The following is a 1,153,433-nucleotide window of genomic DNA, read 5'->3' as shown; positions in this document are numbered from 1 at the left end:
CTCAGGTGCTGAATTCAGACTATAAGACTTTCATGAAAATCTCAGCTCTAAGACCTTGCTGACTGGGATACGGACTCTCAGGTGCAGATGGCACATAGAATACCATTACATCCTTGTCCAATACTGTGCCATAGTGGTTGCTGGAGGCACTGAAACAGACACTGCTTGAGGGCCTGGAGAGTGACCACATACATAGGCCTAACAAAAAAGACATTCATTGGGTCCATGCTGTCATCAGGGTTTATCTGTTCAAATACTCGATGTTAAGGTAATATACTCTTGTGGCCCTGCTCCCACTGGAAACTGACAATTCTATAATTTCAAACACCCTGATCACTCCCAGTAGAGAGCATTTTTAAGTGCTCTCTCCAAGTCAAATTGGCTTCCTTGACAGGAATGGGGTGTGCTTGGTTATCAGATAGGTTGACCGGTGACAAGGTGGTGTGCTTTGCTATCTGGGGCCAGTTCCTGGCTGTAAGGGTACTCTATGCATCTTTGGGTGGACCGTGGCTAGTTGACGAAGGTGTGCCTGAGGATGGCAGGGCGGTTGCTGGCTTTGGCCAGTTCTGATCCATACCATGGATGTAAAAAATGCAAAATGGGTGCTTCTCTGTTCTTAATAGGAATGTCCCAATCTCTCTATTTTTGCAAAAAGATCTGTGGAACATTTATGGGCGGTGTGTAGTTTCTTAGAAAAATATTTAATAATAAAATCATGGGCAGCTGCTTTAAAAGCGTCCCGTATTGTATGAAAGGGTAGGTTTTCTGTTTTGTTAAAAAGAAAGTACTCTTAAAAAAAAGAGATAAAAGAGGAGAAAAATATAGGGTCCAGTAGTAGCAAGTTGTTAAAACACCAGAGCTTGGCGACACTCTGCTTGTTAAGAATGTCTAATGAAATATAGACGGGAGCGTTGCCAGCTACTAATATAGAGCCAAGTTTCTCAGATTATAGGGATTGAAAAACGTTGCGAGGTGGGACTACATAGTCTACAAGCATCCATTAATTTTCGTTGTTGAGTAGATTGTAAAAATAATTTATGGGCTTTATTTGGTATGAAATAAGTCAGGGAATTGCGATCAATATAGTGATCTACAATTTGATTGCAATCGCCTGCTAAAATTAGATTGTCTTGGGGACATTGTAATAGTTTCTTTGTACGGTGAGACCAGAAAAGGGAATCACCAGTAGTTGGTGCATAAATATTGAATAACAAGAGTGGAACCTTCCCAATCAGCATTTCAGTAAACATCCAACGACCCACATTGTCAGCTTCCTGAGAAACAAGTTTAACACAGAGAGATTTGTGACATAGTGTGACAACACCATTTCTTTTATTGTCTCCCGGAGAGAAGACTGCATCTACCCAACCCCTCTTCAATTTTAAGGATTCGCTTTCTGTAAGATGTGATTCTTGAATCACAGCTATGTCAGCTCTTAGATTAGCTAAGTGTGTTATAACACGCTGTCTTTTGATTGGAGAATTTAAGCCTCGTACAATCCAAGAGATAATTTTCAGTGACATATATTATTCATTATGAAGAAAAAAAGAAATAAACCAGACATATTATAGAATTGTTACAATGTAAACCACAATATCACTTGTAATAACAAAAGCACAAAAAAGAACACCATGAATGAAGAAGGAACTATGAGAATGAGAAAAAACTGAAAAAGGTGTTTAAGAGAGGAAATTAACAGGAGAAGGGAGTAGAGGGAAAACTCAAAAGGAGGAACAGGGAATAGAACAAAAAAAAACACAAAGGAAGTAACACACGCCTATACAATACCCCCAGAAAACAGCGGGGGGGGGGGTGAAACCACATGGAAAGTTGGTGCACCCAGATCCCGCAGGAGGGGCACACGGATGACTGTACTTGACAAGATGCGAGACAATGACATATAACAACATACCTAAAAGGAGAAGCGAAAGAAAATGGGTTGCTTACTAAAAATGAACATCAACGTTAGAGTATTCAGGTTAAACAGAAATTGCGTAAGAGAGCAAGTACACAACAATATATGGAAAACAAGCAAATGTTCTTAATACAAACATGCTTTTAAAATTTTAACCAGAGTGAGAAGTTGAAGCACCAGAAGCGCAGGGGCGGCTGGTGACATTTGAAAAGTGGTGAGCCGCAAACTGATTTGCATACTGCACAGTAGCGAGCGAGCGCAGCCAGCGACCCCAAACCCCATAAGAGGGGTTTGGGGGGGTTACCCCCCCCCAAGAAAATTTTGAAAAAAGAGAAGAAAAATCGTGCATTTTCAAGCAAATTTGAGAAAGCAGGAAGGTTAATAAAGCAGTTGTGAAAGTGCAGTTATTACATTAATAGATGACATAACATAGGTAGCTGCTTATTCAGTATAACCACAGAGCTTCATACATTCCGTCCTATTACGCTCAGGTGCTGAATTCAGACTATAAGACTTTCATGAAAATCTCAGCTCTAAGACCTTGCTGACTGGGATACGGACTCTCAGGTGCAGATGGCACATAGAATACCATTACATCCTTGTCCAATACTGTGCCATAGTGGTTGCTGGAGGCACTGAAACAGACACTGCTTGAGGGCCTGGAGAGTGACCACATACATAGACCTAACAAAAAAGATATTCATTGGGTCCATGCTGTCATCAGGGTTTATCTGTTCAAATACTCGATGTTAAGGTAATATACTCTTGTGGCCCTGCTCCCACTGGAAACTGACAATTCTATAATTTCAAACACCCTGATCACTCCCAGTAGAGAGCATTTTTAAGTGCTCTCTCCAAGTCAAATTGGCTTCCTTGACAGGAATGGGGTGTGCTTGGTTATCAGATAGGTTGACCGGTGACAAGGTGGTGTGCTTTGCTATCTGGGGCCAGTTCCTGGCTGTAAGGGTACTCTATGCATCTTTGGGTGGACCGTGGCTAGTTGACGAAGGTGTGCCTGAGGATGGCAGGGCGGTTGCTGGCTTTGGCCAGTTCTGATCCATACCATGGATGTAAAAAATGCAAAATGGGTGCTTCTCTGTTCTTACAGGGATGTAAGGGCTAGAAACGGATGCCAGTAATTTATCTGGTTTGAGCAAGGATTCGTATAAAAATCCTCCTCTATTTCTACTTTGTGACCTGCACAAAAACCTGCTCCCAGCTAAGCTAAAGAGGCTGAGAAAAGACACACAACAAAAATGTATTCAGGAAATGACAGAAAGAAAGAAGATTTGCACATTCATAAACGATGAGAAAATGTCAGAAGAAAGGGATGAGCATAGCAGCAAGCAATACCTGGTGGCGCCTGAATGAAGTCATTAAGTATGAGCTGCAATCAGCAGAGTTGCTAAAGCCTGCGCAGACAAACTGAAAGAAATTTAGGAAACTAGTTTGATCTAACGGTCTAGATAATAACGAATTGCCAATGCATACCCAAAAATACATGGTAAATTAAGTAAAGACACTGTAAGAAAAAACAAATAATTTACATAATATGATATTTCCGGCCTTCCGGGTAGTAATACATTTTTAAAAACAAAAGCATGCACCCTAATATGCCAACTCTCCTTGCATTGACCTTTTCTCAACCATTAGAATTACTTCTTTCAAAAAAACAAATACACTAGCATATTCAAAATGCAAGGAGAATTGGCATATTAGGGTGCATGCTTTTGTTAGTGTGTTGTAGCATTTCTATGGTGCTGCGAACCTACGGGACTTTCACAGCAAACACTATATACAGACAAGTTGCTTCCCCGATTGACTGGTACTGCAGGCAGACCTTGCCTGTCCTCCAGTGGCTCTGGCTGTGCTCTTATATTTCAGTGGGATAATGCCCCTGCTGCAGAGATCGGTGTGCAACCTGAAGACCATAGGCTAGATTCAGCCACCCTCCTGAGGCAATTGGAAAAATTGCTACTCACAGCGCCGAGAAGCGCCATGACTGCAGCACCGACTGCTGTGATAAAATAAACAAGTGGCCCGATACAAACTGGAGAGCTTTGCAAGCTCAGGGGCATGAAGCGCTATATGAATTGTACATTGGAATGCGAGACGTATATACCCTGGTAGGCTTACTGGGTGCTGTAGGCTAGAATGGCAGTATTTTCCCTTCACACAAATAGATGCAGGTGTCAGACTAATGGCGCTGCTGAGATGCAGGGAAGATGGCCCTCTCATCGAGTAATGAGCACTGAGGGGCCTTTTCTGTTAAGCTAATAGCTTGGAATTATGGTGACATTATCCAGCACTGATCTGGCCTGTAGTGTCGGTGATTGGAAAATAATTCTTTTTGTGTCGAGCTCTCATTACTGACTCTCTACATAAGAGGACAGGAAACCCCATAACCCGTTCATTGCATCTAAAACCCGCCATTGCAAATAACGTCTTGTTTGCCTTTCTGCCCTCTGTTCCACTGGGGCAGACGGGGCACACTCACACACACATACACGACAACACTCAAAGAAATGTATTCACACACGCCTACACAGAAACACATCCATTCGCAACACTCTCCACCAAACATTCATGCATACACGCACGCTCGCACCAAACACTTTAAAATAAAATAAAAACACACACTCCTACCTTGCTGCTGGTCCCGGTCCGCACCACCTCTGGGCTCTGCTCCCCTCACGTCACAGGCTCACAGCCCCCCTGGCACCAGGATTGGTCGAGAGGGGCTGAGCATGTGACTCACAGCCCCACTCGACCAATCCTGGCGCCAGGGGCACAGGTACCTTCTGGCCCGCAGCACGCCCATTAGGGCTCCTAATGGGCATGCGCAACAAACCAAAAACACAAGTGCGCATGAGTGGGCATGGGTAAAAATTCACCCTCCGTCCCCACTCATGCGCACTTGTGTTGCTGCCTGCCTGGTGCCTGTACAATCATGTCAATCAATCAACATGACACCAGACCGCCCACCCCTTCAGATTCTGAAGGGGCAAGGCGGTCTGACGTCATGTTGATTTATTGACATGATTGTCAGTCTTAACTCAAAAACGCCGAGGGAGCTGCGGGCGGCAGGGGGGGGCTACGCCCCCACGCCCCAATGGAGGAACCGCGCCTGCAGAAGCGTCCACAGTTTCTATTTTGCAAGAGTGGATAAAACTTTTCAATTTAACTGGATTTTCATAGGTGACCCTTTTATTTCTGTAGGTAATCTTGAAGAGACAGGGATGAAAAGACTGTAGCGAGCACCAAGAGAGCGAAGATCCGGTCTCATATTTAGAAATTCTCTAGGTCTGTCCGCAATACTCTTGGCGTAATTTTCAAAGGAAAATAAAGTATGACCTAACCAAGATTTACGGGTTGTTGTTTTGGATGCAGAGAGAACTTTGAGCAGATCTGTATACTCTAAGAAGTATAAAATGACACCTCTTTGGCGTTTTGAACCAGAACCATTAACTTGTTCATTACCCAGTCTGTGTGCACGTTGAATGTTCAGGGTGGTACCTTCAGGTAGGTTTAGCACTTTAGGGAGAACATTTTTGAAGAAGGTGAGAGGGTCTGAGCCCTCCGTGTTCCCCAGTGGACCATATAAGTGTATATTTTTTCTTCTATTTCTGTTTTCCAAGTTTTCCACTTGCTTCTGCAGAGAAGAGACTTGAGATTGAAGAGTGCTCACTTTGCTGTTGATTATACCACATGAGGAAACCCTTAGCTCCACTGTTTGTAGACCTTCATCCATTTGAGACCACCTCTCAGTAAGAAGTTGTAGTTTAGTGTTCGTTTCCTCCATAAAGGGGCATAGGGCCCAAATTTCTTCAAGTAAAAGGTCCAGAGAAGCAGGAGGTGGGGATTTTGCTGGAGAGAGTGGGTCTTTTTTCAAATGTTTCGTGGAAGCTTTTCCAGAACTCGCTGGTATAATAACTGCGGTTACCGTAGTTTTAAACGTGCAATGTTTGTGCTGAGAAGTTAAGGAAGATTCCATTGCAGCAAACTTTGGGAAAACTTTTTGATAAATCTGTGTGCTGGGGACAAGGTAGTGGAGCTTGGTCTTCTTACTCTTCCCATAGGCAGTGGAAAAATAGTTAAAATAACACCAACTCTTATGTGAAAGCGATGAAATTATAGCAATGCTTGGGATAGAAGGGAACATAAAGTTGAATGTGGCAGATATATGGCATAAATAAATCCAGATGTCAGAAGGCTGTTAGGATGCTTAGAACGCCGGAGAAAAAACAAGCAAGAAAAGCTCATTTAAAATTATGATGAGCGTTTACCTTTAAGATGACTGTTTTTTCCAGGCATCATCTTTTGAGGTAAATACTATTTGAAGTAAGTTGGAGCGTGTCTCCTCAGCACTGTGCTGCATTGATATGAAGCGGCCGCATCGCAAAATGGTGGCCGCTTCTGAGGGTATTGCAGTTGGTGAGAAAAAAACACTGCTCCTTACTTGCGGCTTGCTGGAAACTTCACTGGATGGGCGCAGAGTGCTTCCTTATGCCACACCTGCACATTGACTCTTCGATAGGTCACAGGGTCCGTAAAAGAAAGTCGTCGACCTGCGCCGCCTCGTCACGGGCTACAGGGAAGCCACCTTCTTCTTTGGGCATGCCCCCTTATGTTCATTTTTTAAAATCAGCCTGATTTTTCTTAATGCAAACAGGTGCAAGGGGGACACCTTCAATTTGTGTATAGGTTACTACCATAACTTGGGAGTTGGTAGATTTTCAGTGGTTTGCCACAAAAATTCCCCACAAACATGCCCCTTCCAAATTTAAATTCAGTAACCATACAGAAACCCATTTCAGAAGTCGGCATAATCAATTGGCCACCACATGTTCCATTAGGTAATGATCCTAATGTCACAAGATACCAGTTTCAGACGCTCCCCAACCAACTCACACCTCTTTGCTGCCTGCATTTTGTATTTTTAAATGTCACACCTTCCATAATTTCCCCCCAACCACTGCAGCACTTCATTAATGAAGGCCTCCTAACATCCCAGAGGGTAAATTGGTAAGTGGATGGGACTTCTACATATGCAATATTGGGTGACACACTCATGCACCTTTCATCCTGCAGGTGAGGGAAAGTGGTCATGCCAGGTCTTGACAGGCTACTGGAGATATGCCCCGAAGTACCAACCCCCCACTAGGGGCTTGTTCTACAATATTAACTGGGCCAGATGAAAGTAAAAACACTGCTAGTTTATCTTTCAAGCCTTTCACAAGAGAATTCTGTGACGCAGTTAGTGCAGAGAGTGCAGAGGGAATTGTAAGGAGTGCCTTTGCCTTGCTGTATTGAATTACCAGATGGGTAACTGGGCAAATATCATTATCCTCTTAGATAGCAGGTTCAGAAAGAACCAGCATGAGTGCTCTGCCAGTATTCAGCAGAATATACCCAGCATGTAGTCTGGATTCTCCTTAATAATTGCTACCAATTTCTTGTATTTCCTCAGCCTGTGGCCATGACTGCCAGGGGCCACTGCTGATAAGGGGAACGGGGATTAGATAAACATGTCCCGCTACAACAGACCTTCCGAAGGACCTAAAATTACTGATATCCTGCAAAGCAAACTGGTGTACCCTTGGAAGATGTTATTAGTACATGTTGTAGGGCCTCAGGAGTCTTGCTTACTGTCCGTTACAAAAGCCAAGGATCAAAGGAGTTTGACACCACGAGTGGGGAATAGACTGCTAGAAGAAAAGTCATGTGACTTGGGGCTTCAGTACAGAACTTCATTGACAGGTTTACTGCTAGCTACATAAGGTCAGTGGTAAATAAATGTTGAATTTATTGTCAGTGTTGGAGACACAGTAGTTGTGGTCCTGACCTAGTGAGGCTAGGAATGTTTAAACATTTAGTGGACATGATCTACCGTTTACCAATGTTGTAGCTTGATGGGTAACATGATACTATAGTAACATACTTAAGACTCATTCAATCTCCATGTTGCATGTCTGATGTATTCAGACAGTACTGAATGCATAATGGCAAGTATCTGTGTTGAGTTGTGTTTAGGAATCGAAACATCAAATACATGTATGTACATGTAGGAAATATATATTGTATTTGTGTGTGCTTCTACTCATGTGGCACTGCAGCTATATGTCTGTCATACATACACCATGGTGCAAGTGTACCTGTGTAATGACCTGGATAGTCTTTGCTCAGACAGGGACTCCTTCATGCACCCAGCCAAACTAAAAAGCAGAAGGTTGTTTGGATTTGTGTGTGTGATGCTAAAAGCATCACACATACTAATAAAGTCTAATGTGCATCTATTATTATATGTAACTGTCTCATGGATACTTCCAGAAAGCATGATAGATAATTGACAAGGAGTGAATGGCACTGTTTGAGATATAAACGGTGAACTAACACATCCTGTATGTAACTTCCTGTACGTCACTTCCTGTGTTATTGTCATTCATTTCTGGGCCGATAGCGGAGTCTCTGCCCGTGTGTGGAGATTCCACTCCACACGTGGGGTGAAGGTCCCGCACTTGGGCGTAGACTCCGCACTCAGGCCGGAAACCAATGAAAATACACAGGAAGTGACATGTAGGAAATTACATACAGGAAGTTGAAGGCAGCCATTTTATGTTCATTCTGTCCCATTCTCACTTCCGCACAACATCGTCCACTATCCTGCTGATCTGTACATCTATCCTGTCCTTAACATGGCTGAGGTACTTGATGACACGGCATCCCCCTTCAGTGAGTCTGCATTCAATGTACTTACTGAGGGGGTGTTTGATAAATATCTTCAACTATTTGGGGGCCCAAAAAGCCAGCTTGGCAATGCAACGCATACGCAAATGCGGCGCAATATCCCTGCATGCTGCAGTGCAGTGGGTGTGTACATGTGATGGGGCAAGATAGGTTGCAAGCGCTATAAGAACCTTCGAGGCTTGGCTCGCATTGAGGCCCAGGACATCATGGGTATGTCCTCCCAGGCTCATTCACAATGGCCCCACAGGCGTCCACTGTACAGAAGAGTCCTGAAGACAGCCTGGCTGACCCTCCATGCTCAGCTGGAGGACTTTGAGCAGCAGAGAACTGGTAAGCGCATGAACTGCATTATGTGTCTTGAAGTATGATGTGAGTGGTGAAAGAGATGTACCATAATGTGTTGTCATCTTTCACTTTATTTGAGTAATAGCTGCAAAAATGCTAAGGTCTATGCATCAGTGGGATTGTTGGAAAGCTGCTTTCTGTAGGATTTCTTGGACTTGTCATTTTCAGAATACAAATGGGTAGATGTTCATTGCAGTTGCTGATGAGGTAGGTAAATACTGATTTTATTGAAAATGTATAAAGTGCTTGGTTACTCCGAACGAAGTTTCCACTCAATAGGAAATCCACCACCAAGCCCTACAGAAATAGGAGAGACTATATAAATTAGTTTAACAAAAATAATTCTTATGTTTTTTCTGAAAAGTCAGTTCTGAGCTTTCCTGCCTCAGGAAGGGTATTCCAGAGCTTCGGGCAGGAGGACGGCTAGAGAAGCGATCACCCATCCGAGCTCTCTTCACCCTTGAAACTACCGCAAGCCTGGTTTCAGCAGATCTGAGACACCTGCTAGGCCTATAGGGCTTGATCAATAACTGAAGATAACGGGGGCCTTTGTTCTTTAAGATTTTATGACAGAAGCAAAGAGCCTTGAAGGATACTCTTTGACTGATCGGGAGCCAGTGAAGTTTAGCAAGTGCTGGGCCTAGAGAGGAGTGCCTGGGGATGTTCAGAAGCAAATAAAGAGTATACTGGCCTAAATTAATTATTTATTTTCCTTAAATTCATTTCTTGGCATTACAGTGCCATTACACCTACTTTTGGATTCAAACCACATATTATTGATTAGTGAGATCATGGAACTACGATGTTAGCACTCGCTTTATGTTGTCTCCACCTTTATTAGAAATTGTACACCAACTACATAATTGTTTATTTTAATTTTCAGTGGACCAGGCTGGCCAAGGACCATCTAGACAGGACATGTGGGAAGACCAGGACATCCACGGCTCATTGGCGGGCACGTCCTCTGGATACCACCAGAGAGGTGGAGGAGGGAGACCAATCACTCAGTAGTGACCATTCAGACATTGCCATTAACATCAACAGCCCAGGTGGAGGCTCTGGAGCCTGAACGAGGTGGCATTGAGAGGGACGCAACCTGCCAGGGGTATTATGAATGTGGGTCTCTCTCTGGCCCACAAGAGCTATAAATGGAGATGATGTCCCCTGAGTAGGCCACAACACCATGTTGGCCTTTCACCAACCCCTCTGTAACTCGTGAGGCCCCAAATCCATCATGGACTCCAATTTCAGCCCCTCCAAGTGCCTGCCAAGAAGAGCTGAGTGAGACATCTACCCCCGACACCCCACACCCCTCATGTTCAACCAAAACCCCTCCATGTGTAGTTGTGTGGCTGCACCCCAGAGCATGATGGTGGCAGATGATGATGCCTAGATTGTATTCTCTCATAGCTTACAGGAGTGCAGAGACGAGCTCCATTTGTTCTGAGAGTCACAGTCAGACTTTTGGAAAACATCAATGCCTCCATCACTTTTTTGTGTGTAGCCATATTGTCTGCATTTTCCCAAAGACCCACAAGATCACTGTTGTTGTGTCTCCAAGTGTGTCTTCCCTCTTTGTTTCACCTGCTACCCTTTGAGCATTACGCTCCAGTGGGGTGTCTGATCCTGCTTCGGCCAGCCACAGTGAGTTCACAGGTGTAGAGGACCAGGATATAGTCATCAAAGAGGACAGTGAGGATGGCCAGTGACTGTGTCACTCCCAAGCCTGGACACTTGTACGGAAACTACACGTGGACAATGTTTTGACTGGGGAATTCATTTTATTTAACCCCTGTACATAGGCTTGTTCCTCTGGGGACTTCCTGGTGTGTGTTATTATTTTGCCCAACACCCTCCAAGTTCCCTTGCCCATTCTGCTTAAAGAATGTTTTTTTTGTTTCTCCCTTTCCACTGGGCAGTATTTTTTTCAGAATCATTCTACAACTAAGATTTTGAACCCAATATTAAATATTATTCCAAACCATCTCTCTATCTTGTGTTTTCCATTATATATGTTGGATTCAAAGTAGTGAAGCCTACATCTGTAAGTGTTTTGCTATGCTTCAAAATAATGACTTATAACACGGCTAGTCCTACAAATCAACATGTATTAATCACACGCATTTATAGTCACATATATGTCATCTAACCGGTATGCAGACAAAATATCGATATTTAAATATCGATATACAATTATATCAAAGTTTAAATATCGATGGGAAAAAATATAGAAGGTAAGTAATATCGATAAATTAAATATCGATATTAGTAATATCGAAGTTTTAAATATCGATGTCAGTAATATCGATGTTAATAATTTCGATGTTACTAATATCGATTTTTAAAATATTTTTGTGTATATTATTATGTATTTATTATGTATTTAATTTATTTTTATGTAATGTAATAACATTTTGTATTTTAGTACTGTAGCGGGTTGCGGGTTTATAGGGGAACAGGGTGGGAAGTAATTTAATTATGTTAAATTAATTATTAATTAGTAGGAATTATAAATTAATATGTATTAATTGGTAATTATTTTTAAATAATTGGTAATTAATTTTAATTAAGTGATTAATTGATAAATATGTTCTGTAGCGGGTTGTGGGTTTATAGGGGAATAGGGTGGGAAGTAATTTAATTATGTTACATTAATTATTAATTAGTAGGAATTATAAATTAATATATATTAATTGGTAATTATTTTTAATTAATTGGTAATTAATTTTAATTAATTGATTAATTGATAGATATGTTCTGTAGTGGGTTGTGGGTTTATAGGGGAATAGGGTGGGAAGTAATTTAATTATGTTACATTAATTATTAATTATTAGGAATTATAAATTAATATTTATTAATTGGTAAATATTTTTAATTAATTGCTAAATATTTTTAATTAATTGATTAATTGATAATTATGTTTTGTAGTGGGTTGTGGGTTTATAGGGGAATAGGGTGGGAAGTAATTTAAATGTAATTAAGTAATAATGTTCTTTAATTAATTGTTTGGTTAATTATCTAATTGTTAATTAATTATTAAATGTTAATTAAATATTATGAAATGGTATTTTTAATAATTTTTGAAATTACATATATTTGGTTCACAATTTTTTAATAATTATGTATTGGTATTTGTAAATGATTTATATTTATTTAATAGCTAATATTTTTATTATTTAAAATAAAACATTTATTTATAAGTATGTTATTTTTACCCCTACGCTATCCAACATTTTCCCTAATGTTGCACTCTCTGGAGTGGGAATAGTAATTTTTACCCCTACGCTATCCAACACTTTCCCTACTGTTGCACTCTCTGGAGTGGGAATAGTAATTTTTACCTCTACGCTATCCAACACTTTCCCTACTGTTGCGCTCTCTGGAGTTGGAATAGTAATTGTTACCCCTACGCTATCCAACTCTTTCCCTACTGTTGCACTCTCTGGAGTGGGAATAGTAATTGTTACCCCTACGCTATCCAACTCTTTCCCTACTGTTGCACTCTCTGGAGTGGGAATAGTCATTTTTACCCCTACGCTAGCCAACTTTTTCCCTACTGTTGCACTCTCTGGAGTGGGAATAGTAATTTTTACAACTACGCTATCCAACACTTTCCCTACTGTTGCACTCCCTGGAGTGGGAATAGTAATTTTTACCTCTACGCTATCCAACACTTTCCCTACTGTTGCGTTCTCTGGAGTTGGAATAGTCATTTTTACCCCTACGCTATCCAACACTTTCCCTACTGTTGCACTATCTGGAGTGGGAATAGTAATTTTTACCCCTACTCTTTCCAACACTTTCCCTACTGTTGCGCTCTCTGGAGTGGGAATAGTAATTTTTACAACTACGCTATCCAACACTTTCCCTACTGTTGCACTCTCTGGAATGGGAATAGTAATTTTTACCTCTACGCTATCCAACACTTTCTCTACTGTTGCGTTCTCTGGAGTTGGAATAGTAATTTTTACCCCTACGCTATCCAACACTTTCCCTACTGTTGCGTTCTCTGGAGTGGGAATAGTAATTTTTACCCCTACGCTATCCAACACTTTCCCTACTGTTGCACTCTCTGGAGTGGGAATAGTAATTTTTACCTCTACGCCATCCAACTTTTTCCCTACTGTTGCACCCACTGGAGTGGGAATAGTGATTTTTACCCCTACGCTATCCAACGCTTTCCCTACTGTTGCACTCACTGGAGTGGGAATAGTAATTTTTACCCCTACGCTATCCAACACTTTACCTACTGTTGCACTCACTGGAGTGGGAATAGTAATTTTAACCCCTACGCTATCCAACACTTTCCCTACTTTTGCACTGGCTGGAGTGGGAATAGTAATTTTTACCCCTACGCTATCCACCACTTTCCCTACTGTTGCGCTCTTTGGAGTTGGAATAGTAATTTTTACCCCTACGCTATCCAACACTTTCCCTACTGTTGCACTCTTTGGAGTGGGAATAGTAATTTTTACCCGTACGCTATCCAAAATTTACTTATTTTTTTTAATATGTTTATTATATTTATAAGTATTATTTTGTTAATATTACATTTTATTTACATTTAAAAAAAACGATATTTTCTAAAAACAATATTTTTGACATCGATATATTTTTTTCGATATTTTTGTACTTACCTTTTTAGAGATAGGATCCCGATATTATTGTCCTCGATATTTTTGTTGCGATATTTTTGTACCTCGATATTTTTGTGGTCGATATTATGTCATACAATCCCTACAACCAGAGTAACCTTTTGAACATGATCAAATATTAATCAACTCAGGATAGGAGTACTGATATGTGTAAAATATTATGTTTATTTACATTTCTTTTGAGAATTTACATATTTGCAGTGGTCATGGGGGATCTCTCTTGTGACTTCACAAATGTGGTGGTGAGGATCTCTGTGAGTTAGTACGCATTCTAGGTGGGTGTGTGGTATTTGCCTATGCAGATGGGTTTGTTTGCTCAGCTGAGGAGGGTGGGGCCTGTACAGATGGTGGGGGCACCTGTACAGGTTGCGGGGGTGGCTGTACATGTGGGTATGTCTGTACAGGTGGGAGTTGCCTGTACAGGAAGGGAGGGTGCCTGTACAGGGGGCTGTCTTTATGGGTGGGGGGCTGTACAGAGGGGAGGATGTGCCTGTGCGGGTAGGGGTCTGTGCATGTGGGGAGATGCTTTACAGGTGGTGGTATAGGTGGCAAGTTGGTGTGTTGGGTCCCCTCCATGTGTTGACCGTGAAGGAAGAACTTGAAACATTTTCAACATGCCCTCCATTATCTTCATGGCCATGGCATGGTGCTTTGCACTCTCTTCCCTATAGATTGATATTTGGTCATGATGCTTCCTTGAAATGTCTTGGCAAGATTTCACAATACTGTCCAAGACACTGGTCTGACTGCAATCATCTGAGGGATTTCCTATAGTGAGTCTGAACTGAGACAGAGTATCCCCTATTGCAGGAATGTCCTGCCTCGCATTAGACTGTTGTTGCAAAAATCCTACTCCCACTGGCCAAAACCAGCATCTGCTATCCCTCTTCAGATGGGGCAGTCTCTGATATGACCCTCAGTTCCACCAGCACAGGGAGGAGATTCATGCCTAGGGGATACCTGTTCGTCACCAGGGGGTATGTCCTTCAGATGCTTGAAAGAAGGCCTGGGAGGACCTGTCGTGGGATGAGTGTGTAGGAGAAGCAACTCATTGACCTCAGACGTGAGGAATGTGAGGAGGGGAAGGTTGTGTTGGAGGAGGTGAACTCTGTGGCTGGTTGGCTGACTGCTTGGAATGGGCAATCCTCAGAAGAGAAGTGGGAGGTACAATACTAGCTGGACCTGATGTGGTCTTCAGTATTTTCTCCAGTGGGCCAATAATGCACTCCCCCTCATCTATGTCCTTCTCCGTATCCAACAACTGCTCATCTTCTTCCTCCTCATCCTGGTCTTGTTGAGCAGTGCTGGATGCTGACATTGCTGCTTGGAGGAGGATCGCTTTAGTTCTCTTCTCGGATTGCCTGCCGCCCTCCGCTGGTGGATGGTTCGACTACATCAAGCGACTCATTGTCACCAGCACCTGAAAGACAGAGGTTGCAACATTTAGAGTATTAGTCAAACAGTGGCGTAACTTGAGGGGGCCCCCTGCAAAGTACATGCAGGGTGCCATCTCATTCTCCGGACCCAGTCCAAAACTTTCAGGCCACGGGTCTGCCTTTACCGGAGAGGGCCCCTGCAGCTCAGGGGTCCCATAGCACTGTGGAAGCTGCAGAGGCTTTTGTCACACAACTGTTACCATAGTATATCATGTGCTACAATACAACTGTTTGAACAATTTTTCTTTGCATTTATCTGAAGTTCCACAAATAATCTGGTTTGTGTAAACCTACATGTGACATCTCACACCATAGCAGTGAGATGTTTAATGAAGATGTTTCATGTAAATAAATCACATTTGCCAGCTCCAGCCACAGATCTGCATGGTATTGAGCTCCCTGTGATGTCTGCTGCTGAACCTGGCTCCATGATTGTATGGCAGAAGACAGGATCCTTGATCTAATAGCTTCAGAAGGAAGTGACACCTTAATTAATATTCAGCATGAATAATAAGTGAACATGCAAAATAAACACAGACATCACAGATTTGTTGGGAACATATCACACACCGGTAAGAAAAAAAGAGAGGGGCTCTTAATTACCCAAAGGGAAATGGAGCGCCAATATACTTGAAAAGTAAAACAAAAGATTTCCCAGTGGGATATACTATTTCCTGCTCATAGATCAGGGCTCAACTTCTCAAACACCATTCACACCATTCATTTTTATGGAACGGGAAAGCACTCACCAGAAGGAAAACCACCTAATATAATACAGTAAAAAATATAGTAAAAAATGTACACTTTATTCTAAAATATACAACACTAATCGATAAATCAAAAGATAAAAGAACACTTAAAAAACACAATTGAATACACAGTTAAAAAGCCACCTAATGTGGACGTGGAGAAAATTAATCTAAAGAGACACTTGAATCTGTCATTAGTCCGTCATTTCAGGCCCTCTTTTGTCAACACTACGAGGAAAAATATTCCTTTCGTTCAGTTAGAATGTTGGCAAGCCGAATATGACTTCGGAGTTGGCGTCGACGCGTTTCGGAAGCTTAAGAATTGATAAGGGCTTCCTTCCTCAGGACGGTTTGTATACGTTTTCTCCACAAATTGATAGACAACCGGAATGATTGTTATTTTCGTAAAGAGGTCACCCAATGTTCGATGATCCTCAATTTTGCTCCCGTCACAGTCACCTGGCTTTTCTTTCCTGCCCCACCTTCATATTTTGAACGATGTTTTTTATCATGACACTCGTCTTTTTCAAAAAAAGGGGATATTTTTCATCAGGAGGAGGCTTTAAACAATCCTTAACAGTCGCTCAATGCGATCTTTATTTGGAGTTATAGGTCTTATAGAATTTTCAGGTGCTGTTCATTGCCGAATTATGTTGGGTTTCTATCCATAAATGGGACTGTTATCTTGCTGCTGGTTAAAATAATGCACGGGGCCGGAATACGGCACTCCCGTTCCTTAATTGGAGTTCTTGTTCAGCAACCGGGTACTTTAATACGCGTGGCTAGTGGATGCACACGGCTCGCGTTCCCGGTGCTCTGTCTTGTGGCGTTTTTTCAATCACCGCTGTCGTAGGAAAATGTTTCTGTGACTAATGACAGATTCAAGTGTCTCTTTAGATTAATTTTCTCCACGTCCACATTAGGTGGCTTTTTAACTGTGTATTCAATTGTGTTTTTTAAGTGTTCTTTTATCTTTTGATTTATCGATTAGTGTTGTATATTTTAGAATAAAGTGTACATTTTTTACTATATTTTTTACTGTATTATATTAGGTGGTTTTCCTTCTGGTGAGTGCTTTCCCGTTCCATAAAAATGAATGGTGTGAATGGTGTTTGAGAAGTTGAGCCCTGATCTATGAGCAGGAAATAGTATATCCCACTGGGAAATCTTTTGTTTTACTTTTCACATATCACACACCAACATTAGATGCTTAGAAAGTGACTATATATGCAAAATGATATTCACAATTAATTGGTTATTGTGAACTCTTTAGGAAATAATAGTTTACTATACTATATGGCACACTTACCTGATGGAAGGATGCTAGTGGGTCTGACTGCTGCAGTCAAAGGTTGTCCCAAATACCTGAATGAGGTACTTTGGATGACTGACTGCAGCTGTAATGAAACAAACCTAACCATATTTCAATATAAAGGATGATGTGTGTTATTTACATGCATGAGTCATTAGAATATACTTTCAACACAGTCAGTGCTACTCCTCTTTAGATCGTACAATATAAGCAATTATTTTATTATTTCAATTTAAATGTAGAGTAATACTTTCATTAGCCAACATGTTATAAAGTAGTGAACCACATATGAACATATAAAGATGGGTGACAACTTGGATATTTGACACACACCCCATACTGCTAACATGTCATCCAATATATTAGACTATGAGCTTTATATAAAGTTATATGTAAGTGACCTTGCCAGTGTCTACCACCCGCCCAGTGTTTGGTGCCTAATCATTTGTCACTGTAGTATGTGTTGTGCTGGCCAACGTCATAGGACCTTTAAAGATATCAGTATAATTTCATTATCATTCTAGTTGACACATGTTAAAATCAACATTTGCTACTTAAGATCATACGTGTGAAACAAATGATGGAGTTTGAGAAAAATATCTACAGGTTGTGTGCTAATTACATCGTTTTGGGACCCACTGCTGGGCATATTTACAGACCAATTTGTGCTTGTGGAAGTGGTTGATCTGCCCATGATGTTGCCTTCCTGCAAGTGCAGGCACCTCTGCTCCAGTGGGTGGATATGCTCTGGATGAATGTGGAAATTAAATGAAGAAGTAAACACAATGTCATACATTCACCCCTGTACAGGGATCTGGGCTTAAATCCATTGTTTTGTTGCTCACCATGCAAATCCAGTTTGGACCTAGCCATATGCAAATCAGTTTTGACCCTGCGCCCAATGGGAACAGTCCAGCCCGAACTGCCAGGCCAGGTCCTCCCTGGACTGGAAACAAGTATCCCAGGACTGGTTTTGGGCTTTCAGCCCTCATCAGGCAGGATAGCTTGACTCCAGTGGCATGAAGAGCACGGGACCCACGTCTGGGCATACCCGTCCCACTCGGGGTGACAAATGCAAAAAGAACAATTGATGGACAGAATGCAGAATAATGTCATACATTCACCTCAGTACATGGATCTGGGCCAAAATCCATGGTTTTTTGCTCAACATGTCATTCTAGTTTGGAACCAGCCATATGCAAATCACTCTTGACCCTGCTCCCAATTGTGTTTGTTTTACTTGTAGTGGTACAGCCAAAATGAAACACATGAGAGTAGAATTCACCATGAATATTTGCACAAACTTGAAGTGACTTCCATAGTCACTCTTCACACTTTACCACTGCTAACCAGTGCTAAAGTGTTTGTGCTCTTTCCCTAAAACATGGTGCCATTGGCTCATACCCAATTGGCATATTTAATGTATTTTTAAGTCCCTAGCATGTCCCCAGGGTCTGTACATTAAATGCTACCAGTGAGCCTGCAGCACTGATTGTGCCATCCTCTTAAATAGCCCTTTAAACATGTCTCAGGCCTGCCATTGCAGAACCTGTGTGCAGTTTAACTTGCTATATCGACCTGGCAAAATAAACCCTGTGCCAAGCTCAAACCTTCCTTTTTTAATACATATAAGTCGTCTCCAAGGTAGGCCCTAGACAGCTCCAAGGACAGGGTGCAGTGCATTTAAAAAGTTGGACATGTATTTTTAAGTTTGACATGCCTTGGTAGTGAAACACTCCTAACTTTGTTTTTCAATACTGCAACGCCTATCTCTCCTGTAAGATAACGTTGGAGTTACCTTATTATATTTAATGAGTGTAATTTCCAAAACGGAAGAGAGAACTCCTTTAAGTTTGGTATCTCTGGAATCACAATTTAAAATCCTAACTACAGTGGTCAGATTTTAAACTGCAATTCTGAAAATGACACTTTTGGAAAGTTGGCATTTTCTTACCGTAGCCATTTGGTGCCTTCAGCCTCTCCCTGGTCACATGACTGAGTGTAGTTGGCAGTTGCGCTTTGTGTATTCCACCTAGATAGCCACACACAATGTGAGCTTATGTATGACTGAGTGGGCCATCACTGGCAGGATAGGAGGGAGGAGCTGGGCCCAGTCTCACTTACACCTGAATAAGCTATGTCCTGTCTCCACACAAAGGACTACATACCCCCAGTAGTTAGTCTGGAGCCAGGGAAGGCAGGGCATCTGTGCACTTCAAAGGTGTGTCTCTAGAAGCTTCTCCCCACTTCAAAAGCAAGACTGTGAATAAAAGAAGGACCTAAGACCCCACCACTTCAATACACTTCTGGATCTGTGGTTACTATGCCAGAAAGAAGGACTGCTGTGCTGCTGAAGGACTGCCACTCTGCTAGACTGCTGCTCTGAAGAAACTGGTGCCCTACTGGGCGAGAACGTCAGGACCTGCATCTCTTGAACCCAGATCCCATAGCGACTCCAAGGGCTTGTTGGCTGGCCTCCTGATCTGAAGTCTCAGGGACATAACAGGCTTCCAACAACCTCACACCTGTACCTGGACTCTGCCATCTGTGAGTCTGGTCTGCCGAGTGGTGCCATCCTAGTCCTGGACCCTTGGAAGTGGGCTTAAGGTGCTTGTCAGCAGAACCGATGTATCCCCTTTGTTGAGCGCCCATCTCCAAGCAGAACAGGTGCATGTCCTCTGATGGGCAGGGCATCTTCAAGCAGAACCAACCCATCGCTGCTGCTTCGTGGATTGGACCTGCCGCAAAGATCTGCATTGCCCCCACAGTCCGCCGAACCGACACATCACCATGAAGGAGCTGTGCATCCACTGCCCAGTTCCTTGCATCTCTCACTGACGGCAGCCTCAACGACCACGACGGACTCCCCATCGCGGCCTCACAGCTCCTCGTAACCGATGCATCAACAGTTGCATGCCGCATCCCTGCCACCAGACTTTACATCACAAGCCCTGTCAACTGGATCCTTGATGATGATGGAACAGGACCTTGCACAGCAGCCTTGCTGCATTTCAGAACCAATGCATCCCTCCAGCTTCATGGCGCATCCTCGACGGAGATCAACACAACGCTCCTTAACCAGGATTTGAGGTACTTTGATCAGCTGGCCTACCTGGTCCCTGTAGCCAGCCCGTGCTCTATCGCGGTTGGCCTAAACTTGTGACTTTGTCCCTGTCTGGTATAGCCATATATCCACAGCTGGCGCTGTGTGCTTTTCAGTTCTATTTTGACCTAACACTTTAAAATGTAATATCGCTGGTTCTACTAATTGGATTTTGTTGTTTTGATCTTGTTTTATTTATTAAATTAAGCTCGATTTCTGTTGTGGGATCCTATGTTTGTGGTGTTTTCACTGTTTTACTGTTTGTAGTGTTGCACAAATACATTACACATTGCTTCTAAGTTAAGCCTGACTTCTCTGCCCCAAACTACCAGAGGGTTCAGCACAGGATAATTTGGGGTCTGCTTGTCCTTTACCTTGAATAGAGTTGTCATTGCTGCTTGATCAGGGCTTATACACAGTCAACCAGTAACCCAATTTCTAAAGTTTATTTTTTTTTTTTTTGCTTTATGGCAACCATCCTGAACCACACTAAATATAATTTTCACCATTGGAAATTAGCATAAATGATGTGCTATTGTGTCGCGCTTCATTTACTTGAGTTCACTGCTCCCAGTGCACAAGTAGGGAGTACACACGGATAGGCAGCGTCCACCCACTATTTTCACAGGACGGACACCGTTCACCCTGCCAAGAAGAGTGTCCCCACTGAAATATACTGAACTCGTCTCGGTGTAATTTTCACACAACGGGACACATTCAGCAGCACCTGCACATTGTCTGCTTTACATTTGGCTGCGAAGGGGCGACGGGGCTTTGGTATTTTAAATTCCATCTGGGCCCGAAACAAAGGCCAATGTTAAGGGGCCCTCAGGCCTCCTTTTGTTTGAGTATTCTGGCTGGGAGCAATCTGGAGCCTCACACCTAGTTGAAAATGCAATGGAAGGGAAATAAAGGAACACAGCTTGATATCACTTAGCAGGTACTTAAGAGAGGAACGGTTTTGACTCTGTTTAGTCCCTGTATTTAAGAAAGATATGCATGAACTTGTGGAAAAGTACATTTTGCCATGTTCTGTGTCCCTACGTGTCCTCCATCTTATGTTATGTGTGCATGATTAATATGCATATGTATTCCCCATGTTCGATTAAAGACGCAATTATAGTTGTGTCCATCTCCAGTATACCAGTTTCCAGTTCTCGTGAAAGCTACGAGTATTAGGCCTATGTAAAGTTACGTTGCCACGTTTCTCAGTGTGCACGTTATTTCATTGAAAAGTCCCCGTTTCTAGGCCTCAAAAGGGCCCAGACACCAGATTCAGCTCCTGTCTCCTGAACCCTCGCTGAGGAGCGATACAGCCCCCACCTGTATCCTCGACCCTTCACTTACTTCCTGCCTCACAGTGCCCGGCTCAGCCTGGCTCTGCCTCTGAGTCTGCCAAGAGTATGTTATGATTCTAGTTATCAGTCCAGCCCTCCTTCTCTGCATTCCTAAGCTACTGAATCGCATCAATAGTTTCCGTCATTGTCTAGCCTTTACGTCTCCATGTAAGAGAAATACTGCATTTAATGGTCATTTCATATTCTTCATCACGCACTACATGTAGAATAATGCATGCTCCAGTCTTAGAGTCCGTTAGCCTCTCCCCTCCTGACTCTTAGTTTATATCAACATGTCCTCTAAACATCAGATACTAGATAGGGTTTAGGTACATGTCGCCCTGACTCTCCAGACTTCAGTCTCTGCTCCTAGCACAGAGTTCATAGCCCCCAGCTTCTCCTAGTAACACGTCATTGTCAGTTTGCGCGCACCATTAGGTCAGAGGTCCCGGCTCCTTAGGTAGCCCCCTCCATGTTTCCGCCCCATTTATGACATATTCTGTTACGTTTACATCACATGTCTATGTATACGCCCCTGTTACACCCATTTTCACCCTTATCTTTCGCGACTGCTATTGACCACACCCACTGCTCCGCCTACTGTAATTCATTGTAATGTAACTGTTTTAGTATATATATATTTGTGCACTGTTATTAAATGTTACGCCGATTCTGATCCTGCCCCCGGCAGCGCTGCCATCCTATTCCTGTGCAGGTTGTCCTGTTCCTGTCCTTTATGCTGTATTAAATCTGCAAACTCCTACTACCTCGAATCTTGACTCTTATTTATTGAGCTATCTGTTATTACTATGTCCAGTAAAACCTAGATCCGGTATTATTTATTTATATACCACATAATGGCGCCCGAATAGGGACTTGCCCTTTCCCCACGCGCCGGTGAAGCCACGCCGGCCCCCTGACCCTCTGCAGCTGTGACGGAACCATACCGTGCACGTGCAGATATTTCTGCTTCAAGTATCCCTCAGGCCCACGGAGGAGACGGAGGTGGCGGTCCAGCATCCAGACGAGGCGGTGGAGGAACGCGGCGAGTCCCGACCAGAGCCCAAGCCGAGAGTCCAAGGTCCGAGGTATCCGGAGGCCCACCCGTAACAGAAGTCCGAAGTTCGTCCGTCCGGCGTCAAAGCAGTCCAGTCCAGTCTGAGGCCTTCCGTTCTTGCTGCCCAGTGAGTACCATTGCTGGGGTAGTATCTAGACAGGGTCAGTCTAATTGACTCTGGTCCGTGGGTTGGTGGTACACAGACCCAAAACGAAGTGTCCACTTTGGTGGATGCGGGTCCTGACGTGTCTCTTTATGAGACCGGTAAGTTTCGTACTGTTTCAGCAGTACATCTAGTTTCTGTTCTAGTCAGTTCTGTTCTCGAGAAAATTCATGTATTCTGTTTTCAGTATTCCAGGTAGTATTCTGTTCGAACTGATATTTTAAATGTTCTTCATGTATTTTAATGTCGTGGTATGAATGTGGAGTAATTATCGTGTTCATTGTGTATTGTATTGTGTCTAGATTAACAGTTCAGTCATGCCGTTATTTTCCAGACTACGTCAGTTAAGAACTAGAAAAGGTCTGTTAGAAGAAGCAGTTCCTGTCCCGCCTAGGGACAGTCCAGGTCATTTTATGTATCAGAAGCATGGCATAAGTGCCATATTATATCTAGATTTATGGGTAGAGTATACCAAACAGTTAGAAGAAAAGTATAGATGGCCTGTATCAGGCACATGGGATGCCGAGTGCATCATGCGAGTAGAAGAAGCATTATGGAAAAAGAAAGCCAGACAGTCACAGAAAGATGCCATCGAGTTATGGCGCAAAGAATCTCATAAAAGAACCGAAAAAGAAATCAGAAGGTCAGAATTAAGTAGAGAATCCTTAGAACGAGCCCAAGAAAGGGAACTAATCGAGATAGGTGAACGAGTCAAAACTGAACAGTCAGATAGACAGAGGCATGCCCTCATTAAGGGTATGTATCCTCTTCTTGCCGAGGGCTTGCCAAAAGCGACCCCGGAGGCATCCAGTAATTTTCCGCCACCATTAGTTCCGACTAAGCTACGTCACAAACCGACCGCAGCTGATATTTTCATCTCGTCCTACTTGGACGACACAGTTCCAGAATATGCAAATCCTGTTCCGCCAGTCCCTGTAAATAATGTAAATCCTGCTCCTCCAGACACCGGAGTACCTGCCACGGTACCCCCGGTTCAGCCCACATTACAATTTCCCACTCTGCCAGCACGAAGAGTATCAGTCGACGATTCCAGCATAGGGGCCGCAGGAGGAGGTCCTCCTGGTACCCCGCCACCACACCAACGTAGAACGTTGGCCGAGTTACATGAATGTGCGTTACAACGTACGCCCAAATTTAAGTCCGTTGCAGATATCCGACGAGCTCTTACTGAATGCCGCTATGATCCGGTTGCAGGTGATGATAGTACAGTAATATATTCCATCCGTGTAAGACGGGTGACCGGGTATTTAGACACCCTACCAGATATGAAAGGAGATCTAGACAGAATATATCTTTTCATCCGTACAGGGGATGATCCAGAAAGTATTGGTGAAGCCATGTCCCAAAGGAAAGCTGAGATCCAGCTCATGATATTAAAGTTTCTGATTAATTGTCTAATAAGAGAACAAGATTATCCGACTAAAGATCCGGCCGAAATGAGAATCCTGACAAGGTGGAGTGATAATATAGCCGAGGGTAAGCACAAGACTATCAGTAGTATAGAGAGTATGTACAAGAGAATTCTTAAAGAAATAATAAAGTTACATGAACAACGTAAAGCAGCACAAGTAAGCGAGAAAGAGAATGACTCTTCTACTGAAGAGGTAGAGGACGAGAATCCCGCCAGAATAGCGTATGTAGGAAAATCTAGATTTCCAGACCGACATTCACGTCTAGACTACAAGAAAACTGTTCATCATCCAGCACCAGAACAAGGTTCTCTAGAACAAGTATTTCAAGCTACCGATCACATTCTGAAATCACGAATCGGTTATAGTGAGTTAAGTACTATGCATGAACAAGAACTAGACCGATCAGCGGTCCGATGGATTACTGATTCTACCACTTTTCCAGACGAAATAGTGGCACAAATGTTTCTGAAATTGCCCCCAGCCGAGCAACGACTGGTGGGTATGTATATGATCCAACACCTCATTACTCTGTATGAGGGTCAACATTCAGATCCAGGTCCGTTACATGATGTCCTGAACGAGTTACTCCAATATAGATGGAAAGGTTTAGGTACCGATTTAATTAGTGTTATTCTAGAACAGCGCCACAAATATAGAACGTTTCTGAACCCGCATTTTGTTCATGTCTCACCCCCAGAAAGTAAACCCTTTTACATAGATAGACAGAATCTGTTACGAGAAGTACACCCAGTCAGGACAACAGATGGTGAAATGCAACGAGTGTTTGTTTACACTCCGATTACAAAGATGGAACTCTTAGAGATGAAGAAATTAATTCCCTGTCATGACAAAGATCCAGCAGGGTTCCACCGAGAATTAAAGGACATGCTCCGTATGGGAGAATACACGTATCCAGATATAATTAAAATGCTAAAAGTCCTGTTGCCCGCAGGGGTATATGAAAAACTCAAGGAAAAAGATTGGGAGGTGGGAGAGAAAAAGATCGATTTGGCAGTTCTAGAAGCTGAAGATAAGATACGAGTACCAGGTACCGGTCTAGGAGAGAAATGTAAAGAATTACCTGAATTATTGATACAAGTTTTGCCAAGATTATTAGCCACTAAAAAGGAAGACTGGGATGCAATCTCAGCCTGTAAACAGAAACAAGATGAAGACACTAGTGATTTTTATTCTAGATTTGAAAAATGTTTTATCATAAACAGTGGCCTCAAGACGAGTAGCGAGTCATACCCTCATCTTTTTGTTACTAAATTAGTCGAGAATTCGAGTCCACAAGTTAAGAATCGAGTTCTGAAAGTCGAAAGTACCTGGCAAGCTAATACCCCGTCCCAGATGTTACAGATGCTCCAGTACCACCAGAATAGAATCAGAGAAGAGCAAGATCATGAAAGAAAACGTATGAAAGACACGAAAATGAAAGTACTAGTTGCACAATCTGTTCCTCAAGACAGTCAGAAGAGGAGTACGAATCAAGCCAGTCATCCTGCAGTTCCCGTCAAAGGGACCTGCAATTATTGTAAACAGCCAGGTCATTTTATAAACGAGTGTGCAGTTCTAAAACACAATATAGCTACTGGTAAGACTAAAGAAAGACCACGTCCTCCTAGACAAGAACAAGTTTCACAGACTTCTCATTTCATTGAAAAGTCCCCGTTTCTAGGCCTCAAAAGGGCCCAGACACCAGATTCAGCTCCTGTCTCCTGAACCCTCGCTGAGGAGCGATACAGCCCCCACCTGTATCCTCGACCCTTCACTTACTTCCTGCCTCACAGTGCCCGGCTCAGCCTGGCTCTGCCTCTGAGTCTGCCAAGAGTATGTTATGATTCTAGTTATCAGTCCAGCCCTCCTTCTCTGCATTCCTAAGCTACTGAATCGCATCAATAGTTTCCGTCATTGTCTAGCCTTTACGTCTCCATGTAAGAGAAATACTGCATTTAATGGTCATTTCATATTCTTCATCACGCACTACATGTAGAATAATGCATGCTCCAGTCTTAGAGTCCGTTAGCCTCTCCCCTCCTGACTCTTAGTTTATATCAACATGTCCTCTAAACATCAGATACTAGATAGGGTTTAGGTACATGTCGCCCTGACTCTCCAGACTTCAGTCTCTGCTCCTAGCACAGAGTTCATAGCCCCCAGCTTCTCCTAGTAACACGTCATTGTCAGTTTGCGCGCACCATTAGGTCAGAGGTCCCGGCTCCTTAGGTAGCCCCCTCCATGTTTCCGCCCCATTTATGACATATTCTGTTACGTTTACATCACATGTCTATGTATACGCCCCTGTTACACCCATTTTCACCCTTATCTTTCGCGACTGCTATTGACCACACCCACTGCTCCGCCTACTGTAATTCATTGTAATGTAACTGTTTTAGTATATATATATTTGTGCACTGTTATTAAATGTTACGCCGATTCTGATCCTGCCCCCGGCAGCGCTGCCATCCTATTCCTGTGCAGGTTGTCCTGTTCCTGTCCTTTATGCTGTATTAAACCTGCAAACTCCTACTACCTCGAATCTTGACTCTTATTTATTGAGCTATCTGTTATTACTATGTCCAGTAAAACCTAGATCCGGTATTATTTATTTATATACCACAAACTGCAGAATATCAGATGTAAAGAACTGCTTGGTAACCAGGCACAAAAGGGGAGAACGGGCGCTCAACAGACGTATCAGGCTCAATTACAGCAAGCGAATAGTAAATGTTGGTGCTCCAAAGGGAGCGAGGTTAGTTACCAATTTAACCTCGTAATACCCCTATCAGAAGGGGAGTAGCAAATACAAAAAGATCTACCCTGAGCACACGTTATTATAAATTAAGAGTCCAATAATTAAGTTCAAGTCCTCCAATGTTGTTCCAAAGTACGTTATTTTCATTTGTAGTATATCCACGGCTTGATGAGGAATGATGTCACAGAAGGAACAGCCAACACGTGTTTCGTTGTGCGTTGTAGCGCACAAAAGACTTCTTCAGGGTTGAAAACAACATATCCACTAGTCCTGATAAAACGAGTCAACGTTGGAAACAACTGTCTATAAGGTACCTTCTAACTTGCTAAGTTACTCCTTGCAAGTAAGGTTCTGTATTTCTTTTATAGCGCTACTCATTCCAATGCAGTGTGTCATTTCTCTTTAAATCACATGTCCACATTATTCATTGACAATAAATCATATACGTGTGTAAATCAATGTACAGGTTGTGTTACTTAAGACAGTATGTAGGAGTCACATGTCCTTCATAGCTCATTGTGCTGTATTAGAAGGATTACAATTTATGAACTGCAAGTAACAAAAGGATCTCTGAGCCCACTTACCTATCTACATAAAATATAAATCTTCCCTCTGCATGTTACACGATGTGCTATGCAGGAGATACACTAACCCTGTACTCTACTTTGATGTAAAAGTGGGACTGGTCAAAACACAGATTTCTCCAGAAAATGTGTTAATCTCCAGAGTTATTTTACCATTATTATTATTCTGTGAGAATTACTGGGCATGTAAAACCCCGACTCAAAGTCTCTTATGTTAAATCGTGTAATGAGCTAAAAGTTACTCATTCTAGACCTGCTAAATTAAGTGTGAGGTCTTAAGATCAGATGTCACTTCATGTGAGGTTATGGGTTGTAATGTCACTTCCTGTTATGTCGCTTCCTATGATGCCACTTGCTATGTTACAAACCGTGATGTCACTTGCATAGTGCTTAACTTGGTTAGTCCCCCTACTTCTTTTTTAGGTCTTGCCTATTCCAGCTCGAAGGGATGATAGGTGAGATTTATAGTAAGCAGAACTAAAAAGTCTACCTACTGCGGATCGCATACAGTTCATGTGAGCCAGGCGCGTGCACATCACATCACACACCATTTGGTATCAGCTTGTGAGCCTCAGCATCAGACTTCAAAGGATCCTCTCCCCCCCATCAGACTTCAAAGGAATCCGCTCTGCTCCCCCGCCCCCATGCAATGCAGAGAGCTTGTTTTTCACTGCTCCGAGAGGCTTCTTTGTATCAGCCTGACTGCATGCTTGTTTAATGTGGTGGATACTCACTGCCATCTAGTAACCATGTTTTATTGTGATAAGCTTCAGCCTCCTGCCTGTCCCCGAGCCTCGTCCTCCCCGCATGGCCTCAAGCGCCATCGCTCCAGGGCTTCCATCTAAAGTACGTCAACAAAAAAAGGTGCATATGTTTGTTTAAGCTGCTCAAAATAGTAGTTTTCAGCGACAAAAAGACTAAGTCAGTGCAAAAGTGAACATTTAATCACAGTGGGAAGGAGCCACTCTCTTCCAATGCCCTCAGAGCTCAGCAGAAAGGCACCCACGGTCTCCAACTGGGCGATCACCATCAAAACAGGTTTTAAAAAGAAACGAATCTCTGCATCAACCACAACTGGACCACAAGTATTAAAAACGCCTGTCTGCATCAGGCTTCGAGGAGTGTACATAACACTAAACAATGCCAGGCAAAAAAGACGCCTGCCCGTCTTTTTTACAGCACACATTGATCACAACACCAAACAACTGCAAAACGCTCCAGCAACATCCTCACCCTCCCACCCCCTCACCCTCACACCCCCTCACCCTCACACACCCCCTCACCCACCCTCACCAACCCTCTCACCCTCACCCACCCTCTCACCCCCTCACCCTCACACCTCCTCACCCTCACACATTCACACCCCCTCACCCTCACACCCCCTCACACCCTCACCCTCACACACCCTCTCACCCTCACACCCCCTCACCCTCACACCCCCTCACCCTCACACCCCCTCACCCTCACCCCCACACACCTCACCCCCGTCACCCTCACCCCGTCACCCTCACCCTCACACCCCCTCACCCTCACAACCCCACCTCCTCACCCTCACACACCCTCACACACACTCACCCTCACACACCCTCAGTCTCACACCCTCACACACCCTCACCCTCACACACCCCCTCACACCGCCTCACCCTCACTCCCCCTCACCCTCACACCCCCTCACCCTCACAACCCCTCACCCTCACACACCCCCTCACCCTCACACCCCCTCACCCTCACACACCCTCACCCTCACTCACCCTCAACCTCACACCCCCTCACCCTCACACCCTCACACACCCTCACACAGGATAGCAAAAGAAAACATAGCATAACAAAACAAAATATATCATACCAAAACACAACAAAACAAAGCATAGCATAACAAAACACAACAAAACTTAGCAAAGCATAACAAAACATAGCATAACAAAACAAAGCATAGCATAACATAACAAAGCATAGCAAAACATAGCGTAGTATAACAAAACATAGCATAGCATAACACAACACAACAAAACATAGCATAAGATAACAAAACATAGCATAACATAACAAAGCATAGCATAACAAAACATAGCATAACAAAACATAGCATACATAACAAAACATAGCATAGCAAAGTATAGCAAAACATAACATAGCATAGCATAACAAAACACAACAAAACATAGCATAGCATAACAAAACACACATAGCATAGCATAACAAAACAAAGCTTAGCATAGCATAACAAAACATAGCATAGCATAACAAAGCATAGCATAGCAAAACACAACAAAACATAGCATAGCATAACAAAACACAACAAAACATAGCATAGCATAACAAAACAAAGCATAGGATAGCAAAGCAAAACAAAACATAGCATAGCATAACAAAACATAGCATAACATAACAAAGCATAACATAACAAAACACAACAACACATAGCACAACAAAACATAGCATAACACAAACATAGAATAGCTTAACAAAACACAACAAAACATAGCATAACAAAACATAGCATAGCAAAACAAAGCATAGCATAATAAAACACAACAAAACATAGCATAGCATAACAAAACATAGCATAACAAAACAAAGCATAACATAACAAAGCACAGCAAAACAAAACATAGCATAGTATAACAAAACATAGCATAGCATAACAAAATACAGCATAGCATAGCATAACAAATCAAAGCATAGGATAGCAAAACATAGCATAGCATAACAAAACAAAACATAGGATAGCATAGAGCATCACTCAGCACCACCATAGCATCACTCAGGGGCACCACAACATCACTATGCGCCACCACAGCATCACTGAACGCCACAGCATCACTCGTTTGCCATCATAACATCACTCAGCGCCACCACAGCATCAATCTGTGCAACCATTCAACAACAACTGGTTCATAGTGCCCACACCGCCATTCACTCCCGCCTGCTTGAACATATACACAATTCCTCCTCAATGAAACTCTGGAGACATATTTATGGGAAAGAACTGTTGCAGGTTTATTTCATACAACACACGTATGACGTTTTTAGGTGGGTCATCTTACAGGCGATCCAAAGAAGGCAGCCCCTCGCTGTCCCGCATGCCTAAGGAGCCATCTTGCACGGCGAGTCGATGCTCTGACGGTGCAGCACATTACCAACTTCGTTATACTCCCGCCCCCCCTGTCGGGGCGGAGCGGTGGGGGCCACCCCCGGTCGGTTCAGGCCCCCCGACCGCCCGAAGGACTAACTGGGCACCATCGCGGTTTCCCGGAACCTCCTTCGGCTCCTGGTCCTTGGCTCAGGCACCCTTACTGTGCCAGGCAGAGGTACCCTTACTGTACCCTTCTGCCGCAGAGGTACCCTTACTGTACCCGTCTGCTTCCAGATCGCCCTGTAACTCCGCCTGCAACACAAAGAAAAACATTACAACATTCTATTACTTTGCGCCGCCGCTCAAGCTGCTGGGTCAGGGTTCAGGGTGGGAACAGCGCTTGAGCCGCGGGAAGACTAGGATGAGAGAGGCCGAGCCTTGGCCACCGCGTTAGATATAGGGGGTTCGCCCCTCCCACATGTAGGCCCTCCCCTGGCCTGTGAATGGTAGACGCGGGGCGGGGCGCCCCACCAGTGTCGGCTGGAGTTTTTGCCGGGTGGGACTAAAGCGCTGCCCCGACCATGTTCCCCTGCGGGTCACGCGGTCAGCGGCATAGTGCCCACACCGCCATTCACTCCCGCCTGCTTGAACATATACACAATTCCTCCCCAATGAAACTCTGGAGACATATTTATGGGAAAGAACTGTTGCAGGTTTATTTCATACAACGCACGTATGATGTTTTTAGGTGGGTCATCTTACAGGCGATCCAAAGCAGGCAGCCCCTCGCTGTCCCGCATGCCTAAGGAGCCATCTTGCACGGCGAGTCGATGCTCTGACGGTGCAGCACATTACCAACTTCGTTATACTCCCGCCCCCCCTTTTGGGGCGGAGCGGTGTGGGCCACCCCCGGTCGGTTCAGGCCCCCCGACCGCCCGAAGGACTAACGGGGCGCCGTTGCGGTTTCCCGGAACCTCCTTCGGCTCCTGGTCCTTGGCTCAGGCACCCTTACTGTGCCAGGCAGAGGTACCCTTACTGTACCCTTCTGCCGCAGAGGTACCCTTACTGTACCCGTCTGCTTCCAGATCGCCCTGTAACTCCGCCACAGCTCTGGAGGAGGCTTCCGTCGATGACAGAGCCCCCCACCCACCTAGCTACTTCCCGTCGCTGTTTCGTACCTCTTGTACGTCCGGGAGGAATATGTCCACTCCCAATCTAGACAAGTGAACCCTGTCTTTGTCGTAGTACCCTTCAGTTTTCTCTTGTATTGGTACTGCCTGATGAAACCCAAGCCTCTCGTCCCATGTACTCATGCATGGATCTGTTGACTACTACCCCGTGCTACTGCCAGTGGTTAGACAAATTGCTAGCATTCCTCCTATCACCTTTGCATGTTTGAGTAGCTCTTAACCTGCACTCCCTTCGCCTGCCCCAAATTAATAGGCGTACTGTCAACTCCAGGGGTTATAAGTATTTACGGTCACCCCAGTTCGAAATTTAACACTCAGAAATTCGCTTTCTGGCTCTTTTCCAGAAGTTATTTCTTTGCTCGCCTGAAGTCTGATTACTTAACTCTTTCTCACTCTGTAAACTTGAAAGGAGGTTACTTCAAATTATCATATTTGTTCACCTTTCCTTGTTTCGCTTAATATGCAATAAGGTAGCTGTTTTCCTTCGGAAATGGGATACATGGGATCGGCGAGTGATTATTTGCATGATTTTATTTGATGCTAATGGAAAACCAGTGATATTAGTCCCAGGAAGCAAAAGTGATGGGAATGTGAAAGTTACCCTGTAGTCAGAATCGTTTCTTGCTGTGTGAGCACAGCATCAGTAGTAATTATGACAATGGATTTACAGTCAAATTGTCCTTCCAGTTTTATGTTGTAAATATGGTATAATTGCTAGAGGCCTTTCCAAGTTTTGGAGTACCACTGTTAATAACATATCGTTGTTCAATGCCATCCCCCTACACCTCGAGAACTCCCCTTGTTCATGACGTTTCAGATTTTCCAACACAATGCATTATTGCTTCTAGAAGACAGGAGGGTAGTAGCATGCAAAGAGTAATGCCGTCCTAGAGCATATTCATATTCATATTCCCTCACGTTAGGATAAGGCATGACCGTTCAGTTAAAGAAGTGGGCATTCTAGTCTAGTGAAGTACCATATTAGGGTCACAAGATTGCGTGAAACAGTTTTAGTGTGCCAAGGGACAAGATCGATCATGGTAATCCTTGGAGGTGTGAAAACTTTACGCACCTGGAGTGCACACATTTCCTGGAACAGCTGCACACACAAACGTTATTTTCTAAGGGATGGAGCTACATCTTACTGACAAGGAAGATGTTGTTAGTCAAATTAAATCAGGTGAAGAGGTTACTATAGCCTTCATCTTGCAACTCTATCCCAACCTGATCTGAATTACTTTCGCAACATTTTATTCTGGAAAGGGAACCAAAACTTACACATTTTAATAACCATATAGGCCCATTGTTGGATGCAGCTTGAAAATAACACCATCAACAGTATCTCACTTCTACAGACAGAATGTGTTTAGGAACAACTGCTCACTGCTATCAGAGCCCTAGTGGGGTCTGTAGGCAGGAGTGAGTTTAGAAGAGTCCAATATGAGATGAGTCAATAAATCACATATGCAGAGATGTCCTGGCCTGCGCTTTGGAGTGTGTATGTCCTGCAGAATATTCGTGAATCGCAATGTTCATGTATATCTGGCAAATTGGCCCTGTGCATGGCCCACTGGGTTGGTTGTATACCCTAGCGCTAGCAGTGATCCACATGTCACTAGCGACTTACACTTAGTGCCTGAGTTTAGTTTCGTGGATGGATTACCCCTTCCCACATATGAAACACATGCATTTGCTCCTATTACCAATGCATTATATCCTAGACGACTTACAATAAGGTGTATTGGATGTTCGTCACTTTTGTTACAAAGTAACCTGACTGAGTCTACCTCTTACAGCCATCTGAGGTTGTAAATTACCAACTGCTACATCAGGCCATACTAACAGCACTTAAATTCGGCAGGGGTGAAACGTGGGGCACTCCCTGAAACAAAACAAATTGTTATTATCATTGTATAGTAATATGTGTCATTATTACGTCTTGCCTGCAGCGTCTTGGTAGGAACAATAGACCAACCATACTCATTTAACAACTGCAATATACCTCGAGGGCACTTCGCGGTTATGTCTGGGATGGGGATTGAATGGGTTGACATGGCCAGGAGGATGAAGACTCAGACAGTCCTGCAAGATGGTGGGATTCGCAGAATCCTAATCGTATGAATCTGATACCTTCACACGGGTGGGCGGGGCTCAAGGACTTGAACTTAGTTAACAACTGCCCACTTGATTAAATGAAACCACCCCCTTAATTGTCTAGATCTGGTCCACCAGCGGAACGGTCTAATGGTTTATTAATTAGAGGCTGCCAACGCTGGTGAATTTCCTTTGTGGGTCAATTGTAGCAGGGGCGCAGTGCTAACATTAACGAGTCTCCTTTTATCAAGGACATTCTCAGATTTACAAAATTACAATGGAAAATGCGGATATGAAACATATTTCGTTCGTAATCTCTGATTGCTGTTCAAACCGTTGAGGGATATCCTCGCTAAGGCTGTATGCGACATAATGGCACAAATAACTAAGACTTTTCTTTATGTAAGTGTGGTTGCCTCGGACAATTTCATATTTTTCGCACTTCCTGACCGTGTCATTCAATAAACTACACCATGCCTGCAGGTAGTGTACTACCTATGCCTAAAATAGGCGGATAGATACCCGCCTCCCGTGCTCCTCCGTGTCATGGCCCTGCAGCATGCATTAACATTTTTACACGACTATTAAAGAGAGTTGCACTGCTGTTAGGCAACAACTATAGCTGGACATTTCAGTGAGTTTATACCTGACTCCAATTGAATTCAAGCTGTAGACATATCATTTACGGGTGGTCAGAGCAAGAATGAATCTCTTTAGTTATACATTTATATCTCCCCTTGCTCACTTTGTGCAAATAGAATCAGTCTCAATGCAAGGAGGGACATACGCCAGGAATTGCAAAGCCTGGCTATAAGGTGCTCATTATCACGACCTCACATGGATAAAAGGCTGGGTGGACCCGCCAGGATTTGAACCTGTGACCATGAGGTTGAACACGGGCCCCTTTCGTGGCTGCTTTGGTCCACCGGCGGCACCCATCGGCCCCGAGTGCCACTGTGTAAACTGCCAGTCGATGTGAAGCGCCACAACTGGAAGGAACCGGGACCAACGAACCTGATAATGCGCAGAAAAAACTCGCATAACGGACTCCTATCCTGCGACATGTAATTACGCAGATGAACCGTATATTACGGAAACCGAGGCAACCCACAATTTTTGAGTAGCTCTATAATTCCTTCTACAAAACTGCGCCCTCGTGAAACCGGACAAGAGATAGGTTTTGGAATCACAACATCTGTTGGTCCCTACAGATCTGGGCCGTAAGCAAGCATCACTTAACAGTACACCCCTCCCTACATAAACGCATATCACTGTATAATTGTAACCACAAGGATTGCTCCTGTCTTGATGTCTAGCGCATCGTGTACCACATACCTGCTGAGATAGCAAGGGATCAATATGTGACGCAGTACGCACATAATACGGATCCGCCCGAGGACCTGAACGTGCGAGCGTAGTTGCCCAACCAATGCCAGGCCACATGCCTCGAGGTACTATGGCCTAATGATACTCCGCACCATATTTACATATTGTATTGTATTGTATTGTATTTGTATTTGTAAAGCGCGAATTGCTGCCCTGAGGCGTCCAAGCGCTAATGATAACCAGGACCAACCGGAGAGCACAGGAGGGCGACGGGATTAAATGGGTGAGTTAAAAAGAAAGGTTTTAAGCATAAGGACGCTAATAAGCAACTAGCACATGTGATCGGCTTACCCTACTCGCTGGGATATGCAAGGCCACGTATAAAATGAATTAATCACCCGATTGGGCCTGGAGATACCATGGCCCCACGATGCTATACACCAATTGAAGGTACGAACACAACACAAAGTTGCAGCCGTAATGGCTTACCTCTCGCTGAAATATGCGTCGCCACGTGTTCGAACTGAATAAGTCCTTCGATTGTGCCTCGAGATACTATTGTCCAAAGATACTATATACTTTTGTAACTACGGACACCATCAACACCACTGCGCACAGATTAGGCCAAGTCATCGCACTGCAAAAGCCATACCAAGTTTAAAGATCAAAGAGTCTCTCAAATGGGCCTCGAGGTAATATGACCCAATGCTACTATACCCTTTATGAATACGGACTCAAGCAACGAATTTGCGCACCCAATAGACTTACCGATCTCGCAGCAATAAGCAATGTCACATGTTAGGAATGCACAAGGCACTCGATTGGGCCTAAAGGTACTATGGCCCCTTGATACTATACCCCCATTTTAAATATGAACCCCGTAGCTCAATCGCGCGCGGAATAGGCTTACACCTTGCGCTGGAATGCACTGCAACGCACAATGCAACGCCACGCGTTAAAATTAGGATAAGTCACATGCCTTGTGCAGGTAGCCTCCCGAACACTAGCATGCGGCCTAAAATTATATTAATGACCTTCCTCCCTTGCAACCACGCATAAACTTCTTGATGTGCTCTACCTGACCTAACATAGAATAGTTGTCAAATGACTGCATTGAAACCACGCCCTTTGTGGTCCTCAACCCTGGAAACAACATGCAAATATTCAATTAAAAGAATTGACATGACTATGTCAATTCTTTTAATCCACTATCTACATATGACAGATGCATATGCGCGCAGCGGTCGCGCCCTATGCGCGCCGAAGGTGCGCCAAAGGTAAGCCCGTCTACGCCCGTCCGCGCCTGGACCGCGCCCAGCGCCAGACCCCCTGGTCCCCGCAAACCCCTCTCCACCCGCATAACGTACGCCGCCGATACCCTACTGGCCCTCAACCCCGGACGCACACCACAATGCTGCAAAGCTACCCCAGGACACACCCAGGGACCATTCGCCTGCCTCTCCTGCAAGTTTTCCTGCATCAAGACACACACCAAATCCACCTCCTCCGAACACACCTCCGACTCTAACCACCTGAAGTGCATCCTGCTGAACACCCGCTCGATCCACAGACACGCCACCGAACTCTGGGATCTACTCGACACCACATCAACGGACGTCGCCTTCCTTACTGAAACATGGATGAACGCCTCATCAGCACCCGACATCGCCATAGCCATCCCGGACAATTACAAGATCATCCGAAAAGACCGCCCCATCCAAACAGGAGGAGGTATCGCCATCGTCCATAAGAACACCATCCGAATCACGACTAGCTCCGATGTCAACCTCGCGGCCGCCGAACACCTTCACTTCCAAATCCACACCGACCCCAGGACCACACTTAGAGGCACCCTCATCTACAGACCACCAGGAACCCGCACAAAATTCAACGAAGACATCACGGACTTCATCAGCCCACATGCCCTCTCATCCGAGAACTACATCCTACTGGGAGACCTCAACTTCCACCTCGAAAAGAAAAACGACAGCAACACAACCACCCTTCTGGACAACCTGGCCAATCTCGGACTCAAACAACTTGTTAACACCCCCACTCACCTAGCCGGACACACGCTCGACCCTATCTTCACTTCCAGCAAACACATCTCCTTCGATCACACCACAACTCTTCACTGGACGGACCACAGCTGCGTCCACTTCAGCTACAAAAAGACCTCGACCCACAACCCCCACAACCTATTCCTCGAAGAAACTGGAACAAAATCACCACCGACCAACTCTTCACATCGCTTAACCAAAACCCCCCCACCATTTCATCGGACCCAAACCAAGCTGCCACCAAACTCACACAATGGATCGCCCACAGTGCTGACGAATTAGCACCCTTGAAAAACCACCAGATCAAACACGGTAGCAAAAAGGCCCCCTGGTTCAACGATGATCTTAAGAAATCCAAAAAGCAACGCCGTACTCTCGAGAAAACCTGGAGAAAAAACCCAACCACTGACAACCTGACCACCTTCAAAGACGCCACCCACAAACACCACCAATTGATCCGATCCTCCAAGAAATCCGCATTCAAGGATCGACTCGACAAAAATGCCCACAACAGCAAGGAACTATTCAACATCGTCAAAGAATTTACCAACCCCACCGCCGGCTCCAACGACATCACTCCCTCCCAAGACCTCTGTGACTCTTTATCATCTTTCTTCCACAACAAAATCGCCGACATACATAACAGCTTCAAAAACCAGACCGACCAACAAACCACTCCACCCACCCCCGAACCAAAACAGCACTCTCACAACCTTTACGTCTGGAACCCAATCACTACAGAAGACACCATCCGCCTGATGAACTCCATCCACTCAGGCTCACCAACCGACCCATGTCCCCACCACATCTTCAACAAAGCAGACTCCATCATAGCACCCCATCTCCGCGATGTCATCAACTGCTCCCTCAACTCTGCAACCTTCCCGGAAATCTGGAAACATGCCGAACTCAGCGCCCTCCTGAAGAAACCCACACCTCGGAACTTAAGAACTACCGCCCCATCTCACTCCTCCCTTTCCCGGCCAAAGTCATTGAGAAAGCCGTCAATAATCAGCTCGCCGCCTTCCTCGAATCCAGCAAATCACTCGACCCATCACAATCCGGCTTCCGAGCCAAACACAGCACCGAAACCGCACTTATCGCAGCTACAGACGACATCCGAACACTACTGGACCACGGAGAAACAGTTGCCCTCATCTTACTTGACCTCTCAGCAGCCTTCGACACAGTCTGTCATAGCACCCTCATACAACGCCTCAGCAAGGTCGGAATACAAGGAAAAGCTCTGGACTGGATCATCTCGTTTCTCATAGGAAGAACCCAGAGAGTCCGCCTCCCCCCATTCCAATCAGAGGCCACCGAAGTCATCTGCGGCGTACCACAAGGATCATCGCTCAGTCCCACTTTCTTCAACGTATACATGAGCCCCCTCGCATCCATCGCGCGACAACACAACCTCAACATCATCTCCTACGCAGACGACACCCAACTGATACTCTCCCTCACCAAAGACCCTAACACCGCCAAAACCAATCTACACGAAGGAATGAAAGAAGTAGCCGAGTGGATGAAGAACAGCCGTCTAAAACTAAACTCGGACAAAACGGAAGTCCTCATTTTAGGATCATCCCCCTCTGCCTGGGACGACTCATGGTGGCCTCCAGCCTTAGGAAGCGCACCCATACCTACTGATCACGCACGTAACCTGGGCTTCATCCTGGACTCCTCCCTCTCGATGACCAGACAAGTCAACGCCGTCTCATCCTCATGCTTCAACATCCTACGCATGCTCAAAAAATATTCCGTTGGATCCCCACCGAAACAAGAAAGACAGTCACACACGCACTGGTCACTAGCCGACTGGACTATGGAAATACCCTTTACGCCGGAACCACAGCCAAATTACAGAAAAAACTCCAATGCATCCAAAACGCCTCAGCCAGAATCATTCTGGACATCCCCCGTCATACCCACATTTCCGGCCACCTGAAAGACCTTCATTGGCTTCCCGTAAACAAGAGAATCACATTCCGTCTCCTCACCCACGCACACAAAGCCCTCTACGACCTAGGACCAGAATCCCTCAACAAACGACTATCCTTCTACACACCCACCCGCCAACTACGATCATCCAATCAAGCCCTCGCCGCAATTCCGCGCATCCATAGATCCACCATGGGAGGAAGATCCTTCTCCTACTTAGCGGCCAAGACTTGGAATTCTCTTGATAAGCGTGGCTAAAATACCCCCCGAGTGACTTACCTCACTCACATATAGTTACCCAAAATAAGTCAGCCGGACAGTGGAGAAGAATAAACAAAGCAAGTTTATTAGGCCACAAACTCCCATATGAGAGGGCCCTATATCGACCTCACCCCTAAGAGTGTGCCGAGAAGGACTGCCTCACATCATCATGGTGATACATTATATTACGAGAAGGCAGAGTAAACACGCCCATAATGGAAAAGTACTGGTCCACCAAGAGTGTGGACAATGGCCTCATACAAGAGGCATCTCCACCTGCAATAGCAACACTTGTTATCATCTCCCAAGGACACAGAGCCAGGCCGCTACATCCCCAGCACATGAGAACGGCCTGATAAGGAGTTTCGCTAGCAGGAGTTTCAGCTACTGTAAACCAAGAAATGAATATATGCTGACACGAGGAATTATTCCTATTCCTACGGGAGGGGGAATGAGCAAGTACAGTTTGCACGCAGAGAGAAATAATTCAAAATGGTGGCACACATGCTAAGCTAAGAACACTGAAACGACATCACACGCATAAGTGAATAACTGAATAATGAGAACATAAATGTAAATGCAAGTAATTAGACACATTCCGCTAACTCATAAGCATAATGTACGAAAGGGGCGGGGCTTGGAATTGACGCCTATCAGACCCTCCTTTTAGCGGACTGTGGCTAACACGTTTGTTTCCATTTATTAACCAAAAGGAGGGCCTTTTACAGCAAAATCTATGGACTGGAAAAACTGGAAAGACATACTTAAACCAGAACATCATCATGAATGAGTATCAACCAATTAGCATCAGTAAGCTCAACAGCATTGGAGACAGGGTATTGTTTCAATCTTTTCGTAGACTTTCGCATATTGCTGGCACACATGGAGCAACAAGGGGGAAGGCAGTAAACACAGAGGCAGCATGACAGTAGGAAACCTATTACACCTACAATGACCATGAATATTTTCCAACCCCAGGAAGACAAAAGACCCCATAACCATGTCTTCAGGGACCAGGTACCAGTATCTTGATGAAGTTCGGCAGCTAACCTATGAAGTTTCTGCACAGCCAAGTTAACGGTCGGGGCGGAGTCAGGAATATACACGCAGCAAGACGTCCCGATGACGCGACAAGCTCCACCCCTATCTGCCAGGATTCTATTCTGAATCGTAAATAATCTCATAGCCTGCATCTCCAGTGACATATTAGCTGCAATATCAGCTTCAGTATTCACTACCTTTTCCATGACCCGTGAAAGGCGTCTGATGGTCCTACTATTAAAGATAGGGCCCCAGAATGGCAACAGGCCTTTAGAGAAATCACTAAACTGCTGTCCAGCGGTGTCCGTCTGATCTACGTCATCAACTTGAAGTTCCCTCCTTTTTCGCTGTCCTTGCACCACTTCAAACCTCCTATGTGTCTTATGATAATCCGAAGGTGCCACATAAACAGGAGGGAGTAAATACGCCAGATAACATGTCCCACCCCAACCCTAAGGCAACCACAGATACCCACTATCTCCACATACAAAGTAGACATTAGGGGGAGTGACAAGCGAAGGACTAAGGGTCAGCCGAATCGAGGTAGTCACATTACAAATACTGACACCCAACCTTTATCGGACCTCTACCCTGAATACAGAAATAAGGCGAGGGTCCCACTACTGCTAGGGGCACCAGGGAATGACCACTACTATTTGCTGCAGGAGGGTGTCGGTATGCTAGAGAAGAGTTCAGCTGTAGAAAACTCTCTCGTACCTTATCAGTGTCATTAGGTATCAGGAATTTGTCCAACTTTTTCGAGCAAGTCTCTAAAAATGTTTGGTCAAAACGTCCATCAGTAAATAATCGTCCAAGGGATGAGGGAGGCAAAGGGCATACTCGCATCGTCAGTGTAGACTTACTGTTGGGGAGTCGTGGGGTGAGAGAGTCAGGCTGCTGAAAAAACTTTACCCTACCTATCAAGGTGTACCAGCCCACGCAGCTATTCACAGGGGTCAATTGCAGTGCCAATAACCTATCCTTCTTATATGCTGCAGAAGGAAGCAACCCACATACCCAGCAATCTGTCACATTGTATACAGCGTGTGCACGATGTAGAGTTTTTATGAAGACATTATCACGATAACCTTTTCTCATACATTGTTCACCATAATCAACAGTAACCATATTGTGTTCTGGTAAGGGAGAAGGGGTAGGAACCAGTTTGTGGACGGGGTAAGCTTTATCCAGGAAAAACAGTATCCCAAGCATTATCAGAAAGACAATAATGAGCACCACAATAACCACAATTTTACTTTTTCGTGATAGGGCACGCCATGGTGAATCTGGTTCTGGTCTGCAAGGGGCAGCAAAAGGCTGTTCCTCGTCTGGGATCGGACGGCCAAAAGGATACATTTCTGCTAAAGAGCGGGGCAAGGGATATCCTAAAAGTTCAAAAGCTAGGGACACTACTAAAATTTCAGACACTCCAAAACCGGCCAGAGGGGTTCTTCACCCTTCGATGGGCTGTTCTCCCTATGTCCGTTAAAGCCTCATAGGCAGGCTTTCGACCTCGCAAACCCTATTCCCTCGACGGAGTCACACAACTGCAGTGACTCAGGAGCACCGAACTTGGGCCCACGTACAACTCTAATGTTCCGTTCAGCAATGACTCAGAAGCAATGTCTCAGAAGTGCACCAGGGCTCCTTTCAGCAGTCCATCCCTATTGCTATGGTAACCTATCGAATATAGTCCACTCTTAGTCCCTATCTCAGCCCTTCTTCCAGTGCTCAGTGCATTTGCCTCTCTTTCCTGGGCCGCAAGTTATAGCGAGTGCTCCCTCGCACTTTGGGGTCTGAAAACAGAATTGGTGGGTCGTTTGGAAAAGAGGTGGCTTCGGTCGCTTGAGCACCGTGACCAATAGAAGCCTCGCTACTCGTACTCAGGGCTGGCTTCCGTACTTTTTCGTCGTGCTCCTCCCCAATCAACACAGCATCAGAAAAGGGAAGATACTGAGGCAACGACTCTGTTTCGTGATCTGCAATGCCACCTCTTACCCATGCATCATAGGGTAAAGGTAGTGGAACTTTCTTGACATGTGAGGCATGCGTCCACGCCTTTCGACCCTCCACTCGAAGTGCGGTGCGGGTGGTGAGCAGCACCAACCGTGGCTCAGACCATCTAGGCTCCAAACAGGACTTCCGCTGGTACTTCTTGACGACGACCCAGTCCCCTGGGTTGATGCCGTGGCCGGGCCCCTCAGGCAGCGGCTTCAGTGTGTCTGCTACCTGCTGGTGAACAGAATGGAGATCTTTAGTCAAAGCATACAAGTAGTCTGTCAACATAGGATATTCTATCTCTGAGAAACATTTAGGTCTAGGAACTCCCCACACATTGGCGGGCCTGCCGAATACAACTTCGTGGGGGGAAACACCTGTCTTGGAATTCACTGTAACTCGTGTGGAGAGTAGAGCAAGGGGAAGAGCGTCTGGCCAGCGTAGCCCAGTACTTTCCTGTATCTTGGCCATTTTTAATTTCAGTGTACCATTAAATCTTTCAACTAAACCCGCAGCCTGTGGGTGTAGGGCTGCGTGGAATTTTTGAGAGATCTGTAATCCCTTACATATATTTTTCATCAGTTCAGCATTGAAGGAGGTACCGTTATCACTCCAGATCACTCTAGGTAACCCGAACCTGCTAAAATATTCCTTAATCAACATCTTAGCTGTCGACATGGCTGTACAGTCTTTTGTTGGAAAAGCCTCCACCCACCTACTGAATGCGCACACCACCACAAGTACGTATTTAAGGTTGTTCACTCTTTCCATTTCAATGTAATCCATCTGTATTACTTCAAAGGGATATGTTGGGGGTGCAAAATTACCCACAGGGACGGGTGTTCCCTTCCCAGGATTGTGTCGTAAGCAAATCATACACTGTTGTACCAAACGTGTGGCCACCCTGGAAATGTTTTTATTACTCCACACTGGGTCTAATAATTTACATATTCCCTTGGCACTTATGTGAGCTGGTCCATGAGCCATTGTCACCACTGGGAGGACATATGCATTTGGAAGCAACCATCGTCTTTTGTCTGTCACATCCGTCCAACACTCATCCGAGTCCAACTGTCCCTTTCCATTCTTCCATTCTTTCAGCTCCTCCTCAGTCACTTTCTCTTGTATGTTCCGCACACTCTGTACAGTATCTGCAAACATGTTAACGTCTGGTACCCATCTAGCCGGTCCAGCCACAAACATTCGCGGGAGTCTATTCCTGGCAGTTTCTTTGGCCGTCTGGTCTGCAAAAGCATTTCCCCGCCCTACGTCATCAACCACCGCTTTGTGTGCACTACACTTTATTACTGCTAGCCGTCTGGGAAGCATTAGAGCTGTCAGCAGTCGCAATATCAATGGGCCATGTTGAATTCGTTGTCCGTGTGATGTCAAAAATCCCCTCTCTGCCCACAGTCTTCCATAACTATGGGCCACGCCAAAGGCGTATTGACTGTCAGTATAAATGTTCACATCCAATCCTTCACTCAGTTCACATGCACGCATCAACGCTATTATCTCTGCAGCTTGAGCTGAGTTGTACGGGATTCTAGAAGTCTCCACCACTGTTTGTAAGGTCGTGACTGCATATGCCGCTGTTGTGGTACCGTCCGCTAGTTTAAAACAAGACCCATCAACATACAACTCTCCGTCAGGGTCATCTAGGGGCTTATCCATCAAATCTACTCTCCCTTTTGTCTCCGCCTCTGTTCGGAACAGGCAGTCATGCACTTCACCATCTTTCTCATCTGAAGGGAGAGGCAGCAGTGTGGCTGGATTCAGGGTAGCGCATCTTTTTATCGTTACATGTGGGGCAAATAGTGTCATCTCATAACCAGTCAGACGAGCGCTAGTTAAATGCTGCGTCTGTGTTCTGTTTAGCAAAATGTCCACCGCATGTGGTACCATTACCGTAAGAGCTGAACCCAGTACGAGCCCTGCCGATTGTCTTATCGAGACTGCAGCAGCTGCTGTAGCCCTTAGACAGCTCGGAAGCGCTCTTGCCACGTTGTCGAGCATTGCAGAGAAGTAAGCACACGGTCTCTGTTTCCCTCCAAAATCTTGTGTTAAGACAGACAACGCGCAACCTTCCGCCTCATGCACATAGAGTACAAAAGGCTTCTGGTAATTAGGTGTTCCCAAAACAGGTGCAGAACATAGAGCAGTCTTTAGTAACTCAAACGCTTCTTGACATGCAGGTGTCCAAGGTAGGGGCTCGCGCACCTCTTTTGTGGTCAGATACAGCAGGGGTTTTGTTAGTAAAGCATATTTAGGTATCCACTGGCGACAGTACGATGTTATGCCCAAAAATGCGCGCACCTCTCGCTGTGTGTTAGGTACTGCCATGTTAGTTATTGCCTTGACGCGCTCTGGTGTCAGCCTTCTCCCGTCCTTCGATAGGAGATGACCGAGGTAGGTGACCTCCTGTCGACAGTATTGGAATTTAGGGAGAGACACCTTGTGTCCCTTACGAGCCAAATGGTGTAACAATTTAACAGTAGACTCTCGGCACCCCTCCTCATTGTCGGAGGCGATGAGAATATCATCCACGTATTGCAACAAGACATTTCCTTGCGGGAGCTCCAAATCATCTAACTGTGCTTTTAATGCTTGGCTGTAAATACTGGGGCTTTCTGTATAACCTTGAGGAATTCTACAAAATCTAAAACTGCGGCCAGCCAATGAGAATCCGAAGAGGTACCTGCTATCTGGGTGTACAGGTATACTAAAGAACACATTCTTAAGGTCCAGCACTGAAAAATATTTAGCTGAGGGGGGTATCATAGTCAAAATGGTAGTAATGTCAGAAACCACTGGGTACTGGGGCTCAACAACCTTGTTAACGTGGCGTAAATCAATCACAAAACGATAGACATCAGGTGTATTCTCACCTGTGTCACCTGAGGATCTTTTAAGTATTGGAAGTATCGGACTATTACAGATATTTGAGTCCGTTTCCTCGACTACCCCTGAGCCAATCAAATCCTGTATAATCTGCAACAGAGCCTTCTCTCCATCTCTAGAGATCTTGTATTGGGGTATTCGAGGTAGCTTCGCTCCCACCTTAACATTTATGGACACCGGTGCAATGTCCATTTTTCCCACATCAGTATCACTACTGGCCCACAGACTCGGTGGAACATCCCTGAACTCAACTGGGAGGGGCTCGTCCTTTGAAAAACATTGCTGCGCACGCGCGACAGAAGGACCCATCGTAAGGTACACACCAGGAACAGTAAATCGTAGCATGCAGCCTTTTTAACAAGTCCAAACCCAGTAAATTCTCACCACAATTCGAAGTCAAGAGAAAAGAGGAGTCAACAGTGAAGGGGCCAATCGTAAGTGTCAAGGGCTTAGAGATGGGGCTAACCACCGGGGTACCAGAGAACCCCACTGAAATATTAGTCTTGCCAGACAGAGCCGCCCCTGGAACCTGAGAACGTGCTACAGAACTTTTCGTAGCACCTGTATCCAATAAAAATTTCTGATGGGATCCCGACAAGTCTGCCGTTACACAAGGCCCACGTTGATCAACATCCACAGAAACAGGTCCCACACTCTGCCCTACGCTGTCCTAGTTATAGGAAAATCCTGTGAAATCATCCATGGTGTACGCATCACAGTAGAACTGTCTATCCCTGCCGTCATCGACCTCCCTCTGAGAATGCTGTCTATCCTTTCCTCCGTCAAAATAATTTCCTCCCGGTCTCCTGCCCTCCTCGGACTGTCTAGTATCTCTATTCGCATCTCCCCGACCTCGTCCTCTGCCAGGTCCAGCATGGGACCGTAGTAGTGGACAATCTTTCCACCAGTGCCCTTCCTGTTTGCAGTTAGCGCACTGGTTGGGTCCCAAACGCTCTCTTCTCTCTCCCCTTCCGAAGCTACTTCCTTGACCACCTGACACGGGCGGGGCTCCCCGTCCTCTGCCCTTCGCTACTTGCTGCAACAAAACCTTTGTCTTCAAATCTTTCGCCTTCTTTTCTTGCCTGTCCTTATTCTCATTCTCTCTATGTTCATAACACTGGGCCATGCTCAAAATTCCTGAGGGGGTAGATGTTGTCCATGTACTCTCTGACGCTTGCAGTCGGGCCGATATTTCTGGCAGCAGATTCGTAACGAATCTGTTGACAAAAAGACGGAGCCCTCCATCTTGAGAGATATCTTGTCCACTAAAATCCATAAATGTTTCTTCAAAACGAGTGAAGAAATCTGAAACTGCCTCATCCTTTTTCTGTTTGCAAGCCGTTAGCTTATCCCAATCTACCTTCTTAGGAGGAATGAGTGAATGCATATATTTAATTATACGCCCGGGTAATGCTAATATCTCAGGCTTCGGCTTCTCACCTGGCTTTCGCTCCTTATCCCAATCTGTAAATTCTTCCCAAGTACCGCCTAACTCCTCTCTATGTTCCGAACCCTTCACCTGTCTCCACACATCCACGGGGACCAATAATCCAAAAAATAGTTCAATGTCTGCTAACGACATTACTGTTGAGGAAGCTGCCTCCGTTAAATCTTTGTAATAAGCCGTAGGATTTTTTCTCGAGTCGGGTAACTGCGCCTTCAGAGCTAATACCTCGCTCCTTTTCCAGGGCGTATACACCCATTGTTCTTGGAAATGGGCATCTACACGTGGTCTAGTCACTACCTGGGTGGTCGGGTCTACTATTTCAGGTACCTCAGGGTGAAATATAGGGTGTACTTCACGCATCGGATGTATCCCCGGGAAATGGGTCTCACCTGTCGCTGTTAGCTCATTCCTGTACTCCAACAAGTACCTCAAGCTACGGAGCACTTCCGCTGCTCCAGTATTAGCCTTGTAAGCATGAGTCTTAATATCGCGAAGAATCGCTGGCGCCACACCACCATATCCCTGCTCCCATAGCGCTATTAGGGTCGTTGACATGTGCCACAAAGCATGCTGTTGCATCAAAGGCTCATAATCCTTCATACTAGACCAAATATCCTCTAGTGAATAAATATTATTCCTGGCCCATTGACAAGCTTGATTAGCTACCATGGTCTTCTCATCTAGGGGTACATTAGCACGCGTAAGTAACTTCCGTACCTGAGTAAATAGCCCACCTTCCGCTCCTCTAGCAGGTGTTCGCAACGCGCATTGAGGGGTGGCGCTGGCAGAGACAGTGGGGATAGCGGGGCCAGCAGAGAACACCGGGGATAGCGCAGCAGACGCAGGGCTCGCCGCCGAGAAAGGGAGCAAGGGTGCCGTGGTAGAGGGGGAAGTACGTCCCCCTGCAGAGGAAGCAGGTGTACCGGACAAGGGAGGGGCACTGACTTGGGGAACTGAAACCACCGCCTGTGGGGCGGAATCTCCGAGCACGGGGTACAGCGGCTGTGGAGCATATGGGGGAGGGGGTCGGGCGCTCAAAATATCTTCCATCTCGTCTATGTCCTCTTCCTTTACCACATAGCACTTATTTTCCAATAACCTAAAACGCCTATCTGCGCGCTCAATCCGCAGCTCATTCTCTTTCTTAGTGTGTTCCCTCGCCTTCTGCGCCATGGTCTGTGCCGATCTTTTCTGAGCTACCTTCTCCTCCCTTATCTGCCGTTCTCGTGCCTCCTTCTGCCACATTCGCAAAGAATCAAACATACTCTGACGGCTGCGCCTAGCAAACAATTTGTCTTGTAAATAGTCTAATTTTACTGCGTCAAAAGAGCCCAGTAAAGGCCACTGCAAATCCACATTATCCATTGTATACTTATGCCACAGAGAGGAAAACAAAATAGGAGGTAAGCCATGCTTGACATACATGTCGAAATTCGGAGAGCCCTCCACCGGGGCGGGTTGGCTCTTTGCCAATCTCACATCTGAAACCTCATCACAACACCCGAAACACCGCAATTTACTAAAGCACGGCATCTTGTTCTCTTACAAACACACAACAGCACAAAAATTCAGTTTCAATATGCATATATTTGTCAAATAGAATCCGCACCAAAACACGTGTTACCAAAATAAGACAAGGCCCGTCGACCAAGTCCTGGGAAACCTGGACCCTACCGCAGACTGAACAGCACACACCCGCTGTTCCGAGACTGGGAAACCAATCCGTTTCCCGGGCAGCACTACAAATCGGCAGGCGCCACACCGCGCGGGACCCGGCACTCTCCCACAAACCACCACATTAGGTGTTCGGGCGAGCCCAAAATCCTCACGTAGCAAGCCGCTCACCAACCCGCAGTACTATCCAGTCTGATTTTTTACAAACCAACGTTCCCCAATCTCCATCAAGTCTGTCAGAGCGCCATCTGCACTCTGAGTTTCCCGGAGCACACTAGCCCCAGAAGCGCACCGGCTCCTCCAATCACCAGAGACACACCGGTCTCACGGAGCACTCCGGCCCCTTCAATCACCGGTCGGACCACTTACCTTCCGTGCGCGGTACCGACCTCTACCGTTCTCCACTTCCGGCTGCCTGGACCAACACGGTCAGCTCCAAAGTTCCGCCTTCTGGACTCCGGCGTAGGATCCTGGACCGAGACCTCCTCCGATCAGCAGGGTGGGGCAGCGCTGCGAGAACCAAGCTCGGCATCAAAGTGGGTACCCAGACCCACCGTGCCGACCAGGGGGTCTCCGGCCTTCTGCTACCCACTTACGGGTGAGAAAGGTCCTAATCGCGGAGTCCCTATTCGGGCGCCATCAGATAAGCGTGGCTAAAATACCCCCCGAGTGACTTACCTCACTCACATATAGTTACCCAAAATAAGTCAGCCGGACAGTGGAGAAGAATAAACAAAGCAAGTTTATTAGGCCACAAACTCCCATATGAGAGGGCCCTATATCGACCTCACCCCTAAGAGTGTGCCGAGAAGGACTGCCTCACATCATCATGGTGATACATTATATTACGAGAAGGCAGAGTAAACACGCCCATAATGGAAAAGTACTGGTCCACCAAGAGTGTGGACAATGGCCTCATACAAGAGGCATCTGCACCTGCAATAGCAACACTTGTTATCATCTCCCAAGGACACAGAGCCAGGCCGCTACATCCCCAGCACATGAGAACGGCCTGATAAGGAGTTTCGCTAGCAGGAGTTTCAGCTACAGTAAACCAAGAAATGAATATATGCTGACATGAGGAATTATTCCTATTCCTACGGGAGAGGGAATGAGCAAGTACAGTTTGCACGCAGAGAGAAATAATTCAAAATGGTGGCACACATGCTAAGCTAAGAACACTGAAACGATATCACACGCATAAGTGAATAACTGAATAATGAGAACATAAATGTAAATGCGTAAATGCAAGTAATTAGTTAGACACATTCCGCTAACTCATAAGCATAATGTACGAAAGGGGCGGGGCTTGGAATTGACGCCTATCACTCTCCCCATTCACCTCCGCTCCACACAGAACCATCTCTCTTTCAGAAAACAGCTAAAAACCTGGCTTTTCGATAAGTAATGCACTGTTCATCCCCCCCAAGCGCCTTGAGACCCTATGGGTGAGTAGTGCGCTATACAAATTCTCGAACTTGAACTTGAACTATGGAAGTACCTTCCCAGTGTGTTCTTGTGGTTTGAGAGTCTGCCATTTATAGCAATATATCCTTCTACCTGTGATGCTCCCAGACCGTACTCGTTTGTTACATGCACGTCACTTTTCTCTTGTAACATGCTGTTACCTACCTCCTACATTTTGTTTGTTATCGATACCTGCACAGGTGTCACCAGTGCCTACGTAACGTATGTTCGTGTGATAGAGTGTCCTCCAATATTGCAGTATTATACCTCTATGTTTACTTAGTTTTCTCTAGTAACCTGCACACTTGTCACTTTTTCCTCCTGTAAAGCACCGTATGCTACCTCTTGTAATTTGTTCGCTCACGATTGTCACTATAGCCTCATTTAATGTACGGTGCTTTCGTAAATTGTTCACATGTAATGTTCTAATGTGTCAGTTCTGTTCCTATTGTGAAGCGCTCTGACACCTCCGGGTAAAGTCTGCGCTATATAAAGCCGCATAATACATAACTAGCTCAAGAAAACGCCAAGATATACCCTAGTGTTATTGTGCTACAACTGCCCTTTATCATTTGACTGAACATGATATATCACAACCTGCATCTAAGTTACGCACTTGCTGTAACATCTTGGGCATAAAACAATAACTTGAAAGTGAAAGTTCATTACTCATTGAGAAGCTCTAAGACCTGCCATGTCCGCCTATAACAGAACCTCCATAAATTAATTCACACGAGGGAAGCAGTAACCTGACCTGCACAATACAACTGTTCCTCCCAAAATGATACCCGGAGCTGCATCACAAAGTGACCCCACGTGCCCGCATTGTACTAAACGCTGACGGACGCGGGACTAGAACTCAGATCTGTAAAGGGCTGAGAAGCAGAGCGCTACCAGGTGCGCCACAGGGTGCGCCCGACAATCGCTCGTACATAAACGTGAGTGTCCATGTATACCAAGGAAATGATCCTCCTATTGTGAAGCGCTTCGACCGCGAAGGGCAGCAGCTGCGCTATACAACATTCTCATAAGCCAAATAATTTACCGGGGGCAAACATGACCCTAAAATGCTAACGAGTTAATAATTTCATACCAAGTAGCACAATTTGCCAAAATTCCGTTCTCCGTAATGCGCGTGTGCACCACCCCACCCTCCCCCACAGAGGCGAGCAGCCTGAACGCGATCCCAGCCTGCGCCCAGCCACGGGCCCGTCCCCTCGTGTGCGGCTCGCCCAACGTGCCCAGAGCGCCCAGACAAAGAGGGGGGGGGGCGCGATAAAAGGGGGAGAGAGGCACGGCACCACATCGCCCAGTGCCCCGCACCAACAATGAGCCACACACTACCCCATGGCACGGGGGGTCGGACCGCAGGGACACCAGGTGAGGCCGAGCCGCAAGCACTCCGGCGAAAGACCGCCACGTGGTCGCAAAAGTGCAGGGCCCGTGGAGCACCAGCGACCCGCAGAGCATGGTCCAACAGGCTAGCAAAAGTACCGCGACGCGCAGCCCACCAATTGCGCCGCTGCCCGAATAGGCCAGCAGCGGGCCGCGACCTACCGACAATGAAAAGGAGGCCATGCATGCAGAACCCCCCCGCATAACCCACCCTCTCAGGGAAGCGCACCTAAGCAGAAGAAAAGGGGGGGCATCAAGCAAGAATCCTGGAGAGGCACCGGGGGCAAGGCCGTGCGCACGACCACGCGGCCCCAGAGAAAACGGGGCACCGACTCACCCCTCCTACGAAGAACACAACCAATGCAACACACGTCAGGCGGAAGGCACGACAAGGAAAGGGCCCGGGGGAAAAGCCGAACTCACACGTCCCGCAAACCAAACCTCACACTAGGGATCGCAAACAAAGATCAGTCCATTCAGACCCAACCCCTTGCTCCCCCCAAAATGCGCTCAACATAAACAATTTAATTGCGGTCTTTACCCAAAAGGACAAACTCACCGCAAACAAATCCCCACGAAACGCGACGAGAACCAGGACACGACCGCGCTTGAGCCGCGGGAAGACTAGGATGAGAGAGGCCGAGCCTTGGTCACCGCGTTAGATATAGGGGGTTCGCCCCTCCCACATGTAGGGCCTCCCCTGGCCTGTGAATGGTAGACGCGGGGCGGGCGCCCCACCAGTGTCGGCTGTAGTTTTTGCCGGGTGGGACTACAGCGCTGCCCCGCCCATGTTCCCCTGCGGGTCACGCGGTCAGCGGAAAATATGTTCTCTCAATGTTTCAAGCTTTATTACAAATGTAATAAAAAGATGTTAATATTTCACTTCTGTTCTTGGATTTTCGTCACAATAAAATACACTGAACATAATCTTCACAAAAGTTATTTACAAAAGTTTAAGCTATTGTCATTATAAATTACAATAACTATAATTTAGGTATTAATTATTAAAAAAATTAAAAGCCATTGTTATTTGTAATATCAATACATGTAAGTCACGTAAATACAACACATATTGCATTACAAATGCTAGAGGTGTCATATTTGCGAAAGTCATAATTATTGGCATTGTAAATGACAAAGCTATGAATTTTGCTATTTTCAAAAACAAAATATTGATAAAAAATGTGTCACTTACAATACCAATAGCTCAAACTTTCCTAATGCGAGACCTATTGCATTGCAAATGCTTGTTTTTACTTTTTTGCCCTGACTGCACCATTGTTGCCGTCCCTGCTTCTTTCTCTATCCAGTTTTGGACGCTATTATGGTGCCCCTCCCATCCCCCTTCCAAATTAACTACTTGGAGGCAGTTGCTCAATTGGTTTGGCAATGCCTAACCAGTTCCAATGAACACTAAAGCATAGATCACCATTGGGCTACATTTTGTGTGGGCGAAATGCGCCCCCCCGACCCCCATTACTACTGGGTTTACTAAATGTCTTTTTTTCAGAATTTAAATTGTCATCCGGGCCTAAATCTTCCAACGTAGAAATCTTGGCAGAAGAGCAGCAAAGGATGCAGGCCAGAATTTCGCTTCACTTTTGCGCCGCCACTGAGTGGTTAATAACGGCAGGTTTCATAAGGACGGATGTGACTTCCTGCGTAACAGCTGACAACATCAGGCCCCTCGTACCACGTGCATTGCGAAATCGCCTAAGGTTCCCAGTGCAATAATGACTTTACATCTGCAGATATCGATTTCTGCCATTGTTTAATGTTCATTTAAAACACTCCCCAATGTGTTGTTTTTGCCTTTTCTCTATTATAGTAGTTCGCACTTTTCCCGAGACGGCGGGCGCGTGGAAGGGAAATGCACTGGAGGATGCTGGGAGCGCCATGTGTGTGCTTCGCCGGGGATCGGACGTAACAGATGTGCACGAAAACAGCCCAGAATGCTTACGACACAAATACCTCTGGAGCCAGGCTACCAACAGCTGCTTCCGAATTTGTCCCACTATATCAGACCATAAAAATGTAACTGCTCCTCTCTAGGCCAGTCTTTATTTTACTACATCAAGCAACGCAACCCCTCCTGCCCCCACATTAACCAAACATTGCGGATGATTGTGGGTCAGCCTTCTAACAGAAAGTGATTTTTCAGCTAATGGTGAAAGGTACTCATAATCTCGTCATACATGCGCTTTGTCACTGATCCCACTCAGACCTGCTTCTGGTGACACCCATTCCGCGGCTAGATTGTGCTCGTGCCCCCCAGTTCCTGGGCTCTTGCTTGCGCACTTGCTCCAGCTCTCACCCTGTCCTCCACTTGAGCCCTGCATAGCCTCGCTTTGGGCACCCTCCTAATTCCCTCCTTCACTTCTGGCTAGCTGGCATGGAGGGGGTTGAATCAGGGCACAAGTCCTAAAAAAAGAAGTAGGGGAAAGCTGACGTCACAACAGGAAGTGATGTCACGAAAGGTGGCTTGCACCATCAGACTCATTGCCTCCCCTCGCTCACCCCTAAGGTGCAATTGCATCAGAGAAGCCAGCGCGTGAGCAGCGTTCTGAATGAGCTCCGATCTCGCCCCAGAGAGGCCAAAGAGTGAATGTGTGGCTCCATTTGCTCCAGTTATCGAGCTCCCGGTAAAATAAGTGGGGGGACGCCGTCCACCCGCGTGGTACCCCGACTCGAGCCCTGGGTCATATTCGTCCCATAGGTTGCCTCTCGCAGTGGTTAGTTTCATTTGACTCTCTGGTAAGCGCAGCAGGGCATCAGCTTGCTGGGATAAGGAGGCTCCAGTGCAGCTTGGGGAAGGGCATCAGGGGACATCACCTGGCCACTCCCAGTCGTTGTCGGAGCCTTACCTGATTTTGGGTAGTAAAAGAGGGATGCCTTCTATGCCTGGTCTGGCCCTAGTGGACGCCTGATCCTGATTCAGAACTTTATTGTTTTGTGACAGCACTGTAGGATTGACAGCAAGAGTTCCTCTAACAAAATTAAAAAAGAAAAGAAACATCAAGGATATAATCCTAGGTACACAGATGTCTTGAAAAAAAAAACTTCACAATATAACACAGTTTCTCCAGCTCTCTTTAAATATTTTTAGAATCCTTCAAACATTGATAGTCAATTGGAAAAATCTTCTTTAAACACTGATGTTAACTAGGACAGCTTGAGGCAAGATGGCTGCCAAGGTTGTGGTGAGCAGTCGCTGCGAGACCTCTCTCCATCCTACCCCCACTGATGGCGCTTACCTGAGAATAGATGCGTGTGCTCCTCGATGGCGTATGAGCTCTGGTTACAGAAAAGCCTCCGCTGCTATTAGAAGCTGAAAAGAGTCATCACAGAAAAACTTGCTCACGGAGCCCTGCATCGGAAAGTGGCAAGCGTTTTCCGGATACTTGGTGCAATTCGGGAGGTGAAACACGCTAAGAAGATGCTTCCGCGACCGCAGCGCTTGGAGAAGGAAAAAGAGAAGGAGAAGGGAAGATCTCTCCCAGACGCTGTGATAGTAAAGATTCCCCCCGATATGGCGAGGAAGGAGATCGTACCTGCGACCTCGAAGGCAGGCGCGATCAGGAAGACACCGGCACCAGCACCGATATCCAAGGGGAAAAAGCCAGAAGTGCGAGGCAAAGCACTGATCAGGGAGGAGCAACCTGAGGACGGGACTCCCACAACAGCAATACCATCGGACGTGGACAAGCAAAAGACAGGGGGGGGTGGCATGAGGTAAGGACGTTGCACTTCGGCAGCCCACCCTGATGGAAGCATTTACCCCGAAAGCTGGGCAGCAGAACGTGGAAGGTTCAGCCTGGGCTGAGAGCGTCCTCGAGGACGCTGCGGAAGACGTTGCTCCTAACGCGGCTTTGGTCGTTGCTAGGCAACACCCGATCACAGACTCGGGCGGAGGCGCCGGTGCTGGCAAGTTCACTGGAAGCTCAGTGAGCATAAGGGAGTCTATCGAGGCACAGGAGGCAGATAAGAACCCCGATAAATCCGGTAAGGCTACCCATACTGAAGGGAGAGTGGTGATTGATGACCCAGGGACTGACACAGCAGGGAGTGTAGACATGCTCGAGGCCCTGATGCAGGTAGAGGATGAACTGAAAGCAGGGAGTTCATGGGGTAGCAGGGCCAGTTTGTCTAAAAAGAGGAGCCTGCTAGTGAACAATGTGGAGGGCCCTGAGGGGGCTAAAGGAGGCTCAGCGGAGGGCGACTGTTTCTACTCAGTGAATGAAGATGCGGATATCTCAGTCACAAGTGAGGTTGGGAAAGAGGAGGAGGAGGATGGGTCAATATTGGCCTCCAGCATGTCAGAGAAAGAAAGCACACAGAAAAAGAGATGGACTAAAGGAAGAAAGCAGGCTTCAGGTTTAGGGTCACCATCCAGGGTTGGGAAGAAGCTTCTATGGGACTATTCGGCTACATCACAGACTTATGATGAGAATAACCCTGCACAGTTCCAGGCCCCTTTTGATACGATTACTAATACGTTGAAGCAGATACAAGGGGAGGCCAGGGCAGAGAGTCGAAGGGCGAGACATGCGACGAAAAAAATACACAACACTCTGAAGAAGGTTAATAAACTGTATGATGATATGGCAAATAGGGTCACTGAGGTTGAAGAGAGGACAGGAAGATTGGAGGATGACGTGGGAGCTTGGCAGGAGTTTAAAATTAACCAGGAAAAGGTGACTGATGACATGCTCTGGAAGATGGAAGAGTTCGAAAACCGACAGCGGCGGAATAACATTCGCCTCTTAGGTATTGAAGAAGGGACAGAGGGGCAGAACATCCTGCAGTTTGTTGTGAACCTGCTGCGGGGGGCTTTTCCAGAATCAGACTGGCAATGGGAGAGGGAGGTACAACGGGCCCACAGGTTCCCATTTACAATCAAGAAAGGACGGAGGGAGGGGGCCAGGCAGGTAAACCACCTCTCCCTAGAGCAATCTTGATATATGTTGGGAATTATCTTCTCAGAGAAGAGCTTATGGAGAAAGCAAGGCCAGATAGCAGACGGTCTTTTGAGGGAACCTCCTTCTTCGCCAGGCCAGACTTTTGCCATGTCACCAAAGAGAGGAGGTGGAGACTGAGGCAGCTTATTAAGCCATTTCAATCACTGGGTTCTGAGGCTTATCTGCTATTTCCTGCAAGGTTAAAGGTGGTCACAAGAGGCAGAGTATCAATGTACTGGTCAGAAATTAAAGCACAACAGTTCTTGGAGCAATTAAAGTCGCAGAAGGGTGGCTAAAAAGGTGGTGCTGGGGCTAAAGTGGGCCAAAATATGATGTGCACGAAAACAGCCCAGAATGCTTACGACACAAATACCTCTGGAGCCAGGCTACCAACAGCTGCTTCCGAATCTGTCCCACTATATCAGACCATAAAAATGTAACTGCTCCTCTCTAGGCCAGTCTTTATTTTACTACATCAAGCACCGCAACCCCTCCTGCCCCCACATTAACCAAACATTGCGGATGATTGTGGGTCAGCCTTCTAACAGAAAGTGATTTTTCAGCTAATGGTGAAACGGTACTCATAATCTCGTCATACATGCGCTTTGTCACTGATCCCACTCAGACCTGCTTCTGGTGACACCCATTCCGCGGCTAGATTGTGCTCGTGCCCCCCAGTTCCTGGGCTCTTGCTTGCACACTTGCTCCAGCTCTCACCCTGTCCTCCACTTGAGCCCTGCATAGCCTCGCTTTGGGCACCCTCCTAATTCCCTCCTTCACTACTGGCTAGCTGGCATGGAGGGGGTTGAATCAGGGCACAAGTCCTAAAAAAAGAAGTAGGGGAAAGCTGACGTCACAACAGGAAGTGATGTCACGAAAGGTGGCTTGCACCATCAGACTCATTGCCTCCCCTCGCTCACCCCTAAGGTGCAATTGCATCAGAGACGCCAGCGCGTGAGCAGCGTTCTGAATGAGCTCCGATCTCGCCCCAGAGAGGCCAAAGAGTGAATGTGTGGCTCCATTTGCTCCAGTTATCGAGCTCCCGGTAAAATAAGTGGGGGGACGCCGTCCACCCGCGTGGTACCCCGACTCGAGCCCTGGGTCATATTCGTCCCATAGGTTGCCTCTCGCAGTGGTTAGTTTCATTTGACTCTCTGGTAAGCGCAGCAGGGCATCAGCTTGCTGGGATAAGGAGGCTCCAGTGCAGCTTGAGGAAGGGCATCAGGGGACATCACCTGGCCACTCCCAGTCGTTGTCAGAGCCTTACCTGATTTTGGGTAGTAAAAGAGGGATGCCTTCTATGCCTGGTCTGGCCCTAGTGGACGCCTGATCCTGATTCAGAACTTTATTGTTTTGTGACAGCACTGTAGGATTGACAGCAAGAGTTCCTCTAACAAAATTAAAAAAGAAAAGACACATCAAGGATATAATCCTAGGTACACAGATGTCTTGAAAAAAAAAACTTCACAATATAACACAGTTTCTCCAGCTCTCTTTAAATATTTTTAGAATCCTTCAAACATTGATAGTCAATTGGAAAAATCTTCTTTAAACACTGATGTTAACTAGGACAGCTTGAGGCAAGATGGCTGCCAAGGTTGTGGTGAGCAGTCGCTGCGAGACCTCTCTCCATCCTACCCCCACTGATGGCGCTTACCTGAGAATAGATGCGTGTGCTCCTCGATGGCGTATGAGCTCTGGTTACAGAAAAGCCTCCGCTGCTATGAGAAGCTGAAAAGAGGCATCACAGAAAAACTTGCTCACGGAGCCCTGCATCGGAAAGTGGCAAGCGTTTTCCGGATACTTGGTGCAATTCGAGAGGTGAAACACGCTAAGAAGATGCCTCCGCGACCGCAGCGCTTGGAGAAGGAAAAAGAGAAGGAGAAGGGAAGATCTCTCCCAGACGCTGTGATAGTAAAGATTCCCCCCGATATGGCGAGGAAGGAGATCGTACCTGCGACCTCGAAGGCAGGCGCGATCAGGAAGACACCGGCACCAGCACCGATATCCAAGGGGAAAAAGCCAGAAGTGCGAGGCAAAGCACTGATCAGGGAGGAGCAACCTGAGGACGGGACTCCCGCAATACCATCGGACGTGGACAAGCAAAAGACGGGGGGGGTGGCATGAGGTAAGGACGTTGCACTTCGGCAGCCCACCCTGATGGAAGCATTTACCCCGAAAGCTGGGCAGCAGAACATGGAAGGTTCAGCCTGGGCTCAAGGACGCTGCGGAAGACGTTGCTCCTAACGTGGTTTTGGTCGTTGCTAGGCAACACCCGATCACAGACTCGGGCGGAGGCGCCGGTGCCGGCGAGTTCACTGGAAGCTCAGTGAGCATAAGGGAGTCTATCGAGGCACAAGAGGCACAGGAGGCAGATAAGAACCCCGATAAATCCGGTAAGGCTACCCATACTGAAGGGAGAGTGGTGATTGATGACTCAGGGACTGACACAGCAGGGAGTGCAGACATGCTCGAGGCCCTGATGCAGGTAGAGGATGAACTGAAAGCAGGGAGTTCATGGGGTAGCAGGGCAAGTTTGTCTAAAAAGAGGAGCCTGCTAGTGAACAATGTGGAGGGCCCTGAGGGGGCTAAAGGAGGCTCAGCGGAGGGCGACTGTTTCTACTCAGTGAATGAAGATACGGATATCTCAGTCACAAGTGAGGTTGGGACAGAGGAGGAGGAGGATGGTTCAATATTGGCCTCCAGCATGTCAGAGAAAGAAAGCACACAGAAAAAGAGATGGACTAAAGGAAGAAAGCAGGCTTCAGGTTTAGGGTCACCATCCAGGGTTGGGAAGAAGCTTCTATGGGACTATTCGGCTACATCACAGACTTATGATGAGAATAACCCTGCACAGTTCCAGGCCCCTTTTGATACGATTACTAATACGTTGAAGCAGATACAAGGGGAGGCCAGGGCAGAGAGTCGAAGGGCGAGACATGCGACAAAAAAAATACACAACACTCTGAAGAAGGTTAATAAACTGTATGATGATATGGCAAATAGGGTCACTGAGGTTGAAGAGAGGACAGGAAGATTGGAGGATGATGTGGGAGCTTGGCAGGAGTTTAAAATTAACCAGGAAAAGGTGACTGATGACATGCTCTGGAAGATGGAAGAGTTCGAAAACCGACAGCGGCGGAATAACATTCGCCTCTTGGGTATTGAAGAAGGGACAGAGGGGCAGAACATCCTGCAGTTTGTTGTGAACCTGCTGCGGGGGGCTTTTCCAGAATCAGACTGGCAATGGGAGAGGGAGGTACAACGGGCCCACAGGTTCCCATTTACAATCAAGAAAGGACGGAGGGAGGGGGCCAGGCAGGTAAACCACCTCTCCCTAGAGCAATCTTGATATATGTTGGGAATTATCTTCTCAGAGAAGAGCTTATGGAGAAAGCAAGGCCAGATAGCAGACGGTCTTTTGAGGGAACCTCCTTCTTCGCCAGGCCAGACTTTTGCCATGTCACCGTCGAGAGGAGGTGGAGACTGAGGCAGCTTATTAAGCCATTTCAATCACTGGGTTCTGAGGCTTATCTGCTATTTCCTGCAAGGTTAAAGGTGGTCACAAGAGGCAGAGTATCAATGTACTGGTCAGAAATTAAAGCCCAACAGTTCTTGGAGCAATTAAAGTCGCAGAAGGGTGGCTAAAAAGGTGGTGCTGGGGATAAAGTGGGCCAAAATGTCGAGGGACATGGGCAAGGACGGCAATACTTTTGTGTTTTAACGAGGGGAGCACAGGGGAACACAAGGAATCGAGGTGGGGGTAGGGAGGGAGGTTTGCGACTACCGCATTCTGTAGCAACCACATATAGGTCTTCTAGACCTATTTGCCTGTAGAGGGGGGGGGGGTCGGGATAGGAAGGGGGGGTAGGGAGGGACAGGGGGGTTTAGGAGGTCAGCGGGGGAAGAAATGGAGGAGAAGAATTGGTTTGGACTGGTTGGGACAGCACATAGGAGGACAGAGTAACGCACAAGTAAAACAGCAAATACAGTACTTGGTCTTGAAAATGCAACACATGCAATCAAGTGATGGTTTTACCTTGAGAAATAGCATGCGGGGTGGTTATTATCACGCACGGAAGGGTTTTCAGCCTATGGGGAAATGTTTGGGATCTATAAATGAGCTGTAGGATTGCTAGCATAAATGTTTGTGGTCTAAATGATGTAAATAAAAGACTCAGGGTGGCGGCACTGCTAAGAATCTTGCGGTTGGATTTAGTATGTTTGCAAGAAACGCATATCGAGGCATCAAAAAGCTATCTCCTGGGACAGATGGGATTTGCTCTTCTGGCAAACTCTAAGCAAGAGTCTAGGAATAGGGGAGTTGCAATCTTGGGTAGAACTGAGGACGTGGTCGTGATTAGGAAAAAGGAGGACCAGTGGGGACGGTGGGGGATTTTGGAATTAACCTTTAAAGGCTGGAAATTTACCCTTGTTACGGTTTATGGTTCAACAGAGGATGATCCTGAGAGCTTCCAATATTTGGACACGGAATTGGCACACTGGACAGAACCAATAGTAATATGCGGGGATTTCAACGTACATGATCCTAAAAGTACATTTCTGTAGGTGGGAGGTTGTTATCAAGGTAGGAAAAGGAGAACATATAGGGCACTATCTGATCTAGCCATACACAATTCTCTGATAGACTCTTGGATTAAGATTTACCCAAGTAGAGATGGAAGTACATTCTACTCTGCCCCTCACAGAGTTATGGTCAGACTAGACTATTTTTTGATCTCTGGGTCCTTGCTGAGGGGGGCAAAGATGGAAAAACATCCCCGTGTGGTATCAGACCATAGCCCCTTAGTGTGAACTATTGAATTAGGTCAGGTACAGAGGAAGGAAAGACAATGGACTTTTGAGAGAGCCTTGCTTAAGGATGACGGGTATAGGGAGCAGATGGAATGCTGGATTAGAAGCTTTTGGGATATTAATAGAGGAACTACTGCCCCAGGGGTAGTTTGGGATGCATTCAAGGCTGGAGTGAGGGGGGAAACTCTGAGCTATGTACTATCAGCGCAGAAAAGGGAAAAGATGAGAATAGAGGAAATTAACAGAAAGCTGATCGAGGCTGAGGAGGAATTGGTAGCAGGTATCCAACAGCAGTCATCACTAGAAAGGCATTTACTTAGAATTGTCTCCCATAAGGCAGCTGCTACAGAGCATATATCTAAGAAGGCAGCGGAGAATTATTTAATTAGGAAGGAAGGGGCATGTGAGTTCAGTGAGAAGGTGGGCCATTTGTTGGCGGTTCGAACTAGGCAGAGGTTGGCAGCATCAGATATTCCGGAGATTATAGATAGACAAGGAGATTGTATTATAGGAGCAGAAGGAGTCAGGGAAGTCTTTAGGCAGTTCTATGCATCCCTATATCAGGAGGATAGGGGGGGAGAGCCACGAGAGATTGAGGGGTACCTGAGGGGCGTCACACCGCCGCTTATTGCCGCGGAAAGTAAAGAGGAGCTGGAAGCGACTTTCCAGATGGAGGAATTTTTGAGTGCACTAAGTACTCTACCTTTGGGTAAAGCTGCCGGCCCTGACCAACTGCCGGTGGAATTTTATAAAACATTTCAGGGAGTTTTAGGCATAGATATGTTTAATATGATGAGACAAGCACAACTTGGTGAAGCAATTCCTGATTCATGGGGTGGAGCAGATATAGTCGTGATCTTGAAGAAAGGGAAAACACCAAATCAGCCGCGCTCCTACAGACCGATCACCCTCATGAATGCTGATGTCAAAGTCTATTTGAAAATTCTGGCCAAGAGACTTGCAGGGATTATTGAGAGTTTAGTAATTGGCTCACAGCATGGGTTTATACCGGGCAAAGGGACCACGCAGCACACCAGGCTGGTGATCACGATATTTGATGCGGCAGGTATTATTATTATTATTATTATTGTGTATTTTATATAGCGCGCAGCTACCCCAACGGGGTGTCCCGGCGCTTCTGAGTGAAAGCAGAGTGATAATCCTGGGGGGGTTAACAAAAGAGGAAAGTTTTAGTGCCTTACGGAAGGGTAATTCTTCCTGGATCATCCTAATTGCGATCGGGAGTTTGTTCCAGAGAGTTGTGGCACAGACCTGGAAGGTTTTACCTCCAGAACGTGCTTTCCTGAATCTTGGTATGGAAAGCAGATGTTGGGAGTTTGAACGGAGGTTCCGAGAGTTACAGTAAGGACGGATGCTAACAGAGAGGTAGGCCGATCCCCTACCCCTAGTTGCTTGATTGGCTAAGGTCATGGCTTTGAATGCAGCTCTTTGATGGATTGGTAGCCAATGTAATGCTCTGCGTTGTGGCGAAATATGGGTGCGTAGGGAAACCCCACAGACCAGCCGAACGGCCGCATTCTGGACTGTCTGGAGCCGATGTAGGAGGCCCGCGGGCAACCCTAAATACAGGCCGTTCGCATAGTCCAGGTGAGATGTAATCAATGCCTGGACTATGGTTTTCCTGGTGTCACTGGGGAGATAGGTGATGAATTTCCTAATCATCCTGATCTTGGAAAAACAAGCGGCAGAAACGGTCTGTATTTGGTTACTAAAGGAAAGATTTGAGTCCCACTTGACCCCTAGATTTTTTACAGAGTCCTTAGGGACAGGGGGAAGGCTGAGTTCCTGTGGCCACCAGAGAGTTGCATCAAGAGGGGAGGGTTGATGGAAAAAGAGAACCTCCATTTTCGCCGCATTCATGCGGAGGCAGTTATGGTCCATCCATTTTGAAATGTCCCGCAGACAATCCTTCAAAGGATCAAAAGTAGTCTGCGTGGCACTCTCATAGGAGAAAAGCAGCTGAATATCATCTGCATAGGAAGTAGCTATAATGCCCGACCTAGCAATGAGTTCGGCCAGAGGAGAAAAATAAACATTAAACAATAGTGGGCTCAAAGCCGAGCCTTGAGGGACACCCCATTTCAGGGTACGGCTAACAGAAGTAAAAGGGTGAGTATAGACTGCCTGGGTGCGATTAGACAAAAAAGAGGTCAGCGACTCCAGGGCCTTCCCCTGAATGCCCTTCGACCGAAGACGGTCAATCAGGATGGGGTGAGAGACGGTGTCGAATGCTGCCGACAAGTCGAGCAGCACCAGCACCGCTCTGGAACCCCCATCCAGTTTCCACCGCACAGAGTCGGCCATTTCTATAAGGGCCGACTCAGTACTATGGCACTTTCTAAAACCATGTTGGGATTCATGAAGTAGGCCGTGGGATTCAAGAAAACCTGCCAGTTGTTGCTGCACTAGCTTTTCAAGGACCTTGGCAGGGACTGGGAGCAGAGAGATGGGTCGATAGTTCACCGGCTCATTAGGATCTGTATTAGCTTTCTTTAAGATCGGGACCAGTTGGGCATGTTTCCAAGACTCCGGGAAAATTCCGGTTTTGAGCGAGTCATTCCAGATGTAGTTGAGGAAGGGATTAAGAAAAGAGGCCAATGATTTATATTGCTTGGCTGGCCAAGGGTCAAGTGGTGAGCCGTAGCGGCATCTAGACAATTCCATCAGTGAGTGTTCCAGTGAGATTGCCTCAAAGTCTGAAAAGGTGGAGGAAGACTCGATGCAGTCAGGTGAAGACGTAGCACTCCCTAGATCATTATTCTTGGGGAAGGTGTCGTAGATCTTCGCGATCTTGTCTTCAAAGAAGTCAGAGAGGCGGGAGCAAAGGGCCTGAGAGACTGGAAGACACTGTTTAAGAGCCAAGGGATCTGTGAAAGTCTTCACTGTGTTAAAAATTTCCCTGGCCGAGCCATGCGCTCTATTAATTTTCTCCTCCAGGTAACGTTTTTTATGCTCAATTATTTTCCTACGGTATTCTTTGAGGGCCAGTTTATATTTAAATTTTGTGTCAGTAGCATAGGATGACCTCCACCGGCGCTCCAACAGCTTACAAGAAGATTTATATTTGCGAAGCTCGTCGGAGTACCATGGGGCGGAGGGAGCTGCTCGAAAGGTTTTAATCGGTCGCTTAGGAGCGAGCGAGTCAATAGCAGAGGTGACCCAGCAGTTGAGGTTAGTCAGGCGTGAATCTAAATCAGGGGCGTCTTTGGGAGTGGTATTTACAAGATGTAGGGCAACACTGCCAGGGGAGATCTTACTCCAATTACGTCCTACCGCCTTAGGGGGAATTCTAGGTCTCACATGCTGGCAAAAGTGAATAGTAAAAGGGATAAAAAAGTGGTCCGACCAAATCACCGGATAGGGATCCTCAATCAGGATGTTAGAGAAATTCGAGCAAATAAGATCAAGAGTATGACCAGCTTTGTGCGTAGGTTGAGAAACCAGTTGGCTTAATCCAGCATCTTTTAAAGTAGAAAGAAAGTTAAGGCAAAGCTTGTCAGAAGAGTCCTCTGCGTGTAAATTTAGGTCTCCTAATAAGGTAAAATTGGCCTAGCGTAAGCTAGCCTGAAGGACATAGTCCAAAAATATAGCCAAGTAGGAAGCCTTAGATTTAGGAGGGCGATAGACCAGTAGCCCTGTCAGTGTGGTGTGTTCAGCTAATTTAATACAGAAGGGAAGGGCTTCAAACAGTTCAATTTGTGTGTAAGGGAAGGAAGAGATAGTCCATTGGGATCTATAAATAATAGCTACCCCACCTCCTCTGTTGCGACCCGCTCTATTGGCGCATAGAATATTATATTCCGGGGGAATGGCCAGGCATAAAGACGGATTAGATTCATCCTCCAGCCATGTTTCCGTAAAAAAAAGTAAATCCCAGTTATTGTCCATCAGAGACTGGGCGATATCGAGAGAATGTTTAGGCAGGGAGCGACAATTAATTAGGCCAGCCTTAATGGAGAAATTGCTGGTGCCTTTAGGGGCCTGAGACGGCGGCTGATCAAAGGGGCACGGGACCAATGTGTCATTCAGCATATTGCAAGGTATGCCCAACTCTGGATATAGGGCGAAGTCCCTTTGAAGAGAAACAGTGAGAGCACAGCATTTGTGTTGTAGCGATAAAAGAGACTCCTTACTATATGTGTTGAGGCAAGATGTTGGGGTATCCACAGAGTACCCGGCCTCGACGGCGTCCTGATCGCGGACGGGCGCAGACGGGCAGGACTCTGGCACGACTCCGGCGCAGATCCGGCGCGTCCGCTGACAGCGTACGCTGCGCGGAGTCATGACCGTTGCCTTTTATGCTGGTGACTGGACGCTTCCCCTACCCAAGATGGCCGCCGCGCTTCTGCCAATTCGAGGAAGAGCCTCCCAGCCCCAAAGTCGACCGAGGTAGGCTCAGGGAGCAAGGCAGTGCGGTATCCTGGGAGACCCTATGGCGGCACTATTTCTCGACGCCGAGAAGGCATTTGACAGGGTCTCCTGGGAATATCTATGGTGTACCCTACGGTGGAGTGGAATAGGGGAGCGATTTATAAAAGCAATGCAGACTTTATATAATAATCCATCAGCTAGAATTAGGGTCAATAGGGGGTATTCAGCAGTAGTAAAAATAGAAAGAGGGACTAGACAAGGCTGTCCATCATCCCCACTTTTATTTGCGCTATACCTAGACCCCTTTTTGCGTAAACTGGAAGGGAACCAAGGGATCCCCAGAATGAGCCTGAATGGTTGCGAAGCAAAAACACTGGCTTACGCAGACGATGTAGCCATTTTAACTCCTAGTCCGGAGGGTGCTATTAGGGAGGTGGAGATGGAGGCTCAGAATTTTGGTCAGGTTTCTGGCTACAGCCTGAACAAATCCAAGACCCAGATAATCTGTAATCAGTATGTACAAGAGGGTAGAGATCCAAGAGTTGTTGAGTCAGCGGTATACCTGGGAGTGGCAATATCAGCTGATGTGGAAATGGTTGTGCAGAATAACATGGCTCCCTTAATGGTTAGTGTAAAGTCGGATCTAGATCGGTGGAATAACCTCCATCTCTCTATAGTGGGGTGCACAAATATAATCAAGATGCTTATATTGCCTACATTTTTGCACTACTTTAGGGCAATCCCCCTTTTTTTCGAAGGAAGATGGTTCAATACATTGGAAGGTGTCCTTAATAGATTCATGTGGGCGCAGGGAAAAACTTGCAGGGCATATAGGTATATGACACTACCAAGAGAAAGAGGTGGATGTGGGCACCGGATTTTAGATTATACTATTGGGCTGCTTCAATCCAGTATTTGCAAGGGCTGATAGGAGGGGGCGGAGTAGATCAAAGAATAGCAGATTGTTCCTCTAGAATTTACGCAGCTGTATTGGGAGAGGATGTGGAAAACTGTTTTTTAAAATGCGTAGAATATGGATACTACAAAAGAACCAGGTTTAAGACAGTCGAGGCGGGTATCAAGGTGTGGAGTGCATTTATGAAAAAGTTGGGCATAGGGAGATTTAATCGGTACACAAGGTTGTTTAAAAATAGATCTTTCCCAGCTGAGATATTTGGGGACACGACAATGGAAAGTTGGGTGATAAAGGGGGTTGTTGAGTTAGGGGATGTTAGAAATTCGGAGGGGTTTGTGTTATTTTCAGATTTGAGAGATAGGTTTGGATTGGATAAACAGGACTTTTTAAGTACCTCCAGATAAGGAGCTTTCTAGGGAGTAAACAGGGGGGCAGGTCGGGTTTAACAGTATTGAGATCTTAGAGAAAATAAGCTCAGGGGGGGACCGCTCAATACGAAGTTTTTATGCCAATTTGTTAGACACAAAGCAAGATGATATGGATAAGTATAGTGATAAATGGGCAGGAAAACTTGAGGGCGAGAGAGAGTGGTTCCAGGACTCACTGGAGTTAGGACGGACAGTTCTCTGCTCTGCCTCATTGCAATCGCAACATTATAAAACCCTCTATCTATTGTATTATACTCCGGCTACGATAGCGAGCTGGGGCGGGACTACAGGCATTATCTGACCCCGCTGCAATTCAACAGAAGCAGACATAATACATATCTTTGCAACATCTCCATAGCTGCACACAATTTTAAGGGAAATAGAGAATTTTCTTGAGACTTCCTTAGGCATTAAGATAAGTCTCAGACCCGTACACATATTGTTAGGGGTAGTCCCTGAAGATAGTATCCCGCAGGGAGAGTTCATTTTTGTTGCCATGGCTGTGTATAGATTATGCATAGCCAGGGCTTGGCTGGATAAGAACCCCCCGGGCTTGCAAAATTGGTTGTCTAACCTGTTGGCAGCATACAATTTGGAAAAACCCATATATGCAAGAAAAGGCAAGAAAGGAAGGCAGCTGGGGTTGCGAATTTGGGAACCTATTAGTAAATGAAGAGCGGGGATGGGGTAGGTGTCTGGGTAAACGTGTAGGAAACATTTAGGAAATGCTTGTAAGTAGGATTACGCTTGCGATACCGGGATTGTATGTATTTTTATCTTTATTTTTGTAAATTTAAATAATGCAACGTTTATGTTTAATGTTTCTCTTTCCTTTTGCATTACAAATTATGGATTTGAAAATTGTGCTGCTCTGTCTAAAGTATGTGCTGAATGAAAAATAATAAATATTTTTTTTTTAAAAACACTGGTGTTAACTCTTAGGCATGCAGAGATCTAATGGCTCCAGAAATCTGGACCCTCTTAAGCAACAATTAGTTGAGGTGAACATCAATGCACTCACAATTTATCCCACATGTTTTATAGTCTGCTACCCTGAAGGACAATCCTATCAGTTTACTCCCAGAGTACAAGACTCAAATTTCATATGCCTCTTTTATCGGTTCAACCTGCTCTACAGTTAGCTTTGTATGATAAAATGGGCAGAAACAGTTACAAACTATAGCTCACCAATTAATGTTAAACCTGTCTGACCCCCACCACAACCACAGTGAAAAGACCACAACCACATGACCTGAATACCCAAACAAAATGGCCCTTCAATGAGTGTTATGGTAAAAACCTTAAATCTTCGATTGGCTGAATTAGAAGTTCTTTAGCCACACATGTAGCTGGAATTGAGACCCAGTTAAATAGATTAAATGAGTTGATTCATTGGGCAAAGTACCTCTGAATGCTCACCAATAATTCATAAAAATAAACGTCAGTCACCGCATTAGGGGCTCCAGGAATTGTACATCCTATATTGCAGGATACGCGAACATTACTCCCTAATGCTACCATCATATTGACAGCCACGATCATGCCACTCAGTGGAACCTCTAACTTGGCCATTACCCAAATAAAACCTAATTCTGTCACTCACAATAACATATCAAATACAAAGGAAATCACGCTCATAAAAACTCCTACTTTACAAGTGAATTAATGTGTTGCTCGGTTATCATCCACAGTTCTTTTACTCCATAATCTCAACCTGAAACCACTGTCTAAAAGGTAACAGAAGAGTCTCAGGATGGCCTTCAATTGAAAAAGTTGGCAATAAAAAGCAGGAAATCTGAAAAACAGTTCTTGTCATAATCCTAAACCAAACAAATATTTTCAGATTTTCATTCATACAACAAATAAGGAGCTGTCACCAGAAAAATGCCTATCAAAGTTACCCAGAAACAAGGAGTAACTTTTTGACATGGCCAATCAGTGTGAACTGAGGTTAAAAAAAAACAAGAAGTGGTGATTTACTTTCTCAGCCTCTAGTTAATTTCTGCTTCATAACCCCTGCTTTACCTGATAGGTCGAGAAGAAAATTTGGAAGTCCCAATGTAGTTGCTCGAACAGTGAAAAAATCCTCCTCAAACCCCCTAATAAAAATGCCTCCCTAATACAAGAGGAAAAGGAATTTAATATTCAAAATTCAGATTATAAAGACAATGTAATCCTATCGAAGCACACATCATTTCTTATTCACCAAAGTAACAATAATCATGAAGCCTTTGTAATGTGTAGCTTGCAAATTATACTGAAACCGAAAAACATATTGATTATCCTTTTCCTTGTACATAGGTCGCAAACATTGGTTTATAGATCACTGATATTTAAGAATTATCATTTTATCCTACATACAAATCAAAGCGGTCCTTCAATGTGTTAGATAGATGCAACAACCTGAAACTCTTGAGGGCCATTAACAAGCTCTCTCATATAACTTTAGCTCACATTCAAGACATTGAATTCCTGCCATGAAAGAACACAACTACTTTAGTGTTTTTGCACGCACCTGAAACAGCAACCTAACTACTTCTTAAGAAACAGGTATTTATCAGGTAGGGGATAAACTTTGCAGAGGTATCAAACCCCCTCATCCAATCATGTTACTGCCTCCTGTCACAAAATACCCATCTACATCTACCTTAGAGAAATTATAAAGGGGAAAGGAAGTCTATTGGCCTACAAAATTTGGATTAAGAGGAGCATCCGCCTATAAAAACAAAACACAAAATATAAATTAAATCTAAATCTAAATATTTGTTTTAACCTCTCTCTTGGAAGGACCTGTAAAATGAAAGGCTCATTGAAACAGGAGGAACTTGACTGGAGTCGGCTTACCACAGAATTAATTTAAGACTGATCAGGTGTGATTTTTTAACCTGCATTAAAAACTCACTCAAAGTCTTTAGATTTTCACAGGATAAAAATGTAATTAGATCCTAGCAAAAATTTGTAATTTCATACTCCATAAAGTGAGGTGTAAGCCAGCCGTTCCTTCAAGAGGTTACCTCGAATTTCACTCTTCGGCATCTAGGCAAAATCACAACGGCTACCCAAAGTAGGGCTCGCCATTTACGTGGCATCATCATTGAAATTGGACTATACTAATTTGACCCTAGCTGTCCCCTGGCTGATTGGAATATTAATATGCAATACGTTTTCTGCAACTACCAGTATAGTAATTTAATTACACAGCAAATACAGAAATCCTCAAGTAATACAAAACAAATATTTTTTTAAATCTAGAAGATATTAACATCAATCTCAACTCAACTTAAGAGAAAGCTCACTTGCTCCTAAGTGGAGACTTTAATAATATTCTACCTATGGTTGTTGATGACTGAGAAATAATCACCTTCCAGAATCAATAATGGCTCATTCCATCTCAAGACACAAGAATTAAGAAGAAATATTAGTTAGTGGAACTCTTTCTCATATCATTGCACACTGCTGGTTTGTGAGTCCTCGACGGTCGTCTTTCTGGAGATTGACCTGCAGTTCCAACTCATGTTACCGCTACTTCTAAATAAATATTAGGAAACTCTCTAGTAAGTATAAAAACTTGTAATAAAGTAAAAAACTTTAAGATACAACTATGCACAGAGAGTGATCATCCACCTCAATTAATCAACTTCAAATTTTTCAAGACTCCAACTTTAAGCAAAATAAGTCCTATGGCTCCGCCATACGCATTCAATTAGAAAAAGATGAACATGGATAGTCCTGAATATTGAACAGATAGCCTATCAGTCAGTCAGAACCCTCTGTACAAGGTGTTTAGATTCAGAACATGACACACCAGTCTCTGAATTCAATTATGCACAAGAATGGTCTGAGTTTACTACAAACCCGACTGCAGCATTTCCAGTTACATCCACTAAGAGGGTGTCAAATCCTGCTACCCCAATACATAGATATCAATGGTTATCCAAATCATTGGTAGAGGAAAAAAAGGACAGAAATGGGGAGCTGAGGATTTTAAAGAAGTAATCAACCGCGTCATATCCTGCCCATCTCCAAATTCTGCAACATTTGAGAAGATCTTGATAAAAAACCCCTGGTGGGCCAGACTACTTCGAATCTGTAGGTCCAATAATACAAAACGTATCTGGGGATTTATAAATAGATTATCACTTTGTACACCAAGTGCAAACACTGCGAACATCTATGAAAGGGACCATATATCCAAATCTATCGACAGTGATGAAAGAACCAACCCACTACCTTCACAACACACTTTAGCTTTCATCATAATCAGCTGCATATGGTACTAAATAAATCTAAAGCTGACGTGGCTTGAGGTCCCAATGAACTCCAATTGATCATTTCAAACCTTATACTGAATTCTGGTCTAGCCCCCTTCTTCAACTACTGCCTGGCCACAGATGATGTCCAGAATCTTAGAAAGGGACCATCTTGCATCCAACCGCTCTACTGGGGACCCCTCAAAAGAGAGACTTGTCACCCTAATAGATGTTGTAGCCAGGTTTTTATCCTCTCTGTTTTTGAAGGATTTGGTGCTATGAGCAGGTACTAAACTTACTTGCAGCAAACAAGAAGGACTTTCACGCAGGATGCAGTACAAATATAAACCATTTTTGCCATCGCTTTTCTTAACGAGGGATGTTTAATAACGATCTAAAGTGTGCATTGGACAAAGAATCAAGGAAGGTGTTATGGTCCATATTAAATCATAGGGGAAGATCTACTACTCTTCTGCGTGCCACTGAACTACTGTATGGAACAATGACTACAAAGAAAACTGACACAAAATAAGGCTTATAAAATGGTTGCATCTTGGCCCGTTGCTATTCAATTTCTACATTGCTGCTATGAATGAGACATTGGAAGTTGTAAATTCCACTCCCCACCATAGTGTGGTAAATAAATAAATAATACCCTATTTTTGACTAGACTTATAGCATAACAGATAGCTCAATAAAATAAGAGTCAAGATTCGAGGTAGTAGGAGTTTCTGCAGGTTTATTACAGCATAAGGACAGGATCAGGACAACCTGCATAGGAACAGAGGTGACAGGGCCCAGCAGGACAACTGGGACCCAGCAGGGGAAAAGAGGCCCAGCAGCTGCTGGGGCTAGGTCGGGGATGAGCGCGCTAACATTCAATAACAAAACACAGGCATATATACATAGCGCGAACACATAGCATTACATTGCAGTAGGCGTAGCAGTGGGTGGAGCAGAAGGCGTGACGTGTAGCAGTCGCGAAAGATAACAGTGAAAAGAGGTGTAACTGGGCGTATACATAGACATGTGGTGCAAACGTAACAGAATATGTCATGAATGGGCGGAAACATAGGAGGGGGCTACCTAAGGAGCCGGGACCTCTAACCTAATGGTGCGCGAAAACTGGCAATGACGTGTTACTAGGAGAAGCTGGGGGCTACGAACTCTGTGTTAGGAGCAGAGACTAAAGTCTGGAGGGTCGGAGCGACATGTACCTAAACCCTATCTGGTATCTGATGTTTAGGGAACATGTTGATATAAACTAGGAGTCATGAGGGGAAAAGCTAACTTGATTCTAAGACTGGACCATGCATTATTCTACATGTAGTGCGTGATGAAGAATATTAAATGACCATTAATACAGTATTTCTCTAACGTGGAGACGAGAAGGCTAGACAATGACGGAAACTATTGATGCAGTTCAGTAGCTCAGGAATGCAGAGAAGGAGGACTGAACTGATAACTGGAACTATAACATACTTGTGGCAGACTCAGAGGCAGAGCCAAGCTGCACCGGGCACTGCGAGGCAGGAAGTAAGTGAAGGGTCGAGGATACAGGTGGGGGCTGTATCGCTCCTCAGCGAGGCTTTCAGGAGACAGGAGCTGAATCTGTGGTCCGGGCCCTTTTGAGGCCTGGAAACGGGGATTTTATAATGGAATAACGTGCACACTGAGAAACGTGGCAACATTACTTTACATAGGCCTGATATTCGTAGTATTCACGAGGACTGGAAAATGACATACCAGAGGTGGACACAACTGTAATTGCGTCATTAATCGGACATGGGGAATAACATATGCATATTGGTCATGCACACATAACATATGATGGATGAAGCGTAGGGACACAGAACATGGCAGAATTTACTTTTCCACATTCCCTCCTTGTCACTACGTTTCCATCAGGAAACATCAATTTTCATGATACCATCTATCATTTCATACAGTACCATTTGCTCGTCTCGAATTATCCTGGAACGGGATTTAGAACGGGGCTTGGGACTAGGAATACAAGAGGTAGCACACATGCTGCAAATCGCAGGGCCACATTGTATACAGAGGCAGCAGCTAAATATAATCGCTACTGCAATACCTAGAAAGGACAGGACTTTCCATCCCCATGCGGAAATTATATTCCAGAACCAACCGGACCATGTCCAGGTGCCTGGATCTTGGTGTAACAGATGGGCAATTTTATGGAGTCTGGTTATAGCTGAATAAACAGACGGCGCGTTATTTGGAATGAAAATGCAGCAACTAGATCCGATGACTCTACAGGCCCCGCCCCTATCGGCCAATATGACGTCAAGGACGAGACGATTTTGCAAAACGACAAATCTCATAGCAGATTGTTCTTCGGTTAGGTTACCTAGAGCAGAGGCAGTCTCATCTACTACAGCTTCAAGGGTTCTGGTTAACCTACGGATCAGTTTACTATTCTGGACAGGTCCTACAAAGAAGAAGAAACCTTTATTGAAATCTGTATACTGTTCTAGAGTAGTTTCAGTATAATCGACAATTGGGGACTCCCTTCTATGTCTAATGTGTACTAGATGTGTGTTTCTGTGATAATCAGATGGGGCTAGGAAAACAGGTGGCAGTAGGAAAGCAATGTAACAGGTTCCCTCCCAATCGAGGGGCAGACGGACATATGCAGTTTGACCACAAATAAAATAAGAATGACGTGAAGCTTTGAAAACAGATTTCCCACTGTCACTATACTTGATAACAGTAGTACATTCACTATGTCCTACGTGTACAGAACCATGATTACGGACACATAATTCGCCTTTGACTGGTAGTACTGAAATAGCAGGTAAGTCTGGAGTAGTATCAGACTGAACATTCAGGACCATGAAATTCGACGAATAATTACCTAAATTATATACTTCATTTTCTAGATCTAATCCTGTTCTGTGGGGAAGACCTTTCTTGTCTGGAAAACATGTACTGTTAAGAAAAGACATATCTGTTGAGGATGACGTTAACGTGGACCATGCTCCACACGAACCATTATGTGAGAATGGATAAGGGAAAAGTGGCAGAACTCCCTTCGGTGTCTGGAAAGGGGGGAGTCGACCACACACCCAACAATTAGTGGCATTGCTGGTCTGGTGTGAGTAATGTAACATACGGATAAATGTGTTGTTGCGCATAGCGAGGCGGTATGAATATTCGTGAGGAGGCAGATCACTAAACGTGTGCTCTACTGTAGCATTAGTAGACATATTTACATGAGGAACTGGTAAATACAGATAGAACGCATAGCTGGTGCAGGAAATCATTATGCTGAGAAACAATATGAAACTTAGAAAAACGATACATTGAAGTGAACTTCGACTGACTCTCTCACTATGGGGGTCTATTTTATACATGTCAGAAACAATCTAACCGTTTCACCTAGGGGAGGACTTATACAATCAAACTGACTGACTTATTTTACTAGACCTTAATTTGAGCTTATACTCCTGCTGCGGAGTTTTCTCTAACAAGGGAGGGGTTGTAATAATGTCTTGTGCGGGACAGTCCTTTAAAACAATGTTCTGGCAATCTTTCGAATCTTGGGAATCCTTGGAAATGTTTTTAGAAACTGGTTTCAATCCTTTGAAAAGTTTTACATGAGAAAGGTGGACCCACCCCTTCCTGCCTTCCAACTTGACGGCAGTACGGGTGGTCAAGAGGACCTGACGTGGCTCCTTCCAACGTGGTTCCAGCGGACTTGATCTGTCGAAATTCCGGACCATCACAAGGGAGCCTGGAACGATCTCGTGCGGTGCCACCTCGGTATTGTCTGGAAATGCGGCGGCAACCTGTGAACGACATGAGTTGAGGGCAGACATCAAGGAAGCTAGGTAATCTGTCAGCATATTACATGAAACATCGGTAATACTTCGGGGTCTAGGAGTACCCCACATGTTAGGGGGGCGGCCGAATACGACCTCATACGGGGACAGACCTGATCTGGAATGTGCGACCATGCGCATATAAAACAAAGCGACTGGCAGAGCTATTAACCAGTCCACACCTTTGTCTTTACAGACTTTTGCAATGCGGATTTTCAGAGTCTGATTATGTCTCTCTACGAGACCGGCTGCTTCAGGATGGCGTACACAATGGAACTTCCACTGGTACCCTAACAACAGGGAAACGTGCTTCATTAACTCTGAGGAGAATGGCTGACCGTTATCAGAATATACGACTCTAGGGAGTCCGTATCTAGGGAAAAATTCACGAACCAACTGCTTGGCAGTGGTCGCGGCTGTGTAATCTGGGACTGGATATGCTTCTGTCCACCTGGACAAAGCGCATACTACTACAAGGACATACTTGAAACCTCGACATCGCTCCATCTGAATATAATCCATCTGGAGGACCTCAAAAGGGTGGTCAGGGGGCTGGAAACCACCTTGTTCCACCGGGACACTTTTACCTGGGTTAAACTGACAACATATCATACAGGTACGGACTTTCTGCTTGGCTGCAGCTCGTAAATGCTTATTGAACCAAATGTTCTGGATACTGTCTAACATAGCTTTTTCTCCTAAATGTGCTGGACTATGTGCGGTATTGATAATGACTTGAACCATAGAATCGGGGAGAAACCATGTGGCTCTACCCTTCGTTAACCATCCTTGATCTGTCTGGACCCCTCCTTGTTCAGACCATTTCTTGATTTCATCGGGAGTAGCATGTAACTGTATATCTATGACATCTTGTGTAGGGTCCTTAACTGTCATACATGTAATCGGATCTGGAGTATGTGTCATGTTAACTGGAATGTCTGGAGTCTGTGCTGTAAGCTTGGCTGTGCGGTCTGCTAGATCATTACCCTGGGAAATAATGTCTGTAACTTTCGTATGTGCTTTGCATTTCATGATAGCAACAGATGTCGGTAAATGTATGGCATCTAACAGGGCTTGAATAAGGAGACCATGCTGAATCTTGGTTCCATGAGAAGTCATGAAACCTCTCTCCTGCCAGAGCACTCCGAAGTCGTGTACAACTCCGAATGCGTAACGTGAATCTGTGTAAACATTAACTTTCAGGTTCTTGGCATGTATACAGGCTTGTGTCAGAGCGACTAGCTCTGCTGCTTGAGCGGACAGGGTGTCAATACGGTGTGTTTCAATAACTTCAGTGTCAGTAGTCACTGCATACGCGGCGACTAGTTCTCCTGTACTAGTTCTCATACATGAACCATCTACATAAAGTGTCAGGTCAGGATCTGGTAACGGAATGTCTGTCAGGTCTTGTCTTGGCTTTGTCGTAATGTTAACTACTTCCACACAATCATGTGGGTCTGGATTTGAATTAACTGATGGTAACAGTGTAGCAGGATTCAGAACGTTGCAGCGTCTAATTTCTATGTGTGGCTGGAACAGTGTCAATTCATAACCCGTTAAACGTGCAATTGTCAAGTGCTGAGTTTGTGTTCGGTTTAAAAGAACTTCTACTGAATGTGGAACTTGTACTGTCAGGGAATGTCCTAAAACTATGGAATCACTTTGTCTGATAGCTAGTGCTGTGGCTGCAACTGACTTGAGGCACGCAGGCAACGCCTGGGCGACTGGATCTAATGTGCTCGAAAAATAAGCACAGGGCTTGTATTGTCCTGCTTGATCTTGTGTGAGAACAGATAATGCTGTACCTTCGCGTTCAGTAACGAAAAGTGTAAAAGGCTTACTGTAGTTCGGTGTAGCTAGAACTGGAGCTTGACATAGGGCTTTCTTTAACTCGTTAAAACTAAGTGTATGTTCAGATGTCCAAGGGAGGACAGTCGATACGGCTGCCTCCTGTGTCGTTAACTGTATCAGTGGCTTGGCTAGAAATGCATACTGGGGAATCCATTGTCTACAATAAGAAGTAAGGCCGATAAAGGCACGTACCTCCTTCTGGGTTCTGGGCTGGGGAAGACTCGCTATTAACTGGATACGGTCTGGTGTCAACTGCCTACCCCTCTTGGACAGCAAGTGTCCTAAGTATACCACTTGCTGGACACAGAATTGAAGCTTCGAAGGTGACACCTTGTGCCCCATCTCGGCAAGAAAATACAAAACTGTAAGTGACGCTCGTTCGCAGTCACGTTCAGAACGGGCTGTGATCAGTAGATCATCGACATACTGGAGCAGGGCAGTGTCAGTTGGCATGTGAATATTGTCTAGTTGTCTCTTGAGTGCTTGACTGTAAATACTAGGACTTTCTGTGAAACCTTGAGGAGCGCGTGTAAACATATAGCTCCTTCCATTTAAACAGAATCCGAAAAGAAACTGGCTGTCTGGATGAATTGGAACACTAAAAAATGCATTCTTGAGGTCAATAACAGTGAAGAACATGGCTTCGGAATCAATGGCTGTTAACAGGGAAGAAATATCTGGGACAACTGGGTACTGAGGAATAATACATTTATTAAGCTCTCGTAAATCAATCACTAATCGATATACTGGAGGTGCATTCGGATCAGTACGTTTCATGACTGGAATGATCGGAGAATTACATACATTGGAGTCAGTTTCTACAACTACTCCTTGAGCCATGAGCTCGTCAATAATTTTGGATAAGGCTGCTACAGCCTCAGGTGGCAATCTGTACTGCCTGATTCGTGGTAACACTACACCTGTCTTGAGGGTCACACGATGGGGTGTGATTTGCATGTAACCTACATCAGTTGGACCTTGCGCCCATAAGTGCTGCGGAACATTAGACAATCTTGAATCAAAATCTCGTAATACATAGTGACCCTTGAAGTCACGTAGGAACAGACGTATTCCCTCTGGGGAACAGCAAATAACTGCACCTAACTCTTTCAGTGTCTTAATGCCTAACAGATTTTCTGGACATGACTTAGTAAGTAACAGATCAGTAGTACGGGACAATGGACCTACTTCTAGAGTGACTGGCTTTGATATCTCGTTAACTATTGGTTTTCCTGAAAATCCAAGGGAAACATTTCTTGAGCCTGAGAGCGGAGCCCCTGGAACTTCGGCATGACTAATTGTGGTCCTACTTGCCCCTGTATCGATCAAAAACTTTCTGTCTTTCCCTAATACTTGACTGTGAACATAGGGACCTTCTTGGTCTACAGGTATCTCGATGAGAGGCAAGCCTACCTCCCTCTCTAGGCTGTTTCATGAATATGACTGGTACTCTGGATACTCAGACTGTGCATACTGGTACATCTGTGATGTAACGTGCTGTGTTGCAGCAATAGGCTGCGGTACTGTAACTGTCTGTTGTGCATTCTGTGGCTGAGGAATCTGTGAAACTTGTTCTTGTCTAGGCGGACGTGGTCTTTCTTTAGTCTTACCAGTAGCTATGTTGTGTTTCAGAACTGCACACTCGTTTATAAAATGACCTGGCTGTTTACAATAATTGCAGTTCCCTTTAACGGGAGCTGCAGGATGACTGGCTTGATTCGGACCCCTCTTCTGACTGTCTTGAGGAATAGATTGTGCAACTAGCACTTTCATTTTCGTATCTTTCATACGTTTTCTCTCGTGTTCTTGCTCTTCTCTGATTCTATTCTGGTGGTACTGGAGCATCTGGAGCATCTGGGACGGAGTATTTGCTTGCCAGGTGCTTTCGACTTTCAAAACTCGATTTTTAATTTGTGGACTTGAATTCTCGACTAATTTGGTGACGAAAAGATGAGGGTATGACTCACTACTTGTCTTGAGACCACTGTTGATACTGAAACATTTTTCAAATCTAGAATAAAAATCACTAATATCTTCATCTTGTTTCTGTTTACAGGCTGAGATTGCATCCCAGTCTTCTTTCCTAGTTGTCAATAATCTGGGTAAAACTTGAATCAATAATTCTGGTAAATCTTTACATTTATCTCCGAGACCGGTACCTGGTACTCGTGCCTTGTCTTCAGCTTCTAGAGCTGCCCAATCGATCTTTTTCTCTCCCACCTCCCATTCTTTTTCTTTTAACTTTTCATACACCCCTGCGGGTAACAGGACCTTTAACATTTTAATGATATCTGGGTAAGTGTATTCTCCCATACGGAGCATGTCTTTTAATTCTCTATGGAACCCTGCTGGATCTTTGTCATGACAGGGAATTAATTTCTTCATTTCAAGAAGTTCCATCTTTGATATTGGAGTGTATACAAACACTCGTTGCATTACGCCACCCGCCCCTTGGACTGGGTGGACTTCTCGTAACGGATTCTGTCTGTCTATGTAAAACGATTTACTTTCTGGGGGTGAGACATGAACAAAATGCGGGTTCAGGAACGTTCTATATTTGTGGCGCTGTTCTAGAATGACACTAATTAAATCGGTACCTAGACCTCTCCATCTATACTGGAGTAACTCGTTCAGGATATCGTGCAACGGACCTGGATCAGAATGTTGACCCTCATACAGAGTGATGAGGTGCTGGATCATATACATACCCACCAGTCGTTGCTCGGCTGGGGGCAGTTTCAGAAACATTTGTGCCACTATTTCGTCTGGAAAAGTGGTAGAATCAGTAATCCATCGGACTGCTGATCGGGCTAGTTCTTGTTCATGCATGGTACTTAATTCACTGTAACCGATTCGAGATTTCAGAATGTGATCGGTAGCTTGAAATACTTGTTCTAGAGAACCTTGTTCTGGTGCTGGATGATGAAAAATAGACTTGTGTTCTAGGCGTAAATGGCGATCTGGAAATCTAGATTTTCCTACATACGCTATTCTGGCGGGATTCTCGTTCTCTTCCTCTTCAGGATCAGAGATACTTTCTTTCTCGCTTACTTGTGCTGCTTTACGCTGTTCGTGTAACCTTATTATTTCTTTACGAATTTTCTTGTACATACTCTCCATGGCACTGACGGTCTTGTGCTTACCCTCGGCTATATTATCACTCCACCTTGTCAGGATTCTCATTTCGGCGGGATCTTTAGACGGGTAATCTTGTTCTCTTATTAGACAATTGATCAGGAACTTTAATATCATGAGCTGAATCTCGGCTTTCCTTTGAGACATAATCTCGCCAATACTTTCTGGATCATCCCCTGTACGGATGAAACAATATATTCTGTCTAGATCTTCTTTCATATTCGGTAAGGTGACTAGATACTCGGTCACTCTCCTTACACGTAAGGAATATAAAACCATAGTATATTCGCCTGGAACTGGATCATAGACACATTCGTTAAGGGCTTGCCTGATTTCTGTAACAGACTTATTACTTTTAGGAGTACGCTGTGATGCTTGAGCATGTAATTCGAGTGCTGATAAACGCTTGTGTGGCGGCGGGGTTTGAGGAGGACCTCCTCCTGCGGTCCCTAGACTAGAATCGTCGACTGACATTCTTCGTCCTGGCAGGGTCGGTAATTGTACTTGTATGGCAGACTGGGCCGGGGGAGCTGTTAGGGGCACCCCGGTGTCTGGAGGAGCATGAATTACCTGGTTTACAGGGACTGGCGGAGCGCGAACAGGATTTGCATATTCGGGGACTGTGTCGTCCAGATAGGACGAAATAAAAATATCAGCTGCGGTCGGTTTGTGACGTAGCTTAGTCGGAACTAATGGTGGCGGGAAATTACTGGATGCCTCTGGGGTCGTTTTTGGCAAACCTTCGGCAAGAAGAGGATACATACCCTTAATGAGGGCATGCCTCTGTCTGTCTGACTGTTCGGTTTTGACTTGTTCACCTATCTCGATTAATTCTCTTTCTTGGGCTCGTTCCTGGGATTCTCTACATAACTCTGACTTTCTGACTTCCTTTTCCGTTCTTCTATGCGCTTCCTTACGCCATAACTCGACGGCATCTTTCTGTGACTGTCTGGCTTTCTTTTTCCATAATGCTTCTTCTACTCGCATGATACATTCGGCATCCCATGTACCCGATACGGGCCATCTATACTTTTCTTCTAACTGTTTGGTATACTCTACCCATAAATCTAGATATAATATGGCGCTTATGCCATGTTTCTGATACATAAAGTGACCTGGACTGTCCCTAGGCGGAACAGGAACCGCTTCCTCTAACAGACCCTTTCTAGTTTTTATCTGACGTAACTTGGAAAAGAGCGGCATGACTGAACTGTAATCCGGACACAATACAATACACAATGAAAACACGAAATCACATCGCACTCATACCACAACAGTAAAATACATGAAGAACATTATAAATAACAGTTCGAACAGAATATTACCTGGAATACTGAGAACAGAAATAGAACAGATTTTCTCGAGAACGGAACAGACTAGAGTTACTGGATGCACTGCTGTAACAGTACGGAACATACCGGTCCCATAAAGGGACACATCAAGACCCGTATCCACCTAGGTGAACACTTCGTTTGTGAGTCTGGGCACCACCAACCCACGGACCAGGAGTCAATTTAGATTGGTCCTGTCTAGATACTACCCCAGCAATGGTACTCACCGGGCAGCACGGAACGGAAGGCCTCGGACTGGACTGGACGACGGACGACGAACTTCGGACTTCGGACTTCAGTTACAGGTGGGCCTCCGGATACCTCGGACCTTGGACTCTCGGCTTGGGCTCTGGTCGGGACTCGCCGCGTTCCTCCACCGTCTCGTTCGGATGCTGGACCGCCTCCTCCGTCTCCTCCGTGGGCCTGAGGGATACTTGAGCAGAAATATCTGCCACTGCGCAGAAGAGTTCCGTCACGACTGCAGAGGGTCAGGGGGTCGGCGTGGCTTCACCGACGCGTGGGGAAAGGGCAAGTCCCTATTCGGGCGCCATTATGTGGTAAATAAATAAATAATACCCTATTTTTGACTAGACTTATAGCATAACAGATAGCTCAATAAAATAAGAGTCAAGATTCGAGGTAGTAGGAGTTTCTGCAGGTTTATTACAGCATAAGGACAGGATCAGGACAACCTGCATAGGAACAGAGGTGACAGGGCCCAGCAGGACAACTGGGACCCAGCAGGGGAAAAGAGGCCCAGCAGCTGCTGGGGCTAGGTCGGGGATGAGCGCGCTAACATTCAATAACAAAACACAGGCATATATACATAGCGCGAACACATAGCATTACATTGCAGTAGGCGTAGCAGTGGGTGGAGCAGAAGGCGTGACGTGTAGCAGTCGCGAAAGATAACAGTGAAAAGAGGTGTAACTGGGCGTATACATAGACATGTGGTGCAAACGTAACAGAATATGTCATGAATGGGCGGAAACATAGGAGGGGGCTACCTAAGGAGCCGGGACCTCTAACCTAATGGTGCGCGAAAACTGGCAATGACGTGTTACTAGGAGAAGCTGGGGGCTACGAACTCTGTGTTAGGAGCAGAGACTAAAGTCTGGAGGGTCGGAGCGACATGTACCTAAACCCTATCTGGTATCTGATGTTTAGGGAACATGTTGATATAAACTAGGAGTCATGAGGGGAAAAGCTAACTTGATTCTAAGACTGGACCATGCATTATTCTACATGTAGTGCGTGATGAAGAATATTAAATGACCATTAATACAGTATTTCTCTAACGTGGAGACGAGAAGGCTAGACAATGACGGAAACTATTGATGCAGTTCAGTAGCTCAGGAATGCAGAGAAGGAGGACTGAACTGATAACTGGAACTATAACATACTTGTGGCAGACTCAGAGGCAGAGCCAAGCTGCACCGGGCACTGCGAGGCAGGAAGTAAGTGAAGGGTCGAGGATACAGGTGGGGGCTGTATCGCTCCTCAGCGAGGCTTTCAGGAGACAGGAGCTGAATCTGTGGTCCGGGCCCTTTTGAGGCCTGGAAACGGGGATTTTATAATGGAATAACGTGCACACTGAGAAACGTGGCAACATTACTTTACATAGGCCTGATATTCGTAGTATTCACGAGGACTGGAAAATGACATACCAGAGGTGGACACAACTGTAATTGCGTCATTAATCGGACATGGGGAATAACATATGCATATTGGTCATGCACACATAACATATGATGGATGAAGCGTAGGGACACAGAACATGGCAGAATTTACTTTTCCACAATAGAGAACACCCCCCCCTGCAGGATGCAGATGATATTGTCCCATAAAACTCCCTTCAGTTTACAGAGACTAAAAATGATTTGGCACTTTATACAATAAAAAAGGGGCTAGATATAAGCATAAAAAGTCTAAAGTTCTGCCATTTGACAATCTTTAAAAAAAGCTCCTAATGGTTCCTTGAGGAGAAACCTGCCACAATGCCAACTTATTGATATCTAGGTGTGACTTTCAACAACAGGATCAACTTCAATGTCTATCCACAATCGATAAGGGGAAAGCAGTAGTTCTGTTGTTTGCTACTAAATCTTTGCACAAGATTCTAAGGGCGTTATTCACAAGGACTTAGCTCCGATTTATCTCCACCTTAATGCATCAAGATAGATTTAACACCCCATTCACAAGCTGGTGCAAACTGCAGACATCGCCAGTATTCCAGCGATAATTGCCACAAAATGTATCCCAACAGTGGACACCATCAACTAACCCTAATGAGATGCAGAGTAGGTGTTCCCGGGCAAAAACACACAAAAAACTACAACACCACTTTCACAACGAACTGCCAGATCTGCGAAGCGCATTAAAAACAGGGGATAAGCCGCAATAGCACAAGGGATTTAACACCTGCCTTTTGCTGGTGCTAAGCAGGACGACTACCCACAGCATGAAAGGGAGCCCAGCCAAGAGCCACACCTGAAGACCCACAGATGCCATGCAGCTCTGATACCCATGAGGGCCACAACATCCCCGCCACCACCCCCATCCCCCCATCTGGAAATACGCATACCGTGCACGACACCAGAGCCACAAAAAGCACATTATGACACACACTGCCAAAATAAATACACATGTGTGGCCAGAACGAAAAACAGTCACACAGCACTGAAATACCAACCAAAAACTTTATTGAAATACAGCACAAAACCAATGTGAAAGACTCCTGTCGGGTCCGTCAGGGACAATCTCGATGTCACAGCCTGGAAAACAAAGCACAAAATCAGGAAGTGTGTCATGCACACATCAAAGGAGCGGGACACAGAGAAAAAGAGAAGGAAAGTAAGCCAGAGAGAGAAAGAGAGGGCCTCACTGTTCACCTGCTGCCACCGCTGTATCCACCAGTAGGCACACCACGTGCCTGTGCAAGCTCCAGGCCCCGGTCCCGCCACCATGGCATGGTCCACATCATGCGGGCCCGCCCCACGGCCCAGCAGGTTCGACACATGTCCTGATTCATCAATAGCGGAGACCACGTCAGTGTACACGTCATCAATGCAGGCTGCACACCCGCTCAGCTATTTTGGTGCCACTAACCCTGTGCAACGCCAGTCAGCACCACGTGGTGGTAGGCCCGTGACGGCCGCAAGGCTTCGGGTGCCACTAACCCTTTGCGCAACAACTCATAAGCCCTTTATGATTGAGAACCGTGGAGGGTCCGTCATCCAGTCACCACCGGCAGAGGGAAATGTGACGTTGTCGGCCCCTTATATTTGCGGAGTCACATGGCCTGTGATGCCTGTGCCGGATGGGTGTGGTGTGCGTGCAAACCTGCCCTTCAGGGAGTGGTCGTGACATGCTGACAACTAGACCAATGACCTGCACACCACCAGCGAGTATGCCTGCGACAGGTAGCTATGTGGGCCCCCCTCGGAGTGTATGTGGAGTTGTCTGGCCTATCGTATGCCGGACCAGTGCAGGGCTTCCAACAATGACTCGGGGGCTCTAGGTGTGGTTCAGTCCATATCCGGACAAGGAAGTGACTAAAGCGTGAGTCCCTGTTGTAGTGTCCACGGCACCCGGAACACAATAGGAAAAATGTAGCACCGGCATCCCACTAGATGAGCATCATTGACGTAAGGGGAATCACTGTCCCTACATTCATCCATACATTCATACATGAATGATGGAAGACATGACACAGCAGTGCATTACTGAATGTTTATTTCACATCCAGTGGAGTTTTGCAGCTGGAGCGGTACAGGGCCATGCCAAGCACACTACACAATATGGGCCTGTGGTGGGCCAGCCAGAGTCCATCTGGGAATGACAAGTACTGTGTAAGAGGAAGGGTACAGTCCACAGTCTGATCGCCGTGTCATTGGTCATCAAACAGGATATGACAGTCCACGTCGCGGTCCAAGGTGAGCGCAGCGGAGGGTATCGGGGGTCAGTGTAAGGTGATAGGGCCATGTGTGGCACCAAGCTCAAACTGGCCAGGTGGCAGAAATGAATGCTAGTGCCTCCTACTGAGTTCAATCCGATCCACGTCCTCATCCTTGGATGTGTTATCTGCCCAACCTGTGTGCCACTGACACATCAGGAACCGGAGGAGGATTGTCGTGTGCACTGTGTAGCAGTGACACATCAGGTGCCGGAGTGGGTACGCCTGCCACACTGTGAGGCACTGACATACCAGGAGGCGGAGATGTGGATGGTGTGGGGCAGCAGCATTCCTCAGCGCCACGCCTTGTGGCAGCAATGCCACGATGAGGATTTGCAGGGCATGGTAGATCTCAGCTACATTTCACTGATGTGCAGCGGTGGCTCCCATCCTTTCCGCCTCCATCCGCACCATGACCCCCATGAGCCTCCGCATGAGTGCCAGCTCACGGCTGGGATCGCTGCAGCCACCCTGAGCGGACAGGTGTTCTCTCTGCGTCATGACTCCAGCGATATCAGTCAGGGCTCTTTGGAGACCATGGAGCGGGCCATGGGTGTCCGTTAGGGACTGGAGCTGGTCCCTGATGGGACCTAGACACCCATGGATGGCGTCCAGTTTGGTAGCCATGAGGTCGAACCCCACCCGCACCGGCTCAGCCGTCTCCCTCTGGCCCTCCAGCATACGGCGTTGGAAGGCCATGGGTTGTTCCTGGGGGTCTTGGGCGACTGCCGGGGCTGTGGGTGCCTCCAGCTGGGTGGTTTGGGTGGTGGTTGGAATCTCCTCGATGCAGCTGGGCTGCCCTGATCCTGGAGGTGAGATTGGGATTATGTCACTGATGTCTTGGAGGACTTGGGTGTCAATACTGGGGGTGTCCTCCTCGTCATCAGTGAAGAGTGACTGGGGCTGCTGTGCAGGAGGTGTTGACGGTGCCTCTGCAATGTGAAGGGGAGGTGGTGTATTACAATGTGTCCACTTGTATGTAGCCTCATGGTACATGTTGACATTCAGACAGCATGGCATTGTACATTGTGACAGTCTGTAGATCAGGGCCATGACCCAGAGTCATTGTGGGTGTGCACTGTGCTTTGCTTGATTATGCATGTGTGCCATTGTGGCCATCTCCAGCCGTCCCCCCAGTACCTGGTGGTCACTGTCGAGCAGTGCCCGGTCCCCCGACTCTGGTCACAGTCTCCACACTGATGACTGTCGACACCAGCTCACACCATGTCATTCAGCACGAGCTGTGGTGCTGGGCTCTCACCTCCAATCTGCATTGCTGCCTTCTGGTTGGCTGCGAGTTTCTCCTTGGTTTTGCGCTTGATGTCAATCCATCGCCTCTTGGCCTCGTCCATTGACCTCTTGTGCTTTCCGACGGCATTCACCTTATCCACGTTGTCCCGCCATATCCCATTATTAGTACCCAATGACACGTTGGAGGTGACGAACAGTTGTTGATGGTGTTCCATCACCTCCGTGGCCAGGATCCTGTTTTCCTGCGGACTGAACTTTGTCTTCCTCTTCTTCTTGTCCTTGCCCTTCCCTACCCCCGAGGTCCCAGGCTGGTCGTCCGGGGTGCTTGTGGGGTTGTGCTCGTCCTCTGTGCCTGCTCCAGCTGCCTCCATGGTGCTTGGGTGTTGGTCAGTTTGTGTTTGAGTGTTTTTCTACTTTTATAGTGATTTTTCCCACCTGCCATGTGTGTATTGCAAGCCTGGGGCAGCTTATTGCTAATTTCCTCATTGCTCTTTGGCCCATCACATGTTTTTTCGCGTGAGGTTTGTGTTGTTATCTCCATCGAGGTGATTGTATCGCGGACATTGGGCACGGTTTCGGCAGACTATCGCATGGTATCACCTTGTTGTGAATTCCACGTTGACACAGGGTTATTTTCCCGCAATAGGCTGCGATGTGTAAAGTTGAATTAGCATTTTTTGGTGATGTTTAGCACACGTTCTTGTGAATATACCCCATCAATTGCAAGCCGATCTCCACACTTTTCTATGGTTCATAAAATGATTCGGGAAAAGGTTGCAAAAACCTTGGGTAACAATACAATGTGATCCGGCACTCCACTCAATATCCATCAATCTGATATTCACTATCACAAAATTTAAGGTCCATTCAGCAGGTCTTGAGTCAATTCACATAATTTTCAATCTTCTTAAAAAACTACCATAGCCAACGCGTTTCGTCCCTAAGGACTTTTTTAGGGCGAATATAGTGTGTGGAATCTTTCTTTCAAATCTTCACAAAAAAACTCAAGATCAGTCACTACCTCCCAGAACAGTCTCCTTATATATTTCAAAAGTTGTTAATTATAAATATCGATGCCCTTGTGCATAGGGGATCCAATTTCCATCATCACTTTTTAGGAGGATATCGGTGTACGCCTGTTATGACTTGTAAGTAGTGCGGTGTGCTTCCTTCGCGTGGTCCTTTCGTTGTCTATCCACAATTGATAAGGGGAAAGCAGGAGTTCTGTTGTTTGCTACTAAATCTTTCCACAAGATTCTAAGTTGTCTACCGTTTACCTCCTTGCTTAAAGTCAGCAATTGCAAGCCGATCTGAACACTTTGCTATGGTTCAAAAAATGATTCGGGAAAAGTTTGCAAAAGCCTTGCCTAAACTCACGTCTGGCCTTCAGTATGTGTGAGGTGGGCCCACGCCCAGGGCACAGAAGTTGCCTTATGACTTCGATCCTAAGAAAAGTGTGTTAAACACTTTTTCTGAAGGATGCTGGTGCCCTAGTCTGCTTTTTGTGTATTTTTCTTTTTGTGGCAATGCTTAATCCTGCCCCTCTTATCTCCCTCCTACTACTCCCAAATGTTCAATAGATAATTAAAGAGGCTGATCTAGCTGGCTGAGGAACCAATTAACATCCAACGCGAACCTCCATCGCCCCAACGCGAACCTCCATCGCATACAATAACTCCTCATGACCAATCAGAAGCTCTAACCCGCTCTCGGAGAATGATTTACTCTCTCTTATGAGTTCATATGATCCCACCCCCATGAAACCACTCATTTCCGCCTCAGCGCCAATCCCTACTATCCCTCCCAACTCACATAGAACCACTAAACCAAACATTAGAGGAGTCATAGACAATAACCTCAGAAAAGTCCCAATCACTGAAAAACCTTCCGCAACCCTCATCTCACCCAAACTTAAATGTATTCTCCTAAACTGCAGATCGGCCTCTAGACATGCAGCAGACATAGCCGATCTCATTCTCAACCAAGAACCAGACATAATAATGCTAACTGAAACCTGGTTAAAGGAATTCTCCACACCAATCATTGACATTCTAGTACCACCCAATTACAACATCATCAGACTAGACAGAACTGGTCAGTCAGGGGGTGGTATCGCCTGCATCCATCGTAGTAATATTTCAGTAAAGAGAGCTATTTTCCCTGCATTCCTATCTTGTGAATACATATGTCTGAACATCACCAGTAATTGCAAACCTATCTGCTCTCTACACATCATCTATCACCCTCCAGGTGGGAACCTCGCATTCACCGAACACTTCATGGACATGGTATCCGCGAACACGGGGAGACCAAATACTCAAATATTCCTTGGAGACTTCAATCTCCACTGGGATGATCAACGACACAGTGGTTAACAGTTTCAAGAACTTCCTAGTTGACCTAGACCTAACCCAATTTTGCAACTCTCCCACTCACGACAAAGGTTCGATCCTGGACCTAATAATCTCTAAAAAAGACTCCATTCAACTGGAGTCGATCCAACCGTGTGATTGGTCAGACCATCACATTATAACCTTTCAACATTAAGGAAACTATGGAACTAAACTCAGTTCAATCCACAAGACCAAAAATGTGGAAAAGAGACCTGAAAAAAATCAACCCCAACACCCTGCCATCCTACTGTTACAACCGACTCTTACCCCCTGCCGGATCTTCCGATGTACATGTTCTCACCAATCATTATCTTTCTGCCATGACCTCGATAATTGATGAAGTCGCTCCTCTTCAATTAAAAAGACCCTCCATAAAAGATTCCAAACCTTGGTACAACGGAATACTCAATGAGGACAGGCGCTCACTCAGAACTTCTGAATGTGCTTGGAGATCTGAGCCATCCACCAATCACCTCAAAATCCTCAGAACAAAGAGAAATGCCTATTTCCGTTAAGATCAAGCACACTAAAGCCGACTTTTTCAGCCTACAACTTGACCAGGCAAGAAATCGTCCCAGGAAACTTTTCGAACATATCAAAACACAATCCAAGGAGGCACCTCATCGTCCACAAGACATAACGTGCCCACAGCCAAATTGTGAAGAGTTCTCTAGCTTCTTCACTCGGAAGACCGACACCATCAAGAACGACCTCCTACTTGATTTAGCCTTACACGTAAAATCGCACCCACAAACCCCTCCAGCACTCCCTACTGCATCATGCCAATTCACTTCAAAGCCTAACCGAAAAAACGATGCAACCTGGTCTTCATTTACCACCTACTCCGACGAAAACATTGGCAAAATCCTCAGTGCCCTGAATCCGGCCAATCACTTCGCTGACCCGCTTCCTGCAAATGCAGTCAAAGACCTAACTCCTCTGCTTCTACCTCTCTGGTCGAAGATCATAAACTGTTCACTCCAACAAGGTTGCATCCCAGATTGCCTCAAAGTAGGCCAAGTATCACCCATACTGATCCTGCGGACCTAAACAACTACCACCCTATCTCCAATATTCCAACCTTATCCAAGCTCCTGGAAAAATGTGTGCATCTACAACTAACAAAGCATATCGATCACTTCGACCTCCTTAACAAACACCAATCAGGCTTTCGGGCAGGTCATAGCACTGAATCAGCCATGACACACATAATTGACGACGCATTGCAAATCCTTGAACAAAATGGCTCCTGTTTACTCATCCTTCTAGACCTCTCCTCAGCCTTCGATACGGTCAAGCATGAAAACTTGTTAAACCTCCTGGAACACAGAATGGGTCTATCAGGGGCAGCACTAAGTTGGTTTACCTTATTTCTCCAAAATCGGACACAACAATTCAAAGTCAATAAATCCTTGTCCACACCAGTCCCAGTGACGTTGGGAGTCCCACAAGACTCCTCACTATCCCCTACACTGTTTAATCTCTGCATGGAACCACTCACTGAAATTCTACAAGCTTCCAACGTGCAATATCACATGTAGGCAGACGACACACAACTATACCTTAAGATCCACACCCTAGAGGACATCAAAGTGCTTAACACAACGCTCAGAAATACCCAAGCCTGGCTTGCAGAAAATCATCTCAAACTGAATGCCCTAAAGACTGAATTCCTTCTAATAGCTCCACCCGCACAAATCCCCAAAATGCAAGATTGGCTCAAACGCATTACGGAGCTTAACGTCCAATCCTCCATTGTGGACTCAGCGAAGTCACTGGGAATAACATTGGACAGCAACCTTAACATGCAAAAACATATCAGTAGTGCTACAAAGGGAGCAAACTTCCAGATACACACACTGCGGAAAATGAAACCCTTCCTGCCACCCAATGACTTCAAGCAAGCAGTACAAGCTCTAATTATCCCTAGAGTTGAATACGGATGTGTCTCTCTGTGCGGACTACCCACAACTTTTACGGCTCCATTACGAGCCTCAATCAATGCAGCAGCAAGACTTATAACTGGTTCTAAACGAAGCTCCCACATTTCCCCTGATCTACAACTCCTGAACTGGTTACCCTTGGAAGCCCGAATTCATCTGAAAATAGCATGCATGACACACAAAGCCATGCATCACAAGGCCCCCAGCTACTTGGCACAGAAGCTGACAATCTCGGGAGGGGGGGGTCAGACCCTCAAGAAATGCTGAAAAACTACTGCTGAAACCTCAAAAATTCAATAAGAAAAAACATATAACCGATCCTTCTCTGGGATGGCACCCAGAATTTGGAATGCCTTACCCCCAGAAACCAGACTCAACCCTTCCACGGCCTCATTCAAAAAGGAAGTAAAAGCCATCCTCATGGCCAAATTCACATGAATATGATACATAGAAGTAAGCAATCTTGACATTATACTGACCTTCGGTCTCACACTACGAGACAGACTGTATATCGCTTCTTACTTTGTTAGTCCTTGTATAATACGCCACTGTACATATGTTTTGTTTTGATCTGCTCTTCTTTTTTTGTTATGTATATGTAACATTTATTGACTGTATAGCGCTCTGATATCCGCCAGGATCTTGTTGGCGCTCTATAAAACTTTCAAAATAAAATAAAATAAATAAATCTTTAGGCAACTTTTCAAGTTTTAAGCATATTTGGCACAGACATAGATTTGTCTTGAGTTTGGCCTTGTTAACCAGCATTTAGCTCGGAGGGGAAATTTGTCAAGTTATTTAGAAAACTGTGGTCCCAATTCACAGAACTAACTTAAGACAAAATTCGAAACTTACTACCATTTTGGTATTCACAGAAGGCACTTACTCATTTTGGCATTCACAGAAGGCACCTATTCATTTCAGTATTCACAGAAGTTAGGAGTCCGTATCAGGTTATGAGGCTCACGCTGGCTCTTTGTAATATGCCACACTGAACTGTTGATGACGTTAAATGACGTGGTGTAAGAATCTTTAAAAAAACGTTTTATGCCTTTCCTCTGTAGTGCTCACCAGGTATATTCTATCACTCCCACTGGAGGGGGAATAGTGGTTGCGCTCGCTTTTAGTCAATAGACCCATTTTTCTTTTGAATGTACTATATGCTTATGTACATTTTTAAAGCACTTTTACTGGTGAATGGGTAACATATAAAGCTCTGACACTCTATAACATGCCAATCTCAACCGTTGATGACATAAAATGACGTGGCGTAAAAACTAGTTATGTCTTTGCTTTCTAGCATTTTATGCACATTTTCACGGAACCGAACTCGTATATGACGTCTCTTTAGGTGTCTTGCTAACACCAATTGATTGTAGCGTGTTTTAGTTCTACTATGGATCTCATAAAAGGTTAATTATAACTTTTTTGCTCTACTTTATTAAGGGGTTTGGAACTGGATCTAGGGTGATCAGACACAAGTGTCTCGTGATCACCAGCCCTTTTTGGGTCTCGCTGGAAATGCATCCGTAAGGATGCATCCAGCTGGAGACCAGTAGCGATCACTGTGGGAGGAATGACGGACCAGAGGGTGCACAAGCTTTTTCTCTCCTGGATTCGTGTGCGCGAACGCGCACGTCGCGTCCCGCGCCGTACACATCGCAGACAGACACTCGCTCACACACACACACACCCCCTCCCCCACAGTCACACACACGCACTCCAAGACACATACACACACACACGCACGCACGCACGCACGCACACACACACACACATACACAGGCCGCCCCCCCGCACGCGCGCGTACATGCTCCACCCCCCCCCGCCCGCAGCAGCAGCTCAGCAACGCACTCACCGGCTTCCTCTCCTCAGCTGCAAGGCCCGGCAGCAAGACTCTTCTTCCCTCGTTCGGCACCGGGGCGCAGGGTAGGCTCCTGCTTGCTCCGGTGCACGGCTCCAATCGCGGCTCTTCCGTGGGAGGCGGGGTAGGCTCCCGCCCTCCTACTTCCTGTTTCCTGTTGTCGCGCCGGCCTGCCTGACTTCCTGGTCGCAGGCCGGCAGAGTAACGAGGATGTTTTGCGGTATGTATTTATTTATTTAATTATGCATTTTTATATAGCGCAGACTTTACCCGAAGGCGGTATTTATTTATTTATGTATTTATGCATTTTTATATAGCGTGGACTTTACCCGAAGGCGGTATTTATTTATTCATATATTTATGCATTTTTATATAGCACGGACTTTACCCGAAGGCGGTATTTATTTCTTCATGTATTTATGCATTTTTATATAGCGCGGACTTTACACTTTTGGTGCTTTGCCCCTTTGGGTAATTAATTTGAGTATTTTAGCCAAAGATGGCACATAAATCTTTTATTCGTGCCAAGTATTAGTTAAAAACTCTGTCTTGAAAGCTTCCAGGCCCTTCTACATACTTGTTAGCTCTGGGTTGTTTTCAGAAAACGTCACTTGAGTTCCTCCATGTCATTGGTGCGATTTTCCCACAGTCTTGCACGGGACGTGCATGAGAGAGAGTGAGCTGGGGCTGCTTATAGCCATTGTTTAGTCTAGTGTATGCGTGTTTACATCCGTGCTCTAGATTTATAGGCAGCCATGGGGGGAAAACAGATTGTGCCAGATTGATTGAGGGCATCAGGTGAAGAATGTTTTCTTTTTACTGTCCTTTTTCTTTACAATTTAGTGTGTGCTTTCGCTTTTTAAATGTAAAAACGTGTCATGTTCAATCATTTTTTCCAGAAATCCTGTCAGTAATGTTTCATCCCCAGAGAAATCTGCCTGCACGTGTGCTTAGATTTGTATTAGATCATTATGCTGAAATGTGAAAAATTGCTGCTGTTGAAGTACTTTAGAGTGTTTATTTTTTAACAGTGTAATAGTTCAAGTTTTATTGGAACTAATAGTTCTGTTTTATCTAACAGTTTAAGATCACCCCTAACCCTTTATGTTGAATGGCTACACAGCTGCAGTATTGTTCAGTATTGTTTCTCTCATCTTCTTTGTGTCTTTCTCTAAAAGCAGAGGCTGCAAATCATCTTGCTATTTCATGTACTGCTTTCAATTGAATGCCACCTGATAAACTAGGGCATTACTATTGCAGTTCTGTGTGAGTTGTGTGTACGTAAACACTTTACTTAAACGATTTTAATAAGAACAATTAAGTGTTGACCTATTTCTGTTATGTGTTTGTTTTTGTGAAAACGTGTTAGTCTGGGACTGTCTTCATATCTTGTGTTTCTAGTAAATGTTTTCCTTATAGACCAGCGTGAGTACCTGACCTTGACCACTGTGATCACAAAATTCTTAAGCACCCTGCAACACTGGGGATTTACAGGAATCCAAACACCAGCGTAAAGTACTCGAACAACAATAACGTCTGTCTTATAAATGTCACAAAAAATGTTAATATTTCACTTCTGTTCTTGGATTTTCGTGAAAATACAACACATATTGCATTACAAATGCTATAGGTGTCACATTTGTGAAGGTTAAAACTATTGGCATTGTAAATGAAAAAGCTATTACTTTAGCTATTACTATAGCTATTTTCACAACCAACACATAAATAAAAAAAATGTAATTCACAATACCAATGGCTCAAACTTTCCTAATGCGAGACCTATTGCATTGCAAATGCTTGTTATTTATTTTTCCTTACTGTAAACCACCTAGTCCGAGTGGGACAGTGTTACCAAGCAACTATCTACACCACAAATAAGTACCCGTTGGTGGTGTTGTGATAGGTAAGAGGATGCTCCTCTTCTTGTTTTTTGGTACACAGTTTTGGGCAGGTGCATGTAGTACACCATTAGATGTGGTCTTGTTTAGTTTTCAGGGTCGCACAATCACTTCACTCTGTTTTACTTCTGTTCTCACCTCATTGGTTAACTGGTATCTTTTCTGGTGACATTATCCTCTCTCTTATTTCAATAACTAAATGGTGACTCTCTTTTTTCTTGTTTTCTTGGGTCCGTATGTCTGTCTGGACGTACAGGTACCCAGCGGTGGTTTTTAGCTCTTCTCATTGTCGTCTTCCCTTGTCCACTGCTTTGAATTTTTCTTGGGTCTCTTATCATGGTGTTTTGTTGAGTAGGTTTTCGACAACATTCCGGTTTGGATGCAAGTCTGACTTTTGCTTTGTCATTCCAGCCTGCATGGACCCATGGTGGTGCATCACTTTGTGCTCTTTTCTAATAAAAATATTTGTATTCTCTTTTTAATTATTGTGTTAATAGACAGATGTATATGTGTTATATTTGCAGGCCTAATAAACCTGTTTAGGGAGAAACAGTTTGGCTGATGATTTGTCTGGTTCAAGCAAATAAAGAAGAATTTGAAACTTCATCCGAAGACTCAAGATTATGTGTTCTTGTTGGTTGAATTGAATTTGTGTGTTGCCTCTCTGTTGTATTTTTTGTATTATTATATGGTCTGTAAGCAGCAGACCTTAGAGGTGGCTAACAGTTGTTTCTGACCCAATTTTTGCAATTATACATTTGAGTGGCATTCTGGGCTGTGCAGCCTTAATTATCCCTTGTTGCTTAGTTTGGTTGGAAAATTGTTCTATGGTCTCTTCTTATGTAAGCTTAAACTAGTGATGTGTGAGGCCTTGAGAGTTGCTGCCCGATTCTATGATCGTCTAGGTTCCCCTGAGCCAACTAGTGTGAAAGCCATTGTGTCTGAGCTGCTAGATAATACAATTCAAAATCCGGGGCGCCCCTGCCTCCCTGCATTACCTGCCACTTGAGGGTGTCTAAGGCCACCGTGGGGCGGCTGTCATTCCAGATCAAGTCTAATAGCAAACTGCCCACTTCTTGGAAATGTTTCCTGAGGAGAATACATCATATATTATCATAATAATCTGGTAGGCAGAGCAGCATTATCACTTTAGAGAGGGCTATCTGCAAAGCCACTGTAAGGTAAAGACCCCATGGCACGTCCAATATTACCCTCAATGACATATGCCATCTCATGGTAAAACTGTATTCCCAAGTATTTGAAGGTGGATGCCTTCTATTTAGGGAGTACAGCTGATAGATCATCCCACAATGGGGAAGTGGTGGGGGGGCAGAGTGGAGAGCTCTATATCTCAATGGGAATAAGCTAGTCTGTTCGAAATTCACCTTTAGGCCAGCTAGGTTGCCAAAAAAGTTCAGTTCTCTAGTGACATCAGTGATATTATTTTCCGCCTCCTTCAGGTACCACAACAGGTCATCTGCATAGAGGGAAACTATGTCATTCATGCGACCATTTGGGATCCCCAGCTTCCACCAATCTGCTGGAGGCACACCGAGAATGGGTCAATCGCCAGTGTAGTCTCAGTTCCACACTTGATTACAGTAGGCAGAACTATATAAAAAGCTACAAATTACAACTTGGCCACCATATTGCCCTTTACTTCATTAATATCACATTTTAAATGCATTATCTCGATAAACGGATGCTAACTTTAACACATCAAATCCTCATTCCAGTAGTCACCGTGGACCAATAATGACATAGAATGGCAACGCGGCCAATCAGAAAGAAAGACAGAAAATGGCAGCCTGGCAATCCTAAATTCATAATTGGTCTGTTCACTGAAGCAATTAAATCAAAATGGTTGAGGAAACCAGTAATATGGCGATCCTAGTTGCTGGTCCGTCCTAAAGTGCTCTTCTTTGATAAAACGTTCCCTTGGCACAAAAGATCCTCCAGCCTCTGTCTATGGATGACTTCCCCAGGAGCAGGTAAAAATCAGGCCAAAATCAACCTCCTCAGACTTATGACTCTTGACACTGGACTGGTTCGAGTACTGTCTGCATCAGCATTTATTTTTTTGTATTTAGTGTACACTTTTATAAATCACTTCTGAACCAAGAAATTAATAAATCGATTCACATAATAACAAATCAATCACTGACAAAGAGAACTGAGACTCTAAGAAGATCAGTGAGGACAGGTCCAAATCATCGAGAATAGTCTTATTTCAGGAATAAATGGAAAATAGGACTTTTTAAAGGTTGTCTGGAAGACACAAATCAAATGATTCATCCTCAGTTAGGCCCTTTTTTATACCCCTAGCTACAGGATACTTTTTTGTTTAGATGTTTTGATTTATATATGTATAACAGTTAAAGCCAGTAAAAAAAAAACTTCAATTTAATAAATTATGAGATTATAAACGAAATGATCTTTTCTAAAATCCTGATGAGTTCCTCAAGGGATCAGGACCTAACTCCATAGCAGAAGCAGGTTATTTGTTACAGGTTTTATATAGCTTCAAGGGGTGGTTTTTGTAAGCTCCCAAACAAACTTGCGTGGATGATCTTTTCAGGGTGCTTTGCAGTGATGCTTTGTATTTCAAAGACAGGTACTATGCTGTTGTTGGTCATTTTTTGCACTCTGGCAGGATGGTGTCTAGCAACAGAAGCAGGCCATTTCATACATGTATGTGGGTCTATGTTAAAATATTGGTAGTGCTGGGTTTGAGGCTGAGCTGTACCTGTGTGAAGTAGTCATTCCTGTCCTAGGAGAAGATGCACGGAGAATTTGATGTGTCCGCACCTACTTTAGTTCTAGTGACCTCTAGTTAATCGTGTCATTGTTCTTTTATATGGTACTTCAGTTATAGAGTCACTCTGAGTAGGATCCCCCATCCCTCGGAGCATATTCCTTTTATCTCCATGTTTCTCTGTTTCGGCCCGCCACTAGACATTCCCTTCGTGCTCTCAATACCCACCATTATAGTTCTCATGTCTCCTCCTCTTAGCAAAGGAGAGTGGCGTTTCACAACTTCTACAGGATACAACCAAGGTGATGTTAAGTTCACATGGTTTAGTGGTTATCATTTCCTGCTTGCCAGAGGACGTTCCATCTTGCAAGGGTAGGCCATCATGTGGCAAAAAATTGATTCCTATTATTTCCGGCTGGGTAAACTCCCCCTCACAGAAATGATCCTGGGGCTAGAGAGGGACCGAGCACGGATTGGTTGCCAATCAACTACCAAGAAGTGTCCATGTTGCAGCTGACTCTAACAGAAGTGTAAACACTTCCTGCTACCCGCAACAGCCTGCTAAAGCTGCTGTTTACCTGTGTGAAGCTTGCAGGGTTTTGTGGATTTGAAAGTCAGACTGACACCCAAGCCTCAGGACTCCCCTGTTCTATGGCTCTTTTTGCAAGGCTTGTTATCGTTTGATATGGTCACCTCCCTAATTCGACTGGCTTCTGGTTCATGTGACTCGCAGAACTCATAAGAGAGACAACCTCCGCCACTTTGAGTATTCATAACATGTTTAAAGGTGTTGTATGACATAACCATGCTTTCCTTTCCCACACGTTCCTTAACAACGCAGGCGGAACAACGAATACGTCTCAACCACACATTCTGTTTACAACGCAAGTCGTTACAACGACTTGCCATTCGGGGCACTGGACTTTGGAATAGCATATTTTACTGGTCCAACTCCAGCCCCTGCAACAATAGGGAACGTGCTAAACTTTAGCCCCTCCCATGCGCCCGCGATTTTGCGGAAGTGCGGCACTTCCGCAAAACGGGCGGTGCCGCGCCGGCCATTGGCCGACGGCAGCACCAGCGAGGTAGCGTTGCCGTCGATCAATGGCCGACGGCAGCATGGAAGGGGTTAAAGTCCAACGCTGCTTTTCTAACACATCTATAGCTAATGCGGCTTTATCTAACGCATGTCGTTGTAATGACTTGCATTGTAAATGGAACGCATGGTTCAGATGCATTCTTTGTTCCGCCCACGTTGCAAAGGCAACACGTTGTTCAGCAGTCATGGTATTTGCTGTTTCCTGTATAAACCTCAGTGGCTTCGGAGGCAGAGTCCGTGTGAGCTATGTATGCTGAGCCATAGCCAAGAAGGCATGGTTCAGACAGGAATGATCATAAATAACAGGAAGTCAAAACAGAGGTCTGATAGACTGTAGACAATAAAAGGAACTCAGTCAAGGCTTAGAGCAAGTACACTAAAAGGAGAAGGGTTGTAGATTATTGTCAATAAAGTGAACGAATAATAATCATAGTATATAGGAAGTAAGGTAAACGGAGATTAGTCATAGATGAAAGGAAGTAAAATAAAAGGAGGGTGTTTAAACAGCATTTACTCCATGAAGTAAAAAGAGAGCAGCCATACATCCTAAGAGGTCAAAGTGAAAGGAAGGAGAGCACAGAAAATGGGCCTGATGTAGTTTTCAGTGGACGTGGTACTCCATCACAAATGTGATGCATATTACAAGTCAGTGGTTAATTCGTAAAAGAATAAGTGTGAGAAGGCAGCTTGCACCAGCCCATTTCTCTGGTTAATGCTGCCTAAAACAGAACCAACTACTAGCCATGAAAGTAGGGAGAGGATATGGAATAATGACCAGACATGCCGACTTTGGAGATGGGGAACCAGGTTCAAGTCTCAGGTCAGCTCAACATCCTGTGATCCACGGTATTACTGAACTCTTTACAAAGACCGCAACACCGCCGCCCTGCTGGACAACCTCGCCAACCTCGGACTCAAGCAACTGGTGAACACCCCCACCCACTACGCCGGCCACACGCTTGACCCCGTCTTCTCATCCAGCAAGCACATCACCTTCAGCCACTCCACCGGACTTCACTGGACCGACCACAGCTGCGTCCACTTCAGCTTCAGAAGAACCACGACCCACCGCCACCTGCAACAGGTTCCTCACAGGAGCTGGAGCAAGATCACCGCCGACCAGCTCACCACCTGCCTCAGCCAGAACCTACCCGCCAGCGCAACGGACCCCAACGAAGCATCCCGCAACTTCACGCAGTGGCTGACCGCCTGCGCCGATGACCTCGCACCACTGAAGAACCCTCCTAGCAGACCCAGAAGCAAGAAGGCCTCCTGGTTCACCGAAGAACTCAAGGACTCCAAGAAGAACTGCCGCACCCTCGAGAAAGCCTGGCTCCTCGACTAGACCACAGACAACATGACCGCCCTCAAAAACGCTACCCGCAAGCACCACCAGCTCATCCGCACCACCAAGAAGAAGTCACTGAAAGAACGACTGGACAACAATGCCCACGACAGCAAGGAGCTCTTCAGCATCGTCAAGGAGTTCTCCAACCCCAGCACCGGCAACAACGACATCACTCCTTCACAAGATCGCTGCGACTCTCTCGCTTCGTTCTTCCACCGCAAGATCGCCGACATCCACAACAGCTTTGACTCACTACCCACGCACCCAACCGCCGAACCAACGCCCCCCACCGCCACCCTCCGCACCTGGACCACGGTGACCACCGAAGACACAGCCCGCACGATGAACACCATCCACTCCGGATCTCAGACCGACCCCTGCCCCCACCACATCTTCAACAAGGCCGACTCCATCACCGCACCCCAACTCCGGGACATCATCAACACCTCCTTCAACACCGCCGCCTTCCCGGAGAGCTGGAAGCATGCCGAGCTCAACGCCCTACTGAAGAAACCAACAGCAGACCCCACCGACCTCAAGAACTTCCGCCCCATCTCGCTCCTCCCTTTTCCTGCCAAAGTCATCGAGAAGACCGTCAACAGACAGCTAGCAGCCTTCCTCGAGACGAACGGATCCCTCGACCCCTCGCAGTCCGGTTTCCGAGCCAACCACAGCACCGAGAGCGCCCTCATCGCTGCCACCGACGACATCAGAACCCTGCTCGACAACGGGGAAACAGCGGCCCTCATCCTCCTGGACCTCTCTGCAGCATTCGACACCGTCTGCCACCGCACTCTAGTCCAACGCCTCACCAACATCGGGATCCAAGAGAAGGCTCTGGAGTGGATCAGCTCGTTCCTCGCCGGAAGAACGCAGAGAGTCCGCCTCCCCCCGTTCCGATCCGAGGCCACCGAAGTCATCTGCGGCGTACCACAAGGATCATCACTCAGCCCCACCCTCTTCAACGTCTACATGAGACCTCTTGCAACCATCACACGCCAGCACAACCTCAACATCATCTCCTACGCCGACGACACCCAACTGATCCTCTCCCTCACCAGCGACCCCACCACCACCAGAACGAGCCTGCACGAAGGGATGAAAAGCGTCGCCGAATGGATGAAGAACAGCCGCCTGAAACTGAACTCAGACAAGACGGAAGTCCTCATCCTGGGACCATCGCCCTCCGCCTGGGACGACTCCTGGTGGCCCCCCGCCCTGGGCACCGCTCCCAAGCCAACCGACCACGCACGCAACCTGGGCTTCATCCTGGACTCTTCCCTCTCGATGACCAGACAAGTCAACGCCGTCTCCTCATCGTGCTTCAACACCCTGCGTATGCCCCGGAAGATCTTCCGATGGATCCCAACCGAAACCAGGAAGACGGTCACCCAGGCCCTCGTCACCAGCCGACTGGACTACGGGAACACCCTCTACGCGGGAACCACAGCCAAACTACAGAAAAGACTCCAGCGCATACAGAACGCCTCCGCCCGACTCATCATGAACATCCCCCGATATAGCCACATCTCCGGCCACCTGAGGGACCTGCACTGGCTCCCCGTCAGCAAAAGGATCACGTTCAGGCTCCTTACCCACGCACACAAATCTCTCCACGACCTGGGTCCCAAGTACCTCAACGACCGCCTGACCTTCTACACGCCCACCCGTCAGCTACGTTCTACAAGCCTCGCCCTCGCCGCCGTTCCACGCATCCGAAGAGCCACCGCCGGAGGAAGATCCTTCTCCTACCTGGCAGCCAAGAAATGGAACTCCCTCCCCATCCACCTCCGGCTGACACAGGACCATCTCGCCTTCAGGAAACAACTCAAGACCTGGCTGTTCGAGCAGTAGCGGACCCCTCCCCTAAGCGCCTTGAGACCCTTCCGGGTGAGTAGCGCGCTATACAAATGGTATGATTGATTGATTGATTGAATGTTAATAATGTACTAAATGCAAGAGACGTATGGGGATGTTATTGAGCTCGTGGCTGTTATGTGTCTGTGGACCACTGCGGTGGCTATCCCCCTCCCTCTTTATTTTTTATTGCTGTGCAATGGAGTGACGGACTTGGTATATTTCAGTACACAGTGGTTATGTGCTCTTTACACTGATGATGGTTTCTGTACAATGCTTGTGAAAATGACAAATAAAGTTTCAAAAAAAAAAAACATCCTGTGATTCTGGGCAAACAACTTAGGGGCATATTACCAAGGGGGCGATAGACAATTATCGGCGATTTAGCGGCCGTCCGGCCGCTAAGCGGCGATAATTCTATCGCCCCATTAGCAAGCTATCGCTAACTGATGTTAGCGACAGCTTATAGGCGATAGCGAGCGGTTTGGGGCCCGCTTTGCATGTCAGCGATGTTAATCGCTAATGACATGCAAAGTGGGCGTACCCAACCCGTTAGCGACTGAAATCAGTCGATAACGTCGCTATCGCCTATTAACAAGGCAGGCGTATTGTTGGAAATATTCGCGCTAAGCGCAAATATCTCCAAAAACTAACGCCTGCTCAGACCAGTTCTTAGCCATGTTATCCAATGGGAGGTGGATAACATGGCTAAGAACATTTTGTTGCTAATGTGTGAATATCGCTGTATTCTCAGCGATATTCACCGCTATCGCCGGAAAAATTATCGCTTTGGAGATAAACCTTGCTAATAGCAAGTTATCGCAGAGATAATTTCCGGTGATGCTTAGCGATAAAAAATGTGTTGCTAAGCCTAGTTAGTGATAAATACCGCTAATCGTTGGTAATATGCCCCTTGATCTTCCCGTAAATGAATATGCCCTTGACTGGTGCTCATGAAAAGCACTGGTGTTTATGATTAAGTGCTGGTGCTGAGCACAGGAAACCACAGACTCAAAGTAAGCACTGTTACAAGTGCATTATATCCTATAGCACTTGTAATACCTTGTACCGATAAATCCGTCATGTTTGTGAAGGATTAACCTGCCCGCCACATGATAAATCAGGCCCTATGTTTGTTAAGGTAAATGAAGTGCAGCTACATAGAAGTATCAAAGATTAAAATACAAGATAATACATTGTGGGCACAGAGTGAATTGAAAGAGACCACAGGATGTACATAGACCTGAGTGACATTTTAATTACGGACGAAATTCTAGAAATTGGCGAATTTTTCATACGGTAAAATTCATGCAGTATCCTGAAATTTTGGATTGCTTGATTTTGCATAGTTTTCTGCTCGAGGGTGCTATTTCACCCAGAAATTGTCTCTTTGGAGTTACTATCTACTCATAAAATATCTCGGTAGAGAGACATTTCTGCTCGAACTAGTGTCCTCCTGGCATCCCCAGGATTTTATTACAGAAGTAACTCTCTTGTGTGAGATTTTCAAAGGATAATAGCAAACGCATTCAGCATAATTTCCCTAAAATTTGGAAAACAAATAATTACATGATTTCTCACTCCCCTGGATATAGGCAGTGATCTAAATGGAAAGATATATAACATAATGGGCAAGAAAAAACATTCTAACTAATGAAATTACATTATTGTTCACAAGAGAAGAGAATATGAAATATTATCCTCAACTTTCTCCTATACCCGGTGCCATTCTCCTTGAGTGCCTTGGCTCCTTCGCTCTGTCTCCCTTGCCGCTCACAGCTTCTTCCCTGTACATCAGTGATAAAAGTGCCAGATTGGAGATGCAGTCTAAGGAGGGTTCATTTGCCATTTGCCACCATATGGGCCCAAAAGGAAAACCGTCAGCTAAGCGATTAAATCAAGTATGTCGAACAAAATGTTATGAACTGACATTATGGGTATATAATTTTAAGCCATTTGTTGCCATCTGTTTATCTCGAGAGCCCCCTCCTCGGGTGTAGAAACGTGAATGTATACGGTTCTTATGGAACATGCAATCCGGCGTTCTCTCTTTCTCTCTCATATTGTTTTCTTTCATTCTCTCTTGTTCTCTTTTCATATTTTGTTTTCTACCCCATTTGGGTCTTTTTTCTTTCTCCCTTTATACCTTTTTTTCTTTCCTCTCTTGTTTTTTACTCTTAGTTCTGCATCTTGTTATTTCTCTATTATTTATTGTTTCTCTCGTTTTCTCCGACTAGTCTATCCTCCCTCTCCCTCTCCCCTGCTTTCCGTTTCTACCACTCCCTCCTCTCTGTTTCCACCTCCTTCATCCTTTCCCCAAGTCTAGCTCTCCCACTCTGTCTCCTCATACTTCCTGCCTTTCAATTTCTCTTTCGCTTTTTCTATCTTTTCCTTCTCTTTTCCCCAAGTGCCTGAACGGAGTTTAAGCAAACTATGTTCATCTATGATCAGATGAGAGTAGCTACTCATGTCCTATCTGCAGAAAAAACTATCTCCTTGTTGTAGTTCGACTTTCTGTACAATTTTCCTCATTTTTTGGGAGTTGCCACATAGAACTGAGGCAAAATGTCCATTACGCTGGAGTAACCTTGCGTAATTTCGATATTTTCGTGTTACGCTTGTTAAGCAAAATCCCTGAAATTATCCTATTAACCTCATTGCATAATTAGGTACCATGCCTAGCAAGAATTTAGTGCAAGTGCACAAGAACCAAATAAACCACCAGAACGCTTGTGTTATTATTTTAATACCAGATGCATCATCACATCTAAAAAACATAAATGCAAGGATACATTTCATACTAAAGTATAGCAATAAATTCAATTTTTTTATTGTGCATAATTACACTAATTTTACATAATGCTGAAACACACCAAGACTTGAACTGGGACTCGGTCAATATAAAATAATGGCTATATCACACAAAACAAGTACTGTAAATGCTAATTTAAGACATTTCTTACCACTGTTTTAGGGTGCCTGTGTCTTAAATAATTGAAGGACCAGAGGGGAGGTATTTTGGGACAATAGACAGTGGTAAATGGTTGGTTGGTTGGTAGTGAACATTTAAATTGAAAGGAATGTGATGATTTTGGTTAGAAATGTAGCAAAATTTGAGCAGAACATAGCACCATATCATAAACAAAAGTAACATAACAATACAAGCATTGGCAAAGCTAATAGGGCTTGCCTATGAGACGTAATTGCTTTCCAAAGGTTTTTCAGTCATGATGTAGAGCATTTCGACTGCTGAGCAGCATGGCTAAAAACAAATATGTGATGACGCGACCACTCGTCGCTGCATAGGCACACACCTAGTAAAGGGTAAAAAAAAGTATTCACTGATCGAGATGTATCAATAAAAAAAACGAGCACAAAAACACTGTTTCAAATCATAAGCATGCTTAACCCCTTGCATGCGGCCGCGATTCTGCGTCTGTGCGGCAAAATCGCAAGTGGGCTGGTTTTTGATGCCCCCCAGCCGTCATCAGCACACGAGCAACGTAGTGCATGACGGCCGGGGGCCGTCATCAGCATGCAAGGGGTTAAAAAGAAAATAGTGGATGAACTGGCTGCCGGAATGAGTTCCAGATGGAGCAAAAGCAAACAGAGAACACTGCCAGTCGAGGAGATGAGTAAGGAGGCTTTGCTCCATGAGAGGGACAAACACAACATTGACATAAAAGCCATCAAATAATAAGCAATCAAGTGACAGTGACATTGAAAGTGACAGTGACAGTGAAAACCAACCAATAGTATGTAAAGAGTATGCTCCAGGCCCTTGTATTTTTTTGGTGAGCCAACAATATGTCTTTCTCAGCCAGGTAGCATGTGATGTCTGGTAGGCATGAGTTAAAAATGGCACAACGCAACAAAACATTCAAAACTGAAACCAACACAACAATAGACTGTTATAATGCAGCACAAAAACACAGGAGGACAAGTAACAATATAGCACAGCACTACCACAAAAAAGCAACACAATAAATATGCACAAACATTCTTGTTCCACATTACCACCTTGAGAAATCTGCTTCCATAACACGGTAGTAAACGTTTGCTTGCATCAAGCACTAGTATAGACACCAGTCAACACATGTTTGTGATACAGCCAGACATGTTTCACACAATGTTAGAACACAAACAATGAGGGAAAATGTCACCTCCCACAATGTTAGCACACCAACACTGGGACAGGGAAGACACCTCACACTCTGTGAACACGCTATCAATGCAAGAGGGAAGGCTCTCATACAGTTAACACAGCAACACTGGGACAGAGAAAACATCTTATATTTTTCCACCACAAATCAAAAATGGGACAGGGGTTACAACTACAGTGAAGATATTCCTCAAACACATATCACACTCCAACACTGAGATCATAGCTACACTGACAGAAAAGACTTACGCATCACACACAGGTAACACACCATCTCCGTACATTGAGTCAGAGAAGATGCTAGATTCACACTCTGTGTCTGGGAAGCACTGACACGAACAACACCAAAAAAAAACAAGAAACCCAAATTTCAAGCGCACAGGTTTGGAAGAAGGTTACAAGATGTGTCTCCCCTATATTGAAATTCTTCAGTAAAATACAGCACATACTGCAGACACCAGCCTGCATAACAGATACCCACCTGCATCAAGCAGCCATGAAAATAAATGAGCACTGTTGCTTTGTATAGAATCCTTGTAGCACAAACTCAGTGCTTAATTTGAGCCAGTGGTTTCCAGAGCTCAGCACCAGCACTTAATAGCGTGAACTCAACCCAAAGGTATGGAGCACTCATGAACACCAGTTAAGGACATATTCATTTTTGTAGGCATGGTGAGATTAAGTGATGTGCCCAGAATATCAGGTTGTTAAGCCTATGGTGAGATTCGAACCTGGTTCCCCAACATCAAAGTCAGCAGCTCTGGCCATTAAGCCACATTGTCTCCTCACTTGTAGGGTTTTATGGTTAGTGGTTAGTTCTGTTCTAGGGAACGCTAATAGGAGGAATGGGCTGGAGCAAGCTGCCTCCTGACGGGAGCCCCAGCACTTATTTTTTCACGAATTATTCACTGTACAAACTATCGTACTAGCTCGACTCATGGGGTTGGTTTTGCAGCTCATGTCGGCAGGCACAGCATGCCCAACACATGACAAAGGCAACAACCCCGAGGCCAGTGAGAAAAGAAGCCAGTGGAACACAGGAATAGGAAACATGAGGTCATAGAGAGTCTGCCTGAATGAAATTCAAGGCCATGAACTGCCAAAGGATGCAAGCAACTAGAACACGAGAAACAGGGATGAGGGCACCTATCTACTTATTTCCAAGCTACAGTGAGTGATGTGTTAGCACAACATGGGTTGTATTGGAACCTAAAAACACCAAGCACAAGATTCAGAGGAATCACGGAAAGCACACTACCAACACTCTGATACGCAGAGAACATATGACGTTAGCAGACTACAAGGCGCTTGTTCTATGCAACTATAAAGTATGACTGCACAATGACATACAATACCTCATTCATGACCCAGCTTAAGTGGAGGACCACCCCCAGTCCTAGGCTTCACCCCAATCTCCCTACACCGCAGTCAATCAACACTGGGTACAGCCCCCATTGTAGACAATACTCTGTCCTTGAACCTAAAGAGCCAAGAAGCTGACAAATTGTCAAATACTGTTACACAACAATGTTTAACATAACACAGTGTAATTTAACGTTGCATACGATAAGATTGCACAGCAACCCCAGACTGTCTCTAATATAAGATGGCTGCAAACCTTCCGAAATCACAAGGGCAATAAGTGAGCATTGAGTCAACATATATGTACATTGTTGGTTTTGTATATGTGTGGTATCTGGTTCTCAGTGCTATGCACCTTTCCTGCTTCTCTGCCTTGCTGCTCAGCCAGAGTGGATCTGTTGTGGAATGCTGGTGCATGGTTAGGTAATGGAATGTTGGGGATACCTGGTGGATGAGTGTCAGTTGGGAGTATGGGCTGAGCAGCAAGGGAGCTGGTCCTGGTGGGGCTTCATTCAATCTTCATATCTTCATCCAGAACTTCATCAATAACCCTTCATCATCTATCTACACCTCAGCTACTGGACTTATTTGCCATCATTCTGGAATCTGGGGATCAGGGTTCGGTCCCCGGCTCCGGCGGCAGGTTAGCCCAGCACCATGTGACTCTGGGCAATAGCTTGCTTAATCTTCCCGACGGCCCCCAGCGCCTAGAGACCCTTACGGGTGATTGTGCGCTTTACAAATGTGGATTATTATTATTATTATCATTACATTTGGCGACGATCTGGGAAGAATCTACAAGTGCAACCTGATGAACTACTGAAACTTGAAATCTGAAATAACTCCAAAGTAATGAACTGCTTAATGTACAACTATGGATTTATAAGCTTACTGGCACCCCTGAGCCCCACCAGTGACCTCTCCATCTGTCGCCCTCTTCGCAAGTGTGCCAGTTCCTGCCTGCGTGTCCTGATACTTCCTTGTTCTGCTACCTGCCTGCCTTGATGCCTGCTTCTCCTGCTGTAGTTGGAGATCTGTTCCCTGTTTTACGTCTGTTTTTTCTGCCTCACTATTGGATTTGTGCACTGAGCTGATCCCACTGACATTTGTACCAAGACTGAGCAATGCTAGAAATTTGGCGTTCAAGCGCAATGAATGGGCCTCAGCTGTTTTCTGCGGATCAGGTTAGGTGCAGCCTGCTGTTCAGTGTGTCACCCAAAGGAATTAATTGGGGAGAGGGGTTGGCCTAATGGCTAAGGCGCTCGACCTCGGACCTGGGGACCTCCGAGTCTCGGTAACGACGCCAAAAAAAAACTCCTGTGATTCTGGGCAAATCACTTAATCTCCCTGTGCCTAAAACGAAAGTGTGTCCTCATGTAACATAACTGGTGCTATGTAAAGCGCTCTGATACCTGATTCGGTTCGGGTCTAGTTCAGGCTATATAAAACTCTGCAAAAAAATAAATAAAATTGTGCATTTTGGGCAGTGCTTTGTAACTTCATGGGAAGCTGTTGCAGTGCGCATGTCGGTATTCTGTACTTATGCCGTGTGTACTTTCCCAACTTCTACATTTGCACTTTGCCTCTGTGTATATTTTCTAGATTTAATGCGCAATTGCCATTTCCCCGTAATGACAGTTGTAACGCCGCAGAATTTTTCAAACTTGGCTCGAGATAACACAGAGCGCATGCAGCCTTACCTTCATACCACAGCTCTGTGATATATCCATGGTTCCCGCACGTTCGCGTTCCTTCCACTCAGATACTGCTTCTGGATGTCTACATGCTAAGATGTGCCAGGAACCTTCCGGCTTGGTGTCACGAGTGTGCCGCAATTTTGCGTTTGGAGACATCATCTAAACTCCTGAGCCGCACTATGTATTCTGATTCCTTGTCTTCTGCCAACCACATTCTCAGTTGGTGTTACAATAAAGTTGTTGGAAGCTTGAAGAAGTCCCGCACTGTTTCTCTTGTACCCTCAACATCAGCGTTTTTCACTGTCTGCATTTATATTCAAGAACATTCGGATCAGTACAGAGGATCTTCGCACTCCACTGCAGTGCAGAGGGGTTTTAAACCATGGACTCTGAGTTGCTGCACCACTACGCAATGCTTTATGGTTGGACTGCCTTGACTGTTTTTTCTTTCTATTGTTGAGTCGACTCTTCAATTATTCTTTGCCTCGTTAGAATCTTTAAGAACTTTGGGGCATATTACCAACAACTAGCGATAATTATCGCTATGTTGGCTTAGCGGCAATATTTTTATCGCCGTGCTGCGGCGATTTTTATCGCTTAGGGACCTTGCTATTATCAAGGTTCATCTCCTAAGCGATAAAAATCGGCCGAAATGCATGAATATTGCTGAAAAGTCAGCGATATTCATGCATTACCGAGCTAATGCTCTTAGCCATGTTATCCACCTACCATTGGATAACATGGCTAAGACCTGCTCAGGGGCAGGTGTTAGCTTTTGGAGATATTCCCGCTTAGCGCAAATATCTCCAAAAGTTGGTAATAGGAGATAGCGATGTTAGCGACTGTTTCCAGTCACTAACATCTTGGCACGCCCACTTTGCATGTCATTAGTGATAAATTACACTGACATGGTGTTAGCGACAGCTAGGTAATAGGGAGATAATTTTATCTCTGCTGTCTTGGCTTTTAAAGCCAAAAAAGCGGAGATAATCCCCCTTGATAATATGCCCCTTTGTGCGGTGGTCGTTAGGATTCTGCTTCCTTGCCTTGTTTCGGGTGAGGAGTTGCTCACCGGAGAAAAGTATCAGCTTTTTAATACTGCTTTGTTGTTAATGTTCAATGATTTACTGTTTACTGTACAATTCCATACTGTACTGCTTGATTTTCCATGCATCTTTCACAGAGCTTTCCTTAATTTTTTCTTGATATTTCACTTCTGCTTCTTTTCACTTTTACTGATCAATCTGCTTTCTTATTTTCATAATGCTTAGCCATTATGTGACTTTCCACCTTTTGCGCAGTTATTTGTGTATGTATTCGTCACCTACTGCATGATAATGTTGTCTACACTGCTTTCTTTGCAAGTTTTCGTATCAGAATTTTCTCTGTTTGACTTATGCATTATGATAGCCCTTGGCTATCTGACTTGCCACTTTTGCATATTACTTTGTGTGGACTTGTCACCTACATCTTTCCTGTTTTATATTTTACATTACGGTATTTTGCAAGTTTAACGTAAGGGGATCCTTTTCTCTGTTTGAGGTTTGTGTTTAGATAGCCTTTTGGCTATGTGACTTTGCACCTGTGCAATTTATTGGGTGTATATTAGTCACCTATACTTTCCCTGCATTACTATTAACTTTACAGTTTGTTTCTTACAAGTTTCTATTTTCGGGAATTTTCCTCAGGTTGAGGTATGCGATGCTATAGCCTTGTAGGTATGTGACTTTTGCGCATTTTGCTTATGTGTTTATTTGTCACCTATGTTTTTGTGCATTATATTCTACTTTACAGTACTTGGTTTGCATGTGGGATCCTTTGCCATGATTTTTCTACGAATTTTGTCACAGTCTATTCTCCCTTTGCGCAAAGATTTTGTGAGTGAATAGTCTGGCATTTGAGGTTTATTCTTCAATCTCATTCGTGTATGTACTCCTAGCGGGTGTGGTTTCACCTTTCTTTCTGGGTATGTGTGCATGAGAATCCTGTCTGGTTTCTCTTGTTGGGAGTACCTTTTGTGGTTGTTGGGTTTTACTTTTCATTGTTTGGCGTTCAACTCTCAACATTTTGTCCTGTGTTCTTTACATGCTTGTGTTGTTATTGCTGCACGTTGGTGAGAAATATGTTTTATTCCCACATTTTTCTTGCTCTTTTATGTTTTTCTGTACGCTATTTTGTTAACTTCAGCCCTTTTAGCATGCTAAATGTTATCTATTATTGAAACTATTTTTTTTTGTATGTGACATCCTCTCTTTACTATTACTATTTTCCATTTTGCTCCGAAAGAGGGGAAGATGTGTGTGTTATTTATTCTTTGGAATGTCTTCTCCTTCAATATTGTGATATTGTGATGTTTCATTTAATTTCATCTCATGCATTTATTGATTGCCTTTCCATTAAATGCTTTGTGCTGTCTAGTTTATATTACGTTGGTAACAGCATACTCGCTTTGTTGCTGTTTTGTAAAGGGGGAAGATGTGTGATATCTGGTTCTCAGTGCTATGCATATTTCCTGCTTCTCTGCCATGCTGCTCAGCCAGAGTGGATGTGTTGTGGACTGCTGGTGCATGGTGAAGTAATGGAATGTTGGGGATGCCTGGTGGATGAGTGTCAGTTGGGAATATGGCCTAGCAGCAAGGGAGCTGCTCCTGGTGGGTCTTCAATCTTCATATCTTCATCTAGAACCTCATCAATAAACCATCATCATCTATCTATACCTTGGCTACTGGACTTATTTACCATTATTACAATATGGTGCCTAGATGTAGAGTTAGAAATAGTAAACCTATACTTACCTATTCTCAAACACCTTATTGATACTTTGGTCCTCAATATTTTTGCAACAATGTATTGTCGCATGATATTCTTCTCCTCAATAACCGGTCTTGTAACCTACCAACCACCGCCTATAGGAAATTTTAACTCAGAAACGGGGCACAATGTGCACAGCTCAGTGCTGAGCTCATCTAATCTCTCATAGTTTGATAACTACGGGCAGTGACAGCTGCCTCAGAACAGGGTGGTGGGGTGGGGGAATGGATAAAACATTTTTTCAATGAAACTTACCTTCACGTCCGCGCTGCCTCTCCTCTGTCCTCTTCATCTGCTGGAAAGCACTGGAAGCTTCCAGGCTCCCGTACACTCTCCCAGCCAATCACAATGCTGCATGAGCAGTGTCATAATTTGTCTGAGCTGCCTGTTTGGCCACTTAGGTAGTGCCTGGGAGCTTGGGCATGTTCTCCATGGGGCTGTGCAACACAGTCCGGTGGAGATCATGCTAAGTGGGAAAACGGTTTGGCCAGCCCAAGAGGGCCGGCCAAACTGTCATGTGCAAACCACTCCTCACTCTGCTCTCATCACAGAGCACAGCCCCACCCGACCTGGCTCAGAGTCCCACATAGAAAAAGAAAATTAAACTAACGTCCTGCTATTATCATTTTACTTTTTATTTTTTATGCTGCTGAAATAGCAGTGGGGCGAAGCTCCTCCACCTTAGCAAAGAAGCGGCCACTGGACATTCACCCTGGTAAATTTCAGCAGGCTTGGTCTGTTAAAACTGGAGATAGAATTTAGCCTCAACATTGAAATGTGGTCTTTAATGTAAATGGAAAAGGCTAGTGAGTTAAGTGGGCTGGTTCCACCTGATACTGATTACAAAGGTGAGATTAGTGAATCTGGCACTTTCAAATTTACATTGTACTATTTCATAAACATAAAGAAGGAAACATTTAAAACAATATACAATAGAATTATCCAATTAATGAATTGCTGCATCAGCGATGGTTGTTGTATTATTTTATTCTTCGTAAGGTAGTTCAGAGCTCTATAGCCAGCACGTGCTTCGGCCCTTTACTCCACCCAGGACTGGGTCTTTTTCTGATATACCCGGACTGCAGTCAGAAATGTGGTCTGAGATTCTGTTTTTTTATATTGGGCTGATAAACCCTGTTCTTGAGGTTCTATTTGGTTCAAAGGAGAGGTCCAAAATATTCTGGGTTGTCACTGCAGTATTGTTTAGTATGAGGTCCCAATACAATCTGGACCGAACATTGGTACTGAGAACCTGCACTTCTTCAATTTGAAAGGGAGAGTACCAGCACTTCTCAGCTTTGGTGCAATACTTTTAATAAGAGACTCTTAACAGCACTTCTCAGTAGCAGACAGGTTCCACAGAAATAGAGTAGCTGCACTTCTATATTTCCATTTACAGCACTGGGAGAGATTCATGGCAGCATGCTAAGATTAGCTAGTCTTCATTTTCTCATCTAGCTTTACCATTACCACCAACAACCTCACCCTGGATATGTTGATTAAAAATTGCATTTTTGTTCTCTTCAACAAAGAAAATGCATCAGTAATTTTCAAACACAATGCATTATTAGCTGAGAGATGACATATTTTCAGATGCATTTAACTCAATTAGTAAGCCTCCGTGCCACAGCAGTGTCTTGGGTGTTCAAGGTACCTCTTTTTTCCTGGAGCCCGGTACATGAATGTAGTGTGGACCAGAAAAAAACTTGTGGCTGTGCATAGATTACACTTCACAACCAGGCGCTCTGCATCAAGATTCCTTTCCCATATAGATCTTTAATCCATTATTCTTTCTTCCGTAGCCCAGGCGGAAAGCCTTTTTCTGCAGTAGATATTGTAAAATGGTGCCTTTTAGCCCACACCACCCCGGCAATTGACCACACATGTTGCTTTCCTGGACTACCTGACGCCCCCTCCTGGTGGTGCTGCTGGCAGTGGCAAAGTATTGCCTTGGGTTTCAATTTGTTCTTCTATTGTGAGGAGCACTTAGGGAATGGAAAACAAGGGGAGAGGAGTTGGCCTAACGGCTAGGGCGGTCAACCTCGAATCTGGGGAACTGGGTTAGAGTTGCGTCAATAAATCTGAACATCCTGTGATTGTGGGCAAATCACTTAATGTCCCCGTGCCTAATAAAAATGAATGTGTCCTCATGTAATGCAACTGGTGCTATTTAAGGCACTCTGATACCCGATTCGGGTCAAGTTTGCGCTATATAAAACTCTGTTAAAAAAATGGTGTGCTAGGGTAGACGCTCGGAACCTCATTCTAGGTTGAGCAGATCTCTGAATGGTCCCCTCTATCCAGGAGTTTTTGATACAGAGGGCATTTGTAACATATAGATGGACATACTCCTAATTATAGGATTTGGGGGAATAACATGCAAAAATTGGTGTTTCTTTATTGATTCTAGCATGCTTTTGTCCAATATTTCACCCAGAGATGTTGGCTGCTTTAAGCAACAGAAGTCTCTGGGTGGATTACCACATCCTGTGATCTTGATGTGGCAGGTAATTGCCTGATGTTACCTGCCCCATCAGTACTACGAGGCCAGACAGATCTTAGGATTTCAGCCTCAACTGACTGGCTTTTAAGGAAGTCACTACTTGAAGAAGCAATACGATTCTACTACTGAGGTACTCACATTGCATCTGTTTTAGAAAACAATTATCTGGAAAAACTGGGAGAACTCTGAGGAACCATCTCTAGTTTGTGGCTTCTTTCCACATGCACACAGCAGGGACCCCGAAACAAAGGTTTGAGACAAGTGGAATTGTTTACACTGCACACCGTTAGAACAGGAGAAGTGTCTCTTTATTCTATATTCTACATTTCTATCATACTGTAGTTGTGATACCCTATATAAGACCATAATGTCATGAATTACATCTTGAACAATTAATCAGTCCCTATGTCCTGTATTTTACATGAGCCACTTTAAATTGAACATCATCTATGCACAAAGGTAATACATGATTTCTGGGAGATAGTGTGAGAACGCAAATTAGCAGTGCAGATTCTACAGATTCAAAATAACAAACACAATGATTTGCACAGCTGAAAAGTGGCCAAATATAGACACAAAGTAAAAAAAATACTAGACAATTCTACATTAAGGCCATGAACTTTGTCTCACTTGACCAAATTAACTCGGCTCTTCGTGATCTCCACCACCTTCCTCTGGTCTGAATCTGAAATTCAAGCCAGTCCTGCTAGTTCCAAAGGGGTGTATGTGCAAACATCATTGACATGACAAAGATCACATCACTTCTGTGTTATGTCGCATGTTCCTGCATTCACAGTGCCCTGGCATTTTATGTTCTAAAAATAGCAATATTGGGTACTGTGCCCGGCACCTTGAATAATCTTTCACCACCCCAAAGTCCCAACAAAGTCTTGTATTGTAAAACTCAACACCTGTATCAATTTTCCTTGATAGTGTGCATCAGAGACTACTACAGGTCAATTTTGTGCATGGTCGATTGCATCAGCTGCTCCCACTTGACACTCTTAAGTAATCGATGTTCTTCTAAAAAGACAAGGACGTCGAGAAGGTAGCTTGTCAAGAACCCCACCAAGACCCGAAAGTAATGTCATGAGGCTAATAAGGTTGGGGAAGCTGTCATCATGTAGCGTCTGATCTACTTATTGTCTTTCACTGGACCTCAATATGGACCAGTAGACTTTAACAAGTGTTTCTTGCAGCCTGGTCACCTTCAGATCAACACAAAAACCAGGAGCTATGTTCAAATTTGAGGCCCGTTCAATGTCAATGAGAGATTTGTTGGCCACCTACCCATAGTTATGTAGACCAGGGACTGACAGCTTTTCTGTTAACGTAGCCCCGTTGGCTGTCAATGGAATGCTTCCTCCAATTGCCTGACCATATAGGGGTCATCGAGGTAGGGCATTACACCATAGTTAGAATGAACGGTGTAATGTCCTTTTTTCTGTCAGTTTCCATCAGGAAAAAATTTCACAACACAGCAAGAAGCACTAACTAACTGATATGTCTTCCAATAATCCCCAAATGATGTTTTCAATAATATTATGAAATAAGGATTACCCGTATAAATTACCTTACCTCCTAGACTTTCTGACTATAAAACAACAATTTGAGCTTCGAGGGAGATCTCACTGAATTAATATCCCACAGAATGGCGATTGAAACACGTAGGCATATGTGTGGAGTAACTGGGGGCTCCTGTCCTTTAAGTTTGGCTGCTACAGTTATAGTAATGGACCTGTATACTAAACTTAGGCACCATCTCAGTGCCCTCATATGGGCCTTTAAACGACTTATTGCAGGTGTTTTAAAATAACTGAAGGTTACGTAGATCTAAATAACTTGTATATTAGTCAGAATAATAAATGCACATAACGGCCATGGCGGGTTGCACGGTGTTATAATTTGTGTTTCAAACTCACAAACTTGATATCATGGAACATTTAAGTTTTAAAATAATGTATTCCTAAAACTTTAAGAATGTGATATGAAGAGGGCAGGACTTGCTGGCCTAATGGGTGGATATCTCCTATCAAAGCTCCAGTGAGGCTCCCTTTCCAGATCCAAGCAATCCTGTCGGGGCTATTGGTACAAAAGGGGGTGGTGATGGACGGAGCATCCGAACCAATCAAACACTCACATTTGTGCTATTGGTGGCATCAGACCTGTCACCCTGTGCGCGCGGAACCTTTTGTGCACCTGTGCTGGCAGGAGTGCCCGGCTCCAGTCTAAAAGGGGACCAATGAAACCGAGGAACAGCAACACCGCCCCTCCTTCTTCTTGGCAATGGGGCTTCAGGGAGGTTTATAATGCTTCTGAATCTTCAGCAGTGCTATGGCCCAGTGCTTGTTATGGGGTTTCTCAGCAACCACTACATTTTCATTGAGACCCTCATGGTGTGAGGTGATGTCCGCATGACAGCAGAAAGTGTTTTGAGCTTGGGGTCTTTGAGACTGCAGAGAATTGATGGGGCACATGGATTCCCTCAACTCCTCTGCTTGAGGGCCACAGTGTATGGAGGGATTAGAAGCAATTTGGGAGTTCCCTGGTTAGCTGTAGAAGCTTTCAGTCTCAATGATGCTGGTGGTGTGCTTCTGGGGACTACCATACCTTCTTTAAAATGAAGGTGTCCTTGTGTAGTGTAGCCAGTGCTCATGTAATGCTCTTCAATACCTTTGTGTGGAGTTTGCACCATATAAAACTGCAAAAAAAATTATAATAATGAGAGAACAAAAGAGAAACTTTATTGTTTTAGACCCATCTCCTTCATGTAATGTAAGTGAATATGCTAAGGGAAAAGTTACCTTTATTTGGACTTGCTCATGAAGTCATTGCTATATGATATCATCTAAGACACAAGAGCTCCTGCCAACACCATCAACCACAAAGCGTGGGTGATGGAGGCAAATGTGAAAGAACTCAGAAGAAAGGTCGATCATACTAAAGAGAAGCTTCTAGGTTTGGCTCAATATATGTCAAAAGGTAGAGAAGCAGATTAAATGTCAGTGGGTGCATGATTATGAGGACTTTTAAAACCGCTCTCACTTTGTGATGAAATTGCAGCATATAGTAGAGCAACTGGAAAACACAGCAAAGTTACTCTAATGCAGTTGTACTTAGTGCTCTTGTGCTTCTTTTTTGGAGAAGAATGTCTTCAGGGGTTGATGCACCTCCTTGGAAGTTTATTTAATCAACGCTGGGTGCTCTAGGGTGGTAATTGAGCCTGGATGCCCATTGAGAGAAAGAGAGAGAGATGCACTAATAGAAAAGTCCTAGAAATTCAGGTGGAGAGTCTTTTTTCCTAGACATGAGTTGGCAGAATCAGGAAAAGAGAGAACCAACAAGTTTCAAAACCTACAATTATTAGCTCACAACTAAGAGGCTTCTGTCTGATTTCTGACAAAATTGTGGGTGGGACGGGCAGCTAAGACTTTCTTCACATGCCCCAGGCAGCCTTTGACTTACTGGTTAGTAGAAGGCTTTAAGGGATTGTTCGAGACTCTAGGTCAAAATAAATCTTTCTTTAGGGAAAGATAAAACACAGGAGCTCCATCCTTTGGTACAATCCAGTTGTATTAGCCATGTTTGCTGCCTCGTCATTAATACCCAGGGCAGACCAGCTTGAAAATGTAAATAAATAAAGGAGTGATGGAGCAAGGTGGAATCAACATTTTTTGTATACCCCTTGTAAAGACAACTCTCCATAACGGAAGAGGTGTGGCGCCGCGGCTAGGGCGACTGACTCTGGAATCGGGGGATCACGGTTCGATCCCCGGAACCGGCGGCAGATTAGCCCAGCACCATGTGACTCTGGGCAATAGCTTGCTTAATCTTCCCGACGGCCCCCAGCGCCTAGAGACCCTTGCGGGTGATTGTGCGCTTTACAAATGTAGATTTATTATAACAGTAACATGTACTAATCGTGTGGTTTTGAAATTTAACCAACATAGAATAGAATGCACCTTAACAAATACACGTGGGATACTAAACTGCATGTAATTGCCAAGCGTGATTTACTAATATGTTATGCATCGTGTCATAAAAAGTACAAATTTGTCCTATATTAATCAGAAACTGCATGAATGTGCTTTTTGTCCGTTTCTTTGTGGCATATATCAGGTAGGTTGGTAAGTGGAATCACGCATATGTGTTGCTTAAAGCTAGGTAAATACTAATTGGAATACTATTAGAAAGGGGGAGGTAAACAGAAGGGCTTTACTTCTAAAATTTAAATTATTTGTGTTTGTTTCTATAATAGTTCCTAAATTGAGGCCTATGTGGCCGAAAGAAAATGGAAGCTGACTATGACTCTGAGGTGGCGGTCTAAGAACGCATGTGCCAACTGGAAGTGCGAGCTGCCTGTGCAGAATGGGTCAAGGACAATATGGCCTGCCACATGCAACAGATGCCAACTTTTGGGAATGGGGCATCAAATAACAATTTAAAGGACACATCGAAGGAAGCATGACATGAACAATGGGCTCACTATTTTTTTCAATTATAACGATGACTCTGCATAAATTGAACAGTAAGGCGATGAGGTGATGCTCATCCACCTCTAAAGTGACCGATCACGGACACTCTAGGATATAAGAGTTACAAATTTAGATAGATAAGTTAGTGAAAAAGGGTATGAAAGAGGACATTTGGGATGATGAAAGCAGCTTGTTTTGTGATCTAATCTTTGCACCCTGAGATGCTGCCGGACTGCGCAATTTTCCTATGGCGCAGGGACTTTGACATTATTCTGAACTTTAACTTTTGAATGGGTGCGGAGTCCTATGTGAAGGGAACATCGAGAGAGGTAGAGAGTATTCTTTGGGAACTATTCTGTCTTACACTGATGTCTGCGTTTCTACATTTTGGTAATATTAACTTTCCTTATTTTCCTGAACTGTCATGCTAATAAATGAATCTTTTAAATCTACATTTTCTTTCAGCTTATTAATGCATAATTGAATTTTCCTTTGAAATAAAACATAGAGGTCATGCTAGGAGATTTATCCCTAATAAAAAATGAAATAAATGGAGAAGGTCTTGTTATCCTTTAGTTAACTTATACTAGCAGATCCATTGACAAGTAATGGTGGGGTGTTTTTTTTAATTGTTTTTCCTTTGAATTCAACCATGGTATTAAATTTAAACTGCAGATGTAAATAATGTACACAATTTTAGTTCTAGACACTCCGCTAAAATCCAGCAGCTCTCCTTGAAATTCACAGAATCCTCGGAGCAGAGTAAATGTGTTTATGAGTGACTTGCAGTGTTATGGGCCCACTGATGAGTAAATTGTAAAAGTCTCCCTGGGTTAAGGTGATGGTTTATAGAAAATTTCTGGAGTTGCGCTGCATCAGTAGCATGAGTACTGGCCCTGTAAAGAAGCTTTAGGAGGAAGAATTACTCCTCTTTCCATTCTGAATGCCCATTGTCACGGTTTTAAAATCAAGCCACGAGGCTACATTGCAAGTGTATTAGACAGCAAACAATATAGGAATGTGTAAAGAGCCTTGGGGTTGCATGGAAGATGAGGCCATGACTCAGTTTACAGTATAATGCAAACAATCCACTTCCTCCTTGGACCATGGGTGGCAGTGCATTACTTCCAAAAACATCAACCCTCTACTTGTGCCCTGCTTCTTACCAGTTTTACAATTTAGTTGTACCGGGGCACCCACTTTGACAAGATAGCCATCTCCCACCAGTACCACAATGAGTGCCGACGGGGGAGCCAGCCCTAGATGCCTGGGGGCTCGCGCCGTGGCCCCAACATATGCCATGTTATGGGTGACCTGAGTAGGCACAGAGGCAGACATAAAAATGAAAACAAAAAAGGAATAATAAATGAGTGGCAGGAGCTGCTCATTTATTATTCACTGCTCCTGCAAGTCGCGCCCCACAATGCCTTGCGAGGGCTTTAAAATATTATATTGTTTCTTCTTGGTGGTGCTCCTAAAAGGGACAGGGGCACAACCAACCAGTTTTTTAATGTTGTGGAGGGCTGTAGGGAGCGCTGCAGCCCCCCTCAGCAACACAAATTAAACACAGTAAGGAAAAGTTGGGTATCAGGGCACACATTTTACAAAACAAATACAAATAAAGAATAATAAATGAGTTTCAGGAGCCACTCATTTATTATTCACTGCTCCGTGCAAGGAGCACCCAAAATGCCCCAGGACTTCTTCAATTTCTTCAATTACATTTTTTAATCTTAAGCACCACCAACCATTTTTTATGTGGGGGCAGCAAGGCATGGATCAGCCCCCCAAAAACATATTTTTTCAAAACACAGTACATCTAATGAGTTATTAAATCCATGAGCCCTGGAGAGCTTTGCTTATTTTTTTAAGTACTCTAAGCTGGAGCTGTGTGCACTTCACGTGGAGTGCAGGTACTCCTTGTGGCCGGTTCTATGCCAAGAAACAAATGTAAGCTTTATGCTGGACTCATAAGGCACTACATCAAGTTGGTCCTCATTTTCTCCAGGATACTTTCAAATGGTACGATCCTTCTCGTTCTATCTGGTCTAGTACTGCTAGACAGATATGTGTACAGGCGCGGCTGGTCCATATGGGCGGAAGGGCCCCGCCGCCTTTTCCCCCCGTAGGAACAGTGTCTGACAGGCTGAACAAAAGTCAGCCTGACAGACACTATTCACTTTCAGTTTAAGCAGCCAGGAGACACACATGCGCATTTAGTGCTGGCTCCTGGCTGCCTGAACTGAACTTTGCTGGGCTGAGAAAGTCACAGCTCCATTGGGCGTGACTTTCTCAGCTCAGCAAAGGTTAGTGAGGCCCTCCACTCAGTGACGAGGGATAGCGTCACTGATTGCCTCACACCTGGGCGCTTCAGTTATAAGCCCTGAAGCGCCCAGGGTCGAGTGTCAATCAGTGACACTTCATCACAGAGTGGGGTGGGGTCAGTAGTCTCCCTGACCCCATCCCACTCTGTGATGACGATAGGACTGCTGCCTTCCCTCATTGGCTGACCTTAGGTCAGCCAATGAGAGAAGGCAGCAGTCCCAGGCCTCCTGGAACCTCTGAGGCAGAGCAGAGCAGGCTGAAGGTAAGTGTGATTTATTTTCTTTTTACATTGTTTGGTGCGTGCTTGTATGAATGTTTGGGAAAGAGTGTTGTGAATGAATTGGTTTGTGTGTGTGTGTGTCTGGTTGTGAGTGTTATGTGTATGTGAGCGTGTGTGTGTGTCCCATCCGCCCCCCTCCCTCCAAAACTTACCAGCCGCCACTGTATGTGTACCCAGAAAAAAAGATGTCAATAGGGAGAAAGAAGCTTTTCCTATTCCACTTCTAAATGGTGGAATTCCCACCCTTTTCAACTCAGAGATCAGCCTAATCTATTGAAGTTCAGCAAGGAACTGAAAACGAATCTGTTTAACACCTTACTTCAGTAGATTTTCTCCTGCTGTCTAAATCTCCAGATTTCTGTTATCTGATTTCCTGAAAAACTTCTTGTTTAAATGACACTAGCGCCAAGACGCCTTTATGGTAATCATGTGCTATATTACATTTATTCACTTTAACATAACTGGCTGCACAGTGCGACCGAAAAAATATTTTAAAAAGACTCAAAGGCATGTTTAATGTTTGCTAAAAAAAAAAGGTTTATTAGAATAATAATTTTAGCTAATCACTATTACTAAACATTGTAATGTGTAATTTATGAATTATTCATTTGATTCTAGTTATTGGTGGCTTTTGGCAAAGCCAATATGTCTGCTTTATACATGTTCATGAGTTGACCCCCTGATAAAGCCAAAAAGCCAAGACACTTTTATATTTTGTTATTTGGTACCTTTCACAAACCCAATAGGTTTGCCTCACTTCAAAGGATACAGTTTACATTGTTACATGACAAAGTCAACCATGCGCAACTTCGGGGGATTGACCATTTTTTTTAATGCCGGTTGTGGAGTGAGGATACATAGCGGAGAAGCTGGTCCATTTGCTTTTGCTGGAATTGTGATCCATTCGCATGAGACAACGGGAGTCGCAAACAGGAGCAGCAGCCTGAGTAAGGTGTTGAATTTTAGGAACACCTGACAGAATGGTGGTGGCTATTCTTTGAAGGATGGTTTACTCACAATATTTTGGTTTATTAGTCGGATGACAAAGGTCCTTATGAAACTTGACAGGTTGTCACAGGTCAAAATGTCACCCCACCCCACCCATTTGTTGCCTAGTGCTTTGAGATTGCCTGAGAGAGATTGTATACAAATTGATACAATCTCTGAGGACAATTGTTGGAAATCATTGATTCAACATTGAATTTTGCACAGTGTCTTCTTCTATATCTCAGTATTAAGATTTACTGTCTGAGCACTGCATCATCTGCACTGGTATAATTTATATGCATGCAAATTGATGCACCATATTAATGTAAAGGACACTTATGATTTGTGCAAAAAAAGAGAAGTGTCCTGTACTTATTATTGGTGTGTATGAAGGACAAATCAAGTAATTGAATGATATCAAATCTCCCTGAAAGGATATGGGGAGTGGCTACAAATGAGTCCCACGGGACAGTTGAGAGACTATTATATCTATGGAAATTAGCAACAAGAAACATGTGATAGTCAAGAGGTTCTAACAGTTAATTGGTAGGAAACAAAGTGGGTTTTAAGGTAGTTTATGTGGTTAATTCATCTACTGTAGAGATGTGTGTGTCTTCATTGAGTTTCAAGGTATAGTCCTGGTAAGATCATGCTGGTGAGTAATGCATATGCTGTGAAAAATATATGCCCACTCTGTGACCGCAGGTTTAGATCAAGTCAAAACAGCTGACAGGGCTAATGTGCATGATGTGGAACAAAGCATGTTAAGTATACATCACAGATTTGATTTTATGGAAACTATCAGTAAGTTAATGCATTGTTGCAGACATCCATCTGTTGCCAGCAAGTTACAATCCTGGTCAAACAGAGCAGGTAGTTAGGGGTCTGTTTCCATCAATTCCACGAAATTTGGAAATTATAAGTTTTTAAACTTGCAGGTTTCAACCCAACCTGTCATTATTGTAAGGTTGATGAAACGGGTTCCAATGGGTAGTAAAACACACTTAAGAGCAATAATTATATTTGTATTATGTGCTGCATAATTATGAATGTACTTTCACATACATTGATTGGCATTGATATACAGATCTACATATCTCATGTAGACCTAGAGAAAGAAATAGTCAAAAACACAAAAAATCTCTACTCATCATTTAGCAAGTTCTCAAGATTCACTGCCAGGGCTTTCTATGTTTCTCTTGATGGGCTACTTGTAATGGAGTCCTGGTATGATTTTCTAGCTGTACTGCGTTTGATATCCAACTGTTTCCCGCCAGAGCACTACTTGGACACAAAAGAAATTAGATTGTCCATGAAGTGAAGCTTTTTACAGGCTAATGTAGATATGGGAGTTCTAATACAGTTGTGGGATATTGACGAGGGAGCTCATATTTAGTGATACAGGGGTTTCCGTATGGACGAGGGAGCCTTTTCATTGATTAGGCAGCAGTAATGTAAGTGAAGGAGTAGTAATATAGGGAAGGGTGCCTTTATATGAATAAGAAAAGTCTAATATGTATAACTCAGCTCTAGTATAAACGAAAGAGCTCTAATATGGAGACAGCTGTTGGTATTGATGAGTGGGTTATCATGTACCTTAGAGAGCACTTAGATTCATGAGAGAGCTTTAATATGAGTGAAGGAGCTCTAATATGGTTGGTGGTTCTCATTTTAATGATGAAGCTCTAATATAGATCAGGGAGCTCAGATTTGATGAAGGATCTTTAATATGGATGAGGAAGCTCAGATATTGACGTGGGAGCTCTATGATGGACGTGGCGGTCACTTTATAGAGGTGATGGATCTTTTTATAGCTAAGGGCGGTCTAATACGTGGGAGAGTTTGAATGCTGATGGGGAAGCGCTTATGCTGATGAGTGCCACATCATTTGAATGTAATCTCCATTGCTTTCCTTCCTCGCCCTCCTGGTAAGCATATAAGTCTCACAAATATCCTGACTCAATACTTTGCGACAAAGGTGATGATAACAACAATACCTCTCCTTTAGCTTGAGACAGCAGCGCTGTCACCCATTTTGCACAGGTTCCATGGAACAATTGCTGTATTTTTCCAAAGTGTTCCTTTCAACAAACTTTGGTCAAAATGGCCACCCTGATGGCAGATTCAACTGAAAGACTACGGCTGTACTCATGTCGCCTGAACTACAGGCAGTGCAGGCGAGTAGAGAAAGCCGCCCCCCACAGCAGGGCAGCCCCCCTCTGTTCTCTCAGTCTGGTATATTTCACAGATACTGCAGCTCCAATGGAGATCCACGCACGTGCAGATGAGGCATTCAGTGTTTAGTACACATAAGAGAGTGAAAAAAATAAAGTGACAGGTGCACCCAAATGTCGGCGCCAGGGTCTGAGCATGGTGAGCAAGCCCTGACAGAGACTACAATGACTTTCCATATGTTCCCTTCGGATCCCCCAGTGAGACCCTTTACCCGTGCGCGCGCTTCAGAAACATCACGTCGCACGCATTTTGCGGTGCTAATCGCGACATCTGGGAACAATATAAAACCAGACCCGCAATCCCCAATCAAGTACATTAATTTAGATTGCCGCACTTGTTGTGAACGGCCTACTTAAAGGAAATATTAACTCCCTATTATATACACTTGCAGCCAAGCCTCATGGACAGCAGACGTGGCAGTATTCAGGACTGCTGTGGACGTGTTGTCCTTCCCATGCAAATTCGCCCCATTGTATGCAGATCAGCCTCATGCATATTCAACACGGGCATCTTTAAAACCTGACAAAAATTTGGCCCTGGAGGAACATGCGAGAGAACCACTGATCTAAAAACATCAATTAAACCGGTTAGTCAAACAAAAACGCAGTATATGTAAAAACACAGCACTATAATCATCCCAGAGAAATACGGCTGTTTTTTACCAGCCAGACCTGATCTGCTTTTATTACCTCGATCAAACTCTAAAACCCAGCAATAGCCAACAGAAGAACAAGCTTATTTTGATTAATCAGGTCTTGTTAATTAGTGGCAGAAATATATGCCATCATGCACGAATTTAGGAAATACTGTATGAATTACAGTTAAAAAAATGTGTTTGGTAGACCTTCATCTAGAATTTAACTATAATGAGAGTTAACCGTTCTCAAGTTCTCTGACTTAGAAATAAATATTAACCAGTTCAAAAACACAGACCACATGGAAGAGCATGTCAACATGGCATTGTTTTGTGGTAAAACAACTTTGTGCCTGCAGTTTTTAGGTCTCGCCTAGGTAGCGTGCATGCGCTGTGTCTCCGAGACATCTAGTAATCTATATGCGTGGAGAAACCCCACCAATTACTTGGTACTTTCTCGCCGCTTGCCATTAGTTAACTTTTGAAGTTTTTTTTGTTAGCGGGCTTATTATTGGCTCTGCACCCGATATGTAACTTCCGGTTATTTCGGAAGCAGCACCGCCTAACTACAGTCTCCTTACGCTTATAAAGCGGAATTGTTATTTTTTTAAATAGCGCACATTGACATGCACGCGCTACCTTACATAATGATTATATGCATGCGCCAAAAGTTTGACGTGCGTGCATGCATGTTTGACGGCACTAAAGTCCACAAAACGATGAGAGGTGGAGGAGATTAAACACTCCCTTCAGGACCACCGGCTGTAGATCCACACTGAGGCTCCCCCCTGTCACCCCGACATCCCCACCATTGCCTGCCTTACCGACACTGTGCTCCTGATCCCCCTTTTTGCAATCCGCAACCTCCAAAGTAAGCCTCCAGCAGTCTGGGAAACAGTCTCCCTTCACTAGCGCCACCCTTGCACTCAACGTTCCCGCATCCCCTCCTGTGCCATGTGACTCCCCAAACATTACCCATTTAACTAGATTCGCGCCCAAACTCCCTACACTCCACTCGCTGACCTCGCTCACTGAACCCTCTGTAGCACCTCTACTTTTTGTCCAAGATATAGTTGCTGCTCCTATCTCTTATGCCCTAACAACCATTTACAAAGCCAATAGGCCTAACCCGTTCTAAGTATGATGTTCCTTGTAACATCTTAAACCACATTCACCACCCCGTTGGACTCCGACTCTTCCCAGGGCTCACATCGGAGTGGTCGATAGGGCAGAGAAGCAACATCGAGACGCAACTGATCCCACTCCAATTGGCGTGCCTAAGAGCCGAAGTGCACTGGAGACTAAGATAAACTAGGGCAAATTAACTCGTCCTCTTCTTGTTCACTCCCTGGGGTGGGTCATGATTGCAAGCAGCGGACACACGCTGGATAGACCTGGCTATAAAGGTGTGGGTCTTCACTACTAGCCCTGGAGGGACCTGGACATGGCACGTCCAGAACGTTTTGGGTAATGTTGGGTAAGTTGGGTGGGGGGATCCATTGGAGGAACCGCTTAGGTCATCCTGTTGGAGGCCTGGGGTGGGATTCCACTGCAACAGATACTCCGTGTTCCTGAAAGTATGGGGGTTGGGGGCAGGGGGGTCTTGGTGAAGTTTCTATGTTGGCTTCTTATTTGTTCTATGTCTCCGTACCATGCACACACCTCACTGCTCCACCATGCACACACTCGTTATCATTTTCTACTTGGACACCGAGGGATGGCCCACACGGTAATTCTCCACCGGGGCACTGAACAATCTCGCCTGGAATGTGCAGGGCTTGCTTAATAAAGTCAAACGAGGGGCTGTGCTCCATCAGGCAAAGCGCTATGCAGCAGATATTCTATTGCTCCAAGAGACACACATTTTGGGCACAAAGGCCCCGTGCCTGGCCCGCTTTGGCTACTCAACAGTGTATCACTCCGGCTTTACACGCGGGGCACGGGGTACAGCTATACTTCTTAACCGTAGAGTACCGCTCCAGATTACACGACATTGGCTAGATCCAGGGGGTCGCTACACGGTGGTCTCAGGTACGCGAAAACATTACAATTGGTAGCATATACGCCACTCCACCGCTAGGCCAGACGTTTATTGGTAAAATAACACAGCTCTTGGGAGATCTCACGGGTGGCCTTATGAAGGGTGATTGGAAAAACATCAAGGGTCAATTGGATAGGCGGCGAGCCCGACAACCTGATACACCCCCTACTACATCCAAACTAAATGTACTAGTACATACACTGGGCTGGGTGGACACGTGGCGTGCCCTACACCCGTCTAAAGCTGGGTTCTCTTACGTGTCGTCGGTTCACCCCACTCGCTCATGCCTAGATTATCTATTCCTTCCACATAGGTACATGCACAGGGTGGCACACACATCCATCATGCCCCGTGGCATCTCAGATCAGTCTCCGATCCAACTTAAACTGCGCCTGCTGACTAGAAGGGCCCCCTACAGGTGGCGTATGCCTCCCTGGTTGCTCCGAGACGAAGACTACAGGGAGATGCTAAGTCAGGCAATCACTGTCTATTTCAGATTCAATGCCGGCACTTTCCAGTCCCCAGCCATTCTATGGGAGGCGTTTAAGCCCATGATTCAGGGAGTAGATATACGCTATTGTACCGGGAAAAAGCGGCACCGCCTGGCTAAAGTGCACGACCTAGAGAATAGACAAAAAGAGCTCCAATCCCATGTGGTGGGAGGCTCAGACCCCGCTGCTAGTTGGAACCTCCTTCATGTGCAACAATTGCTCCATCAGGCTCATACCGACTGTGCCAAGGACGCCTGGCTGGCCACCCATCATAGGATCTACCAATCGGGCAATAAGTCTAGCCAGATGCTTCATAGGCTCTGTCAGGCTAGAGCGGCCCGACTCAGGTACCCCTTCTGCGGTCCCCTGAAGGAGTCGCATGCGCCTCCCCTGAGGCGGTTGTACAGGCCTTTGCTGATTTCTTTGCTGCATTATACGTAGAGCAAGAGGTCATTACTGAACCACTTATTGATGCCTTTTTTCATGGATATCCCTCCCCGTCATCTCTCGGACGAGTAATGCGCTGCCCTGGAGGACCCCATTTCTTTAGATGAGATGCGGTCGCCGCTATCCAACAATCACCCAGGACGTGCACTTGGCCCGAACAGGTTCCCGTGTGACTTCTGCGGCCACATATGGAGACTCTGGGACCTCATTTGCTCAAGGTGATACTCGACGCCTCGGAGCAGCATATTCTCCCTCTAGACTGGAGACACGCGGAAGTCGTGCTGTTTCTTAAACCCGGCTGCCCACACGACGATCCAGGCTCCTATGGCCCCATTTCATTACTAAATTTTGAGACCAAACTACTAGGGAAGATTCTGGCAGACCGCCTTCACACATACATACAGGATATGGTGCATCCGGACCAGTCTGGCTTCATGCCACAGCAGTCCACTAGACATAATATCAGGAGAGCTCACAACACTGTGGTGGAGGCCCATTGTCTGTGGCGCCCCGCAGCAGTCCTGCTGGCTGACATAGACAAGGCATTCGATTCGTTAAGTTGGGCGTACCTCTTTAAGTTCTTGGAGGCAGTTAATCTTGGTCCTCACTTCAGGCCATATGTGAAATTACTTTATACAGACCTCACTGCATCGGTTCGGGAGGCTGGCCACAGTTCAGCCCCATTCCCCATCCGTAGGGGCACTAGGCAGGGATGTCCACTCTCCCCGCTTTGGTTTGCGCTAACCATTGAGCCTTTGGCCGCATGGGTCCGCCTAGACTCTGTCCTACGGGGTCTGGACTGGTCTCCGGAGTGCTTGGATAGGATCGCGCTTTATGCTCACATCGCTTTGTTTTTTATGTTGGATCCCTGGGTATCCGGGCCCCGGGTGCTACAGATTGTACGGATTTTCGGGGAGCCCTCCGGACTCCATCCTAACCTGTCCAAGTCCATTCTGTTCCCTATCAACGGGGGTCAATGGTCTCAGGCTTGGGCCTCGCAGTTGATCGTTGCTGATAAAGGATTCCGGTACCTCAGGGTGTTTATTACGCGGTGGCCAACCGAAGCTTGGGCATGCAATGTCACTCCATTGCTTCCTGCAGTTCGGGATGAGACGACGGTGTGGTCCCAACTCCCCCTCTCGTTATATGGCAGATCAGCCATTTTCAAAATGGTGCCTTTGCCTCACCTGCTCTATAGGCTGCAAAATTACCCCTTTCCAATCTACCCGTCGTGATTTCGTCAAATCAATGCATTATTGAATAGGTTTCTCTGGGGGGGAGGTGCGGTTCGGGTAGCGCTTGTAACATGTATTCAATCTACATACTGTGGTGGGATAGCGGCGGCCGACGTTCGGGCATATTATTGGGCATCGCATCTCCTAATGATAAACGACTGGTGGTATGGCTCACAGGCGGACCCAGCTTATGCAGTGGAACGACTTTTCATGGCTGAACCCCCACTTCTTCACTTCCTGTATAGCTCCTCGTCCCTGGTGGAACTTCTCCCGCCATGTAGGACTGTCATTCAGATTTGAAGGCGAGTGGTCTGACAAATGGGAAGGTGGGGCAGGCTGACATGTGCCACACCTCTTTGGCAGGGCTCACACCTCCGGCCGGTCTCGACATTGGTTGGGTTCTGTAGGTGGGACGACATTGGGATTTCTATGTTAGGTGACATAATGCAGGGGTCCACTCTCAAATCCTTTCAGCGGCTACAGGAGGATTTACACCTCCATAAAACACAGTTTCACAGATATCTGCAGCTCCGACATGCCGTGTCCCCTTTAATAAGGGGCCTCAGGATTAGTTCCAAACCTGCTGGACGGCCGGTTACTTATGGGGATCTTGGTGCCTATAAGATTAGACAAATTTATCAAACACTCACTACACATTCCGCAACCACTATACTCTGGACTCGGGCAGCGTGGGAAGCAGATGTGCCCACCTTGCCAGATCATGACTTAGCTGAGGCATTGGCTAGCCCCCCGATACTCTGCTGCCTCCTCCCAATACCGACTGATCCAGTTTAAATATCTTCACAGGATATACTTTATACGTCTACGCCTCTATAGTATGGGGGTTATTCAGTCCCCTATGTGCCTCCATTGCGATTCAGTGGAGGGGTCGTTTCTCCATACTGTGTGGAGTTGTGTGGCACTGCAGCACTTCTTGTCGGGCATAAGGTCCTGTTTGGGGCGGATGTTGGCATGGCACATTCCTGCAGACCCTAGGCTGATTCTCCTTAACAGCACCAATGACATTGGGGGGAACAGATATAAAAGACATTTATTGTTCTTGGGACTTGCACTAGCTAAGCGCAACATTGCACAGCACTGGAAGGCAACATCCCCACCAAGTATAGGTACCAGGAAAAACGCAATGGATAGGTGTCTGTCAGCCGAAGTTGCAGTATTTCAGGCACAGGGTTATCCGCAAAAACACAAGAAGATCTGGGCCGGCAGGGCCACATACCGAGGCATTGACCTGTCTCTCTTGGGGCCTCTGGTGTCCTGAGACTCAATAGATAGGCTGGTAGTGAGCAATTCACCGGTATAGGGTACAGGTGTTGTGCAAGGGTAGAAGAACAAGTTTGCACTACGTTCGCATAATGATATACATAAGGTGTATGGTGAATGGTTGTGGGAGGGGGAGGGGGGCTTGTGTCTGATGTTCTGCAGACCTTCATTGGGGATGTTATTTCGTGCCTTGCTATTGTATAATGTGTCTATTACATAGTTTGATGCTTGCCAGGCTTCGCCCATTTGGCACCTTGAAAAATCAATACAAATTTGTCGTTAAAAAAACCAAATCTGCAATTATGCCGCTGACACTGAGCTCTACAGACCTTCCTCCCTTGGTGGGTTTATCAACAATACACCCATCCTTATGAAATATGCGTTGAGGAGGAAATCTACCCTTGGGTGGGGACCACCGCTAGATGAGCCACTGTGCTTTCTCGGACCAATAAATCGGTGAAAGGTGAATTACAGAAATACCCAGAGATATAATGTAACAATTTCACTTAACCCTTTATTAATGCCCATAATATTCTTGCCGTTTATTAACCAATTCCGTTATACTATTACCCCTCGGCTGCCCCACACATCACTCCCACCCTCTCCCCTATGCAACAGCACCTCGTCCCTCCCAAGGCCCACTGCTCCGCGCACCCCGACCCTCCCCCTCAACTCACACTCTGCAGCAACAACCTCCCATCACCCTCCTTTCGCTGTTCAGTGTTGCTTCTGCTAAACTTGCTTTCCTCACACAGACTCTCATCTCCTCACCCCTCAACCATTCTCATCCACTTCACCTTCCTTTCTCTCCTGGCTCCGCCTGAGCGCCCCTAAGGGAGTTCTAATCTGGCGTTTCCTACCACCGCTAAACCTAATGAATAAGGGTTTGGAGCGGGTCTTTGCAGTCGTTGTCTTTTATAATAAACAAAGCATAACATCTCTTCCTAATACCTCCGAAAATATTATTAACTTTAGTTCTTCCCACTCTTTTTTGACTAAGTGTGTTTCTTGTAATATTATAATTTCACTGTCCAGACACTTTAGATATTCAAAAATTTTCCGGCGCCTACTCTTAGTTCTTAGACCATTAACATTCCATGTTGTTACTTTTAAATATCTTTGTTTTTTATCCATTATTGATTATGACAATATTAACAAAGCTGGGTAAGTTAACTTTTAAACAGTGTTTCTCCTTTACAGAAGGCATGATGAGGACTTTTTTTCCATTTTTCCCTAGTTTGCTCCCCACCCCCTTGTGTTCCCCGTCCTTTCCCTCTCATGTATATTTATAAAGAAACTGTAAAGTAGTTAAAAAGATGTGAAGTTGAAAAGAAAAGGCACGGGGAAACACCTTCCCTCCCTGGGAAAGCCTCCCTTTTCTTTGGGCTATACTTTAGCCCGTTTTGAGCCCGTGCCAAAAGGAAAAAATTAAAAAAAAAAAAAAGGAGAAAATGCCAATGAGTGAGTTCACCCCTACCGCCCCCTATTTACAATCATTTCATACCCCTTTCCTACCCCTTCTCTTTTTTTTAACTATGTTTATGTTTATAAAGTATATCAGTTTTTATGAGTAAGGTTCACTTGGATATCAGCGCGGATCTGTTCAAGCAAAGAGTCAACTTCCAACGGGTCTCTTATATTGAACATTTTATTCCTCCACATGATCCTCAATGCGGCAGGGAATTTCATTTGGACTGTAGCTCCCAGTGATCTTGAATCCGGCATTCTCTGGCCCAGCTCCCATTGTCTATCCTGTGTTACCTTGGCAATATCCGAGCGGATTTTAAAAGACCAACTACCCCCGCTGTACTCTCCATTTTTCAATCCCTCATTTAGAATTTTTTCTTTAGTAGTATATGACTTGAAATTTACTAAGATCTTCCTTGGATTCTTCCTTTCTTTAGTTTTCCTAAAAGGATCTCTATGTACACGTTGGATATCATCTTCCAAGTTTAACGCCTTGCTCCAAGGAAAGTGTTCTTCAATCAAGGAAATAATAAATTTTCTTATATCGGACCCTTCCTGCCCTTCGGGTATATTCAGAAATCTTAGATTAGATCTCCTTGATTGATTTTCTAGGGACTCCAGTTTCTCTTCTATCGATTTATCTTTTGCCCTTAGGTCTCTGATGTTCTTCTCTGAAACTTCTGTTCTCTTTGCCAACCCCTCCGTCTCAGCTTCCACTGAGGAGACCCTTTCGTTCAAAGTAGAAAGCTTATTGTCTAGAGATTCAAATCTCTCATGGAGCTTATTCTGATTTTCCTCAGAGACTTTAAACCTAGTCCTCATCTCCTCCAGCATCAGCTCTAGCAAAGCCTCTGTAGTGTTACCAGAACCCTTTCGGGGGATGCTCTGCGGGTTGTCGCCGTAAGCTAATGGAGTGGGTTGGAAAACTGGATGGGTAACTGGCTGAGATAGGGTACTAGACCCTATTGGTGGGGGTTCCAGAGAGTCAGGCTGTAGTCTCATTATAGGGTCCTGCTCAGGACGACTCTGAATGAGGGTTTGTGAAGACACTGGTGTCGATGCTGATGCCGAAAGTTCCGGTTGCACCATTAGAGATTGAGGATTTTGCACACTTACTGAGTTTACTAGGTTCTCCTGCCCCTCCACGCTTTCAGGAGAGTGATAATCAGTTACGACTTGGAGAGCCGCGCATTCTGCCATTTCCTTACCACTGATCCTTTCCTGTGCTTTAAAGTAAGATCTTAAGGACGGCGTAATTTTTACTTTGTCACCTTTACCTCTCTTTCCTAGGGCCAAATTATCGCCCGGTGCCCCCTTTTTATTTGCGGCTACCCCACCTGTAAATTCAATGTTTTCCGTGTAACTCTCCTTGTAACTCTAGGGATTACCGCCTGCTTTGGAGTTGGGGGAGCCAAGGTTTTAAGAAACTGCTTATTTCTGAGGCTATAACTAGATTTAACTGTAGTGTCAGACCCCGCCGTTTTAACCGTATTGGCCTTACTTGCCTTACTTGCCTTACTTGCCTCTGTCTCTGCCTCAGTTAGAATTGAGTTCTGCTCAACTCTCTCCTCCTCCTCTAGGACTACCGAAGAGAGGGGTCCTGACTTTTTACTTGGGGGTATAACCTCTTTTAGATCTTTAGATACAGCTTGCGGTGGTCTATTGTCCCCTCCCAGCCCCTCCAGTTTTATACCATCAGACGCGCCTACAACGCCAAGCTTTATATCAAATGTACCCAAACAACCAAAAGGATCTGACGCTGCAGATACCTGAACAATCCCCTCTCCTGCCTGACTGATATATGTTAAACCAGACAGCCTTGTTAACTGCTCTGCCGCCTCTAGATTGTTTACGCAAGGGACATCGAACAAATAGGGCAGATTGTTAGACACCTGACATACCTCTCTTTTTCCCCCACATTCGGGGTCTTGGACTGAAGATAGCAGATCGGCCTGTGGGTTTTCATTTGAGCCAACTAGATCAGCAGAGTACTGATAGAGTCTTGGCCATAATTCTGCCCTACTCGCACTTCCTCTGAGTGTTTGGGCTACTTTACTAAGAGCTTGTAGACATTGTTTTCTAGCTCTAAGCGCTATCCGCCACCGTCTTAAACCACTCTCCGGGCAGGTAGTAGCGCTTTGGTTCGAGCGCTCACAGGTGGCACCTGTAAACTTAGAAATTTCCTCTGTGGAGAAAACCATCCCCCTATAATTACCTATAGTTCGCAGAGTCACTTCCTTAAACACCCCCTGGCTCTCTCCTTATTTGATACGGTAAAACTACTCAAAGCCAGATTGGGTCGGTCTCCCCTCCCCCGTTTGCCTCACCTCCTCACCTGCCTCGCCCTTTCAATCCTCCACTGTGCTCTGCTCCCTGAAGAAACGTCACCTCACCTCATCTTACAGTAGTAGCTGTTGTCAAAAAGCTGTTATCAAAAAGGCGGTGGAACTCCTAGTTGTTTGTTTGCTTTTCTGTTCACCTGCTGAAAACGGCTCTCTCAGTCCCCTAGTGTCTGCCCGGCTCCGCATACCATACTATGCTTCCGCGTTTCACGGGCTCCTCCCTCCTTTCGAACCGCCGAATCTGCAGCGGATTGAGCGGATTGAGGCTGCTGTAGTTCGCCTGTATCAGCGCGAAGCCGAAAACCGAAAACCACGGAGCCGCATCAGCTGCATCGGCTGTCATCAAATCTGAAAACGGGACCTCCTAGATCCCGCATCTCCTTCCAGTGCACCAACAGGGGCATGCATAACTTCTCCGGCGTTTTCAGGCGGTGAGCGGAAAACGGCAATGGGCAGCAATGAGGCTCTCTCACTCCGGCATTAGCCTCAGGCACGGAGCTCCCGACCGGACTTACGGACCGGCCGCCATCTTTCCCCCAAGAAACTTAGTACACTTAATACCCTCAAGTGGGTCGACTGTTATATCTGTACAGACCAGGAGTGTATTATTAAAGGGGTTGCAATCTTGTTTAAAAAATCTCTGAATGTAAGAATTATCTCCACTGAGACAGACCCTAAGGGAAGGTGGGCAATAGCCAATATAAGTACCCTAAATAATACTTTTACGGTGGCCGGATACTATGGGCCCAACTTAGACGACCCAACCCCACTTCAATCTCTATACTCCCACTTGATTTCCACTACATCGCCCGTAATTTTGGGAGGGGACTTCAATATTATCTTGGATCCAAGAACAGACCGTTCCCCCAGGGGTAATCAAAATAGTCTACCAAAAATGAGGGAGTGGCTGGGGGTATACAAGAGAGACCTAAATCTTAAAGATATATGGAACAAAAAGGGGATCAAACAGGATAAGTTCACTTTCTCTAACAAAAAGTTGGGTATCCACTCTAGAATAGACTACTTTTTAATAGACCAGTGTCTTCTGGATAGTACTTTGATGGTAAAGCACCTTCCCGCACACCTTTCTGATCACTCGGCTGTTGAAATAAACCTGAAAATAAAAAATGACTTAGATCCACCAAGATGGACATTTGATCGGTCCATCCTTCTAAACTCAGCTATAGTGGAGTTACTCAAGCAAGACACAGAGACATACTTCAAAGAAAATAAGGGTAGTACGGTACCTCAAATTGTGTGGGAGGCTTATAAGGCCGTAATAAGGGGCAGAATTGGAGGGTTAGCCTGTAACAAAGCTAGAGAGATGAAAAAAGACATTAAAAAATTAGAGGAAAATATTACATGTATAGATCGCCAGTTGTCCCTGTCACCTTCTTATCTTCAAACTCAAGAACTATCTAAAGAAAGACAGGAAAAAAAGGAAAATCTAACAGAACTACTGGAGAGCAAAATCAGAGAAAGATGCGACTGTAGTAAACTTGCCCACTATGAGTATGGTGAAGGTTGTGGGAAGTTGTTGGCCTGGAAGACTAAAACAGACTTGGTAAGAAATAAAATCAACTGCATAGATCCAAGAGATCTCTCTCAAAATGGCCTAGACGATACGGTCATTAAACAGGAATTTATGGCCTTCTTTTCGGATTTATATTTGGAAGACTGCAACCCGGACATAGAAGAGATTAACAGGTTTCTGATTGCTCAAAACATTCCCACTCTTCAAGAGGAGGAAAAAGAGAGACTAAACAGTTCAATCACAACAGGGGAACTAGAAGCAGCAATAAAAGATCTAAAAAGAGGCAAAGCGGCAGGCCCTGATGCTCTACCTTATGAGTTTTATAAACATCTGAAAGTTGTCCTAATCCCCCATCTGACCGAACTCTTCAATGAGATATTTTTAAACAACAGAAAAATTCCAGAAACATGGAATGACGCAACTATTTCAGTCCTGCTAAAACCTGGCAAGAACCCAAAAAAATGCAAGTCCTATCGCCCTATCTCAATATTAAACTGTGATTACAAAATATTCACTCAAATCATGGCCAAAAGATTAGGGAAAATCGCAGGAACTCTAATAAATTCCAACCAAAAGGGCTTCATTGCAGGAAGACATCTTCAGGATCTCACGCAAGAATTGATTGGGGCAATAGATATTGCCACCACAGAAAAAATTCCCCTATCAATAATCGCAATAGATGCGGCCAAAGCATTTGATAGAGTTTGCTGGAAATACCTTAGTGAAGTGTTAAAACAATTTAATCTGGGAGACAACATAGTCAAAATGGTGGAAAACATTTACAACTCCCCCAGGGCCAAAATCCTGATCAACGGTAAACTAACTACCGATATACACATCGGTAGAGGAACTCGTCAAGGGTGTCCTCTTTCCCCCCTCCTTTTTAATTTTTATATTGAACCTGTGGCCGAATGTCTAAGGAATCTTCCCTCAATCCAGCCCTTTTTCTATCAAGGATGGCAAAAAAAAATAGCCCTCTATGCTGACGACCTCATGATTTTTACATCAGATGTGAGGGGGGCTTTAAGAATAGTGGAAGACACCTTACTAAGCTTTGGTAAAATATCTGGTTACCAGATGAACCAGACTAAAACAGAAATTATGAGTTGGAACGAGGTATCTGTTCCCCTATTTGGTAAGGAGAAAATGAGATATCTAGGAATAGACCTAGTAAAAGATATAGAAAAGATCTCTCAAACTAATATACAGAGAGTAGAAACGGAAGTTATTAAACTTTTGAAGGTCTGGAGTAGTCTCCCGCTTACATTCCTAGGAAGGTCTAACATAATGAAAATGACAATTTTGCCAAAATTCACTTTTATTTTTAGTGCAATTCCTTTAGAATTTAAAAAAGAGACTTTAAAAAAAATTCAGGGGAAAATATCCACGTTTATTTGGTCTGCAAAAAGACCAAGGATAGCCTGGTATAAGTTAAGAAGAAAAAAAGAACAGGGAGGTATAGCTAGCCCTGACCTATTAGAATACTGTTGGGCATTTCAATTTAAATATGTCAGGACATTGTTGGGCCATTTCGAACTTTATCCACAGTATTTTCAAAGCATAACAAACCATACGAGTCACTTCCTTTATAAATTTGGTCACCCAAAATTCTTCAAAAAGATAAAACTGAAGATTTTAAAAGCAGCATCAAAATTATGGTATGGCGTTAGATGTACCTTGGGTATTCCTCTATACAGTGAGAAAGCCCCAATCTGGGATTCACCAACTACACCAGATTGCCTTAAGGACAGACTTGCTGGTCCACTTAAACAAGTAGGCATAATAGCATGGGGTCAACTCCTTTTCCAAAATAAACTTCTCGAATGGGAAATTCTCTCACAACGGACAAATTACACACTTTCTAAATTTAAGTACTATCAGATGTTGAGCTGGTCGAACTCTCTGAAAGAAACCAGAAAAGGAAACTTTGATCTGGAAGTTAAATTCCTGGAGACTAATAAATTTAAAAAAGAAATATCCTACTGGTACTGGGCTTTAATAATAGCAGGAGAAGATGACTTTCGGATTCCGGAGAGCATCTTGGGAAAAGACCTGCCGACGCTGGATCTAAACAATACATGGCAAGTATCTATGAGCAAATGCTGGTCTATTGTATCTTCTGCTGCCCTCAAAAGAAATCATTTATTCACCACACACAGAGCGTATTGGACTCCGAAGAGGCTTTCTAAACTGAGTGGAGATGCATCGAAAAGCTGCCCAAAATGTGGTATGATCAAAGCGGATGACTTGCACATGTTCTGGCAGTGCCCCAGCCTCGAAGGTTTCTGGAAAGACGTTGGTATGATATTAGAACGAGCCTTAGGAAAACAACTAATTGTAAGTACGGATTTGGTTGTTTTTGGGGTCTCCTGTATGCCGGCTATGAATGCTTTATCGAAAGCTGAGGAAAACTTAGTTTTTATTCTAATCTTATTGGCTAGGAGGGAGCTTTGTATTAAATGGGTAAGCCCGGTAGCTCCCTCTCGAAATGAATGGCTAGCGTCAATTTTAAGGGTGTACAAATTAGACAGAAGAAAGAGTGTGAGTTCGAAAAAGTTTAAATTTTGGGATATATGGGAAGACTTTAATAAGGGGTGACTAGGGATATGGGACGTTGTGGGATAGTGAGATTTCGTGGTTGTTATTTTTTTTTTTCCTAACATATGTCCAATGATTACGCCGTTGCAACGAAATGGAACTGATGGTACTTCGAAGTAGCCATCATGGCTAGCTTATCTCAGATCCAGGGAACGAAGACCTCTTTTTCCTAAATGTATGGAAGTAAGGGGTGCTTTTTGTCTGAAACACCAGAAGGTTTTGGTTTTGGGTATCCGAAAAGACGCATTCTGGTTGGAGTAAGAGAGAGTGACTCTGAGATTCTCCTACATTAAAATTAGTTGCGTAATGAGGACTAAAGAAAAAAAAAAAAAAAAGAAAATATTATTAACTTTTCCATTGTTCTCCATATGCTGGTTCTCCTCCTTCCTCTACAGTTTTCCCACCACCATGTCTACCTCAGTCTATGTCTACCTCATTTCATTACCTTGCTTTTAAGGTTGATTCTTCTTGTTTCTTTGTCAAAGCACACCTCCTCTGTTGGTTCCTCTTGCTGACTTACTATCACAAGCTTTAAAAAATACGCTAATTTCATACCTTTAAAGCAACTACATTTCACATTTCTAGTAAGTTTCCACCAGTGTGTTGAAGTGTTTGGTCTTGGAATTATATTCCTTTTCCCTGGCTCATGTTAAATATTTATGTTTGGTTTGCAGCTCCTCCTTGCTTAGGTCAAAAATTAAAGAGGCGTTTGTGCATTTCTGAAATGTTTTGGTCGAAGCAACAGGTTTTAATTTTGAGTGAAGGTCGCATTTCTTAGCAATTACATTTCATCATTCTTAAAATTGTTAACACAATCCACACAAATACACTGGGCACCACCCAGCCCCTGCGCCCAACCCCCTTTCAGCATGCATGGGTGACTATGTCTTGAAACAATATGAAGGATGTTGTCACAAAATGCAACCCTAGAATCCACCACATGGGTGTACATGCAGTCCAGTTGAAGAGCATACAGCTTCAGCTTGAAGTGCTGTAAAAACATGGAAAGCTCTCCTCAGGTCATGGATTCAATGACCCAGGAGATTTACTGTGTTTGTTTTGAATGTTGCTGGGGGGCTGCTGTGCTCTCTGTGCCCCACCCCAACAGTAAAAAATGGCTGCTGGCATCCCTTGCCCTTCTAGGGGCACCACCAGGATTAAAAAATATAATTGAAACAATTAAAGAAAGCCCTGGGGCATTATCGGGTGCTACTTGTACGAAACAGTAGATAATAAATTAGTGGCTCCTGATATGCATTTATTATTCTTTTTTTGTAACGCTTTGTAAAATGGATGCCCTGTACCCAGCCGTGACACCCACAACATGGCCAAATGTTGAGGCCCGTAGGGACAGCCCAAGTCCCCTGTTGCCCATGCTGGCTCCCCAGCTAGCACCCATATTGGGTGTTGCCTGGTGCCAATTTTTTTGTTTTACAGTAGGTGCCCCAGTGCTTTGTTGGGGGCCTCAGGTGGAGGCCCAAGGTTCCCACAGCCCCCGCCGGCACACCAACAAGCACCCATTTGGTGCTGGTGGGATCCAGCTCTCTTAGGGCCAGATGTAGGTAGGCATTTACCGGTCGGTAACGGCCGAATTCGGCCGTTACCGACTGGTAAATGGCATTTGAGATGTAGGGGGACGGAAACAGGGCAAATCGGTAATTTTACCGATTCGGTAAATATATCGGTCGGTAAATTTACCGACCGGTATTTTTACAGAATCGGTAAAATTGATATGTAGGTGGGACTCTTCTGAGTCCCACAAGGCCTACAAAATCGGTATTTTTCCATCAAATTCAATTTGATGGTAAAATACCGATTCAGGTGTGCATGCACATGTGTGCATGCACACCTGTGCCATATGACAGGCAGACCTGCCCTTAGGGCAGGTATGCCTGCCACATGGCCCCCGAACCTTTTTTGGGGGTGCTAGAGGGTGTCAAAGTGACACCCCCTGCACCCTTGTCAAAATTGGTATTTACCGATTCGGTATCCATTGAGCAAACTAAGGGCCAGATGTAGGTAAAACTTATTTACCGATTCTTAATTACCGAATTTTACCGATTCGGTAATTAAGAATCGGTAAATAAGAAGGGGGGTATGTAGGAACATCCAGATGTTCCATTTACCGAATCGGTAAATATCTGTATTTACCGATTCGGTAAATACCGACCGGTAATGCCCCATTCATTCCTATGGGCTTCAAAGCCCATAGGAATGAATGGAGCATTACCGGTCGGCTTCAAAGCCCATAGGAATGAATGGAGCATTACCGGTCGGTATTTACCGAATCGGTAAATACAGATATTTACCGATTCGGTAAATGGAACATCTGGATGTTCCTACATACCCCCCTTCTTATTTACCGATTCTTAATTACCGAATCGGTAAAATTCGGTAATTAAGAATCGGTAAATAAGTTTTACCTACATCTGGCCCTTAGTTTGCTCAATGGATGGCACTGCACTAATCCTAATCTTACAACTATGCTAGAAAAACAAACATTAGAAGTGAACAGATTCAGAGTATTGGTGCTATTGTAGGGTGTTCCATATATTAGCTGCTTTCCACAAAAATGTGGGAACTACCCAGAGTTCCCTGCCTTTTTTTGCATAATTTCTCTGGCCCTCTAATACCAAAGGGGTGTTATCATGATATTTTCATGGAGCTCCCTTGTGTCTCTAGTGGGCAGGGAAAAACAGAATGACTCCTACCCCTCTAGAGCAACAGAAAAGCTGCTCCTGCCAGGTTGGAGCAACGCTGGATCCCACCATACCCAGGATGGAGCCCTAAGGGCCCTGCTGCCTGCACCCTTAAAAATGCTGTGGGAGGCCTCGGGTGGGCACTGGGGCACCCCAGAAAACAAATAAACAAAGTTTGCTGGCTCCTGTGCTAGCATGGAGTTGGAGGGGCCACAGGGGGCTTGGAGCTCCTACATGGTCCACAACATAAAACATGCTTTGAGGTGTCCTGGGTGGGCACTGGGACTCCCAAGAAAATACATGAATAATAATTGAGCGGAGCGGCTCCTTATTTATTTGCAGCTCCAAGAAAAAGCATCCAATATTGACCTGCAAGGACTTCCTATTTACATTTTGTAGATCCTGATGGTGCCCCTATAATGGTCAGGTGCTCCTCCAAGCATTTTTCGTAATGTGGTGTGTGGGATGGAGGAAGTACAGCAGCCCCCCCAATTACATTAAAAAAAGTAAGTCTCATGAATCATTAAATCCATGACCCCAGGAGAGCATACCATATTTGTTTAAATTACATCTAGCTGGAGCTCTGTGCTCTTCAGCTGGAGTGCAGAGCCCAAAGATATAATGATGCTTTTTTTCTTTAATCAAACTTTTTTTGATGACAATCACTTTTATTGAACATTGCCCTGTGTGAATTCATTAAACATACTTTTAAATATAATTATGGGTGATATTTTAATAAACTCCGTAAGTCTGCTTTATATATGTTGAGATGCTCACTTACTTGGGTACAGATGTAAAATTCCATGTTATGTCAATACAACAACAACATCAAAATAAGAAAAATACAGTGTACTGCCTCAAAATATGCATATTACATTGACTAGGCAGAGTGAAACAACTAACAACTTTCCTAATAGCCAACAGGCCACTAAAAGATGTTCGCCTTACTGCACACATTTAAACCCATGCATTCTCATTTTGGTTAATTGTCTTGTCTCTTTGGGACCTACTGGCTTTGCAAATCATTTTAGCAATATGTTTCTGTATACACATTTCATGTTTTACATAATTAAATACTTTGAATTTTTTAACATTTGGAACCTATCTGCTCCAGTTCCATTTTGTATTATAATTGGTATTGACTATACTAAGTATTGGAAAAGCCAGGAGGTCTTGGTTCTAAAAGGCTGAGTTTGTGGGTTTTCCAGTGCTTCTGTGGTACATGTGAGCTGAGTTGTATTTCAGCGTCTGAGCAAGTTTTGGTGGTGGGAGGATGTTCTTAACGAGGCATAATTGAGACTCTGGATTTGTGGCTGAAGGCAGTGGAAGTGGGTTATAACAGTGTTCAGATGACATGCTCATACAATCTTTGGCCTCACTCTAGAGGATACATAGTGATGGTCACATATGTAACATTTTAAATTTCCCATTCCAAATAGTTACAACCAAATCATTGTCGTTATTCATTTATATCAACTGCTAACAAGCACTAGCAAAGCCAATAGGTCTGTCTAGTTTTAGGTATGTTAGTTGTTGTGGAACATGTCTGGATGTGATAGCAGAAAACTAACAAAGGCACCTAAATGCTGGGTAGGCAGCACATAGTCTAAAGTACAGAAGTATAGTTAACATGCTTAAACCCACACCCTTAATTTAGGCCACCCTAGCATCATGACTCACTTAAGGCTTCCATGTGCAGAATTTTTCTTGAAATGCCATGGCTAAACACTGTTTTTATGAAAATATGACAAATGAATTTGAAAACTAGAACATATTTTATAGTCAAAATAAGTTGTTTCTCATTAATTGCCACAAAGATTATTGGTTGATGGATGCTATGCACAAATAATAGGTCATAATTAGGGCTCCCAGGTTTATGGTATTTTTTTTTTTTTATTTCCGTCTGTATTTATCCATAATTATTTTGGGTTTTGTGGAAATATGAAGCCTACTAGGTTTCAATGCTGTAAACACCTGCAGAAGGTAAATCAATGCACTTATTAGAAAGTATTCCAATTTCAGTATCAACCTTGTGCATCTACTGCTGTTAAAGCCTCTTTACTAAAAGTCCCTTTTTTTGTCCCTTACCCCTGCCCCTGTCATAGCTCTTGGCCTGACAGTCATGGCAGACAGTATTTAGAATGTCTCAAAAAGCACCCAATTTCCGTTTTTATCCACATTAAAAAATAAATGCAGACAAGAAAATAAATGTTTTCTGTTTGTATTTATCTGTAAAAATCTGTAAAAACGGAAAACAGGGAACCTTAGTCATAATATAAGGCTGCCCCATGATTCTATCACCTCAAAAAAGATATTTACATGCTTGAACTCTGCAACACTCCCCTTCAGGATTTCTTTGACCTGTTATTTGTGAACCCAGCTGGGTACGCAGAAAGCTATGATGGGGTTGTTCTTGGGGCTAAACCATAAAATGTCTTGACATACCCATTGCCACTGAAATTATGCAGCATGGTAAAACCAAATTATGCAGTAGGGCTGACTAAATTATGCAGCCAGACAAGACAAATTATGTGGTGTAAAGCAGCACCCTTTGTGGTAGTATTATTTCATTATTTTGACATTTGTACTTAGAGTAACACTGTATGGACAAATATTCCACCTCTTTCAAACCAGTTTCACAACCAAATACTGCAATAGCCAACTGAAAGATTATCAGTCAGCTTTTGCAAATGGCCTTCCACTGCGCAGAAAGATATGTCAGGTTTTTAGTAACTTTTGTTCCACATAGGAAGCTTGCTCTGTATGTACTTTACCAAAGTAAGGTATAGTGTGCACAGAGTCCAGTGTATCCCCAGAGCTATAGCAGAGGCTAATGTAAAAGAATTTGTTGAACACTCAAGAAATTATGTCACACACTCAAAGACTGAATCCAGACCAAATGTTTGCATAAAAAGTTATTACTTTGTTATTTTTATTACTAGAACTAAGATTTACTCAGTAGCAGGTAAGTTATTCTTCTCATACAATGTTACCTTTCAAAATACAGTGTGCACTGGTTTTGTAGAAACACAGAAATTACTTTTTCAGGTGAGAAAATAGGTTGTAAGCTCTTCAGAACACGTGAAATTACTTTTCCGATTACTTTATAGTTACTTTTCTAGTTTGACATGAAACTAACTACTAACACAGTTTAAGCAACACAGGACATCAGTAAACAGGTTAATTCTTCTAACGGCACTGAGTTACTTTTGTTACAGTACAAGACAGTTAAACACAAGATTTTTCAGGGAAAACCAACCATACAATCCTATGGAGAAAAACGAAGTGTTACGTTTACAGGTAAGTAAACAGCTTTAGGAATGGAGTTGTTTGGGGGCGGGGGTAGAACCAGGGTTCCCCAAGGTTCCGTTTGGCAATCAAGGTGCACCACCAGCGGCACTAGAGTGGCCGGGTGCAGAGTGCAGGTGGCCATTGTTAGCCAAAAGGGTGAAGGGGCACCACAGTTGAAGGCTGCTCACAGGTAGGCCAGTCGAATTTGGGAGGCACATTCCTGGCGGTTAAGGTGAGAGAAAAGATGGTCCCAGGTTAACACCATGTCCACACCATCAGCGGTGCAGGGGCGGCCGGGTGCAGGGTGCTGAGGAGGTGTCAGGAGCCCAGTGCTTTCCTATGGAGGTTGCCGGTCGGTTAAAAGGATTGCAGGCTGGAGCCAAAAGACTGGACGAAGGGAACCAATATTTGGAGAATTAAATTGAAAAGTTGCTGGACACCAGGACAGTGTCAGTCGGACACCTCACAACTCAGGGACTGTGGGTGCAGGGATGTCAGGTTCTTCTCACCGGTTCTGATCACGGTTGGGGGCACCCTTCAATATGAGGCTACATGTGTCAAGGAGAAGGTCGGAGGAGGTCGTCCAATGCTGGATCACACCTTAGGATCACAGGGGGGAACTTTCTGGGGTGTTGGGCCACTCAGACTCGGGCCATGGGCGTCTGGTTCAAAGTGGTGAGGTCTCGGGAATCGGGCTGGATCTGGAGTTAAGGCTTGGGTTGTTTTTGGACACTTGCAGCGTCCACAGGAGATCAGACTTCTTTGGGGAGGCAGGGCAGGTGCCTGGGGTTCTTGGAGGCTGCTTGCTCCAGGACACGCCAGTTTCAGCTTTCAGGCGTTCTGAAGCAGGAGACAGGCAGGTAGGGCTGTGGCCAAGGTAGTTGTCATCATCCTCTGCTTCTGCAGCACCGCTTTTTGGTCCATCTTCTTGTCATGTTGAATGTAGTTTCTGGGTTCAGGACTGCCCCCTAAATACCGTATTTAGGGTGCATTTTAGGGGTCTCGAGGTAGTAGCCATTGGGCTACTGTCCTTACAGTCAGTACACCCTTAGGGTACTCACCCCACTTGGGGATGTGGGCACCATCCCTATCCATGATTGGAGAGTTTCTGCAATCTTCAAGATGGTGGACACTGAAGAGTGGTCTTCACCTCGCGTCCCCCACCTGAGGGGTGGGGTTGGCAGAGGTGGGCACACCTTCTGCACTGGTCTGCTTTTTCCCTTCTATCTTCCAGGTGAAAAGGGAGAGAGACAGGAAGGGGGCCTGCTCCTGACAGCAGTAGGGGCTGGAGGTCGCTTTACAAAGGCAACAAGGCCTTGGAAGCTTCCCTGCCACAGATGACTCTTCTTGACCTGGAGGAGGAGTGAATGCCCCCGCCCAGGAGAGGCTTTGTTTCTGGGCCCAGGGAGCAAAGGTTCCAGCCCAGGGGTCCAGAAACTTGTCTTGTGGTGGCAGGCTGGTGGTCACCAGTCACAAACCCACCAGAGGCTGGTTTGGTTCAGCGGTCCTCACTTAAGGGGACCCCTAGGTGAAGAGAATAATAAATCTGACACTGGGGCCAGTGCAGGTTTATTATTCTGAGATGTTTGATACCAAACATCCCAGTATTCACTAAAGTCATCATGGTGCTAGGAAACCCGTAATGACCAGTTTCCATACCATATACTCAGGATGGCTTTACTGAGCACTTATAATATCTAAAAATGGCCTTAGGTATTATAGTGTCCTGTCTGCTCATGCGGATAGACCCACACATGTGACATGGTGCATCCTACCCTAAGAGTGACTTACTTAAGCCTCATGAAGTGCTGGGCAGGCATGGCACGCACTGAAGTGTGCCATGTTGACTTTTCGCTTTTAGCTGCAGCAAAACCTGCTGGCTGGAATGGCATGTGGGCATGTTTGCGATGAGAGGTTTCTGTGGGTGGCATAATACATGCTGCAGCCCTCATTGGCCTTTCCCTAGCTACCATGCCCTTGATACAATACAATAGGTACCCCTTATAAGGGACTTATAGGTAGACCAGAGGTGTGCCAATTAAAGAAACAATGGTACAGTTTAGGGAAAAAACACAGGGCTTGGGAACCTGATTGGTAGGGACCCAGGGAACACTCGGTCAAATTGCATCAGGTATCTGGCAAAAAAGTCAGGGGCAATCATGCAGAAATGGCACTTTCCTACATTCCTTTAAAACTAGAAACAAATCTTATTTTTCTTAAGAACTGCAGATTGTTGAGCAGATGATGGATTATGTGGCAAATGTATCAAATCCATAAAATGTGGAAAATGCAAATCACATAATTTCAGTGGCCATCTGCATACCCAATATTTAGAGATTGGAAGGGTAAGAGTCATTCAGTAAACCAAGAACCAAACTCCAGTAAACTCAGGAAGCACCAAGCAGATCAGGCTCATTGTTTTTTGCTTCTTAAACCATAAACCTGAGCTTTGGGTGGTTATTTCTAAGAATCAAAAAAAGCACATAATCGTTGTGTGTCTCGGCCAATGCCTTACTTGCATCCGTCTCCACTGCCTTTGAATATATTGAACTGGCTGTCCTCATTGTCAGAATAGAGGTGTCACCTTTTCCATAGAAAACTTTTCCCCATTAGGTAATATTTTGAGCTTATGGGTTTCCAGAAGCTGGTACTTTAATACAAATTTGTGTACAGTCATCTGCACTATTTTTACCATGTCATATCTATCCATGTTTTCTTTAGTAATGTTTAGGGCTTCAATAGGAAACTGTAAGCTTTTTTGAAGTGATTTATCTTTAGTTTTCTGTTAATTTCCAAAAGGGAAAATAAATCAGCTTTTGCTGATTTTCTTTGTGTATTTACTGACAACAACTTACAATTCTGGTCAAACTGGTAATATACTGGCCAACAAGCAACTCTAGTCAAAATAATCAATTTTTGCAACCCATGGAGGGTTTGCCAAGGCCAATACCATGATGCGCTTCAGAGTGCTGGTAGATACAGATGTGTGTTTATTTTTTCAGTCATTGCATTTTGCACAGTACCAACATTAGCTTGGAATATCTCTGAGTTAATGAATGGCCTCCAGATAACACAGCTCGAAAACACAAACATGCTATTTTCTCCTCTGTGTTTCCGAGCTTTGCTGTCTATAGACAATGCATTGACTGCCGCTACATAAGAGTGCCTACTCCTCAATTCCTGAATTCCTCAAGAAGCTGAAAACCTGGCTTTTCGGGTAGTCCCACTAGGCCCTAGATGTGCCTAGACTCACACCTGCTCATCATCACCAGGATACCCTCCTGGGTGATAGTGTGCTCTACAAATCTGCATTACATAACATAACACTGACTCAGAGTGAGTTCACCGTACTCACCGATATTATGATATAGCCCAAGGGACCATATTGAGATCCTGTTTTCTTCAGTATGATGGTGCAGAAGTGGTCTGTGCATTTCTTTTTGGGCCTTCAATGCAGACATCAATTTGAAAAATCTCTGATTTAGGGTATTTTTTACTGACAGAATAACTCAGACAAATAAAGATGTAATGAGAGGGTGTGGGGATACGGACAGAGCTGCCGACTTTGGAACTAGGTAGCCAGGTTAGAGTCTCGGCACCGGCTCAACATTCTGTTATTTTGGGCAAATAACTGAAACTCCCTGTGCCTATAAAATAAATGCTGTGACGGCTCCTCCACTAAGGGGGAGGAGCGTCTGCTGCTGTTGTGCAGCATAAATGCTGTGACGGCTCCTCCACTAAGGGGGAGGAGCGTCTGCTGCTGTTGTGCAGCATAAATGCTGTGACGGCTCCTCCACTAAGGGGGAGGAGCGTCTGCTGCTGTTGTGCAGCAGTACAAGAAAGGAAAAAGAAAATGATAATAACGTAATGTTATTATCATTTTATTCCTCTCTACTGCAGCAGCATGGTGGCGGGGCTGCTCTGCTGACAGAGCAGGGGAGAAGTGGTGGTCACACCAAAGTGCTCATGATGCTTTAACCGGCCTTCTCAGGCCGGCCAAACAGTCATGCACATTTCAGCATGTTCTCCATGCAGTCTGCTTTGCAGCCTGCATGGATAACATGTCCAGACCCCAGTACCCGTCTGAGTGCTGAACCTCGGAGCTCAGACCAATCACAATGCTGCATTGGAGCGTTGTGATTGGTCCAGGGGAGCTAATCACAACGCTGCATTACAGCATTGTGATTGGCTCAGGGGAGCCTGGCTGCTTTCTGTTTGGCAGAGGAGAAACAACGTGGGATAGAACGGCGAGGAGGTAAGTTAATTTTTCTTTTTTTTTACAGTTATACCTACTTACCCCCACGCCCTCCCCCTTCCCCTCAACACCCCAGATCCGTGCTGGCAGCCACTGAATAAATGTGACCTCATGTAATGTAACTGGTGCTCATGTAAAGTGCTCCAATACCTTTGGGTCGAGTCCATGCTATATAAAACTGCAACAACAACAAAAAAAAGAATGCCTTGTGCCTGTGTTTAAGAGATATGCTGTGTGCACCCCATGCACTAACTCAGATATATTTTGAGTTAATGTATGTGCCACCCACATGAAAAAGAAATGCAGAAGCTCCTTCTGCGTCTGCGCAGCACAGAAAACGGGATCCTGATATGGCTCCAGGAAGGCCCTGCCAAGTGATAGCATCGTAATTGGAGCGCAAAGGATGCCAGCCCGTTAAGAGGAGGTGATAGGTATCAGAGATGAAGCCGCAGCAGATATTTCACTGTGGGAAATGGACTGGCACCGAGCTCTGAAATTGCATTGTGTGAGCATATTAATAAAAAAGTTAATGACGCACTGTCCATTTTTTCTCAACATTAATTACGCTTTACATTACAGTTTTAATGTATTTTACATCACACTTTATTTTACATTTCAGGAAGGGGAAATATAATTACAGGTTTAATTTCCATAGCCAAACCCTGATAAGATCATGGCTGTTAAAATCTCATAAAATGTTTAAATTAAGTAAAAAATAGGTCAATTCCCCTCCCCAACCTATCTTGCTTGCTCTTGAGACAAACTGGATTTGCATGTTACATTTCTTTTGGATTGCATTTACAATCTGACCCTTTGTGGGTCAGGACATATCAGACTGCACTTTGACTGGTCTTTCTATAATGAATACGGGCCGAGCTTCCAGGTCCACTAGTAGCTGTGAGCAAAATAAAGGGGCAAACAGGTGTTTGTATGTAAACCATAGCCCTTCTCTAGGTAAGGCCTGTATATCACCTGCAGTGCGCCACGACCCCAACAGTCTGCACAGTGATCGTGCTGCCTTGCTGCTGGGATGTCTCCATGCCCACCACTCCACATCCTTACAGGCCTCACCATCATCCACTGCCAGGTGCTCCGGAAAGAAAGTTAGTGGATTGTGACATCAAGTTCCTGCACTAACGAAAGAGGCCCAACCATGGATCCAGCATCCTTTGGGTTCCTCAATCAGTGGTTAACTGGCTTTCTGCTACACCTTGCCCCCTACCACTCTGGCTAGCTGCCTTGGCTCGTTTATTCATTTATTTATGCAGTGTTTTATACTGACAGATCCCGAACAGGATTCTACAAATCCGATTAGGAACCTATGTTTCTGACAGAATCGGATACATTTCCGAACGACTGATTACGATGCAGGGAACCGTTTGGGCTATCCAATTCGGTTCCGATCGGCATTCGACAGCCCGAGTCATTCAGAGCTCTATGGATATGGTTTCCTACCAAGCGATTACGATGGGCGATTCTGACAGCCATTCCAAATCGGTTTGCCTGACACTAAATGGGTGTAGCAGGCCGCTCTTCACCCGTAGACCTCTGGTTGGGACACGTCGGGGTACCCATGGGTCCCCTCTTTCCATCTATGCACAGTTTGGCAGACACCATGAGGAGCCCACCACACAGTGCAAGGTTTTCCCCAACCACCCCTTTTATCAATGGGAGCCTGTGTTCTCGTTCGGAACACAAGCTCCCATTGAAGTCAATGCGAGTCCAACCGAGTGGTGTTGGGAAGTATCGTAATCGGTCGGTCTGACTCGCAGAATGCAATTCGGTCAGAAACGATTTTGAAACTGATTCGGCGAAAGAGTTTCCGACTGACATTGTAATCAGTTTGTTAGAGTGCTTTGCAGAAGATAGATACAGCAGCAATGTATCTTTGCACCATCAAATATAATGAGAATTACACATGAAAGCAAAAGGCAGCATGTAGAATATGCAAGAATACAAGGAGCAACTTACAAAATATCAATCAACGGAAGAAACTTCTGGAAATCAATTATTAAGTATATACAACTGAGATGCAAACAAAAGCAGAAAAACTGTTTGAATGCATGAAAGTAGGAATAGAGCTAAAAAAAGGGAAACCTAGTAAAGTGGAAGAGAACAGAGGGGTGAGAATAGGGAAAGCAAGGGTTAAAAGACGTGCTAAAATATGGAGTGACAAAAAAGAAAGAAGAGAGTGTGGGAAATTAACAGAATGATGAATTTAGCTTAGAACCAAGCAGAAGTGTTTCTGGAAAAGAAGAAGTTTCAGCTCAATCTTAAAAGGAGTCATACAGATAGTGTTTCGTAGACCTTCCTTGTGGGCGGGAGGAGAACATTTTATATCTCGTGACACTCCCAGTGAATGTTGTGTCATCATGCCTTCCATTTTAAAACCTTTTGGTTCTAAAAGTAGTGTTTCAAAACTTCATAGGGAACTATATCTGCCCTTCTTTACTGCAATGTTTTGAGGGCAACTGGTGTGCAGAGGCTTGTGGGTGATGTATGCTATTGTGTGTACGGCCTTTATTATGATTCTGGTGGTCCACGGACTGCCAGACTAACGGTGATGGTCTCCTGACCACCCTATTACGACTATGGCGGTTGTGCCGCCCTGGCACCACCACAACTGTCAGACAACCACTGTTCCCTGGCAGTTGCGCAGCGGTCCTGAGGCCCCAATATGCTTGGCGGAACTGATGCGGTCCCCCAAGCATATTACAAGTTTCCTCTCTGTCATGGTTTTCATGGCCGTGAGCCTGTTATGAAAACCGTGGTGGAGAAGAATCAAAGGGGGCACTGCACTGCCCCCTGGTGCCTCACGCCATGTGGATGCACACAGGGGGCATAACGCTTGCCTCCCTGTGTGCATGCACTCTGGTACCTGCACAGCCTTTGACGTTCCTGTTGCGGTGTCTATTTCATAGGCACCTCCCTTGGAACACCAAAGAACTACCCACCAGACCAGAATAAAATTCCTGAGCTGGCAGGCAGTTCCTTCACTGATTTGGTGGTGCGGGGTGGTCCCGCACCGCCAAACGCATAATAGGCCCTAAAGCTCTAACTTCTTTCAGCAGCAATTGAAGAATTAGTAACACAAATGGGAGATGTGCAAATCTTTTACTTTCAGAGACAAAGAATGCAGCAGCATGTTACAGAGCCTTCCAAGGGGTGGTGTATTTCGGGAGGTCTAGTCAAAGCAGAGTTGCCATGGGCAATCCTTGCTAGCACAAAAGATTGAAGATCTATCTCTTGAGTTAGTGGTCTGAGATAAACAGATGAATTTTTCAAAGAAGACCTCAAAGAAAACAAAGTTAAAAAGTTTCACTGTAGGCCATCATGTTGCACTCCATTTGGAGGTTGAGTCTGTTATCATGAATAACAGAGAGAGATTTGGCATTGTCAATAATAGCCTGCCACACTCAAGGATTCCACACATGCCAATCCAAGACTAGACACAAAAAGTAGATAGTGAAAATAAGTTAAATAGAAATAAAGTTTTGAAGACATTGACTCCAGATTGCAAGAGATCATCCAGTCATGAACTTCTGGACAAGTAGAACATCATTTAGAGAGAAGAGCGCGAGCTAACACTGTGTATTATTGGCATATGTCATTCGGGTACATATCAAAAATATTGTGTGACATGAATATCATGTAAAAAAAACTGTCACTACAAAATTATCAAGTGCAAAAGCAGAGATGGTAAGACTAGTGTTTAAAAAAAAATTAATAGCACGTTTAAAATATAATGTTGTAAGTAATACCCTTTACTTTAATATAGTTGTATCAAATATTGTTTTCTAGTTATTTTAACATATATTAGTCATTATATTAATTTTAGGTTTATATCTTATAACTTTCATTATGGTAATTTTTTTAATATACTTTGTAATATTTCATCTGTAATATTTTTTTTACTTTTCATTTGTGATCATAGTTTAGTAATAGGCTGTAATGTTTCTAAGAGAATAGGGTGGAAAGTTATTTAAATCATGTTTTAAAAAATTATGTTTTATGTTAAAATCATTATTAATTTGTGATTCATTATGAATGATTGCCATTTTAGTTATTTAACTCCATTGTGACTTTTAATATGTATTTTACTTTTGTACAGTTAAATAATTAATTTATATTGTGGTTGCACATTGTTTGGCTTGTAGGGGAAAGGGTAGGAAGTTTTTTAATTGCTATTTGTAATTAACTTTTTATTTTAATGAAACATTTGTTGATTAAGTATGTTTTTAAATGATTATTTGGTATGGAAATAGTTTGTTTTTTCATTAATTTGTAATTGATTAATTAGCGTATTTAATAATACCATTTGTAAAATATATTTTATGTCTTTTTTTGTTAAAATGTTTTTTTATTTAAGTATTATTTAAAGTTATACTTTTACTCCTAATGTATTATCTTTTTGGGGAGGTTGTGCTTTTTGGCAGTAGGGTAGGGAGTGTATTTTTCATTTTTATTTTTAAATTGCTGCTGTATTAGTAATTGTTTTATTACATTTAATGTTATTTATTTTTAAAGTGTATATGTTTATGTTGGATAGGTTTAATAATTTTCTGTTGTTAACTATTTAAATGTGTCTTAAAAATGAGTAAGATTTGGAATGATATTTGTAACCCTACCTAAGTTCAATACTTTACCTGATTTTGATTCTATTGGAATTGGAATAATACATTTAATTCCTCCAAAGTCCAATATTGCCCTACTGCTGCTTAGATTGGAGTGTGAATAGTAAATCTAATCCTTCCAAAGTCCAGCCCTTTCCACACTGTTGCTTAAATTGAAGTGGGAATAGCACATTTAACTCCTTCAATATCCACCACTTTCCCAACTGTTTTTAGATTGAAAGGAGAAAAGTACATATAAATCTTCCAGCTCCAATAGCTTTCCTAAATTAGCTTAAATTGGAGTTAGATTACTTAATCTTATGCTTTCAAAGTCCAACATTATAGTCTTTTGCTAGTGTTGCTTATTTTTGAGTGCTGTTATATTTTAATGCTGTGTATTTTTCAATGTTTACATTATTTATTTATTTATTTTTATATAACTTTCACATGTATAGTATTCATTTGTTTTGTAATAAATTGCAATATATGTTACTGTTAATATTTGTTTGTTAATGTACATTTTTAAAGTTTTGTTAATACATTTTTTTTATTTATTACTTCTTTTTTTAATATACATATATTTATTTAATCTATTTATTTTGTTCACAGTATTATGTTAGACTATTTATTAGATACATTTTCATTTTTTAATTAGATTACAAATATGCTTTGATTATGTATAACTTAGTTAATCTTTACCTTTAAGTTATTGTTAAAATATATGTAACTTTATGTAAATTAGCAATAGTTAAATTATTTTTATTGATTGAATTTTATATATATATGCTGGTTTCTGCTACGGCGGTCTTTCTCACATTTCAGGGTACTGAATGTTCCCAGGCCCACCTTCCAAGCTTGCGAGAAGAGAAAGCGGTGTTGGTGCAATGGTGCTCCACCTTGGGCGAGCTGGATTCCCGGACTTACCCCCGCCATTCCACTTCCTGCACTTCTATGGTTGATGCGGTCCAGGGGACTCAAGGGGACAATTTATTATTAGCGACATGCAGGATATTGGTGTGTGCGACTGTGAGAAGCCCAGCAGTCCGCACCAGCATCGGATTATCCCCGCATTACTCACCACGTCATAGAGCGGCACTCTGGGACCTGTAGTCTACACAGCAGGTTCCCAGCAACAGGTGAGCCAAAACAACAGCTAGGGGGTGGAGTCAGATGCTATCCTATCAGTGTGCGGCAGGACACTTTACAAATCATGCTTTCGCCCACACCTCCCCCATGACTCTAGGCGCTGAAGAAGGCAACAGTCATGCCGAAATGCATCCACCGATATAGAGGACAGCTAAATAAAGATGTTTCCTGATTTCCCCTACGTGGCCTCTGCTCTTTTTTGGAGGAGTGTTCTGCAATATATATAGATATATATATATCACTCGATCTCATGACACCTTCCCTCTGCTTCGCGCAGAAATGATGAGTGCAGACCATCAATAGTGCAAATATTATTTTATTACAGTTTTCGTTGCCTTGACGTGTTTCGGCCGTAGAAGCGGCCTTGATCACATGACTGCACTTAGCAATTAACCCCATTTTTAAAGTGCCAGTGACTGGCCTCATTAATGAACATAGAAAAAATATTTGAATATGTATACTTTGGGTCATTTGAAAACCATTTTCAAATATAAATGATGTTTTATGTATACACATATATCTGCTTAAATGCTTCATTCACAATTTCAGACATTTCGCCTATTATAACGGTAATTTAAGTGTTTTTAGCATAAATGCATTCATGACCCTATTTCTACAGTTCACAAGAGGTACAATTCATAATAAAGTGATAATAACTTAATGTGCTCCCTAAAGGTGGAAATGAAAACATATTTTCCTGTATAAACCAAACAAGTCAGACAAATACAAAGAATATACGTCCTATACACATAATATTGTTAAATACTCCAGTTACTTTTACTCCATATGCAGCCATGCTCTGAAGTCAAATAGTTGTTATCTAATCATTGATCTAAATGGTATGGCTCCTACTTCTGCCATTACTCAATGGGAACAAAATGCTGAAGTACATTGTTCCATTAGGTAGCTAATGCTATTTATGTACTTCAAACAATTCGACTAATTGCCGATTATCGCAGTCCCTATCTCAATGAATAATAAAACTATCAAAGTGTCTCCGTGCTACAGTACTTGAAATTAAAGTGACTTGTGCCAGTAAAGTGCAAATACAGAAACATTCATTTTTCACATTTTTACAGGTGTGCAAACGTATACTATATCTTATTTGGATTTATCTTACTTGAATTCCTACTCGACGTGTGGACATAGTTGATGTTAAAAAACATTCTAAAAAGGTATACAGTATAAATAGCAACTACACAGGGACCTTACTTAAAATTGACCAGTAAAAAGACACTAAGTTAAAAACTACCCTCCTGTCTAAAAAACCAATCATTAAAACCAAGGTAAAAAATTAATAATGCTCAGGGATACTGTTCCTACGGCAGATTCTTAGTTGAGGTGAAAGAATCTTAAAATTCACCAATTTCTAAATATTTTACCTGATAAAATCTTCATACATCTCATCTTAATTCATCTCATTCGGATTGGTGATCGACCTACAGACATGTATTTGCTGGGGACAGATCTTTAGACACTCATAAGAATGTGTGTAGGTCTTCCGTTGCGTTCAGCCCACCTGGAGACTAAGGTCCCCATTAGGATGGCGGGCGGACTTTGCACGCCCGCCATCGCATCGTGGAAAGGGCATGCACCCCATAAGGGCGGGGTCCCATGGGGGGAATTAGGATGCACCCGCCACAGTGGCGTGCGCATCCTGTATTTTTAACATTGCGGCGGGCGGTGCTGATTGCACTGCCCACCGCAATGTTAAAAGTACATGTTGTGCATTGCAAAGCACAACGTGACAGGCACCACGCGGTGCCTGCCACGTTGTCCTTTTAAATGCAGGGGGGTACCATAGGTACCCCCCATGTGCAACCCCCACCCCCCCGGAGTCCTTGGGGGCACGCAACTGCCCCCCAAAGTAGACTTCACATGCCTTTACGTGGCGGCATTGCCGCCACGGAAAGGCATTGGTACATGCCCATCCAAATATGGCTGGCTGTGTCTGATAGACACCGTCACCATATAAACCCTTTTCCGCCTGGTCGCAAGGCGACCGGGGAGGAAAATCGGCAGACGCTCTTTCCATCCGCAGCGGACCCCCAGCCATGCTAATATGGCGGGGGGTCATTCCGGCACGGATGGCGGGCGTATCGCCCCGGCCAGGCCAGCGGTGGCTACCGCCGGCCTGGAGGGGCGATCCGCCTGCCATCCTAATTGGGCCTTAGAGTGGAACTCCAATATATAACTAGTCTCCAGGCGCCTCAATTTGACCTCTCTATCCCCCCTCTTTTTGCCAAGGGTATGGCTTCTATACTAAAGTAACATAGATGTTGTGGATTGCTATCATGTACCGCCTGGAAGTGTCTCGCAACTGGGTAACTCTGATCTTTGATAGTTATTGCCCTTAAATGCTGCAAGATACGTTTATGTACTGCCAGCTTGGTGCTGCCTCTATACTTTAGATAGCAGTCACATTCCAGAACATAGACACAACATTCTGTTTTACAGGTTAGGTGTTGTTTGATTTCCCTAACAGTTTTGGAAAAAGCGGTAGTATAAGTCTTTGTATTGCTCTCAAACTGACAGGCTTTACACGATAAACATTTAAAAAATCCTTTTCTAGTTGTCAACCACATATCTTTCCCTAGGCTCTCCTGACTATTCTTGGCCAGCATGTTCCCCATACTCATTGATCTTCTAAAGGAGATTGAAGGATTTGAGGGCATCAGGTCACCTATGACAGGATCATCCTGGAGGAAGTTCCAATTGTGTCTTATGATGCTCATCAGCTCCTTCTCCTGTTTGTTGCATGTTAAAATAAGCCTGACCGGTTGCGTCTTTTGTTCTACAGCCAACTGTTGGGTTTTAGATCTATACACAAGGAGATCCTCCCCAGACCTTACTTGCAATTTCTTCATGGCGGCCTCCACTATTTTAGGGCTTTACCCTCTAGCTAGAAATCTGGCACTACTCTCCATTTGTTTGACCCTCGCATCTTCTGGATCACTACAGATGCGACGGATACGGAGCATCTCCCCGTAGGGGATGCTCCTGATTAAATGTGGAGGATGTGCACTTGATGTGTGTAAAAGTGTGTTACAACCCGTCCGTTTTCTAAAAAGGGTAGTTGTTAAAACATTGTTTTCTGTTAACACCTGAACATTTAAAAAGGTCACTGAGCACTTGCTGATGTTAAAAGTAAATTTAAGATTAAGATAATTTTGATTAATTCCATCTATAAATTTCAACACACTTTCCTCACTTCCTTGCCACACAATAAAAAGATCATCTATAGAGCACATCCAGGAGACAATATTTGTGGTATATACATGTTTGAATTTACGCATGAGGACCAGTTCCTCCCACCAGCCCATAAACAGACAGGCATAGCTGGGGGAGAAACTGACTCCCATTGCGACACCTTGCACTTGTTGATAAAATTGGCCATTAAAAAGGAATTGGTTGTTTTCCAAGCTAAAAGACAACATGTCTAACAACATTCGGGTGTGTTGTGCATACATCATGGGTCTTGTGTTTAAAAAGTACTCCACAGCCCTCAACCCGTCTTTGTATCTTATGCAGGTATAGAGGGAGCATACATCTAGTGTTACAAGCAATAAGTCTGAGTCCCAGGACAAGTCTTTGATTTTGCTTAAAAAGTCAGTGGTATCCTGCACGTATGACTTAAGACTTTTCATGTGAACCTGTAAAAAATAGTCAATGTACTTGGAAAGGTTTTCTAGTGGCCCATCACAGGCTGCAATGATTGGCCTACCATGTGGTGCATTTAAACTTTTGTGGACCTTTGGTATGAAATAAATATATGGCACCAATGGATGTTCTTTCTTGATGAATTTGTGTTCATCCAAACTCAAAGTCCCAAACCTTTCCACACTAACAGGTTTTTAAACAGAGAATCTTGGATTGCCTTTTATTTAAGTTGAGTACTTTTTCTATAACATTGATCATCACTTAACTGACTGTATGCTTCCTTTACATATTATGTCATCGGCCAGAGGAGGATATTTCCGCCCTTATCCGAGGTTCGTATTACCACTTCCTCCTTATGCAGCTTTAAGATCAGTTGATTGTATTTCCTTTCGTCATTTGTGTACTTTCTTTTAGCTCTGTTTGTGGCGAAGGTCAGTTTTTTCATCTGTGCCACTACATGATCACTAAAGGAATCCAGTCCATCGCGAGTTGCAGGAGGGATACATTTTGACTTCATCTTAACCCCTTCAGTGCTGCGCGAATTCCGCTGCAGTGCTGAAGGTTCTAAAGAACCTATGGACTCATGACGGAAAGGTTCCGTCATGAGCACAGGCGAACCGACGCTCATGACGGAACCGTTCCGTCATGAGCACCGAAGGGGCTAAAGGGGGTTAATTTTTTAAAGAAAGTATTTCTTTCTGAAGGTCCTCCTAGAGAGATTGTGAGTGACAATGCCTCTCACTTTTGCTCTTCAATGGTTGAGGATTTTTAAAAATTGCACGACATAAAACATCTTAGAGTGGCACTTTATTCACCTTCTTCCAATGGATTGGTAGAAAGGATGAATAGATTTATCAAGGAAGGAATACAAACTGCAATTGCTTCTAATGTAGATGTAGAAGAGTTTCTTAGGAGAAATTGTGGTCATATTTGGTTACTCCTCATTGCACCACAGGTATTTCTCCTTTTAGATTGTTAAGGAAATGGAATCCTAATGGGAATATTTGCCCATCTTGGATCAAAGATTTGAATACAAAGAACAAGTCTTGCTTGGCTTGTTATGATAGAGCTGTTATTAAAGATAATATGTCTAATCAACAAAAGGTTCAAAAGAGGAACTTTGATTCTAAAATGATGCCTTCCATGCAAACTTTTGAGGTTGGAGATTGGGTTATGGTTACATTTCATGACAAGGTCAAGAAAGGCATGTCCAAGTTTTCCCTCCCAACTCAAGTCCTCAAAGTTTCCAAAGGTTCACTCTTTCTTGATAAGAAGGGATGGTGGAACAAGTGTGTGATTGTCAAACTTATTCCTGAACAAGCTAAAAAAGTTTTCAGAACTAAACAGGTTGATGATAGTACCTCTTGTTCTTATTTTCCTTTGGGCACCTTTCCTGATGACAATAGTCAACTTTCTTCACAGACTTTGTTTACCTCAAATAATACATCTTCTTCAAATATTGAGCCTAATGTTGATTTTCATGTTGTGCCAAGTACATCCACCACTTCTACTTCCACCACATCTAGAGAACATAGAAATTGTTCCTTTCCCTCACCATTCAAGGATTATTATTTATCCTAACATACTTTTGTTATTTATTTCGTTTTGATTTCCTTTTATTGTTTGTGTAATAAAGGGAGAAGATGTAAAGTACATAGTATGTAGTTTTCATCTAAGTATTTCTTTTATGTTTAATAATTGATGTTGTAGTCACATTCCACGGCGCGCACTTTTGAAGAGTGTTTCTCTCCGAAAGTGCATCGCACGTGGAGAATGTTTCCAAATGCCTTCTAACTGCTGAATAAGCCATTCAGCAGTTGGACATTGGATTATACAGACGTGCTCCTGTTTCTATGCTGTTTTCTTCAAAGAATACTCTTCACTTGGATTTACCTCCTTTAGCTTTACTGCTATTTTTATCAACTATATGAAGTTATCTCCTTTACAGGAGTGTCAGGCCTTGTCTGTCCACTCATAGACAGGGCTTCCTGACTGTTTGGTTGTTCTCCACTTGCCAACTGACACAGGTCTTGATATAGATCAATGTCCGATACCACGAATCCCGAAGACTCATTGTTTGCCACTGTTGGAGTACTTGAAAATGTCGGATCAATGGTCGGCCTTTGTAGATGAAGCCTTTTAAGTTTAAGTTTGTGTATGAATTGGTATACATCTGCCCTTGTTCGTGTATATTGAAAATTGGACTCCGGGCAAAATGTTAACCCAAGGGAGAGTAACTTCTTTTCTGCTTCTGACAGATTGATGTTAGCCAGGTTAACTATGGTGTTTGCTTCCTGTTTTTCCAATACTCTGTCAGAGCATTGTTGTTCTTCAATGAGGTTGGCTAGTTTCTTTTGGCACGACCCTGGCTTCTTTGGCTCTCCATTTCCTACAGGCCTGGCGTCTCCCCCGTCTCCTTTGAGATTTTGTTTTGCAACCATCCCCTGGTTACGCGGTCTCAGAGTATCCCTTCTGTCCTGCTTAAAAATGTCCAATTCTTCACCCAACGTTAGCTTGATCCCATACTCTATATTTTTTCTGGCACCTTCATTTTCTGTTTCGCTTTCAGGTGCTGAGCTTAGCTCCGACATTGAGGATAATTCTACACGCTGTTTGTTTATTCCCTTGTCTCCTTGTATACGGTTATTTGCTGTGGCTGCCCTTAGTGAATCATAACGTCGAGCGAACGTAACGATCTGGCCATTGGCATAATTGTCACAGTCTCTCTTGAATTTATACGCTTTGTGTATCTTTATTTGTTCTTCCTCCTTTGCCAGTCTATTTATCATTTCTTCCCTCATTTTTTATTCCAGCCGGGACTCTCCTCCCTGCTGTTTCATGCTTTCCTCTAGGGCTTCAATTTTAGTTTGTAATTCTGCCCTATCGATGTCAGCATATTTCACCAGTATCTGCGCCAGTCGTCTAGATAATTCGAGGTTACACTCGCCCCATTCTGCCATCATCAAAGGATTAGGCACTTCGTAACTGGGGGGCTAGCATAATAACTAGCCCCCAAGGGATTCTACCTACGTTAAGATACCTCTTCAAAGAGCGCGCCTTCCACCATTTCAACTGTTCCTGGCGTTTATATTTTTCAAATAATTTAAAGTTTTCTTTTAAACCATTAGTTCTGGTGCTAGATTCAGTGTATCCTTCAGCATTGGCAATTACTTGGTTCTCAATGACGTCTGAGAACATTTCCTCCGGGGCAAGCTCGCGGGTCCTAAGAGCGTCGGCAGACATCCTACTGGCTATTCAAAAATATGCTCCTTAAAAAACAATCCCAATGACGTTGTGGAGCAAAGTAACACCAAGTCCCAACAATGTCCTAGGTTTGTAAGGAGACACGCACACCTCCCGACCCTTGCAGCAATCCAAATATGTGGATGTTTGTCTCACCAGCGTTGAAATGTCCAGGCGCTGCCCTCGTCCTGTACCTGCTCAGCCGAGCGGTAACCTCCAAAGTGGGGCAGCTTTCCTTGTTCCCCGCAGTCGTTTTCCGTATCTTTTGGTTGCAGAATGTTTGTGCTACGTCCGGGGGGCTCCGTTAGTTTCCTTTCCAAAACTCTCTTGAGTGCCCCAGGGGTCCCCGCCGTAGCTGTACCACGAGCCCGCGATACCGCCTGCAGGAGACCTTGACGGGCAAGCGGACTGCTTGCCACGGAGCCTTCTTCCCGGCAGGAGGAGGGGGTCTGCAAACCGGCAACAATCCAATGCCGGTAAATATCACTCGATCTCGTGACACCTTCCCTTTGCTTCGTGCAGAAATGACGAGTGCAGACCATCAATAGTGCAAATATTATTTTATTCCAGTTTTCGTTGCCTGGCGCGTTTCAAACAAGAAATCAGGTCCCTCCGGGAACAAGCCCCTGGTCAGGGGGTGAGCGATGCTGGTAAATCCAAGGCCGGAAATGTAGTAATCCAAAAAGTTCAAAGAAGTAGAACGCACTCTCAAAGGTCCTGGTGCAAGGCAGGTTGCTCTTTGTTGCTCAAACGTTACGCGCTTCGACAAGTAAATGTCTTGATCACACGAAGAGCATATACGGAAGTGCATGCATAAATAAACAAACGAAATGGACAAAGGACTTCAGATGCGCCTCATTCACATAGTGAGTCAAAAGTGTCGCCCATTTTGTAACGTGCAACTACATGTATAGAAGCAACATGTCTGTAAATGTATTAGACATAATGATACATCACAGAAGTATACTGAGGCAGAGCTACTATTTACAGTAATATAAGTAGTAAAACTGTCAGTATTACACAGCGATAGAACCAGTAGAGGGTAACGTAGTCTGTTTTCGCCCTAGTTGCTTCAAGTTCTGGGGGCTACAGGTGAAAACCCAGTGGGGTTATATAACTGTAAGGCAAATGCCAGGTTCACTCATGCACTCAGTGATAATGTCATGCATTCGGACTAGTGCCTGTGTAGTAGTTCAATAACGCCTCTGAATAAAGCTGGCTCTAGACATAACTATGGGACAGTGCCTTGATAATAAGGCTACTGTTCAAGCAAGGGTGCTAATAACGATGTGAAAATTGTATTTTACGAGCCAAGAGGCTGCTTGAAAACTGTCCAATCTATATGCTATAAAAGTGAAAAATTCAAAGAAAAATATATATATGTTTAAATTGTATTTACATCACTTGTTAAATCCATTTCATTCTAATTATAGAAACAACTGGGATAGGATCAGTGGAAACAACATGCCAATGAGAAATCAGCAGTAGAAGGAATGGTTTGAATAGAGGGCAAAGAATGAAAAGAATGGTGTCTGTACCAGTCAAGGAGATTAAGTATATGATCCCTGAATAAGTAGGCACTCAGTTTGTAAGGATGAGGTTAAGTGCACAAGGCATGGTCTTTGGGTGAGTGGGAAGGTAATATCTGACTGAAGGAGAGTAAAACTGATACAAGGTCAGGTAGAATGTAAGAACCAGTGGCGGCTCCTCCTTTAAGGCGGAGGAGCGTCGCCCCACTGCGTTGCAGCAGTGAAGCAAAGGAAAAATAAAATAACTGTGCCTTCCAGGGAAGATGGATATTTACAACAAGGGGTGGTGATGGACAGAGTCTCTGAATTAAGCAGAATACTCTCACCCAGTCAAGAGATCAGGGCTAAATCCAACACCGTTTTTTAGCTCATTGCACCATCCCAGTTTCAGAACCCTGCTGTATGCAAATTAGTCTGTCCCTGGCCCAGTGCATCATGGGAACAGGGCAGACCAGACTACAAAAGCCAATTCTTACACTGGGAAGGAAACAAGCTTCCGGGGACCGGTTTCTGGCATTTCAGCCGTCTTCGGCCCGGCTTGCTTGAATCCTGATGGTGCAATGAGCAAGGGACTCACATCTGAGTATACCCTTCCACGCTTAGGGTGGACAAAAATATTTACAACAAGGGGTGGTGATGGACAGAGTCTCTGAATTAAGCAGAATACTCTCACCCAGTCAAGAGATCAGGGCTAAATCCAACACCGTTTTTTAGCTCATTGCACCATCCCAGTTTCAGAACCCGGCTGTATGCAAATTAGTCTGTCCCTGGCCCAGTGCATCATGGGAACAGGGCAGACCAGACTAAAAAAGCCAATTCTTACACTGGGAAGGAAACAAGCTTCCGGGGACCGGTTTCTGGCATTTCAGCCGTCTTCAGCCCGGCTTGCTTGAATCCTGATGGTGCAATGAGCAAGGGACTCACATCTGAGTATACCCTTCCACGCTTAGGGTGGACAAAAATATTTACAACAAGGGGTGGTGATGGACAGAGTCTCTGAATTAAGCAGAATACTCTCACCCAGTCAAGAGATCAGGGCTAAATCCAACACCGTTTTTTAGCTCATTGCACCATCCCAGTTTCAGAACCCGGCTGTATGCAAATTAGTCTGTCCCTGGCCCAGTGCATCATGGGAACAGGGCAGACCAGACTACAAAAGCCAATTCTTACACTGGGAAGGAAACAAGCTTCCGGGGACCGGTTTCTGGCATTTCAGCCGTCTTCGGCCCGGCTTGCTTGAATCCTGATGGTGCAATGAGCAAGGGACTCACATCTGAGTATACCCTTCCACGCTTAGGGTGGACAAAAATATTTACAACAAGGGGTGGTGATGGACAGAGTCTCTGAATTAAGCAGAATACTCTCACCCAGTCAAGAGATCAGGGCTAAATCCAACACCGTTTTTTAGCTCATTGCACCATCCCAGTTTCAGAACCCGGCTGTATGCAAATTAGTCTGTCCCTGGCCCAGTGCATCATGGGAACAGGGCAGACCAGACTACAAAAGCCAATTCTTACACTGGGAAGGAAACAAGCTTCCGGGGACCGGTTTCTGGCATTTCAGCCGTCTTCGGCCCGGCTTGCTTGAATCCTGATGGTGCAATGAGCAAGGGACTCACATCTGAGTATACCCTTCCACGCTTAGGGTGGACAAAAATATTTACAACAAGGGGTGGTGATGGACAGAGTCTCTGAATTAAGCAGAATACTCTCACCCAGTCAAGAGATCAGGGCTAAATCCAACACCGTTTTTTAGCTCATTGCACCATCCCAGTTTCAGAACCCGGCTGTATGCAAATTAGTCTGTCCCTGGCCCAGTGCATCATGGGAACAGGGCAGACCAGACTACAAAAGCCAATTCTTACACTGGGAAGGAAACAAGCTTCCGGGGACCGGTTTCTGGCATTTCAGCCGTCTTCGGCCCGGCTTGCTTGAATCCTGATGGTCCAATGAGCAAGGGACTCACATCTGAGTATACCCTTCCACGGTTAGGGTGGACAAAAATATTTACAACAAGGGGTGGTGATGGACAGAGTCTCTGAATTAAGCAGAATACTCTCACCCAGTCAAGAGATCAGGGCTAAATCCAACACCGTTTTTTAGCTCATTGCACCATCCCAGTTTCAGAACCCGGCTGTATGCAAATTAGTCTGTCCCTGGCCCAGTGCATCATGGGAACAGGGCAGACCAGACTACAAAAGCCAATTCTTACACTGGGAAGGAAACAAGCTTCCGGGGACCGGTTTCTGGCATTTCAGCAGTCTTCGGCCCGGCTTGCTTGAATCCTGATGGTGCAATGAGCAAGGGACTCACATCTGAGTATACCCTTCCACGCTTAGGGTGGACAAAAATATTTACAACAAGGGGTGGTGATGGACAGAGTCTCTGAATTAAGCAGAATACTCTCACCCAGTCAAGAGATCAGGGCTAAATCCAACACCGTTTTTTAGCTCATTGCACCATCCCAGTTTCAGAACCCGGCTGTATGCAAATTAGTCTGTCCCTGGCCCAGTGCATCATGGGAACAGGGCAGACCAGACTACAAAAGCCAATTCTTACACTGGGAAGGAAACAAGCTTCCGGGGACCGGTTTCTGGCATTTCAGCCGTCTTCGGCCCGGCTTGCTTGAATCCTGATGGTGCAATGAGCAAGGGACTCACATCTGAGTATACCCTTCCACGCTTAGGGTGGACAAAAATATTTACAACAAGGGGTGGTGATGGACAGAGTCTCTGAATTAAGCAGAATGCTCTCACCCAGTCAAGAGATCAGGGCTAAATCCAACACCGTTTTTTAGCTCATTGCACCATCCCAGTTTCAGAACCCGGCTGTATGCAAATTAGTCTGTCCCTGGCCCAGTGCATCATGGGAACAGGGCAGACCAGACTACAAAAGCCAATTCTTACACTGGGAAGGAAACAAGCTTCCGGGGACCGGTTTCTGGCATTTCAGCCGTCTTCGGCCGGCTTGCTTGAATCCTGATGGTGCAATGAGCAAGGGACTCACATCTGAGTATACCCTTCCACGCTTAGGGTGGACAAAAATATTTACAACAAGGGGTGGTGATGGACAGAGTCTCTGAATTAAGCAGAATACTCTCACCCAGTCAAGAGATCAGGGCTAAATCCAACACCGTTTTTTAGCTCATTGCACCATCCCAGTTTCAGAACCCGGCTGTATGCAAATTAGTCTGTCCCTGGCCCAGTGCATCATGGGAACAGGGCAGACCAGACTACAAAAGCCAATTCTTACACTGGGAAGGAAACAAGCTTCCGGGGACCGGTTTCTGGCATTTCAGCCGTCTTCGGCCCGGCTTGCTTGAATCCTGATGGTGCAATGAGCAAGGGACTCACATCTGAGTATACCCTTCCACGCTTAGGGTGGACAAAAATATTTACAACAAGGGGTGGTGATGGACAGAGTCTCTGAATTAAGCAGAATACTCTCACCCAGTCAAGAGATCAGGGCTAAATCCAACACCGTTTTTTAGCTCATTGCACCATCCCAGTTTCAGAACCCGGCTGTATGCAAATTAGTCTGTCCCTGGCCCAGTGCATCATGGGAACAGGGCAGACCAGACTACAAAAGCCAATTCTTACACTGGGAAGGAAACAAGCTTCCGGGGACCGGTTTCTGGCATTTCAGCCGTCTTCGGCCCGGCTTGCTTGAATCCTGATGGTGCAATGAGCAAGGGACTCACATCTGAGTATACCCTTCCACGGTTAGGGTGGACAAAAATATTTACAACAAGGGGTGGTGATGGACAGAGTCTCTGAATTAAGCAGAATACTCTCACCCAGTCAAGAGATCAGGGCTAAATCCAACACCGTTTTTTAGCTCATTGCACCATCCCAGTTTCAGAACCCGGCTGTATGCAAATTAGTCTGTCCCTGGCCCAGTGCATCATGGGAACAGGGCAGACCAGACTACAAAAGCCAATTCTTACACTGGGAAGGAAACAAGCTTCCGGGGACCGGTTTCTGGCAAATCAGCAGTCTTCGGCCCGGCTTGCTTGAATCCTGATGGTGCAATGAGCAAGGGACTCACATCTGAGTATACCCTTCCACGCTTAGGGTGGACAAAAATATTTACAACAAGGGGTGGTGATGGACAGAGTCTCTGAATTAAGCAGAATACTCTCACCCAGTCAAGAGATCAGGGCTAAATCCAACACCGTTTTTTAGCTCATTGCACCATCCCAGTTTCAGAACCCGGCTGTATGCAAATTAGTCTGTCCCTGGCCCAGTGCATCATGGGAACAGGGCAGACCAGACTACAAAAGCCAATTCTTACACTGGGAAGGAAACAAGCTTCCGGGGACCGGTTTCTGGCATTTCAGCCGTCTTCGGCCCGGCTTGCTTGAATCCTGATGGTGCAATGAGCAAGGGACTCACATCTGAGTATACCCTTCCACGCTTAGGGTGGACAAAAATATTTACAACAAGGGGTGGTGATGGACAGAGTCTCTGAATTAAGCAGAATACTCTCACCCAGTCAAGAGATCAGGGCTAAATCCAACACCGTTTTTTAGCTCATTGCACCATCCCAGTTTCAGAACCCGGCTGTATGCAAATTAGTCTGTCCCTGGCCCAGTGCATCATGGGAACAGGGCAGACCAGACTACAAAAGCCAATTCTTACACTGGGAAGGAAACAAGCTTCCGGGGACCGGTTTCTGGCATTTCAGCCGTCTTCGGCCGGCTTGCTTGAATCCTGATGGTGCAATGAGCAAGGGACTCACATCTGAGTATACCCTTCCACGCTTAGGGTGGACAAAAATATTTACAACAAGGGGTGGTGATGGACAGAGTCTCTGAATTAAGCAGAATACTCTCACCCAGTCAAGAGATCAGGGCTAAATCCAACACCGTTTTTTAGCTCATTGCACCATCCCAGTTTCAGAACCCGGCTGTATGCAAATTAGTCTGTCCCTGGCCCAGTGCATCATGGGAACAGGGCAGACCAGACTACAAAAGCCAATTCTTACACTGGGAAGGAAACAAGCTTCCGGGGACCGGTTTCTGGCATTTCAGCCGTCTTCGGCCCGGCTTGCTTGAATCCTGATGGTGCAATGAGCAAGGGACTCACATCTGAGTATACCCTTCCACGCTTAGGGTGGACAAAAATAGTTACAACAAGGGGTGGTGATGGACAGAGTCTCTGAATTAAGCAGAATACTCTCACCCAGTCAAGAGATCAGGGCTAAATCCAACACCGTTTTTTAGCTCATTGCACCATCCCAGTTTCAGAACCCGGCTGTATGCAAATTAGTCTGTCCCTGGCCCAGTGCATCATGGGAACAGGGCAGACCAGACTACAAAAGCCAATTCTTACACTGGGAAGGAAACAAGCTTCCGGGGACCGGTTTCTGGCATTTCAGCCGTCTTCGGCCCGGCTTGCTTGAATCCTGATGGTGCAATGAGCAAGGGACTCACATCTGAGTATACCCTTCCACGCTTAGGGTGGACAAAAATATTTACAACAAGGGGTGGTGATGGACAGAGTCTCTGAATTAAGCAGAATACTCTCACCCAGTCAAGAGATCAGGGCTAAATCCAACACCGTTTTTTAGCTCATTGCACCATCCCAGTTTCAGAACCCGGCTGTATGCAAATTAGTCTATCCCTGGCCCAGTGCATCATGGGAACAGGGCAGACCAGACTACAAAAGCCAATTCTTACACTGGGAAGGAAACAAGCTTCCGGGGACCGGTTTCTGGCATTTCAGCCGTCTTCGGCCCGGCTTGCTTGAATCCTGATGGTGCAATGAGCAAGGGACTCACATCTGAGTATACCCTTCCACGCTTAGGGTGGACAAAAATATTTACAACAAGGGGTGGTGATGGACAGAGTCTCTGAATTAAGCAGAATACTCTCACCCAGTCAAGAGATCAGGGCTAAATCCAACACCGTTTTTTAGCTCATTGCACCATCCCAGTTTCAGAACCCGGCTGTATGCAAATTAGTCTGTCCCTGGCCCAGTGCATCATGGGAACAGGGCAGACCAGACTACAAAAGCCAATTCTTACACTGGGAAGGAAACAGGCTTCCGGGGACCGGTTTCTGGCATTTCAGCCGTCTTCGGCCCGGCTTGCTTGAATCCTGATGGTGCAATGAGCAAGGGACTCACATCTGAGTATACCCTTCCACGGTTAGGGTGGACAAAAATATTTACAACAAGGGGTGGTGATGGACAGAGTCTCTGAATTAAGCAGAATACTCTCACCCAGTCAAGAGATCAGGGCTAAATCCAACACCGTTTTTTAGCTCATTGCACCATCCCAGTTTCAGAACCCGGCTGTATGCAAATTAGTCTGTCCCTGGCCCAGTGCATCATGGGAACAGGGCAGACCAGACTATAAAAGCCAATTCTTACACTGGGAAGGAAACAAGCTTCCGGGGACCGGTTTCTGGCATTTCAGCAGTCTTCGGCCCGGCTTGCTTGAATCCTGATGGTGCAATGAGCAAGGGACTCACATCTGAGTATACCCTTCCACGCTTAGGGTGGACAAAAATATTTACAACAAGGGGTGGTGATGGACAGAGTCTCTGAATTAAGCAGAATACTCTCACCCAGTCAAGAGATCAGGGCTAAATCCAACACCGTTTTTTAGCTCATTGCACCATCCCAGTTTCAGAACCTGGCTGTATGCAAATTAGTCTGTCCCTGGCCCAGTGCATCATGGGAACAGGGCAGACCAGACTACAAAAGCCAATTCTTACACTGGGAAGGAAACAAGCTTCCGGGGACCGGTTTCTGGCATTTCAGCCGTCTTCGGCCCGGCTTGCTTGAATCCTGATGGTGCAATGAGCAAGGGACTCACATCTGAGTATACCCTTCCACGCTTAGGGTGGACAAAAATATTTACAACAAGGGGTGGTGATGGACAGAGTCTCTGAATTAAGCAGAATACTCTCACCCAGTCAAGAGATCAGGGCTAAATCCAACACCGTTTTTTAGCTCATTGCACCATCCCAGTTTCAGAACCCGGCTGTATGCAAATTAGTCTGTCCCTGGCCCAGTGCATCATGGGAACAGGGCAGACCAGACTACAAAAGCCAATTCTTACACTGGGAAGGAAACAAGCTTCCGGGGACCGGTTTCTGGCATTTCAGCCGTCTTCGGCCGGCTTGCTTGAATCCTGATGGTGCAATGAGCAAGGGACTCACATCTGAGTATACCCTTCCACGCTTAGGGTGGACAAAAATATTTACAACAAGGGGTGGTGATGGACAGAGTCTCTGAATTAAGCAGAATACTCTCACCCAGTCAAGAGATCAGGGCTAAATCCAACACCGTTTTTTAGCTCATTGCACCATCCCAGTTTCAGAACCCGGCTGTATGCAAATTAGTCTGTCCCTGGCCCAGTGCATCATGGGAACAGGGCAGACCAGACTACAAAAGCCAATTCTTACACTGGGAAGGAAACAAGCTTCCGGGGACCGGTTTCTGGCATTTCAGCCGTCTTCGGCCGGCTTGCTTGAATCCTGATGGTGCAATGAGCAAGGGACTCACATCTGAGTATACCCTTCCACGCTTAGGGTGGACAAAAATATTTACAACAAGGGGTGGTGATGGACAGAGTCTCTGAATTAAGCAGAATACTCTCACCCAGTCAAGAGATCAGGGCTAAATCCAACACCGTTTTTTAGCTCATTGCACCATCCCAGTTTCAGAACCCGGCTGTATGCAAATTAGTCTGTCCCTGGCCCAGTGCATCATGGGAACAGGGCAGACCAGACTACAAAAGCCAATTCTTACACTGGGAAGGAAACAAGCTTCCGGGGACCGGTTTCTGGCATTTCAGCCGTCTTCGGCCCGGCTTGCTTGAATCCTGATGGTGCAATGAGCAAGGGACTCACATCTGAGTATACCCTTCCACGCTTAGGGTGGACAAAAATATTTACAACAAGGGGTGGTGATGGACAGAGTCTCTGAATTAAGCAGAATACTCTCACCCAGTCAAGAGATCAGGGCTAAATCCAACGCCGTTTTTTAGCTCATTGCACCATCCCAGTTTCAGAACCCAGCTGTATGCAAATTAGTCTATCCCTGGCCCAGTGCATCATGGGAACAGGGCAGACCAGACTACAAAAGCCAATTCTTACACTGGGAAGGAAACAAGCTTCCCGGGACCGGTTTCTGGCATTTCAGCCGTCTTCGGCCCGGCTTGCTTGAATCCTGATGGTGCAATGAGCAAGGGACTCACATCTGAGTATACCCTTCCACGCTTAGGGTGGACAAAAATATTTACAACAAGGGGTGGTGATGGACAGAGTCTCTGAATTAAGCAGAATACTCTCACCCAGTCAAGAGATCAGGGCTAAATCCAACACCGTTTTTTAGCTCATTGCACCATCCCAGTTTCAGAACCCGGCTGTATGCAAATTAGTCTGTCCCTGGCCCAGTGCATCATGGGAACAGGGCAGACCAGACTACAAAAGCCAATTCTTACACTGGGAAGGAAACAAGCTTCCGGGGACCGGTTTCTGGCATTTCATCCGTCTTCGGCCCGGCCTGCTTGAATCCTGATGGTGCAATGAGCAAGGGACTCACATCTGAGTATACCCTTCCACGCTTAGGGTGGACAAAAATATTTACAACAAGGGGTGGTGATGGACAGAGTCTCTGAATTTAGCAGAATACTCTCACCCAGTCAAGAGATCAGGGCTAAATCCAACACCGTTTTTTAGCTCATTGCACCATCCCAGTTTCAGAACCCGGTTGTATGCAAATTAGTCTGTCCCTGGCCCAGTGCATCAAGGGAACAGGGCAGACCAGACTACAAAAGCCAATTCTTACACTGGGAAGGAAACAAGCTTCCGGGGACCGGTTTCTGGCATTTCACCCCCTTTTCTGAATCGTTCCAGGGAAGATGGAGGCATATGGACAGCACAAATGAGAGGATATGTTCTTTTAGCAGTCTCAAACAGTTCTTTACCTAATATTGTACACCTTATCATCACCTTTGAACTGGGCAAAGTTGCATATACTTGCAAACTATTTTATAGAAACATACTATACTGATACCACATGTACATATTTGGATAAGTGTTGTTACGGTCCAATAATACAAACAAAAACTACCCAGTGGTATTAAAAGAAGCCTTGTGTATTCAATGACAAAACTTTAGGTGAGGCTTTTATGGAAACACATGACATGGAAATTTGAGAGCTACAATTAACTGCACAAACTTAGGTTACCTCATGCACTGTTCATGGTCATAGGTATGATATCACAAATGATATAACTGATGACATCATTAATTGCATACCCTGTTAAATCATACATTATTAGTGAATAGGGCAAAGTGGCAGTGGATAACCTATATGTGGCGTGCACAGGACATAGTCTTCATTCATGCTCTATGCTTCTTACCTAGAGGGGCATAGCACACACAGGGCATCATCTGCACCCGTCTTCTATGCTGCATATACAGGGTATGATTTTTGGCACACACTGAGGCCTCTTGACAGAAGGAAAGGCCTTCAACTGTACCAAGTGCACACAGACCTCACTTGCGCAAATGTGCACTTATAACTGAATACAGAACAGGATATTTGGTAATGGCCTTTGCACAGTACCGTTGTCTCCAGTTTTTACAGGCCATGGATTGTAGTTATGTCCAGTGGGCACGGAACATAGGGCCTGGCATTTGGCTATAGTCTGTGCACATACCCACTGCCCAAAATACCTGCCTTCCCTATTTGATGTAACCTGCCCAGGGATCCCATAGAACATGACAAAAAGTGATGCCAATGAGCACTAAACACTCGGAAACCTGCAAATGTCAATGCCCAACGTGAACTGGATTAAAGACCATCCCCTGTACACAGTGACCCCCTATCTTAGACACACAGAGAACATGGTGGCTGGCCATGTCTTATGGGTACTAGTCATGGGCATTGCTTTCAGGAATGTCATATGCCCAGTTCTGCAACCCGTTATTTCTGTCTATCTCTTTAGCGTATTTTGTGATATGTAGAGAATTCAGTAATCTGAAGTTGTTTTAAACTTTTTTCTTAGATATGTAACTTTTTGGGACGAACGTTGCTTATTTAGTCTGAGGACTGCAAACCCTGAGCTGTGATCATTTTTTTCAAAATCAGAGTGTTTGCCTCACTTCTGCTTTATGCCCTCGTGCTCTCTTGGGGGCACGGGGTGGGCTCACCCTACTTTCATGTGGCACAGCAATTATTAGCAGATCAATGTCCACTCAGTCAAAGTTCTTTATTTCGATTAATAAAAATCATAAAAAGCAATGTCCACTCACCATTTTGTGTCAGAGGTTCTCAAAAATGCTTAGCCCCTATCAGCTAATCCGGCGTCCAGTTTAGACTCATCTGAGATTGGTCTGCAAATTCGTTTGAGAGCCACCAGCCAATACAGCCATTAATGTTTGCTCCTCGTTTCTGACTCTTTATTTCAAAATTAGTTTTGCGGATAGTCAACAAACCATTAAAAAGCGGTGAACTGGAAAAACATTGAACTCTTGGCCTGTGTTTTGTGTCCTTCTACCAAACCGACAAACGAGCACTGGCCACTACCTTGTCACTGTTTCATCGACAGCTGTCAACTGCATCAGGAGACCATTTTGAAAAAGCCAGAAAATTCCCTGCTGCACATGGGCAAAGTTGGTATGAAGGCCCAAGAACCTATCTCTGCCCTTGGGTAAGGTCGGGAAGATTTACAAAATGTGACAATGTCACGCTCTTTCACTTGGGCAAGAGGGGCACATGAATGGTGCTCCCAGCCATTAGGCAAGGTCAGGGGGTTAGTCTTAAACACAAGTAACAGCTGCTGAGAAGTTAACATTTCATAGTAATTTATTGTGTCGCCATAATTAGATTTATTGTTTATTCTCTTTATTTATATAGTGTTTTATATACTGACATGTATTTCTATACAACAACAAAAACAAGTAACAGCTGCTGTAGGGAAATCGCAATCTATTGATTTTTTTTGATTTTTTTTACAAAAGATGTAAAACAGGCTGCAAAAGTTTGCCTTCCAGCCCAGAGATTGGCGGGGTACACAGAAGTGTCCCCAGCCATGAGAAATGCCGGGGAGTTTTAAGAAAAGAACCACTTGCCTTTGGTAAAAGATGGGTGATGGTAAGGGGCGGGCATGCCAACAAAGACCTCATTTGGACAATCTGCACCAAACTGAGCAGGGCAAAAGCTTCAACCATGTACTCTGGGGCATATTTACATGTTCTGGCGCATCTCTGCAAATCAGCAGGGATGCGCCAGAACAGATGCGTTATGCAATTCCCTCCTTCCGCCACCACAGATGCGCCGCATTTACAATGCGGCGCACCATGGTGCAAATAAGGGAAGATTCGTGACGCATCTAGTGGCGTATGGGCGGCGCATTGCTGGAGTCGCTTCGCAAGTGCGACGCAACTCCTGCCATGCACAGGGGCAACCCATACTCAACGTGGTGCGTCACTCCTTACGCCTGTAAGGATTTGACGCAGCAGCGTCATAAAACTGACTCAGTGAAATCATGTAGATTTCACTGCGCCAGTTTTACGGAGCTTTCCTGCGAGGGAACGCCCACCCTGCTACAGAACGCCCACATGAAACCTGACGCAGGTTTCATGTGGCGCAGGGCTTTACAACGTGATGCATCTGCCTAGATGCGTTACGTTGTAAATAAGTCGCAACGTGGCGCATTGTTTACGCCGCTGCTGCATCACAAAAGTGATGCAACGGTGGCGTAAAAGTGTCGCAAGGGACTTGTAAATCTGCCCCTCTGTTTTTTCAACATTTGGTGCAAATTGGTGAAGAGGGGCAAGGTTTAGAAGCAGGGTTTCGGATGGAGTGTGGTGTCCCCTTAATTACAAAAGTGTGAATGCTTCATCTGTAATATTCATACACCTTGTAAATATAAGTTTGACCAGAAGTTAATAATGTGTACTTGCAAAACCTCAAAAGAAGGAAAATAAAATTGTAGACGTCATCTACGGCTTTAATCTTAACTGCCATCACTAAATTGAAAATTAGATTTGAATTGAAAAGTGAGTGATTACATTGTTGAGTGTGTAATAGTTTGTACAATCGTCAAAGTAGCTGAAGTTTAAATGATAATTTATTTACATGTGTCCGTCCTGATGAAGGGATAAAAGTATTCCCAAAATGCACTGTGTATATGAGTTTTGTGGTCATGAATTAGAATTGACTAAAAATTGAAGGAGCATGTCAATTCGTTGTTTGGGAGCTCGATCATTAATTCATTAATGAGGTTCATTAAACAGAATGTTTCACATTTGAAGATTGTGTATGACTTAATCCGAAGGATTTCTGATTTATAATTGAACTACATGTATAAGTAGTCAGTAGGTCCTGCCAAGGCCTTGCCTAAATTTAAGAGTTTGTGACAAGTCATTTTCACAAACATTTTTGGCAAGTATAAAAATACGTACGCGCAGAGGTGGTGAATGTGCAATGTCCACAACATCAGTTCCTCAGAATTTTTTTTTTTTTGTAAATTAACATTTACAGTGGTATGCTGCAGTGGTGGATAGAGACTGGAATTTCACTTAATAAGTCAAAGTAGCCATATTAACAAGCAATGACAAAGCTAATAGGTCTTGGCAATTTGAGAGCTATTGGCGTTGTCGATGTCTTTTAGCCATGTGCTATAGCTGCATAGCTACTGTCCAGCATGGCTGAAATTTGTGGAAAAAACTACTAATCTATAACATCCTGGGCTTGGCCACCAATCCGCATGCCTACATGAAGCACCAAAGTAAGATCCATGGTCAGGTTTTTGCTCTAGCTTTTTGTACAGCGGCTGGGGGTGGGCACAGAGGAAGAACACATGGGTAATGTGTGGAACTCAGTGAAAAAGCAGAGGGTGACACCATACATCTCACATTTAGCTAAAAATCAGAAGCACTGACACATACACTAGCAGAAGGGGTGATCATGGTATCACCTAGTCCAAGTGGAACTGGAACAAAATGCAGCATGGCATCCTTCCACTCTTCACAGCTGGAGCTTGCCAAAAAGAATACATTCATGTTGTGTACATTCCAAGTTTGTGGAATAAGGAATGGTGCCCATGTTATTCTGACAGACATGGGTTTTTATCACTCCTTTCATACCTTTTATGAGTGCACAGTGTTTCCTCTTTTGTTAAGGCTTAGCATGGATAGTAGAGTGCTACTTTCCGAAGATTTTTCATCACCGCGTAAGGTGTAGTAAGCGCTATATAAATGCAATTATAATATTTATTTATTTTATTTACATTGTTTTTCTATGAATGAAATGAAATGAAAAGAATATTTGTAAAGCGCGGTAGCTGCCCTGAGGCATCCTAGCGCTGTGGACACGTGCAAGTGGAAAGCGGAGCCTAGTCTGATTTAGTAAACAACTGGGTTTTACGCTTTTTTCGGAAGGACACGTGATTGTATTCTGAGCGCAAGTGGGGAGGAAGGGAGTTCCAGAGTTTAGCCGTGTTGTAAGAGAGAGAGTGTTAAAATCTAGATTGTGACATAAACATTATCGGCGCCATCTTGTCCCTTTCCAGACTCGTACGTGCGCGTAAGCAGCAGCCATTTTGAATGCTATGGCCTCTCTGCCCACTGCTGATAGCCAGCACGTCTCTCCCCCTTCACTCTCCGGCCTCGCAAGCATCCCCCGCGCTCTGACAGCCCCCGATCTCTCCTGCTTGAGCCCTAAACACACCTCCAGCGCGACCCTGCCCCCGAGCCACATCCCGTGCTGAACCCCCCCACACCCTTTCATCTCATTCACAAAACAGGCCCTTTTGATAACCTCTTCCTCCTTGCCCTATTGTTCGACCTGATCCCAGGCCATCACTTCGCCCAACAGATGCAGTTTATTGCCCCTACAGTAGGACCTCGCCTCACATCAAAGGAGCGGGGATTAATCAATGCCCTCACACCCCTAGATCCGACCGATCGCCCGCATTTCTGTTCTCAGCGGAATATCCAGCTGCGCGGTAGCTATCATGCTGAGATTAAGGGTAGGAACTCCTACTGTAGATGTGTGTGGGAACGGGCCTGAGCCGGGGATTCCGAGGATGTCTTTCTGAACTTCAAAGAAATGTTACGGATGTAATGTATGCAATAAAGCCATAAAACTGTGTATAAGAGGCCAGGCCTCAGAGATATGGAGAGAGCACCTCGAAACGATACCTCGTTGTCTGATCTGATGTGTTCTGCTCCGTCGGAAATAAACTCCTGTTTCCTGCCTTCCAGTCTCCAGCGCCTGCCTCTTTCTTTGATAAATCGTGAGTTGGGTGAGAAGCGGCTAACGCCGGGCAAACCTTGAAAGAGGGTAATCTACCTGATCTGCCTGAACCCTTTTTCATCAATTGGCGTCCCAAACGTGGGGCCCATCAGCGACACGTGGATCCAGTGGGAGAGGTCCTGACGACGGAGTGAACGACTGCAACGATCGGGAAGTGCACCTGCCCGATAGACCCTCGTCTGGCAGCCGATCATCCCAACTTCACCGGTTCCGAGCAGACCTCTCTCGAGTGATCTACGGTCCTGACTGGGAACCATCAGGAGTGCCACGACAGAAGACAGAGGACGATCGGGCGCTGGAATCGGAAGACAGGAAACTGTCCATGCGGTCCGGGTAAGGTCGTGTAAACACGACAAACTATGAAATATTTGATTAATTGATTGAAAATACTAGTATTACTCTCCGAATTGTTGGTTCTCTTGGAGATTCTCTGTCTGCAAACGGAGAGGAATAGAAGGTATTCCCTCTTCCTTTGCAGGTAGTGAAGGGTAGGTAACGCAGGCTTTTGCCCCCGTTGTAATCCGTCGTGCCTATCTTCCTCCCCCACTGATTGATTGTTTGCCCGAACATTGTTTGTTCGAGGATTGTTTTCTCGAGAATTCTCTGTCTACAAACGGGGAAGGATAAAAATATTCTGTCCTCCTTTGCAGATAGTGAAGAATAGGTAACGCAGGCTTTTGCCCCCACTGTAACCCGTCGTGCCTATTTCTTTCTCGCCACTGATTGTTTGATTGAACGGACATTGGTTGTTCGATATTGGTTCTTTGGAGGTATTCTCTGCTCACAAATAACGTGGAATAGAAATATTCTGTCTAGTCTTTGTAAACAGTGAAAGGATAGGTAGTGCAGACTTTTGTCCCCGTTGTAACCCGTCATGCCTATCTTCTCCCCATTGTTCAGTAGTTGGTTCAGCCCGGACCGCTTATTAGAGGTGGATCATCCGGCCCCTCTGGAGGGCACCCCTAATAAGGATATGTTTTTAAAATATGGACTAGTCGCCGTAGCTTATAGTAAGTTATGGCATAAATATACTAAAAAGGATCAGGAAAGTCAGTGGCCACTGATAGGATCCTTCGATGACACAAAAATAAGCGCGCTGGAAACAGCCCTTTGTAACAATAAAACCACGCCCACTATGCTTGATAGTTTCGGCATGTGGCGCAAAGAAGCAGAGCAACGAAAGAAAAGGAGAAGAAGCGAGAATAGGAAAAGAGTTACGAAAGGCAGCCCACCTGGCCGCTAAGAAACTAGAAGAAGAGATAAAAGAAAGGGAGGAAGTCAGACAAAAACAGGAATCTGAATCGACAGGCCAGTGTCCTGTTAGGACCCCCTCTACACTCTACCCTGAGCTGACCTCCAAACAACGGGCGAACGATGAGCTGCTGCTAGGTCCGCCGATCATCTATATGCCCCCCCATATGCCCCCTCCCAACCCCTAGTACAGCGCTTGCCAGCTCCGAGTGCAAATGAGAATAACCTTGAATCTAGCGCCCCAGCCCTTACGGCCTCCGCACCGGCCGCATTGGTAACGACATCTGATGAACCCAAGACTAGCAAGCAGCCACCGGGTAGACTGAATAGATTGAGCAAAGATGAGCGAGAGGGAATTGACAAGATAGCAAAGGCACTGGTAGAACGGAAGGAGAGCGAAGAATACACTATGGATATGCACAATTCGCATGCCGGTAGCCACAGACGGCATTTCATTTTACGGTTCAGTTACCACACCCTGAACGCATATGAGGATAGGTATCAGAATCGGGGTCCGGCTAAATTGACAGCGTTATATAGAAAAGTCGATATTGGGGACGAGGTCGAGCGTGACGCGGCGGACCTCTTCATGCAAACGCTTGAGGTTTTCCGCCACCTCACGGAACAAAAACCGGAAGTTAAGGTTATGGTTCCCGAAACGACTGGGTCCTCATCAGAAGTAGGCAACACTATGATGCCTATCAGAGAAGCCGCCCCCTACTGGGTTCCCCCACGAGGTCAGGGAACAAACGACGATATCAACCACGCAGATGCAAAGGGGAGGGTTGTGTACAACTGGGTTTATCAACCTTGGGATCGGCAAGATATTTTAACTTTTAGGCAAACCCTGCCCGATTTAAGAAAGAACCCGACAGCAATTTATACAGAACTAGGTACAGCCTTGGGCTCAACCATAATGACCCTAGCGGACATTGACTTGTTTTTCGGGTTATGTCTGCCGGCTGATGTGTGGAAACAAATCCGATAAGCCGACCACACAGATCTGTTCGGACATACCTGGAATCAACTCAGTGAACTAGAAAGGCAACGGGAGCCCAGAAAGAAACCTGTAAAAGACATACTGGAACTCCCGGACTAAATAGTTCAGAAGCTAAAGACGTTGATCCCAGAGAAGAAGGTAGACTGGTCTGTAGTCACGGCTTGCCGTCAGAAACCCCAGGAAGACGTATCAGAATACTTCTCCCGATTTGAGACGGTGTTCTCCGACTACAGTGGCCAAGACATGACCACCGCAACCGGACAACACCTATTCGTGCAAAACTACGTAAAGGGTCTATCGCAAGAGGTCTCCCAAAAGTTACAGACGAGCGAGAGTAGTTGGGGGGCCTCCAAACCTGCAGCTATCCTTCAGATGGCTCAGTATTACGAACACCAAAAGAACGAGAACGAGAGGGCGACCGAGAAAAAGAAAAAGGACTTGAAGGAACGAGTGATGATTGCTCAATTGCAAGGAGTGACGGCAGGAAGGGAACGGTATAGGGGAAACTACCAGCCAAATGCCCCTAGAAACTCACCCCCTAGAGACCGCACACCCGGCGCTCCACGAACAGACCTCGATGAGAACCAGTGTGCGTTTTGCAAAGGATTTGGCCATTGGAAGTCTCAATGTCCGGTTCTCCTGGCAATGATAAAAAATAAAGAGACGAGGGACATGACGAATGGCCCCAAGACTAGAGGGCAGGGACGAGGGCACACCCACGACACCAACAATGACAGACCTGGCAGACCGAACACATTTGACCGCCCCCGACAGAATCAGTGCCAACAGTCTGACTGCGACAATGCCCGCGACTTTGCATAGGACTGCCAAGGGCAAGGAAGGGATCCAGTCGAGCTCTATGTTGACCAGCAAGGTCCTTACGTCACCGCTAAGGTCCTATGTACGAAGTCTCCATTTCTGGTAGACACTGGCGTGACACGTAGTGCGTTATCTAAACGACTGATTCCAAGGGCACCCTTGTCTGGCTCACACATAACATCAATAGGCTTTGATGGAACGCCCTCCACTAACCCCTTATCCGCACCGGTCTCCTTCGACTTGGACAGTAACCCCACTGACACGACGTTTCTGCTTTCCTCCAACACCCCGATGCCATCATGGGACTTGACTTACTGAAACATTTCCAAGCTACTATCAGGTGTTCACAAGACGGAGTTCGAGTCATTCTGTACGATAACCCGACTCTGCTCAGACCTCATCCCACACGACACATGTTCTCCATCTCTGACACTGACGCATCCTTACTTGACTCTCTACCTCTGTATCTGTGGGCTAAAACTGACGCTGATGTAGGACGAATGATGATCGACCCCGTGCGCATAACTGTTCGCCAAGATGCGATACTCCCAAAACTCCCCCAGTATCGGATATTGCCCGAAGGTGAAAAATCATTGGTAATGATAATCCAGTCCCTGGTAGAGGCAGGAGTGGTAGAGGAAGTAGTCAGCAATATTTGCAACAGCCCTATCCTACCCATTGTGAAGAAGCAGGGCGAGGGAGATGAGAAAGCGTACCGCTTCATCATCGACCTTCGAGAGGTCAACAAGGTAGTCGTACCCCAGTACCCCGTGGTCTCAGATATCGCCACCATTCTGACCCTGATTCCTTCCACAGCCACCACCTTCACTGTAATAGACCTCAAGAACGCTTTCTTCTCCATCCCCATCCACCCAGACAGCCGCTACCTTTTCGGCTTTACATTAAAATCCCGCTCATATAGATTTTGTAGAGCTCCCCAAGGTTACACAGAAAGTCCCAGCATCTATAGCCAGGCCCTCAAGAGGCAGCTGGACGCCGTTCAGCTACCGGAGGGAGTGGTGTTGATACAGTACGTTGATGACATCCTTTTGGCGGCCGACACCACTTCACTTGCAGTCACAGCCACCATCCAACACTTGCATTTCCTTGCAGAAAATGGCCACAAGGTCTCCAAGAAGAAGTTGCAATTCTGCCAAACCCAGGTCACCTACCTAGGCCACCTCTTGTCCAAAGACGGGAGAAAGCTTACACCCGACCGAATCCAGGCCATTCTAGACACCCCCGTCCCAAAGACCCAGAAACAAGTCCGCTCCCTGGTAGGCCTCACCTCCTTCTGCCGGCAGTGGTTGCCAAATTTCAGCCTCATTGTAAAGCCACTACTTTCCCTACTAGCCAAAGATGTCCCCTTCCCACTCCCTTGGACCCCCGAATGCCAATCCTCCTTCAAAGAACTTCGAGACGCCCTTTGTTCTGCACCAGTCCTAGGGACCCCCGATTACACCAAACCCTTCTCTCTCTACACCCACGAAAGGGAGGGGTGCGCTCTGTCTGTCCTGACTCAAACTATCGGCCCCAAGCAACGACCATGTGCCTATTTCTCTGCCACCCTTCACCCCGTAGCGAGAGCCTTGCCTGCCTACCTTCGAGCCGTAGCTGCCGCTGCTGTCTCTATCCGACAAAGTGAGGGGATCGTACTCTCGAATTCCCTCACGGTATTAGTGCCCCATGCTGTCGACACCCTCCTAAACCAGACCAAGACGCAACACCTGACTAGCGCACGACTGACCGGATACGAACTGACTCTACTTGCACCCCACATCACGCTGAAAAGATGCACCACACTGAACCCAGCCACCTTGTTGCCTCTGCCCGAAAACGACCCAAATGTCCCCCCTATACATGATTGTGTGACCCTCACAGACGAACAGACTAGGAGTAGAGTTGACCTCCGAGACACCGCCTTCACAGACCCTGACGGAGAGCTATGGGTAGACGGCTCTTGCATAAAACTCCCCGACGGCACCACCTCAGCTGCCTATGCAGTTACCACAGCCCGAACTGTAGTTGAAACCGCCCGCATCACGCAACGATCCGCACAGGCGGCAGAACTGATTGCCCTCACACGAGCATGCATTATAGCAGCAGGGACTACGACAAACATTTACACAGACAGCCAGTACGCTTTCGGAGTGGTCCATCATTTTGGACTCCTGTGGAGAGAAAGGGGATTCCTGACGTCCCACGGCACGCCCATCCTCCACGGAGATCTAGTCTCCGCCCTGATTGAAGCAGTTCTCCTCCCCTAATGACTAGCTGTAATCGGATGTATGACGTTACTCCGCATACCGTTACAACTACCTACCATTACAACGCGACCCTTACAACGCATACCATTACAACGCATAGCGCTTTGGGGTGCTGGATAGTGGTAAGTATAATTTACTATTCTAACTCCAGTCCCCGTGGACCCTAGGGAAGGTGTTGGATAGTAAATTATACCATTCCCTATCCTATAGCGCCCCCCAGCGCAATGCGTTGTAATGGTATGCGTTATAAAAGTCGCGTTGTAATGGTAGTGCGGAGTGACGAATGCGTTGTAACAGGTGCATACCGCTGTAATCAAATGCCAGGCACACAGGAAAGTGACAGACTTAGTCGGGCAGGGAAACGCACTGGCCGACATCACCGCCCGAACCACAGCTGAGAATAGGACGATGACACACATGTACGTGACCAGGTCACAAGCAGAAAAATGGACTGATGCTAGGGAAACGATTAGGGACATCCAGACGGCCAGCTCACCACACGAATTGACTGAATGGACACGGGTGGGAATGAAAGACGATGAAGGCTGCTGGCGGACAAAGGACACTAACAAATGGTTGCTACCCAATTCATACCTGATCCCCATACTGACTATGGCTCACTCCCCTGCACACATAGGTTCAGCCCCCATGATCGAACTCATCTCCAAGGTCTGGCACAACGACAAAATCCCCGACTCAGCCAGACGCCTGGTCCAGCAATGCCTTATCTGCCTGCAACATAACCCTGGGAAAGGAACTGTGGTACCCCGTGGAGGGTTTGGGGTCCCCGACCATCCTTTTGAGGTCCTCCAGATGGACTACATCCAACTAGAAAGATGCCAGAGCCTGAAGTATGTATTAGTCATTGTGTGTGCTTTCAGCAAATGGGTAGAAGCCTATCCAACCCGTGATAACACTGCCATGACCACGGCCAAGGTACTGCTGAAAGAGTTTTTCCCTCGCTACGGTCTTTGTCGAATTCTATGGAGCGACAATGGCCCCCACTTCATCGCTGAAGTTCTCCAACTAATCTTGAAAGGGTTGGGTGTAAAACAGAGGTTTCATGCAGTCTTTCACCCCCAATCTGCTGGCTTAGTTGAGCGACACAACGCCACTCTGAAACTAAAACTGTCGAAGATAGTGGCCACCACAGGACTTAAATGGCCAGATGCCCTCCCGCTGGCATTGCTATCGATGCGCTCCACTCCCACTAAGCACCATTTGACCCCCTACGAGGTTGTATTTGGGTGACCGATGAACCTCTGGACTGCCCCTAAACCCACCTCCATTCACGACGTCCCGGACGTCCTACTGTCTGATTACTTGTGCAAATTGACTAAAACGTTGTCTGTCATTCATCAGCAGGTGCAGCAGGCCATCCCCGATGCTTCCAGGGGTCCGGGTCACGATATCCAACCGGGGGATTATGTGCTGATCCGAAATTTCCAACGAGCATAGAGTCTGGAACCCCGGTGGACGGGCCCCTGGCAAGTGCTGATCACCACCCGTACGGCTCTTCGAGTGGAGGGGAAAAGACACTGGCTGCACGCACACCATTGTAAAAAGGTCTCCTCGACCCTGACCACGACAGAAAACGTCAACACCCATGAAGAGCTGCTGAACAAAGACCGGCCATCACTGAACTGTTATCCTGATACCGAGGCACTCGAACTTGCAAAATTCTCTGATCCCACTGTGCCATCCAGGGAAGGGTATTTCCTGCGTCGAAAGGAGGGAGCTTCGGCTAAGTAGACCACAGACTAAGTCGGATCTCAGAACGGTAGCATAAACCCAACCAAGGGTTACCCGGAGAGAAGCTAAACGAAGTCTGCGGTTCTGCCCACTACCGAGCACCTCGAAGATGATGGAAGCGCCAGAAAAGAAGATGATGGAAGCAACCGGAAATACCACCTACAGGAACCCAAAGACTGACAGTATGCACAAATCAAAGACAATTGCCCTTTTCATTGTCCTTCTCTTTTGCCTCCTCCTCATGACTTCCTTCTGGATTATGGAAGAGAGCGCACCCGCTCACCAGATATTGCTGACCACTGCACAACCAACCACTATGAAGGAGCATCATCTGATCTCCCTTTCGCCTCAGCTCCGAGAAAGGCGGAGGGAGTTCTGGAACAATTCCTTCGTGCAACTGTTACACCAACACAACCTTGCCGCCAACGCCACCAACTGCTGGATCTGCGGATTGCTCCCGCATGCCACCGGACACTCCATCCCTTTCATCCCTTCCCCTTTCTCAGTTCACGGCTCCTGCCTTGCCTGGTTGATTCTCTTGCAAGAGAGCTACAAGGACAACGCCACTTCAGGTCAAACAGTGTCACGCTTCTACCATGGGTTCTGGCTGAACAAAACCGGAAGAACATCTGCTTCCTTTTGTCCTTTGACCTCTGGTCCCTCCTTCCAGATGGACATCCCTGCCAAGGAACGAGTTGAAATGCAGGTGTTCCATAATCCAGCCAGACCCACCTTCTCCTACCTACGGAAACGAACTGCTGCCACCCTGACTGTGGCCCTGTCTGTTATCAATGTCACGGGCCTCGTATGCCTCGAAGGCCTGGGAACACAACAGGTGGGTCACAGTTCCTGCCACATCACCAGAACATTGGACGCAATTGATCCCCCCTCCTTTGTTGCGTCTCCGAATATGTACTTTGTTTGTGGCACCAAAGCTTACACTTGGCTTCCAAAAAGTTGGGGGGGTACTTGCTACATCGCCTTCGTTCTCCCTCCAACGTACGTGGCCCCAGCAAACCATCACCGGCAGAAGCGCGCCAAAGACATTGAACAAGCCGACTCCACCGGAGCACAGTTCCTGGATGCAATGAAGGGACTTGTTCCTCTATGGAGCCCAATGGCAAACAGCCGCGCCATCCGACAACTGACCCAGGCAGTAGAAACGACCATGAACATAACGGCTGGCATCCTCACTAACAATACGGCCGAGCTTCAGGCAGTCCGCCTGGTGGCTCTTCAGAACCGCCTTGTTCTAGATGTGGTTCTAGCTGACCGTGGAGGAGCATGCCGCATCATCGGATCCAGCTGTTGCACCTACGTGCCAGATAACTCACCCTCAGTCTACAAAGCAATCGAACACCTCCACAGACTTTCCTCAGAGGTTCACCAGGAGCAAGAAGGATGGTCGCTTGGGAGCTGGTTTTGGGGTACTTTGAAGGACTGGGGATGGAGATTGTTTACATTTATATTGATACCGGTCGTGATACTGTGTGGGTGTTGCCTAGGTATTCAATGTTTGCCTCCTCTGTGTTCGCTCATTGCTAACTGCATGTGCCCAAAGACTTCGGACTTCAAAACTGAACACATGAAAGCATTGTATGACCTCGAAATTAGAAATATAATGGGGATTGACGTAAATTAACAAGCTGGCTAGATATGTTGAAAAGGGAGGACTGTTAAAATCTAGATTGTGACATAAACATTATCGGCGCCATCTTGTCCCTTTCCAGACTCGTACGTGCGCTTAAGCAGCAGCCATTTTGAATGCTATGACCTCTCTGCCCACTGCTGATAGCCAGCACGTCTCTCCCCCTTCACTCTCCGGCCTCGCAAGCATCCCCCGCGCTCTGACTGCCCCCGATCTCTCCTGCTTGAGCCCTAAACACACCTCCAGCGCGACCCTGCCCCCGAGCCACATCCCGTGCTGAACCCCCCCACACCCTTTCATCTCATTCACAAAACAGGCCCTTTTGATAACCTCTTCCTCCTTGCCCTATTGTTCGGCCTGATCCCAGGCCATCACTTCGCCCAACAGATGCAGTTTATTGCCCCTACAGTAGGACCTCGCCTCACATCAAAGGAGCGGGGATTAATCAATGCCCTCACACCCCTAGATCCGACCAATCGCCCGCATTTCTGTTCTCAGCGGAATATCCAGCTGCGCAGTAGCTATCATGCTGAGATTAAGGGTAGGAACTCCTACTGTAGATGTGTGTGGGAACGGGCCTGAGCCGGGGATTCCGAGGATGTCTTTCTGAACTTCAAAGAAATGTTATGGATGTAATGTATGCAATAAAGCCATGAAACTGTGTATAAGAGGCCAGGCCTCAGAGATATGGAGAGAGCACCTCGAAACGATACCTCGTTGTCTGATCTGATGTGTTCTGCTCCGTCGGAAATAAACTCCTGTTTCCTGCCTTCCAGTCTCCAGCGCCTGCCTCTTTATTTGATAAATCGTGAGTTGGGTGAGAAGCGGCTAACGCCGGGCAAACCTTGAAAGAGGGTAATCTACCTGATCTGCCTGAACCCTTTTTCATCAATAGCGTCCCCCACTTCTGACTCTCTTGATTCTGGGAACTGTGAGAAGGTGAGAGGAGATTGATCTAAGCTGCCTGTTAGGTTGGTAGGGGGTGACCAGAGAGTGATTAATGGTGGCGCCTGATTTCCAGAAGGCTCGGTGGGCTATGCATAGGCTCTTGAATGTGATTCTTTCCCTAACTGGGAGCCAGTGGAGCTTCCTGAGTTCGGTTTTAACTGGGATGCGGCAGGGGATCTGGAGCAGGGTGCGTGCCGCACAATTTTGGATGACCTGTAATTTGTTTAAGGTGGCCTGTGGGGCCCCTAAGTAGAGGGCATTCCCGATATCCAAACGGGACAGGATTAGACCCTGGACCATGATCTGTCAAGCTTGAAGGGGTAGTAAGGGGATGATTTTTTTTCGGATGAGCCTGAGTAGGCCAAAGTAGGTGGCTGAAAGTTTGGCTGCTTGGTAGTTGAAATTGAGAGACTTATCCAGCCAGATGCCCAGGCTCTTGATTGTGTCCTTGGGCACGGGGGGGTCCAAGGCAAGTGGGCCATAGGGAGTCGATGTTGGGGATGGGGTGATGGCCTAGTATCATCAGCTCAGTCTTATCTCCGTTTAATTTGAGATATGGCGTCACTTTACTGGTTGGTGTCAGAATGCTTTACATGTGACATTAACTGCTTATATACAATAAGCTAACAGCAGCAACTGCATTCGAAACAACCAGGTAAAACTTGAATGTTTGACTGGAGAATGAACAACAAAGGCACTTCGTTTTTTGTTAATGTCAGAATTTGTCACATATTCCTTATGTCTTTAGTGCTGTACCGTTTTTGGTCAGCAGCACCCCGCCTCTAAAAACTGTAACAGCGCCATTGTGGAGATCATGTGTATGAACCAAAACAGCGTCATAGCACCGTGCACCTGGACAGGTCGTCACTAGGTCATGTGTGGGTGTTTTCCAACACCACAACAAGCTCACGTTTGCTCTGGAACAATTCAGCAGCCTAAAATAATAAACTGCGAACTAAGGTGTAACGAAGTTGCTTAACATTTAGATAGTGTTGTCACCCTTTCACACGTTATGCAGACAAAGTGGCATGCTTGTGACTAGCACAGCTGAATTGATTTATTAATGATACTGGGATACTATGTTCCCTTTTTAGTTTACATTGATGTTAACTTGCTGCCAAATGCACCCGCATCATTTAATAAACAATATGATCTGATCTCATCTATGATTTATCCTCATGTTTAGTGGTTGGGGGTGTTAGCAAGTACCGCATATCCCAGAGAAGCATTAAACCAAATGTATTTCCTGTTGTCTGCATTTTGAATTACTGAAAGAACAAGCGCTTGCGATGATGAGGGAGGGGGTGGGGGACAGCTTAAGCAGCAAAGCAAGACAGGGTTCAGGGACGGGCAAGCAACAACGGGGCATTATCCTAAAAAAAACTCACACTTTGAACTCAGAGAAAGAAAAGTAAAGAGGCACCCTCGGAAAACAGTGTCTTACTTTTGACCTCGGTCTTGAGAGCACAGCAAATGTGACGAGATAAGGACAAGATTGACAGGTCTGTTTACAGAAACAGAGTTCGTAGCGCATGAAAACACAAGTGCTCATGTGAAGTGCTCTTAAACAAGGAAAATAGTATTCCCTAAAACAGTTCCTAAAATGAGAGCAGTGGATGGATAGTGGTAATTGGTCCATGCTCTCGGGACGGCTAAGCACAGGATGAGGCATGATGCATGCATGCCTTGAACAAATGGGGAGAAAGAATATGAGAGCGAAAATGAAGCTAGCAAGTGGGAAGCCTATGGGCCGGATGAAGCCCACATATTGAATACAACAGTCTCTTCCAGACAGCGCATGTGCTGTCTAGCTGAGACCCAAAAATTTCCAAACCATGAGAAGGCAGTGTATTTGTAGCACAGATGTTATGGCGAGGTCCTGCAACTAGAGCCCACTATGCATGGGTGAAGGCACCGTAATTGGTACAGGCCTTATCACCTACCTCCTATGTCCACCGCCAGAGGTTATGCACCAAAAGAGATTCTCCTGCAGTGTTGAACAGCAGTCAATCCCGCCATGTACAGCTGAAACCCATGCTTCTACGAATAGGTGTATGCCAAAGGTCGAGCCTAGAAGCCAATCCCTGCTGCTTATGGCCAAAGTTTGTGCACTGTGGCGGTTCATATGTGGAATATGGAGGCATTGGAGGTTGAGTGAGAGGCCTGGGCAAGGGCCATACATAGCAGTATGATTACAATGAGAACTGAGAACAATCCCTATAAACAAATACAGAGGATGTCAGATACAGAGCAACACATTGGGATGAGGCCTGGGTAGTGAAGGGATTCAATATAGAACTCCATGAAGATTGTATAGAGGCAGGCTTGAGACTGTTTCTGATTGATATAAATAAAATAGAGTACCTATAATTAAATATAACTGAATTATCCTATGAGAGTATTATTACAAATCAGATTGCTACTAATGGGCTCTCCTAATTCTACAAGCCTTGAAAAAGCACCAGGCCTGCACGCCCTGAAGGGGCATAACACGTGCTGACTGTTATTTAAGTATTTCTAAAGAATGTAAGTATTTCTGGTTGTTGTCGTCTAATTGTCTTTGAAAAACTTGGAATAAACTACTCCCTTCACGAAACTGGCTTTGGATCTCTTAGAATGAATTAATGCATTTGAGGTCTCTATACTAAATGCATGTTTACTCACCAAGTAAGATACCAATGATTTAAGAGACATGACAGGATTTTGATTATGATTTAATGTGTGTGTGATTTTCCCGTATAAAGTAAATACCTTTCAAATTAAGCTGGAATAAGTTATTTCCCCGTACTTCACAACGCAGAAATATTTATATTAAATTTTCCACCTTCTTATATTTCAATTTAATAACAATATACAAAACAAAATAATGTCAAACTAGCTCTGTAAGGTTAAGTGCATAAGGCACAGAAAAAGCTGCATTGTGGCAGCTACAAACAGAAGACTGAAATAAAATAATTGCAACAAAGCCGAGGATGACAGATAAAACTCACCTAGGACAACCTAACCCGAAATATTGCTATCTTAAGTCTTTTTCGTCTACTTATTCTACATGTAAATCAAAGTTCATGTAACAATTAAATACTGGACTTTACAATTATTAGTACACTTATATAGGACATGCACCTCTTGATATTAAATTTTAGCAGACTCTTCCTCTAACGTTTGCTTGGCAATAAAACAGGCAGAGAAGGAGGAAGTAATTTTAGTCTACTGTTAAGACTCTTACGCACAATATACCTTCGAGACTCTTATATATAAAAAGAAGTAGATGAACATGAAACATTTGATCAAAACAGGGTTTCCTTCCACAAAATGACGTATGAAACAATATGTATGCGCCTATAGCAGATTTTAGATTATATTCACTTATGCAATTTTTAGATTCCTCCAAAAAGTATTTGTTCACCAGCTCAATTGAAAATGTCATCGTCAAAGTTGGATCAGCCAAAATGGGGGGAATATGTGAGATGCAAGGGATCTGGATGAACTTGTCATGTGGCAACTGATCCATAACTCCCTGTTGAAGAACAACAGGCAAGGATTGGTCCACAGTCTCACCCAGAACAGAACTAGGCTCAAAATAGCTGAATGAGAGAAGTTGCATACTCTTAGCTCAACTCACAACACATGTAGCTGAGATGAGCAGAGAAGACTTCATAGCCTCTTATGAAAGACATGTTGACTTTCAATTTGTTTGAATGGACATGGACAAATTCCTTAGCATATAAGGACCTGCCTCTCTATTCCAGTATGTAAAATTTGCAGAGGACTGAAATAGCCCTTTCCCCATTTATGACTATTTTCTGCATTTTTTTTTATATTTGTATCATTACTTTTATTATATTTTTTCATGTTTTATGCAGCACCAGCGTATCACTTAGCGGCACATTGCGGTCCTCGGTACGCATTTGTCCATTGGCATAGGAAGCAGTTAGAAAAGTATGGATTACCATGAAGGTTTGCAATTATGTACAGGGGCTGGTGTCAGTGTCTGAACATTCAGCGAGTCATTAGGATAGCGGGAAGGGTCGCCACCGCCCATATGGCGGTGGTGATCCGCCCGCCAGAAACCTCTGCCTGCATGACTTCCCCCCCGCCACATTAAGATGGCAGGGGAACCCCGGTGGACGGGAACACCGTCCGCCGGTTTTCCGTCTGTAGGCAATCCGCCCGATTGCCTACCGGGTGGAAAAGCTGTTAATATGCTGGTGGTGTCTGGTAGACACTGCCATCCATATTAGTATGCAGGTAGGGACATGCCTTTCGTTGCAGCCACGGAAAGACATGCATTTTTCAACATTGGGGGCCCGTAGCGGCCCCCAGGGATTCTGGGGGGTGGGGGGTGCACATGGGGGGTACCTATGGTACCCCCCTGCATTTCAATGTACAACGTGGCAGCACCACACGGTGCCTGTCACATTGTGCATTGAAAGGCACAACTTGCTTTTGTGGCAATGTTACAAATGCGGGATGCGCCCGCCAGTGTGGCGAGCGCATCCTAATTGTATGTGCGGGACCGCTGCAAGTATTGCTGGCGGTCCCGTTTCCCAGGGGTATGGCGGTCAGACAAAGTCCGCCCGCAATACTAATGACCCCCTATGTGTGAGTCTTCATTGGTGTACTCCAACTCCATGAATAGGAGGGGTAGTGTCATTGAGGTTAGGTAGGCTTGTTGTTTCTCTAAACAAGAGTTTTTTTGCCTTGTCCTTCGTGCTGGAAGATTGGCAGTTGTTCTGGCCTTAGGTTCCAAGGTCTTCCACAATCTATTGTCTTACCCCAACCCCTTCATCTACAACCTAAGTTGGTCTGCTCCTGAGTTCAGTGTTACCAGTCCACTCTTGCCCGAAATACTAGAGAATGAATTAGATTTATAAGCTGTACAATTCTGCATCTAATCCTAGGCAAACCCATGAACGAATGGCTCCTTGCTGTAGAACCCAGCAACAGAAAAACTGAAGTCAAGTCCTTTGTATTTGCCATTGGGCACATCAAACTCATTGCTGCAGAAGTTAGTGACAAGAGCAGATTCATCAGGCACAAAGAGCTACCTGAGAACTTTGATAGTCGGGTAGGGAGGACACAGCAAGAACTCTGCTGAGGCAGAAAACCGTTCTGTCATGAAGCCATTCAGGGTGGCCTTGCCATTATTTCATTAAAGGTAGGACCTGCGTCTATCCAGCTAAGAGGGCTGAGGAGCATGTGAATAGAGCATCCAGGAAGCATACCTATTCTTCTATAGTATTCGGGTGGCATATTCTGCTTTGTATAATATCCAGTTTGCCACATTCCTGGATGTTAAGTAAGGGGTACCAGGTTTATCAGCATCTACCCTTGGCTTACCCCTTTGGTCTCCCTGGCACGACTCTTCACACCTGCGGTTTCTGGAGTTATGAAGCTATGGACAGGAGCAGAAAACAAACAGGGCTACTAAAGGCCATTTTGGCCTTCTGTAGTTTCCACTCGCAGCCCCTACCGAAGTGAACAAGAGTCCTATGTTTTTGCTATATTTTTGTTGAATTTCATCAACTGTTTTGGGAAAAGGGTTAGTAACAATTTAGCCAGGCTCACATATGCTCAGTGGCGGCTCGCAGTGGGAGTGCTGCGGGACGGGGGAGGGGTAGGGTGCAGGTTGGGGGGGTAGTGGAGTTGGACATACGACGTCTCGGCAATGCAGCGAGTGCAAGGTGAATAGTTATATTTATTAATTTACTTACTTTACTCGTGGACGTCTTATGTCTGACTCCACTAACCCCCCCACCCTGCCCCTCCCCACCTCACCGCCCCTCAGCACTCCCACTGCAAGCCACCACTGCATATGCTTCTTGTTTGCATTTTGAATGCCTTATTGCTCCTCCCTAAGTATGCTGTTTGTCTTTTTGTGGGAGAATTATTTTCATCCTTCGTCCTATATACAGGTCAGATCCCCTTCTTCATCCTTCATTCTTCTTTAGCCCAAGGCCATTTCCACTCCCAATACCTCAGTGCCTCCTCCCTTACCTATACCACTTGTAACCTTGCCCATACGTTAGTCTCGCTACCCTTTCCTACAACCACCCACTCATGCCCATACCTTAACCCAACTGCACCACATACCCTAGTTTCCATACCGCCACCTGTACCTCAGTACCTCTACTCCTACCTGTATTCTAGAGCCTCTACCCTATGTATAGTTAGTATGTGTAATCTGGCATGTATCCAAATACCTCCATCCAAACCCTTGTACCTTTACCCTAGCAGCTAGCTCTACCCGCTCCACCTTTTACTATATTCTCTATGCCTCTTTCCTGTTGTTCTACGCCTACCTCTATCCTAGTACCTCTATCCTGCCTAGTTGACAATAACGCTACCTCTGCCTGTCTGTACCTTATAACGTTTAGCTATAGGCTTGCAGCGCTGCTCCCACATATAGCCTTCCCTTGTCTATAACCTATTACTCCCGTCCCTACCTATAAATAAACGCCTCTATTCATACCACTGCCCTAGTACCTCTACACCATACCATGTTACCTTCTCCACTGCATGGAATATATTTCCATTTTCCCTTCCTCCCTCCTTTCTCCAGCCTTTTTTCTCAGGAACTAATTTCTTATGTCGTTTGCTTGTCCCTTTTTTCTTTGCTGGTGTTCCTTGCGGAAAATAATTATGATCATTTGGAAAATTCTGCACTTTTCTCCAGTCTTAGGCCATCAGACTGGTCCATGCAATATCCAACTCACATATCTCTATAAACATTTGCATCCATAACAGCAATGACAAGTGACCAGGCCAGATTTCAGAACCTCACACACTTCCTCCCATTTTTCTACCTACAGGCTCATACTAAAGCCGCGTACAGCTCCAACCAAACATACATGTAAACCTGTCATCCCTGTGCACAGTGAAAGTGCCACGATGCTACGCTATCGGCGGTTGCACACTATGCAAAGGCTAGATAACTCACCCCTAAGCGCAGTCTACTTAAAGGCAGGTGCATAATTCACGCCAAGCATTTTTCTTTGCAACATCATTCTGTTATCCTAGCTTGCGGATAATAGGGTGCGGGTTTATAATGTGACATATTTAATGAGAAATTGCACAGTGAAAAAGGCCCCTATCAATAACATTAATTATCTGGGTTGCCTATCAAGCACAAAATGAAAGGCGTAAAAAATCATATTATCAGAGAAATAGAATAGATAGAAATAATCAGTAGTGTTAAATACTCATTCCTTCATGCACAATTGCAGATGATTATTGGTCCTTTGGTCTGTTGGTCTTGTCTCGCGACTCTGGCCGCCACACTCTTCGCCGTTCTCAGTTCCCTCTGGTGGCATTCTGTCTGACAAGTATTGATTAGACTACGCTTCGAAGACACCAGTTAATATAGACCTCAAATTAACATTAGTCGAGCTTCACACGTGCTAGCTGGAGGCAGGGCGGGTGCCTCGCTGATGCATTCGATCACCGAGAGCGCATGCGCAAAGTGGAGGCGAGTAAGCGCAGACACGCGTTTCCATCTCTCTTGGCAATGAAGTAGCAAATATGTTGACACAAACAGTCTTAAAGCATCCATTGACTTGGCTCACGTAGCACGTTTTATCACATGGCCAGGCCCACGCCTCGTAAGGGGTAGTAAGCGCTATATAAATGTAATTTCAATTCACTTTCGATGTTATATCCAGCAAAGGGAATGAGGTAGCTTCAAGGGTGTGTGTGTGGGAGGGGGGGGTGGGGGGGGGGGGGGGGGAGGGAGGGGGAGGTGGGTTAAACCCTTCTAATAGATGTATTCTGCAGGGAAAACTTGGGTACATGTGCTGTAAGCGGTGTGGTGTGGTGTCTGTCGTAATTCAGTTGGGATTTTTCATACACATGCAGACAAAAACACACACAGGCTTGTCTCTGTTTTAAAAAGCTTTAAAATGGCTATTTAATAAAAATATTGAGTAATAAGTACCCTCACAATCCCCATTCCTCTCCCTTCTTGCTGCTCCTTATCCCCCCCCTCCGCCCCCTCGCTTTTCGTATAATGGTTTTTAACCTACGTGATTATTGGCAAATGCAAGGTCCCCCCCCCAAAAAAAACTATTTTACTGACCAAGCTACACCCCCGAAATGGAGTCTTTCATACCAGAGTGCACTGTAGGTGGATTTGGCCAATACAAAAACAGAGACCGGCTTTGACTTTGGAACTGGGGACTAGGTTCACAGCGTCGATTCAACACATCCTGTGATTCTGGGCAAATCTCTTAATCTCCGCGTTCTTAAAAAATATATACTGTTATTGTGCAATATAACTGGTTGCGTGTAAAGCATTGGCATATCCTCGGTTCTACAGCGCGTAATATAAACCTGCTGCTACAACAACAACAAAAAAACACCGCCTGCTCGGACTGATCGTTCGCGGATTGCCTGTCGCGTTATTTTGTTGTTTGCGAACTGCTTCTGTTTTTGCAGCTATTTTATAACTGGAGCGGACGAGGCAGAGAAGGCGGCAGATAAAAGAGGGGCTCTGAGGCTCATTCCTGGTAATTTACTTTCCCGTTCGGCAGCCCTGCTGCTTGTAAGCCTATTCTGTTACAATATTAGATATAAACAAGTAAACTGTGTAATGGATCACATTAAGCAGGCCTTGCATCTTGAGGCAGGATTTAATTTGCATGGCAGATTAGCCTGCCTCCGCGAGGAGCGCACCCTGGGGCCTGCCGGCATTAATAGGATCTAGTCGCTTAAAATCCATTAAGTCAATTGAGTGGACCAGTCTATAATCTCATTTCAAATCCACCGTGAAAATGCTTAAACACCAGCCCTATGACACCAACTGTGGCTAAGTGACTAACGGAAAGCCGGGGCCTCGGTGCGGCTTCCTCACCCGGGAAGAGGGCTGCCTTCGACGTGGGCCACGGGAGTTGAAGGAGGGCCAGAGGATGGGAAGCAGCACATCCGGTACTGCCTCCCATCCTCCCATCCAGTACATGGAAGAAGATAGATAGATAGATAGATAGATAGATAGATAGATAGATAGATAGATAGATAGATAGATAGATAGATAGATAGATAGATAGATAGATAGATAGATAGATAGATAGATAGATAGAATTCCTCATAAAGCATCATGTAGCCATAGTTACCTAATATAATTTCACTTTGTAGGCCCCAATTGACAGTGTTTCAACCCATTTGTAAATGGTCCTTAGCGTATTGCGTACATTGGGGCAGATTTACAAGCCCCCACTTTTACGCCGGCGTTGAGTCACTTTTGTCACGTAGCGGCGACGTAAACCATGCGCCACGTTGCGCCTTATTTACAATGTGATGCATCTAGGGAGATGCGTCACGTTGTAAAGACCTGCGCCACATGAAACCTGCGTCAGGTTTCATGTGGGCGTTCCGGCGCAGGGTGGACATTCCGGCGCCGGAAAGCCACTTAAAAGTGACACAGTGAAATCTACAAGATTTTACTGAGTCACTTTTACTGCCATGTTGCGTCAAAACCCTGCGCCTGCTTGATGTAGGTGCAAGGAGTGATGCACCGTGTTGTGGATAGGCCAGGTTGGAACAGTGCTGGAATTGCGTCGCGCCCGCGACACAACTCCAGCACTGCACCAACCTTAGTCCGGCAGATGGGACGGCGCATCTGTAGTGGCGTAAGGTTAAACTTGCATCACGTATCTTTCCAGGCGCATCCCAGCTGATTTGCAGGGATGCGCCAGAAGTTGTAAATCTGCCCCATTGTTCTTTTGAGTCGTGTCCTACATCCTAATTTTAAACAAATGGAAATGTCTTGCATGCAGGTATCAGCTCCAAGGGGCAGGTGTCCCGGTGGTCACTGTACATCTCACACAAGATGGCCCCAGTTCACTTCCCTGTATGTTGTGCACTACACACCTAACTGTTTCAAGTTATAGTAACTCTACTGAAACACATGTGAAGATAAGTGTGTTTGATATAAAACATAAAGAATGATGGCCCTTTAAAAGCTGTAGAGCTGGAAAAATATCTGACTACATTCATGATAGGATAACCTACAAAAGGTAGGTCTCATATACTACAAACAGCCTTCCTCACCTACCCACAGGGTGTTTATGACCCATTTGCACTTCATTGATTTAGCAAAAATCTGAAAAAATTCAAACTGACATCTTCCATAAAAGATCTTTCTGCTTGCATGCACTGGTGGGAAGCGTAGGAAATCCAGACCAAGGGCCTGACTCATTAACTGCATTTTGTAGTATTTAAAATACTACTACAGTTGAACTAACTAACTACAAATTGCAGTTTACAAACCTCCAGGAAAAATATCCACTTCCACCGCTCCTATCTTTTATATGGTGAGATTCTCACACATGTAAGTTTGATACTTAGCAGTACATGTGTGAGGGACTGGGGGTGGCTGGACAGTGGGTAATACTACGAAATAGGATGGTTTGGGGAGGAGAAAGGAGGGGTTTAGAGAATGATAGACACCCACTCGCAAAAGAGTAGACAACCACTCACAAAAGAGTAAGCCCATTGCTGTTCACAAACTGCACTTCTAAATTCATTACAGTCAAAAATGACCCCAAACCGTTTAAACTTTACCACAGAAATGGCGTGGAGTAAATCCAGTACCACACACACCCAATAACTGGTACTGGAATACCCTCTAATAGAAAATAATGGAGGGATGATCTTAATAGAAACCCATAGGAACTAATGTTAAAATTAATTTGTTTATTTTAACTTATTTATAATATCAATCAATCAATCAATCAACCAAATTTGTAAAGCGTGCTACTTACCCGTAAGGGTTTCAAGGCGCTGGGGGGGGTATGGAGAGGGCTGCTACTGCTTGAAGCTTGTTTCCAGTCCAGGGAAGACATGGCTTGGCAGTTCAGGCTGGACTGTTCCCATGAGGCACAGGGTCAGACTGATTTGCATATAGCCATGTCTGAACTGGGGTGGCAGAGTGGGCTAAAGAACGGTGATGGATTAAACCCAGATCTTTTGAATGGGTGTGAGTGTTTGATAGATTCAGATGCTCCGTCCATCACCACCCCCTTTTGTACCGCTTTTGGCCGCCATAAGTGTGGCAGGGTATGCTCAGACGTGAGTCCCTTGCTCACTTTGCCACTGGATTCAAGCAAGCCGGGCTGAAGACGGCTGGAATGCCAGAAACCGGTCCTCGGAAGCTTTTTTCCAGTCCAGGGAAGACATGGCTTGGCAGTTCGGGCTGGACTGTTCCCATGAGGCACAGGGTCAGACTGATTTGCATATAGCCATGTCTGAACTGGGGTGGCAGAGTGGGCTAAAGAACGGCGATGGATTAAACCCAGATCTTTTGAATGGGTGTGAGTGTTTGATTGATTCAGATGCTCCGTCCATCACCACCCCCTTTTGTACCGCTTTTGGCCACCATAAGTGTGGCAGGGTATGCTCAGACGTGAGTCCCTTGCTCACTTTGCCACTAGATTCAAGCAAGCCGGGCTGAAGACGGCTGGACTGCCAGAAACCGGTCCTCGGAAGCTTGTTTCCAGTCCAGGGAAGACATGGCTTGGCAGTTCGGACTGGACTGTTCCCATGAGGCACAGGGTCTGACTGATTTGCATATAGCCATGTCTGAACTGGGGTGGCAGAGTGGGCTAAAAAACGGTGATGGATTAAACCCAGATCTTTTGACTGGGTGTGAGTGTTTGATTGATTCAGATGCTCTGTCCAACACCACCCCCTTTTGTACTGCTCGAAGAGCCAGGTCTTGAGGAGTCTTCTGAAGGCGAGTAGGTCTTGGGTCTGTCGCAGGTAGGTGGGTAGGGTGTTCCAGGTCTTGGCGGCGAGGTAGGAGAAGGATCTGCCGCCGGAGGTGGTTCGTTGGATGCGAGAGCGAGGCTAGCGGAGCGGAGCTGGTGGGTGGGAGTGTAGAAGTTGAGTCTGCTGTTCAGGTAGGCTGGTCCGGCGTTGTGGAGTGCTTTGTGTGCGTGGGTAAGGAGTATGAAGGTGATCCTCTTGTTGACAGGGAGCCAGTGGAGCTTTCTCAGATGGGGGGTGATGTAGCTGCGGCGGGGGACGTTTGCGATGAGTCGGGCGGAGGCGTTTTGTATGAGTTGTAGTCGTCGTAGGTGTTTGGCTGAGATTCCTGCCTAGAGTGCGTTGCCGTAGTCCAGTCTACTGCTGATGAGGGCCTGTGTCACAGTTTTTCTGGTTTCAGTCGGGATCCACTTGTAGATCCTGCGGAGAGTGCGGAGGGTGTTGTAGCAGGAGGAGGAGACAACGTTGACTTGTTTGGCCATGGAGAGGGAAGAGTCGAGGATGAATCCCAGGTAGCGAGCGTGGTCGGTGGGGGTTGGTGCCGTTCCTAGGGTGGTAGGCCACCAGGAGTCGTCCCAGGCTGAGGAGGAAGGTCCGAGGATGAAGACTTCCGTCTTGTCGGAGTTCAGTTTCAGGAAGCTGTTCCTCATCCAGTCGGCGACGGCTTTCATTCCCTCGTGGATATTGGATTTGGAGGTGATGGGGTCCTTGATGAGGGAGAGGATGAGCTGGGTGTCATCAGCGTAGGAGATGATGTTGAGGTTGTGACGGCGGGCCACTTGTGTGAGGGGGGCCATGTAGATGTTGAATAGCGTCGGGCTCAGGGAGGAGCCCTGCGGGACGCCGCAGATGATGTCGGTGGCTTCTGAGCGGAATGGAGGGAGGCGGATGCTCTGGGTTCTGCCGGAGAGGAAGGATGTGGTCCAGTCTAGGGCTTATCTTGAATTCCGGCTTCTTGGAGGCGTGTCTTTAGGGTGTGGTGGCATACCGTGTCGAAGGCTGCTGAGAGGTTCAGGAGGATGAGGGCAGAAGTTTCGCCGTTGTCGAGTTGGCGCCTGATGTCGTCCGTGGCGGCGATGAGGGCGGTCTCGGTGCTGTGGTTTCGTCTGAATCCGGATTGGGATGGATCCAGGATGTTGTTGTCTTCGAGGTGGCGTGTCAGTTGCATGTTGACAATTTTCTCTGCGACCTTTGTCGGGAACGGGAGGAGGGAGATTGGTCCGGAAGTTTTTGAGGTCCTTGGGGTCGGCCTTGGGTTTCTTGAGAAGGGCGTTGATTTCTGCGTGTTTCCAGCTTTCCGGGAATGTAGCTGTTTTGAAGGAGACGTTGATGATCTTGCGTAGTTGGGGGGCGATGAGTGTGTCTGCTTTGTTGAAAATGTGGTAGGGGCAGGGGTCTGTCGGAGATCCTGAGTGGATGGAGTTCATGACCTTGCCCGTCTCGTCGTAGTTGACGTTGGACCAGGAGGTGAGGTGGTTGATGTTGCTTGTGTTCGCTGGGGCGGTGGGGACTGGCGTGGTCGTGGTGTCGAAGCTGTCGTGAATGTCAGCGATCTTGCGGTGGAAGAAGGTGGCCAGTGAGTTGCATAGTTCCTGTGAGGGCGGGATGTCGTTGATGTTGGCACTGGGGCTGGATAATTCTTTCACGATGCGGAAGAGCTCTTTGCTGTCGTGTGCGTTGTTGTCCAGGCGGTCTTTGAAGGAGGACCTCTTGGCTGACCTGATGAGGTGGTGGTGTCTGCGGATGGTGTCCTTGAGGGCTACGTGGTTGTTCGGTGTGCGTTCGTGGAGCCATTTCTTTTCCAGCTTCCAGCAAGCGTATTTGGAGGCCAGGAGCTTGTCGGTGAACCAAGTGGTTTTCATGCTGGTGTGGTTGTTGGAGGGTTTCTTCAGTGGGGCGAGGATGTTGGCGCAGTCGTTGATCCATTGTCTGAGGTGGCAGGCTGCGGACTCTGAATCAGTGGGTTCGGTTGGAAGGTTCTGGGAAAGGGTGGTGAGTAGCTGGTCTTCGGTGACTTTTCTCCAACTGCGGCGGGGGAGCTGGAGGGTGTGGTGGTGTAAGGTGTTTTTTCTGTAGGTGAAGTGGATGCAGCGGTGGTCGGTCCAGTAGGGTTCGGTGGTGTAGTTGAAGGTGACGTGGTTGCTTGTGGAGAAGATGGCGTCCAGTGTGTGGCCGGCGGCGTGGGTCGGTGTGGTGACGAGTTGTCTGAGGCCGAGGCTTGCGAGGTTGCCGATCAGCGTGGTGGAGTTAGCGTCATTGTTGTTCTCGAGGTGAAAGTTCAGGTCCCCGAGGAGGATGTAGTCCGTGGATGCGAGTGCGTGGGTGCTAGCGAGGTCGGCGATGGCGTCGCTGAACTGGGCCCGTGGTCCGGGGGGTCTGTAGACGAGCGTTCCTCTGAGGGTGTGTTGGGGTCGGTGTGGCTCCGGAAGTGCAGGTGCTCGGCGGTGTTGAGGTGGTCGTCTGCGTGGCCGATGACCTTGAGGGTGGACTTGTGGATGATGGCGATTCCTCCTCCGATGCCGTTGGTGCGGTCCCTGCGGGAGATCTTTTAGCCGTCTGGGATGGCGATGGCGATGTCTGGCGTGGAGGGGTCGTTCCACCATGTCTCGGTCAGGAAGGCTACGTCGGGGGCGATGGTGTCGAGCAGGTCCCAGAGCTCGTTTGCGTGCGGAGCAGGCGTTGAGGAGTATGCAGCGGAGGTGGTTGGGTCTGGCCTTTGTAGGTTTGGTGGTTCGGTCGCAGGTGAAGTGGCAGGAGAAGGGTCCGTGGGTGTGCTTCGGGGCGGCTTGATTGCAGTGTTGGTTTCGGCCGGTGTTGAGTGCGTGGAGGGAGTCGGCGTCGTAGCTGAGGCTGGGTTTGTGGCAGTGGGGTGCACGGGGTCCAGGGGTTCTGGTGCTGGGCGCAGTCCAGGCGCGGATGGGCTTGCCTCTGACGCGCCACCGGCGCGCCCGCTGCGCGGACGCGCAGCGACCTGCATTAAGAAGGCTTGGAGGGAGGGAGGAGCAGCTGGGAGGCGGGTGGCAGTGAGCGAATGGGGGGGCGGGACCACGGGGATGCAGCGGCGGGAAACGGGCACAGAAGCGGCAAGCGAGGAGAGGGAGGGGGGCGAGGCTGGGAAAAAAAGCGGGGAAACAGAGGCGAAAAGGAAAGAGGCGCAAAAACAGAGGAAACAGAGGCAAAGTCACGAAAAAAGCAGGCAGCGATATACAGTAGTGAAGAACTGGAGAAAAACAGAGGGAACAGAGGAGAGGAAAAAACACGGAGAGAAAGGCAGAAAAAATACAGGCACAGGGGGAAGAGAAAAAGGTTACAAGGCACACAACAATAGACCAATACTTACTGCCCACCACTGGACCTCCAGGGATGAGGCACAGGCAGGAGCCTGCGGGTGGAGGAGGGCCTCGAACTCACGGGCGGCAGCAGCCTAGAGGCAGAGCACCAGCAGGGAACGCTGGGGCGGCGGGGGGGCGTCTTGGACTGAGAACAGGTCAAGGATCGCACCCTCGTCGCGCAGCGACCTGCAATGAGAAGGGGTGGAGGGAGGGAGGAGCAGCTGGAAGGCGGGAGGCAGTGAGCGAATGGGAGGGAGGGAGGCGGGGCCGCGGGGACGCAGCGGCGGGAAACGGGCACAGAAGCGGCGAGCGAGGAGAGGGAGGGGGGCGAGGCGGGGAAAAAAAGCGGGGAAACAGAGGCGAAAAGGAAAGGGGCGCAAAAACAGAGGAAACCGAGGCAAAGTCACGAAAAAAAGCAGGCAGCGATATACAGTAGTGAAGAACTGGAGAAAAACAGAGGGAACAGAGGAGAGGAAAAAACATGGAAAGAAAGGCAGCAAAAAAAGTTACAAGGCACACAACAACAGACCAATACTTACTGGCCACCACTGGGCCTCCAGGGATGAGGCGCAGGCGGGAGCCTGCGGGTGGAGGAGGGCCTCGAACTCACGGGTGGCAGCAGCCTTGGGGCAGAGCACCAGCAGGGAGCGCTGGGGCGGCGGGGGGGGGCGTCTTGGCCTGAGAACAGGTCAAGGATAATATATATACATTTATAAATAACTATTAATTTATAACATATTTTAATAGCATTTCAAAATAATAATAAATGTAACAATTTTCTACATAAAAGCCTCAATTTATTTAAATTAATTATATACAAAAATTTGTGTAATGTTTAATGCATAATAGAAAAATATAAATTTTTTACTTTGGGATAGATTTTTTTAAATAAAACATAAACAATATTTAATTGATTATATTTAAATAATTATCTATTTAGCTCAAAATCAGGATAGTACTGTGTCTTTTTTATTGTGTTTCATGGGTAGAAAAAAATATATAAAATGAATTTATTTTATCAATCAATTAATAATAACTTTATTTCGAGGCAATTAGCCATCCATAAAAGCAATGTATAATACAATATAGGCATACATAGCATAAAAAATGCAATTCATAGCACCAGCTCAGAGTATATATATATAATTGTACAATAAAAATGAAAATGAAAAACACAACATAGGAAAAATCTAAAATCGAATAGCAGTACCACAGAATATCAATGATAAAAAGGCCTAGTGTAAAACAATTAAAAATTATTTTAAAAGGTATAATCGCATGCATGTAAGTTATTTCAGCAAGTTCACATAAGGTTCCTATAACATAGTTGGCTGAAATTCTGTAACACTAAAGCGGAAAAGAAAGACAAAAACTTCATAGTGGGATGTTTTTATAAAATGCAAGTTTATATTAATAGTCAACATAAAAATACTTTTTACTATTTGTTTTTTAAAGCTTAATAGACATTTTAGATTCTCCCTTTACACTTGCAAAACAAATTAAAGCTTATGCTTTAGTTTACACTCCGAAATGGTGAATAACCGAAGGTAGTACATGTACTACAAAGCATATGAGGGAATTTATACATGTAGATTTATTCAAGTGCAAATTCACCTTTTTAAATAGTCCCCCAAATGTGCAGTTGTGTGTTTTTGTCATGTGACCTGAACATTTTAGTGTTTTCCTTTTGTATGTTAAAGGAAATGAAGTCATCACACAAAAGCAGGTGCTTCAGGAAATTAGAGATAAAGTTAGGGGCGCATATGACAGGATAACATACTACAAGATAGGTACAAGATTTGATAAAGTGTTTGTCCAAATATTAAGCCAAATAGTTGTTGGTTTATAACTAAGGGCCCTATTACGAGTGAGGGTGCAGCGGCGGGACCGCCGCGCCACCATACCTGTGTGCAGACCGTCTGCCCTATTATGACTTTTTAAGTAATTGGCCGGCTTTTACTTTGGCGTTTCCACTGTGGTGCCTATAAAATAGGCCCCGCAATGGGAACGTCAAAAGAAGTACCAGCACGGCATGGACTGAAAAGTCCATGCTGTGCTGGAACGTCTATGCAGGCACACTGGGGAGCACATGTTGTGCCACCCTGTGTGCATCCACAAGGCGTGAGGCACAAGGGAGCCCTGAAGGGACCCCTTTCAGTCCTCACCGCCACTGTTTTCTTGGAGGAAAGACCTCCATGAAAACAGTGGCGATGATGAAAGTCGTAATTTGCTTGGCGGGACCGAACGGTACCGCCAAACATACAGGTGCCTCTTGACTGCTGCACCACCGCCTGGGTACGGCGGTTCCCTGACAGAGTCGGCTGTCTCAGGGCGGCAAGACCACGAGGGTAGTAATGGGGCGGTCACAAGACTGCCACCTCGAGTCTGGCGGTCCTTGGGAAAAACATAGACATTCTCAAATGATTTAGCGCCAGATGTAGGTAAATCTTATTTACCGATTCATAAATACCTAATTTTACCGATTCTGTATTTATGAATCGGTAAATAAGATGTAGGTAAATATTCGGTATTTTTTACCGAATCGGTAAGATTCGGTATTTACCGATTCGGTGTTGCTATTGAATCCTATGGGCCTTGAAGCCCTTAGGATTCAATAGCAAATACCGATTCGGTATTTACCGAATCGGTAAAAATACCGAATTGCAAAGGGGGACAGGGTGTCACTTTGACACCCTGTTGCACCCCTGTAACTGGCTTGTGAAAAACCGATCTCTGACTCTCTGATAGCACTCGAACAATTACTGGGTTCTATACTACTCTTACTAGGTAAATTTGCAGTGAGTTCTGATTGCATTTTGGCCTCAGTTACTGAGATATTGAAAGCATTGCTGGTTAAAAATGCAGAGAATGTGTCTATTCCCCCTACTGAATCTGTTATCCAAAAAGTCTTAGACAGCAATAATCCATTGAGAAAAAATGTACCGCTGGGGATGACTTCAAAGGTAGATATTCATGAGCCCTCCAAGACCCCTACCCCATCTTCCTTAAACCAGAGGAAAGAATTAGAACCTACCTTGAAGGAAGAAAGCTTGGTAGAGGTTAACCAAACTGCTGGAAATGAACTTTTTCCCATCTGTAATCAGGAGAAAAAAGAACCTGAAGGAACTTTGGCAACTAACAGAACAGTAAAAGAAAAAAGTAAAGGGAAAAATAGGAAGCTTGTCCGTAAGTACAAGAAGAAAAGACAGAGGCAAATTATTTTTCAAAAACACATAATAACTGAAGTGCCTGATGTTATAGAAAGTGCAGATAGTTCAATATTGGATACTCCCGATAAAGAGGTAGTGGGTTGTATCACTAAGACTGTAGTGGAAGGTACCCCTGTTGACGGTACTATGAATGGGGTAGTTCCATGCTCTGAGGTAAATGTTATAGAACCCCAAGCACCAGTTGATGAGGGTACAAGAAATATGCCTATAGTAATAAGGGTACTTAATCCATCTGCACCTACTTTTCGGCTCCAATCTGAAGTGGCTACGAGTTCAACTATTCAGCCATTGAAAGTTCCTATTACATGTGTGGATACCTTGACATTGGATTTTCTCCCCTTATTCGATTTAGACCTAAATTTGAACAGATCTTGGTTGCTTAATTGCTTTAAGGACATTGAAAGCTTAAAACTTATTCTGTCAAACGATATTGATTTGGTCTTACCAATAGGATCTGAAAATGGGCAACGAGCAAGGGTAAAATTTTACTCAAAAATAATTGCTAACCTTGTCTTCCAACAAGCGGAAGTATTTCAATGTAGAGGGATTGATGTGTTACCTGTTTTTAATAATGGAAAGAGTATTTTCTTTAGAGAAGGAAATACAAAGTTGGGTTCTAGGCAGGAAGACCCGTCCACCTGTAAAAAAGATCTAAAAATCTGGGTCTCTAGAGGTAAACGCATGGTTTCTCAGGTACTCCCTCTTCCTGAGAATATGGATATTCCTCTAACAGAAGACAATCAGATGTGGAATTGGTTACCAGGAGCTTTATCGAATAACACATCGAACAACTCACGACTATTTCAACATCTTTAACAGACAATTAAAAATTGTCTCTTGGAATGCTGCAGGCCTTCATAATTGCCCAGAGAAGCTTGATTTTTTACTTTCTTTGAACGCAGATGTGCTATGTATTCAGGAAACATGGTGTAAAACTCTCCTATATGGGGGGAAAGATTATTTTGTTCTGGAGGCCGCCGCTACACCTTCTAAAAAAGGCCATGCAAAAGGTGGAATTGCCTGTTTGTTATCTAATTCTTTACAATGGCAATTTTCCCATTATAAGGACACTAGTAATCTTTTCCAATCAATAACTATCAATAATCTATCGTCAGTAGGTAGACGCTCTTCATTTATAATTTTAAATGCATATATTCCACCTGAAGATACTTTTAATATTGTTATAAAGCGATTGTTTTCTTATGTAAAACAATTATTAGAGCTCGATCAGCCCCCATATATCTTACTCGTGGGTGACTTAAATAGCAAAGTGTCTAACTTAAATTTAGACATGTTTAGAAACAAAACTAAGGAAGAAGCATATAATATACCTCAAGCTATCTTTCCTATCAAAATAAAAACTAATAAAAGAGGAAAGATATTGCTTGAAGAACTTAGCTATTTAGAGGGGCTAATCGTAAACGGTAGGATGCCTTCCGACACTCCTGCTAATTTTACACATGGGTCATTTAGGGGTGAATCCATTCTGGATTATGTAATTACGGACTATGACACGTTCTCTTTCATTCGAGATATAATGATCTCACACTGTTCTTTGAGCGACCATAATATGATCAACATAACTGTCGCATTAAAACCTCCAGATACTAACTCTTGGTCCCTAGAGAATAAAGGAGTTTCTATTAATTGTAAGTCTGGAAGATGCTTCTGGGACTCCATCACTATGAAGGATGTACAAAATATTCTTGCCCAAACTTTACTAGAACTAGATGAATGGCAGGGTAGGGAATTTCTACACCTCGAAAACTTTCTGAAGAAGCTTACCATGACAGCTAAGAAAATTAGAAATCCTAAAAAGTTGCACTTCCCTCCTAGTATATTGTTATCTTTAAATAAGGAAATAAATAAACTTGTGAGACAACAGTACCTTAATAGAACTAGGGAAAATGAGCATAAGTTAGCCTTATTAAAAAGAAGGAGGGTCAGATTGAGATCTAAATTAAAAAGAGAAAAAGAAGATTCTCTCTGGATTAGGTTAAGAGAGGCTTCGGCCTACAACAAATCTAGAGAATTCTGGTCCATAATAGGGAAGGGATATGGATCAATAACAACCCCCATCCCTATCTCTATTGCGGAAGATGTCTGGATATTATTTATATCTAGTTTATATGCATCTAACGGAACAGAGGGGGATAACTGGGACCTAGCCCCAAATAGAGAGCATAACATAGAACTCCCGACCGAGAAATCCATAGCTTCCGTGATAAAGAGTATGCGCTCTTCCGGAGCAATGGGTCCGGACGAATTGCCCATGTCAATAATTAAGCAAGACGTCACCTCCTGGAGTAGGATTCTTCTCCCAGTGTTTCATGCATGCTTCATATCAAGATCAGTCCCCAATTCTTGGAGGGGAAGTATATTAATTCCCATATTTAAAAAGGGAGAGCGGGATAAGCCTACGAATTATCGTTTAATAGCTCTATTGGATTCAATAGGAAAAATTTTCGCGAAATGTCTTTTAATGTTAATAACTGAACGGGTAGAATTAAATGGTATTTTACCCCTGGAACAAACAGGATTTCGCAAAGAGCATGGAACTCTAGATAATTTGACATCATTACAGGTGATTGTAGACAAATATGTACGTGTTCGAGGTGGTGGCATATACGTAGCATTTATAGATTTCTCCACAGCGTTTGACAAGGTGGATCGTCCAACGCTGTGGAGAAAGCTGGCTGTATTGGGTATGCCAGTGCAGTTACTCGAATTGGTAAAATCTCTGCACTCGAACACGTGGTGTAAGGTGCTACAAGGCGGAGAAAGGGGTCTTTCTCAATCTATCCCTTCTCAGAATGGGTTAAAACAAGGGTGTATACTGGCCCCTATATTGTTTTCACTATATACGGCAGACCTACCATCTTCCATTGCAGTTTGTGGGGGATTAGCCCCGATAAATGGAGGGTCATCTATATCGGTTCTAATGTATGCGGACGACATTCTCGTTTTAGATTTAACCCCGAAGGGCCTGTCTAATCGCCTGCATGCATTGAACCAATTTGCAGAAGCACATCACATGAAAATTAATATATCGAAAAGTAAAATTATGTGCATTTTTGGAAAGAAAAAATGTAGGTCTGGAAGCTATAGTTGGGCTATAGGTGGACAGAAACTAGAGGTGGTTAAAACCTACACCTTCTTAGGTAAAATAATTTCAGCAAACTTAAGTGAGAAACCCCACATTGAACACAATTCACGTAAAGCATTGGCTCATGGCATGGGGTTATGTTCCTTGTACAATGCTACAGGGAAGAGACATTTTACACTATTTTTGGATGTATTTAGAGCAAAGATACCTGCAACTCTACTGTACGGAATCGAATTAGTGGAGTTAAAACAATGGGGATTCTTGCAAAAAATGGAAGGAAAGGTACTAAGAAAAATTTCTTCCCTCAATACAGCGTGCTCTGTATCTTCATGCAGGCTGGAATTCGGACTCCGAAGTTGTTGGGTACAGGGGTTGGTTGCCCTCGTAAGATGGGTAGCCTGTCTGACCAGAGGTAAATCGGGTTCCTTACGAGATGCCATTAAAAGGGAACTCCTGGGCAATTTTAACGAGTTTTCTCTGTTAGTAAAAAACTTTAGAAAAGCAGTAATTCTGTTAGAGTTGGATGTAAGCACTTTATTCTTACTTACTCCCTCTGAGCTAAAGTTTAAATTAAAACGTGCATCTTGGGAACTCTGTCATAAATTGGATATGCTTTCCCAACCAAGAAAAAAAGAAAGGGAATCACTGTTAAACACATATACACCAAAGCTGGCCCAACAATACCTTATCTGGAATATTCCTCATAGAGTCCGTAGGTTATGGTACCTATTAAGACAAGATCTGCTTCCACTAAATCTCCTTTTAGCAAAGTGGTATGGTGTATCTCCAATATGTAATCTCTGTCATAATGCTGTACAGGATCGTAATCATGTCTTGTTCATTTGCCCCGCACTGCGCCCATTGCGCTATAAATGGTTAAAACCAATTTGTCTACAACTAGGAATCTTAAATGTAAAAACTTTTTTCCATGCACTTTACTGTCCTCCAAATGAAATGTTCTGTTTCAGAATTTTTAATTAAATTTTTTAAAGGGTTTTTAGATATTTATTAATGACACATAGGGAGATGTTCGATGATTGCTCGACCGGTGGATAAGAAGTGTTTCCTTTCCGTCTTGCTTCGTGACTCATTGTAATTAATGTTGTATAATTGTGCGTTTATTTTTATGTGGCCCTCATCGAGAGCCAAAAACATAATAAACTTTTGAGTTTGAGTTTGTGCGCCATGTGGCACACATACATGCCCTTAGGGCATGTCTGTGTGCCACATGGCACAGGTGTACATGCACAGATGTGCATGTACACAATAATTTGTTATTTACCATGCAATTGTATTGCATGGTAAAAACCGAATCCTGAAAGCCCTGTAGCAGTGTTAAAAGTGCTACCTACATAGGGAAATACAGATTCGGTAATTTTACCGGTTGGTAATTTTACCGAAGCGGTAACATTTATCGATTCTGTAAATATACCTATTCTGTAATTTTACCGATTCGGTAAAATTACCGATTCGGTAAAAATACCGAATCTGTTTGTTTTTTCTGCCCCTACATCTCCATAGCCCAATACCGGTGGGAAACGGCCGAAAATCGGTATTTTCGGCCGTTTCCGACCGGTATTGGGCTACCTACATCTGGCCCTTAATTTTTTTATAGCATCGTATCTTTTAAACTTTCATTTTAACCAGCACAACAGATGCAACAAAAGCCACACACTAACAAATAATCAGTAAACAAGCTTCTGATGTGAAATGCAAATTTTGGAAATTAAATTCATTTTTGGCTTTAACTATTTGAACATATGAAAATAAAAGTATTCAACTGCAACTGAAGATTAGATTCACCCTTAGATCAGGAAAAAAAGGATCAGCGGCTGGTCAGTCTTTCACCACGTTGCACCACAAATTTGCCCCCTCTGCTCACTCTGCACCTTCTGCTCATACACTGTCCTGTCTACCCCCTCCCCCTTCTGGTAATCAGTGGTAGCTGGTGATCTCTGAAAGTGGAGGAGCTTACTATGTGACCAGAATACCGGCGAGCAAAGAGAATGAGCCAGACTTCTTGAGGTTTCTCCCTCCAAGAAAAACTTAAACAAATTAAGTCAAATAGTGTATTTAACGAACAACTTTAACATACATTTGCCAATCGCGTGTTGGGATTTTACAGGGCACTCGATCCTGAAACATTTTAGTTCTTTCACAGTATGTCAAAGAAGTCTGACCTTCCACAGGAGCTGACCCCTTTTTTAATTACCAAGAGACTCGCCCTAAATGTCTCCTCCTATATGCTAGAAGCAGATCTTTGCCACGAGTGTCCCCACCCTTGTCAAGAACTATCTCTAGTTTGCCAGGGGAAACATTTTGCTATGACCGCCCATTTAGTCCCAATAATTAAAAGCCATATGCAAGTACAAGAATGTTGTATGGGGTCCTTTACTTATTCCTAGGAAGCAGCATTTTACCAGGGGTTGCACCCACATGCCGCGCCCTTCATTTTGTCATGGGTAACAGACCACACCCATATATAATGGGTGCTCTTTCACATACAACACACAGAAGGGGATTGGAGGTATGCTTGCAACTAGTCTAAACTACTGGAAATCATTCTTAGCAGCATTCCAACTGATTGTTATTCACTCTCTGTGCTACTCTAGAGAGAGGCCCACCCTCCATGTATATACCACTGTCACAATACAGTTACAGCCCACCTTTGCTCCCGGAACCCAACTACACCACCAGTCTCTTCTTGATTGTATCTTTTCATGTGATCTTGTACTGCACGCTGTTGCCTCCTGACTAAGTTTGCACTATACAAATAACACATCCATTCATACATAAATGGAGGGGCGTATGTACATTGACTGAATCTCATTCATACCCTTCCAGTCCCACTCAGACTCTGATAATAAAACATATTAAAATAATATTTCAACATTATCTCAGTTTACCATCTCACAAGGATTCTGATATTCCTTTAAAAGTGATATTGGCATTGTTTCACTGTCCATAATGTACAGCCTTCATAAGGATGTGTGTCAATGAGGAATGCAAATGTACTTGCCAAGAATCCAGCTCTGTTTAGGCAGGTCATCTTTCATCCTTGATGAAGATGAATACGATTTATAAAGTGCTAGAGCTACCCAAGACGATGTCCTGGTACTACAAAGTCTTCATCAAAGAAGGCAGACCCAGCACCTATACAGGGTCCTGGGATAGTCCAGTTTTGAAGAGAGCTATGGTTCGAGGCATCACAAATAGAAATGGGGAGAAAATTCCATAGATTTTTAGCCTAAGGTTCTACCCCCTTGTCTCAAGATTTGGAATTTGCAGAACTGCAGCAAAAGGCCTCTGGATGACCTGAGAGAACGAGCTGGAAGGCAGCAATGTAGCTTCTTCCTGATGGATGGACTGTTTGCAAATGCACAATGCAAGGGCATCAAACAAATGCAGACGGTCCAAAACGCAGCTGCCAGACTGCTTTCAAGGACCCCTAAATTTCAACCAATTTCACAAATCATCCGAAACTACCACTGGCTGGCGATTAAGAATCGCATAAACTTTAAGGCTTTATGCTTGTCATATAAAGCTGCATACAATCAAGGCCCCCAGTTTCTGTCAAAACAGTTAGCTGCATATTGTCCCAATAGACAGCTTAGATCCCCTACTGCTTTTCAACTAGTGGTACCACGTACCAGGACAGCGTCCTGGGGAGACAGGCGTTTCGTGGTGACAGCAGCCAAACTTTGGAATGCTGTACCACTCCAGATTCGCTCCACCCCATCTTTGATCCAGTTTCGCAAAATGATAAAAACTTGGTTGTTTAATCAGTAAACCTAGCGTCTGTATTTAGCACTGAATCTGTAGCACCGAGACGCCCATGGGCATTTTTTCACGCTGTACAAATTAAAAAAATAAATGGATAGAGGACCAGAAACCTAAACTTCTCTTCGAGTGATACAAAGAGTTTTGAACTGGATACGGTGCCAGTGAAGAGCCGTAAAATGATCTTTGACTGAATTTATTCTGGGCATGTTAAGGATGACTCACACTGCCACATTTTGTATTAATTATATGCAACAGATGCAATAATTATGGAGGCCCAAGAACAGTGCATTCCTCAATTCAATGTAGAGGAAATTAGAGCCTGGGTTACAGGTATCCGCAAGGTGACGGGAAGAAGAGGGAGCATTTTTAAAAGGACTCTGAGAGTTAAAAAATAAAGTGTGGCTGCACAGGAGATTTGTGATGAGAAAGATGCTCATGGATGATGATTCCAAGATTTCTGACTGAGCTGGTCGGGATAGGTGGAGTGCGCAGATTGCTAGACCACCAGTTGGGACTCCATGCAGTTTTTTTTTTTTTGCTGAGGAGATTATCTCGGTTTTATGACCATTAAGCTTTAGGTCGTTGAGGTAATCCAGGAGGCCACTGCTCCCATACACTGGCAAAATATGATGATGGCTGTGACTATGTGTTCTTAGACAAACACAATGATTTGTGTGTCATCTGTATAGGAGATGCTATTAAAACCAAACTTCATAACTGATGACGCAAGACGTTGATTCAGAATATAAAGAGAGTGGAGCCGAATGAAGTTCCTTGTGGGACTTCAGATTGAAGAGGGTACTAGGTTGAAAGATAGGGGTCTAGAGACAGTCGGAAATCTGTCACTAAGAAAAGAATGAAGCCACTGGAGTACATTCTGCCATATGCTCATCTCGTGTATGGTAGAAATAATCTCTGTATGGGATACACTTTCAAAATCTGAAATCAGGTTTTAAAGGACCAGGGTGGTGGCTACTTCTTCGCCCAAGATCTGTCAGAGGTTGTCAGTTACTGAGAGCGAAGTGGAGTCAATACTATGGAGAGGTATGAAACCTGCTTGGGAAGCATCAAGCAAATGATAGTTTTCAAGATATGTAGAAAGTTGAAGATTAACAGTTTTTTCCAGGATTTGAACTAGACATGTAATAGGAGCTATGGCAGTACATGGATAAGAGAGAGGGGTCAGTGGTTGGTTTTTTAAGCAGTGCCTTGCCCATGGCTTGCTTACATCTGGTGAGGACAATGGCAGTCTCCAGAGACAGGTTACAGGTATTGGTTAAAACTGGAAATGAAAAGCTTCTAAAAGTGTGGAAGACACATTTCAATGGGGGCTCCGGATTTGGTGTTGGTAAGAAGTCCAATCACAAAATTATAAGATAGTGAACTAAGGGGCATATTTACAAGGAAGTGGCAGAGCGTGGCGTTAGCCTTCTTGGCTTACCACCGTACGCCGCTACTTCTGAAATGCAGGGCTAAACCGTATTTACATGAATATGGTGCAGCCTTGTGTTTCCCCCTGCGCTGGTGCTAATTTAGCTGCCTAACACCAACACAGGCACCCTTACACAATAGTGCAAGGTTGCCTGGGTAGAGGGGAATGGTTATTTATGCGCATTAAGGTGTCCCTTCCTGCACATCAACAATCTGAAATGGCGTTTTGAAACTTCTATGTGTGCTGCTTAATGTAGCACACATAGAAGTTGTAAAACGTAATTTTTTTAATGATTGTTTATTTGCAGAAATGGACACCATCTTGCACATAAACACTAAGTGGCTTTTTGCTGTTTCTATGTGTGCTGCACAACGCAGCACACATGGAAACAGCAAAAATGAGGAGAAATAAAAAATGCTCCTCGTTCCGCCAGAGTAAGAGCAGGTTTTCCCTGGTCATAATTTTGGCGCTACCCCATATTTATGTGACCCTTGTAAATATGGGGCAGTGTCAAAATCAATTGGGGCTGCAGTGGAACGCACACCACAATACACATTGCTATACTAAGCATGAAAGGGTCCTTCTTCACATGGCGGCGTTAAGACACGTTAAGTGACTCAACGCCGCCTTGTAAAAAAGTCAAAGCCCCTACCGCTACCATGCAAAAAGAACAATTGATTTGGGACAGAATGCAGAACAAGTGAAGTTGTGGTGGCAATAGGGGCTTGTAAATATGCCCCTCAGTTTCTCCAGAAAAAATCTAGAAGCAGTGTGGTCTCTACAGAGGTAGATGTGGCTAAATCACTATAAATATTATCAATTTTGTTTCAGAAATAGATAGATACGTTATCACAAACCTCTGGTGTAGGCAAGATTGTCTTTAGGGTAACCTCATGGTTCTGCAGTATTTTAGCTAGACAAAAGATTTCTCAAGTGCTGCTCCTGGCGTTAGAGATGAAAGATGAGTAGTAGGTTGCTTTGGCAGATTTAATAACATTTGTATAGTTGTGGACAGCTTCCCTATAGGCAGATTTTATCTGCCTCTGATTAGGATCTTCCCTACCTACATTTAAGGTTTTTTCATATGTTTCGCAGGTATTCTAGATCGCCAGAGAACCATGGCGCAGCCGGGCATACTCATTTTGATCTGAATGATTTCTGAGGAAGCGGTGTGGCACAGCAGCCAGAGCAGCTGACTCAGGATCACAGGGTTCACAGTGCGATCTCCGGTGGAAGGTTAGCCCAGCACCATGTGACTCTAGGCAATAGCTCGCTTAATCTTCCTAATAGCCCCCAGCGCCTTGAGACCCTTAGGGGTGATTAGTTTGTGCTTTACAAATACCAGGTTTAGGAGCAATAGAGTCAAGCGTTGAGTGGATCCACTAGCCAAGGATCCCTGCATTTTTACCTGCTTCTGTCCAGAGATTGTTATGAGGTGATACTGAAGGTCTTGGACATTTATCTGGTGTCACTTTGTGCCAGAAACAGGATATGTGGAGGACATAGGCCTTGATACCAAAGGTGTATTCAAGGTTTGAGGTGTGGCGCAGCGGGCGGGGTGCCAGACTCCGGACCACAGGGTTCATGGTTCAATCTCTGGCTTCGGCGGAAGTTTAGCGCAGCACCAAGTGACTCAGGGCAATAGCTTGCTTAATCTTCCCGCCGGGACACCTCCGTTGGCGGTAGCTGTGCACTTTAGGAGAGGTTGTACTGTAAGATTAGAGAAAACTAGGTCAAGTATATGGCCTGGAGTAGGGTACTTAACTAGTTGTTGGAGAGTCAAGGCAGGCAAGGAATGGGGCAGCTTGAAAAGAGTTAATTCTGATAAAATATTCCATTTCAGGAAGGGATATGAATGCATGAGAAGAGGGTGACCAATGATTACATCTTTGTAAACAATAAACAGCGAAAGGAATGTAAATATAATTTTGTGAATGATAGAACAGAATGCAATCTCTTCCTTCAAATTATATATGATAGATTAAAATGTATAATAACACAACTATCAATAGTACTCATTAGATCTCTCATAAAAAAATCAGATGGAATGTTTGTATGATAGCTTACCTGCTGAACTAACTAAAGCATGAGTTGGAATGTGTTACTCTTTATGAAATTATGGATATCTTTTGGGGTTACCACATCTTCTTTAAACGTAGGTCATTTATTCAGTCAGTTGTGAGTGCATATAATACTGGGCAAGAGTAACAAACTATTACAAATATCTAGCTGTTATAATTGTATGTAAATAAGACAACAAAAGGGTTCATTTAAGGGAATGCTGTGGAAATATAAAAAGAAGTTACAATAATTCGATATGTCACAATAAAATGTCAAAAGGCATATGTTAGTGGAAGTAAAGAATGGTTCAAGAAATAAGACTATAAGTGATGGATGTCTGGTAGCGGGGGTGAATACCATACTCAAGCAGCAGCCACAATTTCTGTCAGGGTGAATTCACAAGCAAATCACAATTTTATTGTGCTTAACCCTCTGGTAGCTTAGCACAAAACCGTCAGGCTTAAGTTAGAGGCTCTGTGTAGTGCAGCACTTCAAACAGTAATGAAGTGAAAATATAACACAAGAAAAAGCCCACACCAATTTAGAAAATTAGCGTAAATTTAATAAATGATTTGAGACCAAAACGACAAAAGTCCAGTTAGTAGATTGCAATGTTAAAGATTCATGTGAAAATAGTGTCTAGAAGCACAAAGCGACAAATGTGTTTATCTGGTCGCGCCAGACCAGGACAAAGTCAGAGTTCAGGCTGAGTACAATGAAGCACAAGCAGGATACAGGGGCCAAGTTAGGCCCCCTGGACAAAAGGCCTTAAATCCTGATTTGTAGAGCGTTGCGAGAACCCCTGTCGAGGATGTGTCGCGCAACAGAAGTTCTAAAGAAGCTGCAAAGCTTCAATGCTGAGTCCTGCATTGTCATCGAGGATACCGTTGATGAGGGGCTTGCGATGCAAAGACCAGTATCAAAGATGTGTCGCACACCGGCAGTTCCGAGGAAGCTGCGGGCTCTGATGCCAAGTCCTGTGTCAGGGATACGTCACGCTGTGGGGGTTCCAAAGCGTCTGCGAGGAAATACATTTCACTGCAGCAGTACTCTTCACATGACCACTGCTGGACTGGCAGAGCACGTTCTGGCCCACCCTCAAGGGCTCTGGATTAGTGTGGCACCACTTGGAAGGCAAGACTCACAGCAAGTAGTGTCCAGGTGCTGGGTTCAAGATGGTTAGATCCTTTTCTGTCACTGAGGCTATGACTAATTTGCCCTTGGAGTCACTCTGGTGGCCTGGGATCAAGATTAACCGTGGGTGTAGTTCACGTAGTAGCGCTACGTGTAGCTATGCCAAGTGCAATGTGCACTACGCGAGATACGCGTAGCGCAACGCGAACTGCGTAGTGCACTGTTCGTGATGATTTCACAGTGCCGGATGCTTGTCTGCACTGTGCAATCATTGAAAACGACATCTCGCACAGTGCGAGCTGTCGTTTTCTGCCGCTCGACCACTTGCAATGAGAAACCTGACCTCCCCGCATTGAGAATCTCGCCAGGAGGTTTATTTTCCATGCTTGCGATCACCAACTTGATGTTGCTGATCGCGAACGAGGAAAAAGTCTTGCCGGGATGTCATTTTGCTCTCTCGCGGTCGCCAACTTGATATTGAGAACCGCGAGCAAGCAAAAAATGCCAACTGTGCTACGCTACGCGTTTTTGTACTGTGCTGCGTGCAATTCGCGTAGAGTGAAGTAGCACAAACTACACAAACTACGCCTGCTCAGATGCAGGTCAAGTCATTTCACTAAGGCAATGGGGCAGTAGAGCAGCAGAGCAGCAGAGTAACAGTCCTTCTTGCAGAGTAGCTCAGCAGTACCCTGAGTCTTCCACAGGTCCAGAGATGTACTGAAAAGTTGTATTTGGGTGTCAATTATTTATACCTGGTTCCCACTTTGAAGTAGGAAAAGGTTCTGGAGGTTTCCACCCCCACAGGTGTTTGAGTTTCCGACTTCTGTGCCATGGTCCCAGCTTGTCTGGGCTCACAAAAGACAAGTATCAACACCCTTTGTGAGTGTGCTGGGCAGGGTCTTTGTGATGTGCAAGTGTGGTGGGTGACAGCTCTTCCACCTCATCAGTTTGCGGATGGCCCATCCTGCCAGCTACTATTCCCCTTTGTCTCACTGTCTGGGAGCAATACACAAAAACCCGCTGTCAGCTATGCCTAGTCATGTGATCCAGGATACAGGCTGCAGGCACCAAAGGTTTGAGATAAGAAAATGCCTTAAAATCTTACTTTACCATTAAAGAGGGTTTAAAATTACAATTCTTTAGACACCAAACACAACATTCCACCTGGTCCTAATTGGAAGTTATCACTTATTAGATGTAATAAGTTAACCCAATGTTCCCCAATCGGAGAGGGAGGCCTTGCAGTAGTGAAAAATGAATTTAAGTGGGCATGTAAACGTGCACAGTACATTTCCAAGTTGTCAAATACACTACACCCTTCCCTATGCACCATTTAGGGTCTACCCTAGGGGTGACTTACATGTATTACAAAAGAAGGTTTAAGCCTGGCAAATTTTGTCAGGTCGAAATGCCAGTTTACACCTGCACATGCAGGCTGCAAAGGCCTGAGACAAGCTTAAAAGAATAACTATGTGGGTGGCACAATCGTGCTGCAGGCCCAATAGTTGCATTTAATTTACAGATCATGGGTACATGTAGTACCACTTTATTAGGGATTTACAAGTAAATTAAGTTGGGTGTAAGCCAATTTAACGTTGTTTAAAGGAGAGAGCAAATGCACTTTAGCACTGGTTAGCAGTGGTGGAGAGCACAGAGTCCTAAGGCCAACAAACATGAGATCAGCACAAATGGAGGAGTAAGGCAAAGGTTATGGGGGGTAGACCACCATTAGGCTGACAGGTCTAACAGTGATAAACAAAATAAATGGTTTCAACAATGCTACTTGACTTTGCTGAGTCATTAGAGACATTGTTACACAAAAACATCTGAGAACGCTAGCCAAGTCCTGTTGGCAGCATAGCAAATAGATTCTATCCAAAATAACTTACCAGTATTGGTCATACTATTTGTAACCTTTATGACCCTAGCTAGCATGATAAGCTAGCATTAAGAAGTCACCAGGGCTGGTGTAAAAGTGAGATATTGATTTAGGGAGATAGTCTTAAAGCAGCTTAAAAATAAAAAAAAGTGAGTGAATCGGATGATATTCTAAAACAAGTGTTTTATCTTGCATGTATTGGTAGTCCTTCATGTTACTTTCATTAATTTCTGCTCTGTTTAAAAAGAGTGCAATCTAAATCTCATAGTGATGTTTGACAGTTTGTCAAGTCTCTGAGAAATGTTCATATACATATCTGACTAATTATAGATTAACATCCTTGCTAGCCACAAGCCTCAATTTTGACTTCCTAAAGAAAGTCACATTTGTTTAACTTAGTATCTTGTTTGATGGATGTAGGTTGCCTTGGAGAGCTTTTCTGCATATTATGAAAAGCTATGTACTAATATTGTTTTTTCATGTGTATGTACAACATTTGATTATTGTAATAGCAAACTAGATCTTATGAGAAAACTTCACAATGTCCAAAACGCAGTTCTTTGCTTGGTTTGATCTGTAGACAAATATGATCACATTTCCAAAGCACTGAGAAAACTCCATTGACTACCTTTGGAGCACAAAATCCAAGTAAATGTTTACATCTCTTTTGTAAAGCATATTATACTGGAGATACATCCAGCTTCTCTAGTTTAATTCAACTCTACGAGTCTAGTCTACCCGCAGCCTACAATCTAGGGTACAACAGCTACTCCAGGCCATATCAATCAATAACATGCAAATTGGTGGCAGATCCTACCATAATGTAGAAGCCAAGCTATGGAATAACTATTACACTGATTCCACAACGCCTTAAACAGGGTCTCAAAATACACCTGCTCTGGTAATTTACGTAATCTCTTTATTAGCAACAGATATCCAGCTTGGTGTCAGAGTTCTTTATACGTTTTCAATAAGTCATTCAATCAATCAAGAATATTGTCATTATTTATATTGATTTCAGTCAACTTGAACCAAAAAAGAGTAAGAAATTGGGACTAGCTGCTATATGTTTTTGGCCAACTAGCTTTGTCATAACTTTTCATTTTTTTGTTTGAATTTGTTTTAATTGTCATTTTGTCAGTTACATTACACTGTAATTTGCGGCAAACCATCACTGGTCACATGTTGGATAGCGCATCTGACTATTTCATAACATGTGGTGAGTGACTCCTCACACACCATGAACTGCCAGATCAACCCCGTGTCCTCCACATGCTTCAACACCCTCCGCATACTTTGCAAGACCTTCAAATGGATCCCTCCCAACTCCAGGAAGACCGTCTTCCACACACTCTTCACCAGTAGACTGGGCTATGGAAACACTCTCTATGCTGGAATCAATAAAAAACTCCTCCATAAACTCCAGACCATCCAGAACGCCGCAGCTAGACTTATCCTTGACATCCCATGACATGACCACATCACCCAAGACCTCCCTGACCTCCACTGGCTATCCGTTGAAAGAAGAAAAATCTTCAAACTACTCACACACGACTATAAAAGCCTTTCGTAACACTGGACCCCAATACTACAACAAACAAATCTTCTTCAACGTCCCCAAGAGAAACTTCCACTCTTCCGACCTCGCCCTAGCTACCGTCCCTCGCATCCACAGGGCCAGAGCAGATGAAAGATGCTTCTCCTACCTCACAGCCAAGACCTGAAATGAACTCCCCCTTCGCATCCAACAGACCCCCCACTCCACCAGTTCAGAAAGGACCTAAAGACTCGGCTCTTCGAATGACCAACGGAGCTGCTCGCACCCCCCCAGTGCCTTGAGACCCTAACGTAACATTGCCTTCCAAATGTAAACGTTTGTTGTGTCACAAACTTCCGTCATTTTGCCGTATGCCATAATCAGAATAATTAAACAGAGGTATGGCTACATTGTATATCACAGGGATAAGATTCAAACTGTACTTAATTGAGGAAGAAAGAAAGGGGGGTGAGTCGTTAACAATTTTAACCCTAACTTGTGTGGCCTGTGTGCTGTAACTCTCAGTCTCAGTCTCAGTCCAGTTACATATAATAACAGCTGTGTGCTAAAGTTATGCCTAAATACAGCTGTGCTGTTAAGGCATATCTAAAAACAGATTCTCATCTTGGTATTAAATAGTAGCCAGATGCTTCAGAAAAATGTATCTGTTTTTAAAACCATTCATATTTTGTCTGTCATGAGAAGTATTTTTCTATCTGCTCCAAAATTGAAGTTATCACTTATTAAGTGTAATAAGGTAACTCAGAATTAGTCTAGTGGAGAGTTAGCCTTGCTATAGTGAAAAAAACCTTTGGGAGTTTTCCACTGCTAGGACATGTAAAACTTAAATACATATGCCCTACTTTTTAAACACCCTGCACTCTGCCCTATGAGCGTTTAGGGCCAAATTTGGGGTATCTTATAAGTATTAAAAGGAAGGTATAGGGCTGGCCAAAGGTCTATCTTGCCAGAATGAAATGGCAGTATAAAACTGTAGTACAGGCTGCTGTGGCAGGCCTGAGATCTGTTTTGCAGGGCTACTTTAGTGGGTAGCACAATGAGTGCTTCAGCCCACTTGCACCATTTAATTTTCAAGCACTGGGCACATGTAGTGCCATTTTCCGAGGACTTGTAAGTAAATTAAATGTGCCAATTAGGTATATACCAATTTTGCCATGTTTATTGGAGAGACCACTAGCACATTTCCACTGGTTAGCAGTGGTAAAGTGTGTAGAGTCATAAAAGCCAAAAACGGGTTCACAAAAGAAGGAAAAAATCTGAGGTGACCCCTCAGAAAGGGCTTGGTCCAGCAAGCATATAGGCAGGTTGGGCACAGTACCCAGGTTCTGTACCGAGCAACTCTGCACGCACATAAGCTTAATGTTCACTACATTCCTCCTCCCTTGTCTCCTCCCTGGCTTTGCTGCCTTATTTGAAGCAGAATGCTGCAGCCCTGCTGCTGCCTGTGTTGACAGCTTTTCTGAGGCTGTGCAGAGGATTTGGATATGGAATGTTGCTTATTATGTTATTGACATGTGAAGGGTGTTTCATTGGAGTATGGAAAGTGACTAAATCGAATGCCTCACTCTTCAAGATACGATTACCGTGAGATAAGTGCACACCTTTTATGGATATCCCCCTTTGTTGATTGGCTAAGAGCCTCTCTTTATGTTATCATCCAAATTAACAAAGCCAAGTCGTAAACTAACAGCTGGGTGTTTATAGCACAGTTTTAGTGAAACATAAAAAAGCGCAATCGGATGCTCAGTAGTGTTCTTCGCACGTCATCTTTTTGTGTGTCTTTGTTGCAAAACCGTGAGAGGTAAGGAGGTACTGTAACTGACATGAGTCAATAAACATTCTGTTGCGAAAAACCTTTGGAAAGGGAGTGGGAGAGAGGAGACTTGTTTGAAAAAACACCACAAACTGAATTGTCTTTAGTTTTTTGACAAGATAAACAGGAAGTCCAAGTTGTTTAAGTAAATTGTGCAACACTTGTATTTACCTCTTTTAAATCATAGGTAGATGTTGCTAATGCCCCGGTTAATTAGCGGTAATCCATGTCAAAGTCTTCCACACCACATTCATTACTAGTGAGTTCGTCTCCTGTCAACAGAACCTCTAAAGTAAGAAATTATCACACATTCCAGTTTCCCATTCATCCAATGTGGTTGACTTCCTGTTCCCAACCTTCTGATATAAAAAGGAAGTTGATGCCTACCATCTCCTGTTTACGAAGCCCCAATCTAAGTCTGAAACCGTTACCTCCTGGGCTGGGAGGGATAGGAAACCTTGGAAGTATCATGTTTCAAATTGTTGAGGGCTTGTCTTTCTAGAAATGTTATATTATATGGTATGAATTGCTTATTCTTTTTCAAATTTTCCATCTCCTCCAAAATCATTCTTTCAAAAGTAAGTACTTCTGGTGGCATCATACTATTTGTAGGGTAAAAGGTAGATGGTAATTTTAACCCTGTTGTCGATTCCTGTGTGTTAAATTCACGATTTTTAAAAAAGAATTTTAAACGAATCTTTCTGAAGAACTGAAACAACTCAGATTTCAAATTAAAGTAGTTTCTCTTAGAATATTTACCAATATTCAAGGTGACTACATACAATTAAAATTCCACAATATATATTATGTCTTTTAGACGTCCCTCACTCCCTGTCCTGATGAGACCCTCACTCTAAGGGTCGAAACGCCGTCGACGTACTGGAGGCGAATGAGACTCATACAGTGCTTATGATTGTGTAGCAACTGTTTTATGACTGATTTAAATATTTTTTGGAGTCATGTCTCCTTTCTGTAAATAGTCACTATTGTAACCTGTATAGCTCACTTAAATGTACACACGTTGTTTTGGTTACTTCACAAACCACTGGGGACACATTGCACTGTTTATATATATTGTAGTATATGTTGTAGTCTAAAGCATTATTGATTTTTTCAATTGAAACATATAAAAGAATGGTTCGAGACTGATTCAGTTGTGTCTTTTCTCTTTGCCACCCTCTCTCTAATAGTTGGATAGGTATTAAGTACCCTCTTTATCGTAGAATTATTGAGTGATATTCCACAGGAACCGTTGTTTTTTTGGATAAACACTTCACTCTGGTTCCTTGTGAGTAGGGTTTCCCTTGTTTTCTGTTTTCTCCTGCTAAATACAGCTGGGCTGGAAAAACCTAAGTGCGCATGTGTGTTTTGGACGGCCGGGGACGGGCGCCAAACAGATATGCACACTTAAGGAGTGCACATAGCACTCCTCCTCCCAATGCCCCTCACTTCCCTTTGCAAGCTGGTTCAAAGCCTGTCTCTGAGCCAGGTAATGGGGCGACGCTCCTCCACCATTGCGGAGGAGCTGCCACTGTTAAATTCTTTATATGTTAATTCACATATTAAACATATGCAACAGCCTTTAACACTGACAAAGCAAAAGATTCCATAGGAAGTGCCTCACAACCGGAATTAGTAATCATCTATGAAAGTATCTGGAGTTGCCCAGGTGGCTGCTTAAAATATTTTTCACTGACGCACCCTTAAAAGATGCCTATGATGCAGACATACCACGTGTTGGTCTACCTTGCACTTGTGACTCCAATATTTTCCCTTTAGATTTTTATGCCATATAAATGGTTCGCTTAAGCCACCTACTTAGAGTCCAAGTATAAGGCTTCAGACTATTACCAGCCGGACAAAAGTTCATAAACAGGCTGTCTACCTTCCTGAACCCCTCCGTTCTTGCTAGATAAATAAGAATTTCCCTTTTTACGTTGAGGAGGTGTAAATAAGATTCTTCCTCAGTAGAAGGGTTTGGAAATAACACCGGCAAAACCACCTCCTAGGTGAGTGGAGCTGGCAAATAACCTTTGGCTCAAAGTTAGGGCCCAGACTAAAAAAAAAATCTATCTGGAATAATCCCTCAGAAAGGACCCTGATTTCAATAATGAACATATTTACCCCAATCTCCTGGCTGATGAAACAGCCAACAAAAAAAATAATTTTAGCGTAAGAATCGTTAGAGCCTTCAACACCAAAGATAAATCCCAGGAGGGAGAAGGGTAGTGAACTTTAGGTCTCGTGAGAGAAAAGAACTTGAGCAACCTTCCCACCAAAGGGTCCACCTCCTCTATCTGAGGAATCCTGGAAGGCTTTACTGAGCCTACTGGGCCATCAGAGTAGACGTTGTGCGATCCAAAAGAAAAGCCTTTCTTACTTGCTTAGTAGATTCAAAACCCTGATAGGGTTTACAGAAGTAGGATCGCATCCCTACATGACACATCACTTCTGGAAAGACTGCCAGTGATGTGAGTATGCTTTCATGGTGGACGTTCATCTAGAAGGCTGAATCATGTCCACCACCTCTGAATAACAGCCTCTTGCTAACAGGTTCACCCTTCCAAAACCTGTGCCTGAAGATGAGGGTGAATAAGTATGCCCGATGGAAGTGGGAGACCTAAAAATGGATATGGATCCCATGGGATTGACCATTGTGGCTGTATAACATGAAGGGCTATCTCTCCCAACCTGGAATTACCTATAAACCAATTCCCTTTCCTCCCTGAATTTCTGTAGCATTCTGGATATCATTGGAATAAGAGGAACAGCATAAAGGAGGCCTGACAGCAACTTGAATGACATGACATCTGTCTTCCATGCCTCTGGATAAAGAATGAGCGAGTAAAAACACGGAAGAGGCAAATTCGCCCTCAAGACAAAGAACTCCGCTTTCAGAGAGCCAGACCCCCTCCACAACGGCAGTAATACGTCCCTAATTAAGGACAGTGCACTAACTGGAAGAAAAATTCTACTCAATCTGTCTGCTGCATAAGTCTCCTTTTCTGGGAAGTATATTCCTGATATAGACCTTCAGATTTGTTTCCCCCATGCGGCAATCTCTCTGGCTCAAAGGCTGAGATTCTGGGATCTACACCCACCCTGATCATTCACATAAAACCTTACCGCCCTGTTGTCGTCCTGATCTGAACATGGTAGTCTAACAATTGAGTGGCAGAATCATACAAAGCCATACGGCAACCTGCTATATGGTGAGGCGGTTGGACCACACACCACGCTTGTGCTTAATCTCACATGTGTGCACAACAGGATCTCAACTGTCCAGATGAGCCAGCAGAAGCAAGGCTTCGAATTTGCAGTGATCATAGGCAGGCTGCGCACTAAGAAGCTGACGATGGGGTAAGAATGAGTGCTGCGCTTTAAACATAGTCTACGGATCTGCATGGTTTGATCCTGGCTCAATATACGAGCCCACAGAGGCAAGGTTTTTGACATCATAATGATCCGCTAATGGGGATCTTTTTAAATGAGCTGTCCGGGTCAACTAGAGCAATACCTGATTCCTTATGGTATAAGAGTCTGCTCAGCTGGATCGACATCAAACAGAGACTCTAATTTGACAAAACGTGAAATAGAACTTACCTGCTTGGAGGCACTGTCTACAGAAGACACAAAACAGGAAGTGGTAGGCTTCAACTTCCTTTTTATATCAGTAGGTGGGAGAGGAAGTTGGCCATCTTGGAGGATTGGGAGACTGGAATGTGTGATGTTTTTCTAACTTTGGAAGAAACAAGCTCACTAATAATGACTGTGGCGACAAAGATGGACGAGGAGGTAATACGTGAATTCAGGCAATGGAAGATAAAGTGATTGCACAGGATCACACATGTTTGGTCCAGCAGAGAAACTGAGCTTGGAATCCAGCCCCCATAGTTCCAAAATCGATAGCTTGACCGGCTGGCCCCTAAAAGCCCCACTATTTTGTGAGTCGGAAGCTGTAATATACTGTAGTGCCAATGCCGACATGGATAGCAAAAGCAAAATCGGTCATAAAAAAAAATGGAAAAGGCGCCTACGATGGAGAGGAAAATGCAACAGCATGCAGGGCACGAATGCATAGTCCATGTCCTCAAAATCTGCGAATAACTCCATTCGTCACTAATCTGTGTTCACAGAGGAAAATAGCAAGGTGCACAGCTGCCAAACGCAAGACATCAGTCTATATAATGGATTGCAGGGCTGCCTAGCACGTGCATTGACGTCACAGGAAGTGATGTCATGAAATGCATCGAAACTCTATCATATCCCAGACTTTGAGGAGAAGCGGCCAGGCTGCCTAACACGTCCATTGACGTCACAGGACGTGATGTCATGAAATGCATCGAAACTCTTATCATATTCCAGAGTTTAACGAGAATCGGTCTTTTTTCGCTCTTTTACAGTCTGTCATTCTATGAGCTGGTGTAAAGAGCATTCTTTCTACTGGGCTACACAGGAATATACTTATAGAGCTCAGACAGTGCTTTCTCTTGTTCCACATGAGCCCTGTGTGTTAGTCCTTAGTAGTGAAACTCTGCCTACATTTGTTTCACGAAGCTCAGTGGTTTAAGCACTCACCACTGACCTCTGTAAGTGACCTGGTGGCCAAAACTTCAGACCCAGACATGGTCAAATCAGATTCCAGTTGTAAACCTAATCACTCTTTCTGAAGCATCTGCTTCCCTGGTCCAAATTGTATTCCTCCATCGATGGATTTAAAAGCATATTTGCAATTTTCAAAACGTGATAGGATGGGTCACGAAATCTATCCAAAGCAATCCAGCAATATTCACATAACATTTACGAGTGTCATATTAAATATTTGCTTTTCAGTGCCCAAGTGAAATAATGTACTTGGAAAGATGGAGAGTGATTAAAGAGCACACCCCTCTCTCGTGACAGCCCTTTCGGAGAGAAGAGCACTCAGCCTTGCCCAGCACAGGGCTTAAAGCATAATGTTGGATGCATAATGCGCGCTTGGAACTCGACACTTGTTCATTGCTAATTGTGGACATTGCGGAGACCCTCAGATTTGAGGAGCTGATCATAAATCTGTTCCACACGCAAACCACAAAATACCACTGCAGACGCCCCCACACATAAATCACAGGCCCAATGCGGCAGGCACACCATAGATCAAAGTCGCTCCCACTTGTCCTGTAGAAACCACAAATTGATCGGTCCTGATCAATATCCCAGCCCTCTTTTACATTCTGAATCCACAGAGTCTTCCCCCATACATTGGTCCCCGCAGTCAGTCTAATCTACCCCCTCAGTCATGTACATCTCACTTTGTCAGGCTACAGAAGTCAAATTATTCCACAAGTTTGTTTTTGATTCACAATGTGACTAGACCTAATATTTTTGACACCTCAAGGACCTCATTACTATTGAGCCGTTTTTTGGCAAGGAGATACCATTAGGGGTAAATACTGATTCTAAAGGGACAGGTATTATTTAGGTGCTCTATTACCTGTCCATTCTGATTTCCATTCTTTGCAATGGAAGGTAACATGGTAATACTTAAATTATTACCATATATATTTAATACAATGTGCTATTTGGCTCTTGGGGGAATTAAACAAGAAGAACTTTCCTTTGGTGTTATCAATCTAGTGCAGAGATACTCAAAGTACGGCCCGGGGGGCGCATGCGGCCCTCCTGACCTTTGCATGTGCCCCCCCTGGGCAACAGCAGCACTGGGCTGCTGTTTACTCGACTCCACTAAAATGTAAATAAATGTTAAATAAACAGCAAGCATTTATCTAAAGGTTAATTGCAGTTAAATTAACTAGGATTTAATGCACCCCTTAACTTTAGGAACACCTTCGTTTTCAAAGAGAGCAAACGTGTAAAAAATATGATAGCCTCTTTAAAATTCATAAAGTTTATTTCGGTAGCCTGCAGAACCGCTTCACCAGGCCCGGACTGGCCATTGCGGGCACCGGGCAATCTCCCGGTGCGCCGCAAGGGTGGGGACCGGTTTTGGGCCCCTGGGGACCGGTTTTGTTACAGGAAAGTTTATGCAGCATAGCTGCAAAATCGTCCCTGCAACAAAATCGGCCGAAAACCGGCCCCGGCAAAGGACTCAGACCTCCCCCCGGGGGCCGGCCGAGCACTTTGCCGGGGCCAGTTTTGGTTCCCAGTCCGGCCCTGCGCTTCACCTTCGTAAATCAGATTTTAGCAGTGCATTCAGAGTTTAAAAGGGGATAGTTTTCAAATATGAATTTAGAACCGCTCATTCTCCCCACCCCATTCTAACAACAAAGCCATAAGTAATTAAATCCAAACACAAGAGAAGGTTTTGTACAGCACGATTCCTGAAGTCATGTATTTCGAGGTCCTCTTATATGTGATAAAGAACAGCCACGTTCCCGTGGAGGGAGTTACGGTGGGGCAGGAGGCGGGGAGGGGGAGGGGCAGGGTGGAGGGTGCTAAAAACCGGCATAGGGATAATTGCAGGTAAGTAAACAATTTAATTAATAAAACGAATTTGGTAGTGCGCCTTGCATCTCAAAATGTGATGCAGTGCGCGCTACGAAATTCGTTTTATTAATTAAATTGTTCACTTACCTGCAATTATCCATATGCCGGTTTTTAGCACCCTCCACCCCGCCCCTCCCCCTCCCCGCCTCCCTGCCCCACCGTAACATCCTCCACGGGCCGCGGCTGATAAAGAAAAAAAGAGGGAAATGGAAATGAAACAATTGCCTAGGATCACACAATTTGATCAAGTGGTGAAGAAGGGATTCATCCCAGGTTTTCTTGTTCCACATTGTGCAATTCAGTTCAGCCGCTAGATATGTATATGCTTTACTTCCACTACACCCACTTTGCGCGTCAGGCCCACAACCACCCTGCTGGCATTCATGCGCCCCTAGATCACACCAAAGATCAAACTTTCTGGGAAGTGTATACCTTGTCATTGGTGAATCAGGGGTTCTGATCAACAGCCCTTCTTCCCTGTAAAAGGGTCAAATGGGGAGTCCCCACAAGGAGTTGCCCTTTACCTCCGATCACTTTTTACCAGATACCTAGTTGGTCCGTTAGCCTGGCCAATGTGAAGAAGGTATTATTTATACAACACTGGAGAAAAAGGAATGAAGATAAAACACTGGTTCTGTGTTCTTTATTATATTCTGCAGTGTCAAGCCTTACTACAGGTTTGTGGACTTCAGACTTCTCTATGTTTTCAAGCACCGCTAAGTATTCACCAGCTTTTTCTGATATCCCATTTCATTTACTATTCGTTTGGTCATGGTCTGATTTTACTGTTTTCTATTTATTATTGCAAAGCTTTAAGAACAGGATGAGCCTTATGATTGTGTTACCATCAATCATCATTTGTCTTGAAGGTTGTGACCTATAGAATTAGAGCCTCTATTAGATGAGATTTGATGTGCGGGTGGAGTGATGATGTTCAATTGAATATGAATGTCTACCTTGACTCACTATATTTAATGATGAGGGAATTCATCTGTATGTATGTATATGATATTTCTATAGCACAAACATAGCCAAAAAGCCACATGGTCAAAGGTCGCAGTCGCAGTTTTGTTCTACTTGCAACCTTTGGAATAGTTTGTCTTTGCCTCTGAAATGTAAGGTCTACTTTCACTTGTTTCACAAGCAGCTAAAACACGGTTGTTTTCAGTCTCCATATAGCTATCACTATCTTTGTGCTTTAAATCGGGCTGCACTCAGGACGCAGTATTTTGCCAGTGCCAAGACGCCCGAGTGGAATCATCTGCTTTTGAAAATGGGGGGTGATGTGGTCATATTTCTCAGTCTCTGGGTGAGATGTTCTGCAGCATGGTGCCATGGTAGAGTCTGGGATGCCATGGAGTAGTGCATTACCCCCATACAGATGCAAGAGTCCAAGGACCTGAACATCAGTTTGAAAGTCGCTGTCTTGAAGAAATGGTTTGACTTTCTTCACAAGAGAGACCTGATACCAGGTGATCTTTGTGTGTTTTTTTTCCCCAATATGTTCCTTGAGGGCGAGGTCTGTGTCCAAAATGAATCCAAGTGATTTGGAATTCAGTGAGATGGGGCCCATAGCTGTCAAAATTGATGTAATTGAGACAGGTTCGTATAGTATCTTGTTGGGCAAATCATAGGAATTCTGTCAGGGTTAGGTTAATCTTCAGGTAGGCACTGGACATCCAGGTCTGGATAATGTGCAAGCTGCGTTTGAGACAGTGGATGTCTGAAGCAGAGGAGACTTTCAAGTAGAGTTGTGTGTCATCTGCATATTGGTGAACCTTGATGTTGTTATCTTTGAGTAGAGCACCAAGCGCCTCCTTGTAAAGGTTGAAGACAAGAGTAGAGCATCAAGCGGCTCCTTGTAAAGGTTGAAGACAACTGGAGACAATATGGAACCCTGGGGGACTTGACACATGAAAGGGACTTTCTGTGACCTGGAGGTGTGAATTATACTTGTTCAACAAAATTCCTTAAATTATGCCATTATGCCACTTATCGTAATTATGCGACATTCACAGTAAAACTTTACTGCAAATGCACGGGAACAAGAGAACACAAGGGGTTGTTCACAGTGCTTTTGTTTTTTTGCACTATTCTTTTTAAAAAAGGATACGAGGAAGCTTTTCACTCTAAAATATAGCACTAAGTGAAAGATTTGCATTTTGTGTAATTACACGTAATTTCACATATTTTGACAAATTTTAGCATACTGTGGTGAAAGCAAATCATGCACATTTTAAACAACCTTATTAGAGTCACGGTCCATTGTTGAAAATATTGGCAGTGAGGCTGAGAGCAGGGTAGCTAACAGTGAGGAGATAGTCTTGTATAAAGAGATAAGTCTCCATGTTCTTCCTGGATTGCAAGGGGCAGTGACTAATGGAAGTCCTGAGAAGAGATGTGTCCTCAGTTCCTTCCAGAATTGCAGGAGAGTGAGAGCAGTTAGGATGCTATTGGCTATGATGTTCTAAATCAGTGTGTATATTGGGAATGCTTGACTCCTGGTCCCTTCTGGTCACTTTTGCCTTCATTTCTTTCTCTCAAGTTTGGAAATGTCTTTGCTTTTGGCGTGGCATTGACCCGCACAATGACTACCTTCTCTTCTAGGTTCAGTTGGGGTTTTGTTTCTGTTGACTTGTAGATGATGCACCGGGTCTTGAAGATGATGCCGCTTCCTAAGGAAAGGCGTCACTTGCTGGTTAACAGGCATGTCCTGGTCCTCTTAAGAGCATTCTGGGAGATGCAGTGCATGATACTCCTTACAGCAACGAGGTGCAGAGGGTAGCCCTTGACACATGTGTTTCGTATTCCTCTACGTAGCAGATAGGTGAAGTCTTAGGAAATCGTGTAGGCCAGGAAGGGAAACCAGTGAAGTTCCTTCAGTGTCCAGGTGATGTATTAAAATGGAATCACTGACATATTATCGAAAGACACATTATCGAGATACTAAAATATCAACACAAATATATCGGAAGCATTAATATCGACATCCTATACTTAACTATACATATACCAAAATATCGGAAACATAATATCGATATACATAAACACCGATGTCAAAATTATCGAATACATACATATCGAAGACCATAAATATCGATCACATTAAAATGTATACACAAGTATTAAAATATCGATTTCACTAATATCGTCCACAATAATATCGTAATTTAAAATATATCGATAATATTAAATATGTATATAAACATAATTACTATCGCCAAAAATTATTATTTTCTATAAAATAAACACCTCATTTATTTATACATTTTAAATAAATTTTTTAATTCAACAACATATAATAATTATTATTTATATTTCCAAAATATTTAAAAATATTTATTTTATTTACTTGTAATCATAAATAAATTACATTAACCTTATCTAACAACATGAAAATCCTAACCGAAATTCAAATATACTAACTAACCAATAAACACACAGAAATACTAAATTAACCAATAGCAAACTAATTGCTAATTACAATACTCTATATAAACAATTATCCATTAAACACAAACCACATGCTAAAAAAAACGAAAGGAGACACATCTATGGATGAATTGCACTACAACAACAAGAAGATCAAAATTAGAAGAATTGATTCATGACTTTCAAGTAAGTAAATCAAATAATATAAATATATTTTACTACTAAAATGTAAATTAATTACTAAATATGCACTTTTCCATTTCTCAATTAACTACAGATTAGTATACTAAGATATACCACACAACTGATTTATAATTAAATAAAACGCTAACATTTGTAAATATATTGTCTATATTTAAAACACATTTAAATCTTTTTAATAAAATACAAACCATATTATTAAAATCCTATACTTTTTTATTTCTCTTCTAACGCTGCAGATAACTATCCTAACAAATACAAGAATACAGAACTCAAACATAAAGATACAACTAAGAAAGTAAGTATAATGACTCACTAAATTAAAAGCTAAAATCCAAATAAATGAGGACATTTTGTAACTAATTATACATATCTCCTTTCTATGTTTTACTACCACTACAGACAATTCGACAGACAACAAACTGAGAAAAATACTCTGAGAACGAAAGATACACAAAGCTAAGTAAGTATATTCAACATCTTCATTAACTAGTAACATGTTTAAAATGAAACACTGGTTTACATTTCTAAAACATAGGAAAATTTGTATTTCAGAAACGACTACATAAGACTATACTACAAAAGAACAAACAACAACATTATACAATCAAAAAGAACACTTACAAAGTAAGTACCTCCAAATACAAAACTAAGAGTTAAAACGCCAAAACAGCACATGTTCTAATTAATACCAAATGTCTACTTTTTTTCCCTCCTAAAACTACACAAAACTCTACTGTCAAAAACAAGAAAATAAATTACCAATTCACAAAGATATAACAAAATAAGTGTGTATATATAATAACGAAAGTAACAGATAAAATGTTAAAAACCTAAAGACATGCTAACATTTCTAATAAATATATTTTTTTCCCAGATACTACTACAGAATACTCTACTAAGAAATAACAGACAACTCTACTCCAACGTCCTATCTAAAAGTAACAAAGTAAGTATATTCACACATTTTTATAATATCCTAAAGTTATTAGCAGCCAAATTTATTTAAAAATTGGCCCCGAAACTCTAAAAATCTACAAAAGTTAATCATTAAAATTACTCTTATTTTTACCTTACAGATCAGAGACAAACAGAAAACACAGTCAACAACCGAAGAACAAAGCATATCAAAATATTTCACAGATTTGAACAAATTGTAAGTATATACTAAAGTATTGTTTAATTAATTATTTTTATACACAAACATGACCATTTACATAACTAATAAATATATCTCTTGTAGATTTACAAACAACAAAATGACTGAAGGAGCAGAATTTGTGACCAGCCAGAAAGGAAAGCTATTACTCTGCTACATGGGTTACACTTATACCCAGGAGAAACAATATGGGTTGAAAGTAAATTGGAAATGTTGCAAATATTATTCTAACAAGTGTTATGGAAGGGCAACAACTAGAGAAGCAACTGTACTTTATACAAGGGAACACAACCACCCACCAAACATAACAGAAATAGAAGTTAGAACAGCATTAGAAAACATAAAAGAAGCAAGCACAGGTTCCCAAAAACAAACCAGTGTCATATTAAAAGAAGAAATTCCCAAAATGCCTAAAACATCAACAACACAGATGCCAAATGTTCGTGCACTAAAAAGAACTATAGCACGAACAAAAAAAAGTACTACTACTACCACCACACCTCCAAGAACATATAGTGATATAAGTTTAAATGCCAACCAAACCATAACTCTAAACAAACAACCATTTATCATTTACGACAGTGAAAGCAAAAGACTTATAATTTTTGGAACAAATATTAACTTAATAAAACTTCAGCAAACTCAATATTGGATGATGGACGGGACTTTTAACATTTGTCCAAAACCATTTTTCCAATTATACACCATACATGGCCTATATAATAACTGCAACATACCTCTTCTTTATGCACTACTACCAAATAAAACTAATTCTACATATATGGAATTATTAAATATAATCAAACAAAAAACTAATGACTATTCCCCAGAAAAAATAATCCTAGATTTTGAACAAGCAATGCTTTCAAGCATATTGAAATTACACCCCCATACCTGCATTCAAGGCTGCTACTATCATTTAAACCAGTGTCTATGGAGGCATCTACAAAAGACAACCTTAAGTATAGAATATGCAACAAACTCATCTTTTGAATATCAAATAAAAAAACTCATTGCACTAGCTTATGTCCCAGAAACAGACGTAGCAGAACACTACAACATTCTAATAGATAGCCCCTTTTATAAACAAAATGAAGCAAAACTGAGTCCATTTTTGGACTACTTTGAAGACACCTGGGTAGGCAGACTCCATAGATCTGGCCACAGAAGAAATCCTAAATTCCTAATACCCTGGTGGAACGTTTACAAAAGCACCTTAAACGGAGAATCTAAAACAAATAACGCAGTGGAAGGTTGGCACAATGCCTTTATACAGTCAACTGGCAGAACTAAACCAAGTTTAGAAACATTCATTAAATGCCTTCAAAAAGAACAAAGCTACCAGGAGTTTAGAATGGAACAATCCATTACTGAACTAGTCCCTAAAATATCTAAAAAAAAAAAACAAATGCACAAATACCTAGAACAACAAGTAAAGTTATACCCTAGTACTAAAGGAATTGAATACCTAAACTTAATTGCCAAAACACTACTCTAAATAAATAATACCACCAAACAAGTACATAAAAATGGAACCTAAGCAATTAAAACAACATCAAAATCTTTATTTTCAAAACTCTTAAATGTATGCAATATATTTCATATTTTTTGACATAAATATGCACACATTACTTACAATGCATTACTATAACACAGAACAAAAATTATAAATACATTACCCACCCACAAAATATAAAAAAATAAATAACTCACCATGCATGTCGACAATCCAGGAAATCCTTCTCCCCCAAAATAATCCAGGTAGTGTAAAATGTTCCCAAAAAAAAATGCAAAAATGTAAATGTACCAAAAATCGATAATCCATCCAACGAAGATCCTTTGATCAACCATAAAAATCCCGAAAATTGTTCAAAAATAAAATAAACGCTCCAGGAAAACCGAAAAGTTTGAAGAAGTGTTAGAAATGCAGTAGTTAATAAAACTAACAAACACTTCCTTAAAAAAAAACGCTCCTTCCGAAATGGCAAACACCTAGAACAGAAACATATAAAACATACATTCCCACCCACATAAAACTACACATAAACAACTACTAACATTAGTATTAACATTCTATTCCTAATACTTATACTTTAAACATCTATATAGTAACTCTCCAAACAAGCCTAAAAAACGGTAAAACTACGTGTACCTACCACACGTTAATAAACAATAATAAATCCTGTAATACGACTCACTTAAATCTAACAACAATAAATATCACCACACTAGTCTCAAAAATAACATTAAATACACATAAAACATATAAAACAAACCTTACCTTAAGCGACGTTAAGTTTCTCCCAACGACGAGCTGCTCTCCATCCAAATCACACAAAACGACCTAACCCGGTTACAAAATAAAAGACCCAAAAGCAACAAAATAGTCCATAATGACAAATATATTAATTAATCTGTGTAAAATGACCTTCAATATTTGCAAAATTAGTACAATATTTAACACAATGTTTTTTTTCTCCTTATATTAAATAATTGTGAAATATGTAGTAAAACTGTAAAAATAAATATAATAACAAAATGTTTAATATTAATTTAAAATATTTGAAAAATTGAATGTAATGTTACAAAATTTTGTTATGACAATTTTCAAAATGTATATAAAGAAACCTATGTTAAAAATAAAATGTATCGAAATACATTGTTTAAATAATTAATATTAATATATTAAATATTAATATTAATAAAATATTTGTATTTACTAAGCACATATGTAACACTATAAAAATGTAATATGACATTAAACAATACTATGTTTTATTTTTATCATTTAAATTTTTTTTTACATTTATATAATGTTTTTGTTTAAAAAATATAAATTTTTCACAAATGTCAATAATATATGTTGAAAATAATTTACTCAGCAAATTATACAATACGTAATAAATTTATGTTGTTTGAAAAAATTTATTAAGTGTGTGTTTTACTATTAATATCATAAAAATGTATTTTTTCCCATACACAAAAATATTATATATTATTTTATTATACATAAATTAACAACTCTTCCCAAACTAATCCACATATATATCAATTAGTTACTGGACACTAAATAAATATAATTTACTATTCCCACTCCAGTCTACATTAAATTGAAATAGGTGCTGGACACTAATTGAATATAATTTACTATTCCCACTCCAGTCTACATTAAATTGAAGTAGGTGCTGGACACTAATTAAATATAATTTACTATTCCCACTCCAGTCTACATTAAATTGAAGTATGTGCTGGACACTAATTAAATATAATTTACTATTCCCACTCAAAACTGACCCTGAACCCTAAAAATACCCCTTTACCCAAAAACTGAAAACTGACCCTGAACCCTAAAAATACCCCTTTACCCAAAAACTGAAAACTGACCCTGAACCCTAAAAATAGCCCTTTACCCAAAAACTGAAAACTGACCCTGAACCCTAAAAATAGCCCTTTACCCAAAAACTGAAAACTGACCCTGAACACAAAAACATACCCCTTTACCCAAAAACTGAAAACTGACCCTGAACCCTAAAAATACCCCTTTACCCAAAAACAGAAAACTGACCCTGAACACTAAAAATACCCCTTTACCCAAAAACTGAAAACTGACCCAGAACCCTAAAAATACCCCTTTACCCAAAAACTGAAAACTGACCCTGAACCCTAAAAATAGCCCTTTACCCAAAAACTGAAAACTGAACCTGAACACAAAAACATACCCCTTTACCCAAAAACTAAAAACTGACCCTGAACCCTAAGAATATCCCTTAACCCAAAAACTGAAAACTGACCCTGAACACTAAAAATACCCTTTTACCCAAAAACAGAAAACTGACCCTGAACCCTAAAAATACCCCTTTACCCAAAAACTGAAAACTGACCCTGAACCTAAAAAAACCCCTTTACCCAAAAACTGAAAACTGACCATGAACACTAAAAATACCCCTTTATCCAAAAACTGAAAACTGACCCTGAACCCTAAAAATACCCCTTTACCCAAAAAATGAAAACTGACCCTGAACCCTAAAAAAACACCTTTACCCAAAAACTGAAAACTGACCCTGAACACTAAAAATACCCCTTTATCCAAAAACTGAAAACTGACCCTGAACCCTAAAAATACCCCTTTACCCAAAAACTGAACACTGATCCTGAACCCTAAAAATATCCCTTTACCCAAAAACTGAAAACTGACCCTGAACACTAAAAATACCCTTTTACCCAAAAACAAAAAACTGACCCTGAACCCTAAAAATACCCCTTTACCCAAAAACTGAAAACTGACCCTGAACACTAAAAATACCCCTTTACCCAAAAACTGAAAACCGACCCTGAACCCTAAAAATACCCCTTTACCCAAAAACTGAAAACTGACCCTGAACACTAAAAATACCCTTTTACCCAAAAACTGAAAACTGACCCTGAACCCTAAAAATACCCCTTAAAAATACAAAAACATATAATTTACTATTCCCACTCCAGTCTACATTAAATTGAAGTAGGTGCTGGACACTAATAAAATATAATTTACTATTCCCACTCCAGTGTACATAAAATTGAAATAGGTGCTGGACACTAATTAAATATAATTTACTATTCCCACTCCAGTCTACATAAAATTGAAGTAGGTGCTGGACACTAATTTCATATAATTTACTATTCCCACTCCAGTCTACATAAAATTGAAGTAGGTGCTGGACACTAATTAAATATAATTTACTATTCCCACTCCAGTCTACATAAAATTGAAGTAGCTGCTGGACATAAATATAGCAAATGTTTAATAGTTATATATGAAAACATTTCTAATATTATACAAGTTTTAATTTAAAACTAAAAGACTATAAAACAAAATGATTAAAAAAAAAAATTATATAAAATATATATATATTTTATCAATTTTATACAAATCTAAATATTTATTTTAGAAATGTAAAATTTACAAATCATAAATCAAAATGCGAAATTTAAAATTTTAATAATAAAATGTAACAATATTTATAATTATTAATACATATATTTGTAAAATTGTAAAAAAAAAAAATATATATATGTATAAATTATTTTTAGATTTTTTAATTTGTTATATATTGTATTATATTTCTAATCATTATATATTTATTAATAAATATATAATCTATATTTTGGTAATTTTATGAATACACATATTTTTCAAAATCTTTACATATTTTATTTCAATTTCGAATTTCGAATTTTTATTTGTATTTAGTAAATTTTTTAATTTTTTATATAAATTATATAAATATTTAAATTATATAATCAATATTTCGCAATTTTTTTTAATACATATATTTTTCAAAATTTGTAAAATATTTTTTTTAAATTTCGAATTTCTAAATTCGCATTTTTTTTTAAATTTTAAAATTGTTTTTTTTTATTTTATAATCATATAAATATTTATAAAAATATATTATATTTTAGAAATATATATTTTTTTAAACATATATTTTTAAAACACTCCCCTCCTTATAGCCCAATAACCCGCTCCTAAAAATATATATGTATTTATAATTATTATAAGATAAAAAGAATTTTTAAATATTTTTTGTTCAATAACATTAACTGATTTCAATGAAATATTAACTTAATATGCATATTTTTTACTATTATTTACGATATTTTTTTGATTCGATATTTTGTCTTCCGATATAATTACTTTCGATATTATTGTAAACATACTATTTACGATATTTTTGTATACGATATTTTTTAGTTCGATATTTTTGCCCTACGATATTTAATGTTCGATATTATGTCAGTTCGATATAATAATTTCGATATTATGTCTGATTACCATTAAAATGTTATCAAGTTCTCAGTATTGAGGATGCCTTTCAGATATGACACAATGAAGTGGGCAATCCTCTGAGCAAAGCTTTGCTTTGATCGAGGTTGGAGAGGCCCAATTCCAGCATTGATGATGTGAAGTTGGATTTGTATTGACATGTTTCACTTTTATAACATGACATTTCCAAAGTTTGAAGCTTATTACTTTAATTAGCATGTATCTAATTGAAAATGCACTGCATTCATGTCTGTGGTACTGTCAACTTTGGGATGTAGGGTATGTTGCATTCTTTTTTTTGTTTAAAATATTTTATTGAACAAAAGCAGAGGTAATGTTTAGCAGACAGTCATGAGTTACAATCTTGCCATAGAACACGTACATTACAGCAGTACACCACAATCACGAGTACAAGGGAGGATTGGGTCTGGTCAATCCCATGTCTGCCGAGGGGGAAGTACACAGTTCCCCTCTATAAATATTCCATCGTCCCCATTTCTTATCCCAAACATCAGGACATCCCCTGATCTTGTAGACCGTTTTCTCGGACAACATGCACACATCCATAGCGGCCACCCACCTAATCAGGAGCGGTTTAGATGGTGAGCCCCACTGCATAGCTATTTCACGTTTCAGTAAGAGAAAACCCAGAGCCGCCCATTGTTGTTCCATTGCAGTTAGGTCTGTGGGGTACCATATATTGAGGAGTTCACATTTGGGGGTCAGAGGGACAGGTTTTCCTATTGCATCAGTCATTTTCTGAGTGGCGCGTTTCCAGAGGTCTTGAATCACCGGGCATTCCCACAGAATGTGGTAGAAGGTACCAGTCCCACCACAGTTGGGGAGGTCAGACGAGCGTCTACCAATTCTGGCCAGAAGAGGAGCAGACATGTATGTTCTGCGCAATATCTTAAGTTGTATAAGGCTGAATCTATGGTTGATAGCCGATTTGCGCGGGGACATCAATGCCGCCTGCCATTCGGCCTCATCCAAGATTCCGATGTCGTTCTGCCATTTATCTCGTAGAAGGTTGAAAGAGTTCGGCATGTTATTACATAATTTACGGTAGGTGTGGGATATTGCTTTGGCCTGAAGGGGTTCTGACAGGAGTCTGTCTTCGAGGGGCGAGGAGTGTGGGAGAGAAGAGAGGTCTGGGATGTTGGCAAGTATGGCATGTTTAATTTGGAGGTAACGGAAAGCCTCAGATTGGGCCAAGTCATGTGACTTTTGGAGCTCTTCAAAGGTCAGCAATTTGCCTTTACGTAGCATGTCACCTAAGGTGGATATGCCAATTGTGTCCCATTTATCGAAGCCTCAATAGTGACATAGGGTGCCGAGCTTATGTGAAGTCCAGAGTGGGGTGGACAATGTGAGGGTGTTAGTCCATCCGAGTTGCTTGTTCGCACGGTGCCAGATCTTTATTGTGTGGGACATCGGGCCTATATACCGGGCACGGGAGTGTTTGCCATACAGAGCCTCGAGGTAGCCCCCGCGGCCTGTCTGGCACCTCTCTAGGTGAAAAGCAGGGTTCGTGGGTGAACCATAGATCCACGAGTTAGTGGCAACCAATTGAGTAGCCCAGTAGTAAAGTCGAATATTGGGAAGGGCAATACCTCCATCGTACCACCCCTGTGTGAGTGAGATGAGAGCAATGCGGGCAGAACCGCCATCCCATAGGAGGAGGCGAAGGTCTCCTTCGAGTGAGTTGAAATAGGAGTCGGCTATGGGAAATGGACAATTTTGTAGGGCATACAGAAATCGAGGAAGTGCAAGCATTTTAAATAGGGCCGTTCTACCTGGGTGAGAGAGAGGGAGTGTTCTCCAATGAGAGATGTCATTATGAAGTCTTTGAAGTGGGCCTTTTACGTTGCGGTCATGAAATATTTTGGGGTCCGGAGTGATAAAAATTCACAGATATTTAAATCCGTCCCGGGCGATTTCAATTGAATAGCCTCGCGGGAGGGGAGGGGGTGGGACGTGTAAAACGTACAGTATAGATTTGGACCAATTAATGGAGAAGCCCGAGTATTTGCCCAAGTTAGTGATAACATGTAGCAGGCTGTTAAGGGAGGACTTAGGGGAGGAGACGTAGACCAGGATGTCGTCTGCGTACAGCGAGATCTTGTCGATCATATCGGCATTCCAACGGAGGCCGCGGATGGAATTGTCAGTTCTGATCCAATGAGCCAGAGGTTCAAGGGTAAGTGCAAACAACAAAGGGGACAGAGGGCACCCCTGTCTTGTGCCTCTGTGTAAGGGAAATCGCCTGGATGTATGTCCATTGACATAAACTTGACCCCAAAGATCAGTGTATAGTAGTCGGATCCACTGAATGAATTTGGGACCAAAGCCATAGCGGGGTAGTACCTCGAAGAGGTAAGACCATTCGATAGAATCAAAGGCAAGCGTAGTGTCAAGGGAGAGGATGGCTGCGTCTTCCTGAAGATGTGGTATCCTGCTCATAACGTTGTGGACCCGTCGGAGGTTAAGCGCTGTATTGCGGCCTGGCAAGAAGCCCGACTGATCCTCATGTATCAAGGCGGGGAGGACTGTCATAAGTCTGGTAGCGAGGAGTTTCGCTAGGACTTTCACTTTGGCATTGATAAGAGAGATTGGTCGGTAGGAGCTGCAGTCATTAGTCGGTTTGTTGGGTTTACGAATGACTACTATTGATGCTAACCGTTGGTCCAACGGTAGGCAACCGGCATCGCAGCTCTCCTCAAACATTGCTTTGAGGTGTGGGAGGATCTCGCCCGCCATGCCCTTCAGGAACTCGACAGGGACACCGTTGGGGCCCATAGCTTTACCTGATTGGATAGCGAACAAGGCATTGCCAACCTCCTCCGCCGTGAGGTCTGCCTCCAATTCCTGCACTTCAGGCTCGGAGACAGTGGGAAGTCTCATCTCGGCCAGGAGTAGTTTAGATTCTTCAGCGCTATAGTGAGCTCTGGCTGTGTAGACACCTTCTAGGTGGGTGGCAAAGGCCTTTGCTATATCCCCTGGGTCTGTGACGGTAGAGTAATCTGGCAGGGTCAGCTCTGGGATCCAACGAGACCCCTGCTCGTGTTTTTCAAGCCATGCCAGCATTTTACCTGCCCTGTCCCCCAGTTCGTAAACGCGATGACGGGTCTTCAAGAGCTTGGCTTGCGCCTTCTCAAGGGCCAGCGCTTTGTATTCTAGTTGTTTCGCGGTGAGGCGGATCGCCGATTCGTCTGTGGGGCTTGCATTGTGGCGGGATTCCAGGTTGGTCAGGTCTGTTTCTATCTGTAACAGGTGTTCACTTTGTTTGTGGATGTAGCCAGTTTTTAGAGCTAGCGCCTTACCCTTAAGAACTGCCTTGTATGCCTCCCATATAGTTATGGCCAATGTCACAGAGCCCACGTTTTCCGCGAAGTAGTATTCTGTATGCTCTAGCAAGCAGTCTTTGATGTCAGGGATTTTTAAGAGCCAGGGCGTTATGATTATGGGGCCACGTGCCCTCTGGCGGTAGTGTGTGAATTTCACAGTGAGTGGGGAGTGATCGGAGATTCCTCTAGGGAGCCCTTCCAGTTGGCGAAAAAACTTGAGATCAGTGGTAGGAGAGAACAGGTAGTCTATACGAGAGCTGCTGTTGTGGGCATTGGAGTAGTGTGTATAATAAGAAGTAGTCGGGTGGAACAGGCGCCACAGGTCTTCGAGCCCCATTGTCTGTGTGAAGTCAAATAGGTCAGAGCCCGGCTTGTGTGAGGTACGCTAGTAACGAGTAAATTGATACTTGTATAACGCACTACTAACCCGCAAGGGTCTCAAGGCGCTTGTACGAATACCGCTGTGGAACCCATCCTGGGTTTCCCTGTGAGGTGTCCACTTCTGGGCACCTCCAAGGTGGAGGCCAGGCATCCTTAGCGTTGTTGGGGCCGTTGTGGAGATTAAGCAAGCTATTGCCCAGAGTTGCAGAGTGGGACTCCATGATTGGAATAGGCACCGAGGCGAGAATTATCAGGTCCGTGGAATTTTGAGCCCAAGACCCGCCGAGGCGGGGAATTGAACCCTGGTCCCGGGCTAGACCTCTGCATCAGGTTCTGCCGCTCTAACCATTCAGCCACACTTCTCCAGGGTGGGGGTGCCGATCTTGGGCATCATTCATCGTCATATTGAAATCGCCCCCGATAAGCAAGGGTCCCTGTGGGAGATCTAACATTATGCGCTGCAGGGCCTGCAGAGCATCTGTGCCTAAGGTCGGAGGGATGTAGACCGAAACGTCATTCAACGGTTTGCCTTCCGAGGTGGCCTCTAGTACGGCGAAGTGACCGAGGGGATCAGCCCACGTTTTTGTACATGTCAGCGCCACATTCCTCCGAACCAGGATTCCGGTCCCTCTGGATCCAGAGGTGAAGCCTGCGTGTACGAGTAGATTAAAGCCTCCCCGGTGTAGCGCTTGGCACGCGTTGCCCATTAAGTGCGTTTCCTGGAGGAGAACCAGGTCTGGAGCGTGGCGTTTAAGATATTGCATGACTATCCCTCTTTTTATTCTGCTGCCTAGGACGTCGTCAGTGGGGGTGTCATGATGGCTTAAAGAACAGAGATTGTGCACGGATCAGTGGCTCTTGGGGCATTGAATGTATTTTTTAGGAAATGACGGCCAAGGAGGGGCCTGTGGTGGAGTACCCGAAAGGCCTAGTGTATCCAGACATTGAGCAATGGGTGTTTTGTAGAAGCATATGGTGTCGTGCAGTTGGGCTCGTGTCTGAGAAGCCGCAATAGTTGTTATGCGAGGGTGTGTTTCGCGGTGTAACATGCTCCATGGTCAAGAATTCTCTGCAGTGTATGAACAGAAACAAAAACAGAAACCATACCAGTTTCATCATCAACTCCCCAACAACTTCCAACCCTCCCAAACCCTCCTCCCTTACCATTCCCCCCTCCCTGCCCCCCTGCCCGCGGACTTGAAACTATCCACGCCCCAACTAGGCAGAGTGCCTGTCGCCCCCCTGAACATTGATGAGGTGCGTGGAGAGCCGTGGGTGCCCCCGCTAGCTATTGACAGGATGAAATCGTCTAGTGCGGTTAGAAACAACTTAAATCAGTGATAGCATTCACATAGTAGAAATTATTAACAAGTAGGCACAGGTCGGCCCCACGCCGAGGGCCCCGTCTATATCAGTCAGGCAAGGGACAGCGTCATTGAGGCGCCACTCGGTGTACACAGACACTATGTGACAACTAACATGGGAAGGATGGTCAGAGTCTGGCATTTCACACCCTCCTCGGGTATAACGTTCATCACCTCTTCATGTATTGATGAGTGGTCGCTAGGGCCGAAATTCACCCCCCTGCAAAAATACTAGGTAAGTGAGTCTGTCATACCTCAGAGTAGGCTGTTAGGACAGTATTGTTTACAGGTCACTGGAGAACAACAGTTGGAGCAACACGTATAAGTATAAAAGACCAGCAAAAGGATATATAGGAGTCTAGGCATGTTGCAGAGTACGAGGTAGACTGTTATTCGGAGTGGAAGGTCAGCGAGATACAGGGTTTGGTTCATAGCGGTGATCCGGAGGAACATCCTGAAGGCCGAAGCTGCGAGGAGGTCACTTCCGTGGAGACAGGATATGATGGCTGAGAGTTGCCCTGACGAACTTGGATAGTCCCAGCAGCACTGGTGTCGTGACGGACCATTGAAAGGGCGGCTCCCCACTTAAGAGGCCAGCACGGAGCCCCATGGCGAGTAGGAGCAGCATCACAAATGGTATGTAGTCAGTCGGTTCAGAGGAATAGTGCTTCAGTAGTTCGATCAGACTTTAACTTATGGGTCACTCCTCGCCTTGTGTAATGTCCATGAACAGGTCCTGACTTTTAGGTGGCTCCACATCGTCAGAGCGGTCTGCGGATTTTTCTGCGCCGGTTTTGGGTGGTCGCCGATTGATGCCATCCCTCAAGCCAGTCCCACGCTTCAGCAGGAGACTCAAAGAACCAGGTCTTGCCACCTGATTCAATGCGGAGCTTCGCAGGAAACAGCATGGAGTACTTAATGGACTGCGCACGGAGTGCCTTCTTCACTTCCAGGAAGCTTCGTCGACGAGCCTGCACTTTCATAGCGAAGTCCGAGAAGATTGTGATCTGTGCATTGTCAATTCGTAAGGGCGGTCCCGCCCGTGCCGTCTGGAGGATGACATCTCGGTCACGGAAATTGAATACACGAGCAACGATTGGGCGGGGGGGAGCGCCCGGCTTCGGTCTGCCCCCTGGGACCCTATGAACCCTTTCTATGGAGAAATAATTGGAGAGTTGCTTCGGTTAAAGGTGTTGCAGGACCAGTTTCTCCACAAAGAGATCAGCGGCCGGCTCCTCAAGGCGCTCCGGAACACCCAGGATGCGGAGATTGTTGCGCCGCGCGCGTCCTTCGTAATCATCAAGGAGCATCTCCATGTGGTGCTGTTGTTTCTGAAGTTGAGTTACCTGCTGTTGCAGTGTGGAGGTATCGTCAACAAGTGCCAGGGTCTTGATTTCTATGTCTTTCACTTTGGAGTCCATTTTACAAAGGTCTGCACGCAACAGTGTCACTTCTATGTTTACTGAGTCAATGCGAGTCTCTAATGAGGAGCGGACCCCCGAGATTGCTTCCATGACATCGTCCAAAGTGGGGGGGGCCTCGCTTGAGGAGGGGGAGTCGCTGTTTTGAGAGTAGTCTCTGGGGCAGTGTCTTTGGGTTCCCCCTTGGAGCCCCATGAGAGCTTGTTGATTTGCCTTTGGGTGGGAGGCCGATTTCCTTTACCGGAGGCCATCTTGAGACCCAGGTTCTGCGGGGGGTCGTTAAGGCGCAAATCTGCCGGGCACACTTGTCGGAGAGAGGGGGGAGGAGGGGAAGTCTCTCGCTTAGTACCTGGGGGGGGAAGCGTACCCCATGTCTCCTGAGATCTCAGTTCCGGGAGAGGCCGTGAATCCACAGGGCCTGGGGGGAGGGGGGGCAAGAACGAGTATCTGTCCACTGGTGAGGAACGGGCAAAACCACTCACAGTTAAGCCGGCTTCATCACCAAAGCAGGATGAAGAATAGTACTCAGTTCACACCCGGGCAGCAGTGGTAGTCTTAAAGGCATTAATCACCACAGCGTGGGGGCCTTTCTCCTGTTGGGCGCCTTCAGCAGTAAGGGTGGGCACAGGGAACAAGTGCACCGGTTCGAAGCGCAGATGGAGAGGCGAGTGCTTTGCAATGCGCGCCTAGATGGGGTCCAGAGCAGAGGGTCACGGCGATGTTGCGGGTCTCGATGGTGCCGTAGAGTCCCCCACGTTTCAGCCAGTCCAGGTAGGACGGGGGGAAAGGTGGGCCGGATGGCGAGGCCGTAGGCGCGGTCGCTCCTTATCAGGGTGGGAGAAACAGCATCAGAAGCAGTTGCAGTACGGTGGTCCCCGGCGACAGGCCCAAAGCCGGGGACTCGCCTAGGTACTGGCGCCGAGCGGGTGGGGGAGGCCGTTGTTTACTGCACCGCACCTCACCCGTGGGGGCTAATAGGGCGTGGGTGTGCGGCAAAGGTGGGGAATCACCTCCCCAAGACTCGGCAGGGCAGCTCACCGAAATTCAGGATCTTCCGGCGTGTGGGGCAGCCCCGAAGTGTAGCGCAGGCCGTGAGTTGGCTGCAGCCGCCATCTTGGGCCGAGGAAGGTCCAATCTCCGGGATCTGGTTGCGGCAGTTAGGGTGACCCAGCGGGCAGAAGGGACCAGGCGGGAGCGTCCAGAGAGGCAGCAATGTATCGTTAGTCGATCCTGTGCATTACAAGGGCACTAGCGCAGGATCGAAGGCAGTTAAGCAGCGAGGGCCGAGGAGCCGCCTTAGAGTGCGACCATTCCCCTCGGCTGCAAGCCACGCCCCCCGGGTATGTTGCCTTCTTGATCACACATTGACAGTCTATCACAGTTCACAATGCTTATGCTCGTCTTAATATCCCCTATCAAATAGGCAACTTTATGTTATTCTATTAACTCTAATGTTGTGATATATTTGTAAACAATATTTGGAACAATATATTTATAAGAATTGATATTTTGCCCACAATATTCTGGTACTATGCCCACAATCCCCTCTGTACCTTGCTCATACCAATCCCTTTAATGCCATTACTCGGGGCCTAACCCCCCAAAACAAATATTCCTAGCTAAGGGCCTCCACAAGTAACAATTGTCCTTGCCAATGGTATATAAGGAAATACTTTACTTAATACAATAGCACCAAGAGTTTATTGTTTTTGTTTGATACATTTAAAAAAAAGTCAAAACATATACAGATTTTTTTTCAAATTCAGAAAAAGGTGGATCATACTGTATATAGATAGAGGGTAGCAAAACCAAAGGGGATAATGTACGGAGTGTTGAGCATTGCAAGCACTCACCCCCAGTCAACTGATCTGGGTTTAATCCATCATCATTCTTTAGCTCACTCCACCACCCCAGTTCAGACAGGGCCATATGCATATCAGTCTGACCTTGTGCCTCATGGTAACAGTCGAGCCCGAACTGCCAAGCCATGTCTTCCCTGGACCAGAAACAAGCATCCTGTGACCGGTTTCTGGCTAATCAGCCGCCATCAGCCAGGCTAGCTTGAATCCAGTGGCAAAGTGAGCAAGGGACCAACGTCTGGGCTTACCTGCCAACTTAGTGCGAACAAAGCAAAACCAATTAGATAGACCGCAACCAGAGACAACCTACCAGGATCTCTGCAAGAAGTGCAGGGCAGAATTTGCAGGGAATGCAAACACGTATAAGCAACTAGCAATTCAATAAAAAAAACTTTTAAGGGAAAAAAAAACTTTTAAGGGGTAAAAAAACATTTGCACTTGCTTTTATTGCATTGTTGCATGCAATGTGTCACAGTTAAAGTAGTTAAAGTAGTAGAAAATAACGTGATAAAAAAAATTCACGTGGTCTCCCAATTTTATTTCCCTTTGCACAAATTATTTCACACCTGCTAAAAGCTGGTGGTAAGTTTCTGCATAAAACCGGAGAGCAATTTGAGAGCTCTTGTTAGGAGCAAGTCCTAAAAAGGTGCAAAAGCTATTTGCACATGTATTAGCACTTAAGGGCCAGGTGTATAAATAAACCAATTAGAGATTACCAAAAAGCGATTTCTTGCGAATCAGTTTGGGAATCACGAATCAGTATATAAGAAAGGAAGCACTAAAAATATAGCAAATCAGTATTTAGTCAGTGTCTATCACAACCCCTTTCAGAGGACAACGGGGCAAGCAGGAGGTTACTGTACCCAACTGTGGTGGATGAGGACTTTTACTTCTGATGTTCCGGGGCCCGACCTACTATTGATCCCGAACAACTGGGCAGGTAACCTTGCTGCACTGGACTCTCAGAGGTAGCTGTGGCTGAGCAGCGAAAGGCTCCCACGGGGAGGAAGTGTTGTTTGAAGACAACTCATAAGTCAAAGCGCACACAGTATGAACAATAAATCAATGTCCAGTCAAATACAAGTTTTCATAAGAAAAATAAGTATTCTATGTCTAGCTCTACACATTCAAAGAAGTAACGACATTCACAAGCAATAATACAATCCCCTTTAGATTAGGGCTTTAGTAGGAGTCAGTCACCTCTCGCTTATAGCATGGTGGGACTTTATTACCAATTCACTGTTGGCTGCATCCAGGGAATGCTCACTGATAAGCCATACTCAAGAGTTCCTCTTTTGACTCTTAAGAATTAGTCAAAAGTGTCTATGGTGCCGAAGCAACTTTAGCAGGAAATCCCCCGGGGTCCAGAGGCCCAGTTCAAGTCTTACCCACTCCTGCAGCATGGAAGCATGGAAGCATTCAGCGTTAGCGCGGGTGCTCACGAGTTCAGATCCTGCTGAGAAAAGTCAGGCAGCACAAGCAGGAGCAGGCTCCCTCTCCTGATTGGTGTAGCCAGTTCTCCTTGTTGTGAAGAAGCAGTAAGTCAGTTTTTTCCCAGTGGGCAGAGGGTTCAATCCTTCAGCTCCCGGTTGGAATCTAGCAAGGTGGTGATGTCTTCCTCAGCATCATCTCACTGGGTGGACTTGAACTGCAGGCCACTGCCACACTTCAGTCCCGGGTAATGGCCCAAAATCCTTGGCAAGTTACTAACAGCAGCCCCTCCTGGCATACGGGGTTGCCATGGTACCTCCGAACAGGGCTGGACTGGCTACAAGGCAGTTAGGAATGCTGCTGAGCAGGGGGGTGATTTTGTTAATGGGGACCTGCGTGAGCTAAACGAGATCCATTTTGCTTTCAGTATTTAGCAGCACACGCAGGTCTCCATGGACGAAATCAGCCTCCACTGCAGTTAAATCAGGCAGCAGCTCGGCAGCATTTCTAAATGCCCGGTAGCCAGTCCGGCCCTGCCGCCGAACACGACGCCGACATCTCCAGTGCAATTGCCCACACCACAGTAGACCCTCCAGTCACATGGGCTGGCCTCTAAGGCATCACAAAGCCTGGCAAGCTGGTTACAAAATAATTTGCATGGTAGTCCCCACTGGTATATGGGCCACCACTACAAGATAGTATGGACTTGGTGCCTGCATGGCTCAATAAACAGTGGCCCTCTCCTGGAATACGAGGGTCATCAAAAACATTTCTCGCATTGGCTATGGCCCGATCGGTGCACAGCTGAATCCTTACACTTCACACAAGGAGTCCTCAATGGAGGGCTCCCTACTGGACCTTGTTCACTCGAACACTATTCTCTTACTCACGTGGCACACTAGTCTTAGGAAGCAGGCAGGCTATGGTGCTCCAGTCTCCAGGACAGGTGATCTTGTTTTTTTTTACCTTGGTGATGTCCCTTCACCCAGCATGGAGCCTAGTAGGCATTGGCCCCCAAGTCCTGGTCACAGGCAGAAGTCTTTCAGAGCTTCCCCTTCTCACACAGCCCATTTGGTTGATTGCCAGACAGCACATTTTGAGGTTTCAACCTTGCCTTCTATTAGTCCTTCTACAGACACCAAATGTGATTTAGGGTCTGAGTCTTTGAAGTTTTATGTTGGCATTCTGCTTCTTTTGAAGTGTAAATTTCTCCTTTTCTTATTTCCTCCTGGAAGAAATTACTCTCACAGTAGGCAAGACTCTGAAGCTGATTGACCCACAACGCAATTCATGGGAGTGACCCGAGTTCACTCCTGAATGTGACTCAAAAGGTTAATCCAAGGCTCCCAGAACTACTCTTTATGATTCCCTTATCAGCCCCATATCCTTCCTGAGATATATCCAGGCCCCTTCCTTGTCATCTATCACTGAATCAAAGGGCAATCTTTTGTGTTGTAAAGGGAGACTCTCGTCATCCCTCCATCCAGTGTTTTCCACTCAGCTCTCAGGAATCCAGCAGTACACAAATCTGTCTGGTGGGACTCTTGCCTTCACCAGGCAGGCCTCAGCTTCCCAAAATGGAACCCAGGGTGCTCCATGTAATGTTCCAAAATGGATGTATGACGTTACAACGCATACTTTTACAACGCCTACCTTTACAACGCGGTTTTTACCACGCATACCATTACAACGCATAGCGCTTTGGGGTGCTGGATAGTGAATAGTTTAATTTACTATTCCAACTCCAGTCCCCGTGGATAGTAGGGAAGGTTATTGGATAGTAAATTAACCTATTCCCTATCCTAGAGCGCCCCCCAGAGCAATGCGTTGTAATAGTTTGCGTTGTAAAAGTTGTGTTGTAATGGTAGGTCGTTGTAAAAGTTTCGTTGTAAACGTTGTATACCTTCCAAAATAGGCACACTTACTTATTCAGTGCACATTCACAGCACACTTACCATCCAGTACTGCTAACTTCATGCATTGTGCCATTATGTCACACATGCATTCTGCACATTCAGTCTGCGCGCACTGTTCAGTACTGTAGGTATTGTCAAATTTAAATCGCACATAGTGTTTGCCATCCATCCATTTTTAACTCCTAAATGGCATGTAAGAACAGTGACAAGGAAGATGGGGGCAGATAAAGGAAACTAAAGTTCTCTGAGAAATAACTAGAAATCCTTACAGTGGAGTGTGTTGGGCACCATCATCAACTGTTTGGAAAGTCATCCCTGACAGCACCTAGATTCCCAAAAAAGAAGACACAGATGGTAATTCAGGAAAACAAAATGCAGTAGGAGTGACCCAGAGATCTAAAAAGAAGATACGTAGGAGATGGTATGATCTCAGATCACATAACAAGGGGAAGTTGGCAAGTCGTCCACATGAGGCAAGAGGAACTGGAGGAGGCACCCCCACCATCCCACCAAAAACTGCTATTGAAGAACTAATGCAGACAACACTGGAGCTAGAATCTGTCAGTGGATTTGGGTCAACTAACACATCAGACCTTCCAGGAACCTCACAAGTTAAGTCACATTTTGAATTGTAACACAAAACATTGTATGTTAAAGCTCTAAGTCAATCACACAGATATACATATAGGCAACCCACACCAATGTAATTAGTCCCAGAACCTAAAGCTACCAACATAGTTTATATAAAAGTAGTACTCTGTGTACTTTCAAAATGCATTACGGAAGATATAGTATAAAAAAGCAAATAAACGGAAATCAAAATAGATTTAATTGTAAACGCAACAAATAGAGTGAATGATCAGCCAAGTATAAATCACTAAATTAATCTCAATCCATTTTTAATAGGAAATCCCTACCCAAGAAAGGGACCATTCCGAAGGGAATTGTCCAGAAGATTTACATATACATGTAGATGACCCCATCGATAGTGACAGCCAGTCAGAAAAAATACTTCAAATGTAAATCCTACATTTTCGCAGCATATAGACACAGCTGAAGAAGGGAGTGAGCATATCAGGAACCTGTAGTGAGGCCACAACAACTGCTAGAAGATATCGAGTTGGCAGTCGTCGTCCTTCACACACTCAATCCCAGTCACCTGTTGCACATGTGTTCAGTGCAGGAAATCCACAATTATCTGGGGAGTTAGAAACCTCAATCCTAAAGGTTCAGTGTCTGCAACAGAAGCAGGTAAGATTAATCAACCAGAAACCAGAAACACTAGATAGAAACATTACGACTGGATTACAAACTTTGTCCAATATCCTAGCTGCCATTCAGATGTCCATGAATGACAAATTTGAAAAGATCTTATGTATGGAATGGCAAAAGAAAAACATACATCACAGCTGTATGGAGCGCCATACCTCATCCCATATTGATGGCTTAACAAATGCTATCAGTCGGCTAGCACCACCAGTAACCACCTTATCACGATGCACTGTGAGTTCACAAGTGGAAATGGCGCAGATGTAGCAAGAGGAGTCATACAAGTCACTACTGCAGTGGAAGCTGTGCAAACAACCCACATTGCTAGTGGCACACAAGTTGGAGTGGGAGAAAGTGAGGACCAATCCAGTGTGAGCAGCATCTCAGCCACAGACAGTCTAAACCTGTGTCGTTGTAGGAGTCGCAATGGTGCTGGGGAAAATGTTGGACCAAAGACATCTGCTCATAGTATGTCTTTAAATAATGCTGACTCTAATTTACTTTAATTGCAAAACAATTGCGTAGTATTCCCTTTTTGAGAATCAACCACCTGAAAATATATGTATAATTTCAGATATACTTTATCTCACCTGAAAATAAAGGTATATTCAGTTGTACAACCAAAAATGCCTCTTTCAAATTATTGATAAAGGGCTAGATGTAGGTAATTTAGATTTACCGATTCGAAAATACTGAATTTTACCGATTCGGTATTTTCGAATCGGTAAATGCAATGTAGGTAATTATTCGATAAAAAATACAGAATTGGTAAGATTCGGTATTTACCGAATCGGTAATTACCGATTCGGTACCGAATCGGTAATTACCGATTCGGTAAAATTGGAAAAAAGTCAAGGGTGGCAGGGTATCACTTTGACACCTTGCTGCACCCCTGATTAGTGCTTGTGTGCACATGTGGCACACATACATGCCCTAAGGGCATGTATGTCTGTCACATGGCACAGTTGTAAATGCACATATTTGCATTTACAGAGGAGAATTCGTTATTTACCACCAACTAATAGTTGGTGGTAAATAGCGAATCCTTAAAGCCCTGAATCACAGTTGAAAGTGCTTCCTACATCTCATTTACCGATTCGATAAATACCGAATCGGTAAATGATGATTCGGTAAATACCGAATCGGTAAATACCGATTCGTTATTTACCGAATCGGTAAAATAGCCTCCTACATAGGGAAAGGCTTTTACCGGTCGGTAACGGCTTATTTCGTCCGTTACCGACCGGTAAAAGCCTACCTACATCTGGCCCATAATGTTTACTGATTTTACATACTTGCAATAAGAAAAAATTATTACCTATATTTATACATCTCAATCACCATCTGTAGCTCTAGTTTCATCATGTGTAAGTGGTGGTGGAGTCTATTATTCTTACTCATCCGTACAGTGTTACAACCAAACCTTTTATTGTAGCTATATTGTGCAGAATAGAACACGTTGTGTACACCTTTACAAGTTTACAAGATGTGAGACAGTTTACAGCGTGTCTCAGTTGCATATTGTAGGGCAACACCGCTATTATCCAAACAAAAGCACGTACAATGACGACTCTGGTTCTATGATGTGCCACATTGTAATGATGTTAATTAGGTGCTGTAGCAGACAGATCCAGAGTCATAATCCATGGGTGTAAATCACATGTACTATCACCTACAAACAAACAAAACATTTCGCTTCGGGATTGAATTTACATTTAAGGCACATGTGAAACAAAGCCTTGTGCAAATGCCACTATGGCGGAAAATGCATGTCATGGGTGCTCCCTGGAAATCGTGCAACGAGATTTGTGATTACATTTTATGCATCACACACTATTTGGATGTTTAAAGAACGAGAATTTTTGTGATTCCTCAATAAATACTGTATGCATATGGTGGGCATATAGGCACATGTGTACTATCTGTGCATCCAATGACATGAGAAAAATTGGCAATCCTATAAAATTAAATTTTGGTGTTGTGCTATGCCTGTTAATTTGTGGGGAAATATATATCGGCCTGAACGTGCCTCACCATTGTATCTAGAAATCCATGAAAAAAGCAAGGAGGGGCACTCTGTGACATTCTACCAACTGCAGCAAAAACAATTTGGTAGCTACCAGAGGCTAAGCGATGGGAACTACATAAACCTGCAATAATAAAAAGCAGCTATCAGATGCATTAGAAATGCGTAGTCGAAGATCAACGACAGTGCAAAAAGCTTGTCTCAAGACTGCAGCAAGGAAGATCTGATCTAATCCGTTACACCCAAAATTGTTCAGTTGGTTATGTCCAATAGGGAAACTTTGAAAGCCGTCTAATGAAGCAAATGGGCTGTGTTAGAACAGAACAATGAGAGTCCCAGGTCCTGGATAAAATGTTGGATATTTAAATTTTTGAGAAAGGACGTCAGGGACACCTACATATGATAATAGGAAGCCTCGCATGAATGAACTGCCTGGGATCAGCAGCCGAAGATAAAAGATCGGCTGCTGATCCCAGGCAGTTAATTCATAGCTGCTTTTATCAGTCAAAGCACGTTGTCCAGCCCCTTGTGGTGTGTTAATCGACACTAGTTATAGAAATTCAAGAGGTTCTCCTGAAGAAGGCGTATATTACGCCGAAACGCGTGTAGAGATTGTCACCTTATCTACTTCATTTTCTGAAACCCTTGTAACATTTTATCCCTGGATATATATTTTTTGTCTTTTTATGATTTGACGAAATATTTGATATGCATTGTCAGCTTTTATCATGTATGTGACGCTGATATTTTTTTAGAATTTTATATGTATTAATAAAATGAAAATATATATGCTTTAATTTTTTCTCTTGTCTGTCAGTACATTGAGGCTTTGTTTATCAATTTTATGTGCTACACCTGACTCTAGACAGGTATTCAGTTGCCTAGGAACTATTATTATTGAAAGTATTGTTAACCTGTCCTAGGAACACTAACTAGACTCTGGGGGTCCCTTTTACCTTATTGAACTACATAAACCTGAACATGGGTGGGAATGGAGTTACTGTACAAGGTTTTCCTTTACAACTGAGGCTTTAACACAACTACTATGAGCTCCAAGATAAGAGCGCTACTTACCGTATGCTTTGCATATATCTCTTCCTAAGTTTGGTCACATAATGTAATCCTCAGTTCGCAAAAACTCTCATGTCTTCTCTTCCTTCTCTGCAACACAGCCAGAATATGCAGTCTTCTTGCCATCACATATAGAGCAGCCATTTTGGAAGCCGCAGATGCAGTCTGGGGCAGCATTTATAGTTTGCAGACAGTTACCCCCTTGTTTTTAGTATGTGATCATTTCCATGCGCAAAATAAGGTTTTAGCAAATATTTGTTGTTTGTGACTGTAATGAACACAAGGATGGCGGTTTGCAATTAACAATTTCCTAATAGTGATTTGCTATTTTGGGTCAAAATAATATCGAATCGCTAATCAGAATCCTATGCTTTGCTATAAAAACACCTGAGAATGAGTTTCATACATCCCAAATCTGTGTTTTTGCGATTGGTAATCAGATTGCGACTGATTGCAGAGTCGCAAATGTTTCTTACATATGGACCCTACCCATGTGTCAAAATGACTGTTAGACATATATGTATTGCTTCATGGCAGCCACAGATACAAAAACAACTTGGCGCAATTAACATTTGGATCATATATTATGTGTTTTCAAACCAGATTATTGCCTGTGTGCAAAAATGATTAATATCAAATGTAAGCAGTCTTTGCAAACGTTGCTTTCCTGAGAGCACAGTTTGCATTGGTTATTATCACCCAACAGAGCCTGGTGGGAACTTCCCAGACAAAGCACGAGTGAGCACTATTTGTGCTCATCTTCTGATAGTTGCGAAAATTGGGCTGAAGTTCTATTTTTACATTGGTGCCCTAGATCTATACAAACATTGTACTCTCAAAACAAGGAATTTAATGAAATCTAATTGCATTAATGAGATTATAGTGTAACGGTTAAACAAATATTAATAAGTGAAACATTTAGTAGTACTCTTTAACATAAAAGTCCATGGTAGCCCCAGAAAAGTGGAGATATTTGGGGAGCCATCAAAATCTATAGGGAAGATAAGTAGTGGGAAAATGTAGTAATGTAAAAGATGAGACTTGCCACAAGACTGAAAGGTTAATGTGCCTACAGACCAAAGAGATGAACCCAAAATGGCACTCCTTTCTATGATAGTCAAGTGCAGACTTTGTGGATACCATGAGGAAACGTTTATTCACCTTTTGTGCTGCTGCGCCACGCTTTTGAATGCCCACCGCTCCTTGCAAAAATCTTTCTTCCTCTCACAAGGAGTAAAAACCTGCAATGAGGCTACAAACTTGGTCTTCAACATAGTGAAGCCATGTGATTTGGTAAAATTCAGTAAATATATCAGCCTGTTACAAGCAATACTTAAGACACTGACATGCGCCCCCACCACCCTAATTCAGATCACCAAGAACAACTGAATTTGAATGTTTTGTATGATCAGTTTTTAATATCTATTAGTATGGACCTACTTATTAGCCGTTCTCTCAGGAGATGACTAGACGACAACTTGTCTCATGGTTTCCAGATCATATGTACATGGTCAGCGACTGGCTGCCGCCCCCTCCCCACTGACCACACCAACCCCCGGGAACATGAACATGAAACATGGTTATCTTTGGAAGGCGGGGGGTCGCAAAACCCCCCGGCCGTATTTATTAAGATATGAAAATTAAACAATTTTAATAGCATAATAAATTTATACAAAAATCAGCAGGACAATAGATACAATATTGTCAACAAGTTTGAGAGGCTAACCTTAACAGAAACTCTAATACAGATTGTTTCCTAACCGAATCTAACATCCTCATCTAGATTTTTGTATACTACATTTCTGGCCATATGGCAAGGTCGCTAACCGGTGTCAGGTCCTACTAGCTGCGCCTCACCTAGAGATGTGCGCATGCGCAGCCGGGCCTGGTAATTACCCGGGCCACGCCGTGAACTCCATTTACCCACTAAAGGAGGGCCCTTACTCTGCGCCATCCGGTGACGTCATGAGTATGCGCGCGCGGGGTGGCTACCAGCCTAAGGAAAGCGAGACTACTCCAACCCGCGCCCCTTTGAAACACCAATTACCTTACCCCTGAAGTTCTAGGAGGTGTCAGAGGCCCCTCCCCCTGGGCGGGAACCTCCATGGGATGATGCTCGCCCCCTCAGACCTTAAAAATAGCTGCTCACCGGTCATGACCTTACCGCCACAGGCCAGCATTGTTAACCGACGATCTGGCCTCCCCCCTTCAAGACCTAAACTAGGGGCGTGTTCACCCAGCAAATCCCTCCAACCAGGCCCAGAGATTATTAGACCACAGGACATTCCCTGCCTCCGTCAAATGCACCCCATCCTTCAGGTAGAACCGTTCGCCCCAGATGCACCCATGTGGAATTGTCTGCAACCGGGGGGCTCGGAATAGTTTGTCTAACTGAGTGTTGATCCTCTTTACCGAGTGATTCAGAGCCCTGACTGAGTCCCCCCCTCGCCACTGCCACCGAGGGATAAGTTGCGACCATACTACTGTGCAAGCCGGGCAAGTCCTGGCTACCCACCCTGCAGTGGAGATGATCTCCTCAATAAGGATGCGTCTCCCCAGTTTAGCCAGATCATTCTCTCCTAAGTGAAGTATCTCCACTGACGGGGTGGTGAGCTGCTGAGCTAAAAGTCCTTGGAAAAAAACCCTAAACTGGCTGAGGCACAGACCCCCTTTCCCAAAGAATGAGATAACAAACCCCTTACGCGCCGCCCTTTCCTTACGGTCTCCTGAAAGAAAAACATGTTCAGCGCGCCTCACGTAAGAGTGGCCCACAATCCAAATAACCTTTGTCCTGTGCTCTTCATGTTGCTTGTGCTGTGATGGTCCAAATCGCTGATGCCCGGCGGCGAGTTCCTCCCCTGCGTCACAGGTTTGAGAAACTGCAAGAACCAAAAGACATACCAAGCGTGAGCGCCAACTTGTTACAACATGTCAATTCGTACATAACGTTTATAACACTCAGATGTCCATCTCCTAATACTCTTCACATTTTCAGCTGAGAGGCCCCTCAATGCTGCTTCAGTTGCCGCCCCTATCCTAAAGGAGTGGGTGCCAAATTCTTTGGGATCCAAACCTGCCTGTCTGACTGTCAGCTCCAGGACCCTCCTAAACTGGTACCTAGTTAGTGGAGTCCCATCGGCGTGACACAACAGTGCACCCCCCGCCGTGCCCCCCCTCTGCCTGTGGAAAACCTCCACGTGAGAGACCGGGCAGCAAGGGTTGACCCGAGCCCGGTGGAGCACTATGGTGTGACCCCGAGATTCCTGGTCAGTTTTGGACCTCTGAATTGTCACCCACATGGTGTCTTCTCTGATCTTAACACTGGACCACTGCAGGCCGCCCAGCTTATCTCCTTTTGATCCTGCCACCAGTTTACCAATTCTCAGGGCCCCATAAAAGGCCAGGGAAAATGCAGCTTTGAACAAACGCACCTCCCACTCTGAGCTACAGACCTCGTGCAAAGCCCCCAGTAATGCTGTTAGCCGAGCCAAACCTATGGGCCTTCTCGCGTCCACAGAGTGTCCCTGTAACCGGCGCCATCCCCTCAAGGCCTTACGCACTGTAAAGGTATTAGTGGGGTCTCGCATGCCTTTAGCTTGCGCAAAGAAGCAGACCGCTGCCCTATGCCTGCTTGCTGCTGCCACTGTGCGCCCTTCCTTGTGCATCCATTCCAAATAAGCCTCAAAACTGGCCTCCTGTGCCCACTTAGCCTCCCATTCCTGACCCAAGAAAACGCGGTAAGACAAAAACGCCCCTTCGTAGGCTGTCCTGGTCCTGGGGGCTAAGCTAGCAACCACGAGGTCCTGTAATCTGGGGCACCAATCTGCCAAAGTACTGCCGGGAAGTGTGCTGGCGAGGGGTCTGCTGCAGGAAGGTGTTCCCTGAAGACCTGCATTTTAAAACGAGAAAGGGAATCAGCTGCATTGTTGAGGATGCCTGGGACATGCTTGGCTCTGAAAACCACATTCCATTTTAAGCAATGCAGCACAATCTCTTTTATCAGGCGCAATATAAATGGACAGCGAGCCCCCTGTTGGTTGATACATTCCACCACTGTCATGTTATCCGACCAGAACACCACTGATTGGTTACATAGGTGTTCTGGCCAGACCTTCAAGGCCACCCACACTGGGAAAAGTTCCAGGAAGCCAATTTTGGCGGGCAGACCCCACGCTCTCCATTCTTCTGGCCACCGCTGGGCGACCCATTTGTTCCCAAGAATGGCACCAAAGCCCACACTACCAGCAGCGTCTGTCCACAGACCTAACTCTGCTGATGTAGCAGGGGGACCAGACCACACTACCCTGCCATTAAAGTCCTCCAGGAATGCCATCCATATATGCATATCCTGGCGAACCTCAGCTGACAGCCTAGTGCGGTGGTGCTTCTCCCGCAAACCCTTCATAGCCTGGGCAATAGAGCGTGAGAATGGGCGGGCCATTGGGATGACCCGCAGTGCAAAGTTCAGTTGCCCGACCACTTCCTGCAGCTGCTGCAAGGAAACCTTGTTTTTTCTTAGGCATTGATGCAGGGCTGCCCTAAACTTAGACACCTTGTCCCTGGGTAACCTGAAGCATCCCTCAACTGAGTCAATTTCGATACCAAGGAATTCCAGGCAAGTGGCCGGGCCAACCGTCTTCCCTGGAGCCAGCGGGACCCCAAAAGCCCGCATGAGCACGCAAAATTCCTGCAATGCCCAAGCACACTCCTGAGAGTCCGCCGCACCTAAGAAAAGGAAATCATCCAAGTAATGCATGACCTGTTGGTGGCCCGTCGCCTGTCTCATCACCCATTCTAAGAATGAGCTAAATGTCTCAAAGTATGCACATGATATGGAGCAGCCCATGGGCATACATTTGTCCATGTAAAATTTGCCCTCAAAAGTGAAACCTAAGAGGTGGTGATCCATCGGATGCACTGGGAGAAGACGGAAGGCAGATTCAATGTCAGACTTTGCCATTAATGCTCCTGTTCCCAGAGCACGCAACAAATCAACCGCCTGGTCAAATGAGGCATACTTCACACTACAAATCCCTTCATCAATTGCATCATTCAAGGATGCCCCCTTCGGGGCCGATAGGTTGTGGATCAATCTAAATTGGCCTTTCTCTTTTTTGGGTACTACCCCCAGAGGTGAACACACAAAATTGGGGACAGGCACCTCCTGAAAGGAGCCAGCTATCCTGCCTAGCGACAGTTCTTTGGAAATCTTAGAGGCCACCACCTCTGGGTTCTGCACTACCGACAGTTGATTCTTGCAGTGTGGGCTACCTGTGTAACCCATCGCCGGGATCCTAAAACCTTGTGAAAAACCTTCTTGAAGTAGCGTGGCCGCTGTACGATCAGGGTACCTATTCAACCAAGGGATCATTGAAAAAACATCTATTGGCGTAGGGGGGGCCGGGTTGTCCGATTTACTCTGGCTTGCCCTTTCCCCTGTGACCGTGATTGCCCTGCTTGTTCCTGCATGTTGTCTCGGGGTGGGACGGGTGGCCACAGATTGCACAGGCATGTCTAAATCTACAGGTGCCCTGGGCCCTTGTGCAGGAGCGCTTATTAAAGTCCCAACATACCCCTTTTCTCTCAAATCCCCCCCCCCTATTTTTCCCCGGGACCTCACTCCCTTGATGTGACCCAAAGGGTTGTTGGGGTCTGGCGGAAAACACCCTCACTGCACTGGCAGCCTGTGTAGGAGCTGTGTCCCCTGAGAACTGCTTGTGCCAGGACATAGAATCCACCACGTCCCACGTTAATGATGTATTAAATTCTTTGGCCTTCCTGAAATTAACATCATACTCCTTCCAGGCATCCCCAGTGTATTGGTCGCTGCACCCCACAATCCTACTCATATAACAAGACATTGCTGCCTGCACATTTGGGGGGCGTTCAGCCGTGATAGCGGAAAGAACGGAAAAGGCCCTGATCCAATTCTTCAAAGTCTCCTCTACCTTGAACCTGGAGCACTGTGCCCTCCATTCACTTGGATGCAACCATTCCTTCAATAACTTAGCCTGTTCCATCTCCCTATTGTCTAACAACAAGGAGATGATGTATACATACTTTCCCGCCCAGATCAATTCCTTCACTGCCTGAGACACATGTTGCCCCAAGTTTTCACTCCTGGATGGCACTACGCCGTCCCCCAAGAGAGGCAGCGCAACCTCCTTACCAATCACGGGCGCCTGTGCCGGTGGCACACTATCTCCATTCTGCTGGGCGGGACTGGAACCTGTAAGTGAAGAAGAAACGGGCACTACAGTACTATCAGCCGCCGCTGCGGCCTTAATCTTCTCAACCAATTTCACTGCTTCAGCGGCATGATCAGATGAATCAAGACACACCCCCCCCTTTCGCAGCCAAGGCAATAAGGCCGCTATCTGTGATTCTAACTCCACTGGGACCGGGTCCTGGTTACCAGCTGGCTCATCTGGGACCCCAGGGGGAGTATCTGATGGACCTGGCGTATTAGGCAAGGGGGCAGGTGACGGCAGTCCACTCGGGACTGGTACCGGCCCCACGGGCGCAGAAGGGGTAGGCGCTGCGGGAAGGGGCGGTGTTGCAGGGGGCACCGGTGCCCCGGGCGCCGGGATTGCCGGCGGAGGTGCAAGGGGAACTGGTATCGTGGGTACAGGCAAACCCGGGGCCGGTACTAGGGGTACAGGGGCTGGGGCATTGTACCGCGGCTTTTTGGCCCTCGATTTCTTAGGTGGGGTAACGAAATCCCCCCTCTGCAAGGGTGCCGTTCTCTCCCGCACTGGCCTGCCTGATGGGCCTGGGGGATCAGCAAACCTCTCATTCATGCGGGCCTCTAATTCGTCCATCTTTCCCAACTTCTTGTTAATTTGAGCCATTTCCCGCATCATGGCCTGCATCATGGCCTCCATGCTAGACCCCCTCTTACCACCCCTTGGCCCCGGCATGGTTCGCACGCCACTGCCCTACACTCCTAATATTGGCTGACCGTGCGCCTTGTACCTTCACAAGCTGGAGGATGTACAGGGGGCTGTAAGCACAATGCAACCGCAACCGCAACGCCCCGGCTTATCCGGTTTGTCAGGGGTGAGTAAACTCTAACGTAGACCCACCCGGTGGCAACTAGGAGCAATGTAATGCTAGCCCCCCGCTCTCCTCTTACCAATCAGTCCTGCGTGCACCCTGCCGGTATCGGATCAGCAACCACGTCTTACGTCCCTCTCCTTGAGCGAAGAGCAGCGATAATGTTGTTAATTGCCTGTAATAGAAGATTGTGTTAACACCGCGGACTATAAAGCAGGAGCAGAATTTAGAACACAAAGATTGAACTTATTGGAGGCTTGCACCCCACTGTTAACCACCCACAAGGCTGCCCTATTTGTAATTTAAAAACACCAAATTGTTAAATCCCCACATTGGCCAATAGCCCCACACTTAAACCTAGTAGAGGTGACCTTGAATAATTTAAAAACTGTTCTGTCATTTAAATTCACCGGATTTTATTAAAAAACACAGAATTGCCCCCCTTCCACTCAGGTCTCCCTTCCAGGGCCTACCCTGCCCGACCCTACTTCGCCTCCCTTCACAGTCCGTGCAATTTGAAAACAATTATTCAGCCCGATTGCTTCTCTAGCATCTGCTGGCTGAAAGCGCCCGCACAAGGAGATAATTAGCGAATGCAGGAGGGGGGGGGTCTCAGGGGCAGAGCACAGAAAACACGGGACAAATCTCAACCCAACGTGGGGCACACCGAAGAAAACCGCGCTAGCAAAGGATGGCGGGAAACAATGAAATGCACGCTGGAATCCGCGCCCTTTTGATGCTCCACGCAAATGCGCCTTGTTACAACGCTCCCCCGAATTGCCCGATATTACCGTGACTGAGTCCGGTCTCTACTGGGACAGCTCCGTTTGCCAACGATCGGCTGGCACCACATCAAGCGTGGACCTGGTCGGCCGATGCGCAGTCCCCCCGAGAAATACCTCTGAATCTGCCCACTGACACCGCCTCCAGCAACCTAAGGCCCGGTCCCCTGCCACACGACACTCCTCTGGCGATGTCCGCAGCTCTCTCTCCGCAGCACCGCTTCGAACCCTGACCGTCGTTTTCAGTACTGGAAACCGGCTCCCGCGTTTCACAACCTGGAAGAAAAAAGGAACACGGGATTATTAAAACAAGAAGCCCGGAGCGCGGGGCACGACACGCTGTGGGGGAGCGTCCAGAGAACAAGAGGGTCTCCTGGGCGCTCCCCGCTTCTTTATCCGTAAGGGGCCAGGTGGGGGCGGTTACACCCCCACCCAGCCCCTCCTGCGGCCCGCCCCCCTGACCCGGAAGTCCTACTATGACGTGCGGGTCAGGGAGGGCGCCAACCAATCGGTGGTGAGGCGCGCCCGGAAGGGCACGCCCCACCACCGGGAGGCACGGAGGGAGGAGGCGGTCGCCACGCCGCCATGCGGGCGGGGGGGCCAAGAGCCCCCCCTTTTCTTTTTAAGCACTTTTTTGCTCATCTAAACTCTTTTATACAGGATTGAGCGGACATTCTTTCTCAGGTGTTACTTGTGACTCCCAAATATTTACAGTACTTTTTTAAATCTGCTTTTACTTATGCTTCTATTTATGACAAAATGCATTGTGTGTACAGTTTGCACAGCCTTGCTATTATTTCACACCAATGATTTGCTTTTAGCTCTGGCTTTGTCAATGAACGTGACATTTCTTTTAATGGTATTTATTTAATGTGGATCACTATATGCAATATTTCCGACCTCGTTTAGGCCTGTGAAAACAACTTTTACAATCTTCATACTCACCAGACAAAACTTGATTTACATTCAGGCCTCTGTATATACATTGTTATGATTTTAATTAATTATACGGTAAAGGAATTTATGACTGCCTGACTGACTAATAATTTAAAAGGTGAGAATTTCCACAAGACTGGCGACATTGCAAGTCAACATGATTTCCCGGAGATGGGAGATTTGTTCTGGTTGGAAAATGTACCCTTAGTCTTTGTCATATTTCTTCAGTAAAAAAGTCTAAACTGAAGGCAGGCAGCAAGGAACAGCCAAGCGAATGTCAATGATCTCAGACAGCCTCGGGCAAGATCCCTCAACAAAACAGACTTGAAGAAATTGAAACAGTCTAGATAAAAGAAGTGTCTCAGAAAGTCAAAAATTCCAGTTGTCCTCTGGTCTTACAGTTTTTCAGTATTAGAACAATCTGGTACTAACAGCGAGGTTGCAAAAGGTAAGCTTAAAAGGGTAAATAAGCCCAGGGAGTTTGGACAGGTATGTCATGAAGTGAGGGGTCATTGTTGAGGCTTGAAGGACGCCTCTCTTTTGAAAGAATGGTGCAGAGGGGAAAGGAGTTGGTGTCACAATTTGTATCCAGACTTTGAGGTAGGACTTAATCCATGTTAGGGCTGTTTCCAGGACAGAATGTAGTTTTTTCTGAAGGAAACCCCTAGATGAGAATAAATACTGCTATTTCCTTTAGTTGGGTTGGGAGTTTTAAATTGAAGTCATTGATGTGGTAATCACTCTAAATATTGGGATGTGTTCTTTTTACTGAGGTCAGATGTTTTTAGGCATATTTGGGTTCAAAAGAATGTCCACATCATGTGTTGTCCCGGTAAAGAGCTGACGGTAAATGATTGCCTCAAGGTTAGTGAATAGCTCTAAGATCTGATGAAGTTTGTCAAACCAAGTGTCAACATCTCTAAGGGTACATAGTTTACAGGAGACAAATGTGATATCCAATAAATACTCCAGTAAGCTATTGATGAAGGCTGCATTGTGTGCACACATTTGTTAGATAATAAGTAATGAGGCACAGAAAGTCAGGAGTGGAGAATGCCAAAGAACCAAGGATTCCTCCTCTGGTGTTGACTGGTGTTGGATGATGGTAGTCTATATTGCACTTTTGCACACACCAATTAATCTCCCATGACACCTCTTTTTCAATCGCTTTCTTTATCATGTTAGGTATCCAATGGGGTTGACTTGCAGTAAAGCTGGAGCTACATATCCTACCCGAGTTTCTGTGATAAAGAGGAGGTCTTATCTGGAGTCTCATAATAGGCTGGCTTTGTCAAATCCACTCTTCCTTACATAGCTAATTTTCTTCCAAATGCATGATAGATGTTTGCAGGGGTAACCAAGAGGTTGTGTTCCTCGCTGGCAGTGGTCGTATTGGTATTTTCTCTTGTAGGAATGGCAATGGGGTGAGAGTATGGAACCTGGATTCTGTGGAATGATTAATTCATTTATTTATTGCAGAACCGAGTCCACTAGTCCTATAAAGCAAACTGAACGTATTCAGACTATAGATAAGACTTGGAGACCGGGCTTAACATATTCTAACAATGTTGCGGCCAGTCAATCACATACTTTCTACACATCAGATCTGGCTCGGTGTCCACAGAACCAAAACAGCCGATGGGAGAAAAAGCTCCATTACTAATCATAATTGAGTATGTTTTAATTTCAGGTCTGCAGAAGTACAGCGGTGCTAGATATCTTTAACTTTTAATATCTTGATTGCCATCCCAAGCACCTTCTTAAAAACTATTTTCTTGAAAAAAGGTGAACAGATGTATACCAAATAAACAAAAGCACGCTTTCCGAGTAAAGTTCTAACTTTGTGGCAATTTTATGGTAATTTCATTTAGCTTTGTTTCTGTGTAGGGGAGCAATCTTTCCTATTGGACTCAAAATGTTAATGCACACTTTTGGGACCCCACCCTATTTCTTTCCCACCGCATGATAGCTCAGTATAAAACTTTCCATGAACCAGGCAAAATGGCTGAACTTTTTGTTTTGGAATGTTTGGTGAAGATTTTTTAAATGGTACCAAAGTAATTAAGAAAATAAAATGCCTTTCCTATGAAAAGTCTGATTGAATTATAACTTCACTGGCACTCTCTCTCTCTCTCTCTCGCTCTCTCTCTATAGATATATATATATATATATATATATATATATATACAATACAAATACATATAAAAAAATTCACAGCTTACAGGGACATTATAGTTAGGCTGACATTTCACTCCTACTAAAACAGACAAATTCAGCAGTTATAATTAGCTGAGCGAACCATAACTTGCGCCCCCGCAATGCACTGCTGATGACGTCACATATTATATCACTCATGGCATCAGTGATGACATCTCAAATGACATCACTGATGACATCATCCACTGGCTGTGAGTGTTTCTAAAAGGTTTAAGAATATGATATATATATATATCAAGGTGTATTGAAGGATGATTGAGTGTATGAGTGTCTGTATGGATGATTCAGTGGATGTGTGCGTGACTGACTGTATAAGTGAGTGATTATACATGTCTCAGTGAAGGTATGGGTGAGTGACTAATCTGTGTGAATGTCTGTATCAGTTGGTGTGTAAGTGACTGCATGGATTGGTGAGTACGTACATGAGTGTCTATATGGGTATTGATTGGTTGCCTGAGTTCCTGTATGGGTGCCTGAGTGTCTGTGTATGTGTGACTCCCTGCATGGATGTGTGAGTGGATGATTCACTGGGTGTATGGGTTCATGAGTGTATCTGTGAGGGGCTGTATGGGTGAGGGAGTGTGTGTATAGCTGTGTCGGTGAGTGAATGGATGTCTCAGTGGTCTATGGGTGAGTAACTACATATGTGAAGGCAGTATATGTGAGTGTTGGAGTATATAAGTGACTGTATGTGAAAGTGAGTGATTGTGAGAGTGGCTGTAAGGATGAGAGTGTTCTTGTGTCAGTGATTGTATAAGAGAGTAAGTATGTGTTAGTATCTGTATGCATACGCAAGGTGGTGTGTGTATAACTGTATAGGAGAGTAAATGGCAGTGTGATTGACTCTTCGGGTGTCTGACTAGGTGTGTTAATAACTCTATGGATGAGTGATGGTGTGTGGGTGTCTGGATGAGTGTATGAGTGCATATATCAGTGGCTGTATTGGTGAGTGACTGGGTGTACGAGTGGCTGTATGGGTGAGTGAGTGGATGTGTGTGAAGACCTATGAATGAGTCAGTGGGTATGTATGTATTGGTTTTGGAGTGTAAATGATTTTGTGAATAGTGGTCTGAAATTTGGAGTGGGTGTATGAAAGGTTATATTGGGGTGTGAGTAGGTGCATCAGAGATTGTGCGGATGATGTCATCAGTGATGTCATTTGAGATGTCATCAGTGATGTCACAGACCATGTCATGAGTGATGTAATATGTGACGTCATTAGCAGTTCATTGCAGGGGCGCTTGCTATAGTTAGCTCAGCTAACTATAATGGCTGAATTTGTCTGGTTTTGTATGAGTGAAATGTCAGCCTAACTATAACTAACCCTGGGCGTAAAACTACGCTCCGTTCGCGGAGTTTGCGATTTTTCGGCAACTTCGCATTTCGCTGCGAGCGCGAAGTTGTCGACTACTTCGCAATCTACAGCGTAGCGTAGTAGTTTTTCTTCCTCGCGCGCTCAATAGCATTCTCGCGTAACGCGGTAATGATTTACCGTGGTTCTGCGTTCGCTTTCTCGCTTTTCTCCCCCGGTCGCGTTCGCTTCGATGTTGAAATCCGGCCGCACAATCCCATGCGACTGTGAGAACGCGATAACGTCATTCGGACGCGCGAACATGTAATTAGGACGCGCGATCCTCCTTGCAGCGCCATGGTGGTAAGATCGCGTTTCCGAAGACGCAGAAACTGCAATCTGGCACACAATATCTCTCGAGCATGTTAAAATCTTCTCAAAAATGTTCATTTAACCCCTCAGATTGTGATTTGGCTGTATTTTTTTGGGATAGGAGTCCTCTTTTTGTTTCTACTAATTTTTTCAAGAGAAAGGAAGTGCCCCTGAGTCTCCAACTTCCTGTTCCTGTCCACCAGGCTCCTCCCAGTGCTTTGTCCATGTGGTGTTCACTTTCATTTGGATTTGGAGCTGGAAGGATCACTCTTTGTGTATCTCTGTTGCATCATAGCATTTAAATGGATTTATTGAGGAATTTTGGATTTGAACTTTTCATTTACAAGTAAGTTTGAGAATTGAGAATTGGTGTACTGTAAATCTTTGTTTGGTTTGGGGTTTTTTTAACTACAGTTTTCTGTGCTTCTCAATCTTTCTTAAAAATTATTATTGAGGGGGGGGCGTGGCTTGGATGCCGAGGAAGATGGCGGTTTAGAGCGTCTCTCCTCCCGTCACAAGCTTCTCCATTCGGAATTGGAACGCTTTTCTGAGCCTGCAGCTTGGATGTGACCGAAGAATCAAGCGCCGGATCACTCCCTGACTGCGATGAGCTATCCTGCGTGGCCGTAGCTGCAGCGGAACGAGAGCGGCACTGAGCGAGGCTCCGGACGCTCATGGCGGCAGAACGAACAGTGGAGAGGAAACGGGGCACGGAGTAATCTCCAGCACAGCGGCGACTTCTGTCACCACGAGAGGGTCTGAAGTAGGTGGACGCGTGTATAAATAAATGCACACCTGAGCGGAAAGGCGAAGTTGATGATCGCGTGAGTAAAGTGCGATCGGCCATGTCGGTGCTTCCTCTGCCTTTACCAAGATGGCGGCCGCCACTCTGTAATGCCTAACAGTCCGAGGCAAAGTGACTTCCCACACTAAATCTGCCCAAGCTAGCCTGATTTTAACGCTAGACGAGCGATGCTGACAAATGCTCTAACGTTTGGGGAGGAGCATGGGCACATATTTCTAATCTGGCCACGGAAGATTACTGCTGCTATGCTGTGTGCCTGGAATGCCTGCCAGTAGACCAGAACGAGTTCCTCAATGAAGCAATGAATGATCTGTCCACAATGCTGCCAATCTGGTCATGAGAGCTTAAAGTTGCTGCGTTGAACGCCTGGATTGCCTGACATCAAACCACAGTGGGCTCCCTAATATACCAGTGTTTTCCAGTGATATCTCCAGTGATGAACCAATATACCAGTGATGTCTCCAGTGATAGTAAATGCCTAGTAAATGCCTAGACCACAGTTTTCTTCCGATTACACGGCAATCTGTACACGGCGATCTCCCCAACGACAGTGATCTCATCACGGCGATCTCTTCCAACGTCACGACACGCACCACGTGCCCAACCTGGATGTATACGTGAGAAGCCCTGTCCTTCAGATCCCATCTGATGGAGTGTTCTCACTACCAGTGAACTGAGATCTGGCTGACCATTCTCTTATATAGATTTGTACTATCTAATCTACCCCACGTGATTGCCAAAGGGGGGCTTCCAGGGCACCGACCAAGGATCTAAGCAATTCGGAACAGGATCTTGCAGTCATGATGGATACCAAAGACCAGGGTACCCTTAAAAGACTTAAATCAGATCACTCGAACCCGGGATCCCCGAATAAACCAAAGAAAGTCACTCCGGACGCTCTTGACATGATATTGAATAGGCTAGATGAAGTGAAGGACCTAGCCAAGGTCACCAAGGAAGAAGTGGTGGCGATCCGTCAAGATATCAGAGACACTAATGCGCGCTTGACAGAAACGGAGTCCAGGATTAGTCGTTTGGAAGATATAGAAGTCAGGACCTCAACGGCATTGAAACACCTGCACATCTCCTCTGACCAAACTACTAGGAGACTAGCCGAATTGGAGGATAGAAATAGAAGAGGGAACCTGCGCATCTTTGGGGTTCCGGAGGGGTCCGAGGATTCAGAAGGGTCGTGTATTCAGTTCCTAGAATCATGGTTTGCTAAAGCAATGAACCTAACCTTCGCCAACCCTCTGGAATTTGACAGAGCACATAGGGTGCCGGGAAGAATCACCAAGGCGCAGAAAGGACCAAGGCCCATCGTCTGTAAGCCATTGCGCTATCAACATGTGGAGCAAATACTTGCATTTGTTCGGAAACATAGTCATATCCTGTGGAGGGACGCAAAGATCTATATCTCTCAAGATTATAGCAAGGAGACTGTGGTGATCAGAAAAGCCTTCTTAGCTCTACGGCCACTACTAAAGTCGAAGGGACACCAATTTGGCTTTGTAGGCCCGGCAAAGTACAGGGTAACAATACGTGGATCGTCTCATTACTTCACAGACCCTATGAAACTCAAAAACGTACTTGGGGAATTGGAAGAACGCGACATGGAACGCAACATGGAGACCAACAACCCAGATAACCAGACAACCTCGGCTTCAGGTTACAAGTGAACAATTCCAAGAGTTGATGTGGTTAATTGATTCTCTCTACCCTGATAGGATTTCGGGACTGATAGGCCTGACATCTGCCGGATTGGGTCCCATATCCGCAGCAACCGACATACACTGGAAGTGATATCATGAATGGTAATATGTCGTACATGTTTGGCTCAACGTTCCGGTAATCTCCTTGCTCTTCACTTCTTGTTCATATTGTTGTTAGTACAGAGTGGTATAATCAGTAATGATCTGAATACTACATGTTTCGGCTCATCGACGTGTTCCGTCTGCGCTGATCATGTCTCAGGTCTCAGTACGGCCGTGTTGAGACTCATTGACTCTCTGAGTATGTGAATGATGATCGAACGCCCGTTGACAGTTTGTGGCTTTTGTTTAAGGGTCCTCAGGGGCCTCTATAATAACTCTACTTCCCGGCCTATTGCTGCAACCTCGAGCAATGATTCTGTTTAAATAAGGTTGTCAGGATTGTTCTTTAATGGTGCTTTATTGGTACTTGCTGGTTACATCATACAATTACAATGTTCTCATTGCTTATGTGAAGGTCATATATACCTTATATAGTTGTTCCAATGTTTATGCAAATTTATTATGGACGGGAGGGCCACTGCGGTTTTCCTCCCGTCGCCATGCTTCTGTACGACAGTTGGGGTGGGTGGGGTGGGGGGATGGGGAGAGAAGGGGGGGTGTGTGTTGTGTGTTGTGTGTTATGGTTTGCATTTTTTCTTTTTCTTTTACTTCCTCTTCCTCTTTTCTCTTTGCTTTTCCTTTCTCTTACAATCTATCCCTTTTCTCTTGACTGGACAAGTTGTATCATCCGCTTGCTGTGTTTGTATAACCGGACATGGTTTACTCATGCACTATACCTATATGCCCCTACGTCTGCTCATGGTTTCAGTAAATGTAGCCACATAATGGTAAAAGCAGAATACTCCTCGTATAAGATGTTGTATAGCACGCCATTGCTTGAGGATTATAAGGTACTAATGTTACATGTAATGTTATAAATGCTACACCCTACGCTTAATACTCCGCTTGGAACGACTTCCCTTGACCAGCTAAAAATTCTGTCTATGAATGTTAAAGGTTTGAACCAACCCATAAAGAAACAAAAGATATTAGACTATGTACGTAGACAGAAGGGGGACATCGTTCTGATGCAGGAGACTAAACTAGACTCTAAACAGTTTTATACCTTATGTAATAAGTTCTTTTCAGAGGTTGTTGGGTCTAGTGCGCTTGGCAAAAAGAATGGGGTTCTGATACTTTTATCGAAACGATCCAAGATAGAACTATTGTCTTCGTCCTCGGACGAAAAGGGACGCTGGGTTACAGTAAAACTTACCAAAGACCACACAGAATTCTTTAACACTAATGTATACGCACCGAACACTAATGATCTCAATTTCTGGCAAGACTTAGTCAAGCAGATTGAAACAATACCTGACACGGCGGTACATATACTAGGGGGGGACTTTAACCTTCCACTTGATCCTGCCCTGGACAGGGACTCGAAGTGTGTGTTCAAACCGACCAAATCACATAATGCTTTCGTTAAACTGTGTCAATGCTTTAATCTGGTTGATACATGGAGAATACAAAACCCTACTGACAGAGACTACACTTTTTACTCTTCCCCTCACGATTCGTACTCTCGCATCGACTACATCCTTCTCACACAGAATGGGGTTGCAAGAATAGAGGATACTTCAATAGAACCGAGAGTACTGTCAGACCATTCCTTCATTTCCTTTTCCATCAGCAACATTAAACCCTCCCGTAAACAGACATCGTGGAGACTTAATGAAGAAACTTTAAACAAAGAACAACACAGGGCCACTATCCAAAAAGCCATCTGATCATACTTGGATCTAAACAGGAGAGGGGACACCTCAGATTTGACGAGATGGGAGGCGTTGAAAAGTACCTTAAGGGGGGTGTGTATCAAAATCCGCTCGGGAATGAACAGAGATTGTAATGCACAACTGGAAAAGCTGGAAACGGAAATAGCTCAGCTAGAAAACAGACACCAATTAACAATGGATCGGGAAACACTTAATACCATGACTAATAAAAAATACGAATATAGTAAGCTAGTTAGCGAAAGGGCGGGAGTATGGCTGACCAGAAGGCGAAATTTTAAACTCTGCGAATCTAACAAGGCCGGTAAAAGCTTGGCGGCATACCTGAAATTCAAAGTACAGAGGAATTCTATTAATGTCATAAAGGACTCGGAGGGAGTAAACCACTCTGATCCCCAAAAAATAACTGAGGTCTTTAAAGACTTTTATGAGGACCTGTATGCTAAAAATGACTCAGTTGATGTAAATAAAATTCAAGGGTACTTGCAGGAGTGTGATCTGCCAAAGCTAAGTTCGGTGAACAACACAGCCTCAACGAACCGATCACAATCGGGGAGGTGGAGAAAGCAATCAGAGGATTGAAATGTGGGAAGGCGCCTGGCCCTGATGGCTTTACAGCTAAATTTTACAAAAGTTTTGCAGCAGATCTAGCTGAACCCCTTCTGCATCTTTTCCATGAATTCACGGAATCAGGTGAAGTGAAGGGGACCCTGGCAGAGGCGACTATCGCAGTTCTGCCTAAAGATGGCAAAGACCCATCGTTACCAAAAAATTATAGACCAATTTCCCTGATTAATTTGGATTGTAAGTTGCTAGCGAAGATTATGTCAACCCGATTACAAAAAGTTCTCCCTAACCTCGTACATCCATCCCAAGCAGGCTTTTTAAAACACAGATTATCTAGCGATAACACAAGAGTGTTAGCCCACGCCCTAGAAAAAGCGAAACTTTTAAATACCCCCACAGTGGCAATTACATTAGACGCTGAGAAAGCCTTCGACAAGGTTGATTGGACCTTCCTTGAGGCAGTTTTACACAAATTTAATTTGGGGACGACATTTACTAAATTGGTAATGGCCTTATATGCCGGTCCGACAGCCAGAGTTAGAGCGGGTGGCTCCTTTTCTTCATCCTTCTGCTTGAAACAAGGAACGAGACAAGGATGCCCGCTATCACCTTCTCTGTTTTTACTAGCGATAGAACCTTTCCTATACCATATCCGGAATAATGAGTCCATTGCTGGCGTTCCGTTTGATGACTGCACTGTGAAATTAACAGCCTACGCTGACGATGTGCTCATTCTAACGGAGAAGGCTGACGAGGCTATCCCAGCATTAATGGGCGTAATTGGCGAGTATTCTAAAGTTTCAGGGTACAAGCTGAATAAAGACAAAACGGAAGTCAAGCTGCTAAATAACATCGGAAGTAGAGAAATACTTGGTTCATCTGGCCTCACCTGGCAGCCGAAAGCTTTTAAATATCTAGGCTTAGATTTTGAGAAATACTTAATAACAACCTTAAAGGTAAATGAGGGTCTAACATTAACAAAGATCTCTACGTTACTAGATAGCTGGTCACCCAAGTTTATGTCCTGGTGGGGTAGGGCTGAGACCCTCAAAATTATGTCCACGCCTCTGGTTAATTATCTGGCTAGCATTCTCCCAATGACTTTTTCCGATGAATTCATCAAAAAAGTGGATAGACTATTTGGAGAGTTTCTGTGGCTAGGAAAAAAAGCCAGGATATCATTGAAAAAGTTGCAATTGGCGAAAGAAAGGGGCGGCCTGGTCCTACCCTCGTTCAGAAACTACCAGACGGCTTTCCTTTGTAAGCAGGGGGCTCTTTGGCTAATTGACTCTCCATCTTATACTCCAGTATAGCTATCTATTGAGCGATCATTAGTGGCTCATGCACCCCTCCCGGCTCTCCTCAGCATGGACTTAACCCATTTACCTCACTCCAAATATATCCTATTAAACACTAGAAGGGCGCTCCTCAGGCTTGACCAGTCACATAAAACTGACTCGGTGATTAAGAAATCTACCCTAGTCTCGATATGGCATAACCCTATGTTTCGGATAGAGGGGCAAACCCTTTACTGGGAGTTGTGGGCTAAACATGGTATCCATATGGTGAATGACCTCTATGAAAACGGTATGCCCATACCTTTTTCGACGCTGCAAGAGAAATTTAATTTGCCACCCATAGAATTCTACCAATTTTTGAAACTGAAGGTCGCCATCTCTAAGCGTGCCCTCACTACTGATTCACCATGGCTGCTGTCACGTCTCCGGATACTGTATAATGCTGACCATTTTGTGTCCAGAATATATAAATTGCTCCTCCCTTTGCCAAAGAAAACACATAACTTAATTGAAAACAAGTGGGAGTCGGAACATAATTCGACAGGCATCTTGATTGATTGGGAGGTAATACACAAAACTGCACTATCAAATAAGGTGTCCCCAATTCTATGTCAAATGAAATATATGCTGTTGAACAGAGCGTTTTGGACTCCTCAAAGGCTGTTTAAATGTAATCTGAGGGATACGCCCAACTGCTGGAACTGCCAGGCTGCACCTGGAGACCTGGCACACATGCTCTTCGATTGTTCCCTATTGAGATCATTTTGGGAAAAAATATTTGCATATATCCAACAAGTACTTGGAATCACACCCGTTCAGGAATTTGTATATGTCATTTTGGCTCCCCTGGAATCACAACTGCCTGACATTCATGACCGCCAATTGCTAGATATCATGTTGACACTGGCGTGTAAGGTTATTCTCTGTAAATAGAAGAATTTTGCTGAAGTCAACTTCAAAATATGGCTGGAATGGCTCTCCTTCCTGAGAGGGGCAGACAATCCGGCGCTGCAGTCAGCCACATGGAAGCCTTCTAACAAAAAACTGTGGTCCTCCTTGGACGCGTCATCCTCCCACTTTGAGCCTCCATGATACAACATTCAACAGACTGCCTGCCTTCATAGACTACAGTTTCTCTGTTTGACCCCAAGTCTCCACGTTCCAATGCTCTCTAGGTTTCAATGCTCTCCTGACCTGAATGCTTAATGTATACTTATTATTCCCTGAACGCTTAATGTATACTTATTGTTACCTGTAACGCGCCCCGTGCTTCTGTAAACCGAATGCAATTGATATATTGATACATCTGTCCTCTTTCTTCTCTCTTTTTCCTCTTTTCTTCTTTCTCTCTCTTATTCCTCCTTTCCTTTCCCTACTCTTTTTCTGTTCAGTTCAGTCCAGTTCAGTTCATTATTGTAAACGTCATTGTGCCATTAACGCATCCATCTATGTGATGAAGAATTTCGTGTATTGTCTTGCTTCATTTTGTCCAATCTTCAATAAAAAAGATTTGAATTAAAAAAAATAAAAAATAAAAATATTATTGAGGGAGGCCTGTACTTTCATGAGTTGTATGTGTTTGAAATTTCATCCAGTAGGCCTAGAGGTTCCCAAGGGTCCACCCATGTTTCTGTGGTGTCTGTAAAACATCATGGATGGCATTGGATTTAATTGCATACTCTGTTGTAGTGGAATTTAATTTTTTTTAGTAAAATTAGATAACCCTAGTAGTTCATGTAGTTAGTGTAGGCCTGCTTGAGTTCATTTACTTTCTGTGGGTGGCTTGGCCAGGTGGTGGTGGGCATTTTGTGTTTGTAGCCACTGTGTTTTTGCCATAGGCCTCCAAGCTTGTGGCCTACTCTGCTAGTAGGCCCAAGGGTACTACTAGAGTCCTCATCATGGGTGCATGAAAGTTGTTCAACTGTTATTGGGGTGTTTAAGTTCTAAGTGTAGCATCATGTAGGTCATGGATGGCTTTGGATTGATTAGCAAAATGTGTTTTTGGTGTTGAATTGCACGTTTTGGGTGTGTGTCGAATAATATGGCTTTTTCTGCGCACTAGGTAACCCTAGAATTCAGCTCGCGTAGTTTTGGTAACTTTGCACAGTGCTACAACGCGACCTTACAGTTTTTGTCTTCTTCGCGCGCTCAATGTGCGTGCTCGGGAACGCGATAATGAAGTTTTGTACAGTTCGCGCTGCCGAACACGCCGAATTTGCATTCTCGCAAGCAATATCTCTTGAGTTGCCTAAAACCTTCCCGAAAATGTAGATGCTGTTCATTTTGCTGAAGAAACTCCTCAGGTTGTCATTTGCTTGTAGTTTTTGGAGCATGGACCACTTACTGTTTCTGTCCTCTTTGTACTTTGTTGTTTGAGGGTGGCCTGACCATGTGGGCGGCTTGGCGGCCATTTTGTGAAGCCAAGCATTGTCCTTTTGCCATAGGAATGTATTGTCTGTCTTCTCTTTCTTTTCATGTTTTTGGGGGTGGCCAGGCCATTTTGTGTGACCTTCCATCGTGCTTTAGTTTTTTTGCCACAGGCCTACAAACTTGTGATTTTTTCTGCCAGTAGGCCTAGAGTCCCAGAGGTAGTCAGCGGGGATGCTTGATGTAGCGGTTTCCATTTTGTCTGTTGAATTTAAAATCATTTAGGGCATGGGTGGCAATGTATTGAATTTTCAAATGTGGTGTTTGGGGTGTAGTTAACTGTTTGGGTGTAAACTGTAAATGCCTTTATTGTTTGTGTTGTTGTGTAACTTTCAAACCTTTTAGCCATGGGGATTTTCTTATTTTGCATTAAGCTGTGATGTGTAACAGGCATCCTCCTTTTTCTGGCCATATAGGGAGGGATATAGGCCTGCTTGAGTTTATTGTTTTCTGGCCTTTACCCATGTACCTGTGATGAGAGTGCCCATGTGAAACTGTGGTGGTAGTAGTAGTGTGCTGTTTTGTTTTTGACAAATTGGCCTGTGTCTTGCCATTGTTCCTGTTGGCTTACTACTGTTCACATCCCCATTGCTATCTGCTGCAGGTCACTGATGCTGCATCCATCCGAAATGATGCACAAATTAAGGATAAACAAGTTCCACTTCCACTACATTTGCATTTTAGTTCTTTGCTATTCTTACTCTTACTGAGTGTACTAATACTTCTAGTAGTAATTAAAATTAAAGCTAACAAAAATCCACATTTGACTGATGTTGTTCTGCCTTCTTTGCTTGTAGGTGCACAAAAGACTGAAGAGGAGGTGTCTGTCATCATTCATCGCCTGTTCTACTGCCAGACGGACGTCCTTCTGTACTACGTCACGTGTGGTGTGACTAACCTGACCAGACATCATTCTCAACAACTTGTGCAACTGAGTGCTGCTGCTGACATCTGAAGACGATGGGCCCAAAGAAAGCAGGTACCAGGTCCTCCAAGACCAAGAAAGTTGCTGAGAAGAAGAAGGAAGAACAGAAGAAGGGAGTGACACTTAAGTCTGGTGTTGACCCGAAAACCTTTTTTGGGAAAACAAAAAGTACACCTGCAGCAGCAGTAACCGGGGTCTAAGCTGGGGCCAGCACCTCTGCATCAGTGGGCCCAAACCACCAACCCAGGCCCAAGCAGATGAGTGGGGAAGAGGTAGCCAGCCTAATGGTGGAAAGCAGTGATACTGAGCCTGACCTGAACTTATCGCTATCTCAAAGTAGTACACATTCCACGCAAGAGGGAACACAGCAGAAAAGTGGTGAACAACAACCACTGCCCGTAATAGTAGATGTTCAACCTCAGTAACCGCCCACAATAGTAGATGTTCAACAACCACCGCCAGCAATAGTAGATGCTCAACGAAAAGAACAACCACAACCACCGCCTGCAATAGTAGTTGTTCCACAACCACCGCCCGCAATAGTAGATGTTCAACGAAAACAACAACCACAACCACCACCTGCAATAGTTGTTGTTCAAGAACCACCACCGGCAATAGTAGTTGTTGTTCCTCCCGAAGTCGGGGAAGTTCAGGAAATTGAGCCTGATGCAGAGCAAGAAGAGGCAGCACCTCAGGCAGGAGTTCTTTGTTTTCCAAATCCCCACCAAGGAAAAGGAGGGTTAGTCCATCGAGTTCTTCACCAAGCATCCCTTCTGATGATCTTGATCTCAATTGGGAGCCACAACAATCTGAGCATCCCAAGAAGACCAGGCTAGGGAAAAAGAAGGTTCCAGGAAGCCTACCACTTATGGAGTGCGATGTTGAACAGCCGGATAATGATGGTGATGACGAGTCAGACCCAGTCATCACAGGCATTACTCCTGGCCCTGAGGACATGGAGACCAACATTTTAACCCTAGCGAGAATGGCTGCGACTAGGGATGTAGCACACATACCACCAACACAGACCACACCAAAACTACCTCCAGCTTCCATTTTTACATTTGCACAGAGCCGGCAGGGTCCTACATCCAGCACAAGTTCCACCTCAGCAGAAGTAGGTAGTGGTACTACTGAGCAGCCACATAGTGAAATTCAACACACAACCTCCAGTTCATCTGGCATTGGAAGTGGCACCTCGAGCAGGAGACAAAAGTTAAGCTCCCCAGTGTGGGACTTCTTTACAGTTAGCACAAATGAGGAGAACATTGCTATATGCTCCATTTGTCATTCCTCTGTTAGTCGTGGTAAGCTTGGTACAAACTATGGTACCGGAGGCCAAATGACCCATATGAAATAACACCACGCAATCAAGTGGGAGGACCACCTACGTCTCATAAAAGCAAGAACCATTAATGTTGGTGGGGAAGCAGTAGAAGGTCCACGGGTCGAACAGGAAGAAGAGGGAGACATTCTATCTGGTAGTGATACACTTAGTACCCCTGTCCGACTCCCCAGCACTACAGTGGTAGATCCCACATCCTCCGCATCAGCAACATCTCAGTGGCACCAGAGTAAGAGTAACCCGGAGACACCAAGGAGTACGGGTGTGAAGTCTGCGACGCGAAGTACTGCATCGGGCATAACTGAAAGAAATACCAAGCAGCGTGCCATTGTTAGCATGTTTAGGCAGGAGGGAAAGTACGAGCGCAACCACCCAATAGCACGTTTGTACAATGCTAAGCTTGCTAAAATGTTAGCTCTGGACCTTCTCCCTTTTTCTTTTGTTGAAGGGGTGGGTTTCCTGGAATTTGTGACAACCCTCTACCCAAAATGGAATGTTCCCAGCCGCTACTATTTTGCCAGAGTTGCTGTTCCAGCACTACACCACGACGTTCTGGAATTGCTTGGAAAAGCCTTGCAGCAGAGTGCTGTGCATAGTATCCACCTGACAACAGACATGTGAACCAGTTGCCAAGCCACTGATTACATGTGCATCACTGCACACTGGATCTCTTTTTCAGGTGTTATAGACAAGATATCTACAGGCATTGACACTACTGAGATTTTTAATGATACTCGCAGACATGCTACTATAGCCATGTTTGCTATGGAGAAATCGCATACTGCTGCAAACATTTTGGATGAGTTCAACAGCAAGGTCTTTGAATGGCTGCGACCAAGAGGCCTCAACATTGGTTTTGTTGCCACCGACAATGGCAGTAATGTAGTTAAGGCCATGGAAGATGGTCGCTATTTCAGGGTCCCGTGTTTGGCACACTGCATTAACATTGTGGTTCAAGACTTTCTGAAAAATCAAAGCAAAGTCAGCAACTTACTGACCATTTGCAGAAGAATCGGCACGCATTTCAATCATTCTTTTAAAGCCCGGAAGCAGCTACGGGTCATTCAACGTGAGTATAAAATGCCAGTCAAAGCACTCATCCAGGAGGTACCAACACGTTGGGACTCTACTTATAACATGCTTGATCGGCTGTTTGAGCAGTACATACCACTTAATGCTTATGTCATGACAATGTCAAGAAGATCAGGGGATCCAACTGTTATTAAAGTCATGACAGTTGAGATGTCGCAATGGGACCTCATTAAATGCCTGACAGAGATGCTACTTCCTTTTGAGGTCTTCACACCTGCAGTCAGCAGGGAGGACTGTACTATGGGCCAAGCTATCCCATTGTTGTACATGCTTGAGCAAGAGCTGAAGGAGGTGTCTGAAACATACGAAGGTGTTGAAGGAAAACTTGAAGCATGTAATTTGGCGAAGTCCTTAGCCGGCCGCTTATCTGAGTATACAAGGATTCAAAATAAGATTGTGTCACATCAACATTACATTACTGCCACAATTTTGGATCAACGGTACAAATTATTTGTGAACAGTAATGCAGTAATTCCTTTTTCAGAAGGGGATGTTTCCAAGTACAAAACTGTAATAGCCGAGGAAGCCACTGATTTAGAAAATGAACGGCTCTCAATTGGAGGCCTGCCAGTGCCAGCCCAGGACAGTGCAAGTACTACTGAGCATCCTACAGAGTCAAGTTCTTCTTCACAGCATGCGAGCAGTGCGTTTGCTTCCCAGCGGTGACCAACACAAACAATAACAACAACCGCACCAACAGGATCTGATTCATCAGACACAAGCAAAAAAATAGCTGCTTGGTTTCTACAGAAAGGGATGGGTAAGTCCGTTGCTGTCGCAAAGCAAAAAGAGGACGAGCAAACCCGAGCACCAATGAACATTGAGCGGTTGGTCCAGGCCTATCTGGCTGACACAACAGAGGTGTTCATGGAGCAAAGCCTATTGGTGTATTGGTATAGGACAAGAAATCAATGGCCACTGCTCAGCAGGCTGGCGATAAAGTATCTAGCTTGCCCTGTTGCAAGTGTCTCTTCTGAGCGTGTTTTCAGTGCTGCTGGTGCCATTGTGACTGTGAAAAAGCCCAGTCTCTTCGCCCAAAAGCGTAGAGAGGTTAACCATGATCAAAATGAATCAACACTTCATACCACCAGACTACAAAATACGTGAATAAGAGCTGGAAGAGGAGAGCGAGTCGGAAGACATAACTAGTGGGTTACAGGACCTACTTCTGTCAGAAGAACCACCAGGGTTTGAGGACGAGCTCCTCTTCCCTGACAACTAGGCTTTGAAATTGTTACATTCTCCCTTCCTTTATTTCTCCCTTACTTATTTGTGTGTATCTGTCTTTCTGACTCAAACTTCAAAACCAACACCATCTTCCTTTCTCTTTTAATTACCTATTGGAGTTGCACATCTGAGCATTTACTGTGCACTCCACTCATCAGAGTCCTGCTCCATCTTCCTGACTCACCCTAAATACATTTCCATCTTGCCATACATTGGATGGAGATGGACAATAGTGCAATAATGTAGCTTCTAACAGTCCCTCCAGAAGAAGTGAAATGTACGTGACTATAGCCATCTTCTGTTTTGTTTCCAATCTGAAATGCATCACTGTCTTAAGGCTGCACCTCTGTCTGCAGGCATACACAACTCTTCAATGTCAGAACTTGAGCAGGGCTCCAAAATTAAAGTAAACTCGTCATCACTTTCAGAAGACTCTGCTGCATCTGTGATCTGACAGCCACAAAGAAGAGAAAGACAGTTATATGAAATGAATGATGCCATACATTGCATTGGCTGCTTGCTGACTCAGAGCAAATGTGCATGAAGTAGAAATATACTAGTAGTTTAATATAATAACAAAGTACTTGTGTCTCAAGTGATGGTCAATGTTTCCATGTTGTTTTAATAATATGTATAAAATTGTACTCCTACTACTGCAGGTGCAGTCTGGACTTAATCGTAGTCACTCACTAAAGACTGAGTTGCTGTTGGTGGTCTGTTGGAGAACACGTACACGTGCCACACCGGATGATGATGATGATGACCACCATACCATCTTTGCACGCTGTCAGTCAGTTTGATCAGAGATGATTGATGGAATATGTTCAGGAAGTGGAATACAAGGTAAACACACAACCAATCAACAAGAACCACAGCAGACCTAGGCTACATGTGTGTGCAGTGGTGGAATAGAATAGTGGTATGATTGACTGACATTGGCGCATTGATTTAATCACTTGTTTTGGAAAATGCTAGGTTGATGTATATGCCTTTTGTCTGAAATTTTGAAAAATGTAGGTAAATGGAGTTTGGGCCACAGACTCACGGCCCGGTGTTGTGGTGTGGCCCTGTAACTGTTCTGTGCTGGCTCCTATCTTGTTGTTCTTTTCGATGACAGCTGTGCAACTAGAAGAGTAGAGTTAATCAATGTATCCAAGCAGCCTCAGTCTGAAAATCTTCTCGCTCACGAGTCTTGTCTTTTGTGCACTACACCGTAATTGATTTCTATGTTTTCATTCAGTTAACTTATTTTGTAATACCCCATTTCTTCTTTCATCAACACTTACAGGCCGGCCTTTCACCCAGCGCTATTATACGTGGAGCAACAACTCACACTTACCTTACCAATCCTCCTCATCATCATCCAGCCAGAGGCGCACAAGAATGATATAATCAGTCACAGTGTCCATGGAAGGGAGGACAAAGATGAATGACGAGATACAACTACACATTTGGCCCTGGATAATACATTAACTTTAGTATCATTTTCATATTTTCCTTTGATTCCTTTTTCCTCTTCATTTATTTTACGCTTGTGTTTGGTAATTGATTGTTCACTTAAACTATCTCTTAATTTTCTTTGCTAGCTTTCAACCCGCTACATCAGGTATTACGGTTTCTCAGAGGGCATACAGCCTAGGAAAAAGTCATATTCATATCATATATAAGAAATACTTCCTTTGAATTGTGTAGTAGTAGTTATGTAATTACCACTTATTATTAACCATCAAGTTAATAATAAACCTTCATCATGCATCCATTTCGTTTTTCTTACTTGACTTTACATTTATTGGGTAGTTGTGGATCAGCAATCATCGTCTTCATTGTTTTGCTTTTGTTGCCTCCATGCGTACTGTTTTTCTTTGTCAAACCTTTCCCCAAACCCCCGTTCCCATCCATTCATCAAACCCTAACCCTCTTCCCCCGGGCTGTGTGGTTTTATATTGAGGTGTGATATTACTACATTAAATCTACACCAACAATTGATCACACGCTTGCTGGGGCAGATGTGGTGAAAGCAACACTAATGAAATCAAATGTCAACGAGGCAGGACGAGGATCTTCTTCTGCTTGCCCACCCAAGCTCACTTTATGTACTAGTGTACAAGGCAATTCATTTCCCAAAGTGACCCAACGAATAAATGTAAATCATCGCTGGCATTGTTTGAATTTAATTTTAGAGCATTTAAGTTTACGATTTGTATTGTGTTTTAATGACTCCAACGCAACTACAGTTATCTTCTTGTACTTGGCACAGTCCCCGACACCATTGATTTCTTTGAGTTCGTTTAGCAGTTGCAATATTGTTTGTATTTTTTTGTCAGTATTATGTACTGTAATTTTCTACTTCTCCCACAGTCTCTCTCAGGCAAATGACTGTCTCTTTGTTTTTGTTTGCCAATGCTAGTGCCAGTGTCTAGTCTACTACTACCATCACACAACCACGGCACATTCTCCGTTGTCTTGGGAAACCATGCAGCCCTTCCGGTGCCAAACTTAATCATCATCAATGACAGGTAAGAAGAGAAGTTTGCTGGGAGGTATAATGGAGGAGAGGCTGGTAGTACTAACAGGACAAATATAACTGAGTGAGGGGTACAGCATCTATCTGTTTGCATGTTACACATGTGGTCAATTAATAAAGTATTTCAATCAAACACTGGCTGCTGCCCTGCATCTAGAGTAAACCTTGTGACGTACAACAGTAACCCCACCACAAAACAACATCATATGTGTAAGTTGAAAATAAATATCCTTTATTCATGTAAAAAATATCCTCCTATCCCACCCCTATCCCCACCCTAACCCCAACCAATGTCCAAGTCCAAAGAATGTCCCACAAAAAAAACCCCAACACCCAATTCCCACCCACCAACAAAAGTATTAAAAAAGGGGCAAATCAACAGGGTCCATTATAATTGGCGGGCTTTGAGGTGTTTGTCCACTATAATCTTGACGCGCTCCTCTAATTGGTCCTCCAGCTTGGCCACCCGGAGGAGAAGTTGTTGCCGAAATGCACGGCACCTACATTTGCATTTGCATCCATGCAGTGTGGGGGTGGCAGATGTTAATTGCCGGTGGTGAGCGGATGCCTGGCCGCGGCGCCGTACTCCTGCAGGTGGGGCCTTGCTGGGGCCAGACGCATTGGAAGAGGCAGCAGCTGCTGCCGCCGCCTCTTCCTCCTCCTCCTCGGCCTCAGCCACCAGCTTGCGGTACTCCTCCACAATGACCTGCAGTTTCCTTTGCCGGGCCCTGGCTGCCAACTCCTTCCGTGATGGTTTTTTGGAAGGAGTATGAGTATCTATAAAAAAAGAAACAGAATTGTAACTGAAACTCTTCAAAATCAATTCAACAGTACATTGTGGCATAGTAGCACTACCAAGCGCAGTACATAAAATTGGTGTCAACGTTTAGTATCTATCTAATCTATCCTCCTGCTTCCCCTGCCTGTAGCATTTGTTGAAGTTTTTTCCGGCATTATACTTGCCCTAGTACTGTAGTGTAGTTCCTATCATCCCAATAGGCTCTGCGCATTGGAATAATATCTTCAATAGTATAGACGTAGGACAGAGGTTAACTAGGTCTTCTACCGACGATATTAGACTTAAAGTTTAATGTTTGTGCCAGCTAGCTCAGAGTTCACTAGAAACTTTCTCGAATAGACAAGGAGGAGTTTAACTTCCCTGGATAGACAAGAAGGGATTTAGTTTCTGACAACCATAGAACATGACAACTTTGCTCTCCCCTAATCAAGAGTGTATCTCTAGAGTCGTGTGAAAACAAAAGACAACTTATTTTACTCAGTCAGTTCAGTGCATTCTTAGTTTCACCAGATTGTAGAGAAAAGGAAGAGACGGGCGTGTTCAATAAAAAGATGTTATTTATTGATCAGTCTCTTTTCTCATACAAGAGAAATGAATCGCTATTATTGTAATACTTAGAGTTAAGTAAAGTGCATACAGTAATAACAGAATTATAAAATAATACTGTAAAAGCATTGATATGGTTTCTTAGCCATATGATACTTAAAATGGATCAAATAGATACATACATATATACATTGACTAATCGTACTCAACTGGTGCTTTTAACTACGCCTACCCCAATGTACCTGACCTAAGCCTAATACGTGGCGGGAGTAGATAAGTAGCAGTTTAAGTTAAGTTTGCTTTGCCAAGGGTCTGCTTCAAGAATTCTCTACAAAGGATGATTCAGTTCAGTACCTGGGAGTTCAGAAGGCTGGAGGGCTGGTATCTCTATCTCAGGTCTTGATATTCCAGCTGCCTGCGAGGGCAGCTTGGAAGCGCCGGAGCTGGATTTCTCGATTCAGAAAAGGGGGTGGTGATGAACAGAGTGTCTGAATTAAGCAGACCATGTCCAAAGATCAGGGCTTGATCCATCACCGTTATTTAGCTCACTGCCCCATCCCAGCTCAGAACCTGGCTATATGCAAATTAGTCTGTCCCTGGCCCAGTGCATCATGGGAACAGGGCAGACCAAACTACCAAGCCAATTCTTCCCCAGAAAGGAGACAAGCTTCCGGGGACCGGTTTCTGCCATTTCAGGCGTCGTCGGCCCGGCTTGCTTGAATCCTGATGGAGCAGTGAGCAAGGGACTCATGTCTGAGTATACCCTTCCACGCTTATGGTGGACAAAATGATTCAGAAAAGGGGGTGGTGATGAACAGAGTGTCTGAATTAAGCAGACCACTCTTTTACCCGTTTTTTAGCTTCTTGCTTAATTGGATACTGCCTCTGAGCAGTAGGTTGTGATTTTAACTGGATTTTGTGAGGAGGAGAGTCCTCATCCCATCCCACATGGTTTTTATATAATGCAGGAGCTTGGGCTACTGCTCACTTTCTTGCAAGTGTATATTTTTTATGAATTGGAATATGATTTGAGAAGGCAGGCATAATTATTTCTTCGCCATGAGGGCACTCCCTGACAAACTCTGGTGGCCAGTCTCTTTCAGCTAGAAGGATATCATAGCCTTTGGAGAGATTATCCCAAAAGAGACCCCTTATTTTCCTAGTCTTATCCCCCTCTATACGCAATGTTATTTCATATATTTTATGAGGTTTGCTAACTCTGGTATCTGCAGTTTCCACCTGAATGTATTCATTCGTGTCCACTGTCTCCAGATGATTCATAAGGATCTTGCGAGCTATGCTCACTTCTGCTGCGCTGTCTAGCATTGTCTGAGCCCATTCTCCGTTTTTCAGCTGTGTCCTCAGTATTCTCGGCATGGTTGATTACTTTAATACTGGCTACCTTCTTTTTTGGAAACTGTAATTTTTTATTTTGATGAGCAGGTTCCTTGTCTTTGGACTTGACGTGCTCTTCCCTGTGTTCTGACCGTCCTCTTCTTTCTGATTTCTGTGAGGAAGTCTGAAAAGATTGAGAGGGACGTGTATCAATATCTTGATATCTATCAGGTTTTTTCAGATTATCCCTATTTCTAAGGTTGTATTTTTTCTCAGAGGGCTCCCTTTGGGGAGACTTGTGTCCTTGGTCCGGAGATCTTTCTCTCCGCCGAGGAGACCTTCCTCTGGACTGGAATCTTTTTTCTTTAGGAGTGGATTGTTTATTTCCATCCCAGCTCTTTTTTTGAGTGTTTAGATTATTTTTGATTAATTTTTTTTAAGGTTTTTCAATGAGTTGGGGTTTCACCGGTTTTCCACCCAAACTATCTCTTCCTAGTTCTTCATAGGATTTTTCTATGATTCTGGCAATTTCAAATGGTTGGTCTGCTATATCTGTCTCTTTTAACCTCTGGCGGATCGCCACATTTGCTGCTTCTCCCTTTATATTGGCTAGTAATATTGCCGAGACCTGCTTGAAGTCTTTTAGTAATTTCATACCAAGAGTTAAAGCAGGTTCTGGACCGTATTCATCTTGAATTTGTTTTAGCACATCTGGTATTACTGACATGGATGGAACACCATGTGTTTTTGTGTAAATGGAAGCAAAGACTGTACCCCAAGTGTCACAGTCCTCCATATGTGGTGCGATTCCCATTGGAAGACAGATAGTCAGAATCCTGTGTTTCTCAACCGGGGTGGTATCTGGAAATACCGCCTCTATTTGAGTGATTTTGTGCTAACCAGAATGGAATTTGTTCCCGTTTTGCGGGTACTTTACCTAGACAGGACTGTATGTTCTGTGGTTTAATTTTATTTGTGTTCCCCTGGTGAGGGATCAGCTGTGGAATTTTAATAGCTGGTAGGACTGTTGAAGTCCGCATTACATATTGGACTCATTGTCTGTGTATTTTAATTAGTTGTTTTAGCTGTGCTAAAAGATCTGGTGCAGACATTTCTTCAATGTCTGGATGTGGTGTGTATCCGGATAGGACCGGCCACGTTGCTCCTGGTCTACCTAGTGGACCGAGCCTGGTGATGTGATTATTATGTTTTAGGGCGCCATTAAACCAGAGCAGGTGCTCTTGGTATTTGAGTGGTATTTCCACCTCCTCGAAAGGAGTGTACTCATTTGGAGGTTCCTCTATTTTGTAATAGTGGAAGTCCTTTGTTACAGCGTTTGCTGCTGGAAAGTTTATCCATGAATAGAATACCTCTGTCTGCCGATATTCGTGTGCCTCGATTACGAATATGACTGTACCACCTCTCGGTGTCAGCCCATTTTCTATAAGTTTTAAAGTTATAGATTTCCTTATGTTGACCGGGATGAGTATTGCCTCCGGGTCAGTTTGCAGCAGAGTATTGTCAGCTGCTATGAGTTCAGCTGCTATTCTAGCTGTCTCCCTTTCTTCTTCAGTTTCTGACATTCTAATGTCAAGAAATTTATTTTATTTATTTGCAGATCAGGTTTCTATGGAAACAAAGATTAGATGCACAATATTTTGGAACAGTGTATCCTTCAACGTTGAATAAACCAAGAACCATACATAGGAGTCTCCTCCTACTAAGTTTGGCGGATTTAACCTCTCACCCACTCCAGACGTCTTTGGAGTATTATGGGGAAAAGGGGTCTGTGTGAAAAAGCACGACTGAGTTACTCTAATGTCTTACGTTAGATTTATCGCCCATCCAAACACGTTGGGCGCCATGTAGTGTAGTTCCTATCATCCCAATAGGCTCTGCGCATTGGAATAATATCTTCAATAGTATAGACGTAGGACAGAGGTTAACTAGGTCTTCTACCGACGATATTAGACTTAAAGTTTAATGTTTGTGCCAGCTAGCTCAGAGTTCACTAGAAACTTTCTCGAATAGACAAGGAGGAGTTTAACTTCCCTGGATAGACAAGAAGGGATTTAGTTTCTGACAACCATAGAACATGACAACTTTGCTCTCCCCTAATCAAGAGTGTATCTCTAGAGTCGTGTGAAAACAAAAGACAACTTATTTTACTCAGTCAGTTCAGTGCATTCTTAGTTTCACCAGATTGTAAAGAAAAGGAAGAGACGGGCGTGTTCAATAAAAAGATGTTATTTATTGATCAGTCTCTTTTCTCATACAAGAGAAATGAATCGCTATTATTGTAATACTTAGAGTTAAGTAAAGTGCATACAGTAATAACAGAATTATAAAATAATACTGTAAAAGCATTGATATGGTTTCTTAGCCATATGATACTTAAAATGGATCAAATAGATACATACATATATACATTGACTAATCGTACTCAACTGGTGCTTCTAACTACGCCTACCCCAATGTACCTGACCCAAGCCTAATACGTGGCGGGAGTAGATAAGTAGCAGTTTAAGTTAAGTTTGCTTTGCCAAGGGTCTGCTTCAAGAATTCTCTACAAAGGATGATTCAGTTCAGTACCTGGGAGTTTAGAAGGCTGGAGGGCTGGTATCTCTATCTCAGGTCTTGATATTCCAGCTGCCTGCGAGGGCTGCTTGGAAGCGCCGGAGCTGGATTTCTCGGCAGGAGAAAAGGCAGCGTCTCTCTCTCTCAGCGCGTCAGAAAGGAGGGGCAGCGTCTGTGGGCTTTGCTGTCAGCTGGGCTCCTCGGCAAGTCTCGCTGCTCCAATCTTGTCACCACCTCGTGTGTTTGCTTAAGGCAATGTCGGTATTATTTATACCTGAAAGGTGCCGGGATTGACGTAAGGATGGACATAAATACGTCAATAAGGATGTCATACGAACTGATCGTTCGCACATTCTTTACTGAAGTTCTCGGCTAAATCAAAACAATGGCTGTGGGGATTTCCCAGGTCGTGGTAGGTTTGATTTGTTTTGAGAACACCGTATGCCTATTAGGGGGCTGGAGGAATAGTGCTTGCCTAATGAGATGGCATGCGCTATGACCTAATCAGATAACGGGCTTCTGTGCCGTTGTGTGGCTAATCAGATAACGGGTTTCTGTGCAGTTGAATGGCTGCTAGTTAATTATTAACCAGACAAGGGTCAGAAATAGGGGGATCGATACAGTACCCATAGTAAATACACCACACCCACTCCACGTAATCTATGTCCATATTTACAAGTCTAGGCATAGTAAACATACTAGTAGTGCATGTGTATACCGAACCACCCCAAAATACAATCAAATGCATTTTGAAATTGCAAAATGGGAAATACACGAAAAGATGAGTATAGTCACTATATGCACTTCAAGCAGCATAATAAAGCTAAATCTAAACGCATATTTTGAAATCAGCATAAATGAAATGCGGAAATTACACATGAAATGGCTCTTAATACAGAAGAAAAAAGTCGAGACCATCTCATCACAAAATTCATAATACTCGTGAACATGCTAGAGGGTAGCTAATGTGTCTTGAGTAGCTAAAGATAGAAATTTTGTTCTCTAAGAATAGTTTTACTTTAAGCAGAAGATAAGTGTCCCAAAAAATCGTAAATATTTTGGAATGGAAGGGGAAAAAATGTCTTGCTCTCTTTAAAAACTGGTGAGAAAATTTCTTTTGCTGTATTTTCAAAGTTGAAGGCCAAATACAGGGTGTAGGGAACGCCGTGTGCTAGTTTGTTCAAAGTCATTCTTTCTGCTCTGGTGAAAACATCATATTGTTGAGACTTTCGAAAAAACTGTCAACTGCTTCTTGTGAAAGTTCCACTAGCTCGGATAAATTTTGTAACATGCATTCATGAGCATGATTGCCTTCATAGATGTTTTGTTCAGCATAGCTGACAGAAGGTTGTACCTGATCGATGCTGCTTTCATCTTGTACTTCACAACTCTTCAATCGTAGTGGTGAAGTCTCCACGAATGCCGTCATCAGGATTGATAGCCGCTGGGGACAGCACAATGCATGAGCCGTTACCGGACCCAACAAAGTCTCTGCGTCCATTGGCACATCCGATTGTAGTGTCAGACAGGTGTCCAACACGCATTCTTCGCCGCATAGCAAGCACCTTAATACAGGCATAACACAACTTTGCCACATCGGTCTGAATGAAAGAAACCAAGTCATGTTTAAATCTCGTATCCTTGCTAGTCCAAGGACTTTAGTTATGCGATCCCGGTAGCCAATAGCTCGGATTGTTTCTTCCATTATCGCTGGTGTCTTGTCTGTGACGTGGTTTGCCATAGCAAAGTAACGGGATCAAAAATAGGATGCCTGCCACTAGTCCCAAAAGGAGAGGAAGTCCGCCAAAGATGGAATGGACAAAATCAGGAAAAATACCCAGGATGGCTTTGAATGGGGTAAAAGCTCCCGAAAACACTGTCTTAAATACACTCGCGATTCCGCTTATATCAGAAATATTTAAGATTTCGCTCAGTATTTCTGCGAAATGTATGGGGGAATTGGTTGATAACAGTGAATGAATCTCAGCCGTTGGCCTTGCAACTTGGAGATCATATGTTTCTTTTGATGACGATAACATGGTTGGCGTCTGTAGGAGCACTGTCTTCATTCTGCTTAAAGTATCAATTCGAATAGAAGAAATTTTCAAACTGGGCCACAACCTTGCCTCCCTGTCTCGGGCAACGTTCGGGTACAATACTCGTTCACAGCACATGACCTTCGTAGTCACGGTTATGAGATAAGGTTTTCCGGGCAGCAGACTGCAACATCTGCGATCTACAATTAGAATGTAACTCCCGTTCGAGAGTCTCTTAAAGAATGGTTCTATTTGTGTTGCAGGTGTGCCTAGCTGGTGACATGAAAGGTCATTTGAGTTCCCTTCACAAGATCCATGCAAACTAATACCCTCACACAGAAGTGTACCGCTTAGTGACCTTTCACAATTATTGCCACTAAGGAACACACTTTGTCCTTTATTACTAACACATGCGTGTGTATAGGGCAAGTTCCATGTTGACTTACTGTATCCTTTACCCAACCTTTCATACTGGCCTGCCTGTATATATTTTTGGCAGTATTGAAACTGGAAAGTTGTTATCGGAATATTTATTATCCCGTGTATTATCCATTCAATGACAGGTCGTTCTGACATTGTCAATGGTAATCTCTCAAGTTTTTCAATGCTCAGAATTGTATAGTCAGCGCCCTTCTGTGCCAAACTGATTTGTTTATCAGTAAGGTTAAAGATATTAAATAGTGACGTTGTGTTGATTAAACGCCAAGGCACATAGCCTGAACGCAGATTTTGTAACGTCCAGCCAAGTTGTACAATAGAACGCAATTGGGACTGATCGTGTTGTAACATCAGTAAGTCTTGCGATATTATATCGATTGCTGAAGATACAATACTGTCCAGTGAATATATTCTGGAGGACAGAGTCATTAACCCATTGTCCACAACAGAAAGTGATTTTTCCAAATTAATACGGTCAATTTCCCGTATTTTTTCTGCTGTCTCAATTTGAGTTACTTTCCAAACTTAAGCTGCATATATAGAGGCCGCTATGAAACGTTTTTGACGCTGTTTGCGTGGTCCCATAATGAAATCACGCAAGTCAGCACCTTCTTGAAGTAAAGTTAGGTGTTGCTTAATTTCTGCCAGTGTGGATGTTTGTAGCCATTGAAGGCAGAGCTTGCCCACACTGTAAGTAGTTACTATCCCTGGATGTTGTCTTTGGGAATATCTAGGGTCTGGCCTGGTCAATTTGAACCCCTGTATTTTGTTCAGGAATCTGTCTTGACAGTTATTTGTGTCTGTGGGCCAGATCAACCATTGTTTCCAATCAGGATGTGTTCTGTTTTGGTTTAAAATATGGTTTACGTCTATCTCAACCTCTATAGAGTTATTACTATTCGTTGTTGGCTTTGGAATAGACGGTTTGTTTAAGTCTTTGAATTTGGCTAAGCCAAGACAGGTAGTTTGTTGAATAGTGTCATTCAAAAGTATAATTTGTTCTGGGATCATGCAGGCTCTGAACAATGATTCTATACCTTGTACTTGCCAATCTTTTGTACCCCAAACAGTTTTTGTTTCAATGTTACTGTTCCAGAAATCAAAACCAAATGTATTCATTTGCTCAAAAAATGAATCTGAATATATCAATTTTGTGTTTGTAAGCATGGTCTTCATACCTGTCTTATTTGACAATTTGAAATAAAATGTTTCTGCATTACTTGTATTAAACCCTGAAAAGTATGAATATTTATCAAAAAATGTTTTGGAACTACCCTTTGGTGGAGTAGCACAATGTTCCCATTGGTTATAATTTAAAACATTCCTAGGTTGTGCAGATTTATGGAGATAATGGTTACCATAGTGGTTATAGCAGAACATTTGATCATAATTAGACGAACCCTGCAAATAATCATGTTCTGTAAACTTAGCAGACATTACTAGGTCAGACATCATATCATTAATACTTTCAAAGTCCCAATCATCAGCAAATGTGCTTGGTTTTACAAAGTCACTTAACAAGATCTTAAATTGGTGTGGATACTTCAGGATTTCAACCGGGCCATAGATTTCATAATCAGTATTGTCCCATGCTACACCGCCTGGTATAGGATTGGCTGTGAAGTTCACTGAAGAAAGTTCTCTTTTCTTGACATGTGAAGATGTGTGTGGTTTAAGGACCAAGTTGATTTTCTGGCTTGCTGTGTCCATTTTAGCATATTTTCCCTCAATGAAATGTCCCAAGCATAGTACCATGATGAGCCAAAGTATGAGGACAAATGCACCTAATGTCACCCAAATTTCAATCCATGGAGAAGTCAGATAGGTTCTCTTTAGTTGCTGAAAAAGTTCCTTTGCTTTGTCTTTAAAAGTTTTTGTTGATGGCTGTACTTCTGTTTCGCTTTGTTCTTCTGAAGAATCATCGAAGTTGATGAAGTAGCCGGATGCCGTTCTGTCAATTGTTCCAATTGCTTCTGGATTACTTCTTGTTTTTGGCTTTTGCTTTGTTTCATTAGAAGAATCTGTAGTTACATCATCGTAGGTTGTTGTTTCTTGATGAAAAGCTTTGATTTGGGTTTTAAGAGGTTCAAGTTCCATTGCTTTGTTGCATCGTCCTTGTTGTTTCACTGTAGATTTTCCAAATGTGATCAGTCTTTCAGATTGAACCTCTGTGGATGTAGCAAACTTTGGTGTTCTGCTACTTCTTGGGAGTCCACTTGGCCTACTATTTGTTATCGGCCACATGATTGTGGTTTAACCAGGTCGATGGCTATGACTCGGTTCTCCTTTTTACCAGCAAGGGGCGGTAGTACTACTGATCCTGTCCCGTTGATAGACAAGACAGGAACTGCTTTTCTGTAAGAAGGCCCAAATTCCTTCTTTACCGCGATCTTTTCTCTGACTAGATCCCCGACTATTGGAATCCAGACAGGCCTTGCTGGGACAGGTGGTTTTTCTTCAGTGGTTGCTGGCTGCTGTTTCAACTTTATGTTGCTCAGGTCTTTTCTTGTTTCATTTAAGTCCTGTAAAATAGCCAAGCGATCTTTGATATCAAAGCATTTTTCTTTAACCACTGAAGTCTGACAATCTAAGTCCTGGATTAACATTCTAGTCCCAAACAATAGTTCGTACGGACTGAGTCCTTTCAGAGAATTTCTTGGCAGGTTATTTAGACTACGTTGGACACTTATTAAATGTTTGACCCACCCAGCTCCTGAACCTAATACCTTTGCTGTTATAGATTGCTTTATGTCACGGTTTTTTCTTTCTACGATTCCGTTTCCCTCGGGATGAAATGGACAAGAGTTCAGCAATGCAATGCCCATGCTGGTCATGGCCTCCTTATAAGCCCGAGAGCTAAAAGCAGGACCCTGGTCAGAATGTAGCATGCCAATTGCGTATGTGCCGATAAAGACTCGCAAATCTTTTATAACAGTTCTGGCATCAGCCGATCGCTGGGGCCACATCCATATGAATCTCGTGCATGAATACACTGCGACCAAGATATATTTATAGTTACCATCCCTTTGTAAGGGACCACAGTGGTCCAGGTAAACACAGGCTAATGGTTTATCTGAGATTAGAAGGTGCGTCTGTGCTGGTCGTTTCACTGTTGATACTTTCATTCTTTGACATATTTCACATTCTAGAACATAGTTCCTTGTTTGTCGTCGCATTTGTGGCCACCAGTATCTCTGTTTTAATAATGATACTGTGGCTGAAACGCCAGCATGTGCAGAAGCAAGCCCTTCGTGTGCCGCTATAATGAGTCCTAACCTATGTTCCATGTTTGGAATTGCCCTATCCCCCACTCCAGGGATTCGAGCAAACGGAACATTATTTGCATCAGTAATGTATGAGTATTTTACTGGAAAGCCTTTTGGGAGTGTTTCTATCTCATCTTTTACTGTAGCGCTGACAGCTTGTAATATTTCGCTGTCTATTTTTGTTTTTGACCTGGTGATGGCAGCTACGGAAGCCGTTTGCACAGCTGCCTTCGCGGCCTCATCAGCCAATGAATTCCCTGCAACGTGAACGCCATCACGTTGATGACTCAGTGTATGTATCACGTGAGTCTTTTGTAGTTCCTTTTGCAAAAGAACTAATTGTTCCCAAAGCATTTTATGCTTGATTGTGCCACCTTTTGCATCTTTAAAACCGTTCTGAACCCAGATCTGCAAGTATTCATTGTAAGATTGGACGCAATAATATGAATCGCACACTATGAGTGTGGGGAATTCTCGATCGGTATTCTCAAGCGCCATCTTGAATGCTAGTAGTTCAGCTCGCTGAGCTGTACAATCTCCTAGAGATTGCGTTTTAGTGACCACTGGTTTAAATTTTCCTTCGTGCCAGCGACCTTTTACAATCGCGCACGCAGCACTGTAAGCTTGCTTACCCCCCACTGCGGGTTGTGCTGATCCGTCTGTATATATTATACAGCCGTAATGTTCTAAAGGCAGAATCTCGGTCGGCGGAGGACATTCAAATTCATATTGGAGAAACTCTTGTGTTTTTAAGTTGGGATCAAATTCGTATGCCACGTCTGTTGCAGCAAGAGAATTAGCCCATTGTATCCATCTTGGATGGAGTGCTTTAGCATTCGGAATGCTTACCTTTGTTACCGCCTCCAGGGCTGGTATCGGTGTCACGATGATTATTCGTTTACCTTGTGCTAGGGCTCGTTCTTTTGCTACTGCAGTCTGTACCGCGGTTAGAATTTTTTCCGTTGGGTTAAATTTCATTTCAGCTTTTGTGTACAAGTGTGATTTGTATGCTATTGGTACCTTCTCTCCCTCATTAGAGGTCAGGTATGTGAATCCGCATCTTCCTGGGATGACTCGAATCACAAGGTTGCGTGTGTTGTCACGTGTTTGTAATTTTGTTTTGACTAACATATCTGTTTGTAAAGATCTCAAAATTTCTGTGTGTTTTTGAGTCCAATTGATTCTTTTAAAATCTGGTTTTAAAAGGTCATAGAGAGGTTTAACTCTCTCTGCATAATTTATAATGTAAGTTCTTCCGAAATTTAGGAAGCCTAGAATTGATTGTAAGTTTTTTAGTGTTCTAGGTGCTTGGATTACAGCACATTTCTCTAGGAAATTGTCATCCAGGCTTTTGCCTTCACTTGATAGTTCATATCCTAAAAACAGGACAGTTAGATGGGCAATTCTTGACTTTTTAAAGTTGAATTTGTAACCCTCTGCTGCGAACCCAAGTATTATGGTGTTCACTCTCTTCAAGTGAGTATCCAAGTCATCATCTGTTAGATAGATGTCATCGACATAAGATAATGCCTCATCATCATATATTTGTAGTAACTCTGTTACTCTTGCTGAGAATAATCCTGGGCTGTTCTTGAACCCCAGGGGCAAACGACAGAAATTTTTTTGCGTGCCATTTATTGAGAACGCGGTCAAATATCTGCTTTCTGGTGCTATATTTTGACAGAAGAATCCATTAGAGATGTCTAATGTTGTTTTGTATTTTTTGCGCACTATGTTATTCATTAGTGCAGCACTATGCGAGTTTTGTACTGCAAAAGTTTTGCAACATGAGTTAAGGTGTCTGTAGTCCAAAACAAGACGATATGAATTGTCTGGTTTGGAGACAGGAAACAAAGGATTATTCATTTGTGAGGTGCAAGTTTCAATCACCCCCTGGTATTCAAGTTGATCTAGGATCTCTTTTACCCGTTTTTTAGCTTCTTGCTTAATTGGATACTGCCTCTGAGCAGTAGGTTGTGATTTTAACTGGATTTTGTGAGGAGGAGAGTCCTCATCCCATCCCACATGGTTTTTATATAATGCAGGAGCTTGGGCTACTGCCCACTTTCTTGCAAGTGTATATTTTTTATGAATTGGAATATGATTTGAGAAGGCAGGCATAATTATTTCTACGCCATGAGGGCACTCCCTGACAAACTCTGGTGGCCAGTCTCTTTCAGCTAGAAGGATATCATAGCCTTTGGAGAGATTATCCCAAAAGAGACCCCTTATTTTCCTAGTCTTATCCCCCTCTATACGCAATGTTATTTCATATATTTTATGAGGTTTGCTAACTCTGGTATCTGCAGTTTCCACCTGAATGTATTCATTCGTGTCCACTGTCTCCAGATGATTCATAAGGATCTTGCGAGCTATGCTCACTTCTGCTGCGCTGTCTAGCATTGTCTGAGCCCATTCTCCGTTTTTCAGCTGTGTCCTCAGTATTCTCGGCATGGTTGATTACTTTAATACTGGCTACCTTCTTTTTTGGAAACTGTAATTTTTTATTTTGATGAGCAGGTTCCTTGTCTTTGGACTTGACGTGCTCTTCCCTGTGTTCTGACCGTCCTCTTCTTTCTGATTTCTGCAAGGAAGTCTGAAAAGATTGAGAGGGACGTGTATCAATATCTTGATATCTATCAGGTTTCTTCAGATTATCCCTATTTCTAAGGTTGTATTTTTTCTCAGAGGGCTCCCTTTGGGGAGACTTGTGTCCTTGGTCCGGAGGTCTTTCTCTCCGCCGAGGAGACCTTCCTCTGGACTGGAATCTTTTTTCTTTAGGAGTGGATTGTTTATTTCCATCCCAGCTCTTTTTTTGAGTGTTTAGATTATTTTTAATAAATATTTTTTCAGGTTTTTCAATGAGTTGGGGTTTCACCGGTTTTCCACCCAAACAATCTCTTCCTAGTTCTTCATAGGATTTTTCTATGATTCTGGCAATTTCAAATGGTTGGTCTGCTATATCTGTCTCTTTTAACCTCTGGCGGATCGCCACATTTGCTGCTTCTCCCTTTATATTGGCTAGTAATATTGCCGAGACCTGCTTGAAGTCTTTTAGTAATTTCATACCAAGAGTTAAAGCAGGTTCTGGACCGTATTCATCTTGAATTTGTTTTAGCACATCTGGTATTACTGACATGGATGGAACACCATGTGTTTTTGTGTAAATGGAAGCAAAGACTGTACCCCAAGTGTCACAGTCCTCCATATGTGGTGCGATTCCCATTGGAAGACAGATAGTCAGAATCCTGTGTTTCTCAACCGGGGTGGTATGTAAATGTAAATGTAAATGTAGGTGTACTTATATAGCGCAAACCTGTCACCCAAAGGGCATCCTGGCGCTTGCTTAGGGAACCCGTCCTGGTATTCCCCTGTGAGAAACCCCGGCAGGGTGTCCACAAGGTGAAAGTCAGGCATCCCGCCGCGAGGGGCCGTTGTGGAGATTAAGCAAGCTATTGCCCAGAGTCGCAGAGTGTGAACCCGTGAGTCGAGGAGGCACCGGGGCGAGAATTATCGAGTCCGTGGAATTTTTAGCCCAAGACCCGCCGAGGCGGGGAATTGAACCCTGGTCCAGGACCGATCTCAGCTTCCGGGTCTGCCGCCTCTAACCCCTGAGCCACACTTCTCCACCTGGAGAATCTGGAAATACCGCCTCTATTTGAGTGATTTTGTGCTAACCAGAATGGAATTTGTTCCCGTTTTGCGGGTACTTTACCTAGACAGGACTGTATGTTCTGTGGTGTAATTTTATTTGTGTTCCCCTGGTGAGGGATCAGCTGTGGAATTTTAATAGCTGGTAGGACTGTTGAAGTCCGCATTACATATTGGACTAATTGTCTGTGTATTTTAATTAATTGTTTTAGCTGTGCTAAAAGATCTGGTGCAGACATTTCTTCAATGTCTGGATGTGGTGTGTATCCGGATAGGACCGGCCACGTTGCTCCTGGTCTACCTAGTGGACCGAGCCTGGTGATGTGATTATTATGTTTTAGGGCGCCATTAAACCAGAGCAGGTGCTCTTGGTATTTGAGTGGTATTTCCACCTCCTCGAAAGGAGTGTACTCATTTGGAGGTTCCTCTATTTTGTAATAGTGGAAGTCCTTTGTTACAGCGTTTGCTGCTGGAAAGTTTATCCATGAATAGAATACCTCTGTCTGCCGATATTTGTGTGCCTCGATTACGAATATGACTGTACCACCTCTCGGTGTCAGCCCATTTTCTATAAGTTTTAAAGTTATAGATTTCCTTATGTTGACCGGGATGAGTATTGCCTCCGGGTCAGTTTGCAGCAGAGTATTGTCAGCTGCTATGAGTTCAGCTGCTATTCTAGCTGTCTCCCTTTCTTCTTCAGTTTCTGACATTCTAATGTCAAGAAATTTATTTTATTTATTTGCAGATCAGGTTTCTATGGAAACAAAGATTAGATGCACAATATTTTGGAACAGTGTATCCTTCAACGTTGAATAAACCAAGAACCATACATAGGAGTCTCCTCCTACTAAGTTTGGCGGATTTAACCTCTCACCCACTCCAGACGTCTTTGGAGTATTATGGGGAAAAAAGGTCTGTGTGAAAAAGCACGACTGAGTTACTCTAATGTCTTACGTTAGATTTATCGCCCATCCAAATACGTTGGGCGCCATGTAGTGTAGTTCCTATCATCCCAATAGGCTCTGCGCATTGGAATAATATCTTCAATAGTATAGACGTAGGACAGAGGTTAACTAGGTCTTCTACCGACGATATTAGACTTAAAGTTTAATGTTTGTGCCAGCTAGCTCAGAGTTTACTAGAAACTTTCTCGAATAGACAAGGAGGCGTTTGACTTCCCTGGATAGACAAGAAGGGATTTAGTTTCTGACAACCATAGAACATGACAACTTTGCTCTCCCCTAATCAAGAGTGTATCTCTAGAGTCGTGTGAAAACAAAAGACAACTTATTTTACTCAGTCAGTTCAGTGCATTCTTAGTTTCACCAGATTGTAGAGAAAAGGAAGAGACGGGCGTGTTCAATAAAAAGATGTTATTTATTGATCAGTCTCTTTTCTCATACAAGAGAAATGAATCGCTATTATTGTAATACTTAGAGTTAAGTAAAGTGCATACAGTAATAACAGAATTATAAAATAATACTGTAAAAGCATTGATATGGTTTCTTAGCCATATGATACTTAAAATGGATAAAATAGATACATACATATATACATTGACTAATCGTACTCAACTGGTGCTTCTAACTACGCCTACCCCAATGTACCTGACCTAAGCCTAATACGTGGCGGGAGTAGATAAGTAGCAGTTTAAGTTAAGTTTGCTTTGCCAAGGGTCTGCTTCAAGAATTCTCTACAAAGGATGATTCAGTTCAGTACCTGGGAGTTTAGAAGGCTGGAGGGCTGGTATCTCTATCTCAGGTCTTTATATTCCAGCTGCCTGCGAGGGCTGCTTGGAAGCGCCGGAGCTGGATTTCTCGGCAGGAGAAAAGGCAGCGTCTCTCTCTCTCAGCGCGTCAGAAAGGAGGGGCAGCGTCTGTGGGCTTCGCTGTCAGATGGGTTCCTCGGCAAGTCTCGCTGCTCCAATCTTGTCACCACCTCGTGTGTTTGCTTAAGGCAATGTCGGTATTATTTATACCTGAAAGGTGCCGGGATTGACGTAAGGATGGACATAAATACATCAATAAGGATGTCATTCGAACTGATCGTTCGCACATTCTTTACTGAAGTTCTCGGCTAAATCAAAACAATGGCTGTGGGGATTTCCCAGGTCGTGGTAGGTTTGATTTGTTTTGAGAACACCGTATGCCTATTAGGGGGCTGGAGGAATAGTGCTTGCCTAATGAGATGGCATGCGCTATGACCTAATCAGATAACGGGCTTCTGTGCCGTTGTGTGGCTAATCAGATAACGGGTTTCTGTGCAGTTGAATGGCTGCTAGTTAATTATTAACCAGACAAGGGTCAGAAATAGGGGGATCGATACAGTACCCATAGTAAATACACCACAGCACTGGGTGGCCTTGAGTACACAGAAGAACACCAGTCTTTTTTGTATCTCCTTTTATATTTTCAAAGTAAGAATCTGGTTCCAGTGACAGTCTCCACCTATGATGAATACAATCCATTTAGGGGGCATCCACCCATTAAAGGTAAATGTCTATCATTCTTTATTATCGGCTTAGCTGGTTTCACTTTCACCAGCAACCACCCATGCGTCCACTTCTTCCTTGCCTTGGGGTTCATTGACACAAACTCCGCTCATGATTCTTGCTATCCACTATATCCATGCACCCATATTGTTTTGCCCAACCAGGCCTGCATTTTCTTTCACCTTCCAGTTCTACCCATCCTTCAACAACCCATGCATCGGATTCATATCAGCCACGTGCATGAACCTTCCAAAGTATCCTTCTATGGTAGTTAGTCTTATTATTACATCTCTTTAGTCCTTCCTCCTTCCACCCTAGTTCACTTCTTTCCCTTTTTGTTCAACACATCCCTCAAGGTTATCTGATCTGACTTTTAGTCTTTTCCATAATTTTCACAGCTGAGTTGGAGTCTGATGGAAGAGGCCTTGTTTACTCAACTCACACTGGTAATGCTACAAAGGGTGTCTTCTTCAACCATTGTATATTGTCGAGTACAACTTCAAATTCATACTTTCTTGACAAGTCTCATAGCACAGTGAGGGAAATGTTCCCCTTCCACCTAGTAATGCAAATAAGTAATGAATATAACTTACCACCGCCCACCGCTGAAGTTTCCTCCCCCACTGATGCTCCTGCAGGTGCCGCAGCCCCTGTCCCCTCCTGGATGGCAATCGCATCACCGCTGGCCCCGTCGGCACTGGTGGTTGGTAGTGATGGTGCACCTATAAATGCAAGTACACCTTTTTAGATGCCTGCACACCTCCCCCTATTTTACTAGTTGTATTTTTTTCACCAGGAAGGAAGATTGAAAAAACAGTTACGTACAACATAAATCGTTGTTGTAACTAGTCCAAATTGCGTCCTACTGTACAGCAGTCACATTAGACAGAGTTTAGTTTTAATTTATTAGATGGTCCCTAGGGTCATCTAATCTCTACTCCTACTCTAGTCTTTGGAAATTTAGCCTGAGCCATATAACCATTTTAGATCCGGGTCTACTGCTTTGCCCATGTTACCTCGCAGCTTGTTGCACAGTAAGAAAGACACCTTTGAGGCCACATGAGTGTTGCATACACCTAAAGAGGTTGACAAACCAGTATTGTTGTTAGTCTCTTTTGCTTATCCATAATGTTGCACTTTTTGCCATGACTGCTAAAAACTGGCATAGCTGTATTCACTGTCTAACGTGCAACATTTTTCTCATAGGCAGATGAGAAGATTGGCTTCTATGAATTTTGCGGAGCTTTCGAAAGATGCATGTGTAACCAGTATACGTTTAACGGTGAGGGGTCTCCCACAATTCACACATTTCTCTATCGTGCACGAGATGTACAAAATGTATAGTATTTAATCTTCTTCATTTTGCATGGTGGAGCAGGATGTTTTTCATGGAAACAATACAAAGCTTGTTATTAAAAAAAATAAAGTTTCTGAACTTGCACATAGACTCTGTGGTATATTTTTGAGTGTCTGGGGTGTTGTGGACTGAAACGAGTGAGTGAGCGAAAGGGTGTTCTTCTGTTCTGGCCTGGGTTGTGTAATAAACTCATTGGGTATATGTATCTAACTATCTTCGTGTGGGGGTCAGGAGTGGGACAAATGACTATGACCGAGACACTTAGGTAGGTAGACGGTCATAGGATTGTGGGTTCTTCTGACTGAGTTCTGTGACTAGGGAGTAAGGTGTAAGGTCCAACCTCCCTATCACCGACATCAACATCCTATTTTCTTGTGCATAGTTCTGTATGTGTATGTGCAGAGAAGAATAATAACCACAACAGTAGTAGTAGTATACTAACTGAACAAAAATAAGTAGGCAAACATCTGGTTGTGCATGTTGTTGGTGGGTGTCAGGTTCCTCCGGGAAGCGGCGCATCCAGGCGGACTACAGGAGCCGAAGCCGCCCCCGTTCACCGCGGCGCATCCAGGCGGACTACAGGAGCCGAAGCCGCCACCGTTCGCCGCGTCACGCGAAGAGAGGAACTACAGGATCCAGCATGCCTGGCGCGATCAGCGCATACGCAGGAAGAATACAAAAGGCGCTAGGGACGCCGGGAACACCGTCGGATATTTCGAGTCTCGCCGGCCGTTTGCTGTGTCCAGCTGCTTGATGCTACTCGGGGACACAGAACCATCCATAGGACTTAGATGCGGTCCCGCGGCTCTGAACGTCGGGAATAAGCCGGGAAGCGAGCGGCTGCTCGTTATTGCACCTACGCTTGGAGTCTGGGTTAAGCGTTGGTTTCTACGCTCCCTAGGCGGATTTGGGTAACAGAGACGCACGCCACAAGAGGTGTTTGCAGCGTCTCTGTTTTTGGACAGCACTAACCTCAGACCCCTCGGTGTAGTGCCCGGCCGGGCATTCCCGAGACGAGAGTCTACACAGCGCAGGGACGCTATCTCCCGTGTTCTCACGACCTCGGACTAAGGTCCCAATCCCATCAGTCGATATCGACCGGCATTTTCGGCCGTTACTTTGCACGGTGTCCTCTGATGAACGAACACCGGGACCGGTGTTCTTGCAGAGGACGGTTGGAACAGGCCCTCCAGTAAACTGGGCCAACGACTGATGGGTATCGTAAAATTATACTTCTTGTTAGCGAAACTACTTATCGCTTCTTCTTGAGTTGCTTTATGCCTGTATGTGATTGTGATCATTAAACAAACATATAGAGCTGCTTCTACGATTTGGGGTGATTCGTGGGGTTCTTCCTGTGTACTCGATCCCGAGAATAGTGGGATTACATAATATCCGACCTCATACCTATACCAATCATCTCCCGATCGAGCACAAAGGAACATGGCCTCCATAGAAGATGTGCTGGCGGTTCTGGCAGCAGTCCAAGTCGAGTTAACGGCGTCCAGACAGGAGACAGCCGATCTGCAAGCCAGGTTCGACGCCACACAGCGGAATCCCTTTGACGCAGGGAGCCAAGCGACTCCCCCTTCTACGGCGGTTGTGGTAGAGATGCCAGTGGCCGTTCCCCTGGCCACGCCAGAACGCTATAGCGGAGACCCCGATACAGTGCAGGTGTTCATGACTCAGGTGGCTCTGCACCTGTCCTGCAAACCCAAGGCCTTCCCCACGAGCCAGGCCAGAGTGGCCTTTCTAATATCGTACCTTGCCGGAAACGCCGCACAATGGGCCGTACCCTTGGTGAGACGAGACGACCCCATTCTATGCGATTGGGGGGCGTTTCGCGAGGAGTTCCTGAAAGTCTTTGACAGAAGGGCGGACTCATATACCGCCGACCGCGAACTGCTGGAGCTGCGTCAGGGCAACCACGACGTTGTGCAATACCTGAACTCCTTCCGTCGTTTGGTTGCGGAAACCAAGTGGCCAGTCGCGAAACAAATAGCCGTGTTCCATCAGGGACTGAGCGAGGAGCTCAAGGATGTGGTGGCTCAAATTGATCCACAGCCCAAGACATGTGAAGGTCTCAGCGCCCTTGTCCTTCGTCTGGATCATCGATTAGGGGAACGCAGAGGAGACCACAAAAAGAAAGGGAAATCCATGCCAGTCCCAGGGACGCCCGGAGCCCCAGATAGTAACGCCGCCACTAAGGCGGAACCCATGGACATCGGAGCTATTCGGGCCAGTCTGACGACCACGGAAAAAGAGACACGCAGGAAACAAGGCCTCTGTTTGTACTGTGGCAAGAAGGGTCATTTCGTCCGGGAGTGCCCAGCTAAACCAAAAACCAGCCGCTTCAGAAATAATAAACCTGTAACCGCGGCAGTCGACGTCCAGTCGGAAAACCAGCAGACTCCCTGATTCGTGAAGGAGCCTCTCGGAGTCGTCGTTTCATCCCTTCTCTGTCGAATCCTAAACATTCGAAACCACAACACCTATATGTCACCGTCCAGGTATCCGTAGATGATAAGTGGACTCCGGTAGAGGCCATGGTCGACTCAGGGGCCACTGGTCTATTCATGGACAATGACGAAGCCCGACGGTTGGGCCTAACCCTCATACCCAAAGAGCTACCCGAGGATGTGTATGCCGTGGATGGGAGACGACTGGTCACCGGCCCCATAGGGCACCACACGGACGTTCTGCCGGTGAGATACGGGGACAATCACGAAGAGGACATTGACTTCAGCGTCATTCGAGCACCACAATATAGGATCATCCTAGGTCTACCATGGCTCGAGAAGCACAACCCCACCATTGATTGGGCAACACACCAGATCAAGATGGAATCTACGCACTGCCGCCAACGCTGTGGAATACGAATGGGGTCAGCCATCAGTCCGGATACAGAACACACGATAGCCACTGCGGCGGAGAAGGCTGTTACGCTTCCCGAAGCATACCTTGCCTTCCAAGGCGTTTTCGATGAAGCACGGGCTGAGGTCCTTCCCCCGCACCGGCTCTATGATTGCCAGATAGACCTGTTACCAGGTGCCAGGGTCCCAAGTGGCAGGCTGTATGCATTAACTGAGCCGGAGAACACCCATCTGCGCTCCTACCTTGATAAGCTCCTATATTTGGGGTTCATCAGACCCTCCAAGTCACCAGCTGCGTCGCCCCTTTTCTTTATTCCGAAGGCCAACGGCGAGTTGAGGGCCTGTGTGGACGTCAGGGAGTTGAATGCGATCACAGTTAAGAATAGATACCCCCTGCTGCTCATAAACGTCTTATTGGAACAAGTCAAGAAGGCCCAGGTGTACACAAAACTGGACCTCAAAGGGGCATACCATCTGGTACGTATGCGCGACGGCGACGAGTGGAAGACGGCATTTAAGACCAGATTCGGCCTCTTCGAATACCTCGTCATGCCGTTCGGGCTTTGCAACGCCCCTGCGGCCTTCCAGTATTTCCTGAATGAGGTGTTCCGGGACATCATGGACGAGTACGTGGTGGTGTACATTGACGATATCCTCATCTATTCCATCTCTGAGGAGGAGCATGTACGACACGTCACCACGGTACTCCAGAGACTCAGAGAACACCTACTGTTCTGCAAGCTCAGCAAGTGTGACTGCCACGTCACATCGGTGGAGTTCTTGGGGGTTATGCTGAACCCTGCGGGTCAGGAAATGGCAGAGCGCAAGATCAAAGCCGTGGTGGAATGGCCCACTCCACAGGGAGTGAAGGACGTGCAGTGCTTCATCGGGTTCGCTAACTTTTATCGCCGCTTCATCGATGGGTTTTCGGGGTTGGTGGCCCCAATTACCCAGTTGTTGCGGAAGGCGCAGCCCTTCATGTGGAACGCGGAGGCTCAGAACGCCTTTGTGGCACTTAAGAAGGCGTTCGTAACAGCTCCTGTTCTGGCGCATCCGAACCCTGACTTACCATATGTGGTGGAGGCAGATGCCTCTGAGGTCCCAGTGGGAGCCATCCTGTCGCAACGACACCAACAATCGGGAGTGATGCATCCCATGGCGTTCATGTCCAGGAAACTGAACACCGCTGAACGGAACTACCATATAGCGGAGAAGGAGCTGTTGGCCATAAAGGATGCCTTCACGGAGTGGAGGCACTGGCTGATGGGGGCCAGACATGATGTGACGGTATACACAGACCACCGCAACCTGCAGTTCATGACGGCGGCCAAACACCTGTCGCCGCGGCAGATGAGGTGGATGCTTTTCTTTGACGGATTCCGCTTCCACATCACGTACAGGCCGGGATCGGAAAACAGGAAGGCGGACGCGCTTTCCCGTCAATCGACCGCTCTGACGCCTAGTACCGTGCACTCCATCATACCACCGGGAACGGTGATCGGGGCCATACAGCCGGACGTATTCCTTAAGGGCATCCAGAGGGGAATACAGACCTTTGTTTGGAAGAAATGGCTGTCGTGTCATAAGGAATGGAAGGTACTGGACGGGATTCCTGTGCTTGGTCGCCGCCTGTTGGTACCTACTCCCCGATTAAGGAAGCAAGCCTTTGCGTGGTGCCATACGTCACCTTGCGCGGGCCATTTGGTCTTTGAGAAAACCGTGTCTAGCCTGGGGAGATATTTCTGGTGGCCGTCGATGCGTTCGGATGTCCGCAGATGGGGGGGTGAGTGCTCCGTGTGTGCAGCCGCGAAGACTGACCATCAACATCCGCAGGGCCTGCTACAGCCTCTTCCTACGCCCTGTAGGCCTTGGGAGAACATTTCCCTGGACTTCATCGTGGGATTACCCAAGGATCAGGGTTGTACGGCGATCTTGGTGGTCGTGGGCTATCTCACAAAGATGGGACACTTCGTAGCCTGTAAGCAGGTACCCTCGGCGGGCCAGCTAGCATTGCTCCTCCTGAAGAATGTGGTGCGGTTGCACGGGCTGCCCACCGTGATCGTGTCGGACAGGGGATCGCAGTTTACGGCCCAGTTCTGGAGGAAGTGGTGTTCGGCGTTGCACGTCACCTCCGCTTTGTCGACCAGCTATCACCCACAAACGGACGGGCAGACGGAACGCCTTAACCAGTCGCTGAAGCAGTACCGGTGCTGTTTTGTGGACCAGGGGTCCGAGGAATGGGTCGAACACCTATGGTTGGCGGAGGTGGCCTACAACAACGCCACACATAGCTCGACCAAGGCATCTCCGTTTTACGCCAATTATGGTCATCACCCCAGGTTCCTGCCATTCGTTCACCCCGTTAAAGACCTTCGGGTGCCAGAAGCAGCCAGGAGGGTGGCACACATCAAGGAGACCCTGGAAGGGTCTCGTGCCTGTCTGGAGGCAGCCAAGGCGGCGTACAAAGCTGCGGCAGATAAGAAGCGACGGCCTGGCCCTGTATATACGGCTGGGGACTTTGTTTGGGTGTCCACCAAGAATCTACGGTTCCGGAAACGTAGTGTATTTCAGCCCAGGTTCATCGGTCCATATCGTATCACAAAGTGCATCAGCCCTGTGAACGTACGCCTGTGTTTGCCGAGCCATCTTAGGATTCATTCGGTGTTCCACGTGTCCCTCTTGAAGCCCTCCGCTCGGGGAGGCAGGGTGCCAACCGCGCCTGTGTCGGTCACTGCCGATGTGGAGTATGAGGTGGCCGGGATCTTGGATTCCAAATGGCGGGGTGGCAAGCTCTGGTATTTGGTGGCATGGAAGGGGTATGGCCCGGAGGAACAGTCATGGGAGCCCGCGGCAGGCGTCCACGCACCACGGTTGGTTGCTGCGTTCCACAAAAAGCACCCTGCATGCGTGGGCCCTGTTCGGGGGATCTGCTGAGGGAGGATGTACTGTCAGGTTCCTCCGGGAAGCGGCACATCCAGGCGGACTACAGGAGCCGAAGCCGCCGCCGTTCGCCGCGTCACATGAAGAGAGGAACTACAGGATCCAGCATGCCTGGCGCGATCAGCGCATACGCAGGAAGAATACAAAAGGCGCTAGGACGCCGGGAACACCGCCGGATATTTCGAGTCTCGCCGGCCGTTTGCTGTGTCCAGCTGCTTGATGCTACTCGGGGACAAAGAACCATCCATAGGACTTAGATGCGGTCCCGCGGCTCTGAACGTCGGGAATAAGCCGGGAAGCGCGCGGCTGCTCGTTATTGCACCTACGCTTGGAGTCTGGGTTGAGCGTTGGTTTCTACGCTCCCTAGGCGGATTTGGGTAACAGAGACGCACACCACAAGAGGTGTTTGCAGCGTCTCTGTTTTTGAACAGCACTAACCTCAGACCCCTCGGTGGAGTGCCCGGCCGGGCATTCCCGAGACGAGAGTCTACACAGCGCAGGGACGCTATCTCCCGTGTTCTCACGACCTCGGACTAAGGTCCCGAACCCATCAGTCGATATCGAACGGCATTTTCGGCCGTTACTTTGCATGGTGCCCTCTGTTGGACGAACACCGGGACCGGTGTTCTTGCAGAGGACGGTTGGAACAGGCCCTCCAGTAAACTGGGCCAACGACTGATGGGTATCGTAAAATTATACTTCTTGTTAGCGAGACTACTTATCGCTTCTTCTTAAGTTGCTTTATGCCTGTATGTGATTGTGATCATTAAACAAACATATAGAGCTGCTTCTATGATTTGTGGTGATTCGTGGGGTTCTTCCTGTGTACTCGATCCCGAGAATAGTGGGATTACAGTGGGAATTGACAAAGACTGGAGATTACAGAGGACAACGCAAAAGACAGGAGTGGACCCAGTGGCTACAGCTATTCTATCACAGCTTAATTCAAAAGAATACCTGAACTAAAGAGTGGCCAACAGGGAAAGCTGAGCTACACACAGTCTAATAGTAGTAGCACAGAGAGTCTTAGGGCAGAGGCAGTTTGAAGGAACTGAAAGTCAGGGATGGCATTGGATACCCAAAATTTGGAAAACAAATTTAAGACCAAAGAAGGTTTTGCTAACATTGAATTAGGAAGGAGGCTTAATGGGTTGGAAAAAATAAGGTGCGTTAAAAAGTTAGGGAAATATAATTGTTAATAATATAAGCACTGTGGGGCCAGCAGCAGGATCCTCGGTAGAGGAGCGCTCCTCTTGTGGTTGTCCCGCCAACTCGGACCCCGTCTTCTTGCCCCTGGGTGGTGCTGATCATGTAAGAAATAATAAAGAAAGAGAAACATTAAGTGCTGTGAAACAAAGACATCATTCAAAAATCCTCTCAAACATTTTAGGAAACAACAATTCCAATAAAATTGACTTCGAAGTCTAAATGACTACTGGCTTGCAGGATACACAGACCGTCTACTTATAGAACACTAATCAAATGTTCCATAAACATTCTGATTGCAGAATATACTAACGAAGCCAGTACCACCTGACCTACACCACCTATTCAAGAATCCAGACGAGCCAATTGTTCAGTAAGTCGGCATTTCCATTTCATTTTTGCCCGCAAACATGCATAGATGATGAGATGGAGGACACATGCATAAATTTGTGCATACACGGAATTGTTGGTTGCTTGCGTCATATGAACTGCTACTGACTCACCTGACCATGCTATTGCTGCTAAGCCTACCACTCAGTAAACTAACTTCAAACCGGTTCTATAGAGGGGTGGGGTAAATAAGAACTAAGCATTCAGTGACAGAGGAGGCATCATGCAGACTGTTAAAAAAATATGAACTAATAATACTATCCATCCACCACTATTTCACTAAAGGACAATGTAAGGAAGGACTAGACTCCAGCAATAGCATTAACTAACTTTAGTTCTCTAAAAACTCTAACATCAATAATCATCACCAGCCCAAGCTAGCGCAAAGTTACAAACCAGTAAGAGAAGTGGCGAGCAGCACCTGTGTCATACAATAACAGAGGATGAGACGGAATTGATCTGCAATGTAACTAAGCGCACCAGTAATCGTGTTACTTTTTCGTCCATGAAATATACACAATACTTATACTACTATATTATATATTAAATATTACGAGCTACTCACCAAGCCCCACGACCTCGACACCTAGCAGGTCCAACAGGTCCTGCTCCCTGTCCAGAATGTCTGCCCACTGGTGGGTGCGCCGGATATCCGAGCGACGGTAGACTGCCCGGCGCACCTTTGCCCACCGGCGGTGACGCTCCTCTGGGCGGTAACCGGAGCCTGGCCTGCCGCCTGCTGCCAAGGGGAGGTGGCGCTGGATGAAAAAAACAAGGGCGGCCACCTCCGCCTCCCCGAAAAGATTCCGGGCATGCACCCCTGCAGGTCTCATTCTGCCGCAAGGCAGCCGGCTCTTGGGCGCAGGGGCCTTGCCCTTCGAGCCGGTTCTGCTGCTCCCCTTTGCCATGGTTCTGGGGTGGAGGTGGAGGTGGAAAAGAAAAGTTAAAACAAAAGGAAAAAAAGTTAGGGGGAAGAAGTAGGAGCTTAAATAAAGAAGTAAAATAAAACAGTAGAAACTAGTCCTACTGTTACCTTTTGTAAGCCCCACACAGCTGGATTACTGAGAGGTGGTCAGAAGCTACACTCCCCTTTCTCCACCACTCTACAAACACGCCTCCTGGCACTTTGTTGCATTGGGGATGAAGTCCACTTTAGTCCTGAAGCTCTCAGGATGCAAAGGGACCTCATCGCCCCACCAGCAGTGCGCTGACAGGCGTGTTTGCAGAGTTGTGGGAAAATGGGCATGGCCTCCGGCCAGCTCTCAGCAATCCCACTGTGTTGGGCTTACTGGAGGTAACAAGTGGGCTAGTTGGCCCCTAAGGACCCCAAGCAGCAAAGGGGACTTCATCCTCCAAACAAGAGCATGCTAGGAGGTGCGTTTGCAGAGTAGTGGAGAAAGCTGCTTCAGAAAGGTGAAAAATGATCCGTTTTCAAATGTTACATCTTTCAACTACATCTCACATTTGTATGTAGATCATCGCCTTTAGAGATAAAATGAGCATGTTGAAAGTGATGGTCATACTTTTGAAAGTAGCCCTGGGGAGGTGGCGGTCCCTGGGACTGTGTGGGGTCGCTGGAGCCCCCACACATTAAATCGAAGTGAGTCCCGGGAAGGTGGCAGTCCCCGGGGCTGCATGGGGGCAGGCGCCCCTATGCATTTTTTGACAATATATCCCGGGGAGGTGATGGTCCCCGGGCCAGTGGGGAACCCAACATATCTGTTTATAATTGCCCCCGGGACCTGGCCCACCCGGGGGCTTAATGGAAATTGAGCGCGGCAGCCTGTGCTTAGTTTTTTTCTTCTTTTTTTCCCCGTCTCGAATCGCGGATCCAAAGCGAATTCCACCAACAATTTTAAAATAAAAATGCTCATTTGGGCCCTAGGAGTCACCTCAACATACGGCTCAGAAGAATCCCGGGGTACTGACGGACAAGCGGGCCTCTATTCCTGAACTGTCGCCGCTCATTGATCACGGGTGCCATCAGCATCTTGTGATCTACAGAGTACTTGACTTCCTGAATACCAGGTTACACGATTGTATTTGTTACAACCCTGTATTTTCTTGTATTTTTTCGTTTTTTCATGCACCTTTTTGGTTTTACAACATGCAGTAGCAAAATATTCTCTAGGGGTCCTGAGGAAGGCCTAGGGTCATTCTTAATCCGGTTGGCTGAAACATGTAGACCCTATTATTATTACATCTTTGCAGTTACTATGTTAAAACTGCTGTTGCACTGTTTTTAATCTGGATAACAGGAGATATCCAATACATCTTTGTATCTTGCTACCCATTTTAAATTGCACTTTCTCCTTTATGCACTGCGCCCTTCACTCATATACTAAACAACTTTCTCACGTCTGGTAGATTCCACAGAGCTCCCTATTCAGGTTAGATCTTCCTTGGAAACATCTGTGAGCTCCGCTTTCATAGTGAGAGGGTTGCAGCCCTTGGTTACACTAGGGTGTAACTAGGAGGAGATCCCAGATGATGAAGCATGTCACCTCAGTGAGTGATGGGAATCCGTCCTCTTTTTTTTTTTTTTTTTTTGTCCTCATATTGCGAAGCTCTATGTGTTCGGAGTTTCAGGTGTCTGCCTCTAGTTTTTTGTTCTTTTCCGGCTCTGCCCCTTGGTCTCTCTTGTCTGGGGAGTTTTATCATCTTCCCGATGATTTTTAGAGGAGTACCCTTAAACCGTCACATAATGTAAACTCTGGTTTCAAAACGGGGGGAGCTAGCCATTATGGCTACTCAACAAGTACCATACTTGTTTGCCAGGAGTTGTTTCGCATTAATCATAGGGCCGATATTTCTACCCTGTATTAGAATTAAGATGGTTTTCAAAGCTTTCCCAGTACTTAAATCTCTCACAGTTATTTCCCTTTCTGTCTAGCTTATTAATTCTTACAGCCGAGTTCATCCACTCTCCATGTGTTGGGGGGGCAGATCCAACCCATTTAATGCAAATCTCCCTTCTCGCTAGTACAATTAACACAAAGAGTAAATCTTCTTGACATTTTTTTAGACCCCCTCCATCTGCTGTATCTTCGATCCCAAAAAGAGTAAGAGTGGTACTCACGGTTATTTCTTTGTTCATGATTATGCTCAAGGTCTTACCAACTGCATTCCAAAATTCCTTTAGTATGGGGCAGTTTCTAAACATGTGAATGTCGTCTGCCTTTTCTTCTCCACATTTCGGGCATTTCTTAGTTCCTGCGTTTTTAAATTTAGACAGCTTTTTTGGCGTCCAATAAGCTCGGTGTATGGTGTATATATGGTTCCTTTTCAGTGCCGCAGACTTAAGAGTCGACCAGCATTTTCCCACTGACTTTTCCCAAATTAAATCCAAGTCGGCTGCCAGTATGTTTTTTCCCCAGATTTGACCTTCAATACTTATGTTTCTATCTCCAGCAGTTATTAACGCCCAGTACCACTTTGCCACTTCTTTTGGTATTGATGTAATCCTTACCATCTCTTTTTCTAATTTTTCGTTTTCCTTTCTGTATGTAGGTATCGTTTTAGTCCAACTTAAAATTTGATAGTATTTACATTTGGAAATTGAGCTGTTAGTCATCTTTTGAAGTTCTGACCATATTTTTAAAGTTGAACCATTCAGTAACTGTCCCCAGTAATTGATGTTTGCAAGTTTTAAAGGAGTTGCCAGTGAGTCTTTTAGGCATTCTGGAGTGCCTGGTGAACACCAAATTGGGGCCATTTCGCTATAGTACGGGATGTTTAAAATTACTCTTATTTGTGTCCACACTTTTGCTGCCTTCCTTAAAATCTTCAATTTTTTTTTTTTTTAAGTACTTGGGGTGCCCGAATTCAAATAGGAAGTGGTCAGCTGATTCAGTCGTTACTTGTAAATGTCTTGGATAATTTTGATGACTTTTTAATAGCACTCTGATGTTTTTGAAGTGAAACGCCCTGTGATACTCCATCAGGTCTGGGCTAGCAAGTCCTCCATCTTGCTTCCTCCTCCGAAGTTTTTTCAATGATATCCTTGTGCCCTTCGAGGCCCATATGAAACTTGTGATTTCACTTTGTGGTTTCTTTAACAATGATTTTCCAAATTCCAGGGGAATTGAATTAAAGAGAAATGTAAACTTTGGTACAATTGACATCTTGATGATGTTGGATCTTCCTATCAAGCTTAGTGGTAAGGTGGACCATACCTTAAGCAGTTTTCTCACCTCTCCTGCTACCTTCTTTATGTTGCGTTGTGGAATCTTATTTAGATCATGGTTCACTAAGATTCCTAGATATCTTATTTCTTTCTTAATGTTTGGGCTTTTGAACTGGGTGTTCCAGGTCATAATTTCAGTTTTTGTGTGATTTACCAAATAGCCCGAAACCTTCCCAAACGCACTTATAGTTTCTTCAATCGTATCCTTAACTTTAAGATAATCGTCCGTAAAAATCATTAGGTCATCCGCATATAATGCTATCTTCTTTTCCCATGTTTGATATTTAAATAGAGTTATTCCTTTAGCATTTCTTAACTTATTTGCAAGCGGTTCAATATATAAGTTAAAGAGCAGAGTCTCTTTTAAGGATTTTCCTTAATTAGGATTGTCCTTTTTCAGATTACAGTTATTTAGGTCTATCAACGTAAGGGTCTTTAGTGACTCATTAGACCTGTGGATATTGTCGTTGTTCTGTTCCTGTGGGACCCCCTGAGCAGGCCTAGGAGATCAGGGTGTTTCTACCCTGCCACCTTTTCTTGTTTTTTTAACATTTTTCCACCTTTTTTCTTGTGACTTGGTTCAACCCAGTCACAAGATGGCTGCCAACACATCCTGGTTTGAAGTGCTGGAGGCCAATCAGATCTCAGCCACGAGATCCAGAGGGATCCTGGATCCACCGTGCCCATATTTGAAAATCTGAGAAAAAATTTAATTTCCCAGGAACTACTCAACGGATTTACACCATTTAACAACAAGAGTTCTTTCTGAACCAAGAGCTACCTTTTTGCCAGATTTGGTGTAATTCCATTCTGCAGTTCGGCTGCAGCTGTGTCTAAAGTTTCCTATTGAAATTAACATAAAGAAAATGCTTTTTGGGACCCTCCCTTTTTCTCGTCCTTCAACATAGCAGCTGACCTGATCGCCCCATTAGTTTTGAAAATTTTGAGAAGATTTGTCAAAGGATACCAAAGATATTGGCAAAAGAAAAAATGCTTTTTGAATAGAAACAAGATCCTAATTATAACTGCCTACTGGCGACCCAGATAAAGAAAAAGAAAAAGTAAGCATTGCAATCCTGTGGGAGTCCCACAGGAAAAACCTATAATTTTTTTATGCTGTCATAGGAGGGCCATTTAGGTTGTAATTTGTAATAGCAGGCATGCCTGGGGCCCCTGAGGGACTCCCATCCCCTGTGTTGAGTAAAAAAAACGGCATTGTCCCAGGGGATGGGGGCACTGAGACACTGACTTGCTTCTGACCCAGGGAGATGGGATTTCCAGGTCCAAAACCTGGCCGGGGAAGGTAGGGGCCACATACAGGTCCCCTCCCCCAATATAATTTTTTTAAGCTAAAGAAAATACAATTTCCTCAGGCATGGGTATTGGGTCCCCCAGGCCAATAACTCGCTACCTAGCTCAGGGAGGGTGGCGTGCATGCCCCATCCCCATATTTCCCCAAATATAAAATGCACTGCCCCCTCAGACCCTGGCTCACCCCAGGTGGATTCTAATGGAAAAGGGTGGCCCTCTCTTTTTTTCTTAATTATTTTTACCAGGGTACAGTGATACTACCACGCAAATCAGATTTTTGGTTTTACTGTTGGCCCCAGGGTGGGTCCCACTGGGATCCTCCAAAGACCTAGGGGGTCAGTGTAGATCTATCCTGCCTGCTTTATGTAATTTAGTTTTTTTCAGAATACTAGGATTGAGCCTCTATTGATGTTGAGGCCAGCAAATCAAATTGTCTTTTGATCAGCTGGTACCGCCGCAGCCCTTTTGCACTAGATATCTGTACATTTTGAGCCTTAATTTCTCAAAACTGCTGAGCAAATTCACATCAATTCACAAAAAGCACACTTTCTGAATAAAGCCATTGCTTTCTGCCTCATTTTGGTGTAATTCTGTTCACCCATTTGTGTAGTCAAATGTTCCTAAGGCTTTTGGGGAAAATATGTTCTGGAACCCACCGTTTTTCTCATCCCCCACTTCACAGATCACCCTGACACCTTTTCAAGAAGAAGCTGAGGCGGATCAAGTTTTGTGAGGATTTGCCACATAGTCGCCAAACAAGCAAAACTAAAAACGCTGTTCCTATGGAAAGTCTGACCAGACTATAACTACACATTGCCAATTTTGGGTGCTTTTATTGTACAAAATATAGCAATATAAATACTATAATTCTCACTTTACTGAGTTTCACCATTATTTTTATACTAGGATCATATGGCAAGCCAGGCTTTCTAAAGTATGCAGCAATAGGTTATCTACATTTTGTAGCTAAACTTTCAAATGTGTGATACATTCTCTGACAGTATTTTTTTCTTGAAGTTGAGCTAGAAACAACATTTTTGTGAAATCTGAAATATTTATGGCAAATTGTGTGCATATGTGGGCATAATTATGTGGTAAAAGCTTCAGCCACAGCCTTGCATAAATCCTCTGACCATCATCATTATTTATTGTATTATCAACCATTCATGAAAGGTAAACAAAAGCTAAATATTCTAATTCTCATCAGGCCCATTGTTAGGTGAACTTGGAAGAAGACAGATTTTTCAAACTAAAGACTAACATTTCGTATAAGAAATTCGTAACACGTACCATGTGTAATAAGGTCATATATTGCCATCTCGGAGTTCTGTTAACATTCACGAACCACTCAAGCTTCGGCCTGTGGTTTATGATGTCACCAGAAACCCTTGTCACACAGTTACCAATTATGCATCCTATATATACCTTATCCTGTCCATATGATGTTTTTGTTAAATATTTCTTGCTATTTCGTTTCATGCAAATTGTGTGTAATAATAGGATTTACACCACGGCATAAGTTTCCACACATTTTTCCCAGGAATTGGGCTGAGCAGCAAATATTATCTTGTGGAAAATTGTATGTGCAGAATATGTGTCACAGGAGACATTTCCCTCTCAAAGTCGTGTATTTGCTGGTATTTAAAGTGACTTTTAAAAATGTGTTGGTTGAACATGTTCAATTTCCACTCAAGATGCCTGATGTGTACTTCATTATACTTACATGTCATTTCACATTATTTTACCATATCTACATTGGCGAGATCCAGCCTCTGCGATTTGTCTGTGTCCACGGGATATGCAGTTGTGTAACAATGTGGCCTTATAGCCCCACAGATCGACAATACAAAGATGGGTTAAAGTGCTCGAGTCACATTTCAGAGGCACGTAACATCTCGCCAAAGCAATAAAACAAGCAATAACACCTTACTAAAATTATAATATTTTCGACTTGCCACTACAGATCATATGCCTACAAACACAAACCAGCTCGGATTAAGTTCACACGATCAATCCCAGCCACAATCAACTCTCAACCTAGGCCTGTGTGCAAAGAAGTATCAAAGCTTGCTACCACTGCATGCTTATCAGCGTAGGTTATTGATTGTGCCACCAATATGCCGACAAGGATTCAGTGCATAGCAATGGCACATTAGGCTATAATGCAAGCAAGACAAAAAAGTCATCTGTTCCCTTGGATAGTAAAAACCCTGTATAACTGAAGTGCAATGGTTCCATTGTACATGCAGTAATGATAGCTACATCTTACATGGGTGAAATTTACAACTGTGAACTGGCGTGCCTGTCTGTGGAAGGTACTGTGTTTATGCATGTAACTTAATTGCAATGTTCATCAGTTTGAGGGTCACTGTAGTAGTAAATGTTCATAGGTGAAATTGTGACCGCCCAACCTCAATACAAGGCGTGGCTCAGCCTCCTACTTCTTGCACTCTGACTACTGTCCCTGCCATCTCCCAGGAGATGTTGTCTGTGTTATGTTGTCTGATCCTCTTAAACCGGCCTATGCGATGAATATTCTTCCTGTGCTCATTCCTCCATTGAGCCATGTGATTAATCTATTTCCCCCATGCTGAAGAAAACTAACTTGGACGCGGCCAAACCAGAGAATTTCCGCCCCATCTCTCTCCAGCCCAGGGCCTCTAAAATCTCTGAGGTCTACGTAAATAACATTGTGATGGGGTATCTGGAGGAAAACAACATACTAGACCCCTCTCAGAATGGTTTCTGTTCTGGTCACAGCACAGAATCTGCCCTTCTTGCTGTCATTGAACATCTGAGATGGGCCTTGGATGAGGGTCGTACTTCGGCACTGATTTTGCTCAATCTCAGTGCCGCGTTCGACAGGGACTCCCACCAGATTCTGTTGAGGCGTCTGGAGGAGGTAGGAATAGCGGGTGCCGCCTTGGACTGGTTCGCCTCCTTCCTCTCTAGGCGGACCTTCCAGGTTGCTGCCTCTCCTTTTGCTTCCAGAGTCTATGCCACCAAGCAGGGAGTACCGCAGGGCTTGGCTTTGAGCCCTACCCTCTTCAATCTGTATGTTCAACCACTGGCAATGGTGGCTAAGAACAGAGGGCTGACGGTAGTGTTGTGCGCAGATGATACCCAGTTGGTAGTCACACTCTACGATGACATTACTCAGGATGCCAGTAAGTTCTGTAGTGATCTTGGGGCTGTCTCGGAGTGGATGACTGCCGACTATCTCCAGCTAAACGCTAGCAAGTCCGAGGTACTGCTGGTGGGGAAAAATTCGGAGTTGTAGAGTAAGCACTGGTAGCCTGCCTCGCTGGGGCCAGCACCTGCTTCTAAACAGGTGGTAAAAAACCTTGGGGTTTAGATTGATGCCGCCCTTTGCTTTCAAACACAGACTAAGAAGGTGGCAGGGGCTTGTTTTGGGCTATTGTGAGGGCTCAAGCCTCTGTTGGGTTTCTTTAATCCCCCAATTAGGCAGGTCATTGTCCAGGCCTTGATTTTGTCAAGACTGGACTATGCCAGCTCCCTTTATTTGGGGGTTAACCAGTCTGAGATTGTCAGACTACAAAGGGCCCAGAGTGCAGCGGCTCGGGCTCTCCTTGGCCTGCTGAGGAGGTGCCCTACTTCGAATGCAATCCGCCACCTCCATTGGCCACCTGTGGCCAAGCGTTTAGGGTTCAAGGTCCTCTGCATTACTTTTAAAATCCTTAATTTTTCATCTCCTTGTATTCTGGCTACTTTGCACACTTTTTACATTCCCTCCCGCCAACTTTGCTCTATGGGACACAATCTTGTAGCTTTCCCCAGGGGGAGAAGGGTCCGTGCTGGAGGACGCTCCTATCGTGTGTTGGCCCAGAAACTTTGGAATGCGCTCCCTATGTCCATCCGCTGTACAAAGTCCGATCTGCCTTTCCGTAAAGCTGTGAAAACATTCCTCTTTCCTCCGTTATAATCTGTCTTGTTTGTTATAAGCTGTGCAGTTTTCTGTTTTCAGCGCCGGGATGCCCTTTTGCTAGGGCAGCTGTGCGCTTTACAAGTCACCATAACATAACGTAACATAACTTATGAAGATACCTTGATACTCACATCTCCATCAGGGCGTGTGACTAAGTCTTGATGATAAATTGACACTGTCGCCTCCCAGAGCAACAGAAGAGTATGACTCTCTTGATAACGCAATGACACTGTCACCTCCAAGTACCCTAAAAGGTTGTGATTTTCCTGATGCTACATCAATACTTTCACCTTCCATCACCATACAAGGGTGTGACTTGATGATGCAGTGATAATGTCACCTTCCATCACCTTACAGGGGTGTGACTCTCTTGATGATGCATTGATAATGTCACCTCCCATCATCATAAAAGGGAGTGAATTGATGATGTAGTGATAATGTCACCTCCCATCACCATACAAGGGTGTGACTTGATGATGCATTGATAATGTCACCTCCCATCACCATACAAGGGTGTGACTCTCTTGCTGATGCATTGATAATGTCACCTCCCATCACCATACAAGGGTGTGACTCTCTTGATGATGCATTATTAATGTCACCTCCCATCACCATACAAGGGTGTGACTCTCTTGATGATGCATTGATAATGTCACCTCCCATCACCATACAAGGGTGTGACTCTCTTGATGATGCATTGATAATGTCACCTCCCATCACCATACAAGGGTGTGACTCTCTTGATGACGCATTGATAATGTCACCTCGCACCACCATACAAGGGTGTGACTCTCTTGATGATGCATTGATAATGTCACTTTCCAACACCATACAAGTGTGTGATTCTCTTGATGATGCAGTGATAATGTAACCTCCCCTCACCATACAAGGGTGTGACTCTTGATGATGTAGTGATAATGTCACCTTCCATCACCATACAAGGGTGTGACTTGATGATGCATTGATAATGTCACCTCCCATCACCATACAAGGGTGTGACTCTCTTGATGATGCATTGATAATGTCACCTCCCATCACCATACAAGGGTGTGCCTCTCTTGATGATGCATTGATAATGTCAGCTCCCATCACCATACAAGGGTGGGACTCTCTTGACAACGCATTGATAATTTCCACCTCCCATCACCATACAAGGGTGTGGCTCTCTTGATGACGCATTGATAATGTCACCTCCCATCACCATTCAAGGGTGTGACTCTCTTGATGAAACATTGATAATGTCACCTTCCAACAACATACAAGGGTGTGACTCTCTTGATGATGCATTAATAATGTCACCTCCCATCACCATACAAGGGTGTGACTTGATGATGCATTGATAATGTCACCTCCCATTACCATACAAGGGTGTGACTCTCTTGAAGACGTATTGATAATGTCACCTCCCATCACCATACAAGGGTGACTCTCTTGACGTCGCATTGAAAATGTCTCCTACCATCACCATACAAGGGTGTGACTCTCTTGATGACGCATTGATAATGTCACCTCCCATCACCATACAAGGGTGTGACTCTCTTGATGGTGTATTGTTAATGTCACCTCCCATCACCATACAGGGGTGTGACTCTCTTGATGATGCATTGATAATGTCACCTCCCATCACCATACAAGGGTGTGATTCTCTTGATGATGCAGTGATAATGTCACCTCCCATCACCATACAAGGGTGTGACTCTCTTGATGACGTATTGTTAACGTCACCTCGCATCACCACACAAGGGTGTGACTCTCTTGATGATGCAGTGATAATGTCACCTCCCATCACCATACAAGGGTGTGACTCTCTTCATGATGCATTGATAATGTCACCTCCCATCACCATACAAGGGTGTGACTCTCTTGATGACATATTGTTAACGTCACCTCGCATCACCACACAAGGGTGTGACTCTCTTGATGATGCAGTGATAATGTCACCTCCCATCACCATACAAGGGTGTGACTCTCTTGATGATGCATTGATAATGTCACCTCCCATCACCATACAAGGGTGTGACTCTCTTCATGACGCATTGATAATGTCACCTCCCATCACCATACAAGGGTGTGACTCTCTTGATGACGCATTGATAATGTCACCTCTCATCACCATACAAGGGTGTGACTGTCTTGATGACGCAGTGATAATGTCACCTCGCATCACCATACAAGGGTGTGACTCTTGATGATGTAGTGATAATGTCACCTTCCATCACCATACAAGGGTGTGACTCTCTTGATGACACATTAATAATGTCACCTCCCATCACCATACAAGGGTATGACTCTCTTAATGACGCATTGATAATGTCACCTCCCCTCACCATACAAGGGTGTGACTTTCTTCATGACGCATTGATAATGTCACCGCCCATCACCATACAAGGGTGTGACTGTCTTGACGACGCAGTGATAATGTCACCTCGCATCACCATACAAGGGTGTGACTCTTGATGATGCAGTTATATGTCACATCCCACCACCATTTAAGGGTGTGACTTTCTTGATGACACATTAATAATGTCACCTCCCATCACCATACAAGGGTGTGACTCTCTTGATGATGCATTGATAATGTCACCTCCCATCACCATACAAGGGTGTGACTCTCTTCATGATGCATTGATAATGTCACCTCCCATCACCATACAAGGGTGTGACTCTCTTGATGACGCATTGATAATGTCACCTCTCATCACCATACAAGGGTGTGACTGTCTTGATGACGCAGTGATAATGTCACCTCGCATCACCATACAAGGGTGTGACTCTTGATGATGCAGTTATATGTCACCTTCCATCACCATACAAGGGTGTGACTCTCTTGATGACACATTAATAATGTCACCTCCCATCACCATACAAGGGTATGACTCTCTTAATGACGCATTGATAATGTCACCTCCCCTCACCATACAAGGGTGTGACTTTCTTCATGACGCATTGATAATGTCACCTCCCATCACCATACAAGGGTGTGACTGTCTTGACGACGCAGTGATAATGTCACCTCGCATCACCATACAAGGGTGTGACTCTTGATGATGCAGTTATATGTCACATCCCACCACCATTTAAGGGTGTGACTTTCTTGATGACACATTAATAATGTCACCTCCCATCACCATACAAGGGTGTGACTCTCTTGATGATGCATTGATAATGTCACCTCCCATCACCATACAAGGGTGTGACTCTCTTCATGACGCATTGATAATGTCACCTCCCTTCACCATACAAGGGTGTGACTCTCTTGATGAATGACGCATTGATAATGTCACCTCCCATCACCATACAAGGGTGTGACTGTCTTGACGACGCAGTGATAATGTCACCTCCCATCACCATACAAGGGTGTGACTCTCTTGATGACGCAGTGATAATGTCACCTCCTCTCACCATACAAGGGTGTGACTCTCTTGACGACGCAGTGATAATGTCACCTCCCATCACCATACAAGGGTGTGGCTCTCTTGACGACGCATTGCTAATGTCACCTTCCATCACCATACAAGGGCGTGACTCTCTTGACAATGCATTGATAATATCACCTTCCATCACCATACAAGGGGGTGACTCTCTTGATGAAACATTGATAATGTCACCTTCCATCACCATACAAGGGCGTGACTCTCTTGACAATGCATTGATAATATCACCTTCCATCACCATACAAGGGTGTGACTCTCTTGATGAAGCATTGATAATGTCACCTCCCATCACCATACAAGGGTCTGGCTCTCTTGACAATGCATTGATAATATCACCTTCCATCACCATACAAGGGTGTGACTCTCTTGACAACGCAGTGATAATGTCATCACCTCCCATCACCATACAAGGGTGTGACTGAGCTACAGTAGAGCGTGACTCTCTTTCACACTATCGAATGCCAGCACCACAGAAGGGAGCCACTCTGTTGAAGGTGCATTGGCACACTCAAATCTCGGCACTAGAGAAGGCATGGCTGTGATGATGATACTTTGAGAGTTAAAATCATAAGCAGCTTTTGATTTTTTAGCTTGATATAAATATTTATAATCTCTGACCCTCTAGCTTGAAGGTGTGTTTGTATACTCTCTGTACACTGTGGTCATTTGTTGTTACACCTCCTTGGCTGTTGTCCAGTGATCTTGTGAGTACCTGCTGGCCATTTGATCCTGTGCACAAACACAGCCTTGGACTAGGAGACACTGGAGATCAAGACAGGCTTTCGGATGACAGAGCGGGAACTTGGTTTGACACAGCATCCATGCTGAAGAAAATATGTATTTCACGCCCTGGTGTACCGTGAATTGGAGAGAGAGAGATGAGCAAAGCCAGTAGGCATAACTACAAGTATCAAATCATTCTTCTTATTATCCCACAGGAGGCAAACACATGCCGAGCAGCTGTTGCCTCCAATAAAGATGTGCAGCTGTTGCGGTGCAAGAGGGGGGATGTACAGAAATCATCCCGCTCACACACCACACAGTTGTAGTGGAGGGAGCATCTCTGAAGGGTATATCTGCCCTCTTAGCCTTTTGTGCATGAATGTCTACCGTGCCATTCCGGGACAGAGCACGTGAACTAACCTAAAGAGAGAGAAGACAGAAATCACTGTGTTTCTTTAAGCCTGAATTTATGGAAAATACCTTCTGATAAAGAAACAGCGGGCCTTATTTATGAAGGCCTTGCGCCGCCGGTGCGTCACTTTTTCCCATGTTAAAAGTGACGCACCGGCAGCGCAAGGCCTTCATAAATAAGGCCCTGCAATGTTTAAGTTGACAGTGTTCTGGTGCGAAGCATATTTTATCATATCTAAATTCTTTAGGTTTCCCCTGATGCATATATGTTGCATTTATACCTAGAGGGGCATATTTATGAGTTCTGGCGCATCTCTGCAAATCAGCAGGGATGCGCCAGAACAAATGCGTCACGCAAAACTACCCTTGCGTCACGGCGGATGTGCCGCATTTACAATGCAGCGCGCCATGGCGCAAGGTTAGGCAGATGCGTGACGCATCTCGTGACGTAAGGGTGGCGCATCGCTGGAGTCGCGTCGCAAGCGCGACACGACTCCAGCAATGCTTGGGTGTGCCCTATACTTAACGTGCTGCATCAGTCCTTACGCCTGCTTCAAGCCGGAACGTCCACATGTGGCCCAGGGCTTTACAACGGGACATATCTGCCTAGATGCGTCACGTTGTAAATGGGTCGCAATGATGCGCCACATTTACGCCGCGTGGCGTACACATGGCGCAAGTGCCTTGTAAATCTGCCTCAGAATGTTTAACTACTTCATAATCAATTTTCCCAGATATGGTGATTTTCAAACTTCGTCTTTCAGGTATTAGCACCAAAAACAGCTTTCAGGCTTCCAACTACCACTCTTTTCTGTAAGGTAGAAGATATCAGGATTGATATTGCCAGAATTACATTGGCACCCCAGGTGAACAAATATGTATCTGACCCAGATTTCTGCATTCTTGCCCCTCTGTATCAGAGCTGTTTGTGCTCCATCGTCATTAAATAAGGGTGCCAGCTGGACACCCTGCCCAGTAAAATGTTTTCAAGTTGTACTTTTTACTCTCTGCATTTATTAAAATTGATAAATGTCTCTCGTCCATAAGATAAACTGACCAATAGCCTGCTTTCCTGTCTCTTCGTTCCTTGTGATGTGTAAAGTGCTGGAGATCACTGTGGCCACTCAGCTCATCGACTTTTTGGGGGGCTGATAATTTTCAAATCAAGCTCGAGATTTGATCTCCACCATTAGCAATATTGAAAGCCATCTTTACCGGTCGAGGAGGATCTTGGAAAGGCGTGGGGTCGCTGTGGTTTAAGCATCCTTGTCCTGTTTGACCTCTCAGCTACACTTAACACCGTCCACCACACACTACATTTGATTCACCTCCAGGCCATACAATCACCACGCCTGTTCAGGGGTTATGCTGAGGCTTTGACTTGCCTTATTCAACCTCATTGCTATCACTTTTACAAACACTCTATTTGCAGGGGATCCTGTTCCTAATCGAAAGGTGTCTGGGTGTGCCATGAGAGAACTTCCAAGGATCGGTGGGTAGCCAGTGGCTCAAGATAAGCTCATTTATATCACTACGGAAGGCTAGAGGAGATTTAGAGACCTGCAAGGGGTTGCTCCCCTACTTCATATAACAAAAACACACTAAGGAGCCCTTGGGTCTATGTGCATGAATAGCCTCCCTGGAAGCCTAACCACGAAGCGCGTCTCTTTTATGGGACGGTTTCCCTCACCCACCATAGGTGGCATGCTTCATCATTAGGGAACCTCCTCGTATCATGATGCCTAGTCATAATACGAGCTACAGCTCCCTCACTGAGAGTGTGGAGCTCAGGGATGTTTTTGTACTAAGAGAGGTATATACTAAATACCCATTTGTGGAGTTAGGGGTGGTTAGGGCAGCAGAGCAAATGAAGCAAAGTGATTAAAACTAACTCCATAAATATTGCTTATGAAAATATCCCCTGTGGAATTAATATTATAGCTTTATAGCCAGCTGTAGCTGGCTATACCGTCCATTAAAGACCCGCTCCAGCATTAAAGGTCTGATACAAAGGCAAGGGCTTTTAACAAGGGAGCGGGCCTTTATTAGCCGGTATAGCCCAGCGTCGGCAGGCTATAAAGCTATTAGAACATTCCACCCCATGAGGGCAGATGTTCTTATTAAAAAACACAAAGGCCTATTGGAACCCGAGGAGGTTATAATCCCCATTGGGCTCCAAAGCCTTTGTTTCACAGCTCTTGCCGTGAATATATAGCAGCTAGCATCCATGGCCCTAAGCACGCTGTTTGCTGTAGAACATTCACTGCAAGAGCTGTGAAACAAAGGCTTGGGAGTCCGAGGGGCAAGATCTGTGAACGGGAGTTGAACTCAGCCCCTGGTTCTCCCCAGCTTAGCTAAACTGCTTTTCGTAGTTCAGCCAAGCCAGGGAGGCTCAACATTTACCCCTCCCTCCATCTGAAGCCCTTGTACCATTGAGCTACTAGAGGAGGGAGAGGTGAAGGATGCGTGGGTTCACCTAAAGGCCTCTGCTTTTTCGCTTTCCTTTGCGTAAATATTATATTTTCAAAAACCAGGGGGAAGAGAAGGACAAATGCTGTGTATTAGGACCTTGAAAAGTTAAGAGCAGCTGGACTGTACCAATTCATATAGGCAGCTGCTGCTCCATTATCTTCAAAGGAGCTCTCAACATTCAAAAGTTCTAATACAAAATCTACAACCACTGGGACAATATTTTTCTTAACGATCTTTAGAACATGATATTAAATCAGATAATATTTATGTATATGATATTCTGACATGCAACCCCTTCTGTATACATCTAGGTTCCTGCTTCATTGTAGCAGAAACTTCCTAGGTACAGTACCAATTCTTAATTTCTAGTGACACTGCTATAGCGGAACACATTTCGTCAGTAACTTCTGGAAATGTCTGGTCATCTGAAATTTAGGATATCATTTAAACCATGGCTGTTTGTCATCTTCTGAGACTCTGTAGGAGCTAGCGACCCAAATCTGTTGTTTGTTAGCCCCAAGAAACTAGGAGATCCTACTGGTGAAAATGCTTTCTATATGCAGCTGCAGTATAACCCTGCATAACAGAATTTAAGGTAACACAGCACAACATAACTTAGCATAATAGACCACAGCATAATGTAACAGTCTTGGTGTAATTTCAGTACTAGGTAAGTAACAATAGATGTAAAGTGTATTTTCATGTCTGGTTTTACTAGAGATGATGGAATGCCCAGCATACGCCCCCCCCCCCCCCCCACCACTCCCTCCCAGCACCTTGAGACCCTCACTGGTGATTAGTTGTGCTTTACCAACCCTGATTGATTGATTGATTGATTGATCAGTGGTTTGTTTTGTTTTTCCCTATACCTTACTTTTTGTAAAAGAAATTGATAGAAATGTATTTGAAGGAAAAGCACGTTTCATAGATGTTCTTGATCAGTGTGAATCAGTAAGGTGCATTGCAGCAGTAAGGTATTGGGAGTCAAAAGGTTTTCTTAGAGCATGTGCATTTCATTAGGAGTAAGTGGATTTTTTTCGTACAAAGATCCCAATCCCGCCCTTTTATGAAGTTGGAATGTTTCCAGGCTTTTCTTCCAGTTACCAACACATTTTTTCTGCCTTTTTACTAGGTTAAATCACCTGCCAATCAATTTTTCAGACAAAGATCTTTGCAGAATGAATGTGCATGAAATAGTTGTCAGAATTTTACATACCGAAAAAATACCAGCTGCTGTGTAACCTTCTATGGATTATGTGCTTAAAACAGCTTTGCAAAATATGGTACTGTAGAGAACATAGGGGCATATTATCAAGGACGGGTGATACATTATCGCCGCTTTTATCGGCAGGACACTGCCTATAAAACAGCGATAATAGGCTTGATAATATGCTCTATAGAATTCCTATTGAAGCCCATGTTAGATGTGAAGACATCTAACATGGGCTTCAATAGGAATTCTATAGAGCATATTATCAAGCCCATTATCGCCATTTTATCGGCAGTTTCCTGCCGATAAAAGCGGCAATAATGTATCGCCCGTCCTTGATAATATGCCCCATAATTCGCACAAATCCTTCCTGGGGAGACAAAAGCAGAGGTTAATGCACACACACCAGCGAAAACACGATCACAAGGTATTTGCCAGTGCCATTAAGTGCGTAATCGGAAAAGTTATAAGTGCAATTAGCAGCCCATTTGCAGCTGGTAGTGCCAAATGCATGGCTTTCAGATAACAAGTTTGCTAATTCTTGAAACCACCTCATGGCTCATTCTTCAGTCAGCCTACTTTTTCTGTCTCTGTATCTTCCTCTTGTAGGATCTTTTTCATCTCTTCCTTCTCCCTCTGTCAATGTTTTGCATTCTTTCTCTTTCTCCTTCTTTCTCCCTTTTCTCTATTTCTTGCTTCGGACCAAAGAATGGTGATAAAAAATTAATCCAATTATCATAAAATGAGTGACAGTCTCAAATCCAGCACAAATCAAGAACTGATTATACTGCTCATCTACGAGCTTCTGCTGTCTGAAGCTGATGACACACTTCGATCGTGATCTGGTCTCACTCTCTCCTTGACCCTTTTCTTTTAGATGGCGGTGTATCAATTTGTTCTGTTTGTTCTTGTGAGGGATATCATTTCATATGATTCCAATTCCATGCCAAAGATGATGGTGTGCAGGGGTGCATAAAGGCCCTGATTAGGAGCCTGGTGAAGTCATATTCCCAGGGGTGAAACTGCTCCTCCTGTTTATGACTGGACATGTGATCCCACACCCAATTTTCCCGTGTGTTAGAAAACCATATACGATATTACCAGGTGACTCACTTTGCCACTTGATTCAAGCTAACCTGGCTGATGAGGGGTGTTACTCTGAAACCGGTCTCAGGATGCTTGTTTCCGTTCCAGGGATTACACAGCTTGGCAGTTTGGGCTGGACTGTTCCCATGAGGCACACGGTCAAGACTGATTTGCATATAGCTGGGTCTGAACTGGGGTGACGAAGTGAGCCAAAGAACAATGATGGATTCAACTCTGATCTGTTACTGGGGGTGAGTGTCTAAAAAGTTTCAGCGCTCTGTCCATCATCTCTTTGTGTTTGCTCATGTAGCACCACCAGCTCAATACTAAAGTGGCATTTCCTGATTGGAGGGGGTGATGGCCCCGTGTAAATGAGGAAACACTTTGCCTCTGCGCCCATGCTGTATTATTGACATGTGCATAGAAGCAAAGGAGCTTTCTAGACACTCTGATTGTGCACTACATAAAAAGGAAGCAACAACTATGCGTTCCGAAGGGTGATACCTACAAGGGTAGGAAAGTGAGTCCCAAAGATCCAAAGACATACCGCTGCAGGTGGGTACCTTCATTCACTGAACCCACCTGGAAAGGGATCTCTGTCACCTTCACTGTGAAAGGTGGACCAGCTGCTTATAACAGCTGGCTGATCTGTCTCTCACTAATGCTCTGTCCTTAGGGTAGGCACCAGTTCACAGCTGCCCTCAGGGCAGTGCTTTAACTGTAATAGGGTGCACCGACCCGTTCTGCAAACAGCGGAATCCATTTGGAGGTGCACTGTGGCGCAGACAAGGGCAGTGCACCCTTTACATAAACCTGCTCAAGGGAATTATCCATTGGGCCAGAAGAAGCATAGCCTCAGCAACCAAAGTTCTAGATAGTGGAGATGGGCTCTGGATAAGAGCACATTTCCACTGGGCAGAAATCTGGGGACCAGTTTCAAGCACAATCACCAACAAACAGGACCTCTCTCTTATGAGATTTAGGTCTGAGTCACCAAGAGCTCATCCATTCATTGATCTCCTCCATGAAATGTTAAAAAGGGAAACCTAGATGTTTCTGATCCTTAGGGTAGAATAAAATCTCATATATGTCATCCTCATATATGAAAACGAGGAGGCCATGAGAGAGGATCAACTTAGCCAGAGACTAGACAATTAAGTATTCTTACTTACAGTTAGGGATCCAGGGGCTGTTTACATATTCCGTCTGTTAGCTAAATAAACCAGGACCTCGGGGATTATGCGACAAAGAAGCACCAAATTATGCAGCAGAATCATGCTGCAACACAAGGCAAGTTATGAGGCTTAATGCCATACTTGTTTATAGTATTACTTCATTATTTTGTCATATTTACACATGGCAATGCTGTCTGGGCAAATATTTCACCTCATTAGTACCAGTTTAACAACCAAATACAGAAATAGGCAAATGAAAGGTGACTGATTAGCATTTGATCTAGAAACACCTGAAGATTATGCAGAAGATGCTGGATTCTGTGGCAAAGGCGGCAAATAATACTTATATAAAAAAAGCTGCAGCCCCAGAATTACATAATTCTAGTGGCCATGAATACGTTTAATATGATCAAGAGGAAACTAACCCAAATTACATTTTGACGTTAAAACTAATAGTTTTTGGATGTAATATATAAAAAACGTTATGCCTCTCTGTAGCAATGCATGTATGCGTATATGACTAAGTGATGTATTAATTTTGTCATGTTCAATTCTATTCATGTTTTTGATAGACCCACAACATTTTATATTTTAAACAATGTTTTTACAAAGTTTTGTAACATTTTACACTTATTGGTTTTCACATAATCTCCAGAGACATTGTTTTTTCTTATTGTTAGTAATGATTTTCTTTTGTTAAACTTGTATTTTCACATTTTTTAATTGATTGTATAAGTATATGTATGGTTTAATTTGTTGTGGCAAATTTAGTTCATATATTTAAAATAAATGTTTCTGGTGTTGCTTAAAATAGTTTTTCGTTTTGAGATATGTGATATTTACTAATTGTGTTGTATTGAGACATTTGCATATCACTTACTATCCATATGGGGAGCGCTTAAGCACAGGTAGTGAGCTACACCATATGGGGCATAGGGATGGTAGAGTGTTGCCTTAGTTCTGAACCTATATGGGAAGTGTTTTTATGTCATGCGTGTGAGAAGTTGGCCTGATATGTGATGTCCACTATTCTAGTGGGCACCCTGTATCAGTCCAAACAACCCTTATGGTGATGGTTGTAAAGTCAACCTTATAGCCCAGCTATCCTAGTGGTAGCATGGACAAAGCAGTCTTAGGCTAACACTTCAGAGAGCATGTGAAGCCAATTGTTTTACCAATAATAACCCCTTGAATGATGAAAGGACACCACACAAGGTATATATAAAATATATATGTATTTATTTCTAACACAACCCCTCTGCACTTTTTATGAGGTCAGAGTTTGAGATACAGCACAAGTAACTTAATAAGCATACGTTAAGTTGCACAAATACAATTCTGCCCTAGGGGCCTCACGAACCATATACTAAAGAAGTGGTATAAGTACCACTGCAGGAATAGTGAACAGGCCTAGGGCCTAGGAAATCGGTGGGGCTACATGGAATAACCACAGGTTAGGAAGCAGGAGTCCCACGGGATGCGTGTGCAGTGTCTAAACACACACGCGGGTTCTCGTAGAATTAGAATGGGAACGTACAGTTTAGAAACTAGTTGATTTCGGACAGTCCGGGTGGACTTCGAGGAAACCCAGTTAAATTAGGACACTTGGATAGTTATTACCCACGGGAGCACCGGAGTACTCGAGTTACTTCGCCCAGGGAAGCCGGGTGCATTGGTGCGAAGTTGTGTCTGGTTCGTCGTCGGTTCCTATGGAGAGCTGCAAGGCGACCAGGAGGAAGATGTCCGGATGGATCCATGGGCGGATCGGAGAAGTGAAGAACCTGAAAGCAGAGTCAGGGTCACTAGCCAGTGACCAGGATGGAACCAGGACGGAACCAGATGATGTCGAGCTACGATCAGGTGAAGAAGTGAAGCTTGTCTCTGCAGCCACGTGGACCAGGAGGTGTCTACGATGACCAGGAGCTGGATACGGACTGTCCCATGAAGGCTCTCGCTGTTGGCGGTATTGGCTTCTGGATCAGAGTCAACAAGCCGTGGCAAAGGCAACCCACGTAGGATACAAAGATCGGCTTCTGATACAGACCAGCAAGGTCTGTGGAGCTTCCCTTTTGCAGGAAAGCAGGAACTAGCCCAGAGCAACGAGGCAAGCAGCGTTGTTTCAAAATGGAGTCTTCAAGATGGCCACTAGCCAACGGGCTAGCAACCGCAAAGATGCGTTGAGAGGAAATGTAAGAGCAGGCCCCACGCGGCACTCGTGGAGTGTGGAGGGCTGAGCTTCGATGCACTAACGACTCGGTGTTGGGGATTTTCACTCCCCAATGCACAACTTCGAGGACACCTCAAAAGCTGCACAGTTTAGCAAAGAGCAAAATGGCCAGGGGTCCGGTCCCACGTCTCTTGTGTCTGCCACGGGTCTCAGCTTTGCTGGAGGTGTGGGTCGGGGTCGGAGAAGTCTGGAAGTCCAGTCTTGTGAAGCAGGGTTGTCGGGATCCTTCAGGAGCAGTGACAAAGCGAACTGGCAATTCACTAGTTGGTGCCTGTTTGCACAGGGTGGTCACTCCTTGACCACAAGGGAGATTCTTCAGTCTTCTAGTTGCAGTAGAATGTCGAAGGTCCAGAGTTTTATGTCAGAGTTTCAGTTCAGGATAATCTAAAGTCTCTAGACTCAGCTCCTAGCTTTATACGAATTAAAGGGGCTGGATTACCTGCTAGGTCCCTCCTATGGGTGGGACCAGGGAAGGGGGTGGTTACACCCCTTTCCCTTTGTCCAGTTTCACGCCAGAGCTGGGGCTGGAGTGCCCCAACAACTGGTTTGAACCGGACTATGCATGGGACACCTTGTGTGCCCCAGGCAGTGTCTCATTCCTTTCAACCCACCCTGCCCAAATACACTATGGCCTGTCTGGGGAGGAGCTAGCACCTCCCAAGGCAGGAAACCTATTGTCCAGGCCTCCCTCGCTGGAAGGGCTGCCAGCTGCTTAACTTTAACCGGATAAAGCTACAACTACATGTCTTCTCCCTCTAGAAGGGTGGAATGCTACCCCCGCTGCTAGAACTGGCGGGGAGGGGGTAGTATTCCAAAGCGTATGACACCTTACACGACATGTTTTGATAAAGCCAAACAAAAGTTAGCAATAACCGCGAGGATTATAATGCACTTAAGAGTATATGGTATGGCTATATCATAGAACAGCTATAAGGATATGGTTACGAAAGCTGCAGACGGCTCAGCTCATGCTAGAGCACCATCTCACATAAAACCAGGCACTCTGCCTCCAGGATTGTTAATGCCTGCCATAGGAGTGACTTATAGGTATATATGTGTCTATATATAATGGTAGGTATAGAATACTATACCTAAGCAAGGGGTGATTACACAACCTTGCCCCAGCTGAGTGATCAGCCAGTTGTGTCAATTTGGATGGCCAGCCAGGGGTGGCATCATTCATGCTGCAGCCCCTGGTAGGCCTTGGATGCACCTATGCCCTGGGTACCTATGGTACACTATACAGGGGCTCACAAGTTGAACCAATATCCAATTAGATATGTATACACTATACAGGGGTTCACAAGGTGACCCAATATCCAATTAGATATGTACCTAAAGTACATGGAGTCCATTTTACAGAGAGAGCAGATAGCCTGGGGCCCTGAATAGCAGGATCTCAGGCCAACTAAGTCAAAAACCAGCTAAACACTAGGCAAAAAAGTTGGGGTAACCATATTGTCAGATATCCACTTTCCTACAATGCATGTCCAGAGAGTTGTGTGTGTGTGTGTGTGTGTATGAATTATGCTTTTAAAATTGGTCAAGAGGAACTGAACTCACTGAGGGTGAAATAAATAGGACTTCATATCCCAGCATGCCGTTCTGCACTAAGCAGCACTACTACAGGAAATTAAATGCTTTGCCAGGAACATAAAAGAAGGACTGAACGTTTTCCCCTTGATTTTGTGAAGCAAGCCCGTGTTGAAGAGGAGCTAATCCTTGAAACGCGTTTGGCACGAAGTTGCAGTGTGATGTGAATGGCAGGTGAAGGAGAAAAGGGACTCTGTGTGGGCCCTCCATAAAACGCCTTGGGCAAATTGGTGAGTCATATATATACATATATATATATATATCCTCAGACGCCATTGACATTTCTGGAGACTCCTTCACCCATTCAAATAACAGCCTGCCACAGTTCTATTGGCTGTGAGTCGTCACACCCCCTCCTGTAATCACTGCTCACTACTTGTAATTCGTAGGAACTACAAGTCCCAAAATTCATAGTTCAGGTAAGTGCTGCGCAGGGAGTGTCCAAAATAGATTTGACGATGTGCAGGGAAATGTTGGTGAAATAAAATCAATACCCAGTTGCTGTGTTCACAAAAATATATATATATTACAACACCCTCTCCTTGCGGAAAAGAATTGAGCCGCATTCCCACGGTGAGTTAAATAATTCTTTATTCATGCATAGGCTATTTCCGATGCGTTTCGGTCAACGTCTGACCTTCTTCATGGGTAAGCCTTTGAGCATCAGCCACCACAACAAGCAATTGCCTACATTTATGAGGTTTTGGCCCCTAGTGGCCGCCCTGATGGGACATCTTTCTGAGGCATGCTGGAACTTGTGGTGTGTTAACAGTTCAATCCCTCCAGTGGGTTATGCATTCGGTGTATTAAAATAAAGTCAGTTGCTGCTCACCACTGCTCCCTGGCATCCCTATTTTCGAGGTTACTGGAGACCATACCAGAGCCAGTCTTTGGTGGTGCACTGATGAACCCTTGATGCTTTTAAGGACTCTAAAGACGGTTCAATTTCGGGCAGCCATGGTGCGCTTTCTGGCAGTGCGTCACTCGCGGCAGAAACAAGCCGCTGAAACATTACGACACCCTCTCCTTGCGGAAAACAATTTAGCCGCACTCCCACGGTGAGTTAAATAATTCCTTTATTCATGCATAGGCTAATTTCGACGTGTTTCGGTCAACCTTTGACCTTCTTCATGGGTAAGTCTTTGAGCATCAGCCACCACAACAAGCTATTGCCTACATTCATGAGTTTTTGGTCCCTAGTGGCCGCCCTGATGGGACATCTTTCTGAGGCATGCTGGAACTTTTGGTATGTTAACAGTTCAATCCGCCAGTGGATGATGCATTCGGTGTATCAAAATAAAGTCAATTGCTGCTCCCTCGCATCCCTATTTTCGAGGTTGATGGAGACCATACCAGAGCCAGTCTCTGGTGGTGCACTGCTGAACCCTTGACGCTTTCACAGACTCCAAAGACCGTTCAATTTTGGGCAGCCATGGCGCGCTTTCTGGTGGTGCGTCGCTCGTTGCAGAACCAAACCGCTGAAACATTACAAAACCCTCTCATTGCGGAAAATAATTGAGCCACACTCCCACAGTGAGTTCAATAATTCCTTTATTCACGCATAGGCTAATTTCGACGCATTTTGTTCAACCTTTGACCTTCTTCATGGGTAAGCCTTTGAGCATCAGCCACCACAACAAGCAATTGCCTACATTTATGAGTTTTTGGCCCCTAGTGGCCGCCCTGATGGGACATCTTTCTGAGGCATGCTGGAACTTGTGGTGTGCTAACAGTTCAATCCCTCCAGTGTGTGATGCATTCGGTGTATTAAAATAAAGTCAATTGCTGCTCACCGCTGCTCCCTGGCATCCCTATTTTCGAGGTTGCTGGAGACCATACCAGAGCCAGTCTCTGGTGGCGCACTGCTGAACCCTTGACACTTTCACGGACTCCAAAGACGGTTGAAATTCGGGAAGCCATGGCGCGCTTTCTGGTGGTGCGTCGCTTGTGGCAGAACCAAGCTGTTGAAAAGAATTGAGCCTCACTACCACGTTGAGTTAAATAATTCCTTTATTCATGCATAGGCTAATTCCGACGCATTTTGGTCAACCTTTGGCCTTCTTCATGGGTAAGCCTTTGAGCATCATATATATATATCTTTTTACCAAAAATTGAACTGCTAATGTCCATAAATTCTTTGCAATTGAATGTGATATTTTCAACATATCATGTTATTTGCTTTGGTTATTTTTTAAGAGATTGCATGCAGGATTGTGCTTCAAAGTGTATGCAAAAGCACATGCCATAATCAGTTGATTTATGACCTTGGATTTGTTACATTTCAAAAGATTCAATATATGGATTGAATGATGTGTCTCTACATCAACTGCAGCAAAGAGATTATTGAATCGTGCTGTCCGCTTTAAGATGTCTAGAAGTGCAGCTGAATATGGGATCAGAGTTGTGGGGGGTATAATTTAAAACCGTACACCAACCTCTTTCCTCCACAGTCTTACCCTCTCCCCAAAATGTTAGCATAGGACACCTTCACGGCCGTGAATAAGACCAATAGCTTTTTGTAAACTATATTATTTACCAACAAACACTGAGGGCATGTATTGGTTTCTAGAGTTGCAAAGGTCCCATGCCTGCCCAAAAATACCGAATTGACCAGAATGAGCTCCTCATTTAGGGCTAAAATTGAGCTACTCAACTACTTGAAAATGTTCTATATGATAAACACAGCATTCAATAATAGCCCAATAAAATAGAAACACAGCCCTAAAATGGGCTTTATCAATCCACGCAAGCATTGCCACTGCCAATAGACCTGGATTATAACTGCAAGTATCTCCTCACTCACTGGTGAGTATAACTCATCCTCTATGCACTCTGTCACTCATCCTAGCACTCATGGATCCATTATTCCACCCACAGACTCCTTGCATTCACTCACTACCTCATCCACAAGGAAACACACACACAAAACTCAACGAGCAATTGCAAGATAAATTAAAAGATTGCAAGTAAAAAAAAAAGCTGCAGCCTAAATGTAGTGTCCATAAACTGGCAATAAAAATAAGTTAAATAGAAGTAAGTAGCTATCTTGAAAGGATATTGTACATAGAGTATAAAAACATTGTAATGACAAGCTACCTGTTAATGCATATTGGCTTTCATATATAAAATGAAGTCAGGCTTATTGCCTTTGTTACAAGTTTTCTTAATAAACCGTTCAGATCTATGGCATCTGACTTCACTTCTCCCAATGAATGAACAGATCTGTAATTTGTACCACAAATCTGTCACCATAGCCAACTCAGGTCTACTGTAATGAACACAAACTTTTCCACAAGACTTCTATCAGGCATGCAGGGAAAAAACTACAAATATTTACACATTTACTCATTTACAATTGGCAAAACAATACACAAATCTTCTTTCTACCCCTAGGGTTTGTCCGAAGCAGTAAGCAACACCCCAACCCTTGCTTAATGTTGTAATCTATGATAAAATCGAAAATGCTGGGTTTGTGTGGCACTCAATGGGTAATCCTTTTCAGTGTTTTATCCTGTAGTCTTCTGTGTTTGTATGACACTTGGGTGCTGGTGGGTTTGCTCCCTCTGGCCTGAAGGGAGTTATGGATAACACACAATATTTGCACTGTTATATTTAACAGGGAACCCAACTGCACTCCTTTGGGAGAATAAAAAATCTTCAATGTATACAAATGTTCATTCAAAGGTTTAATTAGACTCTGTTTATTCAATTTTCACAGAGCATCCATCTGTCTTGCTGTTACTTCACAGCTCTATATTTCATATGGTTTTATGTGGAATAGGATGCACATCTTGCTCAAAAACCTTTGATTGTAATGTACAAACGAACAATCTAGCAAAAGGGATAAAGGAGGATGAAGAGAAACATAGGAAACAATGACATAGGGGCAACACGGGGATGAAAAGAACCTACAAAGAACCCGATAAAGAGGCAGGGAGTGAAGGATGGTGGAAAAAGAGGTATGAAGTGGAAACCAAGATTAGGTATCCTTGGTATTCAGTAATCCTAACAGCTGGCAGCACTGGTGTTGGGGTCTTAAGACAAGTTTTGGGACCCTGAACTTACGCTTTGAGAGATTAAACACAGAATGCACATATTCCTGGGTTTCCGTTAGGGTGTGGTCCCTTATGTCTGAGTAGTAACCTTACACAAGGGGAGTATTGTAAGAGGATGAGGTTCTCAGTTTCCTGACGCTTCCTTGCAGGGTGGACTTCTAATGGCTGTGGATGGAAAGGGTGACTTTAGAATTTGACTCAAGAACGCCTGACTTTAACCCAATCCCCCAAAATGAAGCAGATCCCCCAGCAGTATCGGAAGGCAGGTGTGGAAACATTGTTCCAATCAGTAGGAAAGTCACATCACCCTGCAGTGCTTGGCAAGACTTCATTTTCCAAAGCCACACCTTTAGCACACATCATAGTTTTGCTGTATGGTGCAACAGGTGGAAAGCATTGTGAATTTAAGTGCTATATGCCTGAATAAATGGTCAATTCATATGAACGGAAAAGGTAAGGAATATACGGAGAGACACATACTCGTTTGCAAGTGTATCTAGAGGTTGGTGCAGTGGCATAACAAAACTTGAGGGGGGCCTCTGCAAAGTACGTGGGGGGGCATGCTCCGGACCCAGTCAGGAGCTCTCAGGCAAGGGGTCCGCTGCCCGTGCACAGTGCTGGAGGGGGCTCCCTGGAGCTCCAGCCCCTCCTCACCACGGGGGTTCAGGGCCTAATGTTACACCACTGAGTTGTGGTGGTGGTTTTGACACTTAGCTATATAGACAATTGTTTGCAGAAAGTACTTTCAAACGTAATTTCCAAATTCAAGTGAGCCACTGTGCTATGCAAGTAATATGCACCAACAGTGTGTGCTGTTTGAGGACACACAATTCAAATAAACTTCTCTTTCAGGCAACGTTTGTGGGTGAATTGGCTATGTACCCATGCCCTACAATGCTTAATTACACGCTTAATGATATACAATCTTCATTCCTCAGTAATGCAGAACACCATGCCATAAGAGTTGGTTGTAAAACTGCAGTGCAAAGCTTTGATGCCCAAAGAGCTAAAATATACATGTAGTAAGAAAGTCTAAGTTAAAAAGTGTATGTTTTTATAAGCGCTCCAACATTTTAAAAAAACGTCTTATATAGTATCTTTAAGTGTATGGCAAATTGTTCAAAGATGAACTCCATATTAAAGGATATCAGGAATGACTTGTGGGAGAGGAACTCCAGAGGCACAGGGCACACATCTCAGCTGAGGAGAGTAAGAAATAACTGGGAACAACAAGCATTGGCATTGCCAATAGGTCTCGTGTTTAGGTGCTCATAAGTGTTTAGCCAGAGCTATTGGCTCTGGCAATGTTGCTTTTTGCTGCATGCCGGTGTTAAACTGGTACTGATGTGGTGAAACCTTGCATAACTGGTGTTAGCACATACAGACATGACAAAATAATGAAGTAATATTGTCATAATTACGTCTTTTATGTTGCCTTTTCTTGCCGCATAATGCAGTCAACTGAGCCACATAAATTGCCTGGTCCGTTTCGCATAATTCCCGCGAACCTGGGTGTAGCTCCTGAAAGCACAGACGGGCACCCATTGGACTGGACATAGAGAGCAGCGCCTCCTCGTCAGCCATGATACAGCGAACACAGAATCCCATCTGACATTTTGGTGTAATCTGTTCGGAATCGCTCAGATTCTCAAAGTAGGAGCTATAACACGAGAGAAAGAGGGTCGACCTGTCTTCGCAGTTGGGTTCGGGTAAACAACCTTAAACAATGTGTAAGGTCTGTCCTAATGGGTCGGTTGCAAATGGAACTAGTTGTCGCCCTTGACTTGCGGCTCAATAAAAATCAAACATAACAAGCGGTTGATGTTTATGTTATGAATTTTTTAAAGCGCGGGATTCCCACAAAGGTGTCTTGGCGCTGTTACCGCTCACTACCTACCCGCTGAGGCCATGGTAACCCACAGAGCGCATGCACTATGTGTATGTGCACATCACTCATTTATATAGCTCGGTATGCAAAGCAGGCGCTTCAGTATTTTGGCAAATTGGACGTTTGTGCTTTTTTTCTTTATAAAGAGAAAATATTCACTTTTCTACAGTTAGCTTAGTAAATATTGTGTCCTTGTGTAATGCAAGTGGGGCTATGTAAAGCGCTCAGATACCCGATTCGGGTCAAGCTCGCGCTGTATAAAACTCTGGAAAAAAAGAAGGGAAAACAAGGAGTGTGGCAAATGGCCGGAGGGAAGCCGGATGGGGGCGGGAGAGCCTGGTGGGGGGGCGGGAATGCAAGCGAGGGGAGGAGAATGGAGGGGGAGGCAAGACAGAGGCAAGGAGTGTGGCAAATGGCCAGAGGGAAGCCGGATGGGGGATGTCAAGTGCCAGAAAAGAAACGAAATACTGCCCCTGCAGCTGGACGTCACCTGTGCCTGTCCGTGCGACGACATTCAAGGGGAATGCAGACAGGGGCACTGGAATTATTCTGTTCTGTGGGCGCAGATTTTTCCGCATAATTATAGATTTACTGTAATTGCCACATACTTTATCATCTGCTGCATAATCTTCTGGTTTTTACAACAACATCAACACAAATCTGGCTCAAACGGATTAAAAATTACTAAAACGTGGCCCTTGGCAAAGGTTGACTGGCTTTACAGTTGCTTTTTGCTGCATGCCGGTGTTAAACTGGTACTAATGTGGTGAAACCTTGCATAACTGGTGTTAGCACATACAGACATGACAAAATAATGAAGTAATATTGTCATCATTACGTCTTTTATGTTGCCTTTTCTTGCCGCATAATGCAGTCAACCGTGCCACATAAAGTGCCTGGTCCTTGTCGCATAATTCCCGCGAACCTGGGTGTAGCTCCTGTAAGCACAGACGGGCACCCATTGGACTGGACATAGAGAGCAGCGCCTCCTTGTCAGCCATGATACAGCGAACACAGAATCCCATCTGACATTTTGGTGTAATCTTTTCGGAAGCGCTCAGATTCTCAAAGTAGGAGCTATAACGCGAGAGAAAGAGGGTCGACCTGTCTTCGCAGTTGTGTTCGGGTAAACAACCTTAAACAATGTGTAAGGTCCGTCCTAATGGGTCGGTTGCAAATGGAACTAGTTGTCGCCCTTGACTTGCGGCTCAATAAAAATCAAACATAACAAGCGGTTGGTGTTTATGTTATGTTATGAATTTTTTAAAGCACGGGATTCCCACAAAGGTGTCTTGGCGCTGTTACCGCTCACTACCTACCCGCTGAGGCCATGGTAACCCACAGAGCGCATGCACTATGTGTATGTGCACATCACTCATTTATATAGCTCGGTATGCAAAGCAGGCGCTTCAGTATTTTGGCAAATTGGACGTTTGAGAGAAAATATTCACTTTTCTACAGTTAGCTTAGTAAATATTGTGTCCTTGTGTAATGCAAGTGGGGCTATGTAAAGCGCTCAGATACCCGATTCGGGTCAAGCTCGCGCTGTATAAAACTCTGGAAAAAAAGAAGGGAAAACAAGGAGTGCGGCAAATGGCCGGAGGGGAGCCTGGTGGGTGGGCGGGAATGCAAGCGAGGGGAGGAGAATGGAGGGGGAGGCAGGACAGAGGCAAGGAGTGTGGCAAATGGCCGGAGGGAAGCCGGATGGGGGCGGGAGAGCCTGGTGGGGGGGCGGGAATGCGAGCCTGGTGGGGGCAGGCGGATTAGGGAGATGCTCGTGCTTGTGTGGTCACGTGACCCGCTTTTGTGGTCACGTGACCTCACATGCACTGGGAAGAAACCGCAGTGGTTTCACTAGTCGATCGAGCACTTGAATTCTCGATCCCAAATGCGCTTGCGCGCATTGTAGGTCACGAGACCTAAAAAGGCATGGCATTAGGTAGCAAAAAGAAGCGGCCAGAGTCCAGGCAGGTGAGTGAGGCAGAGTGAAAAAAGAATGTCACTGAGAAAGGAAGAAAACGGAAATAGGGCCTGAAGAAATAAACACTACGGGGCAGATTTACAATAACTGGTGCATCCCTGCATATTGGCAGGGATGCGCCAGTCATTGTGCGTCACGGCAGAAACCTCTTGCGCCACTTTGGATGCGCCGCATTTACAATGCGGCGCACCATGGCGCAAGAATAGACAGATGCGTGGCGCATCTGAACCCGTAAACGTGACGCATTGCTAGAGTCGCATCGCAAGCGTGACGCAGCTCCAGCAAGCGTGACACAGCTCCAGCAAGGCTCGGGGTGCCCCTATGCCTAACATGCTGCGTCAATCCTTATGCCTTCTTCAAGCAGACGCAGGGTTTTGACGCAGCATGGCAGTAAAAGTGACTGAGTGAAATCTTGTAGATTTCACTCTGCCACATTTACCAGGCGTTCCTGTGCCGGAGCGCCCCCCTGTGCTGGAAAGCCCACATGTGGAGCAGGGCTTTACAACGTGACGCATCTCCCAGATGCGTCAAGTTGTAAATACCCAAAAGCATGGTGCTGGCTTTGCGCCGCCGCTGCGTCACAAATGTGACGCAAGGGTGGCGCAAATGTAGCGTACGGGGATTTTAAATCCGCCCCTACCAGGGAAGGCATATATGTCTGCTGGGTGTCAGAGAAAAAGAATGCGTAGGAAATAGTGCAGCGAATGGATACGGGAGCACCTTTCATTAAAGAGATATGAAAACAAAAGAAAAATAAACAAAAGAAAACGCCCTCCCAAAACAAAAATCTATTAAAAAAAAGAAAGAAGTTGAAAACACCATGCACTAAATGGCAAAAAAAAAGCCTACATTGTTCTTAAAACAATTGAGACAAATGAAACACAGGTTACCCAGGTTTCATAGTATGACCGTTTTAGAAGCACAGGCGTAAAAATGCTGTCCTCTCTCCTTATCGACTGCTTCTTGGCTCAACTCTACCACACACACCATCAGTTTGCCATCATTTTTACGGATGGGTCTCAGGTTTATAGTGCCATTAATGCCTGCTCAGATCTGTGCAAAGAATGCACAACATGGATCTGTTACATGAAAGTCAGCGGCTTTACTTTATGTTTCCCAACATAGGACTCAGGCATATCGCACACAACAGCCAAATAAAAATTATATTTCCAACTCAACTGATGGACATCTCACTTCTCCTTGAAAATGTACGTAAGAGTGGGACAGATCACAAAGGGGGGAGTCATGCTTATTACACCCCTTAGCCATGGCATCTAAAAAATCTTGTCTACAAAGAGCGATATATATTGATACCACTTGAGAGACCACACAATTGAAAGGCGTATAAGGTTCAGCGACACAAAACTGAAAAAACCCTGAAATTCGCCAGTTAAGGTATGCAGTACACCATGCACACCAATACTCATGTCTCCACCATGTTTTTCTCTTTGTAGACAACCTTTTTCTTGGATGCCATTGGCTGGGGGATGTACTGAGCATGTACCACCACACTTGCAAGCTGTCCCGCCCGTTTGACGGACCAGCATAACATGGAGAGAAGGAGGAGTAAAATAAAGAAATCTCTGCCAGATTTTGATAAGATCCATCCAATGGTGAGGTAAGTCACTGGAAGACCAAACCTGTTTTGACCCACCTCACCACCTCTTTAACTTGCCCTTCCCAATGAATATGCATGAAATCTGAAACCCCTGCACTGGGTGTAACTTGTTAACTCCCTGCTACATTTGATGTGGGTTCATTAAACAGTGCTAAAGTTATAAGGAATTAAGGGGCATATTAGCAAGGGCATTTACGCCGCTTTAGCGGCACTTTCTGCCGCTAAAGCGGTGATATTATTATCGGCCAATTAACAATCTGTCCCTAACAGCTGTTAGCGACAGATTTTCCGGTGACAGTGACCGTTTCCCTTGCCACTTTGCATGTCAGCGATATTTATCGCTAATGACAGGCAAAGTAGGAGTGCCCCATGAAAACAACAGGAATCCACTCACAAACACACCTAACTCCTATCAGCGATGCGACCCTGGGACCCGTTAGCGACGATGAAAGTCTCGCTCACTGAGGTTATCACAGGTTTTTTACACCTGCTCAAAACCTGACTTGTCCTTTCAACTCAATGGGAGGGTGGTTTGTGTGGTTGAGACCACCATGGCCTATCAGCAACCACCCCCATAACGCTGGGTCATTATCTCTGTAATTCATGCGATAATCTCGCTTTTCGCCTCTATCGCTGGGTTTTCCATCGCCGTGGAGATAGCCGTTGCTAATAACGTGCTATCTCGGCAATGGAATCCAGCGATAGGCGACGATGTAAAAATATTCGCTAAGCATGCTTTGGGATATTTATCGCAAAGCGTTGCTAATATGCCCCTAAATATTTTATTGCACCCTTTAACTGTGCCCTCATGCTGGTTAAGCACAAAAGTTGACATACCAATAGCAAATTAATACTTCAAAGTCTCTGACAAATTTTGGGCAGATCGGTCTCACAGCTCAAGGGTTATTAGCAAATAAACAGTTTGATGCCCACCACATTTTAACTGAACCCCCCTTGATTGATCTGCACGAATTTGAAAATATCAAGAGTAATCTCAGCATACATTCGGGGCTATTAATAAAGGTAACCTCTATTTGTGAGTTTACTGTTACAATTTTGGAGTAACTTTACTACTTTGGGCTATTTAAGTGTAAACATACCTAAAAGTGTAGATGTACATTTCTCCTCTCCCTGGAAAGTGGTGTGGGGTGTGGCAAATTGGCCAGTGTAAGATGCTAACTGGCAAAAAGAAAAAGTAGTTAGCCAAACACCACTCATACCCTCCCATAGAAAATAATAGAGGTAGGGATTTAGGGCCCGATGTAGGTAAATGCAATTTACCGACTCTAAAATACCGAATTTTACCGATTCGGTATTTTAGAATCGGTAATTGCTATGTAGGTAAAATTCGGTATCTGTAATTCGGTAGTTACCGAATCGGTATTTACCGAATCGGTATTTCCCATTCATTCCTATGGGCCTTTTGGCCCATAGGAATGAATGGGAAATACCGATTCGGTAAATACCGAATCGGAAAGCAAGTAAAACTGAAAGTGAATCAGCCAGCCAATCAGGTGCTACCACCCTCCCCCTCCCTACCAGGAAGTGGCTGCACAAGCAGCTGCAAGCAATTAGAAGGTTCTGGAGAGTCAGTTGGAGCTGAGCTGAGTGCAGGAGCCACAGAAAGAGTTTTTGCACATTTAAATTGTGAAAATGGCAAGCAGCAGTTAAAAGGAGCAGCCAGAGAGGAAAAGGAAACTTAAATTCAGTTCCATGGAGCTACAGGTCCTTGTGGAGGAGGTGGTGAAGGTACACCAGAATTGATTTGGCAAGCAGTCCCTGACTGTGCCTGAATCTGCCAAGAGAAAGATTTGGCTGCACATTCAAACAAAGGTTAATGCTGTTGGAGTGACTCCAAGGGACATAGACGACCTGAAGAAGAGGTGGTATGACCTCAGGAGCCTGACAAAGAAAAAACTCTCTGAAATCCACAAACAGGCAAACAAAACTGGAGGAGGGAAGAACCATGCACCCCCCCTGACTGAGCTGGAGGAGCTGGTGGGGTCCACCATTGAACCTGAGAGCATCTGTGGACTGGGAGATGCAGACAACTCAGCCAGAGCTGCAAGCAAAAAAGGTAAGATGCATGCACAGCAATCACCCCCACCCCATCAGCCTTCCCCTTTCCCCATGTGGCATAGTTAACCCCAGTCCAGTAGAGATCACACAAAACAGGAGCAATGCATCATGGGACATGTAGTTAGTAAATGAAAGAACATGTCATTCAGCACAGAAAGCAAAAAGACAGGCAGATCATGTAAGACATAATGAAGCGCAGGCAACATGTAAAGTTTTTAAGTGTGAAAATTTAACTGTAGTGGTTGTGAGACAGTAGCACTGAGCTAATGTTCGTTTATATGTCCACAGGCGAGTCATCTCGCAAGCACATCAGGGAGACGGAAGGCACTGCACCTGAGAGGGATGACAGCCAGGATCCAGGACCAAGTGCAGGGAATGTCACAGAGGACACAGGTGCACCAACTACAAAGCCACCATCCCAAGACACAGACATGGCTCCACAAATGCATGCGTCCCCAGAACGTTCTGGATCTCCTCTGCTACTGTCCTCACCTGAACTGCCTGCATCACTGCCTCTGACACAAAAGAGCAGGAGGCATGTAGTTGCCCCACTAGTTCAAATGGAGTCATCAGCAGGTGCCATGGAGGGGGATTACACACAAACCATGGCAGGTGAAGGTAGCCCTGCACCACAGCAGTCCACTGCAGAGGTTGCCCGTACTGGTCACAGATGCCGCAGGCACAGAGAAAGCATTGTACCAGCACATGTTGAGGGTCCCAGTGTCTTCCGTGGCCTTGAGGGGAGCATGGTCAAAATCCAGAGGATGCAGGGGAAGGCCATCCTGTCTGTGCAACGGCAGATGAGGACTCTAAACACACATATGGAAGGAATAGGACAAGGCATTAGACAACTTGTAGATGTGAACAAAGAGATGACACAATCAGTGCAGCTTCTGTGCACCAAACTGGACAAGGACATGGCAGCTAGAAGCAAGGAGAGGCAGCGTGCGCAGCAGCAAAATAAAGCTATTAACCGCCTGGCCACAGCCACTTCCCTGCTATGCAGAAGATGCATTAACATGCAGGATGGACTCTCACACAATAGCAATGAGGTGTCTAGGGGCATTGCTAGTTTGACAAGTGCTGTAGAGGTGCTGATTAATTCGCAGACAGCACAAACTGCTGCTCTGGATGCACAAGAAAGTGAGGAAAGCACCAGTAGAAGCAGCATGACAAACCCCCTTGTCGTGGAGACCCGGAGGAGCAGCAGGTGCCATGGTGAGCCATCAGCCCAAATGCACAGTGAAGAGAGCCAGCCACTTACATCTGTCACTGGTAGGCGTGGGTGTAAATGACTTTTTCAGTTAATGTGGAAGTGACCCAGGACTACCACTATTGCCTGGATGACGTTTGTGTTGCACAATTGTGCTTTTGACCACCTGTGTAGTGACAAACATTAAACTACCTTGGGTGCATACTCCACCTGTCTGTGTCTCTTTACTTACTTAAAAGTAGTTGCGTGTGATCTCTTCCCGCCTGTGTCTGCCATCTGTTGGTGTTGCAACTCCAACTGTGTTGGGTTCAGGCAGTGCTTGTTCGTCATCATGGTCCTCATAATCAGATAATTCCACCTCGGTGCCCTTCTTCATGGCAAGGTTGCGCAACATAGAAAAACCAAAGGTTGTGTAACATTGCACAGGTTGCAATCATCTTGCAGGAGATGACTGGTGTATATTGGCGTGCCCCTCCACTTTTGTGCAGGCAGCGGAACCTGCTTTTCTACAGCCCAATGGTGCGCTTCACAATGTTCCTGGTAGATTTATGTGCCCTGTTGTATCTCCTCTGGCTGGGGGTTGAAGGGTTGAGGTAGGAAGTAAGGATGAAAGACCGGACCCCATATGCACTATCCCCTATTTGTAAAAGGAAAAAACTTTACTCACATGCACACATACACATACATCTGCAATATGTATCAAAGGAGTGTCAAACACTGTTTTACCTAGCAGGTATCCTTCACCAAATTCACCCGCTGTCAGGCGTGTGTAGATCCCACTGTTTTGAAAGATGTATGAGTCGTGGGTACTTCCAGGAAACTTGGCAACTATGTCTGTGATGATGTACTTTGCATCACAGATTACCTGTACATTTATGGTGTGGGTAGACTTTCTGTTCCTATAAATGTACTCTGTGGCAGCAGGTGGACATATTGGTATGTGGGTGTCATCAATAAAGCCAATGACGTTGGGGAAATGTGCCATTTGATAAAACTCTGTCTTGATCCTCAGCAGTTCTAAGTCTGTTGCAAGGAAGCTGATGTAATAATGCATTCTCTACATCATGGCCTCTAAAAATTTCCTAAAATAACGGGACAGGCAGCTCTGGGACACCCCACCTACCGCAGCAACCACACTCTAGTAACTCCCAGAGGCAAGCAGGTGTAGGCTACACAGCACCTGCACATGGGGTGGGATGGCGTGCGCCCTTGGGGTTGGGTGCTCCAAAAGTGTGTGGAGGTCCCTGATCAGCTCCAGGATGGTTTGGGGTGTAGCCTGTACCTTTGTAGGATCTCTGGTTCAGTCAGTTGAAATATTGTGATTCTCTGCCTGTAGACCTGCTCCTCCCTTATCCAGACCCTCTCTCCTGCTGCCTGTAGCCATAGCCGCCTCGCAATCATGTAGAATGCTGCCATTCTCGTCAAAATGTTGCATTTTGGGCCCTTTTTTATAGCCTGCACCTGGTTACCACCTGATTGTAATCCATGGTAAATACAGACTCTTAAATACCGAATTTCAGGCAAATTCGGTATTTTAGAGGTTACCTACATCTCAATAGTCATGTTTACCATTTCTAATTTACCGAATCGGTAAAATTACCGAATCGGTAAAATTACCGATTCGGTAATTTTTCCGATTCGGATACATTTCCGATTCAGGAACTTTTCCGAATTCGGTAAATTTACCGATTCGGACGATTTTGGGGCCCCTACATCTCATTCACCAAATACCGGTCGGTAACGGTCGAAATTCGGTATTTTCGGCCATTACCGACCGGTATTTGGTTACCTACATCTGGCCCCAAATTCTAAATTTAATTCTAAAATATTATAACAACCTTTTTAAAATGTATAAATTAATGTTACAATAATCTATTATTAAAGTATAATAAAACTGCTTTTAATAAATGCCATACATCACTTAAACAAAGTATTAATGCATAACAATAAAATGTTTTACTTTAGGTGATAGTTCATTTTTTAATTTAAATTCTGAAAAATAATTTTAAATAATTAATTAAATAAATTAATTTATACTTTTACATTATTTAAAGATATTATTCAAAATTAAGTTATTTTATATATATATTCTACATTTAAAATACATTTATAAAATCAATATACATATTTAACATAAAATATTTTTACAAATTTATCATAAGTTCTAATATTTAAATTAAAAAACGTTAAACTTATGATAGGGACATCTCCGCCCCAAATGTGTCTTCCTATGATGCACCATGGGAAATGTAAAAAAGTTTATTCAACTCAAAAAAACTAATTAAAAAAAAAGAATAATAAAAATATTATATTTGGGGATTGGTCACATGCTTTAGCCAAACACTCACTGCACTTGTCCCGCTGTTGGAGTGTTGGTTGCAGGTCCTGTACCAAGAACAAAATGGATTAACTACCCATGGACGACTGACCAATGGGCGTGGCAAAAGGCTGTGAACAACAGAGGCTGGCTATCCTTGGCATGTTGGGTGTAGGACCTGGAGAGAAGTCAGCCAAACTCTGCAGCAAACGCCTGCTGTACCCACCCAAAGACTACATGCAGCGCGGTTGGCTAAAGGCCTTGAACAGTGGGGTTTGGCTGCCCACTTCAGGTTGGACCCACCCAACAGCGATAAGCAGCAAATATTGGTCAAACTCAAATGGTTGGAGTGAAAGCCAAACCTGAGGGCAGGCCCCGCGGCCAACACACACTGTGGCAGAAGGCAAAACACAATGAGGGTTGGCCCAACTCCGCTGAGCCCTGCCAAAGGTTTTGCACTAGGCTTGGCGGCCTACAGAGGGTTGACGAAGAGCTGAAGCTAATCTCCACTGCACATGGTCCAAAGCAGTGCTCAATGGGGGTTGAAAATTAAACTATGGAAAATCACTGAGGAAAATATAGTTAGGAACTGAGTCAAGGTGCTGGCCCAGACACGTCAAGGCTCTGAGATTTGCCAGTTATGATTCGCAGAGCAAACCACAACTCACACCATCCCCTTGTACAGCATCAATCCTCAGACTTGACATCACTGCACCTAACAAAAAAAATTGTGGAATAGAAACTCAGAGATATAGAGTAGAATCAGACAAGGAATGATTAAGAACCAGGATAAGCAAAAAAAAGCGTCAGAGTGAGAACAAGCATAAAAATTGATAGATTCTGAGAAACTACATGGCAGAAAATAAAACATGTGCCTATCCTATATTACACAAGGATGAAGGATGTGGGGAGCGGGGCTTAGGTTCCTGCAGAGGTTTGCTGCTAATGAATGGTTGGGCAAAGTGTCTGGCAACTGGCCAGACCCCTGACTAACCTGCCATAGCTTGTGAAAAGGTGCTTGCCCTCACTCTCACCAACCTCTTATCCTGGGGATTAATTGCATCCCTGTCTACCTCTTACTCATGTCATTGCCACTCTGGATGTTGTCCAGGCTGGTGTACCTATTAATAGTAATGGGGTAACCCTGTGTTCCTAAGAAGCTGGGCATTAACACAATAAAGTACAAATGGTTCAGTCGGATGAAGCAATTTCTTAGCACAACATAATTGATATGTGACTAGAAACACACCAAGAAAGATATTTCATGGTTTAAACAATTAATATATTATTCTTGTTTATATATATGGCTGTCACATGAGCATTTAAAGAAATTGCAATAACAAGTAAATAGCTTTTTAGTGAGTAAGTGAAAAATAGTGACAAAGTGATATTGTGCGTGAAAATATATATATAGCATGGGGAGATTGAGACAGAGTAAAAATGAGCGACTCAATAAACATCCATCTTTGTACAATTTGTTTTTCATGTATTCTCAAACCCCCTGGCACAAATATTATTTAAACTTTGGGGTCAAGAAACTGTAGAACATGGATTGGTGTGGTGCCTCGACGTTTCGACCCAGGGGTGCATGTTATTGGACCAACGTCGCAGCGGGTCTTCTTCAGGACAGTGAGGTGGAATAGGCAGCCAGGTACTGTAGTATGTAATCCACGTAATGAGCCTTTTATGAAGCAAGATTCATCATGAAATGAAGAATCAACAACCCAGTTCGACTCTTTGCTGTAAGGGGACTTGTGGTAGGGGTGAGCCTCTCAGTACAAAAAGGCTCAGCAAGCCAGTCTTAAGGGATTGAAAGAGTTATAATCCGATCAGGAAGCTTAATGGCTGTTTATTTCTATGTGCTGATTTAGAGGCGGAACAAGATTCGATAAAGATCTTTGTAGAAAGGCGCTGGTTGAAATAGTTTTACTTCGTCTATGTGAAACCATTGAATAACGATCTGGTTGTACGCTTGTCAGTAAATGACAGGCTGGTGTGATAGGAGTCATCGTCTCAGGATTTTTAGATGTCACGTGTCTGCTGTCCAGTTCTTACCCCCCATCACCAGCACTGTCAATCCTATCCCCAGATAGGCACTCCAAAAACTGTGATTGTATACCCCATCTGAATGGTAGGCTGCAGCTAGATATGAAGATATAGGAGTCATGGATCTATTGATTCGAAAATCTACTGGAGGATTTGAGTATCCCACAGTCTATAAAAGACAGATGCTTGGCTTTCCTCCCAGTTGATGAAAGGAAGCCTTTGCTTGGGATCTGCTCTTCACCTGTTTTGACCCAACTCTTCACCTGGGTTCCTATCACCTGAGTTGAGATTATCTTCATCCAGACCCTGAGAACATCTTATCTGTTTTCCTTTTATGGTGCTTCTTGAAAAAAATTCTGCAGTGTCACTTTAAAGAACTTTCTTGCTTTCATGAAATGCATTACATCTCTCCCAGCACTGGCTTCAGAGACTGTGGGACTCCTGATGGGCCCCTGTACTGTCCCCTGCAGTTAAGTACTGGGATTCTGTCATGCCCTCAAAGTTGTGCTGTAACAATTGTCTCCTGGGCACAGTTTTTTTAATAGTCACATTTTATTGGGTTTTACACAGACAATATAAAGACACGACCATATTAGTACCATAATTGGGGATCAATAGTACAGATCATGGTTCGACTGCCCCCGACATGCCCGTATACAGGTCATTATTGTGCATGTGTGTAGCTTGGTGAGGATTCACAGTCCAGGATCTCCTCAGTTACACCCTCCCATTCGACCCAGCAGTCCCAGCCATTTGCCCCACACTTGTTTGTATTTCTTTGGACATCCCCGAGACAGGTATACTGGTTGTTTCTGCGAGGCACACCAGTCTACACCCCTCCTCCATTGGGCTAGTGAGGGGGGGTAGAATTCTTACATCTGGCGGCAATGTCTCTTTTGGCCACCACCAGGGCCGTTCCCTAGAACGTCCAATCTGCTTTAGAACCTCCCATACCTTCCAGGATCCCCAAAAGCACAACTTGGGGTGTATAGGGGACCTCCCACCCCAATGTGTTATTCAGTTCCCGACCACTGCCGCCCAGTAATTTGATTTTGGGATGCAGGACCAGGTCATATGATAAAAGTCTGCGGGTCCTCTTGCACAGCAGGGGCACCTCGGGGCCGGCAAACATCCAGCTTGTTGTAACCTGACAGGTGTAAGATAAGCACAATGAAGGTAGTAAAGTTGGATAACTTTCAACCAGGCCGATATGGTGATCATTCGAGGGCCATGACAGCATCCCTCCAATCGTCATCTTCTATAGGGCCTAGCCAACCTTCTCATTTGGTTGTAAGCGAACAATCAACGTGGGGGAGCCATAAGGGCGGGGGTCCCGCGGGGGCAATTAGGATGCGCCCGCCACAGTGGCGGATGCATCCTGGATTCCTGTCATTGTTGCGGGCGGTGCACTCAGCACAGCCCGCCACAATGCCAGGATGGCATGCTGTGCATGGAACTGCTGGGGGGTACCATAAGTACCCCCATGTGCACCCCCACCCCCCAGAGTCATGGGGGCCCGCAATGTGCCCCCAATGTCTAAAACCGCATGCCTTTACGTGGCAGCAATGCCGTCACGGAAAGGCATGTTACCGCCTGCATAGGAATATGGATGGCGGCGTCTAACAGACACCACCACCATATTAAACCCTTTTCCTACTGGTCAACACGTTGACCGGGCGGATAAGCGGCAGACCATCTTTCTGTCCGCCGTGGTCCCCCCCGCCATAGTAATATAGCTGGGGAATTGGGTGGCGGGCGGGGTAGGTTCACTTAATGTTTACCGTAGTGCATCAGTTACAAGAGTACTCCTGGCAAGTCTCATATCTTGCAGGATGTTACTCATATGTGAAATCCATGTACATAAAAAGATTTCATGTCATGTCTTACAAGCTGTTGTATGAGTAGAGAGCAACAGTACTCTTGTGTCCTGTTTAGTACTGAAAACCCATCACTCCTGAAAGATCGGAGAAAATTTGAGAGAACATCCATCTGAGAGGAAGAGCTGTGTGACTCCAAACTGACGCTTGATCCTGAGTGCCTTCTCTCATATCTATAGCCCTATTCCGTTCTCACCGCCATCAACAAAGATCACAGTTTTGGACTTGTTCACACTGTCAAAGGGAAAGGAAACTGTTGTTTTCAACATCATTCCCGCAGCAACATACGGATTTCCAGGTTAGTGGTGACGAGTCTGGCTAACCCCTGTTGAGCAATTGTGGAGCAGGAGATGGCTGCCTGCAGCAGGTTGAGTGGAGGCCAGGGCCCCAGGTAACCCCCCACTGCGCGCTTTGCAGTGGGTATTGGCTGCCAACAGGGTGGGGGGTTAGCAGAGGAGTTAGACACAAGGCTACACCAAGGATAGGCTTGTTGGTGCATTCCCACCGTAAAAAGCTACAACCTGATGCCTGCAATGGGGGGTTGGCTGCAGGCATCAGGTTGAGCAAAGAACCTGACCGGAGACAGGGCTCTATAGCCAACCCTGAGTGTACATTGCCAAAGGCCATGCACAACTTGGGTTGGCCATTCACGGAGAGTTGGGAGTGGGACCTGACCAGAGGCCAGGCCTGACAACTAACTTTTGTTGCTCATGGATGAAGGTTGTAGGCAGCAAGGATTGCCTGCCTGTGGTGGGCTGAGCAAAAGGCGTGGCAGGTAGGGACAGATAAACAGCCAACAATTTAATTGAGAGAATCAAAGTAGGCAAAGATGAAATGATAGGCCTAGAAAGAGAGACAAAGTGAGACACCCACACAGAGACAACAAACCCAATATAATTAAATTAACAGAATAACATTATCTGAATAACAGGAAACAAGTCAAGACAGTTATAGATTACAGACTTCATAAGAGTAACAAGCAATTGCAAATACAAAGCTATAGAAAATGAAACGTAAATGTGTGGCACAGCGGCCAGAGCGGCTGACTCCGGAGCGCAGTTCAGCTCAGCATCATGCGAGTCTGGGCAATGGCTCACTTAATTGCCCCGACGGCCCCCAGTGCCTTCAAACACTTAAGGGGGTGATATGATTACGCTTTACAAACAGGAATTATTAATATTAAACGTAGGGAAAAAAGACAGACAAGAAGAGATTAAGTTATAAAGCAAATAAGAAAGAAAAAGTGTAAATGGCTGGTGGTGGCTACAGGTATAAAAAGATAGATATAGAGTAACAGAAAGGAAGATATAAAATGTGGGACTAATAGTATCAAAGAAATAGTTAAAAACAATAAAACACAAACAAAGAGACAACGTGAAATAGAAAAATTGAAAGGTAATAGAACAAAAAAATCAGTTACATAAGTATCATATCACCAAAAATCAAATACCCATAAAGAAAAGCAAATAAAGCCATAAACCAAAATCACTAAACTGGCAGAAAAATGAAGGCCAAACCAAACATCAAGGCAAATGTCCCCTCAAACAAAAGCACAGACTACCATTAAATAAAAAAGAAGGACTCAAACAAAAAAACAAAAAATAACTCCTAACACCAATGATCCAGGCAAGGGAAACAGAAGGAAACCCAAAAGTATTATATTCAACTATAAGAACATAACAAGTCACACCTATCAACAAAATCATTGAAATTGAAAGGCAAAGAACACAAAACTAATTTCTGTGTTTTGATGCATTTAAAACGGAACCAAAGCTCAGTTTCTGTGTTTTTTCAGTGGATATATATGAGATAACATATACCCTGCAAAAACAACAGTTGATGGACAGAATGCAGAACAATGTCATACATTCACCCCAGTACAGAGATCTGGGCCTAAATCCGTCGTTTTTTTTGCACTCCACACCACCCCAGTTCAGAAAAATAAACATGTTGCCATAAATATCACCTGTCTGTTTATTACTGTCCATCCAGAAAAACAAATCAAAAGAAGGAAATAGCAGATTTCTTATTAGTTTTATGAACAGCCTCTTCATTTAAGCTCCAAGTCCTCCTTTACACCTTTGATGTAGGCATTGTGACATCAGAACTTAATTGTAATAAATTATGACAGTTGAACCTATGCTATTTATTAACATCCTTAAGAGTGGGACAGGATTGCGATTCTCTATTTTTGAAAATTAGTAGCATTCTCCCTAACACAACCATCATTTCAAAAACGTTCCTCGTACTTATATTTCTTTTCCCTGACCCCAATTCCCTTTCCCATCTGCACCCTCACCCGAATACACACCTAACCACATTCCATTCGAATCTCATCACCTCCTAACCAAACACATCCTCTGATGGGAATAGGAGGGGAGCTGCAGCAAAATTGGGATTTAAAGATTTGCTCTTTCATGTCAGAATACAGACTATATAATGCTTCTCAATGCTCTGCCTGTTCCCACTGAGCCTCTGTTTTGCTGGCTATGATGGCACTGGTAATGGATAACCCCCTCCAATATTCTAATTAGTTGTCCAGGCTCAGGTTGCATCTGGTCACAGCTGTGATGTATTGCCAGTATCCCGCCCTTGATGGTGAGGGTAAACCCTCTCCAGGTGATTAATGATGAGTCTGGCCTTTAGTGATTTTCTTAAGTATCTACCAACCCCTAAAGTGCCACACCACTTTTTTCAGGTAAACTCCGGAACTATGGTAACCTGCTCCTTGGAGCTGATATTGTGGGTCTACTATGCCAGTCCACCTCCTCCTCGTCACGCCAGAGAATCACTGACCTCATCAGCAAGCTCCTGTCCTTCCAATAATGGATGCTATTCATGTTATGATAGAAAAATTTTAGTTTTTTAAAAATCTCCTACCATAGTACGCGCCTGTCAACAATATTTTGTAGTGAACAAAATGAATTAGCCAAATACTAGTGAATCGTCATTACTCCCCAAATGCTTCTTCCCTTACAGACCCTACCTTCCCCAAGGTGCCGGTACAGGAGAGCTAGACTCCCCAAAGCTAAACGATTCTGGATGATTTGCTTTAACGTGTCTCAGTCTGTAAAATTGTGGGATGGAAGATTCCTCTGCTTATCAATGATTGTGCACCCCAGCCCTGAGTGCCCAACGCTACTGACTTCTGGAACGCTAAAGCGATTTTTTTTGCTATAGGTAAACACAGATCCTGCATGTGCGCTAAGACATACGCCTGTCTCCTAGATTGCGGTCTTGTCGGACCAGGAGGGGCTTCCAAAACCTACTCTTATAGTGGTGAAAGGCATCTGCCTTTACCCAGGTGTTAAGCAGTATCAGTACCGTGGTGGGGGTATACCGTCTAGTGGTCATAGCAATGAACAGGTCCTTTTTAATCGGTGTCACTGGAGTGAACCCTGCAGGCTCACTCAGTTAAAGTTTTGCTGCTGTGTGCTTAGCTCACTCTGGGCCTACATTGGGTAGAAGTATAGTGCTGCGCAGCACATAAGTGGTGTATTTACACTGGGTGTATATATGCCTGGGAAAGGTACAATACAGAGATATTGCAGTACTGAGCAGAGTGTGTGGTGCATGCATGTGCTGGATGTATGTGTGCCTGTGAGGGGTAAAGCTTATGAAAGAGGTAGTACTGTGCAGTGCATGGATGGTAAATGTTTGTGTTGGATGTATATGTGCCTATGAGCGGTACAGAACATAAAGGGTGTTGTACAGTGTGTCGGTAATTCTGATTCTTTGGCTTTAGATTTTTCATTTTCTGTTTCTTCACCTCAGCTTTTTCCTCAGACAATTCCCTCTTATGTTTTGTAGAGGAGTGCCCTTTAGATGCTTCATCAGACTCAGAGTCTGAGGTGGTTTTCTTTTTCTGAAGCCATAATAACAAGCGAACGTCTCTGTCTTTCAGGGTTTTAGCCGAGAAGGTGTGACAGTGTTTACACTTCTTGGGGACGTGCTTAGGGTGAAGGCAGTATAAGCATTCTTTGCCAGAGTCCTCAGGATATATATTCTGGCCTTCCCACAAGATTCGCAAGGTCTGAAAAGCCTCTTCTTAGAGCTATCAGACATGGTGAAGAAATAGAGGAAAAACAGTACCTCAATCCAAAACTGTAGATAGGTCAAAAGTTCGCCAAGTAACCAAAAACTGAGCAGTGCTCAGGGAGACTCCTCACACGACGGCGGTTGGAAATCTGAGGTATGGTGGCTCTGCTGGGGATTGTGATCTCAGGGCTGGCAGCTGATTGGTTGGTATTTGGACCACATAATAATGATGATAAGTTACCAAACTATATACTTCCCTATGGGTTTTCTATACAGTTTTTTCTTTTACTGCTATGGTTATTCTTTTACGTGAGACTCCCACCATGATGGCGGGGAAGATACAAGCATGTGAATTTATGAAAGATTCAATACTGGAGAATAGTAATTTTTACCCCTACACTATCCTACACTTACCTTAAATGCAATGTAATGGTATGCGTTGTAATGGTATGTGTTGTAATGGTATAATGTGATGTAATGGAATGCGTTGTAAATGTAATTTCTAAAAATGCGTTGTAATGGCATGCGATTTAAAATAATGTGTTGTAAAGGATGTTGCGATGTAATAACTGCGTTGTAAAGGCTTGTGTTGTGAATGTATGCGTTGTAACATCATACATTCACTTGCACCATGCTATTTCTGAGAGCCAAGTGGTGAAAGGGTACTTGGCCTCAGAATCCTTAGTAGTTGGGGCCCCAAGAAATCAGGAGTGAAAAGCCTCAATCCCCACAGTTGGGCCCAGTAACCCCTGCTTGCTGCATAGCCCTCTGAAAGGGCTTATGACAAACATCATACCTTTATTTACTTACATTAATCACCCTATCAATGGTTCTGTTAAGTTAAATGATAATTATAATTAATTCCTTTACTGACCACCATTCCCTACTATGAATGCCTTGGCTTTCACACCGTTGCAGTCTGGGTGGTCTCCCTCACAGGCCACGAAGACTTCATTGTAGCTGTTGGTACTGCCCCTTCTGGCCTTTTCTGCCAGAGGGTAGTTTCTGTCTGGTGTTATTCCAGTTGACAGCCAATTGGTGCTTGTTCATGAAAAATATATGTTCTTCATACTGCTGGCAAAAATCTACCACTGTGTCCTGTGAAATTTATGACTTAAAACTAAATAAACAGTCACATGACAGGTAGGTGTCAGAAAGACCTTAGTGTGGAGTCAGGGATTGAATGAAGAAACACAAAAAGTAAGTGTAAGTGGAATCAGAGGGTTCAGGATGGATGATGTGAAGCAACAAAGAAGTCACAAAAATACTGGGGCACTGAGAATATGGTGGATTTTCTTCACCACTTGTATCTTGCATAGTGACTGTAGTGGGCAATAGTGCCACTTGCAAAGAAAAAGGTGCTCGTACTTTGTGCTAAAAAAAGTTAAATGTTTACTGTGATGTAATTTTGAACTTTGAAAGTGCATTTTGGTGCAAATATGTTTTATGCGATATAAAAAGCTCTGTCTCCGTTCACTTTCATGGGATTGCCCGAAGCAGATATTTTACCATCGTGTTCTGAGATGGAGAACTGTATTTCGGAGTGATCGGCCCAAGAACAGTGACTCACCTCGGAAGGGCACATAAAGCCCCCGCCAGAAAAACACCAGGAGGCAGATTTACAATAACTGCCGCATCCCCAGGGATGCGCCAGTTATTGTGCGCCGCAGCTCCGCCACCCATGGTGCGCTGCATTTACAATGCAGCGCACCATGTGGCAAAAACGGAACAGATGCGTGACGCATCTGTGCCGTAAAGGCGGCGCATTGCTGGAGTTGCGTCGCAAGCGCGAGGCAGCTCCAGCAATGCTCTGGGGGGGCCTATCTGTCCAATGCTGCGTCAAACCTTACGCCTGCTTCAAGCAGGCACAGGGTTTTGACCCAGCATTGGCCTAAAAGTTCCTGCGTGAAATCTTGTAGATTTCACCCAGGCACTTTTGCGAGGCGCACCTGCCCCGGAACGCCCACATGTGGCGCAAGGCTTTACAACGTGACGCATCTGCCGCTCGAGACAGTTTCTTCTGGGAAAGCCTTTGCACGCTACAGGAGTAGCTCCTTCAGCCCCTACCTTCGTGGAGCCCTGGGCGGTCAGACAGCAATACCGGAGGCTGGCCGCAGTGGAGGTGAGAGGCACGGCGAGCGGGACTGCGAGGACCAGCATTCTTGTGAACACCGCCAGCTGGTTCCTCTTCCCGCCCGCGCCGCGCCCCCTCCCAGTGCCACGCCCCCCTGCCATTCATTAGAGCCCTTGGTTACGCGCATCGCGGGACGCGCGCGGGGCGATCCCCGGGGCGAAGACCGGGCAAAGAGCGGGCCGTTGTAGGCCGTTAGAGGCCGGGAGAGACCGGACCGGGCCCCCCCACTGACGTTTGGCCTGTCCCAAGTCTTTTTCCCCTGCCTTCTTAAGCCTGCTCTTCCCGATCGCACCTTCCCTATGGCTTCTAGAGCATCCAGGAGTAAGTCTGCCCAACAGCTCTCTAATACACTTGAAAATTTCTTCCCCAAGGCCAGTGCTGCAGTTAAGAAAGGTCACGCAGTGCTAGACACTCTGCCTGAGGTGAACATTGAAAATGTGTCTCTGGGCCTTTCGGATTCTTCTTCGAATGATGTCAGTACTCCAATACCCCTCCATAATACCCATTTATCACTCTTGGACAGCATTGATGAGACAATTGAGTCAGTCCTCCAACAACTTAGGACCCCGACAACCCTACCAAGGGACAGTGAGTCCCTGCGTCCCTCCGGGGTAGTGGAAACCACTCCTTATGTGAACTGTGTGGAAATGACCGAGTCATTGGAGGGGGGTCAAGTCATAGTGTTAACGGACCCTGTAGGTAGTGGAATGGCTCACCCGCCGAAAAGGAAAAGGTCAAGAGAGCTAACAGGGGCAAAAAGGGCTAAAGTGGACATAACCACTCCAACACTGGATGCCAGTACGGATATTTCAGCATCTCCTGATAGCATTGCCCTGGGCATCGGGTCTGGTCAATTAGGTTCACCTTATGTTACAGCTGTACCAGGGTGCACAGGGCCATTTATATTTGGCGGACCCCCACCTAACCTCACAGATGCTCTAATTAGTTCACTTACGGTCATCCTTAAGAACTTATTGGAACCGCTATCTGTTAAATTGGACTCTATAGACGCGAGACTCATAGCCATAGAAAATGCACACAATCGAAACACTTCTAGTGGGGGTTTGGGCCCAGGTGCACAGCAGGCTCCCCGAGAACCTGTGGGGAACGGACCTCCCACTGTTGAAACATGTACACAGGCCCAGACCGGGGCACAACATAGTACTACAGACAGTCATGTCCCCCTACTCCCCCCTTCACAAACCCGCAGGCCCCCTGTCCCTGCGCCTAGAAGATCTAAGCCACCGGCACCACCCCAACCAAGGAGTGTGGGGTGTGATACTAATGAACATACTGGTCACTCTATTAGTCCCAATACTAGGCGCAGGGCGGTTAACCTGCCCCCTGAGGCAGTGCCCTATACAGCGATTATGGTGGGAGTTCCTGAGCTCACCGGTGATACTAGAGAGCCACAGGACTCACTTCGTAATAAGGTAATTAGCTGGCTCAATATTAATAGGCCCCTCCCCCCTAACATCAAAGGAGATGTCCTGATGGTCAGAAGGATCCCATGGATTGGAGTCACCCCCAAGAATAGGGCTGGGGACTGTATTATAATCAGTTTTAAAAGCCCACTGGTTGCCCCTTACATCTGCAACTGGCTGGTAAGGCCGGATAAGTCCAATATAGATCTAGTGTCCCTCTCAGACTTTTATCCAAATGTGTCTAACTTAGCTATGGGGAGGGAACAGAGCTGGACTAGAGTGGGCTTCGCAATTGACGGTTCACGGTACAGACCCAAGCACAACACAATTCCCGCTCTGGGCAACTTCGTTCATCAGAACAGATTTTCCTGCCTGGACCAAGTAGATTGACCACAACGGGGAGACATACCAAAACACTCTGCAAAATCTCCCCTTGGGGTCTCAGCCAGGGGGGAGGGTATACCTCATCCCGCAATTGACACAAAGATCCAGGTTTCTTTCAATGAGGGGGGGACCTTCTTGGGAGGTATCCAAGCGCAAGTTGAGGAACCATCAGACACATGCACTGCTCTTACACTGCAATTGGAGGAGCTTGTTGTACTACCCATCCCGTCGCCCACCATAGCCGGGTTGGGTGTTACGGCAAAGCATACACACGACATCTTGCCCGCACTAAGTGAAGTAGATCTGCAACCTCAAGGCTTAGGGTTGAGTATTCTTTCGTGGAACGTGGCAGGCATTATGAATAAGGTGGGCACCCCGGAGTGGGAAACCCTGGTCAACAAAAGTGATATCCTCCTCCTTCAGGAGACGTGGGCAAGGGAACCGCAGTCTATGAGGGGGTATGATATTTCTGAAATCCCGGCAAAGTGGAATGGTAGGGGGAGACCTTCGGGTGGTCTAGCAATCTGGGTGGCGAGCCACATTGGGTGTCAGGTGGAAAGTATGGATACTCTCTCTCAGGACATTCAGTGTGTGCTCCTTAGTTGGCCCGGTAAAAGGACCTGGGCCATTGTAAATGTTTACTCACGACCAGTTGCTGTGGGCAATGAATCTTCTACCCTAGTCGAACTCTCATCCTTTCTAGGTCAACTACCAGCTGACCTGAAAATAGTGATGGGAGGGGACTTCAATTGCCACTTTGAACCACTGGAAGGTCTAATGGAGGGTCCCTTCACAGCCGAGGATGATCACTGGGGAGTTCCACCCTCCTCCTCACCTCACCCCGAAGCTTGGTCTCCGTTGGCAATACAACTTACCTCCCTCACTCTGAACTTTGCACTAAGGGCGTGCAATGGGCGCACCCCTTCCGATACTCCATCGGTGTGTACATTCAATAGAAAGGGACATGAGTCTAGGTTGGATTATATATTTATTGATATCTCCCTGTGGTCTAAAGTTCAAGACTTTAAAGTGGTACCGAGAACAGACAGTGACCATAATTCCCTCTTGCTGGAGATTCAGCACCCAGCCCCCGCAGCAGGGCCGCCAACTTCTGACGCCGGAGGTGACCAGGGGGATTTACTCCTCACTACAAGTAGGCGTCGGGTGAAATGGGGGAAGTTGGTTAATAATGAAAACGCTATCAACAAGCTATATGGTATAGCACTCCCCATGTTTCAGGAGGCGGATGCTCTCATCAACCAACCCAGACCCTCTGATTATAATGAGAGACTTTCTGGCATCCATCAGGCTTTGGTCAGGGATCTGGCTGATGTTTTTAACCCGATGGTGCCCTCAAGAAGGAAAGTCACTCGTACTGCGACCTGGTACACCTCTACTTGTAGGAAAATTAAATCTGACCTACTTTCCGCCATTAAAGAAGGTAGTGATAAGGAGAGGGTTGCAACCCTTAGGAGGGAGTATAAGTCAGCATTAGCCAGCGCTAGGGCAGAGTGGGACTGGAACCACTGGCATGAATTGATTGAAGCCCTGAAATGCAAAGACTCTAGGAAATTCTGGGCCTTGGTTAACAACGGAACAGGGGAGCTTACATCCGCAGTGGAATCCAACATCGCCCCCTCTATCTGGGAGGCTCACTTCGGAGCATTGTACCATGAAACCACTCTATGGCCCGAAGGGATGGCGGCGGAGTTCCCCTGCCCTCCAGATACGGTCCTGGAATTTTCCTTAGGTGAGGTGAAGACAGCACTGGAGCGCCTGGCGCTGGGGAAGGCACCGGGGCTGGACAAGCTACCCGGTGATCTGTTTAGACACCATCCCGACATCTGGGGCCCGTACCTTCTTATTCTTTTTAATGCTATATTAGGAGGTATGGCGGTTCCTCCCTCCTGGTCAGGGGCCGAAATAGTGCCGATCCACAAGAAAGGGTCCCCTCTGAATCCGGCAAACTATAGGCCAATTAGCCTTATAGATGTCCCCCAAAAGCTTTTTGCGCGTCTTATTTTGAACCATCTATTAGACTGGGTAGAGGATAATGACATCTTGAGTCCCTTGCAGGCTGGCTTCAGGAAGAACACGTCGACCATGGACCAGATCTTCCGCCTCGTCCTCCTCTATTGGAAGACGGTGAAGATCGAGGGGGGAAGATTGTACATGGTCTTCGTGGATCTGAGGTCAGCCTTTGACCTAGTCCCGCGCAGGAAACTGTGGGAGGTGCTGGAAAAGCTAGGAGTTCCTTCCCAGCTACTTAACATCTTAGTTAGGCTGCATGAGAACAACTATGCGCAGGTCAGGTGTGGGAAAGATGGCAATTTATCATCCAGGTTCCCCGTCCGTCGAGGGGTGAGGCAGGGTTGTGTCTTGGCACCAACCCTGTTCTGTCTATACATCAATCATGTCATCTCCCACCTGGAAAATGTCAAGAACAACGACGCCCCATGCTTGGCAGGAAGGAGGGTACCGGCAATCATGTTTGCCGACGATACCCTCCTCCTTTCCAAATCTCCCATGGGGATCCAGAGGATCCTGGATGGATTTGGTCTTTTCTGTTCTCAACATGGGTTGGAGGTGAACACAGAGAAGACCAAGTTTATGATTTTTAATCCACCTGTTAAAACCAGGCCTAATCCCACCCTGGGGACTGTTAGCCTCGAGAGGGTGTCTACCTTCATATATCTGGGGGTAACATTGCAGGAAAACTTATCTTGGGACCGCCAGATAGTACGATCAAGGGTTAAACTGTCCCAACTGTCGGGTGCAATTTTGAAGGTGGCCAATACTTCTTCCTTCAAGCCTATAAGTCCGGCCCTTGAAACTTACAGGTACCAGGCCAAGGCAGCAGCCATCTATGGCAGTGAACTGTGGGGGCACAAAGCGGTGAAGGACTTATCAACAGTTGAAAACAGTTTTCTAAGGCGCCTATTGGCTCTCCCACGTGCAACGCCGCTTTTGCCCTTGAGAATGGACTTGGGCCTCCCCCCTATTGCAGAGGAGCTTGTGTCAAAGCCAGTGAAGTTCTGGCACAGGCTCTGGCCAACGAACGAACTTCATCATTATAGGGAGGATCTAACCCACGTCATGAGCTTCAACTGCAGTGGCAAAATCCCCTGGCTTGCCTCTGTGAAAAACGAACTGATTGCCATGAATCTCCGTGACCTCTGGGAGGACCCAGCGTGAGGCTGCCAAGCAATCTCGCGCAAAGCCCTGTCAAAAATTTTCAAGGATAGGTCCCTTGCACATTTGATGGACGCTCAAAACAGCGGCACCCTTACCTTGCGATTTTTAGAATCCAAAAATTCATATGCTTTTGAACCTTTTATGGATTTTATCTTCCCTATCCTGGCGAGGAAACTGTTTGTCCAATGGAGGCTTGGCACACTTCCCATCAACTCTTTTACATGCAAGTGGTCCAATTCGGACGATAAAACCTGTCCTTGCTGTAACATTCACTCGGAAGATGATCTTCACATTTTGTTTGTGTGCCCCGTTTACCAAAGGCCTAGGAAACGTTGGATAGCGCCACTATGCAAGAACCTAGGGTTCAGAGAGTATGCACAGGCATACAGGATCCTGAAAACTAGTACTCTGGGCCACATTGTGTTCGCTGTTTCCAAATTTCTTATGGCTATATGGTTGATCAGAAAGAAAAAAACTGCGGAAGCCTCTTGAACTTTTTAGTGTTTTTACTATTTCCCCGCTGGGCTAGTGGATTTTATCATATGTATTTTTAGAAAAATGTGTATTTTATTGCATGTGTTGTTTTGTACTGCATCTTTTATGGTCTATATGGCCGAAATAAAGAATTTTTGGATTGGATTGGTTAAAGTCCCCCTGTCAAATCAGAGATAGCCTATCCTACCAACACTTAATTACGACATAGAGACAGGGCGCCTGTACCTCCTGTCTTCAACCTGGTAATGCAGCTCGGGTTGGAGAGAGCTTCAGTGTGCATGTCGGTTGGCCATCCTGAGACAGCCGCCCAACCCCACATGCACCCTGACAACAGTGCCCACAACTTCCCCTTTGTAACTGCCCCCACAGTAGCCCACCCTCAAGACACACCCGGGAGAGAAAAATTAACTGATAATGAACCTGGTTTATTATCATTTAATTTTTCCAGCCGCTGGCAGGGGAGGGACGCTCCTCCGCCATAGCGGAACAGCTGCCCCTGAAGGGCACTGTGAACCAACTTCTTTAGCAGTTACAGTGAATTGTTTTCTCAGTGATACTGCCATTCTGTAACCCTAAATTATTTAATGTCTCTTTACGGCCTCCTTGCCTTTGAACAGAAAAAGGAAGATCATAAGTAAGCTGCAAGAAAATAAATTGCATGACAAGGTTGACATGTGGGGCCTAGTTGTTCCAAAGGAGCCAAATACAGTGACCAAGTAGAAGAGTGCAGGAGAAATAATGAAAATTAAGAAAAAAATGGAAGTGAAAGGGGCAACTGAAGAGAAAGTGTGAGAGAATGAAAAAAATGTAGTGGTAGGAATAGAAAAGCAAAGCAAGAAGGAAAAAAAGTAAAGAAAGAATAAAAAGATGGAAACAAGCAAAAAGGAATAAAGGAAAGACAGTGGGAAAGATAGTAGTAAGACAACTGGAAGAAAAAAAGAGGGAAATGAAACCATATCGGAAATGGAAACAAAGATGGAATCAGAGAGCAAAAGAAAGAGGGAAAGAAATATAGACAGAAATATGATAAGAAAGCATGGACAAAAGTCAATTAAAATATACAGAAAGGGAATGAAAGGAATAAAACAGAAATGAAAGGGCAAGTATGAGTGAACTTGCGAAAGAAAGAAGAGAGTCAGAAGTAAAGAAAGAATGCCTACTAAGTACAGTTTGGAAAGTTCGTTCAGTCAGCAGCTGTGCAGTATTTATTCAGGATATGGTTAAGTGTGGGAGAGGAGGTACCTTAGTCAGAGGTCCCACTCTAATAACAGTGTACATAAAAAAAACAGGCATCGTTTAATTTAATTGCCACCAACTGCCTGAGAGAACGAGGGTTATGGTTGGGGTGGTCAGGCACACACACTTGAGGAGAGGAGTTGGCCTAACGGCTTGGGCGGTCGACCTCGAATCTGGGGAACCGGTTCGAGTCTCGGCAATAACGCTGAACATCGTGTGATTCTGGGCAAATCACTTAATCTCCCCTTGCCTAACAAAATGATGAATGTGTCCTCATGTAACACAGCTGATGCTATGTAAGGCGCTCTGATACCCGATACCGGGTCAAATTTGCGCTATATAAAACTCCGTAAAAAAAAAACCACTTCTGTGAAGGTCATGCACCTAGATGCCAAGGTCAACGGTGTATTCCTTGAAGCAGTACAGTAGAACCATGTGAGCAACTGAGTGTCAGCACATGGTGCCTCATGTAGTCCTTGACCTTGCACACTGCTGGGTGTGCTCTACTGATCCCCAGGCACAAGAATGCGTTCATCCTTACTAGTGGTACAAAATTTCCCGTCAGGCTGGATGGCTATTGCAAACATGCCTTAGCATAGCCAATAGGTGCCTATACAAGAGCTATTGGCTTTGCTAATAGGTTTTAGCCATATTGTACACTAGCGTCGCTGCTGTTCTGCATGGCTAAAAGTTAGTGGACAAAAAAGAGTGGCGGCGTGGAGTGTCATAAAGTAGAGTAGAGTGGGGTGTTTTTGAGTGGCATAGAGTGGTGTTGAGTAGAGTTGAGTGTTGTGGAGTGAGTAGAGTATTGTAGAATGGAAGGGCATGGAGAAGAGTTGAGTGGTGTAGAGTGGAGTGGAGTAGACTGGAGTGGCATATAGTGTTGTGGAGTAGTGTAGAGAAGAGTGGAGTGGCATAGAGGGTGTTGTGTAAAGTGGAGTAGAGTGTTGCAGGGTGGCATAGAGTGGAGTAGATTGGCATAGAGTGGAGTCGCATAGAGTGCAGTAGTGTAGGAGAGTGGAAAGGCATAGAGTGGTGTAGAGTGGTGTGTCATCGAGCAGAGTAATTGGTATAGAGTGTTGTGGAGCGGAGTAGTTGGCAGAGGGCGTTGTGGTGCCTTGGCTTTCAGTTAAGTGGTGTTTAATGCATTGGCTTAGAGTGTAGTGGCACAGAGTAGAGTTGTGTAGAGTGCACTGCAACAGAGTAGAGTGGTGTAGAGTGCAGTGGCATAGAGTAGTGCAAGGTAGATTGCAGTGGCATAGAGTGGAGTGGTGTAGAATAGCGTGCAGTGGCATAGAGTGGCATACTGTGGAGTGGCACAGAGTAGAGTGTAGTGACACAATGTGGAGTGGCGTAGAGTCAAATATGCATGGTGTGGTAGCACACTGAAATTACAGACAACACATCTTCAATTAAAACAACCATTACATTTGCACAGCCATACAGTTTTACTGCTATAAGTATACAGTACACAAATAATAAAGGGGTTCTTTATAATGTTGGGCGGACACCGCTGCGGCCTGGAACCGCCCAACCTCACAATTTGGATGCAACCATCTTATGGGCGGCCGGAAACATCAACTTTTCAACCGCAGCTTGTTCAGCAGGCAGAAAAGGCTTGCAGCACAAGCTGCCTTTGAAAAATAGATGTTAAACATCCCTGCACTGTGTGGTAGGTACCATGCGGTGCCTGCCACATGGTGCATAAATGTTAAGGTGGGCAGCACAGGTGCCCTCCAGACCCCATAGCGGAGTCCCCGGTGGGACGGGGGCCCTGCTAGGGAACTCCAATGACACTTTCCAACAGCCTTCATCATGTCATAAATGCCGATATGGGAAGGTTGTCGGAAAGTGTCATCATAATCCAGACGGCGGAGCCGAGGCTGGATCCACCGTCATTAAGGGATTGTGAGGATTTCCGATGCACCAAAGTGCTCCTTGAGCCCGTCAGAAATGCATCAGAATCCCCCTGCAGCTGTCGATGGGAACCTGCTTACATCTGCTCCTTCCTCCTGATGAACTGGGAGAAAGGAGCAGATACAAGCAAGTTCACTACCAGGAACACACCTTGATGAAAGTGTGACTACAGAAGTTCCCGAGCCCTTCCACCATGGGGCCCAGATGACCCGATTGTAGGGTACTTAGGGGCCTAGTATCATTGTGGGTCAACAAAGGTCAACCCTACATTGATTAGTGGCATGCACATCTACAGCTGTCACGCTTGGGTACCATGTTTCCGTCCCTAGGAATGCCAGAGACTTGCATGAGCCATCAGGCAGAAACATAATGAAGGTGTGTGTGGTGATGGGGGTCCTAATTCCCCTTATACCCATGATTGAATTTTAATACCAACTGGTATTCCATGTAAATATAACGGTCAGTTTGTGATTTCACATAGATGTTTTAATTATTATATTTCAAGGGTCCACTCTTAGTTAGAAGTGCCTCCTTGACTCCAGGTGTGGGCCCGCTCTACACCAAACTGGGTTTTTGAAGCGTGTGGGGAGTCCTATGATCAAGCATGACATCTGGTGGTGTGTGAGGACATCCTGTCACATTTCTGTGTATGCCCAGAATTAGACTGTTATGAGGTGGAGCATCGGTTGATATAGAGGAAAAATGTGAACCTCAAGTGGCTTTATTGTGTTTAAACCTCTTTAATTCTGCTCACGTTCTACCTCACCTTTATCTATACCTCATCTATCTCAACCTTAAGCCTCATTCAAGGTAATCTCTCCCTAATTCACCTCTTTCTCGCTGTCTAAACTCTTTCTTTTTCTACCTCACCCTCACCTATCTCCCACCTCCTCATTTCCTGTTTACCATCACTCTCTCTTTCACTTGTGTCTTTTGCTAACTGAATCTCTTCCCCTTTCCCTGCCTTCAACTACTTCCGATATTGTCTCTCTACCTCTCACCACCCTCTACCTTTCGTCCTACCTTTATTTCTATACCACCTTCCTTCTGCTATCATCCTCCACCTGATTTCATCACTCTTCAACCTCTCTCTCCACCTCTCTGTTAACACTGCTTTAACTTATTCTTAACCTTACCTTTCTATCTACCATTCTTCCTCTCTACCATTTCGTCTTCTACATCACCCTTTCCTTCTCTCTTTTGTCTTTTTCCAGCTCATATTTCTGTCTGACTAATCACTAAATCCCCACCCTTTTGCGTACCTCACATCTCTATCCATTCCTCTTTCAAAGTCCCTCTACCACCCACTACCCCATCACATTGTACTGTCTCAAGTCTCTCTCCTAACGTCACCTCACCTCTTCTAATTCACTCACCATCTCTCTCTTCAACCTATCTCTGCATCTTCATATACTTACCTCTGACTACATCTCTCAACACATTTCTGTACCCCACTTCTCTTGTGATCTCTTTCTACCACTCTATGTGCCAATCGCTAACTCTTTATCCCTTCCCATTTCACGCCGACTCTGCTTCCTCCATCTACTTCATTGGTCTTTCAACCTCATCTCTTTAACTCACCTCTTTGTTTCTCTCTCCATCTCTCTACTCCTAACTGATCTCTATCTTTCTCTCACATCTCTCTCTACCTCACCACTAGCTACCTTAACTCTCTCACTTCTCTCTGCATTGCATCAATACCTCATCTTTCTCTACCCCTCGCCCTCTCTTTTCGCGCCTCTTTACATTCCCTACCTCACATTTCTCCATACTTTCATGTTACCTCTTTTTCTTTCTGTGCCTATTTTTCTCTATCATTTATTCCTCTCTGTCTCTCCTCTCTGTATCCCCTTTTTTAGTTCACCCTCTCTACCCCACCTCTCACCATCACTTTTGTTATATGTACATCTATCTCACCGTTCTGTCGCTACCTCAGCACTTTTTCTACATCTATATAAGTTTCACTTCTCTTTCTCTACTTCACCTCTGTCCCTCGATTTCACTTCTTTCCTATTGACACTTCATCACGCTTTTAACTCTTCACCCCACCCCTTCATCATTTTCTCTGCCTCACTTTGCTCTTTACCAGGCCTATCTTTCTCTACCTTATGTCTTATGGTAACACTTTCCCTATCTCATCACTGTCCTTCTACCTTACCTCTGTACTTTTCCGGCTACCTCACCTCTACCTCTAATTCTCTCTGCTTCAACCTCTCTTTATCTTAATTCTCTTTTTCTACCTTACTTGCACCTCCCTGTACCACTTCCACCGTCTCTCTCTACATATCTCTCTTTAGTACATGCTAAAAGATTACCTATCGTTCTTTCTCTACCTAATGCTTTCTATTTCTACTTCTGTCTTCCTGTCCACCTCACCTTTCTGTATTTACAGTGCCTATTAAACCCTGTACATGCCCCTAGGCAGTCGAAATGTCAGCCCCCCTCGCAAATTATCTCTTAATACCCAATGCACCGGATTTGTTTTACAAACTGACAGCTGCCAGAAGATGAGCTTTTAATAGACAAACTGTTATGTGAATCTGATTTCTCTGCTTTATGTGCTTTAAGTTGCATTTTGATCCTTTGTCACGCCCCTAAAAGAAGTGGGGCCCATAGGTCGGTGCCTACTTTGCCTATTTGTTAATCTGGAACTGTGTATTTACCTTATGTTTCGCCTTGCATCATCTATCCTGCCATCTCATCTCGTCTCTCGCTTCTCCCTTTGCTTCACCTCTCTTGCCATACCGTTCTCTTTACCTCCCTCTCTTGACCCATGCCATACAGATTTCAAGGAGTGGCATGGTGAATCATTGGAACAATGTTTTGATCTTCACTCTTGCTGTGAGAATGCCAGTTGTGAAGGGAGAGTAATTTGTGATTAAGAATAACCAACAATTGCTGCAAAATGGACAGTTTTACGTTATGCATTCTCTTTCATGTCTATGAAATTAGAAATCAATCCCACTCTATCTTGGGCGATATGTGCTTTCAAGATCGCTTATTCATTTATTTGTTGGAACAGAAACTGTTTGTTGGACCCATTGCTAGACGGACGCAGCAGCTAATGAGTGTTATACAATTTTATGTAATATTATTTTATATTAGTTATGCAATATTCTTCCCTGCTGTATTATTGTGTATTATGCTGTATGATGACCTGCCATGTTATAATATGGATTGTGTATGGCATTAAATCACAAAAGTCATTCACGAAGAATTCACAAAACAACCAGAGATCCAGCCAGAAGCAGTTTTCTGTGATAGTTCATGCAGATCTAACATTTGGCCGTCTGAAAGGTATCAGTCACACTGATCATGGAGTTCTCACATTCTTCATTCAGGACATGTTTCTCTGCGAGCTTCAGATAGCATGCAGCTCATTATGATCTAAGCATGCCTATCTCTTACACCCACAATTCTCGTGCTGATGAGCAACACATTCTACCAGAACTCAACGGTGTAGGCAGCATTATATTTGGGAACAACGCTAATACCCACCAGTAATATGTGGCCTCAAAAAGTATGGTGAGTCCCAATGGAAGGGCTCTCCCGAAACACCAAAGAGAAGGAAAAAGCTTTTCGAAGGCAGCGGCAGCCAGTGAATGACTACTTGGTGAATGACTATAGAGAATTAAAATGGCCATGTTGTCTAAAGGAACTGAACGCTTTTAAAAATAAATCAAGGTATAGAAAGAATGAGAGGAGCGGGGGTGGGGGGGGTAGAGGGAGGGGTGTCAACTGACAGATACCTACAAGTGGAGTCGATAATGCACAGCTTGCTTGTGGTGAGAGGGTGATTCCACACCGGGTGAATTTAGAGACATGATGGGGACATGGGGAAGGGAATGAGGGAGGAGGTGTGGTTCATGATTTGTGGCATAAAAAAAATATTGAAGCCTAAGAATCCGAATGATGCATTTGTGACAGGGCCGGTTTAACAAACATTCACACTTTACCGAAATAATGGTGCCACCCCCAAGCCATAGCCTGTATTAGCAGCCTCCCACTGCTCAGGCCAGCAGAGCAAGTCCCACTGGGTAATTAGTACCTAAAATGGCGTCGCTCGTGTGCGGCGTGCCGCTGCTTCAATTTGCTAATATTTCAAAGGGGCTTCAACGGCGGAGCGACTTTCTCTGCTGTAGCTAGTACTGCAAATAAAATGGCACTCTGTGTCCCTGTGGAGCTCAATTACCCCTTAAGCCCTCTTTCGTGTGGGACCTCGCCATCGTTGTTGTTAAATTAGCCAGAAAATGTGAAAGACGCATAGTCATTCTATTTTTATTTGGGCTTTATGATAATATTATCCTCAACCATTATTTTGTTTGCCACCAGCATATTTCCAGTTCCCATTTTTTTCTGATTAATACATACATGCTGTGCACAGTGACAATTTGATTCCCTCAAGTACAGCTCTTTCTCCAGCCCATTCCTATTTGGTGTATTCCAAGCAGTTAGGGCGCCCCCAGTCCAGCATTCAATAACAATGAAACCTAAACGGCACGTGTGTGATTGCTTTTACCCACTAAGTAATTCTGTTACGATTATCTGCTTATTCCCATCAACGTATTATATTCGCATTTGGGGTTTTAAAAAGTAGCACGTAAAAGTTTGTCAAGTAAAACGCTACCCACTACTCCCTCCCCATATGTTAAGACCTAATGGACTCCACTGAAATTTAGTTAAAAGCATATCCCAAAAAAGCATTGAAACAAAATCTATCCGCAAGATTATTGGTACACTGTGAGGGTCCACCTTATAAGTACTTTGTATAACAGCAATAGTGCACATCCTAGTTCTCATCTCTGGATATTTCTGTGACCCCTGTATTTGTAATTGGTTGTATTAATCACAGCTATTCTCGATACCTAATTTTCTATCACCCCTACTAAGCACTCTAGCCGAATCATCATACCCTTTAGCAGCAGTGGCCGCCGCCTATCTAAAGTGGTAGGGTGGCTGGGGGTGTTGGGTAATAAAATAAAAATAAAAAAAGACTCACCTGCCGCTACGCTCCCTCTGATGCTGCCGGCCGCCTCGTTACTTCAAAGCACAAGCTCCCCACCCAACCCAGACGCTGCTCTCATAGCATGAGAGCAGCGCCAGGATTGGTCTGAATAACCTCGTTTGCTGTGCCTGGGAGCCTGTGACATGCGCACTTGTAAGTGCACACGACTCCTCCTCCCTGCCATGCCGGACCTCCCCACCCTATACTTATTGCACCTCTCAGACAATGATTAATAAAATAATAATAATAATATTGTGTTATGTTCATTTTTGTTATCATCTGCTGGCTCTGGGCAGTGGGGCGATGCTCCTCTGCCATTGCGGAGGAGCCGCCCCTCTTTAGCGAGGTGTGAAGCCGCACAAAGCAACTTGTAGGGTCACAAGAATAAAGTCATTGTGCAATCACAAAAACTGAGATAAAAAAAACATAGGGTTTGCGACCACAAAGATCTTTTTGCAAAGTACAAAAGCCCTTTTACAAGTTTTCCAACTTGTAACAGGGCTTTTGCGCCCCTTTTGAATCGCAAATGGGAAACGAGGAAGCGGGGTCTTCCCAGAATTTATGAGATGCAAAGATGTACGGCAATTGTTTGCCGCATGTGGCCAAAGTTGCAGACAATTGTCCAGTTACCGTCCTCCATGTTAGTGTTGCAATTGCTTTACAAAGTGATTTGGCAAACTTGCAAACTGATTTGCAAAGGGGAAGCTGTCCCTGTTAGAATCATTCCAGAGATCTCAGAGGAGCAGCCAATGGTCCAAGACCCACCCCATGCTCTTGCTTGAATCTTCGCAAACTGGAAACATTATTTTAAACAGTTCCTGTAACTTTAATGGATATGTGCTGCTTTTTAAAACAATCATTGGCAAAGCGAAAAGGTCTCCCACAGGGTCCTACTGGGACAAAATATTGGCCCTGGTATTAAAATAACAGTGGCCCCCATCAATAAACCAATTAGCTAAAAAGTGTCCTACGTCTGCAAATCAGGAAAGTTTTGAACTTGAATAGACACACTGTATGTGTATTTTGAAAGGTATGGAAGGCTTCAGGCAATATTTGTGGTTAAATCAGAGAAATGAACAGTGAAAACTGGCCCGCCTGGTTAAGAGAACAGGTCCTCGGACTGCTAAAAACCACCCCACATACTGCTCTGTCTGACAAGCCCATCACTTCCTCATTGCCCTATAGTCCAGTCCGACCCTGGTCTTGTCTATGTGAGCTCTATTGGCTTTGTCAATGTTTTTAACCATGTTGCACGTCAACCGTATAGCATGAATGAAAGTAAAGAAAAGAAAGCGCTATGATAAGGCAGCACTCTAAGTCGCAGTGCTTTTTTTTTACCTTTCAGCCATGTTGCACAGCTGCCGCGCAGCAGCACAACAGATTTGACAAAGCCATTAGCTTTACTAGGCGAGATCTATTGGTTTTGCCAATGCTTGTTAGTACAGCATCAAAACCTAAAAAACACTTGGAAATTATCCACAATAAAAATATTTTTGTCATCAACAATAAAAGTTTTCCTTTGATCCCCCATTCCGCTTTAAGAAAATAAATTATAGAAATGCAGAAGCACTGTTGCCAGAGCAAAACGAGCGATTATAGACGCAAGCCTTCCTTGAAATATTGACTTGACGGATGTTCACATCTGCTCAAACAATCATAAACTCTTAGGGCCAGATGTCCGACTGTTTTTTGTGGTCACAAATGAGAGATCGGCCTGTTTGGACCGCAAAAAAGGGTCCTGGTATGTACAAACGCTATTTTGCGAGTCGCTGACTTCCAAAATAGCGTTTGCGACTCTCGTTATTAGGAAGGGGCATCCCTGCCTAACAGTGAGTCTCAATTCAATATACTATTGTTTTGTGACCACATTTGTGGCCACAAAAAACTCGCAGTTTATCACCTACTTCAAGTAGGTGTTAAACCACTCGCAAATGGGAAGGGGTCCCCAGGGGACTCCTTTCCCTTTGTGACTGTGTGCGAAAATATTCTGAGGAGCAGCCAGTGACCACTGCCTGCCCTTAAAAAATTAAACTGAAATCGTTTCATTTTTCTTTTTTTAAATGCATCCAGTTTTCCTTTAGGAAAAACGGGCTGCTTTTAAAATAAAGCTGCTTTATTTAAAAAGCAGTCACAGACATGGTGGTCTGCTGAACCCAGCAGGCTACCATCAATGGGCGTGCTACCCATTCCCAATGGGGTCGCAAATTGCGATTACCTCATGAATATTAATGAGGCATGCAATTTGCAACCCCATTGGGAATCACAAACAGTGTTTGAGACGCTGTTGTACATTCACTTTTGCGAGTCGTAATTCGACGCAATTTGCGACTCACAAAAGTGAATGGTAGTACATCTGGCCCTAAGGGCTGCGAGTCGCAAGTGCTCTATTCTGTTGAATAGGAGTAACATGCTGCACTCATACTGAGTTTTTGTTCTTTCACTCCGAATTTTGCCCAATGCTTCCATTCATGCAGCAATACACTGCCTCTGCCAGCATTCTGTGAGAGTTGTTATGTCATGAAATGAGTGTAATTAGCATGAATATACTAATGGGACCCAGGGGGACCTCGGCGCGAGCCGGTGTCCACCTGGGAGGGTTCGCGCGGTGGAACAATCCACTTAGCGCTATTGGATAAGGGATAGGAAGGGGTGGGATTAGGGGAGGCTGTTTTGGAGATCCCTGGGGTGGGAATTACGTAATTGGGAGGTCGTTGGGCGAGCCTGCTGAGTTGTTTGTCCCACCCACCCTTCCCCTTTTTTAATTTTATTTTTTATTTATTTTGTTTAAAAAAACACTCGTCACGTTAAGACAGGTGGCAGCTTGTATCCTTTTGGTGTTTTATAGGTTTTTAGGCGTTTTTTGGGGGATCTGGATAGTCTAGAGCGGGCTTATCCTTTCCCTCTGAGGTGGGAGGGGAGGGTAGACGAAAAGATGGTTATGGAAATATAATGAGGAGAGAAAGAAAAATGTTGGGATTGTACAGTATTGGGGGTTTATTGAGAAGTATTGTTGGGAATGTTTTTGAATATATATTCATGATGAAATTGTTTAGGGAAAAAGTTTTGTCAATGCGTTTCTTTCTCTCGTACCAAGATTTGCTTAAAGGATTATCTGTTTAGCCTGTCTTAATAAAGTGACCTTTTTTGCTAAGTATATTAAGGTGTGGACTGTTCTTATTGCGCGAATTCTGAACAACAAGAAGTTTTAACTTTTAAGCATATACAAGCATTCTTTTGTCCTAAAACAAATGGTGAATTCACATTGTTTCGGGGGAAAAAAATAATTTAAGTTGCATGTCCCTTGGGAAAAGATACACAGACACTCACTCATGTCATGCAAAAGTTTCACACACCATAATGTACTTTATAGAAAACCTTTTTGACCAACAAGACTACTGATGAACGCAGCTCATGGATAAAAGCAAGCGTGATATTGTAGCTCCGAGAACCAAAAAATACTCTATCCTATGTAATTCGTTTCTGAGCTGCAACATCAGTGTTATGTAATCCCTGAGATCAACAGCTGTGCCGATGTGCCTTATTCCTGAGTTGCGGCATCAGACCAACAACCAGCTCTGCAGATGTACCTCGGGTATGAGCTGCAGCATCAGTGCTATGCCATCCCTCAGACCAACAAACAGCTCTGCCGATGTCCCTCATCCATGAGCTGCAGCATTAGTGCTATGCCATCCCTCAGACCAACAAACAGCTCTGCCGATGTACCTCGGGCATGAGCTGCAGCATCAGTGCTATGCCAGCCCTCAGACCAACAAACAGCTCTGCCGATGTACCTCATCCATGAGCTGCAGCATCAGTGCTATGCCATCCCTGACCAACAAACAGCTCTGCCAATGTACCTCATGCATCAGCTGCAGCATCAGTGCTATGCCATCCCAGACCAACAAACAGCTCTGCCAATGTACCTCATGCATCAGCTGCAGCATCAGTGCTATGCCATCCCAGACGAACAAACAGCTCTGTTGATGTACCTTGGGCATGAGCTGCAGCATCAGTGCTATGCCATCCCTGACCAACAAACAGCTCTGCCAATGTACCTCATGCATCAGCTGCAGCATCAGTGCTATGCCATCCCAGACCAACAAACAGCTCTGCCAATGTACCTCATGCATCAGCTGCAGCATCAGTGCTATGCCATCCCAGACCAACAAACAGCTCTGTCGATGAACCTTGTCCATGAGCTACAGAATCGGTGCTTTGCCATCCCTCAGACCAACAAACAGCTCTGCCGATGTACCTCGTCTATGAGCTGCACCATTAGTGCTATGCCATCCCAGACCAACAAACACTCTGCCGATGTACCTCGGGCATGAGCTACAGCATCAGTGCTATGCCCTCCTAGACCAACCAACAGCTCGCAATGTACCTCGTCCATGAGCTGCAGCATCAGTGTTATGCTATCCTTCAGACCAACAAACACCTCTGCTGATGTACCTCATCCATGAGCTGCAGCATCAGTGCAATGCCATCCCAGACCAACAAACAGCTCTGCCAATGTACCTCGTGCATGAGCTGCCGCATCAGTGCTACGCCATCCCTGACCAACAAACAGCTCTGCCAATGTACCTCATGCATCAGCTGCAGCATCAGTGCTACGCCATCCCTCAGACCAACAAACAGCTCTGCCGATGTACCTCGTCTATGAGCTGCACCATTAGTGCTATGCCATCCCAGACCAACAAACACTCTGCCGATGTACCTCGGGCATGAGCTACAGCATCAGTTCTATGCCCTCCTAGACCAACCAACAGCTCGCAATGTACCTCGTCCATGAGCTGCAGCATCAGTGTTATGCTATCCTTCAGACCAACAAACACCTCTGCTGATGTACCTCATCCATGAGCTGCAGCATCAGTGCAATGCCATCCCAGACCAACAAACAGCTCTGCCAATGTACCTCGTGCATGAGCTGCAGCATCAGTGCTACGCCATCCCTGACCAACAAACAGCTCTGCCAATGTACCTCATGCATCAGCTGCAGCATCAGTGCTACGCCATCCCTCAGACCAACAAACAGCTCTGCCGATGTACCTCGTCTATGAGCTGCACCATTAGTGCTATGCCATCCCAGACCAACAAACACTCTGCCGATGTACCTCGGGCATGAGCTACAGCATCAGTTCTATGCCCTCCTAGACCAACCAACAGCTCGCAATGTACCTCGTCCATGAGCTGCAGCATCAGTGTTATGCTATCCTTCAGACCAACAAACACCTCTGCTGATGTACCTCATCCATGAGCTGCAGCATCAGTGCAATGCCATCCCAGACCAACAAACAGCTCTGCCAATGTACCTCGTGCATGAGCTGCAGCATCAGTGCTACGCCAGCCCTGACCAACAAACAGCTCTGCCAATGTACCTCGTGCATGAGCTGCAGCATCAGTGCTACGCCATCCCAGACTAACAAACAGCTCTAACGATGTACCTCGTCTATGAGCTGCACCATTAGTGCTATGCCATCCCTTAGACCAACAAACACTCTGCCGATGTACCTCGGGCATGAGCTGCAGCATCAGCGCTATGCCATCCCTGACCAACAAACACCTCTGCTGATGTACCTCGTCCAAGAGGTGCAGCATCAGTGCTATGCCATCCCTTAGACCAACAAACACTCTGCCGATGTACCTTGGCCATGAGCTGCAGCATCAGTGCTATGCCATCCCTGACCAACAAAAACCTCTGCTGATGTACCTCGTCCAAGAGCTGCAGCATCAGTGCAATGCCATCCCTGATCAACAAACAGCTCTGCCGATATACCTCATGCATGAGCTGCATCATCAGTGCAATGCCATCGCTGACCAACAAACAGCTCTGCCAATGTACCTCATGCATCAGCTGCAGCATCAGTGCTATGCCATCCCAGACCAACAAACAGCTCTGCCGATGCACCTCGTCCATGAGCTACAGAATCGGTGCTTTGCCACCCTTCAGACCAACAAACAGCTCTGCCGATGTACCCCGTCTATGAGCTGCACCATTAGTGCTATGCCATCCCAGAACAAAAACCAGCTCTGCCGATGTACCCCGTCTATGAGCTGCACCATTAGTGCTATGCCATCCCAGAACAAAAACCAGCTCTGCCGATGTACCTCGTCCATGAGCTGCAGTATCGGTACTTTGCCATCCCTCAGACCAACAAACAGCATTGCCGATGTACCTCGGGCATGAGCTGCAGCATCAGTGCTATGCCATCACTCAGACCAACAAACAGCTCTGCCGATGTACCTCATCCATGAGCTGCAGCATCAGTGCTATGCAATCCCAGACCAACAAACAGCTCTGCCGATATACTTCATCCATGAGCTGCAGCATCAGTGCTATGCCATCCCAGACCAACAAACAGCTCCGCCGATGTACCTCGTCAATGAGCTGCACCATTAGTGCTGTGCCATCCCTCAGACCAACAAACAGCTCTGTCGATGTACCCCGTCTATGAGCTGCACCATTAGTACTATGCCATCCCTTAGACCAACAAACACTCTGCCGATGTACCTCATCCATGAGCTGCAGCATCAGTGCTATGCAATCCCAGACCAACAAACAGCTCTGCCGATGTACCTCATCCATGAGCTGCAGCATCAGTGCTATGCCATCCCTCAGACCAACAAACAGCTCTGCCGATGTACCCCGGGCATGAGATGTAGCATCAGTGCAATGCCTCCCCTCAGACGAACAAACAGCTCTGTCGATGTACCTCGGGCATGAGATGCAGTATCAGTGATATACAATCCCTTCAGACCAACAACCAGATCTGCCAATGTACCTCAGGCATGATAAGCAGCATCAGTGCAATGCCTCCCCTCAGACCAACAAACAGCTCTGCCGATGCACCTCGTCCATGAGCTACAGAATCGGTGCTTTGCCATCCCTCAGACCAACAAATAGCTCTGCCAATGTACCCCGGGCATGAGATGCAGCATCAGTGCTATGCCATCCCTCAGACCAACAACCAGCTCTGCCGATGTACCTCCGGCATGAGATGCAGCATCAGTGCCATTCCAGCCCCCAGACCGACAAACACATTTCTAAAACTAGTAATCAGCTGCGTGTCAGCTGGGCAGCCAAGTATGCCAAGTAAAGAGTGAACTTTATCTGAAACACTAACAAAACTCCAGATTGCGCTTGTATTTTTGAAAATGTGACCTAAAAACAAAAAATGTCATCCAAAAAATGTCACCAACAACTGAACAAAATTGAAAACTTAACTGTAGATGTTGGTAATTTTTGCTCATATAATGCAAATCTCTCTGTAACAGCTGCACAGCAAGTGCAAAAGATGTCAGTAGCAGACAGAGTACACGCATGCACACACAAATGTCAGAAAAAAACAGCGACATGAGGGGGAAGAAGAAAAAAAGTACCTCACAGGTTGATTTAATCAGTGACCTCCTTTCATAGTGCTATGTTCATCATAAAGAACCTTGGGCCAGTTGTACGACCATTCCATTTCACAAGTCGCAAATTGCAAAGTTTTGCGACTCGCAAAATGGAATGTACAACGATGTCTCAGATGCTGTTTGCGATTCGTAATGGGGTCCCTTTTGGGACCCCTTCCCATTTGCATCTGGCTTACCATCTACTTGAAGTAGGTGGTAACTGCAAAACAATGGTACATACCAGTGCAACTGACTATTAAGAAAGGACTACCACGGCACACCTCTTCCCTTTTTTAAACACAAATTTTATTGAGTTTTGTAGATCTGATGAAAATTACAGAGTACATATGTGTATACAGGTACATGATAAAGGTGTTATGGCATATAGTCGGACTACAATGATTATGTCTACAAAATATTCCTTCACATACATAGGGCGCAGAAATGTTCAAAGCTGAGTAGTGCTATAAGATCAAACATGCAACATATATGCAGAATCGATATTTTAATCGCAATCTTAATCGTACTGTCTACTATTTCCTGATTAAGCATCTAATCTGTCTCAATAATAAAGAAACAACAATAAAGAACTGTGCTACTAAAAACTAAGTGTCTGTTTCAGTTTCCAGCGGGGGGAAAGGTCTAGGCTGGTGCACCAATATCGGGGAGGGAAGGAGAAAAAGGAGGAGGGAGAAGGGGAGGAGGAGGGAGAGAGAGAGGGGGGAATGGGAGGGGGAAAGGGAGGAGGTGAGAAAAGGAAGGGGAAGTAGGAAGGAGAAGGCCACAATTTCCTCATTACACGGAGCTCCTCTTCCTAATAGCGAGTCGCAAACCCTATTTTGCGAATCTGTAATAGGTTAATGACTCGCAAAATGGGGTTTGTACATACCACATCCCTTTTTAGCGGACACAAACAGGCCAATTATGCAATTTTGACCTCTAAAAAGGGTAGTACATCTGCCCCTTTGTTTGCTCTTCCCTGAGCTATGCCACAAAATGCCACCAGCTCTTGCCTGGTTGTTAATGTGTGTCTCTTGGACTAGCTCCCCTTTGGTAGACACAATGGTTGTTGCAGACACTGGTCTGTGACTCTCTTTCTCAATCTAATCTCAAGATTCAATTTGAAATGTGGTTTGGTGATGATGGTTCCTACTGTTGGTTTGGTGACAAGGAACATGTTTAATGATCAATTCAAAACAAAGAGAGCATGCTCAGAATTTAGATCTATATGTTATCTGCTGGTCACAAGATAGAGTCATAGTGAGTTAGATCAATGAGTTAGTAGACGGCTTGCAGAGATCTCTGTTCAATCTTGCAGCCCAGAAGTTCTAATCTGAGGGAGAAAGCTTAATGGGTTACGGTCAGTGCTTAATTTGTAAAAGATTAAGTGCCATGGCTCTTCTCGTAAAGCCACTTCAGACTGCACTACCATACCCTGGTAGCGCTCCCAGTGGCAGTACTAGTATGGCACCTAACCACTGTATTCCTACAAGTGTGACAATTCAGCCTATATTAAGCCCCACCAATTTATAATAATGGCACAAGAGGCTGGTATTATTCATTTTCATTGATTATTGACTTAATAAACACAGCTTTTGTGCTCATCTCAAAATTTACAAAACAGCGCCACTGTGTGGTGGACTGTCACTAGAGCTATTGCTGACAATTAAGTGCTGGTGCCCAGCACCGGAAACCACCAGCAACAATTAGGCACTGGTTATGGCTTCTACTATAGGGACGTGTGTAGCTTTAGGTCAGAAGTTAAATCCTTGTGAGATGGATGTCTCTCAGCAGTAAAGTGAGAATGCCCTCAGTTTCTCGTCAACATGCACTATTGTTCGACCCAATACTGCAGTAGAGAGCATAGGTCAATTCACAATCTTGCCTCTGTGTCCTGCCTTGCCCCCTACCTTCCCCATGCACATTGCCATCGGCCTGTGTTTTTTTATTTTCAGCCTTTTGCCTTAAACCTGTCATTGTTGTAGGGGCACACATGCGGACTCTGTTGGTGTCTGTATCTTATATGTGACTCCCATGCTTCCCCACTAGTCTTGGCATACTACAGAGAAAACTGGCTTTGCTTATGGAAAGTGTGTATAATTTCATTTTCAGAAAATGCTAACACCTCAAATAGTCATATGACCTTTCCAGGAGCATGCCTGGAAACCAGCGACTGGCGCAACTTTCCGTCTTACTCCTGAAAGGCTTTGTGAATTGAAAAAAGTGTAAAAGTATGGTCAAGAGGAGGAGTACATCTTCTAACGTACTTTTTTACACTTTTGTCTGTGAATTAGACCCAAAGGGGCATATTATCAACAAAGAGCGATGATTATCACTAAGCACGTTTAGCGCGTTTTTTCTTATCGCCGGCCACCGCTGGATTTTATTGCTGAGAAAGCGCGTTATTATCAACGCTTATCTCCAAGGCAATAATAAATCCTGCGATAGCAGGGAAATGTGGGAATATCGCATGAAATCCAGCGATAAAAATTCAGCAATAGGTAAATCCTTGATAATACGACATGGTGCACTTAGCCTGACCTCCCATAGGATAATATAGCTAAGTCAGGAATTTTGCAGACGTTAAATTCCTGCGCTAATGGGTGCCTAGCGCAATTTTAAATGTCGCTACGCGGGTCCTGAATATCGTTGTAAATATCGCAAAGATGCGTTAGCGATGTATTCACATGAAGTTATGTGAGGAACGCCTACTTTGCATCTTATTAGCAATGCGATGCAAGGCTTTAGTATAGCGGGTGCTAGCACAAGGAAACACGCGCAAAAGCCTGTTAGCGTGTCCTTGCTAATACTGCGATAAAATTATCACTGCTTTTCGGCCGAAAATGGCGATAATGGGCTTGATAATATGCCCCAAAGTGTTGATGTTTCTGAACTTTGCATGGATGTAGGTACTAAATATAGAGTTTGTTCTTCAACATTTAGGGTACGATTCTGAAAGCTTCTTTCACATGTTATGTTTTTCCTAAACATGTGCTAATGGCTTCATTTATTGTATTGTATTGTATTGTATATGAACTTATATAGCACAAACTGTCACCCTGCGGGTATCCTGGCGCTGCACCTTGCCCTGTTAACACTAGGTGGAACAGATGTCTTATACGCAGTTTCCAAGAACTCAGATTACTCAACCCTCGGAAAGAGCCATGGGCCTCATTTATGAAAAGTGATGCATCGCTGCGTGAAAACAGTGATGCGTCACTTTTCACTGCACCCTCCTTGCGCCACCAATGATGCGTCATATTTACAGTATGACGCATCATGGCGCAAGGAGTTACAGATACATCAGTATTTCTGACGTATCTGTATGGCGCAAAAGTGACGCATTGCTAGATTGTGTCACAAAAGTGACGCAACTCCAGCAATGTGTCCTTTCACAAGGGGCAAGCACCATGTGAAAGGGCTTGCGTCAGTCTTATGCCTGCTGTGAGGCAGGCGTAAGAAATTGACGCATTTGTGTCCTAGAAGTGTCACAGTCACTTACGTCAGAAAGCCCCCCTGCATACATTATACCTGGCGTAGGTATAATGTAGCGCAGAGGTTTACAAAGTGACGCATCTATCTAGATGCGTCACTTTGTAAATATGGTGCAACAAGGCAAATTTTTTACGCTGCTGGTGCGTCACAAAAAGTGACACACCAGCGGCGTAAAAGTGACGCACGGCCTCATAAATGAGGCCCCAAGTCTTTAGACTCTTTCTAAATGGGAGTAGCAATTTAGTCTGTCTAATATGCAGAGGGAGAGTGTTCCACATTCGTGAGGCGACTATCCCGACTATCTATGAGCACAAATCCACTTTTGCATTTCAAGGAAGTTGAATCTGCAATCACAAATTGATTTCTCACAATTATTATTGCCCTATACGCTTTAGTCAATTGGTGTTATCCTATTGTGAATAAAGTAGAGGCAAGATCTGAAGTTACAGGTTTGCACTTTTTTGCTCTCTTCTAGACATAGGAGGATTTGTATGTCATCAGCATAAGCATAAAGCAAAAAAATAAAAAACTGTTAGTTGAAGCAAGAGGGGATTTATTATTTTTTTTTTAAATGACAGGTGAATCTCATGTATCAACACAATATAAGATGTTTGTCTTTCCATTTTCCCTAAGTTTTCAAATGGGAACCCTACTAATAAACCCAATTTTGATCCCCCTTTTCATTGGATTCAGTCCACACGGTGCTTATTGCTGCTGTTTCCGTTGAGCCCACGTGCCATAAGGCTGTTTCAAACATCACTGCTCTGTTTGTGCTGTGGTTAGAGGGTCCCTCCTTGGCAGGAATCACTGGATGATACTGGGAGGGATGGGAGGTGTCAGTAAAGAGTAGAGGTCAATGCGTCATTGTCCATTATGTGGTCTGCACCATGTCTGTAGTAGTTGGATGTAACAGTGTGCTAGTGTGCAGCGCTAGCGCTAAGAATGCTAGGTAGCTGAATTCATGACAATGATGAGTGGTTATAATGTGATATTTGTGTAAGCTTGCCATGTGACCATTTGACGTTTAGCTTTTTTTCCCCCCGAGGTTTTATATAGCGCGAACTTGACCGGAAGATATCAGGTATCAGAGCGCTTTACCTGAGCACCAGTTGTGTTACACAAGGACATATTCATTTAGTATTATTATTTTTTTTTTTTTGTTAGGCACAGGGAGATTAAGTGATTTACCCAGAATCACAGGATGTTGAAAGTCGATGTCGAGACCCACCTCTGTTCCCCAAATTTGAAGTCAACCGCCCTAGCCTTTAGGTCACATCGTCTCCCTTGCTTGCTCATATACCAATGCATCTTTACTTTCTGTTTCCTTTATACTGGTTTTATGTGAGTTCCTGAAAATACATAGAACGTGATTTCATTAAATTCTCAAATGACGTCTCCAATCTTGAGATACTTGGACAACATCTTGCTTTTTAAGCTTACTATGAAAGTGGGAATGCTGCCCAACAACGATAATGCTGGAACGGTAAGGAGGTTGAGTAGAAACACATGGTGACAGAGCGCTGATTCTGGTCGGAGGTATAGGGGATACAACACAAAGCAGTCAATAATGTCTGACCTTCTGAAATAAGAATAAGATTTAGGATTCAGACTTTGCTAAGGATTTATGCTTTTGTTTATGACGCCTGGAACCGTAAGACGGAGTACCCCAATGTGATCTCATGCAACCTTGGGAGACAGATCTGGTTTCTGAACAGCCGATTCAGAGACTATTGTATATGACGATAGGACCATGCAAAGCACAGCCTAGCAAACAGGGCCAGTTTTAGGGCAGTCCAACTGGTGTGGCCGCACTGTGCACTGACCTGTGGAGGAGGTGCTGGCCTCAGGCTGGGCGCTGTTTTTAGCAATAACTTATGATTGGAGAGATAAGGGGTTCTTTTGCCTGCTGGTAATGAGAGAATCTGAGGAGGTGGTCATGGGGTGTGGGGCTTCCAAAATTAATAGTCGCACCAGGCGCCACCAGAGCTAAAGGTGTGGCAAACACTCCACTCCAGCCTTGACAATAACACCTGGCATTGAATCTTGTTGAAAAAGGATATAACATTGGTCTACTGACAAAGGGTCTTTTAGGAAACACTCTATTTTCTTCCTTTTGGATTCAATTGTGTTCTATGACCCAAACTTCTCTTTCCTTTAGACAAGTTTTTGCAAACATCTTAGACAAATCGCACCAGACGTCCAATTACACAAAAAGCATATAGGGCCTGAGGTATGTACATTGGATTTCATAAAGTGGTCACAATTTGAGCACTGACTTTTAGCGAATCCAACTGTATTTTGTGAACTGACCTAGGTACTAATAGGTCGGTTCACAAAATACCGAATAACAGTGGGTTGCAATTTGAAATACCTCACGAATATTAATTAAATATGTCGCAAATTGGGACCCACTATAATTCGCTGCCATCACAGGGATTGGGACCTGTTGGGGTCAGCAGACCACCATATATGTAACTGATTTTAAATATAGCAATCTTTTTGTTTAATGCAGCCAGTATTCTTAAAGGAAAATGTGATGCGTTTACAGAAAAAAGGAGAACAATTTGCAAAAACAATTATTAGGTCAAGGCCTACCAGACAGTGCAGCTGTCTGATTTGCTAAAGACATCTTGGGGACATTCAGATAGCTTCTATGGGAATACATTCCGCCTGTTGCTTACTATTGGCATTGTGGTTTGTAACTCACATTCTCAAGCTTTCTATTTGATGGCTGTATTTGTTTTAGGCTGTCCAGTTTGTATTCTTCCGCAATGGCTCATTTCTGTAAATAGGCCTGTAGATTTTGTTCTCATCTTGTCACATGTGCTGTGCATGCAAAGACATAGATCAAATGTCAGGCTCTGTCTTCAGAGGGAGCTTGGTGTTTACATTTCTTTCTCTGACTTCAAAGTGAGAGGATTTGTGTGACTATTAGCTGGGTACTGGGGGTAGGAAAGGGTGTTTTCTGGCACAAAACAACATTTAAATGAACTGCACAAGTACTTCTGAATATATCAGAATTTGGAATGCACAATTGAAGCACATTTTTGGTTATTTCTGAAATGTGTTGGAAATAAATACTTTAATATGATCAAAGCAAATCAATACACCAGGTCAATTCCATATATTATCGTTTGAATGCTGCATAGTTTGATTAGTAAAACTGTACGTCTGTGCAAATGTAAACATTATATCAATTGAAAATATGTTGTCCTCAATGGCAGTGTGCTACCAAACCATGCATACTCCAGTCTACGCCACTCCACTTCACTCTACACCACTCCACACCACTCCACTCTGCACCACTGCCATGCATGCCACTTCACTCTATTCTGCACTGCACTACTCTATGCCAATGCACTCTACTCCACAAAACTCTACACCACTCCATTCTAGGCCACTCCACTCTGCACAACTCCACTGTGCAACACTGGACTCTATGCCAATGCTCTCTACTCTGTACCACTTGAGTCTACTCCCCTGCACTATAAGCCAATCAACTGTACACCAGTAAGATCTATTCTGCACCACTGCACTCTATGACACTGCACTCTATGACACTATACTCTATGCCACTGAACTCTACCCTGCACCACTCCACTTTACACCATACTCTGAAATAATCTATTCTACGCCACTACACCACTATACTCTAAATCACGGCACCTTACGCCATGGCATTCTATTCTATTTCTCTCTACTGTGCGCCACTTTAATCTACGCCACTGCATTCTACGACACTGCACTGTACGCCTAAATACTATGCCATTGCACTCTACGCCACTATACCCTGCAACACTCTATGTCACTGCACTCTGGGTCACTATACTCTGGAACACTCTACGTCACTGCACTCTACGTCCCCGCACTCTACTTTTCTCTGCCAAACTGCACCATTGTACTCAACACCACTGCAAACTATGCCACTCTTCTCAACACCACTCTACGCCACTGCACTCTACTCTACACTACTCTGCGCCACTCTACACCACTGCACTTTATGCCACTGCCCTCTACCCCACTCTACTCTACACTACTGCACTCTATGCCACTTCATTCTACTCTGAAACAACCTACTCTACGCCACTGATCTCTACGCCGCTCTACTTTGCGTCACTGAACTCGGCACCACTCAATTTTATGCCACTGCACTCTGCCACTCTATTCTACGCCACTCTGCTCAGCACTACTGTACTCCATGTCACTGTTCTCTATGCCACTCTACTATGCACCACTCTAATCTACGCCACTGCATTCTAAAATGCTACACTGTATACCACCGAATTCTACGCCACTGCATTCTGCAACACCATACTCTGCAGCACTCTATGCCAATGCACTCTATGCCACTGCACTCTAAGCAACTCATCCACTGTACTCAATACCACAGCACTCTATGCTACTCTACACCACTGCACTCTACAACACTCTACTCTGCACTACTGCATTCTATTCCAATGCACTCTGTGCCTCCACACTCTATGCCACTCTTTTCTGCATCACTTCACTGTTTGCCATTGCCCTCTACGGCACTATACTCTACTCTGCACATTCTAGGCCACTCTACTCTGCCCCACTCTACACCACTGCACTCTATGCCACTCTACTCTACATTTCTGCACTACTACATTATATGCTAATGGCTCTACCCCTCTGCACTCCATGCCACTCTAATCTGCATCACTTCACTCTATGCTACTGCACTCCACTGCACTTTACTCTTCTGTGCACCATTCTAAGCCAATGCACTCTATGCCACAACGCTCTATGCCACTCTACACTACTGCATTCTATGACACAAATCTGCACCCTTGCACTCTGCACCACTCCACAGTGCCACTGCTCCCTATGCTACAGCACCCTACAGCACTATACTCTACTCTGCACCATTTTGCAGCAGTGCTCCTGGCAGCACGCGCCATCACCTACCCTCCCCCCAGGACACCAGCTTTGCTGAAAAGTGTCTCAAGACTCCCGCGTCACGGGACGCTTGCCTGTCACGGAGAGAGGGAATCTTCCTAAGATATAGTGGAAGGGAGTTCCATTCCTTTGTGGTATTGTAGCTCAAACTCCTCATACCCCAGTTCCTGACAGACGGCATCAAATTAATATTGGCCGATCGTAGAGGTCTGTTAAGTGAATACCATCTGAAAAGGTCCCTTAAAAATTTCGGACCTTCTTTGTGGAGTGCCTTGTGAGCGATGCAGAGCACCTTGAATTTTATGACTGTTATATCCAAAAGCAGGATAACTCTATGAAATATAACCGACTGGGTACGTGCCATCTTAACGAATGTCTAAAGGCCTTACTGAAAGCATATATACTGCAAATTTTTAACAGGTAAACATAGCATTAGTGTAAGGCTCAATTGAGATAACAAACGGAATACCTAGATCAAAAATTACAGTATGAAAGACATTACCAGCAACCACCCGGGAGCCGCCATCTTAACACATGGTCTTACTTAAAACATTAATTATAGGGGTGGGTGGAATATTCCTCTTAGGAATTCCTCAGAGTTACATAAAATCTCTGCGAGATTCCTCGGAGATCTGCCAACGGCCGGAAATAGGCGCATCGCACTGCTTGTGCTGTGATTTAGCAACTGTAGCGCGTTCTGTGCTAAAAAATCAGCACAAACAGCACCCTGTGGTGCGCCATAGGGTGCAGGTACTTGCGTTGATTTTACTGTCGCTTGAGTAGATTTTGTACTTGAGCATCAACCTTTCTGACCACGAACGGTCACGACCGCCCGCAGTAGAAAAATGTTACCGGATGTCCTTCTAGTGACCAGAAATCACACTAGGGGACACCAAATCTTGTTTGCACTCGCCAACTTACCGTTCTGGAGTCACAAGCAAGAAAACGTTCCACCACGTGGCGATTGGCAGAATTTGATCAGAACTCAGCGTTACAGGAGTAATGTGGAGTCAACAAAATTCTGCCAATTCTGCGGGCATAACAGAATATTCCACCCACCTCTAATTATGTACCATAGAATTGTTAATAATATGCCATTATTTGTACACAAGCACATGACAAGGGGTTATATGACCACACATTCCTGAAACCCCATCACATAATTACATGAAATAATGCTAACTTGATCTGTCCCCATTCAGTTATATATGCCTAGAAATGGAGGATGTAAACTCATTTAATCACAATATTCAGAAAATGTGATTAGTCATCGTGCACACTGCATTATGAATTATCACTCAAGTGTGCATCATCTTAAAACATGCCCAAATAATAGGAACCTCCTGAGAATGCTAAGTGATTATATTTCATTATATCAATAACATAATAACCAAAATGTGTACTGCAACCAAGCAGACATCTTGAGTTGGTAAACATTCCTCATCCTAATACCCAGCCGTGGCCCGTGCAGGTAAGATCGGTGGGGCCCAGTGGGGGGGATTTCGATGGACGATGACGAAGGAAAATTATTTATTTATTTAATTTTACCTTGGCATCATCCGTCAAAATCCCCCCCCCCAACCGGGCCCCACCGCTCTTACCTGCACAGGCCGCGACTGCTACTATCTCATCATAACGTAATAGTAAGATGAGTTAATATCGTTTTGAATGTACGTCATCCTACATCCAATTCAAGATCCCATACGCGTATCTGTCAATAAGCTACTGTACATTCAACAAACGAAAACCTATATAGTATGTACAGGCTAATCATCATCATTCTGGTCCCCAATCACAACAAAAAGCAAGGGACCTCTTAGTCCAAATTTAAACCCAACTCAACTGCACGCAGTATAAAGATCCATCATGCTTCTGTCTGCAGGTCTGGGGTTTCCTTAGATCCCATCAATACAATGAACATTAACTGTGTCTCCAAACTTATTGCAAGAACAAGTGTCTGCAGCTTAGGTGTATGTCATGTCCTTTTTCTTGCATGTCCTCCGATGTTCTAAAATTCGTACTGGAACTGTCATACAGTGCTGCTAACATACATTTTTTTTACGGACACAAAGAATTACATATACTACATATGCGCCCTGAGGTTTAAAAAATTGTCTGATTTCATAGTTACTAGATGAATTATATCTGAAACTCTTTTTCTGTACATACCTAGCAGACATACTCAGCAACAACCCCAAAAAAACCAGAGGTTGAACTAAACGATTCTTATTGGGTATTTTCTGTGGCAGCATATAACTAGGACTCACAAGCTGGCTAATAGTCTGTCCATGTGATAAGTAACTGAAAGTGTCTCTGAGATAAACGATGTCAAACCGGGTACACCTCTCAAGGTCCCAGTGTTTATTTAAAATGTTATACATTTCTTTACTGCTGTCATTTTAATTGGTAATAATAAAGGAACACCTGTTCTTACCCTTATTCCTACGTTCTGGTTTGAGAGTATCTGCTCTCTTCATCAGTTTTACTTGTCTGTAAAAACACTGGCGAGAGTGATGACATCATACCCTCTTACTTGCAATCTAGCCACAATGTGTTGTAACTTGCATTCTAACTTGCTATTTTCTCTGAAATTTCTAGCTGAATCGTAATGCATTAAATGTGAAACTTACCTCTAATATGTCGAAGGACAGAATCCAGTTTTCGGATGTAGAGTTGTAGTCTTTTGGGAATAAATTGCACAGTATTTTGTACAGTAAGAATAAAACAGTTTGTTACACTGTGATAGTGCTCATCCCAAGTGCTTGAAAAAGGTTTTTTAGTTTACGGAGATGATATGAATGAGACATAATTTACTCATAAGAAAGGTGTGACTTTCTGCTATGTGGTATGGGTTAGGTTCCAGGAAATTTTGTGCATCTACAGACTCTTCAACATCTGGTGGTGGGAGAGCACAGGTGACATTTATTGACATCTAAGTTAATACATTTTGGTTTTGGTTATTGAACCTAATCAATAAAGAGAAAACTCATGATTCTTCAGAATTTCACCTCCCTAACTCTGTTTTACTCCTGGTGATGGGGAGAAAGACCATTTTTTAAAAGGACATTCACCAACCAATGATGTTGGTGGCATACTTCATCCTCGGGTCCTCATCCATGGAACCAGGATGTACCAGGATGGACTTCAACACTTCTTATCATTGGAGCTCTTTGATTGTATTTTTTAAGGTATCTACATTAAAAGAACCTGCAGGTAACCAAAGTACTCTATATTTTTATATTCGTTATGGGACCCTATGGCAAGATTAAAAACAAAGATGTTTTGGAGTATGCAATGAACTCCCACATCCAAAGGTCGACATGTTTCAGCCACTAAAAAAGCACCCGTACTAAGGGGTCGATTGACTTTCTTCAGGACCCCAACTATAGGTTCCTACCAACTATTTTTCACTTTTCAAACACTCTTTGTGCAGTAATTGTCATTATTAGTATGAATCACTCATGCTATCATTTTATCGCCTATCTTATAAATCACAGTTTGGACATTGCTACATTGTGAAACCTGAGAAAGAATACAAATAGAAAGAGAGACATCTGGACGTTAATTTGCCTTTTCTTGTATAAATATTTAATTTGAGAAGGTCACTTCACTTCTAAGGTAAAAAGTGAGAACAATATACATTTCAACATGAAAATATTTATAAATGCTACCCATGAACTTGTATCAACGGACGCCACACATTACCCACATGCTCAAAGTGAAAAACTTGACATACACACGAAAAATGGTGGACTCGTTATGCTCAATCACATGCAACTTTTTTTTAAACAATATACAGACATACTCATTTCGAGAAGTTGAAGTGCCAGATAGAGACATAGAGGTGGGTGAATCCTGTAGTCACACTCTGCAAGGCAAGGAAAGGAGTTCTTAGTAAAATATAACAGCCCCAACCTCATGATTTTCTTAGTTAAGAACCATATTGTCACTCTATTTTTTTAACACATCTTCTGAGGACTTATCAGTGTCCTCTAAACCTTGCATATTGAAGAATGGCGGCATGCGGTTGGTTTTGATGGGATTATCCGGTCATGTGATGCATCAGCACCTACGTTAGCATCATAACATTAAGCATAAAAGCCCATATGTCTGTGGTTTTCCTATTGTGTCTTTGTTCTTCAGATAAGCCATTTTGTTACCTACTCATGTGTTTTTCTTTTGTTTAAATCAACCATTTATTTTCCTCAAAAAAATGAGAAAGCAGGAAAAAAACCTAAAGGATAACAACTATAAAGAAGAAGTTCTTCTAATGTTTTTCTAATGGCTGATAGGTTGTCCATTAATAAAAATATATGCCTCGTTAATATATTTATGTTTTTCCTTAGACACAGTGTCAGTATGGAGAATGGACACTGGAGTAACAAAATAGATACTCACTTTGTGGACATTTATCCATTGTTTAGGAAATACACTTTATAGATGTGAATGACATTTGTTCATATCGATCAGTTAGGTATTACACTGAGGTTATACTGACACTGAGATTAACACATAAAACATACAATACTATTTAAATATAACTTACATTTTTATTTATTAATTAACATTAATTAAAAATGTTTTATTTATGTAACTATGTATGATTTGCATGTTGAAATACATGTTTTGAAATGTTCAAATATACATTAAATAAGCTTTAAAATGCAAATAACATGAGAAAAATGTGTTACATGTCTTTACTCAATTAACAAGTTTAATTAATAATACCCTTGATTAAAAACATAATATAAACTATTTTTATTATGTTTGTAAACACCAACAATACTAGTAAAAATAACACAAACTATTTCTACTACATACAAATAAAATCAAAAGAAAGGATTTCAGACTAAAATGATAAAATTATTAATCACACTCCAACATAAACCATGTGTACGAAAATGTTGAGCACTAAAGAGGTGATGTTCCCTATTCCCACTACAATAAACCAATTTGCAATCCTACAATTGGTAGCTGAGAGGAATCAACTCAGTCATGGGAGCCTAGGAAGGCTGACACAAGTCCTGGGTGATCTGAAAGGGGCTAGGAAGGAGTACAGGGGTAAACTGGACCAGAAGTGCAGGGCGCAATGGCACATAAAGGGCATGTAAAACTTTGAGTATGGGGAGAAGGCCGGCGCTTTACTGGCCTGGAAAGCTAGAGCTGACCGTTCAAAAAATAACATTAACGAACTGATGATAAATAACAATGGCGGAAAATCAACCAGGTTAGAGGACATGCAAACCTGTCTCGTCTCTCTCTTTTCGGATCTTTAAAAAGAGAACTTGGCCCCCTCCCCAGACCAAATACAAACCTGGTTAAGGGGTAAATCTTTGTCAATTTTAACTGAAGCTAGCCACGATCTTCTTAATGCCCCCTTCACCCAAGAAGACATTAGAAATCAAATAAAGAAATCTAAAAACAATAAAGCTTCAGGAATCGACACACTCCCGAATGAAGTTTACAAACTCCTATCAGATTAATTGACCCCGGTACTGGGTACCTTGTTCAATTCAGTATATAGTCCAACAGGCCAGGAACTTAGATCATGGAAGGAAGCAACCATTGTACTGATATTAAAGCCAGGAAAGGACCCACTAAAAGCTAATTCTTATCGTCCGATCTCCCTACTGAATGCCGATTATAAGATCCTTATGGGTATTCTGGCAGGGAGATTGGCCAAACTGGTCCTTAACCTGGTTAGATCAGAAGGGCTTTGTAACAGGGAGATATATCCAGGAGCAGACACAACTGTTAATAGGCAACATTGACTTGGCCGTGGTAAGATCAGACCCCTTGGCAGTAGTTGCCTTAGATGCTGCCAAGGCATTCAATAGTGTCTGTTGGGTGTATCTATGGGAGGTACTAGGGGCAATGGGCTTTGGCCCCATTTTCATTCAAACTCTGAGAAAATGCTATCAGGGAGCCTCTGCAAAGATCCTGTTGAATGGTATGCTGACCTACAGTTTTAATATCCAAAGGGAAACAAGACAGGGTTGTCCTATTTCCCCTCTGTTGTTTAATGTCTACATAGAGCCATTAGTGCAAGCCATTAGACTAGACGACTCAATTTATCCCTTTAGATCCCAACTCTATCAATGTAAGTTAGCCCTGTACGCAGACAATATAATACTATACACCAGTAATCCGGGGCGGCTATTCCATGGGCTGAAGCCCTTTTGGAAGAATTTGGCTATATTTCAGGCTACTTAGCCAATTCTTCCAAATCGGAGGTGATGTGTTGGAACATCGAACAATGGAAAGGTACCACTAGTAAAGAGTTAAAATACCTGGGTATTTACATTGTTAAAGAACTGGATAAAATTCCCCAGATCAATTTGAACAAAACCACCAAAGAAATTGTTCGCCTCTTTGCTAGATGGAGGAATCTTCCCCTGACAATCTATGGGAAGGTTAACCTGGTGAAGATGGTTATCCTCCCCAGGCTGACCTACTTGTTTAATGCAGTCCCCTTGGTCTTCCCCAGTATGAGTATTCGCAGGATTCAAAGTAAGATTGGAAGCTTTATTTGGGGAGACAAAGGAGTAAGACTCTCTTGGAAGAAGCTGAGGCGTAGGCTCACCAAAGGGTGGCTGGCTCTCCCAGACATTAGATGGTACTCAGTCGCATTCCAATTCAAAGCTGTTCGGATGCTACTCTCCAAACCAGAGGAGACATCGTGGGGAAGGCTGCTGGGCGAGATGGCCATGATGGAGGGCGGAGGAGGTGGAGAAGGCTTTCTATATAAGTTTGGAGCCCAAGGTATTTCAAATGAGTACGCCTGAAGGACCTTAAGGCTGCCCTGAAAACCTGGTATAAAGTGAGATGTAGATGGGGAATCAGATAATATTCAGATTTTGCACCTATATGGGACTCCCCAGGAGGCCCCCCTTTGTCTTAAAGATAGTCTGGCTGTACCAATTAAGAGAGCGGGCATTATCATCTGGTCTGATTTGTTGGATGCAGAAGGAATCACCCTTGGGAGCTACTAAGAGCTAAGATAGGCTCTGTTTTTTCTAAGTTTAAGTACTTACAACTTAAATCTTGGTTTGAAGCAGAAAAGGAGAATATAAGGGGGGACTTGGAAACAGAGTTTCTTCTTCAATCAGTACAGCCAAAAAAGAAAGAGATCTCTATTTGGTATAAGAAGTTCCTAGACGCAGAAGACATGGAACTCCCATCTCAATCTTTGGTCTGGAATCAATCCCCCTTTGTGCCCAATATTGTAGACCTGTTTGAGCCCTCTCTGAAATTACTTTATACATTTATTAAACCAGCCAGTCTAAAGAGAATCACTTTTGTGTCATCAACCGACTTTATTATACACCAGCCAGGATAGCCAAGTTCGCTCCATTGCCTATTCCAAAATGCCCCAGGTGTATGACACCTAATGCCAATGACATCCATATCTTCTATGAGTGCCTTGAATTAAGAACTTTCTGGAAGGGGGTAGGAGACACTCTCTTTGACATTTTTAAAGTCAACATCGAGGTTAATCTATCATTAGTGTTTTTGGGGATGATGGTTCATTCAGTCTGAATTCACCATAGACTCATAGTGGGTTGCTGCTATACTTGGTGTTACTTGCCTGGAAAAAGATCTGTATGAAGTGAAAAGATCCTCACCCTCCGAAGAGAGAAGATTGGCTTAAAGCTACATTTGACATGGCTCGTTTAGATCAGGATGGAACTGGAGATAGCTCGATAAACATCTCGCTGCCCCTTATGAGCTGGGGCCGAGACTTGAGATTAATATAATTTGGGGTGGCTTTCCTAATGGTCCTATGATTACACCAAGCATTCATCAAATGGGGCCGGTCGGGTCGGCCTAAGCAAGTGCAGTAAGCCGTAGGTCGCCCAGCTGGAGAATGACGGCTTTTTAAGATCTACAGAAGCTTATTGGTGAGATGAGGACAAAAAAAATGAAAACAATAATTAAAAAAAACAATTTTAGACACTAAATGGATAACACTTACTATTCCCACTCTGTCTATACCAATTTGAAGAAGGTGTTGGACACTAAAGGGGTGACAAACACTGCTCCTACTGCAATCTATACCGATTTGGGGAAGGCGGTGAACACTAAAGGGGTGACATTTACTATTCCCACTCCTATCTAAACTAATAAGTCGAAGGTGTTGGACCAGTCCCACTCCAATCCAAACCAACTTTGGGAAGGTGTTGGACACTAAAAGGGTGAAATTTTCTATTCTCACTCCAATAAAAAAACAACTGGGGGAAGGTGTTGGACACTAAAAGGGTAACATTTACTATTCCCACTCCTGCATAAACCACTTTGTGGAAAGCATTGGACACTAAAAGGGTGAAATGTACTATTGCCACTCCAACCTAACTATATTGAGGGGGAAAGTGAACACTAAAGCAGTGATATTGGGGGAAGGTGTGGTACACTTAAGGTTTGACATTTACTATTCTCACTCCAATCTAACCATACTAGGAGAAGGTTTTGGATAATAAAAGGGGTTACATTTACTTTTCCTAATCCAATCTAAGCCTATTGGAAGAAGGTGTTGGACACTAAAGAGGTCAAATTTACAATTTTGTATTGCAATCTAAAACATTTTATACAAGGTAATGCAAACTAAACATTTTATATACTTCATATTCACAAACGATTTTTATCTATAAAATAAACTAAAAAGTAATATAAAAACACACTAACCAAAACTCCAAACCTATATATTCATATTTAAACATTCACATATAAAAACCATGTTTATTACTATTAATAATTAATACGGGCCCGATTGACAAAAGTAGTCTGAGACAAAGTCCTAACTTTACGTTTTGGTCTTAAGTTAAAGTTAAGTTAAACTTAAGACCAAAACTTAAGTTTAACTGAGACAAAATCCTAACTTTACGAATTTCGGTATTCACAAAGAGCATTTAGGAGTAGTAAAGTTAGGAATCCAAACTTTACTACCCCTAAATGCCCTTTGTGAATACCGAAATTCGTAAAGTTAGGATTTTGTCTCAAATTACTTTGGTGAATCGTGCCCTTTATTTTTAAAAATATTTACTCCGTTATGTTATAGCATTTATTGAGCACACTGTTACTCGTGGGTGTCCTGGCGTTTTGTGAAAACTTCCTAAGGATTGAAACCAGGGTCATGCTAGTCAGCAAACAGCTGAGTTTTTAAGGCTTTTTAGAAAGCCAGAAGGTTCGACCTACCTCTCAAATACAGAGGAAGCTGATTCCAAGCTCTGGCTGCATTAACTACAAACCTTTTACCACCCCATGTAGCTTTTTTTTTACAAACGGCACATAGACCACTTTGGCGTCAGATGAGCGTAATGGTCTATTTGGAGCGTACCAGTACATCCGCTCTTTTAGATAATCCGGTCCTGCTCCGTAAAGTGCCTTATGAACCAGACACAATGCCTTGAACCAGGTACGCTTCCTAACTGGCAGCCAGTGCAAATTCTGTATCTCTTTCGCTATTGAGGCGTATCTTGGAATGCCCAACATCAGTCTGGCAGCAGCATTCTGCAGGAGCTGCAACCTCTGCATTAAGCCTTCCTGAATGTTAAAATACAGACTATTGCAGTAGTCCAGCCTCGACATAGTGAGGGAAGTAATAACTGTTTTTCAGCATTCTGTGGGTAAGAATGACAGAATTCTCTTGCATGACCTAAGCACAAAAGACGTGGCCGAGGTCACCGCATTTATCTGGTCTTTAAAATTGAGCTTCTGGTCCACCCACACACCTAGGTTTTTAACCTTCCTGTTACGGGCGGGAGGGGCCCAGGGTATCTGGTACCACCTCCGTCTTGCTGGAGTTTAATTTAAGGCAGTTTTGGGCCATCCAAAACCCTACGGCGTTCATACACTCTTTAAAACGGAGAGCGTGCTCTTTACCTCAGATGGAAAAAGAGACACCCCAATTTGCGTATCATCTGCATAAGTAGTCAGAGTAAACCCAAATGACTGAATAAGAGGCGCCAGAGAGGATACATATATATTAAATAATGTCGGACTCAGTGAGGACCCCTGCGGGACCCCACATGGCAATGAAAAAGGGTCTGATACAAATTTCCCCAGTGCCACCTGTTGACTTTGGTTCGACAAGAACGATCCTAAGAGTCTCCCTGCTGCACCCCTTTATACCAAGCTCCTGCAGCCGGTCCATCAACAGATCGTGATGGACCGTGTTGAATGCTGCAGAGAAATCTAGCATAATCAGGGCTGCCTTGCCACCTTGATCTAAAATAGTCAGAATCTCTTTGGTGGATTTCAAAAGTGCCGCTTCAGTGCTGTGGCCCCCTCGAAAGCCATACTGCGTTTGGTCCAGAGCTTGTGTGAGTTCCAGATATTGGCTAACCTGCTTATTTAAATGTCTCTCGACAATTTTATCCGGTATCGAAAGTCAGGATATTGGCCTGAAATTATTAGGCTCTTTGGTGTCGAGGTTCGGTTTCTTTAATAAGGGCAGAATGGAGGTTTTTTCCAGTCCAACGGGTAATAGCCTTCACTATATATCATATTAAAAATGGGTGGCAGGACACGAGCGACAGGCTCTACTGCTAACTTTAGGATCGCAATCGGACAGGGATCCGAAGGGGACCCAGATTTCACCTGCATCAGGAGGTTAGCCGTTTCTGTGGTAGTAAGCTGAGCAAAATTGTCCAATGACCCTTTCTTATCAAGATGCAGGTTATCTGCTTGGCCCACCATGATTTTCGGGGTTACATTGGTGAAATCGGAAAAAATTGTATCCACTTTCCATAAAAGGAACTGGCCAAAGTTTCACAGAGCGCCTGACTAGGTGTACATGTAATTGCCACTGGGTTGGCCAAACTGGTGACTGTAATAAATAGTTCCCTAGCTGAGTTAGTAGCTCTATTGATTTTCATGGAGAAAAATAGAAGCTTCACCTGATAAATCTGCTGTTTATATATGGCAAGACCTTGTTTATGCTCCTCCTTATTGCTATCCTTGTACTCCGTTCTCCATCTTCTCTCCAGATGTTTAAAACTCCATTTTCTTTTCCTGAGTACCTGTGTGTACCAAGGAGCGGAGGGTTGCCTTCTAGTGGGATAGAACTTTTTTATAGGAGCAAGCTTGTTCCCTACTGTTTCCAGCCAGCAAATATAGGAATGTGTTGCTTTTTCTAGATTTGCGGGCGGCGTCAATATGGTCTTATTAAGTATGTCGCACAAATCCTCGGCCACTACTTTATTCCACGCACTTTTCTCCAGTATTGGTTTTTTTAACTGGTTTCTGAGGGTGGCGCTCGGGAATATTAAGTTTAAATGGATCACTGACATAATATAGAATGACAAAATATAGACTTACCAAAATATAGTCACCAAAATATAGAATGCCAAAATATCGAATTCCTATCTACAAACAGGTAAGTACAAAAATATCGAATCCAAAATATAGTCTGAAAATAATATAGTCAGTCAAAATATCGAATTTTTTTAAATGTCTTAAAAGTAATTTAAAATTAATGAAATAATAAATATAATTAACTAAAACATACTTAAAAATACTCAAATAACCTTAAAATTAAGATATAATTATTTTAAGTATTAATAAAAAAATTACAATATTTTACCGTAGGATAGCCGGGGGGTAACATTTAATATTACCACTCCAGTGAGTGCAACAGTAGGGAAAGCATTGGATAGCGTAGGGGTAAAAAATACTATTCCCACTCCAGTGAGTGCAACAGTAGGGAAAGCATTGGATAGCGTAGGGGTAAAAATTACTATTCCCACTCCAGAGAGTGCAACAGTAGGGAAAGCGTTGGATAGCGTAGGGGTGAAAATTACTATTCCCACTCCAGTGAGTTTAACAGTAGGGATTTAATAAATTATTAAAAATAAATTAAATATCAATACCAATAAAACATTAATTGAAATTAATAACCAATTTAATATTATGTAATAATTAATTAGAAATACAACTACATATTAGTTATTAAAAATTAATAACCTATTCATAATTATTTAACAACTAATTAATTTTCAATACCAAAAACTAATTAATAATAACAATTAATACCAATTAAAAATTAACAGTAAATTAATTATCAATACACAAAAAGTATTTTTAATATGTAATTAATTACAATTACATTACTTCCCACCCTATTCCCATATAAACCTACACCCCACTACAGAAAATACATTAATACAATTATCATAATTATCAAATGTTTAATTAATACAAAATAATTACCAATTAATAAAAATTAATTGCGAATTAATAGAAATTAATTACCAATTAAAAATTAATTAACAATACATTTAAAATCAATACCAATAAATGAAAAAAATTATTTACTTAATTACAATTAAATTACTTCCCACCCTATTCCCCTATAAACCCACAACCCGCTACAGAAAATAAATTTAGAAATTTAACATAATTAACAATTAATCAATTAATACAAATTAATTGGCAATTAATAAAAATTAATTACCAATTAAAAAATAACAATAAATTCAAAATGAATACCAATAAATAAATAAAAATATTTAATTACAATTAAATTACTTCCCACCCTATTCCCCTATAAACCCACAACCCGCTACAGAACTAAAAAGCAAAATTTAATTAAAAATTAATAATAATTGCTAAAAATTTATATTTAATTTAATATAATTAAATTACTTACCACCCTATTCCTCTATAAACCCACAACCCGCTACAGAATTAAATTACGCAAAAATTAAATAACATAAAATTCATTACTTAAAATACATTAAACATACATTACAAAAATTAATATACACTTTTCACACAGATACTAATATACAAAACACTTTAAAAAAATTGATATTATTAAAATATCGATATATTTAATGCCTATATTGTATACTTCGATATTTTGACTTCTATATTTTGAAAATCGATATTACTTACCTTAAATTCGATATTTTTAACCACTATATTGTGTCCATTCGATATTTTGTCCATTCTATATTTTTACTTCGATATTATGTCCATTCTATATTTTGGAATCGATATTATGACTGTTTACCAGTTTAAATACCACCGCTTTATGGTCCGACCATGGTAGCGGAATAATATGAGCTATTTGTAAATTAGGATTGTTGGAAAAAATGCCAGAAGTATGTGTCCTGCCTGATGAGTCGCCTCTGTCACCGGTTGCTCTAAGTTACTACACTTCATCAAGTCTAGCAATTCAGCTGTGTCTGGATCTGATATAGTTTCCAAATGGAAATTAAAATCCCCTAGGATGGTATAGAAGCAAGCCATAATACCTGTTTCCATAATATTGCCCACCTTCTCAATGAAGTGGGCTTTGAGGCCTGGTGGTCTATAGACAAGTGAGCCTTGGAAGGTATACTGGGGAAATAAATGGAAGGAGAAGTCTAGCGCCTCGCAGCCTTCCACCTCTCCTGGCCTAAAGATGGAGATAATGGAAGCGTGGTAGATCACAGCAAGCCCGCCCCCTCATCCCTTTGGCCTGTTCAAGGTATAGTAAACAAAATTAGGAGGAGTCGCCTTGACCAGCTCCGGACCTGAGGCATTGTCCGTCCAGGATTCCATAATAAAAGCTCTCTTAATGTCTTCATCTTCTATGAATAAGGCACTCTGACATTCATCAGGGCACATTTCCAGGTTACAGTACCTGTGTCATTCCCCAACTTTGCAGATTGATTTCTAGCCATTTCTAAGGTGTGAAACAGAAGTTTTGGGATTATGCTCCCACACCCTGGACAAGCTTTTTGGAGCTCCTGGGCCTGAGAATCAGGGCTGATACAAAGGCAAGAAGGTGTATTGGTGTTTATATTGAGATTGTTTAGAAAAAGACCATTGTAACACATTTTAGCTGATTACCTGTGCTACCCAGACCAAGGTGTCTGGCGCTGAGCGTGATCTGATCGAGGACGGGCGCAGCCGGGCTTTCATTTGGCGCTCTGTCAGCGCATCCGCTGCGCGCTGCGCGCTCACGCCAGATTGCGTTTATATGCCTTCAGGGAGCCAAAGTATAGCCCGCTGACCTCTCGCCACACTCAAGATGGCGGACCCGTGTTCCCACCGCCGGACTACCTGTGCCGGTAAACGGAATTACGGGAAGTTAAGAAGTTAAAAAGAGGTGCAAGTATAAAAGAAAAGCTGTTGGCGGGAAACCAACAGTCTTCAGCAATTTTAAAATAACTGTGCAAAATTCACTAAATTAGCAGCTAACACATATAACTCTCAGCTGAGCCTCAGGAGACTCACATGCCTACACTTTAAATCTTAAATTAGAAACTAAAATCAACTAAACTAAAACTAAAATCAAAATCAAAAATTAACACTAATAAAAGAAAAAATAGATAACTACTAATTTTTCAATTAGAAAAAATCAAAAATATAGTTTTAGTATAAGATTATATTTTAAAACAAAAGAATAAAATATTTGCCGTATGAAAAACCATGTTGCATGCAAATCATAAAATGTAAAACTGTAATATAATTATTTTTATTATTTTACTTTATTAAAATTATTTTGTATATATTTTTAATTTCAATACTTTTTTAAACATTATTTTTTTAATTAAACTGTCATTATTTTCTTTAATATGAATATACGTTTTAATTAATTATAAATGATAATTTATTAAAATTATTATTGTAACTAAATCAATTTAAAAAGTTTACAGTATTAATTTGCATATCATTCAAATAATTAACAAAACATTAACGTTAGGAAATATATTTTTTTTTAACTCGCCACGCTTATGCCCTAAAATTCCAATATCATGATGTTAAAAAATTAGAAAACATAATTTTTTGACATTATTACAACCAAAAATACAAATTTCAACAATTTCATAATTAATTAATTATCTTACTAAAACACAAACCCACTACAATATATTACATTCCAATTAACACAAATAATATTACATACAGCGCTAATTTTTAAATCAATATTTTTGTACAACAAGATTAAAACAACAGATAAAATGATATTTTTAACTTAGATATTTCTGTTGATATTATTACCATCCCGATATTCTTGACACAAAATTTTGAATCACAATGGGGCATATTATAAAGAACAGAGTTAAGATTATCACCGCTTTAGCGGCTGGAAACTGTCGCTAAAGCGGCGATAATGGGCTTGATAATATGCCGTAGAGAATTCCAATAGAAGCCCATATTCACACCAGAACCTGGGCTTCTATGGGAATTCACAAGGACATATTATCAAGCCCTTTATCGCCGCTTTAGTGGCAGTTTCCTGCCGCTAAAGCGGCAATAATCTTAACTCCGTTTCTTGATAATATGCCCAATATCTTTTTCCAATATTTTGTCCAAACACCGACAAGAAGCACTGAATCCCATCCTGGTACATTAGGTACCATGAGTGAGGAGCCGAGGATTAAGCATGCCAACAATATCATTGGTGGGTGAGGGTCCTTTTAAAAAAGAGGTCTTTCCCCCCCGCCACCAGAAATAAAATAGTGTTAGGGAGGCAGTGTCAAATCTCTCAGTTGCCAGAAATGGTGTATAGAGAATATTTGAAAAACGGACGTAAGGCCCAAAACACATTCACAATATGTTCGAAAACTAACAGTTCGATTTTGATTTTATAAACCTAGAAAGTTTCAAATGGAAAACCCCAAAAAACCTTTCGCAAACCGCACTGAAATCATATTCTCTTTATTATACAGTTAATAAAAACCGTAATGTACAAACAGAACAATGCATGTTAGATTAAAATTTTAAAATATATAAAAGCATGATCAGGTTCTTAATGTTGGGCGTTTATGCAGTGCAATTAAAATAGTATTGACGAACTTCCCAGCTCTTGCTAATACTTGGGCTGGATTATTACTAAAACACAAAGTCGATGCTTCGCTACTGTGTCTCAGTGATTGTTCCCGAAAGACGGGAATCAGTAGGCGACGTCGATCAGAGGCAAAGAATGGGCAACAGCAAAGCAGGTGGAGCCAGGACTCATGTTTATAGTTACAAAACCTGCAAGAGGGCTGCTCGTTCCACCAGGCCCACTGGGGGTTAAAGTCAAAGATTGGTAGAGCTAGCAGCCTCATGTATAGTATTTTGTTGCGAGTCTGAGGGTTGAGGGAGTAGTTGAAGTATCTTTGTGGTTTTCCCTTGATGTATGATTCGTTCAAGGCAGTAAAGAGTTCGTTTTTAGATAGCCCGGCAACGTCGGTTTGAAATGAAATTGAGATGATTTGTTTTGTTAATGTTTTTTTCCATGTTAGCAGGGGAATAGTTGGGTTAGTAAGAGAGGTTGGTTCGATCTTTAGTGTAGAGATAGCGAGGTGCAACTGTTTGTGCCAAGGGGAGTGATCGTCTTTAAACGCAGCGTGTAGTTGCTCTTTCAAAGATTGTCCTGGTGCTCGTAAGGTGTGTATATAGTATTTGATTAGGTCGCCCAGGCAATAGAGGTTTGCACGTGTCAGGCCCAGCTCGAGTCTCATCCTCGACCTCCTCACATGCTGCGGAACGGAAAAGATTTTCTTGTAAGCTTTTATTTGTATATTTTCCAGAAATGCGTCCATTTTCCCGGGAAAGGCTAAGTGGCCGTAGGTCACTGCAGGTAATAGTTTGGCCCGCAGCACCCTTAGGATTGGTTCGGCTGAGGGACTGTGCAAATGGCGATTCAGGCGCCTAAGGCTATGGATGATCCTCATACCCTTGGACCTTAAGTGTCCGAGGTGTGCTGCTTGGTTTGCCCTGGCATTGAACCAAACTCCTAGGTAGTTGTAGCTGGTGCAAGTCGTTATTTGTGTTCCCCCTGCTCTCCAAATAAGATTTTTCTTTTTGTAGCTCCCAAAGATCAACATTTTGGTTTTTGATTCATTCATCACAAGATGGTTCTTTATATTATATTTGTTGAGAGCAGTGAGCGATCTTTGCAATCCTGTTTTCGTGTGGTCCATGATGATGATGTCATCGGCATATTGCATTGTCTGTAGGCGAAGCCCGCCCAGTTTTGGGGCAGCCAAGGCTGCGTCAGCCAGTTCCTTTGGTAGATCGGCGGTGTAAAGATTGAATAGTAGCGGAGCAAGTACACAGCCTTGTTTTAGGCCGTTTTCAGTTATTATTTTTTTGGACAATGTTTGTGCACTGGTTTTAATCCTAACCCAGGTGTTATGGTGCAAGGATATCAAGGCTGAAAGAAGAGGAGATGGTATTCCCCAGGAGTTTAATTTGTTCCACAACGTCCCACGGTTGACCCGGTCGAAGGCTGCGCTGTAGTCCACGAAGCAGCGGAATAGAGGTAATTGGCGAGCCAGGGTAGCTTTCCGCGACAAATAGGACAGTGCCATTATGTTGTCCATCATGGAGCATCCTGCTCTAAAGCCTGACTGGGAGTGAGGAAGGATGTTATTTTCGCTGGCCCAGTTTTCTAGTTCCGCCAGTAAGACCCGGGCGTATGCTTTGGCTTCGATGTCTAGCAAGGCTATCAATCTGTAGTTGGCCGGATTTGAGAAGTTGCCCTTTTTGTGGATTGGATGTAGGATTGAGCCCTGCCAAGAAGGTGGAATTTTAGCTGTGAGGAAAGCATGTGCGAAAAGGGGTGTGAGGAGTTCAGCCCAAAACTGCCGGAATTTTTTAAAGACTGCTGCAGGTATTCCGTTTGGGCCTGGTGCTCCGTCGTTCTTCATACGACTAATGATCTTACTTACTGCGTTTTCTGCTAAGGCCAGGCCGGAAATATTTCCGTTGAGTGGGGCTAGAGGCATAGGGGTGGATGAGCGCTCCCGTGCCCCACCGTTATAAAGTTGATTAATGTGCTCCACCCATACGTTTTCAGGGACTCCGTTCTCTCTGGTGTGGCCGTTGTTGCTAAGCTGGTTGATATACCTCCAAAAATGGGCCGGATTTCTGTCCTTTAGCAGGAAGAACATTTTTAACCAGGCTTCCTCTATGCGTTTGCTCCGTTGGGCCCATGCGCGTTTCTTGCGAGCTGCCCTCTATGGCCCTTTCGTGGATAGCTGGGCAGCTCTTTCTGCTTTTTTCCTGCGATTTGGGCCGTTTTGCCTCTTTCGTTTATTATCAAACGTTTCCTCGTTAGGGGGTTGATTAAGGGTCGTTGCATTCCGTTTTTTTTGAACGGCGGATGAACCCCCCAGAGCCTGATGCAAGTCGCTAAGAAGAGTGGGCCACTGATACAAAATGGCTTCTGGGCCGATAACACTTTTTAGTTGGGTGTTTTTCGTTACCCAATCGGCCAATTTTGGATCTAGATTAATGGACCATTTAATCCTACGTGAAAATTGCTCGTTTTCCTCGCCTATAGGTTCGCCTGTTGGTGTAAATCTGCAGGACGCGGTAAGGAAAAGACTAAAGGAAGCTCTTAAGGGCCTGTGATCGCTCTTGGTTCGATGATCGATGTTAAAGTCCATTAGGTGGGGGGCAAGCGTGTTTCCAACGAACAGATAGTCAATGGTGGAAATGTTTCTATAAGTTGGGAGGGGTGCCCATGTATGGTCGTTTGCTTTTCTTAGGCTAGAAGCAGATGATATAGAGCTAGCTTTAAATAAAGCTTGTAGATACGCGACCTCTTTGGCGGGATTGTTTTCGTTTGATGATTTATCGAGCAGTCTGTTGTTAAAGTCCCCGGCTATGAGAGGGATGTGGTTGGGGTATTTAATAAGAAAGTCTCCAATAGTGGCGGCCAGGGCGTCCAGAGCTTGGTTTCTCGGATGTAAGGCAGGATTGACATAGCAGTTGAAGAGAAGCAAACGGAGCGAGTTGTTGTGATTTTTTAATCCGTTGATGCATACTACTTGTGTTCCGGTTGGGTCAGATCCTATCATAGTTGCTTCCAGTCTGTGAGAGTGTTTGATATAGACCGAGAGCCCACCCATTGGCCGCCCGAAAATGTTCCGTCTCGTGGCTGGGACATGGAGTTCGTTGTATCCGGAAAGAGGGGTGGTGGTAGTTGCCCATGTCTCCTGAAGGCAGATTAGATCGCCACTTTGAAGGTACTCTACAGCCGGGATGTTCTTGATCAATTTCTGGAGCCCGGCCACATTCCAGGATATGATTGTGAGGCCGTAGAATTGATTGTTCCAAGTGTAGTCTGTTTTGTCTTTGAGGGAGTCAAAGATACCGTTGAGCTGACTGTCGACCATTTTCGAGTTGGTGTCCTGGTTGGTAGTTGAGGGCCTGAGAGCTGGAAAGGACCCTTCTCTGGTTGCTGGAGCAAACCGCACTGTGAAGAACTACCGTAGGTACATATGAGCTTATTTACAAGCCACTTGCTTAGTCGGGACGTCACTTTTTCCCATGTTAAAAGTGACACACCGGCGGCGCAGGAGGCTTGTAAATAAGCCCCATAGTTTATACGTGTTAAATGTGCAAAAAAGGGAACCGGAGTAGGTTAAGAAAGAAAGAACGCAAACCCTTTTAAAAAGAACAGAGTAGAGAAATTGGTAGAAGTGGGGCATGAAAGAGAACATATGGTCCGTTTTATAAAGGCGAAATAGAATAGTCAATCAACCTACATAAAACAATTTAAATAAATGCATCCGAATTTAATGTTTATTTCTGTTTTGCAGGTCTTTTTTTCAAACATTTGACAATTTTATTCTGAAACAGGTATGATAATGCCTTCTGTTTCTTGTTTCTAATAAGTCTGCTATCTTCTGATCGCACTCTTTGTGTTTCATCTTTTATTTCCCAGGCTTTCAAGCAGAAAACTTTGGGTGGTCCGATACATAGGTTGAATTTAATGTTCCCGTATGGCTCAGCTGTATGGCTAATCTTACTTGGTTTCCATAAGGCGCCAATCTCCCATCGCCCTTCCCAAGCGGGTTCTTAACTGTAGCTGGTGTGGGAGGGGGGGCTTGTCATTCAACAAGCGTTTGTGACCGAGTTTTGGGACCACCATACCTGCTTCTCTCCCAGCCCCACCTCCCACCGAGTGAAGGTGCAATGTTACCTCGCCGCAGACTCCCCCGCCCCACGCAGCCTCCCTTCGCCGTGGAAGGTAGAGCGGTGGTCCTGTATAAAGCAGGGTTTCACGGTGTACTTACTTATCTGGGCCATGAAAGTATGTGAGACACGCAGGGCGCACAAAGGGCTGCCTCTCAGCCACCGAGGGGCGGGAAGGGATCCCTTTCAGCGCACACAGATTGCTCTGTGTTCCCTGAATTGACAGACCCGACCGGGTTTGACAGGGCTGAGACATGCAGCTGGCGGTGGCCTCGGCCTGTCAGGTAGGCCGCCTTTCAGCAGGGAAATTGTCTTTCGATTGGCTTTATCAGGGGGCAAGTCCTGCTATTGGTTTCTGCGCCAGACGGCAAAGCAAATGAACTAAGGGCCCTCCCTGGCACTGGAGATCTGAAGGAGGCATGAGGTATTTCAGTCAGCACCACCACCACTGCAGGCTTTCTCCCTTCATACTGTCATCTCGGGGATTCTGGCACTGACATGCCTAAGCTCTGCTGTCACTGCTTTGCTGAGGTTTCATTGCGGCAAGCGCTCTCTCACCAGAGGTCCTTACCACTAGCGCCTCTCCCGGCACTCAAGGAACCCTTCTCATGCAAAAAAAACTGTGAAGGTGTATTTAGGGAAATATTGCACAGAGCAAGGAAAGGAAACCAAATAGATTGTTTGCATAGTTTTTGTTCCAGCTACAAGTAGGGAAAATAACAGATTTTAGACGGCTACCACAAGTACTTTGTTTGCCACCAATTCTAGAGGAAACCTGCTTTTCGTTCTTGATGCAGGACAATAACGAACAAATAGGGGCAGATTTACAAGCCCCTTGCGCCTCATTTACGCCGCCGTTGCGTCATTTTTGTGACGCAGCGGCGGCGCAAATCCTGCTCCATGGTGCGGGGGTACTTACAACGTGACGCATCTGGGAAATGCGTCACGTTGTAAAGCCCTGCGCCACACATAGGCGTTCCTGTGTAGGGGGGGCGTTCCGGTGCAGAAACGCCTCCTAAAAGTGGCTGAGTGAAATCTACAAGATTTCACTCTATGGGGCAGATTTATGAAGGCCTTGCGCCGCCGGTGCGTCACTTTTTCCCTTGTTAAAAATGACGCACCGGCGGCGCAAGGCCTTCATAAATCTGCCCCTATCACTTTTAGGCACATGCTGCGTCAAAACCCTGCGCCTGCCTGAAGCAGGCGTAAGGATTGACGCAGCATTAACTAGATAGGGCCCCCAGAGCATTGCTGGAGCTGCGTCGCGCTTGCGACGCAACTCCAGCAATGCGTCACTTGGCATAGATGCGTCACGCATCTGTGCCGTTTTTGCCCCATGGTGCGCCGCATTGTAAATGCGGCGCATCCATGATGGCGGGGCTGTGGCGCACAATAACTGGCGCATCCCTGCTTATTTGCAGGGATGCGCCAGTTATTGTAAATATGACCCATAATTTATTGTTGCCCTGCTCCCTTCCCCTCACACTGCTTAAGTGAACTGAATCTAAGAATCTGGGACTCACCAGAAAGGACTTTTTTGTATCTATGCTTCTAAGAGGGCCCATCAGCCTTACTGATGACACACTCACGAGTCTTCATATATTTCTTCGTGACAATTACAGAAACAGAGAATATGATGGAATGGGTAATGAGAACTGCCAGTCAGACGCATTCAATACGGTCCCAGGTTTAGTGACTTGGTCGCATGTGTTAGGAACAGGGGAAAGCCTGCTGTCTTGTATAGAATTTTAGGATAATGTGTTAGATCTCATAATTAGGGATCATGGTGGGACAACAGTTTTAAGCAATTCTGCTAAGCACAGGCTGAACCGGTAGTAATAAAAAATGGACATTGAAAGGGATCCCTTTGGGCCCTGTATTCACGTCCTTACCTTTACAGACAACCTATTGACCGATTTCTCAACGCTGAGCGGTTTATTTACAAGTCCCTTGCACCACCAGTGCGTCACTTTTTGTGACGCTCAGGCAACGCAGAGTGCAGACCCATATCTACGAGGCCACGCAAAGCCACTTTGTGTGGCTTTTCATGGACTTGTAGATGGTGTAAGGCAATGCAGCACAAGTGGCAGCGGTGCCTCACACTGCGTCACTGAGGAGCACCATGGGCGCTGCAGTGGGTGTTCCCACGCAACACCCATGGGTATTGATGCATTGCCAGATCTACAAGGATCTGTAAACCAGGGAATGCGTCAAAACTGTACGCCTACCCAGGCCAAGCGTAACAAGGAGAAATATGTTTTTTTCTCATTGTTCTGCAGCACACATAGAAAGAGGAAAACGCCTCATTGGATTGTTTTTTTACAGGAAGGTGTCCCTTCCTACACAAAAACAATCCTGCCAACAATGCAGACACCCTTGCACCATGGTGGAAGTGCCTGCATTGGCGCTAGGCACCATATAGTGCACCAGCACTGGCTGAAAAGACTAGAATGCACTTTATCTCATAAATACTATGCATTCCTGCCCTTTTGAATTTAGCACAGGGCAGCATAGCAAAAACACATGCAGCACTACCCTACACCAAATAATTGTAACTGAGGCCCACAGTGTAAAAACTGTTATGGTAATCCACATTGTTCGTGTATATTTCACATTCTTTACTTCATGTTACTTCCCCTTATTGTTAGCTTTTTCCAGGATGCTGTGCTTCAGTTTTTTTTGTGTGTGTAAAGTATTGCTCTTGTCTAGTGCATACTTTAAACTAAGTCACAGCCAGGTGTTTATAACAGGCCACAATTGAGTAGCGGGTGAAGGCAGTGTGATTTAATGCACATGTGAGGTTAGAGTAGCAATCTATGGGGGTTTTAGTTTACCTGTTTAACCCTCATCCTTAATTATATAGGTAACACAATTTTACGGACCTCTCACTTTTATTTAAAATTGCCACATTTTGCACATTTTTTCAACATGTATAAAAGTGTAGACTTTACATGTACCCCAAATGGCAACACTGTTGGACGGTTAAATAAATCTCTATTTTCAGTGCCTACCACACGTCAACCACAGTGTTCTGCTTCATCTCCAATGGAGAACACACTCTCCACCTCTCCTGTAGCACATGGGAGTCCTAGCGCAGGGGAGTCCCAATCTTTAAGGGGGCATAATTTTGAGTCAGGATTTGTATTTAGCAAGTTATATTACTCACTATTTTTCCAGCCGGTACATCGTACTCTGCGACCACAATGGTAATTTTACTGGCTCCACACAAAAACTAAACAACTGCGGCCAGTAGTGGGAGTACCGGCCGGGCGGTGAGGGGGTAGTAATGTATGTATCACGGAGTTTAACAGGTAAGTAAACATAAAAAGAAATAAAACGAATTTCGTTGCGTGCACTGCATCACCTAATGCGATGCAGTGCGTTCAACAAAATTATTTTTATTTATTTATATGTTTACTTAAATGTTAAACTCAGTAATCCATACATTACTACCCCCCACCCTGCCCCTCCCCATCCCCACGTCACCGCCCGGCCAGTACTCCCACTACCGACCGCGGCTGAAACTAAAGCCAGCATATGCCACTGCTGCACAGCCAGCGTAGGACCCATTAAAAGGGCAGCACCTACATCCTCCTCACAGCTTTTATCTTCCTCAAATTCAAACACTAATCAATAGAAGCAGAGAAAGCTGCGGTGATGGTGTCCACTGAGGGCTTTGATCATTGATGCAGAAGCGGGGTGAGCCAAAGAGAGCATGCTAAGGCATCACTAGCTTGATACAGTTAGCATTGCAGTTAACCTGCACCTGCTTGCACTCCATGTAACCAAAGCTTTGCACCCTGACCTGCAAGACAAAGGGCCGAATGATCTTATGAACTCACAGAGAATCGTCTCGGCCTCATTAAGCAACATAGGACTGAACTGGATCATGGCACCAGGTCATCTTAATTTTCTTCAGGCATATTGTACTATGGTGCAAGGACGCTTGCGTTGACGCTAGGCTGCACACTCCAAGGAGAGAGGAGAAATGCTCCATATCTTTGTAAATATGAAGCATTTCTGTCCTCTCCCTTTCACACAATGCAGCGCAGCAACTTTGCTTGCTCTCCAACTTGGCGTCAAAGTTTAGTAAGGGTGGCCCAAGATTTCTGTAATGGATTCACATTTTTATGTGAATAGTTGTGTTTTAGTCCATACATAGGTGTGACATATGCATACATTTCCATGAGTAAGACGTGCTCACTCACTCCCCAAAAAGTTGCTTGTAAGTTGTAAATAAGCACTGACAAAGTCAACAGGTCTCAGCTATGCAAAAGCTTTTGGATTTGTCAATGGCTTTCTAGCCATGACGTTCAACAGTGCATGGCTAAAAGTTAGTGGTTTGGCATTGTAGTGCGGAATGAGGTGGAGTGACATGGCGTGAAGTGAAGTGGCATAGAGTGGAGTGGCATAGAGTAGAGTGGAGTGGTGCAGAGTGGCACAGTGGAGTGTCATAGAATAGAGTGGCGTATAGTGGAGAGGTGTAGAGTAAGGTAGAATACAGTGACATCAAGTAAAGTGGTGTAGATAGGCCTAGAATAGAGTGGCATCAAGCAGAGTTATGTGTGTGGAGGGGTGTATAGTATAGTGGTGTGGAGGGGCGAAGAGGGAAGTGGCATGAAGTGGCGTAGAGTGAAGTACAATGGTGAACAATAGAGTGGCTTGGTGTGGAGTGGCATAGAGTTGAGTGTGTGTAGAGTGGAGTGGCGTAGAGTAGAGTAGAGTTGCGTAGAGTAGAGTGGCATAGAGTGGTGTGGGGTGGCATGGAGTGACGTAGAGTAGAATGGAGTGATGTAGAGACAAGTGGAATAGAGAAGAGTGGAGTGACATAGATTGGAATACCATGGTGTAGAGTAGAGTGGAACAGAGTGGAGTGGCATTGAGTGGAGTGGCATAGAGTTGATTCACATATAGTGGAGTGGCGTGAAGTGGAGTAGAGTGGCATAGAGTGACGTGGAGTAAAGTGAAGTAGAGTGGTGTGGAGTGGAGTGGCATGAAGCGCCGTAGAGAGGAATGGAGTGATGTAGAGAAGAGTGGCATAGAGTGAAGTGAAGTGGCGTAGGGTGGAGTGGCACAGAGTAGCATGGTGTAGAGTGGAGTGGTGCAGAGTGGCATGGCAGAGAGTAGAGTGGCATTGAGTGGCATAGAGTAGAGTGCATAGCGTGGAATGGCATGGTGTAGAGTATCATAGAGTAGAGTGGAGTGGTGCAGAGTGGCACAGTGGAGTGGAATAGAGTAGAGTTGCGTAGAGTGGAGTGGTGTAGAGTTATGTAGAATGCAGTGGCATCAAGTAAAGTGGTGTGGATTGCCCTAGAGTAGGGTGGCATCGAGCAGAGTGATGTGAGAGGTTTAGAGTATTCAAGTTAAATCAAAGAAACTTTATTCGGCCACATTTTGACCATAAACGCACATATACGCAAACCATGAAAAAAAAGACTGAAACCATACTATTCATAATAAAAAACAAGTCTAAAAATTCTTATGAAATAATCTTATATTGTCTTCAGGGCCCTCATTATATGATTAGCCTAGACAAGGTTAAACTACCACAATTTCATAAGCCCTGTTAAAGTGCATTTCTATGCGGTAATATCACCTGCCCGCTAAAAACATAGTTGTTCTACCACCCATTCATTGAATAATCAAATTTGTTCCTACACTGTAAGGCCCCTGCTAAAAAGCTTGCCACCCCAAAACATATAAGAGGTGAAGACAGCATTTGGAAGTATGTCAAAGCAGGCCTCACTTGTGCAAAATTCCAATGTTTTAAAAGTGGTAATATATATCTACTCCGAAGATCATTACAAAATCCACAAAAAAATATAAAATTTAAAAGATCTTGATCCGAGAAATATTCACAGGTGCAATGCTTTAAAGTCCCTGGCTTAGATAATTGGAAACGTAAGGCACCAGTGAATACAATTACACTTAAAACGAATTAAAAGAAAGCAATGGTGTACATTTTTAATATAGGACCCAAAAAAGTTTTCCAGGGGCCCGGATTTCAATATTGCATATTGTCTTATCTTTGTTTTTTTAAGCTCACTGTTTTCCCTTTCCAACACCCTCCTGACTTAAAATTGATTTTTAATAGCTTTCAACTCTCCAGGATACATCTGTCTTGGATGTGTAAAGAGATCAGGACACCCTATATCCGCTAGTTGCTGATAAATGTAAGCTAACCAAGGTACCTCAGTAGACCTATTCAGCCTCATACAGTCTTTTAAAAGGTACCTCAGCAGACCTATAAAGCCTTATACAGTATTTTAATAAAAGTTGATTCAGTATAGGTGTGGGGCTAGACCATGCTTTTAACCACCATATTAAAGGAGCCACTACTATCTGATCGGAGATGTAACACCACCCTAATTCTTCATGCACCATAAAAGATGGCTATAGAGTATTGTGGTGTGGAGGTGTGAAGAGTGAAGTAGCATGGAGTGGCATAGAGGGAAGTACAATGGTGTACAATAAAGTGGCATGGAGTGCAGTGGTCAAGAGTGGAGTGGCACAGAGTTGAGTGGCATAAAGCGGAGTGGCATGGAGTGAAGTAGAGTGGCGTAGAGTGACGTGGAGTAGAGTGCCATAGAGTGGTGTGGAGTAGTGTGGTGTGATGCAGAGTAGAATGGATTGATGAAGAGCAGAGTGGAATAGAGTGGAGTGGAATAGCATAGAGTGGAATGCCATGGTGTAGAGTAGAGTGGAGAAGCATAGAGTGGAGTGGCATAGAGTTAACTGGCATAGAGTGGAGTGGAGTGGAGTTGAGTGGCATAGAGTGGTGATGAGTAGAGTGAAGTAGAGTGGTATGGAATGGTGTGGAATGATGTAGAGAGGATTGGAGTGAAATTGAGCTGAGTGGAGTGGCGTGGCATAAAGTGGAGTGGCGTAGAATGGAGTGGCACAGAGTGGTGTGGTGTTGAGCAGTGTGGTACAGAGTGGAGTGGTATTGAGTGGCATAGGGTAGAGTAGCAAAGAGTGGTCTAGGCTGGAGTGGAGTGGCATAGACTGGAGTGTCATTGACTAAAGTGGTGTGGTGTAGAATAGAGTATAGTAGCATAGAGTAGAGTGTTGTAAACTAGAGTGGCATACAGAGGAGTGGTATGGAGTGGCGTAGCATTGTGTAGAGTGGATTGGCATAGTGTGGAATGGCATAGAGTAGAGTGCTGTGGAGTGCAATGGCATGGAGTGGAGTGGTTTTGAATGGAATGATGTACAGTGGAGTGGCTTGGAGTCTGGAGTGGAGTGGCATGGAGTAGAGTGATGAAGAGTGGGGTAGCACAGAGTGTCGTAGAGTAGAGTGGAGAGGCGTAGAGTGGAATGGCTTAGAGTGGAGTGGTGTATCACAAAAAGGGGAGAGGTTTGGGCATTATTGGACTAATGCCTGCCCTCGTTAACATAATATACCACAAGATGGCATGATACACGTGGATCTCGCTGTGAGTACAGTTGGCTCCTCAGTGAAAAAAGTAAAAGGACCTTACTACTTTCCTATTTTTTGCTACCTCCTATAATCCCAGTTCACAGGCAATTTCAAGAATTGGACAAGGATGGCTCACTCATGTAATGTGACATGGTTTGTCATTGGCCACCTCGTCCAAAGGGAGTTCTTAGAGATTTCTTATGTTTTTTGGATAATGCTCTGATCCAGTTTACTGATTAAAAAACCTTTGAATAAACCACAAAAGCATCCTTTAATAATGTGGTATCCTGGGTTTATAAAAAAATTACCAAAGGGTAAAAACCATGAGGCAAATATGGTATAATGACCTGTAAGCGTTACCGCCTGGAAATAAATTTCATGCCAACATGTTTCTGCCTATTGTAAGCCTATGGGTCTAAGGCATTCATCAGGGCCAAGTCTATGTGTCCCTACACTACAGACTGTTAGTGCAGAGGTCTCATAGATAAGATAAACAGAGAGAACCTACCTCTTAGTAGAAGACTATTGCTAGACATAATGTGGGAAAAAGGAAAAAGTAGCAAAAAACACACAACATTTATATATTAATAAATGAGGGAAAAGATTTACTTTGTACACTGGTGTGCATTCTGGGAAAGACACATTCTAATTGAATGTGTACACAGCGCATCTTGTAAAAAACCTTTAGCAAGGTAGGCAGTACTCAGAATAGGGAAGGAGAGATTGTAAAACATTAATTGACACAACATGCATATGTGGCACACAACACACATGAGAGATCAAGGCGTTTTTTACCTAGTTCAAGAATGCTCATTGCTGCATGGTCTGTTCAGGGTTGGCCTCTCCTGTTGTCACACTCCGTTCGATAGGATGATATATAACATCAGGGTTTTACTTATTTGTCTAAAATTAAATGAGGGTAGCATCCAAAATAGAGGAAACACATTTTATCTCTCCAGGAAGATCTGGAAACCATTTCCACCATTGGATATTGTGGCCATCCTCTGTGGTGTCTCGTTTTTTTGTACTTACTTCGTGATCCTACCATGCCCCATTCGAACAGCCGACTATTATGATAACTGTCGGTCGGAAAAACATTTCTTTTTAACTCCCCGGAAGGGGGTGTGTTCAATTCCTAAGACCCGGCACCTGGTGTGTGTGTCAGCAGTTGGGAGGGCCCGAGTGAAAGTGCAAGTTGGAGTTAGGTGAATCCTGACCGGGAGAAGGATGTTGTGCCTCCTCCCTCCAGCCCGGTCAACCTCCCACTCTAATCAGATGGAGTAAGAGCATCAAGTATGGAAGGGAGGGGGGAAAGGCTCATCATCTCCATTCCCCAGGAGGGGTGTGTCACCCTGGGTTTTTCCAGCATGACGAGCTACGTGTACGTAGTGATGAGCGGGCATCCTGATCTCTTATGCCAGTCGCCGTGCATACCTAACTACCAGATACCTAGGCGCAGAGTAAAGTGGGGAGGCATAGAGTGGAGTGGAGTAGAATTGAGTGGTACAGAGTGAAGTCAAGTAGTGCAGAGGAGAGTGGCATGGTGTAGAGTGGCATAGAGTAGAGTGGAGTGGCACAGAACAGAGCGGAGTGGCATACACTAGACTGGAGTTGCATGGAGTAGAGTGCATAGAAAGGAGTGGAGTGGCATACAGTGGAGTGGAGAGGCATGGGAGTGGGTCAAAGTGTAGTGGCATCGCTTGGCATAGACTGGAGTGGTGTAGACTGGAGTGGTGTATACTGGAGTGGCAGCAGAGAGTGGAGTGGTTTGGAGTGGTGTATAGTAGAGTGGCATAGAGTTGTGTGGAGTGGCACATAGTGGTGTAGCATACAGTAAATTGTCATAGAGCTGCATTGAGTAGAGTGGCATGGAAAGGAGTATTGTTGGAGTATAATGGAGTGGGATAGAGTGGAGTATAATGTAGTGAAGTAGTATAGAGTGGAGTGAGCTAGAGTAGAGTGGTGTGGAGTGGCGCGGAGTGGCATGGCGTGGAGTGGACTGGCATAGAGTGGTGATGTAGAGTGGAGTGGCATAGAGTGACATACAGTAGACTGAGATAAGTGGTGTAAAGTGACTCAAAGTGGCATAGATAGAGTTGAGTGGCATACAGTAGAGTGGAGTTGAGTAGTGCAAAGTAGGGTGGCATGATGTGGAGTTGCACACATCAGAGTGAAGTACCATAGAGTAGAGTGTGGTGTACAGTAGTGTAGAGTGGTGTAAAGTAGAGTGGCATAGAGTAGAGTGGAGTGGTGTGGAGTGGGGTACAGTATAGTGACATGGAGTGGCGTAGACTGGAGTGGAGTGGCTTACATTGTAGTGGTATAGACTGGATTATTGTAGACTAGAGTGGTGTAGATCTGAGTGTAGTGGTGTAGAGTAGAGTGGGATAGAGTAGAGTAGGGTGGCGTGGAGTGAAGTGCAATGGAGTGTAGTGGGTGGATGGAGTGGTGTAGAGTGGGATAGTGTGAAGTGGCATAGAGTCGAGTGGTGTAAAGTGTAGTGGTGTAGAGTGGTGTAGAGTAGAGAGGCTTAGAGTGTCATGGAGTAGAGTGGCTTAGAGGAGTGGCATGGTTTAGCGTGGAGTGACGTGGCATACAGTAGAGTGGAGTGGCGTAGAGTAGAGTAGCAAAGAGTGGTGCCAAGTGGTGCAGAGTAGAGTGGAATGACATAAAGTGGCATAGAGACAGTGGAGTGATATAGAGTAGAGTGGAGTGGTGTAGATAAGAGTGGAGTGGAGTGGCATAGAGTAGAGTGGAGTGGCATAGAGTAGAGTGAGTGGCATGGAGTGGTGTAGAGTGGAATAGAGTTGAGTAGAGTGATGGAGAGTAGAGTGGCACAGAGTGGAGTGGAGTGGCGTATAGTGGAGTGGTGTAGAGTAGAGTAGAAAGGTGTGCAGTATCGTAGAGAGGAGTGGCGCAGAGTGGAGTCAGGTAGAGTAATATAAAGTGGCATGGAGTAGAGTGGAGTGGCATAGAGTACAGTGGCATAGAATGGAGTTGCATAGAGTGACATGGAGTGGAGTGTCATAGAGTAGAGTGGAGTGGTGTAGAGTAGAGTAGAGTGGAGTGGAGTGGCATAGAGTAGAGTGGCATGGCATAGATGAGAGCACATACAGTGGCATGGCATAGAGTGGCATTGCACAGAGTGGCATATAGTGGAGTAGAGTAGAATGGTGTGGATTGATGTGGCATAGAGTGGCGTAGAGTAGAGCAGAGTGGCATAGAGTAGAGTGGAGTGGCGTAGAGTAGAGTGGAAGAGTGTGGTGTGGTGTAGAGTAGATTGGAGTGGCCCTGTGTAGCGTAGTGTGGAGTGGCATTGTGTGGCATGGCGTGGAGTGGAATGCAATTCTGCAAAATGGAAAGTTGCCTGAGTTGCCACTGAATTGCCCTTTACAGCTTTAAAGCCTCATCACAGCAGGTCAGTGCTATATAAATGCAATAATAATTGGCCTATGATCTAGATAAACATCTGATGCTTTTAATCCAATGCAGGAGCTTGCTAGTGTACACAACGCTTCTGCCCATCTGAAACAGAAGACCATTTTGTGCACATTGGTTCAGTTTAAACGTACTTATTAGAGCAAACTTTAGCACTTTCTGTGAATGTTCATGTGTCTTGCTGATTCATGTGTCTACACTGTGGTATATTTATTGCAGGTGTGCATGTATTTTAAATTACAGGTATCCATCTTGCCAGCCCCTTGCTTCACACCAATATGCCTCGCTACAATAAGACTGGGTGGAGCCTCCTCTAATTGGCCCAGGGGACCACATTTATTTATTTATGTGAAAAGTATGTATATAGCGCTGGCTAGACCCGGAGGTATCAGAGCGCTTTACATGAGATGGGACATTGTTTCAGAACATTGTTACATAGTTACATCAGTTACAGTTGCAATTACCAGTATATGCTTAGGAGAAAAATGTGAGCCTACACAATAATATAATATAAGATATTAGCATGTAGTATATCCAAGACACACGTCATATGAGGAATGGAAGGAAGTGTGAGAAAGGCTGACAGGGGAGAGGAAAGCAAACAGAGTCAGGTAGATCTGAAAAGGGAAAGTACTCCTGGGGAACAAAGCAGTCAAGGCAGTCGAGGAGAGAGACAGATAAAATCATGAAGGACCGTGAACAACAATGTCTGATGTCCGGCTGGGTAGGTGACAGCCAACGGGGTGACCCAGAGACAGACTCCACTATAGCTGCATAGGACAGCTCCGCCGGGCAGCAGCCAAGGGTACTCTGGCTCCGCAGAGTACCCTTGGCTGACTAAAACAGTTTTAGTTTCAGCCCGTGGGGCATCTGCAACAGTCCACAAACCAATGGTGCCCCTAGTGTTCCATACGGAGTAAGCCTGTGACTCTTCACACCAATGTGGCAGTTGTAGGTCACTGTGGTAAAGGACCACTGTGGCGGCCATCTTGGGGTCAGGCAAGAGATTCAGCCCCTGGTGTTCCATTCGGCCGGTCCCGTTTGTTTTCTTGTTTTTCTTTTACCCTTTGTAGCCTCAGGGGCCCCTAGGGTATTCTCTCTGCTTCTTCAGGAGTCTCCTGAACTGTCAGAGGAGGAAACTCTTCATTGATGCCTTTCAGCTGCCATTATAGGGTCAGGAGCATTTCGCCTCCAGGTCCAGAGCGGACGTGCCCACTGAGTTCACGTCGGCCTATAAAGCCACCATCTTAGTGCTCATCTCCGCACGAAACTCCTCAAGGGAGGCACTAATATCTGCTTTTATGTCCTCCCGGAACTCTTTCTTGAAGTCGGGGAGTGACTCACAAGTGAGCACCATTCCATCCTCAGGGCACGCATGTCTGGGCTCTTAGTCACTCCCCTTTCCACTCCCTCTTGTATTTGACATTCATTTGTACTTCACTTCTCTGTATGGCTCAAGCATCAAGGTCAGGGCCGAAAAGTTTAAGGCTGTCTTCCTGGGGTGTCTTTCATCTTCATGCTTGTTAAGAACTAAAAAGGGCCTCGGACCAGAACCCTTAGTTTTTTGTCCACTTGCTTCTTCTCCTTAAATTTCTCCTTCTTGTTCCTCTTTGCATTACTTTCCTTACACAGGTTAGGAATATCACTACTCATGAGGATTTTCATGAGAATGTAATACCCTTAATCAATAGGAAACCCTAGACTTTCTACTGTGGTGTCTATTTTAATGTGTCTAGGATTGTCTGTCCTTTTATCTAATTTAGCCCCATGTCCCCACTACAGGTGCTCATTTTATACTTCCTAGGTACTGACTTAGCCACTTGCAAGTTAACACAAAAGTGCCGCCTCTGGGATGTCTTCTTTATACTCCTGAGTTGATTCTGTAGATCCATCAATGTGGTATTGATTGTAATAACTCTTGGGCTGCACCATAACATCACCTGTTTCAAGCTTTAGACCCTCTATTGGTTTAACATCTAGTGCTCTACCATCACTGCTTTTGGATTTTGACCCACAGCCCCAGTCTGTCTAAACTGCCTTGAGTTGTGCCTAGACCCACTACTCTGGTGTCTACTTAAATACTCCTTAGATCTTACCTTTATCAATCCTGTGTTAGCACCATAGACTCACTATTGTGTTGTCACATGTTGGAGTACGGCCAACCATGTTGGCAGAAGTAAGAAATGTTTAGGTGATCATGGATCCCAGGCTTTGCCTCGTTCTTCAAGTAAACCAAGTCATGAGAAACACCTTTCATATCATCTGTATCTACACCTCCCTCATTCTGGGCACCTTCACTATGCAAGCGAAATATGTTGTGCCCTATGAAGGTAGACACCAAGAGCAAGGATGTAAATCCATGTCTTCTTTATTATCTCTCAGTCCAAGTTACATCAATCTGTGTCCAGCCAGAACTGGTGTGGTACCTGCCCCACCAGGAACAGCCTGCCTAGCTGCTCAGCCCATCTCTAACTGCCAACACTCATCCACTCAGACACCCAGGCATTCCACGCATCACAGGCACACCAACATTCCATAACCACCTCACACTCTGGCTGAGCACCTAGCGGCAGCAGGACTGGAGTACATGCAAATACAACACAGTAGGATATAACAAAATCTACTTATGAGTGCCTGTTTACTGCGTCAATTAAACAACCCTCAACACATTCACCTTGGGTTACTATATCTCACCTGGTTTAGGAACACCTCATTGGCTTCTCACTGTTAGACGATCAATCCTGAAGACCCAGTGAATCCTCCATAAGGCCATTAATGGCAAAGGCCCAGGTTTCATCCAAGCAAGGCTCATAAGATATCCAAAGAAGAGAATGCTCGGCTCCAGGCTAGCACTACTGAAGAACATCCCAGTTTATAAAAAGAAACACATTTGTGGAATCTGCTTCACTAACCTCCGGAACTCACCTCCATTCTAGATAAGAACCAATAAAAAAGATCTAGATAAGAACTAATAAAAATCACCTGAAAAGCCTATGAAAACATGGCTCACCTGATGGTATGTCACAATGGCTAGACCTAATTAGCTAACATGGCATGGAGGGAGATACAATGGTATCCTAGGCTGTTTCTAGTTAGACTGTGCAGAACATGTACTAAGGCCGCAACTGGGGTTCACATCAGTCTTGACTGTTGCTCTGTTCCTTAAGATTGCCATGTGAGAATCTGGCATCATGATGACTGCCAGAAGGTTGTATGGCATTACAACGCGGGCTTTTACCCCGCATGCCATTACAACGCGGGGATTACAACGAAAGTCGTTACAACGACTTTCGCTGGAGGGCGCTGGATAGTCGAATAGTTTAATTTTCTATTCCAACTCCAGCCCACGTTGACAGTAGGGAAGGTGTTGGATAGAAAAGTAAACTATTCCCTATCCAACAGCGCCCTCCAGCGAAAGTCGTTGTAACGACTTTCGTTGTAATCCCTGCGTTGTAATGACAGTGCGGGGTAATCCCTGCGTTGTCATGTCTGTTCCCCCTGCCAGAAGCTGAACCAATCTACAAATCACCTTTGCTGGAACGGTTTGCTCACGGTCTTTGTTCAGAAAAGTGGCGCTGACTGCGCTATTTAATCTGCTTCAAGACTTACTCGAATCGTTATGTATTAATGAACTGTCCATGTTTTGTGTGAACAGTGCCTCCAACATGAAGTGTAATTCACTGTATTGCAGCTTCTCCACTTCCAAATGTATGTAAGACTCACTTGAAGATAAGTGTTATCTTGATGGAACTACTAGCTGTCTGTGAGCCTTTGACCATGGGCAAACACCCTCTCAATTCCTATTTCTGTGCTTACAGGTCATGCTTCTTCGGACTGTGCCCTTTCCTCCCAGAGAGGGCTTGTTAGAACATGAACAGTGGATGGTTGTGCAATAACTTTGCCGCCAGGTTGCTATCCGTCACTCCAGGGTGGAGATCTCAGAGCCTATTCCATAGTTGGTTCTGTAATGCTCATTCTTATGCGTTACTGCTCTCTCACTCCTGGGTGGACTCGGCATAACATACACTAAAGTTGATTTAACACTTCACCTCCAAAGATACCAACTTTCACCCCTGAATACTTCCCCTGGCGCTAAAATCAGTGGAGTATAACTAGGCTTCCAGTTTTCTGTTTGTACTGAGTTTTACAAATAAATACAGACAGAATATCATCTCCTTTCCTATGAACATTACTTTTAACATACAGAAGAAATGCAAAACAAATCTTCTTGTGAATGATGCTCAATGTTCTCAATCTTGATTGAATGGCCATTCGGTGTGCAAATTGAAAGGTATTGAAGACAAAGGATAAGGCTTCCTAATGAAGTTTAAAATAGTTTCAGGTGTATATCTACTTACGCTGTTCTACAGTCCTATTTTGTTCTGATGAGTGCTTATGCTGTCCATGGTGCTAAAATCTGTTAGGCATTGAAGCATAAGTGTACGTTTATAAGATAAATAAATGTGGAAATATATTTGTTGCAGCCTAACTTTTTGAAGAAATACAAAAGAAATATGGATAAATGCCGATAAAAGCAGCAAAAATAAATATGGATAAATACAAACAGAAAAGCAAAAAAATTATACCATGCAACCAGAACCTCTGAGGGAACACTGAGTCTAACCGATGTGTAACAGATCACACCAAACCTCTACACATAGTTGGTATCTGTATGCATGTTTGTGCCTCTTCTCATACTTTTTCCAACACCCATGCATTAGCACAGCTTGAAGTGGCTATTCCTTAGCTTCCCACGTAGATCAAAATGCACTCATGCACTTCCTTCCCATCCATACAGTAGCACATATGCCCAAATTAAAAAAAAAAAAAAACATCTCAGCAACTAAAGTTATTGCTCTGCTTTGCGTGAAAGGGAGAGGGCAGAACAGTGCCATATCTACTCAAATATGGCTCCATTTCCCTCTCTACCTGCGCTGGCGTACTTTAGGCTGCCCTGAACTAATGCACACACCATTGTGATACAGTGCAAGGGTATGTGCCTTCTGTAAGGAATAGTTTTTGAACTGGAAGGGAGACCATCCAATACAAAATCTATCCTTTAACATTGTTCCTGCTTTGTATTAGTGCTGTACAATACAACATACGTACAAAATTGTAAAAATTAAGAGATATGAAAATTTTTCCCATCATTACCCCTGCATGAAGGAGTCAAAACATTTTGGTGCAAATTCAGATCTACAAATATTTGTAGATAGTGATTTGCATTAAAACCCAAGAGTGGTTATATGGAATGCCCTTGTACCACCCATGGAATGCCCCTTTTACGTAAAGGAACATAAAGCATTGCATTAGTCAGCTTTACGTTACTCTCGGGAACTATCCAACACAATTCCTGATTTGTGCTGGATAGTAAATCCCTGCATAATCAGTCGGGGCTCCTCCGTTAGGGTGGAGGAGCATCAATGCCCTTATATGATGCACCGGAAAAAGTGTTTTGTCTGCAGCATGAAAAAAGCCTTTCAAATATAAATGTAATTGAAACACTGAAAATTATAATTATTTCTTCGTCATGAAAAATTTTGTTTTTTTCTTGTGAAAATTAATTCTGCACCATAGACATTGCCCAATGCAGAATTTATTTCTGTGTATATCTGTCTACACTAACCATACAGGCCATCTGTCAGAAATACACTGTTCTAACTCTGGCATTGCCATGGAGTAGCACACAACAAGTCTACAAATGCTCTTCAGCACCTTGTCAGGGGTGTAAAGCACTTTATAAAGGCAACTAAAAGATAGTAGCATTGGGCCTGATTTAGAGTTTGGCAGACAGGGAACTCTGCCACGAATGTGGCAAGTTTTATTCTCAGGCTGGAGGTTTCACGTTACTCCCATGGCTCCAGCTTCACCCCCATGGTACTGTAGTACGGTGCAAACTTCTTCGGGAAAGCTTTCTTTAAATACATTAAATAAGGATTGGGTATCTTCGGAGGAAGGGGCATCTGTGCAGGGTTGGGTGACCCCCTACTGTTCATTTCCATAGTCTGTGCTTGGGTTGGGAATTGGCTACCTGTGGGGAGTTGGCCATAGGTACTAGTCAGAGGCCAGGCCCTCGCTTAATCCTAGCTGTGGACAATTGAACGTCATGCGCAGTGGGAATTGGTCGCCCACAGCAGCGGTTGAAAATCCACGGGGTTGGTTCCCCACAGCAGGGTTAGACTCAAGATCTAGCCTCAGGCTAGGCACTTCTACTGCTTGGCAGTTCGGGCTGGACTGTTCCCATGAGGCACAGGGCAGACTGATATGCATATGGCCATGTCTGAACTGGGGTGGCAGAGTGGGCTAAAGAACGGTGATGGATTAAACCCAGATCTGTTGACTTAGTGAGAGTGTTTGATTGGTTCAGATGCTCCGTCCATCACCACCCCCTTTTGTACCACTTTGTTCGCCATAAGTTGGCACGGTATGCTCAGACGTGAGTCCCTTGCTCACTTTGCCACTGGATTCAAGCAAGCCGGGCTGAAGATGGCTGAAATGCCAGAAACCGGTCCTCGGAAGCTTGTTTCCGGTCCAGGGAAGGCATGGCTTGGGAGTTCAGGCTGGACTGCTCCCGTGTGGCACAGGGTCAGACTGATTTGCATATGGCCATGTCTGAACTGGGGTGGCAGAGTAGGCTAAAGAACGGTGATGGATTAAACCCAGATCTGTTGACTGGGTGTGAGTGTTTGATTGGTGCAGATGCTCCGTCCATCACCACCCCCTTTTGTACCACTTTGCCCTCAGTGGGTTGGCTGCAGGGCCTTGCCAAAGGCCATGCAGAGCTGGGCTAGCTATCAGCAGGACGTTGGCCTGAGGGCCTTGCCAGATGCAAGGCCCTGTGGAAACCACCACTACTAACAACCAATGCCATGCACAGAGGGTAGGATGGCCAGCCAAGGGTGCTGAGTGCAAGGCATCACTGGGAAACAAGGGCCTGTGGCCAACCACCACACGCATATCAAATGCCATCATCAGAGGGGTTTGGCCATTCGCTGAGGATCGGCCGCAGGGTTTGCTGATAGTCTTAAGAAGCAGGTGAGTTGACTAAATATGATCAAATAACCCCAGAAATTGACTGGAAAAACTTAGGTTAAAGTGATTTTATGGCTAGGAATGGTAAAAAGGTCGTATCTTATGCTAAAAGAACCCTAGAAATTCACTATGAAAATGAAAGTTAAAGTGATGTTATTGTTAGGTGTTGAAATAAGATAAAAACTAACATTTTAAAATAAAAATACATTATATTTACCAGCTATAGTTTACCGAGCTAACAATAACTCGGCCCCTGCCATGCCCTGCTTAATACCTCACATATCACATGTTATGTTGTTGTTATGTTATGGTATGTATATTTGCAAAGCGCACTATCATTTGGAAAGGTATCCAGGCACAGAGCAGGTATGTGAGCTTAGCCCTGTGTATGGCAGGGTGGTTCATTGAAGAGCCAGGTCTTCACCTTCTTGCAGAAATTAAGAGAGAAGGAAGCTCTGATGTGTAGTGGCTGTCATTCCACACTTTAGAAGCGATGTAAAAAATGCTCGTCCTCCCAATGACATAACAACATAACATAAATAACATAAGAACAAAATGTTGATATGCCCAAGTACAAATCCCTAGTCAGAGTAATGGGGTGAGAGCTATTTCAAAATGCATTAGTACTGGCATCAACTAATCAGATGTGGTTTTACTGGGAGTCTCCAGTACTGCAGTAGCATTTTTTAGTACCGCGGTACTGAATCACCTAAAAATGCAGAAATGTTATTAAAAAACTAAAAACTTCTTCGATATTTAGCACTGTCAGCAAACCCCAGCCTCAAAGTAAAAAAAAATACCCCTTCTCAGTAAACTAAACTTTATTTAAACTTTCCTGGTGCCGCTGTACAATTTGGGAAACCGGAAAAGGAAGTAAAGACCTTGCGGGAGCGACACAATACTCTCATTGGCTTATGGGTGCTGAGGGATCCAAAACATGGAAGCAGCAATCTGATTGGCCACTCCGGGAATACTACACAAAAATAAGCTTACAGCCTTTAGAATAAACCTCAAATGAATTTTCTAATCCAAACAATATTAGCACATTGGTGTTTTACAAAGGCAGATTGGTGCGCAGATAATCAAAATCCATCATTGCATCAGGGAAAATTGCACAGCCGCAGCCACCGACCACACAATCCATTGCCACTTCCACCACTGGATCATAGCAAAATGACTACTTCATTGTGCTGGCATCAACATCAGCAGGAGTACAACAAATTAGTCCTGAAAATAAATCCGTGGCTTGGGAATTGATCTCTTTTCCAGCTGGCCAACACAAAAAAATGCACAAGATGTTTCATGCACGAAGGTTCTACGTGTGGAAAACCTTGCCTGCACTCAGTAGGCAGAACAGAAGATAAATATGGAAGCATCTGTAGACTATGCATCCCATCCATATAGATCATGCAAAGTATGAAAGAACACAAAATAGAAGAAACTGTACCACTGGAAGTATATCCCCAACCACAAGAGGAGGAGGAGAACGACAATATACAGTATTTTACTACATACTTTTCACACTGTTCCAAGTTGCAGCTACCGGTGAGACAAATAAAATAATTTTCTTAAAAGCCATGCAGGGCCATTTCAAAAAAGAATGTAACGGCTTGTACACCAAATTAATCAAAAATTACATTACATAAAAAATCATAAAAAAATAATTACAAAGTTAAAAAAACAATAGTTTAACACTGTTAAAAAAGTTTAAAATAAAAATGGTAAAACAAATAATACACCTTTGATAAAAACAACGGAAAAAAAATCAAATTTTCCAGAGGCAAACCCCTCTGTCCAGTCTCCTCTTCACACAACTAGAGGTCAGGTTGGATGCTTGCAGAGGGTTGGCGAAAGGTCTGTCTATGGGCCAGGCCTGGGGCCCAAGCACCACTACTCATTGCCATACACTATGTGCATTGGGGTTGACCACCTGAAGAAAATTGTGCGCATGCTACATTGAGAGTATGATCAAAATAACTCAGAAATTCACTAAAACAAATCAAAAGTTAAAGTGGCATTATAGTTAGGTATTGTAATAAAATCTTCATTTTTTTTAAACCCAGAGGTTGACTGAAAAGAACAGAAGTTAAAATAAGGTGATGAACTGAGATAAGAACTAAGGTTTGAAAACCCCAAAACAATCATTGTTTAGTCAACTTACTACACTTGCGCCCTGGTCATGAACTGATTATCACCTCACATAATATTATCACTCATGACATGTTATATTACATAATTGATAACATCACTGATAACATCTCACATGAAATTGTTGATGATATCAGTGATGACTTCACTAATAACATCATCCAATGACTGTGGAATTGTGTGTTAGGCTTTGTGACATGGACTTAATTCACCAAGAACACATGTGACCAATCTTATCGCCAATCAACTGATAATGGGAATAACCTCTGACAACAAGCAGGACATGATGTATGATTGTCAGCTCATTCATATTTGCTGTTTGTAACTCTGTTTTACGGTGTTCATTCGCCTACCAAACAAAATATGTCCATATGTTTAAAGGGGTAATTAAAAACAAATCTTATACACACACTCCAAAAGGTATACATCCAAGTGACAGGTATTATTTTGCACTGATATAACATCTTCTGCTAGGCCACAAAAATAACCCTCTGTAGTTTGGTAAAATACATTACACACATGCCTGAACTGACCAGAATGGCATACAATCTTAGAGCCATGCTTAGAGAAATAATGTGAGTAAAATCATGTCTAAGTGTGTCACCCTTGTATTGTATGTTATTCAACAATGCATCAAAATCGTCAGTTAAGTTTTGGAAATAAACGTACACATGTTATAAAGGTCCACTTGACATAGAATTTCTCTGTAGCACTGTATAAGAATTTATTAACATGGGCATGTGGCGAGACATCCATTGGTGGATAATCTACTCTAAATAGAAGCTCTAGCATTTCTCGCCGATTTTTGACAAAATACTTTGACTTTAAGCCTCAAGCGACTTAGAAACATGCTATGCAACCACACCAGATTCAGTCATCCTTTACTTTGTTTAACATGGACTACTGAGCACTTGAAACTTTACTAGTAGATATGCCATGGACCATATAACTCTCACCATGCACATCCAGACAAGCTTCTCCAGGCCCTACTCTATTTCCATTATAGGTAATCATGCATGTACACACACAGTAATCCTACAGATTATTCACATGTAGGCTGTTTCCAAATCAAATCTTTTTTAAAACCAAGTAAGTGTTTATTGCGTAATGTGAATACCATTATCACGGATTACATCATCAATGATGTAATCAATGATGTAATCAATGATGTAATCAATGATGTCATTTGAGATGTTATCAGTGATTCCATCAATTATGGCATTTAACTGTGAATCATATACCCTATATACCGTAAATCACTATGCAGAATGCGTATGTGAAATAGAAATCGTGGCTCTGACTCACAAAGAGCCTCTGACCTCTGGCTGGAGGTTCCACAGTTGTGGTGGGATCTCTGCACTCGTGGCAGGATGTCTGTACTGCAGTTTCCCATTGCTGAGACCCCGCCACAAGTGCGGAGATCCCGCTATGACTGCGGAGCCTCCGCCCCGAGTGTGGAAGCTCTTTGTGAGTCAGGGTCTGTAATTGCAGAAATCTGTCTGCACAAACTTACTTTGTCCCACGTTGCAATTGTTTTCTTTCTTGATATATGTCTTATTAAACATACTCTACAGTATCAATGTACTAGAAAAGAAAAGCACAATTTATAATGCATTGTTTTTATTTCCTTACAATGCATTTTACATTACAAATTTGATTTAAAATAATAAAAATTGTTCCATAAAACATTTTAAATATTAGCACATTAGGGCCTATAACAACATACATATCTCAAAACATTGGCAGACATATCTGCAGTATCAGGCAAATAATTACGAGACGGATGACGCTCAAATGCTCAAAATCTTTCTAAAGAGTACTAAAATCAATTAGTACATAATTGAATTGAAAACATGCATCATGATTAACATGAGTAATATGGACATATGTTGCCACAACTCGACCTTCCGCCTTGTGATTTCCAAATTTAACTATTACAGTGTTTTAGAAGGAAAGTTTTCGACAGTCAGCAGATATGGCATCTTGGGGGATTACTGCTGCCCAGGCCCTAACTCATGTAATGGAGGACAGCTCTCAGGCAGGATCAGATACTGAGACAGCAACTGAGGGAGAGGGAAATAGAGCAGAATTTGAAAGCAATGAGCTAGGTGTGCTTTCACAGAAATATCGCATAGATAGAAGGCAGATAGTCAAGGTCGTAGAGATACACATTCCAACACTTTATCTTCACCAAAGGACTAACCCTAATTGATGCTGCACTCGCCTCAATACTCAAATACTTCCTTACTCAACTAAGCAGATGATTCCAAACCATTCAGAGCACAGCTACCAGACTACCCCTCAACCTCCCACCACCTACACACCCTGCACCTCAAAGTACTTCACTGGCTCCCCATCCACAGCTCCTTTTCAAACTCATGACACACACATTCAAAGCCTTATATAACACTGGTCCAGAATACCTCAAAACTGCCTAAGATTTCAGAAACCTTCCAGTCAACTTTGCTCAGCCGCACTCCTACTCACACACACTGCATGCATACGCAGCACCAGAACAGGCAGTAATTACGTTGCCTCGCTTGTGCTTAAAGGCTGAATTGTCTTGCCCCTATACATCTGCACTACCTCTAAAATTGTTGTATTCCACACGAACTGAAGACTTGGCTCTTCAACTCAGTGAGTCCATAGATTAGCTCTGACTGCTCCTGCATTAGCAGGAGAATACCCTTTCAGATGATAGTGCACTTTACAAATACATATAACATTACAGAGAACTCTGCACCCAACATTAAATGTATGGGTCCTATATATATGACCTGCTTGCCATTCATCCTCTGTGAGAACATGGTTGATTTTCAATTCATCGTATTGACAAGTGCATTAACCCCTCCCATGCTCATGACGAGCTCAGCTCGTCATGAGCCATGGTGGCCGTGTGCTCATGAAGAGCTGAGCTCGTCATAATTGCCGCGGCGCTCGCACGCGGGGCTAATTCCTCCGCTGTGCTGAACGTTCTACAGAAACGGGTGTGGCCATGACGAGCTCAGCTCGTCATGAGCACACGGCCACCATGGCTCATGACGAGCTGAGCTCATCATGAGCACTGGGGCGCTGTGCGCACCCCCCCTGTCCCCAGCACAGCGGGGGAAATAGCCAAGCAGGCAAGGGATTAAAGTCACAGCACTGCACATAATGGTGGACGAGACATATGCCACGTTCTCAATGACTACCCTGTGTGCACAAACTAACAACCGTTATTATTTAGGATGTGCTCTTTAGGGGACTTTGGACGGTCTTCCTCAGCATGTTTACCTTAGTTTCAAAGGTAGTTTTGCTCAATCAGTTTAAGGAATGTGGGCCTCAGAAAGGATTCTCGGACACCCCTCTACTTGCATGCACTAACTGGAATGAGTTGAATTTAGCAACATGAGTGTGCTAAAGATGCCTGAAATACACATCTTCTTGAGCCTCATATGACTCTCATTAGAGCCGTTAGCAAAGGTTCACTAGGCACATGTTCAGTAATGCTCAGAATGTCAACGGAAGCAGATACTTGACAGGTAATAAAAACGTAGTTAAACATTTTGTTTCAATGTTGCCGCTATTGAGGAACCAATCGTCAACATGTTTGGCCATGTGTGTGCAGAGGTTTGTTTGTGGTGTGCTTGAAGGCAAGTCGGTTGATTACTGAGTGAGAGGTGGTTTGATTCAGGATTCCTTCCTGTGGCGTATGAAAGTATTGGGCCCCTGAATTGCAGTGGTATGTTGAGGTGAGTGCACTGCTGTTGGATTTGGCCAGTGAGTGTGGTATGAAGATCTTGTGTGTGGTGTGTGAGTGGTGTGTGAATGGTCAATAAAGCAGTTGGTGCCTTGTTGTGGCTTTATCACTGTGCAACCTTCAGTAGTCTTGGTTTCAATATTCTGATTTTGTGATTATTATTTGCTCACTGAAGCTAGCACTTCTGGAGCTGTCAAAGCAACGTGTATGAGTGGTGGTTTTACTTTGAAAGTTCAGCAACAACCCCTCATTGTTTTGAATCCTGAACATTTAGAGGTCCAGGGGGGTGCAACTTGCATTGATCCCACTCACTTTCCCACAATGGCCGCCAAACTTTAACATTTGCGTAAATGGCTGACATCACTCCTTTATTTACATTTTGGAATGGATATTTTTGGAGTCTGTTCCAATCCACAAGTTGCCGACCACGAAGCATTCCCACATGTCTCCAAATAAAAATGGAACCCAATTTTTGTGGGTGGGCCTAGTGCCTGCAATAGTAAAGAACTATACACATGCCAATACTGTTACTTTATTCAAACTCACTTACTTTACAGCAACCATATAGAGAATCCAACAACATTTGCCATGGACTTCTTTTTCAGTCTGAACTCAATCTTTTTCTTTATTTGCGTTTTGTCATATCAAAAATTATACATTAATTAAACATTAAACCTTTACACATTGCACCTTAACAAACTTTTTACTTCATAAAATCTTCCTCATCCATTCAACATTCTCCCATGTTTTCACTCCCACATTCTCTTCATACTGTATTCCAATTCACTCACTACACCACCAGCATTCACCCTGTGTCCTTCAATTTCCTTTTTTGAAGTTTCTTTTGAACTTATTAAATACATGCCATAGACTACAATTTTATAACACAGATGTTTAAGGTCTAAAAGCTTAGACTTTGGTAAACACTCTTATGGCAAAACAAAAACTTCAAAGAAGTTTAATAAGTTCAAAAGAAACTTCAAAAAAGGAAATTGAAGAACAGAGGGTGAATGCTGGTGGTGTAGTGAGTGAATTGGAATACAGTATGGAGAGAATGTGGGAGTGAAAAAAATGGGAGAATGTTGAATGGATGAGGAAGATTTTATGAAGTAAAAATTTTGTTAAGGTGCAATGTGTAAAGGTTTAATGTTTAATTAATGTATAATTTTTGATATGACAAAAAGCAAATATAGAAAAAGATTGAGTTCAGACTGAAAAAGAAGTCCATGGCACATGTTGTTGGATTCTCAATATGGTTGCTCTGAAGTAAGTGAGTTTGAATATAGTAACAGTATTGGCATGTGTATAGTACTTTATTGATTCTAGGCTTGGCCTTACTGTTGGGAGCCTAAACCCAGTGGTGTTATTAGTGCAATAGTAAAGGGCACAAACCTGAACATGGACGCATCATATTTTTCCACTGAAAACCACCCTTTTCTTTTTCAAAGTGGGTAGCTATGGATTTGGGTGCTTCTGTATGCAACCATACCGAGAAACCTACTAAACCTACACATTTCTGAAAACTAGACAAGCACTGGAGTCCAGGGTGGTGTGACATTTATGGCTCTCACTGGGTTTTCTAACCCACAAGCCCTTGCAAACCTCAAACTTTGCCTAAAAACACACATTCTACTCACATATCTGTGCATGAAAGTTCTGGAATCTGTGAGAATCCACAAATATTGTACCACCCAGAGTCCCCACACATCTTCCGATTGCAATGGCACCCCACATTTGACTGGGTGGTCCAAGACACTACCACGCAAAAGGCCTGAAAGTACTACATTGAGGGATAAGCTAAAAGGGTTGCGGATTCCAGGGTAGGGTGCCTTGCATGGATCCCATAAGGTTTTGTTACCCACAATGCCCAACAAACCTCAAACTTTTAACACAATCATGCATTTACCTTACATTTCTGTGATGGAAACTTCTGAAATCAGCAGGAATCCCAAACATTCCTACCACTGAGTGTTTTCCTGCTTGTCCTGATAAAAATGAGGCCCCACTAGTGTGGCTGAATGTAGTATCTACAACAGGAATTGATCAAACCAATGTCAATTGGAGTCCCCTGATGTTTATTCCTACTCATTTTCACTATTTTTTTTATTTCAACAGTTAGTTTCTTTGGGAAAAGCTTGTGGGATCTACACAAATGACTTCTTGCTAAATTCCAACTTGTTTTCTATTTTTCAGAAGTGTATAGCTTTCCAGGTACACCTATGGATTTCACACCTGTTTCCACCATAAACCTGAAGTAGGTTAAAAGCACAAAAAGTAGGAAAATGGGCTACTTGTTTGAAAAATGCCAAAACTGTTGTACAAAAAAAATGTTTTTTTGATTGAGCTGAGCATGACCCCAGCAGGCCAACATCCCTGAGAGTGCTAGCCATTCCTAAAGGGGTTGCAAATTGCGCCTGCCTCATTAATATTAATGAGGCATGCAATGTACGACCCCATTAGGAATTGCAAACAGTGTCTGAGACACAATTGTGCATTCCAATTAGCGATTCACAAATTGTGAGTCGCAAATGCGACACTATTTGCAACTCACTAATTAGCGGGTTGTACATCTGGCCCAAAATCCATAACAATGTTGTGTAGTATAACAAAAATAATCATTTACTTTTTACATATATCAAAACTATAAAGAAATTAAATACAGTTCTGTTAAACTGTTCCAGGGGAGACTGGGCAGTGGGAGGTGGGGGAGGGTGGAGCTTCTGGTCCACAGACACTAGTGGGTCATGTCATGGAGGGTGTCAGGAGTAGACGATAAGTCATGCCTATTAGTGGAATTTCAAAAATGTTTGAAGTGGTAATTTTGTGCTCACCTAAGGTGGTATCAGGTGTGTTGATATGCAGATATACTTAAACTTAGGGTGATGGACAAGAAGTGAGAAGAAAAGAAGTAAGTTCACAAGGGTGGTTGGGCTGCTCGATAACTCCTCCATCTCTACACAGTCTCCATCACTGTTGAGGTGCAGGCTTTGCAACTCTTACGATTGTGTTAGCGTGACAATAGTCAAACTGTATGAAGGGATTTGGAGGAGGAATATCATTTGTAGTTACATGTAGGACAGGTAACTGATTAGTATGTTTGTTAAAGGGGAGGACAGGATTGATTACTGAAGTGGTTTATTAATATTTGCATGTGATTACTATGGTAGATGGGACTAATTAGTGTCCCCTTTTCTTTCCGCATGCGAGGACTATCAAAGAAGACTACTGACAAGGCCAAGAAGAGTGACTTTACACCTGCATCCTCCACCATTTTTGAAGGTGTTTCTGATGCTGGCAAGTCATTTTTATTTACTCTTCTCCGATTTAACGGTAATTAATCTCACCTCTTTCTTAACCAGCTTGATATTCTACATTTTCCTATTTTGTATTTGTCTTAACTTCCCCAAGTATATATTTTAGTGTGCATTAATCCCACACACATCCTTATGTTTTCTTTTACATTGCCTTCTGTTTTCCCCTATTTTCTTACTGTAGTGGCAATCTCTCATGTCCTCTTCTTTTTGTTTTCGCCTCTCCCTGCTCTTCTTCTCATTTCTTTATTCATTGCTTTCCTGATCCTTTCCTAGCTACTTCTCCAATATCTTAAAATGTTTTAATTCTTTAAGCTTTTCACTATGTGGGGCTGTATTACAATAAGTGCCCTGGAGCATAATGGGCGTTTGCGCCTGCTTGCACACCTTCTAGGTGGCTCACTGTGAGTGTGCCCCCTTAGAACAGCCCTCTGGAGGGGAGAAAGGGGATCCTATGGACTCCCCAGATATCCCCTTGCAGGCAGGTGCAGTCACTGACTGCATCCTCCTGCAAGGGGATCTCTAATCCCCTTTCAAAGTGCTGCCTGCCCTGTGAAAACACAGAGCCTCTGCAAGAAGCCGGTCTGTTTTCACATGAATGTGCTGCCCCGAGAACAAAGCGAGTTCACGGCTGCCCTGGGGGCAGCGCATCCACGATAATGGGGCGCAACGTCATTGTTTGCAGCTGGCGCACCTTTTAAAAGGTGCGCCGGGCGCAAACAGTAATAGGGCCCCAGATTTTTTTAATGTAGAAGTAAACCTTTCGAAATCATACATTGGCAAGCATCTTTTTTACTTTGTGCAAATACTGTAGTTCATGGTGATATTACTAAATAAGTAAGCCATTTTTTCGAGAGCCTGTTTGAGAGGACAGGGTCGGAGGCGCTGCTGGAATCATTAGTCAGTTGAGTTCCTTTCTTAATCACAACTGCTATATTTGATAAGGTATTCTTTTGTTGCCCATAGGTCCTGTCCTCACCCTTTTTTCATTCTCCCCTCACAATGTGTCTATCTCTGCCTCCTCTCAGACATTTAATTTAATTGGTGGAAGAGGTGTGCCGCACACCTAAATGATCCATAGCTAAAACCAGTGATTAATTTGAGCCAGTGGTTTCCGCTGCTCGGCACCGGCACTTAATTGTCAACACAGGCGCTTGTAATAGTCTGCCACAAGGTGAAGCTGACCTGCTAATTTAGGGATTATCACAACAACAGGAACTTTTTAATTCAATATGCATTAAACGTGAGGTCTGAAAGAGTTGGAATTGTCACACATGTAGGAGTGTGATGGTTAGTAGTTGTTACTATCATTGGCATGGCAGCATGACAGGGGTGATGTGTGGTGCAAGTTGCAGTGGCCTTATATTTTTTTCAAATTAAGAACTGGCCAAAACTAGCCCAAGCCTGGTACATAGAGTCAACCGTACCTAATGCAGTAACAGTCACATACTCTCTACAACAGGAACAGTGTTTGTCATACAGGTTATGATTGAGGAGCACAATATGGTGTGAGTTGGGAGTCAGGTAGGAGAAAACCAGGGCCACTGGAATTAATATTATTTGCTCATTTTAGTCCAAACATCATGCTGCCCAGTTAGCTCATTTAAATATATTGCATGAAAAGCCCATTGAACTGTGCATCCTAAATTAATCTACCACATTGTCTGTGGGAGCATAACTTTGTAGTTTAATTGCTTGTTTTAAACTCACTTTAATGGTGGCCTGCATGTATGTCCCCTCATGAGTTAATTTTTTTAAATATTTCTTTTTGGGTGATGGTGGATAATTAATTGCAAGTACTGCAATTAGTAATTCTGCATTAATAATACCAAGAATAAAGAATCACATAATCTTCATAGCCATTAAGAACCTGCAACATCGTTTAATTGAAAATACACAACCATTTGCTTGTAGTGACTACAGTTCATGTCTTAATTTCCTTTCTTTAGACCAGTCTACTGCTCAATCCGGAGACCAAGCCCAGGAAGAGGATGGCCTGTGGGGAAAGGCCCATTGGAAGTTAGCTGTTGGGTGCAAGAGATCAAAATGGGTGTCATTGCAGTGGGCTTCCACATGCTGGAGAGCTGGAGTAAGAGGTGCTAGCATGTCTATCAACCTCATAGCTGGCTGGAGAACAACGCAACTAGTGCGGGCACTCAAGATGCACCATTCAGAAGCCAGTCACACCCCTCCCCAACACACACAAAAGCTCCCCTCCACCAGTTCTTCGAGGTCCTAGAGACTCTGAGGGGGCAGAGGGATATTAGAAGGCCGCAGAATGGACAGAATAGAGGGGTATTTACATTGGTTAGGGTATTGATCTGTTGCGGTGATGTTGTTAGGAAGGTGTGGGGTAAGAGATAGGATAATATATTGTTGTATTGAGTTTATAGAGTGGGTGGGTATGCAGTTGATGGTGTGGGCAGGATGAGCTGGGAAAGGGATGGTATAGTGTGCTGCTATTTAGGATTTAGTTTGGGTGACATGTTGTGGCTGGGCTATTCCTTTGTTTAAATAAATATAGTTATTTTAGGCCAAAAAGTTCTCTTCCTTTGATAGTTTATAGCTTTCCTTTGCTATTTGTTAATCAGTGGTATCCACTGTAAATCAGGGAAGTTCCACCTACCCACTGACAGAGGCTCAACCCTGGCATCACAAAAAACAAAGCGGTTTCATTGCCCTGTTTCTAATTCTCTCTACATAAGCTTCCTTGCCAGGCCACCACCAATGTGATTGTCCTCTCTCCTCCATTCGGTTGAGGAACCCTGACCATTTAAGTTCCACCTTTGATATTTGTTAGTACTTGAGCCTCTTAGATTAGTAATGGCTATGGATCTCCCTTCTAAAATCACCACTAAGTAGTATTAAGCAAATAATAGATTACACAATACACCCATGCTCCTGAATTCAAGCCTCTCTCTATCCTCTGTCCCCTGTGAGTAGCCATTGATGCAGTTGTTTTACGAAGGGGATTAAATACTGAAAGGCCTACACAGGGAGCAAGCCATAGAAAATGAGGTTTCTGATTTCAAGTGGTGCGGGTGAACCAAGAAAAATTATTCTGCAACATAAAAGAGAAAGCCAGCGGTGAACCCAAAACAGGGGCCAGCATAATTCCTGCAGAAGACAGAGTGATTTTTACTTTAACAGGTGTCTTCTATTTTTGACATACAAAATAAAACACAGTTATCAAAGTTGTAGGCAAAGTGTGGATTATTCTGATGTACACATGTACAAACAGGAAAATAGGAATCAAGAGTATTATATCCAGTAACCGAATGTATCATGCAGGGTAGGGGGATGGTTTGGGTGAGTTTGCTTTTGTTTACCCTCCTCCTGGTTCATTTTAGCATTGCTTACACCACCTCCACCACTCAAAGTGTGAGATCTGTTAGTAGGAGAAAGAGATTACACGACAGTAGATCTCACAAGAGGGTAATGGAATCAATCAATTGATGATTAAGGGACATTGGGACAATGTTGAGAGACAGACACAGCATTCAGCCAGTCCATGGAAATGTCTTATCTGTCCTGGAAGGAAGGTAACAGTTAGGTTGACCTATTCAAATAGTCTTTAATAACACATACTCCCAAGTTAGTTATTTAACCTAGAAAGCGAGAGGACAGGCACCTGTATTAAATATTTCTAATAACTTAATTTGAAAGTACATAGAAATTGTGCCATTTTATTCTGACTGTACCTGTCTTGGGGGGCTGAACTGCAGAGCCATGGAGGTTGCTGGCAGAAGAGAAGACCTATGGAATGAGAAAAGAAAAGGCCAATATTTGACAGTCAAGGTAAACATGGTGCACGAGGATTTAAAGAGTGAGCAACTGGTAAACCAGTAACTAGGCACAATTTACTATTAATCCAAGACAGCCAGATAACTAGCAGCATGTACCTTTAATCATTAATCACCAAACAATAAATGGTCAAACATTTTTAGTAATTGCGATCATGTCTGCAACATTAATTACTTAGGATGTGACACTCACGTCACTAGTGAGCATTATTCTAAATAAACAACCTCTTTCAGATTCACATGGGTATGCCTCTTTTAAGTTTTATCCGTAGATAGAGATAAATATTGTTGATGGAGCATCCAGATTTTATTTTTTCAAAAAAAGAAACAGGCCTCTTGAACAAGAAAAGGAACAGCAAAAGAAATTTAGACTTAGAATCAAGTTAAACTTTGAGGTCTCAGAAGAACCAAGAGATGCTGGTGTGCATTTAACGAAAGGACAAAAGGACATACGAAGTAAAACTCCCACAGACATATGGAAGTGTAGAACTGTACATCCAGAATGAACATCCAAATATCAAAAACACAAGTTTACCTTATTCCCCCCTTCTGTTGCCATAATTATTTGGCATTCTCAAACCAGTGTGGTATTTATCTGTTTCTTGTTCCTTGAAAGCCACATACATAAGGGGTGCAGTTTTGTATATTTTCACCTACACCTAAGCTTGAAATGAAAGGTTAGGCATGGGAGGCATCTTGTTCTTCCAGGAAATGGAACGGTCCACTGCAGGCGTGGAGACTGTTGCTCTTTGCAAAGTCTATGATTGACCCTAGGGTTGAATTCGTTGTCTTTCTTTGCCACCTCTCCGTCACTCGGACAAAATGTCTATGTCCTTCTTTATAATAATCTGTCTGGTCCATTTAAGTTTATTTATATTTCTTGGCACACCAAATGTAAACAAGAAAACACGTTTCTTTAGATGTATTTTTCCTTTTCACATAAGACATTTATGCTGGGTTACTAATGTATAAGGTTTACTTTTTAGTCCAGAATATAGAATGAATCTTTATATCCAACTAGTTTATTTGACAACCATCACTCCAGTTGCTTGAGGTGCCCAAACATCACCTTCATTCATTGTTGTGCTATCTGGATGGGGCAATTTTTGAGGATGAAATGTTTATTAAATTCGATCATTGTCAGTCTCTCTGCATTTTGAGAAAGGAGATTGATTGGTCTTTTTTGGTGGTTATAATTGCACTAGCTGCACCGAAAACCTGCTCAGAGTCTACACTGTCTACAGGATAATGCTGGATAATTTTTGACAGCCTGTTACATTCCGGCCACTGTCCTTTATACAATGCAAATAGATCAACGGCTCTTGGTCCACATAGAATTCTGTTTGTGCATCTAAGGAATCTTGCAGCATCTTCTGTATTGTCATGATTGTTGATATTTGCTGTATCCGAGTTTCCTACACCTGTGTGCTTGATTTAAATCCTGGAACTGCCAAAAGCCAGTTCAGCACAGTGGGAGGTTCAAGTGAATATGTTGCTGGTGCTTTAGTATGAAGTGTGTCTTGGAATGGTGATGGTTTTATCAGTGGCAGGTGGTGCTGCTACTTCAGTTCCGACATGCTTCTGGCCACGGAGCCACAGTCGTTCCCTCCAGAGGTTGGTGAAGACAGCACTACAGTCCTTCTTGGTCCACAAAGATGCCCTTTTTCATCTTTCAGATCAACTGCATTCTTGGTGATCCATTCCTGGCAAATAGAGACATTGAGTGTGGACAAAAGCTCTTGTTTGTACCATGGATCCAGTATAGTGACATATTTATATCATTTAGGGGATACGATCTCTAGTTACAGCCCAAGAGTTGTATGCAGATGAAGGACTAAGCTGTTGACCAAACCAGCTACTTCTTCATTACTGCTGTATATGTTGCTTCCACCTTACACAAATGTGCCTGCACCAACAGCACAATAGCATTCTGCATAGAGAACATTGCTGTATGCTGATGACTGCCTCGAAAAACATCAGCAATTGTGGTGCCAGCAGCAGGCCTTCTCCTTAACTAAGACTTGAAAGAGACATGGTGAGCAGTGAAGCACTGGTCTTTACCTTGGCGACTGGTTGCCATGTCTGTAGTGAGATGGTACAGTGCATAATTGCTTAACACAGTCTTGATAGTGAGTTGTGTTTTTTGTAACAATTCCATTTCAAGTGCCCCTTTTCCTTGGCCCAAGCCAAGGTTACTGCCAGTAATAAGTACATGCCACGATCAACAGGGCTGCTTCTCATAACGAGGACATCTTTATTATGGGCAACTTTTTTTATCTGTTCAGGCTCTTCTTAAACTCTTGTTGAGTTTCTTAAGTAGATTTGGTTTATTAAGACAGTTCCATTTAGGACTCTCTGCATTAAGCCATTTGTGGTGCTCCTTGGCTTATAAGGAAAAGGGCTTGATGCCAGAGTGCAGGGATTCTACTCATACACAGAACTGTGCACAGAGACCCAGGACATCAGTGAATTGTGGTGGACCAAAAAACTCACCTCAGTACCTAGAACTCCTAACCGACTAGCATCAGTGTCACATTAGCTCTTCGTCCTATAGCAAAGGTACCAATGATTAGACAACCCAGAACATGCAACTTAGGATACACTCAGGAATGGTGGGAATCAAGAACACTCTTTCTTTTGTTATTCTCATACCAGTCCACAACATGGGTAAAAAGAGACAAGATGAAGTTTAAAATGTTTATTTTAATGACGTGCTCTAAGATGCAGTATTTTTGCAAACATAAGCTGGCATATGATTAAAAATAATACGATCAGCATTGTTACAATTCCATAAAACACAAAAGCAGAAATCATATTATATGTAAACAGGTCCTATAGTGCCTTATATGCCACCCTCCCTAGCTAGGAACTATGTTTTATAAAATATAGAGGTTCTCTTAGGCTTGAATAGGGGTTCCCATACCTCCAAGATCAGCAGAGATGAATCACATGAGGATCTGAAAAATCTATCTCTCTGGAAAAGGATTTCCTCCAAGTGCTTACAATAATGTATGCAGTGCAATATTAAAGGCAAAAGAATTTCAGCTAGCTGCAGCTGCATGCATGTTGTGTCTAGAACATGAGCCGATCAGCCCGAACAACACCTAACATTGTTATGATAACCTTGGAGGCTTCAGCACTCACTGTGCAGACTGAGGTCGAGATGTAAGTCTAGGGACGTTGAAAACAAGCCATTCTCATGTGAAGCAATTCACACAGCCTAACTTACAACAACAGTTACATATAGTGATGTGTGCAAAAGCAGCAAAAAGGTAAAATGGCGTTTAAACTTCTAATAAGTCTATGCTAACATAGCAATGTGCGCAACCAGGGCCCTGCCTTCACTACAAGAGGTGGCAACAGACTTCTTGCTGCCCATTTTCGTGGTAGGAGCCTGTTTTGTAGCTGTCGTCGTATTTACTCCTTGTTGGGCAGCACAAGCAGTAACGCTTAACAGAGAGGTCTTTGAACTCAGATGACTGATACAATCACAGACTTCTCTCTGTCCCAGTATCAGTCACGTCCACTTGCTTGCACTAAACTATAAGGGTGCCGGCAGACATGGCAGTTCTAGTCAATGCAATACAAGTCATCATAACTATAATATACTGTTTGAACTAATTGTTTTGTTAGACTGGACACTAGTTAGAAACAAAAATCAGTGCAAAGCTACCTGAAGAATAAATAGACGGAATCCCTCCAGAGGCCATGGGAGGCTAGCAAATATCAATAAAAGAATTAAAAACAGAAAGAACCATGTCCCAGAGAATTTAAGTTATGCGGAAGAATATGTGGAAAAAAATCTAAAAAGTGAGAAATAAATATCAGGGGCAGTATTACATACAGTGCCACGGGAGTGATTCAATTGTCTGCACCCGTTTGCTGTGCCTCCTGGGCACTGTAGTATTACAGAATGGGCCACAGATACTTGTGTGACTCATTCCATAATACAGATACCACCATCGCTACACTGAAGAGGTGTTTCCTCATTAGCAAGGGGCATTTAGGATGTGTACCCCGACGGACAAACTCTATTCAGGCCCTTAGTCTATTGGCTGTATAGTGACTACCTATGTATTTCAGGAGTGGCAGATTTGTGACAGGCAGTATGGTCTTTAGGGTTTAGGATTGCTTTTATCAGTGACAGGAGGATCATGCCAGTTTTGATTGCATTGGGAAATGTATTTAGTATATTAAGGTGTGTGAGTTCTTCTTAGGAGGGGTGTTCAATGGTGGTGGGTGAGAGAATATTGTTCTGATATGTGGTGGATCTTAGGATGGTATGGTTGTTAGTAAGATATTTATGAAGAGCTCCCTTTAAAGAAGTACATGGATAGATTAGAGAGACACTAGTAGCTTGGTTTGTACTATAATTGCACTATTTTTGTTCTTATTTGATTTATTGATGGCAATGTAGTTACCAGTAACATGGGGTATGTGAGGCAATATGTACTAGCTTTGATAATAACTTTAATGTCTTTAAAGATGCAGCATAATGGCAGTCTTGTTACAAGGGCCTTTGGTTCTGGAGTTGAAGTTTCTATGTGAGCAGAGGACAGATTTCACTCTCAGATTTGAGGTTTGTGCTGCTTTTCTTACTAAGGCCTCATGTGCAGTCAGTGAGTTCTTAAGCATGCAATAATGCAGTTTTTGATTTTATAAAACCACACTTTCAAGGATGTGTGATGATCAATATTGGCAGTTTAAGTGAAGGAGGGCATTAACACCGGCTTTGGAGTCAGTTGTGGCTGCCCAGGTGAAGAGTTAGTCTTGAGAATTTCTAAGTGCAAACCTGCGAAGAAGCAGTAATGTGGTTTGGTGACCTTTGGCATTGGTAGGTGATTGATTTTAGGGGGATGATGATCATGATGGCAGCTTCATCTGACCAATATACAGTTATTTTGAAGACTACATGGTTGTGAACTCAAACTTGACAATGTTAACTTTGGTCTGGTTCGGTTGGTGTTCATACAAAGTCTTTCTGAAGGAATTACCTGCGAGTTTGAAGTCCTGGTCAAATATATTGTTAAATTAGATGATGGATGAGGTACTGATGAGGTCTGTTATTTCCTCAATGATGGTTTTGCTGAGATCAAGTCTGCAGGTGGGTGAAAGATGGTGGCCTAGAAGTTGAGTGGGCAAGTTGCTTGTGATGAGTAGTGGTACGGATTAATGTTAGAATGTTCCTAGAGAGTGTGTGGCCACTGTGATGTGTGGATGAACACATGGTCATGAACATATGTAATTTATGAAATAATTATGAATAAATGTTTCAAAAAGGCGTATTTGCCCAAGGCCCTCAAATCCTTAACATGGATCCCGCTTTCCCCATTCACCTCCTGTCTCTTCTCTATGTGGGGCTGTCACCTGTATGCTAAATCACTTCGATTCTCTCCATCAATCGCTTTTTATCTCTATCTCTCTCTAACACACACTTTTTAATGTGCCTATTTTTTCACTCTCTCTTTATGTTTCCTTTTCTCTCTCACTATGTATACCTCTACCCTGTGATCTCACTCTCCTCTCTCCCTGGCCCTTTTCCTTTTTCTTTCTCACTATTTGTTTCTCTCGGACTCCGAATCTCTGCCACATTTTTCTCCACGATTGGCTCCGCTCCCTCTTTCCTCCTTGCTCTCACACTCTCTCCCATTTCGGCTCCATGGACCCCGGCCACTCTCGCTGCTTCACTGTCTCCATCCCCCTCTTGCTCTCAAGCACGCACACACCCTTTTTAACTCACACGTTCACCTTCTCTCGCTCTTGAGCTTTCCTTCTCGTTTCTCCTCAGTCTTTAAACTTTTTCTGTTTTCTTTGTTTTTGACACTTCCGTTCTTTTTTACCTCTAGTGGCGTTGGAGTAAAAGGCTGCTGGAGAGGTTCCCGGGGATGAAGGCGCGGCAGTCAGGAGGCGGAGGCCCGCTTTAAAACACAGCCACACAACGTTTGTCTGTTTACCTGCCTTTGTAGAAATATCGTCTTAATTGAAGACTGCACTTCCCTGTGCCCTTTAAGTTACTGTACTGGGCCCGACCGGGTGCAGCTGAAACTACAAAGCGGCCCTTGTTGTCAGTAACGTGACTCACATGTCAGCCTCTTATTTGCTGTCAGTGGCTTTATTAAAGTCTACGGTTTCAGAACCCTATCCATTGTAAGGTGGCCCCACAGACTCCCCCAAGGAGAGTTCACATCGTCGGCTTTCTTACACGAGTACGCACAAATGCACTCAAGCGGCACCATTGATGTGTGCAGCTACTGAGGGTGACGTCAAACAGCAGACATGTTAAGCAGTGCTTAGATGTGTAAACACATTCTATCACGGCAGACATGCAGAGGCTGCGATAGATAGATAGATAGATAGATAGATAGATAGATAGATAGATAGATAGATAGATAGATAGATAGATGGATGGATGGATGGATGGATGGATGGATGGATGGATGGATGGATGGATGGATGGATGGATGGATGGATGGATGGATGGATGGATGGATGGATGGATGGATGGATGGATGGATATTTTGTGGTATAACATTGCATTTGTATCTGCATTCAAACTACAGATTTACCCCCAGATTCATCAAAGTCATGTTTTGCGAGTCCTTAATAGCGAATTTTAAGGATTCGCTATTAAAGACTCGCAAAACGGGATGCATGTAGAAATCGCAATATTTTAGCGATTTCTACTGCTTCCTTATTTGCAATTCGCTAATTGCTAATCCCAAATAAAGAATGGCTTTCCCATTCATTCCTATGGGCCTAAAGGCCCATAGGAATGAATGGGGAGTCATTCCTTATTTGCGATTAGCAATTAGCGAATCGCAAATAAGGAAGCAATTTCAAGGGTGCCAGGGTGTCCAAAGGACACCCTGTTGCACCCCTGAAATGGGAATGTACACTGGTGTTGCACACACACATGTCCCAAGGACATGTGTGTCTGTAACATACAACTTAAAAAAATGCACTTAAGTGCATTTTTCTACGTTTTTGCTAATTACCACTTAGTTAGACTTTGCGGTAAATAGCGCCCCCAGATTGCGAATTCGCAATTTTTAAATGGTTCATGCATTGCATTTAAGGAATCTCAAATTGAGATTCCTTAAATGCAAATAATCGCAATGTAGCGATTTCTAAAATTGCGATTTTTGCATTTGGGATGATGCATCCCAAATGCAAAAATATCGCTCGCAAAGGGCCAGATTCTCAGAATCTGATCCTTTGCGAGCGGATTTTGGTTTGATGAATCTGACTGTTAATGTATTATCCGGCAGCGATAAGACATAATTTAGTATATTAGTTTAAGACATCTGCCTCATTTTTTGATCTGTAAGGTCAACCCTGTTTTGTAGATTTATCCCACTCCCGCTCTATTTACATATTAGCGATTTTGCGTAAGAAGCTGACAGAACAGGAAGGCTTAGCTGTCCCTGTGGGTAAGGGAGGTCGAACACCCGCAGATGAATGGAAACCTCAGCGCAGTGCCCACACAAACTTGAAAGTAAAAAGTCCAAAAGAAACTGCGAGAAAACAAGATTGGTAATTTTGTAAAGGACATACAGCCAGATTCATCATTGTCCCGTTTTGTGAGTCCTTAATAGCGATTATTAAGGAATCGCTATTAAGGACTTGCAAAACGGGATTCATGTAGGAATTGCTAAATATATTGCGATTCCTACACATTCCTTATTTGCGAGTAGCAAATTGCTAATCGCAAATAAGGAATAACTTCCCATTCATTCCTATGGGCCTAAGGCCCATAGGAATGAATGGGGAGTTATTCCTTATTTGCGATTAGCAATTTGCTACTCGCAAATAAGGATGCCATTTCAAGGGTGCAAGGGGTGTCCAAAGGACACCCTGTAGCACCCCTGAAATGTAATCTACCTTGGTGTTGCGCACACACATGTCCAAAGGACATGTGTGTCTGTAACATGCAACTTAGAAAAATGCATTTAAATGCATTTTTCGAAGTTTTCGCTATTTACCACAAGGTTTGACCTCGCGGTAAATAGCGGCCCAAAATTGAGATTTCGCAATTTTAAAATGGTTCATGAATTGCATTTAAGGAATCTCAAATAGAGATTCCTTAAATGCAATTCCTCGCAAATGTGCGAATTCTTTAATAGCGATTTTTGCATTTGGGATGATGAATCCCAAATGCAAAAATTGCACTCCCAAAGGGCCAGATTCTCAGAATCTGGCCCTTTGCGAGCGCAATTAAGCTTGATGAATCTGGCAGATAGTCTGGTCAACTGTCTTTAGGAATGCCTAGTGTTGCATCGCGAATGAGCTGCTCGCTCTGCGAGGCATGCTGTAGTAGAGTATGTTGTGGAAGTGTTGTGGAAGTCTCGCCCACTCTCCGCCCATATTTGCAATTGGCTGATGTGAATGTCCTTGGCAAACGCTGGCTTCCGATTCATTATGAGGCTTATTAGTCCCGCCTCCGTACCGCCTTGTCTCCATTTGTTGCAGCCCAAAAGGACTGGACCTTTTACTTCGCTCCTAACACAGCATTCTTTATCTAGTGGGTGAGAACTATTTATTTTATTGGGAAAATGGCGGCTGTCCTACTGCAGGTACAACATGCTTTGGTGCCTTCTGTACTCCCCCTTACTTTCCGTTGTTCGTGCCTTCTCCCCACTCCCCTTGTCCGTGCCTTCAAATAACATCCCCCGCTGTACCTCCCTTTGTCTTGATGCCTACCGTGCTTTCGCACTCACGTTGTCCATGCTGCCCCCCCCCCCCCCGTTGTCCGTGATCACTACCATTTGCAAAGCAATAGGTCTCGAGTAAATGCGAGGCCTATTGCATTGCAAATGCTTGTTTGAATATATGATGTATTTGTCCCTCTTTCATATTAGGAACCCTTAAATCCTTTCAAAAGTTGTGTAGAGACAAATTCTCAATTGGAATTTTAATCTACACAATTATAAAGGGTCCAGTGCGCGTAAGTTCAAATTTTCCAGGTGTAGGAACACCAGATACAATTTTACCGGCCAGAAACTCTAGCCTGTAAAATTGCATACGGGAAGGGCTCTTGTACAGCCACGACCTGTTTCCCAGTCCCCATCCCTGCCAAGGCCCTTGGGGATCATGGTATATACTGCTGCTCCCAGGTGACATCTTTCCTTTCCTACCACCACCCCGGTTGTCTCCCTCCCTCTCTCCCTGTACAGAATTCGTGTATGCATTTGCCACCTACTCAGAGAAAGTTGCACATTGTTCCATTATACCCTCCATAATAGTAATACCATATGGAACTGCACTCAGCAATTCTGGTTACATTCAGGTATTCCCAACTACAAGGAATCTCATTATGGGCCACGATTATGAGCTTTGCAGAGAGGAATTCCTATGTGAAACTTTGCACACTCAATCATGAGTGGGCTGTTGTCCCCGCATGCCGATTTACTGCCAGGTTGTAAATTTGTATGTTACCTACCACGAAAATTGGAATAATTTGTGGCGTTCAAGCCAGTAATTCCAGGTCTGCTCAATTATTCCTTATTCCAAGGAGTGTAACTTGTAATTCCAGGAACTGGATTCGGAACCTCTGGCATTCCAGTATCAGAAATTCCTGTCACCCACTCTCTGCATACAGTTCCTCACAGGTCGTAACTGGGAGTCATAATTGCAGGAATTGCATACAGAGATTCCTGCCGGCAACAAATTCCACCCATCGGGAATCTGCAAAAAGCAATTTGGGCCATAATACACAAATGTATGTAGAACTAGGCAATGTGGAGGCGCTTACATTATTATTATTATATAAAATAACTTTGTTCATCTGCTCATTTGAAACTATTTATTTGTGAAGTTCCTCACTTACCCTCTTGGAGTTTCAAAAGAATTGAGGGGAGCTTTGTCTTATCCCAAATGTTGAAAGACTGAGATCCATTTTCATATTGGTCATTACAGCACCAATGCAAAAAAACATAAGGGTCTGGTCATGGTCAATATAAGGCATGCGAAAAACAATTCCTAGGCAATCATAGATAGAGACAACAATGCATGTGCGGAGGGTATAGCAAAAATCCAAAACAAAGGAGTGTTCTAAAACACATATAGTGTATTTATTGTTCATTAATAAAAATTCAGAATAAATTAAAAACCATCAATGATTCATATAGCAATACATCTGTATCACAGTCAATTTTACAATAAAAATACAGTATTATAATACATTAGGGTTGTAATCAATAAAAGACTCTCATTAGTATAATGAAAGTATGATAACAGTCAAATAGTGTAGTAATTTTTCGACGCGCGTTTCGGCGTATCCAACGCCTTCTTCAAGAAATTACCACAACTTCATGTATTGGTGGAGAAGTGTGGCTCAGTGGTTAGAGGCAGCAGACCTGGAATCTGAGATCGACCGTGGACCAGGGTTCGATTCCCTGCCTCGGCGGGTCTCGGGCTCATAAATTCCACGGTCTTGACAATTCTCGCTCCGGTGCCTACTCGACTCACGGAGTCACACTCTGCGACTCTGGGCAATAGCTTGCTTAATCTCCACATCGGCCCCTCGCGGCGGGATGCCTGGCTTTCACCTTGTGGATACCCTGCCGGGGTTTCTCACAGGGGAATACCAGGACGGGTTCCCTAAGCAAGCGTGGAGATGCCCCAGGGTAAGTCCTGCGCTATATAAGTTTCATACATTTACATTCACATTTACATGAACACGAAATGTAGAAATTGTACCAATTGCTTCCTTGCTGATATGCGTTTCTTAAAGCAAAATATTTTTTAAATTCCAATTCAAGGATATGGGAATCGTGAGCTGCTGGTTTATGTTTTATTAAAATTTATTAGTTTCAGTTCCCCTTCCGAAGGGGTTTCTTTTGTCTGTTAGTAATCTGTACCTTGGCTGTGAACCACGTTTTCCAAGGCAGTGCGGTGTCTTAATCTTTTGCATCAACCGTTGGATATTTAATATGGAGCTCTTAAGAAGTAAGATACTGCATATGCCTTATATATATATATATATGTATATTCCTCGTGCTTCTGTTTTTATCGATAGAGAATGATGCAGGTTTCAAAAATAAACTAAAGGAAGTCGGCAATAGGTAGTTCCAAAAAATTGCTTGATGAAGCCAGCGATGAGGATGCAGGGGTCTGATACACCCAAGCTGCAATTGTTTGCCTAAGCCGGAACCGGTTACGTCAGACGCCAACAGCGGACGAGATGAGCAGGCAATAACGGCTTAGGCGAACAATTGCAGCTTGGGTGTATCAGACCCCTGCATCCTCATCACTGGCTTCATCAAGTAATTTTTTGGAACAGCCTATCGCCGACTTCCTTTAGTTTATTTTTGAAACCTGCATCATTCTCTATCGATAAAAACAGAAGCACGAGGAATATACATATATATATATATATATATATATATATATATATATATATATATATATATATATATATATATAAGGCATATGCAGTATCTTACTTCTTAAGAGCTCCATATTAAATATCCAACGGTTGATGCAAAAGATTAAGACACCGCACTGCCTTGGAAAACGTGGTTCACAGCCAAGGTACAGATTACTAACAGACAAAAGAAACCCCTTCGGAAGGAGAACTGAAACTAATAAATTTTAATAAAACATAAACCAGCAGCTCACGATTCCCATATCCTTGAATTGGAATTTTTTTTAAAAATTTGCTTTAAGAAACGCATATCAGCAAGGAAGCAATTGATACAATTTCTACATTTCGTGTTCATGTTCCACAATACATGAAGTTGTGGTAATTGCCTGAAGAAGGCGTTGGATACGCCGAAACGCGCGCCGAAAAATTACTACACTATTTGACTGTTATCCTACTTTCATTATACTAATGAGAGTCTTTTATTGATTACAACCCTAATGTATTATAATACTGTATTTTTATTGTAAAATTGACTGTGATACAGATGTATTGCTATATGAATCATTGATGGTTTTTAATTTATTCTGAATTTTTATTAATGAACAATAAATACACTATATGTTTTTTAGAACACTCCTTTGTTTTGGATTTTTGCTATACCCTCCGCACATGCATTGTTGTCTCTATCTATGATTGCCTAGGAATTGTTTTTCGCATACATTTGATTTTCCCTGTCCTAGGAATTGAACCATTTCAGTTCAGGGGGCCTTTGTTTATCTCCTATACATGGTCAATAAAAGTAAAGCATGAACCACAGCACCAAGATACCCATGAATGTAAATGAGTAAGGAACCAATTGGACAAGTGGCAAACAAAACCAGTGATAAAATCAAACATACAGGCACACGCACGCCATGTGCTTTCAGTCACTATGGGGCCCATTAGCATGTCAAGCGGATCGCCACGGCCCGATATTTGTGCCTGCTCGCATGCCAATTCCCCCCACCATATTACAATAGCAGGGGGGAACCCGGCGGACGGAAAGACCGTCCGCCATTTTTCTCACCGGTAGGCAATCCGCCTGATTGCCTACCGGGCAGAAAAGCTGGTAATATAGTGGCGGTGTCTGGTAGACACCGCCATCCATATTATGATGCATGCGGGGTTTTGTCTTTCCGTAGAGGCAACGCCGCCACGGAAAGGCAGGCAGTTCTCACCATTGGGGGCCCAAAGCGGGCCCCCAGGGATTCTGGGGGGTGGGGGGGTGCACATGGGGGGTACCTATTGTACCCCCCTGCATTTGACAGTACACCTTGGCAGGCACTGCGCGGTGCCTGCCACTTTGTACTGTCAAATACACAACTTGCATTTCTAGCATTGTGGCGGGCGTTGCTTTCAGCACCGCCAGCCGCAATGTCAGAAATGCAGGATGCGCCCGCTAGTGTTGCGGGCGCATCCTAATGGGATGTGCGGGACCGCCACATGCATTGCGGGCAGTCCCATTTCCCGGGGGTATGCCGGGCGGGCAAAGTCCGCCCGCCATGCTAATGACCCACAATATGTTTGTGTGTGTGCGCTCTCGCACATATCACCACATTTGGGAATACTAGGGGCATCTGGTACTCTCTCCTGGCACCAGGGGTCAATCCTGGGACAGTGGTGTCCATATACTACATATTGTTGTCTATCCCAGCATATTAGAGATCTTAGGTGAAATAAAATGGGCATTCCAGACAGATTTGTGTCCACCACTTTCATAATGATTGTAAATGTTGCCATTAAGTGAGGATTCTTGGCATTATGGTGGCAAATCATTATATGATCCTGGCAATAGCATAGTAGTTGGTGTAGCATCCTACCAGCCCAGGTACTCACCAATGACCATGCCACACACGGAGAGTAGTTTTACATGTCTTAATTCTGCAGCATGTAAGTGAGACCTCAACATTCTAAGCCTACCTTCAACTCAGCCCACCAAAGCTTACGTCACAGGCCTACCGAGTACCGTAGGAACCAAAAGAGTTCCAATGTTCTTTTATTTGCAAGGCACTACAGCTCCCGCTTTATTAAATAAAATTACAACTTCTAAAAATAGAGACACAAAATAAATAAATACACACATTAATACATGAATAAACACACATATGATCATATATATATAAAGGCAATTATAATTCTGCAATTAATCGTCGAGGCTCCTGAATCACACGTCCTGATCAGGTCACTGAGGACTGGCAGTGTAAGTGTCTGTGATCTGCACAGGTGAGGTGGAATCATCAGCAAATACAGTCATCAACAGTCTGACGGGACCCAGTCTCTACATTGACAAAGATGTGGGTGAGGTGTAGAGACAAAATATTGAAGTACAAAATATTGAGGTGCACAAATATCGAGTTGGAAATATCGTGGGTTAGAAATATCGACAGCATGAATATTGAGGTTAAGAACATCGGATTCAGGTAAGTAGTATTGATTTAAAAAATAGTTTAATATCGTTTGTAACAATATAGTTGTTAAAAATATAGTTTTTATTATTGTTATGTATGTAAAATATTGATTATTCATTTTCATTATCTTTTTGAATTTTAAATATATATATATATTTTATTTTAGTGTTACAGTGTAAATAGTATTTTTTACCCCTCTGCTATCCAACACTTTCCCTACTGTTGCTCCCACTGGAGTGGGAATAGTCATTTTTACCCCTTCGCTAACCAGCACTTTCCCTACTGTTGAACTCTCTGGAGTGGGAGTAGTAATTTTTACCCCTCCGCTATCAAACACTTTCCCTACTGTTGCACTCACTGGAGTGGGAATAGTCATTTTTACCCCTCCGCTATCCAACACTTTCCCTACTGTTGCATTCTTTGGAGTGGGAATAGTAATTTTTACCCCTCCGCTATCCAACACTTTCACTACTGTTGCATGTAATGAAGTTTAAAATTTAATTTTAAAGACTTTTAAATAATGTAATGTTTTCATTTATAATATGTATTTTTTATTAGTTTTTATGTTATTGGTGTATATTTATTTATATATATATATATATATATATATATATATATATATATATATATATATATATATATATATATATATATATATATATATTCACTGAAAAAACCATAGGTTATAGACCATATATAGTTAGGAATTAGCATTTACAAAACCTTGAAAATTCACTGAAAAAACCATAGGTTATAGACCATATATAGTTAGGAATTAGCATTTAAAAAACCTTATTTTACTCACACAAAACCATTGAAATTCCATATATAGTTAGTTGCACTAACTATATATCGCGCACCTGCAATCCACTGCTGATGATGTCACATATTACATCATTCATGACATGGTCAGTGACATCACTGATGACATCACTGATGACATCTCAAATGACATCACTGATGACATCACTGATGACATCTCATTTGACATCAATGACCACATCACTGATGATATCATTCATGTGACAATACAATGCATCTCCTCACATTTTAATATAACCTCTGTTTCACCCAGTGTTAAATACAGAATATAATTTTTGAAACCATTGACACACCAATACTAGTTACTACATACGCACTCACTGATTCCTACGTCTACACACACCTTCACTCATTCACCCATACTATCATTCATACATACAATCACTCATCTTTACAACACTATCATATGCACTCATACACCTATACAGACACTCACAGTCTGCCACTCATCCATGGAGTTACTCACACACCTAGTCAGTCCTGTAAAGAATCAATGACACTTCCATTTTCTTGTCTATACAGTTAAACATAGAGCACCTTACATTTTCAAACATATACTAACACATACTTACCTTGTTATACAATCATTGATACAAGTACACATTGATCTGCACAGAGTCACACACCTCCCAGCCAGCCACACACACACTCAGTCTCCCATACAAATACTTGGACAATCAATCAGTAACCCATATAGTTAATCATATAGCTACTGATCAAAACATGCAGCAGTTTACAGAACAACAGACATAATGATGCACAAATTAAGACACTTTAGTCACTAACCCATGCACTCAGTGAGACACATTTAATCACTCACTCATGCATTCAGTCATGCACCTACTAAATCCTTTGTCCAGACACTTATACTTCCACTCATTCTTCAATATGTAAGACACATTTTAACTTTACAGAAACATACAGTCACTGGATGTTGTCATCAGTGATGTCATCAGTGATGTCATTTGAGATGTCATCAGTGATGTCATCAGTGATGTCACTGACCATGTCATGAATGATGTAATATGCGACATCATCAGCAGTGGATTGCAGGTGCGCGATATATAGTTAGTGCAACTAACTATATATGGAATTTCAATGGTTTTGTGTGAGTAAAATAAGGTTTTTTAAATGCTAATTCCTAACTATATATGGTCTATAACCTATGGTTTTTTCAGTGAATTTTCAAGGTTTTGTAAATGCTAATTCCTAACTATATATGGTCTATAACCTATGGTTTTTTCAGTGAATTTCAATGGTTTTTTAATAGCAAATATCATAAGCTGTCGAATGTCAAGTACGTGGTAAGTGAAAACATTTTCGTGTTTATGCACACTGATCTGCTTTGAATGGTGCCCCCCCCCCCCTCATTTCTATTAGGAGTACTCTCTCTTTGCAGATAGTGAAAGGTAGTTAACGCAGGTCTTTGCCCCCATTGTAATCCGTCGTGCCTGCTTCTCTCTCCATTTGATTCATTGTTATCCAAGTATTTACTGTTTTAGAATTAGTTCTCTTTGGTTCATTCTCTATTTACAAACAAACACAGAGTCGCAATACTCTGTTTAGTCTTTGCAGATAACGAAAAATCGTGTAAAAAAAAAGAAAAGGAATCGAGCAAAATCAGTAGGCCACTAATGGGATCTCTTTTTGACCTCGCTAAAATAGAAACATTAGGAACAACCCCTCATGACAAATACAAAACTAGTGAGATGAACTGAACTCCACACAATGATGGCTGCAAAACAGCTCGGCTCCGCCACCCACCCCGCCCAAAATAACGATAAAGAACGGCTGCCATGATTGGTTGCGGAATGACCACGACGGAGCTACGAAATGGTGCTGCTCTCATGCTAACCCCAGCTTCAGTCTGAAACATCCAGAAACACTGTAGACTACCAATTCGATCAGTTCCGGTAGCGCCCCAATGTAACCCGGTAGAGAAGAACTAGCCCTCCCCTCTTTGACTGATGGTTCTTGTTGCCTGTCCCTTCTGTTGTCATTTAACAGAACTATTTAGCCTGCTGAAAGGGGTTGTGTTCCGACCGCTGGTTGGTGGAGACATTTTGACTATATTCTGTACCTGCGTTGTCGCGTAATGCGTCATATGACGCGCCGCGTTAGCGCATCCGGAAGTCATCCGGGGCGCGCAGCGCGTAACGTAAGCATAACAAGTCATGTGACTTGTTAATAAAACTTTTCATTGGTTCATTTTACTTTTCTTATTGTAATGATGAAAGGCTTGGTCATATGACCTAAAAATTACGCTTTTCATTACTTCCGAACATTATTTTTTCTTAAATATATGTTATAATGTTCCAGGCTAATGTACTTTCCCGGAAATTTTACAACTGTCCTGCAAGTAAAATATATTCTTTTTTCGAGAAAAAGAGCGTTTCTTCGTCCCATGACGGAGCCGTTGAGCAAAAGAGGGTCGACCTGCTGTCTTAGTCGCCGATACGCCTGAATATGAGATTCTTATCGATCACTTTATGTTGCAGGAATAGAAAACACAACAGCCCTTGACCATTTATCTTTACTGCGTTCCTTCGTATTATACCTTTTACCCTTCATGTAATTGGTCTGCTTTATTTCACTTGCCTTTTAATGATTCTAAAACAGTGACTATTATTAAAAACTTTACCAATGTATATACTACTACCATGTTTTCTTTTAAAAACCTTTATTGTGAAAATTTCATTATACAAATACGAGCCTATAACCACGTGGGCCGGCCACGGAGCAAACTGTAATCGTATATGATGAATAGACATTTACACTGTAGAGGAACGTAACGGGCGGGCCATTACGTTGCAAGAACTAAGGTGTCTAACAGTTACGGAATCGGTGGACGTACATTTTATAATTAAAATACGACAGGGCCAGTTACAATAAAATTATCTAGATATACATTTGCGGGCAAGTACCATGGGTGACGTTAATTCGAACTTTCAACAGTACAGTAATCAATAACACATCAGAACTTAATATCAATAGGGATGTCGAAATATTCAATCAATTCTCGTCCCCGCCCGCCATTTGCTTCAAAACTGCATACGTATCTCGTGATTTCAAGGTTCTGCAACCAGTACACAACAAGGAGTTACGAGTCCCATTTATTCTGGCGCCATTTTGGGCGAGGACGGGCAGGTCCAGGATATAGTCAAAATGTCTCTACCAACCATCGACTATGATGATGTTCATATGCTGTATTTATTAGAGTAACACTCATCTGTCCACATGAAATTAATTTGCCACAATCTAAACATGTCATTTTAATCTTTCCAAAGTTCTTCTAAATATTTGGGACCGTTTCCCTTGCCTCTGAAGCTCTCAGTGCCACTTCTTTGATGAATGTACTAGCAGGTCAGGGGTTCTCCTCCAAATCTCTCTTTTATGCAGCACTATAATTAATTGGTGCCACCTCTCCATATGACGATGCATGGTATAGTTACCACAACTATATTTTTTTTCGGTTCCTCTGGAGAGTTCATCGTGGCAGATGAAGCGTGTAACGTACCGGGCATTTACCTTTTTTTGCATGTACAGGAAAGGAAAAAAAAATCGAGCGTCCGAGTTCTAAGGTGTCCCAGGGCCATTTTAGTGGACCAGGCCCAAATCCAAAGAACAGGCCGCCATTTTGAGAGTCCTGTTGCAGCCGCCTGTCGCTGTAGCATCAAGAGCAGCCGAAACTCAGCTGAATGGCAACTGAAACGGTAAAGGGGCGCCCCACTACAGCAGACGAGCCAGGCCCAAATCCAAAGAACAGCTATCTCACAGGCTAATGGGGCGACCCACGCCGAGTTTCAGCATTGTAGGATGACCACACAAGTACAGCAACTTGCTAGACATCACCTCGGTGCCATCCGGATCTCGGCGCCCCACTGCAGATGAAGTGCCTCTCAACTATGAAACCACCACGGTGACATCCGGATCTTGGCGCGTTGTGCTGCCTTCGGCCTATTCGCACATCGGTCCGCTACTGACGCCATCTCACAGGCTAATGGGGCGACCCACGCCGAGTTTCAGCATTGTAGGATGACCACACAAGTACAGCAACTTGCTAGACATCACCTCGGTGCCATCCGGATCTCGGCGCCCCACTGCAGATGAAGTGCCTCTCAACTATGAAACCACCACGGTGACATCCGGATCTTGGCGCGTTGTGCTGCCTTCGGCCTATTCGCACATCGGTCCGCTACTGACGCCATCTCACAGGCTAATGGGGCGACCCACGCCGAGTTTCAGCATTGTAGGATGACCACACCAGTACAGCAACTTGCTAGACATCACCTCGGTGCCATCCGGATCTCGGCGCCCCACTGCAGATGAAGTGCCTCTCAACTATGAAACCACCACGGTGACATCCGGATCTTGGCGCGTTGTGCTGCCTTCGGCCTATTCGCACATCGGTCCGCTACTGACGCCATCTCACAGGCTAATGGGGCGACCCACGCCGAGTTTCAGCATTGTAGGATGACCACACCAGTACAGCAACTTGCGAGACATCACCTCGGTGCCATCCGGATCTCGGCGCCCCACTGCAGATGAAGTGCCTCTCAACTATGAAACCACCACGGTGACATCCGGATCTTGGCGCGTTGTGCTGCCTTCGGCCTATTCGCACATCGGTCCGCTACTGACGCCATCTCACAGGCTAATGGGGTGACCCACGCCGAGTTTCAGCATTGTAGGATGACCACACCAACTTGCTAGACATCACCTCAGTGCCATCCGAATCTTGGCATCTCAACGCCTAGTGGTATCTTCCATACAAAAAATATTGTTACGCTGCCTTTGGCCCCATTCGCACATCAGTCCGCAACTTAGACATCACCTCGGTGCCATCCGGATCTTGGCATCTCAGCGCCTTGTGGTGTCAGTCAGAAAATATTGTTGTGCTGCCTTCGGCCTATTCGCACATCGGTCCGCTACTGACGCCATCTCACAGGCCAACGGGGCGCCCCACGCCGACTTTCAGCATTGTAGGATGGCCACACCAGTGCGGCAACTTGCTACACACCACCTCGGTGCCATCCGGATCTTGGCATCTCAGCGCCTTGTGGTCTCTTCTACACCGGAAATATAGTAGAAAATATTGTTGCGCTGCCTTTGGCCCCATTCACACATCAGTCCGCTACTGACACCATCTCACAGGCCAACGGGGCGCCCCACGCCGACTTTCAACATTGTAGGATGGCCACAGAAGTGCGACAACTTACTAGACACCACCTCGGTGCCATCCGGATCTTGGCGCGTTGTGCTGCCTTCGGCCTATTCGCACATCGGTCCGCTACTGACGCAAACTCACAGGCCAACGGGGCGCCCCACGCCGACTTTCAGCATTGTAGGATGGCCACACCAGTGCGGCAACTTCCTACACACCACCTCGGTGCCATCCGGATCTTGGCGCGTAGTGAAGCTGCAGCAGCTGCAAATAAGCTTCAGACAGTGTTACAACCGCTGCTCAGAACTCTCAACTATGACACCACCTCGATGCCATCCGGATCTTGGCGCGTTGTGTTGCCTTCGGCCTATTCGCACATCGGTCCGCTACTGACGCCGCCTCACGTGCCAACGTATTTTCTCCGCATTTTATACCCTATGCCGCATAACAGGTCATGTGACTTGTTTATAAAACTTTTCATTGGTTCATTTTACTTTTGGTTTCCTAATGATGGAAGGCTTGATCATATGACCTAAAAACAACACTTTTCATTGGATGAAAACTTTTTTTTTCCCCCAAACGATGAAAGCCCCACCTTGTTTCTGGATGTTTCAGACTGAAGCTGGCGTCACCATGAGAGCACCACCATCTCGTAGCTCCGTCGTGGTCATTCCGCGAGCAATCATGGCAGCCGCTCCCCACCAGAAGCCTGCAGGAGTCGGGGCCCCCAAAACTTTTGATGAATTCTCAAGGCGGAGGGGACGCTTTCGAGAATGGGGTCCAAGACCTAGCAGACAAGCGTCCGATTTCCAAGGTGTCCCAGGGCCATTTCAGTGGACCAGGCCCAAAAAGGAAACAGCCTGCCGCCATTTTGAGAGTCCTGTGACAGCCGCCTATCGCTGCACCGCAAGAGTGGGCGCAACTCAGCTGAATGGCGGATTTTGACACAGTGGACCAAAAGCGGACGGAATGGCAACTGAAACGGTAAAGGGGCGCCCCACTACAACAGACGAGACTCCACCTGGAGAGGCCCGTTCACGCCGCCTCCCCCGGGGCGCTCCACGCCGTTATTCGGAGCAGCATTGTAGGATACCAAAACCAGTGCGGCAACTTACTGGACATCACCTTGGTGCCATCGTTCTGCTGCCTTGGAACTATTCGCACAACAGTTTGCTACTGATGACCCACCCCCCGCGACGCCCCACGCCGTTATTTGCTGGGTGGCAACTTACTAGACATCACTTTTGTGTCATCTAGATTTCGGCGCGTTCTGCTGCCTTGGAACTATTCGCACAACAGTTTGCTACTGATCACCCACCCCCCGCGACGCCCCACGCCGGAAATCTGGACGTTGTGCTGCGTTGGGACTATTCGCACAGCCGACCGCTACTTCGTTGTTTTTCTCTAAAAATGTTTATATGTTATTACTATTTTTGTTTTCTTGTATATATTTATAAATTATTAAAGTTTTATAATCTTACTACTTTGTCGGAGTGCTATATATTTTTAATGTGACACATAATTGTAAAAACTTTGATGTACAAAGAGTCATCCCTGGAATCTTCCGCTTCACGCTCGGTCCCCTCCCCAATCACAATACAGGATGGTTTTCAGATAATAGCAACGCTTCTGCTGTGACGGATCTCATCGAGTGTGGGCCTTGATCTACTATAACTCCTTTGAAGACGGGTGATTCTTTACAGCTGTGGCCATAAACTACATCTGCAGGGCTAGCTGATAGCCTAGGACCGGCCTGGACAATCGGACACAGAGGAAAAGGAGTGTCAGAGGGTGCGGTAGTGAATAGGGCGAAAGGGAGGTGTCGGGCGGGCACAGGGTGTGATTCTCAGGGAAGAACAGCGCAGATGGGGGGAGGTTTATTACCCATGCATAAAACAGAGAGCGGGGGTGACCACTGCCTGGGGGAGATGCTTGCGAGGGTGGGGAGCCATGCTAAGGATCGACAGCGTGCACAGAGTGGATCTGGTCAAGGCATCTAAAATGGCTGCCGTGCACGACAAAAGTGTGGCATTTGAAAAAAGACAAGATGGCGCACACAATGTTTTTCAACAATTCCTGATTTCCTTCGAATCGAACGTTAACAGACGTTGGGGCATATTACCAAAGTTAAGCGATATTTATCCCTAACGATGCATTGCAAAGATTTTTTTACCGTCAGAAATTATCGCAGATAAACCTTGCTATTATCAAGGTTTATCGCAAATACGATAAAAAACGAGCGCAATGCATTAATATCGCTGAAAACTCCGCGATATTCATGCATTACCGAGCTAATGCTCTTAGCCATGTTATCCACCTCCCATTGGATAACATGGCTAAGAACTGCTCAGGGCAGCTGTTACTTTTTGGAGATATTCGCGCTTATCTCGAATATTTCCAAAAGTTGATAATAGGAGATAGCGATGTTAGCGACTGTTTCCAGTCGCTAACATCTTGGCATGCCCACTTTGCATGTCATTAGTGATAAATATCACTCACATGCAAAGTGGGGCCCAAGATGGTCGCTATCTCCTACTAGCCGTCGCTAACTGGTGTTAGCAACAGCTACGTAATACAGATATAATTTTATCTCCGCGAAGCGGAGCGCTGTTACAGATATATATCTTGTTTTTGAACGTTAATTTCTCAAAATGCACTGAAGCACATATATTGAGACCTAGCAAAGGCACATCGGGCTACCAGTCCCTAATATTTTACCAAGTTTCGTGCAAATCCATTCAGCCGTTCGATTATTATTATTATTTATTTTTTTTGCCCCGCGGGGCCCTTTTAAAACCTCCACATCAAACCTAGGGGATCAGCGAGGATCTACTATGCCCCCTTATGGTCATTTGCCCCTTCGCTTTGGCCTCCTCTTGTCTCTCGATCCTACCGAAAGACAAGATGGCGGCCGCTACGGACTGTTTGGAATGTTTACAGACACCGGAGAGCCAATCAGCTTCGCTTCGCAAAGCTCCGTAACGCGAAAAGTACGCGAAGCGGTCCGCTGTTACAGATATATATCTTTTTTTGAACGTTAATTTCTCAAAATCCACTGAAGCACATATATTGAGACCTAGCAAAGGCACATCGGGCTACCAGTCCCTACAATTTTGCCAAGTTTCGTGCAAATCCATTCAGCCGTAAGATTATTATTATAAATTTTTTTTTTTGCCCCGCGGGGCCCTTTTAAAACCTCCACATCAAACCTAGGGGGTCAGCGAGGATCTACTATTCCCCCTTATGGTCATTTGCCCCTTCGCTTTGGCCTCCTCTTGTCTCTCGATCCTACCGAGAGACAAGATGGCGGCCGCTACGGACTTTTTGGAATGTTGACAGACGCCAGAGAACCAATCAGCTTCGCTTCACAAAGCTCCGTTGCGCGAAAAGTCCGCGAACCAGTGCGCTAACTGGTCCGCTGTTACAGATATATATCTTTTTTTAAACGTTAATTTCTCAAAATCCACTGGAGCACATATATTGAGACCTACAAAAGGCACATCGGGCTACCAGTCCCTACAATTTTGCCAAGTTTCGTGCAAATCCATTCAGCCGTTCGGGCTAAAAGTGAGGCCAACCGCCCTATGGAAAACTCAATGTTAAAAACACGTTTTGGGACCCCCCTTTTTTCTCGGCCCCCACTGGACGAACCCCCCCCAAATTTTCAAGGGCTGCTCAGAAACAAAATGTGCCATTTTCCTGAAAATTTCAGCCAATTCCGTCCACAAACGCCAAAGTTATTAGACATAGAATTTTCAAAAAACCCATAGAGAAAAAATCCTAACTATATATACCTACTGGCGACCGCCAGTAGGTAATATATATATATATATATATATTTATATATATATTTATTTATACATTTTTATAAATACAATTATAAAATAAATGTAAATAGTTTTTTAATTGTTTTAAAGTAAATATATATATTACATATTGTATGTTGCATTTTTTTTAATTAAATGTATTTGTTATATTTATTAAAATGCATATTAAATCTTTTTTATAGTTAATTAGATTTTTTAATATATTTAATATTATTTTTTATATATATTAAAATCGATATTTTGTACAACCATATTTTTTACATCAATAATTTTTTCTCTCGAGGTTTTTATACTTAAAATAATAAATTTAGGATGTCGATATTTTTGACATCGATAATAAAAACTCGATATTTGTGTATGGGGATATTTTGGGGTCGATATTATGTCAGTGAACCATTTGGTAAGTGATGGGCCACATGTGGAAAATGAGAGGAATTTCTTGTGAGGGACTTCCCAGGATGCTGGGCAGTCCCCATGTGTCCTCTGGTGTTAGTGATGGTAAATTGTTCAGTCTCAAAGGAGCATCAGACTTTCTTTCTCCGGGTTGTCGGACAAGCCCTCAATCTCCTCTTGTAAATGTGACAGCTTTCACATGATGCCGCCTGTTAGCATATATTTTAGTTTTCTGTTTGCGACCAAAGTCCGTAGAATGAATGTCTTCCTCATTCTTAAACCTCAGGATGGTTCATGGAGCAGTTTGATCATCATGTCTCTTCCAAACATGAGAGTCAAAAGGTTTTCACCTGTCGTTGAGTGATGGGTCGAACGGTAAGCTAGAATAGTAGTGTTTTAACAACTTTGAGGTCGAGTTACTCCAGTGCAGCATGCTGAACAGCTTTTTTTAGAGTACTCATCAACCGTTCTACCAAGTCATTGGCCTGGAGTGCTTTTTTGATGCTTTATCTTGAGGATTTAGAAAGTCTTTGCATTCTCGACTAGTAAAAGGTAGACCGTTGTCAGATTTTAAGATTGCATGCACACCCCAAGTTGCAAAGATGCCATCTAATGGTTGAATAACCTTTACATGTGTACTGTATGAAAGGTTGTCTACCAATGGAAAACTGGAGTATTCATCAACAATGACTAGAAGATGATGTCCATTTTCAAGAGGACCAAAGAAATCAACAACAATTCTCTCCAAAGCATTATGCGGCAATTCTGAGCTGTTCAAAGGGTGCTGAATAACTTGTGACAAAAGACGTCTGCATATATGGCAAGTCTTTAATTATTTTTCAACCATTTTGTCGAGATAAGGAAACCAGACTCAATCACGAAGAGCTCTCTTTGTGGCAACTATTTCTCGATGTCCCTCATGGTCGACGTCAAGGAATACTCCTGAGGATCGGCTCTCAGGAACAGCAATGTGTCTACCCCGCAGAATAAGGCCTTCTTAAGTCACTGAAAGTTCATCTCTTACATTTTTGAACTTCAAATGCTCACTATCACTAGTGAGAGGTCTAGAGTGCTAGTTCAATGACTGTTGAGTAATAATGTCTTTTAACTTTAACATTTCACTATCTTTGCTTGTGGCAGTGACAATGTTTTCTACAGAAATGGCAGCTAGTTTGCTTGATTTCACAATTAAATTGATGTAGGCCTCAGCTGTCTTAGATTGGGTACCAGGGCATTGCAATGGCACTCTTGAAAAAAAATCAGGAGGATTCTGATCTTCTCCTGGGTGATAAGGAATTGTTTAGTTGTATTCTTGTAACTTCAAACATCAATGTTCAAGTCGAAGAGGCATTTTGGCTTTGGCAAATATCGTCAACAGCGCTTGATGATCAGTCACTACTGTGAAAGGCTTTCCGTACAAAAACACATGGAAATATTCGCAAGCCCGGACCACTTCCAAATTTTCTTTCTCTGGTTGCGAGTAAGCACATTCTGTTTTTACAGGCTCTTCCTGGCGTATGACAGGATATGTTTTTGGAAAAGGGGTTGGTGATGGACAGAGCTTCTGAATGATGCAGAATACTCTTACCAAGTCAAGAGATCATGGTTTTAATCCATCACTGTTTTTTAGCTCACTGCACCATCCCAGCTCAGAACCTGGATATATGCAAATTAGTCTGTTCCTGTCCCAGTGCATGATGGGAACAGGGCAAACCAAACTACCAAGCCAATTCTTATACTGGGAAGGAAACAAGCTTCCGGGGACCGGTTTCTGGCATCACAGCCTTCTTCGGCCCGGCTTGCTTAAATCCTGATGGTGCAATGAGCAAGGGACTCACGTCTGAGTACACCCTCCCACACATAGTGTGGATAAAAACGATTTTGGAAAAGGGGTTGGTGATGGACAGAGCTTCTGAATGATGCAGAATACTCTTAACAAGTCAAGAGATCATGGTTTTAATCCATCACCGTTTTTTAGCTCACTGCACTATCATTGTAGTTCACTGATATCAGTCCTGTATCAGCAGCAGTCTTGAAACTCAGCAAACAAGCACTTGAATATGTTCCTTGGAGTACATCAATGGGCGCCTGTACCACAGTTTTCTTGTGTTTCATCGAGGCTACATATGAACCTTGACTTTTTTAAGGCATTGAGGTAGCCCATGTGTATACTTTAGTCTTTGACTTCGTAAGTTGTGGTAACAGAGATAATTCTTGACACTTTTCCTCAGGCATGATATTTATTGATGCACCACTGTCAATTATAAATGGTATTGAACACCTATTTATCTTTGGAGTGATCTTTGGACAATGTTTGAAGGCTTTTGTTGCTTTTTCATGTCGATTTATCTTAACTTAGAATTTTTCCAAACATTCGAGTAATCTCTCATGTTTATGCCTTTCTACAGTAAACATCAACATTCCACTTTTGTCATTGTCACTTTCATTGTAAACTGACACCAAGGACCTCTTTGTAAATGATTTAGATGGTGATCGACTTTGTTTGTTGTTGATTCGCCTCAATGATGTGACCACTTGGCCTTGGGGCAGCATGTAAAACATCGCTGAGGTAGCGTTTGGTCAGCCATTTTACCTTCACACTGTGACACACTTACTTTTCTCTCCGCCTTACAAGTCGTCACAAAATGGTTTGCATTACCACAGTCGATGCATATCTGTCCAATGGTGGGACATTTACCTTCATGTGGAAACAACAGTCCACATCTGTAACACTTTTTCTTTTTCTGTAGAGACATGCTTTGTGTCCCTCAGCTTTGTAATTTGGTTTACTTTTCATGCTCAAGACTGATGCACTTTGGGCACCTCAGGCCTCCATGTCAGTCGCTTGTCGATCAACACGCTCTTCAGCGTGAGCAGCCTTGAGGACTTGTTCCAAGCTCAGAGTTTCCTTCAGCATTCGTCGTTGAAAGGAATCTGCAGACATCCATCAATTACTTTAAGGCGGGTAGCTTCCTTATCATTAAACTAATTGAATATACAGTGCTTCACCGGGACATCCAGTCCCACAACAAACTCATCAATGGTTTCGCCTGGTCTCTGGCGTTCTTGACTGAATATGTTGTTTTCATAATCTACATTTGGCACTGGATTAAGATATTCAACTCTGTTTTGATTTGATCGTACGTCACTTCACCTTCTTGGGGTATCTTATTCATGCCTTCTTTCACTCCTTCACCAGCCATGTTCCTCAGATAATTTATTATATTTTTATCATCTATTTTATCTTCCAAATCTTCAATAGTCTCTATCCATTCATTCCATCTATTGCAAATATTGTGCTTTTTTGAAGTATCAAATGCAGATGGCAGTTATAAGACTGCAGCAGCCTTATTTATATGTGTGGACAGAAGTGGTCTTTCTGGCACTTATTGTGGAACTTGATCAGGCAGAGCTTCTATAGCGCCATGTGACGTGCTGACTTCTGAGTCAGCTTTGATGACTATTGGAGCTTGGATTTTGCCCTGGCTCTCCATCGGAGCTCTTTGCTTGATGTCAATCTAGGGAGTTGTTCTGAGCCCCCAAATGGCAGCTTCGGTGGGGAACCACTTAGGGCCCCATTAGGATGGCGGGCGGACTTTGCCCGCCCGCCATCCTCACGGTACTAGGGACCGGCCGCCATGAGGGCGGGGGTCCCGTTGGCAGCATTAGGATGCGCCCGCCACAGTGGCGGGCGCATCCTGTATTCCCATCATTGTGGCGGGCGGTGCACTCTGCACCGCCCGCCACAATGCTGAATATGCTTTCCAGCATTTGCATGACGAAAGCGGCAGGCCCGGCGCGGTGCCTGCCGCTTTCATTATGCAAATGCAGGGGGGTACCATAGGTACCCCCCTGTGTGCACCCCCCTACTGTGCTGCACTCTGGGGGCCCGCAGGGGGCCCCCAGAGTGAAGTCCGCCTGCCTTTCCGTGGCGGCATTGCCGCCACGGAAAGGCATTGTCAGATGCCTATTCTAATATGGCTGGCGGTGTCTGATAGACACGCCACCATGTTATCACTTATCCGCCCCGGCCGCCAGGCGACCGGGGCGGAAAACAGGCGGGCGGTGTTTCCCACCGCTGCGGTCCCCTCCGCCATCGTAATATGGCGGGGGGGAATGCAGGGAAGGATGTCGGGCGGATTGCCTCCGCCAGGGTGGCGGTGGCCACCGCCACCCTGGCGGAGGCAATCCGCCCGACATCCTAATGGGGCCCTTAGTTTGGAGACAACTCCACTAGCACAACCCCAACCCTCTTTCTGTGGCCGCCCTGCAGCAAGTTGTGTTATGATTACTTTCTTTAGTGGCTTCAGTAAGTAGACAAATCTTGTACACGACTAGTCCATGAAAGCAGATAACATTATTTTTGGGTGGATTTGTGCTTAAATGTATTTTCACAAACACTTGGGTAATATTTGCTTCTTAGCACATGAATTTCAGTTTGAATTGTACTGAACTATTGCTGTGCGCTGCTTTTGTAAGCTGGTTGCATCCGCCTTTAGCGTTCTTACTCCTCATTGCAGTGATATGCGTAAGGGGGCAATACATTTCATTTGCGGCCGTTTTATATACTTCCTGGGCACCGTCACATAAACATTCAATGTCGCAGTTCACCGGTGCCAGCGTCAATTCTTCACTTTGACCGCAGCACATGTGGCACGCACAAGCGGTTTGCTGGATCACGGCAAACTCTATAGAAGAGCGCTTTCAGTGTACGGGCTATGTATCCACTATCTCGTTGCCTATTGTAGCGCCCTACCAGCCTAGGTACTCACCAATAACCACACCATACACGGAGATTAGTTTTACACATCTTTATTCTATTGCGTGCAAGTCAGAACTCAGCACTGTAAGCCTGCCTTCAACACATCCCTCCAATGCTTATGTCACAGGACTACGGGGTGCAGTAGGAGCACAAAGAGCTCCAGCTCTATTTTATTTGCAAGGCACAACAGTCAGCATTTGTCACATCTTGAAGGCATCCTCTGTCTAATCATGACCAACTTTTGCAAAAGGGAGACCATCTCAGACATGTTATGGTCACCCGTAGCCAAATTGTGTTGACCATTGGCATAATGGTGGTTACCTCTGGTCTAGGGATGGCCATTTTTGATATATTTTTAGCATTTTTGACGATATGGTGTCTAGCCTTGCCACAATTGAGAGCCTGGCATTTTGTGGCAATATATAAGATTGTGAACAGAATCTGTACATGTGAGTCAGTTATAAGTGAGTATTTAATGAAAGTGAAAGCCTGATATTTGGAGGATAAAATTCAAAACGTATCTGTTATTACATATAAAGGGGCAGATTTACAAGCCCCTTGAAACACTTTTGCGCCGCTGTTGCGTCACTTTTGTGACATAACGGCAGCGTAAACAATGTGGCCAATTTACAATGTGGCCAATTTACAATGTGGCCAATTTACAACGTGACGTATCTAGGGAGATGTGTCACGTTGTAAAGCCCTGAGTCACATTATACCTGCGTCAGGTATAATGTATTCAGGGTGGGCGTTCTCACGCAGGAAAGCCTCGTAAAAGTGACGCAGTGAAATCTACAATATTTCACTGCACCACTTCTAGGAGGCCACTGCATCAAAACCTTATGCCTGCTTAAAGCAGGCAGAATGTATGATGTTACAACGCATACATTTACAACGCATGACTTTACAATGCAGTTTTTACACCGCAACATCCCTTACAACGCATACATTTACATAGCATGCCATTAGAGCGAATTTTTTAAAACTACATTTACAACGCATTCCATTATATCGCATTATACCTTTACAATGCATACCATTACAATGCATATAATTACATTGCATTTAAGGTAAGTGTTGGATAGTGTAGGGGTAAAAATTACTATTCTAACTCCAGGGGGTGCAACGGTAGGGTAAGTGTTGGATAGTGTAGGGGTGAAAATTGCAATTCTAACTCCAGGGGGTGCAACAGTAGGGTAAGTGTTGGTAAGTGTATGGGTAAAAGTTACTATTCTAACTCCAGGGGTTGCAACAGTAGGGTAAGTGTTGGATAGTGTAGGGGTACTATGCATTGCAACGGTATGCGTTGTAATGACATGCGATGTAATGCCTCCATTGCAGTGGCATGCGTTGTAGTGTCATGCGTTGTAGTGACAGGCAATGTAATAGCTGGGTTGTAGTGACATGCGTTGTAAAGGATGTTGAGATGTAATGAATGCGTTGTAAATGTAGTGCGATGTGATGACTGCGTTGTAGAAGTTGTTTCCCAGCAGGCGTAATGAGTGACGCAGTACAATAAGTATAGGCCTCAACATGCATTGCTGGAGTTGCGTCGTGCTTGTGACACGACTTCAGTAATGCACGACTTTTGGCCCAACAGATGAGTCCGAATTTCTGACGCATCAGTCAATCCTTGCGCCATGGTGCGGCGTATTGTAAATACAGCTCATCCATGGTGGGGCAAGGGTATCGCAGGCTGGCGTATGAAAACTGACGCATCTCTACATATGTGTCAGTTTCTTGTAAATCTACCTAAGAGTGCGCACCCCTAGTCTGCACTGTGCACATTTTTAAGAGGGTGCACTGGGTGCAGACCTGGGCAGTGTGCCCGATTAAAGTGAATGTGCTGTTCTCATGGCAGGCACAAGCTCGTGCCTGCACTGGGAACATCAAATTAGTAAGAGGCAGACCAAGTATTTGAAGCCTTTGGCTCACTTTTCAGGGAAGCAACAAACCCAGCCTCACTTGTAAAGGGGCACAGGCATCAACCCGCAGATGGGTGCAGTGAGTGGCTACTTCTGCATACAGAAGAATACCTGGGCAGACTCTGGTATCCCATGGGCCTTACCCAGCGGGCACTATCAGGAGATGCATTGATTGAGAGCCTCTTCAATGTGATACACAGTTGATATACCTCCTAACAACCTCTCTTCATCTGCATCTACAGATCTCTGACATATCGATCCTACAAATATCGATATACATATATATCAGAAATTTAAAATCAGTTACAAAAATATCGACTTCCTATACTTTACTAACTTATCACTAATATCGAACACACAAATATTGTTTACAAAAAAAAGATTTCTACATATATCGGTAACAAAAATATCGGAAACGCTAACATCCTCGCCCATAAATCAACAATTAAAACATCAAAAATTTCAATTAATACAATAGAGATCACAATATAATCGCAAACATAACTAATACAGCCTTAAAAATACACCCTATAAACCAATCTTAACTTAAAACAATTACTTCTATTAGACCCAAAACTTACAATAAACAACTATAATACAAAAATACATTAACCAAAAATTAAACATAACTTAAAAAAACGAAAACCTAAAACACATATATTTAGAAATACCAACACAATTATTAATAACTAAAACAAATAAAAACACACTGTTTTAGTTTAAATTTGTGTGTGTATATATATATATATATCGCAGAGTAGGCTCCTTCCGAGATACTGGGACCCGAGAGGGTTGGCGCAAATTCCGGCGGAGCGTGCCGGTAAATCACAATCCAAAGTCTTTGCACAAAATAGTACCTTGCGCTCTCAGGAAATGAGTAAAGTACCACAGATAGAGTTTTCACAGGTTTTAATCCACACAACGCGTTTCGCCTTGCAGCTTGTTCACGTGTAGACGTTATGGAAACAAACTCACACTGATAAAGTTTTACATGAACATCAAAGAAGGACCACTTGTGTCGCCACAATGGCGGCCATCTTAGAATGGCGAAAAGAATGGGCAAAATATAGAGAAAAGTATATAGAAAGTAGCAAGGCAATGTGTAACAATTATTGGTAAACACAGTCTATACATTTGACGTTTCACTCACACAGTAAGTTACTCAAAATTGTAATGAAAGTTAGTGCCTTTAACGACTTCTTGGAAAGGAACAGTTAGTACGTCTAGTACGCGACCTAGAGTTTTTGTTCAAAGTTAACATGTGAAAAACATGCCTAGGTATAGTGTGCACAGTAACTAGGTAATGGCAAGTGCCCTACTTGTCTCTAAATAGCACTTCTCTGCATAAATGGCACAAGTGATATCTGATTAAACGGTTGATATTCCACGTTCTATTTACGGATATAGCATAAGATCCACTTGGAGCAAATGCTTCAGGTCCAGAGTCAATGATGTTCAAACCAGTGCAAAAATATATTAATATCGTGACATGCGTGATCTATGAATCGGAGTGCAAAGGTTAGGTACGCCCGTGAAGGTGAATGCTCGTGAATGGGCCCCTTCCTTTCCTCCTACAAAGGAACAAACAAAAACAGAGAAAACAAAAGTTAAAAAGAGATATTAAAAGAACTGGCACACAAGTGTGTGTGGTAACAGCTTCAAATTGATGTACACGGTTGATATTAGATAAATACTTCTTATGTACACAAATGCAGAAAAAACTCGGGGACAATCAAGTAAACAGCATAGTTAAGATCCCTCTTTTAAATGTATTGCCAATTCTTCGTCCATGTTGAGCCCACCTGGAATTCTACTTTGGAATTCAATTATGTAGCGTGATTCTCTTTTTCTGAGAGATAGAACTTTGTCCCCCCCTCTTGGGTTTCTAGGAATATGTTCTAAGATCATGCAGTGTTTGAGAAATGGTGCTCCTCGAAGTGTCTGGCCACAGGGTATTTAGGGTCATGGTTGGTTATGGCCCTGAGATGTTCTAGAATTATTTTCTTGGCAGCACAGGTGGTACTTCCTATGTACCATAGTTTGCAAGTACATTCGATTACATAGATCACAAAATTTGTGCCACATGTAAGGAATTGAGTGAGTTTCTTCGTGACCCCATTGTATTCGACCATGCTTTTGTATTTGCTGTTTTTACATGCCTTGCAATGGCCACAAGGGTAGAAGCCAACTAGACCATGTTGTGGGTTGGAGGGATATACAGTGACATCATTTCTGACCACCGTGTCACGTAAGTTCTTATTACATTTATAAGTAATACTAGGTCTGTTGGGTATGATGGATCCCAAGATCCCATCAGTTTTCAGAATATTCCAATTCTTCATAATTACTTTTTTCACTCTGTGTGAGTCAGAATTGAAGGTGAGGATCATACGCGTGATATCCTTGTCCGTCGAAGATTCCTCCTCTACTTTATCATGGAGAGTTTCCGTTCTATCTACCCCAGCAACTCGTTTGAGCGCTTTCGTGAGGACCCACTGTGGATAACCTCGTTTCTGGAATCTTGCTACAATGTTCACGCTTTCTTCCTCAAAGGCCAGATTGGTATTACAGTTTCTTTTAGCCCTCAGCAGCTCACCATAGGGGATTCTCCATTTAAGGGATTCCGGGTGGCTGCTGAGGGCATGTAGGACACTGTTACCAGCTGTTGCCTTACGAAACAGAGAAGTGCATACAGTGTTGTTTTCTATCTTGAGTTTTACATCAAGATACTCTGTCTCAGTGTCACTGATATTCCCTGTCAAAAGGATGTTATATTTGTTGCTATTAAGTTTACAAATGAAACTTTCGGCCTCTTCCTTGGTTCCCTTCCATACGATGAACAAGTCATCAATGTAGCGTAGCCACATAATAGTTTTTTGTAGTTCACATGATAGGGTCGTACTCGCAAAAATTTCTTGCTCCCAGTAGCCCATAAAGAGATTCGCGAAGCTCGGTGCAAAGCACGACCCCATCGCAGTACCCTTGATCTGCCTGTAGAGGGTGCCATTGAATGAGAAGATGTTATTTTGGAGACAAAAAATCATCATTTCAATGATCATTTTGGTGTGCTCACGATATCTGAGGGCTCTGCTGGAAAGAAAATGTTCACATGCCTCTATTCCCTGTTGGTGATCTATGATAGTGTATAGAGAATGTACATCCAGAACCACGAAAAGATAATCGTGGTTCCAAATGAGGTTCTCAATTCTGGATAGAAAATCTTTGGTATCTCTTATGTAACTTGGCAACTGGCAAACAAAGTCACGTAAGAAAAAATCAACATACTTGGAAATGTGTTCACTAACACTACCTATTGAGGACACGATGGGGCGTCCCGGGGGTTTGGTGTTGTGTTTGTGTAACTTAGGTAGTGGGTACAGGATGGGGAGTTTGGGATAGTCCTTTTTCAAATAGCAGTACTCCTCCCACTCAAGTAAGCCTTTGTCTTTCCACATAACTAGTTTATCCCAGATAAGAGTGATACTCTGGTTATAAACTAGAGTGGTTACGGGTATGTAGCCGACGCTCGTTTCGCCCACAGGGCTTTTTCTCATTGCAATGAGACCATAAAAGGATACACGTGCCGAAGAAAAAGTTTGTCATATTAGGATCCTGGATTTATCAAGATCCGTTGGAATATTGGATCTATTGAGACGACCTAAGGTAACTTGAGGCTGCCTAAATGAAAGGGGTGCATTTTCGTGCCGTTATAGGAAAGAGAACCACTGAGAAAATAAAAGGTTCAAAATGAATCATTGAATTACACCCTGGCAGCCAATATTCAAAAAGTATTGTCCTGAATGAACATACAGTTTTGGAGCCTTGAAAAAGCCCTGTGGGCGAAACGCGCATCGGCTGCTGCTGTGCCAACTCTTACTTGACTCAAATAAAACACACAAGTTTTGAGTGTGATTGGAATACTTTTTTGAAGTCGAAATTTGACTAACTTGGAACACATTTTGAAAAGACTTTTTCTTACATATTTATTGAACCTGTATATTGATTGGAGTAAAGAAATAATGATTGAGTGTGCTCAAGTGTAGTGGTTAAAATATTGGGTCCGTAATTTATTCATTATGTACAAACACCCTAAGTGGGCGTGGCATATTTTAGACTAGCATTTGCACGCTGATAGTTGAAGTCCAAACAGCGCTGTAACACGATTAAACCTTAAATAGGCTCAGTTCCCATGCAAATTCATTAAGCTCAAAGTTCTGTTCCTTAAGTAGGTGAAGGGGTCAATTTCACAGGCTTCATCGCCCTGGAGACAGTGTGCCTCACGAAAAGGATGGGTTCCTTTCCGAGGCCGTTTACCATTCGACTTGCAGTCCTCCTGGAAACTGGTGCATCTTCTCACGGCCAGGGCAGCCGTGTAAGTAATTGTTCTGCAAAGAGCCCTCGAGCTTCAGAAGAGCACACCACACTGCCTCATGCCATCCAGCGTATTTAGCCTCGCTGTAGCTTGCTCATTGACAACCTTCTTTCATTGCCCATTTCCGACACGTTTCGAGGCTGGAACGCCCCGTAATCATGGAAGGCTCTGTAGAGGGATTGAAAGAAACAGCGCTTAGTCCGTAATTTATTCATTATATACAAACACCCTAAGTGGGTGTGGCATATTTTAGATCTAACCACCATTGCACTGCTGCTGCCGCCAGGGAACCGCTGATCCCTGGCGGTGGCGCAGTGTTCAGGACCTCAGGACCATTCTTGTGGTGCCGCTGCGGCACCATCAAGCATATTATGAGTTTCAGGACTGCAAGCAGTGTCATGAAGATCCCACTGTGGTCCATGTGAATTAGATGCATCCTCCCCCACTGTGTGCATGCACCCCAGTTCCTGCAAGCAATGGACTTTACAGTCCATGCCGTGCAAGAACTGTTTATGGCGTTCCCTTGTGGTGCCCATTTTCAGAGGCACAGCCAAAAACAGCCTGTCAGACACAAGGAAACTTGTAACCCGGCAGACAATGCAACCATGGCTTTGGAGGTGAGTGAGCAGACCACCATCATGGCTGACCGCTTCGGTACTGCCAAACTGGAAACTGGTGCATCTTCTCACGGCCAGGGCAGCCGTGTAAGTAATTGTTCTGCAAAGAGCCCTCGAGCTTCAGAAGAGCACACCACACTGCTTCATGCCATCCAGCGTGTTTAGCCTCGCTGTAGCTTGCTCATTGACAACCTTCTTTCATTGCCCATTTCCGACACGTTTCGAGGCTGGAACGCCCCGTAATCATGGAAGGCTCTGTAGAGGGATTGAAAGAAACAGCGCTTAGTCAGTAATTTATTCATTATATACAAACACCCTAAGTGTGTGTGGCATATTTTAGACTAGAATTTGCACGCTGATAGTTGAAGTCCAAACAGCGCTGTAACACGATTAAACCTTAAGTAGGCTCAGTCCCCCTGCAAATTCATTAAGCTCAAAGTTCTGTTACTTAAGTAGGTGAAGGGGTCAATTTCACAGGCTTCATCGCCCTGGAGACAGCGTGCCTCACGAAAAGGATGGGTTCCTTTCCGAGGCCGTTTACCATTCGACTTGCAGTCCTCCTGGAAACTGGTACATCTTCTCACGGCCAGGGCAGCCGTGTAAATAAAATGAGAAGTGTGGAAACTGCCTGTGAGTGTCTTTACACGGGGACCTTTGATAAAGAGGCAGACAGCCTTGAAACACGTCAGATAAGTGGATTGCAACCGGGAACAGCAACGAGTGATTTCCCATGTGAGGAAGCCGGATAGTTAATTAACTGCGAGTGGGCCCCTAAAAGGTCTTGGGCCTTTAGTGAACAATCTAAAATCACGGCAGCCCTGCCGTGGGGGGCAGCAACATCCTTTCAATTATGGAGGAGGCCGTGGGTCAGAACTGCATCGCGACCTGTATACGGCACAGTTAATTGGGACAATAATTGGGACAATGAGAATCAACGCGCTGCACTGGGGCCAACCTAGGGTATAAGAATGTGGATTAATGTGGCAGCTTCACAGGACCTACTAAAGGAAATGTATATTTGTTTTCCACAGGGACTACCAATCCCAGAAAGCAAGACGTGCACCAGCACGGCCCACTGAGGGCGTGGCTTGCAAATAAAATGAGAAGTGTGGAAACTGCCTGTGAGTGTCTTTACACGGGGACCTTTGATAAAGAGGCAGACAGCCTTGAAACGCGTCAGGTCAGTAGATTGTAACCGGGAGCAGCAACAAATGATTTCCCATGTGAGAAAGTCGGATGGTTAATTAACTGCAAGTGCGCCCCTAAAAGCTCTTGGGCCTTTGATGAACAATCTATATATATATATATATATTCACTGAAAAAAACATAGGTTTCAGGGGCGTTATAGTTAGTTGTTTCTCCAATGCAGACATATGAACCCTGGAAGACTGAGGAGAGGACAGCCTCTGATGTACTGCCCATTTCCACATCTTGCCACCATGGAAGAAAGAGATGTCATCAAGATGTTCAGGTTGAATAGACAAACAATACTGGATTTATGTCATCAGCTGGAGCCAGATCTACAGCCCTCCTAACAGAAATCCCACATCTATTACACCAATTGTCAAAATCATGTCTGTACTTAATTTTGTGGTCACAGGATCCCTCCAATCTGCTGTGGCAGTATCTGGTGGTATGTCTCAACCAACTTTCAATAGTGTGCTACAAGAAGATCTATCTTCAAGATGAAACACACCAACAGCTTCATCCAATTTCCATCCCAGCAGGATTTAGTCAATGTGAAGGGTGACTTCTATGGTTGAGTCGCCTACCACATGTAATTCAAGCCATTGATGGCACACATATTGCCTTGATGACACCACATGCCAGAGAACAGGTGCACCAAAATCAAAAGAACTTCAATTCAATCAACATGCAAGTTGTCTGCTTACCGGATTTGTCCATCACAAGCATCTGTGCATATTTCCCCGGTCTGCCCATGATTCCTTTGTACTACAGAACAGCCCCATACCCCTGCAAATGTCTTGGACCTGAGGGCCTGGCTTGTTGGGGACTATATGTACATTCATAATATTGTTTGGGGGTATTGCTAGTTGTATGATCTGTAGTTGTGTTACATACTTTTGGGCCTTTATTGTCTTCCATTTAGGAGACTCGGCTTATCCCAACCGGCCACGGTTGTTGGCGCTTAAGAATCCAACAATGCCAGGGGAAGTCTGCTACAATAAGGCCCATGAATAAGCATGGCATCCAGTGGAGCGGTCTTTTGGGGCTCATAAAGGCCAGATTTCGATGTCTTGACAAAACTGGTGGAGCCCTCCTATACTCACGGGATAAGGTGTGCCAAATCACTGTGTCCTGCTACATGCTCCACAACATCGACCTGTGATATCAGTACTAGTTATAGGTCAGGGATCAGCTGAGAACGTTTCAACCAAAGAGAGCAGAATAATGCACAAAGGGTTATGGTGGCTCTCCAATCTATCCTGCGCTACCAAATCCACCACTCATGGCCACAGTGTAAAATTGACCATAATGTAATTGATTCTACTCTTCGACACATGGTTACTAAAAGCATAAGCCTCCTTGGAATCTGATTTAGTACGGCCATTAGTGGCCTTGACCCCTAAGTCAATAGTGAGCGCTTTTAATTGAAGAGCAATCTGAGACCATCTATTAATTGGGGCTAACTCCAGCAGAGGGATGCCCCATGCTTCATACTCATCTGTTGTTAGATTAATATCTTCCCCATCAAGGAGCTCAAAGGTGGTATTAAAGTCCCTGCAGATGATCAGGTTGGAACTAGGTTTAAACTTGCCAAACATCCTTCAAGGAACTGTATAGTCCCTGAGCCTTTTCTTCCTTTAACCCCACATGCATAAACTTTAACAAAACAGCACACAGGTGCCTTCCTTCCTACAAACATCAATACCATGTATGTCAGGACAGTCAATTTCCAATGGGCAAACTTCATAATTTAGAGTCAATCTCAACTAAATTAAAAGGTAACCCATGGGCCTCCCACACTTACTAGGTGTGACTGGAGTATGATAGGATAAATACCTTACTTTATACAAGGGTTCACATAGCCAGATTTCTTGGAACAAACATATATCAAGGTGATCGATAAATTCACATCAAGAGTTTTGCAACAACTTGGCCTTTACTATTCCCACTCCAATCTAAACCAACTTAGGTAAAGTTATGGACTCCAAAGAGGTGTCAATTACTAATCCCACTCCAGTCTAAAGCAACTTGGAGAAAGTGTTGGACACTAAGGGACTAATTACGATGTCGGTCGAGTAGCCTTCGACAGACACCGCTAAGGGGAAGGAACCGCCCGAACATAGGTTGGCAGATCTGACATCCCCATTAGGATGAGATCACATTAGGATGCGATCGCACATGATGTGTTTACAAACTTCCATTAATCATGGGGAGCTTGTGCGGCAGGCCAAAACCGCCCACAGCACAAGCTCCCATTGAAAAGTGGAAGTTTGTAAACATCCCTGCACCGCATGGCATGGTGCCTGCCACACGGTGCAGGGATGTTTAGGCCCAAATGCAGAGGGCCAGGGGGCAAGGAAGTCTTGCTAGGAGCCCCTAAAGTCAGTTTCCGACAGCCAATACAAGTCGGAAAGGCCGACATGGATTGGCTGTTGGAAACTGACCTCATAATCCTGATGGCGCACTTTCCAACTGGCCGACAGGCTCCTTGAGCCTGTCATAACCGATTCGGATTCCCCTGCTCATTTAAACACTGTCCTCCATCATCATAATACAGCGGGCAGACTTTAAGCCTATCATGTCAGTCAGAAATCTCGGTCGGAGGTTTTCCGACGGATATCGGAATCAGGCCCTAAAGGGGTGACATTTACTATTCCCACTCCAATCTAATCCAACTCAAGGAAAGTGTTAGACACTAAAGGGGTAATATTTTCAATACCCACTCAAATCTAAACCAACTTGTAGAAAAGGTTAGATACTTAGGGCCTAATTACGAGTCGGTCTGAGGCGGTCTGAGGACCGCCAGACTGAGGTCTGAGGACCGCCAGACTCATGGGGAATGGCGGTGGTGGACCAGCCACCACCACACTGGTGGTCTGACTGCCTCATTATGAATTAGGTGGTCTAACCACCATTGCACTGCTGCTGCCGCCAGGGAACCGCTGATCCCTGGCGGTGGCGCAGTGTTCAGGACCTCAGGACCATTCTGGTGGTGCCGCTGCGGCACCATCAAGCATATTATGAGTTTCAGGACTGCAAGCAGTGTCATGAAGATCCCACTGTGGCCCATGTGAATTAGATGCATCCTCCCCCACTGTGTACATGCACCCCAGTTCCTGCAAGCAATGGACTTTACAGTCCATGCCCAATGGACTTTACAGTCCATGCCGTGCAAGAACTGTTTATGGCGTTCCCATGTGGTGCCCATTTTCAGAGGCACAGCCAAAAACAGCCTGTCAGACACAAGGAAACTTGTAACTCGGCAGATAATGCAACCATGGCTTTGGAGGTGAGTGAGCAGACCACCATCGTGGCTGACCGCTTCGGCACCACCAAACTTGTAGTTAGGCCCTAAGTCGGTTACATTTACTATTCCTACCCCAGTCTAAACCAACTTGGGGAAAATGTTGGACACTAAAGGAGTGGCATGTACTAACCCAACTCCAATCTAAACTACCGTGGAGAAAGTGTTGGAAACTAAAGGGGTGACATTTACTATTCTCGCTCCAATGTAAACCAACTCCAGGAAAGTGTTGGACACTAAAGGGGTGACATCTACTATTCCCACGCCAATCTAAACCAACTCAAGGAAAGTGTTGGACATTAAAGGGGTGAAACGTACTATTCCCACTCCAAACTAAATCAACCTGGGGAAAGTGTTGGACACTAAAGGGGTAACATTTACTATTCCCATTCCAATTAATAATATCACATTTTAAACTACATAATTACTACTAAAACAATCTAATATTTCTGTAAATAAAAATAATTCTTCAAACACACTATTTTAAATGACTAAACTTTATATAAAAAATGTATTTAAAATTTAAATCTGTACATTATATATTTCGTGTAAAACTTCAATATTTGTTTTAACATTTCCTACCATTCTTACACTTTTAAAGATCTAATGACATGAATTTCAAATAACAATATTATCAACACAAATTTAATAAAACAAAATATTTTCTTTTTAAATTTTAGAATATATAAATATACATTTACATTTTTTCAAAATATTTTGTGCAGTTTTTATTCAATTATTAACATGTAATACATTTTTCTGTTTTAAACATCTAAAAACACCAAATATACTACTAAATACACATTTATTTTGCAAAGTTTGTAGTCAAATTTTTTTAAATGAAAACATATTTTGATAAATTCATTAATATATATAATTTAGTATACACTTTTAATTGTTATAAAATATTATTATAATAAAATCTATTTTAATATTAAAGAAACATTAATCTGCATATCTTTAAAATTATTAAATTACAATTTTAAATTTAAATACATATCTTTTTAAAGAACTCTCCCTCCTTATCCCTTAATAACTCAACATCCCGCTACTAAAAAAAGTTACAATGATGATTTTAAAACATCAATACATTTAAAACTTTTTTTTTACTTTTAAAAACCATAAACACATATAATTCAAATAAATACAACACAAAACATACTAATTAACACTAAAAAAGATATTATATACAACAATATTTCCGTCGTGATCCATACGTATTGCAAGGCTGAAACCGTGAACCGTACAACTCGTACACATACCGTACGACTCATACACATGCCGTATGACCCGACGAGTACGATCCGGACCGGGGTATGAGGATGCGATTCGTACGGTCCACATCAGGTAAGGGCGAGTCGTACGGAAAAGCACACAAACATATACACACCGTACGGTCCGTACCCCCCATGATCGCAGGGGTACGTACCGTACCCCTGCGATCATGGGGTGTACGAGCCGTACCCCCATTGTACGATCGGTGTACGAGCCGTACCCCATGTACGATGGTCTAGGTACAACAAAACACTACGAACACCTTTACATTTGAAGTACACATAAAGTTTGGAATGTATAAGGTGTTTTCAATTGTCAATAGAGTAGAGTGGCATAGAGTGCTCTAGCATAGAGTGATGCAGTGTAGAATAGAGTGGCATAGAGTGGAGTAAAGTGCTTGCAGTGGCCTAGAGCGAGGTGGCGTACAGTGGAGCAGAGTGGTGTAGAGTAGAGTAGACTGGCACAGAATGTAGTGTTGTAGCGTACAGTGATGAAGAGTAGAATAGTGCAGAGTAGAATGCAGTGGCATAGAGTGCAGTGGTGTAGAGTGCAGTGGTGCAGAGCATAGTAGTGTAGAATGTAGTGATGTAGAGTGCAGTGGCATACAGTCCAGTTGAGCAGAGTAGTGTGGTGTAGAGTAGAGTGGTGCAGAGTAGAGAGTAGTGGCATATATAGTCTTGCAGAGTAGAGTGTAGTGACATAGAAGGCAATGGCATAGAGTAAAGTGGTGCAGAGTAGTACAGTGGCATACAGGACAGTGAGTACAGTGGTGTGGCATGCAGTTGTCACGTGATCTGGCTAGAAACAACACCATCTTTATGCTCATGTTTCTTAAGTTGCCTTTTTCCTGTGACACAATGACTTTTGGCCTCGTCAAAATCATAGAGTACTCTGCTGACACTTTGAGGTCGCGGCACGCCAGAATGACAGCTCAGCTCATTCCTGTCACCTCCAAAAGAAGTGTCACTTGCCTAAAGGTAATGGGAAGTTAGATCATCTGGCAGGGATTCTTGGTAGATCACCCACCCTAGGCCAAACTAGGTTAGGGAGCGTTATTTAGGAGATCACTCAATTATACTACAGTACACTACACATATGCCTTCATATATTCATTGTTTTAGTACAATGGTGGAATTATTAATTTTCTCCACTATTCCTGTATTGCTAATTATGGTAATATGTTTCATTCTTTTAGTGATTGCGGCGCACGTATTTTACTCAAGAATCTCACTGTTTCAATAAATATTGAAACTGCAAACTGTGTATGTCTTGCATATTTCCTTTGGGTATGCATGAGAGTCTGAATGAAAAGGTTCTATGTCTGTTACCACGAGTCCTTGGGAAGTCAGGGTTGTCATGTTCTGAGGTTGCACACACATTTGTTACACTGTAAGGTTAGGGGTGCAAATGGTGCACCATGAGGTAGCAAGACCTTAGACCAATATCTCCTGAGAGGGTGCGGGAAATCATCTCAACGTTTATGTTCTCCAACAAACGCACACTTTTTACTGAGAAAGTATTAAGCCATACGACACGGTGGCATAGAGTGCAGTAGCATGGATTGGAGTGGTGCGGAGTAGAGTTGAGTGGTGTAGAGCAGAGTGGCATAAAATGCAGTTGCATAGAGTGCAGTGCTGCAGAGTCGAATGGCATAGAGGGCAGTGGGCTAGAGGCAGTGGTGCAGAGTAGGGTAGAGGAAAGTGACGTAGCATGCCATGGCGTAGAGTGGTGCAGTGTAGAGTAGAGTAGCATAGAGTGCAGTGCTGTAAGGCAGTGGCATAGAGTAGTACAGAGTAGAGTGGCATAGAGTGCAGTGAAGAAGATAGAGCATCAATGAGTGCAGTGATGTACCGTGCAGTGACACACAGTGCAGTGGGGTACAGTATTGCAGAGTAAAATGACGGAGAGTTGAGTGGCATAAAGTGCAGTGGTGCAGAGTAAAGTGGTGTAGAGTGCGGGGGCATTCAGTAGAATGGTGCAGGGTTGAGTGTCCTAGAGTGTAATGATGTAAAGATGAGAGGGGCAGAGGAAACTAAAGTGGTGTAGAGTGTGGTGGCATAGAGTAGAGCAGCCTAGAGTCCAATGGCATAGGGCAGAGTGCAGTGGCTAGAGAGGGCAGTGGTGCAGAACAGAGTAGTGCAGAGTAAATGAGAGTGGCATAGAGAGCAGTGGTGTAGAGTTAAGTGGCTCAGCGAAGAGTGGTGTAGAGTGCAGTGGTGTAGAGTGGAGTGGTGTAAAGTGGAGTAGCAGAGAGTGGAGTGGTGCAGAGTAGAGTGCAGTGGTGTAGGGTGGGGTAGGGTGCAGTAGTGCAGTGTACAGTAGAATTGCATAGAGTGGAGTGGCGAAGAGTGGAGTGGCGTAGAGTGCAGTGGTGCAGAGCACAGTAGAGTGGAGTGGTGTAAAGTGGAGTATTGTAAACTGCAATGGTGCAGAGTACAGTAGAATGACATAGCGCGGAATGGTGCAAAGTAGAGCAGAGTGGCATAGAGTGCAGTGGCAGAGGGTAGAGTGGCGTTAAGTGGAGTGGTGCAGAGTAGAGTTGAGATACATAGAGGAGTGGTGCAGAGTAGAGTGACGTGGCATAGAGTGCAGTGGCTTAGAGTAGGGTGGCATAGAGTGCAGTGGCATGGAGTTGAGTGGTGCAGAGCAGAGATGCTGAGAGTGGAGTGGTGGTGAGTACAGTAAAGTGATGTAGAGTGCAGTGCCATAGAGTGGAGTGGCATAGAGTGGAGTACCCTATAGAGTAGTTTAGTAGAGTGGAGAGGTGCAGAGAAGAGTGCAGTATTGTTGTGTGAAGTGATGTTGACTGCAGTAGAGTGGTGCCCAGGCAAGTAGCAAGGTGTAGAGTGCAGTGGGGTACAGTGCAGTGGTGTACAGTGGAGTGGTGCAGATTGCAATGGAATAGAATAGAGTGGTGCAGAGTAGAGTGTAATGATGTAGGGTGCAGTGGTGCAGAGTAGAGTGGCATTAAATGCAGCAGCTTAAATTGCAGCTGCATGGAGTGAAGTGGTAATGGAGTACGGTGATGAAGAGTTGAGGAGAGAGATGTAGAGAACAGCTTTGCAGAGTAGAGTGGCACAGAGTGAAATGCCGTAAAGTAGAGTGGTGCAGACTAGAGTAGAGTGGTTTAGAGTGCAGTGATATTGTAGAGTAGTGCAGAGTAGAGTGGTTTAGAGTGCAGTGGTAGAGTAGAGTAGTGCGGAGCAGAGTGGCAAAGAGTGGAGTAGTGTAGAGTGCAGTGCCATAGAGTGGAGTGGCATAGAGTGGAGTACCCTATAGAGTAGTTTAGTAGAGTGGAGAGGTGCAGAGAAGAGTGCAGTATTGTTGTGTGAAGTGATGTTGACTGCAGTAGAGTGGTGCCCAGGCAAGTAGCAAGGTGTAGAGTGCAGTGGGGTACAGTGCAGTGGTGTACAGTGGAGTGGTGCAGATTGCAATGGAATAGAATAGAGTGGTGCAGAGTAGAGTGTAATGATGTAGGGTGCAGTGGTGCAGAGTAGAGTGGCGTGAAATGCAGCAGCTTAAATTGCAGCTGCATGGAGTGAAGTGGTAATGGAGTACGGTGATGAAGAGTTGAGGAGAGAGATGTAGAGAACAGCTTTGCAGAGTAGAGTGGCACAGAGTGAAATGCCGTAGAGTAGAGTGGTGCAGACTAGAGTAGAGTGGTTTAGAGTGCAGTGATATTGTAGAGTAGTGCAGAGTAGAGTGGTTTAGAGTGCAGTGGTAGAGTAGAGTAGTGCGGAGCAGAGTGGCAAAGAGTGGAGTAGTGTAGAGTGCAGTGGCATAGAGTGTAGTGGTACAGAGAAGTGTAGAGTGGTGTAGGGTGCAGCAGTGTTGAGTGAATTGCAGTAAAAGTAGAGTGCCGTAGGGAAGAGCAGAGAGTCAAAGTACAGTAGAATGGCGTAGAGTGCAGTGGATTAACGTGGATTTGCATAGTGTGGAGTTGCTGGTGTGGAATCAACTAGAGTGCAGTAGCACTGAGTAGAATGGCATTGAGTGCAGTGGCATAGGGTGCAGTGGCATAGAATGAAGTGCAGTGGGGTACAGTATTGCAGAGTAAAATGACGGAGAGTTGAGTGGCATAAAGTGCAGTGGTGCAGAGTAAAATGGTGTAGGGTGCGGGGGCATTCAGTAGAATGGTGCAGGGTTGAGTGTCCTAGAGTGTAATGATGTAAAGATGAGAGGGGCAGAGGAAACTAAAGTGGTGTAGAGTGCGGTGGCGTAGAGTAGAGCAGCCTAGAGTCCAATGGCATAGGGCAGAGTGCAGTGGCTAGAGAGGGCAGTGGTGCAGAACAGAGTAGTACAGAGTAAATGAGAGTGGCATAGAGAGCAGTGGTGTAGAGTTAAGTGGCTCAGCGAAGAGTGGTGTAGAGTGCAGTGGTGTAGAATGGAGTGGTGTAAAGTGGAGTAGCAGAGAGTGGAGTGGTGCAGAGTAGAGTGCAGTGGTGAAGGGTGGGGTAGGGTGCAGTAGTGCAGTGTACAGTAGAATTGCATAGAGTGGAGTGGTGAAGAGTGGAGTGGCGTAGAGTGCAGTGGTGCAGAGCACAGTAGAGTGGAGTGGTGTAGAGTGGAGTATTGTAAACTGCAATGGTGCAGAGTACAGTAGAATGACATAGAGTGGAATGGTGCAAAGTAGAGCAGAGGGGCATAGAGTGCAGTGGTAGAGGATAGGGTGGCGTTAAGTGGAGTGGTGCAGAGTAGAGGTGAGATACATAGAGGAGTGGTGCAGAGTAGAGTGACGTGGCATAGAGTGCAGTGGCGTAGAGTAGGGTGGCATAGAGTGCAGTGGCATGGAGTTGAGTGGTGCAGAGCAGAGATGCTGAGAGTGGAGTGGTGGTGAGTACAGTAAAGTGATGTAGAGTGCAGTGCCATAGAGTGGAGTGGCATAGAGTGGAGTACCCTATAGAGTAGTTTAGTAGAGTGGAGAGGTGCAGAGAAGAGTGCAGTAGTGTTGTGAGAAAGTGATGTTGACTGCAGTAGAGTGGTGCCCAGGCAAGTAGCAAGGTGTAGAGTGCAGTGGGGTACAGTGCAGTGGTGTACAGTGGAGTGGTGCATATTGCAATGGAATAGAATAGAGTGGTGCAGAGTAGAGTGTAATGATGTAGGGTGCAGTGGTGCAGAGTAGAGTGGCATGAAATGCAGCAGCTTAAATTGCAGCTGCATGGAGTGAAGTGGTAATGGAGTACGGTGATGAAGAGTTGAGGAGAGAGATGTAGAGAACAGCTTTGCAGAGTAGAGTGGCACAGAGTGAAATGGCGTAGAGTAGAGTGGTGCAGACTAGAGTAGAGTGGTTTAGAGTGCCGTGATATTGTAGAGTAGTGCAGAGTAGAGTGGTTTAGAGTGCAGTGGTAGAGTAGAGTAGTGCAGAGCAGAGTGGCAAAGAGTGGAGTAGTGTAGAGTGCAGTGGCATAGAGTGTAGTGGTACAGAGAAGTGTAGAGTGGTGTAGGGTGCAGCAGTGTTGAGTGAATTGCAGTAAAAGTAGAGTGCCGTAGGGAAGAGCAGAGAGTCAAAGTACAGTAGAATGGCGTAGAGTGCAGTGGATTAACGTGGATTGGCATACTGTGGAGTTGCTGGTGTGGAATGAACTAGAGTGCAGTAGCACTGAGTAGAATGGCATTGAGTGCAGTGGCATAGGGTGCAGTGGCATAGAATGAAGTGCAGTGGGGTACAGTATTGCAGACTAAAATGACGGAGAGTTGAGTGGCATAAAGTGCAGTGGTGCAGAGTAAAGTGGTGTAGAGTGTGGGGCATTCAGTAGAATGGTGCAGGGTTGAGTGTCCTAGAGTGTAATGATGTAAAGATGAGAGGGGCAGAGGAAACTAAAGTGGTGTAGAGTGCGGTGGCGTAGAGTAGAGCAGCCTAGAGTCCAATGGCATAGGGCAGAGTGCAGTGGCTAGAGAGGGCAGTGGTGCAGAACAGAGTAGTGCAGAGTAAATGAGAGTGGCATAGAGAGCAGTGGTGTAGAGTTAAGTGGCTCAGCGAAGAGTGGTGTAGAGTGCAGTGGTGTAGTGTGGAGTGGTGTAAAGTGGAGTAGCAGAGAGTGGAGTCGTGCAGAGTAGAGTGCAGTGGTGTAGGGTGAGGTAGGGTGCAGTAGTGCAGTGTACAGTAGAATTGCATAGAGTGGAGTGGTGAAGAGTGGAGTGGCATAGAGTGCAGTGGTGCAGAGCACAGTAGAGTGGAGTGGTGTAGAGTGGAGTATTGTAAACTGCAATGGTGCAGAGTTCAGTAGAATGACATAGAGTGGAATGGTGCAAAGTAGAGCAGAGTGGCATAGAGTGCAGTGGCAGAGGATAGAGTGGCATTAAGTGGAGTGGTGCAGAGTAGAGGTGAGATACATAGAGGAGTGGTGCAGAGTAGAGTGACGTGGCATAGAGTGCAGTGGCGTAGAGTAGGGTGGCATAGAGTGCAGTGGCATGGAGTTGAGTGGTGCAGAGCAGAGATGCTGAGAGTGGAGTGGTGGTGAGTACAGTAAAGTGATGTAGAGTGCAGTGCCATAGAGTGGAGTGGCATAGAGTGGAGTACCCTATAGAGTAGTTTAGTAGAGTGGAGAGGTGCAGAGAAGAGTGCAGTATTGTTGTGTGAAGTGATGTTGACTGCAGTAGAGTGGTGCCCAGGCAAGTAGCAAGGTGTAGAGTGCAGTGGGGTACAGTGCAGTGGTGTACAGTGGAGTGGTGCAGATTGCAATGGAATAGAAAAGAGTGGTGCAGAGTAGAGTGTAATGATGTAGGGTGCAGTGGTGCAGAGTAGAGTGGCATGAAATGCAGCAGCTTAAATTGCAGCTGCATGGAGTGAAGTGGTAATGGAGTACGGTGATGAAGAGTTGAGGAGAGAGATGTAGAGAACAGCTTTGCAGAGTAGAGTGGCACAGAGTGAAATGCCGTAGAGTAGAGTGGTGCAGACTAGAGTAGAGTGGGTTAGAGTGCAGTGATATTGTAGAGTAGTGCAGAGTAGAGTGGTTTAGAGTGCAGTGGTAGAGTAGAGTAGTGCGGAGCAGAGTGGCAAAGAGTGGAGTAGTGTAGAGTGCAGTGCCATAGAGTGGAGTGGCATAGAGTGGAGTACCCCATAGAGTAGTTTAGTAGAGTGGAGAGGTGCAGAGAAGAGTGCAGTATTGTTGTGTGAAGTGATGTTGACTGCAGTAGAGTGGTGCCCAGGCAAGTAGCAAGGTGTAGAGTGCAGTGGGGTACAGTGCAGTGGTGTACAGTGGAGTGGTGCAGATTGCAATGGAATAGAATAGAGTGGTGCAGAGTAGAGTGTAATGATGTAGGGTGCAGTGGTGCAGAGTAGAGTGGCATGAAATGCAGCAGCTTAAATTGCAGCTGCATGGAGTGAAGTGGTAATGGAGTACGGTGATGAAGAGTTGAGGAGAGAGATGTAGAGAACAGCTTTGCAGAGTAGAGTGGTACAGAGTGAAATGGCGTAGAGTAGAGTGGTGCAGACTAGAGTAGAGTGGTTTAGAGTGCAGTGATATTGTAGAGTAGTGCAGAGTAGAGTGGTTTAGAGTGCAGTGGTAGAGTAGAGTAGTGCAGAGCAGAGTGCCAAAGAGTGGAGTAGTGTAGAGTGCAGTGGCATAGAGTGTAGTGGTACAGAGAAGTGTAGAGTGGTGTAGGGTGCAGCAGTATTGAGTGAATTGCAGTAAAAGTAGAGTGCCGTAGGGAAGAGCAGAGAGTCAAAGTACAGTAGAATGGCGTAGAGTGCAGTGGATTAACGTGGATTGGCATAGTGTGGAGTTGCTGGTGTGGAATGAACTAGAGTGCAGTAGCACTGAGTAGAATGGCATAGAGTGCAGTGGCATAGGGTGCAGTGGCATAGAATGAAGTAGCATGGAGAACAGTGATGCAGAGTTGAGTACAGGTGTGTAGAGTGGAGTGGTCCAGAGAAGAGCAGAGTGGCATTGAATGAAGTCGCATTAACTTAGAGTGGTACAGAGCAATGTAGAGTGCAGTGGTAGAGCAGAGTGGTGCACAGTAAGGAAGAGTGGCATAAAGTGCAGTGGAATACAGTGTAGTGATGTACAGAGGAGTGGTGCAGATTGCAGTGGTATAGAGTAGAGTGGTGTAGAGTAGTTATGTAGAGTGAAATGGTGCAGGGTGCAAAATAGAGGGGTGCAAAGAGCAGTAGCATAAAGTGCAGTGGCATAGAGTTCAGTGGCGTAGAGTCGGGTGGTGCAGAGAATAGTAGAGTGGCATAGAGTGAAGTGACATGCAATAGAGTGGTGCAGAGTAGAGCGGGGGGTGTAGAGTGCAGTGGTAGAGTACAGGGGAGTAGAGTAGAGTGGAGTGGCATAGAGTGCAGTGACCTAGAGTGGAGTAGGATAGAGTGCAGTAGCATACAGTGCAGTGGTGCGGAGAAGCATGGAGTGGCATAGAGTGCAGTGGTATTGGTTGGAGTGTAATAACAGTGGAGTGCTGTAGGGAACAGTAGAGTGACTAAGTCGAGCTGAGTAGCGTAGGGTGCAGTGGTGTAGAGTGCAGTGGTGTAGAGTGCAGTGGCATAGAATGGAGTGGTCTAGAGTGCAGTGGCTAGAGTGGAGTGGTGCAGAGTACAGTAGAGTGGTGTAGAGTGCAGTGGCACTGGGTGCAGTGGCATAGAATAGAGTGGTGTAGAGTTGAGTGTCTTAGAGTGCAGTGGTGTACAGTAGAGTGGTGCACAGTAGACTGCAGTGGTATAGAGTGCAGTGGTGTAGACTGGAGTGGTGCAGACTAGAGTGCAGTAGCATAGAGTGCAGTGACATAGAGTAGAGAGGCATAGAGTGGAGTGGCGTAGAGTAGAGGGGTGGAGAGTAGAGTAGAGTGGCATAGAGTGCAGTGGCATAGAGTGAGGTGGTGCAGAGTGGAAAAGAGTGGTGCAGAATGCAGTGACATAGAGTGGAGTGGCATAGAGTGGAGTGGCCCAGAGTGGTGTGGCCCAGAGTGGAGTAGTGCAGAGTAGACGGCAGTGGCGTAGAGTGAAGTGGTGCAGACTAGAGTGGAGTGGCTTAGAGTAGAGAGACGTAGAGTGCAGTGGTGTGGAGTGCAGTGGCTTAGAGTAGAGTTGGGTGGTGTAGAGTGCAGTGGCGGAGATTGGAGTGGCAGACCGTACAGTAGAGTGGTGCAGAGTAGAGTAGACTGGCGTGAAGTGCGGTGGCATATAGAGCAGTGGCCGAGAGTGGAGTGGTGCAAAGTGCAGTGGCCTAAAGTAGAGAGGTGCAGAGTAGAGAAAAGTGGCATCGAGTGTAGTGGCGCAAAGTGGGATAGTGTAATGTGGAATGACATGAATTCGCATAGAGTGTGGTAGTGTAGAGTGGAGCAACAGAGAGTCAATGACTTAGAGAAGAGTGCAGCAGATTAGAGTAGAGTGGCATAGAGTGCAATGACAGAGTAGTGCAGTGCAGAGTAGAGTAGAGTGGCATAGGGTGTAGAGTAGAGTGGTGTAGAGTGCAGTGGTAGAGTAGAATGGTGCAGAGTAGAGTAGAGTGGCGTAGAGTGCTGTGGCATGAAGTGCAGTGGCATAGAGTAGAGTGGTGCAGTGGTGCGGAGAGGAGTAGAGTGTCATAGAGTGTAATGTTGTACAGTGCAGGGGCAAAGATTGCAATGACATAGAGGGGATGATGGAGAGTGGAGTGACGTAGAGTGCAGTGGTGTAGAGTGCAGTGGCATAATGTGCAATGGCATAGTATGGAGTGGCACAGAGTAGAGTACAGTAGAACAGCTTAGAGTGCAGTGGCATAGGGTGAAGTGACACAGGCCTGATTCACAAAGATAAACGTACACTTTTGTGTACGTTTACAATTGCCTTGTTTTCAAAAAGGGATTTTACGAGTAGTATCTTTATGAGTGGGGAGTCTCCGCACATAAACAAATAGGTCTTTTTATGTGTGGAGACTCCGCACTCGGAAAGATACTACTCGTAACACCCTTTGTGAATACCAAACAATCGTAAACTTATACAAACTGGTACGTTTACCTTTGTGAATTAGGCCCATAGAGTAGAGTGGCATAGAGTGCAGTGGTGTAGTGTAGAGTAGAGTGGTGTAGAATGCAGGAGCGTAAAGCAGAGTGGTGCAGAGTACAGTGAAGCAGCATGGAGTGGCGCAGAGTTCATTGGCATAGATTGCAGTGCTGCAGAGTGGAGTGGTGCAAAGTAGAGTGCAATGGCATGGAGGGCACTGATGTAGAGTGTAATGGTGTAGCATGCAATAGGGTAAAGTGGTGTTGTGTAGAGTGCAATGGGATAGAGTGGAGTTGCATAGAGTGGAGTGGTGTACAGTCGATTAGTGCACAGTAAAGTGGCGTATAGTGCAGTGGCCTAGAGCAATGCAGTCAATAGCCTACGTTAGAGCCTCAGTTTGAGTTCCACCGGTTCTTCAATCTCTGAAGACAAGCCACTCTCATGGGTTTTGTCAATGTTTCGCCCTGGCGCTGTACTACCGAGCACTGTATTTTGAACAAAAGTAGCAGAAAACAGCAGAAACAATATTTTAAGGATATGTGTATTCTGTGCCACAACAATGGACCTATTCGCTGTGTTAGATAAGTTGATTTTCTTGCACTGTTGGGCAGGGATTTGGAATGGAAAAGCAGCAACATGGAACAGGGACGGTTAGGAGGACTGGAAACACAAGCACTCAGATATAGTGCTTTAACCCCCACATACACAAAAAAAAGAAAAAGTAGCTGCAAAACCAGGAGCAGTGGATGGACACAAGTACTTTGTCCATGCTCCATGGGAGGCCCAAAGACAAAAAGAGGACATGACCCAGGCATGCCTAGAAAACCGAGAATGAAAGAAATGGGAGCGGTGTTGAAGCCAACAAATGGTAAGCTATGGACGGGCTATAAGTCCATTGTATGTAAACAACAGCATGTGCAGTCTAGGCAAAACTTAAACAAGGTTGGAGATTCATTTTGTAGATACAGGTTTGCGTGCTTATATTTTATATGTATCTAATTTTTATTTTAAGTTAAGCATCCCATTTAGGCATTAATCAGTGAACTCTTGTTCTTGGGTAGTGGAGGTGCTCAATGTGCTAAAGCAGTACAAGAAATCATGTACTGGCTAATTTCTTCTACATACTGCCTGTTCAACCCTTGAAACATTACAGTGAAACAATTCCTGCATTTCATATTTCATAATTAGTAAAACTGTAAGATTAGAGTGGATACAAATTTGTAAATATTTAAATTATATGGCAATACTTCAAATATTAAAACAGATTTGTGCGACCAACAGCCGACCTTTACATTTCAGACCATCTTTCCATGAGGCAATAGCAGTTTTGTAAATATATACTGGTTAACCTTGGACAGTCACAGTCTCATTACAGTGTCCATTAGGTAATCAGAGATGTTCACGGTCATTAGAATGTAGTGACGTAATCAAGGTAAATATGAACGATCTTTAATCAGACCTTTATAAAGAATTTGGGATGCTGAAATGTGTAATGATGTAATGATACCGTAGTCTGTTTTTTCTTAAAGCATTTGCAGAACATAGGCATATAATATGGCACTACTAAGTCCATCACAGTATCAGGGCACTTGGCTGTAGCCGATCATAAGTATTTCACCTACGATGCAAGGTCCCAGGTATCTTCATTGTCAATGTGGCTGAACAATTTGGGATATAAATAAGTGGATTCATCTATGCAGTTTAATAAAGAGCTCAGTTGGGGAATAGATCAGGACGGTTTAAACATACTTAGAAATTTTGGCAAGATTTCCATCTTGACGTTATTCAATCATCATACCTTTGATAGTGTTAGGTTACTTTCATTTAAAAAATGTAGAGTTTCAGTGAGTATGGGTAAGTAATTAATCTCAAACTTTTCGAAGTTACCCAATGAAACAATTTAACTCAAATGCCTGGCATTTGACATTTAGGTCTATTCCTAGAGACATCCAGGTTCGGATCCAACCCTCCAGTTATCTGATATTTCAAGAGATTAACAGAATTGTCCCCAAATATCTTGCCCTTCTTTTTGATTTTAATAGGTGGAATTTCCAGCTCTGCTACAAAAATAGTATGATCTGTAGACAGCGATTTTTTTTAGCTATATAGCTACATTCTGCACAGTATCCAAGATTAATATTTTTGGATTAAACAGGTTCCTGGGCAGTAGACATACATATCTTGACTATCTCAGTTTCCCACTTAGTAGGTAGGATAATAAATTGCTGTTATTTATTACTGGTAGGTATGTTTCAGAAGTTGTGATTGTTGCCTTTCTAAATTAGTTTATGGTTAATTATGGTCCAAGGAACGTATAAATATAAATATATATATATATATATATATATATATATATATATATATATATATATATATATATATATATATATATATATATATATATATATATATATATATATATATATATATATATATATATATATATATATATATATATATATATTCACTGAAAAAACCATAGGTTATAGACCATATATAGTTAGGGATTAGCATTTAAAAAACCTTATTTTACTCACACAAAACCATTGAAATTCCATATATAGTTAGTTGCACTAACTATATATTGCGCACCCGCAATCCACTGCTGATGATGTCACATATTACATCATTCATGACATGGTCAGTGACATCACTGATGACATCACTGATGACATCTCAAATGACATCACTGATGACATCTCACTTGACATCAATGATCACATCACTGATGATATCATTCATGTGACAATACAATGCATCTCCTCACATTTTAATATAACCTCTGTTTCACCCAGTGTTAAAAACAGAGTATAATTTTTGAAACCATTGACACACCAATACTAGTTACTACATACGTACTCACTGATTCCTACGTCTACACACACATTCACTCATTCACCCATACAATCATTCATACATACAATCACTCATGTTTACAACACAATCATATGCACTCATACACCTATACAGACACTCACACTCTGCCACTCATCCATGGAGTTACTCACACACCTAGTCAGTCCTGTAAAGAATCAATCACACTTCCATTTTCTACTCTATACAGTTAAACATAGAGCACCTTACGTTTTCAACCATATACTAACACATACTTACTCTCTTATACAATCATTGATACAAGTACACATTGATCTGTACAGAGTCACACACCTCCCATCCAGCCACACACACACTCAGTCTCCCATGCAAATACTTGGGCAATCAATCAATAACCCATATAGTTACTCATATAGCTACTGATCAACACATGCAGCAGTTTACAGAACAACAGACATAATGATGCACAAATTAAGACAGTTTAGTCACTAACCCATGCACTCAGTGAGACACATTTAATCACTCACTCATACATTCAGTCATGCACCTACTAAATCCTTCGTCCAGACACTTATACATCCACTCATTCTTCAATATGTAAGACATATTTTAACTTTACAGAAACATAGTCACTGGATGTTGTCATCAGTGATGTCATCAGTGATGTCATTTGAGATGTCATCAGTGATGTCATCAGTGATGTCACTGACCATGTCATGAATGATGTAATATGTGACATCATCAGCAGTGGATTGCGGGTGCGCAATATATAGTTAGTGCAACTAACTATATATGGAATTTCAATGGTTTTGTGTGAGTAAAATAAGGTTTTTTAAATGCTAATCCCTAACTATATATGGTCTATAACCTATGGTTTTTTCAGTGAATTTTTAAGGTTTTGTAAATGCTAATTCCTAACTATATATGGTCTATAACCTATGGTTTTTTCAGTGAATTTCATTGGTTTTTTAATAGCTAATATCAAAACCTTTACAATGTATTATTCTTTAAAAAGAAAAATATTTTTTACATGTTTTTTATACAATTTTTTTTTTATTTTTTTTTGTTTCGCTCCCAGTACGCGTACCGGTTAGCTTCCCGTTAGCTCAATCCGGAGGCGCGACCCGGTACGCGAACTGGTAAACGTTCCTTTAGCGCACCTCTCGCGTTACAAAACAACATCGCGACGCTTCGCGTCAGCATGACGTTTCGCGTTCTCGCGTAATACGTCATATTACGTACTACGTTAGCGTACCCGGAAGCGCACCGGTACGCGAACCGGAAGCGATCCGCGGCGCGGCGCCGACCGCGTAATGTAAACATAGCAGGTCATGTGACTCGATAATAACACTTTTCATTGGTTCATTTCACTTTTGGTTTCCTAATGATGTAATACAAGGTCATGTGATCTAAAATGGACACTTTTCATTGGTTTAGAACTTTTGTTTTTCCCAAATGATGAAAACCCCTCCTTCTTTCATCACTCTGACTTTCATCTTGGTGAGAGAAAGACCCTTTATTGAGACTTTGTGATGGCTTCATTAGTAGCTTCAGCTGGTGCTAGCCCACCACCTCCACCAAATCCAAGAAAGAGAGGACCACCTGCAGAAGTAATTCTGCAAGAAGAGGAAGAACAGGAAGAGGAGGAAGAGGAGGAAGAGCATGAGTTTTTGCCAGAGGAGCCCAGGAGGTACAATCGACAGGAGAATTATATCTGGCAATTCTACAGAATTCCTGAGGGGCAAAAGAAAGTGAATGCTCGTTACGTGTTTTGCCGCATATGCGGTGACAGATTGTCAAGGGGCACCGATAAAAAATATAGTTATGGGAATCATACTATGCATCGGCATATGAGTAGGTGGCACCCAAATAACTATAGTGCTGCCCAGCTACGTGACCAACAACAACATCCCCTCCAAATGGCAAGAAGATCGGTGGTTCCAGAGGTGTCGGGACCAGAGGCGAGGGAGGTGATTCCAAACATCCAAATGTTGTTTGGTCACGTAAAACAAGTGTGCGTGGAATGTGGCGCTTTCATCTGCTACAGAGAAAGTAGCATCACTTTGATTTTGCGAGCAATTCAAAATCATATTAATGTTTGCACAAAACGCACCAAAAAATAAATTCTTTTTTTTTTTTTGCTCCTGTTGAGCCCTTTATAATGGATCGTTTTTGTTTCCCCCCCCCCCAAAAAAACCAAAAAAAATTTAAAAACGTTCAGAAAATACAAAAAAAGTAAAAAAATGTTCAAAAAATACTAAAAAAAATATAAAACAACAAAAACATAAAAAAAAAAGTTCTTTTCAGAACTAACTCCCCATTATAAAAAAATTGGTAGAAAATTTGGAACTCTGCCAACCTGTATTTCTCTTAGTTCGCTCCCGGAGCGCTACCCGGTACGCGTACCGGAAGCTAACCAAAAAAATATTTTTTAAAAAAGAACAGTAACTATAAGGGAAGGAAATACACAGTTATGTTAAAAGAAAGACAGCTCTAGGGAGTAAAATAAGGATACTGTTACCTACAATCCACTGTTGATGATTTCACATATTACATCATTCATGACATGGTCAGTAACATCAACAGCAGTGGATTATAGGTAACAGTATCGTTAGTTTACTCCCTTTAGCTGTCTTTCTTTTAACATAACTGTCTATTTCCTTCCCTTATAGTTACTGTTCTTTTTTAAAAACATTTTTTTGATCAGTCATAAACAGTGACATTAATAGAAACAGAGAGAGTGAACAAGAGTGAAGAACTATGGTCCTCCTGAGCCACCCTCAGAAAACCAAGGGGGTCAAGATACATCTACCGTGCCCCCTTCTACCTATTCTGAACATTATTTGCCCTCCATCTTGTATCTTGATTCGAACGAAACACAAAATGGTGGACTGCCATAACGCTGCTGGTTTGCGAACCGGGCAACTTCCCAGGAAGCGGTCCCCAAAAAAAAAAAGTTGGGAAAGTAATTCACAGACACTAAGAGTAATAGAGATGGAGTGAGTGAACAAGACTGAGGAACTATGAGAACAGAGGGACTGAGAAAAAGAGTGGAAGGAGTTGAGTAAATAGGTAATAGAGAAAGGAATGAGGAAAGTAGCAAAGGCAGGAAACTGAGGATTAAAGAAGTGAAGCAGTGGATCTAATAGTAGGTGAATGTGATAGAAATGTAACGAAAAGAGTACAACTATTTACCTTGTAATTACTGTTAAATTAATCACATTTTATTTCTATACTTTCAATCTGTGAAAGAGAGAACCAACATTTAAAAAAAAATTAAAATATGTATTTAAAAATTACAAAAGACAAGGGAAAATATTGAAGGACAAATAGTTTTTCAACAACTTTGACACTGACAGAAGCTTCTGCTTCTCCAGGTCCTCTACACAATGCTAAAGATATACATTTTAAACTAACAGTATCTTGATGCAGATGAAGTGAGGACTATCTTAAAACATGGTGCATCTTTTGCATTGCTCTTGTTTCAGAAAAGTGTCGCTTCAGTATGCCAATAACATGTCTCCTATCCAGAGATTTGTTTGAGGTGAGGCCTACTCAGAGTTCAAGATGAGATTTACACTTGTTGAAGTGTACAGAGGAGATAATATCTGTGAAAGTCTACTAATGAAGTGAGTCATGTCCACTGCACTCTTCAACAAAGTAGAAACCTCCTATGTTTCCCTGGACAGACCTAAACTTGATCTGCACAATGTGATACGTAATGATAGGAAACTCAAGTGTTGTAATTGAAATATGTGCAATTTATTTTGCTCATTTCACAATCACATCACTTGTGTTTCCTTTGCTTAGGTATCTCATTGTGCAGATGTAGTCCAGCATATGAAAGATTACGTAGAAGTGCAGCACTGCATACAATAAATTTAACACTTACAGAAAACTCACCTTCTCCATGCCTCCTACACAGTTCTACATATACATCATAAATGCAAACAGTACAGAATTAATTATACATGTTAAATGGTTTATTTTTGCTGTTCTCAGAATGTATCAAAATTCTCTAAAAACAGTGACTTGAAGGTATTCATCATGTAACAGCGGGGAAAAAAAAACACAATCAAAATGATTGTGTTTAAAAAACCCATACAACATCAGAAAATAAAATTCAGAACTCCTTAAAGTTAACTTACTTTCCATGACGTCCAAGGATGTCCTATGAACAGCTTACACTCTTTTGTGCTGTTATTACTTTCAGCCCGCCACTTTCTGAAAGAAAACCTCCATCGTTTTTAAAAACACGTTACATGCAATAAATGACTTCTTGCTCTCTACCACTATTTTCCACAAGGCCAAATCTAGTCAGAGATATTTATAACTCTTGGATTTCTTGTAAGCCAATCCCATCATTTGGCATTTCCGCAACTTTCAGAATTAAAATGTTGAAGATCATTTTCACAATCCTGGAATAGTAATATCTTCCCCTTCTTGGTCAGTCATGTTCTACATTTCCTATGACACTGATACTGCTTAATATGAAGCAGACTTACACTACCTCTATGAGTACTACAATTATTTAATTCTCTACATCACTTTTAATCACAAAGCAATGTAAAACAGTAGACAGCATTGCAGACTTACATTCCCTCTACTCCATGTTTTGATTGGCTGCTTCAATTAGCTTATGAAAAGAAACAATTTTTCTGAACTCATTTAAAGTGCACATACATCTCCATGATGTCCAATCCTTTGATTAGAAGTTATGTCTCTGAACTACACTTATCCTCAAGGCCAAATTGTGTAGGAGCCATTAGAACTTCTTGAAATTCCACAGATCATATCCCGAGATTATTTTCCTAAAATTTTGGTTTTAAAAACACCAGGTAAGAGTTTTTAAGGTCATACGGCAATTTTTTTTTGAAAATTAAAACAGAATCATTGCAGAATGACCAGCCATTTCTAGACTTTAAATAAGCTGTGTAATGTCCTGATGATATTGAAGGGCCGTCATGATATATAATTGCTGTAGTTACAAAAGTCCTTCCTGATATTGACAACTGCGAAGCTACAAAATTTTTTATTAAAGTTGTCAATTTTGTTCCATCAGGCCTACATCGTTGGAACATTAAAATGACGTACTGGCCATATTTTCGTATAAATAATGTGGACATCATTTCAGATTTACATTGGCTACACTCCATGCTGTGATTAGCAGCTTTTACTAGCTTATTAAAGGAGACTGATTTACTGTCTGGCAAAGTTAAATATATAAATCTTTCTGAGTCTACACTAGTAGTACTTGATACCATACAGTTCTCGCAGTCATGCTGCCATTGATAAGAAAGCCCAAACAGCTGATCTACATCTACACCTTCAGCATGTAATACATCAAGCATATACATTAAAAACTCCTGACAATCTTGCTGAATATTTTGAGAGAATTGTGTTTGCCCTGAACATCTGTCTAACAGGTTTCGAATTTCAGACACACTTTCTATTTCTGTTCTATCTGTGCTACATTTCTCTAACACAGAATTCAACAAACTGCAAAATCTTTGATCAGAATTGACCACAATCTCTTCTTTTACATTTTTTAGAGAAAACAAAACATTCATTACTACATTAGCATAGCAGTTGACACCAGAACTGTTTTCAAACTGAAAACCAACAACATCTTCAACAGAATCCTCTTTGTTTCTGCTTGTAATTTTAGGTTCATTCACTTTTTGTCTTTTTGCTACAACCTCCCCAGTATTGTTCTCATTTCTTCGTTTCCGGCCTACCAGACGTTTCTCAAACAAAGGAAACTGAGGCAAATGTGGCGCATACTCTCTTCTTAACCTATTGTATTCCTTAACACAATCTAGATCTGCACAAATGTTTCTGACATCACACTCAATCAAGTACAATCCCGATAAAGTTCTAACTCGTGACAATGCCACATATGCCATACCCTCCTTGAACACAGAACTGCCAATATTCACCAATGCAGTGTCTACACTTAAACCTTGCGATTTATGAATTGTCACCGCATATGCCAAGCAAACAGGGAACTGCTTACGGCGAACATATAAGTCTTTTACAAGCAAAAATCTAGCAGAACAACGAGCAATTAGCTGTACTTCCTCAATGCCATCAAATTTAATTATTAAAAATTCAATTCCATCTCTATTTCTGTATTTCACAAAATCAACAACATTACCCATTGATCCATTTACCAGACCTCTTTCAACATGTAAATTCCTTCTTAAAATTATACGGCAGTTCAAGCACACATTCAGAGTCTTTTCAAAACCTGCAGTTTTAGATATAGTCTTCTCTAATGAATCCAATTTTGATTTCAGATTCTCAGACAAAATAATTGTTGATCCCATATGCTCTACTCTATCAATAGCTTCCACTTTCACAATCTCTTGCTTTTCTAAATGCAACATTTTGTTGTTAAATTTGGCACATTCTGCAAGAGTTGGCATCAAACATATTCCAGATTTCTTATCAGTAATTTTCTGAAAAATATTCTCAGGCACAACATCTTGTTCTGGATATAAATTTGACAGTAATCGTGCATGTAAAGCTTCTTTTCCATGCTCGGTCACTTTTCCAATTCTAACATCTTGTAGAATAGTCTTGTAAACTTCATCCTTTGCCTGACGCATATTTTCATGCAGTTCAGCATAATTGAAGTTTAACCATATATTGACGTTGCCAATGCTGCCTAGGCACTTCCTGGTATCTTCATGCGTGAGCATTTTGAACACAGGTTGCCCTTTCACTGGTGTCAGCTGCAGAAGATCTCCGAAAACAATGATGTGTTTGCCACCAAATAACACATCATACTCTGTTTTGAGAACTTCTTGCATCCTCAAATGCACAAAGGCAAGCATGACATTGGAAACCATGCTTACTTCGTCAATGATAAGAAGTTTCATTTTCCTCAAGATTCTTGAAACTTCAAAACAAGCATCTCCAGATAGCTTGTGATATTCTAATTTGTTGTCATGCTCCACTGGCAGCATCAGTAAACGATGTAAAGTAATCCCTTTAATATTATGTGCTGCCAGTCCAGTTGGAGCAGTGACAACACAAGACAGCGATGACTCTGTCCTTTCCTGCAAATAGCATGAAATTGCTTTAATGAGGAAACTTTTTCCAGTTCCCGCTTCTCCACTCACGTACAGTCGGACAGGCTTCAACGACGTACATGAGCACTCTTTCTTATCATGACTTAATCCATGATCAATTTGCATGGTAACTTCGTCATATATTTTCCTCTGCTCAACGTTGAGTTGCCTTTCCAACTCTTCTAAGTTAACCGCATCCTCTTGAGCATGTGCCATGGCTCTTTCCACCTCATTCATAGCAGTGGCAGCTTCATTTTCAATAAGAGGTCCTCCTAGTGGATCCTGACTCAATGAAGCAGAACTCTGACTGTCCTGAGAACTGTCTCTGGCAATCTCGGCTGCAATCGTTGCTTCCTGCTCAATTTCCGCATTCAACATTTCTACATATTTGGGAAAAGCAGGACATTCTATGGTCTCCTTGGCGGCATTGAAAGAGTCTTCATAACAGAGGAAATCTCCAAGCAGTTCCTCTTCTGCACGCCAAGGCTTGAAAAGTTGCAAAAGTGCTAAATAGAAAAACTCCTTTTTTTCAGGAGATTCGCCACTCAATTTTCGATGGTTTATCAAGTGGCATTTTCTTTGCTTCACCAGACATCCCTCACTTCCTATTACAGCATACACTCCTTTCTCAGTATCTTCTTTGATGTTCCTCTTGAACATGTAATTTTGCAGAACCTCATACAGACAAACATTCTCTAGGTGACTGCTTCGATTTGGATAATATGTATCCAACATGTTTGTCTTCAAAATGTCGGTACTGTTTGGCTCCTTTTCCGCCAAATACTCAATTTCCCGCACAGGTTTGAGAACTCGATTACGCGTTGCAGCAAGACCAAGACTCGCCCAAACGATACTCCTGGACTTGGCATAGAGACTTGCTGAAGACAACCGGTCAGAACATTCGTACGCTCCGATTTCTCGATGCGACAACATCTTCAGACTGAAACTGTACAACTTCTTGCTGAGGCTCTTTTCATGGCAAATGTCCTCCCACATATCCTTCAATTCTGTCTTCTCTTTTTTGGTGATGTAAGACGTCACATACCGAGCCACAGCCATACAGTTATCAGCCACAAACTGTATATCCATGTTAGCATTCCACATGGACAAAATCACCGGGTTGTAGTCGTTGATGTACTTGGACTCTTCGTTCCTCTTCAAATTGTAAGTGTTTTTAGGTGATTTCTTCATGACATTGTGTCGCAGCGAAGACATCAAACTGTTTACTCTTCCTTTAGAAATCACCGGTCGTGGAAAGCCGAAACGACATTTAGTGTAGAACTTGTCCTTGTTTCGGAATTTACGACGGCAGTACTTTCCACATCGATGGCTTTGGAAACGCAGAACTTTTTCTCTTAGGCTTTTCTTCTCCTTTGCGTTTGGAACAGCACACGTAGAATACTGTTGGATGAAACTCATCACTGAGTCATCTGGATCCGTTCCAAATTTAGGTGCATCCTTGATCCACAGCAACATATGTATATGAGGAGCACCTCTTGCTTGGTACTCCTTTCTCCAGAAGAAATCCAACACCTCTCCAAGAGGTGGATTCTTCTTATTCATGATGAAAGACATCATAGCTTCAAATCTATGATTGAAGTACCTACATACATTGACTGGATCCAAAGAGCACAGTTCTCCGGGTGTCTTGAATTCGATGTTTTCTACGTTAGCATTTGCCTCTCGTAGAAATTCAAGTAAGTCTTCCCAGCCATACTCGGCACAGCTCAGAGTGAGGAACCATGTGGGAGTACCTAAGTTCCTCAGCATACATTTTAAATCACCATGACGACGGTACCAGTACTCATTAGTACCACGCTGACACGCCATGAGATTAATCAGGTGAGAATCCAAAATACTATCTTGGACATTCACTTTATCCATAAAATCACTTGCCGAGATGTTTTGCATGTGTATACCACTTTTCAAGATGTGGTTCACTGCATATGACAGTCCAGACAGATCGCTTTCAAACAGGAGATGAAACAAATATGGAATGCATTGTCGAAACCTAGCATCTCCTGCATACAATCGCAAAGTCCGGTATTCAGAAGCAGGAATTTGATGAGGTCGCTCATCATATCTTCCTCCCTGACCTGTTGGAAAAAGCTGTGGGAAACACCGAGCTTCCAAACTTTCCTCCCAAACACTAATGGGACTCCCTTTGGCTTGTTTCATTTGAAACAACTCAATAGCATTCCCCATGACTTCCTTTGAATGCAAAGGATGAACACTATAATGTTCATATATTTCCTCACTAGTAGAGGGTTCTACTTTCTCAATTTGACCAGCACACAAATCGCTATCCTCTTCCTCACTTACTTCCTCTTCTTCAACATATACATTCTTATAGTATTTATTATTTTTTTTCAAATACAATGTTGCCTTTTTAACTTTCCTAACATCTACTAAATCTTGCCATATTTTCTTATTCTTTGTCGGAACCCCATTAACTAAGATAACCAGAGGTTCCTCTTCCACTTTTTCTACTCCAATTGTGTTAATGTTTTTCTTCAAATCTAGAGGCAAATAAACAACTCTTCCCTTTAATCCTCTCTGTAAATCTGATGGAGGCAATTTCCCTGTCTTTGGCTCCATTCTTACAATAGCCTGAAAGGGATGGATACTTTGAATCAAAATAGATTCATAAGTATTTAAATCCTTCAATTCAGAAGGAATCTCAACCAATTCCAGATTATTATGAACTGCTCTAGCAGGCATCTGGTTTTGTTTTAATTTGTTACAACAATAAGTACACACACGTTGATCCAATCCCAAATCAAAACAATTTTCTACCATCAAGTATGTTGCAAAATCCTTCCATTCACTATTATTTTCCCTTTCACTTTTTGCATATAAATCCACTAACTTAGTCTGATTCTTATAATAAGTGCGTCGACAACACACACAAGTGAAATTAGGCCTCTCACTTGATTTCATGTCAAACGTCGCAATTTCCCTCTGGAAATTATCTGTACTGGAAACATGTACAGTATCTTCCAAATGACCCTCTATTTCTTGCTCAATTTCAACATTCTCCTCTTTACTTCCAAAGTAACAAAACTCAATTTCTTCACATATATTCCTCACATCTATTTCAGAACCATGCAGAAGAGCAGCACATAATTGTTTCAGCATAATTGCTGGACTCTTAGCATAATACAACAGTCTAACTAACTTCCTCACTTTGTTATGATGCACTGCTAGCATCCTGAAATGATGAAAAACACTCTGGCATACTCTCCTGGAAAGACAAGCCAGTGAATGACCATGCAAACCTGTCACTTCTCTCACTCTGCAAGGATCTAATTCTTGCAACAACCTCATTTTCTGCTTCAAACTTTTCTTGTTAAATGACCGTACAAAATCACAAAGCAAATTGATAGAATCCTGTCGCACACTGCAAATACTACTACACTTCCAGGTGTACACAGGACCCTTAGCACGTCTTCCTAAAACCTCATTACCTAACAACTCTTCTGCCTCTGTTGTCACAAGTTTTTCTTTTTCAACTGGACAACCATCTTTCACTTCATAAGCACGACCACTGATGTCAACTGCATGCACCAAATCATTATCCTGGAAATAACTCTCTTCATTAAAAAATGCCTCACAGCTTGAACTATGTATCCATTCTCCAGAAAAAACTTCACAAAAATTACTACGATTAACTATTCTCTTCCATCTACTATTTCTTTTGAAATCAAAAATTGCCTTGTTTAGCTTCCTAATTCTATTGATTATCAAAATAAATAACTTACGTTTAATTTCAAAAGCCTGATCAATAACTTTCTCAACTTTTTTTTTTCTCCTATAAAAAACTAATTTCTGTTGACCTTTCTTAATATTTTTTAACAAATTGCCAATTATCCTGTTACGGAACATTCGTTTACGAATCTCCGTAAACTGTTGTTTCCTTCTACTATCATGCACAGATTTATCTCTTGCTCTAGCAGTAACATTTTCATTTGTCCTTTTCTTTCCATTTGATTTACTTGTGTTGTTATGGATTGAAACATTTTCTGTACTAATATTTTTTTTATTAGAAATATTTTTTATGAAATATTTAGAGCTCTTACCCGGTGCTTTCTTCATCGCTTGAGAAATCTTTTTGTTAGAGGACTGCTGCATTTTTTTTTTCTCCTGCTGTCTTTGACGTTTTGCAGCCTTCATCTCTCTTATTTTTGTAGGCATAGTTGAATCTGAGGAAAAATATAATAAAAATGTTAATAAAAAAATATTATCAAACAGTAAATCAGTAATAGTGATCAAAAACATAACACACTACTTGACATTTTAAATAGAAGATTTTTTAGTCCTTGCAAATTTACAATACAGAAGTAGCAGAAAAGAAATGAGATTTATATTTATGTTACCTATGCTATTTTATATGTGAATCTGATCTAATTTTATGAGCATATTTTAATATTTTATTGAAGACACTACACATAACCTGTTTTTGAAGGTGTCTTTATTTTTAAATTAAACGGTTTACCTTTTTACTTTTTATTGATTATAAATTTTAAAAATAAATGTTTATAATTCCAAAGGCTCAAGCAGGTCATCTTCCCATCCTATATCATATAATTCGGACAAATCTGCATCCTCATCACGCTCTTCTTCATCCTCAGGATTTAAATCATCCAATGGATCAACATCCACTGATGTTTCAATTACAAGTTCAATGATGAGGTCAAAATCAACTGATTGCAGATTGTCGCTCATGTTGAGGTTGTCTTTATCTTTAAAGAAAGACAACAACAATGAGATGTTGCAGAGTAAGAGACAAATCTCACAGATTATAATAGTAAAATTATTTAACAAGAGTAACATTTTGCAGCTATTATTTAGCCATGTCCAGCGATGCTGAGCAGGTGAAGCCTATGTCTAATTTTTCACTGAACAGGACTCATCTGTTCTTAACCTTGGATAAGCCTCAACGACTCTGTGTCCCCTGCACATACTCAAATGTTAAAGTGCAGATTTATATTAAATGTCACATCCCCAGGCATGCACCAGTTAATGTGCACCACTGCTTTACCACCCATGGTGTGCCGCATTTACAATCAGATAGGAGAAACCTGCTTCAAAACCCTGCACCTGCTTGAAGCTGGCATAGGTCTTGACGCAGCATTGTATAGATGGGGCACCCCTGATCCTTGCTGGAGCTGCATCGCACTTACGATACAACTCCAGCAATGCGCCACCTTTACAGCACAGATGCGTCACACATCTGTGCCTTTTTTGCCCCATGCTGCACCGCATTGTAAATGCAGCACACCATGGGTGGCGGAACAGTGGCGCAGGATGACTGTCACATCCCTGGGGATGCGCCACTCATCATAAATCTATCCCTAAGCTTCTTATCTTGTTACAGATGAACTGCCATATGTATCATCAAAATATTTTACATATTATAAATAGCAAATTTTAAGGAATAAATAGCGATTCTTTACTATTCCTAATTTGCAATGAGCAAATTGCTAATTGCAAATTACCCATTCATTTCCATAGGCTAGGAGGCTCATAGGAATTAATGTTGCAAGTTGTGATTAGCAATTAGCTCATCACAAAATAGGATTTTTTTCAAGCGTGCAGGGGTATCTCAAGAACAACCTGCTGCACCCCTGAAAAAGAAATTTGGGAGCACATGGTTCACCTACATGCCCTAATGGCATGTATGGGCGTCATATGGGACCTTTTTTTTTTTTAAAAATAATTCTTTTTGAAAAGAATTCGCAAATTACCACAAACTACAAGTTGGTGGTAGTTTCCAAATCCTTAATATCATTTTTTACATATTTTTTTTTTATACATTGCATTTAAGGAATCACAATTTTTGAATTATTGACATTTTAAGTAATTTCCACATGTGCACTGTTTTCTAAATATAATTTGAAAATCGTTTTTGGGGAAAAGTAATGGTTTGCAAATTTATGACAAGGACATAATGGTGTATGCTTCTCTATAAGGCATTTCAGTATCTCTAATGTCATTTTTCCCATATTACATTATAAGACCTTTCCCCATGAAGCACATTCCTTGTAAATATGCTCCCACCAGTGCATTGCAAATTTAGATTTTGACTGTTTCAGACACATAGCCATGTTGAAAGTGACCCAAAAAAATTGCAAACGTTTAAAAAAAACACATTCATGTGTCTTAATGACATTTTAATTCATTTCCCCATGGACAATGTTTTCTAAGTGGCACAAAAGAGGTATACACCTATCATAAATCTGTCCCTAGAATTATAAATGATTAAATCAGGATGACAATAAGATGTGGCCTATCCAGAGGTTTGTTTAAGGTGAGGCCTACTCAGGATTGCAGATTAAAGTTATGCTTGATGAAGAATACAGAGGAGATAATTTATTGTAAAGGCCTACCAATGAAGTAAGTGATTTCTACTTCATTGCACCAGTCATCATAAATGTATCCATAAGCTTCTTATCTTGTTAGACATCAACCGCCATATGTATCATATAACTATTTTGCATTTCCAAAAAAGCGAATTTTAAGGAATAAATAGCGATTCTTTACCATTCCAAATTTGCGATGAGAAAATTGCTAATTGCAAATTACCCATTCATTTCCATGGGCTAGGAGGCTCATATAAATGAAGGTGCAATTTGCGATTAACAATTTGCTCATCACAAATTAGGAATTTATTCCAAAAGTGCAGGGGTGTCTCAAGAGCACCCTGCTGCAACCCTGAGAAAGAAATTTGGGGGCATATGGCGAACATAAATTTTAACAACATTCCTTTACCTCAAAAACGATTTTCAAATCATAACTTCAAAACACTACACATGGGAAAATTACTTAAATTGTCCTTAAGACACATAAAAGCGTATTTTGATTGGCTTTCCTGCATGGTAGGGTCACTTTAAACATGGCTATGTAACATAAACATTCAAAATCAAAATTTTCAATGTACAGGTGGGAGCATATTTACAAGCAATTTGCGCCACAAAGAAAGGTCTGACATTAAAATGGGAAAAATAACATCAGGGACAGTCAATTGCCTTATAAAGAACCATACACCATTATGTCCTTCTCTTGAATTTAAAAACAATTCCTTTTTCCCAAAAACGATTTTCAGATCATAATTTCAAAAAACTGCACATGAGAAAATGACTTAAAATGTCATTGAAACACATGAAAGCGTTTTTTTATTGGCTTTCCTGCATGGTTGGTTCACTTTTATCATGGCTATGTAACACAAACATTGATAATTAAAATTTTCATGCACATGTAAGAGCATATTTACAAGCAATTTGCGCCACAGAGAAAGGTCTTACAATAAAATGAGAAAAATAACATCAAGGACAGTCAATTGCCTTATAAATAACCATACACCATTATTTCCTTGTCATGATTTTAAAAACAATTCCTTTTCCACAAAAACGATTTTCAAATCATAATTTCTAAACACTGCACATCAGAAAATGACTTAAAATGTCATTAAAGTACATGAAATCATTTTTTGATTGACTTTCCAGCATGGTTGAGTCACTTTTAACATGGCTATATAACAGAAACATTCAAAATCAAAAATTTCCATGCACATGTGAGAGCATATTTACTAGCAAATTGCGCCACATAAATCATAATTTTCTCCTTAAAGCACACTATTCTCTATCTAAAGTAAAGAAATATTTTCTCACCTTAGCAAATACTTTGAGTTTGAAAACAGTCTCAGAAACACACCAATTTGTCTTCAGCAGAGCAAAAGGTATGCACTCCAGAGTCTGCAGCTATCAAAAGCACAGAAATGCTGTAATTCTTCACACATATTTCTCATGTCACCCAATCAAAACTCTTCCCTCACTTTTTTTCAAATGAAAACCCTTCCCCCTCTGCCCTTTCTGCCTATTTTCCATAGCAACCACCTCTTGGAGAAACTCTGGTGTTTGCAAATTCACACAACAATGTTGCAATTGAACTCTGAACTCTCAGTGCACCTGCATATCCAGTGCTTTCTTTCATTTAATGATTTTTTATTGACCACTCAAAATACATCTTTCAAAGAACACATCTCTACACCCTAACTTTCTGTTTTCATCAATCAAAATCCACCAATCACTGTTACTACTTCATGAACACAGAAACTCCACAGTTTTTTTCATTTCAAACTCACATTTTTTCAACTGCCATTTCATTGCCACACTTCATCTGACTGCAGGAGAACCTTCTCTCACCATGTTTTCTGTCTGGATTGTTGGTCATAGTTATATTCACTGGGCTCAAAGGTACGTTGAAAGCAGGAATTTACCTAACCTCAATTTACAAGATGTGGAAATTAAGTGGTTTGGCCAGAGAGGATTAAAATGTCACCAATTGATACCATTGGTGAAAACCTTTATGCATTTGCCAAAACCTGACCTGTTAATTGTGCACTGTGGAGGTAATGACTTGGGCACTTTGACTGGTGTAGGTCTGGAAATGCTTTTAAAGGACACCTTTGAGCAATTAATGGCACTTTTTCCTCAGACTGCCTTGGTATATTCAAATATATGCCAAAGACAGAAATGGAGGTGGTCAAACCAATTTTGTCCACAAATTGAGAAGTCGAGGAAGCATGTAAACAAATCTGTTTCAGCTTACATGAGAGACCATGGAATGGGCTCCCTGTACAACAATAACTTGCGTTACTACATGCAAGATATCTACAGAGGAGATGGAGTTCACTTCTCAGATGAGGGCAACAGAGTTTTCACTCTGAATTTAAGAATGTGCATTGGTACCTACTTATAAGTACCTAAATGTACCATAAACCCAAAAGCTCTTCTCAGAGCTACCCTACATCTGATCACTCACAATTATTATTTTACTCTAACTATTTTCACTAATTTTCAACAAAATACGCTCCCTGGTGCGCTACCCGGTACGCGTACCGGGAGCTAACCTCGCGAAATTTTTAAAAAAAATGTTTCTTTTTCCGCACATATGGGCCTCCTCAGCCACCCTCACAAAACCTAGGGGGTCAAGATAAGTCTACCGTGCCCCCTTCTACCCATTCTGAACATTATTTGCCCTCCATCTTGTATCATAATTCGACCGAAACACAAAATGGTGAACTCCCGTTACGCTTAAGGTTCGCGTACCAGGGAGCTCACCGGTTCGCGTACCGGGTCGCTTCCTGGGAAGCGCACCATCAAAAAAGGTGGGAAAGTAGTTCACAGAAAAGCCACTGGAGACAATTTCACCAAATATAGAATAACTCATACTACATACCAATCCCTACCATTTTCACAAATTTGATTGGAATTCCATTTAGCCATTTAGCCTGTAGTCCTCTCTAAATACCGTGAGGTAAATTACTTCACAAAACACATCTGAAGTGTTGGAATTGACAACCAATTAAAATGTTACTTTCATTTTCTACTTTTTTTACATGATATTTGATTGGTTATGTACCCGAATATATATAAAGGAAGAGAAGGAAACACAGCCATTTTGACTACTACTTCCTGGTGTACATTTCATTTGGATTTTCATTAATAACTTCAACTTCTTTTTAAAGGTAAGTTGTTATTTTTAAAACTGAAGTATATTGTGCACTTTAAGTTAATATGGCAAACTTTTTCTGTTAGTTATATACTATCCCTCTGTAGTACTTATAAATTTAGATACACTTTTTTATATTCCTACTTCCACTCTGATACTATACACTGCCCAAAGATAAATTCTCTGATAAAAACTGCCTATCTAAAATTAATCCCAACAGTGCCCTACCTCTACTAATATATATTTTTTTTATGCAAATTTCAGGAAAAATGGAAAGTGAACAAAACATTTCATTTGAAATTGTCCTTCCAGAGTCCAACACAGAAATCATTGATCCAAATGAGATTGAATTTATGGATGAAACATGGGACCAAGAACTACTGCAATGTGTGCAAGCAGTAGATAACCTCCTTGCAAATGAGGACATTTTACAACCTCAGAGACTACAATCTATATTCCATGATTATGAAATTTCTGACAATGAAATGTTAGAAAGTTTAATAAATTATGAAACACAATAAAAAAAATTTTAAAAAAAAAAAATAATCAACAAAACCAACAATCAATTAACATACAGCATTTGAAAAGTCTATCATTCATTTTTTATTGTGATACGCTCCCCAGTACGCTTCCCGGTTCGCGTACCGGGCGCTAACCACGAAAAAAAACAAAAAAATATTTTTTTTTTTTTTGCTTAGCGGGGCCCCTTTAAAGCCTCCACATCAAACCTAGGGGGTCAGGGAGTATCTACTATGCCCCCTTAAGGTCATTTGCCCCTTCGCTTTTGACCTCCTCTTGTCTCTCGATCCTACCGAGAGACAAGATGGCGGCCGCTCCGGACTGTTTAGAATGTTGACAGACACCGGAGAGCCAATCAACTTCGCTACGCGAAGTTCCGTTACGCGTCAAGTACGCGTACCGGGGCGCTGCCTGGTCCGCGCTTACAGATATATATCTTTTTTTGAACGTTATTTTCTCAAAATCCACTGCAGCACATATATTGAGACCTACAAAAGGCACATCGGGCTACCAGTCCCTACAAATTTGCCAAGTTTCGTGCAAATCCATTCAGCCGTTCGGGCTAAAAGTGAGGCTAACCGCCCTATGGAAAACTCAATGTTAAAAACACGTTTTGGGACCCCCCTTTTTTCTCGGCCCCCCCTGGACCAACTCCCCCCAAATTTCCAGTGGCTGCTCAGAAACAAAATGTTCCATTTTCCAGAAAATTTCAGCCAATTCCGTCCACAAACGCCAAAGTTATTAGACATAGAATTTTCAAAAAACCCATAGAGAAAAAATCCTAACTATATATACCTACTGGCGACCGCCAGTAGGTAATATATATATATATGTGTGTGTATATATATAAATATTCAGTAAAAAACAAAGGTTACAGGGATGTTATAGTTAGGAAATAGAATACAAAAAAGTTAGAAATTTACGGAAAAAACAAAGATTACAGGGCAGATATATTAGGGAAATAGAATTTGAAAAAACCTTATAAATTCACATAAAAAACAAAGGTTACAGGGACGTTATAGTTAGGTTCAGATTTCACATGCACAACAGCGTAGAAATTCAGCATTTATACTTACCTGAGCTAACTATAACTTACTCCCCTGCAATGCACTGCTTTTGACTGCACATTTTACATCACTCGTGACATGGTCAGTGACATCACTGATGACATCACTGATAACACAATCAAGTGACTGTGAGTGCTTTCTAAACATTTATGAGTATTCAATATATGTATACATACTAAGGTATCACAAAGTTAAATTAGTTTACTTTGTGTACTACAAATGAGCGATTCTATTTTCCTACCAAGGTCACCTTCTAGTGTGTATTCCTGTGTCTGCCTCCTTCGGACCATACCTGTTGCAATGCATCCAAATTCTTCTGCTCCCCGTTCCCTCCCCTCCATACTGATGATTTCAGCCACCCTCCCCACTTTGAGCCTGGAAGGAGAAGTTCTTGCAGTAGATGTTGATGGTCTAGGTCTGCTAGGTAACTATTAAAGTTCCTTTCATTCTCCTCTGGTGAAGCCAACCCACCTTCCTCTGGTGTTCTTTCCAGCTCTATGCCATCATGAGGAGAAAGCCTGCTAGAGCATGGCATATTTAGTTTGGGAGTCAAAACTGGGGAGGTACAGTTGCCATTTTCCCTTGCCTCTTCAGCCTGGCACCCCCGGCAGATACCTTTGGAATTTTTGTCTCTGTGGGCCCGGTAAATAAATCCACCCCCTCAAGGACTCCAATTCTGTTAGCTACTGGGATAACACAAAAGCAGGGGCCTTGCTTCTGGTCAGAGCGGCAGCCCAAATTGGTATGAGGGGTATAGATGGTGTTCACCTAGGGCTGATTTATAAAAGTAACCAAGCTGAAGGATCTCAACAGCAGATCTCTGATATGGTGTTGCTAAGTCAGCTAGTATATGGTTATAGACCAATTTAGGGTTCCTAAAATGAATGATAATACAATCCCCAATCTTATCTTTGGGGCCCTTCCTGATCCAGCTAACCCTCTATGTAAGAAGCACTACACCTTCTCTGTCGTGAAGGTGGTGCCTGTGCCCCGAAAGCCAATGCAGGCATTTATTGGCTAGATCCTCTTGGGATTCTCTCTGGTTGCATTTTGACTCTGGAACCCCTGCGAGGATCACTACATTGGGCAAGCACCAGGGGTAGATTAATAGTAGGAGGTTTCACAATATCTACCTTAAGGACCTCTTTTCGATCTCTCCCTTCCTTGTATCGCCTATTTGCACAGTCTGCTGACAAATAACCTTATTACTCATGCCTCTCCCCCTTCAAAGCCCCTTTAGTTGAAGCACTATTTTCGCTTTTGTTATTGCTGGCTATGTTGACCTTTAAAGGGCTTGTCAGGCACAGCCTGATCAACCTGGTCAGTTTGGCATTATGCATCCACCCTCCCATTTGACCATGTGTGCACTCTGTCATTGATCCACCACTCAAGTGGCTTACATTTTCAAGACAGGCAGTAATTGAGCTAAATTCTTTTTGAATACTTTTAACTCTGCCTAAAAAATTCCTTATAAAACTTACAGCCCATGGAGGTTGAACAATCTCTCTACTATAATTATGAACATTAGTTAAGATCATGTTGCTAGTCATGTTATGGGTATTGTCACTATGATTACTGGTGCCTTGGGTGGACTTTAGAGAGTGGCATTGGGAGGTTTTCTTTTTTAGCAGCTGCAGTGGATTTGGCAACAGGTTTAGCAGGCCTTTCATCTGTTTGGGGACATTCGCTATTAGGTTCCCTTCTCGAGCCTTTTTGATATTCTTGATTGGCCTGTACTAATTGGCTACTGTGGGTGTACAGGTGAGGGCTAGGTACTAAAACATGCTGCAGATCAATCAAGGTGCCTTGTGGATCCAAGGACAGACACAGCTATTTCTCAGTTAATTCTATTTCCATAGCCACTACACCTTTGGTTCTTTGCAACATTCTGTCAATGAAGGTGGGCTTGGGTGATGTTACAGGTAGCTGGGGTTTCTCATGTCAGTTCCTTTTCCCTTTAGTGCCAGTCATAAGCTCTATTAATTAGCACAAAAAAAGAACTCCGGTTCAGAAATAAAAACAATTTAAAAAAGGAGTCACTCACCCTGCAAAGTGCTTGTTCACTGTATAGGCGCTCTAGATGAAAGGGGGGTGGCCCAGCCCAGCCTTATCCTGCCGCGGACGGGTGTAGACAGGCCCACTCTCGGCCCGGGCGTGACCCGCATCTATATGCACCTCCTGGCGAGTTGGATGACACAGCAGTAGATGGGGCGTGTAGTTCTCACCCACTCAAAGTTCCACAAAAACTTCTCTCCCCACGCAGTGGGAGCACTGGTGCAGCTATATGTGCCTCCTAGTGTGCTGGGTGGCGCCATGGTAGAAGGGGCAGTCTGGGGCATGTAATCCTCACCCCGCTCCAAGCTCTTCAAAAACTATTCTCCCCGTGAAGCAGGAGCCCCGATGTGGCTATATGCTCCACCTGGCGTGTTGGGTGATGTGTGGTAGAAGGGGCAGTCTGGGGGTGTAGTTCTCGACCCGCTCCAAGCTCTCCAAAAACCTTTCTACCTGCTCAGAGGGAGCCCCGGTGCTGCTATATGTGCCTCCTGATGAGTTGGGTGCTGAGGACGTAGAAGGGGCAGTCTGGGGCATGGTGGTAAGTCTTTTTTTTTTTTTACAAAAAAGCTTTTTTGGCGTGGTGGGGACCCTCTGGGACCCAAAGACAAAGGCTTGGGGCTCAGGATATTCCTACCCTGCCCCTTTTCTTTTTTTAAAATGATTTTTGTGGGGCTGAAGTCAAGTTCCAAGATGGCAACTAACACTTCCTGGTTAAAGTGTTGGCAGCCAATCAGATTCGATCACTGGGACTGTCAGATCCTCGGAGGATCTGCGCCCCTATACACTCAAATTTGGATTTCTTTTAATATATCAAAAACTACTGAACGGCTTTACACCAATTCATAAAAACATCGCTTTCTGAACCAACAGCTACCTTCCTGCCAAATTTGGTGTAATTCCGTTCAGCAGTTTCTGGCTGTAGTCGTGTCCAAAATCCCTATAAGAAGTTGCATGGCCAAAACGCGTTTAGGAACCCCCCTTTTTCCCAGCCCCGCTTGACGAATGACCCTGAAATTTTCAAGATAGCAGCTGTAGTGAGCTCGTACTAACTTTGGAAATTTTGCGAGGATTCGTCAAACGTCGTCAAAGTTATTGGCAAAACAAAAAACGCTCTTCCTATGATAACAAGGTCCTAACTATAACTACCTACTGATGACCGCTAGGTTCCGTTACTGATAGAGACACCAAGGGAGTCTTAAGGAAAAAAAGGCAGGCAAATTATGCTGTATAGTGAGGAACATTTCGTGACAATTTTATTTGGCTATTTTTTCATTTTAATGCATATTAATACTGTCTGCACAAATGTTTAACTTCTTCACTACCAATTTAGCACCTGAATAGAGTAGTCCCCAACTAAAAGATGACCACTTAGATGTTGCAAAATGTCTTCCACTCCATGGCATGGTGTGTGGTGTGTTTTTCAACTTTTGATTTGTTTGAACTAGAAACACATTTTAGTTAAAATATGCAAATTATGCAGCAGATCGTAAATTACGTAGCAAGCACAGTAAATCCAAAGTTACACAGAAAATGCTAGGATGCAGTATAGCCTAATGCTTGTGATCCTGATAATACCTAACCTTATGCACAGTGCGAATACCTTGGGGTTCACATATCTGCCACTGAAAGTGTTAAAGCAACTGATTTGGGTCTTTTTATCTTTGTTTTAACTGCACAACATTTGCGATAGATGATTAATACTGGTTCGTTTTAAAAGCTCAAGGTGGCCACTAAGATTTGTTTTATATGGTTTGTGCATCGAAATGCAACAGACGTCCAAACCGACTGCTACATCCTGGACTAAGGATGCTTAACATTGCTGCCTTTGGCGAGTCAGAATTACCAGTAAGTAATTCAATCATTACCGCCTTATTCCCTTTATTATCTGAAGGATTCAAAATTAATCTATCGGGCTATGCTCACCAATAGCCCATATACGTTTATTCGTAATAATGATTCAGTCAGCAATGGAGAAGGTTCAATCGTTTATTCATCGAATACAAGCCCTGGCAGGGGAGCCTAAGTCTACACGAACCTCGGAGGTGCGCAGAGGAGACTGATTACATGTTCAAAATACAAAGCATATATACGTTACATGCGCTCATGATGACACCCTACAAGGAAAAATACAACTTGTCAGTAAGCCAAGAGGAATACCCATATAATGCACAATTGATTGCTAGTAGCCTAGGCCCAAGCTATTCCGGGGGTAGGTCAGTAAGGTGCCTCCCAGTCTATCTGTAGCCCGGGGAGTACAGGAACGGGCTCTGCTAGAATGTGCGCATCCCACCAGAAGGGTAGATGTGACCTTGGGTTTCCTTGAGCTACCAGCTAACAACTACAGTAGGCAGCTTGGCTGCCGTCGTGGTTTAGAGCAGAAAGCGTAACCACGTGATTTCAGGGAAACAGCACTTGCACATAGAGAAACAAAACAAAATGGCTCAGTTTATACCAATAGGAGCGAACAAGTCAAAAGTGAATCATTGGTTAATAGGTGATCATAGTGAACTATAACTACATGATTATATAATTACGAGGTTATATTGTATATATTAGGCCAATAATGCATGTTATCAAATTTCGATCCCAGCAGACGGCCCTTTTGGCCTATTATAGCCAATATAACTAAATTAATTCCACGAAAACTCCTTCATCGATCTGCATAAGGTCTGACACCTCCTTTTGGACCATCTGCTTTTCGGCCTTTTCATGACGAGAGAAGTTTAAAGCAGATGTTATCCTTGCCGCACAGAATGAACAGCAGGCCGGGCCACATTGGAGACACAGGCAACACGTAAATATTACTACAAAAGCTCTAGCAAGCACCGTAAACATCTTCCAACCCCAAGTAGCTAAAATACCCCAAAACCAACTGCTAAGGGACCAGGTGCCGTTATCTACATGTGCTTCGCTGGCTGGTCGATGCAGCTTTTGTATGGCAAGATGAATGGTAGGGGCTAAGTCAGGAATATACACACAGCAAGAGCTGCCAATCACACAACAGGCTCCTCCCCTATCGGCGAGGATGACATCAAGAACCATCCGGTTCTGAAGCGAAACAAGCCTCGTCGCCTGAAGCTCTACGGTAATGTTAGTTAAGATCCCCGTGGTGGTCTCGACCACGTTCTCAACTATTCGGGACAGGCGCCTTATACTGCGGCTATTGAATATAGGTCCCCAAAAGGGGGTGAGACCCTTGGCAAAATCCTCGAATTGCTGCAGGGAGATGTCTGTTTGGTCAGTACTATCAGTGTCAAAGCTCCTAAAATTTCGGCTAACCACTACCCCATTTTGGACTAACTGATGAGTTCTGTGATAATCTGGCAGAGCAATATACACAGGAAGGTAAAGGAACGAGAGGTAACAACTTCCTGCCCATCCCCGTGGTAGCCATGTGTATGCATTCTGACCACATACAAAATATACATCCGGTGGGGTAATCATAGGTAGGGTACTATATACCTGTAGAGTGTAGGTATAATTACACCTGCTTTTTCCTACCTTAACATGGCCTCGTCCCTGTATGCAGAAGGGAGAGGTAGTACTGATAATGGGGATCGGCAGTACTTTGTCATTCGTAACATTTCGTTCTTTAAAATGCTGGAAATACATAGTGTCATTAAAAAGTTAAAAATCCTGCATTTCCTCCATCAACCACGTAATATACTTATATTCTGTATATACATTCATGCAAGCATTGGGGTCCAAAGAGCCCTCTCCGCCATTTCCTTCTGCGTCAAATCCTTGATGTCGTTCTATATACTTCAAAATGGCCTCATAATCTTTTTCAGTATAAATCTTTGGTTCAGCTACATAATGTGAATACATCAAAGACAATAATTGGAACCAGGCTTCACAGCTAGCTAAATAAGACATTGGTAAGGAGATGAATAGTTAATGCTGATGCATCACTGAGGGAAGTAACCCACATACCCAACAATTCGTTTTGTTCGTGGTGCTGTGAGTCTGATGCAACATTTCAATAAAAGCATTTTTCATATAGGTTTCTCTATGTCTTGCCTTATGAGGGGACAAAGAATAGAAGGTATGCTCCTCCTGGGCAACAGTAGTACCTAACAGCTTCTGTACAGGATGCTGAAACTCTAAGTATACAAATACACACATCATAATTATTGTAATGATAACGATAAAAGCAACGAATGCCACCTTCACTCTGGTGGACCATCCAAAAAACAACTGCATATTATCCACATATTGCCGAGGGGCTAGTGGCCTTTCATCCTCCATTGCAAATCGAGGAAAGGGAAACATGCTCTCTATAAGTCCAGATCTAACTCGGTCCCTCTCTATAAGTCCAAAAACTATCTTTGTATCTACAAAGCACGCACGCCACCAGAGGGGTTCTTCTTCCCTGTGTTCGTTTAGAGCCTCACAGGCAGACTCTCGTCATCCATCAAAAGGAAAAGACGGCAAACAACTTCCTTCGTCCTGTGTCGTATTTTGGCAGCTCCTGAGTTAGCGTTTAGCTCAGCTACACGATCTTTTCCATTAACTTGACTAAACTGTACGGGGGCCATTTTGAATCCTCTTGGCTTCCATTTTGTAAGAACATGCTGCCTCGTGGTTAGCATGCCCTTTCGTCCTTTCTCGACATCCATGGTCATCTATTCTGCTCGGCAACAGGCTATTTTTAGTACTGGTCAAGCGCACATGCGCACTATACATTAACTGGTCATTCTTTAGGAATGTTAGCACAAACTGACCAGTGCTATTGAACTCCTCCCACATGATGGCTGTGTTCCAAAAATGACCTTATATGTACCTAAAGTGTGTAACTTGTAACCGCCTATCTTTTTATTGTCATTAAACTGTATAAAAGGGGTCGCGCACCGATGTTCGGTGTGCTACTTCTTACATTGCCGAAGGGTGCTGTAGGAATGTACCACCACCCCATGGGGTCTTAATAAACTTGTCTTTTGCATTTTCCAGTGTCCGTGCCAACTTCTATACTAAGGTGTTCGAGAGTTTAGCAGAATATGTAGGCCTGATTGAACCCAACACCACAATTGGCGACCACGAAGGGACTCATCGGCGACTCGGATGCCCGAAGGAGAGGTCGCGACGAAGGTTTGGAAACTCGCCATGGAAGCGATCGCTGCCATTGAGTGACCCGAGTCTTGGCATCCACGGTGTTTCTTTCCTTCCTTCTGATCTGACCTTCCAGGTGGCGCCGGTCCTCGACTGAGATTCCGATCTTGGATTGTCGTGTAGTGCCGTTTTGGCTGATTCGATCACAGAACTTGGCAGATGGATCTTGGACGTTTGAAGATATTTTGTAAGCTTCTGATTGGTGAGGTAGTCTGCTGACACTTACTATGGCTTTTTGAATTTGAATTTGAATTTGTTGAGTTAGCTAACATTTGAATCTTTGAATTTGATTTAAATGTGGAGTGCACCTCACATAGGCAGGCATGTAGGGATATTTCTCTGATTTATTTGATTTGAACGGCACACCGTGTATGAAGCACATTAAGTGCCATTTTATGTAGTATCGCGTTTCCGTGGTACTTTTGAACATGCCTGTTTTCAGCACGCTCCGAGGGATGTGCTGCTTTGAGAATGGTACCAATTATCGATTAAATAAATCACAGCCGGCTCCCCCAGAGGGGACTCCTAATCGTGAGATGTATGTAAAATTTGGCATTCCGCCAATAATGTACAGCACATTATGGCACAAATACAGTAAAGCCGATCGTGAATTACAGTGGCCACTACATGGGCCATTTGATTTACGAAAGGTTCAGTATGTGGAGCAGTGTTTGTTTCAGCGAAGGTCTAGACAAGATATGTTTGCTTGTGTGCGTATGTGGGAGAAAGAGGTGCGTGAACGAATGAAGCGTGAGGAAGCCTTGGCGGAGAAGGTGCAGCGAAAGGCTGCACGTGACAAAGCTTTACAGCTACAGGAGAAGGAGTTACAGGAATAGAAAGAGAGGGAGACTCGGGAACATAATTTACAGGTTAATGGTCAGTTTCCCATCCGGCGTCCTCTTTATCCGGTCCTTACTAATGAAACAGATGATTTTTCATTACTAGATCGCTGTCCGCCTCCGAACGTCGCACCTACGGCTCCGAACAAGGATGCGGATGAGGACGACCAGCATACACAGCGTACAAGGTTACATGCGGAACGAACTGCGGAATTGCGTTCATTTGCACGAAAGTTAAATATTAATACCATCACTGTTTCTGAAATTAGTAAGCAAATGGAACAATGGTCTGATCAGGAGCGAATGTATTTCTTAGATAATTTTGGAGATGAGGTTGTTGAACGCTTTAGAAAATATTCTCCAGAGTTAGAACCCAAGGATATATCCAAGGGTCGCGATAACTTTCGTAAAGGTTTCTTTGTTCTTTCAGATGCGGATGAATTTTTCAAACGTTTGGTTCCGCTACGGAATGAGGCGACACGACTACGGGAGTTGGAAAAATCAAAGGGTCCGCCTGCGTCCGGATCGACGGAGATATCCAAAGAATGCTCTATCTTTGGAACAGATAAGATCGCCGCGATTAATATTAGACCTATGCGAGAAGCTGCGCCTTTGTATGTCCCTCATAAAGGGGATGGCACAGATGATGATAAAACATCTAAAGACGCCAAGGGGTATTTTGTGTATAACTGGGTTTATACGCCCTGGAATAGAGCAGATGTCAAGGCGCTTAAGAATGCTTTGCCTGATCCTCGTAAAAATCCAGCGGCTTTCTATGAAAGTGTTGAGAGTGCAATTTCATCGTGTATTATGACGTTAGTTGATATTGATCTGTTTTTGGGCTAATATTGCCCCCTGATATGTGGAGAGCGATTCGTAAGTTTGATGATCCCACGACTCTTGGGGCAGGTTGGAAAGATATAGTTCAAGCTGACTTAGACAGGGAACCAGCATGTAAGCCTTGTCAATTAATATTGGACCTTCCAGGGTGCATACTAAATAAATTAAAAACGCTCGTTCCCGCTAAAAAGATTGATTGGACCATATTAGCCTCTTGTAAACAGAAAACGGATGAATCGGTTTCAGATTTCTTTTCTCGTTTTGAGGAAGCGTTCCATGATTACAGTGGACAATCATTAACAGAAGATACAGGCAGACATTTATTTGTTGACAAGTATGTGGCTAATCTCCTACCGGAGATTGCAAAACGATTAAAAGCGAGTGAAAGTTCGTGGACCACGGCAACCCCTGCTTCTTTATTGACTATGGCTCAATATTATGAACGACAGGAATTGGAGGCAAAGGAAAGTAGTGATAAGAAAGCGAAGGCTTTGAAGACGAAGGTAATGTTGGCTCAGGTTCAGGCTACAAGGGGAAACTATCGAGGGGGACGAGGATCGTATAACAATGCTCCTCCTCCTCGTTCCGACATATCTGTGAATCAGTGTGCATACTGTAGACAGTTTGTACATTGGATTGCAGATTGTCCGTTGTTTCGAGAACAGTGTAATTTGCGGGGACGAGGAAGTGGAAGGTCTAGAGGTAATTATGGAGGGCCGAGAGGTTCTGGGGCAAACGATCGCGGAGGATATGGAGCAAGGGGTCGTGGTCAGACAGATTATAATACGTTCGATAATCGCAATCAATATCAGATCAATGAGGGTGGCTCTGCTGAGCCACGCGATGAGCGCTATGCATAGGATTGCGTAGGATGGGGTGTGGAATCGGTTGAGGTACCAGTTGATCAAAGGGGTCCATACATAGAGGCATATGTCTTGGGGTCCACTGATCAATTTCTGGTCGATACAGGAGCTACTCGTAGCGCTTTGTCCAAACACTTGGTTCCAAGGGCTCCCCTGTCTGGCGAGGTAATTACAGCTATAGGGTTCGATGGAACACCTACTTCTAGCCCACTGTCTCAACCCGTTGCATTTCATGTTGATAAATTTGCTGCCCCTTGTCCCTTTTTGCTGTCTCCGAATACACCAGATAATATTATGGGACTCGATATGTTAAAACATTTTCGAGCTACTATTCGCTGTGCCCCGGAAGGAGTGCGGGTTGTGTTGAATGAAAATTATCCAGACGTTGAGCGAGGGTGTCTTCTCCATGAATCTGAAGTATTAGCCTCCCTACCAAAAACATTGTGGGCCACTTCTGATACTGACGTAGGGCAGATGAGTATTCCTCCAGTACGTATTACGGTAAAGGAGGGAGTATCTCTGCCACGTGTCCCACAATATAAAATTTCGAGGGAAGGCGAAATTGCATTGATACATATTGTGAATGATTTAATTCTGGCAGGAGTAGTTGAGGAGGTTCCCTACAATGTTTGCAACAGCCCAATTCTACCGATCCTTAAAAGAGATACAGATGCTAAGGTTTACCGTTTTATAATTGATTTGAGGGAAATCAACAAGATAGTAGTACCTCAGTACCCGGTGGTGTCTGACATCACCACGTTGCTTACGTTGGTTCCACCGACGGCAACTACTTTTACGGTCATCGATTTGAAAAACGCATTTTTCTCGATTCCTGTACATCCTGATAGTCGATATCTCTTTGGCTTTACATTAAATAATAAATCGTATAGATTTTGTCGAGTTCCTCAAGGTTATACAGAAAGTCCTAGTATCTATAGTCAGGCTTTAAAAAGGCAGCTTGACTCCTTTGAATTGCAGGATGGAGTGGCTCTTATACAGTATGTGGATGACATCTTACTTGCAGCAGACACGCGGGAACAGTGTGAGAAAAGTACCCTTTCCTTGCTTTCCTTCTTAGCCAAAAATAATCATAAGGTTTCGAAGAAGAAGTTGCAGTATTGTAGACCCAAGGTGACCTACCTCGGTCATCTTTTGTCTAAGGAGGGCCGTACATTAACACCAGATCGAATTCAAGCAGTTTTAGACACACCAGTCCCCCGCACTCAGAAAGATGTTCGTGCCTTTATAGGTCTGACGTCTTTTTGTAGGCAATGGATATTGGGTTTTTCTCACATTGTTAAGCCTTTGTTAGCATTGTTGTCCAAAGATACACCGATTCCCATTGAATGGACGGATGAATGTCAGAATGCTTTTGAACAATTGAGACAAGCTCTTTGTTCTGCACCAGTGTTAGGTACACCTGATTATACGAAGATTTTTACATTGTATGTACACGAGAAGGATGGGTGCGCATTGTCAGTCTTAGTGCAAGCACACGGGGACAAACAGAGACCTTGTGCATATTTCTCGGCGGTACTCGACCCTGTGGCTCGAGGGTTGCCTGGATGTTTTCGAGCAGTTGCAGCAACAGCTGTAGCTATACGACAAAGTGAGGGAATAGTTTTGTCACACAAATTGTTGGTGTTAGTTCCCCATGCGGTGGATGCATTGTTGAATCAAACGAAAACACAGCATCTAACAAGCGCCCGCATAACAGGATATGAGCTAACGTTGTTGGCGCCGCACATCACACTAAAGCGATGTGCGACACTGAACCCTGCTACTTTACTGCCGGATCCTGTTGCTGAGACCCAAAAGGAAGAACAACATGACTGTGTTTTTCTGACTGAGGAACAGACAAAGGGTTGTATCGATTTACAGGATACACCATTTCCAGATGTAGATGGGGAGCTGTGGGTCGATGGATCGTGTGTGAAGTTACCTGATGGTACGACTTCCGCAGCTTATGCGATCACGACACTTAAGACAGTGGTAGAAGCAGCACGGATACCCCAGAAATCGGCCCAAGCAGCTGAATTGATAGCCTTAACGAAAGCATGTGAGTTAAGTGCTGGGCTATGTGTGAACATTTACACGGATAGTCGTTACGCTTTTGGAGTAGTGCATGATTTTGGCCTACTCTGGAAGGAACGAGGATTTTTGACTTCACATGGAGTACACATTATGCACGGAGAATTAGTACGCGATCTCCTGAATGCATTATTGTGTCCAAAGAAAGTAGCAATAGTCAAATGCAGTGCACACAAAAAGGTGACGGATAAAATAGGACAAGGCAATGCTTTCGCAGATCGCATTGCGAGAGAGACTGCTATGCTACAAAATAATTCCCCCATGTACGTGGTGAAATCACAAGCCGAGCGGTGGCATGATGCTAGAGAAGAAATATTAGATATACAGAGGTCGGCATCTGAAGCAGAACTTTTGAAATGGGCCACTGAAGGAGTATTGGACGATGAGGGTTGCTGGCGAAGTAAAGATATGGAAAGATGGAAATTACCTATGGCCTATTTACAAACAATGGTACAAATGACACACGGGCTGGCACATATTGGAGCTCTCGCAATTACTAAATTGCTTACACGAGTTTGGGAAAATCCTGAAATTGCCAGTACGGCTAAGAGAGTAGTGCAGACCTGTCTGATATGTTTACAGCACAATCCTGGACAAGGGACTTATACTCCTAAAGGAGGGTCTGTTCCACCTACTGCACCATTCGAAGTACTGCAAATGGATTACATTCAGCTAGAACGCTGTAATAACCTCAAGTATGTCTTAGTGGTGGTGTGTGCCTTCAGTAAATGGATTGAGGCTTACCCTACGAAAGACAATACAGCATTGACAACAGCTAAGGTGTTACTCAAAGAGTACTTCCCGCGCTATGGTGTTTGTAAATTTATGTGGAATGATAATGGTCCTCATTTTATTGGGAAAGTAGTGGAGTACGTCCTGAAAGGATTGGGAATCAAGCAACGATTCCACGCTGTCTTTCATCCGCAATCAGCAGGTTTGGTAGAAAGATACAATGCAACTCTGAAGCTGAAGCTAGCAAAGATTGTGGCATCCACATCCTTGAAATGGCCGGACGCTTTGCCTTTGGCATTGCTGTTTATTCGATCAGTGCCACATTCCCGATCTGGCCTCACACCCTATGAAGTGGTGTTTGGAAGACCAATGAATATTTGGGGAGTTCCTAAGCCTCGATTGATACATGATGTGCCTTGTATAATGATGAATGACTATCTGGCACGATTAACAAATGATTTACTTTCTATTCATCAGCAGGTTCGAGAAGCGCTCCCTGATAACTCCACCGGTGAGGCTCACGATCTTCGCCCTGGGGACCACGTGATGGTCAAAGTGTTTGAGAGATCCAGCAGTTTGGAACCGAGATGGCATGGTCCTGAGCAGGTGCTGCTTGCCACCCGAACAGCAGTACGAGTGACCAACAAGAAACGGTGGATCCATTTCACCCATTGTCGTCGTGTTTCCCCGGATCTGGTGAGCCCTGTGGTGCTATCCGACTACAGGAAAATTTGGGATGCAGAAAAGAGCCCAGCTGTTACGTCCAATGAATTGGAAGGAGCCTTCCCGGACCACACTGTTTCTGATGGAGTGAAGTACAATCTACGTCCTAGGAAATAATTTCTTTTTGCATTTTTGAAACTGATTGGTAACCGCTCTGAGGTTTGTGAAACGGAAGCCGGGAATATCAAGGGGGGGGGGATCAGTTCTGCCCAGTGTAGCGACACCCGTCTTGAATCTCGGAGAACAAACCAACGGCAGCCTCAGTCCAGAACCATCGTTTTATTCTTTCTTTTAGTGTTGCTCTCGAAGATCATTGTTTTGCGAACTATGGCATCTCCTTCGACACGAAAAGGGAGAATTCTTGGTGCTGTATTGTTTGTTTTGACTATAGTGGTGATTGCAGTAGTAGCTTGGACTATAGAACAATTGTTTCCTGCACGAGAACATTTACTGTCTACCACTCCAAGCCCATCTGAACATTTTCATTTTACTTTGCCTTATCATGAAGAGAGACATAGACAGACCTATTTGAATAACAGTTTCATTCGGATTAGCATCACACTCACAACATGACCAACACATCAAACTGTTGGGTATGTGGAATGTTGCCTGGACATCAGAAGAGGGGAGGAACGCCACTTATTCCTCTCCCGTTTTCTCATAATGGTTCTTGTAATGCTTGGTATACTCTTCTTTTCACTTTACGATGGCCAACGAAAGGTGGACTGCTCTTTCGATTGAACAAAGTCTGTTTTAATGATAAAGATGGTTACCCACAAGCTGAAGGAACTAAATTTGAATGGGAAGAATATCGTCCGGACAATGTATCTGCACCTCGTGTTTATACGAATCAAAGACTTATAAATGTAACGAATTTACATGTGATAACGGTTATTGATACAAAAGCAGATCTTTGTATTAGAAATAAAGGTACAATCCCTGTAGGCCGAAGTGAATGTAATGTTACACTTACCCTTATTACACCGAATGGAATTGCATTTGTGGCCTCACGTAATACATATTTCATTTGTGGAAATAAGGGATACCATCGTCTGCCACTGGGATGGTTAGGAACATGTTACATAGCTTTTGTATTGCCGCCTGTATTCATTGCTCCTCCTATGTATCACAATGATTATGTTTTGTATCACGATTTTGTACTAAACAGAGTTAAAAGAACATTAGATCTTGATGGAATAGATCAGACCGATACCTCATTACAACAATATGTAGATTTCAATCTGGGATTATTTTCATTCGTAGGAGCTGCGTTAAACAGTAGAAAGATAAGACGGCTTACACGTGTCGTGGAAGCAGTCGCTAACGAAACTGCCTCTGCTTTGGGAAATATAACTGAAGAATTGCAGATTACTAGAATTGTGACGCTCCAGAACCGGATGGTTCTAGACGTGATACTAGCTGATCGTGGTGGAGCATGCCGCATTATCGGTAGCAGTTGTTGTGTGTATGTGCCAGATAATTCACCTTCCGTGTATGATTCGATTACGAAATTACATAAGATAGCTGCTGAGATCCACCCAGAAAATGGGACTTGGACCTTTTCTGGTTGGTTCTGGACCCTACCTAGCACTTGGGGCTGGAAATTATTAACCATTCTATGTATTTTTATTGGAACACTGTTTTTCCTCTGTCTATGTATTCAATGTGGTCCTACCTTATGCTCTGTATGTATCACAGCCTGTATCCCGTCCAAACGATCTATTATTAAGCAAGAGAAATTGGTCAGCGATGAAGTGCTGAAAATAATGGCCATCAACATTGATGACGAGAATCCTGATTACGTCCGTTATGAGGTAGCTTTTGCTAAACGCTAAAAGGGCCGTCTGTCGTATTTTGGCAGCTCCTGAGTTAGCGTTTAGCTCAGCTACACGATCTTTTCCATTAACTTGACTAAACTGTACGGGGGCCATTTTGAATCCTCTTGGCTTCCATTTTGTAAGAACATGCTGCCTCGTGGTTAGCATGCCCTTTCGTCCTTTCTCGACATCCATGGTCATCTATTCTGCTCGGCAACAGGCTATTTTTAGTACTGGTCAAGCGCACATGCGCACTATACATTAACTGGTCATTCTTTAGGAATGTTAGCACAAACTGACCAGTGCTATTGAACTCCTCCCACATGCTGGCTGTGTTCCAAAAATGACCTTATATGTACCTAAAGTGTGTAACTTGTAACCGCCTATCTTTTTATTGTCATTAAACTGTATAAAAGGGGTCGCGCACCGATGTTCGGTGTGCTACTTCTTACATTGCCGAAGGGTGCTGTAGGAATGTACCACCACCCCATGGGGTCTTAATAAACTTGTCTTTTGCATTTTCCAGTGTCCGTGCCAACTTCTATACTAAGGTGTTCGAGAGTTTAGCAGAATATGTAGGCCTGATTGAACCCAACACCACACCTGTAGAACAACCGCAGCCCTCAACTCAGTCTTTCTTTCTGAACACAGCTACTTAGCACAGTGTTCCAAGCTCTCAACGGGTTCAGTCCAGTGTCTCGCTCAGTACCCCAGTGTGGGTCTATCCGATATTTCTCAACTCAAGTCTTTCCCTAATAAGAATCTGGGGTACTGCGCTGTTTTAGGGGCCGCAGGTCATATTTACAGCGACCAGGTTGCTCCTGGTCAGAAAACAACTCGGCTGCAAGGGCATCAGATGCATTCGAACTCGGTGATGCACCAGAAGCAACAGCCTCCGCTGATTGAGCCGCCGCCCCGTCACCTGAGGGCAACGCTTCACTTGGCTGCCCCTCTTCTCGGGCTTCTGAAAAAGGTACAAGGCTCTGAAGCGACTCTCCTTCTTGGCTTGGAATTCCTTCGCGGTTTTGCAAATCAAAGGGCAAAGGGAGCGGGAGGCGTTTCAGATGGCTCACATGGATCCAATGCTTGCGCCCGTGCACCTTCACAGCCGTCCTCGTGGCAAGTATGATCTGGTAGGGTTCGGACCACTTCGGTTCCAAACTCGATTTCCGTTGATAGTTCATTATCAGAACTCACTGGCCTGGTTCCAACCGATGTCCAGGACCCTCTGGTAGCGGCCGCAATGTCTCGGATACCTGTTGATGAATAGAGCGCAGATCTTTAGTCAAGGCATACAAATAGACTGTCATCAAAGGATAATCAATATCTCTAAAGGACCTGGGCCTAGGGACTCCCCACACATTGGCAGGACGGCCAAAGATTACCTCATAGGGTGATAACCCCGTTTTTGTGTGTGGTGTTGTTCTTAGAGACAATAATGCTACAGGGAGGGCATCAGGCCATTTTAATCCAGTACTAGCACAAATTTTGGCCATCTTCAGTTTCAATGTACCATTATATTTCTCGACTAAACCAGCTGACTGGGGATGCCTGGCTGCATGAAATTTCTGTCTAATTTGTAGACCATCACAAACACTCTGAACCAGCAAGGAATTAAAGTGTGTCCCTTTATCAGACCAGATAATTCGAGGCAAGCAGTATCGGGGGAAATATTCTTTAACCAAGGCTTTGGCGGTTGCAACTGCGGTGGCTTCCTTGGTGGGGTAGGCTTCAACCCATTTACTGAAAGCGCAAACCGCCACCAATACATATTTCAAATTGTTCACTCTCTCCATTTGTATGTAATCGATTTGTATAACTTCAAATGGCAAAGATGGCGGTGCAAAATTTCCACTCAGGACAGATTCTCTGCCCCCTGAGTTGTAACGCAAACACACAGGGCAATACTTAACCACGTGTACTGCAGTTTGGGGAATATTTGGGTTATTCCAGACTGGGTCTAATACTGCACAAATACCTTTTGCTCCTATGTGTGCTGGATAATGAGCCATGGTCACTATGGCATATACCAATCCATTCGGAAGTAACCAACGCTGCTTCTCAGTTCGATCTATCCAACCTTCATTCTTGTCCAATTGTCCCACTTCCTGTTCCCATCTTTGTGCCTCATCTATGGTAGCTTCTTTCTGCAACTCTTTTACACTTTTAATGGTATTGTCAAACACAGATGTTTCCGCCACCCACCGAGCTGAAGCACTAGGGAACATGGGAGTCATCTTAGTTTGTGCTGTTTCCTTAGCTACTGAGTCAGCATAAGCATTTCCCTTTCCCGTAGAATCAATGACTTTCTTATGAGCACTGCATTTGATGATGGCAACTTTATCTGGTAGTGTCAAGGCAAATAACAAACGATCAATTAAAGACCATGTTGAATTTTCTGGCCATGCGTGGTAAAGAAACCCCTTTCCCTCCACAGCCTCCCAAAACTATGGGCAACGCCGAAGGCATACTGGCTGTCTGTTTAAATATTTACTCTCAAGCCTTTACTGATCTCACATGCTTGTAACAAGGCTATTAGTTCAGCTGCCTGGGCTGAGTGATGTGAAATTCTAGCGGCTTCCACCACCGTCTTTAGAGTAGTAATAGCATACGCAGCTGTGGCAGTACCATCTGGCAATTTAAAACAAGAACCATCAACATACAATTCTCCTTGCGGCTCTGGTAGAGAGGTGTCGGTAAGATCTACACGCCCTTTTGTTTCCTCTTCAGTTCTAAATATACAATCATGAATATCATCCTTTTTATCATTGGAAGGGAGAGGCAACAATGTTGCTGGATTCAATGTAGCACATCTTTTAATTGTAATGTGGGGTGCAAACAAGGTTAGTTCGCATCCTGTTAAACGAGCACTCGTAAGGTGCTGGGTCTTAGTTCTATTCAACAGAATATCCACAGCATGTGGTACCATGACTGTGAGCTCTGTATTCAAAACTATACCTTCTGATTGCCGGATGGCCACTGCTACCGCCGCAGTGCCCCTCAGACAACTGGGAAGGGCTTGTGCGACCAAATCTAGTATTGATGAAAAGAAAGCACAGGGTCTCTGTTTTCCGCAAATACCCTGTGTTAATACTGAAAGGGAACAACCGTCCACCTCGTGCACAAAGAGTGAAAAAAGCTTCCGGTAATCCGGGGTACCCAAGACAGGTGCAGAACACAAAGCAGATTTCAAAGAGTCAAAGGCTTCTTGACATTCATCCGTCCAGGGTAGGGGTTCATGCACATCTTTGGTAGTCAAATACAACAAGGGTTTAGAGAGAAGTGAATAGTTAGGAATCCATTGGCGACAGTAAGAGGTTATGTCAAGAAAAGCACAGACATCACGTTGAGTACGAGGTACAGACATGTTAGTAATTACAGATATTCGTTCTGGTGTTAGTCGTCTCCCCACTTTCGACAGTAAGTGGCCAAGGTAGGTCACTTCCTGTTGACAAGATTGAAATTTGGAGAGGGAGACTTTATTTCCTTTATCAGCCAAATGATGTAACAATTTCACAGTTGCTTCCTTGCAGCCTCGGAGGCCACCAAAATATCGTCCACATACTGGATAATTGCATTTCCCGCAGGCAAAATTAATTCATCCAGGACTGCCTTCAGAGCCTGGCTATATATGCTGGGACTTTCTGTATAGCCTTGGGGTGCACGCGTAAATCTAAAGCTTTGGCCTCCTAAGGAGAATCCGAAGATATGTCTGCTATCAGGGTGAATTGGAATGCTAAAGAAAGCGTTCTTTAAATATATTACAGAAAAATATGGGGCAGTAGGGGGAATCATTGTAAGAATCGCTGTAATATCTGGTACCACTGGGTATTGAGGGACGACTATCTTATTGACCGCTCGAAGGTCTATCACAAAACGATATGCAGTCTTATAATCAGGGGCACCATCAATTGGTGTCTTTTTCAGAATCGGCAAAATCGGACTATTACAAATGTTAGCAGCTGTTTCTTCCACCACCACCTTGTCAATAAGGTCACGAATGATATGCAACAAGGCCTGTTCACCTTCTGGTGAAATCTTATACTGAGGAATGCGTGGCATCTGTGCATTTGGTTTCAATGTTATTGACACAGGGGCTATTCTTAACAGACCAACATCGGTGTCCCCCGTCGCCCACAGTGTCCGAGGAATGGTAGAGAATTCAGGGGGCAGAGTCTCATTTTTAGCAAAGTATTGAGTCTCTTTCACAGGTGGTTTCTGCATTGTCAGAAAAACACCATCAGTGGAGCAATAAATACGTGCATGTAATTTCTTCAAGATGTCTAACCCTAAGAGGTTTTCACCACAATTAGAAGTTAGAAGAAAGGGTGTATGCATGGAGATGGGACCTATCGTATAAGGCAGAGGTTTTGAAACGGGGCTCACTACCGGTATTCCAGAGAATCCTACTGATACATTATTTTGGCCAGACAGAGCTGCCCCTGGGACCAGTGTAAGGGCGACTGAACTACTCATTGCCCCAGTATCCACTAAAAACTTCCCTGATGTACCCAACAGTTCTCCTTTTACATAAGGTCCCTCTTGGTCAACTTGTACTGTAATATGGCCCCCGCTCTGTCCATGGCTGTCTCATGCATAATCCCGTTCATCATACCTGTCATCCTGATAAGTCTCATTGTAGTATTGTCTGTTCTGAGGGTCATCAAAATGATTCTTACGAGAACCTTCATGTTGTGACTCCTCCCTTCTCATGCTATTGCGATCTATGTTCCCTCGACTTCTCCCTCGTCCTCTACTAGGTCCGTTCCTTGCCGACAACAGAGGGCAATCCGCCCTCCAATGACCTTCCTCTTTACAATAGGAACATTGGTTTATCCCAATATTCGGAGGGCCTCCTCTACCTCTTCCTGTCATCTGGCCTCTCTGAAATGTGCCTCGCACTCCCCGTCCTGAATTTTTCCCTCTACTGACTTGCTGCAATGGTACTCTTGTTTTTAGATCTTTAGTCTTTTTCTCTGATTGTTCCTTACTCTCATTTTCGCGATGCTCATAATATTGGGCCATACTAAGAATAACGGATGGTGCAGCCGTAGTCCACATGCTTTCAGCTGATTGGAGATGGGTCATTACCTCCGGGAGCAGATTTGTAACAAATCTATTTACAAACAATCAAATTCCTCCCTCTGTGGAGAGGTCCTGGCCACTGAAATCTATGAAAACTTTCTCAAACTGAGTAAAGAAATCAGACACACTTTCATCCTCTTTCTGTTTACATGCTGTCAATTTATCCCAGTCTACTTTCCTAGGAGGGAGAAGAGTCTTCATGTATGTAACAATTTTATCGGGTACTGATAATATTTCATTCCGGGGTTTTTCACCTGGCTTTCGTTCCTTATCCCAATTTTTTAATTGATCCCATGTTCCTCCTAACTCGGGGACATGGTCCGTATCATGTATTTGTCTCCAAATATCCACCAGAATCAGGAGACCAAAAAATAGCTCGATATCAGCTATGGTCATGATGGCGGAATTGGCGGCTTCGGCCAATTCTTTATAATAAGCTGTAGGGTTTTTACGGGGGTCAGGGAGCTGGGCTTTTAGCGTAAGGACCTCACTCCGTTTCCAAGGGGTGTAGACCCATTGTTCCTGAAGTCTAGCGTCCACTCGTGCTCTTGTGACATTGCCCCCGTTATCCTTTATTTCAGGTAGTTCCGGGAAGAAAAGAGGATGCACCTCTCTCATGGGGTGCTGCGCTCCCCATTCAGCACTCTTTCGGTGCATCCGTTCCCGATAATGCAGAAGCGTCGTCACATTCTGATACACTTCCTCAATTTGGAGATGGAATTTATGAGCATGATCCCTGATGTCACGCAGTATTTGAGGAGGCAATCCTTCCTCGAAACACTGTTCCCATAATGAAATCAATCGGATCGCCATGCTCTCTAGAGCCAGCTGCTGTGCAACGGGTTCAAAATCCTTCAAAGTACTCCAAATATCTTCCAAAGTATAAATAGGATTACGCATCCACTGGGATGCCTGAATTATAATAGCTCTCCGCTCCTCCTGTCCCAACAGCGACCGAGCGAAAGCTCGCTGATCACTCAAGTCAGACAACGGTCGCTTGGGCGTGGCACCCGGACTAATTGCATTTCGGAGATCTAAAGTACTCTGAGTCGGAGGGGAGAGAAACACAGGGTGCAAGGGAGAAGGGACAGCCGCGTCCGGCTGAAGGGATATTAAGGGTGAGGTAGTTGGTCGAAGAGAAGGAGGGGAAAACGGAACCTCATGTCCCGATATGCCAACGGGGGCCGTGGCGACCACCCCTATCTGTGGTTTGGTGGTCGAAGCGGCTCCCGTCTGATCAACTCGTCCCACAGGCACGGCCGGATACAAGCCTTGCGGGGCATAAGGAGGAGGTGGTCGGGCTTCCAACAGTTCTTCTAATTCATCTCCTGTCTCTGGTCTAGCCACATAGCTTTTATCAGTCTCTAACCGAAACTGCCTATCCATTCGTTCAATGTTTTTTTCCACCTTTTTCTTATCATACGCCACTGCTTTCTGAGTGACTGTCTGACCTGATTTCACCCTCCCCAGCTTCTCCTCTCAAATTCGTCGTCTTTTTGCTTCCTTCAACCATAAGTTCAAAGAATCAAACATCGACTGACGGCTTTTCTTCATAAATAATTTATTCTGTATATAATTAATCTTTTTCTCATCAAAAGACCCCGTTAGAGGCCATTGTAAATCCGAATTATCCTTAGTGTACTTGTTCCAAAGGGTATTAAACAAAATTGGTTGTAGACCATGTTTGACATACATATCGAAACTGGGACTGCCCTCAGGAGGGGCCGGCTGTCTTTCTTCAAGCCGTGCACCTTGCCGACAACAGCACCCAAAACATATTTTACTAAAACAAGACATTATGATGATTCTTACACGATTTATCTACACAAAATCACAAAACACATGCCCATTCGGATGCGTCCCTTTTCCTCGGTCACACATACACTCTTCATTCAATCGTCACAATAAAGTGCTGTAAAACAGCGCAAGGCAAATACTTCTCGGAACCTATTTTATGCAAATGGCGTCTTCAAATACGAACAGAGCCCGTCGACTCTTGTTCAGGGAATCGATTCAAAAGAATTCCAGACCAACAAAATCTAACCAAAAGGGAACAGTCTTCAGACTGTTCTGAGAGCACCTGATAGGCGAACCACGAACTCTCTCACAGGCCATCCCATGGTCCTGTTCTGGTTGGGCCGGGCTTCTGGACACGTCTCCAGAACCCTAGTTTACCCAGTTGCTCCCAGGGCTTTCCCGGAGAGAATTCGGCCGAGCGAGCAATGCCGTACTCTGATAAGGCATAAGGTGTGGTCTCAATTATTCACTAAACAAGTCTGTGGGGTCTCTACCCGCGCAGCCCCTCTGCCGCAACGGTAGATCCCCAGATTCCCTCGAGGTCCAGCTTCCCCGGCCACCTGGTGGAGGAGTGTGGCTCACTGATTAGAGCGGCAGACTCTGATGCAGAGGTCTGGCCCGGGACCAGGGTTCAATTCCCGACGCGGCAGGGTCCTGAGCCCAAAATGTCCACGGACTCAATAATTCTCGCCTCGGTGCCTACTCTAATCAGGGGGTCCCACGCTGCAACTCTGGGCAATAGTTGCTTAATCTCCACTACGGTGGCCCACCCGCTGCGGTATGCCTGGCTTTCACCCTGGGGATACCCAGTAGGGGTTATCTCACAGGGAAAAACCAGGACGGGTTCCCAAGGCAAGCGCCTTGATGCCTTCGGATGATACGTGCGCTATATAAGTCGCAATACATTTACATTTACACCTTCAAACAAAGACAGTTAACTGTTATCCAAAAAGAAACACTTCCTCTGAGTGATCTTTATCCAATCCAATCACAAATATCACTCACCTGGTGCACTCAGGTCGATTGCGATGTAGTGTAGTTCCTATATTCCCAATAGGCTCTGCACATTGGAATAATATATTCAGCAGTGTAGATGTAGGACTGAGGTCGACTAGGTCTCTACTGACTATATTAGACTTAAGTTTTTGCCAGCTAGCTCAGAGGTCACTAGAAACTTTCTCGAATAAACGAGGAGGAGTTTAACCTCCCTGGATAGACAAGAAGGGATTAGCTTCTGACAACCATATAACATGACAACTTTGCTCCCTCAGAATAAGAGTGTATCTCTAGAGTCGTGTGAAAACAATAGACAGCTATTTCACTCAGTCAAGTGTGCAAACTTAGTTTCACCAGAGTGCAGAGAAAAGAGAGACGGGCGTTTTCAATAAAAGGTTGTTATTTATTGAGCAGTCTTCTTTCTCATACAAGAGAAAGGAATTGCCACAATTGCAATACTCATAGTAAAGTAAAGTGCGTACAGTAAAAGGTGGATTAAGAAATAATACTGTAAAAGCATTGATATGGTTTCTTAGCCATAAGATACTTTAAAATAGATAAAATATATACATACTTATATACATTGACTAACGTACTCAACTGGTGCTTCTAAATAAGCCTACCCCGGTGTACCTGACCTAAGCCTAATATGTGGGAAGGAGTAAGTAAGTAGCAGTTTAAGTTAAGTTGGTTTTGCCAAGAATCTGAATCAAGAATTCTCTCTAAGGTTTTTAGTCAGCTCCGTACCTGGGTTAATAGAAAGCAGGAGGTCTTGTATCTCTCTCTCTCAGGACTCGATATCCCAGTAACCCGCGAAGGTATCTGGAAACACCGGAGCTGGATTTCTCGGCAGGAGAAAAGACAGCATCTCTCTCAGTGCGTCAAAGAGGAGGGGCAGTGTCCGTGGGCTCTCACATCAGCTGGGCTCTCGGGCAAGTAGATAGCTGCTCTGCTCCAAAACCACCACCGTGTGTTTGCTTAAGGCAACGTTGATATATTTATACCTATAAGGTGCCGGGTTTTGACGTAAGGTTGGACATAAGACGTCAATAAAGATGTCACTAAGAACTGGCCGTTCTTAGAGTGCTCACAGGAGTTCTAGGACAAAATCAAAACAAAAGCAATGGAGAATTCCCAGGTTGCTGGAGGTTTGGTTTGTTTACAGAACTCGTTGTACTTGCTAGGAGCCTGGGGAAGTAGCCTTGCTTAATTTGGACAGCATGGGCTATGACTAAATATGGATATGATTCTTATGCCTTTATAAGGATATTATTGATTATAACCACATAAGGGCATAAATCAGGACTATCAAATTTAGGGTCCTAGATGAAACTACAACACCCACTCCACGATCTAATGTCCCTGATTACTTAAAACTAAGCAATAGTAAACATATAAACATATAATGATGCATGTGTTTTCCAACCCACCCCAAAATACATAAATTTGCATATTGAAATATTGAAATGGTATATGGTAATACACGAAAGTGAGTATTAGTGCTGTACGCTTTTCAAGCAGTGTTATCATTCAGAAAAAAGGATTGCATATAATTATCAGCTGAATGATTTGCGAAAATTACACATGAAATGGCTCTTAATACAGAAAAGAAGGTCGAGACCATTCCATCACATATTAATACAAAAATGCTGTACATGTGCTAGAGGCTGAGGTAATATATTGTCTCTAGAGTTCCTAAAATAGAAGCTCTGTTCTCTAAGAATAGTTCTACTTTAAGCAGAGTACATGTGCCAGAACAAGGTAAATATTTTGGAAGTGGAAAAAAATTAATTTCGCTTCAGGGGAAAAAATAGTTCCAAATATTTTCAGTAGCTTTTGTTTATCAAAGCTGAAGGCCGAATTCAGAGTTCAGGGAACGCTCTGTGCTCGTTGCTTAAAAAGTTATTCTTTCTGTTCAGGGGAGAACATCATTTCAGACAGACTCTCAAAAAATTGGTCTACGGCTTCAGGTGAAAGTTCGACCAAGTTTGAAAATGCCGCAACAGTGCAGTCGTGAGAATGATTGCTATAATCGATGTCAGGATCAGCAATGCTCACAGAAGGTCGTACCTGGGTGATGTTGCTCTCATCTCGTACTTCACTACCCCATAATCGTAGTGGTGAAGTCTCAACGAATGCCATCATCAGAATGGGTAGCAGCTGGGGACAACACGATGCATGAGCCGTTACTGGACTTAGCAAAGTATCTGTATCCAATGGTACTGCTGATGGTAGTGTAAGACAAACGTCCAACACGCATTCTTCTCCGCATAGCACACATCGAAGCACAGGTAAGATGCAATTCTGCCAGATGGGTCTGAATGAAAGAAACAAGGTCATATTCAGATCTCTTAGCCGGGCTAATCCAAGGACTTTAGCTATGCGGTCCCGATAGCGTATAGCTAGGATCGTTTCTTCCATCGTTGCTGGGGTCTTGTCTGCGATTTGGCTTGCCATATCGGAGCAAAAGGATCAAAAATAAAATGCCTGCTACAAGTCCCAACAGAAGTGGTAGGCCGCCAAAGACAGAATGGACAAAATTAGGAAACATGCCCAGAACTCCTAACAGTCCCGAAAAAATTGTCTTAAATATATGTGGGATACCACTGGTATCAGACATATTTAGGATTTGGCTTAGCATTTCTGCGAAATGCATGGGGCAATTTGTTGATAAAAGGGTATGTATCTCTGCCGTTGTCCTTGCGACTTGCAGATCATACGTTTCTTTTGATGACGTTAAGGGCACAGTTGTCTGTAAAAGGACAGACTTTATTCTGCTTAAAGTATCAATTCGAATAGAAGAGATATTCAAAGAAGGCCAAATTGTTGTCTCCGTATCTGGAGTGCTGTTTGGATACAATACTTGCATACAGCAAGTGACCATGGAACTCACGCTCACGAGATAGGCTTTTCCTGGCACCATGCCACAACAGCTGTGGTCCACTATTAGAATGTAACTCCCGTTAGAAAGTCGTCTAAAGAATGGCTCTATTTGTGTTGCAGGTGTGCCGTGCTGGTGAGATGAAAGGTTATTTGAAGTCCCCTCACAGGACCCATGCAGGTCAATACCTTGACACAGAAGTATACCACTTAGTGATTGATTACAATTTTTTCCACTAAGAAATACATTCTGTTTCTTTTCACTGTAACATGTGTGTGTGTAAGGTAATTTCCATGATGACTTAATGTACCCTTTACCCAACCTTTCATACTGGCCCGCTGGTATATATTCTTGGCAGTATTTAAATTGGAAAGTTGTTATCGGAATTGTGATTATTCCGTGTATTATCCATTCAATGACAGGTCTTTCTGACATTGTCAATGGTAATCTCTCAAGTTTTTCAATGCTCAGAATCATATAGTCTGCTCCTTTTTGTGCCAAACTGATTTGTGTATCAGTAAGGTTAAAGATAGAGAATAATGACGTTGTGTTGATTAAACGCCAGGGCACGTAGCCTGAACGCAGATTTTGCAACGTCCAGCCAAGCTGTACAATAGAACGTAATTGGGACTGACCGTGTTGTAACATTAGTAAGTCCTGCTCTATGATATCAATAGCAGAGGATACAATACTGTCCAGTGAATGTATTCTGGAGGACAGAGTCATTAATCCATTGTCCACAACAGAAAATGATTTTTCCAAATTAATACGATCAATTTCTAGTATTTTTTCTGCTGTTTTAATTTGCATCACTTTCCAAGCTTCGTTGTAAGTAGCGTATATACCGGCCGCTATGAAACGTTTTTGACGCTGTTTGCGTGGTCCCATTATGAAATCATGCAAGTCAGCACCGTCTTTAAGTAAAGTCAAGTGTTGCTTAATTTCAGCCAGTGTGGATTTCTGTAGCCATTCGAGGCAGAGTTTCCCTACACTGTATGTTGTGACTATCCCTGGATGTTGTCTCTGGGAGTATCTTGGGTCTGGCCTGGTCATTTTTAACCCCTGTGTTTTGTTCAGGAATCTATCTTGACAGTTATTTGTGTCTGTGGGCCAGATCAACCATTTTTTCCAATCAGGATGTGTTCTGTTTTGGTTAAAAATATGGGATACGTCTATCTCAACATCTGTAGTGCTATTACTGTCAGGTGTCGGCTTTGGAATAGACGGTTTGTTTAAGTCTTTAATTTTGGCTAGGCCAAGACAGGTTGTCTGTTGAATGGTGTCATTCAAGAATATAATTTGTTCTGGGATCATGCAGGCTCTAAATAATGCTTCTAAACCTTGGACCTGCCAATCTTTGGTACCCCAGATGGTTTTTGTTTCAATGTTGTTTTTCCAGAAATCAAAACCAAATGTAATCATTTTTTCATAAAATGTTTCTGAATAAATCAATTTAGTATTTGTCAGCATTGTTTTCATTCCTGTTTTATTTAACATTTTGAAATAAAACGTTTCTGCATCACTTGTGTTAAATCCTGAGAAGTGCGGGAATTTCCCGAAAAATGTTTTTGAACTAACTTTCGGTGGAGTTGCACAATGTTCCCATTGATTATATTTAAAAACATTTCTAGGTTGAGCAGATTTGTGCAAACAGTGATGTGCAAAGTGGTTGTAGCAATACATTTCTTCATATTTTGCTGAACCCTGTAAATAATCATGTTCTGTAAATTTTGCTGGCATTACTAAATCTGACATCATATCATTAATACTTTCAAAGTCCCAATCATCAGAGAGTGTACTTGGTTTTACAAAGTCACTTAATGAAATCTTTAACTGATGTGGATATTTCAAGAGCTCAACCGGGCCATAGATTTCGTAATCCGTTTTGTCCCAAGCTACCCCACCGGGTATTGGATTGGCTGTGACATTCGCTGATGATAGTTCTCTTTTCTCGATGTGAGATGACTTGTGTGGCTTTAGGACCAAGTTGATGTTCTGACTTGCTGTGTCCATTGTACTGTATTTTCCCTCAATAAATCTTCCTAAACAAAGAACCATGATGAGCCATAGCAGGAGGAAAAGTACACCTAACACAATCCAAAATTCAATCCATGGAGAAATCAGAAAGGTTTCTTTGAGTTGATGAAAGAGTTATGTTACTTTGTCTTTAAAAGTTTTTGTTGTTGGCTGTTCTTCAGGCTCGATTGGATCCTCAGAAAAGTCATCGAAATTGATGAAGTAGCCAGATGCAGTTCTGTCAATTGTTGAAATTGCTTCCGGATTTTCATTTGCTTTTGCATTTTTTGTTTCATTAGCATAGTCTGAGGTTACATCGTTGTAGACAGGTGTTTCTTGACGAACTGTTGCAATTTGGGTTTCAAGAGGCACAAGTTCCATGGCATTGTTGCATAGTCCTTTTTTATTCACTGCAGGTTTATCAAATGTGATTAGTCTCTCAGTTTGAACCTCTTGTATTGTAGCAAGTTTTGGTGTTCTGCTACATCTTGGGAGTCCACTGGGCCTACTACTTATTATTGGCCACATGATTGTGGTTTTACCAGTCGATGGATACAACTCGGTTCTCCTTTTTACCAGCAAGGGGCGGTAGTACAACTGATCTTGTTCCGCTGACAGCTAAGACAGGTACTGCTTTTCTGTAAGAAGGCCCAAATTCCTTCTTCACCGCGATCTTCTCTCTGACCAGATCCCCAATATTTGGAATCCAGGCAGGCCTTGCTGGGACAGGTGGTTTATCTTCAGTGGCTGTTGGCTGCTGTTTTAACTTTACGTTGCTCAGGTCTTTTCTTGTTTCATTTTTTTTAATTTTTTTTTTATTATAAACTTTTATTGTCATTCGTGCTCACTTGCACAGCAGTGTGCCTACAACCATATCAGGCCGGCAGCGATACACAGTCATTAATGCGGTGGTAAATTCGTCAGTAATGAACACAGTAGAACCATTCGGCTGCACCCAACATCACAACAGTAAATTATAAGCCAATTTACGACAGGTCTAATAGCAAGCTGACATGCAATTAGGTGGTAGTCAGTGGAAACATAGTTCGTGGAATATTATAATTACCATCAGGGTCAATACAGCATTTGAGAGAGTATCACAGTAATAATCTGACACAAGGCGTATTAGCGTCTCCTAACAGTAGTGGTATCGCAGTCATGGTATATAGCAGCTTAGTTGAGAATCAGAGCAATTTAGCACTACAGTTCACAATATCAATCAATCACGGTCCCGCAGATCAGCCATTTCTACATAGTCGTACAGTTCCGCAGAAACACTGGCCGGGCAGTAACCTTTACATCCAATAGGTCAACGGCAGTAGGGCCATCCGGCATCCCACCCTCTCCGCCCCGTTCCTATATATAGCACATGTATCTATTCCGAGTCTGCTGCTGGGGGCACGTCAACAACATCAGCACCCTCCGTCCCTTGTGTTGCAGTGAAGAGAAGGTATGCCTGCAGAGGACCCCAGATGACAGCCGGCCTAGAGGTCAGAGGCAGCAGCTCTGAGAATATTCCATATTGCTCCTGACAGTATAACATATCTTGTAACCAGTCTTTGAATTTAGGGGCACGACCCCTCCCCCACCTGCAGGCCAGTCGTCTCCTTGCCAATAACAGTGCTACATTAGTGTATTTCCGAACAGTCCTCGCTATCTGTGCGGTGTAACCCAGCAGGAACAACAACGGATCGAATTCCAATGTGACCCCTATCATAAGGGAGATGCCCTCACAAACCTGCGACCAGTACTCCTGCACCTGCGGGCAGTCCCAGGCCAAATGGAGGAAGTCCGCCCCTCCCTGTCCGCATCTCTCGCATCTATCCGAGTCAGCCAAGCCGAACCTAACCTTCCTAGCAGGTGTGTAATACAACCTATGGAGGAACTTGTAATGTATAATTTTAAAGCGACAGCTAGACATCACCGCACCCGATAGGTCACAACAATACTCCCACTGGTCTTCTGTGATCTCCCTGCCAAGGTCCTGTGACCAGTGTGCTCTAGCCGCACTCTCCACAACCGGTAATTCTCTCCGGAGGCATTTATATATATTTGACACTAGATGTGCACCATCCGTGCTACTCAGCACAACCGTAAGCGGGGCAACACTGGGGGGTTCCCGAGGGTATTCAGGTAGTAAGGTCTTCAAGCCTTCTCTCAGCCGTAGAAAATAGAACAGCTCTAAGGGATTAGGAGTATATGCCCCAAAAAAACTTTCTCGAGAACGAAATATCCCATCGTGGAATAGATCGCCCCATGTCTGAATTCGCAACCGGCGACACATGTGCCGGAATCCCAATTCTTGGAAGAGCGCCATCTGCGGGTGATAAGACAGTGGTAGTCGAGCTGTATACAGTAACGAGGCTTGCAACCGACTCCCTATTCTACGCCATGCGTCCATTGTACAAGTCACCGTATTAGTCTGCATATCCAACACCGATATGGGGGCATGAACTACACCATCCAATGGCAGTGGGTGGGCAATCCAGTCTTCCGCTGCAACCTGTGGCATGAAGGCAATAGGTTTCATCCAATAATACAGGTAGTGCGCCTGTGCACTCAAATAATAAACTTCAAAATCAGGGACGTCGAAACCTCCCACATTATAAGGTTGTGTCATGATCGCCCATCAAAGACGCGCCTGCTTGCCCCCCATACCAGACGTATAAGTTCAGAGCGCAAGGTTTTGAAAAAGAAAGCACCCGGGTGATAAGGGATACTGAGGAATAGATATAGGAAACGCAGCAAGACCACCATTTTTATGAGGGAAACTCTAGCCGCCATGGACAAGGGTAGTTTGATCCACCGGGTCACCGAGTCTGCCAGTTTGGTTATAGCCACTCCATAGTTCAGTCGCAATGTATCCCCCTTGTCTCTCGAGATTTGTATCCCCAAGTAGCGCAACTCCGAAGAGCACCACTCCAGAGGATAATCGAGCGGGAATTCCGACACAGCAGGCGTTAGTGGGAAGAACTGGGACTTACTCCAGTTAATAGAGACGCCAGACAGGCCACCAAAGGTGACAAACTCCCGCAGTAATGTGTTCAAGGTAGTCTGGGGTTCTTTGACGTAAAGCGTGACATCGTCAGCATATAGTGAAATAGAGAGTTGACGTTGAAAGCAATTAAAGGCGCTGACTTTGTGTAGTTGTCGAATGCGACAGGCTAGTGGCTCTATTGCTATGGTGAAGAGTAAAGGGGAGAGAGGACACCCCTGGCGGGTACCCCTCGTTATTGCAAAGGTATCAGTCAGGCATCCGTTCGCAAGCACTCTCGCCTTCGGAGCCGTGTATAGCAAACACACCCAATCCACAAAGATCGGGGGAAACCCCATCTTCTGCAAAACCGTAAATAAAAAACCCCATTCCACGGAGTCGAAGGCTTTCGATGCGTCTAGAAAGACAGCAGCGAGTGGTAGCTCAGGGCTCACCGTTTGGATTAGGGAGAAAACAGTACGGAGATTGTGCGAGGTAGATCTTGTGGGGACAAATCCTGATTGATCAGGCAATATGAGTGTGGGCATGAGCAACGAGAGTCTCGTGGCTAGCACCTTGGCTAGGATTTTGGCATCGCAATTCAATAGCGATAATGGACGATACTAGTCACATTGCTTGGTATCTTTACCCGGCTTAAGTAAAGATGTGATTACAACCTCTCTCATGGACCTCGGCAGCACACCCACCTCCAAGGCATCCTCAAACACCTCCAGCAACACTGGTGCCATGATATCCACATAACATTTATAAAATTCTGCGGGGAGCCCATCGTGACCAGGTGCCTTCCCGTTGCTCAGGGACATTATAGCGTCTCGCACCTCATCTAATTCAAGTGGCGCTCCTAGAAACTGCCTATGGGCATCGCTTATCCAGCAGAGTGCGATATCCCCCAGAAAGCCATCCAGGTCAAAGTCCCCAGTCGCCCGTGATGTATAAAGTTGTTCGTAGTGTGTTTGGAGGGTATTCAGTATACCGGCTGAGTCTTTGCATACCCCCCCGTCAGCTGTAGTCAATTCTAAGATAGTGTTAGAGCCTCGCTCCATACGAACCGCCATCGACAGTGCCCTACCCGGTCTCCCTCCCTCATTGTAAGCGCGGGCTTTCCAGTGTTTACCCTTGAACTGTACCTCCCTGTGCACCTCTGCCTCATATTCCGATAATTTGACCCTGAATTCCTGCTGCACCGTCCCTACGTCTCCCTGTACCATGCTTCTCTCCAGTGCCCGCAGTTCTTCTTCCAGCCTGTGGAGCGTGCGCTGTATGTCCCTTAGCACCCCAGAGCTCTTAGCAATGCACCACCCCCTCACTGTAACTTTGAAGGCCTCCCAAACTGTTTCCACACTATCCACAGTATCTTTGTTACGGGGGAAAAACTCTTCTATATCGACTCTGAGTTCCTCACGGAAAACCGTATCCACTAGAATGTTAGGGTGCAATCGCCAGGGTGGACGCGGTTTATCAAACCCAGGCATATCTATAGTCAGCAGAACTGGGCAGTGATCTGAATGTGTCCTAGGTAGGTGTTGTGCATTCAGGACATGTGGTGCTAGACTCCTTGACACAAAAATATAATCGATTCTAGCCCATGTTCCAGTGTATGAAGTGAAGTGTGTGCCATCCAGCAGGTCAGGATGAAGATGTCTCCATCCATCGATTAACCCTTCTTCATCCACTATCCCCCGAAGGACATCTCTCGCCCCGGGATGGTATGTCGAGCAACCATCCGCTCTATCCAACCTTGGGATTAAAGCAACATTGAAGTCTCCACCCCAAATTAGATGACTAGAACCCACATCCATCACAACTCCCCAGAGCACAGTGAAAAAATGGGGATCATCAATATTAGGTGTATAACAATTGGCAATGGTGATTGTCTCCCCACCCAATCTCCCCCACAAAACCACATACCTCCCCTCCTTATCTATATGTTGACCTTGTAGCATAAACGGGAGGGCGCGATGTATTAGGATAGCAGTACCTCTGGCATATGAGGAATAGTTTGAGAAGACCCTCACACCCGCCCATCTCTTACCGAAAGCAGACGTGACTGACGGGGGGTTGTGAGTTTCTTGTAGCATAACCACCTATACGTTATGTCTATCCCAATATGCCACCAACTGTCTGCATTTACGTGCATCCTTAAGCCCTCGTACATTCCACGAAATAAAGGTACATTTGTTAACATCCCCTGCACCCATAAATGTCAACTTTGTACGACTTTATGATGTTACCATGCGTCAGCTATGTCATCATCGCATTGCAATCGCTCCTTCCATGACCAATGAACCAGAATACCGCTTTGTCTGTTTGCTTGTGTATATCGCACTCAACCAAGTCACGCAACCCCCAGGCACTCCTCCATTCCCTTCCAACCTCCCACTGAAGCATCCCCAACTTGCCAGTTTCTTCATCCACCCCAACCCACCCCAACTCCCTCAACGACCAAGGGTGATAACATACCCTATACCAACAGTAACTGCATGGGTAATACCCGCTAGGTAGCATTCCAGGTGGCAACACATTCCCCCCTCTGCTCCACCAGCTCCTTATGGCGGAGCCTACCCAGCCAGTGGGAGAGAGCCGGTGAGCAGAATCTAAATCAGCTTCCCCCGGGCCAGATCCCCATCCCATCTTAACTTAAGGAGGAAGATAGGAAATTGAACACAACCACAGCCATGGAGTAGTCCACAGAACAGTACTCACATACAGGACCAAGATCGATATCAAAAGTCTCAAAAGCTGTGTGGTCACTGTTCATCATCTTCCATATGTTCGTGTCTTCGGTCAGGATCAGCATCCCCATCCCCATTTTGGTGTGCCGTGCGTTTATAGTGTTTGATGAAATCTTCTACTTGTTGCGGCTTCGTGAAGAACCTCTGACGCCCTTGACATGTGATCCGCAGGCGAGCCGGATAGAGCAGTGCATAATCCACCTGGAGATTGCGAAGTTTCGCTTTGACATCTAAGAACTTGCGACGTTCCTCCTGCACCATGGGTGTAAAATCAGGATATATCGTAAAGTTGTTGCCATCAAAGGAGAGTGTTTTGGAGGTTCGAGCCGCACGTAAGGCAGTGTCCCTATCTCTATAGTTTAGCAAGCGGGCAATGATAGGTCTCGGTTTCATGCCCGGTTTGGGCACCGGTCCCAGGGATCTATGCGCCCTCTCCACTATAAACTGGGGCGAGAACGCTTCCGGGCATACCGCTGCCAGCAGGAGTTTCTCCACATATTCCTCCATTTTACCCACATTTGTGGACTCCGGAACACCCACTATGCGTATGTTATTACGCCGGCTTCTCGCCTCCAAATCCTCGTTCTTGGCCGCTATAGTGCGCAGTAGGTCATCCATCCGTGTAAGTCGCGTCGTGTGTTGCGTCGAGGTATCCTCGATGTCCGAAACCCGCTGTTCCGCCTCCTTCAGCCTCCCCTCATGAACATCCAGTTTGTGGACAACGGCATCCATCCGAGACGACTTCCTGTCTACCTTGTCCGCGATGGTCGCAAATCCCTGGCGCATCTCACGGAGGATTTCCTGGACATCCGTGGAGGTGGACGTCTGGCCATCAACGGAGCCGCTAGCCTCCATCTGCTTCTGTAGTTCTAGGCTAGTGCGAGTCGTTTTTTTGGTGGCGTCAGACGTGAGTTTCGGTTGTCGCGCATCCGGCCTTCCCATCTTCGCCACCGGTCAGGTCGATGCGACACGATTCGCACTGCCCCAAGCAACTAAGATCTCTCCGCAGGTTCAGGTATGCAGGCCAGATCGGTCGTAGTATCCCCACTGCCAAACCACGCGCCACCAGGGATCGGGAACTGCGTAGGTTGCGTGTGTGCGGCTAAGGCAGGTCTCAGATGACTCTTCTGGCCATAGGTAGCTCTACTGACCTAGGCCCGTCAATATCCCAGCGTTCCCACAACGCTCTATGCCCACCGTGCACCAGCAAATAACATCACAATGAGGCAGTAAAGTTCCCAGGTCTCGTGCAGGCCATTCGGGAGCACCAACAAGTTGGAAATCACAACCGATCCATCCAAGGAGGCCGCATACAGGTAGGTGCACGTTCTCTAGTAGAGGGGGTGCGGCCAATATTCGGTGTATCACACCAGCGTTCAAGATCGCCACAAGTTTGCACGTACCCAAACCAATTTTGCCGAAGTGCCTCCAAGGGCAGTGTTATTCAGTTCCTCCCAAGTATATCGTCACCAGTCGTAGGCTAACGTATTTCCCGCTGCAGGTATTCCTCGCCTCGGACTGTGTAGATCACTTCCAGTAGTAGGAGCAGGGGGGTGCCCTATGCAGTGGCGAACAGCCAGCACCACTCCTCAGCAATGTGTATAGGGCCGGACACTCTCTGGCGCACCTCGCTCCTCGTATCTCGCAAGCGTCAGGGTAGCCCCCCCCAGCCAGCAGCAACGGGCGCAGCAATCCTCACCAGCGCACGGTACCAGTGCTCGGTCGAGTGTGCCTATTCCACTTCTTTGCGCAATGAGGGCAAGCCGTTCAGGTAGTCCCCAGGTCTCTCCGTATTCAGTGTGCACCCAGCACCGAAGATAGCCGTCACACTCGCTGGGTCCTTGCAGGGCACCGTCAGCACTCGGTGGGAATCACAATGACCCAAGAGTCGCAGGGTTTGCAGGCACACAGCGCACAAACGGGGCAGGGCTCACCAGGACTAGACACTTATCTGCACACGGTGCGGGTCTATGCTATGAGCAAGGATCACAGAGGCCGTCCCCTGCCGCCGCCGCCTCGCAGCCTGCAGGAGTTTTCGCGCCACTCGGGGCCCAGCTGCCACCACCAAAGCCTCGGCCTCGCGTTGTCAGGCAGGCCGTCCAGCTGCGCAGCTCCCTCCAACGGTCAGGATCGCTGGGGATGGGAGAGCCTCTCCCGCCCAAAGGCAGCAAGCTAACGACTCCAAAATTGAACCGGAGTCGCCGAGGAGACCCCTTCGCTGATGGGAGCAGTTTCAGCTCGTTCGATCGCCGATATCAGGATAAATTTAGGATCAATATCGCCAGGATGTGGGAGCCTCACGTAAAGGCGTCCATTCACTAGTGCGCCACCTAGCGCCCCTTTTCTTGTTTCATTTAAGTCCTGTAAAATAGCCAAACGATCTTTGATATCAAAGCATTTTTCTTCTACCACTGAAGTCTGACTGTTGAGGTCCTGAATGTGCATTCTAGTCCCGAACAATAGTTCGTACGGACTGAAACCTTTCAGAGAATTTCTTGGCAGATTATTAAGACTACGTTGGACACTTGTTAAATGTTGGACCCACGCATCACCCGAACCTAATACCCTCGCCGTTATAGATTGCTTTATGTCCCGGTTTTTTCTTTCCACAATCCCATTTCCCTCAGGATGGAAGGGACAAGAGTACCGCAATGCAATGCCCATGCTGGTCATGGCCTCCTTATAAGCTCGAGAGCTAAAAGCAGGACCCTGGTCAGAATGTAGCATGCCAATTGCGTATGTGCCGATATGGACTTGCAAATCTTTTATAACAGTTCTGGCGTCAGCCGAGCGCTGGTGTCTACATTTTTAAGTGAATCTAGTCTTAAACATAAATGGGATGCATTTTTCCTATTGGATTTCTGCGTATAGATAGCCTTATGCTTTCTAAAAGAAGGGTCCTGGCAATACTCCGGCCGGCTCGCCACTGCGATCTCTGTTGCAGTTTTGACAGCCCATTGCAAATTTGTAGTTATGCAGGCTCATCCCCGGCCACCAGTATTCTGATTGTAATTCTTTCAGAGATGTATTGATCTCCTGGTGCTTTAGACCTAATCCCATATGTGCTTCTTGAATCAAGAAGATTCTCCTGTTCGTGTTTAGAATCACTCTATCCCCCACTCCAGGGATTCGAGCAAAAGGAACGGATTTTGCATCAATTATGTATGTATAATTGAGTGGATAGTTCACAGGTAGTGCTGCACAGTCGCTTTTTGAAGACGTTTTTACCGCCAGCATGGTTTCCCCGTCTATGTATTTTTCTGAACGCTTTTTTGTGGCTACGGAAGCCGGATTTGTTGCTTCCGCTGTGGCTGTGTTAGCCAATGAATTCCCTGCAGCGTGAACGCCATCACGCTGATGACTCAGTGTATGGATCACGTGAGTCTTTTGTAGTTCTTTCTGCGAAAGAACTACTTGTTCCCAAAGCTTTTTATGCTTTATTGTGGCACCTGTGTCATCTTTGAAATCGTTTTGAACCCAGTTCTGCAAGTCATTATTGTAAGATTTGACGCAGTAATGCGAATCGCACACTATTAGTGTCGGGAATTCGCGATCAGCATTTTCAAGCGCCATCTTTAAAGATCTTATTTCAGCTCGCTGAGTTGAACAGTTTATGAGTGATTCAGTTTTGGTAATTAATGGTCTGAATTTACCCAAGCGCCAGCGACCTTTAACAATCGCGCACGCTGCATTGTAGGATTTTTTCTCTACATCGTAGTGTAGTGCAAATCTGTCCATGTAGATTACACATTTGTATTTTTCGAGAGGCAGAATGTCGATTGGCAGAGGATATTCTTCTTCATATTCTAGATTTTTTAGTTTTTTCATGTTCGGGTCAAAGTAGTATTTTACGTCTTCTGCAGCAAGGGAATTTACCCATTCGATCCATTTTGGATCTAATGCCACATTAGTCAAATTGCGTGGGCTTTTTAATGCCTCAAAGGCTGATTCTGCTGTAAAAACAGTTATTCTTTTGCCTTGTGCTTGGGCTCTTTCTTTTGCTACAGCAGTTTGAACCGCGTTTACAATGTTTTCTGTAATACTGAATGTTTTTTCAGCTTGTGTGTACAAATGTGATTTGTAAGCTATTGGTACCTTTTCTCCCTCATTAGAGGTCAGGTACGTGAATCCGCATCTTCCTGGGATGACCCGGATTACAAGGTTGCATATGTTTTCGCGTGTTTGCAATTTTGTTTTAGCTAACATGTCTGTTTGCAATGATCTTAAAATTTCTGTGTGTTTTTGAGTCCAATTGATTGGTTTAAAATCAGGTTTTATTAATTCATAGAGAGGTTTAACCCTCTCTGCATAATTTAGAATGTAAGTTCTTCCGAAATTCAGGAAACCTAGTATTGATTGTAAGTTCTTCAGCGTTTTTGGTGCTTGGAGGACAGCGCATTTCTCTAAGAAATTGTCCGCTAGGCTTTTGCCTTCACTTGATAATTCATATCCTAAAAACAGGACAGTTAGATGGGCAATTCGTGACTTTTTAAAGTTGAATTTGTAACCCTCTGCTGCGAACCCAAGTATTATGGTGTTCACTCTTTTCAAGTGAGTGTCCAAGTCATCATCTGTGAGATAGATGTCATCGACATAAGATAATGCCTCATCATCATATATTTGTAGTAACTCTGTTACTCTTGCTGAGAATAATCCTGGGCTATTCTTGAATCCCTGTGGGAGTCGACAGAAATTTTGCTGTGACCCCATTATTGAGAAAGCGGTCAAATACCTGCTTTCAGGTGCAATGTTTTGACAAAAGAATCCATTAGCGATGTCTAATGTTGATTTGTATTTTTTGCGCACGATGTTATTCATTAGTGCTGCACTGTGTGAGTTTTGTACTGCAAATGTTTTGCAACATGAGTTAAGGTGTCTGTAGTCCAAAACTAGACGATATGAATCGTCTGGCTTGGAGACAGGAAACAAAGGATTGTTCATTTGAGAGGTGCATGTTTCAATCACCCCCTGGTATTCAAGTTGATCTAAGATCTCCCTGACTTGCTTTTTAGCTTCTTGTTTGATTGGGTACTGCCTTTGTGCAATTGTTAACATTTTAACTGAATTTTGTGAGGAGGAGAGTCCTCATCCCATCCAACATGATTTTTGTATAATGCAGGAGCTTGGGCTACTGCCCATTTTCTTGCATATGTATATTTTCTATGCATTGGAATATGATTTGAGAAGGCAGGCATAATCATTTCTTCGCCATGAGGGCACTCCCTGACAAACTTTGGTGGCCAGTCTTTCTCAGCTAAAAGGATGTCATAGCCTTTGGAAAGGTTATCCCAAAATAGACCCCTTACTTTCCTAGTCTTATCTCCCTCTATACGTAATGTTATCTCGTATATTTTATGAGGTTTGCTAACTCCGGTATCTGCAGTTTCCACTTGAATGTATTCATTCGTGTCCACTGTCTCCAGATGATTCATCAAGATCTTGCCAGCTATTGTCACTTCTGCTGCGCTGTCTAGCATTGTCTGGGCCCACTCTCCGTTTTTCAGTTGTGTCCTCAGTATCCTCGGCATGTTTAATTATTTTAATATTGGCTACCTTCTTTCTTGGAAATTGTAATTTTTTACTTTGATGAGCAGGTTCTTTGTCTTTGGACTTGACGTGCTCTTCCCTGTGTTCTGACCGTCCTCTTCTTTCCGATTTCTGTGAGGAAGTCTGAAAAGATCGAGAGGGACGTGTATCAATATCTTGATATCTATCAGGTTTTTTCAAATTATCCCTATTTCTAAGGTTGTATCTTTTCTCAGAGGACTCCCTCTGGGGAGACTTGTGTCCTTGGTCCGGAGATCTTTCTCTCCGCCGAGGAGACCTTCCTCTGGACTGGAATCTTTTTTCTTTGGAAGTGGATTGTTTATTTCCATCCCAGCTCTTTTTTGGAGTGTTTAGATTTTTTTAATAAATATCTTTTCAGGATTTTCAGTTAGTTGGGGTTTTACTGGTTTCCCACCCAAACTATCTCTTCCTAGTTCTTCATAGGATTTTTCTATGATTCTGGCAAGTTCAATTGGTTGGTCTGCTATATCTGTCTCTCTTAATTTCTGGCGGATCGCTATAGATGCTGCTTCTCCTTTTATGTTGGCTAATAATATAGCCGAGACCTGCTTGAAGTCTTTCAGTAATTTCATACCCAGAGTTAAAGCAGGTTCTGGACCGTATTCATTTTGAATCTGTCTTAGTACATCTGGTATTACCGCCATGGACGGAACACCATGTGTTTTTGTGTAAATGGAAGCAAAGACTGTGCCCCAAGTGTCACAGTCCTCCACATGTGGTGTGATCCCCATTGGAAGACAGATAGTCAGAATTCTGGGCTTCTCAGTAGGTGTAGTATCCGGGAATACTGCCTCTATTTGAGTAATTTTTTGTGCTAACCAGAATGGAATTTGTTCCCGTTTTGCGGGTGTTTTACCAAGACAGGATTGTATATTCTGTGGTGTTATTTTGTTTGTGTTCCCCTGATGAGGGGTCAGCTGTGGCATGTTAATTGCTGGTTGGACTGTTGAAGTCCGCATTACATATTGGACCAATTGTCTATGTATTTTAATCAGTTGTTTTAGCTGTGCTAAAAGTTCTGGTACTGACATTTTTTCGATGTCTGGATGTGGTGTGTAGCTGGCTAGAACCGGCCACATTGCTCCTGGTCTACCTAGTAGACCGAGCCTGGTGATGTGATTGTTATGTTTTAGGGCGCCATTAAACCAGAGCAGGTGCTCTTGGTAATTTAGTGGGATTTCCACCTCCTCGAAAGGTGTGTACTCTTCCGGAGGTTCCTCTATTTTGTAATAGTGGAACTCGTGTGTGACAGCGTTTGCTGCTGGAAAGTTTATCCATGAATAGAATACCTCTGTCTGCCGATATTCATGGGCTTCTATCACGAATATGACTATACCACCTCGTGATGTCAGTCCGTTTTCTATAAGTTTAAGAGTTATAGTTTTTCTTATGTTGACCGGAATGAGTATAGCATTCGGGTCATTGTCTCGGAGACTTGTGTCATCGGCTAGGAGTTGAGCTGCTATTCTAGCTGCCTCACTGTCGTCTTCACTTTCTGACATTTTTACTGACAGAAAGGTTTTTGTTGCAGATCAAGTTTCAAGGAAACAAAGATTAGGTGCACAATATTTTGGAACGCTGTATCCTTCAACGTTGACTAAACCAAAAAACTATACATAGGAATCTCTTCCTACTAAGCTCCGGCGGATTTTAACCTTTTACCCACTCCAGACGTCTTTTGGAGTATTTACGGGAAAAGGGTTCTGTGTGAAAAAGCACAACTGAGTTACTCTAACATCTTGCGTTAGATTTATCGCCTTACCAAACGTTGGGCGCCATGTAGTGTAGTTCCTATATTCCCAATAGGCTCTGCGCATTGGAATAATATATTCAGCAGTGTAGACGTAGGACTGAGGTCAACTAGGTCTCTACTGACTATAATAGACTTAAGTTTTTAACAGCTAGCTCAGAGGTCACTAGAAACTTTCTCGAATAAACGAGGAGGAGTTTAACCTCCCTGGATAGACAAGAAGGGATTAGCTTCTGAGAACCATATAACATGACAACTTTGCTCCCTCAGAATAAGAGTGTATCTCTAGAGTCGTGTGAAAACAATAGACAGCTATTTCACTCAGTCAAGTGTGCATACTTAGTTTCAGCAGAGTGCAGAGAAAAGAGAGACGGGCGTTTTCAATAAAAGGTTGTTATTTATTGAGCAGTCTTCTTTCTCATACAAGAGAAAGGAATTGCCACAATTGCAATACTCATAGTAAAGTAAAGTGCGTACAGTAAAAGGAGGATTAAGAAATAATACTGTAAAAGAATTGATATGGTTTCTTAGCCATAAGATACTTTAAAATAGATAAAATATATACGTACTTATATACATTGACTAACGTACTCAACTGGTGCTTCTAAATAAGCCTACCCCGGTGTACCTGACCTAAGCCTAATACGTGGGAAGGAGTAAGTAAGTAGCAGTTTAAGTTAGGTTGGTTTTGCCAAGAATCTGAATCAAGAATTCTCTCTAAGGTTTTTAGTCAGCTCCGTACCTGGGTTAATTTAATTTAATTTAATTTTGGGTTTATATAGCGCTAGGAATCGACTCCCGGAGGAGTATCTCCACGCTTCGACCGCTGGGGAACCCGTCCTGGCTCACCCTGAGAGATGGTCCCTGATGGGTATCTCTAAGGTGCGACCAAGCATCCCCGGCGGTCTGGGGGGGCCGTTGTGAAGATGAGGCAAGCTGATGCCCAGAGTTGCCGAGTGTGGTTTCTGACTAGAGTAGGCACCGAGGCGAGAATTATCGAGTCCGCTGACCCTGGTCCACGACCCTGCCGCGTCGGGAATCGAACCCTGGTCCCGGGCCGTTCTCTGCTTATGGGTCTGCCGCCTCTAACCAGTGAGCCACACTTCGCAGGAGGTCTTGTATCTCTCTCTCAGGACTCGATATCCCAGTAACCCGCGAAGGTATCTGGAAACACCGGAGCTGGATTTCTCGGCAGGAGAAAAGACAGCGTCTCTCTCAGTGCGTCAAAGAGGAGGGGCAGCGTCCGTGGGCTCTCGCATCAGCTGGGCTCTCGGGCAAGTAGATAGCTGTTCTGCTCCAAAACCACCACTGTGTGTTTGCCTAAGGCAACGTTGGTATATTTATACCTGAAAGGTGCCGGGTTTTGACGTAAGGTTGGACATAAGACGTCAATAAAGATGTCACTAAGAACTGGCCGTTCTTAGAGTGCTCACAGGAGTTCTAGGACGAAATCAAAACAAAAGCAATGGGGAATTCCCAGGTTGCTGGAGGTTTGGTTTGTTTACAGAACTCGTTGTACTTGCTAGGAGCCTAGGGAAGTAGCCTTGCTTAATTTGGACAGCATGGGCTATGACTAAATATGGATATGATTCTTATGCCTTTATAAGGATATTATTGATTATAACCACATAAGGGCATAAATCAGGACTATCGAATTTAGGGTCCTAGATAGAACTACAACATGAGTGCTCCACTGCCGACACCTAGACAGACCGACACAGTCTGTTCTTCTCTCGGGTTAAGCCCGTAGGACTCCGGCGTAGGGTCTTCAGTAGCTGGGAGGGATACTGGGCTCAAGAGTGGAACGGCCACAAACGGGTGTTTCGAATCAGGATCCTCTTTCTGTCCACCCACTCAGCCAGAACTCCTCCTTGTCCCGTCACCCCTGTTTACAGGAGGGGACGACCCTATCGCGGAGTCCCGGCGGAGTCGCCAACTAAAGGATTCAAAATTAATCTATCGGGCTATACTCACCAATAGCCCATATACGTTTATTCGTAATAATGATTCAGTCGGCAATGGAGAAGGTTCAATCGTTTATTCATCGAATACAAGCCCTGGCAGGGGAGCCTCAGTCTACATGACCCTCAGAGGTGCGCAGAGGAGACTGATTACATGTTCAAAATACAAAGCATATATACGTTTCATGCGTTCAAGATGACACCCTACAAGGAAAAATACAACTTGTCAGTAAGCCAAGAGGAATACCCATATAAGGCACAATTGATTGCTAGTAGCCTAGGTCCAAGCTATTCCGGGGGCAGGTCAGTAAGGTGCCTCCCTGTCTATCTGTAGCCCGGGGAGTACAGGAATGGGCTCTGCTAGAATGTGCGCATCCCACCAGAAGGGCAGATGTAACCTTGGGTTTCCTTGAGCTACCAGCTAACAACTACAGTAGGCACTTGGTTGCCGTCGTGGTTTCGAGCAGAAAGCGTAACCACGTGATTTCAGGGAAACAGCACTTGCACATAGAGAAACAAAACAAAATGGCTCAGTTTATACCAATAGGAGCGAAAGTGAATCATTGGTTAATAGGTGATCATAGTGAACTATAACTACATGATTATATAATTACGAGGTTATATTGTATATATTAGGCCAATAATGCATGTTATCAAATTTCGATCCCAATATATCACAGACCTTACTCATTTGAAGATATGATCAAGTTAGATGAAATATCCATTTCTGTTGCAAGTTTTATGAAGCTTAAAAGTGTTGTACTTTGCCAAGACTGCAAAGTTTTGAGAACTACAAAAAAGTTCGGAAGTAAAAACATTTTCACACAAACATTTTTTGCAAAAGAAATACCCCTACAAAAAAGTAAGATATTCTTCCCAAAACCTACTTTTGTGGAATATGTTTCTGACACTTTAAACTATGCAGCCTTTAATAAGAAAAATATGCACTGTAAAGCCCATCCCAAAAGGGGCGGGTCTCCTGACACATTGACAAACAGTCCTGTAACCAATGGGCCTTTGTGTCACAGATTTCCAACAGCAGTGCCAGCTGAAGCTGTGTGCCCTAAAAAAATACTTGCAGTTTTCCCACCTCAAATAGGGCATGCAAACTGTGGGTTTAGCAAACCAGATCCCTCTTGGGTAACAGCGAGGCTCTCCGCAGAGCTCTGCACTGTCACCCTGCATGTTCCCTAACTAGGATTAGTTACAGGGTCCACAATTTTTCTATTATTTTCTAATAAACTTTATTTCTATTAATTTGCTGTGTTACTTGGGTGCTCTGAAATGGGTTTCTATGAATTGACATCCCACACTCTGCAGCATCTCTGATCAAGAAACCCAGAGCATCCATGACTGGGAGCCCCACTTTTTCACTCAGGAGTGCCTCTTTTTGGCAGTTCCCAGCTCCTTTCATGAGCTAGTGAGACTAGGGAGTGCCGGAGAGAGAGTATAGATAGAGGAGAGAAAGATTAGACTATTGATAGATTGTAGGCAATTTGTTATCGGTTTTATGAGAAGGAAGAGGGTTAGGGGCTTCTGATTGGGGATTTGAGCAGTTCACACAAGTACGTACAGAATGTAGTGTCAGAAAACATGTAGGTAGGAGTTGAATAGAGACATGAAGTTTTGAATATTGGTGATATAGCGGGCAAAGCATGTAGAGGACGGTAGGCTGTAGGTATTCGAAGGTCAATAATGTAATGTCATTTTTGTTTCACTGTTTTCTTTTTGAAAGGTGGTCTGTTTGGTGAGGTACTAGTCTAGAAATAAATTCCTAGTTTAGAAGCATTTGTTGATTTTCATCCAGGATGTCCGTTGGTGCAGTGGATAGCACTCTTACCTAATGTGTGTACTACTTTCCAGCTGCTGTTTATGGGAGGTGCAATATGGCACAAGATGGCCGAACTGAACATATGATTAGTGTGTATGTTCATTTGATTCTTGTCAGGTATTGGTGACTTTGAAACGTTCGATGTCTGGGTTTGTTTCTGCTTGAAAGTAACTTTGTGACGCTTATATTCTACCGTCAAAGTTGGTGACATTTAGGAGATATGAGAGTAGGCTGTAGGTATTCGATCCCACTTAGTGCAAACAAAGATTCTGTTTCTTACGGTGGTTGAGCATTCAATGGCTACCAATGAGGCATGGCTGGGCTGAGGAAGAGGAAGAGCAGCCAGCCTTGGCTGTAACTAATGGAGTAGGTCTGTGGTAAGACAAATGAAGCATGGTGAAGCGGGGATGACAGCTTGGCAGGTATGAAGCATGTCATAGCATTATGACTATAAGAGCAAAACAAGTGCTTGGAGAGTTCATGGTGCATAACGTTGTAGTCATTGGTGTTGAACAGTATGGTGCTGGCGCCAAGCTGTATTTGCTGGCCATTGGCAGGCTATGAAGATGACAGAGTTAGGCCAGGGGAGTACAACATGATGGTGGGCATTTGGAGAGTGGTATTGGCAGGCCATTAGCAAGATAGGCAGATGATATCAGAGACCCACCCTCTGCCGGAACACAAATGATGGAGCCATGCGGTAAGTTGGTGATGTGGAGCAGTCACCATCCTGGAGCAGAACTGTGATGGTAAATCTTCGGAGGGGCTTGGCGTCCTGGACATGTTGATATTAGATCAGGGGACAGCTCTATAGCACTGTCAGGTTTGATGAATTAGGTTTCCCAGGCCAGCCAAAAACAATAAGGTGGATTTGCTCTCCGTCTCTGGGAGTCTGTCAGAGTCAGGCTCTGATCTGGAAATTTCTGATGATGCCAGAGTTCAAGCAATTAAATCATCATTCAGATGCAATCCCGAACAGAAATGATCATTACGCTGCCGACCCCAGTTCCAGGGATTCGAGCATTAAGGACCTTATAACTAAAGTCTTTGTGCAGGGTATACTGGATCCTGTGACTACATCAGAAGAGGAATTGCTTTGGGACCCGGATGGCATTGAACTAACCCCAACTAATTCACTCCCACCAGCCTCTGACTGCAGCAATGCTCTCGTTTTAGCCTCAATACCGACAATGGTGGAATCTGTGGGTCCCCCCTTCTCCAATTAAGTGTACCATCTCACTCAACAGTGGGGCTAAGTCTGATCCCCCCCACTCTAGATGCTATCTACAGTTTCTTATTGCTACACAGGGAAGAGTATCGAGGGACTCACTGGATCTATAAATCGCTCAGAAAGTAGTATTAAGAAAGCTCTAGAAGAATATGGACACTCTCAAACCACTGTCGGTGTTGTCAAGACGCAGGTCTCACACCAAGAATTCCAGATGACCATGCTCTAATCAAGAGTTGAAGACCTGGAGAATGAATCCCGCCGGAATAACCTCAGAGCCCTGGGGGATCCAGTGGGGGCGGAGGGGAGTGATCCCAGAGGCTATATTGTTTGTTTGTTCAGAGAGAGCTTTCCTGCCTTGGGGAACTGGGATATGGACAGCATGATTCAAAGAGCTCATTGCTATCCATTCATCCTCCTTGTGAGGGATCACATCCATTTTATCTATGGCCTATCCTTATATATGTGGTTAACTTCCTGCTCCAACAAGAAATCTAAGGGGCTGCTCATCCTAGATCACCAGTGAAAGCGGCCAGAGTGGATTTCTTCATCTGATCTGAATTTTGTCTTGGTACTGTGGTTCAGTATTGGCAACTGATAGAGAGCATTTCCCAGCACTCCAAACTTCAAAGCTTGAGGCCACGGTCTCATTACTGGAACCTGCAATCCTGCGCAATCGATTTGAAGGGCAAACACATTCATGTTTTGATACCCCAAAGGTCGAGGAGCTTCTGACCACCTGGCAAGGCGGAGATAAGGGGAATGTTGGACTTAGTTGATAATGTTTTATTCTTTTCTTCCTCCTTTTACCCGAAGGAAGCTATCAAGAGGATGACTCAGCCTCCCTTTTATGACATTTCCTCGTTTTCTAGTGCTGTATTTAGTTAATAAATGATCTGCTCCTTGCCTCTCTTTTCTCTCTTTCTATTGTTTTTACCTGGAATCTTGTTTATGGGTCAGTGCTTGGGTCAGGTGGTTGCTAGCCTGATATGTTGGTCCGCTCAGGCCTGACTTTAACATTGGATGGTATGTATGGGGCCCTTGGGCTGTCTCTGTTTTTCTTTTGCTTGCTGGAGCACTCTTTTGTATGTCACTATCCTTGCTGTGGGGAGCTTTGTAGGGGGCTCACCACTAAAAACTTCTGTGGTGCCTAAGATGTTTTTTTTGGTTGTGGTGTATTCCCCTTTTCAGGAGCTTAGTTCTGGGGGCTTAGGGCTTCTGGGTTGGTTGTGAGTCAGGGTTGGGTGGCGAGTTAAGGAAAGTTGGAGATCACTTTTTTCTTCTTTTGGATTTTTTTTCTGAGGGCTGCGGGGGACTTTGCCTAAAAAACGAAAAATGAGGCCTCGCGTGTTTATCTTGGGCCTGTAAAATTGTGGCCACGTTTGATTCTGTTTTGCTATTTTTTCAAAAGGCGTGCTGGATGTCTGTTCAAGTAGGTCAAATGTTAGCCAGGGGTTGGCCCTGACCAACTGATCTATATTCTATCATGGATAACAACAGTTTGAAGGCTTCCCGCAAGCGTAAATTAATTAGAGAGGAGATACATTATCTTCATCCGCATTTAGTGATCTTCAGAAAACTCATCTTCTGAAAACACAGGTCTCTCTTTTGGACGACCTGGGCTACAGGTCTTGTCATCGGCCTGTTTTTCCTCTTCCTGAAAGGGATTGGTTCAGGATTAGTGCTGGGAGCTTATCAACCACTGTTTCTATGCCATGGGGCGATGGCTTTTTGCTACGGTTAAGAGGGGGCAATTTCACTTTACGCTATGCATACTTTATGGGATGAATACTGATGACACTGTGGTCCTTAACAGTCTGTTTTCTGAAATACACCAATGGCCAGAACCTCTCATTATCTGTTGAGACTTTCATGTGACTCTTAACCCATGCTTGGATTTTTCCTATCATGACAGGGGTGCCAGCTCCCTCTGGGGGATACGTATGGTTCAAAGAAATTGGCCTGGGCTGCCTTGCTACAGTTGAAGAGAATCCTATGCGCTGGTGGATGTCTGGCGTCTCGCTCGGATGAGACAGCATGGGTTTACACATTTCTCTGTTGCACATAAATCCTTTTCCTGGATAGATATATTCCTAGCTAGTCATTCTCTAATGTCCTATTTCGGTAGTTCCCTAAATTCTAGGTTATTTTGGACCACAATTAGCTGTCTCTTTTTATACAGACAGAGGGTGCTCTATCTAACCCGAAGCAACGTACATGGATGTTTGAACGGCAACTGCTTTTAGAGTAAGCTTTTATTATTTATTTGGTTAAGGAGACAATGCTTTCTTTGGAGAGCTATATGGGTTCAACTTCTATTCTTATTGTCTGGGACACTTTTAAAGTCTTTTCTAGGGGCCACACCAGAAATAATTCTTCTTTTTGCCAGAAACAGGTTGCTCAGGTCGAGGCTGAGACACAACGTACCCTCACCCGTTTAGATTCTCATATAGATAGCTCTGCAATTGCCCAAGATTGGGTATCATTTGCATCTTTGATGGATGAGTTTGTGATTGCCCAAGCTTCTTTTCAGGAGCTTATGCTCAATAATATTTTTAAGAAGGCTCGGGCTAAGCAATTAACTTTTTTTTTTAAACGGCGAGGTAATGGGCCATACCCTTTCCTTTTGGGTCCATGACAGAGCTAGTGCATCCGTTATCACTGGGATAAAGAACTCTCATGGGGCTATAATGACCAATCAAGCCCTTATTTTAGAGAAATTTTACATTTTTATCAAAAGCTTTATGAAGAGGAAGTTGTTCCCTCCATGGAGCAAACTGCCCTGTTTCTACAAGTTCACCACCATAGGAAGTGTCCATCATACAGCAAGATAGGTTAGAAGGTCCAATTTTGACTTCAAAAATAGAAGCCTCAATTGGACAGCTGGCACATGTCAAGGCCTGTGGCCCTGACCAACGCCCACTAGAAGTTTATGTTAGATTATCACATGTATTAGTCCCGGTTCTCTGTGAAGTATTCAACTCTTTTGATCTATTTGTACAGGTTACCGGGTCATGAACAGAGACTAACTTCATTATCTTTCCCCAAAAGGAAAAGACCCTTATCTTTGTGGATCATATCAGACTTTTTCTTTGATTACTGCGATTCTAAAATGTACAATTGTATACTGGCTAATAGGCTTTAAACTGCTATCTCTGATCTTGTTGATGAGAACCAAATGGCTTTGGTCCAGAGCCGGGCACCACTGCTCATGTTAACACGGTCATCACTGCCTTAGAGGTAGGATGTGCCCAAGGAAACCCAGTCGGTGTGACAATTTTCTATTCTGAAAAGGCATTAGACCGGGTGTCCTGGCATTTTCCTTGGGCCACTGTGGTGGCGTCAGGGTTTGGGTTGAGCTATACTGCCTGAGTTCAACAGCTCTATCAGCATCTCATGGCTACAGTCTCATGTTTAGGCTTCCCTACTGAAATAATCCCGGTTAACAATGACGCCCCTCAGGGATGTCCACTCTCACCACTTGCTCTTCGCACTTTGTTTCGAACTGTACATTCAAGCCTTAAAGAGTTTCAGGGCCATCGCTCCGCTTCAGATTCACCAACTGAGCTTAAAGTACTCACCTACGCTTACAATCTTACTATCTTGACTTCCACCCAAGAGGTTTCCTTAGCAGCTATTGAAAGTATGGCGAGCGAGTATGGGGCCTCTCTCTGGATATAAACTAAATCTTGACAAGACCCTAGTTTTAGCTAATATCGCTCCCTCTCTGGATTACAGATAGTGGGTCAAATCAGCGGCCTACTTGGGGGTCGAAATCTCCCTGAACATGGAGGAGGTAATTATGGCACATTCTTCAGCATAACATTGGAGATATTTAGTAAGTGGCATCGCTTACATATCGGATTGCTTAGACGATGAAACTTAATTAAAATGATTATCCTTCCCTGGTAGTTATGTTTGTTTCGTTGTATACCCCTGCATTTAGCGAAAGGCTTGTTTACACAGATAGAGGCCGCATGACAAAAATTAATCTGGGGGTATAAAAACCCTAGGGCCAATGTACGAAAGTTTCAGAGACGGCATCTGAAGGGTAGAATGTTGCTACCCATTCTGCAAGCATACTATCATTCATGACTCAACTAGTTGAGGGTTTGAACCATGGGGGCTTGGGCGACTGTTACCTGAATATCCACTTGGGGGCAGACATATCTCCACATACTGGTTTCATCGACACAGTCTATTTCATGAGGACTTGTTTTAAGACACTTAGGGTTGTGGATTTTATATGGGCTTTTCTGAAAACCCGTATCCCGGGGATTACTTTATTCAGTCAGTCAGTCAGTCAAAACACTTTATTTCGATAATTCAATATCATAAAAAGACGGTGATGCATACTATACAATCAAATACACTTTAAAAACAATTACAATTCATATATTTAAAATATCCCACAAATTTCATAAAAGTTAGGAAAGAAAAACCATTTTACAGTGAAATTTAGCTGCCATATTACATTGCACAATTAAAAGAACAATATATACAATGCAAAATATTCATCTACATAAAAATACAATCAGTTACAGTTTATCATTCTCTGGTTCCTAACCCTAACAGCACCCACCAGATAACTGGCGACATGAAAAATAACCCTAGGGATGTTTAATAGTTGTAGGTATAGGAGAGCGGGTTTAACTTGAAAAAATCCTACCTCCTTAAGGATAGGAACAAGGAACTTCGTCCTTACAGACGTGTAATAATCACAAAACATCAAAAAATGCATTGTGTCCTGCGTTGAAAAATTATCACAGGAACACGGTGGGGCCTGTTCAGGACTGCTCCATTCAGAAAAGTAACCTAAGGTCAGATGAATCATATTTAAACGAAAACGTGTTAAAAGAAACCTGTGGTAAGAGCGATTAACTAAAACAAGGTAAAGTTCAGGTCCTGGAGGATTGGCAACAATGAGGTTAGCCCTTACAGTGGGTTTTCTGAGCTCGATTTCCTCTCTGTTTAAGGACAATATCTTTAACATAGCCCCCTTTATTAATGTTATGTCCTTACGAGTTATTTTATCTGGTGAGAAAAAGAGCTCCGGTCTCCCTAGTTTGTAAAACCACTGTTTAACATAAGATAACCACTTGATTTTATTTACATTGTCCAGTAGGAGGCAGTCTTTAAGAATAACATGATTCAGGGAGAGTTCATCATTCAACCAGGTCTTCAACCAAAATATTAAGGGGGCCACTCTTATCATATCCGTAATAAAACCGGCCCCTAGCTCAGAGTGAATGGTGTAGGATGGGGTAGACTGTGGCACTGATAAAATTGATCTCATAAATTTATTTTCAGTGACTTGTAGACAGTCTATAGTGCTATGACCCCATAATGAGCTACCATACGTGGCTACCGTCAGACATTTGGCTTTATAAATGTTCAAAAGAGCCACGATGGGCCTAGCCCCCAGTTTTTTGCTAAAACCCATGATTACTTTATTCAATTCATATTCTTATTTAGGGTACAATCTCAACTTTCACAAAGTTCACAAAAGTTTTACTGACTGTTGGCTGGTATCTTACTTATTTACACTGGGCTCCTTTTATGAGGGCGGTAATCTTCTTTCCTTTGAGACACTGTCCCAGAGACACTCCCTTTCCTGCTCTGGCTTTTTTTGTTATTTGCAAATTCATTACTTTATTAAGGGTCAGAAGGAGGATGATGTTCCACTAAAGCTTTTCTGAAATATCTGCTATGGGGTTCGCCCAAGAAGGGCATTAGCCGGGTCTATAAAATGATTCTGGTAGTGGAGGTTCAAAAACGGCCTATTTTTCAGACTTCAGCTGACAAATGGAGCTGGCATTTTGGAGTCCTAGTTACACCTGATGAAATACGAAGTACTAACGGTGCTGAATGTCTCTCGGGTTAAATCTCATCAGTTTAAACGTATTAATGATTTATATATTACACCCCTTATTGTTTATTTATCATGAGCCTTAGGCATAATTCTAGGTGTATCTTGTGTGATGACGATCTGGCTGACTCGGTTCACATCTTTGCCACGTGTCCTTCTATCTTTCCTTACTGGCAAATTGTTTTTGGTAAGCTTAATTGGCTTTGTGTGATCACCTTGTGGTGGGATTCTAAATTAATCATATTAGGCCACACATCTTCTATACCCAGCCATTTAGGTGGCATTTACTTCCTTTTTTTTTTTTTATTTCAATTTTTTTTATTGAATTGAATAAGTTTCACATGTACATTGTATACAGTTGTCTTTCTTGGGCTGCTTTTACATGTATACTTGGCCCAGTGGTATCAAAGAGAGAGAGAGAAAGAAGGAAGAAAAGAAAAGGGGGGGGGGTTTATTTCGTCAGATACTCGTCTAGGGCTGCCCACTTGTCCTCTTTGGCTGTGTGGTTCGCCGCCTTGTGTTTGGCGGTGATGTTGTCTGCCCCTCGAAGGAATGTTACCCAGTTGAACCAACGCTTGAAGGTGGCTTTGCTGGAGTTCTTCCAGTACCCCAGAATAGTTTTTACAGCTGCCGCCAGGAGCATGTCGACTAAATCACGTATTTCTTTGGATTGGAGTTGTGGCTCTAGGAATCCGGTGACTATCCCTGCTAGCCCTCGTTGTATCTGGCACCCCGTGATCGAGTCTATTAGGTTGTATACTTTACTCCAGAACGCTTTGACTTTGGGGCAATCATATATCATGTGGGCTAGGTCCCCCCTTGCTTTGTGGCAGTTCCAGCACACGCTGCTGTCGCTTGCCCCAACTCTTTCTAGTTTCGCCGGTGTCCAGTGTAGTCTGTGTAGTATCCAGTATTTTGTTTGTGCTAACTGTGGTGTGATCTTGTTTTTGGACGCTGATGTCCATAGTCTGGCCTTCTCTTCTTCATTTAGCGGTCTATGGATGGTCTCTTCCCAGAAGGCTATTGTTTTGTCATTAAGAGTGGTGGTGCGTGGTGTGATTATTTTGTAGATCTGCGCTGTTTGATGACCTGTCGTGTTTAGGTGCTGTGCATACTGTATGATGGTTGGTTTGTGTTTGGAGAGGTTTGCTTTTGTGATGGCGGCTTTGATTCTTAGGAACTCGTAGAATTCCTTGTCTGGTAGGCTAGTTGTTTTTTGGAGCGTCTTGTAGGAGAGTGGGTTGTCCCCTGCCTCTAGTTGTGCCGGCGTTGTTATGCCCCTGCTGAGCCATTCTTTGCTGTCTAGCGTTTTTCCTTTGTATGTGATTTTGGTGTTGTACCATAATGACTCCCATTTGGTGCCTCTGATGCTTACTTCTAGCTCTTTATCTAATCTCAGTAGTGCTATTTTTGTGTTCCGTATTATTGTGTTTTTGGCTTCTGGGTGCCTATTTGCCGTGAGGGCCATGATCGGGTCTGCTCCTCCTAGAATGCCCCTTTCTAGCTCCAGCCATACTGGCATGTATTCTGGTGTTGGTGCTACCCAGTGTAGCCCTTGTTTGGCAAGGCATGCCGTTTGGAAGGCCTTATAGTTTGTGAGGTTCAGTTCCCCTTGCTCTTTTTTAGCCTGAGCTTTGCTAGACTTATTCTAGGTTGTTTACCTCCCCATAGGAACAAGTTAATGGCTTTGTCGATTTGTTTATGGAAGTCTGTCGTTAGTGATAGTGGCAGCATGGACAGCAAGTAATTGAGCATTGGGGTGATCATCATCTTGACTGTCTCTACTTAACTATTGCCTTAGCTCATTTAATTCTGGCCAGAAATTGGTTATTGGCCCAGGCCCCCAACCCTATGATTCGGTGCATGAATTTATTAATAGGATCTTCTTGAGTGCTTGAGCATAGATAATGTCCAGTATATTCAGCTCCAGAACACTTGGGACCACTTAGGGGATCTCTTTCGCGATTACAGTTTGGTCATGACCACCAGTCTCCTTAGTTTGTATATTTTTGGCTTTTCTTTTTCCAGTTTATTTTCTTATTCTTTGCGATGCATCCTGCCACACCCTTAGTGATGTTATATTTCTCAATTGATTGATTTGTAGTATTGTTTTTCAGTGTCTTATTCATGTCCTCAATTAAAAAATATTTGAAAAAAAAATGAAATTACTGCGACCTGATGAAGTCACATACCGTCAAATAAAAGATGTGTTAAATCTCAAGCTCAATCCAATGCCGAATGTTGATTATGAAAGATATATTTTCAGTCAGGAATGACAGAAAGCTGGTGAAACAATAGACAAATTTGTTAAGAAACTTCATACGCTCATCAAACAAAGTGAGTTCCATGAATTAAATGACGAAGAAGCTATACGTCTCAGAGTATCAGCGGATGTCCGTCAGATTCATTCAGATGACAAATGCTGAGAGAAATCCTTAGTCTGGAGCGAGTTCTCATGGCTGCCAGAGATGAGTAACATGCTGATCGACAAGCTACTGACTTAGAGGCCGGTGGTGCCCAGAATAAGTCAGTCATGACATGAAAAGTAAGCAGAAACACAAAGCTGGAGGACACAAAATTATGTTTCTAAAGTAAAAGAAACTGTGCTTAAGATGTGGATTTTCTTTTCCACCCAAAGGTAAATGTCCCACCATTGGTCAAATATGCAAAGGGTGTGGAAAGGAGAATCATTTTCCAATGGATCGCAAGGTGACGGAAGAGCTTAGAGTGTCACAACGAGAATACAAAATGGACACCGGAGCGTTCCAGAAGGGACACTCTACACATGCCCACAAAGCCGAGGGGCAGCATCTGCTGAGGTAAATTGACACAAAACAAAGTCGATCATCATCTAAATCATCGTCCAAAAGTTCTTCAAATTCCTTCTCAAGAGACAGTGAGGAAGATGGATGTGCAATGTCGATGTTTACATCAGAAAATGTGTGCATGTTGGACTGGCGGCATGCTGAGAAAAATAAGAGTCAAGGAAAAGTCTACCAGTAAAATCACAAAAGTCATTCAAACATTGTCCGAAAATTACACTAAGCATAAAAGGTTGCTCCATACCTTCTATTATCGACAGTGGTGCACCAATAAATATTATGCATGAGGAGAAATACAATGAAACGTCTCCATTGCCCTGTCTCACACCATCAAAGACTAAAATGTATATCTGGGCTTAGTGTATACCTGGGAAATAGTAAGTCAGTTCCCGTTTTTATTGCATGGATTGAGAAACTTAAGACCATGAAGGTGCAACTGCATATCAATGAGGACGTTTGTCCTGTTGCTCAAAGACATATGCAAATTGCATTTCATCTACAAGAAGCTGTTTGAGAAAGAGCTTGAGACATTACTAAAGCAGGACACCATTGAACGATCCACAGGTTCAATGCTGTGCGGTTTGCCCATAGTGGTAGTGCCTAAAAAGGATAGTGAAGGAGCTGTACACATCTGTGTTGATATGCGTCAAGTCAACAAGGCAGTTAAAAAAGAACTACATCATGGTCTGCATATTGTAAACATGATCACACAGCTATATGGTGTCATGGTCTTCTCTCACCTTGATCTGAACAAAGGGAATCATAAATTGGAACCCAAAGAAAATTACAGGTACATTACCACCTGAAGTGTCTTGGATACTATAGAGCGCGAAACCCTTATGGTCACTAACGGGCTCAGTAGTCTAGTGACATAAGTGAATGAGTTTAGATAATAAAGTTCATAAAGCAGTACGTTTCAGTCACTGGTTACACTCTGAGAAATAACGGCGTGTAATACCGAGCTCTGTATGTGGTGTAATTCATTTAAATTTGTATTGATTGTAAACTTTTTCAATCAAGTATGTACCGTATTATAATGCACTTTTTTACGTGTTTGAATGTGTCAAGAATTTGTCTTGTGTTTGATAAGATCATGTGTATATTTTATGTAGACCACCTATGAGTTCCATAACATAAAAAAATAAAAACTTCAAACTTGATTAGGAAAACTTAAGACAATGAAAGTGCAGCTCCACATTAATGAGGACATTTGTCCTGCTGCTCAACGACAGTGTCGAATTTCACTTCATCTACAAGAGGCTGTTTAAAAATGAAAGTAAGACTTTGCTAAAACATTGTATCATTGAGCCATTTTGGGTCCTGATTGACTCCGTAGAACTATGACGTAAGTGTTCAGCTGTTGTGAATAGAGTTCATGTTTAGAACGTTGAGTTCACAGTTACACACTGAGGAATAAAGATGTGCAATTCTAAGCTCCGTGGGTGGTGTGTTCATTTATGAGTACCCAGCGGGGAAGGACGCTATATCAAATACAGTGGCCTACTAAGAAATATCTCGGGGCCCTGGCATTTACATTTTTACAAATTGAGCACTGTAGAATGGGTAAACAAATGAGGTTGTCAAACCCTGGCAAAGGTCTCACAGGAATGTACTGAAGTGTTGTTTCTCTGTTGTTTATTTACACAAGTGCATGCACAAATATGGTATTTCCCCTATATTTGAATTTGGTGCATTGTAGTCGAGCTAAACTGCAATTGAACTTGAATTTTCTGGCAAATCTACTTCATGGCCCTTCTCTGGTTAACACACTTCTATGCTTTGCAAACTTGACACGTGGCACCCTGAGATCTCTGGGTATTTCTGTTCTCCTGTGATGTGAGCCTTATTGAACAGAAAAAAAAAATAAAGTTCTAGATACAAGTAATTAGTAACTTGCAAAATATCAACATCTTGCCGCGTATTTGTTCAGGAAGAAAGAAAGTCAACTACATCTATTGGAATCAGCCAGTGGCATCTATCGAAGTGCATTTTAGGAGGGTGCACACATTGGGGGCACAAATAAAACGGTTGTGGCCACCTACAAAAGTCAGTTGCAAAGAGTGTGCAGATATATATATATATATATTTTTCATGTAATGTTTACATTTTACTTTGTAAGTGTGCATATACCCATGTCTAGATATAGAACTGATTTAAACATTTTAAACAAAACAGCCTGCTTTCCAGTGAAAGGCAGTTGTGCAAATAAATGTGTTTGGAAAGGCGGATTGCCGAATTTATTTTCTGTATTTCCACTTACCGCTTGCAACTGCTGTAGTCGCAGAGTCTAAAAGGGAAGGAGGCGGCTAGTAGAGCTAGGGCACAGACTCCATGTAGACCCTTCTAGAGGCCCGAGCAGAATCACTCTGGGTTATATTCTTTGCCTGTAGCAGGGCGACGCCAGGAAGGAATTGTAGACGCCCGGCACGTATTATTAACAAGGGGAAGAGCGTCCCCTGCCTAGGAAAAGCAGAACTGACAAAGCAAAGATGTGTCAACTGCCGGGTTTGGAACGTTCATGACTTGCTGACTCATCATCGCATACCAGAACGACAAGAGCCCTGCAGCCTCTCTGTCCCCGAAAACAGAAGAGAGACAAAGAAGCGCACAGGGAAAATGTAGGCCACTGACAGATCTCTCGTCATCTGGGAAGCGAGGAATTTTTCAAGCTGGCAAGTGGTCTCGGTGAGTAAAACGCTCACTAGGTGACAGCTGGTGTGACTTGCAGGTCCTGAATTCGGCGCCTTCTACCTCGTCGAAATGATCTGTTATATGCAGCGCAAAGAGGATGCAAAGCATAAGTGGGAGCGCTATGCGAACTTATCGATGAGTACCAGATTGCGAAATATGCATTTGGACAATACTTTACGTTTTTCACGTAGAAAATGTTTTGCCCTGTGAAGAAATAAATTCTACACCGTCTTATAAAAGGAGCTGCCCACGACACTTTCCAGTAATTTATACAGCACTTGCACTTACTTTATTTAGATATACATTGAAAAAAGCAGAAAGCAAGGAACTGTCACTGAAAATGTTTGGAAATGCACATAAAGTTGCAACTTGGTGGCGTTTTGCATAACCCACTTGAAAGGGAACACAAATGTTACATGTCTGAGTGTGCATTTATAACTGCATATAAACCCACACATCTAACAAGATTCACCGTGTCCTTTGTAAGAATAACTTTAACTTAAATGTGCAACTGGATTGATTGGCGAGCGTACACTCGCAAACATATGAGTTTGAGAGTATTTACAGACTTCTCTAAAACAAATTCTTACCCTAAAAAAAGTCAGAGATTTACTCCTTTTAAGGGCAGAAATAAAACAATGTCCAAGATGGAATTGGAAGGAAAACCCCAAAAATCAGTGTGTTCTGAGAAATGTTTAGAAATAAAAATAAAATGAATTTTACTGATGCAAAGACATCACATTTCTGCACCTCCATTAAAACAGTGTACTAGGACAACAATACAACAGAACAGAATACATCCCATCTAGTCATTTTAATCACACAGACCCTATTTCGAATGCAAATTGATACATAACTAAAGCATCTGCCACAATAACGACAACAAACTTTTCTGTAGACTAGAAATTTCATGCCGCTAATCGGCATACCAGCTCTAATAAAGTTGTTTAATATACCAATAACTGCGATACTTACATCTTAAAACTAACACTACAAGCTAGCTCTGAGGGTCCTCAGAGTAGCATGTTACATGTCCAGATGCGGATTTACACACTTTTGAGATAAAACTCAGGTACATCTATAAGTCTTAAATGCAGCCCTCACACTGAAATATATGCAGAGAGGGTGGGCTGAGACAGAAAACAGGCACGGGCAACAAATGAAAAGTGGGTGCCATTAGTGAATCCTATAACAGAAAAGTGTCCCACATTTTCAAATCATGGAATTTTTAAAGTCATAAAGACAAGCTGTATATTTGTTCTGCAAGGTATGGAAGTCGTTATGCATTTATGCTTGCGGCAGGCAATGTTTGTGGTAATATCAGAGAAATCGACAGTAAAAAACAACCCACCAGACCATAAAACCGACCCACACCCTGTCCTGACAGACCAGTGCTTTAGTCACTCCCTGATTGTGTGTAGGCCAGTCCCACCCTGAATGCAGAGCCCAACTTTGAATCAGAAGAAAGAATTTCGGAATGAAGAGTTCCCTTTATAGGTCTCGTGTGGCGTAGGCTGCGCACATGCGTAGTCTCGCTTTCGAGATTTAATGACTGAGTAGCGAGGGTTAACCCTGCCCCTATTCTCCATTGGCTGTCCTCCTAAACGGCGGCCAGCCATTGGAGAAGAGGTCTCAGTGTCGTCATTCTCTCCATCTAAGTCCCGTCCTTTTCGGATGGGGGGGCGTGTTCTTTAGGTTTGTTCTACCCTCTTCTCCATTGGCTGGAATGGTAAACAACAAGTCAAAAACACGCCCGTTGTTTACATTCCAGCCAATGGAGAAGAGGGGAGAACGAAAAACATGCCCCCCAGTCTGAAAAGGACGGGGCACTAAATCCTAAGGGCGGGGGAGGAGGTGGGAAGAACAGTAACAATGCGTGTTTTCACTTGAAGGCAGACCTCGAGTTTTTCGCCCTGGTCGGCTTACTTGAATAACCCCTTAACAACATTTGCAACCCACTATTTCCTGGTCTCTGGGGGCGGGGGAGACAGAAACCTCAATTTAGAAGAACCGCGTCACCCTATGTGCCAAAGTGCATTCCTCTGCCTGTTGAGGCCTGTGCTGGATCACGCGCCTCTGCTGAGGTCAGCCGTCGGGGAGGCAGAGAGGCCAGGCCCACCCTGCAGGTGCAGGAGGAATATCGTGCAGCCGTGTAACGGAGCCTGTAACGTGCAGCTCGCAGGCCCCTCACACCGCGAGCTCAGCGCCCTCCCTACAGGCCGACGCCTATGCAGTGGGTTTCAGACATTGGCGTTTACAGACGCCCCAGTTTGCGTGAGGTGTACACGCGCCGCCTCCACCCCCATCTGCGAGGTCTGGTGCCCCTCACAACGGCACGCCCGTCGGCGTTTAGGAGAGCGAGGCTATACTCGAGCTCCTGTGAGGTCGAGGCCTGGGGCCTGCTGTGTTTCGCTGCCTAGCCCATCAGACAATGTATTTATTTATTTTTAAATGTAACCGGCAAACTAATTGCCAAAACTGATTCCTAACAGATTTTCATTTATATCAACAACCAAACAAATCCCGCACTCAGTAAAGTAGGTAATTTACTTAAAGCTAAAGTTATAAAGGCTAAATCGTAACTTTACTAATTACATACACCCGAGCATTCTCATTACAGCTTTAACCAGAATTATCCTTGGATACTCCTAGCAGGGGCGTCATGCTGCCACTGTAGTGCAAGGGTTCCTCCATTTCATGGGGCTAGGGCTCATGCCTTCCAAGGCCTGTGACGGGCATCTGGGCGATGTGGGTGTATCCGGGCCCCTCTCCACATTCTGTATGGGACCACTGATTCAGAGAGCGTAACCCCTTCCTTGGGATCTCTTAAACTGCCTCATTATGGAGCTGGTATCCGGCCTCCGACCTGAGCACTATAAACCCATGCGGGAGGAGCTTCCTCTCACTGAATAATGCTTCTGGTTGCACAATAGTAGTCCTGTGACCCCCCGCCTGCAAATCCTCCCCTCCCCCGCTCCATACTGCAGGCTTGCATCCTCTCTCGGGGCACAGGAACCCCTGCCCGTGTCCTGACTAGTCAGGACACTTAGGGAGGCACAGGTGGGGCATTCTATACCAGCCAGCTGGGCAGTGGCAGATATTGTTGTAATCCTTAAAAAAGGGAAACCCCCCGCGGAGCCCGGATCATACCGCCCGATTACACTGATTAATGCTGACCTAAAAATCTTCTCTAAAACATTAGCGAACAGACTTGCTAGGGTAATAGAGCAATTAGTAAGCATTAATCAGCATGGCTTTATTCCACATAGAGGAACTACACTCCATGTTAGAAAAATGATCACGCTATTTGACGTAAAAGGGGCGGAGGAGAAACCTATGGCAGCTATGTTATTAGACGCCGAAAAGGCCTTCGACCGCGTGGCGTGGGAATTTCTGTGGGCAGTGCTAAGGAAAGGGAGAATTGGAGAAGAATTAATAAAATCGATACAATCATTGTATGTAGGACCAACGACGTGTGTACGGGTGAATGCAGGCCGCACTACCCCATTTAGAATTACACGGGGCACACGACAGGGGTGCCCGTGCTCACCCCTGCTCTTTGCACTTTACATAGACCCATTAATTAAGAAATTGGAACTAAATGATGGAATTAGGCCGCTAGATACTAAGATGAGACTGATTAAGGTACTAGCATACGCAAATGATATCGCGATTATCACACCCTCACCAGCAGAGGCCATCAGTAAAATAGAACAGGAGGCGGAGCAATTTGGGCGGGTCGCGGGGTACGCACTAAATAAAACTAAGACACAAATTATAAAGAATACATACGCAACATGCACAGATTCATGGGTGGTGGGTAAGGGGGTTTACTTAGAAATAACTATCACTGCTGACCTGGGCAATTTAGGGGACTTAAACACTTCTCTTATCATCGCGAAAGCGAAGAAGGATTTGGATAGGGTACATAATCTGCACATCTCCATAGTTGGCAGGGTACATTTTATCAAAATGAATCTCCTCCTGAAATTTCTATATATATTTAGAACTATACCTCTATTTTTTAGCCCACTTTTGAGTAGAATAGAGCTCATAATAAACCAGTTTATTTGGTCACAGGGTAAAACAAGAAGGGCACTAAAATTTATGGCATTACCAAGAGAGAGGGGGGGGTGGTCACTACCGGATCTGAGACTCTATTACTGGGCAGCAGTGCTGCAGCAAATAACGGGCCTCATTGGCGGGGCCGAGATGGAAGTAGAATTTTATACCGGCTCGTTAGAGATCTTCGGTTTGATTTTAGGTGAGGAGGCACAGAATGTGTTCCTGAGATACACTGAACCGAGCTACTTTAAGAGTACCAGATTCAAGACCCTGGAGGCAGCCTATAAGGTATGGAAGGTGTTTAAAAAGAGCTTTGGACTGGGTAGATACCATGCATATACTAGGTTAGGGAACGACCCCACATTACCCCCAGAGATCTTTGCTGATACTGTTTTCAAGGAATGGGGACGGTTAGGAGTGAAAAGAATGGGGGATTTGATAGGCCCGCTAGGAGTGTGCCAATTCTCAGAGATACAGAGAAAATTTGGGGTCAGTACAAGGACGTTTTTTAAGTATTTACAGATAAGAAACTTATTGGCTGGAAAGAGAGGAGGACCTCTAGGATTTAGAGACAATACAATATTACAAGTAATAGAAGGTGGACACGGCTGCACGATAAAAAGGTTCTATGCCGAACTTATAGCACACAGGGGGGATGACTTGGGTAAATTTGAAGCAAAATGGATGGATGCGCTAGAGATTTTGGAGGGGATCTTTGAGAAGTCATTGCAGATGGGACAGGAGGTTCTCCGCTCTTCTTCATTGCAAGCCCAGCACTATAAGACCTTGTACAAGCTATACTACACCCCAGCCAGAATTGCACAGTGGGGGGGGCACACAAGGGATAACATGCCCAAGATGCGACAGCCAGGAGGGAGACATAGTTCCCATGTTTGGCAAATGCCCCAACCTGGTTCCATTGATAAAAGAAATCGAAGGGTTTTTAGATAGATCGCTGAATTGTAAGTTAACGATGACACCCGAAGTAATATTAATGGGATTGGACGGGACTGGAGAGCAATCACAGTTGGAGAACTTTCTGTTTGTAGCCATGGCAGTATTTTGTCTATGCATAGCTTCGGCATGGCGAGATAAGCTCCCGACCATTATGCAGCAATGGTTGGCCAGGCTTTTATATATATACAACATGGAAAAAGCGTTATATGCACCTGCGCTGCGAGAATTTGGCGTCAGCTGAAAGCCGCTAGGGCTCAACTGGCCAGCCTTGATACTGACAGAGCGGAATTTGCCGCCCTTCGACTCCGCCATACATATTACGTAGGAGGCAACCGCACCGGTCGCCTTCTAGCCAGTGCCCTAAAAGCCAAGACTCAGCGCTCAAAAATCACCACTCTCCTGGACGACTCCGGTGAGACCCTTACCGAAGAAGCACAGGTTGCTGACGCCTTCCGCTCCTTTTACGCCTCCCTGTATAGCGAGGATAAAGTATCGCCTGCCGCCATCGACGCGTATTTGCAGTCGGCGGAAATCACACCGCTGTCTCCAGCGAACCTGAGGCCTTAGAAACTCCTATCCGCCCGACGAAGTCCTGGCCGCCATCTCACGCCTACGCCCGCTCAAATCGCCTGGACCTGATGGCTTTTCATCAGGCTTCTACAAACTCTTTGGCCAGGTACTGGCTCCGATACTCGCGAGGTTATTTAATTCGTTCGAGGGCCCGAGCTCCATACCCCCGGATATGCTGGCGGCAGAGATAGTAGTGTTGCCCAAGCCGGGCAAACCCCCGACACATTGCTCCGCGTTCTGCCCCATCTCCTTACTTAATTTAGATTTGAAATTGTTCACAGGGTATTAGCGGTCCGTTTGGGCCCTTGCCTACCGGGTATCCTCGAACCGGATCAATCGGGCTTTGTCCCAAACCGCCAATGCAGCGATAATACTAAACGGCTACTGCACCTCGTGGATAAAACTCACTTCCAAAACTCGGACTCGGCGCTATTGGCCATCGATGCGGAGAAGGCGTTCGACCGAGTCGATTGGACCTACTTGCAGAAGGTCCTGCAGCGGTACCAGCTGGGCGACCGCTTTCAAGCCTGGATCGCAAGCTGCTACTACCACCCTATAGCCCGTGTTCGATTGGGCAGCCTTAAATCGGACCCCTTCAAGATACAACGAGGCACGCGTCAGGGGTGCCCTCTTTCGCCCCTCCTGTTTGCCTTGTACGTGGAACCCCAGGCGCAGAAAATCCGAGACAATCCTCGCATCAGCGGCGTCACCTTCGGCCGTGAACCTCACGTAGTGGGGCTTTATGCCGACGATATCATCGCTGCTCTAGACCGACCGTCCCACTCTATACCTGCTTTCCTGGAAGAACTGGAGAGCTTTGGAGCGGTGTCTGGCTTCAAAATCAACCGGGGGAAATCCCTGATTTTACCCCTGGGCAGCAATACCCACCCTCACACCCCAACCCCTGACTTTGGTTGCGACTTACAATCTTCTACGCAGCTCCCATATCTGGGGATTACTCTTACCTCCTCCACAGACTCGACGGTGACCCTTAACTATAAAACGCTTGCTTCCCAAATCCGAGCCGACATTACGCGGTGGTCGAAACAACCCCTCTCCTTGCTAGGCCGCATAGCAGCAGTAAAAATGTCAGCCGTACCTAAGATTTTGTATGTCTTCCAGACTCTCCCAGTACTACCGCCGCCTGGCGCACTTGCTGACCTGCAGACGGCTTTCCATCAGTTCATTTGGGAAAAGAAACGCGCACGGCTGCATAAGCAAGTGGCGCACAGAGGTGTTGACGAGGGGGGTCTCGGGATCCCTAATCTCCTGCAATATTTTCAAGCCTCACAACTCCGCTACTTGGTGGAGTGGTACAGACCTGAGTCCGAAAAGAGGTGGCTATTTCAGGACAGGGCGATGGCCCGGACGTCACTGTGGAAGATCCCATTCCTTGCCCGCCAGCACAGACCACGATATCTCCTTCGCCCCCCCATCACACGCACCATTATGAAGACCTGGGACATGGTGGTGGTCAAGAGAGACCTGACGACTTTCCCCTCCCCGCTCACTCCGCTCTTCGACAATCCGGAATTCCCGCCGGGCACTGATCCTCGTGCCTTTCCACAATGGCGTGGTACGGACTGCCGTTCGGCCGGCCATCTCTTTGACTTAAAGGGCTTTCTCCCCCTCGCCGATATTGCACGGGACTACGGAGTGACAGGGCCCCACATGTTCCAATACTTCCAACTCCGCCACTGGCTTTTGAGCCCGGACTGCGCTCCCCTAGTTAGTCGGCAAATGACACCATTTGAGAAATGGCTGGTGACGAAAGACTCGGGTAGGCACCTTATCTCAGACCTTTACAAGATGTTATCTCCCGTGGCTGGCCCAGGTAAGACAGCGGGACAGAAACGCTGGGAATCAGAACTCGGCAGGGCATTGTCACCCAAGGAATGGGGGTTTGTATACTACAGAGCTGCACACACCACACGTAATACTAGTGCCAGGGAAGCGGCGGTGAAATTGGCCATCTACTGGCATCTTACCCCGGCCAGACTCAATCAAAGCAATACACTTCGAAGCGCGCTGTGTTGGAGGGGCTGCGGTGAAAAGGGCACTTTCTGTGGGATTGCCGCGCTCTGCAAGGGTACTGGAAAGCGGTTTTGGATGATATCGATTCCACCTTTGAAACTGAAATCCCGCGCCTTCCTGCGTACACAATCCTGGGGCTGCCCAACGCACTTACATTTCCTTTGAGGTCTCCTCGTGGCAAACAGATGGGCGTTGCCGTGCAAGCAGCGTCACAACATATCCTGTCACTCTGGGGATCCACCACCACACCCACTCACACTGGCTGGCTGCATAAACTGTGGTTCACATTGGGCATGGAACGTATCCAGGCCACGCTCACACACACGGCTGACTCATTTCAGAAGGTCTGGCAACCACTTCTGTCCCTCTTATCCAGAGAATTTCACGAAATCACATGCCCAAAATATCTCCGCATTCTACGGCTCATGGGACCACCACGAGATCCCCCACGAACTTGAACACCTTGAAGCATACCACTCTGAACGTGTTATAACAGAGGCTTCAGACAAATGTCATACTGGTTGGGGCGGGGGGAGGGGGGGATGTTGGGTAAAGGGAGGGGGGCTGGGTTCTTCTCGTTCTGTTCAGTTGACTTTCTTACATGGCACTTTCACCATAACGTCGGCAGTGCATTTCTGTGTCGGCATGTTTTACTTGCTTCCTTGAAGACTCTTAGAGAAGACGTGCCTGTCTGTCTCGCTCGCTATATATGCCTACTGCATGCCTACTGTTTTGCTTTTCCTATCATTCTTGCCCTTAAAACCAATAAAACAAATTTGAAATAAAAAAAAAAAAATGAACCCCTGCCCGTGTCTTGGGACGGAGGCCCACAATTGCCAGGCCCAAGACGGTGACCTCTAGGCCGTTCATCCAGACTCGAGTTCTTCAAGCCCCCTCTGGATTCCTCGGGCTTTCACGGGCTCTCAGTCAAGGGCAAAATATCACTGCCGAGGGTGGGGTCTTTATCCGTCCCTGGGACCTTTAAGAGAAGGACGGCGACTAAGTCAAATGTCAGGCAAAGCGGAAGTGACATTGCATCATTTGGGCAGACATCTTGACCCACCCATAATCTTGTACCAGTCTCCTCATCATGCAGAGGAACTGAGGGATGGAGCGGATGTTCTAGAAAGCAAGCAAGTTCCTTAGCTCGCACCCTCTTCACTCCTGTTGGGGCATTCAAGACAGCTGAGACCAGGTGAAGAAAGAGCAGTGTGTGGCTCTGTGTGTGTGTGTGGCTATGTCTGTGTGTGTGGCTCTGTCTGTGTGTGTGTGGCTGTGTGTGTGTGTGTGTGTTCTGTGTGTGGCTCTGTGTCTGTGGCTCTGTGTGTGTGTGTGGCTCTGTCTGTGTGTGTGGCTCTGTTTGTGTGTGTGTGTGCAAATGCAATAGGTGTCGCATTCGCGAGAGATTAAGCTATTGGCATTGTAAAGGACAATGCCATTTATTTATCTGTTTTCAAAACCAACACATAAATAAAGTTTGTCATTTACAATGCCAATAGCTCTAACTTTTTAAAAAAAGGCGAGACCGTTGCATTGTAAATGCTTGTTACTGAAGCAAGCTGTATTCATATGAGTAAAAAAATGTGTCAATAGGGCAGAAAGAGAGAAAGAAGAAATCTATTATGATTGCATTAAAAATATAGAGCTGAACTCTATGAGATTTTCCAATGACCAGCAGTGTTCCTAGAGTATTCATCCGCAGAACAAAATATGGATTACTGACTAATCAAAACAGTGTATTTAATTTATGTAACTAAGGTATCGTATTAACACGTAATTGAAGGTTGAGCTGTATATGCAGGAGCAGAACCTGAAGTGACTGATAACACAGTCAACAGATATTTGACCCACCAAAATGTAATGGAGGGTTCGAACAACGTGGTTGCGATAAACATTGTACCACTTATAATTTGATTCCTGTGCAAAAAATGTGTTCTCATCGGGATCACAATTTTGCATGCTAGTTGTAGTCAGGCCCTACTAGTAATAAAAAGCCCTTCACTTCTTTGCAGACCACTTCATCACCAACACATCAATATTATTTAAATATACCAGATAGCAGTGTTTCAACAAGGTGTTTTAACATATGAAATGTGATACTAGCAGAGGAAAATCTGTTAACAAATGCACTAAAAACATAGAGAATACTATAATTCCAGAGCAAAGCCAAAGGAATAATCGCGGCTGCTGGTGCTTTGCAGCACCCTAAATAACAGATGTTGCTAGAGGCCAATTCAATGGCATTCAGTTGGTCGACTTGGCAAAGATGAAAAGCTGAGTCAACCCACCACTATTATTTGAAGTTGTCGCCTGCAGTTTACATGCAGGTCTCCTAAATTCTGAGCTATTACAACGTCTACAATTAAAGTTGTAAGTTAATGCCGTTGAAACACAGAAAAGCAAGAATGTACATTTGATGATCAGTCAGGAGTGTATTTAGTGTCTATAAAACAGGTAGATATTAAGCAGTCTGGGTGGTAGGCCTTTCACAATGTCAATGAAATAGATTAAAGTCTCGATTTGTGATATCAAACCAAACCTGACACTGATTGGGTGGGTGGGAGGTTGGTGGCACACAGAGAATTGCATTGTCTGGTTACTTTATTTGTCAGGGACGTATGCTGTGCTACCTACTTTAGTGTGGTTATTCTGCCATCTTATATATTTGTGGTAAATATTTGTAAACTGCAGCCCCAGTGTGATTTCTATTCTGATCACCATGGCAGTAATCAGAGACCACTATGTCAGGCACTGTCAGCCTCCTGGTCTGGAGGCCTAAGACAGGCTCAGCTCCCAGCTCAGATTCCCGAACACTCCTCAGACATCACACGCTCTGGAGCACAACTGAGCACAGCCCCCCTTGATCACAAGCAAGGGTCCCTCGGACTCTGTAGGTTTCGCCTGCACTCCTTGAACTCCTCACGTCCTAGCACCTCAGGTGGCTGCTGATCTTTGCGCACACACTCATCTTGCATAGCAGGATGATGGTGTATGTCAGTACTGTCCCTGTCCCAACCTTGATCTCTTCCACCTGTCTCCGCCGCACCCCCAGGGCAGTCTTAACAATTAAGTGGAGACAGTAAGTTCCTCTGTGTCCCTGAGAACTCGTGGACAGGAGGCCAGCTCACCAGCCCTCAGAGAGTACTTTGAGACTGAGGCCCTGACAGTTGGCACTAGCAGCAGGCCAGCAATGTCCAGGCCCTGCAAAATCCACCAAGTGATAGTCCCCTCCTTGGAGCACGACAAGCTCCAAGCCACCACAAGTCTGTGGATAGTCCAGTTGCAGTCCCTCCTGCCCTAATAATTCCTCATGTCAATGTCCCAGCATCCAACCAGCATAGTCTATTTCCAAATCTAAAGGCGTCTGAAACTTTTGAGGCCAGAGCCCCAGTATTAATACCCACATTGGCCTTTGAAGATATGATCAGTTCAAAAGGCCACCTTTGAAATGCACAGGCCCTCTCTAAATGTTGTCCTGTCTGCCATCAGACCCCGAGTCTTTAGTTGGGCCAAGACTCTGCCACTTGGAATGCAGGCACCAATTCCACCCCCACGTATCCATCCCAGAAAAGACCTTCAGAGTCAGATGTCCACAGTTTCCTGTGAACCCCTAGTTTATGGCCATCTATCAGGAATGCATAGAGGTGGCTAGCACCCTAGCACCCAGTTGTTAATTAGGAGACAGTCGGCCAGGCACACAGAGCCACGCACATTGAAATGCCGACTTTCCCAAAATGATATTTCCATAACAGTAATGTCAAACCCATTCCCACTCCTACCACCGGAGAGGATTCGCCATTTTAAACTCATCAATACCAAACATCATACTGTTACTAATCTGCCCGTAGGAAATAAGGCTAGACAGCCTTTCCCTGCATCCCCTCATGCTAATCCAATGAAAGTAGTAGGCCCCATCATACTGAATATACAATCTGGTGTCATTACTCTTGCATGTAACACATACACACATCTCCACAACCTTTTCCCAACAGAGCACCCAGTCACCAGGGAGAACTCCTATATATCAGGAGATATGCAAAACCTTGGCACACAGCTTTGTAAATGCCAAGTCAAGTAACAGTAAACCATGCACACAGGCCCCAAAAGGGTACACCAGTGGTACAATCAATGAGCTACCTCTGTGGATGGCGCAACCAGTATGGTAGGCCCACAGAGGCACATTCAAGATCCATGCCCCTTGTATAGGTCTTACCCATTGACATGGGACTTACAGCTAACTTGAATCAGCTAATCATATATACACGACTCCGCAACATGTACATGAGGTGCACAACGCTTTGACACTGCACTGCAGTGCCAAACAAACCCAAGTCCTAAGGCTAGCATCCAGAGCAAGGAAAACAGGGAAGGACAAAAGCATAAAGTGGAGGAAAAACACCCTCGCAAGGGCCATTTACACACTTATACATTCCAACAGAGGATTTGCACTTAAAGATATTCTTTGTCAAGATTTAGAATATGTACAAGATGAAACAGAAAATTCTTACATTCAATTATGAAATCATCCTTATATTCAATAGCTGCATTTTTAAGTGCATATAAGGAAAATGGAAGACAAATTGGCACTTGTAGGAAGGAAAACTGGGAGATCTTGCAATTGCCATCATAGCAATTCTTAAATATGTTATCTGTTAAAAGACTACTACTTCCTTATAAATGTGGGATTGTACCTTTTGTAAACATAGATTACGTACAACAGACTTTTTGGTGAGTGGACTCACAAGAGGACATTGTGGAAGGAGTCAACGAAGATGTCTGTGCAGTTCCACAGGAAATACAAGGAGTTCAAGAGCAGATGTGGTCAAGGATGTGCTGTAAACAAGAACAGCATGATTGGGGGTAAGGGCACCACCTCTGCATGATGTGTCACATGATGCTGCAGTGATAGGAAGGATTCACAACTTTTCTTTTATAATTCAATGCCATCAGGCATGTTAGCCCCAAGGCTACAGCACTCCCAACTCCTAAGCCTGGCAAATTACATTGCGGAAGCCTGTGACTGGAAAAATGATGTTGCATAGCATGTAGGGAGTGGCAGACTATAGATTTGTTGGTTGTATGTGTAATAATAATCACTCATATCCAGGGCTCGAGTCGGGGTACCATGCGGGTGGACGGCATCCCCCCACTTATTTTACCGGGGAGACGCCATCCCCCCTGCCAAACAGCTGGACTTCACTCTTTGGCCCCCCTGGGACGAGGAGCTCGGCACCTTTCGTGACGTCACTTCCTGTCGAGACGTCACTTCCGGTGACAGCGTCCCCCCACTTCTTTTTTCAGCACTTGTGCCCTGCTCAAATCTTCCTGTTCACAAATGTATATAAAAAGTCCAGATTTTATACCTTGCTTAACATCAACATGTGGTCTGTTTCTAGGCACAAAACAATTTGGCAGGTACTATTATTGTAGTATTATAGTTAAGCAGAATGATTTGCGTAGGATCACACAGTTAGGTCAGGAGGGAAACCCCACAGTTTGCAAACTAGTCATGAGGCAAAATAAAATCCCAAAAACTAAACTCGAGAACCTACAAAATTCAGTTAGCCGATTAAGACGCAGATAGACGCCATTATCAGAGCCAACTGGTCAGGCACAGAGGTGAGCATAGTCAGTCGTTGAACCTGTGCTGAAAGAAAAACAGTGGCCTCCAAAGACAAAAAGACTACAACAAAGGTCTGATATGGGAATATGGGAACTTTTCTAACATTATTATACTTTTCTGTGTTTTTGATCTTATCATTTTTTAAGCTTAGTTGGCCTCTTGGCGAAGGTCACGATAAGAGAGTATTGAAATATGCCTAAGTGCACTATTTCTTGCTTTTTATATTAGTTTTTTCTAGTCACTCGCCTCTTTATTCCTCCCTCCCCCACTCTGCATCACGGAGTCAAACCTAAATGAAACAAAACAGCAGGGCACAAGAGGAGAAGGCTTCTGGCTCTTCCAATCAGGTCACTCTTCCTCCCCCAATTAGGACGAATGCAAAGCACATTATTAAAAATAGGTCCCTGTCCGAGCTCTTCTCTGTTGCTTATTGTCCTCTTGTCCCTCTCCTGCCAACTCTGTTAATTAATTTAAAAAGGCAGCAGTGGGGACTAAAAGGGGGCCGCGGTACAGGGAAGTTCGCTGACTGGAGCCTCCTGTTTCAGGGCGAAATTGGACACTGAGCGATTTCTGGGACCTTTTCAGCCCAGAGCACCATTATGTGCCTGTGTGTGTGTTTTAATGAACAATTTGTGCACGTGGGATTTGAGGTCTGGGGGGAGTAGAGATCAGCTTGAGAAAAACTCCATCAAGGGGCCGATTCAAGTGGGCCCGAGAAGAGCCCAGCAGGCCTTTCCATTCTGCCCAGGCTTACTGTAAATAGCAGGGGGTGTTTTGGCTGCTAATTCTGCTTTCAGTTTCAGAAGGTCCAGGTTCACGTTGAGTCATGGTAGCCTGCTAAACTTTAACCCCTTGCAGGCAGTTGTCAACAGAACGAGAAACATTGTTGGTTGTCTTTGCTGCCTCCGCCGATAAACAGCGGTGTTTTCAATGGTGTGCCAAATCCCTTTTCTATGTTTAGCTCTGGCTGGAGAGTGGCACTGTCTGCTGAGATATTGTAACCACTTCTTCCAAAATATACATAGGGTGGGGTTTGTCCCCAACCATGGGAGTATTACTCTCTTGCCTCATGCTATTGACTATTTTGGGCCAGATGTAGGTAAATACTATTTACTGGTTCTTAAATACCGAATTTTACCGATTCGGTATTTAAGAATAGGTAAATAGTATGTAGGTAATTATTCGGTACATTTTACCGAATCGGTAAAATTCAGTATTACCGATTCGGTATTTACCAAATCGGTAATTCCCATTCACTATTACCGATTTGGTAAATACCAAATCATTAATAGGGGGAGACGCCACGCGCCAGCACCAAGAGCCAGAGAAGCACCTGAGGGACTGCAAGCCCCAGAAAGCCGCAGGGGCTGACAGGAGATCGTCAGCCCCTCCCTTCTCTTACCGGGACATTTAAAAACTCCTTGCGTCTCCCGCTTTGCGGGAGACGCCGCACGCCAGCACCAAGAGCCAGAGAAGCACCTGAGGGACTGCAAGCCCCAGAAAGCCGCAGGAGCCGACAGGAGATCGTCAGCCCCTCCCTTCTCACACCGGAAGTACTTCAGGGAGTACCAACCTCCGCCACGCGGGGCGTGCGCCGGGCAAAGGGCGGGCCTGTTTTTGCCTGTCCGTAACGGGCAGTGACTGGACTGGGCCATGCTACACAGATATTTTATATTTTAAATCTTATTCAGTCAATGCTAGCTTTTAAATGTTAGTTGTGTAACAAGGTAACTCTCTCTGTGTTTCGAGGACGTTACCACCCCCAAGTGGATCCCTCAGGTTGTTTGTCTCCTTGCTGTACTTTGTTGTTCAACTTTATTGTCCTGTTAGGTTGAAGGTCTAGGACATTTCTAAGCAGTAGTATGGGTAAATCCAATCCCCAAGCTCCGGACCACTGACACAGCAAAAAGCAGTATTAGCAGCACCCCTTCCTAGTGTGACGGCAATTGATAAAATGCTTCAAAAAGCTATTGGGGTGGTTTCATTGGCCATAGTTAATACAGAAAGACGACTTTTACTTACACCCGCTATGCCTTCTCCGTCGCTACCTGGGAATGCATCTTCACCTGTCCCTAATTCGCCCACCTCTACGTTAGAGTCTTCCGTAAGTGAGTTACCATGCGCCCAGATTGTTCAAGATGTATGTTCTCCTACTAATTGTGTACCCCCTATAGTTCTCCAGGTGCCCAAAAAGGCACCTAAGTGTCGTACCAGAAATAGGAACCCGAAACCACATAAAAAACCTGTTACGGCGACTACATCTGCCCTGGATACCCTCCAGACCGAGTCAAGCCCTCCTAATGCCAATTTCGCCCCCTCGGTAGGGGCCACCCATTTAATAATAGACTTTCAAACACAAAAGGAGCAGCTTATCAAATCTCAATTTAAAACCTTGATGAGTAGAATTGATAAAGTTGTTTCAATGATAAATCGCATGGGTGGAGGAGGGGGACTGTTACCCGGCCCTACGGGGAGCAACACAGAGAAGGTGGACCTATGTAATTCTAACCAGGCAAATCAAGGTCAAACCATAGAAAATGGCCCTCGATACAATAACCTGGCACTCGGATTGGAACTGTTAAATACACTAAAACGTAATTCTAAAACCACTCCTTCCGGTTCTGCTATCCCCCCATAGTGCCTTTAGAATTAGCCACTATGGTACCTCGTGTCCCAAATCCAACCTCACAAGCTAATAGCAGGAACCACTCAGGTCAGGTTTTGGCCCCTTATAAACCTGCCTTGAAATCTCCTAGAAAGTATGTTCAACAAATACCACCTCGCCCTCAGTTACCCCCCGCGGCTTCACCATATGTAGTGATCTTAACTGGAGTTCCATCGTTGGCAGGCGACCGAAGTGAGACATTTCCGGATCTGAAGAATAAAATCACCTTCTGGTTAAACAAAAATAGACTTCTAATAGGTGGGGGCCAAGGTGAAATTATATTTGCTAGAAGAGTCACCTGGCTGGGGACTAGACCTAAGGATATTGGAGGGGATTGCGTGATAGTTCATTTCAGGGACCCTGGAGTGGTCAAACACATCCTTGATTGGGGGGGTCCTAGACCTTTGGGTTCAATCGTCCCACACCCCTGGGGTACTTCTATTCACGGGAAATAGCTCCAGGTGGGTTTGGACCAATTTACATCCAACCAAGTGCCCAGGCGGTAGAGTACAATCTACCAGTAGCCAGCAGTTATAGTCTTTTGAACTATGTGGATTGACTACCTTCTCCACTAAGGCTCAATGAATTAGACCTCAATGAAGCTGGGTGTCCCGTGGAGGAGCGACAGAGGGTTGAGGGTGGGCCTCCACACTTAAACCTAGAGGCTCAGGAAGATGGAATACCAATGGCCCCCCTTAGCACAATGGTAAGTCCGCCAGTAGATGGATTGCTGCCGGATTACCCGGCCGGAACATCCTTTCCCAATTTGTGTATGACCCCAACAGCCACTCCCCCAAGGGCAGAACCCCAGGGCACACTGATCGGGTCATGGAATCTCGCAGGTATTGGTTCTAAGCTAGCCCATCCAGAATGGGGAGCGTTGGTGGATCAGTATGATTTATGTCTGTTCCAAGAAACATGGATGTTGACTGCCCCCATAAGGGTGGGCTTTGCTACCTTCCATACACCTGCGGTACAGGGACCTAGAGGGAGACCCTCGGGGGGTCTCTGTATTTGGGTAGCTACGCACCTGGGTTGCACAGTGAAGGTGATAGAATCCCACTCTCCGGACATTCTCTGCATTATACTTAAATTTCAGGATGGTACGAGCGTGGCGGTTTTTAATGTGTATTTGCGACCCACTCCCCAAACGGTGGGCTCTTCTATGTTAAATGATTTAGACAAGCTCCTTACATTATTTCCTCCACCCACACATAGAATTATGGGTGGTGATTTTAATTGTTACTTTGAACCTCTGGCCGGGATTCCCCCTGTAACTCAAGAAGAGGATTCTACCTGGCTCATCCAGGAATGTTGCATATACCCGGCAAAGCGATGGTCGCCAATTGCTCTTCAGATTAACAAGCTCTTATTAACTCACTCACTTAGAGCTTATAATGGTAGACTCCAACCCGATGTCCCAGGTAAGAATACCTATAATAGAGTAGGGAAAGAAACAACCATTGACTATATCATGGTCAATGTAGAATTTTGGTCTCCAATTAGGGCCTTTAACATTATCCCAAGGGTAGACAGCGATCATAACCTACTGTCATTAGAACTAAAGAACACACTGGGTTATCGATATAGACTGGGCGAGCTGGAGACCCATGTAGACACGAACCTAATTATAGCTGCGGGCGGCAGACGCATAAAATGGGACAAGTTTATACTAGCTCCTGATAAAATAGCTGACCTATACCAATATGTTGCCTGTTCCCTAGTGGAGGCTTTCGAACTTCCGGTGGATAACTTTGATTCCCCCTACTTTTGCGCGTTTGGGATCATCCACTCTAATTTATCCACTACTTTGGCCTCCTACTTCTACACCACAGTCAATAAGAGGCCGCGGCTAAAAAATCAGGCCCAATGGTATAACAAACCCTGTAGGTTGGCTAAATGTGCACTTGTTAGGGAAGTCAAAACCGGAACTGTTGAGAGTATTAGAGCAGCCAGACACTCCTACAAGAGCATAACTGCTGAATCTAAGGCAGAATGGGAGGCTTCAAGGTGGGCTAATATAAAGGAAGCTTTGGACGGCCGTGACTACAGGGCTTTTTGGAATTTAGTCAGAACGGGCTTGGTAGAGGGCCATTCACCAGTAATACCTAACCTGAGCGAAGATGTTTGGATATCACATTTTAAGTCGTTGTATTCTCAAGGCAATACCAAAACTAGGGCATACTCTTCCCCCCTATCGGAGGGAGTATTCGCCCTAGAAACACCGGATGGTAATGAGTACGATTATCCACCCTGTACCATGTTGGAAATCCAAGCGGCCCTTAGGAATCTGTCTCCCGGGAAGGCTCCTGGATTGAATAGAATCCCGGGAGACCTGTTCCTGAGTGAGCAGAAGGTTTGGGTTCCTTACATTTGGTTATACTTCAATGCCATCTGTATGGATATCCCTCACACATGGTTGGGCTCAGAGATCATCCCCATTCACAAAAAGGCCTCCCCACTCGATTCGGCCAATTACCATCCCATTAGCCTGATTTACGTCTTGCAGAAACTGTTTGCCCGCTTTTTACTAATGAGGTTGCAGTGTTGGATTGACGAACACCACATCCTGACCTCCCTCCAAGCGGGCTTTTGTGCTAAGGTCTTTACCATCGACCAACTGTTTAGACTCCAATTGGTATATTGGACGACAGTAACAATGGGAGCAGGCAGCCTATACCTGATCTTTATAGATCTCCGATCCACTTTTGATTTGGTACAAAGGGAGAAGCTTTGGGCCATATTGTTAGAAATGGGAGCCCCTGTATATTTGTGCCAATTGTTCAAACGTTTACACCAAGGCACCTTTGCGAAGGTTAGGTTTGGAAGGAATGGGGAGCTTTCGGCCCCCTTCCCTGTGGAAAAGGGTGTCAGGCAGGGGTGCGTGTTGGCCCCTACTCTTTTTTCCTTGTTTCTTAATGGGTTGATTGATCACCTCATGGGTGCAAGGGATCTAGACTCTCCTAGCCTAGCCTCACGCAAGATACCGGCCCTGATGTTCGCTGATGATACGCTTTTGTTATCAAAATCTTCTATGGTTATCCAGCGAACTCTGGAGGCGTTCTGTTCCTTTTGCAAATCCAGAAATCTGGAGATTAACATCTCCAAAACCAAATATATGGTTTTCCATGCGAAAACAACCAATTGCCCGCACCCCCGTTTGGATGGCTTGATGCTGGAAAGAGTGTCCACTTTTGAGTTTTTTGGGGGTAACATTGAATGATAGGATGGAATGGGGCCCACACATGGCCAAGGCAAACCTGAAGTTGGCCCAAGCCTCTGGGGGAATACTAAAGGTATACACCGAGTGCTCATCTAAAACCCTGGGACCCCCGTTAAAATCTATAAAGCCCAGGCGAGGGGTGGTGCGCTCTATGGAGTAGATTTGTGGGGCCATACCAGCCCTACCCCACTGTCCATCACCGAGAATAGCTTCATTAGGCGCCTACTGAGTCTTCCCCAGAGCACTCCTTTGACCCCACTACGCTTAAACTTGGGTTTGGTACCCATACAGGATGTTATGGCCAATCGACCCCTGCTGTATTGGAGGCGACTCCAGAGCTGTCAAGCTACAGAGAGGACCTGAGGGATCTTCTGGCCATAAGGGGAGTGGGGAAAATCCCCTGGCTAAACTTTGTGAAGCAGCTCTGCCATGTATTGGGTATGGCAGACATGTGGACTTCCCCTGAGCAAACATGCCCCCTAATCCCTAAAAGGTCTCTGGCCAATGCACTTAAACAATACCGTATGGATCGCCTATCACTCAACCCTGCTTCGGGCAAACTGACCAATAGAATACTGGAGGTGAAGGATAACTATTATTTTGAGCAATTTCTGGATGACATCCAGCCCTTACTGGCGAAGAAACGTTATGTCCAATTTAGACATGGAACACTCCCAGTTAGGGCACTGACTAATAAATGACTGAATGCACCCGTTGTAGCTAGTACATGCCCAGGGTGCGAAGGTAGTGAGGAGACAGATCTGCACGTTGTGCTCTTCTGTCCTTTGTACTCTAAGGCAAGAGCTAAATGGATTGTCAATTATGCAAGAATTTGGGTCTCAGGGATTACAGGGATGTATTTAGAATCTTAAAATATGATACTTCCCCTTTGATTGTATTCGTGACCTCCAGATATCATTTGTCCATGTGGTGCTCCAGAAGCGCAAAAATCAAAAATGCCTAATTGTGAGATTTTTATCATTGTGACTATCTTTCCCTTTAATGAATTTTATAAACAAGGACGGGAGTGGTCCTGTTAAATTTTATCAGGATATATTTATACTTTTAACGCTGTACCATAATATTTTTATATGATTGTTTTATACCAGTACACACTGTAATGTTTTAAACTGGCTTGTTCTATTTTAAAAATTGTTTACATTCGCTCTTATGGCTTTCAGCCGATAATAAAGCTTTTTTTGACTGAATAGGGGGAACATTTTCAAGGGAGGCAGAGGGTCACATTGACACCCTGTTGCACCCCTGAATAGTGCATGGGTGCACATGTGGCACACATACATGCCCTAAGGGCATGTATGTCTGCCACATGGCACTTTTAAAAAAGCAATTGCTTTTTTAAAGGTATTCGGTATTTACCACCAACTTGTAGTTGGTGGTAAATAACGAATCCTTAAACAAAAAATGCACTTACTTGACTGCTCCCTACATTAAGGATCCGGTAATTTACTGAATCAGTATTTTAAGAATTTGGTAATTTACTGATTCCTTAAATTACCGTTCGGTACATTACCAAATCCTTAAACCTGCCTCCTACATCTCAAACCCTAAATACCGGTCGGCAACGGCCGAAATTCGGTAATTTCGGCCGTTACCGACCGGTATTGGGCTACCTACATCTGGCCCTTAATCTATTATTCTGCCTCCTATCGTCCCTCCTCCAAGGGAATGCATGCTTCGGAATGTATAAATACGATAATACAATACAAGCCACTTGTAGAGCGCACAGCTGCTTCGAAGAGGCTTCCTGAGGCTAGCAGGGAGGTCAGAAAAGGGAAAAACCTAATAGCAAAAGGCTTTGATGCCCTCTACGAAGAAGTCAAAAAGCAGAGTTTTAAGATTCTTTCCAAAGACAGATTCAGAGGGGCTGCCCCACAAACTGAGAGGAACACATTTCACAATATGAAAGACAGAAATACGAAAGATCTGCCCCCTCTTGTAGCCTTTTGAATGAGGAGCAGTTGAAACAGTTTGAGGTTATTAGATCTCAGGGATCTGACTTGACAATAGGTCTTAAATCTCCTAAGATAAAAAGGAACTTTATTAATAAAGACCCTAAAGGTAAAGATGAGTGCCTTGAAATGGATCCTCTTTGTTAGAAATAGGGTCTCTAGTTGGCAGTGGTTTGCACCCTGTCCAAGTAGGGATCCTCCTTCTAGTCTGGGTAAGGGAGTCACACATCTAACATAACCCCTGCTCACCAGTAGCGGTTGGTAGTTGGAGTGCTGCCGGGCGGTGACGTGGGGCAGGGAGGGGCAAGGTGGGGGGTAGTAAACTACGGAATACGGCCAAATACAGGTAAGTAAACATATAAATAATTAAAATGAATGTTGTTGCGAGCACTGCATCGGCAGTGCTAGCTTGGGTTTTGCTCTTTTCGAAAGTGTTATAGGGAGGACAGGGGGATATGTAGCTCACTACTTCCCAGCCGCCTGAGTTAATGGGTGAAATGGGTAAGAGCTATGTCCTGGCAGGTACCTAACCCACAGTATAGTGGCAGGACTCCATTGTGTTGCCATTTCGAGTCAAACACCTCTGCAAGACCCTCCTGGTAGTTTCCGCTGATGTCTGATGAAATTCTAACTGTCACAACCACCCTTCCCTTCCTGCTCCTTGCGGTTAAGCTAATTATGAAAATAGGAACAAAGAATTGGCCTCCCACCACCCTCGGACTGGACTCCTGCACGCACCCTTCCTGTTTTGCAAGACTTGGTTACACCACCTGTTTCAACATCACCACCTGTTTCAACATCCTCCCCTTCTGAACCAAGACTGGCATGACTAAGCTACGTATGTTTGTGGGGGAAATGTGTATAAAAGGCTTGTATGCTGCAGTGTGAAGCAGCAGCCTCCTCTGTCTTGTCGCTGATGAGCTTGGGACTCTGTTCCATACCCCGAGCTATACCAATAAACCCTTGTTCCTCCTGCAGACGAAGGCTCCAGTGTCTGCTTTTTTACTACATAAGGAGGGTATGGTAGACTTGGGCGGTCCCCCAACCACCGAGACCCCGTAGGTGGGTACTTACGGTTCTACAAATGGTGCCCGAATAGGGACCCCACGAGTACAAATGTCAGGCCCGGTGGTTGTGAGGAGCTGCACGGAGAGACTCCAACGGAAGTACCCTACCCGAGGGAGTCCGGTAGCCGAACAACTCGCCCGCTGTTCTTCCCCACCCGGTCTGGGCCAAGTGACCACATGCTCGCTGGGGTCCCCTAACAGTGATTTCTGGAACAGGACACGGCCCTGCGTCTGCAGAAGAGAACTACCCCTGTCAGGTAAGGGTGGGCTGATCACCCACCGAGTGTGTATGGTTCTGCTGTTATTGACTTTTGCAAAAGCCAAGCCAGCGAGGTGAGTTTTCAGACCCGCTGTTGTCTGTTATCTGTTTACAAACATGCCGGCCAGTAGTAAGTTTAAGAAATTATGTTGTTGTATGTGTGCACAGGATTCCCCACTGGAGGCAGCCTGCCCGCTTCCTCCAGAGGGGACCCCTGGTCACACCATGTATGTCAAACAAGGTCCTTCTGCCATAATGTTTTCCTCCTTATGGGTAAAATATACGAAGCAAAGTAACTCGGAATTGCAGTGGCCACCTTATGGCTCCTTTGATTCTCAAGCTTTAGCCAACTTAGAAGAACAATTGCTGTAAAAAAGAGCCCGCCCTTCTATGTTTGAATCTGTCCTATTTTGGAGGAAAGAGATAGAGCAGAGAGCTAAAAAGCAGAAGGCTCAGGAAAGGAAACAGGAACGTATGTCTATGGCTAACCATGCTAGGGAACACCCACAGGATAGGGCAGAAAGATCAGTTGAAATAGCCGATAGGGAGCGCCGAGCCCGGTCTCAGGGCTGTTACCCCGCTAGAGATAAGAAGGGACAAAAGCAAACTTACGAGGAGGGGGATTCCTTGCCCGATACTATCTTAGAGGGTCTGCCCCATTGTGCCCCTATGTATCCTGCCCTGCAGCCTGCCCCACAGACTCATCCTCAGCCCCCCGCCCCACCAGCCCTCCCTGCTCCTACAGCCCCTCCCGTTCAGATCTCCCCGGTAACACCTCCACACCCTATCCCATCCCCCGCTCCTCTGTCCCTAGGCTCCCCATCCAGTTCCGCTTTTCAGGTGGCTCCAACACCCCACCCTTCTAAACCCTGTACACCTGATCTTTCGTCCCTTACTCTTATCAGACCAGACTCATTTTTTACTTCCATGCAACTTACAGACACTCTTTATGACACCAAGAAGAGATTCCCTGCGATCTGCCATAAGCTTTGCTGGTCTCAAAGAAAAAGATGCACAGAGGAAGCAATGTCAATTCTGGATTAATAATGGATATCTTTACGGGTTTAAAGAGATATGGTCCACCTTCTCTCAGTGGACGATCATGCAACAGACTACTATGGCTGAGTACATGCGCACTTTGGTAATGAAAAGGTTTGAGGCCTTATTCTTGGAAATACTGACAGGTCTGATTAACTTACGATTAAAGATAATGAAGGGACATATACAGGGCGAGGAAATGTACAATGCCTTCTCCACTCTGATTGCGTATCGCGACGCGACGTCATTCCCCAACCCCCTCCTGAGACAGTTATGCCCATGAGAGAGGCAGCTCCAGTCTATTTTCCGCCGCTAACTACAGCACAGAATAATGGCCAGGCAGTTGATGCTCATTGGCGTAGGGTATGGGTCCACGTCCCCTGGAAAAGATCAGAGGTCATGCAATTGAAAGGTCAGCTGCCTGACCCCCGAAAGAACCCGACCGCCTTTTATCAGGAGCTGGGACAGATTTGTTCTACAGGCATTCTTATCCTGGATGACATAGACTTACTCTTCTGAACAGTTGTCCCCACTGACATATGGGATAAGATTCGACGCACTGATCATGAACAGGAGCTAGGGGGAAAGTGGGCTGTTTTAGAGGCCATGGAAAACACACGAGTGGGAGGGACAAAGCCAGATGCTGCCATTTTAGCTTTACCAGGTAAAATATTAACCCTCATGAAAACAATGTTGCCAGAAACTGTTGTGTTCTGGGATAAAATAAATGCTTGTTGACAACGTAAGTACGAGAGTGTGGCTGACTTTTTCACCCATTTTAAGACAGAGTATAAGGGACATAGCGGCTTGGATCCTCATCTCCCAGGCTCTGGCCCAGTATTTGTCGATAAGTTTGTCAGCAACTAGCTTCCTGAGATTTCCGCCAGGCTCAAGAAAGTTGAGAGTACGTGGTCTGCCCAGACTATCACTCGTATCTTGGCTATGGCACAGTATCACGAGAATAGGGAGAATGAAGATAGAGAAAAGGAAAGTAAGAAGGCTAGGGATCTTAAGACTAAGGTTATCCTCCCCGAGGTCACGATGCCCACGGGAATTTCAGACCACAGCCCGACTAGGGACCATGGCCCGCCCCATCCACAGGACAAAGAACGTAGGTCCAGGGATGACGCTCATGTCCGGCAACGCCTGACCAATAGGTTTGATGGATACGAAGCAACACGCACTTATTAAAATGATGATTATGATGAAGTTGATGTGACAGGGTTCTATCAAGCATAGGACAGCCAGGAGAGGGGTAATACTAGAGTGCAAATTCCAGTGGATCAAAGGGGCCCATATGTTCAAATGTCAGTTGTGGGGAACGGTCAGAATGTTCTTTTGGATACTGGGGCCACCAGGTCTTCTATTGCACGTCTGTCAGTCCTGGAGGCACCCTTTTCTGGCAACATGAATGTCTCCGTGGGTTTTGCAGGAACACTTGTGAACAGTCCTGTCACTGAACCCCTCCCTCTCGATATTGGCCTCGCACACGTTGATGCTCCCTTGGTCCTCACTACAGGTTGCAGTGAAAACCTATTAGGCCTGGACTTACTGAAAGCTCTGTATGCGACCATATCATGTAGTCCCCAAGGTGTATCCCTAACAATTTCTCCAACTACAGCCTCCTCTATGTATGTTGAGCCTTGGGTGTGAAACAAATATTTCATGCAGCTAACCACCCCCAGTCAGCAGGTCTAGTGGAGGTTTACAATGGCATCCTAAAGACTAAAATGGCAAAATTGTAGCCGAGATGGGTGTCACTTGGATTGATGCTCTGCCCCTGGCTCTGCTGTCTGTCAGGGCAACGGCCCATATCAGGATAGGACTGTCTCCCCATGAGATTGTGTTCGGGAGGCCTGCCAATATCTGGGGTGTTCTACGACCCAAGAAACTGTCTGATGTTGAATGCCCTGTGTTAACTGATTATCTGTACAGTTTGACTAACACCTTTCAAACTCTTTACCACCAGGTGCATGAGGCCATACCTGATAAAAGCGAGGGTCCAGGACTCGTTATCCAACCTGGCGACTGGGTTCTCATTCGCAACTTTCAACGTACTAAGATCCTTGAACCCCGCTGGACACAGCCTCGTCAGGTGTTACTGGCCACCCGCACTGCCGTGAAAGTTGAAGGTCTGAAGAACTGAACACATGCAATACACTGTAAACGAGTGCCTCTGCCTCTCCCCTATGATCAGTGGGTGAGAGAAGGACAAGGAGACTCAGAGACAGAAATAGTCCCAACGTTTGTTCCATTCAGCGATGCAAGATTGCATCTTACATCTACGGAAGCAGAGAGTGACAGTATACTGAAGGGAAAGGTGGAACACTTCCCTAACTCTGCTCAGCATCAGGAACAATTATTCCCTGACCATACTGTTCCTACTTCTACCCGATATAACTTGCGTTCCTGAAGGAAGGCTTGTCCTTGACTTCGCCCGGGTACCTGTAGGCTATGGGGCTGTGATCTCCCGGCTGAGACATGTGCTGGCGTGTCAGACTAAGGTACGCCCCTAAGGCTCTTGGCACCTGCATCCAGTGAAGCAACCACCAATCACAGACAGCCGCTAGTGGTCCCTGGCTTAGTACACTGGCAGCCGTTCAATACATCCAAGTCCAGAAACAATATGACAGTCTCCTACATAGAAAAGGCTTCATGGCCACCGTAGTGACACTGTTTGTCTCCCTCATCTTGTCTATCATCGGTTTGATGTTACTGATCTACTATCCTGTTACCCCACCAACCCCTACCCTGACTCCTGCGAAGCATAAGTATTTCACGTTACCAGCCCACGAATTAACCCGCCGTGCAGAATTTTTCAATAACACCTTCGTCCAAATGTTGCATCATCATCAACTGATCATGAATACTTCCAACTGTTGGGTATGTGGGCTAATGCCGAATTCTATGATACACCCTGTCCCATTTTTTCCTTACCCTTTTTCCGTCTCTGAGTCCTGTCTTGCCTGGTGGATGTTGAAGCAGGAGAGATATACTGTCAATGGTACTGCTAATTCAGCACTTAGAATATTTCGGGATGACTTCTGGCGGAACAGGTCTGGCAGTACCAATGCTCCTTTTTGCCAAACCAACTCATCAACATTGCTATTAACAACAGATGAACTCGGTGAGATGGTAGTATTTGTAGGAAGGTGGATATCTGACTATATGGTTACCCCAACTTTTTGCCCAGTGTTTAGCTGGTTTTTGACTTAGTTGGCCTGGGATCCTGCTATTCAGGTCCCCAGGATATCTGCTCTCTCTATAAAATGGACTCCATGTACTTTAGGTACATACCAAATTGGATATTGGGTCATCTCTGTGAGCCCCTGTACAGTGTACCATAGGTACCCAGGGCATAGGTGCATCCAAGGCCTACCAGGGGCTGCAGCAAGTGTTATGCCACCCCTGGCTGGCCATCTAAACTGACACCACAGGCTGATCACTCAGCTTGGGTAAGGTGGTGTAATCACCCCTTACTTAGATATAGTATATCTATATCTACCTTAAATATAGACACATAGTAACCTATAAGTCACTCCTATGGCAGGCCTAAACAATCCTTGAGGCAGAGTGCTTGGTTTTATGTGAGAGGGTGCCCTAGCATGAGCTGAACCCCTCTGACGCTTTCGGAACCATGTCCTTATAGCTGTTCAGTGCATTTTAATCCTCGCGGTTAATGCTAACTTTGGTTTGGCTTTATCAAAACATGTTGTGTAAGGTGTCAAACACTTTGGAATAATACCCCCCCCATCAATTCTGGCGGTAGGGGTAGCATTCCACCCTTCTAGAGGGAAAAGACATGTATGTTACTGCTTTACCCGGTTAAAGTTAACCAGAGCCTCATCATGACAAACTGGACGCTGCTGCCACAGACACGAGTCTGACCTCCTGCAGCTGGGGTAAACTCCAGAAAGGGCGGCCTGGACAATAGGTTTCCTGTCGAGGGAGGTGCCAGACAGCCTGTAGTGTATTGGGGCAGGGTGGGTTGAATGGCACTCCAGCCCCGGTCTGGCGCGAAACTGGACAAAGGGAAAGGGGTGTAACCACCCCCTTCTCAGATCCACCAATAGGAGGGACCTAGCAGGTAATCCAGCCCCTAAAATCAGTATAAAGATAGGCGCTGTGTCTAGAGACATTAGATTATCCTGGACTGAAACTTTGAAACAGAACTCTTGGACCTTCGATGTTCTATACCGACTAGAAGACTGAAGACATCTCCCTTGTAGTCAAGGAGTGACCACCCTGTGCAAACAGGCACCACCAGTAACTTGCTGGTTTGCTTTGTTGATGCTCCTGTGGAACCCGAAGACACAGTGACTCAGGAACTGGACTTCCAGACTTCTCCGAGTCCGATCCACATCCACAGTAAAGCTGAGACCCATGGTAGACATGAGAGACGTGGGACTGAACACCCTGGACATCCTGCATTTTGCTAACTGCTCGACTCCTGAGGTACCCTCGCAGTTGTGCATTGGGGTGTGAGAAGCCCCAGACCCGAGCGCCATTTGCACCAAAGATCAGCCCTCCACACTCCACGAGTGCCGTGTGGGGCCTGCTCTTGCATTTCAGCTCGACGCGTCTTCCCAGTTGCTAGCCTGCTGGCTAGTTAGCCCTCCGAAGACTTTCTTATGAAACAACACCACTTTACTGGTTGCTCAAGGCTTGCTCCAGCTTCCCTGCAAAGGAGAAGCTCCCCAGACCTTGCTGGTCTGAACTGAAGTTAATCTTCACTTCCTGCGTGATTGCGTTTGTCAAGGCTTGTTGGGTCCAATGCGGATACCAACACCGCAGTCAACTAGATCCTTTGTGGGACAGCTTGAATCCAGCGCCTGGTCATCATCGATGCCTCATGGTCCTCGTGGCTGCAGAGACAAGCTTCACCTCCTCACTTGAGATCACTGTGACATCGCCTAGTTCCTTCCTGGTTCCTTCCTGGTCACTGGTTAGTGACTCAGACTCTGCCCCCTCTGCTTTCAGGTTCTACACTTCTTCGATCCACTCTTGGATCCACCCGGACACTCTTCCACTGGCCGCCTGCAGCACTTCTTTTGCAGATCTCCATTGAAAGCATCGACGAAACCCGACACGAAAAGACACCTATGCACCCGGCTTTCCTGGGTGAGGTAACTCGAGTACTCCGGGGCTCCCGTGGGTATTGACTCTTCAAGTGTCCTAGTTAAAAGGGGTTTCACCGTAGTCCACCCGGAAGTGTCCATAATCAGTAACTTTGTAACTTCTTCGTTCTCCATTATAAGTCAATGGCAACTCGCAACTGTGTTTAGACACTGCACGTGTCTCCCGTGGGTCTCCTATTTCCTAACCTTTGGTTGTCTAGTGTAGCCCCAGAGATTCCCTAGACCCTAGGCCTATTCACTATTTCTGAAGTGGTTCTTATACCACTTACTTAGTATATGGTTTGTGAGGCCCCTAGGGCAAAACTGTATTTGTGCAACTTATCGTATGCTAATTGAGTAACTTGTGATGTACTTTGATCTCTGACCTCATAAAGAGTGCAGAGGGGTTGTGTTAGAAATAAATACATATATATTTGATATATACCTTGTGTGGTGTCCTTTCATTTGGTATTCAAGGGATTATAATTGGTAAAACAGCTTGCTTTACATGCTCTCTGAAGTCTTAGCCTATGGCTGCTGGTCCATGCTACCATTGGGATAGCTTGTCTAGAAGGTTGACTTTACAACCACCATCAATAAGGGTCATTTAGACTGGTGCAAGGTGTCCACTAGAATAGTAGACATCATATGCCAGGCTAACCTCTCACATTGGTGCAGCTGTGGGATAAGAGCTTGCTGTTGTTTTACCATATGATCTTAAAATATCATTTGAAAGATCACATTAAGGTACCAAGAGGTACATATAAATCAAATCTTATATGACTTTAGGTTCTACTGTACTTAGTTGTTGTAGAGCAAAGGGCTTAGCACACCCTGACTACAACTCCTAGAGAGGTTCTAGTAGGAAAACATTTAGTGTAGGTAGGTGCACACACCTCACTAGAAAATGTCCTTAGGTGGAGAGCCTAGTGTGTCTCTCCCCACAGAAGTTGACCCTCCCAGGGCACCTTCTAAATATGACACATTTACTTTTCATGAGCTGAGAAGTGTATGTACAGCCAGAAAGCTGAGACAAGGACAAACCCCCACTCTTAAGCACCTGATAGATATACTAGTGGAATATGATGTAGATAGAGCATCTGACCCGGGTCCATCGGGTAGTACAGAGGAGGACCATCCCTCAACAGATGATTCCGCTGGTGAAAACCAAAGGGATGCTGATGCTGAAGTGGATACCAACCAGGTGCAAGTCAGAGAACTAAACCAGGTTAACCCAGGACTACCTTGGACTGGAGAAGGAAGGATCCAATCCAGACCCATAAGTAGGCCTAACACTGAGCCCAGAAGGAGAAGATCACTTTCCAGTGGATCCAACCATTCTGAGGAATCAATAGGGTCCAATGCCTCCGCTCTGAGGAGAATAAGTTCCCCTGAGAGAAGAGAACATAAGGCTAGGATGAGAGAAACCAAGCTTAGAATCAAGAGGCAAGAAATTGCCCTTGAAAAAGAGACCCTGGCTCTTGAGAGAGAGAGAAAATTGTGTGTACTAGAGTCCACTGGTGGCAGCAATATTCCTAAGATAGGGAAAGGTCTTATGACCATAGAAACCTAAGTAAGATTGTCCCTCCCTACCAAAGTGGGGATGACATCCACAAGTGGATAACTGCTTTGGAGAGGGCCTGTAAAGTACAACAGGTACCCCAGAGTCAGTGGGCAGCTATACTATGGCTCTCCTTTTCAGATAAAGGCAGAGATAAGCTCCTCACAGTTAGTGGTGCTGATAACTACACTGTCTTGAAGAGCGCCCTAATAGATGCGTTTGGCTTAACCACTGAGCAGTATAGGTTGCTGTTCAGAGACACCCAGAAGACACAGACTCAGGACTGGACTGATTTTGTAGATAGTGCTACTAAGGCTCTGGGGGCTGGTTACTGGGCAGCAAAGTACATGACTTTATAGGATTGTATAATTTGATTATGAGGGAGCAGATCCTTAATAATTGTCAAAACCAGCTTCTACACCAGCACCTGGGGGACTCTGATCTGACCTCCCCATAAATTGGGTAAGAAGGCAGACAAATGGGTCAGAACCAGGATTAGGCCTACACATCAGGGTGGTGACCAGAAGAAATATTCTACCAAGCTTCAAGAGAAAGGTGGGGATAAATCTAAGGACAAATCCACTACAGGGCCCCACAACTCCTCTGAGAGGGGGGGTCCCAAACTCCTTCCTCTAATACTAAGAAACCTTATTGTCATATATGTAAGCAACCTGGCCATTGGAAAACTGACAGCAGTTGCCCAAAAGCCAACAATAAGGAAAATAGTCCTCCAAGTAATACTCCAAACCCTCCTGTTACTACTAGTAGTAATCCCCCAGGTGGTGGGAATACCCCCAGAACTGTGGCTGGGTATACTTGGGGAACTCAGGTGGACTCTGGACTAACCAGGTCCCCTACTACAGAAACTCTAGTCTGTGAGAATGGCATGGGGTTTGCCAACTTCACTGCTTGTCCCAATACATTGGGCAAGTACAGCCAGGAGCCCCTCATCAATGGTCAGAAAGCTGAGGCCTATAGGGACACAGGGGCTAGCATCACTATGGTGACTGAGAGACTAGTCCCCTCAGAACAGCTTTTACCTGGGTTCACATACCAGGTGATCAATATTGATGGAGTGTAGAAAGATCATGCCATGGCAGTAGTAAATCTCAGCTGGGGAGGTGTCACTGGCCCAAAGAGAGTGGCAGTGTCTACAAACGTGCCTGTAGATTGTTTACTGGGCAATGATCTAGAGATCTCAGCCTGGGCTGAGACAGAAAAAGAAATCCATTCCAAGATGGTAGGCTTTCCTGAAAAGGTTGGTAGGGCTGTGAAGGTCACAGCCCAAACTCAAACAGATGTTTGTGTTGTGAAGCCTAAAACTATAGATCACTCCACTCAGACAGAGAGTATGGGGGAGGAAGAAGAGTCTCCCTCCCCCCAGACATTAGGTGAGGGTCAGCCTCCTCAGGGAACTGACCCTACCCCTTGTGAAGGAACTGCACCAGAGGTAGTCAGGCCTGGCCTGGCAGAGCCCCTAATGTCAGTGGACCCTTCCAAGGTGGGACCCAGTCTAGAGCAGGTAACCTGCCCCTCTCTACCCTGTCTCAGTCAGCCCAGGGCTGTAGAGGTCAGAGGGCCAGTGGACCCCAAAGGGCCCCCTGTCCAAAGGAACCCCCATCAGCAGATTAGGGGCACCCAGTCTAGCAGCCCTAGCCAGGTGAAAAGTCCTAAAAATTCTGAGGGATCTCCCTTCCCCTTAGGTAGGAACCTCCCCCAGATGGACTCTGTTGGGCACAGGCAAACCTGGGACCTAGTGGCCCCAAACCTGACCTGTCCCTCCAGAGGTCCAACAAAAGGGACCCAGCCGCCAGCTGTAGGTAGCCAGAGGTTGACCCTGAGAGCACAGTGCAACTCAGTCATGGAAAGAAAGGCATACATGGTGGATAGCGATTGAAGTAAGCTGATCCCTACATTAGTGGAGCCTCACTTCAGTACTCCATCCCAGCACCAGCCTTTTACTTTGTCAAAACACACCACAGGTAGAGATTCCCTATGGTGGAGACCCTCGGATACCCTTAGGGTGAGGGATTGCTTAGTGGACCATGAGACAGGGGGTAACCATGCTAGTGCAGGTACTTCCTTATATGGCCACTTAGGCAATATAGGCTTACCTGGTCAAGGATAGCCTTTTCTCCTTTCGTTTGGGGGGGTGTGTAGGAAGGTGGATATCTGACTATTTGGTTACCCCGACTTTTTGCCTAGTGTTTAGCTGGTTTTTTACTTAGTTGGCCTGGGATCCTGCTATTCAGGGCCCCAGGCTATCTGTTCTCTCTATAAAATGGGCTCCATGTACTTTAGGTACATACCAAATTGGATATCGGGTCACCTCTGTGAGCCCCTGTACAGTGTACCATGGGTACCCAGGGTATAGGTGCATCCAAGGCCTACCAGGGGCTGCAGCAAGTATTATGCCACCCATGGCTGGCCATCTAAAGGTAAGGTGGTGTAATCACCCCTTACCTAGATATAGTATATCTATATCTACCTTATATATAGACACATAGTAACCTATAAGTCACTCCTATGGCAGGCCTTAACAATCCTGGAGGCAGAGTGCTTGGTTTTATGTGAGAGGGTGCCCTAGCATGAGCTGAGCCCCTCTGCAGCTTTCAGAACCATGTCCTTATAGCTGTTCTATGATATTGCCATACCATATACTCTTACGTGCATTATAATCCTCACAGTTAATGCTAACTTTGGTTTGGCTTCATCAAAACATGTCGTGTAAGGTGTCATACACTTTGGAATACTACCCCCCGCCAATTCTGGAGGCAGGGGTAACATTCCACACTTCTAGAGGGAAAAGACGTGTATGTTACTGCTTTATCCGGTTAAAGTTAACCAGACCCTCAGCATCACAAAATGGATGCTGCTGCCTCAGACACGAGTCTGACCTCCTGCAGCTGGGGGAAACTCCAGCAAGGGAGGCCTGGACAATAGGTTTCTTGTCGAGGGAGGTGCTAGCACCTCCCCAGACAGCCTGTAGTGTATTGGGGCAGTGTGGGTTGAATGGAAAGATGCTTTTCCAGACACTGCCTGGGGCACACAACGTACTCCATGCATATCCCGGTTCAAACCAGTTGCTGGGGCGCTCCAGCCCCGCTCTGGCGTGAAACTGGACAAAGGGAAAGGGGTGTAACCACCCCCTTCACAGGTCCACCCATAGGAGAGACCTAGCAGGTAATTCAGCCCCTAAAATCAGTATATATAGGAGCTGTGTCTAGAGACATTAGATTATCCTGGACTGAAACTTTGAAACAGAACTCTTGGACCTCTGATGTTCTATACTGACTAGAAGATTGAAGACATCTCCCTTGTGGTCAAGGAGTGACCACCCTGTGCAAACAGGCACCACCAGTAACTTGCCAGTTTGCTTTGTTGATGCTCCTGCCAGAACCCAAAGACTCGGCAACTCAGGAACTTGACTTCCAGACTTCTCTGACTCCGATCCACATCCACAGCAAAGCTGAGACCCGTGACGGATACGAGAGACGTGGGACCGGACACCCTGGACACTTTACATTTTGCTAACTGCTCAACTCCCGAGGTACTCTCGCTGTTGTGCATTGGGGTATGAGAAGCCCCAGACCCGAGCGCTATTTGCACTGAAGCTCAGCCCTCCACACTCCACGGGTGCCGCGTGGGGGTCTGCTCTTGCATTTCAGCTTGACGCGTCTTCCCAGTTGTTAGTCTGCTGGCTAGTTAGCCCTCCAAAGACTTTCTTTTGAAACTACACTGCTTTCCTGGTTTCTCCAGGCTTGCTCCAGCTTCCCTGCTAAGGAGAAGTTCTCCAGACCTTGCTGGTCTGAACTGAAGTTAATCTTCACTTCCTGCATGGTTTGCGTTTGCCGAGGCTTGTTGGGTCCAATCTGGATAAAGACACCGTAGTCAACTATATCCTTTGTAGTACAGCTTGAATCCAGCGCCTGGTCATCATCGACACCTCCTGGTCCTCGTGGCTGCAGAGACAAGCTTCACCTCCTCACCTGAGATCATCATGACATAGCCTGGTTCCTTCCTGGTCACTGACTAGTGACCCAGACTCTGTCCCCTCTGCTTTCAGGTTCTTCACTTCTTCAATCCACTCTTGGATCCACCTGGACACTCTTCCACTGGCCGCCTGCAGCTCTTCTTTTGCAGATCTCCATTGAAAGCATCGACGAAACCTGACACGAAAAGACACCTATGCACCCGGCTTCCCTGGGTGAGGTAACTCGAGTACTCCGGTGCTCCCGTGGGTATTGACTCTTCAAGTGTACTAGTTAAAAGGGGTTTCACCGTAGTTTACCCAGAAGTGTCCGTAATCAGTAACTTTGTAACTTCTTCGTTCTCCATTATAAGTCAATGGTAACTCGCGACTGTGTTTAGACACTGCACGCGTCTCCTGTGGGTCTTCTACTTCCTAACCTTTGGTTGTCTAGTGTAGCCCCAGCGATTCCCTAGACCTTAGGCCTATTCACTATTTCTGAAGTGGTTCTTATACCACTTACTTAGTATATGGTTTGTGAGGACCCTAGGGCAAAACTGTATTTGTGCAACTCATCGTATGCTTATTGAGTAACTTGTGATGTACTTTGATCTCTGACCTCATAAAGAGTGCAGAGGGGTTGTGTTAGAAATAAATACATATATATTTGATATATACCTTGTGTGGTGTCCTTTCATTTGGTATTCAAGGGATTATAATTGGTAAAACAGCTTGCTTTACATGCTCTCTGAAGTCTTAGCCTATGGCTGCTGGTCCATGCTACCACTGGTATAGCTTGTCTAGAAGGTTGACTTTACAACCGCCATCAATAAGGGTTGTTTAGACTGGTGCAAGGTGTCCACTAGAATAGTAGACATCATATGCCAGGCTAACTGCCTCCATAGCCACCAAATCCAACTCAATATGTATAAATGATAAGACTGTGCTTGGACATTGTGCCTTCTCTGGCACCAAGAGTCCCCCAAGTACCCCCATGAGCTCCTGGAATCTTGTCAGCTGTTGCTGACAGTCCGCCGAACCAGGCTGGCCCACCAGGAAGAAGTCATCAAGGTAGTGTGTCACCGTCTCTTTACCAGTTTTCCAAGAAAAGACCCATTGTAAGAAGGAACTAAATTGCTCAAACAAAGCGCACAATATAGAACATCCCATTGACAAAGCCTTACCCACAAAAATTCTCCATGAAACTGGATATCTAAAAGCTGAAAATCATTAGGGTATACTGGCAGTAGCCGAAAAGCCGACTTTATGTCACATTTCACCATCTCTGTACCTCTGCCCACCCTTTCCTGGCTACATCCACTGATGTGTAGGACACAGATGGTAGTTGCTCTGATATGAAATCATTCACTGACCTGCCTTGCGGCAACGACAGGTGCTGTATTAACCTATATTGGCCTGGATCTTTTTACTGCACCACCCCAATATGACAGATTATCAAGTCCTGAATCAGACACTCTGTGAATGGGCCCTCCATGCACCCTGTATCAACTTCTTTGATCAGTTTGTCCAGCATGACCGCTTTATGTGAAGCCACTGACCTCAGATTTTCAGCCCACCTAGCGTGATTTTATAACCCAGCCTGAACCCTTCTTTAAAACAGAGACACAATAGCAATGCATCCTCCCTGCGTGGGTAGGTAATCAGCCAGGCATCCAGACACTCTTGCTTAAAGGGTGTAGGAGCCTGTTCCCATGTAGAACTGTGCTCCACTCCCCCTCTGCCCCCCACCACCTGTTGTCTTTGCTGCCCGTTGTATACCCTATTTTGGTGCAAACCTTGGCCCCATTGGTGTCCTTGACCATTGTATCCCACCCCAAAACATTGCACCAATGGGTGCCGTCCTGTACATTTTGAGCACTCATGCCTACATTTGTAGTAATCCCTCATGCAGTTTCCCTTATTGAAGTCCCAACAGGCCCCTTGAACACTCCCTGAGGTCTTTGGTGGGTACCCCCCCCCACTCCGGGTGCGACAATTCTGAAAGGGGTGATAGACTAACAGGAGCCTGCTGGCTCTGTATGTGATCTTCCCAAACTTGACTGACCCCATCGTTTGTTGGTACAGATCAATATCAATCTCACCCCATTTTGCCTCCAGGTCCCATGCTAGCCTGGCTCTGAGCTCCTCATTATAGTGTGACCACGCATATCCCCCATAAGTCACCTGTGCCCTCCTAATCATATCCGTGCATTTAAAAAAGGACACACACCTATCTAGGTTCTTTTCACAATTAATCGCTCACAAACATCAGGAACGCTACTGTCCAGTTTTCTACTGTCATGGGCACCTTAGGCCTCTTTGACAACTCCAGCTCTTCTTCTTTCAATCCTTCTTTGGATCTTAATCCCCTATGTAGCAGCTTCAGCATCTCAACTTATTCTCCCTTCCATATTTTCTCCTTTGAGGCCAACATAAGGTGTGCCACCAATAGCTTTGTCACACCCATGTAGGGCAGTTTCAGCAGCTTAATCTATTGATTTTCTTTAGCCCCTTCCGCCTGCCCATTACCAAAGTCTTTCCCTCCCTCTCCTGTTTCATTCGTGTCTTTCACCATCCTCTGTGATTCGTAGCCTTGCTTCCCCGTTGCCCCTGCTTTTGCCACCTCCCCTACAGTCTTCTGCACCTCTGTGCCTACCCGTGTATCCCTCACATACCACGCTGTGTGGAAGCATACCTCCCCGTACAACACCTCCCAGTCCGCATAAGTCCCTATTGACACCTTGCACTTGGGAAGAACATGCTGACCATATTCCCCCTCAGCCTTACCTGGCGTCAAGGTGAGTGTCCGCACCGGATCCAGCTGTCTAACCAGTCATGCAGAGGGTCGAACAGCGTTAACTTTGGCTGTTTAACCATTTCACGTGTCTTTTATCTGTAACATACTAGGCACATCATTACTGGAACCCCCATCCTTCCTGTGCCCCACTTCCTCTTGTTCGAGAATTTCACCCTCCTCTAAGCTATCCTCATTGTAATATAATTGTGTGACGTCTACCACCCCTCCTTCTAATCCATCTGTTCTCCAATACGTGCCTCTGCACTCCGCCACCTAAGGCGGATGAGCTCCTCTAAATTAATAACCGGGTGCCGCAGGGGCTCTTGACACCCATCAGCCCCAGCTTTGTGGTCCGGCCCTTACCATCTCACCGCTGCCCCACGGGTCGCATTGACCTAACAGGGTGTTACACTGCAGAGGCGATCTCCGACCCTCTCAAGGCAGTGCTCCTACCACCCCTTGTTGTATTCCAGCTGGCCGCCATAGACAGTGCCATCGCTTCCTCTTTGTATCGCGGAGCCGCATGCGATTCACCCGAGACTGCTGTATCCTGCTCTTGCTGCTCCTGCAAAGAAAAGACAAGGTCCGGCAAACTGGGGTTATTGTCTCTGCCTGTCCCTTCAAGTATTGGTATTGGGCACCACTGCCAATAACCCCTGCTACCCTGCCCCTCCCCAGGGGTGCCCTCCGCACCCCTTCTACCCTCTTCACCCCAACCCAAACTGTAACAACCCTTTCCTGAGTGCCCCCCCTTTGCGCTGGGCCCCGCCTCATCCCCCTGCACGAATATATACCTTGACCGGTGGCAAAACTCCTGATGTCGTGCCCTCCCCCTTCCCTCCATCCAGATTCTCCTTGTCACTCCGTTCCAGCATTACAGCCACTGTGGCTGATGCTGGCCACTGGCCCCTTTCTGTCCCTTCTGTCCCTGACCCTTCCCTCCTCTTGCCGCTGGCCCCTCCCTGTCCCCCAGCCACGTCTCCTGCTTCCACCCCCCTCTACTGACCACCGCGACCTGCTCCCCCACGGAGCAATGTCTAACCACCCCTCCCCCCAGTTTCAGCGAGGCTGCAGCTCCCCCTGGGAGTCATACTTCCTCCCCCCTTTTCCTTATCCCTTTCCCCAACTTTATGTCTCCTACCTGCTGCCTGTTGGTGGCCCTCACCCCAGGACTCACCCTACCCCACCTTTCCACTGGGCTTCTTCCTCTCTTAAGGCTCCCATGCCCCTTCTCCTGACCACTTCCCCCTCTGCTGCCAACCTCAAAGGTGCTTTGTTTTAGTTTCCTTTTTCCTGGCTCCTCCTGCTTTCGAATTGCTCATACTACTAAACCCTGCCCCATACCGAGCCTCTTCTCCCCACCTCGCAACAGCGTTAAAACCCCCCTCCCCTAGCTCACCCCTCATGTCAAGTGCGTCTCTCCCGGCCGCGGTGACCTTATTATTGTGCTTCCCCAATGCGGCCCGCCCTTTCTTTCTGCAAATTGTAGTGCAGGACGCTGCGCGACATCCTGCCCCCTTTTTCCCACCTACTTATTGCCTGAGGCCGCTCTTATCCTTCGGCCCCTGGCACGTATCTGAGCCATCTTTTCACTCTGGCGGGGATGCTGCAGCAATCACGCCCAGACCACCGCAGCCAAAATGCCGACCACACGCAATGCCGACCCTCTCGCCGCAACCACGTCGCGCAAATAACCACTCCACGCATCAGTTAGCGTAAAAGGCCATTTATTAGGACAGGCATGACATCAGCAATAAACATAACACATTAACTTTTAACAATCCCCCAACATCCTGCCATTCACCCCATCATCCACTCACGTGCTTCACCAGCCACTCCCCCTTCACACCATGACCTCTTTGCATCTCATTCACTTTCCCCCTTTCACTTTCCAACTCCTCTGTCATCTCCATCCATCGCACTCCCGTCTACCACTCCCCCCATCCTGCACCTGTAACCCCCTCCCTGAAAGGGTGATTCTGCCCGTCATGGACTCCCCACCCCTCCCAGTTCCCGTCAACACCCTATCTCGCCATCCTGTCCTAAACTGGCACATTGCCCAACTGTGGCAATTACAACAAACGCCCACAACCCCTTTCCAAATGTAGGGTGGGTGGGTGGTAAAGCTAACTTCTTTCCCTGAGGCACCGGGGACAGGAAGAGGAAGTCCTTCCCCCTCCTGTCCCCTTAAATAACCTTCTAACCCCTCCCACCCCTGACCTAAGCCCCCTAACTACTTCCTGCCTTGTCCTGGTATCGCGCGAACACCCCGGGGAAAAGACTGGTCTGCCGACCTGCTTTTCCCCGGGGGCCGCATCGCGCAAATAACCACTCCACGCATCAGTTAGCGTAAAAGGCCATTTATTAGGACAGGCATGACATCAGCAATAAACATAACACATTAACTTTTAACAATCCCCCAACATCCTGCCATTCACCCCATCATCCACTCACGTGCTTCACCAGCCACTCCCCCTTCACACCATGACCTCTTTGCATCTCATTCACTTTCCCCCTTTCACTTTCCAACCCCTCTGTCATCTCCATCCATCGCACTCCCGTCTACCACTCCCCCCATCCTGCACCTGTAACCCCCTCCCTGAAAGGGTGATTCTGCCCGTCATGGACTCCCCACCCCTCCCAGTTCCCGCCACCCAGGGAACCCCCGGAGGGCGGTTACCTGCCCCACCACACGTGCACCTTTCGAACTCATACTCTCGGACACCAGATAGATTCATTCCACAAATGGCTAATCAGGTCGCGCAACTCCATTAGGTAAAAGGCATTCCCCATGTGAGAAAGGTGCACGCCGTCGTCCCGGAAAAGAAGTGGCTGCTCCAGCTGAAGCCCGACATGAGCCAGCACGTGGATCCCCTTATCGGCACAAAAGAGTCTCATAGCCCTGTTCAGTTTCCTGCGTGTCCGTTCGACTGCCGCAGGCTTAAGCGCACCCCTCCAGATCCGTCGTGGAACAAATTCAGTCCACACAATACAGGCGCCAGCCAGATTGCGTCTCATTGCATCCAAATCCCTCTGCATCAAGTGCAAAAGTGACACCCCGACTGCTTCACTAAGTCATTCTCTCCCAAGTGGATGATGAGCATGTCCGGGCAGCCCAGCTGCGCCACTTTCTTTGTGAGCCATGGTAGCAATCCTCCCCAACGCATTCCGCTCTTACCCCACCATTGCACTTCATGATGACTGCTCCTCAGGCCCAGGTTACGGCCGTACATCCGCCTGGCAGCATACTTCTCCCCCCAGTGCACAAAAGAGTGCCCAACGATCCAGGTGACCGTCTTGGCCCCCGGCCCACGAACACAACCTACGAAGAGAAAGAGATTAGTACCTCAGCAGAACAAGAGAAACAACAACCAAAAAACAGTGCAGCCGGCCAAGCAGCACGCCCCACCCTTATTTACGCACATAGCGCTCGCAGCAACGCGACCTCCACCGACCAATCCTCCGGATCTCCTCCCACGACCAACCCAAACCTGCCGCAGCCGTGGCCGCCCCGATCCGGAACGAGTGCGTGCCAAAACGCGCCGGGTCCCTGCCCAACTTCCGCAAAGCCATCCGCAGAACCGCCAACAACTGGGGGGACGTCAAGCGCTTTCGCGACACATGCACAAAAATCTCCCCCTCCAAGCTCCGCACCCGACCACAAAATGCCAGCCATTCACGCACCGGGCACACACCCTCACACCCACTCTCCGACAACCACACCCATTTGCCCCGACCCAACTGGTCTGTCTTGGAACGACCCAACCAAATACCCAAACGAGACCCGTCCACACGCACGTCCGCAAACACTCGGCCCGGCACCCCACGCGTCCCCAGCAACTCAGACACCCGAAATGCACCAAAAAACATCCAAATCATACATAAAAGGAAGAGCGCCACCTCGTCCCCATCATAACAGCAGAAATGCAACTCCCTCAAAACCTGCACCAACAACTCAAACGTGACCGCCTCCCGTGGCAGTTCCCCCCCACCCATCTCCGCCCTCACCCGACCCCAACCTTTCAACATTCGGCTCAGCAGATCCGCCCTAGCCGGATCAAAACCCAAGTATACCATGCTGTAGAAAGATACGCCCGCCAACTTGCCAGCAATCGTCGTCTGCGACAGCCCTCTATCCATGCATCCAACACAAAGCTCACCACGGCACGCTCACACTCCTCTTTGGACAATCGTCCCACTCCCATCGCTCCCCCCACCAAGGACCCAAACTCAGCCCACGCCAACCTGTACGCCCGCCAAGTGGATCGCGCTATCGACCTCTCAACCAACCCAACCACTCTCACTCCCCCCAGACCCAGATACCCTCCGGCACCTTGGTCTTGCAAGCTTCCGCTCCCGGCGCCAGCTCCCTGAAGCGCTGCCACTGCGAACGCAATAACGCATCCGCAATTTCGTTACTGACGCCTGGCACATGTTGCGCGCGGAACAGCACATTGTAACGCAGACACAGCAGCATGAAACTTCGCAGCAAGCGCAGCACCCGCAGGTCCCTTGCCTTCTGGTTATTCACCAAGTCCACTACAGTCATATTGTCAACATGAAACAACACCGACCTGTTCCTGAACTCCGGGCCCCACACCAGCAAAGCAACCAACAAGGGGAAGAACTCCAAAAATGCAATGCTCCTGCCCTGTCGCAGCCAATGAGCCGGCCACTGCTCTGCACACCAGCGGCCGTCCCAGAAAATTCCGAAGCCAGCAGCACCCGCCGCATCAGAGTAGAGCTGAATCTGCCACACCATCCGGTCACGCGCAAAATCCAAGGACACACCTTTGAAGTCCTCCAGAAAAACCAGCCACACTCGCAAGTCCGACCAGACCCCCAGCGTGATCCTGATCCTGTGATGCGGGAGGGCCGCCCCCGACATGGCCATGCCGAGCCGCCTGCAAAACGTCCGTCCTGCCCTCACCACCCTGCACGCAAAGGTCAGCAACCCCAGCAGGCGCTGCAGGGACCTCAAGTCCAGCTTCCGAACCTCGATCGCACTTCTCAAAGCTTCCTGCATCTCCCCCACCTTCCGTACCGGGAGCCGCGCCTGCCAAGCCTCCGAATCCAACTCAATTCCGAGAAAAGTCATGCAACAACTAGGCCCTTCAGTCTTCTCCGGTGCCAAAGGCACCCCAAAATCCTGTGCCAACAACTGAAACTGCCCCAAGGCCGCACCGCACGCGCCAGAGTGACCCGCACCCACAAACAGAAAATCATCCAAATAGTGAGACACCAGCCGGTGTCCACTGCGGTCCACAAAGGCCCACTGCAAAAAAGAGCTGAAAGTCTCGAAAAGCGCACAGGAAATCGCACAACCCATCGGTAGAACCATGTCCACGAAGATGGACACGCCAAACTGCATGCCCAACAATGAAAAATCCGCGGGGTGAATGGGGAGGAGGCGAAAGGCCGACTTGATGTCACACTTGGCCAACTCCGCCCCTTTCCCACAGGACCTCACCAAGCCTATGGCATCATCCACCGACGCGTACAGTACTCTTGAGTCCTCCTCAGCAATGAAATCATTCACCGATCCTCCTTCAGGCCAAGACAAGTGATGAATCAATCGAAACTCCCCCGGTTCTTTCTTGGGCACCACCCCAAGAGGTGAAACAATGAGATCCGACATCGGCCAGTCAGCAAAAGGACCCGCAATCCTGCCCTCCGAAACCTCCTTCTCCAATTTACGCGCCACTACCTCCGGCAACTCCTTGGCTGACCGCAAGTTCTCAGCCCAACGTCTCTCCCTCGGCCCCTGATAACCAATCCGAAAACCTTCCATGAAACCCCAGTACAAACGCAGCGGCGCTTCTTTATCAGGATACCGTGAGAGCCATGGACACATGGCCTCCAACCTAACCGGAGTATGGGCCCTTCGGCCCAGGCTGACCCCTACCCTTGGCAAGCTTCCACTGCTCTGACGGCGAAGCCAACGTGAAGCATTGTGTAACTGCATGCCGACCCCCGCACTTCGAACACTCATGCTTGAACTTACAGGAGGGGCGGTTGCAGAAACCTTTGTTAAAACCCCAACAGGCTCCTGAAGACACTGGCTTGTACTGTTGTCCCGCAGCCCCGGACCACACTGCCTGATTTCCTGAACTACCTGAACTTCCCTGGCTACCCGCCCCAGGCTGGGCGGGGCGCGACTGAAAAGACCGATAAGTCACCGGGAGACCGCTAGCCGTATGAGTGGAAGCCGCCGCCTGCGTCGAAGACATCCATTGAATCCAAAGCTCCTGGTCCACCTCCCCACACGGCTTGTCTGGATTGACGCTGATCCTGGCCCTAAACTCCTCGTCGTAGCTCAGCCAAGCAAAACCCCCGAAATGCAGCTGCGCCTTCCTAATCAAGTCCATATACTTGAACAGAGCAATCGCCCGATCACCATGCTTTTCGCAATATATACTCGCGTAAATCAGGAAAGCCGACGTCCAATTCTCCATCGTAACCGGCACCCTCGGCCGCCTAGTCAGCTCCCATTCCTCCTCCTTAGACCCTTCCTTCGCCTGAATCTCCCTATGTAGCAGTTTAAACACATCCACATACTCATGCCTCCAAATTTTCCCCCTAGTTTTCTCCGACAGATGCGATCCCAGTGGCACGGCCAAACCCATATAAGGTACCTTCTTGGGGAGCTTCCCCACACCATCATCTTTGCCCCCCAAATCCTCCACCTTGTCGGTTTGTGCACTGGCCGTCGTGACCTGCGTCCCCCCGGCAGCCGCCACTGGCTCCGCCCCAACATAGGCCCCCGACCTCACCGACCCATCCCCTACCCCCACCGATCGGCAGGGTTTCTTCCTCCCTCCTTTCCCCCCGTCAGTCCATGCGTCCCACCAAGATCCCTCACCTGACAATGGTGCAGGAGCGTCCGTCTCCCGTCGCCGTGCGTCCGCCGGCTTCATGGTCCCCTTGGTGGCCCGACTGGCGCCACCTCGTGCCTCATGGGAAACACCCACCGTGGCAGATGCCACCTTAGACCTGTCAACACACTCCGACTCGCGCAATTCACCCTCTTCCAACTCATCCTCATCATCCTCATAGTCCAACCACTCATCCTGAACATCCAGCGGCACCACTTCAGTCACCACTCTCTTGGCACCCTTTCCTTTCACACCAGGCATAAACTCGCATTCCAGCATCGATGGTGCCCGCTCCCTCGATGGAGGGCAGGCCGCCGCGGACCCCCCTGCTTCTTCGCCCCGGCGTTTGGAGGCCGTTTTGCGCCCCGCCGGCCCATCCCGGCCTCTGCCAGCTGACCCCGCCGGCTTGTCCCCCCCCCCCCCGAGCCGTATGCGCTCGGGGAGGCCCCGGTGCCAACAGGTCTCTGATCTGTCAAGGCAGTCCCTGAACCTTTCACCCAGACCCACTGCCCTTGTGACCCAGGGGCCCCCCTGCCCCTACCTCCAGTCGTCCCCTTACCACGCGCAGGCACCAGGGCCCCATCGCCCTTGAGCGCCCCACCCGCCTTTGCCCCCCTCGCCTCCCTCAAACGCTGCCACTCACTCTCATACTCGGAAATGACGCGACGCTGGTCGCGGGCCCTCTCTTCCTCGGACATGTGCTCCCACCTGTCGTAAATGGATGACCGCCCAGGCACCCCCAGGCCCCCCCCCAGGCACGGGTGCCGCAACACCCCCTGCCCCAGGCTGCTGCCGCGCCTTCAAAGGGCCTTTGCCCTTGGAACCCTGCTGCTTGACAACCCCTTTCCGGCCCCCCGAAAGGTCAACCGGCTGCTCCAGGATGGTGAACTCCTCCTCCCCCCCAGACTCCCCCCCCGACAGGGTGAGCGCAAAATCCTCACCAGCCGCCGCCTCCCACTCACCCGGCTCCTCCCCCCCACTGCCCTCACTGCTCTCCTCGTACCCCACCAGTGGCCCCACACTCCCCGACCCCCCGGCACCCAGTGCCAGCGGAGTCCCGGACGCCCCACCATCCCCACTGTAAAAGGCCTCAATGGCCTCAATCCTAGCCGGGAGGCTGAGCCGCCTCCCCCCTGTCTTGGGCGCCTCTTGTTGCTTCTTACCCCTAGCCTTTTTAGGCGCGCCCGCCCGAGCCCCAGCGGGCTCGTCGATACAAGCTGCGACAGCTGCCGCCACCCCCGCGGACGCCGACCGGGGCGTGCGGGTCATCCCCACCCAAGCCTGGTCCAAGACCCCTGGTTGCAGGAGGTCCGACCTGCCTGCCCGTCCCAGAACCAGTAATGCAGCCCTCACTGCCTCTGCATCCGGTGCTGCCATGTCACTAAAAGTGATTTTTCACCTACCGCGAGATGCGTGAGGTTTGGCAACCCCAAATCCAGTCCGTCCGCGAGATGCGTGGGATTCGGCACCCTCGGCCCGTCCGCGAGATGCGTGAGTTATGGCACCCGCGCGCGACGTACCGGGACACCGTGGACAAAAACCTTAAAATTCGCCTAAATTGATATCCCGCCTAGCTGGACACAGTAAAACCACCCAACCAAGTCGCTCTGGGGCACCAGAACGCGACCAAACTACCCCTAATTCACACTCCACCTACAGCTCCAAAAACTAACTTCTTTCCCTGAGGCACCGGGGACAGGAAGAGGAAGTCCTTCCCCCTCCTGTCCCCTTAAATAACCTCCTAACCCCTCCCACCCCTGACCTAAGCCCCCTAACTACTTCCTGCCTTGTCCTGGTATCGCGCGAACACCCCGGGGAAAAGACTGGTCTGCCGACCTGCTTTCCCCCGGGGGTCGCAAAGTCCATGCGTCCAACTTCTGCCTGCAGACGCATGGGCTCTTCAACTCTTGGATCGCTTCTCCCCATCCTGAAAGCACCAGGTACAACTACCATTTTTTGTAACTAATCTCCCCCTACAACCTTACTGGCTGCTGTGTCACCTTACCAGAATGGTGACAAGGCCTTTAAAATGGGAGGTTTTAGAACAATCCGCCCACCAGCCCAAAAATCTGGCCCAAAAAGAGCACATTGGGCTTCAGCTAACCTATAGGCCCAAAAACCCCAGGGGTGCAAGTCTCCCTGGCGTTCGGCCGCCTCCCCAAAGCCACATTATGCATTCTTTGAGGATAAGATTCATAAAATGAATTCTGCTCTGATCTTGCCTTTGTCAGATACCTCTATTATGCCTTTGTCTGGCACATCTGCTTTGTCCTCCGACCGTATAAATTAGTCTCCTTATGTAGCTGCCTGGACTCTGTTGGATTTTGGGCCTTTTTCTCAGGAACAAAACTTGCACGCTCTGCTGCTCTGCAAATCGGGGTCTCCCGCCAACATATTTAGCCTTAAATGGGCTGTTGAGGTTTTCAAGCTGATGTTTCCACAACTTTTTATTTGTTCTATCACTTCAGTAAAAGTCAGCTCAAACGTGTAAAATCTGAAACTAAAATGGAAAACCAAAGTGGGTCCACAAGGGCTCACAACAGTTCCCAGGGCAGAAGTAGTCCCTTTGCTAAGGTTGTATGATAGAAGCACGACTGGATAAACCATGCGTGACTCTACCATGCAGCCTAAATCACGAATGCGTCTTAACCATGCATTCCTTTACCATGTAATTTTGTGGTAAAGGCATGAATGTTAAAGGGTTATGGGTGGCTATGGTCGCGACCCTCCTCCCCACCCTAAGCTACAAACACCCCCCCTCCCCACACTGAGGTCCAAATACCCCTACCCCCTACCAACCCCCAAAATTGCATATAGGGAAGTATAGATTTACCATTCGGTACTCCATATCGACAACCTACATATATGTGGAGCTAAGTATCGAAAATCTGTACTTGCTTACCTGATGAGATTTCAGTTTCAGTATTTTGTCCTACCATCCTAATTTTTTCTCCCCTCCCAGTATTGTTTTTATGGGTTCTTCATGTAGAGGTTGGACCGCCTCTGAGATGTCATAGATCCTGAGATTCATGGATAGGCCATGCATTTTGACATGGGGAATCCCATATTCATTGCTGCTGCTCCATTCCATATCTTCCACTCTATTTGCTAAAATATTCCTCCTAAGACTTAGACTGCTTCTTTTTATGATAGACCAAACATTGTTTGACTGAGATGCCAATATCAGCTAATGACCTGCCTTGCTGTACCCAAAGAGAATGATCTGGCTTGTTACTTTTGGTCAAACGTGTGGTTGCCATCACATAAGGCAAGCCGCCGTTTGTGGACTACAGTAATATGCTTAGAGTTTGTGCTGTTCTGTACTCACAATGTTTGCAGAGTAATTCTAGGTAGAATTATCTGTGCCATCAATAACATATCTGGGTTACTTTTTGGGCCCCCATAAGAGCTGAGAACACTCGTTCTTTCAATGTATAACAACTCACCTTTGCATTGTACAGTTAGGCCTGAAAACAGTGAACTCCCCACAAAAGGCACTTAATAATCAGTGGGTGTCAATGGATCGAAAAATGTTAAACAATTCTGTCTCATAAAAATATTACCTCTCATCCCTGTTTCCCTCTCAGCTCCATATCTGTCAGTTTAATCCGCATCTGCTAGTTAAATCCACTGCCCACACCAAGTAGATCTGTGACAATTCTACCAACCTTTACTCTTTCACTGCTGGGGTGTTCACATACCTTAGTGCCAAAACCTTTTATAAAAAACATCAATGTTATGTTGTTTAAAAGGATGTATGACATTACAATGCATGCTTTTACATCGCATGCCTTTACAACGCTGTTTTTACAACGCATGCCTTTACAACGCATAGAGCTTTGGGGCGCTGGATAGTGAATAGTTTAATTTACTATTCCAACTCCAGTCCCCGTGGATAGTAGGGAAGGTGTTGGATAGTAAATTAAACCTATTCCCTATCCTAGAGCGCCCCCCAGCGCAATGCGTTGTAATGGTTTGTGTTGTAAAAGTTGCATCGTAAAGGCACTGCGTGGTAAAAGTTGCGTTGTAAAGGATGTTTCCCTGTTTAAAACCGTGTACTTCTTTGGTCTCTTTGCCCACACAAACAGCCTATGGCCCTTATTGTGAGTTTGGCGGTTCAATGGACCGCCAAACCCTTGGTGGTGGTCAGCAGACCACAAGACTGGCGATCCACCTGCTGCATTAGGACTGTGGTGGGTGGACCGCCATGGGACCGCTGCTGCCACCAGGGATCCACAATCTCTGGCGGCGGCGCAGCGTTTTTTTGCCCCTGATATGCTTGCCAAGCCATTGCAGCACTGCCAAGCATATTAGGAGTTTCCACACCACGCACTTATCATGGTGGTGCGACTGCCATGAAAAATGTGGCAGTGAGGAAACAATGGGAGCCCTACAGTGCCCCCTTATGCCTCTGCACCATGTTGTCCCCCCCGTGTACATGCTGGTATTATCACCTCTGGCCTCTACGGAAACATTTGAAAAAGCTGTACAATGTGCTAAGTCATTTATACTCCCTCTCTATCTTCCTTCATCCCTGCTGAAAATATCTGATGTACTTGCCTTTGATAGTTTCTAGCATGGAAAAATTCATGATGGGGAAACATGGGGCAGGAAACATGGGAGCACATTAGGCCTTTGACCTGCCCAAGAGCAGCTGCACCAGGCCATCAGCTTTGGCAGAGCCTGCATCTTATCAGCAGGGTGGGTCTCACTCTTTCATCAGCAGTTGTTGTTGCAAGGTGAGGCTAGGGGGGGTTGGTATTAGCTTTAAGGTTAGGCTGGGATTGTAAGGACTTGGGGCCAGACTGTGTTAATAGATGCACGTTGAGATTGTTGACAAAAGACAGTTGACTATTGCAAAATATTGTGCAATGGCCAAGCTTTCAATACCAGAGCCTCCCAAAAGGATTCTGGCAGAGGAAAGTAAGACTCGGATTAGTATCATGTGGTACCTAACTTTGGTTGAAGTATCTGGCATTATCAACTGTAGACGAATCCCTCACATGACTAGTCTAATTTAATTTACATATTTATTTATGAAGGTGTTTTATAGAGAGCTGTATGTTTTTATTCCAGGACTTCAGATACAGAGACTGAATCAGAAAAATTACAAGTGGTGGAGGGTAAGTTCGAGTTCCAATCAGTCAGTGAGGGGGAGGTGCCAGTCTGGGGCCGTATTACAGATGACTGCGCCAGCGCTAATTGTCGCTGTGCACCTGAGTATGCGCCCGAGAGCATTACAAAGGATCGGTCTGTAATACCGTTGTGATGTTGGCGCATACTTTGAACTGTGTGTTTATGAGTGTTTGCATCTGTGCGCATATTGTAATAGCGCACAGAAGCAAACGCACATAAACACAGACATACTCTGGCGCACAGCAACAATTAGCGCTGGCGCAGTCATCTGTAATACGGCCCCAGGTATTCTTCAATAAAATCACCATAGAACTTCTGTTCAATACAGGCGAGCCTTAAACGATTAGCTTTTACATTCTTGAAGCACATATAAGTTTGTCTATCTTCTAGACTTGATTTCTGGGCATTTTCCATCCTTGGGCCATGGACTCCAGTGGTTTTCCTTCAAGAGCTTCTGCCATTTGTAGACCATATTGGTAATCGAATGTGTGGCTGGTGATTGTAACAGCCCTGGACCCTTGGCCTGGCATGCTTTGTCTGCAGTAAGGAGAACCTTGAATTTGATTCACGCCTCGACCGGGAGGCAGTGAAGCACTTCCGGGCGGGATAGATGTATTTTTTGTGTTTTTATGAGATTTTGTAATGGTGCAGTATAGGTGATGTTGCCTTCACTGAGGACTCTTGTCACCTCGACTCAGAGGTCCTTTAGGAAAAGTGGGAGAGGTTTCTGGTCAGTTTCAAGGTCATCTGAAAATTGATGCCTGTGGACAAGCATTTACATTGGAAATGAAACAGATCCTAGAGTCTGAAAAGAAGCTCAATTTCCTCAATTTCTCAGTGAAAAACTAGGGTGGACAAAGGATGGTTAGCAGGTAAATGGTAATTGATCGGAATCTATTCCTTCTAATCCCATAGGCTTTGACTCTGTTTTCTTGAAGAGGAAGCTTTGTTCATTCAATGAAATGCATAGTTCAAGTTTATTGATATATAATAATCGTTCACTTACCCATTTTCAGGCTGAAGGACTATTTGGTGTCATTACTTTAAATTAGAGGCAGAAAATTCCACTAAATAAATATACATAATTTTTGTGCAAAATCCCCTAAATCACATGGCCTGCATCTTCTGTAAAAGTTATATCTAGCTGAAAACATGAATACATTCAGAAGATTGGTTTCAGTAGAAGATGTCTCTAGCAAGACACTTCCCACTCAAAGTAGTCTCCTATAGATGAAAATATCCCACTGTGACTGTGAAACATCAAAACATTTTTTTCATTTAGCTAAAAATGAATTTCCCAAACTTTGCAACATTTCACATACTAAATAATTTTTTTGAAAGAGCCTGGCATATATGTCACGGCTCATCTTTTCTAGAACTAGGGGGCATATTATCAAGGGGGTTATCTCCGCTTTTTTGGCTTTAAAAGCCAAGAAGGCGGAGATAAAATTATCTCCCTATTACCTAGCTGTCGCTAACACCAGTTAGCGACAGCTAGTAGGAGATAGCGACCATCTTGGGCCCCACTTTGCATGTCAGTGATATTTATCACTAATGACATGCAAAGTGGGCGTGCCAAGATGTTAGCGACTGGAAACAGTCGCTAACATCGCTATCTCCTATTACCAACTTATGGAGATATTGACGCTAAGCGCGAATATCTCCAAAAGCTAACACCTGCCCTGAGCAGTTCTTAGCCATGTTATCCAATTGGGAGGTGGATAACATGGCTCGGTAATGCATGAATATCGCTGACTTTTCAGCGATATTCATGCATTGCGGCCGATTTTTATCGCATTTGCGATAAACCTTGGTAATACCAAGGTTTATTTGCGATACAAATCGCCGCAGCTCAGCGGTAAATTTTTGCCTCTAACCAAGCAATAGCGATAATTATCGCTATTGCTTTGTAATATGCCCCTAGGATCTAAGATAGAGGATACATATAAATCTTGGTGGGGAGAGCCAAGAAAACTGCACAAAACCAGGTTGAAGGGTTCTAACGTTCACTGTGGTTATACATGAAAATTATAACAAATAATATCAATGATAATACATGGGATAAAGAGCCCCCTGCTGTACATTGTAAGTCACAGGGGAGTTCCAAGTGCTTATAGAGAAACAAGGTCAAAGGTTGCTTTCCTTTATAAGTTTATGGAACTCTGAGTTGACTTGCAATATCCTTATCAAGTAGGGCAGGGGAAACTTTATTCCTTTTAAAACTTGGTCACATCATCACCTTTCGCTCAAACCACTTAAATCCTTGGTGTGTATCTCTTTCATACGAAAGAGAGAGCATGTTTGCATATATGAAGAATCAAAATCGAACCTCTAGTGCTAAATTGAACACATCAAAAATTCTGTTAGATATTTGTTGCAAAAATATATAAAAACTGTTTATTTCAAGTCATTTAAAATAAAATCAAGAAAGGGGCATTATCTCGGAATGTGTAGAAACAAGCATGAAGATTCTAACTTTTCTATAATCAAGCAGTGCAAAAAATAAACATGTTGCCATAAATCCATCCTTTCCACTTGTTACCGAAAGACAGAGGGGGATGGGCTTTTCCCAACATCACCCTATACTACTGGGCGACAGTCCTTCAATACAGTTCAGTTCTACTAAGAGAATCCACCTTTGGAGCTGAACCGTCTTTACCCTCACCCTTCCGGTCCTTACTAGGGGAACAATATTGGGGCTGGTTAGTCCGAGAAACAGCCTATGGATATTACAATTGTGTTAAATTTAAGACACTAATGAATTCTTATAAAGTTTTTCGTCACATCCGGAGAATCTTTGGACTGGGTAGACACAACTTTTATTCCCCTATAATCAATAACAACAACCTACCTGCTATATTTAGTTCATCCTATCTAGCCGAATGGCACAGAGCAGGGATAACAAAACTAGGGGACCTTATAACAACCAGGGGGATCGAGTCCTTTTCAACCTTACAGACCAGATTTAAACTAAAAAGTCAAGACCTATTTAAATACATGGCTATTTATGACTACCTTGCCAGGAAAGTGGGAGGAGCCAACGGATTTGTTGAGGTTGAGCTTATGAACACTCTCCGGAATATCACTACTGCTCGTATTGGAAGTATTTACCAATTAATAAATAAGGAAACCCCTGACGATTTAGAAACTATCGCTTCTAAATGGCATACCAAACTCGATTCCCCTCAAAGTATATTTTACAACTCCATGCGGTTATCTCAGCAAATCCTTATTTCTTCCAAATTACAAGCACAACATTTTAAAACCATATTTTCTTTGCATATGACACCTAGCAAAATCATCAAATGGGGATCTGGGAGAGGAACATTATGCCCACGCTGCGCTGAGGTAGGGGCGGACTCTATTCATATATTCGCAACATGCCCAACTATTAACTCCACCCTACTCAGAATACAGAATTTACTCTGCGAAATAACAAACCAATCAATCCTCCTAAACCCTACGATCATTCTTTTAGGAACACAATCTGACTCCTTAAGAGTAAAGGAAGAAGGGCTGATTTTTGTTGCAATGGCAGTATGGAGGATATGTATTTCCTCCGGATGGTTAGATTCTGAGTCCCCCTCCTACGCACAATGGCTGGCTAGATTATTTGCTACATACCATCTTGAGAAATCTGTATATGCTAAGAAAGGACGAAGGAAAAGGAGGATTGGGCTTGAAGTCTGGGGGGCATTCTCTAAATGGATTGATCAACAAGGGCAAGGGGATCCAGAGATCTAGTAGGGCTACTAGAAATCTACAACACCTTTTTTTTAGGCAGATTCTTTTGCTATTATACTTTCTATTTTTCGTCCAGTGCCCTTCTTCTTTGTTTATCTGTACCTGTGCCACTGGCTTTTAATGGTGGTGAAAGGTAGGAGGAGGGTGTGGGGGGTCCTGAATTCTCTTTCTTGTGTAACTTTGTTAAGACTCCGCTTTTGTGAAAACCAATAAAAACGTAAAAAAAAAAAAATAATAATAAAATCAAGAAAGGGGCATTAGCTCGGAATGTGTGGAAACAAACATGAAGATTCTAACTTTTCTATAATCAAGCAGTGCAAAAAATAAACATGTTGCCATAAATCCATCCTTTCCACTTGTCACTGTACAGCTAGAAAAACAAATATGAAGAAAGAAAAGCAATGTTTTCTTTTTAAACTGCTGTTTTAATTATGCTGCATGACCTGACCTGCCTTTCCCCTTGGCTGCTGACTCTGCCTGCTGGCTCTGACAGCAGGCATTGTAATGTCAGAACTTGGCTAGCATTTCTTTTTAATAGGGGACTGGATGCATCACAAGTTACCTATTATATATAGAATTAAATGTGGGTATCAGTGAATTACGTGGATATTTTTCATCAAGAGGTTCTGAGTGACATCAAGTAGTCAGCAAGAGGGAGGCTTGAATTGTTTATGATGCCACTCAGAAACCCGAGGTAAAAACTATTGATACTTTTTATGTTGTGTATGGCCCCCAAAATCACCTGCCCCTGCTTTCAACTGTCATACAGAGGCAGAGGAACGGGATAGCCATAAATAACATGGTCTCAGTGCACAAGCCCTAAAAAATGAAGAGGGGGGACTAACCAAGTTAGTCAGTATTCTAGTGACATCATGGTGCGTCACATCACAGTGTGTGACATTAGACAGTTGGCATTGCACTTGGCATCACAGGAAATGATATCACATGAAGAGGCATTACAAACCATGAACAGAGGTGACATTAGATCTCCAAGACCTCACACATATATTTAGCAGGTCTATCATGAGTACATTTGAGAGCATTACAAGATTTAACAAATGAGATTTTGTGTTGGGGTTGTGCCAAAAAAGTGACTTAACCCCCATGTAAAATCAAGGCCTCAACTTATACATTTCTTTTTTCTGCCACAAAGAAATTGTCAACAAGGAGAGACGTGACAGTAAATCTGTTATACTTAATTGGTTACAATTTCCGCATTTTAAAATAGCTGATGGCGTTTAGTGACCCACTGTAAAGATCTTTGTGTGTACAGTAAATCTCAGGAAATAATAATAATGGTAAGATAACTCTGGATGTTAACACATTTGCTGGAGATATGTGTTTTGTCTAGTCCCAGTTTTGGATTAAAGTAGCATTGAGGGTTAATGTGTCTCCAGAAAAGCACATCATGAAACGTGCAGGTGACATTTTTAGGTCGAGGACCGTCGGCTGCGCTTGCACTGTCTCGGTCAGAGATTTAATGTTTTCTAGAGTGGGGCTTGAAGCCGCCTCTCTTCTCCATTGGCTGGCTTCCTAAACGGAGGCCAGCCACTGGAGGAGAGGGGCGTCACTCTGTTCAAGCCCCGTCTTTTTCCGATTCGGGGGCATCTTTTTTCGCTTCTTTCTTGTTTTCTTCCTCTCCTCTTCCCATTGGCTGGAATTTTACCTTCCAGCCAATGGGAAGAGGAGAGAAGGAAAACCACGCCCCTGAATCAGAAAATTAAGCCGCTTTCTCCGAGGCAATTCTGCTTCGCCTTGGAGGAAGATGGTGGTGATCAGCCGGAGAACGTTTTTTTTAACACTAGACCGCAAGTTATGCTAATGGTCGTTTCATCCATGAGGCATACTGTGGCATATCTAAAGTCTTTCCTGCACTGCCAGGTGGTTCTTCTTCTGGATTTTTTTATGTTTTATATACATATGAGAATATATGTGAGCTCACATACACCAAAGATGGCTGAACTTTAGATGCGTTCGAGGCCCTCTAAGACTCCCACAGCAGCAGTTGGTGAAGTTGCAGTTGGAGGGGCGTGTCCTCCCGCTAGGCTCTGCCTCTGACGGCAGGCAGACTCTTGGCAGGAGGAGACAGCAGCCGCAGCGCAGCCCGCCGGTGAGTCAGCCCGGGTCAGCTGCCCTCCCCCACCTTTGTGTCTGGCGCTGACCCGGGCGTAGACTGTGGTCGAGGTGCAGTAACAACGCACGAGGTCCGAAAGGGCAGCGGACGACTCCAACCCATGGATTAAAAAATACAGAACCACGCACGTTCACCCTCTTCGCCGCAGAGGAAACTTCATCGCCGCGGCACAGCCTGCCCTGTCTGGATATGGGTGTTGGAGCCTGGAGCCACCAGCCGAGGTCATATCATATAATGTATTTGGGGTTATTGGCAAAGGAGCGCATAACCCCCGGCTGTTACCGTGTCGGTGTCTGGCATGAGATAGGCGAGTGTCTAAGGGTGCTGGATAAGACGAAACTCATAATCTTGCCTAGGCGGGGCAGGTGGAGGGGCGCAGCTAATGCTGAGGAAGACACACACACACATAGGCTGTGGCAGTATTCGAGTTTGCTCAATTTAAAAGTGCACACGATATTTCCTGTCTCGAATGACAGGTTGCTACCGTCTTATACCGACACAGGCAAAATCAAAACAATGGAATGGAAACCTGCGGAATCGACTGATTTAATATTGATTCAAGAATTTGAGTCCATCCCTTTTACTAAATCATCTGCACTTAGACCAATTACACCATATTTAAGAAAGTAAATACAAAGTGTCCTTTTAATTAACGGTGGAACTCAGCAGGCATGCCGCTTGCTGGTGCTCTTCTGTGTCCTGCACCTCAGTGTCACCCTGGTGTATTACTTGGTTGGTAGCGAGCGTGGCATCTTTTGGTTCTTCGCCAACGTGCAGCAATTCACGGGTGGGGCCCACCGCAATGCCACGCTACCCCCGGCCCCGCGGGGAGAAGCTAGCCGGCCGTCTGAGGACCCAGGCAGGAGAAGCAGGATGGATGGGGGCAACGAGGTTCTGAGAGAGGACACCAATAGCCCGTGGCTGCTGGAGAACACCCAGCGCACCACCCTGAGGACACCGACAACCCAGGAGGCTCACGGGGTGCCCGTGCTGGCCACTGCCCCCCAGATTGACTGCCCGGAAATGCCACCTCAGCTCGGTAAGCGACTGGAAGAACTCTCTCTGTCCTGCTTTTCTGACTTGTTTAATTAACTGTTAATGCTTTTTGTTTTTCCCTAGCTTTGAAGTTGAGCCCTACGGTTACACAGATTTTAAGTCCCAAAATCGAAAGCACGAGCTCTGACACCTGCCTCGTGCAGCAGGGGACCCCCACTCATTCTTCCGGCCTTAACACTTAAACCCCCCTTGCTGTGCAATGTTTTCTGTTCCCTGCCGTTCTGATACCATGGTGTGAGGGAGGGCATGGAAAACCCCCGTAAACCGTGATACGAGGTTGTGAGTGACAAAGCAATCAAAGAGTGTATTTTAATATATAACATGCGTGTGTGTTTATACTTTGACATGACTAGGGAGAATTACAATCAAGCAAGCAAGCTGTATTTCGCTCAGCACGCCATAGCAATAAATTTTAAATATATAATTTTATTAGTGTATCGAGATTAAAAGAAAAACTTTAGACTTGCATTTTGTGGGCAGCACGTAAATGTGTAACGCGAATATTGAATGCCCTGGGAGACTCTAAAGATGCCAAAAGATTGTCCTAAAATACAAATGCAAGCTGTATACACTCATCCTAATCTCTATCTCCACAGAGTGGCCACTTTAGTACAAGAATGCCAGAATCACGAGGGCCCTGTATCTCTCTTGGCTGCATATGCCAGGCAGACCATATTTCAGAAGCTACCAATGAGCATCTGTTTTAATAAAAGGTTATAGCTTCAGTTGAGGTTCTGTGAATTCTGAACCCGTGGGTTCCATTTTGTGTATGGCAGCCATTTTGTGGTTGCCCTCACATAGGCCGATGACTGTGGCTGAACTAGTCTTTTAAGGACATGTACACCTTAGCTCGAGTTCGTGCTGACTCCTGTTTGACCTGAGTGAACTGACCCTGTTGCCTGAAGCTGACCTTGTTAAACCAGTTCCTGCCCTTTAGCTGATCAAGATTGAGGATCAAAGCACAGGACATTGTAGAGTTTGGTATGCACACACACACCCCTTATCCTGCTTCTTATCTGTTTTCTGTTCCTTCTTTTATGGTCTGTTTATGATATGGGTTGTGGTCCTTTTATTATGGGTTTGTCCGGCTTGTGTAAGAAGGAATGTTGGGCTTTTCTGTATAATTAATGGTGGGCAGGACAACTGAAAAGTGGGTTTGTCGTCATGCGATACCTTGCGTAATAATACCTATGATTGGACAATTATAATTATTGGGTGTTTGTCATATTGGCTAATGTTTGGCAGACCTTGCATGTCCATGTTAGGCCTTTTGCATGCTTGCAAAAGCAAGGACTGCCCCTTACTTTTATGCTGAGTTTTGTAACCCTGAGCATATATAAGGCCTCTGTTCTCTGTACCCCTCAGACTACCTCATTCAGTTGCTACGGCTTCTGTGTGACGTGGCCTCACTTATTACATTTAATAAAGATGTCTTTTCATATTTTCAGCTTCTGTGCCAAGTTCTTTTTTCTATTAGTAAGTATTCCCTGAGAATGAAGATTACATTTCTTCAAATGGCGCGGCCAACGAGGGCTTCATCAGTGAAGTGACTATCTGTGGGAGTGATCTTGTCAGAGGACTGAAATCTACTGAGGAGGACAGAACAGGATTCTACTAAGGAGGTACTCTGCGCACAGGGATTCTGGAGATTCTTTGTTTTTTGCAGCCCAGTATATTTCTGATCTTCCTGATTTTGATCCTCCACATGATGTCACTCCTGACTGAGAACCTTTTTGGCGTGTGTATTCTAAAAAAGACCGTTAGGTCATGTAGAACGCGACAGTTAGAATTTGGATAACCTTTTGATTAGTAAGAATAAGAAGTACAAGTGGGTCGCTCCCACGACTTTGTTTGGTTTCTTGGTTTTGATTTGGTTATTGCAATTACCAAAGCCGAGGGATTGGTTTCTTGGTTTTGATTTGGTTATTGCAATTACCAAAGCCGAGGGGCTCGTATATTTGCGAGTATATCGTTTTTGATAACCCCTTGAAGTTTGAAGCTAGATTAGTGAGCTATAAGATGCCTGGTCTTAGCAAATTTAGGACTGTAACTTTGGAATTTTGGAATTTGTGTTGGCCAAATTTAGATATGTTTTGGATTTTGGATATGCAAATTGCAATTTGTATAGGCAGGTAATGATGAGATTTTTCTCTATTTGGTTTTGTTGAACGGTGCACGTACGAAAGTACATTAAGCACTACTTTGATTATAATATTTGCATAATTCTGCAAATATTTTTGACATGCCTGTTCTCTAAGCTCACATGGAAAAATGTGTTGCTTTTTCTTGGCGGTACCATAGTGTGATGTGAAATCAATTAGCCGGCTCTCCTAGAAGGAATACTTAAATAGGTTTAAGTATACAAACATATTTCTTCCTTGGTGATTTTGTATCCCCAGGGAATTAAAATATGACATAATACAAAACAAGGATCCTTTGTTCTGCGCAATTTTATAAATGAAGATATGCAGAGCGATTTTTGGTGTTCTGCCAGCCAAAGCTAGTGAATTGAGTGTGTTTTGGCTTCTTGGATATGCAGCAGTCTGTGTTTGCAGTCTTTTGTAACACTATTGAGAAGCGTTTCTTGTAAATATGACTTACAACTAGCATTTACAAATGGTTTGGTTTAAGTACAGTCTGTGGGCTGTCCTTTATTTCTGTCCTGAGTATTGATATGTGGGTTAAATGTGTGTTTAAATGTCTATGTGGTTTTCCCATTAGTGCAACTTCTGTAAGTACATAGCGATGGCGCTATTTATGAAATGCATGGCTAAAGCACGCCGTATTGTGTGTCCTGAGTGTTTCACCCCTTTCTCTTTATGTCTGAAATGAGCTCAAATGTGTGTTTGTGGTTTTTATGTTTTCAGTCTATTAAGCAAAATGTCTAAATGTTTAAAAAAATAAAATTAAACATTCACATTCACTAGGAATAAAAAGGCCCCCAAAAACGAATGGTGTGTTTTTGTAGAAAAACCAACTTATAGCATTTCTTCATTATTTTGTATTACAGGAAGACATTTCAATTAAGGGTTTCCTCTCTTTTTTTTTTTTTTTGAAAACCTTTATTAAGCAATCGGAGCAATACACGCGCGGGCCTACAACCACACGGGCCGGCCGCAAAAGCAGGAGATCAAAACATAACAGTTTAAATGTGCACGATACACGGAGGAGGCACAACATAATCAGAAGACGTGATCGCAACACAAGAAAGCGCTAGGATAAAAGAGGTTACATTTTTATAATTTTACAATAGTGAGAGGGGGCAGCGGCTATATCAACAAAGGCGTCACACAACTCAGTCGGACCAAAGAGACGGGAGAGGTATGCCCCTCCGTACAAGCAGAAAGCAATCAGAAGTGACGGGGCCAAATACACCCATTGCCCGCCGAAGGCAGGCCAGGAGTAGGGGTCAAACAATAACATGTAAGTTAACGAGAAGTCGTGTAATGAGCCCACCCACATTAGACCATAAAGAAAGCATGTGCGGACGCAGGATAGATAAAGGACGGAAAAAGAGAGAAGAGACACAGCCAACCCCCTAGAGAAAAAGGAGAAAAAAAGAAAAAGGGACCATAGAACAAAACAAATTAAAATAACAAACCCCCCCCATCACCCACCACCCTACATCACCGTAAGGGCTATGGCCTACCCCACTAACAGCATGCCTGTCGCCCCAGAGTTACCCGAAAGAAGGAATAAAAGAAAGGAAGAAACGAAAAAGAAAAAGAATAAGAATGAGGAGAGGAGCGAACACCCGGACCCCTCCATCCCCGCAGCTAAAAGCATAAAGACCGAGGCCAGAGAAAACACAGAGAGCCCTTGCACAGGATGAAAACAGCAGCCGTCTTACAAAATGGGTCCCAAAGTCGCCATCCACTAGGAAGAAGTCCCGCCAGGATCCAAGCGAGATCACCCCTGGCCACTCCTGTGAATAGTAGAACTGCTAAACGGCCTTGTAGTCAAGAGACAGTCCGACAGAAAAAGTCCACACCAGCCAGGCAAGTCAAGTGGCACCTTCGCACAACATTGTCCCGGCCACCAAGAAGCAGCCAATGATACATGGCGGCCATCGGAGTGCAACCATACGCCGAACATCAACGAGGCCAGGTCCAAAAGCAGGTCTGCCAAACCTGGAGAGGAAGGCACAGGATATGGGAGGCAGCGCAGCACAGGCGCCTGGTCCATTTGCACCCTCGAAGTCGCAGAATCATCCGGGGAACCCGGCACAACAACTGGAGGAGATGCAATGGTAGCAACTCGGAGGGAAGCCACCACACCACAAAATGGCGGACCAACAACGGCAGCAATCCGCACCTCCAAGTCTCGGGAGTTCAGAAGCAGAGCAGTTCGCAGGTGAAACAGTGCAGCCAGTACATGACTACGTGTGAACACCGACTCATGCAGCCGAGGGCCGGAGGTGTCAGATGCAGCAACGTCTCCGTCTCCAGGAGGGATGCAATTCAAGTGGTCGTCCGCCATCTTAACAACATCGTTCTCTGCCATTATCTCCTCCATCTCCGAGTCACGTCCGACCGCCAGAGGCAGCGGGTCCCACAGTCGACCAGCGGCGGTCGGCATCCGGCGCGGAAAGGAGAGTCACCAGAAGGCCAGACGTGCTCCCCGCAGCCCTCCGGGAGCCAGGCGCCGGCTCCCAGACGGGACCATCAACATGAGGGGGCATCACATCCAAGGGGAACCGGGCAACACGGCCTCTCTCCGGCACACCAGCGCTTGGGTATACGGGACGACCCACTATTGGGAGCGGGTCCGTTCCATCTCTCCCGGCTCGCGGCTCCCAGGCTCACATCGACCGGCTTCTCTTCCGAAACAGGGCTGCCAACACTCCGAACACCGCCGGGCGGGCACCGCACTCGAGGCCCCGCCTCCGGGGCCGGGAAGGCCAGCAAGCAGGCCGGGGCAGATCTCAAGAGTCCCGGCACGACGGAGCCCCAAAATCAGACGGTAAGTGAGCGTTTTTCTCCCACAACAGAAATCACGAAGCCTCGGTCAGGATTATCGACAGGATAGGCAAGCGGGGAGGAAGGGACCTCAGAGCGATGCGTTCATGCGACTGTTCCGATCGCCATCTTGGCTCCTCCTGTGGGGTTTCCTCTCTTTAAGCATTTTTGTAAACATATTCTTAGGTCTGTTGCTAAATAAAAATTGTCCTTTTTAGAAAGAAAAAGGTGGCGCCAAATTTTGTCATGTTTTAAGTTAGGCTTCTGTGCTTAGGCTTATAAATGAATGCGTCTAAAAATGATAGGCAAGGGATGCAGCTTGCTTTTATATGTGGTATTATCAAAAATGATTGGGTTTATTAAAAACAATTATTAATTATGAAAAATAATTATTAAAAATAAGTGCTACAAAATTCGTTTACTATTCATGAAGCTTAATGCTCATACTGTGACCTCCTAGCATTATAATTTAATTTGAGTTGTGTTGCACTGCATAATGAGGACATTAGCATATGACATCTCACTTAGCGCAGGCGTAAAAAACTCATTTTTCTAAGGATTTACATGAGATATGTTTAATGTCTAATATCTGTAACGTGGAAAGAACATTCTGAGGATGATTAATATGTAACATACTTATAGGATATTTATTTTTAAGTGCCCCAAATATCAAAGTCGAATTTGGGTATTTTTGTCATTTATAATAGCTTTAAAGTGCTTTAGGCTTCAGTAAATGCATACATTTAGGTATAATACAAATTTGCAGGCTGTCCCCATTTGGGGTTTGCTTTTAAATGACCCAGTGAGATCCATTTAAGGTTGATGAAATAAGTACCATTGCAACAAGCATTTGTTCTAAAAACTGGTATGTGTGTTATTAGGTTCTGTGAATTATTCACAGTAAATGTTGTTTAATAATCTGGAAACAGAGATCATTTTTTAGCGCCTAAAAAGGAGACATTATTTTTCAAAATAGAGTGAATTATTGCAGATTAGGAGGAATTAGGAAGGCCTTTTGCCTTTTTCAGCCTCAGAATGAGCAGAGGGTGGGGGCTAGTAGAGCTGCAGAGGCTTGCTCAAGTCGCGCTGAGGTGTTATCTTTAGTTTCCCTGTAAACAATGGAAGGAGGCTGTCATGTTGACATTTGTGACCTTTTAAATTAGGGCCTTGTCTCTGTGAAATGCAGAATGACCTTGCTAAACAGGCCTCTAAAAAGGGAGGGTTTCTGGTTTCTCCATAAGAACATCAATAAAATTAAAGAACTTAATTCCAAAGGGAAAATATGAAAAAGAGTTTCTTTGAAAGTCCCAACATCATGCTAAATGCTCTGCAGAACTGATACATTTGTATCTCTGCTCTAAAAAAATGAAATAATGTCTGCTAGTTGCTTTTATTTGACAGAAAACGAAGTGTTGCATTAAGTCTTAGACAGAAAATAAGACGGAGCCCTTTACTAAAATTTTGAAGGCTACATGCCTAAGTGAGAACGATTTGCCAATTAAGAATCATTTTTCGCCAAATTAACATGGAGTGTCAGTGAAACAATTTTACTTTTAGAAAGTCAAAATTAAGGTGGCTTAATGTTGCAAGCTGACTGACAAGATGGTAACAGTTAAGTAATGAAAATTTATTTTTGTGTCTGTTAATTTGTATCATGTAAAAGAAAGTGTGAGGAAAGTAAGAGAAAGTGTGTAAAAGAAAGTGTAATTTTTATTTTAAACCTGACAAATTAAGAAGGCCTGAATAGTGGGTTTTGGGCTGCAGGTTCACAGTGCATAAAGTACAGGACTTGAAATGTGTGCGTCACCGCTCATTCACATATGCTATTGTTTTGTCTATGTTTTTTTGTGCTTGATATACAGCAAGTATATCTGATGGCTTGTTTGTCTATTTTTTTGTGCTTGATATACAGCAAGGATATCTGATGGCTTGACATGTGCGTTTTGTGCGGTTTTTTTGCATGTTTTTCTTGTTTTATGTTGCTGCTTTTGATACTATTACAAGTTTACCGGTGTTGTGAAGGGATATACATGACGATGTGTATCCTGCAAACAGTTGGGTAGATTTGCTTTGACACTAAATTTCACAGATAGACAGACAACACTTCATCAGTGTATGTCAAATTTGGCTATAATGATATTTGAATAAAAAATAAAAAAGAGATATACAGGATCAAAGTATGTCACCTACAGTTAGTCACGTTACTGCACCCTACCCTTAAGGAACAGGCAGCCCTAGATTTATGTATCCTGATTGGACGTAAGGATAAATTATAGATCTGTGACTCTTGTACATGGTGACTTAATTTCTATATTACATTAGTCGGTTGTGTTCTCCTTCCTAAGTAATGTATGGCTTTGTACCATAAAGGAAACAAGGTTTCATTTTTTTCCCTGAAGAAGGAACTGGAACATTTAGCTGAGATTACCGTATATGGTGTAGCGGCCAGCGGTAGAGCTAACATTTGTGAACTATTCTGATTTTTGTGTATCGCCCCCCACTTTTGGTGTTGTGTCACATGCTTGACTATCACCCAAGTAATTTCTTGTTCTTCCTATAGATTTTTCTTTTGTCACTTCTCCCCTGATTGATGTCACATCGTGCCTAGTAATTGGGGATTTTAGCTGTGACCTAGTCCCATTTCTCTTTTCCATATTCCTTTCACCAGTTAGCCTTCTTTCATTTTTTTATTATTGTTTTAGGTTCACACTTCCGGATTGCAGTAATGTACTAGGAACCCCATATTATGTATAATTCTCTTTTGTATGACCAGATTGGTTTTTAAGAATTTTCTCTAGGCCTACTTCGATATTTTTCAGTCTGACGGTCATGGTAGTGATGGACTGGTTAACTGACTCAATGCTATTATAAGACAAGTTTCCACATTTGATCATTAGCTTGTGTGTTGCATAGTGCACCTGATGCACAGTTATTAAAAGGGAGGTATCTACATGTCCCTGATAATCTGTATTATGCGATTTTTCTTTTGAGATGTTCTAGATAAGGAATTTAGGAATACCTAGACTTAATCATGTCGCTATCTACCCTTAGATGGTGGAGGATATGCTCTCTCACGGAAACCCAATTGAAGAGCCTAGAGGCACTGTTTTGTCTACTGCCTTTGTCTTTGTATTGCCTTTGAGAAATGACAGTGTATTCTAGACCAGAATTGTCCCATGGTGTATGGCCACTCCTTTGAAGATTGCAGGCAACCTGCTTGCAGTCCCCTTGTTATACAATGAACTGTTTAAAGCATCGCACTTGCTCCATCAGACGGCATTGGACATCACAGAACCAGAATTTCAGTGCAAAAGAGCGAAAGAGAAGGATTCCTGTTGTTTTGAGGCTTCAGTTTTCCACCTGTCATGTGCTGGTAACCTCTGACAGTGTGCAGTCCTTTGAGCCCCTTGGCCTGAGTTTTGGCCACACAACCCCTTTTCCTTTGCTCCAACGGAAGTGCAGTGCACCGGAGGATCCAAGATTGGAAAAAGGCACTACATTATGGTGCCCATGAAAGAGCAGCCTGAGCGTTCTCTGACACTGAGTAATGAGTGTTGGAGCCTGAGAATGTAGACCCGGATCTGCATAAGATGATCTGTGCCCTTGATCAATGAAGAGCACACTATCTGTAGTGCCTGCCGCAGAGGAGAGATATTGGTGCACTGTCTTGAGACATTGAGACTTTCAAGTGAGCTGTGAGTGTTTGCCAGGAGGGCACTCCAATGGATACTGAGAAACACTATTTTTCATGGGAGGCCTGAATCAAGAGGCCCATGCAACAACTGGAGCAGATATGATGGACAATAGAAGCCTGCCAGAGAGGCTTTTGAACGGACTCTGAGCATAGTTGGTTTAACAAGTGGTTTCCGTGTGATTGCATAAAATGGGTTTTAGGAGACTGATTCTTATTGTTTTACTGGCATTGTTTTAAAGTAGTATTCTGTTTAGTAAAAGCAGAATAAAATCCATTCTTTGTGGAAGAGTATCCCCTTTTCACCTCAGAGCATTGATGAGGATCACCACTGTTTCACCTGAACATATAATAAGTTACTGAAATGCATAGGAGCCAGAACAATGTTACTAGATAATTTTAGGATTTGCTTTCTGCTTAGGGTTGTGAAAAATTATAATTTTGTTTGTAATAGTGGTCATTACTTTCTCCTGTTGTCTATATGTTCTTAATAGCGTGTTTTCTAGTATTTTTAAGCATGACATTGTCTTTTGTGGGTTGGATTGTTTTTGCTACCCAATTGACATCTGTACCCACCTCCCAACCTATGTCTCTTCCTACTACTACTTCTTTGCATTCGTTCCATACTTGACCTGAACATGAACTGGTTAGGAGGTCAGAGTTTACTAATAATTCCTTTGTGCAGCTTCTGCATCAACACCAGTTAGTAATGAACACCACTAATTGTTGGGTGTGTGGTCTTATGCCACATACTACAGATAGAGGTGTTCCCTATCTGATCTTACCGTTTAGTCAGAATGGGTCTTTATGGGCTTTTCAGACGATGTTCATTTATGCCCTCGAAGTCTATCCCTTGCGTTCCATGAAAGATAACTCGAGTAATAATGCCTTAGTGAAGGGGATTACGGATAATATTGATATCGATTCAGATACAGACTGAGTGATTGCCTATGTAAGGGCAAAAGGAGGGTCTGAGGTTCTGTGAATTCTGAACCCGTGGGTTCCATTTTGTGTATGGCAGCCATTTTGTGGTTGCCCTCACATAGGCCGATGACTGTGGCTGAACTAGTCTTTTAAGGACATGTACACCTTAGCTCGAGTTCGTGCTGACTCCTGTTTGACCTGAGTGAACTGACCCTGTTGCCTGAAGCTGACCTTGTTAAACCAGTTCCTGCCCTTTAGCTGATCAAGATTGAGGATCAAAGTACAGGACATTGTAGAGTTTGGTATGCACACACACACACCCCTTATCCTGCTTCTTATCTGTTTTCTGTTCCTTCTTTTATGGTCTGTTTATGATATGGGTTGTGGTCCTTTTATTATGGGTTTGTCCGGCTTGTGTAAGAAGGAATGTTGGGCTTTTCTGTATAATTAATGGTGGGGCGGACAACTAAAAAGTGGGTTTGTCGTCGTGCGATACCTTGCGTAATAATACCTATGATTGGACAATTGTAAATAGTGGGTGTTTGTCCTATTAGCTAATGTTTGGCAGACCTTGCATGTCCATGTTAGGCATTTTGCATGTTTGCAAAAGCAAGGACTGCCCCTTACTTTTATGCTGAGTTTTGTAACCCTGAGCATATATAAGGCCTCTGTTCTCTGTACCCCTCAGACTACCTCATTCAGTTGCTACGGTTTCTGTGTGACGTGGCCTCAATTATTACATTTAATAAAGATGTCTTTTCATATTTTCAGCTTATGTGCCAAGTTCTTTTTTCTATTAGTAAGTATTCCCTGAGAATGAAGATTACATTTCTTCACAGTGTGAGTTTGTAAACAGAGTAATGTAAATAACGGTATGAAATAATTAGCAGGAACTGTCTGTAATCTCATGAAAGCATAAAGTGCAATATCGCAACTCTGCCTCCAAAATCACAATGACAAAGATCGCTGCTCATGAGATACCTGTCCTATTTTGCCCGGTGAGCTCCAGATAGGAGGGCAATAAGTCTAAATTTTATAGTCAGTCAGTCAGTCAGTCAAAATACTCAATTTCGATAAATCAATATCATAAAAAGACAATAGCACTATACAAAAATTTACATATACTAACATACATAATTTATACAAGATAAAATCACAATTGATATACACAATAAGAAATATGTGCAAAAGTTATTTTAAAAATATTACCCTTTAGAAATACATTAAAAATACATTAAAAAAGAGGTCAGTTAAAAAGAATACAAAGTAACAGACATTATTGGTTCCCATATTTCATTCTCAATCATCAAACAATCCCGTAATGTAAACATAGTACTCAAATTCATCCATTGTAAAGCAACATTATAGGAGTTATTGGTCATCTTCCTATTCTTAATCCTAGCGGCTCCCACTAAGAAACTTGCAAAAAACACAGTTGATGGACAGAATGTAGAACAATGTCATACATTCACCCCAGTACAAGGATCTGGGCCTAAATCCATCGTGTTTTTGCACACCACACCTCCCTGGGTTAGACACTGGCTATATGCAAATCAGAGAAAAACCAAAGGTGGTGATGGACGGAGCGTTGACAATACAAACACTCACCCCCAGTCAACTGATCTGGGTTTAATCCATCACCGTTCTTTAGCTCACTCCGCCACCCCAGTTCAGACATGGCCATATGCAAATCAGTCTGACCCTGTGCCTCATGGGAACAGTCCAGCCCGAACTGCCAAGCCATGTCTTCCCTGGACCGGAATCAAGCTTCCCAGGACCGGTTTCTGGCATTACAGCCGTCTTCAGCCGGGCTTGCTTGACTCCAGTGGCAAAGTGAGCAAGGGACTCACGTCTGAGCATACCCTGCCAACTTAGGGCGAACAAAGAAAAACCAAAGGTGGTGATGGACGGAGCGTTGACAATACAAACACTCACCCCCAGTCAACTGATCTGGGTTTAATCCATCACCGTTCTTTAGCTCACTCCAACCCAGTGTGGTGTGGAGTGCAAATAAACGATGGATTTAGGCCCAGATCCTTGTACTGGGATGAATGTATGACATTGTTCTACATTCTGTCCATCAACTGTGTTTTTTGCAATTTTCACCCCGAGTGGGCTGGATATGCTCAGACGTGAGTCCCATGCTCTCCACACCACTGGAGTCAAGCTATCCAGGCTGATGAAGGCTGATAGCCAGAAACCGGTCCTTGGATGCTTGATTCCGGTCTGGGAAAGACATGGCTTGGTAGTTCGGACTGGACTGTTCCCATGAGGCACAGGGTCAGAGCTGATTTGCATATAGCCAGTGTCTAACCCAGTGTGGTGTGGAGTGCAAAAAAAGATGGATTTAGGCCCAGATCCTTGTACTGGGATGAATGTATGACATTGTTCTACATTCAGTCCATCAACTGTGTTTTTTGCAATTTTCACCCCGAGTGGGCTGGGTATGCTCAGACGTGAGTCCCATGCTCTCCACACCACTGGAGTCAAGCTATCCAGGCTGATGAAGGCTGATAGCCAGAAACCGGTCCTTGGATGCTTGATTCCGGTCTGGGAAAGACATGGCTTGGTAGTTCGGACTGGACTGTTCCCATGAGGCACAGGGTCAGAGCTGATTTGCATATAGCCAGTGTCTAACCCAGTGTGGTGTGGGGTGCAAAAAAACGATGGATTTAGGCCCAGATCCTTGTACTGGGATGAATGTATGACAGTGTTCTACATTCTGTCCATCAACTGTGTTAATTGCTATTTTCACCCCGAGTGGGCTGGGTATGCTCAGACGTGAGTCCCATGCTCTCCACACCACTGGAGTCAAGCTATCCAGGCTGATGAAGGCTGATAGCCAGAAACCGGTCCTTGGATGCTTGATTCCGGTCTGGGAAAGACATGGCTTGGTAGTTCGGACTGGACTGTTCGCATGAGGCACAGGGTCAGAGCTGATTTGCATATAGCCCGTGTCTAACCCAGTGTGGTGTGGAGTGCAGAAAAATGATGGATTTAGGCCCAGATCCTTGTACTGGGATGAATGTATGACATTGTTCTACATTCTGTCCATCAACTGTGTTTTTTGCAATTTTCACCCACTAAGAAACTGGCAACATGAAACATAATCCTTGGGGTCTGCAGTAATTGTAGAAACAAAAGTGCTGGCTTTACTTGTATCAACCCAGCCTCCTTTAGTATAGGGATCAGATATTTTACCCTTATAGGCGAGTAATGACCACAGAACATTAAAAAGTGCATTGTATTCTGGATAGAAAAGTTGTTACAAGAACACGGCATTGCATTTTCAGGGGTACTCCAAGATGGAAAATTACCAAGGTTCAGATGAATCAAGTTAAGACGGAATCGAGTTAAAAGAAACCGGTGATATGGTCGATTCACAATGGTTAAATACAATTCAGGGCCTTCTTGGGTGCTCATAATGATATTAGCCCTCACCGTAGGTTTTTTTAGTTCCATTTGTTCCCTCTCCATACTTAGCATTTCTCCCATTGTACTCTTAATCAGAGCAATGTCCTTTGTTGTTATAGACTCTGGGGATGAAAAAAGCTCTGGTCTCCCTAATTTAGCAAAACTCCCTTTCATGTATGCTAGCCACAAAATTTTGTTAGATCTATCTAGCTGTAAGCAGTCTCTCAAAATGATATGATTAAGGGGAATTTCCTGATTCAACCAGATCTTCAACCATGCTAGTAGAGGGGCCATTTTTTATCATGTCTGAAATAAAGCCTACACCAAGTTCAGTGTGAATTGTATATGATGGGGTAGACTGTGGCACAGAGAGAATAGCTCTTAAAAATGTATTCTCTGTAGTCTGTATACTGTCCGGGGAACAATATCCCCAAATTGAGCTACCATATGTGGCCACCGCAAGGCATTTTGCTTTATAGATTTTCATTAATGTTGCTATTGGCCTTGCTCCCAATTTTTTCGAGAAGCCCTGTAGAGCGGAAGATGTTCTTGCAAGGGAGATATTTCTGTTTTTTAACTGTGGTCCCCAGTTCCCTCTCTCATCAAAATTGATCCCTAAATATGGGAAAGTGGCTACTCTCCAGAGTTCTTCTTTACCATAGGTAAATGTTTTTAGGTTCTTATTCTTTGTGCTCCTACCCATTATGTAACCCAACCCCTGTCCGCGAAAGAAAGACGGCATCATCCGCGTATAGGAGAACTCGAATTCCACATTTTCCTACACACGGGATGTCAAGGGAGGCCTCTTTTAATGCTGGTTCCAGGGCATTTATGTAAATAGTAAATAGGATGGGTGCCAGAATGCACCCCTGCCTAATACCCCTTTCGGAGTTAAAATGACTAGTGCAACGGCCATCCGAGGTAGCCCTGATGGACGCTAAAAGCCCAGAATGTAAATCCGCCAGGAGATTAACTAAAGCCTTGTCCAGACCCATATCAAGTAGGATTTGCCACAACTTTGATCGGTTAACAAGGTCAAAGGCTGACGAGAGGTCCATGAACCCCAGGTACATGGACCCCTCCTTGGCCCTGGTATATTTATCCACTAGTAGGTGCAAATTGAGGCCTTGGTCTAGCGTGCTCCTCTTTGATCTAAATCCATACTGGACGTTTGATAGGACCCCTTTCTCGTTCACCCATTCATTCAGTTTGGATAAAATAACCCGTCCCAGTATTTTCACAGAGGAATCGATTAGAGAAATGGGTCTATAATAGGAGGGGTCTTGCCTATTACCCTTTTTATAGACCGGAATGATAATGGATTTTTTCCACGACGCCGGAATATTGTCATGGGATAAAGCATTGAAAACATTACATAAGATTTTTTACCAAAATTTTGGGGCACATTTAAAAACATAGGCCGGGACCCCATCGGGGCCAGGTGCCTTGTTTTTCAGGGTCAGGTCTATTGCCCTTTCCACTTCTGCAGCCTCAAAAGTTACAGCAGTGCCCTCGTTGTTATACATGATGGCCTCAATTTGCGGGTCATTACTAGTATCTGAAGAAATTTTACTAAAATGTTGAATCCAAACCTCGTCTGTAATGTTTGCCTCGAGAGGGGAATTCTCCTCCCCGAAAATAGTGGTTGATTTATAATTTTCCAAAATAAACCACTATTTTTTAGGGTATCTGGGTCAAGTAGTTGAGCCCAAGCTACGTCTTTCAACTCCTTTTTTCTATCTAGGATGTTTTTTTTATATATGCTCCTTAAGCTAGCTATATGAGCACGATTTTTTGGCGTAGCCTTCAGGGCTTTAAGTAAGTCTCCATGTGCTTTGGAGCATTTTCTATCGAACCACCTTTTGCCTTGAAGCGGCTTCTGACTTCTACCAGCCTGTAGACTATGATTAATTTCAATGCAAATGTTATCAAAAGCAGGAATAACATCTTTATTTTGTATCCGATTAGCTAGGCATATTGCCACTTCATCCTCAACCTTATTCAGTACCTCTTGCAAGAATGTTTCAGGGACTATATTTGTCCATTTTAGCCTGCGCCCTTGATCTTTGACGGACACATTTGGTCCCCCCCTATGGGTCACCGTTTTCAATGAAAGTAAGTCTGTGTACTTTAGTTCCATTAAAACCGGATTATGATCACTAAAAACCGAAACCTCTGTGTTATAGTTTAAAACCTTGCACAACATAAAAGAGGACATAAAGATATAGTCAATAATAGTGCCCTCGTCTTTACCCTTGAATGTAGGGGACCTCATTTTACCATCCCCGCAACCTGACTCATATAGGTTCCATCTGGCAAGGAAGTTTTCTAAATATTCCCCCCGTCTAGTGTGTTCCAGATGGATAAACGAGGAGAGGGGCGGACCTTCTTCCTCGCGGCTAATACATGGTAGGGTGAAGGGGTGGATGTTAAAGTCCCCAAGAAATATTATTTCGAAAGTATTTACATTTACACTGTAGGCTGACAAGAATTTGTCCAATACATCCAGATTATGACCTGTACACTCATTAGCGTTTGAATTATAAAACGTTATGAAAAGAATCTTGGCCTTATCCTGAGTAGAAAGTTCAATGAGGATAAAGGGGTATAGCGATTAAATAGTGGTAAGACTTGATCAAATTGGTTATACGTGCTAGCCAGCTGGTAACAGTAGGGATCGCCTGTGTTTTGATGATGATGAACATTTGGCACAGAACAGGCAACTCCCCTTCTGTATCCGTTGACTGGACGCTTATGCTGATGTAGTTGTGGACGTTGGGTATTATCAAGATGGTTATAGAAAAACCCAAGAGGCCTAGCACATACAAGATTATCCACTGTGGGTAAGGAGGCTGCTCTAAGGAGGACTGTGGCAACATGTTGGGGGTGCTTAAAATTTACAATAATGCAATCCCCTCTTGTGTTCTTTATAGTGTTACCAATCCAGCTGACTCTTTGAGTAGAAATTATGTCATTTGAAAAAGCAGAAGGAAATCCACAATTCCTATTTAACCATGCTAGTGTTTTGTTTTTTAGAGCAGCATGGGTTTCTAACCTAGAATCAGTAAGGCAAGAATCAACCTCAGGGACATTTGTTAAAACAACTGTGTATGGGACGCACTCCGGTGGGAGGTTAACTATATTTCTTCTCCTAGGCATACTTCTCCCACCCTTGTCTCCCCCAGCTGTAATATTCTGGCTACCAGTATTTGATGGAGATGGATGCACTACTGGAGCTGGCAATGATGGTAAGTTGCTGGGTGGTGCCTTCTGTGGTTGAGTAGCTGGTGGGTTTTGTGCGGTGACCGTTGGCCCATTTCCCCCTATGCCAGCAGTACCCGCAACCCCTATTGCATTATTGCCAATAGTGGGACTCTTATGTGTGTTAGACCGGGTTATATGTGATTCTAGGAGGCCCCCTAGTCTAGAAACATCTTGGGTAACCTGGTCTAACTTAACAACAAGAGGTCTGATCATGAGTTCTAATTTTGACTCAATGATGCTTGCCAAAAGCTCAATATGAGCAGGGGGCAAATTATTCAGCTCAGCGCTATTTGTGTGTTCTGATACACTTCCAGATCTAGTTGATATAGTCCCTGTCTTTTTTTACTTCCGTCCTACCACCCACTTGACAGGTGCCTTCCTACATGCCCGCACAGCTCTCCGGACAGGCGATTGTGCTGGTGAAGGCATAGGAGAGGGTGTCGGGGTCACACACAGGATAGAGTCGGTTATGACTTCCCGCTCTTCCTGTGTCACTGCTATGGATACATCATTGATGTCAGTAACAATAGGGTCTTCAATACAGCTATCTGCCTGATCTGTGGGAGCTGAGGGCGCACTAGACCTTATAGGTGAGGCTATTGGGCTTACCCTATTTAACGAGAGTCGCCTCTCCTTGTTAATCTTACTAACCACCTTCACAAGATAATTATCCATTGTCCTGATCTCATTCATTGCCGATGTTTTTACTGATCTCACTTTCGACATTTAAAAGCTGCTTCAGCTAACAGACTCAAAGAAAAAGGCTCAACCAGGTAGTTCATATAGTACAATATCGTTGATAGGACCAAGGAACAATACAATATAATACGTGTTATATTATCTCACAGTTTTTGTAGAATCCGGGAGAAAGGGGCCAAAGTCCGTGGCCCAGCCCAGCCTCCTCTGGCCTTTGACGGCCGCAGACGGCCCCGCCCTTGTCCCGGGCTTCTCCCGGGCACGCCCGCGCGCGTCCCGCGGGACGAGGAACCAAGGGAGCCTTTGTGCTCCTCCAGGCGCTTCCAGGTCGCGTCAGCGGCGTCCTTGCCGGGATGGGGCTGCTGGGGATTGTAGTGCAGAGAGACCCGGCGGAGCCCAGCCCGGCCGGACCACGAGCGGAGCTAAGCCCGGCCCACAAGCACCACACCGGAGAACCGGAGATCGGCGGAGCCAAACCCGGCCAGGGAAACACAGCGGAGCCAAGCCCGGCCGTCAGCAGCACTCCAGGTGAGCAAAAGAAACGGCTCCCCCTGGACTGCACACCAAGGGAGCCTTTATGCGCCTCCAGGCGCTTCCAGGTCGCGTCAGCGGCGTCCTTGCCCTGATGGGGCTGCTGGGGATTGTAGTGCAGAGAGGCCCGGCGGAGCCCAGCCCGGCCGGACCACAAGCGGAGCTAAGCCCGGCCCACAAGCACCACACCGGAGAACAGGAGATCGGCGGAGCCAAGCCCGGCCAGGGAAACACAGTGGAGCCAAGCCCGGCCGTCAGCAGCACTCCAGCTCAGCAAAAGAAACGGCTCCCCCGTATATATCAAGTGTACCATGCCGGTTGTTGTATCCAATCAATTGAATTTTGTTGTGCACATCGCGCTTCCTGTAAGAAGCTACTTGCTACTGGGATATTCTAAACATACCCTTTTTTGTCGTTTATGTTGTCTAATTTAGCCGCTTTTCCCCCGTTTTTAATAACTGCTTACAATTTTAGAATAATTGTACTCGCTTCCTTACCTGGGTCCTAACTTCACGGAACGCTTTCTTGCACAGCGGTATTACGCCGCAAGCACTGCCATTAGGGCGGGCCGGTCCCCGCGCTTTGCTTACTAGGGGCGTCATCTTGGGTGGGGTGGAGTAAGACTCCTCAGCTATTCGCTGAAGCCAGTCACGCGGACTCGCTAGAGCCCTTTATAATACAATGGATACGACGCGCAGCGTGTACGCGCATCGTGGGCGCCGCAGTGACGCCGGAGTCGCGCCAGAGTCCAGCCCGTCTACGCCCGTCCGCGCTGAGGACGCGCAGGATGGCTGGACTCTGGACTCTGCCGATGCTACATCTCCTCTGCACAGCTATTCCCGTCAGGAAATGCTGCGCCTGAAACCCCGTAGATCTGGGTGTACGCACTCTTCTGAACCAGACAACCTACTCCTTCCTTTACGTTGTGGCTGCTTCCCCAACTCCAGGCCCTCCAATTCCCTACGCTATTCTTCTCCTGGGTACTCTGGCGCTATTGGGCCTATAACTACGATAGCAGAAGGTATCCTGGTTAATGCCCGCTCCCTTGTCAAAAACAAGATAATGTTTAGGGAAATGGTCTTAGATAGAAAACCGACCCTAGTGTTCATTACTGAAACTTGGGCCAAAGACTCATCTGGCCCCGATCTAATTGAAGCGATCCCTGAAGGGTACTGCCTGGCTAGACTTGATAGACAGGGTCGAGTGGGAGGTGGTATAGCGATTCTTCATAAAGACCACCTTCAATGTCACACCACACCTATTTCTGACTTCCCGGACTCTTTTCAAGCCCTTTATTTTTCCATAAGGGAAGCACAGTGCCCTCTCTTCCATGGAATTTTACTATATCGACCACCAGGTCCACGGACTGATTTCACTTCTAAACTTCTCCAGGCTTTGGAACCACACTTTGGTCGAGAAAACTTTTCCATCCTGGGTGATTTTAATTATCACCTAGAACGACAGGATACTCCTGATACCTCAGGACTTATTGAGGCTCTGGCTTCCTGTGGGCTTACGCAGCGCGTCAGCGGGGCCACTCACCGGGCAGGCCATACGCTGGACGGCATCTTCGTTAATGACGGTCGTATAACCACTAAGGACCCAGTGCATCTATCTTGGTCCGATCATTTTGCAGTTCCATTCCATCTGGAATATTTTCGGAGCAATGATAGTAAAAAAGGGAATCATGAAATGGTTACGGCTAGAAACCTTAGGGACATTAGCAGCCATTCCTTTGCGCCTTGGACTGCTAGCCTTTCTATTAAAGGCATGGACAATGTACAGACCGCAGTTGGTCATTTCGAACGAGTTGTCACTGAAGCTATGAATGAGCTAGCTCCTATACAGACCCGACGTCGAGCAAGAAAGAGACCTTCGGCTCCATGGTTTTCCGATTCCCTTAGACTCCTCAGGCAAGTAGTGAGGAGGAAGGAGAGGCTCTGGCACTCCAGTTGGGACTTTAAGAATAAAGAGGCCCACAAACTCCTTGTCAGGAGATATAAGACCGAGATTGTGCAGGCTAAACAAGATTACTTTGTTTCCCTGACAACCTCGCTGTCCTCTCCGAAGGAGCTTTTCAAAATCGTCGACTCGTTAGTCACACTACAATCCCCTGACCCTGTTATTCCTTCGCAGGATCTATGTGATAAGATTGCTTTATTCTTCCACACTAAAATATCGGATATCCACCTAGCTCTTGAGAAGCAAAGAGCTTGTATTAGTGTGCCCACTACCCTGGCCCTACCGAATGTATCCACTCTCGACGCCTCCCCTTTGGACACCCTGGATTCTTTCCCACCTCTAGAATTGCAGGATCTTGAAGTACTGCTTAAAAAGATCAAATCTGGTTCCCCTTTGGATACTTGCCCTTTGAAAATCATCAAGCAGTGTGGGGAGTCCCTCCTACCACCATTGCTAGAAATTATGAACCTAGCAATAAGAGATGGTGTCTTCCCCTTGGAATGGAAGAAAGCAGTAGTAAAACCTCTGCTAAAGAAGGCCTCCCTTGATCCGGAAGTCCTGAAAAACTTCCGACCAATCTAGCTGCTTCCCGCCCCTGCGAAGATGCTTGAGGCACATCTAAATAAGCATCTCGCCGCTTTTGTAGAAAGCTCGGGCTGTCTTGACTCTTCTCAGCATGGATTCAGGAGGGAACACAGCACCGAGTCGGCCCTCACTGTCGTGCTTGATAACATCCGCTCGACAGTGGATAGAGGCCAGACCACCCTCCTGGTCCTGCTAGACCTAACTGCTGCCTTTGACACCCTCTCTCCCTCAGTTCTTTCATCTCGTCTGAGGGATGTGGGGGTGAGGGACGCAGCTTTGGATCTTCTAACCTCCTTCCTTACTGGGAGGGAACAGAGAGTCAAGATGGGTGAGTTTCTATCTCCATCCCAGTCTGTGCTATGTGGGGTCCCACAAGGGTCGGCTCTTAGCCCGACCCTATTTAACATCTATGTGACCCCACTGGCCAGACTTATAAGAACTTTCGGGATGGAGGTAGTTTCCTATGATGACGACACCCAAATACTCGTCTCTCTCGCCCATTCAGATGTGCAGACCGCCTCCAAATTTAGATCATGTATGGAGGCGGTTGGTCACTGGATGATACAGAACTCCCTTAAACTGAATGGGGAGAAGACTGAGGTGATGGTGTTTGGTGGGAACGAAAACATCTGGTCTTCTAGTTGGTGGCCTGATTCACTTGGAGTGTGTCCCTCCCCCACTATATCTGCAAAGAATCTTGGGGTGATGGTAGATCCTGCCCTGGATATGAGCAGACAGGTGAGTAGGACCATCTCCACCTGTTGGGGTCTTATCCATACCTTGCGAAGGATCAGGAAATATCTTTCTGCGCAGTCCAGAAAGCAAATAGCTGTCGCGCTCATCAGCTCTCGCCTGGACTACTGCAATGCGCTGTATGCGGGGCTAAATAAGACCCTCCTGCAGCGCTTGCAGGTAGTCCAGAATGCCGCGGCCAGATTTGTCCTGGATGTTCCTAGTCGCTCATCGGCCACTCTGGCCAGAAAAACGTTGCATTGGCTCCCTGTAGAGTACCGAGTACGCGTCAAGGTCCTGTGCATGACATACAGGGCCATTGCAAGAAACTGTGTCTCTGGAGTGGGCTCTATCATCTCCCCCTACATCCCTGGAAGGAATTTGCGTTCCTCCGGGAAATTGCTTTTGTCAGTCCCTCGGGTGCGAAGAGCAAAATGGGGTGGTAGGGCTTTTTCCACTCTAGCTCCTAAATGGTGGAACGATCTTCCCCTGGATCTAAGGTCCCTACCCTCCCTGCAGACTTTCCGCGGTGCCTTAAAAACTCGCCTTTTTCTGAAAGCCTATGTGTAATGATGATTGATTCAGACTTTCGATATTATTGTTAGGCGCCTTGATACCTGCGGGTTATTGTTTTTTTGCGCAATATAAATTTTTATCAATCAATCAAGATATGGCTTTTTTCTGGCTCTGTTCCCTGTGTGTGGCTCTGTGTGTGTGGGGGGGGGTTCTGTGTGTGTGTGTGGGGCTCTGTGTGTGTGGGGGGGCTCTCTGTGTGTGGGGGGCTCTGTGTATGTGGGGGGCTCTCTGTGTGTGTGGGGGGTTCTGTGTGTGGGGGGCTCTCTGTGAGTGGGGGGCTCTGTGTGTGTGTGGAGGGGCTCTGTGTGTGTGGGGGGCTCTGTGTGTGGGGGGCTCTGTGTGTGGGGGGGGGCTCTGTGTGTGGGGGGCTCTGTGTGTGTGTGGGGCTCTGTCTGTGTGTGGGGCTCTGTCTGTGTGTGTGTGAGGGGGGCTCTGTCTGTGTGTCTGTGTGTGTGTGTGGCTGTGTGTGTGTGTGTGGCTGTGTGTGTGTGGCTGTGTGTCTGTGTGTGTGTGTGTGGCTGTGTGTGTGTGGCTGTGTGTGTGTGTGTGTGCGTGTGGCTGTGTGTGTGGGGCTGTGTGTGTGTATGTGTGTGGGGGGGGCTGTGTCTGTGTGTGTGTGGCTGTGTGTGTGTGTGTGTGGGGCTGTGTGTGTGTTTGTGTGGGGCTGTGTGTGGGGGGGGCTCTGTGTGTGTGTGTGGCTGTGTGTGTGGCTCTGTGTGGGTAGCTTTTTTTGTAGGTGGCTCTATGTGTGGGTGGCTCTGTGTGTGTGTGTAGGTGGCTCTGTGTGTGTGTGGGTGGCTCTATGTGAATGACTCAGTGTGGGTGGCTCTGTATGTGTGTGTGGGTGGCTTTGTGTGTGTTGCTCTGTGTGGGCATGCACTCCCACTGGAGTTATGTCATTTTGCAACCAATGCAATTTCGCAAAATTATGGATTTGTTGCATCTGCCACATAATCCATCATGTGCTGCATAATTTGCAGATTTTAACCAAAACAAATGTTTTTTTGCTCATATAGCTCAAACATTGCTAAAAGTGTAGTGACACATGTTGCTGTGCAGCGAAAGGCACTTCGCAAGGGTTGACTGTTCATCTTCAGTTGCATGTTGCTACATTTGGGTATTAAAATAGTACTAAGAAGGTGAAACCTTTGCCCAGGCATTGTTAAGGTGTATAAATATTGCAAAACAATGAACTGATATTATCACAAAATGTTCAGCGTTATGCCGCATAATTTGCATTTTCTTGCCACACAATTTAGTACGCCTTGCCTTATAATTTAATCCTTCATTGCCATATAATTCCAGTGGTCTTGGTCTTATGTAACACATCCTGTACATTGATTTACACAATAAACAGTAAGGTGTGCTATTCCTAAAATGCATTGCATTGCAAAGAATTGCAGCGTCGACCCAATAAGGAGCTGCCCTATGATGAAGCATGACACACCTCGGGTGTGTGAGGGCCCTTGCTCCTTATAGAAGCTACTCCACCCCCTGTCTTCTTTTAGGAACAGCACACCTTACTGTTTATAGTTCATACCTTGAGGCTCGTGTACTAGACCTTTATTGCCCCCGATCACCCCTTGCTGGTGTGTTACATTGAGATACACACACATGATTTATTGTCAATGTATAATGTGTATGTGTGATGTAAAGCACTCTGACACCCTGCAGAGAGGTGAGTGGCTCTATAAAAAAAAATTTAAAGGAAGGTGTTCCTGAAGTTAAACATTCAGGATTCCCTAGTTAATTTCTCTCTCTAACTGCAATTAACATTTAAATAAACGCTTGGCCGTTCATTTAACATATGTTTAATGATACTGCTCTGTGGAGTAAACAGTAGCCCAGTGCTGCTGTTGGCCAGAGGGCCGCATGTATGGCCTCATTTATGAGGCTGTGCGTCACTTTTACGCCGCCGGTGCGTCACTTTTTGTGACGCACCAGTGGCGTAAAAAATGCGCCTTGTTGTGCAATATTTACAAAGTGACGCATCTAGGTAGATGCGTCACTTTGTAAACCCCTGCGCCCGGTATGATGTATGCAAGGGGGGGCGTTTTGACGCAAGAAAGGGTCATGGAAGTGAAGCAGTGAAATCTATAAGATTTCACTGCGCCACTTCTAGGACACAAATGCGGCAATTTCTTACGCCTGCCTCACAGCAGGGGTAAGATTGACGCAGGCCCTTTCACATGGGACTTGCCCCATGTGAAAGGACACATTCCTGGAGTTGCGTCACTTTTGTGACACACTCCAGCAATGCGTCACTTTTGCGCCATACAGATACGTCAGAAATACTGACGTATCTGTAACTCCTTGCGCCATGATGCGTCATACTGTAAATATGACGCATCTTTGGTGTAGCAAGGAGGGCGCAGTGAAAAGTGACTCATCGCTGTTTTCACACAGCGATGCGTCACTTTTCATAAATGAGGCCCGTAAAGCTCAGGAGAGCCGCATGCGCCCCCCGCCCCTACTTTGATTATCACTGCTTTATGATGTAGCTACAGTGTTAGCACGTTTTGTTGTCCACTGTTGCTACATCATAGTAGTAAATTGTTGGATTCTCACTTTGATGGCTCTCCGTGACAGCCAAACATAACAAAGAAATCAGAGACTGTTTTTTATGGAGGGATTGCATAATTCTATGTATTATAAGTATATAACCTGCACAGCAACTGAATTGCATATTGGCTCACATCTTAATATATATACATATTTTACCAGTCTTGGAAAGATGAAAGGCAGAGTTGGGCTGATGTGACATGGTGATATCTGCATTTATGTGCATTAAACTATGGAACTGTTTACATCCTATGTTATATTTTGAGATACTTTTCAAGGTTATATTGACTTAATACATCCTGCACCTCCCCAATACTATTTTCACGTTGCACATCTTTTCTTTGCCTTTGTTAGCTGGCAAATCACATTGTTTTTGTCTCAGATATGATGTAATCCTCTTTTGAAGCTAAAGTATAAGTTACTAAGTTTCCAATGGAAGCCCTCACCTCTGAATTTGAAGTTGGATTCCTCTGCAGACCCAAAGATGACGTTAACAACATACTTCAACATACACTTTTTAGACCGTGACACTGAGACTGACAGAGGAACACAGTTTTCTTTTCATTCCGTTTTCCATGCCTCTGGTCGGATGTAACTTGCGGCTCGCATACCCCCTCTGGTGGCCAGAGATCGGCACTGCAGCATTGCAGGTTTTTGGCTCTCCTCGAGATTCACCTGCAAACAAACTGTTTTCTTTGTTAACCACTTGAATCCAAGATCTTCCCAAGCTGAAATACTCGCCGGTCCTGCTCTCTAGAGACTCACAATCATATTTGTGCTTTAAAACAGATAAGGAACTTTTTTAAACCCTTCATCGGCTACTTTTCAAAATACTATCTTCTACGTTTTATGGCATTAAAGCCACATCCCAGTAGCTGTCAACATGTTTTCCTGAGCCTTTGCTGTGCTACTGTATAAAATGTGATGTGATGTATTTTTACAATTGTTATATTATTATTATACGTGTTTTGGTATGTTATGATACATAATGCATAATAACATGTTATGTAATGTTATGTTATATTGTGTTATGTTACCGAATGCAGTTTAATGTTTAATAGCCTGTGGTGTAATATGGCGTGTATAGGTTCGTTTAGGTATGCTAATAGTGATTACATAAGTAAACTCCCTAATAACACAAGCAAAGCACGCTGGCTCCAGATCTATTTCAGAAACCATAAGATGTACTTACAGCCTCATTTTAGCCATTTATGTGTATATTGTACATTCAGATCCCTCACCACAAGGTGTTGAGGGGCACTGCACATCAACAAAGAGCAAAATCATAAAACAAAACCAGAAAAAAGAGAGAAAGAACAAAAACACATTTCCAGTATTTGTAAAACGCAAACAATTACCCGAAGGTGTCAAGGCGCTGGGGGCAGTCAGGAAGATTAAGCGAGCAGTACCGGCCCGTTACGGCAGTTCTGTGGGGCGGAAAGGCAGGGCAGCCTGCGATACAATGCGTGCAACAAAATCTGTTTTATTTATTTAATTGTTTACTTACCTCCGATCAACCATATTCAGGTTTTTACTACCCCCCACCCCCTGCTTTTCAGCTCCACGGAACTCCCGTAACATGTCGCTACTGTAAGCGAGCTATTGCCCAGAGTCACATGGTGCTGGGCTGATCTGCCACCAGCACCGGGGATTAAACCACGAGCCCCCAGGTTCCAGAGTCAGTTGCCCTGGTCGCTGCGCCACACCTCTGACACATGGAATTAAGTCTGGCAAAAGAGTACAGTCAGTAGCATAGCCAGTGTGTCATGAGCACCACAGCGGCTGTTTGAATGATAAAATACAGTAATAATAAAGGGTCAGTGGTCTAGGGTGGACACCTAGCATGGAGGGAAATTCTGGGCAGGGGGTACCAACTTTCAGGAAAATTCAGATTCAGATCAAAAATTCAGGAGGAAAGATCAGTTTTACAGACACATCTGAGGAATCATACAATAATATAAATGCTATGTTATGTTATGTTATGAAAATGTATTACGCGCACAGCTGCTCCAGCGAAGGAGCGTCCTGGCGCCTGACAAGGTAACTAACACAACACAACAAAGAAGACAACAGACTAGGAGGCAGACAGGCTCAAAGAAATAAAAAAGTCTTGATAGCCCTACGAAATAACAAGAGATTATCAAGCGCACGAATCTTTAAAGGGAGAGAGTTCCACAAGGCCGCAGCCCGAACTCGAAATGAGCGGCCTCCAGCTCGGCTAAGCTTAAACCGAGGGACCACTGCTAGATCCTGACCTAAAGATCTCAAAGAACGGGCAGGGACATACGGCGTCAAAAGATTCATGAGAATCGGGGCAGAAGAGCCCTTAAGAATCTTGTAGGACAGGCAAAGCACTTTAAATTGAATCCTCTGCTTGACTGGATGCCAGTGGAGGGAACGCAGAGTGTTGGCAGCGGAACAGAACCTGGGCAGACCCACCACAGCTCTGGCTGCCGCATTCTGAACACGTTGCAAACGTGCAATTTCGGCCTGGTTCACCCCCACCAGGAGGGAACTGGCGTAGTCCAACCGAGAGACCACCGTCGCCTGCAGCACCAGCTGCCTGGTCGAGGCATCAAAGATTTCAGGGCTGGTCTTAGTCCTCGCAAAATGCCAAAACAGCAGGCGGCAGTTCTCTTAGTATGGGAGACAAAGCTAAGGGCGGGATCTAGCCATACCCCAAGATTTTTTGTCTCCATTACCGGAGTCGGGGTAGGCCCCAGTTCCGGAGGCCACCATATGTCGCCCCATAGTTCCGATTGCTTGCCGATGATCATTATCTCAGTTTTTTTTGCGTTCAGCTGGAGATGGTTGGAATTCATCCAGCTGGCAAGCTCCCTCAGTCCGTTCTGGAACCTAGGGGCGTCCAAGTCAGAGTCCCCGCTGAGCGTGACCGCCAGCTGAGTGTCGTCAGCATATGAGACCATAGTCAAGCCCCACTGCTTGACGACATCAGCCAGCGGCCTCACGTACAGATTAAATAACGTGGGGGCTCAGCGAGGATCCCTGAGGAACCCCCTGGTCCAGTGGATGGAATTCGGACTGGTAGGGTGGAATAGCCACGCAAAAAGATCGGTCGGCAAGGAAAGAACGGAACCACTGGAGGGCAATCCCTGTAATACCAGCTTCTTCCAGGCGCTGGAGAAGAATTTTGTGAGAGACGGTGTCAAAGGCGGCGCTAAGATCTAATAAAACGAGCGCCGCCGTTTGACCCGAATCTAACACCATGCACAGATGTTCCACCATGTAAAGAAGGGCTGTCTCCGTGCTGTGGTCAGCACGGAAACCATTCTGCGTAGGGTCTAAGATATTTGCCCGCAAAAGGTGGTCAGAAAGGGCCCTATTCACATGTGCCTCCGCTACTTTCGCCGGCCACGGGAGAAGCGATATCGGACGGTGGTTCTCTGGTTTAAGAGGATCTGAGCCAGGCTTCTTCAGAATGGGCGTAACCACCGCATGCTTCCACTTGGCGGGGACTATACCAGTAGCAAGCGAAAGGTTAATCAGAGAGCGCACCGGTGGAACATCAAAAGACGAAGGGTCCCTGAACAGAGCCGGTCTCAGCGGATCTGCCGGAGAACCAGACTTAGTATGTTGGGCCAATTGATTAAAACTCTCAGGCGATAAGCAAGGGAAGGTATGCAGGACCATAAGTTCCTCAGGACAAAGGGACGGTCCCTTATACAATGTGGAAGTAGGAAAGGTACGGCGGATGACTTGGACCTTCTCAAGAAAGAAGCTCGCCAAGGCCTCACATTGTGAAATCGAACCAGTGTCGTTAATCGGGGCCTTTTTTGCCATCAGATCTTTAAGAGCCTTAAAAATGGCTTTGGAAGGATTGGAGCTGTTGCGGAACTCAAGAGAATAAAATGCTGCACGGGCTCTGCAGACGGCGCGATGGTAGGATTTAATAGTGGCAAGATACGACATTTTTTTAATAATGTCGAAGGCTTTCCGCCATTCTCTTTCAGCGCGTCTGCACGCACTTTTTAATGTCCGTAAAGAGCTATCGTACCAGGGACTAGGGTCCCTTGAGCTACATTTGCTCAAAGTCACCGGGATGAGGGAATCCAAAGCACGGGTAATCCAGTCACAGAAAAGATTGTACCCTATTTCCACGTTATCAAACGGGCCGAGTGGGTCTTCCGACAGGGTACGGTACAGATCCTCTAATCTAAGTTTATTCCAATGTCGTCTAGGGACGGCTCTGGCCATGGGGGCCATGTAGGTAAATAAGCAGCCAAAATAAGTAAAAGTCAAAATAAGATTATGTTTTTGGTTTTGTATAATACACAGCAGTAGTGAGCAAGCATTTTCATGTAGCTGGAGTTATTTAAGGATTACAATACTAGCAGACAGAGTCACCAAGCAGAATTGTTTAGCTAACAGTTTCATGCATATTAGCTAAAGGGGTGCATGTCGTCCCACGTGGGAAGCATAGCAACATTTACCAAACACTATGAAGTCTCCAATGTAGGGATATGTGAGCTACCATCGCACCCCTCTGGTCTGCATTAGGTGCAGATATCCGTGACTCATACTTCACTTACAAATAGAATTCAGTTTGTAGTGGGGAGTTTCACATTTTCTGATGTTCATTTATTGAGGTGATCAAATCCTGATCATATTTAAGTCGACGTAATTTAGGCACGAGTAAGTGAACACATTTGGTTGGAAATGTGTGCTTTCACTCTAGTCTATAAATACTATTTCATGTTTTTCTCAAACTGCTTGGAAGCCACTAAAAGGTTTCATTGATGAGTAACTTGAAGCTTGACAAGGTGGCAAAGATTATTTTTCTAGGTGTCTTGGTTATATTTTATAAGTAGTTACCTGGATTTGAAAATACATTAAAATAGTTACTGAATATTGTGTTCTTTTAATTTATATCTCTGACCCCATCCCCACTTCCTTTGCCCTAGTTGCACTCAGGGTCACTGTCCTTATACTGTTTCAAATGCACTTCAACCGCTGGGAGTGAGAGTCCTCTGGTGATGGCCAGCTGTGTCCTCAGACATTATCATCAGGCTAGGGAGGGTGCTTAAATCATGGACAAATGCTGTTTGTCAAAGTATTTTTATGGGCCACTGACTTTAGGCCAAAGTAATGGACAGTACCTCTAAATTACGGAGATGGTCACCCTACAGTAGGTCCATCAGGCCTTTGGACCCCGCGCAGCTGCACCTGCTGCACCAGTGGACGCAGAGGATGTGGCTTAACAGCTAGAGCGGGCGACTTTAAAGCTGGGGAACCAGGCTCGAGTCTGGCGAGAGGCTCAAGCATCCTGTGATGACGGACAAATCACTTAATCTCCCCGTGCCTAAAAAAAAAAAGAATGTGTTCGTCTGTAACACAACTGGTGCTCATGTAAAGCGCTCTGATACCTTCGGCTCGAGGTCACAATATATAAAACTGCACAAAAAAAAGCTATGTCACTACGAAGAGTCGATCTAGCACCATCATGGAATATACAAACGCGTCCAGCTGAAGAGGATGTTGAAGGCTGCTTTTGTGGCCATAGTAGAGACTTGCCATGTGGAATCCTAAAAAATCAGAACAGGGAGGAAGTAGGAGGAAGATAAAGACAGGAACACAGTGTCACAGTGAGAAAGAAGAGATTATATGAACCCATCGGTATTAGACAGGAAGTGTAGTGTGTGGAAGAAAGAGACTAGGCAGCCTTGGTATCTCGCATTGGTTAAGGCAAGATGGAAGGTATGGTGACTTGTAGACCCAGACTACAACCCTATCACGGCGATTGATTGCTTGCCAAATGCAGTGTATGTTGGACCATAGTGTTTACATGTGCAGCATAACACACTGAGTCCGATCTTTGAGGTGTGTCTGAGGTCCCTGCGTAAATGGGGTTGTGCAAGACTTCTCTAGATATTAGGGGAACCCTGATACACCTAGGGCGAAACACAGTCATGGGAGGAAGACTTCACGAAATCAAGGTCTCCAAAGTATTTCAAACTTTTGGCAATTTTCCAAATATTTTAACGTTTTAGAAATCACATTCAAAATATTATAAAGTTTGTTAAACTCCCTCTCAGGATAGTTTGCTGCATTACCACTCATGGTCAAAACATTGGAAACTATGTAAGCTCTTCTAAAGGTATTGCAACGTGGTCCAACTATGTCCATAATAATTGAAAGTTTGAGAACCTATGTTCCTAAAGTTTTAGGGAGGAATTTACAAACCCCTTGCGCCTCATTTACGCCGCCATTGCGTCACTTTTGTGACGCAGCGGCGGCGCAAATCCTGCTCCATGATGCGGGGGTACTTACAACGTGACGCATCTGTGAGATGCGTCATGTTGTAATGTCCTGCGCCACATTTAGGCGTTCCTGTGCAGGGGGGGCGTTCCGGCGCAGGAAGGCCTCCTAAAAGTGGCTGAGTGAAATCTACAAGATTTCACTCAGTCACTTTTAGGCCCATGCTGCGTCAAAACCCTGCGCCTGCCTGAATCAGGCGTAGGGATTGACGCAGCATTAACTAGATAGGGCCCCCAGAGCATTGCTGGAGCTGCGTCGCAACTCCAGCAATGCATCACTTTTACGGCACAGATGCGTCACGCATCTGTGCCGTTTTTGCACCATGGTGCGCCGCATTGTAAATGCGGCGCATCCATGATGGCGGAGCTGTGGCGCACAATAACTGGCGCTTCCCTGCTGATTTGCAGGGATGCGCCAGTTATTGTAAATATGCCCCTTAATTTTTAGAACAATTGCCTAAAATATTTGAATATTTTAAAGCCCTTGCTGAACGTCTTCTCAAGTTTTGGAAATAGAGTGTGAAATATACTTTTGAGGGTAAATGTTTAAAAAAATTAACCTTGAAGCTTTGTTCAAAATGATTTCCACAAAATATCAAAGGTTTTCGAAGCCATGTTCAAAATCTTTCAAAGATTTAGAAGACATGCTCAAGAAGATAGATCTTTTTTTATTTAATCCTAATAAATTCAGATTTGCATAAAGAATAAGCCAAGTTAATTTCAAATGCTACCCAATGCCTACTTCGCATTCAAAACCTTAGAGCTTTCATATGTATGAAATGGTGGGCAGCTAACCACGGGAGGCAGACCAGCCCCTCGATTTTAGTTGTTAAATGCCTGTAACAAAGTCTCAGTGTTAATTTTTGGGCTCCGATGAAATCCTTGAAACCCTCAAGGAAGTAAAACCTCAGAAACACCGACTGCCAGGCCTGACTGCCCGAAATAAAAGGCCGCGCGCTCGTTTCTGGAGTGCTGCAATGTGCAGGCTCAGCTGTTGGGCCATTCAGGCCCGGTTTTGTTATATAAACTGCAGCAGCTTGACGACACTCCAGTGTTCAAGCACCCGGGGGTCTAATGCACTCTGCTAAGACCACACATTATTCCCTAGTTAAAAACTGTGTCCTTTTCCCCTCTTTGTGGGCCCACAAGAGCTAACATTGTTGTTTCTCCCGCGCCCCTCCTCCCCCCTCTCGGTAGCCCAGGGCAGAAGACGCTAAACCTCTCATTACTTACAAGTGCTCTCACTAGAGCGCTCCATCAGCTGTCTGTCTCGGTGGCTCCCTTGGGCCTCAGCACAAATCCTGTTAGCCGGTCAGCTCTCACAAGTCCCTAACTCTCCATTAATGTCTTTCTTTTGGCTCTTTTAGGGTTCCCTTCTGCGAGGTTTGTTTACCCATTTTTGATCCCGCAGATAAACTTATTTTCACTTTACAAAAACGGCCAAAGCTGAAAGGTAACCTAGAATGGGGGTCAGAAGAGGGTGGCAGGGATTGAAGGCAGGTTGTTGTGTTTGGAGGCAGACAGTGGCAAGAACATCTTCCTCAATGAACAACTGTTCATGCTTTTTCCGTCGACTTACCTCCAAAAGGGGATAGCCGTAGGTTTTAGAGCCAATTTAGAGAACCTTGGTTATGTTATGTTATGTTATGTTATAACCAATTTGTAAAGCGCACTTTGACCAAGGTTTCATGGCGCTATATTGAGTAGTTGCGATTTGACTGTTCTGACATGACTTCTGAAGGGACGAATTACTCATGTGCCTGTATGAACAGCCATGTCTTAAGCTGCTTTCTGAACCGAAGTAGATCGGGGCAAGAACGGATCTCCCATGGGAGTGAGTTCCATAATTGTGGTGCCAAATATCCAAAGCGACACCCACCATGTCGTTTGCGTTTGAATTTAGTACTCACCAACAAGTTTTGATATTTGGAACGGAGATCACGGTATGCTGTTTCAAATGGGCATTTATTATTTACAATGTATTGGCCTCTTTCTTCGCTTCTGTATTTCACTGACTTCAATTCCTCCCACACTTTTCAAGAAAAGTTGAAGTCACATTTTTGTGTCCTCAAATCTGCTTGGAAAATTCAAGGTCGGAAAACTCATTTAAACAGAACTCACAACCGTGGACCATGGGCAGGGGTGGTAGCCAGATCTTAAGAGAGTCATAGAAGAGACAGGCTGCTTAGCTCATCTAGGCCTTGCAGATCCATTGCAGATCCATACACCAACCTCACAGGCTTTCAAACACATTGCACCTTCATCAATATTTATGTGATGAACTACCAGCCATAGCCGGACGTTGTGTCTGACACCAAGGGGACATCAGGAATGAGTCTCCAAAACTGAGCACCTCCACTCCACTTCAGGAACAAATTAAAGGTCTACCTCTTCTAGCACTACAGTGTCACATTTTAATCCTCCCTTTGACCAGACCCCATTGGAGAAACTCCTTGTTTACCCTTACACTGCCAACTCTCCAATTGACGTCATTTCTCAGCTATATTCCTTTTAAAAGTTACCACCTGGTTACCTGTGGCTCCTAAAAGAGATCCCTCCCATCCACTTGTTTTTAAACTTTGCTTATTACCCTTAAACTGTCCCAGGCATGATAACTTATACCTCCAACCTTCCTGCTGCATCTCCTGCAGCAAGAGAGCCACATTCCTCACGCTCCAGCTCCCTTGCTTACCCCTTCCATTGTACAATGCCGCATTCTTCCCACCTCCATCGCCCCACCCAGACGATATACCTCTGCCCCTAGTAATTATATACTCAAAATTGGGTGTTGGTAATCAAAGAATTAGGCTCGCACATCACAAATAAGGGTAAGTAAAAGAATCACAAATCAGGAAAGACATGTGTGCTATACAGGGACTGATTACACTATACCACCCACCTAGTGTTGGAGAGTATCAGAAAACTCCCAATACTATCATGTATTCTGCCCCTAGTGTATCCTCCCATCCTGTCTTGACACTCTGTGGGGAATATTAGCAAGAACCTCGTTAAAATTATCACTGCCGCTAAAACGGCGATAATGGGCTTGCTAATATGCGTTATAGAATTCCAATATTAGCCCAGGTTAGATGTCCTGCACATCTAACCTGGGCTTCTATTGGAATTCTATAACGCATATCAGCAAGCCCATTATCGCTGTTTTAGCGGCAGTTTCCTGCTCGTCATCAGCAGGCAAGGGGATAATCCACAACCAGACCCTGCCCGCCCCTGTTTTTTGCTCTTGCAGGTTCCTGCTTTCTCCCTTTGTGACGTTTTTGCTGTCTTTCTCTTTCTCCATCTTTCCAATCTGTGTGTTTTTCCCTATCTTCATCACGATAAATATCTGATGAGGAAAATTAAGTACCGGTCCCAAAAAACAATTAACCAACAACTCAAGTTAAGCACTGATAATAAACAACTTTACATTTCGTTTCAGTATTGAGCCGGTGCAGATTTTTAGAAGTTGTGACACATGACAACATGTTTTTTTAGTCCCAGAAGCAAGAAGGCTGCAACATTTTGAATAGCCTATGGACAAGATGTTTGTGTTTTTGGAATGCCTAACACGACTACCTTACAATAGTCTAGATTAGAGACAATAGGTGCTTGGATAACTGTTTCCCTCAGTTCTTGAGGCATAAACAGGATAATTTCTGAAGGATGTTTAGTCGAAACAGGTTTCGAGGTGTGTTCTAGAAAGGATAGATAGGTGTCAAGAATGACTTCCTAATCCCGTGCCAAAAAATAGGAGGTGGAGGAGTGGGGGAGGGGGTGGGCGTTGGCAAGCTTATTCAGTGACAAAGTAAGATTGCAGATAGTCGAGACACCAAATTACAAGATTTCTGTTTTGGAGGAGTTTAATCTCAGCGAGTTGGAGTTTATCCAGTCATTGATGGGTGTCATACAGTGTGGGAAATTAGTTTTAAATACAGTCATATTGCTCTCTAGCCTAAGAATGTTTTGGGTGTCATATGCACAGGAAAACAATTAACATCAAAGGATGTAATAATATTGGCTAGTGGTGTCACATATATAGATTAAATATTGAGAGGCTTAAAGCTAAGCCTTGGGAGATATATCATGTATTTTTCAAACATTTCAATTGCAAGGGTAGCATAAGACAGCCTAACAGTGATCAGACAGAATTGAGGAGAACCACTTTAGGACACAGCATCCTGAAGCCACTCAAGGTAGTGTAGAAAATTGTGGAAGACTGTGCCGAAAGTCATAGATGAATCCTACAAAATAAGCACCTCGGTGTTGCAAAAGTCAGAAAAAGTTTAGATCAAGTTGATGATACCTAAATAGACTGACTCAGAACTGAAGCCATATCTAAAACCATGTTGATGTTGGTCAAAAGAGGGGCACTATCTAGGCATGAATAAAGTTTAGTGTTCACATATGCTTTAATAATTTTAGCAGGATCTGGTAATATAGCTATTGTTCTTTAGTCAAGACAAAAGAGGCTGAATTAGGTTTCTAGAGAAGAGGAAGGACCATGGTATGATTCTGGAATGTAGGAGCTGCACCAGTGTTTAGAAATTAATTGAACAACTGTGTGAGGAAGAGTGCAAAGATAGAAGCCCAGAGTCTTAAATGTCTAGCAGGAAAGGGATCGATGAGAGACCCCGACTTGAGAGAGTTGAACTTGGAACATACAAACTCTTTTTCCATGGGATGGAACCTATTCAGGAATGCAGTAAATATCCAAGTTACACTGGAGGAAACAATGATAAGATCCCCAAGATTGTAATCTGGAGATATAGTAGGACCAATGTTTTATAGTATTTTGCTAATTTTGTCAAATGATCGACATGGTTTACTGGTGTTAAAGAGACCTGCAAGTCTACTGAGCTTTTTGACGGCCAATTAAGTTTCCAAAAAATGAGATTCTAGCTCAATGGATATTCCTTTTGTGTTTCTGGAGGGCTAAGAGACAGAGGACCTTATTATGAGGATACATAATGAGATCTTAAATTTCCTTCTCAGCATTTTTAGGAATGTTTTTCATCTCTGAGGGACTGTGAGAACCAGGGGGTAGCTAGTCTGTTATGAATCTGCCTGCAACACTTCATCAGGATGGAAGTATCATGTGCTTTTTCTATCCAGGCATTTATGGAAGCTGTGCTCTCTTCAATAATCCATGTAAGACGGAGGGGATTCATATTTATTGAATGGGCTACCTTGTCAACTGTGACCTAAGTCAATTTCTTTTGAAATAGACATGGGGTACTGTTTAGAAGAAGATGAAATCTATTCCTGAGGGAGAGTGAAGAAAACTGCTGAGCGATCTGACCTATCAAGCATCATGCAGATGCAGGAATGGTTCAATTCAGCAGGAATGAAGAGAAAGTCAAGAATGTGGCCTTCATTTTAGGTAGGGCCCTTGTCGTGTTGAAGCTACTACAAGAATCTGTCAGAGCATTAGCCTCAGCAGTGGGTGTCGACATGATAGTTAAAATTGCCTAAGATAATGAACATGATAGAGGATTGACCAAGGTCATCGATAAGTTCTGTTAAAGAGAAATTTACATTGCTGTTATGCTCCGGAGATCGAGGTTTTTATGGTGTTGTTAGGAGAGACCACGAGTGACAGAAATAGGGCCTCAGTTTCCAGGAACATAGGATTTTCTAGAGGTTGAATAAACTGAGATATGATTTAAAATAACAGTTAGACCCCTTCCTTTTGTGTAAGCAGTCTTGCCAAAGGATCTTGTAGTCATTAGAAAGGGCCTTATGAATATCTAAGTCAGAATATTGTATAAGTCAGGACTTTTTTATGAAGAGTAAGTCCAAGAAATTGTATAGAATGAGATCTTGAATTTTTCTGAGCAGTGTTTGGCAAGAGACCTAGTGTTCTTTAAAGCAACCTTAAGTCTGGCTGTGTAATCAAATGCAGGTCGAAGGAGTTTTGCTTACAGTTGGTACCGCCAAGCATATTGCAGCCTCAAGAATGCTGCTCCGCCACCAGGGATCTCTGATTAGTAGCAGTTCTGGTGGTGCAATGGCAGCCCGACCACCCTAGTTGTAATAGGGAGGCCGGATTGCCGGTGCGGCGGTAGTTCAACAGCCACTGCCGAGCCCCTGCAAATCTGGCATTCCTCAGACCACCAGACTCGTAATCCAGCGTTATGAGTTTGTATTTCAGAATATCATTTACAAAAATATATTGCCCCATAAGGTCAATTAACTACAAAGGTGTGATATTTATGTAGATAATATTTAGGACAAGATATTTATGTCAGGATATGTTCTAACAATGGTATCACACACTGCAGTACCATCATATCATGGATGACCACTGTTGGACTTGGCCCTTTTCCTCCCAAATGTTTTGCTTTTTTCCCCCCTAATTTGAGATGTCTCCCCATGGTAATAAACCTGTATAGGCCATGTGTGGTGTGAGACGCCTTGTTAATATGTAATGTCATGCAATGGTGTGAGCACTTGTCAATTTCCCCCATTGTAAAATGTACCCTGGTGAAATGCTGTGTTTTTAAAATGGATGCCCAGGCTATACGTGTGCCACCTGACTGCAGGAGGTTAGCAGTCTAGTCGTCAGGTACCCAGTCACCCCAGCTTTTGGAGGGAAAGCCTGGCACCCAGGGTGCTCTACTCCTCCCCCTGAGCCAGTTTAGGCCAGTTTTGCCAACATTCTAGAAGGTTCTGGCACTGCCTGGGAGGAGGGTATAAGTAAGGGGGATGTGCTACCCTGCAGTGAGACAGAGCTGGGACAGGAATGCGAGGGGATCTGCTGCAAGGGGATACCGCCACTTGGGCCTGTGTGCTGGACCCTGCACCCATCTAGAACCCCCCTACTGACCCCAGGGCTTGTAAAGCCCCACTTCAGGAGTTCAAGGCTGCTGTGTGGCAGGAGGGCCACGCTGCAGTGGGGATGGTGAAAGCCTACCACCCTGCTTTGATGATGCCCCCACTACCTGCTGACCTGGCCCAGTAGTGCCGCTGCTCTGTCCCCAGGGCCCCTGAAGAAGGAGGGCCCCCCAAGGTCCTAGAAGCTGTGGGCCTTGCACCACACCAGCGCTGCATGAAGAAGCGCCCTGAAAGGGAAGGAGTGCGGAGGACAGGACCCCCCCAGGAGGTAAGGAGAGTGACCCGGACACCCCTGGGCCTGCTGCTGGGTCTGTCGCCACCCCCTTTTCGATGTGTGCCTGTCAAGCGCTATCCTTGTGAAGCTGTGGCCCCCTGGGAAGTGCTGTGCTGCAGAACCGCTGTATGAGGAGTGTGCCTCTAAGGAACTGCTGTGTTGCTGAAGCGCTGTGGCCTGTGACTGTTGTGGCCCCCGAAGCGCTGCTGGCCCTTCAAGCGCCATGGGCACCGAAAGCACTGTGCCCCTTGGAGCCCCAGGGCCCTGGAAGCTGTGTGGCCCAAGAGAGGAGCTGGGCGCCGTGAATAGCGCTGTGGGTGCCTATCCCACGTGTTTGCACCCTTTTGATGAGGAGATAGCGCTGCAGGAGCCTACCCCGCATTTTGGCACGCTTATGCTGTATGTGGAATAATTACCAAAAGGGAGCCTACCCCTCATTGCTGCCGTCCTTACCACCGCAGCCCGGGGAGTGTTGGCGCTGCCTTGCGCCGGTTGTACATAGCTGAAAATCACCGCCGCGGCCCGGCGCTGTTTCAGGAGACCCCCCACTGCTGTGGGCATCGTCGCTGTGGCCCCCGGCATCAGGAGAGGGCCGCCGGAGTGAGGAGAGGGCCGCGGTAGGCCCTGAAGCCGACAGGGCCCACATCACATGGCTGGGGCGCTGGTGACGTCACCAGCCGTGCCCCCAGCCTGCCACGTACTGATTGGTTGGTGCCGTCGCGCCCATCAGAGGGTGCGCCCTGATTAGCGGTGGACCCCGCCTCCCCCCCACCTCACCGCGCAGCCATTGGTGGAGGCTGCCGCGGCATAGTGGAGATGAGCCCGGAGCCCGTCGGCTCCCGAGCAAAGTCCTGGGACCACTGGAGAGAGGCCCGGGGGAAGAGCACGATCGCGCCCCAGCCGCCACGTACTGAGTGGCGGCCCCGACGTCCCGGGTCCCCGTGAGGCAGAGGGAACCCGGGTGAAGCCTCTGGAGGTGTTGCAGGGCTCCCGTGCAGAGGAGGGAGCCCTGTTCGTGCCAGGAGGCAGCCGAAGGTGGAACCCAGAAGCCGAGGCCGGTCCCGGCCTTGTCGCGGGGGCTCCGGAGGGAAAGAGAGCCCCCCTGCCCCTCTCAGACTGGCCGAGAAGTAGGAAGAGGCACGAGTAGGAACCAGAAGGCCGCGTGAGGCCTCCCGGAGGACAGGAGCCCTCCCTTCCAGCTGGAAATCACCACAAGGGCCCGGGTAGGACCGAAGGCTGCAGGTACAGCCCCGGAGGAGGGTGGAGGGCTCCAGTTGTGCTGGAATAGCCCTCTGAAATGGGCCTGGACCTTAGTTAGGCCCTCAGTGACTGTTAGTGTCAGAGTCGACCCCGGGTTAAGGAAAGGTTGACTAAATCCCTGTGTTTCTCGGAGGAAATCTTTACCTGGGTTCACGAAGGAGATGTCGCCTGTGTCCTAAAGGGTTGAGGGGACTAATGCCTTCACTATGGGATGTCACCAGTGAATTAAATACCTAGTCTTATGAGGAAATGTTCTGCCTACAGTGAAGTGAAGTGTGATACTGAGGTCAATGCTGACAGCCTGATGTTCCAGGTCATTTCCTTGTGCACCCTTTGAACTGCGATTTATGCTAACGCAAGTTACCCTGTGTGTTTGCCCACTAGGGTGTTTATGCCCGGAGGTCCCTCTACTGAAGTGCCAGGCCTGACATTAAAATTGCGTGGCTGTTCTCCCATTTTCTTGCAGGAGGTGATCGTGAATTCTTGCCTGTTTTTAAGGTTGCACCTAATGTTGATTTGATGGTGTACTTACTTGCCCGAGGATGCTCCACAGAGTTATTGGTGCCCATGGTAAATGCGAATATGCCTTTCTATGCCTGATGTAATGGTGTATGCTCCATGTTCCTTTTGTTACAGGGGATGCAGGTGGCATGCATGAGGTGCCGTTATGCTTTATGTTTCATCCTATGCTGATGTCCTACCTACCGTTTTCCCTGACTAAGGCATATGCCCCCAGGTTCAATGTGATTTAGGCCTGGTTTATTCTAGGTGTTCCATCCGTGGCTAAAGCTGTTGATGCCACTTATATGTGCCCCGTGGTACCAGCCTACTGAGTTCAGGCATGTTGTGCTTGCCTGCCTAATGTTTTACCTTCTCCTGATCTGCCCACAGGCTGATGCCTAGTGTTCGATCCCTCACCTAGATACTGCTAATTAGTTAAGAGTACATTCCTGCTCTACGAGAGGGATACGCCTATTTAAGTAAATGTTTATGCCTGATAAGGAAATGCCTTACCTATGCCCGATGTTAAGGCCAGGTGCCGCCTGTTTCTTTCGACAGGAGATGCGGATGCAGGCCCTGCTGGGTATTTATGCTTAATGATGTCTTTTACCCTTACAGCTTATTTCTAGGCGAGGCCAAGGATGAAGGCCTGAGTTTGCCCTGTGAGATCGCCCTTGGGCTTCATTAGTATTTCATTCTTTCCCTCACGTAGTCTACCTAGGATTCATGCTTATGACCACACATTCTTTTTATTTCAGCCGTGGACTCATGGACTTAACCATTTTTCCCATTGTTCCCTTGTAAATAATCCCCCTGATTTACTTTGCTCTGGCGCCAGTTGGCGCCCTGCTGTGATTACCACTGTTATTGTGCTTTACCTTCGCAGGTTGGAGATAATACAGATCTTCCTCTTTTTCCAACTCAAACTGGTGTCCTGTCTCTTTTGTGGTGTGCCTGGTGGGTCGCATGTGGGTACTGCGTGGATGCTTCACATGTCCTCTGAAGTTTGGGCTGCCCGCTCTGTTCCATGCTACCCCCTGCAGAATTGGTAACCCCATTTTTGACAACCACTAACTGGCAAGAATTACCGTCAGAATGCTAATCAGCATTATGATCGAGGTGGACACAATCAAACAATAAATGTCCACAATATGCCAATAATCCTAGTCGTACTCCCAGCACCAACATGATGCCAGATCTGGGCACTATAAGGTCAAGTGTACGTATAATATGTCAAAAAGTACCAACACTGCGTCTGGGAAGCACTATGCCTGAGGTGGTACAATCATGCAGTGGTGAACAATGAGCCAAGAATTATCACCAAACCAAGAGGGCCAGAATGGTGCATGCTGGGGTCACCATTGTGCCAAAAATGCCCCAAATTATACAGTTTGCCTGTTATGTCTTTGGACAGCATCTCATTTGAAACATTCACATGAGGCTGTTTCGCGCATAAAAACTAGATACCTCAGGAGACTGATATGAGGAGAAAATCTGGACATCTTCTTCTGAAATCAACCACCTGCAGACAAAAAGTTCACAAAACTACATGGTGTCAAATGATTAAACTTTTGTGGATACTAATGCTCACATTTTCTAACACTTTGTGACAGGTTTGTGTCACAGAAGTGGCATAAATGTGGGGTAAAGTGTTGATGTGGAATCTACTTTCCATTGCAAATCATGATCTGCATTGGAGAGCTGATAAAGTGATGAAAAGTAAGGCTAAGCATTACTTTGTGCTACTTTGGTTCAAGGATGTGTCTTTTGGTGGTAAATGGGAGTTGTTGTGCAACAGCTATGGGGTTTGATGTATATTCCTATCTAGTACCATAGGGAGACATATATCAGACCAAGACATTATGCCTGTTGAAGCAGGCATAACATTGGAGCAACTTTTACAAGTCTGCACGTTTTCGTGTGTGCCGCACTGTACAGCACACATACAAAGTAGGAAAGGTATTAAAGCATATTTTTTGTCCTGGAAAAGTCCCCTTCCAGTCAAAGCATATGCTTGACAGAATGTGTGCTTGCAGTACAGGAGAAGCAAAAAACAGTGCATATCATAAAAGATATGGCGCTGTTTTCTCTCACCCTTTGACGCAATGCAGTGCCACAACTTTGGGTGCTGCACTGCAGTGCTCCAAAACGTAATAAACCGGCAACCCAAATTAAATTATGACAGGGTTGGCATGATCTCAGTGGTGTGTACACATGAAGTCATTAATGTCCACATGTCCCCAAAACAAAATTACTACATACACTTGTTTTTGACTACCCAGTGTTTGGACTTTTACTATAACTGAGTCTCTCTACCTGACTCTCTCTCAAAGTATATTCACAGTAAAGGGACAGAGAGTGCTAACCGCAAGTGTCAGCTTTTTAATATAAGGTCTCTGCTGCATACCTAGGGTAAGATGCTCTGGGCTGGTGTAAGAAATTGGGTTACTGGTGAGCCCTACTCAAGCAGCAACCACAATCCTGGTCAGGGTAAGGCACAAGCAAACCCCAAATTAACCTGTGCTCAACCCCCTGGAATTTTGGCACAGAGCAGAAGCAATGTGTAAAGTATTTGTGCTTTACTTCAAACAGTAAAACAGTGAAAACACCACTCAAAAAAGACACAGCCCAAGGTTAGAAAAATAGAGCTGAATTTAACAAATAAAACAAACCAAAATGACAAACATCCAACCAGTAGAACCAGAGTCATGAATTTTTAAAGAATAAAGTGTAAAATACCGCCTAAAAGCACAAAGCCCCAACTATGGCTCTCTGTCACACTGGACCAGGTCAAAGTCAAAAGTTCAGGTTGACCGCGAAGGAGCGCAGGTAAGAAACAGTCCCAGGTTAATCCATCTGAAAGCTTACCTTCTCAATCTTTGTGCCAATACTCCAATTCGCTTAGGAAAGGGTTGTGGGTGTTTGTCGGATTGGCGGGAAGAGCAGGCCAGGCGTCACAGACGGGCAGGCCGGTGCTTTGCGCTGTTGGTCCCAAGCGAATGGTTGGTGCTGGGGTGCGAAGAGATGTGCTGGCAGCGGCATACGCTGATTTTCGGCAGAAGCAGCATGGTCTCAGTGCGAGCAGGCTCATGTGCAGTCACAAAGAGCCAAAAAGCTTGATTTAAGAGGCTGTGAGCCACACCAAGGGTCCAGGGCCTGAAAGACACCACTTGGGGGGTCCACAACTCTCTGCAGCTGGGTCCAGGAGCAGGTAGGGGAGCCTCTTACGTCCCTGAGGCTCACATCAGGAGGCCAGCAGACTAGCCATTGGAGTCACTCTGGGGTCTTGGGTTCCTGATGAAGTTGCAGGTCCAGTTCTTCCTCCCCAAGCAAGAGGGCAGCAGGCCTGCACAGCAGGGTAGCAGGTCAATAGAGCAGCAGCCCAGCAGAGTGGCAGTCCTTGTAGCAGCACCACAGTCCTCCTTCCTGGCAGTGTATCCACAGGCCCAGAAGTGTACTGAAGAGTTTGTGTGTGATGTCTAGTATTTATACACAGTGGTGCCTTTCCAAGTGCGGCATAGCTTCTAGAGGCATGACTTTGAAGTGCACAGATCCCCTGCCTTTGTGGCCCTGGCTCCACTACAGGGGGTATGCATCCCTTTCTGCAGGGATAGGACACAGCCTGTTCAAGTATATGTGGGGCTGAGCCAAACTCCTCCCAACCATCCTGTCAGTTACGGCCCATCTTGTCACACCTAAGCTCCCCATTATGTGTCTAGGAGGAAGACACAAAGCCCAACTGTCACCCACACTCAATCATGTGACCCAGTGCCAGGCTGCAGGCATCAAATGGCAAGGGCAAGAAAAATCCACATTTCTAAACGTGCCATTTTCAGATTTGCAATTTAAAATCCAATGTCACCATAATTTGAGATTTGGATTTGTAATTCCAGAGACAACAAACATGAGCTTCTTACTTGTTCACATTTGGAAATTACACTTATAAAATGTAATGAAGTAACTCCAATGTTATCATATGGGAGAGGTAGGCCTTGCTGTACTGAAAAACTAATTTAAGAGTTTTTCCCTACCAGGACATGATAAACTTGTCCTACATGTCCTACTTTTTAAATGCATTGTACCCTGCCCTAAGGGCTGTCCAAGGGTAGCTTATTTATATTAAAAAGGAAGGTTTGGGCCTGGCAAAGAGTTTACTTGTCAGGTCGAAATGGCAGTTTAAAACTGGACACACAGGCTACAAAGGCAGGCCTGAGATATGTTTAAAGGGCTACTTAAGTGAGTGGCACAATCATTGCTGGTACCCACAAGTATACATGCCCATACAAAATGAAACACAGCTTTCTTCTAAGGAAAATGGGCTGCATTTAAAAATAAAAAGGAACTGCTTTGTTGACAAGCAGTCCCAGACATGGAGGTCTGCTGAGCCCAGCAGACCACCATCCCTGGGAGGGCCAGCCATTCCCAATGGGATTACAAATTGCAAGTGACTCATTAATATTCATGAGCCTCGCATTTTGCAACCCCATTAGGAATCGCAATCAGTGTCTCTGACACTGTTAAACATTCCAAATTGCGACTCACGATTCACAACTCACAATTGAGCGCAAATTGCGAGTCGCAATTTGGAATGGTCGTAGATCTGGCCCTACATCTCTCAATAATACCTTGAGGTCACTGGTCCAGGTCTGACGGGTTTAATGTCTTCTAGGTAGGTGGTCGGTTTTAGCCTCTCCAAAGGGGAGAGGAGGAGGATGACTTTCACTTTTTTTTGCTAAGAGGAAATGGTTGAAACCTGCTGACTTACTGGAATACCAAACTCCCCAAACAGGACTGATTGAAACGAGGAAGACTGAATTCAGACTTCTGGTGTTAGTGGTACCTAAATTAAACTTTTAAACGACTAGTCTGCAAATCCTACCCTAAAAAGAGCTAGAGGTTGTAGTGCAAAGCAAGACTGTGTAGCCTTGCCTCACTCATGTCCTACCTGTTTTAGTGTAGTGCTTGAGTGGAAGACTAGTTTGCACAGTCAGATAGGGTACACTGGATGAACCCAACAAGAAGCAAACGTCGATACCGTGCTGCGACATGGATGGGGTATACAACATCTCAATGCACTAGGCTCTGCACTGCAAAGAACTCAGCCACTCTTAATTGCCTGAGAAATAAAAAATAACTTTATTTACTAATAGCAAATTGGTGATGACATAAAAAGCATCTGCACAAAAATCAATTTTGTTTGCTGCCACGAATTACACGCAAAAAAAACAAGCAAACAGTACGTAGTCTGGGGCCTCATTTATGAGGCCTTGCGTCAGTTTTGTGCTTCCGATGCGTCACTTTTTGTGACGCATCGGCGGCATAAAACATGCCTCCTGTTGCGCACTATTTACATAGTGACTCATCTAAGCAGATGCGTCACTTTGTAAACCCCTGCGCTACATTATTCCTGCGTCAGGTATAATGTATGCAGAGGGGGCGTTCCCCCGCAAAAAGCCTCGTAATAGTGACGCTGTGAAATCTATGAGATTTCACTGCGTCACTTTTAGGACGCTGTTGCATCAAAATCTTGCGCCTGCCTCACAGCAGGCGTAAGACTGACGCAAGCCCTTTCACATGGGGCTTTCCCCATGTGAAAGGACACATTGCTGGAGTTGCGTCACTTTTGTGACACACTCCAGCAATGCGTGACTTTTGCGATTACAGATACGTCAGAAATACTGACGTATCTGTAACTCCTTGCGCCATGATGCGTCATACTGTAAATATGATGCATCATTGGTCTCGCAAGGAGGGCACAGTGAAAAGTGACGCATCGCTGTTTTCACGCAGCGATGCGTCACTTTTCATAAATGAGGCCCCAGATATTTGTAGTTATGGGGTACACAACGCCACTTTGTGGTGCGTGTGCTTCAATATGTCAGTGCAAAAAACTTGACGCACGACATAGAGCCACTGCAGGAGAAAGATAAATCCGCCGTAGCCTTGTGCTGCCCATAATCACATCATACTTTCACCAGCTGTGTGTACTGGCCTCTTCCTAGGTGAACAGCGCGAGCAGATTCAATGACAACTCTCAATGGTGAGCGCGCGCAGACGCCTGCTGCATTTTTTTCCTGCTGATAAGTAAAATGTTTTACTTTTGCGGGAGATGGAGCATGAAATGTATTCTGAAGAATAGGTTGCTAAAAATCGGTGGCAATAAATATTTTCTCTTCCCTGACAACATGCTGTAACAAGAAATCAAGCCTTACCAGATAATGTTATGCTGTCAGAAGGAATGTAGGAATGAGTGCCTTGCATTACTGAAGGCGTTGCATGGTTCTCCTACTTTGCTATGACTGCATATGATATAGTGTGTAAGCGGCTGTAAAATGCATGGTGTACCAGTGAATGTATATGTCATTGTTTCTTTTTTATATATTTGCAACGTCCAGAACACCATCAAAAAGCTACAAGCATAATGTAGATTCCCAAGACAATACCAGTGTAAAGCAGCTGTAATATCAGTCAGTCAATTAGGCTTTATTTTGATATGATGCATATCTTAAAAGGCAATACATGTACATAAAAACAATAAAAGGAGCCAATACATAGTTAATAAGCATACAATTCATACTACAAATGGCGCAAATAATTTACATAAAAACAGTCTAAAATACATATTAAACAAGATACAAAAGCCTAGTTGATCTAATGCGCCATGCCCAGCCTAGGAATTTCGCCAGGCCACATGCAAACAAGGGCCGCGGGTCCGTTTTCAAAATTCGTAGGGCCTCCTTATGGTATCTGGTCCCAAGCTCTCTACAGAGTGGTTTCAACCATCTGCGGCGGGGAACAACATAGGCCGAGCATTCAAACATCAGGTGGGGGACTGACTCTATCCTATTCTCACAAAAGGGGCAGGAGGGAATTGTCTGTGCCGGGACCTTCCACCTAGAAGTCGGTTTCCCAACTGGGAGTAGGCCTACCCTAAATTTGAAGTATAGAGCCCTGCCCCAGGGTTTTGAGATAATATCCAAATACGGCTCGCAGAAGTGCACCTCCTTAACCAAAAGGAAATCCACAGTGGTCTTACACAAAATAGCATTACTGCTTCTGCCGTCAATCACCCAACTCCAGTATAACTTCTTCAAGACTGACTTGGGGGGGGCAGTTCTAGTATTCCAAGCATCTTCAAGGCCCAGGTCTACAAGAAGGTGCTTGACTTCCCTTAACCAGCGGACCTTAGACCAGCCAGGCGTTGATAGAACCTCTTTTAAACCTTCTGCATAACTGGACATTTCTGGGACTCTCCAGATACGCGCCCACAAGAGGAGAGGACGGAGCCGCGCCTGGTCACTAATGGGCCAAGTATCCATATCTAGGAGAAGAGGTAGGGTTGGCGTACTGTAGGGGAGCCCCATTAGGTCCTTATGAAATTTGTTTTCTGAGCGGGACAGCTGGTCCACATTCTGTACACCCCTGAGTTCAGCCCCATAGAGAGCTGCACTGACACCTCTTGCCCTATAGATGTCAAGTACCGGTGCAATGGGTTTGAGAGATGAGGCACTCTGTTCATTGAGGAGGGCCCCCACCACCCTCTTGTGGGTCAGCAGCATCTTTTGGTGATGACATTTCCAACTCATAGAGTCGCAGAGACGAATACCGAGGTAATCGAACTCCTTGACCCTCTCGAGTGGAACTGAATCTAAGGTAGGTGGTTTGTCGGTCTTCTTCGGGGGGTTTAGGACCAGGTACTTGGTCTTCCCTGTGTTAATAACTAGTCCCCTTGAGTCACAGAAGGACTTAAAGCTAGTTAGGAGACTCTGCAGGCCTGCTGGGGTTTTGGAGATCAGGAGGGTGTAGTCTGCAAATAAGAGGGTAGGTATTCTCCTGCCAGCCAGGGATGGTGCATCTGCAGGATGTTGTAGCAGATGCTCCACCACTCCGTTGACTAACAATGAAAACAGAGTGGGGGCTAAAACACAGCCCTGGCGGACACCTCTATTTACAGAAATTCGTGATGTTTTTTTGTCCCTGGTTACCCCACCTGATCTGCGCGAAGTTGTCAGCATGCAGCTTTATCTGCATGCTTAATAAATATGGGGGAATTCCCAGTGCATCGAGCACACTCCAGAGTTGGCTACGTGGGACCAGGTCAAAGGCAGTCCGTAGATCAAGGAATGAAAGGTACAGACTGCCTTTGCCCAGTACAACCACTTTCCAGTAAAGCATCATAAGCCGGAATGATTGCTCTATAGTCCCCATACCTGATCTAAAGCCAGCCTGGAAGTCGGAAAGGATATGCTTCTCCTTTACCCACTGCAAGACCCTTCCTAAAACCACTTTACCTGCCACCTTCTGTGTGGAGTCCAAAAGGCTTATAGGGCGATAGTTAGCTGGGTCGTCCCGACTCCCTTTCTTAAAGATTGGGACCACCTCAGCTGTAATATTGTATTTTATTGTCCTGGTACTTGTATTGTATTATATTGTAATTGCATTTATATAGCGCTTACTACCCCTGACGAGCCGTCGAAGTGCTTTTTCGGCGAGTAGCACACTACTCCGGAACCCATAAAGGATTAGTGGTGAATTAGTATAGTGAAATATGAAAGTAATTTGAGTGTTGGATTTGTTAATTAGTCATTTGGATTGAGAAGGAGAGTGGAGGGATAGAAAAGGGAAAAAGGTATGCATTTATATAGTTAATTTGAGTGGTGGATTTGTTAATTAGTCATTTGGATTGAGAAGGAGAGTGGAGGGATAGAAGAGGGAAAAAGGTATGCATTTATATAGCGCTTGCTACCCCTGATGGGGTGATGAAGTGCTCTTTCAGCGACTAGTACGCTACTCTGGAACCCATAAAGGATTAGTGGTGAATTAGTATAGTGAATTATGAAAGTAATTTGAGTGGTGGATATGTTAGTCAATTATTTGGATTGAGAAGGATAGTGTAGCGATTTCTTTACGACCTCCTCGGTCTAAAGTGCTCTATGAGAGGTATAAATGTACTATTTATATAGCACGTCATACCCCTAAAAGGGTAACGGAGTGCTCTAGTTTGTATGAGGGTCATGGCTCCCTTCGGAGCGCATGATTGGAAGGCTGTTTGGAGTTTCCTCTGGACAGGACACGTTAAGAGAGATAAGTCAGCTCTTACATAGTGAAGACACAGTGCACAGAAATGTCTGCATAAAAACACTTGTGTTGCAGAGAGTGTGAGAATAGACTTGGTTGCACCTGCCTATACTTATCAGTTCACCGGGATAAACAGTATTATATTTAGAAATCACAATTCATGTGTATCACAGGCGTCTACTAGGGTATATGGATACCACCTAGTGCCGTTAACTTACTATAGCCTATGTCATCATGGTTCTGTACTGTGCTATATGTTTTATTGATGTACGATGTCTTTTATGATTATTTTTTTTTGTACACCAAAATAAAGACATAAATAAACTGATGAGAGCTGTACATCTAGTTAGCAATAACAGGAGCACTCCTGGACCTAGGAGTAGAGGTACAGTGAGTTTTTGAGCAGTGAAGGATTCGAAATAAATACTAATGGACCATACTCACCAATAGCCCATACACCAATAGTATTAACAAGAATTCAGTCGGCAATGGAGAAAGTTCAATCGTTTATTCCACAAATACAAGCCCTGACAGGGGAGCCTCGGTCTACACGACCCACAGAGGTGCGCAGAGGAGACTGACTACATGCATAAGATACAAAGCATATATACATTTCATACATCCCACAATGACACCGTACAAGGAAAGATACAAGTTGTCAGCGAGCCAAGAGGAATACCCATATAAGGCACAATTGATTTGCTAGCAGCCTAGGCCTAAGCTATTCCGGGGGCAGGTCAGTGAGGTGCCTCTCGGTCTATCTGTAGCCCAGGGAGTACAGGAACGGGCTCTGCTAGAATATACGCATCTCACGAGAAGGGCAGGTGTGACCTTGGGTTTCCCTGAGCTACAAACTAGCAAATGGGGGAGACAGCTAAGCCAGCCATCATGGTTTCATACAGATAACTTAATCACGTGGTTTCAGGGAAACCGTACTTGAAACAGAGAAACGAAACAGTGTGGTTTCGGTCATGTCAATAGGTTTAAGTCATATCAAAGTGAATCATTCTCAACTATAAGAATACAATAACGGTAAGGTAATACTGATGTGCGGTTATAAGGTTATATTGTATATATTAGGCCAATATCAATATATATCGAATTTATATCCCATCAGACGGCCCTTTTGGCCTACTATAGCCAATATAACTTAGATTCATTCTACAAAAACTCCCTCATCAATCTGCATCAGATCAGACACCTCCTTCTGTATCATTTGTTGGTCGGCTTTGGCTTGTCTTGAGATGTTCAAGGCAGACGTTATTCTAGCTGCGCAGAAAGAACAACAGGCTGGGCCGCAATGGAGACAGACAACAAGTAAATATTACTCCAAAGGCTCCAGCCAGGACCATGAATATCTTCCAACCCCAAGTAGCCAAGAGACCCCAAAACCAACCACTGAGGGACCAAGTACCATTTTCCACATGTGCTTCACTAGCTAATCGATGTAATTTCTGTATTGCAAGGTGAATGGTAGGGGCCGAATCAGGAATAAACACGCAGCAAGAGCTGCCAATCACGCGGCAAGCTCCACCCCTATCTGCGAGGATGACGTCAAGAACCATTCGGTTCTGAAGCGAAACAAGCCTCGTCGCCTGAAGCTCAACGGTAATGTTGGTCAGGATCCCAGCAGTGGTTTGAACCACATTTTCCACTATTCTTGACAAACGTCTTATACTACGGCTATTAAAAATAGGTCCCCAAAAAGGAGTAAGACCTTTAGCAAAATCCTCAAATTGTTGCAGGGAGGTGTCGGTCTGGTCAGTACCCTCAGTATCAAAACTCCTAATACTTCGATTAGCTGCTACTTCCCTTCAAACCAACTGATGGGTCCTGTGGTAATCAGGTGGGGCAATATAAACTGGGGGATAAAGGAATGAGAGGTAGCAACGCCCTGCCCATCCCCTTAGAAGCCAAGTATACGCGTTTTCTCCACAGACAAAATATACATCGGGAGGAGTGATTATAGGAGGAGTACTATAGTTTGCAAAGTGTAAGTGTAATTACATTTAGTCTTCCCTACCTTAACATGACCCCGTCCCTGTATGCAAAAGGGGGAGGTGGTGTTAATGATAGGGATTGGCAGGGCTTTGTCATTTGTAACATTTCGTTCTTTAAAATGCTGAAAATACATGGTGTAATTGAAAAGCTCAAAATCCTGCATCTCCTCCTGCAACCAAGTAACATTTTTATAATCAGTATATACATTCATGCAAGCGTTTGGATCCAAAGATCCCTCCCCTCCATTTCCCTCGGCATCAAATCCTTGATGCTGTTCTATATACTTTAGAATGGCCTCGTAATCCCTTTCAGTATATATCTTAGGTTCAGCTACATAATGAGAATACATCAATGACAATAATTGGAACCAGGCCTCACAGCTAGCTAAATAAGATAATGGTAGAGAAATAAACAATTCATGTTGATGCATAACTGACGGAAGTAACCCACAAACCCAACAATTTGTTTTGTTCGTGGTGCTGTGAGTTTGATGTAGAATTTCAATAAAAGCATTTTTTACATAAGTTTCCCTGTGCCGAGCCTTATGAGGAGGTAAGGAATAAAAGAGATGTTCCTGCGGGGCAGGGGTAGTTCCTAACCATTTCTGTACAGGTTGATGAAATTCTAAATATGCAAATACACACATCAAAATCACTGTAATTATGACAATAAAAGCCACAAAAGCCACCTTCACTCTGGTGGGCCATCCGGAAAACAAATGCATGTTATCAATATAACGTCGGGGGGCAAGTGGTCGTTCGTCCTCCATCGCAAATCAGGCAAAAGGAAACATGCTCTCTAAAAGTCCAAATCTAACTCGGTCCCTTTCTATAAGTCCAAATCTAATCTTTGTATCCACAAAGCACGCACACCACCAGAGGGATTCTTCTTCCCGTCAAGGGATCTTCTTCCTGTGTCCGTTTAGAGCCTCACAGGCAGACTCTTATCCTCCATTCAAAAGGGAAACAACTTATTCTCCAGTGGAACGACTGCGGCCCTTAACTCAGTCTTTCTTTCTGAACAGAGCTATTTATCACAGTGTTCCAAGCTCTCAACGCGTTCAGTCCAGTGTCTCGCTCAGTACCCCAGTAACTCTATTCGATATTCCTCAACTCCAGTCTTTTTCTAACTCCTACCATTGGAAGCTGGGGTACCGCGCTGTTTTCGGGCCGCAGGTCGTATTTACAACGGCCAGGTTGCTCCTGATCAGAAAACAATTCCGTTGCAAGGGTATCTGATGCATTCGAAACCGGTGATGCCCTGGGGACAGCAGCCTCTGCTGGTTGAGCCGCTGCCCTTTCACTTGGGGCCAACACCTCTTTTTGCTGCCCCTTCTCTTGAGCATCCGAAAAGGGCACAAAATCTTTCAGCCATTCTCCTTCTTGGCTCGGGACTCCAATGCTGTTTTGTAAATCAAAGGGCAAAGGCAACGGCAGGCGCTTCAGGTGACTAATATGTATCCAATGCTTTATTCCGTGCACCTTAACTGCCGTCCTCGTAGCCAAGATAATCTGGTAGGGTTCGGACCACTTCGGTTCCAAACTCGATTTCTTCTGATAGTTCTTTACGAGGACCCACTGCCCTGGCTCCAGTCGATGTCCCGGACCCTCTGGTAGCGGCTGCAATGTGTTCGATACCTGTTGATGAATAGAACGCAGATCTTTAGTCGAAGCATACAAGTAATCTGTCATTAATGGGTAATCAATATCCCTAAAGGATCTCGGTCTCGGGACTCCCCATACATTAGCAGGATGGCCAAAAATGACCTCATAAGGTGATAGACCAGTTCTGGTGTGGGGAGTTGTTCTTATTGACAATAATGCTAATGGAAGTGCATCGGGCCACTTTAGTCCAGTACTGGCACAGATCTTAGCCATTTTCAGCTTTAACGTGCCGTTATGTTATTCGACCAAACCAGCCGACTGAGGATGTCTGGCGGCATGGAACTTTTGTTTTATCTGTAACCCATCACAGACACTCTGAACCAACAAAGAGTTAAAATGTGTCCCGTTATCAGACCAAATAATCCGGGGCAAACAGTATCTGGGGAAGTATTCCTTAATTAAGGCTTTGGCAGTTGCTACAGCAGTGGCTTCCTTGGTGGGGTAGGCTTCAACCCATTTACTGAAAGCACAGACCACCACCAACACATATTTCAAGTTATTTACTCTATCCATCTGAATGTAATCAATCTGTATTACTTCAAACGGCAGAGTCGGTGGTGCAAAGTTACCACTCAAAACAGACTTTCTCCCCCCAGGGTTGTACCGTAGACACACGGGCAATATTTCACCACATGTGCCGCGGTCTTGGGAATAAGTGGGTTATTCCAGACTGGGTCCAGAATGGCACAAATACCTTTCGCACCTATGTGAGCGGTGCCATGGGCCATAGTCACTACGGCATAGCCCAATGCATTAGGCAGTAACCATCCCTGTTTTTCAGATCGGTCTATCCAACATTCATTTTTATCTAGTTTTCCTACCTCCTGCTGCCATCTTTGTACTTCATCTATAGTGGCCTCTTTCTGTAACTCTTTAACACTATCGATAGAATTATCAAACAAAGATGTTTCCGCCACCCACCGAGCCGAAGTACTAGGAAACATAGCTATCATTCTCGTTTGGGCCGTTTCTTTAGCTACTGAGTCAGCAAAAGCATTTCCTTTCCCAGTGGAATCAACAATCTTCTTATGGGCGCTACATTTAATGATAGCTATTTTCTCTGGTAGAGTCAAGGCAAACAATAATCGATCAACTAAAGGACCATGCTGAATTTTCTGGCCATGTGTTGTAAAGAAACCACTCTCCCTCCACAGCCTCCCAAAGCTATGGGCAACGCCGAAGGCGTATTGGCTGTCTGTAAAAATATTTACCCTCAGCCCTTCACTCAACTCACATGCTCGTAACAAGGCTATTAGTTCACCTGCCTGAGCAGAGTGATGAGAAATCCGTGCAGTTTCCACCACCGTTCTTAAAGTTGTGATAGCATATGCAGCTGTTGTAGTGCCATCAGATAATTTAAAACAAGAGCCTGTTAACGCAGGATTTCTGATTTCTAGTTACCTTATCAGATCCCAAATCAAGTCGACTGAATCGTTGGTACCTGTCATTGAGTAAAAGGTAATCTACTATCAGGTCAGTTAATTAATAACTTAAACCACACTAAAGAACCACTTACCACTGAGAAAGGTTAAAAAGTTTTAATTCAAAGTCAAAAGTATCTGAAGATACAAACATCTCAGAATAAGATTCAAAAGGTATACAGGTATTAATACAAAAAGATACTCTCTAAATATCCATAAACGACAAAAGGAAATTATCAAAACTACTTCAAAGAGCATAAGCGTTGCAAGAATCGCTGTGAGTTGCAACCTGATAGTCATTTACAGAAAGGAAAGGTTTCCAGTTAGTCTGTCCCTACTCTAGACTAAGTGACATCCCTACTTAAAAGCTCTTTACCTAAAAAGGTGTCAGCCGTGGTGACTTCCAAAGAAGATCACACACTTCTCTTAGTCTCTTCTGTAAGTCGGTCTCTTGTGATCAGCCTATCTGCCTACCCAACCGCTTTCTTAGGCTCCCAAAATCATCTGCTCTGCTCTCCTCCCGGGTCACTTTCCCTAATACAAAATCACATTTTCCAATAGGAACGCCCCTTGGGACGCCCCTCACGTGGTATCAATTTCAGCGGCAAACTCCATGATGGTACTCCTCAAGACCCTCGTTAGAGTTGACCTTGGTTCCCAGGCTTCTTCTCCAGTGCGCCGATACCCCCTGAAATTCCTGAAAACTCCTACAGGCCTGCGCCAAGCGCCACTGAACAAAGCTCCATTCATTTCGACTGATTAGGACCCCTCGCACCTGCATCCAGACCGTCCTACAGTGGGCCTCAAATTCCAGACTCCACCATATCTATAGGTCATAAAACATATGTAAAGCTCTGTACTTGGCGCCTCTCGACTTCTTCTCTAACGAGCACATTGCAGATCAAAGAAACAACATTATCTGTTCAGGCCTACTTGATTTACATGAAGCGACTTCCTGCACTCTGAAAACATTTAACTTGATTTAAACAATATTCTTAACTAACACGCGTTTCTATAATGCAGCACATCTATAAAACATATGTTTCAGTACTAAGTTCAATAATACATTTAGAAGAACTATGTCAACCCCACCTCACATTATTTTAGCAGCACGTTTAGATTTGCTGTGAATTGCCATGAGGCCTACACATTTTAACTGGTTTGCAAGACTCTAATTTTCTCTTACATGATCCCTTAACATGAGAACGTGAGGTTTCCATATTCATTCTAACATTTCTACATTAGTCTTCACATTGCTATGGTTATCATTACTCTACTTAAACACTCTGCATATTTCACTTCTGGATATAAGACATTCTTGTGCAAAGTATATTTAAACTAACTACGTGCTTGTAAATATGGTGCACTTATACATTTTTTTCAGATTTGTGCTCTCTCAGTCCCCCCTTTGATGACTTTCAGGAGTCATCACCATCATAACACCATCACAAAATGTAGGACCCTTCAAAGTGAAGTCATGGCAGTACCACTTCTTTTCATTGTCTTCAATGCCTTCAGACTCTTATATTGGGTATCTTGCATTGCAGTCAGTCTTCTCTCCTGTTCTCTCATAGATCTCTGCAACCTGTTTGCTCTATACCACTGATACAGACGCACCAATCCCCACAAAGTGATTACACAGATCACAATTATGATGATGGGTTTCAGTATGTACCAAACGATACCCTTTCCTAGGTTGGCAAACCAACCTCCAACCTTACCCATTCCATGACCTACTTTTTCCCACACATTTATCTTTGTCAGATCCTCAATTTCGTGGTGAATTGCAGTAATATTTCGTATGTACTTCTCTAAAGGTTTTGAATTGTCTGGAATGTAAGTGCAAGATTCCTGAACCTTCAAAGCCTTACAAACTCCGCCCTCTTTGGCTAACAGAACATCTAAAGCAAGTCGGTTCTGAAGAACCATTGCTCTTATCGATTGCATCTCTCCCTCCACCAGCATTAAGGATCTAGCAGTACTGGCAGATAACCTATCTACAACTGTAGCCAATCTTCTAATTTTGATGTCATTCAATATCAATCCCAAGATAGGGAATGCAGCACCAAATACATACCCAACTACCTCTTCAGCACCTAGACCTCTCCTCCCTCTTGTTGGTATTCCTCTCTTTGTCGTATCTAAATTCTCAACATGGTATATTTTGGGGAAGACAATTGCTAAATAACATGATCCATACCAATTATCTGGTAGCTTCACATATGCATTTCTTCCACATACAAAATATACATTTGGGATTGCTTGCATCTCCTTCAAAAAATCCTTGGAGTAATACTCCAATTGGAAAGCATGTTCACAACTGACTTGACCTACATACAGATTCTCATAATAGGAGTAACTTCTGTGAATGCACAGTTTCCCCCGTTTCTCCTTGTCTAAAGCAATTGGACCAAAGCTACCCTTTCTTTGCTGCATCCTTTCTTCCTTGGTCCAATCTGTTTCCCATTGTCCTGAAGCTTTCAAAATCTTTTGCCTCCTGTATCTAGTATCCACCTGCCCTATAAACTTTTTCTCAATTTCTGACACTTGACAAGTCAGATTATTTCTCCGGGCATGTGAAGTATCTAACGTTTTCCATGGAATGAACCATTTCTGTAACCTGTCTTCACACTTGTAATAGTCCCACTTGTTCAGATGCTTGTAATTTGGAACCTCTGGCAATGTCGAGTCAAAATTCGAGAAATAATACTCGAATCCATCTCGTCCATAGAATATGCTTAACAACAAACTACATGTGATTCCATATGTCAATGGAAGATGATGGTATCGGATACCCTCAACCACAGAAGCTGGTAATTGCATACAAACGTAGCAATTCTTCGCCTCCATGACATCAATGTATTCGTATAACAACTTGGCATAAGCATTTGACCTAAAGTTCCCCTTTGATTCGTCCACATGTAATCTTTTGATCTCATCGTCTAGCAAAGCCTTTTCTTTCTCAGTGTTTTCTCCTTTTACCCCAGCAATAGTGGTAGGCCTTTGTGTTGATGCTTTCTTTGTTTCTAATCTTGTCTTTGTTTCATTTTCATGTCCCACTATATATGATACAGTAACTACTAAAACTATCAGAGAAATTACTACCACTAAAAGTGTGCCAACTATACATTTTGCCCTGCGGTTCGGGTTGCCGGCCTCCATGTTCTCAAACAGTGTAGCTTCGGATGTTCTTCTAGCGTCAACTTCTCCTTCTCTCCGAACAAAGTCTCTCTTTCAAATAATGTCCCTCTTTTGAACACCTGGAAGCTGACAATCCACTCCGCAAACCAGTTCTAAAGTTCTGTAGAAAATAGACAACCCTAACCCTGCTCCGTCCTCTAAAAGGAAATCCCTACCATTTTTTCTTCTTCCACTCGGCGCTAGGTTATCTTGCAGTAATATTTACAAAGTTCTTTTCAAAAGTCTTCTATCAATCTGAAACTATACGTGTTCCAAGAAGTGCCACCACATCCTCATAAATGTCCATACGAAGAAGGATTCCCTCAAGTATTGGGCATTTCGTACAGCAACATGGAAATTCGACTGTCTCTAGGATTATTCTTCTTATTTCACTCAGGACAAGAGGACAAACGAAATTAAGAGTTAATGTTTTTTCAATCTCCACTCCTGGTACTATCAACTCTACATCCACAGTTACGAAGGGGTCTGTTCTGATCAGGGTTACTTTCTTCACCTTCCCAGTCCTGCGCCCCTTTGAAGACATCCGCAACACGGTATTAATCCAAGACAATGAGTGTTCCAAGAACTTCCACTACTCGTTCAAGCATTTCCAAACGAAGAAGAGTTCCCTCCAATATTGGATATTGTGAACAACAAACCGGAAAATCAACTGTCTCTAAAATCAATTTTCTGATTCCGCTCAGGAGAGGAGGATAGACGATGTTGAGTGTCAGCAATCTTTCGGCCTCCACTCCTGGTAGCAGAAACCTTAATTGCACTGTGATAATCGGTTCAATTCTGATCAGGCTCACTTCCCTGACCCTCCCGGTTCTGTGACCCACGGACATCTGCGACGAGGTAGGTCCAATTAGGAGTAGAGTACCTTCTGCTAGGCACTCGCACCCTCCTTGATCTTCTGGGACCTTCCTGGGCTTGATCCTGGGTATCTTCTTCCAGATCAGAGTCTTCGGATATAGGAGCAAGCGTTTCTTCCTGAGCTGACCTTAAGCTTAGCCTCCTCCTTCTTTCCGGCCAGGTGGCTGCTCCACGCCTTGTTCTCCTATTTCTCGTCCTCACACTCGGTTCTTGATCACTCTGGTACTGATCTGTGTCTGAGTCGTATTCACTGCAGCTCTCTCCTTCAGTTGCGTCTTCAGTCTCACTGCCGTCCTGCCTTTCCTCTTCTTCTGGATCCGATGCGTTCCCCACTTCTTCCGACACCCCCACAGCCGATCCAGTCCCCTCTTGGGTTTCTTCTTCCACGACTGAACTTTCGTCTGGGATAGGAGCTGTTTCTTCTAGAGGTGCTGGAACTCTTTGAGTATGGGATGCATGGATCCAATTTGGCAGCCCTCCGCACTTCACCGCGGTATTCGTGATCAGGATTACCTGAAAGGGCCCACGCCAACGTACATCTAGGCAGTTCTTCCGGACGTGCTTCTTGACCAGCACCCAGTCTCCCGGGCACAGATCATGACACAGGTTCCTTGATGATGGAACTTCAGCAGCCTGCACCTGAAGAGACACAGAATGGATGGCGTCAGACAATCCCTTACAATAGTCCAAGATCAGATCATCGGTTATGTTTAATAGGGCAGCAGTTGGAACAGTAGGAAGTCTCATGGCTCTCCCCATCAGCACCTCGTGCGGAGAGAGACCTGTCCTCCTGTCGGGGGTGCTACGCATGCTCATGAGCACTAAAGGAAGAGCATCTGGCCAACTCAAAGAAGTGGATGAACAGACTTTAGCTAGTCGACTCTTCAGGGTGCCATTTACTTGTTCCACGATCCCTGAGGCTTCTGGTCGATAACTACAATGCAGTTTTTGATCGATCTTTAATGCAGAGCACAACATCTTCACAATTTCGCTGTTAAAATGTGTTCCTCTGTCCGATTCCAGAGAGGCAGGCACCCCGAAGCGTGGTATCAACTCCCTGAGCAACAATTTGGCTACTGTGAGTGTATCGCACCTGCGTGTAGGGTATGCTTCAACCCATCTGGAAAATATGCATACAACCACCAAAACATACCTAAGGCGGTTGATTCTTGGCATTTCAATAAAATCTAATTGCATTCTGTTGAAAGGCCCCCCAGACCTCCCAATGTGACTCAGTGTGACTGGTGTTCTTTTCCCTACGTTTAATTGTTGGCAGGTAACACATCGCTTGCATACTGATTCTGCCGCTATCCTAAATTTAGGGCAATACCAAGTCTGCCTAAACACTCTCAGCATAGCATCTCTTCCTAGGTGTACTGGACCATGTATTTGTCTTGCCATTGGATTCGCTAGTTCCTCAGGTAACACTGCCCTCCCATCTGCTGAAATCCAAAAATCCATTTCACTTCGCACACAACCTGCTATCTCCCATGCCTTTTTCTCAGTTTCAGGTGCGTTTTCCTGCATCACTCTTAAATCTTCCCAAGTGTCTACTGTTTCCAGCATCATGCTCAATTCTGTCTTCTCTTCCGCCCCTTCTATTTCTACCTTCGTGAAGGAATAGTCCTGCTCCGCACAATAGCGGGCGACTTCATCTGCATAACGGTTACCTTGTGACACAAAATCTGTATTCTTAGTGTGAGCTACACACTTTACAATAGCAATGGCATTTGGACCTTGTAATGCTTCCAACAACAGTCGCACAAATTCTCCATTTCGAATGGGCGAACCAGAAGAGGTCATGTAACCTCTCTGAGACCACAATTGCCCGAAATCGTGAACCACACCGAAACCATATTGGCTGTCAGTGTATATGGTGACTCTCTTTCCGTTACCTGCTATACAGGCACGAGTTAATGCAATGATTTCGGCTACCTGTGCGGAATGTACTCCTTCCAGGCAAGCGGCTTCCACAACTCCAGTAATGGTGCAAACAGCATAGGCTGCTCTCAACCGACCAGTATCGTCTCTTAAACATGAACCATCGACAAAGTATATTTCATCAGGGTCATTCAACGGTTCATCCACGATATCTGGTCTGGGCTTCGTGCATAGTTCAGTCACATCAAGGCAATCGTGGTCTTCACAATCCTCGCCTTCTATTACACTTGGTAGTGGCATCAGAGTAGCAGGGTTCAAGACAGAGCATCTCTTAAGGGTCACGTTCTCCGCAGCAAGGATAACTTGCTCGTAGCGCGTGAGCCTACTATTGGTCAGATGCTGCGTCTTCGTCCTGGTCACTAACAATTCTACAGAATGCGGTACATACACCACTAACTGGTGTCCCATAACAATACTCTCGCACCTTTCAATGCTGACACCCGTTGCAGCAACGGATTTGAGACATCCGGGCAACGCTGCGGCTACCGGATCTAATGTAGCCGAAAAATAGGCAACTGGTCTACGGGCATTTCCATGGGTCTGTGCCAAGACTGACAAAGCACATCCCTCCCTCTCACAGCAATAGAGTGAAAAAGACTTCTCGTAGTCGGGCGTCCCCAGAGCCGGAGCACGACACAAGTCGTCTCTCAGCTGCAAGAACGCCACTAGGCATTCGTCGTCCCATGGTACCGGATCACTCACCTCCTTGTGCGTCAGTTTCTGTAAGGGTTTTGCTTTCAGTGAAAAGTTAACTATCCACTGTCGACAATAACCAACCATTCCTAGGAACATCCTAACTTCCCTCTGTGTCGTAGGCGCATTCATCTTCATTATCGCCTCAATCCTCTCTGGGGACACCTTGCGTTTTCCTTTTTCTAACCGGTGTCCCAAATACTGCACTTCAGTCAGGCAGTACTGTAACTTGCTCGGAGATACCTTATGTCCATTTTCAGCTAAGTGGTTCAATAAGGCAATGGAATCTACTTTACAAGCTTCCTCGGTTTCTGACGCAACAAGTAGGTCATCTATGTACTGGACCAGAACCGAATTCTGCGGCAGTACTAGATTTTCGAGATTCTTCTTCAACAACTGGTTGAAGATGGATGGGAGGTCTGTGAATCCTTGTGGGATTCGACACCATGTTAAAACGCGATCTTCCATTTTAAAAGCGAAAAGATACCTGCTTTCTTCATCTAATGGGATTGAAAAGAAGGCCTGGCATAAATCTATCACTGTGAACCATTCCGCTTGGCATGGTATCTGAAACTGTATCACTGATGGATTCGGTACCACTGGACAACATGAAACAACTATATTGTTAATTTTCCTAAGGTCCTGTACTATCCTGAATTTCCCACTAGGTTTCTGCAATCCCATAATCGGGGAGTTACAAGGACTTCCCACGATTTCTTTTAGTATTCCCTGCTGAATCATTGACTCGATCACAGGTTTTATTCCTGCAATCGTTTCCTGGGACAATTTGTATTGAGGTGTTCTTGGAAACTCGGCATTCGGTTTTACCATTATTTTGACTGGTTCTACCCCTTTGATCAATCCTATTTCTTCGCCTGTGAAATCCCATACCTCCAATGCCACTGCATCTCGTAGGTCCTGGGGAAGATCTCCTACTGTCAGAGTGGGATATAGTTCTATACAAGATTTTGAATTGGCTACCTTAAAAGTAGCGTCATCATCCGTAGTCTGTACCTCCACACCTTGCGGTGTGCAGTATATGGTACAATTCAACTTGCACAGCAAATCCCTTCCTAACAGACAGACCGGACTTGAATCACATACTACAAACTGATGTTCATTCATATGATTTCCTATTTTCACGGACACTGGTTCAGTCAAAGGACTAGTCAACCTTTTGTTTGCAACCCCTACCACCTGAATTGTTTCCCCTGACATCGGCAAGTCTGGAACAACTGCCGATCTCAGAGTTGATCGAGTAGCCCCCGTATCCACCAAAAACGTTGTAGGACACCCTGCCACTTCTGCCTCAACAAACGGCCCTCTTTGATCCACCTCTAGGACTGCCCCGAGGGTACAGTCCTCTTCTCTACTCACACGTTGTCCTGTCAATGGATCAATATAATAACACTTTTCTTCCTCGATAAAGAGAGGCATTTGTTTAAAAACCTTTCCCCCTGTCGCTATTTTCGGTGGCTGTGGAAACTGAGCTCTTGGAGCCGAAGTCCCCCCTTTGGCCACCTTGCTTCCTGGGACTGTCGCCTTTTGAGCTGGAACCTCTTGAACTTGCTCTTCTAATTCTAGCTCTCCATTTTCAGGGTTAAAGGAACACTCGTGTCGCCAATGTCCCACTTGGTGACACTGGTGGCACTTTGTCGTCTTTTTTAAAGTGGCAAAGTCTACTCTAGGTCTCTGGCCTTCTTCATTATCCTTGTTCTGACCATTTAACTTTCGTCCCATCCCCTGTTTCTGTTGTCCACCCTTTCCTGCCGACTGCATCTGCACCACCATCAACTTCTCCTTTAGATTCTTGGCTTTAGAATCTATTTCGTCACTGCAGTATCTCGCATATCGCAGGATCTCATCTAGTGGTTTGTTTTGCCAACAAATTAAATGTTGCTGAATCATCAAACAAATATCAGGTCTCAACCCCAAAACAAACTTTGACACAAACTGTCCTATATCTTTGGGATCCATTACATCGAGTCCACTGTATTGTTTGAATGTTTTCAACAACCTTTCATAGAACTCATGAACTGTCTCCTTTGGTTCTTGTCTTGTTCGGTCTATTTTTACCCAATCTATGTCCTGGGGTGGTACCTTATCTTTCAGCCAAGCTATTACCCTTTCATACTTTTGCATGACAATTTCGGACGGTCCATTTGTCAGAGCATCTCTCACTGGTTCAATAGTTGGCCATTCAACACTAGTCTTGCACGATGTCCACAAATCAGACGGGACCACGATGTCAAACAACGTGTTCAAATCAATCCACAATACTTTCGAGATCTTTACAAACCTTTCTACCTCCTTATACCACTCTACTGGATTGTCCCTTAACTTCGGAAACGAGTTGGTAAATGCAGCCAGATCTCCTCTACTCCAGGGCACATGTACATAATTTCCGTTCGATATTTCTCACAAAGGGAACGCCTCCATCTGCATTACCCTTCCCTCTGGAGACATCACACTTGTACTCCGCCTAACATTGCCCTTTTTCGACCACCTTTCTTCCCATTTGTCCAGTTCTCTCCACACTCTTATTCCTGATACCAATTCTCTTATGTGTGTTTTTAATCCGGTAGTTCTCTTCTCATCTAGGTCTTGGTCTGAATACTGCAATCTGTGGTTACTCTGCAATGCCCTTGTCCGAGATAAATCTACGGCGTACCTGTCTGCCAAATTAGTCAGTTTCTCATGAATCGCTCTAGCCTTCCTAGTGACATCCTTTGCCATGAACAGCAGCTCATCTTGTTCATACAATTCTATCCTTTCTAAAGGCAGTGTACCATCTATTATCTCATCGACATCAGATTTTAAACTGGTGACATCAAGTCTCTTTGCCTTTATTGCAGCTTTCAGCACACTAGATTTAGGTACTCCATCCACATCTCTCCCATCCCAACTCCGAGTTCTACGTTTAGGCTCCGGTGAGTTATGCGGAGTCTTCCCATGATCCCACCTCTCCAGATCCCATGCTTTTCCATCCTCTTGGGGTGGATGGTGAAACACTCCATTGCGTCTCATATTCCTACTTTCTCCGTCCTGCCTGCTTTCTCTGGATGTATAGTAAGGCATTCCATTACTCCCCCTTTCCTCACTATTCCCCTGTGATTCTTGATTACTCGAGGCATGGCGGGACCTATGTTCTCCTTTCTCCAATGTTGAACGTCTTCTCCGATTGTATGATGAAGGCACCTAAACCTATTCTGGAAGGCATGTACCATTTGATCTCCACCTTTCTCCCAGAGACGGGACATCTCCTCACACTCCACACTCCTACTATTTTGCTCCAGCTGTTCCCTCTCGTCTATAGGACGTGTAACTCCTCTATTCTCCTGACTTTGGCCTTCTCGCCCCTGACTGCTTTCGCTGGCCCCACAATGAGATACAGTCCCATTACCTCTGCTTTCCCACTCGGGTTCTGTTCTCGACCTGTTACTCGGGGTTACTGCGGACCCATCCCATTCCCTCAAATCAGCTCTTAATTCTGTATAGGACTTTGGCCGTGGTCCCCTCAGGTCCATCGGTCCTCTCTGACCTCCTTGTCCTGTATTGGGACCCACAGTTGCATCTAATGGGTTGTTCCACGTTACCGATCCTGGCAATTGCTTCCATGCATTGGTCATGTTATTCCTCCTTTCCATCTCAATCCTTTCTCTATCTAACCGTATCTGTTCTTCCTCTCTCACATTCTCTGGGTTGTAAATCGATACTATAGGTCCTATGGTAACAGGCACTTGAAGAGCGTCTGGCAATCCAAAAGACTCAACCTTTTCGGTGGTTGGCGTCTTCTGTACCACAAACCTTCCCACTACACTCTGTACAGTGTTGTTGTGAGGTGTCTCCTCGCCTTTGATAGGTGTCCATTCAGCGCCTTGAGACCCTACGGGTGAGTAGTGCGCTATACAAATGACCTGATTGATTGATTGATTGATTATAGGGAGTGGTGTAAACCCCTCTATGGCAGTCCCACCTTCCCTTGCGAGTCCCCTATCTTCAATCTCCCCAACTCTCGGAGGTGGTCTATCTAACAACAATCTGTTTATCAGGTTGTCTTCCGACTCGCTTTCCTCGTCCTCTTCCATGAGGTTTCCTCCTCCTCCCACCTCCCTCATTGGATACAATTTCTCTACTTCAATAGCCGGTACCCTCCATCTTTTTTTCCTCTTCGTCCCATTTGGAATCTCGCACTGCTCTTACCGATCGCGTCAGTCTTTGTTGACGCCTGTTCAAATTCCTGTCATGCGCCGCCCTAATCCATGCATTAAGGGCCTCAAACTGGGTTGGTCTAGGCTGGGGTTTCAGTGAGGACATGGTTGCTTTTAGTCGATGCAACACCTCTAACTTAAACGTCCCTTACTTCGGGAACTGCATTTCCTCATTCCCTTCTGTAAGCTTATTCCAAGCCCCAATCCATAATATTGTATGCAGCCCCACATTCGCTGCCATATAATGAGCTGGTGTACCCTCTGGCGGTGCTTCTTCCCCGTAATAATGTTCACTTCTCTTTCTTTTAAAAATCCCTTTCAAACACTTAAAGCACTTCATGATTTCTCTTTTCTCAGCGTTTGTTTACTTCCTGATGACAATCCACCAATCTCAGCGCGGTCCTCACTAACTGGCCTATCCGCGCGCGGCTTTCCTTCGACGTCACTCTAGCCGCCCAACCAGAGCGCGGCTCTAGCTAACGTCACACCAACCGCTCAATCACAGCGCGGCTCTAACCGACGTCACCCGTCCCCCTTCGCAGCAGTTCCCCTCCTTTTTCAGCTCGTCTCCGCGTTTATGCATGCGTCCCATTCATACTTCGAAAAATGATTACTTCCGTCCAAGCGATCACTTTTCTTTGACTGTACGCCCACAGTCAATCTGTAATTGTCACCTTAACTGGCGAAATGTCTTTCCGTTTACGTCGAGACAATCGCCTTCTCTGATAGGTTACTTACACACAGTAACTTTCGACCAGCGTCCGTTACTCACACACTCACTCTTACACTCCCCCTATCTCGGTCCCACGGCGGTCAATGGTACCTCATGACTTCCGTACTATGGTCGACAACTACTCTGGATGTTCGATACACCCAAAACCACTTAAGCTCTGGCCTGAACTTAAGATTCACCAGTTCACCCGTTTACCAGGTAACCAGTTTACCAGGTTGCGCGCGCTCACAACCTTCTCTCATTCACACTACAGGCATTCAACTCCACAAGACATTACAATACAAATACAACACAAAACACCGCAATCTGTTCACGCATGACCCTTGTTATACTCACTCTCCTCCGATACTGCTGCTTTTCTCGCACCGTCTGCACCTTCGGCGCACGATTCTTCCGCTGCTCGTCTCTCGATGTCTAGCTCTAGGGGCCTTGGGGTAAGCTAACCTGATCTAGATTACCTTCCTCAAGAAGATAACCATCCTAAACTGCTACCAACTGTTAACGCGGGATTTCTGATTTCTAGTTACCTTATCAGATCCCAAATCAAGTCGACTGAATCGTTGGTACCTGTCATTGAGTAAAAGGTAATCTACTATCAGGTCAGTTAATTAATAACTTAAACCACTCTAAAGAACCACTTACCACTGAGAAAGGTTAAAAAGTTTTAATTCAAAGTCAAAAGTATCTGAAGATACAAACATCTCAGAATAAGATTCAAAAGGTATACAGGTATTAATACAAAAAGATACTCTCTAAAAATCCGTAAACGACAAAAGGAAATTATCAAAACTACTTCAAAGAGCATAAGCGTTGCAAGAATCGCTGTGAGTTGCAACCTGATAGTCATTTACAGAAAGGAAAGGTTTCCAGTTAGTCTGTCCCTACTCTAGACTAAGTGACATCCCTACTTAAAAGCTCTTTACCTAAAAAGGTGTCAGCCGTGGTGACTTCCAAAGAAGATCACACACTTCTCTTAATCTCTTCTGTAAGTCGGTCTCTTGTGATCAGCCTATCTGCCTACCCAACCGCTTTCTTAGGCTCCCAAAATCATCTGCTCTGCTCTCCTCCCGGGTCACTTTCCCTAATACAAAATCACATTTTCCAATAGGAACGCCCCTTGGGACGCCCCTCACGTGGTATCAATTTCAGCGGCAAACTCCATGATGGTACTCCTCAAGACCCTCGTTAAAGTTGACCTTGGTTCCCAGGCTTCTTCTCCAGCGCGCCGATACCCCCTGAAATTCCTGAAAACTCCTACAGGCCTGCGCCAAGCGCCACTGAACAAAGCTCCATTCATTTCGACTGATTAGGACCCCTCGCACCTGCATCCAGACCGTCCTACAGTGGGCCTCAAATTCCAGACTCCACCATATCTATAGGTCATAAAACATATGTAAAACTCTGTACTTGGCGCCTCTCGACTTCTTCTCTAACGAGCACATTGCAGATCAAAGAAACAACATTATCTGTTCAGGCCTACTTGATTTACATGAAGCGAGTTCCTGCACTCTGAAAACATTTAACTTGATTTAAACAATATTCTTAACTAACACGCGTTTCTATAATGCAGCACATCTATAAAACATATGTTTCAGTACTAAGTTCAATAATACATTTAGAAGAACTATGTCAACCCCACCTCACATTATTTTAGCAGCACGTTTAGATTTGCTGTGAATTGCCATGAGGCCTACACATTTTAACTGGTTTGCAAGACTCTAATTTTCTCTTACATGATCCCTTAACATGAGAACGTGAGGTTTCCATATTCATTCTAACATTTCTACATTAGTCTTCACATTGCTATGGTTATCATTACTCTACTTAAACACTCTGCATATTTCACTTCTGGATATAAGACACTCTTGTGCAAAGTATATTTAAACTAACTACGTGCTTGTAAATATGGTGCACTTATACATTTTTTTCAGATTTGTGCTCTCTCAAGCCATCTACATACAGTTCTCCGTGGGGTTCTAATAAAGGGGTGTCGGAAAGATCTACACGTCCCTTCGTTTCTTCTTCAGTTCTGAAAATGCAATCATGAACATCATCTCGGCTATCCTTTGAAGGGAGAGGCAATAATGTGGCTGGGTTCAAAGTAGCACATCTTTTGATCGTAATATGGGGTGCAAATAATGTTAACTCGTACCCTGTCAATCGAGCACTCGTAAGGTGCTGAGTCTTGGATCTATTCAAAAGGATATCCACAGCATGTGGTACCATGACTGTGAGATCCGTATTCAAGACTATACCTTCCGATTGCCGGATGGCCATCGCCATTGCAGCGGTGGCCCGCAGACAACTGGGAAGGCCTCGTGCCACAATATCCAAAACTGATGAAAAGAAGGCACAAGGTCTTTGTTTACCACCAAAATCCTGTGTTAATACTGAAAGTGAACAATCATCCACCTCGTGCACATAGAGTGAAAAAGGCTTCCGGTAATCTGGGGTACCCAAGACAGGCGCAGAACAGAAAGCAGATTTCAAAGAGTCAAAGGCTTCCTGACATTCATCCGTCCAGGGTAGGGGTTCATGCACATCTTTGGTAGTCAAATACAACAAGGGTTTAGAGAGGAGTGAATAGTTAGGAATCCATTGGCGACAGTAAGAAGTTATGCCAAGAAAAGCACGAACATTACGTTGAGTACGAGGTACAGACATGTTAGTAATGACAGATATTCGCTCTGGAGTTAATCGTCTCCCCGCTTTCGACAGTAAGTGACCAAGGTAGGTCACTTCCTGTCGACAATATTGAAATTTGGAAAGGGACACTTTATTTCCTTTTTCAGCCAAATGTTTTAGCAATTTGACGGTGGCCTCCTTACACCCATGTTCCGTATCAGAGGCCACCAAAATGTCATCCACGTACTGGATGATCGCATTTCCTGCAGGCAAAATTAATTCATCAAGAACTGCTTTCAAGGCTTGGCTATATATACTGGGACTTTCTGTATAGCCTTGGGGTGCACGCGTAAACCTAAAGCTTCGTCCAGCGACTGAGAATCCGAAATATGCCTACTATCGGGGTGTATTGGAATGCTGAAGAAGGCATTTTTAAGGTCTATGACCGAAAAATATTTCGCCGTTGGAGGAATCATTGTTAGAATAGCAGTAATGTCTGGTACCACTGGGTATTGTGGGACCACTATCTTGTTGACCTCCCGGAGGTCAATCACAAAACGATATGTGTTTTTATAATCAGGGGTACCATCAACAGGTGCCTTCTTCAAAATAGGTAAAATCGGGCTGTTACAAACATTAGCCGCTGTCTCTTCTACCACTCCTCTTTTAATGAGGTCACAAATGATCTGCAACAAGGCCTGCTCACCTTCTGGTGAAATCTTTTACTGCGGAATGCGAGGCAGCTGCGCATTAGGTTTCACGGTTATTGACACGGGGGCTATTTGTAACAGGCCGACATCGGTGTCTCCTGTAGCCCACAGTGTCTGAGGAATGGTAGAGAACTCAGAAGGAAGGGCTTCATTCTGAACAAAATATTGTGCCATCTCTACGGATGGTTTCTGCATGGTTAAGTAGACACCATCAGGGGAACAGTAAATTCTAGCATGCAATTTCTTCAATATATCCAAACCCAAAAGGTTTTCACCACAATTAGAGGTCAAAAGAAAAGGCGTATGCACGGAAATAGGGCCTATAGTGGAAGGCAAGGGTTTCGAAACGGGGCTCACCACCGGTATTCCAGAGAATCCTACTGATACGTTATTTTGGCCAGACAGAGCAGCCCCTGGGACCAGTTTATGGGCAACTGAACTATTCATTGCCCCAGTATCCACTAAAAACGTTCCCGATGTGCCCAACAGTTCCCCTTTTACATAAGGTCCCTCCTGGTCAATTGGTACTGGAATATGGCCCCCGCTCTGTCCCTGGCTGTCTCATGCGTAATCCTGTCCATCATATCCATCATCCTGGTAATTCTCATTGTAATACTGCCTATTCTGGGGGTCATCAAAATAATTTTTCTTAGAACCCTCATGTTGCATTTCCTCCCTTCTCATGCTATTCCGGTCGACATTTCCTCGACCTCTTCCTCGTCCTCTGCTAGGACCATTTCGTGCTAGCAACAGAGGGCAATCCGCCCTCCAATGTCCTTCCTGCTTACAATACGAACATTGGTTTATACCAATGTTCGGGGGGCCACCTCAACCTCGTCCGGCCACCACACGGAACGAGCCCCGTACTCCCCTTCCCGCATTTTGTCCTCTACTAACTTGCTGTAACAACACCCTAGTCTTCAAGTCCTTGGTCTTTTTCTCTGATTTTTCCTTGCGCTCATTCTCTCGATGCCCATAATACTGTGCCATGCTAAGAATTACAGAGGGGGCGGCCGTAGTCCATGTGCTTTCGGCCGCCTGAAGGCGAGACATTACTTCCGGGAGCAAATTAGTAACAAACCTGTTTACAAACAGCCGTATTCCCCCTTCTGTAGACAAATCCTGCTCACTAAAATCTATAAAGACCTTTTCAAATCTAGTAAGGAAATCTGACACACTCTCATCTTTCTTTTGTTTGCAAGCCGTTAATTTGTCCCAATCGACTTTCCTAGATGGGAGAAGAGTCTTCATAAGCGTAATAATTGTATCTGGTACCGTTAAGACTTCATCTCTGGGTTTCTCTCCCGGTTTACGTTCTTTGTCCCAATTCTTTAACTGGTCCCACGTTCCCCCTAGTTCGGGAACGTGGTCCGTATCATGTATCTGTCTCCAAATATCTACCGGAATCAAAAGACCAAAAAACATCTCGACATCAGCAATGGTCATGAAAGCGGAATTAGCTGCTTCAGTTAATTCCTTTTAGTAGGCAGTAGGATTTTTACGAGGGTCAGGGAGTTGGGCTTTCAGGGTAAGGACCTCGCTTCGTTTCCAAGGGGTATAATTTTTTTTAAAGTTTTAAAGTTTTAAATCAAACATTACTTTCCCCACCTACTCTTCGACCAACTACCTCACCTTTGATATCTTTACAGCCGGATGCGACTGTTCCTTCTTCCTTACACCCTGTATTCCTCTCCCCTCCAACTCCGGTTGCTTTAGATTTTAAATTTTAATTTTAAATTTTAAAATGAACAAAAAAAATTTATATACAGAACAAACTATTTATGAAAAGAATTATGAAAAAAAAATAATAATAATAATTTTTAAATTTAAAACCCATTGTTCCTGAAGCCTCGCATCTACTCTAGCCCGAGTTACAACATTATTAGCGTCTTTCAATTCAGGTACTTCAGGGAAAAAGAGAGGATGTACTTCTCTCATGGGGTGCTGTGCTCCCCAATCTGCACACTTTCGGAGCATCCGCTCCCGATAATGCAAAAGTGTCGTCACATTTTGATATACTTCATCTGATTGTAAATGAAATTTATGAGCTCGATCCCTTATATCGCGCAGTATTTGAGGAGGCAGTCGTTCCTCAAAGCACTGTTCCCACAGCGATATTAGACGGATTGCCATACTCTCTAAGGCCAATTGTTGTGCGACTGGTTCATAATCTTTCATAGTGCTCCAAATGTCTTCCAAAGTATAAATAACGTTCCGCATCCACTGGGATGCTTGAGTTATGATCGCTCTCCTTTCTTCCGCACCCAATAGCGATCGTGTATAAGCTCGCTGATCACTCAAGTCAGATACCGGTCGCTTGGGTGTGGCATCTAAACAGACTGTATTCCTGAGGTCTAAAGCAACCGGAGTTGAAGGGGAGAGGAATACAGGGTGTAAGGAAGAAGGAACAGTCGCATCCGGCTGTAAAGATATCAAAGGTGAGGTAGTTGGTCGAAGAGTAGGTGGGGAAAGTAATGCATTCCGTTCCGACCCATCAATGGGGGCCGTGGCGACCGCCCCTCCCTGTGTTCGAGATGGTGCAGTTCCTATTTGATCAGCCCGTACATAAGGTACTGCTGGGTATAAGCCTTGGGGAGCATAAGGGGGAGGCGGACGGGCTTCTAATAACTCTTCTAACTCATCTCCCGTTTCTGGTCGTGCTACATAACTTTTGTCTGTCTCCAAACGGAACCGCCTATCCATCTGTACAATATTTTCTTCCACCTTTCCTTTGTCATAAGCCACAGCCTTCTGGGTGACGGTCTGTCCTGCCTTAAGTTTCCCCAACTTCTCTTCTCTAATTCGTCGTCGTTTTGCTTCCTTCAACCATAAGTTCAAGGAGTCAAACATCGACTGACGGCTTCTTTTCATAAATAGTTTGTTCTGTATATAATTTATTTTTTGTTCATCAAATGACCCCGTTAGAGGCCATTGCAAATCCGAATTATCCCTGGTATATTGGTGCCAGAGAGTATTAAAAAGATTCGGCTGCAAGCCATGTTTGACATACATATCAAAGCTAGGGCTGCCTTCGGGAGGGGGCGGCTGTTTTTCTTTCAGCCATGTACCTCGCCGACAGCAACACCCAAAACATATTTTACTAAAACAAGGCATGATAATACTTACACACTCTTATTCATACACTTTAAATCTCATTCACATGTGGACGCGTCCCTCTCATCACTCAGTCTTCAACATCTCATCCGTACGTATAAAGTGCTGTAAAGTAGTGCAAGGCAATAACTCTTTCGTATTCTCTTTCTATGCAAAATGACGTCTTCAAATCGAACAGAGCCCGTCGACTCTCGTTCGGGGAATTGATTCAACAGAATTCCAGACCAATAGATCAATTACACAAAGAAGCAGTCACTAGACTGCTCTTAGATCACTTGGCAGGCGAACCACGAACCCTCTTACAGGCCATCCCATGGTCCTGCTCTGGTTGGGCCGGGCGTCTGGGTTTTTAGCTCCAGAACCCTGGCTTACCCAGTTGCTCCCAGGGCTTTCCCGAAGAGGATTCGGCCGAGCGAGTAACGCCGTACACCGCTAAGGCACCGAGTATAATCTCAAGTTTTCACCAAACAAGTCTGTGAAGTATCTGTCCGAACAGCCACCGTGCCGCAACGTCAGACCCTCAAATTCCCTTGTGATCCGGCTTCCCCGGCCACCAACAGAAACAGTTAACCGTCATCAAAAGGAACACTTCCTCCAAGTGTTCCGTATCCAATCCAACCAAGACAAATCACTCACCTGGCGCACTCAGGTCGACTGCGAATTCTCCACTGCCGACACCTAGACAGACTGGCACAGTCTGTTCTTCTCTCGGGTTAAGCCCGTAGGACTCCGGCGTGGGGTCTTCAAGAGCTGGGAGGGATACTGGGCTTGACAGTGGAGTTGCTTGTTTTCATACCACAAACGGGTGTTTCAAATCAGGATCCTCTTTCCGTCCACCCACTCGGCCAGAACTCCTCCTTGTCCCTTTACTCCTGTTTACGGGAGGGGACGACCCCAACGCGGAGTCCCGGCGGAGTCGCCAACTGAAGGATTCTAAATAAATACTAATGGACCATACTCACCAATAGCCCATACACCAATAGTATTAACAAGAATTCAGTCAGCAATGGAGAAATTTCAACTGTTTATTCCACAAATACAAGCCCTGACAGGTGAGCCTCGGTCTACACGACCCACAGAGGTGCGCAGAGGAGACTGACTACATGCATAAGATACAAAGCATATATACGTTTCATACATCCCACAATGACACCGTACAAGGAAAGATACAAGTTGTCAGCGAGCCAAGAGGAATACCCATATAAGGCACAATTGATTTGCTAGCAACCTAGGCCTAAGCTATTCCGCGGAGCAGGTCAGTGAGGTGCCTCTCGGTCTATCTGTAGCCCGGGGAGTACAGGAACGGGCTCTGCTAGAATGTGCGCATCCCACGAGAAGGGCAGGTGTGACCTTGGGTTTCCCTGAGCTACAAACTAGCAAATGGGGCAGACAGCTAAGCCAGCCATCATGGTTTCATACAGATAACTTAATCACGTGGTTTCAGGGAAACCGTACTTGAAACAGAGAAACGAAACAGCGTGGTTTCGGTCATGTCAATAGGTTTAAGTCATATCAAAGTGAATCATTCTCAACTATAAGAATACAATAAAGGTAAGGTAATACTGATGTGCGGTTATAAGGTTATATTGTATATATTAGGCCAAGATCAATATATATTGAATTTATATCCCATCAGAAGCATATGCTGTACCACCTTGGCCGGGAGAAGCTGATGAATAAGCAGCTTGGTTGACATGCCCAGAGTCTTTCGCTTCAGTGGTCCATTTGCAGTGGGATGCATGGATCTAAGGAGGTAGGACGTGACACTTTACAATAGTAATTTTTGTTGAGTAGTATTAACAGACCTCAACAACTCAACTGGAGCACCGATGCCTCCTGAAATATTGCTGCATGGACCCAGTCACTGAGGAACAAGTCGTGGCTGGCTGGGAGGTGCAGTACGTTCCTGAGTAGAGAAGCTGTTGAGACAGTGGAATAGTTGCTCACAAGATTGCAGAGTCATATTATCAGCCGGCTGTCAATGCGAACCAGTACTCGCTGGGAAACAAAAAGAGCTAGTATCAATCCCATCAGACCACCCCTTTGGTGGAATATGCGTCATGTGGGAATTGCTGATCAATCCATCTCTTGGCTGGCCATATAGTGCCAGTTTTTGAAGTGGATGTCAGAAGACTAGTCAAATTGTTTGCCATACTGTGGACTAGATAGTGCGCAGTGCTCAAGTGAAAGTGATAAATAAAATGACTACACTGGCTCTGAGAGGTCATGTATATAACAGTCCGTGTGTCAGGGGATAAAAACAGCGCTAGGTAGTATGACCACCCTCTGGCGCTAGTGAAATGTGGTCGACATGTTTCTGCCCAAGGGGAACTTCCCCGGCATTCTTCAGGACCTCGAAAATAAATAGGCTACTGCCGCTGTGACTGGACCAGTCACAAGGGATGATAACTAGCAGAACATTTACTAGTAAAAGGATACATGTCTACCCAGAACATTCATGGTTAGACGTCCACTAAATGGAGAGAAGCATTTCTTCTTCCTATCAATAAAGACAAACAAAAAAATTATATGTTAGCCAACAACACTGGGTAGCACATACACAACCCCCTAGATCCAGAAAACTGGTCTATTCTAGTTTTCTGGATCTAGGGGGTTGTGTATGTGCTACCCAGTGTTGTTGGCTAACATATAATTCCCATGGTGCTCTCCCAGTGTAGTCATTTTATTTATCACTTTCACTTGAGCACTGCGCACTATCTAGTCCACAGTATGGCAAACAATTTGACTAGTCTTCTGACATCCACTTCAAAAACTGGCACTATATGGCCAGCCAAGAGATGGATTGATCAGCAATTCCCACATGACGCATATTCCACCAAAGGGGTGGTCTGATGGGATTGATACTAGCTCTTTTTGTTTCCCAGCGAGTACTGGTTCGCATTGACAGCCGGCTGGTTTCTAGTTACTGTTATAGGCACACACCACTATCCTGACCTGTCCCACTCTTCGTGTTTTTTGTCTATGAATTGGGGAGTGAGTGGGCAGGTCGTTAAATATTCCCTCTGACCCTCCACACATCCTGTTGTTTGCTAGTAATTTGTGCAACTTTCGAGTTGCGGGTCTTTATACAAAGGATGCAAACACAATGAGTTTGCACCATGAATAGCTCACCAAACTGCCTTGTGGGCGTGATCCTTCTGGTCGCCTAGTCACCAGCATACACTCCTTTTTCAACACTTTAGTAAGGAGAGCACACGGTACTTTCTCCCTTTGTTACAATTATAATAAAATCGATGTTCGCCCTACGATAGTTTTCTTACTGTAAACTTACATGTCTGTGACTGAATTTTTTTGTTAAGGAAACTGTGAGTCTAGTGTTGTGCGATTCACTCAATGCCAGGGATGAGCGATAGTATTCTCCATTCAATTTTAAGGTGCTTTTTTACCAAGGAAGGGACAGGCCAAGAGACGGTGTCTGCTCATCTTGGAGTGAGGTAAGGCTGCACATGCGTCCATAAACTTGAGTGCCTTTACCTACGGGGATACCGACGCAAGGTGTTCTAAACACACTAGTATTTCTCTATGCCTCTGTATTGGGTGCGCATGCGCTATGGAATAGTGTATCCCTGGCGTTTTTGTTCGTATAGTTTTGCGGGGGCCAAGGTTATGGTGATTATTACATCACTAAGGTTCGCTGGGGCTAAGCTTTAATAAACATTAGTATTACGAATGGGGGCGTTTGTTTTCATTAACATTTCACTGTCAATGCGCCAGGCAGTTTATGCGCATGCGCAAGGGAGTAGTAGCTCACCTCGCGTCTACTAATGATAGGTCTGTGTTCCGGGAAAGACTCTTGCTTTGCCGCCTCTGATGGGTACATAAGAGCGGAGGGCGGTTCTACTGGTGCCTCCACTTCCGCTCGTCTCATTTGCCGAGGTACCGACGGACAGGTTAGTGTCCTCACGGACTCTCTGCTATTTAGTCATAACTTGCATACAGATCAGTCCTGACTTGTTCTCTTTAGGATAGAGGTGGTTAAGTTACATTTTTTGAGACCCCTCGATCTATCAGGGGTCCGGATTGAGGTTAGCCTGGTGATTTGTTCTTCTTATTTTGAATCCCTTCTACTAGCGCCTATATACTGATTTGGGATAGCAATACAAAATGGATCCTGGATATCAAAGGCATTTCGCTTTCGGGTCAACCTAGTTAGTGTTGAATGACAATCTTGATCAGTCTGCCTTAACCAGCAATAACTCACAAACTGAGTGTTGGTAACTGAATAAAAGGTTTAAGCACATCCATAGGACGTCTTTTGAGGCACTAAGAACTAGCGCCACTTTATTGATTATAATGGGGGTACTTGTCTACAGGATAGGTTTAAACATCATGTGTAGAAGTTTTTGGAGACATTTTTTGGAATGTCTGTACTGTGCTATCCTTTATGTAATACATGGGATTTGTTGCTATTTGTGCACTTTGGTAGATCAGCTAGGTACCTTTCACAAGTCTGTTTGGTTTTGCGTGTAGAGCGATTGGCTTGGGCACTATAGGGCAGTGAGCTCATTGTGTTCCTTTTTCTACACCACAGAGCGGGGCCTCATGCTCCCGAGCGGTTGCCGGGTGAGGTGAGGTCGTCACCCACATAATGCTGGGTGAGTATTGCTGTGAGGAAATGCCTCTAAGTGATGAAGCTATTATGCTTGTTTCAAAAAGCAGAATGTCAATTATTCTGTTGGTGTGCTTGGTCTATTCTAGTTTTCTGGATCTAGGGGGTTGTGTATGTGCTACCCAGTGTTGTTGGCTAACATATAATTTTTTTGTTTGTCTTTATTGATAGGAAGAAGAAATGCTTCTCTCCATTTAGTGGACGTCTAACCATGAATGTTCTGGGTAGACATGTATCCTTTTACTAGTAAATGTTCTGCTAGTTATCATCCCTTGTGACTGGTCCAGTCACAGCGGCAGTAGCCTATTTATTTTCGAGGTCCTGAAGAATGCCGGGGAAGTTCCCCTTGGGCAGAAACATGTCGACCACATTTCACTAGCGCCAGAGGGTGGTCATACTACCTAGCGCTGTTTTTATCCCCTGACACACGGACTGTTATATACATGACCTCTCAGAGCCAGTGTAGTCATTTTATTTATCACTTTCACTTGAGCACTGCGCACTATCTAGTCCACAGTATGGCAAACAATTTGACTAGTCTTCTGACATCCACTTCAAAAACTGGCACTATATGGCCAGCCAAGAGATGGATTGATCAGCAATTCCCACATGACGCATATTCCACCAAAGGGGTGGTCTGATGGGATTGATACTAGCTCTTTTTGTTTCCCAGCGAGTACTGGTTCGCATTGACAGCCGGCTGGTTTCTAGTTACTGTTATAGGCACACACCACTATCCTGACCTGTCCCACTCTTCGTGTTTTTTGTCTATGAATTGGGGAGTGAGTGGGCAGGTCGTTAAATATTCCCTCTGACCCTCCACACATCCTGTTGTTTGCTAGAGTCATATTATCATTCAAGTGCAAATCAGGTAAAGCTGGAGACATTGGCAGTCTAGCAGGTTGTACCATGAGGTAACCCATAACAATCTCAAATGGACAATGCTTAGCTTTTTAGTTAGGGGTACCTTGGATTTACTAAACTGATGTAGGTGCTACTTACCTAAGTCTATTTTATATACAAATCTTATTCATTTTGTTCTTTCAGGTACCATCAAATCTTTCCACTTTCACAGAGGACTTGAGATGGTAGGCACAGTGAAAGTGTTGCTGTTGGAAATGGGGGTTTCTAGTTGGCAGAGGTAGGTTTCTTTGTCCAAATAGGGACCCTTGCTTCTAGTCCGGGTAAGGGGGATACCCACTCTAGATAACCCCTGCTCACCCACTTGGTAGCTTGGCACAAGCAGACAGGCTTATCCCAAAGGCAAGGTGTAAAGTATTTGTACCAACACTCACAGTAACGCCGCAGTGATAACTCCACAAATGGACACCAAACAGGTTTAGAAATATAAAGTATTTTAATCTAAGCTTCACAAGACAACAACGACAAAAATCCAACATACACAGTAAAAGGTTTTCAGTAGAATGTCTTTAAAAACGGATGTTACTAAAAAATAGACTGGAGGACTCTGTATTTCGTTATGCAAGGGAGTGACAGGGCAAAACAGTCCTTGACTGGTAGTAATTTATGTGCCCAATCGTGGTCTTACAACCGCATGTTACTTCAGCACCGACAGACGATGCCCCTTCTGATCTGAACCCTTTAATACTCTCCCAAGGCTGCCTCCGCGGCCAGCGACAATAAGGATAAACCCCAAACTGTTCAAATCAGTGTCAGGAGAAAAGAGGGCCCCTCTCCGTTATGCCGGTAAGGGCCGTAATCAGGACAAGAGCTCAAAACAGTTCCCAGGAGCACCTCACGTGGCGGTTCGAGCGCGTAGCTCTCAGCATTACCTGGGAGACGAGGTGAACACCTGCTCGAGGTTCCTCAGGACTCCGGCTCACCGATCCTCTCTACGCTGCACGGGGGTAGCTTCTTCCTGGTGGGAGCGCAGCCCTGCTCACTCGGCAGTGAAGTTGATGTCCTGCTGGGCGTCTGAGCGTCGGAGGTGTCCCGGTTTCCAGGAGACGTCTCGCAGTTGATCTTGCTACCGCCCAGGTTCTTCCTCTAGCGATTATGATCTCGCTGACGACTGGATCAGCGGCGGTGATGACCTCTCAGTTGATCGCGGCTTCTGTCAACTTCCCAATGGCCCCCAGCTGTGCACCGACACACACGAACAGAGTCGCGGACACGATCTTGGGGGACGTAGCACTCTCGAGGATGCAGGCTTCACGAAGATTACACGCTGTGCCGAGGCACATGCACACAGTGTTGCAGAGATCTTGGAACGGAGTACTTATCGAGCAATGCAGGCTTCACGAGGGTTACAGGCTGTGCCCAGCCACATGCACACTGCGTTGCAGAGATCTTGGAAACTTTGGAGTTCCTGAGTTTCCACAACAGGAGGCCAGCTCAGGCCCTTGGAGATTTCCTTTCAAACAGGGGACACAGCACACAGCAAAGTCCTCTTCCTCCCCTTGGCAGAATAGCAACTGCAGGTTAGCCCCAGACCACACAGCAAGGGCAGTCCTTCTTCTCAGTTTCCTCCGCTCTTCTCCTTGGCAAAGGTTCCTCTTGATTCCAGGATGATCTAAAGTTCAGGGATTTCAGCTCTAATATGTGTACCCCAAAATATCTTTGGTCTCTTTGTGTAAGGGATTTCTGAACTCAGTCCAAACCAGTTCTGGGGGCACTCTGCCAGTGCACAACTTCTTCCTTTGTCAGTGTGGGCCATGGTCTTCATACACACAGCAGGAGGTGGAGCCAGTCTTTTGTGGAAGGCAGGCACAGCCCTAGTCAGGTACAGGTGCTACTCCTCCCGCCACTCAAAATCCAGATCGGCCCATTCAGCCTAGGGCTGACTCACCCAGACTCCTGGAGCCATGGCACTCCCCCAGCCCCTGTCACTCCCAAAGCCAGACAGTCAATCCACAAACAGGCACCCCCCATGTGCAACCCCCACCCCCCCGGAGTCCTTGGGGGCCCGCAACAGGCCCCCAAAGTAGACTCCGCATGCCTTTCCGTGGCGGCAAGTCGACCGGGGCGGAAAAGCGGCGGACGGTCTTTCCGTCCGCCACCGACCCCCCAGCCATACTAATATGGCGGGGGGTCATTCCGGCAAGGATGGCGGGCAGATCGCCCCGCCAGGCCGCCGGTGGCTACCGCCGGCCTGGTGGGGGCGATCCTCCCACCATCCTAATGGGACCCTAAGTGTGTAGTTGACCATCACCACAATTGTGTGAACACAACACAAATATAAAATAAGAATATAATAGATTCAAGGAAAAAGAAAAAAGGATCTAATGAAATATATAATTTCAGTCCCAATTTTTCAAAGCCTTAAGTACTGTCAGTGTCCATAGAAAAGAGCCTTTTAGACAGTACTTCGACTATAGCATAGGAGCAAGTCAGAGAGCAATAGCATAGTCCTTTGGGAAAACCATCCTTTGATGAATGTCTCTTTTCATAGTAGCATTTCTGAGGCATCTTTCAGCCTAGTACCTCTAGCTAAAATTGCTTATGGGTTTCAACACCAATATTTCCGGGTCCCCTCAGGACAGGCAACAGGACGATCTGTTAAGTAGAACATAAGATTAAAGGGTAGGTTGAAAACTACAAATCAGTGAGCCATCCAAGAGATCAGTGAGTAACAGATTGTGGAATATGTTAGGTTAAATTACTTGGTTTGGTAAACCTGTGAAAATCTGTAACATAAAACCATATTTAAAATTCCTACATGATTGCCCGACATCCGTACGGGCAAAGTCAAAGTTGGTTTGAGGTAGGTATTTCTAATGCACTATTGGTAAGTGTTAGAGCAGCAAGCCTGTATCAAATCCTTACACTGTAATCAGAGATGCCCGGCAGAGGCAGCTTTTAATGGCAAATTGCCTTGTCTTTTTGAGTGCCTGGAAGAAAAGTCACAACTTTTTTCTGGTTTTGCCAACAGGTCAAATATTGATTTCACCAGGAGGACCCCCAAAGGGAGCCTTACATTTATGCAAAATGTATTTCTGTTGAGCTGTAACTTTAGTCCAGGCGTGTGATAGTTCAACTCGTCTCTGTGGGGCATTGTGTTTTCTTTGGTGTCTCAGCTTTGTGGTGTGGTGGGTGTATTTACGGACATGTTGCGTGATTATGTCATGCATAGGAGAATGATGGGGTTTGTGTTTGCGAAGAAACTTTATTAAACGTAACAACGGGCCCTTGCAAGTTATTCGGACAGATGGGATATGTAGTGTCAATGTCCGGAAGAGGTTGGGCACCAAAGGGAGGGGCATTCAAAATGTTAGCGATTTTCCAACAGCTTTGCAGCAGTTATGAAGATTATAAATTGTGAAGCTCAGATATTTCATTTAGACCAATGATCATAGTGTTGAAGCGTAAGATGAGATTTGCTTCTGATTTGACCAGTAAGCGTTCCACAATGCCTCCCTTTGGGTCGAGGTTAATTATCAATGGCGTCGCCCCACGGCACACAGAGCAGTGTAAATGAAAAAAAAAATGGTAATAACTGAAGTTATTATAATTTTATTTTTCCTATGGTCAGGCTAGGGCGGGGCTTTGTTCCCCTAACATCGGGGAGGAGTGGTTGTGCACTCTAAAGTGCGCATGAAAATTTGACGCCCTCTTGAGCGGTCCAAACATTTATGCGCACTTCGCATGTTCTCCATGCAGGCTGCATTGCATTTGAATGCCAAATCACGGCGTTCGGACCAATCACAATGCTGCATTGCAGCATTGCGATTGGCTCAGAGAAGCCTGGGTGCTTACCAATCACAACGCTGCAATGCAGTGCTGAGATTAGCTGTGGGGAGCCTGGGTGCTTCCTGGTTCCCGGAAGAGACTCACTCGACATGGTAGAGACGCGGCGATGGAGAGAAAGCGGCGAGATCAGGTAATTGATTTTTTTTGTTTATTCAAAACCGCAAACCACCCCGCCTCGCCACCCCCGTTCCTTACCGGCCACCACTGTTCATTAGGCCAGCACAGTGCATTCCAGATCATTCTCAGTATGCCCATATGTGATAAAATGATTAACCAATGGAGAAGTTAATGTTTTACAATGAATACGGAATTTGTGCTGAATTATACCATGGCGAACTTCCTGGTTAATTTACCCGGTTTACCCTTGTCACATGGGCATGTAACGCCATATACCACATTTTTTGGTCTTACAGTTTGAGATCTGTGTATAGAACCACTTACCCTTCATTGTTTGTTCACACATAGAACAAGTTCCACATACGTGATGACCTTACAACAAGTTAGATTCTAGTGTTCCATCAAGGTCTTTTTTACGACAGATTCCCTTGATAGATGAGCCCACACTAGTTGTTTGCCTATACTGTGGTTCTTCTTCAGAACAGATAAAGGTTATTTCAGCTTGCAGTCATGGTTAGATAAAATATGCCAGTTTTGATTGATAATTTTCTTGAACTAGTTGGTGCTTGGACAATATATGGACACGCAGATAAGCATTTCTTGGTACATTTTTTCGTTCTTTGCTAAAAGAACGTGTATGGAGTAAACCAAGACTATTTGCTGGAATTTTTGTAATCACTTTAGCAGGATACCCTATATCCTTCAATTATCCAGAGAGTAATTCAGCGTGGTAGTCCTCTTTTTTGGAACAGTTGCGCCTTATACGTAAAAATTGCCTATATGGAAGCCTATTATGTAAATTCTGTGGATTATATTTTTGATAATGTAGGGCACAATTCTTGTCTGTTGGTTTTCTAAAGTGGGATGTGCACAATGCTTCTTTGCCAGTGCTTTGACTTCAATATCAAGAAATGTGATTGAAGTAGGGGATTTGCTCATGCTAAACTTAATGGGGCAGATTTACAAGGACTCTCGCATCCCTGCATATTAGCAGGATGCGCCAGTAAAGATGCAACATGCAAGAATGCCCTTGCGCCAACATGGATGCGTCGCATTTACAATGCGACGCACCGTGGAGCAAGGATAGTCACATGCGTGTCACATCTTCTGGCGTTAGGGCAGCGCATTGCAGGAGTTGTGTCGCACACACAACGCAACTCCAGCAATGCTCAGGAGTGCCCTATACCTAACATGCTGCATCACACCTTACGCCTGCTTCAAGCAGGCGTAAGGTTTTGACGCAGCATGGACGTAAAAGTGATTCCGTAAAATCTTGTAGATTTCACTGCGTCACTTTTACAGGGCTTACTTCTGACAGAACGCCCACCCTGCATACATTATACCCAGGGCTTTAAGTGGGCCGGGTCTTACCGGGTCTGAGCACCGGCAGTTTTTTAAAGGGGGCCTCGAAACGGGTCTCTATTGGGCTCTCTTTTGGGCCCTGGCACAGGCAGTCTGTTTTTTCCAGACTTCACTGACAACAGGCACATGATGTGCGCCGCTCACACTACTCACTTCTCACTGGTGGAGAAGTTATGGCATGATGTCATGCTAGGTGAGCCTTGTAGGGGAAGGGAAATCCTTTAAAGAGTAATTTTCTCTTCAGATTTCCCTTCTCTTTTTGAAACTCAGGAGCAGCAACATTGTCATGGTGTCACCAGGGCTGTAAGTGGAAGCTTTTTCAATATTATATACAAGCCATAGTTGCTGCTGTTTTATCTTATGCAACTAACATCCACTGACAAAGCCAAAAGTCCTGACTTGTTGTAGGTATAATGTTACTTGTTGTATCATATATCTGTATGCAATGAGAAAAACAGTAAACTACCAGGCGGGTAGCACACTACAGATTTTTAGCTAAATGTTTTTAGCCACGCCCTTAATTACATTGGCCACGCCCCTTTGAGAGACCCCCAGTTTTTTCATCCCACTTAAAGCCCTGATTATACCTGATGCAGGTATAATGTAGCACAGGACTTTACAACGTGAAGCATCTCACTAGATGTGTCATGTTATAAATCTAGTGGTGCATTGTTTACGATGCCGCTGCGTCACAGAAGTCACGGTGTAAAGATGATGAAAGAGGCTTGTAAATCTGCCCCAAAGTCTTGTGTGCGATTTTTCAGCCATGACAAAAAACAGTCTCGGTCAGGTTTATCTCCTGATCATATGCACGATATCATGTATGTATCTGACCCACATGGTTATATGTGCACCAAAGAGGTTCTTGTTGTATATGAAATTTACCTTGAATTGCGACATAAAGAGAATGGCCATCTCTGGGGCAAAGGAACAACCCATCACAGTCCCTTCATTTAAAAAAAGTTGACATTCAAGTTTAAAAAAATCCTTCTTGAGTGCCAATCTTGACAATGTTATGATGAAATTAGTGGGAACTCTGTGGGGTCTGTTCCAAATAAATATCTATAGCATCAAGACCATCATCTTGTGGTATATTAGTGTAAAGCAAAACTACACCTAATGTGACCAAGATTGTTTGTCAGGATCGAATGGCAAATATTCCATTTTTGTTATGAAGCTTGTAGTATCACAGACATATGAACGGCCCTCAGGGGCAAATGGATGTAAGAAGGTATCAAGGTTCTTTGAAATTGGCTCAAGCAAGGAATTGCATACCAAAACTATTGGTCTACTAGGCAGACATTCTAAATCTTGAGAGCTTTTTGGTAGCAGATAAAGAATGGATAGGGATGCACGGGGTCTTGTTCAAAAGTTCTTTAGGTTCAATAAGACCCTCATGCAGGCCTGCCAGAAGGGTTTCATTTGAGATCTTTTTGAATGGTACTGATGGGGCCTGATGGAACCTTCCGGTAAAATTCTTGATCCAAGATCTGCTGGTTGCCTTCTTCTATATATTTTTCTTTGTCCCAGGGGACAATAGCTCTGCTTTTGTTTGCAGACTTAACGAGTTTAGTATTATTGTTCTTCAGGTAAGCAATGGCTCTTAGTTGTTGTTTAGGCAAATTACTTTTACAAAATTCTTGTTCAGTTTCAAGTTGGCTAATGGCAGACGAAACCATTTGTTCAAACACTACAACTACTCTTGGCATCACATTCATCTCTGAGCAAAATATGGATTTGTTTCTAAACACAGAGGCTTCAGTAGTAGCATTATCTTTGTTATGAAAGAAGATCTTTAAGCAAATCTTCCCGAAAAACCTCTGAAGCTTTGTTAGACCTGACAGACTTAGGGTGGTCTCCCCCCAACTGTTCTCCTTCCTCCTCATCTTTTTCTGACTTCTCTTTTGCTGGCCTTAGGACTCAGGGCACTTTACCACTTCTAACCAGTGCTAAAGTGCACGCACTCTCTCCCTAAAACATGGTAATATTGGTTCATCCCCAATCTGCATTTTTAATTTACTCATAAGTGTCTAGTAAAGAGCACTACATGTGCTCAGGGCCTGTTAATTAAAGTCTACTAGTGGGCCTGCAGCTCTCTAACCATGGCCATTTCGACCTGGCAAGATAAACCTTTTTCCAGGCCCAAACCTTCCCTTTATATACATATAAGTCACCCTAAGGTAGGCTCTGGACAACCCAGAGGGCAGGGTTCAATGTATTTCAGAAGGCAGGATATATATGTATAAGTTTTACATGTCCTGTACGTGAAAATATCTCAAATTCGTGTTTCACTACTGCAAGGCCTATCTCTCCCTTAGGATAACATTAGGGTTACCTTATTCCATTTTATAAGTGTAATTCCCAATTGTGAAGAGATTGACTTTTCAAGTGTGGTGTCTCTGGAATCACAATTTAAAATCCAAACTTATGGTGAAGTCGGATTTTAAATTGCAATTCTAAAAATTCCACTTTTAGAAAGTAGGTATTTTCTTACTTTATCCATTTGGTGCCTGCTGCCTGTCTCTGATCACATGTCTGAGGTGGGTGACAATTGGGATTTGCGTATTCCTTCAGGACAGCCACATACAATGGGAGCATAGGTGTAACTTGATGGGCCACCCTGGCAGGATGGGAGGGAGTAGCTGGATCCAGCCTCACTTACACCTGAATAGGATGTGTCCTGTCCCCACTCAAAGGGCTGCATCCCCCCCTGTAGTGAGTCTGGAGCCAGGTCAGGAAGGAAGGACCTCTGTGCACTTCAAAGGCCTGTCTTTGAAGTCTCCCCCATTTCAGACACAACAGGGTAACTACTGGACCTCTGACACCACCACTTTAGTACACTTCAGGACCTGTGAAGGCTCTGCTTGGAAGAAGGACTTCTGTGCTTCTGAAGGACGGTCACTCTGCTGGACTGCTGCTTTCCTGGACTCCTGCTCTGCTGTGCTTCCCTGCTGTCCTCTGTTCTCCTGTCTGGGTGAAAAGGACTGGACCTGCATCACTTGAATCCAATGAGACTCCAACGGATAGCTTGGCTGGCCTCCTAGTCTGAAGTCTCAGGGAGATAAAAGACTTCCAACCACCCTGCTTCTGCACCTGGACTCTGCCATCTGTTAGCCTTCCCTGGCAAGTGGTGCCACCCCAGTCCTGGACCCTTGGACTCGGGACTAGAGTGTTTGCTCCAGCGGAACCAAGGCATCCCCTGCTGAACCAAGGCATTGCCGCCGCTGCACAGATCAGAACCAGCGGATCACCGCTGCTGCGTGTATCGACACCAACCCATGGCTTCTGCTGCATGAGTCAGACTCGACACATCACTTTCAAAACCACCAGTGCGCAATGCTCTTCCCGGCGCAAGGTCCTTGTATCCGTGTCGTCGGCAGACCTCAGGACGCCGCCAAAACTCTGCATCACAGCTTCCCTGCTTATCGGAGCCAGCGCATTGCCTCGACTTGCCAATGCATCCTAGACACCAGTCTTTGCATTGTAAATCCAGTCGACAGTATCCTCTATGTCAATGTATCAGGATCCCGCACCACAGCCTCGCCGCATCAAGGAACCAGCACATCGCTTCAGCTGCGCGACGCACCGCCTCTGCTGCGGAACCCATCTTCAACCTTAACCCACTTAACGCCCCACAATCTCGCATTAAGGTACCTTCGTTCAGTGGGACTAACTGGGCCCCGATATCTGGTCCGCACTCCAGCGCAGTCAGACTGAACTTTTGACTTTGTCCAGGCCCAGCGCAACCATATATCCCATTTTAGGGCTTTATGCTTCTTAGCACTGTTTTTACTTAAAACTTTTAAAAATCAATATCTCAAGTTCTGCTTATTGGATTTTTGTCATTTTGGTCTTGTTTCATTTACTAAATCAATCTCTATTTCTCTAACCTAGTGTGGAATATTTTTGTGTGGGATTTTCACTGTTTTCCTGTTTGAAGTGTTGCACAAACATTTTACACATTGCCTCCAAGATAAGCCTGGATGCTCTGTGCCAAGCTGCCAGAGTTTGAACACAGGTTAATTTAGGGTTGGCCTGCTTATTACCCTGACCAGTACTGTGTTTGCTGCTTGACTATGACTTATACACCAGTCAACCTACAACCCAATTTCTAACAAGCTTGCCTTTGAGTCTGATGATATCTGTCTGAGTAGATGGGACAAAGGATAACCCTTTGTCCAGGCGTGATAGTTGATTGCAACTTAGATCTTTGTTTGTATCTTCCTCTTCAACTCTATAAAGGTTGCTGTTGTTGTTTCAGAAGAAAATTCTTGTTGGCAGTCCATTCTCTGGTGTCATGTTCACTAGAGTAATCAGCAGAAGACGTCAATATTTTGATCTACCTTGGTAATCAGGTGGTGCATGTTGTACATCTGGCCTTCAACAGAAATACTAATAATGTAGGGATACACTGTTTCAGTGTTGAAGTTTTTCTTATCTTTTTCCAGTGTAGTGAATTGTTGATTGATGGTAAAATCTTAGAAGTCATTAATTCTCTTTTCAATCTTTTCCAATAGTGCTCTACTTTCAGTAAAAGCTTTGTTGGCTTTAATTTCCTGTTCTAATTTGGGAAATTTTTCTAGCTGTTTTTTGGAAAGATGTTGGGCTGTCTCGATAGACATGATCATCCAGGCACAACTGAATATTGTGCTGATGTAACTGTAGTCTTTCCGGTATAGTGTATCTTCAATGACTATGACAGGAGTGCTGTGAACTTGAGCCCCCACGGAATGGTGGCAGTCTTCAACATATTCCAGAAGGATAAGTTCATGAAGTTCTGTTCTGATGTGTTTTTCTTTAATGGCCGTGATTTGTCAAGTTCCTTCTGTTCTTTTGCAGACATACTTAGGGGCCGATTATGATAGAGGATTTTCCGCCTCCTCCGGGCCGGCGGAAGCCACCGCCGGCCCGGAGGAGGCGGAAAATCCTCTGCGGAGTCACCAAAGACCCACCGCCGCATTACGATGGCTGGTGGGTCTTGGATTCTGTCCGCTGCTTTTCCGCCGCGGTCGGATTACAACCGCGGCGGAAAAGCTCTCCTTTGGCTGGCAGTGTCTATCAGACACCGCCAGCCAAATTAGGAAGCATTAGTAAACATGCTTTTCCGCGGCGGTTTTTCCGCCGTGGAAAAGCATGTGTACTTTTGCTTTTGGGGGCCCGTTGCGGGCCCCCAGGGCGTAGGCGGGTGGGGGGTGCACATGGGGGGTACCTATGGTACCCCCCAGCATTTACATGCACAAAGCGGCAGGCACCGCACGGTGCCTGCCGCTTTGTGCATGTAAATGTTACACATGCACTTTTAACATTGCGGCGGGTGCTGCTTGAAGCAGCACCCGCCGCAATGTTAAATATCCAGGATGTGACCGCCAGGGTGGCGGTCACATCCTGATTTGCATGGAGTGACCTCCGCAGTCCATGCAGACGGTCCCTCCACCTCTGGGATGGCGGACGGACGCAAGTCCGTCCGCCATCCTAATCGGCCCCTTAATGTGACAGAAGAGAATGGTGAGGGGCTGGTAAGTAGTTCGTGAATATGATCTTCCGTGTATGATAAGGTGTCCTTTTCAGACATAGCGGTTATAAGATACCACCTTGGCAGGATGAGAGAGCAGATGACTATGTTTGTTACTTGAAAAAATAGTGCAACTACCTTTTAGCTAGAACTACTCTTGTGGATAAAAACCCGCTTATTCAAAATAAAACACAAAAGGGGTAGGGTCCATCATTTGTGCGATGTTGCAGTGTGACCTTAATTCAGTTGTGTGACAGCTGAGCTCGACTGTCCAGGCCATGGCTTCTTCCTAGATTTTTCAGCATTGTGGTGGGGGTACATATGGAGGCCTGATGTGATGATGTCATGCATGAGAGAATGATGGTTTTATGGTTCTGAAGACACTTTCATTATTAAACAGTAAAAACAGTCTTTTGCAACTTATTTGGACAGAACATGTTCCTACCCCCGCCTGCAACCCCCATGGGTGCCCTACCTCCAGCAGTGCACAACCTTCAGCCTGTGGACAGGCCTTGTGCCGAACGCCCCATGTGTGCGCACAGCTGACTATGTGATGTAACAATGTATAGGTTGTCATTTAAAGTAAGGCAGTTCTACAAAGGGCGTCATTTAAAGTAAGGCAAACATGCCAACTTTGTCAAAGGGTCAAAACACCAAAATATAAAAAGCAGACCTATTGGTTTTGTCAAGGGATCAGCACATAAACATATTTATGGCAGACCTATTGTCTTTGCCAAAAAGTCACCAATAACTATAATCAAATGCATATTTTATAAATGCACACACTGCAATGTTTCATAAAAGTGATCATAAGAAAATATTTTTAATAAAGCCTAAAAAAAAAAACATCAACATGGCTTTGAGCTTTTATTTTAAACATTGTTCAGGCCACACAATACATTAGAATGCACCACAGGGGTCTCTGCACTCCAACTGAGGAGCATATAGCTCCGCATCGGCGTGCTTTAAAAAAATATGTTAAGTTCTCTTAGGGTCAAGGATTCAGTGACCCAGGAGACTTATTGTGTGTGGGTTTTATTATGTTGCAGTGGGTCTGCTACATTCCCATTAAAAAAATGGCTGGTGGGAACCCCACCCTTTCTTGGGGCACCACCAGGAAGAAAAAAATATATTTTACATAAGCCCTAGTGCATAATGGGGCGCTTCTTGTACGGAGCAGTGAAGAATGAATGAGGTAATTTATTATTATTTTTTATTCATTTTTTTAAGTGGGTGCCCCATTGCCCACCTGGGGTTCCCACTACATATCCAAATGTTGGGGGCTGGGTGGGGAGCACCAAGGTCTCCGCTGTCCCTGCCGGCTCACCAGCCAGCACCCATAGCAGTTGTCAGCGGGGGCTGGCTATTTTGTTTGAAAGTGTGTGCCCCAGAGCACATTAAGGGCATCCACAAGAGCCTTAATCATAATGGCTACGGGTGGAAGGCCCACAGCCCCGGCCGGGCAGCCGGCCTCCAAACCAACACCCTTACCGGCTGCCGACAAAACCCGCCATTTTATTTTAAAGTGGGTGCCTGTGTGCCTACCCTTGCCACCCATAACAGCCACACAAGTTTGGTACTGTTTTTATCAGGAGATGTGCGGGTATACAGAATATTAGAACATTTGTTATTATCAAATGAGTTTCTCTATACTTTTGACTTCCAAATGTAAGCCACAGTGCAAGAAAGAACACATTGTAAGCCACAGTGCAAGAAAGAACACATTTTGCAAAATGTCCTGAAAACACAAGATCTCAAGGGTAACCCCAAATTCAGAGATATACAAATAAGCAATATACTCCTAAAATCTTTATCTAGTTCATTTTTAAAATGCATGGGTCTCCTTCATTTCCATTTTTCATTAATTAGCTTTTATCTCATAAACTGACGCACGGTCTGTACAAACTTAAAAATCATTACAGGCTGCATCTCAGTTGTTGACTGTGAGGGTCACACGTTTGTAACAACCAACAAACAATGTATATATTCCTGCAACCAGAAATGTCCAATTTCGGGATACAGCACACTGCTTTTGTAAACCAGCCATCAGGGAAAGAAATTACAGGCGAAAACATCACCTGTTTCTATGTTTCCCTGTTTATTAGTTGTCAAATTCAACAATTTTCTTCTGTAAAACAATGAGCAATCAACTTAAGAGACCCCATGTTGAATTCGGAATTTTGTCTCCTTTCAGAAATGTATAGCTTTCAAGATCGAGCCGTATGTTTTACATCTGTCTCCACCACAAACTGCACAAAGGTAGAAACCACATAAAAAAGAAAATCGACTACTACTAAGAATATTTTAAAAACTGGAGGTAAAAAAGTATATTTTTTGGTACAACTCTGGCTGCTCACGCTGGCTGGGAAGAGGGTGATCTTAGCGCAGAAAACCTTTTGTGCCATCATTTTTAGAAAAGAACAAACACGTTCTTACACTTTTCTAAGCCCCCCTAAAAAAAACGACATCTTGCTATATTTTAGCTATTTTCTTGTTTTTCCTCAGAGAATCCACAAGCCCTGGGTACTGTTAGAATCCCCAATATGTGGGGGGAAAAGCATGGAAATATGGCCTGAATATCTGTTGTGGACAAAAGTTTGAAGGGCAAACTGCCCCAAGCATCCAAAAAGGGTTAATCAATAGGGGGGATTAACACTTATGGGGCTAGCCTTGCCCACCCTTGATGGATCTGAATAACACTTGCAATATTCTATATCTATAGATTAAATATGTTCGATGCCTGTCAATTTTTATGTGAATTTCTCAAAGTATGCCTTTTGATGCACCTTTTATCTGCGCCCACCCAATGAATCGGCACAAAGATACTCAGATACAAATACTCAGAGTAAGCTAAACATACTTAGGGGCTTATTTACAAGCCCCTTGCGCCACAAGTACAACACTTTTTCCCATTTTAAAAGTGGCGCACCAGCAGAGCAAGGGTCTTTTAAATAAGCCCCTTACCATTTGCCAAATTTCATGCAAATTTGTCAGACGATGCTAAAGTTATAGGCAAATCAAAAAACACCGGCAGTCAAAACATTTCTAAATTGTAACTCTTCGGTGCATGCCCACCTGACACCTTTCTCAAATGCCAATAATATTCAAACTACAAAACGGATTTTCACCAAACAACACAAAGAGCACAGTTTCTGGTTCAAATTCTGCTTTCATGTCTAGTTTGATGTAAATCCCCTTAGCAGGTTTTTACAGTTTTGGAGAACAAAATGTTCCACAGAAGATAAAATAGGAAATGCATTTTTGCAATCCCTTTAACTTTTTTGTTCTGATTAGGTGTGCATGAAACGTGGCATGCTGAAACTTTACCAGTTTTGCAAGGGGTGTGCCAAATTTTGAGCAGATTCGTCAGACAGCATTAAAGTTACAAGCAAACCAAATAATGCATTTAAGATGGGTGGGTGGGTAGGCGGGTAGATAAGCGGGTGTATGAATAGATGGATATTGGCTAGATTAGTTAGGTGAATGGATGCATAAAAAAACAGAACCACTACTAACCACTACCAATCAAGGGATAGAGAGATGGATGAATGGATGGATGGGTGGGGTATGGGTTTTGGATGGATAGATAGATGGAGTCACTGATTGTTCATCGGACTGGTCTGTAGGGCAGTCAGGTAGTGCCTGGCAGGTTGATCTGAAAGATCAGTGTGTTGGCCGACTTTGTGGCTGTTTGTGGATCTGTTTTATGGTCTGTTACGGATCTTTTACTGCCGATATCCTGCTATTAAAATAAATATTGCCTGCAGGAAGCTCAAATCAATGCCATCTTCCATACCTTGCAAAACACTTACATGGTGTGTCTTTCAAAACTGCTCCGATTTGCAAACATGGGCTACTTTTTTTGGTTATCTAATTCAATATTAGAGCCACTTTTAGTTTCGTGCCAGGGACTATTTTCTGTCCCAGTTCACCTCTGTACAAATGGATGGATGGAGAGAGGGAAGGATGAGTGGGTGGATGTATGTATGGATAGATGCCATACATAACGTCTGTTTTGTGGCGTGCTAATTCTCCCTTGGGAGGGCCTCTTGGTGCTATTAACAGAGGCGTTGTTATTCACCCCTGAGAGAGCCACTTGATGCTACTGACTTGACTGATGGAAAGTGTTTATTTTGTTACCTAACTCAATTATATGGATGAATGGTTGGATGGATTGGGTTAGTGAGACATATGGATGGGTAGATGGAAGCAAATAAGAACATGGTTATATGAATAATCCTTTCGTCGCCCAGTGCCTGTAGAAATACCACCATACATATTTGAAAATCAGTTACTAGAATGTTTGGCTGTTCCAGTCTATCCTCCTTGTCTTTATCGTTTTTGTGCGTCATCAGTCGTTTTTGGCCTACTTCTGTTGGAGAAGTGTGCGGCAAGCTTCAGATTAGGGCAGAAGTGCTCCCTTCCCGGCCAGGCCGTCCCTTCTCTTGGTCCTAGCGGGGGGGGGGGAGGGGGAGGGGGGGGGGGGCTGGCGTCCTCCGAACCCTCACTAATTATCTTGACAGACTTCAATGGCCATCAAAGCCACTGAGATCCTCCTAATTAATTGATGGGTGCGCGGAGCAGGCCGGCCTCCTGGACTCCCCCGGGCCTGCCCGAGGTGGGTCCGCGACTTCACATTTGGCCTCCCTGTCTGACCGCGCCATAGAGAGGCGCCCAGCCTCATCCGGGCCTGTGTTTCCTTATGAATGAAACTTTCTGGCAGTTAGAAGTCTGAGGGACTCTTTATTCCGCGGGCAGGGGAATGTGTGAACACAAGGCCTAATTGCAGAGAGGCCCCTGCCAGTCAGCTGATATCTCATTAATTTAAAGTGGCCTCTTGTTTTAAACCTCCGAGCCAGGAGAGAGAGCTCCATTAAAGGAGGGCCCTTATTGTGCCTCCTGCCTATATCCCCACCACCCCCCACATACCCCCCTAGGAGATTAGGCGCCTACAAAGAGCAGCAAAGGGGGGGCTAAAAAAACTTTTAATTAGTTATTTTCAAAGCTTTCCTTTCTCGGTTTCTTTGCTGTGAAAGATTCTCTCCGCTGGATTTTTTTCTGCTTGAAGGATCTTGTCTTTAGGTTGAGAGACAATAGAGAACAGACTCAAAGATTTCCCCTGATGAGCACGCTTTTTGGCAGATATTTTTTCAAAACGTTAGAGAATGAAGTTAATCCTGTGTTAGTGTATTGCTAGTTGTTGTGTACATGAAAATGTGCTGTATTTGGGTGTTTTAGGAGTTTATGTCAATGTATAAAGTACTGAAATTATTCTGCGCTCAAGAAGATGGTCAATAATTAAACTTTGTTTCTTTCACAGTAAAAAAAAGTGGGTGTCGAATTTGGAGGCTCGATCCACTCAGACACAGATTCGGATAAAACTGTCAATCTTATTTGTCCATCATATAAAGGAACATGGTAAAAGAGGTCCCTATAGGAGCCACCGAGCTACAGACTCTGAGCCTCATTTACGAGACCTCCAGCTCAATTTTTGCACAGCTGGAGCATCACTTTTTTGACCCTCCAGTGGCCAGGGCCGGACTGGCCATAGCGGGCACCGGGCAATCCCCTGGTGCGCCGCACGGGTGGGGGCCGGTTTTGGCCGATTTTGTTACAGGTCTGTTTTTGCAGCATAGCTGCAAAATCGGCCCTGTACCAAAATCGGCCGAAAACCGGCCCCGGCAAAGAGCTTGGCGGCACCCACAACCCCCCCCCGAGTGGGGAGGGGGGGGGGGGGCGGCCGAGCACTTTTCCAGGGCCGGTTGTGGTTCCCAGTCCGGCCCTGCCAGTGGCGCAATGTGCGGCAGCATATTTACAAGACCACGCAAAGCCACTTTACGTGACTTTTCATGGCCTTGTAAATATGTGCCCCTTTCACGTAGAAAGGGAGGGTCCATGGGTGTTGCTGTGGGTCTTTCCACGCAACATCCATGGAATCTGAAGCATTCCCAGATTTACATGGAATCTTAAACCAGGGAATGCGTCAGATTCTGACGCCCACCCAGGGAGGCATTCTGCAGCACACATAGAAAGAGGAAAACACCCCTCATGATTGTTTTTGTGCAGGAAGGTGTTTCTTACTGCTCAAAAAAAATCACCCCTACAACGCAGGCACCCTTGAACCATGGTCAAGGGTGCCTGCTTTGGCGCATGGCAGCCCATTGTGTGGCAGTGCAGGGATAAAAGGACAGGAATGCGCCGTATCTCATAGATATTAAGAACAAAACGGGATAGGTCCATAAACACGTGGTGGGGGCTATCATAGATATGGCACAAGTCTGCCCTTTTCTTTTGCTGCAAGGCAGCGCCGCAAAATTTCTTGAGGCACTGCCCTGCGCCAAAACCCTTTAAATGAAGAGCTCTGAATTTTACCCTGGGGTTTGATCTTATCACCTTGCCGAGGCTGTCCCAAACAGAATCCCCCGCTGAAGAAACAACGTGGAAGTGAATCTGAAAGTAAATACAATAAGTGTCTTTAAGCAGCTAAAGCAAAGTTTAGTAATCTTTGCGGATTATTCCCCTGTATGGGTACAGAAGCTTTTAGCTGATCCCCTCTAATCTGATCTGACCCTATTAGACCCCTCTTCTTTCAGTGGCCAGCCGACTGGTCACCTCCACTCTCTACAGAATTCTGTACAAATGAGACATTCATACACAGTGAAGTCCCTCACTCACTTGACTTTTCCATGGTAAGTGGGTCCTTGCTTTAACAGAGGGCGCCTCTTTTGCATTTGGGTTATACAGACTGGTGATTCTAACTACCAGTTTTGAAACAGAGGAACGAGAAGCCCTGTCAGTCTAGGGGATAAGCAAAGTTTGTATGCACTTGTACTGGCTCCATCTGCTTTACATTTTTGATTGAAGGAAACCTCAATACAGTAATGTAACAGTAGTCAGGCCCAGTTAACTACCTTTACACATTACCTGAGAAGAACAATGTAGAGCAGCGGTCTTGACTATTCTGATGATAAGCCGACATTTGGAGTGAAACAAAGTTGTCTGCCTCTCCCCAATGATGTACCAGCTAATATTTTATTTTGGAAAAAAAAGCAAACACAAATTGATATTTAGGTACTTTCTAACTTTTAAAAATAAGTGTATAGTTTGTAAAACAGTACATTTAGCCAAAAATCGAAAATGGGACATTGGGCTGAAATAGATTCCAAAAACATGTTGCCTCAAATTATGTTTTAAGTTCATTTTTTCTCACAGTATATCCAGTATGTAAAATTGAAAACATTAAATTCAAGCCTGCAGTTGGTGAAATTTCTGTAAAGGAAGTTCCCCAACTCCAAGACAAGGACAGAAGGAAATATATATAAGCCTAGAAAGTTACGTTCTGAAGAAAGTAGGAGACTATGGGCCTAATTTACAAGGTCTGCGCCCCAAAGCGTCACTTTTCATGACCCTCGGTGATGCAGGCCTCTCAATCATGTTTGTGAGGTGACAAAGTCACCCTGATTGGTTTTGCATAGACTCATAAATATGGAATGAGGCAAGGCAAGGCAGCGCAGCGCTGCCTTGCCTTACTCCACGTGAAGGAGGCGTTTCTTGGTTGTTGACGTGGGTTACCCAATGCAACACCCATGGATTATGACAGATTCCCAGATTTACAAGGATCGGTAAACCTGTGAATGTGCCAACACTGCACCCCCTCCCCCCACCCCCAAGGGAGGGATAACGAGGAGAAATAACTGTATTTCTCCTGGTTTTTCCTCTTTCTATGTGTGCTGCATTCTGCAGGACACATAGAAAGAGGAAAACACCTTCATTGATTGTTTTTGTGCAGGAAGGTACTCCCTTCCTGCACAAAAACAACTGTGCCAACAACACAGACACCCTTGCACCATGGTACAAGGGTGCCTGCATTGGTGCTAGGCACCAATTTGTGCACCGGTGCAGGCAGAAAGAACAGGAATGGGTTGTATTTCATTTATACAGCGCATTCCTGCCCTTTCCTTTGGCCACAGGGCAGCAGTTCAAGAAACCTTATGGCACCGCCAAAAAGTTGTAAAGGAAGCCCAATATTTCTGACCCATCCTATAAAAACAAGCATTTGCAATGCAATAGGTCTCGCATTAGGAAAGTTTGAGCTGTTGGTATTGTAAATGACAACTATTTTATTTATGTGTTGGTTTTGAAAATAGCGAAATTAATAGCTTTGTCATTTACAATGCCAATAGTTTTAACTTTCGCAAATGTGACACCTATAGCATTTGTAATGCAATATGTGTTGTATTTACATGACTTAGATGTATTAATATTACAAATAACAATGGCTGTTATTTTTTTAAGAATTAATACTTAAATAAAAGTTATTTTAATTTATAATGGCAATAGCTTAAACTTTTGTAAATAACTTTTGGGAAGATTATGTTCATTGTATTTTATTGTGATGAAAATCCAAGAACAGCAGTGAAATATTATTAACATCTTTTTGTGACATTTGTAATAAAGCTTGAAACTTTGAGAGAACATATTAGAACCAGTTGTTGTTGAATGGTTGCACAGAGTGATGCTGTGGCGTTCAGTGGTGCTGAGTGATGCTGTGGCCTTCAGTGATGCAGAGTGATGCTGTGGCCTTCAGTGGTGCTGAGTGATGCTGTGGCATTCAGTGGTGCTGAGTGATGCTGTGGCATTCAGTGGTGCTGTGGCGTTGAGTGGTGCTGAGTGATGCTGTGGCGTTGAGTGATGCTGTGGCATTGAGTGATGCTGTGGCATTGAGTGATGCTGTGGCATTGAGTAATGCTGTGGCATTGAGTGATGCTGTGGCGTTGAGGGATGCTGTGTGCTGAGTGGTGCTGTGGCGTTGAGTGGTGTTGTGGCATTGAGGGGTGCTGTGGCATTCAGTGGTGCTGAGTGATTCTGTGGTGCTGAGTGATGCTGTGGCATTGAGTGATGCTGTGGTGTTGAGTGGTGCTGTGGTGTTGAGTGGTGCTGTGGTGTTGAGTGGTGCTGTGCTGTTGAGTGGTGCTGTGGTGTTGAGTGGTGCCGTGGTGTTGAGTGGTGCTGTGGTGTTGAGTGGTGCTGTGGCACTGAGTGGTGCTGTGGCGTTGAGTGGTGCTGAGTGATGCTGTGGCGTTGAGTAATGCTGTGACGTTGAGTGATGCTGTGACGTTGAGCGATGCTGTGGCATTGAGGGATGCTGTGGTGTTGAGGGATGCTGTGGCGTTGAGGGATGCTTTGGCATTGAGGGGTGCTGTGGCATTGAGGGGTGCTGTGGCGTTGAGGGGTGCTGTGGCATTCAGTGGTGCTGAGTGATTCTGTGGTGCTGAGTGATGCTGTGGCATTCAGTGATGCTGTGGTGTTGAGTGGTGCTGTGGTGTTGAGTGGTGCTGTGGTGTTGAGTGGTGCTGTGCTGTTGAGTGGTGCTGTGGCATTGAGTGGTGCTGTGGCGTTGAGTGGTGCTGTGGCGTTGAGTGGTGCTGTGGTGCTGAGTGATGCTGTGGCATTGAGTGATGCTGTGGCGTTGAGTAATGCTGTGGCATTGAGTAATGCTGTGGCGTTGAGGGATGCTGTGCGCTGAGTGGTGCTGTGGCATTGAGTGGTGTTGTGGCATTGAGTGGTGCTGTGGCATTGAGTGGTGCTGTAGTGTTGTGTGGTGCTGTGCTGTTGGGTGGTGCTGTTGAGTGATACTGTGGCATTGAGTGGTGCTGTGGCATTGAGTGGTGCTGTGGCGTTGAGTGGTGCTGAGTGATGCTGTGGCATTGAGTGATGCTGTGGCATTGAGTGATGCTGTGGGATTGAGTAATACTGTGGCATTTAGTGATGCTGTGGTGTTGAGTGGTGCTGTGGTGTTGAGTGGTGCTGTGGCATTGAGTGGTGCTGTGGCGTTGAGTGGTGCTGAGTGATGCTGTGGCGTTGAGTGATGCTGTGGCATTGAGTGGTGCTGTGGCATTGAGTGGTGCTGTGGCATTGAGTGGTGCTGTGGCATTGAGTGATGCTGTGGCGTTGAGGGGTGCTGTGGCATTCAGTGGTGCTGAGTGAGGCTGTTGCGTTGAGTGATGCTGTGGTGTTGAGTGGTGCTGTTGTGTTGAGTGGTGCTGTGGCGTTGAGTGGTGCAGTGGCGTTGAGTGGTGCTGAGTGATGCTGTGGCGTTGAGTAATGCTGTGGTGTTGTGTGGTGCTGTGGCTTTGAGTGGTGATGTGGCATTGAGTGGTGCTGTGGTGTTGAGTGGTACTGTGGCATTCAGTGGTGCTGAGTGATTCTGTGACACTGAGTGATGCTGTGGCGTTGAGTGATGCTGTGGCGTTGAGTGGTTCTGTGGCGTTGAGTGGTGCTGTGGCGTTGAGTGGTGCTGAGTGATGCTGTGGCGTTGAGTGATGCTGTGGCGTTGAGTGATGCTGTGGCGTTGAGCGATGCTGTGGCGTTGAGTAATGCTGTGGCGTTGAGTAATGCTGTGGTGTTGAAAAATAAAAATGTCACCAGAATACTACGAGGACGCCTGCCAGGCACTGACTTTTCAGTGTTGGAGAACAGATTCATTAGGTTCTAATAAAATTAACTCTGAGCCCACGGTATCGGACGATGCATGACCAATAAAACCAAACATTATGTAGGTTTACACCCTCTGCTTGCTGTGCTGCTTCTGTGAACCCCAAGCACACATACAAAATATCTATGCAGAGTGCTGCTCGGATAACAGTAACTTCTTTAATTAGCAAACTTTATTTTTAGTCAGTGATAACCAAAGTGGCAGCCCACGGGAGGGTCACAAAAGAGAATGCAACAAGATGCTGTGGTATTGAGTAATGCTGTTGCGTTGAGTGATGCTGTGGCGTTGAGGGATGCTGTGCGCTGAGTGGTGCTGTGGCGTTGAGTGGTGTTGTGGCATTGAGTGGTGCTGTGGCATTGAGTGGTGCTGTTGCGTTGAGGGGTGCTGTGGCATTCAGTGGTGCTGAGTGATTCTGTGGCACTGAGTGATGCTGTGGCGTTGAGTGATGCTGTGGCGTTGAGTGGTGCTGTGTTGTTGAGTGGTCCTGTGGTGTTGAGTGGTGCTGTTGCGTTGAGTGGTGCTGTGGCGTTGAGTGGTGCTGAGTGATGCTGTGGTGTTGAGTAATGCTGTGATGTTGAGTGATGCGGTGACATTGAGTGATGCTGTGGCGTTGAGGGATGCTGTGGCATTGAGGGTTGCTGTGGCTTTGAGGGATGCTGTGGCATTGAGTGGTGCTGTGGCATTGAGAGGTGCTGTGGCATTCAGTGGTGCTGAGTGATTCTGTGGCACTGAGTGATGCTGAGGCATTGAGTGATGCTGTGGCGTTGAGTGGTGCTGTGGTGTTGAGTGGTGCTGTGGTGTTGAGTGGTTCTGTGGCGTTGAGTGGTGCTGTGGCGTTGACTGGTGCTGAGTGATGCTGTGGCATTGAGTGATGATGTGGCGTTGAGTGATGCTGTGTCATTGAGCGATGCTGTGGCATTGAGCGATGCTGTGGCATTGAGTAATGCTGTGGCGTTGTAAAATAAAAATGTCACCAGAATACTACGAGGACGCCTGTCAAGCACTGACTTATCAGTGTTGGAGAACAGATTCATTAGGTTCTAATAAAATTAACTCTGAGCCCACGGTATTGGACGATGCATGACCAATAAAACCAAACATTATGTAGGTTTACACCCTCTGCTTGCTATACTGCTTCTGTGATCCCCGGAGCACACATACAAAATAGCTATGCAGAGTGCTGCTCGGATAACAGTAACTTCTTTAATTGGCAAACTTTATTTTTAGTCAGTGAGAACCAAAGTGGCAGTCCACGGGAGGGTCACAAAAGAGAATGCAACAAGATGTGCCAACTGTGAATCCTAAATCACCCCTTTCACTAAATGCCTATTGATGTTATGTAGGTTGTGTTTTAAGAGCATAACATGGATCGCAATCCAGGCACAGCATTAAAAATGCACTAGTTCTCGCCTTTTATTAAGTTAAAGCCATTTGCTTTGCTAATGGTATTGTTTAGCAAAGCAAATGGCTTTAACTTAATAAAAGGCGAGAACTAGTGCATTTTTAATGCTTGTTTTACTGACAGTGTTAGTATTTCCTATTCTTTAGCTGACATAGCCCGGCATTCTCACAGGCTGAAAGCCTCCCAGGATAGTGCAATTGTTGTGAGCGTGTTAAGTGCAAGAAAGTGTAGGTGTTGTGGAGTGATGATGTCGGGAGAGTGCTGGGTGCTAAAGCACTCGAATGTTGTGAAAGTGTTGGAGGCCCAGAAGTGCTTTACAGGTGGTTTGAGAGCCCTAGGTGTGACAGAGCTGGGACTGAGTGCTCAGCAAGCCATGAAACACAAGCAGATCACACTCAGGTTGTCTCTCACTGGCACCAACCCTGCCAGACCATGTTGTTGTGCGAGTGCACCTATGATTGTGTACTCGTGATTGTTCTTGGAGGCTTAGTTAGACCCCAGCACACACATACACATGTATACTTCTTCACCCAGCCAGCTTGGGTAGAAGGCTAGAATTGAGTATTTACAACAAAGAGTGACGGATGTGCTTGGTTAGAGGTCAGGTTGGGGTGAGGGGGTTGATGGACACGTGGGTCCTACGTGCACGTTAGTCATCATTGGCTGTGCCTCCTACTTCTACAACCTGGAACTGGCGGGCGGAGAACGTCGTAGGACACGGATAAAGTGCTGGAAAGACACAGAGAGTGTGCGTGAAAGAGGAGACAGAAAGGAAGCGAGAAAGGAAGAAGGCGGTACATAGAGTGTAAGGGAAAGAGAAAGGATGGTGACAAAAGAGGAAGACAGACATGCAGAAAGATATAGAAAGTCAGAAGGTGAGAGTGAACAATGAGAGACAGGAAAGTGAGCGAGGTTCGTTCACATGAAAGAGAGAGCAAATGCTAAAAGAGCGATTAACAGAGAACTGGGGTGCCATTCTTAAGAAATTTTAAAATGTGAAAAGTATAACGGAAAATATTCCAACTTGTGAACATTATTTTTTATGGTTTTGTTGCGCTGTTTCCAGCGTTTCATGAGTGGGTTTCCAGTAAGGCAAAATGAGCCTGTGCTTAATATACCAGGATGTCTTCACACCCCCCTATAATAAAATGTGGTCTGTCTGGGTGAGTGGGGCGGTTGTCAAAGCAAAGCAGCGAAAGGGAGAATGAGGCAGTGCTAGCAACCCCCCTTTCGAGAGGAGATAGCACATCGAGAAGAAGCCGGTTTTATCAGCTAAAAGTAAGCAGTGGCAGCTAAACACGTTAATAAAGATATGCATGTGTGCACGCATGAAAAGGAAAGCCCCTGAAGAACAAAGCGCCATGAGAGCTAAGCAGTGCCCAGTGAAATTGGATACGCGGCAGAGCCAAGGGGCTGCTGAGGTCGAGGGACAGACAGATGTCTCCCTGTACCACCCTCCCCCCATGCTCCTCATTGCCCACATGTTCTCAAATACTACTACGAATGCGAGATTCAAAGTCCATGAAACTTACATAGACATGAAAGGCTCTGCGGTAAGAGGCAGCGAGCTTCTCTGTGCTTTGGGGAGCAGGCAGACTACATCGTCTGAGCTTGCCTAGGTGTAAACTTCTCTCAAACTTCCTGAAAGTTACAGTGGCTGAAGGGAGAAGCGTGAGTCTGAGGGAGAGGGCGGGTCTAGCTAAATGTTGCTATTTGCAACCAGAAATCAACCCACCAGTCCCAAAAGAATACACAAGCGAAAACAAACTAAATCAGTAATAGTAATGCCGTGCGGCCGTGAAAGAGTTGCATCTCGCACTAAAGTATACATTAAGCATGAAGAGTAAATCAAACATGCTCTCGGCATTGCTGTTGGGGGGCTGGGGGGCGGGGGTGCAGCAGCCTTTGATGTCTGGTGGTGTAAGAGAGACAAATGTTGGTGTGTGAGGCTTCCTTTCAAGTCGTGTGAGGGGGCGGGGGAGCAGAGGATCGAGCGAGTGGGAGGGAACGAACAAGCATATGGGGTGTGAATGAGAAGTGAGGCCAAGCGTGCGCTGGGGAAGCATCACGCTTCAATAGATCACATGCATTGGGAGGAATCCGCTTGTTCAAGAGTGTTGTTTCCCCTACAATATGTCAGAGCTATATAATAGCTCGACCTAACAAGAGTGTTGTTTCCCCTACAATATGTCAGAGCTATATAATAGCTCGACCTAAAAACGGCCAAGCAGACTTAGACTTGTTTAAACTGTAATGTTTGTAACCCAAGCGAATAAGCACATACATTCGGTATGCCATCTGCAAGGATTACCCAAACTAAATAATATTAATAAAACAAATACGTCGCTAACAGATTGTTATACTGAAATTTGGAAATTAACTTTTTAAAATAATATTTTTTTCAGATATTCAATGTAGTCTTACTTGGAAACATTCATTACACTTCTGAACCAAATTGTTTTAACCCTTGCACAACATAAATGTGTTGGTTTCATTAGACAAAAAAACTTCACTGGAATGCTCAAATTGACAAAGTTGAACTAGATTTCACATCATTATGTACACTTATTTAAGGATTACAAAATAACATTCATGATCGGCTTAACTTCATACCGTGAGATATTTACTTGTGGTTTATGTTGCCACAGCTAAATCAAAGCATTGTGACTTTAATCAATTGTGTGATGTTGTCATTACTAATTTCACCCTTTAAAGCAAGGTGGTGAACCTTTGCAGCTTCGAATTGAACCTTTTGTCCCAGTGGTTTTTAAATTAATTTTGCTCAATATCCCCCTAGGTCAGTAAATCTTTGTTTGTTGCCATTACACACTCAAATGTCCAAACGACTCACATTTTATCACAATAGATATTTAAAATGTCTGCTATTTTGTACTTAGCAATGGAATTTAATCTTTACATGTGAGTACTCGGAATATGTGGGTGGTATTGTCTAGTGGAATATAGGCAACAATAATTTGCTATGGTGTCTATCAATTTCTCACAATAAATATATGAAATGTGAAAGATTGTAGACAAGTGGTTCGATATTGTCTAATGCCCCTTGGGTGATATACTCGACGAAACACAGTTCTCAACAAACATATAAAACTTAAAACATTGTGAGCAAGCTATATATTTCCCCTGCAATTTGAGGTGTCCTTTAGTAGGTGATTTGATGATACCTTTAATATTCTCACCATAAAATATTAAACTTTTCAGACATTGCGATAATGTTCAATTGTTTTAATCAATATCACATTTTACTATGTACATTCTCAAGTCGCGAGTGTTTTTCAGAGATATGTAAAATGAGCGAGTTAGTGAAGCCTCGTGCTCTCTCAATACCGTAAAGCCTATTACTGCATTTATCCTCTAGCTATTAAAAGCCATAGGGATTTTATAGCCCCAAGACTTTATCCGATGACCCACCATGGGGCACGTACCATTCTTTGCAGACACCTTTCTAATTCATTATATGCAGAGGTCAGTCATCACAAAACTGAAGTTTTACTATCAAACTGCACTTATATTAAACATACAGTAATGACTACTACGACATGGTCAAGGTAAGTGGATGTGGAGTTAGAATAGTAAAGCTATACTTCCCCATACATATTTACCTTGATGATATAGTGGACATTGACACTGGTATTGACCGCAATATTTTGAAATACAACCTTTCCAATATTAATGATATATCATTTGGCAACATTCTGCCCATTTCTGACCACCAACCCTGTCATGTTGTGACTCATTGGTCAGTCAATGACTAAATAGAAGTAGTACAGACAGACTAAGGGGCCCATTATGATGGCGGTCTGCCCGGCACCGTAACAGTAAACGGGACCGACCGCCTGAGGTGCGGCGGGGCCACTATGCCAATTAGGATACGCCCCCCACCCTGGCGGTCGCATCCTGCATATTATGCATTGTGGCAGGCGGTGCTGTCAGCAGCACCCGCCGCAATGCACAAAATGCATGTTGTGCATTGGCATGCACAACGTGACAGGCACCACGCGGTGCCTGCCACCTTGTGTGTGCCAATGAAGGGGGTACCATAGGCACCCCCAAGTGCACCCCCACCCGCCAAAACACCCTGGGGGCCGACAATGGGCCCCCAATATCAAAGACCACCTGCCTTTCCATGGCGGCATCACCGCCATGGAAAGGACTTTTTCCGCAAGCATGATAACATGGATGACGGTGCCTGCAAGGCCCCGCCCCCGTATTATCTGCATTTTCTGCCTGTCCGGCAATCTGACCAGTGGAAAAGTGGTGGACGGTCTTCCTGTCCGCCACGGTGCCCCTCGCCATACTAATATGGCGGGCGGTGTCACAGCGACATTTAGTGGGGGGATCGCCACCGCCGGGCCGGCCCGTGATTGTAATAGGCCCCGAACTGTCTACAGATTCCTGAAGCTAAAGTGTTTCTCTATACCATTTACTATCATCCTGGAGTCACATTTTAGAAATGTTATTTCCTATCCATTTTTTCCAGTTGTGATGTTCACAATGTACACTTCCATTACGTCTGACAATTTTAACTATTTCAAAATGAACGTGTCACGTCACTGCTGTTCCTCTCTCTCCTGGCTTCTTGCGGTTTGCAGTTCTTGGGAGCGGATAGATGGGGCTTATGGCAGCAGAGCGGCGTGCGGGGCTCCTCCACACTAACCACTGGCACCAGGATTATTCACCGGAATCACATGGGGTAGAGGTCTGAGCGGTGCTGCTTGTAGCCTCCAAAGTGCTTCACTGGAAGGGAACAGCCGTGGCTTGCAAGCAGAAGTCTGTCAGCATCAGACTTACTGCAGGGCGAACTACAGCTGCAGTCATGGTGTGACACAACAACAAAGTCGCTCATGACCGGGTAGAGGTATCGGCCCCGGGATCTCAAGCCGCACATACCCATGCAAAACAGGATCATGCCTGCAGCAGAACCGCAGGTAGGAGAGTCGAATCAGGCCATAACAAAATCTCAATGGATATACAGGGTTTAACGGTGAAGAGGGCAGCAGGATCAGAAGCTGCAATGCACTTGCCGCAGGTGGCTCCACCGGCCGTCATTACTGAGTTCTTTCAAGCAAGCACTATATCTGCCAAATCGGGTCCCCTAACTGCAATGAAACTGGCAGGCGCCTTATCGACGTGAAAAGGGGGGGAGCTTGGGCCCATCTCTAAGGATAGTGCTGGAACTCCTGAAGTTTCGGTCTGGACTGTTCCCATGAGGTACTGGGTCAAAACTGATTTGCATATGGCTGGTTCTAACCTGGGGTGGCATGGAGAGCAAAAGAACAATGGATTTAACACAGATCTCTTGACTGGGGTGAATGTATGATTTCTTCAGCATTCCGTTCATCATGTGTTTGCGTAGCACTTTTCACCCTAAGTGGGATGGGTATGCCCAGATGTGGGTCCCTTGCTCACTGTGCCACTGGATTCAAGCTAGACTGGCTGATGAAGAGTAATGTCGAGAAACCGGTCCCTGGATGCTTGTTTCCGGGCCAGGGAGGACCTGGCTTGGCAGTTCGGTCTGGACTGTTCCCATGAGGCACAGGGTCAAGACTGATTTGCATATGGCTGGTCTACACTGGGGTGGCATGGTGAGCAAAAGAACAATGGATTTAACCCAGATCTCTTGACTGGGGGTGAATGTTTGATTTATTCAGCATTCCGACCATCATTTGTTTGCATAGCACTAAATAAATTTAAAGGCATGTCATACAATACTACGGGGAAAGATTATATCCCATTACCGTGAATTAATCCATAAGACTGATTCGAAATCAAAGAGACATTAGGTTTAGCAAAAAAGGGGAAAGATGGAAGAGCATCAAGCCTTACCCATGTTCGCCAATGTCAAACTCACATAATTCCAAAAGACGCCAACCGCAGTGTGCGCAGTCTACCTCCTAACGTTGTCATATACCTGTACATCCTGTTACACACCGCCACTCATCCATGGAGTTACTCACACACATAGTCACACATGCAAACAAAGTATCAAACATCCATTTACTTGCATGTCCAGTTATACACACACCACCACACTTACTTCTACAGAAACTTACACATACTTACTCTCTTAAACCATCACTTATAAAAAAACACATACTTATTTATACAGGAACTCTTCCAATCTCTCATATTCACATATACTCACTTATATACACAAATACTGACATATACTAGCTTAAAAGCTTAAAACATAAGTAGTTACTCATGAAGACACTATTGAGACAGTCATTCACTCACTAACACACCCATACACACCCATACACACACTCATCCACCCATACAGTCCTGCACACATACTGTCTTCAACACATACAAACAGTGACTCACTCATTCAGGCATCAATGCACTAAGTAATACCCCAGCAAACCACACAGACACTCACACACTTATACTGATACTAAAAAGAACAAACTAATAACCCAGATAGACACTCATGTAGCTACTCGCCAACCCATGCAGTCATTTATACACAAAGTGAGAGACTTGTAAAGATATTTACATATTTAAACATTACTCGCTAACTCATGAATTCCCTAAGACACACATAATGAGTCAGTTATACAATCAATTTTACAAAAAAATGATCCTTTTAGACACTTATATACCCATTTATTCTTCCATCGAACTGAAGATATACATATATAAAACATATTTAATTTTCAGAAAAACACACATTCACTGGATGATGTCATCAGTGATGTCATCAGTGATGTCATTTGAGATGTCATCAGTGATGTCATGAGTGATGTCACTGACCATGTCATGAGTGATGTAATATGTGACGTCATCAGCAGTGCATTGCGGGCGCGTGAGTTATAGTTAGCTGAACTGACTATAACGGGGGAATGGTTTTGTACGAGTGAAATGTCCAACTAACAATAACGCCCCTGAAACCTATGGTTTTTTCAGTGAATTTCTAAGGTTTTCTAAATGCTAATTTACAACTATAACGTGCCTGAAACCTATGTTTTTTTCAGTGAATTTATATATATATAAATATATATATATATGAAAACACACGCTCGCTTCTTTTCAACGAAAGTAGACGGCACTCTGAGCTTGGTGTTAAAAGGTGATTTATTGGCAGACCCCCCCGCCCCCCCCCCAAAAAAAAAAAAATATATATATATATATATATATACCAACATAGAGTTTTAGCCCTCGGTAGAAGATGCCAGAAACAGATGGTGACTGTTTTCCCTGCATCTCCTGTTGCAGCTGCTCCTTAAAGAAATGGATCCAAATTTTACCAATCCTGTGGCTTCTTCTACCGAGGGCTTAAACTCTACGTTGGTATATTTGCGGCTGGAGCCCAGTCGCGGAAGAAAGCCTGCCGCTTGCTGCGGACCCGTGATGGCACCCAATGGTGCGATCAGTGTACGGGGGATTGGTGTCCAGAAGCAGCTGACCACAGACAAGAGGACACCCAGAGCAACATTCTCACCAGCCCACATGAGTTTTAATCATTCATTTATTAACTGCCACAATGATGAACTCACACGAGGTAAATGGTGTATGCACTACAAGACCCAGAAGGCCATTTCATCTGACCACGCCCTTGGGGGCAGGCTTTATTAACTATGAGTGCATACTGCATCATCATTGCCGAGTGAAAGCCATTGAAGAAGGGATAGACTCCCGAAACCGGTCTGGCTGAATACAAACAGATGGTGACTGTTTTCCCTGCTTCTCCTGTTGCAGCTGCTCCTTAAAGAAATGGATCCAAATTTTACCAATCCTGTGGCTTCTTCTACCGAGGGCTTAAACTCTACGTTGGTATATTTGGGGCTGGAGCCCAGTCGCGGAAGAAAGCCTGCCGCTTGCTGCGGACCCGTGATAGCACCCAATGGTGTGATCAGTGTACGGGGGATTGGTGTCCAGAAGCAGCTGACCACAGACAAGAGGACACCCAGAGCAACATTCTCACCAGCCCACATGGGTTTTAATCATTAATTTATTAACTGCCACAATGATATATATATATATATATATATATATATATATATTCACTGAAAAAACCATAGGTTTCAGGCCTTATATAGTTAGGAATTAGCATATAAAAAACCTTTGAAATTCAATGAAAAAAACATAGGTTTCAGGCCTTATATAGTTAGGAATTAGCATTTAAAAAACCTTAGAAATTCACTCAATAAACTATAAGTTTTAGGGGTGTTATTGTTAGCTGGACATTTCAGTCATACAAAACCATTGAAATTGCTCCTATATAGTTAGTTGGACTAACTATATTTCGCGCGCCCGCAATCCACTGCTGATGATGTCACATATCACATCATTCATGACATGGTCAGTGACATCACTGATGACATCTCAAATGACATCACTGATGACATCATCCAGTGAATGTGGTTTGCTTCGTTATTGAAATATGCATTATATATAGCAATTTGCATTGAAGAATGAGTGGATATATAAAAATAAATATTTGGATGGAGGATTTAGTAGCAATGTAATTGACTGTTTACTTTAACAATGTATAGTGTCTCACTAAATATAGTGGATAGTGACTAAACCGTGTGAATATCTGTATCACTTTGTCAGTTGTTGTGTAAACTGGTTCTCTAGTTGGTTACTAGCTATGTGAAAGTCTATATTAGTTATTAATTAGTTAACTGAGTATTTGTATTGGAGAGTGAATGTGTGTGTGGTTCGGTGGGGGGTGTGTGATTGCCCAAAGATGTGTGAATAGTTGATTCAGTAGATATATGAAGTTAAAACTACATGTTATCATAGTTGTTTGGGTGAGTGAATATCTTTATGGGAGTGGTGATGAGCAAATATATTTCTCTTTGGTGCATGTCCAACAAAGTAGAAAAATAAAAGGCAGTGTATATGTCAGTTTTTGTATATAAATAAGTATTCATAAGACTCAATGATTCTGTAAGTGACTATATGGATGACTGTATACTTGTAATAATGATTTTATAAAACAGGAAGTATGACTTACTATGTAAATGAATAGATGAAGTGGTGTTTGTATAAGTGTGTAGCTAAGTAAGTATGTAAGTATGATCAATTGTTTGCATAAGTGAGTAGGATAACTTCATATTTTAATAGGTTGTGTGCTGGTGTGTAATGACGATATAGGTGTGTAGGAGAGTGGGGTCTGCAATCCCATGGCCACCCCAGATTTTTGCTTTTTGCTTCACTGGTTTACGACTTTCCCTGGCTGTGGGCCTGCTAATCAGACCCACAGCCTAGCTGTTCTCTCTCTAAATTACAACCATGTACCTTAGGTGCATCTTACCAATTGGTACTGGGCCACCTTATCAGTCCCTGTACAGCATACCTTAGGTATACAGGGCATAGGTCTACCCAGGGCCTACCAGGGGCTGAAGCATGTATTATGCCACCCCTGGCTGGCCACCCAAACAGACACAACTGGCTGCACGACAGCTGGGGCAAGGTGGTGTAAACACCCTTTGCTTTAGATATAGTATTCCTATATCTAACCCTAAAATGGACACATATATTCCTATCAGTCACTCCTACGGCAGGCCTTATCAATCCTGAAGGCAGAGTGCTGGGAATTATGTGAGATGGTGCTCTGGCATGAGCTGAGCCCGTTTGCAGCTTGCGGAACCAAGTCCAAACAGCTGTTCCATGATAACGCTATACCATATACTCTTAAGTGCATTATAATCCTCGCGGTTAAATGCTAACTTTGGTATAGCATTATCAAAACATGTCGAGTAAGGTGTCATACGAATTGGAATACTAACCCCTCGCCAATTCTGGCGACGGGGTTAGCATTCCACCCTTCTAGAGGGACACGACATGTGTGTAACTGTGAACCCCGGTTAAAGTCAGACATAGCCTCAGCTCCACAAAATGGATGCTGCCACCGAGTCACAAGTCTGCCCTCCTGCTGCTGGGAGTCCTTCCAGCAACGTAGGCCTGGACAAAGGGTTTCCTGTCAGGGGAGGTGCCAGCACCATCCCAGACAGGATTTTGTGTATCCCAGGTAGGCAGGGCTGAAAGGAAGGTGACTGCAAGTGGCACCCCGGTGCTCACTGTGCATATGCCGGCTCAAACCAGTTCCTGGGGCACACCAGCCCCTGAGCTGGGGAGAGACCGGACAAAGGAGAGGGGTGTAACCACCCCCCTCTTAGTCCCACCCATAGGGCAGGACTTAGTCGCGTGCCAGCCCCTTTTCTTAGTATAAAGATAGGAGCAGGCCCCCTTCCCAAATTGGATCATTCTGAATCTTGAACTACTTTCCACGAAAGGAACTCTTGACTTTTCTGAAGACTCTCCCTTGTGGCTAAGGAGTAGCCACCCTGCACCAGCAGGCACCATCGAAGCTCCTGCGGTTTGCTGTAAGTCCATCCTCCGGATCAAGACTGTCCAGCTCGACGAGACCCGGATTCCCTGCCATCTCTGACCTCTACCTACATCATCCAGCCCAGCTGAGATTCGTGGGTGTGACGAGACCCGTGGGACCGGCCATCTTCAAGACCTGCACGACGCTTCACCAGCACGACCCCCGAGAGACCCTCGAGTAAGTGCACTGGGGTTTGAGAAGCCCTAACCCTAAGCAGCTCCAGCACCGAAGTCCAGCCCCCCAGCATCCACGAGATCTGCGTGGGGCCCTTCTGCTCTTTGCTGCTTCCCGCGTTGTCCGGTCACTTGCCCATTGGCTAGTGGCCCTCCTGACGACGTACCACGACGATTTCACCACTGGTCTGGTTGCCCCAGACTGGCCCTTGCTCCCTACCAAGAGAGGAGCACCCCGGACCCTCCTGGTCCACTCCAGACGCCATCTTGACTCCACCGCGTGGGCTTGCCTTTGCCAAGGTTTGTTGCTCAAATCCTGAGTCCAGCATCGCCGACAGCCGACAGCCTCGTGGGACAGCTCGCACCTCCAGCCTGGACGCCGACAACGCCTCCTGGCCCGTGTGACTGCAGAGTCCAGCGTCGCCCACTCACCTGGTCGAGGTGACTTCATCCGGTGCCATCCTGGTGCCCACATAATCACTGGCTAGTGATTAAGAACTGAGTCCCCTCTGCTTTCAGGTCGTCTCCTTCACTGATCCAGCCTTGGATCACACCGAATATCTTCACTGGTCGCTTGCCAGCAACTTCTTCTTTCAGGCTCCATAGACTTCAACGAGGATTCCCGACGTCATTTGAACCCTATGCAGCCGCAGCCCCTGGGCTGGGTAATTCGAGCATCTCGGTGCTCCAGCACAGGTTCACTCTCCTAGTGTCCAGATCCTTTTTCGTTTTCAGTCTAGCTAGTCGGATTCGTCCGGAAACAGCAACTTTAGGAACACTAGCATCCATAGACTTCTTCCCGCATCCCGCGTGAGAATGCACACTCTGCACCCGATCTCCCTAGGCCTCCTGCTCGTAATCTTAAGGTTCAGTAGTATAGTCCTAGCGATCCTGAAGCCTCTGGATCTTGTTACTTACCTGCTAGTATTTCGCATTCCACTTTTTGTGTATATGGTTTTTCGTGCCCCTCGGGCATTTGTGTAAATTGTGCAACTTGAAGTATTTTCTAAAGAGTTTTGTATTGTGCTTAGCTCCCTGACTCATAAAGAGTTCAGGGTAGAACTGTTATTAATAAATATCCTATATTTTTATAACAACTTGTGTGGTGTCCTTTCACTTGGTGTTCAAGGGGTATATGTGATGGTAAAACAGCTGGCTTAACACGCCCTCTAGAGTTTAGCCTGAAGACTGCTCGTGTCCATGCTACTAGGATAGCTGGTCTGAAAGGTTGACTTACAACCAATCATCAATAAGGGTCGTTTGGTATGATACAAAGTGATCACTAGAATAGTGAGCACTATATATCAGGCCAACTTCTCACAAGGTGTATAATTTTTTTTGATAGTGTTCTATTTTTCATTGACAGCATGTATGATTGAATCTACAGGTAAGTGATTAGATGTGTTTATACATCTAGGAATCACTGAGTGGGTTTTTAGATACTTGTATTGCTGTGTCAATGGATTCAAATATGATACTCTGTATTTTACAAAGAGTGATGAAAGATTTTACTAGTGTATGAAAAGGTGTATGTGATTGTCACGTGGATGATGTCATCAGTGATGTCATTTGAGATGTCATCAGTGATGTCACTGACCATGTCATGAATGATGTAATATGTGACATCATCAGCAGTGGATTGCGGGTGCGCGAAATATAGTTAGTCCAACTAACTATATAGGAGCAATTTCAATGGTTTTGTATGAGTGAAATGTCCAGCTAACTATAACAATCCTAAAACTTATAGTTCATTGAGTGAATTTCTAAGGTTTTTTAAATGCTAATTCCTAACTATGTAAGGCCTGAAACTTATGGTTTTTTCATTGAATTTCAAAGGTTTTTTATATGCTAATTCCTAACTATATAAGGCCTGAAACCTATGGTTTTTTCAGTGAATTTGCAAGGTTTTTTTAATGCTAATTCCTAACTATATAAGGCCTGAAACCTATGGTTTTTTCATTGAATTCGCAAGGTTTTTTAAATGCTAATTCTATTAGCGGATAACGTTTTTATATATTCAAACGTTTTTTTTAATGCTAATTCCTAACTATATAAGGCCTGAAACCTATGTTTTTTTCAGTGAATTTCAAAGGTTTTTTAAATGCTAATTCCTAACTATATAAGGCCTGAAACCTATGGTTTTTTCATTGAATTCGCAAGGTTTTTTAAATGCTAATTCTATCAGCGGAAAACGCTTTTATATATTCAAACTTTTTTTAATGCTAATTCCTAACTATATAAGGCCTGAAACCTATGGTTTTTTCAGTGTATTTCTAAGGTTTTTTAAATGCTAATTTCTAACTATATAAGGCCTTAAACCTATAGTTTTTTCAGTGAATTTGCAAGGTTTTTTAAATGCTAATTCTATTAGCAGATAATGTTTAAATATATTAATATCCTAGTGGGACCACCTGAGCAGCCCTAGGGGGTCAGGGTGTTTCTACCCTGCCCCCTTTTTGTGTTCTACACGTTTGTTTTTCTGCTTTCTTGTGCCTCAGTCTACTGAGACCCAAGATGGATGGCAACACTTCCTGGTTAGAAGTGTTGACAGCCAATGAGCATGCAGCTTTCTCAGGAAGGCATGCTGATTGGCTGTCACTGTCTGTCAACACTAGCACAAGATGGATGCCAACACTTCCTGGTTGGAAGTGTTGACAGCCAATGACCATGCAGCTTTATCGGGAAGGCCTGCTGATTGGCTGCCACTGTCTGTCAACACTCCAAACCAGGAAGTATTGGCAGCCATCTTGTGCCTTGTTAGAACCAAGGCACAAGAAAGCAGTGAAACAAAGGTGTGAAACTCGCAAAGGGGCCAGGGTAGAAGCACCCTGACCCCCTAGGCCTGCTCAGGGGGTCCCACAAGGACCCCCAAGGCAAATATATATATATATTTTTAAAATCGCGGGGTACGCGTACCGTGCGCGTACGTACGCGTACGGTACGCGTACCCCGCGACTTTTAAAAACAAGCATTTACAATGCAATGGTTTTGCCTTTGTTAAAGTTAGAGCTATTGGCATTGCAAATACCAATGACTCTTATTTTTGTTTTTAAAACATAAATAAAAGGCATTGTCATTTACAATGCCAATAGCTTAAACTTGTGTAAATGCGAGACCTATTGCATTGCAAATGCTTGTTTTTCGAAGTCACCGCTCCCAATTGATCCTCATTTTAATGTCTGACCCTGTACAAAGATGGGAAAATCACCTAAAGCCAGTATTTTTCCCCTTTATAGTTACATACTAAAACACTCGTTTTTAAAAAAGGAGCACTTTAAAGGTGTTGTAGAGGTTCTCTAAGGACCCCTGACTGAAAATTAAAGTAAACAAACTGAGAAAAAAAAATCTCTTTTGGCCATCGACATGGAGAAAGCAATTCGAGGAGCGTTGTCCATGGCCTCTTCTGCTTGACTGGGAGGGCCAAAGTCATGTTTTTTTTTAGGGAGGGGGGGTCTGCCTCTGCCTCTCCCCCTCCCAATCCAGTTTCTGAATCTACCTAAACTGTTTGCAGATTGTGGCTTTCCTGCTGAGCTATCATGCCACATATGATAGGCAGCTGGATGGTTCCAATGTGGGGTTGTTATGTACAAACCAGAGAAGGAGGTGTGCTCTAATGGCTGGATTGGAGACTTGTCAACTTGGGGGGCCTATATTTGAATTATGGCCCCCATGCTTAACTCAACATCGTGGGTTTTGTTTTATGTAGATTTAATGGTTGTATTAAGAGCCTGCACTGACGCTTAGGGTCTCGAACAGTAGCTCAAGTAACCCGGCCTCATCCAGGTGTTTCATGGGCAGCCCCTCCAGTTGGCAAGTCTCAGTGGTTTTCTTCATCTAGTTGTATTGAAAAGCATTTTCTAAAGCAAAAACAAACCGGGCGAGGAGAAAGGCGTAAACGTCCCGCGTGTTCCCACACAGCATTGACCTCACTCTTATCCAACAGCGGTCACACAGGGGATTCAACGTGGCCCGCGCACCCACACTACTATTGTGCCACAGGGTGTAAGTTTTTCCTCCTGTCTTGCTGTTTCCCAGTTCTAAGCTGTGGCGTTTGACTGGAGTCTCGAGGACATGCCTTTAGAAGAGGGTTTCACGCACTCTGTTACTGGGCACTAATAACTGGCATGGCGCCACGCGTGGCTGTTAAGAGCATTTCTTTTATTTTCTGCTACACTCGTTGCACTAATGGAAAGGCACTCAAATTCAGTTGGCATGGTGAGTGAACACCTGAGCTAATTGAAAATTAACCTGCACTGGGAACCACCTCTCCAAATTGATGGGCCGTTTTCGACTGGGATTCCATTGTTCACACGCTACTGTGTAAATATACTCCTGTGGAATTGAGGCATGGAACCCCAAACATTTGTCGCGTTAAATTGATGCTGCGCATCATCGAAGGAAAGGCGCGGAAGCTCTACTGTCTCAAAGCCTGTAACATTCGTATAACCATGACGCATTTTATTTGACGTCATGCTCGTTTGTATGGGAAGTTTAACACAAGTATCTAAAGCAGATGGATTTAGCGCACAGCCTGGGTTTCTCAATATTCACAACATTTGAATGGTTAACCAAAAATGTTATTAAGTTAAATGGGTGCACCCTGGGGTGACGTTTATGTCCTAAAACGTCTATGAAATCAATGATATTTTTGTGCTTCCATATAGCCTGGTCGCACCCCCTTTGGGGCACTCATCAGATGAAGGTTGTAATCTTCAATTAATGTTCCAGAAATAAACGTTCATACAAAAAGTTGCATTAGATTCTTTCTTTTGAATTTTATTCATTTATGTGGATTTTTTATTTTGATCGAAGCAGTGAAATCAACACATTTTTTCATTTTCAAGATATCTTTAACTTTGTCTCCAATGCATTTCGAGCACAAATTGCTCTTAATCAGGGAGAAGTTCCTATAACAAAGAATATACGCTGACTTTCTGAATACATTGCAGGAAAAAAAAATGTGAGCAATTTGTGCTCGAAATGCATTGGAGACAAAGTTGAAAATTACAACCTTCATTCATCTGAGGAGTGCCCCAACGGGGGATGCGACCAGGCTATATGGAAGTTTAACACAAGAACACAGGGATGGGAATATACTCGGGTCTCACAGACCCCAGAGAGATGCTATTGGCTGTGTGTCACACACCACTGTGTACCTCGCTGCACAGTGTACTTGTACCTCACCCAGCTATTCCCTAGGTACCTCAGAGTGCTGCCCCTGACCTGTACACGACCCTTCTGTTCACTGTGCTGCTCCTGCCTGCCTCTCAGCGCTATCCTTCCAGTGTTACCCCCCTACTTCTCAGCGCTGCCCCATGTGTATCACAGGCTTCCTCTACCCACTCCACAGTACTATTGCATATACCTCGCACCCGTGTTTCCGCTGTACCTCACAGCGTGCTACTGTTGCGCTTCTCGGCTCTATCTTCTGCGTAATTCGTCCATTCCCACCTCTGCCTCTTATCATGCACTGACCTCACTTGAGGTTGTCTTGTTATCTTCTCTACCTCACGCCACGGAACGCTGCTATTCGCTTTACACGGTCTGTGTGCGCCACAAGCTGCTCCACTTACCTACCTCACAGGACAACTGCCTATATGAAAACCAGCCAGAAGAGTTTCCATTGTTCTGCCTCCGTAGCACCAAAGTTTGAATGACATCTCAGGCGGCTCGACAAGTAGCCCAGCTATACGCTTTCAGCCATTAGTTTGAGACTTCAGTCGTATTGTTGCTTAACTGAGGGGCCACAGTGGCTTTTCCAGAGGGCCATTACCACATGGGGGTGCCCCGCCTTTGTCATCCTCGCTTTCCCTCCGCTTCTGCCCACCACAGAAGTTGCTGAATATACCAAGAGGCAACATGGAGAAACCAGTCAGTTAGTTAGTTACTGCAGTGACCGCGTGGGTTCACATAAGTGTACAAGGACCTCCTATATCCTGTCTGACCATGGGGTATCGCTGCTGCATGACCATTTCGGTTTTTGAAACGAGAATATGTCCGTGTTGCAAGCCTATTTTAGTTAAAAAAAAAAACAAGCAACGGAGAGTGAAAGGGGAGGGGGGGCGGGAACGGGCACACAGGGAGGGGGGCGGAACGGACACAAGGACAGCGGGAGGGGGCGGGAACAGGGACACAACAAAATACCTAAACTTACAAAGTGAAAACACATTTTTAAACAAAATACTCCTTACCTGATCCCTGATCGCTTCGTGGGAACTCGAATGTTGAACTAACTCCAACAACATACGCATGTAAAATGAAGAAAAAATGGCGACTCGAAAAAAAAAATAACACACACCCACCGCCGCGATGACGATCCGAAGTGGGTGGAGAGGGAAAAAATGTCGGGAACGCCCCCGAATCTGGTCCGGCCTTGACGGACAGATCCGGCTCCCAATGGCTAGCCTCCATTTATGGAGCTAGCCAATGGGAGGAGGGGGCGAGGAGGGGGCGGATACCCGACCCCACAGACCAAAACATAAGGATTTTGCTAGCGCATGCGTACTTCGTACGCATTGCGTAGGCAAAACCTAAAAATGTTTTATTTTTTTGCCTTGGGGGTCCGTGTGGGACCCCTGAGCAGGCCTAGGGGGTCAGGGTGCTTCTACCCTGCCCCCTTTTTGAGTTCTACACATTTGTTTTTCTGCTTTCCTGTACCTCACTCTTCAGAGGCACAAGATGGCTGCCCACAATTTCTGTTTAAGAGTGTTGACAGACAGTGGCAGCCAATCAGCATGCAGCTCGTGCATGTAGGGGTACGCGCACGTATGCGTACCGTACGCGTACGTACGTGTACGGTACGCGTATGGGTAAGCTTATGGGTAAGCTTAGGGTGAGCTCATATAGATATATATGTGTTTTTGAAGTTAATTTTCATAAAAACCACTGGAGAAATGTTCACCAAATATAGCAAAGGCACTTCTGCGTACCAGTCCCTACAATTTTGCCAAGTTTGGTGTAATTCCGTTCAGCGGTTCGGGCTGTAGACTTGTCAGAACGTCCTATGGAAATTAACATGGGGAAAACAGGTTTTGGGACCCCATTTTTTCTCAGCCCCCACTTCACAAATCCCCCCAAAACATTCAGGGAAGGAGCGCAGCGGAGCTGGCCAAAATTTTGGAAAATTACACGCAAATTACTCAACCGGTCCAAAGTTATTCCCAAAAGAATGTTGCGGATTTCCTATGGTAGCTAGGTCCTAACTATATATACCTACTGGCTATCGCCAGTAGGTAATATATATATATATATATATATATATCCAGCAACACAAAGAATGCCACACTCCAGAGATTAGTTTCAGAGTTGCTTTATTTTCACCACGACTAGTGGTAGTGGTGGTGAAAATAAAGCAACTCTGAAACCTGTCTCTGGAGTGCGCCATCCTTTGTGTTTCTGAATTTAAATATCAGGTAAGGATTTTACCCGTTGCTTCCTGCACCAAGAATTGAGCGAGCTGATATTGAGAATTAATAGTTTTATATATATATATATATATATAACCCGAATTCTGAGCAACTCAACTCAACACACAAAAATAAATTTTGAGTGTGCCGCACCTCTCTACTGGCCTTGGGCCTTCCCGTCCCAATTATATGTCCGATGCAGAGCTATTAGCTCTTGTGGTGTGCAATCCCACCACCCCTGTTGCTCCCAAGAGGCAATTGTTAACAAAAACAATGAAAATTCCACCCGCTGTGGATTGCACCACCAGAGATCAAATAATACAAGTGTCAAATAAGGAATGTCCAAGAATTATTATATCATCTTTTGTTTCTTCTTTATTCAATTTTCTTTTAAGCAGCTAACGCGTTTCGTTCAACAGAACTTCATCAGGGCGTGCTAGCTGTGTCCAATGTGCACAGACATAACATCTTATTTCTTGGTATTCTGTGTCCAGGTCAAAGAAAAGTAAGCGGCTATTGTGCCGAGCGAAAAGTGGCGTCCTCTTCTGTAGAGAGAAATGTCCGTTTGGAATGGTATGAGAGCTCGACTGGCTATGTGTACAGCATAAGAGTGTATATAGGGAAGGACACAAATCTTAACCCTGTAGGTTTCCCTCCCACGCTAAAGGTCACAGGAAAGATCGTATGGGAGCATGTCCATCCACTTTTTCACAAAGGTTAAAACCTTTATGTGGACAATTTCTATACAGGAGTAGAGGTAGAGCTGTTCAGTGAGCTCTACAAAGCTGGCACTGTGACTTGCGCTGCAATTCGTTGTTGCCGCAAAGTATTCCCGCATGAGCTTGTCTGCAAGAAGCTCCAGAAATCCCAGAGCACTGCGTTGCGTTCCAACGAGCTGCTAGCCGTCAAGTTCTCAGATAGGCGTGACATGTACGTGCTCACTACCATTCATGCTGAGAGCACTTCCCCTGTCACGGTTTGGGGTCAGATGGCCGAAGTCCACAAGCCCACCTGTATACTTGATTAAAACAAGTACATGGGCAGAGTGGACAAGAATGACCAAGTTCTTCAGCCATAGAATGCGTGTCGTAAAACTCACCTTGGTATAAGAAACTGTTTATTCACCTGCTCCAGATGGCAACATACAATGCGTATGTTGTTTATCGTCAGATCACCACAGGAAGACTCATGTCTTTCCTTGACTTTCAGTTGTCTGTGATTGAAAGTCTCACTGCTACAGAAGCAGCAGTCTCCCCTTCATGTGTTCTGGAGGATGTGGCAAGGCTGCAGGAGCGACACTTTGCTGATAAAATTCCTGCAACACCCAAAAAGGAGCGACCATGTCATTGTTGTAAAGTGTGCTCGATGCAGGGAAAGAGGCAGGAGACTCGTGTTTACTGTGTCCAGAGCCGATACTAAGCCTGCCTTCTGTTTTCCTTCATGCTTTATCTTGTATCACACTAAAGCAAAATACTGAGAAATTGACTGAGGTGGGGCTGCCAATAGGTAAACCTTTCAATTGATGTGAATGGATACCTACTGTCTGTGGGCCACTCCTTAACTATGCAAGCAGCTGCAAATATTTCTTCCTCTACTTCAGTAAATCATGGACTTCTCAACACCTTTATCTGCTTTGTGAACGTGGTAGTTGTGCTGTTGGCCAATTGACAAATGCATTATAGTCTCCACGCTGCACATACTGGTGAACAGAACATACGACACGTTGTCACGGAGTACCCGTGTTTCACATTCAACTGTTCTTCATAGTTTATGATGTTCACTTTGGAAAGCTTTTGAAAATTTCCAGCATGTTTGCGTTAGTTTCAAAGGTAGATATGCTTGCTCAGCTCGAGGAATGGCTTTGCGGCATAATCGAGGACACCCCAACTTGCATCCACAAACTGGAAGGAGTTGAATTTAGCACAGTGAGAGGATTGATAGCACGTGACACAAATGTTTTCTCAAGCTTCAAGTAGCTAGAGATGGAAGACATTAGTAAAGGGTCTCTTGACAATTAGACAGGATTAGTAAGGACTCTGATGAGGACAGACACACAAACAGGTTAGAACAGCTTATTGTAGGTGCGCTTTCCGAGGAATATTGCAAAGGTAGAAGGCAGATAGTAAAGGTAGTATACATAAACGTCATGACTTCATCTTCACCCATGGATTCAAATCCATTGCTGCCACTCTCGCACTGAATTTACTGTAGTATTTATGGGTCAATGCTGCTTTCCATGTTCATCCTCCGTTAGCAGTTAGTAGATGGTCAGTTTGCTGTATAATAAGTGCATTATAGTCACTGCCCATAACGGTGGATTGGACATATGCTACGTTGTCATGGACTACACGTGTTTCACATTTATCCGTTCTTCATAGTTTATGTTGCAATTTTTAAAAATTTCCAGCATGTTTGCCTTAGTTTCAAAGGTAGATATGCTTGCTAAGCTCGAGGAATGGCTTTGCGGCATACTAGGGCCCCCCCAACTTGCATCCACAAACTGGAAGGAGTTGGATTTCGCATAGTGAGTGCGCTAAAGGCGCATGAAAGACATGTCTTTCTGAGCCTCATGTGGCTGTCATGGAAATCATTAGTAAAGGTTCACTCGGCATGTATTCGGTAACGTTCAGGAAGAAGGAGGGGGAGACTTGACAGGTGGTAAAATGTAGTCAAACTCATTATGTCTTGTGGCATATGAATGTGATGGGCCCTTGCATGGCGGTGGTATGTTTGTGTGAGTGCAAGTGATCTGGTTGTTTGGGCCCGTGGCTGGCGGTATAGAAGTCTTGTGTGTGGTGTGTGAATGGCGTATAAATGGACCATAAAGTGATTGGTGCTGTGAAGTGGCTATATGGTTCCCCTTCAGAAGGCTTGGCTTCAATATTTGTACACTTTGATAAGTATTTGTGCTTTGAAGCCAGCGTTTCTGGAGGTACTAAACTGTAAGTGGTGGATTAGCTTGATCAAATTAGTGTTAGATTTATATTTGTGGCAGTTTAATGGCCTTTTGTAAGATTTATTTTTTCTCAAAATAGGTAGCAGGGGACTTTGTGCCCTAGCTCACTCGTCACCTAGGCAAACCTTCAAATTTTTTAGTAGTAGACAAAGGGGGAAGTACAAGGGTGAATGACGTGCATGGTTCTCACTGTTTTTTTCTTACCCAACATGCCCGCCAAACCTCAAATTTAGCTGAAAAAAATACTTTTTCCACACATCTTTGTGTGGAAAGTTGTGGGATCACTGATCTGACACAAATTTCCTACCACCCAGCGTTCCCCCAGGTCTCCCGATAAAAATGGTGCCTCACTCGTGTGGGAAGCCCAAGTACCCGCGACAGGCAAGGGCCCAACACGTATTGAGGAGACATCAAAATTGCCCATCACAAAACGACCTGGTTTGTAAGGGGGGTCACCAGGGTTTTTGGCCCCATGTTCGGCGGCCAGCTAGGGAAACCTACCAAACCCACACATTTCTGAAAACTGGACACCCAAGGAATTCCACGGAGGTATGGCTTGCATGGATTTCTCAATGTTTTATTACCCAGAATTCACTGCAACCTCAAATTTAGCAGAAAAAAAATCACTTTTTCAACACATTTTTGTGTGTGAAAGTTGTGGATCATCCGGCTGACACAAATTTCCTATAACCCAGCGTTCCCCCAGCTCTCCTGATAAAAATAGTGGCTCACTTTTGTGGTAGGCCCATGTACCTGCGACAGGCAAGGACCCAAAACGTATTGAGGAGACATCAAAATTGCCTATCACAAAATGAGCTGGTTTTGAAAGGAGGTCACCTGGGTTTTTGGCCCCATGCTGGGCGTCCAGCTAGGGAAACCTACCAAACCCACACATTTCAGAAAACTAGACACCCTAGGAATTCCACGGAGGTATGGCTTGCATGGATCTCTCAACGTTTAATTACCCAGAATTCACTGCAACCTCAAATTTAGCTGAAGAAATCACTTTTTCCACACATGTTTGTGTGTGAAAGTTGTGGGATCATCTGGCTGACACAAATTTCCTATAACCCAGCGTTCCCCCCGGTCTCCCGATAAAAATGGTGCCTCACTTGTGTGGGAGGCCCAAGTAGCCGCGACAGGCAAGGGCCCAAAACGTATTGAGGAGACAACATAATTGCCTAATACAAAACGACCTGGTTTTGCAAACGGGTCACCTGGGTTTTTTGACCCCGTGGTCGGCGGCGAGCAAAGGAAACCTACCAAACCCACACACTTCTGAAAACTAGACACCAGGGTGATTCCAGGGAGGTATGGCTTGCGTGGATCCCCCAACGTTTCCTTACGCAGAATCCCCTGCAAACCTCAAATTTAGCTGAAAAATCACTTTTTTTCACTCATTTTTGTGTGGGAAAGTTTGGGATCACCGGGCTGACACAAATTTCTGACCCCTCAGCATTCCCCCAGGTCTCTCGATAAAAATGGTTCATCATTCGGGTGGGAGGCCCAAGTACCTGCGACAGGCAAGGGCCGAAAACATATTGAGAAGACATCAAAATTGTCTATCACAAAATGACCTGGTTTTGCAAGGGGATTCACCTGGGTTTTTGGCCTTGTGCTCGGCGACCAGCTAGGAAAACCTACCACACCCACACCTTTCTGAAATCTAGACCCCCGGGGGATTCCAGGGAGGTATGGCTTGCGTGGATCCCCAACGTTTTCTTACTTTCTTACTCAGAATCCCCTGCAAACCTCAAATTTAGCTTAAAAAATCACTTTTTCCACACATTTTTGTGTGTGAAAATTGTGGGGCTATCGGGCTGAGACAAATTTCTTACCACCCAGCGTTCCCCACGTCTCCCAATAAAAATGGTGGCTCACTCGTGTGGGAGGCCCAAGTACCCACGACAGGCAAGGGCCCAAAACGTATTGAGGAGACATCAAAATTGCCTATCACAAAACGACCTGGTTTTGCAAGTGGGGGTCACCTGGGTTTTTGGCCCCTTGCCCGGCGGACATCTTGGGAAACCTACCAAACCCACACATTTATGAAAACTAGACACCCGAGGGATACCAAGGAGGTATGGCTTGTGCGCTGGCTTCAGGCAGGCGAGATCTAAAAAGTACCACTGAAAGCGGCAGAATCTTGGAAAGCAATGGGAAAGAAAAGTAGTAATTGGCCATCCTCCAGTGTAGGGACAAACACACAAAGCGGAAGACAAGCTGGCACTCACTGACCAAAGGAAAGCAAAGAAATAAGATTGATGATGAAGTCAGCCAATGGTAGCAATGGGCAGGTTCTAAGCTCCTGCAAGTAACCAAAATGTCTTGCATGTTACAGAGCATGCGCCGTTTCAGGTGAGACCTACAGTATAGGATGAGGGGGGCAGGAAGGGAGCAAACTGTCAAACAGGTGAAGATGCTCACCAAACATACCAAAGGCCATTAACTAACTGACAATGTCCGAAAACATTTAGGGGCACTAGAGTCATGGTAGAAGAGTGTTTAAAGAAAGGACAGGAAGCGTCCTGTATGAAGGAACATAACCTTTACCACACCGGACATTTACCTTGCAGCCTTTACACGCATTTAACTACCACAGAGGTAAGTTTTGGCACCTTTTCCAGGAAGTTCTTTACCACGCAGGAAAGCATTTTTTTACATACAACACTTTTAATGTTATTTTTAAAAAATGATTTTAGGGTTTAGAGATGGGTAGAGGTAAAAGATGGTATGGGGAATTTTATGGTTTGGGAGTGAGTAGTCATAAAGAGAGGGAAGGATAATTTTAGGGTTCAAGTATGGGTATATGGAAAGGGAAGTGAGGGTGATTTTAAGGTTTCAGGGATGTGTTGAGGTAAAGGGCAGTAAAGGTGATTTTATAGTTCAGGTGTGGGTAGAGGTAAAGGATGAAAGGGATAATTCAGTGTTCAGGTGTGGCTAGGGGTAAAGGGATGTAAGGGTGATTTGGGGGTTCAGGGGTGACAAGTGATAGAGGGAGGTAAGTGTGGTTTTAGGGTTCAGGGGTGAGTACAGGTAAAGAGAGGTAATGGCGACTTTAGGATTCAGGTGTGGGCAAATGTAAAGGGAAGTAAGGGAGATTTTAGGGTTTAGGGCTGGGTAGAGGCAAAGGGAGGTAAGGGTAAATTTAGGAGGTAAGGGAGAATTTAGGATTTGAGTGGTAGAGATAAAGAGAGGTAAGTGTGATATTAGGGTTACTGTGTGGATAGAAGTAAGGAGAGGTAATGGTGTGATTCTGGGGTTCAATATGGGTAGAGGCTAAGGGTGATTTCAGGGTTAAGGGATGTGGTGGGTGGTAGTAATGGGAGGTAAACATGATTTTAGGGTTCAGGGGAGTGCAGAGGTGAAGGGACGTAAGGATGATTTAGGGTTCAGGTATGGGCAGAGTTAACAGAGGTATGCTTGATATTAGAGTTCAGGGAAGGGCAGAAGTAAAGGGAAGCAAGTTTGATTTTAGGGTTCGTGGGAAGAGATAAGGGTGAATTTAAGGTTCAGCGATCGCTGGAGATAAAGGGGGTAAGGTTGATTTTAGGGTTCAGGAATGGATAGCGGTAAAGGGAGGTAAAGGTGATTCAGGGATGGATAAAGGTAAAAGAAGGTAACAGTGATTTGGGTTTAATGTAGGGGAAGAGGTAAAGAGTTGTATGGGTGATTTTAGGGTTGATGGGTGAGAAGCAAAACAGGGAGGTAAGGATGAATTTATGGTTCACAGTCGAGTAAAGTAAAGGGAGGTAAGGATGGTTTTAGGTTTCATGTGTGGGTATATGTAAAGAGAAGTGAGGATGATTTTAGGGTTCCGGGGTGTGTTGAGGTAAAGGGAGGCTGGGTGATTCTAAGGCTCAGGGGTGGGTATAGGTAAAGGAAGGCAGGGTTACTTTAGTGTTCAGGTGTGGGTAGGAGTAAAGGGCGGTAAGGGTGATCTTAAGTTTCAGGGGTGAGTAGAGGTAGAGGGAGTTAAGGGTGATTTTAGGGTTCAGTGGGTATAGGTAAGGGTGAATTTAAGGTGCAGGGATGCCTGAGACAACGGGAGGTAAAGGTGATTTTAGGGGTCGGGGATGGGTACCTAAAGGGGTGTGAAGGTGATTCTAGGGTTTAGAAGTGGGTACCAGTAAAGGGAGGTAATGATGATTTAGGGTTCAGGTGTGAGTAGAAGTAATGAGATGGAAGGGTAATTTGAGGGTTGAAGGGTGAATTGTCGTAAAGGGGTGCATGGGTACTTTTAGGGTTGAGAGGTGAGTAGTCATAAAGAGAGGGAAGGATAATTTTAGGGTTGAAGTATGGGTATATGTAAAGGGAGGTGATGGTGATTTTAAGGTTTCAGGGATATGTCGAGGTAAAGGGCAATAAAGGTGATTTTATAGTTCAGGTGTGGGTAGAGGTAACGGGAGGAAGGCGTAATTTAGTGTTCAGGTGTGGGTAGGGTTAAAGGGATGTAAGGGTGATTTTGGGGTTCAGGGGTAACTAGTGGTAGAGGGAGGTAAGGGTTACTCTTGGATTCAGGTGTGGGCACATGTAAAGGGAAGTAAGGGAGATTTTAGGTTTCAGGTATAGATAGAGGCAAAAGGAGGTAAGGATGAATTTAGGAGGTACGGGTGGATTTAGGATTCGAGTGGGTAGAGATAAAGAGAGGTAAGTGTGATATTAGGGTTACTGTGTGGATGGGAGTAACAGGAGGTAAGGGTGATTATAGGTTTCGATATGGGTAGAGGTTAAGGGTGATTTTAGGGTTAAGGGATGTGGTGGGTAGTGGTAAAGGGAGGTAAAAGTGATTTTAGGGTTTAGGGGAGTGCAGAGGTGAAGGGAAGTAAGGGTGATTTAGGGTTCCGGTGAGGGCATAGGTAAGGGAGGTATGGTTGATATTAGTGTTCAGGGAAGGGCAGAAGTAAAGGGAAGCAAGGTTGATTTTAGGGTTCATGGGAAGAGGTAAGGGTGAATTTAAGGTTCGGTGATGGCTAGAGATAAAGGGAGGAAGGTTGATTTTGGGGTTCAGGGATAGATAGCAGTAAAGGGAGGTAAAGGTGGTTCTAGGGTTCAGGGCTAGATAAAGGTAATAAAACGTAACAGTGTTTTGGGTTTCAGGTGGGGTAGAGGTAAAGGGTTGTATGGGTGCTTTTAGGGTTGAGGGGGAGTAGCGGAACAGGGAGGGAAGGATGAATTTAGGGTTCACAGTTGAGTACAAGTAAAGGGAGTAAGGATGATTTTAGGTTTCATGTGTGGGTATATGTATTATTATTATTATTATTATGTTTCTTATATAGCGCCTGAATCGACCCCCGAAGGGGTATCTCCGCGCTTGCCTTGGGAACCCGTCCTGGCTTTTCCCTGTGAGATAGCCCCTACAGGGCATCCCCAAGGTGAAAGCCAGGCATCCCGCCGCGGGGGGGCCGTTGTGGAGATTAAGCAAGCTTAATGCCCAGAGTTGCAGAGTGTGAACCCATGATTAGGTCAGGCACCGAAGCGAGAATTATCGAGTCCATGGACATTTGAGCTCAAGACCCTGCCGCGTCGGGAATTGAACCCTGGTCCCAGGTCTGACCTCTGCTTCAGGGTCTGCCTGCTCTAACCAGTGAGCCACACTTCTCCACGAGTATAGAGAAGTGAGGGTGATTCTAGGGTTCAGGGATGTGTTGAGGTAAAGGGAGGAAATGGTGATTTTGTAATTCAGGTGCGTAGAGGTAATAGGAGGTAAGGGTGATTTTAGAGTTCATGGTGGTAGAGGTAGAGAGAAGTAGGGGTGAATTTAGGATTCGGTAGGCAGAGGGTAAAAGGAGGTACAGGTGGTTTTAGGGTTCAGGGGTGGGTAAAGGTAAAGGCAGGTAGAGGTAAATTTAGGATTGGGGTGGGTAGAGGTAAAGAGAAGTAAGGGTGACTTTAGGGCTTGAGGTAGGTAAAGATAAACGTAAGTAAGGGGAGATTTAGCATTTGGGTGTGCATAGACGCAAAGGGAGTTAGGGTTGATTTACGGGTTATGGATTGGTAAGAAAGCTAAGGATGAGTTTAGGCTTTAGTGATGGTAGAGGTAAAGAAAAGTAAGGGTGAATTTATGGTTAATAGGTGGGTAGAGGTTAAGGGAGGCAGGGGCACTTTAGTGTTAATGTGTGGGTAGGGGTAAAGTGAGGTAAGGGTGACCTTAGGTTTCAGGGGTGAGTAGAGGTAGAGGGAGTTAAGGATGAATTTAAGGTACAAGGGTGGGTATAGATAAAAGGTGGTAAGGGTGAACTTAGGATTCAGGGGTGGGAATATGTAGAGCAAGGTAAGGATGAATTTAGAGTTCAGTGGGTAGAGGTAGAGATAAGGGTAATTGTATGTTACGGTGCGGATAGAGGCAACAGGAGGCAAGGGTTATTTTAGGGTTCATGGGTGGAATGAGGTTAAGGGAGAAAAGGGTATTTTTATGGTTAAGGGATGTGGTTGGTGAGGTAAAAATTATATTAGGGTTCAAGGATGCTAGAGGTAAATGAAGTAAGGATGATTTAGTTTTCTGGTGTCGGTAAAGGGAGGTAATGGTGACTTTAAGGTTTAAGGGGAGTAGAGGTAGAGGAGGTATGGGTGATTTTAGGGTTCATTGATGGGTACAGGTAAAAGGGAGGAAAGGGTCATATAAGGGTGTATGTATAGGGAAGTAAGGGTGATTATAGGGTTCATTGATGGGTCGAGGTTAAGGGAGGTAAAGGTAATTCTAGGGTTCAGGGGTGAAAGGTGAAGGCGATTTTAGTGTTCAGGGGTCGGCAGAAGTAAAGGAAAGGAAACAGGTTTCTCGGTTACAGGATGGTTAGAGTTAAAGAGTGGTAAGGGTTAGTTTGGGGTCCAGGGATGGGTAGATGTAAAGGGAGGTTAGTGTGATTTTAGTGTTCATGGGGTCCATAGAGGTAAAGAGAAGTAATGTTTCTTTTAGGGTTATGTGGTGAGTAGAGATAAAGGGAAATAAGGATCATTTTAGGATTCAGGAGTGGGTGGAGGTGGAGGTGGAGGGAGGTAAAGGAAGGTACATGGGAATTTAGGGATCAGGAGTAGAATGGGGTAAAGCAAGGTATGGGTTAATTTAAGATAAGGTGTGTAGAGGTAAAGAGAGGTATAGGTGATTTTAGGATTACGGTGTGGATAGGGGTAAAGGAAGGTAAAAGTGATTTAGGGTTCAGAGATGAGTACAGGTATTGGGAGGTAAGAGTGATTTTAGGTTTCAGGTGTGGGTATATGTAAAGGGAAGTAAGGGTCATTTTAAGGTTGAGGGATACGAAGATAAGGATGATTTTAGGATTCAGGGATGGAGAGAGGTATCGGGAGGTAAAGGTGACTTTAGGGTTCAGGAGTGGGTATATGGTAAGGGAGGTAAGAGTGAATTTTAGAATTCGGTGGGTAGAGGTAAGGGAGGTTAGAATAATTTCAGGGTTAAGGGGTGGTTAGAGGTAAATGAAGATAAGGGTAATTGTAGGGTTTAGGGTTGGATAGAGGTAAAGGGATCTAAAGGTCATTTTAGATTGGGGTAAGTAACAGTAAAGGGAGGTAAGGATGATTTTAGAGTTTGCAGGCGATTAGCGATAAAGGGAGGTAAGGGTGAATTTAGAGTTTTCAGGCATGTAGAGGTAAATAGAGGTAAGGGCAATTTTAGGTTTCAAGGATGATTAGAGGTAAAGGAAGGTAAGGATGATTTTACGGTTCAGTCAGATAGAGAGAGGTCAGGCAGGTAAAGAGGATTTTGGGGTTCAGGGATGAGTAGAGATAAAGGAGGGTAAGGGTGATTTTAGGGTTCGGGATGGTAAAGGTCCCAGGAGGTAAGAGTGATTTAATGGTTATGGGGCACCTAGAGGTAAAGTGAGGTAAGGGTGGTTTTAGGGTTTGAGGCTTGTTAGAGATAAAGGGGGGTAAAAATGATTTTTGGGTTTGGTGGGATAAGGGTGATCATAGGGTTCAGGGCTGGTAGAGTTAAAGGGTTTAGGGGGTACAGGTAAAAGAAGGTAAGGGTGATTATAGGGTTAAGGGGTCAATAGAGGTAATGGGAGGTAAGGGTGAAACAAACCTTTTTTATCAACACTGCATTTTTTAAGATGAATAAAACATCCTCTAAATTATAAAAGAGGTAACAAACAAATAAGTGAATGTGGCACATAAAGGAAACATTAATTCAGAAAAACACACATACTGTACGGCAACAGTCATAAACAAAGGGAGTATGTTTACAGCTTCAAATCAATTAACGTGACAGGCAGCTAAAATGTATGTTTCGGACATTGTTCATATGTGCCTTAGTTTTGTTGTTTCTAGTTTGCATTCAGCTCTTGGAAATACCGGTAAGCACAAGCTTCAACTGGGACGGTTTCAAGTTGTCATGCAAACAAAAGCACAAAAAAACAAGCATTCACCTATACAAGAACTATTTGTATCGTCAATGTTTTTTAGACAGGCTGCACAGCAGTGCAAGCTGCTGTGCAACATGGCTTAAAGTAAATAGAAATAAAGTGCTATTGCGCAGCCAGCATTGACAGAGTAGTAGTGGTTTTTTTTGTTTACTCTATGAAATGTTGCACAGCAGCCTGGGCTGCTGGGCAACATCTTTAAAAAAAATTAACAAAGCCAAATAGCTCTGCAAGAAAACAACAGTGCAATCACTTTTTAAAAATTCATTAACAAGGCCAGAGAGCTCAACGAAAGTTGTTTGGCTTCATTAATGTTTTTTTGTGGCTGACTTGAGAGCCAGAGGGGGCATGTCTTGCTTTGCCTTTCAGATAATCCAGAATCTCCCACAATGTGGCTCAAACCGAATGAAGCAGGAGATATAACACAGCAACACCTTTAGAAAAGGGTTTTATTTTACAAATGCAAAGACTCTCATTTTAGAATAAGACTTGGGGTTTTATTTTACACAATGTTCTCTAACAGAAAGTCTTTCCCAGATACCAAATGCAGAGCATTAAAATACACAATATATATATATATATATATATATATATATATATATATATATATATATATATATATATATATATATATATATATATATATATATATATATATATATATTACCTACTGGCGGTCGCCAGTAGGTAGTTATAGTTAGGCTTGATTTCCATAGGAAATCCGCAACATTCTATTGTGAATAACTTTGGCGCCGGTGGACGAATCTTCGCAAATTTCTCGAAGAAGATGGCCCGCTCCGCTCTGCTCCTTCCCTGCAAGTTTGGGGGGGATTCGTCAAGTGGGGGCCGAGATAAAAGGGGGGTCCCAAAACGTGTTTTCCCCATGTTAATTTCCATAGGGCGGTTGGACTCACTTTTAGCCCGAACGGCTGAATGGATTTCCACAAAACTTGGCAAAATTGTAGGGACTGGTAGCCCGATGTGCCTTTGCTATGTCTCAAGATATGTGCTCCAGTGGATTTTGAGTAATTTAGGTTCAAAAAAATATATATATCTGGGCGGAGCCTAACCACACATCTGATCTGATTGGCTGTCAGCACTTCATCCAAGAAGTGTTGGCAGCCATCTTGGGACCAATATACATGATAGCACCTCATTAAAAAGCATTGTAGTTAATAGAGGGTTTTAGGACTTTAGTTACATTATAACTCATTTGTTGATGGTACCATACTCATTTTAGGAATTGTGGTGTGTTCTAAGGTGATTTTACCATGTGAAAAAGCCTTCCGCTGTGATATCATGAATCATGTTTGAAAGAAAACTAATATCTCATGATTTTCCCACAGTGGTTTGGAAGGGGATCTATAAGCTAAACTGAAAGCATATTTTCTGTAAATTCACATTATCTTTCTCAGTCATGTGAGAATGAAGTCTGACATTCTCAGTAAAACATGTACATCCAACAAGGACAGAGACTGTCAGTTGATTCCTTTGTGTTCTACTGCAGCCTCCTAGAGTGTTCTAAAGAACAACTAGAGCGCTAACAGTCCTACTTATTACAAAGGTATAGCACACCTGAAGCCATCGTGATGGGAATAAAGTGGTAACTCTTAAAACATTTAATTTAAAAAGGAACAAAATGAGGGGGTATATTATGCCATAGAAAGTATGATTAGTGCTGCAGAAAGAAAAATTAGGGCACATTTTGAGTGACTTCTCAAATCCTCTTCAATTTCATTAAAAAATTCTGACATACAGTCTCCCAAGATGGCCACAAGAGACAAAAGAGCCTAAATGTAGCCCAAATATCACCCAGATGTAGCCCAAGTATAGCCCAATGACAGAATGTCCCAGAGTGTTCTAAAGAACAACTAGAGCGCTAACAGTCTTACTTATGACAAAAGTACGGCACACCAGAAGCCATCTTGATTGGAATGAAGTGGTAAGTCTGAAAACATTTAATTTAAAAAGGAACAAAATGAGGGGGTTCATTTTGCCATAGAAAGTATGATTAGTGTTTCAGAAAGAAAAATTAGGGATCATTTTGAGTGACTTCTCAAATCCTCTTCTATTTCATTAAAGAAATTCTGACATGCAGACTGAAACATGCACTTTGAATACCAGCAGACTTCCCTGGTGAGCAGTAGCTTTACTACAGTGATCTAATGAGCAACTAGAGTGCTAACATTCAGAATTTATGGCAAATGTGTGACACATCTGAATGCCTTCTTGATGGAACCAAAGTAAAAAAGCATTGAAAATGCAATAGATCTCGCCCTCGTTTAAGTTAAAGCCATTCTGTTTGTAATGAGGTGGCTTTTTAGCTTTGCTTTTATTAGTGTTTTTTAAACTTTCATGTAAATAACATGCATCTGTATGCATATATGTATATGTTTGCATGCATTTATATTTGTATTTATATATATATACAGATTATATATGTTTATATATGTATGTATATATATATATATATACATACACATACATATATATAAATGCATATGCATATATATATATATATATGTGTGTGTATATGTGTGCGTGTAGAGAGAGGTAGAGAGGTAGAGGTGTAGAGGTAGAGAGGTAAAGGTAGAGAGGTAGCGGTAGAGAGGTAGAGACTAGTAGAGAGAGAAGTAGAGAGAGGTAGAGAGGTAGAGAGTAGAGAGTGAGTAATAGAGAGTAGAGAGTGAGTAGTAGAGAGTAGTAGAGAGCAGTAGAGAGAGTAGCAGAGAGTGAGTAGTAGAGAGTAGTAGAGTGAATAGTAGAGTGAGTAGTAGAGAGTAGTAGAGAGTGAGTAGTAGAGAGTAGTAGAGAGTAAGTAGTAGAGTGAGTAGTAGAGAGTAGTAGAGAGTGAGTAGTAGAGAGTAGTAAAGAGTGAGTAGTAGAGAGTAGTAGAGAGTGAGTAGTAGAGAGTGAGTCGTAGAGAGTAGTAGAGAGTGAGAGAGAGAATAGTAGAGAGTAGTAGAGAGTGAGTAGTAGAGAGAGTAGTAGAGAGTGAGTAGTAGAGAGTAGTAGAGAGTGAGAAGTAGAGAGTGAGTAGTAGAGAGTAGTAGAGAGTGAGTAGTAAAGAGTGAGTAGTAGAGAGAGACTAGTAGAGGGTGAGTAGTAGAGAGTGGTTGATAGTGAGTAGTAGGGAGTGAGTAGTAGAGAGAGAGTAGTAGAGAGTAGTAGAGTAGTAGAGAATGAGTAGTAGAGAGTGAGTATTTGAGAGTAGTGGAGTAGGAGAGAGTAAGTAGTAGAGAGTAGTGGAGAATATTCCAAAGTTTGGCACAGCACCACTTTCACAATAAGTCCTATCAAATCATATCACTTAGAGTCCTTATTGAAGCGCTGAATCTTGGTGTATATTCAAATGCTTTTATTTTCCTTAAGTTTATGTACCACAGCCAGCCGAAACGTTTCGTTCTGTACAACAGAACTTCTTCAGGGCGTTCTTATTTCCTTCAAGTTATGTTGGTATCCTGTTGTCATATAACTAGATATTTCTTCCAAATGTTAGACGAGACGTAAGTACATTCTTATTCAAAGTGACTAGGTATCAATTTTACCCACACAATTCGGGCAGACTTGAGTAATTTATAGCATCCTCAAAGTCAGTCTTTCAAAAATTCCAAAGTATAGGACATGATAATCCAAATCCAAATGTTTCTCAAGAAAAGTCATTTTCAATCGTTCGGAATATCGGTGTTTGGGCAGATATGACCCAGGGACCCCCAGTATGCAAGGGGAATTAGTACCCCTCTGCAAACGCGCCAGTGGCCTGCGTTGCAGAGAGGTGTAAAAAGGGGCGTAGCCTCATTACACCTCTGTGCAATGCAGCCCCCTGGCGCATACTGGAGGTTCCAGGTGGGCTAGTTGGCCCCCAGGTACCCCTAGTATGTAAGGGGAATTAGTTCCCCCTCTTCAAACATGCACGGGGGCTGCGTTGCAGAGAGGTGTAAAAAAGGGTGAGGCCTCATTACACCCCTCTGCAATGCAGCCCCCTGGCGCATACTGGAGGCTCCTGGTGGGCTTTCAGGTCTTATATAGTTAGGAATTAACATTAAAAAAACCTTTGAAATTCACTGAAAAAAACATAGGTTTCAGGCCTTATATAGTTAGGAATTAGCATTTAAAAAACCTATGAAATTCACTGAAAAAACCATAGGTTTCACACCAGTTATAGTTAGGAATTAGCATTTAAAAAACCTATTAAATTCACTGAAAAAACCATAGGTTTGACACCAGTTATAGTTAGCTGGAAATTTTACTGACATAAAACCATTGAAATTCCCACGTTATAGTTAGTTGGACTCACTATAACTTGCGCGCCTGCAATGCACTGCTGATGACGTCACATATTACATCACAAAGAAAACACCTCAAATGATCAAAGCCACCGGCCACACATCACAATGGCAATAATCAAAACTCAACACCTCAAATGACCACAGCTACTGGAACCACGCATCACAATGGCTCTAGTCAGAAACAAATCACCTCACCCGATCGTTCACTCGACATCCTTGCCAATTCTCGCTGGGGGGGCCTGTCCACAGCTGGCTTGGACTCTCGACCGGGACTCAAGTTCCATTTGTCTTACAGCAGTACGTCTACTCTGTAAGTGAGCACCAAACTCAACTGTCAACAAACACCAGCTTTATAGTCTCAAAACTCACACTAGAAGGTTCGAGAAACCTTCCCTGCGCCAGAGGAATCTAACCAGGATTGGCCAGCTTCCAAGCAAGCATTCCATGGCAGGAAGGAGTTCTCACATTCCCTCTACAATCTTGCATGTTCCAACCTTTATCTTGACGAAGCTCACAAAAGCCTTCCAGGGTACATTAAACAATCTCTCACAAAAACAATCCTTGAACGTGATTAACCCAAACAACTTGCAAGCGTGGCTGTGCGCGCAGATAAAGCGCACGCCAGGCAGAGTCAGAAAACAAGATGACATGAGGCCAGGTCAAAGTCAATAGTAAGAACTTCATAATACTTCCAATGTACAACACAATGCACATTTGTGCATCACTGCTTATAGCATCACATACTTCATCTCTCAATGTACAACTGTTAGAAATGGGGGTCTCTAGTTGGCAATGATATACACCTTTGTCCAAATAGGGACCCTTGCTTCTAGTCAGGGTAAGGGGTTACACTTCTAAAATATCCCCTGCTCACCCCATGGTAACTTGGCATGAGCAGACAGGCTTATCTTAGAGGCAGTGTGTAACGCATTTGTAAACACATACAGTAATACAGTGAAAACACAACAAATGGACACCACATCAGTTTAGAAAAATAAATAATCTTTACCAAACTTAACACAAGACCAAAGAACAAAAATCCACAATACTGTAATCAAAACTAGGACTTTAAAATGGTAGGAATACCTTCGTTCGATGTAGATGGTAAATGCAACACTTCACTCTCAAAGTATCTTGGATGCGTCATGCAAAACAAACAAAAGGGTCGCAGGGAAGGTGATGCATCGGTTCCTTGCTTTGAGGGAGATGATGTGTCGGTTCCGTACTGCAGCACAGAGGAGGTGATGCGTCGGTTCCTTAACGGAGAGGAGGTTATGCGTCAGTTTCTTACTGTGTTCCGGTTACGAAGCGACAAGATGGCGCCGCGATGCGACGATCCAGTGCAATGCGACAAAATGGCGTCTTGGATGCGATGCAATGCGACAAAGTGGATGCGATGCGTGCACGCCCAACGGCCGTGCGGCGAAATCGATGAACTTTGGAGCCGCGTTAGGCCCTGCGACACGCTTCTCCGGTGATGTGACGGTGACCTCTGTGGCGGCGGCACGCTTCTCTGGTCATGCAACACGCATCATCTGTGATGCGACGGTGACCGGCTGCGGCGGCGGCACGCTTCTCCTCGTTGTGTTGCGCTCCTAGCAGTCTTCTCAGAGGGCCCAAACAACAGCAGGCACCTCTCTGCAGGTAGAATTCCAAGCAAGGGAATTCAAGAGGAGCCGGTGGTGAAGTTGTTGTGTCCCTGAGACTTCAGAACAGGAGGCAAGCTCAGTCACAAGCCCTTGGAGATCTTCCTCAAGATGATAAAGTAGCCACTGCAGGCCAACCCCAAAAGCAAACAGCACAGGGGGAGTAATCTTCCTTCAGCTTTTCCGGTTCTTCTCCTTGGCAAAGGTTTGTCTTGATTCCCAGAAGTGATCTAAAGTTCTGGGGACTAGGCCCTAATATTTATACTATAAAATCCTTTGTTCTCTGAAAGGCAGGGAGTGTCTGTACCTAGTCAAAACCAGTTCTGCCCCCCCCCCTGGGTGCAACTTACTGGCAGCATTGTTTGAGGGCAGACCTGGCCCAGGTAGCTAAAAGGAAATCTCCTCCCCCTTCTCTCTATTCTATGAGGCTCAGGTCAGTGAAAGGAAATCTTCGCCTCCTATTCTCTATTCTATGCAGGTCCTATTCAGCCCTGCCTTAACCCACCAGACTGCTGGAGCCAAGGCCCTCTCCAGCCCCTGTCACTCCCAAACCAGACATGGAATACACAAACCTAGCAGAGATAACTGGATGGTTAGGCAAGAAAAGACCTACTTTCTAAAAGTGGTATTTTCTTACACAGAATGTAAAAATCACCCTCATTAAAAGCTTTATTTCAACATTCTGAGTTCATGCATACTAGACTCGAATTTCTACCTTGTTCCCTGGGTCAGGTAGGATTATAAGATGTTATAATCAAACTGCCCCTTCTGGCCTATGGGACCAGGTAGCCTTGCAATAGTGAAAAACAAAATTGGCTGTAATTCACTATCAGGACATGCCACACACATAAGGGCATGTCCTACCTTTTACATACAATACACCCTGAACAAGGGGGTACCTTGGGCCTACATTAGGGGTGACTAACATGTAGAAAAGGGAAGGTTTAGGGACTGGCAAGTGGGTGTACCTGCCAAGTCGACATGGTAGTCCCAGACTGCACACAGGCTCTGCAATGGCAAACCTTGGCCATATTTTACAAGCTGCTTCTATGGGTGGCACAACCAGTGCTGCAAGCCCACCAGCAGCATTTGATTTACAGGCCCTGGGCACACATGGTACTAGGTTCTAACAAGTAATTCAAATAGCCAATCATGGAGACACTAATCCATTACAATTTACAATAGGGAGCACTTGCACTTTGGCCCTGGACAGCTCTGACAAAATGCCCAAAGCATCTAGACTAGCAAAAACATAGCAAAAACACGAGGGAACTGTAAAAAAATGGAAGGGAGACCCAGGCCAATGGTGCCAGGTCTAACACATGTCTCCTCAAGCTGAAATTTGGGGAGAACTACCCACCCCTTGGGATTTCTCTTCACTAAGGTGAAAAAATCTGGACAGACCAACAGCATTGGTGTATTCCATCGTGAAGTCCATCCCCTGTAGGGAAATGGACCACCTCAACAGCTTTGGATTCTCACCCCTCATCTGCATCAACCATCTGAGGGACCTATGGTCTGTCTGAACCCGGAAGTGAGTCCCAAACAAGTATGGTCTCAACTTCTTCAGTGCCCAGACCACAGCAAATGCCTCATGCTCAATTGCACCCCACCTCTGTTCCCGTGGAAGTAACCTCCAACTGATGAAGGCTACAGGTTGGTCTATGCCCTCCTCATTTATCTGTGAAAGACCAGCCCCTACACCATGTTCTGAAGCATCTGTCTGCACAATAAATTCTTTAGAGAAGTTGTACGCTTGAAGCAAGGGTGCCGTTGACATGGCAGTCTTCAGGGCATCAAAAGCTTTCTGACAGGTGTCAGTCCAGTTCACTTTCTTGGGCTGCTTCCTGGAAGTCAGCTCTGTCAAGGGTGCAACAGTGCTACAATACCCCTTGACAAACCTCCTATAGTACCCTGTGAGTCCTAAAACGGCTCTCACCTCTGTCTGGGTCTTGGGGGGTTCCCAAGCCAGGATGATATCATTCTTGGGCTGTAGGGGCTCCACCGGGCCGCTCCCAACCTGGTGTCCCAAGTACACCACGGAACCCTGCCCGATCTGGCACTTACTCGCCTTGATCGTGAGGCCTGCTCTCCGCAGCTCCATCAACACTTCCCAGAGGTGGCACAGATGTTCTTCCCAACTGGCCCCGAACACTGCTATGTCTTCCAGGTAGACATCACTGAAATCTTCCATTCCAGCCAACACCCGGTTGACCAACCTCTCAAAGGTTACAGGGGCATTATTCATCCCAAAGGTCATAACCCGAAATTGGTAGTGCCCATCTGGTGTAGAGAATGCTGACCTCTCCTTTGCCCCATCAGTTAAGGTGATCTGCCTGTACCCAGACATTACATCAAACGTGCTGAGGTACCAGGCAGCCCCTAACCGATTAATGAGCTCATCAGCTCAGGGGATGGGGTGCGTGTCGGAGAGTAGGGTCTGCTTCCTATGGTCCCCCCCACTTTTTGCTGTGATTCTCTGGTTTTTCGACTTTAGTGTGGCGGTGGGCCTGCTAATAAGACCCACAGCCCAGCTGTTCTCTCTCTAAATTGATACCATGTACTTTAGGTACATACCAGATTGGGTATTGGGTCACCTTTGTGAGCCCCTGTATAGTGTACCATAGGTACCAAGGGCATAGGTGCATCCAAGGCCTACCAGGGGCTGCAACATGTATTATGCCACCCCTGGCTGGCCCTCCAAACTGACATTACAGGTCTGTTCACACAGCCTGGGTAAGGTGGTATATTCACCCCTTACTTAGATATAGTATACCTATATCTACCTTATATATAGACACATATGCACCTATAAGTCACTCCTATGGTAGGCCTCGACAATCCTGGAGGCAGAGTGCTTGGTTTTATGTGAGAGGGTGCTCTGGCATGAGCTGAGCCCCTCTGCAGCTTTCGGAACCATCTCCTTTTGGCTGTTCTATGATATAGCCATGCCATGTACTCTTAAGTGCATTATAATCCTCGCGGTTAATGCTAACGTTGGTATGGCTTTATCAAAACATGTTGTGTAAGGTGTCAAACACTTTGGAAAACTACCCCTCCACCCCAATTGTGGCGGCGGGGGTAGCATTCCACCCTTCTAAAGGTAAAATACATGCATGGTACCAGGCCCGGACTGGCCGTAGCGGGCACCGGGCAATCCCCCGGTGTGCCGCAAGGGTGGGGGCCGGTTTTGTTCCCCTGGGGGCCGGTCTTGTTACAGGGCCGTTTATGCAGCATAGCTGCAAAATCGGCCCTGCAACAAAATCGGTCGAAAACCGGCCCCGGAAAAGAGCTCAGACCTCCCCCCGGGGGCCTGCTGAGCACTTTGCCGGGGCCGGTTTTGGTTCCCAGTCCGGCCCTGCATGTTACTGCTTTACTCAGTTAAAGTTAAACAGAGCCTCAGCATCACAAAATGGATGCTGCTGCCACAGACACGAGTCTGACCTCCTGTTGCTGGGTGAAACTAAAGCAAGGGCGGCATGGACAATAGGTTTCCTGTCCGGGGAGGTGCTAGCACCTCCCCAGATAGGGTTTTGTGTATTGGGGCAGGGAGGGCTGTATTCAGTGAATGCATCTAGACACTGCCTGGGGCACACAAGGTGCTCCATGCATAGCCCGATGGAAACCAGTTGCTGGGGCACTCCAGCCCCAGCTCTGGCGCGAAACTGGTCAAAGGGAAAGGGGTGTAACCACCCCCTTCTCAGGTCCACCCATAGGAGGGACCTAGTCAGGTAATCCAGCCCCCATCCTTAGTATAAGTATAGGAGCTGTGTCTCCAGGATATCAGATTCTCCTGGAAAGAAACTTTGATACAGAACTCTTGGACCTTCGACATTCTATTCTGACTAGAAGACGGAAAACATCTCCCTTGTGGTCAAGGAGTGACAACCCTGTTCAAACAGGCCCCAACAGCAACTTTTCCGGTCTGCAGTTTCAAGGTTCCCGCCAAAACCCAAAGACTCTGTGACTCAAGAACTGGACTTCCAGACTTCTCTGACCCCGACCCACATCCACAGCAAAGCTGAGACCCGCGGCAGACACGAGAGATGTGGGACCGGACATCTTAGACATCCTGCATTTTGCTACCTGCACTCCTTTTCTGAAGCCTCAGTAAGTTGTGCATTAGGGTACGAGAAGCTCCATCCCCGAGCATTTTTTGAAGCAAAGGTCAGGCCCCCACACTCTGCGAGTGTCCCGTGGGCTCCGCCTTAATATTTGTGCTTGGCGCGTCTTCCCGGTTCCTTGCCCTTTGGCTAGTGAGCCCCCTGAAGACACCATCTTAAATCTAACTTGCGATCCTGTTTGCTCCAGGCTTGCTCCAGCTTGCCTAAAAAGGAGAAGCGCCCCAGACCTTGCTGGTCTGCAACAGAGGCAATCCTTACATCCTGCGTGGGTTGCGGTTGCCAAGGCTTGTTGGGTCCAATCCGGATACCGACACCGCAGTCTACTAGATCCTGAAGAGACAAACTCACCTTCTTCACCTTCAAGCACGCAACATCACCTGGTTCCTTCCTGGTTCCTTCCTGGTCACTGGCTAGTGACCCAGACTCTGTCCCCTCTGCTTTCAGGTTCTTCACATCACCGATCCACCCTTGGATCCTCCCGGACACTTTTCCTCTGGTCGCCTGCAGCACTTCTTTGCAGATCTCCATAGAAAACGACAACTAAACCCGACACGAAAATACACCTATGCACCCGGCTTCCCTGGGTGAGGTAACACGAGTACTTCAGTGCTCCCGTGGGTCTTAACTCTCGAAGTGTCCTAGTTTAAAAGGGTTCCATCCTAGTCCATCTGGAAGTGTCCTTAAACAATAACTTTGTAACTTTTTCGTTTCCCATTATAAGTCAACTAGCAGCCCGTCCCGACGTTGTCCAGGGATGAAATGTAATGTGTGCAATGTTTGTAATATTAAATTCCAAATTATTGTAAGATTTCACGGTATACAACATTTTTGGTTTCATTTGAATGTGGACGTAGAATAAATTGATTTAGCACATTGCCGGGCCTAGAGAGTGCAACATATTACTGTCCATGAGTGAAGCAGTGAGTAAAGGTTTGTTTAACTTTGAAATTCTGGCCGTACTATATAAAGTAAGTACTCTGTCTGTTATCAGTAATGTTTCGTTAATGTGCAGGCGAGTGAATTCCGCGCTTGACAAAGCCGTGCCCCTTTTTTTAGGGCGGTTCTGGAAGGGGTGGGTTACCCAATATACCCTTGCGAGCTTGGGCTAATGTTAAAGTTTAGTAAAGATGCTAACAAGGGAGTTTGTTCTTGATTAAATTACAGGATCTTGATCGGTTAGTTATTTATATCTCAGATCAATTAAATTCAAAAGAGACCTGTTATTCTTTTTGTTTGCCACATTCATTTGGACACCGTAATCAAAATACTTAGGAAAAAGAAAAGCTACACGGGTATTATGATTGTAAAACAAAATTTCATTTGATGTATTTGCTTAAAAAGGGTACTGTTACAATAAATGAGAGAAATTAATCAAAAAACAAATGGACTCAGAAATAAATGAATTGTTCTTCTCGTCCACTTGTGTTGCCGTCCACTCTTTATCAGTAAGTAACAATGAATCTTGTGCTACCTCAAACAATGATTCAAATTATCTAAGTTATTGCAACTTAAAAGATGTGGACACAAAAGACGACGTTTCGGCCTTCTAGTTGTTATATCCTCAAGGCCATCCTCAGGACAATTCAAATTTAAGAGAGTAGAGACTCCCTATTCGTGAAGAAAGTGCAGGCTCAGAATGATGATGGAACCTGCGTTTACAATTTTCAAACGACCTTTTGTTTTGGTATGTTTGTAACGGAAAAGATATTGGAGCGACTGTATTCTATCCGCGTCTCCACAGTGTATTTGTTTTTGTTCCAAACGTTTCGGAGCTGGCTCAATCGTAGCGTGATCTCGCGAGAAAGTGAATCCAATTCTTTCGAGATTACGCTACGATTGAGCCAGCTCCGAAACGTTTGGAACAAAAACAAATACACTGTGGAGACGCGGATAGAATACAGTCGCTCCAACATCCTTTCCGTTACAAACATACCAAAACAAAAGGTCGTTTGAAAATTGTAAACGCAGGTTCCATCATCATTCTGAGCCTGCACTTTCTTCACGAATAGGGGGTCTCAAATCTCTTAAATTTGAATTGTCCTGATGATGGCCTTGAGGATGTAACAACTAGAAGGCCGAAACGTCAACTTTTGTGTCCACATCTTTTAAGTTGCAATAACTTAGATAATTTGAATCATTGTTTGAGGTAGCACAAGATTCATTGTTACTTACTGATAAAGAGTGGACGGCAACACAAGTGGACGAGAAGAACAATTAATTTATTTCTGAGTCCATTTGTTTTTTGATTAATTTCTCTCATTTATTGTAACAGTACCCTTTTTAAGCAAATACATAAAATGAAATTTTGTTTTACAAACATAATACCCGTGTAGCTTTTCTTTTTCCTTTTTTTAGGGCAGCCCCCTCTGGCAACGGGCGAGGTTGACAAATGACGAAAGGTTTGTTTTACTTATCGCCGCAAGTACTGTGAGTGTTATGAGTAATGGAGCGTGGTTGGGCGCTTGTGAAAGCCGCGCCCCTTTCTTTAAGCCTGCCCCCTGTGACAACACCGAGGCTCACAAATGAGTGAAGCTTTGTTTTTGTTTGCGCCGCAAGTACTGTGAGTGTTATGAGTAATGGAGCGTGATTGGGCGCTTCTGAAAGCCGTGCCCCTTTCTTTATGCCTGCCCCCTGTGACAACGCCGAGGCTCACAAATGAGTGAAGCTTTGTTTTTGTTCCCGCCGCAAATACTGTGAGTGTTATCATTAATGGAGCGTGAATGGGCTTGCACAGTGAAATCAGTGGCCATTTATTTATTGTTTCTAGTTATGGGCCAGGCCCCTCTGACAACGTTGGCGCCCACAAAGGCGTGAATGAGGCGCTGAGTGAATTCCGCGCTTGTGAAAGCCACGCCCCTTTCTTTATGCAAGCCCCGGCCCCTCTGACAACGGTGACGCTCACAAAGGCATGAATGTTGCACCGAATGAATAGTGCGCTTTTGAAAGCCGCGCCCCTTTTTTGGATGCCAGCCCCCTCTGCCAACGCCGAGGCTCACAAATGAGTAAAGCTTTTTTTAGTTAGCGCGGCAAGTACTGTGAGTGTTATCAGTATCAGTAATGGAGCGTGAATGTGCGCGCATATTTTATTATGGTTTTTTGTTTTGGGCCAGGCCTCTCTGACAACGGTGACACCCACAAAGTGTAGTTTGAGACGCCCATCGCTACTTTGACACGCCCATGCTACTTTGACACGCCCATCGCTGACAGCAGAACGCCAACGCCCACAAGGGACTACTTTACCGCTAAGGTTGGTTGACCTTTGTAATGTATATGGTGGCCAGATGTATAGCCTATGTCCATCTGCTGCAACTCCCCTTTACAATGCTGTATAGGGTGTTGTGATTGGTGCTGTACTTTTTGAGATTACCCGCCTCAAAGGTTTCAGCTCTCTCTTTATAATAGTAGTATAGATAATAACTCGCGACTGTGTTTAGACGCTGCGCGCGTCTCCCGTGGGCCTGCTACTTCCTAACCTTTGGTTGTTCAGTGTAGTCCCAGCGATTCTACAGGCTCTAGGCCTGCTTTCTAACTCTCATGTGGTTCTTATACCACTTTCTTAGTATATAGTTCGTGAGGCCCCTAGTGCATAACTGTATATGTGCAACTTATCGTATGCTAATTGAGTAACTTGTGTTGTACTTTTACCTCTGACCTCATAAAGAGTGCAGAGGGGTTGTGTTTAGAATAAATACATATATATTTGATATATACCTTGTGTGGTGTCCTTTCATTTGATATTCAAGGGATTATAATTGGTAAAACAACTGGCTTCACATGCTCTCTGAAGTCTTAGCCTATTGACTGCTGGTCCATGCTACCACTAGGATAGCTTTCTATAAGGTTGACTTTACAACCACCATCAATAAGTGTTGATTAGACTGGTGCAAGGTGCCCACTAGAACTAGTGGACATCATATGCCAGGCTACCTTCTCATTGGTGACTGAATTGAGTCCTCAGTAGTCCACACAGAACCGGAGTTCGGACGTGGCACCAGGCGCGGCAGCTTTGGGACCAAGACCACTGGGCTGGCCAAAGGGATGTTAGAGAACTCAATCACCTCTAACGCAAACATCTTGAAGACCTCCTCCTTGATGCAAGCTCTGACCCTGTCAGTCACTCTGTAAGTTTTGTGCTGTACAGGAGGACTGTCCCCAGTGTCCACATCATGGACGCACCAATCAGTGACACTATGAGTCAGGGAGAACAGAGCAGGAAACTGTCCCAACAGTTGTTGACAGTCATCCTGCTGGTCAGGGGTCAGGGAGGCAGAGAGGTTTACATCCTCCACTGACCCATCTTGCTCCGTTGCAGACAGGAGGTCAGGAAGTGGCTCAGTCTCCTCCTCCATTCCATCATCTGTTGCCAGGAGCATACCCACTTGAGACCTCTCTAAGTGGGGCTTCAGGCGGTTTACATGTAGGACCCGCAAAGGGTTCCTAGGAGACCGCAAGTCCACCAAGTAGGTGACATCGCACTTGCGCTCCACCAGACTCAGCCTCAGGGTCAAATCAGGTTCCCCGGCGGACCCGCTGAAGCCTGCCTTCATTAATACCCTTTCCCCGCTGTGTCGCAATCCTATACTGGATCTCATTAACATGTCCCTGTCTTCTGGAACTGTACCCGCGGCCTGGAAGCAGGCAGTGGTTACCCCCATATTAAAAAAAGCAAACTCTGACCCCCGACTGCCAGAAAATTACCGACCTATCTCCCTGTTGCCGTGGATCGCCAAGGTAACAGAAGCGCATGTCAACTCGGTTCTGTCCGAGCATCTGGCTTGCAACCAGATCTTGGACTCTAGCCAGAATGGATTTAGGTCAGGACACAGTACCGAGACGGCACTTCTTTACATCTTGGAACATCTTCGCCAGGTACTTGACATGGGTCATACCACAGCGCTTATATTATTAGATTTAAGCGCTGCGTTCGATACTGTGTCCCACCAAATACTTATCCAGCGCTTACAGGAGGCGGGAGTGACGGATGTCGCTCTCCAATGGTTCCGGTCCTTTCTGGCTGATCGTACTTTTAAAGTGGCTATACCACCTGGCCAATCCACTACTTACCCCCTGAAGACGGGAGTTCCTCAGGGATCTTCACTAAGTCCGACTATATTCAATCTCTATGTGAAACCGCTGGCTGGTGTCGTCAAACAGTGGGGCCTTACGATGGCCTCATATGCGGACGACACACAGCTAGCGGTGACACTTGGTGGAGACCCCGAGGTAGCAGCTTCGAGATTCCGGGCGGGTCTCTTGGCAGTAGCAAGCTGGCTTCGCACCAACTGCCTCCAGTTGAATGCCACCAAAACGGAGGTATTGGTTCTTGGGAAGCAAGCTGAGCTATGGGGTAATCAGTGGTGGCCGTCAGAGCTTGGTGTCACACCTATTCCAGTGGCTGGAGTGAGAAATCTAGGAGTCTGGGTAGACTCTGCGCTTTCCTTCAAGGACCACACCATGAAGGTGGCTGCCACATGTTATGGAATATTGCGTGGTATTAGACCAGTCTTGAAGTACTTTGATCCCCCTACCAGACAGCTCGTAGTTCAGGCCTCAATACTATCTAGGCTGGACTACGGTAGCTCATTGCTGTTAGGGGTGAATCAAGCGGAGGCCTCCAGGCTCCAAAGAGTACAAAATGCCGCGGCACGAGCCATTGTGGGCCTTCCCAGACACTGTTCGGTGTCGGGTACCATTATGGCCTTGCATTGGCTCCCGGTCAGACAGCGAATCAAGTTCAAGGCGCTGTGTCTGGCCTTCAAAATTTTGAAAACCTCTTCGCCACCGGCACTTGTTACTCTGCTTACACCCTATGTGCCATCGAGATCTTTAAGATCGGAGGGTCTCCATTTGGCTGTCTGCCCACGCTTCAGGTTGAGCAGGATGGGTGGCCGTTCTTTTAGGGTTCTAGCGGCTGGCCTATGGAACTCGTTACCAGTCCACATTCGTGCTCTTGAGGATATGTTCGCCTTCAGGCAGGCCATTAAAACTTTCCTCTTTCCAGTTTCTGGCTAGTCTTTTTAGTGTGTTATGTTATAGCATCTGTCATAGCGCCAGGACGCCCCTTTGCTGGGGCAGCTGTGCGCTCAAGAAATTTTAATAACATAACATAACATAACCTCAAATGGTCCGGTCCACTTATCCTGGAGCGCACAAGGCTCCACGGGGCCATGACCCAAACTTTCTGACCGGGCTGAAACTCGATCAGAGTGGCATTCTGATCATACCACCATTTCATCTCTTACTGGCTGGCTTCCAGATTCACCTGAGCGAGTTGTCTGAAACACCTGGTTTGGTTTCTGAAGCCCAGCATGTAGCTATATACATCCTGGGGAGGTTTACTGGGAGCTTTCTCCCAGCCTTCTTTCGCCAAACTCAGAGGTCCTCTTACAGGGTGACCATACAGCAATTTAAAGGGGCTGAACCCTAAGGACTTCTGTGGCACCTCTCTGTAAGCAAACAGAAGGCATGGCAAGAGGACATCCCACTTACACTTCATAGGTTCCTCAAGACCAATAATCATGCCTTTTAGGGTCCGGGTGAATCTCAGAACCAGCCCATTCCCATGGGGGAGGTAAGGAGTGGTGAACTTGTAGGTTACACCACACTCCTGCCAAAGGACTTGATATACTTGGAAATGAAGTTGGTATCACGGTCTGACACCACCTCTCTGGGGACCCCCACGCAGGAGAAAATCCCCATCAATGCACGACCCACCACGGGGGCTGTCACCAACCGGAAATGGATGGCTTCCGGGTACAGGGTGGCATGGTCCACCAAGACCAGGATAAACCTGTTGCCCTTGGCTGTCTTGGGATCCCAAGGCCCTACAATGTCAATGTCCACCCTTTCAAAGGGGGTGCTGACCACAGGGAAAGGCTGGAGAGGAGCCTTGTGCTACCTCCCACTCTTACCACTTGCCTGGCAAGTCTGACAGTTCCTGCAATGAGTATCTGAACTCTTGAGCATTTGGGCCATTAAAAGAGGGTGACAAGCCTTTCAAAGGTCTTTTCCTGCCCCAAATGTCCTGCTAAAGGCACATCATGAGCCAGCCCCAGTAGGAAGGCTCTGCAGCGCTGGGGTACCACCAGCACACGGGGGCTGACCCAGGCTTAGCAACCTTAGGATCGCTATACAGGAGACCATTCTCCCAGTAGATCCAATGTGATCCAGACTGATCACCTGCTGCCTGGTTTGTGGCCTGTTGCCACAAACCCACAAGAGAAGGGCACTTCCTCTGCTCCTCGCAGAACTCTTCCCTTTTTTAAAAAAAAAAATTTTTTATTGAGAATTGACACATTAAAAAAGAGACAACAGAATACATGTGTTATACATCAATTAATATCACACACTTCATATATTAAATCAGCCCGACAATACATAAATACAAGATTTCAATTTGATGTTATTATTACCAAGGCATATAGAGAGTATATAAGATAGTCAACCCAAATAAATAGCATTATATAGGTATGTACATGTATGTCTTGTATAAAAAGTTGATAAAATTCACGCGAGTATTAATAGGTTAAATCAGAGCAGCATTAGTAGAAGTACCCTCCCTCCATAACTTCACTGGAGCCCACATTTCATAACCAAACTCCCGCAATTTTTTGCCTTTATAAAGGTAAAGCGAAGATTCTATGTTATGGATAGCAAGGAATCTGGCCAACCACATTGAGAAGGTCGGGGGAGAGGAGTCCTTCCAAGCAGCTGATATCAAGATCCATAAAACGGCCACTGCTAGAAAGATTAAAGCCTCTACTTCTCTCCTACTGCTCAGCCCTAGCTTACCATCAATCCCGAGTATCATAACTGTTGGGGATAGACTGATCTTCGAGCCTAGCAGCCCCTCCAGGAATTTCTCGATCTCGGTTTTAATTGTGGCAAGTTTGTCGCAGAAGAAAAACATATGAACCAAATCAGCCGAGTCTTGTTGGCATCTCGGGCATTTACTATCCTCCCTCATACCCCAGTCATGTAACTTGGAGGGGGTGTAATATAGATTGAAAAGAGTCATGAAGTGTTGAGCCTTCAGGTTAGTGGATCTGAGTACCTGCTTATCTAGAGATAGGGCTTTATCAAGATCTACATCTGGGTCTTGTAGTTTCGCTGCCCAAGCTGCCTCATGCTTCTCCAGGTCGTTTGGTAGCCTCTCTACCAGCTCCTGATAGACTACCTTAATCCTATCGCCATCATTCACTAGATAATCGAGGGTAGGGTTGGGAGCGAGAGAGCAAGCGGCTAATAGGTCTGCATTGAGTGTTTGTGCAATTTGGATATACTTAAAGCTATGGCCTATAGGAAGATCATATTTCTGTTGAATAGCTTCAAGTGGCATCACCTTACCGTTGCACATAACATCCCCTACCGTCTGAATGCCTCGCAGAACTCTTCCCTGGAGGGTCCTACTTCCTGCTGCCAATGGGTCAGCTCAGGTAGGTCCCCCAGTTCAGCTACTTACTCCCCTGTAGGTTCCAGGGCACCCCCCTCGAGGTCTGCCTCCTCCTGGACCGTGGGAACTGCGGAGGCTGGTTTCCTGCACCCCCTGCCTCTTCTCTTTCGATGCAGGCACCTGGGCCACTCTTTCAGGCTCCAGGTCCTCTTGAATACCCTTACCGGCTGTCATAGACCGAGTGGCCACACACACCCACTCTAACAACCCCAAAATCTCCAAATGAGCACTTCGCTCCACCTTCGCCCAAGGGGAGCTCTCTAAATCATTGCCTAACAGACAGTCAACAGGCATGGCTGACCTCACAGCTACTTGAAGGGTACCTGAGACCCCCCACCCACTCAAAGGGAACCTGAGCCACCTTGCAGTGGGTCTCTGTGTTGTCAGCGGCAAAGACAGGGTAAAATGCATTTGGGACCACCTGCTCTTCAGACAGCAGCCAACAACTGACAGCTGTCACACTGGCTCCAATGTCTCTCAAAGCCTCCACCCTATGGCTATTGATGGTCACCCATTTCCTGTACTTCTTAGTGTTATAAGGTAGCTGGGTTCTGGGGACCACCTCACAGTCTCCTAAAGAGACTTGGGACATCTCTGCGGGACCCCACACACCTTGGGCACCCAGCTCCTCTCCCAGGGCTACATTAGCCATCCGCCGAGGGGGTGCACCAGTGGGTGCTGTTTTACCTTTGTTGGGATGCTGAGAATCCCAGAAGAAGTGGCCCACCTGACCACAACCAAAACATCTCTTGGGACCCCTCTGAACAGACATATCTGTTGGGCCCCTGACTTATTCTCAGGGGGAGGCTGAGAACCCTTCCCTTGGTTGCCTTGGGGATTACTTTGGGGCCCTTTCTCGAACTCCCTCTGTTTACCCTTGTCCCCCCCACTCCTCTGCTGGGGACCCTGCCCACCTTTGGCGGAGTCTCCCACACGACCCTTGTGGACCCGAGTACTAACCCAGCGGTCCGCCTCCTCAAGCAAGTTTCCTAGGGTTAGTCAGCTTGCTATCAATAAGGTGCTGGCGTAGCTCTGGTAAACAATTACTAGACAAGTGCTCCCATGCAATCAAGTCATAGAATGCTTCAAAATCATTAACTTTACTACCCTTCACCCAACCATCCAATGCTCTGCAAAAGAAAGACACATATTCCACCCAAGTACTTGACTCCAGTTTCTTACAATCTCTAAACCTTTGTCTATAAAGCACTGGGATCAATCCATACCTGGTCATTAAGGGTTCCTTCATGTGGACATAGGAATTCTGATCCTTAGAGGGCTTTGATTGATTAGAGGGCAAATCTAACAAGGTATCCGGCCCATCACTGAGAAACCGCCCCCACAATCCCGCTCCCCAATCCTTCTCAGGGACCCGATGGGAGGTCACAGCTACCTCATAGGCTTAAACCATTGCCCAATATCTTCTTTCTTGTGGAACTCCTTAATGACATCTTTGGGGATGAATACTCTTATTTGTACAGGCACGAATGGTGTGCTGCCACCAGAGGGAGTACTTTCTAAACTCCTGGCTTTCAATTCCAACTCCCTCAACATCCTTTCATGCTCTAACTGCATCCTCTTCTCTTCCAAGGCTCAGTTTTTATTCTCTAACCCCATTTGACCACCCAGCTTGAGCTTAGCTAGCTCCAACGTATGCATTCTATCCCTCTCCCTGTCCTCCAGCTCCTCTGGGGACAGGCCTTTTGCAGAAACACTGCTGCCTGGCCTGGAAGGTACTTTCTCCCGGTCAGGCCCAATATCCCATCCAGCTGCCGATCTTTATTCTCTGCTTCCTCCCTAGGCTCTTTAGGATGCTCAGTAGCAATTCTAGATTCTAACCAGACCCTCAGACCCTTTTGGAACTCTTCCTTCCTGGTGATGCCTTTCACAGGGATTTTGAATCTTTTACAGAAGGTTTTAAGCTGTGGCACAGGGATGTATGACGTTACAACGCATACTTTTACATCGCATGCCTTTACAACGCGGTATTTACAACGAATACCATTACAACGCATAGTGCTTTTAGGCGCTGGATAGTGATTTATTTAATTTACTATTCCAACTCCAGTCCCCGTGGATATTAGGGAAGGTGTTGGATAGTATATTAAATACATTCCCTATCCTAGAGCGCCCCCCAGCGCAATGCGTTGTAATGGTTTGCGTTGTAAAAGTTGCGTCGTAAAGGCACTGCGTGGTAAAAGTTGCGTTGTAAGTGATGTTTCCCGTGGCACAGGGTACATATCCACCCTATCTTCTTCAAATTGTAGATCCATAGATGCGTTGGATGCTGCTTTGGTCATGGTGGCAAGAATTGGCAGTTCTTAACAAAAATAGAAGTCCCAAGGAAAAAATTCTACCCAAAATGTATGTGGTTGCATTATGATCTGTACTCATTAGTAGTGTACACCAACCACTGTAAATTAATCACAAAAGTAAGTCCAGAATCCTCACCGCTGACTACCAATGTTAGAAATGGGGGTCTTGAGTTGGCAATGGTATACACTTTTGTCCAAATAGGGACCCTTGCTTCTAGTCAGGGTAAGGGGCTACACTTCTAAAATTACCCCTACTCTCCCTCTTGGTAGCTTGGCACGAGCAGACAGGCTTATCTCAGAGGCAGTGTGTAAAGCATTTGTGAACACATACAGTAATACAGTGAAAACACTACAAATGGACACCACGCCAGTTTAGAAAAATAAGTAATCTTTACGAGACTTAACACAAGACCATACGGCACAAATCCACAATACTGTAATCAAAAATAGGACTTTAGAATAGTAGAAATAGCTTAGTTCAATGTAGATGGTAAATGTGACACTTTACTCTCAACGTACCTTGGCTGCGTCACACAAAACAAACAAAAGGGTCGCAGGGAAGGTGATGCGTCGGTTCCTTGCTTCGGGGGATGTGATGCGTCGGTTCCATACTGCAGCGCAGGGGAGGTGATGCGTCGGTTCCTTACCGGAGAGGAGGTGATGCGTCGTTTTTTTACTGCGTTCCGGTTACGATGCGACAAGATGGCGCCTTGATACGATGCAATGATCTGGTGCGATGTGACAAAATGGCGTCTTGGATGCAATGCAACAACGTGGATGTGATGCATGCACGACCGGCAGCCTTGCGGTGAAATCGATGAACTTTGGAGCCACAACAGGCCCTGCGACACGCTTCCCCGGTGATGGGACGGCGACCTCTGCGGCAATGGCACGCTTCTCCGGTGATGCAACACGCTTCGTCTGTGATACGACGGCGAACAGCTGCGGCACGCGTCTCCTCGTTGCATCGCACTTCTAGATCACAGCAACACATAGTCTTCTCAGAGGGCCCAAACAAAAGCAGGCACCTCTCTGCAGGTAGAATTCCCATCAAGGGAATTCAGGGGGAGCTGTTGGTGAAGCCTTTGTGTCCCTTAGACTTTAGAACAGGAGGCAAGCTCTGTCACAAGCCCTTGGAGATCTGCCTCAAGATGATAAAGTAAACACAACAAAGTCCTTTTCTCCTTTCCTTGACAATAAAGTAACCACTGCAGGCCAACCCCAACAGCAAACAGCACAGGGACAGTATTATTACTTCAGCTTCTCGGGTTCTTCTCCTTGGCAAAGCTTTGTCTTGATTCCCAGAAGTGATTTAAAGTTCTGGGGTCTGGGCCCCAATATTTATACTACAAAATCCTTTGTTCTCTGAAGGCAGAGAGTGTCTGTACCTAGTCAAAACCAGTTCTGTCCTCCTGGGTGCAGCTTCATGGCAAGAGGTGGAGACAGCATTGTTTGAGATCAGACCTGGCCCAGGTAGCTGAAAGAAAATCTCCTCCCCCTACTCTCCATTCTATGAGGGCTCAGGTCAGTGAAAGGAAGTCTCCTCCCCCTATTCTCTATTCCATGCAGGTCCTATTCAGCCCAGCCCTGACCCATCAGACTCCTGGAGCCAAGGCCCTCTCCAGCCCCCTGTCACTCACAAACCAGTCATGGAATACACAAACCTAGCAGAGACAACTGGATGGTTAGGCAAGAAAATACCTACTTTCTAAAAGTGGTATTTTATTTTCAAACACAGAATGTAAAAATCACCCTCACTAAAAGTATGTATTGTAGCATTCTGAGTTCAGGCATACTAACCTCAAATTTCTACCTTGTTCCCTGGGTCAGGTAGGATTATAAGATGTTATAATCAAACTGCTCATTCTGGCCTATGGGAACAGGTATCCTTGCAATAGTGAAAAACAAAATTGGCTGTAATTCACTATCAGGACATTGCACTTGCACTTTGGCAGTGGACAGCAGTGATAAAGTGCCCAAAGCATATAAACCAGCAAAAACATAGCAACACGCATTTGCGATGCAATAGGTTTTGCATTAGGAAAGTTTGAGCTATTGGTATTGTAAATGACAAATATTTTATTTATGTGTTGGTTTCGAAAATAGCGAAATTAATAGCTTTGTCATTTACAATGCCAATAGTTTTAACTTTTGCAAATGTGGCACCTATAGCATTTGTAATGCAATATGTGTTGTATTTACGTGACTTAGATGTATTGATATTACAAATAACAATGGCTTTTAATTTTTTTAAATAATTAATACTTAAATGAAAGTTATTGTAATTTATAATGGCAATAGCTTTAACTTTTGTAAATAACTTTTCTGAAGATTATGTTCAGTGTATTTTATTGTGATGAAAATACAAGAACAGAAGTGAAATATTAACATCTTTTTGTGACATTTTGTAGTGTAGTTCCTATATTCCCAATAGGCTCTGCGCATTGGAATAATAAATCCTGTAGTTTAGACGTAGGACTGAGGTCGACTAGGTCTCTACCGAATCTATTAGACTTAATTGCGAGTGCCAGCTAGCTCAGAGGTCACTAGAAACTTTATCGAATTCACAAGAAGAGATTAGTTTCTGACAACCGCATAAACATGACAACTTTGTTTCCCAAGAATAAGAAATCAATCTCTAGAGTCACGGAAACAATAGATAGCTATTTTACTCAGTCAATCGTGCATGCTTCGTTTCACCAGCGGTGCTGAGAAAATAGAGAGACGGGCATTTTCAATAAAAAGTATTTATTGAACAGTGTTCTTTCTCAAGCATAAGAAGTGTACTGCTACAATCGTAATACTGGTTATAAAGTACAGGGCATATATACGATAAGTATTATAAAGTAGTACTGTAAAAGCATGATATGGTTTTCGAAGCCATAAATTGCCTAAAACATATAAAATACATACAGTGATAAAATAATGACTAAAAGTACTCAACTGGTGCTTCTAAAATACGCCTACCCCGGTGTACCTAACCTAATTCTAGTACAAGGGAAGAAGTAAGTGAGGAGTAGTTTAAGTTTAGTATTTCTCTGCCAAGAATCTATCCAAGAATTCTCTAAGGGTCTAATCAGCTCCTTACCTTGGTTTAGAATGAAGGAGGTCTTGTATCTCTATCTCAGGACTCGATTTCCCAGCAACCCGCAAGGGTAGCCTGGAACCACTAGAGCTGGATTTCTCGCCAGGAGAAAAGACAGCGTCTCTCAGTGCGTCAGCTGGAGGGTTGGCTTCCTTCGGCACTTGCTGCTGCAGGGCGCCAGGCAAGTAGTAAGTTGATCTGCTCTAAACCACCGTGTGTTTGTCTGGGCAAATCTAAGAATATTTATACTTTGAAGGTGCCGAGTTTGACGTGTGATTGGACTTAATACCCTATATAAGGGCATGAATCGGAAATTTTACACTAGGGTCCTAGATTCATTTACAACACCCACTCCACGATTTTAAGTTCAATAAAACTAAACGTATAAGCACTGAACATACCCAAAGCTGGTGTATACAATCCCACCCAAACTACAACATACAAATTGCATTTGAAAAGGCTTGTTTAAATGTAATGGGTATAGAACAAACAGGTCTCTATAGACATGAAGCATATTATGCATTCTATCATTTGTAAAATACATTCATGAAATGTCTCTGAAGTTTTACAGAAAGGAAAAATAATTTGGAGACCATCCCATATCATAGTTTATAAAACGTTTTTGTACTGATTATTAGGCCAAATATTGTCATTAGGAAGTTTTCAAAAGAAATCTTATTCTCTAAGAATAGTTCTACTTTAAGCAGATTACTCTGTGCCAAAAGTTCTATTTTGGAAAAAGTTCAAATTGGTAGATAGTTTGTTTTGAAAAATGAAGGCCGAATTTCAGAGTTCAGAAGTGTGGATCATCGCCGTCAGCGTTTGATGCATTAGCAATGTCTGCAGTAGATGGTACCTGTGTGCCTGTAGTGTCTCGTATCTCACCCTCAGACTTGCCGGTGAGACCTCAATGAATGCCGTCATCAGAATTGGCAGCCGTTGGGGGCAACACGATGCATGAGTCGTTACTCGACTGAGCAAACCGTCAACATCCGATGGCAGTACTGATGGAAGTGTAAGACAAATGTCCAACACGCATTCCTGTCCGTAAAGCAGGCATCCTAGAACAGGTAAGATGCAATCTTCCCAGATTGGTCTGAATGATAGAAACCAAGTTGTGTTCAGATCTCTTAAATGAGCCAAGCCAAGAATCTGTGAAATTCTCTCACGATACCTCATGGCAAGGAGGCATTGTTGCATGGTAGTCTGGGTGTTGCTGGTGACCGGACTTGCCATATCGGAGCAGAAGGAATAAAAATAGAATTCTTGCTACTAGTCCCAAGATGAGAGGCAGGCCGCCGAGCACAGAGTGCACGAAATTTGGAGAAATGCCGAGGACTCCTTCAAATGGTGTTAACAGTCCCGAAAAAATCGTCTTAAATACATGTGCGATGCGGCTGGTATCAGACATGTTTAAGATTTGACTTAACATTTCTGCAAAATGTACTGGGCAGTTTGTTGATAATAATGCATGTATCTCTGCAGAAGACCTTGCAACTTGCAGATCATACGTTTCTTTAGACGAGGTCAGTGGCACAGTTTTTTGTAAAAGAATGACTTTCATTCTGCTTAAAGTATCAATTCGTATAGAAGAAATATTCAGTGAAGGCCATAATTCCGTCCCCCTGTTTGTTTTGTGCGTTGGATACAATACTTGCATACAACAAGTGACCATGGACGAGACACTGCCTAGATACGCTTTTCCTGGCAACATGCCACAACAGCTGTGGTTGTTGAGCATAACGTAACTGCCATTGGATAGCTGCCTGAAAATTGGTTCTATCACTGCGGAGGGTGTAACGTGTAGATGGCATGAAAGGTTATTTGCAGAACCTTCGCAGGCTCCATGTAAATTAATACCTTTGCACCAAAGTGTACCACTTAGTGAGTTCTTACAATTTTTTCCACTAAGGAATACCTCCTTTCCCTTATTCCAACATCTGTGTGTGTATGGTAAAGTCCAGGTAGACTTAATGTATTCTTTACCCAACCTTTCATACAGGCCCGCTGGTATATGCTGTAGACAATACTGAAATTGGAAAATCGTCACTGGTATCGTGATGGTGCCATGTATTATCCATTCAATGACAGGCTTCTCAGAAACAGTCAATGGCAATCTTTCCAGATTTTTCAATGCTCAGCACCGTATAGTCTGCTCCTTTTTGTGCCAAAGAGATTTGTTTATCTGTAAGGTTAAATACAGAAAACAATGATGTGGTGTTGATTAGACGCCATGGCACGTAGCCTGAACGGAGATTTTGCAGCGTCCAGCCTAGCAGAATTATAGAACGTAATTGAGACTGGCCATGTTGTAGCATTAGCAAGTCCTGCTCTATTATGTCAATTGCATAGGATACAATGCTGTCCAAAGAATATATTCTGGAGGACAGAGTCGTTAACCCATTGTCCACTACAGAGAGAGCTTTCTCTAAATGAATACGATAAATTTCTCGTATTCTTTCTGCAGTGTCCATTTGCGTTATTTTCCAAGCTTCGTTGTACGCAGCGTATATACCGGCATATATGAAACGTTTTTGACGTGGTTTTGCGAGGCCCCATTAAGAAATCTCGCAAAGCATTGTCTTCTTTAAGTAAAGATAAGTGTTGTTTGATTTCTGGAAGTGTAGATTTCTGTAGCCACTCAAGGCATAGCTTTCCTACACTTTAAATAGTTACTATCCCTGGATGTTGTCTCTGGGAGTATCTTGGATCTGGCCTATTCACTGTGAACCCTTGTGTTTTGTTCAGGAATCTATCTTGACAGTAATTCGTGTCTATGGGTCAGATTAACCATTTCTTCCAATCAGGATTAGTTCTGTTTTGTTTTAAAATATAGGGTATGTCTACCTCCTCTTCTGTAGTATCATCACTGTCAGATGTGGGCTTAGGTATAGACGGTTTGTTTAAATCTTTTATCTTAGCCAGGCCAAGACAAGAAGTTTGTTGAACAGTGTCATTTAAAAACATTATTTGTTCTGGTATAATGCAGGCTCTGAACAGGGCTTCTAAACCTTGCACCTGCCAATCTTTCGTGCCCCGGACAGTTTGTGTCTCAATGTCTTTCCAAAAGTCAAAACCTAATGTAGACAGTTGAGCATAAAAGTTTGCAGAATAAATTTGTTTAGTATTGGTCAACATTGTTTTCATTCCTGTCTTATTTATATTTTTGAAATAAAACGTTTCTGGATTTGTAACATTAAACCCTGTGAAGTACGGAAACTTTTCAAAAAATGTTTTCGAGCTGCCTCTTGGCGGCGTTGGACAATGTTCCCATTGATTGTAAGTAAAAATATTCCTAGTGCTTGCAGATTTATGCAAATAATGGTGACCATAATGATTAAAACAATACATTTGTTCATAATCTGATGAACCTTTTAAGTATTCATGTTCTGTGAATTTATCTGACATTTCTAGATCTGTCATCATGTTATTAACAGTTTCAAAGTCCCAATCATCAGAAAATGTGCTGGGTGAGACAAAGTCACTCAAAGAAACCTTAAATTGGTGTGGAATCTTCAGCAGCTCCACCGGGCCATAGATGTCATAATCAGTTCTGTCCCATGCTATACCACCAGGTATAGGAGCGGCTGTGATGTTCACTGATGAGAGATCTCTTTTTTCACGATGAGATGATTTGTGAGGTTTCAGGAGCAAGTTGATTTTCTTACTTGCTGTGTCCATTGTACTGTATTTCCCATCTATCATCCTTCCCAAACTTAACACCAGTATGAGCCAGAGCAGGAGCAAAAGTACACCTAGCACAATCCAAACATTCAACCCATGGTGAAATCAGATATGTTTTTTCAAGTTGATGAAAGAGTTCTGTTACTTTTTCTTTTAAAGTTTTATTTGCTGGCTTTTCTTCAGGTTCACTGAGATCCTCAGAAAATGTATCAAAGTTGATGAAATAGCCAGAGGCAGTTCTGTCAATTGTTGGAATTGCATCAGGATTGTTATTAATCTTTTGAGTTGGTTCTTCCTTTGTCATATTTGTATAGTCAGAGGCTACATCATTGTAGACAGGTGTTTCTTGACGAACTGTTATTTGGGTATCCAGAAGCACAAGTTCCATGGCTTTGTTGCATAGTCCTTTTTTTCTTACCTCAGGTTTATCAAAGGTGATAAGTCTTTCAGTTTGAACCTCTTGAATTGTAGCAAGATGTGGTCGTCTGCTACATCTTGGGAGTCCACTGGGCCTACTACTTATTATCGGCCACATGGTTGTGGTTTGACCAGGTCGATGGACACAACTCTGTTCTCCCTTTTACCAGCAAGGGGCGGTAGTACTACTGATCTTGTTCCTTGGATTGCCAAGATAGGTACTGCTTTCTGTAAGAAGGCCCAAATTCCTTCGTTACCGCGATCTTTTCCCTGACTAGATCCCCAATCGTTGGAATCTAGGCAGATCTTGCTGGGACAGGTGGTTTTTCTTCATTGGTTGTTGGCTTCTGTATCGTGTTACTCAGACTTCTTGTTTCAGTTAAGTCCTGTAAGACAGCCAAATGATCTTTGACATCAAAGACTTTTTGTTCCACCACTGAAGTTTGACAATCGAGGTCTTCGTTTAACATTCTAGTACCAAACAGAGTGCTTCCACCCAGAAAATTTCTTGGCAGATTGTTAAGACTACGTTGGACACTTATTAGATGTTTGACCCACCCATCACCCGAACCTAATACCTTAGCTGTTATGGATGGCTTTATGTCACAGTTGTTTCTTTCCACTACCGCATTACCCTCAGGATGGACGGGACTAGAATACCGCAATGCAACGCCCAAGCTAGCCATGGCCTCCTTGTAAGCTCGAGAGCTAAACGCAGGACCCTGGTCAGAATGTAGCGTGCCGATTGCAAATGTGCCGATAAAGACTCGCAAATCCTTTATAACAGTTCTGGCGTCAGCCGAGCGCTGGGGCCACATCCAAATAAATTTTGTCCTAGTAGTTGTGGGACCGCAGTCGTCCATTATGACGTTTGTGTGTAGATAGTCTAATGCTGTCTATCAGTGGTGTCTGAACTGGACTGGCTACACTGTAATCAGGTATCTGGTGGTGTTCAAAACTATGATATCCGTAACAGGTATCGCAGTTGATTCCAAATTCGTGAACCTGGACACTCATCCCTGGCCACCAGTACATCTCTTCTAGTTGTATTAGCGATTCTAAGATCCCTAGATGTCTCAGACCCTCTCCCATATGTGCTTTGTGAACCAAAGTACCTCTCTTGTTCCTGTTTGGAATTACTCTGTCCCCCACTCCAGGGATTCGAGCAAAAGGAACGGAGTTTGCATCAATTATGTATGTATTTGTGAGTTGATAGCTTAGAGGTAACGCTTCATAACTGCCTTCCATTGAGGCTTTTACCGCTAGTAACGTTTCACCGTCTATTACTCTTTTCGATCGAGTGATTGTAGCTACGGAAGCCATTTGCACAGCTGCCTTTGCGGCTTCATCAGCCAATGAATTCCCTGCAACATGAACGCCATCACGCTGATGACTCAGTGTATGAATCATGTGAGTCTTTTGTAGTTCTTTCTGTAATAGAATTACTTGTTCCTAAAGCGTTTTATGCTTAATTGTGCCACTTTTTGCATCTTTGAACCCGCTTTGAACCCAGTTCTGCAAATATTCATTGTAAGACTGGACGCAGTAATACGAATCGCACACTATTAGTGTGGGGAATTCGCGATCGGTATTCTCAAGCGCCATCTTGAAAGCCTGTAGTTCAGCTCGCTGAGCTGTACAGTCTCCGAGTGATTGAGTTTTAGTGACCATAGGTCTAAATTTACCTTCGCGCCAGCGACCTTTAACAATCGCGCACGTAGCACTCTAGGCTTGTTTGCCCCCAACTGCGGGCTGCGCTGATCCGTCTGTATAGAGTATACATCCGTAATGTTCTAGAGGCAGAATGTCGGTCGGTAGAGGACATTCGTATTCATATCGTAGGAATTCTTGTGTCTTCAAATAGGGGTCAAAGACGTATTAAACGTCTGTTGCAGCAAGAGAGTTAACCCATTGTATCCATCTCGGATGTAAAGCTTTTGCATTGGGAATGCTTGCTTTTGTCACTGCCTCTAAGGCAGGTACAGGTGTAATGATCATTATGCGTTTACCCTGCGCGAGAGCTCTCTCCTTTGCTACTGCAGTTTGAACCGCTGTCAGAATTTTTTCTGGAGAAGTGAATTTTATTTCAGCTTGTGTGTAAAAGTGTGATTTGTAAGATATTGGTACCTTTTCACCTTCATTAAAGGTTAGGTACGTGAACCCGCATCTCCCTGGGATGATTCGGATCACAAGATTGCGTGTATTATCGCGTGTTTCCAATTGTGTTTTTGCTAACATGTCTGTTTGCACTGAACGCAAAATTTCTGTATGGTTTTGAGTCCAATTTGTTGGTTTGAAATCAGGTTTGATTAGTTCGTAGAGAGGTTTAACCCTTTCTGCGTAATTTAGAACATAAGTTCTTCCAAAATTCAGGAAACCAAGAACTGACTGTACGTTTTTCAGTGTCTTTGGAGGTTGGAGCAGCGCACATTTCTCTAGGAAGTTGGCTGCCAGGCTTTTTCCTTCACTTGATAACTCGTATCCTAAGAATAAGACGTTGAGGTGGGCAATTCGTGATTTCTTAAAATAGAATTTGTACCCTTCGGAAGCGAAACCAAGTATTATGGTGTTCACTCTTTTCAAGTGCACGTCCAAATCATCGTCTGTAAGATAGATGTCATCGACATAAGATAATGCCTCATCATCATACATTTGTAGTAACTCTTTTACTCTGGCTGAAAATAACCCTGGACTATTCTTGAATCCCTGGGGGAGACGGCAAAATTGTCCCTGTGTCCCCATTATTGAGAAAGCGGTCAAATGCCTGCTTTCAGGTGCAATGTTTTGACAGAAAAACCCATTCGAAATATCTAATGTGGTTTTATATTTTTTCGCCCGATGTTATTCATCAGTGCTGCACTATGTGCATTTTATACTGCAAATGTTTTGCAACAGGAGTTTAGATATCTGTAATCCAAAACTAGACGATATGAATTGTCTGGTTTGGAGACAGGAAACAAAGGATTGTTCATTGACGAGGTGCATGTTTGAATCACCCCTTGGTATTCAAGTTGATTTAAAATCTCCTGACTTGTTTTTTAGCTTCTTGCTTAACTGGATACTGCCTTTGTGCAATAGGTTGATTTTTTAACTGGATTTTATGGTGAGGAGAGTCCTGATCCCATCCCACATGATTTTTATATAATGCTGGAGCCTGAGCTACAGCCCATTTTCAGGCATATGTATATTTTGTATGACTAGGAATATGATTTGAGAAGGCTGGCATAATTATCTCTTCGCCATGTGGGCACTCCCTTACAAATTCAGGTGGCCAGTCTCGTTCAGCTAGAAGAATGTCATAACCCTTAGAAAGCTTCTCCCAAAAGAGTGCCTTTATTTTTCTAGGTATGTCCCCCTCCATCCGGAGTGTTACTTCATATAACTTGTGGGGTACACTAACCCTGGTGTCAGCAGTTTCAACTTGAATGCATTCATTCAAGTCCACTGTCTCCATATGATCCATCAGGATCTTGCGAGCTATGGTCACTTCTGCTGCGCTGTGTAGCATTGTCTGGGCCCACTACCCGTTCTTGAGTTGTGTCCTCAAGATCCTCGGCATGTCTGATCTTTATGCTTGCTACCTTCTTCTTGGTGAATTGAGTTTTCTTATTTTTAGGAACGTGCTGTTCGTCTTTGGACTTCACGCGTTCTTCTTTTTGTTCTGATCGTACTCTCCTCTCGGATTTCTGCGAGGAAGTCTGAAAGGTACGAGAGGAACGTGTATCAGTATCTTGATATCTATCAGGTTTTCTTAAGTTATCCCTATTTCTAAGGTTATATCTTTTTTCAGAGGGCTCCCGTTGGGGAGACCTACCTCCCCTTTGGGGAGACCTACCTCTGGACTGAGAACGCTTCTCTTTAGGAAGTGTCTGTTTAGTATTTTTCCACTTCTTTTTAGGAGTAGTGAGATTATTTTTAATAAAAACTTTTTCAGGATTTTCAGTTAGTTGGGGTTTTAACGGTTTTCCACCCAAACTATCTCTACCTAGTTCTTCATATTATTTTTCAATAATTCTTGCAAGCTCATATGGTTGGTCTGTTATATCTGTTTCTTTTAACTACTGGCGGATTGCCATGGATGCTGCTTCACCTTTAATGTTGGCTAATAGTATAGCCGAGACCTGTTTGAAATCTTTCAGTAATTTCATACCTAGATTTAGGGCCGGTTCTGGACCGTATTCGTTTTGAATCTGTCTCAGAACATCTGGTATTACCATCATAGATGGGACACCATGTGTTTTTGTGTAGATTGAAGCAAAGACTGTAACCCAAGAGTCGCAGTCCTCTACATGTGGTGCAATCCCCATTGGTAAACAGATTGTCAGAATTCTGTGTTTCTCATGAGGTGTACTATCAGGGAATACTGCCTCAATTTGAGTAATTTTTTGTGCTAACCAAAACGGAATTTGTTCCCTTTTGGCAGGTAGTTTACCAATGACTGATTGTATAATCTGAGGGGTGATTTTGTTTGTGTTCCCCTGGTGAGGGGTGTGTTGTGGAATCCTTACAGTAGGTTGGACTGTTAAGGTCCGCATGACATATTGAACCAATTGTCTATGTATTTTAATTAACTGTTTTAACTGTACTTACAGTTCTGGGCCTGTCATTTTCTCAATGTCAGGATGTGGTGTATAGCTGGCTAGTACCGGCCATGTTGCTCCTGGTCTACCTAGATGACAGAGCCTGGTAATGTGATTTTGATGTTGTAAGGCGCCTTTAAACCAGACCAGATGTTCTTGGTAAGTTAATGGAATTTCAATGTCCTCGTAAAGAATGTATTCCTCTGGAGGTTTCTCTACTTTGTAGTAGTGGAACTCATGTGTTCCTCCATCTGCTGTAGGAAAGTTAATCCATGAATAGAATACCTCTGTCTGCCGATATTCATGTGCCTTTATAACAAAGATTACTTTACCACCTCTCGATGATACTCCATTATTTATCAGGTTGTAAGTTATAGTTTTCCTTACATTTACCGGGATGTTTATAACATCTGGGTCATTCTGTAACCTATTTCTGTCATCTAAATCTGCTTGTGCTGCTGCTGCAGCTAATTCTTTGTCACTAATCATTTTTTACTGACTGAAGATTTTGCAAAACAAGTTTCAAGGAAGCAAAGATTAGGTGCACAATATTTCGGAACATTGTATCCTTCAACATTGAACAAACTAAAAACTAATACATAGGATTCTCCGTCCTACTCAGTTTTGGTGGATATTAGCCTTTCCCCCACTCCAGACGTCTATTGGAGTTTTTACGGGAGAAAGGGGTCTGTGTGAAAAGCACGACTGAGTTACTCTAGTATCTAGTGTTAAATTATCCCCTTACCAAACGTTGGGCGCCATGTAGTGTAGTTCCTATATTCCCAATCGGCTATGCGCATTAGAATAATAAATCCTGTAGTTTAGACGTAGGACTGAGGTCTACTAGGTCTCTACCGAATCTATTAGACTTCATTGTGAGTGCCAGCAAGCTCAGAGGTCACTAGAAACTTTCTCGAATTCACAAGAAGGGATTAGTTTCTGACAACCGCATAAACATGACAACTTTGTTTCCCAAGAATAAGAAATCAATCTCTAGAGTCGCGGAACCAATAGATAGCTATTTTACTCAGTCAATCGTACATGCTTCGTTTCACCAGCGGTGCTGAGAAAATAGAGAGACGGGCATTTTCAATAAAAAGTATTTATTGAACAGTGTTCTTTCTCAAGCATAAGAAGTGTACTGCTACAATCGTAATACTGGTTATAAAGTACAGGGCATATACACGATAAGTATTATAAAGTAGTACTGTAAAAGCATGATATGGTTTTCGAAGCCATAAATTGCCTAAAACATATAAAATACATACAGTGATAAAATAATGACTAAAAGTACTCAACTGGTGCTTCTAAAATACGCCTACCCCGGTGTACCTAACCTAATTCTAGTACAAGGGAAGAAGTAAGTGAGGAGTAGTTTAAGTTTAGTATTTCTCTGCCAAGAATCTATCCAAGAATTCTCTAAGGGTCTAATCAGCTCCTTACCTTGGTTTAGAATGAAGGAGGTCTTGTATCTCTATCTCAGGACTCGATTTCCCAGCAACCCCCAAGGGTAGCCTGGAACCACTAGAGCTGGATTTCTCGCCAGGAGAAAAGACAGCGTCTCTCAGTGCTTCAGCTGGAGGGTCGGCTTCCTTCGGCACTTGCTGCTGCAGGGGGTCGGGCAAGTAGTAAGTTGATCTGCTCCAAACCACCGTGTGTTTGTCAGGGCAAATCTAGGCATATTTATACTTTGAAGGTGCCAAGTTTGACGTGTGATTGGACTTAATAACATCATCAAAGACTCAGTTCTTAGAAAACTCCATGATTTCCTAGATAAATTAGTATTCAGGCAAGGGGAAGTCCCTAGCTGCTGAAGGCGGGTTTCTCTAAGAAATCATTGTTGCTTCTCGGAACTTAGTGGAAGTGGGGTTGTGTGTGTGGGGTTGTGTGTGGGGGGTTGCGTGTGTGTGGGGTTTGTGTGTGGAAGGGTTGTGTGTGTGGGGTTGTGTGTGTGTGGTGTTGTGTGTGGGGTTGTATATGTGTGTGTGTGTGGTGTTGTGTGTGTGGGGGGCTGTGTGTGTGGGGGGGTTGTGTGTGTGTGTGGGGTTGTGTGTGTGGGGGGGTTGTGTGTGTGTGGAGTTGTATGTGTGGGGTTGTGTGTGGGGGAGGTTGTGTGTGTGGGGTTGTATGTGTGTGGGGTTGTATGTGTGGGGTTGTGTGTGGGGTTGTGTGTGGGGTTGTGCGTGTGGGGTTGTGTGTGGGGGGTTGTGTGTGGGGGGTTGTGTGTGTGGGGTTGTGTGTGGGGTTGTGTGTGTGGGGTTGTATGTGGGGTTGTGTGTGGGGGATTGTGTGTGGGTTGTGTGTGTGTGGTGGGTTGTGTGTGTGTGGGGGGGTTGTGTTTATGGTTGTGTAGTTGAGTGTGATTGACCATTATCCAATTAGCATTACTTTTAAACCCACCAAGAAGGGTGAGAGGTTTAACATCAAGACGACCTTAACCCAAAATAACCTCACATTAGATAGACTTAATGGCTACTCGCTAAGGTGGGAAAAGGTGGACCCCCTGGATATTACTATTAAACTGGTTACAAACTTAAGACCAGTTCTTGAGAAATGTCTTGATCTAGCCACCACCAGTGAGGATATCATGGCTAATTTCTTAATATTAATAACATCGATCAGGGAATCCCTTTTCGTTAATATGAAAACTGGAAAAACTAGTAAGAAGGGATGGTTCGATAGCGTTTTTACGAAAGCCTACCAGAAACTAAAAGTAGCATTAAACAAAAAGGACAGAATCCCTAAGGAAATAGCTGTCCTTCGGAAAAACTATAAACAGGCTCTAAAATGTAGGAAAAACACGCTGAAAAAAGACCTCTGGACCCAATTACATACCTCTTGTTCCATAAGGGACAGTGCCGCCTTCTGGAAGGTCGTGAAGTCCCCTTTTTTAACTAATACAACGGCTAATCCCAGTCTCGATGTTGCGATTGATGAACAGACGTGGGTTGATTATTTTGAGCGGATATTCAGCTTACCCTCATCCGCAACTCAATTACTTCCTTCTGGGTCAAATTCGATTCCTTTTCCGTTGCCTATTCATATAACTCATGGGGAGGTGGAGTTAGCCCTGATGGCCAGTAAAAACGGTAAAGCTCCGGGCCCCGACGGGGTTCCAATTGACTTTTTTAAATTCAATATGGAACTCTGGTCGCCAATTCTAACTAGGGTCCTCTAGGCAACATGTGACTTGGGCCTTATCGACTCATGGTCCCAATCCATCCTCGTGCCCATATTTAAAAAAAGGGGACCGTCAATCACCATCTTGCTACCGGCCTATTTCCCTGCTGGATTCGCTGGAGAAAGTGGCCGGCCGCGTTATTCTAGAGCGACTCCAGGACTGGGCCTCAGACAATAAAGTTCTGTCTGACCTGCAGTTTGGCTTCCGCGAGGGTTTGGGAACAATAGAGCAAGCCCTCAACTTATCGCTACTAATTGGTAAATTGGTACATATGTTAAGGCACATGGCATACGTTGACCTTTCAGCAGCATTTGACTGCGTCATTCATAATAAGCTTTGGACCATTCTAGCTGATATGGGAATAGAGGTGCCTCTTTTAACATTTTTGCGAGAATTATATTCAGATGCCACAGCTAGAGTTAGATACGGCGTGGGGGGCGAGCTAACAAAGGCGTTCAGAGTAGAGCGTGGGGTAAGGCAGGGTTGTGTCCTAGCCCCGTTTTTATTTAATCTTTATACCAATGGTCTAGAAAAAGCCATGGTTACGGGTTGCAAGGACCTCCCCATTATAAACAAGCGCCCAATACCAATCCTACTTTATGCGGATGACGCTGTAATTTTAGCCCGCACTCCAATGGAGTTGCAGCGTGCCCTCGTAAAGTACCACGCTTTCATGGCCAACCTTGACCTAAAGATAAACATCAAAAAGACGTTTGTTATGTCTGTAGGTTCGAGGAAGAAGAACATTAAGCCCATGTACATTGAAAACCAAAAATTGGAGAGCACAACCCCGTACCCTTACTTGGGCATAGTATTTGATCACAAATGCTCCTGGAAGTTTGCATTGAATCAAGGAAACTTACTTTTAAGAGGTCAACAGCTGCCTTGATTAACTTTGCAAATAAACTAGGCAGGCGCTCCACGGTAGAACTCCTTGAAATTTATAGGGCAAAATGTATTTCAAGTGCAATATATGGGGCCGGCGTTTGGGGATTTGCCAAGGTTGAGGAGGTACAAAGAGTGGAAAACAGTTTTACAAAATTCCTCTTGGCTGTCCCGCAGGGTACTTCGACCTACTCATGCCACTTGGAATTGGGTCTGACTTACATAACAGATCTGATAAGGATTCATCACCTTCTTTTGTGGCACCGCATATGGACATCCAGTGAAACCTCTCTTTGCAGGGAATTTATTGAGGACTGTATTTCCCTCGACAAGGCACATAAAATCACCTGGATAGCGTATGTCAGGCAATTTTTCAGCGACCTCGGTATGCTACAGTATTATATTTCCCCATCAACAATTGCAGTAATACCGAGGAAGCGGTTTAAAAAAGCTTGCTTGGCCCATCTTGAATCTTTACGACTGTCTAGTGAGGTCTCCAAAGTAACCGTGCAACACTCACTACAAATCCAAACATCAATGACGGTCCAGCCATACCTAACTTTTGAACTTTCGGGTTACGAAAGACTCTTGTTAACCAGGCTAAGATTAAACATATTTCACTATCTGGTCACTTTCCCTAAGACGAACACCTGGGAAAAAGCCCTTCAATCTTGCCCTTGTGACGATAGTTCCACCCAAACTACGATCCATACAATATTGTTTTGTAAATTCTATCAGGACTTGAGGAAGCAGTGGCTTACTCCCATTTTAAAAATCATGGGCCTACGTAGGTGTCGCCTGGCATTTCTTGCCCTTCAATTTCTAGATGCTGAACCATTTGCTAAATCGATAGTAAATTTCTTGAAACTGGCTGTTAAGCATAGGCAGAATCTAGAGCAATAATGGTCCCTATCTTTTTTTTATAACAAGGACGATCTTTTTCCCCCTGCCCATAATTTTGCTGCCCCTTTGTATCAATTTTGGTATTTCAAACTTTTTAACCTGCAAGCTTTTAAGTTGATTATACTGTTTCATTCCCAGTATGTGTTTAGCTTTTTTATACTCCAATTGTCGTAGCTTCCATATCAGGAGTTAAAAGTGCTTTTCTTCAGGAGAAATGGAACATTGAGAAAACCTAATTGTTAATAATTTAGAAACCGTCATTGTTATGACATTTTAATCGGATATAATTCTTTTTAACTGCACTCTTTTTTATTCAGATGTAAATAGAATGTGCTTTTATGGATGTTTTCTCTATAACCGAATAAAGCATTATTTGAATTGATTTGAATGTGGTTGTGTGTGCTTGTGTGTGTGCTTGTGGTTGTGTGTGTGTGGTTGTGTGTGTATGGTTGTGTGTGTGTGGTTGTATGTGTGTGTGGTTGTGTGTCTATGTGGTTGTATGTGTGTGGGGTTGTATGTGTGTGGGGTTCTGTGTGTGGGGGGTTGTGTGTGTGTGTGGGTTGTGTGTGTGGGGGGGTTGTGTGTGTGGGGTTGTGTGTGGGGGGTTGTGTGTGGAAGGGCTGTGTGTGTGGAAGGGTTGTGTGTGTGGGGTTGTGTGTGCGTGGGGTTATGTGTGTGTGGGGTTGTGTGTGTGTGTGTGTGTGTGGGGTTGTGTGTGTGTGGGGCTGTGTGTGTATGGGGGGCTGTGTGTGTGGGGGGTTGTGTGTGTGGGGGGTTGTGTGTGTGGGGGGTTGTGTGTGTGTGTGTGTGGAGTTGTATGTGTGGGGTTGTGTGAGGGGCTGTGTGTGGGGTTGTGTGTGTGTGGGGGGGTTGTGTGTCGGGGGTTGTGTGTGGGGGTTGTGTGTGGGGGGTTGTGTGGGGGGGTAGTGTGTGGGGGTTGTGTGTGGCGGGTATGGTGTGTGTGTGGGTGTCTGTGTATGGGGGGTTGTGTGTATGGGGGTTGTGGGGGGTGGGGGGTTTTGTGTGTGAGGTGTGTGTGTGTGTGGTGTGTGTGGGTGTGTGTGGGGTATGTGTGTGGGTGTGTGTGTGGGGGGTTGTGTGTGTGTGGGGTTGTGTGTGTGTGTGGAGTTGTGTGTGTGGGGAAAGCAACTGAGTCAAAGGGATTTACTTATATAGTGCCAGCAGTTACGAGAAAAGGACAGCGTGCTGCCTGGAGGGGGGCTGCTACTAGACTGTACTTCCTGTCCCCGTTCTCTTGCGAGAAGAAATACTTTTTCATGAGCTGGAGAGCAGAGGGCACTTGCGTAGGGTGACAGCACTTTCGGGGGGGACAACACATTTGCAGGGTGACGTAGCAGCACTTCTATAGAGGAGTATGTATCTTGCAAGGGAAGGCAGCATCCACTGATATGGCCGCAGCCGTGTGGTCGAGGGCGTGGGTATGCTGTGAGCAGGCCTGAGCTGAAGCGGCAGGGAGGGCGGCCTGAGCTGAAGTCGCAGGGAGGGCAGCCTTCTTTAGGTTAGAAAAATGTACATTGATTAGCACTCTATTCCGAACCCATTAGTCAGGAATTCATTAGGTTTAGAAAAAAAAACTACCACAGGCCAAATTTAGCAATTCGTATGCAGATTCCTTATTTTAAATGAAGAAACGCCATGTCAGAGCCCTGGGAGCGTGAACACGCATATTATGTTATTGATCCCAAACTGACGACAAATAAATATTTAAAGCAATCCCCAAGTGAAACAAGCTGTGGAAAGTTAAAGTTTTGCCACACTTGGCAGGAGACCCAGGCTGCTTTCTGTGGAGAACACGTGCGGGTTCAGATGCTAGGGCACAGACGGGCGAAACAAATGCAACATTTATGGAAAGGACAAATACTCTAAAAGAGAGGCAGCGCTGCACGTATTCCTGTGGCCTGAAGCAGAATCAAGCAATGAGAAAGGAGGAAACGAAGGCAGAGGGTGGTCAATGTGGAACAGAGGGTAGAAACCGAACAAGCTCTCGGCATTGCGTGGCGTGGGGGGGCGGAGGAGCGGCTTCCTTTGAAGTTTGAAGGGGGGGCGGGGGAGCGGCTTCCTTTGAAGTCTGATGCCGAGGCTCAGACAAATGTATGGTGTGCGATGTGGCTAGCGATGTGCACGCGTCTGGCTCACATGAACTGTACCACACACAGCCCTTGTAAACATTACAATCCAGCCTCATTTGCATGTGCCCAGAAGGCCGATCTGGTTCACACAGCTGCTCTGTGCGAGCCTCTTCATCAATCCATTCAATAAGCTTTACAAACACTTGGTTGTACACTGGATGCAAAAGTTAAGAACAGAATTAACAGGGAACCATGCAAGCGACACATGCCAACATTTGGAAACGCTCAAGGCGAGGCTAAGTGGGGCGGGCGGTGGTCCACTTACTCCATATACTTGCAAAGTCTAAAAACAAACATTTTTGACAAAGGTCTGCGGATCAACGAACGCTGTTTTAAAAAAAAAAATCTCATACGAGTGCTCAGTCACAGATTTATAATCGAAAATCAAAACATTCCAATAGCAAACATGGCGCAGTTTAAGAACACTATTCCGGTAAAAAGAGAGACTTCTGTTTCCTAAAAATAGAGCGCTGTATGCTCTGACGTGCTCCACATGCAGAATTCAGAGCTACACAAAATATTAAGTTAAAAGTGAATTAATGCGTGCAGAAATAAAGCTGCTGGTACCCAAGGAGGTAACCAGAGGGGCATATGCAATGTGAGCAGGCAGACAAACATCCCGGCAGTTCACAGAGGAGGGTGGCACACATCTCAGAAGTTTGTAGTGATAGCGCAGGGCTTATGGGAAGGCACGTGAAGACAGAGCTAGTACATGGGGCATCGCTTTGGGCACGCGCAGAGCAGAAGAGCAAGGGGACTGATCTAGTGCCTAGGACAGCACTTACGAGAATGCACGTGAGGAGGACAGAACTACTACATGGGACAGCACTTATGGAAGACACGTGAGGAGGACAGAGTTAAGTACATGTGACAGGACTTATGGAAGACGCTTGAGGAGGACAGAGTTAGTACATGTGACAGCATGTAAGGGAAATCACGAGTGGAGAGGGCTTCTACATAAGACAACCCTCACAAGAACCGGCATGAGGAGGAGAGTCCTAGTCCAGAGGACTGGACTCATGGGAATGAAGGCACGCGTGGACTACAGAGCTACTAAATGGGACAGCAGTCATTGGAATGCACGTGAGGAGAAACTCAGTACATGGAGCAGAGCTTAGAATGCACGTAAGAATATGATGCGCATACATGTATACTTTTTGTGTGGGGAGAGCACTTTTGGGAAAGCACATAGGGAAGCGAGAGCTTGTACGGGGAAAGCACCTGAGTCAAAGGGATTTACGTATATAGTACCAGCAGTTATGAGAAAAGGACAGCGTGCTGCCTGGAGGTGGGCTGCTACTAGGCTGTACTTCCTGTCCCCGTTCTCTTGCGAGAAGAAGAAATACTTTTTCAGGGGCTGGAGAGCAGGGGAGCAGTCTTTGCGCTGAGGGCATCTTTTACATGTGTTCGGCACTTGCGTAGGGTGACATCACTTTCGGGGGGGACAACACATTCGCGGGGTGATGTAGCAGTACTTCTCTGGAGGAGTGTGTCTCTTGCAAGGGAAGGCAGCGTCCACTGATATGGCCGCAGTAGTGTGGTTGCGGGCGTGGGTTTGCTGTGAGCAGGCCTGACCTGAAGCGGCAGGGAGGGCGGCCTGAGCTGAAGCTGCAGGGAGGGCAGCCTTCTTTAGGTTAGAAAAATGCACATTGATTAGCACTCCATTCCGAACCCATTAGTCAGGAATTCATTAGGTTTACAAAAAAAACTACCACAGGCCAAATTTAGCAATTCGTATACAGATTCCTTATTTTAAATGAAGAAACGCCATGTCAGAGCTCTGGGAGCGTGAACACGCATATTACGCTATTGATCCCAAACTGACGACAAATAAATATTTAAAGCAATCCCCAAGTGAAACAAGCTGCGGAAAGTTAAATTTTTGCTACACTTGGCAGGAGACCTAGGCTGTTTTCTGTGGAGAACACGTGCGGGTTCAGATGCTAGGGCACAGACAGGCAAAACAAATGCAAAATTTATTGAAAGGACAAATACTCTAATAAAAAAGAGAGGCAGCACGGCACGCATTCCTGTGGCCTGAAGCAGAATCGAGCAATGAGAAAGGAGGAAACAAAGGCAGAGGGTGGTCAATGTGGAACAGAGAGCAGAAACCGAACAAGCTCTCTGCATTGCGTGGCGTGGGGAGGGGCGGGGGAGTGACTTCCTTTGAAGTCTGATGGGGGAGGCGGGGGAGCGGCTTCATTTGAAGTCTGATGCTGAGGCTCAGACAAATGGATGGTGTGCCATGTAGCTGGCGATGTGCACACGCCTGGCTCACATGAACTGTAGCTGATCCGCAGTTTGGGGAGACTTTTGGAAAGCCTTACTATAATCTCGCCCACCATCCCTACGGGATCACTTAGGCTCGACCTAAAAACACATGAGGCAACAGCAAAAATGGAAGGAAGACCCACGCCAATGGTACCAGGTCTAACAAAAAAACAGTGCACATTTGTGCACCACTGCTTATAGCCAGTCCTGCCAAGCGTCACGCAACAGGTGTGACGCTCACGCATTTCAGTGCGGTGATCCACATCAACGCACTGAAATGCATTGTCACGCATTTTGCCACCTGTGCCAGGCGCGCCTGTGCCCGGCCTCTCTCTACTGTTCCGAGAGAGGTGCTGCTCAGCAGAGTTCCTAAACAGTTAACCAGGCAGCAGCTCTCAGCTCTGTGTAGTGGCTGAGAGCGCTACAATGTATCTCTCTGCACTCTGCTGGCAAATGGTGCGGCGCCGGCGCGGTGCGGGGCTACTCTCAGAACTCATCATCACACACTGCAGGGGGGCCGGGCTGCCCTCTCAGTCGATACTGCAGCTATCAATCACCGATCATGACACCAGGGGAGCGGGATTAAATCCGGATGTGCCGTTGGTACAGTACCCTCATGTCCAGAGGAACTAGGAAGTGCAGAAGCAGCGGGGGAATCAGAGAGTGCAGGCTGCGCACGAGACTCAGTCTCTCTCATGCCATGGCCGCCCGCCGCTTTAAATTTTTGCCCAAGAAGTCACTGAGTGCGGTACCGATACAGCTCCTCCGAACTCGTTGCAAGAAGCAGCGCAGTCTAGTGCAGGTGACTCGCAGTGCTGGCCGCCAGGACAAGGCACAGCCTGCCAGCAGCTGCGCACCGCCGGCTCCGGTAATAAATCAACGATCAATTGTAATGCGGAATTATGAGATCCCGCCCGCACTCGATCCCAGGCTCACCAGCGCCGGTTGAGTGACTCGGTATGGAGGCAGGCCATTGGTACAGTCAGTAAGAAGTTAGTGCAGCAAAGAAAGGTCGCATCAGTGTAGATGCACATTACAGCGAGAGGAAGCTTGAATGTAACCTGACCCTGGGCCGCGGCGACGCCTCAGCAGCTGCTGTGAGAAGGAGGCCACAGGCTGCATGACAAGTGCCGGAGAGAGTGAGCGCAGGTAGTGTATTTATCCCAATTTAACAAAGTAAACATTAATTTGTGCCACAAATAATGTGTTCATTGCCTATAAGACTAGTAGACTGTGCAACTTACTATTTTATTATACAATTCAGTTACTCAGTGTGTGTCTTTTTTAAAATAACTTACACCTTGCTGCGGCTTGGCTGTGACCCCTAGGCTGTGTGTGAGCCTCTCCTGCCCTTCGATTTCTGGTGCTTTGCTCTAAGATCTTATTAGTGTTTCTTGTTGCTCACATGGGTGTAATGTTCAATATTTATTTGTTTCCCTGGTCTTCATTGCTTAATTTTGCTTGTGATAAAGTGTCACTCATAGTCGTTGAAATGTCACTCATAATGACACTGAAATTCTGAGAATGTCACACATAGCGATTTGAAACCTTGGCAGCTATGTATAGCACTGCACTTCGAGACCAAAAAGTACATTCCACACCTCACTCTCTCACTGATGCTTTCGAATACACATCCCACACGTTCTGTTCTTGGCAAGGCTGTTCTACTCCATGACAGCTCCCACTGAAAGACTGCAAGATTAAAAGAAATAAACCTTTAAGAGAAGCAAGGCATATGCAGGACGTTGTACTTTCAGGCTAGGGTAAAATAACACACCACAGTAAATTAAAATAATGGTAGTCAAAGGTCATCACAGGGTGTCAGACCACAAGAGTGCCTCTAGCACTACAGAGCATTACAAAAAGACAACATATAAAGCAAGCCACACGAGGGAGATGCAGGGGAGGAGGGAGGAAGCAGCAAGGACAGACAAGGGGAGGGAGGAGTAGGAAACAAAAACAAGGGAAGTGTGAGGAGCAACAACGTATATTGGGGCAGTGGTTGGAAGCATCAACAATTGACACTGTAAGGATGGGGGATGAGGTATAGGGTGTGGAAAGTTACACAAGGGAGCGGGAGGAGGGTGAACATGCACTACACACACATGCATTCTTTAAGAGTGCATGTTGCGGCCAGTGGAAGGACTCTGGCCGCAAACAGGAAACTGTAGTTTGTCCATGCTTCACGGCAGGGACAGTAACTTGAAGCCAAGGAGAACGACAGAAGCCCAGGAAACCTCCAACCAATAAAAAGAAAGGAAGCAAAAGCTATGTGCAAGCCATCCAATGGAAATTAATGGTACGTAAGGGGTGTGCTCTAACCCCCTTTTAAGTTTTTTTTGTTATCAAGAGGCTTTGCAAGGACAGCACATGGACTGCATGCACTCTTCGGACGGAACCTAAGCAAAGTACCACAATCCAAGTACAAGCAGCGCAGAAGAACAGTAATCAAGAAATCAATCTGTACTTCGTCCATGTGTCAGGCAATAAAACAAGCATTTTGAGAAAAAGTGAAGCCCAAGTGATTCCGACAAGTGCTGAGATGCACTCACCAATGAAAAGGAGGAAAGTAAGAGTGACAAAGAAACCAACCAATGGTAAGTAATAGGCTGGCTAAACTCCCCTTTTTAGAGTTTTATGTTTTATTAAGAAACAGTTTGTCGCGACAGTGCAGGCACTTTCTAAGCTAAGGTCTAAAAAGAAATTGCAAGCGTGAAATAAAGACAAAGAAAGGGTAGAATTGGGAAGAAATAGGCATGTGGTGGATTCAAGTTTCGGCACCCTTGGAATTTGGGATCCCGGCGAGCTTCTAGAAAAATGTTTTCCTTTGGCATTTTATTTTTACAAATAAAGATCCTAAAAAGGGTTGGTTGGATTATGCTAAAGCTTCCCAGGTTGCAAACAGAAGTCAGGCCTGATGTAGTCAGTCCTCTTGGGTGACCACGCCATGAGGACATTCCCTTTTTGCCTTACTTTTCACAGTGCTGTCAGCAGTGTAATTCTTAATGGATGTCTGAGAAGGAAGCAAATGATTGCTGTTCATCAAATTACTATCAATCAAAGAATTAATCAGGGCTGCATTGCTTGCTGTTCCAGGCCTACTTGGCATTAGGAATGTGTACGCAATAAAACAACTCACTTCAACTCAGAGTAATAGTGAAGGTTAAACTGATAGATCCAATCATCATCATAAACTTTATTTGGTTGTATCCAAACCATCAAAGTATACATAAATAACAATAAATAATTAAAATGCTCTTGCACAAATTCCAGTTAAAATACAACATGAATGTAAAACCTCCATAAAACAGATTGAAAGACTGTAGCCAATGACATTATCTCTTGTAGTCAAAAGTGTGTTATATATGACAGGCATCCAAGTTGCCTGGATCTGCTTGAAACCCAGATAAAAATAAAAACCTCCTAAACAATCTAGGTCACAAACTTCTGACGCCTAAACCAGACATAAAATAAAAAGCTGCTAACAGCAAAGACAATAGGATTAGATGTATCGGTCTTTAAAATCCTAAGAGCAACTAATGTATGGTTGCCAGGTAGATAAAAATTGGTCATATCCATTGGCAGAATACAAAACACATAAGAAGAGCAAAAAATGAGGAGAAATAAAAGTATTTCTCCTCAATGTGCAGGGGAGGTTTAGGATTCAGACGCATTCCCAGCAGGGCCGGACTAGGAACTGAAATCGACCCTGGCAAACTGTTTGAACGGCCCCCCCTGGGGGGAGAGGGAAGCGGCCGAGCTGTTTGCTAGGGCCGGTTTCAGCCGATTTTGTTACAGGGGACCGTTATTACCAGCTCCCGGTAACAAAAATCGCCCCCCCAGGGGCCCAAAACTGGCTCCCACCCTGGCAGCCCACCGGGGAAACTCCCGGTGCCTGCTACGGCCAGTCCTGCCCTGATTCCCAGGTGCATGCAAACACCCTCAGTAACACCCATGGAACGCCCCTTTCACGCAAAGTAATGCGTGAAAGGGGCCCATATTTATAAGTCCATGAAAAGTCACACAGGGTGACTGTACGTGGCCTTGTAAATATAGGCAGGCACACTGCACCACCTAAAAGAGTGGTGCATCGAAGGCAAAATGGGCTCGTAAATGAGGCCCTGAATCAGAATAAAAACATTTTGTGCTGTAACCCAGTGCAAAATGTTTGAGTAACTCCCCCAATATGTCTTCAGGATCCTGAGTAAGAAGAGAACGACCTTTAAACAAAATACCAAAACAGGTAGTAGATAATCAAAAACAGGTAGTAGAAGATAACAGACAAGGAAGTTGTAGGGTATGTATTTTGAAGGAGTCATTGCCACAGAAATGTGGCGAATGCCAGGAGCTCCTCTCAGACCCTGGGGAAGTGCGGGCCTTCGCGCTGAGTGTGCGTCGAAGTGTTTTCAGTTGTCCTGCTCTGCAGATTAATGCCATTAACGAAGTTTCCATTAGCTTCAGCGATTGGCGGGGGGGAAGGGGCAAAGGCGTCGAAGCGGAAAGCCACATGACTGCTGAATTGATAAGGCTAAAGATGAAACGGAGCTTCATTGTCAGAGGAGCGGCCAGGAAGTGCCACTACAAATTAGCCCAGAGCCTCGTGGTGCTTCCCTTCATTATCCAAGCCTCCTCAGGAGAGGGGAAGGGTTGTGACCCTCCTCTGCCCCTGCCTGCGCCCAATCGGGACTCAGGCCTTGTGTAAACAGCCAGCCAGGGCGGTGTGAGAGACAGAGAGAGAGACTGTGTGCGCGCGCGCGGACGCGCGTGCGTGTGTTTTACACAGGCACACACGCGCAGGTGGCTTCGAGTGGATTAACCTTCTTCCAAATGAACTCTGACAAGGCCTCAGAGCACGGAAAGGCTTAATTCTCGGATTTTAATAGGCCACTGACTGAACTGAGAGCTGCAGGGGAGTCAGTGTGTGATGGGGTGTTTCCCACCGCAGCTCATCCTCACTGCATCCTGAACACACAGTTCTACAGATTTTAGTACTTCTTCAGTTTGCGATGAAAGCAGCAAAACGTGTCTGGTAATAAAATAGCACAGCAATTCAGCAATTACACGTGTTTAAAATAAAACTGGGAAAGTGTCAAACTGGATGGCGTTCATGTGGCATCATTTCACTGGGTTCTGTGATTCCTATATAGGATTTCTTTTTACAAAACACAGCATTCTGGAACTTATAGTTCTCTCAGTGTTGTTGTAAGAGACGATTCAGGTGATTGTATACCTTGCAGAAGACAATGGTTTGGAATCTCAGGATTATTACCTTGGTGTTATGAATAGTAACATGGAGTCATACGTTGAGTTTCCTAGCTATGTGTGAACTGGTACTTAGAACTGACCAATTGTGGTTGCTATTTATTTTTTATAGTGCTTCAAACCCGATTGAGAGGCTATGAAAGGCATTATTGTTCGGTTACCATACCATGCCCGACTGAGTTTTTGGTTTGAAGCTTGTATCTGCAGGGGGCCTCAGTGGGAGGCATTTTGGTGCTGTCCATGGGGGGCCAGAGTGGTGCTCTTATGTGGTCTTGGGCCTCAGCACTTAGTAAAGTCATTGAGAAAAGATAAGTGGCATAGTTCAGGTGGATTGATGGTGGTTGACTGACTGTATGGACATATTCTATGGTGGGTGACTGCTTTCATAGTTCCAAACCTGGGTTAGAGAGCAAAGCTTCTGGTCTGTTCTGGCAACCGCAATTCGAGCCAAAACTGTTTTAACGGGGCCACCAAGAGGGTATACATGTCATCCACCATGCACTACTTACAGATAGCTGTGATCTAGACCATTGTGGTGTTCCTGTGACATTTGGGCACCCTTTGGCAGGATGTTCTGTTCAGGGGCACCAGATCAGTTCTGCATCTTGTTCCACATTAAGAGCCGGGTTTTTGCTTATTTTTTGGACTTCAGATGACCTGGAATATTTTGGTTCTTACTTGGAAAGGAGGTCCAAAGTTTGGCAAACTGTATTGTGAATGCTACTCCACCAATGGCCTTTCTGGTTCTCACCTACCAGATAGCACACACTCTCTGATTGCGAAATACCTATTGTGAACTTATAGTTCGCTTACCGCCCCACCATTGCTTACCTTGGGTTGGCTTTGTTAACACTCTCATTTCCTTGCTTTATATTAAATGGCTTGTAATCCTTATCTTGTATCTTCCCTCCCATGGAGCATAACCTCATTACCATCCTTTTGATTAGCTAACTTTATACTTCCACTTCTCACTTTTAGGGAACAACTTTTTTCTTTTTGGTTATGCATACCATGAGAGAGCACACGTTTTCTAGCTCTCTTTTGTGTGCTTCTCCCCTTAAATACCATTGTGCTCTCCATGTCGCTTTCTCTGCTTTCTCATCCATCTGCTTCTTTCTCCGAATTCTGCATTGTCACCACACTCCGTGTTGCTCTCTCCCTCATGCACTTTTCAGTCACCAACAGTTTTACTCTCTGTATTGTGTGTTGCTTTATCGCTTGTATGCTTCTCCCCTAAACTCATCCTCATGCTCTGTGTTGTTATCTCCATTAAGCACTTCTTGCCCCTCCCTGTGTCTCTCTTATGTACTTCGTCCCCATCAAAAACACCGGCCCCGGTTCTCAGTGTCGTCCGCTCCATTGTATGCTTCTCACACCACCCTCCATGGTGATCTCTGCCTCGTGTGCTTCTTTTCTCCTCCCCCACCTACCACTCTCACCACCCACTCCTTCTGTTCCCCTTCTTCATCCCACTGTCCTTTTTTATTTGAATTTTGGGGTGTCACACTAAAAAAGAAAAATGGCAGCTGCAACATTATGTAGGCTGGAACATGTGTGTTGATACATGCAGGCGCCTACAGAATGATACAACCGGCAACGGGTCGCGTCATCATGCCCTTTTTCTTTAGTTTGCCAATGATGTGAAGCATTGGCTTTGCTGCACAGTATTTTCAAACTGAATTGCAAAGCCAATAGGATCAAAAGGTGAGATTTTTTGGCTTTGCCAATGCATATTCTTCTAGGAGGGGACAATGAGTCGAGGTGCTTGTCATTGGTCCAACTATCCCAATTAAATACCATTCATTGTTGAGATTTTTCAATTGTACAAAGACCTGTGGGTCTTCTGAAAAATACTTCTTTTTAAAAAAAGTTTTTCAGAATCAGGATGTTTTTTCCTTGCCTTCCAATGTTTTCAAAAGATGCAAGAAGCTGTGATATGACGGCTAGAACATTTGAAACAGTAACTGGTACCAGACATTTCACAATCAGTGTTATCCACTTTGACAAGAAAAGTGGTTACCATTCATTAATGCAATCTTTTTACCAACAGCCATGTCTTCTCCTTCTCCAGCCCACTCTTTCGAACCCGGAAGTAGATGAAGAAAAAGAAGGAGAAAGAGAGAGGGATAGATAGAAAGAAAGAAAGAGGCAGAGAGAGATAAAGATGCCCAGTTTAAATAAGACTATTGAGAGATACAACGGAGTATCAGGTGTGTAGTCAAGGCTAAGGTGACCACCTCCCTGCAGATCACTATGAACAGTCTTCGACTTTGACATTTTTGTGATAGCCTAATGCATGTAGGGTGTTGTAGTCTTGTTTAGCTTCCGTTGAACTAATTAGACAAACACACCTGAACTCAGTGATTTGTGGATGAAAATTTAGGAATGGAGACAGTGTCCGTAATGACCTGGTGTGAGGTGGTCACCCTACTATAGGCGTAAGTATTGGCTGGCAAGATTGTGCAGCTGGTTAATCAGCCTACTACATAGACCTGAAAGTTACAACTTCAAGTACGGATGGAACTGACTCAAACGTTAACCGTTTAAAATTTAACTGTAATAACACTGTTACCTTGAATTTGAATACAGTCTTTAATTAGAGAGCATTGTTGTCGGAGATCTTAGGCACACATTTTTTTTAAAGTAAATACTACTGATTTTTTTTAAAAGTTGTGTAAAATCATGAGTGAATTTGATTGGACCACACACAAGTAATCCTGACTGTATAAGTATGTTCATGTATATGTTGTGTAATTTAAAAGTGTGATTTCCTCTTTGTGTATGTGATGTGTTTTGTGTCATGCTTTTATGATGATCTTAAGCGATCGAAATAAAGTTCTTTAATTGATTGTGTAGGAGGGTGGATACCTGACTATGGTTACCCCAGATTTTTTTGCCTAGTGTTTAGCTGGTTTTCGACTTAGCTGGACTGGGATCCTGCTAATCAGGGTCCCAGGCTATCTGCTCTCTCTTTAAATGGACTCCATGTACCCTAGGTACATCACTAATTTGGTACTAGACACCTTATCAGCCCCTGTACAGTGCACTATAGGTGCCCAGGGCATAGGTGCATCCAAGGCCTACCAGGGGCTGCAGCATATCTTTTGCCACCCCTGGCTGGTACTTAAATCGACACAACTGGCTGATCACTCAGCTGGGGCAAGGTGGTGTAATCACCCCTTGCTTAGATATAGTATACCTATATCTAAACCTATATCTGGACACATATATACCTATAAGTCACTCCTATGGCAGGCCTTAACAATCCTGGAGGCAGAGTGCTTGGTTTTATGTGAGATGGTGCTCTGGCATGAGCTGAGCCTGTCTGCAGCTTTCGGAACCATTTCCTTATAGCTGTTCTAGTGATACTGCCATACCATATACTCTTAAGTGCATTATAATCCTCGCGGTTATTGCTAACTTTGGTTTGGCTTTATCAAAACATGTCGTGTTTGGTGTCATACACTTTGGAATACTACCCCCTCGCCAGTTCTGGCGACGGGGGTAGCATTACACCCTTCTAGAGGGAGAAGACATGTTACTTTGCTTAAAACGCGGTTAATCCTAACTAGAGCCTCAGCATCACAAAATGGATGCTGCTGCCCCGACACAAGTCTGACCTCCTGCTGCTGACCGAAACTTGCCAGGGGAGGCCTGGACAAAAGGTTTCCTGTCACAGGGAGGTGTTACACCTCCCCAGATAGGAGATAGTGGATTGGAGCAGGGTGGGTTGAAAGAAACTAGACACTGCCTGGGGCACACAAGGTGTCCCAAGCAAATTCCAGTCAAACCGGTTCTGGGGCCCTCCAGCCCCAGTCCTGTTGCGAAACTGGACAAAGGAAAATGGGTGTAAACACCCCCTTCCTGGGTCCCACCCATAGGAGGGACCAGCAGGTAATCCAGCCCCTTGATTTGGAATAAAGGTAGGAGCTGTGCAGATGCACATCAGATTATCCTGACTGAAACTTATGAAACAAAACTCTGGACCCTTCGACATCCTACTCGACATAGAAGACTGAAGAATCTCCCTTGTGGTCAAGGAGTGACCACCCTGTGCAAACAGGTACCATCCAGCACCTCAATGTTTGCTTTGTTGCAGTTCCCGCCAGAACTCGAGCAACTGAGATCAACAAGACTCAGCTTTCCTGCCTTATCCACAGTCTATGCAAAGCTGAGACCCGTGGAGGCGACCTGAAGCGTGGGGCCGGCCATCTTGGAAAAACTACAAAGCGCTGACCGTGCAGCTTCCAAGGCTTTCTCGAAGCTGTGCATTGGAGTCTGAGAAGCTTAAGCCCCGAGCAGCTTTTGCACCGAAGCTTACCCTTCCACACTCACCGAGTGCTGCGTGGGGCCCTTTTGCATTTTCCTGCTCGACGCATTGGTCCGGTCGCTTGCCCGTTGGCTAGTGGCCCCTGTACAGACGAACCTAAGAATTTACACTGCTGGTCTGGTTGCTCCAGACTGGCCCTCGCTCCCCTGAAAAGGAGCACCTGCTCTGACCTTGCTGGTCCGAGTAAGAAGCGATCTTTGAATCCTGCGTGGGTTGCCCTTGCCAGGGCTTGTTAACTCCGATCCGAAAGCCGACACCGCCGACAGCGAGAGCCTTTGTGGGCCAGCTCGTGATCTACTCCAGGACATCCTCGGTGCCTCAGAGTCCACGTGGCAGCGGAGACAATCTTCACGACAAGCCCCTGATTGCGGCTGACATCGCCTGGTTCCTTCCTGGTTCCTTCCTGGTCACTGGCTAGTGACCCAGACTCTGTCCCCTCTGCTTTCAGGTACTCTACATCTTCTATCCACCCTTGGATCACACCGGACACTTCTTTTCTGGACACCTGCAGCATCTTCATCTCCAGGCACCCTAGATCTTCGTGACGAAACCCGACACATCTTTGCACCTGTGCACCCGCTTCCTGTGGGTGGGGTAACTCTAGAACGCCGGTGCTCCTGTAGGGGTTTACACCTCTACTGTCTAAGTCTAAAGTTTTGTCCTTCTAGTCCAGTCGGAAGACTCTTAAAACTGTAACTCGATAACTTTTACGCACCAATGACTTTGCATAGGTGCATGCGTGTGCTTTTAGCGCTGCACCCGAATCCCGCGGGCTATTCCCGTCCTAACTGCTGTTAGTCCAGTGTAGTCCCAGCGATTCCCAAGGCCCTAGGCCTTACCACTGATCGAATAGTGATACTTATACCACTTTTTTGATATATGGTTTGAGTGGCCACCGGCCCTATCCATAATTGTGCAACTTTCATATGTTATATTGTGCTTTTGTTTAAACGCTTGTGCTTCTTCACTCATAAAGAGTTTTGGGGATTATTCTGAGAATAAATACATATATTTTTATAATATATAACTTGTGTGGTGTCCTTTCATTTGATATTACAGGATTGCATATGGTAAAACAGCTGGCTTCACATGCCCTCTTGAGTTAAGCCTTTAAGGCTGCTTAGTCCATGCTACCCTTAGGATAGCTTGTCTATAAGGTTGACGTACAACCACCACCATAAGGGATTGTTTGGACTGATACAAGGTGCCCACAGAACTGTGGACATCATACATCAGGCCAACTTCTCACAGATTGGCTGTAAAATATGAACTGGTTCGAAAACGTAAGTAAAAGAAAGTGTTCCTATTAAACTGCACAAGTAAATTTTTTAAAAATACTAATGGCCCAATTCATTCAAGTTCAGAAACAAAATCAGAAATTGATCTCAGGATACCTACCAATTAGCTGCCCCCACACAAGGAAAAGCAATTTCCCCATGCACAAGTGTAAGAAAAAAGTGCATTTGCACTTTATATTGTTTTTCTTCTCTGAGGGTAAATATTTTTCCTAGTAGGTGCCCTTCCTCTATGTCCATAGAGTCCATAGGGTCCATGTTCCCTCCTCATCCCAAAAGGATGCTTATTACTACACTAAACAGGTTGGGAAATTAACCCAAGTATATAGTGAATACCCAAGCTAGTCAGATTATGGGTGTCTACTAGCTTTTTGTGGTCGACTCTAAAGAATTTCCCACAAACCCATTCAAACATATGAGTGATTCTTACCACGTGCCGCTGTGTAATGGATCATGCACACTCCCTCCACATATCTGTGAAGCTGTGTGATTTGGACCCTCAATATTTTGCACTTCCCCTTCATTCATCTGCAATATTCGCGCAATAGTCCTCCTATATCTGAAGCACTCCTCTTATCTCCCTATTGTCCACACTCCCTTCTCTGCCCTACATTGGTACTGATACTAAGATTACCTAACTCTGCCTTCCACTTTCTACTCCTCTTACCTACAGCAGGTTGTTTTACACTAAATATGTTCCTTGCCATGACTTCACTGGCCTTGCTAACTTCCTCTTCATGTCTAGAGTAATTAGCCACCTGGATTAGCACACTCTTCCCACTCCTCTGCTGGCTTGTGCCTGTTTCTTTTATCCAGCAAAAACTGGCTGTTCATTACAACATATCACCATTCTCACAAAAGCCATGATCTCTTTCTGCCACCTCAGCTCAATACTCTTGGCAGGGACAGGCCAGATTCCAACACCCAAACCATCTGCCCATGCTGTGGAAAGATGGCACAGGTTTCGTTAACACATTCTTCATTACAGAGCATTTCAAGTCACATTCATCCTCAATCCTCTTCACTGTCAACACAAACTGGGGACTAGATTAAAGACTATCATATGAAGAAATGTCATCTGACATAAATATTGAGTCATTGAGTTGATAATCTAACTACCATATTTTGGTGCCATACCACAAAATGGATACTTCCCACAGACATCTGCTAGTCTCTGAAACCATTGTGTCACATTTTTGCAAACACTATGTATCTACTGCAAAGGTGACTTTTGATGAGCAATCACTACAAACTGCTACTGCCATAATCTCCGATCCTTCTCTACCCTCTCTGATACACCTGTCATCATCTCCGCTCTATATAAGACACACGGCGTGTTTATCTAACACCCTCCTAGTCGTACTGATCCATTCTTTAATCGTTTCCATAATATTCCCAGCTAACTGCACACATCCATCATCTCCATCCATCCCAGTTTGTGATATAAAACTTGGTCTCAAAAATTAAACCAAATAATTCAGTTCTTTCAGTTTCAGTCTGACCACTTCCTCACCTACATTCTCACTCCCTCTTCTAACTTAAGGAATGTTTCTCAGTTAAACATCTTTTATCACATACACTGCTCCACTGCTTACAGACTCACAGTTTCTACATCTGACCCTTTGGTCTGTATGCATCTGACCATCAGTGTACCCTGTTTCTATCGCCCTATTCTAACTCTCCAAACTCTAAGCAGCAGAAAACCTACCCTGACTACAGCCCATCTTTCCTAGTCGAATCCACAGTGATCTTGCCCAACTGCATAGCTCCAACCTCCCTTCAGTTAAGTCTAGGAGAATTTCTTGATGAGCATTTCTAACGCCACGCCTTTAACAAGCCTGCCCCACTTGCAAGCTTGGTATTTCCTCTGATGGAGCACAATGGTGCTCTGTTATTTGTAGGGGTGCATCATAATCACGAATAGTCCGCACCCGCGTATATTCTTTTGTTGTGTTAACATTTGACAATTAGAAAGTGTTCAGTAATAACACGTGAAGGGGTTAATGGTGGGGAAAAGTGTGGTGCCATGCAAAGAAATAACTTACCGTTCATGTTATAATATCGTAATCCATAGTATTTGATGCCATTTAGCTAACAAAATTGTTCACACTAGATGTAACACATTTTGATTTAAATGTGCGCCATATTAGAGTTACACATAGATGTCATTAATTATGTTTAACGTGTAGGATTTCATAAGTTGTTTGCATTTAAAATGAATTTGATGTGCTTGTAATGCAGCAATGTAGAAGGCCTAAATGAAATGTTCATTCATGTGTGTATTTGAAAGGCCTATGCGTTTTGCTCTTATGTTAGCTGATTTCTGTAGGCCGGAAATGTATTTTCCCTGGGGGCTCACGAGTAGGGCTGCTAGAGAAATGCATGTGCATGTTGAATTTGTTCTGTTCTCACATTTCTGTTGCAGGTGGAGAAAGTTGTCTTTGTTAGTTAGAATAACGTCTTTTGTTTAGGAGAGTTAGGCTCGGGAGGATGCGATACAAATGAGCAAGGAGAGCTGATAATTGGGAGATTGTGTTCTTTTTCACTGAAGGGAGGCCTGGGAAACAAGGCCATCGAGCCAGGAGCTGGGAGCACCGACTCGTAATGAAAAATCACCTATGGGAAGTGTCCAGCGAGATGAGGTGATCTGTGGGCGTGTTTTACGTTTTGAGTTTTTGTATTAGGGACAGTGCCTCGGGTGGAGTAGGGAGATGAGGTGAGGAGAGAAGGAGAATCATAGAATGAGTTCCGTAGATTTTGGCTACTTGACCCATAATACGTGAGTGTAGTTCTTAGGAAGTCTCCACGCACTGACATTTTTTCCTGATCTTGCCTGGGAAATGCTAAGTAGGGATGTCACAATAGTGTTAGTGTAGGGATAGACTCGTGCTCTTTATTCATTTGCAGATGAAGAATGATCTCGACTTAGGGGAAATAATTGCCTGTGTTCTGCTTTTGGAAATTGCCATTCTGTTTATGATTCATCACATAAGATTAGCTCGTAGGTTTGGTTTTGTATCAGTACACGTACTTTTACAACCTCGTAATGAGGTGCTTGTACATTCAGTTGTTTTTTGGGCTTTGTAATAAACCCACTAGCTCAGAATTCGGAGTCTGTTCAGAGTTATGGTTCTTACAAACTGTGTTCCTGTTTAAATTAGTTATATCTCCCCTCTAGTGTCCAGATGGCATAGTTGGATTGAAGCAAGGAAGATGCCAGGCGCAATGATCGGGGACTGACGCTGCCAGCCGCCGAACCTGCCTGGTAGGAGACGCCTGCCCGTGGCCTGAGATTACATTGGGGCAAGCGAGAGGCGTTGTGTGTGGGGCCCCGGTGGGAAATGTGTTGTGGCCGAGCGCGGCAACGGAGGAGGTGAAGCAACCTAGACTGCCCGGCACTGACGGACGGGACCAAGCCGGGGCCTGCCTGAGGCAAGGATAGCTGCGTGGTGAGGAGGGAATGGGGAGGCAGCAGAGAGGAGGCGAAAGAGGAGCACCGCTGTAACTTCCCTCCCCCCCGGGGCCTTGGGGGCTGTGCGGACTGCCGGCGGGCCTCTGCTGCACCTCGAGGCAACGGCCCGGGCTGCACGACTGGACCCCTGCGGGGCATACCCGAACCCCGCCAACTGACCGTCCTGCCGGAGACTCCTGCCCGTACTGCTGCAGCTGCGCTGAGGAGGGGATCCCCTGTCTCACCGCGGACCAGGGAGCCTGAGCCCGGCTCGCCGCGGCACTGCTGAGAGGCATAGCAGTAGCGGAGCGCCCGCGGCGGGAGAAGGCCTGGCTCCTGTTGTCACCCCCTGCGGGTGGCCTGTCCTCTAAGGGGCTTTTGAAGCTGGGCAGGGCCACTGCCTGACTGGGTGTACCCGCCTGAGGATATCTCTCCCCACCACCGCGAAACACGGCCAGGACCCACTTGATTAAGGCAGCGGGGATAGGAGCTTGCTGAAGCCGCCCCCCTCCCCCTCTACTGGGAGATTGCCTGTAGCCTTAGCTGAGACGCAGACGGATCCGAAAATACGCTGCTTGGGGGATACGTAGTTGCTGCTGCAGAGCTGGAAGTAAGCTTTGCCACGGAGGCGCACTCTCTGGATAAGGAACGGCTGGGAGACTGTCCCTTCTGGCTGTTCTAGGTCCGATTGCCCGCTCTTGCCCCGCGCACCATGCTGAGTAACTTCGCACGCACAATATTCACGGTGACACGGGGCTGCCTGACCCATTGAGAGTTGACGGACCCCCTCCCTTTGATCTGGTATATTCTCACGCACACCAACCTTCCGGGATGGGGAAGCCACATGGTCGCCAACCAAAGCTGAACTTTGAGGCGCGAAGGCCACCTGTTCACAGATGGACCAGGAGGAGGAACACGCGGAATCCCAGCCCCCCTCCGCTGCGGACCTGCAGCAACTCCTGCTCATCATGCGCGTCTCTCCTGACCTTACATTCCCCCTCCCCCTTCCCCCAACCCTCCCCCCTCTCCGCTTCTACTCTTTCCAGCTTCAGTCCTCTGCCCTCACATGCCCTTGCCCTTTGTCCCAGCCCTGTTTTTCTGTGAACCTCTTCCCCCGCCACTTGAGACTGATCTATTTTGTCTGATGCCCGATGGAGCTACCTGGTTTAGCTATAGGGGAGATGGGCCGTGGATTCCCTCCTTGGTCGTCACCTACCCAGTCGGTCTTTAGACAGACTTCCTTTCGTCTCTACGGTTGTCTCTTCCCTTATCCTCACTCTCTCTCCTCCCCTACCCCCCACTACTTTCTCTCTCCTTTCTCTCCTCCCCTAATGTATTGCTGACTGTTTGATTTAATGTTTACTTGTTGTTCTTTTTCTGGCATATTGTTGAACCACATTGTTGCAATTCCTGTTGTCTCCTCCCGCATCCTCCCTCTATTTATGTCTCTCCTTCCCTCCCCTCTCAATGTATTGAGACCAAACTATTTTGTCTGATGCCCGATGGAGCTACTTGGTTTAGCTATAGGGGAGATGGGCCGTGGATTCCCTCCTTTGTCATCACCTACCCAGTCGGTCTTTAGGCAGACTTCTTTTCGTCTCTCCTTATTGTCTCTTCCCTAGCTCCTATCCTCTCTACCCTGAATCTCTCCCCTTTCCTGATACTCTGCCTACCCCCCTGTCCTTTGTGCCCTTTGACTAAGCACTCCTTCTCCCCTTGTTGGGGAAAGATCCAATATTTATACTCTGGAGTCTCAGCGAACCCGCTGAGTGAGTCCCCTGCTCCAAGGGAGCCACTCACACTTGAGGTATTGTATGGCATCCCTTGCCAAAGCACTCCCTCTCCCCTTTTTGGGGAAGGAACCAGTATGTAGGCCTTGGAGTCTCAGAGACCCCTCTGAGAGAATCCACTGCGTAAAGGGAGCCTCTCGCAATAGAGATAGGGAAGGGATACCACTTCCCTGGGATCACAGCTAACTGGACTTTGGACGTTGCCTTGACTCGTCTACCGGTGTGTGTCCCCATCACCCTTCCCCTCCTCTCCCCATGCTGTGTCTCTCACCCTCCCCTCCTCTTTCCCGCCTTCATTATCTGTCTACTTCCCCTGCTCCAACCCCCCTCCCCTAAATCTCTCACCTTGCCCGCTTTTTCCCTTACGTATTTGTGCTTATTGTTTATCTCGACCTTACAAGTAACTATGTTGCCATGCTCTAAGAACTGTGTAACCTTTGTAACGATGTAACCTGTAACTATGATCTGATGCTCATGTAAAGCGCTCTGATACCTCTGGGTCTAGCCAGCGCTATATAAAACTTTTAAAATAAATAAAAATATAAAAAACTCCTCAGCAGGCAACAAAGGTCCATTGGCCATGAGTTCCACAGTAACTTGGTAGGGAGGGACTCAGCCCCATCACCTCATACCAGTTGAACTCAAAAGATGTACAGAAACTCTCTACATTCTGACAGAATCAAAGCTAATTACTAGCAGGACGTAATGTCATTACTTTTAAACTAACCAAAAAAACTGAACACAACCAATTCTACTGCTGCTGTCCCCACTCAAACCTCTATTTCTTAGGCTGTTCGAATTGTTTCCACTTTGTGGCTCAAAATATTGCAACCACCCTCTCCTTAGTGATCACTTCTTGGTGCCTCTTCTTGCACCCCCAATACAGGACCCTTCACGCCACATTCATCTGTATCCTGACGAGATCTCAAAACGAGTTAACTATCAACCCCAAATCTGCTGACCCTGTAGACATCCCTTCCAACCTGTTCTGTCCTCGAATCATCAAATACCCTGGTTATCTCTTTGTGCTTCCTTACCACTCTCTCTCCTAGTCAACCTATCCCTAACAGCCTTCGCCGACTCACAGTGTTTCAAGTCCACAGTGGCACTACCACACTAGAAATAAACAACAGCATGTGATATTTTTGAAAAAAGAAAGAGTTTAAGTTCCTGAATTAGATAATCTCTTCATGTTCTGAGATACTAGCTGAGGCTGCTTACTGGTCATGAGATAGAGATAAGTGGGAAACTGCTTTTTTCTCCTTTCATTGTGGGGAACAATTCAAGATAAACTCACTGTATGTTGTGGGCAGCTCCTTTTTCCCTGAATGATATTAGTCTGAACCTTTTGGATTGTGTACACCCACAGTAATGGGAAATGGAGACCAAAAACAGAGCAACTTGCCCTTTGAACACAAGAAATCATCAAGGATGACTGAAGCAACTGACTCTGAACAAGTCATTGTGGTCCAGAGGAAGACACGTGACATAATATGATGGACATGAAGCAAATGCTGCTGGACATTAAAGCCTACGATGGTAAGGTAGATAACCTTTCCACATGGCAAAATAAATTAACAGTTGGATAAGCACCACTCAAGATTATATTGGAAGAGCACTGCATATTGGATGTCGAGGGTGATGTCCCTACCATAGGGGATCGATTTTGGTGTATGTAAAAAGATCTGAGCCTGAAAAGAGAAACAAATGTTATCTTAAGGCCCATTTCCACATAAAAAAGGATAGTTGGCCCGGTGAAATCCACAAATATGGAAACGTCTGTGATGTTTGTATTAAGTTTGTGATCCAACATGTTAGGAAGATCCAACTTCTATACTATGATTGTGGTGGAATGAGCACATCGATCATTGGTACCCAGGCCAGATTATTTCTGGAGTTGATCATGGCTAACATGCTAAATTCTTGCAAATGGGATGTGGTCGTTGCACTGGCAAGGGAAAAGGGCCCATCTAAGTTTACCTGTAGCATTATACTCAAAGTTACAGCTGCAGTATAGGACGCCAGAAAGAGTTCAGGGGTGTTATGAACTGCCAAGGGCTCAAAAGGTCAAACACTCATTGATTTATCCAGCAAAGCTGAAAATCACCTTTAATAGCAAGCCATTTTCTTCGCAAGCTCCCTTTGATATATTAGTTGCAGAGCACTTATACAGTATTCGTTTCTAATAAACTCTATTGCATAGCAAGTTCCCTTTGATATACTATTTGCATAACACTTATACAGTGTTACAGCCTCATTTACTAGTTCTTGACGCAGGACAGCGCAGCACAGCAAGTCATGTACTTCACTGCCCTGCGTCAAAAGAAAAGGGCAGGAATTCACTGTATCTGTGAAATATGGTGCATTCCTGTCCTCTTCCACTGCACTGGTACACAATTGGCTGCCTTACGCCAACGCAAGCACTCTTGCACCATGGTGCAAGGGTGTCTGTGTTGTAGGAATGATTGTTTTTGTGCAGGAAGGGACACATTACTGCACAAAAATAATCAATGGAAGTAATTTCCGCCTTCTATATGTGCAGCTGCAGCACACATAGATATAGGGAAAAAAAGGAGGAATAAAGATATTTCTCCTCCCTATGCCTCCCCTGGGGAGGCGTAGGCTTTTGACACATTCACAGGTTTACAAGTCCTTGTAAATTTGGGAATGTTTCAAAATCCATGGGTCTTGCATGGAAACACCCACCGCAACTTCCAAGGAATGCCTCTTTGAAGCATAGTAAGGCAACACAGCGACTTGCTTCTTTGCCTTACTCCATATCTACGAGGCCATGAAAAGTCCGCAAAGTGGCTTTGCGTGGCCTCTTAGATATAGGTCGGCACTCTGCGAGGAGGCATTTGTCTAACTTGAGTGGCCATTTCTTTTCTGAGTAGGCTTAGAATGGGAGACTACTTCATTGGCTTAGTAAAGCTCTTGTAATCTACCCTTACAGCAGTAGTTAGGACTAATGGCTTTTTGTATGAATCATTTGTAATTAAGCTAGATACACAATCGGCTTCCGCTGTTGTTTCTCAAACACACTAAAAAGAATGTAGCTCCTACAATTAGAATTTAGGTTGCTCTGCATTCCGTGAGATATTAGTAAATCTGCCCCATACTTTCAGGCAGCTCCAAAAAAGCAAAGCTCCAGCCATGCACCTAAACTCCAACTGTTCATAATGCTATCTAGGAAATTGTCACTTTGTCAATAGAGTGTATTTCTTATAAAATAGGGCTCAGAGGGAACACCGTTGGGTTATTTTACTTTGTGGATTCATAAAAGCCAACGTGTACAACGTGTTGTTACCCCAATTTAAGTAATCAACTATTTACATATTTCAGAGATGTGGGGAAAATGTTAGAAGTAAAGATGTGTACCCCAAAAAACACTTTTCCCCACCTCCCAGAAATCCGTGTGTGGGCTTGGATGGGACTGATTTGTTTGACTGGCGGTGGCATGACGTATGCATGTGGCAGACACAACTGAGAAACAAAGCGCTCGGGCTGGTCAAGGCCCTGCTCAGACATCTATGTAAATTGTGTTTATGGAGGGCAGTGACCTAATCCCATAGCGGGTCGTTGCCTCTTCTTATCCAGGATTACACGGAATGTTGTGTCTCTGTTGCTGACTGAAAGCACAAAGACAGATGGAAGAACAAGCATGACTGATTGGAGCTAAGCCTCCTGGTCTTGAAATCGGGAATCCAAGCAGAAGAAGGTAGGATTTTTTTAAACTTTTGTTTTTTCTTACTTAACGGATTTCTTAAAACATCCTCTTAATCCGGGCAGCGGGCTCCAGCCTCGTTCCTTTCCTTCAGCCTCATGGGTCCCGCGCCACTTCCTGTCAGTTGACCAGTTCCCCAATAGACCAAAAACTGGGTGACGTTATGATGAGCAAGGCCCGGGTCATACATTAGAAAGCAGGCGCCAAGAGCTACAAGGAATTAAGCAAAAAGAGAAATAGAGAAATACAATAATACAAAGGAAAGTAAACTAAATCAGGTTACATGGGTCTCAAAACGACAGTATAAAAAAAATGGGAAAAAAAATTCGTAGTACATTTTTGGATTTATTTGAACATATATTTTTGTCCCTAGAAAATATCCCCTTGCTGGATTAACCATCAGGATGGCTCACTGGGATGAGCGCTCGCTGTTGATTTTTTCTTAATGTATGTCTTACAATCCTGAGTTAAATCCTGGCAGGGCTAATTGAGCTTTCTGTTATCCCGGGTGCTATAATTAAGTAATTATCACATCTGTTATTTACAGTGGTTAGAGACAGGAAAACCTTGGATGTAAGCGCTATGTAAAACAGTTAGTAGTATATGCTTGGGGGCCACTGTACTTGAGGGCAGCCAGCACAAGTTTGAATGGGAATACAAATTGAGGGCCCAATTAGGACTCTTGGTGGTTCGGGGGCTGGCAGCCTGCAACTGCTGCACCCCTGCACCACCAAGAGTTGCTGAAGAACGCCCACCAGATTACAAACAAGGTACTGCAATGTGAATGCCACACAGATTCCGTGCAGGAACTGGGGCACATACACACTGGGAGGCACTTGTTGTGCCCCCCTGCATGCATTGCCAGTCTTTGGGGGCACAAGAGGCCCTGTAGGGCCCCCTCTGTTTCAGCACTGCCAGCCTTTTCATGGAGGAAAGACCTCCATGAAAACACTGGTGGTCCTGAAACTTGCAATATGCATGGCGATGCAGCAGCGGCACCCCCTGCATCTTACAATGGCCCTGATCGGCGGGCCACCACCAGGGAATGGCGGTAGCCTGGCGGATCAGCAGTCCAATTACGGTCCAACCAACCAACTCGTAATAGGGCGGTCCGCCCGCCTGTGCTGCTGTGGCAGGAGAGAAACATCCTTTACAACGCAACTTTTACCACGCAATGCTTTTACATCGCAACTTTTACAACGCAAACCATTACAACGCATTGCGCTGGGGGGCGCTCTAGGATAGGGAGTAGATTTAATTTACTATCCAACACCTTCCCTACTATCCACGGGGACTGGAGTTGGAATAGTAAATTAAACTATTCACTATCCAGCACCCCAAAGCGCTATGCGTTGTAAAGGCATGTGTTGTAAAACTTGCGATGTAAAAGCATGCGTGGTAAAAGCATGCGTTGTAATGTCGTACATCTGTGGCAGGACCGCCACCACCGTGCCCCCACGAGTCTAGGGTTCCTCGGACCACCAGACTAGTAATTAGGCCCTAAATGTAGAGGCGTCCAATAGCACTAAGGGCCTGGTTACTTAAATTGGACTAGTGGCAATAATTTTCACCGAGGGGTTATTTCGCACCATATTCATAATGAAGTTTGTGCTTATTTGCTCCATTTCTTTGTCAGGAACAAAAAATAAATGTCCGAATATGTGCAATCGTCTTTTTTTCCACTGTAAAACAGCACCCACGACCCTAAAAGCAAAAGTAGTCAAACAACATATATTGTTAAAAAATGTGATCCATAGATCACAAACGTGCAAATTACTAGCCCCAATGGGGAGTGTATGCAATGCACATGCAGCGCGAAAGAAAAATGCGAAAAAGAGGGGACCATAGAGGCAAAAAACAATAGGCAGATGGAAAAATGAGGAATAATGGGTGACAGGAGGGTACATGACAGTCACCTCTGTTGTTCTGAGGCACACTTTCTTAGCGATACAGGTTTCTTTTCTTGAAACTCTGCGTTCTAGGTGGATAGCTGGGTGGGCTGTGATTGGGTGCTGGTGACTAGCAGTTGGTCACACAATCCCTGTGAGCGTGTTGAGTTCTTGGTTGAGTCTGGGATCCTGGCCATGCTATTGCTCCTCTTCACCCTGTTCCTTTGAAGCTGGATGAGTCACAATTTGAGGAGGCTGCAGAGGTTCCTTAGGTCTTGTGATCTCCATGAGTGTACTAGTGGGGTTAGATTGAGGCCTTTGGTACTGTTTTGCTTTCTTGAAACTCTTCCTGGTGGTAAGTAAGGGGGCGTTCGCTGCAACTCACTGAAGCTGAAGAGTAGTGATTAGGGCTGGATTCGCCTACCGGGCACTGGACGTTTCAGTGAGCTGGTAGGATGGGGGCCAGTTTTGTTCCCATTGGGGCCAGTTTTGTTTCTGGGGACCTGACAGTCACGGTCCTTCTTGCAGCTCTTCTAAATAAACAGCTGAAAAACAAATGGTTTTAAAGTACACTTTAGGCATGCTTTGAAGCTATTTGATTTTGCTTTGTTTAGTTAGAAATGCTGCAAGTAGGAACAAGGTCGGCAGTTCCCCAGCAACAAAATCAGCCCACAACTGCAGTGAAACAGGCCGCCACCCTGCCAGCCCATCAAAATGCCCGGTAGCTAGTCTTGCCCTAATATTAATATGGGCCCTTACAGTGGAGGCTAGAATGTCTATGACTTGAGATGAAGCATGGCTGGCCATACTTATTTTGTCCTGTTGGGTCTTTAGTGTTGCCAAACCTATGCACATGAGGAAAAATTGGTGATCAGATATAATAAAAACTCAGGTATTTGACCATAAGTTGGAGAGGATTCCCAATGATGCTATCAGGTTAGCATCAAGATGGTTTGTTGAGGCAAGCCAGTCTCAGTGTGGTGTAGAGAAGTGCCCTTCAGGCTGCTATTGCTTCTTGTTCGCTGTCAAGGGCTTCGACAGAAAATAGCTAAACAGCTATTTCTTACTGAGAAAAGGTATGTTCTGTGATCCATCTGAAGAATCTTGATTTATAGGCTTGCTATTTTCGGCTTCTGCTTAATATTAGCATAGCCCTTAGAAGTAGCTATAGGGGTGTTATGATATTAGGAACTTGTTAATAATGTGAGGAATGTTTATATTGTTGTTGCTGGACATGTCATGCACTATGACTTTTATTTTCACATTCCGTGTGTTTACCTTTCATATTCTATGTGCTAGACTTGGGTTTTAGAAATAAAAATCTTTAAGCTGTATCCTGTTTTCTTAGTGCTATTTTGAGTGTGCTATTCATTTACAAACGAGGGTCTGGACTAATCTTTGCCAGAAAAAAACACCTGCACAGTATTGCTTAGTGGATTATGTACATGTTGCGGTCCAACTTGATTTCTAATTTGTGTTTGTGCATTGAACTAAGTCCTTGCGCCGTAGGTTTAGAAATGTGACCCCTGCAGCTCTGGGTGGAGGGGACACTCAGATCATAACAGGATGAGACTAAAGCTTTGAGCTTGCTGGTTTTGATTAATAAAACCACTCCTGATGATTTGAAAGCTGAGTGGGCTGTGATCGGCTGATGCTGCTAGTAGTTGTAGATCATGTGAGCTTTACAAGTGTGCTGTGTTGTAACATTGGGTACCTTGCTTGGTCTCCTTGAATTTGTTCCTGTCGGTGGGAAAAACTGTTTGGATGGTCTGGGGTTGTGGAGTACCAACAGGTAACATGGCCTCTATGAGCATGGCTGTTTTTGGTCTTCTTAAGCTTGTCCCTCATGGCAGGATAGCTGAGCAGGCTGTGATTGGCTGAGGCTGTGGAGTCGCGGTAGGGCAAGTGACCTCAGTGAGAGAGCTGGATTGTGGAGCAAGATGCACTTTGGATATGCTGATTGGCCTTCTTGAAGGTGTTCCTTATGGTGGGATATCTGAGTGGACCATGATTGGCTGGGACTGAGAGGTCACATGACCAACAAGAGCATGTTGAATTGTTGGGCTAAATTAAGGCTTTGGACATATGCATTGGCCTTCTTGAACGGGTTTCTGCAGGCAGAAAAGGTAGTTGGGGTCACAATAGACTGGGGCTGTGAAGTAGTGGTAGATAAGGTGATCTTCAGGAGTGTGCTGGATTGTAGAACAAGAAAGACTTGGGATCAGCCAAGCTGTCCTCTAGACACGCGTCAAATGGTCGAAGGCTGTTTGCGCAACCACCCCAAGCATAGCTAAAGACAATGCACCTCCACTGCAGTGCATGGGCATGTCTCTGTCCATGCACTGTAAGGGAGACACTTTTAGGCAGACTAATACAACTTAATTCCTATAGCAGGAGCGTGAGAAAGCAAGACACTCGGACTCATCGAAAAAGATGAAGAACTGGATACTAGCAATGGCTGAAATAGATGATCTAAAACTACCTGAAGGTGCCTGGCCTAGAGTCTATCTCTGTGTATTTCTGTGCTGAGCACTGAGAATAACTATGGTTGTGCCAAGTCTAAAAATAAGGCATTTGACATTTGAATGACTGTTCTGTGGTGTCCTTGATGAACCTCACATTGGGATCATTTAGGGCCCGATGTAGGTCGGTCGGTAACGGCCGAAAATACCGATTTTCGTCCGTTACCGAGCGGAATCGCACCATCGGGATGTAGGAGTCCGAAATCCGTCATAATCGGTAAATTACCGAATCTGTAATTATACCGAATCGTTAAAATACCGATTCCGAAAAAACACAGATTCTGTAATTTTGCCGATTCGCTAACATACAGAATCGGTAAATATACTGAATCGGTAATTATACCGAATCGGTAAAATACCGATTCGGAAAAAACACAGATTCAGTAATTTTCCCGAATCGCTAACATACAGAATCGGTAAATATACCGAATCGGTAATTCTACCGAATCGGTAAAGTTACCGATTCGGTAAAATGCCGATTCTGTAAATAATAAGTGTGAAAAATGAAGAGTGAGATGTAGGTAAGCTCAGAAATACCGAATTTGCCTAAAAATCGGTATTTAAGAGTCTGTATTTACCATGGATTGGAATCAGGTGGTAACCAGGTGCAACCTATAAAAACGGACCCAAAATGCAATTCTTCTTGCACTATGGCGGCATTTTATGTCATTGCAAGATGGCTACGGCTACAGGAGGAAGGAGAGAGGGAATGGCAGAGAGAGGAGCAGGTCTACAGGCAGAGGGTGACCCTGTGCATGCTCACAGAAGCAGAGATACTCCAGAGGTACAGGTTGGCCCCAGACACCATCACTGACCTCATCAGGGACCTCCAACCACTGTTGGACCACCCCACCCCAAGGGCACACGCAATCCCAACACAAGTGCAGGTGCTATGCAGCCTACACCTGCTTGCGTCTGGCAGCTATCAAAGTGTAGTTGCTGTGGCAGGAGGGGTGACCCAGAGCAGCCTGTCAAGGTTTTTCCACAGATTCCTTGACGCCATGATACAGAGGATGGACCAATACATTTCCTTCCCTGCAACCCATGCGGAACTGGTACAAACTAAAGCAGACTTTTACCAGATGGCAAGATTCCCCCACATCATTGGCTGCATTGATGGCACGCACATTCCGATTTGCCCCCCTGCTGACACAGAATACATATACTGTAATCGGAAGTCAACGCACACCATAAATGTGCAGGTGATTGTAATGCTAAGTGCGTCATCACAGACCTGGTTGCAAAATTCCCAGGGAGTACCCACGACTCCTATGTCTTCCAAAGCAGCGGTATCCATGCACGGCTGACGGCAGGGGAATTTGGTGAAGGATAACTCCTAGGTGAGACACATTGTCAGACCCCCATAACAAAAATAGCAGTGTGAAGTACATGTATGCATGTGAGTAACGTTACCCCTTTTTCTTCTAGGCGACAGTGCATATGCCCTCCGCTCATTCATACTCACCCCCTACCTCAACCCCTCAACACCCAGCCAAAGGAGGTATAACCGGGCCCACAAAAGCACAAGGAATGTGGTAGAACGGTGATAGACGTCAATCCCAAGCCCCGCCCCCTGCATACATTATGCTTATGAAGTTAGCGGAATGTGTCTAACTAATTACTTACACTTACGCATTTACGTTCATGTTCTCATTATGCAGTTATTCACTTATGCGTGTGATATTGTTTGCAGTGTTCTTAGCTTAGCATGTGTGCCACCATTTTGGATTATTCTCTTTACGTGCGAAGTGTACTTGCTCATTCCCCCTCCCGTAGGAATAGGAGTAATTCCTCGTGTCAGCATATATGCATTTCTTGGTTTACTGTAACTGAAACTCCTGCTAGCGAAACTCCTTATCAGGCCGTTCTCATGCGCTGGGGATGTAGCGGCCTGGCTCTGTGTCCTTGGGAGATGATAACAAGTGTTGCTATTGCAGGTGCAGATGCCTCTTGTATGAGGCCATTGTCCACACCTCTGGTGGACCAGTACTTTTCCATTATGGGCGTGTTTTACTCTGTTTTCTCGTAATATAATGTATCACCATGATGATGTGAGTTAGTCCTTCTCGGCACACTCTTAGGGGTGAGGTCGATATAGGGCCCTCTCATATGGGAGTTTGTGGCCTAATAAACTTGTATTGTTTATTCTTCTCCACTGTCCGGCTGACTTATTTTGGGTAACTATAGGAGAGTGAGGTAAGTCACTCAGGTGGATTTGGGCCACGCTTATCAGATGGCGCCCGAATAGGGACTCCGCGATTAGGATCTTTCTCACCCGTAAGTGGGTAGCAGAAGGCCAGAGACCCCCTGGTCGGCACGGTGGGTCCGGGTACCCACTTTGATGCCGAGCTTGGTTCTCGCAGCGCTGCCCCACCCTGCTGATTGGAGGAGGTCTTGGTTCGTGATCCTACGCCGGAGTCCGGAAGGCGGAACCTTGGAGCTGACCGTGTTGGTCCAGCCAGCCGGAAGTGGAGAACGGTAGAAGTCGGGACCGCGCACGGAAGGTAAGTGGTCCGACTGGTGATTGAGGGGCCGGAGTGCTCCGTGAGACCGGTGTGTCTCTGGTGATTGGAGGAGCCGGTGTGCTTCTGGGGCTAGTGTGCTCCGGGAAACTCAGGGCGTGGATAACGCTCTGACAGACTTGATGGAGATTGGGGAACGAGGGTTTGTGAAAAATCCGACTGGATAGTACTGCGGGTTGGTGAGTGGCTTGCTGCGCGAGGATTTTGGGCTCGCCCGAACACCTAATGTGGTGATTTACGGGAGAGCGCCGGGTCCCGCGTGGTGTGGCACCTGCCGATTTGTAGTGCTGCCCGGGAAACGGATTGGTTTCCCAGTCTCGGAACAGCGAGTGTAGGCTGTTCAGTCTGCGGTAGTGTCCAGGTTTCCCAGGACTTGGTCGACGGGCCTTGTCCCATTTGGTAACACGTGTTTTAGTACGGACTATGTTTGATTAATATATGCATATGATATTGTGAATTTTTCCCTGTGTTATTGTGTGTTGTAGGATTACAAAATGCCGTGCTTTAGTAAATTGCGGTGTTTCGGGTGTTGTGATGAGGTTTCAGATGTGAGATTGGCTAAGAGCCAACCTGCCCCTCAGGAAGGTTCTCCAAATTTCGACATGTACGTCAAACACGGCTTGCCTCCTATCTTGTTTTCCTCTTTATGGCATAAGTATACAATGGATAATGTGGATTTGCAGTGGCCCCTATTGGGTTCTTTCGATGCAGAAAAATTAGACTATTTACAAGACAAGTTATTTGCTAGACGCAGCCGCCAGAGTATGTTTGATTCTTTGCGAATGTGGCAGAAGGAGGTACGGGAACGGCAGATAAGGGAAGAGAAGGTTGCTCAGAAAAGATCGGCTCAGACTATGGCGCAAAAGGCGAGAGAACACACTAAGAAAGAGAATGAACTGCGGATTGAGCGCGCAGATAGGCGTTTTCGGTTGTTGGAAAATAAGTGCTATGTGGTAAAGGAAGAGGACGTAGACGAGATGGAAGATATTTTGAGCGCTCGACCTCCTCCCCCATATGCACCACAGTCACTGTACCCCGTGCTTGGGGATTTCGCCCCACAGGCGGTGGTTTCAGTTCCCCAAGTCGGTGCCCCTCCCTTGTCCGGTACACCTGCTTCCTCTGCAGGGGGACTTACTTCCCCTTCTACCACGGCACCCTTGCTCCCTTTCTCGGCGGCGAGCCCTGCGTCTGCTGCGCTATCCCCGGTGCTCTCTGCTGGCCCTGCTATCCCCACTGTTTCTGCCAGCGCCACCCCTCAGAGCGCGTTGCGAACACCTGCTAGAGGAGCGGAGGGAGGTCTACTCCATCAGGTACGAAAGTTACTCACACGCGCTACTGTACCCCTAGACGAGAAAACAATGGTAGCTAATCAAGCTTGTCAATGGGCCAGGAATAACATTTATTCATTAGAAGATATTTGGTCTACTATGAAGGATTTTGAGCCTTTAATGCAGCAGCACGCTTTGTGGCACATGTCAACGACCCTGATAACGTTATGGGAGCAGGGGTATGGCGGTGAGGCACCGGCGATTCTTCGCGATATTAAGGCTCATGCTTACAGGGCTAATACTGGTGCGGGGGAAGTGCTCCGTAGTCTGAGGTATTTGTTGGAATACAGGAATGAGCTAACGGTAACAGGTGAGACTCACTTCCCGGGGATACATCCAATGCGTGAGGTACACCCTATATTTCACCCTGAGGTATCTGAAATAATAGACCCGACCACCTTGGCAGTAACGAGACCACGTGTAGATGCTCATTTCCAAGAACAATGGGTGTATACGCCCTGGAAAAGGAGCGAGGTATTAGCTCTGAAGGCGCAGTTACCCGACTCTAGAAAGAACCCAACGGCTTATTACAAGGAATTAACAGAGGCAGCATCCTCAACGGTAATGACGTTAGCAGATATTGAACTGTTTTTCGGATTATTGGTCCCCGTGGATGTGTGGAGACAGGTGAAGGGTTCGGAACATAGAGCGGAGTTAGGCGGGACTTGGGCAGAATTTACTGATTGGGATAAGGAACGTAAGCCAGGCGAAAAACCGAAACCTGAGATACTAGCATTACCCGGGCGCATAATTAAATATATGCATTCACTCATTCCTCCTAAAAAGGTAGATTGGGATAAGTTAACAGCTTGCAAACAGAAAAAGGATGAGGCAGTTTCAGATTTCTTTACTCGCTTTGAGGACACGTTTATGGATTTTAGCGGGCAGGATATCTCTCAAGATGGCGGGTTGCGTCTCTTTGTCAATAGATTTGTTACGAATCTACTGCCAGAAATATCAGCCCGACTGCAAGCGTCTGAAAGTACATGGACAACATCTACCCCCTCAGGCATCTTAAGCATGGCCCAGTATTATGAGCATAGAGAGAATGAGAATAAAGACAGGCAGGAAAAGAAGGCGAAAGATTTGAAAACGAAGGTTTTGTTGCAGCAAGTAGCGAAGGGCAGAGGACGGGGAGCCCCGCCCGCGTCAGGTGGTCGAGGAAGTAGTTTCGGGAGGGGAGAGAGAAGAGAGCGTTTGGGACCCAACCAGTGCGCTAACTGCAAACAGGAAGGGCACTGGTGGAAGGATTGTCCACTACTGCGGTCCCAGGCTGGACCTGGTAGGGGACGAGGTCGGGGAGAAGCGCCTAGAGACAATAGGCAGTCTGAGGAGGGTAGGAGGCCTGGAGGAAATTATTTTGACGGAGGAAGGGATAGGCAGCATGTTGAAGGAAGGGATAGACAGTTTTACAACGATGCGTACGCCGAGGATGATTTCACTGGATTTTCTTATAACTAGGACAGCGTAGGGCAGAGTGAGGGACCTGTTTCTGTGGATGTTGATCAACGTGGGCCTTATGTAACGGCAGACTTGTCGGGATCTCATCAGAAATTTTTATTGGATACAGGCGCTACGAAAAGTTCTGTAGCACGTTCTCAGGTTCCAGGGGCAGCTCTGTCTGGCAAGACTAATGTTTCAGTGGGGTTTTCTGGTACCCCGGTGATTAGCCCCATCTCTAAGCCATTGACACTTACGATTGGCCCCTTTACTGTTGACTCCCCTTTTCTTTTGACTTCGAATTGTGGTGAGAATTTGCTGGGTTTGGATCTGTTAAAAAGATTGCATGCTACAATTTACTGCTCTCCGGATGGTGTGTACCTTACAATGGGTCCTTCGGTCGCGCATGCGCAGCAATGTTTTTCAAAGGATGAACCCCTCCCAGTTGAATTCAGGGATGTCCCTCCGAGCTTGTGGGCCTGTAGCGATACTGATGTGGGTAAGATGGACATTGCACCGGTGTCCATAAATGTTAAGGTGGGAGCGAAGCTGCCTCGCATACCTCAATATAAGATTTCTAGAGATGGAGAGAGGGCTCTGTTGCAGATTATACAGGATTTGATCGGATCAGGGGTGGTTGAGGAGACAGACTCTAACATTTGTAATAGCCCGATACTCCCGATACTGAAAAGGTCCTCAGGTGCCGAGGGTGAGAATACACCTGATGTCTATCGTTTTGTGATTGATTTACGCCATGTTAATAAAGTGGTTGAGCCTCAGTACCCAGTGGTTTCTGACATTACTACCATTTTGACTATGATACCTCCGTCAGCAAAATATTTTTCAGTATTGGACCTTAAGAATGCGTTCTTCAGTATACCCGTACACCCAGATAGCAGGTACCTCTTCGGATTCTCATTGGCCGGACGCAGTTTTAGATTTACGAGAATTCCTCAAGGTTATACAGAAAGCCCCAGTATTTATAGTCAAGCATTAAAAACACAGTTAGATGATTTGGAGCTCCCACAGGGCAATGTCTTGTTGCAATATGTGGACGATATTCTCATCGCCTCCGACAATGAGGAGGGATGCCGAGAGTCGACAGTTAAATTGTTATACCATTTGGCTCAGAAGGGACACAAGGTGTCTCTCCCTAAATTCCAATATTGTCGACAGGAGGTTACTTATCTCGGTCACCTCCTATCGAAGGACGGGAGAAGGCTGACACCAGAACGCATCAGGGCAATAACTAACATGGCAGTACCTAACACGCAGCGAGAGGTGCGCGCATTCTTGGGAATAACATCGTACTGTCGTCAGTGGATACCTAATTATGCTTTACTAACGAAACCCCTGCTGTATCTGACCACGAAAGAAGTGTGTGAGCCCCTACCTTGGACACCTGCATGCCAGGAAGCGTTTGAGTTGTTGAAAACTGCTTTATGTTCTGCACCCGTTTTGGGAACACCCTATTACCAGAAGCCTTTTGTACTCTATGTGCACGAGGAGGAAGGTTGCGCGTTGTCTGTCTTAACACAAGATTTTGGAGGGAAGCAGAGACCATGTGCTTACTTCTCTGCAATGCTCGACAATGTGGCAAGAGCGCTTCCGAGCTGTCTAAGGGCTACAGCGGCTGCTGCAGTTTCGATAAGACAGTCGGCAGGGCTCGTACTGGGTTCAGCTCTTACGGTAATGGTACCACATGCAGTGGACATTTTACTAAACAGAACACAGACGCAGCATTTAACTAGCGCTCGTCTGACAGGATATGAGATGACATTATTTGCCCCACATGTGACGATAAAAAGATGTGCTACCCTGAACCCAGCAACACTGTTGCCCCTCCCTTCGGATGAGGAAACTGGTGAAGTACATGACTGCCTGTTCCGAACGGAGGAGGAAACAAAAGGGAGAGTAGATTTGACGGACAAACCCCTAGATAACCCTGACGGAGAGTTGTACGTTGATGGGTCCTGTTTTAAACTAACGGACGGCACCACAACAGCAGCATATGCAGTGACAACATTACACACAGTGGTGGAGACTTCTAGAGTCCCGTATAACTCAGCTCAGGCCGCAGAGATAATAGCGTTGATGCGTGCATGTGAACTGAGTGAAGGATTGGATGTGAACATTTATACTGACAGCCAATACGCCTTTGGCGTAGCTCATAGTTATGGAAGACTGTGGGCAGAGAGGGGATTTTTAACATCACACGGACAGCGCATCCAACACGGCCCATTGATATTGCGCTTGCTGACGGCTCTAACGCTTCCCAGAAGGTTGGCAGTCATAAAGTGTAGCGCACACAAAGCAGTGGTTGATGATGTGGGGCAAGGAAATGCGTTTGCAGATCAGACGGCCAAAGAAACTGCCAGGAACAGACTCCCGCGAATGTTTGTGGCTGGACCGGCTAGATCTGTACCAGACATTAATATGTTTTCAGATACTGTACAGAGTGTGCGAAACATACAGGAGAAAGTGACTGAGGAGGAGCTGAGGGAATGGAAGAATGGAAAGGGACAACTGGATTCGGATGAGTGTTGGACGGATGTGACTGACAAAAGACGATGGTTGCTCCCAAATGCATATGTCCTTCCAGTGGTGACGATGGCCCACGGACCAGCTCACATAAGCGCTAAAGGAATATGTAAATTATTAGACCCCGTATGGAGTAATAAGAACATTTCCAGGGTGGCCACACGCATGGTACAACAGTGCATGATTTGTCTAAGACACAATCCTGGGAAGGGAACACCTGTCCCTGTGGGTAACTTTGCACCTCCAACATACCCCTTTGAGGTAATACAAATGGATTACATTGAAATGGAAAGAGTGAATAATCTTAAATATGTACTTGTGGTGGTGTGCGCATTCAGTAGATGGGTGGAAGCCTTTCCAACAAAAGACTGTACAGCCATGTCGACAGCTAAAATGTTGATCAAGGAATACTTCAGCAGGTTCGGATTACCTAGGGTGATCTGGAGTGATAACGGTACCTCCTTCAATGCAGAACTGATGAAAAATATATGTAAGGGATTGCAAATCTCTCAAAAATTCCACGCAGCCTTACACCCACAGGCGGCGGGTTTAGTTGAAAGATTTAATGGTACATTGAAACTGAAAATGGCCAAGATACAGGAAAGTACTGGGTTGCGTTGGCCAGACGCTCTTCCCCTTGCTCTACTCTCCACACGAGTTACAGTAAATTCCAAGACGGGTGTTTCTCCCCATGAAGTTGTATTCGGCAGGCCAGCAAATGTGTGGGGAGTTCCTAGACCTAAATGTTTCTCAGAGATAGAATATCCTATGTTGACAGACTACTTGTATGCCTTGACTAAAGATCTTCATTCTGTTCACCAGCAGGTAGCAGACACACTGAAACCGCTGCCTGAGGGGCCCGGTCACGGCATCAACCCAGGGGACTGGGTTGTCGTCAAGAAGTACCAGCGGAAGTCCTGTTTGGAGCCCAGGTGGTCTGAGCCGAGGTTGGTGCTGCTCACCACCCGCACCGCACTTCGAGTGGACGGACGTAAGGCGTGGACGCATGCCTCTCATGTGAAAAAGGTTCCACTGCCTTTACCCTATGATGCCTGGGTAAGAGGTGGCATTGCAGATCACGAAACAGAATCGTTGCCTAAGTATCTCCCTTTCTCTGATGCTGTGTTGATTGGGGAGGAGCACGACGACAAAGCACGAAAGCCAGCCCTGAGTACGAGTAGCAAGGCTTCCATCGGTCACGGTGCTCCGGTGACCGAAGCCACCTCCTGTCCGATTGATCCACCAATTCTGTTTTCAGATCACGAAGTGCGAGGGAGCACTCGCTATAACTTGCGGCCCAGGAAAGAGAGGCAAACGAATTGAGCACTGGAAGAAGGGCTGAGATAGGGGCAGGAGTGGACTGAAGTCGATAGGTTAGTGTAGCAATAGGGATGGACTGCTGAAAGGAGCCCTGGTGCACTTCTGAAGACATTGTTGGATGGAACATTAGAGTCAAACGTGGGCCCAAGTTTAGTGCTCCTGAGTCATTACAGTTGTGTGACTCCGTCGAGGGAATAGGGTTCGCGAAGCTGAAAGCCTGCCTATGAGGCTTTAACGGACATAGGGAGAACAGCCCATCGAAGGGTGAAGAACCCCTCTGGCCGGTTTTGGAGTGTCTGAACTTTTTGTAGTGTCCTTAGTTTTCGGAACTTTTAGGATATCCCTTGCCCCGTTCTTTAGCAGAAATGTACCCTTTTGGTCGTCCAATACCCGATGAGGAACAGCCTTTTGCTGCTCCCTGCAGGCCGGAACCAGATTCACCATGGCGTGCTCTATCACGAAAAAGTAAAATTGTGGTTATTGTGGTGCTCATTATTGTCTTCCTGATCATGCTTGGAATACTGTTTTTCCTAGACAAAGCTTACCCAGTCCACAAGATGGTTCCTACCCCTTCTCCCTTACCAGAGCATAATATGATTACTGTTGATTATGGTGAACAATGTATGAGAAAAGGTTACCGTGATAATGTCTTCATAAAAACGTTACATCATGCACACGCGGTATACAATGTGACAGATTGTTGGGTATGTGGGTTGCTTCCTTCTGCAGCGTATAAGAAGGACAGGTTACTGGCACTGCAACTGACCCCTGTGAATAGCTGCGTGGGCTGGTACACTTTAATTGGTAGGGTAAAGTTTTTTCAGCAGCCGGACTCTCTTACCCCACGACTCCCTGACAGTAGGTCTACATTGACGATGCGCGTTCGCCCTTTGCCTCCCTCATCCCTTGGACGGTTATTTACTGATGGACGTTTTGATCAAACATTCCTAAAGACTTGCTCGAACAAGTTGGACAAGTTTCTGGTACCTAATGATACTGATAAAGTACGAGAGAGTTTTCTACAGTTAAACTCCTCTCTAGCATACCGACACCCTCCCACTACGAACAGTAGTGGTCATTCTTTAGTGCCCCTAGCAGTGGTGGGACCCTCACCTTATTTCTGTATACAGGGTAGAGGTCCGATAAAGGTGGGTGATAGTGTTTGTAATGTGACCACCTCGATTAGGTTGACCCTTAGCCCTTCGCTTGTCACTCCCCCTAATGTCTACTTTGTGTGCGGTGATAACGGGTACCTGTGGTTGCCTGAGGGTTGGGGTGGGACATGCTACCTGGCGTATTTACTTCCTCCTGTTTATGTAGCCCCTTCAGATTATCACAAGACACATAGGAGGTTTGACGCGGGGCAAGAACAGCGAAAAAGGAGGGATCTTCAAGTTGATGACGTCGATCAGACAGACACCGCTGGGCAGCAGTTTAATGACTTTTCTAAAGGTCTGTTGCCATTCTGGGGCCCTATTTTTAATAGTAGATCCATTAGACGCCTTTCACGGGTTATGGAAAAGGTAGTGAACACTGAAGCTGATATCGCAGCTAACATGTCACTAGAGATGCAGGCTATGAGATTATTTACGATTCAGAATAGAATGGTTCTTGACGTCATCCTGGCAGATAGGGGTGGAGCTTGCCGCGTCATCGGGACGTCTTGTTGCGTATATATTCCTGACTCCGCCCCGACTGTTAACTTGGCTGTGCAGAAACTTCATAGGTTGGCTGCTGAACTCCATCAAGATAATGGTACCTGGTCCTTACAGACATGGTTGTGGGGTCTTTTCTCTTCCTGGGGTTGGAAAATATTCATGGTCATTATAGGTGTTGTAGGTTTTCTACTGTCATGCTGCCTCTGCGTTTATTGCCTTCCTCCCTGTTGCTCCATGTGTGCCAGCAATTTGAAGAAGTCTACGAAACGATTGAAACAATACCCTGCTGTTGAGCTTACTGATGCGAATTGGCTAATACTGATTCATGATGATGTTATGGTTTAAGTTCCCCTGCCCATAGATTTTGCTGTAAAGGCCCTCCTTTTGGTTAATAAATGGAAACAAACGTGTTAGCCACAGTCCGCTAAAAGGAGGGTCTGATAGACGTCAATCCCAAGCCCCGCCCCCTGCATACATTATGCTTATGAAGTTAGCGGAATGTGTCTAACTAATTACTTACACTTACGCATTTACGTTCATGTTCTCATTATGCAGTTATTCACTTATGCGTGTGATATTGTTTGCAGTGTTCTTAGCTTAGCATGTGTGCCACCATTTTGGATTATTCTCTTTACGTGCGAAGTGTACTTGCTCATTCCCCCTCCCGTAGGAATAGGAGTAATTCCTCGTGTCAGCATATATGCATTTCTTGGTTTACTGTAACTGAAACTCCTGCTAGCGAAACTCCTTATCAGGCCGTTCTCATGCGCTGGGGATGTAGCGGCCTGGCTCTGTGTCCTTGGGAGATGATAACAAGTGTTGCTATTGCAGGTGCAGATGCCTCTTGTATGAGGCCATTGTCCACACCTCTGGTGGACCAGTACTTTTCCATTATGGGCGTGTTTTACTCTGTTTTCTCGTAATATAATGTATCACCATGATGATGTGAGTTAGTCCTTCTCGGCACACTCTTAGGGGTGAGGTCGATATAGGGCCCTCTCATATGGGAGTTTGTGGCCTAATAAACTTGTATTGTTTATTCTTCTCCACTGTCCGGCTGACTTATTTTGGGTAACTATAGGAGAGTGAGGTAAGTCACTCAGGTGGATTTGGGCCACGCTTATCAACGGACCTTTGGCATCTGGAAAAGCAGGTTCAGATGCTTGCACAAGAGTGGAGGTGCAAGGCAGTATACCCCCATCACCTGCTGCAAGATGATTTCTGTCTGTGCAATGTTGCGCAACCTTGCGGTCAAGAAGGGCACAGAGGTAGACTACGAGGACCATGACGACGACATTGCTGTGCCACAAACCCAACCTGCTGGAGTGTCAACACCAAGTGATGGCAGATACAGATGGGAGGAAATAACAGACAACTATTTCTGAGTGAGTACAGATGAACACACAGGTTATGGATGTGAAAAAAACAATTTTTTTAATGTTGGAAGAACGTTCAAGCACTGATGTGCAACAAGTGAAAATATGAAATTGTATGTGGGGACTGGAAATGCCCCGGGTTGCCTCACCCACACTGGCAGAGTCATTTTCTGAAGCGCTTCACAGTGCCACTGGGATGCTGATCACCCCCTTCAGCATGGCCTGCTGCCTCTGCGGAGCGCCTGCTGCTCCTGCGCGGCTCTGACACAGCGCTAGCCGGGCTGCTGCGGCTGCTGCTGTCCCCAGCCTCGGCCACGTCCAGGGCAGGATTGACCACTGTATTAGATATGATGAGGGCCTCCATGGCACTGGTGATCCTGGCCATGCCCCTGGTCACCTCCGCAGTGTGTTGTGTCAGGCTCTCTTCCAAATTTACCCCTCGGCGACATAGCTGGGACGTTGCGGCGGCAAGCCGGTTAATTGCCCTGTTTTGGACACGGGCATCCCTGCGCCTTGTGTGCTCAGTATGTTCCATCTCGGCACAAAGCTGTGTGATGGCGGTTGTCATGCGTCCCATTCCTGTGGCAATGTCTCTGTTTGTTTGGGCCACCTCCTTGTTGCTTGCCACCAACTCACCAAAGCCCTTTGCCATTTCTACCATTTGCAGGTTGTGTGCACGCAATTGGCGGTGGCATGCCAGGATGGATTTTGCCTGCAGGCGCTGGATTCGCACCATGCTCCCCTCAAGGCCTTGGAACACTGTGCCCTCTCCTGATGGACATGCACTGCTGGGAGTGCGTGGGCGGCGATTGGTGCTGGCCTGCTGGGTGGGCTGCTGTACTACAGGTGTCGCTGGTGTGGGTGCTGGTGCCTGACCCGCAGCTCCCTCCATGATTGTCAATGGGGCCACAATACTCCTCCTGGCTGGTGATGTGGCAGGTGCTGGCTGGGACCGTGAGGGGGAGTTCTCAGCTGAGAACACCAATGGGGGGGATTGTGATAGTTGGGGGGAGTGGGGGAAAACGAGGGCATGTACAGGGTCGTCCTCATTGACCATGGCACTGCTGTCCTCCTCCTCCTGCGAGGCATCCATGGTGCTTGGCCCTGCCACCACACTCTGCGCCGTCGCTGGAGCTGTCGCTTGTGCAGCTGATGCTCCACTGCCTGCACTGCCTGATGTTGCCCCTAGGTATAAAGAAGCATTTATGAACTGAGTGCAAATGTCTTACAGTCACTACAATAAAAGCATTGCACATGTCACTTTCATTACTCTGATTCTTTTGTCAACTGCCTTGCAAATTAATGTGCACTGACAAATGTCCCTACATTAGCTGACTACATTTCCCATTATGCATTGCTCATGTATGGTGCTAGCAGTACTGGACTGGGGTTTGACTGTACATTGAGGCTATAGGGGAGGTGTCTGTTTGGGTGTGTCATGCTGCGCATGCTTCTTACCTTTTGCTGTAGCTCTGGCTGAGCTGTCCATGTCCCCTACTCCCACTACACTCTCCGTCTCGATGGTCGTGGCCACCAGTTCCTCCAGGTCAGTCAGGGGGGGCGCGGGGTTCCTGCCTCCACCAGTCAGACCTGCCTGCTTGTGGAGCTCTGACAATTTCCTCTTGGTGAGGCTCCGGATGTCATAAAACCTCTTCTTGAGGTCCTCCAGGCTCCTGGGGGTCACACCAACTGCATTGACCCTCTCACTTATGGCACTCCACAGTTTCCTCTTGGTAGACTCTGGGACTGTGAGGGCAGTGCTTAATTTGTAAAATATGAAGTCCAGGTGCTCATATGTTTGTAGGAGGCCACACCCATGTCCCCTGGCTCCACCCACTTCATTTACTGGCTCCACCCACTCACTCTATTGGCTCAACCCACATCCTCAACTGACATGGCTGAAAGCCACATTTAATACCCGATCTGAATTCCTACCTTGGTAATATGATGGTTGACTTGATACGTGTTGGTTTTCAAGCTCCGTTGAAAGAACATTTTAATAAAATAAAGGCAAAACCGCAAAAGAGACTGGATGTCATGATTTTTGGAACCAAATATAATGAACTTTTTCTGACCATTAAAGTCCTGACTCCAAACTAATTCTGATATGACTATCTACATATGTTGTATTTTGTGTCTCCCCAGGCTTGACCCTAAACTGCCCCGAACCAGTCTATTACTAAAAGACAGTAGGGTATATGACATTATAGAGCTCAGAGCTACAAGTCCACTATGAAGGCATCTATCACATTAAGAATATATTGCACTCTGCTAGAGGCACAATATGCACCCCCCCCTGGCAGATGCACAACCTGTAAATGATGTATGCACATCATTCACTCCTGTAATATGCCCAATATTGTAATTGTATTTATACAGCACTTCCACCCCTGACAACATGTCAAAGCACTTTTCGGTGAGTAGCATGCGACTCCGGAACCCAAAAAGGATTAGTGGTGGGTTAATATTGGGAAATATCTGTTAATTTGAGCAATGAACATGTGAGTCTGTTAGTTTCATTGAGCGGGATAATGGAGGGATAGAAGAGGGAAGTGTCTAGAAAGTGTTATTTAGGAGATCATAGTAGTAATGAGGTTTGGGATGGGTTGAGGGAGGGATAGAGGAGGGGAGAATCTCGAAAGGGTTATTAGGGAGCTCATAGTAGCAAGATGAGGCTTGGGATGAGTAAAAGGACAGATGGAGTAGGGACAAGCCTCTAGAAAGGGATTTACTCTCACAAGTGCATTGTAAATAGGCATAAACCAAACGTTTCTTACCCCAACTGGCACCCTTTAGCCTTAGCCCTTAAAATAATGTTCCCAACATACAACAGTGCCTTTTGCCCCCTAACATGAAGGTAATACACAATGATGCAGCTGTAAAACCCCAACCAGCACAGAATACAATTGACAACAGACTATAAAGAGGTCTTTGTTTGACAGGGTGCATAGAAGAAAAGACAATGGACCAAAATCATTTGAATGTTGATACCATCCTGTTTTGTTATCATGTATAGCAAATGCGACATTAGAAGGTTAATAAACACAACCGTACAGAATGCACTACACACAATAATACACTAGGACACTAGAAACAGCCAAATACGCTCTGCTTGATTTGAGAACACGTTTTGCATTTTGTCATTTTAACATTTTAAACGTTTAATGATTCAATACATTTTGTAACAATCCAACCGTAACCTTGCAACTGAAAAATTAAGGAAAATCTCACTAAGCCTGTATATTGGTATTTGTCTTTTTAAATGTTTTTAAATCAAATAAAAAAAACACACAAATGTGTCTTACAATTAAGAAAATTAATGAAAGCCACAGCATCTGTGGCCAAACTAAGTGCATTGTGGCTGCGTTGTTCTTTGAAATAGAACAGAAGAGTGCCATGTCTGAGCAGGGTTCTAAAACTTCTTTGTGGCCAAATTAGCTTCCATGTATTGGGGCGAAGGAGGGATGCTGCGGCTCCTTAAGTGCTGTTAGTAAAATAAAATACAGCATTTTGTATTTGTGACTATTCCCACTATTAAAATTTTTTAATGCAAAAGGAAAAAGGGCTGCAGCCTGCAAGGTGTCTACTCTGGATATGAACTGTTACATTTTCCCGAAGTTAAAAACACTATTCCGTGTTATGTCACCACATAAGGTTATAATGAGCACTGCATTCAGGGCTTTATGAATGGGGAGAGGTGGCCTTTCTAGGGGTGGCCTAAGGGCATGTCGTTGCTGACTTAAGGTTATACACAGTTAGCGGACCTGCTGTCCCTTTGTACGTACACAGTCACAGACAAGCTCTTAGGTGAAAATCCAGCATGAACAGAAAATACCTAAGCTCAATTGATGCTGTTTGTTTAAAATCAATTAAGCAGCAGCTGCCCAGTGTCAGTCTCCAGCACCCTGCACTTATATCGGTCGCAAATAAAGGCTTCCTCACTAGTTCAAAGCTACCTGGTAATTGACTCTGTCCTAAGGTTCCGATGCACTGTACGGAATGAAGGCAGTGAAGAATACCCATGACTCACCTTGGCCTGGAGTTGCAGCTTGAGTGAAAGAAACCTATGATTTTTTCAGTGAATATATATATATATATATATATATCACAGCAAAGCACTGTAAAAATGATTAAAAAATAAAATTACCAGCGGCTGCTGCTGATTTGAAGAGTCCGTCTCTCTCGTCTTTTTTTGGCGTGGGGATTACTGCGCAGAGAGTGGAAACTGGATATATATATATATATATATATATACACATACATACATACATACATACATATACACATACACACATAATACTCATCTGACTCTGTTCTTCTGACTGATTGGTTGAACCAACAGTTGACTATTACAGAAAGTAAACATGCACTTAGAAAATTCATAGGCGGTGAACGAGACTTAGGGGTTCAGAGCCTCAGACACAGTAAGGCAAATAGTAAATTTCCAAAGAGAAGGGGATGACGGGCTCCACAGGATGCACTTAAAAGACTCCCTCTGAATGTTGAGAATGTCTACCTCTCACCAAGGTATGCATAAGCTGAAAGTTGTTAGGTGTGTGTAACGGCATGGCAAAGATGATTAATATCGTGCCATGAGGTTAGGTGACTCCTATAATATTGTGAGACGAAATTCTAGTTTAAAATGGTGGAACAATCATTGACACCATACTGAATGAGTGACTTTCCAAAGGCTGTGATTAATGCAGCAGTCAGATTCCGATAATAAAGAAGACTGATGTATTTTTAAATCTCCATAAACACCTAGATAATAGAGGAACCTGGATCACTGAAAGACTGCTTGAACATCTACTAGCTGTATTTTGGTGTCACCAGAAGTATCTTGAAGATGATTGGTGTTTAACAATGAATGGTTACTGACAGTCAAAGCCATATATCCTTCAGGCTAGACACCTCTCACTGGCACGTATATAAAGCTATCATTGTCTCGAAGTAATGTGCCTGATAGTTAAGAATAAACAGGACACAACAAGCATTTGTGACAACAAAAGGAACAAAGTTTGACCACCTGATGCACCTTAGACCTGGTATTAAATATTACTTTTACAGACTGCGCGGGGGTCAGAAATAGAAGGATTGCAACAGATTGGAAGACTCTGTTATTTGCAATCAGCAGCACTGCAACCACTCACGATTCCCAAATGGCCAAAGCAAACGGAGTCACACACAGCAGAAACATAATAAGAGAGGCGGCTCTCCGTAGCTTCTTACCAATGAAACAAAACTAAATCCTACAGAAAGTCGGTTTGCTAATTTTCTTTCCAAGACATGTGCACTGCCTAAGAAACAGTCACTACCCAACAAACATGCTGTGCCCCACGAGCAACGCATCGGCCTACTTCAGGGCCTAAGGTGAGTGGCAGGAGGTGACCGGTGCCACCTGCAGCTGTTGAGGTGTCTCTGCAGCCAGTGCCTGCAATAAGCGTGATCCACCCTCCTACGGGGGATTGAGGGGGCTCAAGAAGACAGGCTCGTCTGTGACAAACGTAGCTCCCTCCCAGCAAAGGCACATCAAGTTGATGTCTGCAATCTGGGAAATGTCTGTTAGCCCTATGGGTTATGCGTCTGCTGCAGAGAGTCGTGTGCAATGAACCCAGCCAAGTGTGTTCGGTTTACTTCACTGACGACTCCATTCACGGGCACTACCTACCCCTACCCAGCACTGTGAAGACCAGGCCGCACTCTCTTGATGGACTGACACCCAGCCACGGCCGGCATCCTCGAGGGAGGCGGGAGAGGAGGGGCGCTGGTGTTCGGGGAGGGGGGGGGGGGGGGGGAATACAAATAAAAATATAATAAAACTTACCTTACTGCCGGGCCCCACAGGAAACTCCGTGGAGGGAAAACGTGTTCGATTAGACAATCCTTATTGCTAGAAGCATTCAGCCAAGGAACTCCCTAGACCTTCAATAACCAATAGGGAGCTGCTGAAGGCTTACGTGACATGAAGAGTCCGGCCTTCTTCCGTTCCTCAAGGGGCTTTCTAACGTGCTGGAGGGGGAAGGGCACGCAGTGTTAACTGCAGAAATAAAGACTTGGAGAGCACGTTTACTTTTTTTTATTAGTGAAAAAGAATAAAAGTTGAAATATAATTGCCAGCCAGCCAGGAGTGCATGGGTTGATGAGAGAGTGAGAGGCTGCGGCGCGCAGCACCGAAGAGTGGGAAAAGTAAAGCTGTCTCACTTCGTGCATATATTTTTGAAAGATTTAATTCACCACCACTGCCTCCTGAAAATAAATTATAGCCCCGGCCCTGACAATAAAGTGCCGGTGCTGAGCACCGGAAAGCACCGGCACAAATTAAGCACTGTGTGAGGGACAGCCTCCCATAGAGCTGCCTGTGGACCATCGCCACCTCCTCCACCAGTACTTGCAGCTCCATGCTGCTAAACTTCACTTTGCGCTTCCTCTCAGCCTTCTGGCTCTCTGAGCAGCTTTCCATTTCCACTGTCTGCAAAATCAGCTACCACTCTCTCTGCTGCTCCCTCTCACTGCTCAGCTCTGGCTGCCTCTCCAGAAAGTTCTGATGAGTTGCACCTGCCTGGGTAGCCACTCCCTGGTAGGGTGGGGGAGGGTGGTTCCACCTCATTGGCTGTTTGAATTGGTTTCACTTTTACTTGCTTGCCGATTCCGTATTAACCGATTCGGTATTTACCGAATCGGTATTTGCCGAATCGGTATTTGCTGAATCGGTAAATACCGAATCGGTTTTTCCAATGCATTCCTATGGCCCTTTTGGCCCATAGGCTTGTATTGTCATTACCGATTCGGTATCTACCGATTCGGTAATTGCAGATTCGGTAAGTATCGAAACACGCTACCGATTTTTACCGAATCGGTATTTTACCGATTTTTTTCTCTACATCTCATTTTCCCATTTCAGAATACCGATTCGGTAAAAATCGGTATTTTAAAATCGCTAAATGACTTTTACCTACATCGGGCCCTAAGTCTTTAGTTTGACTTTTTCACTGCCACAAAAATCCAGAATCCATCATTCTATGAACCAATTTAAAGAGTTAGAACATTAATGGTCATATTAGAATAAGTACAATGTTATTAACTAGTGGCTTCCCAAACTCAAACATATTAAGCAACATTGTACTTTTTTATGCTTTCCTCTTGGCAACAAGTTCTAGGATCCCTGTGCACTTTAATAGCTAGCTCATCTTCCCTGAAAGGCCTTTAGATGCAGGTGATGTTTGGACTGAAGCAGTACGCAGTAAGCTGAAGTCCATTTTCTCAGAGACTTGTTAAACAATATATGACAAGTGATATCCCAAATGAACAAAGGAGGAAAGGGAGTAATCAGAAAAATAAAATTCCTGCTACTTTGAAATATATGGTTGCCACTTCGTGATTGTCAGAAATGTGATTCTTATTTGGGGTGATTGACCACCCACCTCAAGGATTAATCACAACCCGTGTCAGGGTGAACCCTCAAAGTCACCAAATTAACCTGAGTTCAGCCCCCTGGTAGCTAGGGTGGCACAGAGCAGACATGCTTAGCTTAGGGCACTGTGTAAAGTATTTATGCTGTACCAAAACAGTAATACATTTAAAATGCAAAACAATACTAATCCCAAACCAAATTAGAAACATATAGTACATTTAATAAACAAAATGACACTAAAATGACTAAAATCCAATGGGGGAACCGGGGATATGACTTTGTAAAACAATTTATGGAAATAGTCCAGAAAAAGACAAAACCCCAATGATAGTCTATGGACACAGTAGACCAGCACCTAGGCACGATTAGAGGCTGACCGCAAAGGAGCAGCGGCTGGATACACCAATCAGGTTCGTCCAGGTTAATCCTGTAAATCCTAATCCCGGATCTCAGGGGAGTCACTCAGAGATTCACAGTGTTTCAGGCAGAGGTCAACAGCAGGGTCCAGTCCAGGTCCAGTTTTACTGGTGAGCTGGGTATTTCCAGGAAAAGGACTCTCACTGTTTTTCCCCCTGTAGCCACACAGGAGGCCAGCCAACTGACCCTCAGAGTCCACTTTTTTTGACCTGGGTAAAAGATGGACCAGGTCCAGTCATTCAGAGCTCCAATCAGGTCACAGATAGCATGTCTCGTCCTCTTCTGATCTTCCACCGGTCCAGAAAGCATTCTGAAGTGACTGATTTGAGGTATCACATTTATGCACTAGTTAGTGAGTGGGTATAACTACAATGGGGTAAAAATTCCCGGGGTAACCCGACTCACTATGGGCATTTTCAAGATGGTGAAATTCTTTGGCTAAACTAAACTTGGGCTCTGAGGGCTGGGGGTGTGTGTGGGGAGTGTACAGGGGCAATACGAGTGTCCCTCACACATCTCCCACTAAAATTCAGTTTGAAATAAGCACTTTATCCACAACAAACCCAGAGGCAGATGTCTGGTAGGACAAAAGCAGTGTCCTCAGCAACCAAACAGTAGATACACAAGAATTGTCTTGGTATCCTGTTCTCTCCCTTTCAAGTGTTCCCAAGTGTTACATGTGGCTCAATAGATCTGTCAAATAAGATTTGACACAGTAGTGCCAAAAAGATTCTGTACAATGTGGGGGATAAATCCCTCAAGTTGCTGGCCTGGCTAGAGCGGCAAGATAGGGAAAGCTCATGGGTGGCGGAGGTGGTTGACAGGTTGAGATCCCCAGTATCCAACAGTATGGCCATAGCGGAGGCGTTCATGTCTCATTTTGAAAGGGTTTACTCACCAGTGTGTGCTAGAACTGAGAGCGACTGTGCTGAATTCCTGCAGGATTTTCGGTTGCCACATTTGTCCCGAGAGCAGAGTGACCGCCTCGACGCGGACCTCACGGGAGAGGAAATTGGTATGGCCCTTAATTCACTACAGTCCGGGAAAGTATTTTGGCCCAATGGGCTCCCAATAGAAATCTATAAGAGGCAGGCAAATGTCATCATCAAACCCCTTATTCAGATGTTTTCGGAAGCTCGAGAGATGGGTATGCTCCCCCCGATCAATGGGAAGCTACGATAGTGGTTATTCACAAAGCCGGGAAACCACCGGATCAATGCTCCTCGTACCGCCCCATCTCGCTTATCAATGTGGAGGCCAAGGCCTTGGCGGACAGACTGCTGTCAGTCCTTCCAGACTTAGTGCATGTTGTCCAGTCTGTGTTCATGCCCCGTAGGAGCACACGTCACAACCTACGACGTCTTTACGGAGTGTTATATATGACGGAGGATGTTGAAGATACGCAGACAGCATTGATGTCCTTGGATGCATCAATGGCATTCGATAGCATCGAATGGCCTTACTTATTTATGGTACTTCAGAAATTTGGCTTTGGCCTAACCTTCTGTGAATGGATGCGTCTAATCTATGAACAGCCAATGGCTCAGGTAAGAGTGAATGGGACTATGTCCAGGGTGTTCCCCTTTAAGAGAGGCACCAGACAGGGCTGCCCCTTATCTCCTATCCTGTTTGCCTTAGGCCTGGAGCCATTGGCACATTGGATCAGGAGGGATGGGTCGTTTTGGGGTCTGGCTCTGACGGATGACTGGAAGGAGCGTATTTCTCTATACGCTGACAATATCATATTATATATGGCGTGGCCATACCACTCGACAGCGCAGGCTCTACACTTTTTTTAACTGTTCGGCAGCAATTCCGGGTACACAATTAATTGGGGGAAGTCGGTGATCTTTCCTCTGTCGGCCCCCCCCCCCCCCCACGGGTCCCTGTTGGATGCCCAGCCACCGTCGCTATGGATGGCTTCAAATACTTAGGGGTATATATAACTAGGGATGTGGGGGATTTTTTTAACAAGAAACTTGAACCCCAGTTGGCTCACCTCAGGCCGATGTCAGTCTTTGGAGATCCCTCCCTGCTTCCCTCATGGGTTGCGCAGCACTATTTAAGATGCTCGCCCTGCTGCTATATTTCCTACAAAATACACCATACCTTGTCTCCCAGGGAGTATTTACGCTTATTTTGCAAGCAGTGCGGACACTGCTCTGGAATGGTGGGACTTCCAGAATAGCACTCAACAAACTCACCAGAGGGTATATGACGGGGGCCTGGCACTCCCCGACGTGTGATTATACTACTGGGCCTCTCAGCTTCAAGTAGTAAATGACTGGGTGTATGCGGATAGCTCCGAACTGACCTATAGAGTGGACAGATTGGCAATGCTAAGGGGAAACGGTGAGCTTTTGCTCTATGCTCGGAAAGTTGGGAAAGAGTGGCCCGCACACTCTAGAGTGGTGGTCCAATGCTGGAAGGAGGCAAACAGGTTCCTGGGGTGGACGGACAGATTGACTGGCAGAACTCCCCTGTGGCTTGGAGATCAACAGCGAGATTTGTCACAACTGACTGGCTTTGGGGGATGGAAATTGATTGGGATAGACTATTTGGGTGATGTTTGTAAGGGTTCTGCCCCCGCTCCTTTGCCTACCTCAAGAAGGAGTACGACCTCCATGATTCACAACACTATCACTACCTACGCCTTACACACGCCATTCGTTCCCACACGGGTAAAGACTCTTCTATTCCGTAGTATTACCCCCTGGAGGATAGGCTATTGTTAGATCCCATACTAGAGAAGCCCATGTCCACCATCTACCGGAAACTCATAAACAATATGCCTGACCCACTGGTGAAACTCAGAGAGACATGGACCCGGGACATAGGTACCCTTAAAGATGACGATTGGCAAGACACCATACAGAGCCCGCGTGAGATAGCAATCCGTCCTAGGTTCAGATTGGTCCAATTGAAAATACTCCACCGCATATACTACCCTCGCACACACCTATACAAATGGGGCAGGAGTCCATTGGTCCTTTGCATGAGGGGTTGTCAGGGGGAAGGTACCTTCTATCACACACTATGGGAGTGCCCTGCTATAGTCCCTTTTTGGACCAAAGTGGCAGACATGCTGTCTGTGGTTGTGGGCAAATCTGTTCCGCTGGAGCCGAGGTGGTTGTTATTGATGATTAAGGGAGACAGAGATTGGTCGAGACATGTAGAACTCTGGTTGACACTAGCGGTGGGGATTTTAAAAAGAAACATCACCAGGGAATGGGGCTTACAGACGCCCCCGTCATGGGAACAGTGGAGGAGGGACCTAGACTGGTGCCAGCGAGCCGAGGAAATCATATATAAGAGCAGGGGATGTACGAAGAAATGGAAAAAGATTTGGGGGCCATGGCGAAAGTACAGGGATGAGGGAAGGGGGTTCCAGGAGTAACCATGCAATTGTTCATTCCACTTGTGTACTGCTGTGCTATCTTTGCAGATCACCACAATGTTATCTTCTAATCTGCTTATTGATCATTGATTATTGTGACTTGGTACTACGGGCTATTTTAAATAAAAAGAATTATAAATTTAAAAAAAAGATTACCCCACAGCCACCACCCTGCATATTTTGTGGAGTACAGAGAAGTCATCTCTGCCCATCAGGTCAGCCTGTTGTTTGTACATGGGAGACATTTTAAACCTTGTTCTCACTCATTCTGAGCTGAGCACAGTCTGAGAGCTGCCTGAGACAGATGCTAATTAGCCTTCTGACAGTAGTGGGAGAGGTGTGGCGCTGCGGCCAGGGCGACTGATGCTGGAATCTGGGGACCACGGTTCGATCCCCGGCTCCGGCGGCAGGTTAGCCCAGCACCATGTGACTCTGGGCAATAGCTCGCTTAATCTTCCCGACGGCCCCCCAGCGCCTAAAGACCCTTACGGGTGATTGTGCGCTTTACAAATGTGGACTTTACTTACTTACAGTTTGGGCATGTAAAGGATAACATTTTAAAAGTTACTTTTCCTTAATAATTATTATAAATCTGATTCAACACTGGATTGAATGTTTGGTCCCATTCCTGAGATACAGTATTACTATTTTAATCTGTACTCTGGCTTTCTACATACGACAGCTAGGCCTACCACAGTGAAAACTGCACTTTTAAATACAATGCACCTTAACTGGTGGGCTACAAGGCCTACATAGGCTTGAATTAATCATATTTAAATGGGAGGCTTTTACATGTCAAAAGGTGGTTATTTTGACTATTCACAGTGCATGTTTACACTGCAACAGTCAAGCTACTCAGTGTAGGCCGGACGCCATTTTGCACTGTCACTATAGTGATGTCATAACAGTTTCTGCAGACTACAAGTGGTTAACTTTCAGACCCTGGGTGCACCTTTTACACCATATGCTAGAGACTTACAAGCAGGTTAAAAGTGCTAATCAGGAATACGCCAATTTAACCATGGTTAAATGGTGAGCACAGGCACTGTATTACTGGTTAGCAGAGCTAAAGTGCACCAAGTTCTAAAGCCAGCAAACAAAAATAAGGTCCAGCAAAGATATAAAATATCGGGTGCTCATGTAGCAAAGGCAGATTTCCTACAGTGAGTGAAACGCATGATTCCCCACCCTTTCAAAGACGGTCAGTCGGAATTGTTCCAACATAGAAAGTTTCCCACATTCCTTCTTCATTTCCTTCTCTTTTCTCCTTTTTCTTTGTATTTCAGTCTTTCCATTTTTTATATGTTCCTTACAACCTTTTTCCCTCCTACTTTCTTTACGTTACATTCTTTCCTCCTCCTTTCGTTTGTGTTCTCCCTCCATTTAATTCACACTTACAATTTCTTTGCAATTTTCATCATTTTAATTTCTATCATTAACCATGTTTGGTTCCTTTGACTTCGCTTACCTCCGCCATACAACTGTGTCATTATATCTTCTTTTTTGCAGTATAATGTATTAGCTTCATTTCCGGCAGTCAAAGTTCAAAGAAAAGATCAATAAAAAAACAGTTTAATCTGTCCAGTGACACCACCATTCAAGCGAATATACCATGTGCTTCACTACGCATTTAAAAACAATAAAATATCATGCAAAGAATGACAGTTAGGCCTGGTTGTGTGCCGGAAAAATGGACTTTGCTGTAAAAGGTGAACAGCATCACCAGCTAAGCAGCATGGTATCTGAACTCCTCCCTTTTTTTCCATTGCTTTACATACAAGAAGCTAACAGATGTCAATAATACAAGCATTGGCATAGCCAATAGGTCTCGCCTATGGGACCTTATGAGTGTTTAGCCATGCAGCACATTATCACCCACCAGGCAGATTTCTGTAATGGAACTAGTACTTATGTAAAGTGCTTTGATGCCTTCATTTGCGCTACATAATGCAAAAAATAAAAAGGGACGCGCAACCTTACTGACCAGAATTTGGAGGAGCCTGTTCATCTTGGGAACCCGTTGGAACCTCGTGCAGAGAGAGGAGGAAATTGCTGCCTATCGCCTGCTGAGGGAGAGCTGGGGGATTACAGCAGCCACTGACCACCTGTGCCTCGAGTCACCCGTGGACCGCGCGCTGCCTGCCTACAACATCCAGCAGGCAGCGCAGTCTCGCGTGAGGTGTCGGCCGGAAGCACCGACCCCTGGGACATTTGAAATCCTCACCGGCCCAACGCGCAGCGGGACGCGCGCGGTCGCCCGGGAGAAGCTCGGGACAAGGGCGGGGCCATCTGCGGCCATCCGGGGCAGGAGGAGGCAGGGCAGGGCCACCCCCTTTACATATACCAAGGACTACATCACCCTCGAGGAAGGTACTGTTATTGGGTTTCAAAACCCCCTGGGCACTTATACACCAGATAACATTGAACTTTGCAATCTTGAGGGTGTCATTCTCTATCTGACTGGTACCTTTCGTAAAAATGTCATTCTATCCTTATTTTTATATTTTACTGTTCATTAACCAACTTTAAACAATGAGCAATATGGGGGAAAAATCAAAAACTCCTGCACCACGTCCAAATACGAGATTGCACCCGGCAACACCTCAGCCTCTACCGAGCCTGACTGCAATCGATAAAATGCTACAACAGACTATAGGTGTTATGGCTACTGCAATTCAGAATACAGAGCGAAGACTATCTATTACACCTACAGTATGTTTTCAAGAGCAAGGAGGGGATTGCTCAGTTATCATACCTGAAGCTACGGTCTTAAACTCTTACCTTACCTCCTCTTATGCTGAGCTGCCCTGTGCACAGCCACCTGCAGAAAGCCCTACAGATGTTGAGAAAGTGCAGGCTCCCATTGAGAACCCGGTAGATGTTGAAGACCTACCCATTGTTTGACCTGTTCCTCTCCCTTGGTAACTCTAAAAGTAGGCAAAACATGCCCTAGGAAAAAAAGAGAAAGCCTTTTTAAAAAAACGGGCAAAAAGAAGCTGGCCAATCATAACTTAGTGACCCCAACTGTCAACCCATTACATCTGACTACAGGGATACCGTGTTGGGTTACCAATATGGTCGCTGACCTACAGGCATGCTTGGAGCAGACCATTGTCACCCACATCAAACCCTTGGTGTCAAAACTGGATAGATTAGTTTCTATCCTTAACAATAGGGGGGGTAGGGACATCAAAGTCTGCAAATCCCCTGGGAAATCCACCACCTTCCGTATGCGTTGGTATACCTAAAAACTTCCCTGGCGCTAATGCACCTCCAGCAAAAAACCCTGTAATACAGATTAAAAGTCCAGGAACCCCAACAACTATTACCAAGCAAGTACATGTTGCGCTCCCCCCCATCAAACTACTAGTATACATTCTCAAACCCACCAGCCAGTGGGGAATCCTACTTCCAACATTGATAAACCTAGACTAATGCACAAGGAGGGGGAAATAGCGGGTAAAACTAGTCCACCAATAATTAGGAGCGCTCCACTCAAAACTGCTCCTCGCCAGTTGCCAACTATTAACTTGCCCCCAGAAGCTTTACCATATGTGGTCGCTCTCACAAGAGTTCCGGCCCTAGGTGAGGGGAAAAGAGAAAATGAGACCGATTTAAGAAATAAGTGCATCCAGTGGCTGAACATAAACAGACCCCTACCCCCAAATGTCTCAGGGGAGATATTGGCGGTTAGAAGAATTGAGTGGATTGGGAGGGGCCCAAAAACAGTGTCAGGAGATGTTGTGACAATAAATTTTAGGGACACCTCTGCTGTGGACCACATGTGCAACGCTCCCCCCTGCTGACCTAGTTCTCAAATATACCCGCTACACTTGTCCTATTTTTACCCTATTCCCAACCTGAGATCGACCCACCCCAAGAGGGTGTACCACAACAGGGGTTTCTACTCTCCTCCTAATAGAAGGCAACACCAGCAGACATTCGGGGAGGGCCTATTTCCACACACTCCCACATACCCGCTGCAAGCTCACTGGAACAGGTTCACTGTGTTGGAGGAGATTGATTGACTCTCATTGAAGGAGAATATCTCACCACATATTAGTAATGGAAAGTCCATGGGGGGAGTAGTATCGAATAGAAATGTTCTACCCGCCACCACTAGAGATGACTCAATTCCTAATACTTTGATGAGGGAGGGGAATAGAGAAGAGGGGAGCCTGGATCGTTGTCTAGTAAATGGAGTGGGGGACCCACAAGGCCGAGACAAGAAAGTAGAAGGATGTTTAAAAATCCTTTCCTGGAATATAGCAGGGGTAAAAAATAAGTTGCTCACGCCGGAGTGGTCCTCCTTCATGTCTGCTCATGATATCTGCTTGATGCAGGAAACCTGGGCCCTGGAGGAGAGCGCTAGTCCGGGTTTTGCAACCTATGACATCCCGGCAGTAGTTAGGGGCCGAGGCCGCCCTTCGGGCGGGCTATCAATATGGATAGGCACACACTTGGGTATCCAGGCTACCCAAATGCAAACAAATTCCCTGGATGTCCAATGCGTACTATTAACGCCCCTAAACAAACCCTGAGTAGCCATTATAAATATCTACTCAAGGCCAACTAAGAATGGCCAGGAATCGTGCACAATTAAAGCACTTGATCTCTTCATCCAGACACTTGATCCCACTATTGCGATAATCATTGGTGGTGATTTTAATTGCCAGTTCGAGCCCCTGTATGACCCTGAGATGTGCGAAGAGGACGAAGTTGATTCACTCTGGCGCATCCCCGCCCCTAAGATTACCCGGGTTAGGGCTTGGACTCTGTTAGTACTGCAAATAAAATCTTTCTCCCTTGCAACGTCTCTGCGGGCGTGCAATGGGAGGTTGGATCCCGACTGCCCAGGGCTATCTACGTATAATCGGACTAACAATTCCTCCATCATTGATTATCTCATGATGGAAGCTAAACACTGGGATAGACTCAAAGAGTTCAGGGTTGTACCAAGGCATGACAGTGACCACAATGCCCTGGTCTTAACCCTTAAGCAAGGGTCTTTTGGCTTAACCAACCCTGACCCCAATCCCGCCACGGTGTTTATACCCATTACGGTAACCAACAATAGGAGAAGGATCGAATGGCCCCATTGTGTAAACTCCCCCACCCTGCTTCCAAAAATTTATCAGATCGCTATCCCGCACATAAGTGAGATGGGTGATTTGATTTCTCACTGGCAGGCCATAAAAATTCATAGGCAGTTAGCCGCGACGCTAGGGGATGTATTCTACCCATTAGGTGGAAACAAACCGCAAAAGCCTAGGACCCACCCCTGGTTTGATCAAACCTGCAAGAAAGCAAAGAGGGACCTCCTTGCAGCAATCAAAATCAAAGACACTGTAAAAATCCGGGCTTCTAGATTGCAGTATAAGAAGGACCTCACCAGGGGTAAGAGTGAGTGGGAGGAATCAAAGTGGGAAGATCTGAGACATGCGCTTCTCTCAAAGGATGCCGAGACATTCTGGGCTATAGTCACTTCTGGGGTGAAGGAAGGAGGAGAGGTTGTACCATCGAACATTGCACCCTCAGTATGGGAGGCACACTTCAAGGCACTTTACGCAACCCCCGAGTTTGGCGCCCAAGAGTCCCAACGCTGGGACACGATGCCAGAAGCAGACATGGCCCCCCGGATTACCCGGGCCCTAGACCCCCCTCCCACGAGCATGGACTGGCGGGGGCCTCGGGCTCGGGATACCGCCCGGGCTTGCTGGATGTTCGGGAGACGATTCCTATTGAAAGCCTTGAGAGCATTTCTCTCAAGGAAGTGGAATCTGCTATTCAAAGACTGCTCCCAAATAAAGCCCCAAGACTTGACAAGCTCCCAGGCGATCTCTTTCGCTCCCAGCCTAAAATTTGGGCACCTTACCTGGTAGTCCTTTTTAATGCAGTTCTCCGGGGCCCTGTGTTACCGGAGACCTGGCTGGGAGCGGAGATCGTCCCAATTTTTAAGAAGGGTTGCCCGCTAGTCCCATCTAACTACAGGCCATATCAGTCTTCTAGATACCACCCAGAAACTAATGGGCCGGATACTATTGGACCGACTACTGGGTTGGATGGAGGAACACGAAACATTGACCACCCTCCAAGCCGGATTTAGAACGGGCATCTCGACCTTGGACCAAATCTTTCGGCTACAGGTCCTATTTTGGAAAACTGCAAGAGTAGAGGGTGGTAGCCTCTACCTTGTATTCGTGGACCGGCGGGCCGCTTTCGATTTGGTGCCCAGGGAGAGATTATGGCTGGTGTTGAAAGAATTAGGTCTCCCGTCCTACCTATTGGATGCCCTAATTAGATTACATACAGGGAACTATGCCCAGGTGAGGTGTGGGAGGAACGGAGAACTCTCGGCCCGTTTTCCTGTAACCAGGGGCGTACGCCAGGGCTGTGTCATGGCCCCTACACTTTTCAGCCTCTATATTAACGGTCTGGTAGATGCACTTAATGGTGTCAGGGACAGTGATGCCCCGCGGTTGGCCACTGGCCGGGTGCCCGCTCTGATGTTCGCGGACGACACCTTGTTGCTGTCCCGAACATCAACGGGCATCCAGCGGGTTTTGGACGGGTTTGTATCCTTCTGTGCCTCGAGGGGATTGGAGATAAACTTGGAGAAAACCAAGTTTATGATCTTCAATCCCCCGAGGCACAGCCGCCCGAACCTTGTATTGAGTGGTATTCCACTCGAACGGGTAAAAACTTTCGTCTACCTAGGGGTTACGCTGACCGAACACTTTGACTGGGGCCACCAAGTATTTAAGTCTTCCTTGAGACTCTCGCAGATTTTGGGGGGTATTGGTAAATTTCACAGAACCACTCAATTTAAACCAGTTGCCCCTGTTGTCGAGATTACAGTACCCAAGTCAGGTCAGCAGCTATGTATGGTGCAGAACTTTGGGGACATACGAACACACAGAGTCTACTAAAGGTTGAGCAGGCCTTCATGCGTAGTTTGGTGGCCCTACCCCAAAGCACCCCTCTTATACCATTGTGGCTGGATATGGGCTTGGAGTCTATTAAAGAATTGGTGGCCGCACGACCACTGCTCTACTGGAGAAGGCTCTGGTCTGTACCACAGCTCGCAGCCTATAGAGTAGAATTCACTGCGGTCTGGGGCCTGATAAAAAATAAAAACATATGGTTATCCCATATTAAAGCTTTCTTCTACCTAGTTGGCTTACCTCAATTATGGGATACCCCCGAGGAAAGTTGCCCGAGAATCCAGAGGTCAGAGTTGTTGGCTTCTGTGAGACATTACAACTTTAAATTACTACATTGTTCGACAACTCTGGGCAGGTTATCCACCGAGTTTTTGCTGATGAAAACTGAATCCAAGAAAGAGGAATTTTTGGATTTAGTTCAGCCCCCGCTTGCAAGAAAATTATATACTCAACTGAGACATGGCTCCCTGCCTATCAGGTCACTAACTTCTAAATGGGCCAATTCGAATGAGGGTAGTTGCACTTGTGGTGTTGGGTTCAAATCAGGCCTACATACTCTGCTAAACTCTCGAACACCTTGATATAGAAGTTGGCACGGACACTGGAAAAGGTAAAAGACAATTTTATTAAGACCCCATGGGGTGGTGATACATTCCTACAGCACCCTTCGGTAATGTAAGAAGTAGCACACCGAACATCGGTGCGCGACCTCTTTTATATAGTTTAATAGCAATAAAAAGATAGGCGGTTACAAGTTACACATTTTAGGTACATATAAGGTCATTTTTGGAACACAGCCAACATGTGGGAGGAGTTTCAACAGCACTGGTCAGTTAGCATGAGCATTCCTGAAGAGTGACCAATTGGTGCGTAATGCGCATGTGCGCTTGACCAGTACTAAAAATAGCTTGTTGCCGAGCAGACTAGTGACCATGGGTATCGAGAAAGGACAAAAGGGCACACTGACCACGAGGCAGCGTGTTCATTGAAACGGAAGTCAGAGGGATTCAAAATGGCCCCCGTTCGTTTTGGTCAAGTTAACAGAAAAGACCGTGTAGCTGTGCTAAACGCTAACTCAGGAGCTGCCAAAACACGACAGACGGCCCTTTTAGCGTTTAGCAAAAGCTACCTCATAGTGGACATAGTCAGAACGTTCATCCTCAATGTTAATAGCCATAATTTTCAATACTTCATCATTGCTCAGTTTCTCTTGCTTGACAATAGTTCGTTTGGACGGAATGCAGGCTGTGATACATATAGAACATAATGTAGGGCCACATTGAATACATAGACAAAGGAAAAATAGTACTCCAATAAAAACACAGAGAATCGTTAACAATTTCCAGCCCCAAGTACTAAGCAGGGTCCAGAACCAACCAGAAAAGGTCCATGTTCCATTCTCTGGGTGGATCTCAGCAGCTATCTTGTGTAATTTTGTAATCGAATCATATACAGAAGGTGAGTTATCTGGTACGTATACGCAACAACTACTTCCGATGACGCGGCATGCTCCACCTCTATCAGCTAGTATCACATCTAGAACCATTCTATTCTGGAGCGCTACAATTCTGGTAATTTGCAATTCCTCAGTAATGTTCCCTAAAGCAGAAGCAGTTTCGTTGGCAACGGCTTCCACCACACGTGTAAGCCGCCTTATCTTTCTACTATTTAATGCAGCTCCTACGAATGAAAATAACCCCAAATTGAAATCTACATATTGTTGTAAAGTGGTATCAGTCTAGTCTATTTCATCAAGGTCTATTGATCGTTTCACTCTATTCAATATGAAATCATGGTACAAAACATAATCATTGTGATACATGGGAGGAGCGATAAACACAGGTGGTAATACAAATGCTACATAACACGTTCCTAACCAACCCAATGGTAGACGATGGTATCCCTTATTTCCACAAATGAAATATGTGTTATGCGAAGCTACAAATGCAATTCCAGTTGGTGTATCAAAGGTAAGTGTAATATTACATTCACTGCGACCTACGGGGATTGTACCTTTATTTCTAATACACAAATCTGCTTTTGTATCGATGACGGTTATTATATGCATGTTCGTAACATTTATAAATCTTTGATTCGTATACACACGAGGTGTAGAAACATTGTCCGGACGATATTCTTCCCATTCAAATTTAGTTCCTTCAGCGTGTGGATAGCCATCTTTATCGTTATAGCATATTTTATTCAACCGAAAAAGTAATCCACCTTTCGTTGGCCATCGCAAAGTAAAAAGAAGAGTGTACCAAGCATGACAAGAACCATTATGAGAAAACGGGAGAGGAATGAGTGGTGTTCCTCCCTTCTTCTGGTGTCCGGGCAACATTCCACATACCCAACAATTGGACGTGTTGGTCATGTTATGAGTATGATGCAGAATCTTAATAAAACTGTTATTCAAATAAGTCTGCCTATGTCTTTCTTCGTGAAAAGGCAGAGTGAAATGAAAATGTTCAGACGGACTTGGAGTGGTGGGCAGTAAATGTTCTCGTGCAGGAAACAACAGTTCTATAGTCCAAGCTAATACTGCGATCACCACTACGGTCAAGACAAACAAAACAGCACCAAGAATTCTCCCTTTTCGTGTCGAAGGAGATGCCATAGTTCATAAAACAATACTCTTCAAAAAGCAACACTAAGCGAGAAAAAATAAAACGATGGTTCTGAACCGAGGCTGCCGTTGATTTGTTCTCCGGGATTCAAGACGGGTGTCGCTACACTGGGCAGAACTGATCCCCCCCCCTTGATATTCCCGGCTTCCGTTTCACAAACCTCAGAGCGGTTACCAACCAGTTTCAAAAACACAAAAGGAATCTTATTTCCTGGGTCGTAGATTGTACTTTACTTTATCCGAAACAACGTGGTCCGGGAAGGCTCCCTCCAATTCATCAGGCGTGACAGCTGGGTTCTTTTCTGTATCCAAAATCTTTCTGTAGTCGGATAGCACCACAGGGCTCACCAGATCCGGAGAGACACGTCGGCAGTGCGTTGAATGAATCCACCGCTTCTTATTGGTGACTCTCACAGCAGTTCGCGTAGCCAGCAGCACTTGCTCAGGGCCATGCCATCTCGGTTCCAAACTGCTGGATCGCTCAAAGATTTTGACCATCACGTGGTCCCCAGGACGGAGATCGTGAGCCTCACCAGCGGAGTTATCAGGGAGCGCCTCTCGAACCTGTTGATGAATAGAAAGCAAATCATTTGTTAATCGTGCCAGATAATCGTTCATCATTATACAAGGCATATCATGTATCAAACGAGGTTTTGGAACTCCCCAAATATTCATAGGCCTTCCAAACACTACTTCATAGGGTGTGAGGCCAGATCGAGAATGTGGCACTGATCGAATGGACAGCAATGCCAGAGGCAAAGCGTCCGGCCATTTCAGAGATGTAGATGCCACTATCTTTGCCAGCTTCAGCTTCAGAGTTGCATTGTATCGTTCTACTAAACCTGCTGATTGCGGATGAAAGACAGCATGGAATCGTTGTTTGATTCCCAATCCTTTCAGGACATATTCCACTACTTTTCCAATGAAATGAGGGCCATTATCACTCCACATAAGTTTACAAACACCGTAGCGCGGGAAGTACTCCTTCAGTAACACCTTAGCTGTTGTCAACGCTGTATTGTCTTTCGTAGGGTAAGCCTCAATCCATTTGCTGAAGGCACACACCACTACTAGAACATACTTGAGATTATTACAGCGTTCCAGCTGGATGTAATCCATTTGTAGTACTTCGAATGGTGCAGTAGGTGGAACAAACCCACCTTTAGGAGTATAAGTCCCTTGTCCAGGATTGTGCTGCAAACATATCAGACAGGTCTGCACTACTCTCTTAGCCGTGCTAGCAATGTCAGCATTTTCCCAAACTCGTGTAAGCAATTTAGTAATTGCGAGAGCTCCAATGTGTGCCAGTCCATGTGTCATTTACACCATTGTTTGTAAATAGGCCATGGGTAGTTTCCATCTCTCCATATCTTTACTACGCCAGCAACCCTCATCATCCAATACTCCCTCGGTGGCCCATTTCACAAGTTCTGCCTCTGATGCTGACTTCTGTATATCGAGTATTTCTTCTCTAGCATCATGCCACCGCTCAGCTTGTGACTTCACCACATACATGGGGAAATTATTTTGCAGCATAGCGGTCTCTCTCGCAATGCGATCAGCAAAAGCATTGCCCTGTCCTATTTTGTCCGTCACCTTTTTATGTGCACTGCACTTGACTATTGCAACTTTCTTTGGGCATAACAGTGCATTCAGGAGATCGCGTACCAACTCTCCATGCATGATGTGTACTCCGTGTGAAGTCAGGAATCCTCGTTCCTTCCAAAGTAGGCCAAAATCATGCACTACTCCAAAAGCGTAACGACTATCCGTGTAAATGTTCACACATAACCCAGTACTTAACTCACATGCCTTCGTTAAGGCTATCAACTCAGCCGCTTGAGCCGATTTTTGGGGTATCCGTGCTGCTTCTACCACAGTCTTAAGTGTCGTGATCGCATAAGCTGCGGAAGTCGTACCATCTGGTAGCCTCACACACGACCCATCAACCCACAGTTCCCCATCCACATCTGGAAATGGCGTATCCTGTAAATCGATACGACCCTTTGTCTGTTCCTCAGTCAGAAAAACACAATCATGTTGTTCTTCCTTCTGGGTCTCAGCAACAGGATCCGGCAGTAAAGTAGCAGGATTTAGTGCTGCACATCGTTTTAGTGTGATGTGCGGCGCCAACAACGTTAGCTCATATCCTGTCAGACGGGCACTGGTTAGATGCTGTGTTTTCGTTTGATTTAGTAACGCATCTACCGCATGGGGAACTAGCACCAACAATTTGTGTGACAAAACTATTCCCTCACTTTGTCGTATCGCAACTGCTGTTGCTGCAACTGCTCGAAAACATCCAGGCAACCCTCGAGCCACAGGGTCGAGTACCGCCGAGAAGTATGCACAAGGCCTCTGCTTGTCTCCGTGTGTCTGCACTAACATTGACAATGCGCACCCATCCTTCTCGTGTACATATAATGTAAAAATCTTCATGTAATCAGGTGTACCTAACACTGGTGCAGAACAAAGAGCTTGTCTCAATTGCTCAAAAGCATTCTGACATTCATCCGTCCATTCAATGGGAATCGGTGTATCTTTAGACAACAATGCTAACAATGGTTTAACGACATGTGAAAAACCCAGTATCCATTGCCTACAAAAAGACGTCAGACCTATAAAGGCGCGAACATCCTTCTGAGTGCGAGGGACTGGAGTATCTAGGATTGCTTGAATTCGATCTGGTGTCAATGCACGGCCCTCCTTAGACAAAAGATGACCGAGGTAGGTCACCTTTGGTCTACAATATTGCAGCTTTTTCTTCGAAACTTTATGATTATGTTTGGCCAGGAAGGAAAGCAAAGCAAAGGTGCTCTTCTCACATTGTTCTGGCGTGTCTGCAGCAAGTAAGATATCGTCTACATATTGAATGAGAACCACTCCCTCTTGTAAGTCAAAAGAATCAAGCTGTCTTTTTAATGCTTGACTATAAATGCTAGGACTTTCAGTATAGCCTTGAGGAATTCGACAGAATCTGTACGATTTATTATTTAATGTAAAGCCGAATAGATATCGACTGTCAGGATGTACAGGGATCGAAAAGAAGGCATTCTTCAAATCGATAACTGTAAAAGTAGTTGCCGTCGATGGAACCAACGTAAGCAACGTGGTGATGTCAGACACCACTGGGTACTGAGGCACTACTATCTTGTTTATTTCCCTCAAATCAATAATGAAACGGTAAATCTTAGCATCTGTATCTCTTTTAAGAATCGGTAAAATTGGGCTATTGCAAACATTGTAGGGAACTTCCTCAACTACTCCTGCAGAAATCAAATCATTTACAATGTATATCAAAGCAAGTTCACCTTCTCTAGAAATCTTATATTGTGGGACACGTGGTAAAGATACTCCCTCCTTTACAGTAATTCGTACTGGAGGGATTAACATCTGCCCCACATCCGTGTCAGAAGTGGCCCATAACGTATTTGGTAAGGAGGCCAATACTTCAGATTCATGGAGAAAACACACTCGCTCAAAGTCTGGGTAATTCTCATTCAGCACAACTCGCACTCCTTCTGGGGCACAGCGAATAGTAGCTCGAAAGTGTTTTAACATATCGAGTCCAATAATATTATCGGGTGTATTTGGGGACAACAAAAAGGGACAAGGGGCAGCAAATTTATCAACATGAAATGCAACAGGTTGAGACAGTGGGCTAGAAGTAGGTGTTCCATCGAACCCTATTGCTGTAATTACCTCGCCAGACAGGGGAGCCCTTGGAACCAAGTGTTTGGACAAAGCGCTACGAGTAGCTCCTGTATCGACCAGAAATTGATCAGTAGAACCCAAAACATGTGCTTCTATGTATGGACCCCTCTGATCAACTGGTACCTCAACCGATTCCACACCCCATCCTACGCAATCCTATGCGTAATGCTCATCCCGTGGTTCAGCAGGATCACCCTCATTTATCTGATATTGATTGCGGTTATCAAACGTATTATAATCTGACTGACCACGACCCCTTGCTCCATATCCTCCACGGTCATTCATGCCATAACCTCCTCGATCATTCGTGCCATAACCTCCTCTTGACCCTCCATAATAATTCCTAGATCTCCCACTTCCTCGTCCCCTCAAATTACGCTGCTCTCGAAACACCGGACAGTCTGCAATCCAATGCCCAAACTGTTTGCAGTATGCACATTGATTCACAGAAATGTCAGAACGAGGGGGAGGAGCATTACTGTATGATCCTCGCCCTCCTCTATTGGTCCCTCTCGTAGCCTGAACCTGAGCTAACATTACCTTCGTCTTCAATTCCTTCGCCTTCTTTTCACTACTTTCTTTCGCCTCCAATTCCTGTCTTTCATAATATTGAGCCATAGTCAATAAAGAAGCAGGGGTTGCTGTGGTCCATGAACTTTCACTCGCTTTTAATCGTTTCGCAATCTCCGGTAGGAGATTAGCTACATACTTATCAACGAATAGATGCCTGCCAGTATCTTCTGTCAATAATTGACCACTGTAATCATGGAACGCTTCCTCGAAGCGAGAGAAAAAATCAGAAACTGATTCATCCGCTTTCTGCTTACACGAGGCTAATATAGTCCAATCAATCTTTTTAGCGGGAGCAAGAGTCTTTAATTTTGTTAGTATGGCACCTGGAAGGTCTAATATTAATTTACACGGTTTACATGCTGGTTCTCTATCTAAATCAGCCTGAACAATATCTTTCCAAGTGGCCCCGAGAGTCGTCTGGTCATCAAACCTACGAATTACTCTCCACATATCAGGGGGCAATATCAACCCGAAAAATAGATCAATATCAACTAACGTCATGATACATGAAGAGATTGCACTTTCAACATTTTCATAAAAAGCCGCAGGGTTTTTACGGGGATCAGGTAACGCATTCTTAAGCGCCATAACATCTGCTCTATTCCAAGGCGTATAAACCCAATTATATACAAAATACCCTTTCGCGTCTTTGGAGCTTTTATCATCATCTGTGCCATCCCCTTTATGAGGGACATATAAAGGCGCAGCTTCTCGCATAGGTCTAACATTAATCGCAGCGATCTTATCTGTTTCAAAGATAGGGCATTCTTTGGATATCCCCGTTGCTCCGGACGTAGACGAATTCTTCGATTTTTCCAACTCCCGTAGCCGTGTCGTCTCATTACGCAGTTCAAGCAAACGCTTGAAGAAGTCGTCCGCATCTGAAAGAACAAAAAGACCTTTACGAAAATTCTCACGATCCTTGGATATCTCCTTAGGTTCTAACTCGAGAGAATATTTTCTATATCGCTCAACAACTTCATCTCCAAAATGATCTAAAAAATACAGTCGTTCCTTATCAGACCACTGTTCCATTTGTTTAGTAACATCAGAAACAGTAACAGTATTACTATTTAGCTTTCGCGCAATCGAGCGCAATTCCGTAGCTCGTTCCGTATATAACCTGGTACGCTGTGTTCGATCACTATCCTCGTCCGAGTCCTCGTTCGGAGCCGTAGGTGCGACGTACGGAGGCGGACAACGATCTAGTAATGAAAAATCATCCGTTTCATTAGTAAGGACTGGATAGAGAGGACGCCTGATAGGGAATTGACCATTAACCTGTAGATTACGTTCTCGTCTCTCCCTCTCTTTCTTTTCCTGTAATTCCTTCTCCTGTAGCTGTAAAGCTTTGTCATGTGCAGCCTTCCGCTGCACTTTCTCCGCCAAGGCTTCCTCACGCTTCGCTCGTTCACGCACCTCTTTCTCCCACGTACGCACACAATCAAACATATCTTGTCTAGACCTTCGCTGAAACAAGCACTGCTCTACATATTGTACCTTTCGAAGGTCAAACGACCCATATAGTGGCCACTGTAATTCACGATCAGTCTTAGTATACTTATGCCATAATGCACTATACATTATAGGTGGAATACCGTATTTAACATACATTTCACGATTTGGAGTCCCCTCTGGGGGAGCCGGCTGTTTTTCACTTAATCGATAATTGGTACCATTTTCAGAACAGCACATCCTACGGAGTGTGCTAAAAACAGGCATGTTTCAAAAAGTACCACGAAACCGCGATACTACAAAATGACACCTAACACGGTGCACTATTCAAATCAAATAAATCAGAGAAATATCCCTACATGCCTGCCTATGTGAGGTGCACTTCACATATTCAAATTCAAATTCATAGATTCAAAACGTTAGCTAACAAATTCAAATTCAAAATCAAAGTTTCAAAAAGCCACAGTAAGTGTCAGTAGACTACCTCACCACTCAAAAGCTTACCAATTTTCTTTTCAAACGTCCAAAGTCCAACTGCCAAGTTCTGTGGTCGAATCAGCCAAAACGGCACATCACGACAATCCAAGATCAGAATCTCAGTCGAGGACCGGCGCCACCTGGAAGGTCAGATCGGAAGGACGGGAAAACGCACCGTGGGTGCCGAGACTCGGGTCACTCAATGGCAGCGATCGCGTCCATGGCGAGTTTCCTAACCTTCGTCACGACCTTTCCTTCGGGCATCCGAGTCGCCGATGAGTCCCTTTGTGGTCGCCAATTGTGGTGTTGGGTTCAAATCAGGCCTACATACTCTGCTAAACTCTCGAACACCTTGATATAGAAGTTGGCACGGACACTGGAAAAGGTAAAAGACAATTTTATTAAGACCCCATGGGGTGGTGATACATTCCTACAGCACCCTTCGGTAATGTAAGAAGTAGCACACCGAACATCGGTGCGCGACCTCTTTTATATAGTTTAATAGCAATAAAAAGATAGGCGGTTACAAGTTACACATTTTAGGTACATATAAGGTCATTTTTGGAACACAGCCAACATGTGGGAGGAGTTTCAACAGCACTGGTCAGTTAGCATGAGCATTCCTGAAGAGTGCCCAATTGGTGCGTAATGCGCATGTGCGCTTGACCAGTACTAAAAATAGCTTGTTGCCGAGCAGACTAGTGACCATGGGTATCGAGAAAGGACAAAAGGGCACACTGACCACGAGGCAGCGTGTTCATTGAAACGGAAGTCAGAGGGATTCAAAATGGCCCCCGTTCGTTTTGGTCAAGTTAACAGAAAAGACCGTGTAGCTGTGCTAAACGCTAACTCAGGAGCTGCCAAAACACGACACACTGCTTGCAACAATGGCAGAGAGGACATTACGCATGTTATGTTCTGCCCGGCATATAGTAGAATTCGGAAATGTTGGTTGATGCCGTTGTGTAGAAATTTGGGACTTAGACAATGTACACAGGCCTGTAGAGTTTTAACATTTGATACTTCCCCCCTTATTGTTTTTTTCTGTTTCCCGTTTTCTGTATGGTATGTGGCGTAGAAGAACTGCTTTTGTCAATAGGAATTAATTGCCCCCTTCTTTTGATAACTTACTGTTTAATAATTTTTTTTTTAAACTGCTTATATTTATGTATTTTATCATTGTGCTTGTACATATTTTATCTGCACTTTTATGGTCAATGACCGAAATAAAGTTATCAAAAGAAAGAAAGAAAAAGGAATGATAGGAGAAGTGCTTGCAGATTTATGAGGTGGGAAAGTGAAAAGATGCACTCTGTAGAGTTACGCTGCGCCTACCTGCTGTAGATGTTTGGTTTTTCTCCACAACAGTTAGGGTAAAATGCTGATTGCTAACGTTCTTCTGTTTTGTTTAACCAGAAGCATGATCATCCGGTCAACAAATGGTTAAGCATCACAATGTAGCTATTTACTGAAACCTCACGAGGACCGTTTCGTCCTCCCCAAGACATGAGTGGACTTTAAGGATCTTTAACTACTGTAGCAGCTGCTTGTTGCCTTCCAGGGTAGGCTTGTTGGCCAAAGCCCGCTCATTAGACGGTGCTGACGATTCGGCTGAAAAGTAAGATGTCGCCGTAATTGATTTCGTTTCTGTTCCTTTGTGTTTTAGAGAAACCGGTGACTAAAAATTGAATGTGTCCTTCTGTAATGTAAAAGTGCTCGTGTAAAGCGCTCCAGTACCTTCAGGTCCAGGCAATAAAAAAAAGTTAATAGCTTGTTCTCTTCAATTCAAAATCTGCAGTAAAAGTCTGAAAGTTATGCCTAAAGACCCATAGTCACCCGTGGTGGCCGCTTGTGTTACATCAAAGTAAGTTTACACCAGTGCTTGTTGCCTGGGGATCTCAGCCACACCTTTCACTTGACTTTCAACATGTTGAGAATATGTCAAATGAAACCAGGAAACGGTGCATTGGCGCCCAACTGAGCAAAGAGGCAGTTTCAAAGCACTATGACTACTGCATCTAGCACTCTACACGGCGTGAGGACCTGCTGTCGAGCGTTTCAAACTGGAACGGCGTGGTGAGCAAAAAAACGACGGATTTAGGCCCAGATCTCTGTACTGGGGTGAATGTATTAATATGTGACAAACAAGGACCCCCTGATTTGGATCAATTTCCTGGGTCAGGGTAAAACAATTTATGTGAGTAAAATACCCAGGCAAAATCTTAATAGAACACTAGCACATGGACACGGAATACGTAGACCCCTATATGTCTCATTGTGTAACCAAGCTTATGGCCTTCTATACTGTACCATAAATGTGGATATATAGTAAATGTGTATAGCAATGATGTAAATAGGCCTGTATAGGTCCCTATAGATATGTATATAGATTTGTATATATGTATATAAATGATGCTCCCTGTGTATGAATGTGCAGCGGTATTATCAGACTTCAGAAATTTAGAACACTAGCCCTATTTTATAAAATGTCAAAACTTAATCTGTAAACGTTTTTTGCACTGTAGATATAAACTTGTAAAATATCTCTTATATATATTTTTTACAGAAATATGATGGTACAGTCCTGAGGAAGACACAGTTGTGTCGAAACGCGTAGACAGGAAACCATCTTTTTATGTGTATTATATATGTACCTGATGTATGTCTAGTTTCATGCATATGCTATAATGCTGGAATATTTTATCATGTATTGATATAAATGTACTTAAATCCTTTTTATCATTCAAATCATGTTTTACAATAGAAATTAAAATACACTTAATGTGCAAAACGTTTTTTCAGTTCTTTCTTAATTAGTACTTCCAAACTATGTTTGGGTAATGTTATTGTCCATGTGCTAGTGTTCTATTAAGATTTTGCCTGGGGTGAATGTATGACATTGTTTTGCATTCTGTCCATCACCTGTTGTTTTTGCATCCGTCGAGCCTGGGGTCAGCAGGTGTGCCCCGAGCCCCGATTTACACTGCCTGTGAGGACACTACAGCTGTCCCACGTCACAAGCGGAAAGAGCCTTTTCTGTGCAGGCCTCACAGCGCTGGCATCGCCATCTGGGATAATATGTCGTCTCGGAAAAAACTAAAGTCTTTTCTATTAATCAGACCAAAATATGAAAATAATAGTCCTTGCTTTCTACGAGTTATACTTATCTGCAGCTTGTTTTCTCCCTTCTTACTTTATAAGTCCCAAGAAGCCGTTTAGGCGCTTATAAATACTTGCTTCGTTCATCTATTCACATCACTCGGAGAGATAGTCTGGATGGCGAGGAATAACTACACAACTAATCTTGAAACTTCAAACAAAATGGAACTCCTCTGAGACTCTCTCCAGACTCTTGGTGTCTAATTTGGAAGCCAGTTGTCTCCCTTAGTGCCACAAGCATAGAGCTGGAAGCACACTACCACCTGGACTAGAGTGACAGAGAAGAAGGGTCTCACACATTACGCTGACGCTGAGACAGCAAGAAGTGTCACACCCAGAGAACACACCAACAACAAGACAGAGGCTGCACTGACAGAGAAGACAGGTCTCACAAACTCACACACTACAATGACACTGAGACCGCAAAACACGTGTTACACACAGGAAACACATCAACAACGGCACAGACTGCACTGACAGAGAAGACAGGTGTCACAAACTCACACACTACACTGACACTGAGGCCGCAAGACAAGTGTCGCACACAGGGAACAAATTAACAACGGGACATAGGCTGCACTGAGAGAAGACAGGTGTCACAAACTCACACACTACACTGACACTGAAGCCTCAAGACAAGTGTTACACACAGGGAACAAACCAACAATGGGACAGAGGCTGCACTGAGAGAAGACAGGTGTCACAAACTCACACACTAAACTGACACTGAGGCCGCAAGACAAGTGTTACACACTGGGAACACACAACACAGCCTGACAATGACTGCACTGACAGACACCGAGACTAGACTGACCGAAAGAAACAACGCAGGTGGGACACATGACGCTGGGAGAGGATGACGCATAGCCATAGCCTAAACCAAGACCGCCTGCGTACCCAACACCAACAGCGCCATGAGGCCATGGAAATGGCGACCAATGGGCTGTGTCACCGTCCAATAAGAGACAATAGCGCAGTGTGAAGTGTCAGTAAAGTGGACTCCCCTTAGGCTGCAGGCCCGGCATCCAGAGGCATGAATAGCCCATGAAACAGCCTGACGTATGTCTGCATTCCTTATTTTGTACACCAAAATCAGCATGGAAACAAAAATAAAATGCGCCAAAGTAACTCTAGGCGCTGCTGCTCACAAGTTGCTCCTCAGTGTTTGCGCCTAGAAGCCTCACTTGTGTGAGCCGAGGCCGGCCTGGGGGATGCGCTGCCAGGGCCTGGCTTGTTTTACGCTTCTTGGGTTTCACCCACAGAGGGAGGCCTTGCGCTCATCACATCACTCACAGAGGGAGGCCTAGCGGGCTCATCACATTCCTCACACAGGGAGGCCTGGCGCTCATCACATCACTCACAGGAAATGTCTTGGATGCTTCATAGACAAGCGCGGCCGCAGACAAGAAAAAACACATAGCCCCTACGCGCGAGGCCGCGCGGACGTGGCGCGACACGACAACAAGGAAAAAAAAAGAATACTATTGATTATATAAATGTAAATACAGTTGCTTGCTACATATTAATAAATTAAATAGTATTTCAAATTAAAGAAAAAAGAACCAGGCCTCGCTTGCTCAATGGTAATGATAGGGGATTATGGAGCACAAGTGACCTTTTGTAATCGGTCAGCTCTTTTTAAGCACTCGTGCTTGTGGCGGAATCCACCTTGCTGGGAGTGAGCAGACGCGTGTGCGGCCATGCTAATTGGAAACAGATGGCCCCAGTGTGCCGCTGCTCGCTTTCGCAAGGTGGATGCCGCCACAAGCACGAGTGCTTGAAAAGAGCTGACCGATACCAAAAGGTCACCTCCTAGGGCAGCGCATGCGCACTGCCTAGGCTAGACCTAGAAACCAGGAGCAACGTTTGGAGTGGGCTAAGAAATCAATAGCCCCTTCTCCAAGATTCCCATCAACAAACTAGGTGCCACATGGCTATGGAAAAACTAAACAACACCAGTTTTACACCATTTCAGATACTTAAATTAAGTTCCCAAAACTCCTTTGTTCCTCTTTGATCTGTTTTGGTCTCAGGTCACTCCTACTCTTAAAAATTTGATTTAGGTGGTGAAAGAATGACCCTCGCAGAGACTGCTGAAACTCCATTCAGTAGTTGTATGCAAAAATACTACTCAATACTGCATCAAGGTTATTAGACTTGCCAAATATCTCAGCTTTGAAATATTATTATTTTTTTTTTTAATTATATTGTGAGTGTCAACTAATATATTGAGAAACCCAATATGCATTAAACAAACAATAGTCATGAAGCCCACCCCTCTAAATCTCCATATCAACATAAACATGGTACATGCTCGCTGCTTCCAAGGCGTATCCACCACCAGCAGTTTAACGTTAATTATATAGATATTCCATACTGTCAGAAGAAATCTACAGCGGACTAAAATCCTGTAGTGCTCATACAGTATAATGCCTTTCACTTCTCTTGCAGGAGTAATAGTAATGTAATGGGTTCTCCATTGCCTATCGCTGTCATCAGGTCTAGAGAACTCCTGCATAACATTGGCCCAAACCTCCAGCTTATCCTTCAACTTGTCATGCTTCCTGACTTGACATATGCAGATGTCCTCCACCAAAGTCCATTGCACTGTGTCTCTCACCCATTACACAGTGTTAGGGGACTATCTACGCAACTAGCTAATCGCTTTGCATCTTTTTTGCTAGCAGTAGAGGCAACTGCAGGAATTTATATGCCATTTTTTTTATTTTTTGGTCACATGACAATTCGTAATAACCAAGAATTCAGTTCCAGCTGCCCTGCTTAATTGCGTGGCAACGTCGACCCAATACTCTGAAACCTTTGGACAGGCCCAAGCTAAATGTAGAACTGACGCTCTGCCCATACCGCATCTCGGGTACTCAGCAGATCTGGTTGGGTAGACTTTGCTCAGCGACCCTTGACCATCGGGTAGGTCACTTCCCCACCGCTGCAGCTCCGCCTGCCTGCCCGCTGCTCCGCCTGATCCTCTCTACAGTTTGGCACTCTGCCCGATCGTCACCTGGACTGCCTGGGCCCTGCTCAGTACCCGTGTGCCTGCCCGCCCCTTCCTCTCTGTCCCCGAGTGTCCGAGTGAGTTTGAGTCTGCCTGCCCGCCCCGATTTCTCGTTCTGTACCCCCAGTGTGTTCTGGTGTGCCTGCCCGCCCCCTTTTCTCCTTCTGTATCCCTAGTGTATTTTAGTGTGCCTGTGATTGCCGGGAGTCTTCTCCTCCCACTTCCTCCGTCTTCCCACTGCTGCCTCCCGTGCGGCCCCGCCCCCCCCCGGCACCCATTGGCTATTCCCTCCCGCCTCCCAGCTGACCCCTCCTCCCCTCCTCTTCCTCCTCCTCCCCTCTTATGGCGACCGCGCGCAGCGGGCGCGCAGCAGGCGCAATCAAGGCGCGCCAAGGGCAAGCCTGTCTGCGTCCATCCGCGCCTGGACTGCGCCCAGCACCAGAACCCCTGGTCCTCGACGATGCCAGCCCACCCGACTGACTTACGACGCCGCAACCCTCCACGCACTCAATGCCGGCCGGAACCCCGCCTGCTATCGAACCACCCCGAAACGCACCCACGGACCCTTCACCTGCCAAGCCTGCAAATTCACCTGCCTCCGAACCTTGACCGCACCCGCCACGCCGAGCACCAGCAACAACCACCTCAAGTGCATCCTGCTCAACACCCGCTCCGTCCACAGGCACGCCGTCGAACTCTGGAACCTCCTAGACTCAACATCACCAGACGTCGCCTTCCTCACAGAAACCTGGATGAACGCCTCCTTAGCCCCCATCCCGGATGGCTAAATGATCACCCGGAGGGACCGCGTCGACCAAACCAGAGGAGGCATCGCCATCGTCCATAGAAACACCATCCGCATCACGACCAACTCCGACGACACTCTCACCACCGCCGGGCACCTCCACTTCCAGATACACACCGACCCCAAGACCACCCTCAGAGGCACCCTCATCTACAGACCCCCGGAACCACGCACACAATTCAGCGAAGCCATCGCCGACTTCGTCAGTCCACACGCCCTCACCTCCACAGACTACTTCCTCCTAGGGGACCTCAACTTCCACCTGGAGAACAACAAGGACTGCAACACCGCCGCCCTGCTGGATAACCTGCAGGAATTTATATGCCATTTTTTTTATTTTTTGGTCACATGACAATTCGTAATAACCAAGAATTCAGTTCCAGCTGCCCTGCTTAATTGCGTGGCAACGTCGACCCAATACTCTGAAACCTTTGGACAGGCCCAAGCTAAATGTAGAACTGACGCTCTGCCCATACCGCATCTCGGGTACTCAGCAGATCTGGTTGGGTAGACTTTGCTCAGCGACCCTTGACCATCGGGTAGGTCACTTCCCCACCGCTGCAGCTCCGCCTGCCTGCCCGCTGCTCCGCCTAATCCTCTCTACAGTTTGGCACTCTGCCCGATCGTCACCTGGACTGCCTGGGCCCTGCTCAGTACCCGTGTGCCTGCCCGCCCCTTCCTCTCTGTCCCCGAGTGTCCGAGTGAGTTTGAGTCTGCCTGCCCGCCCCGATTTCTCGTTCTGTACCCCCAGTGTGTTCTGGTGTGCCTGCCTGCCCCCTTTTCTCCTTCTGTATCCCTAGTGTATTTTAGTGTGCCTGTGATTGCCGGGAGTCTTCTCCTCCCACTTCCTCCGTCTTCCCACTGCTGCCTCCCGTGCGGCCCCGCCCCCCCCGGCACCCATTGGCTATTCCCTCCCGCCTCCCAGCTGACCCCTCCTCCCCTCCTCTTCCTCCTCCTCCCCTCTTATGGCGACCGCGCGCAGCGGGCGCGCAGCAGGCGCAATCAAGGCGCGCCAAGGGCAAGCCCGTCTGCGCCCGTCCGCGCCTGGACTGCGCCCAGCACCAGAACCCCTGGTCCTCGACGATGCCAGCCCACCCGACTGACTTACGACGCCGCAACCCTCCACGCACTCAATGCCGGCCGGAACCCCGCCTGCTATCGAACCACCCCGAAACGCACCCACGGACCCTTCACCTGCCAAGCCTGCAAATTCACCTGCCTCCGAACCTTGACCGCACCCGCCACGCCGAGCACCAGCAACAACCACCTCAAGTGCATCCTGCTCAACACCCGCTCCGTCCACAGGCACGCCGTCGAACTCTGGAACCTCCTAGACTCAACATCACCAGACGTCGCCTTCCTCACAGAAACCTGGATGAACGCCTCCTTAGCCCCCATCCCGGATGGCTAAATGATCACCCGGAGGGACCGCGTCGACCAAACCAGAGGAGGCATCGCCATCGTCCATAGAAACACCATCCGCATCACGACCAACTCCGACGACACCCTCACCACCGCCGAGCACCTCCACTTCCAGATACACACCGACCCCAAGACCACCCTCAGAGGCACCCTCATCTACAGACCCCCGGAACCACGCACACAATTCAGCGAAGCCATCGCCGACTTCGTCAGTCCACACGCCCTCACCTCCACAGACTACTTCCTCCTAGGGGACCTCAACTTCCACCTGGAGAACAACAAGGACTGCAACACCGCCGCCCTGCTGGATAACCTGCAGGAATTTATATGCCATTTTTTTTATTTTTTGGTCACATGACAATTCGTAATAACCAAGAATTCAGTTCCAGCTGCCCTGCTTAATTGCGTGGCAACGTCGACCCAATACTCTGAAACCTTTGGACAGGCCCAAGCTAAATGTAGAACTGTCGCTCTGCCCATACCGCATCTCGGGTACTCAGCAGATCTGGTTGGGTAGACTTTGCTCAGCGACCCTTGACCATCGGGTAGGTCACTTCCCCACCGCTGCAGCTCCGCCTGCCTGCCCGCTGCTCCGCCTAACCCTCTCTAGAGTTTGGCACTCTGCCCGATCGTCACCTGGACTGCCTGGGCCCTGCTCAGTACCCGTGTGCCTGCCCGCCCCTTCCTCTCTGTCCCCGAGTGTCCGAGTGAGTTTGAGTCTGCCTGCCCGCCCCGATTTCTCGTTCTGTACCCCCAGTGTGTTCTGGTGTGCCTGCCCGCCCCCTTTTCTCCTTCTGTATCCCTAGTGTATTTTAGTGTGCCTGTGATTGCCGGGAGTCTTCTCCTCCCACTTCCTCCGTCTTCCCACTGCTGCCTCCCGTGCGGCCCCGCCCCCCCCGGCACCCATTGGCTATTCCCTCCCGCCTCCCAGCTGACCCCTCCTCCCCTCCTCTTCCTCCTCCTCCCCTCTTATGGCGACCGCGCGCAGCGGGCGCGCAGCAGGCGCAATCAAGGCGCGCCAAGGGCAAGCCCGTCTGCGCCCGTCCGCGCCTGGACTGCGCCCAGCACCAGAACCCCTGGTCCTCGACGATGCCAGCCCACCCGACTGACTTACGACGCCGCAACCCTCCACGCACTCAATGCCGGCCGGAACCCCGCCTGCTATCGAACCACCCCGAAACGCACCCACGGACCCTTCACCTGCCAAGCCTGCAAATTCACCTGCCTCCGAACCTTGACCGCACCCGCCACGCCGAGCACCAGCAACAACCACCTCAAGTGCATCCTGCTCAACACCCGCTCCGTCCACAGGCACGCCGTCGAACTCTGGAACCTCCTAGACTCAACATCACCAGACGTCGCCTTCCTCACAGAAACCTGGATGAACGCCTCCTTAGCCCCCATCCCGGATGGCTAAATGATCACCCGGAGGGACCGCGTCGACCAAACCAGAGGAGGCATCGCCATCGTCCATAGAAACACCATCCGCATCACGACCAACTCCGACGACACCCTCACCACCGCCGAGCACCTCCACTTCCAGATACACACCGACCCCAAGACCACCCTCAGAGGCACCCTCATCTACAGACCCCCGGAACCACGCACACAATTCAGCGAAGCCATCGCCGACTTCGTCAGTCCACACGCCCTCACCTCCACAGACTACTTCCTCCTAGGGGACCTCAACTTCCACCTGGAGAACAACAAGGACTGCAACACCGCCGCCCTGCTGGATAACCTCGCCAACCTCGGACTCAAGCAACTGGTGAACACCCCCACCCACTACGCCGGCCACACGCTTGACCCCATCTTCTCCTCCAGCAAGCACATCTCCTTCAGCCACTCAACCGGACTACACTGGACAGACCACAGCTGCGTCCACTTCAGCTTCAGGAGAACCACGACCCACCACCACCCGCAACAGGTTCCCCGCAGAAACTGGAGTAAGATCACCGCCGACCAGCTCACCACCACCCTCAGCCAGAACCCGCCCACCAACACGACAGACCCCAACGAAGCAGCCCGCAACCTCTCACAGTGGCTCATCAACTGCGCCAACAAACTCCCACCACTGAAGAATCCTCCCAGCAGACCCGGCAGCAGGAAAGCCTCGTGGTTTACCAACAAACTCAAAAACTCCAAGAAAACCTGCCACGCCCTCGAGAAAACCTGGCGCCACGACCAGACAGCAGAACACATGACCGCCCTCAAGAACGCCACCCGCAAACACCACCAGCTGATCCGCACCACCAAGAAGACAACATTCAAAGAACGTCTGGACAACAACACCCACAACAGCAAGGAACTCTTCAGCATCGTTAAAGAGCTCTCCAACCCCAGCGCCTGCAACAATGACATCACACCCTCACAAGACCTCTGCGACTCACTCGCCTCGTTCTTGCACCGCAAGATCGCCGACATACACAACAGCTTCGGCGCACAGACCACAGACCCAACCACCGAACCAACGCCCCCGACCACCACCCTATGCACCTGGACCCCGGTCAGCACTGAAGACACCACCCGCCTGATGAACACCATCCACTCCGGCTCCCCCACCGACCCTTGTCCACACCACATCTTCAACAAAGCCGACTCCATCATCGCACCCCAACTCCGGAACATCATCAACAGCTCCTTCGCATACGCCACCTTCCCGGAGACTTGGAAACATGCCGAACTGAGCGCCCTCCTGAAGAAACCCACCGCGGACCCCACGGACCTCAAGAACTTCCGCCCCTTCTCGCTCCTCCCCTTTCCAGCCAAAGTCATCGAAAAGACCGTCAACAGACAACTCTCCGCCTTCCTCGAGACCAACGGATCCCTCGACCCCTCACAGTCCGGGTTCCGAGCAAACCACAGCACCGAGACCGCCCTCATCGCAGCCACCGACGACATCAGGTCCATGCTCGACAACGGAGAAACTGCTGCCCTCATCCTCCTGGACCTCTCAGCAGCCTTCGACACTGTATGCCACCGCACCCTGATACAGCGCCTCAGCAACACCGGAATCCAAGGAGCGGCCCTGAAGTGGATCATCTCGTTCCTTGACGGAAGAACCCAGAGAGTCCGCCTCCCCCCGTTCCGATCCTCGGCCACCGAAGTAAGCTGCGGCGTTCCGCAAGGATCCTCTCTCAGCCCCACCCTCTTCAACGTATACATGAGCCCTCTCGCAGCCATCGCACGCCAACACAACCTCAACATCATCTCCTACGCCGACGACACCCAGCTGATCCTCTCCCTCACCAACGACCCCGCCACCGCCAAAGCCAACCGCCAGGAAAGAATGAAAGACGTCGCGGAATGGATGAAGCGCAGCCGTCTGCAACTGAACTCAGACAAGACGGAAGTCCTCATCCTCGGACCATCTCCCTCCGCCTGGGACGACTCCTGGTGGCCCCCTGCCCTGCGCACCGCACTGAAGCCAACGGACCACGCACGCAACCTGGGCTTCATCCTGGACACCTCCCTCACGATGACCAAGCAAGTCAACGCCGTCTCATCATCCTGCTTCAACACCCTGCGCATGCTCCAAAAGATCTTCCGATGGATCCCCACCGAAACTAGGAAGACGGTCACCCAGGCCCTCGTCACCAGCCGTCTGGACTACGGGAACACCCTCTACGCTGGAACCACAGCCAAACTCCAGAAAAGACTCCAGCGCATTCAGAACACCTCTGCACGACTCGTCCTGGATGTCCCTCGCCGCAGCCACATCTCGGCCCACCTGAGGGACCTGCACTGGCTTCCCGTCAACAAGAGGATCATGTTCAGACTCCTCACCCACGCACACAAGGCTCTCCACGACACGGGCCCGAAGTACCTCAACAACCGACTCACATTCTACACACCCACCCACCCGCCAGCTCCGCTCCGCCAACCTCGCCCCCGCCTCCGTCCCACGAATCCGCAAATCCACCGTCGGAGGAAGATCCTTCTCCTACCTGGCAGCCAAGACATGGAACTCCCTCCCCACTCACCTACGGCTGACCCTGGATCATCTCTCCTTCAGGAAACAACTCAAGACCTGGCTGTTCGAGCAGTAGCATCCCCCCCTCAGCGCCTTGAGACCCTATTGTGTGAGTAGCGCGCTATACAAATTCTATTGATTGATTGTATTTGGTGTCAGGTAATTGTGGTGTTAGGAATTGAAGTGAAAATTAAATCAAGCATTTCTTGAGACAATCTTCACTGTCTCAAAGACCCCATCAATTTTAATTGATCTCCTATATCAATCTCTCAAGCTTGTCCATCTTTCACAAGGGGCTTAACTCTATCCAGCTTCAAAGCTGTATACATGAGGGCAATTAGGTGCCTGCTGAGCCCAATTGTAGGACACCTTAATGAGTTCTAGATGTAGGGGCACATTTAGGAAACATGTCCAAATCCCTCTTGCTTAACAGGAAAATTTGGCATATTGGAGAAACTGCCCCAGACCTACCAAAATTGAGTCCTGAGTTTCCTGAAATGTGCAAAAGGTCTCCCCAGGGTACAGGTCGCTCATCAGCTCACAATGCCCCTCTATAACCATGTTTGGTTCCTTAGGCATCACTTACCCCCACCACACAACTGTGCCACCGGGCTAGGGACATAGTTTAAGAGATGTGTAGAAATACCCTCAGGCTCCATATAGGAAGCTGCCTCACAAAGTCTGGCCTTTTATGGCAGCACTGAAGGAGGACCATCATCGCAACATCCACAATGGCCTTGAGCGAAAGAGGTAGTGAGGTCCAGAAACTTAAAGACGTTCGTAGGCCATCCAGTACCCTTCCTATATTGTACACATACTGTTTTCCCCCAACACGGCAACCATGATCCAAAAAACTGAAACTTATCCATCTCCCACTGGATGCCCAGATCAGGCAACTGACCCTATGTGAGCCCTCCGACTGTCCCCAAAGGAAATAACTAAGGGCCTGATGTAGGTAATTCTATTTTACTGACTCATAAATATCGAATTTTACCGATTCGGTATTTATGAATCGGTAAAATAGAAGGTGGGAGATGTAGGTGAAATCGGTATTTGAAATACCGATTCTGTAAAAATCGGTATTTACCGATTCTGTAATTACAGAATCGGTATTTCCCATTGATTCCTATGGGCTTTGAAGCCCATAGGAATCAATGGGAAATACCGATTCTGTAATTACAGAATCTGTAAATATCGAATCCTGCAAGGGTGCAGGGGGTGTCACTTTGACACCCTTTAGCACCCCAAATACAGGCATGTGTGCCATGTGGCACACAGACATGCCCTAAGGGCACGTCTGTCTGTCACATGGCATAGGTGTGCATGCACACATGTGCATGCACACCTGGATTCGGTATTTTACCACCCAATTGGATTGGGTGGTAAAATACCGAATCTGTAAGGCCTTTGGGACTCAGAAGAGTCCCACCTACATCTGGGAGTTACAGAATCGGTAAAAATACCGATTCTGTATTTTACCGATTCGGTAAATTTACCGATTCGGTAAATTTACCGAATCTGTAAAATGGGCCCCCTACATCACAAATACCCATTTACCGGTCGGTAATGGCTGAAATCGGCCGTTACCGGTTGGTAAATGGCCTCCTACATCTGGCCCCTAGTCTTATATTTATTAACTTTTAGGTCTGACACCTGGGGGCGACCTAAGATAAATTACGGTTTTGTCTGCCTATAAGGATACCATGTGAGTTCCATTCCCAAATAAAATTACCCAGTCACAAAGCTCATGCCTGAGTATAATAGCTAACAGTTCAAGGGCTAAGGCAAAAAGTAAAGTAGAAAGGGGACACCCCTGTCTGGTGTCCCTTTCAATGCTCCAACTTCCCAAGACAATTCTATCCATCCTAACCCTGGCTGTTTGATCTGCGCCTAGCAACCTGACGATACAGCAGGATACTATGCCGAAGCTCATCGCTCTCAATGCCTTCATCAGATAGACACAATTCAAGGTATCAAAAGCCTTCTCTTGATCAACAGCCACCAGAGAAAGCTCCTCATTCCAATCAGCAACTGAGTATCACACATATGTGAGCCTGCAAATGTTCATGGCTCTGTTACAACCTGGGATGAACTTTCTTGCACCAGGTGTCCTACCACCTGCTGCAACCCATTGGACAGGCTCTTACACAGAACATTAGCATCTGAGTTGAACATGGTCAGCAGCTTCTATGATGATGGGTCTGCCGTATGGCCTCCAGGCTTAAATATAATACAAACAATGCCTTCCCGCATGGTATGAGGGAGGGACCCATTTGCCTAGCCTCCTTGAAAACATCCAGCAGCTTCTCAGTGAGGGGAGATACAAAGGCCTGGGAGAACTCAGTTAGGAAGCCATCACCCCAGCTGACCTTCCCACAACAAACACTGCGGTGTCTCCCTTAACTCTTCCAGAAGGATCTCGTGTTCAAGGTCCACCATCATATCTTCAGGAACCTGGGTATATTAATCCCAGTCAGGAATGCCTGGATGGATTCAGTTGGATCTATGCCAATCATCTTCCAATTCTTGACCTGCCTGGGCTACTGATCACTTTTGTTCGTATATTACACTGAGCTTCTGTGGAGGTCTCCTCTGCCCGCTATGATGGTCCATCCTTGATCACTTGGCATTCAAGACAATATAAACTAGAAAACCTGACCAACATAACATTTTTGCATCACTGATAGAACAATATAATTATTATTAATCTGTCCTAGTTCATTAGATTTTGAGATACAAGTATAGCGTGAACGTAGCAAGGTTTGGAGTTGTTTTATGTCATGTCATACATATTTATCTAGTGTACATAAGTATGGCCTCACACCTCTAACATAGTGTCCAAGTTATAAGAGCTTGTTGGGCACAAGTCCCAGCAATGATGATTCCTTTGTACTTAGTCACCCCAGCAAATACATACACTAGGAAGGACAGGTATATTTAGAAAGGGAAGTTACTCCTCTTTTGAATAGTGTACCTCCCAAAAAAGGTGCTTAGGAATCCTTGGACATGACTTCAAAAACCCTCAGATGCCATATGGCTTCATTGGTGCAATATTTAGTTCGATAATATTGAGTTTTCTATCATAAGTGGAGATTACAAAAGAATGAGCATCAACAGGATGCAGTCGTCTTGGACTGGGCAGAATATCTGCAAGAGAAACTTTGGGCCTCATTTATAACCTCCCAGATGGCCCATTGTCATGCCAGGGTGACAGGCTAGATTGCTCCTTCACCTTGTTGTATCATGTAGTCCCTACTAATCCCTAGGATCTGCACATTGTTTGGACAACATAAAGTAGGAGCTTGGTGTCAAGGCTGATTCTGGACACCTCCGCAGGATATGTTGGCCTATTGACTAGCTAGCTCACAGTGCCACCGTAAGCCCCCCTCACCTACTAGGGAGTGAATGTTTTCTGGCAACCACTAAACATCACAACCCTGTCTCCTTAGGGATGATGGAAACAGTACAGTAACTTTCACTTAGTTACTCTGGCTCACTTATTCTCAGAGAAATATACAGAAAATACACAGTGGGACGTTTTCAATATTATTTATCGTACCAACATTATTCTTGCTGAAATAATTAGTAGGCAGAAGCAGATAAACATGATTACAAGCATCAAAAAAGGTAAATAATGTATATTGTTCCACCATGGTGCTAAAACAATGTATATATGCATGCAAATAACACAAGGCAGTAATGAAGCGTACTCTTACAAACTCTAGTCTGAGTGAACCTAGAGTGTGCGTAGGTGTAAAGCCAAGAATCCCAAGGGACGATCCAACCCCATTACCTTATGGGATAGAGTGAAGGACCCCATCTTGGACACCAACTGGACACCCCATATGAAATGTCAGACTGCTGTGTGGTGATTTCTCAGCATGCAAGGACCTTGGTGTCAGCGGAAGTGCCTCCTCTGCTGACCGATCTGGATGCTCATCTTTTATAATTGAAAGCAGCCTTGCAATGTGCGTAAAGATGAGTGATGTTATGCATATGTAGATAGCCCTGTTGCCTCGTGGATGAAGATAGTGATGATATTTGCACATAGTGTGAACGGGACCTTGTACATGATGTTCACGGCATAGTGGTAATGTTGAGCGAAGCTAAATGTGTAAACAAGTTTTGTTTCAGGGAAACTAATCCAACATTGTTGTGCACGCAAATATGTGCAAAAGGTCACAGCAGAAAAAACAAATTGTGAGGACAATGTAAATAATAGGCTGCTTCGCTACATGGGCCTAACTTGGGAACAGTTGGAGGTACTGGCCACCAGATTAAAAAATGAACACCAAGGTGGCAGTCATGTATAAAGCATTGGCAGGAACCACCACCAAGGCAGTTCCTGTCAATGTATTTCACTGTATGGTGCAAGGCTTCATCAACATGACTGAGACCTGCACCATATAATTTTCTATTTTATTTTCAAAAAGAAAATCTTGGAGCAGGATTTTCTTTTTGAAAATATAAAAAAATGTCTCCACTAACCATGGAGTCATTTCCTATAGCTAGAGAAGCATTTATCACTTTTTCACTACCCATTACTGCCAGAGCTTTCCTTATGGAGACGGGCAGTGAAAACTGACCTCTAATTCTGCCCATCTAAATCAGGTGGGCAGAATTAGAGGTCTGCCTCTGACAGTCCTTACTCCGCAGGACCGTTGGAGGGGTTTAATCATGGCAGTAGATGGAGTACTCACTGCCGTAATTAAACCTATGGTCTGACGGCATATAAATAGTGTGTACTGCCATTATCTTGGTGGTATAGATACTCTGTTGCCGTTGAAATGGGATATATATACCGCTAGGATATAAGTCCCTATGTTTCATTTATTTACTCAATACTTTGGTGTCTAACGCATATATTCACATGCAGTAGCTCACCAATCACACAAACACCACAAACATGCACGCTGCCTACACCTAGTGTGCCAGCTATCCCCCCCCATGTACACAACCTATGACATACTATCATGCATGCTTCTCAGCACCCTCTCGCTCAACAAGCATGCACCAGAAATCTGGAACCTATTAGACAATGATGCCCGGACCTTCTCTTCCTCATGGACACATGGCTGACCCTCGTGTCCGCACCAGACATTGCCCTGGATACAAGATTGCACAATCTGACCGCCAACACGGGGTGTGGCTGGGTGAGCCAAGATGTCGGTCGCACTCTGAGAATGCTCCGGACCCCTCTGCAATCCGCCGTCATCCTGCACCTCCAAAGTCCATCATATAACGGAGGCACCCGTGTCATCGGGGTGACATATGGCAGTCTTGGTACCTCGGGCATAATTCCACTGAAAAGGTGAAGGGGTCCAAAAAGCTGACTGGAGGCAAGATGGCATCCACGCTGGACGCTTGAGCAAGCTGCTCCTACCGGACCTCACGGGACACGGAGCATGGAGCTGCTCGGAGTGATTAACGGGCAGGAGAGTGTCATTTAACGGCACGGAAGAAGCTACCTGAATTTATTCCAGAAAAAGCAAAGGAAGAAAAAGAATACACACACCCTTCGCTTAATGCTTCTGACTCGACTAGCAGTGGTAATCGGACCTGGCGCACGGAGCCTGCGGTGGTTGTGGGCGGCGCACTGGAGTCGGCTCACCTGGTCTAGTTGGTCAGAGAGAGTTTGCCACAAGTGCATGCGAGCAGAGGAACGAGAGGCGGAAGCAATGGCTCCTAAAGGACGTAGAGGCCGCGGTCAGGGGACTGCTATGTCTGAGCCGCCGGGAAGTCAGGAGTCATCAAACACGGCGGAGGCCGCAGTTAGCTCCGATACGCGGAGCAAAGAGACAGACAAAGGCGATAAAGCACCGAGGGCAGCCCGAGGTAAGGAGGGCGTTGAGCCCAATTCGAGACCGACAGTTGGAATCCCGGAGTTATTTTCTTCACTTAAAAACAAGGAGAGACTTAAATCGGGCCGACTAGAGGCAGCTGCCTGTGATCATACTGTGATATTCGATGAGGGAGAAAGAGCCGGGCAGATGGCAGAAGGCAATACTGTAGAAGGATTACAGGGGTCTGTGACTGTGAATGGGACAGTAACTGAATTGGAAGTTACAAATACATGCCCTGTATTGGAAAGAGATTTGATTCTTACTGAAGCTACAAATGTGGAGATTTTGATAAGCAGTGAGCAGGAGTCTGTCCCGGCTATATCTTTGAAGTCACAGGTGTCTAATACTTTGGCCATTAATATGGAGAGATCCAGCAGCGAAAATGGTGAAAGTGTCTTACAAGAGGGAGCTGTAGGTGGATTGCACATTTCTAAAACTACTGAGTCTGACTCTGCAGATTTCTACTCCCTATCTGAACAGTCCATGTCCTCTTCTGAGAATCTTGTCCAGTAATACACTACGTATATGAGTCTTGAAGACGGGAGTATACATAGCAGTTTTGATTTAGGGGACCAGGGACATGAATCCCGTACAGTTCGTAAATTGCGGCTAAATCAGAATGGATGGATAAATGGAGGCGAGGTCGAAAAGGGAGGAGAAGACTCTAATGTTCCTAACAGCGGAGAGCAGTTGTCGGAAGACATAACCTTAGGACTGATATATAAGACTATGATGCAGCATAGGGATGAAAATCGGGAAGACAGTTTGAGAGTTCAGAACTCTTGTAAAAAGCTACAGAACTCAGTTAGGCGTCTTACTAAATCACACACTGAGTTTGTAGTGAGAGCTAATGAAGCCGAGGCACGCATATCTACCCTCGAGGATGAACTAGTACAACAAAAGAAAAAATTTGAACTCCAACTTGCCCATAAGGAGGATGTTAATTGGAAATTGACCGATTTAGAGAATCGTTCACGAAGAAACAATTTAAGATTTTTACAGATTCCGGAGGGCAAGGAAGGGTCTGATCCTCGAGGTTTTATAATTAAGTTACTTAAAGAGTCATTTTCTGAGTCCACTAGCTGGGACTGGGAAAGGGAGGTTGAGCGCGCACACAGGTTTCTGTTTAAAAATAGAACTAGTCAGCGGGATGAGAAACCAAGAGCTATTTTAGTGGCATTTAATAGCTTTTTGGCCCGCGAGGAAATCTTTATGAAAGCTCGCCCAGATAAAAAGAGAGTTGGCTTAGACTGTGAGTATTTTGTGCGCCCCGACCTTTGTAAACAGTTTGTCGAATTAAGATGGCAGTTTCGGCAGCTAATACCTGAATTCCAAAATAAGGGTGCACAGGCCTATTTGATGTTTCCTGCTAAAATGAAAGTCATACATAGGGAACGCACTCACTTCTTCATGACTGCTGCTGCTGCTAAGGAGTTTTTGGGTAACTGTAGTTAGATTAGCGGTAGGTAGCTTAGCTGTCACATATAGTCACATATAGTTGTAGAATTAAGGAATTAGGCTAGTAAGGTCATCTCTCCTTTGTTCCGTAATCGTTTGAGCAGCAAAGATCTTTAATTTTTTCTTTACTTATGAGATAGGTAGTAAGATGTCTCGTGGGCAATGGCAGGAGGACGGGGGCAAGCTCGCATCAACAGGACCATTAGTCCTAAAGCCTCTATTAAGGGTAGTCGGGGGGTTGGGGAGCTAGGGGGGTTGGGGATAGGGGAGGAGGGGTAGGGGGGATGCACGAGTGGGGTGTGGGAGAAAATGGGAAAAATGTTCACAGCAAAATGCACAGAAAATGTCCTTTAACTTTGAATATTAGAATGGAAAGGGATATACTGGAATACCTCTTATTGGATTTGAGTAACATGATGTCTGGAAATTGCCCGCCAATGTATAGTACATTAAAAAATTGTTGTATAAATGGGAACTAAAGGTTTAAGAATGTGTTCATTGAATGTCTCCGGGTTGAACAATCCTAATAAGAGAAGTAAGATGGCGGCTGAGTTAAGATATATATCACCACAGCTACTTTGTTTACAGGAAACCCACATACCATGGGTAAAAAGGGAAGTGCTGAAACAACTGGGATTCTCTTTAGTGATTACTACACGACAATCCAGTATGATACGGGGGTGGCTATTCTATGTAGGGGAAACAAAGTCATTATTGGACGGACACTAAGTGATAAAAAAGGACGGTGGGCGATGGCAGAATGTGGGGCAGAGGAAAAAAATGTGACACTATGTGCTGTGTATGGATCTAATTTAGACGATCCGGAAATTTTAAACGAAGTGAATTTGGAGTTGGCAACCTGGCCTCAGCCAGTCATAGTATGTGGTGATATAAATATAAATTTGGACAATAAAGCATTGATGGAAGGGCCTTCTAAGTACAAGGGGCGCAAACCAAAAGTGTTTAAGGCAATGTATAATTTAGTTGAGGATCAGGGGCTGGTGATTTTTGGGGCTATTTGAGAACACAGGATAGTGGGTATACATTCTATTCTTATCCGCATAAGAAATTTGTCCGATTGGATTCTTTTTTGGCTCCAGCTTCAGTATTGGAAGGTGCGACTGTTAGTGTTTACCCCAGAATTTCGTCTGACCACGCTCCTATTGTAATGGAGATACAAGCAGATATAACTAGATCCAGATCTTTAAATTTTACATATGATAGGAAGCTGGGGCTAAATAGTGACTTTGAATCCTATATGGGAAGATGGATCCAGGTATTTTTTAAGGAAAATAAGGGTACAGCTACGGTCCCTATAATTTGGGATACTTTCAAGGCAGGATTTCGTGGAGAATGCATGAGCTTCACGTTCCATTATCAAAAGAAGGCCAGACAAGAACTAGATACATTATACCAGCATTTAATTCAGGCTGAAACTTTAATGATGGATGGGGTGGTTAGAGGGCAGAATTATCTGAGTAACTTGGAGGATAAAGTAGCAAAAGAGAGGGCGAAGGTGGCGGGGTTTTGGTCTGTGGAGAACACAAGGAGGTTTTTAACATCGAAGATGGAAAAACACGAGTATGGCGAAACAGTGGGAAAGAGACTGGCGGTACAGCTTCGTATGAATGAATCCGCAAGAAATATTCTGACAATGAAGGATGCTCGGGGGGTGGCACACTCTGATCCTCAAGAAATTTTTTAAATCTTTTGGCAATTTTACTCAGAATTATATAGAGGGACTGACGAGGATGGTCTAGAATGGCTAGAAATGTTCGAATTAGGCTTAAATAAACTAGATTCTAATATGGCATCGCAACTGGAAGCCCCGATTACGAAGGAGGAAATTGAAAAAGCTGTAAAAAGTCTTGCAATTGGCAAAGCTTCCGGACCCGATCGAATACCTATTGAGGTTTATAGACAGTTTTACAGTATTATTAAGAATGAGCTCTTAGTAGTGATGCAGGCTGCTCAACTGGGCTCCCCTCCTAGATCATGGGCGGACGGCACTATTGCTGTTTTTTGTAAGAAAGGAAAGCCACCTGACTTAGTAGGGTCATATCGACCTATATCGCTATTAAACTCAGATAATAAAATTTATTCGAAAATACTAGCTGATCGGGTATCTAACTGTATGGCCTCTTAAGTGTCACCGCACCAACACGGTTTCATACCAAAAAGAGGGACTGTAGAGCATGTCAAGAAGGTAATTACGCTATTCGACATTGCTGCTGTAAACAAAAACGACCTAGCGCTTATTTTGTTAGACGCTGAAAAAGCATTCGATCGTGTTCAATGGAGGTACCTATGGAAGCTGATGCAGAAAATGGGTTTTGGTTCAAAATTTGTGGTCGCCATACAATCTTTATATATCACACCGACGGGCAAAATTTCAGCTATGGGCCTACTTTCGGATAGTGTCAATATTACTCGGGGAACACGCCGAGGCTGCCCCTGCTCCCCTCTTTTATTTGCCATCTACATTAATCCTTTTATTGAACAGCTGAATAGAGGTATTTTAATCCCACCCTATCAAGTTTTGGAGCATAATTTCTCCGTATTTGCTTATGCCGATGATATTGCGGTGACAACGGTAAATCCTGGCACTGCAATTAGAGAAATTGAGCCGTTGGCCAAGGAGTTTGGGCGAGTGTCAGGATACAAATTGAATGAGTCAAATATGCAGATTTTATGCTCGGAAACTGTAGGCTGGATGGATGGGAGAGTTGTTAAGGAGGTAACATACTTAGGCATTCAACTTAGGGCAAATATGACTGAATTAGTAGAGGTTAATTGGAATACATTGATAACAAAATTAGGCATTCGCTAGATAGGTGGGATCGACTGTATTTAACTATCATTGGTCGCACTAATGTGATAAAAATGAATGTTGAATGATGAATGTTTTTGATAATGATAACCAACAGAAAGGACCCTTTTCCCTCCTGAGGCGGAAAGCCGGGAGGTCTCTCTCTCTCACTTTCTTTTTGCCACCCCAAAATTAGCGTTTTTACTTTGCTTGTATTAGTGCTTGATTAGGAAGCATTTTTAAACTGTGTAATTTGTTTGTACTGCTCGTGCTTGATTAAAAAGCACTTTTAAATTGTTTTTCCTAGTGTGCCTGATAGCGCTTGATTATTAAGCGCTTCAGACTAGAGACCCCTTCAGCGCTCTTAAGCGCTCTGTGACCTCCCCTACCCCGAACCGCCCTTGGCTGAGTATCGACGCCGAGGGCTGGGATTCGTTATTGGCGGCCATATTTGGTGTGGGCCAGGCGAATCGCGCGCTCTAGCAGCGCCATAAAAAGGAACTAGGGACTACTGCCCCAGCGATAACCAACAGAAAGGACCCTTTTCCCTCCTGAGGAGGAAAGCCGGGAGGTCTCTCTCTCTCACTTTCTTTTTGGCACCCCAGAATTTGCGTTTTTACTTTGCTTGTATTAGTGCTTGATTAGGAAGCATTTTTAATTTGTGTAATTTGTTTGTACTGCTCGTGCTTGATTAAAAAGCACTTTTAAATTGTTTTTCCTAGTGTGCCCGATAGCGCTTGATTATTAAGCGCTTCAGACTAGAGACCCCTTCAGCGCTCTTAAGCGCTCTGTGACCTCCCCTACCCCGAACCGCCCTCGGCTGAGTATCGACGCCGAGGGCTGGGATTCGTTATTGGCGGCCATATTGGGTGTGGGCCAGGCGAATCGCGCGCTCTAGCAGCGCCATAAAAAGGAACTAGGGACTACTGCCCCAGCGATAACCAACAGAAAGGACCCTTTTCCCCCCTGAGGCGGAAAGCCGGGAGGTCTCTCTCTCTCACTTTCTTTTTGGCACCCCAGAATTTGCGTTTTTACTTTGCTTGTATTAGTGCTTGATTAGGAAGCATTTTTAAACTGTGTAATTTGTTTGTACTGCTCGTGCTTGATTAAAAAGCACTTTTAAATTGTTTTTCCTAGTGTGCCCGATAGCGCTTGATTATTAAGCGCTTCAGACTAGAGACCCCTTCAGCGCTCTTAAGCGCTCTGTGACCTCCCCTACCCCGAACCGCCCTCGGCTGAGTATCGACGCCGAGGGCTGGGATTCGTTATTGGCGGCCATATTGGGTGTGGGCCAGGCGAATCGCGCGCTCTAGCAGCGCCATAAAAAGGAACTAGGGACTACTGCCCCAGCGATAACCAACAGAAAGGACCCTTTTCCCTCCTGAGGCGGAAAGCCGGGAGGTCTCTCTCTCTCTCACTTTCTTTTTGGCACCCCAGAATTTGCGTTTTTACTTTGCTTGTATTAGTGCTTGATTAGGAAGCATTTTTAAACTGTGTAATTTGTTTGTACTGCTCGTGCTTGATTAAAAAGCACTTTTAAATTGTTTTTCCTAGTGTGCCCGATAGCGCTTGATTATTAAGCGCTTCAGACTAGAGACCCCTTCTGCGCTCTTAAGCGCTCTGTGACCTCCCCTACCCCGAACCGCCCTCGGCTGAGTATCGACGCCGAGGGCTGGGATTCGTTATTGGCGGCCATATTGGGTGTGGGCCAGGCGAATCGCGCGCTCTAGCAGCGCCATAAAAAGGAACTAGGGACTACTGCCCCAGCGATAACCAACAGAAAGGACCCTTTTCCCTCCTGAGGCAGAAAGCCGGGAGGTCTCTCTCTCTCACTTTCTTTTTGGCACCCCAGAATTTGCGTTTTTACTTTGCCTGTATTAGTGCTTGATTAGGAAGCATTTTTAAACTGTGTAATTTGTTTGTACAGCTCGTGCTTGATTAAAAAGCACTTTTAAATTGTTTTTCCTAGTGTGCCCGATAGCGCTTGATTATTAAGCGCTTCAGACTAGAGACCCCTTCAGCGCTCTTAAGCGCTCTGTGACCTCCCCTACCCCGAACCGCCCTCGGCTGAGTATCGACGCCGAGGGCTGGGATTTGTTATTGGAGGCCATATTGGGTGTGGGCCAGGCGAATCGCGCGCTCTAGCAGTGCCATAAAAAGAATGGTCACGACTCCGCGCAGCGGACGCGTACTGCGGACGCGCCGGATCTGCGCCGGAGTCGTGCCAGAGTCATGCCCGTTTGCGCCCGTTCGCGACCAGTCCGGACCACGGGCCAGGACCCCTGGTACTTCATCCCCATGCCCCCCATTATACTCCCGTTCGACACTCCTTTCGCTTAAAGGGGAACTTCCATTCCACTGTAGCCACTCTGTTAACATCGAACTCGGCTGTCTCTCTTGCATATACTGTCCCTTTACGGCAACTGAGGCTACCATCAACACCATACAAAGTACAAAAAGTAGTAAAGTAGAGGTTGTTTTAAAGATGGCTTTGGTCAACTGCCGTTCTTTACCAAAGCATGCCACAGAGATTGCTCTATTAATTGAAAACTCAAACTTGGACATTCTCTTTCTAACAGAAACGTGGCTTGGATTGTCATCCGGCCCCGATATTGTCCGAGCCCTACCATCTGGATACCTGATCCAACATAGGGACCGAGGACCGAAGGTTGGTGGAGGGATCGCTATTTTATATAGGGAACATTTAGTCTGTCGCTTGATCGACAGCTCTATCCCAGATTGCGAGAGTACACAATTTTCTATTGCACAGTCCTCAGAAGTCTCACTCACTGGTCTTTTAATTTATCGTCCACCTCGTTCGATAGGTCAATTTGTAGAAGGGCTAATTGAAACCACCCTGGTAGTGGCCAGTAAGGTCTCTAATTTTATAGTGTTAGGAGACATGAACCTCCACTTTAACAATCCTCTGGATACCATTGCACAGGAATTAATCAAAGATCTAGCCACCTGTCATCTTAATCTGATTGTTCGGCTTCCCACCCACCTTAAAGGGAATCTTTTAGATCCTATATTTTCCAATGTTATAGAACTGTCTACAGATGAACCATATCCAATCCCTTGGTCAGACCATATGGTCATTCCTTTTTCATGGAAAATAACCAGACCCAGCTATATAAAATCCTCTCATAAAATCCTAAATAGACGCTGGACAAAATTGGAACCCAGTGACTGGATTGAATCACTGAAGCAGAACGAACCTCTGGCCAATCAAAACATTGAAAGGGCCAATACAGATTTCAATAGTTGGATTGAGCAGTCACTGGATAGTGTGCTCCCAAAAAAAAGTACTATAAACAAAAAAAGCTCCTATAAACAGCCCTGGTTCAACTCAGACCTTAGGTCACTTAAGCAGGAATGTAAAAGAGACGAAAGGCTATGGCGAAAACACTTTGATGAGGAGAAGAAAATTAAGTATAGATCATCCATAAAAAAATATAAATCTGCCCTCAATACAGCTAAATCCATCTTTTATGCTGAGAAAATTGAAAAATCTGCCAATGCCCCTAGAGAGATGTTTAGAATAGTGAAAACTCTGGTAAAAGCCCCTGACCCACCTTCCTCTGAACTATCACCAGAGGATTCTGGCGCTCGCTGCAATGAACTCGCAAGCTTTTTTGCCACAAAAATCAAAAAAATTCTTCTCTCTCTCCCCCCCTTCCCGCAACCGAATCGAACCTGCCGCTGATGGATGCTACAAATGCTATCTCACCCTGCCTTGCATTTTTCCATCCGCTTAATGTTGAACTTTTTCCTGCTCTTTTTAACTCCATAAAAAGCGGTTCCCCACTCGATCCTGCACCTATGACTGTCTTGAAACTGGCCCTACCCTATGCTAGCAAACACATCATTAATCTTGTCAACACCTCACTGGAATCCGGTATAGTACCACAAGATTGGAAACTAGCTATGGTAAAGGCCCTGTTAAAAAAACCAAACCTCAACCCTGATGACTTTTCAAATTATCGCCCAATTTTCCTCCTTCCTGGTATCAGTAAGCTTACTGAAAAATGGGTAAATAAACAGCTAGCATCATATTTGGAAACCTATGATCTGCTACACCCCACCCAAACAGGATTCCGAAAGGGACAAGGGACTGAGACAGCCTTGCTGAGAGTGGTCGAGGCTTCCAGGAGGATTTTGGACGCAGGTGCCAGTGCGGCCATCATCCTCCTGGACCTCAGCGCCGCATTTGACACGGTTAACCACCGTGTCCTTCTAGCTCGCCTCGAGAGGATTGGAGTCACAGGCAAGGCCCTCGAATGGCTCCGGTCCTTTCTTAGTGACAGAGTCTTTAAGGTCTTCTCAGACACCAACTGCTCCCACCCTGTGCCATTGCAGTGTGGGGTACCACAGGGTTCTTCCCTCAGCCCCACACTGTTTAATGTATACATGGCACCTTTAGCAGAGGTTGTAGCCCCCTTTGGAATCCAGCTGATAAGCTATGCTGACGATACTCAGTTAGTAGTCTCCCTAAATCGAGTGGAACCCCTTCCAACTAATCTCTGCAGCTGCCTGGAGGCGGTTGCGGAATGGATGGATGCGTCCCATCTGAAGTTGAACGGGGGAAAAACTGAGTTGATGCTGCTGGGAAGGAAGGCCACCTTTAACAACACCATCATGTGGCCCCCCTGCATGGGTCCTGGGCCCATTCCAAAATCTGAGATAAAAAGCCTCGGCTTCTGGCTTGACATGGAATTGTCTTTCAAAATCCAGGCAAGAAAAACAGTAGCCACCTGCTTCGGCCTAACCAAAACAATCCGAAAAATCCTCCCCCAGTTACCCGAAGCTGCTAAGAAAACCATAGTCCAGTCTCTCATTCTATCAAGGCTGGACTATGGGAACGCACTCTATCTAGGCGCCCCCATCTCAGTCATCTGACAACTTCAGATTGCCCAGAACTCCGCAGCAAGGCTACTTACCGGAACCAGTCACCGTATATCAGCTGCACCGTCACTTAGGATCTTGCATTGGCTCCCTATAAAGGAGCGGGTACATTTTAAATCTCTCTGTCTGGTCCACAAAACTCTTTATGGGAATGATCCTCCCATCTTAAATGACATGGTCATACCATATATACCATCTAGGGATCTTCGTTCAAAACAACAAAATCTTCTCTCAATCCCTAGGACCAACAGAGCCCGAACAGGGGACCGCCTCTTCTCGCGTAATGCGGCTAGGTTGTGGAACGCTCTTCCTCTTCCACTCCGTCTAGAGCCCAGTCTGCCTGTCTTTCGGAAAAAGCTAAAAACTGCTCTGTTCCCTAAGTATAGATAATCTGGTTCAGCATATTCTAGATCCTCACTTCTTTTCATTCTTATCCCTTCTGTTTAACTATCAAGCGCTGGGATGCTTCCGAGTAGCCATGCGCTATAGAAGAACCTTTTCAATTCAATTCAATTCAATGTGTTACCAAGGGTGTTATACTTATTTAGGGCAATGCCCCTAGAAATCACTAAGGACAAGATACAGGCCTACAGGCGAGGTGCAGCAAATTTACTTGGAGCCCAGGGAAACCGAGGCGGGCAATGAAGCTTATGACGCTACCGTATATAAGAGGTGGACTGGGAGTCCCTGATTTTTTTTTATATTATGTGACTTGTTTTCTATTAAAGATGAGGATGCTTATTACGGGAGAGATAGAACCCAATGTGGCTAATACTCCTTCTATTTTCGAAATGCAACTTGGGCAAATTGCGAAGTAATCTTTTTTTAAGGAGATTGATGGGTCCTATTACAAACGCACACGCTTTAAGGTAGTGATGGGCGCGTTTAAGGTTTGGAAATGGCTCTTTAATAGAATGGAGATAGGAAAACTATCTTATTACACGCCTTTTAACGCGTATAGGTTACTACCAGACATATTCTATGATGATATGGCTACAATCTGGCAGCAGAAAGGGGTTAGATGTCTGTGAGATATGTTTAAAGAACAAGAGATTTTTAAGTCTTTTTAGGAGCTAAAAACACGGTTTTTTTTCCCTAGAATTTTTTTTTTTAATTTTTGCAAATTCAGGATTTTCTATATAGACGGAAACTTAAATTACATCAGAATAAAATTGTAGAAGCAGTTAGGAGATCAGCTAACATAGGTATAATGTAATGTGTATACTTGTAAAGCGCACTGTTGCCAGTCGGCGTCCTGACGCTGTATACCGCTGGGGAACCCGTCCTGGCTTTCCCTGTGAGATGGTCCCTGCTGGGAATCCCCAAGGTGGAGCCAGGCATCCCCAACGTTGATGGGGCCGTTGTGGAGATTAGGCAAGCTAATGCCCAGAGTTGCGGAGTGGGACCCCTGGTTAGAGTAGGCACCAAGGCGAGAATTATCGAATCCGCTGACCCTGGTCCACGACCCTGTCGCGTCGGGAATCAAACCCCGGTCCCAGGCCGACTTCTGCTTCCGGGTCTGCCGCCTCTAACCAGTGAGCCACACCACTCCACTACCAATTGTTACTTGTAGATAGGAGTGATGATTTAGACAAAGTGAGGGTAAAATAGCTGGGCTTATTAGACGATTCGGAAATAGATGTGGAAGATCTTTTACTCCTCTCCAAGGAGGCACTAATGTCGGCAAATTTAAAGGCCCAGTTTTTCAAAACTCTGTATGACTTGTACTATACTCCGATTTGAATGGTAAAATGGGAAGGAGGTAATAATGGCAAGTGTTTCAGATGTGGGGATGATGATGCAGGGGCAGTGCATATTTTTGTTAGCTGTGTTTAACTTCAAGGTTTTATAACGGATCTTGAAAAATGTTTAACCTTTGTAATAAGAACACCGATACATATAACCCCTGCTATGTTGATGCTGGGAAAAATACCAAAGGATCGTAATACTGAGCCATTATATAAACATCGTCACTTCATATTTTATGTTATGACTGTAGCCCGCCTATGTATAGCCACGGACTGGCTTCAGGAAGAACCGCCCGCATTTCATCAATGGCGTGTTAAATTGTTAAATTTGTACAATTTGGAGCGGGGATTGTTTTCTATTAAGGGGCCAAGGAAAAGAAGAATGGGTAGAAAAATATGGAGTGCGTTTCGTGATTACTACGATGACTGAATAATGCTCTTTGTTTTTTTCTTTTTTTGTAACATTCGGGGAAATTGTATTTGAACTGTAATTGTTTTATCTTTTTTTTTATTTTGGTCTGTAATTTTTTGCTGTGAGCAATAAAATATTTTTAAAAAAAAGAAAAGGTGAAGGGGTCCAACGCTCACTCGAGGAGCAGCTAAGGGCGCAACAAAATGGTGGCGAAATGACCTGCGTCTGGGGGACCTGCTGGGTGACGGCTGTGAGAGTCCCTGTGCCCCTGCCACTTTACTGACTCCGGGTGCGTGGGCCCAGTGCTTATTGGGAGTGGCTTTCAGAGCTGTCTGGCTGTTTGGACTTAGTTTCAGCGCCTCCTGGGATACTCCAGAGGGGTGGAACAACCTCCGATTGTGCCTAAATTGAGAAGGGGGCCCTTGTGATTGGTGGTGGCGTCTCTTGCTGCTTGGACTGAGATTGGCTGTAGTCCGTCACTGGGGCACTCGGCCTGCGATCAGCAGGACGTCCCGCGGGGTCCGGACGGGGCCATGGCCTGTGGGCTAGGGGCGGGTGTTCTCTGGGAGCCTGGATGTAACCCGCCTGCAACCGAACAGGCTGTGCCGCTCGGAGGCCCACTCCCCTCATCCTGGTGAGCCAACGAAGTGAGCTGGACCCTGGGGTGTCTCAGCGCGACACCTGCATCACTCCAGAGCGCTGGATCTGCAGAGAACACTGACCTGCAATCCACAAGAGTCCCCGGAGGATCTGCTGTCCCTAAGAGAGCATCTAACCAGTGAGGTAACAGCAGATACCAGGAGGGGCAGGAGAGGGCACCAATGATCGGCAGTGGCGCCCCCGACGCTTGGACTGAGACCTATCTCAGGTCGTCTTGGGGTGCTTGACCTGCGCTCGGCAGGGTGACCCGTGGGGATTGAGCGGAGCCGCGGCCAGTGGGCCGGGGACTGGCATCGTCCGAAAATCCGCAAGTGACCCACCAGCAGCTAGAGACGCTGCGCTGATTACAGGCTTGCTCCCCCGGCATGATAGGCTGGCGAAGTATTGTGAACCAGCAAGGCCCCAGCATGATACATGTATCGCCCGGGGGCACCAAGAGAAATAATTAGCCGGAGAGAGAAGGGCAGACGCTGTGAGGAACAAGTACGGTTTCATCGGTGGACCGCCACACCCGTCCGTGAAGGAGACCTTTCCCCTCCTGTGCCACCCTGAACTGACCGATGAACTGGCCACTGTGTCCCAGCTGGCGATCGGACAGCAGCAGTGGGTGCCGGTGAGGGCCGCAGACTCGGGGGTGCACTGAACAGATAATGTGACAGGAACTGCATTGGCCTGTGTCGCGTGGTGGGGGACCCAGATCTGTTCCGATAAGAACCAGTCCGAGACCGGAGGCCGAATGGTTGCACCCCTGCCCAGCCCACACTCAGAGGAGTAGGGTAATTTGACCTTGAAGCCCATGCATAGGTGACTACACACTCCTGAGAAACACCGGTGGAGGACCCGGCCCAGCCCTACTGGCTCTACAGTTCTTCCACTTCTGTACGCTGGGCTGTCTACTCACACAATTGGACCTGAAGTTAGAGTCCACTTCGGCACAGACGCCCCAACCCTCGTCGGTCAGCTGAGCCCACCCTAAGACAGTGAACTCATGTCGATAAGCTGGCCAGTCTGTGATCTTAGAACCCGGGCGGGGGTGTGTGTAGCGGGGTCGCGCTGCTTTTCTCTGCGAGTACGATCCATCATGGGGAAGGACAAAGGTGCAAGGACCTGTCTGACCAAGACCCGAATGGAACAATACACACTCAGCGGCTCCACCCAGGGCGAAACCACACCCTCCGCGGCCAGACGGGGAACTGGCCACCATCATGCAGGCCATCAAGACTTGTCAAGATTCCATGGAGACCAAGATCGGAGAAGTGCGGCTAGATATGGCCATGATTCACCAGGACCTCCTCAACGCAACTGCCTGTATCACCGCAGCGGAATCCCGTCTTTTGAAAATTGAAGATGGCGTCTCAACACTAAAAACGCAAGTGAAGCAGCTTTTGTCCCACACATCCGACCTCCACCGACTGGCCAAAGATTCAGAAAATCGCTCGCGCCGGAACAATCTCCTCCTAGTTGGCCTTCCCGAGGGGACAGAACCCACCCAAATAAACACTTTCATTGAAGACTGGATAAGATCATCGATGCCCACAAGTGCCCTGTCCCCCTGGTTCATGGTGGAGTGGGCCCACCGCGCATTTGCACTAAGACCTCCGCCTGGAGCCCCACATCGGCCATTAATCGCGAGGATCCTCAATTTCAGAGACCGCTATGCCATCCTGCAAGAGGCCCGTTTTTGGTCAGAATTGTTCCACAAGGATATCAAAATTATGATCTTACCCGACTACACAAACGAGGTGCAGGTCCAAAGTAAATCATACACCCATGTAAAGCAGAAGCTGCTTGCCGTTAACCTGCCTTGCAGACCCCTCTTTCCGACTTGCTTCAAATTGATTTTCTAAAACAAGTCATACTTCTTTGGTACGGCAGAGGTGGCGTGGACCTGGGTGACCAAGGAGTGCTCTCTGTGGTGGATCCTATGAAGGGACAACAGGGGAAGGTACCTGCATCCTCCCATGGGTGACGCGCTGGCTCCCGTAGACGGCACAACACTCGTGGGGGGGCATCCGCTTCACCTGCTGGCTCCCCCTTTGAGAGAAGTGGATCACCTGAACTCCTAGAGAACTCAGGTGGGTTGGGCCTGGCACCTGAAGCGGGCCCCAGTAACTCTCCGAAGCCTAGCTCGGACGACACCGATCTGTCATGCAGCCCCACATCTGGCTCCTAGTACTGCCACCGCAAATAAGTTGAACTGGAGGAAAGCTAATGCTTAAAAGTTGAGGGGCTTACATGTGGTGCCACACTACGCCCCATAGCTAGGTTGTTTTCACCTTAAGCCTTTGTTTATTGGGTGACAGATGCTTCATTTGGGGAGTATGGGGAGGGGGTTGGTTGGGGTTTTTGATTGGGATTGTTCTCCCAGCTTTTATTTATATTAACATGTTTTACTGCAACACTGTGTACCAAATCAAGGATCATCCCCCGAGAGACTCGCATAGCGAACCTGAATGCACCCAGCAGCCCTCAGGGCCCAACCACTTAGACCATTTCAGTTCCCCAGATTACTGGTCTCAAGCAACATTACCCTGTTACAATGTCGTGGACTTGCTGTAGGGTTGAACCCCTGAGAGTCCTCTCATGGAATGTGAACAGCCTTCTAGATAAAATTAAACTAACAGAGATTTTAAAATATGCACAGACGGTTAACCCGGATGTCCTGCTACTGCAGGAGACGCACCTGATGGGAAAACGATGCCCCATTCTGGTGTATCAGGGATTCGCCAGAGTATGCGCTCTCTCCATTGGCTGCCGATTAAGCAGAGGATCCAATTCAAAGTGCTTTGCATGTCTCACAAGATCCTCAAGGGCTCTCCTGCTCAGATTCTTTTGAATCTTTTGTCTCTTTATGTCCCAGTCCGATGTCTACGCTCCTCGGACCTTGAATTGGCAGTAGTCCCCCGGTTTAAGCGCAGCCGTGCTGGCGGCCGTTCTTTTCGAGTACGTGCTGCGGCTTTGTGGAATTCCCTTCCTGTAGAGATACGTACCCTCGGTGATCTGCTCTCGTTTCGCAGGGCCGTTAAGACCCTCTTATTTCCCTAATCTGTTTTCCTTTGGTTTTCCCCTTTTAGCTGTGTTATGTTGGTACCTTGTCAGGCGCCAGGACGCTCCTTTGCTGGAGCAGCTGTGCGCGTAATAAATGTCTATAACATAACATAACATAACATGGCACTGAGGGTTTTCTAGAGGTGCTCAGGGTGTGGCAATTTTCTTGCGGTGGTCTCTACCCTTCTTGCCGACCCAGGCAGTTAGTGACCCTCAGGGCCCCTTTATCGCCCTCACGGGTACCCTTGGAGACTCTATTGTCAACCTGATGTCACTATACGCCCCCCAGCAAACCTGGAGTCAGCTCTTCGAGTTGTGGTGGAGACATTATCATCCCTCCCTCAGGGGCTGACTATCATTGGAGGAGACTTTAACGCTGTCCCGGGAACCCACCCAAGATGCACAGGTGTAACATCCTCCCACAGAAAGTTAGGTGCCAAGCGTCTTGAGGATTGGGCCTCCAAACTGGGCCTCTATGACGTTAGCCGCACCTGGCACCCTAGAACACTACAATACACGTACACCTCTGCTACACATCTCACCCACTTCTGGTTGACCTCATCTTCATGCCTACCCCAGACTGTCGGGCTGTTACTGAACTCCAAATACTGGCGCGCAAAGTGTCAGACCACTCCCCACTTCTTGTACAATTGGGAGGATCTCTACGGCCTCTGTGGTGACTAAATGTCTGGTTCCTTCAGAATCAGACCACAGACAGGGCATTGGGGAAGAATTGCAAAACTACTTTTGCACCAATGAGGGCAAAGTGCAACTTCAGAGTACAATCTGGGTGGTGGGCAAAGCCATGATCCAGGGATACGCCAAGGTGATCCTCAAACACAGATTGCAAGTCCAAGACCGCCAACTTTCTCAGCTTGAGGTCAGGGCCCTCCAGCTGGAAATGACTGCAGTTTCGGCGGAGGGGGAGGCGGAACACCGACAACTACAGCTTATACGTGAAGAGATAAAAAATATCTCCTTCGAATCTGCCAAATTGATTTGGAGATCCTTGCTGGCCCGGGTCTATGGTTGGGGGGATAAAAATGGCAAGTTGCTTCACTGGCTTGCTACTCATCCTCTGGCCAACCGGATAGTCCCCTAAATCCGTGATACACAGGGACAAGTCTCTCGCACTCCTGTTGCACTTGCGCAGGCTTTTGCGAACTATTATAAAGTTCTTTACGCAGCCGACCACTCACATACACCACATGATAGTTCCCTTTTTCTACAGAGTGTCCCCCTTCCGCTAGTCTCAATGACAGAAGTTAAAACCATAGATGAACCTATCACAATTGAGGAGATTGGTGATAAAGTCACCTCACTCAATACGAGCAAGACCCCCGGCCCAGATGGTTTCCCCGCAGAGTACTACGCAGCATTCCGTGAAATCCTGATCCCAATGCTTCACGCATTATTTAATGAAGCTATAGAGAGTGGCAACTTTTCCCCTGATGTAGACACAGCCCCTATTGTGGTCATACCAAAAGTGGACCCTCCCCTGACCTCATGCGCTCAATACCACTCCATCTCACTGATTGACACCGAGATAAAAAAAATTCCACAATTCTTGCCTCCTGTATATAAAGAGTGCTCCATACTCTCATACATCCCGACCAATGCGGCTTCATACCACACCCCAGCACCCAGCACTGTCTTGGATGCCTGTATGTAGCCCTTGCTCACTGTAGCCTCCTTTCGCCATATCTAGCCCTGGTGCTACTTGATTTTGAGAAGGCCTTCAACATGGTTAACTGGCACTACCTGTGGAGTCTGTTGGAAAGGGCAGGCTTTGGGCCCCACTACCGGAAAATGGTAAGAGTCCTCTACTCCAGTCCATTAGCCAGGGTCCTCATAAACGGAGCGTTATCAGAAGCATTCCCTATTGAGAGGGGAACACGGCACTTTCCCCACTCCTATTCGCCCTCGCAATAGAACCTTTGGCCTGTCTCATCCGGACTGATGACCAGATACAGGGATGGCGCTGGCAAAGCTCCTGTGAAGACCGGATTGCCCTGTATGCAGATGATGTCCTGTTATCTGGCTGACCCGGCTCGATCTGGGCCGAGATGCCTTCAGATCCTTCACTCTTTCGAGAGAGTATGGGGCTTATGCCTCAATCCAGCCAAATCCACTGTGGTGCCCCTCCATGCTTCAAGAGATTGTCTGGATTGGCAAACAACTATCCCCTTGAGAAGGCTCTTGTTCAAATATCTTGGTATCTGGGTAGCGCTTCTCCCAGAGCTGACCTGGTCCCTCAGTGTCAACCCACTGTTCAAGCGTACAAAAGACGACCTCCCTCGATGGCAAACAATTCAAATCAACCCTCTCTGTAGGGTTGCTCTTTTTAAAATGATGATTCTACCCCGTCTCCTGTACGTCATTCAAAATCTCCCACTCCACCTTCCTCGTAGATGGTTCTGTGGCTTATATGGGGTGATCACGACTTTCCTTTGGGGTGGCTCGAGATTGCGACTGGCTCTCAGGCAATGCCAACAGGCCCCATATGAAGGGGGAATGGGGATGACGAACCCCTTCTTGTATTACTTGCCCACCCGTCTTCTGGTGATTCTTGACTGGCACAACGGCAGTTGGATGACTCTAGCTTATCGACTGGAACTAGAGAGCCTCGGGGTCTCTCAGATCCAGGCCATGCTTTATGGTGCCCCAGTTTCCCACACTCTACCAACAGTTACCCGTAAGGCTCTCCTGGCATGGCGATCCGCGCAGCGACACATTCACTGGGACATTAAAATCACACAACAAACACCGCTGTGGCACGGTACTTGGTTGCGAGAGGTTCGGACACTTGCAGGTTTCCAGAAATGGGACTTGATAGGCATAACTTTCCTGGGAGACATATGGAAAGGGGAGCACTTGTCCTCTTTTTGAGACCTGCAGCAAACATACTCCCTACATTCTACTCAATTTTTTAAGTACCACCAGCTGCAACCCTGCCTTAAACCTCCACACACCCAACCACACAGCAGTCCTCCTAACTCCACTATGTCTGCGCTGTGGGACGGAGTCAGACGATTTTTATCATATGGTCTGGTCCTGCGCCATCCTCTCTAAGTACTGGGCATCGATTGTGTCTGAACTGAGTGGCGTGCTGGGGTGGGAGGTCCCTGTTAGTCCTCTTGCCCTTCGGGGTGATGGAAAGGATGGATGGCTCCCGAGCTGACAAACTGTTGCTCGGAACCACTATTTTGGTCACCAAACGGGACATTGCCGCGGCCTGGAAGGACTCAACATCTCCCTCCATCGCAAAATGGAGTAGGAGTGTGGACTGGTCTGCCACTCAAGAAAAAGCTGTATATGAAGCAAGAGGTTGTCCGACCAAGCATAAACGTGTATGGGGAATGGGATTGCTGGGCTGAGTATCCGCAAAAGTGTTGGGGAGAAATTGGAAGCAATGCTGGGTTCATCTTTCAACTGATAAGAGGGAGGGGAAAAACTGTAAATGCATTGAGGTACACTATATGTCAAAGTCATTCACTGTGCACTTTGTTGCTTAAAATACCAATAAAATTGTTTATTAAAAAAAAGACCACAAACACAACCTTGGGAGGAGGAATCGTAAATCTTCAAGGAAACCATCAGCTGCACCACAGCCATAAAGAATGCCACCTTTTTCATGGTGGTGCCTGCACTTCAAGCTACGAATTTCTACAAATTTCCCCCTAAGCAGAACCCTAGTCTACCGACCACCCATACATGAGCAAACTTCACCAATAACATTGCAGGTTTCGTCCTCCCCGCCCTCAACATCATCGACTCCAACCGATACATCCTCCTCAGGGACCTGAATTTCTACCTGGAAGACCGGATTGACCCCAACTCAGCTGCAGTCTTCGAAAGCCTAGGTAACCTCTGACTGACTCAAGATGTCACTGGACCCACCCACACCGCTAAGCCCACCCTCGATCCTATCTTCTCTTCCTTCGCCGACATGCTGGTCACCTGGAATGACCACGCCATTATCCACTTCCAGATCAACATCCTTCACCACAAATAAAACACCACTACAGATCTAGCCAGTCGCAGCTGTAACAACATCATGGAATAGGATTGGTCCCACAGTGTATGCCAGAACCACCCCACTGAAAACTTAACCATCAACATCAACCAATTCAATAAATGGATCACATACTGTGCCGACTCCCTGGCACCCCACAAACAAATACACCAGAAGAGAGCCTGGAAGCAGGCCAACTGGTACAGAGGAACTCCGATCAACCAAACGCTACTGCAAACAACTGGAACGACGATGTAGAACCAGTCAGAATCCAATCGACAAGACCACCTTAAGAGCGACCCTAAGACGTTACCATAAACAAATCAGTGAAACCAAGAAAAAAGCCCTAGCTGAGAGTACAGAACACAGCTCCAACAGCAGAAAAGAGATCTTCGCAATCGTCAAGAACTTCATCGCACTTATCGCCAGATTTCGCTCCTTAATGTGAAGGCCAAGGTGTTGGTTAAAGCCTTGGCGACTAGAGTGATCTCGGTTCTGCCGGACCTGATCCATGTGGATCAGTCAGGATTCATGCCCCACAGGAGTACTAGGCACAATCTACGTCGGCTTTATGGAGTCTTATATATGACGGACGACATCGGCGACACCCAAACAGCACTGATGGCGCTGAAAGCCTCTATGACTTTCAACAGCATCGAATGGCCGTACTTATTTATGGTCCTGCAGCGGTTGGGATTTGGTCCTGTCTTCTGCAGTTGGGTGCGGCTACTATACGAACAACCGGTAGCCAGGGTGAGGGTAAACGGGGCGATGTCTCGGACGTTTCCCCTGCGGCGGTGTACCAGGCAGGGTTGTCCTCACTGGATCCGGAGAGAGAGGTCGTTTTGTGGCTTGGCTCTGACTGATGAGGGAGGAGCGTATATTCCTTTACGCCGATGACATCGTCCTCTACATGGCCAGGCCTTACCACTCAATGGCTCAGGCGCTCCATCTATTTGAGCTCTTTGGTAGCTACTCCGGCTACACAAATAACTGGGCCAAATCCCTGATTTACCCAATATCGGGCCCTCCCCTGCGAGTTCCGATGCGGTGTCCCGCTTAAATTGTCACTGAGGGATTTAAATATTTGGGGGTGTATGTCACTAGGGACCGGACGGAGTTCTTCGCGAAGAATCTTGAGCCGCACCTGACACGGTTAGCATCGGACGTGGCCCACTGGCGGTCCTTGCCTCTTTCCCTGATGGGACATGCCGCACTATTTAAAATGTTGCCACTACCGCGCCTCCTCTATATCCTGCAGAACACACCATATCCGGTCCCTGGGGGGGTATTCAAGCGTATATCCCAGGCCTTGAGAACGCTGCTCTGGGATGGGGGGAACCCTAGAATATCACTATGGAAGCTCCCACGAGGGGTGTATGATGGGGGGCTGGCCCTCCCAGACGTGCAGTTGTACTACTGGGTATCCCAGTTGCAGGTCATTAACGACTAGACGTTTGGGGCACGGTCGGAACCGGCCTATAGGGTCGATAGATACGCCATGCCCGAGGGCAACTGCGAACCTCTGCTGTATTCACAGAGGCAGCGCAGGAATCTGCCCTCACACACGGGGGTGGTGCTCCAATGCTGGAGGGAGGCCACAAATGCTTGGGGTGGGCCGACACTCTCACGGGAAGGACCCCGCTGTGGTCTGGGGATCAACTGGTGGAGGTAAAACGACTTACTGGCTTTAGAGACTGGAAACTGATCTGGATTGAATATCTGGGAGACGTATGGAAGGGGGACGCCCCTAGATCGTTTGACTGTCTCCAGAATGAATATAAAATGTGTGACTCCCAGCATTATCATTATCTGCACCTCGTGCATGTCCTGCACGCACATATACGTGCAGACACCTCGATCCCGGAATACTTGCCCATGGAGGACATGCTCCTGCTAGATCCTATCTTGGAGAATCCCACGGCGACTATCTAGCGCAAACTCATTAACAATATGCCGGACCCCCTGGTGTCGTTGAGAGCGAGATGGGAGGAGGATATTGGTGTCCTGAAAGATAACGACTGGCAGGACGCCCTGCAGAGCCCCCGCGAAGTGGCCATACGGATCAGGTTCCGCCTGGTTCAATTGAAAATCCTGCATCGGGTGTATTACCCGCGCACTCACCTGCTTGGGGCAGGAGTATGTCCCCCTTATGCTCAAGGGGGTGTTGAGAGGAGGGTTCCTTTTTCCACATTCTTTGGGACTGCCCCTATATTGTGCCGTTCTGGTCCAGGGTGGCGCAGACTATGGTAACAGTAGTAGGCTCCCCGCCGGTCCCCGTGGAGCCTAGATGGCTCCTGTTGATGGGGAAGGGACCGACGGACTGGTCACAGTACATTGAAATCTAGTTGGCCTTGGTGGCGGGATGCTGCACAAAAATCTTCAAGTGGCTACTAGGAAACACCAGGAAAACAGTCATGCAGGCACTCATAGCCAGCAGACGTCACCAAACAGCTCCGTGTCAGACTCCAAACCATACAAAATGCAGCAGCAAGAAGCTGAAGACCTGGCTCCTTGAACAACCACGAAGGAGTCCTCCGCCTACTCTCCTGCTAAGTGCCTGGAAACCCTCTGGAGTGATTAGTGCGATATATATAAATTGGCATAACATAACATTTGAAGATGGTCATAATCAGACCACTTCAGGTCCTAGTTTTGTTCTTTGCATTCTGGTATCTATACTTGCACATTTATGAAGGAAAAAGTAGTATAAGATTGGGTAGTGTAAGGGCCAGCGTAAATGTTTGGGGGGAAATTTACTTTCCAGTGCAGAACTGGTTTTGTGCTGAAAAGTAGTCTGAAAGAAACACAAACCAGTGCAAGGCACTGCTTTGCATTACTTAGCATTCCTTGGGTAGTACATGGGTGTTCCCATACAACCACCCATTGTTTTTATGCAAAACCCTATCTACTCTGAAGAATCCCCTGACCAGTATTGGCAAACATAAGGGCTTATGATGGATAGTGGGGCCATTGTACCTGTATCCCATCCTCCAATTGTTTTTAGATATACCAGAGGTACTCATTAATAAAGGTATTATCCTGGGTGTATTTTTAGGAATTTTTAGTTTATCTGGACCCTGTCCTATCCAGTTAGTTTTATCTATGAACTCCACCTTAACCCCTTCGCCGCTGGCGGGATTCCCCCGCTGTGCTGGGGGACGGGGGGCGCGTACAGCGCCCCCATGCTCATGACGAGGTCAGCTCGTCATGAGCCACGGCGCTCCGGTGCTCATGACGAGCTGAGCTCGTCATGACCGCGTCCGTTCCAATGGAACATTCAGCACAGCAGGGGAATCAGCCCAGCGTGCGAGCGTTCCAAGTAAAGGGCGCGTTCATGACGAGCTCAGCTCGTCATGAGCACCGGAGCGCCGTGGCTCATGACGAGCTGAGGAATATGTGGCAGTTGCAACAACTTTCACTAAAGTGCGCGCTCATATACACATGAAATAATTCAAATTTCTTCTCCAATTCAAAATTGTCGAGTCGTAGTTTTGTTACTCAAAATTTCTCATTTATTTTCCATTATTTCTTTTAGTACTCATATTTCAATCATACGAATGTATCATTTCTTCATCAAGTGGTCAGACTCTGTACATTATTCACGTTGCCCAATGCATTTCGGGTCTGAGAATAAGACCCTTCGTCAGGGGCCTGAAAATGAAATAATACAGGACCTTAGTGTTCACTGTGATATACGCTATACATGATAAATAAACAACGTTTTGAGCTTCATTGCACATTAACATGAAATACACTGTGGCGTGACTATACAGTTGTTTTGACTAATGTCAAACAACGGAAACATAATTTTAAATGACTGCATGTTGTCTATTGACCGGAATCATGTTAAACAATGTGGCAGGCAAGTAGAAGAAACAAGTCAATGGGACAACATAACGTGGAAAGGTAACAGAAAAGCTGAAGTAAAACCATATCGGTGACGGCTAAATTATATTCAATGCATCGAAAGCGGTAAAACGGTAAAGCTTCTGTAGCAAATGTTTGCGTACCAGGTGGTTACTTACAGTTCAGAAGAATGACAGGGGTCGTGAAAAGTGATTCGGTTTCCGCGGCGTTTGCCGGCGGTTATCACGTACTTAAAATCTGGAGGCGTGTCAGCAAAAGTCATGTGACAGGGGTACTAAGGCTTCAATGGAAGTCAAAGACAGACTTTCCGTTTGTAAAGCATTTACCGGCAGCAAATGAAATCAATTTTCAAATAGGTAGATATGTTCGTGAAATATATGAAGGTAAAGATGACAAATTAATGCGCTGTGCAAATGAAATAAACTTAGGTAGGGATAGTGTGTGTTAAACGGAGATGAGAAAAGTAATAGAAATAAAAAAGGGACAATAGTGATCTGTAGGAATACATAATGCTAACAATCCAAATATTCAGTCTAATAAAATATAATAATAATGAACAATAAATCGGTATGGTGACAATCATGACATATATGCAAATAAATTTAAAGCAAATTCCCAATGTGCAAATACTCAAAGTCAAAGATCCATAAGTCAGGTAGGTAATCTCAGGGAGACGGAATGGTTCTCATTAGATGCTAATTCATAGGAAGCACGAATATTCAATGCGATCATTCATTCCAGTCGGTTGAAGAGAGTTCAATTTTTTTATCCAAAAAAATTCCGCTCTAAGGGGCCGATTAGGATGGCGGTTTTTCCGCATCCTCCGGGCCGGCGGAAGTGTCCGCCGGCCTGGAGGATGCGGAAAAACCGCGGCGGAGACTCCAAAGACCCACCGCCAAATTAGGATGGCTGGTGGGTCTGGAATTCCGTCCGCCACTTTTCCGCCGCGGTCGGCTTCCGACCGCGGCGGAAAAGCTATAACATGGCAGGCGGTGTCTATGAGACACCGTCCGCCATATTATGATGTTTGTGTAAATATGCTTTTCCACGGCGGCTTTTCCGCCATGGAAAAGCATACGGACATTCACTTTGGGGGCCCGTTGCGGGCCCCCTGGGTGAATGGGGGGTGGGGGGTGCACATGGGGGGTACCTATGGTACCCCCCTGCATTTGCGTACACAAAGCAGCAGGCACCGTGCGGTGCCTGCCGCTTTGTGCATGTAAATGCAACACATGCATTTTTAACATTGCGGCGGGTGCAGCTTGAAGCTGCACCCACCGCAATGTAAAAAATCGAGGATGTGACCACCACCCTGGCGGTCACATCTTAATTGCCATGGAGGGACCGCCGCTGCCCATGCGGACGGTCCCTCCTACTCAGGGGTGGCGGACGGACGCAAGTCCGTCCGCCATCCTAATCAGCCCCTAAGTCTCTGTTTAGAGGGGTCCATGTCATTGCGTGACGGGATTGTCTCCAAAACTGTAAATTTCAATTGCGAGATTTGGTGCTTCGCTTCAATCCAATGGGTAGCTACAGTTGATTTGGTGTTGGCTAGACGTATATTGCTTTTGTGCTCTGTTATGCGTACCTTAAGTTTCCTTTCGGTTTGGCCCACATAGACCTTTCCGCATGGACATTTGATTGCATAAATAGTGTTTTAGTGTCACATGTGCTAGTGTGTTGAAGTTGGATTTCATATCCTTGCGTGGGGTGCATGAATTTGTTGCCAACTAGCACATTGTTGCAGTGGGTACAGTTTTGACATTTTAACATCCCTTTGTGGATGATTTTTTGCTGCTTTGCAGTTGTTAAAATTTCTTTCAAATTTTTTGAACGTTGGTATGCAAATGTGATCTTTTTATTGAATAGGTCTTTTAAGTCTGGTTCTGTGTTAATCAAACACCAATGTTTGTTGATTATGGCTTTAATCTTCATAGCTTCTGTGGAGTATTTTAGTACGCAAACTGTTTTTTGTTCTGGATTAGGAATTTTTGGTTCCAATAGTTTTTCCCTAGACATTCTTTGAGTTTTCTTCATAGATTCTTGAAGTATATCCATCGGGTACCCTCTCGATTGGTATTTCGTTATTTGATCTTTCAGTGTATTCTCAAGTTGTTCTGAGTTCGAGGTGATCCTTTTTAGGTCTCGCCTGTCGATGCGCATGCGCATCGAGCTTGCGAGACTATTGGGGCTTAAACAGTCTTTAACCAACTTGCAAGGAATCGTGGCGATTCCTTGCAGTGCCCGTGAAATTGAAGCTTAATGCGCATGTGCATTGAGCTTAAAAGCGCGTGCACATGCCCCCAGCCGCCTGCTTGCATGTATTTTCCCTCAGCCGCACTCCTCCCACACCCCCGCTCCGCCCCCTCCCCTGCCTGCCGTGTCGCGTTTCTTCAGTTCCCTTAGCCGTACTCCAGGCCCCTGCTGCTTTCACACCCTCATGCCGCTCTCCCCGCTCCGCCCCCTCCCCTGCCCGCCGTGTCGCATTTCTCCTCCCCCCTCCCCACAGCAATGCCCTCCGTCTTGTTTTACCCGTTTCTTCTTTTCTCTATCTGTCCCGCGTCCCTTTCTCTCTTTGCCTCGCAGCGTCTTTTTTTTTGCTTCTGATGCCCGTATGTTTCTTTACAGTATCTCAAGCATGCCAAAAGTTCTTTTGATTTAAACATAAAAAACGACCATGTCTAGAACTTAAAGAGCAAGAGATTAGTGCCTTTCGTTTTTAAACTCTGATTTCCTCAAACAAACATGAGCCCGCGTCCCTTTCTCTCTTTCCCTCGCAGCGTCTTTTTTTTGCTTCTGATGCCCGTATTTTTGTGCAGGCAACCGAGGGGTTCATTCATGGCTGGCCGGCCGTACTTTCAGTTTCCTGCTTCTCCAGCTCCTTCCTCTCTGCTGGAAACAGACAAAAGGCGCCAGTGGTGCACAACATAGACGGAGCCATCCGGCTTAATGATTGCTTTGGAATTCCATGTGTTAACAGTAAACAGACCAGAGGCGCCAGGAGAGCACAAGCCACACAGAGTTGCACCCCCACCTCCCCCTCTCGCCTTAGTCAAACGAGGTGTTTGTAACCAAGGCTGCGTCTTCTTTGGTGCGTTTATAATGTACATGGGATGTTTGGGTTCATGCTGGGTAGCGCTGCAGCCATTGACTCTCCCCCAGCCCTACCCTCCTTTGGCTTCTATAACGCACTGTTGTAGTACTGTTAAGGTGGGCTAAAATACAGGCACTTTCTTCTAAACTAAACATATGTTTGTCGTAATCTCTTTGTTTTAAAGTGCAAACAATGTTTTAAAATGCTGCCGCTGTTAGTTACACGAGGTGTTTGTAACCGAGGACGCTTCTCCACATGATCGCCTGCCTCTCGCACACATGTGAGTGCGTTTCAACTATGTTTTATTAGTACCGTGCTGTGTGTTGGCTTTTTCATATGTTGTCATGGGTCTATATTTTTATAATAATGGCAGCGCTTTAGGCAACGCCACCTGCAGATAATTACCCGGACGTCTGCTGAGGCAATCAGCAGCGCTGCTCTCGAAGAATAACACGGGGGTCCATAGCAGTGCCACGCGACCGGTCCGGCGCGCTCTCCTCCCTGCTACCGGGGGCCAAGACAGGCAGGGATATCCTTAAATTGCACAGCCAACGAAACTCCAGGGCAAATGTGGTAAGGGGATAAACAAGGGCACGGCGAAAACATGGCAACAGTCACCGCATGCAAAACTCGATTGCTGTTTAATTTCCTACCCCACCACCATACACGCATACAACCACTCACACATACAACCACTCACACATACAACCACTCACACATACAACCACTCACACATACAACCACTCACACATACAACCACTCACACATACAACCACCCACACATACAACCACCCACACATACAACCACCCACACAACCACCCACACAACAACCACTCACACATACAACCACTCAAACAACTACACACACAACCGCACACACAAACACACACATCTGTCGCACACACATCTCACACACGCAACGCCACTCACACACGCAATGCCACTCACACACGCAACGCCACTCACACACGCAACGCCACTCACACACGCAACGCCACTCACACACGCAACGCCACTCACACACGCAACGCCACTCACACACGCCACTCATCCACGCAACGCCACTCATCCACGCAACGCCACTCATCCACGCAACGCCACTCATCCACGCAACGCCACTCATCCACGCAACGCCACTCATCCACGCAACGCCACTCATCCATTTGAAAAACGAAAAATGTCAAACTCTTCTATTGCGAGACCTATTGCATTTTCAATGCTTGTTAATCTTATGAACTGCGAGGTTGGTAAATGTTTTTTTAATGTATCAGGATGAAAGCTTTGGAACAGGAGGCTGGAATTTCTGTCAGTTGATTTTACATGTACTTGGGTTGTGAATTCAAAATCGGTCATGTTGACTTTTACATCCAGAAAAGTAATGGCGTCATGATTGATATTGTGCGTGAATTTTATTCTCTCATTTCTGGTGTTCATTAGAAGGATATTTTTTTCTAGCTGCATTCGATCTCCCTTCCAGAGGATGAATATATCATCAATGAAACGTTTAAAAATCACTGTGTTGTCTTGCCAGTCTGGATTGTTCAGAATGAAATCTGTTTCAAATTTTGACATGTAAATACAGGCATAAGAGGGAGCCCCCCCAAATCCCATTGATGTTCCATTACATTGGTTGTAGAACTTGTTTTGCCATTCAAAATAACTATGATACAGAGCAAAATGCATCAGTTCTAGGAGAAAGATTTTCTGATTTTCATCTATACCTTTGTTATTCAGTAAGCTCCATTCTAAAGCTTCTAGACCTTCACTGTGAGGAATTGAGGTATAGAGTGAGGTTACATCAATTGTGCACAGCCAGTAATCACAGTTTGAAGATAATATTGTATTTTTCAGAAGCTTTAAAAAATCGGTGGTATCTTTTATGTATGTAGGGCCTTTTTGTACTGTAGGTTGGAGATACCAGTCAATGTACTTGCCTATAGGTTCGGAGATTGATCCGCACGCAGAGACTATTGGTCTGAATGGTGGTTTTTGATGGTCCTTATGAATTTTAGGTAACATATACCATTTTGGGCGTCTTGGGTATTTTGTTTCCAAAAATTGATGAGTTTTTTTGCTGATCCATTTCATATCGAGTGCTTGGTCAATTATTTGTTGAAGAGTTGTCTTAAACTCATTAGTAGGGTCAGCTTCTAATGGAATATATGTTTGAATGTCTTGAACATGTGTGTTCACACTTTGAAGATAAAACTCCGTATCCATTACAATTAGCGCTCCCCCTTTGTCCGCTCTTTGAAATGTGAGATCATGATCTTGATTCAATGTTTTTAGGATATTCCATTCACGTGATGATAAGTTAGTTTTTTTTGGTTTATTGAATTTGATCTGTTGTATTTCTGTGGACACTAACCGTTCAAATGCTTCTATACTCTTATGAGTTGTAGGTGCGCAGAATGTGCTCTTTGGTTTGAATTCTTTAGTTGGTGTTTCAGGTTCAATTGTGGCCAGATTTTCGTTGGTTTTGAAGAAGTAGCGTAATTTAAGATTCCTGAAGAATTTAAATAGGGCAATTTCAGTTTCCGGTAAACTGGATCTGTAGGTGGGAACAAAAGAAGTACCTTTGTTTAAAACCCTCATTTGGGTGTCGGTGAGTTGTTTTTTTGAGATATTAATGACTAAGGGCCCGATGTAGGTAGCCCTTTACCGATCGGAATCGGCCGAAAATACCGATTTTCGGCCGTTTCCGATCGGTAAAGGGCTATCGAGATGTAGGGGCACATTTTCGGTAATTTTACCGATTCGTTATCATTACCGAATCGGTAATATTTACCGATTCGGTAATGATAACGATTCGGTAAAATTACCGAAAATGCAATGTAGGTAGCCTATGTTCCATCAGCACATGGCTTACAGAATCGGTATTTTACCATGGAATACAAATCCATGGTAAAAAAACGATTCCTGTGTACATGCACATTTGTGCATGTACACATGTGCCATGTGACAGACAGACGTGCCCTTAGGGCATGTCTGTGTGCCACATTGCACACATGCCCGTTTTGGGGGGTGCTAGAGGGTGTCAAAGTGACACCCCCTGCACCCTTGTCAATTCTTTAATTACCGATGCCTAATCATTCCTATGGGCTTCAAAGTCCATAGGAATGAATGGGCATTACCGATTCGGTATTTACCGAATCGGTAATTAAAGAATTGTTAAGGATTCGGTAACGAATCCAGATGTTGGGACCTACATCCCATTTACCGATTTTGAAATACCGAATCGGTAAAAATCGGTATTTCAAAATCGGTAAATGGGATTTACCTACATCGGGCCCCTGGTCACTTTCGATTGACTCCTTGTGACTCGCCTTACTCGTTCTTCCTCTGATTCTCTTTCCTCTCCTGGTTTTTCGGGTTGAGGTGGAGCATTTGAGGCTGGACTTATGTCTAAAAAAGACGGTTGTTGTACTTGGTCGGTTATTTTTTGTGCTGCTGGTGTTTTTGAGGTTGAGGGTATTGGTCTTCTTGTTTGTGATATTTCGGATTCTGACACCACACTTTCTTGAGACGAGCCTGTGGTTGGTTTTTGTTGAGGTTGTTGCCATTTTCTTTGATTATAAATTTCTGCCCATGTATATACTTCTTCTAATTTATAATCAATTGTATCGCGTCTATATTTGCGAATCTTACGGTCGTTGACTTCTTTAGTGTATTTATCAAGTTTAATGTTGATGTCATCCAATAGTTTTTGAATGTCTTCTTGTTTATTCAATTCTCGTTTGATCCCTTCTAGTTCTTCCTCTAATTCTTTTAATACCTTGGCCAGTTCCTCGATGATGAGCAAAATAAGATCCAATGAACACTTATTTAGGATATGATACCATTTCTCAACGAAACTTTTTATTGTTTTTACATAGCATCGGTTTGAGGGCTATTCGTAGTCCCCGAGGGATTCTTTGGTTCTTATGATAATGAATCAGTGTGGTAGCGAAACAAGTTCTACAACCAATGTAATGGAACATCAATGGGATTTGGGGGGGCTCCCTCTTATGCCTGTATTTACATGTCAAAATTTGAAACAGATTTCATTCTGAACAATCCAGACTGGCAAGACAACACAGTGATTTTTAAACGTTTCATTGATGATATATTCATCCTCTGGAAGGGAGATCGAATGCAGCTAGAAAAAAATATCCTTCTAATGAACACCAGAAATGAGAGAATAAAATTCACGCACAATATCAATCATGACGCCATTACTTTTCTGGATGTAAAAGTCAACATGACCGATTTTGAATTCACAACCCAAGTACATGTAAAATCAACTGACAGAAATTCCAGCCTCCTGTTCCAAAGCTTTCATCCTGATACATTAAAAAAACATTTACCAACCTCGCAGTTCATAAGATTAAAAAGGATCACCTCGAACTCAGAACAACTTCAGAATACACTGAAAGATCAAATAACGAAATACCAATCGAGAGGGTACCCGATGGATATACTTCAAGAATCTATGAAGAAAACTCAAAGAATGTCTAGGGAAAAACTATTGGAACCAAAAATTCCTAATCCAGAACAAAAAACAGTTTGCGTACTAAAATACTCCACAGAAGCTATGAAGATTAAAGCCATAATCAACAAACATTGGTGTTTGATTAACACAGAACCAGACTTAAAAGACCTATTCAATAAAAAGATCACATTTGCATACCAACGTTCAAAAAATTTGAAAGAAATTTTAACAACTGCAAAGCAGCAAAAAATCATCCACAAAGGGATGTTAAAATGTCAAAACTGTACCCACTGCAACAATGTGCTAGTTGGCAACAAATTCATGCACCCCACGCAAGGATATGAAATCCAACTTCAACACACTAGCACATGTGACACTAAAAACACTATTTATGCAATCAAATGTCCATGCGGAAAGGTCTATGTGGGCCAAACCGAAAGGAAACTTAAGGTACGCATAACAGAGCACAAAAGCAATATATGTCTAGCCAACACCAAATCAACTGTAGCTACCCATTGGATTGAAGCGAAGCACCAAATCTCGCAATTGAAATTTACAGTTTTGGAGACAATCCCGTCACGCAATGACATGGACCCCTCTAAACAGAGACTTAGAGCGGAATTTTTTTGGATAAAAAAATTGAACTCTCTTCAACCTACTGGAATGAATGATCGCATTGAATATTCGTGCTTCCTATGAATTAGCATCTAATGAGAACCATTCCGTCTCCCTGAGATTACCTACCTGACTTATGGATCTTTGACTTTGAGTATTTGCACATTGGGAATTTGCTTTAAATTTATTTGCATATATGTCATGATTGTCACCATACCCATTTATTGTTCATTATTATTATATTTTATTAGACTGAATATTTGGATTGTTAGCATTATGTATTCCTACAGATCACTATTGTCCCTTTTTTATTTCTATTACTTTTCTCATCTCCGTTTAACACACACTATCCCTACCTAAGTTTATTTCATTTGCACAGCGCATTAATTTGTCATCTTTACCTTCATATATTTCACGAACATATCTACCTATTTGAAAATTGATTTCTATTGCTGCCGGTAAATGCTTTACAAACGGAAAGTCTGTCTTTGACTTCCATTGAAGCCTTAGTACCCCTGTCACATGACTTTTGCTGACACGCCTCCAGATTTTAAGTACGTGATAACCGCCGGCAAACGCCGCGGAAACCGAATCACTTTTCACGACCCCTGTCATTCTTCTGAACTGTAAGTAACCACCTGGTACGCAAACATTTGCTACAGAAGCTTTACCGTTTTACCGCTTTCGATGCATTGAATATAATTTAGCCGTCACCGATACGGTTTTACTTCAGCTTTTCTGTTACCTTTCCACGTTATGTTGTCCCATTGACTTGTTTCTTCTACTTGCCTGCCACATTGTTTAACATGATTCCGGTCAATAGACAACATGCAGTCATTTAAAATTATGTTCCCGTTGTTTGACATTAGTCAAAACAACTGTATAGTCACGCCACAGTGTATTTCATGTTAATGTGCAATGAAGCTCAAAACGTTGTTTATTTATCATGTATAGCGTATATCACAGTGAACACTAAGGTCCTGTATTATTTCATTTTCAGGCCCCTGACGAAGGGTCTTATTCTCAGACCCGAAATGCATTGGGCAACGTGAATAATGTACAGAGTCTGACCACTTGATGAAGAAATGATACATTCGTATGATTGAAATATGAGTACTAAAAGAAATAATGGAAAATAAATGAGAAATTTTGAGTAACAAAACTACGACTCGACAATTTTGAATTGGAGAAGAAATTTGAATTATTTCATGTGTATATGAGCGCGCACTTTAGTGAAAGTTGTTGCAACTGCCACATATTCTTCAGTTATTTTAAGGCACAATCAGGCATTGTGCGACAAGTGCTGACGCCACCCAAAAGAATATAAAACTATGGACAAAGAGTTAAACTAAGTGAGTGCATAGGGATCCACGTGATACTTTCATGACGAGCTGAGCTCATCATAAGCGCTCAAGAGGTTAATTGAGGTTGAGTCCGCTCAGGTAGTATTATCTTACCATAGTGGGACAAGGTCACCAATGATGAAGCATGTCACAAAGAGTGGGTGATGTCTACTCTTTGGAACCCATTTCGGTGCTCCCACTATATAGACAAAATGGCCTTATATCTTTAGCCATCCCACTTGCTTGCGATGTATGATTATTAAAGGAACATGAGTGGAGTGGAGTGTGTTCCAGCTTGCTTTATTTCATAAACTACAAAATTGAGGTTCTAGGAAATTTAATGAAATTGAACAGTCAATTCTAGAGTGTAAATAAAACTTCAAATGGTACTGCATGTATACTTATTTTATTTAGCCATGGCCTGTGCAGGTAAGAGCAGTGGGGCCGAGTGGAGGTAGGGGGTATTTTGACAGACGACTAGGGAAAATCAAATAACTATGGTCTTTCTGTAATGCATTTTTGTGAATTAAGGAATGCTCACAGTTTCTTTTTTTTATTTCAAAAAATTTTTTTTTATTGAATTGAATAGGGTAAGTTTCGCAAAGCGTTCTGGGAATGCTCACAGTTTCTGATGAGTGGGTCCAAGAGACACGTTGATTAACCCCCTTCTTTTTACTACACCATGGAAGGAGTTGCATTTTTGCAAATGTTGACTAGATTTTTAACAGTCACAATGCCATTAAGGAGTCTAATTCCAACCTAGGAGTATTGCTGTCAAGCATGGTGAGCACACTAAAGGCATAAAAAAGAACAAGCATTGGCATAGCCAATAGGCCTCACCTTTAGGACCTTATAAGTGTTTAGTTATCCAGCACAATATCCTTGGTGCAACAACATCAAGTGTTGCATGGCTAAAAACTTATTAGGTCCCAAAGGAGACACCTATTGGCTATGCCAATGTTTGTTTTGAGTGAGTGCCTTGTGCAGGTATGCCACTGTGAGGTAGGGATGCTGCAAGTGCTTTTACAGGAGCCCCTGTGACATTGCGCCTCTTCAAAATATATCTTGGGTCTGGTGTAATACTTCTAGCCCCTATTCCCGCACCCAATGCATCCTTAAATGTCCCATGTACAGCCAGGGTTGACACTCCTATTATCCCTGCCCTCCAGTGACACTTTACCCATCACAGGTGGTGGTGGTGATGGATGTGGTGGATGTGGAGGTGGTGGGCGTGGTGGTGGTGGTGATGGACGTGGTGGTGGTGTTGGATGTGGCGGTGGACATGGTGGTGGTGGTGTGTGGACATGGTGGTGGTGGATGTGGTGGACGTGGTGGTGGTGGTGGACATGGTGGAGGTGGACTTGGTGGTGGTCGATGTGGTGGTGGATGTGGTGGCGGTGGATGTGGTGGTGGTAGATCTGATGGTGTTGGGGGATGTGGTGGTGGTGGTGGACATGGTGGTAGTGGACGTGGTGGATGTGGTGGTGGTGGACATGGTGGTGGTGAATGTGGTGGTGGTGGACATGGTGGAGGTGGACTTGGTGGTGCACAAACAGGTAGAAAGTTGTATTAATAGAACTGAAAACCTATTGACATTACATCGAGGTGATTGAGGAAACGAGCGGTGCACACATATTTGCTTTTAAGCTGAGTGATGATCAAGAGCTCTAAAAACAGAGCTGCATGTGACAGAGCTGGAGAAAGTTGGAGTTATTCTTCTGGAACCTGTGTATGGGAAAGAACCTCGTGCAAAAAGTACCACAGAAATGCAGTGCTAAAATTGATACAGCTATTGAAAAGCGAGTAAAATTTATCACAGCAAATCCTCCCTCCACCACCACCAATACATGACTTCTGGGTATACAACAGAGATAACTTGGGCCAGATCACTAAACATTTTGACTGGGGATATTAAACTTTCCTGATGGTAAGACACTGTTGCAAACACTTTTTCACCACTGTATTATGAAATCAGATTCGGGAAGGAGATAATATGTGTCAAGAGTGGTATTTTATTGTGGTGGTCAACAGCCTGATTCATGTAGCCATTAGCGCTCGCAAAAGGGCCAGATTCTGAGAATCTGGCCCTTTGCGAGTGCGATTTTTGCATTTGGTATTCATGATACCAAATGCAAAAATCGCTATTTAAGAAGTCGCAAATATGCGAGGAATAGCATTTAAGGAATCTCTATTAGAGATTCCTCAAATGCTATTCATGACACATCAAGAAATTGCGATTTAGCACTTTTGGGGCCGCTATTTACCGAGAGGTCAGACCTCTCGGTAAATAGCAAAAACTCAGAGAAATGCTTTTAAAAGCATTTTTCTAAGTTGCATGTTGCACACACACATGTCCTTTGGACATGTGTGTGCGCAACACCTGTTCAAATGTGCTTTTTAGGGGTGCAACAGGGTGTCCTTTGGACACCCCTTGCACCCTTAAAATCGCTATCTTATTTGCGAGTAGCAAATTGCTACTCGCAAATAAGGGATACTCCCCATTCATTCCTATGGGCCTCTTGGCCCATAGGAATGAATGGGGAGTTTTTGCGAGTAGCAAATTGCTACACGCAAATAAAGAACATGTAGGAATCGCTATTTCATTAGCAATTCCTACATGAATGCCGTTTTGCGTGTCCTCAATAGCGAGTCGCCTTGATTCGCTATTAGGGCCACGCAAAACGGATTGTACATGAATCAGGCTGTTAGTGTTTTGTATTTTTGGTTATGTTTTTTGTTAGACCTGGCATCATTGGGTGAGTCTCCCATCCATTTTTGACGGATTGCCTCCTCTGTTTTGATATGTTTTTGCTGGTTATATGCTTTGGTCACTGTGCCACTGGTATTCAGTGCCACAGTGCAAGTGCTCCCTATGTTAAATTGATGTCCTAATTGGTGATTCCATGATTGGGTTATTTGATTTACCTGTCAGCCCCTATTACAGTGCACCATATGTGCCCAGGACTTGTAAATCAAATGCTGCTGGTGGGCTTGCAGCACTGGCTGTGCCACCCACAGAAGCAGCTTGTAAAATGTGTCTCATTTGTCACAGGCCATTGCAAGGCCTGAGTGCAGTCTGTGACTGCCATGTCGCATTGGCCAAGTGCACCCACTTGCCAGTCCCTAAACCTTCCCTTTGCTTCATATTAAACATACCTATGGTAGGCCCAAGGGCAGGGTGCATTGGAAGTATAAGGTAGGACATGCTCTGGTGTGTGTAGCATATCCTAATAGTAAATTACAGCCATTTTCGCTTTTCACTATTGAAGGCTACCTGTTCTCCATAGGCTAGAATGGGCAGTTAGATTATTACATTCTTATAATCCTAACTGACTCAGGGAACATGGTAGAAACTCGAATTTATTATGCCTGAACTCAGAATGATAAAATACATTGTTTAGTAAAGTTGGTTTTAATATTCTGTGTTTGAAAATACCACTTTTAGAAAGTAGGTATTTTCTTGCCTAACTGTCCAGGCCTGCCTCTGCTAGGTTGTGTATTCCTTGTCTGGGTTTGTGAGTGACAGGGCTGGGGATTCCAGGAGACAGGCTGGGGCAGCCCAGGGGTGAATAGAGAGATCTGCATCTAGACGGGAGGGAGGAGTTGCACCTGGGACCTGAATAGGGCTGGGCCTTCCCTCTTCAATGCTGGCTCGACCTCCTGTGGCTTGTCTGATGTCTCTGCCCTGCAATTGTGAAAGGAGAGAAGGAATCTTGTCAACAAAGTGCTCCAGAGCTGTATCTTCCCTCCCCTGTGCTGGCTCCACCTCATGTGGGGCGGCTGATGTCTCGGCCCTGCACAGTGAAAGGAAGAAGAGAGTCATGTAAACAAAGTGCTCGAGAACGGGTTTGGACTAGGCAGAGGCCTCTCTGCCTTCAGAGAACAAAGGATTTTGGGGTATAAATATTGGGACCCTGATCCCAAGAAATTAAATCACTTCTGGAACAAGAAACCTTGTGCCAAGGGGAAGAACCAAGGAAGCTGCAGGAGTTGTACTGCCCCTCTGCCAGTGTGCTGTTTGCTGGGTTGGCCTGCAGTGGTTGCTTCAGTGCCAAGGAAAGAAGGAACTTTTTAAGATCTGTCATCATCTTCAGAATATTCTCCAAGGGCTTAAACTGTGCTTGCCTCCTGCTGAAGTATCAGGGACAAAAGACTTCATCTCCAGCTCCCCTCTGAATTTCCCTGCTGGGAATTCTGAACTCCAGACAGTTGCGTGTCGCTAGGAGCTGGAAGCGTAACGCCTCGAGAGGAAGCGTGTCGCCACCGTAGCTGAAATCATCGCATCGCCGGAGAAGCAAGCCTTCGCCGCATCTCCGTGGAAGCATGCGTTCATCTAAGCTGCCTGCTGTCGCATCACCGGAGAAGCATGACGCCATCGAGAGAGTTGCCTTCGCATCACCGGAGAAGCGTGTCGAAGGGCCTGTCGCGGCTCCAAAGTACAGAGTCGTCACAAAGGCTGCCTGGGCGTCTACACATCGTCATCGCATCACCGCATCAAGGGCGCCATCTTCTGGATCATTGCATCGCATCAAGGCACAATCTTGCGCACCGCAACGGGCACGCAGGCCGAGAACCTACGCATCAGCTCGACAACGGTAAGGATTACAACGCATCCCCTACTCTGCGCAAGCATTGAGGCCCAAAGCATCATCTCCCCCAGATCACGGAACCGACGCATCTCCCCTTTTGCGAGCCTTTTGTTTACTTTGCGTTACGCATCCAGGTACTTTGTTGAGAACTTTGTCGCATTTATCATCAACTTGAACTAAGTAACTTTGATCATCTTTAAAGCAATCTTAAGTCTAGTATTGTGGATTTTTGTCGTTTGTGGTCTTGTGTGTAAGTCTATATAAAGAATATTTATTTTTATAAAACCTGTGTTGTGTCCATCTGTAGTGTTTTCACTGTATTACTGTGTATATTCACAAATGCTTAACACACTGCCTCTGAGATAAGCCTGTCTGCTCGTGCCAAGCTACCAAGGGGGTGAGCAGGGGTTATTAAGGAGTGTAATCCCCTTACCCTGACTTAGAAGTAAGGATCCCTATTTGGACAAAGGTGAATACCATTGCTAACTAGAGACTCCCAGATCTAACATTTTTATGTTGCGTTGTTGTATCAATTATTCCAATGTGTTATTATTGTGTTAGATGTTGGTTGGTGTGTTGTCTTCTATTTTGGCTCTTTTGTTGTGTTGTGCTCTTATGTATTTGTTGGGTTATTGTTTTGCTTTGTTAATTTGTTGGGCTGTGTTGTGTTCTGCTGTGTAATTACTTTAGATGGAGATGGAGACGGAAATAGGGGAGGGAGAGGTGTGGCGCATCAGCCAGAGAGGCTGACTCCGGAGCACGGGGCTCACGCTTTGATTGCCGGGAGCAGCTCAGTATCATGTGAATCTGGACAATGGCTCACTTAATCTTCCCAACAGCCCCCAGTGCCTTGAAACCCTTAAGGGGAGAGATGTTTGTGCTTTACAAATAGGAATTATTATTGGAGATAACAACAAAAGCTGCAACATTTCCAACTAAAGGCAGCACATTTCTTGAAAGTTCCAGTTACAAACAACCACTTATGTATGCGGTATCTGTAGTGCACGAACCCGGCCAAGAAGCAGAGGAGTGCTCCACAGGGTCAAAGCAAGGACACAATCAATAAGTGGAAGGAGTGGCAGCTGGTTGGGGAACTGGTAATGCATTGTGCTGTGTTGGCGCTTAAAGAGGTACATCTTCAAGTCTCCTAAATTGGAGCAACATTGAGGTTTGGCTACGGGATGTCGTTCCAGGCCATGGGCGCTTAGAAGCATAAGGCCGACTCCCTTTGTTTACCACTGCCTAGAGTGGTAAAAGTGTCACTGCTTCAGCTCTTCAGCTATTTAAAACACTGCTTCTGCCCAACAGTGGCAGAGAACATGTCTTAAATTGGCAATTCCATTGCCTACTTTATGAGATACGGCTCCTCTGTGCTTGAACAGCACAGCCAGAGAGGCCCTGGAATCCGCGCTCCTAGTGTATCATTTATGCTATACCTTGAAGCCTATTGTCTAAAGCCTTAATTATGAACTCTTGAACCCCATCACAAAACAATTAACGCAGTGGATAATCTATCTCACGTTGCATCATTAGCAGCATGTTCACATCTCATTAGGTCGCACATCGATAGATCCGCCGCGGCCCTGCTTTGCTCCACGCCACTAACAGCGGATGGAGTCCAGTTACACCGCGCGCGGGGGCAGTTTGACGAGAATCACTGAGCGGTGACGCAGTGACGGCGTACGTGTCTGCGTGGGCGTGATGCGTGTCCAGCGAAGACGGGGCCTGGGAGATCCTGCAATGACTGGATTCCATCGCACCTCACAACTTGAAATGGCCTGCTCATTTCAACTAACAATTAGGAGGCCACCGTCAGCCCAAACCCACTGCTCCACAGATACAGCGCCCCCCCACCCCCCCTTCCCCACACTGCGCCACAGAAACAGCGCCTCCATATCTAAAAGGCATTGAATAGCCACGCAGCCTTGTAGATATGGCCCTGCAGCTTGCGCCGCAGACCATCACTAAAAGTGACGCACCAGCGGCGCAATGGCCTTGTAAATGAGGCCCTGAGTTCTCTCCTTGAGTCTTATTAACTCAATCAGTCACTCCCATGACTCCTTTCAGTTGTTCGACCCCTAGCCATTGAGTCCTGTGAAGCACATGGCCGCCCTCTTGAGTCTTGTCCGCCATGAGAATGACCCACTGCTTTTTCGAGTCACTTAAGACATCCCCCTGTCTCGTCTGTCCAAATCACTCCAGTCTCCTCCTATCCCAACCACCCCAGGTACCTTGTTCCATGAGCCCTCAGGTGTCTTTCCTGTGAGAAAGCTTCTCCACATTTCAACCCACTTCATACCGCTTTCACCATCGGAACAATGTAGTGAAGTCGCTCCGACACTCTGGACACCATGGGCGTGCGTAGCTATCATTAGTGCAGCAGGTGCAGTGGCACCGAATCCCACATCGTGAGAGAATGAGTGTACCCAATTATTGCTGCCTTCTACTGCTCCTTCGAGGCGTAAAGGAATATTTTTCTTTGATTCACTTGGTAACCTTGCGAATCTTGCTGCGCTGAAGCAGCACAACTCCCAGAGATTAAGATACCCATCACCATACGTTTAAGGAAGGCACAGGGAGCTCACTTCCGGTTACTGAGCTCGCGTGTATCACTGCATACTGCATACTTCAAAGACAGCGTTCCTTGGGAAACCGAAACCTCTCTAATGATTTAGTGGCAGCTGGAAAGGATAATATTTCATACCTCATAAAGGGATAATGGGCATTTCAAACCCAAGAGGTCGGAGGCAGCGCTTTAATCCTCAGAGAGTTCCAGGCAATGCTTTAAAAAAGCTTAATATCAAAGGCTGTACTAAATTGATAAGAAATCTGGCCTAAAGTCTTATTAGCCAAATATCAACATAGTAGCCAACATGGGATCGAGTCGTAAAAGTCAGTCTATGGTGCAACAGGATGAATGTGTAGTTGTGGCGCGAAACGAGAGTTGGCTTTGAAAATACCTATGAAACTTAATCTTGCCAAGGTAATAAGGCAAGGGCACTGTCTCTTTAATTAAAGCCCGCTCGATGAGGTTGGGAATAAGAACGGGGTCTGTGGACCAGGTGTGCCTCTGAAAGGACAGGAAATCTGACGCCCATCACCGAGAGATGGAGAACAGAGAGGAGGAGATACGAGCGAGGAACAGGGAGTCGGGCACTTGATTAAGGTGTCACTCCAGCGGTGGCAGATCGGGATGAAAGGCCTTTGAGGAGGGTACGTGGTGGGTGAGCACTCTGTGCGCTCCCAGCCTGCTCCGCCCTTCCCAGGAACAAGAGGAGCGTCTTCCCAGAATGCCTACGCCTGCCAGGAGCGTTGCATCACATCAAGCAAGACAGCGTACAGTGAGGGACGACAAGGCAAAGGGTCGTAGTGTAAGACATTGTAGAGATAAAGCCATAAAGGGACAATTACCAGGATGCTAGGTGCAGTTCTCAAAGTGCGGATTTATGTCGGTGGTTTCAACTTTTGGGTGGTGGCATGAATTTGTGAGACGCTGACCTATTTTTGATCACCAGTCTTTAACCAAGACCAAGAGAGAGATAAAGGAGGGAAAGTGAGAAATAAGGGGGGAAACAAAGATAGGAAAACAATGCCACTGGGCGAAACAAAAAAGAAACGGCAAGAGTGAGATCAAAAGACAGGAACTGTAGGGTGGTGAAAGAAAGGGGCATGAGGTGGAACGAAAGTGCTTATTTGTAAAAAAAGAATTTAAAAATAAGTGTCGGGCCCTTGTCAGGAGGCCACTGCAGTTTGCACCACACATTGCCACTGTACTTAAACAACCACTAACCATCACACTGCTACGAGTGTGCAGTGCTTTAAATGGAAAAAATAAGTGCAGGTACTCACCAAAAGGAGCAGTGGGCGGAGTTTAGGGAGGTGCTACGGTGCAAAAAGGGGCGGGGTTAGCTTTTTGACTTTGCCATGGTTGTATGCACTAAATCTGCATGCATATGTTAGAAAGTCGGATATTTATGTCCATTATTTATCTCACTAATAACTATATATATGGCACTTAGTAATAAGTGTTTATTACTACCCAAAAAAGTCTTTTTAGCATCCTTAAAATAAGAAAAATTGAGGAAAAAACAGCAAGGTTCTAAATATGTGCCTTCTTGTTTGCGGGCAGGTCCTTGCTGCAGGTTCATAACTCACTGAGCTACATTACAAAGATGTTAACGTTTGACTTGCAGGTTACACAGGGCTCTATGCAACAAAAGCAGTAATAAACTAAGCTATATACATAAACAAGCATTTTGCCTTTGCCAAAGTTAGAGCTATTAGCATTGTAAATGACAAATTGTTTATTTATGTGTTGGTTTTGAAAACAGATAAATAAATGGCATTGTCATTTACAATGTCAATAGTTTAATCTAATAGTCCCTCATACAGAAGATGAAACAAAAATACTCCTGTGGCTGATCCAAGATGTGACTGACACACACCCAGAGCACAGCGAGGGGGCAGGGAAGCAAGCACAGCCAGGGGGCAGGGAAGCAAGCACAGCCAGGGGGCAGGGAAGCAAGCACAGCCAGGGGGCAGGAAAGCAAGCACAGCCAGGGGGCAGGGGAACCAGGGGGCGGGGAAAAGGTTTATTGGTCACCTTTCTATTATTTATTACTATATTGTAGAGCGGAGCTTGCATTAATGAGGTGCAACCTATGCTCAGACATTGTTAACAAGTGTAAAAACTTCAAAATAATAAAGTAATACTATTATAAGTACGTTTTGCACTTCTCTGCCTCAGGACAGCAGTGCCCAGTAAATGGCGTAGCGCAAGATGACGGCCCCCTCTTACAGAATGTGATGAGAGACCCCTCTGCCCCACAGGGGCTGCAGGGGCCCTTTGTTACGCCCCTGAACACAGAAACAATATTACTAGGCTTGCAAGATTGCGCCTTTGCCACACCCATTGGCAATTATTTTCCAGAACAAATAATTGTCCCACATTTTAGCAGCCAATTCCAGATCCCCCCGGCATGCTTCCTCCCATGCTGTCCGAACTCATCTAGTTGTTTTCCTGTCTAGGCCCCTTAAGGCATGCGCCTCGTGCACATTATTCTTTTTAATGCAGCTATTAGTGCTTTGTGGGCCTCACAGCACGCTTTTGTGTACGTGCACTCTCACACAGATACTTTCTGTGCTTTGCAAATCCATCGTCCCCATGCTTTGTGGGCCTCACAGCACGCTTTTGTGTACGTGCACTCTCACACAGATACTTTCTGTGCTTTGCAAATCCATCGTCCCCATTGGAGTTACCCCCATATTTGGATTTCTCAAAGATTATAATAAAGGGTCGAGCACCATGGAGACAGAGGAGAAAGGAAGACCTGGAATGGATTCATGGACGGAACACCTTCACGTGAACAGTAATATCGGATCAGTGTGGCCGCTGAACTTTAACTGCTCCCGGGGTTTTGTGAACCATTCCTGTTCCAATAGCACTGGAGTGGATTATGAATTTTGAGCAGGTGTTCACTGAATCGGCATTATGTTTGGATAACATTTCACTTTTTTGGTTTTGTGAAGAGAGAGCCTGACGGGGGGTGGAATCCGTGAGTTTTTGCTTCATTTTATTGTGTTTTACGTTTTTATTTTACTGATTTCGTTTGATGGGTGACAGCAAAGAGCATTGTGGGATTTGGAGTTCCTAGCACTGTTTTTGGATTATGGAACAGCCAAGGTGATTGGGTGAGTTTGAATGAGCAAATGAGGGTGAAGAGAGGGGCTCACGTGGGAGAACACACCTCAATAATGCTCGAGAAGCGGGAGCGTTTCCTGGCTTTGCACCTGGAGTGGATTGTGTGCGGGGGTCAGGCTGCCGGCGGAGGCTCAGAAGAGGTAAACTGTCTAAGTGCAGATGTTGTGGGGCTAAGGGAGGTCCGGCTGTTCTTTTGAGGTGGGGTTGGTGCTAATGACGGAAGAGGGGATTCATAGGGGACCGGCGGAGGCTCAGAAGAGGTAAACTGTTTAAGTGCAGGTGTTGGGGGGGGGGGCTCCGGGAGGTCCGGCTGTTGTGGAGAGGTGGGGTTATGCTAATGACGGAAGAGGGAATTCATAGGGTGAAGAATGGTTCCAAAATCGGGGATTGGAAATGAGTTTTCCTTTCTTGATATAATTTTACACACTTGTTGCCCTTTCAGCTTGTAGGGATTGAGGGTAACGTAGGAATGGGTTCATATAAGTTAAAGCACGTGCGTTTAACTCCAATGACGTGGTTTGGGGGGTAGAGAGGGTCGTTTTGGGTGGACCTGACTCATTTTATAGAGTATGTTTAAATTGAGCAGTAAGTTGAGCCACTTTTTCCGTGTGTTTCAGTGACCCCTGACTAAGAGCCAGCAGGGCTCGAACTGCGGTGGGTCTGACATGAAGAGTCTTTTCTGAAGCCGAGATTGCACCGGTGCGCACAAGCTATGTGTAAACCCGGCCCCTGCCGCCCGGGGGCATCCCAGTGGGCCGACTTTGAAGCTGGGGAACAGGATCGAGTCTAGCGGGAGGCGGAAGCATCCTGTGATTCTGGGCAAACCACTTCATCTCCCCCTGCCTAGAAATGAATGTGACCGTCTGCAACACAACCGGTGTTCATGTAAAGCGCCCGGATAGCTTCGGGGCGAGTTCGCGCTATAGGGGTAGGGGGGCGAAACGGCACAGACGACATGAGACAGGGGGGGGGGGCTCACGGGCAGCGGGAGGGGGGAGGGAACGGCAGCACTCACCTCGACTTCCTCCAGCGGCGGTCGGCTGCGTAATGGGGGAAACAAACAAAATTTAAAAAAAAGAAACTCCGCCCACCGCCGCGATGACGACATCGCAGAGGCGGAGAGGGAAAAAATGTCGGGAACGCCCCCGAATCTGGTCCGGCCTTTGACGGACAGATCCGGCTCCCAATGGCTAGCCTCCATTTATGGAGCTAGCCAATGGGAGGAGGGGGCAGATACCCGACCCCACATAGAGGATTAGAGGATATCATTAGATTTTGCTAGCGCATGCGTACTTCGTACGCATGCATCGCTAGTCAAAACCTAAAAAACGAATCTGTGACTTACATGTTCCATGCTGTGCTTTCCAGCAGACACATTGATCCTCTATGCACTTTTATGGTAAGTTAACCCTTGGTTAAAATGTACACAGATCTTTCTAGCAAATGCATTAACCTCCAGAGTTATCCACTTTATTGGTACTTATGATGCACCGAGCTCACTTACTTATGGGAAGGACCTCCGTTTTCTGGTTCTCACGATTGGTGAATGCACACCTGCAAAAAGGGAGGAATTCATCTGGCACTATTTTCATTCTCGCTACTAGTGGGTGTTTTTGTCAAACCTGGAAACCAGAGTCGCTTTCTTAGAAACATACTGTGTATAACTTTAGTGAGCATCATATTCTATCTCTCTATCTCCCTGCTACTGGATGAGAAATGCTGACACACAGACACTAGCGATATTCCTGTTGGTGGCTCACCCTTTCAACATTCCATTTTATGAGGTTGAAAAGGAGTGGTGGAAGGAGTAAACACTCTGCAGATTGGATATCCGAAAAAATAAAGTATCTACTGGGCTGATCTGGCTGCACTGTTTGTAATAAAAAATACACACCATGATCCCAGGTGTGTTAATTCAGCTAATAATTGATATTATATGCCTCATATACTTGCTATACTAAATACCAAGTACATTCTTACATTAGCATTTGTGGATGAAATAAATATTAAAAATAAAAATAAAAGGCTTTTAAATCACATTATAAATGGCAAGATGGACTTTCTGAATCAAAATAAGGCCAATGATGTAAAGTCCTGGTTAGGAGATGGGGCTTATTACAATTTAAATATGTTTTCTGTGCTTGTACCGCATAACTTGTACAGACGATCACCTGGGAGCACACAACAAAATTTAAAAAATAAGTTTTCCTGCTTTTGGCATTCGATCACAGTGTGCAATAAATTGCAACCATGAGTGTGAAGAACACGCACATACCTAGCCATACAGCACATTTAATGGCTTGCTATCTCTTCCAGTCAAATAGTTTGTTGAAAGGACGCACTCTGCAGAAAACATGCCCACATGAACACAGTGCTCCAAATAGCCTTCATTCTGCACCCCTCAAATATGTTTTAAACCTACACTATATCGACTTTGAGTGCAACTCTTTCGATTAGTAACTGCCCCTCAGGACAACAGAATTAATTTCATTTTTTTCGTTTATCACACGACAATGACAAGACTAGAAAAAGTATGCAACGAATTCTAGTGATAGAGCGCGCGAGGTCACCCAGCCAATAATTTCGCCGTTTCCGGCTTCGGGCCCATATACTTTCAATTCACACTATTCATTGACAGGGTGACTTCACGGGCTGCTACCAATTTGTGTGAATTCCCTACTATTATTACTCAGCGTACCCGACTTACCATCCACCGACACGGGTACCTATGACCTCAACGGATCAGGGAGCTAGCTGTAAAAGGAAAGGCAGCAAATATACAACCTCAAAATGACATTCAATACTGTTGTAAAATGACCACGGACAACTGGAAGTTTTAAAAGCTTTATCTAAAGTTCGTTTTCATCAAGCATCAAACTTACAAGAATAAGGCAATCAATAATCAAGATAATGAAAAGTACATAACTATAGAGAAACAAAGTCAGGGTAATCATAGAAATGCTAATATGAGATGTAAACAGGAAACGCTATGAATTTAAGGCAATTCTTTAGACAGTTTAAGTAAGGCCGTTCTAGACCATATCAGAAAATGACAAACTGCAATGCAAAATATGATTTCTAAAAGGTAGGGTAACATGGGAACACGTTATGAAATATGCAAATGACTTTACGTTTCAATAGTTGCGGTAAAAGCATGGAAAAATCAACATGTGCAAGGTGTCTCTTTATTGAAGCAAAAGACAGAAAAATAGAAAGGTGCAAGTTTAAAGAACTTAGAGCAGTATTTACCTAGACTGGTGTGGAAACCAAACCCTGGCCACGGGTCAGTTAAGGACAGGAAACCCTCAAGAAGGATACCCTTCAAAGGACAGCAGGTGCAGAATGGACACCCAGGACAGGACAGGATACCCTCAGATTAGGAATCAGGACAGGACCTCAGGACAGGACAGCAAACCCTCAGGACAGGACCGCTCAGGACAGGACCGCTCAGGACAGGACCGCACCCGCAGTTTGGAAGCAACGCCTGCGCTCCACCCTCTCTGCAGCTATCGATCAAGACCCCGATTGGGTCAGCGAACTCCCAGCAAAGTGCTTCGCCAGCACCTTAAGGTTCAGTAGAACCTTTGTCTATGGTCAATTTTCGGACAGAGTGCTCCGCAGCGCTCTGTATCTTCAGTCACCTATTGAGTACGATGGGTCAGTGACAGGTCAGCTAAACCAGACAAGTCGGACGAATTCCCTAGGTGAACCCAGGGTAGATATACTCTTTTGGGGCAGTGTACCACCCCCCAATGTTGCAAAGTGTCAGAATCCCTCAATTTGGATTGGTCCTAAGGTAGGATTTGGGTAACACACCAATCAAAACACACTATTTGGATGCCTAATTTACATCTCTGGGTACCGCCTAGCAAGATTGGGGTTCTCATGAGAAACTGCAGGGAAATACAATGATAATTTACATTGTTGCTGAATAGGGACACATGATCTCCGTTCTGCTGGGTTTTGCAGGTCAGTTCTCAGGAGCATCTTGCCCATCCCTGCCAGCTGGCCAAGTTCCACCAGCCAAGGTTGTCAGTTCCCCAGACAGAGGAGCATGCGCAGAAAGGCCCTCCAAGATGGCATTCAGCTCAGTCAGACCCACATTCCCCGCGGTACATGAAAAGTAAGCGAGAACAAATTAATACATAGAAATAACATTATGAAAACACATCACAAGGTTTGTACTTTCAACTTATCACTATAAAATATACTTATGCAGTCTAAATGTTAGCTACATGTATACGTACACAAGAGCAGTGGCACGAGCAGTACCACGTTACTGGCAAAGCTATGCATTACGCATGCGCATAAATTTCCCTCCAACTCTGCAGACACGTCAGGACACGTGAGTGTGGCTGACGCATGCGCAGTAACTAAATACAAGCGGCGGCCATATTTTAAGGACACGGATTAAATGCATTAGAAATACACATAGGCAAGCTTCATAAACCTTGCTTAAACATAAAATAAACGTTAGTAAGACGTACAAATTATTACCTTGTTACACATAAACGAGGTTCATGAATACGGCAAGTCGCAAATATGCGAAGCTTTGCTTCATCAATCCCCTCTTTGATGATATTTACTATCATCACAAATTTTAATGGAACCAGATGCCAACTTTCTTTCACACTTTATACAACTCTATCTCTTCCAACAATCGCTCCAGCTTCTCTCTTTCAGTTTTGGTAGGGTGAGAATTCTTCACCTTTTTGTAGATCTGATTATTCATTTCTTCTAATTCAAGCTCATCCACACTTCGTTTCACCCCTCTTGCATTCACTTCATGCTTTCTGGTGTGTTTACGACATTTGCAACAGACAAATATGAAGAATAGGATGAGACCTATAATTCCAATTGGCATCAGTACCTTGAACAATAAGCTTTTACCTACGCTAGCAAGCCAATGACCTACATTTGAGAGACCATCTACCAGTCTCTTCCAGGCACTGTCAACCTCGAGTGGTTTGAGTTCCTTTGCCAAATTAGTAATGTTTTTCACGTATCTTTTGAGCTGTACACTTTTGTCCGGAATATAAGTGCAACAATGTTGCGCCTTCAACATCCGGCAGACTCCGCCCTCTTTTGCTAATAAGGTGTCAAGAGCAAGCCTGTTCTGCAAAACCATTGATCTGATCGCAACCATTTCGGTATTGACCAGCAGAAATCCATGAGCTGTCAGTAGACAACACATCCACTATAGTAGACAATTTGCAAATTCTGTGAGTGTTCAGAACCACTCCCACTCCAGGTATCAGTGCACTGAAAATACTACCCATAATTTCACCTATACTTTCTCTTTTACTACGCACTAAGCCATTAGTATTTTCACTGCTTCCAGCAACTCCATTCACATGGTATATTTTCGGGAAGACAATGCCAAAATAGCAGCTTCCATACCAGTGATCCGGCAATTTGAAATAAGCCTTGTCCCCACAAATATAATAAATTCCAGGAAACACAGGCTCTGACCCATTTTTGAAACCCCAACCTCCAATTACCTTGTAATTATGTTCGCATTCACTGGAACCAATGAAAATGTTATTATAATAGCTAGTCTTCTCGCGGTGAAGACATAGCTTGCCTTTCTTTTCAAAATCCAGCAACAGAGCAGGACCCGCCCCACCAGTTGAGGTGCCTTCCATGTTTTCTGCCCATCTTGGCCTTTTCTGACTTTCGTCATTTGCCTTCTTTTGTATTTTAATTCTCCTTTTCTCTGCCATGTTCAGGAACATCTTTTCCTGCTCACGCAAAGAACAAGTCAAGTTATCTCTGTGTGCGTCACCTATGTCGATATTACCTATAGTCAGAAAGTATTCGCCCATATAGCGAGTAACGTCACTTTTGGTATGTACAGGATTCAAGTTCCCACGTATGGGAAGTTCAGAAAAGATCACGTCATTGTTAGAGTAATAGTACTGTAACGGTCCTCTTTTGTAAAATAAACTAGCTAAAATGCTACAGGAGATTCCATATGTCAACGGCAAGTGATGGTATGTCACGCCTTCAGCTACAGAGGTAGGTAGCTTCATGCAGACATAGCAATCTTCAATTTCCATAGTCTCTACATAGTGTATTAACAAATTTGCGAAAACATTTAAGTGTGTCCTGTTCTTAACTCCATGAAAATGTAGTCCTCCCTCATCTGATGCTTCTAAGTCTTGTTTTGTTTGTCTCAGTGCTCTCTCATGTCTTGCTACACTCTGTGTTGTCAGTTCTTCACTGTCAGTATTTACAATCTCAGTAGGGACAATATTAGTATCTTTGCTTACAGCAAAGGGAATAAAAATCGTTAGTCCTATCCAAACTAATATCAGGACAACTATACTACAAACACATACCTTGCAGCATGTTTTGCAACAGCTGCGACTAGGTCTACCATTCACGCTTGAATCAGACATTTCGGCTTCAGAAGAAGTTTCTCGACCCCTCTTTGTGACTTTACACCAGTATCTTACTTTGTGCAAATTCACGGTGGTTCGTCTTCTTCTTCGTCAGAGTACTCAGGGACGGGCTCTCCGTCGCTTACGTCGGTTATATCAAGATCTTCAAGTACTTCCAAAACGAGCGTCCATTCAGGAGACTTGTACTTTTTGTTTTGTCTCTTTATTCGATCACTCCTTCTGTTGGAGATACCTTCTTGTTGCTTGGCTATGCGAGCACTTCTCCTTTCTTCTGCACGTTTTTCTTCTACTGTTTTTATCCTTAGCCTCAATTTCTTGACAAATCCAGGCTCAATGTGCTTTCTTTTCTTAAGTCTTTTAGTTGGCACTTGGACTTCGTTTTCTTCTCTTGCCCTCTTATTTTCATTAGTTTGTGGCAATTCTGCTTCAGTTTCTTCTTCTTCTATCTGACTAATTCCAGGACTAGCATCTATTTCTTCTGCCTGGGTACTAATCTGGCCTTGTTCAGGTGAATTTTGTTTTTGCTTTTCAAATGTCTCTGATTCTGTTTCCTGAACACGTTCTTCTAATCCTACCTGATCCTGTTCGAGCACTTCGATCTCTTGATTTTCTTCCGTTCGAACTATTACGCTATGTCTAGTCTGTCCCTTCTCGATATCAGGAGTCAGTGGAGGAGTATCAAACACTTGCTCTGTATCCTTCACTTGTTCAGTATCGGGCACTGGCTCCGTATCATTCACTTGTTCTGTATCAATCACGTGCTCTGTCCCTGTCTGACCTTCTCCTTCCTCAGTTTTGATGTGAATCTCAAGATTCTGAGGTTCTTCGCCTGTGCCTTTCTTTTCCTCTCTAGTCCACTCTCTACCTTCCCAAAGTCTTTCACTTGTTCGAATGGGGTCTTCAGTGAGATCAATCAATGGAATCCACTCCTCTGGCCATATGCTAGGCAGCTCGTCTTCAGCTACTTCTGGCTCAGCTTCTTGGACCCCTTCAGCAGGCTGGGCTCTTGGTAGTTCGTTATCAACTATTCTTGGGCCAACGTCTGCTGATTCTTCAGCTCGACTGGTACTGGGCTGTACGTCGTCAGCTACTTCCGGTCTGGCTCCTGCAGAGTCCTCTGCTGGACGCCCTTCTTCTCCAGGCTCTTTGTCTGGTAATACCTTCTTGGTGTGACTGGCGTGTATCCAACGTGGAACCCCTGCACACTTTACTGCTGTGGTAGTTACCAGGATCACCTGACGTTTCTCTCCCCACCTTGGCTCCAGGCAGCTCTTCCGAGTATGCTTCTTTATCTTGACCCAGTCTCCAGGGACCAGTTTGTGGAGAGGAGTCGTTGGATTGAGGATGGCGTCTTCTCCGATCTGGCGAGAGATAGAACGCACTTGGTCACCCAATCTCTTGCAGTATTCAAGTACCAAATCATCAGTAATACTCAACAGTTTGCTCCCTGGCACCCATGCTTGTCTCATCACTCTTCCCATAATGATTTCATGGGGACTTAGGCCTGTCTTGCGGTCAGGAACACTTCTGAGTCCCATCAGGACCAAGGGCAGGGCCTTTACCCAGGTCATGCCAGATGCATCACACAGTTTTGCTAGTCTGTTTTTGATAGTTCCATTCACTTGTTCCACTATTCCAGAAGCCTCTGGACGGTATGCACAGTGAAGCTTCTGTGAGATTCCAAAGGCCTTACAGAGTTCGTCGATCACCTCATTCTGAAAATGTCGGCCTCTATCTGATTCAATAGTGACTGGAACCCCGAACCTAGGTATCAGTTCTTTTAATAAACACTTAGCTACTGTTATTGCGTCATTTTGGGGAGTAGGGAAAGCCTCCACCCACTTTGAAAATAAACAGACCATGACAAGGACATATCGCTTCCCTTCACACCGGGGCATGGTGATGAAGTCAACCTGTATTCTTACAAAGGGACCCCCTGACCTCCCAATTTTTCCCAGTTCAACCACAGTTTTCTTTCCTGGGTTCATCTTTTGACATGACAGGCACCTCTGGCAGAGGGACTCTGCTACTTTCCTGAACTTTTTACTGTACCAAGTCTGTTGGAACACTAAAATCATGGCGTCCCTACCAATGTGTGATCCTTCATGTATCAATCTCGCCATTGTGCTAAGTAAGTGTCTAGGTAACACAGGCATACCAGTTGGGCCCAAAATGACACCATCCACATGTCTTGGTCGACACCCATCTTCCTTCCACTTCTCTCTTTCTTGCCAAGGTGCCGCCTGCTGCCACTCTTTCACTTCATCCCATGTAGGCACTTCTTCAAACACTTGAAGTTGGCAGCTGGTTCCGGCCCCCCCTCGTTTTGGATTTATGATATACCGATCTCTGGCGCACCATTGGGCCACTCGATCAGCAAAATCATTTCCCAGTGATACAGTGTCAATGCCCTTCTTATGAGCAACACATTTTACCACTGCCAGTTCCTTTGGTAACTGGATTGCCTCTAAAAGGTCCTGAACCACTTTTCCGTTTCGAATAGGGGTACCTGATGAAGTCAGGAACTCCCTCTGTAGCCATAATTGGCCAAAGTCATGCACAACCCCATAACAGTACTGACTGTCAGTATACACTGTTATGCGTATGTTTTTTCCAATTTGGCAAGCTTTTATCATAGCGATCAATTCGGCTATTTGTGCAGACTTTATGTTATATAGATAACCTGCCTCTTCAATTTTGTCTAAGGTGACTACCGCATAGGCAGCACTCAGGCCTCCTTGTTCATGTCTTAGACATGAACCATCCACAAATAATTCCTTGTCATGCTCAGGCAATGGTGTTTCTTTAATGTCTGGACGTGGCTTGGTATTGAATTCTGTTAAATCAATGCAATCATGCTCATCATCCACCCCACCTCCCATATCCATTGGGTCGGGGAGTAAAGTGGCAGGGTTCAGAACACTGCATCTAACAATGTTTACATTTGCAGCACCCACAAGAATCCTCTCGTATTTAGTCAGCCGACTAGGGGTGAGATACTGAGTCTTCGTCCTGGTCAATAAAATTACCACTCCATGTGGAACATACACAGTTACAGGATGTCCCATGACAATGGACTCACTCTGCTCTAAACTTGCGCAGGTTGCAGCTACTGCTTTCAGACAACCTGGTAATCCAGCAGCCACTGGATCCAGGGTGGCAGAGAAATATGCTACAGGCCTTCTCGTTGTGCCATGATTTTGTGTCAGGACTGACAATGCGCAATTATCGCGAGTGTCACAGAATAGGGCAAATTCCTTGGAATAGTCTGGCATTCCCAATGCAGGGGCAGTACACAGACAATGTCGCAGTTTGGTGAAGGCTGTTAAGCTTTCATCATCCCATTCTACAATATCTGGAGTTCCTCTCTTGGTCAGTTTTATCAAGGGCCTAGCCAGGACTGCAAATCCCAGAATCCACTGCCTGCAGTATCCTATCACTCCCAGGAACATTCTGATCTCTTTCTGAGTACGAGGTAACTGCATCTTTTGAATTATCCTCACCCTTTCGGATGTCACTTTCCTGACACCTTTCTCTATCTGGTGCCCCAGATATTTTACCGATTTTGTACAGAACTGTAATTTTTCAGGGGCCACTTTATGTCCCTTATCACTCAGGTGATTCAGTAGGGCAATAGTGTCAATCACGCAATCCCTATGACTTTTAGACGCCACCAAGAGGTCGTCTATGTATTGCACTAGGACAGAGTTCCCAGGTAAGACCAAAGTTTCCAAACATTTTTTCAAGATCTGATTAAAGATAGAGGGGCTCTCTGTGTACCCTTGAGGGACCCGGTTCCAGACATACACGTGACCATTGAAGGCAAATGAGAAAAGAAATTTGCTATCTGGATGCAAGGGAATGGAAAAGAATGCATGACACAGGTCTATCACAGTGAACCACTCAGCATCCCAGGGAATCTGATACAGAATCACTGCTGGGTTCGGGACAATAGGGCAGCAGGGAACCACTATTTTGTTGACTTTTCGTAGGTCCTGCACTACTCTGTACTTGCCACTAGGCTTCTTGATGCCCATAATCGGTGAGTTACATGGGCTACTCATTACTTCCTGTATGATGTTTCCCTCTAGCAATTTCTGTATTTCCAGGGTAACACCAGCTCTCACTTCTGCATTCATTCTGTAGGGTTTGGTATTGGGGTATACTGCATTGTCCTTTATTGCTATTTGTATGGGGTCCACATTTTTCATTAACCCTACGTCTTTCCCAGTAAAGTCCCATACCTCTGGCTTCACTGCTTCTTGGAGTTCTTTGGGCAAATCCTGCATAGTCATTCGTTTAATTTCTGAGTCCGGTCTTATTAGCATTAATTTATAAATGCCATCTTCATCTGGGGTCTGAATTTCAACACCCTTTGGTGTGCAAAAGATGGTACAGTTCATTTTGCACAGCAAATCACGTCCCAGTAAATTTACTGGACTGGTGTCACAAACGACAAATCTATGCATTTCCTTAAAGTTTCCAATTGAGATCTCCATGGGCTTGGTAACAGGAGTACTAATCAATTGATTAGATACACCCACTACTTGAATGGCTTCTCCCGAGAGGGGTAGGTTTGGAACGTCCACTGTTCTCACAGTAGAACGGGTAGCACCAGTGTCCAACAGAAAAGTGACATCATTTCCGTCAACTTTTCCTTCAATGTATGGTCCGGACTGGTCTACCGGCAAGGAGGCGCCAAGTACGCACTCCTCGTCCTCCCCTCTCAGGCCCCATCAGTACTGGTCATCACAAAGGAAGGTATCGTTTAAAAGATACTGCGAAGTTGCTGCATTTCTATTCTCATTGCTTTCCCAGACTTCTATCTCATCACCCTCTGTGCCTTTTCCCTTATGTATTTGCTTAGGAGCTCGGGGCACCTGAACCGTTTTTACCTGTGGTTGAGTCTTTCTTGGTCTTTCTTTCTGCGTCTGTGGAGTTAAATCAGGTGTTTTGGGGTTATCGTCAGGCAAATAAGGACACTCGTTACGCCAGTGTCCAATTTCTCCGCACTGGTGACAGGGAAATTTCTTCATAGCCTCCTCCCTGCTCATTTTGGGCCGGGGCTTACCTCCTCCCCCACCCCCAGGACTTTGGTTCTGAGTGTTTTTGACCATGTTACTCAACTGTTTTTCCTGCTGTTCTGCGAGCTTCACCTGAGCCCACATGACCTTTTCCTTGAGAGCCTTTTTCTTTTCTGCCATCTCGTCCTCGCAGTACTTTGCGTACCGCAGGACCTCGTCTATCTTTTTGGAGTGCCAACAAATTTTGTTATCCTTTATCCACTGACAAATTTCAGGCCTTAAACCGTTTACAAACCTGTAAATGAAATGCGTCATATCCTTCATCTCGATGTTATCTATACCACTGTATGTTTTAAACACCTGCAACAGCCTTTCATAATAGGAGTGCACTGTCTCGTCTCTCTCCTGCGTGGTTCTATCTATCCTGGTCCAATCCGTTTCCTTTGCTGGCACCTTATTTTTCAAATGCAGCATTACTTGTTCATATTTTTTCATCACTTCAATTGACGGTTCCCCTGTGCTAGAGTCCCTCGGGTACTCCTCACTAGGCCAGCCTATGGCAATTTTACACTCGGTCCATATATCTACCGGGACCACAATGTCGAAAAATCCATCCAGGTCTTTCCACAAGCATTTTTGCACCTTTACGAACCTTTCCACCTGCCGGTACCAGTCCACTGGTTTTTCGCGCAGTTTCGGGAAATCGTTAGTAAAGGACACAATATCCTGTCTGGACCATGGAACGTGTACATACCTCCCACCTGGTACTTCACGCATGGGGCATAATGTTTCGGGCTTGTCTACTTCTCTCAAAGGGAACTCAGGGGTGGCTTGTCTGGATCGAGCCTCATCTTTCTTTCGTGCCCACCTGCTTCTCCATTTTTCCACGTCTCCCCATTTTTGCAAAACTGCAAGCAATTCTTTAATCTGCAACTTTCTCCCTGACACATTCAAGTTCTCTAAATCCTTGTCTGAGAATTCAGCTCTGTAAGGCTTTTGTAAGGGCTTGGATCTTGAAATATCTATCCCCATACTAGCTGCGGTGTCTGTCAACTTTTCGTGGAGCACTCTGGTACTTCTGGTAAGGCTTTTACACATAAACAGCAATTCTTCTTCAGAATAGGTGTTTAATCTGTCTAACCCCACATTTCCTGCCATTAATTCCTCTATTTCTACCCTCAGCTTGTATAGGTCTAAAGGTTTCGTTTGCGGAGCCTGTCTTTCTAATTCACGACTCCAATTTTCAATTTCTTCCGGGGTTACCAAAGAGACACTCCTAGTACCTGACGTTGACTCTAACTTAATTTCTTTCGTATTAAAAGGATTTTGCCGCTTCGGCACTCCCTTTCCGTTCGGTTTGTTCGGCAGGTCCAAGAACACAACTTCGGACTCGCACTCACTGGACTGATCGTCTATCAGTAGGGGCTCTTGCCTCGGCGGGGCCATTATTGGGTTCATAACTGGAGGGTTCGGACTTCCTTGATTATTCCCGTACAACGGAACTACTGGTCCGATTGTTACCGGAATAGTCAAAGCTTCAGGACTGGCATTTAACTGGGAGATCTTCTGAATTATTTCTGTCCTCTGTCTAGCTATGGCCTCTTGCTCCCTTTCATCTAGTACTCTTCCCAAAGTTCGGTCAGGTATTATCTGTGGGGTCAGGTGAGGTGCAAAACTCGGGGCAGTAGGATGCGTCTCACTTGGTCCTCCACCATAATTTGGTTTAGGGAACAAAGTTCCTGTGCCAAATGACCTGCGCTCCTCCCCATATGGAGGCTGCAAAAAGGGCATTCCTGAACTTAATGGCTTTTCTTCGTTTTCATAAAGTGGTCTGGGGAAGAAGGCTCTTTCACGGGAATATTTTTCCTCCGGGCTCACGGGCATACTAGGATATATATTTCGTACCTCCGGGGGTCTGGGATTTTCAAAATAGGGCAGTACCTGGCCACCTCCCCCCCTAACTAGGGATCTGTCCTCCTCCTTAATAGATGGACGCTGGGGATTGTCTCCTGTACTGGAAGGTCGGGCTCCCTCATTATAAGGGGGCGGACTTCGCGTAAAGATGTCATCTAATAATTCATCGTCTGACTCCCCAAGCGCTCCCCAGTGCTTACTCTTTTCTGTCTTTTTCTCTCCCGCAGAAGGGGCACCCGCTGGCATCATGGGAAACAGACCCTCAACAATCATGCTCTGCCTCCACTGTTTCATCCTCTTGTCCCTGGTCTCCTGTTTCAGCCTCGGGTACCACTTGGTCAGACCTTTGTCCAACCGGGGTTTCTCTCTTTCAAACGCCTCAATCTCCCATTCCTCTAATGCCTCATACTGCGTTAGTCTCGGTCTGGGATGCAATTCATTCATTCGGGTTCTTAAATTAAATAAAATCCTGCCATTGAAAGTACCGTCTAACGGAAAAGCCAATATTCCGTCATCCTTTGTGTATTTTACCCAGTTTTCCAACCACACACAGGTATTATACCCTCGGTCAAACATCATGAATGAAGCGGGAGTATTCGGTGGCGGGACAATAACGCCCTCTCTGGATTTAATCGGTTTGTCCGTTTTGAAATAATTCTTTACCCTACTTACAAGGGACATTTTTCTCTTAGCTCCGTACATAATATCGTATCTATTGGCTTTCCACTGATCCCTTTCAAACCCTTGGTTTCTCGGATCGGGTCTAGTCTCTGGACAATACGAGTGCCACATACGATTTCTACGCTTAACTCTGTTTACAAGGACACCTCCAATCAGAACGCGTCTTGCAATTCCGTGCGACCAATGAGGTGCACGCGTTCAAATAGTTTCGGCCAATGGGTGCGCGGCCCCTTCGTGAGACTGTCCTCACACTCCGGCGCTTCACCCCTCCTTTATAATTTCAGCCCCGCTACCCGCCCGCTGTTTCTACCAATCCCAGCGCGGCACGGAGTGACGTCAGAGACGCTTCGCGGCTGACTCCCTCCCTTCACAAGGTAACGGAAACTTTCTTTCTTTCTAAAGTGCTAGTGCTTGGTTATTTTAACAACGAATACACATTCGCCACAGTGCTCAAGTGTCTAGATAGAGAAAGAATTATTTACTGCAAGTAAACTACTTCCATTTACTTTTCACGCGCTGCGGGTAGATCTCTTCCGCCTACCCTTCACTCTAGCATCGGTGAACCTGTTATTCCCCTAAACTCATCCACTTCTCTGGGATATATCCGAGTCTAAGGTTTCCCAGCGGACCCCTCTGCTTTCACCCTAGCTCCGAGGAACCTGCTACTTTTCCGATGTGACCCTTACTAGGTTACGCCACTATGGGAATTTTGCCAATGAACCTCGTTACTGACATTTATTCACACATGTATTCAGAAAACCCTAGTTAGTGCTTCCCGGTTATCCTAACCTGCACCTAACTTTCCTCGAGCCTGCGACCTCAGGACTATGGATTCTATTCACCACTTGCCCTTTCAATTCCCCAGGGAGTTCAGACAACATAAAACGAGACGGTTTACAAATGCATGGATTAGTACATATAATAATATAAGAACAAGAATAACAATGATAAAACAATTCATAAATTAAAAAAAAACAGCGTATCCACAAGAGAATGATCAGATCTCTCGGAACAGCCGCTCTTATAGCAGCATTAATGTACTAGCAGCTACCGACTTAGCTAGCCTAACTAATCCTGCCTAGCCTTCAACTAGTCCCTAACCATCCTCTGCGCTACCAGAAAAACTGATAGAGCGCGCGAGGTCACCCAGCCAATAATTTCGCCGTTTCCGGCTTCGGGCCCATATACTTTCAATTCACACTATTCATTGACAGGGTGACTTCACGGGCTGCTACCAATTTGTGTGAATTCCCTACTATTATTACTCAGCGTACCCGACTTACCATCCACCGACACGGGTACCTATGACCTCAACGGATCAGGGAGCTAGCTGTAAAAGGAAAGGCAGCAAATATACAACCTCAAAATGACATTCAATACTGTTGTAAAATGACCACGGACAACTGGAAGTTTTAAAAGCTTTATCTAAAGTTCGTTTTCATCAAGCATCAAACTTACAAGAATAAGGCAATCAATAATCAAGATAATGAAAAGTACATAACTATAGAGAAACAAAGTCAGGGTAATCATAGAAATGCTAATATGAGATGTAAACAGGAAACGCTATGAATTTAAGGCAATTCTTTAGACAGTTTAAGTAAGGCCGTTCTAGACCATATCAGAAAATGACAAACTGCAATGCAAAATATGATTTCTAAAAGGTAGGGTAACATGGGAACACGTTATGAAATATGCAAATGACTTTACGTTTCAATAGTTGCGGTAAAAGCATGGAAAAATCAACATGTGCAAGGTGTCTCTTTATTGAAGCAAAAGACAGAAAAATAGAAAGGTGCAAGTTTAAAGAACTTAGAGCAGTATTTACCTAGACTGGTGTGGAAACCAAACCCTGGCCACGGGTCAGTTAAGGACAGGAAACCCTCAAGAAGGATACCCTTCAAAGGACAGCAGGTGCAGAATGGACACCCAGGACAGGACAGGATACCCTCAGATTAGGAATCAGGACAGGACCTCAGGACAGGACAGCAAACCCTCAGGACAGGACCGCTCAGGACAGGACCGCTCAGGACAGGACCGCACCCGCAGTTTGGAAGCAACGCCTGCGCTCCACCCTCTCTGCAGCTATCGATCAAGACCCCGATTGGGTCAGCGAACTCCCAGCAAAGTGCTTCGCCAGCACCTTAAGGTTCAGTAGAACCTTTGTCTATGGTCAATTTTCGGACAGAGTGCTCAGCAGCGCTCTGTATCTTCAGTCACCTATTGAGTACGATGGGTCAGTGACAGGTCAGCTAAACCAGACAAGTCGGACGAATTCCCTAGGTGAACCCAGGGTAGATATACTCTTTTGGGGCAGTGTACCACCCCCCAATGTTGCAAAGTGTCAGAATCCCTCAATATGGATTGGTCTTAAGGTAGGATTTGGGTAACACACCAATCAAAACACACTATTTGGATGCCTAATTTACATCTCTGGGTACCGCCTAGCAAGATTGGGGTTCCCATGAGAAACTGCAGGGAAAAACAATGATAATTTACATTGTTGCTGAATAGGGACACATGATCTCCGTTCTGCTGGGTTTTGCAGGTCAGTTCTCAGGAGCATCTTGCCCATCCCTGCCAGCTGGCCAAGTTCCACCAGCCAAGGTTGTCAGTTCCCCAGACAGAGGAGCATGTGCAGAAAGGCCCTCCAAGATGGCATTCAGCTCAGTCAGACCCACATTCCCCGCGGTACATGAAAAGTAAGCGAGAACAAATTAATACATAGAAATAACATTATGAAAACACATCACAAGGTTTGTACTTTCAACTTATCACTATAAAATATACTTATGCAGTCTAAATGTTAGCTACATGTATACGTACACAAGAGCAGTGGCACGAGCAGTAGCATGTTACTGGCAAAGCTATGCATTACGTATGCGCATAAATTTCCCTCCAACTCTGCAGACACGTCAGGACACGTGAGTGTGGCTGACGCATGCGCAGTAACTAAATACAAGCGGCGGCCATATTTTAAGGACACGGATTAAATGCATTAGAAATACACATAGGCAAGCTTCATAAACCTTGCTTAAACATAAAATAAACGTTAGTAAGACGTACAAATTATTACCTTGTTACACATAAACGAGGTTCATGAATACGGCAAGTCGCAAAATATGCGAAGCTTTGCTTCATCAATAGAATCCTTGAAACTGCCTGCTTCTTGAAATGGCTGCTACGGAAAACAAACTCTGGATGAATGCCTATTTCAGAATCTTCTATGCTGCTTCCATCAGTGCTCTCATCCCACCCACTCCTTTCATGAGGTTGTGAAGAGCGTCACTTTCATAGTCCACATAGAAAGCGACAGTTACCTCTTTTAACGTGAGCACCAGGTCGCGAGCTTGGTGTGCGGTGCTTTCACATGTGGGTCAGTTGGAGCATAAACCCACTTTTAAAAGAAACGCTGCCTGCTGGTCAGTGATAACTAACATTTTCAACCACAGACAAACACAGAAAGTGTAGGCAATTCACATGTGTGGCAATAGTGAAAGCATTAGCAAACCTTCTCTTGTTCTGTCCACGGAATATTCTATCCTAAACAGTGCGTCCCACCGCCATCCATTTGATTGTACAGCCCCCTCTCAGCCCCACTGTGAAAGATCAGTGGATAAGATAACCACTCTGCAGACCCCCCCTCCCTCCCCACTCTGAAGACTTCCAAAGCAGCTCAGGCTGGGTCCTGGTGACAAGAACTCCAGTGATTCATTCCCTGCAGTGCTCGTTAAAGGGGCTGCCCTGGCAGGGGCGCAACTAGGTCTTAATTTCGGGGGGGGCTAACATGGCAAATGAAGGGGCGTGGCTAATGTTAATCAATGGGGCGGGGCTAAAATGTCAGATAAACGGGATCGATTAATGCTCAGGTCAAGTGGAGAAAACATACAACCCTAAAATTACCCCCTCGCACCCCAAAACCCATTACCACCCTGTACCCTGAAATCATCCACCTAGAACCCCAAACCCACGCCGATCCCTAAAATTACACCCTTTATCCCAAAAACCCATACCCACCCTGAACCCTAAAATTACCTCTGGCACCCAAAAACCCATACCCGCACTGATCCCTAAAATTACACCCTTGCCCCCTCAAATCCATTACCACCCTGAACCCCAAAATTACCCCCCGGCACCCCAAAACCCATACCCACCCTGAACCCTAAAATTACCCCCTGTCACCCCAAAACCCATTACCACTCTGGACCCTAAAATCACCCCCTTGGAGCCCCAAAACTCATACCCGCGCTGATCCCTAAAATTACACCCTTGCCCCCCAAAACCCATACCCACACTGAACCTTAAAATTACCCCTGGCACCCTAAAACCCATACCCATGCTGAACATTAAATTCTCCCCTGGCACCCCAAAACCCATACCCACCCTGAACCCTAAAACTGCCCCCTGCTCCCCTGACACTCGAAAACCCACACCCACCCTGAAACCTAAAATGTCCCCCCCTCACAAACCCAAAACCCATACCCGCACTAAACCCTAAAATGAACCCCATGGCACCCCAAAACCCATACCCACCCTGAATCCTAAAATTGCCCCCCTGACACCCGAAAACCCATACCCACCCTGAACCCTAAAATTAACTCCATAGCACCTCAAAACCCTTAACCACCCTAAACCTTAAAATTACACCCTGGCACCCCAAAACCCATACCCACCGTGAACCCTAAAATTGCCCCCTGACACCCGAAAACCACACCCACCCTAAACTCTAAAATGTCCACCCCCTCACACCCTAAAACCCATACCTGCCCTGAACCCTAACAACCCCATGGCCCCCTAAAACCCATTACCACCCTAAACCGTAAAATTACCCCCTGGCACCCCAATTCCCATACCCACCCTGAACCCTAACATTACCCCTGGAACCCCAAAACCCATGCCCTCCCTGAACACTAAAATTACACCTGGCACCCCAAAACCCATTACCACTCTGACCCCCAAAATTACCCCCGGAACCCTAAAATTACACCCTTGCCCAACAAAATCCATACCCACCCTGAACCCTAAAATTACCCCTGGCACCCCAAAACCCATACCCACGCTGAACCCTAATATTACCCCTGGTTCCCCAAAACCCATACCCACCCTGAAACCTAAAATTACCCCTGGCACCCCAAAACCCACACCCACCCTGAACCCCTAAATTACCCCCCTGGCCCCCATACCCGTCCTGAACCCTAAAATTGCCCCCTGGCACACCAAAACCCATTACTACACTGAACCCTAAAATGATCCCTGGCACCCTAAAACCCATACCCACTCAGAATCCTACAATTATCCCCTGGCACCCCAATCCGTAACCCACCCTGAACCCTAAAATTACCCACTAGCACCCCAAAAAATGAACACTACAAACTTACACTACATATTCATATTCGGAGGGGACCCTCCTCTTTAGAGAAAGATACATGGCCCTGTTCACCATTTATCTGGTGAGGTGCGCTGTGGATGTGAATTCCCTACAAGTGCACGGACAGCAGGGGGAAAGGGATGTCCAGTGCAAGTGAAGCTTTTCCTTTGTAAATTAATTCCTTCTGGCGTCATAGCCCAGGGTTTTCTGTCTGTGCACTTGTATGGAATACACATCCATACAAGTGCACAGACAGCAAACCCTGGGCTATGACACCAGCAGAAATTCCTTTACAAAGGAAAAGCATCACCTGCACTGGCCAGCCCTTTCCCCCTGCTGTGTGCATCTTCCCACTCCCACCCCATGCTGAACACATCAAGTGCTTAGGTGAAATCCCTGCCTTCAGGCAAGGATATCACCTCGGCGTTAGTAAAGGAAAACAAGAGGGGGGGCTGGGGGTTTACTTGATACTGTTCAGAGGCTGGCTGGCTCGGGCTGCCGGGCCTCTCAGAATGCATCAATAACAATGACATTCTCAGCTCCGATGCGCAGTCATTTCAGTGCGTGTCAATTAGCCCGGGCTGAAGAAGACGACGGGGGGGGGGGCTGAAGCCCGGTGAGCCCAATGGGTGTTGCGCGCCTGTGCCCTGGTATTAGTTGACGGATGAAAGGAGCGCAGCCTGGGTTAAAATCAGGTCCCATGAGTACCGGTATTCTCTTTTGTTCTAGGAAAAGTGCCGGTACTCAAGGGGAGAAAATTAAAAAGTGCCGGTACTCAGTACCGGTGAGTACCGGCCCATTTAAAGCACTGCGAGTGTGACAATTCACACTGTTCGTTGCTGCCAAAGCTTTAAGAATGGCGTGGGTGGCAGGCATTAGTTGTCTTCAATGTATATTGAATTAACAATTACAGTTTTTCTGCTCATCTTTAAATTCAACAAACAGTGCCACCATGTGGCAGCTGTCATAAGTGCAGGTTCCGGCAATTAAGTTCTGGTGCCGAGCACTGAAAATCACTGGCTCAAATTAAGCCCTCAATCAACATTAAGCAGCATTAAAACCCAGAAACCTCAGAATTTGGCAACACCCGTGGTGGGCTCCTATAAAAATGTTTGGCCCCCTGCACTTACCTTTTACAAATTAAGCATTGAATACTTACAAACAGGTATGGAGCAGCACATGAGCAAATAGATACAAAATTGATCTGATGCACGCACGCATCCTGCGTTAGCGTGAAATTGCAGGAGTTTTCAGTGTAGGCAGAATACGTTCACACTGTATGCATGCTGCTGCTTTCTACAGGATTTACTACAGCAGCTGGTCATGATAGCAACTTACTGTGAATACTATGAAAGCTCTCCATCCACTGTGGATCAAATCCTTTCAAGACAGTGTCATGGGTGAATTTGTAAAGTCGGTTATACTGGTCGCCTACTTGTTGTTCCCCTAAAAATGTCTCCCAGAGTTTGGGTGTCTACAAACATGAAGTCTTAAGTCAGACAACATTAGAATAGCTTATCTCTGGGTGGTCTCCCATCTTCTTATGCAGGTTGGTAGATGTCAACACCTCAATAGTTCTGACCTAAATACAAAGTATCATATGTGTGTTCCATGGTAAAGCCCTCACTTTCACATTGTAGGTGGGTGAGCATCAGTCTACCGGAAGTGTTCAGCGTTACCACTGCATTGCGCACTACAACCTGGCAGTTGGGTGTCAGCAGGCCTACAGTTATGTGTGTAAAAAGGAGAATCCCGGGTTTAGGATTTCACAAGGAGTACATAGTGAAAATCATGCGTACAATATATGATATTCGCTTGTTGTAATGGAACATGTATGCTTCTGCTTGCTTCTAGGAAAACCTTCTCCCAACATTTAAGAACCCACTGGAGACAGATATATGCAATCTTAATATACTGAAGGAGGCCAAGGAATGTTGCCATTGCTCTGCAATTGCTATACCATCTTGTACACCATGGTGACAGGGGGGTCCGACAACCTGTCATTTCATTGTGTCACAGAGCACGGACCATGCCAACGATAGCATGGGCAAGATGCGATGAGGTGCACTCTGTCTACTCACCCCCATGTGTATACATATCAATGGCCCTCAAACAATCCTATCTTTTACATTTGTCACCCCTATGTGTCCATCGTACGTGAAACAGTCATCCACATTTGACAAATGGTGGCACACATCTTGGCATTGGAACCTTTTCTACGTATCCCTACTCAGTGCTGCCTCCAATATGTCCATCTGTGTTCCCATAAGGGGTCAGTGGATGTCATGGGCCAGCCCAGCAAGTGATTCAATGGTACCTGGTACAAATGAAGAAGACACATCTACAACATCTGATAATGACAGAACACACAGTGCTATAAAAGCAGACATCCTCTGGGCTGTGCCTTTTCATATGGTAGACGGGAGGTAGAGTGGTCATTGGCGATCATCGCTTCTTTTTCTGCCCAGGCAAGCTCAATGTGACCCAAGCTACTCGTCCAATTTAAACTTAACAAACATGTGCCCTCAACTGTGTAAGGATTTAGAGCCATCATCTTCTAATGGAAGCTGTGTCATGTTCCACAAGGGCTTAGATTACTTTTCCTTTTGTTTTACAGCTACAGGATAGTGCAATTCAAATCAGAGATGGGTATCATTAAAGATATATTAGCTAGTGGTGCAAGGGAAATGACAATGGGCCCTCAGAGTTGACTCAAGCATTCCAAGTCGCACAAATTTTCAACTCAACTCAAAAGGTCTGCGTAGAGGACCCACAGATTGGTGGTAGACCTGCAGGTGGCTGCACTTAGGAGGCATGGATAGCATTACATAATTCTTTGTACACTATTGTGCAAGAGAGTTACCCAAAACTCAACACGTAAGGCAGATAGAACTTATACCTATGTAATGGGCTTGCTGTTGGCAGCACACAGTAGGGTCCATTGATGTTGGAGGAGATGTACAAAGTTATGCTTCAGCAGCGGGCCTGTCTCATCGTCAGACAGGTACAATCTCAGGGTAGCACAAGTAAATATCTGTCTGTTCATGAGTCTGCTTTATCTGAAAAATTTCCCATCATGCCTTTTCAGTACAGCACCATGAGCAAAATGCTTGTGCAGCCGGTGTGGTAAGTAGCCAAAGCCGACTTCTCCCCTCCTCTAAATAGGCATGTCTGCCTCTATCAGACCCTGCTGCTAGCTGTCCCAGTGGGCACGCCTTGTGGTATGAGCAGTACTTACTACTGTCCTTTGGTTCCCTTTCTTGCCTTTACAGGTAGCACCGCTGTAGCGAGCCCAGGAACGTAGTAAAGGAGTGTAGCTATGGTCATTCATCTATTGGTAGTATCAATCCAAAATCTGAGGATTCCCACTGTTTCGAGTGTCCCAGTAAACAATATTAGCTGCATGTGCCTGATGGTTGTGGTGCTAGACATGATAGAAGTAGGCCATAGTAGATTAGGATTGGGAACCATAGGTTTATCACTATGTTATGCAGCATGAGCTACACCTGTAGAACGTTTTCTGGCTTTAGTGGCTCCACTTGGGTCCCGTATGACTATTGAGAGACATGAAGTATCCCATGTATTCACTGGGACAGATTTGTTGTAGAGCATTATCAATAGCGCTTTTAGTGGGTATCCACTGTCACCTGTTGGATGGAAGCATGAAAAACTGCCAGAGGCCATTTCCTACCTTCCATACCCAGCCAAAGTACTCGAGAAGGCCATCAACAGACAGCTCACCAACTACCTAGAACAAAACCACCTACCTGATGCATCACAATCAGGTTTCCAGGCCAACTATAGCACCAAGACCACACTTATCGCCGCTACTGATGACATCAGAACCCTCCTCGACCAAGGAGAAATAGTGGTTTTGATTCTCCTTGACCTGTCTGCAGCATTCAACACTGTCACCCACCATATCCTCATCGACAGACTCCACAACATAGGCATTCACCAACACGCCCTTAAATGGAGCATCTCATTCCTCTCAGGACTCACTCTGAGCATCTGTCTACCTCCTTTCACCTCCGCTCCGAAGGACATCATATGCGGGTTGCCCGAAGGATCATCCCTTAGCCCCACTCTGTTCAATGCCTCTGCATGACCCCCCTCCCGGACATCGCCAGATCCTATGGACTCAACATCATCTCCTACGTCGTTGACACTCCGCTCGTCCTCTCGATCGCCAAGGACCCCTCTAACACCAAAACCAACATCTACAATGCCATGACCGACATAGCCCACTGGATGAGAAACAGCTGCCTCAAACTGAACTCCAACAAACCTGAGGTACTTAACTTTGGAAAGAACAACTCTGCCTGGGACCACAGTTAGTGGCTGGAAGAACTTGGTCACGCGCCCACACCAACTGGCCACGTCCGCAACCTCGGCATAATCCTGGATAGCCAACTAACCATGAAACAACAATTCAATGCAGTCACCTCTTCCTGCTTCCACACCCTTCGCATGCTCCACAAAATTTTCAGATGGATCCCAGTGAACACCAGAAAGATCATCACACAAACCCTCATCACCTGCCGCCTCAACTGCGGCAACGTGCGCTGCACTGGTATCTCCACCCAGCTCCTCAGAAGACTTCAGACAATACAGAACACAGCAGCCAGACTAATCCTGGACCTCCCCAAGTGTACGTTCATCTCTCCTCCCCTCGGAAACCTCCACTCGCTCCTTGTCCAGAAAAGATGCCAGTTCAAGACGCTTACACATGCGTACAAAGCCCTCCACAAACAAGGACCTTCCTACATCAACCACCGGCTGAACTTCCATCTTCCCTCACAACACCTGTGCTCCACTTCAGTTGCCCTCGCACATGTTCCCCACATCTATCACACCTGCAACTGTGGCTGCACATTCTTCTACATCCCCGTCAAACCCTGTAATGACCTCCCCCACACTTCCGAATGGCACCCTCCCTGGCGGTCTTCAGAAAGCAACTCAAGACCTGGCTTTTCGACACAGACGCATCAGTGCCCAGATACTCCTAGGGGGGGATAGTCGGGAGCTTTAGAAATTATTGATTGATTGGTAGATTGAGTGAGAGGTTGTATATGTGTATGAGTTCCTGTCTCTGTCTTTGCCTTATTCAGGAGATTCTACTGCTGTCTGATGAGCCAGGCCCAGACGTAAAGAATATTTATGTATTGTGAAAAATAGAGATGACATGATGCCTGTATATCTTTTGTTGTTGTAGTTGACAATGTTGTGGATGGTAGTCTTCTTAAAAGAGAATTATATGCAATCAATACCACTTTGTGGTTTGGGTAGCTACGCCAGTTCATTGGTTTGTCGGTTCTCCTGTGGTGTACATAGCAAAGTTGACTAAGCATACCCCACGTGCATTAAGTATGGTTGGTTATGAAATACTGTAAGTGACTCCAGTGACTTTCTTGGAGAGGATATATTAATTGTAAAGGGAATGCATGGTATACTCATTCAAAGCTCAGATAAGTCTTAAATCTATACACTTATAACACTAAAAATAATGAGGTCTATTAAGACTCTAGAGATGGGCCTCCCATACTGGGGTCAGCGATAGCCACTTCTCCTTGCCTATTTGGTCTCTGACGTAGAACCCCTATCAGATGTTCTTTTAATATAGATGAAAACCCTCACCCTCATTCTGTGACATGCTAAATTATTAAGTTCCTCCTTACCTCGACGAAATAATTGGTGCGTTGTGGGCTCCTGTTTGGACCACTTGGAAAGGATTGAGAGTGACCCTCAATCAACGCTGCACAATTGTAGACTCGGTAAATACCAGATTTTGCTTCCCACACACAAATGCCTGCTGCATTAATTATAAGTGTAAATCACGTTTAGTCATTTGTTTCTAGGTGAATTGGTTAGTACTGCTTTTACCACGATTAAGATTTGTCTGCTCTCACAGCGTAGGTGCAGAGGCGTAACAAGGGTACAATGGGCCCTACTACAAGCACAAAAAATTAAATCCATCGTTCTTTTGCTCACTATGTCACCCCAGTTTAGACCCAGCCATAAGCAAATCAGTCTTGACCCTGCTCCTCATGGGACCAATCCAGCCCGAACTACCCGAAACAAGCATCCTCGGACCGATTTAGGGGCATCACCCCTGATCAACCAGGCTAGCTTGAATCCAGTGGCATGGTCCCAGGATGCTTGATTCCGGTCCAGGGAGGATATGGTCGTGAAGTTCGGGCTGGACTGTTCCCATAAGGAGCAGGATAAAGACTGAGATGTTTTTTAAATTTTGTGTTGAAGCCACTCAGGGTCTTACTTTAGTGTGCCTCATTGTTAATGTGGAGTAGGCATACTGTCCAAATTGACTTTCAGGGTTGAATTCAGTGAATGTAGGAGTTTGTTGAATTTACTTGTTTAAAAGAGTTGATGGTAAAGGCTTTGAAAGGGCACACAATGTTGACTGTATTTTGTAGGTAGAGTGTGAAGGGAAGGCCCCCCTTTTGGCCCCTCTCCCCAAGCCTTGTTAGACCCTGGGGACCCCATCCCCAGGGTCCCTCTTTTAAATAAAGAGGAGGAGCCTTGCGAGCTCCCCCTTCCAAGCCGATTTTGGCTTGGGGACCCCTTCCCCGGGGCAACTCCCATCCCTGGGACAGTTTTGGGGCCTGATACATCAAAAGATGGATGCACTGGTGTCCCCCAAGGGCACACACCATGGTGTTGTTGGGGGCTACAGGGGGAGCCCCAAGGCCCCATCCATCTCCCTGGATCCAGAGTGATTTGCCATTGCTCCCACCCGCAGGGAGAAGCTTCTAATGCTGCTCCTTGAAGGTGTGAGCAATATTTAGATCTGTTTCCCTTCCCACATCACTGCAGGCAGGGAAATAGATCTAAAGCCTGCTTCAAGCAGGCAGAAACATTTTTAAAGCTCCCGCCCACTGAAAGCAGACTTGATGTTTGCACCAGCTTGGTAGGAGATTAAAAAATGCTCCCCCCAAGTGAGAGCAAAGATAGATTTCCCTGCCCGCGCTGCTGCGTATAGGTATATTGCTAGGTCCCGGGGGTGGGCTCCTGGGACATAGCCTTTGCGACGGCCACAGTGATGGGTTCCCTGGGGTGATTAATGGCTCAGGGAGGGGGTCCTTGTGAAATTTCGACACCGAAGGTGGGCTACCCTCCCCACAAAAAGTAATGTCGGGCCTTGGGGTGGGCTCCACGGGGGACCCTGGCGGCTTGGGTAGGGGCCTTGAGACACCTGTCCCCATATAAACATTTTTGGGGCCCAGGGGTGGGCTTCCCAGGTCCTTTGGAGGTTCGGGGAGGGGACCTTGCAGTCTCCCTCCCTTATGTGAAATCAGCCTGGCCTGGCAGCGACTTTTTGTGTTTCTTTGATCCTGTCAGGGTTTTGCTGGATCGTGCCATTTCTTTCTTTTTTCTTCTTTTTTTGGTCCGTAGGAGGGTACCCTGGGGTCCCCCGCCATGGGTCCTAGGAGGTCAGGGTTTCTCTACCCTGACCCCATACATCTTTATATTTTTACAACTTCAGGACAGGGGACTAAGTCCCCGAGTATTGTAATGGCTGCCAGCAACATTTTTCTCATGTTGCTGGCAGCCAATCAAAGCGCTCACTCTCATGGGAGTCTGACTCCCACAGAAGCAAGATGGTCCAAGTGAAATAGAGCTCTCTGGGCCAATTAGCATGCTCTATTTTTAAATTGGCGCTCCCATGAGAGTTGTTGAGACTCTTGCGAGCCCAACTGTCCAAATATTGTATTTTTTTCACGATTAATAGCTCAAAACCTACTGAACGGATATACAGCAAATTATAAAAAGCACAATCTGTCGACCAATATCTAGCTTCCTGACTAATTTGGTATAATTCCATTTAGCAGTTGCCTTGTCTGTGAAAAATGCATGGGGATTTTGTGTTATGAGACCACCTTTCTTTTTTCATCCCCCGCTTCACGGAGTACCCCGAAACTTTTTCAGGAAGGAGCTGAGATAGACAAACTTTTTTTGGGAGAAAGTTTTGTGAAGATTCGTCAACCGGGGTCTAGGTTAGAAGTAAACCAAAAAAACACGCCTTCTATGTAAAAGCAGACTTAACTATACCTAGTAGTGACCGATACTAGATAATATATATATTATATATGAGTATATCATTATGCTCTTTGAGTGTCTTCCATAAATTATAATAAGAAGTACACTGTGTGTGAAAGTGAAGCATATTGTCTGCAAGGTTCTGCTCACTATGGGCTTTAATTATAATTAGAATGTTCAGAATTTGTTTACCGTCACAAAAAGGAATCTGATCGAACAAAGGGCAATACCGAAGCTGATAAGTATGTTGTGAGGCCGTCATTAACTAAATGAGCTTTGAGGCTCAGATGGTAATCGGCTTGATGGAAGGAAATCAAATGAATGAAATCCACAATTCACGGATATATCACCGAATTATGGAAAATAATTTGTAGGTATGAAATTGAATACGTGATATATATAGGCATCCTTAAGCACTGGTGATTAGATAAATACTGAAATAAGTCGATCAGAACTCTTTTTTAATCCTAATTCCTCAAAAGAAGTTCTAGTTTGGTCAACAGTTATAATTTCTGCTGGTTCCAGAGGTATCTAATGAGCTTATATTCCTAGCAGCATATCAAGTTGTTGAATCCTGAGGCACTACCAGGACCTGGTTATCCCAAGTGAAAGCCTTTTGCTTTATGATCTCTGGATTTATGAACTTTCAGAGCTTGCAAGCTTCCCAGTCCAATGCTCTAGTAGCTCACGCAGTCCAGATTTTTGCTTTGCGTTCTGGAATATGCCATCCTGTTTATCCCTTTATAAAATCAATCTTGCAATTTCGAGAATGCAAAGTAAAAAACCTTGTCTGGTAGCTCAGACATGGACCTGGAACTTTGTGAACTCTGAAGTCATTAACTGAGTGTTTCAGTAAGGTGACAACCATATGCCAGGGAGAGACAACTTGGGTCTGTGCACCCTGACCACCTTAAATGTGTCTTTAATATGGTCAACCACAATGTAACCTATGACCTTTTACATGAAGCTGCAAGTAGTTAGGATCTGCCCATTCCCGAATCGAGTAATCCAAGTTCACGTTCTACCTTGGTTACAGATAAAATCTTGTATCAATTACTTTAAGCATTCCGAAACATACAGTGGACGTTGTCCTTTTCAGTATTAACATAACATAACATAACATATATTAGACCTGTCATATTCTCCCTTCTTTGGTTTCTTTTTTGGCTCTTTGTATTTATTTCTGTACTGATAGGGGGCAACAATAAGGTTTACTTGACTGCTAATTTCCTGGGATTCAACATAAAAAGGTTAAGCTAGCTCCAAAGTGCAATTTTTATACTTAATGCAGGTGGCAGTGGAGAAGTTCAGTCATTAGCCTGGAATTGCTACAACAGTAATTTATACTATCCAATTGCCATCAGACATTAAAATGAGATATTTAAGAGACTGAGAATCTGTAGCACGGTATGGGTCACCACATGGCAATCCATATAAGATAAGTGACTGTAGATATGTTGCACCTTCACCTGCAGAAGAAGGGAGAAAGGACACACCACACAATTATTGGCCCCCACAATATCTTTGAAATCACCCCACATTAATGTATTAATATTATCATTAAATCCATTTATTCAACTTTTCCTATATATATATATATCAGTGTATAGGACTCAATCTTAACATGTACTGTAGTTAGTTCAACTTCTATGGAGGCATATCCTACCACAGAAATAAGGCACAACAATATAGTAACTGAGCTGGCCATACCAAAATATCAATTGTTTTTTTACGCTCTACTAATACTGCATTGGTTGCTGATAAGAAGGCGAATTGAATTTAAGGCCCTCTGCATTACTTTTAAAGCACTATATGGGCATGCGCCTGATTACTGGAGGTATGCTCCAAAAAGCCAACTTCAATCTTCTTTTTCCTTGAATCTGGTGATTCTTTGGCTAAAACAGCATCATGGGGGGTAGACATTTCGTGGCTGGCACAGCTAGGCTGTGGAATTCATTGCAGCTGGTACTAAAGAAAGAAACAGATCTTTTCTCTTTCCGTAAACTTTTAAAAACATGGTTATTAAAAGAAACAATTCTAACTAGGGTTGTCACTCCTGCATTTTTCAGTCAGTTTTTTCCATCTTTTGAAATCTGAGTTCTCACACCTAGACTCCCTTGGGTATTAGTGCACGTTCCAGATTAAAATTTCATTTTTTCATTTCATTTCATCATAACAAGACGGGGATATAAAGATGAAAAACAAAACAAATGTAGGTAAGCATTAGACCCCAGCTCAACTGCTGCACAAAAATCCCATCATTGTCCAGATCAAATATGAGGACAGACAAGGATAGCTAGACCCTGACTACCCTTGATATACATTTTCTTAATGGTCTCCAGATTTACCCAACAACCAATGTTCACCTGTACCCAGACTATCAATGGACTTTTTCCACTATGATGGGCAATTTAGGTAATACATGTTCCAACACAATGGTAATTCCTGGGTGGAGTGGAGTTACACAGAGAAACAGGTCTTTACCCAGATTGGTAGGTTACAAAAAAGGCAAGGCAGACCACTAGTTGGGAGGGAGTTTCGTTCCTTGCAGAGAAAAGGTCCACATGGACTGGTGGACACAGGAACCTGTAAAATTCTACACCTTAAAATGTTACCTCAACATAACACCCACGGGTGGATGAACCCAAAGCAGTGTTAAACTTAAATTTCATGAGGCAATGTGTCCCTGAGATAAGGCACTATACAGCATATCATAAATACAACACATTAAGACTCATTAACTGAGTTCTAGGTAATACACGGTAATACAAAAATGGTACAGAAATTGTAAATGCAAATGCATGATGCTATTGCCATGACAACGCTCAATAATTTAGCCATACAGAACAAAGTGCAAAATCAGAAACTTTCTAAGTCCCAAATGAGAAGCAAAATGAATAAGAAATTGGGCAGTATTCCTAGTAGCATTGGAAAGTCGGTTCGGTTCGGTTCAAAATCTTTATTCGATTCATACAATGAATCATAAAAGTACAAAGTTAAAAAGCATGATACACAATTAAAATGAACCACTGTAATTATATATTTAGAAAAGGGATTAAATCTTTTTTTTTTTAAATAACCATTTGTCATTTGTCAGGATATGAAAGAACAATTGATAGTGGGACCCACATTTATCCCCCAGTATATTAGCAGGTAATCTTACACACAATGATAATTTTGAATTGGGAGGCCATCATACAGCATATATATGAATTCCCATGGCAGAATACAGGTCTATGGCTAAATTATCCATAGCGTTTCCTAATCTGAAATGATACTCTTATGAAGTTTAACATAGCACAACAAACTTCAACAGAAGATAGCGATAAAAGATAATCGTAACCTTCTTTATAGGTACATGGTTGCCGCCCCTTCAGGATAGGCTTAATGAATCTAATCCTTGGCTCTTGATATAGAGAACAGAAGAGGACAACATGTATAGTACTTTGGTTAACTCTGTTATTGCAAGGACAAGGGGGCAGCCTCTCACACCAACCCCCTTGTTTAGGAAAAGCAAACAGAAAATGAAGGATATCTAGCCTAAACCTTGTGAGATAAAACCGCCATTGCGCATTAGTTATAAAAGTTAGATAAAACTGGTGCTGGAGTTTGACATAAGCTGTTGCTTCTCCCAAACATGGTGTGTTTAAAGATTTCCAATAACCTGTTTTTATTTGGGCTTTTATGTTCCCCTGGATTTTTTCAGGGTTATCATAAAGATGGCCCAGACCTATTTTGTGCAACAGACTACTGACATATGACAACCAAGGGATCTGCTTTGCATTATCTAGGGTCATACAGTCTTGAAGAATTTCTTTGGAGAGCTGCAGCTCTTCGGATAACCATATTTTACCCCATAGTAATAGGGGCGACAGACGAATAATATCAGTCACATTGGTCATTCCCATTTCACTGTGGCAGAAGCTATTTGACGAGCCGGATGAGATTGATAAAACCCGCTTTAGGAATTTATTTTCCATCGCCTGTATTACAGCGGGGTTTTCGGTCCCCCATACCCCTGCCCCATAAGTGGCCACAGATAAACATTTTGATATATAAAGGGTTTTGAGGTGCGCAACGGGTTTTTGACCCAACTTACTACAAAAACGAAAAAGGCCCTCTATGGACCGACTGGCACTCTGAGCTCGGGCCTTCATTAATGGGGGCCAACTTAGTTTGTTATTAAACCGATTTCCACGGTAATTTAAATTGTCCACCTTTTCAATGTTAAGGTTATTCACCACAAATTTCCTGGTTTTTGACCCTTTTGTGCCACAGCCCATTACAAAGGATTTTGTAAAATTAACCTTCAGGTCAAGGTCCAGCATGAAGGTATTAAAAGCAGTTAAACACACCTGCATACTATTGCCTGTAAGTGTCATTAATACAGTATCATCTGCATAAGAGAGCATAGGAATGCTCTTACCATTTACCTTTGGAAAATCGCAACAGTGGTCCAGCAAATACTTTTCTAATCCGTTTGTGTATACTAAAAACAAAAACGGTGCCAAAATGCATCCTTGGCGCACCCCCTCAGTTGATGTAATGGATTTTGTCATTTCGCCCCCAGGTCCGAACCTTATGGACACGGTTGTGGCTGCATGCAGTCTGCGGAGTAGTGTAACCAAGGGTTCCTCAAAACCCATGTCGTCCATCATCTGCCATAACTTACTTCTGCAAACAGTGTCAAAGGCACTTGACAAGTCCATGAAGGCAAGGTGTATTACAGACTTCCTTGCCTTCATGTACTTGCCAATGATTAGTGCCAAGTTCAGACACTGCTCAACCGTGCCCTTTCCTCTCCTGAAGCCATACTGGGAGTCCACAATTAGGCCAACAGAATCTGCCCATGTCTCTAGTCTGGCCAAAATGACCCTTCCCAATATTTTGCACGATGCATCTATTAGAGATATAGGGCGATAGCATCGGGGATCACACCTATCGCCCTTCTTAAAAATCGGCACCACCACTGCCTCCTTCCAGGACATAGGGATACGACCAACAACAGCAGCCTTAAACACATTCAACAACAAAGGTGCCCATACCTCAATGTTGTGTTTAAAAAAGTCCAAAGGGACAGCATCAGGGCCTGGAGCTTTTAATGATATGCCTTTCCTTAAAGCTTCCTCAACCTCTTCCAATGTGAGCGAAGAGCTAAGGGCCAAAGCTGTGGATGGAATCACCAGATCCCCTGTATTATCCAGTATTTCCACAGTTAGTAGGGCCTTTGGATTAAAAATGTTACCAAAATGGGATTCCCATGATTCACTAGTGACCTGCATCACTATGGTTTCCTTGGCATCACTCTTAAATAAGGGACGGTTTAATACCTCCCAGAAGAGCCTGCTATCCTTTAACTCAGAGGCCTTCTCTAGATCTTCCCAGGCACGGTTTTTTAAATCCTGCTTCTTCTTTGCAATAGCCTCCTTATAGGCCCTTCTACTTGTTCTTATCAATTCTCTGTTCCTTGGTTTTTGTTGTAGGGCCACTCTTAGAGATTTATGTGAGGCGGAGCACACGGAATCGAACCATCTAAAACCCTTTAGACTTCCTTTCCCCGCTGGTTTTTTAAGGTGCTCAGCCACATGCCCACATAGTTTTTCAAAACTCTCAATAACCTTTTCAGGATCAGATACTGGGAGTAGACACGATTCAATTTCAATTTTACAGGTATTAAGGATCTCTGCCTCTATACTAACCGCATCTATTTTCCCCCACTTCAAGGTAACGCCCTGATTCTTGTTATATTTTATGGGATGCTCCCAAACCGGCAGTTTTCCACTTACAGGGATGCACAAAGACAGCACTAAAGGATTATGGTCACTTGCAGCGTTTGCTACTACCTCAAGCCTATTAACATAATGGAGAAAACTGCTAGACACAAATACAAAATCAATAGTGCTCATCACACCTCTTGTTCCCTGAAAGGTTGGAATTGGTGATAAAATTGGATCAACCCAGGGTTCCACCATACGTAAGTCATTTAGAACGATAATATTGTTTAAGGCGTCCCCCTGGGGCATGTGTTTAAAATGCATTAAAGGCTGTGCGTTTAGATCCTCCAAACCACACACATTTGAACCACCAAATCTACACAACGAACAATTGAAGTCACCAACCCAAATAACAAACAGTAGAGGTCGTTCGCTACGCGCCTTACATATTGCTTCCTCCAAACTCTGAATTGTCGATACATCATTCCCATCAAAAACATTGTGGTACCAATTGATCAACAACAAAGGCTCAGGGAACAAGTTTTCCAACAAGAGCAACTGGTACCAGGGAGTGTCTACTATCTTGGAAGTTGTCAAATTCTGCAATTTAATGGATAGTGCTGTCATTATCCCACCCCTAGCCCTCCCAGCTGGTGATGGAACCGCCAAAACATTGAAAGATTGAAAACCCTCAATGTCCCGAGCCGTTCGGCTCCATGTCTCCTGTAGGCACAGAATATCCTGGCCACCCACATAATCCAGCCAGGCTTCATCCTCCAGTCTACCCGTAAGACCCGCAATATTCCACAAAATTAAGCACAGCCTGGGATCCCCTAGATTGTCCCCCACAGATTCTATTGGAGTTACCCAGTCTTGCCCAAGAGAAGATGAATTGGTCTCACATCCTGGATTACCATTATCTTCAGTGTTCGGAGGGCTAGTAATCTGGGCATGACGGTCAGGGACAGCTACCACTGGGTTATCCTTCTGCATTTCCCCCATATTTCCCCCCATAGCCAGATATGACATAAGTAGAACATTTTCCTTATTCCTGGCTGGTGGTCAGTCTAAACCCTCCATTCCCGCTAATGGGTCAAAACGGTTTCTCAGGGGAATATTTTTGTTTCGCATCCACCCTATATATTCCTCTCCATGGAGTCTTATTCTTGGTTGATTATACGGTACTTGCATAAAATTGCTGATACTTGGCGGCACCATAAGACATTCATCACCCTGGTACCACATACCAGGATGATTTCGGGGAGGTCGAGGTGCAGCGTTACTCTGTATCCAACCAAAATGGCTGTTACCCTGAACTCTTGACTCAGGGTGACAGAAGGTAGGGGAAGCATGGTACAAATTGGGGTAAAAATATTCTAGGCCTATGCATTGGATATCCCCCATTCTGGCAAACCTTGCTTTACTACAAATCATATCTTTGACCCAGTTATCCCTAAAATTGATAAGAATACAATCCCCCTCTAGGTCCTTCTTACTTGGCCCGACCCAGGGCACCCTTCGCACACTTCATATTTTTGTAACAGTAGCTGGGGTGAGTGGCCTATTATTGTTGAGCCAAAATTTTACCTTATTTAATAGGTCCTCCCTTGATTCATGTTTATTTGTTGCAACTACCGGAACACCTGTCAGGATTACCATATAAGGAGCCGAGTCAGGGGGTATATTCACACAAATTGGTTTACTTAGGGGGGCTATTTTACTGGGGGCCAGTGGTCTACTCAATGGAGTTCGATTATCTCCAAGTGCGACCGCTGGAGCAGACGCAGTCGAGCTTGATGTTGATGCTATAGCTGTAGTAGTCTTTGGCTGAGAGGCCACAATAGCCGCCAATGTAGGTTTGGTCGAAGCTGTTTGTACAGGGGTTCCCTGGGAAACCATAGATACAGTAGGCTGGGTTTGTTTGATTTGATTTTGATTTTTCTGAGCCCCCTTCTTTGTTGTAATATGATTCCCCAAGGGCTCAGGCCGTTTACTATTTTCAGCCAGAGTCTCCAACGAGTGTGTGTTAACTGATATTAGATGCTCTAGTTGATCCATTTTTAGGTTGATAATTTGTGTTCTTTCTATGAGGGGAATCAAGAGGCTTTTTACCAGCTTCTCTACATTTACCAGGAGCTCCTCATTGTTATTATTTTGACAACAATTAATCCAATGGCCAAACTCCCCAGACAAAGTTCCCTTTTGTTTAGGTGGTTTAGCAAAGACTCTTAAAGCAGATGTCTTTGCCAGTTTAATTCTACTTCCCTTAGTATGACCCCCCCCCCTCTCTTACGTTTGCCAGGTTTATTAACTACCGGGTCAGAATCCAGGACATAGGGTTGTGAGAGGGCCGACCCTAATGCGACCGAGTTACAGTGCTGGGTACCATCCCCAGTGGTATTCGTGGAAACATGATCTTCTAATGGACAATCCGCTATGCCATCCATAGATGTTGATTGGGAATCTGGGATTACTACTAGGTTAGGGCTGGCTTCCAGGTCAGAGGTTATACTCTTTTCAGGGATGATTGCAGAGCCAATCATTCCCAAGGAAGAACGTCTCCCCGTAACTAAGTCTACAGACAGACGCTTTTCTGTGAGGGCAATTTCTTTATCCAGTATCCCCGTGGCCCGTATAATAAAATCATCCAAAGTTCCTGTGGCTTTACCACTACTTGACTTTACCGTTACCTGCCTACCCTTCCCTGATCGTAAGGACATCATGTGGGGTTACAATGTATATACAGTTTTAAAAATAAAACAATTAAGGCAAATCAATAACACTAAACCTTCACGAAGAAAGTAGATTGAATACCTAATGACACTAATAGCTAGAATACGTACTCTAAGTCCTTGAGTCCAACACGAAAGAGAAAGGGCCCGGCCCGTCCTTATACATCCTTGGACGGCCTTAGACGGCCCGCCCTTTGCCCGGGCTTAGCCCGCGTGCTCCTGCGCGCTCCCGCGCAGTGGTAAACAATGTTAAAGTTATAGAAAGAGTTGCGCGCTGGGGGCGGGGCTTGCAGGGAGAGCGGGCCAGGTGTGCACTATTGGCCGGGCAGGGACTCCTGGTAGTTGGAGTCCCTGCAGTCGCTCGCAGCCCTGCAGCTCTTCCCCTTCGCTCCTCTACAGCGCCAAAAGCAGAGTCCTAGGGAGCCCAGCAGTCCTCACCTACGAAGCGGGACCCGCGCAGCGGGTCCGGCAAGAGGTGGCGTTAAAAGCAGCAAAGTCTCGGGGCGAGATTCCAGGTCGTGAAGTTCACACAGGATGAAGGGCAATCCGATGCACGAAATATCCCACCAGAACAGGAAGCAGGTAAGGTTTTAAACAATCCGTTCGCTGGGGGCGGGGCTTGCAGGGAGAGCGGGCCAGGTGTGCACTATTGGCCGGGCAGGGACTCCTGGTAGTTGGAGTCCCTGCAGTCGCTCGCAGCCCTGCAGCTCTTCCCCTTCGCTCCTCTACAGCGCCAAAAGCAGAGTCCTAGGGAGCCCAGCAGTCCTCACCTACGAAGCGGGACCCGCGCAGCGGGTCCGGCAAGAGGTGGCGTTAAAAGCAGCAAAGTCTCGGGGCGAGATTCCAGGTCGTGAAGTCCACACAGGATGAAGGGCAATCCGATGCACGAAAAGTCATCAGGAAGTCTCTGGCTCACCCCAAAATCTGGGGGTTCGATACAGTTTTCTTGAACAGTAATGTATTAATTTCTGTAAAATCATAATGGTGTGAGCAAAAGAATTACACTTTTAGCAAATTAGAGCACAGGTCTATTAAACATCATATTGCCTTACCATCTAAGCAGTATCTCACTACATGAACATTGATTGTGCTAACTCTTTGCTAATGTCATCCGGAGATGGCAGGACAAACTCGTTAGACAAAATAAACTAACTATTGTGAATAAATGCAGCACAGTAAGCGAGCGGAAGTGCTTTGGGAAACTGAAATATCACTGTGCCCATGTTGGAAAGATTGCTTTGAGAATAGCAAGAGCAACGTCAATGTAAATAAACATGGCTTCGCTTGACTTTATGCAGCCGAAATAATGAACAGTGAAAATGCTGGCGGAGACATCCATTTTGAACAAGATGATGTTGAGGCCTAACTGAGGCCTAGTTATCATAAGCCAGAAAAGGCACTTTAGCAAATCATAGCACATTTGTTTCAAATGCAATTGCACCATGTCAATGTATACATGTAAATTCGAGAATAAATCCATATTCTTCACATTATTAATAATGCACAGTTTTATAAAATGTACACAAAACTCTTACAGACTCTACAGAGGGTCTGTGAAAGAGCTGCTTGCTGCTGCCATCTAACATTAGCCAGAACAAGACCAACTAGGAAAGATCTAATTCTAGGCAGGTTCCTTTCCACCATTGAAATTTGGATATAAAAGGTACAAAAGGTCACAAAAAACACAACCTAAGATTGCATTAACAACGTCCCCATGCAAATGCGTAGTGTCTGGGTGGATGGAAGGTGGCAATGTGGTCTACCAGCATAGATTTGCTGACTGGTGAGCTCTACATCAGGTTCCACCCCTTTTACATGACAGATGACGGCTACCATTTGCTAGTTTAGTTTAGTTTAGTTTATGGGTTTATATAGCGGGTGAATCAACGCCCTAAAGGGTATCTCGGCGCTCGTGGATTTGCAAAAGAAGATGTGGGTGGGCTGGTCTAAAAGAGGGCAGTTTTCAAGGCCTTTCTAAATTTCAGGTGGTCTGGGAATTGTCTTAAGACAATTGGAAGGTGGTCCCGTATCAGTAGTGCCTGGTATGAAAAGGCCTTGCCTCCGGTTCGTGCTTTTTTGATCCGGGGGATTTTCAGCAGAGATTTCAAGCCTGATCGTAGGTCCCTTTGGGGAATGTACTGATGAAGCTTCTCTGCCAAGTAGGAGGGTCCATTACCCCATATTGCCTTGTGTGTAAGGCAACAGATCTTAAACTTCACACGTTTTCTCACTGGCTGCCAGTGAAGTTGGTGTAGAAGAGGGAGTGAAGCTGATCTGTGGGGGGGGGGGTTTAAAACTAAGCGTGCTGCGGTATTTTGTACCATTTGAAAGCGATTGAGGGAGGACTCGTTGGCAGCAATCAGTAAGGCATTGCAATAATCTAATTTACTGTGCACCAGGGTTTGGATCAGGGTCTTTCGCAGGGGATTGGAGAGATAAGGAAACAGTCTTCTCAGCAGGCCCAGCCCGTGAAAGCATGAGCCAACAGTATGGGTTGCATGCTCTTTCATAGTTAGAGTCTGTTCGAGACGTACACCTAAGTTCTTTGCCGTTTCTTTGGGAGACGGAGCGGTACCTATTTCTTTGGGCCACCAATCAGGAGTCCATAGTAGTGGGGCTGCTCCGAAGAGCATGACTTCAGTTTTTCTGCCATTTAGCTGTAGGAAGTTGTTTCTCATCCATTGTGAGGTAGCTTGCATTATGGAAGAAAAGGAGGATTGGGCTGTTTGGGATGTCTTGTTGAAGGAAAAGGTAAGTTGGGTGTCATCTGCATATGATATTGGGACAAACCCATGGTTCCTCAGGAGAGCCGCCAAGGGAGCAATGTATATATTGAACAAGGTTGGGCTTAACCATGAGCCTTGTGGTACCCCCTTAGTCCGTTCTATCGAATTGGACCGGTATGGGCCCAAGTTGATGATCTGGGTACGACTAGAGAAGAAGCTGGTGAACCATTGCAGCTCCACTCCCCCAATCCCGGCTTACCTCAGTCTCATGAGCATAATCTGGTGGTCAACCGTATCGAATGCGGCGGAAAGATCTACTAACACCAGGAGGGTAGGTTGGCCCTGATCTAGTGCAAGCCTGATGTTTTCGGTGATGGCTACCAGGGCAGTTTCTGTGCTATGTTTGGGCCGCAAGCCTGATTGGGATGGATCCAGGAGGCCTGCTGACTCGATAAGGACTGATAGATGAGTGTTGACATGTTTTTCCAGAACTTTGCTCAGATATGGTAAGAGGGAAAAAGGGCGGAGGTTTGACAGATCTTCCATGGACGCTTTCGCGTTCTTCCGCATTGGGATGACCTGAGCCGCCTTCCATATTAAGGGTAGGTGGCCTTCCTTCAGAGATTGGTTTAAAAAGAGCAAATGGGGTTTGATAGTGTTTTTGCAAGAGAGGCTGAAATACTTGCAGGTAGAACATCGAGAGGGGAGCCAGATTTTACTTTGCGCATTAGCATCTCAGTCTCTTCCTGCGATAAAAGAGGGAAATTCAACAGTGTTGTTTTCCTAGTGTTAGGAGGAGATCCTGTGACGGTGTTTGGCAGCAGAGGACAGCTGGTACAGGCGATCTTATTATAGGTGGTGTCTATTTTCTGATTGAAAAAGGCACATATTTTATCGCAGAGAGGTTGAGAGAAGTTTCTTCCAGTTTGCATGCTTTGGGGCTCGTGTACGTTTTCAGTATTTGGTACAGGGCTTTAGGGGTGTTTTCAGCTTGGCTAAGTTGTTGGGCAATATGTGTTTTCCGGGTATGCTTTATACTTTTGTGATAGAGGGAGAGAGCTAACCTGTAATTTACTTTGTTATCTCCACCACATGTGTGGTTAGGGAGTAGTGTTTCATATTTACTGGGCTACCAAAGATAATTTATCACAGGCACACTGTTAGCATAATATAAAGGCACTGGCTTAACACAAAATGATGAGCCCCCTGCAGAAGGAGATGAGGGCCTCTTGTGTTTGCATATCTCACAAATTTTCACAGGCCATGAGCTGCAGAGTGGCATAACACAGGCCCCCGCAGTCACGTAGTGCAGGGGGCCCCCTTAGCACAGTCCTCTGGCCCGAGAGCTCCCGATTAAATCTGGAGCTGGCTCCTCCATGTACCTTGCAGGGGGGCCCCCTCAAGTTTCGTTATGCCATTGGAGCTGAATAGAGGTACCCTGAAGATTCGGTGACTCCTTGCAGGGTTGGGTTGCTCCCTGCAATGCAGAAGCTGCGGGGGCCTCCTTTAAGTCCCTACATAAAAGCCAGTTAGTGGAGGGTCCGTTCACCCTCTCTTAGTGCTAAGGACCAATGATGAATGTGTACTGCCCAATGCATTGTTACTCATATTCAAACTTAGTTCACCCCTTGTCTTAGCCATCCACAACCCTTCACCCATCCCTTTCTCCACTGTGTCAAGGCAATCCCTCATTGTGTCACTCACCAACATGTCAGGCAGTCCCTCGCCTAGTCCTATACATTTACTGCTTGATCTGTATACCTGATATAATAGTCTGTGGCCACCCTGACCATCTACTAGGTTGGTCGTTCCCTGTTAAGGTGTAAGACATTGGCTGCACTCTTAGGATGTCCATATCAACAAGCTGCGTTAAATGTATTGGGAGAATGGCCAATCCCCAGGGTGATGCTATCTGCTGTGACTTGCCAGTCAGTAGAAAAGTCTACTTGAGGCCACTGATGAGTATTTACACTCTAGTGCCCAGCAGGATTACTAAGGAGTGCAAGGGTAAAGCAGAAATGAAATGTTAGGTCTCTCATCTAGATTAATATTTCTTAATAATATGATACCTATTTTATTAATGTCCATAATATGTGTAGGAGCATACCTACCAAAGAATATTCTCTCTAGCTCTGTGTTTAATGTGAAAGAAAATCTGTGCCACAGTCCAGTTTTTCTTAGGCGCCCCCTGTCGGCGGTGCTGAATGCAAGGGTTAGCGGTCTCCAAACCTTGATTCTACGAGATGCCTCTTCCTTCCACCCCCCTACACTTGCTTTCTCTGTCTCTCACTTTTGCTGGTTGTTTCCCTTCCTCCCCCTCTCACTTTGCTATTGTTTTTCCTGTCTTTCTCTCCATCCTTCCTCCTCTATTTAATGCCTTATTCTCTGTTGGTATGGGTCAATGCTGGATGTTGTTAAAAGTGAGTGACAAAGCCGGGAAAATTAGTGCTGATACCCACAACAAGTAGATATTAAGATCTCTGAGTCTAGCTTTGCCTGTGACATGCATGGCTACAGTACATCTGTTTCTTCCTCTGTTGGCACTACCATAGCCAAATTGACTACATTCACACAGGCTAGGCAGATGGTCATAGAATTACAAGCATCAGGGTTCCTGGTTACAGTATATGCAGAAGGTTCCCTTGATGCTGGTAATTCTTTGACACTTACCTTGCCTGTGTAAAAGCCACCAGATTTGGGTATAGCTCTTCTTACAGCTTTCTTCAAACATCTTTATTTTTAGTTTTGGTGTGTGATATTGTGCAAACCTGGGGCATAATAAATAGAAACTGGTGGAGTGTGATGTTACGGCAAAAATTGGTAATGCCCTGCTCCATCAGTTTCAAAACACAGGGATGCGCCATATTTACAAGAATGAGGCTCATCCCTGCATTTCCCCTGGTGCAGGTGCTAAAGAAGCTGCCTAGTGCCAGCACAGGCACCCTTGTGCCATGTTGCAAGGGGTGATCGTTTATGTGCACGAAGGGACACTTTCCTGCACATAAACAATCTTTACAGTTGATTGCTGTTTCTAGTTGTGCTGCAGAATGCAGCAGAAATGGAAAGAGCAAAATAGAAGAAGAGATGAAATACTTCTCCTAGTTTTGCCTGCTTAAGACCAGGTATTTCCTGGAGATATTTTTGGCGCTGTCCCATACCTTGTAAATATGTCAAAAAGCAATTCACCCACTGCTATACCCATTGCATGTCCCTGACACACTAAATGCTGCATAAATAGGGGCACTATTTACAAGGTGGCGTTAAGCAACTTTAAGTGACTTAGCACTGCCTTGTAAATAAGGCGAAGGACTTAACGCCAGCAGAACATCGGAAAAAGTGATGTTCTGGTGCCGTTAACTCCTTGTAAATATGCCCCTAAGATCCTAGTTCTAAGTAGAAAGCTTGTTTCAAACAAATTGTTCTGTACATGGAACAGTACCATTTGTAGGATCTGGTTGAGACCATATTACATAAATCATGGTGTGATAAGAAGACAGAAACGTCCTTGAGACAATGTTAAAACACAGTGTACATTGTTTTCTTTATTGTATCTGACATATATTTACATTATGCATATTTGCAAGAGGAGGTGCAGTGCAATGAAGTAATTTGCTCAGTATCACACAATTGTAAAGTAGACTTGGAAATGGCTCAATAATTATATTGATAAAAATTTGGAAAGTACAGAGGCAGGATCTCTATTCTATGTGTTGAGGAAGCAACCCGCTGGTTCCAATGTACACTCTATGTTCCCATAAAAAGGTTAAGCATTCAGGCTTATTACAAGGATGAGGAAATGTGGCCACATTACTCACCTGTCGGTCTCACTTAAGTGGCTACTAATAGAAGCTAGTATAAACCAGCCTGCAACTCCGAATTACCGATCCCAGAAAAGAACCATCTCAGGTGGTCAGCAGAGAGATAGACCTAGAGACATTCTTCTCATAAAAAGCTCCTACGATACGTAACTCACTCCCCCTCAGAACAGTGCCATCCAACAAAATCTTCAAAAAGTGTCTCAATGAACTAGTGTCCAACACTAAGAGCTCGATTACGATGTCGGTCAGAAAGCATTCCGACCGAATCGGTCTCGGAATGGTTTCAGACTGAATCGGATACGGGGAGTCCAACTGACCGATTACGATGGTTCTGGATACCATTCGGTCGTACTCCTATTGACTTCAATGGGAGCCTGTGTTCCGCCCTAATACATAGGCTCCCATTGAAGAAAAGTGTGGCTGGGGAAAAAGTGCACCCTGTGGCGGGCACACCTTGGTGCCAGCCACACTGTTTACGGTCTAGAAGGAGGGACTTTTGGGTACTCCCACGGGCCCCGCTCGGAAGGATCTGGATGAAGGGGGCCTGCTACGGGCCCCAAAAGTCAGATTCGGACACCTGATCCATGTCTAAACAACCGAATTGGAAAGGTTGTCCGAATCCGACATCGTTATCGCTAGGTCAGAAATGCAGTCCGTAGACCTGTACAAGTCAACTCCAAACGACTCGGTTCCTCCAAATGCCAGCCGGAATCGACTCGGACAGTCCGAACGCTTTCCGAACATCGTAATCGATCGTTAGGAAAGATTTCCGAATCGGTCGGAAAGACGGGTTCCGAATCAGATTCGGCAGACCCAAATCTGATTTGGAGCCTTTCCGAACAACATCGTAATCACCCCTATATGTGGCAACAGAATAGTCCTTTTTCTTGATCTTCCTGGCACGTCTAACATGAGTCATTTTTTTCGGATACATGTAAATGAGTTTAGTCTGCGCAATATCCTGCCTCTCCCTACAAGTACACTTTACCATTTTTATGGGAACTTTACCTTTAGATACTCTCTCTCATCTGTATTATGTTCTACTTTTTATATTATAACACTAACCAACTGATTACTATTTGTAAAGCACTCTGTAGGTCCAGTTCGTACAATTTTAAACTGCTAATAAATAAATGTATAAACAGGTGAATGAAAAGAAATCACCTGTATGAAGAATGTGTTGGTAGGTAGTCATTTCATTGAGGACTGTGAGCGTACCCTTGAGAATTAGTACGGTGTTTGTTATTAGACTAAAGCGAGGTCGGTTTTAGCGGTGTTGGAATTCGATAAACTCCTTTTGTGTCTTGCTGGCATCTATTACATGGACGTCTTTTAGGTGCTGCCAGGGGTACCAGCTGTGGCCCCTGGCATGCCCCTTGCGACCCCTGGTGCTGCCTTTTTGACCCTGGCCTCATTGTTAGCAAAATCAGTGCCAGAAACACAGTCAGCTTGTCCTTATTATAGACGTCGGTTGGGGCTTGACTCCCTGCTTTCTCTTTTTTTTTTATTACATTAATAGTGAATCATGTTACATTTTTCACTATTAGTATAAATATTACCTTCTCTGTGGTGAGTAAAAAATGCTTTCAAATGTATGATGTGTGTATGTTTGCAGGTGAGAGTGTGTTTACACGAGAGAGAGAGTGTGAATGTGTGTTGATGTGTAAACATGTGTGAGTGAAAGTGAAAGTCAAAGGGTGTGATATCACTTCCGCTACCCCAGGCATTTTGGTGACTTGACGTCCATAAGCTATTAATGAGGTTTCTAGTTAAAGCATTAATTTGTCCTTCAATGTTAGAGTCCGTCTCCCTTGGTAACTATTTGAGACTCCATCAGTCATCTGTTGAGGACTGTAATAGAATCTAGCATGTGACCCGTAGCCTTAGTCTGGCAATCTTCAGCAGGAGTCCAATCACAGTCGCTGATACAACAAAAAGGGGTGGGGACAATAACAGATATTAATCTCCTTAGACCCAAATCTTGCTCTGCTCCAAACTTATCTCAGTATTGTAATCGTACCAAGAGACCTTAACAAGTTGTGCCCTTTTTGGAAATGCATTAGATGGATAGGCAGAGAAGTAGACACAAAGACGGACAGACAGACAGACATAGATAAATAGACAGACAGATAGATAGACAGGCGGATATGTAGATAAATAGACAGACAGACAGACGGACGGACGGACGGACGGACGGACGGACGGACGGACGGATAGATAGATAGATAGATAGATAGATAGATAGATAGATAGATAGATAGATAGATAGATAGATAGATAGATAGATAGATAGATAGATAGATGGCGATAGATAGATAGATGTGGTAGATAGATAGATAGATAGATAGATAGATAGATAGATAGATAGATAGATAGATAGATAGATAGATAGATAGATAGATAGATAGATAGATAGATAGATAGATAGATAGATAGATATTCACCCTTTCTTCGGCTCACAACTGAAATATTGATGCTGTTTCCTTCCACCAAATCATAGGTAGAATCCAGTTCTGTGTTTTTCCCTCACCCCACTCTGGCCTCCATTAGGGACATCCTGCTTGTTGCAGCAGGCCTCATCAAGGGCTTGGAGAAATATGACCACAGCACTCCCACCCTGACGGATCTCCATTGCCTCCAGATACTGTCCCGCACCATCTTCAAAACCAGCTGCATCATATACAAATCGTTATTACCAACAGACCCACAGATCGTTGGCTGACAAGCTCAACACCTCTTGTGTTTCTCTGCATACTCACAGCCTGGACTACATCGGATTGTAGATGAAGAGGCAACAGGCCTAGTAGACCTCCCGCTAGAAACTGGAACGACATTGTTGTATCCATAAGGACCGCCTCAACCCTGCTCCAATTTAGTAAAGAGCTGAAGGCAGACCTCTTTAAAGAACACTCCATCACGATCATGTAACAGCTCACCTCCACTTTTAGAACCCTCTTATCTCTCCAATCACTCACTGACAGTATCCTTAACTTTGACCCAGCACGGTACTCCTTTTTAAGTTGATCATTCGAGACCTTTTGTTTATACTTTAGTATATACTTATATGTGTTTGTACTTTGTGGGGTCTGGAGATCAACCCTAGGACGTGTCTGCTTCTGCTTAGGGACTTTTTTCTGTTCAACTGCCTCTATTTAACTGTCTTGATAGAAAACGACCAGTAGAGGTCAGTAAAATACCAGAATTGCTTTCTGTGAGGGACTTTTTTTAAAACAAAATTCTGGCAACTGCCTCTATTTAACTTTCTTGATAGAAAACGACCAGCAGAGGTCAGTAAAATACCAGAATCATTTTAGCATTCTCTAGATTACAGTCCATAAAAACTGCCCTCCATAAGCACCCGTAGACAATAGTATTTTTTTCAAATCTTGTATTTTCAGTGATATTACCACCGAAAGCCCTGATTTTATGTTAAAAACAGAGCTTTGGACTATACTATTTCCTGCTGAAAAGCAATATATCTCCCCGTGTGTTCCCATACCTGGCATGTCACGGAGTTTGGTGCTTACTTTCCCTCCTTGTAAAAGAACAGTAAATGTTTCAGCACCCAGGCTAATGTGCTGCATAGTTAAATACATATAAGGTCCCAAAGGCGAGACCGAATGCATTGCAAATGCTTGTTGGTTATGTTCACGCTATATAAATGACAGACAGAGACAGACAGATAGATAGTAGATCTTCACCCTGTATTGACACTGTTTCTTTGCTTAAAATCATTGTGGTGCGATATAGAACTGGCAACACTGTATATTTCAGTAAAACCACTTTCAGTCTCAGCCGTTCCAGTTTCCAAGGTTGAACCAGGCCCTGGCATTTGATAAAACACGGGACAAGTTCGGGTCAATTCTGCACAGCAGCTGTGGCTAGACGCCAGTGAGAAACTGTGAGATATGCTAACCTTTAATCAATAAGACATAAAAGCTGAGTAATTGTTAAGTCTGAATATTTTCTTTTATTCTCAGCAAGCTCTGTTAATCCGATAACTGGACGTTAAAGTGTCAATCTATTAAAATAAATCTCCCACCCGCGTTCAATACTAAATCCATTTTACATGAGCACGGGACATCCATTTGGGATTGTATTCTGTTCCTGACTTGTGCAAATACTGGAAAGTTCAGGCCGCCGGGAAGAGGATCACGCACAGAATGGTGTAGATTTTGCAATGTAATGCTAATGTTCGTTGGATAGAGGGGAAGGTTTGGGGGGCTCTTCCACTAAGGCAGAGGAGCGTCGCCCCACTGCCTTTCAGCACTGCAAAAAAGGAAAAATAAAATTATAATAAAGCGAGGTTATTATCATTTAATTTTTTCATGCTGAGGCAGTTTTGCAGGGTGGGCAGGGGCGTAACACAGGCCCCGCAGCCCCCACAGTGCAGGGGGGGGCCCTGAGCTGCAAGGGCCCCCCTCAGCACTGTACTCAGGCCTTAGAGCTCCAGAACAAATCCGAAACGGGGTCCCCTCCGTGTACAACTTTCATTACGGCAGTGGGGGCGGGGCTAGGCTGGGCAGCACAGAGGGAGTGGTGGCACTCTTTAATTGCCCAAGACTGTTTGGCCTGCCGTCTTGGGCCGGCTAAACAGTCATGTGAACTTTGCATGTTCCCTACCGAGGCTTTATTACAGCCTGGGTAGAGAACATTCCAAGGCTCCCATTTCGTGTCTGAGCGCCGAGCCACAGTGCTCAGACCAATCACAACGCTACACTGCAGGGTTGTGATTGGCTTAGGGAGTGTCATGTCCTGATAGGGTGGGCGACCGACAGTAGGGCGTTAGGACCCTGTGGGTCCTAAGGGAGAATGACCAGGACAGAGACGAGGACGGATGTACCGACGAGCAGCTGTACAATATGACAATAAAGGAAGTACCCGACTAACCTGTGTCCTGTACTTGGTGTGCCGCCCAGCGAATAGCTACAACACGACACTGGCGACGAAGGAAAGAAACGGATCGACGTGTGTCCAGCACGTGCACCATCGTGGAAAAACCAGGTGCTCACCCTGGATGTGCCGCAAGTAAGATGGAAGACGGGAAGAGCGACGCGGGAGCCCACCAGACAGCGACAGTAGAAAGATGCAGCAGATCCCGGTAAGCGCTAAGAACAAGCGCGGGCCTTTGAAAACAAGGCGCGAGGTCCCGCGAGAGCTTAGGAGTCTCGGCGGCCATCACTAAGTCAGGCGGCTGAGCCAATGAAAGTGGGAAAAAAATGAGGAGGCCATTATGAGGTCAGGAAAAGCGAGATTTCGATCGCGAAATCTCGCGAGATAACGGCGGCCATTTTAAATGGGACATTGGAGAAACAGGCCATAAGAAACAGCGGGGCTGCCATTTCAAGGCCAGGCGAAGAAGAAAATAAGTGAAAGAACATTGAAAAAGAGAGAATTAAAGAACACGAAGAGAAAAAAAAGGTAAACAGAGGTAGAAAGGGACTAAAGATCCCCACAACAAAACAACAAAGAAGAAAAACAAGGGGCAAAAGAAGATAAAAGAGAAGAAAATAAGTACAAACACAATTAAGGTGCCAGAGAAAAAGATAAAGGATAAAGAAAAAGTAGCACAACATAGCATACCAAAAGAAACAGAGACTCAAAAAATGATCAAAGGAAAGAACAGAGCAGCCAGTTCAAAGCCAGGCAAAGGGCAAAGAAGAAGAAGAACATAAGACAAGGTGAATCAAGGAGAACGCGAGCAAGAAGAAAAGACAGGAAGAAAAAGAAGATAAAGAAGAAAAGAAAGATAAGCACGGAAAAGATCTGAAAAGGGAGACAAAGGAAATAAATGTCTTGATTGAAGAATAAAGGATAAATAACGGGCAAAAGAGCGCACAAGTGGAAAAAGAGCAATAAGAAAAAGAAAGAAGACAGTGCAATAAGAAAAGAGAAAAGAAAAGAATAATAAGTGAAATAAAAAGAGAAAGAAAGAGAAAGAAGAAAAGAAAAGAGTTAAGAAAGGAGCAAAAGAGAGTGAAAGAAAGAGAGTGGAGGAAGCCAGAGAAGGCTAAACAAAAGACAGAAAAGAGAAATAACAAAGAAAAGAGGGATAAAGAGGACTTAGAGAAGGAGAAAGAAGGAAAGAATATATACATATATAAGAAAGAAGAACAAGAGAGTGGAAGAAGCCAGAGAAGGCTAAATAAAAGACAGAAAAGAGACAAAACAAAGAAAAGAAAAGAAAACAAAAGGAAAGAAAGCAGAACAACAAAGAGAAATAAAAGGACAAAGATTGCGCAAGGACAAAGAAAGAGCAAAAGAGAAGTTACAAGGCAATAAAGAAAAGAAGAAAGAAGAACGAGGAGTAAAATAACGAGGAAAGAAGGGACCAAAGAAACAGGCTAAAAGAAAAGGAGAATAACAGAAGAAGAAGAAGAAAAAAAAGGGACACAAAAGGGACACAAGAGAAAAGGACAAGGAGAGCCTAGAAAAGGCTAAAAGGAAAGGAGGATAACAGAAGAAGAAGAAGGAAAAAGGATACAAAAGAGACACAAGAGAAAAGGACAAGGAGAGCCTAGAAAAGGCTAAAAGAAAAGGAGAATAACAGAAGAAGAAGAAGAAAAAAGGACACAAAAGGGACACAAGAGAAAAGGACAAGGAGAGCCTAGAAAAGGCTAAAAGGACAAGGAGAATAACAGAAGAAGAAGAAGAAAAAAGGACACAAAGGGACACAAGAGAAAAGGACAAGGAGAGCCTAGAAAAGGCTAAAAGGACAAGGAGAGCCTAGAAAAGGCTAAAAGAAGAGGAGAATAACAGAAGAAGAAGAAGAAAAAAGGATACAAAAGAGACACAAGAGAAAAGGACAAGGAGAGCCTAGAAAAGGCTAAAAGAAAAGGAGAATAACAGAAGAAGAAGAAGAAAAAAGGACACAAAAGGGACACAAGAGAAAAGGACAAGGAGAGCCTAGAAAAGGCTAAAAGGACAAGGAGAGCCTAGAAAAAAAAGGGGTAAAAAGGAGCAACACGAAAAGACATATCGCAGGAGAAAGAGCAGCAAAAAGAAAGGACAAAGACATGCAATGAGCAGAGCGGACAAGCGCCACCGAGGAAATAAAGGAAAGAGGCACCGCAGGGCCAGGACCAAAGGTGTTGAGACAGAAATAATATAGATGATAAGACAACAAGTTCTCCAAAGAGTCACTGGCGGTGACGAAAGTGAAAGGATGGATGATAACGGCTGTCTACGACAAACAACGAATAACAAGAAAGAGATAGCATTTCAAGGACAAAGAAGGCGGAGAAAGAAGAAATGGCAGCGACAACTGCAGCCACATGGAAGGTAGAAGATAGAGGACAAGGAAGCGATGGAGAAACTAGAATCACGAAGGGCATGCAGTAAACAACAGAGACTCATTGAAGAAATGTAGAATGACAAGTACTCTCTCTCTCTCTCTCTCTCTCTCTCTCTCCCCCTCTCTCTCTCTCTCTCTCTCTCTCTTTTCGTTCTTTCCCCTTCATCAATGTAACTGTGAATGAGGACTGTCAATGGTGGGCGACAGTGGTTATGATAAATGTGTCATGAACATTTGTTTGCAACAAGGGGGGAGATGTCATGTCCTGATAGGGTGGGCGACCGACAGTAGGGCGTTAGGATCCTGTGGGTCCTAAGGGAGAATGACCAGGACAGAGACGAGGACGGATGTACGAACGAGCAGCCGTACAATATGACAATAAAGGAAGTACCCGACTAACCTGTGTCCTGTACTTGGTGTGCCGCCCAGCGAATAGCTACAACACGACAGGGAGCCTGGGTGTTTCTTGCTTCCTGTTAGCAGAGAAACCAGGAAGAGGACGGAGGCGGCCGGCCAGCTGGCCGGCAAGTAAGTGATCTTATTTTTTAACACCACACTCCTTGATCCCAGCTTCATTACCAATTCGCTGGAGAAGCCGCCACTGAAGGTACATCTTTCCAGCATATTTTGATACTTTTGTTCACAGTTCTGAAGGTGATTATGTTAAAGTGGTGGTTATTGCTACTAGTCAGGTGAGTCTTTTCTGGCAAAAAACTGCATTGTCAGCTATGAGGACTAAGGACATGATTTAGAGTATGGTGGATAGGGTAGGTAATCGGAAACGTGACGTAGTACCCTGTCCACCAAACTCTTAGACCACCTGCCTCATTTTTAGTCTGGCAGACCGTAAGTGTTCCGTCAACAGAGCACCAGTTAGCTCCATCAACAGGAATATTCTACTGACAGAACCACAGAGTGGAGGCCGTCGGAAGATGGACTTTACACCCTCTGCCCTTTTCAGTGGCAACTGGCATCTACAGGATGGGGACATGCGGGCAAATAATATATTTTAAAATAAGAGTGCGCAAATAATATATAATAATAAACCACTCACCTTATACGAACATGACATCCTCTGGACCTTACCTCTTCTTTTGGAGGGACTGGAACCGGATGCAGCAACTCCCTTGACCAATCCTGGCGCTGTTCTCATAAGCATGAGAGCAACGCTAGAATTGGTGGAAGTGGCCTCCCTCGTCAATCCACAGTGCTCTGGAGGCTTTGGCTTGCTCTAACCCAGCTGTCTTAAGAACATAACATGGGGAAAACATATTTTCTCGGCCTCTACTTGACAGATCACCCCAAAACCTTCAACACAGCAGCTGAACCAAAAAGGGGAAGTTTTTCTTAAATTTCGTGAAGATTCGACAAGCGCCATCAAAGTTATTGGCAAAACAAACACACTTTTCCTATGGAAACATCGGTCCTTACTATAACTACCTGATTGGGGGGCATGGCCTAGCCATGCAGCAAGATAGCCTCTCACTGAGAGGGCTCTGCCGGCCAAAAGAAAATCCTGCAATTATCTGCAGTGCCCGGTGGCGATCCACAACGCCAGCAAATGAAACAAGAGGAGTAAATCCTGGCACCAAGAACCATTGTGAAAAAACTCGCCTACCTGGGTCGAGGCGCCCGCTGACACGCTGGACCTCCCATAGGACAGACGGGCTGCTGGGCCTTGATATGTGGCGCTGCAGCAGAGAGTCGCCTGGAGTGGGGCCCGTGATCTTGTCGGCCTGTGAGAAGAAGCGTTGATGAAGAGAGCCGAGGACTGGGCATGACGCGGAGACCAGCTCGTTGTGAAGACAATTGCGGTCTGAGGCCGGCAAGGTGAGCGAGACCCTCCACCTCTCTCCGCTGTGTGACCTAAAACTGACATCCCGGCTCTGGGCCTGGTCTGTGGGCTGTGGGCGGTGATAGCACGCCACACTGACCGGCCATTGACTGGGGTGGAGGAGGGCCGGAGCCTGCAGCACTGTATGGAGTATGGCGGCCGTGGCGTGGCACCGCCCTGTGCGGTTGGAGTCCAGGGGCGGCCGCTTTGATGCCTAGGCCAACAGGCGCAATTAAAGTCACTCAAGCGGCACCAGCTGAACCCAGGATGAAAATTGTGAAACTGCGGTGGCTCTGAATCCATCTACGACCTATCTGCGGGGGGCCTGGAAGGAGATGTTGTACAGCCCTCAGGGTAGAGATACAGCCAACTAGTGAGACAACACTGCACTACTACACAAGCACGGCGTGTGGCCAATTGTGCAAAATACCTACACCCCTTGCTTACACGCTATCTGCCCACAGAAATAAAGTGGCTAATCCACCAAAATATTGCAGCCCAGTGCAGATGATCCACTGGCGCAGCAGCATGAAAACAGGCCATAAATCACACAAAGCCCACAGCGAAGGGGCCACATCGTCACAGCTTTTGCTCTCTCCTAAACAAGGGGGAAGGAAAATAAAATAAAAAAATGGGAAAAGCAGATGCCTAGTAGACCAAAATAAATGTTGACAACAAAAGGCAGACTAGACACACAGATGCAGGGACACAACAGGACATTGAAACGGCACCAAGAGAGGAAGCTGGCCAGACAGATATGGACATTTGCACCATACTATTGGAAATGTAGTCTTGCCTTAAGACCATAGATGTGAAACTAGATGCCCTGTCTGCTCACTTGGATCAAGTAAAAAAAGAGTGTGGACATATACGAAATCCAGATTGACGCGTTGGAAAACAGAGTGGAAGATGTTAATGAATTCCAGGTAGATACCAAAGAGGAGATGTTACAAATGGAAAAGGTCCTCTCGATCATAAGAGCCAAGAATTAGGAGGACCCTGAGTCTCGCTCTCACCGTAATAACCTGCGCATCGCGGGGGTGCCAGAAACAACTGCCATGTCAACAATGGAAAAATATTTGGAAACCCTACTAAAAGACTTGTTTGGCACAGCTCTATCTGCAGTGTTCATAGTGGAGACAGCCCACCGTTCACTGTGGCCCAAACTCCCTGTGGGGGCCACACCCATGCCTATCATAGCACGAACACTAAATTACACGGACTGTGACAAGATCCTGCAGCTGGCACGAGAACGAGCCACCATCCACCATCAAGGAAATACGCTAGTCTTGTACCTTAACCTCACCCCCGGTGTGCAGGTGGCTCGAAGAGAATTTCTCTAGGTGAAGCATTGGCTACAGAAGGTAGAAGTGGGGGGGATGGCGTGAACTGTTTTTAAAGTTTAGTTGGTGGGTTACCAAGGGTCGATAGAGGTTTGCTATACTAGGGTAGAAACTAGCTTCTGCATGAGTCCAGCACAGCTCTCAGGTATACTTGCTATGAGTTGGATGACAAGTGAGACAAAAAAGTAATGACATAGCCTTCAAACATAACATTAAGCATAGACACACTGGAAGGTACATTGCAAGCTCGGAAATGAGGTAAATTTCATATCTCACCTGGAACATTCACGGTTTAAATGACCACAGAAAGGACCGTGTAGTGCAATCCTATTAACTTTGACATACCATAGATGTGTGTTTCCTGCAGGAGACTCATGTCACAACTGCATCACTGACTAAGCTGCACTCAAGGAGATGGGAACACACATATGCAGTAACATACTCGAACTACTCAAGGGGAGTAGCGATACTTATCCGTAAGGAACTGGGGTGGATGACAGCAAAAACACAAACAGACTCAGAAGGCACATATATAAAAGTAGATGGACATATCAGAGGGCAGAATATCACAAAGGTGGCAGTATATGGCCCGAACACCGATGACCCAGAATTCTATTGTAAGGTGTGGGCGGAAGTGTTGAGAACAGTGGGCAAAATGGTATTTTGGGGGGGGGGCGACTACAGCTTAGTCCTGGATGATACAAAAGACTGCATGGGTGCGGCTCCCTGCCTACATCCTAAAGCCACGGCCCAGATAAAGTCCAATATGGGAGATGATTATTTGGTGGACATTTGGAGACCGCTGCATCCGGATACACTAGCAGGCACATGTCTCTCTATGCACCACAAAGCCTGGTCCAGATTGGACTTCTGGCTACTGACCAAAGATGCTGCTTCCTGAACAATAGATATCAAACACTTGCCACACTCCTTGCCTAACCATGCCCCAGTATTACTCAAAATACTATTCCCTCACACCATCCCAAGAGCTTTCACGTGGTGACTCCCACCAGAGGCACTGCTGGATACAATCTTTCGCAAAGAACTCCGTCAAGAAATACTGACGTATTGTGAGCTGAATGAACACTCTCTACAATTTCTGGCAATAGTAAGTGAAGCTTTTAAAGCAGTGATAATGGGAGCCTGCATAGCCAAGCAGGAAGGAGTCCTCAAATCCATCAGATATACACTAAGTACCATTGAAGCAGAAATTAGAGACACCGAAAATGCATATTACCGTACAGATGACCCTAATCCACTAGTCAACATTAGGGAAAAGATTACGTCCTACAATGAAGAGGCTGAGAGAGAGGCGAGATTCCTGGGTAAATACATGCTGGTCCGTTGATATGGAGAGGGTGACAGACCGGGGAAAACACTAGTTACTAGACTGAAAAAGAAACACTCTTCTGCTTATATAGTGGAACTCCTAGATAAGGATTCTAAATTGACATGCGACCGAACACTATCCCAGAGGTCATCACACAGTTTTATGAGGAACTATACACATCCCAATTTCCACAAGATGCTAACCCATTGAAGGACTACTGGACACAATTATGCTAATTTGGCTGGACGATGCACGTAGAGAATACCTCGATGTTCCATTTACAGTGGAAGATATTGTACAAATTATCCATAGTATGCCAGGAGATAACGCCCCAGGATCAGATGGCCTTACAACCTCATTTTACAAAACATATGCTCCATTACTAGCACCTCATTTGCATAAAGTATATCAAGAGGCTCTAGTAACAGGCACCATTCCTCCATCCATGTGAGAGGCACTAATCATTTTTAGTGTAAACAACAAGGACCCCCTGATTAGGAATTGTCAGTTCCAAGGACAGGGACAAAAGATATGTGTGAATAACAACATGAATTAGACAGCTAACATGGAAAGGTCTTAAATTAAAAAAGGTACTAACAAGTTTGATCAGATAAAAAACTTCTATTTCATTTAATAGGTGTTTGATTTAAAAAGAAAGCACATACAATTTGCAAAAATTATAATTTCACAATAAACAATTTAAAAACAAATCCTAAACAATTATCCTAAAGTTAATGACACAAATTATATACTATATATACATAAATTCGCAATAAGTGACAAACAATATTTCCTCTACTTAAAGATTAAAATAAACCATTTCACAGTAGGTGGCAAACAATAATCTCTCGACGCGCGTTTCGGCGTTTCAGCAAACGCCTTCTTCAGGAGCCACGATTTTACTTCGATAAAAAACTGGATCTTCGTTTGGTCTAAATACTTCTTATTCGCTTTCTAGATAGTCTGTTTGTGATCGAAGGGATATGCCATAAAGTCTCCAGTTAAAACTTTAAGGGAATCATTAACGTGTCATGGATATTTTCTTCATTATGAAATGCCCGCTAAATGATACAGTTGTTGTTATAAGGCATTACTTCTTGGCCAATCGAAGTGATAGATTCCGTTACAGGCAGGTAATATCTTTTCCACATTCCCAGATACGGAAACGGTAAATCTCTGAGTAGGCTCTCCTAACCAGTAAGTCCTTTGATTTGGACTTTGACCGGTGCTCCCGACCGTTACAAGTGATTTCAATCAATCACTTGTAACGGTCGGGAGCCGCCAGCAGATCTATCTCGCAGCTCCGCGGCCCCACGTCCATCGACGCTCCATCTCCGCATTAAAGGAAGCACCGGTCAAAGTCCAAATCAAAGTCAAATATTATGCACAGAAAATTCGCAATGTACAGACCCACGGGTAGCCTATGAGGTGGTTTATCTCTGGGTAAAAAATTACAGTTGTGTCCACAAGCCCTTTTTTACAGCCCCCACCTAATCCGGAAATCTTTTTCCCACAGGTTTCATTGCCGCCGGGGCAGTATCCAGTCAGGCAGTACCCAGATCCGGACCCGCAGCGCTGCTGTGGCTCCTCACTCCTCTTGCGGCTTTTGGCATGGACATCATCAGCCCACTTTCCTGTTCCGCTCCGCCTACACCAGCAGTGCTGGCCGTGTAATCAATCAGCCATCTGCAAATCCGTCTTTACACCAGGCAAGCCTGTGTCATGCGCCTTGCCAATAATTCCAAAAGGTCGTTCCGAAATCCTGTGGGTTCCTCAATCCTCTCATCTCGCTCGTCAAAGTGGGGAGGCCCACATTTTAAGTCTAATACACCGGGCAAACAGGAGGAGACAGAGCAGCTGCGCTCACATGACCGCCATCTTGCTTGCTTCTTTTCTATGAATTTCTAAGAGTTTTTTAAATTTCTATTTCCTAACTGTAAAGTCCCTCTAACCTTTGTGTTTTTTCAGTGAGTTTCTACAGTTTAAAAAAATTCTGTTTCCTAACTAAAAAGTCCCTGTAACCTTAAGTTTTTTGAGTGAATTTGTAAGGTTATTTAATTCTATTTCCTAACTCTAACCATTAACCTTTGACACTGAGTGTGTGAGTGAGTGCATAAGTGTCTCAGTGGGTGTATGAGTGTCTGAGTAGGTTTGTAATTGGGTGTTAGAGAGTATGAGTGGGGCTGTAAGTGGGTGTGAGAGAGTATGAGTGGGGCTGTAAGTGGGTACATGAGTGTCTGAATAGTTCTGTGAGTGGGCGTGTGAGTCTCTGAGAGGATCTGTGAGCCAGTGTGTGAGTCTCTGAGTATAACTGTGAGTGGGTGAGAGAGAGTATGAGTGATTTTGTAAGTGGGTGCATGAGTATCGGACTATGTCTGTGAGAAGGGGTACATGTCTGAGTTCATCTGTGAGTGGGTGCATGAGTGAATGGGTCTGTGAGTGCCTGTGGGAGTGTCTGAGTTTTTCTGTGAGTGGATGCATGAGTGCCTGTGTGGGTTCTGCTCATTCTCTGCCTTTTTTAGCTCACTTCTGACCTTTATTTTGCATTTTTCTGCTCATTGCTAACCTTTATTTTGTCTCTTTCTGCTAATTTCTGACTTGTTTTTGCCTCTTTCTGTTTGTTTCTGACATTTATTTTGCATCTTCCTGCTCATTTCTGACCTTTATCTTGCCTCTTTCTGCTCATTTCTGACCTGTATTTTGCCTCTTTCTGCTGGTTTCTGGCCTTTATTTTGCTTCTTCCTGCTTGTTTCTGACCTTTATTTTGCCTCTTTCTGCTCGTTGCTTATTTCTATTTTGCCTCTTTCTGCTGGTTGTTTACCTTTAGTTTGCCTCTTCCTGCTCATTTCTTACCTATATTTTGCCTCTTTCTGCTCATTTCTGATCTGTATTTTACCTCTTACTGCTCGTTTCTGGTCACTATCTTGCCTGATTCTGCATGTTTCTGGTCTCCAATTTGCCTCTCTGCTCGTTTCTCCCCATTATTCTTGCTTGTTTCTGACTTCTATTCTGCCTCTTGCTGCTTGTTTCTGCCCATTATTTTGCCTCTTTCTGGTAATATCTTACCTCTATTCTACTTCTTTCTGCCCGTTTCTCACCTTTATTTTGCCTCTTTGTGCTCATTTCAGTCCTTTATTCTGCCTCTTCCAGTGGATTTCTGAACTTTATTCTGCCTCCTTCTGCTCGTTTTGAAATAAAAAAATTCCCTCTTTCTGCTCGTTGCTGACCTTTATTGTGCCTGTTTCTGCTAATTTCCAATCTCCATTTTGCTTCTTACTGCTTGCTACTGACCTTTATTTTGCCTTTCTTCAGGTTTTTGATCTCTATTTTGCCTCTGTGTTAATTTCTGGCCTTTATTTTTCCTTTTTCTGCTTGCTTCTGATCTCTGTTTTGCCTCTCTCTGCTTGTTTCTCACCTTTATTTTGCCTTTTCTGCTCAATTATGACCTTTATTCTGCCTCTTACTGCTCGTTTCTCACCTTTATTCTACGTTTTTCTGCTGAGTTCTCACCTTCATCTTGCCTCTTTCTGCTGGTTGCTGACCTTTATTTTGCCTGTTTCTGCTCATTCCTGATCTCTATTTTGCCTCCTTCTGCACGCTGTTGGCTTTTATTTTGCCTCTTTCTGCTCGCTGCTGGCCTTTATTGTGCATCTTTCTACAAATTTATGATTTTTATTTTGCCTATTTCTGCTCATTTCTTACCTTTATTTTGCCTCTTTCTGCTTGTTTCTGAACTCTATTCTGTCTCTTTCTGCTTGTTGCTGTCCTTATTCTGTCTCTTACTGCTCCTATATTTCAATTTGTATGAGGGGCACATGGCCCCCTCCCCTGGCAGGAGACATGGCTGGCCCCTGGGGTTGGTGGTCCCCAGGGCCATAAATGGCTCCACGAGGGAGCCCTCCATCGTACAACTTTGCCCCAGGGAGGTGGTGGGCTGCTGGGGGAGGCACATGGGCCCCCACATTAATTTTATATGTTTAGGCCCAGGGAGGGGGTGGTCCGCCTGCATGCATATTTTGAAGTGCCATGGGGAGGTGGCAGTCCCCCACAATTGGTTTATAAACATTTTCCCCAGGGAGATTCCAGTCCCTGGGGTGCGAGGGCCACATCGGCACCCCCGCCATCCATAAAAAAAAAATGCCCCGGAAGGTGGTGGTCCCTCAGGCCTTGTGCACTCCCCTCCTATTTTTATGATATTCCCCTGGGACCTGGCTCACCCGGGGGGTTAATTAAAGGCAAGGATGGGAACCTGCACATTTGTTTCTGCGAATTCACGAATACCGCAAATTCACGTGATTTAAGCCGTGGCGGGATCCCAGACACGTCCTGGTTACAACCAATCAGAGCTCCGCATTTCCCAGCACAAGTTTGTTGTTTTTCGCAAAGTCGTCATAGCCACAAATATCACAAACTTTATTTTCTTAAATTTCTCAACAACTACATAATGGATTCACACCAAATAACTGAACGCATGACCTGCGTAACCAAATCTTCCTTTCTGCTAAATTTGGTGTAATTAAATTCAGTGCTTCGGGCTGCACCTTAGACTAAAGGTCCTATAGGAATTAGCAATGGAAACGCAATTTTTTCAACCCAGCCACCTTTATCTTGCCCCCCACTTGAAGGATCACCCCTAAACTTATCATGCACAACATGATTCACTGGAGCACTTTTTGGCGGAAATTTCGCGAAGATTCATCAATTGGCGCCAAACATATAGGCAAGTAAAAAAAAAGCTTTTTCTGTGGAAACAGGGTCCTAACTATAACTACCTAATGGCGACATGGCGACCGTCAGTTGAAAATATATGCATATTTATATATATCCGATTTCGTCCTTGTCCGTGAAGTCGATGTTGTGTGGCGAAGTCCTGGAATATATATATATATATATATATATATATATATATATATATATATATATATATATATATATATATATATATATATATATATTACCTACTGGCGATAGCCAGTAGGTGTATATAGTTAGGACCTAGTTTCCATAGGAAATCCACAACATTCTATTGGGAATAACTTTGGCGTCGATTGAGGACATTGCGTGAAATTTTCCATAATTTTGGCCAGCTCAGTTCTGCTCCTTCCCAGAAAGTTTTGGGGGGATTTGTCAAGCGGGGGCCGAGATAAAAGGGGGGTCCCAAAACGTGTTTTCCCCATGTTAATTTCCATAGGACGTTCAGACACGGCTACAGCCCGAACCGCTGAATGGAATTACACCAAACTTTGCAAAATTGTAGGGACTGGTACGCAGAAGTGCCTTTTCTATATGTGGTGAAAATTGCTCCAGTGGTTTTTATGAAAATTAACTTCAAAAACACATATATATCTATATGCCCGCTTCGAGCGCTTACGTGTACGCGTACCGGGGAGCGCACCCGGCGCGCCACGGAAGTGTGCGAGCGGAAAGCTGATTGGCTCTCGGGTGTCTATGAACATTCCAAACGTTCCGGAGAGTCCGCCATCTTGTGTCTCGGTAGAACCAAGACACAAGAGGTGAAAAACAAAAGGGGAAAACTATAAAAGGGGGCAGGGTAGAGACCCCCTGACCCCCTAGATTTTCTCAGGGGGGCCTAGGAGGACCCCGAAGGGCAAAAAAACGAATTTTTTTTTAATTTCGCGGAGTACGCGCTGGGTGCGATGCCATGTACGCTTACAGGTACGCGTACCCTGAGCGTACCACGGGGAAAAGCAAAAAAGAAATTTATTTTTGGGCCTGGGGGTCCTTGTGGGACCCCCTGAGCAGGCCTAGGCGGTCAGGGTGCTTCTACCCTGCCCCCTTTGCGTGTTTTGCACCTTTATTTCACTGCTTTCTTGTGCCTTGGTTCTACCGAGGCACAAGGTGGCTGCCAACACTTCCTGGTTTGGAGTGTTGACAGACAGTGGCAGCCAATCAGCATGCCTTTCACAGGAAAGCAGCATGCTCAATGGCTGTCAACACTTCTAACCAGGAAGTGTTGGCATTCATCTTGTGCTAGGTAGACCGAGGCACAAAAGAAGCAGAAAAACAAACGTGTAGAATGCAAAAAGGGGGCAGGGCAGAAACAAACTGACCCCCTAGGGCTGCTCAGGTGGTCCCACGAGGATATTAACATATTGAAACGTTATCCGCTAATAGAATTAGCATTTAAAAAACCTTGCGAATTCACTGAAAAAAACATAGGTTTCAGGCCTTATATAGTTAGGAATTAGCATTAAAAAAACTTGCAAATTCACTGAAAACACCATAGGTTTCAGGCCTTATATAGTTAGGAATTAGCATTAAAAAAACCTTGCAAATTCACTAAAAAAAAACATAGGTTTCAGGCCTTATATAGTTAGGAATTAGCATATAAAAAACCTTTGAAATTCACTGAAAAAACCATAGGTTTCAGGTCTTATATAGTTAGGAATTAGCATTTAAAAAAACAATGAAATTGCTCCTATATAGTTAGTTGTACTAACTATATTTCGCGCACCCGCAATCCACTGCTGATGATGTCACATATTAGATCATTCATGACATGGTCATTGACATCACTGATGACATCTCAAATTACATCACTGATGGCATCACTGATGACATCATCCACGTGACAATCACATACACCTTTTCATACACTATTAAAAACTTTCATCACTCTTTGTAAAATACAGAGTACCATATTTGAATCCATTGTCACAGCAATACAAGTATCTAAAAATCCACTCAGTGATTCATAGATGTATACACACATCTAATCATTTACCTGTAGATTCACTCATACATGCTGTCAATGAACAATAGAACATTATCAAAAATAATTATACACCTATATCGACATTAAACAACAGCACACATCCTATTCACATATGAAGTCATCCTACTCACTTATGCAAACAATGGATCATACTTACATATTTACTTAGCAAAACACTTATACAAACATCACTTCATCCATTCATTTAGATAGTAAGTCATACTTAGTGAATTATAAAATCATTATTACAAGTATACAGTTATCCATACAGTCACTCACACAATCATTGAGTTTTATGTATACTTATTTATATACAACAACTGACACATACACTGCCTTTTATTTTTCTAGTTTGTTGGACATGTACCATTGAGAAATATATTTGCTCATCACCACACCCAAAAAGAGATTCACTCACCCAAACTGTTAGAACATGTAGTTTTAACTTCATATATCTACTGAATCAACTATTCACACATCTTTGGACGGTCACACACCCCCCACCGAACCACACACACTTTCACACTTCCATACAAATACTCAGTTAACTAATCAATAACTAATATAGACTTTCACATAGCAAGTAACCAACTGTAGAATCAGTTTACACAACAAGTGACAAAGTGATACAGATATTCACACAGTTTAGTCACTATCCACTATATTTAGTGAGACACTATAAATTGGTCAAGTAAACAGTCAATTGCACTGCTACTAAAACCTCCATCCAAATATGTATTTATATATATCCACTCATTCTTCAATGCAAATTGCTATATATATAATGCATATTTAAATAACGAAGCAAACCACATTCACTGGATGATGTCATCAGTGATGTCATCAGTGATGTCATTTGAGATGTCATCAGTGATGTCACTGACCATGTCATGAATGATCTAATATGTGACATCATCAGCAGTGGATTGCGGGTGCGCGAAAAATAGTTAGTACAACTAACTATATAGGAGCAATTTCATTGGGTTTTTTTTAATGCTAATTCCTAACTATATAAGGCCTGAAACCTATGGTTTTTTCAGTGAATTTCAAAGGTTTTTTATATGCTAATTCCTAACTATATAAGGCCTGAAACCTATGGTTTTTTCCAGTGAATTTCAAAGGTTTTTTATATGCTAATTCCTAACTATATAAGGCCTGAAACCTATGGTTTTTTCAGTGAATATATATATATATATATATATATATATATATATATATATATATATATATATATATATATATATATATATATATATATATATATTCCTGCTCCAACTCCTTCTTTATCAAAAAAGAGATTTCCGCACTCTTAGGGGTTTTTCAGCATAACTTTATTCCAATTTGACCAGCAACGACAGACGCGGACGCGTTTCGGCGAAATGCCTTCATCGATGTCAATTACTTTCCGGAACCGACATGTTTTTAAACATTTCTGATTTAAATAAAGATGCACATGACTATGGAAGTTCCATCCAGAATTTATTGATAAAAAAACAGCGTTTGCATTCTGAAAAAGTTTCATTGCCTGATGCATTTCGGAGCCACTGCTCGTTAATCATAGGCTTCACGGTCAGGTCACAGGAATACAAACAATCATTTTCACTCCTCTGCCTCCTGATGAATAATTACCCTCTGGTGGGCCTCCAGGTGAGTTTTACCGTTCATACATTGTGGGAGCTGTAGTGCGTGTTTGTATACCTTCTCCCCCCATTTAGTAGGTTCTATAATTTTCCTTTTAATAGGTTCTGTGTCCTTTCAGAAATATCTGCTCAATTATTTCTCACCCTTCAATTGGCCTCAGATTGCAGGTCCATTTTTTTATTTGATCCTTCCACTGTGCCGCCCTGGCTCGGATGTATGACGTTATAACGCATACTTTTACTCCGCAGACCATTACAACGCGACTTTTACTCCGCATACCGTTACAACGCATAGCGCCTTGGGGCGCTGGATAGTGGTAAGTATAATTTACTATTCTAACTCCAGTCCCCGTGGACCCTAGGGAAGGTGTTGGATAGTAAATTATACTTATTCCCTATCCTAGAGCGCCCCCCAGCGCAATGCGATGTAATGGTATGCGGAGTAATGGTCGCGTTGTAATGGGTCTGCGGAGTAAAAGATCCGTTGTAACGGGTGTATACCCCCTGGCTCAGCATAGTTCCAAGCCTGCAGCCCCGCTTTCTTGTTCAAGGGTGGTGCAATCTCACTCACACATACACACACATATCTATTTATCTATCCATCTATCTATCTATATTGCTTAGTGGCGGTTGCCACGAGGTAGTTATAGTTAGGTCTGCTTTTCTATAGACGGAGTGTTTTTTGGTTTGCTAATAACTTTGACCCAGTTTGACCAATCTTCACAAGACTTTACAAAATAAAAGTTATTTCACCTAAGCTCCTTCCTGGAAAGTTTGGAGTGATCTGTCAAGCACTAGTTGAGAATAAAAGGGGTCCCAAAATGCATTTTTCATGGACTTTTTTACGAGGGTCTCAGGCAAAAACTGCAGAACAGAATTACACCAAATTTGGCAGGAAGATTGAACTTGGACTGTAGATTGTGCTTTTTGTGATTTGGTGTAAATCCTTTCAGTAGTCTTTGAGATATTAGGGATAAAAAACATAGACATTTGGATGATTGGACTTGTGAGAGTCTCGCAAGCCTCCTGCGAGAGTGCAAATTTAAAAATGAAGCACTGTGATTGCTGAAGAGGCCCTTTTCCTGTGAGCCTTCACACTCTTTCAGTAGTGTGAAGGCTCCGGTGAGTCTCGCAAGCGCTCTGGTTGGCTGGCTGTTTGAGTTTTAGAAATGAAATGGTCACCATTATTGTTTACTGTGAAAAATTGCCTGTGTCGTGGAAATGAAGTAAAAAAGCTATATAAAGGACAGTAGACAGGCATGCTAACCCCCTAAATTTGGTGATGAGGTATCTAAGGTATAATGTGCTGTGATGAAAATAAATGTATATTGTTCTATAAAACAAGTACGATCTCGAGGGACTCTTCCAGGATCGTGATTTGTAAAAAGGAGTAGGTGAGTTCTATATACACTGTACTTGTAGCAGTGGAGACTGAGCAAGGAGCCAGTCTATCTCTGCCATGAGGGATTAGGGAAGGCTCTAGCGTTTCTCACTACAGTACCAGTGATACCTTTGTCAGGATATGCTACATGTCTAACTTTAAATAGGTTTCAACTATACGTATGACTTTAATGCTTGCAGAGGAACGAGGCCAGGAGTGTGTTGTGCAGAGTAGAAGAACACCCATCTCCAGGTAAAGATAGACTCTTGGCACACAGACTGTTGCACTCTATAAATGGGAGAGAAGTCACAATCTGAAACACTTACAGTACAGGAAAGGGTTTCAGGAAAAGTAAGGGAAAAATACTCTAGGAGACAATACCTGTGAAAATGACACATCTGTTACACAGTGAGTGAAAAGTAAAAAGATGAATTCAGGATATAGTTTACAAATAATTGCTAATACCCTGAACACACTGCAGCCGCATTACAAAGTAAGCAATAATTATACTTAAATACAGCATGACGAAAAGATGCTAATTAATGGTCAATTTATCTGAGAGTATTTATCTGAATAAGCATGTTGACTGCATTAAATAATTTCAGTTAAAGGTTATATCACTCACCCTCAGACATCAGCTCGTCCGTACACAGTAAATTAAAGTCACTAGGCGGACATAGTGTCTGCAAGTAAATATTGAAGATGCACTGCTAAAAAATGAGCCTTTACTGTTACAAACATGAGGGGATGAAAGCATCACACAGGGCTTCTGTGCCCATTGCCCTGTGATACCAAATTCCCCCAGCACCTGTATTGTGTCTGCTGCTTCCCCTGTGCTATGAGATTTACGAGCTGGGAAATGGTAAGCCCAGAAATGCATACTGCACTGACTTTCAAAGGCTGGCTACATGATTCAGCAAGTACGAGGGGCATGCAGTTAAGGGCTTTTAGTACTGGCTGCGACTGAGGCAATGAATCTTATGCCCACATGCATCAAGGTAAATTGCATTCGCAAACGGTGCGAATCGCAAAATTCGGCCGTTTGCGAATGCAATTTCCTTTTTTGGGATGCATCATGTTTTTTCATTTTTTCGCAATTTAAGGAATCGCAATTATGTTGCGATTCCTTAAATTGCGATTGCATTTAAGAACTCGCAATTTGTGATTTCTTAAATGCAATGCATGAACATTTTTTTTGCGAATTCGCAAATAGGAAGGGGTAAATTACCATGAAGTTGCACTTCATGCTAATTTGCGAAAACTTTCAAAAATGCACAAAAGTGCATTTTTGAAAGCTTCATTTTAGACACACACATGCCCTTGGGGCATGTGTGTGTGAAAAATGTTCTTAAAGTTAAATTTCAGGGGTGCAGGGGGGGGGTCCTTTGGACCCCCCCCCTGCACCCTTGAAATTGCATTCTCATTTTGCAATTCCTTAATTGCGATTCGCAAAATTAGAATGGCTTCCCATTCATTCCTATGGGCCTCTAGGCCCATAGGAATCAATGGGAAGGGATTCCTTAATTGCGATTCACAAATTGTGAATCGCAATTAAGGAAAATTAAGAAATCGCAAAAAAAATTGCGATTTCTTAATGCATAGCATTTTGCGATTTCTTAATTGCGATTCCTTAATTTTTGCAATTAAGAAATCTCAAAATGATACAATGATGCATGTGGCCGTAGGTTATGTGAAAACTGAATTGGGCATGGCCCCGAAGTCCTAATAAAGCATACGCCTCTGACTAGTAGAAATGCATATTGTGGCCCTTGTTATTCAGAGGGAGTGTGTAATACATAACTATTATGATGAGTAGAGGGTTAAATCTTTGCTGAAAGAAAAGTAACGATCTCGCAAGACTCTCACAGTATTGTGAAAAAATAAGAAGGAGTAGGTGGTCTTTGAATATACTTTAGTATGCACACTTTTTACTGTGGGAAAGGAAAGGGGGGGACGCTCGGCCCCCACGCACACATGGCTGGGCCCGGCCCCCCCCTCCACCAGTGCTGGTTGGGCTGCGCGTCCCGCCAGTTGACCCGGAAGCAGTTTTGCGCTTCCGGGTCGAGGGGGCGGGATCGCGGCGTAGGGGGGGTTTAAGAGCCTGGGGAGCGCGGGAAGCGGCCTCTTTGTGCCCGCGCTCCCCAGGCTCGCTCCTCGCCCCGCTGTGGGGCCTTTAATTTTCCCCACCCTCCATCCCCTTGTAGCAGAATTCTGGTGAGGACACTGGTAGGTATACGGTGTAACGCTATGCAATATCGTAAGAATAAATGTTTTTCTTCCTGAGGCCTTTTTCCCCGTTTACAGGCAATGTTAATATGTATATGTTTTCTGGGTGTGTTTTGCTGTTGCATTAACTCTTTTTCCTTAGGCCTTCTTTTCCCTCTTAGATTAGTAATGTCGTATTTATTATGTGGGTCTGGCGGTAAGGTCATAATCGGTGAGCAGCAATTTAAGGTCCTTAGGTGGGGGCGGCCCCATTCACGAAAGGGGTCGCCCAGGGGGAGGGGCCATTGGTCTCTCCCAGAACTTCAGGGGCAGGATATATGCTTGCTTGGGTGCGGGGTAGGGGAGTCACGCTTTCCTCAGGCTGGTAGCCACCCCACACATACACTATGCACTATGACGCTAAGGGCGCGAGTGTAAGGGCCCTCCTGTTATGGTTAAATGGAGTTCACGGAGCGCACGAGGGTAAACGGGCCCTTGTCGCGCATGCGCATCTCGGACGTGAGAGCGTAGCTGGGTAAAAGGATCTGACACCGGTTAGCGACCTTGCCGTAGGACCAGAAATTATTAAAATGCACATTGATATCAGGATGTTAGATTCGGTTAGGAACCACGCTGTATTAGACATTTGTTAAGGTTAGCCCACCATACCTGTCTAAACTGGATGTAAATCTAATGTCTGAATTTTGCATTTAATAATTATGTAAATAATGTTAATTTATTAAATTTTTAATTTTGTTTCATATTTTAATAAATACGGCCGGGGGGTCTCGAGCTCGAGACCCCCTGCCCTCCAAAGATTTCTGTTGTTGGTCTGATGATTGTGTAACTGTAGTATGCACGTTAAGGGGGGGGGGGGGGGGTGGCCGGCAGTCACAGACCATGTGTGTCTTACTGGAGATTGTGTTTATGAGAGTCCTACTACGCAAACACATCATCTGAGAGAAGGGTCTCAGCAGAGAGGCCAGTCCCTCAACACACCCTACTAAGCACACCCGTCATCTGAGAGAGGAGACTGGAAGGAGAGGGCAGTCCCTACATGCTCTCTACTAAGCACACCCATCATCTAAGAGGGGTGTCTCAGTGGAGAGGCCAGTCCATGCACCGACCGTACTACACATACCCATCGTCTGAGAGAAAGGTTCCAGTGGAGAGGCCAGTCCCACCCCAAACCCTACTACGGACACCTATCATCCAAGTGAGGTGTCTCAGTGGAGAGGCTAGTTCCTCCACACCCGCTGCTACGCACAAGATGCCTCAATATGAGAGTTACAAGAAGCGACGATATGAACAACTTCAATAGAAGTATTGTTGTATTACTCTATTTAATACTCAGACATAATTTTTTAGAAACATTTTGGAAACTGTGCACCCTTCCCTGGTATATTACAATACAAAGGCCTTTCCCTTTCACAATAATGTACTCACACAAAATATATTATTGGGTTATTGTACTATGGATACACTAAGCAAAAATTATCTTACTTTGAAAAAAGTAAACATTCACTGTAAATATCAAAGATTAAAGTAAAGTTATAGTTGGATGTGATAAAAACTTCTGTTTTCGATTAAAATAAAACTTAGAAATTCACTGAAAAAAACATAGGTTAAAGTACCCTTATAGTTAGGAGAATTTCTCATGACAACATTAACGTTTTGAACAATAAAAAGACCACATACAATCAGGAGTTATAGTGAGCAATGCTAACTATAACTTGCTCCCTGCCATGCTCTGCTTATTACCTCAGATATGACATCCCTCATGACATGTTCTATGACATCACTGATGACATCGTTGATGACGTCACTGACAACATCACTGATGACGTCATCCAACATTAGTTTTCCTGCATGTTGGTCTGTAAATTACTATGGCACTAGAGACATGACAGTAAATCCAAAACAGCTTAGGAGAAAATATCAGCCATCAGTACTGCCATCAGAGACACAACTCCTGTAGGTGTAGAAAGCATGCATTAAGTACAAGATTTACCCTATACCATAGCCTTTACAGCTTGCATAGTTCACATTAACAATCAACCACATATATATAGGAAACCCTCATTCAGTTTACTGTTATACTGTATCTAACTGTTCAGAGAAAGCCAAGTCCCTAAAAATAGTTTTAAATGTATCATGGTGGTGGCGGGTATGAGCTATTCCCGCACGAATTGGAAGCGAGTACATGGGAAACTACGGCGCCCAGAATTCTCTGGGGTGGAGACAAGAAGTAACCCTAGAGATCAGCAGTGGAACAAGGGCAGGATATAAGCCCCTCTGTTATGCTGACCCAGTGCTTGTCGTTCCTATCCTTTGGATGCTACCTGGAGACTCAACTTCGTTTCCTGTGATCCCAGAGTCTCATTTCAGCCAGCGGTTTGTTTTGGTGGGAAGTATCAGCCACGGCGCTTGCTGCTCCCTTTGTTTTTAGGTTTTGCCTCGCCGAAAGCTGCGCAGCAGACTTTCGCGCAAGGCGAAAACTTTTGTTTACTAGTATGGACAAAAGTCCCGCCTCTCTGTTCCATTGGCTAGCTCCATAAATGGAGGCTAGCCATTGGAAGAGAGAGGCGTCCGTCATTCTGGGAGGCGATTCGTGGGCGTTTCTGTCAAAATGTTCGCATCCCGCCCCTTTGTGACGTCATTCAGGCGGTGGGCGGTTGTTTATTTATTTATTTTTTCTCGGCAATGCGGCGCCATTTTTTCGTGGAGCTGGGGTGGGCGGGTCGATCTCCATGGAAGTGGACGCTCCCAGCAGCCTCTCTCTCCACATAAGCACCCTGCATGCGACCTCTCTCTCTCCACATAAGCACACTCCAGGCAGTCCCCTCTCCTCGGTATTGGATAAAATTGAGTGCAGAGTGTGAGTGCAGAGTGCAAAGTGAGTGTGCACAGTAGTGAGTGCTGAGTGTGAGTGCTGAGTAGAGAGTGCAGAGCAGAGAGTGCAGAGTAGAGAGTGCAGAGTAGAGAGTGCAGAGTAGAGAGTGCAGAGTGTAGAGTGCAAGGGAGTGCAGAGTGCTAGGGAGTGCAGAGTGCTAGGGAGTGCAGAGTGCTAGGGAGTGCAGAGTGACTGCAGAGTGCTAGGGAGTGCAGAGTGCTAGGGAGTGCAGAGTGCTAGAGAGTGCAGAGTGCTAGGGAGTGCAGAGTGCTAGGGAGTGCAGAGTGCTAGGGAGTGCTAGGGAGTGCAGAGTGCTAGGGAGTGCAGAGTGCTAGGGAGTGCAGAGTGCTAGGGAGTGCAGAGTGCTAGGGAGTGCTAGGGAGTGCAGAGTGCTAGGGAGTGCAGAGTGCTAGGGAGTGCAGAGTGCTAAGGAGTGCAGAGTGCTAGGGAGTGCTAGGGAGTGCAGAGTGCTAGGGAGTGCAGAGTGCTAGGGAGTGCAGAGTGCTAGGGAATGCAGAGTGCTAGGGAGTGCTAGGGAGTGCAGAGTGCTAGGGAGTGCAGAGTGCTAGGGAGTGCAGAGTGCTAGGGTGTGCAGAGTGCTAGGGAGTGCAGAGTGACTGCAGAGTGCTAGGGAGTGCTAGGGAGTGCAGAGTGCTAGGGAGTGCTAGGGAGTGCAGAGTGCTAGGGAGTTCAGAGTGCTAGGGAGTGCAAGGGAGTGCAGAGTGCTAGGGAGTGCAGAGTGCTAGGGAGTGCAGAGTGCTAGGGAGTTCAGAGTGCTAGGGAGTTCAGAGTGCTAGGGAGTGCAGAGTGCTAGGGAGTGCAGAGTGCTAGGGAGTGCTAGGGAGTGCAGAGTGCTAGGGAGTGCAGAGTGCTAGGGAGTGCAAAGTGCTAGGGAGTGCAGAGTGCTAGGGAGTGCAGAGTGCTAGGGAGTGCTAGGGAGTGCAGAGTGCTAGGGAGTGCAGAGTGCTAGGGAGTGCAGAGTGCTAGGGAGTGCAGAGTGCTAGGGAGTGCTAGGGAGTGCAGAGTGCTAGGGAGTGCAGAGTGCCAGGGAGTGCAGAGTGCTAAGGAGTGCAGAGTGCTAGGGAGTGCTAGGGAGTGCAGAGTGCTAGGGAGTGTGCACAGTAGTGAGTGCTGAGTGTGAGTGCTGAGTAGAGAGTGCAGAGCAGAGAGTGCAGAGTAGAGAGTGCAGAGTAGAGAGTGCAGAGTAGAGAGTGCAGAGTGTAGAGTGCAAGGGAGTGCAGAGTGCTAGGGAGTGCAGAGTGCTAGGGAGTGCAGAGTGCTAGGGAGTGCAGAGTGACTGCAGAGTGCTAGGGAGTGCAGAGTGCTAGGGAGTGCAGAGTGCTAGAGAGTGCAGAGTGCTAGGGAGTGCAGAGTGCTAGGGAGTGCAGAGTGCTAGGGAGTGCTAGGGAGTGCAGAGTGCTAGGGAGTGCAGAGTGCTAGGGAGTGCAGAGTGCTAGGGAGTGCAGAGTGCTAGGGAGTGCTAGGGAGTGCAGAGTGCTAGGGAGTGCAGAGTGCTAGGGAGTGCAGAGTGCTAAGGAGTGCAGAGTGCTAGGGAGTGCTAGGGAGTGCAGAGTGCTAGGGAGTGCAGAGTGCTAGGGAGTGCAGAGTGCTAGGGAATGCAGAGTGCTAGGGAGTGCTAGGGAGTGCAGAGTGCTAGGGAGTGCAGAGTGCTAGGGAGTGCAGAGTGCTAGGGTGTGCAGAGTGCTAGGGAGTGCAGAGTGACTGCAGAGTGCTAGGGAGTGCTAGGGAGTGCAGAGTGCTAGGGAGTGCTAGGGAGTGCAGAGTGCTAGGGAGTTCAGAGTGCTAGGGAGTGCAAGGGAGTGCAGAGTGCTAGGGAGTGCAGAGTGCTAGGGAGTGCAGAGTGCTAGGGAGTTCAGAGTGCTAGGGAGTTCAGAGTGCTAGGGAGTGCAGAGTGCTAGGGAGTGCTAGGGAGTGCAGAGTGCTAGGGAGTGCTAGGGAGTGCAGAGTGCTAGGGAGTGCAGAGTGCTAGGGAGTGCAAAGTGCTAGGGAGTGCAGAGTGCTAGGGAGTGCAGAGTGCTAGGGAGTGCAGAGTGCTAGGGAGTGCAAAGTGCTAGGGAGTGCAGAGTGCTAGGGAGTGCAGAGTGCTAGGGAGTGCAGAGTGCTAGGGAGTGCAGAGTGCTAGGGAGTGCGGAGTGCTAGGGAGTGCAGAGTGCTAGGTAAAGCTAGGGAGTGCAGAGTGCTAGGGAGTGCAGAGTGCTAGGGAGTGCGGAGTGCTAGGGAGTGCAGAGTGCTAGGGAGTTCAGAGTGCTAGGGAGTTCAGAGTGCTAGGGAGTGCAGAGTGCTAGGGAGTGCTAGGGAGTGCAGAGTGCTAGGGAGTGCAGAGTGCTAGGGAGTGCAAAGTGCTAGGGAGTGCAGAGTGCTAGGGAGTGCAGAGTGCTAGGGAGTGCAGAGTGCTAGTGCAGAGTGCTAGGGAGTGCAGAGTGCTAGGGAGTGCAGAGTGCTAGGGAGTGCAGAGTGCTAGGGAGTGCAGCGTGCTAGGGAGTGCAGAGTGCTAGGGAGTGCAGAGTGCTAGGGAGTGCTGAGTGCTAGGGAGTGCAGAGTGCTAGGGAGTGCTAGGGAGTGCAGAGTGCTAGGGAGTGCAGAGTGCTAGGGAGTGCTAGGGAGTGCAGAGTGCTAGGGAGTGCAGAGTGCTAGGGAGTGCAGAGTGCTAGGGAGTGCTAGGGAGTGCAGAGTGCTAGGGAGTGCTAGGGAGTGCAGAGTGCTAGGGAGTGCAGAGTGCTAGGGAGTGCTAGGGAGTGCAGAGTGCTAGGGAGTGCAGAGTGCTAGGGAGTGCAGAGTGCTAGGGAGTGCAGAGTGCTAGGGGGTGCTAGGGAGTGCAGAGTGCTAGGGAGTGCAGAGTGCTACGGAGTGCTAGGGAGTGCAGAGTGTTAGGGAGTGCTAGGGAATGCAGAGTGCTAGGGAGTGCAGAGTGCTAGGGAGTGCAGAGTTCTAGGGAGTGCTAGGGAGTGCAGAGTGCTAGGGAGTGCTAGGGAGTGCAGAGTGCTAGGGAGTGCAGAGTGCTAGGGAGTGCAGAGTGCTAGGGAGTGCTAGGGAGTGCAGAGTGCTAGGGAGTGCAGAGTGACTGCAGAGTGCTAGGGAGTACAGAGTGACTGCAGAGTGCTAGGGAGTGCTAGGGAGTGCTAGGGAGTGAGTGCAGAGTGACTGCAGAGTGACTGCAGAGTGCTAGGGAATGCAGAGTTACTGCAGAGTGCTAGGGGGTGCAGAGTGACTGCAGAGTGACTGCAGAGTGCTAGGGAGTGCAGAGTGACTGCAGAGACGCTGCAGAGTGCTAGGGAGTGCAGAGTGACTGCAGAGTGCTAGGGAGTGCAGAGTGACTAGGGAGTACTAGGGAGTGCTAGGGAGTGCAGAGTGACTAGGGAGTACTAGGGAGTGCTAGGGAGTGCAGAGTGACTAGGGAGTACTAGGGAGTGCAGAGTGACTAGGGAGTACTAGGGAGTGCTAGGGAGTGCAGAGTGACTGCAGAGTGACTGCAGAGTGCTGGGGAGTGCAGAGTGACTAGGGAGTACTATGGAGTGCTAGGGAGTGCAGAGTGCTAGGGAGTGCAGAGTGCTAGGGATTGCAGAGTGACTAGGGAGGGCTAGGGAGTGCAGAGTGACTAGGGAGTGCTAGGGAGTGCTACGGAGTGCAGAGTAACTAGGGAGTGCTATGGAGTGCTAGGGACTGCAGAGTGACTGCAGAGATTAAGCTAATGGCAATGTAAATGACAATGCCATTTATTTATCTGTTTTCAAAACCAACACATAAATACAAATTTTGTCATTTACAATGCCAATAGGTCTAACTTTTCCAAAGGCGAAACCATTGCATTGTAAATGCTTGTTTATGTTTATGTTCTCTGCGGCCTGGATGTCGGCGCAGGATCGGGTTACACTGCCGGCAGATTACGGCTGTTGAATCCACGCATTCTGCTGCTCGAGTGCGGACACCACAATGGACTCTGCTCTGTCCTCTGTTTTCCGATTGAGACAGCACTTCGCTTTAGGAATCAACGGAGCTTGTGAGTACCACTGGAGACTTTAAGTGGTTCGGTCCAAGCCCTGTGACTATTTTTGCCTTGTTTATTATTTGCAAATTCCGGTTGATTAGCTGGTGTTTGGCGTCTGAGTTCACTGGAGATAACCCTGCATTTTCTTCTATACTTTGTGTTGGTGACTTTCTGTGGATAACGACTACCCCTGAGTATCGAACCTCATTATCATGTGAAACCCATTTTTCTACTCCTCACTGCTTGATGGGACTGTAAGTAAGAGTGTGTATTGTAGTGTGCTGTTTCGCAGAGGGAAAGCCATATAGGGTGTTGCGCTTATTCCTGTTACCTTTCTTGCATGCCAGGTCTCTCCGCTCCTGTAGAGGTTCTCCTGGGTCCTGGGGTACTGTTTATACATGAGGAGGTTCGGACCAGCGCCTCTACAAGCCCAGCAGTGTTTTTTGTTTTATCTACTTCCCCTTTTCCCCGACGCGCTTCCTACCAGGTTAGTGAGCTCTCTGTTTTACTCTCTGTGTGGCAGCGTTTCTAGGCAGGAGGGGTTTCAGCAACAATCCATTTTCCCTGCTGGTCGTCTGAGCAGGTTAGTGGTTACTTCAGTCTACCTGTTCCGACAGAACAACAAGCCCACGTTGTTGACCGGCCCGGATGATGGATCCCACTGAGACTCTGACTTTGGTTCTTGAAGCCTTGACCACCTTGTAGATAGAGGTTCAGGCATTCCAAGCAGAGAATCAAGATTAGCGCAAGGAGTTAGGAACCATGCGCAGGGAGGTAGCCAGGCTTTCCCGGAAGGGACCGACAAAGAGGAGTACAGGTCCATATATAGGAGAATGGGCATTGCCACCTCCCTTGCATGTAGATGACGTCCCTCTCCTCAAGCTCAGGAAGATGGTACTCCTGCCTTTGAGTTTTTTGGTGCCAACCATGCTTCTCCTCAATACAAGGGTGCCACTGCCCCTATCAGCGTCATCCAGCAGCCCCAAATACCTCTTGCTCCACCAGAATGATTCTACGGGCATCCTAAGAAATTCGGGACATTTCTGAACCAATGTAGGTTACACTTCCTCTGTAAGCCTGCTGTGTTCCATGAGGAACAAGCCAAAACAGTGTTTGTGATGTCTTACATGGGGGAACACAGCTAGCTGGACAATACTAATAATTGAAAAGGATGCCCCTGTTTTGTATGATTGAATTCTGCAATGAGATGAGGAAATTGCTTGCTAGGAGAACCCATCATCTATCCCTCGACCGAGAACAACTTTTAACTGTCTTGTAATAGAGACTGACTGGCCTGTGAACAAGCGTTCCTCCTTATTTTATCTTGGCTTGCTGGGGAAATGAAAGACATCTTATCCCAAGTAATTCATATGCCTCGATCATGTAAGGAGTTAATAGATCTGGTTGTGCAGTTGGATCATCGCAGTACAGGAGAGGAAGGGCGACAAGGGGAGTTTCTATATACCTTGTCCCAAACCAGCTGCATAAGAGACACCACGTTCCACAGATGGAGTGGAACCCATGCAATTGAACCGCATCCCGGGTTCCCTTACCACTGAGGAGAGGGAAAGAAGACAAAACCAACTGTGTTTATATTGCGGAAAAGGAAGTAATTCATTTTCTCAAAGAGTGCAGGGTCTGGACTAGAAGTGCGGATAAGGGACCTACAGCACGCACACAAGTGGTACTACAACAAATCTGGAACACGTGGGAGCTTTAGGAAAACTGACACACCCGAGCAAGACAGAGATCCTTGCCACAGTGTACATCCCTCTGAGATCTCACCCATCATGGCCAATACTGTACAAACAGCAGTGGACCATATCAACCTGGTGGTTATCCTAAGGTTGAACCCTGACATACAACAGAAAACTCCTGATGTGCTCACCTCCGGAGCCACAGGTAACTTCATTGACCGCACATACACCCAAAAGTTATGCTTACCTGTAAAGCGCAAAAACACTCCAGAACCTGTGAAGGCGGTGGATGGAACAGCTCTGACTTCAGGTTCTATGAAGTAACACACCCAGCCTCTATTGATGCAGTTTGGTGATGAACATTCTGAGTACATACGTTTTGATTTACTTGATGCCCCCCACTTCCACCTTATACTGGGTATGCCATGGTTAACCTTGCGTGATCCATTGGTGCGTTGGTCTGCTCATTCCGTTACCATGAACTCACCTTTCTGTAAAGAACACTGTTGTAACCTGGAAGCATACCTACAAGAGACACAGGTGACGCAAGCCGGTTGCCTTGCTACTTGAAACAGTACCTCCCTCATTTGTTCTGTTGTGGCTATTCCTCAGGAGTATGAGCATTACCAAGCAGTATTTGACAAACAACAAGCAAGTCACCTACCTCCACATCGGGATTATGACTGCAGAATAGACCTCTCCCCAGGAACCACAATCTCCTGCAGTCGAGTATACACCCTAACGGAGCCAGAAACGCAACACCTGAAGGAATACCTGCAGGAGAACCTCAAGTCGGGATTCATACGACCGTCTTCTTCACCCCTCTCCTCTCCTCTGCTCTTTATCCTCAAGAAGGAGGGGGATCTCTGGCCCTGTATTGACTACAGGGCTATCAACAGGGTGGCGGTGAAGAATCGCTACCCCTTGCCTCTCATCCCTGTTCTGTTGGACAAATTGTAAGGCGCCTGAATCTTCACCAAGTTAGAGCTTCGCGAGGCATACCATTTGGTGCACGTTAAACAAGGGGACAAGTGGAAAATAGCCTTTTGTACCAATTTTGATCTCTACGAATATCAGGTGATGCCGTTTGGGTTTTGCAATGCCCCTGCCACATTCCAGTACTTCATGGATGAAGTCCTACGTGGGTACCTGGATGTCTTCTGTATTGTCTATATAGATGATATACTCATCTATTCCACCACCAAGGAAGAGCACACGGAACACGTAAGAGCAGTACTAGAACGCTTGCAGAAGAACGCCCTCTATGCCAAGCTGGAGAAATGTCTTTTCCATGTGCCTGAGAATGAGTTTTTGGAGTATGTTATCAACAATAGTGGGCTGCAAATAGATAACCAGAAGGTGTTAGCCATTACAGAGTGGAAATCACCTACCAATGTGAAAGGGCTACAAAGCTTCTTGGGTTTTGCTAACTTCTATTGGAGGTTCATAAAGAACTTTTCTCACATAGTCCAACCCATCACTCTGCTTCTGAGAAAAGGAGTGTTTTTCACTGGGGGAGATGAGGCAGAGTCTGCTTTTCAAGTACTGAAGACACGATTTACGCAGGTCCCCATTCTTCGCCATTCAGACATTACCATGCCCTTCATTTTGCAAACAGATGCTTCTCAATTTGCATTGGGGGTGTTTTGTCACAAGGTCACCCTGACACTGGGCAACTACATCTGGTGGCGTATTATTTTAAAAAGCTAAATCCCCATGAATACAACCATAGTATAGCCGATAAGGAGCTATTTGCTATCAAGAGAGCCTGTGAGGAATGGAGGCACTACCTGAAGGGGGCCAAACACCTCATAGAGATCTATACTGATCATTGAAACCTGTTGATCCTGAAAACAGCCCAGGCTCTCACACCACGTCAATTGAGATGGGCCCTTTTCTTCTTGGACTATGACTTCGTCATTAAGTTAAGGCCAGGTCCACAAAACGGCAAGGCACATGCCCTTTCTCAGTTTAACCTTGGAACTAAGGAGAAGGAAAAACAGACCCACCTGTGATCCTACAAACTCTAGACGACCCAAGTTCGGAACAGGTAGTCATTACCTCTACCAAATTTCTGAATGAAGTCAAGACTCACTCAGTCCCAGTGGATCACCGTGCCTGGATACTTTAGGAGTCCGACCTCTGGGTTCGGAAAGAGGACATGCTCTCTTATACTCTTTTTTCTACCCACAGAGGCTTTACAAAGCAAGGTCCTGTTCTGGACTAATGATTCAACAACTGGAGGGCACTGGGGAATCCACAAGACGACAGCCTTGACAGCCCGATCATTTCTGGTGGCCTTCCTTACGTCAAGACATTAGGCAGTAGTCCAAGGATTGCGCTGTTTGCGCTCAAGGTAAAGCCAGCCACAGCTAACCGGTAGGACTACTCCGGCCTACTCCCATTCCTCCATCGCCTCGGCATACAGTCTCCATGGACTTTATTGTAGAAATGCCACCCAGTGAGGAACATACTGTGATTCTGGTCGTCGTGGATCACCTTACCAAGATGGGCCATTTCATCCCTATGAAGAAGATCCCAACGTCCTCCGAGCTAGCGTTGTCTTTTCTCCAAAGCATTGTACGTCATCATGGTATACCAGCAGTATTGATAACAGATAGGGGTTCTCAGTTTACCTCTCGTTTTTGGAAAACGTTATGCACAGCTATGAAGGTCGATGCTAGGCTATAAACCAGTTACCATCCCCAAACCCATGGCTAGTAAACCCAGTGGCAGTAAGACTGGGCCTGCCACCTTCATTGTGGATTCAGCCCATTTTTCACGTTTCTTTAGTTCGCCCATGTCATGGGCATACCTGATTGCCTACCGCCCCAACCGCTCTGGATATGGATGGGGAGGAGGAATACGAGGTACAGAGCATCCTAGATTCGAAACTCATGAGGGGACGGGTCTTATACCTGATCGCATGGAAGGGGGTACGGTCCTGAGGAGCGGTCCTGGGAGCCTGTCCAGAACCTTAACTGTCCACGCCTCCTTCGGCATTTTCATGAACGATTCCCTTCAAAACCTGGTCAGCCGCTGAGACAGCAGTCCTTGCATGGGGGTACTGTCATGGTGGTGTCGGGTATGAGCTATTTCAGTATGAATGGGAGGCGAGTGCATGGGAAACTACGACTCCCAGAATTCTCTGGTGTGGATACAGGAAGTAACCCTAGAGGTCAGCAGTGGAACAAGGGCAGGATATAAGCCCCTCGGTTATGCTGACCCGGTGCTTGTCTTACCTATCCTTTGGATGCTACCTGGAGACTCGCCTGCTTCGTTTCCTGTGATCCATGTGAAAGGGCTACATTTTGCCCAACGGCTTGTTGCAGTGAGAAGTATTAGCCGCGGTACCTGCTACTCCCTTTGTTTTTTCATTTATGTTCTCTGCGCGCTGGATGTCGGCACAGGATCGGGTTGCCATGCCGGCGGATTACGGCTGTTGAATTTGCACATTCTGCTGCTCGAGTTCAGACGCCACAAAGGACTCTGCTCTGTCCTTGGCTTTCCGATCGAGACACCACTTTGCTTTGGGAATCAACGAAGCTTGTGAGCACCACTGGAGACTTTAAGTGATTTGCTCCAAGCCCAGTGACTATTTTTGCCTTGTTTATTATTTGCACATTTTGGTGGATTAGCTGGTGTTTGGCGTCTGAGTTCGCTGGAGTCAACCCTGCATTTTCTTCTGTACTTTGTGTTGGTGACTTTCTGTGGAGAACGACTACCCCTGAGTATCGTACCTCATTATCATGTGAAACACATTTTTCTACTCCTCACTGCTTGATGGGACTGTGAGTATGAGTGTGTATTATGGTGTGTTATTTCGCAGAGGGAAAGCCACATAGAGTGTTGCGCTTATTCCAGATTCCTTTCTTGCATGCAGGGTCTCTCCGCTTCCGAGGAGATTCTCCTGAGTCATGAGGTTCTGTTTATACACAAGGAGGTTCGGACCAGCGCCTCTACAAGTCCAGCAGTGTTTTTTGTTTTATCCACTTCCCCTTTTCCCTGATGCGCTTCCTACCAGGGTAGTGATCTCTCAGTTTTACTCTCTGTGTGGCAGCGTATAAGGGAGGAGGGGTTTCAGCAACAATCCATTATCTCTGCTGGTTGTCTGAGCAGGTTAGTGGTTACTTCTGTCTACCTGTTCCGACAAAATGTCAGTTCCAAAACAAATGACCAACAACAGGCTGATTTTATCTGTATCAAACACCTAAAACTCACCGGACATACATTGATAAATGAACTTGATATCAGTAGACAACTGGGTACTGTAAACAGTGCTTACACTATGGACAGACTTTACTTTATTCCACGCTGTTTGCAAACAGTGAAACTTTCATAAGAAACATAACACAGAGTTTTAAAAAGTATCTACTAAGAACACTGTACACTCTATGCAACATTTGGCAAAAAAGACACTATTTGTTGAAAATAACCAAGTCTGAAGGTGCTAAACATCCTACGACTTGCATCCTTCATACTGTTATGTAAACTTTACAGATAATCCATCTTGTCAAGCAAAACAAGCACATCTATATAGGTTAGTGCCTGGTACACACAATCTTCTAAGTTATGTAGAAATTGTCATGCTGACACTATTCTGTCTAATAACTTAAGACTCCTTATGAAACTTAGTATCTACTACATAGTATCATACTCCTGTTGAAAAGTTTTTTCTGCACAACCAAAAAACGTGTATGGAAGATAATTAACACAAGTCAACTCTCAACTGCACACACAATTCCTCTTCAGTACAAATATTTATAAAGTCTTCAATACCTGTACACAGGTATGGTGCGTTAGGAGTGCATATGTTTTGTAAACACTTACACTGATCAGCTGCACGCAAGCTGTACAAAATTAGGTATAAAAGTAATATGGGAACTACCCGTCACTGCGTAAACTGTACAACAAACTAACACACTTATTGGATGTTGTCATCGGTGATGTCATTTTTGATGGCAACAACAATGTCATCAATGATGTCATCACTGATGTTATAAATACCATCATAGAAAAAGTCATGAATGATGTCATATGCGAGGTTATAAGAAGTGCATGGTGGTGGCGCAAGTTATTGTTAGCTCTGCTAACTATAACTGGTGAATTTCTGTGTTTTTTTATTTCAAAACGTTCATGATTTTGAGAAATTCACCGAACTATAATGTTACCGTAAACTTAGTTTTTTTCAGTGAAGATATCTCTCTCTGTCTCTCTTTCTCTCTCTCTCTCTCTCTCTCTCTCTCTCTCTCTCTATATATATATATCTATATATATATATATATATAATTACCGCTCCGGTGCTTGAACCCACCAAAAGGAGAAAAACGGTCACTGCCGGCAACAGTGACTTTATTGATCCATGTAGACGCAATTCATGCGGACAAGATGACACGTTTCGGCCAACGGTGTGGCCTTGCTCACATAACCGCGTTGCTTGAAAAGTGAAGTTAAATATACAGGTGACACAATCACGTGATTGGAAGAACTACCATCATGATGAACAAGGAAGAAATACTGTTTTCAGGTAAAAACTACATTGTTCAAACTCGCGTTGAAATACATGATGTTTTTTTGTCAAATCTAATGATTAACAATGCAGAATAATGAATTGAAATGTACATGGCTGTATTAAGTCAGAATGACATAAATGCTTATAAAATTTCACTCGGAGTCAATAAATCTCATCCAAGTCACCTAGCTGGCAGGGAAAAATAACAGTGAAACACGAAACCGTGTGTACTGAATAAACGCTCATTTGTTTAACAACATTGATTACCTGGTTTGACGGTGGTTGTACTATTAACGTTGGTTGTAATATTGACGTTAACTACAATGTGAGCACCCACAGGTTTGAATAGATATACGGTGGGCTGCTGGGTATCTAATTTCAACAAATTGAAAAATAAAATAACGGCACAAATGCAAATATATCATATGAAATGGAAAATCTGTGCACATAAATGAAACATGTAAAAGCTTGTGTCATGATAACCCTCAAAACATTATTCCCGCTTGAATACTTACACTGTTATATATAAAAATGTATTGTGACAAACTTCGTTATACCAATGTTGTTAATTTTACAATACTTTTGATATTATTCCCTGTTGGCTGAAGTCATTAATTCTTCCCTATACCAAGCATATAAAGCCATGTTGGCAAAAAATCCTCAATTGCCATTTGGACGTGAATATCACAAAAACCTGTTCAGCATGATGTGAAGGTGAAAAAGTGCTAGAAAAGTGACTTGTGCTAAAACTAAAATATGTACAACTATCTGATGTACTAAATACAATTAACGGGAAAAGGATAGGTGGACAAACTGAACCCGACTGTTCAGATTAGTTATAACCCCTCCCCTTAGGTGATAATGTGGAGGAGGGGGGACCTAGTTTGGAAATTAATATCCATAAGTTTAAGTCCCCAGCTGCAACCCAATTGGATAGGAAATAGCGCGTATCAGAAAGGACTGACATTATGTACCTATTAGAAAATGTCCCTATGTGCAAAACAAATCGCCCAGATGTTATAGGTAAATATGGTTTAAAGATAATGGTGTAAGTCTTCGCAAATATTAAGCCCTTTCGGGTACTTGGTGTCAAGTTCTATTATGTACTTTGTCTCGAGCTGTCTTAACTGCTTTTCTCGGTTGCCTCCTCTTTTGCTGAGGGGAACGCTGTCAATGACAAAGTACTTGAGTACATCAAGGTTATTCGCATGCTCCATTTTTACATGCCGGGCTACTGGATAGGTGGGATCTGAATTTACGGTTGCACGTAGATGTTATAAGATACGCTGATACGCTGGCAGCTTTGTGCTGCCTACGTAGCGTAATCCGCAAACACATTGCAAGACATACACTACATATTCACTGTGACACGTATAGTGCCCTTTCAGGTTCCCAGGGGCATCTGAAAAAGCCGTCATGTAGGTTTTGACATTCATGCCAGATTTGCAGGCTCTGCATGTGCTGCATTTGTAGAAGCCTTTGCTCGATGTTAACCATCCTGATTTAAGATCTGTTTCTGGGCTGGCTCTGACAAGGTCACTTCTCATGGATCGGGCTTTCCTATACGTATATATATATATATATATATATATATATATATATATATATATATATATATATATATATATATATATATATATATATCACACGATCACATACCTCGAAAAAAAAGAGCGGAGGCCAGAGGGGAAATCTTTAGAGGCACTTTATTCATAAGCTGCGCAGGTAGGTGGCGGCGAATGCATTTCGGCTCCTGTTGCCTTCCTCAGCGCCCTGCACCCACCAGTGTCTTGTTAATAGTCCATCTACTCTGCCCCTGATGTAGTAATGATGTCACTGGGCTCCTCCCCGTAAGGACTCAGCTCACCTGTTGGTGCTTCCAACCATTAAACTAACTCCAACGCCCAGGATGCATCATGTTCATGCATCTGGGTCGGTGGTATGGGGGGCACATCAAATCGGTACCGGCTCTAGTGATTATAGCAGGCAGAGATGGCTCGACTCGTTTCTTCACAGCCCAAGTCCAAAGTACCTCCTCGGGTCCCCTCGGACTGCAACAGCTGTGAGGTTGAGAGGCATATTGTGCGGGGGCAGCCATACAACGCACAGCACCCTGACGGAGGTAAAATACCTCACACCGCATACGTCCCCCAATCCTGACGGCGGACACAGGAACTCTTGATCCCTCAAGTAAGTAAAGCACTGCAGAGCAATGTGGTACCGGTTTTGTCTGGGTCTTCTTAAGTTGCAGGGCCATCGGTACTGCGCTTCTGGCATCGTGCAGGAAATATCACACGATCACTTCCCTCGAAAGAAAAGAGCGGAGGCCAGAGGGGAAATCTTTAGAGGCACTTTATTCATAAGCTGCGCAGGTAGGTGGCAGCAAATTTATCTATTTTTTCACTATAATGCAGTAGCGAAGCTCTGGTCCTGAAGAAAGCAGCGGACACCGGGTATGGTCCATATACTGCTGAAACATGTCAACCTTTTCCATCTAAATAGTAGCTATTTGTTGAAAACTACTATGTTCCCGCACTGGTTTTTATCCTTGGAAGTATGAGAGGCATCTAATACATTTTTTTCCTCCCCACTCTCCAATTTTATATTATTCACTTTTTCGCACTCACCCTATACCGCACTGCTTTTCAGTTATCATTGTAAGGTTACCTTTCATACACCCTTAGTTACACTGGGGCATCCGTTCAATTTTTCAATACTTATGTTGGATGCAGTAATATCCTACTCGGTGTAAGGAGTCCCAAGTGATGACAAGGGCGGCACCGAACGATAACTGATGGGTACTTTTACACTCTGGAAGTATCACTCATTATTTGGGGATTACGCTTTAGTTGGGATAAGGTTGGTGGTCAGACCCTTTCAACAACTTACCTATTTAGACCCACAGGCATTAAAGCATATACATTAGTCATAATTTTTAAATACATATCTATTGCACGGCCCTCGTTTTAATCCTACAGGGTTTGTTAGAACCTGTGCCAAAATAACGCCAATGTGCAAAATATCGCAATGTAAACATTTCAACATTTTTCATAATTCAAATATACATAATTATTGCACTGACCTCATTTTGATCCTACAGGGTTTGTTTTAGACCATGTGCAAAATAGCTCTGATGTGCAAAGTGTCGCAGTGTAAACAATTCAACATTTTTCATATTTCATGTGCCTCATTTTGATCCCACAAGGTTTGTACAAAACGTGCAAAGTAACGTTGATGTGCAAAGTATCGCAATGTAAACATTTTGACATTTTTCATAATTAATGTATACATATCTATTGCACGGAACTCATTTTAATCCTACAGGGTTTGTTTAGAACATGTGCAAAGAAGCGCTAATGTGCAAAGTATCGCAATCTAAACGTTTCAGCTATTGGGTATGTAGCTCACATTATTTTGGATATTTAAAATGATAATAACATCAATAATAACCATTATTACATGTAGTAGAATAAACTATGGTTCATATATTGATTAATGGCAGACATCGCTATTGGTGATATTTACACACAGTGTGTTGGTCAACAATAACTATTAAGTTGACGCTTCCTAATGGCCTCCCATGTTTCCTGGGAACCATATTGTCTGTGTGAAAAATACGCAAATGTAAGCATTTAAAGTAAATATTTTTTTATTTATTTTTTGCTTTGCAAAATACACTTCATTGCTGTACATAGGTATATTAAATCATGCTGAGATTGAGTATATCCTAGCAAAAATCCTAATTTCAATATATATCCTGTAGATAATGAGGACAGGAGCCAAGATATGTCCACCTTATATTGACTATCTTTCATAGTTTGCGTAAGACCAATCAATGTATAAATACAAACTGTTCTAGAATATCAGATTTAATCATCGATATGCATCCCTCATCCTAGTGCTACAAATGATATTAATTGACTGTCTTGCCATCTTTGAAACACATAATCGCAAACAATAATCTATACTAATATAATAAAGAGAGAGCCCAAACCTTTGAGGCGGGTAATCTCAGGAACCACAGCACCAATCACAACACCCAATACAGCATTGGAAAGGACAGCAGACGGACATAGGCTATACAAGTGGCCACCATATGCATTACAAAGGTAAAACAACCTTAGGGGTAAAGTAGTCCCTTGTGGGCCTGGGCGTTGTGCTGTCAGCGATGGGCGCGCCAAACAAACCTTCACAGGACTCCCTTGTGGGCGTGGGCGTTGTGAGAGGGGCGTGGACAAACAGCAAACACCAATAGGTGCGGCATTCACGGGGCGCGGGGGCGCGCCATTTCCCGTCATTACTGACAAAAGCAAAAACGGCATTGTAAACAAAAACCTTCACATTACTCCGTTGTGGGCCTGGCCGTTGTCAGAGGTGCATGGCAAAACCTGAATGGGCGCCGCATTCACGGGGCGCGCCTCCTGGACGTTGTCAGAGGGGCGTGGCCAAACACCAATGGGCAAGGCTTCATGGGCTTCATGGGCCGTGGCATTGCTACGGTGCTCACGCGGGGGCTCAAGCCACTCAGCCTAACAGCGGGGATCACAAAGCTTTGCATACTGCTCCGGTGCTCAGACGGGGGCTCAAGCACCAACTTCAATAAACAGGTACATAACGACGTGTAAGCTCGATTATAAATAACGCTCTGAAATGATCTTATATTTTGTGATACTTACCTAATGCTGCTAACCTCATGGTTTACTTTTTTCTAATGACTACAATGAAAAGGCTTTCAGAGGCACAGTTGCTCACACTTTCATTATAAATCACGTATGTCACAGGGAGCGGATTGTAAGTGATGTGCCACACATTCTATTTCTGCCCCGGACAACGTCGGAACGGGCTGCTAGTATATATATTACCTACTGGCGGTCGCCAGTAGGTATATATAGTTAGGATTTTTTCTCTATGGGTTTTTTGAAAATTCTATGTCTAATAACTTTGGCGTTTGTGGACGGAATCGGCTGAAATTTTCAGGAAAATGGCACATTTTGTTTCTGAGCAGCCCTTGAAAATTTGGGGGGGGTTCGTCCAGTGGGGGCCGAGAAAAAAGGGGGGTCCCAAAACGTGTTTTTAACATTGAGTTTTCCATAGGGCGGTTGGCCTCACTTTTAGCCCGAACGGCTGAATGGATTTGCACGAAACTTGGCAAAATTGTAGGGACTGGTAGCCCGATGTGCCTTTTGTAGGTCTCAATATATGTGCTCCAGTGGATTTTGAGAAATTAACGTTTAAAAAAAGATATATATCTGTAACAGCGGACCGGTTAGCGCTCTGGTTCGCGGACTTTTCGCGCAACGGAGCTTTGTGAAGCGAAGCTGATTGGTTCTCCGGCGTCTGTCAACATTCCAAACAGTCCGTAGCGGCCGCCATCTTGTCTCTCGGTAGGATCGAGAGACAAGAGGAGGTCAAAACAAAGGGGGAAATAACTATAAGGGGGCATAGTAGATCCTCGCTGACCCCCTAGGTTTGATGTGGAGGTTTTAAAAGGGCCCCGCGGGGCAAAAAAAAAACAAAATAATAATAATCGAACGGCTGAATGGATTTGCACGAAACTTGGCAAAATATTAGGGACTGGTAGCCCGATGTGCCTTTGCTAGGTCTCAATATATGTGCTCCAGTGGATTTTGAGAAATTAACGTTGAAAAAAAGATATATATCTGTAACAGCGCTCCGCTTCGCGTACTTTTCGCGTTACGGAGCTTTGCGAAGCTGATTGGTTCTCCGGCGTCTGTCAACATTCCAAACAGTCCGTAGCGGCCGCCATCTTGTCCCTCGGTAGGATTGAGAGACAAGAGGAGGCCAAAGCGAAGGGGGAAATGACCATAAGGGGGCATAGTAGATCATTCCTGACCTATTAGGTTTGATGTACCATTTTGCCAAGTTTGGTGTAATTCCGTTCAGCCATTCAGGCTGTAGACGTATGTAAATGTCCTATGGAAAATTGCATGGGGAAAACACATTTGAAAGTGTTGAAATTTAGAACCAATTAAAATGTTACTTTGGTTTTGTATTTGTGTGTGATGAAAGTTAATTGGTTATGTATATATGTCAAATGAGAGGAAACCACAGCCATTTTGTGATACTACTGTCTGAGGTACATTTGTGAGGAATTTTTGGTGGTGAATTTCTGGTGTTTGATTTACACAGTACTAACACTTCTGCTACTTTTAAAAAGGTGAGTTGTTAATTTGTAAGGGGAACTATGTTGTACACTTGAAGATAATTTGAAAAATGTTTTCTGTTATTTATTTGCAGTCCTTCTGTTATACTAAATACTTGATGAAGTTAGTTTTATATTATGTATTACTAAAAACGATAAATGAAAGTGATTATTTTTTTCTGCAATTTACAGCAAGCAATTTCAAAATAAAATGGCTCACAATGAAGAGACCGTGGCAATTTCTTTTGAATTGTCCACTACATTGATTGAAATTGAGAGCACCAATAATGAAATATTGTCACAAGGAGGACATGACTTGTATGATTCCATTAGATTGATTGAAATGGACAGCACCAAGAATGAAATATTGTCACAAGGAGATGACTTGAATGATTCCACTACATTGATTGAAATTGAGAGCACCAATAATGAAATATTGTCACAAGGAGGAGATGGCTTGTATGATTCCATTAGATTGATTGAAATGGACAGCACCAATAATGAAATATTGTCACAAGGAGGAGATGACTTGAATGATTCCACTACATTGATTGAAATTGAGAGCACCAATAATGAAATATTGTCACGAGGAGATGACTTGAATGATTCCACTACATTGATTGAAATGGACAGCACCAATAATGAAATATTGTCAGAAGGAGGAGATGACTTGAATGATTTTTTTGATCAATCTCTTGATGGCGAATTTATCGAGTGTTTGGAGACCATAGAGTTACAAGAATCATCATTGCAGACTTTTAATGAGGAGATTCCAGATGAGATGATTGAAGAGGAAATTACTGATGAGGACATGTTACTAGTTGTTTCAAATTTAGAAAATTCTGAAGAATAAATTTATATTTAGAAATCAAAAATTGTTTGAGACATTATTTATTTTTATTTTTAATTTATGAGGTTGTAGCGAAGTGATTGTAGTATAAAATGAGACTTATAGTATAGAGTGCAACATTTTTATGTTACATGGTAAGTTTACTCATATTTACTTCCCTTCTGCCACTATATTATCTCCAATGTGTATTTGACATGTCTTCTTCATCTCCGGCCTCCTTTCTCTCACTGTGTGTCTCCGATGCATGTTATCGCTGGTATTTTGTGTAATTACAGAAGAGAGTAAAATAAAATAGTTCGGAACGTGAAAAGGGGGCAAAGTAGAGTACTCCTCACCCCCTAGGCCTTTTTAGGCGGTCCCAAAAGGATCAGTTTCTGCTTTCCTGAGAGATTATGGTATGAGTTCCATATACCACAATAACTTGCATTACAACATGCAAGATATCTATCTCCTATTACCAACTTTTGGAGATATTCGCGCTAAGCGCGAATATCTCCAAAAAGTAACACCTGCCCTGAGCAGTTCTTAGCCATGTTATCCAATGGGAGGTGGATAACATGGCTAAGAGTATTAGCTCGGTAATGCATGAATATCGCTGACTTTTTAGCGATATTCATGCATTGCGGCCGTTTATTATCGCATTTGCGATAAACCTTGATAATAGTAAGGTTTATCTTCGATAATTTCTGACGATGCTTAGTGGTAAAAAATTGGTTGGTAAGCATCGTTAGCGATAAATATCGCTTAACTTTGGTAATATGCCCCAACGTCTGTTAACGTTCGATTCGAAGGAAATGAGGAAGTGTTGAAAAACATTGTCTGCGTCATCTTGCCTTTTTTGAAATGCCACACTTTTGTCGTGCACGGCAGCCATTTTAGATGTCTTGACCAGACCCACTCTCTGCACGCTGTCGATTCGTAGCATGGCTCCTCACCCTCGTAAGCATCTCCCCCAGGCACTGGTCACCACCGCTCTCTGTCTTATGCATGGGCAATAAACCTTCCCCCATCTGCGCTGCTCTTCCCTGAGAATCACACTCTGTGCCCGCCCGACACCTCCCTTTCGCCCTATTCACTACCGCACCCTCTGACATTCCTCTTCCTCTGTGTCCGAATGTCCAGGCCGGTCCTAGGCTATCAGCTAGCCCTGCAGATGTAGTTTATGGCCCCAGCTGTAAAGAATCACCCCTCTTCAAAGGAGTTATAGTAGATCAAGGCCCACACCCGATGTGATCCGTCACAGCACACGCGTTCCTACTATCTGAAAACCATCCTGTATTGTGATTGGGGAGGGGACCGAGCCTGAAGCGGAAGATTCCAGGAATGACTCTTTGTACATCAAAGTTTTTACAATTATGTGTCACATTAAAAATATATAGCACTCCAACAAAGTAGTAGGAATATAAAACTTTAATAACATATAAATATATACAACAAAACAAAAACAGTAAAAACATTTAAACAACGAAGAGACCGTGGCAATTTCTTTTTAATTATCCAATAGATTTATTGAAATTGACAGCACCAATAATGAAATATTCTTGTCAGTAGCGGTCTGTTGTGCGAATAGTTCCAAGGCAGCAGAACGCGCTGAAATCTAGATGGTACGAAAGTGATGTCTAGTAAGTTGCCGCCCAGCAAAAAACGGCGTGGGGCGCCGCGGGGGTGAGTGAGTCCAGTAGGCACCACAGCTATTCTTACCGGCATTGCAGAATTACTGCTGGGGACAATGCCTGTGCTGTAGCAGGGTCACAGCAGAAACAAAAAGGATTCTGTTGAAGATGTTGTTGGTTTTCAATTTGAAAACAGTTCTGGTGTCAACTGCTATGCTAATGTAGTGGTTAATGTTTTGTTTTCTCTAGAAAATGTAAAAGAGGGGGAGGCAGTCCAAAGTTCCGTTAAAAGGGCAAAGGAAAGGATCGGTGGTTTGAACTATCAGTCAAAAAGGGGAGGGGGTGCAATAATTTTTCCTACCGGGTCACACTGTGCTTTCACCGGAAGTAAGGTCTGCAGGATTGTAGTAATTCAAAGTGAGGCTGGCGCCAGCATGGGAGCGCCGACGTCCCGCGGATACAGTTTCGTCACTCCACGGGCGATCATGGCAGTCATTCCCCATCGGGGGTCGGAGACTCCCGCGGCTCCTCTAGAATCTTCAAGGTCGTGGAGGACTACGGTGGTGGAGTCAACCAGTGACCGGGCCATTTCTTTATGTTGGGCCCGCTCTTGCCAGGTCGACCGCCATTTTGAGAGTTCGGCAGCTACCGGCGATCGCGGGGTCACATGAGCGGACGGGCTCCACCCTGCCGGGCGAGACGTTGCAGCATGGCCACAGTGGAAGAACCGTTATCTAGGTCGTTCCGAAACTGTGCAGCACTGTAGTTGTTAGGATGCCACCGCCTGGAGCGCTGAGGGTGCAGCTGGGAAGCCTCCACCTGGGGAGGCGGGAGAGGCCTGTTCGCACCGTCTCTCCCTCCCAGTGCACCCCACGGCGTCTCGCTTGAGATTTGTTATGGCCGGACCAGGCGATGAGGACGAGGGGGGGGTCGGAGGCATGTGCAAGACATCCCCCTCCAGTGTTGTCGCAGCCATTATAAAAGAAAGAAGTGTCCCGTCCGTCTTCGGGCCGGGCTTCCGGTGGATGTCGGCCGGACGCCCCTGGCTCTGGCCCCATGAACGGGTTTCTTGGTTTATCGGCTGCAGCCGGATCCCGTCGGCCTCGGCCCCCCGACCGTTGGTGGTCGGACCGGAAGAGCATGTGGCGGGACTACCTGCAACTCTCAAGGGCCACCGCGGCCGGACTGGGAGAGAGAGGGGAGGGTCGAGGAGACATTCCCCCCCCCTGCAACTGTTCAGCGTTGTAAAGGCAATCCCCTGGCCGGGTCCCGCTGGTCTCGGCCTCTCCTCCGGCTACACCCTACGTTAGGATCTCCTGGCCGAGGCGTGGCAGCAGGACCTGCCTTATATGGGCTGCTCCCGGCTGGGCGTAGCCGGAACCCTGCCCCATCTTGGAAGTTTCCAGAGTGGGGGTGGATGTTCTACTGACTTGCATTTTCCCTAGTCTATCGATTTTTTTGGTGTGGCAGGCGGTGGGACAGCGAGGGGTGATTTGGTTTCTCTTACTGTTTTTCTGGTCTCTCACCACTGGCATATTTTAACGTTTTCTTGTTTCTAGGACATTAATAGGTTTTATCATTACGTTATGTTATCGTTTCTTTGTTCGTTGTTTAATAAAAGTTCATGTTCATCAGTGGCCTACTGATTTTCGTTTTCCTATTTTTTTCTTTCCAGGTTGTTTCATGGTAAAGTTTCTGTTAACAGGATACAGTGATCACTTCGTTATTATTGCATATGTCCTTTTCACTAGGGGTGCTCTCTGGTCGGGCCAGATGACGTATCTCTAGTAAATGGTCCGGGTGAAAAAGGTGCATCAATCAGTGGGGAGTAGATAGGCATGACAGATTACAACGGGGGAGAACGGTCCGCATTACGTACCCTTTCACTACTTGCAAAGATTTTCCTACGTTTATTTGCAAACAGGGAATACCTCCAAAAAGAACTAATTCCCAAACAGTCAATGTTCGGACAATCAATCAATCAATGAGGAATGAAATAGGTACGACGTGTTAAAGGCTTGCGTTACCTACCCTTCACTATCTGCAAAGGGAGATAGAATATTCCTATTCTTCCTCGTTTGCAGGTAGAGAAGATCGTTAAGAGAATTAACTTCGAACAATTCAATGCTCGATTGAAACAATCAACAAGGGGTACTGTGAACACAAATGAACGCCGCTTATATACATACGCATTGCTATTTTCAACAGGTTGTTCCTAATGTTTCTATTTTAGCGAGGTCAAAAGAGATCCCATTAGTGGCCTACTGATTTTGCTCGATTCCTTTTGTTTTTTTACACGATTTTTCGCTATCTGCAAAGACTAAACAGAGTATTGCGACTCTGTGCTTGTTTGTAAATAGAGAATGAACCAAAGAGAACAATCAATCAAATGGAGAGAGAAGCAGGCACGACGGATTACAATGGGGGCAAAGGCCTGCGTTAACTACCCTTCACTATCTGCAAAGAGAGAGTACTCCTAATAGAAATGAGGGGTGGGGGGCAGCAATCAAAGCAGATCAGTGTGCATAAACACGAAAAAAAAAATTCTTACCACGTACTTGACATTCGACAGCTTATGATATTTGCTATTAAAAAACCATTGAAATTCACTGAAAAAACCATAGGTTATAGACCATATATAGTTAGGAATTAGCATTTACAAAACCTTGAAAATTCACTGAAAAAACCATAGGTTATAGACCATATATAGTTAGGAATTAGCATTTAAAAAACCTTATTTTACTCACACAAAACCATTGAAATTCCATATATAGTTAGTTGCACTAACTATATATTGCGCACCCGCAATCCACTGCTGATGATGTCACATATTACATCATTCATGACATGGTCAGTGACATCACTGATGACATCACTGATGACATCTCAAATGACATCACTGATGACATCTCACTTGACATCAATGATCACATCACTGATGATATCATTCATGTGACAATACAATGCATCTCCTCACATTTTAATATAACCTCTGTTTCACCCAGTGTTAAAAACAGAGTATAATTTTTGAAACCATTGACACACCAATACTAGTTACTACATACGTACTCACTGATTCCTACGTCTACACACACATTCACTCATTCACCCATACAATCATTCATACATACAATCACTCATGTTTACAACACAATCATATGCACTCATACACCTATACAGACACTCACACTCTGCCACTCATCCATGGAGTTACTCACACACCTAGTCAGTCCTGTAAAGAATCAATCACACTTCCATTTTCTACTCTATACAGTTAAACATAGAGCACCTTACGTTTTCAACCATATACTAACACATACTTACTCTCTTATACAATCATTGATACAAGTACACATTGATCTGTACAGAGTCACACACCTCCCATCCAGCCACACACACACTCAGTCTCCCATGCAAATACTTGGGCAATCAATCAATAACCCATATAGTTACTCATATAGCTACTGATCAACACATGCAGCAGTTTACAGAACAACAGACATAATGATGCACAAATTAAGACAGTTTAGTCACTAACCCATGCACTCAGTGAGACACATTTAATCACTCACTCATACATTCAGTCATGCACCTACTAAATCCTTCGTCCAGACACTTATACATCCACTCATTCTTCAATATGTAAGACATATTTTAACTTTACAGAAACATAGTCACTGGATGTTGTCATCAGTGATGTCATCAGTGATGTCATTTGAGATGTCATCAGTGATGTCATCAGTGATGTCACTGACCATGTCATGAATGATGTAATATGTGACATCATCAGCAGTGGATTGCGGGTGCGCAATATATAGTTAGTGCAACTAACTATATATGGAATTTCAATGGTTTTGTGTGAGTAAAATAAGGTTTTTTAAATGCTAATTCCTAACTATATATGGTCTATAACCTATGGTTTTTTCAGTGAATATATATATATATATATATATACACGCACACAGCATATATCTAATTTATGCTGTCCCTGTATAAATAAATGTGGCCTAATAAACGTATTTGCTTAATGGGAGGGAGGTGGTTTTGTGCGGCATATATGCGCCCAACACGGAGCAGCCGGCCTTTTTTAATCATCCGTCCGGGAAGCTGGCCCCTTATTTGAATGGTCCAGTGATTATAGGGGCGGATTTAAAATCCATTTCAGACGTGTGTTTGATCGCTCACATCCCCCGCTCCCCGAGGCGATTCATAGGATCTCTAAGACCAGGCGAGATTGGCAGAGTAGATTGGGGTTGGTGGATACTTGGCGGGTGCAGCACCCGGGGGACCGTGATTATTCATTCTTTTCTGCGCTGCGTGATCTGCAAGTGCGCTTGGACGTATTTTTATGTTCCCCTGACTTGCATGCCATGGTTGGCCACAGCGAATATCTTGCTAGGACACTGTCAGATCATAATCCCTTGCTGCTGCGCCTCCATTGGTCTCAGGACCGCCCATTGATCCCAGCTTGGACACAGCATCCAGAGGCCCTAGAGGACCAAGTCTTTTGGGAAGAGGCAGAGGCGGGAATCGTCCAGTACTTCATTGAAAACGAGGGTACGGCTTCGTCGACGGTAGTAGAATGGGATGCTTTTTAGGATGGTACTGCAGGGACTCTGTATAGCTAAAATGGTGGAGGTGCGGAAGACACTGTTGCAGGACATAGATTCAGCAGAACAGTGCTTACGAATGGCGGAAAGAACCCGGCCTGAGAACCCTGAGGGACAAACAGAGGTAACCGATGCTAGAGAGGAAGTAGCAGTGCACGTCGAAAGGCTGCGCTGCTTTGATCACAAGAAATATCTGACAAGTGCACATGCGGAAGGCAATAAGGCAGGCACATTGCTAGCCTGGCTACCTAATCCAGCCCGTTGAGGAGCAATTATATTGGAACTAGATGGCCCGTCTGGAAATCCGGTTTACACCCAACAGGGGATTAACGGCTAGTTTTTGGAATATTATGCGGGGTTGTTTAGTAGCGTGATGAGAACAGATAAGGACGCCATATGGAAATTCTTAACAGACACAGGTTTACCGCAACTGGATAAGACACAGGCGGACCTATTGGGGCAGGCAGTGACACTGAGGGAAAATTCGGGGCGCAATCAAGCGCATGGCCCGTAATAAAACTCCAGGCACGGACGGGCTACCGATAGAATTTTATTACACTTATATAGATTTGTTAGCCCCTAAATTAATGGCTGTTTTTAATGAGGCTCACAAGGCAGGAATATTGCCGTCCTCCACTCGCGAGGCCATCATCATTCCGCTATTGAAACCTGGAAAGCCTCCTAATGAGAAAACAGCATATCGTCCCCTGTCTATGCTCACAACGGATTATAAAATATTGAGTAGTATACTTGCGTCATGCCTGCTTCCACACATGGTGCCCTAGTCCATCGTAACCAGGCGGGCTCTATCCCAACCCGAAACATCGCCATTAATGTCAGGTGCCTCCTGCCTGCCATGGAGGTGGATACTTATTCCCCAGAATCTGCCGCCATTTTATCTGTTGATATTGAGAAGGCTTTTGATAGCCTGGAGTGGCCATATCTGTTTCACGTGATGCGTCGGTTCGGACTTGGTGATGCCTTTGTGACGTGGACAGAACTATTGTATAAAACAGCTACAGTCTGGGTGCAAAGCGATACAAAAGGGGATGATGGACGGAGCGTTTGAGCAAATCAAACACTCACCCCCAGTCAACTGATCTGGGTTTAATCCATCACCATTCTTTAGCCCACTCAGCCACCCCAGTTCAGACATGGCCATATGCAAATCAGTCTGACCCTGTGCCTCATGGGAACAGTCCAGCCCGAACTGCCAAGCCATGTCTTCCCTGGAACGGAAACAAGCATCCTGGGACCGGTTTCGGATTCATAATCCTCATCAGCCAGGCTATCTTGAATCCAGTGACCAAGTGAGCAAGGGACTCACGTCTGAGCATACCCTGCCACACTTAGGGCGAACAAAGCGATACAAAAGGGGATGATGGACGGAGCGTTTGAGCAAATCAAACACTCACCCCCAGTCAACTGATCTGGGTTTAATCCATCACCATTATTTAGCCCACTCAGCCACCCCAGTTCAGACATGGCCATATGAAAATCAGTCTGACCCTGTGCCTCATGGGAACAGTCCAGCCCGAACTGCCAAGCCATGTCTTCCCTGGACCGGAAACAAGCATCCTGGGACCGGTTTCGGATTCATAATCCTCATCAGCCAGGCTATCTTGAATCCAGTGGCCAAGTGAGCAAGGGACTGGGTGCAGACGGAAGCTCTGATCTCCTCCTCCTGGAACGTGGGTTGCGGGACCCGACAGGGGTGCCCGCTCTCCCCTTTATTGTTTGCGCTGGCCATAGAGCTGTTAGCAGCACAAGCTAGTCTGGGTGGGAGATATACTGGACTTGATGTGTGTGGGGTAGAGCATTATATATCTCCCTATGCCTATGACTTACTTATGTTCCTTGCGGATACGGCAGAGGCACTGGAGGGGGCGAGGGATCTGCTTCGTGATTTTGGGAGGCTCTCGGGCCTCGGAATGAATTGGGCAAAGACCAGTCTTTTCCCGGTGAAGTCGGTGAGCGACGGTCAGTCCCATACTAACAGGGTTAAATGGGAATATCGGTACTTGACCTATCTTGGCACTAACATTTATCATATGACGGCTGATATACTAGAGGGAACGTGGGTAGGGCTATTCGAAGGCTCTGGGGCAATATGGCATTCTGGGGCACGCTCCCCCTTTCGATAACTGGAAGAGTGGCACTGCTGAAAATGGTGGTGCTCCCTCGGTTGCTGTATTATTTTCGGGCACTCCCAATTTGGGTCCCGGGGTCGCTATTTAACCAGCTTCAATCTTTGATCGTGGGTTTTGCTTGGGCGTCTGGCAGGAGACGGGTTGAGCTTCAAACACTGACGTGCCCAAAATTTGACAGTGGGTTAGCGGTCCCTACTTTTGAGACATTTTACTTGGCAGCTCAACTCCGGTGGCTCACCCAGGCAGTGGCTTTGGAATTTCGGGGTCCGGATGATCAGGACATTACTGGAATACCGAGATCGGTACTCTCTTCTATTATTCTCCAGCAGTCGATGAGACTTGGGACACTTTCTGGTGAGGCTCGGACGTTGAGATTGTGCTGGAACCGGAGCCAGCGCAGAGCCAAGATAGATCGGCCATATGCCCCGGAGATTCCTCTGGCAATGTGTACGGTCCTTCCACACGGGGAGATTGGTCTGCACTGACTGACTGGGAACCTATGGGGTTACAGGTACTGGGGGATTTGTATGAAGATGGTGTCCTCCTCCCATTTCAGGCATTACAGGATAGGTAATCCCTCTTGGCACTTCTTGCTTCATTCTGCCCTCGTTTCGGCCATACAGCGCCGCTGGCGGGAAGGGCTATCGGAGGTCCGACGTCCATGGTGTGCCAGTATGTGGTGATGGTGGCGGGAACCTTTAAGGCAGTTATGTGCCTATACAGGCGTATGACTAGGGAGGGACTGCTACCACTGAGAGAACTGCAACGGAAGTGGGAATTGGACATGGGTATGGAGATTCCTGAGAAACCGTGGAATCAGATTGTTACGAGGGCGTGGAAGAGCACTAGAAATGCCCGTTTCCAACTGGTCCACTTCTTTATACTACACAGACACTGCGAAATGCCCACGTTGTAACTTAGAAGGGGCGGAATTTAAGCATATGATGTGGGACTGTCCCCAATTAGGGACCTATTGGGAGGACGTTGTAGCGCTGCTATGCGCAGTCACAGAGCGGCAGATCACACCTGACGTGGGTACTTGCTTACTTAACTGGTTCCCCCACACACCCAAAACGAAGGTAACGAGCAAGTTTCTGGATTTGGGGTTATTGCTGGCCAAGAGAGATATCACAGCGCATTGGAAGGCCGCACGGGGCCCCAGTGTATTGCGATGGAAAATGGAATTGATTAGATGGCCCACCTGCGAAAGCACACTTAGATTTCAATTGGCCAGGTGAACACAGGGAGATAAAGCCATGGAGACTGCGAGGGCCTGGGTAGCATTAGTGGTCTCATTGCAAGTACCAGAGAAGGACTCGAGTACCAATACAGCAGTGGGAACACCGGTGGGATCACCTTAAAGTCCCGGATAGGTGGATGGATTCCCTGTGGGTATTGTGCTGGTTATACATTGGAGAGATGATGGAGAATCAGTAAAGCTCCGTTAGACAGACAAGCATATAAACAATCTCTGTCCAGTTAGCATCAGAGTATAAAAACTGCCAGGCGAACCTTTATTATGAATCAAATTGACCAGGCCAGTAACTCCTCTAAAGTCCTGTTTAACATAGTCATGGACTTCGTGTTCCCATAAGCTTGCAGACAACCCCCGGCGGAATCTCAAAAACTATGTGACTCATTAGCAGCCTATTTTCATGAAAAAATCACACATGTTTATTCTAACTTTCCAACTATGAAGTCCCAGAATCCTGAAACCCCTACTGGACCTGGAGAATTGGAGATGTTGACATCCAGCACCCTCGATCAGTTTGAAACAATCACGCTAGATGAGGTTGGCAACTTACTATCCTCTGCTAAATCCGGCTCGCCATGCGATCCTTACCCCCAAAAATAATAGCCCTCCTATCTACTAGTTGTGCCCATGAGATTCAAAAAATGTTTAATTGCTCAATCCAATCAGGTATCATTTCCATCACATGGAAAGAAGCATATGTATGACCAATATTAAAAAAAACAATCGCCGACCCTCAGGTACTTAGTAATTATTGACCTATAGCCTTGTTACCCCTGTTGGGCAAACAATTGGAAACTGCAATAAATAGGCAACTAAGCACATATCTCCAGTCTACTAAAATTCTGGACCCTTCACAATCAGGGTTCCGTCCAGGCTTTAGCACTGAGACCGCTATCCTGGCTGTGACCGACTCCTTTAGGCAGGTAATGAATGCTGAAAGATCAGTAGTCCTGATCCTACTAGATCTCTCTGCGGCATTTGATACCATTTCACATTCAAAGCTTGTGGAGAGACTACACTCCTGTGGTATCCAAGGCACAGCCCTAAAATGGCTGCAGAATTTTTTGTTGGATAGACATCAAGCTATTATGCTAGGGCCTTACTTCTCAGAGAAAACTCGGTTAGACAAGGGTGTACCCCAGGGCTCTTGCCTAAGTCCAACATTATTTAATGTTTATATGGCCCCTTTGGTGAAAATTGTAGAACTAGGGTTCGAGATAATTTCATATGCTGACGATACTCAGTTTATGTTTACAATCGGTCCCAAATTAGAAGCTGAGAAAATCCGATTTTCGGCAGGTATGCTCGTCATCTCAAACTGGATGACGGAGAACTGCCTTCAGTTGAGTCCTAGTAAAATGGTGGTTATGTTAATGGGGAAAACATCAACCATTTGGATGGATGATTGGTGGCCGCCTCAGCTGGTAGTAGCCCCCACCCCCGAACAATGTGTGAAAAATCTTGGATTAAAGCTTGATCAGACATTATCTAGGAAAGATCACATTGCGGCAATTACTAGCTCCTGTTATTATAGCCTATGTCTCCTACGTAAGATTTTGCCTTATCTGCCCACCAACCATCGTGGAACCCTGGTCCAGGCCATGGTGATTAGTCGCCTGGACTATGGAAACGCACTGTTGGCTGAAGTTGGTGAGACTTGCTTGCTAAATTGCAAGTGATTCAAAACGCAGCAGCTAGAATGATTCTAAATCGCCCAGCAGGTTCTTCCTCAGGCCCCTTGCTGAGAGAGCTTCACTGGTTACCAGTGAGGAAGCGATCCAGCTTCAAGATCTGTTGCCTCACCTATAATGCCGTAAATGGCAAAGGCCCATACTATCTGCAAAAGAAACTTACTAAACATGTAACCTGTCGTAACTTCAGATCTAATTCAGTAGCTCTCCTAAAGGTCCCTCGAATACGTCTTAGCCGTACCGGGGGCAAAGCTTTCTCGTACCTCTCTCCACGGAACTGGAATCAATTGCCTATTACTCTGCGTGAATGTACCTCATATAGTACCTTCAGGAAACAATTAAAAGCCTTCCTGTTTTGAATCTATGCATCAATTTTGACTCCGGTTCCTACCTTTTCAGCCTCTCTCACTATGTAAGCGCCGAGATGCCCCCGGGTGAGTCGTGCGCTATAACTATACGCTTAACATAACATAATATAGGGTTCTTGCCTGGGGGAATGCTGATTTCCTCTGACTTCAATATACTGTCGTTATACATAGCTGACCCATGAGCCGCACAGCCTTCTCTTTCTTATAAGGATTGTAGCAACAGGACGCACAGGTGACAGGGGTGGGTTGGGCGGACAGGGGTGGGGAGTGATGTGTGAATTTCCTTTTCTTAGATGCTATATTGTTGCAGAAGGACTATTTGATTATTAATCTGCACCGTGTCATGCATCCGCCGTATATTCCATGTTTGTGTATGTGTATTGACGGATCGTACAAATTGGTCTGGTTGTCCTTTTATTAGCAGTAAGGGCTATGGGCGGAGCACTGTATTGCGGCCGTTAATGCTGCCAAAGCCACTGTGGCTCACTGATGCTGATCTTAATGGATATTTTTTTGAAAAAATTAATATTGTTTTATTTTTTTTAAAACGTATTTGCAGCCAGCGTAGTAATGAAGATTCACCCAATCATGACTTTAGTGCAGGGGTCACATACCAATAGAGCACTTTTTTGAGCTTTTGGTTGATCGTGCTGTTGCCTTTTCACTGCTCGAAGTATGGCCCATTCAATGATATTGTGCCTTGGTTCTGCTGTAATACATTTGTTTAAACACAACAGACATGAAAGAGCAACATGGCGTACACCATATATACAGATCTGAAGAGTGTAATATCATTTTTATTAGCATTTTTGAAAGACGGTAGGAGCAAGATGACCAACATTCAACAAAGGTTGCACAGGCACGTACGGTACGTCGTTATATATATTTATAGAACACAGCTGCGGAATGTTATTTTTCCATTTACTCACCACAAAGCTAATTAATTTTTATGGGAAACAACAACAGTTATCAGTATGATTGTGAAATTGAGTGAATCACTTTCCCTAAAGTGAACGCGAAAGCCAACCCTCTTCGTTCCAAGACTGCTATAAATGCAAAATGCCTTCACCCCTCTCCCAACTCGCCCCCGTCCTCATCTCGCTTATTTCCATTCCAAAAATTCTCATTTAGAACATTGCCTGGAGCAAAATTACATCTCCAATAAGAAAGAGCCAACTTCATTACAGTTTAACATAAAAAGATCAGCCGATATTGATCCATAATTTGGACAAGTGCCACGATATTGACAGGAAGACAAAATAAGTTAGGGCGGCCATGTTTCAAAAAGCCTGCATGTGTACTCAATCACTGGAACAGAAATTGCAGCTGGGTGTATATATAATAACACCGCCGTGCACTTTATTTCCCCTGTAGATCAATGCTAATATGAGGAGGGCCTGGGAAGATGGATGCGGCCGACAGAAAACCTCTATGTCATGCCACAGCGGATGGGTGGCTCACAGAGTAAAGTATGTCACCGCTGGGACTCTGGATGAGGTTAAATGAAATGTCCTGGCTGACGTATCTCAGTGGGATTTAGTGTTTCTGCCCTGGACAGCAGCACTCCATTACCCAGGTGCATGCGAACAAGCCTGTTCGATAGCAAGGCAAAAGTAGTCGATTGCCTACATGATCCAATCACCTATTTGCTAGTGGGAGGCACTGGATGGGACAAGAGGTGAGAAACAGAGCTATGCTGGTCCTGGATAGCCTCTAGGGCAGACTGGGAACCCAAAGCAGCCCTGTCAATTTTGTCGGACCAGGAGGGGGGGGGGGTCAAGTGTGAAGCACTGCTGTTTAACAAAGCCGGCCCCAGCCCTGCTGGTTTTGTTAATTGTGGGCTGATATTGCAGCATTGCTGCAAAACTGGCCCTCAGTAACAAAACTGGCCCCCACAGCTCCAAAACTGTTGTCCACCCTTTCAGTCTCCCAGGCAAACGCCTGATGCCCGCTACAGCCAGTTTGTCCAGATAGCCTCTGTGCGTGGCGTACTACCCCTGCTTCCTCTTAGGATAAGGGGTCATACGGTCAGAGGTAGATAGGAGCCACACAGGGGTAGCTACGGCTACCCCTAGGACCACCAAAGGATGTCATATTTGTGGGCCGCGAGCAACAGCTCCAAGAAACATGTTGACCCATTGCCTAGCAAGGTGGGGAAATAAAATGATTCTTCAAAGGGCACTAAACATGCAAATCTGTGCTGACCTAGATTTACATACATGTAGAGTGGGTTGAGCACACCCCTAGCCACCTTGACAGGAGACTGAGTCACCTTCACTACACACACTGGTGTGTGAAAGTTTAAAGGGTAAGTCCTCACAGTTGTTTAACTTTATTTAGAAAGGAGCAACCAGAGATACCTCACCATGGCTATTCATTTGAGCTACTTTGACAGTGATTTGATGTTGACACTGTTGGGCACTTTCTTGAAATGATGCTCTTTGGTTCTTAATCTAGACATCACCCTTCTGCATCACTTGAGTTCCAAACTCGAGAAAGGTGGTGCTCTTCTCAGGTGTAGTGCTGTGCATCTTGGACCCCTGTGGGGGAAACAAAAGACACTGGGGCAGAGTGCTGGTTGGTACCTGGAGTGTGGGCATGTGTTTAATAGCAGGTTCATCTGATAAGAGACCTCTGTGAGGGCTGGGTGTGCAGCCGGTCAGGACAGCTCTCTTAGGAAAGGGGGCCATGTAGTAATGTTTCCTCAGAGCACTACATTCCCTGAAAACCCAAAGCAACGTTCAAAGATTCCAACAGGGGAAAATAAAACAAACAAAAAAACACCACTGTAAGCCTAGCAGTCTCATAGTCCATTGGCAAAACAATTCGACAAGCAATGACAGCTGCAATGGGACGTTGTTACTTACTTCCTTTTTAGGTTGCAGACATCTCATGGCATCTTGAAGTCATTCAGAAAGTTGACCTAGGGATGCATTCCACTCGTTGCTTACCATTAGCTTTGTAGTTTGTAAAACACATTTTCTGACTTTTTTATTTGCTGGCTTTTTTTGCTTTCTGCTGTCCTGCTCGAGTTTGTCTCCCCTGTTGCTCAAACTTTGTTTACTGAATTCTTCCACAAACTTGCTTTCTGTAAACAGGTCTTTAAATTTTGCTCTTATCTTGTCACATTTGCTGTGCATTCAAAGACAGAGGTCAAATGTCAAGCTGTGTCTTCCAGGGAGCTTGGTGTTTATTTTTCTTTCTCTGACTTCAAAGAGAGGATTTATTTGACAATCATGCTGGCTAGTAGGGTTCTGTTTGTGTAAGGCTGTGCAGATCGTATTTTCTTTTTCCAGCACACAACAAAAATGAAATGTCTGTGAATGAATTGTGTTGACCATCAAATCAATACATTGGATGATGGCACATTATAATTTGTGCACTGTATACCTTTTTCAATAAAACTGTCTGTGAGTGCAAATGTAATGATCATTTCAATTGAAGTTGTGTTGCCTGTAATGCATACTTCATGTTACCCCACTCCACTCTACTCTGCATCACTCCACTCCACTCCATGCCATTGCACTCTTCTCTGCACCACTCCACACTATGCAATTCCACTCCACACTGCGTCCCTGCTCACTGCACTCTTCCCTGCACCACCCCACTCTACACCTCTCTACTCTACACCACTTTACTCTATACAGGTGCAATCTACTCCACACTACTCTATTATGCACACCTGCACTCTTCGCCACTGCACTCTACACAACTCCGTGCCACTCCATTCTATGCCACCCTCCTCTGCAGTACTGCACTGTATGCCAGTGCACTCTACACCAATGCACTCTACACCAATGCACTCTACACCACTTTACTCAACACCAATGCACTCTGCACCAATCTACTCTGCACCAAATCACTCTACACCACTATAATCAATGCCACTGCACTCTACACTGCTCAATTATACTCTGCACAACTGTACTCTATGCCACTGTTCTCTGCGATACTCTGTGCCACTGCCCTCTATGGCACTCTACTCTGAGCCACTGCACTCTACACCAATGCACTCCACGTCACTCTAGTATACACCACTGCACTCTATGACAGTATACTCTGCAACACTGCACTCTCTGCCACTCTACTTTATGTCACTCTATACCACTGAATTCTATGCCACTGATCTTGATGCCACTGCACTCATCACCAATTCCCTTCAAGCCACTCATATCTATTCTGCACCACTGCAATCTATGACACTCTACAATATACCACCGCACTCCATGCCACTTCACTCTACTCTGAAAAAATCTACTCTGCCACAGCAGTCTAAGCAACTCTATTGCATTCTGTGCCACTCCACACTATGCCACTGCAATCTATGCCAATGCACTCTACACCACTTTACTCAAGACCAATACACTCTACGCCCCTGCACTCTATGCAAATCTACTCTGCACCACTGCACTGTACGCCACTGTACTCTATGCCATTGCACTCTGCGCCACTCTACTCTACAACATTGCACTCTATGTCACTTTTCTCTGTATCACTGTATGCCACTGCACTCTACATCACTGCACTCTATGACACTCTACTCTGCAATACCGCACTCTCTGCCACTGAACTTTCTGCCACTGAACTCTATGCCACTCTACTCTGTGCCACTCTCCTCTGCAAGACTCTACACTGCCCCACTTTACTCAATGCCATTGCACTCTACTTTGCACCACTCTACGCCACTCTTCTGCACTCTACGCCACTCTAATCTAAAGTGCACCACTGCACTCTACACCAATCTACACTGCACTGAATCACTCTACGCCACTATACTCTATGCCAATGCACTCTAAACCACTCTTCGTACTGCACTCTATGCTGCTCTATTCTACTCTGCACCACTGTACTCTATGCCACTGCTCTCTACGCCTCTCTACTCTGGACCACTCTACACTATGCCATTTCACTCAGCCCCACTCTAATATGCACAACTGCACTCTTCACCACTGCACGTTACACCACTCCACACCACTCCACTCTGCAATGCTGCCCTCTACACCAATGCAATCTGCGCTACAACTCTATACCACACTACCCTGCACAACTCCATTCTACGCCACTTCACTCTTCTCTGAAAAAATCTACTCTATGCTACTTCACTATCCCACTGCATTTTACCCCACTCTGCGCCACTCCACTCTACACCACAGCAATCAACACTGCGCCACTCCACTCATCGCTGCTCTACTCTACAGTAGTGTGCTCTAAGCCACTACTCTATGCCACTACACTCTACTCTACAATTAACAACTTCACACCACTTCACTCTACCCTGAAACAATCTACGCTACGCCACTGCACTCTATGCCACTCTACGGCACTTCACTCTACACCACTGCACTCTACGCTGCACCACTCTATGCCACTGCACTCTACGCCACTGCACTCTACGCTATGTCACTCTACTCTAAACCACTGTACTCCATGCCAATTCACTCTACACCACTTTACTCAAAACCAATGCACCATACACCACTGCACCTATGCCAACTACTTTGCACCACAACACTTTACGCCACTATACTCTATCACATTGTACTCTATGCCACTGCACTCTACACCACTGCACGCTGCATCACTGTACACCATTGCGCTCTATGTCACTGCACTCTATGCCACTTTATTCGACTCTGCACCACTGTACTCTACGTCACTGCTCTATGCACCAATCTACTCTCCACCACTCTACTCTGCACCACTCTACACCACTGCACTCTATAACAATCCACTCTTCATGACTGCACCCTACACCACTGCACTTTACGCCACTCTACTGCACTCTATACCACTGCATTCTATGCCACTGCACCACTATACTCTATACCAATGCACTCTACACCACTCTACTCTGCATCACTCCACTCTTATGCCACTGCACTTTAACCTGGACCACTCTACTCTACTCTGCACCTCTCTAATCTATTTCACTTTACTCTACGCCACTCTACTCTGCAACACTGCTCTCTCCGTGACTGAACTCAATGCCACTCTACTCTGCATCGCTCCACTCTATGCCACTGTACTCTACGCCAATCTACTCCAAGACACTCTAATCTACGCTGCACCACTGCACTCTACAAACACTCTACTCTATACCAGCAGCGGCCCGTGCAGGTAAGAGCGGTGGGCGGTAGGGATGGGTGGGGGGATTTCGACGGATGATGATGAGGAAAAATTAAATAAATAATTAATTTTCCCTCGTCATCGTCTGTAAAAAAACACCGCACCTGGCCCCACCATTCTTACCTGCACAGGCCGTGGCTGTTCTATACCATTGCACTCTACACTACTTTACTCTACTCCAAAACGCTCTACTCTTTGCCACTGCACTCTACGCCACTCTATTCCACTCTGCAGCAATACACTCTATGCCACTTCACACTATGCCACTCAATTCTATACTGTTGCCCTCTATGTCACTGCACTCTACATCAATGCTCTCCACACCACTTTACTAAAAATCAATACACTCTACATCACTTTACTCTATACCAATCTACTCTGCACCACTGCACTGTACGCCACAACACTCTACTCGACGACACTGCACTCTACTCCACTCTACATCATTGCTCTCTGTCACTTTACTCTGCACCACACTACACCACTGTATGCCACTCTACTCTACACCACTGCACTCTATGACACTCTACTCTTCACCATTGCACTCTCTGCCACTGAACTCTATGCCACTCTACTCTATGTCACTCTACTCTGTGCCACTTTACTCTATGCCAATGCACCCCACACCACTCAAATCTGCTGTGCACCAATCCACTCTATGACATTGCACTCTACACCACTCCAGTCTAGGCCAATCCACTCTGCACTACTCCACACCACTCCATTCTACAACACCACACTCTACGCCAATGCACTCTATGTAAGTGCACTCTATGCCACTACTCTATACCAGTCCACCCTGCCCTGCACCACTCCACTCTACCTTGCACCACTCCACTCTACACAACGTCACTCTACTTTGAAACAATCTACTCTACGCCACTGCACTCTATGCCACTGCAATCTACGCCACTCTACTCCACACTGCGCCACTCCACTCTACGCCACTACAATCAGTGCTGTGCCACTCTACTCTACACCACTCTGCTCTATGCCACAACGCTCTACCCTTTAGCACTGTACTCTACTCTGCACACTTCCACTCCACTGTGAAGCAATCTACTCTATGCCACTGAACTCTACGCCGCTCTACTCAACTCTACGCTACTGCAGTCTATGCTCTGGCACTGTACTCTAAACCACTGCTCTATATGCCAATGCAGTCTACACTTACTCAAAACCAATGCCCCCTGCACCACTGCACCTACGCCAACTATGTTGCGCCACTGCACTTTACGTCACTATACTCTACAACGTTTTACTCTATGCCACTCTATTATACTCTGCACCACTGAACTCTATGCCACTGCTCTCTGCACCACTCTTCCCTGCACCACTCTACTATGCAACACTCTATGACCCTGCACTCTGAGATCCAACTCTGCATGACCCCACTCTATGCCACTCACTCTCGGCCACTGCACTGTACTCTGCACCACTCAACTCTACACCACTCTACTGTACTCTACATCACTACACTCTATGCCACTGCACTCTAGGCCACTGCACTCTATGCCACTCCACTCTACACCTCTGCACACTGCCCTGCACCACTTAACTCTATGCCACTTCACTCTGTGCCACTCTACTCCACTCTATGCCACTCTACTCCACTCTTTGCCATTCCACTCTATGCCAGTAGGCTCTACACCGCTGCAATCTGCTCTGCACCACTCTACACTATGCCATTGCACTCTCCACTACTCTACGTCACTGCACTCTACACCATTGCACTCCACACCACTTTAATCAAAACCAATGTACTCTACACCACTGCACTCTACACCAATCTACTCTGCACCACTGTACTTTATCCCACTTCACTCTAGGCCACTCTACTCAACTATACTCCACTCCACTCCAGGATACTCCACTCTATGATGCTCTACTCTACAGCACCCTACTCCACTCTATGCCATTTTATGACACTACTCCTCTCTACGACGCTCCACGCAACTCCTTCTATGCCACTCCATGCCACTTTACTCCTCTATTCTATGTCACACTATAGCACTCGAATGAATAGAAGAGGGTGCTGCACTCAATTTCAGCTGCTTTTTAGAAATATTCTCTCGGTACGTGTGCTGTACTAGATTAGTGCCTGCCCACTTGTGTAAAGAATGAATGTGGCCTGGTGTGTTGAGTCACCAGGACTCTAGTACGCACTGCAAAAATACAATTATCCTTTATACCATTCAATTTATTTTCACCGGTATTTCATCATAAGAATATCACATTTAAATTCTATATTTATACATTTTTACTTGCAAAATCAGTATTTATAACATTGTGAATGCCAATAAGCACAAGCATGTAATTTCCAAAACACAAAAATAAAATGAAAAAACCCAATGCATTTCGGGGCTTTTGCCCCTTTGTCGGGGGTCTGTTAAAAAGAAATACAAACAAGGAAGATTTGTTACTTTTGTTGATTATACAGGCATTTTAAATCAACGAACCATGTTTATTCAATTTGGTTCTTACCCTAAGTATGTGGAAATAATGGGGTTCTCTTGTTTATCTTGTTGTAATTGTTTGGCAGCGTTCTACAAAAGAAAGTTCAATATATACTAAGAGAAGGATATTTAATGGTCGGTGGTTTGAGTATGTTATAGATCATGCGAGATAAGGTTACCTGTAATTTTATGCAAGTTGCGTTATCTGCAACAGAGATAAGGGGTAAACGAACGTTATTTAAATGGCATGCCTCGGATGAACTCAAATATGGTTCAACACATATTAAAACTCATAAACGGCTCACCTGCAGGTTTTCAAAGTCTCCCTTACTTAAACTGAGACCTAAATAGAACAAAAATCACCCGTCAATGCGTGATTATATTTAAGGATGTTAATAAACAAACGATCAAAAGAACACGCATTTACCTGCGAGCCTCTTCAGTCAGTCTTCGGTCTCGCTGCAATCTCAGTTCACGACGCTATAGATAAAACGGACAGATCCATATTAAAGCCTGCCAAACCGACTCTACGTATCTCCCCGTACTAGCATGATTATATCGAAGGAACCTACCATTCGACTTGAGTACTAGCTGCTTCAACAAACGGCCATCCCTTAACTCGCCGGGCGGAAAACACGACGATAAACAAAAGTCCTTTCTCTATTATAGTTACCATGTTGCCGAATGCGCAAACATAGAAATGAGATTTCAGACGTCGGGCGCCATAGAGTGATTTTTACTCGAGAATTACATGAAACGAATGTTTTTGAATAAAAGACCGACGTTTATCTTTAATTATGTGTGGTTTTCTTATTCTTTGTAATATTTATTGATAATAAAGGGTTTTTTTGAGGGTGCATATTGTAATTTCAATCTGATAAGACTGAGTGTTCTTCCGTTTAATGAATCTTATTCATATTAGGCGTCATGAATAAGAAAGTTACCCAAGCATTAATTGTAGGTGTGATGATGTATTATGTGATGGCAAGAAACAAATTAGGAGTCATATCAATGTGAAATTCTCATTCCATATTTAGAACCATTTCATGATTAGATCAGTTCACATTCCTATCTATATACAATCTATAAAACGACCACTTTCTCAGAAAAATTATGTAACTGCCTATTTACAATCTATACGAGTAATTATTATACCTGGTTTGGATTTAAAGAACCTTGTGTAACCACATGTTTAAAGATAAGAAATGGTGTTGTGTATGCATATATCACTGTGTGTCAGATCCACTGGAGGTGTGCTAATGTGTAAGACCTTTACAGAAAGCATATCATCTCCATCTTATCATTTAACCCATTCGGGGTTAAGGTTTGCAATTTGCGTATCCAGAAAGCCTCTCTCTGGAGGAGGATTTTAGCATTATCTGCTCCCAGTCTCTGCGGTACTTGTTCAATAATTTGAAATCGCAACTGAGCTATAGAGTGACTTTTTTCCAACCAATGTGTTGCCAATGGTGAAGTAAGATTTTTGTTGCGGATGCGACTTTTGTGCTCCGAAAGTCTCAATTTTAGTTTCCTGTCAGTTTTTCCAATGTATAATAGCCCACACGGGCATTTAATGGAGTAAACCACGTGTGCAGAATCACAATTCGTTGTGTGTCTCAGCGGTATTTTTTCACCATTACGAGGATGCAACAAGACATTTCCTGGTATAACATTATTACAATTTTTACAATTGAAGCACCGGGTAGTGCCCTTGAAGATCAATTGTTGTTGTGAAATTTCCTCAGTTTGCTTACTTAGGAGTTCTTTCAAATTTTGTGCTCTTTTGTATGCAAATAATGGCCTTTCATCAAATAGAGACCCGAAGTCTTTTTCTGCTAGTAAGATCTCCCATCTTTTCAAAATCACTCTTTTTATATCCCTAGATACAGTTGAATATTTAGAAACAAAGACCATTCTTGTGTTGACTGCCTTTGGTTTCTTTTTCAAAAGTTCCATCCTGGACATTGTTTTAATTTTGCCCAAATGTGCCTCCAATAGCTTTTTAGGGTACCCTCTGTCCAGATATCTCAACTTTTGTTCCTCTAGACTTTTGTCGCATTGTTCTTTATTTGAAGATATTCGTTTAATCCTCATGAATTGCGAAACAGGAAGATTATTTATCAGATTTGCTGGATGAAAGCTACTGTACAGTAATGCCGTATTCTTATCCGTTGCTTTTTTGTACAATTTTGTTTGAATCAAATCATCTTTAATTTCAACAAGAACATCCAAAAAAGGTAGTGATGTTTTACTTGTATTGAACGTAAACTGAATTCTTGAATCAACTAAATTCAGACTGTTGATATTACCTATCAGTTCGGAGATTGGACGATTCCATATTAAAAATATGTCATCGATATAGCATCTGTAGTAGACTATGCCTTGTTTCCAAGTGGGGTCCTCAAGAATATATTCAAGCTCAAATTTTGCCATGTAGATGTTGGCATATATACATGCCCCTGGAAATCCCATTGCCGTTCCTGTTAGTTGAGTGTAGTACCCGTCTTGCCAAAGAAAATAACTATTTAGGAGACAAAATTCCAATAACTGAAGTAACAAAATCTTTAGCTCCTCTGGTTTATCCGTTTTAAGTAGGGCCCACTCCATGGCTTCTATTCCTTGTTTATGCGGAATGGACGTATACAAAGAGGTAACGTCAATAGTGCAAAGTGTCCATTCTGTGCACCCTGTTGTTGTGATCTCAGCAAGACTTCTGAGAAAGTCTGACGTATCTTGTAAGTATGTCGGCCAATTTTGAATGAACGATTGCATATGTGCTAAAGATTTTGTTACTTCAGTTATTGGAATTTTGTCTCCTAAATAGTTATTTTCTTTGGCAAGACGGGTACTACACTCAACTAACAGGAACGGCAATGGGATTTCCAGGGGCATGTATATATGCCAACATCTACATGGCAAAATTTGAGCTTGAATATATTCTTGAGGACCCCACTTGGAAACAAGGCATAGTCTACTACAGACGCTATATCGATGACATATTTTTAATATGGAATCGTCCAATCTCCGAACTGATAGGTAATATCAACAGTCTGAATTTAGTTGATTCAAGAATTCAGTTTACGTACAATACAAGTAAAACATCACTACCTTTTTTGGATGTTCTTGTTGAAATTAAAGATGATTTGATTCAAACAAAATTGTACAAAAAAGCAACGGATAAGAATACGGCATTACTGTACAGTAGCTTTCATCCAGCAAATCTGATAAATAATCTTCCTGTTTCGCAATTCATGAGGATTAAACGAATATCTTCAAATAAAGAACAATGCGACAAAAGTCTAGAGGAACAAAAGTTGAGATATCTGGACAGAGGGTACCCTAAAAAGCTATTGGAGGCACATTTGGGCAAAATTAAAACAATGTCCAGGATGGAACTTTTGAAAAAGAAACCAAAGGCAGTCAACACAAGAATGGTCTTTGTTTCTAAATATTCAACTGTATCTAGGGATATAAAAAGAGTGATTCTAAAAAGATGGGAGATCTTACTAGCAGAAAAAGACTTCGGGTCTCTATTTGATGAAAGGTCATTATTTGCATACAAAAGAGCACAAAATTTGAAAGAACTCCTAAGTAAGCAAACTGAGGAAATTTCACAACAACAATTGATCTTCAAGGGCACTACCCGGTGCTTCAATTGTAAAAATTGTAATAATGTTATACCAGGAAATGTCTTGTTGCATCCTCGTAATGGTGAAAAAATACCGCTGAGACACACAACGAATTGTGATTCTGCACACGTGGTTTACTCCATTAAATGCCCGTGTGGGCTATTATACATTGGAAAAACTGACAGGAAACTAAAATTGAGACTTTCGGAGCACAAAAGTCGCATCCGCAACAAAAATCTTACTTCACCATTGGCAACATATTGGTTGGAAAAAAGTCACTCTATAGCTCAGTTGCGATTTCAAATTATTGAACAAGTACCGCAGAGACTGGGAGCAGATAATGCTAAAATCCTCCTCCAGAGAGAGGCTTTCTGGATACGCAAATTGCAAACCTTAACCCCGAATGGGTTAAATGATAAGATGGAGATGATATGCTTTCTGTAAAGGTCTTACACATTAGCACACCTCCAGTGGATCTGACACACAGTGATATATGCATACACAACACCATTTCTTATCTTTAAACATGTGGTTACACAAGGTTCTTTAAATTCAAACCAGGTATAATAATTACTCGTATAGATTGTAAATAGGCAGTTACATAATTTTTCTGAGAAAGTGGTCGTTTTATAGATTGTATATAGATAGGAATGTGAACTGATCTAATCATGAAATGGTTCTAAATATGGAATGAGAATTTCACGTTGATATGACTCCTAATTTGTTTCTTGCCATCACATAATACATCATCACACCTACAATTAATGCTTGGGTAACTTTCTTATTCATGACGCCTAATATGAATAAGATTCATTAAACGGAAGAACACTCAGTCTTATCAGATTGAAATTACAATATGCACCCTCAAAAAAACCCTTTATTATCAATATATATTACAAAGAATAAGAAAACCACACATAATTAAAGATAAACGTCGGTCTTTTATTCAAAAACATTCGCTTCATGTAATTCTCGAGTAAAAATCACTCTATGGCGCCCGACGTCTGAAATCTCATTTCTATGTTTGCGCATTCGGCAACATGGTAACTATAATAGAGAAAGGACTTTTGTTTATCGTCGTGTTTTCCGCCCGGCGAGTTAAGGGATGGCCGTTTGTTGAAGCAGCTAGTACTCAAGTCGAATGGTAGGTTCCTTCGATATAATCATGCTAGTACGGGGAGATACGTAGAGTCGGTTTGGCAGGCTTTAATATGGATCTGTCCGTTTTATCTATAGCGTCGTGAACTGAGATTGCAGCGAGACCGAAGACTGACTGAAGAGGCTCGCAGGTAAATGCGTGTTCTTTTGATCGTTTGTTTATTAACATCCTTAAATATAATCACGCATTGACGGGTGATTTTTGTTCTATTTAGGTCTCAGTTTAAGTAAGCGAGACTTTGAAAACCTGCAGGTGAGCCCTTTATGAGTTTTAATATGTGTTGAACCATATTTGAGTTCATCCGAGGCATGCCATTTAAATAACGTTCGTTTACCCCTTATCTCTGTTGCAGATAATGCAACTTGCATAAAATTACAGGTAACCTTATCTCGTATGATCTATAACATAACCAAACCACCGACCATTAAATATCCTTCTCTCAGTATATATTGAACTTTCTTTTGTAGAACGCTGCCAAACAATTAAAACAAGATAAACAAGAGAACCCCATTATTTCCACACACTTAGGGTAAGAACCAAATTGAATAAACATGGTTCGTTGATTTAAAATGCCTGTATAATCAACAAAAGTAACAAATCTTCCTTGTTTGTATTTCTTTTTAACAGACCCCCGACGAAGGGGCAAAAGCCCCGAAATGCATTGGGTTTTTTCATTTTATTTTTGTGTTTTGGAAATTACATGCTTGTGCTTATTGGCATTCACAATGTTATAAATACTGATTTTGCAAGTAAAAATGTATAAATATAGAATTTAAATGTGATAGTCTTATGATGAAATACTGGTGAAAATAAATTGAATGGTATAAAGGATAATTGAGTGCAGCACCCTCTTCTATTCATTATATATCCCTACTGCAACCCAAGGGAGCTAGCACCAACCGAAAATGTCTTTTGACTCAATAGCGTCAATCACCGAAAACAGAGCAAACACAAAGGCTTATACAGCAGATGAAGCCAGCCAAATATACAATCTTATTAAGGAGGCAAAAACCTTTGATACTCAAGGAGGATCTGTGGCACAACAATTAAAACAGTTGGAATACTTAACTGGACGGGAATTAAATCAACGATTACATGCAACTACGCTAATCCAATATCACCGTGTGAAAAGGATTCCTAGAGGTCTGAGATTAGCTATTCGACCCATGCTCTATAGATTGAATAACAACCCAAAATTCATGGAAAAATGGTTTGAAATTTTGAACAAGTGTTCTTTGGATTTAATTTTGTTATTAATAGAAGAACTTGCGAAAACTATACGAGATCTAGAAGAAGACATTTTTAATGTCAAACGAGAATTGTCTGAAAGATTGGAAGAAGAACAATGGACAAAAATTTTGGAGGATACCAACATAAGATTAGACAAGTATGGTAAGGAGCTACAAGAAACGAAACTTCGCAAGTTCAAACGCGACACTATTGATTATAAGCTGAATGAAGCTTATACTTGGGCGGAAGTTTATGCAAAAAGGAGATTTACAAGCAAAAAACAACAAGCAGCTTCATCAGATGAAAGTGTAGTTTCAGATAGTGACTTAAATACTGCGCGACAACCGATAATATCTTTACAACCTCATAAAGCAGTTCCTCAGGTTCCTCTTTTAACAGAGACCACACCTGGAACATCGTCAGATGCTTTTTTAGAGAAAGTCCCATCATCGGACAAACCACCGGATTTACCAACAATACAACCAGGAGACAAAAGACGAGAAGAGGACAAGGAAAAAGAGAAAGAGAAAGAAAAGGAACAAGAAAAGAAGACGGGATTGCGAAGTCAGACCAAAAACTCGTAATTAATATTTCAAGTTACTCGCTATCGGATTTTGAAGAAAAGCTGTTAAATAAAGGGATTTCCTTTGTTAAGACATACCAGACAAATGAATTGGAGACAGAAGTAGCTTTTTTTAAATTCATGAGAGTCTTGAGGCTAAAACATTTCTTCACGATTTTGAATCCTACTGATACATCTAAGGAAATGGAGAGACAATTCAAACCTAAAAGCAATTTCATGGCACCTACATCCCACAAGAGTTTGGATACGTTTGAAATCTTGGTGAAAGCAGATTTAAGTAAGATTCACTATAAAAGAAAACTTAGCAATCTAACAAGGGCAGAACACAGTGCCCTGCAGAGACTGGCAAGGAACAACACCATAATGATTCAAAAAGCAGATAAGGGTGGTGGACTTGTTATAATGGATCTGGATTTCTACAGGCGAAAAGGAGATGAACATGTACAGGACCCAAACATTTATGCTAGGCTTGAACAAGACCCAACAACGAATATTTCACAAACTTTAGATACTATACTCAATAGAGCTGAGGAACTGAAGTGGATCGACAACACTACTAAAAGGTATCTCATGCAAATATATCCAAGAAGACCGAAAATTTATTTTTTGCCTAAAGTGCATAAAAGCATAGACAACCCTCCATTCAGGCCAATAGTATCAGGGTGTTCATCAATTTTTGAAAATCTTGGAGTTTTTATTGATGCACATATGCAATCGTTCATTCAAAATTGGCCGACATACTTACAAGATACGTCAGACTTTCTCAGAAGTCTTGCTGAGATCACAACAACAGGGTGCACAGAATGGACACTTTGCACTATTGACGTTACCTCTTTGTATACGTCCATTCCGCATAAACAAGGAATAGAAGCCATGGAGTGGGCCCTACTTAAAACGGATAAACCAGAGGAGCTAAAGATTTTGTTACTTCAGTTATTGGAATTTTGTCTCCTAAATAGTTATTTTCTTTGGCAAGACGGGTACTACACTCAACTAACAGGAACGGCAATGGGATTTCCAGGGGCATGTATATATGCCAACATCTACATGGCAACATTTGAGCTTGAATATATTCTTGAGGACCCCACTTGGAAACAAGGCATAGTCTACTACAGACGCTATATCGATGACATATTTTTAATATGGAATCGTCCAATCTCTGAACTGATAGGTAATATCAACAGTCTGAATTTAGTTGATTCAAGAATTCAGTTTACGTACAATACAAGTAAAACATCACTACCTTTTTTGGATGTTCTTGTTGAAATTAAAGATGATTTGATTCAAACAAAATTGTACAAAAAAGCAACGGATAAGAATACGGCATTACTGTACAGTAGCTTTCATCCAGCAAATCTGATAAATAATCTTCCTGTTTCGCAATTCATGAGGATTAAACGAATATCTTCAAATAAAGAACAATGCGACAAAAGTCTAGAGGAACAAAAGTTGAGATATCTGGACAGAGGGTACCCTAAAAAGCTATTGGAGGCACATTTGGGCAAAATTAAAACAATGTCCAGGATGGAACTTTTGAAAAAGAAACCAAAGGCAGTCAACACAAGAATGGTCTTTGTTTCTAAATATTCAACTGTATCTAGGGATATAAAAAGAGTGATTCTGAAAAGATGGGAGATCTTACTAGCAGAAAAAGACTTCGGGTCTCTATTTGATGAAAGGCCATTATTTGCATACAAAAGAGCACAAAATTTGAAAGAACTCCTAAGTAAGCAAACTGAGGAAATTTCACAACAACAATTGATCTTCAAGGGCACTACCCGGTGCTTCAATTGTAAAAATTGTAATAATGTTATACCAGGAAATGTCTTGTTGCATCCTCGTAATGGTGAAAAAATACCGCTGAGACACACAACGAATTGTGATTCTGCACACGTGGTTTACTCCATTAAATGCCCGTGTGGGCTATTATACATTGGAAAAACTGACAGGAAACTAAAATTGAGACTTTCGGAGCACAAAAGTCGCATCCGCAACAAAAATCTTACTTCACCATTGGCAACACATTGGTTGGAAAAAAGTCACTCTATAGCTCAGTTGCGATTTCAAATTATTGAACAAGTACCGCAGAGACTGGGAGCAGATAATGCTAAAATCCTCCTCCAGAGAGAGGCTTTCTGGATACGCAAATTGCAAACCTTAACCCCGAATGGGTTAAATGATAAGATGGAGATGATATGCTTTCTGTAAAGGTCTTACACATTAGCACACCTCCAGTGGATCTGACACACAGTGATATATGCATACACAACACCATTTCTTATCTTTAAACATGTGGTTACACAAGGTTCTTTAAATTCAAACCAGGTATAATAATTACTCGTATAGATTGTAAATAGGCAGTTACATAATTTTTCTGAGAAAGTGGTCGTTTTATAGATTGTATATAGATAGGAATGTGAACTGATCTAATCATGAAATGGTTCTAAATATGGAATGAGAATTTCACGTTGATATGACTCCTAATTTGTTTCTTGCCATCACATAATACATCATCACACCTACAATTAATGCTTGGGTAACTTTCTTATTCATGACGCCTAATATGAATAAGATTCATTAAACGGAAGAACACTCAGTCTTATCGGATTGAAATTACAATATGCACCCTCAAAAAAACCCTTTATTATCAATAAATATTACAAAGAATAAGAAAACCACACATAATTAAAGATAAACGTCGGTCTTTTATTCAAAAACATTCGCTTCATGTAATTCTCGAGTAAAAATCACTCTATGGCGCCCGACGTCTGAAATCTCATTTCTATGTTTGCGCAGTCGGCAACATGGTAACTATAATAGAGAAAGGACTTTTGTTTATCGTCGTGTTTTCTGCCCGGCGAGTTAAGGGATGGCCGTTTGTTGAAGCAGCTAGTACTCAAGTCGAATGGTAGGTTCCTTCGATATAATCATGCTAGTACGGGGAGATACGTAGAGTCGGTTTGGCAGGCTTTAATATGGATCTGTCCGTTTTATCTATAGCGTCGTGAACTGAGATTGCAGCGAGACCGAAGACTGACTGAAGAGGCTCGCAGGTAAATGCGTGTTCTTTTGATCGTTTGTTTATTAACATCCTTAAATATAATCACGCATTGACGGGTGATTTTTGTTCTATTTAGGTCACAGTTTAAGTAAGCGAGACTTTGAAAACCTGCAGGTGAGCCCTTTATGAGTTTTAATATGTGTTGAACCATATTTGAGTTCATCTGAGGCATGCCATTTAAATAACGTTCGTTTACCCCTTATCTCTGTTGCAGATAACGCAACTTGCATAAAATTACAGGTAACCTTATCTCGTATGATCTATAACATAACCAAACCACCGACCATTAAATATCCTTCTCTCAGTATATATTGAACTTTCTTTTGTAGAACGCTGCCAAACAATTAAAACAAGATAAACAAGAGAACCCCATTATTTCCACACACTTAGGGTAAGAACCAAATTGAATAAACATGGTTCGTTGATTTAAAATGCCTGTATAATCAACAAAAGTAACAAATCTTCATTGTTTGTATTTCTTTTTAACAGACCCCCGACGAAGGGGCAAAAGCCCCGAAATGCATTGGGTTTTTTCATTTTATTTTTGTGTTTTGGAAATTACATGCTTGTGCTTATTGGCATTCACAATGTTATAAATACTGATTTTGCAAGTAAAAATTTATAAATATAGAATTTAAATGTGATATTTTTATGATGAAATACTGGTGAAAATAAATTGAATGGTATAAAGGATAATTGTATTTTTGCAGTGCGTACTAGAGTCCTGGTGACTCAACACACCAGGCCACATTCATTCTTTACACTATAGCACTCAACTTCACTCCACTCTATGACAATCTACTCCACTGTATATCACTCTCCTTCACAACTCTCTATGCAACACCCTCTATGCCACATTCCAGTCTGCTCTACACCACTCCACAACACTCAAATCAACTCTGACACTGCTCAGCTCTACGTCACGTTTAAAGCTTTACATAACTATATTGCTCACATGCTTCACTGGTCTTCAGTACAAATTTGCAAAGGTACTTGAATTTGACCAATCTGCCACTTTCATGATTTCATCAAGGGTTCCATCAGCCAAAACCACTTTGCTAGCCATTGCACCTGTAGCTGAATGTACACCAAATTTGGATAGATGTATACCTGTCGCACTGATCATTGCTCTAACCCACTTAGCTATTGTGACAGTAGATACCGCTTTATATCGTTTCACATAGTATAATAACATTTGAACTTCGCCATCAGGTCTGTATTACAGCATTCTTAGTTTGTATACTTTCATACAACTTACCACAAACAGTTTTGGACAATCCTAAAATTAAGTATAGGAAACATTTCCAGATATCGTTTTGTTCTCTTCCAAATATCAAAATGTACACCATTTGATGAGTAAACTCTGCTACAAGTCTCTGGAATTTTAACGTCTGATACCCTTCTGAAAGATACTAAGCATAGGAGGGTTGCTAACATCTGAGATATCTGCTTCAGAGAGAGGTAATTATTACCTGGCCATGAAGCAAACAGTTTGAACACCAAATTAATGTTCCATACGGAAGCATAAAAAGTCTTAGGTAGTCTCCTAAGCCTAATACCTTTCATCATTCTACATATCAGAGGGTCGCAACAAATTGATTTGTCACTCACCAGGGCATGACCGGCTGATACACCTGACCTATTACAATTGATGGTCCAGCAAGATAAGCCTGTTTGAAATAATTTGGCTGAATAATTTGCCAAAATCTGCCACAGGAACCTTCACAGGATCCAGATTATTTTCCATGCACCAACTACTCCATTTTCACCAAACACCTTTATATCTCCTTCAACTGCCTGGTGCTCATTACTCATCCAGTAAGTCAAGACCACAGTATCTTCTGGAACCCCTGCTATCCTCCAAACAGGAAGGTTCATCTTTCCTTTTGCCACCAAAGGATGTTTGTCTCCTTCTGGACCCACAGGTAAGCCCTGTATACTGGTATAAATTAAGGTTCCTCTACAGCAAGCTCCATCATACATGGGAACCAAACTTGTGAAGTTAAAAATGGGTTAACTACGAAAATTCTGCACTTCTTTTTCTGAACCTTCCACAACACTCTATATCATGGCAAATGGCGCGAAAGCATAAGCCTTCTCTGCCAGCCATTCCTGTACAACTGCATCCACTGCTGTAACCGAATTTACTGTGCTACCTGACATGGGAGCCCTACTTGCAAACAGAGTTGCCGCTATTGGGCACCAAATAATTTGCAGTTTTGTGAAAAATACTGGGTTCATTTGCCAATCACTGAAATCCCTGAGTTAACACAAATTCCAGTCTGCCTGCTGATTTTATGCATCTGGAATGTGGCCTGCTGTCAAAACAATCGTGTATTCCCAGCGGGAATACCATATTTGTTTTGCTAAATCAGCTAACTGCTTTGAACTTGAGCTCCCAAAGTGAATGATATAAGAAACTGCTGAATCGTTATCCATACGAAATAAAACAAGGCTGTTCGTTAACTAGTTCTTGAAATTTCCTCAAACCGTTAGTCCTGCCACTAACTCCAAACAGTGTATGTGTAGTAATCTCTCTTCCTTTGCCCATTTCCCCCTTGTGTCCAGGTTGTCAGGTGATGAGTTGTGGTTGTTGCATTATTCTAATCTGTAGAGCATTAAATATGTTTTTTTAAGGACTATTAGGGAAAGTCTCTGTCACAGTGTTAAATTCACAACAATTAAAATAAGAGCTTGACAGATTAACAATGTTGTTTCAGGCAGAAAGTAATTCAATACAAAGGTTTTCAGGCGCTTCATCCAGAATACCTGGAATTAATCCAGTACAAAGGCTTACCGGCTGGTTGTGATGATTCCAACGCTAGGAATCTAGCAAGTGCACCGCTTGTGTGAAGGAAGGATATTGTCAGTGCAGGATTTCTCTGTAGCGAGGCACGCTGCACCCTGATCGCTGGGCGCAAAGGGAGATGTGGCTTCGGAGGTTTTCAGACTCGTGCACTCCGAGTTTCAAGGGAGACGCGGTTTCGGGGCTTCCCAGGCTCGTGTGCTCCCAGTTTCAATGTGCGTTGCTGTCCAGCCCAGTCTGTGGCTGTGAAATAAGTCTTGCGTCCTGGCCAGGTGCATTCAATGCATAAAAGTGCATGGAGTCATAGCCGGGGCTGCGGGGTGGAATGTGGCCACAAGCAGAACAATGTGCTCCACCTCCCCTGTGTAGGACAGCCCACGGTAGTGATTGTGGCGTTTCCCTTACTCCTGCTGATTGTGGAGTGTGGTGACGGTCTAGTCTTTTTGCTGACCGGAACCGGAAGGGCGCGAGGGGAAGCGGAAGGCGGCCAATGTGAGAAGGCGCCGACCGCAGCTAAGTGAAGCGGTGTTTCCCGGCGCTCCGGGCTGAATAAAGAAATAACCCCACATACTGCGTGCGGTCTGCTTTTGTGAGACCTCCACAGTGGCGACGAGGCGTGCACGCCACGGCGGCTCTTTCTTGGTTCGAGCGGAGCCCGCCGCGGCATCGTGGAACACGCACCGGACGTTCCCGCCTACGCACGGGGCGTCCCTGGGGCCCGGAGCGCGGCAGAGGACGGCGCATTGCGCCTGAGGATTAATCCCAGCCCCGCGCGGGGCATTGGCGCTCTAAGCACCTGCAATATATTCCAGGAAAGAAAAAATAAATAAATACATAAAATTCGAGCTGTTTGCACAGGAAGACTTGCTGAAATCGGACGGGGGTTCCGAGGAGGGGCATGCTCCTGGACACCTGAGCTGCTTCCTCCCTGCACCAGCGAGTACAAAGTTGACAGTGAGGCCAGACGCGCCAGAAACGCCACACCCGGCCTGCACGGCCGCTCCCACAGTGCCACACAGTCTGCACCGGGCGCGATTGAGCGAGTGGGGAGCGTGGTCGCACAGCTCCTCTCAGGTTGGTTGGTAGGGGCACGCTACCTCGTGGCATAGCGCTCCACGCAAAGCTGGCGGAGCAACTGGTCCAGAGAGGACGGTCGGGGAGTGACAACGGTGCAGGGCCACGTACCCAGCAAGCTGCTGCTGCGACATCAGGGAGTGTGACGACCAGTGGAAGCAGTGGGGCGATCGCTGATGCGAGACAACCCCCAGGCAGTCCTCCCAACCGAGACACCCCAGCCCTGGCAAACCCCAACTCGACCAAGAAAATGGCGGCGCAATCCACATGACTAACGCAGATGGTACCGTTCCTTCCTTCTAGAGGCGAGCCTGCGATGCCCTGGGAAGACTGGAAAAGGTACTTCCAGAACTATTTGGAGGCACTAGAAGAGGAAAACGGGGCGGCGTATTCAAGTAAGCGGAGACTGAAAATCCTGTTGCACAAGTTGGGGCCGGAGGGCATCCGAGTATTCAACACCATTGTGAAAGGGCAGAGAGCCGCTGGCGACGATGATGTATTCAGCCACGCTATTTCAGACCTGGATGCACACTACAGACCCGTGGTGTGCGTGGCAATCGACAGGCACAGTTTCTTCCACAGGAAGCAGGGAGGAGGTGAGACGGTAGATGAATATGTGGCAGCTCTTCAGAAACTGGCCCTCACATGCAAATTTGGTCATCTCCACGATGAGCTCATCCGTGATCAAATCATCATGCACACGACGAGCACACATGTCCAAGAGAAGTTGTGGGTGAATGGCGATGCACCCTTGAAGGAAGTTTGGGCCATGGTGAAGAAAGTGGAGATGTCAAAGAGGTGCGCGCAAGCGGCAAGAAAAGAAACTGGGACTGCGCAGACGGTTTGCAGAGTCATGACGAACTATAGAGGAGAGAAGGCCAGACCGAAAGACACACCGAAGAGTCAAGACAACAGGAGAGGTCAGCAACCGTCCGGAGGAACAGCCCAGAAAGCAGGCAGAGGTGGTAAGCCAAGTTGCTACCGGTGCGGGAGCACAGCGCATTTGGGGAACGACAAGGTGTGCCCTGCGTTCAGGGCGAAATGTGCATACTGCAGTACTTTCGGACACTATGAAAAAGTGTGTCATCGTAAGCCTAGAGGGACCACTATCAGATACGTGGACCAGGAACAACAGGAGGAAGAGACAAGCCGAACGGATGAGGAAGACCAGCAAGAGTTCTTGTACATCGACGCACAAATATTGGATGTAGGAGGAGCAGAATCGGACAAACCCAAGTTGGACATGCGGATAGGAGGAGTGCCCATAGAAATGATTGCGGACAGTGGAGCGCCCATCACCATAATACAAAGGCAAGTGTGGGACAGAGAATTCGTAGCGAAAGTGCAAGAGGAGCTGCGTCCAATGGATCTGCGACCAGTCACGTATACAGGGCAGAAGATACCCATGCTTGGATACTGTCCTTTACTATTTGAGTTCAGAGGTCGACAAACCATGTGCAAGCTGTATGTAGCGGAGAAAGGACCGTCGGTGCTCAGTTGGAAGGACCAGAGGGTGTTAGGGATACAACTTAACCCTGGGGGAGTCGAGAAGATTCTGTTGATGGACATGGACCTGAACGGTGACACTGAAGCATGGCGCAGGGAGTACCCCAAGGTATTCGGGGGGAAAATAGGTGAGCTGGTCAAATACCAACACCTCATCACCTCATCAAATTGAAGGAGGGAGCAAAGCCTGTAGTGCACAAAGTAAGGAACATTCCGCTCAGGTGTCGAGAAGCAGTCCAGGTGGAACTGGACAGACTGGAGAAAAGCGGGGTGATAGAGGCGATTGAGAGCTCGGAGTGGCTCTCGCCATTGGTGGTGGCCCAGAAACCAAATGGGAAGGTGAGGCTATGCATCGATCTGCGGGAATTGAACAAAAACATCTTGGTCGACAAGTTCCCACTTCCCCGCATCAACGAGATGTTAGCTAAGACAAAAAAGGCATCAAGTGGTTCTCCACGTTGGACCTATCATCGGCCTATCACCAGGTGAAGCTCCATCCCTCTTGCAGCCACCTCACGTCTTTCATTACCCCCTTTGGCTTCTACAAATTCGTTCGGATGCCGTTTGGCTTGGCATCTGCAGCAGCCGTGTTCCAGAACCTCATGCACAGGCTTTTCCGGAAAATTGGTAGTGTCCAGTTCTTTCAAGATGACATGTTGATCATGGGAGCGTCCAAACAGGAACACAACGAAAAGTTGCATCAGGTACTACGCACGCTGCAGGCAAACTGATTGACAGCAGAATGGTCCAAGTGCAAACTCGGGGTGCCATCGGTAACGTACTTCGGTCATGAGGTGAGTGAGAGAGGTATAGAGCCAAAGAGGTCCAACATGCAAGCGATCTTGGACGCGCCTGCCCCAGAGAAGAAGGAGGACGTCAGATCGTTCCTGGGGATGGCAGAGTACTATAGCAAATTTGTTCCCAATTTTGCCACAAAAACCCACTGCATGCGCCAACTACTGAAGGAGAGGAATGGCTTCCAATGGACCGAGGAAGAACAGGAAGAATTCGCCAAGCTGAAGCAAGAACTCAGCACGACGATACCTTTGACAGGGTTTGATCCGGATGCGGTTTCCATCCTCACCACTGACGCCAGTGAGAAAGGCTTGGGGGCGGTGCTGATGCAGAAATCGGAGAAGGGAGAGATGTCTACCATCAGTTTCGCTTCGAGGTCCTTGGCGCCGAACGAGGAAAAGTTCAGCGTCATTGAGAAGGAGATGCTGGCGGTGGTATGGGGAATGGAGAGATTTCGGCAGTATTTGTGGGGAGCTAAGTTTCTGGTGAGAACGGACCACAAGCCTCTAGTAAAAGTGCTAACATCATGTGGACATGCCCACGCCACTCCCAGAATTGCCAAAATGACACTGAGACTGTTGGACTTCGTGTATGAGGTGGAGCACATACCCGGGCCACAAAACAAAGTGGCTGACTTCTTAAGTCGGGCAGCAGCAAAGGAAGGGGCCGACGATCAAGAGACCCCGAACTGGGATGGTTACGTGGTGGCCACCATTCAGGACATGGAAGGAGTGATAAGTGCCCAGGAATGGGAAGAGGCGTACAAATTGGAAGAAGACCTGGAAGCAATAAAAGGGTACGTCGTCCATGGATGGCCGGAGAAGAGACATCTACGAGAAACGTTACGGAGATACTGGGAAGTACGGGACGAGATGTCACTGGGAGAGAACCCTCTGTTCCTGCTAAGAGGCGACAAGGTGGTGCCCCCCCAAGGGGTGATAGACCATTTACTAGCTTTACTGCACGAAGCACATCAGGGGATCACAAAGACCAAGGCCAGGGCTAGAGAACTGTATTGGTGGCCAGCCATTGACTCCCAGGTGGAGAGGTATGTAAGACAATGTGACAGACAAATCCCAGAGTGTGATGAGACCTCCATTGGGACGATTCCCCATACCTGAAGGACCATGGGAGACGGTGTCCGTCGACATCATGGGATCCATTCTAAACACAGAAGGACTACAAAAATACGTGGTAGTGATGATTGACAAATACTCCAAATGGCCGGAGATTGATGTGCAGGAAACTATGGACACGGAGGCCGTGATATCATTCTTAAGAAATGCGTTCATCAAGGAAGGGATTCCGAGAGTGATAATTTGTGACAATGGACCACAATTTACGTCTGCGAAATGGGAAGCGTTTGTGTCAAGAAACGGCATAGAGGTCAAACACACGCCAATATATCATCCCTCAGGGAACGGGCAAGTTGAACGTTTCAACAGGGTGATCATGGGCACCATTCAGGCGGCAATTAGTGATGGATTGGACTGGGAGAAGGAGTTACCAAAGATGTTATGGGCCTACCGGATCACACCTGGGAGCACCGGCTACAGCCCATTCAAAGTGCTACGGGGAAGAGAACCCTTCACAAAGGACAATGCGGTGTGGAGGAAGATGGTTGTGCAGAGCAAATGGTCCCCAGCAGTGGTCAAGAGAAACCTGGAAAGAGCGCAGGAAACATACACTGAACATTTCAACAAACGGCATGGTGTCCAAGGAGTGACATTAGACAGAGGTGATTGGGTGAGAGTGAAGGTAGCTACACTCAGAAGAAAGGGGGAAAGCAAGTTCACCCCACCTCTACAGGTACTAGAACCATACGCCAGATCTGCACTGCTCAGCGATGGCAAAGTGTGGTCGCAGGACAGGATGGCCAAGTGCAGCAAGATTTTGAACTGGGGCAATGATGGAGATGAGAAGATAGAGAACGTGGAGAGGAATGATGAAGGATGTGATGGACAGCAATACGAGCAAGTAGAAGAAGGCATGCAGCAAGTGGTAGGCGGAATGGGAAGTGAGCATGAGGAGGTCAGAGGATCTAAGGAAGAGAAGGGTGAAGATAGAGGAGATAAAGGAACTGCGAAGATCAATGTGAAGGCAAGGACCGGGGAACGGACAACTGAAGGGCAAAGCAGAGCACAGAGTGAGGGAATGAAAACGACGAGAGCTGGAAGGAGCGTGAGGATGCCGGAGAGATTCAAGGACTTTGAGATGGTCTAACAGTAAGATGTTGTTATAGTTAACGTTGCATAAAGGGGGGGAGATATGTGGTGACGGTCTAGTCTTTTTGCTGACCGGAACCGGAAGGGCGCGAGGGGAAGCCGAAGGCGGCCATTGTGAGAAGGCGCCGACCGCAGCTAAGTGAAGAGGTGTTTCCCGGCGCTCCGGGCTGAATAAAGAAATAACCCCACATACTGCGTGCGGTCTGCTTTTGTGAGACCTCCACATGGAGCAGTTGATCTGAATCGAAAGGGGAATTGACAACATAGAAGGAGGTCAGTCTGAGATCAGCCGCCATTTTAAATTGATGTGGAAATCATTAACGGATACCATTGCAACACCATTATTTCGAAGCCAGCTGTCAGTTATTACATGAAATGACATTATTTATACAGGCACAAAAAAGAGTGGTGTCCTCAGCGGCCCCAGGGATAACTAGGACTCTTTCAGCCTGGATGATAATTACGATGCCAATGATGATATGAAAATTGATGAGTTGTTTTTCGACCCTGATGAGGAGCTAGATGCTTTTGAAACTCTGGATAATGATGCACAATGCCCCCAACAAAAAATGGGCATCACAACCATTTTGATCAGTGCAACCCGCCTGGCTATTGATGAAGGCAGTTTTATCCAACGATCTAGCTGCATGGGGAACCGGGACCCCACCAGGCCTTAGCTGCCCTGTAGAACGACCTCTCTATCTCGGTAGGGCCTAATGACAGGTAACAAGTTGAGTTCCCAGTCCGCTGAAGCAGGTACTCCGAGACTATCAGTCGTGTGGAGGGAGTCAGGCGGCCCGTCCCATCCCACCCTACACTGTTTGTAAAATTGGCTATTCCGTATAGTTAAATACCTTTTTTGTGTCCAAAAAGACGTGATAACCTGGAGTTTTGGTTGGACCTGGTTCATCAGTGTGAAGAGCACGTGGATATTGTAAGCAGGAGAGAGAGCCGGGATGAGCCGCGTCCGGTTTGGTAGGACCAAGCACTTCATTACCCGTGAAAGCTGATGAGTGCTATAACCCTGGCCAAAATGTTGATGCCTCCATCAAGGAAGGAAAATGGGCAAAAGAATTGACGAGAAGGGGGTCCTTGTTTGGCTTCAGCAAAGGGATTAGGATGACTTCTCATAGTGTCAGGGGCAAGCACCCTTTGTCAATGGCTTCATCAAACACTGTGAGGAGATGTGGTCCCAGGGTCTCTATCAACACCCTCTAAAACTTAATGGAAAAGCCAACCGATCCAGGGGCCCTGTCAGAGACGAGGCTTTTAGTAGCATCAGTAATTGCTTTGTGGGGCAGCGGCTCATCGAGTGGTAGTCTCTCATCAGTACCCAGTCTGGCTACGGGAATGTTATCAAGACATTCGACCATTTGGGCATCATCAAAATGTGCTATGGGGCTGTGTAATAATCAAGGAAGACATCAGCACTCTGGGACGGTGGTGACCCAGAGGTCTCCGGTATTATCACCTATACTGGGGAAGATGTTCTTTATTGAGTGGTTCCGGGGTAGCCACCCTAGAGTCTTCCACTCGTCGTATCTCTGGGTCTGCATGAGGTGCCTGCTAGATCCTTGGTCTCCCTCTCAGCCTTTTCCTTGAAGGCCATTGGGATCTCCTGCAGCTCAGAATCCAATTTTTCAGTTGGTATCTGCAGCCGGTGGCCTCTAGGTGTTTAAGTTTTCCCTTTAATTAAGCCTGCTGTTCTGGAATCCATTCCCGAATGTTTGCCTGGCTCGAGATGAAGACCTTGTACTTACTGTTGATGGAGCAGGGTTTTGTGTAAATAAAACCTGCTCGGATTGAACATACATTAACAGTGTGCTGTGAAGATTTTTTTTATTAATACATGCTAATATATGGAAAAATGCTTTTGCGCTTGTGTAAAACAAACCGTGTGTACCAATGCATGAAAACTAGGCCGCATTTGCTAAATGGCTATGAGAGAATAATAAAAAGACTAATGCTGCTTTTGTGCACGTAAATAATACTCTGCTAGGAATAACACAGGTTGTGCATGGGATAGTGCAATACTGGGATGGTGCGCAATGAAATTATATTGAATTAAAATAAGACAAGTTGAGGGGGCGTATCTAAGATAGCGGACGAGTGAGACGTGCTTCTCGTCCCTCCGACACAGCGCTTGCTTTAGCCTTGCCTTGCACCTGTCCTAGCCCTACCAAGACGGAGCCGTCCAGTGGTGTTGGCTCCGGGGCCCGTTGGGAGCTTTTCTGACGCTGCTTGCGGGGTCTTACGGCTTCACCGGAGGAGAGATCGGCCCCTGTGCGCTTCCGGGCCTGCAGCGTGGTCGGACAGCTGGAGCCGGGGCCTTGCGTGGTCGCCGGCGGAGACTGCAGGCCCCTCCCCATTGCCACAACAACGGCGGCTGCTGCCTGAGGCACCAAGGCCCCTCCGGGTGGGACGACTGGCATCCCTGCTCCCTGCATTTGCCGGGACAGCTCCGCTGCTGCCCCTGGGCGGGGCAACCGGCCCGGTGTTCTTGGCTGGCCGGCGCCGGCACCGGCTTCCACATGAGGCCGAGGATTAACGAGCGGACCAGGCCTGCCCCTGCTGCCTCGCGACGTCCCTGTGCCCGGCTGCTAAACGGCACACGGGAGTCTTGCTGCTGAGGCCGGAGCCTCCCCCTGACGCATCCTGAGGGATTTCGGGCGGACCGGGACGTGGGAGCGGAACTCGCGCTCCGTCCGGGGCAGCCCCGAGGAGCCAGGGTGTGGAGTGGGGGCTGCTTGCCAGCGCGGATCGCCGAGATCGCCTGCGACCCGGAAAGACCACTACTGGGAGATGAGCCTGAGCGCTGTACCCGGGGCCCCGCGCTCTCCGGGGTCCGGAGTGATCACGTCCAGAGATCCAGCATACTACGCTACTAGAGCCCGGGGATCTTGGGCCTACTACCCCTCCCTCTGCCTGGTGCCGGCACCGGCTCTGTATTCCCTCTCCGGGACCTCTGCCATTACCGTGGGCGTTGCGGATGGTCTTCTCTCCCCCCCTGGCACACTATCTTTGGGGCGCCCAAAGATTGGCTTACTGCGGCTCCATTCCTGGCAATCTCCCCCTGCTGCCGCCACACCGGCTTGCTGCTTCACACACGGCCGGCTGCTCAGAACTGCGAGGCCTGCAGGGCCTGGGAATAGCCACTGCAGGGCCCATTGTTCGCCAAGGTGATCGTCCTGACGCCCCCGCTGGGGTAGTGACTCCGTCGCATTGGGGACATGTCCAATAGGCCGCCACGTAAAGAGAAGCCGGGCAAGGACGCCCCGCAGAGAAGCTCCCAGCCCCTGGCATCGCCTGGCCCCAGCGCCTCGCCCAAGCCCAGGGACGATGAAGCGCCTGCCACTAAAGCTTTCATGCTGGAACTGTTCTCCGCCATTAAAGAGGACATCTCTGAGCTCCGCTCCCAACTCACCTCGGATCTCCGCGTGATGAGGAGAGATGTGGATGATATTGGTGAGCGAGTGGCCACGCTGGAGGACCATGATTTGGGGATGGCTGACGAGGTGCACCAGCTCCAGCAGGACATGATCCGCCTAACGGAACAGAACTTAGACCTCCAGGCCCACGCGGAGGACTTGGAAAATAGGTCCAGACGAAATAACATCCGCATCCGAGCAGTGCCCTGGGATGGTGAGGCTGGAGACCTACGGGGCTACGTGGAGGCCCTTTTCTTGCAGATCTTGGGAGAGGAGGACCTTCACGAAATCCGAATGGACAGAGTCCGTAGAATGGGCCTACCTGGAAGCGGTGGAGCTCCCCCTCCTGACATCCTGGTTTGCGTCCACGATTACCAACTGAAAGAACGCATACTTAGGAAAGCGCGGGGGCTTCCTGCATTGCAATTCCGGGACCATCATCCTCAGCTTTTTCAAGACCTAGCGGCCTCGACGCTACAGAAGCGATGCGAATTTCGACCGGTTACTTCCTTCCTGCGCGATCACAATGTGGCCTACTCCTGGGGACATCCCTTCCGTCTCATCTTCCGATGGCAAAACAGGTTGGTTCAGCTTCGATCCCTGCAGGCGGCCAAGGACCTCCTGGGTTTGGACGACACGGCTCCCTCCCCGAGAGGCGGGAGCTCCCCTTCGAGGCGGAGACGGCGCTCTCCTTCCTGGCAACGAGTTGGCGCAGCGGCCTCGGTGGGGAGGCCGGACCCCTCTGCCAGCCAACGTGAGCGGGGAGCAGCGGTCGCATCCGTGACCACGGTCACGGTGGCCTCATCGCAGGGCAGCTCTGGAGCGGCCTGAATCCTGGACGGCTGAACAGTACATGTAGGAGTGACGCCTCCGAATCAGGTACCATGGGTTCTCATGTACTTTGTGGGAAGACACCCCGGACCGGACCTCTGGGGAATCACTGACTATTCCCCAGGCCCCTCTTCCTTACGGATGCCTGAACCAGTTCGCCTTCTGGACCTGTTGTTTCCTCTGAACTGTTTGGGGAGTCCTTCCTTTGATCCTCCCCACTGTTCCCCTCTGTTCTGCTGTTTTGTAAAGGGGTGTCGGGGACTGGGTGGGGGGATGGTTTGTGAGTGGGTTCCAGTGGGGGGTGGGGTTGTTGGGGTTTGGGGGGACAGTGGTGGTGCCTGGGAAGTATGCATGCGGACGGATGCCTGTTGTTGGACTGTTGTGCCTCTCTGGAGGATAGTACCCCGTCTCGATTCTTGGCTGCTTGAAATGAGGGGAGTTATGAGGTTTCCTAGCAGTGTACGCGCAGCGCAAGGGGAGGTCTTTCCTGTACTATGCCACTTAATATAGGTACATGGAATGTGAAGGGTCTGAACTCCCCGCAAAAACGCCAGAAACTCTGGAAGTATGTGCAAGACCATCAACTAGACGTGGTGGGCCTCCAGGAGACCCACCTGGAGCGGAAGGACGAGCTACGCCTCAAACATAAGAACTTTCCCCTTGTCTATAGGTCATCGTCCCTCACGAAGCACAGGGGGGTGGCCCTTCTCTTCTGGTCCGCTCTTCATTTCCAGCCCCTGGGTGTGCGCAGCGACAAGGAAGGACGTTGGCTGATGGTTAAGGGGATGCTGTATGAGAGACAATGCACCTTTGTGGTTGTGTATGCTCCGAATGCGGGCCAGAATGGCTTTCTACAGGACTTGCTGCGGAGGGTGGATGACTTTGTGGAGGGTGTCCTGTTTGTGATGGGAGACTTCAACCTGGTTTGGAACAAGGATGTAGATAGTTCTCACAGTCAGCGTTCAGATACTGGGGTGTTCTCCACTGAATCACAACGCCTGGTGGGTGATCTAGGGCTGGTGGATGGGTGGCGCGATTTTCACCCCCTAGCTCGAGATTACACCTTCTTCTCCCATGTTCATCATACCTACTCTCGCCTGGACCACATTTTTTTGAGCCAATCCCTCAGGGGGGATGTCCGCGACGCCCGTATGTTTCCACTCTCGGTCTCTGACCACAGCTTATTAGTGCTAGGCCTACGCTGGTCAGCAAGGGGAGAGGGTCTCCGCAAATCGTATTTCCCGGCTTCGCTTATCCGGGATGACACTTCGTGCAAGGACCTGCGCAAGGCTATACGAGAATTTTTCGACCTTAATCCCGTGTCTGACACATCGATTTTTACCACTTGGGACGCCTTTAAGGCGTCACTGAGGGGCACATGCTTGGCCCTCAACACCCAACTTAATAGGCTGCGACGTAAGGAGCGTGAGGAGTTAGAAAAATAACTCGCCGTTCTTGAACTAGAACATAAACGGAACCCTTCTAGGCTGACCCTTCGCCCCTTGACAGCGGTTAGGGGGAAACTTAGAGCCCACTATAACAACAGAGCGGAGTTCACGCTTTTGAAACTTCGACACCTTTCCTATGCCCAGGGAAACAAGGTGGGGAGACATCTGGCCCGCCAGCTCCGGGATAAGCGGGAACGGGAGTATGTAGGAGGCATTCGGGATGCGGCAGGGACATTGCACCACAGAGATGGAACCAAGGCCGATCTCTTCGGATGTTTTTACGCGGCACTTTATAGAGGAGAGGCCTCTGACCCTGTGGATCAGCAGGCCTATTTGGACGGTATTCCGCTACCCCGGGTCTCCGATGAGTGGAATGGGTTACTGGAGGCCCCGTTCACTAGAGAGGAGGTCCTGGCCGCTATTCACAACTTGAAACCCCATAAGGCTCCTGGGCCTGATGGCTATACCGCTCTTTTCTATCAAACCTTTGCATCGGAAGTGGTCGACTTTCTAGTCTCTCTTTTTAACGCCATGGCGGAAGCCGGGGAGACGACGGGCTCAATGGCAGAGGCTGTGATTTCCATTATTCCCAAAACGGGGAAAGACCCGTCTGAATGCTCCTCTTACCGGCCAATAGCCCTCCTCAATATAGACGCCAAACTGTACTCCTCCATTATCGCGGGCCGGCTCCAGGACCTGATGCCGGCGCTCATCCATCCCGACCAATCTGGCTTTATTAAGGGGCGCCAGACCCATGATAATACGAGGAGGGTCATCCACCTGATTGAGAAGGCCCACAGGTTCAGGATTCCAGCCGTCCTGGTAGGCCTAGATGCCGAGAAGGCTTTTGACCGGGTGGACTGGGGCTTTTTATGCCACACCTTGACAGCCTTTGGTTTTTCGGATAAATTCCTTGCTATGGTGCGAGCTAATTACAGCAGTCCTCGCTCGAGGGTGGCAGTGAACGGTCACCTTTCTGCCCCCTTCTCGCACTCGCGGGGCACTAGACAGGGCTGTCTCCTCTCCCCCTGCTCTTTGCCTTGAGTATTGAGCCGCTGGCGATTGCGGTACGTGAGCACGGGGGGATACGTGGCCTTCCATTTTCCGGAGAGCAGCATAAAATTACCTTGTTTGCTGATGATGTCCTCCTCTCTCTTGAAGACCCAGTTCACTCCCTCCCGCATGTCCAGCAAGTTTTGTCGCGCTTCGAGGAAGTGGCCGGCTTCAAAGTCAACTACGATAAGTCCTTTGTACTCAATCTCACGCTTTCCTTGGCGGAAGTGGATTGGCTGCGGCCAACCACGGCCTTGTCGTGGGCCCCCAGCTCCATTCTATACCTGGGGATTACCTCAGGACTATGGGGTGCATCCTGTGTTCCATACATCATTGCTGAAACCCTATGTACCCTCAGTTCAGGTGTTACCTCCTCCTCCTCCGGTTGTGATAGATGGCCAGGAGGAATTTGAGGTGCAGGCTATCCTAGATTCCAAGCGGGTTAGGGGTCGTCTTTTCTATCTGGTGGACTGGAAAGGCTACAAAAAGGAGGATAGGACTTGGGAGCCTGCTGGGGGGGTTCATGCCCCGCGAATGGTTCGCATGTTTCATAGGCAACATCCCTTGAAACCCCACCCGGTGGGGAGGGTTATAGGGGGGGGTACTGTTAGGGTCTGGGGGGCTAGTCCTCTTTCAGTGACCATGTACTGCTGTCACATGACCTGGGGCTGTGGGATAAATCTGTGTCCTACCTTCACCTCCTTGCTTGATATCGCCATTGTCTGGATTCCTGGTATCCTGCTCCCCTGTTGCTGATTGTTGTTGCTGCAATTCCCTGTAGTCCTGGTCCTGTTTCTTTCCCCCTTCGGTCTCTCACGGGCTCGTGTGAGACGGTTAAGTTCCCTTGTTTAGGCTGTTGTTTCCTCCCCTTAGTTAGTTAGTCCCTTCCTCATTATTTCTTCTCTTTTCCTCCTAGTGTGTGTTTACTCAGTAGCGAGCGGGGGCTCCCGTTCGTTATTATCGTTTATTTTTCTTGTGCCCCGATTAGTACTTTCTTTGAGATAACGCGCTCAGTTTCAGCGTTTCTCATCGTTGCAGCGCGTCCTTGTTTTTACGCTTGTCTGCATCGTTGTAGGCAGAAGTGACGTTCGGGTCATTCCGCGAAGGGCCGAGAAATAAACGCTGAGTATCTCCGTGTTCTCGAGTGCCTAACTAATGTTCCCCTTTCCCCTGCCCACTGTTTAGAACTCACTAAGGTTTTTTTTTTTATCTTGTTTAAAGACCTTTTTCCCCTCGAGCGGTACGTTTCTTTTATATCATAACGGCGGACACTGTTACAGAAGTACCCCTGACTGGCCATCCATTACAATTGAATTTATTTCCTTTGGATCGCCCAGTGCCGTCACGAAGCAGAGCCTGCGCTGATCACGGCTAAGAGGGGCAGGGCATGACGAGGCGGGACATGGTCACTGGATTAGAGGAATAATACTGTGGTGCACGTGTAATCAAAGGATATATTCTTCCCCTGTTTGTCGCAGGTGCAGAAGCGTGACGGAGGGAGCTGTGTCCTATCGTTCTATAGGGTGGAAGACTTGGTGTCTCTTTGTATACCACCCTCTTTTCAGGTTCATTGGGCTTCCCACCGTGTTATCCTGTGGGTGCTCAGTGGGCAGGGGAAGGGGACTGGTGCATGCTACGTTCCTGCAGTGCTCGGGCTGGGCGGAATCCAACACAGTTGACTCCCTCCCTTGGGCAGCTGTATGCCGCGAACTTCCCCCCGCTATTGGCGCAAGCGCGGGCGGACCTGGAGCGCTGGAGTCCGAAATACATCTCGTGTCTGGGTAGAATCCATGCCCTTAAAATGGTCCTTCTCCCCAAATTCCTATATCTTTTCCAGGCGCTCCCTATACCACTTGAGGCTGACTTTTTCCGACGTCTTAAAACCCAGATGCTACGGTTTGTCTGGCAGGGGGAACGGGCACGCTTCTCCTTTGCCACTCTCCGCCGGCCGCGGAAGGAGGGAGGGAGGGGTGGGCCTCCCCGATATGCATCTATATTACAAAGCCGCGCAGTTGCGGGTCTTAGTGGAGTGGTCCCAACAACTCTCAGAGAAGCATTGGCTACACATGGACAGGAGTGTAGCTGGTCGATCGATTTGGGATCTGGCATGGAAGCCTAAACATGACAGGCCAAGAATGCATACATTAGTACCCCCACTAGCACTACTTTAAAAGTCTGGGACACGGTGGCTGGTGATGAACGGTGGACTACGTTCCCCTCTCCCTTTACGCCCATACACTTTAACCCGGCCTTCCCGCCGGCGTTGCGTGGCGGGCCCTTTGATGTTTGGCGGGAGGGAGGATGTCGTGCTCTCACGCATTTGTTCCATGGTCATGCTCCTCTCACCTTTGATAATTGTATGCGGGATTACGGAGTGCCGCGATCTGAGCGCTTCCACCACGTCCAGCTGCTCCATTGGGCCACGTCCCCTGCGGTCAATGCCGCGGCCACGAGACCCCTTTCTGCCTTTGAGGCCTTCCTCTTGCGCACTTCCTCCATGAAAGGTGTTATCTCCTTCCTCTATAACCTCCTGCTTACTTCTGCGGTTGCGCCTCGCCCCCGTTACATGACTACCTGGGAGGATCTCCTCGGGCGGGAAATCTCAGACGGGGAGTGGTCGAACCTGTGGCGAGACATCGCCACGCACAACCACTCGGTGGAGCTCAGGGAGGCCCACCTCAAAAACCCTCATGGACTGGTATTTGCACCCCGCCCGCTTACATCACATCTTTCCATCCTCCTCTGACAGGTGCTGGAGGGGCTGCGGACTGCTTGGGGACTTCCGCCACATTTGGTGGGATTGTCCGGTCATCCGCCCGTACTGGGAAGAGATTCTGTCTCACATTAGAGAGATTCTAGGGTACCCGATCGCCTACTCGATGGCTCATGTCCTGCTGGGTCTTCGAGACCCAGCGCTCGAACACCAGACAAGAGCGGATAAGCAGATTCTGTGGTTATGTACCAGAGCTGCTAAACTCACTCTGGCGGCAGCCTGGAAGAAGGTGAAGGCTCTGTTGATCTCCCTGTGGCACGCGAGGTTGTGGAAACTACTGAGCATGGAGTGGGTAGCGGACATCTTCCTGAGCAACTTCAAAAACTTTATGTTTCGCTGGGGACCCTTAGTGCACTTCCTCTCCAGGGGACTACCGTCCGCTGTCTGTCCGGCCACAGTCCGAGCTCTCCATTTATTCCAGGTATGAGTGATGTTCTCAGTCTGTCTGCTAGTATGATTGTTGTCACCACCACTGGGGGGAGGGGGGAGGGAGGGAGGGGTTTGTTCTTCTTCCCTTGTTTTCTTGCGACACTCCTCGTGGCTTAATAAGCGGATTCAGAGCTAATGCAACAGGGGACGCTCTTTAATGTTGCCAGCTTACCTAACTGACTGTTTCTCCCCGCTATCTTCTTTGCTCTCGCCTCATTTCGGACATTACCGGGACTGCCTGGAGACCTTCTGGTCTGCACCTTTGATTGCGTATCAGCCGCTCCTTTGTCTTCACAGTCCTAATGTCTAGCCGCTTTGTTTGCCCCTATGTGGGAACTTGTACGGATTTGTCGCTCTTTAATTTTGTCTTATTGTTTTCCCTCTATGTTTGCCTTTCTTAAACCAAAAATAAAGGTTTTACAAAAAAAAAAATAATACAAGTTTTGTTTGATTCATGTAGGAAGCACAAGCATGGGCCTATTTTCCTGCATGCAAGTTTGGGGTTAACTTCACTAGAAGTGCAATAAAATAAAAAGAAAACGGTTTCTGAATGAAGAAAGAACGTAAAAGCCTAACTGAGACCTTCACAGTGTGCTTTCTGTCTGCCAAGGTTGTGGAAAGGAAGATACTGATAAACAGATGGAAGCGTGCAACTTCCTTCACGAGATGGCTGAAACAAACAATGGTAACGTAGAGACTTGCAACATGTAGAATATGTAATATGATTTTGTGTAAAAGTTGTTTCCTGAGAAAGATATGTTGTAATACAGAAAGTCTAAACAATAAGCTAGTGAATAAAAAGATCACTCAGAGAGTGGTGTGACAGAAACACCCCCGTTCTTAGCCAATGAGAGTCGGATATTTTATGAATATTGAAACAAATGTGGGATGGACATTTTAGTTTTAGGGTATAATTGGGGTACCATGGGGGGGTGTGGTTTAGCAGGTGGGTCAGCTGGTATTTAACTAGCGGGAGATCGTCTCTGTCGTCAATTTGCTGTTTCCAGATAGAGCCCTACCTGTTCTTGTTTCCTGACTTAATCTTTGCTGCTCGTTTCTTCTCGAGTGGCCTACTGCCCTTAGGCCTGAGGGTAGATTTCTCTGTCTCTATACTTGGGTTAGTATAGATATACTCCTGTATTTGCATAATCATTTTTGCAAATATATTTTGTCTCTGAAACTTTTCTCTCTTCGCCTATCCACTCCTTCAATGCACAATGTCAATTGATATGAGTTTGTTCTTATACATTGCTTATGCTCTCTCTCCGTGACTATTTATGATTTGCATTCGTATAACAGTACTTGATGAGCATCACATTTTACATTATTTACGATAAATATTCATTAAAATTATATACCGAGTCTGTTGTCATTTGGTAGTATAGATGAGTAAATAATTATTACCATCAACTCTTCAACTATAGGTCAGTTGCCACAATTATATGAAGAGAAATGCAGGTTCTGTAATGCACTTTGGTAAGTTAGGTTTAAACCTGCATCACACTGAACCCCAGCGTGAAGGGATTAGTTGGGTAGTAAAAATGGGCCTACATTATTGAAAAATTATCGATCCCTGAATCACTGTCTTGAAAACCTCGCATAATGTTGCATAGGAATCTACAGACCAAGAGTTTAAGCAGAAATAGTCTTAAATAGCCCTAGATAATTCCCTCTTTAAGGCAGATCCAGCAGCGCTCTGGAAGGAAATCTCTGTGGTCTGTATTGCTGTGTGCTGGTTGGCAAGCATATTCACAGCCGAACCAAAGAATCGATTGAAGACTGTTCCGTGACTCACCACAACAGTGGAGGAGAACGACCAGAAGGTTGTCCTAGAGTAGGAGGCATGGACCGCGTAGTAATAACAGACGTCACGGTTTGTATAGGAGTTCCAGTTCATACCGCAATCCGTCCATCATTACCATGGAAGGGGAGGACGGACACATCAGTGCTTAAATTCAGCCAGTGATTACTTGTGCTCGGCACGAGCACCTAATTTTGAGCACAGGCTCTAGTGACAGTCTACCACATATTGGTGTTGTCTTTTTAATTTTGAGATGAGCACAGCAACCATGTTTATTAAGTCAATGCACATTAAAAATAAATAATACCAGCCTCTCATTCCATTGTTATAGCTTTATGTGGCCTGAAATAGTCCAAACTGTCATACTTGTAGGAGTGCCATGGTTAGGGGTTATGTTGGTACAGTCATTTGCAGCTCTGGCAGGGGCAATGGGTGACGCAAGCTGCAGTGGCCTTACAAGAAGGGCCCTGGCACTTACTTGTTTACAAATTAAGCACAGGGACACATCCTGGGATCTATCCCGGGATTAGTCAAGGATGAGATTCAAAAACCCACCCGGAGGATCAAGCAGTCAGTGTGTTTGCAGCAAATTTTGGTTACTCTACCAAATACCAGAGTGTAGTCTGTGTTAGGATCATACAAGCTCACTATCTGGACCTTGGGTGGTGCGGGGCGGAACGGCTGTCAGCAAGACTTAGAATTAGTATAGCTACCCCTGGTGAGTAAGAGTTAAAGGACGCCTCCACTTCCCAGCAAATTTAGTTGAATTATTGTTGTGGAGGTATGACTCCTGTAGCACAGTGTTGTATGGCGTTTTAGGATCCGAGAGAATTTTCCTGATTCATTCCCTTATATAGGTACAATTCACCTTGCCTTAATATAGGCACAGAAATCATTCCCATATTTAGACATAGCCCATGCAGTCCAAATACAGGCATGGCTACTTCCACCCGTACCAAAACGTCACAACGATTTCTTGGAAAATCGGCTTAAGCAGTCAGGGACCTCCCCTTGCTTGAACATTGAGTTGTCCAAGAACTCATAGAGTTTACAAAGAACTACCATTCCCTTGGGGTTGTTTACTAACGTTATTATGCCTGACGTTAAGTCAAACTAGGCATCTTCAAGGTATAAATATGCCTTCACTGTGCTGAAGGAAGCCGACACTCCAGCTGACGCACCGATCGAGAAGCTGTTCTCTCTCTCGCTGAGAATCCAGCTCCAGTGTTTCCAATCTCCTCTTGCGGGGTGTTGGGAAATCGAGTCCCGAGACAGAGATACCAGACCTCCCTCATTCCAAACTAAGGTATGGGGCTGATTAGACCCTAAGAGAAATCTTGGATAGATTCTTGGCAAAGAAAACTAAACATATGCTACACCACACTTACTTCTTCCCTCGTACTAGACTTAGGTTAGGTACATTGGGGTAGGCGCATTTTAGAAGCACCAGTTGAGTACTTTTAGCCTTTGTTATTTATGTACGTATTTATATATGGTTTAGAAACCATACAATTCTTTTACAGTATTATTTTATAATTCTATTCTCGCTGTACGCATTGTACTTTGCAGCTTGCATTACGATTGTAGCAGTTCACTTTACTTGCATGAGAAAGAAGACTGTTCAATAAATCCTTTTATTAAAAACGCCCGTCTCTCTATTTCTCTGCACCTCTGATTAAACGAAGCATGCACGATTGACTGAGTAAAATATTTATCTATTGTTTCCACGACTCCGAAGATACGTTTATTCTTGGGCAAATAAAGTTGTCATGTTTATGCAGTTGTCAGAAACTAATCCCTTCTTGTGAATTCGAAAAAGTTTCTAGTGACCTCTGAGCTAGCTGGCACTCACAATTAAGTTTAGTATATTCGATAGAGACCTAGTCGACATAAGTCCTGCGTCAAATCTATAGGATATATTATTCCAATGCGCAGAGCCTGTTGGGAATATAGGAACTACATTACATGGCGCCCAACGTTTGGTAAGGCACTAATTTAACGCTGGATACTAGAGTAACTCAGTCGTGCTTTTCACAGAGACCCCTTTTTTCCCGTAAAATACTCCAATAGACGTCTGGAGTGGGTAAAAGGATAAAATATCCGCCATAACCGAGTAGAACGAAAATCCTATGTATTAGTTTTTTGGTTTGTTCAACGTTGAAGGATACAGTGTTCCAAAACATTGTGCACCTTATCTTTGTTTCCTTGAAACTTGCTCTGCAAACTTTCAGTCAACAAAATGTCGGATAGCGAAAACGAGAACAGTGGAGCTATAAGAGGGGATAACGCGACCGGTGGAGCTGCAGCAACTGCAACCCAACCGGGCTTAGACGTTATAGGTTTCCAACAAGACAACCCAGATGCTATAATCATCCCGGAAAAGTTAAGGAAAACCATCACTATAAAGCTTATAACAAATGGCCTATCACCAGGAGGTGGTAGGGTCATTTTTGTCATAGAGGCACATGAATATCGGCAGACAGAGGTATTCTATTCATGGATTTTCTTCCCTGAAGCAAATGCAGTATCACATGTGTTTCACTTCTACAAAGTAAAGGAACATCCAACGGAATACACTCCTTTCGAGGATGTTGAAATTCCACTAACATACCAAGAGCATGCGCTCTGGTTTAAAGGCGTCCTACAATATCAAAATCACATTACCAGACTCGGCCCACTAGGTAGACCAGAAGCAACATGGCCGGTACTAGCCAGCTATACACCACACCCTGCCATTGAAGAAATGACGGGTGCGCAACTATTAGTTCAACTGAAACAACTAATCAAAATCCATTGACAATTGGTTCAATATGGCATGCGGACTCTAACAGTCCAACCTCCTATAACGATTCCACAACAAACCCCTTACCAGGGGAACACAAATAAAATCACACTACAGACTATACAATCAGTCATTGGTAAATTGCCTGCAAAACGGGAACAAATAAAATTCTGGATAGCTCAAAAAATGACTCAAAATGAGGCAGTATTTCCGGATACTACCACTCATGAGAAACACAGGATTCTAACAATCTGTTTACCAATGAGGATCGCACCACACCTGGAGGACTGTGACACTTGGGGTACAGTCTTTGCTGCAATCTACACAAAAACACATGGTGTTCCGTCTATGGCGGTAATACCAGATGTCCTGAAACAGATTCAAAATGAATACGGGGCAGAGCCTGCTTTAAATCTGGGTATGAAACTACTGAGAGATTTAAAACAGGTCTCAGCTATAATATTATCAAATATTAAAGGCGAGGGAGCATCTGTGGCGATCCGCCAAAAATTAAGAGAATTTGATGTAACTGAGCAACCATATGGACTGGCCAGAATAATTGAAAAATCCTATGAAGAACTAGGTAGAGATAGTTTGGGTGGGAAACCAGTTAAACCCCAACTAACTGAAAGTCCTGAAAAGGGCTTTATTAAAAATACTCTCACTGTTCCTAAAAAGAAGTGGGAGAACACTAAACAAACTTATAAACAAAAACGTTCTCAATCCCGAGGAAGGTGTCTTCAAACGGAGCCCTCTGAAAAGAGATATAACCTCAGGAACAGGGATAATTTGAAAACACGTTCCAAAAAGTAAGAAAAGCCAATTCACCAAAAAGAAGGTAGCAGGTGTAAAAATCAGACATGCCGGGGATCTTGAGGACACAACTCAAGGAAGTGGGCCCAGACAATGCTGGACAGCGCAGCAGAAGTCACCATAGCTCGCAAGATCTTGAAGGATCCTCTGGAGACAGTGGATTTGAATGAGTACATCCAAGTTGAAACTGCCGATACCAGGGTTAGTGTACCCCGTAAGTTATATGAAATAACGCTCTGGATGGAGAGGGACATAACTAGGAAAATAAGAGCACTCATTTGGGAGAAGCTCTCTAAGGGTTATGACATTCTTCTAGCTGAAAAAGACTGGCCACCAAAATTTGTTATGGAGTGCTCACATGGTGAAGACATCATTATGCCAGCCTTCTCCAATCACATTCCAATTAATTTAAAATACACCTATGTCAGGAAATGGCCTGTAGCCTAGGCTCCAGCATTATATAAAAATCATGTAGGATGGGATGAGGATTCTCCTCACCATAAAATCCAGTTAAAAACTCAACTAACTGCACAGAGGCAGTATCCAGTTAGGCAAGAAGCTAAAAAACAGGTCAGGGAGATATTAGTTCAACTTGAATACCAAGGGATGATTGAAACATGCACCTCATCAAAGAACAATCCTTTGTTTCCTGTCTCCAAACCAGATAATACATATCGTCTAATTTTGGATTACAGACATTTAAACTCTTGTTGCAAAACCTTTGCAGTACAAAATGCACACAGTGCAGCACTAATGAATAACATTGTGCGTAAAAAATATAAAACCACATTAGATATTTCTAACGGTTTCTCCTGTCAAAACATTGCACCTGAAAGCAGGTACTTGACCGCTTTCTCAATCAGGGGAATACTTCATCACTTCTGTCGTCTCCCCCAGGGATTCAAGAATAGTCCGGGGTTATTTTCAGCTAGAGAAACAGAGTTACTACAAACATATGATGATGAGGCATTATCTTATGTCGATGACATCTATCTAACAGACGATGACTTGGACAGGCATTTGAACAGAGTGAATACCATTATACTTGGATTCGCCTCTGAAGGGTATAAATTCAACTTTAAAAAAATCAAGAATTGCCCACCTCAACTTCCTTTTTCTGGGATACGAGTTATCAAGTGAAGGCAAAAGCCTGGCAGCCAACTTTTTTAGAAAAGTGTGCGCTGCTCCAACCTCCAAAAACACTGAAAAACTTACAGTCAATTCTAGGTTTCTGAATTTCGGAAGAACGTACATTTTAAATTACGCAGAAAGGGTTAAACCTCTCTACGAATTAATAAAACCTGATTTCAAAACAACTCATTGGACTCAGAAACATACAGAAATATTTTGCGTTCAAGGCAAACAGACATGTTAGCAACAACACATTTACAGACACGAGTAAACGTACGCAATCTTGTAATCCGAATCATCCCAGGAAGATGCAGATTCACGTACTTAACCTTCAATGAAGGGGAAAAAGTACCAATTGCTTATAAATCACACTTGTACACACAAGCTGAAATGAAATTCACTTCTACAGAAAAAATTCTGACAGCGGTTCAAACTGCAGTAGCAAAAGAGAGAGCCCTCGCTCAGGGAAAACACATAATGGTCGTTACTCCGGTACCTGCCTTAGAGGCAGTGACAAAAGCAAGCATTCCGAATGCAAAAGCTTTACATCCAAGATGGATGCAATGGGTTAACTCTTTGCTGCAACAGACGTTGAATAGGTTTTTGACCTATATTTAAAAACACAAGAATTTCTACAATACGACAAGAATGTCCTCTGCCCACTGAGATTCTGACTCTAGAACAGTACGAATGTATAATTTATACAGATGGATCAGCACAACCCGCAATTGAGGGTAAACAAGCTTATAGTGCTGCGTGCGTGATCATTAAAGGTCGCTGGCGCGATGGTAAATTCCGACCTATGGTCACGAAGGCGCAATCTCTCGGAGATTGTACAGCTCACTGAGCTGAACTACGAGCATTCAAAATAGCACTTGAAAATACTGATCGCGAATACCCCACACTCATAGTGTGCGATTCCTATTACTGCATTTAATCTTACAATGAATACTTGCAGAACTGGATTCAAAACGATTTCAAAGATGCAAAAGGTGGCACAATCAAGCATAAGTTGCTTTGGGAACAAGTAGTTCAATTACAGAAAGAACTACAAAAAAATCACATGATCCATACACTAAGTCATCAACGTGATGGCGTTCACGTTGCAGGGAATTCATTGGCTGATGAAGCCGCGAAGGCAGCTGTGCAAACGGCTTCCGTAGCTGCAATCACTCATTCGAAAATGAAAATAGATGGCAAAATAATGCTATTCATACATAATTGATGCCAACTCCGTTCCTTTTGCTAAAATCCCTGGAGTGGAGGATAGAGTAATTCCAAACAGGAGACATAGAGTATCTCTGATACACGAAGCACGTATGGGAGAGGGTCTGATACATCAAGGGCTCTTTAAATCTATACTAGAATTAAAAGAGACATACTGGTGGCCAGGGATGAATGCACACATTCATGAATTTGCAATTAATTGCCATAACTGCAACAGAGATCGCAGCAAAGAACGCCACCAGATATCTGACTACAATGTAGCCAGCCCAGTACAGACACCATTGTTAGACAGCATTAGACTATCTACATGCAGAAGTCACTATGGACAAATGCGGTCCCACAACTATTAGTACAGATTCATTTGGATGTGGCCTCAGCGCTCGGCTGACGGCCGAACTGTTATAAAAGATTTGCGAGTCTTTATCGGCACATACGCAGTCGGCACGCTACATTCTGACCAGGGTCCTGCGTTTAGCTCCAAAGCTTACAAGGAGGCCATGGCCAATCTGGGCGTTGCATTGCGGTATTCTAGTCCATTCCATCCTGTGGGAAATTCTGTAGTGGAGAGAAAAAAACGGGACATAAAGCAATCTATAACAGCTAGGTTATTAGGCTCGGGTGACGGGTGGGTCAAACATCTAATAAGTGCCCAACGTAGTCTAAATAATCCGAAAAAAAGTTCTCTGGGTGGAATCACTCCATATGAAATCCTTTTTGGGTCTAGAATGATTGTCCAGGACCTTGATCATCACAATTCAGTGGCAGAACAAAAACCTTTTGATTTCAAAGACGTTTGGCTGTTTTGCAGGACTTAAATGAAACAAGGAGAAGTCAAAGCAACACATTGCAGAAGCCATCGACCACTGAAGGGGAACCACCCGTCCACCCGTCCTAGCAAGGCCTGTCTGAATTCTAAAGATTGGGGATCTAGTCAGAGAAAAGATCGCGGATAAGAAGGAATTTGGGCCTTCTTACAGACAACCAGAATGGCGAAGCGGCCTGCGGGGAGGAAAGCATAAGGACATAATACAGTCATTGACATTGCAGGATGGGAGGATTGAGGGATACAGTGAATCCGGAGACAATCAAAGCAACATGATAGTAGGAATGTCGGGTCAGGGGAGGGAGGATCCGCCACCAATTGTGTGAAGGGAGGTGTACAAATATCTCCCCGGTAGGAGTTCCACTGACCCCAAATCTTACCCCACTTGCGGGGCCTGCCACGGGCCACATACACCGTCTTTTCCCTGAACATACACCAGTCCATATTCTCCTTCCATGTCAGAACTGTGGGTGGTCTCTGGGAGCCCCACAACTGGGCGATATCCCTCTTAGCGATCATATTGCCAAGGGTCACCCACTGAGTCTGTGACAAATCATAGTCATTCGGTTCCCAAACATTCAACAAGCAGCGTCTAGCTTCAGGCAACAACGCAACACCCGTGACCTCTTCCATTACTGCATGCACTCGATTCCAGAAGCGAACCACCACCGGGCACTCCCAGAGTATGTGAAGAAAAGTGCCCGGAGGGCCACAACCACGCCTGCACAGCTCATCCGAGGCATAACCCATACGGACCAGACGCGGACCGGTAACATAGATCCTATGGAGAATCTTAAGCTGCACAAACCTAAGGCGGGCCGGAATTGCAACCTCTTTCGGCGAGGATATGGCCAGCTGCCAGTCCTCATCATCTAGCTCCAAACCATCACCAGTCCAGGCTTCCCTGAGTCGCTGCAAAAGGTCGGTCCTATCGTTAATCAGCTTTCTGTTGATAAGCGAAATCGTACTGTCGGGAACGTGCCCATCCATCACCCGATCCTCAAGCGGCGACGCCTCCGGAACCACCGTGCCCGGAGGGAAAACTGCCATCAGTGCGTGTCGGATCTGTGCGTATCTAAAAAACTCCCTGTCACTCAGGTCATACTCCAATCTCAACTCGTCAAAGGTTTTGACTCTACCCTTGGTCCACACATCATTCACCCTGCATATACCAATCACGTCCCATTTATCAAAGCCTTTCGTCTTCCATAGGGAGCCCAGCCTCTCGGAAGCATAAAGCGGAGTAGCGCGTGTAAGTCTATTCTTCCATCCCATAGCATCATTCGCACGATGCCATACCTGCACCGCTATCTTGGTGGGGCCAGTGAGCAGCCTCCATGCGGATTTCGTGTAAAGCGCCCTGTTGTAGTCACCACCAGGCAGCAACCATCTGTCCATTTCGAACGCGGGGCTCGACGCTGGATCATACGTGCCGTGATTAACCACCCCCAGTTGGGAGGCCCAGTAGTAACGCTTAATATCCGGGAGGGCAATTCCACTGTCATACCAAGGAAGTGTCAACTTGGCAAGTGCTATACGGGACCATCCACCCCATATCAGTTGTCGCTGCAAGCTTTCAATCTCCCGAAAATAGCTGGGCGGGATGGTATCACAAGTATTTTGTAAGGCATATAACAATCGGGGCAGTGACATCATCTTAAATAAAGCCGCACGTCCGAGCGGGGACAACGGAAGTCTACGCCATGCCACAACATCGGATCGCAAGCGCTGAAGCGGGGGCAACAGGTTACGTTCATAATGAACCAAAGGATCTAAGGTAATAAACACTCCCAAGTATTTGAAACCCGCGTGTGCCACCTGTATTGGGCACCCACGCGGCAAGGGAGGAGGGTCTCCCGATATAACGCACACGCAGGACTTGGACCAGTTAATCACAAGGCCAGAGTTTTTACTGAAGGAAGTCAAGACATCAAACAATACCACTAGCGACTTCCGAGGCGACGTGAGATATAACAGGATGTCGTCAGCGTAAAGCGATATCCGGTCCTCGAAATCAGGGGTCCAGCGTATACCCTTCATTGACAGCTCCCAGCGCAGCCAAGCCGCCAAAGGTTCCAAAGCAAGAGCAAAAAGGAGCGGAGACAATGGGCACCCCTGGCGAGTACCCCTCCCGAGGGAAAATGAGCCAGAAACACAACCGTTGACAACCACCTGGGCCAAGGGGTCTTGATATAGTAGTTTCACCCAACTGATAAAAACAGGGCCAAAACCAAACTTGGCAAGGACAGCCCAGAGATACGGCCATTCCAGCGTATCAAACGCCATTGTGGCGTCCAAAGAAGCCAAAATGGCCAACTCACTCAGCGAGGACGCTCTCGCAAGGGCGCCATGTAGACGCCGGAGATTCAGTGCCGTGTTCCGGTGCGGAATAAACCCGGACTGATCCGGATGGATCAGGTCGCAGACAACTGAGATTAAACGGTTCGCAAGCACTTTTGCGAGGATCTTAGGCTCAGCATTTAAGAGCGAGATGGGCCTGTAAGACGCACAGCAATCCCGCGGCTTCCCTTTCTTGTGAATCACGACAATAGACGCAAGCCTTTGATCGGATGGAAGGGTACCCGCGTCTAGCGATTCTAAAAACATCGAGCGAAGATGAGGTGCTATTTTGTCTGGGCGCAGCTTATAGAGTTCGATGGGAAGACCATTCGGACCCGTGGCCTTTCCCGATCTCACAGAGCGGATCGCGGTCGCGACCTCCTCTACCGAGAGTGTCGCGTCCATCAGTTCCCTATCCAGATCCGACAAGCAGGGCAAAGCAATGTCTCACAGACGCAGATGCAAATCCTGTTCCGGTCTGTCCGATACAGGGGAGTATACAGTTTGAAAATACTCAGAAAAACACTCCACAATCTCAACCGGGTCAGTCACTCTCACTCCATCCGCCCTCTCAATCAAAGGAACCACACGACTAGCCCTCTCCTTCTTGTCCAACCAGGCTATCAACTTTCCGGCCTTATCACCCACATCATACAAACGGCCCTGCTGCCCTCTACTCATCACCTTGGCGGCATCAGTGACCAACGCCCTATAGTCAGTTTGTTTGAGGCTGAGAAGGTGCAACCTGTCCTGGGTAACATCAGATTCCAGCTCTCTTTCTACGTCTGATATCTCAGTTTCAAGTCGGACCACTGCCTCGCACTTACGTTTCTTAGCGTTATTAATTAACGATAAGGCGTGGCCGCGGATGACCGCCTTATAGGCTTCCCATAGCGAGACAGACGATGACACAGACCCCACATTCTCCACAAAATAATGGTCTAGTGATTTGATTAGTTCCGTACGGATCTTAGGGTCACGGAGATACCAAGGATTGATCGGGGCCACCCGGCCCTCAGTTCCCGGTCCTGCCTCCATGACGAGCCACAAGGGGGAGTGATCTGAAATACCCCTAGCCAGATGTCTAATTTCCCTAACAAGTGGGGCCTGCGTTGCGGGCATCAGGATATAGTCAAGTCTTGAGAGACTACCGTGTGCACCAGAGTGGAAGGTGTATTGTAATTGTCCAGGGTGTAGCAGCCTCCAGCAATCTATTAATCCCTGAGTGTCAAGGAAGTCACCCAGCCAAGACTGGGACCTCCCAAGATCCCTGGGCGGGTAGCGATCGACATGTCCAGAGACCACTGAATTAAAATCGCCACCCACCACAAGGATGCCCTCCAGGAGCCCCAGTATCACCCTCCCCAGGTCAGCAAAGGTCACAGTCTGGAGGCCAGGCGGGACATAAACGGAGAGCAGAGTGACGGCCTTTCCCTCCCACCGTCCAGTAATGGCGGCATATCGCCCCCTGTCGTCAAGGATGACAGCATCGATCTCAAGGGGGAGGGAGACTCTGATCAAGATACCCACCCCCCTAGAGCCAGTAGTAAAGCCGGAGTGAGACGGTAACCCCTACGGTTCATAGCCTGGCATGTTTTGCCCATCAGATGCGTTTCTTGTAACAGCACAACATCAGGGGAAAGATGTCTCAAGAGTTGTAACACCACACCACGTTTTATCCTGTCCCCCAACCCGTTAACATTCCATCACAGCAATTTTAGCCCCCTACCCCCATCCTAAACGTATTCGCAGCATCCACCCCACATTAGTCGCGACAGCCAAGTCCAAATGTCCATCAATATAGTGCCTTGAAGGAAACCAAACAATAACAACTTCCCAGCCTCCCCAAAACCAACCCAGGAAACAAAACCCCCCACCCTGCACCCCTACGTTAGACTCGAAGACCCCCCCAACTTGCAGTGTGACTGTCGCCCAAGGAAAGAACTAATCTACGAAAAGAAACCCCAGAGGAGGAAGAGACTCACTCCCCCCGCCACCCCTGGATGACCACCGCAATTAAAATAAGTTAAAGGATCCGCAAACCATGCCAAAAGATCTGTGCGCAGTCCAGCGAACCAAGTCGCATTACTATTCCTGGTCCATCAGTCCACCCTCAGCTCCACCAGAATGTTCAGGGTGTTCCCGCTGCCTGGGCAATGTGTCGATCCAGTAACTTGCAGCCTCAGGGCGATCGAAGAAGAACGTCCGATCTCCATGTTCCACACGTAGTCGGGCAGGAAATAGCATTGCGTATTTCATGTCCCTGTCTCTCAATCGTCTCTTCACTCCCTGAAACCCAATTCTTTGCTTCTGTACCAACTGAGTGAAGCCGGGATAGAAACTCAACGTTGTGTTCTCAAATTTCGTGGGTCCACCCAAACGCGATGCCTGCAGGATAGCATCCCGATCACGGAAATGAAATATCCTGGCAATGATGGGCCGCGGGGTAGCACCCAGCTTAGGTTTACCACCCGGCACTCTGTGAGCCCGCTCCACTGCAAAGAATTTACTCAGGCCGTTGAGTGCAAGATGGTTGACGATGAGGTCCTCCACGATAAGATCAACATTTAAGTTGTCTGAATTCTCAGGGACACCCACAATACGGACGTTGTTCCGCCTAGAACGACTTTCAAAATCTTCCAAACGACGGGAAAAGGAGTCATTATAGGACCGTAGATCGCAGACCTCCATTTGTAGATCGGAGACATCCGTCGTGAGGCTAGAAGTCTTCAAGTCCAGGGATTTAACCTTTTTGTTCGTTTTAGCCAAATCCGCCCTGATCAAGGTGACATCGATCGCCACTGTATCCAGTTTTTGTGGCAGAGTCTCATACTGCACACCAATTGAGGCCTGCATACTCGCAATGGCGCCCATGATGTCGTGCAGAGTGGGGTCTTCGTCCGCCGTAGGGTCGTCTCCCTTGTCCGCTGGGGGCCTGCCCGTTCCACCGGGGGATCCCTTGGGATGAGTGTATCGGTCCATGACATTAGATTGTATGGAGCCCCCACGGTGAACAGCCTTGGTCTTCCGCTTTTCAACCTTGGGCTTACCGGCCATTTTGGAAACTGCCCCCCCGAGGGGACCCCGAGATCTGGTGAAAATGGCTATGTCAAAATCACCCACAGATGCTCAACCAAAGTACAGCGTGTTCCAATTCTCATACCGAGCGGTGATATACAGTTCCGGCCCTAGAGTGGGACCGTGAACGGAAGCAATCCGTGGGCGGCAGGGCCAAATCCGCTGCGCAGAAGGGTATGGGCCAAAAGCGAAACCAAAAGCCAAGTCCAGGATCGAAAGTGGGCTCAGGGAGACCGCTGTTGTTCAATTACGACCAGACAGTTCATCAACTCGAGCTCGGGGCAGATCCGCGGAGCAGGCCAGGAAAGTTCAGATCACCATAAAATCGGTTCTCGTGGACCAAATCAAAGTTTGAAAGCAACTGTCATATCAGCTGGGTTTCATCTGCGATGGTCCGTAGTCATATCCAGGATTATGGTCAGGATAAATGCCGGAGGTGGCGAAGGTCCGGGAGCCCTGTGCTCACGCGACCATCTCGGTTGCGCGCGTAGTTCCTCTCTCTACATCTCAGGTTTTAATGTCTCAAATCAAAAAACATTCTACTTTAAAAATGTTAATAAGACAGGAACGAAAAGTATGTTGACTAATACTAAGCAAATTTATTCTGCGGCCTTTTATGCTCAGCTGTCCACATTAGGTTTTGACTTTTGGAGAGACATCATTGAGACAAAAACTGTCTGGGGCACAAAAGACTGGCAGGTGCAGGGAATAGAAGCTTTACTTCGAGCCTGCATTATCCCTGAACAAATAATGTTTTCGAACGACACTGTCCAACAGACATCCTGTCTTGGCCTAGCTAAGATAAAAGATTTGAACAAAGCGTCTATACCTACACCTACACCTGATTGTAAAAACAATACAGAAGGAGGGGTCGACGTAAAAACAATTTTACTTAAAAACAGAACTGATCCTGATTGGAAGAAATGATTAATCCGGCCCACAGACACAAGCAACTGTCAAAATAGATTCCTGAATAAGACACAAGGGTTTACATTCACTAGCCCGGATCCAAGATATGTCCAGAGACAACATATAGGGATAGTAACAACATACAGTGTAGGAAAAACTGTGCCTTGATTGGCTACAAAAGTCCACACTAGTAGAGGTAAAACAACACTTATCTTTACTTAAAGAAGGCGTTGATTTAAGGGACTTCTTACAAAGACCTGCAAAACCGCACCATAAACGTTTTATATACGCTGGTATATATGCCATTTATAATGAAGCTTGGAAAGCGACACAAGCAGAGACTGCAGAACGAATAAGAGAAATTGATCATATTAATTTAGAGAAATGTCTCTCTGTAGTTGACAATGGGTTAACGACTCTGTCATCAGAATTTATTGTTTGGACAGCATAGTATCCTCTGCCATAGATATAATGGAACAGGACTTGCTCATGTTACAGCATGGACAGTCACAATTGCGTTTTATAATGCTTTTAGGCTGGACGTTACAAAATCTTCGCCCTGGATACGTGCCATGGCGTCTAATCAACACCACGTCATTGTTTTTTGTATTTAACCTTACAGATAAACAAGTCACTTTGGAACAAAGAGGAGCAGACTATACAATGCTGAGCATTGAAAAACTGGAAAGATTACCATTAACTGTTTTGGAAAAAACAGCAATAGAATGGCTAATACATGGGACAATCACTCTGCCTGTCACAATTTTCCATTTTCAGTATTGTTTGAAACATATACCAGCTGGCGTATATGAAAGGTTTGGTAAAGAATACATTAAGTCACCCTGGGATTTACCATATACACACAGATGTTGGAGTGGGGGGAAAAAAGTATTTCTTAGTGGTACAAACTGCAAAAGCACACTAAGCAGTACACTTTTATGTCAGAGTATTAACTTACAAGCAGCCTGCGACGGTTCTTCAACCAGCTTATCCTGCCACCTGCAAGGTTTTCCAGCTGCAGTGATAGATCCAATTTTTAGGCAGTTTTCTAAAGGAAGCTATAATATGTTAAGTGATCACAGCTGCTGTGGAATGTTGCCAGGAATAGCCTATCTCGTAACTGTGTCAGCTAGGGTCACTTGCTGTATGCAAGTATTGTTTCCTAAAACTAAGACAGACGGGGAGTCGCCGTTATGGCCTTCATTGAACATCTCTTCTATACGAATTGATACTTTAAGCAGAACGAAAGACATTCTTTTACAAAAAACTGTGCCACTGACCCAGTCCAAAGAGACGTATGAACTACAAGTTGCAAGGTTCTCTGTAGAGATACATGCCCATTTAACGACAAACTGCCCTAATACATTTCGTAGAAATGTTGGGACATTTCTTAAACATGTCTGATACCAGTGGTATTTTACATGTATTTAAGACAGTTTTTTCGGGACTGTTAGCACCATTTGAAGCAGTCCTCTGCATATTTCCAAACTTCTTGCACTCTGTGTTCGGCGGCCTGCCTCTCATTTTGGCACTCTTCTGCTCCAATATGGCAAGTCCAGTCATCAGCGACACCCAGATTACCTTAGAGAACACCCTCCTGGCAATGAAGGGTCGTGAGCGCATGGTACAGGTTTTGGGCTGGGATCGTTTAAAAGATCTGAATACCACATGCTTCTATCATTCCGACCAATCTGGCAAGATTGCATCTTACCTGTTATACGATGCCTGCTATGTGGAGAAGAATGTGTGTTGGACATCTGTCTGACACTCCCATCAGTCGTGCCAACGGATGTTGATACTTTGCTTGGATCGGTAACGGCTCATTCATTGTGTTGTCTCCAGCCGCTACCAATCCTGATGACGGCATTCATTGAGGTCTCACAGACGCAAACTGCTGACAGTGAGATACGTGGATCGACAGGGACACAGGTACAATCTCCATCTCCTTCGGACATTGCTAATGCGGCTAACCCTGACGGCAATGCTTCACATTTGTGTGCAATCGACCTACTTAATGAAGTAGACCAACTTTCACCTACTGTGGTAGATGAATTCTTTATCAGCTTAGAAGATTTGATGTCTTCTCCAAACAACAAGACTGACTTTTGAAGTTAGCACACAGTGTTCTATGGGACTCTGTATTCGACCTTCACTTTTCCAACCAAGCTTCTAACTTTAGAACTCTATTTCTGTACAATTTGACTTTTTTTCCAAAATTTGAAAAAAATATTTTTGGCACAAAATATCTGCTTAAAGTAGAACTATTCCTAGAGAACAAGATTTCTCTGAACACTTCCAAGAGACAATATTTGACCTTGTCCACAACCAAAACAAATTATATATGTTGTCATGCAATGGTCTCGACTTTTTCTGTATTCAAGAGCCATTTCATAAATGTATTTTTCATGATTCATTCAGATAGCATTTCCAATATCATACTATATGCTTTGATTGAAAACATTGCTTTTAAAAATACATACAGCACAAATGCTCTTTTCATGTACAACCATTTCAAATGCATTTTTTAAATGTATTTTTGGGTGGGGTTTTTACACATCATGCTTTAGATATGTTTTATATGCTTAGAATTTAGTAATGTCGAACATAATAAAGTGGAGTGGGTGTTGTATGGCGTTTTAGGATCCGAGAGAATTTTCCCGATTGATGCCCTTGTATAGGTACAATTCACATTGCCCTAATATAGGCATAGAAATCATTCCCATATTTAGACATAGCCCATGCAGTCCAAATACAGGCATGGCTACTTCCACCCGTACCAAAACGTCACAATGATTTCTTGGAAAATCGGCTTAAGCAGTCAGGGACCTCCCCTTGCTTGACTATTGATTTGTCCAAGAACTCATGGAGTTTACAAAGAACTACCTTTCCCTTGGGGTTCTTTACTGACATTATTATGCCCGACTTTACGTCAAAGTAGGCACCTTCAAGGTGTAAATATGCCTTCACTTGCTCTACAAGACACGGTGGTTCGGAGCAGTTCGACTATCTACTTGCCCGACGCAGCTTGCTACAGCAAGTGCCGAAGGAAGCCGACCCTCCGGCTCACGCACTGATCAAGAAGCTGTTTTGTTTTGTTGTGAACAGACTTGAAAGGTTCCATTCTGTTCCTATTCGACTCTTTGGCTATCCGTGATATTCCTTGGGTATCCGGCTGTGGTTTTGGCTCATTAACGGTAACGCGGAGCGTAGTGGTGGTTGCAACTACACGCTGCTGTGTTTATTGACTATTGTGATTATCAAAAGGGAGAAGTGAAAGTGGAGCGCTGTGTTGGCCTCAACTACGCGCTACCGTTTTCTAAATTGGACTTTAAATGTGGAAAGGTAGCAGAACGTGTTAGTGGTCGCAACTTCACGTTTAGTTTATGCTCTTTACTTTGGTGTTTGGTTCAGGTCAAGCCTCATTTACAGGAGCGGAGTGTTGTGGTTCTTGCCTCCTACACACTATCGTATCCTTTATTTCTCCGTCCTGGATATAGGAATTTACTTGGTGTTTATTTATTGAATGATGCTACAATTCATAGATACTTCACTCCTTCATTTCAATGCTGCGGTATGTCCTAGGGGTTGAGGATCATATTCAGATCTGTGCAATGTGTAATCACGGAATGTCCTAATAATTGTGTTTATGTTTCAAATAGGCACTTTATGGTCGCAAGAAGAAAGGGAAAAGAGGCTGACATCAGAGAGCCTTGTTGTTTTACTTTTAAGCAGGTATACAGGGTTCATTTAGCGAGAATTCATGAGAGTAGCCATAATATGCGTATTGTTGCTTATGAAAGTATTGTTTGTCGTTTCAGGTTTCCCTTTCCCTGCTGACCCCTTCCTTTTCCCTCCCTTCTTCTTTCCAGTCACATCTTTTGCACGTGCGCATTCCTCGCACTGCCCTACCCACTTGGATACATCAGTCTTTTCTGTTTCCACCAGAAATATCGTTCCATGAGTTGTAAAGTCTTTCTTACCCCCTGATGTCCCGCCAACGGGGAATCATGACACCAAGCAAAAGCCTTCTTTTGCATTGCTAAGTTGGGTAAAAGCAATTTATTGTCTTGAAAAGGCGAACCTTGCTTTATTGAGCGATTACTGCCCTTAGTTGCCCAAAGAATCCATGCATCCTGGTCCTTTGATTTACGAAGGACCTCTAGGATCGTATCTGCCTGTATCACGCAAATCACCTTACACGGATCCACGATAGCTGTCAGGTTTTCTTCATCTCTCTTTATCTCACCCTGTTCTTGTCTAGAGAGTGAATCCGCTTTCAAATTGTTCGCCCCAGGCCGATATGTGATGTTGAAATCGTACTCTGAGAAGAACAGCATCCATCGCATCTGTCTCTGTGTGAGGTGCCTAGCCGTCTTCATAAACTGAAGGTTTCTATGATCTGTATAAACAGTGACCGGGAAGGCAGCCCCCCACAGATGTTGACGCCATTCTTGAAAGGCCCTCTTGATGGCAAACAGCTCCTTTTCCGCAACTGTATAGTTCTTTTCGGACAAACTCAATTTCTTTGACAAGTAGGCAATAGGATGTAGTTGCCCAGTGTCCTTGCCCCTCTGGGACAGAATGGCCCCTATCGCATCATCAGAAGCATCAGCTTCTACAATATAAGGGTATTCTGGCTTTGGATGCGCCAGTATGGGAGCCGTGGTAAAAGCAGTTTTCAGATACTCAAAGGCTTCAGCAGCTTCACTAGACCACTGAAATTTCACTCCTTTCCTGAGCAACTTCGTCAAAGGGACTGCCACCTTAGAGAACTGCAGAATAAATCTGCGGTAGTAGTTGGCGAAGCCTAAGAAGCTCTGGACTTCCTTCACGCTTGTGGGTGTAGGCCATGTCCGTACTGCCTGGACTTTCCTTTCCGTCATTTGCAGCCCTTCATGACTTAACATGACCCCCAAAAACTCTACCACAGGCACACTGAATTCGCAATTGCTTATTTTGTAAAAAAGGCTGTGTTCTCTCAATTTCAGCAGTACCTCAAAAACAAGTTGTTTTTGTAAAGTGGTATCGTCTGAGTAGATCAGGATGTCATCAATATACACCACAACACTGTTGTCCACCAATTCCTTTAAGACATCATTCAAGAAATATTGGAACGCTGCCGGTGCGTTGCACAAACCGAATGGCATAACAGTGTACTCATATAAGCCGTATCTGGTCTTAAAAGCAGTCTTCCACTCGTCCCCATCTCGAACGCCGACCAAATGGTAAGCGCCTCTAAGATCCAGTCTAGTGAAAACTCTAGCGTTCCTTACTTGGTCAATCAACACAGAGATAAGGGGTAGTGGATATCTATTTCTGATGGTGTTCTTATTTAACATGCGGTAATCCACACAGCCCCTCAAATCTCCGTTGGCTTTTTTGATGAAAAATAAAGGTGACGCCGCCGGAGACCTGGATGGCCTGATGAACCCTATGTCCGTGTAATGTTCCAGGTACTCTTTTAAGTGTGTGGTCTCAGGTATGGATAACGCATACACCCTACATGCCAGAATGGTGGCACCCTCCACTAGGTCTATTCTGCAATCGTACAACCTATGCGGGGGTAACTGCTCTGCTCTACTTTCGCTGAATACATCATCATATTCCTGGTACTCGGTTGGTAAACTAACCGATTTTTCAGCGGCAGTAGCCACCACCAATGGGGGTCGCAGCATAGAGGCTAACGTGGTTCTGGGCCCTTCCATGTGTTCCTTACAACTTTCTGACACAAACTGAACAGTCTTTTCCTTCCAATTAATTAACGGATTGTGGTGACTTAGCCAAGGCATTCCCAGTATTACCTCATACTGTGGGGCTTCTATGATATTTAAGGACAGCTCCTCTCTATGTATGCCTTCTTTTACCTCAACAGAGAGTACCAATGTCTCAGTTTGCTCTGTGATAAGACCTGATGTCAATGGTTTCCCATCTACTGCTAAGACTTCTTCAGGTGTTTCTCTAGGGACTCTATCCAGTGACAAGTGTGACACGAGACCGCTATCAATGAAATTACCGGTAGCCCCGGAATCAATCATGACCAAGACTTGGTGCACCTACAGCTGATTTTCTAATCTCATGGGGAGGAGGATATGTGTCTCGGTGTCCAGTAGGGTGAGCACCGTCAATGAAGGAACACTTCCATGGATGTTTCTCGCTCTTACATTCAGGGATAGTGTCTACTGAGCCATCTGGCAATTGCAACACCGAAACAGCTACTCTCTTGTTTCTAGACCACCCTCCAGAGGTCTTAGGTTTGGAGGGACATTCCCGTACGTAATGCCCCTTCTTTCCACAATACATACACAACCCTGCTACTCTACGACTTTCTCTTTCTTCCTTGGTTAATGAACCTCTAACCGCTCCTATTTCCATGGGTTCTGCACTGCTCTCAGGGGAAGATAACGATCTGCGAGGAGTCCAATCGTGCCTAGAAGGGCCTCTATCCCACTTCCTCCTGTCTCCTCCCCTTTCTGTCATTCTTCCATCCAATCTCAAGGTCAAACTAACCATATCCGCACACGTGACAGGTTGAGGATCTATTTGTGCGATTACGTCCTTTAAACCATCCCTCAACCCTTGGTAGAAAAGGGACATCCTTTTCTCTTCAGGCCATGAAGTCTCAGCTACTAACCTATTAAACGTGGTTAAATAAGTCACCAAATCACCTCTTCCTTGTTTAAGTTCCAATAGCACCTTGTCAGCACGAAAAGTAGTGGCCCTTCTATCAAACACTCTCTCGAACTCAGTACGGAAAGCTGACCAATCAGAGAGAACCGGATCATTGTTTCTTACTAACGGAACTGCCCAGTTAGCTGCATCTCCTACGAGATATGATATGGCAAAAGCCACTCGAGAGTGGTTGTTAGGGAACGAGGCGGGTTTACACGAGAAATGGAGTATTATTTACGTCAGAAATACCTGTGTCTTGTTAGGATCACCTGAATACCGCTCAGGACTAGCCAGAGGAATAGGAGGAGGGACGGTGACCTGAATCTGAGAGGAAAAGGCATCAAAGGGATTTCTGGACAGTCTTTCTACCTTTTCTCTTAATGCGGTCGTTTCTTCTTTAGAGGAGGCTAGCACCTGTTGCACCAGAAGTAACACCTGCAATACATCATCCATGGTGGCCATGATTATAAACAACTGAATCAGGTAGAGTGATATTCGTGGGCGTGTTATTCTGTCAGGATGCACTCCACGGAATCCAGTTGTTGTATAAAATGGTCCACCTCCAAATGTCATTAACACCCTGAATATGTTACACAGGGTGTTTGAGCCATTAGGTGAGGGAAAAATAGGAAGAGAAAAGAAGGGAAGGGAAAGGAAGGGGTCAGCAGGGAAAGGGAAACCTGAAACGACAAACAATACTTTCATAAGCAACAATACGCATATTATGGCTACTCTCATGAATTCTCGCTAAATGAACCCTGTATACCTGCTTAAAAGTAAAACAACAAGGCTCTCTGATGTCAGCCTCTTTTCCCTTTCTTCTTGCGACCATAACGTGCCTATTTGAAACATAAACACAATTATTAGGACATTCCGTGATTACACATTGCACAGATCTGAATATGATCCTCAACCCCTAGGACATCCCGCAGCATTGAAATAAGGAGTGAAGTATCTATGAATTGTAGCATCATTCAATGAATAAACACCAAGTAATTTCCTATATCCAGCACGGAGAAATAAAGGATACGGTAGTGTGTAGGAGGCAAGAACCACAACACTTCGCTCCTGTAAATGAGGCTTGACCTGAACCAAACACCAAAGTAAAGAGCATAAACTAAATGTGAAGTTGTGACCACTAACACGTTCTGCTACCTTTCCACGGCTAATCCTCCTTTAAAGTCCAATTTAGAAAACGGTAGCGCGTAGTTGAGGCCACCACAGCGCTCCGCTTTCACTTCTCCCTTTTGATAATCACAATAGTCAATAAACACGGCAGCATGTAGTTGCAACCACCACTATGCTCCGCATTACCGCTAATGAGCCAAAACCACAGCCGGATACCCAAGGAATATCACGGATAGCCAAAGAGTCAAATAGGAACAGAATGGAACCTTTCAAGTCTGTTCACAACAAAACAAAAGAAAAACGGAAGCTCGTAGCAACTTGCTAACGTGCTCCGTAATGTCTCTGTGGCAAACGTCAAAAATCCATTAGGCAGTGCGGCGGAAAGGCAGCGCACGCCGAAACCAACGACAGACCAAGAATCCTACCTTGGATTCTGAACAGAAGTTCGAGGAGATATGCCTCGATCGGCAACCAGGAAGTGCGGCGTGACGAGGTCCTCTCTCACGCCTGCAGCAGCAAGACACCAAACCAGAATAACACGCACCAGAAGGTGCGCCCTGACCCCTGAAGTACATCCTGCGATAGCGGAAAGGAATCATGGGTAGTGTAGTTTTCATGCAATGTAGGCCCAGTATCGGCAAGGTCCTGACAGTACATCCCCCTCCCTAGCGCCTTCTAGGGCCAGGTCGCAGGGGAAACCTTCTGTGAAAAGATCGAATGGCAGCAGGAGCACGTATATTCCCCACAGGTTCCCAGGTATCATCCTCGTCCGAGTAGCCTTTCCAGGACACCAGCTACTAAAGAACTCCCCGCCTTATTTTGGAGTCCTTGATGCTCCTGACCTCATAATCAAGACCCCCATCACTGCCCACCGGCGGAGGGGCACGCCTACTAGCAGAGAGAGCAGCCTTCAATAAGTTACAGTGAAACACAGGGTGTATTCTGAGTGTACCAGGCAATTTCAATTTGTAGGCCACAGGATTGATTCACTTCACTATGGTATATGGCCCAATGTACCTTGGATGAAACACACTCCTTAGTTTGAACCTGATGTTGCGAGTGGACAACCAAACCCTATCGCCCACCTGATATACTGGGCCTTCAATCCGATGCCGATCCTCCCATTTCTTGTACTCCTTCTTTACCTGTAACAGATGTACCCTTATCCTCCTATGTATGGTGTGGATCTTCCCCATCAGCCCCATAACAGTGGGCTGATACGATATCCCCTCAGGAATGCGGACTGGAAGGATCCTAGCATCGAATCCATATGTAGCAAGGAAGGGAGAAACCCCCACCGAACTATGCCAAGCATTGTTGTACGCTACCTCAGCCATCCATAACAGTGAAACCCAGGAATCCTGGGCGTCCGTAGCGTAACATCGGAGGTACTTTTTCAGAGTCTGGTTCAGCCTCTCCGTCTGCCCGTCAGTTTGTGGGTGGAAGCTGGTGGAGAGCGAGGATTGTATATGCAACGCCTGACACCATACTCTCCAGAATCGGGCAATGAATTGTGGGCCTCTGTCTGACACGATGACCTCGGGCACTCCGTGTAACCGAATAATATTGGTCAACAATAATTGTGCCATTTGGCCAGCTGTAGGTAGATTTACACATGGTATGAAATGTCCCAACTTGGTGAGGCTGTCTATGACAACTAATATGCCCGACATGCCCTGGTCCTGAGGTAATCCAGTAACAAAGTCCAGACTAATGTTCTACCAAGGCCTTCTAGGTTATCTCACTGTACGCATTGTACTTTGCAGCCTGCATTACGATTGTAGCAGTTCACTTTACTTGCATGAGAAAGAAGACTGTTCAATAAATCCTTTTATTAAAAACGCCCGTCTCTCTATTTCTCTGCACCTCTGATTAAACGAAGCATGCACGATTGACTGAGTAAAATATTTATCTATTGTTTCCACGACTCTGAAGATACCTTTATTCTTGGGCAAATAAAGTTGTCATGTTTATGCGGTTGTCAGAAACTAATCCCTTCTTGTGAATTCGAGAAAGTTTCTAGTGACCTCTGAGCTAGCTGGCACTCACAATTAAGTTTAGTATATTCGATAGAGACCTAGTCGACATAAGTCCTGCGTCAAATCTATAGGATATATTATTGCAATGCGCAGAGCCTATTGGGAATATAGGAACTACACTACATGGCGCCCAACGTTTGGTAAGGCACTAATTTAACGCTGGATACTAGAGTAACTCAGTCGTGCTTTTCACAGAGACCCCTTTTTTCTCGTAAAATACTCCAATAGACGTCTGGAGTGGGTAAAAGGATAAAATATCCGCCATAACTGAGTAGAACGAAAATCCTATGTATTAGTTTTTTTGTTTGTTCAACGTTGAAGGATACAGTGTTCCAAAACATTGTGCACCTTATCTTTGTTTCCTTGAAACTTGCTCTGCAAACTTTCAGTCAACAAAATGTCGGATAGTGAAAACGAGAACGGTAGAGCTATAAGAGGGGATAACGCGACCGGTGGAGCTGCAGCAACTGCAACCCAACCGGGGTTAGACGTTACAGGTTTCCAACAAGACAACCCAGATGCTATAATCATCCCGGAAAACTTAAGGAAAACCATCACTATAAAGCTTATAACAAATGGCCTATCACCAAGAGGTGGTAGGGTCATTTTTCTCATAGAGGCACATGAATATCGGCAGACAGAGGTATTCTATTCATGGATTTTCTTCCCTGAAGCAAATGCAGTATCACATGTGTTTCACTTCTACAAAGTAGAGGAACATCCAACGGAATACACTCCTTTCGAGGATGTTGAAATTCCACTAGCATACCAAGAGCATGCGCTCTGGTTTAAAGGCGTCCTACAATATCAAAATCACATTACCAGGCTCGGTCAACTAGGTAGACCAGGAGCAACATGGCCGGTACTAGCCAGCTATACACCACACCCTGCCATTGAAGAAATGACGGGTGCGGAACTATTAGTTCAACTGAAACAACTAATCAAAATCCATAGACAATTGGTTCAATATGTCATGCGGACTCTAACAGTCCAACCTCCTATAACGTTTCCACAACAAACCCCTTACCAGGGGAACACAAATAAAATCACACCACAGACAATCAGTCATTGGTAAATTGCCCGCAAAACGGGAGCAAATTCCATTCTGGATAGCTCAAAAAATGACTCAAATCGAGGCAGTATTTCCGGATACTACCACTCATGAGAAACACAGGATTCTAACAATCTGTTTACCAATGAGGATCGCACCACACCTGGAGGACTTTGACACTTGGGGTACAGTCTTTGCTGCAATCTACACAAAAACACATGGTGTTCCGTCTATGGCGGTCATACCAGATGTCCTGAAACAGATTCAAAATGAATACGGGGCAGAGCCTGCTTTAAATCTGGGTATGAAACTACTGAGAGATTTCAAACAGGTCTCAGCTATAATATTATCAAATATTAAAGGTGAGGGAGCATCTGTGGCGATCCGTCAAAATTAAGAGAGTTTGATGTAACTGGGCAGCCATATGGACTGGCCAGAATAATTGAAAAATCCTATGAAGAACTAGGTAGAGATAGTTTGGGTGGGAAACCAGTTAAACCCCAACTAACTGAAAGTCCTGAAAAGGGCTTTATTAAAAATACTCTCACTGTTCCTAAAAAGAAGTGGGAGAACACTAAACAAACTTCTAAACAAAAACATTCTCAATCCCGAGGAAGGTCTCCTCAAAAGGAGCCCTCTGAAAAGAGATATAACCTCAGGCACAGGGATAATTTGAAAAAACCTGATAGATATCAAGATACTGATACATGTTTCTCTCGTAGCTTTCAGATGGCGTCACAGAAATCGGAAAGAAGAGGACGATCAGAACACAAAGAAGAACGCGTGAAGTCCAAAGATGATCAACACGTTCCAAAAAATAAGAAAAGCCAATTCACCAAAAAGAAGGTAGCAGGTGTAAAAATCAGACATGCCGAGGATCTTGAGGACACAACTCAAGGGAGTGGGCCCAGACAATGCTGGACAGCGCAGCAGAAGTCACCATAGCTCGCAAGATCTTGAAGGATCATCTGGAGACAGTGGATTTGAATGAGTACATCCAAGTTGAAACTGCCGATACCAGGGTTAGTGTACCCCGTAAGTTATATGAAATAATGCTCCGGATGGAGGGGGACATAACTAGGAAAATAAGAGCACTCTTTTGGGAGAAGCTCTCTAAGGGTTATGATATTCTTCTAGCTGAAAAAGACTGGCCACCAACATTTGTTATGGAGTGCTCACATGGTGAAGACATCATTATGCCAGCCTTCTCCAATCACATTCCAATTCATTTAAAATACACCTATGCCAGAAAATGGGCTGTAGCCTAGGCCCCAGCATTATATAAAAATCATGTAGGATAGGATGAGGATTCTTTTCACCATAAAATCCAGCTAAAAACTCAACCAACTGCACAGAGGCAGTATCCAGTTAAGCAAGAAGCTAAAAAACAGGTCAGGGAGATATTAGTTCAACTTGAATACCAAGGGATGATTGAAACATGCACCTCATCAAAGAACAATCCTTTGTTTCCTGTCTCCAAACCAGATAATACATATCGTCTAATTTTGGATCACAGACATTTAAACTCTTGTTGCAAAACCTTTGCAGTACAAAATACACACAGTGCAGCACTAATGAATAACATTGTGAGTAAAAAATTTAAAACCACATTAGATATTTCTAACGGTTTCTCCTGTCAAAACATTGCACCTGTAAGCAGGTACTTGACTGCTTTCTCAATCAGGGGGACACAACGTCACTTCTGTTGGGGAGATACCCCTTCGGGGGTCGATTCAGGCGCTATATAAGAAACATAATAATAATAATAAGAATAGTCCAGGGTTATTTTCAGCTAGAGTAACAGAGTTACTACAAACATATGATGATGAGGCATTATCTTATGTCGATGACATCTATCTAACAGATGATGACTTGGACAGGCACTTGAACAGAGTGAATACCATTATACTTGGATTCGCCTCTGAAGGGTATAAATTCAACTTTAAAAAATCAAGAATTGCCCACCTCAACTTCCTTTTTCTGGGATACGAGTTATCAAGTGAAGGCAAAAGCCTGGCAGCCAACTTTTTAGAAAAATGTGCGCTGCTCCAACCTCCAAAAACACTGAAAAACTTACAGTCAAATCTAGGTTTCTGAATTTCGGAAGAACGTACATTCTAAATTACGCAGAAAGGGTTAAACCTCTCTACGAATTAATAAAACCTGATTTCAAAACAACTCATTGGACTCAGAAACATACAGAAATTTTGTGTTCAGGGCAAACAGACATGTTAACAACAACACATTTACAGACACGCGTAAACGTACGCAATCTTGTAATCCGAATCATCCCAGGAAGATGCAGATTCACGTACTTAACCTTCAATGAAGGGGAAAAAGTACCAATTGCTTATAAATCACACTTGTACACACAAGCTGAAATGAAATTCACTTCTACAGAAAAAATTCTGACAGCGGTTCAAACTGTAGCAAAAGAGAGAGCCCTCGTTCAGGGAAAACGCATAATGGTCCTTACTCCGGTACCTGCCTTAGAGGCAGTGACAAAAGCAAGCATTCCGAATGCAAAAGCTTTACATCCAAGATGGATACAATGGGTTAACTCTTTGCTGCAACAGACGTTGAATACGTTTTTGACCCATATTTAAAAACACAAGAATGTCTACAATACCGACAACAATGCCTCTAGAACAGTACGAATGTATAATTTATACAGATGGATCAGCACAACCCGCAAATGAGGGTAAACAAGCTTATAGTGCTGCGTGCGTGATCATTAAAGGTCGCTGGCGCGATGGTAAATTCCGACCTATGGTCACGAAAGCGCAATCTCTCGGAGATTGTACAGCTCAACGAGCTGAACAACGAGCATTCAAAACAGCGCTTGAAAATACTGATCGCGAATTCCCCACACTCATAGTGTGCAATTCCTATTACTGCATTTAATCTTACAATGAATACTGGCAGAACTGGATTCAAAACGGTTTCAAAGATGCAAAAGGTGGCACAATCAAGCATAAGTTGCTTTGGGAACAAGTAGTTCAATTACAGAAAGAACTACAAAAGAATCACAATTGCCATACACTAAGTCATCAACGTGATGGCGTTCACGTTGCAGGGAATTCATTGGCTGATGAAGCCGCGAAGGCAGCTGTGCAAACAGCTTCCGTAGCTGCAATCACTCATTCGAAAACGAAAATAGACGGCAAAATAATGCTATTCATACATAATTGATGCCAACTCCGTTCCTTTTTCTCAAATCCCTGGAGTGGAGGATAGAGTAATTCCAAACAGGAGACATAGAGTATCTTTGATACACGAAGCACATATGGGAGAGGGTCTGATACATCAAGGGCTCTTTAAATCTATACTAGAATTAAAAGAGACATACTGGTGGCCAGGGATGAATGCACACATTCATGAATTTGCAATTAATTGCCATAACTGCAACAGAGATCGCAGCAAAGAACGCCACCAGATATCTGACTACAATGTAGCCAGACCAGTACAGACACCATTGTTAGACAGCATTAGACTATCTACATGCAGAAGTCACTATAGACAAATGCGGTCCCACAACTATTAGTACAGATTTATTTGGATGTGGCCTCAGCGCTCGGCTGACGCCTGAACTGTTATAAAAGATTTGCGAGTCTTTATCGGCACATACGCAGTCGGCACGCTACATTCTGACCAGGGTCCTGCGTTTAGCTCCAAAGCTTACAAGGAGGCCATGGCCAATCTGGGCGTTGCATTGCGGTATTCTAGTCCATTCAATCCTGTGGGAAATTCTGTAGTGGAGAGAAAAAAACGGGACATAAAGCAATCTATAACAGCTAGGGTATTAGGCTCGGGTGACGGGTGGGTCAAACATCTAATAAGTGCCCAACGTAGTATAAATAATCTGAAAAAAAGTTCTCTGGATGGAATCACTCCATATGAAATCCTTTTTGGGTCTAGAATGATTGTCCAGGACCTTGATCATCACAATTCAGTGGTAGAACAAAAACCTTTTGATTTCAAAGATGTTTGGATGTTTTACAGGACTTAAATGAAACAAGGAGAAGTCAAAGCAACACATTGCAGAAGACATTGACCACTGAAGGGGAACCACCTGTCCTAGCAAGGCCTGTCTGAATTCCAAAGATTGGGGATCTAGTCAGAGAAAAGATTGCGGATAAGAAGAAATTTGGGCCTTCTTACAGACAACCAGTACCTGTGCTAGCAATCCACGGATCAAGAACAGTGTTACTGCCGCCCCTTGCTGGAAGAAAGGAGAACAGGTTTGTATTCTTCGACCTGGTAAAACCACATCATGTGGTCGATCATAAGTAGTAGGCCAAGTGGACTCCAAAGTTGTAGCAGACAACCAAATCTGGCGACTATCTCAGAGGTTCAAACTGAGAGACTCATCACCTTTGAAGAATCTGCAGTGCGAAAAGAAGGACTAAGCAATAAAGCCATGGAATTTATGCCTCTTGAGACCCAAATAACAGTTCGTCAAGAAACATCTGTCTACAATGATGTAGCATCTGACTATACTAATATGACAAGGGATCCAGTAGCTCCAGTGATTTCAAGTAATCCTGATGAAATACCTACGATTGACAGAACTGCCTCTGGCTATTTCATTAACTTTGATACGTTTTCCGAGGATTCCAGTGAGCCTGAAATGACGCCAGCGAATAAAACTTTAAAAAAACAAGCAACAGAACTTTTTCATCAACCTGAAAAAACGTATCTGGTTTCACCCTGGGTTGAACTTTGGATTGTGCTAGGTGTACTTTTTCTCCTATTTTGACTAATTCTTGTATTAAGTTTGGGAATGCTGATAAATGGAAGATATAGTGAAAAGTACACAGCAAGTAAAAAACATCAACTTACTGCTCAAGCCACACAAATCATCTCATCGTGAACAAAGAGACATGACAACAGTGAACATCACAGCCGTTCCTATACCAGGTGGTATAACATGGGACAGAACTGATTATGACATCTATGGCCCTGCAGAGCTGTTGAAGAGTCTACACCAATTCAAGGTTTCCTTGAGTGACTTTGTTTCACCCAGCACATTCTCTGATGATTGGGACTTTGAGATTGTTAATAATATGATGTCAGACTTAGAATTGTCTGCAAAATTCACAAAACATGAATACTTAGAAGGTACATCAGATGATGAACAAATGTACTATTATAATCACTATGGTCATCATTATTTGCACAAATCAGCAAACCATAGAAATGTTTATACCTTTAATCAATAGGAACAGTGTCCAACGCCACCGAAGGGTAGCTCAAAAACATTCTATGAAAAATGTCCATACATCTCAGGTTTTAATGTCTCAAATCAAAAAACATTCTACTTTAAAAATGTTAATAAGACAGGAACAAAAAGTATGTTGACTAATACTAAGCAAATTTATTCTGCGGCCTTTTATTCTCAGCTGTCCACATTAGGTTTTGACTTTTGGAGACACAACATTGAGACAAAAACTGTCTGGGGCACAAAAGACTGGCAGGTGCAGGGAATAGAAGCTTTACTTCGAGCCTGCATTATCCCTGAACAAATAATGTTTTCGAACGACACTGTCCAACAGACATCCTGTCTTGGCCTAGCTAATATAAAAGATTTGAACAAATCGCGTCCATACCTACATCTACACCTGATTGTAAAAACACTACAGAAGGAGGGGTCGACGTAAAAACAATTTTACTTAAAAACAGAACTGATCCTGATTGAAGAAATGATTAATCTGGCCCACAGACACAAACAACTGTCAAGATAGATTCCTGAATAAGACACAAGGGTTTACATTCACTAGCCCGGATCCAAGATATGTCCAGAGACAACATCCAGGGAAATTAACAACATACAGTGTAGGAAAAACTGTGCCTTGATTGGCTACAAAAGTCCACACTAGTAGAGGTAAAACAACACTTATCTTTACTTAAAGAAGGCGTTGATTTAAGGGACTTCTTACAAAGACCTGCAAAACCGCACCATAAACGTTTTATATACGCTGGTATATATGCCATTTATAATGAAGCTTGGAAAGCGACACAAGCAGAGACTGTAGAACGAATAAGAGAAATTGATAATATTAATTTAGAGAAATCTCTCTCTGTAGTTGACAATGGGTTAACTACTCTGTCTTCAGAATTTATTCTTTGGACAGCATAGTATCCTCTGCCATGAATATAATGGAACAGGACTTGCTCATGTTACAGCATGGACAGTCACAATTGTGTTTTATAATGCTTTTAGGCTGGACGTTACAAAATCTTTGCACTGGATACGTGCCATGGCGTCTAATCAACACCACGTCATTGTTTTCTGTATTTAACCTTGCAGATAAACAAATCACTTTGGAACAAAGAGGAGCAGACTATACCATGCTGTGCATTGAAAAACTGGAAAGATTACCATTAACTGTTTTGGAAAAAACAGCAACAGAATGGCTAATACATGGGACAATCACTCTGCCTGTCACAATTTTCCATTTTCAGTATTGTTTGAAACATATACCAGCTGGCGTATATGAAAGGTTGGGTAAAGAATACATTAAGTCAACCTGGGATTTACCATATACACACAGATGTTGGAGTGGGGGGGGGAAAGTATTTCTTAGTGGTACAAACTGCAAAAGCACACTAAGCGGTACACTTTAATGTCAGGGTATTAACTTACAAGGAGCCTGCGACGGTTCTTCAACCAGTTTATCCTGCCACCTGAAAGGTTTTCCAGCTGCAGTGATAGATCCAATTTTTAGGCAGTTTTCTAACGGAAGCTATATTATGTTGAATGATCACAGCTGCTGTGGAATGTTGCCAGGAATAGCCTATCTCGTAACTGTGTCAGCTAGGGTCACTTGCTGTATGCAAGTATTGTTTCCTAAAACTAAGACAGACGGGGAGTCGCCGTTATGGCCTTCACTGAACATCTCTTCTATACGAATTGATACTTTAAGCAGAACGAAAGCCATTCTTTTACAAAAAACTGTGCCACTGACCTCGTCCAAACAGACGTATGAACTACAAGTTGCAAGGTCCTCTGTAGAGATACATGGCCATTTAACGACAAACTGCCCTAATACATTTCGTCTGCATATTTCCAAACTTCTTGCACTCTGTGTTCGGCAGCCTGCCTCTCATTCTGCTCCGATATGGCAAGTCAAGTCACCAGCGACACCCAGATTACCTTAGAGAACACCCTCCTGGCAATGAAGTGTCGTGAGCGCATGGTACAGGTTTTGGGCTTGGATCGTTTAAAAGATCTGAATACCACGTGCTTTCTATCATTCCGACCAATCTGGCAAGATTGCATCTTACCTGTTCTACGATGCCTGCTATGTGGAGAAGAATGTGTGTTGGACATCTGTCTGACACTCCAATCAGTCGTGCCAACGGATGTTGATACTTTGCTTGGATCGATAACAGCTCATGCATTGTGTTGTCCCCAGCGGCTACCAATCCTGATGACGGCATCATTGAGGTCTCACAGACGCAAACCGCTGACGGTGAGATACGTGGATCGACAGGGACACAGGTACAATCTCAATCTCCTTCGGACATTGCTAATGCGGCTAACCCTGACGGCAATGCATCACATTTTTGTGCAATCGACCTACTTAATGTAGTGGACCAACTTTCACCTACTGTGGTAGATGAATTCTTTATCAGCTTAGAAGATTTGATGTCTTCTCCAAACAACAAGACTGACTTTTGAAGTCAGCACACAGTGTTCTATGGGACTCTGTATTTGACCTTCACTTTTCCAACCAAGCTTCTAACTTTAGAACTCTATTTCTGTACAATTTGACTTTTTTCCAAAATGTGAAAAAAATATTTTTGGCACAAAATACTCTGCTTAAAGTAGAACTATTCCTAGAGAACAAGATTTATCTGAACACTTCCAAGAGACAATATTTGACCTTGTCCACAACCAAAACAAATTATATATGTTGTCATGGAATGGTCTCGACTTTTTCTGTATTCAAGAGCCATTTCATAAATGTATTTTTCATGATTCATTCAGATAGCATTTCCAATATCATACTATATGCTTTGATTGAAAACATTGCTTTTAAAAATACGTACAGCACAAATGCTCTTTTCATGTACAACCATTTCAAATGCATTTTTTTATGTATTTTTGGGTGGGGTTTTTACACATCATGCTTTAGATATGTTTTATATGCTTAGAATTTAGTAATATCGAACATTGAATATTGATTTGTCCAAGAACTCATGGAGTTTACAAAGAACTACCTTTCCCTTGGGGTTATTTACTGACGTTATTATGCCAGACTTTACGTCAAAGTAGGCACCTTCAAGGTATAAATATGCCTTCACTTGCTCTACAAGACACGGTGGTTCGGAGCAGTTCCACTATCTACTTGCCCGACGCAGCTTGCTACAGCAAGTGCCGAAGGAAGCCGACCCTCCGGCTCACGCACTGATCAAGAAGCTGTTCTCTCTCTCGCTGAGAATCCAGCTCCAGTGTTTCCAAGCTACCCTCGCGGGGTGTTGGGAAATCCAGTCCCGAGACAGAGATACCAGACCTCCTTCATTCTAAACTAAGGTATGGAGCTGATTAGACCCTAAGAGAAATCTTGGATAGATTCTTAGCAAAGAAAACTAAACCTATGCTACACCACACTTACGTCTTCCCTCGTACTAGGCTTAGGTTAAATACATTGGGGTAGGCGTATTTTAGAAGCACCAGTTGAGTACTTTTAGCCTTTGTTATTTATGTATGTATTTATATATGGTTATGGTATGGTATGGTAAGCTAGCTGGCACTCACAATTAAGTTTAGTATATTCGATAGAGACCTAGTCGACATCAGTCCCAGGTCAAATCTATAGAATATATTATTCCGATGCCTAATTATCACTGTCAGAAATTTTCCAGCAGACCACATTCCCACAGCTTGATCAAAGATCCTTAGTCCTATGGCTTTCAGCTGTATATGTTCACACAGCTCCAACAATGTACACCAGCCACAGTGCTTACTTCAGTCAGTTCTTACACTGCTCCACTGATATCTCAATCCTCATCCCAAACTGCGGGGCATATTACCAAGCCTGGCGATATTAGATTATCGCCCCTTTAGCGGCCATTTTCGGCCGCTAAGCGGCGATAATTATATCGCCCTATTAGCAAGCTGTCGCTAACTGATGTTAGCGACAGCTTTTAGGCGATAGCGAGCGGTTTGGGGCCCGCTTTGCATGTCAGCGATATTTATCGCTAATGACATGCAAAGTGGGCGTACCCAACCAGTTAGCGACTGAAAGCAGTCGCTAACGTCGCTATCACCTATTAGCAAGGCAGGGGTAGCGATGGAAATATTCGCGCTAAGCGCGAATAGCTCCAAAAACAAATGCCTGCTCAGACCAGTTCTTAGCCATTATATCTAATGTGAGTTGGATACTGTGGCTAAGTCCCTGTTAGCGATAATGCGTGAATATCGCTGGATTCTCAGCAATATTCTCGCATTTTGCCGCTAACGCCTGAAATGTTATCGCATTTGAGATAAACGTTGCTAATAGCACGTTATCTCTGCGATAAAATCAGGCGAAGCACGGCGATAGAAAATATGTCGCTAAGCTTAGTTAGTGATAATTTTCGCTAGTTGTTGATAATAGGCCCCTGCATTCTCCCACCTCTGACACAGAGTTAACTTGAGTCTGAATTTACACAGCTCCACTGATGCATCATTGCCACAGGGCTGCTTTTCTTCACAATTAAAAAAATATATGTTTTGTTACACTGCTTCACTTACACAGCTTTGCCAATGCACCTCTTTCCCAGAGTTGCGAGTCCACGTTCACACAGCTTTGACAACGCACCTTCCATCAAACGGCATTCACACACCTCTGACAAAGACCACTGTTACAGGACCCTTTGCAGACTATCATATTTCTCTGTGATGCAGGTTTGGCACAAGGAAGCCAGAGATTGCTACATGTAGCACATTGACTGAGCAAGGACAGTTCAATAATGATACCTTAACATGGCACGTTTTTACATAGCATTTCATACCACACTCCTGCCATTTCTATGCACTATAAATAATTATTACTATTTAGCAATTTACGGTACTCAGTTTGCCAACCTCATAAGGATGGAACGCTGAGTCTGCCACACAGGATTCAAACTATTGATTTCCAGAACACTGAATATCTCAGCAGCAATCCTTTAACTCACTTAGCCATCCTTCTGGCTACCAGATTCAAGAGTACTGTAAACTCCCACATGAGAGATAGCATTTTGGAAGGGGCATGTCCCATGCAGAAGGACTGCTATAAAGATGGTCAGAGGGTCTGTGAGGCTCCTGTGCAGATCTCACACGGCAGATGAATGATAGCATTGCATTCAGGTGCTAAATAGAGGTAGGAATGAGCTATGGGCTGTCCAATGTTTAGAAACCTTACCTTCCTGCAGGAAGGACACATTGTGTTATCTTGAATATCTTATCTCTTTTTTCTCAAAGCATTGGCCATAAGTACCAAATATTTCTCTGAGGAGGAATGATGGCCCAATTGTATGGCTTGGTTTAGTCCTCTCTTGGCTAAGGGCTTCTTCCATGCAAGTGCTGATGTTCATCTTTATTACCATCTCAAAGATAAAAACAGATTTCCAAAGCTGCCATTGAGTAAGACACATTCTATGCTGCAACACCATCTCATAATTTACCATTTGAAAATGGTGCCTGCTCAGAGGCGTTTCAAACTGTTAAAGCTGAAGAAAGGGGCATCCTGCCTGAACATTCAATTAGGTCCATTCAGTCTCTCCATTCAACACCATTGGTGAAGCCTCATCTGCCGTTCCCTCCCACACTTCACAAGTCAGATTGGACAGTGGTACAGGGAGGAAAGGAACCTCCTTTCAGGCAACACCTTGCCTAGGATGGAACACAGATAGTGCATGTCTTTCGTTTGCTTTTCACACAGGCCTAATTGTACTTTAGGGGCATGCTTGCTCCTCACAATGAACTGCGTGGAAGTGAAAGTGGAAATGTGTACCTTAATAGGAACATGGGTCAAAATCGAATAGACCACGTTACACCGCACGTGTCCAGAATGCATGTCATTACAACGACTGCATTGTTACATCACAGACCATTACAATGCCAGTCATTACAACGACTTGCTGTAGGGGGGGCGCTGTGAAGGAAGTTACCCGATTAGGGTCACCCTGGTCACTCACGACCACCTCTCTGCCTCCCAATAAATGAAGAGTTGAGAAAACAGTAGAGAATGCAAACTAGTTAGTTTATTGGCAATATGCCTCAGCGGAGTCTGGTCTGACCAGCCTCATAGGATAGCTGCCGAGGGACTGACCCCAGTCTACACAGTAACACAAAATATACATTTCCAACACCTCTAAAGTCCTGCCCAAACTGGAATTTTAAAGCTTAGGCCATGGTGAACAAAGAAGGCAAACATGGATAGGAGATGGCACAGGGCTTGGTACATGCTATCTAGACTCTAAGGCCCTTCAGGCGGTGTCTACCATTCTAGGATGTGGGAATGAGTCTATCTACCAGCAAAGGTATGCAACAATAGATAGTACATACATTAGTGTGGCGCCGCGGCCAGGGCGACTGATGCTGGACGCTGGGGATCACGGTTCAAATCCTGGCTCGGGTGGCAGGGGTCTGCCCAGCACCATGCGACTCTGGGCAATAGCTCGCTTAATCTTCCCAATGGCCCCCAACGCCGAGATACCCCTTTGGGGGTGATTCGTGAGCTATACAAGTACTGGATTCAATTTAATTTAATTAGTGCAGTAAAGCTTAAGCCTTGGGACGTACATACTGGAGGCGCAGGGGCAGCCTTTCTGCTGAGGCAAGCATTAGGCGACAGAAGCTCGATCTTAGTTACAGAACAAGATGGCGTCAATAAAGATGGCGTCATGAATGCTAACTGAACACAAAAATAAGTTTGAGCATAAGAAAGGGAGCATTTCGACTCTGCGCATTACCGAAATAACATTTGAAAGCTAACAGCTCAATGTTGGAATAGTATAATTTACTATTCCAACTCCAGTCTGCAAAGTAGGGAGCACTGGATTTAAAATCCAACACCGTCAGATTTAAAATCCAACACCTTCTGCCCCCTACAGCAAGTCGTTGTAATGGCTTGAGTTGTAATGGCATGCGATGTAAGAATGCGGTTGTTGTAATATCTACGTTGTAATGGCATGCGATGTGTAAACATCGTTGGAAATTATGTTTACTGTCAAGAACTGACGTGGTTGACCTGGTATCAGGCCCCTATGGGGACACAGCTGCCGTTGCATCCTAGTGTTGTTTAGCAAATGTCAGGGCTGCCTTGGGGTCTAAAATGTTGTAGTTTGTACCCAAGGTGAATACTGAGTTTCGCAGTATAGAGCATGGCATAATTAACTCCTTTGTTGCGTATCAATTACTTGGCTTCAAGGAATTTCTGTCTGGTGACTCGCAACATGATCCGGAAGTCAAACAAAATATCAATGTTGTCCCTTGGTAGCGCAATGGGCCCGCTTACTGGCGAGTAGCAAGACTACATCCCTGTCCCGATAGTTCAGTAGTCGCTCAATGGTGGGACACCAGGAACTGACCTTCAGCAAGGCAGCGATGGGCGCACTCAACCGTGAACATTTTGGTGAAATTGTCATGGGTGAACAACTATTGCAGGGGAGTTTCCGCCAAGAGTTCCATGTTGGCTGTGTTGGTGGAATCAGCCAGACCTAAATGTTGATATTATTACAGAACATCGAGCCTCCAAGTATTCATTCTTGCCTAGTACCACTAGAAGATCCACTCCAGGTCTTGTGGTCTGGTTAAATGGTCCTTGTTCAGATCCTTCCGTTCTGATATATGTCACTCCTCTCCTTCCAGTTGTGCATTATGGCTGTCCAGTCCTTCAGTGAGGCTGTCCAGGTGCGTGGTCACAGCGTCCAACTTCTCATCGATGGCTGTGAGGACTGCCTTGAGTTCTTGTAGGAGTCGCGTGTTGCTCTACTCGGGTTCCAGTGCAGTGTCATCATGTGCATCATGTGCAGGCGGCACATCTTGGCTGTCCCATAAAAAAGTTTCATTGATCGAATGTGAGCACGCCATAGCGCTGGCCAAAATTGCCTATTGGGGCAACATGACTCCAGGTCAGTAACGACATCAGCAACTGAAATCACTTTTCAGCCACTGGTGTGAGGTCTGGATAGAGGCAGCGTCTGTGGGATCACCAGCAGTGTTGTTGGCAGCAGTCACACTGCCCACGGAATACAGTGTGGGCAGAGAGGCAAGTAGCGCCAGTAGATTGGGCCCAGAGAGCAGAGGAGCATTGAAGGTGTCCTGCAGAAGAGAAATATCAAAAACAGCACGGGGAGCCCCTGACCCCAGCTCACCCCTCAAACAGCCTGGGGCCGTGGCAAGCTGGTCTGCACCTGGTCCACAACAACGAGGGCCACAAAACTAGGCAAGAGCCTCCGGGTTCAGGGAGCATCCGGTTGTCATCAGAAAGCACACAGGAGTAGGTAGCCGGTGCCGCAGGGGGCATCCCCCCAACCAGTCAAAGCGACAACCACAAGGGGCAGGATGGTGTGAAGCGAATGAATGGAGAGGGAAATCCACTGCAACACCTCCAGGTTGATGGGCGCACCCTGGGCAGAACCAGCCTCACCTGAATGTGACCCAACAAGGTCAGGTGATTGCACCGCCAGACTAGCACCATTCACTGCGGGCCTCGGAAATAGTCCACTGCATCCACTGACCGCCCCTCTATTAGGAACCCAGTCAGCTACCAGTGATGCAAGCTGCTCACATGTTCCCTGGGTCGCACCCAGGTGACCCGACCCCCAGATCTCTAGAGCATTGCCTGGCAACACTGGCTGGATGAATGAAATCCTCAAAACCTGGGAAGTCGGCGGGTGTGAGACATTGGCTGAATGGGGGCCATGGAGGTGGGGTTAAACTGATTTGGTTACCCAGTCGCCGGAGCGCTGCACCTATTTATTTATTTATTTGTTTATTTATTTATTTCTGTGTTTTATAGAGCGCAAACTTGCCTCGTTAGGTTATCAGAGCGCTTTACAGGAAAACATAGTCATGTACAGAATAGGCATAGCATCATCCAGTTACGGATCGAATGAGGGAGGGCATGGTTCAGGATACATAAGGGAGATAGGGCACATATTTACAGATTAAATATCCAAATACTCAAGACGGGTTAACATATTTACAGATTACGTTAACCATGGTTCGCGCCAAGGCCCCAGTTTTCTGATGGGGTGAGCTAGATAATCCGAAGGGAGGCAATAGATGGCCATAGATCAGGGCCGTAGTGATGGTAGAGGCAAAGTTTAAATGAGAAATGCACCCATAAGGAATGTTTTGGCATCCTTTTTGAAGCAAGTCAGAGAGGGTATTCTGCTGATGTCAGGTGGGAGAGAGTGCCATATTCTTGGAGCAGCCCAGGAGAAAGCCCGGTTGTAAGTTATTTTTTTCCGAAAGCATGCAGGTTGGAGCAGGAGATCTCTGGCAGATCAGGAGTTTCTGATTCCTCCGGAGATCACAACTTTAAGTGGCCATCTTGGAACCCGGCAGGCCACACAACTTGTGTGGCACTGCTGCCACACTATATCAAGTCACCGGCTGTCTGTGTGATCACCACCGGTATGTGACCAGCACCAATGTAGGAGAGCGCTGATGAATTGTCTCCTCTCAAGTCTCCTGATTCTGAAGCTGTCTCTGCCACCAACATCTTATGCACCACTGCCCTCATTGAGACTACCTGGTAAGCCTCCTCAGCTTGCTGTTCCATAGATGCAGTTTTTAGCATTCCCACACCAATATGTCTAGTCTACTGCTTCTTGTGGTTTCTTCTTTGCCTTGGACACTCACATTCTAATGGGGGTCTTGTCTGTTCTGTGTAAGTCTGCTGCCTTGCCCAGTAACAAGCCACCTCGGGTTCGGGAAAGAAGAACTTCTGATCTTTGACAATCTTAAGTGTAGCCGGGAAGTTTCAGCCCCATCTTGTGCAACCTCCTCTTACCCCCATAAAAGAAGCTCTTTGTCTTTGAAATGCAAGAGTATAGTCATGGGGAAAAAACACTTTCTTATCTTATCCTCTCCTACATAGTGGTCTGTTTTGCTGGCAGGGTGGCAAAGCAGTGATGGAAGTATATCAGCTTGGCCACAATAGGACTTGGGGCCTCTTCAGGGGGTCCATGTTTCGCTGGGACTCTATGTGCCTGCGCCAGTGGGAAGAATTTTTTTGAGGACTACTTCAGTGGGAAGCCAGTTTTTTTAGAAAGGACAGCATGTCGCTCCCCTCCCTGCCAGCCAGGAAACCCTCTACACGGATATTGCTCATCTGGCCCTGCCCTCTGCGTCCTCCATCCTCTATGCCAGAAAACACCCACTGTCTCTGAGATCTCTAATTGTTTGCATCATGTCTGCAGTTTGAGGTGCTGAGTGTTCACAGTCTGATTTCAGTGCAGGTTACACGCTCTGCTAGCTTAAACTGGTCTTCTCGCAGAAGGCTCATGTGAACTGCCACTCCCTCAATCTTGGATTCAAGAGAGTCTCCAGCCGTTGTGATGGCATTCAGGACCATGTTCAATTTGCTTCTCCCTTAGAGTCTTGACTCCATTCTCGTTTCCTGCTGTCCCTTCTGAGCCTGTTTTGAATGGGCCCTAGTCAGAGGATGTTACGAAGCTCTGCTGTGCTTCCCCATTACCATATTTGTGTTAGTTCAAGATGGGAAGGACATGAGAGGTACTACATGTCCAGCATTCCACACCACCATAGCATGTCACTCACCTCAACTCCCTCAGGGAAGCCAACTATGTGGAAGTTACTCATCTGCCACTTCCCTCCGTATCCCCCACCCTGCTTTTCAGAAACTGTACGCAGCGCATGAGGTCTCTAATTGTCTGCATGATGTCTGCGGCCTGGGGGCTGAGCGTTCGGAGTGTGCTTTCAGTACAGGTTACACGCTCTGACAGCTTACACTGGTCCTCCTGCAGAAGACCCATGTCAACTGTTACTGCAGCAGTCTTGGATTCAAGAGACTCTCTACTCATAATGACTGTGTTCAAGATCATGTTCAATTTGATTCTCCCCACTGCTTTGGGCTCCATTCTTGTTTTCTGCTGTCCCTTCTGAGCCTGTTTCACCTGGGCCCTGGCCTGAGGATACAATGAAGCTGTGCTGTGCTCCCTCCACTATCACATTGGCATAGTTTAAGAATAGAAGGATATAGAAGGTATTACAGTTCCATCAATCTTCACTACAACAGGGTGACATCTTGCAGTGTTGCCCTACTTTTGGTTCTCCCACACAAGACATGGAGTCGTCACTTGGCCAGGGAGGGGGACAGACAGCAACCGAAGCAAGAGCAGCCAACCTCTATCCAGGTGGCCACCAATCCTTTCACCTCTCAGCAGTATGCTTTCACTGAATGTGTGGGTCACATTAAGGAGGAGTAGGGATGAAGTGCAACACAGCTAATCATGTGTAGAAGCCCATCGGTCAGAGGAATACAATGCCAGGCCCTTCAATTCATGTAGTTGGGCACTGCAACATGTTTCTGCTGCTGCTCACTGGCCTGTGCTCACTAATGGTCAAAGGCAGTGCATCTACACATTGTGTATTGGTATTTTCATGTTGGTACTAGAATCCTTTCAGCCTAAAGAAGTTTTCTAATGATAATTTGTGGGGCTTGCTTCAATTTCTGGAGCAACTTTTGTGCTTATGTTTTTCAGTTCCTGCGTATCACACTCAGGCCTTGGAAGTATGTGGTACAGTCCTAGTTGCCATTATTCTCATGCAGTCCAGCCAATTACAATACATACATTCCATAAAACGCATAAACCATATGGTCCAATAAGCACATTGCTCCCTATTTAGTGTAATTGTACTCTTTTTCTTGTTTTCCACAACATTGGGTCATAGGTAGCAGACCATACAGCAGAAACCAGTTGACATACATTTCAGTGTTAATTTCTTTAGTCCACCTTCCTCAGGACGAAAATGCTGCCGTGTTAAATCTTGCTCTGCAGGTCTGTTTAGCCATGTGTAAAACGTTGGGCATACTTGAAAGGAAGAGAACAGGATGCAAAGATGATTCTTGTAGATCCCCTATCTCGTTGCTGAAGGACCCTGATTTTGTCCTACCAGACTGCTATGTCATGGTTTGTTGTAGATACAGTGCGTGTCTCAAACTGGATTTTAGTGTGAGAGGACACTAGGATTACCATAGTACTCTCCCCCCCCACACACACACACACACCACACCTCGGAGCCCCAGTTGAGTATGGCTGAAGGCTTTCACCAACCTGTATATGCTCTGACACATGGCATTTTGTGACTGTTTGCTGTAAGGCAGACAGGAGCTGCTGCAAACGTCGGTAGAGTTACCATCAGGGCCTTTTGCCACATTGGTTGTGGAGGGGCCAGCAGTCATCCCACCCACTAGTTAGTGCTAAATATAAATGTATCCTCCCCAGGCACCCTCTTCAGAACACTCTCTGGACTTGTGGAAGAGCAGATGTAGACTAGCCCTGCTGTCTGTGGCTTGAAAAGAGCTCTGATGAACTGGACTTGCTCCTTCTTGTACCAAGGACACAGAGGTGGACTCCAAGAGTCAATTTGGCTGACCTAACTTGTAGCTGTAGGGAGACAACAAGCTGTAAGAGGCCTTTTCCTGGAAGTACTTGTTAGACCTGGCATACTTGGCATGGTTTCCCCTGTGTTTTTGTCTCTACCACCTGTATTTTTGATGTTATGCTGGATTTCGTTTTCGCTGGTTTATGTACTCTAGGCACTTTACCACTGCTGGTCAGTGCTAAACTGCAGTGTTCCATGTGTAAATTATGATTATGATTGGTTATCCATGATTGGCATATTTGATTTACTGGTAAGCCCCTAGTATTGTGCATTTTGTGTGCCCAGGGCCTGTATATCAAAGGCTACTAGTGGGCCTGCAGCTCTGGTTGTGCCACCCTCATGAGTAGCCCTCCAAATGTGTCTCAGACCTGTCACTGCAGGTCTGTGCATGCAGTTTTAAACTGCCCTGTCAACCTTGCAAGTCCACCCACTTGTAAGGCCTTAACCTTACCTTTTCTTACATGTAAGGCACCCCTCATTGGTTCCCTGTTGGTGGATGTAGTCCTTCTGTGCCATGCGGAGTTTGTACAAGTCCACGGGTTGCCCGATTCTTCATTCCTGACTCACGCTAGTATTCTCCACTATGTGCGCAAACATTGGGTAGTGGATAATAAGGAATCTGTCACTTATGAGTTGCTCTTAGCGCTGCACACAATGGGACACGGGAGCCATTTGGTACGCTGGCTCTACCGTGGTCTGAGGGAACACCTCACGGTTTGGCTCACCCCCTTGAAACTTAAAAGGGAACCCAATCTGACTAGGGAACTAACTGAGAAGGAATGGGCCCACATTTTCGAGTACCCCAAATGCATCTCCCATAATACCAGAATTAAATGTATTCCATTTTCAATACTAAACAGGGCATATCTGACACCTACAAGCTGCACGCAATTTACCCTGTGGCAGCATCGGAGTGCCTGTGTTTTCGCTCACCCAAAGAGGAAATCATACAAATGCTTTGGTCTTGCCCCTCCTTAACAGGCTATTGGGGGAGATTTGGGGAGGCTCTTGTGGCTACATGAGTACATAACTGTACATTGTTCGAATTTTGTAAATTGGGTCTGTCCCCACTGCCTAAAATGATGCAACGCTTTGTCGACCTTTCATTACTTCCAGCAAGGAAATTGAATACACAATGCTGGAAGTCTTCTCAGGCTCCTAGGAAGGGCTCTTGGGTGAGGAGGTGCTGCGCTTGAGCTCCACTGAAAGTGAGGCACTGCGGAGGGAGGAATATAGTGGCTTTCGCAAGAAGCCAATTTCAATGGATTTGGCTGTGCTACTGGAACAGTTCCACGAACATATATCTGAGACATGATTGGCGATATAGAGAACCCACTAATTTTTCCTAGAGGAGACAAACTTAGACATTCTGCCACCTCCTGTGACACATCGGCCCCTACACACCCTACTGGTGATAATCCTGTCAACACTAGGACCACCCACGCCTGTTCTGGGGGTGGGATAGGGTGTTCTGGGGGTTGTTTCATATTTTCCTTTTTATTATTATGTATGTATGATTATAGTGGCCGTTTCATTGCAATGCTTACTTTGCTCCCTTTCTTTTCTGTATACCAATAACATTATCTGTACCATCAGAAAGTATATATGACTGCACGTATGTATTGGTATTGGACCGGCACAAACCTGAAAATCAATAATAAAATATGTTTTTAAAAAAGCAAGGCACCCCTCATGTAGCCTAATGTACCCCCATTGGCAGGGTGCAGTGTATGTGAAAGGAAGGGCATGTACTGGTGTGTTATGCATGTCCTGATAGTAAATTACTGTGCATTTTGTGTTTCACTATTGAAAGGCTGTCTGTCCCATAGGTTAACATGGGGGCTGCCTTGTAACATCTTACAAGTGTAACTTCCCATTGGGACAAGATAGAGAAATGGAGGTTAAGCTCTCTGAACTTGGAATTTATTAACACACCTTTTAGTTAGTTTTTTAAAATTGTGGTTTTGAAAATGCCACTTTTAGAAAGTGGGAATTTTCTTGCTGTACCATTCTGTGTGCTTCCGCTTCTTTGTGTATTCACCGTCTGGTTTTGGAGTGACAGGGGCTGGGAATGTGCATTCACTCTAGACAGTCACAAGGGGGGGTTGAGGTTTGTCCTACATTTCCTGGGTGACTCTTAGCCAGGTTGAATAGACCTTTCTGCATTTAGAGTGGTGGGAGAAGTTTTCACAAGCATATGAATACGATGTATCTCTGCACAATGCTTCCTCTACTCCTTGTGGTCAAGCTGGACCAGGGAGGACAGAACTGGTTTGTACTGAGCTCAGGGACACTGAAACAAAGACTACAATGAGAAAATGGGGTACAAGTATAAGAACTAAAACCCCAGAACTTTAGATTAATTCTGGCATCAAGAGGAACCTCTGCCAAGGAAGAAGAACTCAAGAACTGTGAGGAGGAGTACTGCCCCTTCGCTGTGTGTTACTTTTTTGGGCTGGCCTGCAATTGCTGCTTCTACTAAGGGGAGGACAAAGACTGGGTTTTGCTTTGAAACCTGCTTGAGAAGATTCTCCACGTGCTTGTGTGTGCTTGCCTCCTGTTCTGAAGTCTCAGGGCTACAAAGACTTCACCCGCAGCTTCTTGGAACGCCACTGCTGGAAATTCTGGTCTGCCAGGAAGTGCCTATTCCAGTTTTGGGTCTCTGGAGGCTGCTACAGGAAGCTGCGAAGAACTACGGTTCTGAAGGAAATTGATGATTTGCCTTCCTTGCGGCTAAATGTTTTTGACACATAGCCCTGTGCAGCGGGAACATTGATGCAGGGCCTGCTAGTGGCCTAAGAATCCAGCTCACGCTGAGCCCTGTGCACTGATCTCCAGCGCAGGCCCTGCTGGGCGCAAAAAGAACCGATGCATCGCCATTCGGCGGCTGGAGAAATCAAAGCATCACCTGGTTTGCCATTGCCTACAGCGCATCTGGATTTTCTAAGCATTGCACCTGTGCACCTAGTCTACAACAGCACTGGGGCTGCAGTAATTAACTGGCACAGCTCCTCCCCACACAGTAAGAAACTGAAGCATCGCTGTAAATATCTGACGCATCCCTTCCCCTGCGTGGCAGTAAGGAACTGATGCATCACCTCCACTGGAGCAAGGAACCAACACATCACCTTCCCTGCATTTAAAGAACCGACGCATCACCTTCCCCGCGGCTGTTTTTATATGTGATGCCGGGTCTGGTGGCTCAGTGGACTAATGCATCCACTGCAGGGGCCTGTGTTTGACCTCATGGTCACAGGTTCAAATCCCGGCGGGTCCACTCAGCCTTTCATCCATCTGAGGTCGATAAAATGAGCATCATTGAGTTGGGTAACAATAAACATCTGTTATTCAGCGCCAGGACACCTACGGGTAATTGTGCGCTTTACAAATACACCTGTTATGTTATGTTATATTGAAGTATTCCAGGTACTTTGTGTTGAAAGTTACGCTTCCATAGTTTCCTATAGACAGAACTGTTTTTACCTTTTAAAAAGTCATAGATTGATATATGTATGTTGGATTTTTGTTGTTTTGGTCTTGTTTGGATTAGATACATTTGTGGTGTTTTCACTGTGTTACTGTGAGTTATATATAAATGCTTTACACATTGCCTCTGTGGTTTGGCCTGACTGCTCTTTACCAAGCTACTAGAGTGTGAACACAGGCAAACTTAGCAGTGTACTTTACTCATCCAGACAAGAAAGAAGGGCCCCTACTTGGACAAGGTGCAAGCTACTGCCAACTAGAGACCCCAAGCACCAATACAGCCACCCTTGCACCATGGGACAAGGGGGTTTGCATTACAGGCTGGATTGTTTTTGTGCAGGAAGGCACACCTTCCTGCACAAAAGCAATTCTCTGAGGCATTTTGCTCTTTTTATGTGTGCTGCAGAATGCAACACACATAGAAAGAAAAAAATAACAAGGAGAAATAAACATATTTCTCCTCCTTACCCCTCTATTGGGATAGCATAGCATTTTGATGCATCCCCAGGCTTACCACCCTTTGAAAATGTGGGAATGCACCAAAAATCTATGGGGGGAGGCATGGGAACGCGCACACTCCGCCCATAGAAAGCCTTCCCAACCCAGAGTAATGCAGGGCAGTGATTTGCGCTTCCCTGACTTGCTTTGGATTTACTAACCCTTGCAGAGCCAAGCAAGGTGCATTGCCTTGCTGCGCCTTGTGTGACGCAATGCATAGGCTTAATAAATCTTGGCCTCTGTCAGAAGGTAAAATGTTTGACCAGTATGAACCTGGATAGTGTATCCATCCAACCCATGCTCCACCATGGTCAATTAGGGCCTAGGTACCAGCCTACCACTACCATTGACTATTATTGGAGCTTTGTGCTTTTTGGTGCCATTTCAACTGAGAAAAAAAAATGAAATCATGTCTCTGGTTCCATTTGTTAGATTGTTGTCATATAGTGTGATTTTGTTATTACTTTTTAGTCTATTTCTCATTCGGTTTGGTATTTTACTTGCTTGCCATTTTGATTTTATTACTGTTTTGCTACTCCATAAATACGTTACCCACTGTCTTAAGTTAAGCCTGTCGGCCTTGTACCATAGCTGCCAAGGAGATGAGCTCAGTTTAATTTAAGGACTTACCCTGACAAGAGTGGTAATTATTCCTTCTGGTGGGAAGTCGCCCACTCCAAATAATAATCCATTTCTCACGACACGCCTGACCCCGAAAGATCTGTAAGACCCAATAGATAACTGTGAAATTTGTGTAACTTAAGGGGTAGTTTTGCTGTCCTAAACCTGTGCCTATGAAATCCATGTAACCTCATGGACAGTACCTCTGTTTAAGACCTTTGCCTATAAGATCTCTGTAACTTAGGAATGGGGTTGCTTCCTAAAGCCTGAGAGCTACCAGAAACATGAAGGTTGTTCTGTTCTCCGAAGACTGAACCTGTACATTGCATGTAAGTGTCAGGTCAGAACTGAGGCTTTAACATCTCTGTAAATAAAGAGTGATGCATAAGTCTGTCAGATATGTGTGGGTAATAATTGTGAGCATTTGCGGCCCTGTACCACAATGGATAGTTTCTCATGAATCAACGGCATGTAAGATCTCTGAAGCTAGAAGGCTAAGCTTATTGTTAGAGAAGTAAGGGTACTGCTAATAGCTGAGGTTACTGGGTCACTATTGATACTATTACCAAAATTGCTGCTATTAGTGTTACTATTACTACTCCTGTTGTCATCTCTGAGGTGACAATTATTATTATTATTATTTTTTTTTATCCTCATATTGCGAATTTTTATGTGAATGGAGTTTTAGGTTTCTGCCTCTGGTTATAATTACCGGAGCGGCCCTTTGGTTTTTCGTATTTGGGAGGTTGCTCAGAGGAGTATCCTTAAACCATTACATATTGGGAGATCTGATTTGCGAATGAGGTTAGAGCTAGCCACCTTGACTACTCGACAAGTATTTTACTTGTCCACCAGATGTCATTTCGCATTAATCATTGGACCGTTTGTACTATCTCTATTTTGGAGTTTAGGTGGTTTTCCAAGATTTCCCAAAATTTAAATCTTTTAGAGATTGTTCCCTTTCTGTCTAATTTGTTAACCCTTATGACAGAATTCATCCATGCTCCATGCGTTGGAGATGCTACATTCAGCCAGTTGATACAGATCTCCCTCCTTGCTAGTACCATTAGCACAAAAAGAAGGTTCTCATGGCATTTAGTTAATCTCACTCCATAATTAGTGTCATCTATCCCAAAAAGAATTAAGGTTGTACTTACAGTTAGTTGTTTATGCATGATCATACTCACGGTCTTACCAACTTCTTCCCAGTAACCTTCCAGAGATGGGCAGTTTTTAAACATGTGGACATCATCTGCCTTTTCTTCCCCACATTTCGGGCATTTTTTAACGCCAGCATTCTTGAATTTGGAAAGCTTTTTCGGAGTCCAATATGCACGGTGTATTGTATATAAGTGATTTCTTTTCAGAGCCGCTGACTTTAAAGTTGACCAACATTTTCCTACAGATTTTTCCCATATGTTATCCAGGTTAGCTATTTGTAAGTCTCTCCCCCAGATTTCGTCCTCAATCTGTGTATCTTTATTTGATGCTTCAATAAGGGCCCAGTACCACTTTGCAACCTCTTTTTTGGTTTGTGAATTCTTTACAATATCTTTTTCCAGAATTCAGGTGTCTTGATTATTTATAGGGATGGTTCTGGCCCAGCTTGACATTTGATAATATTTAAATTTAGCTATTGAGTCATTGGTAATACTTTGTAGTTCTTCCCAGGTGACCAGAGAGGATCCTTTTAGTAGTTGACCCCAATAGTTAATATTGACTAGTTTCAAGGGGTTTGCCATTTAATCTTTTAGGCATTCCGGGGTTCCTGGTGATTCCCATATGGGAGCCAATATGCTGTAATATGGAATATTCAGGGCTATTCTAATTTGTGTCCACAGCTTCGCTGCTTCTCTTAAAGTCTTTAGTTTTATTTTTTTTAAGTATTTTGGGTGTCCAAATTTGAATAGGAAGTGATCTACTGAGTCTGTCAGTACTTGCAAGTGTTTTGGATAGTAGTGATGAGTTTTGAGTAGTGTCCGTATGTTTTTAAACTGAAACGCCTTGTAATATTCCATCAGGTCTGGGCTTGCCAATCCTCCGTCTTGTTTACTTCTTCTAAGTTTTCTCCAAGCTATCCTCGTTCCCTTTGAGGCCCATATAAAACTGGCAATTTCCCCCTGTGGTTTTTTTAAAAGGGCTTTTTCAAATTCCAAGGGAATGGTGTTGAAAAGATATGTATACTTGGGCAAAATTGACATGTTGATGATATTTGATCTTCCAATAATACTAAGTGGGAGACAGGACCATACTTTAAGTAATTTTCTCACTTCTCCTGCCACTTTGTTTAGGTTACGTTGTGGAATTTTCTCAAGATCATGATTTATTAAGATTCCTAGATATTTTATTTCCTTTTTGATGTTTGAGTTTTTGAAATGTGTATTCCAGGTCATTATTTCAGTTTTAGAGTGATTTACTAGGTAGCCTGAAATTTTTCCAAACGTGCTTAAGATCTCTTCTATGGTTGAGTTGGAGGTAACATAATCTTTCGTAAAGATCATCAGGTCATCTGCATACAGTGCGATCTTTTTTTCCCAGTTATGATGAGTAAACGGAGTTATTTCTTTAGTGTTTCTTAGCTTGTTTGCCAATGGCTCAATATATAAGTTAAAGAGCAGAGGTGAAAGAGGACATCCCTGTCTGGTTCCCCTTCCTATGGTCACGTCCTCTGTCAGGCTGCCATTAACTAGAATTTTTGACCTTGGTGTTTTGTAAATTTCTTTCATGGCTCGCGTAAACGGTTGGCCTATGTTGTTCTTATTCATGACCTTTTCAAGAAAGAGCCAGTTGACTCTGTCAAAAGCCTTAGCGGCATCGATGGTAAGTATTGTGAGCGGGGTTTTCTCTTGTATGGCTATGTCGATGGTACTCAGGAGTTCATGAGTGATTTCATGCAGTTGTCTTCCTTTAATAAATCCTTTTTGATCCGTATTTATAAGTTGAGGCATTACTTTTCCTAACCGAGCTGCCATGATTTTTGTAAAGATTTTATAATCTGCGTTAAGCAGCGATATAGGCCGATAAGACTCACATCTACTAGGGTCCTTGCCTGGTTTTAATATGACAGTTATTACGGCGTCATTCCAGGAATCCGGGGTTTTATTTTGATGTTTGAGGATCAGGTTTGCCAACTCTGTGATGTATGGTGACAGGGTATCTTTTAGTATCATGTAGAGTTCGTTTGGTAGGGCATCTGGGCCTGCTGCTTTACCTTTTTTTAGGTTTTTTATTGTCTCCTCTACCTCACTTATTTGAATTTCTTTATTCAGCTCTTCCTTCTCTTCTTCTGTTAAGGCTAAAGATGGTATAGCATCAAGGTACTCTTCAATCTGACCTTCTAAAGGGTTGATGTCTTCCGTGTAAAGTTCTGTGAAGAATTTCTTGAACTCTTGTCTGATTTCATTCTCGTCAGTACTTTGGTTTGCCTGGCCGTCTAAATGTATACTCCCTACTTTATTTCTGGTTTGATCTGTTCTTAATTTCCACGCCAACCACTTTCCACATCCTTCTCCGTATTCATGATTTCTTAATTTACTTGATTCCCATTTTGTACGCACTCTGTCTTCTAGTGTATCCTCAAGTTTTTCTTTATAATTTTGCCTCATTCTTTCCAATTCCTTTTTCCTGGTTGTGTCCTTTTCCACTTTCAAATCGGCGTCTAGGGAGTAGATGTTGTTTTCCAGATCCTTTATCTCTTGCTTGATTTTTTTATTTTTATATGCCCCCAAACTTAGTAATTTTCCCCTTAGTTCCCAAGTGATCTGTTTAGTCGTACCAATTTTATTATTTTCAAAGAAATTTTCTGTTTCTATTTTGAGTTCCGTAACCATTTGTTGGTCTAGTAGTATGGACCGTTCTACCGTAAATCTTTTTTGAGTTTTTATTGTCTCTATTTGAAGAGTTAGTTGGACCGCAGAGTGGTCTGATAGATGAGCCGGTATGTGGACAAAGTTTTTTACGCTTGCTGATAAGTCTTTATCAATGAGGAAGTAGTCGATTCTCGACCTATGTCCTAGATTTTTGTTGTGCAATGTAAAAGGGTGTTTTTTTTCCCCTTTATCTCTCCAGATATCTATCAGTTCTAGGTCTCTTTTGTATATACTAATCCACTCCCTCATTTTTGGTAAGTTTGCCTGCCTGCCCGGTTGAGACCTATCAATTTTGGGATCCATTATGAGGTTAAAATCGCCTCCCAGGATTATTGGGGTAGTGGCTAGTAATAGATGGGAGTAGAGTTTTCGTAAGGGGTCTGCGTCATCTAAGTTGGGCCCGTAATATCCTGCTATTGTGTAGGAGCTATTTTCAATCCTTAATTTTGCTATTGCCCATCTCCCCTTGCCATCTACTTCTTTCGACTCTAGTGTAGCTTTAAGTGACTTTTTAGTTATTATCACTATCCCTTTAATGCTACATTCTTGTGTGGTGCATATGTAACTGTCCACCCATCTCAGGTTCTTTATTATTTGAGCCCACTCTTCTTTTAGTAAGTGTGTTTCCTGTAATATAATTATTTCACACTCTGATGTTCTAAGGTATTCAAGAATCCTATTCCTTCTGCTTTTTGTCCTCATCCCATTTACGTTCCAGGAGAGAATTTTGACATTTTACTCATATTCATACTCCCCATCTGCTCTGTTTTTCCCTTTCGCTTCCCAATCCCGTATATTGTTTATTTTATTGTGTAGGAAAGGCATCTCCTTTTCATTTTTCTGACATTTGAGGATTTGTTTTTCTATTTTTTCCCTATTTTGCACCCCACCCTTGTTCTGAATTGTGTTTTTTTTGTGTTTTCTTTTTAGTGATTCATATTTACCCTCCCTGGGGAAGCCTCCTTCTTCTTTTCTTAGGGTTATTTTCCTAACCCTTTACGGCTCCTTTTACCCCTGACTCTTGACATATGTGTGTTTAAAAAGTTTTATTTCTATAACAGCGTACACCATAAATCAACTTTTTTTTTCTTTTTTTTTTCTTCTAGTGCTGCAACTGAAGCTCAAATATATGCTAGTAAGGATTTCATTTTTAGCTTCTCGGCTCTTCCGACATGATTTTTTCTCGCATTAAGTCTAAGAGAGATTTTACTTCTTCTGGGTCCCTTATGTTTCTCATTTTGTTTCGCCACATTATCATTAATGACGGAGGGAACTTCATCTGCACTGTTGCACCAAGTTGTTGTAGTTCTGGCATTAGGTTCCCTAGCTCCCACTGTCTGTTCTGAGAGGCTTTAGACATGTCCAATCTGATTTTAAAGGACCAGTTATCCTTGTTAAAATTACCTTTTTTCAATGCCTCTCTCAGGATTTTTTCTTTTAGGACATAGGTTTTGAAGTTCACAAGTATTTTCCTTGGTGTTTTCCTCTCTTTGTTCTTACTGAATGGATCCCTATGTGTTCTTTGTATGTCTTCTGCGAGTGACGCTCTATCTGCCCACGGGAAATATTCTGATAGTAATCCCACCACATATTTTTTAATGTCAGAACCTTCTTGATTTTCTGGTACATTTAGAATCCTTATGTTGTTTTTTCTAGCTTGATTCTCGAGCGATTCCATCTTCTCGTGCATTGTTTTACTTTCCTGCTTCAGGGAGTTTATGTCCTTTTGGTTTTTTTCCACCTTTTTATTTAAGATGTCAACTTCGCTTTCTATAGCAGTCACTCTGTCTCCCAATGCGTTGAGTTTGTTGTCTAGTTTCTCACATGCTTCTTGTATTTTGTCCTGCTTGGCTTCTGATATGGTGAATTTCTCTCTCATCTCCATCCATATTTTCTCAAGGAGTTGATCTGTGTGATTTTTCGATATATCATCTCCCATTTTTTGTGACTCAGGCTCAAGCAACCCATTCTCGTCTTCTCTTATTTCCTCCCTTAAGTCTATGGTTCCAGTATCTTTAGTGACTCCAGTTGCCATGATGATCTCTGGGAGGTCGATATTTGCCTCTTCTTCCCTGTTTGTTTCTCTGGTTGTCGGAAAAGTGAGCTTAATTTGTGCTTTATTCTTACTGCTGACTAGTGATATTTTCCCTTGGTCTAAATTTGATTGTGGATTTTGTTGTGGGACGGGTAATACTGGAGGTGGCACGGTGTTTTGCTGTTTTAGAATTGGGCGTTCTAGTGTTGATTGTATCGGTAGCTCCTCAGTATGAGAGTTCTGTTTTAGCTGGACTTTAAAGTAGGTTCTTAGCGATGGTGTTATCTTAATATTTCTTTTTTGTGATATATCAAGTTTCTTTTTGGTAGAAGTATTTTCTCTTTCAGTTTCGATATTTATTTTTAAGCTCTCTTTAGGTGGCTTTCTAACTCTTTTTTTAATCTCCCTGGGAGAGATTCCTTTCGGGTATTGTTCTTGTTTAAGGAAGTTCCTGTTTCGCAGGCTATAATTCGATATAACCTGCCTTTCTTGTTTGCTTTCTTGTTTGCCTGGCGCACCCACCCGTTTATTTTCTATGTTAGGTTCCAAGCCTTCCACTATCTCAGTTTGTTCGATGGCTTCGCTGCACCCACCCTCTCCTCCCTCCTCAGTCCCTCTTAGCCTAGTGCTCATGTGCCTCAATACCCTGTCCTTTACTAATCTTCCAGCGCTTCTTTTACTCGTTAGTCCTTGCAATTCCAAATAATATGTGCCCTTGTGAAAATCAGCCCACTTGCCTTTCTCGACGATGTAGTCCCGGCTGTTTTCGACGCTACAGGCGCATTTCTCACTCCAGTCGTCTCCCTGCAGCCCCACTGCTATACTAGCACGGTCCACCGAGACTGCTGCACTTGCCCCGGAAACCAAGCTCTGGGCTCGCGTCGTCTGGTGAAGCTCTGCAGCTTACGCCCCGGAACAGGTAGCACACTCTTCCGGATGCCTTTCCTGCTATTGCTTTTGCTCTTGCTGCCGCAGCCCAGATCCCGGTTTGACTTCCTGTGTTTTCATCGGGTCCGTCTCTCCGTGTACTCCTGGGGGGTCGAGGGGCTCGGGACACAGCGTCCGTCTCCAGCGGGGAATTGCACTCTGTCGGGAGGTAAGCTACCATCCCTTAATTAACCTCTGTTGGTTCCGTCACTTCCAGCAATTGAGTCGGGATCGGACGAGGGTGGTTGTTTCGTAGCTTTATTTTATATTATACCCTATTATATATTTGGTGAATATCGCTGCATCTTGCCATCTGCTTTGGTGTTTTCTCGCGTTTTTCTTCGTGTTGTCTTTCTCATTTCCTCATGTCAGAGGAGTCGGGTGTCAGGAGCTCTTCGACCGAGCGTCCTACTCGGCCGCCATCTTCCCCCTTTTTCCCCAGAGGTGACAATTATTACAGTATAATTGCAATCATTATGTTTATTACCAGTACTATTTCTACAGACTTAACGGTTCCTTGTACCCTGGCAAAAAATCTCGGAGTCTGGCTGGACCCCTCTCTCTCCTATGAAACACACACCAGACGTGTAGTGGGGAAATGTTTCGGAGTCCTCAAAAATGTACGGAAAATAATGGACCTTCTTCCCATTGAGGCGAGGAAGACGTTGGTGCACGCTCTCATTACATCCCGCCTAGACTATGGCAATATCCTCTATATGGGTGCTACTGTTAAATGCCTGGGGAGATTGCAGGTAGTGCAGAACGCCGCTGCGAGACTGGTACTGGAGCAGCCTAGGACGGCTGCCTCCAAAAGAGCCCTTGATACTTTGCATTGGCTTCCAGTTAGGAAGCAAGTGATGTTCAAAGCACTGTGTACATGCCACCGCATTACCCAGGGCATAGGCCCCTCGTATCTGAGGGACCTTGTTACCAGCTATGTGCCTGGAAGATCCCTGAGATCCAGTGGGACTGGCCTATTGCTGGTGCCTAAAGTGAAGAAGGCCAGAATGGGTGGTAGATCCTTCCGGGTTTTGGCAGCTCAGAACTGGAAAAAACTTCCTATAAATTTCCGGACTCCTGAGTACCATCGACTAGGTTTAGGAAGGCACTTAAAACCCACTTGTTCTCTGGCTAAGTTTGGCTGAGCGCCATGGAGCCGGGTCACTGCCACTTTATCTCAACCTAGCGCAGGGACACGCCGAGATGGCGTAACCATGCGCTTTATAAATTTCATTATTATTATTATTATTATTATTATTTATCTACAGGTGGCAGAAGTAATAGTGGAACAAGTTGTTGATGGAACATTGTAGTGAAGCAATAATACAGTACTCCAACAATATATTAATGGGTACTAGCAATGGGTAAACACCCCTTACTACTCATCCATCACCCCGCTTCCAGTATCCAGCACCCCCTCCGCAAGTCGTTGTTACGCCTTGCGGGGTAATGGTATGAGTTGTTACAACGTGGTCGTTGTAACAACCACATTGTAACAACATGCGGGGTGAGGGAAAGCGGGAAAAAAGGCATATTCCTAGCAATGGCACTAGAGGTAGTCCCAATATCAATAGTGGATGCTGTAGTGAAGTAGTAGCAGTATTTACAATAGAATAATCAGTAATAATGGCACCATAGGAAAAGGCAGAATAGCCACAGTAGAAGTTCCTGTAGCACTAAAGAAATCGCTATTATTATTTTAAATGACTATGCATTTGTAAAAAAGCAGTTGCTGCACTGTATTGGACTGTGTTGCTTGGATGGGAGAGAGCAGGACAGCATGATTTCTCCGTATGGCACATTTCCTCCCTTCCCTAGGCTTGGTGCACTTAGGCTGTCTTGTCCCATGCACACAACCTTGCACCATAGTGCAAGGGTGTCTGTGTAATGACTAGAACAGGTTTTATACTGGAAGAGCCCTCTTTCAGCACAAAATATTATGCTTTGACATACTTTACAACTTTTTTGACATTGTATGTGTTCTGTACAATGCAGTAAGCATCAAGAATTTGAACAATTTGAAGACATTAAACTATGCTCCACATTTACACCCTCTTCGAGGAGATGTTTTTTATTGCTATCTACCAATTTTAGGGCCTCATTTATGAGGCCCTACCTGTACTTTTGTGCCACCGGAACGTCACTGTTTTGACATTCAGGTAGCTCAATGTGCCACGGCATATATACAAGGCCATGTAAAGCCACTTTATGTGTCTTTTCATGGCCGTATAAATCTGTGCATCTTTCACGCAGAAAAGTTTGTGAAAGGGGCATTCCATGGGTATTGCTATGGGTGCTCCCACCCAACACCCATGGAACCTAATGCATTCCCAGATTTACAAGGCATCGTAAACGTGGGAATGCATCAGAACCTTACGCCACCCTGGGGAGGGGGAGTTAGGGAGGCACAACTAGAAATGTTTTCATTTCTCCTTGTTTTTCCTTTTTCTATGTGTGTTGCATCCTGCAGTACACATAGAAATAGGAAATCTCCTCTTGTTATTGATTTTGTGCACAAACTCACTCAGCCCCGCAATGCAGGCACCCTTCCTCCATGGAGCAAGGGTGCCTGCATTGGAGCATGGAAGCCCATTGTGCGCCAGCGTAAGGGAAAAAGACAGGCATGTGCTGTATCTTATAAAAAATGGCGCATTCCTGCCCTTTTGTTTTGACGTAGGGCAGTGCAGCAAGATTCAAGGCGGCACTGCTATATGCCAAAACCTCATAAATGAGGCCCTTGGCATATAGGGATTTTCGTCAAACCCTGAGGGTGGTTGCATTAGAATGCCCTTGAACCACCCATGGGGAGCATCACTTGATGCAAAGTAGTACAAAGTAGCACAAAGAGCTTCCCTGTTACCTTACAGCTACATTCCAGTGCAAATCAAGTTTTGCCCTGGAAGATAAACTCCTCAAAAACACTTTGGGGCAGATTTACAATAACTGGTGCATCCCCAGGGATGCGCCAGTTATGGTGCGCCATACTGCAGCCTCCATGGATGCGCCGCATTTATAATGGGGCGCACCATGGCTCAAAAACGGCACAGATGCGTCACGCATCTGTCCCGTTAAAGTGGCGCAGCTCCAGCAATGCTCTGGGGGACCCTATTCTGCCAATGCTACGTCAAGCCTTACGCCTGCTTAAAGAGGCGCAGGGTTTGGGCACAGCATTGACCTAAAAGTGACTGAGTGAAATCTTGTAGATTTCACTCAGCCACTTTTAGGAGGCGTTCCTGCGCAGGAACGCCCCCCCTGCGCCGGAACGCCTCCTTATGGCGCAGGGCTTTACAACGTGACGCATCTCCCAGATGCGTCACGTTGTAAATACCCCGCACCATGGTGCAGGATTTGCGCCACAGCTGCGTCACAAAAGTGACGCAACGGTGGCGTAAAATCGGCGCAAAGGGCTTGTAAATATGCCCCTTGTAGCTGGTTTGCACCACTTTGTGTGCCACTGCACGAGCGCAAAGTGTATGCAAAACTGGACCAAAGTGTTCCCATCAGAAACCATGTACATGGTAATAAGGCGAGAGGTTCTATGGTCAATTTTACAAAGATCAGTGGTAGATGTGATTGCTCATGAATGTGGCGATATGACTACAGTGCATTTTACATACACTTACCATTATACAAGCTTACCCTATTTTTGCCTTTCCTCCTGTTTACAATTTCAAGCAAAGGTATGTAAACTGAGTTACTCAAAATCACACAAGGTTTACTCACGTGCCAAATCTAGGATGACAACCAAGGTTTTTAATTTTCAGATGGATACTGTTGGACCTGGCCCTTTTTGGCAGGTTCACCCCGAAACTTTTTGCTTTTTCTGTGACCTGGTGTTAGTGATTTTAGGCCTCTGCGCACTTTTTCATTGTGGTACAGTGTAAAGTGCGTGAGCTCTCTGTGTATGTGTGGTGAGTGACCTGCCCTCCCATAGGAATGCATGGGGAATATGTGTGACCATGGTAGTTCCTGATGTGTGGGGAGTGCAGGGTCGAGTTTGGTATGTGCGAACTCGTGAGATTGAATGCTGCGTAATGACGTATGCGGCATGAATGTGTCTAGTGTGTAGCCGAGCAGCGGATGGTAGATGTAGGTAACTGGCCTTACGCTTCACTACAGAACTAATATGTCTAACTATGTGACGTGACTACCCCCTGCCCGCCGAAGCAATTTACGGCATAACATAAGTCTTTTTGCTTTTCACAATAAATGCTCCAAAAAAATGTTTTGACTGAGCATCTTACCTTTGGCGACACTGCCATTTGGTACACGAGGATTTAGGACAGGGTGCGCCTTTTAGGGGGTGCATACCGTCCATCTCCTTGTTTATGGTCCTGATGAATACCGGGTAATCCCAACTTATGGTAGAAACATGTTGACCTACACACCAATACACATATAGAGATACTTTGGCCGTAACTCCCCTCTCAGTATCTCCCTTATTTTTAATATTGTCCAGTTGCTTTTTAATAAAAATCACATTTTCTATAAGCTAAACCAGGACAATTTTTAACATTTTTTTTTGCACTTACACCCACAACCTGCTCCACTGTACCTCAGGTGTTGAAGCACACCCTGATGACGCTAGGCCACCATGGTGGACCCCGATGATGAAGCATGTCACCACTAGGCTGGTGAGTGAGGGTTTTTTTACAAAAGGATGAACCCTTTCCTTTTGCCAGTCAGAATACCCCATTAGGAAACTCTTCTTCTGGGGGTACTCCGCTGTTTGTTTAAATTAGTGTGGAAGTGCCACTTCTAGACATGGATGTGCGTGTGTAGTGAGTCTGCTGGCACGTGATTGGCTGGAACCTGGCTCCAGGAGTGTGCCTGGGCCTGCTTGTGGATTGACTGTCTGGTTTGAGGGTGACAGGGGCTGGGTAGCCCCCAGGAGGTTGTCTGAGTCAGCCCTTGGTTGAATGACTGCATCTGCAACTAGAGTGGTGGGAGGAGATAGCACCTGGGAGTGAATAGGGCTGTGCGTGCCTGCCACAATGCTGGCTCCACCTCCTGCTGGGCGGCTGTCGCCTCTGCCCCTCACACTGAAAGGAGTTCCCTATAACCAGTTGTAGCTGGTTCTCACACTGCCTGCACCTTTAGACAAAGGATTTTGGGTATAAAAAGGGTGCTGTGACACTCTGAAAATGTACTTGTTTCTAACTTGAATCCTGCCAGGGGCATGCTGCTGCTTGGGCCCAGGGGAAGGCTTGCCTCCCTGGGCCCTGCCCAGCCCCTGGATACCTGATGGACTGCTTGAGGCTGGGATCCCTTTGCTATGGGAGTCTTTGCCTTGGGGGCTGATGGACTCTGCCCCCCTTAGCCCCTGGGAAGTGCTTTATTTCAGGAAGGACCTTGTTACTGGACCTTGCAGCGCTTTGGAGCGCTGTATTCACCCCTGAAGCGCCTGGAAGCGCTTTATCTTTTCATAGCGCTTGGGAGCGCTTTTTGCTTTATTGTGAGCGTTTCTCCGCCCCGCATTTTGCGTGAGAAATAGCAGGTGCCCACCTGCGTGTTGTGCAGTTTTATTCTGCTGGCCCCGTGCTGTACGCTCCTCTAAATTATTTTTATCTGGCAAGGGTGCCCACCCCTCGTGTTACACCCGTGTTTCACCGCCGATGGCCCGGAGATCGATACGGAGGCGCTGCGCCCGCCTCCCTGCCAAGGGCCACGCTGCCATTGGCGGCCCTCAGCACAGGAAGTCAGGTGATCTTTGTGGGACATAGGCTGGGCCTGGCGTGCGTGATTTCCGCTTCCCCCTGCCGGGGGAAGCCTTTACTTTTGTTGCCGGTCTCCCATGCGATGGAGGGAGACCGGAGATGTGCCCGGGGTGTTGCGGCCTGTAGCGGGGCTCCCCTGTGCTGAGGGAGCCCCGGAGAAGAAGAGAGAAGAGCCGCCCGCAGCAACGGAGGGCCCCGAGGAGCGGGCGCTCTCCTCCGACGGCTGCCGCCAGAGCCGGTGAGTGAAGGAGGGCTGGGGCCTTCCAATGGAAAGCAGAGCAGCCGCGATTGATAGCGGGCTGCTCCACCGACAGGGGCATTGTTGCATGTAGAGCCCTGAGATGGCTCCGGGGCCATTTTAGTTAGAGGGGGTGTCGGGGCACATTGCCGGTGCCCGCCCCCTCCTGCCTGCGAGATGTTTGTTCACGAGCCCCGAGAGGCTCACAGCGCCCCATTTGTCGAGGAGCCCACGAGGGGCTCAGGGGCCACAGTTGTTAAGGAGCCCACGAGGGGCTCAGGCATTGCTTATTTTTAAGAGCCCAGAGAGGCTTGTGGCCGCCTTTACTTTATTTGGAGCCCAGTGAGGCTCTTGAGGGCATTTTATATTTAGAGTCCAGAGGGGCTCACCGCCCACATGATGTCTAGAGCCCTGAGAGAGGCTCAGAGTGCCATTCTGTTGTTTAGAGCCCTGAGAGGCTCCCACGTTGGCCCCATCATCTACAGCTGCCCAGCACTTTGTGGGCAGCTGCCATGTTTAGGTGTTCTTGGCTACTTGCAGCCTGCCCTGACATTGGGACACAGGGCATCCTATCCCCAACAAGGCCAGTTGGCCTAGGGACTGCCACAGGTGGTGGCTTATGTAGTTTTGCGCAATTGTGTGGTTTTTCCTGCACTTCTGAATGTTTTTAGGCATCATGTGTTTCTGCGCTATTGAGTTGTGTTCTGGCACCTCTGAATGTTTTTAGGCATCATGTGTCTTCCTTGTTCCTACACCTCTGAATGTGTTATTATGCATCATGTGTTTTCCTTCCCTACACCTCTGAGTGTTTTTATGCATCATGTGTTTTCTTTCCTTACACCTCCGAATGTGTTGTTTATACATCATGTGTTTTGTTCTTGCCTACACCCCTAAATGTATTTTATTCTTAGGTGGTCGTGTTTTGCCTAGTATAGTTTATACTAGAGAGGGTATGTGTGCATGCGTGATCTAGGCCTATGGTTATTAGTATTGCGTAGTGTGTACCTACCTTTACCAGTAGTTACTGGTTGTGTGCTAAAGTGATAATTATTCTATGATCTACAACTTGCTATTTCTAACAGTATTCTAGTTCTAAAAGTGTTGATTCTGACAGTGGCCCATGTGACCCTGTCCTGTAAATAATCCCTTGTGAATATTGCCCGTGCCAGTTGGCACAATGTACATGTGTGATTTCTATCTGATGTGTTTTGTCAATACAAAAGTTATTTTTATATAAACTTGTGTGGAGTTCCTTTTGTGGTGTGCCTAGGATGTTGTTTCTGTTGTGTGCGTGCGCAAATGCTTTACACATTGCCTCCGGGATAAGTGTAGAGTTGCAATTTCCCCCCAAGGATCACTCATACACTCAAGAGTAAGGAAACAGGAATGCGTTTATTTGGTATAAATAACGCTATCCGGAGAGCGCCGGGCGTCTTACTAGAGTCGTGCCCCGACAAGCTCTGAGGAGCGCGAACCGCCGTTCGTGCATGCGCAGTTCCCCGCGCTCTCGCCCGGTGCGTGTTCCGTCACACGCATGCAGCTAGGCTAGAGCGCTAACACCACAATAAGCCTGTCTGCTCGTGCCAAGCTACCAAGGGGGTGAGCAGGGGTTATCTTGGCGTGTGACTCCCTTGCCCTGACTAGAATGGTGGTTTGTGCCTGGCTTTGGCGTCAGCCTTAGCCTACCAGAAATCCCAGTTCTAACAGATACCAATAATAGTAGTTGCTGCAGTCTACTTCTACCTGCAGTCATTTTAGGAGCTGGGACTTGTTTTTCAAGATTAGACTTTGAGCCAAAGCAAGAGAGAGAAAGTCGGAAAACGGAGAAAGAAGGAGGGAAAAAAGATGGGAATACAGGGTAAATGGGAGACAGCATGGATGGTCTGCACAGTTCTTTTTTTTGTGGGGATTAACTCATAATTGCACAGTACTCGCAGGGTGTTACCGCACGGCAACGCTAATTTTATGCACCGAGTTTGCACCTCTCCAGGACAGTGCAACTCATAAAATTGGGTAAACTAGTCATTGTAAAGTATTCATCAATATTACCGCATGCAGTTCCTTTCTTTGGACATCTGGTGGCAGCAGATATCCATGTACCTAAAAAAGAAGGGCATATAGTAGTGTAGTGCGGCTAAATTTGTGTCCTGTGTATGATGTAAATTACTGGTTCCGTCTCACCGTCCTGAGAATGCAGTCTTACTCGAGAGGGCAGCGGGCTTAATTGACTGGAGCCAACGCATGAAAGGGCCCTGTGCTCCAGATCTTACCAATGGAGCACAAATGAGCACAAAAAACATGTCCAGCCCTGACTTTGTCATGTTGGCGAACGGTAAGCATAGTATGAGGTGCAGAGATGATTTGGTTACTCCTCACAGGTTTCCTTTGAATGTTCTACTCTGCCTAGAGCAGCACACAGTACGTACATTCTGTTTTTTTTGGTTTGTTTTGTTCATTTTGTAGTTTTATTTAATGCGAACTCGACCGGAAGGTATTGAAACGCTTTGCATAAGCACCAGAAGAAATACTTTATTGTTTGATTAATACAAATCATTACAATGGGAAACATGCATCTATAATAAAAAATGTATATCATAAGCACCAGTTACATTACACCAGGACACATTCATTTTTTGGTAGGCACACATTCATTTTTTGGTAGGCACGTGGAGATTAAGTGATTTTCCCAGAATCACAGAAAGTTGAGCATCTCGCCTGGTCGGTCTTGAAAAGCATCAATGGATGGATCAGAAAAGGCGCTGCTACCCAAGAAATTGGGTGATTTTGTTACATGCTGAAGAGAAGATGCTCAAGGAAACGATGCATGGGAATAGTGCGGTATTTGGGGACTGAGGTGCGTGGAAGAAGGGCAGCTGAGAGGGATGGGCACGTCACCGCTGCACTGAGTGGTGCATGGGAGAGGTACAATCAGGGCTTTAAGTGGGATTAGAACAAGAATGTTGGGAGCTCCATTGAAGAGAATGAAGTAGGTCAAGACTAATGATGGCTGGTATCAGTGGCGTAACAAAAGTTTAAGGCCCAACCCCCCCGCCCCCCTTCACCCCCTCTCCCTGCAATGTACAAGGGTGGGCCCCGACTCCTGGCTGGTGTAATCCTTCTATGCCAGCAATTCAAGGTTTTTGTTTCTGTTTCTATCTTTTTTAAATTAGAACATTCTAAAATCACTCTTCCACCTCTGGCTTAAGGGTTGTTAAAGGCCCTTTCCCTTTCCATTTCACCATTTGTTGCAGGTCACATACGAAAAAGTGAGTGAAGTAGAGTGTACGTCTTTCACTCTTGGCATACATATATAGTAATTTAACTTCTAAAGTAAATTTTGGGCCAAAGGAAGATTTAGCTCAACCATTTAATGTAGGGGGGGGGTCCCGTGAATCTGTGTCCACTCCTGGCGCCTTTCTTTTTCTCTATATATATAAATGGGATAGACAATAGATTACAGTTGATAGGGGCAGACACCCCCAGAGCCAGTGAGCGACCAATACCTCTTCTCCTCTATGCCGACGACTCTGCTTTATTGACCCTAACCCCAAAAAGTTTGCAAAACTTGATAAACACCTTTACAAACTACAAGCAAGAAAAAGATCTAACATTTAACCTTGGGAATACCTTTACCGTGAGCTGTGGCCAAACTAGTGTAAGATAAAACACCTTTTTCATGAAGGGGAACAAAATTAAAAATATAATTTCTTTTTATTATCTGGGGATACACTTCTCTTCCAATGGGGGCTTGAAACATAATAAGGAAACTATTATTTCAAATATGTAAAGAAATAATGAGGGCATTTTTAGGCTTGCCGCTAAGCTAGGGAGAAAGGCGATCTGGGAGCTGTTGGCTCTATATAATGCTAAATCAGTCTCATCAGTCACATTTGGTGCTGGAATTTATGGTGTAGGCGACAATGGTATAATCCAAACACAAGAGAACAAGGGCCTCATTTACTATATATTGACACACAGCAGTGCAACAAGCCTTTCTGCTGCGCAGCTGTGCATCAAAATGAAAGGTCAGGAATCAGATACGGCCCATTCCTGTCCTTCCCTCCAGCGGCATACAAACAGCAGCTGTGGGCAAACACAGAAAACTGTGCGCCATGGTACAAGGATGCCTGCTTTGGAGGTTTGATTGTTTATGTGCAGAAAAGGACACCTTAGTGTTGCATTTCATTGTGGAACGCAGGGAACACTGTGTGCGTATCAGTGTGTGTGTCACAGAGCCTCTTTGGTAAATTTAGGAAGGTGGATATCTTACTATGGTTACCCCCAAACCTTTTGCCTAGTGTTTAGCTGGTTTTTTACTTAGTTGGCCTGGGATCCTGCTATCCAGGGCCCCAGGCTAATTGCTCTCTCCTTAAAATGGACTCCATGTACCTTAGGTAGATACCCAATTGGAACTGGTTCACCTTATTGGCCCCTGTAACAGTGTACCCCAGGTACCCAGGGCATAGGTGCTTCCAAGGCCTACCAGGGGCTGCAGCACGTATTGTGTCACCCCTGGCCTGGCCTCCATATTTGACACAACTGCCTGATCACTCAGCTGGGGTAAGTCGGTGTAACCACGCCTTACTTAGGTGTAGTATGCCTATGCCTAACCTAAAATGGACACATATGTACCTATCAGCCACTCCTATGGAAGGCCTCATCAATCCTGGAGGCAGAGTGCTTGGGAATATGTGAGATGGTGCTCTGGCATGAGCTGAGCCTGTCTGCAGCTTTCGGAACCATGTCCTTTAGCTGTTTCATGATACTGCCATACCATATACTCTCGCGGTTAAATGCTATCTTTGGTTTGGCTTTATCAAAACATGTCGAGTAAGGTGTCCTACGAATTGGAATACTACCCCCTCGCCAGTTCTGGCGACGGGGGTAGCATTCCACCCTTCTAGAGGGATACAACATGTACCTAACCTGAACCCCGGTTAAAGTTAAACAGAGTCTCAGCATCACAAAATGGATGCTGCCACCACCGACACAAGTCTGACCTCCTGCTGCTGGGAGTCCTTCCAGTGAGGGCAGCTTGGACAAAGGGTTTCCTGCCTTGGGAGGTGCTAGCACCACCCCAGGCAGGATTTTGTGTATTGGATAGGACAGGGCTGAATAGAATCAGACATGCCTGGGGCACACAAGGTGTCCCTGTGCATATAAGTAAGAGAAATCAAAAAGGGGGGAGTGAAGAGGTGGTGCTGGTTGCCACCAAGGTGGGCACGTCCTCCTCTTTTCTAGTATACTTTTAATCAATTGGGTCCACCTCACGTAGGGTGAGTGTACATCCAGATGTCAATGGAATACACATTGTTTGTTAAAATACACCTCACACACCAAAAGGGCCCTTGGTGTCATGCTTCATCATCGGGGTCTTCCTGCCCCGCTGCGGGACAGGGCAGTGCTGCGACAAGCGACTACGCTGGAGCACCTTTAGATGGGGGTGCTATGTGAATGGAGTGAGTGTCAGTGAGGTCGAGAGTGATACAAAAAGTGCAGTTAAAAAATACCTGGCCTAGTGGTAAGAAAAAATATTTAATAAACACTGGCTGGTATTGTTAAAAACAAGTGTGAAGCGGAGAGGATAAGCTGGTTAATGGGCTTACTCTCCTGTGTGGGTCAACATGTTTCGGGGCATGGAGCCCCTTCGTCAGGACCGAGAGAAGATCCCCCTGTCACTCACTAGTGTTACACCACACAAAAAAATATTCTAATAAGGTGTATGTACATATAAGGGTGAAGAAACTATTCTATCAATGTGTGCAGCTATAAATTTTATAATTACACAGTTCCTACCACTATCACAATAATGATGTAGTATGCTTTTCTGAGAGAGGAGTCATTGCCTCATGGGCCGGCTCTAGACCGAAGGGTAATAGAGGGTCCAATCAACCCCCAGCACGATGGTGCTTCCTCCTTCGTCCGCGGCTAACTGTTTCACCTCCTCCTCCATTTTTAGAGACACCTGGTGAGCCACCCATCAAATGGAAACAGATGGTTCGATGGGTTTGAGACTTACCTTGGTGCAATGGGTGTGAACAGGTTTATGGCTGAACGTAGGAATTACCTGTTGCTACACTCCTTAGGTTATGAGGGAAGGGCTATTTTAAAAAACCTTCCTCCTCCAGTCATTGATGGAGAGAATGTCCTTGATGAATACCAAGACACAGTTAAAAGGCTCCAAACTAGATTTGGTGTTCAGCCCAGCATAGTGGTGCTTCGCCACAAATTCTTTTTATGCACACAGAACACAGGGGAAGATGTCGACAACTACACTACGGCTCTGAGGAGACTTGTAGCAGAATGTCAGTTTCAGAACTTTTCAGACCAACTTGTGCGTGATCAGTTTATCTGTCACTGTACAGATAAAACTATCAAGCGAAAACTTCTTTCCATGGGTAATCCTACACTGGATGAAACCATCAAAGTTGCGAAAAGTTTTGAGACCTCACAGTTGTCAGCAAAGGAACTTGATAACAAAAACACTGAGGCTGTTTCTGCTGTTAAGGTAAAGGAGAGGGATAACAAGGACAAAGAGAACAAATCCTCTGAATGTCCTCATTCCAGTTTTGGAGATAAGCAGAATGCTTTCTTTTCTCAAAGTAACTTTTGTTTCAGATGCGGATACATGACTCATATGGGGAATGGCAAGTGTCCATGCGGTTTGTGACTTGTAGGATTTGAAAGAGAACAGGTCACTTTGCAAAAGTATGTCAGGCTGCAAAAGGGAAAACACCCTCTCAACCTTCTTCAGTGAAATGTGTTGTTGATGGACGCATGCTTGGGATGACGAAGAGTGGGTCACTAAAGACCTCTGTAACATGGTCATACAAGATGATGGGGTCATCGTGGGCATAGTGGGCAATCCTGAGATGTGTGTTGACCCTCGTGTAGAGATTTTAGTGGGAGATCGAGTACTGAAGCTCCTTGTTAATCACGGTGCTCAAATCTCTTTGATCACGTTGAGTCTATTTAATGCGACCTGGCCAAATAGACCCTGTTACCTCCTAATCATAAAGCTGTCTCTTATGAGGGATGAGAGATCAATTTGTCTGGTTACATTGAGGAGATCATGGAGGGGGCTGATCTTGGAGTTCGCACTTTTAGACGTGGACGAGGCAGACACCCCAGAGCATAGTCCTGCTCCGGCAAACCGGCCGCCTGATGAGATGGGGTCCTAGTCCCCCTTCCTAATTCCCCTACTTCCTAGGTGCTGACTGAATGATGTTAGTGGATTGCTCCTGATGGTCTGCTTCGGGTCTGGATTGATCGGGATGGGTGTGGATGCGCACTGGTGTTCCGCTGGCACGTCTGGGGGGTGGGGGGCAGAGTTAAGGGTGGGAGGGGTAGTTTCGGGGGGGGGAGAGGGTTAGACGAGGTTTAGCAGGTTGAGCGGGTGGAGATTGTTGGTCAGCAAAGCAGAAGAATAATTACTGATCCTACTAGACACTGCGCGTGGGGGGGAGACAAGGAGAACTGGAAAGTAGCATTGCCATTTCACGGACGCCCAGATGCTACGGAGTCATGCTGTATCTCCTTACACGAGTTTTCATTTACGATTGCGCCGCTCGACCTCCGGGGTGTGAGCTAAATGGCTGTGTGGAACAAGTACAGGAGACTAATGGATATACCGGGCGACGAGGGGATTAATGCTAATGCTCTGTTTGTACCACCTAACTTGCTGCAATAAAAATATATTTACAAAAAAAAAAAAAAAATTGAGGAGATCATGGAGTTTAGGGGGAGGAGGAATGCTGGGAAGTTGTACGTTGCGCACAAAGGGCTGGTTCCACCAAGGTTTATTTGGGATGGTCCTCAGACCTGGGGCCACAGAACAGGTCCTTGCTATAAGGGACATTCCTGACCTTTAAAGATCTCATTAATACATTTCCTCTTGTGTTTTCTGATAAGCTTGGAAAGATTAGTGATTTTCAACACAAAAGCATTGTAAAAGAGGATGCCAGACCCGTCAAACATAAGCTGAGAAACGTTCCCTTTAGTGTCAGACAGGATCTTGAAAAAGAGCTTGACTCTTTGTCTGCCAAGGGAATAATTGAGGCAGTTGAATCCTCCCTATGGTTATCTCCGGTTGTTGTCGCGCGCAAGCAGAATGACGAGCTTGGGGTCTGTGTTGACCTCCGCTGCTTGAATAAAGAAATCTGAGTGGATTCACACCCTCTACCAATTATAAATGAACTGGTGGCAGGTTTAAAAGATGCGAAGATTTTTACAAAATTAGATTTAGCATCTGCCTACCATCAGGTAGAATTAGCCCCTGAGTCAAGACACAGCACTGCATTTGTTTCCCCTTGTGGCACTTTCCAGTATGTCTGTATGCCTTTTGGGCTTGCGTCGGCTGCTTCAGTTTTTGAGCGACTCATGTCCAACATGCTGAAAGGTATCGAAGGGCTATCTGTTTTCCAAGACGTGTTTTTGTCTTTGCGCCTGACAGAGTTAGGCATGACAACATTTTAAAGGAAGTTCTGTCCAGATTCCAAACTAACGGTGTAGTGTTGCATAGGGACAAATGGGTTTTTATGACAAAGGAGGTTGAATACTTGGGGCATTTCATGTTAATGAAAAAGGGGTTCTCCCTAAGTCTAGTCTTGTTGACTCAATCGTCAAGTCCAAACCTCCCTCTGACAAGACTAGTCTCAAGTCCTTACTCGGTCGTTGTGAATTTTATTCACAGTTCATTCAAAGATTTTGCAAGCAAGTTGAGGCCTTTGTCACAAATGCTTATGACAGGTGTTTTTTCTGAGTGGAGTTCTAAATGCCAAAGTGTCTTTGAGTGGGTAAAGGAACAACTTGTCTCGCCTAAGGTGTTAAAACACTATGATCCTTCTCTTACCTGCACCCTCACTGTTGATGCTAGCAATGTTGGAGTGGGTGCTTTCCTGTCCCAGAAGAAAGGGGGTGAAGTCAGGACCATTGGGTTTGCCTCCAGGGTGCTGTCCCCTTCGGAAAGGAAGTACTCTGTTATTGAGAAGGAACTGCTGCCGTGTTGGTGGGCTGTGATGAAGTTCAGGAACTTTATTTGGGGAAAGAAGTTCCATCTTCAGACTGATCACAAGCCTTTACTCTTCATTCTTAGTGGGAAGAATGTCAGGAGTTTCACTCCCAGGATTGCACGTTTGTCTTCAAAACTTCTTCAATTCGACTTTTGTGCTGTATATATTCCTGGAAGCAAGAATGGGTGTGCAGATTTCCTCTCTCGTTCCTCTGACACTGTGGAAGATGAACTTAACATGGGTGAGGAAGACAAGGAGGAGTTCATTGTGGCTGCAGTTGATCTTCCACAGTTGTGTGCAGTCTCTGAGTGTGAATGGCATCAGGCTCTCAGTTGTGATTCTTCATTGACTCTTGTTATGGGTTATGTCGAAAAAGGTTGGCCCAAGGAGAGGAATTTGAATTTCGCCTATAAAACATTTTTGCAGGTTGCGGATGAGCTATCTATTGAAGATGGGCTGTTACTGAGAGGTGACAAGTTTGTTCCCCTTCTTGCTTTAAGAGCTTCTTTAATTAAACATGCTCATGAAGGACATCTAGGTGCCACACTAACAAAAAAAGGGTGCATCTTTCTTTCTGGGGGCCTTCTATGGACAGGGAGGTGGATGAGATGGTCAAGTCATGTGTGGTTTGCTCCAGCTGTGACAAAACTGCTAAATTGTGCACCCCTCCCCTTTCTCCAATTGATTTGCCGTCTGCACCGTGTGTGAAGTTGGGGCTCATCATTGTGGGTCCCTTTCATGCCCCTGGTCCTTCATCTAAATTTGCTTTAGTTCTTATGGACTACTACTCTAATTGGCCTGAGGTCAAGTTCGTGAGGGAGGTGACCTCTAGATCTGTTGTTGAATTCCTTAATGATATGCTGATGAAGGAAGGTTTTCCTGAATTCCTAGTGACGGACAATGGTGTCCAGTTTGTTACACGTGAAGTCGGGGAGTTTCTTCACACCTGTGGGATTAAGCACCTCAAGAGTTCTCTTTACCACCCCCAGTCCAATGGCCTGGTTAAGCGCATGAACAGAGTGCTTGGCGAGTGTATTCAGTGGGCCATTGCCAACAAATGTGTTGTTCCAAATTCCATGAGAAGCATGCTTTGGTTTCCCTGTACCACCCCTCATTCAACCACCGGTGTCTCACCCTTTGAGTTGTTACGTGGTCGGAGAGCTGACACTGCCTTGTGTCCTTGTTGGATGAGCAAGTGGGTTAAGGGTACTCATTGGACAGATGAGAGTGTTAGGGGTCATGTCAAAGTGGCTCAAAGGAAGCAAAAAAACGTACTTTGATGTTAAAAAAATTTTTAAAAGTGTGGAAATCGCTGTGGGTGACTATGTCTCTGTCAAAAAACCTGCCCATGTTAGGAAGGGCTCTTCCAACTTAGGTCAACCTGTTAAAGTCATGGATGTGAAAAGGAATTCTGTTAAGCTCAACAATGGACAGTGGTGGAACAAGTGTTTTTTGGTAAAGAGTTGTTTGCTTCGCGAGGATGTTTGTGGTCAGAGTGGTGAGTGTAGTTCTGGTGGGGAGAGTGGTGGAAGTAGTTTTGATGGTACCAGTCAGCTCGCCCTTAGGCGGAGTGATCAAGTTAGGAATGTTCCTCCTCGTTTTAGAGTTTGAGTTTTCTTGTGCTGATCTTGTAGTCGTTTTTTCGTGTCTAACTTTCTCCTTCTTCCAGAGGTAATCTTTTTCTTGTTCTTGCTTTTCTGTTCTTATCTTTTCTGGGTTTTTTGGTAGTAAGTTTCCTTTGTGCCTCAATGTTTGAGGTAAGACCCATGTAGTAGCTTGTGCTTGTTTGGAATGTTACTGGTTCAGAGTCTCACTGCATGAGTATTCTGTATAAGGAATTCCAACTTTGTCAGTTGGTGTCTGCGTGGATCTCTGCTGCTGCTTTGCTTGATGGCTCAGCTGTTTCATCTAATAAACCTTACAACGACTTACCTGGTGTTCCTGCTTCATTACCACATCTTTCTTCTCTGGATTTGACATCTGTGTATCAGCAGGTCAAGTTGTAGCACCGATCCCAGGAGTAAACATTGTTAGTTATACCATTTGGTACTTAAATGTATGTGAGAATGCCTTTTGGTCTGATTTACACCTATTTTTCAGCAGGCTGTTGGGACTGTTTTGAAAGGTAGTGATGGGGGTAATATTTACCAAGATGATAGGTATTTTTGTTTTATGTTAAGAGTTTGGAGAAACACAATGCAAAGGTACTGAAAAGGTTGGGCTGCTTGGTTTAAATCTTATGTCATAAAAGTGCAAATTCAATGTCTCTGAAATAGAGTATCAAGGACGCGTGATCACGTCAAACGGTATACAACCAAAGGAGAAGCTTGTAAACACTATTAGGAGAGTGCCTTGTCCTGAGAATAAGAATTAGTTATTTAACTTCGTGGGAATAGCGGAATATTACAGCAAATTCATTTCACATTTTGCTGAAAAAAGTAAGCGCAGAAGAGCCCTGTTAAAGAAGAGCACAGCATTCATCTGGCGTCAAAAGTGTGAAGAGAAATTCAATGGCATTAAGGAATGTTTGGACAAGGCTCTAGTTTGAGCAGTACTGAACCAGGCAGTAATACAATTTTGGTGACTGTTGCCAGCTCGAAGGGTTTAGGAGCGGTTCTCTTACTAAGATCTGTTGGACAAAAGAAAGCTATCTTGTTTATTTCACATGGTTTCCCGGGGGGGGGCAGAAGTCAATTGTTCGTTTTTGAGAAGTGGGGTTTGGTCGTATTTTGGGCAGTGAGAAAAAAGAAACGTTTTATGGGGAAATTGTTTTGAAATTAAAATGGACCACCAACCACTGAAAGAAGTCTTTGCCAAGAAGGGTGTCAATATAATATCAAGCATGATTTGAAGATGAATTGTAGTGCTCCACTGATTTGATTTTATCTTATCATGTGTCCCTAGTGCAAGAAATTCAGTGGCAGATTGCTTTTCCAGATAGTGCGAGGATTTATCCAAAGATGAACACTTGGTCCGTGACTTTTTCAAGAACAATACCTGTGAAGGAGAGGTAAATCTATGCTTAGTGACTGAAGGGAACATAAAGGAGGAGAAATAGAAAAAGATTTTTGGAAATGATCGAACTCTTCAGTATGTGATCAGTATTTTAAATGAGGGTTAGAAGTCACAGGGTGATTGTGATGAAAACACTGAGGGCATATTTACTAACCCCTATCGTCACCAGAGAATCACTTTTTATGATGCTCCCGTGGCGTAGCACCATTTCCCATATTTACAAGGAGGCGCTAAGCCGCTTAACGTGAATTACCGCCACCTTGTAAATATGCCCCTTTCCGCTGCAGTGCTCTGTGGCAAAGGGGAATGCAACAGGTGTTGCTGTGGGCGTACCAGCACAACAGCCATTGTTTTTTTGCGCTGCCCCAGATTTACAAGGCTGAGGCAGTGCCAAAAACAGCACCATTCTAACACCATGGATTACCAGGCATTAGAATGGCAATACAAGTAGAGATGATTATTTTTACCTCATTTTGTACTCAGAAAATGGTTTTATTGGAGTATCATGATCTTCTGTATATTTTCAACAAGTGTGAAGCTGAGTTCTTGCCTACCAATTGCTCATATGTTTGCAAGAATTATTTGGAACAAGGGGCACAAGTATCATGTAGTAACATCTACACCTTTACTGATCAAGAAACCATGCATTTGCGACAATATTGTTATACCTACTTAGCCAATGGATTCATTAGACCATCTCAGTCAGCCGCCGCCTCTCCACTCTTTTTCCTACCCAGCCGCGGCCAGGGTGACTGACTCCGGAATCTGGGGATCACGGTTCGATCCCCGGGCACCGGCGGCAGATTAGCCCAGCACCATGTGACTCTGGGCAATAGCTTGCTTAATCTTCACGACGGCCCCCAGCGCCTAGAGACCCTTAGGTGTGATTGTTCGTGCTTTATAAATGTAGATTATTATTATTATTATTATTATAAAGAAGGGGGCGAACTGTGCACCTGCATTGACTATGGAGCATTAAACTGTCTCACCATAAAATACACATACCCCTTGCTGTTGATTCCATTTTATCTAGATCAGGTTAAGCATGCTTTCATTTCTCTAAGATTGATTTACGGGATCCATATCATCTAGTTTGAGGTTGTGAAGGTGATGAATGGAAGACAGCCATTCGGACAATATTTGGTCTGTTTGAATATCAAGTTATGCGTTTTATTCTTTGTAACGCCTCAGCTGCCTTCCAGGGTTTTATAAATGATGTACTCAGAGAAATTATAGATTGCTTGCTGTTGTATACATTGACAACATAATTATATTTTCTAACACCTTTTCTGAACATGACCATCATGTACACCTAGTGTTGCAAAGATTAAAAGAGAATCATCTCTTTGAAAATGCTGAAAAATAGAGCTTCCATGTAACACCTGTGAAAATTCAGGGATTCAACACCTCTCCATGTGGTCTTCAAATGAATATGAACAAGGTTAGAGCAATGGTACACTGGCCCACCTTAAAGGCATTTTGCAACATGAAACGTTTTCTGGGGTTTGCAATTTTTTTTCGTTGCATTATACAAGGTTTCTTCAAACATAACACCCATCACTCGATTATTGAAGAAAGGTACACCATATAAATGGACAGCTGAGGCAGAAGATGTTTTTCAGAAACTGAAAGGGTGTTTTACTGCAGCACTGATTTTAAGGCATCCAAATACCACACAAGCCTTCTATGTAGAAACTGATGCTTCTAACTTCGCAACAGGTGCTATTCAATCACAACGGCGTCCTACTAGTGGGCAATTAGATCCTGTGGCCTACTTCTCTGAGAAATTGAATCCAACTGAATGTTACTACACCATTACTGATATGGAATTACTAGCTTTTAAGGCAGCATCTGAGAAATGGATACAATATCTTCTGGGTACTACACATCTAATCATGATGTACAATATTTTCAGGATTGTGTTGTTTCTTTGTTCAGCAAGAGCATTATCAACAAGACAATTAAGATGGCCACACTTTTTTGCAGATTATGATTTTGTTATTACCTCTCCTCCTGGTAAACAAAATGGCAAAGGAGATGCATTATGCTGTTATATAGAGAATGATGCTGCTGATCCAGGACTTCTAGTGCCAATAATACCACAAGAAACGATAAAAGGCACAATGAAGAAATATGGATTCCAAACATTAGGAGAAAACATTAAGGTTTCAATTACACCGCAACTGATACAATCATGGAAATCTCAAGGAAAGTCTTGAAATCATGATCAAGGGTTTCTATGGTACAACAATCTTTTATATTTATCAAATCAAGAACTGCGGTTATGGGTTCTGCAGGTGGCACATGACTCCAAGACCGCATCATGCTTCTTTCTTCCTTCACCCTACAATTTCTGCCTTTGTACTCTTGCAGGTTCTTTATCATCCCTGCCTTCTCCCTTTGTCATTGCAGTTTTCCTATATTTATTTTTCTCCTTTTTTTCCTTCTCTGCCTTTCTGTCTGTTACACTGGGTAAATGTCTGACAAGGAAAAATAAGTCTCTGCCATAGAAAATGAGTGCTGGAGTCCACTAACTGCAACCACCTGTGCAAATTAAGCACTGCCTACAGCATGAAACACAAAGAATCCAGAAGGAGCATTGACGGATCCTCAGGCCACTGGTTCAAAGAGGGTAGTCGAACAAAGCAAATGATTGAAAGGGGGGGACCCAAAGCCCACACTATCTATATTGTAAGCAACATATGTGCTGTCAAAACCCAGCTCTAAAAATGGACATAGACACAGGTTCCTACAGAGCAATATATTTTTGCCCGTAGCTTTACAAATAATGATTTTTTAAAGCAGTGCATATCATGCACAAGAATTTCCTGGATGGCACTAACGCATTTTTTCAAAAAGAATTGTCTGCACCGCTGTTTTTTATGTCTGATCTGTGACTATGCGAAAGGTGTTTATTGCACGTTTTTTAGAGAGCTACTATTCCTGTTCTAGGCAAAGGGCAAAAGAAAACAATGTTCATTGTTATTTTGCGACTCCCTGAGCCCCAGTTAGATATTCCCCCAAAGATATAATACAATCTTACTTTATTATTAATGGAAACAAAATACAATGAACACTTCAGGTGCTTCAAGTGTGTGAAATGGACAGAATTATAATCAGCTGTAAGTGAGCTTTTCAAGCTCTATCTCACAAACTGATCTCTTTCATGATAAGTAAGGCACGAACCCTGCAGCTAATCCAAGTCTGTGGCGCAATCTCTCTTCACATTGCACTTATTACACTTCAAGTTGCATCACATGCACGCCCCAATTTACTGGAGTGCTCTCTATTTCTGGATCTTGTGTTCAAATAGTTTTGTTTTTCATACGAGTTTTGTGTAGCACAAACTTTGAGCTGAGATGGCTTCAGGAGCCCAATTACAAGTTGTACGGTACGTGATAAAAACTGTGCACACCTAACCTCTTCTTGTATAGCATTTTAGGACCCTAGTGTAATTTTCCCGATTCATGCCCTTATATGGGTATAAATCACCTTGTCCTTATATGGGCATAGAAATCATAACCATATTTAGACATAGCTCATGCAGTCGAAATACGGCATGGCTACTTCCACTAGTTCTAAAAATCCACAACGATTTCTTGGAAAACTCGACTTCAGCAGTTTGGGACTTCCCCTTGCTTGAATATTGATTTGTCCAAGTACTCATGGAGTTTTCAAAGAACTGAGACTCTTTGATGATGTTATTATGTCCACCTTTACGTCAAACTCTGCACCTTCAAGGTATAAACATGCCCACACTTGCCAAAGCAAACACACAGTGGTTCAGAGCAGTTCGACTATCTACTTGCCCGACGCATCCCACTACAGCAAGTGCCGAAGGAAGCCGACCCTCCAGCAGACGCACTGAGAGAGAAGCTGTCTTTTCTCTTGCAGAGAAATTCAGCTCCAGTGTTTCCAAGCTCCCCTTGCGGGGTGTTGGGAAATCGCGTCCTGAGATGGACCTCCTTCATTCTAAACCAAGGTACGGAGCTGATTAGACCCTAGGGGAAATCTTGGATAGATTTTTGGCAAAAGAATACTAAACTTATGCTACACCACACTTACTTCTTCCCTCGTACTAGACTTAGGTTAGGTACATCGGGTAGGCGTATTTTAGAAGCACCAGTTGAGTACTTTTTAGTCTTAATTTATTTATGTATGTATTTTATGGCTTAGAAACCATACCATGCTTTTACAGTATTATTTTATAATACTCTTCTTGCTGTATGTATTATACCTTACAGCCAGTATCGCGATTGTAGCAGTTAATTTCTTCTGCATGAGAAAGAAGACTATTCAATAAATACTTTTATTGAAAACGCCCGTCTCTCTATTTCTCTGCACCTCTGGTGAAACGAAGCATGCACGAATGACTGAGTAAAATATCTATCTATTCTTTCCACGGCTCTGAAGATCAGTTTTATCTTGGGGAAACAAAGTTGTCATGTTTATGTGATTGTCAGAAACAAATCCCTTCTTGTGAACTCGAGAAAGTTTCTAGTGACCTCTGAGCTACCTGGCACTCACAATTAAGTCTAATATATTCGATAGAGACCTAGTAGACATAAGTCCTACGTCACATCTATAGGATATATTATTCCAATGTGCAGAGCCTATTGGGAATATAGGAACTACACTACACTCTTCTATCCTTCCGCTATCTTTCTGAATCAAAATAACTGACTAACCTATCCCCCACTCAAATTACATTCATATTTCACTACACTAATTCAACACTAATCCTTCTTGGGTTCCGGAGTAGCGTGCTACACACCGAAAAAGCACCTTGACGCCGTTTTAGAGGTAGTAAGCGATATATAAATGCAATTACAATACAATACAATACAATGATCGCTATCTGTGGTAACACCGAACCAGTAAAGTGCAATTAAAAGTTAATCTCCTCGGAATGGGGATTAACTATACAGGCATGGAATTAGTGTGTGGTATTCCGCAAGGTATTCCCTATTCCGAGGGTTTTTACACAAACGTTAACAACCCGCTCTTACCAGGTGGTAAATATTGTGGGGGATTCTGTGTGGGACGGTTGGAGGCAGTGAGCTGAACAGGGTAGGGAAAGAATAGTTCTGGCTCTTGCCTAAAACAAATGTCACATGAAGCCTGGTTACGGGAATATGGTACTGTTACAACCAACTGGTCAAAACATCCAGTCTGTAAAATAGGGATTGTTATTTCTGCACCTGGGAAAGCCAGGTGCAAGAACTCTGGGCCAATCATGATCATCTGAAATGCTGATCCACCCTTACTCCTAATGGGGGCCTGAGTGTCTGGGTGAGTTGAGGGTGTGGATGGGTGTTCATGGTGGGGTACGATTGAAAGTTCTGCTGTAGAGGTTGAAGGCAGTGAGAGGGTCTCACAGTGCCAATCACTAGATCACAAGCTATATGCTCATTTAATCGCTGGTCCCACTTGAGAGTGCACGGGTTAATGTCACATATGTGGCAATCGTAATTATGATTCCATGGGAAAGTGGATGAAGGAGACACACAGCTGTTGTGACTTTGACAGTGACAAAAGAAAACAAAATGGAGTGTATACAAGTGAGGAGGGCCTCTGTGTGTAAGAGGAAGAAAGAGCAAGAATGGTGGAGGAGACTAAATGTAAATTGATACTTGTATAGCGCGCTACTCACCCGCAAGGGTCTCAAGGCGCTTGTACGAATACCGCTGTGGAACCCATCCCGGCTTTCCCTGTGAGGTGTCCACTCCTGGGCACTCCCAAGGTGGAGGCCAGGCATCCTTAGCGTTGTGGGGACTGTTGTGGAGATTAAGCAAGCTATTGCCCAGAGTTGCAGAGTGGGACTCCATGATTGGAATAGGCACCGAGGCGAGAATTATCAGGTCCGTGGAATTTTGAGCCCAAGACCTGCCGAGGCGGGGAATTGAACCCTGGTCCCGGGCTAGACCTCTGCATTAGGGTCTGCCATTCTAACCATTGAGCCACACTTCTCCACCGCAAGGGAGTAAAGGAAGTACATTGTAAAGATGTTTGAATAAGCAGAGAATACAAATTGCCAATCCAAGACTATATGAATAGTCACTATCAAAAGACCTCATCTATCGGAAAGCACCTGCTGCTCCAACAACCATCCTCTGAATTTAAACATTTCAGGTCCCTAGTTACAGTACTTTTCTAACAACCTAACATTTGAACATTCTTATAATACCACACTCCTCCCACTTATTAAACTAACATATATACAAACATTAAATTAATCTTATCTGGAGTTAAATTAAACAACTTGGAAATTATACATAGTCAGGTAGGTATGCAGGCTTTCTTCCAATGCCTTGCCTCTTCCTGAAACAATCAGAAATTATTCCCTTATCCTGGATCTAGAAACCGTTGGGTTAAATTTTGCATCTCATCCAAGAGAATATATGACGTTTCAATGAAAACAATTACAATGCATGCTTTTAAACACAGTTTTTACATCGCAACTACCATTACATTGCATGATTTTACAACGCATGCCATTACAACGCATTTTTTAAAACTACCATTACAACGTATTCCATTACAACGCATACTTTTAGGGCGACAGTAGGGTAAATGTTGGAAGTGTAGGGGTAAAAATTACTATTCCCACTCCAGTGAGTGCAACAGTAGGGTAAGTGTTGGATAGTGTAGGGGAAAAATTACTATTCTCACTCCAGTGAGTGCAACAGTAGGGAAAGTGTTGGATAGTGTAGGGGTAAAAGTTACTATTCTCATCTGCCCCAAAACCCATACCCACCCTAAAACTAAAACAATCTCCATTAGTTACCTTATAATGCGTTGTAATGACATGCGTTGTAATGGTATGCGTTGTGATTGCATGCATTGCAGTGATATGCGTTGTAATGGCATGCATTGTAATGGCATGCACTGTAAAGGCAGTTGTGTTGTAACAGTTGCGTTGTAAAAGCAGTGCGATGTAATGACTCCGTTGTAATGGATGTTTCCCGTTGATGACTGATTGGTCAAGGAGGGAAGAAAGCACTGCTTCACACTATCCCGCATGGTTCTCAAGTTCTTCCTTGTTGATAATAGAAAGCTTGGATTTGACAAGGACTTCAACCTTGAATGAAGACAGTTTTATTGGCCCTTCTAAGTCAACATTACGAATGCAAGACCCACACCCACTGCATTACGAATGCAAGACCCACACCCACTGCATCAGCAAGCTGCAGTTTCAGAAGCACTGAAGCACCTAAAGCATTTGGGTTGGGGATCTGATCTGCATGAGCCTACTGTTCCTGACACCAAGATACTGACCACTTCACCATGCATGCCGAGACATCCCAACGTAATGATTGATGGTATTCAGAGTGGTCAACTTTCTCAGATGGGAGACGGGTGTAGGACTTCTATCTTATAGTTGAGAAGTTCCAGAACTTCCTGATGTTCATAATAACATAGATGGTGGACTCCGAAGTGCCATAAATCTCCACATAAATCCTATCCTGACCATGAGATGGCGCTTAAGCGTCCCACTACCGATATTCAGTAACTGCTCCATTTAGAGCTTCGTATGTTGAACTCAGAGTCCTTTTTTAGAAAGAATCTTAAAACATGCTATTTTATTTGGCTTGAGTGGTGTTTTCTTAGTACTGTTGTTCCGTTGCACCGGGACACTCTGGGGCTATCTGTGCGCTTTACAAATTTACTCATTCATTCATTCTGTCGGCTAGTCAGTCAAGTGCCTTGAATCAGTTGAGTCGGCAGTTTAAGCCCTATAAATCTTTCATTCGCTCACTAGCACATCCAGGGCCAGATGTACAAAGCTATTTAGGATTTCAAAGCAGGCTGAACCGCTATTTCGGCATGTTAAGAAATGCTAAATGGCCTTTAAAGATGTACAAAGGCCCGCTCGCAGTCGCAATTTGCAATTCTACCCCTAGAAATCGCAAATTGTGATCGCAATTTAGGAATTGCAAATAGGGATACCCTATTTACGATTCCTAAAGCACATGTACATAGCATTTCCTAAATGTGAATTGGGCATTATGGAAATGCTATTACCATCAACTACCATGTGCAACATCAAAAAAATGCCTTTTTTAATGTGACATGAAGGGCACATATGCTCTTAGGGCATATGTGCAGTTACATGTGCATGAAGCATTTCGGAGTTCCTCCAGGGAGCCCTTAAGGCCAGAGGCACTCTTGGGTGTGGATTTTCTAACATTTCCTAATTTACCCATAGGTGGGAATGCATTGGCATTTCCTATTTGCGATTTTCTAATAGCAATTCCTACTTTGTAGGAATCGCTAATTGGAAAGTGCAAAATTAGTACATATCATTTAGCATTTTGCAAATAACGAGTGCTACGGAATCAGTATTTAGGAAAGGCAAAATAGCATCTTCATACACCAGGCCCCCAATCACTATAGTGAATAATATGGATGTTAACCTTTTGTATTTGCATTTATGTGTACCCTGTGCCCGTTCCTGTGCTGGAGCAAAATAAAGATCCATTCATTCTAGAAATTTAGGGAATAGCAGTCCTTTATAGGAGTTTGGCGTTCTATATTTCTTCAAGAAGACTGGTTTACTCACAAATCTACTTCAATTTCTTGAGGATAGAGCTCGACATGCAAGTCAATAGATAAATACTTTGTTGCAGGATCGTTTGACCACAGCAAATATTTTGATCTTTATGCACATTTTTGTAAAATATGTGTCCTATTTCTAGACTACCGTGTGTCTTTGGCCATCAGGAGAAACCAAAGGGAATGTGTTTATTTTTCAACCGACAACAGTGAAAAGGGTCTTGTGCTGACATCTAGTGTTCATTGTTAGAATTGCAGAATCATCAACCATACATGGATTTGATGACATAATGTAACATTGGGGTACGTGCATCAAGCTATTTACCGGTTGCAAACGGGCTGATTCGGAGAATTGGCACTTTTGCGACCGGTAAATAGCCTTTTGGAATGTATCAAGCCCAAAGGCATTCGCAAAAATGGTAATCGCAATATTTGTGATTACCGATTTTGCGAATGCAGTTAGGGAATCGCATTGTGCGATTCCCTAAATGCAATGCAAGAAGCAGTCTCAGAATGCGACTTTGCATTAAGGAATCACAAATTACTTCAAGTTGATGCTAATTTCCTATTCCTTAGAAAAATGCACAAAATTGCATTTTTCTAAATGCTATGTGGGGAATGCATATGCACCACATGTGCACAAATACCATTTTTTGGGGGTGCATCAGAGTGGCCTTTTGGCCCCCTTGCACCCTTGAATTGCATATGCAATTTGTGATTACCTATTTAGTAATTGCAAATTGCGAATGATTTCCCATTCATTCCTATAGGACTCCAGGCCCATAGGAATGAATGGAAAGGCATTCCCTAATGGGTAATCACAATTTGCGATTCGCTTATAGGGAACGTGTAGGAATCGCAATTTGTTTAGCGATTCCTTGATGCATAAGGAATTACGAGTCCTTAATAGCGATTCCTTAAAAATCGCTATTAAAGAATCGCAATTCCTTATGTTGATGCATGTGCCCCATTGTATTGTAAGCTAATTTAAATAGCGAATACTACTTATTTTCGAAACTTTTTTTCAGGCCAGCACACAGAAATATTAAAGAGTATGCACTGTAATCAATATTATATAAAAGTTTGAAAAGCATTATATTTTAAAAAGGATTCTAATTACTCATGTTGTTACCCTCTGTTTTCTTAATAACTCCTCGATATACCTTTTCACCAAGTCTCATGTAGACACTTATAGCTTTATAGGTAGGTTTTGACTGAAAATACATACCTATGTATTCCGTTTTAGAAGCTGATTGTCTTGCTAAAATCTCTCAATTCAGAGAGGCCCAGGCTACCCACTGTATTTTAGGCCCCAGGCCATCATTCTAGATTTAACAATTGCTAAATAATTACTATGTACCTTTATACGAGAGCAACATTCGAGCTTCAGGTGCAGTCAAATGTCCTGCGTGGCTTACCGTTAGGGAATTTCTGTTATTGCAGCATAGTTTTGTTGAATACCACTCCACTCCTGAAAAGATCAACTGGACGGCCGATTCCTGTCTTTACTCATGCAAAACACAGCCCCAGATTCTCTATCAGTTCCTGAAACTGCTCCATCAGCACCTTTCATGTATCTTAATTCTTGCTTGTTGCAAAAAAGGAGTAATGAAGTGTGTGTCACTTCTGTAAAACCTGTAGAACCCACTGCAAAACTGAAAGCAGAAGACAGGGACGCGTAACAAATTGAATCGGATGTATGACGATACAACGGGAGTCAGTACATTGTGTGCCGGTACAACGCGGTCGTTACAACGACTGCGATGTTACCACGCTATGCCATTACAACGCAAATCTTTAAATCGACTTGCGCTAGATGGCGCGCTAACATTAGAAAAGGGTAATTTATTATTCCAACTCCAGTCCACTTAACAGTAGGGAAGGTATTTGGACAGTAAAGTACACTATTTGTAATGTTAGCACGCCATCTAGCGCAAGTCGATGTAAAGCTGTCCGTTGTAATGGCATAGCGTGGTTACATCGCGGTCGTTGTAACGAAGGGGTGTACCAGCATCGCGGTGTACTGACTGCGATGTTAAGGATGTTTCCCATTTGAATTACTGTAGTGAGCTGATCATGGTGAGACACGTCTGGGGTATTATCAACCGTCACAGCAAATGGGCCATATCCCTACACCATACTGACAATCTCCTCCTGCATGCAATTTCCCAAAATATTTTGGGATTCATTTTGAGCTATGGTGCATGGTGTGGTCAGAGGCTTGCATTATTCAACCAACTCTTTAACGACGGCACCCAGGAACTCATTCGCTTCACCAACTGCTGATAAATGCCATCTTTGTTGTCATCCCTTCCTCAAAGTGCGATTGCCTGTCTACTGAGAAAAGATATACAGTCCAACAGAATTAGTATTATTCTACAGTTTTGGAGACGGATACACTCTTGCACCACAATTTCATGTCTCTTGTGAGCATTTAGTTCAGCATCCATCTGTTTGTTTTTGTTCGTAAAGAAATATATTTTTTGCACAGCTATCTTATGGCTTTCACTATTGAAATGAAGTGACAACTTTTCAGCACTTTTTAATCCTCGACTTCTCATTTTGTGTCACTCTTATACACCTTTTTGAATCCGTGCATTATTAGTTTTCTCTTGCCCAACTGAATGTGGCCGGACAGAACATGCAAAACAAAATGTTGCATCAACTTTCTCACTATATTTGAGATAAGGATACTCATCAAACCTTTTTGCTCTGAAAGTGTCCTGTTTCTTTGGTTCTATTTCTGAATTGTTGGGGTAATGCTATTTACGTGGCTGATAAGGTCTATTTTCAATCAAGACTTAGGGGCCAATTATGATGCGGCTAATGAGCTGTTCAGTTTCATTTCCGACCACCTCATTACGATGGAGGCGGTTGGAAAGAAAACCGGCTGGTCATTCCGGCTGGCTTCCAACGGCCTTAGGAAGCCTGTACGCCAGTCGGAATCCGGCCTGTAATCTCAAGGGCAGGCCTTTCCAACCTTGAGATTACGATGACGGTTTCCGATATGGTGTCCATGCCGGCCTGTCCGACATGGAAACCAAGTTGGAAAGCATCTTTGGGGGCCCCCAGCAGGGTCCCATTGGATGCACAGCCTCCAATTGGATGCCAAGGGGGCACCTATGGTGCCACCCTGTTGATCCCTGCCCTTGAGGTGCCTGCCAAGTGGTGTAGGGGTGAACTGCACCTCCCATTTCACTATGGGAGCATGCATTACGGCCTGCATGGTTCCATAGTGAAATATAGGAATGCAACCGAACAGTGTTCAGTCGCATCCTAATGGGGCGTTCGGGACCGATGACCGGGTGTCGGTCAGTCCCATAACTGAGTAGGTGTTGGGCAGAAGCGATTCCGCCCAACATCATAATGAGCCCCTATACTTTGCCTTTCAGTCACATTTGTGTTTTCTGATCTGCTGGATCACAGCTTACAATGGCATCCACTTGTTTATCCGATACAGCGACTGTATGCAATACCAATCCGTGACACAAATTCAAAAACATGTGTGGCTTTCTCTTTTCTGTGTAACAAATTGTTTTATTTCTGCACAAAAATTATCACCAGAGAACTGTGTTTTTACCACACTAGATCTTAATCCAGTTTCTTATTTCACTACTGTAAGCAAGTCATCCAGTATGGCAGCTATCTCAATCCCACTGGAATCTGAGGCGGAAGCAGTCCTTTCTTGTGTATCTTGATTTTACTTAGGATTTCAATGTTAGCCACTGTCATAGGACATCAATAAGTTATTATTTCCCCAGACTGAGTAACATATGGCTCATTTTGGGCTATCTTTGAGGTCATAGATATTTGAAGCAGCTCTGATGAGGCTTCTGAGGTTTCTTGCGAAGATATTTTACATTTACTACTTTGCTCTTCAACACTATATTGTTATTGCTCTCATCCAACAGAGGCTCAGCTGTTCTCTCAGAGACACAGTCACAATAGATGGCTCAGGATGGAAAATCTTGAAGGTCATTTATTCTTGATGTGGCTCAGGAGATGCGACTTTAGACTTTGTTAGAGACATTTCAGCTGTACGCCTAGTACCGCTATTTGCTACTTCAGCCTTAAAACAAGTAAAAGAACCTAAAATAATATATACATTAGTAGCAAAGTTCTATAGCACCAATAAGTGACTGTCAAAATAAATGTTACCAGCCTCAATGATTGAACTGAAGTGCTTTTTCATTTATAAAATTAAGTTTGGTAATCGCTATATTTTGCAACTAGGAGAGAGAACTTTTATTTGTGGCTTTGGCTTACCTCAAATGGATTAGCTGAAGTTCCAAGAACTCTAAATGGTAAACTATGGTGCCCTTATTGTCTTTCGTAGTGAAACTTTTCATTTTGCCAATTCCAATATTCATTATCAATAACGTATTTGCAGAGTAAACACGGAAGTCTAAATCTTTTATTTTTTGGCATATTCTTTGCAGTCCCATCGTTTATTTACAATGGCAAAGTCTTTCTTAGGCCTGGTTAACACTGCAAATAATGATGATTATGCGTATTATTATTAATAATAACAATAATAACAATAAAAAAATATATAGAGCCTATTTTCATATTGCGCTTCTGCTGTTTTCAAAGCACAATAAATAACAAACATTATACAGCTGAGGTGAACAGCAAACAAATATTAGACAATGACAAATGTGAAGCATATGACAAAGTGTTGCATTTACAAAGTGGCATAATGCAAGCAACATTCACATGATATACATTATATGTGCACATAAGAGACATTGCATTTGGCCACTTCTGTAGTATCTCAAGTTTTTGCTTGAGTCAACAAACAAACTAGCAGTTACTAGGCTGCACACGACAGCAGTCTCCCACGCACAGCCCACATATGTGTGCACATGCGTGTGCGCACATTCTCACGTGTAACCAGCTAGCTGCCCCTTACACTTGCTGCATCGCACTGGTGGTAAATACACACAGTCATATGATTACCGTGGGTGAGACACTTGTAGTGAGACTCACCCACAGTAAAAACTCAAAAAAGGGGTAATCCAAAAAGCAAAAAAGTCCAGGCGTACTGAATAGGCGGAACTCAATTGCAAAAAGGGAAGTATAATTTTACAGGGGAATTTATTAATTCCACCACTGGTCATGAGAAGTATGTTTTTAATATTTTCATTACAAGAGCATGTAGGATTAACTAGGTCTAAGAAAAGACTGTGATTCCCTCATTGGTGGCCAGGGATGGATTCTGAATTTGAAATGTCTGTTGTAGGTTGTGAAAACTGAAGGATGGCAGATAAGACCCTGCGCACACACACACACACCACTCCTTTGTGTCCTGTAGAGTTCCAAGAATCACCATGGGAAAAACTAGGAATAGACTTCATTGGTCCATTGTATGGGTTAAAGGAAAGCATGACTTATGTTCTCGTGGTGGTTGATTATCACTCAAAGCGGGCTTCCTACCATTTTTTTTATAGAAAGAAAGATTCATTTCTTACAAGAGCTATTTCATAGAGAAGGCTTTCAGAAGTTTTTTGTCTTGGATAATGGAGTACAGTTTAAATCACACTTCATGGAATCTTTCCTTTCTTTTGGTGTAGTGTAGTTCCTATATTCCCAATAGACTCTGCGCATTGGAATAACATATCCTATAGATTTGACGTAGGACTTAGGTTGACTAGGTCTCTATCGAATATATTAGACTTAATTGTGAGTGCCAGCTAGCTCAGAGGTCACTAGAAACTTTCTCGAATAAACAAAAAGGGATTAGTTTCTGACAACCGCATAAACATGACAACTTTGTTTCCCAAGAATAAGAAGTATCTCTAGAGTCGTGGAAACAATAGATAGATATTTCACTCAGTCAATCGTGCACGCCACGTTTCACCGGAGGTGCAGAGAAATAGAGAGACGGGCGTTTTCAAAAAAAGTATTTATTGAACAGTCTTCTTTCTCATGCAAAAGAAATGAGCTGCTACAATCGTAATACTGGCTGTAAAGTAGAATGCGTACAGCAAGAAGAGTATCATAAAATAATACTGTAAAAGCATGGTATGGTTTCTAAGCCATAACATACATACATAAATAACAAAGACTAAAAGTACTCACTGGTGCTTCTAAAATACGCCTACCCCAATGTACCTAACCTAAGTCTAGTACGAGGAAAGAAGTAAATATGGTGTAGCATAGATTTTAGTTTTTTTGCCAAGAATCTATCCAAGATTTCTCTTAGGGTCTAATCAGCTCCGTACCTTGGTTTACAATGAAGGAGGTCTGGTATCTCTCTGTCTCAGGACTCGATTTCCCAACACCCCGCAAGGGGAGCTTGGAAACACTGGAGCTGGATTCTCAGAGAGAGAAAGGCAGCCTCTCTGTCAGTGCATCAGCTGGAGGGTTGGCTTCCTTCGGCACTTGCTGTAGCGAGCTGCATCGGGCAAGTAGATAGTCTAACTGCTCCAAACCACTGTGTGTTTGCTAGGGCAAGTGTAGGCATATTTATACCTTGAAGGTGCCTGGTTTAACATAAAGTCGGACATTATAACGTTACCAAAGAACCCCAAGGGAATGGTAGTTCTTTGAAAACGCCATGATTTCTAGGACAAATCAATATTCAAGAAAGGGGATGTCCCTGAGTGCTGAAGCCGAGTTTTTTCAAGAAATCGTTGTGGCTTTTTGGAACTAGTAGAAGTAGCCATGCCTGTATTAGGACTGCATGGGCTATGTCTAAATATGGGTATGATTTCTATGCCTATATAAGGGTAATGTGAAGTATACCTATAAGCGCATGAATCGGGAAAATTACACTTGGATCCTAAAATGCTACCCAACACCCACTCCACTTTATTATGTTCGATATTACTAATTTCTAAGCATTTTAAACATATCTAAAGCATGATGTGTAAAAAATCCCTCCCAAAATACATAAAATACATCCGAAGTGGTTGTACACGAAAATGAGCATTTGTTCTGTATGCATTTTTAAAAGCAATATTTTCATTCAAAAGCATATAGTATGACATTTGAAATGCTATCCGATGGAATCATGAAATTGCATTTATGAAATGGCTCTTAGTTCAAATCTGTTTTTATTTTGAACACAGCGTTAAGCCTACAACCTCATGCCGAGGCCGGCCGCATATGTGATAGCTCTTGTGTTTCTGCGCCAACTTGGACGGGAGAGGAGCTTTAACACAGCGCCTTGCCTACAACCCTCCAGGGAGGGCCGGCCACGTGGCTTAGGAGTGAGTTTCGTAGAGGCTTGTCGCAAGCGAGTGTATATCCGCTTTGCAAGGAGGGAATATGGCGGGCAACTAGCCAAACTGTCACAAACAGCCCAACAGGGCGCAACTGTCTCATAGAGAGATGAAGGCCAGAGTGGCAAGTAGGAAGAGAGGAAGTAGGTGAGACAAGGGAGCCTGAGAGTAGGCAGAGAAAGGGAGAGAGGGAGGTGGATACGCGTGGCGTGCTGGGGAGTAGGGTATAGGGGGGCGTGTGTAGTAGCAGCAGCATCTGTAATGTGTATGGTAGTCAAGGGCATAGCCTGGCAGGGTCCGCAGGGATGATTGCGTCCTCAAAGAGGTGTAGAGCGCGGAGTCTAGGGGGCATATGTCGCGCATAGTCTATAGAGCAGAGGTGCCGCACTAAGGGCTCCCAAACCGCTTTGAAGCGTGTGTCCCGCGCCTGCAACCTTGCCGTGAGTAGTTCCATTGCCAGGACCTGCCAAAGGCGCACAAACCAGGAAGCTATGGGCGGCGCCTCCGTTCGCTTCATGAAATGGCTCTTAAACACAGAAGAAAAAGTCGAGACCATTCCATGACAGAATATAAAAACTGTTTCCGTTGTGAACGAGGTCAAATATTGTCTCTTGGGGGAGGAGCTACGCTACGAATCAAGATGGCCGCGTAAGCTCCCGGCTCCGCTGACCTCCGCCAGCAGCTCGATTATCCTGTCTTCAATCCTGACCTTACACCTGATTTCCTTGTTTATGAAGGTCTACTGCTTCTAAAGGTGCAATCCCGAGATTTCTACCTCATCGGCTGACGAAGATACGCCGTGTTTCCATTCTCGGCCTAACAACGTGTGGAAGCCGGGGCCTCGATTTCTAGACTATCCGGGTCAGAGTTGAACAACATCGGCCGTGAGACCTGGACTGAGCCCGGTCTCCCGAAGAGTGCCTGAATTGTTGTCTTTTTGTGACGATCCTTTGAACGATCTACACCGAGGACACACCAGCGTGCCACGTTGGCTGCTGTGGTGGGGTCCGGTGCCCGGAGGCCTTGCTGCCCTCCCGGGGTCGACGGGTTGGGGCCCTCTCTGACGGCGAAGGTGTGTTCTGTAAGAACAATGTACACTTGCCAACTTGAAGCTTTCCCTCTCCGTGGATGTGAATCCGCCCTCTTTAAGCTTACGATCAATGCTCAATTTACCTTGTCGGGCATCTTGATATATCGCCCTCCAGGCAATGCTAATCTCTGGGTGTCTTCCCTGGTGGAAGCACTAGCCCCTCTGATGCTGAGGGTGGCTAATTTCACTATTCTTGGAGATTTGAATCTTTATCTTGAAGACTCGTCCTGCACTATAAGTCAACACCTTCTATCTGACCTTGAAGTCTTTGATCTTTTCCTGTGTAATTCCAGACCTACTCACTCCGCGGGTCATCTGTTGAATCCAATTCTTTCAAATCTTCAATATGATTGCTCACAGGAAGCTCGCCCTCTGGAGTGGTCTGATCATTATGCTGTCTTTTTTTCTTTGCTACCTAACAAGATCAAGGCCAGGAGCAGTAAGGGCAAAGACGAGCAGATACGTCGCTGGGGTAGACTTGATGCCATTAAGTTTAATCGGCATCTTTTAGGGTCTCTTCCAGAGGCCAATCTGCCCATATCAGAGCTAAATGAGGTGGTATCTAAATGGTTGAGCAATGCAGTGGACACCATGCTCCCTTTGACATCAAAGTGTTCCATGTCACATTGTCAGCCTGTACCTTGGTTCTCAGAGGAGTTGAAGCTTCTTCAGGCCAACTGCAAGGCACTTGAAAGGAGATGGAGGCGTAATTACTCCGTCTCGCGGAAAGTGGCCTATAAGGAAGCCCTTAGAGGTTACCATAAGCAGTGCAAAAGTGCGAGAGCTGCCTATACCACGAATACGGTAACGCAAGCGCAAAATTGTCCCAGAGTTCTGTTTTCCGTTGTCAGGAAATTAACAGGAGCTGATACTACTCCAATTCCCCCTTCCTTGGATGAGGCTCAATGTCAGTTGCTGGCGGAGTTTTTTATTTCAAAGGTTGAGCGCATCTATGATTCACTGAGTTCTACTCCTTCGGCAGAGAAATCCCAGACTGGATTCTCGTTGTTGCCTGAAATTCCCGTCACCTCAGTGAAGCTCACGGAATGGCAACTGTTTGATGATGCCTCCTTCCTTTCATGCTTGAATAGTGTGAAATCAGGGTCTCCCCGCGATCCTTTACCTGCCAAAATCCTGAAGACGTTAGATCCTAACTTATATCAGGTATTTACAAAATTGTTAAATTCCTCTTTAAAGGAATCTCATGTACCCCAGGCATGGAAACATGCAATGGTGGTGCCCCTTCTAAAAAAGGCTGGTGCGGATGTTTCTAATCCTTCTAATTTCAGGCCCATATCCCTGTTGCCCATCTTTTCGAAAATCCTGGAAAGGCACGTCAACACTCAACTGAACCATCTAGTGGAGAGTTCTGGTTTTTTACACTCATCCCAGTCCGGCTTCCGAGCTCACTACTCCACAGAGACAGCACTTCTCGGAGTTACGGAGAGTCTACGACACGGTATCGATCAAGGTGAAACATTGGCACTCATCCTGCTGAATTTGAGTGCCGCGTTCGATACCGTCTCCCATTCCATCCTTTTGAGATCTCTCCGCTCCCTGGGAGTGGCAGGCCCGGCTTTAGCCTGGATTGCCTCCTTTTTTAGTGGGCGTACTTTCCAGGTTTTCTCGGCCAAAGCTACATCTACAATCTGCTCATTGGCTTATGGTGTTCCCCAGGGGTCTATACTCAGCCCCTTATTGTTTAATATCTACGTAAGGCCCCTGGCCACCATCGTGAAGGAAGCGGGGCTGACGCTATTCTCCTACGCCGATGACACCCAAATTGTCTTCTCTCTGTCAGGCAGAGATGAGAACAGCCCCTCTGCTCTAAAGCTCGGCCTGGGACGCGTGGCCGAGTGGATGCAGAAGAACTGTCTGAAATTAAACGGGGAGAAGACAGAGGTGGTGATATTGGGCAAGAATAAAAATGTATGGGGCCCCCAACATTGGCCTAGTGATATGGGACCCCTTCCACAACCAGCCACAGTGGTTCGCAACCTTGGTTTCCTTGTTGACGATAAGTTATCTATGAGGCAGCAGGCTACAAAGGTTGCAGCGATCTGCTTTTCCACCTTAAGATGGCTCCAGAAAATGTTATGGATGCTGCCCCTATCCACTCAGAGAACTGTTGTCCAGGCGTTGGTTGTCTCCCGCCTGGACTACGGTAATGTCCTCTATTTGGGAGCTGATGCTGCAACCATTAAGATTCTTCAGGTAGTCCACAATGAGGCTGCCCGCCTGCTTCGGAAGGTTCCTAGGAGAACTTCAGCATCTTCTGCTCTGCGTGACTTACACTGGCTTAAAATCTCAAGCCGGATTAAATTTAAAGCCTTATGTTATCTGTTCAAGATTAGGCAGGGCACAGCCCCTAAATACCTACAGAACTTAGTTCAACCATACAGGACTCATCGAACCCTTAGATGTTCTGGGAATGGAGACTTTGTGATCCCAAGATTCAAACTTGCCAGAATGGGCGGGCGGTCTTTCGCTCATCTAGGGCCCAAGCTCTGGAACGCTTTACCAGTTGCTCTAAAATTGGAGAATAACTTGCTGCGGTTCCGGAAGGGACTTAAGACCTTGCTTTTTGAGTGATCTGCCCGTTGTCCTGGTCTGCTCGATATTACCTGATACTTCTTTCTTCTTGAGTCTATCCCTAGCGCCGGGAAACCCACTGCGGGTAGCTGTTGTGATTTACTAGTTAAATAAATAAATAAATAATAAATAAGACGAGGAGCACCCATTACTTGATATCAGATTTGTGTGGCCTGCGACTCCGGAGCAGCCGGCCTCCGGGGTTCAAGTCCGGCTCTGTCGCCTATTGAGAGGGGATGGAGCGGACGGAAGGCGCGCCATCGCTGCAGGCCGTTGTGGCCGCCATTGGGGCACTCCATTCGCACACAGTCGCTGTGTTCCGGGCACTGATGGTGAAAGTGGACGGTATCCTGGAACCTGAGGACGACACCTCGATTGGTTTCCAGCTAGAGATGGTACCAGCGGTGCATTGCACATCAACGGTCGAGGTCCCCGTGCATAACCGGAGTTCATGAACCTTGACGGTCCCCTATTACCGACAAGCCAGACCGTGCTTCTCGCTAGCGTCTCTTGCCTGATCCTGCTGCCGCCTAACGCGTCTATAGACGGTCTTCCATGTGGCTACGAGTTCCTTGGTGATGGTTTGGGATACTCGCTGTTTTTGGACAACTTTCCTCGTTCGAGCCGTGAACTTTTATCCTGTATTCGATCCTCCTGTGCTGACAAGAACTTTTGTGGACGCTTTGCCTTTTCCTTCAAAATGGCGGCTCGAGTGGCAAAGACTCTTATGACGGACCGTACTGGCCAGGGCTGAACTTTATCGCTGGGTTCCGATAAAATAGCTTTTAGCGATGCCGGGGTTGTGCCTATATTGTGACGAGAATTGGGTGGTTGTTGTTTATCCTCCCCTGACTGGTTTGTATAATTGCTAAATATTGATTTTACCATGTCTCAGGGTGGTCGCTGTTGGCGGGAGGGTACGGGAGACCGGGAGTGTGTTTGCTTTCTCCTCCTCCGCTTTCTCTTTTCCCTTCCTTTAGGGTAGTTCTTGGGCGACAGGCACGCTGCTAGTGGGGTTAGGCCGTAGCCATTGCAGGGGTGCAGGGTAGGGGGTTAGGGGTGTTTTTTTTTATTTTGCCTTCTTTTGTTCTATGGCCCCTTTTGTCTTTTCTTTTTCCTTCTACGAGAGATGGGCTGTTTATTTTTCACGAATCCTTTATTGTCTGGGTGTCTTCGCTGGCTTAATTATCCTGTAACATTGTGGACGAGGTCACGCGGGTGGGATTGCTTTGATTGCTTAATAGATAGCTTATTTCCTATTTCCGTTATGTGTACCCGTGATGGGCCTTTTACTTCTTACAGTGATTATTGATTGTATACTTCCCCCGCCTGGCCCTGTTCTGTATTTTACTGCGAAACACCTGATATCTGTATTGCCTGCTCTTGTCTTACTGTTAAAATAAAAAATATATATAAAAAAATATATATTGTCTCTTGGAAGTGTTTCAAATAATTCTTGTTCTCTAAGAATAGTTCTACTTTAAGCACATTACTTTGTGCCAAAAAAGAAGTTTAATTCTGAAAAAAAAGTCTAATCGTAGAAAAATAAAGTTCTGAAGTTGAAAGTTTTTGTTTTGAAAACATGAAGGTCGAGTACAGAGTCCCGTAGAACGCTGTGCGCTATCTTTCAAAAGACATTCTCGTTATTCGGAGAAAACATCAAATCTTCTAAGCTTGAAAAGAATTTGTCTACCATAGTAGGTGAAAGTTGGACTACTTCATTAAGCAGATCAATCGTACACAGATGAAAAGCATCGCCGTCAGCGTCAGACGCATTAGCAATGTTCGCAGTAGATGGTACCTGTGTGCCTGTTGTTCCACGTATCTCACCGACAGCCATTGGCGTCTGTGAGACCTCAATGAATGCCGTCATCAGGATCGGTAGCCGCTGGGGACAACACAATGCATGAGCCGTTACCAAACCAAGCAAAGTATCAAAATCCGTTGGCAGTGCTGATGAAGTGTTAGACAGATGTCTAGAACGCATTCTTCTCCACATAGAAGGCATCGTAGAATAGGTAAGATGCAATCTTGCCAGATTGGTCTGAATTACAGAAACCATGTGGTATTCAGATCTCTTAAACAAGCCAAGCCCAAAATTTGGATTATGCGCTTACAACACCTCATCGCCAGAAGGGTGTTCTCCATGGTAATCTGAGCATTGTTGGTAGATTGGCTTGCCATATCGAAGCAGAAGTAGTAAAAATAATATTCCTGCTGCGAGTCCCAAAATGAGGGGCAGGCCGCCAAACACAGAATGCACGAAGTTTGGGAAAATGCCTAGGACTGCTTCAAAAGGTGCTAACAGTCCCGAAAAAATTGTCTTAAATACATGTACAATACCACTGGTATCAGACATGTTTAAGATACGACCATACATTTCTACGAAATGTATGGGGCCGTTTGTTGATAATAGGGCATGTATCTCTGCAGAGGACCTTGCAACTTGCAGATCATACGTCTCTTTGGACAAGGTCAGTGGCACAGGTTTTTGTAAAAGAATGGCTTTCATTCTGCTTAAAGTATCAATTCGAATAGAAGAGATGTTCAGTGAAGGCGATAACGGCGACTCTCCATCTGTCTTAGCTTTTGGAAACAATACTTGCATACAACAAGTGACCCTGGCTGACACAGTTACGAGATAGGCTATACCTGGCATCATTCCACAACAGCTGTGATCATTCAACATTATGTAGCTCCCATTGGAAAGCTGCCTCAAAATTGGATCTATCACTGCTGCCGGAGAACCTTGCAGGTGGCAGGATAAGTTGGTCGAAGAACCATCACAGGCTCGGTATAAATTAATACCCTGACATAAAAGTGTACCGCTTAGTGCGCTGTTACATTGTGTACCACTAAGAAATACTTCTTTCCCCCACTCCAACATCTGTGTGTGTATGGTAAATCCCAGGTTGACTTAATGTATTATTTACCCAACTTTTCATACAGGCCTGCTGGTATGTGTTTCAAGCAATACTGAAACTGGAAAATCATCACTAGCAACGTAATCGTGCCATGTATTATCCATCCTATGGCTGGTTTCTCAGAAACAGTCAATGGTAATCTTTCCAGTTTTTCTATGCTCAGCACCGTATAGTCTGCTCCTCTTTGTGCCAAAGAGATTTGTTTATCGGTAGGGTTAAATCCAGTAAACAATGACGTGGTGTTGATTAGACGCCAAGTCACATAGCCTGAACGAAGATTTTGTAACGTCCAGCCTAGCAGCATTATAGAACGCAATTGGGATTGTCCATGTTGTAACATGAGCAAGTCCTGTTCCATTATGTCTATGGCACAGGATACAATGCTGTCCAAATAATAAATTCTGGATGACAGAGTTGTTAACCCATTGTCAACTACAGAGAGAGCTTTCTCTAAATGAATACGGTCAATTTCTCGTATTCGTTCTGCAGTTTCCATTTGCGTGATTTTCCATGCTTCATTATAAGCAGCATAAATACCGGCGCATATGAAACATTTATGACGTGGTTTACGAGGCCCTAGTGAGAAGCCTCGCAAATCAACGCCATCTTTAAGTAAAGTTAAATGTTGTTTTACCTCAGTAAGTGTAGATTTTTTTAGCCATTCAAGGCACAGTTTTCCTACACTGTAAGTTGTTACTATCCCTGGATGTTGTCTCTGGATATATCTTGGATCTGGCCTAGCTACTGTAAACCCTTGTGTCTTGTTCAGGAAATTATCTTGACAGTTATTCATGTCTGTGGGCCAGATTAACCATTTTTTCCAATCAGGATCAGTTCTGTTTTTAAGTAAAAGTGATTTTACGTCGACTACCCCCTCTGTAGTATTCTTACTATCAGGTGCAGGTGTAGGTATGGACGGATTGCTTAAATCTTTTATCTTGGCTAGGCCAAGACAGGATGTCTGTTGAACAGTGTCATTCAAAAACATTATTTGTTCAGTGTTGGAAACCGGCTATTCCGGGTAGGCTAAGGCTGATGCCAAAGCCAGGCAGAAACCACCATTCCAGTCAGGGCAAAGAAGTCACACACTAAGATAACCCCTGCTCACCCTCTAGGTAGCATGGCGCGAGCAGTCTAGGCTAAACTCGGAGGCGATGTGTAAAGCATTTGCGTCAGCGCACGACAGCAACAACATTCTAGGCACACCACAAAAGAGACTCCACACAAGGTTATATTAAAAGAACTTTTGTATTGTCAAAACATATCAGATAGAAATCACACATGTACATTGTGCCAACTGGCACGGCAATATTCACAAGGGATTATTTACAAGACAGGGCCATATGGGCCACTGTCTGAATCAACACTTTGCAGATATAGAAATACTTGTCAGAAATTAGAATAAAAGTATATAAACTTCACTGTAACACAAAGTAACAGTTATAGATCACATCCAGTAACTACTGGGGACAGGTAAGTACCACCTACGCAACCCTAAACCCCTTAGGAGACTGTCACGCAGGGGACCAGGACCTCACTAGGACCACCTGTACTAAAAAGAACAACCACCTAAGTATCACACAGCATTTAGGGGTCTAAGAAAGAACACATTACCCATGATGTATGAAACACATTCAGAGGAGTAGTAAAGGAAAACCACCTAAGTATCACACAGCATTTAGGGGTCTGAGAGAGAACACATTACCCATGATGCATAGATATACATTCAGAGGAGTAGTAAAGAGAAACATGTATAAACCTACACATTCAGCGGTGTTAAGAATAAAGCACATGATGCAATAAAATTACATTCAGAGGTACCAGAATAATACAGTAGCGCAATAATCACATGATGTCTAAAAACATTCAGAGGTGCAGGAATAAGACATGATGCAAGAAATCACATTCAGAGGTGCAAGAACCATACAATTGCGCAAAACCTACATAAGCCACCACCCGTGGCAGTCCCTAGGCCAACTGGCCTTGTTGGGGCTAGAACGCCCTGAGTCTCAATGTCAGGGGCCTAAACGATGCAGGGGCCCACTACTTGCTGGGCCCCTGGAAACACTCACAAGGGCCTAAACGCTGCAGCTGGCACTAAGTGCTGCGCAGCTGTGAAGGCCGGGCACCACAGTGCCCTCGCTGTCCCACGCAGGGACTCTCTCTCCAACTTGCGCCTAAACGGTGCAGCTGCCCACTAATTGCTGGGCAGCTGGAGAATCATCAACACTGCGCCAGGGCCCTCACTGGCCCTCTGGCGCAAACTGCGCTACGCTGGAGCCCCACAGGCTCTACAAACAGCTAGGCCCACGTTGGAGCCACACAGGCTCTGGCATTACTCGTGCCCGACGTTGGAGCCACACAGGCTCTGGGCATCACATGCCCCACATGTAGCCACACAGGCTCTGCACCCACGGTGGGGCGACCCACTGCCATTCGGGGCCGCCCTTTCTCAGTGCCTCGAAGCGGCACCAACATGCAGCAGTGCGGGCCCTCAAGAACCCCTCGCGGGCCCTGTAATCATGGTGGGGCGACCCACTGCCATTCGGGGCCGCCCTCCTCCTCAGTGCCTCGGCCGGCACCACACGGAGCTATCTCCCCCGCAGCCCTTCACTCACCGGGGCTTCTGTGCGGCGGGGGCGGGCTTCGGCGGCATCTGTGGAGCTCCTGCTCCACGCAGACTCTCCTCGCTTTGCCCGGTCCCCCGTCTCGGGACCGGGACTCAGGGTGGAGCCAGCAAGGCTCCCGGCAGCAGTCCCTTCTCGCGGGGGTGAAGGCGGGGCTCTCCCGACCACATGGGAGCCTCGCTACTCCCGCGCCGGACTTCTCCCTCTCTGCAGGGCTCCCTCGGCACACGGGAGCTCTGCCAACCGGCCGCCTCTTCTCCTCGGGGCTCCCTCAGCCGAGAGGAGCCCCGCGAACGGCCGCCATCTTCCGCGCCTTCTCCTTTCTTCCCGGGGC

This window comes from Lissotriton helveticus, chromosome 5_1 (genome assembly GCF_964261635.1).
Source record: "Lissotriton helveticus chromosome 5_1, aLisHel1.1, whole genome shotgun sequence".
Taxonomy (NCBI): Eukaryota; Metazoa; Chordata; class Amphibia; order Caudata; family Salamandridae; genus Lissotriton; species Lissotriton helveticus.
Note: the sequence above shows the minus strand (reverse complement) of the source record.